Raw genomic sequence first — 1,119,817 nt, forward strand, 5'->3', positions numbered from 1 at the left:
TTCGCAGGTGGACACAGAATTTAGATACACTTTCTCTTCAGTATGACCTCCGGTCCTGATGAATTTGCACCTCATTAATTTGGTTATAAACCTGTCGGACTGTCCTCCCTAAACCATAGGAATTAGCATATCTCATTGTTTTTAATATGTAGAGCAATTGAGTCAGTTACACATTCCACACCCCTTTCATATATTTGTAACCTTCCTTGGAAAAAAATGAACCACACCACAATCTGTGAGTGGTCGGGTATCCCACATATTCTCACATCAGACTTAGTTCTGGGTCAGATTCCTGCAGGTGCTCTTAACGTGAGGGCTCTATGGGTGTCAGTAAGTTGTGCTTTACTTCATAATTCTGTCCATCCTGCTAGTACCCAGGAGTTTGACACCAATGATGAGAAGCCCGAGACACTGTAGATCCAGTTGCTGTGTTCCTAGGCTACACCTCCAGAGATGTATCGCCTCTAAGTTTTGGGTAGTTCTCCTGCCTCTTCACTGGCTTTAAGGGTATTTTAGAATTGGAGCTGCAATCTACTAGTTCTATTTTTCACTCCTTCTTGTAGCAGACATACATACAGTCCTTTTTTGCTGCTACCTTATAGGTTTGCAGAAAAATTTATCTAGGTTTTGACAGGTCTCTATCTAGCTTGGTTTCACATTGCATCCAGAAGTCCGACTATAGTGAAATGCCCAGTGGGACCTGGGAAGCGCAGATCTAGTGTGTTTTCATAGAAGAGGAAATCGGGAAAGTCCTTAGCCCTCTGCTGGGAACCCCTGTTTTTTGCTGGATGCTGAATATCCTCTCAAATAAACCATGCTTAAAAACCCATCTTTTTCCTAGAACAGCATAATAAACGTGACTATGCAGGTGGTCAGTAGAGTCAAAGCGCCAGGATACCCTCTGGGTGACAGTTTCGCGCTATAAAAGTGCAGAATACATACATACATACATTCATAATGCAAACGTTCTCGATTTACTCTGCTTGTAGGAAAAATCAGCCCTCTTACACTTCTGGGTAATTTATGCGTCCCTCTTATGGGAGGCTGCACAGATTTCCCGAGAGGGTCAGTGGACACCACTACCAGGAGCACAAGTGAAAACAAATGCATGTACCTCTGCATATCAGTTGCTGCCACCACCTGTTAACCAAGACTTGGGGGGACAATAGACATGCTAAGCTATGTGTGGGTTAGACTTGCAGTGCATCCCCAGTCTAGGGAAGGCTAATCCTCTGCTAGGGATTAGGGAATGCAATAAAGTACACAACAGAGACCTTTGAGTATCAGTGAGCGACTTAGGTCTCTACCTTTACTTGAGCCATAGACCTAGTTGGACCAGGTCTCTTTGCCACAGACTCATCAGCACCTAGGGGGCAGCGAGGTAGCATATTTGTGGTAGAAAATAACAAAACAGCAATACGCCTGGGGAGATCTTCAAGCATGGGAAAACTCTCCTTTGATGCCCAAAGTACATTATTTTTTTGGGTAAAAATTGAAGATTCTGCTACTCACTAATGTTGAATGAGATTCAGGACACTGGTGAATCAACTGTGGGCCGCTAGAAAAGTACAAAAGCAGCTGGTAAAGGTAGTAGGCTAGGCCCTGCAAACTGGTGTGGTGATCTGCATTTTTTATTGCAAGCATATGTTACAAAATAAAGAGCAAAAAACTGTGCCTCCCTGATCATGGCTGACTATACTCACAATAAACAGTTTAAAAAAATAGCTATAACATAATTTTAATAGAACAATACAGTTTTAATGCAATGAAAATATACTTTTGGCTTTGAGTTACTATAATCTGAAGACACAGTTTAAACAAACTGATAATCCTAATAATTGGGTTGCTGAGTACTTTGCGGCGAAGATTGAAAAGATGTATTCCTCCTTCCCGGACTCTGCTCGTGGTAGCGGGGGATTGGAGGAGGAACCTGTGGATGCTCTAAGATTACAGTGTCTCCATGAATTTATTGTGCCCGCCCCGGACACTCTTAAACAGATAGCCACCAGTATTAAATCAGGCTCACCGAGGGATCCAGCTACCCCTAGGGTGCTTACAGGGAGCATGGACACACTAGAGCCTTTCATAAGATATCTCATAGAATGGAAGGAGGCAGTGGTTCTCCCTTTACAAAAGAAACCCCATATCAGTGCTGAGCAACTTGACAACTTGTGCCCCATCTCCCTGCTCCCTTACTTTGCTAAGGTAGCAGAGAAGATTGTGAATATACAGCTTCCAGCACATGTCTGCAAAAACAACCTTGTTCACCCCTCTCAGACTGGCTTTCGTGCCCTTCATTCCACCGAATCGGCTCTGCTGTTCTCCACTGAGACCATTTGGAAGTATGTGGACGAAGGGCAAACAGCAGCCTTAATTCTTTGAGACCTTAGTGCCACTTTCGACACTGTTGCCCATCATACCCTGTTGCAGGATCTAGAGAGAGGTGGTGTTCATCGACGGGGCCTTGAAGTGGATGGAATCTTTTCTGTCCAAGCGCAGTTATGCAGGGTACTCATTACTCCAGGAACATCAAGTTGACGCAGGGGGTGCCTCAGGGCTCTACCCTGAGCCCGACATTGTTCAATCTTTATGTCGCCCCACTGGCAAAAAATCTTGGATACATTTGGTATTAACGCCCTGTCCTATGCTGATGACAGCCAGCTGGTGGTCTCTTTGACTCAAGCTCGGGCTGACGCTGCCTCCAACTTCATGTCCTGCCTTCAAGAACTGGCTGGGTGGATGGCAAACAATTGCCTGAAGTTGAATGGTAGCAAGACTGAGGTGCTGGTGATAGGGAAGGCTCCGTCAGTATGGTCATCGGCACGGTGGCCCCAGAATTTGGGCTCTACCCCTACACCGTGCAAACAAGCGAAGAATCTTGGGGTATGGGTGGACAACAAGTTGTCTTTTGATTACCATACCAGGCGGGTGGCAGGCGCCTGTTTCGGTATCTTACGGGGTTTATGGAAAACCCTTGACACCCTTCCCATGGCATCTAGGAAGATAATGGTGCATGCCTTGGTGACTTCTCGCCTGGACTACGGCAATCTCCTGTATTTGGGTGCAACCGCCAAATGCATACGGAGATTGCAGTGTATCCAGAACGCAGCTGCAAGACTTGTTCTTATGCTACTGGAGAGAGCTTCAGCCAAGAGAACGCTGGCCTCCCTGCACTGGCTTTCCATTAAGGAGAGAGTGAAGTTTAAGGCCATGTGTGTGAGTCATCGGATTTTACAGAAGAAGGGGCCTTCGTATTTGCATAACCTTCTCACTCCCTATGTACCGACCAGACTGCTAAGATCTAGTGGGAAAGGAAAGGTGCACATCCCCAAAATCATGAGATCCTGGATGTGCGGCCTCTCTTTTCGGTATCTGGCGGCCCAGATGTGGAATACTCTTGCTCAGTCTCCGGCTGAAGTGTTCTGAATCCATCTTTCGGAAAGGTTTGAAGACCTATTTGTTTCCTGCGGTTTAATTTGTTCTGTTACCAGGTCCCTGTGGATGCTGCTCTCTTTTTTAGCCGTTACCTCAGCGCGGGGACACACTGGTTCAGTGTAACCAGGCGCTTTATAAATGCAACTATTATTTTTATTATTATTATTAAAAAACGAAAAAGAATGGAAAGATTAATGCATTGGCAAAGTAAAGTATTGGCCCACCAGCGCTGGCATAGAAGTGCGCTTCTTTTTAGGCAATGGTGTACGTGACAGGATAAAATGCCTATTATTCACAGTGTGAGAGCCAAAGACAGAAGTGAGCTGGCTCCCTGCTGTATGCTGTGGTGGTAGAAAATGTAAATTACAATTGAACAGACCAGTGGATGAAGAGGGCTGTCCCTTACCTAGTCTATGCATGCATAAATGTTTTTTTTGATTTATGAAGTTTTTGATTCAGTGAGGCTGGTGAGACCAAGAAGCAAATATGGTTGCCATTGGCATTGATGAGTTGTCACAACAGATTATGTTTCCCCATGGTTTATTCAGATGTCCATGTAATGATGATTATACTGTTTGGTTCACTTTTGTTTTAGGGTGCCTCACCCATTGGCTGCATTAACATAAATACAAGATGCAAAAACCACAACGGGCAAACTAGAAATCACAAAATCATCGACATATATTTTATTAATATAATAACGTTTAAAGATAAATGAGTGTTTGAGCAGCACAGGAAAAAGAAAAATATTCTTTTAACAAATATAAATAAGGCAGCACAATATTCAAAAAATACAATTTTACAAGACGTATTAATGAATACAAGGATTGCACAGTGATATTTTTCACATCATCTAGCACTTTATAGTACATTCTGTAAAAGGTAGTGCACAGGTGACGTGCGTCCCTTAATACGGGATTCCTTTTTAAAAGATTTCGTTTTTTGGTAGTTTTGAGCTTGGAGAGAGTGAAAAGTTTCATTCCATGAACATGAAAAACTCTAAATTGCAGAGCATAATTCCTTAAAAGTAATTAAAAAAACATGCATTCGCTCCAATACGCCCAGCACATTAAAACATTTTGTAACAGATTCAGACAGCCAGCATGCCAGAAATGCATCCTCAGAATAATGTATCAGACAATGCCATTGTTTCCACAATGTGGGAAAGTTCAGATTTTTTTTTTCATGATTTTGTGCTGGGTGTTTTGTGACAGTAAGATGGAATCATGCTCCGATCACATCAGTCGTGACAAAAACGCTGAGTTTATACACCTACAATAAAGCCAATGAAACTGGGCCTAAAGGCATTGCCCCTTCCCTCCTTGACAAACAGAATTCACTGGTATCAGCTGTACTGCTGAAAGATATGTGCCACTGGGGTTGGAGGCTGTTGCTTTCCATGCTAATAGTGTCTATCAACAAAGACTCTCTTGATCGGTCAGTGTCACTATCCTTCTAGCAGGATCTGGATTGATGGTGTTTTAGGTGCCTCACCATGCACTCTCCTGGTAGGACAGTTTCTCTGACATCTTCCTGCTGTTCGGGATCTCTGTTTCCAGACTGTTCTTTGCTGGTGATTGGCTGTACCAATGTCATAGGATCGTTGGAGGGTTGGGAGGTCTTGTGATATTACCAAATCTATGCAAGGGCAGTCCGTGATTTCACAATTTTTGTTACCATCTGGACCGGTGTTCTCTTCTCGGTTGTGTAATACTCAAGACTCTGATAATGATCTGCTGCCTTTATCACATACAGTGCAACATTTGCAAATAAATAAGAGATTTAGACAATAAAATTAAGGAATTTAATTCCCCCCATTTGCTCGCATTGAAGTGGAGTAATTATTAATCAGACACAAGACGTTCTATGGGATTTTTGGTTTATCCTAAATCGAGAGTCCCTCGCCTAAATTGAAGTGCTGGCATGTTTTACATGATTACAGCATAAGGTGAAATACACAGGTGGCTGGCATTGCCTGCCAAGCTTATAAAAATTAGCAGGCGCTCATTTTAGGGTGGTTCTACCTGCTTGATTATCAGCCATTAATACTTATGCAATTTTGCATTTTTATCCTGTAAGTGAGAAAGGCTTGTTCATGATACCTCAGTTGTACAAATTAAATGCAACAACTTATCATGTTTAGATTTATAATTAAATGCATGTCTATTTTCTACACCTCAAGGCTGCTTCTTTATACCTATAAGTGGTCCAAAGTTTTAGAGTTTCAACATGTACATTTGAGCTCCATACTATAGCACTGTTTTTAACGTGTTTAAATAGGGCTGGTTCTAGGACAAAGTAGACAAGGCAATGGCTGAAGCAGCACCCAGTGGCGGCAATCGGTGCATGTTTACTCCTCTATTTCTAGGTAGTGACCCTTTGATTGGGGGAGAGGAATTTAAATAATGGCCCTTCAGCAAGTAAAGGACAGATTAGAGGTAAAAACTGTATGTTGTGGCATCAATATTTCCCAAAAACATGGAACGAATAATTTCTACCACAGATTAACAAATGTAAAGCCCTCTCTGAATGAGTTTTCCAATTGAATTTCAAGATTGCTTGCTCCATGCAAGATTTACAAGCTATTCACCGATAATGTTGCTCATGTAGGTACATTATTGGTAAATTTATCGTATTTTGCTATCTTCAGACTGATGTGACTCCGATCTTTATGGATAAATGTTGGAGAGTGACCAAGTCTAGTTCATCACCAAGATCTGATGTATACCGTACCAATAAAAGATTAAGGGCCACATGTAGGTAGCCAAAAACCGGTCGGTAACGGCCGAAAATCGGTAAATTTGCCTTTACCGACTGGTATTTAGCTTTTTCCAATGTAGGTGGGTATAAATAGGGATGCGCTAATTTACCCGTTTGGTAATTTAAGGAATCGGTAAATTACCGAATCCTCAATGTAGGGAGCACTCAAGTGAGTGCATTTGTGATTTGAGGATTCGTTATTTACCACCAACTGCAAGTTGGTGGTAAATATCGAACCCATTCAAAAAGCAAATTTGTGCTTTTTGAAAAGTGATGTGGCACACATATATGCCCTTCGGGCATGTATGTGTGCCACATGTGCACACATGCACGATTCAGGGGTGCAACAGGGTGTCAATGTGACACCCTCCCACCCTTGAATATGGTCCCCCTATTACCGATTCGGTATTTACAAAATCGGTAATAGTGAATGGCTTCACATTCATTCCTATGGGCCTCCAGGCCCATAGGAATGAATGGGAATTACCGAATCGGTAATACCAAATTTTACTGATTCGGTAAAATTTACAGAATTTTTATCTACATACTATTTACCGATTCTGAAATACCAAATCGGTAAAATTCGGTATTTTAGAATAGGCAAATAGGGATTACCTACATATGGCCCTAAATAACCTACAACAATAGAGAAAGCTTTATGTTAGCCATTTCATGGATGTGTCTATTGTTTTTGAAGGTAGTTAATGTGAGATTTGAAAAATGTTACTGACCCTAAATCTGTCTGGGACAGATCTTCCAAAATGCACAGTAAGACAGCAATAGCTTATGAAATGGTTGAAAAAGATATCAGGAGGGATTTTTTCCGGGTTGCATTAAATCCTTGCTCCTTACCCAAATCTCTCAATCTGCTAACCAATACAATCAGAGTGATCTGTTTTAGGTGTTACAGGACAAAAGGTTGATGACAGAGAAATTGTCAGGGAATTTCTATGGCAATTAGATAGTCTTCTCATTTGTTACAGAAGTGAGTTTCCCATAAATAAGACACAATAACACTATACTGATTTGTAAAGTGTTTGCTATTAAAGTTTTTTGCCCTTTTATAGCACCGTAAATAACCATATGTTAAAGGGAAGTACTGGCCAACTTGTTTTTTGGGTACAGAGTGGCAAACAGTACAAAATCACAGAGTCAAGTAATTTAATTTTTTCTAATATAACAATGGTCAATTTTTTCTCACTTAAACAGATGACATTTTTCGTTTGGCAGACGCCATCTTTAGCGCTCCTTGTTATTCTCAGATGTCTTTCAGGTGGTAGAGAGGCACATATGTGCTACTTTATCTGGGTGCATTAGAATGAGTACTTCCCATAAAGTAACAAAGACACATTTACCTCTTTCCCACTTCAAATGTAACAGAGATGGAGAAAATCCTACAATGTGCGTAACACGAGTTTGGATGCATTAAAGAGTTAAATGCAGGTTGATATTGTTGTAGGAAAATATTGATATGAGGTTGAGATTTTACCAGTTTATATTTTGGAGTCTTATTTTTTCAAAATATGTGTTTGCAGCTTTTGATTTCATGTGGAATCATGACCTGTCATGCTGGATCCTCCTACAGTCCATTATTTCTAAGTGTGAGCACATACCAGAGGGTAGCACAGCCAGCTGGATTCTTAAGGACTCAAGTTGGGGGAAAAGGGAGCAGAGGAAGGGACTCAACAATATTTTCAAGGCTAAACACTGGCCATCAGTAAATTTATGAATACTGCTAGGGCTTTTCAGCTGGAAGTGTTACACTGCACTCTGTGCAAGTTGTAGACTTCATGGCTCTTTGCAGGCTAAAGTGCAACCAAAAAGAGCTTACCTGTAGCCCTGACTAATACAAGCTAACACAATTGTATTAAGGTGTTGACTTGTCCTTAAATGTACATGAGTGGCGTGTGTGGGCTGACACCTTTCACTGCGGCCCATAGTACTGTATAGATTAGGAAGCTATTCCCATCATATGAGACAACATGCTTAAAACCTGGCTAATGAGAAGAAATAAAGTATCAAGCACTTTCTCGCCCTAAAGTTAAGCGGCCATAATTATGTTTTTTCTTTTTTTAATCCCATGATACTCTGTTGCTGATTTGTCTCTCTGAAAAAGCATACTGGAGTATCTTTCAGCACAGACAGTGGAGTGTGGCACTCAGCAGTACCAGAAATGACTGCTGGAACTGAAGTACAATTGGTTCAATGAAAAATCTCTCAGCATTTGCCTTGACAAAATGAAGTTGACATCACAGACACTGCCATCATACATTTAGATAAGGAGGTAAGAGATGAAACTCTGCCATCTATGATGCGGAGGCTCAATGAAAACCAGGGTATGTATAAGCAGCAAAATGTATTTTAAAAAGGTTTTATATGAAAGCATTCGTTGACGGTAATTGTTACTGATATTTTTTTTAAACAAGGGTCATACTTCAGGGCACCACCAATCGCTTATCAACAGAGTTGTTGAATACTTATTTTGCCACTACTTTCTGTTTGATAGGATTCTTTTTGTTTTAATCATACTGGTGAATTCTGATGCCTGAAAGTGCCATTTAATCAACAGGAATTTTATATTGCTGCAGCCCTTTTTGTATCTAATTTTTGCTTTTGATTTGTGTTTGTTTCTTCATTGATATTTCAAATGTATATATTTGATTTTTCTGTTTCAGCATTTACTCTCATTCAAATAGTTTTTTGGTGCCATGGCAGTTGGATTAGGTGCATGCTACCTTGCTTTCTATGTCTCCTGTTCTCAGCGTCCTTGCAGCAGAAGGCTGCATTTGTACATGTATTCCCTTGTGTGTATCTCATATGCCGTCTTAGAAGGTCACATAAAGATGACTACTTTTCAGATGCTTTTTTGAGCTTGCAGCTTTTGCACCTCTTGTGGGCTTTGGTTATGATCACTCGACAGCTGCACATATCCCTCTATATCGTTAGGAGTTGTTGTGCAGCGCTCCTCCAGCCAGTAGGCGTCCACAGCTGCTTGTCTCTATTACAGATATTTAGCCAATTGTCTCCTTACATGATCCACTAACTCCTAGCCACATAATTTCTCAGTGTCGCTCTAAATTTAGCTTTAGGTTACCGCGAAGAAATTGACCACTATAGAGAAACATTTCTCTGCCTATTCTAAAATACCCAGGGGGCATATTATCAAGAAAGGCGATAAAATTATCGCCACTTTAGCGGCAGGAAACTGCAGCTAAAGCGGCGATAATGGCCTTGATAATATGCTCTTGTGAATTCCCATAGCAGCCCAGGTCAACACCAAAACCTCAAATGGCTACCTAGTGGCTGGCCTGGTATTTCGGTTTGGACAAAAAAGTATCTGCACCGGAAGAGCAATGTCAATAGCTATGAAATGTAGTCGAGGACAAGCGCTTGCATATCAAAGTCCGTTTGTCTCAGTGGGGCTATTCAACTTTCCCACTTTTTCCGCTTAAAACTGGATCTACAAGGTCAGGCCTGGCTTCCTGATTCTAGGATTATTCACACTTGAGTTTACACACTTCCCGCATTTGCTGTGATCCCTAGAGTAATCCTCCATTGTTTGGGGTCAGAATGCTTCTTTTGTGCCATTAAAGCCACACAAAACATTCCAGGCCTTGTTTGTAGCCATCTGGGATACTTTATTGACGTTATGGCAAGATCTGCAAGGCAATTTCCACACCCTCCTAAAAGAACACCTGGATCTGATAATAAGCATGCACTTGCTTCCTTGGAATTCGTACACCCATTAGCAGAATCCCTATTGAGCATTAGATGTTTAAGTCTGAACATTTGGAAACCGGGCAGTTTGAGTACCTTACTATATATGCACCACCATAGATTCCATTGCAGTATCTCTGAGGCTGTCAACGTATGAGTGAGTGTGCTCGAAGAAGGAACACGTAGACCTGACATGCATACAGCCAGTATTCAACCATATCTGTTTGTTAGTTTTTCTCTGCTGGGAAAATTCACATGTTCTGGTTAGAAAAATATTACAAATCATAAAAAAGTGTAATATGACCTTCTGTGCTAATTATAACTTATTTGGAATTATATACAACCATGTAGAGAGGGACCGGCAGTTTCTTTTCCTTCTGTTAATTTGGAGCACTACTGACTTATCCGTGAGGTAAACATTTGGAGTAAATCACTAGTAGGATTTATTTTTCTGTAAAACCGAAAAAGAATTCTTCTTGAATAAGTTTGATTAATTTGCTTTTCCTTTTTCTGTGATTAATTTTTTTGTAACTGTATTTTATGAACTTATGCAAACCTCTTTATTAATAATACTTCTACATATGAATTTGGTCATGAGAAATATGCCCTGCTACTAGAAAGTGATAAGCAATAGTGTTCTGTTAATTTCGTACTGTCCTTATACCTGACTAACCGACACCTTGCCTTTGTACCTGATTCACAAAGTGTTTTGTGAGTAATTTTTGTTTGTTCCTGACTTGCTATTCAGTTTTCAAGACTGAGCCACATATACACACAAAAATCTTTGTGAAACAGACCTTTAACTAAGAATTTCGGTATGTACAGCATTTTAGAAAATGCCTTTTTGTTTCTTTCGGACAAAAAAATTAAGTATAGAACAATGTTGTGTTTCTATTAAGAACTAAACCTTGTCTCACGTTACTGAGAAGAGTGTAGTGATCCAAACGGAAAGTGCAATGAGAAATTAAACCTAGGTTCGGGGGGAGATAATTAACTTTCCTGGCCTTCATCAGCCACCCTTCTTTAAGCCCAAGTAACCACACAGCTATCCACCCCCACTTTCCTCACTTACCTGTTTCCTAACATTCCCAGCCTTCAATTCAACTTTCCTCTAACTTTCTGAGTGTGCTGTTTATCTTTTAACCTCTAAGCCTTCGATTTGGAAATCTCCTAACCTCATTCTCCTATAAGGCTCTAGCCTTCTAGTCGCGTCAACTCTAAACTTCCTAACCTCTCTTGCAACTATTTCCGACATTCGAGCTGTCCATCCGTCTGTTTTGTAACCTTATCAACCTCCTTGTCCCCAAACCCCCTAGACACTTCTGCACCTATTTTCCAGCTTCCTAGCAACCCATCATTTAGCCTTCGAAGCCCTACATTCAGTTGCGTCATACCATTTGTTCAGCCTTTTGTGCCCTGTTCCGCTGCATGTTTGCACTTTGGAGGGGGTCTTAGGTGCCAGGCCTGCACATTTCACAGATTAGCACATTTGCACAATTATATAATACTTCTATTATACTGGCTCTGTGTAATCAAAATATGGTACTTTAAATAAATATAAACCTTTTCCTTCTCTCACACATGTAGGTACAGAGACATTTAACGTCTAGGGATATAAATAGTGGTCTTCTTTGATATGCAAAGAAAATGTAGCAAGTGGTCCCGAAATTGTAACCTCAGTTTCAGTTGAAAAATGTTTTTTTGTTTAAAAGTCCATTAGAAATCTATGGAAATTTTTCTACATCACATGGAAGATGTCTTCAAAGCATCCGTTCGAAGTTGCAGTGCAAAATAGGCGCAATTTCAGTGCCACGCAACAAAAATGCCCTTTTAAGAAAATGTCAGAATCTTCATTGGCCTACTCCGATCACTTGTTTTCTATAAGGGTCTGTACTTTGTAAACCAGGTCACGCGCTATCCTCAGGATTAGTTGGACATCATGATGTTCAGCCATTTCTACAACAAAGAGGAGAAGATATTATGAGACTATGACAACATGAACTGTTCTCACAACATATAGTCGCGTCTCATCAGATGTTCCTGTGATTCGACAGATACATTGATATCCACAGAACACTTCCAATTTGTGATGAGGACCCGCTGGTAGAGGAGCAGACATGTTTAGGCCGTTCACCTTACATTGATTATATATCTAGGCCAAACACATACCATAGAAGTAAATTGGAGAATTAATATAGCCTTATAGCACGCCGTAGAGGGCTATACCAGCTATTAAAGGCCCTCTCCAGTGTTGAAGGCCCGAGCCGAAGGCGAGGGCCTTTAACAAGGGAGAGGGACTTTAATAGCCGGTATAGCCCAGCTATGAAGGGCTATAAGGCTATTAGAACATTCTTTCACTTGAGGGCAGAATGTTCTAACAAAAAAAACAAAGCCTTATGGGAGCGTGAGGGGGTTGGAATCCCCTCAGGCTCTCTGAAGCCTTTGTTCACAGCCAGAGCTGAGAACAAAGAAACATTGGAATGTTGAAGCTCCGGGCTTATACCAGACATTATAAGGCCGGAGCACTCCATTGTTTTCAATGGAGCTCCCAACATTCCAATGTTCTAATATAGCTTTATAGCCCGCCGTAGCGGGATATACCGGCTATTAAAGGCCCGCTGAATTGTTAAAGGCCTGAGACAGCGGGACTTTAATAGCCGATTTAGCCCTGCTACGAAGGGCTATAAGGCTATTAGAACATTCTGCCACTAGACGGCAGAATATTCTAACAAATTAAACAAAGGGTTCTCGAAGCTCAAGGGGATATAAATCCCCTCGAGCTTCGAGAAGCCTTTGAAGAACATTAGAATGTTGCTCTGCGGGCCTTTACCGGCCCGTAGAAGCAGGGAGCGCTCCATTGTCTGCAATGGAGCTCCCAACATTCCAATGTTCTAATACTACATAGTAACTTCTTCAGGCATATCTAATTGTCCAATTTTCATAACTCACCAATGCCTACAACGTATGCTTTATGGAATGACTTCTTGTTATTGCACAGCTACATCCAGATACTTAACAGGTGGGTGAGTAGGCTTACATCAAATTCTAATATGGAGATTCAGGGTGAGCACTAGTAATAGAGTGGAAAGTGTGAACTTAAAGCACCAGAGGTTGAAGAGGGGTTATATGTCGGGCTTCTGCCTGTGATCATCCAGTTGACGACACAAAGGGTTGGGGAAACCAGGGGCACAAGCGTTCTGCAAGTTAAAGCACTTTAATGATGAACACGTGGGGCAACATGATACACCTTAAAGAACATTAATGAGGGATAACTGAGACAATATATTCTATCTCAAAGGTCTTTAAGGTATGCACAAGGCAACATGGGACTACATGATGCACTTCAAGGGACTTTAACAAGGTACGCCTGAGGCAACATGTTACCCCTCAAAGCACCTTAATTAGGGATGTATGGGACAACATGATATTTATTTATTTATTTATTTGTGCGTTTTTATATAGCGCGGACTTTACCCGAAGGTGTCAGAGCGCTTCACAATAGGAACAGAACTGATACATGAGAACATTACAAGTGAAAAAAATACAAAAGCGTTACATTAAATGAAGCAAAAATGACAACCAACCAAATACAAGAGGTAGCAAACGGTGCATTACAGGAGGAAAAAGTGACGTGTGCAGGTTACAAAAGCGTACAAAGTAAACAGAGGTATAATACTGCAATATATGGAGGGCCCTCAAGCACACGAACAAACGTTACGTAGGCCATGGTGGCACTTGTGCAGGTATCGAAAAAAAACAAATGTAAGAGGTAGGAAACAGTGTGTTACACGAGAAAGTGACGGGTGCATGTTACACATGAGTACCAATCACAGGAAGAAAGATAATACCGCAATAAATGGCAGACTCTCAAACCACAAGAACACACTGGGAAGACACTACCATAGTCATGTACAGTAGATTTTTCGATAATGGACGGGCTTCCTTCAGATAATAGAGAGGGCATGGATTACATTTGGAAGTGTCTTTGAAGGAGGAGAACTTTGAGGTTAGTTTTGAAAGCCTGGAAGGAGGTGGTGGTCCGGAGCTAAGGCGGAAGGGAGTTCCAGGTTCTCACCGCGCTGCCTGAAAAGGATTGTGCCATCGTTCTTTCCTTCTTGAAAGTGGGAGGTTCAAGCAGAAGATTTTCCGCATTACGTGATGGCCTAGAGCCTCCAGAGAGTTTCAGTTTATTCGCCAGGTAGCAAGGAGAGGAGGAGTGCAAGGTACACCTTGAAGAACATCAATGTGGGATAACTGAGGCAATATATTCCATCCCAAAGGACTTTAAGGTATGCACAAGGCAACATGGGACTACATGATGCACTTCAAGGGACCGTAACAAGGTACGACTGAGGCAACATATTACCCCTCAAAGCACCTTAATCAGGGATGCATGGGACAACATGATGCACCTCAAACACCATTAAGTGGGGATGCTTGAGACACTATTTTGTCTCAAAGGACCCTAAGGTATACATGACGGAACATATTCCACCTCAAAATGACCTTAATGAGGGATGCACAGGACAACATGCTGCTACTCTATCGACCTTAACACAATGTGTCTGATGCACCATATTCTATCTCAAAGGACCTCAATGAGGATCAACATATTGTACCTCAAAGGACCTTTATGAAGAATATGTGGAGCAACATGCTGCACCCGAGAGGAACTTCATGGGCAACATAATGCACCTCGCGTGACCTTAATGAGGGCTGTGTGGGGCAAAATGATACACCTGAATGTGAAACATGACACTCAGTAAAGGACTTTAACAAGGGAAGGGTGAGGCAACATATGCCACCTCTAAGGGCTTTAATGAGGGATACTTGGGACAACATGATGGACCTTGAAGGAACATTTTAGGCAACATAATGCACCTCAAAGGATATCCATGATGGATTAGTTAGGCATTATATTATACCACCAAGGGCCTGTATAGGAAACAAGATACAACTCAAAGGACCTTCAGCGCATGGTGCTCCTCAAAGTTTTAACAAGGAATGTATGAGGCACCTTATTTGTTACAAAAGCTTAAAAAACTAAAACTCCTGAAGACGGCAGGGCAATTAACTTTAAAATAGACACACCCCAACTGATCAGTTTGATTTTTTATGAAATTATTAGAGTAATGTGAGCCTTAGTGGCGGTATTAGCCAGCGGGATTAAAATTACCTTTGATTTAACTGTACCTCATGGATACTTTCATAAATCCTTGCCTTTTTTTTAATTGTGTTCACCCAGTGAGGAAAACAATAATATTTAATCAGGTAGCTTATGAGTACACCTTTTTGATTTGCTTCTTGTATATAATCGGTAGGAGGCTTTAAGCACAATTCACAAAACCTATTGCCAATGTAAGTGCCAAGTTGTGTGGCCATGTTGGGGTGGACCCCAACAATAAATCAAGCCTGGGTCTTACATATTGTTTAACCTGACCAAATCCGCCTGCTGGCAATGTCCTTTTGTGAGCCACAGCTGAAAAAGACACAGGGAAATAACTTCGGCCCAGACTGATTAACACTTTGCCCTGGGCTTGCATCACAAAAGTGACACAAACCCAATGCAAAGTGTTGTGGTGGCGTTTACTTTCCAATGCAAATCATGATGTGCTCCATCTGAAGAAGGCCGCTAGAAGACTTGACCAAAGAAGGTGCTGAAACCAAAAAAGATGGCCGCCACGGGTCTGTATAGTTAGTTATTGTGGATCTGTTGGGTGTGCTCAGTCAACCGTGACTTACTTGTGGTGAACTGAGGCAGAGTATCCCACCTACATTTTGGATTGGTCGTTTAAGGTCTTAAAAGAAGATGCTTACAGGAACCTAAATCCACAAGAACATATTCACCAAAGAAAACACAAAGAAAGCTAATATCAGCCTGGAATGTGCGACTTTCAATAAGATGGAAATGTTTCCTGAGGATTGTTCTTGGTATGTATTGAATGGGAACTCACTCTTCCTAATGTTTATGAATATCAATGTCTGCTTAGTTATAAGCCAATTAACTTCAGTATTAAGTGATCTTATGTCCTATACAAGCCTGTTACGCAAACAAAAAAATATCTTTTACCATTAAAAAATTTGATGATGTCAGTGAAGTCCATGTTGTTGTCACGTATAATTTCCCGGTACACCTCCACCAGCGCTAAGGCAATGAAAAGAACGAACTGTGCGGAGGAAATGTGCTTCGCTGCCCAGATGACCTCCCACATTGCAAACACATCTTCATATAGCAGCTCTAATCAGAAACAAACATCAAAAAATCATGGTTACTTTGACTAATTAACAGCATCCGTCATTTAGAAGATACAAAATATTCCATTGTTTAAAAAAAGTATTTAAATACCAACTTAAAAAAAAATAATTCTTTATTAATTTGCCAACAAGGAGCATAAAATGCAGTATACAGTGACTGATAGGTACATGAGTAACAGTGATGTACTGAACTGCATATTTATTTATCGAGATATTCGTAACAGTGCGCAATTTAGCTACAAAACAGGTGGAGGGAAGTAAAATGGATCAGTGAGAACAAAACAGTCACTCAACTGTGGTAGGAAACACCATTGGCAAGTAAGGTAGCTGGGCAGAGTGCCTATATAATGCAACAAAATACACAATACAGCTGTGATAAGCAGTTAAAGGAGTGTTACAATTACCCAGTATCCAATGTAGCAGCAGGTGCAGACTCCGCATCAACTTTCTAAGACTCCACCTCAGTAGCTCGGGCATATAGTAACCGTTCAAGGGAAAGCCAATAGCCTTAGGTTGGAAGTGTATGGGAATGAGTTCCCAGAAAGCAGGAAGTTGTTCTTGGCAATTTGTTGCATCTTTAAGCCAATCAGTCTCAAGCAGCAATGCATGGCGACCCCATCTCATCGCAATCGTGGGCTTGGCAAGCAAGAGGAGGATCGCTATTAACCTGCGCATCTCGTCTGGCACCTCCTTAACATAGCCCCCTAGCGCAACTCTAGGGGTGCACTCAGGTGGGTGCCCCATGATATCATCAATCATTATAAGTACTTCAACTCAGTATTTGTAGATTCCTGGGCAGTCCCATGCAAGGTGTCAAAATCCAGTTGTGGGGAAGGAGCAACGCTTGCACCTTGCGTGAGCTCCAAAACCCATCATGAACAGCTGCTCAGGAGTGTGGTAAAGTTGATGAATATATTTCAAATGAATAAGGTGAAGACAATAGTTGGGGGAGCATGCACGAGCCTGGGCGCAGCAGTATTGCCATTGCTCATCTGTGAGGAGAGATATGTCTATGTCCCATAAGCTCTTGATCGTCGGAGTGCATATGGCCGCCGAAGTCTGAATCCCTAGGTATAGTCATGTTGATGAGATTACAAGGAGCTGGGGTAGTCAAGGTGCCTCAAGCATGGGAAATATGAGTGGTGCATCTGAGAAAGTAACATGAATTACACTGGTTGCAGCACATGATTGGTAATATGTAAAGGTATTGAGCAGATTCATATCGTCACCTTGTAGGACCTGCTGCGGCGAAAGAAAGGTGCTCTCCGGGTAAATCACCCCCATACATGTAAGATGCAGATTATGCAGCCTACAGCATGTGCCAAGACGCGAGTGATGGAGTATGTCCAATAATCGCACTGAAGTAGCAAAGAGATGTTCGACGCGGCCCTACACCGAAGCTAGTTTCACGCTCTTAGTCAATACGTGCTCGCGGGCACTTGGGGGGTATAAACATTGCCATATGGAGAGGTCAGGATGATGCGTGATCAGATTCAGGTGCTGTATGGTCCAGGAACTGAGCAGGGAAGAGCCAATGATGAATGAACTGGGCCAGAGCCCTGAAATGATACAAGTGCATATCTGGAACACCCAACCTGCCCTGTTCAAAAGGAAGTGTCATGATTTCCCAAGCAATACGCGGCTGTCCACCTGCGTAGGACAGCGATACAAGACGCATTCTAAGCTGCCATCGAAATTGAAGTGGTAAAGGAAGCGGAAGATTAATGAAGAGATAAAGAAATTTAGGGAGGATTATCATTTTCCGCTTCCACTCCAGCACTCAACTCTCGCATCCAGCCACTCAATCATGCGTCCATAATTGTATTTCCAACAATTTCCAATCTTATTCTCACATGACTGCCCATTTCTGTCTGGCTCTTTAAAATGTACTTCCCAGCTGACACCAAATACTACACCTCTTGGTTTCACCCTTTACACCGACCTCTCCCTCAAGAAACACATCTTAAAGAACACTAAGACAGAACGGTACCAATTCCTCCATCTAAAGAAAGTGAAAACTTGCTTCCGGTAAACTACCTTCAGAAAAGCAGGTGCTGGTGGAAACCACTGCTGCTGCTTTTCTTACAGGGGGTCGATGTTGCAGCACTTCTGCAAAACCATCCCCCAGTAACAAAAACATCCCCCACCGCTCTACAACTGTCCCTCCCTTCCGGCCCACTGGGAAAATGTCCAGTGCCCACAGTGGCAAGTCCGGCCTTGTTTAGGAGAACATGCATTTCAATACCAGGGCGGCTCAAAATCCTACTGCAATTCTCAGAGACTAAAGTCCTACCTCTTTAGAGACTTCTCTATCTCCAAACGATAACATTCACCAGTTCGACCATCCTGCATAGTGTAACAGGTCACGTCAATGGTCATTAATGTGACTTATGTATCCTGATCTTGCAGAGGGCTCTGTTGCTCTCTAGGCGAGTTCCCTGTCCACAAATACCTGTGCAAACAGACTTATATATGATCAAAACAAAATATCGTGAGCCTGGGCCAGCTGTCTTACTCCACAAGAGACGTGTTTCCAAAGAACTTCTATAATGGTGAGAAATGGAAGCTAAAATATAGCAGTATAGAAACAAAAGTCATCTGACCCCCTCAAACACCTTATAAAGAACCTTCCCTCAAATGAAGACACAATATGTACTTTTCACCTACCCCCTCAGTTTACCTTGTGGGTTCCTACCCTTACGTCTGCTGTCTTCTAAGACTAACCCTCCAAAGCCTCAGTCAGGGTCATTTCAGCGTCTGGTATTGATAGCCACTCCACCCTCTCAGAGCATCATTACCACCACTCTACTCTTCTTGTGGCACTCCTTCGTCCACTACTTTAATCCGGCCTCCACACATGCTATAGCTGGATTCCCACCGATAACCTACATTTGGACACCACCATATCCATCTGCATGATTTTGACTGAATTCACACTCATCCCCTCCACCATCATCACACTCAACACATACTCATCTTCCTCAATGATGCCCCAGAACATGGCTTGGTTTGCAGCCAAGTGGTCAGGAACAACTGTAAGATAGCAAAAGGTAAAAGGTTGAGGTGAACACTTGCCTTATTCCGCCAAGAGAGGGTCTACGAGCATGTGGAAAATGTCAAGAATAAGATAAGCATAAAATATTGTCACTGCGTTACGGTGCAGATCCGATTGTGCAGGGTGGACAGGAGACTCTAGTGGGCAGGGGTTCAGAAAAACATCTGAAGAGTATTTTCTGAGTGCCAGATGATAGTCAGGACAGGGCACGTTTGTGATAAAATGTTGGTTTTCAAGTGGTGGGAATTTTGGCAGGACTGGTCAGCAAATGAACAGGGTGCCATGGTGACCCGGTCCAGGAATAGGAGAGTAACCATTAGGACAAATAGATTGGAATAGGACCACCTTGGAGGATTGCCCTAAATTCAACATTTGCACCTTGAGGGTTGGGATTAGCTCCTATACCACCACCTCATAATTAGAAGACGGTCATCAAGAACATGAATGTACCTTGTGATAAACTAAGTAACAGCTCTTCTCTTCTTATTCATTAAATTTTTTTCTTCTATGTTTTAAAGCACTGCTCTTCCTAAGGGCCTCAGCCACAGGCCCTAAATAGAAGCTGTCCACAAATGGTGAGAAACAAGTTTGTTACTGAGTGAGTGGGAATATATCGTACAGTGCACCATGTCACTATTACTAATGTATAGAGTGCCGGAGGACTGGCTGAGATCCACAGCTTATTGGATCAGGGCACTCTAAAGAACTCGCCGAATGTCACAAGTGAGAGTGGTGAAACTTGCGATGTGACCTAGGAGTTTATCGACTCACTCACCCTGTGTACTGTAGCACCCAAGACATGACTGCAGAGGAATAGCGTATCTGGGCGCATTATTGTATTAAGACATACTGGAAAATCCAATATTTGTGGAAAATCTAATATTTCAATAATGACAACATCATATAGTGCTTGTTTTATGTAATCGGAGGCTTCACTCAATCGGATGCTATTTAAGCTGGACTAAGACTGAGGGTGGGGAGAGAGAAAGAAAGAGAGAAAGAGAAAGAGAAAGAGAGAGCGAAAGAGAGAGAAATAGAGAAAGAGAGAAAGAGAGAGAGAATCAATACCCCAAACATAAATTATTTGCAAAGCAAACTGTTGTGACTTGATTGTGCCTCTCCTTTCTTTCACTTACATCTTCCCTACTGCTCAACCTGGATGAGCGTTGGAATGTGTGGTGATGTCACGGAGGGCATGGTTGCATGTGGAGTGACGGTTGGTGGATGCAGGCTGAGCAGCAGGGAGGCTGCTCCTGTTGGGGCTAACATTTACCATCCTACTTACCATCTCATCTTCCTGCTACTTACTTGGAACTAGATTAATAAACTAAATTATTGGAACCTACTACTTGGCTACATTTGGATCTCAAAGACACAAACTTATTCCTATTCCCCCCTTTTCTACTCAGAACAGACCCCCAGTCTCCACACTTCCCAGCAACATTCTTCTATGAGACCTGTCCAGGATGTGGGGAAGAAGCTGGACTCTGGGGTATTAGTTTTTGGGTAGGATCCAGGATTGGTTGAGACTGGGTAGGATATCCTCACTCAGAGTGGACTACCTAAAGCTTGAGATAAACCAGTGTATGGTTGTGTGAATTTAACATGCGTTTCCCACACAGTCGCAGTGACGGATTCATTTCACACACAAAGCTTGCGCTGATATAGTGGGTATTTGCTGAAGACAAGTCGGTAAAGTTCTGTTCCTCTATGCTGCTCTCTAGATGAATGCATGAGGAGACCTGCCCTCATCTTGGAAGGACATAAAGGTATTGTAGAGTTGTGTCTATGACAGCAAGGCTAGTAGAAAAAGCGGATTACACCATTGCAACACAAATTTGAAGCTTAGTTACAATGTGGTAGATAAACAGCAGGTTAAAGCAGCCTATATTGATGTTGTTGACCATACCCTTAGCCTGGATGGAACTAACTCTGTAACTAAGGACAGCCGTGCATTACAGACACAAGCTACTCCTGAGCCCCGGTATAAGAGCAGTATCAAAGTAGCGCACTGGAGGCACTAATGCTAATAGCATTTCTATGAAATAAGGAGTAGCTTGTTGAGAGCAGGTCAGGCACTATCGATTCAAGCTGGCTATACTCGCCAGGGTTATCAGTGGGTGAGTGGAACAGATCAGGAAGGACCAAAAGGTGGCCACTGTTGTAGTCTACAGTTGTAGTGAATACTGCGTCACATCCCTGATTTATATCAAGTAAACCAATGGTGTTCGTGCATGCAGGACACCGTTCGTCTAGCCTCATGCGATTACCTCTTTTGAAATCAAGCAGGAACCACCGGTAGCAGAAGTAGAAGTGAGTGTAGTCTCCATTCTGGTGCATCAGCTCAAACAGCTCAGAATCCAGAATCTATAAATGAAACAAATGTAGATACAGAGAATATTGAATGTATAGCCTGAAACCAGTCTAGCCAATGGACAACAGTCATTCATGGGATGTCAGAGGATAGATGTTCATAGACATAGATGAGGGAACGAAAGTGCGGTTTTTCAACTTTGAATAAACTTTTTCTGGCTCTTCCTAATATTTTTGGTTTAACCCCTTCCATGCTGAGGACGGCCCCCGGCCGTCATGGCACGCAGTGCTCGTGTGCTGATGACGGCTGGGGGCCGTCATGACCACGCCCGCGATCGGAATGTGCCGCACAGGAGCAGAATTCCGGCCGCGGGCAAGGGGTTAAGCATATATGGACCAGATCCAGATATGTCTTGCGTGGGAAAGGAGCTCAATAGGTCCAAGTGCAATGCTTTTGGTGGATTTCCCTTTCTTTTAGGATCTGGCTCCTACGGCAGAACAGCGGAGCTCAGTGAAACAAGGGTCTCAAATCTAACAGTCTACTGGGAATATCTAACTGACCCCTCTGCAGGGAAGACTGCACCAGTGCAAGTCTGTGGAACCTGATGTGCCACTGACAATGCTACACCCATACCAGCTTTGTAGTTCAAAAAGTGTTTCTAAAACCTACCGATTCTCTTACAAGTCATGCCACCCATGAACAATCCACATCCATGCACTGTGATATGGCCAAGTGTGGCTCAGGGGTTAGAGGCAGCAGACCCGGAATCTGAGATCGGTCCTGGACCAGGGTTCAATTCCCCGCCCCGGCGGGTCTTGGGCTAAAAATTCCACGGACTCGATAATTCTCACCCCGGTGCCTCCTCGACTCACGGGTTCACACTCTGCGACTCTGGGCAACAGCTTGCTTAATCTCCACAACGGCCCCTCGTGGCGGGATGCCTGACTTTCACCTTGTGGATACCCTGCTATCTCACAGGGGAATATCAGGAAGGGTTCCCTAAGCAAGCGCCGGGACACCTGCTTTGCGGGTAGCTGTGCGCTATATAAGCTCAACTACATATGGCCAATGCAAACGAACTTACCTGAATTAGAGATCGCATGTTGGCAAAATGGGTGTCCATGGCGCCCCCATTGGGAAAGTTCTGGCTCATTCGTTTCATCAGTTGGGAGAAGCAGCTGTAGGCCATTTGATCTGTGAATAAACGTGTGTTAGACAGTGGTCAGCGGTCTGGCATTCATAAAACATTTCCAGACTACACCTCCAAACTCAATGCTGTCTGAACTGGGGTGGCAGAGTGGGCTAAAGAACAGTGATGTATTAAACCCAGATCTGTTGACTGGGTGTGAGTGTTGATTGGTTCAGATGCTCCGTCCATCACCACCCCCTTTTGTACCGCTTTGTTCGCCATAAGTTGGCAGAGTATGCTCAGACGTGAGTCCCTTGCTCACTTTGCCACTGGATTCAAGCAAGCCGGGCTGAAGACGGCTGTAATGCCAAAAACCGGTCTTCGGAAGCTTGTTTCCGGTCCAGGGAAGGCATGGCTTGGCAGTTCGGGCTGGACTGTTCCCATGAGGCACAGGGTCAGACTGATTTGCATATAGCCATGTCTGAACTAGGGTGGCAGAGTGGGCTAAAGAACGGTGATGGATTAAACCCAGATCTTTGGACTGGGTGTGAGTGTTTGATTGGTTCAGATGCTCCGTCCATTACCACCCCCTTTTGTACCGCTTTTGGCCGCCATAAGTGTGGCAGGGTATGCTCAGACGTGAGTCCCTTGCTCACTTTGCCACTGGATTCAAGCAAGCCGGGCTGATGACGGCTGGAATGCCAGAAACCGGTCCTCGGAAGCTTGTTTTCGGTCCAGGGAAGACATGGATTGGCAGTTCGGGCTGGACTGTTACCATGAGGCACAGGGTCAGACTGATTTGCATATGGCCATGTCTGAACTGGGGTGGCAGAGTGGGCTAAAGAACGGTGATGGATTAAACCTAGATCTGTTGACTGGGTGTGAGTGTTTGATTGGTTCAGATGCTCCGTCCATCACCACCCCCTTTTGTATCACCCCGTTCCAGGCGTGATCACGAAAAACCTTTGTGAATTCATATTTTGTTACTGAAATGTTTAAAAAAAAAGAGCAGGCTCAAGCCTGACTGCTCCCCACACATTGATGTGAAATGATTACTGCACTCTAAGCACATTTGTGACTGTATAGAGGGTATTAAGGGCTTGATGAGAAGTTTGTAAGTACTTACTATCAAGTATGTGTATTGTTGTTGACAAACTCCAGGACATTCCTTATTTGAATATCCACTATCCACGTTTAGGAGCTATTTATTCACAGGGACACCTCGTGTGAGAAGAGCTGGTTAGGAGTACGGATTCTATGAATTAAAAATGTCATTTTGTACTTGTAAAACACGTCATTATCCGTGTAACTCAAACCTACAAGCACAAGTAGCTTTGCGATGAGCCATTAAAATAGGAAATAGTACCCATTAGAAAACAAAAGGAAATACGATATACATAATACAATGAGTTTAAAATTCTTAATTCTTTCCACCTACCGTTGTCCAGAACGACCATCAGAGGTGCAAGGAGGTCGCACATTCCTTGTACATAACCAACTTCTAAATGCTCCCAGACATAGCTGTAAAGAATTCAGAGAAAGACCAAGGACAGAAGAGGTCAATGGGTATAAATTAAGATTCAGGCTACTCCACCACTGATCAGTAAGGGACCCCTAACTAAAGTATTGCCTTCTGCTCTCAGAAGTGGTCGGTCTCTGTTACCGCTTACACTGCAAGTGTTTTAATTTATTTTGGGGAACACAAAAATCTGAAAGCTTTGTTACTAAAAGACGTATTGTACTCAGCTTCCTCCACCATTATAATACATTAACATTCTAAAGCTCTGTAGATCTTTAAATAGGAGAAACTGTGAAGTTCAAAATTAGCAGACGAGAGAAGTGTACTGTAGCCAACAGAGCGTTTTTGATTCTAATTTTAAATCTCTCTATGCTCATACTTTAAGATTCCCAACATTTTGAAGGAATTTCTAAGCAATTAAGTGTCCACTGAATTGTGTACTGGATGAATGAAGCCAGACAAAGTCTACAGCAGAGCACTGTAATCAGAGTTTCTGCACAAGCATATGGGCCAAATGTATCAACTATTCGCATAGCACTTGCACCACACTGGACGACACAGGGTGACGCAAAACTAGATTCAGATTTTCCAAGCAACGCAAGGCCACCCTGCCTGGTGTGATAAATGTGGTGTAACTCAAGGCAGCGCAAGACACTGCCTCGCATTACACTGCATGGGTGGGGTGTTACGTGGATGGAGTGTGTGTGTTCCCATGCATCCACCCATGTATTTTGATTCATTTCTAGATTCACCAACACTGGTAGACCTGGTAATGTGTCAGAATTGTACGCCTTCGAACCAGAGGTGCAACAAGGATAATTAGAACATTGGAATGTTGGGAGCTCCATTGCAGACAATGGAGTGCTCCTTGCTTCTATGGGTCGGTAAAGGCCCGCAGAGCAACATTCCAATGTTCTACAAAGGCTTCTCGAAGTTCGAGGGGATTTATATGCCCTCGAGCTTCGAGAACCCTTTGTTTAATTTGTTAGAACATTCTGCCCTCTAGTGGCAGAATGTTCTAATAGCCTTATAGCCCTTCATAGCAGGGCTATACGGCTATTAAAGTCCAGCTGTTTCGTTAAAGTCCCTCGCCTTCGGCTCGGGCCTTTAACGATTCAGCGGGCCTTTAATAGCCGGTATAGCCCGCTACGGCGAGCTATAAGGCTATAATATTTTTATTTCTCCTCGTTGTATCCTCTTTCTATGTGTGCTGCATTCTGTAGCACGCATTGAAAGAAAGAGGAAAATGCCTCAGAAGGTTGTTTTTAGGAAGGAAAGTGCCCCTTCCTGGACAAACACAATCCTGCCTACAACGCAGGCACCCTTGCACCACACTACTATTGCCATCATGTGGCTGGCCACGTAGCGGTTAGTCATTGAGGCCCAGACTTATCAATTTGTGTTGCTCTTGTGTCACACACGGTAATGCAAGTACAACTAAAAGGCTTCAGTAATATCTACAAAGCTACTCAAGGGGTGATTTACTCTGACTTGCGTGTCTTTGTAAAGAAATCTAATACAACAACGCAGCATGTGCTGCGTTACATTGCATTTCAACCAGGGAGGTGTACCATGGTGTACCATGGGCGGCATTCCCGTACATCCACACATACAGTTTGGCGCATTACCAGAATACCTAAATCTAGTACACATAGGAATGCATCACAATTCTATGCCTACCCAAGTGTGGCATAACAAGAAGACATATTTCTATTTCTCCTCCTTACTAAACTCTAAGGAGTGTTTTGGTGTAGGAAGGAGATTTTTTCTGCATAAAAAGCAATCCTGCCGATAATGCAGGCCCAAAGGGTGGCGCCGTTGGCGCTAGGAAACACACAGGGCGCCAGTGCAAGCAGAGATACAAATATGCTCCAGATCTTGTCAAATATGATTTTTTATTCCTAATTATAACTGGCGGGGTTGCTCATTCTGATTCAAAATGTCATACTGAGTAAGTAACTTACCCCTAGATGCATCAAACATCCAATTTGCGATTCCTTATTAGCGAAAAATAAGGATTCGCTAATAAGGAATAGCAAAATGCTATGCATGAAGAAGTCACTTAAAAAATAGCGATTTCTTAAAATTCCTTAATTGCGAGTCGTAAATTGCGAGTCGCAATTAAGGAATACCTCCCCATTCATTCCTATGGGCCTAGAGGCCTATCGGAATGAATGGGAAGACAATCTCAATTTGCGATTCTCAATTAGAGAATTGCAAATTGAGATTGCAATTTCAAGGGTGCCAGGGTGTCCAAAGGACACCCTGTTGCACCCCTGAAATCTGCATATGGGTACATCTTGCACACACACATGCCCTAAGGGCATGTTTGTGTGTAAAATGGAACTTTGAAAAGTGCACCTTAGTGCATTTTTCTAAGTTTTTGCAAATTACCATGAAGTTCAAATTCATGGTAATTTGCTCCCCCTATTAGCGAAATCACTAATTTTTCAACTTTAATGCATTGCATTTAAGGAATCTCAATTTGAGATTCCTTAAATGCAATAGCAATTTAAGTAATCGCATATTTGCGATTTCTTAAATTGCGATTTTTTGCATTTGGGATGATGCATCCCAAATGCAAAAATACCGGTCGCAAAGGGGCAGATTCTGAGAATTTGCCCCTTTGCGAGCGGATTTTAGCTTGATGCACCTGGGCCTACGTGCAGGGTCTCCTTTCCATAACCTAATACTTGACCCCTTCTCCCGTTACCACAAAACTCTTTCTACCTGTACACTTGTCAATTTTGTTTCCAAATTTTTTGATCTCTAAATTTAATTTCAGAGATATTTTTGTATCCACAGATAATCAGCTCGAAAAAATGTAACCTTTTGGAAACTGTTTCAAAAGATTACTTCTCACGGATTAGTTTATTGAATTGTATGTAAACGGTGTATTATAATAAACACTTTTAAAGAAAACCATTCTCAATTGGGCAAAAAGTCCAGGTCACATTTTGTCTATATCCATAGTTTGCTCACTGCTTTGAATGGAGAAATAGACTTGCAGGTACTCATTATTTAGAGTACCTACATGTTTACTCCCGAGAAGTGCCTGCACTCTCCCATTAAATGTATAGCAGGAATGCTGAAAAGTGCAAGTACTTTCCCTCAGACGTTCTAGTGTGGTTACTCAGTACCTGGCAATGCCTCCCATTCAAAACACATTACTGTAGTTTCAATTAAATTTACACTTAGACATAGATTAGTATCAGGTGATATGGAAGTTATTTAGAAAATCGCAGCAACACAAAATATGTCAAGGAAGTGAAGGAACAAGACTTTTTCAGTCTGGCCAGACAGACAGCTCTTTGCACTTGGGGCTTACGCTACGTTCGCACCTGCACATGATGTTTCGCAGTTTCTCCAGGTTGCTCGGCGTGAAATACCAGTAGTTACGATCACATCTCTGGACATCTTTATCGATCCGGTGTAAATTTAAGGCAACTGTGTCCAATAACTCGATCTGGAAGACAAAGCTTCAGTCAAGACGAGCTGAAAATTCAGTTTTAGTAAATTTAATAGACAAACGAAAGTAGCAAGGATTTTTGGGAACAAAGCACTAAAGTCTTGTAATAAAAACAGACAACCACTCTCTCTAAATTTCTTGGACCTCAAAAAGTGACAGTAGAATGCTTTCATAGGCTAAGATTATAAAACAAACCAAGAGATTGCAGGATCTACGCCCAAGTGATCATTTTAGTTGCCTTCCTGTAGAACGAAAAGTAGGTCTGGAGGAAATTTATTGCCCTGGCCTAATCTGGGAGGTGAAATTTCAAAAGTTATACCATGATGCCACATAATGTAATTTCTAGTATGTTCTAGTAAAAATCTTTTGTGGGGCCACCGGTACCACATAAATGATCAGAGCGCAAGGGGGTGTTGGTTGCGGCACTTTTACTTTATTTTTTATCACAAAATACATCTTAGCATCCTAACTGGATGTGATGATGCATTTACCGTAGTTTTGTGTACTTTTGAGTAATGTTTCTAAAATGTTGTGCAATTATGTGAAACAAAATGAAACTATGCAAATTTCACACACTCCTAAAGAGGTGTAAAATGATCTCATTACCATACAGTAATGCCAGGCTCCAAGATAGGGTGACCAACTGGCATGGGTGCAAATAGAGTACAGTGAGTGTAAAAATTCAGCAAAAAGGGTAAAAATTCAGGACAAAAATTCAGGACAGAAGGTCAGAATTCAGGGCAAAAATTCAGGACAAAAGGTAAGTTTTACAGACAAATCAGAGGAGGTCGCAGAATATTACATAAGTAAATATAGACAACCAACACAAGCACAAGTCAAAATAAGCTTATATATTAGGTTCAGACAACCTTGCACTGCATCTGTTGTGTGTGCGAGTAAAACCTGAACACCTGCGTTTGCATATTCAAAAACAAAATTTGACAAAGATCAAAGCTGAAGGCTTCCCAGATCTTACATGTCCCCTCTCCCCCCATTGAAAAAAATCTAATCAATCGTCCCATTGGGATGTGATATGTAAAAGCTAAGGGTGTCAGGGCTAGAGTAAACATGAAGATAATAGCACAAATGCAGAACCTTTCCACTACTGCCTTAGTGCAGTTGTATGATTCTTGAGGTCGCCTCATTCACTCTCACCCTGGCTAGTGGATTTGCATATAGGAGCCACACCCATGCACAGAAGCTGGGTCCAAACCCACATTTTCCCAGCACTGCTTGTAGGTATGGCCACTCTATATTGTCGAATGCCATGCATGCAACACCGGCACTTGTGATAGTCTGCCACAAGGCGGATATACCTACTTACTAGTTAACATGTATTACCGGGCACAGGAACGCACACGATAAAAACCCAATTCACAATGGTAAATCTACTCATGTAGACCTACACACACATACAAATCTACGTATGTATATTTACTACAGCTAAATGTACTCTTTGACTTCTAAGCATCTTTACTACGTTTGGCTATTCATAATTTCCGAGTGTAAGGTTATTCTAATGTGTAGACTTGTACCCACCATTTTAATAGTAGTGGGAGTCAGAAAAAATGTCAAATGAAACAGCAAAGTTACTACAATAATAACTTGATTACTGTATTTGACATTCCGCACCCTTGGTGGAGACCTGAGCAGCAGGTGTGGTAAAGTATGGGAAACAGTTTAAAATGTAAGTAAATTAGATAAATATGTTTAATTTAAATTATACAATATGTTACAGTATTACTAAATATATTTTAAATAAAATGTAATTAAGTATTATGATAAATATATTACATTAAAATAACATCGTTATTCTGAAGCTTAATTGAAAATAGTTCCACTTAACTTAAAAAATATATCTTTCTGTTTTATAAAATGATTAAAAGTGATAAACAGAATTAACAGTAATTTAATTATTTTTAATGAATATTAATGTTACATTAAGCTTTTTTACATTTAAAAAAGTTTGCTAAAGTATTTTACATTAAATCAAATGGATCTCCATTTTTAAGACGTTCAAATAATGTTTATTTATTTAATATTATTTCTTATGGCGTTATATGTTAAGCCCCTACCTCCATTATTTTCTATGGGAGGGTGTTGCAGTTCCAGTGTTTGGCCATGTGTGGTGCTCGCCTTACTTCAGCTCTGAGCTGGAGTACAGATAGGACTATTTTAGATCCTTTTTAGGTCGAAGCCTACCAGACGGCAGAGATGTCCGGTTGCAATAAGACTTCTTAGGGACAACCTGAAAACTTCCCTTGGAATGCATTCCGCCAAATGCTTACCTTTGGCTTTCTGGGTTGTCACTCATATTTGCTGACTTTCTATTTGCTGCTTTTATTTGTTTTATGGTGTCCAGCATGTCTTTGTCCTGCTTACCGTATCCTTCCATGAGTGCTCGCTTTCTGTATTCAGGCCTTTACATTTTGTTCTTATCTTGTAACATTTGCTGTGCTCAAAGACAAAGGTCAAATGTTAGGCTCTGTCTTTCATGGTAACTTGGGAGCATATTATCAAGGGCAGTATCGCTGCTTTAGCGTCACTTTTTGCCACTAAAGCAGCGATATTTTTATCGCCCTATTAACAAGGCGGCATTATTAGCGCATGTTAGCAGCCGTTCTCAAAACGATTCACCTCGCATCGCTAATGAGATGCAAAGTGGGCATTTCTTTTCTAAACAACACGGAAAATATCGCTAACTGCACCACTCTGTATCAACAAGCTGGCCCAGGACACCCATAGTGATATTAAAAGCCGCGCTAACCGCGGTTATCGCCGTAAGCTAACGTCTGCAAAATGTCATACTTAGCTATATTTATAAAGGAAGGTGGATTCTAAGGCTAAGTCCACAACTCCTTATTACCAAGGATGCCCTTATCGCTGTATTAGTATCACTGGATATCCAGCGATGTTCCCTCATTTAGCCGCCATCGCCGGATTTTTGATCGCCGTGTAGTTAAGCTTTGATAATAACGTGTTATCTCAGCGATGAAATCCAGCCATAGCCGGTGTTAAACAAATTCGCGCTAAGCACGCTCTGCGATATTTATCGCAGTTTGTTGATAATATGCCCCACAGTTTTTACCTTTCTTTCTCTTACTGCAAAGTGAGAAAGAAAAGGGTTATTACGAGCACACAATAAAATGTAAATATCTATAAATCAACTGCGCAAATGTTTCAGAATATACCAGAATTAGGAAAGTACAAATGAAGCACATTTCTTTGTAAGTCTGAAGTGTGGTGGAATTAAATATTTTAATGTATAGTTTGATCAGTAAAACTATATGTGCAAATATAATGGTCATTTTTATTGAAAATGTGTTGTCTATAATGGGAGTTCGCTAACACACCAAACTTACCCCACTCCTCGCCACTCCACTCCACCCTACGCCAAGCCGCTCTACTCTACTCTATGACACTCTACACCACTACACTCACAGCCATCCAGCTGTATGACTCTCCACTCTACAACACTAGTCCACTCTATGCCGCTCAACAACACTCTACTGGAACAGCATTGCTGACTAGGTGTGGTACACTGCTCTCAATACCCGCCAACCCAAACACAGCAACAGCCTTCCCTAAGCCATACAAAAGTTCAACAATTGGATCACCTACTGCACTGACTTACTGGCCCACCTGAAACACAACAATACCACAGATCTAGAACCCAGGCTAGTTGGAACATACAGGAACTCATACTGATGAAACGGCACACTCAAATCCATCCAGTGATGCTACCAGACCACCAAACGCACCACTGGTCAACTGCATTGATGCCAGTACCAGGAGGAGCAAAGAAACCTTCACCATCATGATGATTTCATCTCAACAGTGACCACCTCCAACTTAAGCACCTCATTGCAGGACCTCTGTAACAATCAGCTCTTCAGCAACAAAATCACCACCATTTACAGCAATTTCAACTGACAAATGGACCTGACAGTCGTGGCCAAAAGCCTGCTGATCTTATTCAAAGAATCACTGCTAACCATATGGCCCGCCATCACCCCAGAAGAAACAGCTGCAGATGTCCATTCACTCAGGAGCACATTCGGACTCCTGCCCCCCACCAAACCTACTCCTGATGACGGCAACCCATCAGTACCATGCTCACATCGATTTTGAATCGCTCCACCTCTTCCGTGAACTTCCCATATGCTTGGAAACATGCAATCTGTCTACCCATTGCTAAATCAACCCGCCGCGGACTATTCAACACTCGCCAACTACAGACTGATCTCCCAGTTCTCATTCCCGGCCCAGGTCTTTGAGAAAATCATAAAAAGATGCCACACCGAACACCTCAATGACCACCAACTTCTCAATACCACTGAGTTTCAGACCCAACCATGGCACAGAAACTGCCTTTATCGCCGTCAAGGGTGGCATCCACATGGCTCTGGATGGAGAAGACACAGTGGCCCTACTAGAACCCTCCACAGCATCTGACATGGTCTCCCACCCCATTCTCATTCAATGCCCACATGACATCGGAATCCAAAGACATGCACTACAACGCATCTGCTAATTTCTGACTGAAAGAACCCAGTCAGCCTATCACCGTACAACTCAAACTCCCAAGGTGTCATATGAGGAGTTCTGCAAGGATCCTGCCTGAGCCAGACACTCTACAATGCATACATGACCCCTCGAGCCAGCATTATCTGCTCTCACAACATCTACTTCTTCTCCTACGTCGACATGCAACTTATTCCCTCCCTCACAGACAAGACGCCCAGTACCTGGACCAAGTTTGATGCCTGGATAACTGGAATTGACCACTGGATGAAAAACAACTGTCTAAAGCTGAACCCCAACAAGACCAAAATCATGATCTGTAATTTTCTCTGTATGTGTCATATAGCCTGTCACTGCAGTTTTTTACTCAGCAATTCCAGTCTCAGTGATTAGCCTGAGGACGGACAACATATTTTTTCATTAAGGCAGGTTTGATTTGGCGAAATCAGAGCAGGGATTGAGGCATGAGTGGGCGAGGTCAGCCTTTTTATTCAGAGAGCGTATCATGGGGCTGCTCGTGGTGCGGACTCCTCCCAAGCTCCTTCTGTCCAAACTACTGTGCTACCTGTGCTCAGCCTGGGACAGTCTGTAAGATGTTGTGTTATGTTAAGGTAATTGTAGACCGCATGGCTGCACCAGCAACGGGAAGTCCCCGCGCTAAGATGAACACCAAGTGAGACGACAGAACAGAGGAGGGATTAACATTGGGTGAATAGCTCGATGGCTATTGTAACTGCTTATTGCTTTTGGGCAGCTTGATATGCAGTCTTGGCTTAAAGTGCACACAAGCCACTGGCAGTGCCAACTATTCGAGTGGGTCCACCTTGCCACTCCATCAACCCCAGATCTGGGTAGCACTTAGCCACAGTACTCAAGTGCTACCAACCACTTAGACATGCGGCATGGGAAGGGAGACTACCAGGACAGGCAGCACAATAATTTCCTTTTTACTTAACAGTACTGTCAGTGCTCATTCTGCAAGACACACACCCAACCCAAGCTCAGAAGCAGCCTAATGCACATTGGCACTTCAACACAGGCATTGCTGTCCTTGGCAAAAGGACATTCAGCCACTGGTCATTTCCACCTGGACTGGATTGGGAATGTTCCCCACAGCAAAAGCAAAACGAGTGCCAGTCCTAAAACATAAGTGCAGGTGGGGCTCTTGCCAGCAACCAATAGCATAAATTAAGCACTGGTGCCATTTTCATCAGGACAGGGGAAAACTGCGGAAATGTTACTCAGTTTATGTTTAAAAACTCTCACTTTTAATAACTACAGTTTACAAAATCTGATGTATTAAGGAGAAACACTTCCTTGTGTTAAAGTACAGATTTTTTAATTTTGGCGACATCTTTTCATATTCTAACCTGATATTTGTTGCATGCTACACCTAAAAAAACAGTTTATTAAACCAGTTACTGGGACCCCAGATGATCAGTAAATGCCAACATTTGTTACTGCCCACAGCTAGTTTCTTTCTTCTGTTGGGCCCTTGCTGCAATATACGAGATTAGGCATACTCTGAAGCAGTGGTGTAATGAAACTTGAGGGGGGGCCCTGTAAGGTACATCCTCCCCTGACTTTGTCAGGAGCTCTCAGGTCAGGAGCCCGACGCCCATGCTCAGTGCTGGAGGAGGCAACCTGGATCTCGGCCCGCCGCACCGCGGAGGCTACATCCCACCAGTGGCGGGCAGCCGCTGCCACCAAAAAAAGAGCGGCCCGGGGTGGGGGGTTTGGGGGGGGGGGTGGACACCTCCCCACAGCTACGCCACTGAGTCCAATGTTACGTCACTGCTGTGAAGCATCCAGCTAATCTGCTTTATAGCTTTTTTTAAAGTAAACAACGCAGTATTAAACATGTGTACTGCAAATTAATCAGAAGCGAGGCACCCCTCCTACATCCCACCGCCACTTCTGAGAGCAACACAATGCTGGCACCAACTAACCCATTGTGCCCTTCGGCCTGCCCGCTACCTGCCATTGAAGTGAATGGAGTTTTGTTACCTCATCCCAGGGCCTCTATACGTGCACCCCCAAATCAACCTTATCCATGGCACTGGAATTTTACACTCCCTCTAGTATGATGTCACTGCTGTAGCTTGTGCCTGTAAGTCGAACAATACTTTCGCCTTCTGGCACAAGCGCAGCTGGACATGTCCAAATCCAACTCCCTTCTTCCTAGTAAAAAGACATAGATTTGGCCCACTTTACTACCAACAAGTGATCATTTGTTTCTAGCTGCTCTGTGCTTTTTCTCCTCGTTTTGCCTCTCCCCTCAAAGAACTTAGGTGACACCCCCTACGCTTAAAAACACCAGCTGCTCTTGCACTGCACACGGTCAAAAGAAGCATAAAAACAATGAGTGATAGGAAAGGTAGCTCGTTCCTAAATGTGAGCAGTTTGCGGCACTATTGCTGGATACCGGGATTGTTGTTCGTGGCTGCATGGATGGAAACAGTCTTCTCCCTTGTTTTTTTTCTTTTTGTTGTTGTTAGTGTGCAGTCTGGTGGTATCCTAGCTGCAAGTGTGCTTAGAGCCACCAAAGATGGTGGTGAGCTTATCTGTAAGATAAGCTGGTGTACTAGTCATTAACCCCTTGGGTGCTCATGACGAGGTCAGCTCGTCATGACCGCACCCGTTCCGTGGAACACTCACGCGCTGGGCTGATTCCCCTGCTGTGCTGAGCTTTCCATGGAAACGGGTGTGGCCATGACGAGCTCAGCTCGTCATGAGCACCGGAGCGCCGTGGCTCATGGCGAGCTGACCTCGTCATGAGCACCGGGGCCCTGTACGCTCCCCTCGACCCCCAGCACAGCGGGGGAATGTGCCCCGCACGGAAGGGGTTAAGGCTTTGTAAACAATGCAGCTTGTTTCGAAGATGGTGTGTGCCGGACAGGGGAGCAAATGGAGTTCCATCAGGATGGTGTTGATGGGATAATATTTCTGGATGAGACATGCTACGGCATATGGGCTGCCCACAAGGGGTACAAATGTGGAGTCTGGCTTTACCACCATCTAGAAGAGAGAGTATGAGGGCTTGAACAGCAGCTCTGAAGTCACTTTATGGAATCGTTTCACTTTCTTTAGAAGAGTGAGCTGGAACCAAGCAGTCTCCCTGTTTTTTGACAATATGTTCCAAGAGGTTGAGGTTGGTGTCCAGGTGAATCCAAGTAACTTGGCATTCAGTGAAATTTGGGGCTTGAACCATCAAGGTTCTTGTCATTCATCCAGGTTTGTACCGGCTCTTGCTTCACGTACTTGGCAAAAAACAGGAATTCTGTTTTGGTTGGGTTGATCTTCAGGTAGATGCTGGGCATCCAGGTCTGGAGGAAGTGCAAGCATTGTTTGAGGCGCTGGATGTCTGAATCAGAGGAGACTTTAACCACTTCCGCGCTGATGACGGAACCGCTCCGTCATCAGCCGCGGTAGCGCTGTGCTGATGACGGAGCGGTTCCCTCATGGCCCGCTCGACGCGCCTGCGCGGCGCTGATTTCGCGCCTGTGCTGCGCGTTCCATTGAGCGGGCGGGGCCATGACGGACCCGCTCCGTCATGAGCACAGCTCAACCGAGGATGGTGACGGAGCGGTTCCGTCACCAGCATGGGTGTGCCGCGCGGTCCCCCCACCCCCTTAGCGCTGCAGCGGAATAGCCGCCGCAGCAAGGTGTTAAAGAACAGTGGTGTATGATCAGCATATTGGTGAATCTTAAGGCTGTTATCTGTGAGTAGAAAAAGAAAATATGAAGATGACAGGAGACTGTATGGAACCCTGGGAGATTCTGATAGTCTTTAGAATCTTTTGTGACATGGAGAGGCCCATCTCAACAAACTGGTGTTCGTTCGAAAGGTAGAAGGAGAACTAGTGAAGAACATTGCTGGTGAATCCCATTCGAGACCCCAGGTTGCTTATGAGGGAGGGATGATCGACTGTGTCGAAGGTCTGTGCGGAACTTCATTTTGGCTTATAGGTGAACTGCTGTGGCTTGGGAGGGGTTTCAAAGTATGGCAACACTCAAAGGGGCGAACTATAAAAGGCTGCACTCACAGGTTGAGAAATACTCCATCAGATCAATCAGCTGATTTGTGTGAGCATTCTGGGGCCTTAGGGTAATTGAAGGAATTTCCCAGAATGTGTTAGTCTAACTTGAAATGATTGACAGCTAGCAGAGTTGCTAAATTCGTTGCCAATGAGGCTGGGATTGAACTGCTCGGTTAAAGGCCTGTAAATATTGATTTTCTTGCAGCTCAAGGTGTGAATGAAATTGCTCTCATCAGTATACACGGAAAGCAATCAAAACGTGTTTGATTGATGAAACCTTTCTTGAATCAATGCTGCTTTATTTGCAGACTCATTTGAGAGGTATTTTGTTGTGGACACCTAGAGGCAATTTATTTTGTGTTATATGTCTAATAAAATACATAAAGAGGCACATAAACTCAAGCCTATTACAATATTCCCAAGAGGTAGAAAGGTTTACTGCGCAAGACTATTCGCAATGAGAATGTGTGATTTGAGAGGGCTTTACCTTTAAGATTCAAATTAAAACCCACAAGCAGATTAGACCCTGCTCAAGCATCAGAAAAGGTTCTGGGTTATTGAAAAATGAGGAATCACAGCTCTGCCTTATCACAAGACTGAAACAAGCATTTGCAATGCAATAGGTCTCGCATTTACACGAGTTTGAGCTATTGGCATTGTAAATGACAGTGCCTTTTATTTATCTTTTGGTTTTTAAAACATAACTAAAAGGCATTGTCATTTACAAAGCCAATAGCTTATACTCGCGTAAATGGAGACCTATTGAATTGCAAATGTTTTTTTTTCTTCTTCAGTGGAGGAGTAGAAATAGCAGTGCTGCTTGTTTGGCATGCACCCCATAGATAAATCACCTGCTTGGCTGCTGCCAAGCCAATGAGTGGGGGGGGGGGCATTCTCGTGCAGCCGAGGATCATTGTCTCTTACCCGCTCTCTCGCTACACCACGTTATTCCAGTAGATAGCAAAATCAGAAGCAGGAATGCCGTGGCGAGTTTATGGCATAATTATGCAAATCTCCAGGCAGGGCTTGCACTCATAGCTGCACCATTCTGATAGCACTGTAGGCAGTGGCGTAGGAAGTGGGGGTGGAGGGGGCGGACCACCTCAGGTGGCACGAATTGTAGGGGCGGTGGCCATGGGAATCGCCAGCACCCCCTCTTAGACACGCAGGGGCCTCCCCCGGCGGCCAAAGGCCTAGATACGCCACTGACTGTAAGGTGGCTGCCTTACCTTGAGTGCGCCCACAACTAGTTTAACGAGTTGCACCGCAGAAAGCAGTCTCTTTCTGTGCATCCATCCTTCCCACTCAAAAAAGGCTAAAAGTATTAAAATATATAACCAAGCTCATTAAGGGAAAAGGAGCCCCGGAAATTCGATCTCGCCAGTGCACGCGATGACTGCTCATAACAGCCCATCTCAGCTCGAGCGACACAGCTATGATGTTGTGTCCCCTCCCCATCCTTCCCCCCACCCTGGGATTATCGTTACTGATTGGGTGAAGATCCCCCCCAGCCATAAATGCACAAACACAGCATACTAGCTGTAAATGCGCAGCAGGAAGGCCAATTACCTCGCAATTAGATCCTTAGCGGCGTAAAGTTGACCTGCTTGGGCCTAACGAAATAGGCCTGCACTATTAATTAAATAAATGTATAAGCGCTATAGGTAAAGCGGACGCACTATAATTTAAATAAATACATTAGTAAAAACCAGAGGGAAGATCATTAAAGTAAATAGTGCTCACCGACTTATGAAGGAGTGTGATGTATTCCTATAGGTTCTGAACCGATCCCCCTATTCCTGACCCTATTCTGGTTAGCAAACTAACAAGTTAACTAGCAGTCAGCCCATGAGGCAGCAAACCCCCATAATGCAGATACCGTTATCTGACGAAGCCACACTACGGCACAGGAACGTGTTATCTGATTAGGTCATAACGCTTGCGATCTAATTAGACAAGCGATATTCCTCCAGCCCCTGATAAGGCATACGGAGTTCTCATAACAAATCAAACCTATGACAACCTGGGAAAAACCCTGCGGCCATTGTTTTGATTTCACCGAGAACTTCAGCAAAAGAATGTGCTAACGACCTAGTCGTATGACATCCTTATTGACGTATCTATGTCCATCCTTACGTCAATCTCGGCACCTTAAAGGTATAAATATTACCGATATTGCCCTATGCAAACACACGCGGTGGTGACGAGACGGAGCAGCCATACTTGCCGAAGCCCAGAGCAGAGCAGACCCCGCTGGCGCAGCCCCGCCTTCCTGACGCGCTGAGAACGAGACGCGCTGCTTTCTCCTGCCGAGAAATCCAGCACCGGCGCTTCCGGGTAGCCCTCGCAGGCAGCCTGGAATATCGAGACCAGAGACGAGAGATACCATCCCTCATTCATCCTTAATTCCAGGTACAGAACTGAATAACCCCTCGCAGAGAATTCTTTAGTCAGTCACTTGGCAAAAACAAACTTAACTTAAACTGTAACTTTCTATTCCCGCCCACGTATTAGGCTTAGGTCAGGTACACGGGGTAGGCGTATTTAGAAACACCAGTTGAGTACGTTTAGTCAAATGTATATGTGTATGTAATATATTTTATTCATTTTAAACCTTCATATGGCTTAGAAACCATATCAATGTTTTTACAGTATTATTTTATACTTCTGCTTTTAATGTATGCACTTTACTTAACTATAAGTATTGCAATAATATCGATCCATTTCTCTTGTACGAGAAAAGAGACTGATCAATAAATAACATCTTTTATTGAACACGCCTGTCTCTTCCTTTTCTCTACAATCTGATGAGACTAAGAACACACGTACTGACTGAGTAAAATAAATTGCCTTTTGTTCACACGACTCTCGAGATACACTCTTGATTAGGGGAGAGCAAAGTTGTCATGTTCTATGGTTGTCAGAAACTAAATCCCTTCTTGTCTAATCAGGGAAGTTAATTCCTTCCTGAACATTCGAGAAAGTTTCTAGTGAACTCTGAGCTAGCTGGCAAACCCAAAACTTTAAGTCTAATATCGACAGTAGTAGACCTAGTTAACGTCTGGTCTAGGCCTTTACTATTGAAGGTATTATTCCAATGCGCTGAGCCTATTGGGATAATAGGAACTACACTACATGGCGCCCAACGCGTTTGGAAAGGGCGATAAAACTAACGTAAGACATTTAGAGTAACTCAGTCGTGCTTTCTCACTCAGACCCCTTTTTCCCATAATACTCCAGTGGGTGAAAGGTAATACTCTGGAGTGGGTGAAAGGTAATATCCGGCAAACTTCGCGGGAGGAAACTCCTATGTATGGTTCTTGGTTTAGTCAACGTTGAAGGATAAACCGTTCCAATATATTGTGCATCTAATCTTTCGTTTCCATAAGAAACCTGATCTGCAAACAAACAAAATAACCATCCTGTCGGTAAAATGGTAGACAGTGATGAAGAAAGAGAGGCAGTTAGATTAGCAGCTGACATAGCAGCAGCTGATACTGCACTGCAAGACTCATCCCGGTCATCAAAAGGAAATCTATAACCTTAAAACTTATAGAAAATGGACTGACACCTAGAGGTGGCACAGTCATATTCGTAATTGAGGCACACAAATATCGGCAGACAGAGGCAGACAGAGGTATACTATTCATGGATACATTTTCCAGCAGCAAATGCTGTAACAAAGTACTTCCACTATTATAAAATAGAGGAACCTCCTGAAACGTACACTCCTTTCGAGGAGGTGGAAGTACCACTCAAATTTCAAGAGCACCTGCTCTTATTTGATGGCGCCCTAAAACATAATAATCACATCACCAGGCTCGGTCCTTTAGGTAGACCAGGAGCAACGTGGCCGGTCCTAGCCGGATACACACCACATCCAGACATCGATGGGATGTCTGCAGCAAACCTTTTAACACAGCTAAAACAACTAATAAAAATACACAGACAATTAATCCAGTATGTGATGCGGACTTCAACAATTCAACCAGCAATTAAAATTCCACAGCTGACCCCTCACCAGGGGAACACAAATAAAATTACACCACAGAACATACAATCCTGCCTAGGTAAAGTACCGGCTAAACGGGAACAAATACCATTCTGGTTGGCACAAAAAATCACCCAAATAGAGGCGGTGTTTCCTGACACCACCCCGTTAGAAAAACACAGGATTCTGACTATCTGTCTTCCAATGGGAATCGCACCACACATTGAGGACTGTGACACTTGGGGTACAGTCTTTGCTTCCATCTACACAAAAATGCACGGTGTTCCATCCATTTCGGTAATACCAGATGTGCTAAAACAAATTCAAGATGAATACGGTCCAGAACCCGCTTTAACTCTTGGTATGAAATTACTGAAAGACTTCAAGCAGGTCTCGGCTATATTATTAGCCAACATAAAAGGTGAAGCAGCAAACGTGGCGATCCGCCAGAGGTTAAAGGAGACAGATATAGCAGACCAACCAGCTGAAATTGCCAGAATCATAGAAAAATCCTATGAGGAACTAGGTAGAGATAGTTTAGGTGGAATACCAGTAAAACCACAACTGATTGAAAGTCCTGAAAAAATATTTTTTAATAATAATTCAACATCACAGAAAAAGAGCTGGGATGGAAACAAACAATCCAATCCTAAAGAAAAGAAATTCCAGTCCAGAGGAAGGTCTCCTAGGCGACGAGAAAAATCTCCGAACCAAAGACACAGGTCACCCCAGAGTGACCCCTCTGGGAAAAGATATAGCCTTAGAAATAGGGATAATATAAAAAAGCCTGATAGATATCAAGACATTGATACACGTCCCTCTCAATCTTTTCAGACTTCCTCGCAGAAATCGGAAAGAAGAGGACGATCAGAACAAAGAGAAGAGCACGCCAAGTCCAAAGACAAGGAACCTGCTCAGCTAAAAAAGAAATTACAATTTCCAAAAAAGAAGGTAGCCAGTATCAAGGTAGTTAACAATGCCGAGAATACTGAGGACACAACTGAAAAACGGAGAATGGGCTCAGACAATGCTAGACAGCGCAGCAGAAGTGAGCATAGCTCGCAAAGTCCTTATGAATCATCTGGAGACAGTGGACACGAATGAATATCTTCAAGTGGAAACTGCAGACACCAGAGTTAGCAAACCTCACAAAATATACGAAATAACATTACGTATAGAGGGGGATAAGACTAGAAAAATAAGGGGACTATTTTGGGATAATCTCTCCAAGGGCTATGACATCCTTCTAGCTGAAAAAGACTGACCACCAGAGTTTGTCAGGGACTGCCCTCATGGCGAAGAAATAATTATGCCTGCCTTCTCAAATCACATCCCAATTCATAAAAAATACACACTTGCTAGAAAGTGGGCAGTAGCTCTAGCTCCTGCTTTATATAAAAATCACGCAGGATGGGATGAGGACTCTCCTCCTCACAAAATCCAGTTAAAATCACAACCTACTGCACAAAGGCAGTACCCAATTAAGCAAGAAGCTAAAAAACAGGTAAAAGAAATTCTAGATCAGCTAGAATACCAGGGGGTGATTGAAACTTGCACCTCACAAATGAACAACCCTTTGTTTCCGGTCTCCAAACCAGACAATTCATACCGTCTAGTTTTGGATTACCGACACCTTAACTCATGTTGCAAAACTTTTGTAGTGCAAAATTCGCATAGTGCTGCACTAATGAATAAGATAGTGCGCAAAAAATACAAAACAACCTTAGACATCTCTAATGGATTCTTTTGTCAAAACATAGCACCAGAGAGCAGATATTTGTCTGCATTCTCAATAAATGGCACTCAAAAACAATTCTGTCGGTTAGCCCAGGGGTACAAGAACAGCCCGGGAGTATTCTCAGCGAGAGTAACAGAATTACTACAAATATATGACGACGAAGCATTATCGTATGTCGACGACATATACTTAACAGATGATGACTTGGAGACTCACTTGAAGAGAGTGAACACCATAATACTTGGGTTCGCAGCAGAGGGTTACAAATTCAACTTTAAAAAATCCAGAATTGCCCATCTGACAGTCCTGTTCTTAGGATATGAATTATCAAGTGAAGGCAAAAGCCTGGCTGACAATTTTCTAGAAAAATGTGCCGTACTCCAAGCACCTAGAACACTAAAAAACCTACAGTCAATTCTAGGCTTCCTAAATTTCGGAAGAACATACATTGCAAATTACGCAGAAAGGGTCAAACCCCTTTATGATCTAATAAAACCTGATTTTAAAAGAACCAATTGGACTCAAATACACACAGAAATTTTGAGATCCTTACAAACAGATATGCTAATTAAAACAAAATTAGAAACACGTGATAACACACGCAATCTTGTGATTCGAGTCATCCCAGGGAGATGCGGATTCACATACCTGACCTCTAATGAGGGAGAAAAGGTACCAATTGCATTCAAATCACACTTGTACACAGAAGCTGAACAGAAATTCAGCAACAAAGAAAAAATTTTCATGCAGTTCAAACCACAATAGCTAGAGAAAAAGATCAAGCTGACGGTAGACATATCACAGTCAGAACAGCAGAACCAGCCTTTGAGGCATTAACAACCCCATGTAATTTACCAACAACGACATTGAATCCGGAATGGATACAATGGGTGAATTCAATTACAACGGACAAAGTATACTATTACTTTGATCCAGAACTAGAAGAAATGGAAAATTTAGAATATGAAAGAACATTCCCTCTGCCAATCGACATTCTGCCTTTACGACATTACGCCTGTGTAATTTATACAGACGGACATGCTCAACCCCCCGTTTGGGGAGAACAGGCATACAACCCCACATGTGGGATTACAAAAGAAGTGGGGCGCGGAGGTAAACTAAAACCTCTATTAACAAAAACACACTCAGTAGAAACTAATTCGGAACAACAGACTGAAATATTAGCATTGAAAATGGCGCTAGATAATGCGGATCGCGAATTCCCGACACTTATAGTGTCAGATTCATATTACTGCGTCAAATCATATAACAAGGATTTGCAGACATGGATTCAAAACGGTTACAAAGATGACACAGATGCACCAATAAAGCAGAAACTGCTCTGGGAACAAATAGCTCTTTTACAAAAAGAACTACCAAAGACTCATGTGACACACTCACTGAGTCATCAACGTGATGGCGTTCACGTTGCAGGGAATTCATTGGCTGAAACAGCCACAGCGGCAGCCACTAAATCGGCTCCCGTAGTTCGAAAAAAGCGTACATTAAAATACATTGACGGTGAAACAGTGCTGGCGGTGAAAACGTCATCAAAAGGCGACTGCTCAGCGCTACCGATCAACTATCCACTCAATTATACATACATAATCGATGCAAACTCCGTCCCTTTTGCTCGAATCCCTGGAGTGGGGGATAGAGTGATTCCAAACATGGACAGGAGAAACTTGTTAATCGCAGACGCACATATGGGCGAGGGTCTCAGACACCTCAAACTAAAAGATTCTCTGGAAGAATTACAATCACGGTACTGGTGGCCAGGCATGAGCATGCGTCACACCATGTTTGTAAAAAACTGCCCAAACTGCAACAGAGATCGCAGTGGGGAGAGAAACAGTTTAATACCTCGTCGTTTTACTCCAGAAAAAATCAAGAGTAAAAAGCAAGGCTTGCGATTAACATATACAGGCTAGTTTCCACTTATAATGTAGATCACCAGCACTCGGCTGACGTCTGGACTGTTATACAAGATTTGCGAGTCTAAATGGCATATACGCTAAGAGCATGCTACGTTTGACCATTGTTTTCACTCTAGCCCTCCAGCCTGAGGGGAAACATGGCCAAATGAGCATAGCACAGCGGGAATCTTCTCACTTCCTTCCTGAGGGATACGGGATGGTGTAAAGAAAAAACCAAGGCATAAAGCAATCTATAACGGAAAGGATATTAGGTTCGGGAGCTGGGTGGGTCAAACATCTAATAAGTGTCCAACGTAGTCTAAATAACTTGCCAAGAAATTCTCTGAAGGGATTCAGTCCGTACGAATTATTATTTAGAACTAGGATGTTGATCTCTGACCTTGACAGTCAGACTTCAGTGGTGAAAGAAAAAAGCTTTGATATCAAAGACCGTTTGGCTATTTTGCAGGACTTAAACAAAACAAGAAAAGACCTGAGCAACATAAAGTTGAAACAACAGCCAACAACCACTGAAGAACCACCACCTGTCCCAGCAAGACCTGTCTGGATTCCAAAAGTCGGGGATCTAGTCAGAGAAAAGATCGCGGTAAAGAAGGAATTTGGGCCTTCTTACAGAAAAGCAGTTCCTGTCTTGTCTGTCAACGGGACAAGATCAGTTGTACTACCGCCACTTGCTGGTAAAAAGGAGAACCGAGTTGTATCCATCGACCTGGTAAAACCACAATCATGTGGCCGATAACAAATAGTAGGCCAAGTGGACTCCCAATAAGTAGCAGAACACCAAGGTTTGCTACCAGTACAGAGGTTCTAACAAAGAGGCTACTCACATTCGAAACGCCTACAGAAGAACAACAAGGACTATGCAACAATGCAATGGAACTTAGACATCTGAAAACCCAAATAAAAACATTTAGCCGAGACACACCAATCTATAATGAAGTACCAAGAAACAGTAATACAGAACCAATTGGAACAATTGACAGAACTGCATCCGGCTACTTCATAAACTTCGATGATTCCTCTGAAGGCTTCAGTGAATCAAAGACACAGCCATCATCAAAAACCTTTAAAGATAAAGCTAAAGAACTTTTGAAACAACTGAAAGAAAACTATCTGATTTCTCCATGGCTTGAATTTTGGGTGGGTTTTGGTGCATTTATCCTCATACTTTGGCTCATCATGGTACTAACTTTGGGACGCTTCATTGAGGGAAAATATGCTAAAATGGACACAGCAAGTCAGAAAATCAACTTGATCCTCCAACCACACACATCTTCACACGTCGAGAAAAGAGAACTTTCTTCAGCCAACTTCACAGCCAATCCTATACCGGGTGGGGTAGCATGGGATAACACTGACTATGAAATTTATGGTCCGGTCGAAATCCTGAAATATCCACACCAAATTAAGATCTCATTGAGTGACTTTGTAAAACCAAGCTCATTTGCTGATGATTGGGACTTCGAAAGCATTAATAATATGATGTCTGACTTAGTAATGTCTGCTAAATTTACCAAACATGATTATTTGCAGGGTTCTACAAATTATGATAGTATGTACTGTTATAACCACTATGGTAACCATTTTTTACATAGATCTGCACAACCTAGAAATGTTTTAAATTATAATCAATGGGAACATTGTGCAACACCTCCAAAAGGAAGCTCAAGAACCGTTTACGACAAATATTCATACTTTTCAGGTTTTAACATAAGTAATGCTGAAACATTTTATTTCAAATTGTCAAACAAGACAGGGACGAAGACCATGATAACAAACACAAAATTGATATATTCAGACTCATTCTTTGAACAAATGAATACTTTTGGTTTTGATTATTGGGACAAAAATGTTGAATTGAAAAGTGTTTGGGGCACAAAAGAATGGCAAGTACAGGGTATAGAATCTTTGTTTAGAGCCTGCATGATCCCAGAACAAATTATATTTTTAAATGACACTGTTCAACAAACCACCTGTCTTGGCCTAGCCAAAATCAAAGACTTAAATAAATCGTCTATTCCAAAACCAACAATGAACAGCAATAGCTCTACAGATGAAGAGATAGACGTCAATTATGTATTAAACCAAAACAGAACACATCCAGATTGGAAACAGTGGTTGATCTGGCCCACAGATACTAATAACTGTCAAGACAGATTCCTGAACAAAACACAGGGGTTCAAAATGACCAGGCCAGACCTTAGATATCCTCAAAGACATCACCCAGGGATAATAACCACCTACAGTGTGGGCAAATTATGCCTTCAATGGCTACAAACTTCCACACTGGCAGAAATTAAGCAACACCTAACTTTACTTACTGATGGTGCTGACTTGCGTGATTTCACTATGGGACCACGCAAACAGCGTCAAAAGCGTTTCATAGCAGCCTCTGTATATGCAGCATACAATGAGGCCTGGAAGGTTACTCAAATTGAAACAGCAGAGAGAATACGGGAAATTGACCGTATTAATTTGGAAAAATCACTTTCTGTAGTGGACAATGGGTTAATGACTCTGTCCTCCAGAATTTTTTCTTTGGACAGCATTGTGTCTTCAGCAATCGACATATTATCGCAAGACTTACTGTTATTACAACACGGTCAGTCCCAATTGCGTTCTATTGTACAGCTTGGCTGGACGTTACAAAATCTGCGTTCAGGCTATGTGCCTTGGCGTTTAATCAACACAACGTCGCTATTCTATATCTTTAACCTTACTGATAACAAATCAGTATGGCCCAAAAGGGAGCTGATTATACAATCCTGAGCATTGAGAAACTTGAGAGATTACCAGTGACAATGTCAGAACGACCTGTCAGTGAATGGATAATACATGGGATAATTAATATTCCAATATCAACCTTCAGGTTTCAATACTGCCAAAAATATATACAGGCTGGCATGTACGAAAAATTGGGAAAAGGGTACATTAAAACAACATGGAACTTGCCCTATTCACATGCATGTGTCAGTAATAAAGGACAGAAAGTGTTTCTTAGTGGCAATAATTGTGCGATGTCACTAAGCGGTACACTTCTGTGTAACGGAATTAGTTTGCATGGAGCCTGTGAAGGGAACTCAAATAACCTTTCATGTCACCAGCAAGGCGCACCTGCATCAGAGATTGAACCATTCTTTCAAAGACTCTATAATGGGAGTTACATTCTAATTGTAGATCGCAGATGTTGTAGTCTTATGCCCGGGACTCCTTATCTCGTAACTACGACTGCGAAGGTCAAGTGCTGTGGACACTCATTGTTCCCCAGCTCCTTTCCAGACAGGGAGGCAAGGGCATGGCCCAACTTGAAAATTACTTCTATTCGAATAGATACTTTAAGCAGAATGAAAACAGTGCTTCTTCAGACGCCGACCAGGCTCACGTCATCAAAAGAAACGTATGATCTACAAGTCGCAAGGACGACTGCAGAGATACATTCATTGTTATCAACTAATTCCCCCATACATTTCGCAGAAATCCTGAATGAAATCTTAAATATTTCTGATACCAGTGGGGTCTCACAAGTATTTAAGACAGTATTTTCGATGGCATTAACGCCATTCAAAGCCATACTGGGTATTTTTCCAGATTTCGTCCACTCGATTTTTGGCAGACTTCCCCTAATTTTAGGACTGATTGCAGGAATCCTATTCCTAGTCCTTATATTTCGTTATGGCAAACCAGGTCACAGACAAAACACCTGCGACAAGGGAAGAAACAATCCTAGCCATTGGATACCGGGACCGGATATCAAGAATCCTGGGACTATCCCGGCTTAGAGACCTGAACATGACTTGGTTTCTATCATTTCGACCTATGTGGCAACGATGTGTTTTACCTGTATTAAGGTGCCTGCTATGCGGAGAAGAATGCGTGTTAGACACCTGTCTGACGCTACAATCGGATGCGCCAATGGATGCAGAAACATTGTTGAGTCCGATCAAGGCTCATGCTTTGTGCTGCCCTCAAAGGCTACCAATCCTGATGACGGCATTCGTGGATGCTTCACCACTACGATTAAGGGGTAGTGAAGTACAAGATGAAAGCAGCATCGATCAGGTACGACCTTCTGTCAGCAATCCAAATCAGAATGTCAATGGAGACAATCATGCGCACGAATGCATGGTTACACCTATTTCCGAGTTAGTGGAACTCTCCCAGGAAGCTGTTGACAACTTTTTCGAAAGCCTAAATGATATGATGTTCTCACCAGAACAGAAATAGAGACTTTTGAACAAACTCGTACACGGCGTTCCCTGAATTTGGCCTTCAACTTTAATAATAAAGTCACATGAACAATTTTCCCTCCAGTTCACGGACAGCAATTTTTTCAGCAGCCCCAAAATATTTTTGCATATTTTTCGGGACACTATCTTCTGCTTAAAGTAAGAACTATTCTTAGAGAACTAAGATTTCTAAACTTAGATAGCTTATAGACTTATAGCTTATAGACTTTAGCTGCCCGCTGGAATGTTCATAAATATTTTATTCTGTGATGAAATGGTCTCGAACTTTTTTTTCTGTATTAAGAGCCATTTCATGTGTAAATTCTCATATACCGAATAGCAATAATGTATACAAATGCGTAATTACTTTAGCATTATTCTACAGCTTGAGTGCATACAATACATATGACTGCAATTTTTTTCCGTATATTTGTAAATTTCAAAATGCATTTATGTATTTTGGGGTGGTAAGGTATACACACTACTCTATAGTATGTTGTACTATGTTTTACTATGCATAGATTAGTAAATATGACCATAGTTAGCGTGGAGTGGGTGTGATGTATTCCTATAGGTTCTGAACCGATCCCCCTATTCCTGACCCTATTCTGGTTAGCAAACTAACAAGTTAACTAGCAGTCAGCCCATGAGGCAGCAAACCCCCATGATGCAGATACCGTTATCTGACGAAGCCACACTACGGCACAGGAACGTGTTATCTGATTAGGTCATAACGCTTGCGATCTAATTAGACAAGCGATATTCCTCCAGCCCCTGATAAGGCATACGGAGTTCTCATAACAAATCAAACCTATGACAACCTGGGAAAAACCCTGCGGCCATTGTTTTGATTTCACCGAGAACTTCAGCAAAAGAATGTGCTAACGACCTAGTCGTATGACATCCTTATTGACGTATCTATGTCCATCCTTACGTCAATCTCGGCACCTTAAAGGTATAAATATTACCGATATTGCCCTATGCAAACACACGCGGTGGTGACGAGACGGAGCAGCCATACTTGCCGAAGCCCAGAGCAGAGCAGACCCCGCTGGCGCAGCCCCGCCTTCCTGACGCGCTGAGAACGAGACGCGCTGCTTTCTCCTGCCGAGAAATCCAGCACCGGCGCTTCCGGGTAGCCCTCGCAGGCAGCCTGGAATATCGAGACCAGAGACGAGAGATACCATCCCTCATTCATCCTTAATTCCAGGTACAGAACTGAATAACCCCTCGCAGAGAATTCTTTAGTCAGTCACTTGGCAAAAACAAACTTAACTTAAACTGTAACTTTCTATTCCCGCCCACGTATTAGGCTTAGGTCAGGTACACGGGGTAGGCGTATTTAGAAACACCAGTTGAGTACGGTTAGTCAAATGTATATGTGTATGTAATATATTTTATTCATTTTAAACCTTCATATGGCTTAGAAACCATATCAATGTTTTTACAGTATTATTTTATACTTCTGCTTTTAATGTATGCACTTTACTTAACTATAAGTATTGCAATAATATCGATCCATTTCTCTTGTACGAGAAAAGAGACTGATCAATAAATAACATCTTTTATTGAACACGCCTGTCTCTTCCTTTTCTCTACAATCTGATGAGACTAAGAACGCACGTACTGACTGAGTAAAATAAATTGCCTTTTGTTCACACGACTCTCGAGATACACTCTTGATTAGGGGAGAGCAAAGTTGTCATGTTCTATGGTTGTCAGAAACTAAATCCCTTCTTGTCTAATCAGGGAAGTTAATTCCTTCCTGAACATTCGAGAAAGTTTCTAGTGAACTCTGAGCTAGCTGGCAAACCCAAAACTTTAAGTCTAATATCGACAGTAGTAGACCTAGTTAACGTCTGGTCTAGGCCTTTACTATTGAAGGTATTATTCCAATGCGCAGAGCCTATTGGGATAATAGGAACTACACTACAGGAGACTGTGTAATGCGGCAAGTAAAAGGTCCAGTCGTTATCGGAGGTAACAAATGCAGACAAGGTGGTACCAAGAAGGGACAAACAAGCCTATTTACGAATCAGAAGCCATCATTTCTGAAGGACAATGGCACAACCTACTGACAAATATGGGAGGAGAGTGGGCGGGCCTTCCAGTGGGGACCCTACTACACCATGCCTCGCAGAGCAAGGAGGGCATGCGCGCTGCCGCTAGGCTCGACCTAAAAAGGAAACAGGCACCGAGTGTGTATGACTGGTCTGAAAATCTTTGACGTATTTCACTAAAACGCTTAATAGATTTTAGGAGTATCCCTTTCAGCAGACAGTACGTGAATGTCAGTGACACTTACCACGTATTACTTAACATATTTTTTTGCTCTTATTAAATAATTGATATTATAAGTTTGCATGAGATAAGAAAGGCGGACAAGTCTAGCAAGCACAACATTCACACCCCATATTAGAATGAAACATCCTACTAGCGGGTGTATTTTTCCACACCCTTTAAAATTGCTGCTGACCTCTCTAGTGCTAAGGACGTGACCTCGATGTCCTGACAACGGAATTCTCCCATTTCTATTTCTATTTCTAGGTTTGGTGAAGCGCAGCAGCTACCCCAGCAATGGGGCGTCCCGGCGCTATGAGACAAGCACGCACCAGAAGACAGAAAAAGAAGGAGGGGAGGGGGGAGGGGGGCTTAAGGAGCAGGGAAGAGGTAGGTCTTGATAGCTTTGCGGAAGGCTGAGAGGCAGTCTAAGGAACGAATGCTGAGGGGGAGATCGTTCCATAGTTTGGGACCAAGGACGCTAAAGGAGCGGCCTCCAGTTCGGCAAAGTCTAAACCTGGGGACAGTCAGAAGGAGTTGATTGGAAGAACGGAGAGCACGACCAGGGACATACGGTCGGGCCAGATTCCGCAACAGAGGGGGATTTCCTTGTTTAACGATCTTAAAGATTGTGGTAAGAGCCTTAAATTTGACTCGGTGTTCCACGGGCAGCCAGTGGAGCTTACGGATGGTGGCTCTAGCAGAGCATCTACGTGGTAGGCCAACCAACGTTCTGGCCGCCGCATTCTGGATACGTTGGAACCTAGCTGTTTCCGCTTTGTTTGCTCCCAGAAGGAGGACGTTAGCGTAATCCAGGCGTGATAGGATGGTAGCCTGGATAATTAGCTGGCGAGCTTTAGAGTCGAAGAGCCCAAGTATAGGCCTGAGGTTCCTTAGGAGACCTATGCAGGTAGCTGCCACCTTTTTAGTGTGGGACTGGAAGCTGAGGTTGGCATCCATCCAGACTCCCAGATTTTTAACACAATTTTTAGGGAGTGGAGTGGCGCCCAGGGATGACGGCCACCAGTGCTCGTTCCATAGGCTGGTGTTTCGGCCAAGGAGGAGTACCTCGGTTTTCCCGGCATTAAGTTGGAGGTAGTTGTCCGTCATCCATTGTGCCACTGCTGCCATACCCTCTTTAAACTTGGATGCCGCGATGGACGGGCTTTCCGAGAGGGTGACAACCAGCTGGGTGTCATCGGCGTATGAGACCAGCGTGAGCCCCCACTCTTTTGCCACGTCAGTAAGTGGCTGAACGTAGAGATTAAAGAGGGATGGGCTCAACGCTGATCCCTGGGGGACACCTTGAGCTATGGGATGGGATTTGGAGAGAAATGGAGGGGCCGACACCTTGAAGGATCTATCCTTAAGAAAGGATTGAAACCATGCAAGGGCGAGGCCAGTCACACCGGCCATCTCCAGACGTTTCAGAAGGATGTCATGGGATACCGTGTCAAAGGCTGCGCTGAGATCTAGAAGAATCAGCGCAGCACTTTGACCGGAGTCTAAAATCGTCCGGAGATGTTCTGTGGTGGCCAGTAGGGCAGACTCAGTGCTATGGCCTGCGCGAAAGCCATTTTGGGAAGGGTCTAGAATTTCGTGATAATCCACATGTTTCGAGAGGATACCATTGACATGGGCCTCAGCTATCTTGGAAATCCAGGGGAGGAGGGATATTGGCCGGAAGTTTTCCGGTTTAGAAGAATCGAGGGTGGGTTTTTTAATTATCGGTGACACCCACGCTTGCTTCCAAGCTATGGGTACAGATCCAGAGGTAAAAGAAAGGTTAAGGATGTTCAGCATGGGGGATAGAAAAAAGTCAATCGAGTCCAGGAAATGAGAGGGGCTCATGGGGTCAGCTGGGGAGCCGGACTTCACTTTCTTACACAGGTTGGTCAGGTCAGCAGCAGTGATGGCAGGAATTTTGGAAAGTGGAGTGAGCTTAGAGGCTGGGGTCTTAGGTAATCCAGGGGGAGGAGGGATCTGTGGAAAGGTCGCGTAGATTTTTTGGACCTTTTCAACGAAATATGTTGCAAGCTGCTCACATTGTTCGTTGGAAGAAATTTTAGGTGGGGGCGCCCTAGGGTTTTGGAGTTCTTTAACTAATTTGAAGATGGTTTTAGTTGGATTCGGGTTGGAGCCAATTTTGTTGGCATAAAAAGAGGCACGGGAAGATCTAATGGCTTTGTGATAGGTTTTAAGCCTGGATAGATAGTTTGCCTTATCCTGGTTGTTATAGTTTTTTCTCCATTGGCGCTCGGCTCTTTTACACTCCTTACACATTGATTTAAGGGTATCGTCAAACCATGGATTGGGAGGTGTATTACGTCCTTTGGTCAGTTTAGCCGGAATAAGAGTGTCAAGGCCATTGCTGATCCATGTAGTGAACGAGGTGTAGATTGCGCCAATCTCCTGGTTAGCTTCGAATTGGAACTCTCCAAGGGTTTCATGAAGAGCAGGGGAGGAGAGTTTATGCCACGGTCTTTTTAAACGCTGGTTGGATTCAGTTTTATGCTGACGTTGAGGAGTCGGAACCATCAGTTTAATAAGGTGGTGGTCTGTCCATCCCATCGGAGTGGGGGTATCTGTAACTGCCTCCTGAATGTTAGTAAAAATTGGATCTAGGGTATGGCCTGCTATGTGGGTAGAAGCATGGACTAAAGAGTTAAGTTGTAATGCCGCGAGGTCTGCAAGAAGGTTGGTGATTGTATGGTCACCCGTCGCATCAAAGTGTAGGTTTAGATCACCTAAAATGGTGAAGTTAGCGTATTTGGTAGTAAGCGCTGTGGCCGTTTCGAGGAGGGCGTCAATAAACCTAGTGGCCTGGCCTGGTGGGCGATAGATGTATAGGCCGGATAGCGTAAATTGAGGGGTCACGCTGATTTTAAATTGGGCGCATTCGCAATCTAGGAGCGGTTCCTTGGTAAAAGAGCAGGTCAGGTGATTTTTATAGATAATTGCTATGCCACCACCACGAGAATCGCGGTTAATGGCGACCAGTTGGAACTCGTCTGGGAGCGTTAGGTTAGGGATGGTAGTTATGCCGTCTCGGAGCCATGTTTCACACAGAAACAGGACGTCGGGATTTTCCTCCTGAAGAAGCGAGTTCACCTCAAGGTGGTGTTTAGTGAGGGATCTACAGTTAAGTTGTAGTATCTTCAGCGGCGGGGTTGTTGTATTGAGACGGTCACCCCACACGCGGGTGGGCGTGTTGGTGGAGAAATGGCAGTGGTTGCAGTTGAGTTGCGTGAGACCTAAGATGCCAGTAGCATCAGAACATCTTTGGGTAGGGTTCAGGTGTAAGAGTTCCTTACCGTCATAGCGTATGAGTGGGTCTGGACTGGAAGGACCAGGGGGGCTGGCGAAAGGCGATGGTCTGGCGATGACGGGCGCAGACGGGCTTGCCTTAGGTGCGCCTTCGGCGCGCAAACGGCGCTCCCGCTGCGCTCGTCCGCTGCGCTTCCGGTGACAGCACATGATGTAGGCGGTAAAGGGGGCGTGGCCTGCGCGGTGGGCGTGGCCCAAGGAGTCGCCGCTTGGCGTCTGTCAGGTCGAGCGTTGCAGCCGGCGCTGAAGAGCGTCCCTCGGCTGTTTAGGTGAGCAAGTTACAAGGTTTACACAGAATAGAATACAAAAGATTTCAAAAGTTTTAAAAAAGGTGCTAAAACGCTCCCGGTGAGATTGCCTGCGGAGTGTAGTACAGGTCTGTGTGGCGCTTGTATTTTTGGCGCTTTTATGCGTTCACGAGTAAAGGGGGCGTGGCCTGCGCGGTGGGCGTGGCCCAAGGAGTCGCCGCTTGGCGTCTGTCAGGTCGAGCGTTGCAGCCGGCGCTGAAGAGCGTCCCTCGGCTGTTTAGGTGAGCAAGTTACAAGGTTTACACAGAATAGAATACAAAAGATTTCAAAAGTTTTAAAAAAGGTGCTAAAACGCTCCCGGCGAGATTGCCTGCGGAGTGTAGTACAGGTCTGTGTGGCGCTTGTATTTTTGGCGCTTTTATGCGTTCACGAGTAAAGGGGGCGTGGCCTGCGCGGTGGGCGTGGCCCAAGGAGTCGCCGCTTGGCGTCTGTCAGGTCGAGCGTTGCAGCCGGCGCTGAAGAGCGTCCCTCGGCTGTTTAGGTGAGCAAGTTACAAGGTTTACACAGAATAGAATACAAAAGATTTCAAAAGTTTTAAAAAAGGTGCTAAAACGCTCCCGGCGAGATTGCCTGCGGAGTGTAGTACAGGTCTGTGTGGCGCTTGAATTTTTGGCGCTTTTATGCGTTCACGAGTAAAGGGGGCGTGGCCTGCGCGGTGGGCGTGGCCCAAGGAGTCGCCGCTTGGCGTCTGTCAGGTCGAGCGTTGCAGCCGGCGCTGAAGAGCGTCCCTCGGCTGTTTAGGTGAGCAAGTTACAAGGTTTACACAGAATAGAATACAAAAGATTTCAAAAGTTTTAAAAAAGGTGCTAAAACGCTCCCGGCGAGATTGCCTGCGGAGTGTAGTACAGGTCTGTGTGGCGCTTGTATTTTTGGCGCTTTTATGCATTCACGAGTAAAGGGGGCGTGGCCTGCGCGGTGGGCGTGGCCCAAGGAGTCGCCGCTTGGCGTCTGTCAGGTCGAGCGTTGCAGCCGGCGCTGAAGAGCGTCCCTCGGCTGTTTAGGTGAGCAAGTTACAAGGTTTACACAGAATAGAATACAAAAGATTTCAAAAGTTTTAAAAAAGGTGCTAAAACGCTCCCGGCGAGATTGCCTGCGGAGTGTAGTACAGGTCTGTGTGGCGCTTGTATTTTTGGCGCTTTTATGCGTTCACGAGTAAAGGGGGCGTGGCCTGCGCGGTGGGCGTGGCCCAAGGAGTCGCCGCTTGGCGTCTGTCAGGTCGAGCGTTGCAGCCGGCGCTGAAGAGCGTCCCTCTGCTGTTTAGGTGAGCAAGTTACAAGGTTTACACTGAATAGAATACAAAAGATTTCAAAAGTTTTAAAAAAGGTGCTAAAACGCTCCCGGCGAGATTGCCTGCGGAGTGTAGTACAAGTCTGTGACTCAGTACTTGTGGCCCATGGAGAGCTGTTTGGGGTAATTGAGAGTTAGCTAAAAGGAATGACTTCACAAGTCAGTGGGGGTGGGGGTATATAATATATAACTATTTTCTGCTGTGTATATGTGACAGTACATCTCTAAGGCTATTTGCAAAACCTGAAGGCATAGGTGCTGGAAGTACGGTGCTGCAGCACCCCAAATTAACCATGCTGGAGTTCAGAAGGTGAATGAGCAATAAACAGGCCTTTGAATGTTAAAATGGAGACTGGTGTTTATTTTTTTTAACTGCAAAGCAAGATGATTTTGTAAAGTGAACTATGTGACAATCTTGCACGGGTTCAGTAGATGTCATTTTCTAACACGTAATAAAATGTAAATACCTGTAAATGAACTGTATATATGTTTCTGGCTACAAAAGCAGCACAGAAAGCACAAATTAAGCATAGAGATTGGTTAATTTACTAAAAAATATCTAGTAGGTCTTTATTTCTAGTCCCATGTTTATGGAACAGACCTTCCCAGGGACTCTACACTGAATTAACCCTTCCAGATGAGAAAAACCTTAAAGGCTTCACCTGCACTTAGTCAAGCCCACACGCCTCACAGTCTCTTCCCGCTTCCTTCATTTCTTCATTCAGGTGCCCTAAGTCTAAACTGCATTTGTATAGTGTTTGAAGCTCATTGTTTCAATATATTTCTGCGATTTCTCCTCTTTGGTAGGACATTGGTGAAGCTGTCTCACAGGCGTGGAGGCCAGCAAACCACACAGGAACCAAAGCAAATGCCGGACGCTAGACAACAAAAGATCAAACCATGTTCTGCTCGATAAGCACGCTTGCCAGTGGGCTGGGCACACTCATTCTGTGAATAGTCCCCCTTTCTCAAAGGGAGCATACCATCACAAAAAGATGTTTAGCGTCATAGGCACCATTGGAGCAGACAGAGGCGCAGGTGCCTGATGTCCGTGGAGCTACCTGATAGCTATAGAGGAGATGGGCTGTGGACATCCCCCTTGGCCGTCACCTACCCAGCTGGACTTTGGGCAGACTCTCCTTCGTCTCTCCATCCATCCTATCTCCATCCTTTCTCCCTCCTATACCTTTACCCCACCCCCTTATCCTTCTAAGCTCCATTTATTCCATCTTCCGACGCTCTTGAAAAGTTTTCTAGTAACTGATGTAAGTTGTAACTGATGTAATTTTGTGGATCCTTATGTAAAGCGCTCTGATACCTCCGGGTCTAGCAAGTGCTATATAAAACTCAAATAAAAAAAAAAAAAAAAAAAATAGAGTGGTTTGATTGGGTTCTGTGAATTTAAAGGTAGTGTTGGTACACCAAAACAGGCAACAATTCATACCTCAGAACACTGGATCCTGCTGTACAGTTTTAGACCTCATTTTACAAAATCCAGTGGCAAGGATTCATGCTCAGAATACTGAATCTTGGGCAAATATTCTGATCTCCCAAATCACAAGATCCTGAGAAAAGGATCTAAATCCTTAGACGAAAGAATGCCGTTAAGACACTAGACTATGACCAGAGCACTGTTATCAGACTGTCCTACTGTACATTCTGTGTTTATGTTACATGCTTGGCATTTGAGTGGAAAGCTTTAGTTAACTCTAACAAGCATTTTGTTGCTTGAAGTGTTGTAGATTCACATCCTGTGCAAGGTCTTGCCGTCTATAACAGGCAAATTTATTCAATGCTCATTTTCCCTGAGGAGGTTTCTTGGTGATTTTGAGATATAACTGATAACATCTTGCTACCCAAATCACTGATTCCATTTTATCAACGGATGAAAAGATCAGTGGACCCACTGGGATTGGTCCCCCACCTTTGAAAATATTTCTCCAAAACCACTGCACCAATTTCCCATTCACGAGTCTCTTGATAGATCTGCTTACGACATCTGCAAAACTGTTGCGCACCCCCTGCAGGTGCTCTGCCCGCAGACATATCTGACGATACTGGTGCAATGAAAATTTGATGCACCCACTTTGATAACTAAAGAGAGTGTGGCCAATTGTTACGAAATATAATTCATACTTGACCTGCATGTGTGTACCAACACCACTGTATTGTAAATAGCCTTCTAAAAGGCTTATGTAAGACTACACTGCTCATGCAGTGTAGTCACTGCAGCAAAATGATGTGCTGCCAGGCTTGTATTGTTGACCATACACCTACAATGGTCACTATATGGGACATCCGAGGTCATTGCAATTTTCGGCTGAGGGCCTGGAATTGATTTGCCCGGGAGTAAATATGTTTTGTTCCAAAACTGTATTTGTGTGGCACTCTGGGCCAGACACTAACTAATGTCACTCATGTGCTAAACTTCCCTGGAAAGTACATTTCTAAAGTACTCTCTGAACCAACTTAATGCATGATGCCATCATAAACTACAATTTCATCACCTTCCTCACAATGAGAGAATATGACATCTGCTAAAGACAGATCAGTGCTTCAATTGCTAACAATCTTTCTGATGTTGAATATGATTTTGCCACCACTGCAAAGAGACGGTGCCGCTGTACAGCATTCTGCATCTCACATGGTTGCAAACAAGATCTTTAGATATTGATTGAAAACCCCAGGTTGTGCAATAAATGAATGGTCTGGAAGTGTTAAATACAATAGTGTAAGGCTCCTGCTCTGACCGGGTCCCAATTGATAAATAAGAGCATGATCCTATTTCCTCTATTAACCATGACCATGGATGCTGCTTTTGAGACCAGGTTACCACACTTCTCATCACACTCTTTGATAGTCCCAGTTTTTAAAAAGGCTAGTAAAAGTTATCCCAGTTGTTATATACAATTTCTATAACCGATTCAGTTGTTAAGATAGCGTGTTGCATTCTTTTGGATAAACTTACTAGAATAACCCATGAATATTATATAATGTCTGACCTCCATTATATGATTAAGACTGGGATTGGGCACAAATGATCAGTGCCTGAATCTTATTATCCACAAATATACTCTAGCGAAACAGGGTTCAGTACACCTGGTTTTTAAGGACTTTAGTTCAGTTTTGACTGTGTTAATTGCAGCAAACTTTGGTCCATCATTCTTTCAGGTTAGATACTAACATTCTTAATTTTGTACGCGACTTCGACTCAAACATTACTGCTAAAGTCAGCTGTGGACCCTGGGGAGAATTTACTGATTCTTTAACCCTCAAAGTGGGTTAGATTCTGTCAAGGTAGTATATTTGCCCCTTTTCTTTTCACTTGACATAATAATCAAATCGAAGAATGTTTTGATCCCAGTTGGGTGTGCCAGCGTCTATTCTAGGATTATTATATACTTATCATGCTGTCCTATTCCAATGACTGGATATTGTCCTAAGCCACTACTTGATCACATTATGATAGTGGACCCCAAATTAACTAGGTCCAGAGTTTTTACAGTTAAAGATCAACTTAAGTGCAAGGTCCAAAGTTTTTCTTATCTGGGAGTGCTTTTTTACTTATCCAATACATGGTTTTATTTATAAAATAGCAAAAGAAAATTATTCTGCAGATTTATTGCAGTTGTGTTGAATTTCACTTCATGCTTGGGTAATAAATTCATGCAAGACCAGATTAATATTTATTAAGCTACATCTGCTGCTATTGCATAGCATGGCTCTAATATTTGGGGTTACATTAATGTCCTCTATCTGTACATTGACCAAAATAGGGTTTTCAGACATCTTTTATCATTTCTCCATAGTTGTTCATTGTACATTTTCCATGAAAAACTGGAGTAGGGATAACTTGCTGATCTTATTAAATTATGCTCTCCTTTAATTTGGCTTTCTGTTTGAGTTAATTCTGTTAGGCCCATAGTTTGGCACTTGGTCATCCAGACCTACGTTTAGGCCAGAATCAATAGGCAAAGCAGGTCCACAATGGACTAGAATCGTCTTTTAAGGGGGCTCAGAGAAGAGCCTGAGTAAATCTTCTGTTAAGATCTTATGGCCTTCTGAAAAATGGTACCTGCGTTAATACCTTATCTGATATTTCTGGCTAACAGCAGACCTTATTTTCTACTGACCCACTTTAGAATGAGTGCCTTAGCTCCTGAGTGTTCCCAACAAGTGGTTATGCTCACTCAGTTCTTGTGATTCAGTTTCTCTTTAAGACACCATGCACTTTATTATGTTTTGTGCTTTTTTCATAAACAACGACGTAAGCGTTATCTTATCCCGGTTTTTAAGAAATTCAATTTGGGACAAGTTAGACCTGCTCATATTTATTTGCAGATATTACAGGACCCCTACTGGTGTTGATGTTTGCAAGTCATTTAACAAGATTTGATCATGTGAGGTCCTTCTTAAGTTTTTTGTTTTTATACTGTTTTGATTTACTGTAATACTGTAAGTTATTATTGGTTTTGTCATTGTTCCATTTGTATTTTACATTGTGATGGATTGTATAATAACTATCAATGTTTACTAGCCTTATAGCCTTTAGCCAAGGGCTATATCGGTTGTTAAAGGCCCTGAACAGGAGTTAGAATCTGAGAAGCAGGATAGTGCATATAACGAAAAAAAGAGCACCATTGACAACTGGTATAACCTGAGTTAGGAGGGCTCTAAGGTTATTAGAAAATCCCACCCACTATGGGTAAAATTTTCTAAATTAAAACATGGGAATGTTGGAGCATAAGGCTTATACCAACCATTTTTAGCCTTGATCCACTCCATCATCTTCAATAGAGCTCTCAACATTCTAATGTTCTAATTTATATAATGAATGTGTTATTCTATCTTTAATGATTTTAAGAAACAAAAAAACAAAAACATATTTAATGAATGGTCTGTTAATTGTGAATGTGACTTTTCTGCTATGCTCTTGCCTTAAACAACCAATCAGATATGTAAGTGCACGTATCCTTTTGGAAAAACTAGAGACTTGGGCAGAAGAAAACGAGCTGCTCCCTTTCTATCAAACTTCTTCCGAGGCAGAGCTACTACAACTGACAACATAATTGCTCTATTGGCCCTTGGTCACCAAGCCACCCAGCCGGACCAACCTCCACTCTTTTGCTGCTTTGTTGACCTAACAGCAGTCTTTGACAAGGTCGACAGACATCTGCTGTGGAAGAAACTAGCACACTGGGGCATTACATCTCACTTCTAACAGCCATAATGTCCCTATATTTGGAAACCTGGGTACATTTGAAAGCAGGCCCCACATCTCTCTGCTAAAATCTGTATGACCGGAGGTCTGAAACAAGGTTGCGTGCTGGCTCCCCTCCTTTTCAACCTGTACACGGCAGACCTGGGAAAAGCTCTTGTCACCACCAGCCTGGCCCCCCCTCGACTAGGCAATCGATCCCTACACATTCTCCAGTACGCAGATGACATAGTCATCATGGATCACACCAAAGTGGCCCACCAACGAGCCCTGACAAGTTTACATCAATACAGCACATCGAATTACCTTACCATTAACTCAGAAAAGACCAGAATTATAATAATAGGCAGGCAAAAGCACAAAAAACATATTACATGTACCATAGGCCCCGGGACAATCAATCTGGTGCAGAAATACAAGTACTTGGGGGTCTGGTTTACAGAACCAGCAATACACTCTGCCCATTAAAAAGGAACTGACTAACAAATGTACTGCCATAACATATGGTCTGATAAAATTGAACAACAAGTAAAAAGTCCCTCAGCTGTGGGCATCAGAAAGGTCACTCAAGCTTCTCTTCTCCCAGCACTCTCGTATGGGCATCAAGCGTTTCCTGGAGCATGTTCGGAAATTCTAGAGCAGGCTCAATGTGTGGCTTACAAAAAAATCTTTCTACTTCCTAAACACCTCTTCAGGGCAAGACTTAGGCTGGAGCTTGGGCTGGTCAAACAATCATTAACCCTTGAGGCCGACTTTCTAAAACATTATATCTGAGTTTTAAAGTCTCCGAGCTGCCTCAGAGACACATTCGAAAAAACGGGCTCGCCATGGAATAAACAGCTCACGAGAGCCATGACCTCCCTTGAACTTAATAAACCTGCACTTGCTCTCCCCTGCATTTCATACGCCATCTGGAAATCGCATATTAATAAACAAATCCAGTTAGTCTAGTTCCAGCAAGACCAGGCCACATTAAAAACCTTATCCTTTGTGACCCCGCTGAATGATTCATACCTAGTAAATACACCTCTGCCCTACCTTAATGTCCCGCTGAACCCTAAGACCAGGAGAGAGATTATGTGCATGCGATTGATGGCTCTTTTAATTACGGAAGCATACCAAAACACGGAAGAAGCCTGCCAACTGTGATTACAAATGTGAATCATGGCTACACCTCCTATGCTGTTGCCCGACCTTAACTACAGAAAGGAGGATTCTTCTGAGAGAACTACGTCTGAGAGAAAATGTAACCACTTGCCATGAGGTCTCGGCAGTATGTTTTTCACAAAAAGAACCTCACATCCTGGCCCGCTGGGGAAGATTTGTACAACTGATCAGAGGTGCTATGTGCCCTGGAACTGCCCCCCATCTCAGCCCTTGTAAGGTCCAAACGCTGAAACTGGACTATTAAAAAAAACAACAAAAAAAAAACAGGACGGTGAAAGAACACTTCCCAACACAGTCGATAAGTATAACCACTCTATAAGAGGAAGAGTAACAGCGTGCGGAATGATAACAAAATAAGCCCTGCAGACGAGGAGCCAGATGGCTGCTACTTTCACAGGGGACCGGACAAAGTACACACATGTGAAGAAGCATAGAGTCAAATGCTAGGACTCAACTATTGCACCTTACCAGAGTTTTTAACTGCTGTGTATTGTTTCTTTTTACTTTTAATGGTTTTATTGTAATGCAATTGTAATTAACTTATGCAAATACATTCAATTAATTGTGAATGTGACTTTTCTGCACTGCTCTTACCTTAAACAACCAATCAGATATGTAAGAACAGACATAAATACTGAGGCAACATAAATGTGCTACCACCACTACCAGACATTTTGCAAATACACCTCCTGGCTGATTTTATGCAGAATAGTGGCCATTTGAATTGATGATGTTTACTACTTACAACAAACTTTAGGCATTTTCAATGTGCCAGATGTACAGGGATATGGAATGCATCGCACATCCCTCAAATCTAGTACAGATCGCAAAAGTGGGACAACTTTTTGGAGTGTCATTTTGAAACGCATTCTTTTGACATACTTGTTAAGTAAATATAAATCCAGGATTGGTGTTAATGAACGGTATACAACCTTTACAACGAAACTTTTACAACGAACTACCATTACAACGCAACTTTTACAACGCAAACTTTTACAACGCAAACTATTACAACGCATTGCTCTGGGGGGCGCTCTAGGATAGGGAATAGGTTAATTTACTATCCAATAACCTTCCCTACTATCCACGGGGACTGGAGTTGGAATAGTAAATTAAACTATTCACTATCCAGCGCCCAAAAGCATTATGCGTTGTAATGGTATGCGTTGTAAAACTTACGATGTAAAGGTAGACGTTGTAAAAGTATGCGTTGTAACGTCATACATCCTAATGAACAGTCGTTTGAGTACTGGGCTGCTTCGTTGATTACCCCAGATTCCAATTGGGCAGTGACCACTTCCACCCTCAATGGTTAGTTGATAGTTTTTGCTTGTTTTGTCCTAGTTTGATGGATAATGTAATGGTAGTTTAAGGAAAATTTCCTCTGCTGTGGATAGTACCCACCGATCAATAATTATTTTATCTCATTCAATAATAAAAGCAGATGTCACCGTGATGTGTGATTGAGGGGTAATGTGGACTGAGTCACTGTTTTATTGGCTCCTCTTTTTTGAGTTCAGGTTTATTTCGACACTCTTGGTTAATGTACATAATAAATCATATAAACCAAAGCAGTTTGATCAGTAAAACCAGACAGCAGTTCTCAAAACGAAAAATGTTACAGGGTGAAAACTAATATGGACCATGTTCCAGAACGGGGGAAGGAGAATCTTATCATGGATAATCATTGAGACTTGTGTTGCGAAAGTGATGCTGTTCCGTTACTTCAATTAGTGAGAACACATTGAACATTTACTTTTATTGTGGTCTTTTGGCAAACACAGATTATAGAAGCTGTAGTTTCTTCATCCATGTTTAATCATCCACAATTTTATTTAAGGAATCTTTTTATCAAATCAGGTGTGAAGACTTTAGATTAATTTTAGAAATAGGGGAATCATTAAAAACAAATAATAAACCAACACCCTGGCTGAAAGTTCCAGAAGAGCAGAGGATCTGGGATCTTCATACTTGGGGTGAGACTCAGTCCCTGCCCCTCACCCACTCACTTTAAAGGGTACTAAAGAGTGTAGGGAGAGTTCGAAAGGTCGTGCCCTAAGTCTAAACCCCACTTGTGAGAGGGAAGAGCACGTCTTGCCTCTTGTTGCCCTCACACACCCCAAAGGATGCCATGCTTCATCATCAGGCGTTTGCTCCTCGTCGGGCCTGTGCCGCAATGCCCTATGGGTCTCACTTTAAAGGGTACTAAAGAGTGTAGGGAGAGTTCGAAAGGCCGTGCCCTAAATCTAAACCTCACATGTGAGAGGGAAGAGCACGTCTTGCCTCTTGTTGCCCTCACACACCCCAAAGGATGCCATGCTTCATCATCAGGCGTTTGCTTCTCGTCGGGCCTGTGCCGCAATGCCCTATGGGTCCCCCGAAGGGTCGCTTTAGCGGAGATCTTTTGCAAATGTCACATGATGCGTGCGGGTGTGAGGGGTGAGTCCTATGTGAAGGGTGGGTCAGAGCGCGCAAGGTTAAAACTGGCTACGGGTACCAAAGTACTGTGTTTAATATGACGGTACCCTTGTCAGAATAAAAAAATGGCTCAATGTGCCTGGGTAACTAAAGGGTCGACATGTTTTGCCCTCATGCGGTCATGATGATCCGTGGCGCTTCATCAGGACCGGAAGATCGAATGTAAAATAAATAGTGCACGTAAATAATAGTTTGAAAGGGGTAAAGAACCCTCTATGAAATCAGGATGGGCCAAACCTGTGAACCCTATAGATTGGATGCAACTAAATAGTAGGAACGTTCCTGATGTGACCCAATTACAAAAATGAGAAGTGCTCCAAGGGCTAGTGGCGTCAGAAGCCCAGCACCTTACCGGGAAATCTGCTCGGGTGCGGCTCAAAAGCACCTACCCCGTCTGCGACATACAGACACTCCACAAAAACATGGACCACTGCCAGCTCACACAAATCAAATACTGGGAAACTCTTCAGGCTGCAAAACATTTTAGGGAATACATTAGCAAAATAAACAAGAGAACATCTACAGCAAAATCATGCTGCAGACACCCAGAGGGATTAACAAATATTTACTAAGTTGCTCTCCTCTGAACATTTCCTAATGATGAAGAATAAATGTTGCATAGGCAAGTGCCAGTGATATGACCATAATAAGTACAAATTGATCTTAGATTTAAATTGAAAATATTCCTCTTTGCATAATGCTACTATTCTCATTGGATCTGAGTTCAGTGAGGGGAGATTATTAAGGCTCAATATAGAACAAGTATTATTTGTTAGTAATGTTTTTACCGGTAATGGGTCAATGTATTTTGGATACAAATTAAGATTGCTATCACCGTGGTCCAACACAGTAAATGCAGACTTCTTTGGAACCAATTACATTATACATTTATCATGTTGTTTATGAACTGAGAGTTGTACACTTGGGTTCTCTTTTGGATTACAGGTCACAGGCTGAATGACCCTATGGCTGCCATTGTGTGCAAGGGTCTTTAAATGAATGTGTGTACTGTCAATGGGACAGATTTACTATTATTTCACATAGCGCACTGCAGCAGCAGTAATGCTGCGCAGCGCTACGTAAAAAGGAGAGAGGAGGAGAGTGTCCTATTTACTAAAATAAGGCACTCTTCTCCCCTCTCATTTGCGCCAGCACTGAAATCAGCTGCGGTGCGCCACAGAGACACCTTTGCGACATGGTACAAAGGTGTCTCTGTGACTCTAGCATAGGTTTTGTACTGCAAGGAACCCGTCCAGTACCAAATACTATGCACAGACTCACTTTAAGCATTTTCCTACTTTGTATGTGTGCTGTAAAGTGCAGCACACATGCAAAGTTGGAAAAGCAAGGAGTAATTAAAGCATTTCTCCCTCCTTGCACCTACTTGAAAAGGGCGCCGTTTTCTCACGCTAAACCCAATCTACATTATTTAGTAAATGGGGTTTAGCGGGGGAAACCTTGGGAGGTTTCATGGGAACACCCATGCACCACCCTTGGTATGCCCCGTTGGAGCAAAGTAATGCAAAGAAGTGCCATGCGCTGCTTCGCATTACTTTTTTATTTCCAGCGCAAAACAAGTTTAGCGCTGGAAAGTAAATTATGAAAAAAAGATTTTGCGCCGAATTACGTAACTTTTGTGATCAAACACGGCGCACATTCTTAGAAAATCTCCCACAACGAGTGCAATAATTCTATATTAGATTTTTGTTCATGTGCAAAACCACCACTGAAAAAAAGTTACCCGCCATGGTAAAGAGATGAAAATTCCAAAACAATAACAGCCTGATTCATCAAGCCAAATTGCGCTCGCAAAGGGCCAGAATCTGAAAATCTAGCCCTTTGCGAGCGCAATTTTTGCATTTGGGATTCATCATCCCAAATGCAAAAATCGGTAATTGCTAATTCGCTAAATTGCGAGGAATTACATTTAAGGAATCTCTATTTGAGATTCCTTAAATGCAATTCATCAACCATTTTTAAATTGCTAATTCGCAATTTCGGGCCGCTATTTACTGAGAGGTCAGACCACTCGGTAAATAGCAAAAACTTAGAAAAATGCTTTTAAAAGCCTTTTTGTAAGTTGCATGTTGCACACACACATGTCCTTTGGACATGTGTGTGCGCAACACCTGTTTCAATTTGCATTTAAGGGGTGCTACAGGGTGTCCTTTGGACACCCCTGGCACCCTTTAAATCGCTATCTTATTTGCGAGTAGCAAATTGCTAATCGCAAATAAGGAATACTCCCCATTCATTCCTATGGGCCTCCCCATTCATTCCTATGGGCCTTTTGGCCCATAGGAATGAATGGGGAGTTATTCCTTATTTGCGATTAGCAATTTGCTACTCGCAAATAAGGAATGTGTAGGAATCGCTATTTATTTAGCAATTCCTACATGAATACCGTTTTGCGAGTCCTTAATAGCGATTCGCTATGAATCGCTATTAGGGGCTCGCAAAACGGCCCGTTGAGGAATAAGGCTGTAAGAGTTTTGCCATGTTGCATGATGGAATTCCCAATATCAAAGTGACTGTTAAATTGCACCCTAAAAGTTGGAATATTTCCCTTGTGCCCAAATATGTTGCCTCTCGTACATGTCTGGTACCTTAAGAAAAGGTAACATCTTAAACCTATCCAATAACCCCTTTTAAAGGAAAAACTGTGTCTGAAATGAAGTGTAAATTTATGACATTGCATGAATTCATACAATCGTCAAAATAATTTCTTATAGTTGCAAAACATATTTTTTAGGATGCATACCAGACAAATATTATGACCTTTGATGGGAATTTGATACCCTACAGTCAAGTTATAATTAAAAATGCTCTTCTACAAGAGAATAACGTACTGTGTAAGATGTAGGACACATTGATGAGATGTCCTCCCCAGTTGCTAGATACTCTAACTGGGAGCACAGCTGGTCCTCCGTCAGTGAATCCTGAGGTTCTGCCCGGCGCAGAGGTTTGCGTGGATGGCCTGTTGACATCTCTGTCCGTTCAGACTCTGTGCTTGATTCTTCCTCTGCGCCATCTTCAAAGCAGATACTTTGCCCATCATCAATACTGGAAAGAATGCCTGAGGTCACAGAGTAGTTGCGAGAGGAAGGAAGACCAGAATCCGGTGAGTCAAATTCCACCGACTGTTGGTCAGCTCCTACTACGGCGACTGTTGCACCAGCGTTTCCTGTTGCTGATGGGTCATCGCGACCTTTTACATCCCTATCGGGTACATCCATTTCATCTGAAGACATAAACACCTAAAAAAAAAAAATTAAGATCTGTTAGTATATACTAGAATCACATTATCTGTAATTAAGTAATCACACTGCTACTTAAAGTTCTAGCAACAGTTCATTAAGAGAATCTGTATTACATGAGCGAATTAGCTATTAAGTACATAAATCTATTTCAAGATAACAAAATAAGATAATCATTATTGATGTTCAACCATGCTATTGTTCTTCAATCAAGAGGACCAGTTATGAGCATTTGCACATCTGGTTTGTTCTGGAAAACAGGCCTAATGAAAGTACTACACTCAATGCACACATTTTAGGGGCTGCATTGCATAATACCACGTAAAGAAGAGGTATATGTAAAGCACTCTTGCAAATTGTATTTCCTACAATATGGCATATGATTAGCTGTGGAAGCATTATACCTATAGCTAAAACTAATGTGTTACATTTTGCAGAAAACGAAACTTGTCACAGATTTTGAAATATCTAGTAGAAGCCAGATGACAGTAAGCACCACAATGAATAACCGTTGTTCTACCCGGCAATTTATTAAAATGTCAAGATGTTATTTTGTCTCTGATGGGCTACCCTCTGGATATGATGGTGATTTATGTGATTCAGATGTACAAAATACGGAAAATACAAGTCCAAAATCCAACCACACCCTCAATTGTGTAAATTTAGGATAAAAGTCTTCGAACAAATTCAAAACATTTGGGGTGGACTATTTAAGAAATTGGGTTATTAGTTGTGTAGGAAGGGATTCCTGAGCAAGTAATACATCTGCAATTGTCTGCATTACTGGGAAGCAAGTACCCATTGTAGCACTTGACTCTCTCCTGGTAGGGATTAAGAACAGTCCAAGGTCTATTTAGGGAGGTTTAATACCCAGCATTAAATTACAAATGTATATATCAAGTGAATGCAAATCCCTTTGCTGACAACCTCAAACCACATTTCATCTCCAATGGCTGCTGTACCCCATATTCACAATATCCCCTCCAATATTAGAAGTAACATCAAACTATACGGTGGTATCATTATTCATGAGGCTGGCCTCCTGTTAAAGCTACTGGGACACAAGAAGCTACAATTGGCCTTTTTCTGCAACTGCCCCAGATGACCAGTGACAACTCGGACCGGACTCTGCTGTCAGTTTTACCTTCCACCCTTTGATTCTCCAAATGCCTCTCCTGGGATCCAGTGGGGCTTTAGAAGTGTACTTTTGTGGTGGAATGTGACATAATGGACTAGTGTCAGAAGGTAAAATCTTTGACCAGGTTGAGCCTGGTTGGTGTATCCGGCCCGTGTTACGTCGCGGTCAGCATCAAATTGCACCTAGGTCCCGGTGCTGTTACTACTTAAAACTTAAAAACATTCTTATCCCTCATTTACCTTATTGCATTTTTGTCATATTGGTGTTATTTTGTTTATTGGATATTATGCTATATTTTAATTCGATTTTGTGATTTTTATTGTGTTGTATTTTGACTTTAATTACTATTTGGGTACTGCATACATACTTTACACATTGCCCTAAATTAAGCCTGTCTGTTCTATGCCATTGCTACAGCCGGGATGAGCAGGGTAATTTAGTGACTTTAAGGGTACACCCTGACAAAGGTTGTGATTATTCCTTGAGCTGAGTAGTCACCACCCCAAATAATAATCCAATTTCTTACCAAAATGAAGAACCAAATATAGCAAGTATATTTTTCAAATAATGTACGTTTGTCCTCTGGAAGTCAGTTTTATCTGTGTAGCTCCAGTGCTCAACTGATGTACAAACCTATTGCCATCTGGGAAAAATTGTTTCTTTTTATGTGGTCCCCCGCATTTTTTGCTGAATGAGTTGAAGACATTGTTAAGTTGCCTTGCCCTGCAACTGTGTCCATGTTACGGTATTTTCAAAGCATGGCTGGATATTACAGACAGTGGATACTGGGCTATGCCGAAATAATAAAGATTTTGCAGGATCATGTCTTAAAAGACGCCCAAGTGCCTTTGCAGTGGTCTTGTAAAGCTGAAAAAGTATTTGTGAAAATTAAGCAGGGCTAGCCAGTGCACCTGCATTAAGATTCCATTATACCAAAACTTTTACTTTGAGCATCATAGATGTGCACTTGTAGTGTTGGTACAGAGGATGTGGATCAAAAAAAAGCCCATCGCTTATTACTCTTTAACCCTATCCATGCTCATGACGAGCTGGGCTCGTCATAACGGCGCGGCACTCCCCCGCACGGGGAATTCCACGCCGGTGCGGGGGTTCTATTGCAGTGGGCAGAGTCAAGACGAGTCCAGCTCGTCATGAGCCCAGCTACACTGAGCAGCATGACGAGATGGACTCGTCATGGGCACCGATGCGCCGCGCACGGCCCATCTCTCCCCCCCGCACCGCGGGGGAATTAACCCCGCAGCGAAGGGGTTAATTGTTCAATCTCTGCTATGTTTTTGCCATGCTTTGGGTTTATCGATACGGGTGAAAATCTGAAATATGAGAACATTGTGCTAAGTTCTCCTTTAACTTTGCTGTTTAACATTCTGTGGTTGCACTTCTCCTTACTGCAAAAAGCAGCATATCTATACAGCTCGATTGTCCTGGTATGAAATTGTATTGTTGTCCACCTCCCCACATCCCCCTGACCAGGTTTCCAGCCATGAACCCTGCCTCTTTAACACCCACCAGAAAAGTTACCTGTACATGTAACCAAATGCAGTGTGGATTTAACTGAGTTAAATGCCTGTTCTTAACTAGGAGTTAACATACTTTGATTATGTCTCAGAAACAATGATGGTGTCATAGTTGCTGGCTATGCTGTATGTACTGTGTTATGAGATTTGGTAAATTTGTCATTTATTAAATGTGAGCTCTGTTCAGGTTGCAGAGCTTATAGCTTTCACAAAAGCATGCATTTTTGCCACCGAAGAGATTCAAAGTATGCATTTGGAGTGAAACACAATTTTTCTGAACTGCTTACTATTTTTACATTAAACTCATGGTAAACTGGAGGGCTTCCTGATGTGTTGTGTTTTATTTTTTAACACACTTTACATGTCTGAGACCCCAGTGGCTAAATAGCACTAGCCTACAGGCAGGTGCCCCTGCTAGTGTTTCCCCTTACTGAGGTGCAGAAACTGCTGCTCCCACAGTAGATGCAATGACTTATGTCAGTGGTTTTTAATCTGTTGTCTGGGGAACGCTGAGGGTTCGGGAAGTCTACTCAGGGAGTCCGTGACTGCTTAGAAAGTTAAATGATTTTGCAGATTACTAAAGTGTTTATAAATAAAGAAGTAAAATGTACAATTGAAAATGTTAAAATATTCTGTAAATGAAAAGAAATTTGAAAATGGAAGCTAGAAATTAAGGTAGTATCTTCAGATTGACTTATGGGAGAAGTGCAAGTGCATCAGAAATATAGATAATGAGTGGCCTCTATTGAATTTAGAAAAGCTTCAAACTTCCAATTAAAATGAAGATTTTTTTTATTTGCATGCAAATTAAATAAAATATTTCAACATTTGTATATTTGTTTGATGAATGCTTGTGCTAGACCTGGCACTCTCTACAGGGTCATGCCCATCTATTTTGCCTTTACCCTCTATTTTTTGCTGAATTCGTTTTTGTAGGCCTTAGGACTCCGTGCACTTTATCCATGCTAACCAGAGCTAAAGTGCTTGTGCTCTCTCCTTAAAAAATGGTGAAACTGGCTTACACCTAAATTGGCATATTTAACTCACCTAGTAAAATGGTATTACATGTACCCAGGGCCTGCAAATTAAATGCTACTAGTGGGCCTGCAGAAATGATTGTGCCACCCACTGCAGTAGGCCTTTAAACATGGCCATTTTAGCCTGTGTGTTCAGTTTTGAACTTCTATTTTAACCTGGTAAAATAAGATCACGTTGAAGTTACCTTTTTACATTTAATAAGCTGTAACTTCCAATTGGGGGGAGGTAGACAGATCAAGTTATGTGTCTAAAGAATTATAATTAAAAACCCTCTTTAATGGTAAAGTCAGATTATTAGTCAAAGTTCTGAAACTGCCACTTTGACATTTTCTTGTATCAACCATTTGGTGCCTGCAGTCTGATTCTGGGTCACATGACTGGGTCTAGCTGGAAGTTTGTCTTTGTGTATTACTCTCAGACAAAGAGACAAAGGGAAGTTAGGTGTTGGTAGGATGGGCTAGTCTGATTTGACAAGGGGGAGGAGCTGACACCGACCACACTTGCACATCACAAAGACTTAGCCTGAGCCCTTTCACAAAGGGTTTTACAAGCTGAGGCCAGGATAGGGAGGAAGAGGATGCCAGCCACCTCGGGAATGTGAAGGGGTGGAAACCTCTAGAAGCTTCTTCTCCTTCAAAGTGTGCACCTGCCATTACGATTGGACCCCTACACCAACAATTCAGTACACTTCTGGACGTGTAGACTCTGCTAGGATGAAGGAATGCTGTGCTGCTGAAAGGATTGTCACTCTGCTGGTTTGCTGCTGAAAAGGACTGCTGCCCGCCTGTGCTGCTATTTTTATACAATGGTTTTGGGATTTTTATTGTGTTGTGTTTTGACTATTTAACTATTTTGTTACTGCTAAGTACTTTACATATTTTCTAAAGTTACGCCTGTCTGTTCTCTACCACATCTACCAGGGTGTCATGCTCAGGTCTGAAATATCACATCTGTGCTTTATTCTGACATGTTTGTGGTTGTATTGCTTGCGATGGCACCACATCTACCCAATAATAACCCATTGTTCTACACTACAGACTAGTCTCTTTTAACAATTATTAAAATGTTGTAAGGTAACAGCTATCTGTACCCTGTAGGTAAAGGACACAAATTTGAAGGTATATTGGGTCATTTTCATGTCTTTATTAAAAAAGTATTTTTTTAATGAAAAGACAATGTGAAAAATAGAGGGATAGGTTTATATTTGGGAGGATGTGGCTGGTGTTCTGTTAAATTCTAGCAGTATACATCTTAGTTTGATTAAATAACATCCTCAAACTCCTCATCGTCACTCTCAAAGTCGCACAAGGCCTCAACTTTCTCCGTCTGAGGGTGTGTAGCTTCATGCATATGCCTTCCATGCCCTGGGCCAACCACCACTAGGAATTAAAAGGTAATACCTTTGATGGCCTTGCTGGGTGCTGGGACTTAGACCTGTGTGGAGCCACTGTCTCTGCCCAAGTACAAATAGAGCCTGATAACAAGTGGGGCGGCTTGGTAATCTGTGACGGGGAGGTGTTACCGCCGTCTGACTTTGAGTAGTACATTGTTCCTATACATGGGTCTTACGGTTGTGGGAACACTAAACCTGGGATCCAGGGATTAAACCCCATATTGACCTAATTAATGATTCCGGACCGCCCCCAAAGGAGTTTACTGCAAACCCATAAACAGACCCATAGTTCTTCTGAAAAATTGATAAAAGTAAGTTCTCATGAGCCATCTATATATTGGTAGCTGCAGGCTGCTATTTCAACCTCAAAGATGGCACACAAGACCCGGCTAGAAAAAAGCAGACATGCTAATTTAACATTACAAGATGACACCTACATATGCTCAGGAGAGAGCATTGGGGAAGAGAAACCGGTGCAACCACCAATATTAAAACCTGAATATAAGAATTGATGTATTAAAGTTCCCAATGATCACCAATTAGCCCTATAAATGCCATTACATTATATCATGTTACAATTAATACTATACGAAAGAAAGTGGAATATGCACTCTGTCTACTCATCTCCTAGTGCTATTTTGGACTATTATAGGAAGACCGTAAGGCTTATAAACTCTAGTAAATTTATAATTCAAGAGTTATTTTTTCAGTGCCTCGCCTTTTTAGATGTAGAAGTGTTACTTTCAATACATCCTTTGGGGAAAGGAATGAATGGATGGTATTTGTGTCAAGTTGCCAAGTAATTAGCTAGAATGAAGCAATGTCGAGGAGGCAACTCACACATTAGATGGTGTGAAAGGGAATGGGCATGTGGTCCAAGGGTGATCTGAAGGAAAGCGAAGCTGACTTAAGCAAGGTACACATGCCCTTCAGCTTTCATATGATGAGCCCCCACTTATGACCACCTTTGTTATGTGTCACTCTAACACAGTCCATCAACAGTTTCCAATAAAATAAAACCCATTTACTTTATAGTTTGCCAACTTTGTATATGTTAAGAAGACCATACGTCATTGCTGATGGTGGAGTCCCGGTGGATCAAGCGTTGAACGTGGCTGTCAATGCTGCTCCCAGATGAAAATTTGGCAAAAATAGCAGAATGGGACTCCTTCTCTCTTTGCTTTACAATCACCTCACATGCCTTCCACTCCGCCATGACCTTCTGATAGTGGTTAGCAATCAGTTCATCCACCTAAGAAGAAATAAAACTCGCAGTCAGTTCCTGCATTAATACAAATGTCGCAAGACCATCTCAGGGTCCATGTGTTCAGTCGGGCTAGCAATGGATTATGGCGGGTAGCAATTACTACAGCAGCTTGTTAATGGTATTTCCAGACATACATATCTGCTAATAGTGTCTCACAAAAAAGAAGTCGCCATTTGTTTAGGTTTCAAAACTGCTGCCTTGTATAAACAAGGCATAATTGGCAATGGCACCAGCAAGCCTTTGAAATCACATGTATCGCAATCAGGATTATTGGAAATGATCGACTGGCATTTACATCGATGGCATCATATAACTGATGTGATCCAATGAGGTCACTGTGGCCAGCCTCATCCTTACTAACGTTATTAAGTCTTGCCTAAACCGCGCTTGAGCTGTCTTTTCGAGAAATGCTGTATTCAGGATATGACCATCAGCTCTGCCCACCTTTTTAATTGGCTACTGTCATTGTCATTTGTAAATGGTAGCTTTTCATTGGTCAATAGGCTTAGTAGTCTCTCCTTAGCACTGCCTTTTATCTTCTTGTAAGCTCCCATGACGACATGCTCTGTTATATATATTGTTACTCTGTAGGTTTTAATTACAGCCTCTGAGCACTCTTTTGTTAAAGGGCTTTCTCCTGCCTGCCTATAGGCAGGACAACAGCAAGGTTTTTAAAAATGTATTTACCCAGTATGACACGCCTATTCTGGAATAATGGCGGCTGCACTTTTCTTTTGTTACTTTCGATACTTCAAAAGTAAAGAAATAGAAAAGAAATGTGATTTTTTTCCTATTTCTTTACTTTTAAGCAATTGCGGCACCCGCGCTTTAGCTCAAGAGTTGTAATGCTAAAGCGCGTGTGCCGCTATTGTAACAAATGTTTACTTATGGTACAAAGGCTGCACCCGCGCTTTAGCTTAAGATGTTTACAGCTGAAGCCCGAGTGGCTCAATTGCAATTAGAGAAATAAAATAACTTGAATCTTCTTTCAGTTGGCTGGCTTTTCCTGTCATCCCCCTAATCATCTACCACTAATGTTTGACTATCAGGCCTAAATTCTTCACATGGTTTGTCCCCTTGGTATTTTTATTCTGCTTCCCTTCATCCAGATGCCTGATTGGTTACCGATACCACTTCGGTTGTGGGCAATTCATTCTGTATACCCACTCCTTTCTCGCTCCTTCTCTCCTCCCATTGTCATTCTGTATGCCGGATGATTGTCACATAAAGAATGACAATGGGCCAGTCTAGGCTTTAAAGCATCTGGTGAGCCTCCTCCTGCCTTGGTCTAGTGCAGGGCATTCTGTTTTTACCATACATAAAGAAAAATGTTGCACCTCACCTGATGGAAGGAATGTAAAGAATCCAGTTCATGTAAAGAAGCCAGTGAAAGAAGTTAAAAAGAAGGGGGGTATTGTTCTTCCACAGTCCCATCCTTTTAGATCTGAAGCATTTTCAATATTATATACAAGGAAGCCATAGTTGCTGCTTTCCTGGCTTGTTGTATGTGTGCTGTATTATATATTTGGCTGCAATAACAGAAGTAGTAGGAATACCCATCGGGCAGCATACTATGCTAAGCACAGATTTGTAGCTACTGTGTTTTAAGCCACGCCCTTAATTACACTGGACATGCTCTTTGGAGAGACCCCCAAGTTTTTTCAACCCAGTTAAAGCCCTCTAAACAACACCATGTCAAAGTCACCCCAGGGCCGGCACTGGGCATCATGCATGTCTCATGACTTCCAAGTTTTCAGATTGCCTATGTGCAGGGGCATAGTGAACCTTCACCCACTCCTTGCTTTAGGAACTACAGCAAGGGTGAAGTTCCTGATGGGTCTCTTCTGTTTGCAACTCTGCAGGCAAAGGCTCAGCTCATAATTAATGTGAAAAGGTGGGTGAGTAAGTAAGTAAAGGAAGGGTAAGTGGCTGGATGGATTAGTTAAGGGATGAATGGATGAGTGAAAGGGTGAATGGATGGATAATGAGAGAAAGGATGGATGGATGAGTGAGTGGAAGGATGCATGAGAGAAAGGCTAATAGATGTATGGGTGGAATGGTGGATTAATGGGTAAAAGGGTGGATGGATGGGCAAAAGGGTGGATGGATGGGCAAAAGGGTTAATGGATGGGTAAAAGGGTGGATGGATGGGTAAAAGGGTGGATGGATGGGTAAAAGGGTGGATGGATGGGTTAAAGAATGGATAGATGAGTGAAAGGGTGGGTGATGGGAGAGTGAATGGGTTGATGAATGAGTGAAATGATGGAAGGATTAATGAATTGATAAGTGAAAGAGTGAATGGAGGAATGGATGAGTGAGAGGGTGGATGTAAGGATGGATGAGTGAGTCAAAGGGACGGTATATGGGCAAAAGGATGGATGGATGAGTGAAAGGGTGGATGGATGAGAGAAAGGATGGATGAGTGATATGGTCAATGGGTGGATTCATGAGTGATTGTTGGGTGGATGGATGGCTGAAAGGATGGCTAAGTGAAAGGGGGATGGATGGATGAGTGAAAGTATGGATGGATGATTAACAAGATGGATGGGCAAATGGGTGTATGGATGAGTGAAAAGATGGATGTAAGGATGGATGAGTGAAATAATGCATAGATGAGAGAAAGGGAGGGTGAAGAGCTGGAAGAAAGGATGGATGGATGAGTGAAATGGTGAATGAATGGACAAATGGACGGATGAGTGACTGGGTGAATGGTTGGATGGATGAGTAAGTGAAAGGATGGCTGGATGGGTGAGAGGGTAAATGGTTGGATGGATGAGTGAATGAATGGATGGGTAAAAGGATGGATGGATGAATGAGTGAAAGGGTGGATGGAGGGATGGATGAGTGAAATGATGGATGGAAGGATAGATGATGGATAGGTTTTGAAATGGTTAAATAGGTTTGGATATGGATGGGCACACAGATGTAAGGACAGAATGAATGACGAAAGACTGAATAATGGATGAAATAATTAATTGATGCCACACCCCGGGTGACTCAACCCATCATCCCAAACCGACACATGACGTACGGTGCCATGGTACTAAAAGAGATGTTACACTGGGTGTGCCACCGGGAAACAGCGCGAGCAGCTCCCACCTGCCCGAGGCCATGAGCATGCATGAGGTTACAGCTCTGTGCAACACTTTTGTGGGGGAAGGCCAACAAGACAACATAACCTGCACTTGCAAACAACAGCACCGACGTGACTTGAGTCCCTTCCACCACAAATGTTTTTTTTCTTTTAAAAATTTGCACCCCTAAGAATATTGCACCGGCCCCGGGGCAGCCACCCCTGTGGCCCTGCCCACGCTACGCCACTGCCTACCAGTATGGATGACATCTGATTCTTACACCTTGTAGTCCTCAATGTCTTAAGTAACATTTCCTATACATTGACTTTCACATTTATGAGTCATTGTCTCTATATAATATGTGTATGAAGTAACACACTCTGGCACCCTGCCGTACATACTTCGATTTAGATGCCACGCAAAGCCACCTTGCATGGCCTTATGTGGCCTCATAAATCATCACTAAGGCGATGCAGCACAAATCACTGCGTTGTCTTACTCTTTACCCCGGAGGCATTTTATGGGCGTTGCAGTAGGTTTTCCCGCACAACACCGATGGAATTTGAAGCTGCCCCAGATTTACAAAGTCATGTAAATATGGGAAAACGCCAAATCTGTTCACTTCACAAGATGAAATATGTTCATTTTTCCTCCTTGTTTCCTATTTCTATGTGTGGAAAACACCTATTAGCATTGTTTTTGTGCAGGAAGGTGCCACTTCACGCACAAAATAAATCCTGCATGCAACGGAGGCACCCTTGCACCAAGGCTGTAGAAACGGCACCAGTGCAGGGTGAGAGGACACAAATGCACCATATTGCAAATATATGATGCATTCCTACCCTTTCAATTTGGCATAGGGCAGCACTGCAAGGTATCTTGCTGCACTGCCCTATGCCAAAATCCCATAAATAAGCCACTAAGAGGCAAGATAGTTGTCATGTGCACTCTAAATGTGGCCTAGATTCCTATTATACATGTAGAAGTATTATAGACTATTAAATCATATGCAAGACATTTCTATACGGTGCTCATATATTTCAAGGTGCTGCCATGTGCAATAATAAAAGGAGGTAAGGTGAAATTAAATATTGGCTAGGATCACACCATTTAGTCAAGCATGGAAGCTGGGATTGAACTCAGTTTTCCGGGTTTCTCATTGTGAATTTCAGACGCTAGATGGCTATTACTTTCTCTTGTTTTACATCACAGTTCAATGCTTTCTTTTTTATTCTTGCTGGATGAGGTTAGAGTGTGAGTGGCAGTGAAAAGCCTCAACCTAGACCAATATTCCTGTTGCCCTTGCTTGGCAAAATGCTGGAAACAGTAATAAATAAACAACTTAGCCAGTATTTAGAATTCAACGACATTCTCGACCCTTCACAGTCGGGCTTTCGCCGGGGCTTCAGCACAGAAACGGCCATTTTGGCAATAACTGATTCACTGAGACTAACCCTTGATGCCGGAGGATCCATGATCTTAATCCTCTTAGATCTCTCCGCGGCATTAAATACTATTTCTCATTGACGGCTGGCGGAGAGATTGCTTAAGTGCGGCTTCGGGGGTGTGGCCCTGCAGTGGCTGAGGAACTTTTTAACCGATAGATGGCAAACCACTGTCCTGGGTCCGTTTGTATCTAAAACATAAATTCTGCTGGACAAGGGGGTGCCTCAGGCCCACCCTTTTCAATATGTATATGGCTCGCCTGGCTAAGATTGTTCAACCATTCGGCTGCGAGATAGTCTCGTACGCCGACGATACACAGCTGCTGTTTCCAATCGGTTCTAATTCCACTGATGAGAAACTACGTTTTTCGGGTGGAATGTGAGCAATCTCGGACTGGATGAGGGAGCATTGTCTCCAGCTCAATCTGGGTAAAACGGAGCTTATGCTCCTGCATAGAGCTGCTCACTCCTGGTCATCTGACTAGTGGCCCTCCCAGCTGGATGAAGCCCCCATTCCATCATCCTCAGTAAAGAGCTTGGGAATCCAACTGGATTATAGACTCACCATGAAAGATAGCGTCAAGAACATCTCCGGGCGTGCTACTATAGCCTGCGTCTACTACTCAGAATACTTCCCTATCTGCCACTAGAACACCGCAGAACAGTAGTCCAGGCAATGGTCGTGAGTCGGCTCGACTATGGGAATGCGTTGTTGGCTGAAGGAGGTGAGACAACATTAACTAAACTTCAGGTGATCCAAAATACTGCAGCAAGGATGGTTCTAAATCGCCCCCCAGGATCTCCATCTCTTCCCCTACTCAAAGAACTGCACTGGCTCCCAGTGAAAAAAGATCTTTTTCCAAGATCTGCTGTCTTTTCTTTAACGCACTCAAGGGGTGGGGGCCCCGCTATCTGCAAAACAATCTCTCCAAGCAGGTATCCGAATGCAATCTAAGATCTAACTCATTGGCCCTCTTGAAGGTCCCACGTATCCGGTTAAGTCGTACAGGTGGTAGAGCTTTTTCATACATTGCTCCCAAATACTGGAATTCGTTACCAGAGGCCTTGCGTAAATCTACATCCTACTTGGCTTTTAGAAAGCAATTAAAAACGTTCCTGTTTTAACCTGGTTTCTCCCGAGTAATTCATATTTCAACCTGATTTAAATCTACTCACTTACACTTTATCCCTGGCACCACCGCGCTGCAGAATCTAACGCTGCCGTGGGTCATTTGGCTGGGTTGTCGCCACCCTCGGCACGCTGAGGCCACGCCCACCAACACTTAGGCCACGCCCCTTTTACATCCGGGTATTTAGAGCGCGCTGACTCAGAAGCGGGACCCTAGAACTCCTTACCTCCTGAGGCGGAAGCCGGGAGATTGTTTTTTTGCTGCTAATCATTTTAAATTGTATTGTGTACTTGTGTTTTAAATCTACTCACTTGCACTTTATCCCTGGCACCACCGCGCTGCAGAATCTAACGCTGCCGTGGGTCATTTGGCTGGGTTGTCGCCACCCTCGGCACGCTGAGGCCACGCCCACCAACACTTAGGCCACGCCCCTTTTTACATCCGGGTATTTAGAGCGCGCTGACTCACAAGCGCGACCCTAGAACTCCTTACCTCCTGAGGCGTGTTAAAAGTTAGACTGAAAATGTCAACATTATCGGCACCATCTTGCTCTCCTTGGGCCCATTCGTGCGCGTAAGCGGCAGCCATTTTGTACACCATCGCCTCCCTGCCCCTCGCCGATAGCCAGCGTCTCTCTCTCTCCCGACCTCGCAGGCAACCCCCCGCGCGCTGACAACCCCCCCCCTACTCTCACATGTCTTGGGTCATAAACCCCTCTTCTGCGCGGCTCTGCCTCGGAACCCCATCCTGTTCCCAGCGCGACACTTCCCTTCATTCCTTTCATGGTCCCAGGCCTTTTTGATACAAATCCCCTTTTCCTGTGTGCCCGTTTGTCTTCCTCGTTCCCAGGCCGACACCTAGCTCTGCCGATACTGTTTATTGCCCCCCCCCGTACAGTAGGAAGCTTCCCTCATTGAAGGACCCTCGAGTTGATCAAAGCCCCCTCCCTATGAGATCCGATCAAACCCCCCACATTCCGTGAATCGTCGGAATGTCCCGCTGCGCGATAATCATCACCTGTTGTGACCGGGGTGGGGACTTCTACTGTATATGTGTGTGGGAACGGGCTTGGAGTGGGGATTCCGAGAATGTCCTTCCGTACATCAAAGCATTGCCAAGAATGTGTTGTATGTAATAAAGCAATAAAGCTGTGTATAAGAGGCCAGGCCTCAGAGATGCGGTTAGAGCACCTCGTGACGATACTTGCTGTCCGAACTGATGTGTTCTCCTCCGGAGAGAATAAAAACCCTTGTTTCCTGCCTTCCAGTCTCCAGCGCCTGCCTCTTCATTGATTAATATCTTGTGGGTTTAGGAGGAGACACCGCCGGGCAATACTTAAGGATCTTTTAATCTGGTTGGTAGCCTGACCTTTAACAATTGGCGTCCCAAACGTGGGGCCCATCAGTGACTCGTGGATCCAGTGGGAGAGGTCCTGACGACAGAGTGAACGACTGCAACGATCGGGAGCGCGCCTGTCCGATAGACCCTCGTCTGACAGCCGATCATCCGAACTTCACTGGTTCCGAACAGACCTCTCTCGAGTGATCTACGGTCCTGACTGGGAACCATCAGGAGTGCCGCGAGGAATACGAGGAAAAGAGGACGATCGGGCGCTGGATTCGGAAGACAAGAAACTGTCCATGCGGTCCGGGTAAGGTCGTGTAAACACGACGAATTACGAAATGGTCATTTGAATTGTCTAGAAAATACTAGTATTACTCTTTGTTAATTTATTTGGAGATCCTCTGTCTGCAAACGGAGAAACAACAGGCTCTCCCTTTGCAAACGGTGGAGGATAGGTAATGCAACTGTCGTGTCTATCTTTCTCCCCCACTGATTAATTACTTGAAACTGAACTATTGTTCACAGACTGTTTTTCTGGAGATTCTCTGTCTGCAAACAGGAAAGAGCCCCTCTCCCCACCCTTTTTACAGATAGTGAAAGGGTAGGTAATGCAGACCTTTTGCGAGCCTGCTTATTCTCCCCACTGAATTGTTTTTTTATTTTTATATTGGTTCATGAGGTATTCACTGCTTGCAAACAACGTAGAATAGAAATATTCTGTCTAGTCTTTGCACACAGTGATAAGATAGGCAGTGCTGACTTTTTGTCCCTCGTTGCGAGCCGTCATGTCTGTCTTCTCCCCACTGATCGGTAGCCTGTTTAGCCCGGACCGCTTATTAGAGATGAACCATCCGGCTCCACCGGAAGGCACCCCTAATAAGGACATGTTCATGAAGCATGGATTGATCGCTATAGCCTATAACAAACTGTGGCATAAATATACGACAAAGAATGGAGAAAGTCAGTGGCCACTGATAGGATCCTTCGATGATGACAAAATAAACGCGCTAGAAACAGCCCTAGGTAAAAATAAGACAATGCCCACTATGCTTAATAGTTTCGGCATGTGGCGCAAAGAAACTGAACAACATAAAAGGAAAATTGAGAGTAGGTTGGAAAAAGAGCTGCGAAAAGCAGCCCACCTAGCTGCTCAGAAGCTAGAAGGAGAGATAAAGGAAAGAGAGAAAGCCAAACAGAAACTAGAAATGGAAACATCAAGCCAGTGCCCAGTTAGAACGCCCTCCATGCTCTACCCTGATTTATCCTCGAGACAAAAACGAGCGAGCGATGATCTGCTGTTAGGCCCTCCGACCATCTACATGCCCCCTCCATATGCCCCTTCCCAACCCTTAGCACAACACCCACCACCCCCAGGTGCAAATGAGGGTAGTGCCACAGCTTCGGCCCCCATGGTCCCTGTGCCGGCCGAACCCCTTGTACCAAATACTCCGCAAACAACAACGTTAGGTGACCATGAGACCCGAGGGGCCGGTTCTGCAAGAACAAACAGACTAAGCAAAGATGAGCGAGCAGGGATCGACAAGATAGTAAGAACACTGGTAGAAAGGAAGGAAGGTGAAGAGTACATCACGGATATGTTTAAATCATATACAGGTAGTCACAGACGACACTTTACTGTACGACTGTGTTACCATGTCTTGAACGCATACGAGGACCGATATCGAGACAAAGGTCCCGAGAGCCTAACGACTCTGTACCGGAAGGTCGATATCGGGGATGAGGGCGAGTGTGATGTGACGGACCTCCTTACGCGTACGCTTGAGGTTTTCCGCCACCTCACTGAACGAGAATCGGGAACTAAACCCACGACATCCGTGGCGACCGAACCACAAACTGAGCAACCTAACGCCATGATGCCAATACGAGAGGCTGCCCCTTACTGGGTGCCTCCACGAGGTGCAGGGACTCACGATGATGCAAACCACCAAGATGCAAAAGGAAGAGTAGTGTACAACTGGGTCTACCAGCCATGGGACCGGCAAGAGATTCTGACATTCCGAAAATCTCTGCCAGACCTACGTAAAAACCCCACTGCCTTCTATACTGAATTGGGTACAGCCCTAGGTTCAACGATTATGACCCTGGCTGACATCGACTTGTTTTTCGGGTTATGTCTACCAGCTGATGTGTGGAAGCAAATCCGGAAAGTCGACCACCTTGAGCTGCTCGGACATACCTGGGTACAACTCGAGGAAATTGACAAACAACGAGGACCGGGACAAAAACCTTTGAAATCCATTTTAGACCTCCCAGATAAAATCGTACAGAAATTAAAAACCCTGATTCCGGAAAAGAAAGTGGACTGGTCGATAGTAACGGCCTGTCGCCAGAAACCCCAGGAGGATGTATCGGAATACTTCTCCCGGTTCGAAACGGTGTTCTCCGATTACAGCGGCCAGGACATGACCACCGCAACCGGACACCATCTGTTTGTCCAGAATTATGTTAAGGGTCTGTCATCCGAGGTCTCCCAGAAACTGCAGGCTAGCGAGAGTAGTTGGGCAGCCTCCAAACCTACGGCTATCCTCCAGATGGCTCAATATTATGAACATCAGAAAAATGAAAACGATAGGGCAACAGAGAGAAAGAAGAAGGACTTGAAAGAGAGGGTGATGATGGCCCACCTGCAAGGGGTGACTATAGGACGAGACCAATGCCGGGGAAACTATCAGACGAACGCCCCTAAGTCCCAGGACCGTACCTCGACTCCCCACAGTGGACGTACAGACATTAGAGAGGACCAGTGTGCTTTCTGTAAAGGAACTGGCCATTGGAAATCCCAGTGCCCAGTTCTTCTGGACATGATCAGAAACAAAGACCCCAAGGACATAGCAAATGGGCCGAGAAATAAGGGACCACAGCGAGGGCCCCCAAATGACACGACTAACGACAGATCAGGCAGACCAAATACATTTGATCGACCCAGACAGAACCAATACCAGCAATCTGACTATGATGACACCCACAACTTTGCATAGGACTGCCAAGGGCAAGGGAGGGATCCAGTCGAGCTCTATGTTGACCAGCAAGGCCCTTACGTCACTGCTAAGGTCCTGGGTACCAAGTCTCCATTTCTGGTAGACACTGGCACAACACGTAGTGTGTTATCTAAACGACTGATTCCGGGGGCACCCTTGTCTGGCTCACTTATAACATCGACAGGTTTCGATGGAACGCCCTCCACTAACCCTTTGTCCGCCCCGATCCTCTTTGACGTAGAAAACAACACCACTGACACCACGTTTTTGCTTTCCTCCAATAGCCCTGACGCCATTATGGGACTTGTCCTATTGAAACACTTCCGAGCGACGATCAGATGTTCTCAAGACGGAGTTCGAGTTTTCCTTTACGACAACCCTGTCCTACTTAGACATTGCCCTCCCCGACGCATGTTTTCCATCTCCGACGCTGACACATCCCTAATTAACACTCTGCCTCCGTATCTGTGGGCCAAGGCGGATTCGGACGTAGGGCGCATGCTGATTGACCCAGTGCACATTACTGTCCGACCAGACGCAACTCTCCCAAAACTTCCACAATATCGGATATCGCCCGAGGGCGAGAAGGCATTAGCTAAGATTATCCAGTCACTGCTAGACGCAGGAGTGGTAGAGGAAGTAGTTAGCAACGTTTGCAACAGCCCTATCTTGCCCATCATCAAGAAACAGGGAGAGGGAGATGAGAAAGCATACCGTTTTATCATTGACCTATGAGAGATCAACAAGGTAGTGGTACCCCAGTACCCTGTGGTCTCGGACATCACCACCATCCTGACTTTGATTCCTTCTACTGCCACCACCTTCACTCTCATTGACCTCAAAAACGCATTCTTTTCCATTCCCATCCACCCAGACAGCCGATACCTCTTCGGCTTCACCCTAAAAAAACGCTCATATAGGTTCTGCCGAGCACCCCAGGGCTACACAGAAAGCCCTAGCATCTACAGCCAGGCCCTCAAGAGACAACTGGATCAAGTCCAGTTACCTGACGGAGTGGTGTTAGTGCAATATGTCGATGACATCCTCTTAGCAGCCGACACCACTCCATTAGCAGTCACGGGCACCATTCAACTCCTGCACTTCCTTGCAGAAAACGGCCACAAGGTCTCCAAGAAGAAGTTGCAATTCTGCCAACCCCAGGTCACTTACCTAGGCCACCTTTTGTCCAAAGAAGGAAGAAAACTCACCCCTGATCGAATCCAAACCATTCTCGATACTCCTGTCCCTAAGACCCAGAAGCAGGTACGCTCCCTATTAGGCCTCACCTCCTTCTGCCGACAGTGGTTACCAAACTTTAGCCTCGTTGTGAAGCCACTGCTTTCTCGGCTAGGTAAAGACGTCCCTTTCCCACTCCCTTGGACCCCTGAGTGTCAAACCTCCTTCACGGAACTACGAGATGCCCTTTGTTCAGCCCCTGTCCTAGGTACCCCTGACTACAAAAAGCCCTTCTCCCTTTACACTCACGAAAGGGAGGGGTGCGCTTTATCTGTCCTGACCCAGGCCATTGGCCCAAAGCAACGACCGTGCGCTTACTTCTCTGCCACTCTTGACCCTGTAGCCAGAGCCTTGCCTGCCTGCCTTCGAGCTGTAGCTGCTGCTGCAATCTCTATCCGACAGAGTGAGGGGATCGTACTCTCGAATTCCCTCACGGTACTGGTACCCCATGCAGTCGACACCCTCCTGAACCAAACCAAGACGCAACATCTGACGAGTGCACGACTGACTGGATACGAACTGACTTTGCTTGCACCCCATATCGCCCTGAAAAGATGCACCACACTGAACCCGGCAACTCTGTTACCCTTGCCAGAAAACGATCCCAACGTGAACCCTGTACATGACTGCGTGACTCTTACGGACCAGCAGACTAGAAGTAGGGTTGACCTTAGAGACACGGCTTTCCCTGATCCTGACGGAGAGCTGTGGGTGGACGGTTCTTGCATCAAACTCCCCGATGGCACCACTTCCGCTGCCTATGCAGTCACCACGGCCCGAACTGTAGTTGAGACAGCCCGTATCACGCAACGATCTGCCCAGGCAGCGGAACTGATTGCCCTGACCCGAGCCTGCATCCTGAAAACAGGAACTACAGCGAACATTTACACCGACAGCCAGTATGCCTTTGGGGTGGTTCACCATTTTGGGCTCCTTTGGAGGGAAAGGGGATTCTTGACCTCACACGGCACCCCCATTTTGCATGGGGATCTAGTCTCCGCCTTGATCGAGGCCGTCCTTCTCCCCAACAAGCTTGCAGTCGTCAAATGCCAGGCACACAAAAAGGTGACAGACATAATTGGGCAGGGAAATGCGCTAGCCGACATCACTGCCCGAACGACAGCTGAAAATAGGACGACAACACATATGTACGTGACCAGGTCACAAGCAGAAAAATGGACTGACGCTAGAGACACTATTAGAGACATTCAAACGGCTAGCACACAACACGAGTTGACTGAATGGACACGGGTGGGATTAAAAGACGATGAAGGCTGCTGGCGGACAAGAGAAACAAACAAATGGTTGCTACCCGATTCATACCTGATTCCCATACTGGCTATGGCACACTCCCCTGCCCACATAGGATCAGCCCCCATGATTGAACTTGTCTCCAGAGTTTGGCACAATGATAAAATCACAGATTCCGCCAAACGTCTGGTCCAACAATGCTTGATATGCCTGCAACACAACCCCGGGAAAGGAACTGTAGTGCCCCGGGGAGGATTTGGGGTCCCAAACCACCCATTTGAGGTCCTGCAAATGGACTACATCCAGCTAGATAGGTGCCAAGGCCTGAAATATGTACTCGGCGTGGTGTGCGCCTTTAGCAAATGGGTGGAAGCATACCCAACCCGTGACAACACTGCTATGGCCACCGCGAAGGTACTGTTAAAGGAGTTTTTCCCTCGTTACGGCCTTTGTCGTATTTTATGGAGCGATAATGGCCCCCACTTCATAGCCGAAGTCATCCAGTTCATCTTAAAGGGGTTGGGCATCAAGCAAAAATTTCACGCAGTCTTTCACCCCCAGTCCGCTGGACTTGTTGAGCGACACAATGCCACACTAAAACTTAAACTGGCCAAGATAGTAGCTACCACGGGTCTGAAATGGCCAGACGCCCTCCCAATAGCATTGCTATCGATGCGTTCCACCCCCACCAGACATCACTTAACCCCTTATGAAGTTGTTTTCGGCCGACCCATGAGTATCTGGTCGCACCAAGGCCAACTTCCATTCATGACGTCCCGGACGTCCTAATGTCTGATTATCTGTATAAGTTGACTGAAACTCTGTCTGTCATTCATCAGCAGGTGCAGCAGGCCATCCCCGATGCTTCCAGGGGTCCGGGTCACGCCATCCAACCCGGGGATTTCGTGCTGATCCGAAACTTTCAGCGGGCGAAAAGTTTGGAACCCCGGTGGACGGGCCCCTGGCAAGTGCTAATCACCACCCGGACGGCTCTTCGTGTGGAGGGGAAAAGGCATTGGCTGCACGCGCACCACTGTAAGAAGGTCTCCCCGACCCTGGCCACGACAGAAAACATCGGCGACCAAGAAGAGCTCCTGAACAAGGACCGACCGTCACTAACCTGCTATCCTGATACCGAAGCACTTGAACTTTCTAAATTCCCTGATCCCACTGTGCCATCCAGAGAAGGGTATTTCCTGCGTCGAAAGGAGGGAGCTTCGGCTAAGTAGACCACAAACTAAGTTGAAACTCAACACGGTGACCCAAAGCGATCAAGGGTTGCCTGGAGAGAAGCTAAACTAAGTCTGTGGTTCTGCCCACTACTGAGCACCTTGAAAAGGAAGATGATGGAAGCGCCAGATAAGAAGATGATGGAAGCGCCAAATAAGAAGATGATGGAGACAACAGGAAATACCCACTACAGAAACCCAAGAACAGACAGACTCCACAGCTCAAAGACAATTGCACTCTTCATCGCAATCCTTTTTTGCTTTCTCCTCATGACCACACTCTGGATTGTGGAAGAAAATGCACCTGCTCACGAAACTTTCCTGACCACTGCTCAGCCTACCACCACGAAGGAACATTATCTGATTTCGCTCTCTTCCCAACTCAGAGAGAGGCGAAAGGAGTTTTGGAATAACTCTTTCGTACAGCTCCTTCACCAGCACAATCTTGCCACCAATGCCACCAACTGTTGGATCTGTGGGTTGCTACCCCACGCCACTGGACACTCGATACCATTCATCCCTTCACCCTTCTCAGTTCACGGCTCCTGCCTTGCTTGGCTGATCCTCCTACAAGAAAGCTATAAGGACAATGCCACCTCCAGCAAAACCGTAACGCATTTCTCCCACGGGGTCCGGCGAAACAAAACAAAGACACACTTCTGCCCGCAGACCTCCAACGACTCCATCCACATGGACATCCCTGCTAAAGAGCGAATTGAAATGCAGGTGTTCAACAATCCAACCAGATCCACCTTCTCCTACCTGCGGAAACGAACGGCTGCCACTCTGACTGTGGCCCTATCAGTCGTCAACGTCACAGGCCACATGTGCATAGAAGGACATGGGACACAGCTGGTGGGCCGCAGTGCTTGCCGGTTTACCAGAACTTTGGACACTACGGATCCACCTTCCTTTGTATCGTCCCCAAACATGTATTTCGTCTGCGGCACAAAGGCCTACACCTGGCTCCCCAAAGGCTGGGGGGGCACTTGTTTCATCTCCTTCGTCCTTCCTCCGACTTATGTGGCCCCAGCGAATCATCATAGGCAAAAACGAGCCAAGGACATTGAGCAAGCCGACTCAACAGGAGCACAGTTCCTCGATGCTATGAAGGGACTTGTTCCTCTTTGGGGCCCGATGGCAAACAGCCGGGCCATCCGACATTTGACTCAGGCAGTTGAAACAACAATGAACATCACAGCTGGTATCTTTGCCAACAACACCGCCGAACTCCAAGCGGTCCGCTTGGTGGCCCTACAGAACCGCCTTGTCCTAGATGTGGTTCTTGCGGACCCTGGTGGAGCATGCCGCATTATTGGGTCCAGCTGCTGTACATACATACCGGACAACTCGCCCTCAGTGTACAAAGCCATCGAACATCTTCACAGACTCTCTTCGGAAGTCCACCAGGAACAGGAAGAATGGTCGCTTGGTGGTTGGTTCTGGAACACCGTTAAGAACTGGGGCTGGAGACTGTTCACCATTATCCTAATTCCTGTAGTAGTAATATGTGGCCTATGCTTAGGAATTCAATGTCTGCCACCCCTGTGTTCATTATGTGCAAACTGTATTTGCCCTAAGGCCGTGGACTTTGGAAACGAACGCATGGGAGCATTATATGATGCCGAGGTTGGGAATTTGATGAAGATTGACATTGAGTAGGCAAGTTGGCTAGTTATGTTGAAAAGGGAGGACTGTTAAAAGTTAGACTGAAAATGTCAACATTATCGGCACCATCTTGCTCTCCTTGGGCCCATTCGTGCGCGTAAGCGGCAGCCATTTTGTACACCATCGCCTCCCTGCCCCTCGCCGATAGCCAGCGTCTCTCTCTCTCCCGACCTCGCAGGCAACCCCCCGCGCGCTGACAACCCCCCCCCTACTCTCACATGTCTTGGGTCATAAACCCCTCTTCTGCGCGGCTCTGCCTCGGAACCCCATCCTGTTCCCAGCGCGACACTTCCCTTCATTCCTTTCATGGTCCCAGGCCTTTTTGATACAAATCCCCTTTTCCTGTGTGCCCGTTTGTCTTCCTCGTTCCCAGGCCGACACCTAGCTCTGCCGATACTGTTTATTGCCCCCCCCCCCCCGTACAGTAGGAAGCTTCCCTCATTGAAGGACCCTCGAGTTGATCAAAGCCCCCTCCCTATGAGATCCGATCAAACCCCCCACATTCCGTGAATCGGCGGAATGTCCCGCTGCGCGATAATCATCACCTGTTGTGACCGGGGTGGGGATTTCTACTGTATATGTGTGTGGGAACGGGCTTGGAGTGGGGATTCCGAGAATGTCCTTCCGTACATCAAAGCATTGCCAAGAATGTGTTGTATGTAATAAAGCAATAAAGCTGTGTATAAGAGGCCAGGCCTCAGAGATGCGGTTAGAGCACCTCGTGACGATACTTGCTGTCCGAACTGATGTGTTCTCCTCCGGAGAGAATAAAAACCCTTGTTTCCTGCCTTCCAGTCTCCAGCGCCTGCCTCTTCATTGATTAATATCTTGTGGGTTTAGGAGGCGACACCGCCGGGCAATACTTAAGGATCTTTTAATCTGGTTGGTAGCCTGACCTTTAACAGGCGGAAGCCGGGAGATTGGTTTTTTGCTGCTAATCATTTTAAATTGTATTGTGTACTTGTGTTTTAAATCTACTCACTTGCACTTTATCCCTGGCACCACCGCGCTGCAGAATCTAACGCTGCCGTGGGTCATTTGGCTGGGTTGTCGCCACCCTCGGCACGCTGAGGCCACGCCCACCAACACTTAGGCCACGCCCCCTTTTTACCACTCTCACCCTACTTAACATGTGCCTTTTCCGGAAGCGCAGCGGACGAGCGCAGCGGGCGCGCCGTTTGCGCGCCGAAGGCACGCTTAAGGCAAGCTCGTCTGCGCTCGTCCGCGCCGAGGTAGCGCCATGGGCCACCCATGCTGCCGGACTTGACCCCACATTTCAGGAGCGTCTCCCACAGCCACCCACAAAGCTGCCCACCTATTGGATATGGTCTTTGCGGGACCAGATTTGGTGGTCATGGGAGACACCCTGCCAATGGACTGGACAGACCACTCCTTAGTTAAATTCTTCCTACATAAGAAACTGGATTCACATAATGTACCGGCCCCAACTAGAGAAATTAAATGCAGAGATTGGAAAGCGCTCTCACGATTACACTCTTCTGGCGAACTGTTCCATCGCTCGCTTTTTGATGTAAACAAGGGTGCGGAGGAAAACTATAACTCCTTTTACACCAGTATTTCATCGGTCGTTGACTCACGTGCTCCTCTAAAAAATCGCATCTTTAGAGGTAGAGACTCTGCTCCTTGGTTCAACGACGATCTCAAAACTGCAAAACGGGACTGTAAACAAGCAGAGAGGAAATGGAGATGCGATTACAATGAATCCTCTAAAGAAATATGGAAAACTAAGATTCTTGCCTATAAAAATCTCATTAAAAGATCGAAAGCTGACTACTACTCCTCTTTGATCTGTAATACCACCAATAACGCCAGGAGTATCTTTAACATCCTAAACAGCGTTACCAATCCGGACGCGTGCAAGAATGTGATTGTCCCGTCCCAAGATCTCTGTGACAATCTTGCCATATTCTTTAAAGAAAAAATCGATTTGATTTTTACAGATCTGGACATTCCCCTTAACAGTGACTCCCCCCCGGAATCTGGTCCTGTTCCACCGGTTAACCTGGTACCCAACTCGGCTCTGGCTCTGGAAAGATCTTTGCTCAGGTTCCTGCCGCTCACTTTTGAAAAATTTTCTAATATAGCGAGAGGGATTGTTTCCGGCTCTCCTTTGGACCCGCTCCCCCCTAAAATTTGGAAGGAATTTGCGGACGAGCTTTTTCCCTCACTCCATCTCATCTGCAATCAATCCCTGGTGACTGGCACTGTCCCTGCTCACTGGAAACGGGCGTTAGTCTCCCCCCTGCTAAAAAAACCCTCTTTGGATCCTGAGTGTTCAAAAAATTACCGTCCCATTTCACTGCTGCCTTTCCCCGCCAAGATAGTTGAGCGGGTGGTTAGCAACACTCTGTCCACCCACCTGGAACAACTTCTCCTACTTGACGAGGATCAATTCGGCTTTCGGCCGGCCCACGGGACCGAAACAGCCCTCATCACCGCCATGGATGAACTTCAGAGGCGTGCAGACAGAAATCAGGCATCTTTTTTGATCCTGCTTGATTTGTCTGCCGCCTTTGACACAGTTAACCATAAGATCTTGCTGAGGCGGCTGTCTGAGGCAGGGGTGAGAGACTCGGCATTGAGCTGGCTCCATTCTTTTCTGCAGGGCAGGCAGCAGGCGGTCTCAATGCCTCCTTTTCAATCATCCTTCTCCCCGGTTCTGCATGGTGTGCCTCAGGGCTCTTCCATCAGCCCTATTCTCTTTAATGTTTACCTTAGGCCACTAATCTCGCTTATTAAAGGTTTCGGCATTCGAATTATTAATTATGCCGATGACACGCAGATGATCCTCTCCTTGGAGGGAGAGGAGTCCATCTCTGTGGACGTCCTACATAACTGCCTAAGGAACACGGCAAGCTGGTTAAAGGCAAATTCGCTTCAGTTTAACGCCGGGAAAACTGAAGTGCTTTTCAGCGCTGGAACAAGGATCCCTCGACCGTTTCCCAACAATTTCTGGCCCCCGGAATCCGGCTCCACCGTACGGCCTGCGGACTCTGTCCACAACCTAGGAGTCATGCTGAACCATGGGCTCAGCATGGACACCCATGTACAGAAAACATCGGCCTGTTGTTTTGCCATCCTTCGCTCACTCAGGAAGGTTCTGCCCCTTTTACCCTCCCATGCTCGTGCCCATGTGGTCAGATGTACCATCCTGAGCAGGTTGGATTACTGTAACGCCCTCCTGCTCGGGTCCCCTGAGTATCTACTGGACAGACTTCAAAGGGTCCAATCTGCGGCGGCTAAATTGGCGCTGGGGCTGCCTAGGAGATCTCATGGACCTACTGCCTTGGCAAAACTTCATTGGCTTCCTCTTAGACAGAGGATCCAATTTAAAGCCCTCTGTATAGTGTTCAGGGCTCTTCACGGATGCCGTCCAGCTCCTCTAAAGTCCAAGTTTGTCTGGTACACTCCTTCCAGACACCTTCGCTCATCGGATGCTAAACTGGTAGTCATTCCCAGATTTAGGAAGGTCAGAGCTGGTGGTAGATCCTTTCAGGTGACTGCCGCCAGACTCTGGAACACTCTCCCCATCGAGATTAGGGCCACTAATGAACTTTTGCAGTTTAGCAAAAAGGTAAAAACCTGGCTTTTCCCTGGCTAGCTGCTCTCCCCTGGCTTACTCCGCTGCCTCTGTTTCTATCTGGGTTTGGACTCTATTAGCGCCAGGATGCCTGCAATGGTGACAGTCGCGCTTTACAAGTTCTTAAAATAAATAAATTCATGTTATCCCCTAGGTAAGCGCTGAGATGTCCCCGGGTGAGTCACACGCTATATAAGAGTCCATAACATAACACGCAAACATGGCTCTTTTTGGGTCTTAAGGGTCTAAGAGTACATCAAGGTGAGCCTGAGCAAGTCATCTGTTTCGAGCCTGGCTTGAACCTTCATTCACTCAACCAACTCTAGAGCCCACAGGACATGGATTTGAATGCTAACAAAGTCAACTTACCTATTCATCCTTCTGGGATTGATAAAATAGCTAACTCAATCCTACAGAACTATAAACTATCCTTTAGCCTGTGTAATGTAGAACACAAATGTATATATTTAACTAAAACAGTTTTCAAGCAGTGCTAAGTTTATAATGTGTTGTTTACTAGAACCCCTATAAATAAAATGTACAGAAGGGCATCAGTTTTGTTGCTTTTTTAAAATTACAGCACTTGCAGCTATCTTAATTATGTTGTGTGCTGTGGATTAATGGTTAATCATTCTGAATTAGGTACAGCTTTAAAAGCACCATCAATGATGCTTTTCGAAAACGTTTGAGATATATTTTTAAAGTGTTGTAGTTTGTAGTTTCCACCTTTATACCATGCTTAAAACTTTGTGTTATATGAACTTAAGTGGTAAAGCCATCGATTACGTTTGGCCTATTTAATTTCAAAATGTATGGTAGCTCCTGGTCCAGCACATATCCACATCGCAAGCTCCCAACCACAACATTTTTCCAAGGTACATTTCAACAGGTTTGCCTGACCATGTACCTGGGAAAAACTTTGCTGAGGGATAAGTGCCTTGTAAATAACAAAGCATGCAGGTTTTGGTGCAGAGAATACTAAAATATGTATCTTTCAGACAAAACTCAATTTGATGCTATTTATCACACCGGATACATTGAGATATCTAACTTAACACGTGCAAAAGATATCACACTTTCTTCCAAGGCATTTGTAATCAGGGCCTAGTAGTTCACAGTACAAAACGGTGCAGTCCTAATGAGCATCATTTTCAATGTGTTTTTGTGAAATATGCATGCAATATTGTTAGATAAACTTAAGCTTGGAATGGAGCGAAGAGGAGTGATAGATACAAATACCTACCACCAGTACATTGGTGACTGACTCAACTTTGTGGGGTTGTTAGGGTTTGGGATTGTTTTACAGTAGGGGTGTCACCTTTTACGGAATAGCCAGGTCTTTACTGCATCTCTGAATCCGAGGTGGTTTTGGATATTTCTTATCTTTGCAGGGAGTGAGTTTTAAAATGTTGCTTTGTGGACAGAGAAGGACGTTATATCAGTGTCTAGCTTCCTGAAGGAATTGAATGAGGGCTGGGATGCCAGTTTCGAGGCCAGAGTTCTAGTCTCTGTGTATCAGCTCTGTTTATATTCCCCTGTTGGTAATTAAAAGTGATTTAAAAGAGGATCGTCTGACTATTTGATAGCAGGAAATAGTAGGGCGGGCCAAGAAGAGCCCCTTGGAAGCAGGAGCTGCCCACCTTCTACAAAAGACCTCAAGGCAGACCTCTCATAATCCTCGCTATAATAGTCACATTTACCTGAGGAGACTCCAGGAGGGAATGTGGAAGGGAGAGATGACTACTCTGAGGACAGAGGCCAGCATGGTTGTCTTGTCTTCTGATATAGTTTATAGGGCAGAAGGCTATGTTAGCAGGAGGGGCAGTGCTTACAATTGATAATACTTCGTGAAGGTATTTTCTGTCTGTACAGTAATTCCTTCCTGCTCAGATGAGCCAATATGTTAACTCAAATGAGGTTGGGATTAAGTTTGCAGGGCCTAGCAATTGTGTCTAATTTCCTGCCTGCCACAACAAAGCAGAAACTAGTTTGTCTGCATTTCAGTCTTCTTCACACACTATGAATACTCCAAAATGTTATGCAATCGTTCTATTTTTAACCCCATCATTCTTATTAGGCGACTGAATTATGCATCCAAAGTTCGTTCTGGAATTACTGTCATACTGCTACTAAGCTTCCACCCCAAGAAGTCTTATTTCATACATAATTTGCTTCACACAAGAATTCAATAGAAATCTGCAAACATTGTTATCAGTAAATACATTCTCATTCTTCGAGTACTGTTGCAAATTATTTTCACAAATGTTTTTGCTATTTAATAATCTACTCCCATTTGTGTTCAGGGGTACGTTGCGGGTTTGTATTTCCTCCCTGAGCTGCCATGGTATTTGTTCACTAAAAAGGCAGCAATAGCTGTAGGGGCCTCAATCGTTGATCCCTTTACCCATGCTAAGCTCCACAACAGCTACTTATTTGCTGCCCAGTGGCTAGCTAGAGGGACTGGAAAGTAAAAAATACAAAAGCTCTGTTTATTTTCTGATCCTTTCGCTTAGACCAGGGGTACTGAGTGCAGTGAGATGAGTGCCAAATGGAAAACTTGGTCAGCATCTCTTACCCTTGATAATGCCAGATTGACATCCATCTGTGATGTGGGGGTATCATCTGTAATAAAGCCTGTGTGCTCAGTTTCTATTGTTAATGTATGCTATTAGAGCAAACCTTATCAAACATGGGTTGTGTTTCTTGCTAAATGTCTACCCAAGCATTGCAAATTCAACTATATTTGGTGGGAGTTGTCACAATGGACCAAATAATATATATTCAACGTTCTTTGTGCTATAGAGCTAGCATGTGTGGCAGCTTCCCCCAAACAGCTACAAAGCTGTTTACACTACTAACATCATATTTAGAAATAACTTAAAAGTACTGTGTACAGGTAAATGAAGCACAAACAGAGCAGTAACTAAATAAATGTGCTTAAACTGCATTATTTGCTTTCAATTTTCAAAGCCTTCCTTTGGTGGAAGGATGTTGAAATATCTTGTGAAAGATTTGTTTAAGACTAGTTAGGTTGACAAAATTGGCCCAGAGTGTTTGGAGTGTTTCGATGTGCCCGATATTGTGATGTAAAATAGAATCTGGTGTTTCACATTGCACCAGGTTTACTGGCCTAATGTATATTAAAATAGAACATTTGTCATGCACTGTGCTAAAACTCCTTGAGAGCCCCAAAATTATATTATGTTGAGAATAAAGCCCCCCACAATTAATTTTGATTCGGCTCTTATGATGTCTCTGTCTCCACTAATCCATGTGCAAACTCCCCCCCCCCCCGAAGTTTTAGTCTAGTTACGCCCCTGATGTATTATCTATGTTAGTGTATGTATGTCTCTGAAGTTGTGTCTGTGTACGTTTGCATGCACTCTTCTAAAGTAACACCTATTGATATCGTCAGTTATTATTTTATTTGGTCGGTTATTGATAATTTGTTGACTAGTCTCTGAAAGTTTCTAACTTCTTTGGCAAATATAGCAAAATGTTTGCATTCAGAAAATTCTCCGTTATTGTTGGATGTTTGCAATTTGTAAATCAAATTTAATGTGCAGGAACATTGTATCGTCTTTGACTGTGATTACACCGCCATCTGGTGGTTACATTTAACTTCACTGCTCTAGCTTCACGTTCAAAGCAATTCGATTTGCACAATTGGTTTAAAAATAAATGGAATTTAGCAATGAGGTGTTTAGATGTAGGTCTTTATTTAAAATACTTGTATCCGTTTAGACCTCTGCAATGCGACGTTTACAGATCAGAAAATAACAATATCAATTAACGCATTGTAATTTTGGCCATGCACAAATGATTTATCTCTGTTACGACGAGAACTTTTTAGGTCTGGCCTTGGGACAGCATTAACGACATGCGATCAAAAAATTAAGAAATGAAAATGTATTCACATTTAAATTTTTGGGTGTAATTGATATATTCATTACCAATTTCGTTTTGCTTCAGCCTCCCATATTATATAGAGTAAATAGGGGGCAACGGGAGAGCCCACTTTCGCTATTGGCTCTCTAGGACTTATTTTTCCCCACTCCTTTTCTCTTTCATTTTTCTTAGCCCGTCTTGAGTGCTTAAACTATACTTTCAGGGTTCAGCAATTCAAAGTCAATAGTACATTTCTTTGCAACATCAAGCATCATTTATTATAATGCGAATGCTGCATTCTGACTGCAGGAAAGAGTTGCACATTCTTCCGGAAGTAGTTGCCAGTGAAGAAGGTGCATCCCCTGTATCCGGCCCTTCACGCAAACTTGTTTAAAAAATACACACAAATTTAAGAGTTGAATTTTGAATGACCGCCCCCGGGATCGCTCATTTGTCCAACCCCACTCCGTGCCAAGATGCTCCTTGGAGTGATAGCTGCGCTATATAAGACCCCATTTACATCACATTACATTACTCCTGCAACAGCAGACATTCTGCCATACGGATGAATTGTCCCAAGTCATAAGTAAGATTTGCAACCACAAATGTCCACTGATTCAGTCTGTGGGATCATGGAATTTCTTTCTGCCTGCAGGTCCTTTTGAGCTTATGCGGCACCCACTTGTTGAGCTGGCTATCTCACCCCAGCCAGTCTTTGGCTTCAGAAATATGCTTTTCTTCAACCAGAACTTAAACTCTGATCTCTAACTTAGTCACTTGATGCAGCTTTTAAGAAACGGAATTGGATTGCACAGAGTTCCTCTTTCTGCTTCTATGTACAAATAATTCAATATCAGCCTCTTTCAGCTTATTATACGATGTCTTCAAAGCCGCACCCAATCACTAATTAATGTTAATTATCGATTCTATACAGGTTCAAGGAAAAATTTGCAGGAGACCGATTATTTTACAGAACCGACTCTAACTCTAAAATCCCAATTAACAATCAAAAATATGTTTGATCAATTTCATTAAAGTCACTGTATCTTTATCCTTGAAGTCATACATATAAAATAATTTAAACAAGCATTTGCAGTGCAATAGGTCTCGCATTAGTTAAATGCATAACTATTGACTTTGCAAATGTAAAAGTAATACGGCGGGCAAACAACTTTTTTCTCCTATGAATTCACTTTTGTAACAAGGGTGGCATGCCATGCGGCGTGCCGCCATTACTACATAAGTTAATAAATCAAAAAATAAATAATGTTTGAAAAAAAAGTTTTTGACCGCGGTATTACTTTTCCCCCCTGTCTTCCCAATCAGGCTGGTCACCACTCTGCGGAGGCAGGTTGCTAAGGCTTTGTAGAGTATTTTGAGGTCTATGTTGATCACAGCGGGTGGACGATAGGCTGGGCATTGGGATCACAATCATGTTAGCTTCTCTCATGGATGTTCGGAGCTCTCCCCGCTGTTTGGCCTCACGGAGGGTGTCTAGCAACTTCTGAATTAGCTAGATGCGGTTTGTTTGATAAAACTCCACCGGAAGCCTATCGGGACCCATCTATGTACATCTAGCCAGCTTGCTGACTGTCTCAGGCAGTTCATCATATCCTAGGTCTCCCTCTAGACTCTTCTATTGCTCGTTAATCTGGGTAGTGTCACCAAGTCCAGGAGGGTGGAGTAGGCGCTCTCTCTGTATTATTCTTGTATGTGTCCAATCAGCACTTTGTTGATCCTTGCCTGCATAGTTACAGTCTTGACATTAGTTCTGGTCAAGGCCAAAATCTTAGGCATTGGCCATTCCCATCTCAGAAGCCAGGCCAACCAGCAGCATGTTTTATGCCTCTTGGCATGGAGCTTTTGACTGTACTCATGCAGTGTGAACAGATCTAGAACAGCGCTGAGTCTACTCTGGGTAGACATCTGTCATCCGCTGTCTGCAGCCAGTTTCCCAGTCTGCAATGCAGTCAACCGCAAATTACAGTCTACCAACTCTCACTCCAGCTGCTGGTGTTCTCCACTTGTTTGAAATAGGTACCAACCAACGCACCCCACTGCCACCCTCCGCACCTGGACCGCAGTGACCACCGAAGACACAGCCCGCACGATGAACACCATCCACTCCGGATCTCTGACTGACCCCTGCCCCCACCACATCTTCAACAAGGCCGACTCCACCATCGCACCCCAACTCCGAGACGTCATCAACACCTCCTTCGACACCGCCACCTTCCCGGAGAGCTGGAAGCATGCCGAGCTCCGCGCCCTACTGAAGAAACCAACAGCGGACCCCACCGACCTCAAGAACTTCCGCCCCATCTCGCTCCTCCCTTTTCCTGCCAAAGTCATTGAGAAGATCGCCAACAGACAGCTGGCCGCCTTCCTCGAGACAAATGATTCCCTCGACCCCTCGCAGTCCGGTTTCAGAGCCAATCACAGCACCGAGACCGCCCTCATCGCAGCCACCGACGACATCCAAGCCCTTCTCGACAACGGGGAAACAGCGGCACTCATCCTCCTGGACCTCTCCGCCGCGTTCGACACTGTCTGCCACCGTACCCTAGTACAGCGCCTCAGCAACACCGGCATCCAAGAGAAGGCACTGAAGTGGATCATCTCGTTCCTAGCTGGAAGAACACAGAGAGTCCGCCTCCCCCCGTTTCGTTCCGAGGCCACCAAAGTCATCTGCGTCATCCCGCAAGGATCATCACTCAGCCCCACCCTCTTCAACGTCTACATGAGACCCCTCGCAGCCATCGCACGTCGACACAACCTCAACATCATCTCCTATGCCGACGACACCCAGCTGATCCTCTCCCTTACCAGAGACCCCGACACCGCCAGAACCAGCCTCCACGAAGGGATGAAAGACGTCGCCGAGTGGATGAAGAACAGCCGCCTGAAACTGAACTCAGACAAGACAGAAGTCCTCATCCTTGGACCATCACCCTCCGCCTGGGACGACTCCTGGTGGCCCCCTGCCCTGGGCACCGCCCCCAAGCCGACAGACCACGCACGCAACCTGGGCTTCATCCTGGACTCCTCCCTCTCCATGACCAGACAAGTCAACGCCGTCTCCTCTTCATGCTTTCACACCCTCCGCATGCTCCGCAAGATCTTCCGATGGATCCCGATCGAAACCAGGAAGACGGTCACCCAGGCCCTCGTCACCAGCCGGCTGGACTACGGAAACACCCTCTACGCCGGAACCACAGCCAAGCTACAGAAAAGACTACAACGCATCCAGAACGCCTCTGCCCGACTCATCCTAGACATCCCTCGACACAGCCACATCTCCGGCCACCTGAGGAACCTGCACTGGCTTCCCGTCAACAAGAGGATCACGTTCAGGCTCCTCACCCACGCACACAAGTCTCTCCACGACCTGGGCCCCAAGTACCTCAACGACCGCCTGACCTTCCACACGCCCACCCGCCAGCTATGATCCGCTAGCCTCGCCCTCGCCGCCGTACCACGCATCCGAAGAGCCACCGCCGGAGGCAGATCCTTCTCCTACCTGGCGGCCAAGACATGGAACTCCCTCCCCATCCACCTCGCCTTCAGGAGACAACTCAAGACCTGGCTGTTCGAGCAGTAGCGGCCCCCTTCCCCCATGCGCCTTGAGACCCTTCCGGGTGAGTAGCGCGCTATACAAGTGAGATGATTGATTGATTGATTGATTTCCTTCTGTGTAACCACTTTAAGGGCCTAGTGGCTGCAGTCATCCAGATAGTCTCAAAATAGCCTGTCAGTACTTCTTCAAGCTCAGCTCAAAAGGCCTTTCTGGCTCTATATTCCGGTGTTGGCGCAAGCATGTGACCTCATACGCCAAACTCCATTAGATGTGGGGAGTGGTCAGAAAGGAACATCATCGGGTGTTGTAGCCCTTCAGCCTTTAGTGCTATTGTCTAAGTAATTAAAAATCTGTCCAGTCTGCTGTATGCCCCGGGGGAAAGCATTAGAACACCCTACTATCAGGGTGGGCTGCTCTCCGGACATCTATAACATGATGATTCGTCATAATTTACTGGAGTTTAGCTGTCAATCTGGGCTTTTTTACCTGTTTGGGCAATCTACAACACAGTTAAAATGTCCCACCCACATGAGTTTGGCTCCTGCATATGGGATAATCTCTTTCTCTACTGCACTTCTCTACTGTGTTGGGGGCATATATGTTGAGAAGGTATAGGTCACTCCCATCTAGGATGCCACAGAGTAGGACATAGCGCCCTAAATATCTGCATTTGGAACATAACCCCGGGGGAAAACCAGATCAAGATCCCCGCCTGCATAGCTGGAGTCGGATGAGGGATATAATTGTCCCCTACACTTTTTCCCAACTAAAGTTTCTCCCAGTCCCACAGGTGAGTCTCCTGGAGGACGGCTATACGTATACCTCACCTCCTCAAGAATGGTTGAACCCCATGCCTTTTCACAGATGTGTTTAGGCTATGAACATTTCAAGCGATTATGTTAATTGTGTCTGTCATTCTGCGCCGACAAGTATTGCCAATGTGTCCTAACACCCCCATCCCCAAAGGGGCCTACACTCACTGTCTATTTGAGTCCCTATATCACGCTCTCCCATGTTCAATCAGGCTTTCATTAAGCGCAACTACTCACCCGTAAGGATCTCAAGGCGCTCTGGGGGGGAGGGGGGAGGGGGTAGCAGGCTTCAGTGCATCAAGGGGGGGTCTGTCGAAGAGGTTTCTTGCGGACGGGGAGCGATGTCGTCTGTCTGAGGTGGAGCGGCAGGGCGTTCCAGTCTCGGGCCGCGAGGAAGGAGAAGGAGCGGCCTCCTGATCTGGTCCTTCTGGTGCGGGGGACAACAGCGTAGGAGAGCTGGACAGATTGTTGGGTCCTCTGGGCCATGTGGAATTTGAGTCTGCTGTTCAGCTATGCTGGTCCGGTGTCATGGAGGGCCTTGTGGGCGTGGGCGAGCATCTTGAAGGCCACTCTAGCTTCGATGGGGAGCCAGTGGAGTGTGTGAAGGTGCTGGGAGATGTGGCAGTGTCTTGGCAGGTCGAGGACCAGTTTTGCGGCGGCGTTCTGGATGTTCTGTATCGTGCGGCGAGGTTTTTATTTATTCCAGCGTAGAGTGCGTTGCTGTTGTCGAGTCTGCTGGTGACCAGGGCGTGAGTGACGGTCTTTCTGTGTTCAAGGGGGATCCATTTGAAGGTCTTACATAGGAGGCGGAGGGTGTGGAAGCATGAGGACGAAACAGAGTTGATCTGGCGGACCATTTTGAGCTCAGAGTCCAGGATGATTCCCAGGTTGCGTGCATGGTCCATGGGGTGGGCGGGATTCCGAGGGTGGGGGCCACCAGGTGTCATTCCATGCGTCAGGGTTTGGGCCCATGATGAGTACTTCTGTTTTTTTGGTGTTTAGTTGTAGGTAGCAGTTTTTTCATCGATTTGGCGACGGCTTCCATGCCTTCTCGAAAATTGTGTCTGGCGGTATTGGGTTCGTTGGATAGGGAGAGGATGAGTTGGATGTCGTCTGCGTATGACACAATGTTGAGCCCGTTGGTTCTGCCGACGGGGGAGAGCAGAGCCATGTAGACGTTGAAGAGTGTAGGGTTGAGGGAGGACTACTGGGGGACTCCGCAGGTGGTAGGTGTAGGGTCAGAGAGGAAAGGGGGGAGTCTGAGGACAGATGGGACAGAGCCTTGTTCAAAGCTCTGTCCCATGTGCACGACTGTATAGTTGTTGAGCTGTTGAAACTTTTCCCATTCCGCTTCCCTCCCCCGAGTAAACACTTCTTTATGCCAACTTTGTCTCCACACCCATTATAACTGCATGCACTAACAGCCACCTCCCACCTCCATTATATGGAGTACCTCAGCGTGTCACACTCTAAACTATTCAGGTCTACAATACAGGGGTTGCAACCACCACCCCAGCTCTGGTGGGCAGGAAGCTCCCCTCTCGGGCCAGAGTGGAGCCACTCTAGAGTATGGTGTACCCCCAAATTTGAAAAGCAAAGAAAATCAAGAATTGGAGAAACTCTGTAATAGCGCAAAACTCAGGTTCGTTTGTAGATACTGCTAATTTGGGTGATCCACTGACTCCTATGGTAGCCCCAATATCTTCAGATTTTGAGGGCTGTTTTCCTTTCTGTGGCTCCGACCAAGGAGTGTTTCTCCCCCAACAAGTGTGCAGATCAGTTTACTATAGCATTCTGTTGCTGTGCTAGGCTCATGGCCAGGGTTGCTCAGTCTTCCAGGTCTCTGCTGGGCCGTTCACCACAATGTCACTGTTGCCGCACCACTTACACCTGCATGTGTGTCACCGGTCGCATGTGTCAGAACACGCTTGCATAGCAGTGCTTTTCCCTCCCACTCCTGGCTGCCATCATTGTGGTTGACATGATTGCCTCTACTAGGGCTTTGGCTTCCTCTACTTCGGTCAGCTGTTCGATGCCCAGTGTTCCGGCATGCCGGACCGCCACCCGGGGTTCTGATTGGCTCCCCTATGTGCGTCTGCTAGCCGTGTGGGTCCTGCCTCTCCTCTGGGTCATGTGAGAATTTCTCTATCTGCTGAGATGGGCGAGAGGGCGGCCTCCACCTTGTGTTTCCACCAGGACTCAGGCTTCTTCAAGTCTCTCACAAAAAGGTACACTGTGTCCCCTTGGAGCGCTTAAGGTCTTGTGGGGAAACGGAGCGTGTATCACAGCTCCATTGCTTACACTGAGTATATATTCCACATTTGTAGAGCACAAACTTATCGCTCCAGAGGGTATCCAGACGCTGTAAGGCAAAGGTGCCTACAAGGCGTCGGATTCAAATATCATTCATACTGGTAGGGATTTTGTAAGAGTGCTTGATCTGGAGAAGCACAAACTCAGGATTCAAACCATAATACAGTGGTTAAAGTTGGCTTTACTAATAATAATTTATTTCTACCTAAACAAACTATTTTTCGAAACATTCGGATAATGAAAGACTGGGAAAAAGCATAATTTTCTAAACTGTTTCCTGCAATCTGCATGCAGCTCTTTGATGGCATTTCTTTGCTCACTGCGCTATATTAGAATTGTAACTTATGAATAAAAGGATCTCTACGACAAAAGCAGTAGCCCAATAAGCTAGCCACATAACCTGTGATGTGCATGGTACACATTGTTTGCAGCAGGCATGTTAGCCCTCCACCCTACTTTGGATGAGTCAAAACTCCCACTAGACAAAACACTGTTCATTCTCTAGCAGAAAGAGTAAGCACCAGTGTTATCTTGACATTTTTGATGTTGCCTGAAACGTTCTTGATATAAACGGAACTCTGCAGCATTGCTTTTGAACCCGTAACATTTTACAAAACATCTTAGCAAAGCTGGCCCCCAGTAACAAAACCAGCCCCCAGGAACAAACCTGGCCCACACCCTTCCCGCCTCCCGGGGAAGTGCCCGACCCCCGGTACGTCAGTCTGGTGTTGGCAAGGCGAGCTGTAAGCAGAAAGAGCATGAGGAGTTTGTCTGTGCGGTGGTCAATGGATATTTAGGATCAGTGGTACTCAACCTTTTGACTTCTAATTTTAACTATAACATCAATATAACCTGCATTTCTAAAATGTTTCCCCATCTGTGTTTTCAGCCTATATGAAAATGTATGCATGTTTGATGATTATGACTGCATATTTTCTCAACAAGTTTTGTTTTGTTATATTTTTGTTTAGTAACATTTTAATCATTCTTAAATGAGGGTCACGGGTTTCTCAACTGGTGCTATCCCCTGGAAGTCTTCCCCTACACGTTACACATGGCGGTCTCTAACAGATTCCACCCAAGCACCATCTCTGTGCTTGTTCAATGGGCTCTTGGTTCTGGCTGGTTGGGTGGGACGCTCAAAGTGACATCTCCTGCTCACTCTTGAAGGAAAACTGTATCTCAGATGCTTGACAGACAATGAAAGGGCTATTCGCAAAGGTAACTTACACTTGTGAGTAAATTTACATCTGTCATATACTCTTACACTTTTGAATATTTTTACTACTTTCGGTTAGTCACAAAATCTGAGCATAAAGTTCCCAAATAGTGTAACTTACAATTATCCACCCCCTGAAAAATGGGGTGGAACCTAAGTTACAAGTTGAAAACTCCCTAAGGTAAAGTATAGGAAAGTTTAAAAATGTTTATTAAACTCGAAAAAAAGATTACAAATATTTTTATGGTAAATAATAATACAAATTAAATTTTACATATGCATTATAAATATAGAACGAAATAAAAAAATACTACAGTACTATATTCGTAATGTTCAATTAAATATTTCATTATTGTAAATATAAATTAAATGTAAATTAGTTTTATGAATTTTACGTGAAAATATAAATAACACCCTCAAGTAAAAAAATATTATGCATCAATAATTAGTGAGTGTTGCAACAGAAGTGGTGGGCCGTGTGTGGTACTGGCCTTAGTACAGCTCTGAACTGGACTACTCTACTACCGTTTTGGTTCCCTCTTTGGCTGTAGTATTAGAGAAGAGTAAATTGTGAATAGCTAAGGGATTATTCTTTTGTGGGTGGGTTGATGCTTCTCCTTAAACTCCTCCCTGCCCCTCTCTAACCCCCCTAAACCCCTCTCTACTCCTCCCTTAACCAATATTAATTAGTCGCATATTCCAACCACGTTCAGTAATAAAACATATATCTGTATGTGCGAAGACTTCGCAGTCGGGCATAGATCTCCGCACATATAGGTATAAGAGATGCAGAGAAGTGTGGCTCAATGGTTAGAGCGGCAGACCCTGATGCAGAAGTCTGGCCCGGGACCAGGGTTCAATTCCCGCCTCGGCGAGTCTTAGGCTCAATTTCCTCGGACATGATAATTCTCGCCTCGGTGCCTATTCTAATCATGGGTCCCACTCTGCAACTCTGGGCAATAGCTTGCTTAATCTCCACAACGGCCCCAACAACGCTAGGATGCCTGGCTTCACCTTGGGGGTGCCCAGGAGTGGACACCTCTTAGGGAAAGCCAGGGTGGGTTCCTCAGCGGTATTCGTACAAGCGCCGAGATGCCTCCGGATAGTCGTGCGCTATACAAGTACGTAATTATCTTATCTTATCTATATTAGAGGCTCTCTGCACCTACAATTGTGGATGGAATTTTGTAGTTCACTTTGTAGTACTACAAAATGCAGTTTGTGACTAGGCCCCAGTGTGTGTGGTGGCAGGGCATAAATGTTGGTGAACAAATGTTTGTTCACATATATGTGCCCTCCCCTTCATGCCTAGAGCCTAGAAGTCAATTGAGAGGAGCTGTGTCTCTGAGTAGAAGGGAAGCTTTTCTGGGCACTGTTATAGAGATCATGCCTTACAGTGATGAGGCCCCTTTTCATTTCAGTGTGAAAACTGTTCTGTAAATTTGTCATGAAGTTATGATAAGCAAGACCATGAAAACATACATTCAGTGATAGATTAGTGATTGTTTAGTTTAGAAGTTATTCCAGGGATGCCATAAATATTATGAGGGTTTCACTTCATAATTCAATTATTTATTTTTTGTAATCCCTTGCTTTTAGGTTTCTTTATTTTAGTAGCGGGTCCCTAAACGCATACGGGACAACAGCATGTGCTATCTGTTTGAAATTGCTTGCCAGCTATTTCGAGCACAAGGCCAAAGCCAAGAAGATTTGTCGGCGACAGTACACAATTCTGGCACTAGTCCGTGAAGGCAAAATGCTTTGCGGAGCCTCAGAGAGTCTTGCTGAAGGCTTCTTCAGATAAGCGGTACAAAAGGGGGTGGTGATGGACGGAGCATCTGAATCAATCAAACACTCACACCCAGTCAAAAGATCTGGGTTTAATCCATCACCGTTCTTTAGCCCACTCTGCCACCCCAGTTCTGACATGACTATATGGAAATCAGTCTGACACTGTGCCTCATGGGAACAGTCCAGCCCGAACTGCCAAGCCATGTCTTCCCTGGAACGGAAACAAGCTTCCGAGGACCGGTTTCTGGCATTCCAGCCGTCTTCAGCCCGGCTTGCTTGAATCCAGTGGCAAAGTGAGCAAGGGACTCACGTCTGAGCATACCCTGCCACACTTATGGCGGCCAAAAGCGGTAAAAAAGGGGGTGGTGATGGACAGAGCATCTGAATCAATCAAACACTCACACCCAGTCAAAAGATCTCCGTCCATCACCACCCCCTTTTGTACCTCTTCGGGGGGGGGGGGGGTTCTCTCTCACTCAATGGCCACTTTAAGAAGCTTTTATAGTATCAGCTTCTGATCTTACCTTACATGAGGAGTTTCTGACATAATATATATACATCAGTAAGTTAGACCTAAGATTCATAGCATAAACTAATAGGGTAAAAATACACCAATTCAGACTAAATTGTTCATGTTATTATTGTTATCTGACCTTGAAATATAGATAACAAGGCACTTGTCTCAGGCTGATCAACTCACATCTTGTGTTTCCTTGTTTTAAAAAACTTAAAGAAAATCGTCCCCTTCCTACCTTTTGACTTGCTGATAAACTGTGGTTACCTCTCTTGCAATAACAAAGCTGGACTATTGTAATGCTTTTTATCCAGCAGGGTCTCCCAAATAATCTCCAGAGACGGCAAAATGCTGCAGTCCGACTCCTCAAAAATATCAGAAAATTTGAGCCAGTCTCTAAGGCCATGGAAGAACCACATTGGATTACTATTAAAGGGAGAGTAGCTTTTAAACGCTCTGCATAGCTCACAAATCGCGAAATCACTCTGGCCCTGCTTTTCTTAAGAACAAAATGGCTTGGTACACCCCTTATAAAAAACTTCGATCAGCCACAGCCAGAAAAGGGTCTGTTCTGTTAATTCCTAAAGCCTCCTAGGGGAGATTGAAGCTTTTCATAAGCCACGTCCAGTCTCTGGGAGAAATCAGCCCAATTTCCTTACTTTCTAAAACTTCCTAAAAACGTGTCTGTTTACTTTTACCTTGTATTTTTTGTTTACATTTGTTTATTGTTTTTTTTTGCATTCATTATGACAGTTATAGTTCAGTACATTAGTGCGATGCTGTGAAGACTCAATAACCATAAAATCCAGGTATACATTCTGCTTACTTTTCTCTTGTAGTGCGGACTCTAGGCAGTTTTCATCCTTTCAGGCAGATGGCATCGCAAAATTTGCGATTCCTTATTTTACGAATGCATTTAAGGAATCCCAAATTGCGATTCCTTAAATGCAATGTAGGTAGCACCCAAGTTGTGCGAATTTATGCTTAAGGAATCGCAAATTAACACCAACTTCAGGTTGGTGGTAATTTGCAATTTCTGTGAAAAATGCACTTTTTTGCATTTTTCAAAGTGTCATGTGGCACACATACATGCCCTTAGCGCCACATGTGCACACATGTTAATTTCAGGGGTGCAAAAGGGTGTCCTATTGACACCCTTGCAAACTTGAAATTGCATTCTCAATTTGCTATTCTCTAATTGAGAATCGCAAATTGAGAATGTCTTCCCATTCATTCCTATGGGACTTCTAGCCCATAGGGATGAATGGGAAGGTATTCCTTATTTGCGAATCTCAATTTGTGATTTGCAAATAAGGAATAGGTGGAATTCGCAAAATATTTTGCTAATCCTACCTACATTGCGTTTTTCGATTCTCTAATTGCGATTCCCTAAAAATCGCAATTTGAGAATCGCAAAACATGTATTACCTACATATGGCCCTATGTGTTTTATCAATGTCATTGTCTGGATGAGTTAACTCCTTCACATGTTACTAGAAAGAAAACATGTGGTATCTCGATCCGAGACAGACATGTCAATGATCAAGCTGTCAAAAATACTAACATTCTGTAAGAAGCTCCACATTATTTGCGTCATCTTTAGCTCATGCTTACTTTAAGCGGTCACTGTATGATCTTGAAACAGAGATAATAGGAACTTGCATCAGCCGTATATCACCGTAGCTGTTTGCAAAGTCATTCTTTAGCTTAATTGACATTCTCACAAATTCTGTGATAGAGAATGGCATTGATTATCTGGGAAACAAGCTAGTCACACTAACTAAAATGGAAACTGCAGCTAAAATTAAACTTCTCCAGTACGCAGTGCTTAATTTGAGCCAGTGGTTTCCAGTGGGGGCCACTGGAACTTATTTTTGGGAACCAGCCCTTTTTTTCTGCATCGTATATTTACCATTTGCAAGAGGGAGAAAGCAAACTGATTGGAAAGACTTAGGAAGAAAAAGATGGTAAAACCATCACAAAAGGAGAAATCGAGGACCTGCAAGAGCAAGAAAAAAAGGGGACGGGAGTGTCTGGTAGGGGAATAAAGACAACCTGCCTTGATATTCGGCGCGCTGATGTGTATTTGCACCGGCAAACCACTTCTAGGCAGGGGTCCGGCAGCGGCACTCTCTTTCACAAATTAAGCACTGGTCCCAGGTATTCACACCACCTCTGAAACTAGGGCGTTCCGAGGGTGTCCCTTCCCAATAGCGAGCCTGAGCCCTATATAAGAATGTTTTGCAACCGCAATTGTGGTCCCAAAACACTCGCAATTTACCACCCTCTTGAAGAGGGTGGTAAACCATTCACAAACGGGAAGGGGTCCCAATGGACTCGCAATTTGCGAGTCGCAATTGCCAATGGTTGTACATCTGGCCCTAAGTGTGCACTAAATCATGGGGTATAGCAATACCCAATTATAAATAAATATGTCAAAATAGCTGGCAAGCAATTTCAAACAGATAGTAAATACTGTTGTCGCAGGTATTCACACCACCTCTGAAACTAGGGCGTTCCGAGGGAGTCCCTTCCCAATAGCGAGTCTGAGCCCTATATAAGAATGTTTTGCAACCGCTATTGCAAAACATTCGCAGTTTACCACCCAGTTTAAGAGGGTGGTAAACTATTCACAAACGGGAAGGGGTCCCAATGGATTCGCAATTTGCGAGTCGCAATTGCCAATTGTTGTACATCTGCCCTAAGTATGCACTAAATCATGGAGTACAGCAATACCTAATTTAAAATAAATATGTCAAAATGTATATTTTGTTTCATTAATAAACGTTCATTTGGATTACCACTGCTCCCTGTTAGTAACCCGGAAACAAGCACCTGTCTAGGCCGATATGCTCAGTGGGTTGCATCGGGCAGCAATAACCTGTACGTCCACATTCACTTTGATGCACTGAACTACATTTTGAAGAAATAGATCCTGAACAGCAATCAGCATTGGCACGTTTTTTAATTGTATTCTGAACTACGTTCAGGCATCGATGGGTGGGAAAGCAAACCTTGTAGAGCTAGGCCACAGACCTAGTTTACGCAACAGCACTACTACTTGGCGCTAGGCGAGCAGTACTCCCGCCACTGGGGGACGTTTGTTGAATTACAGACATGCACAGACATGACTGCAATGAAGAAATCCAGCACAATGATGTAATGTTTCATGAGTTGCATCAAAAGGACCTGGACCAAAGCTCACAGTGAGTGCACTTACACTCTGTATATATGCTCACTTTTTATTACCACTGTGTCACCTGCTCTAATTCACCCTGTACACCTCACTTGGATCAGATGAATGACTAAATCTGAAACAAAGAGAAAAGTAGCTTTGGTTGACTCTTTCTTTCTAATTAATTATTATATGGTACTGGTTAGAAATGGGAAACACATACATCTGGTTACATCTGAACCACAAAGGAGATACTTGCTAAATGAGTCCCACTGGACAGCTGTTTTGTTATATATATTTACTGTGGTCCCCGGTGGGCATATAGGGTTGTCTATGTTTCACTTACACAGAGCTTGGGAAGAAAGCAGCGCCATGTGCCCTCTTCCTCTTACACAACAGAGGGGGGCAACTTTAATTGCTGTGCTGCAGTGCATCAAACATATATATATATATATACATCTGGCTCAGAATTCTAAGATCTTAGCTTATGAGGCAGAAGAAAGATCAAAATTTAACAGGGAATAACGGCCCTGTAATTAGTGGAGCATTAATGTTTTGAAAAGTTCAGCACCAAAAACAGCAATTTCCGAGAAACCTATAATAAATGCTATTTATCACACAGACCCTGCGGTGGTGGCTATCATTGGATGCAATACATATTGCAGTATTCTCCAGACCACTTATAATGAAGGCCTTATTGGTAAATTAAATATTTAAAGCATATTGTGCCAGGAACATTGGTCAAAACTCTGAAGAGGTGGCGGGTTCTCAGCAAGGACCGTCTAATAAATCTTGATGAAAACAGTTTATTAACATCGATCAAAATAAGGTAGGATAAAAATACCACTATCTGAGGGATGCAGGAGAGAACTGTGTTCTATTCAAGGATGCTTTGGAAGGTGCCATGATATATTATACCACAATACTCCGCTAACTTGTGAAAAATTGATAGGATGGAAGATCAATTTATACTGGGATCTTAGCACACTTTGCAGTTTTCCATAATGCCCCAGAGCAAGTGTGCATGAAGTATTATTTAACACACATTCAACAGGTTTGGCAATCCAAGCTTTAACAGGGTATGCAACGTTTATAACACCCAATTATTACTGGTGTCAGTACTTTCATATAACTTGTAAAGCTGATCTCTACACAAACAGAGGTTTGCATATGGTTCAGCATTATCCAGCTCACTCATGCTTAAGGCCATAAAGGTTTGTTGTGGCACAGTCCCCTAAATATCCTTTTAAACTGTATTTAAATGCCTTTTTTTTGTTTTAAATTTAAAGTACCAATGTTACTGTACTAAGGAACAGACAAATGTCCCATTTGTCACTGACATGCCATGAACATGTAAGGGAGAGCAGCCTGCTACTTTGCAGAGTGGTTGTTAAATCATGTCATCATTGACCATGTGTTCTGGCAAAATGTTCTTTACAATTTGACATTCATGTTCAACTATTTCTTCAGAAGAACCCATGTCTATAGAAAATGTTCTTTAAATGCAATGTGATTGTGGAAAATGTCCCCCTCCCCAAAAAATTCAGTTGATTGCTTCCAATCCTTTTATAGCACAGCATAGCATTTATGCTCTGTTTTGGTTCTGATTTTGCTCACCATTTGGGCCAAATCATAAATGTTACCTAGTTCTCACAAAAGACTGAGGATGTCTGTTTTGGAGACTTGTATGGCCGATAGCAAGACGCAGCAGGGGCCGTATTGTGAATAGGGTGCACTTATCCAAAACAGGGAAAGTGAGCCCAAAAACATTGTGTGTGCTGCCCCCAGGCCAGTCGCAAACTCACGCTGCCCTGGGGGCAGCACATTCAAGTGAAAAAAAGAGCAGCTTTTAAAGCAGCCGCTAAGTGTTCCACTGTGCAGATGGCACCTGCCTACACTTTTAAGAGGGAATTACAGATCCCCTTGCAGGCGGGTGCAGTGAGTGACTGCACCCGCCTGCAAAGGGATGTCTGGGTAGTCCATAGGACCCCCCTATGACCTCTTCAGAGGGATGCCATCAGAGAGTGCACCAGCAGTGCACTTCCTGACAGCTTCTTTGCCTCTGCACGTGCATCTATAATCCATCGCGGGTGCAAAGGTAAAAAGATTCCCTGATTTGCATGGGGCCATGCCCCCATGCAAATGAGGGGATGCCCTCGGGTGATAGCATTGGTGCTATATATGCGCCAGCGCTATCAGTATTACAGTAGGGCAGCACACACGTCTGTGGCTCTCTATAATACCAAAGTGCCAAAGCGGGCGCACATCTCCGTTGTGCCCTTGGAGCACTTCTGTAATACGGCCCCCAATAAGTGACCCTAATCTGACAATTACTATTTTTCAAGAGACCTATTGGATTGATATCTTGCAAAGACACACACTGGAATTTATAATGATGTAGTTCACTAGCAGTGTTTATGTATTTATGTGTTTATAAAGCAGTCTACATGAGAGGTTTGAGGCATCGGACTGGGGCATGTTGGAGTTTTGTTGTATTTTTGCACTGATGATTTCCTCCTACCTATTGAATGTACCTCTGTTCCAACTAGAAATGTTACCCAAATCCAACAGTTTTATGTAAAGGGAATGTATCTTTTGCATTCAAATTTGAAATTGAAAGAAAAATAGTATTGGCGAAACTCCCGGACAATACCCAATATGTTCATCTGAAGCAGTGATACTCAAAATACGGCCCGAGGGCCGCATGCGGCCCTCCTGATCTTTACATGCCCCCTGGTTGAACAGCAGCACTAGGCTGATGTTTACTTTACAAAGCACTAATGCTTATAAAGATATTAAATAAATGGGAAGCATTTAGCTACAATCGAACTGAAGTAAAAAACAAAGAAGCATTGACATTGTAGTGATCACTTGTCTTTAAAAATTAAAGTGTTCTTAAAGTAAATTTGCAACAAATGTGTAAAAATATAATAAAGGCCCTTCAAAATTAACAGCAAAATATAAAAGTGCATTGCAAATTTTCTTTTTATGTGTAAATATGTATGCACCAGCCTCCCCATCCCACCGCCTCCATTCCCCCGGACAATAATGCCAATACACAAAGTAAAATAAAACAATTGCCCAGGGTCATACAGTGTGGTCAAGTGCAGAAGCTGGGATTGCTTCCAAGTGCAATTCTACCATTAAATTTACATGTCGCGCCCCTACACCCACCTCATAACTCCCAAACCCCCGACTGCCACCATGCTGGCATCAGTGCAGCCCACGGTCACACAACATATTAACTTTTTGGCCCCTGGGAAAATGTTTGTGAGTACGTATGATCTAAAGGGAATCTTTCGATCATGTAGCAAATGAGATTGATAGCTTGATGGTTTCCACAAGACATGAAGGCAATCTCATTCCCGGATTAGCATTCCTGTCTTGTCACAACTCAAATAGCTTCTGGTGGAATCAGCAGCACTGGTGTCTGGAATAGTATGCTATAGATCAGTGTTTCCCAAACTATGGGTTGTGAGCCAATGGTAGGTCACAAGACCATTTTTCAAATGTCAGGTTATGTCTTCTGACAAACTGCTGCTTATTTTTTAACATGGGAATAGGTGTTTTAAACTCCTCTTACTTTGCAGTCAGAAAAAGAAAAGTAGAGTAAATTATGTGACAATCTTGCCGGGGTACCGAGAGTGTATAAGAAAGGCTGTGAGATGCCATTTTTCGTAACAAAAAAAAATTAAATATCTTTAATTGAACTGTACATATTCAGCAGTTAGGAAAGCAAAAATGAAGCACTTTTTCTGTAATTCTGAAGTGCCAAGGAAACAAAGATTTTAATAAGGCCAAAACCAATCAAGACACTACTTGGTGAGGCACAAATGATATATATTCGCTGAAACCCGATTTCCACACAACATTATTTGTGTGCAATATAGTTTTACCAGTAAAACTGTATGTCTGTGCAGATTTAGTGGCTATTTCAATGGGAAATGTGCTGTCTGTGAATGAAAGGGGACTATCACACAATGCTTTATTTATATTTAAAAAAATCGTCTACCTAATGTCCCTTAAAGCTAGATGGGTTGAAAAGTTGTTCTAAAAATTGGAACGCGATTGTAAAAGATTCGTGAAGCACTGCTATAGATAGTCAACGATATATTGCCCTAAGTTTAGTAATTCCTTGCCTGTCAGTTAAATTGGCCTATGTGTGCTTCACCAACCTACCTACAATCAAGACTATTGCATCATTCTTCTGTAAAAGATCCAAAAAATCAGGATGGCCCACTTTTCTCTTACTTGCAGAGTAGACTTAAATCTTACACAGTCCAATGCCATGAGGACCTGAACATTTACTTGACATTCTAAAAAAAAGTTGTTAGTTGAGTCAAGTCTTCTAATTATCACATTGACTCCCTAGTGGAAGGAATTCATTTCAAGGTAGGATGCAAGAAATGTTAACGCATATTTGTGAAGGCTACTTACAACATTTGAGAGAACATAATATCATATCATGTAACTTATGTGAGCTTTGACATCAGCAAGCCAACTTCTTCTCATGAGTTCCAAGATGAAATTTCAAACAAAAAAGAAGGCAGATTGTTTACTTGTAAACCTGCTCATCATTCTGACTCAAACAAAAAATTGGCAGAACTAAGTGAATTAGCAGCAGATGTTGTATGGATTCTGCTGCAGCATCTAACAAGGCACGCTTCCTCCTATGCCAACCTATGAATCAGTTGAAATAGGAGAAAGCAAAAATGGAGTCATGGTGGTACCTTGACATTGTTGATCAACAGAATCACTAACCAAATATAAAAATACATTGTTGTTCAAAAAGAACTCGGTCATATAAATCACCACAGATTCAGAGAGCAGTGTTGAGCTGTGTTAACCCCTTCGATGCTGATGACGGCCCCCAGCCGTCATGCATCACGGGGCTCGTGTGCTGATGACGGCTGGGGGCCGTCATAAACCCGCCCACTCGCGATTCTGACACACAGGCGCAGAATCGCGGCCGCGCCCAAGGGGTTAAAATACAAAAGTTGGCATGAATCAGACCATAAGAAGATATATCCACCAAAGTCAATCTCCCGCTTCCGGCAAGCTAAGGCAGCTACAGTTTGTATCTAAAAGATACTGAGGTGGAAATTTCATGTGAAACACTATTACTATACTACACATTGCCTATCTATGTTCATTAAAGTCTGCTACGACCTACTGACCACATACCTCCCTTCCTTACAAAATGAAAAAGAAAACATGAATCTAAAATGCAAAAAAGTGTAGACAGGCAATGACACTAAAAGAAATGGACATGCTAACACAACACTTAGGAAATTAGAGAGGTAAAACTACAGTAAATGTAAATACAGTATTCTATATAATCCTTGAGATATATTGGTTGGTTTCATTGTGTCTTCTACTTTTGTTCTACTCGCTTCAAGTCATCTTTCTTCAAACCCACTTGACGAGTGACTTCCTCCTAATATTCCAACACCATCTCTGTTCTCAAGCTCCGACTGATGCACTTTTACCTCTCTATTTGAATTCCATATTTGAGTGTACTTAGTATTGACTGCATTGTTTAACAATTTTACAACTGTTATTGAATTTGTATAGTTTGATCAAGATATTGCGAACCTTTATCTAAATACCCTTCGCTGCTTTCATTTTATTATATACTATATCACTTTCCTTCTCTCCTTTTCTCTACATCCCATTTAGGTGAAATAGTTTGCATTGATGATTGAATAGGTATTATTTATTTATTTACTTATTATACCTACGCTTCCCAGCCGAGTGGTCGCTCCCTTTGGCTCCGGTATCGTTTCTGAACGCTTTGTGCTGCTAACTGTGCTGATTGAATTGCCTGCTGTGCACTTTGTATGCCGCTTTGCATATTTAGTAATTTTACATTGCCAGCGCGACTTTGCTGATCTTTTTGCATATTCCCCCAAGCGCCCTCCATTTTGTTGTTGTTGTCCTGATACCTAGCCCGCCCCGCCTCCCAGCTGAGACGCCCTCGCCCCTCCCCCTCCACTATCCATATATGACAGTTGTTCCCGCGCGCAGCGTTCACGCGCAGCGACCGCGCCCAATCCGCGCCGAAGGTGCGCCAAAGGTAAGCCCGTCTACGCCCGTCCGCGCCTGGCCCGCGCCCAGCGCCAGACCCCCTGCCCCTCGCGCTACCCAGCCCTCCCGCATTACCTACGATGCCACCACCCTCCTAGCCCTTAACCCCGGTCGCGCCCCCAACTGCGTCCAAGCCGCTCCTGGACACACCCATGGACCTTTCTCCTGCTACTCCTGCAAAGTCAGCGGAACCATCAACATCTCCGCTACGACCACACCACGGACTCCCGACCCCAACCACCTACAATGCATCCTTCTCAACACCCGATCAGTCCACAGGCACGCCATTGACCTATGGAATCTACTAGACACCATTTCTCCTGACATCGCCTTCCTAACAGAAACATGGATGAATGCTTCCTCCGCACCAGACATCACCATTGCCATCCCAGAAGACTATAAGATCACTCGCAAAGACCGCACCAGCCACACAGGAGGAGGCATCGCTATCGTCCATAAGAAATCAATCCGCATCTCAACCAGCTCTGACGCCAAGCTCGCTAACTCCGAACACCTTCACTTCCAGATCCACATCGACCCCAAAACAACACTCAGAGGCACCCTCCTCTACAGACCACCAGGACCCCGCGCAAAATTCAGTGAAGACATCACGGACTTCATCACCCCACACGCGCTCCCCTCCAAAGACTACATCCTTCTGGGAGACCTCAACTTTCACCTTGAAAAGATCAACGACCGCAACACCGCCACCCTCTTGGACAACCTCGCCAACCTCGGACTTAAACAACTAGTCACTTCCCCCACCCACATCGCAGGCCACACGCTCGACCCCATCTTCACATCCAGCAATAATGTCTCCTTCAGCCACACTACGGATCTCCTCTGGAATGACCACAGCTGCGTTCACTTCACCTACAACAAACCAAAACCCACCATCCACCTCCATCCTACCCTGCAAAGAAACTGGAACAAAATCACCACGGACCAGATCTCCGCATCTCTCCTTCGAAATACCACAGCCCTCTCTTCTAACGCTAACGAAGCCGCCGCCAACCTCACCCTATGGTTATCCAACACCGCCGACACCTTAGCACCACTGAAAAAACGTCAAAGCAAACCTGGCAGCAATAAGGCCTCATGGTTCAACGATGATCTTAAGAAATCCAAGAAACTCTGCCGCTCCCTTGAAAAGGCCTGGAAAAAAGACCCAACCACTAGCACCAAGGACGCCTTCAAAAACGCCACCCGCACACACCACCAACTGATCCGAAAAGCCAAGAAAACAGCATTCAAGGATCGACTCGACAACAACGCCCACAACAGCAAAGAACTTTTCAACATCGTCAAGGAATTTTCCAATCCCTCGGCCAACTCCAACGACATCACCCCCTCTCAAGCCCTCTGCGACTCCCTAGCCTCATTTTTCCATAACAAGATTGCAGACATCCACAACAGCTTTGACAACCAACCCGGAAACCAACACACCCTACCATTTGCTGGACATTCTCCCCCCGTGAACACCCTTAACGACTGGAACCCAATCTCCACTGAGGACACCATCCGCCTGATGAACTCCATCCACTCAGGATCCCCCACAGACCCGTGTCCTCACCACATCTTCAACAAAGCAGACTCCGTCATAGCACCGCACCTCCGAGACGTCATCAACTGCTCCTTCAACTCCGCCACCTTCCCGGAAAGCTGGAAACACGCTGAACTCACCGCCCTTCTGAAAAAACCCACAGCGGACCCCACCGAACTCAAAAATTACCGCCCCATCTCGCTTCTTCCATTCCCGGCCAAAGTCATCGAGAAAGCTGTCAACAACCAGCTCGCCGCCTTCCTCGAAGCCAACAAATCCCTCGACCCCTCACAATCTGGCTTCCGAGCAAAACACAGCACTGAGACCGCCCTCATCGCAGCAACAGACGACATTCGAACTCTACTGGACAATGGAGACACAGTCGCCCTCATCCTCCTTGACCTCTCTGCAGCATTCGACACAGTCTGCCACAGCACCCTTTTACAACGCCTCAATAACATCGGAATCCAAGGAAAAGCACTTGATTGGATCACCTCGTTCCTCACCGGAAGAACCCAGAGAGTCCGCCTCCCACCATTCAAGTCCGATGCCACCAAAGTCATCTGTGGCGTACCACAAGGTTCCTCACTCAGCCCCACCCTCTTCAACGTATACATGAGCCCCCTCGCAGCCATCGCCCGCCAACACAACCTCAACATCATCTCCTACGCGGATGACACTCAACTAATCCTTTCTCTCACCAATGACCCCAGCACCGCCAAAACTAACCTACACGAAGGAATGAAAGAAGTTGCCGAATGGATGAAACAAAGCCGTCTGAAACGGAACTCAGACAAAACAGAAGTCCTCATCTTAGGTACATCCCCCTCCGCATGGGACGACTCCTGGTGGCCGGAAGCCCTCGGAAAAGCACCCATCCCGACAGACCACGCACGGAACTTAGGCGTCATCCTGGATTCCTCACTCTCAATGAACAGACAAGTCAGCGCCGTATCCTCTTCCTGCTTCAACATTCTTCGCATGCTCAGAAAAACATTTCGCTGGATCCCCTCCGAAACAAGGAAAACAGTCACCCACGCTCTGATCACAAGCCGACTGGACTACGGAAACACCCTCTACGCAGGCACTACCGCTAAACTCCAGAAGAAACTCCAACGAATCCAAAACGCCTCAGCCAGGATCACATTAGACATCCCACGCAACGAACACATCTCTGGTCACCTTAAAGACCTCCACTGGCTACCCGTCAATAAGAGGATCACTTTCCGACTGCTTACCCACGCTCACAAATCACTCTACGACATCGGACCAGAATGCCTCAACTCACGACTGTCCTTCTACACCCCCTCCCGCCAACTACGCTCTTCCAACCAAGCCCTCGCCATTGTACCTCGCATCAACAAGACCACCATGGGTGGCAGATCCTTCTCATACCTGGCTGCTAAAACATGGAACTCACTCCCCGCTTACCTTCGCCTTACCCAGAACCACCTTGCATTCAGAAAGCAACTTAAAACGTGGATATTTGACAAGTAATCCTCCTCCCCTTCCTAAGCGCCTTGAAACCCTCTGGGTATGTAGTGCGCTATATAAATTCTTTGACTTGACTTGACTTGACCTAGTCCATTGTCTGTTGACTTCTCCCCTCTCCCACCCCCCCCCCCACTTCCCGACTGCGCTTACCTGTGCTGGCCGCCGCTGACCAACAAATCACCTTTGGGCGGCACTGGGTCGGCGGGTGAAGAGGGGGTTTTCAGCATTGGGTGCCCAATGTTATCCTATGGGGAAAAACATGTACTGCATTCGGGCCCTTCATTGCAACTTACAGGACCAATCTCCTGGACTTCAGGTGAGTATGTGGCAAGGTCCAGGGCCACATCAACAGGTCACCTCCTCCGGATTCAGAGGTGTGTTAGGGTATCGAGTGTCCAATTCACTTTAAAGGGGAACGGTCTGGTTGCAAAGAGGCTGCATGCTTGGTGTGTAAGATCAGTCAGGAAGTCACCGGAGAAACCCACGGTAGAAGGGGGCTGCACAAAAAGGCTTCAGGCATTGTCGGTAAGTCCACTGTGGGCCAATCCAAGGTGGGTTTTGTCTCTGGAGGGTCGGGGGCCACGATGGCACTGTTGGGCCACTTCAATTCGGTCTTGGGTCACAGGTGCAGTGGTGCTTTCCGATGTCGGGTTTGCGGCAATCCGGAGTCCTCACAGTTCTTTTTGGAGTGCCTGGATGCAGGGGAGAAGCTCCGCTGCTCCACAGAAGTTTCTGGGTCTTTGGTGAAGGCAGTAAGACCTCTCAGGCTTTCGGAGGCACAGCAGCTGCATGACAAGAGGACTTTGGCACAAGTTTGTCAGGAACGGCAGATAGGTCGGCAGGGTTAGCGCCAAGTCAGTTGCTTCTCCACAGTCCTTGTTTCTCGTGGCTGTTCTGTGTCCTTCTTCTTAGGTCAGCAGGAATCTGATTTCCTGGTGCCAGGGGCTACCCGATTTAGGGGTGCTAGGGTAGTAGCCAAGGGGGTACTTACCCCTGGCGTCACTATACCCCCATAAAATCAGGGGGGGAAATGAACCACTTGTCCTGTATTTCCAGGGTCTATGATAACGTGGAAGGAACCACTTTTGTAAAATATACCCCCTACCCCCTACATGCCCACTTCCTACAGGAAGTGGGCATAACCCTGTCACAGAGTTCCTAATTCTGCCATCACCAAGATGGCAGACTCTTACATTTCGTATCCACATCAGGTAGCCCACCATAGCCCAGGTAAGGGGGTTCACATCCAGAAGCCAGATTTGCACACCAAAGGCGATGGGCTCTTTGACTCCCTGCCTTGGAATGCTAAATTAGACGTCATCCTGTTGGAAGGAGGTGTAAACACCTCTGGCCAGAGCCGGCTTTGTTCCTCCTGGGAGCATAGGCTTTCACCCCTGGCAGCCAGAAACTTGTCTGTTGTGCAGGCCTGTCAAAACCAGTCAGCCAGAACACTAGTAGTTGGTACATTTTCAGGGGGCACCTCTTAGGTGCCCTCTGGGTTCATGTATTAATAAATCCATCACTGGAATGATTGTGGGTTTAATAATACAAGATGTCTGATGCCAAATATATTTGATTTCAGCAAAGCCATCTTGTAGCTGGGGTACTCATTTTTGTCCAGTGTTCAGCACGTCCTTAAAATGGCTTCCCTGGTCACTTGTACTGGCATATCTGCTCATGCAGTTATGCCCACACATGTAGTATAGTGCACCCTGCCTTGGGTCTGTAAGGCACTTCATGCAGTGTCTGCAGGCATGGTACAAAGAGAAGTGTGCCATGTCGTGTTTTGACTTTGTCTGTAACAAGACACACAGCCTTCAATGGCAGTCTGTATGGGTTTGGTGAGGCTCTCCTATGGTCGCACAATTCATGCTGCAGCCCTTAGGGACCTTCAATAGTACCACATGCCCTAGGTACCAATAATTCCCTTTACCAGGAACTTACAGAGGGTGCTAAAGGTATTGCCAATTGAGGAACAACTGTACAGTTTACGCAAAGAGATCTGGAACTGGGGACTTGTTTAGCAGGACCCCAGTGCAGTATTTGTCAAAATTGCATCGAATACCAGGCAAGAAATGGTGGTGATCATGGCAAAAAGAGGCACTTTCCTACACTCCCATTGTACCGGACATTCTGGATTGCCTACAAGATTACCTTATTCAGTTTCTCACTCCTCCTATTAGTTTCAGGATGATAGAAGGCACAATGTTAGGCCTGTTGATTCTCTCATTCAGGAATTTCGATATTTCTTTTGATATTTACTGTACTCGATTGTTTATCAAAGTTACACATGGGATTCCCTCAATATCAAAACATTTGTTTAAACAGACATTTCTCACCGTCTCAATATTATTGACCATCTTCAATTCTGGCTTTCTGGAATACATGGCAATCAATATTACAAAATACTCCTCTTCTTTTATTCCATAAATGGGTCCTACTATGTCAAGTGCAATTTCTTCTCAGGGGTTTCCTAACAACACACTCTACTCTATGGATTGTACACACTTTTTGTGCCCCTTATCACTGGTCTTCCAACTTATATATCCAGGCCAGAGCACCAGTAATCTTGCCTTAATCTTTTCCCTTGTTAAGCTGATACCCTATGTCCCTCATGGGGCAATCTCTCACATAAACTTGTGGAAGGAACGAATCTCCTACCAATGATAATTTCTCCTCCATCAACCAATCCATAATTCGTCCCTAACCTACCAATTTTTCCCGCACACTTCACTACAATTTTTATGCCTCTTGGAAAACCTTGACCTCTTTTATGTTGCCTACAACTTTCTCCATTGCTCAATGAAATCCTGAGGCTGCAGATATAGGACCAAAAGTCATCAGTAGGAATCTATACACACCATTTGGAGTGAGAAACGGCATAGGTTCCTTTGAGTCCCAGATTTTAAATACAGGGTGGGGAAAATTCTAGTTTTCCCCAACAAAGTCATAATTTTTATTATCTTTGTCATCAGCGTTAAAAAGTAAATGAGGTCGGCAACGTTGAAACACAAGATTTGTCCTACAAAGCGCCTTACCTATGTCCAGCCATCTCCAACGATGACAATCCGTCTCTGAAAGATGGCTGGCTGGAAAAAGTTCCATGACACACTATCCTTCTAGATTACACATTCCCATTATACATTCTAATAAACCCTGATAGGACCTAATTTCCACAAGATTTAATAGTTTTCTCTGACCATTCTAGGCATACAGGCCCGACGTCTGAGGCTACTGAATATCATTCATTTGATAATGGAACGCAAATGTTTGTTCACAAGTTTTTTTGGTAACCAAAACAGTTCAGTATAGATTTCACATATTGATGAATGGTAGGGTGGAAAATATGCTCTATTGGTAATCATGTTCGTCACACCTAAACATTTGCTCGGTTAAGTCTTGATTTTCCTTTATAATCGCGTAAATATTCAGATCTTTGTCCAAGTTATCAAATGAAGTAAAAATTATTATCTTACATTTTCTCGGTGTTACTTCAATTCGAGATGTTATTTAACTGCAGTAACTCCTCCCATTTTGAAGGCTCTTCTGTAATACATTATAAATACACGTATTTCTGTTTAAGACCTTGATTGGGAGCAGTACCTTCAAAAGACTATGGGCCATAGGTATCATTCCAATTTGCAATCGCAAACGCCGAAATTCGCAGAATTTAGGCATTTGCGATTGCATTTGGGCTCAGTGGTATGTATGAAAGGAAAACTGCCTGGCAAAATAAGGAATCGCAAAATTTGTGATTCCCTATTTTACGACCACATTTAAGGAATCGCAAATTGCGATTCCTTAAATGCAATTTAAGAAGCACAGAAAAAGTGCAATTTGGCCTTAAGGAATTGCAAATTACCACCAAATTCAAGTTGGTGGTAATTTGCGATTTCTCTGAAAAATGCTCTTTTTTGCATTTTTCAAAGACACACATACATGCCCTTAGGGCATGTATGTGTGCCACATGTGCACACATGCACATTTCAGGAGTGCAAAAGGGTGTCCCTTTGACACCTGGCACCCTTGAAATTGCATTCTCAATTTGCGATTCTCTAATTGAGAATCACAAATTGAGAATGTCTTCCCATTTATTCCTATGGGCCTACGGGCCTTTAGGCCCATAGGAATGAGTGGGGAGGTATTCCTTAATTGCGAATCACAATTTGCATTAAGCAATTAAGGAATATGTAGGCTTCGCAAAATTATTTGCAAATCCTACATACATAGCTTCTGCGATTCTCAAATAGATATTCTCAAAAAATCGCAATTTGAGAATCGCAAAATCAGAGTTTGATACATATGGCCTTGTGTCCCTTCCAAATACTGAAGTGGCCATTTAATGTATATTGTTTAGAAACTAGATATAATTTACTGCACATTTTGGGACCTACTGTACCTTCATAGAGTCAGAACAAGAATTGCAGTAATCAAGGTACAGACAACATTTTTGATGATGTGTCACAGATTGCAAAAGCGGTGTCACGAGCCGGTGTGTAATGTAGTTTCCTATTCCTTGGAAAGCCACAGGCACAGCTTGTGATGTAAATTTAAAGGAGAGTTCTAGCCGTTGATAGTATCCAAAATGATATACATTTTACAAGTAAATTATTCTTATAGACTGATGGTGATGTCTACGGTCCACAATTGTACTGTTCTTGCTCCATTAAGAATAGAATCACGGGGAAGCAATGGGAGAGGAGAGGGGGGGCACTGGACACATGAGTGCCTGTGCAAGAACTGACAGGCAAGCCAGCTGACTGATACAGCATAAGCATACTTAAAAAATCAAGACAGACACTGATTTCATTTTATCTAACAAAAAACAGAACCGTACAAAAACAAACATTAACCATGTACAGCACAGTTTCCATGGCAGCTGTGTACAAGTACGTATTAACCCTCCCTCCCTAACCACTAAGATGGTAACATTGAATCTTGGTGGATTGTGTTTCAATGTTAGATTCAAAGTTGTGAAAACAATTGGTCCAAGTGTGATATTTTAAAAAGAGGACTGCATATTATTTTTTCTTTTAGAAGTCTTTTTTATGTTGGCAACAGTAACATTTTGAAATTGCCATGCATCAGAATAAAAAGCTTATTTGACTGTACAAAATCACAGCGAGATAAATATAATTGCGGTTGTGCAGAAACAAAACATTGTAGGTAATACCTGTTATGTTAGGGGGATGAGTTGAGAAATGACGGTATGCCTAGTGCTAAGAAACTCTTTGCATTACTTACCTTCACTGGTCCGGTCTGGGTATGTCCCAAGCCAAACATATGGGAGCGTGAATTTACATTTCAGCTGTCAATGTGTTTTGCCAAATAGGCAAGCGCGGCTCCACCGCAATGGCGGAAGAGCGACGCCCCACTGCTTCTACCCAGCAAAAGAAATAACATGATAATAAAATAATTTTATTATCATTTTCTTTTTCCCTGTTGCCTCTGCTGGGTAGCCGCGTCACAGGGCGGGGCAGGGGCCACCTCTGCAAATAGGCCATGTTTGACAAAAGCACTAGTCCGGGCATTGACTTTGTGAAACATCAACATGCTGCCACAGGTGACACCCTGTGTAAATCAGAGGCAGAAGGTAGGTTGATGCACCCTCAAGACCATGAGAACAAAACATTGAACGCAAATATGTCTAAAACAAACCATAGGATTTGGCGTGTAGGACTGTGGCTGGAGCAAGGATGTAAATGTAAATGTAAATGTGGGTGTAATTGTAAAGCGCACTGCGACTCCATGGAGTATCCTGGCGCTGAAGACTGCTGGGGAACCCGTCCTGGTTTTCCCTGTGAGATGGTCCCTTTTTCTGGGTATCTCCAAGGTGAAACCAGGCATCCCCGACGTCTGTGGGGGCCGTTGTAGAGATGAGGCAAGCTTAATGCCCAGAGTTGCCGAGTGTGTTCCCTGGTTAGAGTAGGCAACGAGGCGAGAATTATCGAGTCCGTTTCGACCCTGCCGCGTCGGGAATTGAACCCTGGTCCCGGGCCGTTCTCTGATTACGGGTCTGCCGCCTCTAACCAGTGAGCCACACCAATCCACGATGTGGGACTGGCCCGGCATTGAATGTCACAGACAGTGGTTTAGGACTAGGAAATACCAACTGCCTAGAAACAGGTTTTAGTATCAGTCCCTCTCAGGTGAGGTTAGGAGAAGCTTCCCCACTAGGCACAGTTTTCAAAATGTTCATACTTTTCCAGGTAGTGCTGTAGATAACCCTGTAGACAATTTCAATATTTCAGGGCTGGACACACTACCTAGGTAAATAAACATAACCCCTGAACAGTAGAAAATCACATATGTGCCTATGCGCGCACTGCCACCTGCCATTGATTCATTTGGGGCTGGATGAACTAAGGATCCCTCAACTCAATATTCATTGGAAGAAACCCATTGCCCATCAGCCTTTGAGGGTTCTCCCAGTATCACTTAGAACAAACACGACAGTGAAAGGGATTGGGGCTCAGTCATAGGGGCAGTGAGTGGGATAAAGAAGAGAATGATGTTTGGGGGTTCGTGGAATGGAGTGGTGTCAGGCAACGGGTCAGCGGGGTGGTGAACAGGGTGAGGAAGAGGATAATTGAAAAGGTCAGGGCCCAAAACCAGAAGAACCATAAGAGGTAAAATGATTAAACATACTCAGATCATATGGCATAATAAATCAACATAATGATGGGGAAGAGGTGTGGCGCCGCGGCAAGGGCGACTGACTCCGGAATCTGGGGATCACGGTTCGATCCCCGGCACCGGCGGCAGATTAGCCCAGCACCATGTGACTCTGGGCAATAGCTTGCTTAATCTTCCTGACGGCCCCCAGCGCCTAGAGACCCTTACGGGTGATTGTGCGCTTTACAAATGTGGAATATTATTATTATTATTCCAAAGACTTACCCGGTCCATCTCCTTTTTGGTTGAGCCGAATTTGTAATGACCGAGTAGAAATGGCCACACCTCTTTCCGGATGTCATTCTGCACACCACCATAGTACACAAGCCTTAATAATTCAAGCTCTTTATAATTCTGAAACAAGACAAAACAGAAGAGGGTTCATAACATTGTACTCATTACTAGCATAGTACCAGTGCAGTAAATATTACCAACATGTTATAGACAAGGTACAGACCAAGTGAAGAATCCATGGTGGCACTATTTTAGGGTAATGCCAATTGGCTTGTTCTCTCTTGGGTAATGCATACCCCACCTTAAGGTTAGGTTATCAGGTCTCGTTATTGCTAGAATGGCTGAAGCCCTGCTCAGGCCTGAAGTTCGGTTCTTACCCGCCAGACATTTGTTGAAAAGGCTCATGGCGGATTCACTTTGCGTCTCACACTTTTGGCCCATATTTAGGAATGGGACAGCTGCATCTTCCCTATGCTTTAGGTGATGACTTGGTCCAAAGCCCATTTGTAAATGCACTGAGAATTTCATGCCATACAGCCAGTCTGGATAAATGACTTTCAAAAGGTCGCGACCTATAAAGCTACCTACAATAGACTACAAGAGAACTGAGACTCACCAGAATATTCCTGGGAAGAGCAGACAACCCCAGATGACGTTAAATTAGGCAGGAAGGCTTGATTAACTGAACGATTACACAAGATAAGGCAGTCCCAACCAAGAAAATGTCTTTGATTTATGAAGGATTTTATTCTGGCACAGGACAATCTTAAAACTGTCTTTCTTAAGGCTGATTTTCAACAGGAATAAACTACAGTAAATCAGATCAATACTTCATGGCTTAAAACAGTCTTAAAACTGATTTAAGAAATGTATAATCCTGAGTAAATCCGATTCCATTTGTGTGGCTGTGGAAAATAAATTGTAAACTAAAGGCAAAAGAAAGTTTGAGCATTATCACCTAATTTTTAGGTCTAGCCTGGGCAGTGCTTGCGCTGTCTCTGCGAGACTTGCTGTATTCAGGATATGAGCTTTAAAAGCTCCACCCATTTTCAAGGACTGCCCCTGTTACATGTATTGTTACTCAGAGCTTGTGAGTGATATTTCTTTCTTTAAGCTGGATCACTGGAGACCAGTGCTCGTGTTTTACAGAGCTCTGTTGTAAACAGGGCTGCAAATCTTGCTCTTATTTTCCCAAATTTGCGTTGCATTCAAAGACTGGGGTCTTTTTTGGCAGCAGCTGCCTCCTGCTCCCTCCTGCTTTTGAAACACATGGCCAGGAGTCACGGTCTCTGCCTTCCTATGGCTGTTGCCGCCTCTGTCTCAGAGCTCAACAAGCATTTGCAATGCAATAGGTCTTGCATTCGTGAGAATTTGAGCTGGTGCATTGTAAATGTATTTATGTGTTTTGAAATCCTGCAAGCTGTGCGTAAACACACACTTTGTGCTTATAGTTGTTGCTTATGAGAAGCAAGGCTGGAGGTATCGGTGCCTCTTTTACTGATTTTTTCATGATGTAGGCTTTCAGAGGCGGTTGAAGTGAGGAAGGGCACCCATATGAGCATGCAAGTCACAAATGTAAATCCTGAACATAAGCATATTGTTGACCATGCGTTTTAAATAAGGGGAGATAGGAGGCAGCTACAACAGGTCTCGCATTACAATGCCAATAGCTTACATTTTGAGAAATGTGAGACCCTTTGTATTTCAAATGTTTTGTAGGTGTAACTGCTTCCCTGCCTGGAAACGCCGGTGGCTATTTAAATTCAGAGTCTGGGGTGGGAAGTGTTTTATGCAGCGGGGAAGTCCCCAGGAGTGGATGGAGGAAGTCAGACACATCAGAGAATGCTAAGGGAGGGAGGTGCAGCGAGGGTTGAAGACAAAGACATGTTGCCCCCTCATTAAGGGAAAAGCAGCACCCATTGAGATAATGCATGCGTGGCATCAGTCACATGATGTTTTTGTTGCAGGGGAAGGTTGAAGCGAGGAGAGGCATCCATACGAGCATGCAAGCCACAAATGCAAATCCTCAACATCAGCATATTGCTGGTCCTGCGTTTCAAAAAGCAGGAGGGAGGAGGCAGTTGCAGAGGAAGAGAGGGAGCGAACGGGGAGAAGGAGGAGTTTACTACAGCTATGGGAGAGGGATTAAGCTTGGCTATGTGAAGTTCCTGAGATTGGAGAAGCAAAAAAATGAGGACAGAGTGCACCGAAACTAGTAAATAACACAGTGAGTGAGTGGGTGTCCTCATGGGAGGTAACAATAAGAGAAAAGGTGGTACTAAGGAGGGACTTCTAAACCTATTGACCAATGTAAAGCCACTATTTACAAAGGACAGGAAGAGGAGCCAATTGTAAAGATGGGTGGAACATGTGGTGATCTTAATGTCCTTCTCCTGAAAGCTGCATGCCTCGAAGAGACAGTGCCAGCGCTGCCTCGGCGAGACCTACAAAAAATTGTAAGGGGAAGCAGAGAGAGGGCATAAAGACACATTCAGGGCGGTGGTCCCATGTAATACAAAAACAAAACTTACATGGACGCACAGAGGGCCACTCAGACATTTCCTCACACATTACAAAACCCCCCAAAAAACAAAATGAAGAGGTGGAGGTTTGCCATCTAAGCTGAACGCAGCTTTACTTCCGGGTCAAGGCCCACCCCTATTCGAACCAACGTTTTCCGGTAAGCCGAAAAGAGCTTGAGGGAAATGTGGCCCAAACAATGTACCTGGATCAGGAAAGAGGGATGGACAACAAGGTCTTGATTCCAGAGCCAAGGGAAAGAGGTTGAGGGGCCAAAAGTAAAAATTCTAGATATGCAAAAAAAATGGGGAAAATCGGTTTGGAAAAAGTTTCGAAAGCATCTCCAGCGGTAAAGATAGTGAGAGGTGTGGGCCAGAGTATGCAAGAGTGTGGACTCTTACGAGAACACCCAAGTTAAAATAAATAAATACAAATCTAATCTAGAAGTTCTGAACTGCTGACCTAGAATTATGGAAATTCAAACAAAGCAATTGAAAATTAAAAGAAAGAATATTTGTTGTACCTTCATGTCTTTTTGATATTTGCTCCAGACCTCTTTCGTCAGGCCTCCTGATGCGTCAGTCGGTTTGTCCGGCGGAACAATGGAGTGGTTCACGAGGGCCGAGAGGTGTGTCCGCACTGTAGAGAGGTGGCGGCAGTAGGCGAGCCCTGGAGACCCAAACAAGAGGAGACAGACCACCTACATCAGAGCTGGCAGCAAGATCACACAATGAAGCAGTAAGTAGCTGTGCTTTGAGTCTGAACATCCTATACATTCTAATGTCTTTCTCATTGAACCTATGGATGCGCGAGCACATTGGTGTGCTGTAACAACTCAGTTAGTAAAGACCTCTGAAGTCCTGTTCCTTATGAAGTAAGACTGTATCACAAAGTGGTAACAGCAATAACAATACATTTTGATTCGTTTAGTGCTTCTACCAGACCTTTTGTCATTTGTATGCATTGTAAGCAAATGTTACTTAATTGATCATCCTCGGATGGATTAAAGGCTGAGTTGGCTCCACCAGGATTCAAACTGGTGACCAGCAGCTCATGCCAGATGCCAGCAGAGAGGGTTAAGTTGCTGAGACACTGGTATAAACGAGCATCAAGAGCCGAAAAGGAAGACCAGGAAGATGTTGCATTTAAAAACAAGCATTGGCAAAGCCAATAGAGCTCACTATTTTTTGAAGAAGGTATTTGCATGTCCTTGAAGAGCTTCAATCTGAAGTGTCCAGATGAAGGCTGCACTGTTGTAGGAAGTTACTAAAAGATCCCTGAGTCAGACAGAAGTCTTTGATGCAGCTGCACCATGAGCCACTGATAGCAGTCCCTTCAGTCAGACACAAATGCTTTCTGCACCAGACTGCAGTACCTTAAGCAATTACTTGGGTCGCTTTGGGCAGACACAAACACTTGCTAAAACAGGCTGCAGTACATTAAACCAGTGTGACCCTCTGCACTTTTTGAGTGGATCTGGATGTGCTGATGTAGACCTGCTCTTCTTTAGTGATTTTTATTATACACATAGGAAGGCTTTGCACTTTTGGTTTAATTTCTGTAATACATTTTATAAATTTTTGCAACAGAGACCAGCAAGATTATTTCAGTGGGTTCCTGGTCTCGTGGGCCGATCAATAGCAATCCCAAGGAGGGGCCTATGAAATCAGCCCCGCCATGGGAACGTCAAAATCAGTACCTGTACGGCATGGACTGCTGCAATCCATGGGGGGCATACACACAGGGGGGTGCAATAGGTGCCCGCCTGCTTGCATCCCCAGGCCCAGAGGCAACAGGGGGCCCTGTAGGCCGCCCCCTCTGTTTCTTTCCCGCCACGTTTTTCAAGCAGGTGGAACTGCCATGAAAACAGTGACAAAGTGGAAACTCGTAATGTACTTGGCGGTACCGCAGGGTTCCTGCAAAGCATATTGCAGCCTCAAGACAACTGCGCCTCCCTGGCTGTTGCAGGGTCCCAGGGCAGCCCGACCGCCCTAGATGTATAGGGCAGTCAGATGACTGCCGCTCCCGCACCCCGTGAGTCTGGTGGTCTATGTACCAGCAGACTTGTAATTAGCCCCTAAGGGAGGTATGCTTTGGAAGGAATGATGAGGTCTAGATACAATATAGCAATAGAAACGGGACTAGTAATGTTGCAAATGTTCTGATGCCCGCTAAATGCCTGAATGTTAGGAAATACATTCAGCCCTGTGTTAAGAGTGGGTTTTGAAGACAAAGTGGTGGTTCCACTGCTTTCTGATTAGCACAAGAGACTTTCAATGTTATGCTGATGTCAAACAAATGTTTTTTTTTTCTCAGAGGGAAAAAAACTAAACACTTAGGGGCCATATGTAGGTGATCTACATTTACCGGTTCTAAAATACAGAATTTTACCGATTCGGTATTTCAGAATCGGTAAATGGTATGTAGGAAACAATTCGGTAAATATTACTGAATCGGTACGATTCGGTATTTAAGAATCGGTATTTACCGATTCGTAATTCCCATTCATTCCTATGGGCCTAGTGGCCCATAGGAATGAATGGGAAGCCATTCACTATTACCGATTAGGTAAATACCTAATCGGTAATAGGGGGCCCATATTCAAGGGTGGCAGGGTGTCACATTGACACCCTGTTGCACCCCTGAATCGTTCGTGTGTGCACATGTGGCACACATACATGCCCTAAGGGCATGTATGTCTGCCACATGGCACTTTTAAAAAAGCACAAAATTGCTTTTTTAAAGGTTTTCGATATTTACCACCAACTTGTAGTTGGTGGTAAATAACGAATCCTGAATGCAAGAAGGCACTCACTTGAGTGTCTCCTACGTAGCATTTTGGATTCGGTAATTACCGATTCCTTAAAATAAGGAATCAGTATTTTACTGATTCCTTAAGGAATCGGTAATTACCGAATCCTTAAACCTGCCTCCTACATCTCAAACCCTAAATACCGGTCGGTAACGGCCGAAATTCGGTAATTTCGGTCGTTACCGACCGGTATTGGGCTACCTACATATGGCCCTTAATATTACTCTGATAAACAAAAAAGCATTTTATTATTTATTCTGAGTAGGTCAAGAGAAGCATGTGTCTAGTTTGGGTTGTGTATAAAGTAATGGCTTCCGAGGGTAAGCAAGGTCAATGTGAGGGCAGTAACTGCTCTTTATGTTGTGCAATATAATGTCACTAAGTGGTTCAATTTTTATGTGAAAAGTTGTTTATTAGGTGTGTCACGTTTCATAACGTATAAGAATACTTTGAAGTGATTATGTAATTTGTTTGCAGATGAGAATTGCCAAGAAGTCCCCTTGCATGTTTTCCTCGCATATTATTGTGCAGAACGTTTTGTGCGGGTTTTATACTGGTATACTTGCTTGTATGTATGTGATACTAGTTTAGTATGAACCTATTCAAAAGGCGGAAGACGACTGTTTAGAATTAAAGGGAGGAATATTGTCTAAGAGTGATTGGAGATGTAGCTGAGTTCTGGGTGCAGAAGTGTCTTGTTAGTGCTTTGTAACGTTGGCTTCTTTACAGAGGTTCATCTTCAACTCTTCCCTAAATTGGAGCAGGGTTGTGGCACACCCTTGTGAAAATGGGTGTGTTGTTCCAGATTGCAAGTGAATACATGGGAAAGGCCTGCTGCCCTGTTTTTCTTTCGTTTTTACACCTATTTCTCCAATCTGATGATCTACTGGGAGTGCATAGAGCCACCAGACATAGTGAACTTGTCAGCCATACAGCCAGGAGTGCTGGACGGCATGGCTTTGTAAATGATGCAGCTGGTTTTGAAGATGTTGCAGGATGGCAAAGGGAGACAGTGAAATTCCAACAGGATAGGGATGTGGTGACCATATTTTATGAGGCACTGGAAGAGATGTACTGGGGCATGTATCAGAATAACTTACTTCAGCTGCAACATGGATCCATAAAAGTGTATGGATATGCATCCATAAAAGATAAAAACATGGAGTATGTAAAATATCCATTTAAGTGCAATATATACCAGCATAGAGGGAAAAATTCCATACAAAGACACAGTGCAGTGAGACCAGTACATATAGAATAACATCAGGATGAAGAGTTAATACATTTACTCAAAGTGCATTGTGCTTCGCGACTGCACAGCGGCTCTTAAAAAAGAACTTACATAAAAGCAAGACTCATCATCTGTCAGTTGTTGTAAAAAATAAAAGGAAGGGAGACACTGCTTTAAATTCCGAGACCTCACAAAAGGGATACAAAATGGTTTGGTATAAGTTTTTTAAATAAAATTTACAGAAGAAGATTAAATGTAACATTGCATGGCCAGATCTATCATCACAAGGACATAGGCAGGTTCCAAGGATCTTTTGGTAGCTCAGTGGGGAACTAAGTGATTACATGTATCCGCCCCATAGCGAAAGAATAAACGTAGTTCCCAGAGCCCACGTGCACTAAACAAATATTTGGCTGATGGTCTATCAAGGATCAGGCGCAAGTAAGCTTCGACAGTGGGTTTTAGCAATTCCACATTTGATTGTGTAGGATGACCATAAGGGTGTCAGTGTGGAGTCTAGATGTCCACAGGGCAGGGTATTTTCTCCTCCAGTTGCAAGATTATGGAGGTTTTGACAGAAAATTCTGAAGTCACTTTCTGGGACAAATTATTTTACTTTCATTAGAAGAGATGACTTATTGTAGGTCGTCTATGTTTTTGGTGATGTGTTCCTTCATGGTGCAGGTGAGGTTGTTGTCAATGGGGGAATCCAGGTCACTTGGCATTGGATAATAGTTGGGGCTCGAAACTGTCAATGTTCATGTCATTGAGCCAGGTGTGTGTTATTTCTTGCTTGTTGTTATTGGAATTCTGTCTTGGTGAGGTTGTGCTTCAGATAAATGATGAACATCCAGGTCTGAATGATGTGAAAGCGGTTTTTGATGAGTTCAATGTATGGAGTGGAGAAGATTTTCATGTAGCAATGTGTGTTGTCGGCATTTTTTATTGTGGTATCTCTAATGTGAGCTCCTGGGACCCCATTAAGCGGACGGATATGACTAGGACACTGTTGGACCCTGGACCAATCACCAGGCGAAAGAGATGCTACCACTTCCATTATCAATGTATTGTTCGGTTGGAAAGCACACTTTCATTGTAGTATGGGTTTTGCATTGTTTCCGGTTCCTTTATGTTCTGATTTCTGACAATGATGGTTGATGTCTGCTATATGTGTCTTTGAAGCCTGGCTGAAGACGGCTGAAATGCCAGAAACCGGTCCTAGGAAGCTTGTTTCCGGTCCAGGGAAGGCATGGCTTGGCAGTTCGGGCTGGACTGTTCCCATGAGGCACAAGGTCAGACTGATTTGCATATGGCCATGTCTGAACTGGGGTGGCAGAGTGGGCTAAAGAACGGTGATGGATTAAACCCAGATCTTTTGACTGGGGTGAGTGTTTGATTGGTTCAGATGCTCCGTCCCTCACCACCCCCTTTTGTACCGATATGTGTCTTTATGGCATATTGTAAATTGGGAATATATGCTGCAGGTAAACACATATTTGTGTGTGTGCACATGTTTCGAGAACACAAAAGGAAGGTGTGTGTATAACCTTATGGTGCATATTTACAAGGGCACATCGCTACAGAAACGTCACTTTTTGTGACGTTCCAGGGCCAACAAACCCTTTATCTTATCTATAAGGGGGCGTTAAGCCACTTCATGTGGCTTAACGCCGCTCTGTAAATAAGGCCCCCTTTTATGCAACACTTAGCCTAAAAGGGGCGGGCGATGGGTGTTTTGGTGGGCGTTCCGCCGCAATACCCATTGATTTTGATGCTGCTCCCTGTTTACAAGGGGCTTATATCAGAAATAACAAGGGCCACCCTACTCACACTGAGACAGGTTATACGATATAGCAAAAAACAACGGTTCTTGTGGACATTGTATGGATAATCAATAAAGGGGTATAATAGCATTCACGTACTGGAAAAAATGTCAAAGGGAGACCTCTATATTATTTGTCACAGAGGACCGGTCAATGTTCATTTCAACATAAGGCAATAACATTTCAACCCCAAAATTACAAATAAAACGTCTCATCAGGACCTAAAGATATGGGACTCCTGAAATGGGAAGAATAATAAATTAAAGATGTCAGCAGAGAAAAGAAGAAAACCGAGTAGGCTCAAAAGAAAGTACATCATAAAAGTGAAATTAAATGGGGATGTGGTACTCACATGGGCCCAGCTGGGCACTTGCATTATAGAGAAAAAGGAGAAAAATAAACTATTAGTGGTATGTTGAAAAGGGGTGTATTCTAAAGGGTATATGCAATATAAATCAGTGGGGTTATTTACCCTATGTGCAGTTAGGTGGCACTAGGTTAAAAAAGGTAGCAGTCACTTAGTATGGCCACCGGATAAGAAAGACGAACGATCTGTGTCAGGATGCAATGACACTGCTAAAAATATAAATTGGGGAAAAAAACAAGTTGCTGTAGTGTTTCTAACCCTCAAAGACAAAAGTGTGCAGTGTGTAACAATTGGCACTTACCCCGATTAATATCGGGAAAAATCCAGTGTTCCTGGAAGTTTACGGAATCAGCCTCTCATAAAGAATCAACAGCCGTGTGACTCAGCTCATCAAATTGTGTACGGGCACGGTAAGAGCCCTGAGTTAAACAAGCATTTACAATGCAACAGGTCTTGCATTTACGAGACTTTGATCTATTGGCGTTGTAAATGACAATAGCTTAAATTCTCGCAAATGCGAGACCTATTGCATCCCAAATATTTTTTGTTGCTTACAAGCCCCCCAAGCCGTGCGTTCACGTTAATAGAGGCCACACCCCCTTCTTTTGACGAGCCGCGTCTAAAGAAATGGGCCATGGCCGCCATTAAAGTGAAAGCACGGAATAGAGCAATTTTACAAAAAAAACATTTTCTTTGTCAAGTTGACAAAAGCCTACTGAGTAACAACACACGTAAGAGGGCGAGTCCTTATGGGAGGTTACAAGATGAGACATGGCGGTACTAAGGAGGGACTACGAAGCCTATTGACCAATGAGAAGCTACAGTTTACAGAGGACAATGACACAAGCCAATGAAAAATATGGGCAGAGCTTCAAGTCCCTACCTGAATACAGCATGCCTTACAGAGCAGCGCATGCGCTGCCCTGCCTCGACCTAAAAAGACGCGTTGCAGAGTGCACGATAGCATCAGCGTGTAAAGGCAATGCTGATGGAGAGATGAACACACATGGACGTGCGTCTCTGGGAACGGTGTGATGTCACTGCATCCTAGAGTCAATAAAGTTTGTTGAAACACCGGTAGGTGTTTGCAGTGGGGAATAAAAGCAAAGAAATGTTGATAAAGGTGAACAGAGTAATGAATCCAATATTTGTAAATATTTAGGATCTGCAACACTGTAAAATGCAAATGAGGATAACCCATAGGTGCAGAGAGGGATGTGCATGTTGTTGTAGACAACAGGTATGTCACAGCAAGGTATGACTCTGCTGTTTTAATTTCCACTGTTTCAAGTATTTGAACTAGATCATAGCCAATTGACGTGCAGCAGGGCGAAATGCCTGCTGCGTGTGTTTACACCCTTTTTCTTCCTTGTGGTTCTCTGTGTTTCTTCTTTGGGCGCAACTTTTTCCAAAGTGCATTGGAGGAGACTGAGTAAGACCTGAAACATACAGGTGATATCTTTTTATCATTATTGCAGTAGCTATTACATCATGGTCCTGAAGAAAGCAGTGGCGCACTTCTAGCCACATTTGCTGAAGCATGTCGACCCAACCTGCACACAGATATTTTGTTAAATCTGTGTTCATTATATTGTTTTTAATGTTGGGAGAACTGAGAGAAACTATTAAAATTGTCTACTTCTACTCAATTCTATCCAATTTTGTAACATTTCACAATTTTTCACTATACACTTATGCACTGCAATTCAGTTACCCCGGTGTACGGATTTTTTTCGGCACCACCCACTGGAAATACAATTTTTCATTTTCATCTTGAGTTGAATGTCCATCACAATAACATCTAGTGACGGACTGCACTCTCTCCTGGGTTACGGAGAGCCCAAATGATGACCAGGGCAGTACCGAGTGGGAACTGATGGGTACTTTTTTCTAACTCAAGGAATTTAGTGCTTTTTGTTGCACATTTGCACCAGTAGTTTTTCTTGGTTTTCTCAAGTTGTGCCACACATAAGTATACACAGTTGAACCCCTATTTTTGACCCACAGACATTTCTTTGTTGTTAATACGTAAAATATAGGGTAGCACCAAATTGAAGACCAAAAATCACCTGATCTTAACATGACAAAACGAGGAGAAATTATACATTTCTCATCGTTTTTGCTGTTTATATGTGTGCTGCATAGGCTGTACTCATCATCATTAAAACTCAATCCCTTCGATGACATTCCTGCATTGAAGGAAAGATTCCCTCAGTGGCTTTGAAGTTATCCAGGATGGAGCCAATCAGGAAAGAGCTGTGAGATGGACAGTCAGCACCTTGCCAGTGAAACAGTGTTTTATCAGTAACAAGAGCACCAGACAGCTCAGAAAAAGCCACTTGAGACAACATGGAAGTAAAGGTAAGCCCTGTAACCATACTAGTGCTCGAGCCAACCTGACAGCTTCTTATAGCCCGCCGGCCCTCCTCCATGAGAAGTACACATGTTTCGGAATTTGCTCTACGCTGTCGTCCTTCGACCATTAGAAAAAGTTTTCATCAGTGTCCACTTGCCAGTGAGAGAAAGAGTGGCTCCCACGTCATAAGGGGCTAAAGGTCATCTCTTAGGGATCTTTTTTCATGTTGTTTCAGTTGCAGGTTGCTAGGCCAGCCCTAGGTTTCTCCTGCCTTGAGACATATCCTTCCCACCATGTATGTGGAACTTCCTTTCATTCCACTTACCCTACCTCATAACCTCAGAGGTGGACTTTGAAGGTCAGAAGAGCCCTGGAGATGACCTGTTTGTCAATGGCTATGTTATGAGTCTTATAAGGAGTGAAGCTCACAGGTATCTTGGTGCTGATGGAGGAGGCATCGACCTAGGAAAGTTACACATTTATCAGCAATGCCTTTAATTAACTGAAGATGATTGAATGCACAATGCACAGTAGGTGGCAAGGCGCTCTACGAGTTGGTGGCTGAAGTGCTGGAGGCCATGATGTCATATCTCTGAGTGGTCTATGTGTAGGACAGTGACAGCACGGGGTCTGGCAGACAGGCCCGCGTGTTGATCCAACTTTTTGAAAGTTGGGTGGGGTCCATGAGATGATGGCCAAATATGCTGAAAGGATATACCTGACATACCCAAATATTCTCTGTTTTGGATGGATTCAACTTGAGGAAGTTGTATCACATATATGTGTTGAGAGCTCAGAGGCCACTGAACTCTTTTGGCCAGCCTGTCTTTGTGCCCCACAGGGTACATGCTCTTTAACACTCAAAGCTTCTCAAGCCCCAAATGGTGCTGTGAGAATACAAATAAAATGAACCAAAAAGACAAATGAAATGAACTAAAGATGTCCTAATGCTGAAGAATCAGGAGCACCAATGGGACAGAATCAAACAATACTTACTGGGTGTTCATCATATGAAAGTCGAGCTCTAAAGTCAGGATTTCAGGGCACTTGCCAACTATAATGTGCATTGAGAACTTACCGAAAAATTCAAAGAAATCAGAGGCCAAGCATTACAGGTAACAAAGGAACCCATTGTGCTTTAGTAAACATTTCCACCACAGCTACTGGCTCTTTGGACTTCCCGTACCTCTTAAACCAACCAGTCGTCGGTATTTAGTTATAATGTCTTGTCTACCGGCTCATCACTAGTAAAATCAAACTCAAGGCCATCAATGAAATATGAGATACTCTTATATATCACACTATCTTTAAGTCTCTGTTATAGGTTACCTTACAAACGCTAATAGAAGAAGGCAGATACCGAAGGGTGTCCCCCTTTGTGCAGCTACACACCCGCACACAGCATGGGTGTCAATGGCCATGGACGTGACGATTGTGCAAGCACAGAATCAGATATCAGGATGAAATTGTAATAAATTCTCAGTGCTATGGAATGAATCCTCTTTGGACACCATCTTCCATCCACCCACAAACACACACCACACTACTTACAGCCGTAGAAGGCGCGGGACACAATCTGCTTCTTCATACTTTCGCACAACATCTTCAGCGGGGTTCTGTAAATTGAAAGAGACAGGGAAAGATAACAATGTGAGTGCGTTGTTCCTTTGTGACAAAAATATCTATTCACACTATATGAAAGCATCAGAGCAAAACACACTAATTAGCAGGTAAATGACAGAATATGAACACTTGAGCAGCAAAACAATTATTAAGAGGTTTCTGTATGCAGCACCAAGAGGGTGTCACATTGACAGAATTAATTGCATGAAAAGGCGAAGTATCTGCCAATAAGCAGCCGCTAGTGCCTGGCGCTTTCATGCAAGGGGCTGTGAAGCAACTTAACCATACAATGAGCCAGGATAGCTTGGGCGCTCACCAGGGAGCATGCTTCATTCCTGCTCCAAAGGAAGGAAGTGACCCAAGACTTGTCTGCAGCAGAACACTGATGGAGGGGTGTCTAGGATGCGGGGAGGAGGGAATACTGTCTCATGCCTACTGGCCTATTACCTTGGGACTAGGTGGACTGGACAAAAACCATTCCAAAGATTCAGTTTAGAGGGGCAGAAAGTGTGGGGAAAAGAGGCAAGAAGGTTCTTGGATCATAGTTACAATCACTTTTATAACACAATTTGTATTTTTGTGTCTTTTTGAACAACATCTTCATGTTATGGTTTTTAGTTTCTGCTTGATAAGAATGATTTTGAGAACTCGCGACACCATTTTAAGCAAGGCCCTTGATCGAAGCCTCACTCTTACCACTAGCCAGACTCAACACCACAGGAACTAACTTTAAACAGAGCACCAGCGGAACCACTGTGTGCACCGCAGGGTTACTATACCATACTATAACTGCTTTTTTGAGGACACTTTAGGTTGCAAGTAAATCAAGAGTCTTTCCAAAGTGCCACCAAGCTCTGGGGCTCTGGCTTGGTTCAAAGATACTTTAACATTCAGGAGCAAACCCACTAGGAAGCACTTCTAAAGAGAATTGAAGTACAACAAAAGTTGGGTTTAAGTACAAGATTGTTAATATCTAGAGACTTTTAATGAGACAAGACAACCTTGATGTCTGCACAGGACTAAAAACAAGCATTGGTGTAGATGTGCTCTCCAGTGATCTTTAGTTTCTCAAATCTGCCTGCTTTGCCCACTTGATCATCATATTGTGTTGAAAAACTCTTTATTAGTAGAAAGAATGGAGCCTATTCACAAAGTTAAATTTGCATGTGTCAATTTACACCTAGGTGTAGACGTACATGTCTCCACACCTTCAAATCAGGGGGTGGAGCCTCCTACAAAAGTAAAGTTACTACTAGTAAATATAAATTACCATTAATGTATGTATATGTATATGTGTATGTGTATGTATATAATGTAATAATTATGTGTGTATAATTACCATATTAGATGTTAACATTAAAATATAAATATATAAATTAAATGTTAAATATTGATATAATATAATTCATTTAATATTAGTTCCTATGGATGTTATATTTTTTCCCTGCCTCCATTTTCTCTGTGAGACTGTTGCAGTACCGGTGAGTGGACATTTATGGTGCTGGGCTTACTCCAAGGCTGGGCTGAGGATATTTATACCTGTTTTGACACCTCTAAGGCTGTAGTAACATTAGAAGGGTAATCTGTGATTTTCAATAGTCTTACTCATTTGTTGGTGTGTGTATTAGCATGTGCTCAGCATAACCTCTTTCTTAAATTTCTCTAAACCCCTCCCATTCAGATGTATATCCCATTTCAGCCATTTCTCCCTGTCCCTCCCACATTTACTACAAAAACATACACTTATGAGGGCAGTGGTCTGCACCACCTTGACAGAGATCTCCACATAGAAAGGATAAGGAATGCAGAGGAGGAAGTCTCCGCCCATAGGTTTGTGAACAGCATTTTGTAGTACATAAGTAGTACTACTGCATTACTAGTTTTCCTATTTCAAAATGTAATTTGTTAATAGTTCCCAATTATTTTGGGGTGTGCTTGAACTCCATCTAGAAATATTTTCTTCCTTAGTAGGATTATATCTTGGGCCTTAGAAGGGCGACCAAACTGAGTACTGCTGCAACAGATTGTCACTACCTAACCCAACATCATCGAAGGGATTATCTGGAATCCGTATTGCTTGACATGCACGTTTGTTAAAGAAATCTTTCAGGGAAGGATTTCACAATACTTCTAAAAACATCACTCATTGTCAAACAAACACCAATTTTGTGTATTAAAGGCACTGTGGGATTGCAACATAATAGTTTGTGAATACCTCAAACATTTACAAATTATTATACAAATGTAATTATAAAAAAATGACTTAGGTAAACCACATCATATAGTTTACTGCTTTCTTCAATGGAATGATGGATATCCTAGTCAAAGTGCAGAAAAACATCCCTTTTACTAGGACTGACTATACAGTACAGTCTGAGCCCAGAACTGCCATACCATCTGAAGGCACTTGGAACCCTCTGGCTCAGTAGTTATCCAGACAATGAGCTCAAGAGTACATCTACCACCTATTTTAGCGAAAAGATTCAAGCAAAATATAGTAACCCAAGGAGCTTGGTAATTGGGACAGGAACCCTGTAGAGAACTCCCTCTTCTCATCTTACCTTATTAAATCACCAGCATTAGGTGAGAATTGAAGTTTTTTCAATGTTGGCCTAAAGATATGTGTGTCACCAAGCACTAAACAGTCAGCACAAATCTAAGGATTCTTTGAAGGGTGCCCTGAAGCTGCCATGAAGGAAAATGTAACCATAGTGTAAGGCTAGAGAGAGGAACTGACTGGGTTAAATCTATTTTCATCTTTATCTACTTAATGTACTTGCAAAATCAGAACCATGTTCTTACAACCAAGACACTCAAAGATACCTTCTAAAACATCTAAACATCCTTTTTGGCACTCCATGGTCACATGGCGTCTTGGTCATGAATCAAACATCTGTCCTAGACCCTCTTGCCCACCAAGAGTTGAGAATGGGATGAATAGTACATATGTGTGTCTGCATGCGCTTGTGTGCGAACAATCAGGCATGTCTCTGGATGCCGCGGTATGGCTTAAACGGAATAGAAAAGACATCCAACAGTATCCAGAAAAGGAAATTCTGATGTATGCTTCTGTTCGATTCATGGGAGAGAGCGACAGAGCTGTAATGTTCTCTCCCTGCACTGAAATCCATTACTGCCATTCATGGTATGTAGGGAGTAATCAACTCATAGCTTTGTGATGTGTGTATTCTTTGAAGGATGTGCCACATAAACAAGGCTGGAGATCTTTAATGGCTGACCAGAAATATACAGGCAAGGAGGCATGATACTCTCAGACTATGATGTGGTAGAAAATGACTAACCCCCAGATTCATCATTGTCCTGTTTTGCGAGTCCTTAATAGCGATTTTTAAGGAATTGCTATTCAAGACTCGCAAAACGGGATTCATGTAGAAATCGCAATATAATTTGCGATTTCTACAGCTTCCTTATTTGCGATTTGCAAATTGCTAATCGCAAATAAGGAATGACTCCCCATTCATTCCTATGGGCCGGCCTAAAGGCCCATAGGAATGAATGGGGAGTCTTTCCTTATTTGCGATTAGCAATTTGCTAATCACAAATAAGGATGCGATTTCAAGGGTGCCAGGGGTGTCCAAAGGACACCCTGTAGCACCCCCGAAATCAAAATGTAGACTGATGTTGCGCACACACATGTCCAAAGGACTTGTGTGTGTGTAACATACAACTTAGAAAAATGCACTAAAGTGCATTTTTCTAAGTTTTCGCTATTTACCACGAAGTCAGACTTCGCGGTAAATAGCGGCCAAAAATTGCGAATTCGCAATTCCAAAATGGTTCATGAATTGCATTTAAGGAATCTGAAATAGAGATTCCTTAAATGCAATTCCTCGCAATTTGCGATTTTTGCATTTGGGATGATGAATCCCAAATGCAAAAATTGCGCTCGCAAAGGGTCAGATTCTCAGAATCTGGCCCTTTGCGAGCCGATTCTCCGTTGATGAATCTGGCTGTAAATCCAGTCCAGGGCCTTACCACGTATTCCTGTCTCTTCCATCCTCGACACCAGGTTGTCATGACACACTTTGTACAAGGCTGCAGTGAGGTCAAAAAGGACCAGCGTGGTGGCATCGCCTGGAGCCAAAAGCATACCTAATTTATTTTGGACCACTATTAAGGCAACATCCAGGTTAGTGAGTTGCTCTATAAATGCTCGGAGATTACAGTATTGATTCTTTTTCTGCAAGCGCAGCACAGAACGGCAGAAAATATATTGTTTTATAATTGCTTAATACTGCGTTGTCCAGTGAAGGCTTCTTCCAATTAACCTGTCGCAGCCCTTCTTCAGAGGCGGAATTGGCCAACTTTCAGAGAATACGAGCCATTGTGTTTGCTACTGAATGAAAAATACAGGATGGAGAGGAGTCAGATTCAATAGTGTTCGTAGTTTTGGATGTCACACCTGAGTTAGCGGTCTAAAATGAGACCAAATGCAAGTGGTGTACATTTATTCTGGTGTAGTGGATAGATGTGGAGAGGTGTGGTGCAGCGGCCAGGGCAGCTGACTTCGGAGCACAGGGTTCACGGCTTGATCCCCGGCACTGGTGGCAGCTCAGCTCAGCAACATGTGACTCTGAGCAATAGCTCACTTAGTTTCCACGACGGCCCCCAGCGCCTTGAGACCCGTAACGGTGAGTAGTTTGCGCTTTACAAATACGGATTTACATTTTAGTGATAATATGGGAATTAGACAGTCAGGCCATTTAAATTCCTGACTGCAGTCCCGCCCGTGCTCAGTCAATCACCAAAATATATAACACCAAACAAAAAAAACAAGAAAAGATGGTTGTCACCGCTAGGGTAAGCTACAGAATAATAGAAGTCCATGCAGTAACACACAATGCAAATCCCCACAGGTCCCAACAACATAATCAGTTGAAGGAATGAGGATAGCAACATCTTGTAAAATTGGAGCGAGAGGAACAATGACTAGCTAAGTGCATTTGAGAGGAAAACACAAAGCTATACAACAATAACAAAATCAATACAGTCTCAAAAAACAAGTTATTTGGGTAACACGCTTGTGGACTCTTTATCTAACTAAAGATACTTCACCTTTGGAATATTCCTCAGGAGCCAGACTGGATCCAAAAGCTTTTCTTAGCAATACTCCTGTGCACCACTAGGTGGCACAGTGCGGCTCTACGCTGGCTCTGTATTGCCCTGGAAGTAAATGTAAATGTAAATGTAGTATACTTGTAAAGCGCACAGCTGCCCCAGCAACGGGGCGTCCCGGCGCTGTATAACTCTGGGGAACCCGTCCTGGCTTTCCCTGTGGGATGGTCCCTTGCTGGGAGTCCCCAAGGTGGAGCCAGGCATCCCCGGAATTGGTGGGGCCATTGTGGAGATTAGGCAAGCTAATGCCCAGAGTTGCCGAGTGGAACCCCTGATTAGAGTAAGCACCGAAGCGAGAATTATCGAGTCCGCTGACCAAGGTCCACGACCCTGCCGCGTCGGGAATTGAACCCTGGTCCCAGGCTGACTTCTGCTCTCAGGCCTGCCGCCTCTAACCAGTGAGCCACACTACTCCACAAGTGGAGCAGCGTATCAGAGCCATCCCGGTGTGCCGACATCAGTTTCTTGCTTGACTCTCTCCGCACCCTAAAATGCTTACCATAAAACAGTTGTTGGTGCGAATGCACAGATCTTTACCTTGGGACCTCTTTAGATGGTAAAAAGAAGAGGCCGCTCCACAGAATGGGAGGCATGAGGGCAGTGAGGAATCGACGATTAAACAGAATATCCAGCAGAAAGAGCGTTAACAAAGGTAATTAACTTCCTCTTCTGATGGATAATTCTAACTACTGATGCCTCACTGACCTCCCTCCTCCCCATTCTGTTGAGTGGTCTTGTACGGGTCCGTGACGGACATCTGTTTCCTGCCGCTGTGGCATGGTTTGAAACATGTAGTTTTAGGAGGGAATTTGTTTTTATTTTTATATAGCGCGAACTTGACCCAAATCGGGTATCAGAGCGCTTTACATAGCACCAGTTGCATTACATGAGAACACATTCATTTTTTGTTAAGACGCAGTTGAGTTTAAGGGTCTTAATTCCCATGCGTTCTTCCGCAAAGCTCTTAAGACCTGGCTCTTCTCAGAAGCCTATTTGTAGCCGCCCTGCTTTCCCCCCGCTCAAACAGTTGCACCATCTATTGCGCCTTGATGCCTTTGGGTTTAGTTGCGTTTTACAAATCCTTTTTCATTCATTCAAGCACAGGGAGATTAAGTGATTTTCCCAGAATCACAGGATGTTCAGCGTCATTGCCGAGACTCAAACCTAGTTCCCCAGATTCGAGGTTGACCACCCTAGCCGTTAGGCCAACTTCTCACTCCAATGTTTCCATTGGGAAACATTGTTTCCTTACACATTGGATTTCATTTTAGGAGGTGGCGGAAGGGTGAGGTAAGTGGGAGTGGAGCCTCAGATTCGGGTTTAAAGGCATGGAAAGAAAGGAACTGACGTCAGCACTCAGGGGTGAAGCTAATATGTAGCTCGCCTCTGTCACTTCCGGGCAGTTCAGAGCTTGTGCAGAGCTGCACAGTGCCATCTAGCAGCACAGAAGAGTATTGCTAAGTTCCTGGTGTTTATTGTAAGGTGAGGAATTTGCATTTAGAAGTATCCAACCATCAGAAACAGGTAATTAATCTGGTAAAGAAAAGCCCAGCTATAGCTTTACATGTCGAATATTGATCCCAAATATTTTTCTGCATTTAGTTTCCTTCGGTTTCTACCCGTCTTATCCTGGTGGATACCCATTCACGGAATTCCTATGATATGATTGTGAAATGCTGCATCACTGATGCACAAATGGGGAAAAGCATGTTGTAATCCGGTAAGTAGCAATCTCTGTGTCAGTCTAAATGAGCCCCATATTACCTTGAGGAAGCATTTTTATTTACAAGTGGCTCTTTATTGATGTTTTAGGCAGACAAAGAGCAGATGAGAAAGGTATATAAAACATAGATTCGAAGTTACTCAGGAGTCATAGGACACAGACTGTGATATCCACAATGGGCTGAACATTGGTACAAAAGTCTATTGGATGAACAGCAGGTACAGTCAGGCACCATGCTGAGCTTACTGGATCCTCAATGAGGGACTAAAGTTCATATGTGTCCATTGCAAGAACCGCTTGCTGTTAGAGTCTGAAAAGTGCCCAATGGGTGCACAAACTATTAAACTTTGTTTCCTTGGATAGCCAGACATTGTCTGCAATGCGGCTGCACTGCTCCACTGTCAAAAAGTGGGCGTGGCTTAGGGCTGGAGATGATAGGATAAGACATTGGAGCCTTAGGCCTGTGTCTGGGGGAGTGAACTGGCTGGGGGAGGGGTGGCAGGGAAAGTCAAGGATCATGAACAAGGAGGAGTGCACCCTGTGTATGTCTGGTGCAGGAGGGGTAATAGTCTGCGGGATGAAGGCCTTAGAGGATAAAAAGAACATAGGATCCTTTATGGGGGCTTGTGGTCTGTCTTAGCTTCTAGCTGTTCCAAATATATGTCCCAAGCGTTGCGTTGTGGTGGGTCCCTCTGTTTTGAGGGTCAGGTCGTCACTTCTGCCTTGATCCAGCCATCTTAAGGGTTTAATATCATGAGGTGTGCAGTACAAAAACTACAATTAAAACAACAAATGTGATGTGTGGAGTGCTTGCAATTCTTAAGGTCTGCTAATCGCTTGGGGGTACATCACAGTAAATCATTTTGCCCATTGCATGACTCGTGCAGCCAGAAACCTGGAGAAATAATGCTAATAAAAGGATTTTATTACCATTTTATTTTTCTAGCTTTCTGCAGAATGGAGAGAGCAGAGTAGGGATGGGCGGACAACTACGTTCCGCCCTTGGAATGTGCGGATATTTGCCCCTTCTGCCTTCCGCGATGTAGGCAGAGAAACAAGGCAAGTCTCCGCACACTCGGGCGGAACGGAGTTGGCCTCCTGCCCGCCTCACCCCCGCAGTATTAAAACTTTACAAAACATTATAATAACAATTTAAATCACCTTTCTTATCGGCAGTGTCCTAGGGCTTCCCTCCGTCTCCATCGCGTCTTCTTCTGGAAAACTGAACATGCGCGGGCGCCCATGCATTAGCAGTTTCCCAGAAGAAGATACAATGTAGACGGAGGGAAGCCCGGGGCCGCCGCCAATAAGGTTAGGTGATTTAAATTGTTATTTAAAATGTTTTGTAACGTTTTATTATTGCGGGTGGGAGGCGTGCGGGAGGCAGGCGGCGCGTAGCGGAGCTATGCGGAGATTGGTTCAATCTCCGTGCCTCTCCGCGTAGACCCCCAATGCGACTTACGCCCACCCTTAGGGCAGAGCAGGAAGGGCCAGTGCGTCATTACGTCATTGCTGTTGATTGGCAGCAATGACAAGTGACTCCATCAGAATTCATTGCACATGTCGGTTTGCCCGGCTACCTTGCTATGGCCAAACCGACATGCACAATTCAAACTCCAACCCAGCTGTCTTAGACAACTAGATTGGATAGCAGGCACAAGCCTCAGTGCCTTTCAGAGAACTGAGGCAGCCTGCTCCAGCCAATCCAGACACTTCACTCATGCTGCTTAACAGCATGAGAGCACCGTCTGGATTGGATAAGGATCTGTGGGAGCTGTGGAACCTTGCATTCAAAGGAGTCTGGAGCCAAGGACTAGACGTGATGCAGGCTAAGGTAAGTTTATTTTCTTTTTTAATTTTTAAAAGTTTATTTGTATGTATTTTTGTATTCTGTTTATGACTTTGTATGAATGATTGTATGCCTGAATTTATGAATGTAAAGTGGTGATTAACGTCATGTGTGAGAAACATTCAACAGTCGGTGCACCATTTTTGCTGGTCACCAACCGCCACTGGAACAGTCCAGCCCGGACAGGCCAAGCCACATCTGTAATGGTGCACCTTTACTACCTTATCTCGGTGAGCACTGAACCCACGACTGGGCATGCCCGTCGCACTTAGGGCATCACATTAACAACTAGAAAGAGAAGAAATTCGGCCCAAGTAATGACTTATGGCTGAGATTAACTCAAGCATTCCACCCATAACGTGTTGGTTTTTCTATGATAGATGCACCAGGTGCGATGGGTTTTGCAGAAGTGGGTCCCATATACTCGCTGTGCCATAGGGTTCAGTCTCCATTTCACTGATGAGGTTCGACAAGTCTGAAACTGGTTTGGGATTGCTTCTGTGTTTCCGTTCAGAGGGAAACTGGTCGGACATTCAGCTTCAAGAAACCCACCACGCACCACCACCCGCAATGGATCCCCTTCCGCAGTTGAAACAAGGTCACGGAAGACCAGCTCGTCACCGCCCTTGCCCGAGACCCACCGACAGACTCTACTGATACCGACACAGCCGCCAGCAACCTCAGGCAATGGAACGATGACTGCGCCAACACTCTCGCCCGATCAAAAAACCCTCAAACAGACGCACCGACAGAAAGGCCAACTGGTTAAACACCGACCTCAGGGAATCCAAACGGGCTTGTCGAAGACTCGAGAAAAAGTGACGCCACGAAAAGACACAAGACAACCACGCAGCCCTAAAGAACGCCAGCCGCAAGCAACACCAACTCATCCGTGCCACCAAAAGGACCTCCTTCAAGGAACGCATCGACAACAACGCACACAACAGCAAAGAGCTCTTCAACATTGTGAAGGAGCTCTCCAACCCCAGCTCCAGTTTCAGTGACATTCCACCGTCGCAAGACCTATGTGACTCTCTAGCCACCTTCTTTCACAGCAAGATCGCAGGCATCCACGACACCTTCAACACCCAGACCCTCCCTACACCGACACTGTAGACTCACCGCCCCCCAGCCTCAGCAAACACCTGCTCTCCTGGACCCACATCAACAACGACAACACCATCAAGACCATGAACACCATTCACTCCAGCTTGCCATCCAACCCCTGCCCTCACCACATCTTCAACAAAGCAAACCGCATCATCGCACCCCAACTCCGGAAGATCGTAAACAGCTCCTTCGAAACAGCCACCTTCCCGGATAGCTGGAAGCACACTGAGATCAACGCCCTACTCAAGAAAGCCACAGCAGACTCAAAGGACCTCAAGAATTTCCGACCCATCTCCCTTTTTCCCTTCTCAACGAAAGTCATCGAAAAGATCGTCAACAGGCAACTTACCCACTTCCTCGAGGAGAATAACATCCTGGACCAGTGCCTATCCGGATTCCGCAGCAATCACAGTACCGAAACCGCACTCATCGCCGCCACAGACGACATAAGGATCCGACTGGACAGCAGCGAAACCGTTGCCCTCATCCTCCCGGATCTCTCAGCCGCCTTCGACACCGCCTGCCACCACATCCTACGCACACGCCTACACGACGCAAGAATATGCAACAAAGCCCTGGACTGGACCACCTCCTTCCTCACCGACAGAACCTAGAGGGTCCTCCTCCCCCCTTCCGCTCCGAAGCCACCAAGATCATCTGCGGCGTGCCCTAAGGATCATCCCCAAGCCCTAGACTCTTCAACGTCTACATGGCACTGCTCACGAACATCGTCTGCTCACACAACCTCAACATCGTCTCCTACGCCGACGACACTCAACTGATCCTCTCACTCTCCAAAAACCCCGCCACCGCAAAAACCAACATCCATGAAGGAATGAAGGCCCTTGCCAGCTGGATGCAGACCAGCCGCCTGAAACTTAACTCGGACAAGACAGAGGTCCTCATCCTCTGATCCACTACCTCCGCCTGGGACGACTCTTGGTGGCCAGCCACCCTGGGAGCCACACCCACACCCACCGACCACGCACGCAACCTGGGGTTCATCCTGGACTCATCGCTCTCTATGACCAAGCAAGTCAATGCAGTCTCCTCCTCCTGATTCAACACCCTTTGAATACTCCGCAAGATCTACAGACGGATCCCCACCGGAACTAGAAGGACGGTCACACAGGCCCTCGTCAGCAGCAGACTGAACTACGTCAACGCCCTCTACACAGGGACCACGGTCAAACTCCAGAAGAGATTCCAATGCATACAGAAGGCCTCAGCATGCCTCATCTTCGACATATCCCACCACACCCACATCACTGCCCACCTGAAAGACCTGCACTGGCTCCCAGTCAACAAGAGGATCACCTTCAAGCTCCTCACCCACGCCCACAAACCACTGCTCAACGTCGGACCAGCATACCCCAACAAGCTTCTCACCTTCTACACCCCGAACCACCAGCTTCGCTCCGCTGACCTCGCCACCATCCCACGCATCCACAGGACCTCCACCAGTGGCAGATCCTTCTCCTACCTCGCCGCCAAGACATGAAACACCCTCTCCACACATCTGCGACAGACCCAGGACCTGCTGATCTTCAGGAGACTCTTCAAGACCTGGCTGTTCGAGCAGTAGCTGCACCCCAACCCCGCTCAGTGCCTTGAGACCCTCACAGGTGATTAGTACGCTATACAAATGAATGACTGATTGATTGATTGACAGTTCATGCTGCACTGTTCCTATCAGAGCAGAACCAGGTATGGTTTGCACTTTGCCTGTCTATGTCTCAAGCTTCATAGCGTGCAAGAAAATGATGGTGCGCATTATTACAAGCGGCTCAGATACTTGGAAAGAATATATTTTTGTTAATAACTACCATCTTATTCTTTTCCTTGTATCTTAGTCTGTAAATTATCTCATGGAAGGTACGTTCTCTAAGCTCTACAAGGAATGTGGTTTCATTCTCCTTATTATATTCTGTTACATTTGCTAGCTCCAGAACATTGCATTATGAAGAACTGTGTTAAAAAGCTGCTTTCTCACTTTCCAGGCTAATGCTAGATGAAATTGGATCATGGTGCACAAGGACTGTCTCCATTCATATTCTGTAATATTCACAGACATCCCCAGGTGTGGCTCACCTGTCGTATATACAGCTGCAGCAGCTGGAGGGTCATAGGGGGAGCCGAGGTGTGGCTTACCTGTCGTGTATACAGCTGCAGCAGCTGGGAGGGTCATAGGGGGAGCTTCCGGTCGAGCAGGACAGGCAGGAGGATCCTTGGCTACAGTATTCCGCGAGCTGCCATGACAGCACGCTGGCCCCAAACCCTTGCATTTCAATCATGTCATTGGTGTCTGGAAAGGAAAGAAAGCATTAGTCAGAAAACAAGACACATGCAGTGATGCTATCAGCTTCCCACCGCAAATCAACACGGGGGCAATAGAGTTTTTCCATTTGGTTCTGCTTTGTAGTCTTCTCAACAATAAAGGGTAGCACTGAAGGAGTTGAAGAATCCCCAGGGTGGTCGTATGAATGGGAAAAACCTGTGAGAATCCTTATGAACCAAGGAGACCGCAGTCTGATGCTTTACATACACCGTAGTGGTAATGTTCTTGATCTAGCTTCAGATAGGATTAAAGTTATGATGTATTTTAGTAGCTGAACTGCAGATAATGGAGTAGGGGAAATACACACAATTTTTGTACCCCTTCGAATCTTATGACCTCATAACTTTAATAATATTAACTGTGTGAAGCATGTAAACTAATTAGTAAGTGCACCTTTTACTTAGACACTACACGCGGGAACCTAACTGCTATTTGCACAATTCTAATTTATTGATAAAATGTGAATTAAATTAACATAGGCTTGTGATTGCATAGTAAAGAAGAGTAAATTGCATGTATTTTTGTCTGTATTAGATTTATTTCGTGGCATAGAATGCAGATGGTAAGTAAAATGGCTTTGAATGTCGCTTTGCTAGATAATACTTAACACAGGCCATTAGAATGGTGGGCGGTAAACAGAAGGGCTTAATTTCTATTTCTAATTCCTGTTATGTTTGCTTTCATATTAGGTCCGATTCGGGTCTGCTAGGCTTTGTCTGAAAAATGGCTGCTGTGAAGTGTGACGGCGCAAAAGAAAATTAAGATGGCCCCCGCGCATGTGCAGAATGAAAGTCCAGAATGAAAGTCCAGTCACAAGTGTATGGCCTACGCCCGGAGTGAGAAATGTAATGGCCAGCCTGACCTGGAACAGGAGTTGTGCCAAAGAGACTATTCCAAAAGCCTGGGAACGGATGGGAGGACTGAGCTCCAGGGGATGTGCAAATTCATGACTGTGGAAGATTGTTGCAAATAATTTAATAAAGTATAAATGAAAATATTTTATGAAGTCATGTGAACCCGGAATGAATCAGGACTTTTGCGAACTAGTTTGAGCTAGGAGGACAATGAGGTGATCTTCACCTGCCCTCCAATAGAACAATCAGAAGTGGATATAGCCCCTAAAAGTTTCAATTTGGGGTATAGAAAGTTAGTAAAAGGGTATAAAAAGAGCCTGTGCTTATGATGAGGTGTGGCTTATTTTCTCGCACCTTTGCTCAGCATGACATGCTGTCAGTTGAGACGATTTTCTTCTTTATGGTGCAAAGACTTTGAAAATTTGGGCTTTGAACTCTGATGGGGAAAAGGAACGAGACAGTCGTGGGAATTCTATCTCGGGAGGAATACGTCCGAGGAGGTTAGAGGGACAGACAGTCAGCTTGGGAACCTATCCTGTGATCTGCGGTTCATTTTCCGGTGAACTATTCTCATCATCGCCCTATAGCCAAGAGGTAATGGGTATTTTCCGTTCTCTATTTTCTTTGCTTAAATGTATTGAAATAATGTTTAAATGTATTTTTCCTAATAAAATGTACTCAATTACATTTCTAGTTAAAATCGTATGACATATAAACTTGAGTCTGTGGTTATTAGAATAAAAGTCATAACAAATAAATGCTGAAGCTTTTAAATTGCGATTGAGCTGGACTCAATCGCCATCAACTGATTCCTACTAGTTGGTCCATCTACCAAACAGCGGAGTAACTTGATGCTTTAGAACTGATAGCTATTAAATTTAAATGTTTATAATGTATATGGTTATTTCATAGGTTAATAAGGTACCCCGCATGTCTTGCAACTCGTCTACTTGTCACTGATCCAGAGAAAATTGAGTGAATGAGTGTTTTCGGTGTTATGGGCCCCACGATGAGTAAATGATAAGAGTAGTTCCTGGGTTAGTAACAAAAGGAAAGGGTTTTATGTTAGACCCTCTGCATCACTGACCTAGAACCTTGACACCTCAGGCATGACTTCACACGAGGGTTTTGTACTTGCAGAGCCCACCCTGTGTAATATTGCAGGCTTTGCGAATGCAAATCTTTCAGTCAGAATACTAGAGGTGCACTGTGAGTTTCCAATAGATTACTGATTTGTAAGGCCTATATTGCGACTCCTTGTGATTCGCGAAGAAATGGGGCATTAAAGGGGTGCCCTCTTGTATTATCAAATCGCAAGGTAATTGAAAATCATTAATTGCCTACCAAAAGAGGGAGTAATCCATTCTTAGAGTGGAAGCTATCTGTGAGGTACAGCTTCCATTTGGTGAATGTGGGCTTTGGGGGAAGCACCCACCAGTCTATATGACCCCTCTCATGTGCCCCTTTGTATCATGCCATTTTTTTGGGATTAAAGCACCTGTCCCTTCAAGGGTTGGGAGGGCTGAAAATGCCAATGCAGTGATGCTGGTCTGCCGTCCTTCGCAGGCCTCTATCATGCGATACACAGCCATTTAGGAATATTTGCAGATGGAATCCTACCTCATTACTAAGCATAAAGAAGAATTTTTGCTAACCCTAACATGGAGAAATGTGCATTGCAACAGATTAGTTTATTTATCGCAGTATAAAAGCATCCTTCGGTTGAAGCGCAGATTATTGCATCTCAGATGTGACCTAAAGATTGTACATCATATATTCTAATCCCAACTTCCTCACTTCACCCACAAATCATGAGATCCTGGGTAAATGTGTAAATAGCTTTATTGCACTGTGAGCTGTCCCTTTACCGCAGCTCCAACAGCATGTCGTTTCTAGCTTTTTACTTATACCTTTTCTGCAGCTTCATCCAGCTCAGTGCATAATTACATTTGACTTGAGCTAGAAGAGGAAGTGTACAACTGTCTCCAATATAATGGAACCATGTGCCTCTAATTGAAGAAATAGTTATCTAAATAGGAGGTGCTAGCTCTTTCTTCTAAAATGATACTGAAGAAGGAATTAAATAGGATGTTTAAAAAACACAATTTTGCAATTGATAGTCAACATTGTAGCAACATTTCCAGACTCTGCTTTTCTAGCAGAAGATGCAGAGATAGGATGTATTCAAGAACGGACATTTGAATTGGGATTTGAGTGTGTGAATTATAGATAGAAGCAAACCTAAAAAACAATAAAGTGATGACTAAAGCAAATTAATATGTGATATATGCAGTAATGGTAGCCAGAAGGTATCTCATGTTTTATTTCTATGTGAACCATCAGAATTGTTGCACTGCAATCGTTTAAGAACAATTCCTTTTACGAAATAAAATACAACCCCTCCTACCTCAGCTTCAAAAAAGACCTCAAGCTGCACCTTCTCAACAAATACTGGGGTCCTTAATCATTGCCACCTAATCACCGTTTCACAGCCCGCCCCCTATGGTACTAGGTTCCTGCTACATTATACTTGACTCACTCCCCCCCTTCCCATTCCTGCATATACTTCTACCCTCCCCCTCTAGTTCTCTTGTAATTACCGCCTACTCCCGCATGCTATCACCCTTCCCATTTCCCTCCTCAGTTCCTAGGGTCTAATGGTATCCCTTATTTATAGTCCCATGTTATTGCCGTACTGTGTAGATTGCTCTAATTGTCTTGCTTTTTACCTTGTTGTACAAATGTTATATTGCAAAAAAAATTTCAGCACCTAACCATTATAAAGCGCTTTGATACACTTAGGTCTAGCCAGCGCTATATAAAACCTTTTAAATAAAATAAAATAAATACATAAATAAAATATCTGCAAACAATGCTTTACGTTTTTACTGACTCTCAATTCTGTAAATAGTTTTTAGCTTCTGATTACCTACTTTAATCATTTTTAGAAGCACAATATATGATAAATTATGTGTTTGTAATCCATAAATGTTTTTCGTAGCTCTAAACAAATGACAGAAAAGCGACTTCAAAATCAACACATATATTACCTAGTTACACAATTTGATGCTTTTTAAATAATACGCCCCTTTAGAAGAAACAGCTGTGTTCTCTTATAAGTCAAGTTTAATTTTCATTAAAGGAAATCAACCACAAACTTGTGTAATATTGTTTCACCAACAACCATGTAAGCCACATCAATTGGAATAGAAACGCCTGTCTTCTTGAATTCATTCTCTTCCAGCTTCATGGTCACGTGAAGAGATAAGATCCTTTTTTTGCATTTTAAATAAAAATTCACATCTTTGTTTTATTTCTAAGGTATACATTCTAATATATAAAAGTTACAACAAAAATGATGTGTTTCTGGGTGTGGACATTAACTTATTTTAAAAAGATTTAAGAGAGTTGTTGTGTGGCATAAAACAGAAAACATCAGTGTAGAAAGCTAACCAGTTAATTAGAAGATAGTATAACATGCCTAAAAATTGACAATTGTACAGATTTGATTATAGTGATACTGTAGTTATGGTTAGGTGAGTATCCATTGAATTTTTATTTTTTTTGGTTTGCTAATAACTTTGAACTCTGTTAATAATTCTCCAAGAAAGGGTACCTTCAAAAGGAACTTCAGCTCTCCACTGAATAAAAAAAAATCACTGAATGGAATTTTGTCCTTTTGTTAAGGATCCAGCTTAGAAATCACAGGCCTCATTTATGAAAAGTGACGCATTGCTGCGAGAAAACAGAGACGTGTCACTTTTCATTGTGCCCTCCCTGCGACACCAATGATGCAGCATGTTAACAGTATGACGCATCATGTCGCAAGGAGTTACAGATACGTCAGTATTTCTGACGTATCTGAAGGCGCAAAAATGATGCATTGCTGGAGTGTGTCACAAAAGTGACGCAACTCTGGCAATGGGTCATTACACATGGGCAAGCCCCATGTTAAATGTTCCTGCGTCAGTCTTACGCCTGCCATGAGGCAGGCGTAAGATATTGATGCATTTGTGTCCTAGAAGTAGCGCAGTGAAATCTTTGAGATTTCACTGCGCCACTTCTGCGACCCTTTCGTGCGTCGTAACCCCCCTGCATACATTATACCTGGTGCAGGTATAATGTGGCGCAGGGATTTACAAACTGACGCCTCTACCTAGAGGCGTCACTTTGTAAATATGGCGCAACATGGCGCATTTTGTACGCTGTTGGTGTGTCACAAAAAGTGACGCCCCAGCGGACCAAAGGGGACGCAAGGTCCCATAAATAAGTGCCACAAATCTGCTGTGGTCTTGTTTTCAGGTCGCCACAGAAAAAATACTGTTGCATAGCAATTATCCAACGCAGTGCACCGAGCAAGGCACTGGAAAAAAAAGAAAATTAGTGCATAAGGTGCAGGGTGAGCAGACCCAGAGCTCTTCTTGCATTAAAAACACTTCAGCAAGTGTTTTTTCTGATTTTGTGCCCAAACCGCCATGGCCATGCATGGAGGATTGGGCACAAGGGCCTTGGGCTGTGTGAATTGTATGTTAACCCTATGAATGACACAACTGTGAAAAAAGTATTATTCATTGGTTGTGATGATGTATTGTCATTTAACGACGTTGTACGTTTAGGTGTTGTTACTTATTGCTCCTAAATTTCGGAGGTCATGAGCAATACCTTTGGTGTGTGAGTTATGTTTTGCATGACTGTTCTTCATGTTATGGTTAGCGATTCTACAAAAAGAATGTCCTTAGATTGTAAAATGACTGCTAAGGATGGTGTATGTGCTATAATTGTTGTTGAGTGTTGTGTTAACATGCAGATGTCTTGTTAGGTACTCACTAACACAGACTGAACCAAATGTGAAAGTGTCAAAGACTTAAACACTATTGATAGCTTTGATTTGGCACCTCTGTTCATGGTTGAAAAGCACTTCTGGAGGATAGGGTATGAAAAAACTTAAAGTAGTTTTGATAATTAGTGTTGTCCTTCTTTTGCTCTATATTATGGGTACTCGCAAACATTTTCCAAGGAGCCAAAAAGTTTGGTCCGTGCAGGGCTGCATTGATGGCAGCGGAGTGGTGGTAGGGCGAGGGGGCTTCGAGGCGGATTGGCGGTAATGAAGTGTAGGGTAAACGAAGCATATACATCAAGTGAATGTACTGAACAACATGAAACCAGAAAACAGAACATTAACCCCGGCTTCCCCACTTTACCAAATCGTGTGATCCTAGGCAATCGTTTTATTGCATTTTCTCTCCTTTTTCTTCATTATTACATATCTTATGAATCTTGAAATACATGACTTCAGTATGTTGGCTGTACAAAACCTTCTCCTGTGTTTGATTTAATGAACTATAATGTTGTTCATGTATAATAGGAACCCAGGCCACCTAAAGATTGCACATAACAACTGACGTGTCTCTTTAGTTCCCCATTGGAATTGTTGTCAGGGTGGGCGGGAAGAATTAATGTTTCAAAATTAATGTTTGAAAACTATCACTTTAAAATGAATACTTCTCAATGTGCTGATATAATCTGATATAGTTAGGTAAAGAGGTGGTTCTGCATGTTAATTAAATACATTTTTAAATTATGAAGAGACTTTGTCATATTTGTAAACATTTGCTGCAAGAGGTCTTTAAAAATGATGGTGTTCCAAAAGTCAAGTGGCACAGAAAACCTTAGTTACTTCCTCTCTTTGATTTCAATTAAACTGTAAATAAAGGCTTGCCTCTTTATTGAACATCTTTTTGATGTTAGTGCTGAGTTGAGTAAACAGCAGCCCAGTTCTGCTGGAGCCCAGGGGGCTGCATGCAAAGGTCAGGAGGGCGTTACTTACTTTAAGGGAGTGGTAACTGTCACTTTGAGGGTTTGAGATGGTCTTAACCTACTCAGTAGCAGTAGTACACTTATGATAAGCTCATCGACCGAGTGCTTTGCCACAACCACTGGGTGGCAAAGAGGAAGTGAGACTGACCCTCACAATCAAGTCACAAAAGTAGTCTAGTGCCTCTACTCTGCAAATGCCTGGCAGTCCATGCAGCAGCGCACAAACAGTGGCGGGAAACAAGCAAGCTCAACATTACAAATGGTCACTCACCCAAGGTTCCCTTCAATGGTAGCTAATACTTGGTTAAAGCATGCCCATGTCAGACCCCACAGTTAGAGAGTACACGCAGTTTTATGCATCAGTTTTGTGGAAGTTAGACTCCAAAGGCTATTTTTGCGACCTCAAATATTTAAAGAGCTACGGATTACCTTTATTTTATTTTGCTCATTCTTTTTATAATTTTCAATCAGGAGGCGAAGGTGCAGTTGACGGTACTAATTTCATCTCAGGGCCCCCTTTGAACATAAACTTCTCCGTAGAAGTGGTACTTAAAGCCATTCATTCTAGCCTTTCCATGAAGGCCAACCCGGGCAAGATGGAATTCCCATGGATGTTTTTACCCCAGATTCCGGTCCCCCCTCCTCAAGGATGTTATCAACTCTGCTTGTATGGTGGGGTCCCTCCATCTTCTTGTAAGTCTATTGTGGTATCTATTTTTAAGAAGGGCGATGCTCAGGATCCAAGGTGCTTTCAACCGATATCGCTTCTTGACTCCGCCACTAAAATAATCGTGAAAGTCATCTTGGATCGTCTCCTCCTCTGGTTAAATGAGAAGAAAATTCCTCCCCCAGTACCGTATGGGTTCAGATAGGGTCTTGGAAACACAGAACAGTGTCTTAATTTGCATCTTTTTGTAGTTAAATATTGATTTGTAAAGGGCGTCTCGATTCAGTTGGCATTTATGGACCTCTCAAGTGCCTTTGACACTGTTAATGGATCTAAATTATGGGACATCTCAGTGTCCTTGGACTTCGAGGTTGATGTGGTCTATTTTCTAACGCATCTGCACAAGGATCTCTCGGCTTCTGTTAGATATGGGGAGAATAGCGGGTGCACTCCTCCATTTAAAGTCAGTCGTTGAGTGCGTCAAGGTTGCGTCCTTGCCCCATTACTCTTTCTCGTGTATAATAACAAACTCAAAAGGACCATACATCGGGGTAGATGTGCTGTGGGTTGTTCATAAACCCGGACTCGCCTTACTCTATGCAGATGTTGCGTTGCTTTTTGCCAGGACGGCAAATAGACTTAAGAAGCTGATTACCAGGCATTTATTAATGGGCTTAACTTAGAAACTATTTTTTCAAAGACCTTTATTATGGTATGTGGCTCAAAGACCAACACCTGTACATTACACATGGAGGAAAGAATAACAGAAAGGGTGAGGTGGTTCCCGTGTCTTAGGCCAGGTGTTTGGCAACACTTGCTCCTGGTTCCCTTGCATCAAGAATAAGTTGAATCACTCCCTGTGAACAATCAGAGCACCTTTTGAATTTGCAGTTTCTATAGGAAAAAATAACTGCACCAATTTTAGAAATATACAAGAAAACATGCCTCCCACTCTCACTTACGGTCGGGGGCTTGGGCTGCAGAGATGTTAGTGCCAATCAGATGGAAGAAAATAGGTTTTATAGGCTCTTGTTTGGGGGTGCCTCCATCGACCCCACAGTTTCCTACACACATGGAACTAGGCTTAGATCATGTATCAGATCTTACTGACCCAGCCCCATTGGCACTATGGTACTCTATATGGTTGAATAAGGAGGCTGAACTAAATGAGGCAATTAAACGCGATTGCCTCTTCTGCACCACTGGGCTGAAAATCCTTTGGTTACAATGCATAAGAGATACAACTCTTGCCCTGGGCTGTCAGTATATATTTGAAAAACCTGAGACCATCATGAAAAAGGGCAGTGGTTGGGCCAGGGAGTGTTTCCTTAAGTATAAACTGGCCCAAGGGAAGGTTTAGAAGCAGTGAAATCAGCTGTAAGAGAATACTGTATGATTCAGACCCCTGCTGGGGTTGCTCCTTATCTGCTCTTGGTCCAGCATGCCTGTGAACTAATGTTATTGACCCGGTTTAGAGTGTATCAGGTGGTTGTTATGTTTTCCACTAGGGCAATTTGCAACAGCAGACATTTGTATTTGTCCTTTTGATGAGTGCTCCCCCAGACTCTGCTAAAGTTTGGGCTACATGTATCAAGCTATTTTGCATTCGCAAATAGGCCGATTCTCAGAACCGTCCCGTTTGCGAATGCAAAAAAGGCTTTTTACATGTATCAAAACCCATTTAGTGATTTAGTAAGCTGTTACTGAATCGCAAAATGGGTTTGCGATTGGCTATTAGGAAGGGGTGTGTTTAGGGCGACTGAATTGCATGTATGTAGGAATGTTTTGACCGAAATGGGGTCGGAAAACATTTGCATTTTACCACATACTTCAAGTAGGTGGTAACCCATTCCCCAAAGGACCACTTCCCCTTTGTGATTGTTTGTTACAGCATTTTTTAAGTGCAGGTAGTGGTCCCATGGACCACTGCCTACTCTTAAAAAATGAAAAGAAAACTTTCCTTTCTGTTTTTAAAACGCATCCTGCTTTCCTTTAAGGAAAACAGTCTGCATTAAAAAAAATAAAAAAAAGATTGCTTGGTCAGCAGATTGGATGCTGACCCTTACGAAGAGACATTTACTGCCCCTCCTAAGGAGATATAAGTTCAGCAAATGGAGAGTGGCTCTCGTTTTTTTGCAGCAGCTAGATGATTATGATGTATGTTATGCAGTTGTCGGCTTTTTGAAAAGCATACTGTGCTGGAGAAACTCTTTGCTATTTTAGGGAGGATAAATGTGATAAGACCTGCAACTCACTCATGACTCCAAGATCTATCCCCTTATCACTGTTTATGCATTTTACTACATCTTATTTCTATATTCTGGTTATTTAATTTTCTTTTTTAATCGAGGTAATTGTCTTCATGGACTTGAGATCTTACTCTTTTATTCATCGCTGCCTATGTATTTTATGATATTTAATGCCTGAATTCCTCTACCTAAAACTGTTTTTAATCAAGGAAAATGTCTTCTATTGAACCAAGGTTTCTCTATTTTATTGATAAAGATTTTTCCATATTATGACACTGGAAGCAGCTCTTATATATAGTGTATAAGACCTGCGGAGGAACTTATCCTTGGAAAAAAAATGTGTTAAGTACTCAACAGTTCCCTTCATGCAACTTTTCTTTTAACCCCTTCGGGGCTGATGACGAGCTCAGCTTGTCATGAGCGTAACCTGCCGTGCGCTGATGACGAGCTGAGCTCGTCATGTAACGTGGCTAAACGCAGCGCGCAGCGGGAAAACCGCTAGCGCGCATGCGGTTAATGTTGTTTTATGTATCTTTTATGATCTACTACTGCGTGATCGAATAAAGACGATTTGAGTTTGAATTTGGAATTAAAATTGTTTTGATAATTAGTGGTGACCTTCTGTTGCTCTATATACATTTTAACCAAACAAATTCTTCAAGGAGGCTCGCCCGAACCGGGCGTCCGCTTGGGTATCAGTACCGAGGCAGTAATGGCAAGCAAAGGTGTGAACTGAGCGCCATGTTGCCGCTTTACATATCTCTTGAATGGGTACATTCCTGAGAAGGGCAGTGGTGGCGGCTTTACCTCTCGTGGAATGAGCCTTCGGCCTGCTAGGGAGCTGTTTGTTAGCTATCTGATAAGATAATGTGATACAAGATACTATCCATCTAGCAATGGATTGTTTAGAAGTGTGAGAACCAGTGTTCATTGGACCTTAGTTCACAAAAAGACGGTTGACTTTCTTATGTCCTTTGTTCTATCAAGGTAACATTTTAGAACCCTTTTTAGATCAAGTGAATGTAACGCCCCCTCAGGGGGAGTGTTAGGGTTCGGAAAGAATGTAAGTAGAGTGATTGACAGGTTGATATGAAAATACGAGAAGGAAACTCGGGTGTGTTCTCATAACCACTCTAGTAGCATGGAAAACGAGATAAGGCTCTGTGGAACATAGGGCCTGAATCTTGCTCACACTGCGAGCAGAAGTAATTGCCACCAGGAAGGCGTTCTTCTAAGATAGGTGCTGCAGAGAGGCTTTGTGAATGGGTTCAAAGGGGGGACCCATTAAATTAGAGAGGACTATATTAAGTTCCCAGGGAGGGGAAGGTGATCGACTTGGTGGGTGGACCTTTCTTAGCCCTTCCAGGAAGTCTGTAACAACTGGCATTTGAAAGAAAGAAACATGAGTGGATTACTTTTTATAAGCTGTAATTGCCGCCTTATGTACTTTAATAGAGGAAAACTGTAAACCTGATTTAGCCAAGTACACAAGCTTTGAGAGAATAACCTGTTCCTGGCTAAGAATGTGATTATGTCCTTTGGCTGTACACCACAGATAGAAATGCTTCCATTTGAAAGCATATGCTTATCTCGCAGAAGGTCTTCTCCCTTTCCTTCAAAATCTGCATACAGTCATGCAAGAAGCATATATGACCATATTGGAGGAACTCAGAAGCCATGTTGTCAATCCCAGTGATGGAAGATTGGGATGAAAAACCTTCCCTCTGAACTTGGTTAACAGATCTGTATGGCATGGTAATCTCCTGTGTGGCATCTTGGAAAGATGAAGAAGGTCCTGGTACCACCACTGGTGAGGCCACTCTGGCCCAATCAGGATCATCTCTGTCCTGGATCAAGAGATCATTGATCACTCGTGGCATGAAAGCGACTGGTGGAAAAGCGTAGAGTAATTTCTCTGACCAATCGATCAAAAGTGCATTCCCTCTGGAGCCTGGTTGAGGGTACCTGGATGCGAAGATGTGGCATTTTGCATTTTCCGCATCTGCAAATAGATTGATGTCCGGGTAACCCCATCTCTGAAAAATGTCTTGTGTTACCACGTCTTTTAGCATGCAGTTGTGCGCTTCGACGAAGTTGCGGCTTAGGTCGTCCGCGAGCACATTGCGGGTAACTGGGAGGTGAATTGCTGATATGGACATGTTTCTTTCCAGAGCCACTACCAAATTTTTTGAGCCTCCAGAGACAGGGGTCTGGATCTGGCCCCTCCCTGTTTGTTCAGTTAGTACATTGTTGTGGTATTGTCCATCTGACCCAACAGGGAGCGTGTCTTTATGGCGGGATAGAACACTTTGAGAGCCAGATGTGCCGCTCTTAGTTCCAACATGTTGATGTGGTAGGTTTGTTCCTTTTCCGACAACATCCCCATAATCTGTAGAGGTCCCATGTGAGCTCCCCAACCTTGGAGGGATGCATCTGTAACAAGTGTTTGTTTGGGGACTTCCTGGTGGAAAGGAACTCCTTTCAGCAAATGGGAACGCTGCATCCACCATCTTATTGAGACTTGGAATGCATGAGGAAGGGTTATGGTATCCTCCCAGTGGTTGGAGACTTGAGATCACTGATCCTTTAGCGATTGTTGTAACGGTCTCATCTGTAGTTTGGCATTCAGGACAATGAAAATGCAAGATGCATCGAGCCCATCAGAGAGGATACCGGTCTGTCTATGGGATGAGGTGTGCAAAGGAAAGTACAGCATTTTCAGAGTATTGATGATAGTCTCTCCTCCAAAGGATACGCTCTTTTGTTTTCAGCGCCTAGGGTCACGCCCAAGTAGTGTTATTTGAGTTGGATTGAGAATAGATTTCTTGAAGTTTACGCACAGAACCATCTGATTTAAGAGTTGAATGCAGTACTGTAGATGTTCCTGCAGGAGACTGGGAGAGGCACTCTTGAGCAGCCAGTCGTCTAGATAAGGTAGACAAAGAGGAGCTGATTTGAGTCTGAAAGGAAGGACTTTGGACTGGAAGTTCAAAGACTGACTCTACCTTGAATCGTAAAAACTTCCGGTGCTTTCAAGAAATTGGGATGTGAAAATAAGCATCCTGCAGGTCTATGGAGCACATCCAGCCTCCCTGATGAATTTGTGGAACAATTTGGTGTAATGCCAACATCCTGAATCTATTTCTGAGAACAAACTTGCTTAAGAGTCTGAAATCGAGTAATCCTTGTTTGGTCCTTTATTTGGAACCAAGAAGTAACCGGAATAAATCTCCTGCCGATGTTGTAGCCAGGGAACCTTTTCAATGGCGTGTTTTGTAACAAGATGGACACCTCCTCTCGAAGTAGCTTTAGCTGATGTACTGCTGATCTCCGAGGGGGCATAGCTGGTGGTAGGGATTTGAATCTGATTGAGTGCCCATTCCACACAATATTGAGTACCCAATTGTTCTGAGTTATTTTGTGCCACTCGTCCCAGTGAAGAATTATACTTCCCCCCACCGGAGGGGGTAACGGAGCTGGGGGAAGCAAGAACTCACTGCTTGTGCTGTCGTTTTTCCGAAGGAGTTACTTGTCTAGAGGACCCTCATCCTCACCCAGGTTGCTGCTGGTGATAGTGCGATCTCGCACAATGTTGTTGTGATGACCAAGGAGGGGTTTGAATCCTTTGCTGGTATTGACGGAGGTCATAAGGATGATAACGACATCTGCAGTCCTTCAGATCAACCGCCTTCAAGGCGTCCAGTTCCGACTTCATTCTCGACATCTCATCATCTGCATGCGAGCCAAAAAGAGAGGTACCATTGAAGGGAAGGTTAAGAATTCTGTGTTGGGACTCAGGTTTTAAGCCTGTGAGTCTCGGCCAGGAGGATCGCCTAGCGCAGATGCCATACAAATAGCCATGAGCTGTGAGGTCTAATGCATCAGCTGTTGCGTTTATGACCTGGTTCGCTACCAGCCTTCTTCGTGCAGTATCTCTTGAAAATCCTTTCGATCCTCTTTATGTAGTTTTTCAGTAAACTTCGAAAGTGAGTCTCATAATGAACGGTCATATCGATCCAACAATGCGGCAGGAGTGTTCCAGAGGGTGATTCATTCTGATCGCTTAAGGCAAAAATGTGGTCTCTTTTTTAATAATAACTATGATAGGCTACTAAACTGAGAGGGCTAAGCCTTTTCTGGTGTATGCTACCATACTACTATGTTAAAGGTAACGGGCCGCCCATCATGACGACGGGGAAGGATTTAAGCATGTGAATCTATGAAAGTTACAATACTGGGGTAATTGGAAGAATGTGTGTATGAAAGAGACGTGTGTTTGTAACAGAAGTGAGAAGTGTATTTTTTCAAAAAATTTGCAAACGTGTTTAATGATTTAAAGTGAGTGTGGCCTGTGCCAGCATGTGCTTTCCGGGGTAGGAGGCATAGGTGAGTGTGAGCATTGGTGGGAGTTGGTGTACGGGAAGGTGACTGTATATGTGTGCTCATGAGTGTGAGTGATATCTGTTTTATTTTACTAAATAGTGTGAATAATTGGAAAGAGCTCGGGTGTGTTGATTTTTTCACAGAGCGCATGTGTCGGTAAGAGTGGTGGATGAAGGTGTATTTATTGGTGTAAGAATGAAGGTATGCCATAGAAAGTGTGTGTATATGTATGTGTGTGAGACACGCATAGGTGTGATGTGAGTGTGAAATATGTGTATTGTCTTGATGTGTGTGTGTAATGTATAGTGTGTGTGTGTGTGTGTGTGTGTGCGAGATAGTATTGCAGCAAATATCACAGTACAGAGCATATGTTCAAACAGTTATTTATTCCGGACCCACAGCTGCAAGTGGGCCCACGCCGCAACCAGCACTTTGGTACACACTACACTAGACTCACTCACATACATATAATCAAGTGGGACTGGTGGTGCTTGACTTCACTGCCTCTTTTAATATTGTAGAAGATGCTATTGTAATCAGGCAGACTGAGGGGTTGGGAATCAACGTTTAGGCACCAAATGGTTTAAAGACTTCATGGAAAATAGGGTGTTCATGGTGAAATCATCCTTGGCTGGTTCCACGGTACATGAGATAGGATGCGGCGTCCCACAAGGATCGACTCTCTTATCCACCATGTTCAATATATACATGGAACCCCTGGCATACATCATTTGGGTTTAAAATGATCTCATATGCAGCTGTTAAAAAAATAAAGTCTCTGAAGAGATCAGCATAGTGATGACCTAAATGCACAACTCAACAATTGCCTATGGTGGTAAACCATTGGATGACAATTGCCTTAGACTTAATCCACTAAAAACATTGCCTTTGGTAAAGACAACCTATAATCTGACTTGTTGTGGCCAGCTAGGTTGTACAGGTCTCCTGTGGTATTCGACAAAGGAAAAAGCACCATATAACTTTCATCATGCACAACCACTTTACCTCCAGGGCATATGCTATTTCCGTGCAATGGAGCCACACATGTACACTCATTACCTCCATGCTGTATATGACTCTTCCAGTAAAGAATTGGCTTGGTAGTTTGGTCTGCCCTGTTCCCATGATGCACTGGGCCAGGGCCAGACTAACTTGCATGTAGCCAGGTTCTGAACTGGGATGGTGCAGTGAGCTAAAAAACGGTGATGGATCAAGCCCTGATCTTTTGACTGGGTAGGAGTGTTCTGCTTAATTCAGATACTCTGTCCATCACCACCCCCATTTTGAGTCGTATATGACTGTTGGCCTTTTAAAATGATGCAAGGGCTGTCATTTGAGACGTCATCAGTGATGTCATGGATTATGTCATGTGAGATGAGTGATGCAATATGTGAGGTCATGAGCAGTGATTGGCGGAGATGCAAGTTATAGTTAGCTTAGTAAACCATAACTGGTGAATGGTCTCTACCTCTCACTCCGCCCCCGTGCAGGTGATTTGTGGACATTTCACTGTGGGGCAAACACACTCTCCGCCTGTGTTTGCCCTGCGGTGATGGCCATTTTTTCAGATTTTTACAGGGATGCCCCCAACCCCCGCTGCCCTCCACACTGTGCCCACCGGCATTTCTCCACCTACAACTGTACCGCTCTTTTATTAGGTGCTGTAGTACACAAGGTGAAATGTCCGCCAGCATAATTAACATGGGCCAAAGTCTGCATACCCATGCAAGCCTCACCTCCAAAGGTTGCACAAGCTTCCTTGGTTAAGTTAACATGGTACTGCAGTACCCGGGGATGACAATTGAGTGGCGGCTCCCACAGAAGTACTGCGGTATTTCACGGGAGGGCCATACTGGTTTCCACAGGCTACAGCAGTACCTGCAGCACAAAAATAAATTCAGTTTGGTCCCTGGGATAGTCCCTCTGGTGCCCCCCTCCCCCCCCCTCTACAAGTGCTAGGGGCTCAAGGTGTCTCTACTCTGCCCCTTTATACACCATTTCTAAAATTGTTTCAGGATATTGGTTACCAAGTCCCCTCTGTCCTGTAATGGATGCCACACAGTTTTCTTCATACCCAAATGTTCAACAGGAGAAAAAGCTCTTTCGGCCAATCAGACGGCCCTATTTATTTTTTCCACCCACTGCTGCAGGACTCCTGTGGGACCTACATTCAGATGTACCTATCTTTTTAATGCCATTTCCCTGAGCACATCATTAAACACACATTTCCACAGAAATTATGCTTTCTGAATGTAGTTGTAAATTTCTGCCAAATTTGAAGTAATTCTGTTCTGTTTTTTATGTATCAGAGATCAAAGTTACCTTTAGGAATTTACATGGGAAATCCATGTTTTAGGACCACCTTTTTCTTTGCCTCCACTTCATGGATCGGTGCCAAACTATAAACTATAAATAAATGAGCTGAGATTGAGAAAACCTTGTTTAGATTTGTCAAAAGGTGCCAGTTATTAGCAAAACAAAAAGTGCTCCTCCTTAACATACTTTTGCACAATCACAATTGGATCACCTGGCCATTGCTCTCTGCGATCTGCAGCGAGGTTAAGGACTGGGTGAGCATGTATTCCCAGACCCTTTATGCCCCATTGAAAGACATTGTAAGACATTTGCACTACATTCAGCCAGAACTCAACAGCTCTCAATCGTGGTCCACCCACAACCTGAACTCACACAGCTACATAGGACTGACTCTTTTCAGACTACGCACTACACACAAGTAATATGTTGCATGAAAAAACTATCAAAACATCCCATTTTGGAAAAGGCAAATACTCTTAGGGAATGCAAGAGTAAGTTAAAAGTAAATCAAGAAATATAAGCATGAACAAAATCATTGTTCCCATGGTGAGAGGGCAGTGTCTGTTTTTGCTAGGTGCAGCTATTGCACGTGGTAGGGCACGAGGGAGAAGGGGGCAGGACATTTCCAAATGGGGCTCTGGCTCCACCGGGCCTCACAGCCCCCCCCCCCCCCCCAGAGACGCAACTACATTGCTCCCTTCTATTTATGTACCCTTCTCTAACTAAATTTAATCAAACCCAATTTAACTGACCCTACAAAAAACACTCTTCAACGAAAATGCCAATTCCTTACCCCTAATAACAGAGACTGCAAATAGAGGCTTTCTCTGCCAGCGTCTTGCTGAAAAGAGAGCCCCAGGCAGTGAACCAGAAACCCAGCGCTCTCTGAGATGGGTTTCCGGTTCACTGCCTGCAAAGATCTGCAACTCTATGATGAAGGAGTGTGAATGTCGCGCGCCTTGCCTGGCCTGTCTCCAATACTTTCTGTGATCAGGTTCCACTTCACTGGCTCCCATCAGTCTCAGGCGCACCCTGTACCCAGCAGATACGTGCCTGCCAAGGGGGAGTGCACATGTCTGCGCCAGGCCTGCAGAATCCCTCCAGGTAAGTATGGCGTATGTATGTCATAAGTGCATCTTGTGGACACCCTTTCATGATGTGTATATCTGTCAGAAGGGAAGCCAAAGGGTTATAGAAGAGCTCTTTCTAGTCCATTTACAGGGCTGAAGTTGAACAAGGAGCCTCAAAGGAGAAAACAACCCATTCTGATTCTTTATTCACTCCCTGCCCAGCTGAGCATTGTGCTCGGAGACCGTCAGCCGCGGCCACTATTGTTTTAATGCGGGATAAAGGTAGCGAAATCAGCTACCCCCAATGCGGCTGTGGCATGTCGCAGGGGGTAACGGCGTCAACTGGAAGCTAGGTGTCGCCTCGCTCTCAGCACCCTACTGAATCAGCCACTGGGCCTCTACATAGCGAGGAGCAAGAATGGAGGCTGAAGTCAGCCAACACTAAGAATGAGCCCAGCGGCCCTGCAGTAGTGTCCCTGCTAGGTCTGGGTGTGGCTTGCAGGACAGTCCGTGTGCTCCGGCTTGGCTCATTTAATCACCCCCTGGAGTTTTAGGTCGAGCTCAGCATTGCAGCTCATACGCTGCTCGCTTTGCGAGGGATGCAGTATACAGTATAGTGTGGAAGCTTTGTGGAAGCTCCGCCCAGTCTCCACCCATCTTTTTCATTGGCTTAGGTCCTAAATGCTGCCTTCCGCCCCACCAATCCCCCCACTCAAGTTCGTGCCTTCTTGCCCGCCCGCTCTCCCGTTTCCAATGCAATAGGTCTCGCGTAAATGCGAGTCCTATTGCATTGCAAATGCTTGTTTCAGAAACCTCTCTTCCGACGCTTGCTGGTTGCTGAGGAATCTACAGCACATCAGGCACCATGGCACCAAAGGCACTCTGAGGAGCAGAATAGCTGTGAAGCAGCAAGTTCAGACAACTAGCACGGTGGGCAGGTGGGACCCCCCAAAATATAACAAAAAAGGGGAACTAGTTATTCAAGGGCCAAACAAAACTAACCGCTGTAACTCCACACTTCTGCTAAACTACATCCGTAAAGGATCCACCACTGCTGGGGTGCAGCCACAAGCCCTAAGTCTCTGCACAGACCCCCTAATAACCGCAAAAGCGCACACATAAAACTTCATGGCACAGCCTCATACTCAAAGCCTTAGAACATCAAAAGCATGTCAAAAGTACGACAAAATCAAAAACGTTTAGCTTCTCTCATTTTCCTCCGGAGCCTCCATGAGCAAATACCTTAGCTCGTTCAAAATGATAACTCAGCTCTATTTTGCCAATGGCTCACGACAGAGCGCAAAACATGTCAAGAAAAATAAACTTACACACAAAGGACCTACTACCCTCAACATGAGGAAACAGAGGAACAGAAACCCATCACCAACCTCACCCATAAAGTAATCCGAGAGAGAGAATGACTGAATCAATCCAAAGAAAAAGCAGCATCTGAAATGACCAAACAAAGTCCAACCAACACAGAAAAAACAATACGGGAATACTTTTGCCCTGAGAGAACTCAGTAGGCTCACCAAAGGCCACAGTGAAGCACCCCTTGGACTCATGCAGACCGCCGAGCCATAAGATCTCTAAATGACAGCACAATAAAGCAGAACCTGGATATTTAAAGTAATAATCTGGTGCCTTGGGTACAAGGATCTCTGCCTGATGCAGAGGCTGCTAATGTCTTTCATGGCCTGGAGCCCTCTTTTACCACACAGCCAGTGGAGGTCGTGCAGGTGTGCCCTTATGCTGGATCTCTTAGAGATGTTGAATAAGAGTCTGGCTACCTGCTATCTTCAGAAATAAAGCTAATAAAGCCTCCTGCATCAGTTCACCTCTGCAAGGTAGAACGACGGCATGAATTGGCCTCTCAGTTAAATCATACAAACAGGTTTCGAACCTGACACACTTCCTAGTTGTCCTTTGCACTCTAATATCGAAACACACAGAAAACAAGCATTTGCAATGCAATAGGTCTCGCATTATGAAAGTTTGAGCTATTGGTCTTGTAAATGACAATTTTTTTATTTATGTGTTGATTTTGAAAATAGCTAAATTAATAGCTTTGTCATTTTCAATGCCAATAGTTATAACTTTCGCACATGTGACGACTATAGCATTTGTAATGCAACATGTTTTGTATTTACGTGACTTAGATGTATTGATATTACAAATAGCAACGGCTTTTAATTTTTTTAAATAATTAATACTTAAATAAAAGTGATTGTAATTTATATTGGCAATAGCTTAAACTTTTGTAAATAACGTTTGTGAAGATTATGTTCAGTGTATTTTATTGTGATGAAAATCCAAGAACAGAAGTGAAATAACATCTTTTTGTGACATTTGTAATAAAGCTTGAAACATTGAGAGAACATAATTGAACCAGTTGTTGTTGAATGGTTGCACAGATTGATGCTGTGGTGGTGGTGCTGCTGAGTTTTCTCTGAATCTGCACCCTGAATCTGCACCCACAATCTGCACCCACAATCTGCACCCACAATCTGCACCCACAATCTGCACCCACAATCTGCACCCTGAATCTGCACCCACAATCTGCACCCACAATCTGCACCCACAATCTGCACTCTGAATCTGCACCCACAATCTGCACTCTGAATCTGCACCCACAATCTGCACCCACAATCTGCACCCACAATCTGCACCCACAATCTGCACTCTGAATCTGCACTCTGAATCTGCACTCTGAATCTGCACTCTGAATCTGCACTCTGAATCTGAACCCACAATCTGCACTCTGAATCTGCACTCTGAATCTGCACTCTGAATCTGCACTCTGAATCTGCACTCTGAATCTGAACCCACAATCTGCACTCTGAATCCGCACTCTGAATCCGCACTCTGAATCCGCACTCTGAATCCGCACTCTGAATCCGCACTCTGAATCCGCACTCTGAATCCGCACTCTGAATCCGCACTCTGAATCCGCACTCTGAATCCGCACTCTGAATCCGCACTCTGAATCCGCACCCACAATCTGCACCCACAATCTGCACCCACAATCTGCACCCACAATCTGCACCCACAATCTGCACCCTGAATCTGCACCCACAATCTGCACCCACAATCTGCACCCACAATCTGCACCCACAATCTGCACCCACAATCTGCACTCACAATCTGCACTCACAATCTGCACTCACAATCTGCACCCACAATCTGCACCCACAATCTGCACCCACAATCTGCACTCTGAATCTGCACTCTGAATCTGCACCCACAATCTGCACCCACAATCTGCACCCACAATCTGCACCCACAATCTGCACCCACAATCTGCACCCTGAATCTGCACCCTGAATCTGCACCCTGAATCTGCACCCTGAATCTGCACCCACAATCTGCACCCACAATCTGCACCCACAATCTGCACCCACAATCTGCACCCACAATCTGCACCCACAATCTGCACCCACAATCTGCACCCACAATCTGCACTCTGAATCTGCACTCTGAATCTGCACCCACAATCTGCACCCACAATCTGCACCCACAATCTGCACCCACAATCTGCACCCACAATCTGCACCAACAATCTGCACCAACAATCTGCACCAACAATCTGCACCAACAATCTGCACCCACAATCTGCACCCACAATCTGCACCCACAATCTGCACTCACAATCTGCACCCACAATCTGCACCCACAATCTACACCCACAATCTACACCCACAATCTGCACTCTGAATCTGCACTCTGAATCTGCACTCTGAATCTGCACCCTGAATCTGCACCCACAATCTGCACCCACAATCTGCACCCACAATCTGCACCCACAATCTGCACCCACAATCTGCACCCACAATCTGCACCCACAATCTGCACTCTGAATCTGCACCCTGAATCTGCACCCTGAATCTGCACCCACAATCTGCACCCACAATCTGCACCCACAATCTGCACCCACAATCTGCACCCACAATCTGCACCCACAATCTGCACCCACAATCTGCACCCACAATCTGCACTCTGAATCTGCACCCTGAATCTGCACCCACAATCTGCACCCACAATCTGCACCCACAATCTGCACCCACAATCTGCACTCTGAACCTGCACTCTGAATCTGCACCCTGCCTGGAACATCGCCCTCAGCGCTCACAACCCGCTTTTTAACCTTCAAAAATCCTCGGAACCGGACCCCGCACCCACAATCTGCACCCACAATCTGCACTCTGAATCTGCACCCACAATCTGCACCCACAATCTGCACCCACAATCTGCACCCACAATCTGCACTCTGAATCTGCACCCACAATCTGCACCCACAATCTGCACCCACAATCTGCACCCACAATCTGCACCCACAATCTGCACCCACAATCTGCACTCTGAATCTGCACTCTGAATCTGCACTCTGAATCTGCACTCTGAATCTGCACTCTGAATCTGCACCCTGAATCTGCACCCACAATCTGCACCCACAATCTGCACCCACAATCTGCACCCACAATCTGCACCCACAATCTGCACCCACAATCTGCACTCACAATCTGCACCCACAATCTGCACCCACAATCTGCACCCACAATCTGCACCCACAATCTGCACCCACAATCTGCACTCTGAATCTGCACTCTGAATCTGCACTCTGAATCTGCACTCTGAATCTGCACTCTGAATCTGCACCCACAATCTGCACCCACAATCTGCACCCACAATCTGCACCCACAATCTGCACCCTGAATCTGCACTCTGAATCTGCACTCTGAATCTGCACCCTGAATCTGCACCCACAATCTGCACCCACAATCTGTACTCTGAATCTGCACCCACAATCTGCACCCACAATCTGCACCCACAATCTGCACCCACAATCTGCACCCACAATCTGCACCCACAATCTGCACCCACAATCTGCACTCTGAATCTGCACCCACAATCTGCACCCACAATCTGCCCCCACAATCTGCACCCACAATCTGCACCCACAATCTGCACCCTGAATCTGCACCCTGAATCTGCACCCTGAATCTGCACCCACAATCTGCACCCACAATCTGCACCCACAATCTGCACCCACAATCTGCACCCACAATCTGCACCCACAATCTGCACTCTGAATCTGCACTCTGAATCTGCACTCTGAATCTGCACTCTGAATCTGCACTCTGAATCTGCACTCTGAATCTGCACCCACAATCTGCACTCTGAATCTGCACCCACAATCTGCACCCACAATCTGCACCCACAATCTGCACCCACAATCTGCACCCACAATCTGCACTCTGAATCTGCACTCTGAATCTGCACTCTGAATCTGCACTCTGAATCTGCACTCTGAATCTGCACCCACAATCTGCACCCACAATCTGCACCCACAATCTGCACCCACAATCTGCACCCACAATCTGCACCCACAATCTGCACCCACAATCTGCACCCACAATCTGCACCCACAATCTGCACCCACAATCTGCACCCACAATCTGCACTCACAATCTGCACTCACAATCTGCACTCACAATCTGCACCCACAATCTGCACCCACAATCTGCACTCTGAATCTGCACTCTGAATCTGCACTCTGAATCTGCACCCACAATCTGCACCCACAATCTGCACCCACAATCTGCACCCACAATCTGCACCCACAATCTGCACCCTGAATCTGCACCCACAATCTGCACCCTGAATCTGCACCCACAATCTGCACCCACAATCTGCACTCTGAATCTGCACCCACAATCTGCACCCACAATCTGCACCCACAATCTGCACCCACAATCTGCACCCACAATCTGCACTCTGAATCTGCACTCTGAATCTGCACTCTGAATCTGCACTCTGAATCTGCACTCTGAATCTGCACTCTGAATCTGCACCCTGCCTGGCACATCGCCCTCAGCGCTCACAACCCGCTTTTTAACCTTCAAAAATCCTCGGAACCGGACCCCGCACCCACAATCTGCACCCACAATCTGCACTCTGAATCTGCACCCACAATCTGCACCCACCCACAATCTGCACCCACAATCTGCACCCACAATCTGCACCCACAATCTGCACCCACAATCTGCACCCACAATCTGCACCCACAATCTGCACCCACAATCTGCACCCACAATCTGCACTCTGAATCTGCACTCTGAATCTGCACCCACCATCTGCACCCACCATCTGCACCCACCATCTGCACCCACCATCTGCACCCACCATCTGCACCCACAATCTGCACCCACAATCTGCACCCACAATCTGCACCCACAATCTGCACTCTGAATCTGCACTCTGAATCTGCACCCACAATCTGCACCCACAATCTGCACCCACAATCTGCACCCACAATCTGCACCCACAATCTTCACCCACAATCTGCACTCTGAATCTGCACTCTGAATCTGCACCCACAATCTGCACCCACAATCTGCACCCACAATCTGCACCCACAATCTGCACCCACAATCTGCACCCACAATCTGCACCCACAATCTGCACCCACAATCTGCACCCTGAATCTGCACCCACAATCTGCACCCACAATCTGCACCCTGAATCTGCACCCACAATCTGCACCCACAATCTGCACCCACAATCTGCACCCACAATCTGCACCCACAATCTGCACCCACAATCTGCACCCACAATCTGCACTCTGAATCTGCACTCTGAATCTGCACTCTGAATCTGCACCCACAATCTGCACCCACAATCTGCACCCACAATCTGCACCCACAATCTGCACCCACAATCTGCACCCACAATCTGCACCCACAATCTGCACCCACAATCTGCACTCTGAATCTGCACTCTGAATCTGCACCCACAATCTGCACCCACAATCTGCACCCACAATCTGCACCCACAATCTTCACCCACAATCTGCACTCTGAATCTGCACTCTGAATCTGCACCCACAATCTGCACCCACAATCTGCACCCACAATCTGCACCCACAATCTGCACCCACAATCTGCACCCACAATCTGCACCCACAATCTGCACCCACAATCTGCACCCACAATCTGCACCCACAATCTGCACCCTGAATCTGCACCCTGAATCTGCACCCACAATCTGCACCCACAATCTGCACCCTGAATCTGCACCCACAATCTGCACCCACAATCTGCACCCACAATCTGCACCCACAATCTGCACCCACAATCTGCACCCACAATCTGCACTCTGAATCTGCACTCTGAATCTGCACTCTGAATCTGCACCCACAATCTGCACCCACAATCTGCACCCACAATCTGCACCCACAATCTGCACCCACAATCTGCACTCACAATCTGCACTCACAATCTGCACTCACAATCTGCACCCACAATCTGCACCCACAATCTGCACTCTGAATCTGCACCCACAATCTGCACCCACAATCTGCACCCACAATCTGCACCCACAATCTGCACCCACAATCTGCACCCACAATCTGCACCCTGAATCTGCACCCTGAATCTGCACCCTGAATCTGCACCCTGAATCTGCACCCTGAATCTGCACCCACAATCTGCACCCACAATCTGCACCCTGAATCTGCACCCTGAATCTGCACCCACAATCTGCACCCACAATCTGCACCCACAATCTGCACCCACAATCTGCACCCACAATCTGCACCCTGAATCTGCACTCTGAATCTGCACTCTGAATCTGCACCCTGCCTGGCACATCGCCCTCAGCGCTCACAACCCGCTTTTTAACCTTCAAAAATCCTCGGAACCGGACCCCGCACCCACAATCTGCACCCACAATCTGCACCCTGAATCTGCACCCACAATCTGCACCCACAATCTGCACCCACAATCTGCACCCACAATCTGCACCCACAATCTGCACCCACAATCTGCACCCACAATCTGCACCCACAATTCCAGACAGGCCTCAGGGCAAGAAGGAAGGAGACATAAACGGCAGAAAAAAATCAGGTAAAAAGAGCATCACGTGCACTGACTTTTGGGGACACATTCACTCTTGATCTCTTGTAGAAGAAAGTTGTTCTGTGAGCGCTGGTAGATTTTACCAAATTAACTGGGCCCCTAAACATAATGGCCAGATATAACGACACCTTAAAGTGTTTATTTTATTTTATTAATAAGAGACCACTGTGACTATCGTAAGCTAACTACCCTGCACATGTCCTGTGATTGTTACTTTGATTGGCAGTTTCCTATTAGCTTTCATGACGAGGAAAAACATTACTGAATCTGGATTAACTCAGAGAAAGTGTTACAATTTTAAGAATTTTTAAGTTAAACTACATCTCTCTGGTATACACAGCGCCTATTTACCCAAAGTCACATGAAATACTCCAGTTTAAATCCTCTCCATGAATGAAACAGAAGTGCGCATTGAACACAAGATCCTACAGCGCCAGCTATATCAACAAGAAGACATATACCACTTTATTTCTTGGAGACTGCACCATGGCCGCCATTCTGCTGACAAGTGCTATTGTGGGGCCTTCAAGTGGCCCTACTGAGAGCAGCTGTGCGCGCTAATTTGTGGTTCACTGAGATGTCAATATAGTCTTCAAACGGGAAAACAACAGCTGCAGAACAATACCAGGCCCGGCTGCAAATATTCTGAAAGGCAACAATTTCGGCTTTTAACGCAAAAATGAAACTAAAACCCTAAGTGATGCTGCACTATGCCCCAAAATGATGTGCATTACGAACTTTGTGCACTTTCGCATTGCAGTGTATGCAGGTACCTTTCGTTTGTGAGTGAATCTGAAATATTTACCTCATCAAGGGACTTCTTTCACTCGATGAAGCACTCGCCTCCGAGCTGAGTTTCTTCTTACCCTTGTCCATGACATTAAGGGCGCCGGGATATAAATCTGTCATAAAACAAGCGGGAGGCGGCTCGGGCGCAGCACGTCTTCCGGAGACGTGCGCGTCCACAGAGCTGAGTCGGCTCGTGCACAGGCCAGTAGCGGCTCGTGCACAGCTCTAGACTCCCTTGGCATTGAACACGGCGACTATAGAACTCGCTGGCGGGAGCTCTTCGCGCTCCAACGCCAGGCGAGCCCTAAAAACAACTGCTCTACAAATGCTTTATCGACATTTCAAAAGCCTTCAACCACATTGTCAGGAATTTGTTGTGGCGTAAATTAGCATCGTGGAACAACCGAGCCAATCACCTACGAGCACTCCAGCTATTGTACTTGGACACTTGGGCAAAGAATAGCCTGGACACAAATAAGGACCTAACTACAACCATTCCAACAAAATTAGGCTTAAAACGAATCTGTATCCTTGCTCCAACGCTGTTCAATCTGTTCATCTTAGATCTCAGGACAGTATTGAATCTGTATCCTTGCTCCAACACTGTTCAATCTGTTCATCTTAGATCTCAGGACAGAATTGAATCTGTATCCACACTGTTCAATCTGTTCATCTTAGATCTCAGGACAGAATTGAATCTGTATCCTTGCTCCAACACTGTTCAATCTGTTCATCTTAGATCTCAGGACAGAATTGAATCTGTATCCTTGCTCCAACACTGTTCAATCTGTTCATCTTAGATCTCAGGACAGTATTGAATCTGTATCATTGCTCCAACACTGTTCAATCTGTTCTTCTTAGATCTCAGGACAGTATTGAATCTGTATCCTTGCTCCAACCCTGTTCAATCTGTTCTTCTTAGATCCCAGGACAGTATTGAATCTGTATCCTTGCTCCAACACTGTTCAATCTGTTCTTCTTGGATCTCAGGACAGTATTGAATCTGTATCCTTGCTCCAACACTGTTCAATCTGTTCTTCTTAGATCTCAGGACAGTATTGAATCTGTATCCTTGCTCCAACACTGTTCAATCTGTTCATCTTAGATCTCAGGACAGAATTGAATCTTTATCCTTGCTCCAACACTGTTCAATCTGTTCATCTTAGATCTCAGGACAGAATTGAATCTGTATCCTTGCTCCAACACTGTTCAATCTGTTCATCTTAGATCTCAGGACAGTATTGAATCTGTATCCTTGCTCCAACACTGTTCAATCTGTTCATCTTAGATCTGAGCACAGTATTGGATCAGGTGCACTCACCCCCCCCCCCCCCAAACTAGAGAAAACACCGGCTGACGTCACTTCAATATGCGGACAATATAGTTCTAATGAATTTAACTCCCATTGGTCTGCAAAACTTGCTTAATGCTCTGGCTCTTTACTGCACAACAAACCAGATGATTTTCAACTTAGACAAAATAGTCATCTTTGGGGACGGCCGCAAAAAGGAGGGCAAATTGTACCTGGGAAGCAGTAAGGTAGAAAGGTGTCCCAGCTGTAAATACCTTGGGGTTTGACTACATGAGTGCCCCTCACCCAGGCTCCATCTAAACTCTCCACGATTAAGTGCTAGCTCAGCAAAGTGCCCTTATCAAGTGCTTGTCATCCGTAAGAATGGGCCTCTCCGAATACTCTAAAACAATTAATCTGGACAGTGATTCAAACAAATTGCTGGCCCAAGACGAGAAGTGAGGCTTTAGAAGCACTGGCCTTGCAATATCTGTGGGAAGCGCACTTACCACATCAAACTTTCAAACTTACAGTGAGTAAACAAACAAGGCTCTTACCCTGGGCGCAAGATAAGGAACACAATCACAGACACTTGTGGCTATTCATCAATACATCGAAATTGCCAATGCAGCAGAGCAATCCGCTTTGAAACCATCATAGCAAACACAAGGTGATGGTGGACGGAGCGCTGAAAACTTTCTAGACACTCACCCCCAGTCATAGATCTGGGTTGAATCCATCAACGTTCTATAGCTCAATCCGCCACCCCAGTTCAGACACAGCTATATGCAAATCAGTCTTTACCTGGTGCCTCATGGGAACAGTCCAGCCCGAACTGCGAAGCCATGTCTTCCCTGGACTGGAAACAAGCATCCTGGGACCGGTTTTAGGGTCAAACCCCTCATCAGCCAAGCTAGCTTGAATCCAGTGGCAAAGTGTACAAGGGACCAGAGTCTGGGCATACCCTGCCAACTTATGGCGAACAAAGCAAACACAATGGATGATGGACAGAGCAGTGACACTTTTCAGACACTCACCCCCAGTCATATATCTGAGTTGAATCCATCATTGTTCTTTAGCTCAATTCGAAACCCCAGTTCAAACACAGCTATATGCAAATCAGTCTTGACCCTCTGCCTCATGGGAACAGTCCAGCCCGAACATGCCAAAGCCATGCCTTCCCGGACCGGAAACAAGCATCCTGGGACCGGTTTTGGGGTAAGACCCCTCATCAGCAGGCTAGCTTGAATCCAGTGGCAAAGTGAGCAAGGGACCAGCATCTGAGCATACCCTGCCAACTTAGGGCAAACAAAGCAAACACAAGGTGATGATGGACGGAACGCTGAAACTTATCAGACACTCACCCACAGTCATAGATCTGGGTTGAATCCATCAAAGTACTTTAGCTCACTTCACCATCCCAATTTAGACACAGCTCTATGCAAATCAGTCTCGACCCTGTGCCTCATGGGAGCAGTCCAGCCCAAACTGCTAAGCCATGACTTCCTCTGGAGCGAAAACAAGCATCCAGGGACTGGTTTCGGGGTAACACCCGTCATCAGCCAGGCTAGCTTGAATCCAGTGGCAAAGTGTGCAAGGGACCTACGTCTGGGCAATCCCTGCCAACTTAGGGCAAAGAAAGCAAACACAAGGAGATGATGGACGGAGCACTGAAACTTTTCAGACACTAATCCCCAGTCCTAGATCTGGGTTGAATCTAGGTATGATCTTGAGTGTTAAGACCCGACCTGTCACCAACAAAGGATGCAATGCTACCAGGGACCCCAGAACTGACTTCACCATCATGCAGGCTGTGCAGGGGTTGGACAAATCTGTCTTGCACATATTATGCATATGCCCCATCTTGAAACTAGTAGGCAGATAGCTTTTACGCAATCTCTTCAATGCTAATGGAGTAAGTACATGCCACCATGCCTTGCTGTTCTGCTTGCAAGGTCAGAGCCCCAAGTAGTAGCCTGCTTGGTAAAATGTATTACCATTGTGGAACAACAATTTAAAGTGGTCGCACAATCAAATGAAGGCACTATGTCCTAAAGGCTTTCCTCTTTCCATCTGCACTTTGTATGCACCGGTACTTTACACTGTGTTCGTCTGTCTCAACTAATGAGACTTATTGAAGAGTCCCTTAGTAATTAGCATGTAAATTGCACTTTCGACTGTTCTATTTTGATAAAATGCAACCCTCTCTTTAGTATTACTTGCTGTACCTTCTTTTTTTCAGGTAGTCTCAAGGTCAATTATCGGAGAGCGCATGCACTAGCACTTTACCTTGTGTTTACTTGAATTAATCAGGACATCTACTGAAGTGACCATGTTCAGGTAAAATGAGACCCTTCCTTCAGTTTTATCTGCTATTCATTAGCTTTTTATGTAGCATTAAGGTTAATTAGCGAAGAGCGCACGTACTAGCACTTTACCTTGTGTTTACTTGAATGATTTAGGACATCTACTGTAGTGACCCTAAGCTTTAGCAAGTGCTTATGAAGGACATTTTCTGAAGTGACCTTATTCTGGGGAAATGCAATCCTCTCCTTAGTTTTATTTGCTGTGAATTCGATTGTAATACTTTATTCGATGGAAATACATCATAAAAGTACAAACATACAAACATATAAAAGACAGATAATCCATAGTACTACAATTACATCTCATAAAATCAAGTAAGAACAATATTTAAAAGAATATCTTCCCCTTTCCCAATATTTACACATTGTCTAGCAATCTGGAGCGTAATAACCAAGCGCCCCCAAGTATTTGGCCACCCCGCAAACAATGTACATAGAGACCGTATTCGTTGTAATAATACGTAGGGCTGACATGATCTTTTACACCCAACTCCCTACATACAGGTTTCAGCCATTTAGCTCTAACAGATTTATATGTTGGACAGGCAAATAAAAAGTGGGGAATGGTTTCCTCAGGGCAATGACAACCTGGACATTTTAATTCAATTCCCCCCTTGGATTTCCATCTTCTCAAAAAACCATTAAGAGGCAGGGTGCCATACCTTAGTTTCAGGAATAGAGTTCTGTGACTGGCTACTTGGATAAAGTCCAAGAACGGTTCCAACTTCATAGATGGTGTATGAGCAAGGAAGTTCTTTGTTAAGGTACCCACGTTTGAGCTGTTATTGATCTTGGCCTCAACCCAGTCCCAATATAATTTCTTTACAATTTCTTTTGGGGGAGGATCTTGTGACACCCAAAACTCCCCGAGACCTAATGACAATACTAGTTTCTTAAGGTTGTTAAGCCATTTTATTTGATTAGAAACATTGAGAGTTATTAGCTCATCCAGCATACGAGCATACCCTATTAGTTCCTCGGTTCTTCTAAGGCGCACCCAAAATAACAGTGGCCTTAGCCGAACTTTATCCGCGATTGGTTTTTTACCCATATCAAAAAATAGGGGTAACAAGGGGGAAGAAGTCGGAAGTGAGACTAAGTCTCTGATAAACTTGTTTTCAGCAGTTACCAGTGGCCTAGTATTTTCTGCCCCCCATAATTCGGCGCCATAAACTGCCGAGGATAAAGCCTTCCCCTCATAAACTATTAAAGCTGGAGCCACCGGTCTACTTATGGAAAGTCGCTGGTTCTTTATTATTGCACCGGACACCCTTTTTAAGTTTAATACCATCTTAGAAATATGGGAATCCCAGGTCATACGGTTGGACAGTCTCACCCCGAGGTAGTCAAATTCATTCACAACCTCTAGGGGGGATCCACGCAAGGTAACATGAACCTTCCTAATCTTTCTGTTGGGGGTTAGGACCATTAATATTGTCTTCAGGGTGTTGACAGTTAATCCTCGGTCATCACAAAATAGGGAAAAACGGTCAAGCAACGTTTGAAGGCCCTTAGGGGTTTTAGACATCAAGAGGGTGTCGTCGGCAAAGAGGAGTGTCGGTGTTTTCTCCCCGGCAAGGACGGGGGCATCTGCCGGAACCTCCCTCAATTGGTCCACCACCCCATTTATGAAGAGGGAGAATAGTGTTGGCGCCATCACACATCCCTGCAGTACCCCCCTGCTGACTGGTACCCTCTCTGTCAGTTGACCCTGTCTGCCCCAACGTATTCTTGCATAGGTATTCTCGTGCATTTTAATGACGAGTTGGAGTAATAAGGATGGAAACCCCATAGCTAGCAGAATCTCCCATAGCTTGGCACGAGGGATGACATCGAATGCCGTTTTCAGATCTATGAAAGCTAGATACAGGCAGCCCTTAATAATCGATACTGACTTCCAGTAGACGGCACAAAACCGGAAGACTTGGTCCATAGCACCAACATTCCGCCTAAAACCAGCCTGAAAATGCGTAAGAATATCATTATCCATTAACCAGGTCTCCACTCTATTTCTAATGACCCTGCCAACTACCTTTTGAATGGTGTCAATCAGACTGATTGGTCTGTAGTTGGCAGGGTCCTCTCTAGCTCCTTTTTTGAAGATTGTAATCACCTCTGCCCCTTTCCATGATTCCGGGACAGGGTGGCCCAGCTGGATAAGAGCCATTAAAGTAGCTATATACTTTGCCCAGATTAAGGGATTGTGTAATAAGAGATCTCCAGGCAGGCCATCCGGACCGGCCGCTTTGCCTGGCAGTATCTTTAAGATCGCAGCCTTAACTTCTAGCTCGGAGAATATTATTCCATTAGCCATCGTTTCCGGGCCAGAGACAGTTTTGCTGATCTCTATCGGAGGAGGGATGGGGGTTTGATCAGTAACATTACAATAAAGTTTTAAAAAATGGGCATGCCATTGTTGGTCGGTAATATGGTTTAAAATAGGGTCAACACCCCTCCGGTCTAGCTTGTTAATCAGTTTCCAAAATATAATGGAATTTTTGCCGCTAGCGGCGGTTTTGAGCTGCTGCCAGTGCTCTTCCTCCCAATTTTTTTTCGCCAAAGCAATGGAGCCACGATACTCTTTCCTTGCTAATTTTACTGCCAGTGGATCCTTTAATTTTATTGCTAGGCCAATGGCTTTTCTCTTGGCTCTACACTCAGCAGTAAACCATGGATTCTCTTTAGACAGTCCATTTGCCACCGCGGTGTTCCTTTGGGGGGTTTTAAGGAAGTTTACTCCTATTTTATCAGTGAAGGTTTTATATTGTCCAAGTAGTTTTTGGCCCATAAGGGGAACCTCTCCTCTTACCACCCCAGCAAGGCTGGAAATTTCTGTTTTGACTAGTTCCCTAATATTATCAATTTTCCCCTCTTCAAATTTTACCACATCCCACCTCAGTTTCCGATTACAATTAGATGGGAGGACATCCATTGTAACCATCTCAGGGCCCCCTTTGTTGGTAAGCCCGTGACCCCAGCTGATTTCCATGCAGAGTGGGTTATGGTCACTGTCGAAGGACTGTTTAACTTCCATGTCCTTTAGACTTGCCCAAGAGTGTACATCTAGAAAGATATAATCAATACGTGATGGGCAACTTATCCTATTATAGGTCATTGCTCCTTCACGGTCAGAGATAGTCCGACCGTTTAATGCCCGTAAATTGTGGTCCAGGGCTAATGCATTCAACTGGATTGCTCTTGCAGTCCACTTTTTAATAGGCGCCAACGTTAAAAGTGGAATGGCCTGTCTCCAGTCTTCAGAGTTTAAACCCAAAACATCCTCAGTATCTAAAGGTTCAAATGTACAATTAAAATCACCCCCCAGCAGAATTTTGGACCTAGGTGGAAGCTCAGTCAATTTAACATCTAAAAGCTCAATCGTTGGCGTGATTGAACCACCCGGGGTCCCTCTTGCATATACACAAAACAAATGAACAGAACTCCCATTAGGGCTTTTCAGGGAGATGTGCAGGATATCACTTGACGGTATGTTATGTATTGTAACAGAATAATTCAAGTTCACCTTTACCCAAATAAGCAGGCCACCAGAGGGGCGCCCTTTTCCTATAGAAACTGCTGGGACAAAGTAAGAGGAGTACCCATTTTTATATTGAGGGGTCATGCACCATGTTTCCTGAAACATACAAATATGGAAATTATCGACAAAATCATTCCATTCAGGAATTTCAAGGTTTTTCCTTAGTCCCGCTATATTCCAAGAAATAATATTGATGGAAGAAGAGTTGGTGGCTGTTACAGGAGTTGAGGACGAGGGGGTGCAGGCTAGTTCTATCATTCTAGTAGGCATGTTGTCCACAAACTCCTCTATGTTTTCTCCACCTATAGGGATTAGCTGTAATAACCCAACATTCTCTGTAGGAACCTTATAACCAGAACTGTGGGTTAGAAGTCAATCAACTGCCTCTAGACTGCTGAAGCGATTGAAACAAGGTAGAGGGGGGGGGGGGTAATGTTGATGACCAATCCAATCTCCCTGAAACTGGGTAACCCCCTGTGGGTATCTGCCTGCTCTCCTACGCACTGTACTCCACCCTCTATCTTCCCCCCATCCCAGTAGTTAGATTTATGATCATGAAAAGACTCTTCTCTCAACCCCCTTCTTGAGTTGTTTGGAGCTTTTAACCAACTCCATCTATTACTGCAATGATCTAAAAGCATATAAAAATAGGAGAGTGGTTTGACTTGAATAGGGGAACTGTTATCACATGGGGATCCGGCACAGATAAACTCCACTGTGCACGGGTCCTCAAATGTCACAACAATACAATCACCCTGAATGTTTTTGGGCTTCTCACCCACCCAAGGTGCTCTCTCCAACATAAGCATGTTACTGCGAGTATTTGGCGGTAATGGATAGTTTCTATCAAGCCAGTAACATACTTTATTTTTAAGAGCCCAAAATGGTTCTGATGAAGAAGGGAGGAGCTCTGGAACTCCTGTTAATACAATTACATAAGGGTGAGCATCAGGAGGCAGATTAATATTCCGGCGTGGTTTATTACTTGCTGGAGGGGCTGGAGGTGGTTTAAGATTATTTGTGTTGAGAGGTTTAGGGGCAACAGTGATGGGACAGTTCACTTTTGGGAGTAAACTGTTCGTCGTAGAGGACAGTTTATTACAACTTTTTTTGGTAGCCTCAGTAGGAGGGTTTTTAGCAGAGCGCACATTTGGGGCAGGGGTATTCCCTTCAACTTGTGAGTTAGACACAGATGGTGTATCACCAGCCGAAGCTTGCCCTCCATTGGTATTTTTAGCGATGGATTTTGGTATAGCTTTTAATTCTAGATTTAAGGCTTTCAGGTTATCTTCAATGCCTTTTAGTCTAGTTTCCAAAGGGGACAGGAGGGATGTAATCAGTTCAGCTATAGAGCTCATAAAAATACCTTTCCTGTCTTCCTCCCCAACAGAGTGTTCAACCTGGTTACAGTCCTCAAGAAAGTTTTCCAGACTTTGGGTTGAGGCTGTATCATCGGGGATGCCCAGGGGTAGGGGGTGAGAAACACGACGCTCCTCAGCTTTGTCTTCACTGATTACTAAAGTGACCTTCTCCACCTCTAACCCACGGGACAAACCACCTGGATCTCTAAGAGTTCCCCCCTCATCGTTGTGAGCATTAAGACAGTATTATCCTGATTGGAAGTATGGGTGGATTTGGGAATAGCACCCTCCCTCAGGCCTCTAAGTGCTATTAGTCCATCATGTTCATTTGGGATGTTTGGAAGTACTACTGGGGAAGTCAAAGGGGCTACTTGAGGGGACAACAAAGGGGTAAGATCCTCAAGTGCAGTTTGGCTGGTAGGCACGAGTGGGTTTACAGAGATGGATTGGGAAGGGTCTAAGAGCCGTGTACATTGGGAACTGTTTGGTGAGAGTACATGGGCTAAAGGGCCTAAAGATGATCTCCTAGCGGCTTCGAGATCCCTTGACACTCTTCTTTCCATGAGGGCAATTCCCTCATCGATTAAAGTGTTAGTGCGCACAATGAAATTATCCAGTGTGCCCGTCAGTTTAGAGGCTCTAGCCGCGGCCTTGCTTCGAGTTTCCCGGGTGCACATCCCTGTGGCCATTGGTCAGCAATAATCAAAAATAGAAATAGACACACTTACTAGACCCAAAGTTACAAAAATAATAATCAGTGAACAAACCAGGAGCTGTAGCCCAGACCAGACTCTACAGGCCTCGGAGGGCCACAGAGGGCCCGCCCTTTGCCCGGGCTTAGCCCCTGGCGCTCCCGCGCGCTCCCGCGCAGCGTAGGACTCTACTACTTATAGCCTAAGGACGTAAGAACGTTAGAGTGGAGGTGGGGCGGGGCGGTCAGGGAGAGCGGGGCCAGGTGACTCGCCCTGTTGAACACCGGGACTCCTGGGAAAGCGAGTCCCGGTTTCACGCTCGCAGCCCTGCAGCCAAGAACACTCCCTACAGGACCAACTGCAGCCAAAGGGTTAATGAAGCAAAACGAAGTGGGACCCGTGAAGCGGGTACCGCGAGGCGTAGGTCCGAAGTCCTGGGTCCTTGTAAATGTCAGCAACAGCAGGTAGGTGAAAACGAAGGGCGTCCCACGCAGCAACAAAGTCCTGGACCTTATGAATGAGAGGAGGTGGGGCGGGGCGGTCAGGGAGAGCGGGGCCAGGTGACTCGGCCAGTTGAACACCGGGACTGCTGGGAAAGCGAGTCCCGGTTTCACGCTTGCAGCCCTGCAGCCAAGAACACTCCCCACAGGACCAACTGCAGCCAAAGGGTTAATGAAGCAAAACGAAGCGGGTACCGCGAGGAGTAGGTCCGAAGTCCTGGGTTCTTGTAAATGTCAGCAACAGCAGGTAGGTGAAAACGAAGGGCGTCCCACGCAGCAACAAAGTCCTGGACCTTATGAATGAGAGGAGGTGGGGCGGGGCGGTCAGGGAGAGCGGGGCCAGGTGACTCGGCCAGTTGAACACCGGGACTCCTGGGAAAGCGAGTCCCGGTTTCACGCTCGCAGCCCTGCAGCCAAGAACACTCCCCACAGGACCAACTGCAGCCAAAGGGTTAATGAAGCAAAACGAAGCGGGACCCGCGAAGCGGGTACCGCAAGGCGTAGGTCCGAAGTCCTGGGTCCTTGTAAATGTGAGCAACAGCAGGTAGGTGAAAACGAAGGGCGTCCCCTGCTGTGAATTAGCTTTTTAAGTAGCATTAAGGTTAATTGTCGTAGAGCGCACGCACTAGCACTTTACTTTGTGTATATTTATTTATTTATTTTTTATTTATTCAATTTATATAGCGCGTTATCACCAATAGGTCTCTAAGCGCTTGTACTGGGAAGACCGAACATTACAGAAACAGGCAACCAGATTATATCACGCCCCATGCATCTCGAAAGAGCACCGTTTTTAACATCCGCCTAAACGGCAGTATATTGGACTCCTTCCGAAGGCAGAGTGGCAGTTTGTTCCAGACTGCCGGAAGAGTGGTTGAAAAAGCACGGCCGCCAAGGGTGGACAGGCGATAGCGAGGGCTAACCAAAAGAGTATCCTCGGACGAGCGCAAAATCCTCCTAGGGGTGTACTGTAACAATCTGGCTTTGATGTAGCTAGGCGCATTGCCATAAACTGCCTTGTGCGCAATGCATAGGCCTTTGAATATTATCCTCTGCCTAATGGGGAGCCAATGTAGTTGACATAGGAGAGGAGAGGCATGCGTACTCCTGGGTTTTTTAAAAATCAATCTAGCGGCATCATTCATGACTATTTGCAGTCTTGAGAGTTGTTGCTGGGGAAGCCCAACATAGAGGGCATTCCTATAATCCAAACGACCTAGGATCATTGCAGACACCACACTCCTTAAGGTAGAAAAGGACAGCAGTTGGGAAATTTTTCGCAGTTGCCTAAGGAGGCCGACGCGTGTGCCCACCACAGAAGACACTTGCTTCTTCATAGACAGATTACCATCAATGCGGATGCCCAGGCTTTTCACCACGCCTGCTGGTACTGGAGTCGTGCCCAACTCCTTGGGCCAGAAGCGATCGTTCCACGGGTTGCCCAAGATGGTGATAGGCAACACTTCGGTTTTTTCTGGATTAATCTTCAAGGAGTTGGTGGACATCCAGTTACTTGAATTAATTATGATATTTACTAAGTGACCCTATCTTGGCAAAATGCGACCCTTTCTTCAGTTGTATCTGCTGTGAATTAGCGTTTAAGCAGCATTATGGTTAACTATCGAAGAGCGCACGCACTAGCACTTTACCTTGTGTATACTTGAATTAATCAGGGCATTTACTGAAGTGACCTTAATTTTAGCATGAACTTATTCTTTTTACCGATTGTGTACTGGACAATACTGTGTTCTTATAGCATGTAATGGTATTAATTAACTAAATCATGATTAATAAACATATCCCTGCCCATTAGTCTCCCATACAGCATTTTATGTCAAATAAAACCATCATCCATGTATTACCTGACATCAGACAAGACAGGATGCATGACTGTCTTTGTTGGACACGTAAGCACCACAGCACCAACACATACCTAAGATTGCTGCCATGATGACAGAGAAAGAGAAGGTTGGAAAAGCAAAGAAAAAGGGAAACATTTATGATACTATGCTAGGATGTATTGTGTGGCTCTTTATGTCTGCTCACCTAGGTGCCTCCCTATTTGATAACCCATTACTTGAACTGGGATGTCACCTGTAAGCCCCAATGATGGAGTGGGAAGGTGGGGTGTGGTGCCTCAGGATATGTAGTGACAGTTGTACCCACACAGGACAGGGAGAGGCAGAAAATATCTGCAAACTGGGCTATCTCCAGTATTTAACTCCATCCTCTTTAGAATGGAGAATGTGCTTGTATTGCAGCTGAGACTGGCTCTTGTGGATAGTTGAGATCTGTGTATGATGCAAAATCAAAGGGGATGAACATTGCAAGCACTCACCTTCAGTCAACTGTTCTGGGTTTAATCCATCATCATTCTTTAGCTCACTCCGCTACCCCAGTTCAGACATGGCTATATGCAGATCAGTCTAACCCTGTGCCTCATGGAAACAGTCCAGCCCGAACTGCCAAGCCATGTCTTCCCTGGACCGGAAACAAGCATCCTGGGACCGGTTTCTGGCTAATCAGTCGCCATCAGCCAGGCTAGCTTGAATCCAGTGGCAAAGTGAGCAAGGGACCCACGTCTGGGCATACCTTGCCAACTTAGGATGAACAAAGAAAAACCAAAGGGGATGATGGACAGAGTGTTGAACAAAGGAAGCACTCACCCCAGTCAACTAATCTGGGTTTAATCTATCATCATTCTTTAGCTCACTCCGCCACCCCAGTTCAGACATGGCCATATGCAAATCAGTCTGACCTTGTGCTTCATGGGAACAGTCCAGACCGAACTGCCAAGCCATGTCTTCCCTGGACTGGAAGCAAGCCTCCTGGGACCGGTTTCTGGCTAATCAGCCGTCATCAGCCAGGCTAGCTTGAATCCAGTGGCAAAGTGAGCAAGAGACCGACAACTGGGCATACCCTGCCAACTTAGGGCGAACAAAGCAAAACCAAAGGGGATGATGGATGGAGTGTTGAAAGTGCAAGGACTCACCCCAGTCAACTGATCTGGGTTTAATCCATCATCATTCTTTAGCTCACTCCGCCACCCCAGTTCAGACATGGCCATATGCAAATCGGTCTGACCCTGTGCCTCATGGGAACTATCCAGCCCGAACTGCCAGCCAAAAAAGCTACCTTTTTAAGACCACTGCCAGCTCTTAAAAAATATTGGCAGCCACATTCACAAAGGGGAAGGGGTCACTTGGGGACCCATTCCCATTTGCAAATGGGTTAACACCAACTTGAAGCTGGGAGTAACTGCAAATGCTTTGCGACCGCATTTCGTGTTGCAAACAATTTCCTACATATCATTGCGACTCGGTATTAGGAAGGGACACCTTTAACACGTCCCTTCCCTATTTTGCAAGTCAGTAAAAGGTTATTGGCTTGCAAAATAGGGTTGGAACATGCTAAAAAGCATTTAACAGTCACAAACGGCCCATCTGGTCCTAAATCTGCCTCCCAAGCATTTCGGGGCCTGAACTTGTCCGACTTGTCAAACTTGTAGGAGTGTGATGGTTAGTACTTGTGCTGGTTCTGTCATTTGAGGTGCTGGCAGGGACAATGTGTGGGGCAAACTGCAGTGGCCTCCTGACAAGGGCCCGGCACTTATTTTTTTCACAAATTATGCACTGGGAGAGAGCCCACATGCTGAAAGTCAAAAACAGAAGGCAAGTGAGGAACCAGGGGTGCGATGTCAGATGAGGCACCAGTCTCCAGGCTGGCGCCGAGTACAATAAGGAGCATATTTACAATATTTTGGTGAAGGGCAGCTCCACAAGCCTTCTAGCTGCGCTAGCCAACATCAAAAGAAAAGGGAAGGATACAGCAAATACCTGTCCTTTCTGCCAGTGGCGGTGCACAAACTGCCGCTGAGCTCCAGTGCAGGCACCCTTGCACCATGGTGCAAGAGTGTTTGTGTTGTTGGCATGATTATTTTGTGCAGGAAGGTACAACCTCCTGCCCGAAAAACAAATAAAGGGGACGTTTTCCTTGTTCTATGTGTGCTACAAAATGCAGCACATGTGATAAAAGGAAAAAACAAGGAGAAATGTAAAAGATTCTCCACGTTACGCCTGCTTTGGGAAGGCATTAGTTTTAGCACTGCCCCAGATGTACACTATGTTGTAAATCTGGGGCAGTGTCGACAGCCATGGGTGTTGTGTGGGAAACCCACAGCAACACCCATGGAATGCAAATTCCACAAAGAGTAAGACATTGCCTTAACCCATATTTACAAGGCCATGAAAAGCCACACAGGTAGGCTTGCTTTGCCTTGTAAATAAGGGCCGGCACAGTCCGCCTCCAGAGCGTCACAAAAGTGACGCTCCAGCAGTGGAAAAGTGCCACAGAGGCACTGTAAGTATACCCCTATTTCTGCATGCAGTTTTATCAGAAATTGTTTTGGCTCATGGTTTTAATGCACAACTAAGAGACTGAAGAGTAAAGTTGCATCCACTAGGGATCATTCTCTCCTTGATGGAGTTTCAATTGACACATCAAGGACACTGGAGGCCTCGTTTTTTACATTTTTTATTTTCTTAATTTTTTTATTGAAAACAGTGATTGGATGTACAAAATCAGATTGAAAGTCTGCTGACGTATATAAAGCTCCAACATTTTACAGCATTTAATTTTGGAAGCAGTGGTAAGTAAAAGTATTTCCGACAAGCAGATCAACCCTAGAATTCAGAGTGGTCTCAACCTGCAGGATAGAGTCATCAACTTCAAGCAAGATAAATCCAACTGTGATCCAACTGGGGTCTTCAGATATTGTCGCTTTCAGATTATGTCTTCCTGAATCGACTTCCAGAGCTACTCCACAATTATTCTGGTAAAGCATTTACCTAGATGCTGAAGATAAATCCAATGACTGTGGTGATCAAATACCGTCACTCTCCAATGAGGTTGTCTTCAGATGTCACTCTTGAAGTTACTCACATTAAGTTGGTAAACAATTTAACCTAAATGCTAAACTTAAATTGAATTGTGACCAGTAACTATGGTCATCAAATATAGTCCCTGTCAGATAATGTTACGTTCGTGAAATCACACATGAAGCTACTTCAGAAATAATCTAGTAAATAAATGTAACCTTGATGCTGAAAACAAATCCAATGGTAACCAAAAATGGTGGTCATCCAATATTGTCCATCTCAGATGATATTGTCTTCCAGAACTCAGTTCCAGAACTATTCCAGTATTAATCTGGTAAAAATGTAACCTACATGCCGAAGATATATCCAACTGTGACTAATATCTGTGGTTATCAGATGATGTTGTCTTCCTAAATTCATTCCCTCAACTACTCTAGAATTAATTTAGGTAACAATTTACCACAGATACTGAAGAGGCTAAATGGGCAATATGACATTGGATCTATTTACTTCCCCCTATGGGGGTGTTTTAAGGCACTAGAACTGACAAACACATGAGCTGATTGGATCATCTGAGAAGGGGAGTAAATAGGAATCATAGGCAGGAGAAGAAAAGCAATGGAGGAGTGTTTTTAAAGCAAGCTGCATTTTGTGCTGAACTCTAAGCTGATAAAACAATATTCAGTTTTTGTCCTTTTTAAGGCACAGAATAAAAGAGAAGACATTGTTATATTTCCTGGAGATGAAGTGTTTGCGGATCTGAATGCATTGGAAAAGACAAATCATTAATCATCAGCCTTGAGAGGAAAGGCAAAGAAAAACAAAGTGAAGGATTGATCAAAAAAGAGATGTTAATAATCGAGAATGGTGAATGGACTGTGAAAGAATAAACAAAAATGTGCATTGGACAGTGGACTTCAAGCACGTTTCAGAATGTGTGTATGGATGATTTTGGAAGTTGTTGTTCTCCACACCAGACGTGTGTTCAGCCCTAAACTGAGAAACATCCATTTGTCAGTCATGACACAGACATAAATGGTGTAGGGTGGCCGGCCCAGTTTGGAACAGCACTGCCATTGTTATTTCTGCCAGAATCCTTTCTGTGTAAGACCACATGTAAAACCCTGCAAATGCCCCTTCAGTGCCTGGAGAAAAATCAAGTGTGTCAAGTACATTTCTAAGTGCAAATTCCCCAGACCCACATTTGATCTGCCAGTCTGAAAGTATCCTTCGGCAGCGAGGGAGGAGTGGGGGTTGAGGGCATAATCTGAAGTAGTAGAAGCAGGTCATAAGGGGCAGGAAATGAATTGGGTCCCACCAGACACCACATTCATTTTTCACCACTGCGTCTCCAACAATGGAAGTGAGAACCATCACTGTTATGTTTCATACAGGTGCCTGATATAGACCCAGGTAGCAACCAGACCTTTCACCTACATTCCCCCTGACATTACACTGCATAACGGCTCTTAGTACTGACATTTTACCTAGTCACGGTAATGCCTAAAGGACATGAGTTTCTCCGAAAAACTAGCCTCATTTATTATGCATGAGGATTCTTGGAATAATAACTATGTATAAGGCTCTTTCCTTCCGTCATCATCGTCCGACATGAACCAGCAAGGTATATCCCCTGAGGGTACCTCTTTGGTCTTTGGGTATATGAACACCATATCTTTGCTGAGACAGGCAGAGGAGAAAAAGGTCTTCCATTCTGACACACAGATGCAAGGCGCTGAGATTCCTGCACGCAGACACTCCAGCAAGCAGTGGTACGACATCCCTCACGGGGTGTCCATCTCTAGACCAAGACGGGGTCCCACAGTCTCTCACTTCAGGTAATAGGGTTGACTTTATCCTAGAGGTATTCTTGGCTCTATACCTACATACATGCTAGGTACACTTAGATACATCAAGTTAGGATCGCTTAGTAGGAGTACGTATAATTACTGTGATGTATTTTTATACATGCCCGTATTAATTGTTTTAGCACTATGGTAGGAAACTACCAACCTTTTACTCTATTAGTGCTTACAATCATCTATATCTGTTTCTATCTTATAGTTGTTTCAGCACAACTATTTTACATTACAATAACGCTAGTTCAATAAATACTTATTGAAAAACGTCCCCACCGTTTGTTCTGTGTATTCCTCTGAGACAAAGTAAGCACGAGTGACTTAGCGAAAAAGTACTGTTTCCATAATCCCTGACAGGATGGAGTTGTCATGTTCGATAGTTCCTAAGAACTATTCTTTACAGTGGCACTGTGAGCTAGCTGATATACAGGCTAACATACTCGGTGGGGGTGTCGACAAACAGTCTGGCCACCGATCCTGCAGTGTATGTTGTCTAAACATGCAGATCCTATATAGGTTTATAGGAACTACACAAAATTGTGTAGCCAACGTTGGGTTGGTATTTATTTAATAGTCAAATCTGAGTAGTTCAGTCGTACTGTTCTCAGAGACGCCTACTCACTTTTTTCAGAGATGTCTGTAGTGGGAAGGGAACATACCGCCACAGCTGAGTAGGCTTGTCCTATGTATTGGCTGTAGGTTTATCAAGCTTGAAGGACAAATAGGTCCGGTCGTGCATAAATCCGTATCTCAGTTTTCCTGAAACTCCTTCTTCTCCATTTATGGCTGATGAAGACACTGCTGCGCCCGCACAACGTGCAGCCGCTGCTATGCAGGAAGAGCAGGAAGAAGAAATAAACATTTCAGAAAATGCCAGAACTGCCCCTACTTTAAAACTAGCCGAATATGGAGTCACAGCTAGGGTGGGACTGTAACGTCTGTGATTTAGGCACACGAATCATACAGAACAGACGTGTTCTATTCATGGGTTAAATTCCACCAGTAGATGCACGCACAAATATATTTCATTCTTACAGTAGCAAAGTTACGTCCACTGCATAAAGAAATAATAAAACTTTATAGAAACCTGACATCATTTGTGATGAGAACACTCACACTTCAGCCAGCATGGGCTACACAGGCAGGACCAATACAAGGACCTGCATCTGAAATTACTCCACAAACTCTACATGCAGTTATGGGTAAATTCCCACTAGACGTGAGCAAAGGCCATCCTGGATAGCTCAAAAAATAACACAGTTAGAGACAGTGTTTCCACACACAAGCCCTCAGGAAAAACACAGAATGGTAACAATCTACTTGCCTCTGGGGATAGCTCTCCAGATAAAGGATTGCACCTGTTAGCGCACAGTCTTCAATGCCATATGTACCAGAACTTATGGTATCCCTCCAATAGCAGTAATACCAGATGTATTAAGACAAATACAGAATGAGCATGGAGTATGCTCTGAACTTAGGGATGAAATTGTTAGGAAACTTTGCCCAGGTATCAACTACTTTATTAGGAAACCTAAACGTGGAGGCAGCTACAGTAGTAATACGCCAACGCCTGAGAGATTTCACTCCTTTACAACAGGAACATGAATTACCCAAACTTATCGAAGATACCTATGCCGAATTAGGTATAGATATAGTTGGAGAGCCAAAGCAAAAAACCTCAACTCATGAGTGGTCCTGAAAAAGATAACACCTTGCAAGCACCTGATTCTTCCAAGAATAAATGGGATAATAACAATAAAAACAATAGAATTGACAGAATAGATCTCAATCCAGGAGTGGGTCCCCTCAACAAGAGCCCTCAGAAAGAAGATACAACCTTAGGAATAGAGATAACATTAAAAAAACCTGACTTGTATCAGAAAACTGATACACGTTCCTCTCGTTCCTTTCAGGGTTCACCAAGAAACTCCGAGAGGGAAGGACGGTCAGAAAACAGCAAAGAAGAGCGTACAAAGTCCAGAGACACGCAACACGCTTCAGACTATACTTCCAAAAAAGAAGATAAAACCAAAATCAAAACCTCAATTTGAAAAGAACAAAGTAGCAGGTATTAAAGTTAGGCATGCTCAGAATTCTGAGGACTTAACTTCTGAACGGAAAATGGACTCTGCCGTTGCTAGACAGTGCAGCAGAAGTAACAATAGCTCTCCAGAACCTGATGGAATTTCTGGTGACATCGGAGTTGAATTGACATATCACGGTGAAGACACCTGATACGAGGGTAAGTGCTCCACATAAGTTACATGCAATAACACTCCAAATGGAGGGGGACAAACCCAGAAAAACTAAAAGTCTCTTTTGGGAGAACCTGACTATTGTATATGACATACTTTTGGCTGAAAAAGATTGGCCGCCTCAAATTGTTATGTATTGCCCAAAGGGAGAAATCGTCTTTTTACTGGCTTTCTCTGACCTCGTTCCAATATACTCAAATCATACATATGCACAGGAAAGGGCAGTAGCACTCGCCCCGGCACTATACCACAACATGTTGGGTGGGATGCAGAGTCACCTCACAATGTAATCCAAGTAGAAACTACTCCAACTCCACATAGACAGTACCCAATAAAACAAGATGCGAAAACACAGGGCAGGGAGAACTTAGATCAACTTGAATACCAGGGTGTAATTGAAATGTGCACCTCTTCAATGAATAATCCTTTGTTTCCTGTAATGAAACCCGGTAATTCATATCATCTAGTTCTAGACTATAGACATCTGAACACATGCACTAAAACATATACAGTGCAGAATGCACACAGTGCTGCATTAATGAATAACATTGTGCGGAGAAAATACAAAACAACACTGGATATCTCAAATGGATTTTTCTGCCATGATATAGCGCCTGAAAGCAGATATTTGACAGCATTCACAGCGTTAGGCTCTCAGCAACAAATTTTGAGACTGCCAAGGTTATAAGTATAGCCTGGGGAAGCATTTTCCCATGTAGATGATATTTATCTGACGGATGATGATTTAAAGGATTACTTGACCAGGGGGAGCAACATAATTTTGGGGTCTGCCTCTGAGGGCTACAAATTGAAATCAAAAATAGCCCACCTCAACATCCTATTTTTGGGATATGAGCTTTCAAGTAAAGGTAAAAGCCTGGCAACTAACTTTTTAGAAAAGTGTGGCCTGCTCCAATCTCCTAAATCTTTGAAAAATGTAAAATACCTATTGGGATTCCTAAATCTTAGCAGAACACACAATTTGGATTATGCAGAAAAGATAAAACCTTTTTCGTACCTAATAAGACCTGATTTTTCAGCTAGGCATTGGACACAGGAACACACAGATATCCTTCATTCCTTACAAGCTGACATGATAGCTTCCAAACACCTACAGGCACGTTCAAACCCTACAAATTTGGTGATTCGTGTTATAGCGGGTCAATCTGGGTACACTTACCTACCCTTAAATGAAGGTGAAAGTGTACTAATAGCATATAAATCACACTTGTACACAAACTCAGAAATGTGTTTTGCTTCTATAGAAAAAAAATCTTTGAGCAGTACAGACTGCTGTAATGAGAGAAAGAGCACTGGCTCCGGGGAAACAAATAATTGGCGTAACTCCGGTACCGGCCTTACAGGCTGTAACAAAGGCAAGCGTTCCAAATGCTAAAGCTTTACATCCACGATGGATACAATAGCTAATTCTCTCACTGCAACAGATGTAGAATACAAATTTGACTCTACACTTAAAACGCAAGCATTTCTTTAATACGAACAGGAATATCCTCTCCCAAATGAAATAATGCCTCTAGATCAGTATGAATATATTATTTACACTGACGGATCTGCTCAGCCGTCTATAGGAAGTAAACAACAATACAGTCCTGCATGTGCGATTGTGAAGGGTCGTAGCCAGGAAGGCAAGTTCCATTCTGGCAGTATGAGGACTCAGTCTCTAAGATACTGCACGGCACAGCTGGCCCAATTAAAAGCCCTGTTACAGGGACTAATAAATATGGATCGAGAATTCCCCACACTGATAGTGTGTGATTAATTTTACTGTGTCCATTCCTACAATGAATATCTTCACTACTGGGCTCAGAATGGGTTTAAAGACTCAAAAGGTTGCACAAGCAAGCATAAAATGCGATGGGAACAGATATCTGAGTTTGAAAACGAACTACCAAGAGCTCACGTGATACACACGCTGAGTCATCAATGTGATGGCGTTCACGTTGAAAGGAATTCATTGGCAGATGAAGCTGCAAAATGGGCTGTACGAACTGCTGCCGTAGCTGCAATCACTCATTGCAAAACTAGACTAGACAAATAGACAAACAATGGTAGCTGTCATTGATCACGCAAAATTAGCACAGCTTACCGAAATGGTTTCCACTCAAGTACTCCTACAAGTAAGATACCAAAAATATTCCATATGCTGAAATTCCAGGAGTGGGGGATAGAGTAATACCACACATGGATTGCAGATAAGGTTTAATTCTAGCTGCACACGATGGGCTAGGTTCGACACACGCAGGAGTTACAGTGACAGTATTTTTATTGAAACAATGCTATTGGTGGCTAGGACTAACTAAAAAGACAAAGAAAATTGGCCTAAATTGTGACATCTGCCAGCAGATGAAGGGATCCACCGTAGCACATCCAGCGCAGACACCATTCGCTAGTGTCTATTTGGATCACTGCGGCCCCCTACAAATATACAGGGCTTACAAGTATATCTTGGTGGCAGTGGATTCATGCTCTTGATTCCTATGGGTATGGCCACAGCGGTCAGCTGATGCGCAAACGGTTATAAAAGATTTGCAAGTATTTATAGGGACATATGCAGATGGCACATTATATTCTGACCGTGGCCCCGTGTTTAGCTCTATGGCTTACAAGGAAGCCATGAGAAGTTTGGGTGTTGCAATGCAGTACTCCTCCCTGTACCATCCTGAGGGAAATGTGATTGTGGAGAGGAAAAACTGAGACTTAAGGCAACCATTAACAGTTAGAGTATCCAGTTCGGGTGGTAGTTAGGTCAATTACTTATAAGGTGTCCAGAGGGCTCTTAACAATATGCCAAAAAGTTCCCTTAGGAGGTGTCACTCCTTCCGAAGTCTTATTTGGGACGAGTAAAGGGTGCCTGATCTCGATTATGAAAACACAGAGGCGGATGAAAAACCATTTGACATCAATAAATGTTTGCCTGTTTTACAGGATGTTAATGAATTCTGGGCAGTACAAAGCAATGTGCAATTAAACACACCGCCACTGGGAAATAAAATCTGTCACAGCAAGACCTGCCTCGCTACCATACAGGAAGTTCAGATAGAGAGAATCATAACAGTCACCAATACAAAGTAATGGACTTTCCAACAATGAAATGGAACTCGTTCCTGTTGAAATAGAACATCAAAACACAAATGAAAGACGAATATCAATTTGGCCTGCAACCGCTATCTACATCAATATGCCTCTACAAGAGATGTCTGCCAGTTCAACAAAGACGGCTGAGCTACCAAAGATAGATCGAACTGCATCTGGCTATTTCTTCAACTTTGATAACCTCTCTCTTGATCCCAGTGAACCTGAATCAAAGCCAGATCCAGTTTCCCGTAAAAGACAACGTCATGATTTCTATGTTTTTCTGAAAAAGACTTACCTAGTTTCACCATGGCTACAGCTCTGGATAATGACTAGAATACTGTTTTTTCTACTCTGGATTGGCCCAGTGACTGTCTTTTGCTTGATCATGAATGGAAACTATCTCCCAGAATGCTCTGCAGTATCAAATGTGAACTTGTTCCTGAAACCTCATACGTCATCTTATCGTGAACAAAGAGACTTGTCGTTCGTGAACATTACTGCGGTTCTAATTCCTGATGGTACAGTCTGGGACAGGGTTGATTATGAGGTATTTGGTCCCACAGAACTTTTGAAAATACCTCATGTATTTAAAATTTCTTTAACCACTTGGATGCTAAGGTGTTTTATGGCTCCGCATGCACTTTCCATTGAAATCAATGGAAACTCCATGACGAGTTACCCTTGTCATTAGCACTGAAGGGGTTAAATGATATCATTACCTCCAGTCCATTTTCTGATGATTGAGATTTTGAAACTATAAATAAAATGTTGTCTGGTTTAGGACAATCTGCTGCATTTTCAAGCATTGAAATGTTAGAGGACACAACTGATTTAGACAGTATGTACTGTTACCAATATTATGGTCATCACTTTTTACATAAATCCAGTGTGCCACACAATGTTTTTACAACCCACCAATGGGAACATTTCCCAACACATCCAAAAGGTAGTTCACGAAATCTGCGCAGAAGTTTTCCTATTTTTCAGGGTTTAACACATCAGAACGACTTCATATTACTATAAGGTTGCACCAACAAATGCACAGAAAAATATGTTAACTAATACCAAACAGATTTACTCTGCATCCTTTATTTCCCAACTGTCTGAACAGGGTTTTGACTTATGGAAGGACACTATAGACATAAAATCGGTCGGGGTTCAAAGGAATGGCAAGTTCAAGGAAAGGAGGCACTATTTAGAGCATACCTCATCTTTCTGAATGACACTGTGCAACAGACTTCTTGTCTTGGACTAGCCAAGAACCAAGACTTGTACACACCTCAGATTCCCTCACCTACACTTGAGGGGTAGCAAAACGATACTATACATGGTGGGGATATAGTAGATGACATTATACATGCAGTTTCATACAATTCAACAGACCCCAAATGGAAGGGAAGGTTAGTTTGGCCTACAGACACAAATCGATATTAGTCAAGATTCAAGGGTACCAGAGAAGGGTTTAGTATCCATAGGCCTGACCAACGCTATGTACAAAGAGAACACCCAGGGGTGGTGACATCATACAGTGTTGTGAAGTTATGCTTCGATTGGCTAAAAACCTCAACACTTTCCCAGGTGAAATAGCACTTATCTTTACTGTCAGAAGACATGGATCTAAGGGATTTTTAACTAGGTCCTGGAAAGCCACGTCCGAAACGTTTCTTATACACTGTTTATAATGAAATTTAGAAAATCTCAAAACAGGAAGCTGCGGAGAGACTTCGTGAAATTGAAAGAATTAACTTAGAAAAGGCTTTGGCTGTGGTTGATAATGGTGTGACCACATTAACATCCAGGATTTATTGACTGGACAACATTGTATCTTCTGCTATAGATATACTAGAACAAGATTTGTCCATATTACAGCACGAACAATCCCAGTTGCGTTCTATTATATTGTTAAGCTGAACTCTACAATCGATGCGTTCTGGTTATGTGCCTTGGCGATTTATCAACAGTACATCCCCGTTCTCTGCATACAATGTAACTAAAAAGCAGATAACAATGGCACAAAGAGGAGCAAAATATACAATGCTGCAAACTGAAAAACTTGACAAAGGACCTTTCACTGTGGCAGAGTCACCATCCACAGAATGGTTCATTTGTGGCCATATAACGTTACAGTCACAACTTTCCAGTTTCAGTATTGCCTACAACAACAGGCAGGCAGATGTGAAGAAATGGGCAAGGAATTCATCAAGAAATCTTGGAATTTGCCTTATAGATTTCAAGGCAGGAGTGGGGACATGGAAGTGTTTTTAAGCGGTACAGACTGCGAAAACTCCTTAAGTGGATCTCTCATCTGCCAGGTTATCATGCTTCACGAGGCCTGTAACCGTTAAGTTGCAAACTTATCCTGTCATTTGAAAGGTTATCCAGCTGACGTGATTAATCTGGTATTCAGGTTGCTCTCGAATGGGAGTTACTTGATGCTGTATGATCAAGGTTGTTGTGGAATGCATATCTTGTCACTGTAAGCTCCAGGGTTACTTGTTGTATGCAAATATTATTTTGACTGACCCACACAAATATTTTCTTTATACAGGTTGATACGGGTTGATACTCTGAGCCAAATGAAAGCCATGCTTCTACACAAAACCGTGCCCTTAACCTCTGCCCGAGAGACTTTAGATCTCCAGGTTGCAAGGTCCTCTGCTGAGATACAGGCACTTGTACGAACAAACTGCCCTTTCCATTTCACAGAAATGGTACAATATGATACAAAGGGTATAGTACACTTACTTAAGACCATAGTTTCTGGACTGTTAAGCACATTTCAGACAGTATTCGGTGTGATTCCAGCATTTATACACTCCATATTCGGAAGCATTTTTAGAGGACATCCGCTGATCCTGTTTCTAAATGCAGGATACCCGATTGTAATTTTTCTGATATCTATCTGCTATGCAATGGATGTCCCAGTCACCAAGGAGATGGAAAAAACGTCTTGGAGCGCCAATACCGTGATTGCTTGGTACTCCATCTGGGCACACCTCGACTTCGGGAACTGAGCGAGTCTTGGCTCTATAATTTCGACCAGTCTGGATTGACTGTGTTCTGCCTGTCCTCCCATGCCTAATCTGCGGCCAAGAATACGTATTGGTTCTCTGTCTAACATTTCCATCGGTTGCGCCACCAGACGTGGATGCATTACTGAACCCGTTAAAGGCCCATGTACTGCTGTGTCCTCAGCATATTCCTATGTTGATGTTGGCATTCTTAGAGCCACCACGGGATGCTGAAACGGAGACCAGCTCATCCACAGGCACACAAGTAATGGATACCATACACAGCAGAAGATCATCTGTGCTCAATTGACCTAATCTGTGAGGTGTTGCAGAGATTGTCATCTGTGATGGCAAGCAGCAGTGATGTTATGTCTCCCACACAGGATACATAAACATTTTTCTCATGGTGTGCTGGGAAAAATTTGGCCTTTTTCAAAACAGCCAAACTTGGAATTTTCAAACAAAAACACTTGTTATCTTTTCTTGCTGAATAGCATGGCTTTCAGGCACTCATAGTTGTTCGGACCATATATACGAACATATTTTAATGGACTTCTACAGCTTATACTAGAATTTTAGCATTTTTAGCCTATTTCTTTTAATGGACTAGTTATTTGTCTGTGTAGTTTTTAAAAATACATTTATAGACCTTTTTGGTATGTCGTCCAGTTGGATGAGAAGTGGGTGTCATGTTTCTTATAGATGCATGATATAGGCTCAGGTAGCAGCCAAACCTTTCACCTATATTTCCCCTGACATTATATTGCATAACGGTCCTTAGTACTGACCTTTAACTTAGTTACGGTAATGTCTAAATGACATGTGGTTGTCTCCAAAAAACTAGCCTCATTCATTGTGCACGAGGATTCTTAGAAACCCAGCAGGACTACCATTTCCTGCATAATACCTATGTATAAGGGTCATTCTTTCCGTCGTCCTTGTCTGACATGATACAGCAAGGAATATCCCCTGAGGGTACTGCTTTGGGTATATAAACACCGTATCTTTGCTGAGACATTGGAAACGTGCGTTAGTTTCTCCTTTGTTAAAGGAGCCCTCCTTAGACCTTGACTGTTCTAAGAACTATCGGCCCATCTCCCTGTTGCCTTTCCCCGCCAAGATAGTTGAGCGTTTGGTCAGCAACACTCTTTCCAACCATCTCGAACGCCATCTATTATTAGATGGGGAACAATTCGGTTTTCGGCCTGCCCATAGGACCGAAACAGCTCTCATCACCGCTATGGACGAGCTTCAAAGGCGTGCAGACAGAAGACAGGCAGCGTTCCTGATCTTGCTCGATATGTCTGCCGCCTTTGACACGGTGAACCATAAGATTCTAATGCGGCGGCTGTGGGAGGCAGGAGTGAGAGATACCGCGCTGCTTTGGTTCCACTCTTTTTTGCAGGATAGGCAGCAAGCAGTTTCCATGACACCTTTCCAGTCAGCCTTTTCCCTGGTAACACATGGAGTCCCTCAGGGCTCTGCAATCAGCCCAATTCTTTTTAATATTTACCTTTGACCTCTGATCTCTCTCATCAAAAGCTTCGGCATCAGGATTGTGAACTATGCCGACGACACGCAGATGATCCTCTCCCTGGAAGGCGAGGACTCAACTTCCGTGGAGGTTCTACACAATTGTCTGCGTGAAACGTCTAGGTGGCTGAAGGATAACTCCCTTCAGTTTAACGCAGGAAAGACGGAGGTGCTTTTCAGTGCAGGTACTAGGATTCCCCAACCATTCCCAATTAATTTTTGGCCCCCGGAAACTAGGGCTAATGTACGGCCGGTGGAATCTGTTCGCATCCTTGGGGTCATGTTGGATTAGAGGCTCAGCATGGAGACGCATGTTCAAAAAACGTCTGCCTGTTGCTTTGCCATCCTTCGCTCCCTAAGGAAAGTCCTGCCCCTCTTACCTACTTATGCCCGCGCTCAAGTGGTCAGATGTACCATCCTTAGCAGTTTAGACTATTGTACTGCCCTCCTGCTCGAGTCCCCTGAGTTCCTGCTGGACAGGCTCCAGAGGGTCCAATCAGCTGCTTCTAAATTGGCTCTGGGGTTGCCGAGAAGTTTTCATGGAGCGTCCGCATTGGCAAAACTGCATTGGCTTCCCATAAGGCAGAGAATTCATTTCAAGGCCCTCTGTATAGTTTTTAGGGCTCTCCATGGAGCTGGCCCAGCCCCCCTGCAATCTAAAATTTGCCTGGTATACTCCAACCAGACAGCTTCGATCCTCTGACGCTAAACTGGTAGTTGTTCCTAGATTCAGGAAGGTCAGAGCCGGTGGCAGATCCTTCGAAGTGACTGCCGCCAGACTATGGAACACTCTCCCTATCGAGATTAGGCACATCAGTGAACTCCTCCCGTTCAGAAGGAGGATTAAAACATGGCTATTCCCTTGCTAGCCCGCTCTCATTCCGGTCTCTTTTATCTCTCAGCGCCAGGATGCCTGCAATGGTGATAGTCGCGCTTTACAAATGTCTAAAAAAAAAAAAAAGACAGACAGATGAGAAAAAGGACTTCCATGCTGGAAAAGGGGGGTGGTGATGGACAGAGTTTCTGAATGATGCAGAATACTCTTACCAAGTCAAGAGATCATGGTTTTAATCCATCAACGTTTTTTAGCTCAATGCACCACCCCAGCTCAGAACCTGGCTATATGCAAATTAGTCTGTTCCTGTCCCAGGGCATGATGGGAACAGGGCAAACCAAACTACCAAGCCAATTCTTATACTGGGAAGGAAACAAGCTTCCGGGGACCGGTTTCTGGCATCACAGCCTTCTTCGGCCCGGCTTGATTGAAGCCTGATGGTGCATTGAGCAAGGGACTCACGTCTGAGCATACCCTCCCACACATAGTGTGGATAAAACCGATTTTGGAAAAGGGAGGTGGTGATGGACAGAGTTTCTGAATGATGCAGAATACTATTACCAAGTCAAGAGATCATGGTTTTAATCCATCAACGCAGACACTCCAGCAAGTAGTGGTCCGACATCCCTCGCAGGGTGTCCATCTCGAGACCAAAACAGGGTCCCACAGTCTCTCACTTCAGGTAATGAGGTTCACTTTATCCTAGAAAGATTCTTGGCTCTACACCTACATACATGCTAGGTACACTTAGGTACATCTAGTTAGGGTTGCATAGGAGGAGTACGGATTATTACTGTCATGTATTTTTTATACTTGCCTGTAGTCATTGCTTTAGCACTATGATAGGAATGTACCACCCTTTTACTCGGTGCTTACAATCATCTATATCTGTGTCTGTCTTATGGTTGTTTCAGCACACCTATTATACAGTAGAATGACGCTGGTTCAATAAATACTTATTGAAAAATTTCCCTACCATTTGATTTGTGTATTTCTCTGAGACAAAGTGAACAAAAGTGACTGAGCAAAAAGTACTGTACTGTTTCCACGATTCCTTACGGGACAGAGTTGTCATGTTGGATAGTTGCCAAGAACTCTTCTCTCCTTGGTAAGAGACGTTTACAGGAGCACTGCGAGCTGGCTGGTATACAGGCTAAGATACTCGGTAGGGGTGTTGGCAATCAGTCGGGACACCAATCCAGCAGTGTATGTTGTCTAAACGCGCAGATTCTATATAGGTTTATAGGAACTACGCAACATCACAGCTGAAAAAACACAACACAATATAGCAGGAAACTCCAAAAGCAGCACATCACACCTGTGCAGTGGCCAAGGTGCTTGTACACTACAGCAGTATTCTTGCAGCACAGCCACAAATCTTTAATCAAGCCCATCAAGGGTGAAACTGCAATGGCCCTCCCTCCATGGTTATCCATGGCTGACTGCCAGTAACCATTGAGAACTATTAACGGTCAAGAATGCTTATCAACCCAACATCTGCAAAACTTTCTAAAAACATATTCTGTAGAGGCATTTATCTCTACTACAATATATTTATTTCATATGTTGAGAAACAAAACAAAACATCTGGCATCAAGTGTACATCTACGATGTTTGATGTTTATTGAGAAACTATGAGCATCACAACAACCGAAACAAGCTCATAACACCATGGAATCACACTTGATTTTCAGCTCACCCCATGAGATTAATTAAGGTCAATGATTCTTATTGTATGAAATGTTGTGGGATTCATAAGAAACCATCCATGCTTATTAGTGAAAACACATGTTCAAAGTAGATTCCTCGCTCATTAGTAATCACACAAGTTAAAACAATGACCTGCTTATAAGTAAGGACATGTTGGTGGAAACTTGTAGGTTCCGCAGTGAACTTGCATAGTTAATGGTAAAATCTGTACACAGGACTGGACTACTCTAGAAGTTGTGTGCACCCACAAGATGTGCATATGGTAATAGACTTAACCTTATAGGTAAATAATTTGGAACATCACACTAAACTGATGCAGGGAAAAAAAAAGGATGCTACACAACTCAGCAAATTTGTTATATTGGATAATGCTAGATAGTATTTACTTTTTTTAAGTGTCTTTTGGAGTGGTAAGCTAGAATTCCTTTGATTCTCCTATAATAGTTCACTATTGTGTACAGATTTACACCATTCTGATGCAGACATGCGTATTAGTAAAGATCCACACTAACGGCTACGAATAAAGTAACACAAAAAATATATAATTGTTTGGGAGACAAGGGAAAATATGGACCAGTAACAATTTGAAGCAATACATGAACAATGTCAGGTAGAAGCAACATAAAAAAAGCAAATCCTGACTTTAGGAGGGCCTTCAGCCAATCAATAAGACAGCGCAGTATAAAACGTGGGTGTGCCAAACATTAGTAAAGAAAAGTTATTAGAAACAAAAACAGGCACAGGCACAGGAGCATGCAAAGCAAACATGCCAAGAAAATGAAAGGAGAATGAAAAAATGCTTTTCACCTTAATTCTTCAGGGAGGGAGCTGAAGGAGCGAGGGTTTAACGCGACTTCTCATTGGATCAAATAAAAGGAGAAGGAATACCCAAGCAAGCGGCAATTTTGTGTCACTTTAGATTGCATTTTTTCGAAGATCAAAAGAAAATGTTTAAGAAACAAACAAAAAATAAATGGATGAATGTAGCTAGCAGAACCCCACAGGACCTAGGCGTTGAGATGAAAGGTACGGAATCATTGAAGAATTATAAGTGAACAGCATCTTCATTTTAATAGTCAATTTATTTGATGTTTTGGTCATTACACATCTGCACCTGTGGCCACATGCACAAGTCAAGCATGTTGCAAAAACGTAAAAGCAATGGCAAGCAAACCAGAAAACAGCAGTGCTGACATTATGTGCAAAGAAAGTGTTGTTTTAAACTTGGCTATAAACTCTTAAGCGCTAGTCTAAATGAGGCTGTGATAGAACTGCACTATCCTTTTAACAAAGTATCTTCTTAAAAAGTTTATCCCAGGGAATTTAGATTTGGAAATCTTGGTTCTTTGTCTTTGCTGTGTATTAATAATTTATTATATATGTTTAAAAGATACAATGAGTTGTAAATTAAAAGGGATATTGATGATTCAACTTTGGGGAAATCTGCATTTATAATTCGATTGTCAAGACCGATTAAAGTCAACTCTGTCTTTACTCATTTATCTATTTTCTATAGTACAATGGTTCTGGTCCCCCCTTTCATTATCTTTGTTTCATCACAACTTCTGTACATGCTCACTATAATTTTTGTATTTTAAACTATTGAAATCCACTTGCTTTACCCTCTCCCGTCCCATCTTCCCTCTATCCCATGTTGCCATTTTTGCTGAACCCGTTTTACATTTTTTTTGTTTGAATGGGATTATTTTAATTTCTCGTCCTCCTACCATAACTATCCGACTACTTCTTCCCATCACCAGCGTTTTATTTTCCTCTTTACTAGTTTCTTGGGCTCTTTTTTGCTTGACATCCATGTTTCTCCGGTATAGTTTGATCACAATAGAAATAGAAGAGAAAATGTTTTAGCCCAACATCTTCAATTTACCATTTTATTTTCTTCTCCTCTCATTACTTCCTTTTTTGTTGTGAATTTCAATGCCTCCTTTGTTAGCATTTTTAGGAGTTTGGAATTTTTAATTTGCTTTACTTTTCCTAATCTTGAAACAGGATTTTAGACGGAGTCGTTTTTTTTCTTTCAACACAACGAGCACTGGTCAATTAAGAATTTCATCAAGTTGGAGATTCATCTGTCTGGGTTCAGCAGTGTAAGTTTCTCTAACTTAGAAATTTGTCCAGCTGTAATACATCCATATTCAACACATCTAACTGGCAGTCCATAAACAAATTATACTTTCTGTGGCCGGTGAGGCTACAACGACAACATGCTGTGCTAAGGGAGATATAACAATTTCTTAAATTCGAAAAGATACCTTTTTAGTGAAAAAATTGCTAAAATATTCCACTAGGTGTTGTAACTCACTAAATACCGGCCTGATGCTAATTTAATTACTTTTACGCCTTGGCATGCTGGGCACCTCCTTCAAAGAACTCAACTCTCTTAAAAGGCTAAATCAGGCTGTTCTGATGATAAAGAAACAACAACCAACTAAACAATGTTCGAAAGGCTATATATCTGTTTTATTCTCCATGGAAGAGTAGAACACTCTTTTGCAGCTAGCACAAACAAGGTGCAATCTCCAGTGTAGGCTTTATTAACTTGCGCACCAACAGGAGCCTATGGTCTGCCCACCTCAACAGTCTTTTCAGATAGTATAGGTGAAATCTCCATTGAATTCAGTCTGAGCTAGGGAGTGGGCGTGTGTACCATGCAATGTTTTAAAGCAGATCCTTTCTCGTAGCAACACCCAATGCAAGAAGTGTTAGCTGGGGCAATGTGTGCCAGCATTTAAGATGAAGCAATGATCTGACTGTCTCCTTTTCGAGCCACTGGAGTCCTAGCTGGTGCCTTGGAAGGCCGAGATAGAGGCTATAGGAAACATTCTACCTGTAATGGTTCAATCTACTTCAAGATTCTTGGATGGGAAAATCATGAGGTTCAGGAAGTTTTGAAGGCCTGGATTTTTAAGCAAGGGTTTGATTACCTAAGCTCTCTTTCTCGCTCTCGCTCTCTCTCCTGTCCCTCCTGGCAGTCACAGTGCCAATAAATCGGGCGCTTTAGAGGTTTTCCTAACATAACATAGCAAATTCTCCCCTGGAGAGTGAAAGAAATGCTTGATGAATGGAGAGTTGTGCCTATGGCATCCAATGAGTTGTTGAGCGTCTTGTGTACTCCCCACAAGGCAAAACAGCGACTTTATGTGCTGGGCAACAAACTGTTCAGCTATAAAACTGTATCTATCTTGGAGGTTTATTACAATTAGCTTAGCAGCACCAGTGTTGTGAATATCACTGAATATGTGTCAGAATACTTTTTTGTGAGTCAAGAGATGTCAATTCCTTCTTTGAAATAAAAAAGCTTTGCAGGTCTAATCAGCTTGAGGTGCCTATGGAGTTGTTGCCAAGATAACTTTACTTACATATATTAATTGTCAAAATAATTTACCTGTGAGTGCAGGTTCGGGTCTAATCAATTTGAGGTATTATTCACAAACATTATTGTCTAACATATAATGCCTTACTCAAATAGTTTTTTCACGATTTTGTGGCTCAGCCCAATCACTAGTTCAGAGAATAAAGATATCAGATAGAGGTCATGTTTTAAATAAGTAGCATCTATCGAACAGACTGCAGTTCTTCTTACTGAACATTTTTGGGATAATGATGATCTGAAAAAAGAGCATAATGTCTATGGAAAGACAGTCATGCTGCATTCCGTTTAGAACACTGCCAGTGGGGCTGATCAATTGATTGGCAGTGGGGCTGATTAATTGATAACGTTTTCGCTGTTTGTTCACACAGACTAAGAGTATGAAATGCCGCTAATTGCTTCAAAGTCAGAGATTGCAGCCTACTGACAGAGATTTCTTTTCGTTGAAGGTAACATGGCAGTATCAGCCCAGATGTTGAAAATCTCCTGAATTGGTTATATTTGGATGTTCCAAAAAGACGCTAGTTGTTGTATCAGACATCAGTACTATGAACGAGGCCAAGAGAAAGTGCTCCATCTTTAGGGTTGAGATAAAACATTCTATTATCATCAATTCTGCCTTCACAGATGACCTTTACACACTACACAAATTGTGTCATGCGTTTAGTGTTGACGGATGCATTAATATACCGACAGGACTCCTACATAAGTTGACGTTACAAGATGTGTAATACTGCTAATCAGAAATTCTTTTCATGGGACATAGTGCCAAGCATGTGAGACCCGGGCACCCCTTCTGTAGGAATGCAGAATGCTGCCACCAGGACTTCCTGTCGTGATATAGCGACCCACCCATGAGTCTCCGTCTGTGGGTGGACGTACAGGGATACAAGAAGTACTGCGGCACTCAAGGAATGTGGAATGTTGCCACTCAGTACTTCCTGTCATGTGATAGTGCTCTTCCTGTCACATGATATCATTCTTCTGCTGGGGCAGACACAGAGTGTACGGTTTGGGAGGACTTCTTCACTGCATGTGCTACTTTGCTTTGATGACTTCCTGTTATTGCATCCTAGCACCCTTCCTGTAAGGTCCATTGTTATGTTTCCATCAGATGGTCTGAAGCAGCCCATGCTCATTCCAGCTAAATGTAAGACTTAAAAGTGGGTGGTGGCTGTTAGCTGTCTCATGTAGTCTGTCTTCACTTATGGGTGTTATGCTTACTCCAGAAGCTGATTTAAATCAGGAGAACCCAAGATACACTATAGACTGCTGTTTTCACATAAGACAACTTTGCAATATATAAATAGGCTTGTCAAATAAATGTTCCACTGCATGGGGCATCTCACATGCCCTGTCTGGAAGTCGACTTTAATTTCTTCATTCGGCTTTCAATGTTACTCTACTCCATTGGGTAAAGATGCTCAAAACAATCAATATAGGTTTTGGTTGTACATAAGAGTTGTGTTTACTTAAAAGATATCTGACATTTGCATTTGAAAGGGAGCCAGGGCTATTCTCCCTACTACCTAAAAGGAGGCTATATTTACCACTTAACAGGCAAAGAAAAAAAAAACAGGGCTGCACAGTGTTAAATGAACTGGAACTTCTACTTTGTGGGTGACTTCCTATGATGATGCAATAGCTGTGCAGTTTTGCGCACATTTCTTCTACCTCTACATTGTACTTTATCGGCATGCATCGCGCTACACAACTCTGATCAGATAATCTCATTGCTGGAAGTCCTGCTTTCCAAACCGGAAATGTAGGCTTCATAAACTTGCCTATTGGTGGAAGGTAGCTTGCCATGGATAAAATTACAAGAAATCTGGTAGCAAGGCTACATATGATTTATACTTGCTTACAAATGCAATACGGCATTTGCTTCAGAGCGAACAACAAACCTTTTATAGGGATAGTCTGATACACCAAGATTGCCCTTTAAAGTTGAGGTTTGCTTTACATACTGTTTCCTTCACACAACACTCATTTTATCATATACTTGTTGTTTCACTCTGAATTCTATATTTTTTATTCCTGCAGTAGTTCTTAGCCTGCAAGCGGTATTTTTAATCTGATAAACGAGACTTTCAAGAATTGTATGACCTCGTAATAAAGTACTATTAGAAAAATCAGCAGAACATTTTGGAATTAGAGGAGGTCTCCGTTAGGCAAGCCAAGTTTTATATTTTAGTTACCATCTAGTATGCATTTTACGGCTGAGGGGGCCAGACAGAAACTTTGCAAATATGGCAATTTTGTTTTTGAGCAACTAGCCAAATTTCTAAATGATGCCATTCACACTTTAAGCTTAGTTTACTTTCACCCGTTGAATAAATGCGATGAGCAAAACTAGCACCAAAACATAAAATGGGTGCTGGATGATGAGCCGAGCAACCAATGAAAACATATGGTGCAAAATTACAAAAAGTCAACAATTGGTACTGAATTTTCATTCAGATATTTCCTTAAAGCCAAGCGACTTAGCGGTTTTATGTATCCAATTTGTTGATCGGTAGTAAAATTTGTCTAGTTAAAAAAAGATAGGTCTGAGGATAATTGCGTTCTTCAATCTTTTTAAAATGTCAAATTTTACTGTAAATGTACACTGAACTGAACTTCGGCTGATTCCTAAAGATGGAGGTCCCTGTATGCAATTCCAGGCTTCTACATGCTATGTTAGATGCATACTCTGCTTGCTCAGCGGAGTCATAAGTATGAGAAGCTTAGTCCATGAGAGACCCAACTGCGAGCACTTGCAGTGAACATGTAATGAATGCTTTGCAAAGTCAAAGCAACAACGCAGGGGGTGACACCCACATCTCATGCTCAGGTCACACCACAGGTTGATTTACCAAAAATATGACTAGTTTTCTTATTTTTTTCCCCCGTTTAAAGCATGGTCTAATCTAGCATGTGTGATATGATCCAAAGTATCTTTCCGAATGGCCTTATTATGGGTAGTCACTGGCATACACCATCATCTTCCTCTTAGCACAGATTTGATGAAGATGATCCAGGGCCAAATTGTATGCATTTGCTCGGCTTCAGTGCGATAGGTTTGCAGTAAATTCTACACTGACCGACCAGTGCAAAACCGGTGTTTACACTGATAACCAGATGGTGTTGAGGAATACCCAACCTCTTATCTTAATCTTCAAGACTGCTTCAAAAGTTTTCCATCGTTTTGTGTTTTGAATGCTTGACCTGACTGCCATAACTTACAGTTTGCACATTATTACCAAAGTACCCATCCTCAGCCTAATATTAAGTTTTCGTCTAAGTGCACAGGCGACAGTTAACTGATTCTGTCCTCCAAAAAGTGAGAAGAAAGATGTTAATAGTTTTATTTAAGTATAAAAGTAGAACACTGATTATCGCATTAAAAAAACACTGTCCAAATATTAAAAACACAAAATAAATGTAACTATAGTTTTAAATAAAATTGTAAAAACCTCCCCTAACAGTTTCGTTCATTAACAGAAAACATTATGCACACAATAACTTTGCAAGAGTTAGGGGGCGCCATATTTAGACTGACTATAAAATGTAAATTTTCAATTTTCTTATAAGTTAAGCAGACGAATTTCAGGTTTCTCAGTAAAACCTTGCCAGGCCTTTGGAGAGTTCCAAAAAAGTCCTTTAGGGAGTCTGAGTATGATCAATCCATTAAATTCTATACTTTGATGCTTTTTGATTGCCCAGGAGCTTTGTAACAATTGTAACATTCCCAAGCTGTTTAATCCCCCTGCTGGAAGCTGAACTGTGGAACTTGCGGGTTTAACTGATTTCCAGGAAGCTAATAATGCCAGCACTGATGCCGTGATCACTATGGTGCGCTGCCAGAGCATTGCAAAATTTGGGATCAGGGAAGGAGAGGGTAGGGGAGGGGTAACAACCTTTCATCGGATTAGGTGCTGTGAGGTTCCGAGAGCAGATCATGGACAGCATGGCGTGTAGCCTATCCTCTTCTTCCTCGTCATCGTCAACAGAGGCGGAGCGACTGGCACTTAAGTGGTGGTAGTTAATTGTGACTTCTCGAAGAAAATAAGTAAAAGGAGCATGAGAAAAATAAAAGATGTGGGTTGCTAACGTTGTTGCGACAGCAAAGGCGAATACAACACAAGTAATTTTCACAATTTTGAAGCAAGTTTTTCAGTAATTCAGAGACGTTTGTCTTGCTTCCCATCCACCAATCAACAATAATATAAATAAAAAGCTCAAATTCCCAAGATGTCAAGACCTTGCTGAAAGATTTAGTATCTGAAAACCTTTGTACAAGGAATTCAGAACACTAAATGTTATGTTAAGAAATACATGCGTACTTTACTCTCTAAGTCTGCATATATTTTCTATTTGGACAGGCTCAAGGTGTCAAGACTAAAACATATAGACACACAACGGACTACTTTATTTGATTTATAGTTTATCAACATCACCACTAACTGGAGCTGCCATGTAAACTGACCCTCAGCTCAAAATAGGAGAGAATTTGCTAAAAGAAGAAAAAGAGCCATCCTGCTACCACCTCTAGGAAATAACGGTGCAGGCTACCGTAAACATTTCTGCAAAGTAGAAAATCAAATTATGATTTACAATCCATAGTAATAATCACTATAGCACTTAAAGACACTGAACATACAACACAAACTGATTTGCTGCATCCCACTAAGTTTAGAATTAAATTTGACTCCAAAGCAGTTTACAGTGGAAAGAAAAACGCCATTGTCCTGGCAACAAGGGGGCGTCTATCCGTAAGAACGTAGGGCCTCATTTAGAGTTTGCCAGACAGGATTCTCCACTACTAGTGTGGCAGAGTACCTTGTCCGCCAAATTCACCGTCAACTTGCTTTATCTTGAGTCAGGCAGACGATCAGGTTTCCGCCGGCGGTCACCCCGCTGGCTCGGCTATCTTACACTCTACACCCATGGCCCGAACAAGTAGCAGCCCTAGGTGTGGGGGCATTAGACGTTTTTCAGTTTGGGACTGACAGGGAAATCCTGGCTGTCCTGAAATGGTTTATATATTTTTTAAAATAATCCTCACGTGTTGGACATCCCAGGGTGTCAGGGTCATTAGTTTTTGTTTGTTTTTCAAAAACAAATTCCTGCTTTGGAAGTTTGTTTTTGGAAAATAAAAAATGTTTGTGAGAGACCACCTGAAACATGGCAGGTGCTCAGAAACATTTCAGTGCCTTTAATGCCGTGATGGGTGAACCCCTGAAGGTACAGAGATCCCAGCAGTGGCAACCAAGATCTGTAAATATGGGAGGCACTAGACCGACGGGGTGGTAAAGGTAATTACATCGACCACCCGATGGGTGTCAGATATCCTGCTAGAGTCTAAATCAGACTCTTATAGTCTGATTTACTACATGGAGGACAGGGTACTCTGCAACAAATGTCGGACAGTCATGTTTCTGACATGAAGTCTCCTTCTTTGAAGGATATTACCTTCCGAGGAGTCTCAGTAGCGGCCGCTTCTCTCTTGGCACACAAATCTCTGAAGAACCTTAGCTTTGGTGCACCTGTGCTCCAGCCATCCTTTGATCCTTCAGTGATGAATCCTTACCAAATATGGAATTGTTCTGAGGTGCAATTGATATAAGATTACGTGTCATATCCATAGTCATGATAGCTAAAACACTTCATTGATCAGGAAACAGGACACATTTTGAATGAGATGAATACATTGAATAAGGGGCCATCTGATCAATTAGTTATTGAGGAATGGAATAAAATCTTAGAGCGCACCATCAAAATGAGTACAAATTTGCCAGTAACTTACATAATACAGCATTTCAACAAAAACAGTGATGGACTCACCACTCTCTTTACGTTAGGTCTGTTTAAAACTGAGAAGTTCTGGAAATGTAGCACTAATTTATTCAACTACAGACATATTTTTAAACAATGCAGTACAGTTTGGTAGGATGGCAATGAGCAGACTTGTGCATTGTTTATTAAAGAAGGTAGTGTTATATCACACTGCTAGAGTCGCCTTTTGGTCTTTTCAGAACGCTTGATGGAAGCATTTGCGTAGATGGTGGAAGGTAATTAAACCTGTCCATAGTCGTTCCTCTGGTGAGAGCGTCATTTCTCCGCCAAATAAGTGAATTCATGTATTGAATGATATGTATTGTGCAAATGATTCATCCTACTTCACAGAACCTCACTACTTAATTTGTATAGTAGCACATCTCACTTGGATTTTATATCCTTGCCTTGTTTTGTTGTGCCAGTGGATTCACTTTGTTGAATTGCACCATAACTTCGATTGTTTGCAAACCAATATAGCGTGTTATTAATATGAAGTGTATTATGCTGTCACAAGCTTTTGATAATATCCTACCATGTAGTTTTACACTGATGACATTTATGCTATACTCTTTTATGTATGGCTACAAATTCACATATACTCTGGTATTTGTCAACAGAATAAATAACTTATATTATTGAAATGTGATTCTTTTCCATCTAAGCTATCGAAAAGTCCCAATAAAAAGCCACATTCAGACCTTTTACATTTCAACGCTGTGATATTGAATAAGACTTTTTCAGTTTTTAATGAAATTTGTCTGAAAAAATGCAGGATCAACAATCTTTGCAACGGTTCGGAGTTAAAAGATCAATTTTAGAAAACCAATCCTCCAAAAGTAGGCTCGGCAGGACAAATTCTCAGTAAAATCCCAATTTTATTACGTGATTTGCTTCACAAAAAGTTGCTTTGCAGGAATGTGCTAGATAGTCTTTCAATGTTTCATGGTTATCAGGTATTACAGTAGTTATTACAGTAGTTATGTAGGATAAAGAAAATTAAATAGTTCCTTTTGAGATTTGCAATTTCTTGACATCAGAGTGTTGGTAGCGGGAGGGGAAGCCTGGTGAAGCTCAGAGTAGGTGGACATTTTAAAATAGAAATAAATTAAGTTTGCTTTTACTATTTTAATTTTCATTAAAACTATAAAGTTTAAATTGTTATGTTATGTTTAACTCTAATAATTTAATAACATAACTTTACAGTTTCAATTTATTTCAACAAACACGCTACTCATATCTTGTTTTGGCCTGCATTCCATTCCAAGATATATTTGACACATTATTTTTGCCTTTGACACTCTATTTTTGTAATTCCTATTATAAGTATAAAAGACAATATTTATGTAAGCAACACTTTGACACTATGTTTATGTGCCTTGATATTTTTCAATACGATATTTTGTCATGCAACCGTCACAGAGGATCCATAGGCCGGGGCCACGGAGTCAACCGTGCCCTAGACTGATTTAAGATCTGCTGAGACGCATTCTGGACATTCCTAAAAACCTCTGCAGTCTTCCTTCAGGTTGTCAGGGAAACCTGGTACCACCATGCTGGCCAGGTCCCACAACACATGTATATATATCTGGTAGATCTCAGGGCCAGACTCGCAGCCAAAAACGGCTTTTTAAATTTCCTGTCGGGAGGTGCTACTGGAAAAATCCCAGGATTTTCCTAAATGTATGACGATTACTCCAGAGAGGGATGCTGCTTTTATGTGCTCCATGTGAACATCATTGAAAGGAAGGACTGGATATTCAATAGCAATGAAGTACTTCAGCCACTTTCTTAATAGTGCATTAAATGAGTTCACTTCTGGGCTGCTGGCCCCGAAAGGCACTCATTGTCAACATCTGGAGGAGTGTCTATCACTGGCGTTCCAAAGGACCAGGCAGACAGCAGTATCTGAATCAGCAGGAGGGGGCAACTTGACTGCTTCACTGACTGTCATCATCATGAATGATTATTTGTGGTATTTAGATTGGGTCTGAATCTGAAAATTACCCGACTAGGTCCACCATGGTTTGCCAGTACTCGTAAAGAGACATGAGAATGCAGGATAGTCTCTGTGTACTTGACCTCTTCCACAAGGCACTGACCCTCCTTCCTGAACCATGTAAAAATAGTTTTATTAAACTGTGGGGAAGGACCCAGAGGAGGGTCTGGCACTGGAGACATCTGCACTACACAGACTTTTTTGTGGAACTTTTGCAGAAGACAGAGTGCAGCTTGTGATCCAGGTCAAAGATTGAATAAAAAAGGAACTGACATAAGGGCATTGGGGTGGTGCTTTATGGCTCCAGTGAAGTCACACAAGTGCTGTTTTCAGCACCAAGATAGAGTCAGTGCTACTTAGGAGTGAGTGACCGCTATTGCAAAGATCCTGATCCTGTGTGGAGTCATCAAAAGTGAGGAATCTACAGGTAGAAGTATGCATCGGAACTCCAACTCTAAGCGTTCTCAGATTTATACGCCTGCTTGGCAGCAGCCGAAGCTCTTGTATACCATGGAGTGAGAGAGTCTGGAGTGAGGAGTGGATAACACTTTAAGGGGAGATATTTCATTTAGATCTGAAACATTCCAGGAGTTAAAAAGGTCATTGTTCACTTTAAAGAGTAAAGATCTTTTAGGAGGACACAGAGAGATTAGTCATATCAATTTTGGGAAGATTCTGCTTGGCCAAAGATGTAGATGACAGTTGGTGTTTAGCGGCAACAGTGGCCCTCTGTATATGAATAGGTACTTCCACCAGTTCAGCAATTCTAGAGCTGCACATGACTCAATTAAATTACTGAGGGTGAGGTGGATAATACTCCTGAAATAACCTAATGCCAAACACTTAGAAACTTGAAGTGCCAATGGAGCAATGCAGTTAGAGCATTTAATTCCATTCCATTCCATTCCATTCCTTTCTTTTCCAAATTCAGCTATTGTACCAGGCGGTTGATATGCTAGGATGAGGTGATACACTATAGCCATATATTCGGGGTATATATGGCCTGTTGTCACCTTAGCAGAAAATGTTAATCCTTCCCGATATATACTTGTCACAGCTCCCTCACACCATTCCTAAATATCAAAATGACAGATTTTGTGAATAGGAGTAACCAGTAAATAAGTATTCGGTAATTATGTCTGCTTTAACCAGGTTTTAGTTAAATAAAGTAAATCTAAGATCTGACTAATGATAGGTTTAGAGATATCATTCCAAAGATCTCACACTGGGCAAGGCCATGCATTAACTAAGATTAGGTTTTACGGGATCGCGGCGTTTGGCTCGAGATATTAAAGTATGGCGCTTATCTAAGAAGACAGTCTCTGGAGGATCTAGAGCCTACTACAGCTCACAGAGTAAGATCTTGTGCATCAGGGGATCAAATCAGGCTGTCTGTCCACGGTTGGGTTGTTAACAGTGCATATGGGCTGTCGCTCCTGCTGTGTGTGCCCGCTCAACGGCCACGCTAATGCCTGGTTTAAACATGCTCAGTGCAGAGCAATAGACTAGACTAGTTTGTAATAAGGGCAATCACAAATCCAATTTGTTGTCACTGAAATGGGGTTGGCTGGTGTGTGAAGGTAGGCAGACAGAAGAAACACACAAACAAACAGCAACTCGGATCAATAGTTACACACACATTAAAACAGCTAAATAAATTGCTGGCAAAAGAGTCCACCTAACAAATGAAAAATGTAAAAGATAATCTCACAATAACCAAAAGAAAGGGAATCCCTACTGTTAACAGAGTAAATTGAGGCACAGCCATACAGCAGGGACCAGAACGACCGTGCTCATGCACTGTTTAAATATTCCCTAGTTCCTCTGCTCATGCTAATCTTGAAATCTTTCCAACATAATTTCTTGAGGATCAAATCTATGCAGGAAAGTTAGGCATGAGATGGTCACCAGCGTGATTTTTTCAGAGGTAATCAAGGCTTTTCCACTCCAACTTTTAGGCTCAAAGAGTTCTCATTAGTTGGGAGTGTCAAAAACATGGACAGTAGGGTAGTGAACTCAATGTATAGGTGCATCTATGCTCACGGTTAGTTAAATATCTAATTTCATTGTCAGCAATTATGCCATCACCAATTACTAATCATTCACTCACCCTACAAATAATGGATATCCCCTCTATTAGAATGGCAATTAACTTCCATGGTTTATCAATAGTGATAGCCATTGGCTTCCACCTCTAGAATTAATTTGATCTAAAATAAATATATGGTTATTGCCTGAACATCAGGTCAATTAGGCTGGTTATTTGTTTACTCTTGACCTAAGGACTCAAGCTGCAAGGAAGGGCACAAAAGTTGGAAAAAGTCTAAATTGCTAAAATGAATTGAACAAAAGCAAAAACATTTACAGAGAATGAGTCCCATTTTTATTTATTGAGAATTAGCTGAGCTTTAATCCAATGACAATAAGTATTTACCACGTGTTATAGAGTCTGGCTTCCTGGAACACACTGACCTTTGTGATTTTTTGAATCTCAATGAAAATGCTCCAAAAATGAGGCCTTGATAGTGAGTTGGTCGTTATTTTCCAAACCCTGCGTAAACATCCGTTTGCACAATGGGGTGAAGATTCCGTGTCCGGTTGTATTTACCACATCCGAGATATCACTCTTCATTAAATTTCAGCAGGTCAAACCTGTTGGATTTTAATAGGGGAAACCTCTATGGTATTTACAGTACCATGCAGAGTTTGGTGCTGTAACCACCAAAATCTGCATGTTATTCTCCAGAAACTCATAATAAGTCCTATTTATTCCACATGATTAATAACTTGCCCTAGGGTATTATTCGGGAGTGATAAAAAATGTCTGGATTCCGACAAACTCGAAATCAGGGGCAAAAATGTCAGCTCAGAACATGAAGGTATTTTTCTATAGTTTTGAGGTATTTGTTGGGAAAGTGGGCCACTCAGTAGTGTTGCCTCCATCAGGTGCAGTATCTGAAACATTCTGTGTGCTGGAATACAAAATATTATTTTAAAGTGCTTTGCCAGGACACATGAGGAACCATGTGCCACAAAACACATGACCATCAGATTTGCTATCAACATATGCCAGGATGCTGCAGTCATAAACATAGCCACCATCTTTGAAAATTCTGAAACTCTAACTGTAGATCATTCTTACAGCACCATAAGAGATACACAGGTGCAATCAACTCGTCCACACAGGCTTCATCCCACCATGGACTAAAACTATCAGCAGCCGCTTCACAGGCATCAGGCATCAGACTTCTACCAGGCCGGGCATTGGTCACAGTAGAAAACCTCACTCACAAAGGAGATGACACAAACAGCCTACATGAAGCCAACATGTTCTTGATGCAAGTCTGCAACAAACACTTGGCAACTTGTACCATGTCCATACGTGAAAGCTCAGAAGAGGTGTCTACTGAACCCGCCATCCATATCTGCCCAAGAAGCAGGAATTCCAAAGCAACCAGGTTCAAACTCTCGTCGTAGACGACATACTGAAGGGGGATAGCCGCATCGTAGGATCCAGAGTCCTTCTTCCTAACACTGTCATCTTAAATGAGCTCCTGCCACCACATTAGTAGTCATCTACAGAATAAGAAATGCTCACAGTGTATGTGATCCATTTGGAAACCCTACCCTACACTAAGATAACCAGCTTGAGTTTTATCTTCTACGATCCTTTTCTTTTTTCTTATAACCGTTTTATTAAACCAGCTCATTAGATATTACACGGCTGAATATCTATACACATATTTACAACCAGGTTGAATTGATAACAAAGATACTTCTTGGAGGGGTTATATAATCACAGTCATCTTAAAGCAATCATAATATCAAATTTTCAATTCTACCCTAAGCGCGGAGTGGATTATAACAGGCTTACTGTCTTTCGTTGCGGGATAAGTGTGTCAGTGTGTCAGACTGTCATGGGCATTAGGCCTCTCTATGCACCTCTGTAGCTTCACCAGGGGGACCATATTTCGTTTTCCATTTCTTTAGTCATTCCCTACTTTTATACACTACTTTCTCCGCTTATTGGCACCAGTCTAGGTCAAGCTCCCATTCCGCCATAGCAATATTTCATTTTGCGACTCCATATGCAAGTGCCAGCCAAAGTTTATTGTGTCTGGGCCAGTCTTCCTCCCCTTATCCATCAAGGTTCTTCGAATACTTGACCACATGCTAATCTCCATAGGCTTGCTTCAATACTAATCAAGTCTGCGTGTTTTAGAGTTGTGCCAAGTGTAGACTTTGCCTACGTACCACGCGGCGAGAAGATCACACTTTTTTCAAGGTATTACTTATACCACAGAGATTGGATGTAGAATATGGCACAACTCTAAAACACGCAGACTTGATAAAGAGCATAAGTACAGAGACGTAGGATTGGCCAGCACAATAACAACAAGGTGGCAATCCCCTTTTATTCTGGAACTCTAGATAAGAAATATTTCAAGAAAAGACGTATTCTTTGTAGGATTTATTATTGACCTAATCAAATCACTTTCTTGCCCTGAAGAAGTCCTGTTAGAACGAAACGCGTTGGCTACGTTTTGTATGGAGCAAAAGAATAAAAAGAAATTTTAAGCCCGACTGAATGGATTTCTTGAACATTTTTTACTTGAAGAGTACTGTTTTGATTTGGGGAGTGCTGAACCAGTGTGCTTTATCGCAAATCAAATTGGATCATATTTGAAAAAAGGTAGGACACCAGACAATGACAATTGTCAAGGAACAGGCATGCAAACAGAAAGGACTTCTTGCCCGACACAAACAGCAATAATGTTGGAAGAAACTTGGTCTGAAGTGCAAGGGTGTGCCGCAGCCTAGACCGTGAACAGAGAATCTGCTGGCCCATCCCTTGGGTTTCAATTGGTGGATGATCCCTTGTCACCTGAACAAATCAAAAAGTTCTTGAGCTATCTTACCAGTTAAGGCCACCTGAAAAGTATTACACAAATGACACCTTCGGTGTCTGCCACAGATCCACAATTATCAAGGAATGTAAGTCTGGTGAACTGAGCGTCTGAATTATCCTCCTCTGAAACCACAAGGCTTAAAAACCTCTAAAAGGACTTACTGTTTTCATGCTTGTGACCAGCATAAATGATCCTGAAGACGTAATCTGTGGCAATCCCTTCATCGAACATTTCCTCGATATCCAACGATTTGTTGGTGCTGTTCCTTTTGCGAAGCTTTGGGAAGACCTTGCCCTAAAACAATGGACAGTATGAGATTTAGAATTCAGAACCCACAATTCAGAAGCTTGCTCAGGGTGTCATGAGTAGAGGGAAAAATATCTTCCATTAAATGACTTCACACCAAAGTGACAACTAGTGACAAGTCACTGCTGTGGGATGTCCTGTCCCTTTCAGCAGATGCCCCATTTTACAAGGTCCATGCCCTCCCATCCCGTGCGAAGGCGCTCATTTTTGGGAGTCCACAACCGGCTATTAAAAAACAGTTGTCACCCCATCACATCTAAATCATTTTATGTATACCGTATTTTCGGGCGTATAAGACCACCCGGTGTATAAGACGACCCCCTACTTTTCTTGATACAATGTAGGTTTCGTGCTGTACTCGCCGTATAAGACTACCCCCACTTCCAGCGCAGTCCAACGCAGTCCTGCATAGCCCTTTTGAGAATTTATTTTGGGCTTATTAGTGATTCTAGTCCTCCTCCGTGTGGGTGAGCAGTAAGGCTTTATCAGAGGACAGTGTTAAACGTTTATTGTACACACTCAAAGACTGAACTCAAACAAATTGGTTGTATAAACAATATTGCTTTAGTCACAATATTTTTATTTAGAACCATATGAAAAACTGTCACTTGTAAACATAAGGCTGTTTGTCATCAAACATGTACGGTAAACATAAAACAGTGCAAGTGGATTAAACTTTTCATAACTCCAAGCGATTTTTACAGGATTTGCCGACGTTCCCTTTAAAAGCCTTCAAAATCCTCCTCTTCGTCATATCGATATCGATATCATAAGTAAATCAATGAGATCTTGTGGTACATCTGTAAAGCAGTCATCGTATGGATCTGGTAATTCCGTATCAGATGGTCTGGTCTCGGCTTCGGCTTCCTCTTCATCTTGTCACAAGTAGTCGTCCTCCATGCCATCTAATGAATTTGATATGCCACACTTCTTGAAAGACTTTATGACTGTTTCTGCATCGATTTCATTCTTGGCTTTTATGAAAAACTTGCACAAAACATCCAACTGTGGAGCACGCATGTTTCCTCCATTTGTGAATGTTTTTTCACCGCTAACCATCCACTCATTCCACTGTTCTCGAATGCGATCTTTAAATGGCTTGTTTAGGCACACATCCAATGGCTGTACCAACGATGTCAATCCTCCAGGAATAACTACAGCATCTGTTTTTATTCTTGCCAGCCTTTGCTTGGTGCTGGGAGTTAAATGAGCCCTGAACATATCCCACACCAGTAGACTAAGTTTTTTAAGAAGTCCACCTGGTCGCCTGCTCCATACATTATCAAGCCATAGCTTTACCCCTTCTTCATCCATCCAGCCTTTTTCATTCACATGTACAAAACAACCAACAGGAAACTTGAGTTTCGGCATTGCTTTTCTTTTAAAAATAACCTTTGGTCTCAGTTTGGCGCCATCAGCTGGGCATGCTAGTACCACTGTAAAACTGGACTTCTCATGTCCTGTTGTTTTTATTAAAATTGTTTTTTCACCTTTTGGATGGACAGTTTTGTTTGCAACCATATCAAAATTCATTGGAGTTTCATCCATATTTCCGATACTACTTAGCGCATAGCCATGTTCATTGCGCAGCTTAATAACGTAGCGATGGAAACTATGTATTTTGGCATCAAGATCTGCAGGTAATTTTTGTGCAATTTTCGTCTTTTGCCTCAATACCAGATTATGCCTTCCCAAGAATCTAGTACACCAGGATACAGTGGCCTTAAATCTGTTGCTGAGATCTGGGTTAGATTTGGCCCACTGAAGTGCAAACAAACATATTTTATTTCGTGTCACTACATAACCGCTTTGGCGATGCTCATTCACCATGTCTGCTACATGTTTATCGAGTTCTGGCCAATGTGCGGTGCCTCTTCTTAATGCACACTTACCCCTTGGCATGCTCCTTAATGCTTTTTCCTTCGCTTTCCGGGCCCGAACCATCTTTTCTGTTACTCCATATTGTCTTGCAGCAGCACAGTTATTATGTTCCATGGCAACATTTACAACTTTAAGTTTGTAACTGGCTTCATATTTCTTTCTTCTTGCTGCTGCTGGAGCCATGATGGGTTCTTGACTGTCAGCCATTAGCATACTGTACTGTATGTACTGGTGCTGTACTGTATGAACAGGTACAGAGACTGATGCTGTACTGTCTTCACCACCACATGTAAATATATGCTCACCAGACTGCCTTTCCTGTTGGGAACAACCAGCCAATCACGGCAAGCGCTCTACTGGTACTGGTACCGGTACTTCCTGTGCACACTGCATACAAACTCTGTGCTCACACTACAGGCCCTCTCCAAGCATCTCCTTTCTTTATTAAACTGTATTGTGTATCAAAAGAAGGTTCCTACCTTGTGTAAGAATTCAACATAATAATGAAGGTTGTATAGCTCAGTCAGTCATATAAAAACCTTAAAAAGAAATGTAGTAATGTGTTTTGTAATTCATTAGGAATGTACCATGCTAAAAGAACAGCTGCAAAACTGCCATTTGGGAACATTCTACAGTCCCCTTTCTATGTCCATTGACTGAGGAGATCATGTGGTACTGACGCTCCTCTCCTTCCGATGAGCGTGAGATTTATGGAAGGAGAGAGAGATCAGCACACGTGGAGGAGCGCAACACAGTGGGGGCCGCCATCTTAGGTGCTTCAGCGCTGCCCGTTATATTTTCGGACGTCCTGCTGCCTCGTCTGCCTGGGGATGTGCAAGCGGTTGGAGGCGCGTGTGCAGCTGCAGTCTAGGTAGGACTCATGGCGCCATTTGTTAGCTTTCGATACTTGCAGTGTTTGAGTGCCCTGTCTTTAGAGCAATCGTGCAGTATTGGCTGCACTGTTGCCTCTGGCTGGCGAGGGGCTGATATTGTGTTGTTCTGTTTCGATACTTGCACAGTGCCACCATCGCCTATGTAACGTTCGATCTTGTGTTTGAGCTCCCTAAGCTGTTCTGGGTTGGCTACCGTAGTTGACTGCCATCAGTTCTGGTCAAATTACCTTACTTCTGTTCATTAGCATAGCCTGTGGTGGAGCCAGATGATTTCCCCTGTGTCTCGAGAACAATAAATAGGGTGGATATGCTGCTGGATGCATTGAGGAAAATTCGATGTTTTTGGCAGATTACCGGTACCGTAACTGTCATTTATTTCCCTCTTTCAAGACAGCTTTCAGTGGGTTTGCTTTTGATACTTCCACAGTACCTGGCGAGGGGCTGATATTGTGTTGTTCTGTTTCGATACTTCCACAGTGCCACCATCGCCTACGTAACGTTTGTTCTTGTGTTTGAGTTCCCTAAGCTGCACCATTTCCTATTGAGAAGCGGTCTGACACCTTCAGGTGAAGTCCGCGGGTTCATTCTTGTGTTTGAGTTCCCTAAGCTGCACCATTTTCTATTGAGAAGTGGTCTGACACCTTCGGGTGAAGTCTGCGCTATGTAAAAACGCATGAAAACATACCGTCAAATTTGGCACCCGGCGTATAAGACGACCCCGACTTTCCAGAACATTTTAAGGGGTTAAAAAGTTGTCTTATACGCCGGAAAATACAGTAAGTAATTTTCTCTTCCACCAAACCCATATTGGAGAGTCTGTACTTTGGACACAATGCATTTTGTAGTGACGTTCACAACCTACCCTTCTTAAGTCCACCATAGTTTTTATGTGCTGTGTAGGGATGACCAAAATAGAGACAGAGAAGAATCTCTGCCTCTTAGTATAAGTGCAGACTGGTTTACATTTGAGATAACAACAAAATCTGCTCTGGAGGACTAAAAATGAAGGACGGACTCTTGGTCCGATCAAAGCAAGCTGCCCATGTACAGACTACGGATGTATGTCACAATATTGAGTGAAAAAATATCATCCTCCCAGAACATTAAGTCCAGAATATCAAATTCCACAATGCCATCAATGTAATTTTATATAGGTAAGTGTAGCTTTACTGTTCTTAAATCTATTTCTACCTTGAAGATATGCGTATGGCCAAGTTACGATGATGTTAAGAATAGCAAAGCTGTATTTACCTACAAAGGTACTTGGACAATATAGTTGTAGTCTGTATTATACACTCAATAGTCCTGCAGGACAATATTAAAAAATAGACGTAGGGTACCAAGCAGCCAATCAGAATGGTTGAAGGACAGTTAGTCAGAAACTTTGAAAAATATATCTGTGTCAGCACTTCTGATTGGGTGCTTTTCAAAGAATCAGAGAGGGTCCCTGAGTTTAGACTAGTTTGAATAGTCAATCAGAATGTCGACGACTCATGAACCATGTGTCGTGATGACAGCATAGTGGAGCTAACAATTTTGTAGGGGTCCATGTGTCGCTGCTTGTTACTGCCATTAACTACTCAGTTAACTTGACTTATAAGTAAGTTTGCTGTGTTTCCGTAAGCACTAACTTTTAGCCAAAAACCACTGCCTTCATACAGACTAAATCCTTCGCACTACGTCTTCATTCCAGTTATCATTAGACAACCCTTAACTTTTAGTCTGCCATGATGGTGACCTACATAGTTAACCCTTCAGGGGCGAAACATTCACACTTTAACAAGTGGATCTTTGTCCCTTAAGAACCATTAAATGGTATACCCTACGAGTCAATTATTTAATTATTTGTACATATTGTTCACTTGCGCATATTCTTACGTGCCTCACCATTCTGCCACTTTTCTGTAGAAGTACTTCACATATTAAATTATTTTGAATTTCATAAGATGTATTTGCTAATTAACATATTGTATTATCTTGGACTTCCATTAGCAAGAACTAAGTTTGATATTACCAAACTGATATCGAACTCTGCGCCCCTCTAAGCAACTCCCTCATTGCCAATCCATGCCACTTTATCCATTCTACTCTATGACACATAACCCCACTTGATGCCACTCCACTCTACAATACTCTACTCCATCCTATGGTAGTCCACTCCACGGCACTCCCTCCACCCAGTGGCTCTCCACTCAACGACCTTCCACTCTATAACACTGTACTCCTCTCTTTGCCACCCTACTCTACGACATTGTAGTCCGCTTCATGCCACTCTACTCCTCAACACTCTAATCCACTCTATGCAACTCCCTCTACACCAGTCCACATCACTTTACTCTACTCTACGCCACAACACTCTACTTTATGGCACTCTACTCTACGACACTCCATTCTATGACAGTCTATGCCACTCCACCACACTCTATTCCACACTAGCCCCTCCACTCGATTCACCTCAACTCTACTACTTTCTACGACACTCGACTCCCTCCACGACACTCTGTGCCACTCCATTCTACGATGACACTCTTTGCCACTCTATTCTATGACACTCTACCCCACTCTATGCCACTACACTCTACAACAGTCTAGTCCATTCTATGCCACAACACTCTGCTCGATTGCACACAACTCTCTCCATGCCTATCCACGCCACTTTACTCCACTCTACGCTACTCAACTCTATGCCACTTCACTATAAGCACACTCTATCCCACTCCACTCTACGACACTTTACACCACTCCATTTTATGCCACTGTACTTTAAGGCACTCTATGCCACTCTCCTCCAGGAAAATCTACTCCACTCTACACACTTCCACTCTATGCCTTTCCACTCCACTCCCTCCATGCCACTCTACAGCACTCCGCTCAATGCCACTCTCCACTACTCCACTCTACCCACTCTAAGCCAATCAACGACACTATACCACTCTACTCTACTCCATTGCAGTCTTTGCCACTCCATGACAGTCCACAACACTCCACTCAACGCAACTCCCCTCTTCAACACTCACACTCCATGCAACATCACTCTCCCACACCACTAAATGTTAGTAATGCTGAACAGTAGCAATGCTGATATACAACATGGCTAAAACACATTGGCAAAGCCAACAGCTCTTGCACATGTGAGACCTAGTGGCTTTGCCAATACATGTTATTTCATGTAAAATACAGATTGCAACAGTCACTCAGGACCCTAGCCTCCTATACTTTTCAAGGGTCTTGTCTGATTTTACTTCACCCTCTTAAGAAGAAAGAAAATCTATTGTCGGGATGAATTACAACTTGATTCTTAGTTAGACCGCGGCCTACAGGTGATTATTAACTACCCCTGTTATCTTATTGGTGCCAAGAACAGGAACATGTAGAATAAAGTTAAATAAACAATGTGGAGAATAACGAAATTTTGCAAAACAGTATGTGTCACTGTTGCTTTTAGATAGATCTGTAAAGGGCTTCCCTTGCATGGTATGCAAGCACTTCCCTTTGAAACATAGCAGATTATTAGATCCAGTCAGAATCCTCGTTGAAAACAAACCCCTGTATAAATCATGGAGCTTGACTGTCAATGATTCTTACAGGTAAACAGTCTTAGACATCAAAACACTCCCCTGTATATATCTAGGTTCTTGTGTGCACATGTTCATACTTAACCCTGGAGATCTGTAATGGGCTTCCCTTTGAAACTGTCCAGTAAACAACATAGTCACCCAAAATACATACCAACCAGAAAAGGGTGTTAGTGGGCATGTCATGGACTCCTCACAAAGTGTAACGTTTTCGCAGGAAGTGGACTCCTGGAGTATGGTCAACCTGTGAAAGGTATGTGGCCATTACAATATTACCATCTGAGGATAGGATAGTTTGACCATAGAAAGCAGCAGCAATAGGATGAGACATGGACAGAGCCAATGGGCATTAACTGGATTGGGCATCAACCAGACTCTTTTGCTCTGGCATAATGTAATAGAAACTGTGTGATGCCCCTGGTTCCACATTTTCAAGAAAATGTGGTACAGAAAAAAAATTGCTGACTTAAAGAATTGAGATAATGAATATGTTACTTTAGTACCCTGTGCCTCATTTTGTAATATATAGTAAGTTGGTAAACTAAGAAAACGGTATAATGTGCAGTATGGCAGTACTTCAATTACCCATAGTCATTACACCTAGTTTTCCGTAGTCGCGTCTCAGCTGGACCCAAAACACCGTAGTGATTTAGGTTAAGCACCTTTGCGTTCAGCATGCTCTTGAAAGAATTGCAATAGAAATTAGTTCGCAGAAAGCTGCTATCACTACCTTGTAGGGCAAAGAACATGTGCGACGTTCTCCCTTGGTAATTGACTCCATGACATGACTCTTTGACAGGTGAGCTGGCAGAATAAGTTTATTCCATAAATAAAAGACTTCATCCAACCACCTCCAACTTTCCCAACATGAATCTCCACCCCCCACCCCCAGCCTACCTGACCCAGCACTCATAATTAACAGAGCTCCTGTTACTTAGCAAGCAACTTTGTTCCGTTACTTGGGCATCTGGATTTATCATACTGATTGGGGTTTGCTTGACCGCAACTTTACAAGGGCGCTCACTTCCTTAACGTCGCAGATGTCTTTTGGGAACACACTTGTTCTCTTGACTGCTGGGAGAGTCACTCTTACAACAACGGTGGTGCTCCACGTCTCCTTTATTATTTCACTAATCTGCTGCTGTATCTCCTTCCACCCTACTTCCGCTCCCTTGAACGCATGCTTCGTAATCCTATAAGGAACAGAACTCACTGTAGGGTGGCGCTTTCGAAACTATATTTAGAGTCGACCCAAGGAGGATTAGCTGTTCCTAACTTGGAGAATTACTACTTTGCATCCCAGATGCAGTTGGTGGCTCTCTGGATGGTAGGGCTATACCTCCCGGACACTGCGGCGGATGGTCACCCTTATTGATTGGACGCTCTTCTTTATTGGTTTAATCCCTGTTCCAAGACGTCGCGGCCTTGCCCTCTACTGATACGGCCGACAATCGTTGCTTCTGTCGCTGCTAATTCCACACAAACATATTACACCCTACGCCCAACAACTCCATTATTAGGTATGCCCAGGGGTAACAGGAAGACACTACTGGCTGAGCTCCAGGCATGGTATGCAGAGGGCTTACATACACTGGGGGACCTGTATCATGACGGTACACTCATGACATACGAAGCACTAACACAGGAGGTAGGGTTGTCCCCGGGACACTACATTAGTCACGCCTCTTGGATTTGCACATTACAGAAACATTGGGGGGACATTACGCAAGAACCACAACCTCATCTCACACTCTAATATCTACGTCATGGGAGAAGGGCGTCATCTCACCCGGTGGTTTGCGGATGCACTTCTATTGTAGACTGCCACAGTATTGACCTCACAGTGACACCACTGGGAGACAGATCTAGCTCGACCATGCACCTCTAAGGAAAGGAACATGATGCTGGCAGGCCCTACACACATCCCTCGCAATGCCAAGCTCCTGTTAATACAATTCTACATTATACATAGGTCGTATCTTACCCCTGAGAAGATCACTCGTTATTATCATAGACATGACGTGGTTTGAACCCACTGTAGCCGTCCTGATGCTGATATTTTACATATGCTATGGTTTTGTCCCACGTTATGGTAACAATTGGTAAAACATCTGTCTGCCTGCACCCAACAGCATCTTATGTGCACCTGGGAGTAATAGATAGGAAACACAGGGCCACAACACTCTTTCTGGACCTCAGCTTCATAGTAGCCAAGCGCCTCATGACAAAAGCACTTGATATACAGTGAACCATTATCTCTAATGGCCTGGTCACATTCCATCCTCAACTGGGCCAGAGCAGAAAGGGTCTCTCTCTGTAGGGAAGACACTCTAGGTCGACACAAATACCCCATTTCATCCAACTTGGACAGGATTTTGATTGCCCTTCCAAGGTGCATTATGTCCCGCAGGGGAAATCAGTGATGCCTCTGACCCATAGATTGTACCGGATCATGAATATTTATGCAGGCCATGATAACAATGTCTGAACAATTCGATCATGTATATATTGAGATATGTGCTAAGTGATGCCAACCATTCACTGTGACAATGGTAATTTGCACAGGGTGAATTGAATTGCATTAAGTGACAGCGAACCATCCTTGTTTTCCCCTTGTCCTCTTTACCCTAACCCTCCTCATATTGTTTACCTCTGTTTCCTCTGAGCTAACTGCTTGCTCACAGTTATATAGTTTATGTATGTTTAGTGTCATTACACACAGACTGTTCACCTAGGGAGGCATCTCTCGCTCCTGTTACGTGCCGCACAGGCCAGTAATTTCTTGATCTAAGGGGTTGTGTACCCTAGACCAACTGTAATGTGCTCATCCACATGTCTCATTTTTGTCACCCAGTCAATTATTAACACCCTTGTACTTTTATTGTGCCTGATGTTAAACTGTAACTGTATTATGGAAAATTCTTAATAAACAGATCAAATAAAAAAATTAACTAAGTCTCCCCCCCTCCTCCTGCTCCCCCACCCTTTGTCGACAAACATTCCAAGTCAGTCAGTGGTATCTTAGATCAGGGTTCCAAGGATGTAAGCTAGACTATTGCGGTAAGATACCACAACATGCTATATTTAGAACCTGAAAACTAGCTATTGATAAAGCCCATGTTTTGAGTTATTACAGATGAAAGCTGAGAGAGCTAAGCAGAGGGGAGAGAGGGCAAGACCTCTGACCTCCCGGTCTGAGTCACTGCTATTTCCCTGCGGAGCTCCACCTTTAAGGCAGTGCTGTTAGCGCCTTCTTAAGCTTTAGGTAAGTGTCCGAGGCCCTGCTCCACCCCCAGGCTCCTGCCTGCGCCTCATCCCTAGTGGTCTAGTGGAAGAGCCTGCTCTTCTGCTAGTCCGTTCTGTGGGTGTTATCCTTTTCTGTTTTGCCTTTTCTCTTTTGCCTTTCTCTTCTGCCTTTTCCCATGTGCCTTTCTCTTTTGCCTCTTTTTGTGTTTTTCTTTTTAGCCTTCCTTGTTCCCTTTCCCCGCCGCTACTGTCCGTACAGCCCCTCGCCCCCCAGCATGTTCCCGCTCCCGCCTCCCAGCTGTGCCCCCTCCCCTGCCCCCTACTTACTGGCATCCACGCCACTGGCGCACCTAAGGCAAGCCCGTCTGCGCTGCGGCCAGGGACCCTGGCCCCCAACCCCCACTACGATCCCAGCACTCTCCACGCACTCATAGCTGGACGCAACAACAACTGCCAGCTCTCAACACCGAGCAACACCCATGACCAAATCTCCTGCCAACAATGCTGCTGCACCTTCACCCACCTCTGGACTCAGGCAGCCACCCCAACCCGCCGGACGCCACTAGACACAAGATCCTGAGTTGCATCCTCCTCAATGTATGCTCCCTGCACAGACACGCAACAGAAATCTGGGACCTCCTCAACACTCACTCGCCCGACATCGCCTTCCTCACAGAGACCTGGACCAAAGCCAGCTCCACGCCAGACATTGCAACCGGCATCCCAGACTTACACAAGATCCTGCGGAACATTCACCCAAGCGCCCAGTAAGAGGTCTCACCATCGTCCACAAAAGCTCCCTCCGACTAACAACCACCGACTCAGACGACGCCTCATCCCTCATGGAACACATCCACTTCCAGATCCAGCCCAACCCTAGAACGACACTCTGCGGAACTCTCGCCTACAGACCTCCCGGACCCCACACCCCTTTCACCAACGTCATCGCAGACTACATCGCTCCACACGCCCTCTCCTCTATGGACAACATACTGCTCAGAGACCTGAATTTCCACCTAGACATCCTCAGCGATCCCAACACCACCACCCTCCTGGGGAACCTCAGCAACATAGGACTGAAGCAACTTGTCTCCACCCCCACACACACGGCAGGACACACATTCGACCCCATCTTCACCAGAGGACAACGTTCGCTTCAGCCACACCATGGAAACGCTCCAGACAGTCCACCAATGCATCCATTTCTCCTTCCTCGAAACCCACCACACACAAGCACACGCCCTGCCTCCCACGCAGAAACTGGACCAAAGTCTCAGAAGAACTCCTCACTTCCGCCCTCAGCTGCACTCCTCCCTCGACTACAACAGACACCAACACAGCAGCAAGCAACCTCCACCACTGGATTGCCAACTGCGCCAACACTCTTGCCCCCCCCCCCGAATGGCACCAGACGACACATCATGAAAGCCACCTGGTTCGCCAGGGACCTCCGATAATCCAAGCTCTCTTGCCTGCGACTGGAGAAAACGTGAAGAAACAGAAAAACCCGCAAGCACCCTCCGTCTACAAGGCCGCCACCACGTCACACCACCAACTCATCAAATCGACAAAGAGAAACTTTACTGGACCTGCCTGAGGGGGAATTAGTAATTGGAGAAGACTTAAACATGACAATATGTGACCAATTAGATAGATTCATGCCTAGGAACACCTCACAAGCCAAAAACATTATGGCAGATTTCCTGGGATCCCTGGGCCTGGTGGACTTGTGACGCAAGGCACACCCACAAACATGACAGTATAAATTCTGCTCGGGGGCACACAACTGCAGGTCCTAATTATAACATGTCTTAACACTGGCAGACAAAAATCACTATTTCACTGAGATTAGACATTTGGCAAGGGGTATCTCGGATCATGCCCCCCCTATGGGCTAGGTATGCAGTCGGTACCACCCCCACCCGCAGAACAATCCATCAGAGGCACCCTCATCTACAGACCCCCGGGACCACGCACACAATTCAGCGAAGACATCGCCGACTTCATCAGCCCACATGCCCTCCCCTCCGCTGACTACACCCTCCTCGGGGACCTCAACTTCCACCTGGAGAACAGCAACGACCGCAACACCGCCACCCTGCTGGACAACCTCGCAAACCTCGGACTCAAGCAGCTGGTGACCACCCCCACCCACTACGCCGGACACACACTCGACCCCGTCTTCTCATCCAGCAAGGACATCACCTTCAGCCACGCCACCGGACTCCACTGGACGGACCACAGCTGCGTCCACTTCAGCTTCAGAAGGACCACGATCCACTACCACCAGCAACAGGGTGCACGCAGAAGCTGGAACAAGATCACAGCCGACCAGCTCGCGACTTCCCTGAGCAAGAACCCACCCACCAGCGCAACGAACCCCAACCAAGCGGCCACCAACCTCACGAAGTGGATCAGCGACTGCGCAGACGACCTCGCCCCCCTGAGGACCCCGCCTAGCAGACCCGGCAGCAAGAAAGCCCCATGGTTCACCGACGAACTCAAGAGCTCCAAGAAGATCTGCAGAGCCCTCGAGAGAACCTGGCGCAGAGACCCTACACCGGACAACATGACTGCCCTCAAGCTCGCCACCCGAAAACACCACCAACTTATCCATGCCACCAAGAAAACTGCATTCAAGGAACGACTGGACAACAACGCACACAACAGCAAGGAACTCTTCAACATCGTTAAAGAGCTCTCCAACCCCAACGCCGGAAACAACGACATCACCCCTTCGCAAGACCTCTGCAACTCCCTCGCCTCCTACTTCCACAACAAGATCGCGGACATACACAACAGCTTCAGCATGCAACCGACGCACGCCACGACCGAACCACCGCCCCCCAACACCACCCTCTGCGCCTGGACCCCGATCAGCACCGAAGACACCGTCCGCACGATGAACTCCATCCACTCCGGATCTCCGACCAACCCTTGCCCTCACCACGTCTTCAACAAGGCCGACGACGTCATCGCACCCCACCTGCGGGACATCATCAACACCTCCTTCGACACCGCTACCTTCCCGGAAAGCTGGAAGCACGCCGAACTCAGCGCTCTACTAAAGAAGCCATCAGCCGACCCCACCGACCTCAAGAACTACCGCCCCATCTCGCTGCTCCCGTTCCCTGCAAAAGTCATCGAGAAGACCGTCAACAAGCAGCTGGCCACCTTCCTCGAGACGAACGGATCCCTCGACCTCTCGCAGTCTGGCTTCCGGGCCAACCACAGCACCGAGACCGCCCTGATCGCAGCCACCGATGACATCCGAGCCCTGCTTGACAACGGAGAAACAGCAGCCCTCATCCTCCTAGACCTCTCCGCGGCCTTGGACACGGTCTGCCACCGTACACTAGGACAGCGACTCAGCAACGTCGGAATCCAGGAGAAGGCTCTGGAGTGGATCATCTCCTTCCTCGCCGGAAGGACACAGAGAGTCCGCCTCCCACCGTTCAGATCTGAAGCCACCGAAGTCATCTGCGGCGTTCCTCTGCCACCGCACCCCAATAACCCGCCTCTACAGCACTGGGATCCAAGGAAAGGCCCTAGACTGGATCACATTGTTCCTCTCTGACAGAACCCAGAGAGGCCGCCTCCCTCCCTTCCGCTCCGAAGCCACCAAGATCATCTGCGGCGTACCCCAGGGCTCCTCACTCAGTCCAAACCTCTTCAACATCTACATGAGCCCCCTCGCAGACATCGCACGACAGCACAACCTCAACATCATCTCCTACGCCGACGACACCCAGCTGATCCTCTCCCTCACCAACGACCCCGCCACCGCAAGAGCCAACCTTCACGAAGGGATGAAAGAGGTAGCTGAATGGATGAAGAACAGCCGCCTGAAACTGAACTCGGACAAAACAGATGTCCTCATCCTGGGATCCTCACCCTCCGCCTGGGACGACTCCTGGTGGCCCCCCGCCCTAGGCAACGCACCCAAACCAACAGACCACGCACGCAACCTAGACTTCATCCTGGACTCCTCCCTCTCCATGACCAGACAAGTCAACGCCGTCTCCTCGTCGTGCTTCAACATCCTGCGCATGCTACGTAAGATCTTCCGGTGGATCCCCACCGAGACCCAGGAAGACGGTCACCCAGGCCCTCGTCACCAGCCGTCTGGACTACGGCAACTCCCTCTACGCCGGAACCACCGCCAAACTCCAGAAGAGACTCCAGCGGATCCAGAACGCCTCAGCACGACTCATCCTGGACATCCCCCGTCGCAGCCACATCTCCGGACACCTGAGAGACCTGCACTGGCTCCCGGTCAACAAGAGAATCACCTTCCGTCTCCTCACCCACGCACACAAAGCCCTACACAACGAAGGCCCAGGACACCTCAACAGCCGCCTCAACTTCTACGCCCCCAAACGCCAGCTTCGATCGACCGGCCACGCCCTCGCCGCCGTCCCCCGCATCCGAAGAGCCACCACAGGGGACGGTCCTTCTCCTACCTCGCCGCCAAAACATGGAACTCCCTCCCGACCCACCTCCGCCTGACCCAGGACCACCTCGCCTTCAGGAAGCAACTCAAGACCTGGCTGTTCGAGCAGTAGCAGACCCCCCTCCCCTAGCGCCTTGAGACCCTCTGGGTGAGTAATGCGCTATATAAATGCCTTGATTGATTGATTGATTGAATCTCAAGCAACCCTTGGTACCTCAAAGTCCGGCACATTAAAACTAATCTCATGAAAGCCACAGATAACTATTTTACCGAAAATGCAGGGTCCGTCCAATCCTCTCTAGTTATCTGGGAGGCCTACAAGACGGTACTGAAGGGACAGGCCCGCTCTCCCTTTTTGTGGGATATAAGAAAGAGAAGTGCAAAAAAGTTGAAGAATTGGAGCACAACATACTAACCAGGGAACAAGCAGCCATACACACACAAGACGATACAGCCAACCACATATTAGAGCTTAGGCGTCAGGAATATCGAGATTTGGCAACTGAAGCAGCCAGGGAGAAACACCAGCAAATCAACACAGAATATATGAACTAGGAGACCGTGCAGGCAAACTGCTGGCCTGGCTGGACAGGCGAGAAAGCGCAGATAGCTGGATAATGGCGATACGTGGAAAGGATAGGATATTGAGGAGGGATCCGCAAGGCATAGCAGAGGTCTTTACAGAATACTTTAAGCAACTATACACCCCTGTGGCCTTGGCCACAATAGAGGAGTCAAGGGAATTATTAGCTGACTTACCAGTCCCGACATCAACGTAGGAGGACCAATAGTCACTCGAGGCCGAACTCACGACTGAGTAAATAACGGCGGCCATACACAACATACAAGCTGGAAAAGCTGTGGGATCGAATGGCCTCCCAATGGAACTCCTCATAATGAATGCCACAAAAGTGCCACCCCACCTGCTCAATATGTGTCTTGAAAGCAAAGGCATGGGGGCATTGCCCAGAGACCAACATATGGCCTCTATAGTAGTGATCCATAAGAAAGGGAAACTGGCAGAGGACCTTGCCTCAAATTGCCCCATATCTTTGCTTAATGTTGAGGTCAAAATTCTGGCAAAAATATTAGCGATGCAGCTACTACCATTAGTGACCAAACTTGTACACCCGGACCAGTCCAGATGCATGCCGGGCCGCAATACAGCTCTTAACCTGTGGCAATTGAATGGGGTGCTCGCTAAGAAAGATAAAACTCAAGAATGTGCTGCTATACTGTCCTTAGACGCTTGTATGGCCTTTGACATGGTCGAATGGCCCTACGTCTGCTGTCTTGGAGCATATGGGTCTGGGGAAAAACTATATCGAGTGGATCCAACTGCATATGCAGAACCATTCGCACAAGTAGTGGTGAATGGAAATACATCAAAGACATTTGCCCTAAACTGAGCCCCTTGCGAGCTGGATACGAGGGTATCCTTTAATTCGAGGGTTAAGGTGGACAGATGGGTGGAAAGATAGAATTTCTCTCTAAGCAGATGACATCTTGCTGTATGTGGCGTCCCCTCCACCCTCCATTAACAGGGTCCTCCAGGTCTGTTCTAACTTTGGAAGGTACTCAGGTTATACTCTAAACTGGTCCAACTCTGTAATATACCTTCTAGACGGTCCCGCCCCAATCTAGCCAGCTGAAAGCAAAGCAAATATAGTGACTGATAGATTCCGGTATTTGGGAATATTCGTTAATGCTAATCCGGTACTTTTTTATGAACAGAATCTCCAGGGCCCACTAACGCGGCTGCAAGGCGATGTCCAACACTGGCCATCGTTACCGTTGTCCCTACTGAGGCGAGACACATTATTCAAAATTATGACACTACCCCGTTTCTTGTACGCCCTACAAAACACACCACATAGTGTCCCTGAAATATACTACAAATCGATAGATAGATAGAACTCTACTCAGGGATGGGAAACTGCCCTGTATTGCAGACCATAAGCTGGTCCCGGAGTAGTACGATGGGGGGGATAGCCCTACCAAATATTCAAGTGTATTACTGGGCAGCACAATTGTCGATCATAAATAAATGGATATATGGCACACAGGAGGAGCTGGCCCGCTGAATCGATAAGTGGTTAATGGGGGATTCAGAGAGGCCCTATATACGAAGTTGAGTAGGTAACAGCTCACTTGCTCAACGGCCCTAACAGCTGTCCTATGGCACAGTACCACGAGAAAATAATGCTGGAATAATAAAGTGACGCTGAATACGCCCTTGTGGCATGCAGAGATATTGGGCAAGCTAAGCAGATTCTACATATGGGATATCATTTCCTTATCAAAAGTGGGGGACCTTGTTAAAAAAGGGAAAATTATCTAATTTGCCAACCTACAACAAGAATACGAGTTGTCCGGGGAGAAATGTTTAGATACTTGCAAATACAGCACGCTCTTACAGCAGTGCTCTGGGTGAATGGTGAAATACTGGTTGCTTCACCACTCAAAGATAGACTGCTGACCGAGTACATAGACCATAGGACAATTGCCCTTACCTATCAGAAGATAATCAACAACTCTTCTGACCCACGACAGCGCCTCCATGAGCGGTGGCAGGCAGATTTGGGGAATCTAGAGAAGGAGGACTGGCGCGGGAGGTTGCCATATCATGGTTGAGGCTAATCCAACTAAAGATATTCCACAGAACATATATCTCATGCACTTCTCTAGTTAAGATGGGAAGGAGTGTTGATGCAGAGTGTAGAAGGATGAGTGGGGAGGTGGGTACCATTTATCACACACTCTGTGACTGCCCGGCTATTCGGGTGTACTGGAATACCGTAATGGCAAGTGTGAAAGAGGAGAGTGGCGGATCCCTACCGCTGTCACTCAAACTAAATGGGAGGCCACTGACATGACCCATACGGATCAACTCTGGAGCACCCTGGGTTTTATAATTGCTAAACAAAACATTGGTCAGAGGTGGGGTAGGTTGAAGTCGCCAACCCTGGAAGAGTGGGAACGAGACATGGACTGGTGCCTGGTAGCATAAAAGGCAAGGAGTGCCCTCAGAAGTGGAACCAGGTATGGGGAAAATGGTACGAAGATAGGGGTAGTATTTGTGTTTTCTCCTCCATCCCGGGGAGAGGCTCATCATGGTCAAGACACTTCACAGATATAATCGATGACGAACAGTGAGGATTCGGGGGGGATCTGAATATGACGTACTGGGAAGTGAGATGCACAGTTGATTTATCTGATTTGAGCTGTAGTGTTTTTTGATGATCGATGTAACATTGTAAATTTAATAAAATTTAGTTTAAAAAACAAAGAGAAACTTCATACAAGACAAAATCATCCCCAACTCCCATAACTCCAAGGAACTCTGCCATCATACAAGAATTTGCAAGACCCAACAGCAAAACAACTGACGTCCCTCACTCCCAAGACCTCTAAAACAAACTCGGTTCCTTCTACCACTGCAAGATCAAGATGATCTACGACAGCTTCGATGACCAAGACCAAGGCACTGCCCCACCGCCACCCTACCCCCCCAGCGACGCCATCCAACAGACCCTCCTCACCTGGACCCCTCTCACCCCTGCCCACCGCATCCACAGGGCCATCACCACCATCACACCTGAACTACACCGAATTATCAACTGCTCCCTCGAGACTGCCAAATTCACCGATGACAGGAAATGCGCCGAATGCAGGGCCCTCAGCAAGAAGCCCTCCGCAGACCCGACAGCTCTCAAGAACTTCAGGTCCATCTCACTACTCCCTTTCACCACCAAAGTCATCGGGAAATCCTCCAACAACCAGCTAGCACACTTCATAGAAACTAACAACATCTTAGACACCTCCCAATCCAGATTTTGCAGCAACCACAGCACTGAGACCGCCCTCATAGTGGCCTCCGATGACATCCATGCCCTCCTCGACCAAGGCCACACAGCAACCCTCATCCTTCTGGACCTTTCAGCAGCCTTCAACACCATCTCCCACTGCACACTAGCTGCCAGACTCCACGACGCGGGCATCCAGGGACCAGCCTTAGACTGAATTTGATCTTTCTTCTCAGGCAGAACACAAAGAATAGGACTACTGCCCTTCCTCTCCGAACCAACAGAGATCAGATGCACAGTACCCCAAGGATCCTCCCTCAGCCCCATGCTCTTCAACATCTACATGGCCCCCCTCGCAACCTTCGTCAGAAAACACGGACTCAACATAGCCTCATACGCGATGACACCCAGCTCATTCTCTCTCTCACCAAGAAACCCAACATCACCAGGCGCAGTTTCCAAGAAGGGATGAAAGACGTTGCAACCTGGATGAGCATCAGCTGCCTGAAGCTCAACTCGGAGAAAACAGAAGACCTTATCCTTGGCTTCACCCCCTCAGCATGGGACAGCAGCTGGTGGCCCCTGCCATAGGAACCCCACCCACCCCAACAGACCACACCCGCAACCTCAGCATTATACTCAACTCTAAATTCACCATGAACCGCCATATCAACGCCATGTCCTCCACGTGCTGCAACACCCTCTGCATACTTTGCAAGACCTTCAAATGGATCCCCCCCAATGCCAAGAAGACCGTCACCCACGCACTCATCACCAGTAGACTGGACTACGGAAATGCCCTGTATGCCGGAATCAACAAAAAACTCCCTGGCACACTCCAGACCATCCAGAATGCCGCAGCCTCAACATCCCACAGCATACCCACATCACCCAACACCTCTGCGACCTCCACTGGCTCTCTGTCGAAAGAAGAATAACCTTCAAACTGCTCACACATGCCTACAAAGCCCTCTATAACACCGGACCCCAATACCGAATCTCATTCCTCGCCCAAAGAGAAACCTCCACTCTGCCGACCTCGCCCTAGACACGGTCAACTGCATCCCCGCATCCACAGGGCCAGAGCAGGTGGTAGATCCTTCTCCTACCTTCCTGCCAAGACCTAGAACGATCTCCCCTACCGCATCCGACGAAGCCGACACTGCACCAATTCAGAAAGGACCTCAAAACCTGACTCTTTGAATGACCTACAGAGCTGCATGTCCCCCCCCACCCCCCCACTCGCCAGCACCTTGAGACCCTCATGGGTGAGTAACGTGCTTTAAAACCCCTGATTGATTGAGAGCAGTAGGAATGGGATCATGGTACTGCAGTACAGGGCAGACTGGGGAGGCTAGGCCTGGGCTGAACTGCTTTGACTAGACCAGTGAGACCCCTCAAATTTTCTGAGAGGATTCAATAGGATTTGTGGGTCCATTGAACCTTCTAGAAGATTGACCCTTCTACAGTCTGTTTTCTGTGTTCAACAGAGTACACGGTAGAGTGAGTATAAAGGACGTAGGTAAATTCCCTGCAACTGTATCTAAATAGAAATTTCTTGATTTTTTAAAATATGTTTAATTAAATCGTACATGCCTTTCATAGGGTTGTCCTTCCTGTACGGCTGGAGGGGAGTAACATACCATTATTTTGCGTACATGACATTTCAGGCTTACTTTATCAACTTCAATTTGTCACTGTATTTTACTTAAAAAACTTTAACTTGTTATTACCATGACCTCAATTGAAAGAAATTTCGATAAGTAAAGGTAAGGGATAGGTTCAGGGTTAGCGCTGGGAAAAAAGAAGGCTAAGGGATAGATTAAGGGAATATAGTAAATAGGTAGAACCAAATAAGGTAAAGATGATAATGAGATAATTCAATTTTTGATGTAGTGCCCATTCGGAAAAAATGTATTGCCAAACAAAACAAAGAGAGTTAGTGTTCAACGAGGCAGAATCTGTTCTACAAATGGGGGTGGGGGTGAGGAGTGGGTAAAAAATAAAAACAGTCGTGCAGAGAAGTGGTCTACCCGGAAAGCTGGTGCCTCCGACACTTAGGTTTTGAAAAAGTCTGAGTGTCCCTTGAAGCTCAATTCTCAAAGCAACCATTAATTCTGGTTATTTAGGCTTGTATAGTTGTGTAGGTTCAATTGAAACAGGAGTGTGCACAAAAGAAGTGGGTGGTGAGTGGAGGAAAAAATGGAAGTGCAGCTTTGGTTAGAAATGTGCAAGTAGGTGCAAAATGAGAGTAGGAAGCAGATGTAGGAGGACAAAGGCATTGTTATGCGGTGTCGCATTTAGGCTCAAGTATGATATTATGTAGTTTTACCTTTCCTCGTTGTGTCCACAAAGGCGGCTCCAGTTGCCCTCGTGGTAACAGTCCATTTTCCAGGCAGGAGAGAAAGGCAAGAAGGTGTCCCCCTGGGGGAAAATGCAGGGGCGGCCTCTGGATCCCATCCTGGCTCACCAATACCAACATCCCGCCATGCTCTGCTGTAGGGGGTAAAAAAGATGTGTTCTTTTAACATTCTGAATAGGATCTCATACAACCAATCAAGTCTTCAATGTTAGAGTCGAGTGTAATCCAGCATGTAATACCTTCCAAACACACTTCAGATTCTCTCTCTGTTGGTACAAAGATGAAATCTTGGCATTTGTCAGGAGTATCTACATTATACATGTATACAAGGGCTCATGGAGATGGTCTACACGCAGGTGTCCACCCAGTAAGATCCACTTGTAGATTTAATTGGCATACACTTTTCTGTTGGGATTATAAAAGAAACATTTTGATATTTTCATAACAACATTTCCAACATCACTTCCTAGTTTAGAGGGGTAGGAGGCTGTGAGCCCTTAAATCTTGTCTACGCCATTGCCCACATCTTTGCGATGACCTAGGCTAGCCTTATTGTGACTTTTCCAGTAAAATCCCAGATAGAACTCCATCTGCCTTTGAGGTGCATTCTCCCCTTTGTAGTATGAGTGTGGTCTTCTCCCCATTTTGTCTCCATCCGAGATTTCCATTTTCAGCTCAGATGGAAGCACTTGGGAAATGCAGATCAAGTAGAATCTTTCTAGTATTAAAGGTCAATTTTATTTCAGAATTTTAAATCCCTCAAAACAGACCATAATTCACAAACAGTAAAGAGATCATTAGAGTAAGTAAAAAACAAACAACTACACAAAAAGAAAAAGGCAACAGTCAAGTCACACATTATAGATCCTCTGGCAGAGCTTTGGAGATGACAGCTGTACCTTGCATTAAGAGAAAGGGGCAGGATGCCCTGATGTTGTTACTTACCCCGGAAGGCAGGTCACAAATGCTACGCAAACCAGCTCAGTGCCAGATAAACAACAGATACACGCCAGGTGCCTGTTCCTAGTAAACAGGCAGCCAGAGAGCGCATGATTAATTCCTCCTGCTGTTTTTTCAGCAAAGTGCAGGTTTTCGGTAATATGGCCCCTTGAGGCAAGCTAAAAACTGCTGTTTCCAATTTATTCTGTACTGTGTCAAATGAGGGTTAAAAAAAGTCCCCAAACATCACTATCATGTAACATGAAAGAGATTAACTGTTCTTTCGAATCTGTAATCATGTCTGACTATATCTGTGGAGAAGTCTGACTAAGAGACTTAATGTATTTAAAATGTGCAAACTATTTCTGAAGCACTGAAAACAATCTCCGGATAAATATACTTTTATAGCACACATCTGTAGATTTGGCAATATTCAAACTTAACAATTTTCAGCAATATAATATAATTTGCTGGAACCTCTTCTGTACATGCATGGTCTTCAAGAACTTAAAAAATGAATACGCAGCTGTTATCAAAACATTGAATGGGAGGTTTGATCCTGTCAGAATGTTAGTTGGGAAAGGCACACATTTTTGCAAAATGCCCAACAATCTATCTAGCCATCGCTGTGTTCAGGAGCATAGTAGCAACTTGCAATTACCAAGGCTTGAGACAAATTTGTAAGAGGTCGCTTAACAGAAAAGACAAGTATTGATAAGGTTCAAGAGTACTTTCTATCTACAGAAGACCTTTGAGATGTGTGTGTAAGATGCACATGAGCAATAGTAAAACGTGTCCTGCGTGGTTACAAGTTTGCCTTAAGTTCAATAAGTGGGGACATTTGGCAAGGCGATGTAGGTCGACACAAAGTCACAAGAAGTGGTGTGAGTCAATGTATATTTTTAAGCATCAGTATTCAGACAAATCAAAAGGTGAAGATAATGTGTTGTTGCTAGAAGGTGCGAAGCAACAGCAGATGGCCGATAATATAAGAAGAATGCATAGGTGCAATGGAGGGTACGACTAGGAGGATGTCCTATTGTCGCGTCGAGATAAATGAACAAGAGGTGACGATCATGGTGGGTTCAGGTTCTCCCTATACCTTGTTAGGAGAGAAGCTCTGTAACTTGATAGAAAAGGAGTAGTTGAAAAGAAAATCAGCCAGTTGATTTGAAAGAACCACGCATTTGAATATTTTCCTATGGGAGCAAAAGTGTAGAGATGTTTGGAGAATTTGAAGCAGAATTGGTATTTGATGACAGTGGAGCAAAAGGGACAGTATGTAATGCACGATGGAGGCCTGGAGAGTTGGGAAGAACAAGGAGAACTGAACATGTTGTTGGACCCCAATCAACCTGACAATGTACAATCTAGACCACAGGTGCTAGTAGTCAACCAGGTTGGAGAGATGGGGGAAACAAAGAGGTAAAGTAGATACAGAATTACCCAAAAGGATTCAGTGCTAATCAAGGGAAGTTGGATCAGTTCAGTCATATAATAATAACCTTGACGGAGAGCACAATACCAGTGAAAAGAAAGTTTGGAAAGTGCCCTTGGAATGGAGGAAAAACTTATAAGCTAAACTGGAAATGTTAAGAAAACTAGACATGATAAAAGAAAAAGACATTTCAGTAGCTTATCCTCATTGCTAATCTCAACATCTCATCCCGTTTGTCACCAGTGAGGGTGCCTCTCAATATAAGCATGTAGTGTTTGGTATGGGCATACACAGTGTTGCATAGAATTATGGGTATTCTTTTTAAGCGCGTGGCCAGAGTGGCATTCATCAGGATGCAAATATGGAGCAATATGATGAATGACTAAAAGTTGTATTAGAGTTTGCCAAAAATGGTGTTGATTGCCTGTGACATCATGCATCACAAAAGGGGGTAGAACCCAAAATAAGTTTTTTTTAGGACTGATCAAAAACCCACATGTCCTACCAATAAGGACCAATTAAGGTTGTTCCTGGGGTTAGTGGGAATATTCTGCCAAATTTTCTCCTCACTTCGTGAGTAAATCATCAGCCTTCGAAGAACTTATGAAAAAGAATGTGAAATACAAGTGGAGGGGGGAATGTGAGGATGTATTTAAAGAGCAAAAGAAAGGATCAGTTAAAGCTCAGGTCTTAAAGCCTTTCACTGCGGCGGCTATTCCGCCGCAGTGCTAAGGGGCGGGAGGGGCTTCGTGGCGCTCCTGCGCTGGTGACGGAACCGCTCCGAAACGCCCCTCGGGTGAGCTGTGCTTGTGACGGAACGGCCCCGCCCACTCAATAGAACGCTCAGCGCAGGCGTGGAATTCGAGCCACGCAGGCGCGGCAAGCGGGCCATGATGGAACCGTTCCGTCACCAGCACAGCCCACCCGAGGGGCGTGACGGAACGGTTCCACCACAAGCATGGGAGGGGTTAAATTCTATGATCTGAGCATCATTATTGCAGATGAGAGTTGTTTGCGCTAGGAGAAGTTTTAATATAGAAAAGGAATAACATGTGCCAAGAAACAGTGGCGGTTGCATCTAGAGCTCTAAGAGAGAAGCACTTGCAATGCAGTGTGGAGTGCAATATTCTACAACATATATATGGGATACAGAATTCAAATTAGGGATGGACCAGAAACCTCTCGAGGATTTATTCAGTACAAAAAGCGCGAGTGGCTTCACTCATACCAAATGGCAGTACGGTATTGCCTGGAATATGTTCCAGGAGCAAATTATTTTGCTGCAGATTTTTGTCACGGTTGCCAATGTGTGGCCGCGAATGCGTAAGCGGCAGAGAAAAGGGAAAGGAAGAGATGCTATGTGGAGTGAATGAAAACAATGTGGCGATAGAAGGACCCCTTCCGGAGGAAGAATAGAGGAAAAGTATGGGTAAAGATGAAATATCTTGTCATTTCATGGATTACATTGTAAATGGGTGGCATGTGGCCATGTTTTGGCACGGGGGAGAACTGAAAGCATAAGGCTAAGTGGCCAATGCATTGGTGTGTATGGGATCTAGGACTACACACAGCCCCAAAAGGCCTACAGCCTGATTCATCAAGCTAAATTGCACTTGCAAAGGGCAAGATTCTCAGAATCTTGCCTTTTGCGAGTGCAAATTTTGCATTTGGGATTCATCATCCCAAATGCAAAATTCGCTATTAAAGAATTCGCACATTTGCGAAGAATTGCATTTAAGGAATCTCTATTTGAGATTCCTTAAATGCAATTCATGAATCATTTTAAAATTGCGAAATTGCAATTTTGGGCCGCTATTTACCGAGAGGTCAGACCTCGTGGTAAATAGCAAAAACTTAGAAAAATGCATTTAAATGCATTTTTCTAAGTTGCATGTTACACACACACATGTCCTTTGGACATGTGTGCGCGCAACACCAATGTAGATTACATTTCAGGGGTGCTACAGGGTGTCCTTTGGACACCCCTGCACCCTTGAAATCGCATCCTTATTTGCGATTAGCAAATTGCTAATCGCAAATAAGGAATGCATTCCTATGGGCCTGTAGGCCCATAGGAATGCATGGGGAGTTATTCCTTATTTGCGATTAGCAATTTGCTAATCGCAAATAAGGAACATGTAGGAATCGCAATATTTTTTGCAATTCCTACATGAATCCCGTTTTGCAAGTCCTTAATAGCGATTCCTTATGAATCGCTATTTAAGACTCGCAAAATGGGTCGTTGATGAATCAGGCTGTTAGTGAATAAAGTGTTTGCATTAGAATATTGAGCTCCTACAGGAATCTGTGCCAGAAAGATGATTTTGAGTAGCCTGGCCTAGGCAAAGTGATGGAGCTATGAGAGGGATGATTATAACATCTTCATTCAAAGTGACAAGTCCCAGTGCAGACTTCCGTGACCAGTGGTACCTATGTTACCTTAGTGTAAGCTGGCATTACATATCAGCTGGATATTTGGGGTGCTGAAAGAATCTCTGAAATAGTAGTACGGTATACTTGATGATTGATAAAACATAGGGATAGATGAGTAGGAAGTGGTACCCAGGACCACTGCCTACTCTTAACAACCTTTCTGAAACATTCTTAGAGGGGAATGCTTACCATCAATTTTGAAATGGTGGTAAATACTAATGTGGTAAAGTACTAATGCTTTGGTATCAGACTTCAGGTGCAAAAATGAAAACATACATAGCTAAAGGAATCGGTATTTGAAAGGAAAGCCCTTAACATGACCCCACTATGTTTATTCAACCCATTTAACAATGCGGAAAACCTTTTCCGAATTGTTATTTAGGATTAATACATTACAAAGTGTTTTAGAGGTCACAAACCCTCACATTTACCAAATATGAGGGTTTTGTTAAAACCATTTGAACATCAAGGCCAAAGTGTAAACACTACTCATTAATTGTCCAAGTTAGTGCATGCGCAGGAGAAAGCAAGGCATGAACGTCATTTGAAAGTCGCCAAGGTCGCAGCTGTGACCTCTGTCTTGCCCCTTGTGACTCTTGGCACTGTCTTTGCAACCCTTGACCTCAGAGGTGGCAATATCAGTGGCTAGAAACACATGGCTGGTTCCACATTCCTTACTTTCTGCCTGTTTCTCATTACACTAATAGTGAATAATGGTCCATAATTCATATTGTGAAATAGAGCACACTTAGCTGGAATGGGTCCTTTGGAGGCACTTGTAAGTAAGAGTGTGCTTATGTGTGAGAGAGAGAGTGAGTGTGTGTGTGTGTGTGTGTGTGTGTGTGTGCGCGCGCATGAGTGCATATATGCGTGTGTGTGTGTGTAAGAGTCAGTGACGGGTGGCCCAGATTTACTATTCTTTCACAGAAGGCAACGCTGTACCGAACTTGCTGCACAGCTGTGCGTCAGAAGGAGAGAGAAAAAATGTGTCATATCTCCTAAGATATGGTGCATTTTTACTCCCCCCTTGCCCTGCAGCATTTTGACAGTAATGAGCCATTGGACACAGCCTTGCCTCATAGTGCAAGGATATGAACATTCTCTGAAATATAGGTTTTGTACTGGAAGGAGTCCCTTACACTGCAATAACATTTCTCCTTGTTACACCTGACTTGAGGAGGCGTAGGAAATTGTAGCTAATTCCTGCCTACAAATGTTGGGATTGCATTGGTGGTTGCAGGAGAACACCTATACACCACGTCATCTATGGTATGTGGACAGCATACATTGCAGAATTCTGGTACTTTGGAAGTACTCATTTGACATGTGTCTACCCACACTTCATTTAGACAAAAGTAGACTCTTGTGGAACGACAGAATTCATTGGCTTAGCACACCATTAATGAGTGCCCTTTCAGCTCCAATTACAAGGTAGCAAATGTAATTGAAACTGTTATTCAAAATACACCATCTCACCCCATTCTTTTCAATTTTTTATCCGGCGGAGAAACTTCCGAGGAGCGTTCTGGCTTACACGTTTGGCTCACCCACTACAATTCATGGCAAGCAATTCCCCCCTGGATTCTCAAAGATCAAGTCAGCACCATATTGTCACTGTAATCTAAAATGGACATTTGTTCTGCTGATCGAGCAGTTGTTACAGAACCTCAGCAATATCAATTTTTGTGATGTTACTGTCATGTGACATGACTTCTTGGAAAAAATCAGGATCAAGGGTCATTAGCTGTCGCCTCCTGTGATGCCACTAAAGTCAAAGGGTATGTGATGTCACATCCACTACTCCCGGCATTTTGGTGAATCAATACTCCTTAATCTAGGCTCAGTACTAGGAACAGGCAACCACTTCTCATTCTTTCCAAGCTATACTGTCTGCAGCTGATTAAGTAGAAGAAATTCTGTCAAGTTGAAGGCTTACGACAGTGCAATTGCACACAAATAGGTGCACGGTTGTCCCCTGCGTGAGTGCGTATGTTCTTGATAAGGTCCCATATTTCTGCCATCATGAGCATTTGAAACAATCACGATTATTTTTTAACTGGCAACTTATTTTATTATTTATATGATATAGTGTTTATGCACCAGGATAAAAACACCCACCGGTCAATAGATCTCTTAATGAAATACACGTTGGCAATGCACCCCTCCCTATTCTACATACCTAGTAACTGGAATAACAAACTATTGGTAAAGAATTTCAGAAAAACAAAAGGGCCTGGTGGAGATGCACCAGAGGCATCTGCAACAGGCCTCTGTCTAGTCCACTATACAGTTTAAGTTTATTTGCATAGTTAATTAAAACCATTGCTTACAGTAAAACCAAATCAAATACACAAGATAAAAAGGATATGAAAGGTAAAATTATGAGCATCTCAGACCGGCTCTAAAACCATTAGCATTTTTAACATTTGGCGGAGCGTTTCTAGATTTGTGCAAAAGATCCTGCGATTAAAAGTCTTATACAAAAAAAGGTTCTGTGCAGTCGGTCTTAAAGTTATATAGGGCCTTATGTATCAAAGGGTCTTTCCTGTTCTCTTTCAACAGGGACATGCATAGTCCCTGATACCTACTGACAAAGGCTGCTTCCATGTTTGATATTATGTTAAAAGCCTCCCTGGTGGACGTTTCCAGCTGGGAGCTGCCCCCGCGCTCTCCTATGGAGTGTGGCTGTCACCTGAGTTAGTGAGAGAGTTGGGGTGCTGAAGTGCTTGACCCAAGAGCCACAGAAGTATCAGGGTGCCCTGATCTCGCCCCTCTGAATGCCTCAGGTGCATGCACTGGGTTTGAAAAAGAAATGGAGGAATACTCACGCTTCTGGTGACAGTGAATGCAGACGATCTGACTGATAGGCACGACCAAGGCATAGTCCCAGAAGACACTGAAATGAAGAGAGACAAGCAGTGAGTGTCTGGAGGCACAGCGCACTGAGTGAACACACCTCTCCTCTGGGCACCAGCTGGGCGTAGGAAACACAAGGGAGAGGTCTCACTGCTAAGCTGTTCAGAATGTAAGGCTTTAGGACAAGAGGTTTCAGAGAAGGGGAAGGGGGAAGGGGGAAGGGGAGAGAGGGAAGGATGGCGGAAAGGGGCATGATAAGGCTAGGACCCCAATTCTGCTCCAGAGTCTCCAGAGATATGGATACCGTGTCAAAGGAGCAGATCCCCTGCAAGTCTTGCTTGCGACACAGGACAGAGCACATGTGCCCCCCTGGGGTATTGGGCAGGACGCTCTCTTTCGCAGGAAATACTTTCAACGGGTCTCTGTTGGGGTCGGGGGGTACTATGAAGGCAAAAAGCAGCCCTCCATCTCAGAAAATAGAGTTGATCTCAACTGCATTTCAGTTTCACACCATTGCATAGTCTGACCACTGCATCACCTGACCCCAACATTGCCTCCACAAACTAACCACTACATCACCCCCACGCCCCTGACTCCTACCTTACCTTAACTGCCAACAACCCTACCGTATCTACAACTAACTACATCACCTCCACTACTAACCAGTATTTCACATCTACTTCTGATCACCTCTACTACTAACCACCACTTCTAATCACCACATCACCTACATCTCTAACCGATACATCACCTCAACTGCTGACCACCACATCACCTCTACTACTGCTACATCGCCTTCACTGCTGACCTTTCCATCACCTCTACTACTGACCACATCAGCACCACTTCTAGCCTCTATATCGCCTCCACTACATCGCCTGCCATTAAATGGTCAAAGGTAAGGTTTATAAAATAGGTTTGACGCAATGGCCATTGAATTAGAAATAAGACAAGACTAACTTAACTTAAAAGGGGGATCTGGGAAACCTTCGCCTTGATACGGAGTAGGGGCAGGCAATTAAGTGGAGAGGAGATAGTGGCAAGCGATGTGGTGGCAAGGATCTAGTGATACAGGGCTACCTTCCGTACTATTTCACCATTGGTCGCACACGCACATGTATCATTTCACTGCTACATTAATCCTTTGGCCGTACTACCATAAATTATGATTTTTACAAGCAATGGTAATGCCAATAGGTCTGGCATTGGCTGCCAGCCTTTTACATTTGGCAAATTTTTTTGTAATGCGTTTTGCAAAACTTTAATGATGGGGAAGCTGCTGGGCTAAAAGTGTTTTAAAAGCAAAACATAATTTTTGGCGCCAGAAATTACTCATTGCCACAGTAGTCCCTGCACTAAAGAGATCCATTGTGTGAATGTGGATGTCCTCTTGAGAAAGGGCAGAATGTTGTGGCTCACATAGGGACTCCATGCTGGTAAATCTGGATGACAGGTTGTTGCGTTCAGGACCCTCTACATAGCCCTCTTTAATGCATGGCTCCTGCATGCTTTATCTCCACTTGTCTCTTGGCCTCCGGTCAGAACGCCTCGCCGGCAGTGGTGTTGGGATCAGCGTACTCGCTAGATCACGTATCATACTTGGCCTATCATCTTCAAAGGATAGCATACTCGCTTAAGATTAGGAAGCTACACATCGTTTTTATCCACTGTGACACATACACCGCTACAAATTTGATAGCCAAACAAGCAAACTTTGAAGATTCGCGAACCTTACTCCTTGGACACACAATTCTTTTCGGAAAGACCTAGCCGGGTCGGAGGTATAACCGTGCACTAGGCATAGAACTGGCTTTTGGATAGCCTTACAGCCCTGAAGAAGTCGAGGGATATTGTCCCAAATGACGAAACACGTGTTGGCTGGGCCCTGTGGTGTTCTTTGAAATAAAGAGTATGAATTCTTGCAAAAAGACTATACTGGCTTTGATTCCAAACTTTGGATTGAACTTTCAAACTAGATGAACACGTGTGCACAAGATCGGACTGCATTCATTTAGGACCTATTGGTCCCATTTTGAGGGTTTTAGGGGTTTCCCCTCACCTGTTGCACCGTCTGAATTATATGTTTTATTACACATTACGATATACTGCAGGTGCCATACTTTTCTGTGTGAATTAACATCCCCCTTCTGGTCAATAAGACTTCTTTCTTAGTCTGGAGACTGCAGCCGTCCTATTTACAAGTATTTCAAAGATGACACCTCTTCTCTATTTTGTATTTTTCATTGGTTCTTTCTATTAGCGTTTCTCTTTTCTAGCTACAAGAGCCCACCCATGGAAATTCATTTTCCTCCACCACAGATATTCTGGAATTCCTATCTGAACACTTTACTGCCTCTCTAACTCAGAGTTTGTAAGGCTGCTATGAATGCATTACCTCTTCTCTAGTTCAGAGTCTCCTAGAGTCCCGTTCATGAGCTGGTTTGGCGTCCACTTTAGCGTCAGATGTTCCGCAGACTGATGCAGGGAGAGGTATCCGGGAAGGGCTTCCATATCTTCTTTCTATGGTGTAAGGAACAAAGAATTATACAAATTGCTTTAAAAGTTATTCAGCATATCACAATGCATTATTTGTAATCAGACAAGAAATGCGGACTTGAAACAGCAGAAGGACAGCATTTCAGAGCTTTGTTAGAATTAGATTAAGCGCACATCTACTTTTGTAATATCCAAAACAATAATTTGGGGCTATTTCTTCCTTTGACGAAAGATTAAACAATATATAACAATTGCAGCCTAATCCAGTGTGTGCTTCACAAAGTGCTGAAGATATCTGCAATAACTCATTCTTAATTATTTGCACGCATGAGCTATTTATGACCAAGGGATCAAAGAGGCATTGTCTGTCTGATGATCAGTGCAACGAGATTATCGATAAAAAGAAGAACAAAGTACTTATTTGTTAGAAGAGACATTCATTGGGACTTAGGCACTGATTTATATCATGCAGGCATAGATATTCCATCATAATGGCAATGGGATATCTTTACCTTCAAGAATGTGGTCCACCTGCTAAATTTATATGTTGGCGGACCTTAGGTTTAATTACTGGTGAGACTACTCCGTCTTCATCGTGATTAAACCTCGATAGGCAGACCTATCATTCCACCTGATTTAGATGGGTGGAATTAGAGGTCAGTTTTCTCTGCTCGTCACCACCAGTAAAAACCCTAGCAGTAAGGGGCAGTGAAAACTGTTAAATGCTCCCAAATAGAGTAATCTCATGGTGAGGATAGCATTCTCTTTTTTATTTTCAAAAAGAAAATTCTGCTTCTAGACTTTCTTTTTGAAAATAAAACAGTTTGTTGCATGACGCCGTCATGTTGAGGGAGTTATGACGGTTCCTGCCAATGTTTTAAGAAATGACCACCTGCTTGGCGGTTATTTCTTAGTTTGGTGGGTTGCACCTCGGTCAGGGCGATGGATTAATTTACGCTGTCTCCGTGATGGAGAAACAGGCCTCCTGCCACAAGATAAAAGGATAAAAGAGGAATCAGAGATGTACATGTTTAAAGTTGAAAGTAAAAATAGAGGCAAAGAACTCTAAGTGCCAATGATAGTCTATGGAAACAAATGGTAGACCAGGACCTAGTTAGTCACTTTGGGAAAAAGGCATCTTGCAGCTCGTTCTACCTCTGTAGCTTCCCAGGAGGCAAACCAACTGACCCTTGGAGTCCAGTTCTTTGTCATGGGTACAAGAGGGAGGAAGTTGAGTCCTTTGGGCTCCTCGAAGGTTAGAGCAAGTAGAGTCCAGTCCTCTTCTGATCTTCTACAGGTCCAGTAAGCGCTCTGCGGAGGGCTCCCTATGATGCCACATTTATGGCCTGCACTAGCCAGTGAGTTTGGGTTACTCCTGGCCCCTCCCTAACCAGTGCAGTAAAAGTTCCCAGCGGTAATCCTGTCCACTTTTTCAGCAGTTTCCGTTTACACGACTGCAAACCATCCTACAGGATGCCTTACTCCTAAGTTCCAAAATGAGAGCACCCCTCCTCTCCTGTGCAAAACCATTGTGTCCACCTTGAGGTATGGTCAGGGAAAGAAGCAGTCCCCTTGTCTGTGTCCACCCCAAACTGATTCTCGCAGTAGCTTCCCTCTAATTGGGTTTGGAGCCAGCCTGTCGGGGGCCTGCAGAACAAAGGCTTTCCCCCTCCCAGGTCTATCCTACATAAACCTATAAATGGGCAGGCTTTACCTCTGTCCCTTCAAGGTAATGAAGTTCTTGGAACCTCCCCAGCTATGCTTCCTGAGCTGTTAGGGATCACATGCCCCACACCCATCCATTCTGACACCATGCCTAAGTCATTGTCCTGCTCAGGGACCTCATTGACTTAGAGACAGCAACTGGCTGCACAGCTGCTGTCAGGCTAATGCAAATTAGCCTCCTGGAGCTTCTAGAAGTTACTTTTCCTAATTTTGTACTAAAAATCTAACCTCACCAATAAACTGAATTTTAATAAATATGAGAAATATAATTTGAATTAATGTTCTAGTTGTTTCCTGTCAAAACGTACAGATTACATTTTATCATCTGCAGTTTAAAATTTTCTTGGATTCTGCTATAGCTTTGCAGGTGAAAATACCTTTTAGGGGTTTTCACTGGAGGAACATGCCAAATTTATATTCGCACATTTCACATATATCAGGAACCCTACCTGGTGGGCAAAAAGGTGTACTACGGCATGGCATATTAACGTCTTATAGGAGGGTTTACAACCTGTCAGAAAGAGTTCTTTTCACAGGTTTGACATTAGATTTTTAGGCTGCCACAGTCAGGATACATATAGTAGACCTGAAGCTGTGTTTTACAGGCCCACTCTCTGGAAGACACTATAGGTGTTGTAGCCCATAGGTGGCATTTAACATCCTGGTCATGGGTGTGTTTTCTATACTATATACTAGGGATTTATTAGCAAGTTAAACATGTTGATCAGGGATACGCTAATTTAACTGTGATTAAAGGGGAGCACAGGTACTTTATTCTTGTTTAGTGGGATCAATTGCACAGAGTTCTAAATTTGGGAAAAATAGCTTGTAGAAAAATCTGGGGTGACCATGCAGAAAAGACTGATTTGATACACTTGACTAATGGAGTCACACTATCACACCAAACAGGTTACATTGGGTCCTTCTAAGTTCATGTGCTTTCATGATGAGTTCTGGCTTTCTGATAAATGCATTGTATTTAATCTACTGCAGAAGGGGTTTTCCACAGGGAAAAAATGTTTCTCTACGGAGAACCAAACAAAACAATGAACAATTGCAAATTCCCCTTTGCCTTGTATTTTCACATTTCAAAATGTCCACATACATTTTTCAATGTACCTAAAGGCTATGCATGTGAACATTCATAGAAACCTGTGAGCACAACAGATTCACATGGCTATCAGTGAATTTCTTTCCAAATGTTAAGATAAGTAAGAGTTATAAGCTAATCATATCTACATGTTTACCTAGGCATGCAAATTGGTGACTTTGGATTTATCAAGCTTCGGTTATGTGGCCTTCCTCCTGCAAGAATCACGGGAGCAACATTTTAATGGTATTTATATGCTCCTCCATTTTAGTGTCCTAACTAAGACCACAAGTGGTACAACACTACTCCACGCTCCAAGTTGTGTGCCTTTCATACACTGGTAATACAGCACTCCTCCACGTTTTCAGTTAACAATTCTATTGGTGCCTCTATAATCACACTGGAAAAATGATTTCATAAGTCATTGGACAATCTGACCAAATTAAATCGGACTAGTCCTCTTAGAATTTATTTAAGTGAGAGATTGGTAAAATAAGGAGTTGGTGTCCCTAGGACATATATTTATTTTTCTGTTAAACTCTTGATCAAAACATAAGATTCTGTTTACAAATCAAAATGATTGGATCCATGCAAAGCTCAATTTATTTAAACCCTAATTTCTCATAGTCATATTTAATAATCCCAGTTGTCAGTGATGGTGATGTCACTCAAGATATCATGCTACACACTGGTATCTCTGTTGCAAAGCTAATTTGACTGTGAGAAACCCAGATGTGAAGGAATGGGACATTACTAGACAGTACACTGAATGTTCTGAGTGACTAACCTGGAACTTGAGGCACAACGAAAAGAATAATTTATTCAGAATTTAACGATTTTAGGAAAATGCCCAGCGTCATTTTGAACACAGATCTACAGGGCGCAAGCTCCAAAGCCACTGTGCCTATTCCGCTATGCATCTAAACAGCATATTAAAAGGCAATATCTCTCGAAGGCTTCTATCTTTGTTCATTTAAGGTTGTTTAGTAGAAGTAAGTACATGCTTTCTTGCTATTAGGCCAGTATTTAAAAATCAAAGGGTAAGCTGGCTCCAATCCAGTGTGAGATGTTAGATCCCCATGGTTGCTCTGAGGAGCAGCTGACACTTTCATCTATCAATTAGCAATTGTATAAAGCAGCACAGTGTGTTCGAGAGAGGAGGAGCACAGGTGTCTTGCGGGTAGGTGGAATTTGAGTCGATGGTTGATGTAGGACAGTCCTTGATCGTGTAGAGCTCTGTAGGCGTGCGTGAGGACACTGTAACCAGCTCCACGGGTTCAGTTTTAACAGATCTAGCAATCAAGAACAGCTCTACCGTATTGTACATCAATATAACAGGGGAAACCCAATGAACCATGTGGCATCTGGGTATAAATATTAAATAATGAAAAATGATGCCTATCGTGTAGTTATCAGTAATTATTGTAGGACAGATACTATGAATTATCTTTCCTTGATGAAATTAATCTAAAAGGAATTAAATCAATCTTTAGTTATATTTTACACTCATTTATCTAAGTGCAATCCAACAAATTCAATAAATCAAGAAAAAACAAGAAAAAACAATCAAAGGTTGGTTTGCATATTTAGTTTAGTAAACCATATCTTTTTCAAAGAAATTTAATTCTCTTTTCTTTTTCTCCTTTTTAACATATATATATATACACACATTCAATATATATATATCTACACCTATCTATAATATACATACAATTTCATAAGGTGTATACGAATGAAAATAGTGAAACAAAATAATCAAAAAAAACTATTGAACCTTTTAAATAGATCTTTAGCCCATAATCATTTAAAAAAAAGGATGTTTGGCAAATAATTACAAAACCACATTCCTTATAACCAGGTCACCAAAAATACAATGGAGCTTCCGAAGGTATAATCCTTTACCCTTCCTTTATATCTAGCTCCTTTTTTGTCAGTTTCATATATTCAACATCAATTCTTGTATGTTGGTGCCTTTGAAAAACAGCGACTGTTTTTCAAGGCACCAACATACATAATTTTTTGAGAGGGTTACTAACAAGAATATGTTGATTTATTAAGTTAGTTACTCTGGACACGGTTCTGACCTTCATAATATTTACCTCAAATAAGGGCCTTCCCTAGAAAGAAGTTCACTGCTTTACGCGTACAATAATACGTATAATGCTAGTCTCATCAGAGTCATTATTGCTTTTGCACCAAAAAGCAAGGCAGTGTGCTGGCAAGGACAATTAATAAGGATCTTGAGCATTGCATTCTGGGACTGTTGTGACACCATAGCTGGGAGGATGAGAGTTGCAGGTGATGAAACTTACATTGTAGCAGGGGTCACAAATGACAATCATTGAGTTGAAGTACATGCATTCGGAGAAAAAGGTTGAACCTGCAGACCCAAAAGATCAGAGTACCTTGGTAGAGCATTAGATCATGAGTACTATAGCAATGTTTCCTACAGCAGAACACAGGGTTGACTCAATTATCCCTGGAGCCCTTTCCAATTGTGGTCGAGGAGTGAAGAACACATGTTTCTTCTTACAGATTTGATCATTTCATAGACTCAAACATTGCATGGGATTTATTAGTTTGCATGCGGCGCACGTTTTCACTTTTAGTCTTATCCTAGAGTCTGTGTTGAATGCGCCTTTAGAAGCTGGAGATTTACAAAGTGATTCCATAGAGACCATCTGGTTATCAATACTGCTACCACGGCTTCCTGTTAGAAAAGACTGGGAGTCAGGTTGACCCAAAGAGGCCATGCAGTCATGGTGCACAAGGACTATGTAGACCATACGGCCATGATCCACAGGTACTATGTAGACCATACAGCCATGATCCACAGGGACTACGAAGACCATACGGCCATGATCCACAGGGACTATGTAGACCATACGGCCATGATCCACAGGGACTATGTAGACCATACGGCCATGATCCACAGGGACTACGTAGACCATACGGCCATGATCCACAGGGACTACGTAGACCATACGGCCATGATCCACAGGGACTACGTTGACCATACGGCCATGATCCACAGGGACTACGTAGACCATACGGCCATGATCCACAGGGACTACGTAGACCATACGGCCATGATCCACAGGGACTACGTAGACCATACGGCCTTGATCCACAGGGACTACGTAGACCATACGGCCATGATCCACAGGGACTACGTTGACCATACGGCCATGATCCACAGGGACTACGTAGACCATACGGCCATGATCCACAGGGACTACGTAGACCATACGGCCATGATCCACAGGGACTACGTAGACCATACAGCCATGATCCACAGGGACTACATAGACCATACGGCCATGATCAACAGGGACTATATGGGCCATGCAGGTTTATGTAGACTGTGCAGTTATGTTCCAAAGGATTATATAAACCATAAAGTCATGAACCAGAGGGACTATATAGACCATGTGGTCAGGATCCACAAGGACAATGTAGACCAGGTGCTCCTAATCCAAAGGGAATGCGTAGACCTTGCGTCAGGTTCCACATGACTGTGTAGATCATGCGATCATAAGTCACAGGGACTATGTAGACCATCTTGTCAAAATACATTAAAACTTTGCAGCCCATGCAGTCACAGTGGCCATATAGGTCGTATAGATCATGTCACAATGATCCCCAAGAACTATGTAGACCCTGGAGTCATGGTCCACAGGGACTATGTACATCATGATGCAATCATGATCCACAGAAACTAATTTCGACCATAAAACCTAAATTAGGGGCCATGCAGTCATGATTGTCAGGGGAAATGTAGTTAAACTCCACTGTAGCCTTACAGGTCAGATAGGTCAAGTGTCCAAGATCTACAGGAATAATGCAGACCAAGTGGTCATGACCCCTCAAGGTCAGGTGGTACATGTGCCCACGAGCCACAGGAGACATGTGGGATATGCGTTCAACATCCATAAGGGGGTTGTAAGGAATGATGTCACCATCCACAGGTGCAAACAAGGCTTGAGCCACAGAAGCCATACATTCTTAAGGCCAGGACTCATGTAGAACCTGTTTTTTTTCTGGAAAACTTACTGGTTGCACAAGCACATTATTTTTGCCATAAAGCAGGTGAGTCCTTGAGTTCTGGTGCAAAGACTCCACATACTCCCTCGCTGAGGCTGCAAATTTGTCATCTGACGAGCTGCCGCTTGACTGTCGTTTCTTGATCTGCAAGATACAATGATAAAAGAAAGACAGCAGTTACTACAAAGCACATTTTTTTGGAATGATAAAGAATTTTGTGGTCAAATGATACATGTGTTTTTGCTACTGAGGCAATGATAGGAACAGACACTACACGGTGGTAACAAATTAAAATATGTCGGCATCATGCCACTTTGTGTCTGTTGGCTCCTATTCCATCCTCATCAGGGCTCGAAAAATCCAAACAATGGTACTAGTCCTGCAGGACTAGTACCTTAAAAAATGTCCTCGACCTAACTGCAACCTACTTGACCTCCGTCTCTGGAAACGGAGCATATGTGGCAAGATAACAAGATTTAAAGGCATCTTTATTGCTCATTAAATTTGTGAGCAATAAAAATGGCTTTAAATCTTGTTATCTCGTCACATTTGTTCCGTTTTCACAGACAGAGGACAAAAGTTGGTTTGTTTTCCTACTCGCCAGAAAGGGCGAGTAGGACCTAAAAACAGCTCGACCTTGTAGGAACTAAAAACAGTTTGACCTTGTTAAATTTAGCTCGAGCGGTCGAGTGGAATTTTCGAGCCCTGCTCATCTTTTCAGGTATGTTGATTTTCTTGCATCACTAACAATCAAGAATGTCTGTTTGTTTGATGATGTCAGATGTGGTTTTGAGATGTATTTTGACATCATCGACTTGATAGTCCATTTGAGTGTGATCAAGGCACGGATATAACTGGACTTGCTGCAAATCGGCAAAATACTCAATTGAAGGAGAAAAACAAGACAACAAGGCTACAAGTCATCAGCAGAACACAGCAAACAGTAAAATCAAAATAACGGAGATTTGGAAATGAATGCCAGGATAGGATGGCAGGATGCATACTCAGTGCATAAGGTGAGTACAGTTCTGCAGACAAAAGTGCCCAGTATTTTATTTGTTGTGTTCATGGACTTCATCTGGGGGTAGGGAGGGATAGCACCTGCTACCACAGGCTGGAGCCTGGCATGGTCCCTACTGAGCACCAACAGGAAGTAAATAGAGCTCTCTGAGCCCTTATTATTTACTGGTTGAAATTGTAGTATACAAAGAAGTGATGGATGGAATGCTTGAATTAATCTCAGCTACTGGTGATTGCTCGGGCCGCATTCCAGCCCATTTTCTTTTTGCTCACCATGCCACCTAAGTTTGGACAAAGCCATGTGCAAATCAGTCTTGACCCTGCTCCAATAGGAACAGTCCAACTTGAACTACCAGGCCAAGTATTCCATGAAGCGGAACCGGTAATAATGCGCTTCTTTTCCAGTTTTCGTAGATCTGTTTCCATGACTTTCCCTCCGGTGTGTTCAGATCCACACATGCTGTTCTACTGTACCTTGTTTTTTTGTGATGCATGCTTTTGTACTGTGTGTTGTGTTTATAGATGCAATCCATAACAAAGCAATGGTGTCTCTAGAAGTGAATTCTGGAAGGGCACATATTGGGCAACAGACAAAACTGGTGGGGCCACCTACAAAGTTTTCAGAGATATGTATTTGAATAACCCTATATATTTAATTTGGCAGAAAATGTGAAATCTGACTTTGCATGTACTTGTATATATCTGTAGAAAGTCAGATTTAAAGATTTTAAGCAACCAACACTGCTTTGCAATGAAAGGTGTGTGGACAAATTAGTGTGTGAGGCATGGTGCTGTGTCTTTGTTTTTTCCTATGTCACCTCCTGGCTGGCACATTAGGAGGCTTTGATCATGGAGAACAGGGGGTGCCATGACAAATAAAGCCCCCCTCTGGAGACGCCACTGCTGGAGCAGCTTCAGCTCTTGTGATTGGCTTGCCAGCTCATTAATATTCAGTTCTGGGTCTTTGAAGTTCAGAGTAGCGGCAGACTCAATGCTCGTTGGCAACTTGCGCTGCCTTGCGTTCGAGACTTACCAAACGACACAGCCATGCAGGATGGTTTCGTGTGGCTTGTTAAATCTGACTTAACAATTGTGTGGCGCAAAGGCAATGCAATCCTTTAATGCACCCGGGCTATACTGTTGACTGCACTGTAGAACAGCAGGCATGCAGCAGAGCACTAGGACAGCGTAAAGTATCACAAACGTCTGGTGCCTCTGAGAGACTGGCACCATCAAACACATTCCTAGTGTAGCTGGTTGTCGGAGCCTTAACCCCTTGCACGCTCGTGACGGAACCATTCCGTCACGAGCCGCGGTGGCGCTGTGCTGGTGACGGAATGGTTCCGGCACGGCCCGGCCTCCGCGCCTGCACGGCGCTGATTTCGCGCCTGCGCAGCGCGTTCTATTGAGCGGGCGGGGCCGTTACGGAACCATTCAGTCACAAGCACAGCGCCACCGCGGCTCGTGATGGAGTGGTTCCGTCACGAGCATGGCAGTGCCGCGCGGCCCCCACCTCCCCCTAACGCCGCAGCGGAATTACCACCGCGGTCAAGGGTTTAATGACGTTTCCTAGTTCTGTACAAAGATGGCACCTATGCAAGGCAGGAGCAGCAGGGGCGCACCCAGTCACATCTTATCCACAGATCAACTTGCGACAGAAATCATCCAATTCCTGCCTAAGAAACTGTTGCTGCCCCAGACGCAGGACAGTGTGCCCCAATGCACCAAATGAGCTGTCTACAGTGTAGGTGCACACTCATGCCTGCGCTGTGTACAATGCATTAGTGGAAGATGGAGAGGCTTTTTGAATTCGCAGTTCCGCCTTTGACTGCAGGCCGTGACCGACCTCACTTTTAGACAGACGCAATAAGTGACTGCACCCACCTGCATGGGGCTGCCTGGGTGGCTCCCAGGCAGCCCCATGCTCTTTTGACAAGTGGGGCCCAAGATGGTGCTTCGTCAGTTCATCTGAGGTCAGGGTCTTCGCCTCTGCACCCAGATCTGTAATATGGCACAGGCATAAAGGCAAATAATGTTCTCATTTGCATTGGGCCACGCCCCCATACAAATGACAGAACACCCCCATTAAGATCACACAGGTACACAGTCAGTTTTGGCATGATTCATATTACAGGAGAGGCATCTTCTGTAGTACCAAAGTGCCCAAGGGCTGCAAAAAGCACACCTTTGTTGTGCTCACCGTGCACTACGCATAATACGGCTGCTGCTATCTATGCAACGCTGGCAGAGCTTGGGCTGTCTAGCATGGAGTGGACTCAGCACCAGCCATACAAGCTCCTCTGGGACAAGGTGCAGCAGGGGTGTGGCAGATCTCCCAATGGGTCAGTTTGCCTATCCACTAGTTGACGAGTGTGTTGCTCCAGGGTGGGCACTGTGTTGGCAATTCGTAGACAGATTTTAACATGATGAACATAAAAGGAAACTGTCCTCAATCCTTTTAGCTAAAGGGAATGACTATCTGATCCAGCCTCGAAGAGTGACAGAAGGAAGAATGATAAATCTTTGATACTCATCGATTTAAGAGATGTGTCTTTGTCTAGGGTCACAATCTTCTAATGTCAGTAATAAGGTGAAAACGTCAAGACCTTTTGATTTTACTACAATTACATATATGATATACTTGGTTATGGGGGCTTTCACTAGTCCTCTTCATTCATTTGTTTCTGGTTGTGTCATTCATATTTTTCTTGCCATTTCTTGCAAATGGGGCAGTGGGTCAGCCCACGTCCCCCACTGACTAACTTCACTGTGAGTGACTGCATTCTACCCTTTCACAAGTGCCAACATCCACACACAAAGTAGTTCCCTTCATAGTCAGAGACCACTATGGCAATGAGTGTGTTTTGAAACCAAAAATACTTTTGGTTTTAGCCAATTGTTTTAAAGATTTGTGAGGACCCAGCAGCTTCCCTAACAAAGTTGTTTATAATCCACGCGAAAAGACAGTGTGCACTGGTAAAGCTAAAAGTGGGACATTACCATACCTATTGGCTTTGCCAATGCTTGTTCTAAATTGCAGTTTATATCAGACATGTGGTTAATTAGCATTGTAGTATATAAACATGGTCAGGGCCTGGAATGTAGCTGGCTAGCAGCCAGCATAGATATGATCCACTGAGCATAGACATGATGCACTGGAGGCCAGAGGAGTTGTTTGAAATAGCTGCTGTATCTTTCACTACAGGTGGCGGACCAGCCGGATTCGTAAAGAGTGGGAGGGACACCAAATCATGCTAATCTGCATGTCCTATTGAAGATTCTTGGTACACTAATGGTCTCCCGTAAATATTACACCATACTGTCCCCATGTCTGAAACGCTCAGAATTACATGTATTCCACGTTCTGCTTTGTTCCATTACAAGATATTGGGGCTTATTTACAACGCCCATGCACCACTTTTGAGTCATTTTTAACATGGGAAAAGTGATGGAAAAGTGGCGCAAGGGGCTTTTAAATCTGCCCCATTGTTCTTCCCTCAAAGCTAGGTGAAGCACGGTGCACCCACTGAAAGACCCTTACTCTGTTCAAGGGAGAAGGCCTGAGACGGGTGAGAGAAGGCCTGTGAAGCTTTTGCAAATACCCACAAACATACAGGTCTATTAGTGTTCACCAAAACTCTGCTAGGCAGTAGCCCATCACACTCTTTTCACTGCCCATGATTGGAGATATACTCCAATGTTTAATATCCAGCAGACAAAACACTAACCTGGCATACTGCCACACAGAGTTAATTCAGTCTGCAGGGAGAAATGTCACCAAACCTGACTCTGTCAATTGGCTCATTCATCGCACAACGATTCAAATCTTGAACATGTTGGTCCCGCTTACGCGGGCATGTATTATAGAAGAGGGATAATGGCAAATCCACCCAAAAATGGTGGATTTTTGATATGTGCATACAACAGCATTAGCACTTGATTACAAATTCTGAAGGAATCCTCGTTGCTGTCACAGGATCCATCAACGTTCCGAGGAGGTCTCTCGCCCAGACATGGTGGGGGATCAATCGTCGTACGGCTGAGCGACCACTCAAGGGCTCTGAGAAATACAACAACCGAAAGTGCAGCGGACTATCAGGTGAAAGTCCTTATGGTACCCCCGACATGCTGGAAAGTACTCTCCACCATGTTAGGGAGACTAGATATGTGGGACCTGACATTGTACCCTCATTTTAACAACATCTGTGCACAAACTTCCACTATTTGACAAAAGAATTGTCTTTTTTCTGCCAGATGTTAATGCCAGATGTGGCTCCGCTGTTGACCATTATAACCACCCTGTTAGAAATTCCTCCACAGCCTTGGTGTCGTACTGTTAACATGGAAGAACCTGCTAGCTGTTGTCTGATATTTTGTAACGTGTCGTAGAAGCCTATGTATCTCAGTGTGACCTCTGGTCGTCTAGTCGTGCCTTAATGAGTCTGCCAATGTGCATATGGGCTGTTTTGATGCCGTGAGGGGAAGTTGTTGTTTGTTTCTTCTGTGAAATGACAAAAATAAAGTTAAAAAAAAAAAATATGGAAGATCCTCATCCCAGGCAGAGGACCGATGTTCTCCCCGCTGCTTGGCAGGTTTGAGTATGGGGCATCGGTCAGTGACACAAACACTAAATTCCCTGACCTTGGCCACCAGTCACTCGCCTGGAGTATTTCTCCGACTTCCTATCGAGAGGACGGAAAGCCCTCACCCACCCTGAAGGGGGCATGCTTCATCATCGGGCCCCTCCGGACACCATTCTAGGGGCAGGTTTGGAGCCTGGTGCAAGCTACTACCTATAATGGGGGGAAAATAAAAAAGTTGGGTGCCCTATGTGATGTGAAGAGCCAATGGTGGTGTGTGACTCTTGGGAAGGAGGGAAAAGAAATGCTTTAAAAATTACCTTATTGGTGGAGATGGGAAAACTTTCTTCTGATCTCAGATAGGCAGGATTAAAACCATGTGTGGGGCTTAATTCGACCCCTTTCAATAGAAACTGTTAATAGGAAGTACACTAAATACTCCGAACAGTGGAATCATCAGGTGAAAATTGGTGAATTGTGGCCCAGGTCAAGAAGTTTATGTGTTTGTGTGTTATAAGATAGGGGGTATTTCTTTGCACCTTGACCTTTTAACCCCACCCCTCTTATGCTAAGGATAACAGGTTCATCGGTCCCATCCCTGCATTTCTCTTCTCGAGGGCCTTCACTCAGACCTCCAGGGCCTCCTCCATATATACACAAGCTTTATTGCTTTCTGAGGACAAGGTTTGCCTTTGGATATTGTGTTCCTGCAGGACTCTGTGCTAACCTTTTGGAAGGATACTCTGGCGGTGTGTGGTGAGATGGTTTTAATACAGGGCGTTAAGTCCACAGCACACACAGAGTGAGTCACTCACCCTGGTCTGGCTGTTTCCAGCCTTCCCTCTCTCCACGCTTCTCTCTGAAGACAGGTGTGTGTCTCAGACAAGCCCTGGGAGCTGCTCACTTCGTAACTTCAGTTCTTTCAGATGTTTTATTTGCAGGAGATATTAAAGGGCACACATGGCCTGTCAGAAAAGCATGTTTTTCTCATATATGGTACTAGTATTGGTATGTTTTGTAATATTGTGAAAATATCGTCTGCTAACAAACAAAGGCCGTTCTTCTTCAAAGTACCTACTAATCCATGTGGGGAGCTACAGATACTGGTCCGAAATGTATGCTACTGACCAGCTCACCCTTGAGCTAATGGGGATGGCAAGCTTTTTCCCTGCAATGAGCAATAACATGGTATTACCAGGTCAAATTCATCATGTTTTTCCTCCTCCGAGGGATGCAACATGCCCAGATCTGCACACAGATGGGAGTGAGGGGTATGGAGGTTGGAGGAGAGGAGGGGATCGCGGGAGGGCATACTTTCTTTATATTAACAGAGAGGAACTGTTTTTGCTCCCCCTATGCTGAAGTAGGAGTGTGTGGGATGGGAGCAGAGGCTCTAAGTAGCTTCAGCATCCTCGCCGAAGGCTCTCGGTTCGGTGTTGCCAGCCCAGAAAAAACAGAAGTCCTCATCTTCGGCTCCACCCACTCTGCATGGGACAACACCTCGTGGCCCCACGCCTTTGGAAACCCACCCACACCAACAGATCTCGTACGCAACCTCTGTATCATACTCGACTCTTCACTCACCATGAATCACCAGATCAACGCCATATTCTATGCATGCTTCATCACCCTCCGTATAATTTGCAAGACATTGAAGTGGCTCCTCCCCCACGACTCCAGAAAAACTGTTATCCACGCATTCCTCACCAGCGGACTGGACTACAGAAACGCTCTCTACGCCAGAGTCAATAAAAAACTCTTTAGCAAACTCCGGACCTTTCAGAATGCCGCAGCCAGGCTTATCTTCGACATCCCACGACATGACCACATCACCCGACACCTCCGTGACCTCCACTGGCTCCCCGTCCAACGAAGAATAACCTTTAAACTGCTCGCACACACCTACAAAGCCCTCCACAACACCAGACCCCAATACCACAATGCCAGAATCTCCTTCCACGTCCCCAAGAGAAATCTCCGCTCAGCTGACCGCGCCTTAGACACTGTCCCTCGTTTCTAAAGGACCAGAGCAGGTGGAAGATCCTTCTCCTACCTCGCAGCCAAGGGTGAGTAGTGCACTCTACAAAACCCTGATTGATTGATTGGTCAAAGTACGCCCCGGGGGACGCATGAGGACCTCCTGACCTTTACCTGTGGCCACCTGGTCAACAGCAGCACTGGCAGCTGTTTATTCAACTCAGCACTAACATTAAAATATGTTATATAAACGAGGAAGCATTTATGTGAATGTTAATTACAGTTAAAGAAAGGAAGTAACTGGGATGTTGTGCAATGCTTAACTTTCAGAACACAATGATTTATAAAGGCATCTTAGCAAACGTGCAAAAATATTATAAAGTCTGTTCAAAATTCAAAAAGTGTATTTTATTAACATACAGAACCGTTTCTTCTTAGTAAATCAGATTATATCAGTGCATTGAACAGTATGTTTAAAAGGGATATTTTCCACACGTGAATTTAGAAACATTCATGCTTCTCTCCTCACCCTAACAACAATGCCAATAGTGAACTAAGAGGCAAGTCAGTTTATATGTGCACCCTTAGGGTGGCCGGGTTTGCTATTATACTCGAACAACATTATAGTTTATTAAAATCAAACACTGGAGAAGTTTTTGTAGAGCGCACATCATGAAGTTATGTATTTCGAGGTCCTTTTATTTGTGGTGATAAAAAAAAGGAAGGGAAAGTGAAATAAAACAATTGCCTAGGATCACACAAATTGATCAACTGGGGAAGCCAGGATTGATCCCAGGTTTTTCTGATTCTGTATTGTGCAATTCAATTCAGACACTAGATGTACATGCTTTGATTCCCCTACACCCATCTCAACAACCTCCTACCAATCCCCTGACCACCACCCTACCGGCATCAGTGAGGTCCTTGGTCCCAGCAATGACCAAACATTTTGGACTTCTGGGAAAATATTTGCGAGTACCCATGACCTAAGAGGACAATTCTGGTCATGCACTAGTAGTGTACACTCATGTTATGCTGTAAATACGCTTTAATTAACTGCAATTTAGAGTTTGAGTAGCGAGGTAGCAGAGTACATACATGGGTACGGGAACTTCAGACCCACCCCAAACATGTTTTTACACAATATCCTTTAGATTACAATGCTGTCTGGTCCAGGTTTGGAACGAAGACTCAGAGTTAGACAGACCAAGAGATTTCATGATTTGGTGTTTATTCGTGAAGTGGGTCAAAGGTTATTGGTAGATAAGATACTTTGTTGGGACGAAAGTCCTCTGCACGGCCCTGCGCTGGGGCATTTGTATGAGAAACACTGCGCTTTACCCTTAGTGAGCTCAACAGTTGTGCACACTCACAAGGAGTTAGATCGTGCACACTCACCGGAGGTTAAATGGTGCACACTCACTGGGGGTTAAATCACGCACACTCACAGGAGGTTATATCGTGCACACTCACACAAGGTTAAACCGTGCACACTCACTGGGGGTTAAATCATGCACACTCACTGGGGGTCAAATCGTGCACACTCATAGGGGGGTTAAATCGTGCACACTCACAGGGGGTTAAATTGTGCACACTCACAGGGGGGTTAAATCGTGCAGACTCACAGGAGGTTAAATCATGCACACTCTCTGGAGGTTAAATCGTGCACACTCAGTGGGGGTTAAATCGTGCACACTCACAGGGGGGTTAAATCGTGCAGACTCACAGGGGGGTTAAATCGTGCAGACTCACAGGAGGTTAAATCGTGCACACTCTCTGGAGGTTAAATCGTGCACATTCACAGGGGGTTAAATCGTGCACATTCACTGGCGCTTAAATTGCACACATTCACTGGGGGTTAAATTGTGCAAGAGACTGGATTGACTAAATCGCACAAACTCACTGGGCTTTCTCTTGCCTGAACTTACATCAGACCTGGGAGCTGTAATCTGAGGCTGATGTGGGTCAACGCTGCATTGTATGTGTACACTGTCTTTTCCTCTTCCTCTATATCAGCTGTCGCTGTGTGTGGGTGGGGTGGAAGCTCACCAGCACCTTTAGGATAGCCACAGACCCTCTGTTATAGCACTACTATCGGTCCCCTTCTTCTGTCCAGGGATCTGCTTACCTTGTGGACCGGGCCTGCTGTGATAGGCTGATACACATTCTCGATGAACCATCTCAGAAGATGCTACAGGAGGCTTAGTCTTTGCATGAACTGATCACGCAGTAGTCATGGACCATCTCAGAAGATGCTACAGGGAGGCTTGGCCTTTGCAGGAACTGATCACGCAGTAGTCATGGACCATCTCAGAAGATGCTACAGGGAGGCTTGGCCTTTGCAGGAACTGATCACGCAGTAGTCACGGACCATCTCAGAAGATGCTACAGGGAGGCTTGGCCTTTGCATGAACTGATCACGCAGTAGTCACGGACCATCTCAGAAGATGCTACAGGGAGGCTTGGCCTTTGCATGAACTGATCACGCAGTGGCCATGGACCATCTCAGAAGATGCTACAGGGAGGCTTGGCCTTTGCAGGAACTGATCACGCAGTGGCCATGGACCATCTCAGAAGATGCTACAGGGAGGCTTGGTCTTTGCACGAACTGATCACGCAGTAGTCATGGACCATCTCAGAAGATGCTACAGGGAGGCTTGGCCTTTGCAGGAACTGATCACGCAGTAGTCATGGACCATCTCAGAAGATGCTACAGGGAGGCTTGGCCTTTGCAGGAACTGATCACGCAGTGGCCATGGACCATCTCAGAAGATGCTACAGGGAGGCTTGGCCTTTGCATGAACTGATCACGCAGTGGTCATGGACCATCTCAGAAGATGCTTCAGGGAGGTTTGGCCTTTGCATGAACTGATCACGCAGTAGTCATGGACCATCTCAGAAGATGCTACAGGGAGGCTTGGCCTTTGCATGAACTGATCAAGGAGTGGCCATGGACCATCTCAGAAGATGCTACAGGGAGGCTTGGCCTTTGCATGAACTGATCACGCAGTGGCCATGGACCATCTTAGAAGATGCTACAGGGAGGCTTGGCCTTTGCATGAACTGATCATGCAGTAGTCATGGACCATCTCAGAAGATGCTTCAGAGAGGCTTGGCCTTTGCATGAACTGATCATGCAGTAGTCATGGACCATCTCAGAAGATGCTTCAGAGAGGCTTGGCCTTTGCATGAACTGATCATGCAGTAGTCATGGACCATCTCAGAAGATGCTTCAGAGAGGCTTGGCCTTTGCAGGAACTGATCACGCAGTAGTCACGGACCATCTCAGAAGATGCTTCAGAGAGGCTTAGCCTTTGCAGGAACTGATCACGCAGTAGTCACGGACCATCTCAGAAGATGCTTCAGAGAGGCTTGGCCTTTGCATGAACTGATCACGCAGTAGTCACGGACCATCTCAGAAGATGCTACAGGGAGGCTTGGCCTTTGCATGAACTGATCACGCAGTAGTCATGGACCATCTCAGAAGATGCTACAGGGAGGCTTTGTCTTTGCATGAACTGATCACGCAGTAGTAATGGACCATCTCAGAAGATGCTTCAGAGAGGCTTGGCCTTTGCAGGAACTGATCACGCAGTGGTCATGGACCATCTCAGAAGATGCTTCAGAGAGGCTTGGCCTTTGCAGGAACTGATCACGCAGTGGTCATGGACCATCTCAGAAGATGCTACAGGGAGGCTTGGCCTTTGCACGAACTGATCACGCAGTGGTCATGGACCATCTCAGAAGATGCTACAGGGAGGCTTGGCCGTTGCATGAACTGATCACGCGGTGGTCATGGACCATCTCAGAAGATCTACAGGGAGGCTTGGCCTTTGCATGAACTGATCACGCAGTAGTCATGGACCATCTCAGTAGATGCTACGGGAGGCTTGGCCTTTGCAGGAACTGATCACGCAGTAGTCATGGACCATCTCAGAAGATGCTACAGGGAGGCTTGGTCTTTGCAGGAACTGATCACGCAGTAGTCATGGACCATCTCAGAAGATGCTACAGGGAGGCTTGGCCTTTGCATGAACTGATCACGCAGTAGTCATGGACCATCTCAGAAGATCTACAGGGAGGCTTGGCCTTTGCATGAACTGATCACGCAGTGGCCATGGACCATCTTAGAAGATGCTACAGGGAGGCTTGGCCTTTGCATGAACTGATCAAGGAGTGGCCATGGACCATCTTAGAAGATGCTACAGGGAGGCTTGGCCTTTGCATGAACTGATCACGCAGTGGCCATGGACCATCTTAGAAGATGCTACAGGGAGGCTTGGCCTTTGCATGAACTGATCAAGGAGTGGCCATGGACCATCTCAGAAGATGCTACAGGGAGGCTTGGCCTTTGCATGAACTGATCACGCAGTGGCCATGGACCATCTTAAAAGATGCTACAGGGAGGCTTGGCCTTTGCATGAACTGATCACGCAGTGGCCATGGACCATCTTAGAAGATGCTACAGGGAGGCTTGGCCTTTGCATGAACTGATCATGCAGTAGTCATGGACCATCTCAGAAGATGCTACAGGGAGGCTTGGCCTTTGCATGAACTGATCACGCAGTAGTCATGGACCATCTCAGAAGATGCTTCAGAGAGGCTTGGCCTTTGCATGAACTGATCATACAGTAGTCATGGACCATCTCAGAAGATGCTTCAGAGAGGCTTGGCCTTTGCATGAACTGTCATGCAGTAGTCATGGACCATCTCAGAAGATGCTTCAGAGAGGCTTGGCCTTTGCATGAACTGATCACGCAGTAGTCATGGACCATCTCAGAAGATGCTACAGGAGGCTTTGTCTTTGCATGAACTGATCACGCAGTAGTCACGGACCATCTCAGAAGATGCTACGGGGAGGCTTGGTCTTTGCATGAACTGATCAGGCAGTAGTCACGGACCATCTCAGAAGATGCTTCAGAGAGGCTTGGCCTTTGCATGAACTGATCACGCAGTGGCCATGGACCATCTCAGAAGATGCTACAGGGAGGCTTGGCCTTTGCACGAACTGATCACGCAGTGGTCATGGACCATCTTAGAAGATGCTACAGGGAGGCTTGGCCTTTGCATGAACTGATCATGCAGTTGTCATGGACCATCTCAGAAGATGCTACAGGGAGGCTTGGCCTTTGCATGAACTGATCACGCAGTGGTCATGGACCACCTTGGACTAGAGTGACTCCTCCAAAACTCAAAATGTGCAAGAGATAGGCTTTAATTTCCAGGCCTTAAGTACTGAGGTTCTATACCAGTACAATCTTTCTCTACATCTAAGAAGGATCTGTATATAAGTGTCGGTGTTTAATGCCATGATCATTGGTCCACACTTACCTCTGTGCATTGGTTCTGAGGAATACACAGTACTACGAACATCCTGAAGATACGCGCTTTCAGATGCAGAAGAGTCTGGCAGTGTGCACAGAGTGTTGGTGCTACCTGGAAAGAGGCTTTATTTTTCCAATGGACACGCTATGCCAGGCTTATGAGTAAAGTCAAAAAAGATTTCATGTCCAATGAAGCCAGAGGACTCTTATGGAATCTGTAATGTGGCTGAAATGTTGAACTCCGATAAGTTCCTTGTGGTCCAGAGCATCTTTACGAGGCATTCGAGATACAGAGTTGGTGTAGCCAGGACCTTGTTGTTTGAGGTTTGGAAACTTTGCAGACTGTCATTATCTTGAGAAGTTTATGAAAGATAACTTCATATAGAGAAGTATACTGGAACCACACTCGTCTTTAATCATTTGAACACTATTTCCCGGAGTCACCAGTTGAGGATTATGAACTTTGATAACATTTCCTAAAGAGACACATATGGTGTTATAGTATCTACTTCAGTGGAGAAGTGATTGCTTGTCGAACTCTGTAATTATCATGTGGATTTCTTATGCTTCAGATTATGAACCTGCCACATTAAAAGTAATGCAAATCTCAGTACATAATAACATAATACTATAATTCGGAAGGTAGTTGTCTAAAGTCAGAAACAATAATAACACAGAATACAGCTGACATTTGGTGCACATTTACATTGTTTTTCATCTCAAGGAAGACAAATTATTTTCCCTGGATCACAGAGAGTTAGAAAATACAGAGATTGTCAAAGATCAAAAAAAGTCAAACCAATACTACTACTAAAGGCTACCTCTTATCTTTAAATATTAACATCCCTGCAGTGCAACTCGAGCCCAGATGCCTGTGAGGCACATTGATGAAATACATTGACTATTTCTTTTTCTCTTTTCATCCCTTCCCCCCATGATGCCTAAATAGATCACAAGCTTCACTTATGTTTTAGCTTTTTTAGAGGTAAAGTCAAAATGTATTCTACTTTATCCAGGTCTTTGAATCTGGACTCTATTGATGGATTGTCAGTCAATAGCCCTGTCATAGACAGTGTGTATTGAGCAAAGAGAGGACTGGGCTGTTCCTGGGGTACAGGTATAGGTCAAAGAAAGTGGATATTTACGGGTGGTTAAATGGTAACCATCCAGTGGGTATCCATTTTGTTGGATATAGTGGCCTCACACACCCTTGCAGGTGTCATGCTTCATCATGGGCAATGCTCCTCGTTGGGTGGGCGGTGCAATACCCAACAGGCAACACCTCAAAGAGGGGCTCTTTGGCGGAGATCTTTTTCCAACTGCCCGTGGGTGAAGTGTGGGTGAGGGGCCAGGGTAATAGTAGACGGGAAGTGAATGTAAAATAACGCAGGGGTGCCAGAAGGAACTTTATTCTGATGGTCCCATGCGTTAATTAAAAACAATAGTTAGTCTAGGAGGCGAAGGGTAGGCGTTCCAGCCCAGACACGGGAGCTAGAACCTTAGCTACAGAGGCTTGACTCATCGATGTCCATCCCGCCAGGCACTGCTGGTACAATTAAATATTGACCCTTAGGCATGGAACAATGTATAAGCAGGTACTTTCCATACTGTTAAAGTGAACACTGATACTTAGGTAGATCAGAAACACTGTGGACAGCGAATTTATAGGTCCTGATGAATCACGGGTGACCTTACCCAATGCGAGAAACATGTCGACCATTACCTCCACCCTGTAGTATAGTCTTGAGTAGGGAATACATTGCTTTCCATAACTCCTAGACTAACTATTGTTTTTAATTAACGCATCGGACCATCAGAATAAAGTTCCTTCTGGCACCCCTGCGTTATTTTACATTCACTTCCCGTCTACTATTACCCTGGCCCCTCACCCACACTTCACCCACGGGCAGTTGGAAAAAGATCTCCGCCAAAGAGCCCCTCTTTGAGGTGTTGCCCGTTGGGTATTGCACCGCCCACCCAACGAGGAGCATTGCCCATGATGAAGCATGACACCTGCAAGGGTGTGTGAGGCCACTATATCCAACAAAATGGATACCCACTGGATGGTTACCATTTAACCACCTGTAAATATCCACTTTCTTTGACCTATACCTGTACCCCAGGAACAGCCCAGTCCTCTCTTTGCTCAACACATTACCAAGGGCATACACTGCGGTTTGGACCTTCCACGTTTCCTAAGTGGTAATTCTGCCCTCTTGATCCATCTAGATCTCCTCTCCCTCCTTTTTGAAAAAAATAGACAGTGTGTAAACAGAGGATACCTACCCCCAGGGCGGGTCGCTTGCATGGCGACGAGTCCTGCCGGCTGTGCGCGCCGTGGATCCGGTGCCGCTGCACCAGCTCGTCAGCAGAAGGATCGGTCCAGAAGTGATCTGCCGTCTTCAGCTTGGTATATTCAAATGTGCAAGGTCCCACTGGAAACAGAAAAGAGTCACCTGGTTATCCCACACTGGATGAGGATTTGAATGAAAAAACAAACCACTTTTTACCAGCTGGTCAAGTGAGATGCCTAAAACCAGCCATTGCCTCACTGCTCCAGACCTCGACAGACATTAATGAATGATCTGAGGGTTTGATGACCCCTGTCGATGAGGGCCCATACTGGCAGACACTTTCCTTCCACTGGTTTGGCTGTTTAGCTCTTACCTTAACACTTGAACCTTGTGCTCCATGTACCCATATCCAAAGTGCTCCAGGACTACCTCATGGTGGAATACATGGTGGGATTACAGAAACACCAAATAAAATAAAATGAACATTCTTGTATGCACAATATATTTGGAATTAATCCTATGAAGTTACCTGCAGGTAACAGTAAATTTCCAAATTTCATTGGGTTGCAGAGTGATATGTTTGTGTAGTTTGCAAAGGTTAAGGTAAGAACATTCAAGTTCATCTTCCCTCTATTTGCGGTCTAGATTGGAGTAAGACAGGATATACTTTATGTTCCCATAACTGTTATTGCTCCAAAGGAGCCTTTGCGCCTAGTTGTAGGAAAATCTTCACGCGTCCAGTCACCAACAGAGGTTACGGGAACAGCTAAGCTCCAGTCACTTATCATGGCTCCAATCGTTGGCTCACATTAGGCAAACCTGTATTGAATTCTGTCTTAACTCAGTGTGTGCAGGCACGAGTAGTATACAAAAATATACAGTGGCTGATTAAAGTCAGGTGCTGACAAAAAATAAAGTCTGAGGACTGTATGAGAATAACTTATCATAGTCAAGTCTTGATGATATAAGGGCTTGCACAACAGTTTTGCATGCAGAGAGAATTGACAAGTGCAAAACAGGTGCCTGCCACTTTGTTGATATGGTTTGCAAAGACAGAGTGTCATGAAATATCACTTCTAGGGTACGAGCTGCCTGAGTGGGAGGGGGAGGATCTTTCAATCCTTCAGGCCACCAGTCTAGAGACTAAGGGCCTGATAAGGATGACGGTGGGATCGCCACCGACAGTGCGTAGGTGGCGGTCCTGATGCCATCGTAACCATGTTTACCGACCGCCATATTACAATGGTGGTCGGAAAGCGCGACCGCCACACATCCAACAGGCTCCTTAAGCCTACTGGTGCGTCGAAGGGAGGCACAATCCCTACAATGGTGGTGGGCCTTCCATTCACCGCCGGAGGGATTAACGTGTCCCTCCCCGCCGGCTGTTTCATGGCGGTTTACCCGCCATTAAAAGGCTGGCGGAAAGGGACACTGAGGGCCTGTTGCCGGCCCCTCTTCCCTCCTGGCCCTCAGTTTTATGTTTTGCCTGCCACGTAGTGCAGGTATATGTAGGATGTCCATGTTTTGTATTGCGATGTATTGCGATGTGTGCTGCAGACCGCAGCACCCGCCACAATACATAAGATATACATTGCGACCGCCATGGTGGCGGTCGCATTCTGATTGGGCTGGCGGGACCGCCCACTTGTAGTCGGGTGGGCCCATTTCTGAATAGATGGCGGTCGGATATAAGTCTGACCGCCATCCTAATGAGGCCCTATCTTAAGGAAAGCTTGCTGAAGGTCAGGACCTCTGCCTTGTTTCGAGTCAGCTTCGAAGGTGTTTCGAGTCAGCTTCGAAGGTTTTTCTCCATTCAATAAATGACGGCTGTCTGGGTATTTCGAAAATTCACCTTGGTATCTTATGCCTTTTATAATTAGGGGTCCCGGTGTTATGGTATTTTTTTTTTACATTTCCATCTGTATTTATCCAGATTTATTTTTTGCTAATTTGATCTGTTTTTATCCATATTTATTTTGGATTTTGTGAAAAAATGAAGCTGGATTAAGTATGTTTCTACATTTATTTTACCAAAAAATGTGCACTTATCGCTGACAGGTTTCAGACTCAGATGATAAAATATGCACTTATAAGAAAATATTTGAACTTTTGTATCAAGGTTGTGCATATCTACTGCTGTTCAAGGGTATTTACTAAAATGATGTATTCATTTAACCCTCTTACCTGTCAATCCACACAGCTATTGGCCTGGCGGTCATGTTTTACGGCATTTAGAATCATTTAAAAAACAACCCAATTTCCGTTTTTATCCACATTTAAAAATAAATATCATCACAAAAATAAATGGTTTTCTGTCAGTATTTATCTGTAAAAATCTGTAATAACTGAAAACAGGGAGCCTTATTTATAGTATTAATACCACTAATTGCCTAAAATATCAGATTAAACCCAAAGATCATACTACTGTGGCAAATGGGGATACATAGATGCAGAAAGCGTGGGGCTGAGGCATAAACCCTGTGGTACCTCACAACTTAAAGAAAAGTGTTGAGATTCAAAGAGTGGTGGAGCAACAGTTTGTTCTTTGTCGGATAAGAATGATTCAATTAATTTCGAGGCATTGACATTGTTGCCAATGTAAAAGTCTGGAAGGTAGGTGTAAGAAACAATCCAAAATAAGGTTTTCTTGTAGTTTATTGAAGGTACAGCACAGCAAAGTTCCTGTCACAGATGAAGCAGGATACAACTGCCTTCCAAGTACAGAATGCTACATTAGCACAGTTCTGTTAAGAATAAAGAACCAATACAGAAACATAACATGTCGCATGCCTTAAAGGCATACATCTATATTTACAAATGGTGTATTAAAATGAATAGGAAATATAGAATGTAACACATCTCCCTTTTTAAAACAAAAACAAAGTAGAAATTACACAGAAAGAATGTTACACATAATCTTGTAAAGAACCAGGTCTATTTCTGATTCGTACAACATTTTTAACTCTAGAAGCCACAGAATCATGTTTAGACTCTCGCATTGGTTTGTCATCACACATTGAATTTTCTTGATATAATTTGGTGCTTTGTTTGGGACACTTAGCTACTCTCCTTGAATTCCAAACCTTACCATCTTGTGTAACAACAGTATTTTTGAACACTCTTTTAATTTGAATGGGTCTACCATATTTACTCATGCCCTTACCAACAAAACCAGGTTTAAGAATCCTGACCCAATCACCAACTTCTAAGTCATGTTCTCTAGTGTTCCACTTGCTGTTGTACCATAACATGGCTTTGTCCTGCTTCTCACTTACTCTATTGGCAATTTCCTGAATATCAATTTTTTCCTTCACAACATTCTTACACTGGGCAAATATCTGAAACTGGGTCTCTTCCTTTAAACAGTTTAAAAGGACTGACTTCCATTGTGGCTTGTGGGGTAATTCTATAAGCCCATAACTTTTCTCTAATCACATTCAACCAATCCCCTTTGCTTTTGACAGCATCAGACACAAAACCTTTCAACACTCGGTTAAAACGCTCAACCTGTCCATTTTCATGAGGTTCATAAAGTGACGTGCAAATATGTTTAATCTGACAACTCTTCAAGAAATGCTCCATCTCATCAGACACTAATTGTACCCCATTGTCAGAAATTAACGTAGCAGGACATCCCTCTCGGGCAAAAACTTCTCTGAAGAAATTAATGACTGCGTTTGTAGTAGCCTTAGCCACAAACTTAACTTCTGGCCACTTTGAATGATAGTCGATGATGACCAGAGCAAAACGTGCGGTTTCAGGTAAAATAGCAAAAGGACCAGAGATATCAAAAGCAATTTTCTTTCACGGGAGCTGGGGCCACGTGAAAGTTTTAAGTGGTGGAACATGAACCTTTAGCATTTTATCACTTTCACAACAAATATCACACTCCCTGACAGTTCGATCAATGAATCTGTCCATCCCTGGCCACCAAAAATACACTCGAATCAAACGTTTCATTGATGAGATACCAGGATGCGTCTTGTGTGCCAATTTCAAAATTAACTCTCGCACGCCATACGGTGAATACACTTCCCTGACTTGAACAGAAAATCTCCTTCACACACTAATTCATCAGCCACATTGAAAAACGGTAATAATTCTGATCTAATACTGCTTTTGCTAGGCCAGCCTTCCAGCACATACTTCTTTAAACAAAGAAACACATCATCTGCCTCCTGAGACTCTTTCCACTTTAATTCCGTGATATCTTGGTATTGTACTGGCAGCACATCAGTAATTTCCAACACAAAATCAACTTCCTTTACAACATTGACCTCTTTCTTACTATCTTTACATGGAAGTCGTGACAAGAAATCTGTAGTTACATTCTTTTTCCCAGGGATAAACTCAACCGAAAAATTGTACTCCTGCAATTTGGATGCAAGCCGTGCAATCCTCGCTGTGGAATTCCAACCACCACCAACAGATAATATGTGTATTAGAGGTTTATGGTCTGTCCTAAGAATAAAACTACTTCCCCACACATAAATCTTAAAGTGTTCCACAGCCCACACACACGCAAGCAACTCCCTTTCAATAACCGCATACCTGCGTTCAGTCTCATTGAGAGTCCTAGATGAAAAAGACACATTCCACTCAACATTTCCATCTTTTTGGGAAAGGACAGCACCAAGACCATATAAACTGGCATCAGTTGTGATAATACATTTATAACCCATTCTGAATGGCTTCAAGGTAGGAGCATTTACAATATCACTTTTAATGTCCCTGAAAGCATTGTCTTGTTCACATTTCCAATCAAAATTCGCATTGTGCCTCAACAGTTTCCTTGAAGGTTCCATTTTTGTTGCAAAATTTTCTACAACTATACTGTAGTATTCGCACATTCCTGAAAAGGACAACAGCTGTTCTTTATTGACTGGAGCTGGGGCCTTAAGAATGGCATCTACATTGGATTTTTTCGGAATTAAACCCTCACCTGATAACGTGTGCCCCAAGTACTCTACCGACTTACGAAACAGATTGCATTTATGTGCCTTTAAAGTAAGACCACTAATTTCCAATCTTTTGCATACCTGATCTAAATGTGATATATGTTCATGTTCATTCTTCGAAAAAACTAAAATATCATCTTGGAAACATTTGACAAAGGAATCCAGATCCCTGAAAATATGAAACATCACCCTCTGAAAAACAGAGGCAGCTGATGCTAATCCAAAAGGCATTCTTTTATATTGGAAAAGACCCATGGGTGTGATGAAGGCAGTATACTTTTTAGATTCTTCAGTTAGTTCGATTTGATGATACGCTGATCTCAGGTCCAGGGTGGAAAAAATCTGCGCTCCATCAAAAAGGGAAACCAGCTCATTAATGTTCGGAAGTGGGTGACAATCAATTATGATATTGGCATTCAAGGCCCTCAAATCAATGCATACGCGTAACTTTTGATCTGGTTTTCGCACCAGAACAATAGGGGACACCCATTCTGAAGATTCGATAGGTTCAATAATGTTCTCTTTAAGAAGATTGTTCAACATCTCTTTCAATTCATCTCTCACATTGAGAGGTACACCTCTCAACTTTTGTTTGACAGGTAACGCACCATTTTTCAAAACAATTTTATGTGTAAAAATGTTTAACTTTCCTAGGGCTTCAGAAAACACCTTGTTATATTTCTGACTCCAAAACTCTGTGTTACTCTTCCTATTTTCCTCAACTATAGTATTTACCATGTCGACATCACTACATAATGAGACTGGGTCCTTGGAACGTGGATTTAGAACTATTCCCAATTCAAATTGATCTCTCCAACCTAAAACATTGACGCCTTTAATAGCAATATACAATTTAATCATGGCTTGCCTTGTTCTAAAAGTCAAAGGCACATTTAGAAACCCTTCCACATCAATGGTGGAACCATTAAAACTTTCAGCCATTATATCTGAAGGACACATTTTAGTAATATCACATGTTTCTATTAATCTCTCATTAAAGTCAAAGTGAGAAACTTAGGTGTCACCTTTGACAACCAGCTCAATTTTATGGCCCATGCAAATAAAGTGGCTGCTAATGCTCACTTCAAGTTACGTATTGTCAGGAAAATCATACCATACTTACCTGAATCAGCAGCAAAAACACTCGTTTTTTCGCTAGTGCTGTCTTCATTAGACTATTGTAACGGTCTGTTGCTTAACGCCCAGAACAGAGTCATCAAAAAATTACAGACCGTTCAAAATGCTGCTGCCCGTGTACTCGCAAAAAAACCCAGATTTGCCCCCATTTCGGACACGCTTAAAAAATACCACTGGCTGTCCATTCACAATAGGGTCAAATTCAAATCTTTGTGCACGGTTTTTAAATCACTTCAGGATTTAGGACCTCGATTCTTTAAAAAGCAACTGACTCCGTACAATCCTGTGAGAAAGCTTCGATCCACATCTGCCAACCAGCTAGTGGTCCAACGTAGTCGCACAGTTTCCTGGGGTGATCGCCGTTTTTTAATCTCGGCCCCCAGACTCTGGAATACCCTACCCATTGATATTAGGACCAGCTCCACTCTTCTTCAGTTTAGAAAAAAACTGAAGACATGGCTTTTTAATCAATAAATCACTGCCTGTTGTTTTCTGTCGAGGGTGAGACTTTAATGCAATTTCAGCGCCGAGACGCCTAAGGGTAATTGCACGCGCTTTATAAATGGCATTAAATAAATAAATAAATAAATAAATAAAGTATTCTCTAGTGATAATAGTCCATGGTGAGCCTGAATCCACCATGAGCTCAATTTCTTTGCTATACACGTAAAATAAACATTTTGGAGAGAATAAACTTCCTATGAAACCTTTTTGAATAATGGATACAACCAAACCTTTACTGGATTCTAAAATTTGACCATCCTCAACGCCCTCATTGATAGTTGACACCTTAATGGAATCTGAAATATTGGAAGAAGGACGTGTTGGAAAGTTACGTCTATCCCTACACACATTGCTAAAATGTCCCATTCTCCCACAAATTTTGCATTCCCTGTTAATAGCAGGGCAACCCTGAAATGATGCAATATGTGATCTACTACCACATCTAAACCAAGAAAATACTTTGTTGAAATTCTCTTGTCTTTTGGAAGAAGTATTTGTGAAATTCCCTTTGTTTTTCCCTTGAGTAAAGCTTGAACCTTTGTAGTCCAGTTTAGGTTTTAAAACACAAACTTCTTCCTCAGGTGTAGACTTATTAGTATTTGAACTTTTCTCTACCACATTCATCCATTTTTCTGACATTTCTGTAGATTTCGCTACTGCAATAGTTTCCTCCAGATTAGGATCTCCCATGCACCATAGTTTCTCTTGGATTTTTTTATTTTTGACATGGACGATAATCTGGTCTCTAATTGTAATTTTGGCATGATGTGTGACGAAATGTCACACATCATGCCAAAATTACAATGTAGACTTAAAGATCTTAACCCAGTGAGAAAGTCATCAAATGATTCATCATTTTTTTGTGCTCTGGTGTAAAACTTAAAACGGTTTAAAGCGATGTTGGCTGTAGGCTTAAAACGTTTTTCCAGTCTGGATAATGCTTCAATATACACATTTAAGGCATCACCTTCACCAGGTCGTGCAATGCTTTGTGGTAAAGTTCTAAAAATGTCCTGTCCTTCTGAACCAAGGCAATGAAGCAATATGCTTTTCTTTCTCTCAGCCCCCATTCTCTCACCATCAATGGCCTTCATGTAATTAAAGTACTCTTCTTTCCATCTAGACCATGGCATTGGAGGGTCACCTTTGTTTTGCAAAAACTTAGCTGGAGGATCAAACTGCATTTTTTTTTTATATGAGATAACAATTCCTAAAATGTGTGGTAGATTACTACATACAATAATAATTACCAGCAATAAAACTGAACAATTCAAATGTAATATGAACAGTAAATGGGGAAGAGGTGTAATTTAAAAGGACGCTTGCACCAAAATGATGTAGTGTTGAAAATACCAATGTTAAAAAAATAAGTGATGAATAAAAGTAAGCATTAATCACGTTTAAAACATGAAGAAACACCTGCACTTAACTAATGTAATGTTAGAATTGCCAATGTTTGTTTTAAGACAGCGTTCAGTTCCTTTGATGTAATTAAAGTTGAGCTTCGTTGAAACGATCGTGTTTGTGAAGAGTTTTCCAAGGTTGCTGGGAAACGCACCCAGAATGCACAGCGCTACCCAGAGTGCACAGCGCTACCCAGAATTCAATGCTCGAAGAAATCTAGCGCATCGGGGAAGAAGAATCGGTGAATGGAACACCCTCGAGCGCTCGGGAACATCAGGATTGAAAGATGCAGGTAGGCTTGAACGGATGACTGTGACCGTTGCTTAAACTTTGGCGCTGATTTAGGAAACTGTAAAATTGATTGTGCTGATGGCCGCAATCCTTGTCAGTTTCACGAAGTCGCCGTGAACAGCTGCGAAGTAACGGTACTGCAGGGTGATTAAACTTGTACCAGGTAGACAGACGCTGCATAAAACTTCACTGCTAGTCACTCCATTGAAATTAAGAAGCAAATAGTAACGCTGGGCATACTTCAAACGCTCTGCCGGTGCGCAGGAAAGTAAACTTGACACACGGAGAGTCTGAACAGCATTGAATTGTGCCACACTCTGTGCACCAAACACGATCAAAACGATCAGTACTAAAAAACTTCCCAAAAATGCGCCAATCATCCAAAATATAAAACGAATAATTAATACAATCGGTATAATAGTACAGTACCTTGAGAAGTGAAAGTTTCACATAGAAACCGAATAAAAATTTTGAAGAAGTAGAAAATAGTAGATACATTTGATGGGTTCACTGGGTACTCCGCTCCTGTGCTGAAAGTTGGCAGGAGTAAATGGTCCTCGTCGCCATATTTTGTAAGAAACAATCCAAAATAAGGTTTTCTTGTAGTTTATTGAAGGTACAGCCCAGCAAAGTTCCTGTCACAGATGAAGCAGGATACAACTGCCTTCCAAGTACAGAATGCTATATTAGCACAGTTCTGTTTGGAATAAAGAACCAATACAGAAACATAACATGTCGCATGCCTTAAAGGCATACATTTATATTTACAAATGGTGTATTAAAATGAATAGGAAATATAGAATGTAACAGTAGGATCTCATGTAGGCATACATCTATATTTACAAATGGTGTATTAAAATGAATAGGAAATATAGAATGTAACAGTAGGGTCTCATGTGAGACGGTGTCAAACTCTACCAAGAAGTCCAAAGGGCACAAGGCAGCAGAGTCTCCTTGGTCTAGGATCATCTGTAAGTCATCTGACACCCCCAAGCGCTGTGTTTAGGTCTGAAGCAGGACAAGGATGTCTCCTGTACAGAATGGTATTTCAACATCTGGAGAAAGATATAGGTTAATAGGAAGTAAGGGAATGGGTATGAAATTAGACAGAAGTGTTTTTAAGGTTCACTGATAGAATATCGACCCCCAAAATATTGCAATACAAAAGTATCTCGACCAAAATATCGATCACAAAAATATCGTCATCTTATCTTTATATTGGTAAGTACAAAAATATTGACAACAAATATTGATGTAATTAATATCGTTGCACCAAATATCATTTTTTTATTGTATATAAAATAAATTAATAACCATTAAATAAATTAAATAACATTAATTTAAACAATAAAATGTTTAATATATATTTGAACAAATATAACAAATTAACTCAATTTAAAAATAGTTAAACACACATATACGTAATATATATATTTACGTATATCTACTTAAAAACTATTTTTAAACTAATCATTTTATTTTTTTATAATTTCTAAATATTAATATATATATATATATATATATATATATAAATATACATATAGTAATAAAATATACAAAAATAAAAACAAAAATTCTAATTGAATTAAAAACTAAACAATATAAAAATTCTTAAAAGGTAGTAAAAAAATTCACATATGAAAAAATGAATGATTAAATAAATAATAATTTTAAATAAACAAAAAGACAATACTAAAAATAATAATGATATCAAATAAAAATTAACATATAAAATTTGATACATATACTATTACCACTACAAATGATTTAAAACTATCTAGAGTATTATAATAAATATATAAAAAAAACTTACAATTCCTACTCCACACAACACAAAAATAAAAAAACGTGGTCAAATTAACAAATCACCCTCCAATAAATACAATAGTAGTAAAAATATTATGGGCCTCTTTACAATGTCGTTCAGTAGGCTTCCAAATGATCGTCGGAGGCTTACCAATTGACTTGGTAGTTTTACATTCCAACCACTGAATTACAAAGTAGGCGGTCGGAGTGTAAATCAGCCGGTCAATCCGTCTCGGTTCCGACGGGCTCATGGATCCCATCGGCCAGTCAGAAACTGATTATAATTACTCAAGTACGGCGTTTCTGCTGTCGTAATTTTATGATGTAGGTTTCCGACAGCCTTTCCATGTCGGCCTCTCTGACATGGAAAGGCTGTCGGAAAGCAACTTTGGGGGCCCCTACCAGGGACCCCATCCCTCCGTGCCCAACGGTTGTGGGTTTGGGGTGCACCTATGGTGCCCCCTAAAAATCTCTGCACCACATGGAAGGCACCATGAGGTGCCTGCCACGCGGTGCAGGGATTTCCACAAACTCCCATTACACAATGGGAGCGTGTGCTGCGTGTGGTTTCCGCCCGCCACACATGCTTCCATTGAGAAATGGGAGTTGGCAACCGCACCATGTGCAGTTGCATCCTATTTCAGTGGTCGAAACAGTTGACTTAAGGTCGGGCGGTTCATACACCGAGACAGTGTTGGTCAGAAGCAACTCCGACCGACATCGTAATGAGGCCCTTAATCACAGATAGGTTTTATTTACTATAACCATTTGGGCCAAAACAACTGTACCCAAGGGTAAAATTCACTACTCTCACTCCAATCAAAACTACAGTAGGGAAAGTGTTGGATTGCAGAACAGTAAAGTTTACTATGAAATGAAATGAAAAATTATATTTATATAGCGCCATTGACCCGGAGGCCTCGCAGCGCTTGTATTGATAGCTAGGCGGGCCAGCAGGAAAGTTAACAGATTTTAGTGTATAAGTGTGTTTTCAGCGCTTTCCTGAAGGCCATCCTGTTTGGGTCCTCTCTCAGGGCTATTCCCATTCCACTAAGCACGACAGTAGGGAAAGTGTTGGATAGTGGACGGGGACATTTTACTATTCCCACTACAACCACTACAACAGTTGGGAAAGCTTTGGATTACAGACGGATTAAATTTACAATTCCCACCCCTGCCGGTACAACAGTAGGGAAAATGTTGGGTTGTGGAGGGGTTACATTTACTATTCCCACTCCAATTAGTGCAACTGTAGCGAAAGTGTTGGATTGTGGAGGGGATAAATTTACTATTCCCACACGAAATTAGTGCAACAGTAGGGAAAGTATTGGATAGCGGAGCGGCAAAAGTTACTATTCCCCTCCAATAAATACAACAGTAGGGAAAGTGTTGGATAGCGGAGAAGTAAAATGTACTATTCCCACTCCAAGTATTGGATAGCAGAGGGGTCAAATTTACTATTGCCAATTTCGTAAGTACAACAATAGGGAAAGTGTTGGATTGTGGAGGGGTAACATGTACTATTCTCACTCCAATAACTACAACAGTAAGGAAAGTGTTGGATAGCGGAGGGGTAAAATTTACTATTCCCACTCCAATTAGTACAACAACAAAAAGCAGCTATGGGGCTCATTACGATGTTGGGCGGACGCTGTTGCGGATTGGAACTGACCGACCATAGGTTGGAGGTTGCGACCACACAATTTGAATGTGATCACCCTATGGGTGGTCAGAAACATCCATTTTTTAATGGCAGCTTGTGCGGCGGGCAGAAAAGCCCCTCAGTACATGCTGCCATTGAAAATGTACGTTTTTAAACATACCTGCACTGTGTGACAGGCACCATGCAGTGCCTGCCACATGGTGCAGGGATGTCTAGGGGGCACCATTGGTGCCCCCCAGGCTCAATAGCGGGGGGCTGGGGGTAGGAAGTCCTGTTAGGGACCTCCAACGCCACTTTCCAACAGCTTTTCTATGTCAGAAAGGCTGACAAGTAAAGGCTATCGGAAAATTACGCCATAATCCCGACGGCGAAGCCGAGGCTGGCTCTGCTCTTATTATGTGATTTTGTATGATACCGATGATCCCATGGGCTCCTTCCGCCCTCCGCTCAATGCCTCACCCACAGTATCGTAATGCTTTGGGCGGCCCGCAGTGGCAGATGTTGGGCCCCAAGATATCTTAAAGAAAATTAAATGACTTTAAATACATATTACAATCCTAAATACCTACACATATTATTATAAAGAAAATTCAAAACTAATAAACTTTTTTATTTAAAAGTTATATTTGATCAAAAAAATTATTACATAACTGTAATTTACTTACTTTCCACCGTATAACCTCACAAAACTGTCAGCCTGCACCAAAAAATTTACTTTGAAAAAATATATATATTTACACTATTAATACAAATATGTTACAACAAACCAATTATCAATAATTAAATATTAAAAAATAAAGCTGAATATAATTTCAATAAAATTAAATAATTTCCCATTCTTTACCCCTATTAACCCCATACCTCACACCTAAAATCAAACTAAAAAACATGAATTACATAATTAAAACAATGAACTGTCTATTAAATGATTTATAGTACTGAGCAACTAATTATTAATTATTTCAAATTAATTCATGCCCCACCCTTTACCCATATAAACCCTACAACCCACACCAACTCAGTCATTGGACCGACCGACACCCATTCGGCGGTCCCGACTGCCTCATTAGGATAGGACCGAGCACTGTTCATTCACATTCCTATATTTCACTATGAGAGCATGCATTATAGCCATAAACCATCCGTAATGCATGCTCTCATAGTGAAATGGGAGTTGCGGTTTATCCCTGCAACCCGTGGGCGGCACCTCCAGGTGCCTGCTACAAGGTGTAGGGGGGCACCATAGGTGCACCCTCGGCCTCCAACCAGAGGCTGTGCACCAAATCCACAACCCTGCTGTGGGCCCCCAAACACGCTTTCCAACATGGTGTCCATGTCGGACAGACCAGCATGGAAACCATGTTGGAAACCATGATCGTAATCTCAAGAGCGGAGAGATCCTTTTCAGATTGGTTATATGTGACCTTTACATGGTGTCAGTCTGCCTCTGCGTGACATTTTACAGCCAAATGTGTGACATTTTCTGTGACACTTTCTCACAAGTAAAATCAAACAATCGAGTCCATGTAGAAACGTAAGTAACAAATTACTATTCTGAGCAATGACAAGCTCGAAAATGGCCTTGACGCTGCTGTAAAAACCCAGCAAAATGGACGGTCACTAACGTCATTGGTGATTAATATACCTGCAGGAGAAATCTGAGTGCAGTCCGGTTGCAGGTTTGACTCATCATTGAATAGCACAGATGTGTATTGTGCCTATTGCAAAACACATTAGTTCTCAGATACGCATTTTATGCAGACAGCTCAGTGGGTTACTGCTTTTGCTGCAGAGATCCTTGTGTTACCTTTAGGTCATAAATAATAATCTTTGACTTATAGCTCACTGAGTTATGAACTGGCATCAAAGCGCTGCACACAGACTGAAAGCCATAGGCTTAGTAGGTCCGTGTGGGGGAGCACCTGTCTCCTTATTTTGGAATTTGGGGGCAGGAGGTGGTACCAAACTCCATTGTATGACTCAGGTGGGGGAAAATAGTTCAATGCAGACTAACAAGATGTTACAAGCCATGCACGCTCTGCAGCACTAGTAGTTATGCAGCCATCACTGGAGTCCATGATGAGCCCAGAGTGGCGCGGCACCACCCATCTGGACAGGGCAGCAGAGACAAATCATCACCAAGACTCCGGATAACACCTTGATCTAGTCTTCTGAACTGGAATGTAGTTTCCATGAGTGGATACAGCTGCAGAGTTCTTGATTTGCTCTCAGTGACCAGCCAAGTTTTAAATCATCTGCCCAGTGACTTATAGCAAGTGTCCTTTTTAGACTGACCATGTGCAGTGAGGCCTGGCCTTCCACATTGACCAGCTTCTTTTGTTTCATTGTGCCTTCTCTTCTGCCCTCTACTTCTGTTTCCTCTCTCCAAGTGTCTATGTTCCGCTTCGCACTTCTCTTTGATTTTCCCTTACTTTGCGTTGCTAGATGTCTAAGTCACTTCGAAATGAGGTGCCACAAGATATGTTGCCTCACTTTTAGCTGCTGGTTGTACACTCACAGGAAGCAAGCCTGTAATGCAGCATTCCACAGACCACTCAGTGCAGTCCACAGATAACTCTACAATGTATTTGTGTTTCTAAGATATGTTGACGTGAGAATGTATAAGCAGGTCTTTGGTCTGGCTCAGGATGCCTCATGGAGAGAGGGTTAAAGGCCTCCCCTCGACTATGTTACTGTGCATAACTGTGCACCAGACATGGTCAACAAGTTAGGCCCAGGCTGGGATGTGGTATCCATAGCAACCACGCACTGCTCCTCAACATGGGCCCAGATCAAACTCTGATAACTCTGCCCGGGGCGGGCACGCGAGCTGACGGCTCTGACAGCGGTGCTATCTCGTGACCTTTAAACGGATTCTATTATATTTTTTAAAGCGAGGCCAGGGTGTCACAGGGCCTTTGCGAGGGGCGAGCATCCAGGTTAGCGTCTTTAGGGTTTCTCAGTAGCTTCACTATGGAAAACAGCTCACCCCCTGGATTGTTGAGGTTCTGATGCAGGAGGGGCGTACCCCCGCGCCAGCCTCCTTTATCCGAATGGGTATCTCGATAGCTGCTGTCCATATGGTTCTGTCATATCAGAAGTATCATTTTCCCTACATTTTCTCTCTAGCTGTTTGCGATTTTTTCTCTCTGAGTGAAGTTGCTCAGTAAATCAAGGGGGCTGAGAGTTTATTTCAGACCGTTTTCTTCTTGCTAATAGGGGTGATTAAATTAAGCGGAAGCTGGCCACAAATTATATATATAATTATGAGGGGAAAGTCTTTGACTGGCAACGTACCCTGCTCACCTGTAGGACGCACACGTAGGCACGTTACGTAGGACGCTCTATCGCGCTGCCCCCTGCTCTGACGCCGCTCGGCAATTCAGCGGCCATCGCTCTGACGTCGCTCGGCTATTTAGCTACCACCGACATCGCCACATAGCCGCCAACGCCACAACGAAGTAACCCCTACTTTATCGAGAGGCCGGGAAGCCCGGAATCCGTACTCCGTTTCCCTATAGGAAGGGAAGGGACGGAATGGAGGAAGTAGACGGCCAGACGAACGGCGCGGGACTATTAGACCGCAACTGACGATTGCCGAAGCCAGCCGGGTCGTGCGAGAAGTCTCCCCTGAAGAGTTCCCCCCGACCCCCGAGGTTGTGTGGGGAGCCGTGGCTGTAGAGATTACCTGTGTACCAGCCGCGGTCGGTAGCGGAGTACCTGCCGGGCGGTGACGTGGGGAGAGAGATAGTAATCTATGGATAATGGAGGTTTACAGGTAAGTAAACATATATAAACATATAAATAAATCAAACAAATTTTGTTGCGTGCACTGCAGCCCCAAATGCAATGCAGTGCGCGCAACGAAATTAGTTTGATTTATTTATATGATTACTTACCTGTAAACCTCCATAATCCATGGATTACTACCCCCCACCCACGTCAACGCCTGGCAGGTACTCCCCTACCCAGCGTGGGATTGGTAACGCGGGCATTCGGGCAATGCCCGAGGGGGCGGTGTCCGAGTTCTGCTGTGGGCTGCTTTTTTGAGCAGTCTGAGGGGCCATTTTGGCTCTGTCTCTGTTCTTCTGATACAGTGAGCTGCCCAGTGGGTGAGTGGCCTTTCTAGAGGCAGATGGGCGCTCATTACCTCCGTTTTGCAACAGCATTTGTCTCGCTGGCCGGCCCATGTGCACATACGGAGCGGGGGGAGTAGAAGTGGCCTCACTTGATTCACCATTGTAAACTAACGAGTGCATTAAAAAAACAAAATCATCCTAAAGTTTTTTTTATAAGATTAGACGAAAGCAGTGATTTGATTAAGCAAATGTGGGCCGATTTTTTTTTTATGCGTGTCCGGGCTGATTTTCAATCCCAATCCAACCCTGGCCTGCCCCTACCGACCGCGGCTGCTGTGTACCCCTGTCGCCCAGGTGGTGGGGAAGAATTGACCCTGGGGGATTGGTAGGCACGCAGGCAGCACAGGGTCGGGCCCGGACCCCATCCCATGTAGGGCATTGTGGGGACTGGATACCCACCAACATACGGAGAAGTTTTGTGCTGGGGAGAGCTGGGAAGTGTGGTGTCCTGCAACTTTGGGTTGCCTCAGGCCTATAGAGGCTCACCGAGTTGCGCAGGGGCAGATCGCGCGGCAGCAACAGTACTCAGGCAGACACCAGTTCCTATGTCGGAAGTGACGTGCCCGAGCGCCCGTCCTCCATTTATTAACCCCGCAGGCCACGCCTGGCCTGCGGATGTGTGAATGCGTGCTGTGCGTACGGCAACTAGACCGTTGCCGATATTACATCCCTATCCAACTATATAAACTTTTTGCAACAAATGAAACTCAGTCCTTTCCTGAAAACAGTTCGCATATCAATGCCCAAGTACTTGCGTGTCCCTTGATGGTGGCTTCAGGGTTTCAGCGAACAGGCATAGTCTCTCAACTTCTGACTTGGTGGAGGGTTGGGCCGCAAGTTGTATCTCTGGGCCTTGGCCCTGCCACCGTCGGCACTTTGATGCGCGTCTCTGATGGAGGTCAGTGGTGTTTGAGACCCCGACGCGGATTCAGATTCCTCCGCCTGGCTCCCTGGGGGTATGTGATCGCCTTCCCTGGGAGTCGCCGGCACAGGTGGCTCAGTGTTCATTTCCCCGGCCTCCACGCGCTGTCTAGGTTCTGGTGGTAAGGCCTTGAACCACGAGGTGTTTCGTGACACTTCCTCTTCCCCCTTTTGAGCAGTGACCATGGTGCCCTTTGTAGATGTTACTGTCCAGGTACCCGGCTCATATCGAGTCTGGAATTTTCCCCCCGGGCGCCTGTTCCGTATGATTACTCGGGTCCCTTGGCTCAGGTTTCTTGGAGCTGCTCTTCTGCATCGGCTGGCTCTCTGATTTCCCTGCCGTCTCCGTTCCTGTGCCTCTTCAGCGTCCACTGGGGACGATGTCCAGCCCGAGGCAGTAGGGAGGAGATCCCTCCGTGGTCCTTGGAACATGAGGGTCCATGGGCTTCTTTGCGTAGTGCAGTGGGGAGTGCCCCGATACTCCCGTAGGAATTCATGCAGTCGTTGTTCGGGGTCAGCCTGTTCTACCATTGCTATCCGGAATACCTTGTTGAGAGTCCGCATGAATCTCTCGACGTCCCCATTTGCCTGGGGCCACTGAGGGGTGATGCGACGGTGGTGAACCCCCCTTGCCCTGAGGAAGGTGGCGAATTCAGTCCCTTGGAAGGGTGGTCTATTGTCACTCCGTATTTCAGATGGGTATCCGAACATGGAAAATATTTTTTCCAGCGCCGGTCCTACGTGGGAGAATGCCGTGGAAGTAATCTTCTCCACTAGTGGGTACTTAGAGTAGGAGTCGATGGCCACTAACGTGTGCAAGAGGAGTGCAGATCAGCAGCACGTCGGAAGACGGAGCAGGGAGCTGTTAAAGCTGACTCTTGGCAATAAGTGTATCAAAAGGACTGACAAGAAAGGAAAATATGGCGCTCGGGAAATCTAAAGTGCGCAAGAGACAAATTAGCCGTGGAAAGACAAATAGTCCCACAGAGAAGGAAAAGGATGGGAAAGAACTACGGAGTGTGAGGAAAGGAAGATACAAAAGTGCCATGGAAGAAACATCGCCAGGCTCTAGTGGTAAAACCCAGGAAACTCTGCCCGAATTAAAACATTACGACGTATATTAGTAGGGGATCAAAGAGGAGGACAGGGAGGTGGAACCTCAGTCACCAAATCAATAAACACTTTTGTGGACAAACACTTTAATAAGAACCTATCATTGGAGATAAATACAAGTGAGGCAAAACAAGCGGTGTTTAACAATTCCGCACTACAGAACCAAGAGATGCTAGAACTAAGACAGTATATTTCGAATATAAGTGACCTGACTTTGGAACCAAGACTATCGTAATCTCCTCGACTATTCTCGGCACTCAAAAGGCAACACATAGAGGAAAGGGAGGTGGAGAGGAGAAGTATAGATACGGAACAGGATAACATCGGAATTGAGGAACAGGAAGAAGAGGGTCAGAGACCGTGCCCACTTCCAGCAAAGGCAAACAACCCCATGGAAGGGTCCATATCTAACCTTGAAATTACAGCCACATCAAGGGCCTCGATGATAGAAGTAATGCTGATCCTTCAAAGGACTGTGCAAGGCCTGCTGGAAGTCTCTGTAATGAACAATGAAATCTTGAAAGGGCAAAAAGAACAATTACAAATAATTGGGTTGTATGATCTTACAACGAACTCCGTTGTAACGCATGCCTTTACCACGCATGCGTTACAACGGAATACTATTTTCACGCTTTTCCTTCTCCACGTTTTTTCCGTGGTGACGTCATAAGTAGAAAAAAAAACGGCCGTTTCCTTCCCCTGCGCCGCCGATTTCCTGCACATCTCCTCTAAAGGTTAGTGGTTTATTTTTGGGGGGGCAAGCCCCCCCAAACCCCCTTTTTTATTTTTACCCTTTACCACACATGCCTTTACTACGTACATCGTAGTAAAAGTATGCGTGGTAAAAGCTGTCGTTGTAACCACGCATGCGTTGTAATGCATGCGTGGTTATGGTTTTCGTTGAAACGGCCTCGTTGTAGTGGCCGTTTCCCAAATAATTGTGGGGGAGTTAAGCAGTCAACAGCAAGAAAGTCCCTATATTCTATAAAAAAAAAGGGGCCAAAAAGCCTACCCCTGGACCAAGTGTCAGTGTTACTGTGAGGATACTGGAATGGCAGTAGTTCTGTGGTGGCTACCAAATGCAATTTACACAACTTTGGCACTCAGATTTTCAAAAAACGAAGGCTTTTCCACACAGGATATGGATAAGATTCAACGCTTGTATAAGAAAATTTAAAAGCATTTCATTTGATCCATGGATTGACCAATACACATTAAAATCAATTTGTTCGGACAACTGCCTAATAATACCTCCCCAAGTGGGTTACAATCTATTACATACACATAAAAACACTATTTTTAAAATATCCTGTGTGGAAAATCTTTTGTTTTTTTTCAAATCTGAGTGCCAAAGTTGTGTAAATTGCATTTGGTAGCCACCACAGAACTACTGCCATTCCAGTATCATTACTGTAGCACAGACACTTGGTCCAGGGGTAGGTTTTTTGGCCCCTTTTTTTATAGAATATAGGGACTTTTTTGCTGTTGTCTGTTTTGTACCCCGTCCCTTTGTCTTGACATTGGGATAACTCCCTTTTGTTTGAATAGGAGTTAAGGCAATTAAAGGATCATATGCCCTCTATTGTGAGACCAGTTACAGGTGACGAAATAGGGTTACGGAGAGAAGAGGGGGAGGAGGAAAAGGTTCAGGCAGATAAGGTCAAACAGAGTGTTTATATATCACAATAGCCGATGCTCATAAAAAACGGAGAATCAACAAGATACAAACAATATATTCCTAGAACAAGGACACAAGTGAGAAGGGGTAAGAGGGGACTGTTCCTAAAACAAAAGGAAAAGGATGAGGGTACTACAGTAGTAGGATATAAGGGCCCACTGAAAGATGCAAAGAAAGATCATGACCAGAGATTGGTGATTAATGATGCAAAACAGATGAATATCAAGTGTAGAATAAAAGACGGTAACCCAAAGAGAAAGTTAATAAGCCCCATAACACAACCTATGATCAACAATGAACCGGTGGGGAGGTCTGGGGACAACAGAAAAATTGAAGAACAAATGAGGGAAGGGAAAAGGTTAGAGAAGAGAAGGAATGAGAAGGTCAGTAGAACTTGGCGTTTTTAACATCAAATCTTGGAAATCTAACCAACAATTCTCGTATATAGATATACTACCTAACCATTATCTGAGGAGGGTAGTTTTAAGATTACGAATAGGAATTAAACCTTGTTAAATGAATAACGGGATAAAAGAGGCTATGATGAATCCTGAAGGAAATTGCACTTGCAGTTTAGGGACTAGATGCGATATTTTACACTTACTTTTAGATTGTCTTAAGGTCCTCGATACACTGAAATTGTTTTTACGGCCAGTGTTTATATAATATGGTATAAAGAACTGTACACAGGCAGCAGAATTGTTAATGGAAATTATCTCTTTAGTTATTGCAAGTGCACTGGGGAGATTTATGTTGGAGGTTAAAAAGTGTTTTTAATGTATATAAAATTGGGATTTTATTAAATTCATTTTAGGATAATAGGATAGATTTGGAAAGGAAATATTTAATTAATATGATATTGTATTCTTTTTATTATGTATAAATGATTATAATATTGTGCTATGGAAAGAAGGAAATGTTTCCTTTATTTTTATGTTTAAGGACCAACGGTCTAAATAAAACTTTAGTTGTTTTTGCTTCATGTATCTATGTGGCTGTATTGAGTTGCCAGTGTTCAAGGACCTTACTAAGGAATTGAGTAGTAATCTTATGGTAAAATCAGGTCTCTACTACCGTATTTCGAGTGGGTAAAGATTTAAAATGCTCTTAATAGACATGCTGATAGGTGCGGCAGCAGGGTCCTGCCTCATTTATGGGGGAGACAGGGGGTAGCTTTATAGTTATTATTGGTAAACACTGGTCTGGCGTATGGACCCCTGGTCTAGAAAAGGATGCCCGGCGACCTGTGAGAGTCCTAACATGGACTTAGCTTCCACAAGCTTAATGGTGCAGGATCGAAAGAGAGGGGACACTAGGACTTGGGCATGAGATGACCAGTAGCCAGATGTCAATGTGAGAGATTTATAAAGCGCAATGTTACCGTTCAGTGTCCTGGCGCAAGCTTAACTGATCGGTGCAGGAGGCAGATATCTCAAAAGAGATCAGAGTTGCTGAAAAGCCATGTTTTCAACAAACCTCTGAATTTAAGCAGGGAAGTAGCTGATCGGATTGATAATGGAAGCTTATACCAAATGGCTGCGGTTCCTAGATAAAAACTTCTATCGCCCCAGTTCGTTCTCTTGAATTCTGGTACCTCCATGGTACTGGAGTTGGAGGATCTAAGTGGTCCGTTAGGCGAGTACCATCTCAATTTCTGGCCAAGATATTGTGGTCTTTGATTGTGCAAGGCTCTATAAGCAGAGCACAGCGCCTTAAATTGAATCCTTTCCTTTACTGGCAGCCAGTGCAGCTGCTTCATGATTTTTTTACACTGAGACATGTTTGGAGGAGCAAAGGAGAACTCTTGCTGCTGTGTTTTATAGCACCTGCAGTTTTTTTTAGGTGTTGTGTCCGAATATTCAAGTATAAACCATTACACTAGTCTAACCTAGCCAGCACCAAGGCCAATAGAACCAACTTTGGGGAATTTACTGGGATGAATGCTGAGATCTTTTGGATTTTCTTAAAATGAAAAATGTAGAGGATGTCAAGGCATTAATCTGATTGGCTAAGGAGAGCTTACTATCTAGAACAATCCCAAGGTGTTTTGCTTTTTCAACCGGCATTGGCAAATCACCTAATTTCGCCTCGCACCAACTCGGGGACCACAATGAAAGATCGTTACCAAAACACACCACCTCTGACTTATTCGAGTTCAACTTTAAGCAGTTACGGCTCATTCATGAGCTTACTGCTGTCATACAATCTTTAAGTTGCTTACTGATGGAACGAGGTTGTTTTGTGACTGCCATGACGTTAAGGCAAAGCCAAAGGGTTTTACAGCTGGGGCCAGGGCAGCAATGTAAATATTAAAAAGAGTGGGGCTAATAGAAGAGCCATGTGGCACTCCACATGGGAGATGTCAAGGATCAGACTTGAACGGATACAAGGCAACAAATTGCGTCCTATCTTCCAAAAAAGATTTAGGCAGATGGAGTGCGATTCCCTGCACTCCAATTGCTGCTAGCCTTTCCACCAAGATGGTATGGTGGACAGTATCAAAGGCCGCCAACAGGTCTTAGAAGTTGAGGATGGCCCTCCCACCATTGTCCAGTGCTACCCTGATTTTTTCCACCAATTTAATCAGGGCCGACTCAGTGCTATGGTCAGATCTAAAGCCATATTGTGTCTTGTCTAGTCAACTGTGTTCGTTAACATATTCCAAGAGTTGTTTATTCATTGCCCTTTCTAGGAGTTTAGCGGGGAAAGGAAGTTGCAATATAGAACTATAATTATTAGCCTCCTCTGGGTCTAAGTTAGATTTCTTTAAGATAGGCACAATTGATGCAGTTTTACACATCTTACGAAAACATCCTGTCTTAAAGGTTATATTAAAAATTATTGACAGATTGTCTACTAGAATCTCTTGCGCCAGTTTTACCACAGCCACTAGGCAAGGGTCCGTCGGTGAACCAGATTTGGTCTTGGCAATAAGATCATCAACTCGCGCCTTGTCCAGGTCAGTAAACTTATCAAAGCTCGGCTCGCCTAAAGGCCTTCATACTGCAAGCACGATGTCATAAGTGATCTCTTCATCCTTGGTTCTGGGTCTGCCTCATTCGTTAAATATACTTTCCACTTTATGCACAAAGTGCAAAGCAATCTTGTCACACAGAGTTTGAGTTGGCACAATCTTGGGATGGTCATCACTTTGAGGCGGGGCTAGGGGAGGAAGAGGAGGACTCGAGGGGACAAAGGGGTAAGTAAGAACGGGACACGGAGACGTGCAACATGAATAAAGAATTTACCTCATATCATTTGTGTGCTACGTCCTCTGTCCAGAGATCCCAAAAATAGTGTCCTTGTCAGTGACATTTTAAAAATGAAACTTAAAGTTCCTGAAGAGGAGGAATTAGAAGGTAGCATAACATGGGACGCAACGATTTCTGCAATCGTGCAGCGAAAACCTGTTCTAGGGCCTGGCAGTGACAGTGATGGTGGCAGTCTTATTAATAGTGGAGTGCTTTTAATTCTTTCGCAGTATATCGAATTCTATTCAAGGACCAGGGTTGGTGGAGACTGGCTCGGTCTGCGCGAGGACGGGTACGGACTTGTTTTCGGTGTGCCTACTCCTTGACCACTGTGCGCTTACACCGTGCAGATGCGCAGAACTGTGACTTCAAGAGCCAACCCAAGACATGGGTGTGGTTAGAGTAATGACATAATAAGGTCTTAGCCAATAAGAGAGTGGGGTGTGGAGAAGGGGTAAGAAGATTGTAAACTGGAGTCCTGCTGCTCCTGTCCATTCTGGAAGCTCCCCTTCAGAAATGGCCAACTGGAAACAGATGGAAAGTGAAAAAAATTGTGTAAACACGTAAAATCATAAAAGAAATAAAAGACCCACATGCTGGTCAAGATGGCGCTCAGCGCTGATGATAGGAGCTAGGCACCTCCCAAAATAAATGCAGATAAGCCTGTCTGCTACAAGGAAAGTAAAGCGTCAGCAGAGATGAAGTTAGAACAGGGGTACTGCCTAGAAACCTCCAGAACCAGTCCTGGGCTTTCATTTAGCCGTTACAGTTGAGGCCTTTCTAGGAGGTCCCCGAATTGCTGTCGATTGTAGACCTGAATATGGGGTGTCACCGCAGTGCTGCTAATTTTGTGGTCCTCGATCCGATGACTCCCCTGTCAACAGAAACACCATGTTAAGTTCTGGGTTTTCATTTGGTAGTCAATTGCATTTTAGGAGCCAAGGAGGAAATGAGGAGAGATACATGTATTGGAGGCGCATCCCCAGGCTTACGTGGTTTTGTAAATCTGAGGAAGCTTAAGAATTTATGGGTGCTGCATAGGAACGCCCATGGACCGCCTCCCTAGCGTAGAGTAAGGTAAAGCAGTGAGTTGTGCTGCCTGGTCTTACTCCATATCTATGAAGTAATTCAAAGCCTCGCAAAGTGGGTTTGAGGGCGTCATAAATATGATTTTGTGGTTTGCCCCCGCTGAAGTGTCACAAAAAGTGACGCTACGGCGGGAAAAGCGGATCATAAATGTTCCCCATAGTGTGTAATTAAATATCCAGAGGATTAGTGAATGAGGGCAAAAACATAATTCTTCACCTGGATTTCCTCAGGTGCCTTAGAAGTCTCTTCTTGGTTGTATATTCATGAAAATGCATTTGGGTGAGATAGCGCTGCATCTAATATGCTTGCAGATGTACTACTTGTGTTACAGTTAATTCTAGGAGTGCAAACGTAGTCAAGCTTAAGTGAGAAGCCTTAAGAGACACCTTCCTGCACAAAAACAATCACAAGAGGTGTTTTCCTCATTCTGCAGCACGCATAGAAAGAGGAACAAAAGAGGAGAAATATGGATATTTCTCCTCGTTGCGCCTCTCTAACGCCTCTCCAGGGGTGGCTTTAGCATCTGACGTATTCCCAGGTGTACAATTCCATGTAAATCTGAGAAAGTTTCAGATTCTATGGGTGTTGCAAGGGAGCACTCACAACAACACGCATGGAATGTCCCATTTCACACAGTGCTCTGCATGAAAGGGTCACATATTTACAAGGCCATGAAAAAACACGCAAAAGTGGCTTTGCGTCGCCTTGTAAATATGTTGCGCCACTCCAATATGGTGACGCTCCAGCGGCCTAATAGTGCTGGTATGGGCCTCCTAAATGAGGCCCGAGAGTACTCTGTGAGTAAGAACGTTTCTAGTTGCCAATTACAATTTTATGGGTGTCAGAAGGACCAAGTACTGTTTTCTGAGCCACTTGGGAGTTGCTACCCAGCATGTTGCAGAGCAGTTTAAAAGGCAATTTTCTGCTGTGAAGTGAGCTTAGCGGAGAATTGAAAATTCAGGTTTACATGGTCTGACTTCTCTGACAACTATTTTTAGACTTTTTTTTTTTGTTTAAGAAATTTTTATTAAAGTTTACAAGAAATAGTACAATGGAATACAGGTACTAATTTGAGAATTAAAAAAAACAAAATACAGAATATATCTAATAATAAAAATTAGTACAGAAAGAGAATTAAATGCATACTAAAACACTGGAGTGAGAAAGGAAGGAAATAAATGGAAGGGAGAGACATGAAGAAAGGGGAAGAGGAAGGAAGAAAGAGAAGATAGAGAGAAGGGAGAAAGGAAAAGGGGAGGAGAAAAAGAAAAGAGAGGAGGGGAAGAAAAGAGAGGAGGGGATCTTTTTAGACTTTTTAAATATGTTTTTGTGAGACCTCTGTTACTGGCATCACAAACGTCTAGATTACTGAGATCAGGCTTGCTAATTATATTTTCTTTACGATAGGGGAGACAAGTGGGAGTGATTTACGACTTTATGACTCTGTGACTGGATGGATAGGGCTCAATTCTACATCACTCTGAAGCTACAGACCAATACTCACTCCATTGGTTCTTTGTTTAGAAGGGTTACAGGAGGAAAGAGTACAGGAAAGGGGTTATGAAGAGCAGGTAAATCTCTGCAAGCTAATATGGCTTCCACACTTTGCATTTATTCCCATTCGTTGAATACCAATGGCTGAGTCACTGGATTAAATTATTCAAATTGTCATGAGTCATAGATGAAGTGTCCCACTTGACATGCCTATTGTGCACAAGCTGTCAGAGGAACAAGTAGGCTTTTTGGAGCACAGAGGCTCAGTGTGATACTTGCAAGTAACTCATTTTAAGGTATCTTTTGCTGCCTTTGGCACACTGGGAAGATTTATTACATTTCAAGCATTTACATACATAGTACTGTATGTCTGCATCCTTAACCAATGATTCCCATTTTAGGGCTATCACAAGGTATTTGTATATTCTTGACATTATATAAATATTTTTCATTGCATGAAGCGCAACAAAAGAAAATATAAAGTGAATTACAGGCAGGGATCTTGAAGGCCCCTACACCCCAGAGACACAGGTTTATACATTAGCCTGCTACTTTATGGAAATAAGGCTCACTTGTTGGAGGTTTGAAGCAGTGAGTCACTGTTTTTTGAATAATTGAAGCCTACGAAAATGTCCTTAGGAACTGAACGCATATCTAGAAATCATAAGGAGTATGGAAAGTGCAGCATCTTGTGTGAACATTAAATTACGAGAAGTGTCACAGAAATGAATGTTTACGTTCTGCATACTTATGAGAGAAAATATGAAGTATTGCCTGATGAAGAATGCACGAAATTTCAAATGGATGAAACATGTTGACTTTCGATTTATCAAAGTTCGTGCTAACCGATTAAAATACTGTATGTGTGCAAATGTGTGCTTGTAAGAAATGGGGTTACCCAAATCTCCAAGGGGGTAGCATGGAACCAAGCGGGCAGGCCAAACTTCGAGGACATGTGAAGCACTCACGCAGTACCCACAGACGACACACCAGGCACACCACAAAAGAGGCAGGACACCAGTTTGAGTTGGAAAATTAAGAAGTTTAGTATCTCCAACCTGCAAAGCAAAAATGCATAACAGTGGTATCATCACACGGCGCCAACTGGCACCAGAGCCAAGTGTATCAAGGGGGGATTATTTACATGGGAAGTAGGGGCTGAGTCTGTAAGTCCATCTGAAATATAAAAATGTGACTCAATTAACATTGAACCTGGGGCCAATATGGCGGGGCCAACTCAGGCTCTCATCCTTAGTGAAAGGCTGTAATTGCAAAATACCATCAGCATGAGTACACACCGTGCACTATAACTCCAGCCCGACCCCTGTAAAGGAAACTTCAGGGCATCACAGTAAATCCCAACATACAGGAACACCTGCAATAAATCAGCATAGGGATATCAAATATCAGGCGGGAAGCATTAATATGCATTGGCATCAGTAACATCAACAACAGGGGGTACCCTTAAACATTTCCTTCCCGTAATAACTGGGGGACCTCAGGGCAACCCATTCAGCAGGGATCTATATCTTCAAAGGGGGGGGGAATGATACTCTCCACCCCAATAGTATTCAATGAGGGCAATCCCGAGTTTATCTGGTGGGGCAGTTAAGCGCAGGAAAGTCAGGACAGTTCAATCCTTCTGGAGCCCAAGTTGTAGGTGCCCTCTGCCAGACGGGGCACCTGATAAGGCAAAACAGTCCCCGGGGGCGGGCACCGGCAATGTACCCCGTTGCCCCCCCTCCACCAACTTAAGACAGGCCCCACTCACCGGCTGCACTTGGTTCTCCCTGTGGGGCTCAGCTCCTCAATCCTGCGTAGGCCACTCGGGGCCCGCAAGGCCTCACTCAGGCCTCTGCTGCACAACCGGGGCTCCCTCTCCACTATGGGGGGGCCCCGCGAAACGCCTCCAGCTGGCTTCGGCCCTACGCCGGGCTCCTCTCCGTTCTCGGGGACCCGGGGCTCTCCACAACAGGACGCAGGGCTCCTTTCCAGGGGAGGGGGCAGGCACCGGCAATGTGCCTCGAGGCCCCCCCTTCTCTTGGCGTCACCCGGCTTCTCCTCCTCACGGGGGCCCGGGGGGGGGTTCAATGCGGCCTCCGGGTGGCACAATCTGGGCTCCCTCATCCTCACGGGAGCCCCGCAGGCACTCTGCTCCTCCGGCCGGCTTCGTCACCGGAGGCGGGGCTGGCACCGACAGTGTACCCCGGCCCCGCCCATCTTATCGGCCCCTCACTCAGGGGCACAGACCGGCGGGGATGGCCTCCCGCTCCGGTCGCTGGCAATCGGGGCTCCCCCTCAGTCACCGTCCCTTCACCCGGGTCCCCCTCCTACCTCACGGGGACCCGGGGCTTCCACTCGGCTTCTCCCGGCCTTCTCGGCCGACAGCCAATCCCTGCGCGGCCTTCAAGGGGCACGGCCGCGCAGGCCAATCCGGGCGCGGCGTTGGCGGGGGTGGGCCAATGACGCGGCCCGGCCCCCGTCACGTGATGGGGGATCTGACGGCCTCAGGGCCTAGCGCGGCCCTCCCTTCACTTCGGCGACCCTCTCCTCACACCGGGGGCTGCCGCAACAGTATCCACGACGGTGGGGGTCCCTTCAAGGTGGCGCCGGGCCGCGGCGGTGATTTTCGCCAATTTCCACCCGGTGCAAGGTGCGCCAACACTCCTCGGGCTGCGGCCGTGATATCGGCGGCAATAAGGGGTAGGCTCCATTCTATTTAATTATTTATATGGCGCTATTCACAGCGCACCGCTCCTCCCTCGGGCCACACAGCAGGGGGCAGGAAATTATCTCTTCTCCAGCGCTTCGCAATTATAGCGCTTCCAAATTATAGCGCTTCTTCCAAATTACAGCGCTTGACAGGCAGGCTTTACAGCACTAGGGGGCCACAACAGTCCCAGGGCCCAGCGCTTCCAAAGGGCCTCACAGCACCTCAGCTAGCAACAGTTCTCTTGGGGGCACAATCTTCCCCATGCGATGCTTCAAAGGGACCACAGCTTCCCAAGGGGGGTAGACAGTCCCACTCCTCACCTCCTGGGAGCTTCTTCCTCGCAGCGCTGGCGTAATTCCTGGTCCCCACAGTGTCAGGGACCTGGGTAGGGGCCCTCCTTTGTCAGGGGCCCAGGGGACAGCAGAGGGGGGGGGGTTTAGGGGTGCAGGGCCCAGCTCACAGGCCCATGTGGCGGTAGCACCTCGCAGCGGGTCCCCTCTCTTCCTTGTCCCAGCGCTGACTGACTCTCTGGTGGCACATCCCCCTTACTTATACCCTCCTCCCAGGCAGTGCCAGAACCTTCTAGAATGTTGGCAAAGCTGGCCTAAACTGGCTCATGGGGAGGGGTTGAGCACCCTGGGTGCCAGGCTTTCCCTCCAAAAGCTAGGGGTAGCTGGGTAATAATAACTAGACCGCTGACCTATGGCAGTCCAATGGCAAAACCCATGGCCATGGCATCCATTTTAAACATAGGACATTCCAGTCAGGTGCATTTTACAATGGGGGGAATTTACAAGTGCTCACACCATTAAATAGCATTACAATTTAACAAGGTGTCTCACACCACTCATGGCCTATACAGGTTTAATCCCATGGGGGAGACATTCCAAATTAGAGGGGCAAAAGCGAAAAAGTTTGGGGGAAAAGGGCCAAGTCCAACAGTGCTAAACAGAAAAAAATCAGTTCTCTGAGTTATTCACTCTTATTATACTCAAGTCTGTTAATCATAGTAGCGTGTGACGTCCGCAAGCCTTTCTCTGGAAAATATATGTGATTTGCACATCATTTCACATATTAGAATGATACATATACCTTGCAAAATAAAGTTACACAAGATAATGGAAGGAGTCTGTTTTATCAAAACAATATCTTGGTTGAGGAGAAAATGTTTCTACTTGAACTAGTCTCTCGAGGGGAAAAAAACAAGGCAAGTTTAATTTTAATGTGAAATCGTGAACATTTTGCATATTTCACAAAATTTGAGATAATTCAAGATTACTCTGGTAATGGTGGTGTGTATACACTGTAAGATGGAGTAGTGTGCAAGTCCCCAGAAGTAATCAGGGCAAAGGAACCGTGTGAATTGTGGTGAGCCTAGTGTCCATGAGGCTCAGCTCCAACTCACCATTTCACGATAAGGTTATTTTCTCAAATGTGGTGACATGTGGTGGGCCCCTGAGCTGGGTGTAACTCCTATTCCAGTCTCAGAGGTCAAAAACTTGGGGTTCTGGTTAGATCCTGCCCTCAGTTTGTGCGGCCACACAAAAAAAATAGCGGCCACCTGTTTTGGCATCCTACGAGGGCTGAGACCTATCCTGAGGTTCTTTGATGCTTCAACTAGGCAGTTGATTATACAAGCATCCATTCTATCTAGGCTTGATTATGCCAGTTCATTACTGCTGGGGGCCAACCAGGCTGAAATCGCCCGGATGCAGCGTATCCAGAATGCTGCAGCTAGAGCCCTGGTGGGGCTACCGCGGTTCTGCTCTGCTGAGAGTACCATCCGCTCTCTACACTGGCTGCCTATGGCACAAAGGATCTATTTTAAGACCCTGTGCCTTTCTTTCAAGATCCTCAAGCTGGCCTCTCCCCAGATTCTTGATAATCTTCTGAGGCCTTATGTGCCCGCGCGTCCCCTGAGATCTTTGGGCCAAAACCTGGTCGTGGTTCCACGGTTTAGTTTATGTAGAGCGGGAGGTCGCTCCTTCCGGGTCCTGGCTGCAAAACTGTGGAACTCTCTTCCGTCTTTCATTCGTGAAATTGATGATTTGTTGAAATTCAGGAGGGCTATCAAAACGTATTTGTTCCCTCATAGTCCTTAGGTTCCAGATCTGTGCGTCTTTGCTCTTGTACGGCTGTGTTGTGTTTGGGTACCCTTTCAGAAGCGCCGGGACGCCCCTTGGCTGGGGCAGCTGTGCGCTATAAAAGTGTTATTAACATAACATAACATAACATAACAAATGTATTTTACAATGGCTAACCTTGGTTGCCATCTTGCTTCATGATATGTGAGCTTTTATTTCTGGGCAAGCTGAATTCCAAATGCTGTAGAACACTGTGTTCTGTTTTATACTTTCTCGTGAGAAGAAATGTTTTCTTTTTGTGGTATTCATTGTGGAAGGCCGTAATTGGGTCTGAATCCGAGAGGCACCTGCAGAGGACAGGCTGGTCCATGTATCTCATTTTGTTGCAGATAATGGAAGTTTGAAGGCCGCAGAGAGAAGATGCATTGTGGAGGATCCTGAGAAACTAATGAACCTATGATTATATCATTACGTTTTAGCCTGATTGGTTCTTTTAATGAGAACTGTGTGTAGGTGTATCAAATGTTCGAATTGTGTGATTGCAGCTGGTGCAGAGCAGACCACAGTTCAGAATGTGGAGCGGAATGCTTTGTCCGCTTCTAAACTAGGATATTTGGAATACCCTCTTGATGGGAGAACTGACTTTACTAAACTTTTCTTTGAGGCAACTCAATCCTAGTTCATCCTCTTTCTTTATGGCTTTGATTTGATTCGAACTTCATATTTATGGATGCATTCAGATATTGATTATTGGTTGACACTAACTTGATGATTTTTCCGTATGTAAATGTTTACCCTTTAATAAACCTTTATGGTTTGAAACTTTAACTACCATCTGTCCTATTTGTGGAGCGTAGTGTGCTTCACATTATTTAATTGTATTGATTTGGTGAAAAGCTTTGAATTGCAAATAATCAGATAGCGCTTTATGGGCGCAGATATTTGCACAATTAAAGGGCTATCATACCCATTGGTTAAAAAGTGTCACATGTCGATTTATCACTCATACAAAGGTGTCCTTCATTTTGCTGCATGGTCTACGTCATACAATACACATCAGTGGTGACGAGGGGTGTTGAACCCCCACCAGCTCCCAGCATTTTGGTATCTTACACTTCGCTGTGTCGCTGCCAGCAGGTGAATGTGCCAATAGCTTGCATCGCTATATAATTCACGCCCCTCCCCAAAATCATAAAATGCCCTCGGCCAAACCAGTTCCAGCCCGACACTGACACTGCTGAGTCGTCCCATGTAACTGAGGGTGGCTGTGTCTTTGACCGTACTGCGATGTCCTTATCTCACCATCTAGAGCAGTCATACTCAAAATAGGCCGGTGGGCCGCATGCGGCCCTCCTGACCTTTACATGCGCCCCCTCAGCAGCAGTCGCACTGGGCTGCTGTTTACTCGACTCAGTACTAACGTTAAAAAAAAAAATATATATATATATATACAGCAAGCACTTATTTAAAGGTTAATTGCAGTTAAACAAAAGGAAGTAACTAGGCCCTTAACTTTAGGAACATCTTCATTTTTAAAGACAGCAAACATGTAAAAATACGATAGTCTTTTCAAAATTCAAAAAGTATATTTCATTGACCTGTAAAACCATTTCACCTTAGTAAATCGAAATATAGTATTGCATTCAACAGTATTTTGTGATGGTTTTCAAACATGAATTTAGAAACGTTTAAGGTGGTGTTGCACAGCACGCATCCTGAAGTCATGTATTTCTAGGTCCTTTTATATGTGATAATGAAGAAAAAGGAGGGAAATTGAAATAAAACAATTGCCTAGGGTCACACAATTTGGTCAAGTGGAGAAGCTGGGATTCACCGCAGGTTTTCTGGTTTCACACTGCACAATTGATTTGATCCAGTAGATATAAATGCTTCCATTTCCCTACACCCACATTACAACCCCCTCCCTATTGGCATCAGTGTGGCCCTTGGTATCACCAAAGACCAAACTTTGTGGGCCCCAGAAAAATGTTTGTGAGTACCCATGATCTAGACAGACCCAGATATTGATCCTCCTGCAAAAGTGTGATGCTCTGCCTTCCTCTTTACCAACAGAGGACTGGGTAATCCAGAAGAAGGAAAAGGTGAGACACCCGCCAACGGGGGACTCAAGTCACCATCTGCCCTGCTGCACTGCTGCGGAAACAAAAGTAGGACTGGATGCTGCCTGCAGGCCCACACAAACAGAGTCTCCTTCACACACAACAGAGGCGAATGTCTGTCCCAACACTGTCCCGCCTCGGTGATCCTTACGCTGTTACTGGTGTGACATTGTTGTGGCCCGACTGTGGAATAAATGAGGCTCACTGCTGATGATGCAGCCTGGCCTCACATGCTGGCTGCGGGGTAAGAGATTGATGGCCCTGAAGAGGAGAAGGCGCTGGAAGCGCTAGCCAGAACCAGCGAGACAAGGATGACAGTAGAGGATCACCCAAGGTGGAGAAGAAAGCTGCCTAGTCCAGCCACCACACAAGCACCGTAACTCCTTTCCCACTTGTACTCCGGCTGCAGTGACCAACAGGCACCCTTCCTGCACTGCCAGTTCTCCCAATGGCCATGGGCCGCATCACAACCTCCAGGGCTCTGAAATTACCTCATTAAAATGCAACTGAACCTACTGTGCCCTACACCAGTACAACTGCTGCTTCCAGGCCCACCAGCATAGCAAGTCCTTGTGCCAGCTCCACCTGAAGGAATTCTCCTGCTCAGCTTGGCCTCGGTTAGCGGACCGTCAACCTGCTGCCCTCTGTGTGTGCCTCCTCTATTCATTTCTTACTCTGTTTTGCCAGTTACTGCTCGTTTTTGTGCCCTCTGTTTTGCCATCTAGTGTTCTGTTTTGCCTTTTCTGTTTGTTTTCTGCCCTCTGTTTTGCCTTTTCTGCTCATTTTCTGCCCTCTGTTTTGCCATGCCGGCTCGGTTTTTCTGCCCTGTTGTGTCTTTTCTGCAATTTTTCTGTCCTTTCTTTTGTCCTCTTCTGCTCTGTTTTGCCTTTTCTGCTCGTTTTCTGTCTTCTCTTTTCCCTTTCTGCTTCTTTTTCTGCCCTCTTTTTCCCTCTTCTGCTCCGTTTTGCCTTTCCTGCTCGTTTTTCTGCCCTCAGCTATGCCTTTTCTGCTTTTTTTCTGCCCTCTGTTTTGCCTTTTCTGCTTGTTTTCTGCCTCTGTTTGTGCATCCCCTGCTCATTTCTTGCTCTGTTTAGTCTTTCTGCTAATTTTTCTGCCCTCTGTTTTGTCTTTCTCTGCTTGTTTTCTGTCCTTTGTTTTGCCTTTCCTGCTCTTGTAACTGTCCTCTTTTTGCATTTTCCGCTTGCTTGTTTTTCTGCCCTCTGTTCTGCCTTTCGTAGCTCGCTTCTTCCCTCTTCCTGCTGTCTCCTCAAGACTTTTCACATGGGGAGCTGGCACGACGGAGACCTCACACCCCAGCACCCAGATACCCCAAGGGATGACAGTACCATGCTCTACAAATGCTGATTGATTGACAGCCGGTGCACACTGACGGTGCCTAACTGCCAACAGAGGAAGCCGGAAGACACTGGTTTCCCACTGTGTGGCATAGCTGTAAGGCACTCGAAGATCCGCTGAAGCCCTCCTTACACTGCAGCGAGGATGGCTGGCATGAAATCTCCTGAGCGCGGTGAATAAGTCACTCAACCAGGTTGAGAGGGAGAGAGGCACCCCTCAACTGAGGCGCCACACCCTCTGCTGTGGGTATGGAGCCCCACACCTCAGGTTACTGGCACAGCATCCTGCACAAGCGGTGGTCAGAACAGACCACATCATGGTACCAAGTGGGCCCCACCTCATCAAGCATTGGATATCTGGCCCACAACCCCACCCAGCTTGTAGTGTAGTTCCTATTATCCCAATAGGCTCTGCGCATTGGAATAATACCTTCAATAGTATAGGCCTAGACCAGACGTTAACTAGGTCTTCTTTTGTCGATATTAGACTTAAAGTTTTGGGTTTGCCAGCTAGCTCAGAGTTCACTAGAAACTTTCTCGAATAGGCAAGGAGGAGTTGAACCTCCCTGGATAGACAAGAAGGGATTTAGTTTCTGACAACCATAGAACATGACAACTTTGCTCTCCCCTAATCAAGAGTGTATCTCTAGAGTCGTGTGAAAACAAAAGACAACCTATTTTACTCAGTCAGTACGTGCATTCTTAGTCTCACCAGATTGTAGAGAAAAGGAAGAGACGGGCGTGTTCAATAAAAGATGTTATTTATTGATCAGTCTCTTTTCTCGTACAAGAGAAATGAATCGATATTATCGCAATACTTATGGTTAAGTAAAGTGCATACAATAAAAGCAGAATTATGAAATAATACTGTAAAAACATTTATATGGTTTCTAAGCCATATGGTGGTTTAAAATGGATAAAATAGATACATACATATATACATTTGACTAATCGTACTCAACTGGTGCTTCTAACTACGCCTACCCCAGTGTACCGGACCTAAGCCTAATACGTGGGCGGGAATAGAAAGTAGCAGTTTAAGTTAAGTTTGTTTTGCCAAGTGACTGACTCAAGAATTCTCTGCAAGGGGTTATTCAGTTCTGTACCTGAAATCTAGGATGGTTGAGGGATGGTATCTCTCGTCTTTGGTCTCGATAATCCAGGCTGCCTGCAAGGGCTGCTTGGAAGCGCCGGAGCTGGATTTCTCGGCAGGAGAAAGGCAGCGTGTGCTTCTCAGCGCGTCAGGAAGGCGGGGCTGCGCCAGCGGGGTCTGCTCTGCGCTGGGCTTCGGCAAGTCTGGCTGCTCCGATCTCGTCACCACCGGGTGTGTTTGCTTAATGCAATATCGGTAATATTTATACCTGTAAGGTGCCGAGATTGACGTAAGGATGGACATAGATACGTCAATAAGGATGTCATACAAACTAGTCGTTAGCACATTCTTTTACTGAAGTTCTCGGTGAAATCAAAACAATGGCCGCAGGGTTTTTCCCAGGTTGTCATAGGTTTTATTTGTTTTGAGAACTCCGTATGCCCTATCAGGGGCTGGAGGAATATTGCTTATCTAATTAGATGGCAAGCGTTATGACCTAATCAGATAACACGTTCCTGTGCCGTGGTGTGGCTTAATCAGATAACGGTTTCTGCATCATGGGATGGCTGCTAGTTAATTTGTTAACCAGAACAGGGTCAGGAATAGGGGGATCGATACAGAACCTATAGGAATACATCACACCCACTCCACGCTAACTATGGCCATATTTACGAATCTAGGCATAGTAAAACATACTTTAGAGTATCGTGTATACCTTACCACCCCAAAATACATAAAATGCATTTCGAATTATGTAATATACGGGAAAAAAAATAGTCATATGTACTATATGCACTCAAGCTGTAGAATAATGCTAAATTAATCACGCATATGTATACATTATTATTAATCGAATATGAGAATTACACATGAAAATGGCTCTTAATACAGAAGAAAAGTTCGAGACCATTTCATCACAGAATAAAAATAATTATGAACATACTAGCGGGCAGCTAATGTCTATAAAGTTTCTAAAAATAGAAATTTAGTTCTCTAAGAATAGTTCTTACTTTAAGCAGAAGATAAGTGTCCCGAAAAATCGTAAAAATATTTTGGGGCCGCTGAAAAAAATTGCTGTCCGTGAACTGGAGGGAAAATTGTTCATGCTACTTTATTATTAAAGTTGAAGGCCAAATTCAGGGTGTTGGGAACGTCGTGTGCTAGCTTGCTCAAAAGTCGTTATTTCTGCTCTGGTGAGAACATCATATCATTGAGACTGTTGAAAAAGCTGTCAACAGCTTCCTGTGAAAGTTCCACTAACTCGGAAAAAGATGTAACCATGCAATCATGTGCATGATTGTCTCCATTGACGTTTTGATTGGTATTGCTGACAGAAGGTCGTACCTGATCGATGCTGCTTTCATCTTGAACTTCACTACCCCTCAATCGTAGTGGTGAAGTTTCCACGAATGCCGTCATCAGGATTGGCAGCCGTTGAGGGCAGCACAATGCATGAGCCGTTACCGGACCCAACAAAGTTTCTGCATCCATTGGCGCATCCGATTGTAGCGTCAGACAGGTGTCCAACACGCATTCTGCTCCGCACAGCATGCACCTTAATACAGGTAAAACACATCTTTGCCACATTGGTCGAAATGAAAGAAACCAAGTCATGTTTAGGTCTCTAAGCCGGGATAGTCCCAGGATTTTTGATATCCGGTCCCGGTATCCAATGGCTCGGATTGTTTCTTCCCTTGTCGCAGGTGTTTTGTCTGTGACATGGTTTGCCATAACGAAATATAAGGACCAAGAATAGGATTCCTGCAATTAGTCCCAAAATGAGGGGAAGTCCGCCAAAAATCGAATGGACGAAGTCTGGAAAAATACCCAGTATGGCTTTGAATGGTGTTAATGCCATCGAAAATACTGTCTTAAATACATTTGAGACTCCACTGGTATCAGAAATATTTAAGATTTCATTCAGGATTTCTGCGAAATGTATGGGGGAATTAGTTGATAACAATGAGTGAATCTCTGCAGTCGTCCTTGCGACTAGGAGATCATATGTTTCTTTTGATGACGTGAGCCTGGTCGGCGTCTGAAGAAGCACTGTTTTCATTCTGCTTAAAGTATCAATTCGAATAGAAGTAATTTTCAAGTTAGGCCATGCCCTTGCCTCCCTGTCTGGAAAGGAGCTGGGGAACAATAAGCGTCCACAGCACATGACCTTCGCAGTCGTAGTTATGAGATAAGGAATCCCGGGCAGAAGACTACAACATCTGCGATCCACAATTAGAACGTAACTCCCGTTATAGAGTCTTTTAAAGAATGGTTCTATCTCTGTTGCAGGTGTGCCTAGCTGGTGACATGAAAGGTTATTTGAGTTCCCTTCACAGGCTCCATGCAAACTAATTCCATTACACAGAAGTGTACCGCTTAGTGACATTGCACAATTATTGCCACTAAGAAACACTTTCTGTCCTTTATTACTGACACATGCATGTGAATAGGGCAAGTTCCAAGTTGACTTAATGTACCCTTTTCCCAATTTTTCGTACATGCCAGCCTGTATATATTTTTGGCAGTATTGAAACCTGAAAGTAGATATTGGAATATTAATTATCCCATGTATTATCCATTCACTGACAGGTCGTTCTGACATTGTCACTGGTAATCTCTCGAGTTTCTCAATGCTCAGGATTGTATAATCAGCACCCTTCTGTGCCATACTGATTTGTTTATCAGTAAGGTTAAAGATATTGAATAGTGACGTTGTGTTGATTAAACGCCAAGGCACATAGCCTGAACGCAGATTTTGTAACGTCCAGCCAAGCTGTATAATAGAACGCAATTGCGACTGACCGTGTTGTAATAACAGTAAGTCTTGCGATATTATGTCGATTGCTGAAGACACAATGCTGTCCAATGAAAAAATTCTGGAGGACAGAGTCATTAACCCATTGTCCACTACAGAAAGTGATTTTTCCAAATTGATACGGTCAATTTCCCGTATACTTTCTGCTGTCTCAATTTGAGTTATCTTCCAGGCCTCGTTGTAAGCTGCATATATAGAGGCTGCTATGAAGCATTTTTGACGCTGTTTGCGCGGTCCCATAATGAAATCACGCAAGTCAGTACCATCAGTAAGTAAAGTTAGGTGTTGCTTAATTTCTGCCAGTGTGAAAGTTTGTAGCCATTGAAGGCAGAGTTTACCCACGCTGTAGGTGGTGATTATCCCTGGGTGTTGTCTTTGGGAATATCTAGGGTCTGGCCTGGTCAATGTGAACCCCTGTGTTTTGTTCAGGAATCTGTCTTGACAGTTATTAGTATCTGTGAGCCAGATTAACCATTGTTTCCAATCAGGATGTGTTCTGTTTTGGTTTAATACATAGTTTACGTCTATCTCTTCATCTGTAGAGCTATTGCTGTTCATTGTTGGCCTTGGAATAGACGGTTTGTTTAAGTCTTTGATTTTGGCTAGGCCAAGACAGGTAGTTTGTTGAACAGTGTCATTCAAAAATATAATTTGTTCTGGGATCATGCAGGCTCTAAACAATGATTCTATACCTTGTACTTGCCATTCTTTTGTACCCCAAACACTTTTTACTTCAACATTTTTGTCCCAATAATCAAAACCAAATGTATTCATTTGTTCAAAAAACGAGTCCGAATATATCAATTTCGTGTTTGTAAGCATGGTTTTTGTTCCTGTCTTATTTGACAATTTGAAATAAAATGTTTCAGCATTACTTGTGTTGAACCCTGAAAAATATGAATATTTGTCATAAAACGTTCTTGAGCTTCCTTTTGGAGGGGTTGCACAATGTTCCCATTGATTATAATTTAAAACATTTCTAGGTTGTGCCGATTTATGTAAAAAATGGTTACCATAGTGGTTGTAACAGTACATACTATCATAATTAGACGAACCCTGCAAATAATCATGTTTGGTAAATTTAGCAGACATCACTAGGTCAGACATCATATCAGTAATACTTTCAAAGTCCCAATCATCAGCAAATGAGCTTGGTTTTACAAAGTCACTCAACGAGATCTTGATTTGGTGTGGATATTTCAGGATTTCAATCGGACCAAAAATGTCATAGTCAGTGTTGTCCCATGCTACCCCACCCGGTATTGGATTGGCTGTAAAGTTGACTGAAGAAAGTTCTCTTTTCTCGACGTGTGAAGACGTGTGTGGCTTGAGGATCAAGTTGATTTTCTGGCTTGCTGTGTCCATTTTAGCATATTTTCCCTCAATGAAGCGTCCCAAGCATAGTACCATGATGAGCCAAAGTATGAGGATAAATGCACCAAAGGCCACCCAAAATTCAATCCATGGAGAAATTAGATATGTTTCTTTCAGTTGTTTCAAAAGTTCCTTAGCTTTATCTTTAAAGGTTTTTGTTGATGGCTGTGTCTTTAATTCACTGAGGTCTTCAGAGGAATCATTGAAGTTTATGAAGTAGCCGGATGCCGTTCTGTCAATTGTTCCAATTGCTTCAGGATTAATGTTTCTTGCAGCTTCAGCATATTCATTTGTTACTTCATTGTAGGTTGGTGTGTCTCTACTAAATGTTTTTATTTGGGTTTTTAGAGGTGTGAGTTCCAATGCATTGTTGCATAGTCCTTGTTGTTCTGTAGGCGTTTCAAATGTGATTAGCCTCTTAGTTAGGACCTCTGTATTTGTAGCAAACCTTGGTGTTCTACTACTTATCGGGAGTCCACTTGGCCTACTGTTTGTTATCGGCCACATGATTGTGGTTTTACCAGGTCGATGGATACAACTCGGTTCTCCTTTTTACCAGCAAGCGGCAGTAGTACAACTGATCTTGTCCCGTTGATGGACAAGACAGGAACTGCTTTTCTGTAAGAAGGCCCAAATTCCTTCTTCACCGCGATCTTTTCTCTGACTAGATCCCCGACTTTTGGAATCCAGACAGGTCTTGCTGGGACAGGTGGTGTTTCTTCAGTGGTTGTTGGCTGTTGTTTTAACTTTATGTTGCTCAGGTCTTTTCTTGTTTCGTTTAAGTCCTGCAAAATAGCCAAACGATCTTTGATATCAAAGCTTTTTTCTTTCACCACTGAAGTCTGACTGTCAAGATCTAAGACCATCATCCTAGTCCCAAACAATAATTCGTATGGACTGAATCCCCTCAGAGAATTTCTTGGCAGGTTGTTTAGACTACGTTGGACACTTATTAGATGTTTGACCCACCCAGCTCCTGAACCTAATATCCTTCCTGTTACAGATTGCTTTATGCCTTGGTTTTTTCTTTACACCATCCCGTATCCCTCAGGAAGGAAGTGAGAAGAATCCCGCTTCGCTATGCTCATTTGGCCATGCTTCCCCACAGGCTTGAGGGCTAAAGTGAAAGCATTGTTCAAACGTAGCATGCTCCTAGCGTATATGCCATTTAGACTCGCAAATCTTTTTATAACAGTCCCGACGTCAGCCGAGTGCTGGGGTCTACATTATAAGTGGAAACTTTATTTGTTAACTGGACGCATTATTTACACTGGTTCTATTGATTCTTGTTTAGTCCTTCTCGAGTGAAATGCCATGGTATTACACCGTTTCTCTCGCCGCTGCGATCTCTGTTGCAGTCCGGGCATTTTTTTACAAAAATGTGATGCTGCAGGCTCATGCCTGGCCACCAGTACACTGATTGTAGTTCTTCCAGAGAATCTTTTAGTTTGAGATGACTAAGACCCTCACCTATATGTGCGTCTACAATTAACAAAGTTCTCCTGTCCATGTTTGGAATTACTCTATCCCCCACTCCAGGGATTCGAGCAAAAGGGACGGAGTTTGCATCGATTGTGTATGTATAATTGAGTGGATAGTTGATCGGTAGCGCTGAGCAGTCGCCTTTTGATGACGTTTTCACCACCAGCACTGTTTCACCGTCAATGTATCTCGCTGTACGCTTTTTTCTAGCTACGGAAGCCGATTTAGTTGCTACCGCTGTGGCTGTCTCAGCCAATGAATTCCCTACAACGTGAACGCCATCACGTTGATGACTCAGTGTATGTATCACGTGAGTCTTTGGTAGTTCTTTCTGTAACAGAACTATTTGTTCCCAAAGCAGTTTTTGCTTTATTGTTGCACCTGTGTCATCTTTGTAACCGTTTTGAATCCATTTCTGCAAATCGTTGTTATATGATTTGACGCAGTAATATGAATCGGACACTATAAGTGTCGGGAATTTGCGATCTGCATTATCTAGTGCCATTTTCAATGCTATTATTTCAGTCTGTTGTTCTGAATTAGTTTCTACTGAGTGTCTTTTTGTTAATAGAGGTCTTAGTTTACCTCCGCGCCACACTTCTTTTGTAATCTGACATGTGGGGTTGTATGCTTGTTCTCCCCAAACGGAGGGTTGAGCATGTCCGTCTGTATAGATTACACAAGAGTACTGTCGTAATGGCAGAATGTCGATTGGCAGAGGGAATGTTCTTTCATATTCTAGATTTTTTAATTCTTTTAATTCTGGATCAAAGTAGTATTTTACTCTGTCCGTTGTAATTGAATTCACCCATTGTATCCATTCAGCATTCAATGCTGTTGTTGGTAAATTACACGGTGTTGTTAATGCCTCAAAGGCTGATTCTGCTGTTCTGACTGTGATACGTCTACCGTCAGCTTTATCTTTTTCTCCAGCTATTGCCGTTTGAACTGCATTAACAATGTTTTCTTTAATGCTGAACTTCTTTTCAGCTTCTGTGTACAAGTGTGTTTTGAATGCAATCGGTACCTTTTCTCCCTCATTAGAGGTCAGGTATGTGAATCCGCATCTTCCTGGGATGACTCGAATCACAAGATTGCGTGTGTTATCACGTGTTTCTAATTTTGTTTTAATTAACATGTCTGTTTGTAAGGATCTCAGAATTTCTGTGTGTATTTGAGTCCAATTGGTTCTTTTAAAATCTGGTTTTATTAGATCATAAAGGGGTTTGACCCTTTCTGCGTAATTTGCAATGTATGTTCTTCCGAAATTTAGGAAGCCTAGAATCGACTGTAGGTTTTTTAGTGTTCTAGGTGCTTGGAGTACGGCACATTTCTCTAGGAAATTGTCAGCCAGGCTTTTGCCTTCACTTGATAATTCATATCCTAAGAACATGACTGTTAGATGGGCAATTCTAGATTTTTTAAAGTTGAATTTGTAACCCTCTGCTGCGAACCCAAGTATTATGGTGTTCACTCTCTTCAAGTGAGTATCCAAGTCATCATCTGTTAGGTATATGTCGTCGACATAAGATAATGCTTCGTCATCATAGGTTTGTAGTAACTCTGTTACTCTCGCTGAGAATAATCCTGGGCTGTTCTTGTACCCCTGGGGTAGCCGACAGAATTGTTTTTGAGCGCCATTTATTGAGAACGCGGACAAGTATCTGCTCTCTGGTGCTATATTTTGACAAAAGAATCCATTAGAGATGTCTAATGTTGTTTTATATTTTCTGCGCACTATGTTATTCATTAGTGCAGCACTATGCGAGTTTTGCACTGCAAAAGTTTTGCAACATGAGTTAAGGTGTCTGTAATCCAAAAGTAGACGATATGAATTGTCTGGTTTGGAGACAGGAAACAAAGGGTTGTTCATTTGTGAGGTGCAAGTTTCAATCACCCCCTGGTATTCTAGTTGATCTAGGATTTCTTTTACCTGTTTTTTAGCTTCTTGCTTGATTGGATACTGTCTCTGTGCAGTAGGTTGTGATTTTAACTGGATTTTGTGAGGAGGAGAGTCCTCATCCCATCCTACATGATTTTTATATAAAGCAGGAGCTTGAGCTACTGCCCACTTTCTAGCAAGTGTGTATTTTTTATGAATTGGAATATTATTTGAGAAGGCAGGCATAATTATTTCTTCGCCATGTGGGCACTCCCTGACAAACTCTGGTGGCCAGTCTTTTTCAGCTAGAAGGATGTCATAGCCCTTGGAGAGATTATCCCAAAATAGGCCCCTTATTTTTCTAGTTTTATCCCCTTCTATACGTAAAGTTATTTCATATATTTTGTGAGGTTTGCTAACTCTGGTGTCTGCAGTTTCCACTTGAAGGTATTCATTCGTGTCCACTGTCTCCAGATGATTCATAAGGACTTTGCGAGCTATGCTCACTTCTGCTGCGCTGTCTAGCATTGTCTGAGCCCATTCTCCGTTTTTCAGTTGTGTCCTCAGTATTCTCGGCATTGTTGATTACTTTAATACTGGCTACCTTCTTTTTTGGAAATTGTAATTTCTTATTTAGATGAGCAGGTTCCTTGTCTTTGGACTTGACGAGCTCTTCCCTGTGTTCTGATCGTCCTCTTCTTTCCGATTTCTGCGAGGAAGTCTGAAAAGATTGAGAGGGACGTGTATCAATTTCTTGATATCTATCAGGCTTCTTTATATTATCCCTATTTCTAAGGTTGTATTTTTTCCCAGAGGGCTCACTTTGGGGAGACCTGCGTCCTTGGTTCGGAGATCTTTCTCTCCGCCGAGGAGACCTTCCTCTGGACTGGAATTTCTTTTCTTTAGGATTGGATTGTTTGTTTCCATCCCAGCTCTTCTTTTGTGTTGTTAAATTATTTTAAAAAAATACTTTTTCAGGACTTTCAATCAGTTGGGGTTTTACTGGTATTCCACCTAAACTATCTCTACCTAGTTCCTCATAGGATTTTTCTATAATTCTGGCAATTTCAGCTGGTTGGTCTGCTATATCTGTCTCTTTTAACCTCTGGCGGATCGCCACATTTGCTGCTTCTCCCTTTATGTTGGCTAGTAGTATTGCCGAGACCTGCTTGAAGTCTTTTAGTAATTTCATACCAAGAGTTAAAGCGGGTTCTGGACCGTATTCATCTTGAATTTGTTTTAGCACATCTGGTATTACTGAGATGGATGGAACACCATGCGTTTTTGTGTAAATGGAAGCAAAGACTGTACCCCAAGTGTCACAGTCCTCCACGTGTGGTGCGATTCCCATTGGAAGACAGATAGTCAGAATCCTGTGTTTTTCTAACGGGGTGGTGTCTGGAAACACCGCCTCTATTTGGGTGATTTTTTGTGCTAACCAGAATGGTATTTGTTCCCGTTTAGCTGGTACTTTACCTAGGCAGGACTGTATGTTCTGTGGTGTAATTTTATTTGTGTTCCCCTGATGAGGGGTCAGCTGTGGAATTTTAATTGCTGGTTGGATTGTTGAAGTCCGCATTACATATTGGACTAATTGTCTATGTACTTTTATTAATTGTTTTAGTTGTATTAAAAGATCTGCTGCAGACATTCTTTCGATATCTGGATGTGGTGTGTATCCAGCTAGGACCGGCCACGTTACTCCTGGTCTACCTAATGGACCGAGCCTGGTGATGTGATTATTATGTTTTAGGGCGCCATTAAACAAGAGCAGGTGCTCTTGAAATTTAAGTGGTACTTCCACCTCCTCGAAAGGAGTGTACTCATTAGGAGGTTCCTCTGTTTTGTAATAGTGGAAGTGCTTTGTTACAGCGTTTGCTGCTGGAAAGTGTATCCATGAATAGAATACCTCTGTATACCGATATTCGTGTGCCTCTATTACGAATATGACTGTGCCACCTCTAGGTGTCAGTCCATTTTCTATAAGTTTTAAAGTTACAGATTTTCTTATGTTGACCGGGATGAGTATTATATCCAGGTCTGCTTCTTGCATAGTATTATCAGCTGCTACGAGTTCAGCTGCTATTCTAGCTGCCTCTCTTTCTCCTTCACTGTCTGACATTGTACTGTCCAGAAGGTTATTCCGTTTGTTTGCAGATCAGGTTTCTTATGGAAACAAAGATTAGATGCACAATATTTTGGAACAGTGTATCCTTCAACGTTGATTGAACCAAGAACCATACATAGGAGTTTCCTCCTGCGAGGTTTGGCGGATATGACCTTTCACCCACTCCAGACGTCTTTGGAGTATTATGGGAAAAAAGGGGTCTGAGTGAAAAAGCACGACTGAGTTACTCTAATGTCTTGCGTTAGTTTTATCGCCTTTCCAAACGTTTGGGCGCCATGTAGTGTAGTTCCTATTATCCCAATAGGCTCTGCGCATTGGAATAATACCTTCAATAGTATAGGCCTAGACCAGACGTTAACTAGGTCTTCTATTGTCGATATTAGACTTAAAGTTTTGGGTTTGCCAGCTAGCTCAGAGTTCACTAGAAACTTTCTCGAATAGGCAAGGAGGAGTTGAACCTCCCTGGATAGACAAGAAGGGATTTAGTTTCTGACAACCATAGAACATGACAACTTTGCTCTCCCCTAATCAAGAGTGTATCTCTAGAGTCGTGTGAAAACAAAAGACAACTTATTTTACTCAGTCAGTACGTGCATTCTTAGTTTCACCAGATTGTAGAGAAAAGGAAGAGACGGGCGTGTTCAATAAAAGATGTTATTTATTGATCAGTCTCTTTTCTCGTACAAGAGAAATGAATCGATATTATCGCAATACTTATGGTTAAGTAAAGTGCATACAATAAAAGCAGAATTATGAAATACTACTGTAAAAACATTTATATGGTTTCTAAGCCATATGGTGGTTTAAAATGGATAAAATAGATACATACATATATACATTTGACTAATCGTACTCAACTGGTGCTTCTAACTACGCCTACCCCAGTGTACCTGACCTAAGCCTAATACGTGGGCGGGAATAGAAAGTAGCAGTTTAAGTTAAGTTTGTTTTGCCAAGTGACTGACTCAAGAATTCTCTGCAAGGGGTTATTCAGTTCTGTACCTGAAATCTAGGATGGTTGAGGGATGGTATCTCTCGTCTTTGGTCTCGATATTCCAGGCTGCCTGCAAGGGCTGCTTGGAAGCGCCGGAGCTGGATTTCTCGGCAGGAGAAAGGCAGCGTGTGCTTCTCAGCGCGTCAGGAAGGCGGGGCTGCGCCAGCGGGGTCTGCTCTGCGCTGGGCTTCGGCAAGTCTGGCTGCTCCGATCTCGTCACCACCGCGTGTGTTTGCTTAATGCAATATCGGTAATATTTATACCTGTAAGGTGCCGAGATTGACGTAAGGATGGACATAGATACGTCAATAAGGATGTCATACGAACTAGTCGTTAGCACATTCTTTTACTGAAGTTCTCGGTGAAATCAAAACAATGGCCGCAGGGTTTTTCCCAGGTTGTCATAGGTTTGATTTGTTTTGAGAACTCCGTATGACTTATCAGGGGCTGGAGAATTATTGCTTACCAAGCAACAAGAAAAGAGAGAAGTCTGAACTGGTCAAGCCCACGGCTACCAGAAACGTGGAGCAAAAAGATAAGCGAAATATTATTGATCACAGTCACTCTAGTTGAGGTGGATCACAGTCACTCTATTTGAGTAGGAAAGCCCTCACACACCGACCTAGTCAGTGTCATGCTTCATCATCGGGCCCCACCGAAGAGACCGAGTGTCTCTTCGGTGTGCTGCGACGCCAGAAAGACTGCGGAGCTGGTTGTGTGGGGAGGGTGTGTTGTGAAGATTCTCAAATTAAAAAGTGACTAACAGGGTATCAAAAAAGTTTTAATAAGTGATCCCTAAGACACGTGTAAGTGGTATATGTGTCTGAATTTAATAGCCAAGGTTATTAGGATCTAGTTTAAATTCAGCTAAATACCACAAATTTATTAAAATCAGTCAACATGTTTCTGCCTTCAATGTGGTATGTATTCACCATGGCATTCTTCAGGACTATAACCCCGGCGGTATGGACACTCTAATAGTCCACCCTGACCTGGGGGCGTGAAAGTGAAAAGGAAAGGTGAAAAAAGTGCTTAAAATGGGAGAGCAATTTGCTCAATCCAAAAAACCCCAAAATTAGGGGTGTATCAGCACCTGTAGGAAAAGATATACAGACAAACATATAAAGACATACGTACAATTAGTATATGCCAGCGTAGACTTATCGTAGTGCTCCTAAGATGGTGGCAAACCTTTGTGTGCACACAATAATAGATAGCTTAAGCACCATCCAAGTAGCCCTTTGGGAATAATCGTATTTACTAGGAGGTGAGGTGCTAGAGGTGGTTTAAAAACTACTATAGTAGTGAGGGAGATAAAAACGCGATGTGAATTCTCCATGAGAAGGGATCAATTTGACCAAATGGTCAGTGACCCCCACAAGGTGGTGTAATATGGAGAACATCTCACTTCAAAAATGGGCGCTACTGGCACCATGGGTCTCGGGAGGGGGGTTGGAGCGCGATTGGCACATCCTAAGAAAAAGTACAGAGTCGAAATGTCAGCATAACCCATACAACACACAGGCACTTAGCTTTGTTAGTCGTAGTGATCGTTCCGCTGTGGATGTAGACTCACGCCCTCAGCGCTCACAGCCCGCTATTAAACCTGTTGCGACCCTCTAGAGCGGACCCCGACGATGGGAAGCGGGGCCGGTGAATGCGTATAAGAGCGCTTTGTTTACGCGCTCAATTCCGGGTTTGGGCGTGCCTCGCTGTTCACCGCGATGGGCGTGTCTCAGTGGAAGCGAGGCTTGGGGCGCACACGCCCACTAAGGCGGATGTGCGTTACTGATCAGACCGAGGCTTGCATTTAGGAGCCTATCCCTACGCTAAGCCTCAGGGAGGCGTGTACACGCTGATAGTTGTTGTGACAACCAAGGGAACACATTGTCTCTCGGAAAAGAGCGAGGGATTGGCTATTTCGGTCGGCAGGATTTATTTTGCAATCAGGAACTTTGGGACTGCTATAAACCAGTGGGTTCATACATAGGGAAGGACAGTGTGAAAGAGCACATAAAGGATTGTGATTTTGTAAACATAGATTGGACTATGGGCTGGGATATTAACGTGCCCAGAGTTTTTTTTTAAAAAATCAATCGAATATTGCATGTTTTTAAACAGATCCGTGCTGTGTAGTATTTGACAGCCAGCTGGAGTTAAAGAGTTCATGTTAGGACTGTGTTCCAGGGGATATCGTCGTTGAGCCCATTGACATTTGTCCCCAGACGGTATACCCAACGCTGTTCCTTTTCGAACAGTCTATTTTGTATATTCCTTACACCATCAATTGCTTCAATGACAGTCCACGTCATGTCATTAGTGGTATGGTTCTTTTCTAGGAAATGGCGGCTCAGTTTAGTGGTTACTTTCTTGCACCTTATGTTACTCCGGTGTTCGCAGATTCTTTGTTTCACTTTTCTAGTGGTCATGCCAACGTACCGGAGGTTACAGGAACAAGTGATCAGATAGACCACATTGCATGAGTTGCAATTGGTATGAACACGTTGCGTCCACACTTTCCCTTCTTCCAATGTCAATGTTTTTGTAGGGTGTGTTAAATGGCAAACGCTACAATCCGAGCAGGGATAATGCCCAGTGATTTTAGGGAGTCCCCACGATGTTGTTACTGATGGTGTGATATTCGGTGGATTCTCTTTTGGGCGTGTGTGGACTAGCGTATCTTTTAGACTGCGTCCCTTTTTAAAGGAAAAAAGGGGTTTTTCCCAATCCTTTTTCAAGGTTCTTACAATACTCCAGTGTTTATTTATACTTTTTTTCATGGTGTTGGAGAGGCTGCTGTATGTCGTGACACAAGTGAGTGGAATCTGATCTGAATTATTAGTTCTTTCTTCAAGGAGAGCTTCCCTTGGCTGATTTTTAGCTCTTTTGAATCCCTTGCTTAGTGTGGAGTTTGGATAGCCTCTATTTCTCAATTTTTCGGTCAGATCAGCTGATTGACTTTTGAAGTCTGTGGTTGTGCTGCAATTCCTCCGCAGCCTGAGAAATTGCCCGTAAGGTAGATTTTCTTTTAACGGGCGCGGGTGAAAGCTGTTAAATTGCAGCAGATTGTTTTTTGCAGTAGGTTTATTGTAGGTTTTTGTAGCCAGTGTCGTTCCGCTGATTGAAATAACCACATCTAAGAATACGATTTCTTTTCTGTTTGTGGTGTTGGTAAATCTTAGGTTAGGGTCCAAGGTGTTAATCCATGAGAGAAAATCTTTCAAGTCATTATCACTACCATTCCAAATGAGTAGGATGTCGTCAATGTAGCGTTTCCACAGAAGCATTGACGAAGAAAAGTTAGCAGTTGATGGTAGGATATGTTTAGCCTCAAAATCTGCCACATACAGCCCCGCCACGCTCGGCGCGAAGGTGCTGCCCATGGATGTCCCAGAGCATTGTAGGTACAGTTTGTTTTTAAATGAGAAAAAGTTTTCTTTTAGTGCTATAGTGGCACAATCGATGATGAATTTTTTTGGGGTCTGGAATTCCCAGTTGGTTGAATCTAGGGCCTTTTTAAGGACCTCGATTGTGTCATCCTGCGGAATGCTAGTATAAAGGCTTTCCACGTCTAGTGTTACAAGGGTAATAGAGTTTTCAGGAAAGTTTATTTCTGTCAGAAGTCGTAACAGGCTCTTGGTGTCCTTCAGGTAGGTCGGTGTAGACTGGACTAATGGTTTCAGAAAATAATCACAAAATTGTGAAAGCGGTTCCAGAAGTGACCCTATGCCGGAGACGATTGGGCGTCCAGGAGGGGGGAGTTTGTTTTTATGCATTTTCGGCAGAGTGTAGAAGTAGGGTATTATACTACTTGTATTATTCAAAAATGCAGCCTCATTCTTAGAAATCTGGTTTTGGTCCTCTGCTTGTTTTACCATAGAGCTAATTCTTTTAGCAAGATCTGGGGTTGGGTCCAATGCTAGTGGCGTGTAATTTCTAACGTCACTGAGTAGATTTTTGCAGGTGGTCTCATACGCAGTTGTGTCTTGGATGACAATCCCTCCGCCCTTGTCCGCGGGTTTTATGGTTATGGAGGTGTCGTTTTTTAATTGTTGCAATGCCTCAAATTCAGCAGTATTGAAATTCCCGAATGTTTTCGGGTTCTGGCAATGTTCTAAATCCTTAAATACCGCTTGCTCAAAAGCAGTTATGGCTGCCGGTATCGTGTGTGAGGGTGGGATAAAGGTGGAGTTAGGTCTTAGACCTGTGTCACCTTTCCTGATTGATTCTAGGGGGTCTATTTTACCATCAAAAAAAGCTTTCAGTTTCAATTTGCGAAAGAACCCCGCTAATTCGCAGTGCATTTTAAATTTATCGGGTTTGGCTGTGGGGACAAAACCCAGCCCCTTCTCCAAAACTTTCATCTCCACAGGAGTAAGTACTCTAGTGGATAGGTTTGTCACTAGACTTAGACTCCGCTCGGGCCTGGCTGCTGGTTGCTCCGGGTGTGGTTCGCTACTGAGTCTTCTTCCTGCCAGGTTACTCTGGTGTTCCCTCTCCTCTTCCCTCGGCCCCTCCGGCCGCTCTCTAAAAAAGGCTGTCTATACTGTTGTTGGTAGTTGGCCGGAGGCATGAAGCCTGGGTTCCAACCCATGAATGGAAAGGGTGGCTGTTGGAAAGCATATGGGTGGGCACCCATCCCCATTTGTGGGGGGTACCACTGTTGGTGATTGCCTTGATTTCCATGTCCACTTCTGTTCGTTCTATTACCACGATTGCCCCTTCTTTTAGTTTGTTTGAAGGAGTTGTTACTAGAACCGCTGCTATTCGATGAGTCCTCATCTGAATAGTCTGGGGTGTTGGCATTACGTGCTGGTGGAGTGAATGAGGCCGCAGAGTAGGGATATACTTTCTCAAACTCAAATTTCTTTTGGTCTTTCTGAAGTTTTGTCACCTTTGATTGCATTAGATTGTCTCTGTATTCACTCATCTCCTTGTTAAGTTCGTCTAGTCGTTTTTTATAGCCGGTGATAGTGGCTTTGAAGTGAGTCTCGGTTTCCCTGATTTCTATCATGATGGATTCCGAGAGTCTTAAGGCTGTTTTGATTATCAGGACCATCCAATCGCGTGTGCAGTGCCATGCGATTGCGGCCCAGTCCTTCCTGAAGGCAGCATCATTCAGGAAGATGCGTGGGGCATTAGTCACCAAAAGTCCTTTCGGTGCTGTGTTGGTTGTTAGATAGCCCTTCATGATTGTACCATGGAGGACGGTACGAATGTGCTCTTTCTTTTTTTCGGACAGGCTGTCCCATTCAGCAGAGTTGGCTATCGCCTGTGATATGTGGGGGTCTGCAAAGACTGCAGCATCTGACATCAACTCCTCGATTTCTGCCTCAGAGTATGTCAGACCCAGGTTCGCCATAGTGAGATGTAGGTTAAAAGAACAAGCAACAGAGGAGGCTCTTGTTGTCTTGCACACAGTAAAAGAAAGCTCTCACAGCTGTGCGCTGCTATAATATGTATCAACAAAGAGAGAGGTAGGGAGATTTCAAAGACACTCTCTTAGTCCCCGGTTAAATGTCAAGCAACAAGAAAAGAGAGAAGTCTGAACTGGTCAAGCCCACGGCTACCAGAAACGTGGAGCAAAAAGATAAGCGAAATATTATTGATCACAGTCACTCTAGTTGAGGTGGATCACAGTCACTCTATTTGAGTAGGAAAGCCCTCACACACCGACCTAGTCAGTGTCATGCTTCATCATCGGGCCCCACCGAAGAGACCGAGTGTCTCTTCGGTGTGCTGCGACGCCAGAAAGACTGCGGAGCTGGTTGTGTGGGGAGGGTGTGTTGTGAAGATTCTCAAATTAAAAAGTGACTAACAGGGTATCAAAAAAGTTTTAATAAGTGATCCCTAAGACACGTGTAAGTGGTATATGTGTCTGAATTTAATAGCCAAGGTTATTAGGATCTAGTTTAAATTCAGCTAAATACCACAAATTTATTAAAATCAGTCAACATGTTTCTGCCTTCAATGTGGTATGTATTCACCATGGCATTCTTCAGGACTATAACCCCGGCGGTATGGACACTCTAATAGTCCACCCTGACCTGGGGGCGTGAAAGTGAAAAGGAAAGGTGAAAAAAGTGCTTAAAATGGGAGAGCAATTTGCTCAATCCAAAAAACCCCAAAATTAGGGGTGTATCAGCACCTGTAGGAAAAGATATACAGACAAACATATAAAGACATACGTACAATTAGTATATGCCAGCGTAGACTTATCGTAGTGCTCCTAAGATGGTGGCAAACCTTTGTGTGCACACAATAATAGATAGCTTAAGCACCATCCAAGTAGCCCTTTGGGAATAATCGTATTTACTAGGAGGTGAGGTGCTAGAGGTGGTTTAAAAACTACTATAGTAGTGAGGGAGATAAAAACGCGATGTGAATTCTCCATGAGAAGGGATCAATTTGACCAAATGGTCAGTGACCCCCACAAGGTGGTGTAATATGGAGAACATCTCACTTCAAAAATGGGCGCTACTGGCACCATGGGTCTCGGGAGGGGGGTTGGAGCGCGATTGGCACATCCTAAGAAAAAGTACAGAGTCGAAATGTCAGCATAACCCATACAACACACTGGCACTTAGCTTTGTTAGTCGTAGTGATCGTTCCGCTGTGGATGTAGACTCACGCCCTCAGCGCTCACAGCCCGCTATTAAACCTGTTGCGACCCTCTAGACCGGACCCCGACGATGGGAAGCGGGGCCGGTGAATGCGTATAAGAGCGCTTTGTTTACGCGCTCAATTCCGGGTTTGGGCGTGCCTCGCTGTTCACCGCGATGGGCGTGTCTCAGTGGAAGCGAGGCTTGGGGCGCACACGCCCACTAAGGCGGATGTGCGTTACTGATCAGACCGAGGCTTGCATTTAGGAGCCTATCCCTACGCTAAGCCTCAGGGAGGCGTGTACACGCTGATAGTTGTTGTGACAACCAAGGGAACACATTGTCTCTCGGAAAAGAGCGAGGGATTGGCTATTTCGGTCGGCAGGATTTATTTTGCAATCAGGAACTTTGGGACTGCTATAAACCAGTGGGTTCATACATAGGGAAGGACAGTGTGAAAGAGCACATAAAGGATTGTGATTTTGTAAACATAGATTGGACTATGGGCTGGGATATTAACGTGCCCAGAGTTTTTTTTAAAAAAATCAATCGAATATTGCATGTTTTTAAACAGATCCGTGCTGTGTAGTATTTGACAGCCAGCTGGAGTTAAAGAGTTCATGTTAGGACTGTGTTCCAGGGGATATCGTCGTTGAGCCCATTGACATTTGTCCCCAGACGGTATACCCAACGCTGTTCCTTTTCGAACAGTCTATTTTGTATATTCCTTACACCATCAATTGCTTCAATGACAGTCCACGTCATGTCATTAGTGGTATGGTTCTTTTCTAGGAAATGGCGGCTCAGTTTAGTGGTTACTTTCTTGCACCTTATGTTACTCCGGTGTTCGCAGATTCTTTGTTTCACTTTTCTAGTGGTCATGCCAACGTACCGGAGGTTACAGGAACAAGTGATCAGATAGACCACATTGCATGAGTTGCAATTGGTATGAACACGTTGCGTCCACACTTTCCCTTCTTCCAATGTCAATGTTTTTGTAGGTTGTGTTAAATGGCAAACGCTACAATCCGAGCAGGGATAATGCCCAGTGATTTTAGGGAGTCCCCACGATGTTGTTACTGATGGTGTGATATTCGGTGGATTCTCTTTTGGGCGTGTGTGGACTAGCGTATCTTTTAGACTGCGTCCCTTTTTAAAGGAAAAAAGGGGTTTTTCCCAATCCTTTTTCAAGGTTCTTACAATACTCCAGTGTTTATTTATACTTTTTTTCATGGTGTTGGAGAGGCTGCTGTATGTCGTGACACAAGTGAGTGGAATCTGATCTGAATTATTAGTTCTTTCTTCAAGGAGAGCTTCCCTTGGCTGATTTTTAGCTCTTTTGAATCCCTTGCTTAGTGTGGAGTTTGGATAGCCTCTATTTCTCAATTTTTCGGTCAGATCAGCTGATTGACTTTTGAAGTCTGTGGTTGTGCTGCAATTCCTCCGCAGCCTGAGAAATTGCCCGTAAGGTAGATTTTCTTTTAACGGGCGCGGGTGAAAGCTGTTAAATTGCAGCAGATTGTTTTTTGCAGTAGGTTTATTGTAGGTTTTTGTAGCCAGTGTCGTTCCGCTGATTGAAATAACCACATCTAAGAATACGATTTCTTTTCTGTTTGTGGTGTTGGTAAATCTTAGGTTAGGGTCCAAGGTGTTAATCCATGAGAGAAAATCTTTCAAGTCATTATCACTACCATTCCAAATGAGTAGGATGTCGTCAATGTAGCGTTTCCACAGAAGCATTGACGAAGAAAAGTTAGCAGTTGATGGTAGGATATGTTTAGCCTCAAAATCTGCCACATACAGCCCCGCCACGCTCGGCGCGAAGGTGCTGCCCATGGATGTCCCAGAGCATTGTAGGTACAGTTTGTTTTTAAATGAGAAAAAGTTTTCTTTTAGTGCTATAGTGGCACAATCGATGATGAATTTTTTTGGGGTCTGGAATTCCCAGTTGGTTGAATCTAGGGCCTTTTTAAGGACCTCGATTGTGTCATCCTGCGGAATGCTAGTATAAAGGCTTTCCACGTCTAGTGTTACAAGGGTAATAGAGTTTTCAGGAAAGTTTATTTCTGTCAGAAGTCGTAACAGGCTCTTGGTGTCCTTCAGGTAGGTCGGTGTAGACTGGACTAATGGTTTCAGAAAATAATCACAAAATTGTGAAAGCGGTTCCAGAAGTGACCCTATGCCGGAGACGATTGGGCGTCCAGGAGGGGGGAGTTTGTTTTTATGCATTTTCGGCAGAGTGTAGAAGTAGGGTATTATACTACTTGTATTATTCAAAAATGCAGCCTCATTCTTAGAAATCTGGTTTTGGTCCTCTGCTTGTTTTACCATAGAGCTAATTCTTTTAGCAAGATCTGGGGTTGGGTCCAATGCTAGTGGCGTGTAATTTCTAACGTCACTGAGTAGATTTTTGCAGGTGGTCTCATACGCAGTTGTGTCTTGGATGACAATCCCTCCGCCCTTGTCCGCGGGTTTTATGGTTATGGAGGTGTCGTTTTTTAATTGTTGCAATGCCTCAAATTCAGCAGTATTGAAATTCCCGAATGTTTTCGGGTTCTGGCAATGTTCTAAATCCTTAAATACCGCTTGCTCAAAAGCAGTTATGGCTGCCGGTATCGTGTGTGAGGGTGGGATAAAGGTGGAGTTAGGTCTTAGACCTGTGTCACCTTTCCTGATTGATTCTAGGGGGTCTATTTTACCATCAAAAAAAGCTTTCAGTTTCAATTTGCGAAAGAACCCCGCTAATTCGCAGTGCATTTTAAATTTATCGGGTTTGGCTGTGGGGACAAAACCCAGCCCCTTCTCCAAAACTTTCATCTCCACAGGAGTAAGTACTCTAGTGGATAGGTTTGTCACTAGACTTAGACTCCGCTCGGGCCTGGCTGCTGGTTGCTCCGGGTGTGGTTCGCTACTGAGTCTTCTTCCTGCCAGGTTACTCTGGTGTTCCCTCTCCTCTTCCCTCGGCCCCTCCGGCCGCTCTCTAAAAAAGGCTGTCTATACTGTTGTTGGTAGTTGGCCGGAGGCATGAAGCCTGGGTTCCAACCCATGAATGGAAAGGGTGGCTGTTGGAAAGCATATGGGTGGGCACCCATCCCCATTTGTGGGGGGTACCACTGTTGGTGATTGCCTTGATTTCCATGTCCACTTCTGTTCGTTCTATTACCACGATTGCCCCTTCTTTTAGTTTGTTTGAAGGAGTTGTTACTAGAACCGCTGCTATTCGATGAGTCCTCATCTGAATAGTCTGGGGTGTTGGCATTACGTGCTGGTGGAGTGAAAGAGCACATTCGTACCGTCCTCCATGGTACAATCATGAAGGGCTATCTAACAACCAACACAGCACCGAAAGGACTTTTGGTGACTAATGCCCCACGCATCTTCCTGAATGATGCTGCCTTCAGGAAGGACTGGGCCGCAATCGCATGGCACTGCACACGCGATTGGATGGTCCTGATAATCAAAACAGCCTTAAGACTCTCGGAATCCATCATGATAGAAATCAGGGAAACCGAGACTCACTTCAAAGCCACTATCACCGGCTATAAAAAACGACTAGACGAACTTAACAAGGAGATGAGTGAATACAGAGACAATCTAATGCAATCAAAGGTGACAAAACTTCAGAAAGACCAAAAGAAATTTGAGTTTGAGAAAGTATATCCCTACTCTGCGGCCTCATTCACTCCACCAGCACGTAATGCCAACACCCCAGACTATTCAGATGAGGACTCATCGAATAGCAGCGGTTCTAGTAACAACTCCTTCAAACAAACTAAAAGAAGGGGCAATCGTGGTAATAGAACGAACAGAAGTGGACATGGAAATCAAGGCAATCACCAACAGTGGTACCCCCCACAAATGGGGATGGGTGCCCACCCATATGCTTTCCAACAGCCACCCTTTCCATTCATGGGTTGGAACCCAGGCTTCATGCCTCCGGCCAACTACCAACAACAGTATAGACAGCCTTTTTTAGAGAGCGGCCGGAGGGGCCGAGGGAAGAGGAGAGGGAACACCAGAGTAACCTGGCAGGAAGAAGACTCAGTAGCGAACCACACCCGGAGCAACCAGCAGCCAGGCCCGAGCGGAGTCTAAGTCTAGTGACAAACCTATCCACTAGAGTACTTACTCCTGTGGAGATGAAAGTTTTGGAGAAGGGGCTGGGTTTTGTCCCCACAGCCAAACCCGATAAATTTAAAATGCACTGCGAATTAGCGGGGTTCTTTCGCAAATTGAAACTGAAAGCTTTTTTTGATGGTAAAATAGACCCCCTAGAATCAATCAGGAAAGGTGACACAGGTCTAAGACCTAACTCCACCTTTATCCCACCCTCACACACGATACCGGCAGCCATAACTGCTTTTGAGCAAGCGGTATTTAAGGATTTAGAACATTGCCAGAACCCGAAAACATTCGGGAATTTCAATACTGCTGAATTTGAGGCATTGCAACAATTAAAAAACGACACCTCCATAACCATAAAACCCGCGGACAAGGGCGGAGGGATTGTCATCCAAGACACAACTGCGTATGAGACCACCTGCAAAAATCTACTCAGTGACGTTAGAAATTACACGCCACTAGCATTGGACCCAACCCCAGATCTTGCTAAAAGAATTAGCTCTATGGTAAAACAAGCAGAGGACCAAAACCAGATTTCTAAGAATGAGGCTGCATTTTTGAATAATACAAGTAGTATAATACCCTACTTCTACACTCTGCCGAAAATGCATAAAAACAAACTCCCCCCTCCTGGACGCCCAATCGTCTCCGGCATAGGGTCACTTCTGGAACCGCTTTCACAATTTTGTGATTATTTTCTGAAACCATTAGTCCAGTCTACACCGACCTACCTGAAGGACACCAAGAGCCTGTTACGACTTCTGACAGAAATAAACTTTCCTGAAAACTCTATTACCCTTGTAACACTAGACGTGGAAAGCCTTTATACTAGCATTCCGCAGGATGACACAATCGAGGTCCTTAAAAAGGCCCTAGATTCAACCAACTGGGAATTCCAGACCCCAAAAAAATTCATCATCGATTGTGCCACTATAGCACTAAAAGAAAACTTTTTCTCATTTAAAAACAAACTGTACCTACAATGCTCTGGGACATCCATGGGCAGCACCTTCGCGCCGAGCGTGGCGGGGCTGTATGTGGCAGATTTTGAGGCTAAACATATCCTACCATCAACTGCTAACTTTTCTTCGTCAATGCTTCTGTGGAAACGCTACATTGACGACATCCTACTCATTTGGAATGGTAGTGATAATGACTTGAAAGATTTTCTCTCATGGATTAACACCTTGGACCCTAACCTAAGATTTACCAACACCACAAACAGAAAAGAAATCGTATTCTTAGATGTGGTTATTTCAATCAGCGGAACGACACTGGCTACAAAAACCTACAATAAACCTACTGCAAAAAACAATCTGCTGCAATTTAACAGCTTTCACCCGCGCCCGTTAAAAGAAAATCTACCTTACGGGCAATTTCTCAGGCTGCGGAGGAATTGCAGCACAACCACAGACTTCAAAAGTCAATCAGCTGATCTGACCGAAAAATTGAGAAATAGAGGCTATCCAAACTCCACACTAAGCAAGGGATTCAAAAGAGCTAAAAATCAGCCAAGGGAAGCTCTCCTTGAAGAAAGAACTAATAATTCAGATCAGATTCCACTCACTTGTGTCACGACATACAGCAGCCTCTCCAACACCATGAAAAAAAGTATAAATAAACACTGGAGTATTGTAAGAACCTTGAAAAAGGATTGGGAAAAACCCCTTTTTTCCTTTAAAAAGGGACGCAGTCTAAAAGATACGCTAGTCCACACACGCCCAAAAGAGAATCCACCGAATATCACACCATCAGTAACAACATCGTGGGGACTCCCTAAAATCACTGGGCATTATCCCTGCTCGGATTGTAGCGTTTGCCATTTAACACAACCTACAAAAACATTGACATTGGAAGAAGGGAAAGTGTGGACGCAACGTGTTCATACCAATTGCAACTCATGCAATGTGGTCTATCTGATCACTTGTTCCTGTAACCTCCGGTACGTTGGCATGACCACTAGAAAAGTGAAACAAAGAATCTGCGAACACCGGAGTAACATAAGGTGCAAGAAAGTAACCACTAAACTGAGCCGCCATTTCCTAGAAAAGAACCATACCACTAATGACATGACGTGGACTGTCATTGAAGCAATTGATGGTGTAAGGAATATACAAAATAGACTGTTCGAAAAGGAACAGCGTTGGGTATACCGTCTGGGGACAAATGTCAATGGGCTCAACGACGATATCCCCTGGAACACAGTCCTAACATGAACTCTTTAACTCCAGCTGGCTGTCAAATACTACACAGCACGGATCTGTTTAAAAACATGCAATATTCGATTGATTTTTTTAAAAAAAACTCTGGGCACGTTAATATCCCAGCCCATAGTCCAATCTATGTTTACAAAATCACAATCCTTTATGTGCTCTTTCACACTGTCCTTCCCTATGTATGAACCCACTGGTTTATAGCAGTCCCAAAGTTCCTGATTGCAAAATAAATCCTGCCGACCGAAATAGCCAATCCCTCGCTCTTTTCCGAGAGACAATGTGTTCCCTTGGTTGTCACAACAACTATCAGCGTGTACACGCCTCCCTGAGGCTTAGCGTAGGGATAGGCTCCTAAATGCAAGCCTCGGTCTGATCAGTAACGCACATCCGCCTTAGTGGGCGTGTGCGCCCCAAGCCTCGCTTCCACTGAGACACGCCCATCGCGGTGAACAGCGAGGCACGCCCAAACCCGGAATTGAGCGCGTAAACAAAGCGCTCTTATACGCATTCACCGGCCCCGCTTCCCATCGTCGGGGTCCGGTCTAGAGGGTCGCAACAGGTTTAATAGCGGGCTGTGAGCGCTGAGGGCGTGAGTCTACATCCACAGCGGAACGATCACTACGACTAACAAAGCTAAGTGCCTGTGTGTTGTATGGGTTATGCTGACATTTCGACTCTGTACTTTTTCTTAGGATGTGCCAATCGCGCTCCAACCCCCCTCCCGAGACCCATGGTGCCAGTAGCGCCCATTTTTGAAGTGAGATGTTCTCCATATTACACCACCTTGTGGGGGTCACTGACCATTTGGTCAAATTGATCCCTTCTCATGGAGAATTCACATCGCGTTTTTATCTCCCTCACTACTATAGTAGTTTTTAAACCACCTCTAGCACCTCACCTCCTAGTAAATACGATTATTCCCAAAGGGCTACTTGGATGGTGCTTAAGCTATCTATTATTGTGTGCACACAAAGGTTTGCCACCATCTTAGGAGCACTACGATAAGTCTACGCTGGCATATACTAATTGTACGTATGTCTTTATATGTTTGTCTGTATATCTTTTCCTACAGGTGCTGATACACCCCTAATTTTGGGGTTTTTTGGATTGAGCAAATTGCTCTCCCATTTTAAGCACTTTTTTCACCTTTCCTTTTCACTTTCACGCCCCCAGGTCAGGGTGGACTATTAGAGTGTCCATACCGCCGGGGTTATAGTCCTGAAGAATGCCATGGTGAATACATACCACATTGAAGGCAGAAACATGTTGACTGATTTTAATAAATTTGTGGTATTTAGCTGAATTTAAACTAGATCCTAATAACCTTGGCTATTAAATTCAGACACATATACCACTTACACGTGTCTTAGGGATCACTTATTAAAACTTTTTTGATACCCTGTTAGTCACTTTTTAATTTGAGAATCTTCACAACACACCCTCCCCACACAACCAGCTCCGCAGTCTTTCTGGCGTCGCAGCACACCGAAGAGACACTCGGTCTCTTCGGTGGGGCCCGATGATGAAGCATGACACTGACTAGGTCGGTGTGTGAGGGCTTTCCTACTCAAATAGAGTGACTGTGATCCACCTCAACTAGAGTGACTGTGATCAATAATATTTCGCTTATCTTTTTGCTCCACGTTTCTGGTAGCCGTGGGCTTGACCAGTTCAGACTTCTCTCTTTTCTTGTTGCTTGACATTTAACCGGGGACTAAGAGAGTGTCTTTGAAATCTCCCTACCTCTCTCTTTGTTGATACGAATTATTGCTTACCTAATTAGATGGCAAGCGTTATGACCTAATCAGATAACACGTTCCTGTGCCGTGGTGTGGCTTAATCAGATAACGGTTTCTGCATCATGGGATGGCTGCTAGTTAATTTGTTAACCAGAACAGGGTCAGGAATAGGGGGATCGATACAGAACCTATAGGAATACATCACAAGCTGCCTTTCCTTCCCACACCCGATGAACACAGACAGGCCATAGAGGGGACAACCACCTGACTGAAAAATAAATATAAATGTAACAAATGTAAATTGATACTTGTATAGCGCACTACTCACCCGCAAGGGTCTCAAGGCGCTTGTACGAATACCGCTGTGGAACCCATCCTGGCTTTCCCTGTGAGGTGTCCACTCCTGGGCACCCCCAAGGTGGAGGCCAGGCATCCTTAGCGTTGTGGGGGCCGTTGTGGAGATTAAGCAAGCTAGTGCCCAGAGTTGCAGAGTGGGACTCCATGATTGGAGTAGGCACCGAGGCGAGAATGATCAGGTCCGTGGAATTTTGAGCCCAAGACCCGCCGAGGCGGGAATTGTACCCTGGTCCCGGGCTAGACCTCTGCATCAGGGTCTGCCGCTCTAACCATTGAGCCACACTTCTCCATAAAGAGAAGAAGAGGGAGGCTAGCTGTTGAAAACAGTTCTAAGCACATTTAAATCTACTCCTCCTTGTGCACACACCACAAATGAGTTCCTGCTCCAGCCACAGGGACCTTCACAATCCTAAAGTCAATTAATGAAGCCTGGTCAATCTAACAAATTAGGAGAGCTGAAAGTGGCATCACCTGAACAGAAGAATCCTGTGATGGCCTCTGATCAGGCTTGTTTATTTATAGACTTCAACAACCTACTTGTACTGTTGGCTGTTAATGCATCCATAGGCCCACAGCCAGGCAGGCCGCCACCGGAAGAAACAGGTACTTGATTAAGGCCAAGTGAGAGAATGAAGAGTAAGTTGCTTACACTTGCTATGGAGTTTTTACGGCTGGCTTCCCTTAGCATCTGTCCAGACTCCACATCTGACTGCCTGAACCACCAATGCACTGAGCAGGCTGAAGATATTGCTCCATCACAGACCCACCATGATTAGTAGGAGTTCCTGCTACTATCAAGAAACCACCAGCATGCCTGAAGACATCTAACAGTGGCAGCTTAGTTTTAAGGCGTAAAACAGACAAGACCAACGGAAAGAACTACATCACTCCATGCGTACCTACGCCCATGCACATGATACCCAACCCACGTATAAGGGCAGCATTTGTCACACCACCCAAAGATGGTTTACTATGTGACACTTTCTCACGTTACACCTTTGCACTGACCTGTTCCACCTTGAAGCTAGATTCATACATCATCAGACACCAAGACATCACCAAATTTCAGAAGAATGACCATCATATAATATGAGTACACCCTAATCATTGGCACACCATTTGGTTCAAGATATTTTAGGCATGCTGGCATTCTAATGATATAGCAAAGCATATACACCCTAGCTCTTTTGAATGCTAATAATTGAGGTTCAGTTATACACTGGCAAACGTTGCCATGTCTTTGGATTGCTTGGTTGTTCACCTTTCAACAATAAACAACCGTTTGCAGAAAATTTTGGACATGATTATGAGGAGACACCTGACAGTTGCTTAGTCCTGCGTTATAGACACTAACCATGACAATGGTACTCCCTCCTAATGAGTGAGCATCAAGGAAGAGAAGCCAGGACACAGCATCCGCCTCTCTCTGTTTTCCATCGGGCACTTCAGTTAGGAGTCTCCTTAGACTCAAGGCAGCCGTACATAGGGGCTCTGGTGTCTAACATTTGCAGCTATCGCTGTTCAGTGTAGATGTCTGGCGTACAGCTAAACTTCCATTAACAGCAATCCAGAGGACTAGCACTTACTTATTTTGTAATGTTATTACAGTGGAAGGTGTCCTAGCCTTCATCCCTCTCTACTCCATTGGGTAACTGGATGGTGGCATTTCAAAGCAACTGGTGACTTATCAACACTCAATAAATGGCAATCTGTGAAGTCTACAAGCGTACAACCACCAGAGGTGACCCATAAGGGGTTCAGCAGCTGTTCACTCACAGTTCCACTTTAATCCCCACAGCAGCCCACAAGCACTCCCACGGCAGTACTACAGTCACTAAATCCCACTCACAGTTCCTTTGATGTTCCTGAATGAAAGGAGCACTGGGGACAAACACAATAACATAGTTCCTGCATCAAAAAGACACTATACATCCCATCTTTATATGATGACCCTAGTTAAATAATAACATTTGACTACCTGTACTTAGGGTTGACTGCGCTGTCACTAAAAAATACTCCATTCAAGACACAAAGCGATAAAGCTGTAAACGTGAGACAAGAAAACGAAACACAGTTTGTCCTACCCAATGAAATATTTAAGTCAGACAAAACAGGAAGTTGCAGGGTGGAGGACAGGAAATGGGGGTCTGCGTGCGAACGTGGATTCATCCTCAGTGAGGAAGGACTTTGAGGATGAGGAGAGGACACAGTGTGTTTTGTGCTTGTAGGCGGAACCAAACACTGTCATGTTTCTGCTTCTTGAAAACACTTCACACTTTGTGTGTTTCTGGTGATAGAAGCACCAATTTCAATTATATGAAGAGCCTTGCCATCAAAGCAATCCAACAGGAGAAGTCAACAAACCTAGGATACAGAACTCCAAATATACAAAACCCTTAGATCTCATGACAAGGAGAAAGGTTTAAGGGCCACTGGATTAGACACAGAGACTCTCTGCAAATGTCCTGCAGCCCACAACAAAGCACAGCTTGTGCATGCACATAATTCACAAAGGAGAAATATTTTTTTTACCTTCGGTCGGAGCCTTTAGGGCCGCATCGTAATGGGGCGGTCGGTTTCCTTTCCGACCGCCTCATTATGATGGAGGCGATTGGAAAGGAAACCAGCCGGTCATTCGGGCTGGCTTCCGATGGGCTCAGAGAGCCCATCCACCGATTACGGTTTCCGACATGGTTTCCATGCCAGTCTGTTCAACATGGAAACCATGTTGCAAAGTGTGTTTGGGGGCCCCAAGCAGGCTCCCCTTTGGTTCACAGCCTTCGGTTGGAGGCCGAGGCCCCGTTGATACCTGCACCTCATGGCAGGCACCTTGAGTTTCGCAGGGATGAACCGCACCTCCCATTTCACTATGGGAGCATGCATTATGGCCAGTTTACAGCCGTATTGCATGCTCCCACAGTGAAATATAGGAATGCCACCGAACACTGTTCGGTCGCATCCTAATGGGGAGGTCGGGACTGCCGACTGGGTGTCGGTCGGTCCCATGACCAAGTCGGTGTCGGGCGGAAGTGATTTTGCCCGACAACGTAATGACCCACTGAGTGCAACAGCCCCTTTGACCAGTAGTGCTGCTCTAGAGAATACATGCAAATTAGAATAGGCAGCCATAAGGTCCTGTGACTCTGAGCAGAACACAGAAGCGGCTCGTGCCGGTAAGAGCGGTATGGGGTGGGGAGGGAGTCGACAGATGAGGACGAGTGAAAATTACATTTAAAAAAAAAAGAAAAACATTTACTTTGTGCACGCCATATCGCGAGTTTCTTTTTTCCTATTTAATTTTAACTTGTCGTCTGTTGACTCCCTGCCCCTAATTGTTCCACCCACTTCCCATCCGTTCTTACCTGCACGGGCCGCTTCTGGCAGGACTATATTACAACAACAAAACAACGGTCCCCTCGGGGGAAGTGTAGGCCTCTACTTTCTTGGCAACTTTAAAAAGGCCATCAACTGATTACGTGTTATAAGAAGGTTAATTCAGTTTATTATGGACAATAATGAGATTATTCTCAGAAAATATAAAAAAATTATATACACATATTCAATCCGAATCTGCTCCAAGAAACCATGCAGTGACTGTGAATAAGTCAATTAATGTGCGCAAATGCTATATACAATGCATATATACGAAGCGAGTGGATGACATGTATGTTAAATTCAATGACATAACTCAGAATATAGTGTGAAAGATACTGATTAAAGGGGATTCTGCAAGGAGCAAGTAAAATTAGGCAAAAAAAGCTTTGCTTCTGAAGTACACATCGTCCAGCTACTCAATATTTTAAGCCAACTACGACCGACCTGTAGATGGTGGTTGAGCAAAGTCTTTTTGCCTACTTGCTCCATGCAGAATTCCCTTATAAGTGAAACAAGGTGGGGTATGCAAACAATGCCAGGAGGTGGAGTAATTTATACTCCTGGATGTTTCACTCAAAGATTTCTGCTAGCTTGTTTTTGGTCCTGATGATGACTTTGTTTCAAAATAATTTTTTATCGGGGTCGAAACATTAACAAATATGCTAGCGGACTAACTTTAATCAGGATCTTTCACATTATATTCTGATGCTGAGCTGTGTCATTGAATTTTACATTCATGTCAGCTACTAGCTTTGTATATATGCATTGTATGCAGCACTTGGACCCTTTTAGTTAGTCACCATCACAGTTTTCATTGTATTATGCTCTATAGAATACATGCACACTAATTATCCTCATTATTCAATAGCCGCATTTCTCTATCCAGGACAACAAAGTGTCCTGAGAGTTCACAAATACAATAAGTCCTCCCCCTGGCTTGAAATAGTACACAGAAGCTTGCCTTACCCAGAAGAGAAGCCAGGATGGAGCCGCAGACTGGATCAGCCATCAACGATTCCTTCTCATAATATTTGCTAAAAAGAAAAAAGAAACACACATTTAGAAAATGTAGACTTTCCATGAATAAGCAATGTGTATGGCAGGAAGCGACATGCCTGGCCTATTAAACTCATGCCTTGCTTGAGACTGTCATTAGAATCATATTTGGAGCATCGATTAAACACAGGAATGAGTACCATCATGAGGCATGTTTTATCGCCTGGTCCACTTATCTTGACCCTATTGAGCATTTCTACATGGATAGATATGTCAGTTGGGACTGGATTAAGCTAGAACCATTGGCACATCATGCAGCGGCTGCAAATGTGAGCAGCAGCCCGGGGACATTGAACAGTCAAGGTATGTTGAACAGCCCTCTCCACAGGCTACCCATTGATCAGTACAGTAGCCTATCTAAGCATCCTCTTGGCATGTTAGAACCGCATCACAGGCAGGGCGGTGCATGGAATCATGTTCTGGGAAACAGGTTGAAATCTCTGAACAGAGTGTTACAACAGCACCCTGCCAGAGGATGGCAGCACCCTGCCTTATTCTAGCAACAGGACTGATGGTTTATCATTTTGCATCACTCAATTCTGGCTGGCTATAAGTTGGCACAGGTATATGGATGGGTATTCTATGTCTTGGTGTAATATTTAAAGCTGATAATAGTCTTTGTGTTGGATGGACACTGCCTCCCCTTCTGCACCAATGATTGCTGGCCTATTGCATACAGTATTTGTACCTGGCACCATTTTCGGATGAGCACATGATTTACTGCAGATGATGAATAATGCTCATGGGTAATGCAACAGAACAGTGTGTCATTGCAGAACTGCCTGCATAACTTGCAACCTACATAAAAGTCTGTGACCTTGGGTATCCAATGCCCAATGGGAGTGGTAGGTCCAGCAGAATTCAATATTTGGACCCATAAGTTGTCAAAATTCTCACATAGGAAATCTTTCACAACAGCCACTTGGATGAATTTAGAGAGTGTGGAAAGAAAAATGCATCTTCATGAAACAAAACTTTTCAGTACATTTGCTGGTGTGTTGTACACATTGCACAAGTACTCACACTGAGGGGCCACAACACGGTTGGGCATGGAGCTTTTATTATTCATCATCATGACATAGTATGTCAGTCTACAACTAGCAATTCATAAGATCAATGAACTCTTCTAGTGGAAGACGTGTATATGTGTGTATGTATACAGATTTATATACTGCAATTCCAGTTATTAAAGGAACAGAGCACTCTCGAAAGATGGGCTTAAGAAGGGCGCGCAATGGATGAAGATCAGAGGTTCTAAAGGTATACAGACAGGATCTGGTGGATTACCATCAAGTGCCATCATCTGAAATGTTACACATGGGTGACGAATGCACAAACACATGTAATGATGCAAGGAGGTATATGGTGAGCTCCTATGAGAGGTTTAGGTTCCTAACCCTTTGTGGTTTCCCTTGGAAGCTACTGGTGCCATAAGTTGTTCTAGGTGGGCCTTTTACCATGGATGGTAATGGAAAATTCTTCAATTATGATGTAGGTGCTGCAAATTAAAAATCATTGGATGGATATAGTTTTGTAGTAGGATCTTCGAAATTGATCCCATTTCAAATCATTGAGCCAGAGATGCCTCTACGTTCATCTGGGACAGTCTTCTTTTCTTATAGATTGAGATTATGACCTCCAGCTAAGTTTCTATTCCAAACATATTCAGCAATACAGACCTCCATGGACATTGGGGGCAGACAGGACTGCCAGACATATCCAGAGAGTCCATGCAGTGCCACCTCAGCATGTATTTGTAGGGGTTGTGAGTAGCCTGGTAACATTTCATCAATGCCAAAACCAATATTTCAACTAAGGAGTCATTCCATAGTGGCGCGTACCTGTTGTTTTCCACAATGTACTGCACGATCTTGTCCAGCACCTTCTCGATCAGGGCGGTCCGCACCCATATGTGCTTGAGAGCCTGTGGGGTCAGCGTTGGGGCCTTGCTTGCCGTGGACCCCTGCCGTTTCAAGGATTCCTGCCCGTTGGAGAGAGGCTTCCTGAAAAAGAAGAAAATAAGTTCAGCATTTCCATGGAAGCCGGTATTGTGGGTCACCAGTTGCTGGCTAGATAAAGCTTACATAAGACTCTACATGTTGGACAAGTGGACACACTGGATGAGACATAATACACATCCTCAGGGCCTGACCCTTTGCAATGATCTGTTGGTTTACAGTCTGGAAGAAGATGAAAAAAGCAGATAGAGAGTAAAGCTCCACTTGATACAAAAACTGCATGACTACATGGTACCTCAGATATCCCCAACATATCACGTCACACCGGTAGAAGGCCTTCCATGTCAATGGAGGTGGCTAACATTGGTATTCTGGGACATTGGTAGTTAGAGGTGGTGGTGGACGAATTAACCTGGCAGAAAAACTTGATGAACATGGTGTTTAATGAGAGACTCATTTCTCGCCTGATTGATTGTGTGCATTTGTATGAAGATATGAATTGACATTCCGCGTCCTCTGCTCTTTCCTACCTCACGTGGATTGACTCGGATAATGACCTACTGAGGATAGACGTGCAGAGGTTTGCAAGTGTTCTAGATTACACTTAACAGGGGCGGTACAACCATGCTGACCCTCTAGATTTGTTCATGGTTGGATGTTAGTTCTGAGCGACCAGAAGACTGTTAGGAGTTGGAATCGATTAGGTCTGGCCTGAGATACCTCCTGGCACACTTTATGTGTCTTGCTTCTTCTGTTGTCTCTGTTATCTCATACAGTGGGGAGTTTCACGTTTAAGGTTAGAACATCATCCACCAGGCATAGGAATGTATCTCTTACAATGACTGCTCGTAAACTCCTGTAAAGTGGTAAAGTTGAACTAATCCTTTATACTTCTTATATGAGTAAAGAATGATTTTAAAAATATTGACTCAGGTGGCAGACTGTATAGGCATTGTGTTGATAAAGTGCAGTTTGCACTAGTATTTGCACCAGACAGTGCAAACGTTAGGGGCCTAATTTACTAGATTTTGGCATAGGGCTGCCCCGCAAGCCATCCTGCTGTGCTGTCCTAAGAAATACAAAAAGGGCAGAAATGAGCAGTATCTATGCGATATGGCGCATTCCTGTACTCTTCCCAGTGCTGGCACTCTAATGGCTGCCTTAAGCCAATGCAGCTGTCCGCATTGCACAAAAATAATCCTACACAAAAATAATCAATAGAGGCTGAATGCAGCAAACATGGAAAGAGGGAAAAACAAGGAGAAATAAAGATATTTCTCCTCATTGTGTCTCACCTACGCCAGAGGCGTAGGCTTTTGACATTCCCAGGTTTACGGCATGTTGTAAATCTGGGACTGTGTCAAATGCCACGGGTGTTACGTGGGAACACCCCCCGTAATGCCCATGGCACGCCTCCTCATTGCAGTGTGAGGCAATGCAGAGACTTGTGAGCTCCCTAGACCCTTGGGGATTGTTAAGGGGAAGGAGACCTCAATGTGGTGCTTGATCCATTTGCAGACAGATCGAGTCAATCTCGACTGCCTCACCAGCGCAGCAGGTCTTCTGACCTCCATTATGGAGAATAAATATGTCACTGACCTGTAGATGGCTTGCCATGGCGACAGTAACAAAGGCACATGTATCACCCATGCCCGCCTTGCGTGATCGCGTATTGACCAGGATATTGACAAGTGGATCAGGGAGGTCCTTCATCTACCACGCACCTTGTCGGATCATGCCCCAGTTTTGCTCTCCTTGACTACTTGCCTCGTGCTATCACAGGGCACTTTCCGTTACGTGGTCTGCGAGATCAGGTGTTTTGAGAGGAGGTGTGAGCGGCAATCATGGAATACTTTGAACACAATTCAGGCACAGTGGATACGCAATCCATGCTATGGGAGGCTTTCAGAACTTTAATGCATGGGGTATATCGGGCCAAGCAGGTTGGAGTGCTGTACACATTGAGTGCCGATTTGCCGTGGCTTGAAACCGAGATCAGGTTATTAGAGCTCCAGTTCTAAATGACAACAGTGCATCCACGCTGGCTAGTACCCATAGTAATTTAAATTAGTTCTGTGAGGCTGGGAAATGAGAAGCTCTTTTTTTTTTAACAGGGAGGCCCGCGTTTGGTTCTATGGTGAGGGCGATAGAGTAGGTTTTGCGAATATGCTGCGTACACCCTGGGCTAACGACTACATCGCAGAGTTGCGAACTGACTCCAATGAGGTGATAACAGGGATGGGGCGGTGCAAAGCAAAATGGTTAATTTGTATTCCTCACTGTACCTAACGACTCAGCCGGCCACACCTCTGGATCTCAACTCCTTCTTTGACTCACTGCAGCTCCTCTTGATGGAAGATGGACACCGAAAATTCTTCAACGAGCCGTTACAGTGGAAGAAATTACAACCGATCAGAGCCTTCCCTGGTGACAAGACCGTAAGCTTAGGTGGCCTTTTATAAAGAATATGCACCTGTCCTTGATCCGCTTCTCTTAGACATGTATGAGGAGTCCATGACGCGAGGCATGCTCTGGCAATCCCTTTGGGAGGCACTGATTATCCATTTTCCTGCCTAACAAAGATACTCAGCTATGTGAATTATATAGACCGTTATCCATGATCAACACGGATAATAAAATCCTCGCCAGGCGGATTGCTTCCAGCCTACTCCCACTACTTCCACTCATTGCTAAGCTGGACCGGTCCGGATTCGTCCCTAGGTGCTCTAAATCCCATAACCTTTGGACCTTCTTTGCTATATTACACACCATTGAGCCCAGCCTTAGAGCTGCTGCGATTTTCCTCAATATCACCAAGGTTTTTGATTCACTGGAGTGGCATTACCTCTTCGCGTTGTATTGTATTGTATGCAATATTTGTAGAGCGCAGCTATCACCCAACGGGTATCTTGGCGCTATAATACATGAATCCTCATCAAGCAGTGGGGAAAAAACAGTGTGGATTAAAATGGCAGTTCCAGCCTGCCAGGCTCAGGAAACAGCCATGTATGATCTAGAGCTAACATGGCAGTTCCAGCCTATCAGGCTCTGGGAAACAGCCATGTTTTGATCTTCTTCCTAAACTGTAGAAGATCCTGTAGCTGTCTAAGTTCTAAAGGAAGGTTGTTCCAGAGCTTGGCAGCGGCCGAGCTGAATGCCCTGCCTCCTGACCTGGCTTTTTCGAATTTTGAGAACTTTCACCAAACAGGCGGTGGCAGAGCGAAGGCACCGAATTGGAGTGTACCATGCAAAGGTCTCTCGAAGAGGTGTAGGTCCAAGGCCATGAAGGGCTTTAAAGAGCAGACACAGAGACTTAAATTGAACTCTCTGCATTATAGGCAGCCAGTGAAGCTCTGCAAGAGCCAGTGAACCTGACGAACATCGTGGTTTCATCAGTGCCAGTCTGGCCAACACATTTTGGACTCTTTGGAGGCACTCAATCAAAAATGTGGGCGTCTCTAGCAGTAGAGCATTAGAGTAATCAAGCCTACTGAGGATGATGCTACCAACAATCAGTGCTCTTGCCGTCTGTGCAGCAGTGGAAGAATCTTCCTTAATGCTCTGATCAAAGAAAAGCAATTCCCCACCACCTTGTTTACATGCATTTCCATGGTTAAATTCATGTCAAACATCACTCCCAGGGTCCGTACTGCTTTGCCGGAACCAAAGTGGACGTGTTAGAGGAGTGCCAAAAATTTTCAGGAAAAGGGGGAGGAATCCTCCCCACAGTGCAGTATAAGATTTCACTCTTATCTGAATTAATTTGAAGTGAGTTAGTTCTTAACCAATGGGCAGTGTCCTGCATACAATCGTGAAAAATTGCCAGAGAAATCAACTGATTACCCTCTAGAGAAAAGAGAAGTTGGGTGTCGTCAGCATAGTTCAACACTCTCACACCATGCGCCTTTATGATTCCAATCGTTAGTATCCCGGCTTGATATTAGCACTATGGCCCAGATGTAGGTAAATCTGATTTACCGACTCTAGAATACCGAATTTTACCGATTCGGTATTCTAGATTCGGTAAATCAGATGTAGGTAAAAGTTCGGTAATTTTTACCGAATCTGTATGATTCGGTAATTACCGAATCGGAATTTACCGATTCGGTAATTGCCATTTGATTCCTATGGGCCTAGAGGCCCATAGGAATCAATGTCAATTACCGAATCGGTAAATACCGATTCTGTAAAATTACCGATTTTGCAAGGGTGACAGGGTGTCATTTTGACACCCTGTTGCACCCCTGATTTTGGCTTGTGTGCCATGTGGCACACATACATGCCCCACAGATGTGCATGTACACAGGTATTCGTTATTTACCATGCAATAGAATTACATGGTAAATAACGAATCGGTAATGGCTGTGGCACTGTTTGAAGTGCCACCTACATCTGGATTTACCGATTTGGTATATTTACCGATTCAGTAAATTTACCGAATCGGTAAATTTACAGATTCTGTATATTTGAAGGCCCCTACATCTCCATTTGCAAATACCGGTCGGTAACGGCCGAAATCGGCTGTTACCGACCGGTATTTCCTGACCTACATCTGGCCCCAAATTCCTTAAACTCATCCGGCTCTTATATGCAGGCCCTGTGGCTCGCCTTCATAATAATGGGCAGATCACCCCCCTTATTGGCTACCTGTGGTATGCGTCGGGGATGTCCCTGATTCCTCATCCTTTTTGCCATTTAAATGGAGCCGCTCGCGGCCAGACTCCGGCAACACCATTACCATCGTGGCCTGGCCTTCTTGCCCTAGGTTGCTTTGGTCTCCTTGTACGCAGATGACGTCACCCTGTATGTCAAATGACCTCAAGAAAATTTAGATCCCCTAGTCAGGGAATTCACTAGATTTTGGGCCTATCTTAAATTTCCATAAATTGGGCGAAATCAGTGGGACCGATTCACAGAGCTAATCTTAGACAAAATCCTAAACTTACTACTTTTCATATCCACAGAAGGCATTTAGTAGTAGTAAAGTTAGGATTTAGTCTAAAATTAGGATTTTGTCTTAAGTTAGGATTTTGGCTTAAATTAGGATTTTGTCTCAAGTTAGGATTTTGTCTTAAGTTAAATTTAAGTTAAACTTAAGTTTGTCTTAAATTTTGGTTTAGAGACATGACATGAGTCCCATACTCTCCACACCACTGGAGTCAAGCTACCCTGGCTGATGACGGCTGATAGCCAGAAACTGGTCCTGGGATGCTTGATTCCGGTCTAGGAAAGACATGGCTTGGCGGTTCGTGCTGGACTGTTCCCATGAGGCACAAGGTCAGACTGATTTGCATATGGCCATGTCTGAACTGGGGTGGCAGAGTGGGCTAAAGAACGGTGATGGATAAAACCCAGATCTTTTGACTGGGTGTGAGTGTTTGATTGATTCAGATGCTCCGTCCATCACCACCCCCTTTTGTACCGCTTTTGGCCGCCATAAGTGTGGCAGGGTATGCTCAGACGTGAGTCCCTTGCTCACTTTGCCACTGGATTCAAGCAAGCCGGGCTGAAGACGGCTGTTACAAAATCAGAAAATCCTAGTGTAAAGAAAAATTGTGTTGACTAAAACAAGTAACCTAAACGATTTTCTTGTGTTTGTGTATAATTTTGTTGATATAATGTTTTCGGATAGCGAGGAGATGAACAAACAAATATTAGATTTGTTTCTATGTGTAAATTAATATTCCTGGACAGACAATTTACAGTATCTGTCCTCCAACTAGAAGGTTCTTTAAAAGAAATACCAAAGGCATCATTATACTCATTTTGTTGGACTGTTCCCATGAGGCACAGGGTCAAGGCTAATTTGCATATGGCCATGTCTGAACTGGGGTGGTGTGGAGTGCAAAACAATGGATTTAGGCCCAGATCTCTGTACTCAGGTGAATGTATGACATTGTTATGCATTCTGTCCATCAACTGTTGTTTTTGCATTTGTCACCCCGAGTGGGATGGGTATGCTCAGACGTGAGTCCCATGCTCTCCACACCACTGGAGTCAAGCTATCCAGGCTGATGACGGCTGATAGCCAGAAACCGGCCCTGGATGCTTGATTCCTGTCCAGGAAAGACATGGCTTGGCGGTTCGGGCTGGACTGTTCCCATGAGGCACAGGGTCAAGGCTGATTTGCAAATAGCCATGTCTGAACTGGGGTGGTGTGGAGTGCAAAAGAACGATGGATTTAAGCCCAGATCTCAGTGCTGTAGTGAATGTCTGACATTGTTCTGCATTCTGTCCATCAACTGTTGTTTTTGCAGAATTGCATACCCCATCAGAAAAATTTGAAGTGTTTGCCAACCCTGCAACATGCTACGGCTTTCCTTTCAACTACTGAGTAGTTCACTTCAGACTTTGTAAGGGGAGGTGAGGCAAAGGCCACAATTGTTTCTTTTCCATTAATTATTTGGGAAAGGATGGCTACTAAACCCTAGTTACTGGCATCAGTTGTTTGTATGCTTTTGTGCTTATGTTCAAAGTTGCATAGGTAGGGAGCTGAAATAATGGCATCTTTTATTTTCACAAATGACGCATGATGTTCATCTAACCACTGATAGTGTGTGTTGTTCTTTATCAGTTCTCTGAGGTGGAAAGTTTAAACGTCAACATTTTTCACATACTTTGCCATATATTCTGCCAGACCTAGGAAGGTTTTGAGCTCCTCTTTGTTTTCTGGAGCAGGGGCATCTCTAATAGAGTTCCAGTAAGCAGATTTTGGGTTTTAAAACATCTTTGGAAATAGTATGCCCCAGATATTCTACTGCACCTACACCTAATTGACATTTATCTTTCTTCAAAGTTCATCCCGCATTCTTGAATTTAGAAAATACTTCCCTCAATGTCTTGTCATGTTCCGCAGTAGTAGCTCCATAAATCAAGACATCATCTTGAAAGCAAAAGGTTTTGGGTTTCTTTGGAAATTTGCTGCATATCTTTTTGAAAGACAGCCTCCGCTGATGCAAGACCAAAAGGTATACCGGGGAACACAAAAGTGCCCATTGGTGTGGTAAAGGCCGTTAGCCATCTGGAGTCTGGGTGCAGTTCAACCTGGTGATAAACCATGGAGAGGTCTAAAATACTAAAACATGTGGCTTCACCCATCGTTCTTACCATTTCATGGATACGAGGTAAGGGATGTCTCTCCACCCAGATGTTAGTATTGAGATCCCGCAGGTCAACACACGACATTATATCCCCACATGTTTTTTTTAGCAATTACAATGGGTTCTACCCAATCAGAGCAGTCTCTTATTTGATTTTGAGGGTTTTATATAGCACGAACAAGACCCTTGCGAGTATCAGAGTGCTTTACAAGTCAAATGTAGAAAACAAGAAGTAGCAAACAAAGATATAGGTGAAACAGCTATACATAGCTTATACATGTACACATCCGCTATCGTGAAAGCCAAATGACAGCTATTGAGCACAAAGATATATATAGTTATAATATACAGCAAAGCTAGCGAAAGGCCAGAGTTCACGTGAATTTAGCCATGAGGATCCCTTTCACTTCTATTGAAAAATCTTGGCAAATCGTTGTGGTTTTAGAAAAGTCTTGGCACTCCTGGAGGCTCTGCTGCCCACAGAGAGCGCCAGTTTCTGAGCTAGGTAGTGCGGGGAATTGTGGTGTAGGGCCTTGTGCGTCATACAAGCGATTTTAAGATAAATTCTAGCTTCAAATGGTAGCCAGTTGAGGGCTCCCAGGTCAGGGGATATGTGAGAGTTTCTCTGTGAACCTGTGATGAGTCTTGCAGCTGAGTTGATAGTGGCTCTTAGTGGGGCTGTCGATGACCTTGGGAGGCCGCATAAGGTTACCGTCCCATATTCCACTCTAGGTATTACTAGGGCTTGAACTGCTTGTTTGAAATCAAAGGCTGGCAGAAAGGGTTTCAGTTTTCTGAGTGTCTTCAGGTGGAAGTTAGCTCCTTTTCTGAAAGCGCTGATGTGCTTCTGCATCTTTAAGTTGCTGTCTAGCGTTATCCCTAGCGATTTCGCTGAGTCAACGATAAAAGGTTGTCCTTTGAGAGCTTTTAAGTGCATCAGCCAATCCAGGATAGTGGGAGTTTTGTTAGGGGGAGCGATTAAGAGGAATTCCGTTTTGAGGGAGTTTAGTTTCAAATGCTTTTCGGCCAGCCATGTTTGGGTTTTTTGTAGAGTGGAGTTGAGTGATTTGATGTCATCAAGTGAGTGGATCTTGATGTAGATTTGGGAGTCGTCTGCATACATATGGAAGTGATTCGTGGCGAGGCTGAGAAGATCGTTAAGAGGTTCCATAAAAAGGTTGAAAAGGGTCGATGAGAGGGAGGAGCCTTGTGGAAATCCTAATGTGACTGGCGTGGGGTTGGACAGGGATTGGTTGACCTTGAATCTTTGTGATCTGTTTTGAAGGAAGGAGGCGAACCAGTTAAATACAGTACCAGACATTCCCATTCTGTGTTTCAGGAGTTCAAGCAGGTTGTCATGTTTGACGGTGTCAAATGCGGACGATAGGTCGAGTAGGATAAGTAAGCAAGCTTCGTTTTGGCCCAGGATTTTTAGAGCGTCGTCAATTACATGTGTCATGGCTGATTCAGTACTGTGACCTGCACGGAAGCCTGATTGAAATTGGTTAAGCAGGTTGAATTGATCAATGTGACTGTTCAGCTGCATGTTAACAAATTTTTCCAGGAGTTTCGGCTGGCATAGGTATGTTAGAAATCGGACAATAGTTATTTAGGTCCGAGGGGTCAGCTGTTGTTTTCTTAAGGACAGGAGACACCTGACCTGTTTTCAGGATGTCTGGAATGAATCCTTGAAGGAGGGTCGCATTTATGATATTAGTCCAGAGAGGTAATAACAGGGGAATGAAGTCTTTTAAGTAATTAGCCGGGAGCGGGTCTGTGAAATGATTGGAGGGTTTCAGAGAGGTTAGCGTCTTTAATATGGAGTCTTCACTGTAAGTGTTAAAGTGGGACCAAGTTGCGTTGTTTATGAGTTCGAATTTTGGGAGGATATTAGTTTGTGCACCAGTCAGGGGCACAGATGAGTTCTTATCCATGTCTGAGATGGATATTAGGTCCTTGAGTAGATCTGATTTTATGGATACTGTTTTAGAAGCGAAGAAGGAGGCAAATTCTTCACAAATGGGTAGATTAAGAGGGATGGCGTTTGGGAGACTAGATATGCTCTTGGTTTGGGTTTTGATAAGATCGAATAACTTTTTGGGGCGGTTCTTGGCTTGGTATAGCTGAGTCCTGAAGAAGCTGGTTTTAGATTTTCAGATTTTTCTAAAATAGGAGTTTCTGGAGAGTCTTAGAAGCTTGAGGTGGTCAGCTGAGGGTGCGGCTCTTCAACGCTGTTTAATTAATTTGAGAGAGCGCCTGTCTTCATTTAGCCTCCAATCATTCCAAGGTTTTGAGTCTTTTGTGGAAGCTCTTTTCAGTTGAAGTGGGGCTATGTTATCAAGAAGGTTGTTCATGGAGTGAAAGTAGTGATTGGTCAGCCCCTGGACATCGTTTAGACCTTCCGGGGGACGTAGGGGGTTTGAGTTAGTTGATGCTATAGGGTTAGAGCCGACGTTTTTCAGGTTTCTCTTCCAGATCTTAGTTCTCAGGGGTTGTGTTGGGAGACGTTTAACCTCTTCCAAGACTTGGAAAGTAATAATGTGATGGTCACAGCAGTCGCATGGGAGGATCGAGTCGAGCTGTGTGGAGTCCACATTAGAGATTACTAGGTTGAGAATTGCACCTTTGTCGTGTGTAGGGCTTGTACATATTTGTTTGAGATTAAGGTCGGCGAGGAAGGCTTTGAGGCTGTTTACCCCAGGTTCATTCTGGTCATCCCAGTGGAGGTTGCTTATTTGCTTATTTTGATGACTGTTATTTAACGCTAGAATATCCATGAATTGTTCTGTTAATGTGAGGTTATCTCCAGGAGGGTGGCAGAAAGTGTGAAAATAACAGATTTGTTTGTTATTACTGCTGATGTTTAAGTAGAGGTATTTACAGGAAGAGAAAGTGGGGGCATTTTAGTTGGACACTGTTAGGCTGCTCTGATGTATGCAGGCTATCCCACCTCCTGGTCTGTCTGTTCTGTCGAGTCTGGTGATGTCAGAGTTGGGGGGTAGCAAGATGCCCATGATGGGTGTAGATGTATCATTTAACCAAGTTTCTGTCAGGATCAGAATGTCAGTTTCGTTAGTGAGTAGCAGGTCAGCTATCTCAGCTGCATGTCTGGATGTAGATCTGCAGTTTAGGAGAATACAATTTAGCCGCGTCTTGATGGATACTGTGGTGGGTTTGATTATGAGGGGGATTCTAGTGAGGTTATTCTCAACTATGCCTCTGGAGTTATGTCTGGTGGCTCTGTGAGTGTTGATAGGGATTGATTGAATTTGGGATTTTGAATGTAAGATAACTGAAAGCCCAATGTTCAGGGGAGGGGGAGGAAGCTTGTATGAGCGAAGGAGGGCCCCTACTTCTATAGTAGATAGAGGGTTTATCGTCCCGCTGGGTCGAGATAAGGCATTAGGGTGCGGCACTGTACTGCAAAGTGGAGACCACTGAGCCTGGGAGCTTGCAGATAGATGTTGGGTGTGACTAGAGTTGTTGGAGCGAGGGAAAGATCTGTATTCCTGTTTACTGTGAGTGAACTTGGGTTGTTGTATGATCAGATCGTGTAGGGTTGTATTATACCTAAATCTTTTAGTCTTGCGAGTTCTGTTTTTTAAAGGCTCACACAAAAGATGAGGTATTGGTCTGGCCTTGTGTACAACCAGTTTGGCTTTGGATTTCAATTGTATTTTGTGTTGAAAATCTTTTCACATGCCCAATTCTTGAGAGAAACCTTCAGGAAATTCACAAACTAAGTGATTGACTCCCCCTAAAATGGGCAAATGAGCCCGTAAAATATCTGGGCATATGACTTGGCAGAAATCTGCACATCTATGGAACATGAACTATGGCCGTGTTATAGCCTGGCTAATGGAGAAGGTCACAGCGTGGGCAAAGCTCACGCTTTCTTTAGCTGGGAGAATTGCACTAACTAAAATGGTAGTACTGCAGAAATTTCTCTATTTATTTGTAAATATCCCGATCCCCCTGATGAATGCCTTCTCCAAGTCCCCCGGGTCCCTGTTAGTTTTGTTGGTGTGGGCAGGCGGGCAAGTTCGGGTGTCCTGGGATTTGCTGACGCTCCCACTTTGTCTGGCGGTTTGGGGGCCCCAGACAGGCCACTGTATGCCTGGTGTGCTCAGGCTCAGTTTCTCCACCATTGGGTCCACCTGACCCCCTTCCAACCCCAGGTAGCAGTGGAGACAGATGGACGGCCCTAGTCCCCCTCCGGGTGGCTCTTTATCAGCCCTACTGTCGTCCCACAGATGGCATCGATACGGTGGAGACACTGAGGTGGGCGTGGAACAAACTGCGGAAGAGATTCGGTGCTCCTGTACTGTATGCCCCTTCCATACCGTGACAAAAGGGGGTGATGATGGACGGAGCATCTGAATCAATCAAATACTCACACCCAGTCAAAAGATCTGGGCTTAATCCATCACCGTTCTTTAGCCCACTCTGCCACCCCAGTTCAGACATGGCTATATGCAAATCAGTCTGACCCTGTGCCTCATGGGAACAGTCCAGCCCGAACTGCCAAGCCATGTCTTCCCTGGACCGGAAACAAGCTTCCGAGGACCGGTTTCTGCCATTCCAGCCGTCTTCAGCCCGGCTTGCTTGAATCCAGTTGCAAAGTGAGCAAGGGACTCACGTCTGAGCATACCCTGCCACACTTATGGCGGCCAAAAGCGGTACAAAAGGGGGTGGTGATGGACGGAGCATCTGAATCAATCAAACACTCACACCCAGTCAAAAGATCTGGGTTTAATCCATCACCGTTCTTTAGCCCACTCTGCCACCCCAGTTCAGACATGGCTATATGCAAATCAGTCTAACCCTGTGCCTCATGGGAACAGTCCAGCCCGAACTGCCAAGCCATGTCTTCCCTGGACTGGAAACAAGCTTTCGAGGACCGGTTTCTGGCATTCCAGCCGTCTTCATCCCGGCTTGCTTGAATCCAGTGGCAAAGTGAGCAAGGGACTCACGTCTGAGCATACCCTGCCACACTTATGGCAGCCAAAAGCGGTACAAAAGGGGGTGGTGATGGACGGAGCATCTGAATCAATCAATCAAACACTCACACCCAGTCAAAAGATCTGGGTTTAATCCATCACCGTTCTTTAGCCCACTCTGCCACCCCAGTTCAGACATGGCTATATGCAAATCAGTCTGACCCTGTGCCTCATGGGAACAGTCCTGCCCGAACTGCCAAGCCAGTGCTCACTTTGCCACTGGATTCAAGCAAGCCGGGCTGAAGAAGGCTGGAATCCCAGAAACCGGTCCTCGGTAGCTTGTTTCCGGTCCAGGGAAGGCATGGCTTGGCAGAGTGGGCTAAAGAACGGTGATGGATTAAACCCAGATCAGTTGACTGGGGGTGAGTGCTTGTATTGTCAACACTCCGTCCATCATTTCCTTTGGTTTATCCTTCCATACCTTTGGCGCACAACCCAATGCTTTCCATCATAGGTGAAGGAATAAGTAAGTCTGCGGCAAAAAAGATGAATCTGAGTACCTTTGCAGACCTATACCCCGGGGACACATTATGACCACCTTCGGTTGCAGAAGAGGGTGACACAGTACCTTTGGCTGACCTATTCCTCTATTACAAGTTGAGAGCCACCTGCCGTTCTTTACATTAGACTTTCCCGAATCCCTTGCCCACCATGCCTGAATTGGAGAACTTGTTAAAGGTGCCATGCCTTGTAGACTTATTACACAGCTTTATACACACATGCAAACCTCAGCTCCCTTGACACAGCCGCGGGCATTCCAAGGGTGGAATAACGAACTCCCCATTAAGTTGATGAAGGACCAGTGGCTGTACTGCTGTCGCCAACTCACTGATTTATACCCCAACTATAAACTTCAACTAATACATTTCAAGTTCCTTGACCATTTTTACAGGACACCCGTTAGTTTATATCGTATGGGACTGCGTGACGACGACGGCTGTTGGAGGTGCAGTTTCACCACAGCAACGTTTTTATACTTTGGTGTAAAGGCGGCATCAGCTTGGAACTCCCTCCCGGTGGAATTGCGCCTGTTAGAGGATCTCATGGCTTTTAGGAAAGCCTTGAAAACATTCTTGTTTTAGTCTTTTTCTCTAGTCTGTGCTATGCACCTAGAGTGGTCCTCCCTGCTTCCCTTTTAGTTGTGTTATGTTTTTTAGGCACTCTCTTGTCAATGCGCCAGGACGCTCCTTAGCTGGAGTAGCTGTGCGCATAATAAAAACCTATAACAAAACATAACATAACATGGCATGTAACTGCCCACGGCTAATGTCATTTTGGTCTACAATCTTTATAATAATTCACCAGATAATCAACACACCTGTTGATCACTCCTCTACTGGGCCTGTTGAGCTATGTAAAAGACACACCAGTTAAGGTCCATAAACTGCACCCACTGCTTTTTCCTTTTTGCCAAACGCCAAATTGCAGTACACTGGGGAGGAAGAGGGTGTATTCAATTAAGGAATGGATCAGGGACGTCACGTATGGGCATTCCCAATTGTCCACTTTCTGGGAGTTACCTCTAGACCCAGGGACATCTGGGAACACTTATCACGTGGGCCTGGGAAAGACAAGGGGCAGACGAGAATACGCCATCAGATGTGGGGGCTACGGGATAAGGGGGAGGGATAGAGCTGCTATGCTTAAAACAGCACGATTGATCAATTATGCACTACACAGGGGGGGCTGGCCTGGATACTGGCCCTTGCCGTCATTGGTTCTCTCAGGATAGGATTTTCTGTGTGGTGAACATTACTCATCTGCTGTGGCTATAGGTGAGACGGGTACGCATGTAATACCAACTGCAATATATATGTGGGGCAGTATTGCTTATGATTACGCAACGATTGTCTACTGGCAAGTAGTTTTGTTATGGTTTTTTTTTAAATGCAAATAAAAAGAATTAAAAAAAAAATGATGTGCTTGACTGATTCACCGCTAAGACTTGTTCAGGATTGTTGGGGTCAAGCTTGATACCCAATTCCCTTTCATGTTGCCAGCCAAGTAGATTCGACTCTTCTTCTCCTATGTAAACATGGCCCACTGTTGAATGATCTTTGAAAGATATAAGGAGTTTAATCATACCTTTCAAAGTAATGGCGATTTTAATGTACCCACTAGGTGAAATATCAGCTGAAATCAAATTACCCTTGTTGCCACCTACAGTAAATGTATAATCTGGGTAGTGAATTAAGGTAAATGGTGAACCAAATTACCTTTCAAGTAAACATCACAAACAGGATATTTTTGTTGATTGTCTGAACAATCGTCAGTCCTCAATGGATTTAGCTGTTTCAATGGCTTCTTGCAGATTGTGTTTTATTATTATTAGTGCATCACACTAGTTGATCACTTACAAGAGATTTGTTTAAATCACGAAATTCACACAACCTGCTTTAACCTCTGAGCACTACCACATAGGTGGATACACATTTTTTTTGCTTTTGAGATCTGCGAAGAACTTGTGCAACTCAAGTACAATGTTAATCTTATCACTAAAATGATTCTGTAGCTTTATTAGGGTAGTCTTGTAAGCACCCTCCTCATCCTCATCAGTGTCACTTACGTTGGACACATTCTCTGGTTCAGGTAAAGACTCAAAGATTTTCCTACCATGAGGATCCATACTTGGAGTATTATGCGTTGTTTTCTTGTTGAGCTGAATTTCTTGCCTCCAATCGCTATTAAGATTAAAAAAAGTTTCCCCATTCTTTCCATAAATGTTAGGTTCATCGAATTCATTCAAGAAAGGTGCAGGTTGAGACATACTAGCTGCTGCCATCATAGTACTATATGGTAAAAGATTACCAGAAAATTGTGTGTGATAGAACTCTCAAACAAATAAGACCTACTACGAATACACGATAAAGGTCCAAAGCAAAATAAACATAGGCAGTGAGGATTAAGTAAGTTAGTCAATGTTATCGTGGAAGTTAGAGCAATGGCAAAGAGTGAAGTCGGAATTGACACTGCCCCACAAACAGAACTGACAAACCTAGGTGTGCGTGCCACCATGTACAACCGGTTCAGAAAAGGGGGTGGTGATGAACAGAGTGTCTGAATTAAGCAGACCACTCTTACCCAGTCCAAAGATCAGGGCTTGATCCATCACCGTTATTTAGCTCACTGCCCCATCCCAGCTCAGAACCTGGTTATATGCAAAATAGTCTGTCCCTGGCCCAGTGCATCATCGGAACAGGGCAGACCAAACTACCAAGCCAATTCTTCACCAGAAAGGAGACAAGCTTCCGGGGACCGGTTTCTGGCATTTCAGCCGTCGTCGGCTCGGCTTGCTTGAATCCTGATGGAGCAGTGAGCAAGGGGCTCATGTCTGAGTATACCCTGCCACACCTATAGTGGCCAAAAACGATTCAGAAAAGGGGGTGGTGATGAACAGAGTGTCTGAATTAAGCAGACCACTCTTACCCAGTCCAAAGATCAGTGCTTGATCCATCACCGTTATTTAGCTCACTGCCCCATCCCAGCTCAGAACCTGGCTATATGCAAAATAGTCTGTCCCTGGCCCAGTGCATCATGGGAACAGGGCAGACCAAACTACCAAGCCAATTCTTCACCAGAAAGGAGACAAGCTTCCGGGGACCGGTTTCTGGCATTTCAACCGTCGTCGGCCCGGCTTGCTTGAATCCTGATGGAGCAGTGAGCAAGGGACTTGTGTCTGAGTATACCCTGCCACACCTATAGTGGCAGGGTATGCTCATTGCACCATCAGGATTCAAGCCGGGCCGACGACGGCTGAAATGCCAGAAACCGGTCCCCGGAAGCTTGTTTCCTTCCCAGTATAAGAATTGGCTTGGTAGTTTGGTTTGCCCTGTTCCCATCATGCACTGGGACAGGAACAGACTAATTTGCATGAAGCCAGGTTCTGAGCTGGGATGGTGCAGTGAGCTAAAAAACGGTGATGGATTAAGCCCTGATCTTTGGACTGGGTAAGAGTGGTCTGCTTAATTCAGACACTCTGTTCATCACCACCCCCTTTTCTGAATCATTTTGTCCACCATAAGCGTGGAAGGGTATACTCAGATGTGAGTCCCTTGCTCATTGCACCATCAGGATTCAAGCAAGCCGGGCCGACGACGGCTGAAATGCCAGAAACCGGTCCCCGGAAGCTTGTTTCCTTCCCAGTATAAGAATTGGCTTGGTAGTTTGGTTTGCCCTGTTCCCATCATGCACTGGGACAGGAACAGACTAATTTGCATGAAGCCAGGTTCTGAGCTGGGATGGTGCAGTGAGCTAAAAAACGGTGATGGATTAAGCCCTGATCTTTGGACTGGGTAAGAGTGGTCTGCTTAATTCAGACACTCTGTTCATCACCACCCCCTTTTCTGAATCATTTTGTCGACCATAAGCGTGGAAGGGTATACTCAGATGTGAGTCCCTTGCTCATTGCACCATCAGGATTCAAGCAAGCCGGGCCGACGACGGCTGAAATGCCAGAAACCGGTCCCCGGAAGCTTGTTTCCTTCCCAGTATAAGAATTGGCTTGGTAGTTTGGTTTGCCCTGTTCCCATCATGCACTGGGACAGGAACAGACTAATTTGCATGTTGCCAGGTTCTGAGCTGGGATGGTGCAGTGAGCTAAACAACGGTGATGGATTAAGCCCTGATCTTTGGACTGGGTAAGAGTGGTCTGCTTAATTCAGACACTCTGTTCATCACCACCCCCTTTTCTGAATCATTTTGTCCACCATAAGCGTGGAAGGGTATACTCAGATGTGAGTCCCTTGCTCATTGCACCATCAGGATTCAAGCAAGCCGGGCCGACGACGGCTGAAATGCCAGAAACCGGTCCCCGGAAGCTTGTTTCCTTCCCAGTATAAGAATTGGCTTGGTAGTTCGGTTTGCCCTGTTCCCATCATGCACTGGGACAGGAACAGACTAATTTGCATGTAGCCAGGTTCTGAGCTGGGATGGTGCAGTGAGCTAAAAAAAGGTGATGGATTAAGCCCTGATCCTTGGACTGGGTAAGAGCGGTCTGCTTAATTCAGACACTCTGTTCATCACCACCCCCTTTTCTGAATCATTTTGTCCACCATAAGCGTGGAAGGGTATACTCAGATGTGAGTCCCTTGCTCATTGCACCATCAGGATTCAAGCAAGCCGGGCCGACGACGGCTGAAATGCCAGAAACCGGTCCCCGGAAGCTTGTTTCCTTCCCAGTATAAGAATTGGCTTGGTAGTTTGGTTTGCCCTGTTCCCATCATGCACTGGGACAGGAACAGACTAATTTGCATGTAGCCAGGTTCTGAGCTGGGATGGTGCAGTGAGCTAAAAAACGGTGATGGATTAAGCACTGATCTTTGGACTGGGTAAGAGTGGTCTGCTTAATTCAGACACTCTGTTCATCACCACCCCCTTTTCTGAACCATGTACAACCGGAGCAAACTGACTAACTAGATCTGTTGGTGTGCATGTCACCGTGAGAAATAATGCATATGAAAGATGACAATGTGGTGTGTGTCACCGTGAAATGGCATGCCTGATGGCAAGTGAAGCACGCTCGAAATGAACAGCAGGAAGGTGTGTGTGTCTCCATGAAGGAAAGATACACCTTGCAAATTTTGTAAGTGCACGTTGGAAAATATGAAAAACTGGTGTGCGTGTCACCGGGAAGGAATAAGGCACGTGACAGATGAGGAAGTGGTGTGCGTGTCACTGTGAAATTACACGTCTGATACTGATGGCAAGTGGAGCACATTCCATCCAAATGGACAGCAGGAAATGTGTGTGTCACCGTGAACGGAAGAAGCAAATTGAAAATTAGAAGAATATGGAAAAAGAACTGGTGTGTGTGTGTCACCGCAGAACGACACGCAGAATAACCTGTATATCTCAGCAGGGAAGAGGTTTAATACAGCGTGAAACCCGCCTATTAAAAAGTCACCTCCTCAGAGGAAATGCATATGTTGAGTACCACAAGTAGAAATACCCCCAGAGGAGGTCCCTCGGATGAAATCCGGCAAATTGGCAAATGGGGAAAGTCTAGCGTTCGAAAACCCCACCCAGAGGAGGACTTTGCAGCGATTCCTGTAAGATCCAGGGTAGGTGCTCCGCAAGATAGCCACGCCCCAGGTGTGGTATCCTGGTTTGGATGACATGTGCCTTTCTCACTAACCTGTCTTGCTGCCCAGCCTAAGTGGATGGAATGGTGGAATGTTGAAGTGTGTGAGGTAATATAGAATGTGTGGGATGCCTAGTGGATGGATGACAGTTGGAAGAGAGGGCTGAGCAGCAAGAGAGCTGCTCCTGGTGGGGCTTAAATGATTATATGATTTAACCTGATAATTCTTCAATAAACCATCTTTAATCAGCACAACACACACCCCAGGGACGCTCCTTTGTAAAAACGACCTTCCGGAGCAGATGGAAAACGCTGCAGGCGGTGTGGAGAAGAGCTCTGAGAAGCTCCCGAGAAGCTGGATCCACTGGGTGGAATGCGAGACTATCAGGCCGAGGGTCAGTCGGAGGAATCCCAGGTAAGCATAAAGTAAAGGATACCTCAAATTGGAGTCCGAGGTAGTAGTCGAATAGTAGGTGGAGTAGTGTGCAAAAGGGGAGGAGACAAGGTCTTCTGTCCCCTTACACAGATCATCGCCAGTGATAAAAAATTATAATACACAATCGTACTCAGGAAAACGACTTTATTCTTTTGTCTCCTCTCTCCATCATAGGAACTCATCATTCAGATAAATGCTTGTTCATCAACATTCTAAAGCAGAACAATAGGGAAATACCAACTAGCGAGCAAGGGAAGGGGAGGGGAGGGTGAACGGAACGGAAGGGAAATGCAAGCCTGCACAACCGAACAGGGTAACATCTATAAGATCTAAAGAATGAAAGAAATACACAAATATATACCAAAAAGATCTTAATAAATGAAGAATTATAACACCTACCTAAGGCTGAACCCAGCCAAGAACAAAATCCTGTTATTTATCGAGAAGAGCAAACAAAAATCAGAACAAACCATGCTCACTGACATGAACCATGACCACTTCAAACCCCAACTTTGAACGAATGACCAGTCACTTGGATTCATCCCGGATACCAACATCTCCTTCAAGAAACACATTGACAAAAAACCAAAGCCTGGTACCAGCTCTCTCTTCTTCCAAAAAGCGAATTCAGAACTGCTGTTCAGGCTTTTGCACTCTGGATGGTGGTAATGTCATGCTCCATGGCCTCCCAGACTCCACACTGACAACCCTGAAATCCATCATACATGTCTCAACATGTCTCAACAAGGGCAAGAAGAAATATGATCACATCAACCCCAACCTAGTGGAACTCCATGGGCTCCCCTGGCCTGCCCACACCATCTTTAAAACCAGTGGCATCATTTACAAAGCCATCACATCTAGCACCCCTGCTTTGCATGCAGAGAAGCTCACCATCTCTGGTGGTTCTCGGCCTACCAGTAGTTAGAAAACCATCCGACTACAGACTAAGAAGTGTTAAAAAAAAAACCAAGAACAAAGTAGTATGGCTTTTCCATCTATGCACATAGGATCTGGAACATCATCTCCCTGTCCATCAGGACCACCCCATCACAGCTTCAGTTTAGGAAATAGATGAAGACAGGGCTCTTAAAAGAACACAACATCACAATGCATTGGCAGTCCACAAACCAGATACCTCTCCTATTGCTCCTTCATATTTGTCTTTGACCCGGCACAGCGCTGCACTGCCTTTTTAGCTGGGTTTGCACTATAGAAGACCATACATACATACATGTAAGTTGAACAGCTTTGAGAATCACGTCCATGGAGTTCTTAGAAATAGAGTGGTATGCAGCGCTCAAAGGATAACTGAACATTTACATCATAGCATTATCATAAGGACCAGGCATATATGATTATGGCACCACCCTTCCCACCTACCCACACTTTAGGCTTCTGAATATGGTAAGACCACATTCAAGGCCAGGGAGAAGGCAGGGGCACTTCTCACCTAGGCTGCTACTAAGTTTCAGGGGAAAATTACTGGTACCTCCAAGCTGGTCTGGTATACTTTAAGGTGCATTACAGCTACCGTTTGAATAGTTGATGGAGAAGAGGTCTAGAAAGAGGATAAAAAAAATACTGAGAAGTACAGAGAAGATAGATAGAAGAGGTGTTAGAAAAAGAGAGGAGAGGGAGAAAAAGAAAAAGAAAGGGGATAAATAGTAAAAGCAAGATAGAGAGAGAAGGAGGAGTGAAGACAGGAAGGGGAAGGTAGACATATGCAGTGGCAAATAGAAAGGGGAACTGGGGGAAGGGGTGAGAGAGGCTGTGGGGACAGAGTAGGAGTTGAGGATAGTAGAGGGTCTAATGAAGCAAAATGAAAGCTAGATACATGCGGAGAAAATGTGGATTTAAGTGGAATTTATAGCGCATCATGTTTTTTTATCAATATACCTGTCCCAAAGTGGTTTTAATGCACATTTCTGCACTTATAATCTAGAAAGGAACTTAGGATAAGATCCAAAAGTCACCTTAAACGGTGATCTTTAAAGTCCAATTAAGGTCTAACCATTGTTACTTGATTCACATTGCTGTTTACACAACACTTAACAATGGCACTCCCTTGTTATTTACACCTGTTAAGAAGGATAAGAAGTGCTGATGTCTTCCCTTTTAGTGCTTATCAGCCATGTCTAGTTTTGCTGGTGCAGTTGCTGGAAAGTACAACATACTTGCTGAGAGGCCCAAGTTCTATTATGGAGGTTATTTGGCTTTCTAGTGTACATTTAAATATTGCAGTCTGTTAGATTCATAGCATGAAGCCTGAATTATATCTGCACCTGTAGTAATACCTAACAATCCCTCTGCAAGAGTCTACTGCAAGTGAAAGAGAGGGGAATGCTCATAATTCCAGAAGTGGAGAACTTTGCAACATTCAAATGGGAGGTACCCTGCAAGCAACATCAACTAGAGAGGGTATCACAGAGCTGGATCCTAGATGCAAAATGTTAAACCCACACTCCCAGCCCTGGTGGCTTTGCTGTAGCCCTCCCATCTACAGCTTCATTAACTGCAGATGGTCTTAAAGTCCTCTGACAGGCCACAGGACGTCAAATAGACCCATCACAGTTTCACACAATCACTCATCCCTTACTATACTTACCTGTCTTGCTGGTGGGTGCCTGAGGAAGGTCTTCTTTTGAAAAAGAACATTTAGCAGAACCTGCCCTGTAACTATGAGAGGTGTATGAAAATGTTAGATCCTGCTTCTAGGCCATGCAGTTTTGACTGGTGCTTTTGTTCCGTGTCATTGAACTATCCACCTTTTGTCACAACTTTATAGTGAATTTTATTGTGAGAAATTCCCCTGTAAAATTACATTTAAATTATATGTTTTTTATTTAGTTTTCATCATTGTTGCAACCTTAAAATGAGGTTGAGTAGAATTAGGAAGCCTTGATGAAGCAGATCAAGTTTAGGAACTTTACTTGAAGCATGGTTTATTCCTTTAGGCTTTCCGGGAGTCATGACTTCCTGATTCAGAATGTCCCATGTAGGACACACTCCAACAAAACAATTTGAGAGTGCAGGCTGGACAACCACCACCTCAGGTAAAAGGTTTTGCGATGAGGTCAGCTAACTTTTTAAATAGGAGGTTCACAAGGTTTGAATTTCACAAAGCATGAACTACTTAGAAAATACACAGAGTTGTGAGGCATCCGACTAGGCAATTCTCCATCTTCATACCCCCTACTTTAAATCCCATCCAATTGAGAGTGAAAATGACAAATATGATGGTGCAAGGCATGTGTGAGAGAAGGGGGTGTCCTAAATGCACGCGTAGCCTTACCTGCCCTCCACCTGCTGCTGCAGCTCTTGGACCTTCTTGCAAATGTCGCTCGCCGTTGCACAAGTCTTGCCCACCTTCGTGAAGAGAGCCGCGATCTTGTCGCTCCGCAGGAAGCCGGCGGTCCTCCGTTTCAGCATGTGAAGCAGGCATGCCTCCACCACTCCTGGAAAACAAAAAAAGGGACAATGAGTTACAATCATCTATCAGCCATGAAACAGCCCACAGCAAGGGGATGAACCATATCTTGACAGTGGCACCGGATCCTGGTTACCGCACAGGTCAACTGGCCCCTGTTTGATAGCCAACAGTGCAAAGGATGCTGGGACTTGCAGACCAATGCTTGTCACAGGGAAGGTGAAACTGCAAATCCCAGCAGGACATACCTGGCTGATGCAAGATCATTTTCACAGCCTTGGCCAGGAGACGTCAATGGTGTCTCACTCATCTCATATTATAGACCTCTAAAATATGAAGCGCTGAGTCACCCGCAAAGGAGTTTCAGCTTGGGACTTTCAGATTAAACATAAATCATTGCAACAGAGACATTAAACCATTGAGTAATCTTGAAAGATAAAGGCATGCATGGGATAACTGCGGTCAGGGATGCTTTTAGCACTGGTGGCGCCTGGTGGGACAATCTTTGTTGGTGCCCCCAATGGACCCCGTATTCATGGATTTCTTCACTACCACCCTCAAACCGTGCCCCTCATCTCTCCACAGCCGCTCTCTCATAAGTATTTCATTTGTTTGATATAGTTTCTCAGATCAGTGCAAGGTGTAAGGGTACACACACAGTATACAGAGACAATAAATCATACCTGCATAAATCAATGTACAGGAAATGTTACGTAAGAGAAAGAGGACGCCAAGGTGTAGGAGTCACGTGTTATGCATACTGGTAGGCAGTATATTTTAAGAGTGCTTGGTCGATAGTAAAGGGACAAACTAAGGATTTAAAACATAACACAGTGGTTAGGGTTGGTGTTACTAATACAGATTTATTTCTACAAATGAACCCTTTTAAGAAACATTATGGAAATGAAAGATTGGAGAAAAAACATAATGTTCTAACCTATACCTTGCAGTTTGCATACAGCTCTTTGATGACAGTTCTTAGCTCACTGTGCTATATTAGGATTGTTACATATATGCAGGTAACAAAAGGATCACTCTGACAAAAGCAGTATCTCGCTGAGCTATCTACATAAAATACAACTCTATGATCTGCATGGTACACCTGCTTTGCAGCAGGCATATTAGCTCTCTGCATTACATTATGATGAGTTAAAACTGCGACTAGACATAACACCATCTTTCTCCAGCAGGTATATTACATTATCAATGTTATCTTGATGTTTTTATAGTTGCCTGAAAATTCCTGGACACACAATGAACTCTTCAGCTGGTACTTTTAAACCTGTAAGATATTTCAAAACACAGTGCTCCCTCCGACCTCAGCCCCGGTGCAGCGGCACCCGATGTGGAGTCACTAAGGTTCCACCACATCCCGGCAGGTCCCAACTCCATCGCCGACAACAATCCTTCCGGATTTTGTCAACTCATTGTTGCATCTGTTATAACCAATGCTAACATAAATGTCGTCTGCCCTTATCATTCATAGAACTGAGAGAGTGTCAAGGTATTCTGATGGTGATTCAAATATAACACCTGATCTGGAACAAGTATTCCTTTATGAACATGTCATGGCCAGTTTGCCTTTCACATGCAATGCTTCCTCCACAGCTCTTCCGACAATGACCGCCTGAGCTGTCAACAAAGTATGCAGTGTACCGCTTCTCCCTGAGAAACACTAGCCTGCAAGTTACTCTACCACATGCCCTCCTAAGGTAGCGCATAGAAGTAGGTTATATGGTGTTAGGCTTTTAGATGACATTTTAACCATGTTAGGAATAGTCATTTTATTCTCTGTGTTTTCAATGTGCCTGCTTACTGTTTTTACATTATCTTTTGTAATTATTTGTATATGCGCTAAGAAACAGGACCGTCCTGCTGTAATAAATACTTTTAGTTTAAAAGTGTCTGTTTTTCTTAACACTGTGTCTGCGATGCTGTGAAGAGTGAAACAGGTTTCTGTTACCACGATGCTCCCGAACCCTTTTCAGGGATTGTTACTGATCGAAAAGCATAGACTTCACTTCAACTATGTATTGAGTGGGGTTCTGTGGACTACAATAACCTGTTTTTGTCAATCATTGCTGGGATATTGAACTTAGTTCAATAGGATCTCCCGTGGGTGGGATAGCAAACCTTGTAGAACTACGCCTGAGTCACAGTTTACACAACACGCCGATAGCACCACCCTAAAGCTGGCCCTGACTGTAGTCCCTAAGGTGTATGCTAAGGAACTCTTGTGCCGCTCAAGAAATATGGCATGTCCCTTCACGCAACAATAGAAGAACAGTGTGCCATAGAATATGTGCCTTATTTCAAGTTTGGAAGGTGTGATACTATGTGCCTTATTTCAAGTTTGGCAGGTGTGATACTCCTAGTGGAGGAGTGTGGCTCAATGGTTAGAGCGGCAGACCCTGATGCAGAGGTCCGGCCCGGGACCAGGGTTCAATTCCCGCCTCGGCGGGTCTTGGGCTCAATTTCCTCGGAATGACAATTCTCGCCTCGGTGCCTATTCTAATCACGGGCCCCATGCTGCAACTCTGGGCAATAGCTTGCTTAACCTCCACACCGGCCCCAACAGCGCTAGGATGCCTGGCCTCACCCTGGGGGTGCCCAGGAGTGGACACCTCACAGGGAAAGCCAGGAAGGGTTCCACAGCGGTATGAGTAATAGCACCAGGAAACCGCTTGGTGGCAGTGCGCTCTACAAATACCTTGACATTTACTCCATCACAAATGTGACATCTACATCATCTGAAGCATTACAAGTGTCAAGCGTGCAGGAAACATCGGCTACATTTGTGACAGAGTATCCTGTCCTCCCAACTCTAAATAAATCCCTGAATTATGTAGTACTTCATCTACACTACTGAGAGAGTGCAATAAGGCCTAGATTTATTATAATGTCCTCCACTGAGCGCAGTGTGATGATTTGCAGCAGTGCATTGCACAAACGGGAAAGAAATGTGCAGTGCCATATTAAAATACGCTGCGCGCCAATGATAGCATCTACCATGCATGTGCTACAAATAAAATGTTCCTGTGATGCTAAACATGATTTAGTGTTGCCCTCTTTGCATCGTTAGTTCATATGGCTCTGCGTTGAATCCGAATGGTTTTGGCGCAGGCCGCACCCCAACAAACCTACCTTGCATCGACTAATGGGGTTTTGCATTCAGCAATGAAGGGTGATTTAACGTTGCCCAACTTTTGGCATAAAAAATGCCTTGACGTGCATTGCCGTTCGCTCTGCTTTGTGGGGCGGGAGCACCAGTGCTAAACATGAGTAAATCTGGGTCTAAATGTCACAGGAGGGATGCATTATAGTGGCCTTTTTCTTGCCAAGCATCTGAGGACACATGATGGTCTCTACACTGTGAAATGTCATTTATCAAATTTACCCTGGCCCTAATTCACTCACTACTGCTATTTTTGAATCCTACATCCCCATATAAGAACAAGATATATATATCTCTATTCAGTGCAGCACCGTTGAAGTAAATAATAAGGTCAAAATTATAGGTTTTTAGAAATTTGAAACCTGTTTAAAAAAAAGGTGTCAAAGTTAGAATTGCTGGTGGTGGCATGAGGAACCTGGTGCTTAAGCCCGACTTAGACCTCCTTCACTAGTCTGGAATACATACTGTTCCTTTAAGATTATTCCACATAATGATCTTATTTTACATTTGGCTTCACTCATCTACTTTTTCAGAGATTTTCTTCGTATACAAGTGAGGTTTTGGTGGGGGGCGGGGGGGTCAATCGGTGGTGGCTGGTGACCATTAAAGGTTGTGGGGCATAATACTTGGCTCGAGTAGCCTGACTTCTACTCTGAGTGTTCCGGGGTTCACTCACACTCACTTGTACTCAGCCTTACTCTCTCACTCATTCTCACTCTGTCTCATTCACTTACTCCCATTCACACTTGCACTCACTTTTACTTACTTTGACTCACTCAGTCTCACTGACTCACACATACCCTTTCTGTGTCACGTACTCTCACTCAGTCCCACTCACTCACACTCATTCTGATTCACTCAATGCCACTCATTCTTACTCGTTCTGATTCACACATTGTCACTGACTCGATAAGTCTAACTCATTCTGACTCACTCAATCTCAATGTGACTCACTCATTCTCACTCAGTTCCACCTAGCCTCACTGTGACTCACTCATTCTCAATGTGACTCACTCATTCTCACTCAGTTCCACTCAGTCTCACTGTAACTCACTCAAACTCACTCAGTCTCATTGATTCTGACTCACTCAATCTCACTCTGACTCATTCACAGTCAGGATCTGCCATTCTCACTCTAGTTTAATTAATTCTCACTAACTCAGTCAGTCTCACTGATTGTAACTCTTTCAGTATCACTCTGACTCATCATATTCACTCACTCTAACTCATTCACACTTTTTTCATACTCAATCTCACTATAACTCACTCAGCCTTCTCCACTTCTGGCTCTCTGTGGCTTATTGTTGAGCACCATCTTTCCCCTTAGAGCCCTGCTTTTATCAATCCCTCTACCTGGCAGGGACAAAAAGGGGCTCGATTTGAATAAACCTATGGGTTAACGATGCACGCAAACACTCCAAGCAGAGACCCCCCAACATTCTCAGGACGAGGTGTGAATAGTACACACAGTTCTGGTAAATTCTAGATCTTTTAGTCTGGGTTTTACTCAGACAATTACTTATAGAAGAGAGAGATCAGCAGCACTGCTCTGCATGTACCCACAAGAGGACTGGTGGATCCCATGGAAATATCAGCTGTTCTCAAAGCTGTGAGATAGTTTCCTGTATCTCAGGTACTTTGAAGATAGTCTTCTGTTTTAGTTTGATTGGGTTTCCTAAGATTCGTGCTTACCAGTTTTCAGTGCCTGGCCAGCTTTGGTATGTTGTATAGTGCTTTGGTGTATGAAGTCCTATTGAAGATGTCTCAGAGGTAATTAGGTCTCTACAGAAAATATTTATCTAGCAGGAGGTTCTAAAGCAGGGAGGCTCACAGGCAGCATCCTTCCCAGACATTCAGGATCTACACATGTGATAAGTTTACTTACAGTGCTCTAAATGGAACAAGTTGTTAATGTTCGTGGTCATTCTGAATAGATGGCAAGGATCCAGCCCTCTGCGTTATCATAAAGTTCTGGCAAGAATACATCCTTAAACATAAAAGGGAAACCCCTGCTCTAAAGGGAAAAGGGATCCCTGGATTGACCTCTCATGCATGTACTAACCTTAATCCAGAGATGTTTACCTGTATACAACTAGGATGTCTAGTAGATATATACACCGCTCATGTCAGAATGTTACATCTCTGACTTGGAGATTAACAAGATATAGCCAGGACTGCTGGCAATGTTTAATTCAGATATCTTATGTTTATTCTCTTGTCATGTGAAACAGAGATATAAATTGTATAGACTGGCTGGTATAGATTTAAAAAAAACTAAAATATGGGTCATTCCGAGACTGAACAAGATGGCTCTTGTGAAACAGTAAAAACCCACATACATATAGAAACAGTGCTTGAAACTATAGTAGGCCCAGACATCATTTGCCCTGTCTAGAAGTTCTGATTCTAGTAATATAAACTGCAAAAGAACTGGTTGAACTTTTTTTTACATTTTGTTTGGGTTCAAACTATGTACCTTTTGCCTAGTATGTTAACCACACATATTCATAAAAAGGTTCATATTGTTCAGTCTTTTTCCATTATGGACACCATGCATTTTATGTTCTTCTGTAAATATTTTAACTTAATAAGAAAAAAGTTCATTCGACCCCTAATTAAAGATAAAGGGTTCAGACAAGCTAAACCGGCCCTTATGTACCTTCAGCTCCTGTCTAATACATGGGAAATTTTTAATGTAGTGAATTTTGTGACAGTAGCCATGAGATTAAGGTAAAAAATTAAGTAGACTAGCTGTAATTAGAGGATTTTAGAAATAATTCTGGAATGACGCTAGATGATGATTTTTAACGTGTTATTGTATTGCACATTTTGTTGTTTTTAGATGATGATTTTTAACATGTCGGTGTATTGCACATTTTGTTGCTTTTAATGTTGCATTTTATTCATGGCCTGATTCTTGATGTTTGTATACTTTTATTGTTTTTGCTATGAACCGAATAAAGTATTTTGACTGACAGTCTTCAATCATTTTTAAAAAGGCAGACATCTTTAAAAATCACCAGGACAAATACATTTTGCAAGAAATTTGTAATAGATAGTTTGTACCCTGATCTCCCCAACAAGCATGAGTCAAGTAGTAGGATGAAGGCTAGGGTGAGACTAAATATCCTTAAACCCAGTACCTCTGGGTAACTGCGGGGTCCAGGTTCATATACATGAACGAATTTTGCCTCACAACTGTATGAATACTTTCTTTTTTTTAAATTAAGTCAGGTGACAGGCTGTACCTTTAAACATTCATTTAAACAATCCCGCTGAAATCACCCCATATCTTGGGTAATATAGGGAGTTTGTGCATCAGGGGCAATGAAAAAAATTGTACTTTAGGAAGAACTTCCTCCATTATGCCTATTTTGATATCAGCCTCATTAAATGAAGTCTCTACAGAATGTTGACTGGACCACAGTGTGGCCAGCCCAACAGTAACAGTTAATTAAGAGATGGACTCAGTTAGAAAAAGCTTCATGCGATCTAATACTGAAATGAAAACACAGCAAGCCTCATATACAGGTCAAGAATAAAACCCTCCATCCAAGCAAAAGAATGCCAAAGGTACTGACACCATTGAATATGCAACAAGAAATGAGATTATAGCAGGGTGAACTAGACTGTAAAAAAATTGTGCTAGACTCTAATAATTGTCATAAGCAAAACAAATTTAATGAATGGCTGTAGCCTTTTAAAACCTGATGTCAAAGGAAGACATTGAAATGAGCAAACACACGTTAGTGTAATAACTCTAATGAGCTGCAATGCCAAACAAAAAAACTAGAAAACTGACTAAGTCACAACAACTTTCATATATAGGGTTTAATAAAAGGAGTGGAGCCAGACAATGACATAAAACAATTTACACAGAATCTCTTAGTCAAAGCCTCCCTATTGTCAGGCAGTTAATAGGATCTCAAAAGGATGGTGCAAAGTGCACCCAGACGGTACACCTTCAAGTTATAATGGGCCCTCCCATGCTTTTTGATACAATGCAATTTTTGTACCGCAGATAACCAACCAAGAAATTCTTTGCACCTAATAAATGTTACTGCAAACTGTTCAAGTACATGTAGAAAAACATGTCTGTTGAATATTTCAGAATAAGTGGTGATTTTGAATATTTTTATAGATTCTCTGGCAAGGTGCGGCAAAAGACCTGTCTCCCGTCCAAGAACATCAGAGGCGTGGGATGTTCCGTTTGTTGGCAGACTGTGGGAGCAAGGAGAAACATACTGCCGAAGCCTGGCTGCCAGAAAAGATGGAGCAGTTTCATAACCATCTCTGAGGACATGAGATTCTTCCTGCAATAGCTGTTAAATTGACAGACTTCAAAATTGGTTTGGCATTGGATTTTCTCTTTAAAATGTCCTGTAAAATGTCAGTAAAGTTTTCCTGGGAATTTTTTTTTAAATGCTACTGGTGACAAGCGAGACCACGTCATAGTGCTTTTTTGTCTGGCAGGCGGGGCAGGACAAGAAACACAAAAAGGAGGCTAAGAGACAGCACATGTGTAGCCAATACCTAAAATGAATGCATCCCTGTGTAATTAAACTATTGCTCATGTAAAGGACTCCAATACCTTTGGGTTGAGTTCACATTATAGAAAACTGCAACAACAATAAATGCTATGCTACTGAGTTGCTGTAAAGGTACATAAGGACTGACACTGAATCTGCTTGTGCTCTGGCACCGGTTTGGTTGTGCCAGCATGATGTGTGTGAGTGTATGCTTACGTGTGTGTGCGTGTGTGTGTGTGTGAGGGCATGTCTAACCCATGCTGTGGGGAGCTTGATAACCACCGGAGGACCAGATCATCAGGAGGACCGGTCCCCGTAGTGTGTTTAGGGACTTTAGAGCGAGTGGATCAAAAAACTAAAAGCATAGTTGGATTTGCCTGAGTCCGCCTTATAACCTTCCCTACTATCAAAGCATGTGTGGAGTTAGAATGGTAATTATACACTTCATTACGGTCAATGGCCTGACCTCATAATAATAGGTATGTTATGTGTTATTGGTGTGTGTGCGCACTACAGTGTGTGCATTTGCACAATACTTATGTTTGTGCAGAAATACCGGTAAATGGGTATTTGGGATGTAGGGGCATCATTTTACAGAATCGGTAAATTTACCGAATCGGTAAATTTACCGAATCGGTAAAATACGGAATCGGTATTTTTACCGATTCGGTAACGGCCAGATGTAGGTGGGCCTCTTCAGAGTCCCTAAAGCCTTACAGATTCGGTATTTTACCACCCAATCCAATTGGGTGGTAAAATACCGAATCCAGGTGTGCATGCACATGTGTGCATGCACACCTAGCCATGTGACAGACAGACATGCCCTTAGGGCATGTCTGTGTGCCACATGGCACACATGCCCGTCTTTGGGGTGCTAGAGGGTGTCAAAGTGACACCCCCTGCACCCTTGCTGAAATCGGTATTTACCGAATCGGTAAATACCGATTCGGTATTGCCCATTGATTCCTATGGGCTTCAAGGCAACCTACATCCCCCCCCCCTCTATTTTATCACTTCTTACATACCGAATCGGTAAAATTCGGTATTTAAGAAGTGGTAAAATAGAATTACCTACATCTGGCCCCTAATCCCTTAATTGCCTAATCTGTAGGTTAACAAAAAAACATTTCTAATTCAAATGGATCTAAGTTGCTAAAAATACTGCTGCACGTGTTGCCGCACAGTTGAAGGCCCTTTGCAAAGGCTGACTGGTCACCTTTCAGTTGCTTATTGCTATACTTGGATTGAACACTTGTACTACTGAGGTGCAACTTACGCCCAGATAGTATGCCACATAATTTGGTTCCCCCTGCCACATAATTTCAGTGGTCCTGTTTAGAGTGCTCTTAGTCTTCACATGTACTAGCAATGTACATGAAACTCAGTTCAATGAAGAGCTACTGAGCTATGCACTGTGGCATGATATACACATGTTATGTTATGTTATCAATTGCTTATAAAGCGCACTATCACCAGAGGTTTCATGGCGCTAATCATGCTTCACAAGTGTGACATCAGACCCACTAGTAGGCCAGCTCAAATAGCCAGGTTTTAAGTGATTTCCTGAAACATTAGTTACTGGGAGGGAGTTCCAAAAGATAGGTGCCAAGTGGCAAAATCTGCGACCTCCGACACGTTTGAGTTTTATAGTCGGAACAGATAAGAGATGAAGATGAGAACACATGGTGGTATTAAGGCTAATTATCCAACCCTACCTCAGAACTCAATAATTCTTTCCACAGGTATGCTTTAACATTGAAATCACTATACTTTTGCCAAAAACAAAGAACGATTTTATAATAAATGGTCTCTGTGTACAACTTTATATAGCTAAGTTAAAACCAAATATGTAAAATGTTTAAGAAAAAAATCCATCTGTTCTATTTGGTCATATTTCCTGAATTGTGTTTGGTTTCTTTTGTACAGTTCACTGCATAACACTAGGCTTGATAAGGTTTGCTGTTACAGTGAGGGTCGCACAGCTGAGGATTCATGCACAGAGGCTGCATAATGTGTGATCCTTCAACCTTCAGGACCCAAAGCTGCATCACATATACATTCAGAAAATACATGCTGTCTGCTTGCCTCAAATAAGTAATTGTGTCATATTATCAATATCATTTTGCATATCTATCCAGTGTTTAATGAACCCAAAAAAACACCATATACACAATCACCACAAGCCTAAACACCATGTTTATACCCATGCACACCACACATCAGCACACTCACACCAAGCTCAAATGAACACTGCACACAGAAACACCTACACTGGAATGGCCATGCCACACACATGTGCAAAAACACTGCAGGCACACACACACATACAATACTCACTCAAACTGAACATGTACATATGTAGATCCCATATACTAGAAATACTCAAGTACAAACTTTCACTTTTCACAAACAGGGCCTCAAAAACTGCAAGCCGCAAAAGTTCTAAGTGCTTCTCTCCCCTTAGCTGAATCTGCCTAGAATATATATATCACAATGACCAATGAATGAAGGCCTACTGCCTGAAATTAAAACACTGAGAAAACTCAAGTTGTGATCTACGGGGAGATGTCTTCCCCATGTACAACACTTGTGCCAAGGGAGCACGGACCTACTCCCACCCCCATCACCCATCACCCATGCCAAGAAACTCAGGATCATCACCAACTGGAAACTCAACTTGATAGCCCAAGTCAGTGCTGTTACCACCTACAAAAGGGCCTATAGTACGGATAGGTAGCACAGTCCTGGTTTGCGTCACTGTGCACCTTTAAACAGGTGCGCTGGGGGCAAACAAGGACTGTGCATCCTGCTACAACTAATGCACTGCCCTCCGGATATGTGAAGACTTCGCCTGCCCAGCTGTTTATAAGTATAGAAATCGTTTTTCACAATGCAGGCGACATTCTGCCTGCAATTTAAAGAGGAGAGAGAGATTTTGTTGCAGGCAGGTGCAGTTTGTGACTGCACCTGCCTGCAGGGTGATGCCTGGGGGGGTTCATGGTAGCCTCTTGGCACCCTCCAGAAGGACAGCTTGTAAATGTAAATGTAAATGTGTTTGTATTTATATAGCGCACTTCTACCCAGAGGTCTCGTAGCGCTGTATTCATACCGCTGTGGAACCCATCCTGGCTTTCCTGTGAAGTGCCCACTCCTGGGCACCCCCAAGGTGAAGCCAGGCTTCCAAGCGCTCACGGGGCTGTTGTGGAGATTAAGCAAGCTATTGCCCAGAGTCACAGAGTCACAGAGTGGGACCCATGACTGGACTAGGCACCGAGGCGAGAATTATCAGGTCCGGGGAAATTGAGTCCAAGAGCCGCCGAGGCGGGAATTGAACCCTGGTCCCGGGCCAGACCTCTGCATCAGGGTCTGCCGCACTAACCATTGAGCCATGCTTAAGGAGGCACACAGACTGTGCACCACCTTTGTGGCATATTGTCAGTGTGCATCCTTAGGGTCTTTTTGCCCCTACTCACAGATCATCCATGATATGGGGGGCTTACAGAGGCAAAGTCATTCCCTCATTTGCAAGGAGCTCTACAGGTGAACCAGCACTATCAGTCTTTCAGCAGGGGCTGCACAAGCTGCCTTCTTCTGTAGTACCACAGGGCCCGGGGTGCACAAAGTGGACCATTATGCCCCTTGGTCTGTCTGTTTGATATGCCCCAGAAGTTTACCTCTTTGATTGCAATTACCAGTTTTACAATTGCCAGACAGGAAAACTGCTCTCAAGCATCAAGAATACTGCTTTCTTTTTTTCCAAATGTGTTGCAGTTTTTAAACTTGTTTTAACAAATGAAAGCACAAGAATGACATGAAAATAAACAATTACAAAGATCACAGTTTGCAAAGAAATAGGTGTTGAGCAACTGCAAGGAGTAAATAGCTGGTCTTCCAAGTGCAAAGATGCAAAGGATTGGGTGTGGTTACAGGGACCACCTTACACTTGAACTGCTATTACAATCTGCTTGGCATCCAGGTGCTTTTATTGAAGCCTGGCCTGCTGGAAATTATAAGAATTAGGGCTGACAAGCAACTCCCACATGCTCTGTATGAATGCTTTGAAAAAAATATAATGTAAATCTAACACTTGCAGGCTCCCTCCAGAATTCTGAAAAATTGGGCCCACATTGGCCCACCCGAACACACTGTTACCAATCCAGATATAAAGTCCTGGAACCAGGCCTGCTCCCACAAGACCCAACTAACCCCTCAGCACTAACCTCCCTGATTACATTTACTATCTGGTTAAAGGAGGTGGTAAGTATGAGAGTTAATGCCTATGGAACAAGAATTCTCATTCTATTAATGCCCTGTTCTACTTCTTATTCACCATTCTGTAGGGGTTTACTTACATGTCACTGGTCTACTTACATGACACCCTTGTTTACAGATGCACCGTTACCACCCCACCAGTATCATGCAACCCCTAATCCGGGCCTGTAACCAATAGTGACATCAGTGTATATTATGGCTTTTTCTTACCTTATAAATGCACGCCAAATGACAAGTCTGTCCTTAACTTGCTAAGTGTTGTAATCCACACAGCACGGTCTGATGTTTCGGAAAATGGAGCTAGTTTCAATCACACAGACAGACGTATCAAATGCTAAACATTACCTCCATACACTGTTTATTTACCTGTCCAACTTGAAAAATGACTATCCTTTCATGCCAACAGTGCCTTGTAAGCTGCAGTACTCCTTTTCACAGCTATAATTTTGTAGATGATAGATATCGAAAAGCAATTTTAAGACACCGAAACATTGAATCTCCCATCTCCTTGCGTTGCAGCCAGGTCATAAGTGGACAGTGACCCCAGGAGATAAGGCTCTACCGACGAGTTTGTTTTCAGTGCCAGAAATTTACGGACGCTGGGTTTTCGCCCTTCCAACTCATCTCTTTCTAGCTTCCTTATACAGGTAAAGGCTTTCTTTACAAACTCCACATCCTTTTTTTACAATAGTGTCAGGCTTTAAAAAAAGTTCAGGACGCCCCAACTCTACAAAACAACCTCTAATATATTTCAGCCATGGAATACGGGACATGTGGTCAAGGCTAATACAATCGGTTCTAATCTGCTGACTGAGAGCTAAATCCTTATTCAGCCAGCACTTAAGTCAGAACACTAAGCGGCGCATGGCCAGGGTGTCACATAAAAAATTTACCCCGAGTTCCTCGTGGACTACCAGGTTTGATGTACCACTTGGCACCCCCAGCAGGCGCTTTAGGAAGTTATTCTCAACCACCTGCAATACATCTGTGGTGGTATGTCCCCAGATTTCACTGCCATAGCCGGCGGTTGCTACGCCTTTAGCCTGGTAGATTTTCAACATAGCTGCATTTGGGCGCTTACCCATCTTTGCAGCAAAGTTAAAAATAGCAGCGATTACCCTTGTAAACTCCCCCTTTTTCTTCTGGATAAGGGGCCCCCACTTCAGACGGTCATCCAGTAAAACCCCCAAGTATGAAAAAGCAGTTGTCCGGGGAACCTTCTCGGGACCTACACTAAAGAGATATTTTTTTCTTGGGCCGCGTCCCTACCTGCAGAATGTAGGATTTGGCGTTATTACTAGCCAAATCTCGGGACTATAAATGCATGAGCAAAATGGCAGTGTATTGTTGACATAGAATTGCCGAAATGTGTCTGTGAGATATTGTGCTGTTGCTGCAAATGAAATAAATTCGTCCGCTTTCAGAGTGCCGAACTTCCTTGAAGCACAACTATAGGAGTAGTGTAAATATTATTGGCGCCCAGCGGTGTGAGCGCCCAACACTGCCTACAGTAAGGTGCTGACCAGCAGAGCTGCACATATATATGTACGTATGTCTACCAATGAGCAGAATTTCAACCCCATCTCCTTTCAAAATCATTGCCTTACCCTGGAAAGATTCAATGTCTAGGCTCTAACATCCCCTGGAGAAGTGTGGCTCAATGGTTAGAGCGGCAGACCCTGATGCAGAGGTCTAGCCCGGGACCAGGGTTCAATTCCCGCCTCGGCGGGTCTTGGGCTCAAAAATTCCACGGACTTGATAATTCTCGCCTCGGTGCCTAATCCAATCATGGGTCCCACTCTGCAACTCTGGGCAGTAGCTTGCTTAATCTCCACAACGGCCCCCACAACGCTAAGGATGCCTGGCCTCCACCTTGGGGGTGCCCAGGAGTGGACACCTCACAGGGAAAGCCAGGATGGGTTCCACAGCGGTATTCGTACAAGCGCCTTGAGACCCTTGCGGGTGAGTAGTGCGCTATACAAGTATCAATTTTTTATTTTACCTACCTGAAAACTTGCCCACATGGGAATTAAGGTAGTGAGTGAAAGTGAGGTACTATTTGTCCTTTCCTTGTTACAGCACCTTCTCTCTTTTCTCCTTTCTCTATCTTTCATCCAAACTCCTTTCCTCCTCTCTCCATCCTTCACTTTGCCATTCACCACTGCTCTCTCTCTACATTTGTTTTGATTATCCTCTCCACTTTTGCTTCCCTCCTTCCTCTTTTTACTCTCTACCCACATCTTGCTACCTTCACTCTTTCTGTCACCTGCGCTTGTTCTCCTCCTCCCCACTTAATTTTCTTCCTCTCTTCCGTCATCTACCTCTTGCCTCTTCCCTCTCTCCCAACGTTATCTTCATCTTTCCCTTCTTCTCTGTCTCTTTCCATCCTTCTTTTCCATTTTATGTTGCTTTCTCTTTGTGACCCTCCACGCTCTCATCCTTCCTACATCTTTTTGGTTCCTTTTCACACTATGTCCTTTCTCCTGTTACTCTCCCTACTTCAGTGAACTTCCTTGCCTTCTTTTTTCTTCTCTCGTTCTCACACTGACCTCTCCCTCTGCTCTTTCCTTTCATCTCTCCTTCAGTCCCATCTCTGTGCTTGTGGTCTCTCAGTGCTTCCTACATTTGCCCTCTTCTCATCTTTGAATGGATTTTGCCTGACAGAAACCCCACTCCAAGTTTGTTGCCTATGTGTGTGCGTGCATCCTGATGCCTGCACACGCATGCAACAGGAAATCAGGAAACAAGCATTGGCTAAGCCAATAGCTGAGGCTTTTAGGTGTAACCTGTTGCCTTTGCCAGTGCTTGTTTATGTCGGACTTGACAGCATAGAGATCTGCAAGATGTATTGTTACCAACGCTTTAAATATATATAGAGTGGGTTTTAGTGCCGTCCAGAGGAATATTACCCTCTCACCTCAGAGGTTGGCTGTTTGGTGTATTATTCCTCCTCTAACGGGGTGCGAGCATTGTACAACATGAAGGATTATTTTACAACTAAAAATACCCTCAAATACCCTCAAATAGCGCATATTTAAAAATTGTATCATACATGCATTATGTAAACGAACCCATTTTGTATCTTTTTTCATTGCAGTAGGCTTTTTTTCACTGGAGAACGAACAACTACCACAACATTTTTCCAAACTTCTATTTTCTTATTTTCCACGTGAAAGTCAGTCTTATTGCCTTTGCCAATGCCTGTCCTCAGTATGCCAACGCCTGTTAACTTTATTTTTACTTACTAAGTTAGGGTTTTAGGAGAATGCCCCACCCAGAGTGTTCCCCTTGTTTGTACCTCTTACAGTAGACCTCCATGTTTGTAAAGGCTGTTCTCATAATCTATGCATATGTGTATGTCTGTCCACTTACAAAGCTCATTCCTAGAGATAAAGCAACTGAGAGCTGTACAAGAAAGTGGAGAGCAGAACAGATGTAAATGGAAAGGATACTGAAAACCTAACACTGTTGTTTTATGTGTTCTGATTATGCCATGTCCCTAGGTTTGAACACCCAATTTTGAAATTGCCACCACTCGGTAAGTGCCTATGTTCAAAGAAGCTTTCAAGAAGCCCGACACTGATTAGGGCACTAATGTGATTTACGTGAAACCAAACGTAAATTAGAGTGTGTGAGCACAAATATAATGCATAAGAGCACTCCTACAACAACCGTGCATTATTATATGCCACAATCAGCTGTCCACTAAGACTCGTGAGTCGTGTATGTTGCACTGTGCACCAATTTGTCAGCTGGCCACTGTAGGCTGACTATGTAAGGCATGTATCACGGAGTATATATATAGAAAACAACCGGGGTACACGGAATGTAAAATCATGAAATGTCTGAATTTAAACAATGCCATCCCCTCCCGGTTTTTCTTTTTCAGAAGCTTCCAACCTTACACAGAATGCTGTAAGAGTGCCTATTCGTGAGTATATGATTAGGCAATCTAGCGAATCAGGGAAGGGTACGCCTTAGCGTGCGTAGACCTCCTGTTTCGCATACTTGGTCCTGAAGAATACCTTGCGACAAGCTACTAAGGTTGAAACATGTTGACCAGATTCCTATTTTAATATTGATAATCTTTGGTCAATCTAACCATACAGTTAGTATCACACTTGTTTTTAACATATCTTGTGGATCCAGAATAAAAAAAATAGGGAATACCACAAAGATAATTTTAAAATCACTCATCTCACATAAACAAAAACAACCAGCTCCGCTGCAGTTGCAGGCGTTGAAGCACACCCGAGTGGCACTCGGCCGCTTGGGTGGGCCCCGATGATGAAGCATGTCACCACTAGGTGGTGAGTGAGGGGTTTCTAAAAGAAAGAAAAACTTCTTTTCTGAAAAGAAAGACAAATACATTTTGTCTGAACTACATACTACTCCGTACAAACTCACTAGGATTTCTATCCTGGGGGGACTCCTTTTGTTTTTTCAAGATTTACATTTAGGGGACTGGGAGTGTCCCTCTCCCTTCTATTCCCTTACTCTCCCTTTGTTTGTTCTGCTCTATGTTCAAAGATGGCCATGGTTCAAGAATTTGTAGACCCCCAAGTACAGTACATTTTTTTTATCTGGCACTCTCATACAGTTGAGTGCCTTAGATCTTCTTTCTGGCATCCCCAGTGACCTGAAGGTTACAAGTTCAAATATGGGTCAGGCAGACTCTGCGCTCCATACTTCTGAGGTTGGCAAATGAGTCCCACCAAGGGTCTTATCACAATGTCGGGTGGAAGGTCATCCGCCAGTTCGGTGGCAGCGGTCTGTTCGACATCTGCGGCATCAGTCCAACTGCTGTATTATGCTGCAGGCGGTTTGACCGTGGGTGGGAGGGAAATCTGCTCCAACTCAAAAGGCTCAAGGAGGCTGTCAGGGTAGAGGGCGGATCATAAGCCCAAAAATGGAGGCGGTGCCTTTTCAGACAACACCGTTGGGATTACGATGCACCTTTCTGATAGCATTTTCATGTTGGTTCTTCGGCCATGAAAAGGCTGACAGAAAGGGTCTTTTGGGGCCCCTAGCAGGCCCTGGGGACCTAAACATCTATTTTATCATGTGGCAGGCACCACATGGTGCCTGCCACACAGTGCATGGATGTTTAAAAAGTGTATTTTTCCTATTGCAGCTTGTGCTGAGGCCCACAGCTCAAGCCGCAATAGGACAAAAACACGTTCCGACTGCCGTGAAGACAGTCACAACGTAATTTGGGAAGTGTGACCGCTGACTCCTTGTCAGGCGGTCCCGTTTCCGATACGATGCCGGGTGGATGCTCATTCCGACCATAATCATAATGAAGCCTTAAATTTGGAAATAGTAACATTTGTCATTTAAGTGTGGTATGAGGCTTTACATAAAAACACAATATTATTATTATGGTTGAAAGCTACCTACAGCTTCTTTAATGTAGCCCTGGCTCAGAGCTCCAATTGGTTAAGAAGTCCCTACCTGGGAGAGCTATATTGAAAGGCAATGCACACAAAACAGGCGCATAATTATCATTAGTGCATTAAGTGCTGTGGCGCCAAGGCCTAGTGGTGTAAGGGGCTCATTGCTAATTATGGCTACATTTCATGCTCAGCCGGAGGCAAGAGAGAACATTTTCCTTGCTTGCATCAGGGCCCATGACATCCTTCTCTCTCTCTCTCTCTATATATATATATATATACATACACACATAGAGCAAGTTAATGAGGTGTGTGTTCATAATAATATTTTCTTGCTGTAGAACCACCTAATATTGCTCCCCATCAGTGACCCAGAATTCATGAAAAGGACACCCTACAAACACTGTCAGAGTGTTTACTGGTATAACCCCAGACTGTGAATCAGGGCCGGGGATTTCCCGCCCCCTCATAGTTTCGACCTTTAAGCACCAGATGTTGCAGATTCATTCTCATTGTTGTAGGTTATCATGTCAGGGGTTTGTCAGCTTCCCATAAAATCACCTCCAAGCTGTGTCATAAATTCCTTTTCATTGCTGCGCCTTGTTCCCTCGGATGAAAATGTCAGAGCAAATCCCTTGCATTCAGGGAGTCTTCATCAGGCCATTAAATGGCAGATTAGCCTTTACGCTGCTCTGCTCCCGGTATTAATATTTAAAGCGCCGTCTGCTGCGCTCCTCTCCCTTCTCCCGCCTTCATTAATGTTGCATTTGACTTATGAAAATGTTCCCTGGCAGCTCTAGATGTATTGCGCCTGTGATATTATTTCTAAAACCCAGTTATCTGTGGATCACAGCTCATTATTTCGGTGCATACAAGAGTCAGCCATTGACTGCCTGAGGTATAAACAGGAACAAGAAAAGGGAAGAATGGGGAACCCTGACCTTTGACCTATGTCTCAAAGGCACCACAGGGATGCCATGGGCACGTGTGTGTGTGTGTGTGTGTATATATATATATATATATATATATATATATATATATATATATATATATATATTCACTGAAAAAACCATAGGTTTCACACCAGTTATAGTTAACTGGAAATTTTACTCGCATAAAACCATTGAAATTCCCACGTTATAGTTAATTGGACTCACTATAACTTGCGCGTGCAATGCACTGCTGATGACGTCACATATTACATCACTCATGACATGGTCAGTGACATCACTCATGACATCACTGGTGACACCATCCAGTGAATGTGTGTCTTTTTAAAAAATAAATATGTGTTATATATGTATATGTAAAAGTTGATGGAAGAATAAATGTTTAAATAAGTGTTTACATGGATGTTTTAAAAAAAATTTGATTGGTTAACTGGTTTATTAAGTGTATCTTAGTGAATACATATATTAGACAGTAATGTTTAAATATTTAAATATATGTATTAGTGTTTCACTTTGTGTATAATTGGCTGCATGGGTTGGTGAGTAGCTACATGTGTATGTATATGGGTTATTAGATGTTTTTCTTAGTATCAGTATGAGTGTTTGTATGGTTTGGTGGGGGTATTACCAGCACATAGATGCATGAATGACTGACTCTCTCTTTGTATGTGTTTTGAAGACAGCATATGTTTGCAGGACTGTATGGGTGGATGAGTGTGTATATGTGTGTGTTAGTGAGTGAATGACTGTCTCACTAGTGTCTTTATCAGTAACTACATATGTTTTAATCTAGTATATGTGAATATTGATGTATATAAGTGAGTATATGTGAGAGTGAGGTATTGTAAGAGTTCCTGTTTAAATCAGTATGTGTTTCTATAAGTGATTGTTTAAGAGAGTAATTATGTGTAAGCTTCCTTAGAAGTAAAGTGGTAGTGTGTGTATAGCTGTATATGCAAATAAATGGATGTTCAATAGTTTATTTGCATGTGTGAGTATGTGTGAGAGTATCTTTTGGAGGACTGTCGGTGTGTAAGAGGATGTATAGGTGTATCACTACATATGATGAGTGAGTATATGTATGAGTGACTATATAGAACTGTTGGTGAATGAGTGGATGTGTATATAGATGGTGGAATTATTGAATTGGTTGTTGAAACTGGTATGGGTATCTCCATTTTTTTGAGAATTTTAGTTTCTATTTTTGAATATGTGTTTCAAGGGTTACATTACAGTGAAAGGAGGTCTGTCACTCTGTCACAAGGATGGTGTCATCAGTGATGTCATGAGTGATGTCACTAACCATGTCATGAGTGATGTAATATGTAACGTCATCAGCAGTGCATTGCACGCGCAAGTTATAGTGAGTCCAATTAACTATAACGTGGGAATTTCAATGGCTTTATGCGAGTAAAATTTCCAGCTAACTATAACTCGGAGAAACCTCGCGGAACCCGCTGCGCGGGTCCCGCATCGCCCGCCTGACAGGGCGCTTCGTTTGTGTTGGGGCTTGAACTGTGGACCAAAGACCAGGGCTCCGTGAAGACTACCAGGGCGGCGAGCGCCAGGTGAGGGACAGGGACTCCATTGCCCAGGAGCCCCTGCGCTGTCATCACCTGCACCTGGACGCTCTCCCTGTCTGCCACGCCCCCCAAGCACCGAGTGAAAGGTGCCTGCCTTCCCCTGTAATCGTTGGAGACGCCTCACCATTAGACAGAAGGAGAGCCGGTTGTTTGCTGCTTTTGCCTCTGTTCCTGCTTTCCCTCAACTCGGAGAAACCTCGCGGAATCCGCTGCGCGGGTCCCGCATCGCCCGCCTGACAGGGCGCTTCGTTTGTGTTGGGGCTTGAACTGTGGACCAAAGACCAGGGCTCCATGAAGACTACCAGGGCTGCGAGCGTCAGGTGAGGGACAGGGACTCCATTGCCCAGGAGCCCCTGCAGTCAACACCTGCACCTGGACGCTCTCCCTGTCTGCCATGCCCCCCGAGCACCGAGTGAAAGGTGCCTGCCTTCCCCTGTAATAGTTGGAGACGCCTCACCGTTAGACAGAAGGAGAGCCGGTTGTTTGCTGCTTTTGCCTCTGTTCCTGTTTTCCCTCAACTCGGAGAAACCTTGCGGAACCCGCTGCGCGGGTCCCGCATCGCCCGCCTGACAGGGCGCTTCGTTTGTGTTGGGGCTTGAACTGTGGACCAAAGACCAGGGCTCCGTGAAGACTACCAGGGCTGCGAGCGCCAGGTGAGGGACAGGGACTCCATTGCCCAGGAGCCCCTGCGCTGTCATCACCTGCACCTGGACGCTCTCCCTGTCTGCCACGCCCCCCGAACACCTCCCTCCCATAATTGGAGCAGCTTTCCCCGCTGCGCGGGAGCGTCCCGGGAGAAGCCCGGGACAAGGGCGGGACAGTGTGCGACAGTCCGCGACTGGCAGTGATTGGACTGGGCCAGGAATACTGCCCTTTCATCCTCGTGAGTGATGATAACTTTCCGTGATAACTTTGAAGTACTATAGCTCCTATTAATGATTATAAGGAGAGGTCTAAAAGTACTCGCTAGTAGTGACTCCTGGTAAACAGGCTTGACATTATTTTGGGTCACTGTGATTGTGGAGCTTTCTTCTTTTTAATTATGTCTAAACAAAAACAATGTACTGCCCCATCAAACACTATGGACAACTATTTAGTCCAAGTGGTCGCTAAGATAAACAATGATAGACGGTCTTCCCTGGGTCTGAGTCTAACACCCAATATGATTTCAACTGATTCCCCCCAAGTTAATTCACAGGATTTAGTCAACTCCAGTGAACTAGGGGTGTTCACCCAGATTAGTACTGATAGCCCCGCTCTTAACACATCGTTGCCTCCCATACTGAGTAACTCCCAAGTTAACTTACAGGAAGCAGAAGATGCCAGTGAGGTAGGGGTGCTTTCCCAGATTAGTACTGATAGCCCCGTGTATAATGTATTGTCACCGGCTATATTGAGCAAAATAATCGAGGCTGATCATGATGACTCAGATTTAGACTTAGAAATCGTGGTGGATAGCTCCCCCAAACCTGTACCTGTTCCTGCACCTAGGGTGACTAGAGGGGCCACAAAGGGACAACCTAGACGTACTGGACTACGTTCTAGTAGAAAAAGACCAGCAACCCCACCTAGGAAAAATAACACAGAGATTGCAGGAGCTGAGGACGAGGGCAGTATGATGTGGGATGAAGCCAACATCAAGAAACTTATGGGAATGTTTGACCAAAAAATGAGGGGTATAATTAAGCCATTGCTATCTAAGATTGACCAACTAACTGATAAAGTGCACAAACTTGAGGGTCTCCTGTTGAACACAAATGAAAATATGGGAGAAATACCTAACCAGGTGATGGACAAATTTGAGCAAATTAAACTCAGGGAAGGTGGAATTGGAGAAGGTGGGGAGTCGGTGGTTCCGACTCATCCACCTATCCCCATACCATGCTTAACAGTAAACGCCCATTGCGCATCAGATCCGCTAGCAACTAACGGGTCTGGGGAAGATTCTTTTCCGGAACCAGGTCCAGTGGAGTTAATCGTAGAAGCATCCCCGCTGATCCTAGTTCTTGCAAATGTACCAATCCTGAAACCTGGCCAGATAGAGTCTTCCCAATCACTTCTAAGTAAAGCTTTATACTGGCTAACAAATAATATGCACATCACCCATTGGGGCAAACACAAACTGTCAGAGGAATTACTAACTGCCAGAAGAGTGAAATGGATAGGCAGTAGCCCTAAAAGATTTGAAGGTGACTGCGTGGTACTTAATTTCAAGGGGCCAGAAGTATTGCCTGATATCCTACCTAATCTCCTGCCCCCTCAACGTAGAACAGCACAAATTATTCCTCTCACACTTGACTTCTTCTATAGCAGAACAGGCTTTATTGCTAAACCAAGTGTTTTGAGAACTAAATGGACTACAGTGGTAAACAGAAGGGGTGGGGGTGTCCAAAGAGGCGACTGGGGTGTTAACTTAGAAAACAGATTTGCAGCACTATCTAATATAAATTATTGCGATTGACTCGTATATCAAGCCCCGACTCAGATAGCCAACCGCAAGGAAGCTCCCAATAGCAAAAACAGGGAGGGAGGGCCCGATACCTTGGAGTGGTACAGCTGCTTAGGCCGGTGTAATGGCAGTGAGCCAGTACAGGAGACTTGCCTACTTGATCCCATTGGCATTTCTTCGGAATTTTTAGCAGTAGAAACAACACAGCGGAATATAAATAAAAGTAGCCTTCCAAGATTAGGCCAGACAGGGCTTGCCACATCTAACCCATCATTGTCCTTCATTTCTTGGAACCTTGCTGGTATAACGAATAAAGTAACATCCCCTGAATGGTGTGCTTTTATCGACCTTCACGACATTCTATTATTCCAAGAAACATGGTCGCAAAGCCCTGTACATCGAGTGGGGTACCTAATTTTTTTTATTTCTGCAGTGGCAAATGGTAAAGGCCGCCCATCCGGAGGTTTGCTAATTTGGGTTCGCCAGTCGCTGAAGTGTACAATCCAGCAAAGATCGCTCCCAACTGGGGATATACTATCAGTTAATATTAGATGGGACAATGGTGAAGAGTTAGCCCTCTTTAACATATATGCTAGGGGAGTTAGAGGGGGGAAACCTCAAATGTAATAACGGTCCTCGAGCAAGAGCTAGAATCATTGCCCCTAGAACAATTTATTATTGTCGGGGGGGATATAAACACTACTTTTGAACCTTTGGGTCAAGAGGATAAATTCTTAGCCAAGGAAGAGGACATTAAATGGGGAATCCCCGAGCTTGAGATAGCTGCAGTTAAAAGATGGAGTACGGTGGCTATCCAAGTGAAGAGCCTTTGCTTAGCCAGAGGCCTTAGAGCCGCGAATGGTCGCACATTATCAGACCGTGATGGGAACTGCACATTTGATAACGGACGGGCATCTAGTAGAATTGACTATTTTCTGGTAGATACCAGGGTCTGGAATAAATTGATTGATATGACCGTAGTAAAAAGAATGGAAAGCGATCATAATCCATTGTGTATGGCCTTCAAGTCCTATTTAGAGGAAAGGGTGATAAGCTTAGAGGAAGAGAGGGTGACCTTGGATCTAGTATGTACAAACAATCAGCGGCAACTAAAATTGGGAAAGCTAGTAGAGGACGAGGGGAAGCTAGATGAACTTAAGAGAGTAGTAGGACAGGAAGTAAATAACATAAAACTACTCACAAGCAACTCTAACTTCAGAGACATTTTAATGGAGGCTCATGAAAAACTTTTCTGTAGACTGCAAACATTATTCCTAAAACCAGCAGGCCATAACAAAGGAAAAAAACACCAAAGTAAACAGGGATGGTATGGAAAAAGTTGTAGACTGGCACGCCAGAATCTTAGTAGAGAACTTCAACTAGGAAACGCCAACACAGTTAGGAAAGCAAGGGACATATACAGACGCACACAAAAACAGGCTAAGAGGTTATGGGATGAGGAACTATGGAGTGAGCTTAAAACTGCATGTGCAGCCAAAGATTCGAAGTTATTCTGGTCCATAGTGAAGTGGGATCGGGGAGGGTTGCCCGCACCCCCTCAAAATAATGTTGCCATTAATAACTGGATAGAATTCTTCAAACCCCAATATGCTCGAAATCAGTCGCAAGTCCGCGTTACTCTGCCGCCGGCTGTTTTCTACAAACATGAGGTGTTTAATGAAAATGATGTAAACGCAGCCCTTGACTGCGTAACGAGGGGAAGAGCGGCAGGTATGGACGGAATACCAGCAGACGTCTATCTAAGTGATCGGAATATATGGTGTACATATTTTGCTTGGCTTGCAAATGCAGTGGCGATGGGTGGTGAAGTACCTTTGTCCTGGAAAGGGGCGGAAATTATCCCAGTTTTTAAAAAAGGTGACAAATCCCTCCCTAGTAATTACAGACCCATCAGTCTCATTGATTCAGCCCAGAAACTGATGGGACGAATGGTGCAAAATAAGCTCCAAGCATCGATAGAGGAAAATAATATTTTGTCACCATATCAAGCGGGGTTCCGTCCCCTGACAAGTTCCATTGACCAGGTTTTCTACTTCATTGCCCTGTACTGGAGAAACGTCATTTTAAATAACGGCCCTCTATATGCTGTCTTTGTGGACCTAAAGTCAGCTTTTGACTTGGTTCCCAGGGACAAGCTCTGGAGGGTCCTAGCTGACGCAGGGATAAGCCAAGAACTTCTCACGCTCCTGATGCAACTGCATGAAAATAATTACGCCAAAATTAGATGGGGCTCACAGGGAGAAGTAACTGAGCCTTTCCCAGTAGAGCATGGGGTGAGGCAAGGTTGCGTTCTAGCACCTACATTGTTCTCGATATACATAAATGGTATTGTAGAATTTCTGAAAAAGTCCCCTTCTGATGCCCCCAAAATAGCTGGATCTCATGTTCCCGTACTAATGTTTGCGGACGATACGCTTATACTATCGCGTACACCTAGTGGTCTCCAAAAGGCGGTGAACGCATTTGGTGAGTTCTGTGATTCTCGAGGTCTAGAACTGAATACTAGCAAGACAAAGTTTATGTGTATGAACCATCATTTATTGTTTAAAGGTGTTATCACTTTCAAAGGTATCCCCCTTGAGCAGGTAGATGCTTTCACCTACCTTGGAATAACAATACAGGGGAACCTGAAATGGAAGACACACATAGATACTGCTGTATTGAAGTTCAGACAATTAGCAGGAGCATTATCATTAAAACATAGAGCTTCTCTGACCAAGCCAGTAAACTGTGTTCTTGAAATCTACCAGATGAAAGTTATAAGTGCTAGCTTATATGGCTCAGAGCTATGGGGCCTTAGTGATTTAACAAACCTGACTACTGCAGAAAATAAGTTCCTTCGTGGGCTGGCAGGGGTACCACAAAGTACGCCAACCATCCCTCTAAAACTAGACCTTGGCAGGAAAAGCATTGCAGATTTAGCGAGGTTGCGTCCACTGCTATATTGAAGACGCTTAATGGTGACCCCAGAGTTAGCACATTACGCTTTAGCATTGACTGATATTGTTCTACTAGACCGCTTCCATAAAATTGCCTGAAAGACCTACGGGGGGTATTGCAACAACTAAAATTAGATCACTTATGGTGTAATACTGATGTGTCCTGTTTCCCTTCAAAGATCAGGCTGAAACAAATGTACTGGGAGATGGTGAATCTTAGAACTTTCTCTAATGGGACTAACACCTCGCTGACGAGGCGCTTCCTGGACTTAAAAATGGCTCCCTCGTATGAAGCGTACTGGGACTTGATTGAGAAGCCGTACGACAGGAAGCTGTATTTTCAATTCAGAGTTGGATCACTCCCAGTAAATGTGTTTAAAAAGAAATGGTCTATATCTTGGGACGAGCATTGTTATCACTGTAAGGACAAAGTTGAGCATGTCTCCCATGTATTGTTTTGCTGCCCTTTATATGCCAACCCGCGTCACAAATGGATAAGACCTGTCTGTCTTAACCTGGGGACGCGTAGCCAAGCTGTTGACTTAGAATTCTGGAAACTGACTGTTCTCCACAGTTCGCAATTGCTGTTGCAAAGTTTTTAGCCTGGGCCTGGGTGATTCGCACACGCACCCTATTAGGAAAAATGTTGTGAGGTATCTCGTCTACTATGTTTTTAATGCCTTGTCTTGTGAGTACGAGCCAGGGTGGTTCTTAAAAATGCTATAAATAGCTAATGTATTCGACGGATTTCTTGTTTAATACTTATTTTATTTTCTGTGTATTAGATTTAGTATTTATTGTATAGAGTTAGGTGGAAATGCTTTTATGACTGAAGTCGAATAAAGCTTTGAAAATTGAATTGACTACAACTACCTGAGGTACATCTTTAAAGGATTTTCTCATTTATCTTCATCACCTTTCTGTAAGGTAAGTTGTTAATTTGTAAGGGGCACTTTAAGTTAATTTGTAAAAACGTTTTCTGATAGTTATTTACTTTCCCTCTGTTATAGTTATAGATTGAGATAGGCTTCTCTGTTATAGTTATAGATTGAGTTAGGCTTCTCTGGTATAATTATGAATTTACTTAGGCTTCTTCACATGCACTTTTTTATATTTCTACTTCCTGCCTGATACCATACACTGCCCAAAGATAACTTCACTGTTAAAAACTCACAAGTACCTGTCTGAACTTAAACCCAACAGTGCCCTATCTCTACTGATATATTTTTTTAATGCAATTTACAGCAAGAAAATGGAAGGAGAACAAAACAAAATTAATATTTCTTTCGAAATTGTTATGGAGAACAATCCTGAGGAAAATATTGCTGAGAAAAATATTGATGACTTTGACTTTATGGATGAGTCTCTAGACCATGAATTACTTGATTGTGTTGAAGCAATATGAGGACATTCCAGATGATGTAATGTTGGAAGTTCTTTTAAATTTTGAAAAATCACAACAATAAATTAATATTTAATAATTAAAAATTGTTCGAGACATTATTCATTTTTATATGTAATTCATGAAATAGTACCAAAATGATTATAATATAAACTGAGACTTATAGTATACTGTGCAACTTTTTTGTATTACATAGTAATTTTGCTCATAGTTACTTCCTTTCTCCCACTATATTATCTCCAATGTGTATTTGACATCTCTTTTTCATCTCCTGCCTCCATGTTGTTTCTGCTTTCCTGACAGACTATGGTATAGATTCCATATACCACAATAACTTCTGTAACAACATGCAAATTATCTACAGAGGAGACGGTCTACTACATTGAATTTAAGACTCTGCATTGGTACCTACATGTTGGTACTTAAATCACCCACACACCACAACAACTCTATTCAGAGCTACCCTACCTCTAAGCACTTTAAATTATTATTTTACTGTTTCAATGGGTTTTCCCCATGGTACGCTCCCCGGTAAGCTCCCCGGTGCGCGTACCGGGCGCTCCCCCCGCGAAAATCGAAAAAAATATTTTTTTTTATTTTGCCCCGCGAAGCATTTTTATGGCCCCCACATCAAACCTATGGGGTAGAGGGGGGTCTACCCTGCCCCCTTTTAGTCATTTCCCCCTTTGTTTTTGCCACCTCTTGTGTCTCGATCCTACCGAGACACAAGATGGCGGCCGCTCCGAACTGTTTGGAATGTTGACAGACACCCGAGAGCTTTCCGCTCGCGTACTCGTGTATATATATATATATATATATATATATATATATATATATATACACCAAAGCCGTGCTTCTACACAGCGTACCTCAGCACGGCAATGACGGACACCAAACGTTTTTAAAGTGCAGCAGTCGTGGATTTATTCTTCAGTAGATGGTCAGTTAAGATGAGGGCATCCTTGGTTCATTGTTTATGAATTTATTTTTGCCCATTCGGGCAGGAAAGGGTTGATTCCATTTTATTTTGGTCTTTGTATAGAGCATTTAATTGCCCACTTGGGCATGAGATAATTATTTTGCATGCACAAAAGCAAATATCGAAGTGGCAGAGTACTTCTTTCCTTCACTCCTTTTGAACCAAGATGAGGGATCCAGTATGATATAGAATCTGTTAATGCCAACAGAGAAGCGCACTTGCGCATTTATTTTCATTTCCCAAATGACATGCAAGCATCTGCTTTATTTTACTTTATTGTTTTGCCTGATATTTTTGTAGACTCACTTCATTTAACGTTCTGTTTTGTTTAAATACGACAGTTTGTTTCTGGAGTCTGTTTTCACTCACATTATGTCACATGTTTATATTAACCAATGAACCATATGGTCAAACACTCGTGACCAAGGGAGAAAATCCCGAAACGCGTCGAGTGTTTCTTTTGCCATTTTGACCATCTACTGAAGAATAAATCCACGACTGCTGCACTTTAAAAACGTTTGGTGTCCGTCATTGCCGTGCTGAGGTACGCTGTGTAGAAGCACGGCTTTGGTGTATTTTTGTTGAGGCTGCCTGCCTCATGACGGACCGCCTGGGAGAGGCGCTGCAAACAGTTTGTTTGTGATTGGGATATATATATATATATATATATATATATATATATATATATATTCTTGCTACTCAATCCAATCATTGGCAATTGACGAAGGCTCATCGCCGAAACGCGTCTTGTCTGTGCTGGTAGCCAAATAAAGAATGGTTGGCTTTATACCCCCCTGCGAGTGCCGTGTCTAATTTCACAGTATTGTGATTGGATTGAGTAGCAAGAATCTATTGGATGGGTACACCCCCACCTGGAAGAGCACCCGCTCGCGAGTGCAGCAGGCTGGTGTATTCCTGGGAGCAACTATATATATATATATATATATATATATATATATATATATATATATATATATATATATATATATATATATATATATAGTTTATATATATATTATTTATTTATATATATAAATATATATATATAATCCTCTCGCTATATATCTATAAATAATCCTGTCCCTCCTCACCACCTCCCTCCTCTGTTTATCCTTTTATTCTCCTTCACACCAGTTTCCGCCTTCTTTCTCTATTGCCATCCTCCACTCTCCCTACTCCTTGTGAATGATATTAGTGCGAGTTAAAACACCATGCTTAGCACGCAGTGCTTAATTTGAACCGGTAGTTTCCGGTGCTTGGCACCGGCACTTAATTGCCAGCACCAGCATTTAATCACCGAAACCTGCGCTGTTTGTGTACTTTAAAGATGAGCAGAAAAACCGTTGTTTGGTAATTCAATATACATTTAATACCTGCCACCCGAGCCATTCTTAAAGCTCTGGCGGCCTCGAACAGTCTGAATTGTCACACTTGTAGCAGTTTGATGGTTAGTAGTTGTGTAAGTACATTAGCAATGTGTGGTGCAAACTGCGGTGGCCTCTTGACGAAGGGCCCAGAACCTTTTTTTTTTTTTTTTTACAAATTAAGCCCTTTAAAAAGCACACAAGAGCAATTTGGCACTATGACAACCAACCAAGCTCACGTGGTATTGTGAGAGTGAACAGCTGAGCATCTTACTTACCCTAAGATGGAGTCATAGTGAATCTGCAGCCACCCACGGTCTCCTTCTGAAATGCTGACAGTGACTGATTAGCTTTGATGATGCACTACTGCTCGTTTGGAGTTGATCATGGGGCCATGGGATGAGTGGCCTTTGGGCTACCTCTTGCCATTGATTTGATTCCTTTTTTTTGACTCAGTTGACTGCTTTTGACTCAATTGCTCTATATATATATATATATACATATATATATATATATATATAAAATGCCGACCAACGGTAGTTGGAAGCATCACTTGGTGTTCCGTGGGCCCCTTCACGGCATGGGTCCCTGCGGCGAACTACGATGTCAAGCATGCAGTGGAGGAGCAGGCACAGCACAAGGAGCTCCCCTCTTTAATGTTAGTTGTAGCCCCCGGGGAGGTGGTGATGTCTGGGGTTTGAGGGGTCCGCATGGCTCTCCCTATTTATTTTATTCAAAGCCCCAGTGAGATGATGGTTCCGGGGGCCTTGGGGGGGGGGTTCTACATGGCCTGCCCACATTAAATTCAACGAAAGCCTCAGGTAGGGGGAGCTCTTTGAGGCTTGGGGGGTCCGTGTGGTCCCCACTCCCTGGACTGATTTAGGCCCCGGGGGCCCCATCTCATATGTCTCTGAATGCCTTACTCACAGCCAGGCTACCCAGTGTGCAATGGGAGCTGGAGGGTGAGCTTCAAGGGCACCGCGGTCCAAGCAAGCTCCTCGCCTTCTCTGGGAGCCGGCATTGCTGCTGCAACGAGGGAGCTGCTGGAAAGGCAGCTCCGTTCATGCAGCAGCAATCATGTAATTTCTTTGCTTACCTGCATGTCTGTGGATAGGTAAAAAGATGAAACATGCACTTCCTGTGGGAAGAAACACTTTGATGGCTCCCACCTGCTGGACCCAGAGTGTTTGCTTTTACTTGGTGGGAGCAGTCCACTCCCATTAAGCAAAAGCCCCCCGGGACATAGAAGAAGTTGGCCCTGGGGGGTGGCAGTCCGCAGGGCCATGTATGGCTCCAGCAGGGGGGCATGTGGCCCTCCTCCTTTCATGTTCTCTCCATGGGGCTCGGGCATCCGCACAGCCTCCCTATTCATTTTATTCAAAGCTCTGGGGAGATGGTGGTCCCCAGGGGCTTGTGGGTCCACATGGCCACCCTGCATTAAATTTAACTAAAGCCCCAGGGAGGTGGTGGTCTCTGGAGTTCTGGGGATCCACGTGGCCTCCCCTATTCAGTGTATTTCTTTTCCTGGGTTGGTGGTGATCCCAGGAGTTCGAGGGGATCCACGCGGCCACTCCTATTCATTTTATTTGTAGCCCCGGGGAGGTGTTGGTCCCCAGGGCCCGGGGGGGTGGTAAGCATGGCCCCATCTTTGACATTAACATAAACCCCAGGCATAAAAATGTCCATGGAGGGGGGCCACGTGCACCTGCCTCCTACAATTTATGAAAGAGGCATGCCCCCAGGACCTGGCCCATGCGGTGGCTTAATGAAAGAGAAGCGCGGGAGCCCACACTTGTTTTTTTTTTCTTTTGCGTTTCCCTTTTTTCTTCTTTTTCATGTTTTTCTTTGGGAGTCGGCTAAAGACCAGACCCAAGATGGCCGCCAACACTTTCTGGTTGAACTAATGGTAGCCAATCAGAGCTCTGCAGATCTCAGATAAGCAGGGGGCGTAAGTTATAGTTAGCGCAGCTAACAATAACTGATGAATTTCTCTGGTTTTGTACACGTCAAATGTCAACCTAACTATAACATCCTGTAACCTTTGTTTTTTGAGTGAATTTGCAATGTTTTTTATATTCTATTTCATTACTTAAACATCCCTGAAATCTTTGTTTTTTTCTGAGAATTTCTATGGTTTAACTAGTAGGCGTGTTTGCAGAGTGGTGGAGAAAGGGGGCGTGGCATCCAACATCCTCTCAGAAATCTCGTTAATTTAGGACTTAATGGAGGTACCAGGAGGCCCTCAAGGACCCTCTGTAGCCATGGGAATGTTACCCCCCAACAAGCAGTGTTCCAGGAGGCGAGTTGGAAGAGTGCTGGAGAAATGGAGCATGGCCTACGAAGTTGTCTCAGTAGTACCTCTATTTAGGACTTGCTGAAGGTAACAGGAGGGCTTGTTGACCCCCAAGTTGTGCACTAAAAGAGACATTTGCAGAGTAGTGGTGAAGGGGGAGGGGACTCCGGCGACTTGCTAGAGGCTTTTTTTCTATTGTTTTTTATTTTTATGGAGAGGGGCCTGCGTGGCCCCCCGCCCCTGTGTGGTTTTTGCCCCGGGCCCCCATCCCCCATGGCCAGACCTTTTTCAATGGGGGCCACTCCCTCCCTGGCTGATTTCAGCCCTGAGGACTTCATCCACCAGGCCCGCCTCTAATGTGAGGCCTGGTCCAAACTCAGGGCACCCACTCACCTTAGACGGGGACCACGGTGGGCCTGAATGCCCTTGTGGTCTCTGCCAGCTCCCCGCCTCCTGCTGGAGCTCTGCTTTGAGCAAGCAAAAGGAAACTACCCTAGTTTTTTTTAAGTAAATTAATTATTTTTGTGAGTGTATGTATGGTAGAATGACTTTATAATATATGTTGTGTACAGACATTATTTCAGTAAAAGAATGTTTCATTTTTATTGTAACGAAACAGGATATGGTTAACAGTTTGCAAAATCTTTGTAAAATGTGTGCGAGTATTAAACAGAAAAATATTAATTAGAAATTGATTATGTGCTTAGTTATTATAATTCTGATATCACGATATGTCACCAACAATCTTTGCCGAGGGACAACTCCCACAACCTTGAAAAGAAGCGGTTGTGAGCCCTATACGGAAAAATACCACCCTTCCTTGGTCAGAGCTCTCCAACCTTCGCCCTATTTCCCTCCTCCCTTTTATCAGCAAGCTAGCGGAGAAACACGCTAATACCATCCTTTCTAACTTTATCGAGGCGACAGGGGGCCTGGACCAATCACAATCTGGGTTCAGGCCCAACCACAGCACTGAATCGGCCCTCCTATCTGTGACTGATAAGATCAAAATGTCACAGGATAGAGGAGGGTCCATGATACTAGTGCTGTTGGACCTGTCTGTGGCCTTTGATACCGTGTCTCACAACATCCTTCTCAGCCGCTTGCAGGGAGTGGGGATTGCAGGACCAGCACTATCTTGGTTGGAGAGTTTCCTTTCCGGGAGATCGCAATCTGTCAGCCTGGGCCCCTATCGTTCCATCTCGAGGGCGCTCACAAAGGGGGTGCCACAAGGCTCATGTCTCAGCCCTACATTGTTCAATGTATATGTGGCCCCCCTTGCTGAGATTGTGCGGAAGTATGGGTTCATACCAGTCTCCTACGCTGATGACACCCAGCTCCTCTACCCTTTCAGCTCCCTTGACTCTACTGTCAAGGAAAATTTTGCTGAGGGTATGAGGGCAGTGTCGCATTGGATGGCCACCAACTGCCTCCAATGCAACGTTGCAAAAACTGAGGTTATGCTCTTCGGCAGGGCGAGCCTTCTGTGGTCTCCTGAATGGTGGCCGCTGGACTTGGGCCCAGCTCCTACATCAAAGCCCCATGTAAAAAATTTAGGGGTCAAGATTGATCAAAAATTGACCCTCAAGGAGCATGTGAATCATACTGCAGGACTATGCTTTCACACCATTGGTCTTTTGAGACGAGTGTTTCCTTATATTCCTGAAACTTATAGGAAGACACTCGTGCAGACTCTGGTTACCAGCCGCCTAGACTACTGCAACGGCCTGCTGACGCTAGCAAATGCTGATGCAGTAGGTCGTTTGCAGGTAGTCCAGAATACGGCGGCTAGGCTGGTCATGGGCGTGCCGGCTAGGACCCCTTCTAAACCTTTGTTGCTGGAGCTACACTGGCTCCCTATACGGCAGCGCATTAGCTTCAAAATATGCTGCACGGTCCACAAATGCTTATATGGGAATAGCCCCAAATACCTCTCCCAATCTGTTGAACTCTACCAACCCAACCGGTCACTTCGCTCAAGCCACCAAGCCCTTCTGAAACCCCCTGCTACTAAAAGAGCTAGGCAGGGAGACCGAGCATTTTCATCAGTTGGTCCTGCCCTATGGAATAAACTTCCTACAGAAATGAGGATGAACACCAACCATTTGGCCTTCAGAAAGGCGTTGAAAACACTCCTCTTCCAGGAAGCATTCCAGTCCCCCTAATACTCCTGAAGATTACGACATCTTTCTTGCTGGCAAAAGCGCGGAGATACCCTTATGGGATTGATTCCAGCGCGATATAAGAAATTAAAATAAATAAATAAATAAAATAAATCTTTTTTTGAGGTGTCATTACTCTTGCGAGACAGTAGCGGGACACTAGCGAGATGGTAAAGTTGTACATTTTATTGTGATCTATTTTATGTGGTTCTTTATCATGTTTTCAGTTATTATTTAATGCTAGTCTATAACAGAGTAGTGAATAAAATATAGTTGGATATTTATTTATTTTTGAAGTGAAGGCTCTTGTGAGATGCTTGCCGGAGCTGAATACACAATCGACTGCTTGGACTCCAAGGGAGCTGTGCTTCCTGTTCAGCTCTCGTAAAAACTCGCGAGATCGTACATTTAGAACAATGTTAATTACAGTGTTTTACAGTAATTTTGAACAAAATAGAACATTGTACAAATTAAAAATGTCATATTGAGGATAATGTTATAAGCAATGACTTTGGTGAGCTAGTTATGGTATGCATGGCTCTAGTGCAAATAATGGTTTGCGGAGTTAACTATAACCTAAACAGTTCAGTGGTTTTCCCTTTTTCCTACACCAATTTCAGAATGTTTCCACTTTGTTACGACCTGGGTAGGGATTTACTCCTGTCCTCGACAGGAGTGCATCTGGGATGTATGTCGTTACTACGCATGCTTTTACAACGCATGCCTTTAACACGCAACTTTTACAACAACGACTTGCGTTGTGGGGCGCTGTATAGTGAATAGTTTAATTTACTATTCCAACTCCGGTCCCCGTGGATAATAGGGAAGGTGTTGGATAGTAAATTAAACTATTCCCTATCCTACAGCGCCCCCCAGCGCAAGTCGTTGTAACGACTTGCGTTGTAAAAGTTGCGTGGTAAAGGTAGTGCGTGGTAAAATTTGCGTTGTAAACGCTGTTTCCCGTGCATCTGTGACCATATCTAGGGTGTGAATGTGCTTGGCATGGTTTTGCTGATAAGCCGTCTTGCGGGGGTCTGCGTTACACCTCTGGTTTACACACAGGGACTTTTTTTTATAACAGCCCTGTGTCACTTCTGCACAACATAAAGTGGTGCATGCGTGACACAGGGCTCTCATTTCGATTTATGAACCACGCAAAGCCACCCTGATTCTGACTAGTCTCATAAATCATGGGTAATGCAACACAGCTCAAATCGATGTGTCGCCTTACTCTGCGCCCGGGAGGGATCCCATGGGCGTTGGGGTGGGTTTTCCCATGCAACACCCATGGAATTTGTTGCTGCCCCAGATTGACAACGTGATGTGAACCCTGGGAAGCGCCATATCCGTACCCCTCCCGAGGTGAGGCGTAACAAGGAGAACTATGTTTATTATTCCTTGTTTTTTCCTCTTTCCATGTGTGCTGCAGAAGTAGAAAGAGGAAAATGCCTTTTCGGATTGTTTTTGAGCTGGAAGATTCTCCTTCCCGAACAAAAACAACACTTTCTGCAACGGAGGCACCCTTGCACCATTATGCAAGGGTGCCGACGATGGTGCTAGGCTGCCGAAACGGCACCAGCGCATGGAGAAAGGACAGGAATGCACCTTATTGCTTAAATACGGTTCATTCCTGCCCTTTGACTTTGGCATAGAGCAGCACAGCAGGGTAGTGCTGCACTGCCCTATGCCAAAATGCCATAACTGAGGCCCAGAGTGAATATCTCCGTGGACCGTGCTCTGTGGGAGAGAGCGCGGCAAGAATCGATCCATGGGATCAAGGCGTCTGAGCCCGCAGCCGTACAGCTAATAATAAATGTTTTAAATAACAAGAGTCAATAGCCAATCAAAAGCCAGTAACGGAAAGCCGCCGCAGTGCTAGGCTACTGCTCAGCGGAAGATGATATATGTCATGTGTAGTCTAATAAACACTGCTGCGGGAGACGTGAACCGCTCAGGAAGGGGCCGTCAAAGCAAGAGATGTCTCTCAGGTCGCGACGCAGATAGCGACACAGCGCCAGGCGCCAACCAATTAAAAAGCGAGGCCGATTACACCATCACTCATGCTGTCACAATATACTGTCAATGCTAAACTCTCCCAATGAGGGTGGGGGAGCGGGTGGGATGCGGAGAGGGCTGCCCAGCCACTGGGTGGGAACAAACCTAGGCCCTTATCTACCTTGAGCCACAGGTAGGTCACTTTTCCCCAGGGCACAAGTCCTAAAAGAAGAAGTGGGGGGTGCTGACTTCACGACAGGAAGTGACGTCATGAAAGGGGGCTTGCACTCAGTTGCAGTTTATAGTTATCGAACTCCCGGTAAAATAAGTGGGGGGACGCTGTCCCACAGTGTGGTACCCCGACTCGAGACATGCTTTTCACAATATTACAGTGACGCACCAGCGGCGCAAGAGGCTTGTAAATAAGCCGTTAGGGCTCTCCTTGGGGAGGGAAGGCGTGTTGAAGGCCTGTGGCCGCGCAGAGTCTGCGCCATACCGCACCACCCCTCAGAATCTGAGCCCTCAAAGCTAGCGCTAATGAAGAGCTCTCCGGGGTGGGGTGGAAGGGGAGGGGCGAGGGGGTGTCCAATTAAAGCCAATTCCCTTCCAGTCATTAGCAGGCAGCGGCCGCCCCCTCGGAGGGCTCCTCTTTGCAATGGATTGCTGCGCCTGCAGCGCGCGCCTTTGATGCGTGCAGCCCTTACAGGCGCGCGCCGGATGATGGACGGGTTCATTAATTTCTGATCTAAGGACTCTCAGCGACGCTCCTGCGCGGTACTCCACTGCAGAGGCTCTTCGACCGAAGCCTCGGGAGTGCTAAGTGCTGTTATCGGAAGTGTAGCACTTCTGCACCCTGCTCGGGCGCCATGGCTCTGGTGAGCCGAAAGCCCGATGTGTTATTAACAGTATCTATACTTTTATTTTTATTTTCTTTAATTTGTTATTAACAGCATCTATACTTTTATTTTTATTTTATTTTTATACATTTTTCTGTAGGTTTCCCATAATCGGGGAGCGCAGTATGGAAGTTGGCACCGTCTTTCCTTGGGGGGGATTATATAAGTGTAGGTCGCTATAGGGGACAGGCAGTAAAACGGAGCAGGCGAGTGTGAGAGTGATGCAGCAAAGTGCACATCGCCTAAGCTGCTTGTGTCTGTGAGAAAATACATCTGTGCGTCTGCCAGGCCTGGCAGCGCTCACTGTAACATTCCGCTGGTGGGAGGACTCCCTGGAGCACTCGCCGAAACCTCCGCTCGATCCGCCATCTGTCAAGCAATGAGGCGCCAATCCTGCGTTTCTTCTCCTGCTGCCAATTCGCCCCCGCCCCCTATCCCCCAAATAGTGACACTGAAGACATCTCCCAATAGTGCATCACCATAAGGAGCCACCAGATGGCTCCAGATTTCAACAAATGTCTTCAGAAAGTTTAGTTCCAGTGTAGAGGGAGTGCCTGTACGGCAAAATGTCATTGACTCAGGTTTCGAAAATCCCTGCCCAGGAACTGGCTAATGCGGCTGCGGAAGGTTGAGCCTGGGTCAGCTTGCCCAGTTGAATTTTAGGTGCGTGAATGGAGCCTGAATGAGGACTCCTGGGTGAACAACCATTTCTTGCCCAACATGCTGGAGTTTAGAGTCAGGCGGGGTTAGATGAGGAATCACATACTACACTGCCCTTGTAACTCCCAGAGATTTGTTCCAATTTAAACACATGCCATTTGGGCTTGCGAGCGGTGCATCAGTGGATAAAGTAGAAGTTCTCTGACAATGAGCCTGGTAAAACAAGGGGGAGGGAGCACCCTGCCTGGCATAGCAACACACAATTCGCCCAGCTGCATTGTGGTCAATGTAGTGCAGAGAAAATGACTCTTTAGCCTGATAGAGACCCGTTTCGAGACCCCCTTTAAAAAAACTGCCAGTGCTGAGACCCAGTGAGACCCGGCCCACTTAAAGCCCTGGTTTTCACCATTGGTGGTGTAGCCAGTGCCCTGTATAGCTAGACACATGCTTCAGGATTGGTTGTGTGCTGGTATGCCAGGCAGTGAGTTCCCTCCCCTTTGTTTTGATTGGCTCCTTGCTGTGTTATTGAGCTGAGCAGCTCATTGGGATGCACCTGTGCTCTGGGATGGGAACAGAAACTCAGAAAAGATGGTGAGCAGCACTGCCAGCACCCCCCACATTTAAAGTGTTACGCTCTACTGAAGAAGGACAAACATCCTGAAACACGTCTAGAGATACACAGCTCTTGCTGCACCTACAATGGTGAGAACTAAAGTCTTTCAAGTGAAGTGAAAGTTATCAAGCACTGCAATTACCACAATGCATTTGTGTAAAGTGCATGCTGGTATGCCACACACTTTCTCTCCTGCCACTGTAACGAAACGGGTACTTTAATTTTCAAAGACAATATATTAGTATTTCATGACAAGCAGAATTTGGAAGCTGTCTTGAAAATGCTTGAGGAAAGGTGATGAAACCTTAAATTGAGCCAATGGCAAATTTAGTTAAAGATCTTTGCAGTTTTTGAGCCACATGATTTTGTGTAAGAAGGCAGAGCCCAAAAATAATTTGACAACATCATTAAAGCCTTGAAAACAAGGAGAGGGGCTCAAACAGTCCAAAGACAAGCAAATAAAAAGATTCCCATTGGACTCACCAGTTTCAATTTACTCCATTCACTCACAATGCTGTCACTCAGATATATTTTATGCTTGGAACACCTCCATAAGTAATACAGAGAAACAATAATTACAAAATATACATTTAATGAAACATCGAGGTAAAAAAAATCACAAAATCAATTCATTAAATAAAATACATCATAAAAACATTTCACTAATTTCCCTCTAGTTCTGATAGGCAAACAGATACTTCAATACATATATCCTACATGGAACAATACATGAATAAAACGAGACTTAAATATTGCATGGAAGGATCATAGAGAAGGCAAATCAACTGTGTCTTTACAAGGTGAATTCGAAACAGCTGTAAACAAGGCACAGGGCAGTAGAATCTGGCCTCCGTGTTTCATGTCCCAATTCGATTTTAACAAGGGTATTAAGCGTTGACGCGTTTCGGTGGGACCAAGTTGATAATGCCACCTTCTTCAGGACTTGAATAAATACTGTTCCTTCCTTAAGTTCAATACGTATATCTTGGTTTGAATCCTTTAGTATATTAAAATCATGAAGATCTGATACTTCAAAGCCAACTGTACGTTAAAAAGCGCACATACCTCGACATTAGTGCATAAAGGAATTCAATTGACTTCGTGTTAAATAACACCTCTGGTCTCCGGATAAATAGAGAGACTTTCTTATTCTGTCATCCTTGGTGATTACTCAATAATCTTGTATCTGTGGCGCTTTTAGACTTGTCAGCCACGTATAGATCATTCAAATATTGGCTCGTAAAAGCTCCCGCCGCACTATAATAGACCTTCGCACACCGCGTATCTTCGCCGGTGTTAAAAGGTGGCATTATCAAGTTGGTCCCACCGAAACGCGTTGACGCTTAATATCCTTGTTAAATTCGAATTGGGACATGAAACACAGAGGCCAGATTTTACTGCCCCGTGCCTTGTTTTCCCATGGAAGTTGATGCTGCTCCAGATTGACAACGTGATATGAACCCTGGAAGGCGCCAAACCCGTACCCCTCCCGAGGTGAGACGTAACGAGGAGAACTATGTTTATTATTCCTTGTTTTTTCCTCTTTCCATGTGTGCAGCACACGTAGATAGAGGAAAATGCCTTTTCGGATTGTTTCGGGCTGGTAGGTGCTCCTTCCCGAACAAAAACAATCCTGTCTGTAACGGAGGCACCCTTGCTCCATTATGCAAGGGTGCCTACGATGGTGCTAGGCTGCCGAAACGGCGCCAGTGCAGGGAGAAAGGACAGGAATGCACCGTATTGCTTAAATACGGTGCATTCCTGCCCTTTGACTTTGGTATAGGGCAGCTGGGCAGTGCTGAGCTGCCCTACGCCAAAATGCCATAACTGAGGCCCAGAATGAATATCTCCGTGGACCGTGCTCTGTGGGAGAGAGCGCGGCAAGAATCGATCCACCGGATCAAGGCGTCTGAGCCCGCAGCAGTACAGCTAATAATAAATGTTTTAAATAACAAGAGTTGATAGCCAATCAAAAGCCAGTAACGGAAAGCCACCGCAAGGTGGCATTATCAAGTTGGTCCCACCGAAACGCGTTGACGCTTAATATCCTTGTTAAATTCGAATTGGGACATGAAACACAGAGGCCAGATTTTACTGCCCCGTGCCTTGTTTACAACTATTTCGAATTAACCTTGCAAACGCACAGTTGATTTGCCCTCTCTATGATCCTACCATGCAATATTTAAGTCTCGTTTTATTCATGTACCGTTCCATGTAGGATAAATGTATTGTAGTATCTGTTTGCCTTTCACAACTAGAGGGAAATTAGTGAAATGTTTTTATGATGTATTTTATTTAATGATTTGATATTGTGATTTTTTTACCTCGATGTTTCATTAAATGTATATTTTTTAATTATTGTTTCTGTGTATTACTTATGGAGGTGTTCCAAGCATAAAATATATCTGAGTGACAGCAGTGTGAGTGAATGGAGTAAATTGAAACTGATGAGTCCAAAGGGACTCTTTTTATTTGCTTAACATCATTAAAGCGCCAGAACTGGTATTCAATTAATTGGGTAAACATCCTTTACAACTAAACATTTTCCACCCAGTACCTTTACAATGCAGGAATTACAACGCAAGTTGTTACAACGACTTGCGCTGGAGGGCGCTGTAGGATAGGGAATAGTTTAATTTACTATCCAAAACCTTCCCTACTATCCACGGGGACTGGAGTTGGAATAGTAAATTAAACTATTCACTATCCAGCGCCCCCCAACGCAAGTCGTTGTAACGACTTGCGTTGTAAAACCTGCGTTGTAAAGGCATGCGTGGAAAAAGCATGCGTTGTAACAACATACATCCATTAATTGTGCTCCCTGGGTTGACAAGAGTTGTGTGTTAACTATTTAAAGGACTTCACAAGCAAGACTAAGCCAATCAGATCATCTGCAAAAGTATGAATAATCTGTGTGAAGACAAGAACAAAAAATAGCCTTCCAATTGATCTCAAATTATATTGTCTCTGATCCACGATGAAAATGTTTAATTTGTGAGTGAGATAGATATTTTATTTAATGATATGTGTAATTACAGTTTGGGAGTTAAGTTATTTCAGAAACAGGTAGACAAAGAGTTGGCTGTGGATAATGGCTCTAGAACTTTGACAGGTAGTTAAAGAAAATATTAATTTATTGAGAGAGCTGCTGGTAAGCCGTGTGCTGCTCAGCATTCACATATTTCTGCAGGGTACTAAGTTCATCAATCGTGTTAAACTTGCACCCATTTTGGTTTCACATTGATAAAATTTTGAGAAAAAGCAGTGCTCAAGCAGATTGTATGTCCTGCTTTCCCATTGTTATTAGGGCTGTGTTCCTTTCTTCAAAGCGCTTAGAGACCAGTGGTGATTTGCGCTATACAAAAATAAAGTAACATAACATAACATAACAAAGCTGAGATGGGTTGGGAGTGGGTGGATCCACTAGCAGGGAATGGGCAGTGAATCCGCTTTTCTGGGAAGTAATGTTGAACACCCACAAGAAAAGTGTACAGGGGTAACGGAGAAAGACCAATGCTTCAGGCTGATTAAAGAACAAAATTGGGAGGGATGATCCAAGGAGAAGATATTGAAGAGCAGAGCACAGCCGCTTCACAAGGTTTGGCAGAACTTACCCTTGAGGGTGACGTATTAGTGCAAGGTGACAGAGTCACCGCGCCCTGGGTCTGCAGAAGGGTTTCGCTGTTATGGGTCATGAGAGTCATTTGGGGGTGTAAGGCATCAAACTGAGAGTGGGAACATTTTGGAGGCCAGGTATGGATCACACCGTGGACATAATAGTAAGAGATGGCGGAGTATATAGTATTAGCGATAAACTGTCTCGGCTATGGGTCACCCCTGCTCGTTCAGTTGGATTCCTATAGCCACCGTGAACAGCCCCATGGTACAGCGGGTTTCTTTGCTATTGTGCTGATTATCACTCTAAGTGGCCTGAAGTTAAGATGGTGCTGCACCAGATGGGGTCATTGGTTTTTTTGAAGGATGTTTTGTTGGGAAGGCATTCCCCAGGCAGCATTTGAGTCACCGTGTAGAAAATGCTGACTTTTGTTTTTTAAAGAAGCATGTGAGGGGAGAGGATATAGCCTAACAGCTAGAGCGGTCGACCTTGAAGCTGGGGAACCCGGTACGAGTCTCATCGACGACGCTCAACATCCTGTGATCCTGGGCAAATCACTTAATCTCCCTATGCCTAATAAAAATTAATGTGTCCTCTTGTAATGCAACTGGTGCTATGTAAAGCGCTCTGATACCCGATGTTTCAGGTCTAGTTTGCGCTATATAAAACTCTAAAAAAAAAATGGGAGGTGCATTTAAGAAGGAAAGTGTATGTTGGTTGTGTGTGGGATGTGTGTATGTGCTGCCTAATAGCTCTTGTTGTTTACCATTAATATCTAATGACCCAATCCTGGGTAAATTATTTGAATAATAGTTATTACTCAACTTTCCAAGTTTATGGAGGAAAATTACAATGTGAGACTAACAACTTGGATTCAGACCACGGATAGGCACCGTGTCAGCCATCGTTTGCTTTTGCATTGAGTTAAAACTCACAGTAGACAAATCCAGTATTTGTAAAGCGCACAATTACCCAAGGGTGTCAAGGCACTGGGGGCCGTCGGGAAGATTAGGCGAACTATTGGCCAGAGTCAGATGGTGCTGGGCTGACCTGCCGCTGGCGCCGTGGATCGAACCGTGAAACCTGTGGTCCGGAGTCAGGCACCCTAGCTGCTGGGCCACTCCTCTCACACCAAAGACAAGGATGGAGTGACTGCTCGAATGCTTCTAGACACCACCACATGTTACATTACAGACTCTGAAAAGGGGGGTGGTGATGAACAGAGTGCCTGAATTAAGCAGACCACTCTTACCCAGTCCAAAGATCAGGGCTTGATCCATCACCGTTTTTTAGCTCACTGCACCATCCCAGCTCAGAACTTGGCTATATGCAAATTAGTCTGTTCCTGTCCCAGTGCATGATGGGAACAGGGCAAACCAAACTACCAAGCCAATTCTTGTACTGGGAAGGAAACAAGCTTCCGGGGACCGGTTTCTGCCATTGTCCCTCACCACCCCTTGTTGTAAATATTTTTGTCCACCCTAAGCGTGGAAGGGTATACTCAGACATGAGTCCCTTGCTCATTGCACCATCAGGATTCAAGCAAGCCGGGCCGAAATGCCAGAAACCGGTCCCCGGAAGCTTGTTTCCTTCCCAGTGTAAGAATTGGCTTTTGTAGTCTGGTCTGCCCTGTTCCCATGATGCACTGGGCCAGGGACAGACTAATTTGCATACAGCCAGGTTCTGAAACTGGGATGGTGCAATGAGCTAAAAAACGGTGTTGGATCTAGCTCTGATCTCTTGACTGGGTGAGAGTATTCTGCTTAATTCAGAGACTCTGTCCCTCACCACCCCTTGTTGTAAATATTTTTGTCCACCCTAAGCGTGGAAGGGTATACTCAGACATGAGTCCCTTGCTCATTGCACCATCAGGATTCAAGCAAGCCGGGCCGAAGACGGCTGTAATGCCAGAAACCGGTCCCCGGAAGCTTGTTTCCTTCCCAGTGTAAGCATTGGCTTTTGTAGTCTGGTCTGCCCTGTTCCCATGATGCACTGGGCCAGGGACAGACTAATTTGCATACAGCCAGGTTCTGAAACTGGGATGGTGCAATGAGCTAAAAAACGGTGTTGGATCTAGCCCTGATCTCTTGACTGGGTGAGAGTATTCTGCTTAATTCAGAGACTCTGTCCCTCACCACCCCTTGTTGTAAACATTATAGACTCTGTCATATTGAAATATGTGAAAATACTCTAAAACAGATTGCCTCATTCGTCAAAGACAAAGCTTGCTATACATGCCACCTTCCTCATAACTTCATAAGCCCCTCATACTCAACCGAGTGACAACTTTCAGGGATCTATCGTAGTTCCACTGTTATTCAACATCTACCCAACCCCTATCGGGCCTGATTAGATCATTCAACCTCACCTGTTACATCTATGCCGGTGACACGCAAATCTGTCTAAAATTGAAGGCCCAGAAAACCTCTACAATTAGGAACTTGATAACTGTCTTCAGGCATTAAATGCAAGAATGATGATAACCACATAAATCTCAATACGGAAAAGATAGAAATCATGAGCTATGGACCATGGCATAAACACCAGCCTACTGCCACATGGCCCAAGGAACTCACGGCTCCTCCAACATCAATCTAAGTCAGAAACCTCGGAGTAACCATGGATTCAGAACTACACTTGATACCACGTCAAGGCGGAAACAAAGAGCAGCTATCACACAAAGATAGCTCTGTGATGCATCTTGCCATATCCTGGATACCAACAAAGATATAAGCTATCCTCACACTTGCCATCTCCAAGCTGGACAACACCAACAGCCTATACTTTGGTGTCCCCATTTTCATCAAACACAGAATACGACTAGTCGATAACGCTTTGGCTGCTCCACCTCCAGCCAATAGAATGCATGACTCTAGTCCTGCAATGACTTTACTTGTTATCTGTCGCTAGAAAAGCAATGTTCAAGGCACTCTTCAACCACAGTGCCTGCAGAGAAAAAGAACCACTAAAACTGTGAGCTAAATTAAAGCAATACGAACAAAACAGGATACTGTGCTTCGGCCTTGTATCACGGATCATCATACCGCCTTACTATAGGAAACCCAAAGGAGGTACCGCTTTCTCAGCGCAGGCCACCAAGATCTAGCTCTGGGACTCACTGCCACTAAGATTTGACTCACTGAGAAGCATTTAGATTTCAAAAGAGAGGTGAAAGCTTGGCTGTTTCCAAGATAAACACATCCTCTCATACCCTGGTATAGAACCTAGAATAAAGTCTTCAGTCCACAGACATGGGACAGTCGGACCAGCACACAACATTCTATGTTCTAATAAGTTATAAAGGACTGGCCTATATCCAGCTGTTCCATAGTAATGCCAATTCATATATTACCCTCCCGGCTCTCACTGATAATACTGCAACACCCAGGGGTTGTGGAGATGATTGCAGCTCAAACAGGCTACATAACAATTCCTCCTACACTCACAGAAGACAGAATTACTACAGGTTCATCTGTCATCCAGCACTGTATCAGTCCATAGCTATAAACCACCCACCACAACTGAGCAGGAATGGAAGAGCTATGCCACGGTGGCCAACAGTGGACTCTAATGAAGTCCACCACAGCAGGCCCCCAGCTAGCTACATATGATGACCGCTTCTAGAAATCTCAGCAAGATAACCGGATCTGGTATGATAGAAACAAAGTCCATCCCAGCAGCTCTCCCCACCACCTCTCTCTGCAACTTACGTCTTCTGAGGAACATAAAGTTTAAAGAAAATATCTCAGAACGGACAACAGCTAATTGGACGATGATCATAAGAAATACCATAAAGGAATCGGCAGAGCTGTTCAAAGATTCCACCTTACTGAAAAACATAAAGTGTGCACTCACAGTCTATTTGCTCACAATTCATCTATCACATTTCTTTGCGCTGCGTCCCATAGCATGACAACGACCCCTCAGCAGTGAAACACCACATGGAAACACTTCCCACCTAGGATCAAAACAAATATAACTCCCTTCCAAGTATATACCCTGTACGCTGAGGCACATTACCCATTCAGTCAAGCGCTTCAGCACCCTACATAAGGGGTAGTAAGCGCTATATAAATGTTACAATACGGCTGTGTTCTGCAGGTGGCCATCAGCAGTGGTGTGCCCTGTGCGCACTGGGGCTTGGCATACCACTCAAAACGAATACTCTGGATTATTCATTCAATAATGGCACCTTGTAGAGCATGTACCTAAGAATACCAAACACTGATTTCGTTGCGCGCTGCACCGCCAAATGCGATGGAGCGCGCGCAACAAAATTCGTTTTATTCATTTATATGTTTACTTACCTCTAATCGGCCGTAATTCGTAGTTTACTACCCCCCACCCTGCCCCTCCCCTGCTCCACGTCAGCGCCCAGCAGCACTCCCACCATGGGCGGCTACTGTGAATATGGAGGGGCTGGTCACATGCCCCTCTGTGTACCCACGGCGCACCCATAGAGGTCACCATGTTAATCTTGTGGGGGTCCTTGATGTGGGTCTTCAGGTCCCACTCCGAGGCAGCGGTGAAGCATCTCTCACGCATAAACAGAGAGTGTGGTACCAATCCCATTGCCAGTGTCTGGGTGGGGCTTGCTCTGCCCTCTGGTAGAGGGGGTCAGGGAACTCCTCTTGTGGTGGGAACCCAACCCACAGGTCTCTCCGTGGCACCCCTCAGGGGAGCCCTGTGGCTGGCCTTGTTCAAGGGATTTGCCTTGCGCCTGTTTAATCTATCTAAACAAAAGACAGGGGAATACAACGCTATAGAAGAATAAATAACAAACCATAACATAAGATAACAGAGATAATATAACCAGTTGGCACATTTCATGTGAACCTTCGAGCTGGTGCACTAAGCACATCCCTTCAATAATAGGGAGCAGACACAGGGGCAGAGAGATTACCCCCCACCAACCCTCCATGCAAATGAGATGACGCTCTCTTGAAGTTGCGTTGAGCTAACTTTGCATCCATGCAACTGCTCTTGCAAAACAGCCAGCAAAGAGCTGAGCCATTTCTATATTCCCACCGTGTCCTGACAGCGCCCAGAGGGGTCCACTTGGCACTTTTTGTAAAGCGGCCCCTGAGTGTTGCGGCTACATGTAGACGCCGCCCCTGACACACTGTGCCCAGCCCCTGAAGCAATGTTCTCTGTATCACTGCCCTGTTTGGGCGCCTCTATCTTGTCTGTGGTCAGAAACCTCCTCTGCTGTCCTACTAGGGGCAGGCCAAGGACGGTGAGGAGAGAGCCTGCCTAAAGATAGCGCCAAGAAGAGATCCCAGTTCCACCGTGGGCTCAATCGCCGGCCACAACCTAACACAGAGCTTTGAAAGAGACACGAGGAGCCTGAAATAGATCCACACAGAGGGGAATATATTGGCAATACGTTCAAAGAGTAATGCAGCGCCACAGTAGAATATAGGAACTTCCTAGATTGTTATAAATGTCTATACGAGTGATTTAGTGATCACTGTAGTGATTCATATCGGGTGACTTTAGATATGGAATAAAAACACTACTGGAGGAGCACTACAGATAAAAGGTGCGCTCCAGGGACAGGGGTGTTTTATAGACACTGTTGGATGCTCAGCCACTTACACCAGAGAAGATGTACTTTCTATAGGGTCACTAAAAGTGTGTGGAAGGGGTGGACTTAATTATGCGGCAAGAAAATGCCAATTATGCAGTGTAATGCTGCAGTTTTTGAGGCAGTATTATTTCATTATATTGTCATTTAACACTATCGGGATAAAAGTGTAATCTCAAAAGTACTCGTTTAATACCTAAACACAGCAGTCAGCTACTGAAAGGTGATCAGTTAACCTGCAGAGGGCCTGCTACTGCACAGCGGCATGTGGGTCAGGGGTTTTCGTCGTTTTTGATATATTTAATTTAGAAACAATTTTTTGTTAAAATCTGCAAGTTATGCGGAAGAGAATGGATTATGTGGAAAGTGTGGCAAATCCCTCATTATGCAGAAAACTCCGCTTCACTAACGTGACACAATTCCGGCGGACATGACTGACCACAAACGTCTCTGAACCACAAAGGATAGGAAGGTTTGGTGACTGGTCACACTAAAGCCCGAGACTGGGGACCTGATCCACAAAGGTAAACTTACACCGTTGTGTAAGTTTACGATTTTTTGCAATTGACTAAGGAATTTCAAGAGAAGATTCTTTATGACTGCGGAGTCTCCGCACTCGTGGTGGAGATTCCACACATAAAAAGATAGGCAGTATTACAGATATTATTCGTAAAATTGCTTTGTGAATTAAAAAAAACGTAAACTTACACAAACGTGTAAGTTTAACTTGTGACTCAAGCCTTAACTGCGTCAACGAAACTCATGCCCAAATGCTAACAAGCATTTACAATGCAACGGTTTCGCCTTTGGAGAAGTTAGAGCTATTGGCATTGTAAATGACAAAATTCGTATTTATGTGTTGGTTTTGAAAACACATAAATAAATGGCATTGTCATTTACATTGCCAATAGCTTAATCTCTCGCAAAGATTAGGTGTTCATCCAATCCTTGGCCTCTCTGCAAAGGCACTGAGCAAAGGTCACGTATACCGGCTGCAGTTGTTTAATGCAAACGCGTGGTTAGGGTGGCTATCTACGCAAACGTTAGTGTGCATGTTTAAGTCATATCCTTAATTAAATAGGCCTCGTTCCTTTCATGCTTCTCACTTTTTCCATCCCACTTAAAGCCCTGCGCACCGTAATGAATGACCGAGATGAACTACAGCAAAGGTCCTAGACAGCAGCCTGCTCTCCTGCGGAGAATGTCGTGCGAGGCGAACACTCGTCTGTAGAGAGATGCTGCCACCAGGTAAAGACCCCTTCCCACTCATTATGGTCAAAACCCACCCAACGGTGCGCAACGGCACATAAACTGATAGTTTATGAGCAAATCGATAGTAATCGTTGTGTTAATCGACAAATTTGGCAAAAACCACTTAGGTGCCTAAGTTGGAAGAGGCAGTCAAGTGATTAGCTCCGTATTTCAATAAGCATAGGAGCCGCGCTGGGAGGTGAGAATGCCTAACCAATGCAGAGCTGTGATCCAAAATGGTTTCAGTGCGAGTGCACACTTAGCAACTAATGTTAATTTTGAAGCCAAAGGGTTTGTCTTCGCATACAAGGACACTGGCCTGTGTTGCCTACTGTGTCGCACCACAATCCAGGGTTAATGGAAGCCCACAGAATTATGTTAATCAACTGCTACTGCAACCACTGGACAACTCCGATTTACAGGATAACCACTGAGAATGTAGATAATTCATGCAAATGTCTAAAATCCGGATACCCTGAAAAGCAGCCATGACTTCAGCCTTCCTGGACCAATGCTGGACACCAATTACTTTGCCAAGATCATCTTTCCATAACTCAAATAGCTGCCCCCCTGTAATCCTAAAGCTGTAATAGACTCCACCCTAGCCCTATCACCTTGAGTATTATTCAAAATAGCCCTAAAGCATCAGCTCCGTCAACCTAAAGAATGTACCTTACCTAGTATCATCTTCACAACCCACTGAAAGCAACCACACACATCCTGTAACGAAATGTAAAGTTACAATGTTACCACCATAATAGCGACAGATAGCAGCATGCACCACCATCACTGCCAAATAACTCTCTCTTAATGCCCATCCGTGAATTGAAACCTACCAATGTAAACTCCAAAGCATTTCAGCGTATTATACACAGGCACACAATTGTGTTAAATAATAAAATTAATGTGTAGTTATATAGTGCTCCCTACTGCACTTATGCAGCTCACTGCTGTAAATAACATAGATAAACATTACCAGACTCAATGGTAATCAGTTCGAAAGGATGGAAAGCAGAACCAGTTTATCTGATTCAAACACAAAACCTGCTGATCACCACATATCTTAGTGGTGAGTATTTAACTCACTGAGCCATATGAATGCCTTTAATAAATACCTAGACAGTTCCCTTAACATGGGTATTTCTCATCAAACGTACTGAACACAATGTCATGATTTGGTACTGACCTGTGATATGTGGTGCGTGTGAGTACGTGTGAACAAGGATATGAAGGCGTATATGTGTGTTTGTGTACACATGTGGTGGAATCTGAAAGATCCGTTCGTAGAGTGAGCTGAGGATGGCGGGAGGACACTAAAACCTGCTTCTAATTACTTCCCTGCAGTGTTCGTAGGTGATGAGGACACCGCAGGTCAGGAACAACGCATTAGGCCAGGCGCCCTTCCCATGAGAAAGGAATCTGGCAAAAGTCCATTGAAGCAAAAATGCAGCGTAGTACTGGAGCTCAGACAGGTGTGATAGCTCAGTGAGTCAAGTAGATTAGAATCCTGGGCGGGCCTTTCTGCCTTTCTTCCTTCGGAAGTCATTTAAAAGAGGACCATTGAAGGGGGCATTGTACGGGTTGTTTTACAGTGCTATGAATGGTCAGAGGTGCGACAGCAAGCACTAGAATAAAATCAGAGCGTTAAGAGCAGTCTGTAGATTCATTGTCACGACAGACCAGCCTGGCACAGCAGGCGCTCTGGTGGTATGCATGGTCCGGGCAGTATGATCCAGTCCTTAGCAGATCTCTAGGGAAGGCGGGGGAAAATGGCAGTGCGGGGCTCGGGCCATTTACTGTGCTCACAATAATCATTAAATGTATTCATTCCCATAGTTTATCTTGACCGCAATTGCCATTAAATATTCAATATTTGTGAGACTAGTTGTTCAACTGAAGCCATTGAAAACTACAACTCCCAGAAAACACTGGATAACGTGTTGAACGAACTACACATCACGAGCTTTAACAAAATTATTTCAGCCGGCATTTGATATAATATTGAGGTTAGGATTGGGTCTACTAGAACACAAGAAAATCATATAAAAGGCAGTCTCCACCCAAATGTTCAGCCATAAAAGCCCGCTCGATGACCCTGTGTGTTCCGTCCATTAAATCATGTGTTGCTGCCTCTGGGGAACACCGCCCTGCTCTCCGAGGCTCCATCTCCCACTTTGGCATCAGCACACAGCACTAGGGAAAGCCAAGGAAAATGGAAGTGCACGGCTCAGGCTGAGAACAAAGACAAGGCTTCCGGGTTTATCTTGTCAAAGGCGTTGCTGGAGTTATAGCCGCATAAGTGCGTGGCTAATATGTCCCCACCCCCAGGGGGCATCGCGGGCCGCTCAGCAGCTCCATGACCCCGCGCTCACTGAGGGAATGGGAGAAAGCGCCACCCAACCCCCACCTCACATACGGATCACAGGGGGAGGCAGACCGTGCAGCCAAACCGCTAAGGCGGCTTTTACATGTTGTGTCTGGGGACTGCACAGACGCGTGGGAGGAGAGACGGCCGGGGAGAGAAACAAGCTCCCTCACAAAGTCCACCAACCGCTCCTAGGGTCAGACTCCTGCCAGAGTCCCGTTAAGTGGAATAATCTGACAAGGACGGTGTTGCATCACAAGCGAACGGAGGCAAACGCCCAATGAGAAAGTCACTCCAGTAAGAGGTAAATGTGCACCCTGGGGTAGCCTAAGCGCGTCACGGGCTCAGTGGGGAACCAGCCCCCGCCCCACTCACTCTCAGCTGCCCGGCCCAATGGGCAGAGGGTCCAAGTGATAAGGAAAGGTTACCTGTGTCAGAGAGCGAAATTTGCATCCGCACTGTCTCGCGTCCCATGAAGCCCATCATGTACTGTAAAGGAGGAGGGCGAGCCGCGGAGTAACAAAGGTTCAACAACTTCTCCTCCATAGGAGGCGATGATAAATCTGTGAGCGACTTCGTGCACAAGCCATAAAGTCATGGAGCGCAAGTGCGTTCCAAAACAAGATAAAGAGAAGATGCACTAACCAGCTCTGAAGCTCAGTCATTAGCTGTAAATGAGTGGCGCGAAAGGAAACCAAATTTCCATGTTTTCACTGCGCACCTAATTGGCATGGAAGCGTTCCTTTTGTGTTGCATCTCAAGGCCATGACAGTTATTTTAGTATATGCAGCTTATCTGTGTGAAAAGCGGCCAAAGCTGGATTGCTTTGTTCTCCGGTCACTTATAGCTATGTTCACTGCGAAGCATAAATTGTTAGCAGTATAGTAAACAAGTCAGGTCCCGGGCCGGCCAGCCAATCACAGCGCGGCCCGGGGAATGACGTCACGGGGGTGTCCCGGGCCGGCAGCCAATCACAGCGCGGCCCAGGACAAAGGGGCGGGACTTAAAAAAAGACCGAGAAACGCCCCCCGCGTTTTCACGGGAAAGCGTGATTGACAGCCAATCTCTTCCAATGGCTAGCCTCCATTTATGGAGCTAGCCAATGGAAGACAGAGGCGGAACCAAAGCCCATATGTAGGATCATGAGATTTCGCCCTGGGCGGAGCAACTGCTACGCAGTTGCAACGCCAGGGCGAAACCTAAAAAGGGGCATTGCAAACCATGGCAACATCGGTAACACATGAAAAACAGGCACAGGTACTATTTGCAAGCAAAGGTCCCCACTGTATAGCCCTAAACTGTAAATTGGGTGCAAATTCAGAGAGCAGATGGGCAAAATGCACTTTGCGTCGGGGTACTTTTGCTGCCCATACTAACGGTGGGTGTGCATGCTTGCTGGTGAGAGCGTGATCGCGTGAGAGCAACAGGGTGCATATTTTTTGAGTGTATCTGTGTGTATGTGTGTGTGTGTGTGAGTAATATTGAGTGAGAGTCAGTGACAGACAGTGAGTGAGAATGAGTGAGATTGAGTGTCATTAAGTGAGTATGAATGAGAGTGGCAGTCAGTAAGAGTGACTGACAGGGAATAATAATGGGTGAGTGAGAATGAATAGGAATGAGCGTGAGCAGTGCTTAATTTGTAAACATATAAGTGCCACGGCCCAAGGTATCGCTTAGACCACTGCAGTTTGTGCAACAAGCTGCTCCAGTCAGTGCTGCCAAATTTCAGTATGTATTCTCCGGAGGTGCTACAGTGATAACTTTTTAGTGTATATTACATTGATAAACTAATTTGTTAGCTGAAAATAGGCAGATAGCGCCACCATGTTGTGGAATATCTTAAAACTGTTTTGGTGTTAAGAACTAAATACCCGTGCTGCACACCGGTAAACACTGAGTGTGAGGGAGTATTAGAGAGTGTGATTGAGAATGAGTGAAAGTGAGTTATTGTAATGGTGTTTTAGAATGTGAGTCAAAGTGATTGAGAGTAAGAAAGTTAGAAAAAGTGAGTGTGAGTGAGAGTAAGAGTAAATGTGAGTGAGCCACAGTGAATGAGAATGAGTGAGAATGAGGGAGTGAGAGTAAGAGTGAGTGCAAGTGGTTGAGTGAGGATATATCAGTGAATTAGAGTACGAATGAGTGAGTATGAATGAACAAGGATCAGTGAGTACAAGTGAGTGCAAAACAATGAGTGAATGAGTGACAGCGCATGTGAGTGTGAGTGTGTGAATGTAAATGTGAGTGAGCAAGAGTGAGGTATTATGCTTGCAAGTCTGCTGTTGGCCTTGCATCCTGAAGCTAATTCTTGGTTTATAGATGCACCACTGGGAAGATATTAGTGTTTCATACTGGAGGCAAGTTGTAGCCTAACAAAAACTTGTGACAAAATAATGGCACTAGCACACAAGACGTAGTTCTTAGCAAATGGGGCACCCATGGAAAATGTTGATGATGGCATACTTGAGGCAACTCTTGGCATAAAGGGTACCCTTGGCAAATGTTTGTAGCACATTGGAGGCAATTTATGTTATAACGGAAAATAACTGTGGTATTTGCAAGGGGGCAACCGCAACAAAAGGCTGGCCTTGACTTACTAGAGGACATTTTTGACGTAAGGGTCTCACATGATATAGGGATGGTATTAATGGCAAAATTCTTGCACTGGCATATGGCATATAATATTCGTCTAAAGGGGCACCCATGGCACACTCCAGTTTACAATATGCAGCATGTATGGATCGAACAGGGATGAACCAGAGATGTTTAATTTATTAAATCTGGAACTTCACAGTGACACCCTGCACTAGTAGTAGGTGGAGATTTCACTTGCAGTATTGAGAACACAAATACCTCATCAAAGTATACCGGTAGTAAGCCCAATGTTAAGAATGCTATTATGGACTCAATACGCACCCATGGTATAAGGGATGCTTGGTCTAATCTGCACCGACAGATCCTGGCTACACTTTTCATTTGTTTACTCCTAAAAATATACAAGAATAGACTATTTTCTTACATCTTCAAATATGTGTAAATATTAAAATCACCTAAAACCAACTCTGAGCACAACTCATTAATTCTGGAAATTAAAGGATAGCCAGATGCATAAGCCTATTAGGAGGTGTACATTTGATAGAAACATATATTATATTCACTATGTTAAACAATGGATTGACAAGTATTTCGAAATAAATACTGGATCTGCAGACTGGAGTATTATCTGGGATACATTTAAAGCTACAGTGAGGGGAAGGAACCTGAGATATATTATCAGATAGCAGGCAGAATTCAAGACCATACCAAATGATAGGCCTTAAACATACTCATACTTTAATAAATAATGATGAATGTAAGAAGTGAATACAGACTGAAGTTTTCATCAAAAAGAAAGAATTTTTGGGTCATTATAGTAGTAGACAAGAAAAGAGATCTGTGGTCAATATGAATCAACATTATAGATGTAATGATTCAGTCTGACCAATATTACTCCTACAACATACTAGGAAATGAACAAAAAATATATTAGAAGCATTGAACAATAAAGAAAGGGTCTGGCTTGAACCGTGGTGATATAATCATGATTCTGCCAGGAGCCTTTATAGTGCAGACATACAACCTAATGAGGCTAGGATTAACAAATATCTAAAGGGACTAGAGATGCTGGGAATCACAAACAAAGATCAAATAAAGCTCTTGGCAGATATAATCCCAGACGAGCTCAAACGAGCAATCTGTGGTCTACTACCCAGAAAAACTGTCAGCCCAGATGGCATCTCCTTTGAGATTTATTTGATTTTTTTTACCAAAATAGGGAAACCCATGCTTCTCTTAATGAGAAATGTCCAGAAAGGAAATTGTTCCTGTCTTCATGTAGTGAAACCAACACTGTTGTGTTTGTGAAAAAATAGATAAAGACTTGACAAGACCAGAGTCATATAGGACTAATCTCCTTTATTAACAGCAACTCCAAAGTTTACTCCAAAATAATGGCCTTACGCTTTCTCAGGTTCATTGTCAAGGTAGTTAAGCCCTGGCAGTATGGCTGTATCCCAAGGACGAATACAACTGAACATATCAACAGAACAACAGCATTGCAAGAAATAGTGGAACAGCAGAAACTACCCACAGCATTACAAGAAATAGTGGAACAGCAGAAACTACCCACAGCATTACAAGAAATAGTGGAACAGCAGAAACTACCCTTGGCAATAATTTTTCTAGATGCCAAGAAGGCATTTTATCGAGTTACCAGGGCATACCTTTAGGAGATAATGGATGCTACAGGATTTGGTCAATCTTTGGTGGATCAATTAAGGTTTGTACAAAGACCCAAATGCCAAACTACAAATTATGGGAGAATCAACAGATCCTAAAAAAAGTAATGCAAGGGACATGACAGAGTTGTCCATCCTTTCTACTACTATTTGCTTAATATCTGTACCAATTTTTAAGGAGACTAGTATCAAACCCGGGTAGGTCTCAGTTTTCTGTCAATGGCTAATCAAATAAAATTTTAGCTTATGCTGTTGGCATAGACATTTTGACTACTGAGCCCTGTAGATCAATAGATATTTTTGAAGGAGATGCACACTGCTTTGAAATGATATCAGGATATCTAATGAGTGAAAACAAAACTCAGATTATGGTCAATACATATATCAACAGGAATGTAAAGGCCAGATAATCAAGTAAGAACCTGATCAAGGAATTCAATTAAGTACGGAAACTGTAAATATTATGACCACCACTTACAAACCACTCTTACAGAATGTCATAAATTAGGTATAAAAGTGACATAATCTCCAGTTTAGAATTGTGGGTAGATGCAAAATCATAAAAATTATAATAGTTTTCAAAATATTGTATTTCTTCAGAGCAATATGACTAGGTCTTCATGCTCAATGGTTAAAATATTTGAATTTGTATGTTCTAGCTATATTTCGGAATATAGAATACCTCAAACAGCTCTAAAATATCTTATACTCCCCCTTATTGGGTGGAGATTATCATTTTCTGATTTCTGATTATATTGTTTCACAACAATGTTATCTCATATTAAGTCTTTGATAAATTAGGAAGTCCAGGGTGTCACGGAGGATGACAAATTGCACACTATTTATCAATTACTCTTTTATCGAACTGTTACATCAAGAAAGAGCAACTTAAGATGGTTAAAAATGTTGTTAAGCTGGGTAAAATGTTTTAAAATCACACCTCCACATTTTTATACCTCATCGTGGGATTCATTAGAGTTTGTCCTGATCTTCCAGGGTGGCCATACTAGTGTCTGGTGTAATGCCAGTATCAGATGCCTCTGCGAGGTAAAGATCATACACCCTTTCTCCCTTTTATAAAGCAAATATAGATTACCCAAACTATTTTAAAATTTCTTCAATTTAAACACTATTTACAAAGTATTGGTGACTGCTGAATTGACTTACTCCCCTTGTCCTCTAACTTCAAATTTGGCAAGCCCGGGTAATATTAAACTTAAGAATTGCTATAAAATACTAATGGATCATGAAGTGGGTGATCTTGAAGACAGTGGCACTAAATTATTTCACCATGAAAGGACTTAAATAATACTTTTATTGAGTTGATGGAAGAGTTAAAGTATGGAAATGTATTGTTATTATCTACCAAGCTCAAGGTTCTACATTTTAAGACTATCTTTGATTTATGTTGTACATCGGATAAACTATATAAGTGGGCACATCAACACTATCCTAAATGCCCACAATGTTCAAGTGTTGGTGTTGATGCTATGCTTATGTTAGTTAGTTCTCCCAGACTGAAATGTTATTGGTGTTAAATTTTTGGCATTCTTGAGAACCTTCAGGAAGATACATGTAGTCAGCTCGCTGACACTTATAATGCCAGGCAAGGACAACGGCACTGATGCTTTGACTACTCATGATGAGATGGTTTTTGTGGTGATCATAATTGTCCATATTTGTTTTGCAACGAGATAGTAAGATTGAGATCCGCCCACGTATAATCAATGGAGCTCACGATACCTGGATGCTTAACATATAGAAGAATCACTATGCCAATTTAAGGGAAAGTGTGCACTCCAGAGGCATGAAATGATCTGTGTACCCCTTGCACATTGGATGCAATATATATATATATATAAACTGATTTAATGCAGTTACTATGATATTTATAACATATGTATTCATACAATGGTCTGTAACTTTTATGTACCTGCTAGAGATGTCTAATATTCAATAAAAAAGGAGGGCACACATGGTATATGAGGGGCACCCATGACAAATCCTGGCACAATGTAGGTATGATGGCTGCACCCACAGCACCGTTTGAAAAAATGGAGTCAGCTTGTGGAGAGCGTCAGGTTTCATTGGCTTGGCACACCATGAAAGTACTTGAATGTGCCCTTTTGGAACCTATGCGGTTTAGCAAATATATGTGATAAAATGTGATTTAAAATGCACTATGATCCCATTTTTCAAAATGCACTAAGAGGGAGAAGCCCTCCACAAAACCCACTACATGAGGTCTGTCCCCTTTGCTATGCTTATTCGCTACCATTTGTTGGTATACATTGAAAACAAACAACTAATGACAAAGCTATACCGTAAACCCACTGCAGGGAATTCTGTATTGCATGCTACCAGTCAACATCCTCGCAGTTTAGTTAAGAGTATCCCATACGGAGAGTTACTCCATCTGAAAACTGTACTGCACTACGCCTGAAAGTTATGAACAGGCAGAAAAGGAGACAGTTCAAAGATGTGAAAGAAGAGGGTACTCGGAAAAAAAAGAAATCTTGAAGGAAGCTTCTGTGAAAGTGCGTAAGCAGGACAGATAGAAGTTATTGGCGTAACAAACTAGTAGACAAAATGATGACCCAGTAACCAGATTGATTTTAAATTTCTCGGCAGACTCGGGAGATATTGGAAGTGTAATCCAAAGACACAAGGTATTCTTCGATCAGATGCAATCATCGGCCCCACAATCCCCTCAGAACCCAGTGTGACCTATAGAAAGAGTACATCTTTGAAGGACATTTTGGTCCATAGTCTAGGTAAAACAATAGAGAGACCAAAAGTGACTGGCTGTTTCCCATGCACGAGATGTAAAGGATGTAGGAAAAGCATCAAAGTCAAGACTATCCAGTACAAGAAAGTAAAGGAAGTAAAGCCAGGAAACTCATACGTAGTTGATCAATTGCAATACTACTTTTGTAGTTTATCGCCTGGTATGTCCTTGTAACTTGCTATACGTAAGTAGCACGAAACAACAGGCAAAAAAAAAAGAGTCCTTAACCCCTTGGGTGCGGCCGTGATTCTGCGCCTGTGCAGCCGTTTTTAAGAGTGGGCGGGATCATGATGGCCCCCAGCCGTCATCAGCACACGCCCACCGTGATGCATGACGGCCGGGGCCGTCCTCAGCATGGAAGGGGTTAAACATGCCTGGGCTATAACCAATGAAGATAGCAATCTCTTGAGTTTCTACTGTATAGATCATGTACCTAAAGTTGGGAGAGGTGAGGATAGAGTGAGAGCCTTAAAAAAACTGGAATTAAAGTACATCATCATGATGAGGACCCAAACACCTTACGGCCTCAATAGTGAAGAAGAGTTGTGGATGCATGTAGGTTAAATATTGGAAGAATGCCAGCTGAGTAGTGCAGGGAGCAGATACCTCCTATTCCTTGGAAGAGCAGAAGAAACTAAATATGTCCCACTCTCTCATCCCCCTTTTCTCGTTTTCTTTTCCTCCATCCTTTCTTCTCTTTCCCTCTTCCCATAATGTGACTATGTTGGATGGCTTTATATCCAATGTAACCATACGGAGCCCATACAGGGCGCATTTATGGTGGCTGGAAGCCAGAGAACAACTAGTTTTGTAAGTGACTGTAGAGATCAACAAAAGTAAGGTGATATTATCAAATAGATAATGGAAAAATTACCTACCTGAGTGGGAAGATATAGATTTGAGAAATGATAAGGGAAGTGATCTCTGCTAAATGCCCATGCCGGGTGCAATTCTGAATACTATAACAATCTGTGCAGGCAAATTGTGGTTCATGCAAATAAAAATAATGAGAATTATCATCACGCACAACACTGTAAAAAATTATTATTTGAAGACTTTTAAGACAATCTGTAAACAATAGAACTGATATGCAGCACACATCTCAGCCATGGCAATAATTACAAATTTGAAATTTTCCTTGCAAACCATGCTGCCTGGACATTCTCCTCACATTGTTTTACTTATTTTTTCCCAATCTAGTAGGTGCAGGTGTGAAAGTGCTAAAAGAAGCATCAGCAACTTGTGGCATTCACATATTGCCATTCTAAGTGCCCCACGTGACTTTTCCACTGCTCACTCTTAACATGGCATTGATTCTCATCATAAAATAACGGTCATATTAGACATCGAAAAGGACATCAGAGGACATCTCAACTCAGGGATTTCTAGGTCTGACATGGACAAACATAAAAGTCAAGAAGAGAAGTGCAGAGAGCAGGGTGTACACCACATTCCTCTGAATGAATCAAAAACAGAATTTTATCAGCTGGACATCTTTGAAGTTCTAAATTTACCTCCTGCTATTGAGCTACAGGGATGAAAGGAGATGCTAACAGACTTCCTTATGCTGCTTGATCACACGGGGACATGCTTTCAACTTCTGAGCTCTTCCAGGCTCGTTAGCGAGCAATCATTAAAGCCTGCTAGTGGGTGGGAGGCAATAGCACAGAATGAATGGAACGGTCTTCCCCTTAACTTGCACTGTGCCAGTCTAAATCAAGGAACGCCCGAGGCTCTATGTGCACGGTCGTTGTCTACGTTTCTCCAAGGGGATCTTGCTCCCTTGCCCAAGCTTCAATAAAACAACTTTGGGCGGCCGGTCATTCTAAGTTTTGATATCCCAGATCTGGAATGGGCGGCCGGAAAGTTTGAGGGAAAACTACGCGCTCTTTCATTTCGGAAGAGCCTGAAAACTTTTATATTTAAACAAGCATGACAGTAACATGTTATTATAACCCTCAGGAAAGGGCCAGGAGACCAGTGGTATTTGCACGCTTGATAAGTGTTATTACCATAACATAACCACTAGTTGACACCCACTGACAGTGTGTGCAAGGCCCAGGATAATCAATGCTTTGATTAGCATATTTAAAGGATTCATGTCTTAATTGGATCACTTCCTCTCACAAACTCATTGAAAGTGATGGAGTTAAATGAACAGTGGGCCTTATTATCTCCTCGGCTACCTGAGTTTTGGGATGTAGAGTTGAGACACTCAATATCCCCTGAAGTTCCCCTGTATGGGTATTATAATTAATAATATTCATAGGCTTCCTAAAGATGCCATGAGTTACAACGGGCTCTTAGGTATCTGCACATCTTCAAAAAGCATAATTTTTCGTTTGTGGTAAATTTGAGCTAGGTTATCATAAATTGTCTTGTTCTCGTTCAATTGGCATAGAAGTGTTTGTAAATATGTTTAGTATTTAAACAATTGTTGATTCTTTACTTTAATTGGCTTGCCTTTCCTCACTATTTTCAAGGAAGCCAAGTATTCCAATATTTTTCTACCTCCTGTAATCCTCCAGTGTAGCCCATCCTTTTTTTAATGAATCACATTTTCAGCACCATGCCTCTGGAACTTGGTATCCTTGGTACTTTGTTTATGGACTATGGGCTTAATGAAGATGCTACCTTTTGGGTAGGTTTGTGCTATAGAAATGCCATATACACACACACCCACCCACACACACACACACACACACATGCATACATGAGCTGTTGGTGCCTTATATAGCAGATGCTTTGTTGTCCTATTCTCCCAAATTTTCCCAATGAACATGGCGAAATTGTTTTGCCAGTACTCCCTCCCCTCCACATCATGCCTATATTTTAATTACTGATGTAGTTGAACAGCTATAACCAAGGGGCAAACGCCAAAGAAGGTAAATGGATTGGAAATGCAAGGAATGTGGATGAATTAAAGTTACACTCACAAGTAGTAATCCTTATTTGGTTGTTTAAACAACCACATATGTGTGCATCAATCAAGTTATTTACTTTAGGTTATAAATAGATGATAAATAAATAAAATATTGTACATAGCCATACCATATTATCAACACGAAAGGTTTAAAACACCCTTTGCGCTGTGACGACCATAGGAAAATCCACGGTAACACATAATTAAAGTGCTATATGCTGTTTCGCCATTCCAGTCAATATAGTATAATGGGGTTACCCAATTACGTGCAGAACCTCGGTATATATACTTTAAGGGAAGAGTGGTTCTGCCACTTAATAGCTTCAAAGGAGCATCTAGCTTATATTCAATTAGTGTCCCTCTCTTTTAGTAGGGCTAACATTTAATGAAAATACATAATATCAGTTAACTTTATCCAAACCAAAAGTAAAAATTGAAGAGAAAACCTGTGGTTATTAGAGATTTCTAGAAAATGTATGTAAATCATGTAGTCAAAAAATTAACAAATATATACACACAGACACAGATTAACACTGTACAATTACATCAAAATGACGAGAAGTGAACACAAACAATTATATATACATCACAACACAATACAAAAATACCACATAATTATAAATCCAAACAATACATTTAGACAAAATGTGAAGTGTTTTTGAATATGCATCGTTCCAGTCTCTGGATTAATCTAAATTTTCATTTAGTCTGGGTGATCATTTGCACTTATTATTAAGCGTCGACGTTTCGACCCCTGGAAATATAGCGAAAGTGTTTTCGTTTGAGGGGGGGTCTTCTTCAGGACTAGAAAAGAATCTGTGTGTGGCCTTTACAAAATTCCACCTTGGTTGCTATGACAGCACGGCAGCTTGTTCATAACAGATGACCTGTATGCGACGTTACGCTTCTTTATCTTGGGTAAAATGAGTCCAAGGCACATGCACTTCGTGCCTATGTATCTGCGGCGTCTGGCGCTCGGGATTACAAATAGGAGTATCTCCTTGTGTCCAAACTAAGTTTTCAGGGGCCTTCCACCTCCAAAGAAAACGCCTCAAGGCTAAATAATTGCCTTTGAAAGCTTCAGCATGTCAATTTGCCTTCTGAGAACAGGGATTCCTCTGGAGGTGGAAGGCCCTTGAAAACTTAGTTTGGACACAACGAGATACTCATATTTGGAACCCAGAGCGCTAGACGCTCTGGCTCCAGACTATCCAAACTAGAGGTCTGGAGGTCAAAACAGGGGGAATATTTGGTACATCAGCCTTCTAATGAGCAAAGAATGAGCTGGTAAAGCCACTGTTAGTTACAGCAAAGATGCTGCACTTCCATGCCACAATACCAGGCCCCAGATCAAGTTACCTTTGCAGTTGTAGCAATCAACTACTTCCAGCTTGTGAACTCCCTGGGAGTATGAATTTGGTCGTCTTCATTCGTCTTTAAATAATTCAATCACCTCTGAGCCCAGCTGTGGTGACAAACACTGGCACAACATCAGCAGACGCAAATATCTGTATAATTCAAGTCTCCAACACCAACACCATAATTGATATGCTGATGTCGTAGCGATACAACACTGGTGTTTTCACAACGGAGCAAGAATATACAACTTGTACTCAACGATTTTATGTTGTACCTGTTCTGTCTGTTCTCAATTGTGCAGGTCACTATTGAGTGTACTGTTTTATTATGTTTTAGACTAGGGATCTAGATTAGTCAGCCCTATTATTGTGTCTTTTTACTTATTCAAAATAAATGAATTTTTAACTTTCAATTTGCTTTTGTTGTATGTACGTGTGACATTGTAAGGTTTGGTATTCCAAACCTATGCTTAGTTTTGCCTCAAGGGAACTTTCTCATTTAGGTACAACATCAGCAGAAACTGGGCTGCCTCTCCTCCCCTCTTTCTCAAGTCACTAATATAGATGTTAGAAAGGAGAAAGCTTGAATGAGCTTTGCTACTTCCCAACAACGGGGATATGTAATATGTGCCCATGTTTCACAGTAATGCGTGCTTAGAATAGGCACAAGCCATGGCGGTGCACCACACCGGAGCATCATACATCATAGATGTGCTAGTCTACCTCTGCACAAGGCAGCATAAAACCCCCTCCCTACAGTTTATATCTCACTGATCTAGTACCAGTGGCAACTCGCACAGGACACGCTGTGGGTCGGTGGGACGGGGCAGGGCTGCGTGGAGGGGTAGTGGAGTGTGACATACAACGGGAAAGTCTAGAGTAAGTTATTAAATAAATAAAAGCACTTTGCGCTCGCAGCATCACTGAGTCGGCGAGGTTGCGAGCGCAAAGTAAGTGCTTTTATTTATTTAATAACTTACTCTCAACTCTCTCCCGTCGTATATCGCACTCCACTACCCCCAATCAACACCGACCCGCCCCACAGCGTTACCTGTGCAAGCCGCTACTGTCTAGTACTAGATCATGGTCGATAGTTATTCACTCTGCTTGTCTTAGGATTGCTGTCTACTCTATAGAGGTCATATCTCACTAATCGAGTACCAGGTCATGGTAGATATTTATTCAGCCCTCGTTTCCGAGGATTACCACCTCCTTCTGTTGTTTATAGCTCACTGGTCTAGTATCAAATTATTGATTCAGGCATCATTTCTGAGGATCAACTTGGGTTTTAAATAATAAAGGGACCCTTATTGTGAATATAAGCAAATACGTCTGATGCTCCACACAAAGTGCTATTTTGGTTGCTCAAGTAGGTGGAGGTCACCTTCCAGAAGTACTACATTCCTAGTATAAGACACCTCAGGCCTTCCAGAGGTTCAGTGGTCGAGGGTTAGTGCAATGAAGGAGAAGCTTCCTAGGTCCATTCCACACTGAACAGGTTGTACTACTGAATATCGATCTATAAGAATATCATCGACAGAATATTGAAAGGTCACTGCACATAGGGAAGTATAGATTTACTATTCCTAACTCCACGTCTACATACCTTGATGAGATACATCAGTAAGGCACATATATGTGGGATGAAGTATAACAAATCTATACTGACTTACTTGTTGACATCTCAGTTTCAATATTGTATCCTCTGTATTCTGTGCCATTGATATTCTGGTTTCGATATTAAGGGCGCGCACTTATGAAGCAGATGTAATTACAGATTGAATATATCATCGTGAAATCGATAACAAGACCATGTTTTTACCAATTGTCTTCAATTTTATTTTTATATTTAAGTTTTCATCGAATATCTCGTGAAGACGATAAACATCAGTTCAAATTTATCTTGATTACCATAAAAATGTTCCTCGCCACGTGCTACCAGTGTAATTTGCAGCAAGCCCCTCCTTCCTTTGCACCTTGGCATACTATCTGGCATTATTTATCGATAATTCTCCATCTTACATCCTTCTTTACTTTCTTTTAATACTGTCTTGGATTATCTTGGAAACATCGAGTACATATTAATTATGAGACCATTCTTAGATTTCAAGGACAATAACATTGAAAAGAGATTCCAGTCTGATATCGCATAATGTATCAAATTGATAGTAGTCTATTGCAATACAGTGTTACTGTATGCAGGACTGTGCCTGTCTCTATCCTGAACAATTCTTTTCGGTTTCCTACAATTTAATATAATTCCAGTATAATTTGTAAATTACCTTTCCTCATGCACATTTTACATGATTTATTTATATATTCAATTCCGCAGAGTATGATAAATCATTATGTTCAGCAGAGTAGTCTCTCTAATTAAATACAATATTTCCAATATATTGAAATATTTTCGATGTAGTACACAATGTTTTGTTTAATGAAGCTCCTGACACGTGCTTCGCACTTCTCACTGCTCTTCAGAGTAATTAAACATTTGTTTTTAATGCCAGAGCATACACAGTTATGTTCAAGGGCTTAGTGTTTTAGGTATTTGTAGATTTAACAAGCCATTGTGCTAGGAAATTGCTCCCTGGTGTGTTTCCATCTAGACTCTAGGAGTCCTCATTAAAAGCATCATTGCCTGTACAAATTAGAAGAATACCCAGTGAAGATATCCTTTAGCCAAAGGTGTAGGACTATGAAAGCATCAATTCTTCTTATGTCATGATCCTGCGGCTAATTAACTGGATATTGGGAATAAACTGTGTTGCGGCTGTGTAAAGCAATGCCATTGCCTTTAAAATATACACCTAAACAATATATACTAAGCATAATTCCCACGCCAGAAAAACAATCAATCATGAATTTGAAAAGTTGGGGCTGGTGTTGGAAAAACAGAGTATTGCTGTACACTGGCTGCAGAGCCTTGGGCACTTTTGGAGACAGTATGGGATAAAGACATGATGGTGTGGGCTACCACAGAGGAAATATACCAGAAAATGGTCATAGGACTCCCAAAAGCAGTAGAGAACATACTAAGGGGTCGATTATGATGGCAGTGAATAAGCATCCTCCGGCCGGTGGAAGCCACCGCCGGCCCGGAGGATGCAGATTCACCGCCGCGGTCCTTGAAAACACCACCCGCCACATTACGATGGCGGTGGGATCAGCAGCGGACGGCAAGTCCGTCTGCCGCTGATCCGCGGTGGTTGTAGGCAGATATGGTGGCGGTGTTTGCAAGACACCTCCAGCCATATCACGTTGCAGGCGGAAACATGCTTTTCCACGGCGGCTTTTCTGCCGTGGAAAAGCATGTGGTCTTTTGGTTTTGGGGGCCAGTTGCGAGCCCCCAGGGTGTTGGGGGGTACCTATGGTACCCCCCTGCATGTGTATGCACAAAGCGGCAGGCACCGCGCGGTGCCTGCCGCTTTGTGCATGCACATGCGAAGCATGCATTTTTTACTTTGCGGCGGGTTCTGCTTTAAGCAGCAACCGCCGCAATGTTAAATATACAGGATGTGAACGCCAGGGTGGCGGTCACATCCTAATTCCTATGGAGGGAACGCCGCTGCCCATGCAGACGGTCCCTCCACCTCGGGGTGGCAGACGGACGCAGGTCCATCCGCCATCCTAATCGACACCTTAGTTAGGGGGTATATGATTCATAACTTGGGAACAACAGTTAACAGGATGAACCAGGGAGTAGCAGCTTGGATTTACCTAATTACAAATAAAGAATACACTGGGCTTCATGAGAGCCCTCTGACACCACAAGATGTTTCTAAAAGGTGACTGTCATCTCTTCTACTTTCTAGTAGCACCTCCCATCTGTTGCCATTGGAATTGCATTGTGCTGCAAACATTGATGCTTTGTGTGCTGTACCTATGATATATTCTGACAGTGAACTGTTTGTTGGCGTGTTTATCTATTTCAATCCAGTTAAGGATGGCATAAAACTAAAAAATAAAGAATTAAACTGTCAATCACAGTGGCTTGAAGACTTGGCCCATTGTGCATACATACATTATGATCTAATAAGAATGCATGTTAACCAGTGTATGATCAACCTAATTTCTTTCGGGTCAGAAAGGCTCAGATCCTTCCTGACGCGACTCAAAGTATTTCTGGCAATCTGTATTCGGTTTCTAAAGCACTGCGTTACTGACTCAATTAATGCAAGCTGGAGCCCATCTCGCGGGTATTAAACACAGGATGGCTGCCAGTTTTGGTCTCAATATTGTGCAGAGAATTGGCAGCCCTATTGTGGGCAGTCCTGGCAATGGGTATATGGTACGAAACGGACTCATCTGAAGATCGCTGCAAACAGGGTCAGACATTACTCGAGAACTGCTTTCAGTGTTAATGTTGTTGCATACTGACACCTGGATGCAAGTGCAAACAGCGGGGGGCAGTGCACTAGACATTGAGCAATCACCAGTGGGCGTGTTAGCCTCCTTTTTATGTAAGGTTCCCATACTCTACATCAAAAGTGATTTGGAAGCCCAGAAAAGAGTTTCCCATATGGGTGAACCTCCAGGACAACTTAACCCAATGCAAAGCAATAATCCATTGACCCAACAGCAGGACTCAGCATGTTCTACTTCGAAGGAAAAAAATAATGTTCAACTATACACTATTTCAACCAAGGACAAACTTGGACACAACTGTGTATTACTATAAAAGGAGAAATACGTTTATATTCAACTAGATTGATTGCATTCTGTGTGTATGTAAATAGGCACCAGGGACTAAATCGCTGAATGTCTGTGGCAAATTCTGCTCTGCAACAATGGTGTCAATAGGGCTACAAGTGTGGCTTTTGCATAAAGATAATACAGAGACCTTGGCCTTCAATTCTTAAAATTTTTTGAAGCAACAAAATGTAAGTTCGACATTGAAAGACAATTGTGCGAATAATGGAAGAATTCGACCCACCCTAATATGATTAGGTACAGATCATAGACCACTATAAATTTTGGGGACATTAAAAAAAAGTTTAATATTTTTACCAAATGGTGCAGCAACCATGCAGGAGCAAATCTCAATTTTTGGAAGAATCAGGCCAATCAAAAAGAGTGTGTGGACTGGTCTCCAATCCTGACATCATCTCAACTCTAAGTAAACCACATATCCACTGGCTTTTAATTGCAGCATTTTCTCCCAGTACCATTCCACAATCGACCTTGGTGGTACTGTCACCATTTGGATTGCATAAGCCTTCCTCTCTCAAGGAAAACCTAAACACTAGGGGGTCTATTAGGATGGCGGGTGGATCGCCACCGCCCGTCTTGCGGTGGCAATCCGCCCCCCATTTCCCACCGCCTGCTTACCAATTCCCAAAAAATTATGATGGCGGTGGGGACCCCGGCAGACGGAAAGACCGTCTGCCGGTTTTCCGCCGGTCAGACAAGCGACCAGGCGGAAAAGGGCTTAAATACGGTGGCGGCATCTGAAAGACACCGCCATCCATATTCTGATGGGCGGCTGTGCAGGGCTTTCCATGGCGGAGACCCTGCCATGGAAAGGCAGGTGGAGTTTACTTTCGGGGGCCTGTTGCGGGCCCTCAAAGGTTGGCGGGGTGGGGGGTGCACTTGGGGGGTACCCATGGTACCCCCCATTTGCATTCACAATGTGGCAGGCACCGTGCAGTGCCTGCTACGTTGTACATGCAAATGCACGACATGCATATATTGCATTGTGGCGGGTGCTGCTTACAGCACCGCCCACCACAATGCAATATAGGCAGGATGCCACCGAAACCGTGGCATCCTAATTTCCAAGGCGGGGCTGCCGCACCTATGGAGGTTGGTCCAGTTTCCCGGTACGGTGGCGGGCAGACAAAGTCCGCCCGCCATTGTCATAGTAGACCTAGGGAGGTCTTCCTGCATTTCCCATAGCTATACTCAAAGGACCTGATTCACAAAGGGCTCTGCACTTGTGGTGGAAGCCCCTCAGTCGTGGGGGAGTCTCCTCTCTCGGGTGGAATCTCCACAATGATAATTCTCATTATGGAGATTCCACCCGAATGCGGAGCCGCGCCCACAACTGCCAGTCTTCAACCACAACCACAAGTGCAGAGCCCTTTGTGAATCAGGCCTCAAGAGTCCACCAATATCATCTGCCTGTTTGCACTGATTTCTTTACGCACGTTTCCAAAAACAAGTCAGTTCCTATGATGTGCAAATTTATTTTATTTGAGAGGGCTGCATTACATACAAATGGTATGTAAATATAAAGTCTCATGTTTTTGCACTCTATGATGCAGTCTGGGCCTCCATGGCAGCCGTTGCCCTAATGTCATGCAAAGTTTACAATTGTCTAAAAATTTCAAATGGACTCCTGCATTCAAAGCCATACACCTTTTTTTTTTTTGTTTGCTTGCACCGCTTTGTTTCCTAAACACTGACTGCTACCCTACCTTACCATAACAATGATTTGTGTTACATATAATTTCATTACTTTTAACTGATTATATACCATCACTTGAAATATTTATTATTAAAAAATACAAATCATTTTTTTAACTTCAGATTGTTCCTCAAGGTAACATTAAAAAATAAATCGCAATCATTTTAATGTAATTTAATATCTTCAATAATTTAATTTTTAATTAAAAATGTAGTTAAAAGTAGTGTTACATTTTCATTGTATCTGTAATTCCACATTGAAAATAAATATGTACAACTGATTTACATTAATATTTAATCTACAAATACTTTATTTAACTTTTTCCAATTTAAATAAACTTTTTTACTTTTCCCTATAATTTACTATGCGGAGAGTGCCACCTCGACTGCGGAGATCTCCCTATGGTAAAGTATACATAATGTTTCCCTATACTTTGCTCTATGGAGATCTTTACCACAACTGTGTAGTCTCCCTACAATAAAGTATAGGGAAAACTAAAAAAAATGTTTATTCAACTTGGAAAATGTTTCTTAAAATACTAATGTAAATTCATTTTCTATATTTATTTTCAATATAGAACTAAAGACAAAAATGCTTCAGCATTATTAGCAACATTTTGAATTAAAACGTATTTTTCTAAATATATTAAATTGCATTACATTTACTTTTCAAGGTTAAATTGCAACCTAAAACAAAAATATTACATTATTTTTTTATGTAAGAAACTATGTTATAAATTATACTTTGTAATTAAATTAAAATATGTAATATTTTCTTTATTTTCTACCCTTAAATTATATTTATTTATATTTTAAACTATTTAATTTAATATTATTTCCTATGGGGTTTCATTTTAAGTCCCTAACTCCACTGTTTTATATGGAAGGGTGTTGTAGTACCAGTAATTGCCATCGGTAGTGTTGGACTTGCTGCAGCTCTGAGCTGGAGTCATTTACTACCATTTTGGTTTCCTTTTTGACTGTAGTAACTTTAGAAGTTCAGTTTGCTATTCGGAATGGGCGTTCTCTTTGTGGATTGCTAGATGTCCGTTCCTAAACACTCTTCCTGCCCCTTTCGTAACCCATTCTAATTCCTCTTCATTCTCCTCCCCATTAGGAGTAAGCATGCCCCACTTTCTAACAACGCCTCCTGTGTGTTCCTGACACATTTACTAACAAGCATTGGCATTGCCAATAGGTCTCGCTTGTGGGACCTTAGAAGTATTTAGTTTTGCAGCACAATATCCGATTATGCAACAAGGATATTGTGCTGCAAAACTAAATACTTCTAAGGTCCCACAAGCGAGACCTATTGGCAATGCCAATGCTTGTTGGACCTTATAATTATTTAGTTATGCAGCATTTAAATGTCCATCGTCTTTGTTTCTGACCGCCCAGGGGGAAAGCAGAGGCATTCGACCTCAGTAGTCAGACACAATGCCAATCTTGTTAAGAGCTCACGCAGCCCGTGAAAAGCGATCGCCTAAACGAAAATAAATTCAGTGTCAACAATTTGAACCGCAAGTGTGCATGCATTTGGAATTTGGATCATTCTAGAGTGATCAACATGCAAAAATACTCATTGACTTCCGTGATGAGTGGGAACTGGTCCGTTTGGGTCACATCATTGAGCTTCACGGGGGAAGGGTCTGTGTACTTTACTGTATCTACAAACAACTTGGATGTTGGGACACAAACCTGCTAGGGAGACACCCCCAGACCCCGAAATAATGGTAAAATAACCCAGAGGGATCCAGTGCTAAAATATTGCTGGATTCACAAAGATGTTGGCACTTCAAAGGTCGTCTTCAAGGCGCAGCACCCGCTGCTGACATCTGATGTGACCTGCAGGCCAGCGTGGCTCCCCCAGAGATGCATGAATGTAAGCTGCTGGACTGAGTAAAAATAACCAATTGTTTACAGTGCTTAGAAGACGGCTGTATTAAGCGCTATGCAAAGAGCAAACACGCTCATTCCACGTGGCATACACTACAGGCGCTAGACTGTTGGGAGTTGCCGTTAGGCTGCTGGGGCTACTGTAGAGCTGTGGACGGCTGTGGAGATGGCTCCTGGGCAGCAAAGCGAGCGTCGCTCCGTGATTGTTGGACTCTGGTGCATCCAGCATTTGGGCCATTGTCGGGGCCAGAGTGTGCAGGCTGGCATTGTAAAAAGCCTTGCGGCTTGTCCGTTCCCCTGGGAGACGACTTGGAGGCAGGCTTTTTTTGCTGAGAACAGAGGGAGGGGAAGGGGTCTTGAGTCCCTGCATCAGGGTTTCCATGTCTTGCGGAAGGATGTCCAGCTTGTTTAAGATCGGAGAACACAGATAGGCGCTCCACTGACTTGTTGGAGGGACAGCCAGTTCAGCCGCTGATTGTGTCTGTATGATTGCTGTAGTTGTCGTAAAAGCTAGAGCTGGATGGAGTCCCTCCTGTCGAGGTGCTGAGATTGGAGGCTCTGACTGCTCTAAACTGCGATCACGTGCCATGAGGTGGAAATGTACGGCGCTAGGTCGGCTCGAGGTTCTGTTTGCTGTGCAGTCTGGAGTTGGTGCCATAGGGGTGTTCCCTATGCTATGCCAACATTGGAAGCATTTTTGAAAGCATACATTGTGAGAAACGGAATCAACGTCAGGAAAGGGGAAAGAAGAAGCGAAAAGATGCGTGCAAAATAAATACTGGGACGCGGAACTATGAATACACCTTAGTCATCAAAGAAAGAAAACTCACGGACAAAGAAAGTATGGAAAACAGGTCAAGAAACAAGCAAGGGGACACAGATTGAGAACAGGATCAAGTTAAGAAATGTATATACTATTGCCAAGAAGCAGTTCTGGAATGTTATTACAGGGATTAACGGCCCCGGGACAGTGGCAGCTGCTGAATTTTACAAGTGGTGAGGCGGTAATCTTTGAAACGAGTGTAATTTGTGAGCATGCCCGAAATAAATAGGAATATACTGAGAAATGTCTGAGCCTCTAGTTTCCTTACTCTTGGACGTTGTTTGAACAAGCTGAAGGAGGAGGGGGTGCGAGGGATGAGGGAACACGGCCTGGGGGAAGCTGGCTGGGGAGGGGGAGGAGAAATGCAAGGAAGGCTGTGTGCGGCGTAATTAGGGGAGGAGAAGCCGAGAAGCCGCAGAGCGCACGCTGGGCGAAGCCCTTTGATGTGCTGTGCGGCAAATGGAGGGAGGCTGATGCGCGTTCATGTTTGAACACGTGGTTCACATGAACTGCATGAAAACGCCAGCAAAAAGCTGGTGGTTTCACGAGAATTTTCGCCACTTGAATTCTCGCTCCGCTCGATGCGCATGCGTGCATCGATAGGTCGCGAGACCTAATAACATGTATACTTATGTGTTTGGAGACTGCATTGGGGGTGGAGATCTCTGCACAGAAATAGATTGCCGAGACGAAGGTATAAACTCTGAATGTAGGTTTGCGAATAACATTTTTTAGTATGTAATGTGGTGTGCTGAAATAACTATGAAGATGCATGTTCCAATTTAAGAAAAACTGCAAGATAAATAAAGCAAATTAAGCCCAAAATCAACAAAATTTATTTATTTATTTATTTTGAAGCTTGTAGAGCGCACAGCTACCTCCGGCGGAGGTGTCCCGGCGCTAGATTACATAATTATCCCCTTAAAGAAAAAACCAGACACATATCCCACAGAGGGACTAGGAGAGTACCAACGTCTGATAATACCAAGCCCTAACCCTTAGTGAACAACCAGGTCTTGAGATTGCGACGAAAGGCAGGCTCAGATTCGCAAAACCTGAGGTCAAGTGGGAGGCTGTTCCAGAGCTTGGCGGCAGTAACGGTGAAAGATCTGCCGCCACTCCGAGAAAGCCTAAATCTGGGTACCATCAGTAAACGAAGGCTGTTAGATCTTAGATGCCTGACTGAAGCAGAGATTTTGAGACGTTTTCTCAGATAGGACGGGCCAATTCCATGAATAGCACGAAATGCCAGGGTCAGAATTTTAAAATCGATGCGTCGTGAAATAGGGAGCCAGTGAAGCTCTTCTCGATAGGCTCTGACTGAAGCACGGGCGGGGATATTACCAATGAGCCGGGCTGCCGCGTTTTGAACTATTTGCAGACGGTCGATCAGGTAAAGGGGGGCACCTGCATATAGACTATTAGCATAGTCTAGGTGGGTGGTAATGAGTGCCTGGACCACAGTTTTGCGTGAAGATTGGGGGAGGAAGGGGAAGATTTTCCTGATCATACGTAATTTGGAGAAACAGGCCCCTACCACTTTATTGACTTGGGCACTTCCAGACAGAGAATTGTCAAAAGTGAAGCCAAGATTACGAGCTGCTTGAACAGGAGTGGGAGGGGGATTCAAGATGGTAGGCCACCAAAGGTTTGCAGGGGGGGGGGATTTTTTGCTGAAAAAAAGGACCTCCGTTTTATCGGTGTTGAGGGCAAGATGATTGGCTGACATCCATGTGCAGATGTTGCCAAGGCAGTTTCTAAAGTTGGAAAAGAGGGAGTCAGAGTGGTCTCGAAAGGAAAAGATAAGCTGAGTATCATCAGCATAGGAGACCACCCTGACACCCCAGGACTCAACTACCTTGGCCAGAGGAGCCACATAGGCATTAAATAATAGAGGGCTTAAAGCAGAGCCCTGGGGCACTCCGCACAGTAGGGGTTTGTGAGAAGTTGGCCTGATGTGCAGTGCTCACTATTCTAGTGATCACTATATATCAGTCCAAACAACCCTTATTGATGATTGGTTGTAAGTCAACCTTATAGACCAGCTATCCTAGTAGCATGGATACGAGCAGTCTAAGGCTAAGACTCTAGAGGGCGTGTTAAGCCAGCTGTTTTACCATCACATTACCCCTTGAACACCCAGTGAAAGGACACCACACAAGTTGTTATGAAAATAAACAGTGTATTTATTTATAACAAGACTACCCTGGCTCTTTATGAGACAGGGAGCTAAGCACACAACAAAACTCTTACGAAAATACTTTTAAGTTAGCACGTTACACAAATGCCCGAGGGGCACGAAAAACCATATACGCTAAAAGTGGAATGCGAATTACTAGCAGGTAAGTAACAGTTCTAATAGGCTTTGGAATCGCTAGGACTGGACTAGGGAATCGTTAGATTACTACTAGGAGGCCTAGGGGACTCGGGTGCAGAGTGTGCACTCTCACGCGGGATGCGGGACAAAGTCTATGGAAGCTAGAATTCACAAAGTTAGTGTTCACGGGCGAACCCGACCTGGTAGGGAGAAAACGACAGTGGATCCTGACCCTTGGATAGTGAGGCTATGCTGGGACACCGGAGTGCCGAAGTTACCTAGCCCAGGGGCTGCAGCTGCATAGGTCTGAAAAGACGTCGGGGATCTCGTTGCCGGACCAGGAGCCTGGAAGGAAGAAGTTGCTGGCAGGCGACCAGTGAAGGAAAGTTCGATGGATCCAAGCCTGGATCAAGGAAGAAGAAAACCTGAAAGCAGAGGGGACCAAGTTCTTGAATCACTAGCCAGTGATTAAGTGGGCACCAGGATGGCACCGGGCGAAGTCACCGCAGTCAGGTGAGTGGGCACTGCTGGGCTCTGCAGTCTCTCGGACCAGGAGGCGTTGTCGGCGACCAGGATGGAGGTGCGAGCTGTCCCACGACGGATGAAGTTGTCGGCGTCGAAGTTACCCAGGATTGGGCAACAAGCCTTGGCTAATTCAAGCCCACGCGGTGGACTCAAAATGGCGTCTTGAGTGGACCAGGAGGGTCCGGGGTGCTCCTCTTCTGGAAGGGGGCAAGGGCCAGTCTGGAGCAACCAGACCAGCAGCAGAAATGTCGTCGGGCGTCGTCAGGAAGGCCACAAGCCAACGGGCTAGTAGCCAAACAACGCGGTGAGCAGCGGAAAGCAGAAGGGCCCCACGCAGATCGTGGAGATGCTGGGGGGCTGCACTTCGGAGCTGGAGCTGCTCAGAGTCGGGGCTTCTCGGACCCCAAAGCACTCACCAGTAGATTACTCGGCGGGCTTGCTGGAAAGAAGTCGTGCAGTCTTGAAGATGGCCGGTCCCTTGAGGTCTCGTCGCACCCACGGTTCTCAGCTTGGCTGTAGAGGCGGGTAGAGGTCAGAGGTGCCAGGGAAGCCGGTTCTCGTCGAGCTGGGCAGTCGGATTCCGGAGGAAGGACTTGCAGCAGACCGCAGTGTTCTTAGATGGTGCCTGCGGATGCAGGGTGACTACTCCTTAGTCACAAGGGAGAATCTTGAAGAAGGAAATCTTGAAGTCCTTTCGCAGAAAGTCGTGTCTTGATTCCAAAGATGATCTGATTTGGAAGGGGGCCAGTCTCTACCTTTATCCTGTAAAAAGGGGCTGGCACGCGACTAAGTCCTGCCCTATGGGTGGGACTAGGAGGGGGGTGGTTACACCCACTTCCTTGGCGGGCTTTTCCCCAGCACAGGGTCTGGAGTGACCCTGGAACTGGTTCAAGCCGGCCTATGCACAGTGAGCACCGGGGTGCCACTTGCAGTCACCTTCCTCTAAAGCCCTGCCTACCTACAATACACAAAACCCTGTCTGGGACGGTGCTGGCACCGCCCCTGGCAGGAAACCCTTTGTCCTTATCTCCTGCTCTGGGAGGACTCCCAGCAGCAGGAGGGCAGACTTGTGTCTCGGTGGCAGCATCCATTTTGTGGATGCTAAGGCTCTGTCTGACTTTTAACCGGGTTATAGGTTACAGGCATGTCGTGTCCCTCTAGAAGGGTGGAATGCTAACCCCGTCGCCAGAATTGGCGAGGGGTTAGTATTCCAATTCGTATGACACCTTACTCGACATGTTTTGATAAAGCGATACCAGAGTTGGCACATAACCGCGAGGATTATAATGCACTTAAGAGTATATGGTATGCGATATCATGGAAACGGCTAAGGGATGGATCCCGAAAGCCGCAGACAGGCTCAGCTCATGCTAGAGCACCATCTCACACGATTCCAAGCACTCTGCCTTCAGGATTGTTAAGGCCTGCTATAGGAGTGACTGATAGGAGATCTGTGTGTCCATTTTTAGGGTTAGATATAGGTATACTATATCTAAAGCAAAGGGTGAGTACACCACCTTGCCCCAGCTGTCGTGCAGCCAGTTGTGTCAGTTTTAGTTAGTCAATCCAGGGGTGGCATAATACATGCTTCAGCCCCTGGGAGACTTCTGGGTGCACCTCAGCCCTGGGTACAGGGACTTGGAGAGGGCCCAGTGCCAATTCAGTACCTGAGTACAATTTGGATAGAGAGAACAGCTAGGCTGTGGGTCTGATTAGCAGGCCCACAGCCAGGGAAAGTCGTAAACCAGTGCAGCAAAAAGCAAAAATCTGGGTGATCATAGGATTGCAGACCCTACTCTCCTACATGACCCCCCCCCAAACTTTGGGACAATAAACTAACCTTGACCAGGTGAGTCTTCTTGCTCTAAGTGGAAATACCTGGAGAGCCCATGAGCATTGCTGTGATCAGTCCCAGGTCTATGCTCCACTGTAAAATCCATCCCCTGTAGGGAAATGGACCACCTAAGCAGTTTGGGGTTTTCACCCTTCATCTGATTTAGCCACAAGAGGGGCTTATGGTCTGTCTGAATGGTGAAGTGAGTGCCAAACAAGTAGGCCCTCAGCTTCTTCAGGGCCCAGACCACAGCAAAGGCCTCCCTCTCAATAGCTGACCAATTTTTCTCTCTGGGTGTCAACCTTCTACTAATGAAAGCAATAGGCTGATCATTACCATCAAAATTCAGTTGAGACAGAACAGCTCCCACACCCAACTCAGAAGCATCTGTTTGGACAATGAATGGCTTGGAGTAATCTGGACTCTTGAGGATAGGTGCTGTGCACATGGCCTGCTTTAGGTCATTGAATGCTTTCTGACAGCTTGCTGTCCACTGAACTTTCTTTGGCATCTTCTTGCTTGTCAGGTCATTAAGGGGGGTCACTATGGACCCATAATTTCTGACAAACTTCCTATAGTACCCAGTCAGGCCCAAGAAAGCTCGAACCTGAGTCTGGGTGATTGGAGGAGTCCAGTCCTTGATGGCCTGTATCTTACTCTCCAGTGGCTGAACCTGGCCTCCACCTACAAGGTGGCCCAGGTATACAACCTGTGACTGCCCTATCTGGCACTTTGTGGCCTTGATAGTGAGGCCTGCCTTTTGCAGGGCCTCCAACACTTTCCTCAGGTGGACCAGGTGATCCTCCCAGGTGGAGCTAAAGACAGCAATATCGTCCAGATATGCTGCACAGAAGTCATCCAGCCCAGTGAGGACTTGATTCACCAACCTTTGGAAGGTGGCAGGTGCATTTTTCAGTCCAAAGGGCATTACCACAAATTGATAATGCCCTCCAGGGGTAGAAAATGCTGTCTTGGGTTTGGCTTCCTCAGCTAACCTGATTTGCCAATACCCAGCTGTCAAATCAAATGTGCTTAAGAAGTTGGCAGAAGCCAATCTATCTATAAGATCATCTGCTCTTGGTATTGGGTGGGCATCAGTCTTAGTGACTGCATTGAGGCCTCTGTAGTCTACGCAAAACCTCATCTCTCTCTTACCACCCTGGGTGTGAGGCTTTGGCACTAGAACTACTGGGCTAGCCCAAGGGCTATCTGAGGGCTCAATGACTCCCAGTTCCAACATTTTCTGCACTTCAGTTTTGATGCAGTCTCTAACATGATCAGGCTGTCTGTAGATTTTACTCTTGACAGGCAGACTGTCTCCAGTGTCAACATCATGGGTACACCAATCAGTTTGGCTGGGTGTCAGAGAGAACATATGTCGAAAGGATTGCAGAACTTGCCTGCAATCCTGTTGCTGATGTTCAGTGAGGCTGCCACAAAAGACAACACCATCAACTGACCCATCATCAGGATTCTGAGTGAGCAGGTCTGGGAGAGGGTCACTCTCTTCCTCCTGTCCCTCATCTGTGGCCATGAGCAAGCTCATGTCCTTCCTGTCAACATATGCCTTGAGCCTGTTAACATGGAGCACTCTGAGAGGGCTCCTGGGAGTTCCAAGGTCCACCAAGTAGGTAACCTCTCCCTTTTGCTCAATGATGGTGTGGGGCCCAGACCATTTGTCTTTCAGAGCTGCTGGGGCCACTGGCTCCAGCACCCACACCTTCTGTCCTGGCTGGTACACAGTCAGTACAGCCTTTTGGTCATGCCAAGCTTTTTGAAGTTCCTGGCTGGCCTCAAGGTTTTTAGATGCCTTTTCCATATACTCAGCCATCCTGGAGCGGAGACCAAGTACATAGTCCACTATGTTGGTTGCAGGCTTTTTGAGAGGTCTCTCCCATCCTTCCTTCACCAAACACAGGGGTCCCCTTACAGGATGCCCATACAGAAGCTCAAAAGGGCTGTAGCCAACCCCCTTCTGTGGGACCTCTCTGTAAGCAAACAAGAGGCAGGGGATCAGGACATCCCATCTTCTCCTAAGAGGTTCAGGTAGTCCATGAATCATCCCTTTCAGGGTCCTGTTGAATCTCTCAACAAGCCCATTGCATTGTGGATGATAGGGTGTGGTGAACTTGTAGTTCACACCACACTCTTTCCACATGGCAGTCAGATATCCTGACATGAAGTTTGTACCTCTGTCAGAAACGACCTCCTTAGGGAAACCCACTCTGGAGAACACTCCAACTAGGGCTCTTGCCACTACAGGGGCTGCAGTGGTCCTAAGGGGAATAGCCTCAGGATACCTGGTGGCATGGTCCACCACCACCAGTATAAACTTGTGTCCTGATGCTGTCTGGGGTTCCATTGGACCAACAATGTCAATCCCCACTCTTTCAAAGGGAACCCCCACCACAGGTAGTGGTATGAGGGGGGCCTTTGTTGTGCCACCTGACTTACCACTGGCTTGGCAAGTGACACATGAGCGACAAAACTCCTTGGTATTCTCATTCATATGGGGCCAGTGAAAGTGTGAGACAAGCCTGTCCCAAGTCTTTGTCTGACCTAAATGACCTGCAAGGGGAATCTCGTGGGCCAAGGTGAGAAGGAAACCTCTCAGAGACAAGGGGATGACCAGCCTCCTGGTTGCACCAGGCTTGGGGTCTCTTGACTCAGAGTACAGGAGTCCATCTTCCCAGTATACCCTGTGGGCACCTGTGGCATTCCCTGCAGCCTCAGCAGCAGCCTGCTGTCTGAGGGGTTCAAGGGAAGGGCAGCTCAACTGTTCCTTCCCCAGGTCTGCTCTGGAGGGTCCCCCTGAGCCCAGAAACTCAACTTGATCAAGTTCAAGCTCTTTAGGCTCAGTTTCCCTCAGCTCTTCTAGATCAGCCTCCTCAGAGACTTGATCCTCAACCTGGGGCAAGGGGGAAGGCAAAGCCTTACCCTTACTGCTCTTCTTCTTGGAAGGTGTCTGGTCCATAATTTCAGGATCCAGCACCTGTTCAGTGGGGCATCTTCTGGCCTGTGACCTAGTCACAGCAAGCACATGTGCTGGCAAGCCTAACATCTCCATGTGAGTCCTCTGCTCCACTTCTGACCATTGTGATGACTCCAAATCATTGCCCAACAAACAATCAACTGGGAGGTCTGAACTGACTACAACTTTCTTTTGTCCCTTCACTCCACCCCAGGAGAAAGCCACAATTGCCACACTATGACTAGTAGTGACATTGCTGGCATTGGTCACCAGGAAATCAGTACCTGGCATGATCTGTCCAGGGTCCACAAAGTTAGGTGTCACCATGGTGACACTGGCACAAGTGTCCCTATAGGCCTGAGCCATTTTGCCATTAATCAAAGGTGTCTGCCTGTATTTGCCCAAAGTATTGGGACTTATTTCAGGGGACATATCCATATCCCCTGTACAGACAAGGACAGCCTGAGTGAGTGTGCCAACTAAGTTGTCAGACCCCTCAGTACCCAAGGTTAACCCAACTAATGCCTTGGGAGTGACACTACCACTACTGACTGTACTAGGGGGTGCAGTTGCTTTAGGAGCTGTAGTGGCAGGAGTTTGTCCTCCTCTTTTGGTGCACTCACTAAACCAGTGAGATTTACTTTTGCAGTACTGGCACCACCTTTTTGACTGGCCTTCTTGAGTCTTCTTCTTCTGGGAAGCCTGACCCCCACCCTCTTTGGTTTGTTGGGGACCTGGTGAAGACTTCTGGTCATTTTGCTCATTCTTAACATTACCCTTCTGGTCTGCTTTCTTCTGACCACCCTGGTTCTGGTTCTGGTTCTGCTTGATCCTTGTCCTGACCCATTTGTCTGCCTTCTTTCCCAATTCTTGGGGAGAGGTCAGATCTGAATCAACAAGGTGCTGGTGCAGCAACTGGTTCTGACAATTGTTCAAAATTTGTTCTCTCATCATTAGATTATACAATCCTGTGTAATCTGTAACCTTGCTACCCAGCAACCAGCCCTCCAAAGCCTTAGTGGCACAATCCACAAAATCAGACCAGTCCTGAGACTGAGTTTTCTGGGTGTCTCTGAACAGCAACCTGTACTGCTCAGTGGTTAAACCAAACCCATCAACCAGTGTATTCTTCAGGACCTGGTAATTGTTAGCATCCTCCACTCTTGTAGTGAGGAGCTTATCTCTACCTTTACCATCAAAGGAGAGCCACAGTATAGCTGCCCACTGACTCTGGGGAATGTTCTGCACAGTGCAGGCCCTCTCCAGAGCAGCCATCCATTTCTGGATGTCATCCCCTTGCTTAAAGGGGGGCACTATTTTAGTCAGGTGTTTAGTATCTAAACCCTTCTCTCTATCTCTTGGGAGATTGCTGCCACCAGTGGGAGCTAGCCCACTCATCTGCTGCTCTCTTGCCAGGGCAAGCTTCTCTTTGGCCAGGGCAATTTCTTCCCTTTCAATCCTCAGTTCAGCTTGTCTCATCCTAGCCTCATGCTCCTTTCTCTGAGGGGAAGTAAATCTCCTCTGTGGAGGATTCCTTCTCCCCTGAGAAGAGGCATTAGAGTGCAGAGATCTATTGGAGTCCCTAGAAAGAGATCTATCTCTCCTAACTCCAAGGTTAGGCCCACTTCGGGTTAGTACTGGGGGGCCCCCAGATCCTAGCCCAAGTAAGTCTAAGTTGGTCCTAGTTAGCCTTCTGACTACCTCAAGACCCTTGTCTACCTCATCCCCAGAGAGTACCTCCTGATCCTCCTCCTCAACTGCTGAATCAGTGTTGGGGAGGTCTGGATCCCCAGAGGTTCCCTCTAAGGCTGGCATGCTCTCATGTAACTGAGAGAGCTTTCTGGCATCATATGTCTCTAAGAGACCTATCAGAAAGGGAATGGTGGGGTTAGACCCCTGCTTCAGTTTCCTGGAGACACAGATTTGTCTCATCTCCTGAAAACTGAGAGCTGCATATCTTGAAGTGACCTGTGGAGGGTCAACACTGACCAGGGGAGTCTCAGTAGAGTCCCCCTGAGTCGACATGCTTTTCTAGTGAGGTGTAAGTGGTGCACTTACCTACACTATATGTTTGCCTACTGATCCCTTGCTAGAGTTGTAGTTTAGGGTGTGCTAGGCCCTAGGAGCTACAACAGCTGGTTCAGTAGAACTCAGAGTATTCTAAGCTAAGTTATATGTACCTTTAGTACTTATGTGATCTTTCACAAGATATTCTTAGGGCATGTGTGGTAAAACAACAGCAAGCTCAAATCCCAACCGCTGCTCACCAATGTGAGAAGTTGGCCTGATGTGCAGTGCTCACTATTCTAGTGATCACTATATATCAGTCCAAACAACCCTTATTGATGATTGGTTGTAAGTCAACCTTATAGACCAGCTATCCTAGTAGCATGGATACGAGCAGTCTAAGGCTAAGACTCTAGAGGGCGTGTTAAGCCAGCTGTTTTACCATCACATTACCCCTTGAACACCCAGTGAAAGGACACCACACAAGTTGTTATGAAAATAAACAGTGTATTTATTTATAACAAGACTACCCTGGCTCTTTATGAGACAGGGAGCTAAGCACACAACAAAACTCTTACGAAAATACTTTTAAGTTAGCACGTTACACAAATGCCCGAGGGGCACGAAAAACCATATACGCTAAAAGTGGAATGCGAATTACTAGCAGGTAAGTAACAGTTCTAATAGGCTTTGGAATCGCTAGGACTGGACTAGGGAATCGTTAGATTACTACTAGGAGGCCTAGGGGACTCGGGTGCAGAGTGTGCACTCTCACGCGGGATGCGGGACAAAGTCTATGGAAGCTAGAATTCACAAAGTTAGTGTTCACGGGCGAACCCGACCTGGTAGGGAGAAAACGACAGTGGATCCTGACCCTTGGATAGTGAGGCTATGCTGGGACACCGGAGTGCCGAAGTTACCTAGCCCAGGGGCTGCAGCTGCATAGGTCTGAAAAGACGTCGGGGATCTCGTTGCCGGACCAGGAGCCTGGAAGGAAGAAGTTGCTGGCAGGCGACCAGTGAAGGAAAGTTCGATGGATCCAAGCCTGGATCAAGGAAGAAGAAAACCTGAAAGCAGAGGGGACCAAGTTCTTGAATCACTAGCCAGTGATTAAGTGGGCACCAGGATGGCACCGGGCGAAGTCACCGCAGTCAGGTGAGTGGGCACTGCTGGGCTCTGCAGTCTCTCGGACCAGGAGGCGTTGTCGGCGACCAGGATGGAGGTGCGAGCTGTCCCACGACGGATGAAGTTGTCGGCGTCGAAGTTACCCAGGATTGGGCAACAAGCCTTGGCTAATTCAAGCCCACGCGGTGGACTCAAAATGGCGTCTTGAGTGGACCAGGAGGGTCCGGGGTGCTCCTCTTCTGGAAGGGGGCAAGGGCCAGTCTGGAGCAACCAGACCAGCAGCAGAAATGTCGTCGGGCGTCGTCAGGAAGGCCACAAGCCAACGGGCTAGTAGCCAAACAACGCGGTGAGCAGCGGAAAGCAGAAGGGCCCCACGCAGATCGTGGAGATGCTGGGGGGCTGCACTTCGGAGCTGGAGCTGCTCAGAGTCGGGGCTTCTCGGACCCCAAAGCACTCACCAGTAGATTACTCGGCGGGCTTGCTGGAAAGAAGTCGTGCAGTCTTGAAGATGGCCGGTCCCTTGAGGTCTCGTCGCACCCACGGTTCTCAGCTTGGCTGTAGAGGCGGGTAGAGGTCAGAGGTGCCAGGGAAGCCGGTTCTCGTCGAGCTGGGCAGTCGGATTCCGGAGGAAGGACTTGCAGCAGACCGCAGTGTTCTTAGATGGTGCCTGCGGATGCAGGGTGACTACTCCTTAGTCACAAGGGAGAATCTTGAAGAAGGAAATCTTGAAGTCCTTTCGCAGAAAGTCGTGTCTTGATTCCAAAGATGATCTGATTTGGAAGGGGGCCAGTCTCTACCTTTATCCTGTAAAAAGGGGCTGGCACGCGACTAAGTCCTGCCCTATGGGTGGGACTAGGAGGGGGGTGGTTACACCCACTTCCTTGGCGGGCTTTTCCCCAGCACAGGGTCTGGAGTGACCCTGGAACTGGTTCAAGCCGGCCTATGCACAGTGAGCACCGGGGTGCCACTTGCAGTCACCTTCCTCTAAAGCCCTGCCTACCTACAATACACAAAACCCTGTCTGGGACGGTGCTGGCACCGCCCCTGGCAGGAAACCCTTTGTCCTTATCTCCTGCTCTGGGAGGACTCCCAGCAGCAGGAGGGCAGACTTGTGTCTCGGTGGCAGCATCCATTTTGTGGATGCTAAGGCTCTGTCTGACTTTTAACCGGGTTATAGGTTACAGGCATGTCGTGTCCCTCTAGAAGGGTGGAATGCTAACCCCGTCGCCAGAATTGGCGAGGGGTTAGTATTCCAATTCGTATGACACCTTACTCGACATGTTTTGATAAAGCGATACCAGAGTTGGCACATAACCGCGAGGATTATAATGCACTTAAGAGTATATGGTATGCGATATCATGGAAACGGCTAAGGGATGGATCCCGAAAGCCGCAGACAGGCTCAGCTCATGCTAGAGCACCATCTCACACGATTCCAAGCACTCTGCCTTCAGGATTGTTAAGGCCTGCTATAGGAGTGACTGATAGGAGATCTGTGTGTCCATTTTTAGGGTTAGATATAGGTATACTATATCTAAAGCAAAGGGTGAGTACACCACCTTGCCCCAGCTGTCGTGCAGCCAGTTGTGTCAGTTTTAGTTAGTCAATCCAGGGGTGGCATAATACATGCTTCAGCCCCTGGGAGACTTCTGGGTGCACCTCAGCCCTGGGTACAGGGACTTGGAGAGGGCCCAGTGCCAATTCAGTACCTGAGTACAATTTGGATAGAGAGAACAGCTAGGCTGTGGGTCTGATTAGCAGGCCCACAGCCAGGGAAAGTCGTAAACCAGTGCAGCAAAAAGCAAAAATCTGGGTGATCATAGGATTGCAGACCCTACTCTCCTACAGGGTTTGTCCTCGGATTCAAAAGGGTGCAACGTAACCCTTTGAGAACGGCTAGACAGAAAAGAAGTGATCCAGGCCAGCACTGTCCCACCGACCCCAAGCTGTTGTAGACGGATGGTAAGTTTTTTATGGGAAACAGTGTCGAAAGCAGCGGATAGGTCGAGGAGGACCAACATGGCCTCCTCGCCCCTATCCACTGACTCCCTGATGATATCTGAGACTTCAAGCAGCGCTGTCTCAGTACTGTAGCCGGTTCTAAAGCCGGACTGTGAGTCATGCAACAGCTGGTTTGACTCAAGGTACAGTGCCAACTGTTTCTGTACCACCTTCCCCAGAATCTTGGCAGGTTTGGGCAAGAGTGAAATAGGTCGATAGTTGCTAAATAATAAAGGGTCGGTACCGGCTTTTTTCAATATGGGGACAAGCCTAGCCCAAAATAGCTGAGGATGCTGCACTTGTGACAGCCTGAGAATTATTCATGGACAGAGAGAATATGCACTTGTTATATTTGTGGTTAGCTTAAACACAAGACAGACGTTATCCCTAATCACTGTTTTTCATATATTTTCCATAGGAGATTAAAGAACTGTACAGAGCTCTCCAGAGGATGAGGATGAATACACCCACCTGACCATGAGGGGGACAGACCACGCTGCTTCTTATCTGTGGGGGGAGCACTGACCTTGGATAGGGAAGCCCCGCTGCTGCCGCATCTAACCCTCGCCGCCACCGCACTTAGGACCTGTGCGAGAGGGGGCTGGAACTACAAATCCCAGCATTCCCGGCCAGAGGAGTGCAGCGGGACCACGCCCACAACCGCGCCTGGACGCGCTAAAAGCGCGAGACTCTTCCGGTGGAGCGGGGGACAGACCACGCTGCTTCTTATCTGTGGGGGGAGCACTGACCTTGGGTAGGGAAGCCCCGCTGCTGCCGCATCGAACCCTCGCCGCCACCGCACTTAGGACCTGTGCGAGAGGGGGCTGGAACTACAAATGCCAGCATTCCCGGCCAGAGGAGTGCAGCGGGACCACGCCCACAACCGCGCCTGGACGCGCTAAAAGCGCGAGACTCTTCCGGTGGAGCGGGGGACAGACCACGCTGCTTCTTATCTGTGGGGGGAGCACTGACCTTGGGTAGGGAAGCCCCGCTGCTGCCGCATCGAACCCTCGCCGCCACCGCACTTAGGACCTGTGCAAGAGGGGGCTGGAACTACAAATCCCAGCATTCCCGGCCAGAGGAGTGCAGCGGGACCACGCCCACAACCGCGCCTGGACGCGCTAAAAGCGCGAGACTCTTCCGGTGGAGCGGGGGACAGACCACGCTGCTTCTTATCTGTGGGGGGAGCACTGACCTTGGGTAGGGAAGCCCCGCTGCTGCCGCATCGAACCCTCGCCGCCACCGCACTTAGGACCTGTGCGAGAGGGGGCTGGAACTACAAATCCCAGCCTTCCCGGCCAGAGGAGTGCAGCGGGACCACGCCCACAACCGCGCCTGGACGCGCTAAAAGCGCGAGACTCTTCCCGCGTCGCGGGAGCGCGCAGGAGCGCCGGGCTAAGCCCGGGCAAAGGGCGGGCCCTCTACGGCCCTCATCGGACTGAGGAGGACGGGGACGGGCCACCCCCTTTGTCAGTTTAGAGGTAATTTTCCAACTTGTACTTTCTTCAACTATGCTTAAGCCCAAAACAGGGGATATGTCCGATAAAATCCCGTATGACATATTTGCACATTCTCCTTCCAGTTTGTCATGGCTGGAGGACTTAAATAGCCTGTGTAAGGTTAAGTACGTTCCAGCAGTACTTTCCCCCACGTTAAAATGCCGCAGCTTATCACCACGTCTAAGGGAGCTGGAATCCTTTCCTGATACTCAACAAATACCTCCCAGGGCTACACCTGCCAAAAGGAAGTTCGTTGGAGACAAAGTCAATGGGAGTCTCCCTAAAACACCCAAACTTGACAAACCTTCTTCAAGTCCTATACCATCTTTAATTACTTCATCCTTTATTTTGCCACCTGTTGCTAACCTGGACGACTCACCACCATCCTCCCATCAGGCTTTTCTGACTATGATCGAGCACCTGATCACATCTTTAATACACCCCTTGATGGACAAAATCACTACGTTGGGGGAGAAGCTGACGGGGTTGGAAAACTCTGTTGAATGTCTCCTGAAACACTCAACCCATGTTGCAACAACCCAATACCCGCCGACAACTGCTCCTTCAAACCCATCTAATTTGATCACACCGTATGAAGCGGTGCCTATTCAATTGCCAACTCCAACCTCCTTGTTGCCTATTACTCCTAAAGCCCCACCGAAATTGTCAACAGCACGTCAGATTCCATTTCAACATGTGCGTACCACCCATATTCATCTACCTCCAGAAGCTGCCCCTTTTGTAATTGTTCTCTCGGGAGTTCCTGAACTAGCGAAAGGTAAAGCTGAGAGACAACATGAACTTATGAACAAGGTCAAGTTCTGGCTGTCCAAAAACAGACCCCTGCCCTACCATCTTGATGGCCGAATAATAAGTGTCCGGAGGGTGGACTGGCTTGGACCCCTTAAAAAAGACATCTTGGGCGATTTGATCTTGATACGATTTAGGAGCAGACACATTGTGCCATACATGCAGACATGGCTATCTCAAAATGGGGATGGACTTATTTCTACTTGGAATCTATATGATTTTTATCCTAAGACGTTCTACATGCTTTCCCCTAGGCCCCGGGGCATTGACAACAATCCAGTGGGCAAAGGACCCCATTTAAGTAATGGCAGTAGTTTTTCAGTGGCTTTTAATTGTCCCAAACCGTCGTATAACAGTTTTATGCATTGTAAATACTAGATCTTTCAGAACACTGTTACCTACAACGTTGCCTAAAGGTTTGTGTAAAGCATGCTTAATCTTTTTAACTGTGCAATTTAAAGCCATATTCCGCACAAGCACTTTCCTAGAAGTTTTTTTTTTTTTTAATGTTCATAGAAGTATGGGATGCCCTTGATTTATTTGTACTCCTTATGATTATTGATCTCCCTTGCATTTTAGATAATGGAAATATGTGACTTTGTAATTGTATTAATATGCACTTTATACACATATATTGCATCTAGTGTACCTGCAATTTTAAATATGTTGAATTATATTTTAAAAACTGTGCTTTTATGGATTTTTTTGAAATCCGAATAAAGATTTTGACTTGACTTGACTTGACTTGACTTGACCATGAGGAAGAAGATATTCTTCAGAGGATGATGATGGAGGCACTCCACAGAGTTGGTACTCTGAAAAGGCTGAGGATGAAGCAACTCACCAGGCAGCGAGTATAAAGGCTCACTATAGGGGATGAGAAAGAAGGCACGCTACACAGATGAGGAAGTATGTGCTCTGAAGAGGATGATGATGGAGGCACTCTACAGAGTCCGTAATCTGAAAAGGATGAAGGCAGTCTATAGAGGATGGGATGAATGCACCTTGTGAGGACAAGGCTGAAGACACTCTATAGGGCATGAGGAAGAAGGCATGTTCTAGAGGATGTGGAAGAAGCTACAGTGAAGAGGAAGATGAGCTAGTCACTACATAGAAGAGGATGAATGCATCCTAGTGATGATGATGTTTAACTTACGAGTATGTGCGTAATACACAACTGACCAAAGAGGGTATCCTGGTGCTGAATGATGAACGGTAAAGATGAAAGCACTGTGAAGAGGATGAGGAAGCGGGCATGTCACAGACGATGAGGAAGAAGGTACTGTGCAGAGGAAGAGGAGCTAGGCACTACATAGAATATGAGGATGAATAGGCCCTAGTGATGATGTTCTGTTATTGTTGCAGAGTCATTATGTGTGCCCTGTGCACCTCACTTTTTTGCTGACTGGTACTGGTGGTAACAGACTGTTCCTGGGCTCAGGGCCAATACTATGCTGAAAACACAGTGACAACACACACATACATTAGGGTATACTATGTGTTAGGGTAAACCTATGATTGGCATGACCTACCCTATAGGTCCCCAGTACATAATAGGGCAAGGGGATTAAAACTACCAATACGTCTATGTATATAATGGGGCATGGCAGTTTAAAGGCCAGCAGCCCTTTCTGCACTTGCAGGTGTGCACTGCTAAGGCCTGAGGTCAGATTAAAAGCAGCTCTTGTTGCAGCACTGCTTTTAACTCTAAATATTGCCCAAACTCCATTTTGGTGGTAGGGGCACTTAAAAAGTGATAATTTACAATAATGTGGCATATTAGGTACCCTAAGGGTCTACACTAGGTTTCCTCTGGGTCGGGAGTCATGTAATAATAAGGAGGGTCCTTATCATATATATTTTATACTCCCTGAAGCTAGAGAAATTGCATATTTCACTTTCCCAATTGTTGTAAAGTGCCTTCTGCATTATCTGGGATTACAGCCTTTTCGATGTACTTTAGTTCAAGAGGAATAAAGAGTGGACTCCCTGCAAGCTACAGGGTAACATAGCTCACCTGAACCATCACCACCAAGAATCCCCTGCCTGGATCGCGTCCAGTGGATTTGTAAGGTTTTCTCCAGGTGTATTATGGGAATTGTGGTCCCAACCTTACAAGGACCATCATGGAGATTCCAGACCCTTCAAAAGGGAGTTGGCCTGGCCTGCTGGTTCGCCCTGCTGAAAACCTCCAGAGGTTCAACTTCAGAGTTTAACCGATAGTTCCCTGGAAAGCTATCTGATGAACCCTCACTAAACCTGTACTGGTGAAGAGCTTCGAGGGACCCCGGGGGTATCCAAACAGGGCTCCATCTCGGTCGGCCTGAAACTTTGACTTTGTCCCGGTCAAGTGCCACCAGATGTCCCAGAGTGGCGCAATAGGTTTCTAAGTGCTGTATAGTGCTAAATGTTTCAAAATTCAGATATCCGGATCCCTAGATTGGATTTATGTTGTTTTTGTGTCATTTTAAAGATAAATATATTTCCTATTTTTATAAATTGGTGTGGGATTTTTATTTTGTATTGTGTCTTAAATATTTACTGAATTGGTGTTTTTAAATGCTTTACATACCTGTCTCCTAAGTTAAGGCTGTTGGCTCTCATCCAATCTACCAAGGGTTGAGCGTGGGAATAATTCATTGAGACCTGTACTGAGCCCTAGACTGTGTAAATGGCCTTATCGACAATGGTAGATGCATGTTTAGCACTACTATTAACCCATTTTATAACATTTATATTTTGTGTATTGGCGAAGCACACAACTCTCCCAGGAGCGTATCCTGGTGCTGTATGATGAACGGTAAAGATAAAAGCACTGTGTAGAGGATGAGGTAGCAGACATATTACAGACGATGAGGAAGAAGGTACTGGGAAAAGGAAGAGGATGAGGACTAAGGGCTCCACAGAAGGTGCTGAAGTGTGGCCCTCGGTGATATGCAGTAAATCTCTCTAAGTTCCCCGCTGCAGCAGGCCAGCACCGGTGATGTCGGCTCTAGCACAGATTACTAGCAACGCCTCCCTGCTGCTGTAATAAAGGTTAAGAATAATGTCACCTGCCTCAGAGAAGGAAGTAACTTTGCTTTTTATTGCGCTCCCGGCTCCGCTGATATTTTAAACCTGGTGGCAGATTCACTCGGCTCAGCATGCAACAAATCTGATTTTGTGACCCACAGACAATCACTTGCAGCCTTGATTTACATTCTTGTCTTTGTTCTGGAAGTAGCACCACGTCTGCAGGGATGTATAAGAGGAGTTTAATAGTTAGAAAAGTGTAATTATAAGAGGCCGCTGCTGAGAGCCCTCTGGAGCAGTGCTTAATTTGAGATGGTGGTTTCCAGTGCTCGGCATTAATTGTCAACACTGGCGCTTGTGGCAGTCTGCCACAAGGTGGCGCTGTCTGGCCAATTTGGAGATGACCACAACAACAGGTAATTATTAATTTAACAAAAATTAAAAATGGCTCTTATCTGCAAACCAAGTCCTTCTTTGGGTGCCTGGCATAATCTAAATTGACACACCTGTGTGTGATGGTTAGTACATGTGTTTGTGCTGTTATTGGCAGCGCTGGCAGGAGCAACGTGTGGTGCAAGTTCCAGTGGCTCCTGACAAGTTAAGCACTGCTCAGGAGTAGTGAAACTTGGCTAGAGCCCTTGAGTGCTTCAGGTCGTCCATGGTACGAGGGCTTTAAAAATTAATGACTCCCTCCTGAGACGCAACGTCCCACCCATACCAGAGTGAGGGAAAAGTGCTGCCTCTCAGCTTTTTGGGATAATGCACCTGGTACGTTGGCTGTCATTATAGTTTAAATCTATACCCAAAATATAAAACTTTTGGCTTGATTCTTGTTTTTGCTATCATTTCAGCCTTAAAGTAACTTCGAACTTGATGGAGTGTGCAAGATCTGTGCTCTCATAGGCCATTTTAATGTGCCCCTGCCTCAAGCCCTAAGCCTTCTTCAATGGCTCCTGCATGATCAAACCCTCCTTATAATCCTGACGTCGCATGTAATGGATGGCAAAAGAAGCGTCAGCGGTTCAGAATGAAGCTTCGTAATCAGTGCAAAGGTGGAGTACTTTCTGAAAAATTACATTCCATACAAAATACACAACAAAAAGATTTTTCTGAAAAATGGCCCTGCAAAACCGCACATTTAGTGGAGAATTCGCCATCAAAAATAATTTGGGAAGGAAATTCTTCTGCGTAAACGTATTCTGAAAAGTTAACAAAACATTTCTACCTTTGAGAAGTGCTCATTTTTACATTTCACAAAAGGTTGGACCTGTGTTATTGTCTTGGAGTATGACCAAATAAATTTACGGATAGTATGAGAACCTGCAGTGCTAGTAGAGTAGGGCCGCCACCAGGCCCACCTGATCCTGGCGTTCAAATCGGATGGTAACCAGGTGGGCTGGAGCGCTTGTTGCTGCAGTCTGATGATAGGAGGAACATGGACCTTGCAGGGGAAAAGATTGTATATGAATTACTTATACGCTTTAAAACTGTAGCACAGACCTTCAGGAGATGCAGCCTCATCTGGAGTATTAAGTCTGCTTCTGGAGACAATATTTGGAGTAATTTGTCCAGTTTTGAAGGCCTCGTCGAGGGTACTGTGTCTGCTCTACAGGCTGTGTCCCTAATTTTTGTGTCTAGGTTTGGGGCCAACATCCAAAGTATTGCATCCTGTTTTGGGGCCTCATCTAGAGAATGGTGTTTGCTTCTGAAGGGGATATCTGGAGTGTCAATTTAGCAGAGAAGAAACAATGGGAGTATGGTGTTGAGGTTTTACACCTAATCGGGGGTATTGAGCCCTTTTTAGAGGGCCAGTTCAGAAGTATTGCTTCTAGTTCTGGACACCACATCTAGAGTATCGTGTCCAGTGACAGAGACGTCATCGTTAATGCAGTGTCCAGTAATTGTGGAGGGATCACATGGAGTATTGCCTGCTTGGAGGGATCACCTGAGGAATTATATCTGCTTGGAGTGATCACCTGGGGTATCATGTCTGCTTGAAGTGATCACCTGGAGTGTTATGTCTGCTTGGAGTGATTGCCTGGGGTATTATGTCTGCTTGGAGGGATCACCTGGGGTATTATGTCTGCTTGGAGTGATCACCTGGGGTATTACGTCTTCTTGGAGGCTTGGAGTGATCGCCTGGGGTATTATGTCTGCTTGGATGGATCACCTGGGGTATTGTCTGCTTGAAGGGATCACCAGGGGCATTATGTCTGCTTGGAGGGATCACCTGGGGTATTATCTCAGCTTGGAGTGATCACCTGGGCTATTATGTCTGCTTGGAGTGATCGCCTGGGGTATTATGTCTGCTTGGAGGCTTGGAGTGATCACATGGGGTATTATATCAGCTTGGAGTGATCACATGGGATATTATGTCTGTTTGGAGTGATCACATGGGGTATTATGTCTGCTTGGAGGCTTGGAGTGATCACATGGGGTATTATAGCAGCTTAGAGTGATCACATGGGGTATTATGTCTGCTTGGAGGCTTGGAGTGATCACATGGGGTATTATATCAGCTTGGAGGGATCACATGGGGTATTATGTCAGTTTGGAGTGATCACATGGGATATTATGTCCGCTAGGAGGGATCACCAGGGGCATTATGTCTGCTTGGAGGGATCACCAGGGGTATTATGTCTGATTGGAGGCTTGGAGGGATCACCTGGGGTATTATATCTGCTTGGAGTGATTGCCTGGGGTAATATGTCTGCTTGGATGGATCACCTGGGGTGGTATGTCTGCTTGGAGTGATCACCTGGAGTATTATGTCTGCTTGGAGTGATCACCTGGAGTATTATGTCTGCTTGGATTGATCACATGGGGTATTATATCAGCTTGGAAAGATCACATGGGGTATTATGTCTGCTTGGAGGGATCACCCGGGGCATTATGTCTGCTTGGATGGATCACCTGGGGTATTGTCTGCTTGAAGGGATCACCTGGGGTATCATGTCTGCTTGGAGGGATCACCTGGGGTATTATGTCTGCTTGGAGTGATCGCCTGGGGTATTATGTCTGCTTGGAGGCTTGGAGTGATCACATGGGATATTATGTCAGCTTGGAGTGATCACATGGGGTATTTTATCTGCTTGGAGTGATCACCTGAGGTATTATGTGAGCTTGGAGGGATCACATGGGGTATTTTATCTGCTTGGAGGGATCACCTGGGGTATTATGTCAGCTCGGAGTGATCACCTGGGCTATTATGTCTGCTTGGAGTGATCGCCTGGGGTATTATGTCAGCTCGGAGTGATCACCTGGGCTATTATGTCTGCTTGGAGTGATCACCTGGGCTATTATGTCTGCTTGGAGTGATCGCCTGGGGTATTATGTCTGCTTGGAGGCTTGGAGTGATCACATGGGGTATTATATCAGCTTGGAGTGATCACATGGGATATTATGTCTGTTTGGAGGGATCACCTGGGGTATTATATCAGCTTGGAGGGATCACATGGGGTATTTAATCTGATTGGAGTGATCACCTGGGGTATTATGAGGGATCACCTGAGGTATTATGTGAGCTTGGAGTGATCACCTGAGGTATTATGTGAGCTTGGAGTGATCACATGGGGTATTATGTCAGCTTGGAGCGATCACATGGGGTATTATGTCAGCTTGGAGCGATCACATGGGGTATTATACTTGTCAGGAGGGATCACCCGGGGTATTACGTCAGCTTGGAGTGATTAGCTGGGGCATTATGTCTGCTTGGAGGGTTCAACTGGCATATTATATCTGCTCGGATGGATCCCCTGGGATGTTATATCTGCTTGGAGGGATCACCTGGGATATTATATCTGCTCGGATGGATCCCCTGGGATGTTATATCTGCTCGGATGGATCCCCTGGGATATTATATCTGCTCGGAGGGATCCCCTGGGATATTATATCTGCTTGGAGGGATCACCTGGATCCTTTGGAGGGATCCCCTGGGATGTTATATCTGCTTGGAGGAATCACCTGGGATATTATATCTGCTTGGATGGATCACCTGGGGTGTTATGTCAGCTTGGAGCGATCACATGGGGTATTATACTTGTCAGGAGGGATCACCCGGGGTATTACGTCAGCTTGGAGTGATTAGCTGGGGCATTATGTCTGCTTGGAGGGTTCAACTGGCATATTATATCTGCTCGGATGGATCCCCTGGGATGTTATATCTGCTTGGAGGGATCACCTGGGATATTATATCTGCTCGGATGGATCCCCTGGGATGTTATATCTGCTCGGATGGATCCCCTGGGATATTATATCTGCTCGGAGGGATCCCCTGGGATATTATATCTGCTTGGAGGGATCACCTGGATCCTTTGGAGGGATCCCCTGGGATGTTATATCTGCTTGGAGGAATCACCTGGGATATTATATCTGCTTGGATGGATCACCTGGGGTGTTATGTCTGCTTGGATAATAATAATAATCCACATTTATAAAGCGCACAATCACCCGTAAGGGTCTCTAGGCTAAGGGTCTCTAGGCGCTGGGGGCCATCAGGAAGATTAAGTAAGCTATTGCCCAGAGTCACATGGTGCTGGACTAATCTGCCGCCGGTGCCAGGGATCGAACCGTGATCCCCAGATTCCGGAGTCCGTCGCCCTAGACGCTGCGCCACACCTCTTCCTCTGGGGTGGATGGATCACCTTGGGAGTTATGTCTGCTGGAGGCTTGTGTCCAGTTCTGAAGGCCTCATCTAGAGTATCGTAGCTTCATCTAGAGGCTATGTACAGGTTTTGTGTCCAGTATTTGAGGCACATATACCCAGCCGTGCATCTACTTTTGGAGGTCTCATCTGGAAAACCGCGTCCACTTCTTGAGGCCACATGTGGAGAATATTTCACCGAGTGCGTGGCGTTCAGTCCTCCTCCTAGTTTTCGTGCACAGGTTTGGATGCATGATCGGAAAAAAAAGCAATAAAAAAATGGTGCAAGATGTGAACCAGGTATCCCAAGAGAAGAGAACAAGTAATTGAAACTTGTGAACACTCTAGGAAGGGAGGAAAAGAGAACGAAATAGACTTTAAGAGTACAACAATGGGTAAACACAGAATAAAACACAATAATTCTCTAGTTAAAAAATACTCTTAGTGGAGGTCGCGAGACGAGATGGAGGAAGGCTGGGGAGTTTTGCACTGGAGGGAACTGCAGCATTTGTTTAGCACTTCATACTCTTGACAGGGCTGCAAAGCGCTCACATGTGCATGGGGTTCCTTAAATGAAGAATGCCTTTATCACGGAGAGGTGAGTAAATGGGCGGAGCGGGGCCAATGACATGTGGAGCCAGCCCAGTCAATGTAAGGAGAGACAGACCACGCAGTAAAAGTACTAGCAAAGGGAGAGTAGAACCGGAGAACATTCAGGGCCTTTGTCTCAAGGATGGTGGTGAACAAGGCATCTGGGTGGGGCTGGGGCAGCTCAGCTGGTACTGACTTCTATGCACCTGCATCCCGAACAAACGCCCAACCTCATTGGCCTCTTGTGTCCTGCCGCAGACCTCTTTCTGCTCAGGCATGCTCCTCAAACAGGGGCAGCTGATGCCGCCTCTGGCTGGACATTTGGGGCCCTCGCTATGGTATGTTATATTATGCAGACCCCCAGGGTATAGCGGCTTTTGTAAAAATGCTGCGATTTCTACAAAAGTGCCGATTTCGCGGGCACTTTAATAAAAATCGCGGCATTTTTACATAGGTGCCGATTTTGCGGCAAATCGCGAAATCGCGATATCCTGGAGGGTCTGATTATGTTATGTTATGTTGATTTGTATAGCGCATTTATCATACAAGAGGGTATGCAGGCGCTTAAAGCGATACAAAAGGGGATGATGGACGGAGCGTTTGAACAAATCAAACACTCACCCCCAGTCAACTGATCTGGGTTTAATCCATCACCATTCTTTAGCTCACTCAGCCACCCCAGTTCAGACATGGCTATATGCAAATCAGTCTGACCCAGTGCCTCCTGGGAACAGTCCAGCCCGAACTGCCAAGCCATGTCTTCCCTGGACCGGAAACAAGCATCATGAGACCGGTTTCAAATGTATGCAGGCGCTTGGCATCACCCTTGCTCTCAGGGTCGTGAGGGAAGCCAGGAACAAAAAAATAGGACTTCCATAGACCTACCTACTTCCTGTAGTTCCACTCCTTGCCTTTTATCTGCTCTACAGCAGCAAAAGAAGTCTGTGGAGGAACTATCGGGCACATGCATCATTGTTAATTGCATTCGCAAACGGTGCGAATCGCAATTTTCGGCCGTTTGCGAATGCAATTGACAAAATTGGGATGCATCATGTTTTTCGCAATTTTAGGAATCACAATCATGTTGCGATTTCTATAATTGCGATTGCATTTAAGAAATCGCAATTTCAGATTTCTTAAATGCAATACATGAACGTTTTTAATTTGCGAATTCGCAAATAGGGAGAGGTAAATTACCATGAAGTTGACCTTCATGGTAATTTGCGAAAACTTTCAAAAATGCACAAAAGTGCATTTTTTCGAAAGTTTCATTTTACACACACACATGCCCTTAAGGCATGTGTGTGTGAAAAATGCACTTAAAGTTATATTTCAGGGGTGCATGGGGGGTCCTTTGGACCCCCCTGCACCCTTGAAATAGCATTCTCAATTTGCGATTCGCAAAATACTAATCGCAAATTGAGAATGACTTCCCATTCATTCCTATGGGCCTCTAGGCCCATAGGAATCAATGGGAAGGGATTCCTTAATTGCGATTCGCAAATTGTGAATCGCAATTAGGAAAACTTAAGGAATCGCAAAAAAAATTGCGATTTCTTGATGAATAGCCGTTTGCGATTTCTTAATTGCGATTCCTTAATTTTCGCAATTAAGAAATCACAAACGGCAACGATGATGCATGTGGCCGTAAGTGCAGAGCCAGGGGTCAACCTTGTGATGTCATTTTAAAAAAAGGGCAAGCTTACGATGTTATTTGAAGAGGTAAAAGGGTATTGTCAGCTAACCCTGGCATTTTGGAGAATTAATGTCCCTGGTGTATAAAATCAACGTGAAGCGCAATTCGTTTGTGAATTTGGCCCTTCTGCCTGTCGCAGCCACAAAACTGGTAATTTACTATCGAAGTGACATGTGCTGTTTATTCGCAGCCATTAATTCTTGCCTCCAAACGCCCAATTTATCAGGAAACATTTGTAATAAAATATTACCTGGTGAGGACAGCCTCAGGAAGATCAGGAGGCAATAAATAAACACTGTTGACACAGCGCTTTCATCGCTTCTGAGTACTTGGGGGCAATGTAATAAAATACAGCGCCTCTTCTGCAAACACAGCACTGCCCAGGGCAGAGCAGCCTGTCTAATTACACAGAGTGATTACAGAGCCAAACTCCACTGGCCACGCGCGTCTCGTGCGTCGTGAACTTGGTTTCAAAATGGCCGCCGAGCCCGGCTCGCCCTGTTAAATGAGGAGTTTGGACGAAACGTAAAGTTTCTGTTGTCAGAAGAGAACTTCATAGTGTTCACAGCGAGTCTCAAAGTTCTGATAGTACAGCCTAGGGTCGGACTTGCCTTCATGCTGGGACTTCAACAACAGGGACACTGTAGCATTACTGCCAACTTAAAGAACGATATCACCCCCTGTGAGGAGGGGGCGGGGGCTTGAAGGGGGCGCAGCCAGCCTCGGATTAGTAACGCGGGCACTCGGGCAATGCCCGAGGGGCCGGTGTCCGAGTTCATGCTGTGGGCTGCTTTTTTGAGCAGCCTGGGGCCGATTTGGGTGCTGTCTCTATTTTTGGAAAACAGCCAGCGGACCAGTGGGTGGCTGAGTGGCCTTTCTGAAGGCAGATAGGCGCTCATTTACCCCCCCCAACCCCCAGTTTAGCAACAGGCAGAGGTATCACTCCCTCTGTCTCGCTGGGCGGCCCATTAATGTATGCACATACTGAGTGGGGCAGGGGGCCTCAGTAGAAGTGGCCTCACTTGTTTTCAAGTGTGTTTCACTAGTGTAAACTAATGCATGCATTTTTTCAAGCCCCCCTTCTTCTTTTTAACGCAATTACGCTGAAGCAGTGATTTGAGGAAAGGCATTATGCAAATGGGGGCCGATTTTTTTTTTGTGTGCCCGGGCCGATTTTCAATCCCAATCCGACCCTGGGCGCAGCCTTGTGCCCAGAAGTACTTACAGGAACTCTTGAACCCACCCTCAAGCCCACTACTTCCAGGTGTCCTTGTAACAAACCATTCAATACCCCCAGGTTACCGCCGCCCATAAAAACAAGCATTGGCAAAGCCAATAGGTTTCGCCTTTGGGACCTTATAAGTGTTTAGCCATGCCACAGTTGATGTTGTTACACCAAGGATATTGTGCTGGATAACTAAACACTTATAAGGTCCCAAAGGCGCTATCTATTGGCTATGCCAATGCTTGTTTTTATGGGCGGCAGTAACCTGGGGGTATTGAATGGTTTGTTACAAGGGCACCTGGTAACGGAATTGTTTGTTGTGGGGTACCAAAATACAAGTGGGTTATATGTGCGTGGGCGAGGGATACACAGCAATGTAGGTATGCTTTATGGGGCACGGCGATGGAAGTATGTTGTATGGTTGCCACAATGAAAGCAATGAAACAATGAAAGCGCTATCGGGCACTCAGAGACGGAAGTGTGTTATGGGTGGCACATTATGGGGCACTGACTTATGGGAGTGCATTTATTATGGGCCATTACGTTATGGATACGCAACAAAGTGGGTATGTTTTATGGAGCAGCGTTGATGAAAGAGTGTGTTCTGATGGACATTCCGCCTTTGAATAGTATGCCAACGCTACACTCAACAGAACAAGTTGGTATTAAGGTACTTAAAGCCGGTATGAATGATGGGGTTTTGAGTAAAGGAAGAGTTTTATGGGTGTAACTTTGGACCTCTTATGTTATGAGACACTCCGTTATGGAAGAGTGGCTGGTGCAGACAGTGACTGAAGTATGGATGTGAGAGCACGCTAGAGGCACAATTGTGTAGACATCACAGATGGAAGCGTGGATTGAGTTCACTCTGATAAAATTGTGAATTGAGCAAACCTCGTAGATGGAGATGTTGACTGTGATAGAAAAGTGCAGATGTAAAACAATTTGGGTTCTGTCCCTCAATGGAGCATCAGTCCCGGGTCCATCCTCAGCTATAAAGTGCTCATTCAGTGGAGAAGTGTGGCTCAATGGTTAGAGCGGCACACCCTGAGGCTGAGGTCTGGCCCGGGACCAGGGTTCAATTCCGCGCCTCGGCGGGTCTTGGGCTCAATGTCCACGGACCTGATAATTCTCGCATCGGTGCCTATTCCAATCATGGAGTCCCACTCTGCAACTCTGGGCAATAGCTTGCTTAATCTCCACAACGGCCCCCACAACGCTAAGGATGCCTGGCCTCCACCTTGGGGGTGCCCAGGTGTGGACACCTCACAGGGAAAGCCAGGATGGGTTCCACAGCGGTATTCGTACAAGCGCCTTGAGACCCTTGCAGGTGAGTAGTGCGCTATACAAATATCAATTTACATTTTACATTTATTCATAGTGACCAGTGTTTCGGAAAGTGCGTGAGACATTCCAAGACAGTGGTGTGGTGCTCTGGCCTCCTGCCCAGGTAAAGAAGTCGAATGTTTACATCTGAACCAGGAGGTGGTGTTGCATGGAACATGTATGTTGGCAGGATAACTTAGCTCCTTAGCTTTTCGTATGGCGGAGTGGTGCAAAGGTGCCGGCCAATGAGGTGGGAGAAACGGTAACACGATAGAACCCAGTGGAAGGTAGAGCTGGGAAATAGTCAATGCCTGCAGGGGTACTCAGCGTGAACACAAACAGCCGATGTGCATTATAAACGCACCATAGGAAACGCGGCCTCGGTTACAAACACCTCATCTGACTGCCTACAAATAGCCTAAGGCGAGGTGGGGGGGTGTCTGTGGTGAAACTAAGCTAAGTCCACCCTGGAGCTATCCCACAACCTTATCTGTTGTCTGTTGTTATAACAAGTCTGAAGTCTGCAGACTAGGTACATGTGTTTACCAGTAAAAAGGAGGAGGGCGGTAAACAAGCAACGAAAGCTGACCAGTATCCTGTTACTAATGACTTCACAGCTCTCTTTGCTTGTTTTCCACCCTCCTCCTTTGGGATGTCTCTACAGCCACATTTTTGCTGGAGATAAGGTTCCAGGAAGTAATGCCGATGTGGAGCCAGACGGATGAAGAGACGTGCCGGAGCAGTTTTTGTTACTTTATATCGCAATGAAACTGCAGCCTGCTTCCCGTAACACGTATAATTAGTAAAGTTTTCTTAAACCGACTTGTTGCTACATTTGTAAAGTTATCGAATGCGCTAAATACCTTCAAACATGTAGGCATGAGTCAGAATACATTGACAAAATTGTACTCAGGCCCTCAGACTATAAGATGACTGTATACAAAGGTCTCCAAATGTACTATATTCCATATATAAGTAAGATGGCTCATTGAATTAAATCATCGCTGCTGACATCTGCCCTAAGTTGCATGGCTAGCCACCCCTGCTGTGCGAGCACCCATCCCGGATGGCCTGCAGCGAGACATCCCCGCTGTGCGAGCACCCACCCGGGATAGGCAGCAGCGAGACAACCCCGCTGCGCGTGCACCCACCCCGATAGCCTGCAGTGAGAAACCCCCGCTGCCTGTGCACCCCTCCTCGCCCCCAGATGGCCTGCAGTGAGACACTCCCGCTGCGCAAGCTCCCACTTCGGATGGCCTGCAGTGCGACAACCCTATGGTGCGACTGCCCACCCTGGATGGCCTGCAGCGAGACACCCCCAGGAGAGGGGAGGGGAGGAGAGGAAAAGAGAGGACAGAAGAGGAGAGGAGAGGGTAAGGGCCATGTGGAGAGCACAGGGAGACAGGAGGGAAGGGAGACAGGAAGGAAAAGAGGCAGGGTTGGGAGATGGAAAGGGTGGATAAAGATCACAGGAGAGGAGGAGAGGGAGAGTAGCACAGAGAGGTAGTGGATGGGGAGTAAATACATTATGACAGGAATAGAAATAGGCACCTGGAAAAGGGGTATGAGAGAGATGCTGGGGAGGGGGAGAGGAGACATAGGAAGCAGGAGAGAGGCTGAGGCTGTGGTGATACAGTGAGGATGGTAGCTCACAATCTAAGCGCAGCATGACTATACTCCCTCCATCAGTGGGTAAAGACATCCGAAATAACACCTTGAAGCCTACCCAGGCTTCCATCCGCAGTGCCGGGGCACATGGCATGCGGGGCCTCAGCCGTTGCATCATAGCAGAGGGGACACAGGGCTCCGGCAGTGGCATCCTAGCAGAGGGCCCAGGCACATGGGAAAGGCATCCTAGCAGAGGGCCCAGGCACATGGCAAAGGCATCCTAGCAGAGGGCCCCGGGCACGTGGCAGTGGCATCCTAGCAGAGGGCACCGGGCTCCAAACAAGGGACATCGAGGGTGAAAGATGCAGGTTGTCATTCTAATGAGCAGAGTGACAACAACAGAGACGGCGGCCGTTACTGTAAACAAACAGCTAAATTTAAAAAAATGCAGACATCATTTTTATTTCCTACACTTATAAATAGTAGCAGAAAAAAAGACAATGTATTTTTTCCCTAGGAAAACATTTAGGTTAGGGAGGAGACGGAGAGAAGAAGAGAGGAAGTGGTACAGAGAGGCTGCAGGTGGTCGATATGAGCATAAGTTAATTGAAACACTCTCTATTTGAATTAACTAAAAGTGGCAAAATGCTGTATGAAATAAAAATGATGTTAGAGCTACCATGGCAGAAGGGAATATTTCAAAAGAGGCATGTTTCATGAAAATGCACATGCAATACCATCCTGTTTCCTAGTGTCTCTGGCAAGGGCTGCATAGTGATGTAAATCGTGCTTTTTGGAAACATCTATCTTCTAAATAACAAGGGTAAACTCCTTTGCCTCAGTGTGTTATGCCATGACTCACAGAGCCGGTCAGAGAAAGTGACCCGGTGAGCGGACAGAGCTGGGGGCTGAAGAGACACAGGGAGGTCCATGAACAGCGATTATCTTGTGGGAGCGAGCAGCGCCAGGCACGATAATTTCAAACAGATGGCGCAGCTGCTCGCTCCCGCATGGTAAACGCTATACATGCACGCGTACTGATTGGAAACAGTGCAGTACATGCACGAGTTTCTTAAAAAGTACGGAGCGATTACAAGAGGTCCCACCAATGCAACGCTTGAGCGCTGTGTAGGCGAGACCTAAAAAAGCTTGTTGAGGCTGGTGCTGATGTCCTGGGGTGTTTTTACACCCCTTAATGGACGTTGGCATCAAAGCTTTGGAAAACGAGCTAAAAAACACTATTTACGGAGGTTTTCAGTTCGTTTTCCCTGACACCCTGTGATATTGGCTCCTCACCGGGAAACCATGTGATGGGAGCCAATATCGTGTGTCACACAGTGGCACTGTGTGAGTTGTTAGGTTTACTGTAGGTGTGGTGTCCATTTTGGGTGTGGATTAGTGCCCTCCCTTGTTTGCAATGTCAATTTATGCCTTCTGTTGTGTTTTGTGTATACTTTGTTCTGACTAAAAGCTTTTGTGATCTGCCTGTGTCTGTTCCCCATGTTTGTATTGGTAATCGGTTTAGCGGGTGTTGATGTTTGGGCACAGGAATCAGTAAAGTGTGTTTTTCTTGCAGTGTTTGTTTCTAAGTGTCCATATGCAAACTTGCTTTTGCTTTGTTTTTTTGGCTATATTTTGGTTACTTGATCTCAGGGTTTGTTTTCCTGGTGGGTGTACTTGTGCAAATATGTTTATCATTGGAAGACTTAGTGGCTCATTGTGTGCAGGTCAACCAACTGCAAGTATGTTGGAAGCTCTTAGAGACCATGGAGGTGCCACTATTTGTCGTGATTAGATTACACACAACTGACACAGACCTCATGGTGACATGTGAGGTGCATTCCTTTCCTTTTGTGTCCTTTGCAGTTACGAGATTGTAAAAACATGACCTAAGGATTACGGAGACCTGAAAGTACCATCGTGTCAAGAAGGGGGGACGTGCGCAGATGAGGAGGGGCCACCTTCAGGTTACCCCACTATACAAAGATGCTTTGGAACTCATGGAGACCGCAAGGGTTCACCATTTCCTGTGGGGTCCTGTGTTGCTACCAGATTGCACAAACATCTCAAAAAGCTCATGGTGATGCCAACGCGCCATCTCCCGAGGGATGGGGAACCCTTCTCTCTCACATTACAGAAACGCACCATGAAGGTCATGGAGACCTTGGCGTCCCTCCATTTCTTAAGTGATACGGAGAATCCTTGCACCCACATTACACAAGGACACTCTAAAGGCCATGGGCACCTTGAAATGGCTCCATCTCCTGGGTGATATGGGGGACCCTTGCTCCCACACTACACAAGTGTGCCCGCAGGCTCAGGGAAACCAGGAGGGAGTTCCATTAGATCCCTGAGTGATATGGGGGAGCACTGCACCCCATTACATACACACACAAACACACACTCTATGAAGGTCATAGAGACCTAGAATGGCTCCATTTCCTGGGTGTTATGGGGGACCCTTGCTCCCACACTACACAAGTGTGCCCGCAGGCTCAGGGAAACCAGGAGGGGGTCCATTCTCTTCACGATGGGGGGGGTCTTGCCCCCAAATTACGCAAGCATGGCATAAGGTTGGTAGAGAAGGGTGGGAGGGGTCAATCCCTTAGTGTTGTGGGGCCCTGCATCCACATTACGCAGACACGCCTTGGATCTCCGGGTGAAGCAGTGTGGCCCGTCGGGGGCCTGGCACCCCATCACGCAGACACGCTTTGAAGCTCGGGCCCGGGAGAGGCCACCTCGCTCCGGGGGACACAGCAGGGCCCGTCGGGGGCCTGGCACCCACAATGCACAGACAAACCTTGAAGCTCGGGCCCCAGGAGAGGCCACCTCGCTCCGGGGACAGAGCGGGCGTCTCTGTCCAGATGTCCGCCTCCAAAGGTCAGGATGCTGCGCTGCGCCTCCCGGCGGAGCCCTCCACATCCCGGTTCCCCCAGTAACCGCCTCCCTCGGCAACAGAAGCATGAAATGGAAAGCCGATTAGAGCCGCGCAGCGGAACAGCTAATTGACGGATAATTCACTTTGAACTCACTGATGGCCCTAATGTCTTCTCCGCGTCTAACGCGTTGCGCTGCGGGCCCGACTGCGCGAGCACGGAGGGGCTGGGGCGGACTGCGCTCTCACCACAGAGGCGGCCCCTCATTTGAATGTATTCGATTCGCGTCACACCTTTACGGGCGGCTCGTGCTGGCTTTCATTTTGTAATCCCGGTTCCTGCAGAGATCTTTCGTACCCAGGGGGCAGATTTACAAGCTTCTTGCGCCACTTTTGCGTCACTTTTACATGAACATGAGAAAAGCGGCGCAAGGGAGTTGTAAATCTGCCCCCAAGTGCTTTACAGATAGGTTGGCGGTTCGACAAGGGCTGCAATTCGCTTGCAAATGTCAAGGTGGGGTCCGCTGGTTCTGGGCTCGGTGAGATGCAAGGACCCGTTTGTATGCCGCAAATGACCTCCCAAAACGGACCACATTACAACAGGGTCCGTCAGATGCTATTAAAGCGCAAGTGCTAAGGATGCGAAACAGCTGGAAACAGCTGGAGATCTGAATTCAAATCCCGGCTCCTGCACTCGACTAAAAAGCATCTGTGACGCTGGACAAGCCATTTCAACTCCGTGTCTGAAACAGTAACTCTATGCCTAAAGTAAATATCCCAATGTGCTGTGTGGCACCGGCGCAAGCTTCTGCGCGTGCACTGAACAGGGAGGTACAAGAGAGACACCTATGCACGCTTCGAGCACGCGGCAGTTATGTTATAGTCAGCAGCAATGCGTCATTGCGACATATGCAACAACGCCATAGCACGTGCGAACAGTTCACCCTGTCCTGTTGATCTTGTCTTGTGCTTCCTGCTACAGTTGAGCCTTTTAATGGCAGAGCACTGGTTGACAACGTCGCAGCTGTGCTAGAAATGTCTGAAATTGAAGAATGAAGCGCTATACAGAAACAAGTGATTGGAAAGTGACAATTTGACCTGTATATAAATAATCTAAACTAGTTTGAAAAGCGGATGCATATAAATCACATATTTCAGAGAACACATACACGTACTGGACTCTGGATTAGACATACTTGATTAAACACCAACAGAACGCTTCACAACAAAGTGACTCCTTGCAGAAAGAAGAGAAGAGGGGCCCACGTGACTCTTTTGGCTGTTATCCATAATATTTCTAATCATCACTAACTTTGGAAACCAATTGAGGATTATATAGCATCTTATTACTAAATAATTGTTATTGTTATGTACTATAGTTCTCTAATATATAACATTTTTGCAGTCGAGATAAGTAGCTCGTTTATGATAGCCAAGTAATGAAATTGTTATTTCTATATGTCCCCCCTTTATTTGTTTCCTTTGTTAAAGTATGCATTTTGTAATCATATTGGTACATTTATTCTATGACTATTACTCTATAACCTTGCCCGTACCACTTTCAATGCTCTTTATTCTATAGTCTATTATTTCACTATGAATTTCTTTAAAAAAAAAATATTTTTATTATTCATCATCAGAAAAAACAAAGTATAAACAATTAATTACTTTGACATATATATCCAATACAACAGAAATCATTCAATTAAAGCTTAGTCACTTAAAGTAACAACCAAGATGCAAAACATAATTTGAGTACAATTTCCAAGAAAGAAGAGTTAAAAAATCTGAGCAATTTTAACACCGCCAAAACATAATCCTATCAAAATGAGCGTGAGTCTATCCCCTTTTAATACCCGTCTAATTTAAGTTTCCATTTTTCAACCGGGGCCCATTTCACTATGAATTTCAATAACATATTTTAAACACCATAAAAACGGATGAGGAAGAAGTTGCACAAACTATTAAAATAACCTAATGAAGTGCCTCAACTAAAGGCCACAGCTGCCTTCCTGTGGCCTTTGAGAGAGAGAGAGAGAGACCAGCGGGGGTTATAAAGAAAGGGATGCTCCCCGCCCATAGCAATGGCCCCTGCCCCAGGGAGGGACAAAAGCCCTTTTCCCTGCAGTCAACCGTCCATCCTCCGCACAGTGTACCCTGACCCAGGCAGTGGCGGCTTAAGAAAGTGTTCCAACTCACACGAGCCCCAAGAAAGGAAGAACATGCGACTCAGAATAAAAAGGTAAAAAAGACAGACAGGGCTAACCTTGCTGCAAGGTTTTAGGACAGTGCTAAGCAGAATCATGGCATCGGCATCGCCAAGCGTGCTAACTCCTCGGTTCTCTCTACAGCACCCGTACCCTTAACTTGCGCCGGTCCTAATTTTCACGGCTTGCTTGGTTAGCGTATTGTTGTCGTACCTTGCAGCGTTCACTACAAATACGTCTTGGGTGGCAGCCAGGGTTGGATTGGTAAGGCGGGCACTCAGGCAATAGCCGAGCGGCCGGTATCGAAGTTCCAGCTGTGGGCTGCTTTTTTGGCAGCCTGGGAGGCCGATTTGAGCTGTGTTTGGTGAGTCCAGATGTCGCCAGCAACCCAGTGGGTGCCTGAGTGGCCTTTCTGGAGGCAGATGTGCATCCATTACCTCCCTTTTATCAACGGGCAGAGGTGTCACTCCCTTTCTCTCGCTGGGCCGGCCAATTAATGTGTGCACACTGAGCGGGGGCAGGGGGCCTGAGCAGAAGTGGCTTCACTTGTTTTCAGGTGTTTATAAAACTTCGCTGAAGCAGTGTTTTGAGGAAAGGCAATATGCAAATGTCGGCCATTTTTTTAGTGTGCCCGGTCCGATTTATAATCCCAATCAGGGGCGGCCTTAGGCATGTGCAAGCTGTGCACCTGCACGGGGCCACCAAACCCCAGGGGCCACCACGCCAATATATATCCTTAATATAATAATCCTCTGAGGATGGATACATATTTGCGTGGCGGCCCCTGGCAGGGATTTGGTGGCCTCCGGCTCTGTTCCACTTCCAAAACACCCCCCCTCTTCACTGGCTTCCGCGCTCCGCCCCGTCCAGACCCCCTCTTCTGGGGCCCCCTACCTACGCTCTCTGCCCAGGGCCACCATGAGCCTAGAGCCGCCCCTCTCCCAATCCAACTCTGGAGGCAGCCCAGACCGCCCATTGCAAGGGCCCGCCCTGCCGCCACTCCCCATCACATTCTGCTTTCCATAATCGGACCCCCCAGATGCCAGGCATCACAGTGCTCTCTGTCTTGTGATTTATATTCAAAATGAGCGGCAATTAAAATGAGCTCTTTAAATCGGCCAACTGTTCCTTGGCCCTAGGGCAGGGGTATGTGTAATTAGGGTGACCCGATTTTGATACCGAAAAACCAGGACATTTTGGAAAACTAGAATGAAGGACTATAATTTTACAACAACCGAAGGGCAAAATGACAGCGCTCAACAACATAGAAACAGTCAATTAGGAAATAACTAGTTCTACCTTAGAAAATATACAAACCAGTGGCAGCGGGCATAATTTGCGGATGGCTGGAGTCACATGGGGGAGGGGAGGTTGCGTGGTGGGGGGTCAAGATGGTGAGAATATAAAAAAAACTGTAAAAAATAAATAAACTTACCTTGCTGCTGAATCCCACGTCTCTGCTGCTGCTCTCCTCGTGGCACTCGAGGAACAGGCAGCAGACCCCACTGACCAATCACGACGCTGCAATGCAGCAGTGTGATTGGTAAGCACCCAGGCTCCCTGACCAATCACAATGCTGCACTGCACAGCAAGACCTCAGTTCTGGACCTGTGTCCCTTAGTCTACCAACCCATCTGCCTCTTCTTGGGGTCAGAGTCTTTCTGGGGCTCAGGATTGGGGCACGGCGCCTGGCCTATGGGCTCTAGATCTGGGAGATATGGGGTGAGGGGGGCTACACATATTCTTAGACAGGGGCACCTGCTCGCTTTAGGATGCCTCTTTGAGCCCTTTTTGAAGACCACATTAGGACAAAGATGAATAAAGGGGTCTGAGCTCTATAGAAGATACTGATGCCCTCACTACGAGCAGCCCGAAAAATGGTGATACGTGGGGTAACTGCTGATACTCCGTATATCGCAGTTATGAGTTTTGTGCTAAATATCGACATATCAACCCTGCCAATATTTTTTTGCCAGGTATTAACTAGAACATGAGGATTTTGATGCACAAAGCACCACAATTCGTCTGTTATTCCCCCAAAATAATAACAGGGTGGTATTTATTGTGTCTCATGAATTCTGACTCGGTGGAGAGGGATTTTATCAGGTGTGTTAAGTATCACACCATAACAGGGCCAGACGCAATGAGGGCCTTATTTCGAGTTGGGCGGATGCCACACTTGTCCAAAGAGTGTGGAACACCCCATCTGATGTATTATGAGTGCATCAATGTCAAAGGCGCTCTAATAAGACGGATGGGACATCTGGTGCTTTTTCTCTGGTTCCCCGCTCCATCAAACTCTAATAAGACCCTTAGGGATGGATGGAGTGATGGAGGGTGGTAATGGAGGGTCCACCAAACAGTGGTTGATTCTCAAGCTATACCACCAGAGGTGTAATTTTTTTTAATTTTTATAAATCTTTTTGATTGACTGCACAAATGTCATGGTCCAGCATTTATAAATGCGACTCGCATCTCTTGAATGTGTGAACATGTAACACGGTTACAGGATAAGGATTGGGCGTGCAGGTTACTTACGGCGATGAGCAACTTCTGGTGAGAATGTCTATAGTTACTGCACAATTGTTAAGACATGACAAAACAAAAGACTATTATAAATAAAAAAAGAAAGATAACAGTAAACAAATCAACAATTCAAGGGCTCTGAGGTCCATTGTAAGCATGTAAGAGTCTATGTGGCCACATCAAGTACACGCTCAAGCCGTAGGGGGGTGGCAATTCACCATGTATGTGTGCATTGATATGGAAACCAGGAGCTGGTTGTCTTGTGGGGTTGGTTCTCACTGCCCCTGCCACTGGAGGGGTGGTAAGCGGGGAGATAGGGCTGTCTGAATTGACCCAGAGGGCATCACACAGATGAGTAGTGGCTTGGTATTGCCACAGTAGGTATGTTGGGAGCCTAGTGTGGAATCAGTACTTCTCCGGGGACAGTTTGTGGCAGTAAGGCTCAGTGAAGCCGCCGACTCGCCACTTGGTGGTGTGCAATAATCTCGCGGAGAAGCTATGGAATTCATGGAGGTCGTTCTTCAGATTTAGCTTCCACTTCGACAAGGACAGCCTCCCAGGATTCACCTCACGTGCGAGTGTCACCCACATACTAAGCAACCTAAGGATGTGAACTTCTGCTAGGGTCCACGTAAGACTCTGGTCCAGCTTTGGAGGTCTGGGGACTGGGGGATGTCTAGGCTATAGCTATGTTGCGTTTAAACAGGACAAAGGATAAATCTATGATGCAATGCAAGCGTTTGTCCCCCGTCACCCGAGGGTGTAGTCCCAGCAAACAAGATGCGGGAGTGAGGGTGATGGTATGTGCCATCATTTCAGCCACCATCGCCGTGACCTTCTGCCATGTTGGTTGTAGTGATACACATACCATATGAAAGAAAACCGCATTCTGAAAGTGACATCGGGGGCATACCGGGTAGAGTGTTGGGAACATACGCTGGATGCATCTCATAGACAGGTAAATGTGGTGTATATAATTGAACTGTGGGAAGCGGAGCCTGGGGTTACGTGATACAACCTTCACCAGCTAGAGAGGGGGGCCCTGGCCGCGTTGGAGAGCGGTTGCTGTAGCACCCCATTCTATCTGGTGCACAATTTTGTTGCGTAATCGGAGAGTGGCGTATTGAGTGTGTTGTGCAGTATTATAATGGCATGTTGAGTGCCTGTGGCAGTCAGTATTGTGTTCAGTCTCTGTGAGTTGGGTGGTTCGATGTCGCGTGGAGCACATGTTGTAGAGCATGTTATGTTGAAAATTGACCGGCGTTCAGCCCGTAGGTCTCCACCAGTTCCTGGTACGACATGAGCATTCCATCATTGTAGAGGTCGGCCACGCATGAGATCTCCATGTAGTCCAATCATTCAATTTTGAGTCACTTTGATGGCAGATGTCCTGCTGGGGAAGACCTACTATCCCTGCCATAGGGTGTACCATGGGGCCCTGGTGCAGTATTAAATATGTCAAACAGGGTGGGAGTGCCGCCATATTTGACAAAGACAACTCAGTGAGAAACTCTTACACAAATTGTGCTGACCATCACAGCAAGGTAACTATTGTATTCCTAATCAGGAGCAGCCCGTGCAGGTAAGAGCGGTGGGGACGGCAGGGGGGGATTTCGAGAGACGAGGACAAATTACTTATTTAATTTCCCCTCGTAGTCATCTGTCAAATCCCCCCAACCCGGCCCCACCGCTCTAACCTGCACGTGCTGCTTCTGTTCCTAATAATCTTGGGAAACAGGATCTGTGGGCACTGACTATGCCCGTGATGGAGCAAGGATTCAAGAAACCAAAACGTACTCGGAGCAATCCTTCATTAACTTTAACTAACCACTAAAACTGTAGAAAAGACAAGACTAATACACACCAGACACCGACACATGGGAGAAAAGCTTTCAGCATGCTTAATTAATGTGAAATAAAATACAACACGAATAAAACCCGCTCTAAATCCGAAAAGCGCTTTTCGCATGTGCAAGCAAGAATTACGTAGAGATAATCCGCTTTGAGAGGGAAAAACTCTCACGCATGCACAAGAAGGACTAACATGTGGTCGTGAGGTACCACATACCTGGCATATGCTTGCTTGAACTTAAAAGAAAGCTGCAGTTGTTAATGCCTTTGCTTAGAGAAATAATACTAAAATGGGATGGAGTAGAAGTGGGTGGTGAACAGTGAAAATTATATGTTTGAGAAAATAACATCTATTTATGATTCTTTTATTAATAGTGTACATTTGGTCCTGCAGTGTCACTCTTGGAGGGAGGAAAACGGCGCTGGATGAAAAGGAGCTGTGCATGCTCAGTGGATTCGCAATGTAACCTAATGACCGCTAAGCTGAATAGCTGCCAAAGAGCAAGGACAGAAGACATGAGGAAAGAGGAGATGTGTATCCCTCGTCCATGGAGCCTGTATTGAATGTTATTAAATATTGCAACAATACATGTATGAGAATTAAAGTTGTGAATGAGCTAAAGGGGAGAGGTTTGCAAGACAATAAGAACTTTAATAAAAAAGAATATGTCAGCATGGTATGAAGAAAACTGCCCTGGCCCCGTCCAATCATATCCTGTTTTTTATCAATATTTACAACTTTTGAGGGTGGGACATGTAGAAATAAAGACTATAACTAGAGTAACTCAAGTTAATTAGACATCACATCGATGCTGAGAGAGAAAGAGAGGTGAGAGCGGCTAGAAGAAAAGAAGAGAGAGCAGACTGGGAAGGTTCAGATCCTAATGACAGCCTGATTAGCTTCGAAGTTTGCAGAAGAATATTGAGGAGGGAGAGAGTGTAAGAGAGGGAGGTACCCTGATGAGTCGGGTTTGTAGAGAAGACTAGTAAGTATTTGCCCTGTCCTGATCCTGTCCTATAGTCTTTATCTCCTGATTCTACCTCAAGGGACCCCCAACAGTCCTTTGGCCAGAGTGTTGTTTTTCGTTATTACTGATAGGTAAATAGTATTCTATTTCTCAAAGTTTGCATATTCTTTGCAAATGTATTTTGATTTGTATCTTTTGTTTCTTCATCTATCCACTCTCATGCATTGATTTGTTAAATTCATTTGTGTCAATTAATGTACTTTCTAAATGAATTAATTCCCTCCCATATGAAGAATGATGGAGTTTTCACTGAGAAACTGTATTAATGAGCGTTCAATTAATGACTGAAATCTTAGATAAAACGTATGAATCTTACCCAGAGACTCTGGTTATTTCACTGAGATCTACAAAATTACTTGGATAGCATGTTAATATCGCCATCAACTCCATCAACTAACTTAACTAATGGTCCATCAACCAAAGGAAAGAGTGTTGATTTGTGAAAGATAAGTTAAGCATTGAATTCAAAATTGTTTGTGGTTACAGGGAATTATTTAATTAGAACTTAAGTGAATTACAAAAATTGCCCCCCCAGCGGATTTGTCCAGGGAGTGTGTACGAACATTTGGGTAAATGTGTATGGGCCCTATTGAGATATCTGTTTTGTGAATTGTTCATCCCTGGGGCTTTCCGCTGGATCACCCCCACCTCCCCACTTTCATGGAGACTCTTTAGCACCCATATTGGTAGTGGAAATGTCTTTATCAAATACTGACATTGATGCCACAGAAGAGAACTCAAAATGTGTTAGGATGTTTATATTCCACCCACCAGCGTGGCTGTGGATATACATCCACCACACTAGCGAACTCAAATTCTACCAGTAAAAGTCAATTTTTCTATTTAAATTCACATTTAGTAAGACAATTAAGTCTCTATAAACTAAAACTAATAGTATTGGGCAGGAGAAAGTCTAACACTTTTTTACACTAGCGGTAGCAAGTTTAAACCTATATCCAAATTTACGCCCCAAATACATAATGAGGCTATTGAGATTTTCAAGAAAGGTGGTAAAATTGAATTCAGGAAATTGGAAAGGTTGGCCAATCACAAACATAGTAATCTCACTCTTAAACAGCAAAAAGCAGTTAAAGAACTGCAAGAAAATAAACATATTATTAATAAAAAATCTGATACAGGTGGAAACGTTGTGGTTTGGCCTAAACAGTTGTACCATGATGAGGGCAAAAGGCAATTGAATGATATACAGAGTTATACTATGACCAACAGAAAATGCTATGAGAGAAGCAACGATCTGTACAGAGGTCAGGTAACAACGTGGAGAAATGTTAAAATGATTTAGTGATGTCATCAGTGATGTCACTGACCATGTCATGAATGATGTAATATGTGACATCATCAGCAGTGGATTGCGGGCGCGCGAGTTATAGTGAGTCCAACTAACTATAACGTGGGAACTTCAATGGTTTTGTATGAGTAAAATGTTCAGCTAACTATAACTGGTTTGAAACCTATGGTTTTTTCAGTGAATTTCAAAGGTTTTTTAAATGCTAATTCCTAACTATAACGAGTGTGAAACCTATGGTTTTTTCAGTGAATATATATATATATATATATGTATATATATATATGCTGAAACTCCGCATTGCCACCTCCAATCCCCCAGGACCGGCGAAGCAGGAGACAGACCACAAACTTTGCAGGTAACTGATTTTAATTGCAGGTCTTAGTGGTACAACCAACCATGATGTGTTTCGGGCTATGCAGCCCTTGTTCACATGCAAGGAGTAGCTGGATTCAGTGATTTTTGAAGTGCATTATGCCCCACCTGCTGCCCGCCTCCTAGAAAGGTCATGTTACCTACAAACACAAACAACAGCCTGGATTTGCCCGAGTCCAATGTCAGAAAGCCTAGTTGTTTTCATATATACATATTGCACGAAATTACAGCAATTGTGGATAAAACAACAGTTTGAAATTATTACAGAACAAGTACTATGCATAAATGCATTTATGATCTGTAAACACCATTTTGTTATTTTTTACTCACTTGGTCAAAAGAGCTCATGAATAAGCTTGGCAAGATAACTGGAAAAATATATATATATATTATTTCTTTTCGGTAGCATGTGACTGCTAAGGGAATAAATGCATAATCAATTTAAAAAAGAAATTGAAAACTATGTTTTCCAGATAAAAGCACCCCATCACTAGGATGAGCGGCAGGTGAACTCTTCTGCATCAATAAAAGTAGGGCAAAGCAAAAGCAGGACTCTCCCAAGGGCAGGGGGAAAGTCAGGCCATTATGCTCCAGACCTGGGCCCCGTTCTCCTTCAACAACATTTATTTATCGATTTCTAATTTAAAGCAAGCCTGCTGTCGTCATTAATGATGAGACAACTTCACTATGGCCAGGCCATAGACAGCGGTGCATATTTTTATACTGATAAACAGGTGCTGCTCATCACATCGGGAGAAAATGAAAGAAGCCTTCAGAGGTCCTCACATTAGGTTTTGGTCTCAGCCTCACTTGCGATTTGGTAATAGGTTACCGAATCACAAAATAGGATTTGGCACATGAGAATGTGCTATTTTCTGGTTGGGAAAGGCCCGAGTCTGCAAATCGGGCCATTTGCAACATGAACATTAGAATTACTACATACATCTGGCTCTCTATGCCTGTACCCTCAGCTGAATCCAAAAGATTCAGAAAAATAGTTTATCAGATGTGATTAGTTAATGTAGGGCGTTGTGATGCATTATACCTAGCTCTTTTTAGTTTTTGGCAAAAGCCAGATTTACCTATCTGGTACACCTCTGGCACACTTCATGTTATCACAACATATAACACAGAACATACAGGCCTTGGGCCAGCCTTCTCCAGCCAGTTGCTTGTTTGATTGCCCTAATTCTATTTATGGAGTTGATTGTATCTGTCAAATGCCTCAGAGTGAGTTTAATATAGCCTTAAAGCCTGCGGCAGTGGGCTATACAGCCATTAAAGGCCCGAGCCGAAGGCGAGTCTATAAGGCTGTTAGTAAATTCCTCTTGCCCCTTGAGGGTAGAATGTCCTAATTATAAAAACAAAGGCCTCTTTGAGTTCGAGGGGGTTGAAATCCCTGTGTGTTTGAAGCCTCTCATTCACAGCTGTTGCTGTGATTGTTCAGCAGCTAATAGCCACACACAGGGCCTCAGCTGTTCATTGTTGAACATTCACCGGAATAGATGTGAAAGGGGGCTGAAGTCAGCCCCTGGTTCTCCCTGGGCTTCGCTAAACTGCTTTTTCTCATTCAGTCGGGCCAGGGAGACCCAGGAGATGAGCAGCATTCCCGCCTCCCTCCTTCCAAGGCTCAAGTGATTCTGTGAGCTGGGAGAGGAGGAAGGGAGAAGGCTCCAGTGTGCCACGCAGCACAGCCTCCGCCTTTCGCTATTCTCTGCCCACTCCATATATTTTGAAGAAGTAGGCGAAAGAGAAAGGCAAAGGCTGTGTATTAGAACACTGAAATGTTGAGAGCAGAGTGCCTATACCAATTTAAATAGGCCGCTGCTTCTCCGTTGTCGTCAATGGAGCTCTCAACATTCCAGTGGTTTAATATGGCCTTAGGCCCGCTCCAGCATTAAAGGCCCAAGCCAAAGGTGAGGGCCTTTAACAAGGGAGCAGGCCTTTAATGGCCGGTAGAGCCTGCTATGGAGGACTGTAAGGCTATTAGAATATATTTAGAGGGCAGAATGTTCTCATTTGTAAAACAAAGGCCTCATGGAGCCCGAGGGAGTTAAAATCCCATTGGGCTCCTTGAGGCCTTTGTTAAACATTGGAATGTTGATGCTCTGGGCATCTACTGGCCATTAAAAGCCCAGAGTACTCCATTTTTTTTAATAGAGCTCATAACATTCCAATGTTCTAATAGTAAGTATTTTACCCAGTATGTAAGCTGCTACATTGTAAACAAAGTGGCATACAGTGTATTCAGTTGGACTCTTCATGACATATAAAGGTTATTCTGACAGCTCTGCCTTTGTGGCCAAAGACCCAACATGAATTGTTGCTTCCATTTGAGACCAATCACAAGTTTTAGCAAGTTTTTTTGAGTCTTAGTATAGCTTTATTTTTTGCGGGTTCTTTTTAATAGTCTAGCAAGTTGGTATCTTTAGTCTTAGACAAATAGCCTCAGAGAAACTTTCAGAGCAAGGCTCAGAGCGCCATACACTCTGAGTCACAAAACCGTTCAACGGCCTGTGGCTTTAAGGGCACCACACTGGTCAGGGACATCTCCTGCTTACGGTAACCCTGGTCCACTTATGACCAGTCTTGACACTTAGGGGTCCATTAGGATGTAGGGCGGATCGCCACCGCCCGCATGGTGGTGGTGATCCACCCTACATCCTTCCCGGCCAGCCACCCATTTCCCCCGGCCATATTAGTATGGTGGGGTACCGCAGCGGATGGGAAGACCGTCGACAAGTTGACCGGGCGGAAAAGGGTTTACTATGGTGGCGGTGTCTGGCAGACACCGCCATCCATATCAGGATGCAGGCGAGAGGCAGCCTTTCCGTGGCGGCGTTGCATGCACGTAAAGGCATGCGGAGTTTGAAGTTGGGGATCTGTTGCAGGCCCCCAGCCCGAGACGTTGGGGGGTTGCGGGGGTACCCCGCTGCATGTGCATGCACAACATGGCAGGCACCATGCATGCTTATGCACAACATGCATTTTTGGCATTGCGGCGGGTGATGCTGAAAGCACCGCCCACTTTTGGCGGGCAGTCCCTTTTTACGTCAGGACGCCCACCATCCTAATGATGCCCTTAGTCCTGATCGTCTGGTAAGACCCGTAAGAAATATAGACTACAACAATTTCCTCGCTGGTTCCTGGTCATATAACAACTGGTGTGGGTGCCATGGTCTCATCCACAGTCAGATGTATGCCAAGGCTCTGTACCGCGAAGATTAAGTACTGCTTTGTGAAGCAAAATCAACCAGGCACAAATGAATGCACTGACAGAGAGTTGTCATGGAAAGCCTGGCCCTTTTAATATAAAACTGGTGCGCTTCTGAAACAAGAAGCGAAAAACAATTTCCTGTAACAACATAAGCTCCTCACCAGCTGCGCGCCCATCTGCAGGATCTCAGCAAAGCTTCAAGGCAGAGTAAATACACAGGTAAACACAGGCATGCAGCAGAGAGATCCCCCGCCACATTGTCACCTGGTGGCAGGCCAAAAACTAAGCAAACAATCCTGAAATAGATTTTTAAAATCTGATGTCGTCTCAAAGCCATCTCATGCATTTAATCTGCTGTTATTTTTGGTTCACTGCGCAAAAGCCATTTATTTTACAGGTGAATATACAGTCCATGGTTAAAAATATTGTTAAGGGAACCAGGTTGTAGCCAATGCTGGCAGGATCTGAAGAGTTCAGGAAACGTTGGCATCTGCACCAAGGGGGTTCACCAGAAGACCAGTAGGGCCAGATTCAAGCAGGATTTTCAGGATAAACATTAAGAGGTTGATTTAGAGTTTGTCGGACTTGTTACTCCGTCATAAACGCGATGGATATTCCATCCGCCATATTACAAGTGCCATAGGATATAATGGACTTGTAATTTGTTGGGCGGGATATCGTCATGTTTGTTTATGAATAACACAGTCCACTAAACTCTAAATCAGGTGCTAAGTAAATGAATTTAATTTAGTGTATGCACATTTGTCTTCTGTAGTTATCTAAAAATATGGCATGAATCTAGTTCCCCTGCATCCACCTTCTAATCTACAATTCTCCAACCAAGATGGACTATAGCGACTGCGGTGCCAGCCTGTGCTTCTATGAAACTATCCTTGGAAGTGGTCTTTGCAGGAGAAAGAGTGGGGGATTAGACTCATCCATAGATCACTGCCCGTTAGCCTGTGTAATTGTTCCCTATAAACCGGCTTCCCACCCCCAGGCCAAATCCTTTACCCGGATGTCCACCCATCTAACGGAAACGTCAATGGCCGGAAGGTATTACTGATCTAACTGGATACCAGTGGATACTGGAAGAACCCTCAACTACAAGGAGAGGTTAAGGCCAGGCATTTATTTACTCAATGTGCTTTCACATTGCGTCCTGTACTTTCCAACGCCCCTTGGTGCAGGTACTCTCCTAACCAGGTAAACAGAACAGATAATGTTAAGGACAGCAGGGGAGTGGAAGTTAAGATGCAAGCGAAGAGAATGACCATGACACTTATAGTAGTAAAGAACCAGAGCCGGATTGGCCATAGCGGGCACCAGGCTTACCGGTGGGCCAGAAGGGTGGGGGCCATTTTTGGACCAGTGGGGGGAAGTTTTTTTTACAGTGGGGCAGTTTTGCAGTGGTGCCGTAATATCGCCCCCCCCGTACCAAAAGCAGGAGCAGCAGTGTTACAGTGTTTCCTGCCAGCAACCCCCCACCCCAGTCCCCCACCTCCAGTCCGACTTAATTGACAGGGATGGTTTGTGTTCCCAAACCGGCCCTGTAAAGAACACAAATAGATTGCCTGAGAACCTTAAATCTTAGCGGAGGAAGTGCTTTTTTTTGTCCTCTTATAGCAATAATTTGGAGTTGCAGGTGTCGGGAGCCAGTTTCTCTTTCTATTCCGACCTTCCGGGGTTTCTCCTGTGTGAGCGCAACGTGTGCGTGGAGAATATCTTCTTCCCCTTTTGTACTTGAGCCCCTTTTTGTCCGCTTCCACGGAGGAAGTGCTTTCACTTTAAATAGAAAAGAAGATGGCCGCCCATCTCTAATGGAGTATAGATGCGCGCTAATGATAATACGCGGGAAGGAAGACACGTCAGAGTTCTGGAGCGGGAGTAGAACCAATAAAGTATACACTTTAATAACGAATCGAGCACTAAATGGCATTATGAACCTTTTTTAAAAAGTGACCTGAAAACCATTTAATATTTTTCTCAGCAAACTTGGGTATCATTTTTTTGTAAATGTTATTTATCAAGCTCATGGACCGTGTTGAAAGGGTGAAATGGAGCATGGTATTGAAACATACATCTTAATGATAGATACACTAATGTGGCTTCATAACATTTTCAAGAGAGAACTAATGTATTACCTAGCATTTAGAAAAAACAAACATATTGAGAAATGTTTCACAACTAATGAGTAATGAGAGACTATATGGCACTAAACAAGGAAGCGTCTTGATTTATGAAGGGCTGTTTGGGAAGCAACTTTACGAACACTTACTAGAGGGGTTTGGTTATTGTCTTAAGTTGCATACTTTGAAACAAGCATGGTGGGTTGTATGATGTGATTATTGATTGTTGGGTTGTGTGATGTGATTTATGATTGATTGTTAGGTTGTATGAGGTGATTAATGATTGTTGGGTTGTATGATTGTGAATAATGATTGATTGTTAGGTTGTATGAGGTGATTAATGATTGTTGGGATGTATGATTGTGAATAATGATTGATTGTTAGGTTGTATGATGTGATTAATGATTTTTAGGTTGTATGATGTGATTAATGATTGTTGGGTTGTATGATGTGATTAATGATTGTTGGTTTGTATGATTGTGAATAATGATTGATTGTTGGGTTGTATGATGTGATTATTGATTGTTGGGTTGTAGGATATGATTAATGATTGTTGGGTTGTATGATTGTGAACAATAATTGATTGTTGGGTTGTATGATGTGATTAATGATTGTTGGGTTGTATGATTGTGAATAATGATTGATTGTTGGGTTGTATGAGGTGATTAATGATTGTTGGGTTGTGTGATTGTGAATAATGATTGATTGTTAGGTTGTAATAATAATAATAATAATAATCCACATTATTAAAGCGCACAATCACCCGGTAGGGTCTCTAGGCGCTGGGGGCCGTCGGGAAGATTAAGCAAGCTATTGCCCAGAGTCACATGGTGCTGGGCTAATCTGCCGCCGGTGCCAGGGATCGAACCGTGATCCCCAGATTCCGGAGTCAGTCGCCCTAGCCACGGCGCCACACCTCTTCATTGTATGAGGTGATTAATGATTGTTGGGATGTATGATTGTGAATAATGATTGATTGTTAGGTTGTATGATGTGATTATTGATTTTTAGGTTGTATGATGTGATTAATGATTATTGGGTTGTATGATGTGATTAATGATTGTTGAGTTGTATGATTGTGAATAATGATTGTTAGGTCGTAGGAGGTGATTAATGATTGTTGGGATGTATGATTGTGAATAATGATTGATTGTTGGGTTGTATGATGTGATTGTTGGGTTGTATGATTGTGAATAATGATTGATTGTTGGGTTGTATGATGTGATTATTGATTGTTGGGTTGTAGGATATGATTAATGATTGTTGGGATGTATGATTGTGAATAATAATTGATTGTTGGGTTGTATGAGGTGATTAATGATTGTTGGGTTGTATGATTGTGAATAATGATTGATTGTTGGGTTGTATGAGGTGATTAATGATTGTTGGGTTGTATAATTGTGAATAATGATTGATTGTTAGGTTGTATGAGATGATTAATGATTGTTGGGATGTATGATTGTGAATAATGATTGATTGTTAGGTTGTATGATGTGATTAATGATTTTTAGGTTGTATGATGTGATTAATGATTGTTGGGTTGTATGATGTGATTAATGATTGTTGAGTTGTATGATTGTGAATAATGATGGTTGTGAATAATGATTGTTAGGTCGTAGGAGGTGATTAATGATTGTTGGGATGTATGATTGTGATTGTGAAGAATGATTGATTGTTAGGTTGTATGATGTGATTAATGATTGTTGGGTTGTATGATGTAATTAACGATTGTTGGGTTGTATGATTGTGAATAATGATTGATTGTTGGGTTGTATGATGTGAATAATGATTGTTGGGTTGTATGATTGTGAATAATGATTGATTGTTAGGTTGTATGATGTGATTAATGATTGTTGGGTTGTATGATTGTGAATAATGATTGATTGTTGGGTTGTATGATGTGATTAATGATTGTTGGGTTGTATGATTGTGAATAATGATTGATTGTTAGGTTGTATGATGTAAATATTGATTGTTGGGTTTTATGATGTGATTAATGATTGTTGGGTTGTATGATTGTGAATAATGATTGATTGTTGGGTTGTATGATGTGATTAATAATTGTTGGGTTGCCCGATGTGAATAATGATCCCTAGTTACGTTTTTTGAATTGGGGTAATAAGTGAAGTAGAAGAGCATTAATCTCAGAACGCGTAAAGAGATCATAAACCGACACTAAAAAAGTTGAATAAAAATAAATGCTCAAAAAATAGAGTTCTCGCCTCCCTTTTTGAATGAGTGAAAAAGAAATAACCCCTTGGATGGTCAGTAGACAAAAAAAAACATAACATAGTGGACAACTAGTCATAGCACAAGACGAATGTTGAAAGTTTAGGGAGCGGATCGCGTATATTTAATGCAATCCGAGGGTCTGAGAGAGCTTTGGCCGGCTTCAGTTTGTGTATGAGGTAACTGAGATGATGGTTTTAATTGTGTACTCTTTTGTTTGGTGCTAATAGGAGGGGAGTAAAACCCACATTTATAGCTTCTGTGATCTGTATACCGTCCATTGTTACCGGTAGGAGCAAGAACAAACATGCAGACCTTGGCAGACAGTTATGGCATGCACCTTGGTATCTAACACCCCTTTTGCCTGCCAGTTCTATCAAAGTCATGAAGCCTGTTGATGTGCGTTGTTGGCATGTAGTATGCCTCCGACTGTTTTCCACTTGGCTGCTGCCCCACCTTCAAGGACTCCTTCCTATGCTGTCATTAATTAGCTAGTATCCTGTAGACTACTGACTAAGTGAGTGAATATGTTTGTTGTTTTGTTGCTTAGAACAAAAACATTTCCAGAAAACAGAAAAGATTCTGCAAAGTAGCAACAGTTGATAACAAAACTCGTTACTGACCGTTTAAAATACAAAGCTCTTCGAGGCCAGGCTGACAGGGCTCTATGAAAGCCTGTTAGTACAGTGCTGCTTGCCTGTTTTGACTGAAAGCAGAAAGCACAGCTGTAGGAGTGAGAAGGAAGGCAAGGAGGTGGTGGGGGTTGGCCAGGGATGGCTTTTAAGGTATTCATTTTCACATTTGGGTCAGGACGGAGAGTCTGTGTTATGTATAGTTTCCCCATCACTCCTCTGCCCCTGTAAAGCAGTTGAACGCAGGGGCAGATTAGTTTGGCAGCCATACATAACATAAAATTATAGATGGGTAAATAAAGTGAATAATAGGGATGATTTTCGCCTCCGGGTTCTGAGTGACATCATAGACACCTCGAGCTTTGCTCAAGTTGTCTATTTGATGTCAGTCAGAACCCTATGTGACAAACATCCCTGTAACTCACTGTTACCCATCTATAAGTCTATAGGTCTATATGTAAACATTTCACCCATTTTCCAAGTACTTTAAAGTTATCGTATTAGAGAATACTTCTCTTTTTCGAGGCCATTTCAGAAAGTTACTAATTGAAACTTGGCAGAGAGGATTAACTACTTTGTTAGTTGGGAAATAAATATCAGTTCAAATAAGTCAGATCAAACCAATTTGACTGATTTGATTTGAAGTAGTTATAATAACAATATCGATGGGTGTGTCAGAAGAACTGGTTTGTGAGTCGACAGATTTTGGCTTACCTTGCTCATTGCGATGTGCTGCTCTTCTGCATTTTCCTTCTTTTTTCCATGAGTTGTATTTTTTCATTGAGGCTATTTTGTACATATTTATTTGGTGTTGCATTGGTTTAGGTTGCCTGATGTGATCCTGTAGCCATATGTCAAGTTGCTTCCTTCTGGTTGCTCTAGTTATGGTGGCTTTTATATTTGGTGTGGAGTGCAAAAAAACGATGGATTTAGGCCCAGGTCTCTGTACTGGGGTGAATGTATGACATTGTTCTGCATCAATTGTTGTTTTTGCTTTTATATTTGTGTCAGTTATTCTTTAGGGTTATGGGTTCTGTATTAGGCTGGTAGAAGGAACATATTTCCCTAGTTTGTTGTCATTAGTGTTGCTTTTGGGGAAGAGCCAGGTTTTGAACTTCTTCCTGAAGGTGGAATGGGCATGAATATATTAGATGTGCCTTGGCAGTGAGATCCGTAATCTCTTAGCTTTTTTTCAAGAGGATCCTTTCTCCGACTCTGGCTCTGTTGGAGTGGGGGATGGTAAGCTTCAATTCTGAAGTGGATCTTAACTTCTGGGTAGGGTGGTTTCTCTTCAGTTCTATTTGTAGAAACTTTGCTGGTCTCTTGTATATTGCATTGCAGTTAGATCTGAGTATCATTCTTTGGTTGAGTGGTTGCCAGACTAAGACATAAAGTGCTAAAGATATTTGTAGTTTCTGGCAAACAATCGGGCAGCCACATTCTGCACACTTTGGAGCCTTTTGGTTAGATAGATGTGAAAGCCTAGGCATGGGCTGTTAGTGTAATCTAGGGGCCTGATTTAGATATTGGCACTCTGATACTCTGTTACAATGGTGACAGATATCCTGTCCGCCGAATTATAAATCCCATAAGATACAATAGGATTTATATTTCGATGGATATCCTGGCGGATATCCATCCACCGGTATCTAAATCAGACCCTATGTCTGGAAGTCCTCAGGTTATTTGGCAATGAGGGGAACTGGAAAATCATTTTTATAATTCTCATGCAGTGGAATCATTTTTTTGATTCTTTTGCTTATCTGTGGTAATAAGGAGGGATTGGTGTCCAAATATCCCCACGTTTTCTACTGTTTGAGCTGGGAAAGGATTGACTCCCAGGCGGGATGGGCAAATGAGGGGAGACGGAAGCAGAGTACCTTTCCAATTAACATTGTTCAGGTTTAATCAGGTGGTTAGTTGTATTTCATTAGCGGAGTTGTATCACAAGTGATTGAACGAGTGAGCGAGCGTAGCTTGCAGGCTCAGATAAGTGCTGAATGAGTGTGATAGGGTATATCCTTGCGTTATGCCTTGAGAGAGGGATTAGGAGTAGAAGAGTCTTGATCTAGGATGATGAACTGTTTTCTATTTAAAAGGAAGGACTAAAACCGTTTTAGAGTTTTTTAATCCTGAGTTGTTGAGTCTTTTGGCTAGAAGGTTGTTGTATTAAACCATAGAAAGGTCTCTATGAAGATGACAGTATCTCTTTCCCTGCTTGCATAGTCAAGGCATCCCAAACTGGATCTAGGGCTGATTAAGCGCTTCGATAGGGTCTGAACCCCGATAGAGCATCATCTGGTCACTGCTGGGAATGCTATGTGTGATATCACTCTGTAGTTGTTTCAGTAAAAAGGATATGAGGAGCTGTTTTGAGTAGCAGCTCAAAGAGCACAACTTTAGATTCTGGGGGCACCACCCTATGTTGTAGTGAGGTATCAAAGATATCTCAATCAATCCTGGATTTGTAAAGCCGGCAAATCACCCGTGAGGGTCTAACGGGCACTAAATGGTAGGCACAGGGAGATTACGTGATTTGCCCAGAATCACAGGATGTTGATGCCGACATCAAGATCCGAACCTGGTTCCCACTGGCTCCGAAGTCTGCAGCTCATGCCATTATGCCACATCCTCTCCTCCATGTCTAGATTAGCCGTGGAGAATCTGGGGACAGTTCTGATTTCTGGGGGGCTTGAGTCGGTTGTAGCTCCTGAGCTCCTATTTCGGTGTTTATTAGTGGCTGCATTCGTCAGGGTATGATTGGCAGCAATATCCCTAAAGCCTGTACAGTTGTGTTTGGAGGGAGATCAGGGGAGACTCATGAGAGGAGTTTGGCGGTAGGTATTGAGTTTTTTTTTTATTCAACATATTTTAGATTTTAGAGAGGGTTGCTCGATTGTTGCAAAGGTCTTGAGCAGGGACCGAAAGATTTTCTTAGGAGTTCACCATCAGTGCTGCCAAATGCCAGGTCTGGGAAAACCAAGCCGGTCTGCACTTGTTTATATCTCATGCCTCTTTTGTTCAAACCTACACTTCCTGTCTCATGATTTCACTCTTGTAGATTCTTTTAAAACCCTGCTTGGTTAGTTATCACTGTTTAACTAACTTTATCTTCCTCCTTTTTATCTCTCTTCTGCCTTTCTATCTCTTACTCTGGGCCAAAATCTGACAACGAAACATAAGTCCCAGTGCTGTCCAAAAACATGAGTGCCCACCACCGGCAACTACTGGCATAAATTAAGCACTGATTAGAAGTACAATATTGACTATTACTGCCCCACTTCATCTTCACCAAAGGACTCGACCCTATCTGCAAGGCCCTCACTCCAATCATCAATGACTCTCCCACTTCAGCCACTTTCCCAGATGCCTGGAATTACACCACCATCCTAGCACTCCTGAAAAAACCTGTCAGCGGACCCCAAGACTTTGACAAACTACAGAACAATCTCCCCCCTCCCCTACCCAGCAAGATTTCTGAAAGTCATGTCAACAGGGGACTGGCTGACCACCGCAACACAAACCACCTCCTGGACCCCTCCCAGTCAGATTTCAGACCTGACCACAGAACCGACACTTCCCTCATCAACACCACCGGTGACATCCATCTAAACATGGACAAGGGGGACACAGCAGCAACTCATCCTACTCAACTTCTCCACCACATTCTATGCCGTCTCTCACTGTATCCATATCCAATGTTTCCACAAGGCTGGAATCCATGGACCCACACTCTGTTGGATGAGTTCTTCCTCACAAGACACATCAAATCAGTTAACCTCACTGTGTACTCTTCCTTTGACACTAAGCTGATCTGAGGCATCCCCCAGGGCTCCTCACTCAGCCCCACCCTCTTCAATGTTTGCATGGTCCCACTCACCAATATCATCAGATCCCACAGACTCAGCATCATCTCTTATACAGACACCCAACTCATTCTCTCCATATCTGAAAACACCTCCAACATGCACACATATGTCATGAACTGCATGTCTGAAGTCACAAAATGAATGAGGACAAACTGCTTGAAGCTTAAAAGCTTAATTCCAACAAAAAAGAAGTGGTACTCTTGGAAAAGACACCGCTCTGGTTCTTGCCCTGGTGGCCTCAGAACAAGAAATCAAGTCCAGTCCATCAAACTCAGCCAGGTACATAGGGATTGTGATTGGCAAGCTAATTTCGATGTCCAACCAAGTCAACGCTGTCTCCTCATCCTGCTTCCACACCCTCAAACTACTCAGAAAAATATTCTGATGTCTCAGCTCAACATCCGAGAAAATTAATCTCAAAGCCCTGATCACTGAAAACCTGGACTACTGAAAACCCCGCCATGTTGGCATCATCTCACAACTCACCAGAGACTCCAGATCATTCAAAATGCAGCAACCAGACTCACGCTCAACCTTCCACTCCACACTCACTTATCTGAACTCCTCAGTGATCTCTGCTGGCTTCACATACACAAATGTGCCCTCTTCAAACTCCTCACACAGACCTATTAAGCACTGTACAAACAAGGCCCTGCATACCTGAACAACTGCTTCAGCTTCCACACACGTACCAGACACCTCTGTTCAGCCCACCGCCCTCCACCAACCCACTACCCCGTCCTCTGCCAGCCGCCACTGTGATAAACGCACCTTTACAAAACCAGCAACAGAGCCATCTGGAGAGCCAGGTACTGGAATACAATATTCACTTGATCAGGGATCCCAGTACAGTCAGCCCTAGACTGGATTTCACCTGACTAACCCTGAATTGGAGCACCAGTTGCCTCCTTGTGAATCCTAGGAGATTCTCTCACCATTTACATTTCTCTTGTTAGTGTCTGACAAGCAACTAAATGAGGCAAGTGCATTATGATGTGTTCTTAAGCATCTGGTGGATGCCTGACCTACGGCAGAGTCCCTTTCATCAATACAGCAGAGTCCAATTCAGTCACTGCATCCTTTTCCCGCCGTCTCGGGTTGGTCGCCCTACGATGGCGACCTGCTTTGAGTTGTCCATTTATGGTCACATCAGGAGTCCAAAGAGTTTGGGTGTATTCAACTCAGCACTTGGCCCAGCTGGACTGGCAAGCTGCGAAGACAAGTGGGAGACCAGAAGTACTCCTGGGAATCTGTCTGCTAGTTGGCTTACGTCATCCTTATGCTGCTACATCAGTCCTCTGGTCCTAAGGACCCTGCCCTGCCGCCGAGACTTCCTGATTCATCTGAAAGGAGGACCACATTCCCAGGCGCCTATTAATTGGAGATGCAGGACCAGAAGTGCAGCCTCATTGGAGATTACCAATGGGTGTCCCCACACCACACAGGACAGTCTTGTCTCAATCACACAGTAACACCCCAGTAGGTCTCAACCAATCAGCATTTAGTGCACGCCATTAGTTAACCCAGGCTCAGCCTCTACTTTACTCACACCAATACTCAGAACGTGTATTGAAATTGGCTTGCATTGCGGCAACGTAAACAACTGTGATTGCGTGGTAGAAAAACAAACTGAGTAACTTGGGAATCCACTTGATGAAACGGACTGTGCTTGTCCCGATGGACTCCGCAAGTCACTTGTATGTTGGTCCCAATGCACCTTCTACAGAGGGTCTACAACTAAGGGAAAAAAGGTGTGCAATATTTCCCAAATATCCTCTTACAACTAGATATAGAGACTCAAGGGATGAATTTTGAGAACACATGAGAGTAGATTTATGTGGAATTTGTATTGCAACTGTAAAATATGCAGATTTCAGATTGTGTCTAGGAGTGGCTGTAACTCGTGTAATTCTGTGTGCTGTAATCATGCGGAATTACCTAACAATACTGAGAGATTACACAAAATTACGCGATAAGAGTTATTTCACAGTGCAAATATGCCTCCTTGTGTCCAAATTGGATGCACGGATGCATTCTGCCCAAGAAAATAGCACTAAATGCAACAGAACACGGAGAGTGAATATGAGCAGATGCGTGTTCTTGTTAAATGTGCTCTTGGAGTAGGATCTTAACCCAACATACTCCCATCATTTTGCCCTATTTTCGTAGTGCACAATGCACCCACGCATCCAAAATGGACGTGCGGACGAATTTTTCGCTAAGAAATAGCACTAAATGGAGCAGAACATGAATAGCGACAATGAGCTACTAAATTTGCTTTTGCAGTAGGATTTTTTCCCATAAATTACATGAGCAGGAGATATCACCTAATTATTGATAATTCCACGTCAAAGAGTAACTTAGAATGACAGAAATTACTCTGATTACTCTAACGTATTTGAAAATTGGCCCAAGCCTAGTTATGTCAATAGCTCAAAAAACCGCATTTTTCAGCTTTAAAATGTTGCGCACTTTTCCTCCTGCAGTAGATTGGTTTGAGCAAAAAATGTCTGGCAGGAGAAATTTTCTCCTTGGACCAGCCTACTTACCATTAAATCATGTCACATTTGAATGTAAGGTATCACTTTGCCTTCAGTCAGATATTGCAACATGAATTTCATAAAGTTTCATGGAACAGAATTTTACGATAAAACACACACCACTAACGCGATCTTTTCATACTGGGAAAGAAAGAAATAGCTGATCTCCTATTAGGATCTCGCTCCCTGATCAAAAAATCTGCCAGACGGTCCTTTATTGACCTCAAACCTTGTTCTGGTTCTAGGATTCGAACACTCGGTCACAAAGTCACAGTGCCTGTATTTTTTTTTAATGTATTTTTATTGGTATTTTTCACATTTACAAAATATGACATTTAACATGTAACCTTTGTCGCGTTTGCTCATGCAAAGATCCCAGCCTATGTGGTTTAGCTGCTAGTTTTTATAGTTCTTTCAAAGGGCACATATGCCTGAGCGTCCCCGCCTCTCTGACGTGCAGCACTTAACACAAAACATATAGGTATTAGCGCTTGTTCTAGGGGTGACCGTGAGCCTGGTAGGAGTGATGTCTATCCAGCCCCCCTATCTAGTCAACTACTCCGACGTGAAAGTGTATAGATGGGAGCATGAAGGATTAAGAGGTGGATGGGGGGTGTCAACTGATGGACAACCCTTCTGCGGGTACTTCTTACTTTGGGTGCAGGTCTGCCTTCTAATTCCAGCTAGAACCTTCTTCAGCACCGAGGGTCATATTTATGTATGTTTTGCATCATCCTTGGGCCACGCAAGAGGGCACACAGGCTACACAAAACCAAAGTCAGATTTATGAGGCCTGCAAATCCACCTGGTGGCTTGATAAATCCAAAGCAGCGCAAATCACTGTGTTTCGTTACTCTGTCCCAGAGTGGACCGTGAGTGTTCCCACTCTTCTACCCATGGACGGATGTTGGCGCATTCCCATATTGACCATTACTGGTAGGCCTGAGAATACGTCAAAAGGCTACTCCTCCACAGATGAGATATAGGTAAATCAGTTTTACCGATTCATAAATACCTAATTTTACCGATTCGGTATTCATGAATCGGTAAATCTGATGTAGGTAATTATTCGGTAACAAATACTAAATCGGTAGGATTCGGTATTTAACGATTCGGTAATTACTGAATCGGTATTTGCCATTGATTCCTATGGGCCTTGAAGCCCATAGGAATCAATGGCAAATACCGATTCGGTAATTACCGAATCGGTAAAAATACCGAAGTGCCAAGAGGGACAGGGTGTCACTTTGACACCCTGTTGCACCCCTGTTTCTGGCTTGTGTGCCATGTGGCACACATACATGCCCTGTATGTGTGCCACATGGTACAGGTGTACATGCACAGATGTGCATGTACACAGGAATTCGTTATTTACGATGCAATAGTATTACATGGTAAATAACGAATTCTTAGGGGCCTGTGGCACTGTTTACTGTGGGACCTACATATTGATTTACAGAATCGGTAAATTTACCGATTCTGTAAATCAAAGGCCCCCTACATTACAAAACCCAAATACCGGTCGGTAACGGCCGAAATCGGCCCTTACCGACCGGTATTTGGTCTCCTACACCTCGCCCAATATCTGTATTTCTCCTGGTTACTTCCTCTATCTATGTGTGCTGCAGTCTGAATAGAGCAAGGATGCCTGCGCTGGCGCTAGGCAACACACTGTGCGCCAGCGCTGGGAAAAGACCGGAATGTGCCGTGCGTTGTTAAGTACAGTGCATTCCAGCCCTTTCCCTATCACGCAGCGAGGTGACTTGTTGAGCTGCGCTGTGTGATATCCTAAATAATCCCTTGTTCAGGTCAGTGGGTTCCAGGCCAGGCAGCTGCTGCCTGCCAGGGTTGTCTGTAGACCTTTTGCTTTCACTCCACAATAAATACCCTCTGTTTGCAGGATATCAGCAGATGGGGGTTCACTTATTTTCACATACCAGTTCAGTGATCATTTGAACCCCAATATATGCAATATTAGCTGCTCAGACACAAAAGGGAATCTATTGGTTCCAAAACCCAAGGGCCAGGTGTTGCTCGAGTAACTTACAGATGTTCAGGGACTCCAGGCATTGCCTATGGACAGGGCTTTGAGTGGGAGGGGGGTCTCTCAAAGGGGGAGAGGCCGATGTAATTAAGGGGTGACTTAAAAACACAAGCTACAAATCTGTGCTTAGCATAGTGTGAAGCCCGACTTGTATTTTGTTGCTTCTGGCTGCATCCAGATATATAATAGAACAAGTAACATTCCGCCTACAACAAGCTAGGACTATTGGCTTTATCAATGGATGTTAGTTGCATAAGATAAGTACAAAAAATAATGTTGAAAATCCTTCAATTCTGAAATGATGAGACTGAAAGAACTATTAGTCTCTTTGTAGTTACATCACAGGCAGTGAAGGGTGGCACTGCTGCAGAGTTAAGATTTTTCACCACCCTGAGGGTGATGGCAGAAATGGAGAGCCCGATAGGGACCCGCCTCGGCAGCTGCTTTTTAAAACTGCCGGTGCCGAGCACCTGCAGGACCCGGCCCACTTAAAGCCCTGCCTATGGAACACAACATGAGTTTTGAAGTGTAGTCATTGTCTCTCCTCAGCAGCGTATTGTTTCGAGTGTACCCCGAAATCCGAGGCGGTGACTGCTCAGTCAATAAATACTGATGCTACAATGGGTGTGGGACTCCGTGTCAGACTTCGGAATGAGGAATAACATGATAAGCAGAGGGCGAGCCAACTCGGAATGTGACCCGTTTGGCAGCGCGGTTTGCACCTGTGCAGGTACGCCCCAGGTGACGTGGAATTACTACCCCCACCTGGAATGGGGGTAGCGCTTCGAAGGGAGCCTGCGTCCTGAGGCTGTGAGTGTTTTTATACTGAACGGATTTACGCCTGTTTCTATCATGCGCTGCGTTAGTGCACCATCACGTAACACATAATACACTTGAGGCTTCTACACCATGTAGCCATTACCACCCTGAACCCACATTAAGACGCAGCCACATGTAAAGCTAATCCCGGGGTTCTGTCAAACATAAACACGCTGTACAAACAGGCCGAACAGATTAGCATCCTCCGGGGTGTGTTGTCATGGACACGGGCCCTGGGATGCGGCGATGCTGCTGCAGACGACGCCGCCGCCCCTTTATATAGCCGGCCTCCAGTCCCTCTCTGTAAGGCTGCTGGAGCAAGAAACAGGTCCGGACCCCCCAGAAAATAACAATTTATGACTCATCGCGTGGCTAGTGTCAGCAGGGTAAGTTTGAGGCCAGTAACAGTGACCCCATGACCCGCTGCAGCTCGCCTGCTCGTGCCCCGAGCTCATCTTCAGGTCTAGAGATGCCCTTCTCGTCCACAGGTGCCTGAACCCGCTGCTCGCCCTTGGGTTCCTATGCCCGTGAAGGCTCTCAGATCCCCGCATGCCCCGCGCGCGCCTTAGGGACAGAGTGTCAGGCATGAGTGACCCACGTGACCCACTGATGCACGCCCTGCCGCCTGGAGACCTCTCGTCACCTCCAGCGACCCCTGGGATGACGTCACTCTGAGGCCCCCTGGGCCTTCTGCCCTGTCCAGCTCCCACAGCGTCCCACTCACTTCCAGGTTCCCAGCAAAGGCCTTGTTCATATATATAGCCCCATTAGCGCGAGTCACCCTCAGAACTTCACCCCCAGCTCTTGTCAGAGGTTCACACCCTCCCTTGTGTTACAATGATGACGTCACTCACAATAAGTTTATGTTAACTGTTTCTCTGCAATTATACCGTCTCATACTATAATGTCACAAAAAACCTCAATAGTAAGAAAACAGGCACCCTCTCACACATGTAAAACTACCAAGAGCCCACTTCACATGTGTGACACTTTCATGCAGGCCAGACTGTTCGGCCAAACACGCTTTGGGATAATGTGGCTAGCGCCTCGAGGTGCGGATTCTGGAGCAGGGTGAACCGGCTTCGAATCCCTGCCTCGTCTCGCGGTTGGGTCTGTTGCAAAGCTCTGTAACTACCACGAGCCATGTTTTTTGTTATATAAAAAACAAGTATATGATTAAGTCTCAGCATGGAAAATCCTGCTCACTAAAAAAGGCTTGACTGGCTGGAAATATTTCGGAGGAGCGGCGACCACTGGATAGCTATACCCGGGGTTATCTCGGGGAGCTGCCTTATCAAAGTACCTGAAACAGAGAAACAGCTGTCAGGCAAGTTTTTTCCTGTTTGAAAAAACCCCAACTCTTGTGTCTAAAATGGAGACATTGAATGGCCTATGTGGGCCATCATGGCGGCCGCTCAGGGTCATAAACAACTGGATTATGATCAATATTCTCTGCAACTGCCCGCCGCCAGCTCCTTTCTGCCAAAATTCTGTTGTTTGAAGGCCAGAGGGACCATTTGCCTTTACATGTGCTGCCTGTGTCGTGATGGAGCTCATTCCAAAACCATGGCTAGCTATCTGGCCTTTCTACCTAGCCTCCATCTACTGTCATCACCAAATCCTCCTGATCTTGTGATCTCTGGGACTATCTGCTCTGCACTCCCTCTCTATCCCTAAATATCCCCTTTGCCTGCAGCAACTAGAGCAATGTTGGAATTTGAAGCAGCTGGACCATGGGGTACCCTGCCCTTTCCTCCCACTCTCCCCCATTTTTACAAAAAGTGACGGCTAATATATTCTATATGAATAGCTGGACTCATTCCGACACCGGAGCCCAGCAGGACAGAGCCTTCTGGGAGTGTGAATAAGCTCTCAGAATACCTGGAGGTTCCTATTTCTGTCCACAAACGATGTGACCTCTAGGGGCGCTTCTTAAGTGTGATTGTTAATACGTTTGAGATACCAAGAAAGTACTTTATGAAAAACTAGGAGCATAGATGTATTTCTGAAAAAAACAAGAGAAAGCAAAGCAAGTTGCATTATTTTTAACATGATTTAATTTAACTCCATTCTTTATCAGGATAATCGGCCTCAGAGGTCTCTCAGTCTCTTTTCTTGTTCTCTCCCCCCTCTCTTTCTCTCTCTCTCTCCCTCTCTTCCTCTCTGTCCCATATAATGAATTAAACCCGTCGTCTTTCATCCAAGTCTGATTATTCCACTCAATGATTCCGGCAGGTGAAACCAGCTGGGGGATTAAAGTCCAGTAGATCAGGTATTTGACAGCCCAGAACCATCAGGCATGCAAAGGAGAAAGGAATCCACTGAGGGTAGTTAATCACACCCGGAAGTAAATCAGAGGTCGAGTTTCCTTCTGACAAATAAAACTATTAGGCAGAAAAGACAGCACAGTGCAGCTTCTAATGACAAATGTTCCATCACGGTGGAACCATGGAAGGCGAGGAGAGATGACGACCAGGGCCAGACTGGCCGTAGCGGCACAGGGCATTTCCCCAGTGGGCCGGTTTTATTTTTTATATTTTTTATTTAATGCGATTTTATATAGCGCGAACATTACCCAAAGGTGTCAGAGCACTTTACAAAAGAACCAGTTGCATTACATAAGGACTTTGGATTACAGGAGTTACATAAGAGATACAAACAGAAACATTTTTGCAAATGTACAAGGTGTAAAGTCACTCAAGGAAGAGATATAAACCGGCCCCTGGTGGACCGTTTTTGTTACAGAGTGCCGGCAATATCGGCCCCCTGTAACAAAATCGGCCGAAACTGGCCCCCACCCTAGCGGCCCACCGGGGAAACGCCCTAAACCCGCTACGCCAGCTCGGCCACCCCCCCTCTGAGGGCTGGACGATCAATTTGCCAGGGCCGGTTTCGGTTCCCAGTCCGGCCCTGATGACCAGCACTGGGTTCAGTAATGGATCCCCGTAGGAGAAAGTGATAGATGGAGAATAGAGGTCTGTGCCCCACTCGTTGCTGCTCAGTAAGTGAGTAGTTCTGTGAGGATGTCTGTACAAGTGAAGATTGACGTTTTCGTAGGTGCTGCCGACAGACCGGACCGAACGCCCACAGGATTTTAACCCGCAACACTAGAGATTGATTTAAAGTATGGATCTATCAGGACACCCTACAACCCTATCTCATTATCTAAATACATTGCATTTGTGTTTCATACATGTATATTATTTACGTACAGCCCCGAAGAAGCCTCAGGCCTGATGGGCATGTATAGGGGGCGAAACACGTGTTGGCTGTCTCTCTTGAACTGACTTGACAAATCCAACAAGTCAGATTATATCAAATTCACCTAGTGAAAATCGTCTACTGGAATTTTTTCCTACGAAAATGTCAATCTTTACTTGTCCTGACCTCCTCGCAGAAGTCTCTTGTTTCCAGGGGGATAGGGGGTTCCCCCTTGTCTAGGACAAGTACGCTCACTACATTCTGCTCAATAAAAAACGGCTAGTAAGGGATTGGCACCATTCACCCATACACCTATTGATCAGTTGTTGAGTAGGTAGGGAGCAGCGCCAAGTGGTTGAATCATGACCCTCTGATCCTAAAGGGCATCTCATTACATTACATGGTAAGATGGCTGACAGTTTTAGCGCAGAGCTCAGATGCAGAATAGGAGATTGTGTAGAAGCCCGTGTTGCTCCGCTGGAGATGGGTTGAGAGCAGCGGTCTGGTGCTTGAGCATGAAAGATGTCAGCCAATCAGTAATGTCCACCTGATACTGAAAGTCTGTCTGAGATGACGTTCTCAGGTCAAGATGGCCACCTGTTTACAGCAGAGCTCAGTTAGGACACCTAGAGATGGGTAGAAACTGGGGGACGCAAATGCACACTAGTAAATATGGTCAATCCTCTAGATTCAGCGCGGAAAAGGATTCCTCCAGGTGATATGGAGCAGTGATAGGTAGATCAAAGTGAGGCTGCAACCTTATCACGTCATCTGGTTGAGCAGCCATTTATAAATCACTGCTGGTGTCTTATAATGATCAATCCTTTATGCTTCTCGTCTGTCTTTATTTTGAAGACAGTTCTCACTCACGTCCTGAGCAAACCTGGTGAGGACTGTTCCATCCTTAATACACTACTGATATAGGTAGCAAGGACTCCTGGCTCATGCAGGAGCTGGCCACAGCACACAGGCCACAGCACACTAGTCATGTTACTTATGGCTGGTGTCACGTCACTCATATTATTAATGGCTGGTGTCACGTCACTCATATTATTAATGGCTGGTGTCACGTCACTCGTATTACTAATGGCTGGGAGACAGTAAAAAACGCCGCCACCGCCGAGAGTCACTTACCTGCAGTGAAGGCTTCCGCCGCATCAGCCGCCACCGCCAAGAGTCAGGAAGGCATTCGACTCCGTGCCGCCGCTCCGGGGGACTACAGTACCCGGCAGGCCACGCGGCGGCGCGTCCAGGGTGACGCACACGCGCCAGAGAGCGCCAACGGGGGAATAAAGGTCGGAGAAGCCCGGCAGAGCGGGGGAGACAGTAAAAAACGCCACCACCGCCGAGAGTCACTTACCTGCAGTGAAGGCTTCCGCCGCATCAGCCGCCACCGCCAAGAGTCAGGAAGGCATTCGACTCCGCGCCGCTGCTCCGGGGGACTACAGTACCCGGCAGGCCACGCAGCGGCGCGTCCAGGGTGACGCACACGCGCCAGAGAGCGCCAACGGGGGAATAAAGGTCGGAGAAGCCCCGCGTCGCGGGACGCCCGGGGTGAAGCCCGGGCAAAGGGCGGGCCCTCTACGGCCCTCATCGGCACGAGGAGGCAGGGACAGGGCCAGAAACTCTGCTGGACTTACATGCAAGTAAGCTATACTGTCGTAAATATTCCTAATATTAAGCATTTTATTTTGAAAAGCTAGGCTGCGAGTATATTGAAAATTATGCCTGCGAAATTGAAGGAAGCCCCACAGAATACCCTTGACAATTATCTTGTCCAGACAGTTAGGAAAATAAATACGCAAAGGAGAGACTCTCTTGGGTTAAGTCAATCCCCAGACCTTCATTGTTTGTCCCCGACCGCATCTATCATGATTGATGACACTATCCTGCAGGAAATCAACCAGGAGAATGTAACTGGCGTCCCCATTCTCCTAGATTTAAGTAGTGCACCTGATAATGCTGTCCCGGCCACAGAGACTTCCAACATACAGGCCGAGGGTGATACTGACAACGACTCTGATCAAGAGAGACATGTACGAGTTGTACCTGATGAGATGACACCGAAAGGGCGTGCAACAAGGCCGAGACGCTTATGCACCAAGAACCCTCCTAAGTTGAGTGGCCCACGCATAGGGGCAAGAAGGAAAAGGGTTACTACCCCAAAGATAAAGCAAGTAAACGCTTTGGAGGTTAATCAGAATCACACCTCCGAGGATGCCTTCTTTGAAAGGATTGCTGACTTTCTTGAACTAAAAATTAATGCCGTTGTTAAACCCTTAATATCTAAATTAGACAAATTGAATGCAGAGATTAAGAGGTTGGGCGGTCTAAACACCTTGGTTGTGGATGGGGTAGAAAACATCACTAAGATAGTCACAAATTTGCCTAATAATATTGGGGGAGATGTGATCAGCGAAGTCTTTTGTGATAATGAAGGGATTCAATTGCCTGTTGAAAATTTATTGCCCCAACCATTAATACCATTGACTACCAGTACTGAGGGCTCTCTTTTAGTTAACATCCCAACAGATGATATCCCTTCTGCTAGACTACCCCCAGCAACTACCCACACTACGGACCCCCTACAATTTCTAGTAGAGGCCACCCCAGTGGTCCTGGTGCTAGCAAATGTACCTCCTTTGGAAGGGGGAACAGTGGAAAGCCCTACCTCCCTTACAAGTAAGGCTCTGCATTGGCTAACCAGTAACATGCGGTTAGCCCCAGGGGGGAAACATCAACTGGCAAATGCTATTAAGTCCGCAACCAGGGTCCCTTGGCTGGGAAACCGGCCGAAAAAGTTTAAAGGGGACTGCGTCGCAGTGAGCCTCTCGAATCAAGATGTTCTTCCTAACATATTGGCTAATTTATTCCCTCCCCAACGCAGACAAGGCACTGTTGTTCCACTAACCCTGAAGTTTTTTTATGGGGAGCAACAAAATGTCACTTATCCAAGGACTCCTGCGACATGGTGGGATAGATTTTGGGATTCTAACCCTAGACGGGGGCAGGATATAAGGCATAATTCAGTGGCCCATTATCCCCTTCTACCACAGCAAAACCCTTTTGTTGAACCTCTCCAGTTATTCAATCGCTACGCCCCATTGTCTTTCATGGATCAGAACGATTGACTCTCTTCTATAGAAGGCACCAACAATGAGGGTCCCTTACCTGTCCCTGCACTTTTAGACCCAAAAATCACAGGTAACAGGGTTTGCAGAATATTGAGCTGGAATGTCGCTGGTATCAGATCTAAACTCAGCAATAAGAACTGGTTGGAGATGGTCAGATCAAACAACATTCTTGTATTTCAGGAGACTTGGGAGACGTCTGACAGATTTGTTCTAGACGGCTTCTCCCATTTCTCTGTACCTGCTGTACCTAGCACATCCGGAAGGGCAAAGGGAGGCTTGGCTATATATATCTCTTTAGATGTCCAAGGAAAGCCAAGACAGATCAAAACTAACTCGACAAATATATTAGCGGTTGAATTAACAACACATAACTCACAGCCTACCTTATTAGTTAATTTTTATAATTCCCCTGTCAGTCAAATACTGACCGAGCATTTGGTAACTCTAGAGGATTTCTTGTCTACCCACAGCGAGAATAGTGCCCACGGCTTTGACGTGATTCTCATGGGAGATTATAATATTCACCCATGTAACATGGATTGCCGTGAGGAATATGAGGATTTTCCCCCCTACCTCTCTATTCCGCACTTTGAACATTCACCGCGTGGAGAGGCTTTGGAATCACTCTTAGCAACTTTTAATCTCTACGAATTTTCTAGTAGCAATACATGCTTGAGGTTACCAACATACGTGGGTAACAACTCTGGCACAATCGTAGACTACATTTTATTGTCGTCTAGCATTTTGTCTGAAGTTTCAACCTATAAGGTGGAAACTTCAGTCTTCAGTGATCATAACCCAGTAATTTTAGAGATTTTATCTCAGGGAGTTTTGGGAAAGAGAGAGACTGGAGTGTTATGTGCGACTAACCTAGTCCTGGGAGATCAGAATCGCAGGCTGAAGTGGGACCAAGTCACCCCAATCACTTTTATACAGGACACCTTGTCCAAAGTTGAGGGTGAGGTTGCAATCTGCTTGGACAATAATAACCCGGTTATTACCCTGATAGAAGCATTTAACGCCATCTGCAGCCAGGTTAACCTAGACCTGACTGTAAGGAAAAAACCCCAGATATTCAGGGGCCAAAAATGGTTTGATTCAGATTGTTCCAAGGCTCATTCAATCCTTTTGAAGGCTTTAAAAAATAAGCCAAGAGATAAAGCACAGATAGCGTCGCTAAGGAAAAATTATAATGACGCTATCAGGAAGAGAAAATTAGAGATTAAAAAGGAGGCCTGGAACGACTTGTTGTCGCCCGACATACAGAGAGATAGTTCAAAATTTTGGGCGATAATAAACCTTTTTTTGCGGGTCTAGACAAGCAGAGAGCAGATTGCATTATACCTGATGAACAGTGGGTCACACACTTCAGTAATATTTATAGCTGTCCTGAAAATATCCCAGGCTGCGGAACATAATCCACACAAGCAACAGCTCCAATTTCCCTCTTTAGCATAGAAGAGGTAACAAAAGCGATCAGCGACACACACCCCAAAAAGGCTCCGGGCCCCGATGGGGTTCCCGCAGACTTTTTTAAGAGTGCACCTGAATTAAGCGCCAAAATCCTAACTAACATCTTTAATGCCACAAGAGATTTTGTTTTTCCTATTAGCTGGTCAAAGTCCACTATTATACCGATCTTTAAAAAGGGCCAAAGAACAGACCCGGCCTGTTATAGGCCAATTTCCCTAATTGATTCTAGTATTAAGATCTTGGGAAGAGTCCTTTTAGGAAGACTGACCCAGCTTCTAGAAGGGAAGGGTATTTTATCGAATGCACAATATGGCTTTAGAGCCAAAAGAGGAACTTTAGATCAGTGTTTAAATTTAGAACTGATCATAAGCAAATATGTAACTGCCAAGGGGGGCTCTCTGTACATGGCCTTTATGGACCTCTCCTCAGCTTTTGACTTGGTCAACAGGGCTAAGCTGTGGGGGGTCCTATTGGCCATGGGCATTGATGCCCCCCTGGTAGGGTACCTGGCAGAGCTACATAGAGACCTCAAGACGTCGGTCAGAGTGACTAGGGAAGGAAGATGCACCTGCCACTTTGAATCAGGGAGAGGGGTCAGGCAAGGATGCATCCTTGCACCCCTTCTCTTTACACTTTATATAAACGACCTTGAGGCAGCTCTGGCAGTGTCCCACACTGACATCCCGCGTGCAGGAGAGATAAAGATACCTGTCCTCCTGTACGCGGATGATGCTGTCCTCTTAGCACGCTCTGGAGTGGCACTGAATAAACTCCTCTTATCATTTGGGGATTTCATGTCCTCGCTGGACATGAAAACTAATGTAGAAAAATCCCACGTAATGATAGCAGGAGCCGCAGGCAGGAAAAGAAAGACCAAAACTTTCTTTTGTGCTGGGAAAGAGGTAAGGAGAGTTCCATCTTTCCCTTACTTAGGCGTGATCTTTGATGAAAAAGGCAAGTGGGGCCCCCAGCTTTTGGCTAAAAGCAACGCTGTAGCAAGAGCGGCTGCTGGGTTGCTTGGTTTTGCTAAGAAACCCGGAGCTCGCCCCATGGAAAGCATTATTAAGGTCTATAAATCCAAATGTCTGTCGGTTGCTCAATACGGCTCTGTTATTTGGGGGCATACTAATCATGAATATGACAATATTCAGAAAGTAGAAAATAAATTCTTGAGAACTCTGCTTTCTGTCCCCCAGTCGACCTCTACATATATAACACATACAGAGCTTGGTTTGGGCTACATTACCGACATTTTGAAGGCAGCCCCAGTTATTGGTTGGTTGAAAGTGTGGCTCAACCAGGAGCTTACTCTAAACCATCACATTCTTAAAGATTGCTTAGCCCTGGATAAAGCATATAACATTCCATGGTTAAAATATGTTAAGACGCAGTTAACTCTTGTCGGCCGATCTGAACTTTTTTCCTCCCCACATTTGATAAACTTGGAAGACATAAAGATAGTCAAAAATCTTTTGACTGAATGTTATGTCTCGGAGAGGGAAGCCACAGCGTTAAATAAATCTACGGTTAGGAAACATTGCATGTTAACATCTGTCTTAGGTATGGAACCGTATCTCTTCCTGGTACATAAACCATACCACCGTTTCCTTCTAACAAGATTTCGTCTTGACTTAATTCCCTTTATCCTGGGCAATTTTAAAAAGTGGACTAGACCTGAAAATGCTGATCCATGTGACTGCGATCATTTTTCTATTCAAGACACGACCCATTTTATCCTGTTCTGCGGTCATTATAAAGAGAGTAGAAAAAAATATTTGTTGCCTATACTGTGCAATATGGGTTTTACACAGGTAAAACCAGCTATGCTGTTCCTACAACTCTTATCGAATTTAAAAGTGGCATTTCATGTTGCTAGCTTTCTGGTTGCCGCTGTACGTATAAAAAAGCATTGTTTTAGTATTAGGCACTTTGTCCCTGATTAATGTGTACCCTCTATATTTTATTGATTTTATTCTTTTTAAATATTATTGTATATTTTATCTTGTATAACGTGTTTTTAGGGTTTTTTAAACAAAATTTTGATCTATATTATTATGTGTCATGATGAAATATTCCCGTGCATTGCTCGCTCTTTTATGATTTTAAATAATCGAATAAAGATATTTGACTGACTGACTGGCTGGTGTCACGTCACTCACATTATTAATGGCTGGTGTTACATCACTCATATTATTAATGGCTGGTGTCACGTCACTCGTATTACTAATGGCTGGTGCCACGTCACTCACATTATTAATGGCTGGTGTCACGTCACTCATATTACTATTGGCTGGTGTCACGTCACTCACATTATTAATGGCTGGTGTCATGTCACTCATATCACTATTGGCTGGTGTCACGTCATTCACATTAATAATGGCTGGTGTCACATCACTCATTATTAATGGCTGGTGTCACGTCACTCGTATTACTAATGGCTGGTGCCACGTCACTCACATTATTAATGGCTGGTGTCACGTCACTCGTATTACTATTGGCTGGTGTCACGTCATTCACATTATTAATGGCTGGTGTCACGTCACTGATATTACTAATGGCTGGTGTCACGTCACACATTATTAATGGCTGGTGTCACTTCACTCGTATTACTAATGGCTGGTGTCACTTCACTCGTATTATTAATGGCTGGTGTCACGTCACTCGTATTACTATTGGCTGGTGTCACGTCATTCACATTATTAATGGCTGGTGTCACGTCACTGATATTACTAATGGCTGGTGTCACGTCACACATTATTAATGGCTGGTGTCACTTCACTCGTATTACTAATGGCTGGTGTCACTTCACTCGTATTACTAATGGCTGGTGTCACTTCACTCGTATTACTAATGGCTGGTGTCACGTCACTCATATTACTAATGGCTGGTGTCACGTCACTTATATCAATGGCTGGTGTCACGTCACTTATATCAATGGCTGGTGTCACGTCACTCGATGGCTGGTGTCACGCCACTCGATGGCTGGTGTCACGTCTCTCGAGTTGTTGGCACCGGCAATCATTACTACATTGGACTTAGTGGAAAACAAAGGAATATATCAATTTGCGCTCAGCTCCTTCAAGGCGCTGGTTAAAAAGGCACTTAAACACATAGAATAAAACAGGCATGTGCCCAAAATGCTAAATCTGTTTGGAAGGTTCCACCATCACCCAACTCCGGAAAACAAGGCTAGAATGCCACCTAGGGCCGCTATTGATGTGATATTGTAACTGCATTACGCCCTTACAAAAAGTCTCAAAAATGGTGGTGTTGAAATTGCATTTGCAGAGAATATTGGCAATAATCCAGTTGTTCATTACTCTGAGCGGCCGCCATGATGGCCCAAATAGGCCATTCAATTTCCCCATTTTGGAGACAAGAGTTGGTGTTTTTTCAAAGAGGAAAAAAACTTGCCTGACAGCTCTTTCTCTGTTTCAGGTACTTTGATAAAGCAAACCAACAGATAGAAAGTACACATCGATCAAAACCCCCAGGACCAAACTGCAGGGGAGAACAAGCCTCACGGTCACCAGCATCTTTGTAGGACCACTCCGATCCCAATAAAATGAATACATCAAGTGAGCAATCAAATTCCTCCTGATCCCAGGACCACACATAGCTGCAATCTAAATGCATAAAAATGCAGGCGTTACACACCCAGCCCCCAAAAAACATACCCGGACTGGCCATAGCGGGCACAGGGCGTTTCCCCGGTGGGCCGTTCCTGCCATTAGACACATCACCATCAGCTTGCAAAGCATCGCAGGGTCGTGTGCAGATGTTACAACTGCTAAAGCACAGCTGAGCCCATCGACCCTTCCAATGGAAGCTTGACGCTGGAGCCAGACTCCGCGGATGCCGAAAGTCGCTTGAAGAGCTCAGCCTCATGGAAATTACAAGCTTTTCCAAAGTAATTCTCAGGAGGAGGAGAAGCAATACCAAAACGCAGGCAAACAACTATACTCCTGGACCACCGGAACTGGGAAAGTGTTCCAGAAATTTCGATACACCCCACCGCAAAGAAAAACACACCTAACAATATGGTGGCGAGCACACTACTTATTATCTCAACACGACCACTGGGTCTCTTTGAACAATTACCGGAGGTTGTTTGGCAAGTTACTGTTGCATCTGGTATGCTCTTACCTGTCCACACACATTTATTTATTTTATTTTATTTTATTTGAGGTTTTTGTATAAGGCGCGAACATGACCCGTTAGGGTATCAGAGCGCTTTACAGAGATAAAAACGTTACATACAGTATAGGCAAAATAGGATGGGGTTAGGGAATTGACTACAGTAGGATAAAAGCCAGAGCTATATACAATAAACGGTACAGTACCAAAATCAGCAAGGGACATGTCAGCAATAAAACAAAAGGAACAATTGATACATGGAGAGGGCCACGTAATACATGAGATTATGCACAGAAACATGGGCCGTGAAAAGGCGAAATGAGCAATAAAGGAGAGTTATTGGAGGAATTTGCTCATTAGGAAGGTTTTCGCTTCCTTTTTGTAGCGCGACAAAGTAGGAATTCTTCTGATGGAGGGAGGTAGCCAGTTCCAGATTCTTGGTGTGGGACCAGGGAACGCTTGGTTACATGTTTTTACATTGCGGAAGCAGGGTGGCTGGAGCACACGGTCTCTAGTGGACCGGGAGTTTCTGGTAACAGACCTTTACAGCATTCGTGCTTCCCCGTTCACCATATGACCCATCAATGCCACCAAGAAGCTCCAATATGTCCCTTTTTCTTCTTCGACCACAATGAATGTGATACCGAACTACACTCACTGCAAAGTTTAAAAGCATCACAGGTTCCTGGCATGCTGCAGCCACTGCGTCCACAGGTGGAGCCTCTGAAAGACTGCAAAGACACGGATACCACAATTGTGTTCTCATTGGTGAACCGACCACGTCTACATGGTACTGTAACCAATCAAGGTTCCCTTTATTCATCTGATAATGAAACCATATTAGAACCTGGAGAACAGAACACCTCTACATAGTACTGTAACCAGTCAAGGTTCCCTTCAAGCCCCCTGATGAGGACACCATACAAGAGCTTGGGGAACAGATCAACCCTACATAGTACTTTAGCCCCTTCGCCATGGGGCTAATTCCCCCGCGGTGCGGGGGGTAGGAGGGCCGCACGCAGCACCGCGGTGCTCGTGACGAGCTCGGCTCATCACGCAGCACGGTGGCGCTGTGTTTATGACGAGACCACGCCCGTTTGTATAGAACACTCAGCACAGCAGGGGAATTATCCCCACGTGGGAGCGCCGCGGCGGTCATGAGGAGCTCAGCTCGTCATGAGCACAGCGCCACTGTGCCTCATGACGAGCTCAGCTGAAGGTGTTAACTAATCAAGGTTCCCTTCTAGCCCCCGGTGATGGCACCAAACCAGAGCTTGGTGAACAGACTGCATCTACATAGTACTGCAACCAATCAAGGTTCCCTTCTAGCCCCTGATGATGACACCATAACAGAGCATGGTGAGCAGACCTCCTCTACATATTACTGCAACCAATCAATGTTCTCTTCTAGCCCCTAATGATGGCACTGTGCCAGAGCTGGGTGAATAGACCACCTCTACATAGTACTGCAACCAATCAAGGGTCCCTTCTAGCCCCCCGATGAGGACTTCAACCTGGTGATATCAAGGACTCATATGCTCTGAGGGCTACCTGAGACCTTGTTTCTTTCTACCCGCTAAGGTGGCATACTGTATAGGACCGCCTTGAAAATAATGCAACAAACCACCCAGGGGCACCATTGCTTTTGATGTTCTGACCAATGGTATTTCGGAAACAGGGAGACTATTTGCAAATGATTTTGAGTCAAAAGGTATTCCTGCAAAGACAGCTTCCCCTGGAGTATCACACCAGCCATCTGCCCCCGTTGTTTGGGAGAGCTGTCCCTATATGAAAACAGATAAATGAGCATTACATTTCCACGAGTGCCCGTCTGTCCACACTGTTCATCGGTGAGGCTGGTACATCTTTTATTACAAACAGCATAGCTTTCTGGGACCTCCCTTGAGTTGTGGCCGTTCCCATTCAGATTGCAAGATTTCCTTAAATTTGTTTGCCATGTTGCTCAGTAGTAGTGGAAGTGGTGTGGCGCAGCGGCCAGGGTGCCTGACTCCGGACCATGGGGTTCACGGTTCGATCGCCAGCGGCAGGTCAGCCCAGCACCATGTGACTCTGAGCAATAGCTTTCTTAATCTTCCCGAGGGCCCCCAGTGCTGGGAAACCACTTCGGAGGTAGCTGTGCGCTTTACAAATTCAAGATTAATATTATTATTTATTAGGCACCATGTTGTTTCAACCATATCCTGAGTCAATTTCCTCAAGGTCAACCAGTCCCACAATTTCTTGTACCAATTAACTTGAGAAAGGTGTTGGGAAGTACGTCATATTCATGTGGCTGCCGGCAGCGTGCAATTCACAATCTAGCCCTTGGGAGGGGAAGTGTGTAAATAGCTGTACAAGGACCCCAAAGGATATTGTACCATAGGAATCTGGGTCATTTGCCTCCAAAGACGGTGTGTATTGAATGGGCACTTACTGGTGGGGTGCAGAAGAGCCCTAGGACAGGGCTGGTGCTATGCATGCGCACTGTGGGCTGCTGCCCAGGGCCCCATACTCAGTCCACCAACATGGGGCCTGTACCAGTGGCAACAGCTAGGCCATGCCCGTCGGTCCTCCTCTGCCCCACCTCATCTAAATGAGAGCAAGGTGTCTCGTTGCAATAGTGCCCACAGGAGGGGGTCCTCATTGCTATAGTGAAGCGATGCTTGGCCTAGGAGAGGGTGGTCCCTGTTGCAAGGAGGCACATTATGCAGGTTGGTCCTGCAATCAGACCTCCCGCCCCGCTTCCCATACAAAGGCACCTCAGGATATCCATTGTCCGGCAGTGTGGTGTCCCAGCAGTTTTCACCATCTCAGCCTACAAGCAAAACTTCACACCTTCAGCCCTTTATTAGCTGTAACAGAGGTCCCTGTAAGTGTCTAAGTGGTAAGGACTGCAGCCAGTGCTTTAACTGGGCCGGTACTCACCGGTACTGAGTACCGGCACTTCTAAATTTTCGGCGCTTAAGTACCGGAACTTCTCTTTAGCCAAAGAGAGTACCGGTACTCATGGGGATGTGAGCCAAGTTCAGTGAAATTGGCATTTTCAAAAAGAAGAGCAACACACACAGCTGACACGAGTGGATCCGTTTACGTGAAACACTGTGATCGAGTGCTAATCTCGCCTTTCAATATGCTAATTGAGATGCCTTCAGAAGGCATTCATGCAGAGCTGGCAGGAAGTTTGGATGGGGGCCGACTCACACTTTGATTTGCCACCCCCTGTGAATCCTCGTTCTGCCACCTCACAGGTTAGCACATTAATTGCCTGCAAAATGCAGCCTCGGTCGCAAATCGTTTGAAGTGCAGTTTGCATACGCTACTTTTTACCATGGTGTCTGGATATTGGGCCCTTCATTTCTGCAAACACCATCAAAGAAGAAAGCAGATATAGAGTCTATTGGCAGGTAGTACTGACGAGAAAGTACAAGTGTGATCGGAGGCTGCACTGTTTATAGAAATCCGAGGAAAGTGAATATCCTCCTTAGGAGACTCGGGAGGTGGAAGTAGAACTAAAATACTGATGCCCTCATTAGAAGTGGGCCCTTAACCACATCGCTGCGGCGGTTATTCCGCCGCAGCGCTAAGGGGGCGGGGGGGGTCGCGCGGCGGGCCCATGCTGGTGACGGAACCGCTCCGTCACTAGCCGCGGTTGAGCTGTGCTCATGACGGAGCGGTTCCGTCAAGGCCCCACCCGCTCAATGGAACGCCCAGCGCAGGCGCGGAATCCACGCCGCCTAGGCGCGGCGAGCGGGCCATGACAGAACCGCTCCGTCATCAGCACAGCGCCACCGCGGCTGATGACGGAGCGGTTCCGTCATCAGCATGGAACGAGTTAACTCCAGTGGCCCCTGTTATGACCAAGGCGCGCAATTGACCTCCACCTTCTTTATCAAAGTCAGTGATAAATACATGCAACTTAGCTCACCAACCTATTCTTGACACCGCAGGCCGACTCAAGACCGTTACCAGTTCAACATTAGCCAAGTGCTGCATTACAGGATGTCAGTCTTTTTATTGGTTGATTTCAGGTGTTTCTGGTCCTTCAGTCTCAACTGCACAATGACGTGGGCCTATTGTGCAAATGCCCACGTTGGGTTATTGTTCAAATTTCTAGATGATTTTAGTGTCATATGCATAGTTGAACTAATAAGCCCTTAGGGCAAAATAAATCTGGCATGAGAGTCAATAGCAGACCCTTGAAGGACAGAGTAGGGCCCTGGTAGGAGGGGTAAAGGGAAAGAGGTGATTTGGGCAAGCTCTGAAATGAGTGTAGTAATGAGCAAGAGGAATGCTTAAATGGGTGCCCCCAGCCGGATCCCATTGCAATGCCCATAACTCCGCCCCCTAGCCCCACCCAAAGCCCCGCCCCCTAGTCCACATCTCAATTAGGCGAGTACCTGCACTTATTTTGTTCCATTTAAAGCACTGGCTGCAGCCCAGAAAGGGTCTGCATGAAGAAGCTACTGGGGCAGAGTCGTCTATAGAGATGCACATAGCCCCGAATGTCTCAATTTATATGCAAATTAGAGGGCCCTCGTACATTCCCTTTCTGCTCTGGCCCCAAAAATCTGAGAACCGTCCCTGACCTGGGATTCCAGTGCTCTGGTCCAGGGCTCATTGTTTTCAGATGTATTATTTGTAATGGTCCAACTGAACTAAACCAAAACTACAACTCCCAGAATTCATTGGATTGGTATCCAGGAGAGGAGCAATGCTCCTTGTTGACATGCAGTCATTGGAGTAGGTAGAGGGCTCATTGCCACAGCTATTGTTCTGGCAGCCACAAAGGATTGAGGCAGCTGTGACCTGTCTCTCACTGCCCACACAGAGGCTGGGTACATGTCTAGCCCATTGTCAGACCTCCCCACTCACACAGTGCCACTGTGTGTCCCACAATGTCGACTCCCTTCACACGGTCGCCCACAGAGGAGCCGATATCACACGGTGGCAGGAAAAACGAGCTGGAAACCACCTCATAGAGTGGATTTCCACCTCGTCTTTCAATGTTTTGTACAGCGATGTTCATTAAGGGGTGTGAAACCACCCCAGGACATCAACACCAGCAAGCTTTGTTTCTTGAGGAGGGTGATTGGTGTATTTAGCAAAAGTGCACCTTTGGTACTTCTCTGCACGCGGTCCCGCCCGCCCCAGAGCCCCACCCTCTCCTCACATGGTGACATATTTTATTTAGTGGCATGGTGAGCAAAAGAATGATGGATTCATCCCAGATCTCTTGACTGGGGGAGAATGTTTTGATGTGTTCTGCATTCCGTCCATCAATTGTGTCTTTTGCATATTTTATTCAGTTGGCAAGTGAGCATCGTTCATAAGATGGTACATTTTTCCCAGGAGGGAGATTCCATTCTGTGTAACGACCGCGGGGGTGTGCTGTGCGGATCCAAGCATCGTGACTGAGCTGATCGCCAGCAGACACCTATCATGGCAGGGAGGGAGCCCTCCACCAGGCAGCCCCTGTCTCCCTGGATGTGAGTGCCGCACGACGCCATCACCCCGGGCACCTGAGCTCAAGGAACACGCCTGAAAACAGAGCTGAGCGTACTGGTGGCGGCTGCGTGTGGGAGGCGGGGTGGGCACGCAGGCGCGAGCGTGCTCCCCGGCAGCGAGCGAGCAGAGAGCACCCCAGCTGGGATGGAATCCCCCCAGCTCCTTGAGCAGCAAGGTGGAAAACACAGGGATGAAAGATGATAAACATTAAAGACTTCCTGGTTGCCATGGAAACCGAGATGAGGCAATCAAACAGAAGGACCACAGTCTCACTTTGGGGCACAACCTCATAAACAGGATATGCCTGATCAATGCGCTCATCTGTAGCGGGTGCACCCTGGCACTGACCGGGCAGTGTGCCCTATTGACACACATGTGCTGCCCTTAATGCAGATGCAAACCCGCATCTTCAGTGCCAACAAAGCATCAGTGAAAGGCGGAGCGGCTGCTTCAAAACGCAGGTGATTATTTTTGTAAACATCTCCAGGACAAGATGTCTCTGTGAGATTATATTTTTATTACGTTATTCTGCTATCATATCTGATCTTTATTCTCACATATTCATCTATTTGTTTTTATTGGTGATTTATTATGCACCACGAACCCCTCGAAGGCCACTTCAGGGTGCATCTGCAAGAAAGGTAGATATAGAAAGAAGTAAAACAAGCATTTGCAATGCAATAAGTCTCGCAGCATTCAAGTTTGAGTTATTGGCATTGTATATGACAATGTGTTGCATGAATTTTTTTGCAAACTCTGTATTGGCTAGTGGTGTTTGTGCCCGGTGAAAGCGTGCACTGACGGATGGTGGTGTTTGTGCCCAGTGAAAGCGTGCACTAACAACTTATGGTGTCTGTGCCTGGTGAAAGTGTGCACTGACGGCTGGTGGTGTGTGCCTGGTGAAAGGGTGCACTGACGGCTGGTGGTGTTTGTGCCCGGTGAAAGCTTGCAATGATGACTTATGGTGTTTGTGCCTGTTGAAAGTGTGCACTGACGGAAGGTGGTGTGTATGCCTGATGAAAGCGTGTACTGATGGCTAGTGGTGTGTGTGTGCCTGTTGAAAGTGTGCACTGATGGCTGGTGGTGTGTGTGCATGGTGGAAAAGCGTGCACTGACATGTTTAAAAGTAAAGTGCGCCATACTGCGATTGGTACAATAGTTAATTGTGGATGTGTTAACAATTGATGCGCGCACTGATGGCTGGTGGTGTGTGTGCCTGTAGAAAATGTGCACTGATGGCTGGTGGTGTGTGTGCCAGGGGGAAGTGTGCACTGCCAGCTGGTGGCGTGTGTGCCTGGCGGAAGCATGTACTGACGACTGGTGGTGTGTGTGCCTGGTGAAAGCGTGCACTGACGGCTGATGGGGTGTGCCTGGTGAAAGTGTGCACTGACGGTTGGTGGTGTGTGTGTGTGTGTGCCTGGTGAAAGCGTGCACTGACGTCTGGTGCTGTGTGTGTGTGTGTGGTGGAAGCGTGCATTGATCGCTGGTGGTGTTTGTGCCCCGCGAAAGTGTGCACTGAAGGCTGATGGTGTGTGTGTCTGGAAGCGTGCACTGAAGGCTGTTGGTGTGTTTGCCTGGTGGAAAAGTGTGCACTGACATTTGTTGGTAGGCAGATATGTAGACACAAACGATAGCCAATTGAGTCTCGAGGTAGCAGGGATAGTAGGGACCCTCCCTGTCGCCTGTACTTGCTAAAGAAGAGGTGGAGCGCAGTCCATCGCGTAAGAAGGATCAAGTGCTCAATTAGCCCCTACAGCATTGCTCGTCGAGACCTAAAAAACAACCACTTTCAAAGTACATCTCAGTACAGTGCTATAAAGTGCCCTATTAACAGCAAAACTTCCAAGAGTTAAAGAAATACACTTTTTGAACTCTGAAAAAAGTTTGTCATATGTTAAGTAAGCTGTAAACGCCATGAGACCTAAAAATGGGAGGACAGCACATCCAGAGTAAAAAAACACAGGAGGTTCCTGAACCTTGCCCAATCAAGTCTCCTGACGTTGTTGTGGAAAGAACATGTAAGTTTGCCTCTTACATGTTCAGGTGATGAGAGGACACAGAATGGACGACATGCTGTGCAGAAACATTAAATTAGTGTTTATGTTTTGAAAAACAGCCGCTAACCAGAGTAGATTTTATAAAGCGTTTCCACGGTTTCTGTTAATTCGTGGGCTGGCGATTCCGACATTACATGTGCAACAATGTCACGAATATTCTGCAAATATATATTCCACGTGAAATATGCATATCCTATAAGGTACTAGCCCTGCACAAGGATTCCTAGGGGCGAGTAGAAATTGAATTCTAAATTTAAGTAAAGCTAGAGCAATTTATTTTTGATTAAACATAGGTATGCTTGTCCACGAGCATTTCAGGTTAGCCAGGATCACTTTGCATGCTGGGCCTTGTAGTTTCTATTTACACAGAGTAACCAGGAACTGTAGGCGAGAGTGCTTGCTGTGCACAACAGGTGTCTTGAAACGCCTGGCTAGATACAATATAACACGCCGGGAAAGAAGAGATGCAGTGGTGGTTTTCTGGTGTTACTACATCAAAAACACATGACTCATGATTTCATTATCTTACTGGACCATGAAAACACCTGTTGAATAGGCGTACAGTGATCATATGTAGTCTGCGGAGCATACTTAAGCAGGAGCAGGTTATGTTACTCTTGTGATTAAAAGTCTCTTAATCTATGCAGGACTGGCTTTCTTTTGTTTTTAGACAGTCGGCTGACAATAGTGAAATATTTACTAAGATGTATCGAAAAACAAGCATCTTTGGGACATTTCCCACGGTAAAGTGCCTGTGCACAGAAACGCGCCTGTGTCTTTAACCCTTTGGTCTCAGGCACCTCAGAAGCAGTCGGCTTACAACAAAAACACACTTGTCATTTTTGGGCGGGCTGATTTCTCACCTTATCCTTGGTTTTCAGGTACCTCTGGGCAGCCTGCTGCGTGAAGTCCCCCACCGTGAGCTGGCCATCCTTGCAGGGCACCACGATCAGCGTCCTCCTGAAGGCGACTGTCACCTTCATGGCTCCGTCAGGAGGAGAGGAGCCCAGGATCATTAGGGAGGTCTCGGAGGGACTCTAGAGGGGGCTGGAGGTGACAGTGGAGGGAAAGTACACCGGGATGAAGAGGCTGAGTACCGTGCAGGGGAGGGGTGGACGCTACAGGTGAGAATGAGCTGGGGCATACAGTGCTCAGTTTCCTGAGTAGTGCAGTGTGCAGCGGCTCAGTGCAGTGAAAGTGCAGCCAGGGGCAAAGGGCTATGTAAATGTGTAAATGTAAATGTACAGGAATTTATATAGCGCAAATCACCATGCGGTTTCTAAGCGCTTGCTTAGGGAACCCGTCCTGGTATTCCCCTGTGAGATAACCCCAGCAGGGTATCCGCAAGGTGAAATCCAGGCATCCCGCCGCGAGGGGCCGTTGTGGAGATTAAGCAAGCTATTGCCCAGAGTCGCAGAGTGTGAACCCGTGAATCGAGTAGGCACCGGAGCGAGAATTGTCGAGTCCATGGACATTTTAGGACTCAAGACCCCGCCGAGCCGTGAATTGAACCCTAGTCCCGGGCTGACCTCTGCTTCCAGGTCTGCCTCCTCTAACCAGTGAGCCACACTTCTCCACATGTGATAGGGAAGGCACACACAGGACAGCTTCCTCTGAAGTGTATGGGGCACTGGACAAGGAGGGAGGGGCTGAGTGCTGTGGGAGGCACGCACAGCACAGCTTCCTGTAAAGTGAATGAGACACTGCTCAGAAAGGGCGGAGCTATGTGGCTTGCATTGAGGGGAGCAGTCCTGACCCGTGAGAACTAACCTGGTGCTTGAGGGATGGGGCACTGTGGGGGTTGGGAGCCTTGTTCCCCTGCCAATTATTTTAATGAGCCCTTCATTGTCTCTGATTTCAGTTTCTACTTCTCTTATAGTAGTATCCCGATGTGTCCAGGCTGACCAATCAGATCGCTTGTTGTTGCCTGGTCACTCTTTCTGCTGAATCTGCTGAGGTCGGGAATGTGAATGAGAGAAGGGGGAGAAGCTGCTCGAGATTAGGAAGAATATGAAGCAAAGCGTTTTCAGAAGGAACAAGGGTTTCAGAGTGTGCTTACTGTGGTGAAGTCAATTCGAGGGAAGGAGTGAATACGAAGACAGGAAAGCCGCTAGGGTCAGCGCCGGGCCACCACATTCGTGTCTGGTGCAAACCGATGTCTCAGGAGGAGTCTGAACTTCAGCATCAGAGAAAACGAAACCTATCGTGGGGCGGGACTTCCCTCTTGTGAAGGCCGCGCCCACGGAGTTACTGGAGGAGCAGTGGTGACGCGGGGCTCCCATGCCCGAGGGAGAGCCCCGCGGAGGCTGCAAAAGTCCTGAGTGGCGGTAAGTGGGCCTTACTTGTAGGGGGAGTGGCGGGGGTCTCGGTGCGCTCGTGTGTGTGTGCGCGTGTGTGTGTGTGTGTGTGTGCGACGGCGAGGGGGGTCTCGGTGCGCTCATGTGTGTGTGCGTGCGTGTGTGTATGCGTGCGACGGGGGAATGTGTCTGTATGTATGTGTGCGTGCGTGCATGGGCGCTCGTGTGTGTGTCTTTGTGCGTGCGCATGCATGTGTGTTGGAGCTTCCCAGGAGACAGGAGATGGCCACAGCGTGCGCATTCGCGCGCGCGTGGCCCTCTCCAACCGTCATGCGCGTGACCAGGTCCTGTCTCCTGGAAAGCTGAGTCAGTGATAATAGGTCTATGGCGAGACCGCGCTTTAGCGCGGTTAACGCCACAAGACCTAAAAAAGGACGAAGGTGTAAGATACTCAGCTATCATGTAATATATGGAAAATTCATAGTGTTTCATCCCAGCTCCTGTTATCGAGAAGAAGAGTGTGGATTCATCAAAGCAGTCCAGAAAAAAGAGGCAAACTTAATTACCCTGATGCTGTAATCAGATGTTATTGCAGCCAGTTTAGCAGTCTGGTGTGTCGCACAGGGATCATGTTTGCATCCATAATGGGATAACAAGTTGATCCGGGATAAACTGAGGGAAGATCTGCGCTCTTAACTCGCTCACTCATCCAGGACCAAGGCCCTATATTCTTTATTTTGCTTGACGTAGGATTAACATACCAGTACACTCCGAAGGGACCGTCTAGGGGCTGTGATACACATATGATGTGATAACCTGAGCTGGAGTAAAGATCCATTCAGGGGAAATTAATTTAAACCAAGATAACAGAGGGTTAATGTGCCTGCTGCAAAACACAGTGTGTAACATGTAGATAATTGGTTTCTATTTTATGTAGATAGCTCAGTGGGTTACTGCTTTTGTCACAGGGATCTGTTTGTTCTTTGCATTTCATAACTTACAAGCCTCCTAATATAACACAGTGAGCTATGAACGCACATCAAGGCAAGGCATACGTTGAGAACTGTATTGTTTTTATTTCTCAATATTTTGTTATTCAAAGGTTTCTAAAAATGTTTCCTTTGGGTATTAATACATTATTATTAGTATAGACAACCACAGCCAATGTGTTGTGCTTTAAATCCTGGGTTTATGTTTCTTCAGATTAAGGACTCTTATCATATAATGCCTACCAGTATGGCGGACATGCGACTCTCACATCGTGTCGTCCTCATTGTCTTACGTAACTATTCCCATACATTGATTTGCACACTTGTATGATTCACTGTCCCTGTATAATGTGAGTGTGATGTAAAGCGCTGACAGCTTACGTTGGGATGAGCAGCGCTATAAAAGACAAGGAAGAGACTATGGAGAGATGAAGGGTACAGGTAAAGAGTGATAGTGAGGGAATCCATGGAGAAGGTGGTCACTGGGGGTGCGAACAAAGATTGTCGCACTGGGCACTACCAACGCCAACCCTCATCACAAGTCTATCAAACAGCAGGTCCCACCATTGGTGCCTGTCTGGGAGACTTGGAGTCTTGTAACCTGGCTGTATATTGGGTTTGTGGCTGGGCCTGACCCTGGACATGAAGCTAGGAAACCACTAATGCCCTTTCCCACCCACTGGGTTGTCAGCCTTACAGTGGTGAGCGACATACGCACCCTTCATGGACGGGTACTACGGAATGGTTCATTATCCAATTGTATCCGAGAATCTGTCCAACAGGAGTTAAGGCCAGCCTTCTAATCCCTGTGATTGGCTGAGACAATCTCAGCTTACCAAGCAGAGCGCCTATAGAATACATCAAACAGCTTTCTGTCCTTGTTTACGTTAATCCGCTGCAGCTCCGCCATGTTTCTGTGACTACCCTTAAAGATAAGTTCCCCATTGTCTTTCTGTCCCCAGACTGCAGTCGGCCATTGATAGCCCACTAGAGGAGGCACGTGAAACCCAATTAAAGCTTAAATTAAACTGAATGAATGTTACCATTATGGGGTCCTTCACAGCAGGAAATGCGTGAGCAGCAGGGTTCCACACAGTGGGGTTACCGTGGAAACACCTTCTGCTCTCCTGTTGACTGGGCCAAGCTGGCCATCTGTGAGCATGTGCTGTTAAAGGCCTACTGCCCTGCACACACACCACTGAATAAAGCACATTGTACAGCAGACTGGTGGACCGCTCTGCTCACCACTCAACCTCTGTGCTGTAGAAATGAAGTCAGGTGTTGATAATGACAAATGTCCATGCATTGAAAACATCATCTAAAAACCTAGGCCCTCTTTTATGGGATTTTGGCATAGGGCAGCACAGCAAACGCCTAAGTGTAAGGGCTGGAATGCACTGTATTTATTCAACACAAAACACAATGCTTTCCTGTCCTTTCTTCTTGCTCTGGCGCTGTTTTGGCAACCTTGGGCCAACAAAGACACCCTTGCGCCATGGTTCAAGGGTGCCTCCGTTGTTAGCAGGATTGTTTTTGTGCAGAAACGGACACCTTCCTGCACACAAACTATCCTAAGAGGTATTTTCCTCTTTCCATGTGTGCTGCACAGAGCAGCACACATAGAAAGAGGAAAGAACAAGGAGAAATAAGCACATTCCTCCTCGTTACGCCGCACCTCAGGTGGCATACAAATTTGGTGCTTTTCCAGAGTTACATAATTTTGTGAAACTGGGGCAGCGTCAAAATCCATCCAACACCCCTGGAACGCCCCCTGAGTGCAGAGTAAGGCAACGCAGTGATTGCTTTGCGTGGCTTCCAAAATCAAATTGAGAGCATGTACTACTTTATGTGGTGCAAAAGTGACAGAGGGCTCTCATAAACACCCTAATGTGCAGGGGTTCCTCCTACATGTAGATATCAGCATGTAGCATGAACTCCTGTCAGGGATTCCATCCAGTTCTGTGTTGAGCCCAGTTGTTGTCTTTCCTTTCACAAATCATTGGTATCGCAGTGTTCATCCAGTGAATTAGATTGGACTAGGACTACATCTCCCACAATGCACTAATCTACTGAGGGAAGGCCCAAGACTGGAAACACTGGTGGTTTTGCCAATAGGGAGCGTCCTGTCAACAGTATCTTCAAGCTGTCCTCCTATACCAGATTTCTGCGCTTAAGGGCTGTGCTTATCACTGGAACAAAGCCAACATACAAGTTGTATGAGTAGCTTCCTGGGCCTACACAAACCATACCAGCTTTAAATAAGGTCTGACATCCGGCCTCTTACCCTCTCACCAGTGTAGGGGCAGCCACTACCTGATTATCACACACATAATCTTTCCCATGATGAATGAATGAATTTATTTGCGTGGTTACTCAAAACCATTACAATAGTAAAAAAAAGAACACTACATTAAAAGATAAACAGTAGAATTAAAATCTAGATGTCTAAAATTCAAAGTCTATACTGAAAAGATGAATCTATGTACACAGCAATTACTATAAATTTTAAAGGCTTCATTTAAACCAGTCAGGTAATAAAAGGTAATAGGTAGCCTCCACACGAGTTTCACATGATCTCACTGGTCTTTATTCTTGGTATCTCCTTCCTAGAAACTCTAGTCTTCTGGGTCAGTGCACTTTCCCTCTCCTCATCTGGCTTCCACCTGCTGCTATATCCCTCTCCAAAACCAGTGTGCCCAGTCCACCTCTCTGTTGCAACAACAAAACCCCACCACCCCGACTCAGCAGCCTGACTATGAGTGCCATGTTTGGCAATTGGCTAACAGCCAATCTATTTCTCTATGCCTACGGAATGCTGAATCAGTCTGCAACTAAACATACTTGATCAGTGACTATTTCAGCTACCGCACAGTCACACTTAATTTAACCCCTTCGACGCTCATGACGAGCTCAGCTCGTCATGAGGTACACCTCTCGTACGCTCATGACGAGCAGAGCTCGTCATGAACCGCGAGTTTTTGAAATTTTCAGCGCACCGCGGAAATCTGCACCGCGTTGATGCGGTTAACTGCTGTTACAGAGAACTTAACAGGTTCCAAGGACTCAGCAAACACATGGGCTGAATTATAGAAAGGGCACTAGGGGCGCAAGATGCATGTAAGCAAGCTGTTTGCACCGCAGGGTAAGTTAGTATTACAGAAATGGCCGCAGACACTTGCGCAGTCCCTTCTCCAATACATATCGTACCAGTCCTAAATGTGTGCATGCATGATCTCAAGGGGACATCCCCTCTTTAGCATGGAGCTATGGTCCCACGAAAATGAGAACATTCTTTGCCCCCACACTATATTACAGACATGGGTGCACAGGCAAAGAGGCTATAAGGAGATATAATTAGGCTTAACAGTCAGTGGACATTTGTCGGTGCTGCTTGAAAGAGGGAAAGGTGCTTTCAGGGAGTTTCCAGGCAGGCCCCTATTGACAGGTGCAGTCACTCACTGTAGAAACCCGAAGGGGAATCTTGGCTGTGAAAGAGGCCGGGATACTGCTGCACTGCACTGCCCGGCAGCTTCATACAGCCGATTCGCCTTTCACTAATGCTCTGTCTACATAGCAGGCATTGTAGTGTAGTTCCTATAGAACCCCTGCAGGACCTGCCCTTTTGGATAACATACACTATGGGGTTCCTGGTGGCAGACTGATTCTTAGCACTCCCTCCGCGTATGTTAGCCTTTTTTGCGTTAGCCCCCTCACAGTGCCACTAGAATCTCCTTTTTATCAGAGAGATTCATTTTTAGCAACCTCAGAACACAACAAGCCTGATTCCTCAGACTAGTGGAAACAATGTACTACTTTTCGCCCAGTCACTCGTGCTTGCTCATTTGGTCTCAGATAGTTACACAGAAGAAAGAGTCGAGCATGTTTACAATAAGAATTTATTGTACAGATGTTCTTCTAGTGTAAAAGATATGTGCTGCGACAACTGTTAAACAGTAGCAGAGATATATGATCAGCAGTACAGTGAATACAAAGGAACAGTACAGTTCTACCATTTTGCAATAGTAATGAACATATACATGAATATAAAATGCATTTATAAAATAAAGCGCATTCCCCTACAATGCCTGCCTAGATGTACCTAAGTGTACCTAGGATGTGAGTAGGTGTGAAAGAAGCCAAGAATCCCGCTAGGATTTAGTCAAACCCCATTACCTGAACAATGAGAGTGTGGGACCTTGTCCTGGTCTCGAGTTCGACACCCCAGAAGGGATGGTTAGACCACTGTCAGCTGGAGCGACTGCATGCAGGAGCCTCAGCGTTTCTGGTCAGTGTGTCGGCCTGGAAGTCTCGGTTCCCTCTAACCACTGATAGCAAGAGGTGCTGTATTTATACAGAAGAGTATAGAGTCCCTTTGTCCCTTGTGTCTTGTGTTAGCCCTTGTTGGGTATGAATATGACGTATGGGATGAATCGTTTACGTAGATGTTTATACAGGTGGATTCTAGCCCCTGCCTGGTTTCCTAGAACTCTTATGAATATTTAATCATGCTGGATGAGCACATCGGAGATGGTTTAGGAGGCCATTGTTCGGGAAAAACCCTCCTTCTGTACCCAAACCACTGTCTAGATAAGGTTCAGCCCTCAGCGCCCGTTATTGTGGAGAATAGGGAACTGATGTAGGTGAAAGATTATGCATATATTAGGGCATCTCAAACCATGCCTATATTAGGGCATCTATATGAAACATAACAGCATGTGTTACACTTGCATAGGGGACAGCGCATTTACTGTGATACAGCACTCTGTCCTGGTGTGCCACGGGCGCACTCACTTATGGGTACGGTGCGGGGCATAATAGGACAGTGTGCTATATCTATAATGTGGCCTTCGCAGCACTACATAATTGCCATGACACCTTCTTGTGAAAGTTGTGCTAGCCTCGAAGGCATGAGGAGTCGGTCTCCTACTTGAGCAAGTCTCTACTAACCACCCTCACAATGTGTCCCCTACACAAAGCGCCATGAATCTTTGGAGGACCTCAACTGCAGAATGTGAACTGATATTCATGCGGGCTCTCCTTTTACACGTTTACTCCATCAACACCCTACTTTGAGCCGTGGGCGGATGTCTGCCCATTATACCAGGATGTGCTTGTCACTGTGCAGATGAAGGAAGACCTTTAGGTCTCAAAGGTGACTCTTCTGCAGGAAGGCAATCACTATGCATGCAGTGAAAGAGGTGCTAGTTTCAGGTGTACTGACAGAATTAAGATGGAAGCCCTGAGCTCAAATGTCTGTATTCAAATGAAGCCTTCATACTTATCCAACTCAGATGGCACCATGGCCCACTAGAGAGGGGCCCCCTTTAGAATGACAGTGGCCACATCAAGTCTCCATAGGCCTTATTAAAGGTGCTAGAGTTAAGCCACCATAATAATTGGGGAATTTGAGCAGTCCTTCCTGCATGTTCTTAATGGTGGCTCTCCTGGAAATGCGGTACAATTTCCAGCTCAAATAATTGTCAATGAAATGACCCACCACCACCCGCAACAGGTTCCTCGCAGGAGCTGGAGCAAGATCACCGCCGACCAGCTCACCACCTCCCTCAGCCTGAACCCTCCCGCCAGCGCAACAGACCCCAACGAAGCAGCCCGCACCTTCACACAGTGGCACACCAACTACGCCGACGACCTCGCACCACTGAAGAACCCTCCCAGCAGACCCGGCAGCAAGAAAGCCTCGTGGTTCACCGACGAACTCAAAACATCCAAGAAAAACTGCCGCACCCTTGACAAAGCCTGGCGCCACGACCAGACCACAGAAAACATGACTGCCCTCAAGAACGCCACCCGCAAACACCACCAGCTGATCCACACCACCAAAAGGACAACATTCAAAGAACGACTGGACAACAACCCCCACAACAGCAAGGAACTCTTCAGCATCGTCAAAGAGCTCTCCAACCCCAACACCGGAAACATCGACATCACACCCTCGCAAGACCTCTGCGACTCACTCGCCACCTTCTTCCACCCCAAGATCGCCGACATACACAACAGCTTCGGTGCACAGACCACGCACCCAACCACCGAACCAACGTCCCTCACCACCACCCTCTGCACCTGGACCCCGGTCAGCACCGAAGACACCACCCGCACGATGAACACCATCCACTTCGGATCACCAACCGACCCCTGCCCCACCACGTCTTCAACAAGGCTGACTCCATCATCGCACCCCAACTCCGGGACATCATCAACATCTCCTTCAACACCTCCACCTTCCCGGAGAGCTGGAAGCACGCCGAGCTCAGCGCCCTCCTGAAGAAACCAACAGCGGACCCCACCGACCTCAAGAACTTCTGCCCCATCTCGCTCCTCCCTTTTCCTGCCAAAGTCATCGAGAAGACCATCAACAGACAGCTCGCCGCCTTCCTCGAGATAAACGGATCCCTCGACCCTTTGCAGTCCAGCTACCGAGCCAACCACAGCACCGAGACCGCCCTCATAGCAGCCACCAACGACATCAGATCCCTGCTCGACAATGGGGAAACAGCGGCCCTCATCCTCCTGGACCTATCTGCGGCGTTCGACACTGTCTGCCACCGCACCCTAGTACAGCGCCTCAACAACATCGGAATCCAAGGGAAGGCTCTGGAGTGGATCATCTCGTTCCTCGCCGGAAGAACCCAGAGAGTCCGCCTCCCCCCGTTCAGATCCGAGGCCACCGAAGTCATCTACGGCGTACCACAAGGATCCTCACTCAGCCCCACCCTCTTCAACGTCTACATGAGCCCCCTCGCAGCCATCGCACGCCAACACAACCTCAACATCATCTCCTACGCCGACGACACCCAGCTGATCCTCTCCCTCATCAACGACCCCGCCAGAGCCAGCCTACACGAAGGGATGAAAGACGTCGCCGAGTGGATGAAGAACAGCCGCCTGAAACTTAACTCAGACAAGATGGAAGTCCTCATCCTGGGATCATCGCCCTCCGCCTGGGACGACTCCTGGTGGCCCCCTGCCCTGGGCACCACCCCCAAGCAAACGGACCACGCACGAAACCTGGGCTTCATCCTGGACTCCTCCCTCTCGATGACCAGACAAGTCAACGCCGTATCGTCATCGTGCTTCAACACCCTGCGCATGCTCCGTAAGATCTTCCGATGGATCCCCACCGAAACCAGGCAGACAGTCACCCAGGCACTCGTCACCAGCCGACTGGACTACGGGAACACCCTCTACACGGGAACCACTGCCAAACTACAAAAAAGACTCCAGCGCATACAGAACGCCTCCGCACGACTCATCCTGGACATCCCTCGCCACAGCCACATCTCGACCCACCTGAGAGACCTGCACTGGCTCCCCGTCAACAAGAGGATCACGTTCAGACTCCTCACCCACGCACACAAGGCTCTCCACGACATGGGCCCGAAGTACCTCAACAGCCGCCTCACTTTCTACACACCCACCCGCCAGCTACGATCGGCCAGCCTCGCCCTCACCGCCGTACCACGCATCCGCAGAGCCACCGCTGGAGGAAGATCCTTCTCCTACCTGGCGGCCAAGACATGGAACTCCCTCCCCATCCACCTACGGCTGACCCAGGACCACCTCTCCTTCAGGAAACAACTCAAGACCTGGCTTTTCGAGCAGTAACGGACCCCTCCCCCCAGCGCCTTGAGACCCTACTGGGTGAGTAGCGCGCTATACAAAAATTATTGATTGATTGATTGATTGAATAAAAACACTCCAATATTAGTATTTTTTTTTTATTACAATGTCCAGGCTAGTGCCACCAACCAACCATGCTATTTCATTTCTAGAGCTAAAGAAATTATGATTTGAGTAATGCAACTGTGAAAGGAGTAGCACCCCAATAAGAGAAGTTAGTTTATGGTTCCCCCCTGCAGTATTGCTCAGTCGAACCAGGCTATCTGCATAAGATAAAAACAGTACATGTTTTTTCTGAGCTTATAAATGCAGAACAACCCCATTTCAAATACAGCAGGTCCATTCCTCCAAGCAGGTCCTTGGGAAATGTGTTCCCTAATATCTCACGATTTACATGGTCGAATATGGATTGTGAATCAATTAAGCTACATTATAATATGGGGGCCGGTTATCAACAGTTAATTTACTTTATTCAACATAATCTGCCATTTCGACATGGTGCTCTAACCCCACAAAAATGTTGTTTGAGTGATGGAAGGAGGCGATTTGTTTCAGCTCAGCATTGAAAAGCCGCCATCAATGCTTTCCTCATCACCTGGCACTGTGTGCTTACCATTGATAAGATCTCATAGTACCTGGGATCTGTTCTCAGGCCTTTTTGTGAATTGTATTTGTCCTGAACTATTGATTTATTTGCAGAGTTTTATATAGAGCTGGCTAAACCGGGAGGTATCATAGCGCTTTACATGAGGATCAGAGAGTTACAACTTACAAAATTACATCAGTTGCAGGAGCAAGTATAACATAGGAGAAAAACTGTAATATGAGTTAGTTAGCGCATATCATAGCCAAGACACACGTCCAATGGGGCAAGGAAGGGGGAGGCGGAAAGGTTAAAAGGAGACCTAATGGGGGGGGTCGACTAGGGGAGAAGGTCAGTAAGGAGAACAACGGAGTAGTCCAGCAGCAATGAGGATCGGAAGAGAACCGCAAAGGTGGAGGGCCCAGGACACGGGAATCAATCGCATTATCCCTAAATGGCGGGATATACCAAAATCAATACAAAAAGCAAAAGGTAACTGATTATATGGATCCACGCAGGGCTGGAAGAGGGAGGACTATACCATGATTTAGGAAAAGTCCCTGCCAAGTACTACGCCCGAATGGCAGGAGATGACATTGATATACGTCTTCTGGCAAATTGTCCAACGGCGGCAGCAGGCCATCCCTCTGGCCAGTCACACATATGGTCCCCTCTCTCTTGCAGAACTATCCACTTTCAACCACCAAATGTGAGCTGGACAGACCACAGAACTGAACACAATCCTTCTTGTCTGAAAACCACAGCACCACACTAGACTAATACTAGGCACGTTGGTGTAACTGTCAGGAAATCACTTTGTGATCCTGATAGGATGGGCAACTTCCGCCCCATCTCCCTTCTACCCTACCTAAGCAAGGTACTCGAGACGTACGTAACTAGTATCCTCAGTTCTTTTATTGAGGACTCCAACTTCTTGGACCCCCAGCAGGCCGGGTTCAGACCCGCCCATTCGACAGAGGCGGTCATTCTCTCTGTAATGGAGGAACTCCGCAGAGGCGCTGACTCTAACACCCACCAAGCCCTGATTCTTCTGGACCTGTCGGCGGCCTTTGACACGGTCGACCACACCATCTTGGTCGACCGTGTCAAAGAGGCTGGTATCGGAGGGACGGCCCTTGACTGGGTCCGCTCATTCCTGACGAACCGCCACCAATCTGTCCGACTCTCCCATTTTTCGGCTGACAGGATGAAACTCACCTGCGGTGTGCCACAGGGTTCGTCTCTGTCCCCACTTCTTTTTAATTTGTACCTTACCCCCCTGATCCGCTCCCTCCGGGGAAGGAATGTCACTGCATTTAACTATGCAGATGACATTCAGCTCATCTTCAATCTTGACTCCTCGCAAGATGCGGCTCAGGACTTCCAGTCTACCCTCTGTCATATCAGCAATTGGATGGGCACTCACCATCTCAAACTTAATCCCGACAAGACGGAGCTTGTTCTTGTCGGAGGCCCATCCAACCCCTGGAACTCCACTTTCTGGCCCCCTGCCCTTGGCCCCTCCCCCCGCCCTGCTGACAAGGTCAAAAGCTTGGGGGTCTACATTTCTCATGATCTCTCCATGCAACATCAGGTCAGTGCTACAGTGTCTTCCTGCTTCCACCAGCTCAGAAAAATTCGCAAAATTGCCCATTTTCTGACCACCGAAGCCCTTACCCTGACGTTGCTGGCATTAGTCATCTCTCGGGTTGACTATGCCAATGCCTTGTACGCAGGTATCCCGCAATACCAAATCAAAAGACTTCAGATGATACAGAATCAGGCAGCACGCCTCATCTACCACCAACCCAAACATCACCACGTCCGTCCTTTACTTAGTGCCCTGCACTGGCTTCCTGTATCAGAGCGTTGTCAATTCAAACTAGGCTGCTTGACTCACAAATCCCTGGCCGGCATCGGCCCCTCTTTCATCTCGTCGCTTCTGCACCCGTACGTCCCTTCCAGACTCCTTCGATCCTCCCACCATGCTCTCCTTCAGACGCCCAGGTTCAGACGCAAAAAGCACGGAGGCCTCAGATTTTCTTTTCTGGCCCCCTCATTCTGGAACTCTCTCCCCCTGGAACTTAGACTTTCCCCCTCTTACCCTCACTTCAGGTCTCTCCTAAAGACTCACCTCTTCCGCGGTGCTTACACATAAGCTCCCTTGCTCCCTTGCCCTTCTTTCTATGTCTCCTTCTGATTTAATGAACAGCGCCAAGAAACCGACCGGTGTATGTTGCGCTTTATAAATTGTTTTTACATTACATTACATTACATTACATAGCATCGCGACTGCGAGAGACGTCTCATCGTGTCCTTTAATTCTGGTTCCATCCACTTCACGCGCTGATAAAAACATAATGCACAGAAGCCTATTACAATCTTACCCGCAAAGTAAGTGCTTCAGCTTATCACTGGTTTCCACAAAGTATGACACTTGTGTTGGAGCCCAGAATCCTCTTAAATATGCTATCTTTCACTAAAGGGTAAAAACTGTCTGCAAGGGGATCTCTGCCCCCATCTTTGATAGGAAGACAGGTTGCTGCCTGCACAGTAAAACACAGATCAGCAGCTTCAAAGAATGGCTAAAGCACTGTGCCCTGTTCGGAAAACTTCCAGAACAACGAGGCCAGAGCCACGTGTTTCGGAAGCCCGCAAGCGTGAGGAAAATTGAATTTTGCCCTGTTAGGTGTCCCTACGTGTTCCCCATCATATGTTATATGTGCATGATTAAGATGCATATTTACCCCCTTGACCGAATAAAGACGCATTTATAGTTGTGTCCAACGTTAGTATGTTAGTTATCCAGTCCCTCCTGAAAGCAACGAGTATTAGGCCTATGTTGCCAACGTCTTTACATTGTGCACGTTAAATCATCGAGATGCACCCGTTTCTAGGCCTCACAGGGCCCGGACACCAGATTCAAGCCTCAAGTCTCCTGAACCACTCCGAGGAGCGATACAGCCCCGCCCGCATCCCTGACCCTTCACTTACTTCCTGCCAAGCAGCGCGGTGCCCGGCTTGGCCTGGCCTGCCTGCCAAGAATATGTTATGCCTACAGTTATCAGTTCAGCTCCCCGGCTTCACATTCCTAGCTAACGAACCTCATAAACATATCCATCTACAGTCTAGTCTTCCTGTCTCCATGCAAGCGAATTACTGAATTAGTACCCATAGAAGATTCATAGCACACGCAATTCATAAAGGAATATATGCATGCACTAGCTTTAGTGACAAGTAGCCTTTGCCCTGATGACTTTTAGATTCAAGCAACATGTACTCCAAACACCAGATATCAGATATGCTATAGGTACAGGTCGTTCTGACATCCCAGACTTTAGTCTCCTCTTCTAGTGCTAGAAGTCAGAGCCCCCAGCTCTCCCCAGTTACACGTCATGACTCGTTTGCGCACACCAGTAGGTTAAAGGTTCCAGCTGCCCATGTAGCCCCCTCCATGTATCCACCCACTTATGACACTTCTGTGACGTCTACATCACACACCTCCGTGCACGCCCTGTGCACGCCTTCTTTTCACGCCCATATGTTCTTATCTTTCGTTTGTCACTAGTTACGCCTACTGTATTCAATGCAATTATACTGTTTTACTATATATACTGTATGATGTTAATGAGATGCGTAGCTGTCCCTCTTTGTCCTGTGTCGGTCCCTTCCTGAACCTTTGCAGGTGATGGAACCCGATGGTCCATTGGCTCGAGCCATCTGATTAAAGCCCATATGACTCAGATACCACGGATTTTGCCTCTTATTTATTGAGCTATCCTTTTTAGTTAATGCATAGAAAAATAGTACCGGTAATTATTTATTTATTTACCACATAATGGCGCCCGAATAGGGACGAGCCCCTTCCCCGCGCGCCGGCGATGTAACGCAGGCCCCCTGACCCTTCTACAGCCGTGACGGACCCCTACTGTGCACGTGCAGATATTTCTGCTTCAAGTCTCCCTCAGGCCCACGGAGGAGACGGAGACTGCGGTCCGGCATCCAGACGAGGCGGTGAGGAAGGCGGATCGTCCCGACCAGAGCCCAAGCCGAGAGAGCAAGGTCCGAGGTATCCGGAGGCCCACCTGCTTCCGAAGCCCGAGGCGCATGCGTAGTGTGTAGCAGTAACCAGACGTCGTAGCAGTCCAGTCCAGTCCGAGGCCTTCAGTTCTGCTTCCCGGTGAGTACCGTTGCTGGGGAAGTATCTAGACGGGTTAATTAATTTGTGCCCGGTCCGACGGGTTTGGGTACACAGATCCGGTCCGACGTGTTCACTTAGGTGGATACGGTATGACGTGTCTCTCTATGAGACCGGTATGTTCTGTACTGTTTTAGCAGTGCATCCAGTAATTCTAGTAAGTCTGTTCTCGAGAAATTCAAGTATTATGTTTTCAATGTACTAGGTAGTATCTGTTCGAACTGTTATTAATGTTTTTGATATCGTGGTATGAATGATTTGTTTTGCTAGTCATTACTGTGTTCATTGTGTATTGTGTTCAAGTTCAAGTACGGTTCAAATATGCCGCTGTTTTCTAAGTTACGTCAGATAAAAACCAGAAAAGGGTTACTCGAAGAATCAGTTCCTGTCCCTCCTAGGGACAGTCCTGGACACTTCATGTATCATAAGCATGGCTTAGATGCCATACTGTATCTAGATTTATGGGTGGACTACACCAAAGATCTCGAAGAGAAATATAGATGGCCTGTTTCAGGAACATGGGATGCAGAGTGCATCATGAGAGTAGAGGAAGCATTATGGAAAAAGAAAGCCAGACAATCCCAGAAAGATGCCATGGAACTGTGGCGTAAAGAATCGCATAAAAGAACAGAAAAAGAATTCAGAAAAGCAGAACTAAGTAGGGAATCATCAGAAAAAGCCCAAGAAAGGGAATTACTAGAAGAAGGTGAACGAGTTAGAGCAGAACAGTCAGACAGACAAAGAAATGCCCTTATTAAAGGTATGTATCCCCTTCTCGCCGAGGGTTTGCCTAAGGCGACCCCGGAAGCATCCTGTAAGTTACCGCCACCATTGGTCCCGACTAAGCTACGTCATAAACCGACCGCAGCTGAAATTTTCCTTTCTTCCTATTTAGACGACACTGTCCCAGAATATGCAAATCCGAATCCTACTCCGCCTGTTCAACCCCATCACCCTGTTAATAACGCAATTACTGTTCCTCCAGCCATGGGTCCCGGGAATCCTGTCCATGTGCCAGTACCCCAGGACCAAACCACATTACGTACACCTACTTTACCAGTCACGTTACCAGCAACTGCACATTCAGTATTAATTGACGATTCTAGTTCAGGAGGAGCAGGGGGAGGTATTCCTGTCACCCCGCCTCAAACAAAGCGCCTGACACTAAGAGAAGCAGCATTACAGCGTACGCCAAAAGTGGCCACGTACGAAGCCCTCAAGAAGTACCTTACTGATTGTAGATATGATCCAGTGCCAGGCGAAGATCACATGATATTATATTCCGTACGTTTACGACGAGTAGCAAACTTTTTAGCTACCATGCCCGATATGAAGGAACATTTAGATCGAATATATCATTTCATCCGAACAGGGGAGAAACCAGAAAGTATTCACGAAGCTATGGCACACAGGAAAGTGGAGATTCAAAGTGTGATTTTACAATTTTTGATAAATTGTTTAATAAGAGAACAAGATCATCCTGATAAAAACAAAGACGAGATGAAGGTCCTGACAAGGTGGAGTGACAATATAGCAGACGGAAAACACAAGACACAGAATAGCATAGAAACGATGTACAGAAAGATTCGTAAAGAAATTCTAGACATACACGAGAGGGAGAAAGCAAGAATAATAGCCGAGAAAGAGAATGACTCTTCAGACGAAGATGTAGACAACGAGAATCCAAGCAGAATAGCGTATGTAGGTAAGACGAGACCTTTTGATAGACACACACGCCTAGACTACAAGAAAGCTTTTCTTCCTCCCGTACCAGAACAGTGTTCTCTTGAACAATTATTCCAGGCTACAGATAAAGTTCTGAAACTACGAATAGGTTATAGTGAGCTTGGTACCATGCATGAACAAGAACTAGCCCGATCAGCAGTTCGATGGACTAATGATTCTAGCACATTCACAGACGAAGTAGTGGCCCATACGTTTCTGAATCTTTCACCAGACCAACAGCGATTGGTGGGTATGTACATGATCCAGCACCTCATTACATTGTACGAAAGTCAGCATTCTGATCCAGGTCCCTTATATAATGTACTGAACGAGTTGCTCCTAAACCGATGGAAAGGCCTAGGTACCGATTTGATTAATGTCATTTTAGAGCAACGCCACAAATACCGAGCATTCCTGACTCCACACTTTGTTCCTGTCCCACCCCCAGTAATAAAGACATTTTACATAGACAGACAGAATCCTTTGCGAGAAGTGCATCCTGTTAAGGGAACGGGGGGTGAGCTCGAACGAGTATTTGTTTACACCCCTTTAACGAAAATAGAACTACTAGAAATGAAAAAGTTAGTGCCCTGTCACGATAAAGATCCAACAGGGTTCCACCGTGAATTAAAAGACATGCTCCGCATGGGAGAGTACACGTATCCCGATATCATTAAAATGTTAAAGGTCCTGTTGCCTGCGGGCATATATGAAAAACTTAAAGAAAAAGAATGGGAGGTGGGAGAGAAAAAGATTGACTGGACCGCATTAGAGAACGAAGATAAAATGCGAATTCCAGGTACTGGTCTTGGGGATAAAGCCAAAGAATTGCCCGAGTTGTTAATACAAGTCTTGCCAAGATTACTAGCCACGAAAAAGGAAGACTGGGATGCCATCTCAGCCTGTAAACAGAAACAAGACGAAGACACTAGTGATTTTTATTCCAGATTTGAGAAATGTTTCATTATTAATAGCGGTTTGAAAACAAGTAGTGAGTCGTATCCACATCTTTTTGTTACTAAACTAGTTGAGAATTCTTTACCACAAGTTAAAAATCGAGTACTGAAAGTCGAGAGTACCTGGCAAGCTAATACCCCGTCCCAAATGCTACAGATGTTACAGTATCACCAGAACCGAATCAGGGAACAGCAAGAACACGAAAGGAGACGTATGAAAGACACGAAAATGAAAGTACTAGTTGCACAGTCTGTTCCAGCAGATGGTCAGAAGAGGGGTACGAATCAAACTAGTCATCCTGCAGCTCCCGTTAAAGGGACATGCAATTACTGTAAACAGCCAGGTCATTATATAAACGAATGTGCAGTTCTGAAACACAACATAGCTACTGGTAAGACGAAAGAGAGACCGCGTCCTCCTAGACAGGAACATGTTCCGCAAAATTCGCAACCACCGCAGAACGCGCAACAGACAGTTACAGTACCGCAGCCTATCGCTGCCACACAACACGTTACACAGCAAATGTACCAGTACGCACAGTCAGATTATCCAGACTATCAGCAGTATTCATGTAATAGCTTAGAGAGGGAGGTTGGCTTGCCTCTCATCGAGGTTCCTGTAGATCAGAGGTCCTCAATCTGTGGGGCGCGACCCACAGGGGGGGCGTGGAGTCCTTGAAAGGGGGTCGCAGATTCTGTTAGAGCATGCAGTTCCTGGCGTCGAGGGTGCTCACGGCGGAGGCCTAATTCACACCGAGGTGTGAAAAACATCAAAGCCTCATTAACAAGTAAACGGTCTTTTAAAGATCTGTCAAGTACTCACTCGGGTGTGGCCGTGTGTGTGTCCCTGAAGCTGTTTCAGCCGGGCTCACATACACGAGCTGGGCAGGAGAAGGGGGGGTGGAGGGGTGGGGGATGGGGGAGCAGGCTGTAGTGTGCAGCATGCAAAGCATTATCCTGATATTAAAGGTAAGCTTTAACAGTTTGGGATAATCTTTATTCTTCTGTGCTGAATTACTGAATTGTTCAATTAGTCACCCTTCCTCCATATAACCAGGGTTGGTGCCTCAATATAGCGGGGCAGCAGACTACAGGCGCTATCTAGTGGTGGTGCCAAATAACAGCAAAAGTCCCCAAAAAATACAAACACATTTTCTGTGTATTAAAAGGTTTTCAGTGGCAAAACAGAATTTTTCCTCGATTGCTGAAAATTCTTGTATTGTAGCATATTTAAAGTTATAGTAATGTCGAAGGGTAACTAAAGAAAATCAATGAATGTTGGATCTGAAAAGGAGCACGGATATTCTAAATAAGTCTATTTTGCAGCACGTCTGGTAGATAATAACAATAGTACGTAATTTCATAGAAAAAATGAATGGACTACAAATTGAGAGGGGGGGGGGGGGCCTGGGGGAGCAGGCTGTAGTGTAGCCCTTTGAGTTCAATGGATGTTGCGCGCCTGGAGCTGTGGGTCCCGTGACACATGACACCCGCCCAGCAGGGAGGAACAGAGATGCCCTCCCATGAGCGGGAAAGAAGGAAGAAGACGCAGAGAGATACTGACCCTCCCCCCGCCCCCCATGAGAGAGGCACAGAAAAGGTGGGTGGATGAATGATGGGTGGATGGATGGATGTAAGAATGAAGGATGGATGGATGTGTGAAAAGGTGGGTGAATGAAAGGGTGGATGGATGGATGAAAGGGTGGATGGATGGATGAAAGGGTGGATGGATGAAAGGGTGGATGGATGGATGAAAGAGTGGATGGATGGATGAAAGAGTGGATGGATGGATGAAAGGGTGGATGGATGGAAGGATGAAGGGTAGATGGATGAAGGATGTATGGATGGATAAAAGGTTGCATGGATGAATGATGGGTGGATGGATGTGTAAAAAGATGGGTGGACGAATGATGGGTGAATGGATGGATGAAAGGGTGAATGGATGAATGATGGATGTATGGATGGAAGGATGAAAGGGTGGATGGATGAAGGATAGATGGATGAAGGATAGATGTATGGATGGAAGGATGAAAGGGTGGACGGATGAAGGATGGATGGGTGGATGGATGAAAGGGTGGATGGATGTATGGATGGATGTATGGATGGATAAAAGGTTGCATGGATGAATGATGCATGGATGGATGTGTGAAAAGGTGGGGGGATGAATGATGGGTGGATGGATGGATGAAAGGGTGGGTGGATGGATGGATGGATGAAGGATGTATGGATGGGAGGATGAAAGGGTGGATAGATGTATGGATGGATAAAAGGTTGCATGGATGAATGATGGATGGATGTGTGAAAAGGTGGCTGGATGAATGATGGGTGGATGGATGGAAGGGTGGATGGGTAAAGGATGGATGTATGGATGGAAGGATGAAAGGGTGGATGGATGAAGGATGGATGTATGGTTGGAAAGATGAAAGGGTGGATGGATGGATGTGTGAAAGTGTGGGTGGATGAATGATGGACGGATGTGATGAGGTCTAGCAGGCCCATTTATGGTTGTCAAAAGTTGTTGATGAGGAGTACCAGTTTCTAGAAACTTTTGTTGGAAGGGGGTCCTTACGCCTAAAAAGGTTTTACAAGGGGGTCTCGGCTTCACAAAGTTTGAAGACCTCTGCTGTAGATCAAGAGGGTCCCTATGTACACAGTCAAGTATTAGGGAAAGACAGAAAATTTCTGATTGATACAGGGGCAAGTAGGACTACCATCAGTCATGACGAGGTTCCAGGGGCTCCACTCTCAGGCTCAAGAAATGTTTCCCTGGGATTTTCAGGAAAGCCTATTGTTAACGAAATATCGGACCCAGTTTCTCTAGAAGTTGGTCCATTGTCCCGAACTACAGACTTGTTACTTACGAAATCATGTCCTGAAAATTTACTTGGTATTAAAACATTGAAAGAATTAGGAGCTGTAATTTGCTGTTCTCCGGAAGGAGTGAGATTGTTTTTACGTGATTTTAAAGGACATTATGTGTTAAGAGATTTTGATCCAAGATTACTGAATGTACCACAGCATTTATGGGTGCAAGGTCCAACTGATGTAGGTTGTATGCACATTACACCATATCGTGTCACCCTGAAACAAGGTGTTGTATTACCCCGAATCCGACAATACAAGTTACCACCTGAGGCTGTAGCAGCCTTATCGAAAATCATTGACGAGCTCATTGCTCAAGGAGTGGTTGTAGAAACTGACTCCAATGTATGTAATTCCCCGATCATCCCGATTCTTAAACGTACTGACCCAAATGCACCTCCAGTTTATCGACTAGTAATTGACCTCCGAGAACTTAATAAATGTATCATACCCCAGTACCCAGTTGTTCCAGATATCTCTTCCCTATTGACTGCCATTGATTCTGAAGCTACGTTCTTTACTGTTATTGATCTCAAGAACGCTTTCTTTAGTGTCCCCATTCATCCAGATAGCCAGTTCCTTTTCGGATTCTGTTTAAATGGAAGAAGCTATAAATTCACACGTGCACCTCAAGGGTTCACAGAAAGTCCCAGTATTTACAGTCAAGCACTGAAACGACAACTAGACAGTATTCACATGCCAACTGACACTGCCCTGATCCAGTATGTTGATGATTTATTGATCACAGCCCGTACAGAACGTGACTGCGAACGTGCGTCACTGACAGTTTTGTATTTCCTGGCAGACCTGGGGCACAAGGTGTCCCCTTCCAAACTGCAATTCTGTGTCCAGCAAGTGGTATACCTTGGACACTTACTGTCCAAGAGGGGTAGACAGTTGACACCTGACCGTATCCAGTTAATAGCACATCTTCCACAGCCCAAGACACAGAAGGAGGTACGAGCTTTTATCGGCCTCACTTCTTACTGCAGACAATGGATCCCTCAGTACGCATATCTAGCCAAGCCACTGATACAGTTGACAACACAGGAGGCAGCGTCATCGACTGTCCTCCCTTGGACCCAGGAACATACACTTGTTTTCAACGAATTAAAGAAAGCTTTATGTCAAGCTCCTGTGCTAGCGACACCGAACTATAGTAAACCTTTTACGCTTTTTGTCACTGAACGTGATGGTACAGCATTATCTGTTCTCACACAAGATCAAGCAGGACAACACAAGCCTTGTGCTTATTTTTCTAGCACATTAGATCCAGTAGCCCAGGCTTTGCCTGCGTGCCTCAAATCAGTTGCAGCCACAGCTCTAGCTATCAGACAAAGTGATTCCATAGTGTTAGGACACTCCCTCACAGTTCAAGTTCCACACTCTGTGGAAGTTCTTTTAAACCGAACACAGACTCAGCACTTGACAATTGCACGATTAACAGGATATGAACTGACACTGTTTCAGCCACACATAGAGATCAGACGCTGCAACATTGTAAATCCTGCTACACTGTTACCCTCGACTGTTCCAGATCCTGTAACACACGACTGTGTGGAAGTTATCAACATCATGACAAAGCCAAGACAAGACTTGACGGACATTGCGTTACCTGACCCAGACCTGACACTTTACGTGGATGGTTCATGTATGAGAACAAGTACAGGAGAGTTAGTAGCCGCATATGCAGTGACTACTGAAACTAAAGTTATAGAAACACATCGTATTGACACCTTGTCTGCTCAAGCAGCCGAGCTCATCGCTCTGACCCAAGCCTGTATACGAGCCAAGAACCTGAAAGTAAACATATATACAGATTCACGTTATGCATTCGGAGTCGTACACGACTTTGGAGTCCTCTGGCAGGAAAGAGGTTTCATGACCTCTCATGGAACCAAGATTCAGCATGGCCCCCTCATTCAAGCTCTGTTAGAAGCAATACATTTTCCGACAGCCATCGCCATTATGAAGTGCAAGGCACATACGAAAGTCACTGACACCATTTCCCAGGGTAACGACCTGGCAGATCGAACAGCCAAGCTTACTGCTCAGACTCCAGACACTCCAGTTAACACGACAAAGACAGGCGTTCCAGACCCGACGACTTGTATGACAGTTAAAGACCCTACACAAGATGTACTAGACATACAGACACATGCTACCCCAGACGAAATCAAGAAATGGTCTGAACAAGGAGGGGTCCAGACAGATCAAGGATGGTTGACGAAGGGAAAAGCCACATGGTTTCTCCCCGACTCTATGGTTCAAGTCATTATTAATACAGCACATAGTCCAGCACATTTAGGAGAAAAAGCCATGTTAGACAGCATCCAGAACCTCTGGTTTAACAAGCATTTACGAGCAGCAGCAAAGCAGAAAGTGCGTACCTGCATGATCTGTTGTCAGTTCAATCCAGGTAAAGGTGTTCCGGTGGAACAAGGTGGATTCCATCCTCCTGACCATCCTTTTGAAGTCCTCCAGATGGATTATATTCAGATGGATCGATGCCGAGGTTTCAAGTATGTCCTTGTAGTTGTATGCGCTTTGTCCAGATGGACAGAAGCATATCCAGTCCCAGATTATACTGCCGCGACCACTGCCAAGCAGTTGGTTCGTGAGTTCTTCCCTCGCTATGGTTTGCCCAGGGTCGTGTATTCAGATAACGGGCAGCCATTCTCATCCGAACTCATGAAGCAAGTATCACTTCTGTTAGGGTACCAGTGGAAATTCCATTGTGTACGACACCCCGAGGCAGCTGGCCTCGTCGAGAGACATAATCAAACTCTGAAAATACGTATTGCGAAGGTCTGTGCCGAGAAAGGCGTAGATTGGATGATAGCCCTGCCGGTTGCCCTTTTTTATATGAGAATGGTCGCTCACTCCCGATCAGGTTTGTCACCTTATGAAGTTATTTTTGGTCGTCCCCCAAACATGTGGGGTACACCTATGCCTCGTAAAATCACCGATGTTGACAGTAACATGCTGACAGATTACCTAGCTTCCTTGATGTCTGCACTACTCTCTTGTCGTTCACAGGTCGCGGCTGCTTTTCCAGACAACACCCAGGTGAAACCGCACGAGGTCGTTCCAGGCGATCTTGTTTTGATCCGCAACTTCGATCGTTCAAGCCCCCTGGAGCCCCGCTGGAAGGAGCCAAAACTTGTTCTGATGACCACAAGGACCGCTGTAAAGCTGGAAGGACGAAAAGGCTGGCTACACTCCAGCCACATCAAGCGTTTCCATGGACTCCGTCCAAAGACTTTTTTCAAGGACTGCCCCGATACTGACTCTAAACTTCCCCTGTTAGAGAAAACTCCGCAGCAGGAGTATAAACTCAAATTAAGGTCTAATAAGTCAGACAGCGTTTAATTGTTTAAGTCCCTCTCGGGTGAAGCGGTTAGACAGGTTCCTGACATGTATGAGATAGACCCACATAGTGAGAGAGATAGACGAAACTTCAAGAAAATACGTTACTGTAAGAATCTGCTCAGCAGATGCATTGTTACGTTATTGTTTATGTTATTTCTGAGTCTTACGATCACAAGTATAAGTTATGTTTTACATGTATTTTTTCCTCCTCTTGATTCACATGTACATCTTTCCTCTAATGATACAGTAGAGCACACCTTTAGTGAACTACCCCCTCACGAGTTATCCTATCGACTTGCAATGCGCAACAATACTTTTATCCGTATGTTACACTATTCGCATCAGACCAGTAATGCCACTAATTGCTGGGTATGTGGTCGACTCCCCCCTTTCCAGACAGTGAAGGGAGTTCTGCCACTCTTTCCCTATCCGTTTTCACATAATGGTTCGTGTGGAGCATGGTTTACGTTGACATCATCCTTAGACGATAAGTCCCTTTTGAATAGAACATGTTTCCCAGACAAGGAAGGTCTTTCCCATAGGACAGGGTTAGATCTAGAAAATGAAGTATATGATCTAGGTAATTTTTCCTCTAACCTCATGGTTTTGAATGTTCAGTCCGAGACCACTCCAGACTTGCCTTCTATAACAGTTCTACCAGTAAAAGGCGAATTATGTGTTAGAAAGAATGGTTCAGTACACCTAGGACACAGTGATTGTACTACTGTGGTCGAGTATAGTGACAGTGGGAAATCTACTTTCAAAGCTTCACGTCATTCATATTTTGTATGTGGTCAGACCGCATATGTACGTTTGCCCCTAGATTGGGATGGAACATGTTACATTGCCTTCCTACTGCCACCTGTTTTTCTAGCTCTGTCCGATTATCACAGAAATACACATCTAGTACATGTCAGACATAGAAGGGAGATCGAGTCCCCAATTGTCGATCAGACTGAAACTGCATTAGAACAGTATACGGATTTCAACAAAGGTTTCTTTCTCTTCATAGGTCCTGTCCAGAATAGTAAATTAATACGCAGTTTAACCAGAACCCTTGAAGCAGTAGTGAATGAGACTACTTCCGCCCTAGGTAACTTAACAGAAGAGCAATCTGCTATGAGATTTGTTGTTCTTCAGAACCGCCTTGTTCTTGACGTCATCCTGGCCGATAGGGGCGGAGCTTGTAGAGTCATCGGATCTAGTTGTTGCGTTTTCATTCCTAATAACGCACCGTCTGTGTATTCAGCAATAACTAGACTTCATAAAATAGCTCATCAGCTACACCAGAATCCAGGCACCTGGACTTGGTCCGGCTGGCTCTGGAGTATAATATCTGCCTGGGGATGGAAAGTACTGTCATTCCTAGGAATAGTAGTAATGATCATTTTCAGTTGTTGTCTCTGTTTACAATGTGGCCCTGCGATTTGCGGCTTGTGCGCTACCTCTTGTATTTCAAGTCCAAAGTCCCATTCCCAAAAGATAAGAGACGAGCAAATGATGCTGTATGAACAGATAGATGGTATTATGAATATTGATGTTTCCTGAAGGAAACGTAGGGAACAAGGAGGGAATGAGGAAAATTGAATTTTGCCCTGTTATGTGTCCCTACGTGTTCCCCATCATATGTTATATGTGCATGATTAAGATGCATATTTACCCCCTTGACCGAATAAAGACGCATTTATAGTTGTGTCCAACGTTAGTATGTTAGTTATCCAGTCCCTCCTGAAAGCAACGAGTATTAGGCCTATGTTGCAAACGTCTTTACATTGTGCACGTTAAATCATCGAGATGCACCCATTTCTTGGCCTCACAGGGCCCGGACACCAGATTCAAGCCTCAAGTCTCCTGAACCACTCCGAGGAGCGATGCAGCCCCGCCCGCATCCCTGACCCTTCACTTACTTCCTGCCAAGCAGCGCGGTGCCCGGCTCGGCCTGGCCTGCCTGCCAAGAATATGTTATGCCTACAGTTATCAGTTCAGCTCCCCGGCTTCACATTCCTAGCTAACGAACCTCATAAACATATCCATCTACAGTCTAGTCTTCCTGTCTCCATGCAAGCGAATTACTGAATTAGTACCCATAGAAGATTCATAGCACACGCAATACATAAAGGAATATATGCATGCACTAGCTTTAGTGACAAGTAGCCTTTGCCCTGATGGCTTTTAGATTCAAGCAGCATGTACTCCAAACACCAGATATCAGATATGCTATAGGTACAGGTCGTTCTGACATCCCAGACTTTAGTCTCCTCTTCTAGTGCTAGAAGTCAGAGCCCCAAGCTCTCCCCAGTTACACGATACAGAAAAGGGGGTGGTGATGAACAGAGTGTCTGAATTAAGCAGACCACTCTTACCCAGTCCAAAGATCAGGGCTTGATCCATCACCGTTATTTATCTCACTGCCCCATCCCAGCTCAGAACCTGGCTATATGCAAATTAGTCTGTCCCTGGCCCAGTGCATCATGGGAACAGGGCAGACCAAACTACCAAGCCAATTCTTCACCAGAAAGGAGACAAGCTACCGGGGACCGGTTTCTGGCATTTCAGCCTCTTCGGCCCGGCTTGCTTGAATCCTGATGGAGCAGTGAGAAAGGGACTCATGTCTGAGTATACCCTGCCACACCTATAGTGGCCAAAAACGATACAGAAAAGGGGGTGGTGATGAACAGAGTGTCTGAATTAAGCAGACCACTCTTACCCAGTCCAAAGATCAGGGCTTGATCCATCACCGTTATTTATCTCACTGCCCCATCCCAGCTCAGAACCTGGCTATATGCAAATTAGTCTGTCCCTGGCCCAGTGCATCATGGGAACAGGGCAGACCAAACTACCAAGCCAATTCTTCACCAGAAAGGAGACAAGCTACCGGGGACCGGTTTCTGGCATTTCAGCCTCTTCGGCCCGGCTTGCTTGAATCCTGATGGAGCAGTGAGAAAGGGACTCATGTCTGAGTATACCCTGCCACACCTATAGTGGCCAAAAACGATACAGAAAAGGGGGTGGTGATGAACAGTGTCTGAATTAAGCAGACCACTCTTACCCAGTCCAAAGATCAGGGCTTGATCCATCACCGTTATTTATCTCACTGCCCCATCCCAGCTCAGAACCTGGCTATATGCAAATTAGTCTGTCCCTGGCCCAGTGCATCATGGGAACAGGGCAGACCAAACTACCAAGCCAATTCTTCACCAGAAAGGAGACAAGCTACCGGGGACCGGTTTCTGGCATTTCAGCCTCTTCGGCCCGGCTTGCTTGAATCCTGATGGAGCAGTGAGAAAGGGACTCATGTCTGAGTATACCCTGCCACACCTATAGTGGCCAAAAACGATACAGAAAAGGGGGTGGTGATGAACAGAGTGTCTGAATTAAGCAGACCACTCTTACCCAGTCCAAAGATCAGGGCTTGATCCATCACCGTTATTTATCTCACTGCCCCATCCCAGCTCAGAACCTGGCTATATGCAAATTAGTCTGTCCCTGGCCCAGTGCATCATGGGAACAGGGCAGACCAAACTACCAAGCCAATTCTTCACCAGAAAGGAGACAAGCTACCGGGGACCGGTTTCTGGCATTTCAGCCTCTTCGGCCCGGCTTGCTTGAATCCTGATGGAGCAGTGAGAAAGGGACTCATGTCTGAGTATACCCTGCCACACCTATAGTGGCCAAAAACGATACAGAAAAGGGGGTGGTGATGAACAGAGTGTCTGAATTAAGCAGACCACTCTTACCCAGTCCAAAGATCAGGGCTTGATCCATCACCGTTATTTATCTCACTGCCCCATCCCAGCTCAGAACCTGGCTATATGCAAATTAGTCTGTCCCTGGCCCAGTGCATCATGGGAACAGGGCAGACCAAACTACCAAGCCAATTCTTCACCAGAAAGGAGACAAGCTACCGGGGACCGGTTTCTGGCATTTCAGCCTCTTCGGCCCGGCTTGCTTGAATCCTGATGGAGCAGTGAGAAAGGGACTCATGTCTGAGTATACCCTGCCACACCTATAGTGGCCAAAAACGATACAGAAAAGGGGGTGGTGATGAACAGAGTGTCTGAATTAAGCAGACCACTCTTACCCAGTCCAAAGATCAGGGCTTGATCCATCACCGTTATTTATCTCACTGCCCCATCCCAGCTCAGAACCTGGCTATATGCAAATTAGTCTGTCCCTGGCCCAGTGCATCATGGGAACAGGGCAGACCAAACTACCAAGCCAATTCTTCACCAGAAAGGAGACAAGCTACCGGGGACCGGTTTCTGGCATTTCAGCCTCTTCGGCCCGGCTTGCTTGAATCCTGATGGAGCAGTGAGAAAGGGACTCATGTCTGAGTATACCCTGCCACACCTATAGTGGCCAAAAACGATACAGAAAAGGGGGTGGTGATGAACAGAGTGTCTGAATTAAGCAGACCACTCTTACCCAGTCCAAAGATCAGGGCTTGATCCATCACCGTTATTTATCTCACTGCCCCATCCCAGCTCAGAACCTGGCTATATGCAAATTAGTCTGTCCCTGGCCCAGTGCATCATGGGAACAGGGCAGACCAAACTACCAAGCCAATTCTTCACCAGAAAGGAGACAAGCTACCGGGGACCGGTTTCTGGCATTTCAGCCTCTTCGGCCCGGCTTGCTTGAATCCTGATGGAGCAGTGAGAAAGGGACTCATGTCTGAGTATACCCTGCCACACCTATAGTGGCCAAAAACGATACAGAAAAGGGGGTGGTGATGAACAGAGTGTCTGAATTAAGCAGACCACTCTTACCCAGTCCAAAGATCAGGGCTTGATCCATCACCGTTATTTATCTCACTGCCCCATCCCAGCTCAGAACCTGGCTATATGCAAATTAGTCTGTCCCTGGCCCAGTGCATCATGGGAACAGGGCAGACCAAACTACCAAGCCAATTCTTCACCAGAAAGGAGACAAGCTACCGGGGACCGGTTTCTGGCATTTCAGCCTCTTCGGCCCGGCTTGCTTGAATCCTGATGGAGCAGTGAGAAAGGGACTCATGTCTGAGTATACCCTGCCACACCTATAGTGGCCAAAAACGATACAGAAAAGGGGGTGGTGATGAACAGAGTGTCTGAATTAAGCAGACCACTCTTACCCAGTCCAAAGATCAGGGCTTGATCCATCACCGTTATTTATCTCACTGCCCCATCCCAGCTCAGAACCTGGCTATATGCAAATTAGTCTGTCCCTGGCCCAGTGCATCATGGGAACAGGGCAGACCAAACTACCAAGCCAATTCTTCACCAGAAAGGAGACAAGCTACCGGATTCAAGCAAGCCGGGCCGAAGACGCCTGAAATGGCAGAAACCGGTCCCCGGAAGCTTGTTTCCTTCCCAGTACAAGAATTGGCTTGGTAGTTTGGTTTGCCCTGTTCCCATCATGCACTGGGACAGGAACAGACTAATTTGCATATAGCCAAGTTCTGAGCTGGGATGGTGCAGTGAGCTAAAAAACGGTGATGGATCAAGCCCTGATCTTTGGACTGGGTAAGAGTGGTCTGCTTAATTCAGGCACTCTGTTCATCACCACCCCCTTTTCTGAATCATTTTGTCCACCATAAGCGTGGAAGGGTATACTCAGATGTGAGTCCCTTGCTCATTGCACCATCAGGATTCAAGCAAGCCGGGCCGAAGACGCCTGAAATGGCAGAAACCGGTCCCCGGAAGCTTGTTTCCTTCCCAGTACAAGAATTGGCTTGGTAGTTTGGTTTGCCCTGTTCCCATCATGCACTGGGACAGGAACAGACTAATTTGCATATAGCCAAGTTCTGAGCTGGGATGGTGCAGTGAGCTAAAAAACGGTGATGGATCAAGCCCTGATCTTTGGACTGGGTAAGAGTGGTCTGCTTAATTCAGGCACTCTGTTCATCACCACCCCCTTTTCTGAATCATTTTGTCCACCATAAGCGTGGAAGGGTATACTCAGATGTGAGTCCCTTGCTCATTGCACCATCAGGATTCAAGCAAGCCGGGCCGAAGACGCCTGAAATGGCAGAAACCGGTCCCCGGAAGCTTGTTTCCTTCCCAGTACAAGAATTGGCTTGGTAGTTTGGTTTGCCCTGTTCCCATCATGCACTGGGACAGGAACAGACTAATTTGCATATAGCCAAGTTCTGAGCTGGGATGGTGCAGTGAGCTAAAAAACGGTGATGGATCAAGCCCTGATCTTTGGACTGGGTAAGAGTGGTCTGCTTAATTCAGGCACTCTGTTCATCACCACCCCCTTTTCTGAATCATTTTGTCCACCATAAGCGTGGAAGGGTATACTCAGATGTGAGTCCCTTGCTCATTGCACCATCAGGATTCAAGCAAGCCGGGCCGAAGACGCCTGAAATGGCAGAAACCGGTCCCCGGAAGCTTGTTTCCTTCCCAGTACAAGAATTGGCTTGGTAGTTTGGTTTGCCCTGTTCCCATCATGCACTGGGACAGGAACAGACTAATTTGCATATAGCCAAGTTCTGAGCTGGGATGGTGCAGTGAGCTAAAAAACGGTGATGGATCAAGCCCTGATCTTTGGACTGGGTAAGAGTGGTCTGCTTAATTCAGGCACTCTGTTCATCACCACCCCCTTTTCTGAATCATTTTGTCCACCATAAGCGTGGAAGGGTATACTCAGATGTGAGTCCCTTGCTCATTGCACCATCAGGATTCAAGCAAGCCGGGCCGAAGACGCCTGAAATGGCAGAAACCGGTCCCCGGAAGCTTGTTTCCTTCCCAGTACAAGAATTGGCTTGGTAGTTTGGTTTGCCCTGTTCCCATCATGCACTGGGACAGGAACAGACTAATTTGCATATAGCCAAGTTCTGAGCTGGGATGGTGCAGTGAGCTAAAAAACGGTGATGGATCAAGCCCTGATCTTTGGACTGGGTAAGAGTGGTCTGCTTAATTCAGGCACTCTGTTCATCACCACCCCCTTTTCTGAATCATTTTGTCCACCATAAGCGTGGAAGGGTATACTCAGATGTGAGTCCCTTGCTCATTGCACCATCAGGATTCAAGCAAGCCGGGCCGAAGACGCCTGAAATGGCAGAAACCGGTCCCCGGAAGCTTGTTTCCTTCCCAGTACAAGAATTGGCTTGGTAGTTTGGTTTGCCCTGTTCCCATCATGCACTGGGACAGGAACAGACTAATTTGCATATAGCCAAGTTCTGAGCTGGGATGGTGCAGTGAGCTAAAAAACGGTGATGGATCAAGCCCTGATCTTTGGACTGGGTAAGAGTGGTCTGCTTAATTCAGGCACTCTGTTCATCACCACCCCCTTTTCTGAATCATTTTGTCCACCATAAGCGTGGAAGGGTATACTCAGATGTGAGTCCCTTGCTCATTGCACCATCAGGATTCAAGCAAGCCGGGCCGAAGACGCCTGAAATGGCAGAAACCGGTCCCCGGAAGCTTGTTTCCTTCCCAGTACAAGAATTGGCTTGGTAGTTTGGTTTGCCCTGTTCCCATCATGCACTGGGACAGGAACAGACTAATTTGCATATAGCCAAGTTCTGAGCTGGGATGGTGCAGTGAGCTAAAAAACGGTGATGGATCAAGCCCTGATCTTTGGACTGGGTAAGAGTGGTCTGCTTAATTCAGGCACTCTGTTCATCACCACCCCCTTTTCTGAATCTCCCCAGTTACACGTCATGACTCGTTTGCGCGCACCAGTAGGTTAAAGGTTCCAGCTGCCCATGTAGCCCCCTCCATGTATCCACCCACTTATGACACTTCTGTGACGTCTACATCACACACCTCCGTGCACGCCCTGTGCACGCCTTCCTTTCACGCCCATATGTTCTTATCTTTCGTTTGTCACTAGTTACGCCTACTGTATTCAATGCAATTATACTGTTTTACTATATATACTGTATGATGTTAATGAGATGCGTAGCTGTCCCTCTTTGTCCTGTGTCTGTCCCTTCCTGAACCTTTGCAGGTGATGGAACCCGATGGTCCATTGGCTCGAGCCATCTGATTAAAGCCCATATGACTCAGATACCACGGATTTTGCCTCTTATTTATTGAGCTATCCTTTTTAGTTAATGCATAGAAAAATAGTACCGGTAATTATTTATTTATTTACCACAAGCGGAAGCACACTTGGCCGAACACGACTTTGCCTTAACCACAAGGCAAAGGAACTCTAGTGCTCTGAATGGGCGGGGAAAGAGGAGCGTCCGGAAGCGGACACGGTCAGGTAAGTGGGGTTGGTCTGTGGGGGTTTAGAGATAGTTTTATGAGTTGGTGGGGGTTCGGGGTAGTTTTAAGGGATGGTTGTGGTTCGGGGTAGTTTTCAGGGGTGGATGGGGGTTCGGGTACATTTTAGGAGTGGGGGTTTGATGTAATTTTTAGGGAGGGGTGGGAGGTTAGAGGTATTTTTTAGGGGTGGAGGGGGACTTGGGGTAGTTTTTAGTGGTAGAGGAGGGTTTGGGGTAGTTTTTAGGGGTGGGGGTTTGGGGTAGTTTTTAGGGGTGGAGTGGGGACGGGGAGGGTTAGGGTATTTTTTGGAGAATATTTTTTAGGGCTCAGGGAGGGGGATGGGAGTAGCTTTTAGCAATTAGGGGAGAGTTGGGTTGTTTATAGGGCTATGAGGGAGCTGGGTGAAAACTTTAGCCACACATACCCCTATAGCATTCATGCCTTTACCACGAAAATTTGTGGTAAATGCATACGTGATAAAGCAATGCGTGGTTAAGGTGCAGTCGTTATACAGAACACTATGTTTAGGTATGCGGGGTAGAGGAACTCGTTGTTCCGACATACAACCCCCAGTTCACAAGTGGGTTTGTTCCTGCTCCGTGGGCACCACGTTTGCTGTGTGGGACACAGTGTGCATGTGGAGCACAGAGGAACAATGCAGCGCATCCATTATGCAGCTCCTGGATGTCTGGATAGACTTCCTGTGTCACACATCTCCATGTATTATTTAGTTCCCTGTTGGTGTTAGTTGCCACACCCTTTCCCTTTCATGTGTTTTCTTTGTAATTTGTGGTGGGTTCAATTTTTATTCTGTGTTACATTCAGTTTAGCTCTTTGTCTCTGAGTTATCTCACCAGTAACTGACTAGTGCCCTGTGCTCACGGCCAGCTAATCCTAATTGCCCTGGTTTGTGATGGGACCATTGTATGCTGGTCCCATATTAAATATATCAGAAGAGAGGTGTCCGTTTACCAAAGTTCAGCTATCAAGATGGGTCAATTGGCCCTAACCCTTTTTGCAAACTGGCTTGTGTCGACTGTGCACAAGTCCATTTAAAGTTGTCATTACTATGGGCTGTGCAAAGTCTAAGTTGTGTTACCTATGCATTACTCACTAAAAGTGAGGTTCTGCTGAGATTTTGTTTTGCAAAATCTACCATTTAGATTTTTTTCCCTCACAAATCCACCTGAAGAACTTACACTGTTTAAAATGCATTTCCGAGTTTGAGAGAAGCCACTTTGAAAAGCTCTTCTCTTGCTTCCTTTGCACAGAGTGGATGAGTGTAAGAACTTCCCTATTAGCTAATCGTTTCCCTTCCTTCACATATGAGCATCAGTTGTCTCCACCCTGTTGATTGGTAAGTCCCACCAAGAAATGTCTGCCCAGATCCTCTTTCTACACACACTCACTGATGGATCAGAGACGTGTGCAGAGTCATTCTTGGCACCGGTCAGCTTTAACACTAGGGAGATTTCCAATATTTGGTTCTCCCAGTTACACTGATCTATGTGATATTGCTGAATATTTGTGCCCCAAATTTTTCTCTAATGAATGCTGCTCGCTGGTGGTCTTTTGGAGAGGCGGCAGTCTTGCAGCAGTTTTTATTTTCACTTCACTCCTCTTGTGCTCTGCCAGAGCACGGGTCCCTCTCTTCCTACCTGCTGACACCTTTCCATTTACTTCTTCCCCGCTCTGTTGAGAGGGGTGGTGCTTCCCTTGCACGCTGCCATATACACTTGGGGGCACCCCCAGAGCTATGCAAACCTTATGCTGCCCAGTCTACATTGGTAAATCACTTCATTTTTCAGTAATTTCTTCACCATTCTTGTGCACCTTTCACTGCATTCAATGTGGTTCCAACACAGACCTTATTTATATTCGTTCAGCCATAAACATGGAGCAGAGACAAGGTTACGGGGACACAAGAACAGAGCAGGAAGCTTAAGCAATGGCACTTAATACAACTTCAGGCTTATCTTACTACACAGTAAACTATTTTGACCCTGCAATACTAACCTTACACTCTCCTGAGCAAAAAAGTTTTTTTTTGTGATCATTCATACCATATTTTTCCAATATTGGTCTTAAATAAGTACATACTGTCACGTCGAATTTGGTATCATTGGCCTTTGTAAAATGTTGTCTTTCTTGATCTTCACTCTGTTAGTTCTTTTATGATACACACAATGCACGTTCATATCAAAGCAGCCATTTGATTGGATTAGAGATTATTTTGAAGCTAGAAAGCCTGAGTGTTACTTGTGGGACTGTGCATGTCTAAGGGGGAATCAACCTTTACTACGCGGTCAAAACAGTGCAGTGCCATCACAACGCAGATTTTACTACGCAAGTCGTTACCACGACTTGCACTGGAGGGCGCTCTAGACTAAGGAATAGTGTGATTTACTATTCCAACACCTTCCCTACTGTACGTAGGCTGGAGTTGGAATAGTAAATCATGCTATTCCTAAATCCAACACCCTACAGCGCAAGTCGTGGTAACGACTTGCGTTGTAAAAGCTAAGTTGTGATGTACTGCGTTGTGATGTACCACGTGGTAACGTCATACATCCGTCTAAGGTGTGTGGTTAACATAAATCGGTTACTATCAAGACTGATACTCCTATGTTGTGCTCACACGAAAACCCTGCCACAGCGGCTCCCCTGTCAGACGCAAAACACACACACAGCCTCAGTGGATAGGCAGATCTGAGAAACACAGAATAATGAACAGATTTCATAAAAATTTGCAATAGTGGAATTTATCCCTTTTACAGTGCTTGGAAAGCACAACATGTCCCAAAGGAGAGGGGAATAAAAACTCCAGAAAGTTTCAGTCAAAGGGCATGATGTGTCAACATCTTTGATTTCAACAATGGATGCCCAATGTTGGTGTGTGAAGACCAGATCCATGCCAGAGTTTCAGGAAAGCCACGTGCGATAATTCTGCACACAATGAATCTATACTGGAATCATTCACAAAGCGGTGAGTGTGAAAACCTGGTGAGGCTCCGGTTCTCCTGGCACAATGTAAAATCTGACTACTGTTAGAGGAGTTTAGCGACAAGACGCAGACCGCCACAGCCGCGCCGAACACTAAATTCATGGACACAGCGGTGATTTTTTTCACGTCGCGGTTGGAGGTTTGACAACTTACAATCAATAATCTGGCCCCTCAGCTAGGCGCTCATGCGAACTTTGATTCACACGCGGTACTAGATTGTCCACTGTGTCTACCCCCATTCATCATTACCAAGGGAGTTTGACCCACAATTAGAAGTGTTGGTCCTGAAGAGAACCCCGCAATTGGGGGTTCGAAACGCGTCGACCAGTTTGTTGACCAGTCTGTTGATACCTTTTGTCAATTGGAGTTAAGACAAAGAAATCAGTGTACTGAAGAACTGGGCTTCATTCCTTTAATGACTTGCCCAACTAAATAATACTGTTTTTCACTAAATCACAAACAGGACATCATTAATAGAGACGTGTAACCTATTTTCTTTGACATTAGGTCCAAAAATAAGGTTGTGTGTGTGTGTATGTAATGATATTAGAGGTATGAATGTTAGATCAGTATGGATGTAGGATGTGTTGTAAATATGTAAATGTATTGTATATTTAGTGCATGTAATTTTGCAAGTGTATCTTTGTTGTAATTGTTCGTTCATGCAAAACAAAAAAAGTGAAGTCTCTATAAAGTAATACGGTTTCACCACGAAAAAATCATTCAATAAAAATTCAGTGACGTAAATTCAAAAGTCGTACCGATATGTTTAATTCATAAAGGTTGCTGGAAATATTGTTTAATATAATCCAGTACTGGCATTTGTGTTGTTCTTTTGCTATTGCAGTTTTAGCCTTACTGGGTATGAGCCACGACCCTGTGCTGTTTTTTCGACAATGTAAAATGGATCACCTCCACAGCAAGATGTCCATTACAATGAGGATGTCTTTGCGGCCCAACTGTGTATCAAATACATTCTGACCACAAATCAATAGACTGCGCTCTGTTGATCTCAAGATCGGTTTGCGCTCTATAATTACCATATATAGTAATATCAAACGCAAGGAAGGGTCTGTTTATAAATCTTTAAAGGTGCTCTACTGAGGGAATCCTAGGAATACAGAATGATACAGGCTTTTGTTGAATATTCACTCAGTTATAATAATGAACAAGAATTCTGCAGCAAACTTGTGAAATAAGGTCAAAATTACTGCGGCACGCGTGTGTGGTGGTGGGATCTGATTTGGTTTCTGGAAGCCCAGCTTGAAATCCAAGGCTGCTCCTAATGACAGGTCAGTGGCAGGAGGGACAGGATCACAGGAGCATCCCCAATTTACAGGAGCTTCGGCCGTTCTCCACGTCCTATAAATGCATGAAGCCCCATGCCACGCCAGTGGACTGGCTGCTAATTTATAATCCGGTGAGATGACCCCTTTCTGTAATACACCGACATCTCCCTCCCAGATCAGCATCAAAGGGTCTGTCTTCTTTCCAACATCTCATCACGACAGATGAATAACTTCTGAAAGGAGTCCCAGGCTTTTGACGGATGCGGAAGGAGGCGTTAACGCCAAGTCGACAGTGAAGCTAATGGAACATGAAGAGGAAGAGGGCTCCTGGCCAGACTCACTCCTCTTCATTGCTGGTGTCCTTATGGAACACAGTCAGGCGGAGGGGTGGGGTAAACATCACCCCCCCTTTCTGCAGATGCAATTAATGGCCCAATAGACCTCACAGTTTCCAGTGGTACCCTGGCCACTTCTGTGATGCTGGAGCTCCCGCCTCCTCCCAGCATCACAAACAAGGGGTCAGTGAGTGACAGCCATGGAAAACAAACAACAAAAACAAACTCTGTGGGCAGAGAATACAGGGAAAATGCAGATTTTGTTCTTGTCATCTTCAGCAAGTCCGACAGCGCAAACATGAAAACATGGTTGTTGTTGTACAGAGGTATTGTACAAGGGTCTGCAGGAAATGAGCACGTGCTGCTATTTAACTGTTTACAAGCAAAGGTGCATTGATGCTGTTAATATGTATGGTGGGTCTGAGTGGGCCAGCGTCAAATTTAATTAAATCTAGCTGACTATGCTGTGCAAAACACGAGTTATTGTGTGTACCTGTAATTGTGCTCTTACACATACTGTGCTTGGACATAAAGGTTTGTGGGCCAGATGTACGACCAATTTTAGTGACCGCAAATCGAACATCAAGACGTTTGTGAGCCCTAAAAAGTGTTATAGTATGTACAAACCCTATTTGGGGAGTCGCTATTCTGAAGGTTTGTGCCAAAGGCGTCCCTTTCTAATAGGGAGTCTCAGGGGGATATTCGATTGTTTTGCGACCGCATCAATCGCAGTTTACCACCTACTACAAATGGGTGGTAGGCCAGTCACAAACAGGAATGGGCCCCTAGTGGACCCCTTCCCCTTTGTGAATGTATGCAAAAATATGTTTGAAGAGCAGGCAATTGTCCCAAGCACCACTACCTGCCCTTAAAAAATGTAAAGAAAACTTTTTTTTTTTTTTTAAATGCATACCATTTTTATTTAAGGAAAATGGACTGCATTTGAATAAAAAAGTTGCTTTATTCAAAAAGCAACACAGACATAGTGGTCTGTTGTCCCCAGCAGGCCATCATCCCTGTGATTGGAGCTCTTTCTCAATGGGTCGCAAATTGCAACCTGCCTCATGAATACAGATTAGGCAGGTCATTTGAGACCCCATTGGGGATCGCTAAATGTGTCTGAGACACATTTATACATTCTGTTTTGCGGGTCGCAAAAATTCACAAATTGCGACCCACGAAACGTAATGGTCATGCATCTGGTCCCGTATGTATGTATGGTTTGTTGTTGTGGCAGTATTTAATGTGCTTAACGAAATCTCATTAAATCCATTTAATTCAATGGGTAAAGAAATACCTTGCTCCTCTACTCTCCCACTATTAATTAGAGATCGTGACAATTTATGGGCTTTGGACCAAAGCCAGTGCTTAATTTGTAAAAAGCTTAAGTACCAAGGTATTACTGACCGGTCCACTGCAGCTGACGCTGCCCATGTCACTTTAATCTTCAGGTTTAAGTTAAGGTTTTAACTTTTTTTTTAAATATGTTAAATTGTTTAATGCTCCTGTAATGAACTTAGCTTAAAAATACACTCACAGTGCCACCATGTGGTGGTTTCCCATAAATATGTGCCAGGGTTTACAAATAAGTGTTGGTACTGAGCACCGGAAAACACCAGCACAAATTAAGCACTGAACTAAGCACTGAATTGGCCAAGCGGAAAGAATTTGCTAATTCAATCAGTTGGCTGCAGGCAGTTGCTCTCTGTTCCTCACGCCTTAAAGTCATTTTTAAATCTTACTTCCTGAACTGAAGCACCTAAAAGGGCTCCATTTTCTATAAATTTCCAAACCCATTCCATGGAAGAGAACTTCCAACTCCTCTTCAAATGACCTTGTAACTCCAGCCAATCATTGGGTAATGATTCAGGATTAATCTACTACAAATGCAGAATGCGCCCCTATATTTTCCGGCTCCTCATTTATAAAATAAATAAATGCAGGGAGCCAAAGTGTTTCTTAGGTGCCTGTCAAATGCCCGTAGTGTCAAATACTAAGGTTGTCTGATTTATATTCCACTTCATGTCTCTTTCTTACTCCACCCTACACCCCCTGTCTCTCTCATGAATACCATGGCTGTCTAGTCTTGAGTCCACCATGTGTCTCTTTCTTACCCCTCCGTACATCCCCTGTCTCTCTCATGAATACCAAGGCCGTCTAATCTTGATTCCACTTCGTGTCTCTTTCTTACTCCACCCTACATCCCCTATCTCTTCATCTCATACCAAGGCCGTCTAATCCTGATTCCACTTCATGTCTCTTTCTTACTGCACCCTACACCCCCTGTCTCTTTATCTCATGAATACCAAGGCCGTCTAGTCTTGATTTCACCTCGTGTCTTTTTCTTCTCCCACCATATGACCCCTCTCTCTCCATCTCATGAATACCAAGTCTGTCTAGCCGTGATTCAAACTTTTGTCTCTTTCTTCCCCCACCCTAAGCTCCCTGTTGCTTTATCTCATGAATCCCAAGGCTGTCTAGTCTTGATTCCACCACGTGTCTCTTTCTTACTCCACCCTTCTCTCCCTCTCTCTGTATCTCATGAATAACAAGTCTGTCTAGTCGTGATTCAAACTTGTGTCTCTTTCTTCACCCACCCTAAGCTCCCTGTTGCTTCATCTCATGAATCCCGAGGCTGTCCAGTCTTGATTTCAGCTCATGCCTCTTCCCTCTACCGCCTTGCACTGCTTGTCTCTTTATCTAATGAATTCCAAGGCTTCCAGATCTTGATTGCACCTCATCCCACACCCTATAGTTTCTGACTAATTATCTCACTATGGTATTATAGTTTTGATCGCTGTTTTCTCCCTTTGCCATAGTTTTCCTACCTTTCTCTTTCCCATTCTTTTTCCCTTTATGTCAAATTCCAATGATGAAAATACGTCCTGGGGACCAAAAAAGAATCCACTGCTCACCACCTACCACCCTCGCCACTTAATAAGAACCATTCCTGCCTACACATGACCCGGCTCACCCCTGCTTTGAAGAACACTAGGTCATCTTGCACAGTTTGCGCCTTTAGTCCTGCTTTGTTTGCACGTTATATAATCCATAATAAATAATCCAGGATTAAGGCGAAATGATGCTTTAGTGGCAAGGATCCTCCAGGCAGAACACAAAGGCGAAAACATGAAAGAAATAGGCTCAATTCATCTTAAAACACAGTAAGATACTGAGACATAAAATAGTAAGAGAGAAGTGATCAGGAGCACACAGCAGCATCACTAAACCACCTACATAAAAAATGGCTTCTCAAAGATGAAGGCCGCTACCCTAGTGTGATTGGAAGAGAGCTTTGATGGGTCTAGATCAATTAATTATAAGTCATAACAAAGCAAGGCAAGTTCACTGATAAGGTCATAAACTTGCTTACAACATGGTGAAAAGGCAGGCTTTCAATCTGAATCTCAGATAAGGCAAAGGCCAAAATTGAACTCTTTTGCATCCAATGAACTTGTGGCTTCTAAATTGGAGGACTCATCTCCTATTGGCTAGCTCATCTGCATCTAATGAACTTCGGTCTTCTTAATCTTTACCTACCCTTTTGGCTAATGAGTTTCATGACTCTATACTGATTTTCTGTAACAATTCATTAACAATTCATGTCAGTTCATTCCCAGAAAACCACAAAGATCCCACCATCTTTAAAAAAACCTCCTTCCATCCCGCAGACATCTATAATGCAAAGATGTCCAACGAAGATCTCCTGCCTTTGGCTCGTAGTGTCATCAGTCTCAAAATAACTCAATTTTCTCTGTAATTGTCCACCCGCCCACAATCTGTAAAAATGATAATTTGGTAATCATCCAACAATCCGCATGCAGCAAAACCAGTGACCTGTTAATCACCTCTCAGTCTGTTTTCTGACAGTGAGGCAAGACAGAAACTGTGGGGCCGATTCACAGAACTAACTTAAGACAAAATCCTAAACTTACTACTTTTGGTATTCACAGAAGTTAGGATTATGTCTTAAGTGTGTCTTAAGACAGATTTAGGACAGACTTAAGACAGACTTAAGACAAACCAAAGACAGACTTAAGACAGACTTAAGACAAACCAAAGACAGACTTAAGACAGACTTAAGACAGACTTAAGACAGACTTAAGACAAACCAAAGACAAACCAAAGACAAACCAAAGACAGACTTAAGACAGACTTAAGACAGACTTAAGACAGACTTAAGACAGACTTAAGACAGACTTAAGACAGACTTAAGACAGACTTAAGACAGACTTAAGACAGACTTAAGACAGACTTAAGACAAAATCTTAACTTAAGTTTGTCTTAAGTCTGTCTTAAGTATGTCTTAAGTCTGTCTTAAGTCTGTCTTAAGTCTGTCTTAAGCTTGTCTTAAGACAAACTGAAGACAAAATCCTAACTTCTGTGAATACCAAAAGTAGTAAGTTTAGGATTTTGTCTTAAGTTAGTTCTGTAAATCGGGCCCTGCATCATTAAATAACAAAAAAATATATACTTTCTGCACATGATAATTTCTATGTCTGTACAATGCAACTTGGGAACAGTAGTCAAAAGCAAGGACTACAGCGTGCTGCTTGGACGCTGCCGATGGTTGGTGTAGTAGTTGAGACTGTCCTAACTAGGATCAGTTCCAAATTGAAGGGCTTATTTACAAGCCCGTTGTACAACAGGTACGTCACTTTTTCCCATAATAAAAGTGATGCACCGGCGCACCAAAGAGCTTGTAAATAAACCCATGGATAATTAGGCTCAGAGGTCATACTTCTAACCTTCTTCTTCGATGGTATCATTGTCAGTCGCTGAGCCCTCAAGCGTCAGCCCCCTCATATAAGGTCTTCCGTATAAGCACGGCTGCAAAGGTGGACAATTTGGAAGACCCCAATAGCAGCTGTACACCCCTTTCCCAGATGAATGTATGACATTACAACGCATACATTTACAACGCATGCACTTACAACGCAGTTTTTACATCACAACATCCACTACAACGCATCCCATTACATCGCATGACACAACGCATATTAAAAAACTACCTTTACAACGCTTTCCATTACATTGCATACTACCTTTACAACGCATACCATTACAATGCCTACCATTACATTGCCATTTAAGGTAAGTATTGGATAGTATAGGGGTAAAAATTACTATTCTAACTCCAGGGGGTGCAACAGTAGGGTAAGTGTTGGATAGTGTAGGGGTACTATGCGTTGTAATGGTATGCGTTGTAATGCCTGCGTAGTAGTGACATGCGATGTAGTGCCATGAGTTGTAATGATATGCGTTGTAATGATATGCGTTGTAATGCCTGCGTTGTAGTGACATGCATTGTAAAGGATGTTGCGATGTAATGACTGCATTGTAAGTGTAGTGCGATGTAATGACTGTGTCGTAAAGGTTGTTTCCCTACCCAGATAGCTTACATTGCACCACCTATAGGTGGACCCTAACCACACGGCTCTCTCACCCAGAAGAACAACCCAAGTTCTTGCTTCCGATTGGAACTGGTCAGCCTTAGAAGTAAGGGCCAGGTTTAGATCTTGGCAGACAGATTACTTTGTCACAATGGTGACAGATACCCATGGGACTTATATTTCGGTATGTGGGATATAGGTCACCATTGTGACAAAGTAACCCGTCTGCCAAGATCTAAACTTGGTCTCCAGGTATGTGCCAAGGAGGTCTCTTCGATCCAGTGGGACCGGGCTGCTGGTAATTCCAACGGTAAAGAAGGCCAGGATGGGGGGGCGTTCTTTTAGGTTCCGGGCTGCTCAGAACTGGAATAAGCTCCCTCCAAAACTCAGGTTGGAAAGCTCTGAAGTTAAATTTAGAAAGATGCTTAAAACATATCTGTTCTCCGGTTAGCACGAAGTGGTCCTCAGTCGCGGTGAACTGCTACCTCCCAATCACTCAGCGCGGGGACATGCCGAGATGGAGTAACCATACGCTTTACAAATTTCTTTATTATTATTATAAATCAGGCCTGAAGTATTGTCACTAGTGTTAAGCAGTGCGTGTAAACGATGAACAAGAATTCTGATTCACAAGCGAGGTAATCTGATCCTTTGTTTAATTTCATGTTCATGTTCCTACAAACTGTATAGCTGGAAAAAAAAACAAAAGAGACAAATCACAGAGTGTTCTGCGCCTAATACTTTGTGGCTTATCATTAACATAATGACAGCTTTAACTATAAAGTCCATTATCTCAGACTCAAAGTGACACATCTTTCCTTGGAATAAGGGTTTAATTGGATCTACCGGCTACTGAAAAGACTGCATTAATGTGGTTTGAGCCGAATGTATTTGGCTTTGATGTAAAACAGGCCGTTGAAGCATCGGTCCTTCAGCCAGAGTGGCTTTCATCAAAGCTGCAAGAGAAAGTCTTCTGGCCACGGTGTTGTTCAGACACCACAGGGACCCTGAGTGACTCTGGGCACATTTAGACGATTACGCGCCTTTTGTTAAAGACCAGCAGTAGCATCCCTAATCCCGTTTGGTTTACAGCCAGAAGAAAGAACCATTGATACATTCTTGTCATCAAAGATGGCTGAACTGACATCCAAATTGTGAGCATGTCCTGGGTATGACACTGCAAGAGAGTCAATTTCACCTGAGCAGCAGAATTAGTCTGAAGCCTCTTGTACCGATTGAGCACAAACACCTTAGACTGAATGATGTGAACCTTTAATAATCATAATCCACATTTGTAAAGTGCGAACAATCACCTGTAAGGGTCTCCAGGCGCCGGGGGCCGTCGGGAAGATTAAGCCAGCTATTGCCCAGAGTCACATGGTGCTGGGCTAATCTGCCGCCGGAGATCGAACCGTGATCCCCAGATTCCAGCGTCAGTCGCCCTGGCCGTGGCGCCACATCTCTCCCTTGGGACCTGGGCAGGGACTCAGAGGCCCTTTGGGTACACAGACACCTCACACACCACTCAAGCACTCAGAGTGCCACCTGTCAACAGGTAAATGACATCAGTGCTACAGGAATCTGGCAGAGCATCAGTGGTTCTAAAATCACACAGTCAGACCTCTCATCCAATCCTTCTGATGAAGATTGGATGCCTAGTCTACTCTGGGCCATGAAGATGGAGAGCTGGAGCCCTTCTCATCAGCACCATGAAGAAAACCCTCAAGAAAGATTAAGGAAGGACTGTCCTGACACTTTTTCAAGTCCTCAAAAGAATGTCTATTTCAACACATGGAGATACATTAACACAGTTCCCACTCTCAATTATTTATAGCCGGGATCACTGGTCAGGACACTAACTAATACAGTCTTCGGTGAGCAGTGAAGGGGATATTACACACTTAAACAAGCATTTGCAAGGCAATAGGTCTTGCATAAATGAGATTTTGAGCTATTGGCTTTGTAGGATATCTCAAAAGGAGAGCGCCCTGTTCATTGGTGGACTCCCCTCCATCATACATTCCAACAAGTTGCCTTGTTTTGCTCTGCACAGGTCGCTTCTCTTCTCTCTCATCCAGGTAGCCAAGTTCATAAGACTAGTTTCAACTCCTGCTCTTCATCGGGCGCCGTAAGATCCTAAGCGAACTGTTCGACTAATGAGACTCCACTGTCATCTGTGGGTGCCAAAGGTGTTAGTACTGAAGGGGGTGAAGGCAGCAATAAATGTGAATGTACATGTATTTATATAGCGCAAATCACCGACACGGTATCTAAGCGCTTGCTTAGGGAACCCATCCTGGTATTCCCCTGTGAGATACCCCGGCAGAGTATCCACAAGGTGAAAGCCAGGCATCCCGCCGTGAGAGGCCGTAGTGGAGATTAAGCAAGCTATTGCCCAGAGTCACAGAGTGTGACCCCGTGAGTCGAGTAGGCACCGGAGCAAGAATTGTCGAGTCCGTGGAATTTTTGAGCCCGAGACCCGCCGAGGCGGGGAATCGAACCCTGGTCCACGGCCGATCTCAGCTTCCGGGTCTGCCGCCTCTAACCACTGAGCCACGCTTCTCCACTGAAAAGTCATAATCACCTACATAATACAGAAGTTCAATAAAATTATAGCCCATCGAAAATATTAAAAATCGAAGTATCAAACTTACAGGAGTTTGTAACTTGGAATAGTAAAGAGAAAATAAGGGAAGTCACTGAAAAGGATGAAACACACTTCATAACATAACATAAGTATATGTAAAGCGCACGTTCACCCGTAGGTATCTTGGCGCTTAATAACAGATGTTTATTGTTACCAACTCAATGGTACTCATTTTATCGACCTCAGATCGATGAAAGGCTGAGTGGACCCGCCCGGATTTTAACCTGTGATCATGAGGTCGAGCACAGGCCCCTGCAATGAACGCATTAGTCCACTGAGCCACTAGACAATACGTGACAACCCTGGACGTATGCAGTGATGCCCTTCGAGGAGACACCCAGTGGCATATGAAGGGGGGTGCAGTGGGTGCGGGCCACCCAGGTGTCATCACTGAGGGGGGTGACAAAATGGCAAAAATATGTATTTTAAATACATATTTATGCCATTTTGTCAAGCCAGGGTTACAAGAAATGTTCCGCACCGGGTACCACCTGACCTTGCTACGCTGCTGGAGGCACTTTCTGTCACACTAGTTAACTCTGAACTGTGGTGCAAAAAAACACATACAACGTGATCCAGTAAATACCACCTGAAGATTCCTCTTCAGGTCTTCAGCAGACTGAATTTAAGAAACAAGTGACGACCTCTGTTTAGGCCAACCAACTACACTTGCACTGCCACATATTGTTTTACTTCTTGCTGAGCAGAAACTGCCAAGAAACATTACAACTCAGCTCCAACTCAATAATAAAGTGCGATGAAAATATTTCCATTTATGAATATGAACCATAAGAGACAAATTTCATTATTGTATCTTTCTGTCAATGCTGCCAAAATTCTAATAAAAAAGAAGCAGAAAATATTGCTGCCAATATTTATCAGCGGCATTCAACACCGAGAGTGCTAAAATTGACAAGGAATTAAAAATTGTTAGATGAGATGGCAGCAGCAGAAGACACATAGCTGTGACATAACTAGTCTAGAAACCAAGAAACGCCAGCAAGAAAAGAGCAGAAGAGAAGCCTTCTGCTACTAGACACCGAGGGCGCGATTCACGAAGGTACTTATGTGTAGTAAAGTTACGAGTGTGGAGTCGCTGCACTTGTGGTGGAATCTCCACATGGCGTACTGCAGATAGTGCGCAGTGCAGAGTTTTCACATGAGTGTTGAGATTCTGCAAATGGAACCTCCACACAGCACACTGCAGAGAGTGCGCGGTGCGGAGATTCTCCACCATGTCTGGAGATTCTGCACATGGAATCTCCACACATCGCAGTACGGAGAGTTTGCAGTGCGGAGATTCCGCACTGTGTGCGGAGATTCTACACATGGAATCTCCACACATCGCAGTATGAAGAGTGCGCAGTGCAGAGATTCCGCACCCTGTGCAGAGATTCTACACATGGACTCTCCACACAGTCCACTGCGGAGAGTGCGCAGTGCGTAAATTCTGCCGTGTGTGGAGATTCTGCATATGGAATCTCCACACATCACAGTACGGAGAGTGCACAGTGCAGAGAATCCACACCATGTGCGGAGATTCTGCACATGGAATCTCCACACATCGCAGTACGGAGAGTGGACAGTGCAGAGATTCTGCACCCTCTGCGGATATTCTGCACATGGAATCTCCACACATCGCAGTATGAAGAGTGCGCCGCAGTGTAGAGATTCCCCACCCTGTGCAAAGATTCTGCACATGGACTCTCCACACAGTGCACTGCGGAGAGTGCGCAGTGCGGAAATTCTGCAGTGTGTGTGGAGATTCTGCATATGGAATCATCCACACCTCACAGTACGGAGAGTGCGCAGTGCGGAGATTCCACACCGTGTGCAGAGATTCTGCACATGGACTCTCCACACAGTGCACTGCGGAGAGTGTGCAGTGCGGAGATTCCACACCAAATGTGGAGATTACGCCATGAGTGCGGACACTCTGCACTCTTAACTTTACTACACGTAAGTACATTTGTGAATCAGGCCCCAAAGATTTGGAAGCACTCCTGACTGAGATCCGATAAGTACCATCTCTCCTCCACTTCCGAGGTGAACTATGGGAGTTATTTAGAGTTTGGTGAAATGGTACATCTGCCAAAAAGCAACAGAGTCACACTTTGGAGAACCTACACCCCATTTAGAGCAGGGGAACAGCCTGCTCAGCTGGATCTGCTATCAAAAACCTTTGACCTGATGGCCCATCCACGAGAGGGTCATGAGGTCACAGTCGTCCTGCCTATTTACGATGAGTGACCATCACTAGATTTCTGTATCAGCGGCATGGCTGCTCCGCGTAGAGGTTAGGCGAATCAGCCAATGAATCCCAACCCACAGGGAAGAAACTCTATAAGGCCATTGTTATTTTTTTCTGTAAGAACACACTCTAACTTTGAGAGTTCTTGCAGAGAGTGTTCATCAAACATGGCGCCCGCTTATCAAAGTACCAGTGCCTTTAATGCATCCACTGCAGCAGCCGCTCCGCTGAAGGTCCTGAGAGCCGCAACCACCACACAGGCTGGGATCTCCAAATCTAGCGGGCTACCTGACAGACTTTAAATGAGGCCCTAAATTGTCCTCCTCTTCAATGAGCATCTCATCCACAAGTGTTAACTCCTATCCTAAGTTCCCAGTATGGGGCGCCACTTGAAGACGCCCCTCTATCTGTCCGCACATGATGAACTGTGATGTTGGTCGCTTCATAGCTGTATAGCTGGTTGGTTTTTTGGTACCCAGGCTACATACAGGTTGCAAATGAATGCTTAGAAACCAGGTGTGCTTCACATTTTTTAGGCCGCCAATTGTCCAAATCTTAGATCCCAAGATGATATTCACTTGAACAGAAGACAATAACTTTTTGAAGACAAGCTTTGTGCATGTTGGGACAATTATGATGAACAGATTTGTTTGCTTTGCAATACTGTTTCACCCTCATTACTGAGCCGAAAATGATTTTCTAAGGAGAGGATCTTCTCTGGTAATCTGTTCCAGATTTCCCTGAATACAATAGGATCATAATTTTTCCCTTTTTCATGATAATCACCACAGTATGATTACACGGTCTGATAGGTCTATGGGAATGTAGAAATCAAATACAGCTCTTTGTTCTCACACTCCCTTCTCCTCGATAAGGGCTGAGCACCCTTTAAAGAACCTTAAACTCCATTGGTCCACTCAATGGAGTCTGTCCAGGGTGGAAGAGGTTGGCCTTTGCCATCACATCCTGAGGATGGCCCGACTGGTCCCTCTACACTTCTGTAGTGTGCGCATTCTAGTTTATGCACGTCACGCAGACGTGACGTGCGGCGGCCATGTTGGCGCGCTGCGCGCGCATTCCCCATTGCGCGCCGAGGAACCACAACGATTGGCAGCGCCGGCCGGCGCTCCTCATTAAGCTTGTCAGATAATTAATAAATACATACATAGAACCTTACCCAGCAGTCTGCTCGTTATTTCCATCACCTACTTTACAGTGGCGACGAGGTCGGGAGGCTCCAGTCGGCAAATCCGAAGAGAAAAAACTGACCCCCCCCACGTGGGCAGCAGCAGGGTAGGCAACCCTCCAACCACCTAAGTACAACGCAGAGCTGCTCCACACAGCCCATACAGCAGAGGGCATAAGGGGGCACGGCTGAGCCACTAGGCACAACAAGTAGAGGAGCGTGGCAGAGCCACAGCCACCCGAGAGGCGGCGAAGGGGCCGGAGAGGCGGCAGCACGCCCCACAGTAGATAAGCCCACTGCGCAACCCTTCCCACGACACCGCGCCAGGGAGGAACAGCGCTGGCTACCAAAGAGGAGGAGGCGGGGACTAGCACTAAGAGTCCCCAGGAAGACACCAACACAGAGGTAAAGGACAGCACCCCAGGGAGTCCCACCAGCAAGGACGTCAAAGCGACAGCGATCAGGGAGGTGAGAATGAGCACGCCAGCAGGCTATGCGATTGCACCAGTGCAATTTCTACCGAAACCTGGGGACCCCCTGATGAAGTGGGAGGATTGGAAAGAATATATTGACAATTTCATAGGGGTCCTGGAGGACGAAAATGAAGAGTCATTCACCCCCCAAAGAAAGAAACGGATCCTGTTACTGAACCTGGGACCGGAGGGTCTCAGGATTTACAAGAGTCTGGTGCCCAAAAAGAGGGAAGACGCTGATAAGGATGTATATGCCCATGCATTGGAAGACTTGGACGAACGTTATCGCCCCACTATCTGCGTATCAGTGGACAGGTTTAACTTCCAGCAGAGAATACAACGGGCTGGAGAAACCATAGAAGAATATGTAGCGGCCTTGAGGAAGCTAGCTGCCCCGTGTAAATACGCACTGTGGGAAGACGAATTCATAAAGGATCAGATCGTGATGCATACTACGAGCACAAATGTCCAAGACAAGTTATGGGCAAGCGGCGACACCACACTCAAAGATGTAATGGTCATCGTAAAAAGGGCGGAACTCACAAGGAGGTGCGCTGATGCGACCAAGAAAGACGTAGCCCCCCCAATGATGGTGAACAGGATACAAGAGGGAGACCACCGCAAAGACCAGAGAGGCAAAGACCCAGCGGCCAAAGGAACAAACAGATGGCAAGGAAAGCAAACAGGCAATGATGGCAAGAAATCATGCTACAGATGCGGCAGTTGGTCCCACGACGCACGCGATAGAAGATGTCCTGCGTTCCGAGCCAAGTGCCTACACTGTGGCATCTTAGGCCACTATGAGAAGGTGTGTAGGAAGAAACATCCCAAGGAAATGGTGAAATGCATCGATCAAGGCAAAGAAGATCTGGAGGAGGTCGCAGAGGAAGAGGTGGTCACCGTCTTATGCATATACGACCAGGTACTGAGCGTAGAAGGGAAGAAATCCACAAAACCCCTCCTGGACATGTCTATGGGTGGGATCACCATCACTGTGGTGGCAGACACCGGATCCCCATTCACCATTGTCCAACGGGCAGTGTGGGAAGAAATGTTCAGACCCAAGTTGGGCCCGGAGTTGGAGAAACTAGACATTCGGCCGGTCACCTACAATGGCGACCGCATTCCAATGGTGGGGTTCCGACGCCTGTTGTTCGAATTTAGGGGCCGATCAGCATGGTGCAAGCTGTACATTGCAGAGAAAGGACCCTCCGTCCTAGGATGGCTAGACCAGGGCGACCTAGGAATAAAGCTGGATCCAGGAGGAAAGGAGCAAATATTACTCACAGAGCAAGAGGAATGGCCAGACCTGAACAAATGGAAGGAGAACTACCCAAAGGTGTTTGGAGGCACGGTGGGACGGATGGAAAAATTCCAACACAAGATCGTGCTCAAGGAAGGGGCCATCCCGGTAGCTCACACAGTGAGGAACGTACCGATTGCGGTAAGAGAGGCAGTCCAGAAAGAACTCCAGGAGTTGGAAAAGAAGGGAATAATAGAACCGATAACCTGTGCAGAATGGTTGGCGCCCTTAGTGGTCGTGATGAAGCCCAATGGGAAGGTCCGGCTCTGTGTGGACCTGAGAGAACTGAATAAAAATATCGTGGTGGAGAAATTTCCCCTCCCCAGAATTGAAGAAATGTTGGCCAAGACCAGAGGAGTGAGGTGGTACTCCACTATCGACTTGACATCGGCCTACCACCAAATAGCACTTCACCCGGACAGCAAAAGTCTTACATCCTTCATCACTCCGTTTGGTTGTTACCAGTTCTGTCGTATGCCGTTTGGGCTGGCCTCGGCGGCTGCAGTCTTCCAGAAAATGATGCACCAACTATTCAGAGACTGCAAGGACGTCCAGTATTTCCAGGACGACATCCTGGTGATGGGGCGAGACAGGCAGGATCACGATCAGAAGCTGGGAAACGTGTTACAAACGCTAGAGAACAAAGGCCTTACTGCAGAGTGGACGAAGTGCCGGTTGGGCCTACAATCGGTAACGTACCTAGGACACGAGATCGGACAACAGGGCGTTACACCCAAGTCGGAAAACGTAAAAGCCATCGCTGAAGCACCGCCACCCAGGAACAAGGAAGAGGTCAGGTCGTTCTTGGGGATGGCGGAGTACTACAGCAAGTTTGTGGTACACTTCGCCTCAAAGACCCACAACATGAGGCTGCTGACCAGGGAAAGCACTGTGTTCCAGTGGACACCGGAAGCCCAAGCAGAGTTCGAAACTATCAAAAAGGATGTCACAGGAGCTGTTCCTCTCAAAGGTTACGACCCACAAGGCACCACCGTACTGACGACTGATGCTAGCGACAAGGGCCTGGGCGCTGTACTCATGCAAGACAGAGGAAGAGGGGAAATGGAGACAATCAGTTTTGCATCCCGAGCATTGACGGATACAGAGAGCAAATACAGCGTGATTGAGAAGGAGATGCTGGCAGTCGTATGGGCCATGGCGAGATTCCGGCAATTTCTGTGGGGAACACGTTTTCTACTCAAAACAGATCACAAGCCATTGGTGAAGGTGCTGACATCGAGCGGACACGCCAGTGCCACTCCCAGAATATCCAAAATGTCCCTAAAGTTGCTCGAGTTCAGGTATGACGTGGAGTACATTCCTGGGAACCGGAACCGAGTGGCGGATTACCTGAGTAGGGCAGCCGCCATGGAGCCTGGAGAGGAAGACCCTGCAGGCAGTGGGGAGTTGGTAGCTCTCATAGAAGACCAAGAGAAATTAATTAGCCAACAAGAATGGACAGAGTCATATGAGGAGGACACCGACATGAAGGAAGTAAAGGTGCACATCGTACAAGGATGGCCAGATAAAAGAAATGTGAGGGCGAGCCTCAGGCCGTACTATGAAGTGCGGGAAGAACTGTCGGTAGGAGACAAGGGGGTATTCATTTACAGGGGAGATAAGGTGATCCCCCCAAGGAACCTCACCTCAAAACTGTTGGACCTACTACATGAGGGACACCTGGGCATAGGGAAACTCAAGGCAAGAGCAAAACAAAACTACTGGTGGCCAGGCATGGACATAAGGGCGGAAAGGCATGTCAGGGAATGTCCACAATGTCAACGGGCAGACAAGACCTTAAAACCTTTGAGGCCAGCGATAGGGAAGTTTGACCTTCCTTCAAATCCGTGGGAAGAACTATCTGTAGACATTTTGGGACCTGTCCTAGATGACCAAGGCACACAGAAATATGTGTGTGTACTCATGGATCGATATTCAAAGTGGCCGGAGTTGAGAGTAGACGAGTCTATGGACACAGAGAACATCATAGAGTTTCTGTCAGAGACCTTCACTAGGGAAGGAATACCCAAATCGATCTTGAGTGACAATGGGCCCCAGTTCACGTCGGAAAGGTGGAACAAGTTCATGCAAAGAAATGGCATCACTGTCAAACACACTGCAATCTACCATCCGGCCGGTAACGGCCTAGTGGAGAGATTTAACAGGGTAGTGATGGGAGCCATACAAGCCGCCATATCAAGTGCACAGAACTGGGAGAAGGCGCTAGAGAACATGGTGTGGGCCTACAGAATAACCCCCACTGGTACGGGGTACAGCCCATTCCAAATATTGAGGGGACGTGAACCGTTCACGCATGACAACAGGATTTGGAAGGAAAAGGTCGTCACCAGCGAATGGTCCCCTGCAGTGGTGCGGGCCAACCTGGAAAGAGCACAGACAATTTACAGCAATCACTACAACAAACGAAGGAATGTTAAAGGTACAGGCCTGGAGAAAGGAGAGTGGGTGAGAGTAAAGTTGGCCATTCTACAGAAGAAAGGAGACAGCAAGTATAGCAAGCCGATGCAAGTCGTGGAAGTGTATGATCGAGCTGCCTTGCTGAGTGATGGGAACGTGTGGTCCCAGGACCGCATGGCCAGGTGCAACAAGGTTTTGGGCTGGGAGCAACATGGAACTGAATGGGAAGACACGGAAGGTTCGAACGTGGAGAGGAGACAAGATGCCAGTGAGCAGCAAGGCGGAGTGAGAGCCGGGACGGAGAGTGAAGAGGAAGAAGAGAACGGAAGTCAAGGAACAGAAATGGACAGGTTGGAGAGAAGCATGAATGAAGATGGAGCTGTGAGTGAAGGAGCAGAAGGCCATGAGATGCAGAGCCAAGAGACTATGGAGAACCCTGTCAGGGTCACAAGGAGTGGAAGGCAGGTGGTAAGGCCCTCCAGATATCGAGATTTCGAATTGGACACTGAACTGTAAGTGACTCAGCAAAGTTTGGTAAAAAGGGGAGATATGTAGTGTGCGCATTCTAGTTTATGCAAGTCACGCAGACGTGACGTGCGGCGGCCATGTCGGTGCGCTGCGCGCGCATTCCCCATTGCGCGCCGAGGAACCACAACGATCGGCAGCGCCGGCCGGCGCTCCTCATTAAGCTTGTCAGATAATTAATAAATACATACATAGAACCTTACCCAGCAGTCTGCACGTTATTTCCATCACCTACTTTACAACTTCCTAGAACATTTTGATTAAACTGGGTTGCAGTCCCATGCTGGTGGTGTGTGTGCAATCCAATAGTTTAGGGTCCAATGCATGGGGAAAAAAAATACTCCAAATGTAACCGCCATTAAATTGATAAAACACTGTATGAGGGGTGGGTGATTGTGTCATGAAAACAGGTGTGAGCTCTGTCCCAGCGCTAGCTCCATCTATGCTGCTGGACTGGCATTAAAAGCATTACCTGGGCCACAACTGTGCCATTTGTAAGCCTTTTGTCACTTTAATCAGCTACAGAGGCCCCGGACCCCTGACTTTGTGCCATCACTATCTGGGCCTCTGGACTCAATGTGATGGTGATAAGCCCCTAACTACTGTGCTAAGACTCTTAACCCGGCCGATATGGGAATACAGCTCCCACTGGAAGAATATTTCCACTGGTCACGGGCAATGCAGGTTGTGTCAATATCATTGTGTAGTAAATGTAATTGTCTGATTAATACAAATCATTAAAAAGTAACATTTAACTGTACACACTAGAGGACAAATTGTAAGCCCATATACATTAAAAAAATCAAAGTTAAACATAGGAATTCTTTTATTCTGACTCTGAAAGAACTATGCAGATTCCATAAAAGTGGCAAGTGCTTGTAGCGAAGAACATACTGCTTTCAATAAAACTATCTGTGCACAGGTGGACAGTAAATGTCCTCAGCCCACCGCTGGAACGCGCCGGTAGCCTGTTGCGGCACGGGGAATGTGCTCCGACAGGGCAGGGTGCACCTTATTGCTGTGCGCGACCACGAAGCGCGTGACCACCTGGCCTCAGCGCGCGGAAGGACATCCCCACCAGGGCACCGCGCCCCGATCACGAGGCGTGCTGACGCACTCGTTGTCACGTGGCGCTCGAGCCAACAGCTCATGCAACCAAGCAGGTGCACGATTCACATAGGCTGCACAACCTTTAGGACGCGGAAGAGCACCTACGTAAAGGCACAACGCACTTTATTGTATTTACATCAGCACGCAGCACTTTACCGAATAGTTTGTTTGCACTTGAGTATGTTAGCGTACCGATCATAGCTCCCGGCTGTCTTCACCCAGTGTATGTATGGTCATCCTCAAATCACCCTGGTTGGGCAATTGGCATGCACAAAAAGGGGGGCCGGCACTTTAAGTGGCACTTTAAACGTCCGTTTTATACTTTGCTTTTAATCTCCCTGTGATGTCCAGTTTTAATACTGCATTGCAGGCATTGTTTTGAGCCCCTAAACTGTTAGTCTGCCCCAGTATTACATGGGGAGTTTTTTTTATTCCCAATAGCTTCCGCCTGGTTTTAGTGCGTTTTCCCCCAAATGTGTTTGTAACGATTTTAAGTAACCATACAATAAAGATGATGATGATACTGTGGTAATGAATGCAGTTACTCTTCGAAGATATTTCAGCCAGGGTGCCTCTTGAAGTGCACTCTTTAAAGGGAAGTTTTCATTTTAAATCATCTGCATAACAATTCAGCCTTCTTTAATCCAATGGGCACACTGTTGGCACGTAGCAGCAGCACGACCTTAGCTTTGGGAAGCAGCTCTTTAACAATCATCATTTATTCATTCGTTCATGCATAGTGTTTGTGAGTTTGTTTACACGGTTCTACAGCTGGAAAGAAAAGTACCTTTCAGCTGCTGCACACAGCATGTTAACAATGCAGTGTGGTGTATTGTTTTGTGTGGCAGGCTTTATAATGTACAGCCAACTCTACAATCTTGCGCTGCTTCTGGAGGCTCCAAAAACACTGCTTGGGAAGTTGCAGCGGGTGCAGAACTTGGCCGCCAAGCTGGCTCTTTCCCGCACCACTCACAGCTCTTCAACAGCAGCCCTACGAGACCTACACTGGCTGCCGGTGCACCTACGTGTTTGTTACAAAGCTGCATGCTTAGTGTTCAGGGCGGTGCATGGACAAGGCCCGGTTCCGTTGCAGAACATGTTTGTTTGGTACTCCCCTGCGCGGTCCTTACGCTCTTCTTCGGATCACCTGCTCGTGGTACCGAGATTCCAGAGAGTGAGGATGGGGGGCCGCTCGTTTAGTGTCGCAGCGGCCAAGCTCTGGAACTCGCTACCACTGCCCCTAAGAAGCCAAAGGGACCTCCTCCCGTTTAGAAAAGCCTTGAAAACCCATCTTTTCCCCAGGGTTGCCTGAGCAGCGTGTGTGGTGTGAACGTTGATTCAAGCGCCAGGATGCCCTTGGGGTGACAGGACCGCGCTATATAAGTATACATACAATACAATACAATACACTGCCGCTTGGGTGGCTGTTGTCTGCTAAGGTAGGTTGAGCCACCTCTGTGTCAGCCACTGCTCCCAGCTTCTTCCAAGTGTTTTCCAAGGTGTGGCTGGAAGCCATTGCAGTCATCCAACTCACGAGATCGTGTAAATTATTGGCTTGGTATAAAGACTCGTGAGGCTTTATCGTTGCTTCCGTAGTCGCTGTGTCGCTTGTACTCACTCGTCTGGTACGCTTGTTAGGCCAATGGCTGCCTCTACTGCGCATGCGCGGGCAGCACATGCTTGTGCACTGCAGGTCCACAGCTGCACACACCACCTCATGAGCCAACCTTACTAGCCCAAAGAGCGTGGACAGACTATTGCACCCTCTACCGGTCTCCCCTCCCTAGAGTCCCAAGGACGCTGCCCACTCCTCCCAACCCTCCCACCCCTGCATAGGTCCCGGCTGCCGTCAGCACATGATGTGTTTTGGCATTGTAGTCAGGGCTTTAAGTGGGCTCTCCATTTATGCCCTCACCCTCAGGTTGAGAGAAAAAATCTTAATTCTGCAGCTCTGCCACCCTTCACTTCCTTTGATGTAACTTCAAAGAGACTCGTTATAGTACTTTCAGTCTCATCATCTCAGAACTGAAGCCTTTTCAATATTTATATAATGAATCTATAGTTGCCGCTAATCTATTTTATGTAACTAACAATCATTGGCAAAGCCAATAGCCCAGGCTTATTGTAGGTGTAATGTTACTTGTTGTATTATATATCTAGATGCAATGACAGAAGCAGCAAAATACCAGTTGGGCGCAACACTATGCTAAGCACAGATTTTCAGCGTACCTTTTTTAAAGCCATGCCCTGAATTACATCGGCCGTGCCCCTTTGAGAGACCCCCAGTTTTTTCATCCCACTTAAAGCCCTGGTGCAGTGCACCCTGGGTGATGCATACTGGCCTCCCCCCTCAAACTAAGTCCAGAGGCTTGGGGTGGATGGAGCCCCCTAGTGTTCACTTGTTTGATGAATGGAAATGTTTGTGAACATTGGGCCTGATTCTGATGCGGTTAGTAAATCTTCTCGATCGAATCGGTTTGTAAATGGTTTACAACCAACTCGGATCGGGAGAGTCCAACTGACTGAGTATGATGCATCCAGATACTTCCAGATACAATTTGGTTGGACTCATATTGACTTCTATGGGAGTCTATGTTCCGAACCGCATCGTAATCTGGCCCTCGGTCGGGAAGACAGGTTCCTGATCTGATTTGGAAAGAGCAAATGCCATTAGGTGGCCTTCCTAACCGCATCGTAATCGGGCCCTAGGTGGGAAATGTTTTCCCAATCGCATCGGAATCGGGCCCATAGTGTGTACTTATAATGACAGCCAACATCAGTGCGGTTTAAAAGATAGTTTTACAACCATTGCTGTGCCCCTGTTTTTAGGGAACTCCTGCTAACTCATAGAGAACAACTTTACATTTGTGAGAGTGGTGGGTGCAGGATGGATGCTGCCACAGAGACCAGCTACAGTCCGCCTTCTTCACGTCTTCATATGCCACCACCCTTGTCGGACCTGGACACAGAAGGCTTTCTGCTGCAGCAGGCTCATGGAAGTTGTACACAACTAGCTACACATGATTCTCCTCTGAGGAGGTACACACTGCCACAACCTGGGTACCAAGATGGGTCAGCTTTAAAAGTTGCATTAACTTTGACTGGAAGAAGGCTGGCAACCATCTGGCAGGACTTGTAATTGTAAGTCGAGCCCCTCTCTGAGCTAGACATGCGTGAACCCTGGTGCTGCTGAAGATGGGGCTAAATACTGCCTGCTCGCGCGTGGCTGGGAGTGGGAGTGGGCCTGAAAGTGCTGCTGGGGTGCTACTGACCTGCTCCGCTGCAACTGCTGCTGACTAGAGCAGTGCTTAACTTGTAAAAAGCTAAGTGCCAGGACTCTAGGTATTCCTCATGCTGCAACTGCAGTTGATGCAACCCACATGCCACCTTAACCTTCAGGTTGTAGTCTGAGTTTTATAATAAGATACATTTAACAATGTAAAGCTCCATTAATGAACTTTGTTTATAAATTACACACAGCACCACCTTCTGGTGAATTCTCATTAGTAGGTGCTCGGAATTACAAATAAGTGTGATGCCCAGCACCAGAAAACAACAACACAAATTAAGCCCTTGGTGGCATATTTACAAGACCCCATTGCCACACGAACGTCACTTTTTGCGATGTTCCTATGGCGATAATGCAGGGGTGTGCCACATTCTTGTGAATCCCTTCATTTTCAAAATCACGAAGCTTGGAGTTAGCAACTTTTGCTTAAAGCCACGCTTCGCCATTCTGATACAGCATCTAGAAGCCCTCATCAACCCTCAGCGATTGAAGGAGGATTGCCTCAACAACCAAATGGTGCAATTGTGGCTGAGCTGTTTGGGACTCTGCCTTTCAGAGACTGCGAACACCAGGATTTCAAAAAGTAATGTGACAATGTTCGAAACCATTCTGTGCATTCGTGTTGCTTTTTTGATTCGTTCTATACAGTGCTTATATCCAGTGGCCTTGGTTTTATAATTTTATTGGGTTCTGGTTTTTTTTAATGTTCTCATTTATGTGTGATTTATTTTTACTAAACATATAATTATTTGTTGATATATTATTAAAGTGCTGTTTCCTTACAATACCTCAAAACTGAGACTGAACATCCACAAGGACACAGTTTACAGTCCCGGACGTTTGTGTGACAGCCCAGTGGATTACGGATCGTGTCTTGTTTTCATTGAACAGATTAGACAAACAAACCCTGTTTTGCAGTGTAAAAGTTCAGGACTGCAGACAGTGTCTGTAATGACCTGGAGTGAGGTAGTCACCCACCTCACAGCTGTGGGAGATGCCCTGCTCACTCACCTACCACACAACCACTCTCATAGCTGGTTACAGACCAAGTCGTATTGTTGCGATACGGCAGGGCAATATTCAGAACTTCTACACACCCTATGGAGCTAGACCCTCCCTAAGCCCGTTACCTCTCCCGGATGACAATCTTCCAACGCTTGACTTGCATGTGGCAGTTTTCTAGATCACTGATTATGTCCCACCTGCTGAACCTACATGGATGCTACAGAACACTGTGGTGTAAACTGACATGCTGTCCCTTTAACTGTAGTGTGTCATCAGGTAGAATCTAGGGTAACCTAGACTATTGGAGGGCAGCTGGGGAAGGGGGTTTCATCTGTGAGCTGTGAAATAAGGGTGGCCGGAGGTGGATGCAATAAAGGACGTAAATCTACAATTGCTGGAGTATTTCATAACAAGTGGCGACGAGGATGGGATATTAAAGAAGAGCTGAGTACAGTGGGAGGTGAGCTTTACGAGAGCGTGTTAAGAAATACTGTTTGCTCATGGTACCTATAATAGTGTGATGCTGTGTTGTTGTGCTCTTTTCTTTACCTGTACTGTTTCATTTTGGAAAACCTAATTAAAAAATCCTGTTTTACACCCTGCAGTAATATTAATTTTCATATTAAGTTCTCCGATCATAAGCAGTGACTATAGCTGGCTTTCTATAATAGTGCAATATCTTACTATAATCAACCGGTACTCATCTTTCTTTGCTGTTCTCTCCAAACAACTCATATTTAATTTGCATATAGTTGCATTAATTACAAGGCCATTTCACAATAACAGCTGTTGTTCTAGAACGATATCTGCAAGCAGCTAGACTTTATTTTAGTTAAAAAGGCTAACACTTGTAATGATCTATTATCACCTAGTCCATGTACATCATCCCAACCCTTACTCTATGAGATGGAATCGTCCTTGGGGGCAGGCACACTTCGCCTGGCATTTTGCTAAGTACCACTACAGGCTGTTTTTGCCTCTAAAAATATCCAGCACCACTGTGCACCAAGGTACACATACTGGTGACCACCAGACAAAACTTCTGTTGTGGTCTCGTCTGTCCCTCATGGAGGCACGAAGAAGCTCCTTTCCAGCTCCAACAGGTAAGAGACCGTACATTTACAAGGACTTAGGCTCATCTCGCTGCGTCAAAGAACATAAAGGGTTCTCCGGCCTGTGCTGTGGCTGACTATGACAAGGGTAGCACTGGTGAACTTCACCCAAATCCAGACCCAGCCTCATCCTTCCGTGTCACACACGTGACTTTGGCGATCTGCAGTCATCTTTTTTGTCTTCAACTAGGCACCACCCATGGAGAATGAAGGCTGATGTAGTATGGAACAGGCATAGTGGGTAACCATCCAGCCTGCCAGTGATGCAAATAAGTTACTGCAATTGGCAGCTGCCCGGGGCAGAAACTCAAGGTGGTTTCTTAGGGTAAGCAGACAATCAACTCCTGGCCAACCACTTGGAGCAGTGCATTGATGTCTGTTAGGATACCATCCAACAGTTCCAGGTTTTCCACTCACAAATTTTAGTACCAGAAAATTAGGGTCTAGATGCACTTTCATTCTGAAAGGCTGCAGGGTAACTCTACGCCTTCCCTCCGATTACTTTGGACCCAATGGTACTGAACAGGGCCAGTTATGGGTGCTTCAGTTGCTGCTCTTTGCCCTTTGCTGGCCTGTCATCTTGGTTCCCACTGCAAGAGCTTCATAGGTTGACCTAGTGGACAAATCACATGAAAACAAGGTTGATTGCAATGAACACGAGTAACTAATGGATGTTTTCCAGGTTTTCTTGTCTTCTCTTTGCCCTTTCCTCATAGGCGGGGCAGCTGTTCCAGCTGTGGTCTGCATCTTAAGAGGAGGCAGGTGCAGAATGTAGCCTTGAAGTATTGTCCTTGCCAGCAGGCTCAGAGAGAGCTCTCGCTTCTCAATGGCCCAGCTCCTGCTGCATAAAGTGAAGCAGTCAGTCTCTTTGATTAGCCTGAGTATGAAGTGGTAAGCCTCCATTTTGTCAACAGGGTTCCCAGCCCTCAAGAAGAGCCAGCTGAGACCAAAACGCGCACACGCCCTTGGTGAACTCCATACAGCCAGTCGTTTAGCGTACTCTGATATTATTGAGGTACCACCCCCTTCTCAGGGCCTTATGCCTTCCACTGTTTGCACAACCAAGAGTCAAGGCGAGCAAAATTGGATTTGCATTAATAAAATACAAATCCTTATACACAGAATGAGCGTTTGCGTATGTCCATCCTCCTCTCGCTCACATGGAAACGTACAACTGTCCGGTGGACTCTTCTATGGAAGGACCACCTCCCTCTGCCATAGTGACCGACCCATGGCTGGATTCTCGCATTTGGGGATTGTGAGTGTCCGGAACCTGGGTCTTGATTCCTCTTCAAGTGATGTGCATGGCAGAGCTTTTTCAGTAATACATACATGTTACATACAAACCTGGCCTAACTCCATGAGAAAAAATGAGACACAGCTACTCTTTAGAGTATGTATGTGCCAGGGCTTAGGGCACAGAGAACTAATATTGAATGCGAATGATAATTAACAGAGAGTGTGAGATCACCATATTATTTTAGCAAATGGGTTGGCATTAGTTGTGCTAACAAAAATAACAGAAAGGCAGCAGAGAGGATCTTCCATTCTGCTGTCGAACACAACAGGTGTATTTGTAAAGTGCACGATTACCCGAAGGTGTTCTGGCGCTGAATACCAGATGTTTATTGTTACCCAACGGTACTCATTTTATCGACCTCAAATGGATGAAAGGCTGAGTGGACCCGCCAGGATTTGAACCTGTGACAATGAGGTCGAACACAGGCCCCTGCAGTGGCTGCTTTAGTCCACCGAGCCACCAGACACGACAAGCTATGTATGTGTAAGTGATTGACACTGCAAGGCCATCCTGCCATGTATGGAATACATTTGCCTTACAGTGCGCATACAAAGGGCTACACAACAACACCCCCACCCTTCTCCATAGAGAATCTTTAACCCCTTTAGTGCTGCTGTCGGCCGTTGGACGTTGCGAGCACTACCTCCGTAGTGCTGCGCACGTCCAACGGCTAACGCGGCCCCACCCGTTTCTTAGAACATTCAGTACTGGCGCTGAACGTTCGACGCAAGAAACGGGTTAAGGAGAAAGATAGTAGGAGCCATAGGGCGGTGGGCTGGTGAGACACGGATATTATTTGAGAGAAGATGCCGCAGCGCCATTATCTGGCTGCAAGCCCGACAGCTTTCTGAGCTATGCGGGGATGAGTAACTGATGATTTTACCATAATAATTAGCATTATTCTAATGCAGTTTCATGTACTGATTGTACATAATAAATAACCGTTTGCTATAAAATACCAGCAGCTGTATGTGTCTACTATTTCAGGGGTCTGAGGCAATTGTTTACGCATCCACAAATAAACCCTGTGCAAAAGAGTTTCTCTGGCAGGGTTGTCTGACTCGCAACACTCTGAATCTGGATGAATCGAACTCACCATAGAGAAAAGTGATGGACACCGGTCTGTTCTCATTTACTCAGAAGAGGGTGTGACATGCTTTATGCCTTAAGGGTAAGGAAATCTACCAGGGTATGCCCCTCCCAACCTCCTAAAAGGTAGATTCACAACTCTCGGTTGACCCTCCAGAATCTGGGATGTGATTAGACTTCGGCACAAAATTCCGTTCTGCTCCCGGAAGTTGCAAAGTTTGGGCATTTCCGCATTCCGCGGAGAAAACAGAGATGTCAAAACTTCCGTGTTTTTTCTTGTTCGCGCTTTAAAATTTTATTCTCAGGTGCGCTGTAGCAACTTACCGGATCTCTGCGTTCGCCGGCGAGTTTTCCTATCCGTTCGCGTGCGCCATGAGATGTTGGATTGTTGGTAGCCGGTTGCGCTATCCCGCCAGAGTTTACGATCGTGAACACGTCGGTCGAACGGCAACAGGAAATCAGCATCGCGAGCAAGATGGCCGCGTCCATTAGTGACGGCATGGGCAAGTTATATATTTCCCCGCGAGCACGCAAAAACACATCGCGAACGTTCGAAAAAAGCAATCTCTGTGTCTTTGCGAAAGTTCCACATGCTCGCGGAGATTTAGAGCAATTTCGCAATAATTTACGTAGGGCAACTCCGCAAATTCCGCCCACCCCCAGTTGTGATGTCTCCTTTAGGGTTGGTCTCAAAAGTCTGAAATTGTGACCCCTCTTCTAGAGCCACTCTCTGGATTATGTTACTGTCACCCCTCTTCTAGGGTGGCTCTCCAAAGTCTGGCACTTTAATCCAGAGGTTCTTGATTGTGTAGGAGGCTAATATATTTTATATGCTGGCCATCCAGAACCATGGTTTATGATCCCTTTTCAGAACTCTGATTTAGTGGTTTTCCAGCTCATTTTCTGAGGCTTTGAACTGTGGACGTCCATTAACCCCTTCCATGCGGCCACGATTCTGCGCCTGTGCGGCAAAATCGCAAGTGGGCGGGTTCATGACGGCCCCCAGCCGCCATCAGCACATGAGTGCCGTAGTGCATGATGGCTGGGGGCCGTCATCAGCATGCAAGGGGTTAAGGGGTGTGAAAACAACATGGGACTTCAGCACCAGCCTCAGCAAGCTTTTATTTGGGGGTGGAGGGGGCGGAGGGAGGGAATCAGGGGTGGGGTCCAGAAGTGCCTCGTAGGTACTTCTTGGCACGAGACCCCAACCCCTCCTCACACGGTGAGATTGTTCTTCAAGTTGGCAGGTATGATATTGTGGGGCCATTAGGAGTTTGCAACATTCAATTGGTTTGCCGACATGGCTATAGCATTGGTTGGGTACGTGCGCTATGTTGACAGCAACTGACAGCATGAGTCTATGTTTCCTCATACCTACTCAAACTGCAGCTGTCCACATACTGCACCCAGTATCAAAGAGATTCAGAAATGTATTAAAGAAATAACAGATTTTCACATTTCTGTGATTTTCAGCCTAATCCTGGAAAGCTGTGGCAGTCACGGCTTGACAGAAGAATTCCTTGAAAACACTTGTAAAATTTGATTTCCATGTTTTCATACAAACACATTTCAGAATGTGTAATTGCACATGACGTACAACTGTGCATGCAAAATCGTCTCTGCACTAGCACAATTGCACTAAATATTTTCTGGGAAAATCGTGTTGGAAAAACCTCATCCTAACAAGCATGGGGCTGTTCCATGCTCGTTCTTACTTTGGAAAGTGATATGCAGTCGAAAGTGTCTTATGTGCTTAAGTTTCTTGTGGTCGCAGAGCCTGTGACAATTTCTCAAAGAACAACATTCCTTGTATGAATTCAGAAAGTCTTTAGGACCCAGAAATAGGGTTGTGGTACCCTTTTTAGGTCGAGCTGATGTGGCATTCATGCGAAGCATGAATGCATCAGCTCGACAACTTATGCTGCCCATATTTAGGAGAGTGGACAGCAATCAGACGCACGCTTTCACTCTGTCAGATTTCACCTCGGGAGCGAGCGTCTAAGCTGCGCTTGCGCAGACTAACTCGCTTCCCTAACTCGCTTCCCTCGCACGCATTAACGGCACAGATACAGCCATCCCCCACCCCTCTGCACGCACGCGCACACATACACACGCTGCCGCCCCCTCACCCCACCCACACACATACACGCAGACAGGCACAACACACGCAGGCACATACAAGCGCGCGCACCCCCCTCCCCCGTCTTACAAACCCGCACACACACACTTCCAACCCCGCTCACCGGGCACAAGCAGGGCTTCCATCACGGGGGGGGGCTGGCACCGTCAAAGTGCCCCGACGCCCCCCCCCCGGCTCCTCTCGTCCTGTCCCTCCGTGTCAGACCAGACTCCGCAGCCCGCTCCGTTGTTTCTCCGCCCCTTCAGTGCGTGTCACGCCTCTCCTTTCTCCCGGCCGGAAATCCCTTTTGCGTGTCAGGCCTCGTTTTCGGAACTGAACTGCAATGCCGAGAGCTTGTTACTTTCATGACTTTTCTTTTACTAATTGCTGCGCGTCTTCCGTTTCCACCGAGAACACGCCAATGGTACCAACAAAGAGCTGGTCACAACTTCGTACTTCTGTACACTTTAACAACTGTACTTTGAGGTAAGCGCCGATAGCATGATTCAACTCCTGGTGTTTCTCACTCTGTGGGTCCAGTACTGCCTTCATACATCTTCGATATATTACCTGAATCGGTACTAAGTCACTCTTGGCACCTCGCACTGTGGAACATTGCTCAGACTCGCATGTGCCACGTTTGCGATCATATATTGAGCAAAAACACGTTTTAGATGTTTATTTTCATTCACTACCTCATTGTTTCCTTTAGGACGAACCTGGCATGTTTGCACATTGTATTTTTTTTTGTGCTTTTTACCCAGCATTGGTCCAGCGTCTTCTCCATGTGAGACCGCGTCCGGCTGCCCCGCTCACATGATCCTCTCACCTGCTTAGTCACGCCCTTAGTCATCACCTACATCAATTCTCACTCCCCCGTGTGTCATACACATTTGTCTTTAATTCTACAAAGATGGACGCTAAAGCACAGACTTTTTACATCCCCCTTTGCAGATATCTGTCTTCACCATTGATTACCGTTTAACACTTGTGCATCCTCCGACTTATGCCCAGTCGGTGGGTAGATGTACGATTGTCCCTTTTATTTTGGCTCCACATATCTTAAAAGCAGCTATGGTTACACCATTGTATTTCGGCTAGGTATCCCCTAGGGCACGTGTCCCTGCTCATTTGCGTTCCTATTTCTACATACATTCATGGCTTGGTTGGTTGTTTTTCTGACGTTTTGTCTTATCCATCCTTGGACACACATCCATCTAGCCATCTTGTAACTGCGGGTCGGGCCCACAGAGGTAATACCTAGCCTACTTGTTATTTTATTGGTATCCCACCCAGAGGCAGGATCCCGTCGGGAAGCGTGCCGGCCATCTGCCGCCATCCGCCCTCATCTGCTCGCTGCAATTACAAGCAACAGTGAGGAGACAGCGGGGCGTGTCCCGAACAGACGAGCAAATAACTGCTTGCTCCTTAGGGCACACGTGCCCATTTATGACTTGATGGTAAATAAAATGTTGAGTTTTAATTGTCTCTTCCACCGGATGTGGCCCAGCGGCCAGAGCTGCTGACTTTGGAGCTGCGAAATAGGTTTGTGTCCCTGATTCTGGGCAAATCACTTAATCTCTCTCTGCCTACCAAAAAATGAATGTCTCCTTGCATAATGTAAGTGGTGCTCATTTAAAGTGCTCCAATACCTTTGGGTCGAATTCGCGCTGTAAAAAAATGTAAACAATTTGTTTTTGATCACAGAATTGCCGTAAGTATCCGTTACCTCATGCGCCCTACCTAGCGCTCCGATTTATAGTTGATTCCAAGTACATAGGTTATATCTTTTTACAGTCCTAGGCTTTCATTGCACTAATTACTCCTTTCTGTGAGTTTCACTCCTGCTTCACTTAAACTGAACCAATCGGACAAATGTGTCGAATTATAATAATAGCTTCTTAAAGGAAAGGCCATGACTGAAAACATGGTGTCTTGGTCTAACAACCATACCTCTCTATCCACCATGGCCCTTTCATTCAATATGCAACCATATAAAAGGTCAAATGTCCTCTACCCCCTTTACAGCACCTATCGCAATTATGTGTTTTGTGACAAGCGATATTAGTCGGAGAAAAACATATCCCAGCATTGAAAAGCCTGTGCCTTTATAGTTGTCAATTGAGAACAGGCGGGTAAGATGCAAATTACTGGTAGAATCCATCAAGGGTGCACTCAATGCAACATACACTTCAAATACCACTCAGTGCCACATAATTACACGCCACATAATTACACTGCACTCAATGCAACATACACTCCAAAGCCCACTCAGTGCCACATAATTACACGCCACATAATTACACAGCACTCAATGCAACATACACTCCAAATAACACTCAGTGCCACATAATTACACTCCCCATAATTACACAGCACTCAATGCAACATACACTCCAAATACCACTCAGTGCCACATAATTACACGTCACATAATTACACTGCACTCAATGCAACATACATTCCAAATACCACTCAGTGCCACATAATTACACGCCACATAATTACACTGCACTCAATGCAACATACACTCCAAATAACACTCAGTGCGACATAATTACATGCCACATAATTACACTGCATTCAATGCAACATACACTCCTCATAATACCACTCAGTGCCACATAATTACACGCCACATAATTACACTGCACTCAATACAACATACACTCAAAATACCACTCAGTGCCACATAATTACACGCCACATAATTACACTGCACTCAGTGCAACATACACTCCAAACAATACCACTCAGTGCCACATAAATACACGCCACACAATTACACTCTACTGAATACAACATACACTCCTCATAATACCACTCAGAGCCACATAAATACACGCAACATAATTACACTTTACTCAATGCAACATAAATACACTCCACATAATACCACACAGTGCCACATAATTATATGCTACATAATTACATGGCACTCAATGCAACATACACTCCAAATAATACCACTCAGAGCCTCATAATTACACGCAACATAATTACACTCTACTCAATGCAACATAAATACACTCCACATAATACCACACAGTACCACATAATTATATGCTACATAATTACACGGCACTCAATGCAACATACACTCCAAATAATACCACTCAGTGACACATAATTACACGCCACACAATTACACTCTACTGAATACAACATAACCTCCCCATACCACTCAGTGCCACATAATTATATGCAAAAATAACATAATAAAATAACATAATAACATAATTACACTGCACTCAATGCAACATACACTCCAAATACCACTCAGTGCCAGATAATTACACACCACATAATTACACTCTGCTGAATGCAACACACTCCGCACAATACCACTCAGTGCCACATAATTATATGCTACATAAATAAAATGCACTCAATGCAACATACACCCCAAACAATACCACTCCGTGCATTATAATTATATGCTACATAATTACACTGCACTCAATGCAACATACACTCCAAATACCACTCAGTGCAACATAATTACACGCACAAAATTACACTCTACTGAATACAACATACACTCTCCATATTACAACTCAGTGCCACATAATTACACGTCACATAATTACACTCTTCTCAATGCAACGTAAATACACTCCACATAATACCACTCAGTGCCTTATTATTACACACCTCATACTTACACTCTACTCAATGCAACATAAATACACTTTATCTATCTGTCTATCTATCGCCCTCACTCTATCTATCGCCATCACTCTATCTATCTTTTGATCGCCCTCACTCTATCTATCAGTCTATCTATTGCCCTCACTCTATCTATCTATTGATCGCCCTCACTCTATCTATCAGTGTATCTATTGCCCTCCCTCTATCTATCTATCGCCTTCCCTCTATCTATCTATCGCACTCACTCTATCTATCGCATCACCACAGCATCACTCAGCACCACCACAGCATCACTCAGGGGCACCACAACATCACTATGCGCTAGCACAGCATCACGGAACGCCACAGCATCACTCGTCGCCACTACAACATCACTCAGCGCCACCACAGCATCAATCTGTGCAACCATTCAACAACAACTGGTTCAAATATGTTCTCTCAATGTTTCAAGCTTTATTGAAAATGTCACCAAAAGATGTTAATATTTCACTTCTGTTCTTGGATTTTCGTCACAATAAAATAAAATGAACATAATCTTCACAAAAGTTATTTACAAAAGCTATTGCCATTATAAATTACAATAACTTTTATTTCAGTATTCATTATTACAAAAATTAAAAGCCATTTTTATTTGTAATATCAATACATCTAAGTCACGTAAATACAACACATATTGCATTACCAATGCTATAGGTGTCACTTTAGCGAAAGTTAAAACTATTGGCATTGTAAATGACAAAGCTATTAATTTCGCAATTTTCAAAACCAACACATAAATAAAAAATGTGTCATTTACAATACCAATAGCTCAAACTTTCCTAATGCGAGACCTATTGCATTGCAAATGCTTGTTTTAATTGCAAACAAGATGGTTATCATGAACCAGGCACACCACACAGTTGTTTGTGATCTGGAATGTAGTTGCAAAACATTGAAAAGTTACTGCACCTCAAAAGCGGTGGTGACTGATATGAAGAGGTTTCCGCTCAGATCATCGTGTCAGACAGTGGCAGCCGGCACAGGTAAGCAGTGGCGGCTGGTCCATAGGGGCAACGGGGCAACGCCCTACAAAAGAAACGGCTCACTGCAGTTTGGGCAACAGGAATGTAAGCAGACGAATTTGTCTGTTTACATTTCCGACCGGCCTGTGAGTCACGGGTGAAATTGCGCATGTGTCAAGGCACAGCACACGCAGGCGAGGTGTCCAGAAGATGGTCCGTCTGCGCATGTGAGTGAGGAGCGTCGCCCCTCACTCACATTCACAAACCATTAGGCATGCTTCGCATGCCTAATGTGGTGCAAGCGTCTGGAGATAGGATCCTGCTCGGGCGGTGACGCGTTTTTTGCAAAGTCGCCCCGTGTCCTATCAAGTGGCAGGATACAGAGTAAGTAAACAAGGGTTAGCCGACACCCTGCGCATCCAGTCTCCTGATTTGGCAATTAGCATTGCAAAAGAAAAGAGCGGGCAGAAGTTAGTGCGACGCGGGACTGGAGGAGAACGGAGATGCCTGGTAAGTTTATTTTTTTGTTGTATTCATTAAATTAATTCCCACACCGCCTCCCCCCCCCCAATCCCCCCCGAACCCAGTATCCACGAGTCATGCAGGCCGCGAGGAGAGGCATCTTTCGCCAGACGATTCCACACTGAACAAGATCGTACATCTGAGTGAGGGGTAAGCAGGTAGGGCGACAAAGCAAGCTCGAGGCCAAGGTGGTTGAATGGGCTAATGCTGCACCACGCAGAGCAGAGGTGCAGGTGCATACTAAAAGTCGTAAACAAGATCTTGCAGATATCAGAGCGCTTTACATTCAATCAAGATGGGTATACAAACTAATTTTTAAAAAACACGGATCAACAATTATATTTTGTGTCTGGTTCACTATCATTGGCTCTGGCTCAGCACGCAGAAAAATCTACACGGTATGAGTGTTCCAATGATGGATGCAGGATGGATGGGTGGATGCATGAATGAATGATAGATGCAGGATGGATGGATGGGTGAATGGATGAATGGATGCAGGATGGATGGTGGATGGGTGGATGAATGAATGATGGATGCAGGATGGATGGATGGGTGAATGGATGAATGGATGCAGGAATGGATGCAGGATGGAGGATGGATGGGTGGATGAATGAATGATGGATGCAGGATGGATGGGTGGATGGATGGGTGGATGCATGAATGAATGATGTATGGATGCAGGATGGGTGGGTGGATGGATGCATGAATGAATGATGGATGCAGGATGGATGGATGGGTGAATGGATGAATGGATGCAGGAATGGATGCAGGATGGATGATGGATGGATGGATGGATGGATGGGTGGATGAATGAATGATGGATGCAGGATGGATGGATGAATGGATGGATGGGTGGGTGAATGGATGAATGGATGCAGGAACGGATGCAGGATGGATGATGGATGGGTGGATGGATGGGTGGATGAATGAATGATGGATGCAGGATAGATGGGTGGATGGATGGGTGAATGGATGAATGGATGCAGGAATGGATGCAGGATGGATGATGGATGGGTGGGTGGATGGATGGATGGGTGGATGAATGGATGCAGGATGGATGGGTGGATGGATGGGTGGATGCATGAATGAATGATGTATGGATGCAAGATGGGTGGGTGGGTGGATGGATGGGTGGGTGCATGAATGAATGATGGATGCAGGATGGATGGATGAATGGATGGGTGAATAGATGAATGGATGCAGGAATGGATGCAGGATGGATGGGTGGATGGATGGATGGATGGGTGGATGAATGAATGATGGATGCAGGATGGATGGGTGGGTGGATGCATGAATGATGGATGCAGTATGGATGGGTGGATGGATGGATGGGTGGATGCATGAATGAATGATGTATGGTTGCAGGATGGGTGGGTGGGTGGATGGATGGATGGGTGGATGCATGAATGAATAATGTATGGATGCAGGATGGGTGGGTGGGTGGGTGGATGGATGGATGGGTGGATGCATGAATGATGTATGGATGGATGCAAGGTGGTTCGGGCTCGCTCGCTCGCTGCGCTCGCTGCGGTGCAATATGCAAATTAGTTTACGCCGCACCACTTTCAAATGTGGCTCACTGGTTAGAGGAGGCAGACCCGGACGCTGAGATCAGACCCGGGACCAGGGTTCAATTCCCGACGCGGCAGGGTCTTGAGCCCAAAATGTCCACGGACTCGGTAATTCTCGCTTTGGTGCCAACTCGAATCACAGGTTCACACTCTGCAACTCTGGGCAATAGCTTGCTTAATCTCCACTACGGCCCCCTGCGGCAGGATGCCTGGCTTTCACCTTGGGGGTACCCAGTAGGGGCTATCTCACAGGGAAAAACCAGGACGGGTTCCCAATGCAAAGCGCTTTGAGACCTGGCGGTGATATTGCGCTATATAAAAACCTATCCATCCATCCATCCAAATGTCACCAGCCGCCCCTGCAGGTAAGTGCGGTAGGGTGGGGCAGGGTGCGACGGAGGGGTGTAGAGTTGACAGGCGACGAATAGTCATTATTTATTTAATTAATTATACCTGTTCCATCGACTGTTGAATTCCCCCCTCCCACCCTGCCCTGCCGCCCTTCCCACACTGCCCCGCCCCACTGCATATACCTGTGTCGGCCACCGCTGGTTTTAGATAGCATAAAGGTGGGCAGGCAGTGGCCCAGGTGACTTCTGTATGCTCCCTTCACTGTGTTCACAAACGAGAAACATTTTTATTTAAAGCAGAAGCTGCCCCTTTAAAAGTCATGGGTGGCTTATGAAAAACATTCCCAAATACAGTGATGTTAGTAATGGTTGGTTCAGGATCGCCATCCCTGCAGTCTTTTACAAGGGGTTGCAAAATGTGACCAGTCTAATTAATATTTATTAGGTAGGTCATTTTACAACGCGTTGTGAATGGACAGTGTATGATGTGGCCTAACGGCCCATAGGATGCATTGCAAATTACGTCTTCAGTTGCAAACCAGGAGGTGCGCCATTTGCGCAGACCTGATTTGTGAATGGAACTAGTACATCAGGCCCGACATCTCCAACCCTTGACAGAGAGGGAATCGGGGAAGCAAGAGTTTGCGAATACTCACAAACCCATGAGCTGGTCACGTGTCTAAACTTTTAAGAGCATCGCTGCCCCACGAAAGTATTTTTAAAAAAATCAATCTTTAACTCCTTCGGTGCTCATGACGGCTCCCGGCCGTCATGAGTCACGGTAAGCGTGTGCTCATGACGGCCGGGAGCCGTCAGAATGTTGCCACTCCGCCCACGTGGTGTTAATTCCCCACTTGTTCGGGAGAATTAATCAGTGGGCCGATTTATGACGGCCGGGAGCCGTCATGAGTACGGCAGCGCCACGCCCAACCCTGCCCCCCCTCGCACCGTGGCGGAATTCGAGCTGCGGCAAAGGGGTTTTAACTTATACAAAACATCATATCACATTGGTCAAAACGTACATCGCCATCACTCATCCTCTTGCGGCAGGAGAGGAGTAACCCATGTTCACCCATTGCAGGTACGGTGCAGAGGGTCCACTGGGACGGAGGGCTAGAATGACCTCAACAACTTAAGACCACTGCTTGTGGACTTGACAAAGAATGAATAAAGTGTGGCTAACTGGGTGGTGGTAAGGGTGGGTAACTATGGAAGGGAGGAAATTATACCCTGGCATGTGGTGCCAGAGAACCGACAGTGTAGGACACAAGGGGGAAAGCTGGCCCATGTCTTCTCGATTCTGCGAAGCGGCCTTTACAACGCAGGCTGAGCCAGACGTGCCGTTTCCCCACGAGTGGAACAACGCTTGCCTGAACCACGCATATGCGTGGTTTGAGGCAGATAGCGGTCTAGCTGTCTGGATAGGTGGGAAGAGGAACATGAAGTGCTGGGATAGGAAACTCCGCATGCAGACAGGTAAGTGGGGCTGGGGCAGGTTTGGGGGGATCATTTTTTGGGGTGGGGTCAGTTTTAGGGCCCAGGGTCGGGGTTTGGGTCGTTGATTTGGAAGGGGTCACGGTTTTAGGGCTCAGGGTGTGGGGGTTCAGTGTAGTTTTAAAGGCTGGAGCCGGGTATTAGGGCTCAGGGTGGGGGTAGAAGGGGCAGTTTTCAGAGGAGGGATCAGTTTTTGGAGTCAGGGCAGGGTGGCTGGGGACAGTATAGTTTTTGGCAGAATGCCTCAGGGCAGGGAGAGGGGATGGCGTAGTTGTAAGGGCAGGGTGGGGACCAGTTTTAGGGCTCAGGGTGGGTGGGATGGGGTCTAGGTAGTTTTTTGTAGGGGGCAGGATTTTAGGCCTCAGGGCAGGGGGAGGGGTGGTTTTAAGGGCAGGGCGGGGTCCATTTTAGGGCTCAGGGTGGGGGGGCTGGGGTTGGAGTAGTTTTTGGTAAGGGCAGGGTTTTAGGCCTCAGGGCGGGGGAGGGCTATGGGTAGTTTTAATGGCAGGGCATTTTATGGGCAGGGCGGGTCATTTTTAAGGCTCTGAGCGAGGGGGCCGTGGTAGGGGGCAGGATTTAAGGGCTTTGGGCGGGGAGGTGGAGGTTACCATGCATATCCCTTTAGCAATCATGCCTTTACAACGAATTTCTTTGTAAAGGCGTGCTTAATAAAGGAATATATGGTTAAGATGCATTCGTTGCTGCGACTGCGTTGTTGAGGCATGCGTGGTCTAGTCATGCGTGCTTCTGTCACAGAACCCGTGATTGCGGGTAGGGGATGGTATGAAGAACGGGCGTGGCAATAAATGGATTCCAGCGACAGTACTTGTGAAGTACACGGTGCTACCAAGACTAACCTTGGTCTTTATATTATTCACTTGGCCAGCATTGGAACGACGTCACTTCCTGTGCCGGGATCAACTTAGAGGCGTGGGTGAAATGTTTCCTTTGTCGTGATGCGAGCTATGACACAGTAAAGTACGAAAGGGTAGAGAGCGGTGCAAGATCCACCCAACCGTCCAAGAATGAAGACGGATGACTCATCGGTGGCCTTTGTCAGAAAACATTAGTTGCCCATTTCCAGATGAAAGCCATCTCGAAGAGCGCGGTAATCTCATTGTGGTCATTATATGCCAAGAAACCCCCGGGGTGCTGTACTCTGAAGCTGTAGCATCCATGATGAATTGGGCAGACATTGCAACCAAGCACAGACAGGCCACCCCACCGGAGGAAGCCTCGAAGATATTCATTATTTCTTTGCATCCGACAAATTTCTGGAGCGCGGCTCAGGCCAGAGGCATTGCAGCACTCTACAGCTTTGACAAGAATATAATAAACTGTGTAATATAAAAAAAATCAGATTATCTTCCTATCAAAACAGATCACCTTCCAGGTTCTGACTATTACAGAATGCACCAAAGGTAGACAGCATACTTTTTACAAGCATTATTGCAAGATAAAATATACTGGAGTCATACTGGACTTTAGATGTTGGGTACGTTTATGCAAAAGGAGGTCGCATCTTGACTTATAAAATAAAAGCAGCTCTTCTCAACATTTTGACTTCTATGAACACCAGTGAAATACTCCTGAAAAAGGGGGACTCTGGGCTAAGCCATCTCTAAAATATGAATCTTAAAACAAGCCCCGAAAATCAGACACAAGTATATATCAACCAAATACACATATTATTTTATTTCATTCTCAAACATAAAACAACAAATAAAGAAAATCGAAATTTTAACTTTAATGGGCAGGCCTTTTCAAAATCTGTTTTTATTTCGAAAGACAAAGAGATATGCTGCACTCTAGCCTACCACGGTCTTTTTTCCTCCTAATGATTGATTTCTTTTTGTCGACGCATGCTGGTGCTTCAATTAAGGCCACTAATCATCTACACAAGTTTCTACTGTTAGTACTTATGCTGCTTCCACAATTCAAGCAAAATGTATCAACTTAATTTTAAGCCCACAATTTCAAATTCGTTCACGTTCGTAGAGTTTAACAAATTTAATTTTCAATTTTGCATTTTTATGTACATATATTTTATTATTCTGCTACTATTATTTCATTTTCTAAAAAGTCGCAAGGATCCTGAATAGGCGTCGCTGACCCCATGGGCCCACAGACCCTGCTGCTCTCATTTCTGAATGTTTTCTTTCCCACACATTCAAACCGATGCAAAAATCCGGCGGCCATTTTGTTTTCTCTGACATCGCCCCCTCATTGCTCTGATGTCACAGAGTGTACCTGCGTGTATTATGTTCTTAAACTAATGATGTGCTTGTCAGAGTAACCACACTTATTCATGTGCAAGAAAATTGTTCAATTAGCAGAAACCACATACCGTCTGCACAGGCGCTCGCCCTGCTGAATTAATTGAATTGACTGCCGCAGCTTACACCGGAATTAAAAAGCAGCTCAGCCCATTCATTGAGTCACAGTTAATGGAAGCAAATCACTGTAATTCAGGTGGAGATTTGCAGGTGCCTAGGAAGACTTAGTCACCCTCGGTGGTGAGGGATTCTGAAGACGCGACACGTGATGGCCACTCTACGCCATCCTGCGTTGCATCTATCTGTGCTCTCCGCTGCTCTGCTCAAGCGTCAGGTGTGCGCTGCCGTGCTGGGTCCCAACACGGCTCCCTTCCAGCTACATGCACCCTCCAATCAATCAATCAATCTCTTTATTCGGATTCCAGAGGAATATCATAAAAGTACAGAATAAAACCAAAACAGTGCATACATAAATAAGAGATTAAAAATCAATAAGTGCAATGAACATGCACCCTCCATGTTGAGGTGAGAGAGTTCTGAGTTTCATTGTACGACACAAATGCGTAGTATTTGCGTAAATTATCATGGTTTACGTAAAGGATCGCTAGGGTTCCTCCTAATGCAACACAATTATAAAGACAATCAAACATATGTCTGCCATTGGACATTCAAACATATTTGTTGAAATTGATTAATTATCCGTACAATCTTGTGTATACGTGCAGTTGTCATGAATCAGTGTAATAATGACTTCATATATTCCTCACTCGGTGGTTTAACCCGTTGGCTGCTTCCGCTTTTTTGCGGCAGTGTGGCCGTTTAAAAAAACGGGCGCGGTCGCGTCGGCCATTGGCCGACGGCAGCACCAGCGAGGTAGTGTTGCCGTCGGCCAATGGCCGACGGCAGCAGCCAACGGGTTAATAGAGTCAGCAATGGGTGGATACCTCTTCTGCTCCTGGGGGAATCCACATAAATATCTCCTGGTGGTTTCACTGCACCTCCAGGGGGTGGGAGCCCACCTCGCTCCCTCCTGGGAGACTCCATAGAACACCTTCTATGTGGTTTAGCAAAATGTCCTCCTTCACTCCTAGGTGGACTCCATAAATGCTCCCCAGATGGTTTACCAATGTGTCCAGTGAGTGAATACCTCTGCCACTCCTGGGGGGACTCCATATAATGCTCCATAAAGCACCAGGATAGAAGCAGAATGGTAAAGAGGATAATCAGTCCAGTGCACTTCCTCCCTTACTATCTACAACTTGGGTACTCATGGAGACAGAACCTTAATGTGAGAAGTCTGCGTGAGAACAGGAGAGCACTTCCTTTGAAAATTAAACAGAGGGTTGATGTGACCCCAAAAATAAATTCTGAGAGTGCCAATGACATATTTCTCGGATTGACCCTGCCTCTTGGGTACTCGTCGCCATGCTTGCGTACCCGTCTCCATGCTTGCGTACCCGTCTCCATGCTTGCGTACCCGTCGCCATGGTCCCGGATAGGGAGTATCCAGGTAGATATTGTGTTTTTTTTTAAGATGTACTTCCCTCTGGGGCTGTAACCGGACATACGATGCGGACCACCAAACTAAGGGGCTATTATGATTGCGAAATTTCCGCATCCTCCGGGCCGGCGGAAGCCACCGCCGGCCCAGAGGATGCGGAAAAACCGCAGCGGACCCACCAAAGACCCACCGCCACATTAGGATGGCTGGTGGGTCCTGGTTTCCGTCCGCCACTCAGACACCGTCCACCATATTAGGATTGCTGCCAAGATATGCTTTTCCGCGGCGGGTTTACCGCCGTTGAAAAGCATATGGATCTTCACTGCAGGGGCCCATTGCGGGCCCCCTAGGTGAAGGGGGGGTGGGGGGTGCACATGGGGGGTACCTGTGGTACCCCCCTGCATTTGTATGCAGAAAGCGGCAGGCACCGCGCGGTGCCTGCCACTTTCTACATACAAATGCAATGCGTGTATTTTTAACATTGCTGCGGGTGCAGCTTGAAGCTGCACCCGCCGCAATGTTAAAAATAGAGGATGTGACCGCCAGGGTGGCGGTCACATCCTAATAGCACAGGAGGGAACGCCGCAGCCCATGCGGACGTACCCTCATCCTCGGTGATCGCGGACGGACTCAAGTCCGTCCGCGATCATAATCGGCCCCTAAGACCCTCCTGCCTGCAATCCTCTATGGACAAGATAACCTCAGCCCTGCCCTTATCAGCTGGTTCAATAGTGATCGGCTTGTCTTCTGATAGGGAATGGATGGCTTCCCTCTCTACCTTTTGTGGTGATCCCGAAGGGCTTTTTTGAATCCAGCTTATGTATGTCACTGAGAACAGCTTTTTCAAAAGCCAGCACTTCAATGGATATTATTTAGGTAGGTGGATTGAATGTAGAACGGTTACCTATGACTGTAAAATAGCTGCTACCATGTCATCACCAAATCCTTGCAATTCTGCCATTATCAAGTTAGAAATCTAGAAACAATCTTTTATCGCCCGACAGTTTTTATTTATGGACTACAAGAATGAATATTAATTAGACAAATTGTTATTTCCGACCAGCAGACAACTAGACTAGTGTTTTCATTCCACAACAGGAACATTCTATTTGTTAAGCAGCCAGTGTTCCATAAAGGAACTGTTGCTGCTTCAAAAAAAGAATTCCTGTCAGGGATCAGTTCGAGGAGAGTAGGCAATATTCTCTAGATCACTGCCTGCTTTCCCTGAGGTCGTCCCACATGATTCACAAAAAGGAAGCTGCTCAAAGGGAAAAGCATCCCTCTGTGCATCTGCTCCCACCTCCTTTGAGGAGCCGGTAACTTTTCAATACTTGGGGCTAGATGTAGGTAATAGTAATTACCGAATGGTAAATACCGAATTTTACCGATTCGGTATTTACTAATCGGTAATTGCTATGTAGGAAAAAAAATCGGTAAAAATACTGAATCGGTAAAATTCGGTAATTACCGATTCGGTAATTAGCGAATCAGTTTTTGCCATTGATTCCTATGGGCCTTGAAGCCCATAGGAATCAATAGCAAATACAGATTCGGTAATTACCGAATCGGTAAAAATACCGAAATTCCAAGGAAGACAGGGTGTCACTTTGACACCCTGTTGCACCCCTGTTTCTGGCTTGTGTGCCATGTGGCACACATACATGCCCTTAGGGCACAGGTGTACATGCACAGATGTGCATGTACACAGAAATTCGTAATTTACCACCCAATAGTTTTGGGTGGTAAATAACAAATTTCTAAGGGCCTGTGGCACTGTAAACTGTGCCACCTACATATTGAATTACAGAATCAGTAAATTTACTGATTCGGTATTTTACCGAATCAGTAAATTATACGATTCGGTAAATATACCGATTCTGTAATTTTCTAGCTCCCTACATTACAAAACCCAAATACCGGTCGGTAACGGCCGATCTGGCCCTTTGTGTTCGCTAATGCAGTTGCAAAGCATTAATATGTAACATTCAGAATCGCAGTAAAGAATGGACGTCACTTTCAGGCCCCTACCTCATTGTGATTCTGACTTGTGAGAAATGTTTGTGCCTCTTCCACCTGTGACTTATTTACCCATAAATGGACCACGTGCTTTACCCAAGGCAAATGGCAGTGGGACACATTTAGCCAACCCTCCATCTCCTAATTGCTTCTGTAGGGTGGGATGTGATGAGGCAGGTTAGTGTAGTTGTATTGGGGTTGAGTGGGTCATGGTGAGGTATGAAAGAGTCATAGTGGCAACAGGTACATCGACTGACATCTAGAAAAGGATTACTCCAGAAGAGATAGTCAAGGTGATCAATAACAGTCAATTTAACCCCTTCCGTGCTTATGATGAGCTGAGCTCGTCATAACGGCTGCGGACGGCCCATGCGGGGCCAATTCCCCGCCTGTGCGGGCGTTCTACAGGAGTGGGTGGAGTTGGGACGAGCTCAGCTCGTCTTGAGCACAGCTCCACTGTGCAGCATGATGAGCTGGGCTCGTCACGAGCACCGCGGCGCCGCGCGCGCGCGCCCCACGCACCGCGGGGAAATCGCCCTGCGTGGAAGGGGTTCACAGCCAAAACAAGGCCCAGCTGAATCCAAAACATCTCCTCGTCACATACGTGCTCAAAACATCACTCTAGTAGCTTGTGGCTTGTGCTTTTTTAGCCACCGCTTGTCCCAATACTTTCTTAGTGCTCCATATCAGAATTTAGATCCTCCCAAGATGACATCATACTGTCATTTGGGATGCTGCATTTAGAGCCCCTGGATTCAGTCAGCACCTTGGTCAGTAGAGTATGGCCCTGGTGGGCTGTGAGCTCTGCATGGAGCATCCCTGAAGTACCTCTATCCGGAAGAGTGGTCACCTGACCCGCCAGCGGGCAGGCCTGGGGAGTATTTACCACAAGATGGTCTTATCAAATGAGCATGTATGTGAACTTATAGAGCGTAAACTGAGCTACAAAGGTATGTAAAGGAGTACACCAAAACATGCACTTATGCACTCAAGGGGGCATGCGGCCACAGGGAGGAATACTCTGGAAGGGAAACTACATGTGTATTCAATCACTTCCCGCACAACAATTTTGGCAGTGCTTTGAATAATTTATTGGCCAAATATGACCTGGAACTTCTTGAATGTAACATGAATGCAAACAATGCCAGATGTCCAACATTCCATGGAAGGAATAGTCAATCTTTTATTGATCATATCATCGTATCCTGTTCTGTAACCTATATTAATGTCTGGGTAATTGAACAAACGGTCAGTGACCACAATAGTGTATCTGTCGAACTACTGGGCTGGGGGTCAAAAAGGAACTCCTATGGACAATCCATTCAGGATATCTCCGTAGGAAGGCCAAACGGGACAAGGGTGAAATGGACAAAAGCCAACCCTGCTAAAATTGTCACTAATGTAATCACAAACTGCTATGGAGAGGTGGAGTACTGTCTATCCCCAACACCATGTCCAGAAATCTTGCTGTCTAAATTCTTAATTATTACGCAAGCCATTGAGAAATCATTGACACGCAAAACACGGGAGCCAAGAAAAGTTAAGACAGCGTGGTTTGATGACAATTGTGCCCAGTCATTAAAAAGGTTAAAAATTTCGCTTGATGCCAAACCGAGAGACCCTTGTAAGATCAGGGAAGAGCGTTATAATTACAAAATCGTATTAGCCACTCGGAAGAGAGAACTTCAGGACGAGGCATGGGCTAAATTAGATCAGGCTGCAGAAACAAAAGATCATAAACTTTTCTGGGACACTGTAAACAGCCCGTTTTTAAAAAACGACAACATTCCCGAACTAACCTCGCATGTCAGTTGTCAAGCCTGGATTATACACTTCACTGGGATTTTTAACTCTGATTTTACTTTTGATTCTATTCCGGCCCCAGACTCTAATGTTTTAACTGTAATGCCAACCAGTTTTAATTGGGAGAAATTATCGTTTTTGGTATCTTTAAATGAGGTGCGGGATGCAATTGAGAAAAGCAAGGGGGGGAAAGCCCCGGGCCCAGATGGGGTCCCTGTGGACTTTTTTAAATCTATGATTGATTTATGGGCCCCCATTTTAACACGCTACTTTAATGCTGCTATTGAGGACGAGCTACCTACCTCATGGGGTCAATCTATTTTGGTGCCACTTTTTAAAAAAGGTTCAAGGGCTGAAGCACGAAATTATCGCCCAGTTTCGCTCTTGGACTCGTCACTAAAAATATTGAGTCGCGTGCTTCTGGGAAGATTAGAGTCCTGGGTCGAGGACAAAAATGTCCTGTCACCAATCCAGTACGGGTTCCGCAGGGGCATAGGAACCATGGAGCAGTGTGTGAACCTTGAGCTTATTATCGGCAAGTACACAAAAGCCAAGGAAGGGAATTTGTTCATGTGCTTTGCCGATCTAAGCTCAGCGTTCGATCTAGTGGAACACACACTTCTCTGGCCAACATTACTTGCTATGGGCGCACCCCCTGAAATTATTCATTTGCTGGCCAGAATGTACAGCAGCTTATCAAGTAAAGTCAGATTTGGACCGAATGGAGAATGCACCCCCTTTTTTAAAATTGGCAGAGGGATTAGGCAAGGGTGTGTTCTCGCCCCCTTGTTGTTCTCCCTTTTTATAAACCAGGTTGACCAGTCCCTACAAGAATCTTTTGCTGACGCCCCTATGATAAATGGTAAACAAATACCCGTCCTCTTATATGCGGACGACGCGGTCCTGATTTCCAGGACCGCGAATGGGCTCCAAAAGCTAATTGACAAATTTAATATTTTTATTAAGGGCAGAAAGCTTAAAATTAACAAGGGCAAGACTATGACCATGACCTGTGGAAAGAAATTAAAGAAAAGTAAGTCATTCTTCCTTGATGGGGATAAACTTGAATCTGTGCAACACTTCTGTTATTTAGGCATTACTTTCTCAGGGGATGGGAGATGGGTAAACGAGCAATCCTGTGTAGGCATGAAGATGACTAGAAATACAAACTGTATCTTCAGATTCGCTTCAAAACTGGGTGGGCATAGAATAAGAGAGATGATCTCTATCTATAATGCCAGGTGTATGTCCTCTGCTCTATATGGAGCAGGGATATGGGGACACAACTCGCAGATTGCCCTATCCATTCAGCAGGAAGAAAATAAGTACCTTAAACGCTTATTATGTCTTCCTGCTTCAGCATCAAATGAAATTATCCATAGGGAGCTGGGCATACATCATGCCACAGATTTGATTGCACTACGCCCCCTTTCCCTCTGGCGATCCATTTGGGCTAAAGATGAAACCCAGTTTACTCAGGAAGTAATTTTAGATTGTGAAAGGGCGAGATTTTGATCGATACCTTATATCTATTGATCCAAACCTCGATCTGGTCGACTGAACCTTTGTTGCCTGTCTGTGAGGAAAGAAAGTGCACCTATTTCCAAGTTAGTCTACCCAATAAAGGACTCTGCTCCCAAAGATCACAGACAACTTCTAGCTTTCAAAAGTTTATTGTAAAGATATGATAAGCTGCAAATACAAGCATCTCAGAATGAGATTAACGAGATACACAGGTCCAATTACATACATGTGCTCTCGGAAAGCCCTCAGACGAGCAACAGAAATCACTAACACAAGTTCTAAGAATAATAAAGCTATCAGCATAGACGCATATCTCTCCTTCATTTAGGTTGGAGGAAAACGCACAGGTTAGGCTGTCCCTACCCTGCTCTAGATGGTATCCCTACTTAACCAAATCCCAACCTAACAAAGGTGTCAGCAGTGAATGACCCCCAAGGGAAGTCACCCACTCTAAGTCTCTTGATGAAAACCTATAGTTCTCCAGTCATGACCCCTCTCTGCCTACCCATCCGCTCTCTAAAGGGTCCTCAGGTATCTGCTCTAACTCCACCCAGGGGTGCTGTCCCTAATACAAAACAGTCAACAACATTTGAGACGCCCCTTGCGAGACGCCTCTCACGTGGTGTAGCTTCTGGCTTTTTCCATGATGCTTTGTATTGGGCCTCCTACGTTATAGTTGACCTTGCTTCTCAGACTCTTCTCCGGCCCGCTGATACCCCTCAAACATTCCAGAACCCTCCTCCATGTCTGGGCCGTCTACTGAACAGGCCTCTATTCATTCATTTATAATTGGATCCCCCCTTTTCCGTTGCAGACAGATATCTGTAGCCAAGAACCCAACTCTCATAGACTTCTAAAAAGAAAAAACTTGCAACATTTCTCAGCCCAGACATGTACGTGTAAATCAATGCTAAAACATTTCAGGCCTACAATATTTCTCATTATGACTATAGCATTCAACTTCTTTATTAATTAAAGCATGTTAATACTCTTATTCTATTATTTAGTAAACATCTCTATATATCATGGCCTATTTAATGCAATGACCAAAACATTAATACAATCTGTGTCGTGAAAAGAAACATCTTCCCTTTAGCTCTGGCCCTGAGGCCTACCACATTCTGCGTTTAACCGCATACCATCTTATGTTTTAACAGCTACACGACATGGATTCAGAAATAATCACATCTACTAAAATCATATAATGTCACACATTTCTGTATTAGTTCCACTTCTACTTAAATCTCTACATTAGCTATACATTCAGAATATAATTGCAGATACTATTAGCACTCATGGCATTTCTCCTCATGATTTGTGCTTACTACAGATAAGTGTGATGTACTCATACATTTAAGTCAGTTTGCGCTCTCTCAGTTCCCCCCTTTGATGACCTCTCGGGGTCATCACTAACATTTAAACTGCAGTTATTGCTGGCATTCTCTGCGCTTCCAGAGCCCTCAGGCTCCTGTACTGATTATCTTGTATGGCAGCCAATCTCTGCAGCTGTTCTCTTTGGGCCCTTTCTGACCTTCTTGCTCTGTACCATTTGAATACTCTCACCAATCCCCACAATATTATCCCACAGATCAATATTATGATGATAGGTTTTAGAATGTACCAAACAAAGCTTTTGCCTAAGGTGGAAAACCACCCTCCAACTGTACTCATTCCGTGGCCCACCTTTTCCCAGACATTTTCTCTACTCAAGTCTTCGATCTCCTTGTGAATATTAGTTATGTTCTTAATAACTTTCTCAAGGGGCTTCGAATTGTCTGGAATGTAAGTGCAGCATTCCTGGACCTTCAAAGCCTTACAGACTCCGCCCTCTTTTGCTAATAGGACATCTAATGCAAGACGGTTCTGAAGAACCATAGCCCTTATCGATTGCATCTCTCCTTCTACCAGCATTAAGGACTGAGCAGTGCTGGCAGACAACCTGTCGACAACTGTTGCCAGTCGTCTAATTTTAACATCATTAAGGATTACTCCCAAAAGAGGGAACATAGCTCCAAAGACATCTCCAACCATTTCTGCATCGCCTACATCTCTCCTTCCCCTCGAAGATGCCTTGCCCTCAATGATCACTAAGTCTTGTGCATGATATATTTTGGGGAAGACAATTGCCAAGTAACATGATCCATACCAGTTGTCAGGTAGTCTCACGTAAGCATTTCTTCCACATACAAAATACACATTTGGAATCACTTGCATTCCCTTCAGGAAATCCTTAGTGTAGTACTCTAAATTAAAAGCATGCTCACAGTCAACTTCACCCACGTATACATTTTCATAATACGTTTTGGCTCGGTGAAGACATAGCTTTCCTCTCTGCGTTTTATCTAAAGCTATTGGACCACTACTACCCTTTCTCTTGTGTGCCTTCTCTTCCTCGGTCCAATCTGTTTTCCATTGTCCTGATTTTTTCAAAATCTTTTGTCTCCTATAACGATCATCCACCTGCCCTATGAACTTCTTCTCGACTTCTGACACCTTGCATGTCAGGTTATTTCTACGGGCATGTGAAGTATCTAAGGTAATCCAAGGAATGAAGAACTTGGCCAATCTGTCTTCACTCTTCCAGTAGTCCCATTTGTTCATCTGCTTATAATTTGGGACTTCTGGCAACACTGAATCATAATTGGAGAAATAGTATTCAAAACTATCTCTCTCATAAAATATACTAAGCAATAAGCTACATGTAATGCCATATGTCAGAGGGAGGTGATGGTATCTAATACCCTCATCTACAGATGCCGGCAATTGCATGCAGACATAACAATCCTTAACCTCCATGGCATCCACGTATTCATATAAAAGTTTAGCATAAGCATTTGACCTAAAGTCTCCTTGGGACTCGTCTACGTGTAACCTGCGGGCTTCTGCAGCCAATAACGCTTTCTCTTGAGTGTTTTCCCTTTTCTCACCAGCAACAGTAGGTGTAAGCGTCACTACAGAATTCACATCAGTTACCTTTACCTCTTCTTCATGTCCCTTTACATAAGAAATTGTTACCACTAAAGCTATTAATATTATCACTCCTACTATTAGTGTACCTATTATACATTTAGCTCTTCGGTTCTGGGTGCCGGCCTCCATTTCGTCAGACAATATGGCTCTCTCTTATCTTAGAAAAAAGTTCTTTTCCTCTCGTTCCTTTACAGTCTCTTTTAATCCTTTTGTCTTTAGAATCCACACAACTGGAGGCTGACAACCTTCTTCGCAAAAGTCCTTTAACAGTTCAATAAAGACAACCCTAGCCCTTCTCCATCAACTCAAGGGAAGTTCCCTATTATTCTCTGCTTCCTGGGCGCTAGGTAATCTTCTTTTTCTGCTTGCTTTATTTACAAAGTTCTTTAACAGTCTACTATCAGGTTTGTGGTTGCAGCTTCAATAGCATAGTTCAGTATTTCCAAACGAAGATTGTGCTCTTCATGTGCTGTTATCGTTGTACCAAAGTCGGGGAATTGTAATTCTGAAAGGAACATGTGTTTTAACTTGCTGAGGCGGGGAGGTCTGGGGAGCATGAATGTTAGTGACCCTTCTTGTTCGACACCGGGTACCAACAGTCTTATTTCCACGGTGATAATGGGCTCAGAACTGGACACCACCACCGCTCGGATCCTCCCTGTCTCCGGTTTCACAGACATTTGTCGCCAGATATGTCCACTCAGGTGTGGAGTATCTTCTGTTAGGCACACGCACTCTTCTTGACCTTCTTCGGTCCGGTGCTTCAGCGCCCTGAGCACCTTCTTCCGGGTCTGAGTCTTCTGATATCGGAGGAAGGGTTAACTCTGGAGTTGACCTCAGGCTAGAGCTCCTTCTTTGCGGCCAATTAGCTTCTCCACGTGCCCTTCTACTCCTTCTCCTTCTTGTCTGTTCTCGCTCTCTTTCAGACCTGTCAGGGTCTGACTCGTACTCCCAGCTGCTTTCTCCTTCTGTAGCGTCTTCTGTTTCGCTGTTGTACTGACCGTCCTCAGCTTGGTCAGACTCGTTCCCTGCTTCCGCTGGCACCTCTACAGCTTGGCTAGCCCCCTCTATGGCTTCTCGGTCCTCTGCTGGACGTCTATCCGAGAGAGGAGCTGTTTCTTCCAGAGGTGCTGGAACCCTTCGCGTATGTGACGCGTGGATCCAATTGGGCAGGCCTCCCACCTTCACAGCTGTGTTCGTGATCAGGATGATCTGGAAGGGCCCACGCCAACGAATATCCAAGCAGCTTCTTCTCACATGTTTTTTCACCAGGACCCAGTCCCCAGGATACAGGTCATGGCAAGGGCCCTGGCACGCTGGAACCTCGGCAGCCTGCACCTGAAGGGACACAGAACGAATGGCGTCAGACAGCCCCTTACAATAGTCCAGGATCATATCATCTGTGATATTTAACAGTGCAGTAGCTGGGACAGATGGCAGCCTCATTGCTCTCCCCATTAACACCTCATGTGGTGATAACCCCGTTCTTCTGTCTGGGGTACTACGAAGGCTCATGAGAACCAATGGCAGGGCATCAGGCCAACTCAGGGTCGTTGAGGAACAAACTTTTGCTATTCTGGCCTTGATAGTGCCATTGATCTGCTCCACAATTCCTGAGGCTTCTGGTCGGTAACTGCAATGCAACTTTTGGTCGATATTTAACGCTACACAGACCATCTTCACAAGCTCGCTGTTAAAATGTGTTCCCCTATCTGATTCCAAAAAGGCCGGCACCCCGAAGCGAGGAATGATTTCCCTGAGCAGTAACTTGGCCACTGTGAGGGTGTCGCACCTACGTGTAGGGTATGCCTCAACCCATCTGGAGAACACACAAACAATCACCAGGACATAGCGGAGGCGGTTGCACCTTGGCATTTCAATGAAATCTATCTGCATTCGATTGAATGGACCTCCAGACCTTCCTATGTGACTTAGTGCAACTGGTGTTCTTTTCCCTACGTTCAGCTGCTGGCAGGTCACACAACGCTGGCACACTGCTTCTGCTGCTATTCTAAACTTAGGATTGTACCAAGTTTGTCTAAACACTCTCAGCATAGCATCTCTCCCTAAGTGTACGGGACCATGTATGAGTCTAGCCATTGGACTCACCATCTCATTGGGCAACACTGCTCTGCCGTCTGCTGAGACCCAAAAATGGGTCTCACCCATTACACATCCTGCCTTCTCCCATGTTTCTTTTTCAGAATCAGGAGCATTTTCTTGCATGGTTGACAGTTCATCCCAAGTATCAACAGTTTCCAGTATCATGGCTAATTCAGTTCTTACATTTATTCCACCCACTTCCACCTCTGTGAAAGAGTAACCTTGTTCCGCGCAATACCGTGCAACTTCATCAGCATATCTATTGCCTTTCGAAACAAAGTCCTCATTTCTGGTATGTGCGGTGCACTTTACAACTGCGATACTTGCTGGGCATTGCAACGCCTCTAACAACAAGCGCACAAACTCTCCATTGCGAATGGGAGAGCCTGAAGAGGTCATGAAACCTCTTTGAGACCATAACTGCCCGTAATCATGAACTACCCCATACCCATACTGGCTGTCGGTGTATATGGTGACTCGAATTTGATTGCTTGCTAAGCAAGCACGTGTCAGGGCAATAATCTCGGCTACCTGAGCGGAGTGTACTCCTTCCAGGCACCCAGCTTCCACAACTCCAGTAATTGTACAAACAGCATAAGCTGCTCTCAACTGCCCAACCTCGTCTCTTACACATGAGCCATCGACAAAGAAAATTTCATCTGGGTCAGTCAGTGGCTCATCTACGATGTCGGGTCTGGGTTTGGTGCATAGTTCAGTCACATCAAGACAGTCATGGTCTGTATATTCATCATCATCCTCGATATCATTAGGAAGTGGCATCAAGGTAGCAGGGTTCAAAACAGAGCATCTCTTGAGGGTCACATTCTCTGCAGCAAGAATAACTTGCTCATAGCGCGTGAGCCTGCTGTTGGTCAGATGCTGTGTTTTGGTCCTGGTCATCAACAGTTCAACAGAATGTGGCACGCACACCTCTAACGGGTGCCCCATGACGATATTTTCACATCTCTCAATGCTGACACCCGTTGCAGCAACGGATTTGAGACATCCGGGCAACGCTGCGGCTACTGGGTCTAAAGTAGCCGAGAAATAAGCAACTGGTCTACGGGCATTCCCATGGATTTGGACCAACACAGACAACGCGCAACCTTCTCTCTCACAACAGTAAAGAAAAAATTGTTTATTGTAATCAGGCATTCCCAATGCCGGAGCACGACACAGGTCCTCTCGCAGCTGTAGGAACGCCATCAAACAGTCTTTGTCCCATGGTACCGGATCACTCACCTCTTTGTGCGTCAGTTTTTGCAAGGGCTTTGCTTTCAGTGAAAAGTTCACGATCCACTGTCGGCAATAACCCACCATCCCTAGGAACATCCTGACCTCTCTCTGTGTCTTAGGCGCATTCATTTTCATGATCGCCTCTATCCTGTCTGGTGACACTTTTCGTTTGCCTTTCTCTATTCTGTGTCCCAAATACTGCACTTCTGTCAGGCAGTACTGCAATTTTCCCGGGGACACCTTGTGCCCATTGGCAGCTAGGTGATTTAACAAAGCAATGGAGTCTTCCCTGCAAGCTTCTTCTGTTTCTGACGCCACAAGGAGGTCGTCTATGTACTGGACCAGAACTGACTTCTGGGGCAGCACTAGACTTTCAAGATTTTTCTTTAAAAGCTGGTTAAAGATCGATGGGCTCTCTGTATACCCCTGAGGGATACGACACCATGTTAGGACGCGATTTTCCAGCTTAAATGCGAAAAGAAAATGGCTTTCTTCGTCCAAAGGGATCGAAAAGAAGGCCTGACAAAGATCGATCACAGTGAACCACTCAGCTTGGAATGGAATCTGAAACAGTATCACGGATGGATTCGGTACCACTGGACAACACGAAACGACTATGTTATTAATCTTTCGAAGGTCCTGCACTATCCGAAATTTCCCATTTGGTTTCTGCAGACCCATAATCGGGGAGTTGCATGGACTACCCACGATTTCTTTCAGTATTCCCTGTTTAATCATGGACTCGATCACAGGTTTTATGCCTGCAATCGTTTCTGGAGTCAATTTATATTGGGGTGTTCTTGGGAACTCAGCATGCGGTTTCACTACAATTTTCACTGGGTCCACCCCTTTGACCAATCCAATCTCTTCCCCAGTGAAATCCCATACTTCTGGTGCCACTGTCCCTCTCAAGTCCCAGGGGAGCTCATCTACTGTCAAAGTAGGGTACAGTTCCACGCATATTCTTGAGTTTGCAACTTTGAAATCTGCATCATCATCATTGGTCAACACCTCCACTCCCTGAGGTGTACAGTATATAGTACAATTCAATTTACATAACAGGTCTCTCCCTAGCAGACACACAGGACTTGAATCGCAAACTACAAACTGGTGCTCATCGCTGTACTTCCCTATTTTCACCTGTACCGGTTCTGTCAATTGGCTGGTTATTCTCCTGTTTGCGACCCCTACCACCTGTATGGTCTCTCCAGACATGGGCAGGTCTGGAACTGCAGCTGATCTGATCGTGGATCTAGTGGCTCCTGTGTCCACCAGAAATGTCGTAGGGCACCCTGCTACTTCTGCTTCCACATAGGGTCCCCTTTGGTCTACCTCCAAGGCTGCCCCGAGGGTGCAGTCTTCTCTTTCCACTCTCTGTCCGGTTAATGGGTCCACATAATAGCACTCTTCCCCTTCCACAAACAGGGGCATTTGTCTATAGGTCTTACCCATACTCCCTACTCGAGGAGGTTGCGGGAACTGGGCTCGGGGAGGAGCCCCCCCCCCTTTGAGCACCTTTCCTTGGTATGGCGTTACCCCTCTTGTAGGCGCGCTCTGGACCTCTTCCTCCTCCATCTCTTGTTCTCCTATCTCTACATTGTAGGGGCACTCGCGTTTCCAATGCCCCACCTCGTTACACTGGTGGCACCTTGTCGTTTTCTTCAAGGCAGCTATATCTATTCTGGGTCTAAAGGTGGAACTCTCCTCATTGCCCTTGTTCTGGCTGTACTGCTTCTTTCCTCCTGTACCTGTCCCTTGCTGCTGTTGCTGTTGTCCCCCCTTTCCTGCTGCCTGCATCTGTACCACCATCAACTTTTCTTTTAGTTTCTTAGCCTTAGAGTCTATCTCATCACAGCAGTACCTAGCATATCTCAGTATTTCGTCTAGGGGTTTAGTTTGCCAACAAATCGAGTGTTGCTGAATCATTAAACTAATATCCGGTCTCAGTCCCAGGACGAACTTGGACACAAATTGCCCTATGTCTTTTGGATCCATTACATCCAAGCCGCTATACTGTTTAAACGCCTTCAGCAATCTCTCGTAATACTCGTGGACTGTCTCTTTGGGTTCCTGTCTTGTTCGGTCTATTCTGACCCAATCTATGTCTTGCATTGGCACTTTCTCTTTCAGCCAATTCATCACTCTCTCGAATTTTTCCATCACAATCTCGGACGGCCCATTAGTCTTGGCATCTCTCTCTGGCTCCGTTGTGGGCCACTCAGCGCTAACCTTGCATGCTGTCCACAGATCGCCTGGTACTACAATGTCAAACAGCGTGTTCAGATCTATCCAAAGGACCTTTGAAATCTTTACAAATCTCTCCACTTGCTTGTACCACTCCACTGGGTTTTCACGTAATTTGGGGAAAGAGGTGGTAAAAGCAGCTAAATCTCCCCTACTCCAAGGGACATGTACATAGTTCCCATTTGCCACTTCCCGCAAAGGGTAAGCTTCTATTCCCTGCTGTCCTGGTGTCATACCAATCATGCTTCTCCTGCCGGTCCCTTTCTTGGACCACCTCTCTTCCCACTTATCCAGTGCCCTCCATGTCCTTATTCCAGCAATCAGTTCCCTTATGTGCGTTTTCAGCCCAATCGTTCTCCTCTCATCTAGGTCTCGATCTGAGTAATGTAGCCTGTGGTTACCCTGTAATGCTTTGGTTCTTGACAAGTCCACCATATATTTGCCTGCTAGTTCGACTAACTTCTCATGGACTGCTCTCGCTTTTCGAGTAATGTCTTTTGCCATATACAGTATTTCATCCTGTTCATACATTTCCATTCTTTCTAAAGGCAGGGTACCATCTACCATGTCATCCAGGTCTGACCTTAAACTGGAGACATCGAGTCTCTTGGCTTTTATCTCAGCTCGCAATATGTCTTTCGAAGGGGGCTCACTGGTCTCCCTACCATCCCAACTTCGAGCTCTACGTTTGGGCTCGGGAGAGTTAATGGGTGGTCTCCCTCGCTCCCATCTCTCCAGGTCCCATGCTCGGCCATCCGATCTAGGAAGATGATGGAACACGGGCCTGTTACCCCCACTCTTGCTCTGCCCACTCTCTTCTTCTTCTCTCCTCTCACCGCACACCTCTCTGTTATTTTCCCTCTGCTCTCTACTCTCCCTTTGCCTAGTATCGCTTAGTATCCGATACGATCCTTCCTGGTTCCCCATATTCCCTGGGCTGCGCTCATTTCCGTCATCACAGGGACTATGGTGTGACCTCTCACAACTCCCATTCAGTTCTCTGGTGCCAGGTACACAGTGTGGACACTTAAAGCTGTTCCTGTACTCTTGCGCTCTCCTCTCCCCTTCACTGAGTATTGGGCACGCCACCCCTCCACTCCCGGGGCCCCCGTTTTCCAGGTCTGTTCTACCTCCACTCCGGGCCCAATGGGTGACTCCCCTACTCCCTCTACAGTCCCACTCCGGGCTACTCTCCCCAGCCCCGCAGTGAGTCCGTGCTCTGCTGTCCTGACTTTCTCTTTCAGCTTCCGCAGCATTGATGCTCTTTTGAGCCTTCACTGCCTCATCCCACTGCTTCATGTACTCATTTAGCTCTTGAAAGGATTTTCGTCCAGATCCCCTCAGATCCATTGGCCATCTAGGGCCCCCAGGATCTCCTCCTGGGTCCCCTGCTGTGTGCATCGGGGTGCTCCACTCTCTCGGTATCGGCATCTGACTTGGGGAATTAATCGTATCGTTCCTTCTTGCCTTCTCTGCTCTTTCTCTGTCCTTCCGTACCCGTTCTTCCCCTCTTGCTCTCTCTTGGTCATATATCGATATTATAGGACCTATGGTAACAGGTACCTGTAGTGCATCTGGCAATGGGTAGGATGTGGCGCTTTCCGTTTCCGGCGCTCTTTGTACCACAAACCTCCCGACTACCTGTTGCACCTGACTAGGCTGGGACAGCTCTTTCTTTGGCTCAGGATCCCACTCTGAACTGGGAAGCGGTCTGTGCTCTCCTGTATTGCCCCCCTTTTCTCCTTCATTATTCTCGACCTCCCCCCCTGCTCTATTATACGGGGGTGGCCTGTCTGTCAATAATCTGTTTATCAGGCTATCCTCTGTTTCGCTCTCCTCATCTTCTTCTAGGGGGCTTTTATTTACTGGCGCCTCTAACACTGGGTACAGTTTATTTACTTCCATGTTATGCACTCTCCATCTTTTAGCATCCGCATCCCACCTGGCATCCTGTACTGCCCTTACCGATCGTTTCACCCTTTCCTGTCGTCTGTTCATATTCTTTTCATGCGCTGCCCTAATCCATGCATCAAGAGCTTCAAACTGGGTTGGTCTAGGCAAGGGTCTCATTGAGGTCATGACTGATTTTAATCGATGTAACACCTCTAATCTGAACGTCCCGTACTTCGGGAACGTCAGTTCCTCATTTCCTTCAGTAATCTTACTCCACTCTGAAATCCAAAGGATCGTATGCAGCCCAACATTCACTGCCATATAACGAGCTGGCGTACCCTCCGGCGGGGCTTCTTCCCCTTCATACGATCCCCGCTTCTCTTTTTTAAACACTGCTTTCAGCCATTTAAAACACTTCATAATTATGCGCACAAAATCCAGCCTCGCTATTCTGTTTACTTCCTGATGACAATCCACCAATCCTGTCGCGGCTTTGCTAGCTTGGCCTATCGCAGCGCGGTCTTTCTCCGGTCGGCCAATCACGTCGCGACCCTGTCTGACGTCTTCGCTAGCTGGCCTATCACAGCGCGGTCTTTCTCCGGTCGGCCAATCACTGCGCGACACCACCTGACGTCACCTTTCTCCGCTTCGCAGCAGCACCCCTCCTTTCTCAACTCGTCTCCCGGTTATGCATGCGTCCCATTCATACACCGAAAAATGACTACTTCCGACCAAGCGGTCACTTCTCTCGACTGTACGTCCACAGTCTATCTGTAATTGTCAACACAACTGACGAGATGTCTATCGTCTCTCTGATAGGTTGCTTACACACACAGTAACTTCCGACCAGCGTCCGTTACTCACGCACTCACTCTTACGTTCCCCCTATCTCGGTCTCTCGGGTGATCAATGGTACCTCATGACCCCCTTCACACTAGTTGACAATTACTCTGGGTGTCCGATACACCCGAACCACTTAAGCTCTCCTTGAACTTAAGATTTCCACCGGTTGCGCGCGCTCACAACCTGTTCCACAGTCACTCTACAGACATTCAACTCCGCCAGACATTACAACATAGATACAATACAAAACACCGCAATCTAACACGCATAACCCTTTATACTCACTCTCGACCGATACTGCTGCTTTTTCTGTCTCACGTCATCCGGATCTTCTCCAGCGGCCTGTTCTTCCGATCATCGATCTCTAGGGGCCTTGGGGTAAGCTAACCTGGCCTAGGTCACCGTCCTCAAGAAGGCAACCATCCTCTGCTACCAACTGAAAGGGCGAGATTTTGATCGATACCTTATATCTATTGATCCAAACCTCGATCTGGTCGACTGAACCTTTGTTGCCTGTCTGTGAGGAAAGAAAGTGCACCTATTTCCAAGTTAGTCTACCCAATAAAGGACTCTGCTCCCAAAGATCACAGACAACTTCTAGCTTTCAAAAGTTTATTGTAAAGATATGATAAGCTGCAAATACAAGCATCTCAGAATGAGATTAACGAGATACACAGGTCCAATTACATACATGTGCTCTCGGAAAGCCCTCAGACGAGCAACAGAAATCACTAACACAAGTTCTAAGAATAATAAAGCTATCAGCATAGACGCATATCTCTCCTTCATTTAGGTTGGAGGAAAACGCACAGGTTAGGCTGTCCCTACCCTGCTCTAGATGGTATCCCTACTTAACCAAATCCCAACCTAACAAAGGTGTCAGCAGTGAATGACCCCCAAGGGAAGTCACCCACTCTAAGTCTCTTGATGAAAACCTATAGTTCTCCAGTCATGACCCCTCTCTGCCTACCCATCCGCTCTCTAAAGGGTCCTCAGGTATCTGCTCTAACTCCACCCAGGGGTGCTGTCCCTAATACAAAACAGTCAACAACATTTGAGACGCCCCTTGCGAGACGCCTCTCACGTGGTGTAGCTTCTGGCTTTTTCCATGATGCTTTGTATTGGGCCTCCTACGTTATAGTTGACCTTGCTTCTCAGACTCTTCTCCGGCCCGCTGATACCCCTCAAACATTCCAGAACCCTCCTCCATGTCTGGGCCGTCTACTGAACAGGCCTCTATTCATTCATTTATAATTGGATCCCCCCTTTTCCGTTGCAGACAGATATCTGTAGCCAAGAACCCAACTCTCATAGACTTCTAAAAAGAAAAAACTTGCAACATTTCTCAGCCCAGACATGTACGTGTAAATCAATGCTAAAACATTTCAGGCCTACAATATTTCTCATTATGACTATAGCATTCAACTTCTTTATTAATTAAAGCATGTTAATACTCTTATTCTATTATTTAGTAAACATCTCTATATATCATGGCCTATTTAATGCAATGACCAAAACATTAATACAATCTGTGTCGTGAAAAGAAACATCTTCCCTTTAGCTCTGGCCCTGAGGCCTACCACATTCTGCGTTTAACCGCATACCATCTTATGTTTTAACAGCTACACGACATGGATTCAGAAATAATCACATCTACTAAAATCATATAATGTCACACATTTCTGTATTAGTTCCACTTCTACTTAAATCTCTACATTAGCTATACATTCAGAATATAATTGCAGATACTATTAGCACTCATGGCATTTCTCCTCATGATTTGTGCTTACTACAGATAAGTGTGATGTACTCATACATTTAAGTCAGTTTGCGCTCTCTCAGTTGCATTAAATTGGATCAGCACTCCAAAATCCCTTGGCTAAAACACATTTTCCATTGGTACAATGCCCTTTTTGGTCAGGATATTTTTAAAGATATCCCAACAGAATTAGTTTTAACAAAGCGTGACCTTAAAACCACCTATATGGATCATGCAAAAGGGATTAGAATGAAGGGGTATGTTACACAAAGTACATTTAAATTGTACCTGGAATATAATCTAAGTACAGGATTTCCATCTTATCTTATATTTGTCAATATTAACTCCCATCGCTTCGTTCTGGCACGCCTGAGGCTGGGCATAGTTCACCATTTGGTGGCTTTCCCTACTGTAAAAAAGCCCGGGTCTTGCCCGTGCCCATGCGATGGGAAATCTAAACAGAGTATCTGCCACTTTTTATTATTCTGTAATTTTTATACTGGTTTTAGAAAGTTTTATTTAAAGCAATTATTTTTAGAATACAGTATGCGTGATATAAGAGCTGCAATGCAATTGTTGTTTGACCTGTCGTCCCCCAATGTGTGTTACCGTGTAGCCACCTATGTTCTTAAATGCATCGGGCACAGGAAATCAATCATTATATGATCCTCGTTGGTAAAGACACTTACTGATCAACTGTGAACCACTGTTAAACCACATGCATTTCTCTTATACATGAACTTTGGTTATTATGTATTTTATACTTTGTATCCGGGTAATGATTGTTGCCCGGCTCTGTACCCTTCTGGACTAATGTCTTTTTAATTTTCTGCATATAAATTGCTGCTAACATATGTAAGAGATTATTACGTAAGAGATTATATAGACATTGCACTTTAGTTATATCCTTGCATATTTTGCATATACTATTGCACTTTATGCCCAGCGCAGGCTTTTCTCTGACTTGTGTTACCTCACTTGGCATGTTTTGCACTAAATTTCTAAATTGCTGCTAAATACAACGTTCAATTTTTGCATATTTTACACACACTATTGCACTTTATGCCCAGCATAGGCCTCTTGTTTAGTACCATCCCACTTGGCATGCTTTTAAATTGCTGTTATATATAGTGATTATTTTCTACCGTATTACAAATGTGATATATTGCAGGTTTTAACTTGATTGGCTTGGATCAAAGTAATTGTTTTAGAAAGTTTCATTATTCTTTCTTCTTTATAAATGTGACCTCAATTGCATTTATGAATGTTGCTATATGGTTGTACTTGTACAAACCGAATAAAGCATTTTGAAACGAAACGAGTAGGCGATATACAAAAGAGAATGGGGAAACCTCAAGGAGGGCAAAGATTAAATGGCCAGGGGGACAAAGTCTGGGGGAACATGGTTCACATTGGCACTATTATGTCTAATAATAAGAAAGATGTTTATGTCAATACATTAAGGCCCGAAAAAAACCTCAGGGTCCGACCTGCTGAGGGACTATCTATTAAAAGCTCAACCTCTACTAAAGTGCTTGACATGGTTTTGAGATGTCTCCGATTTAGGGTCAAACATCAGTAGTGAGAAACATGGCGATCTTTGCTGATTTCTGTGTACTTTCATGGCTAAGTATTAAAATAAATTGAAAATACCTCATCTCTGGCCCCTCTGCACCCCTGTCTTCAGTACTTTGCCCAGGGTGGAAGGTACTAATCACACAATTAGCAAAGAGAGGTGCGCAGTGACGTGCACACGTTCTGCCCATGAATATTTATGGTGCAGGTTTTGTTGTTGTGCTGGCTTGCATCCAGCTGCAGAATTAGCAGTTTAGGCAGCAGTCACAGGTGGCCACTCTCTGCTTCCTTGATTCTGACTTCTGCACTATAAAGAGTAGAAGCTGTATGCTATTTTCCATGGGTACCATCTGCCTTGAGACTGGAGACATGTACATTATATGTTTTCTAGATTTTCCTAGAAACACAGAGTTTTCTAGAGCCCCTGGTACTAAGGACTTCGTCAATGAGCCAACCTGATTCAGAAAACCAGTTGCACTGCAACCATTACACAACCCACTGAGAAATATCTGACACAGATGTGTTCTAGGTAACAATTAATCACACTATATATATATATCACAATAAACATATTAAGAGGCAATCAGTGGAACAAAAAATAGTCAACTGGAAAACACATGCCCTCTCACGGAGTGCTGAATTAAAAAAACAAAGTTCCTCAAAAGTGAGTAGTGGAAGGATACAAGTAAAGAGTTTATGCTTCAAGGGAAGGAAAAATACACATGATGGACCAGGCAGGCCATCCAATAAGAAGCAAACAAATGAGAGTGACAATAAAGCCAACCAATGGTAAGTGTGGGTGGCATTTACGCTCAACTAACGCTCTAGGTAAGCTGACAATAGGTCTTTTACAACTGACCTAAACAGCACTCCTGTACCCCTGTAGTGAGATGTAAGGCGATTGCAATATCCAACCTTCACCTTGCGAGGGGAGACACCTTGTGCAGTGCAGATAGGGCACAGGATTTACTATTATATTAATTTGTTTTGTAAATGTAGGTGTCATCTCAGCCATGTTAACCCAGCAAGAACCTTTCCAAATTTGGAGTTATGTACTAGTGGGTAAAAACGCTCATGATACAAAATGGAAAAAGTGAATTAATGGCCACTAAGCAGCTGCAAAAGAGCGTCGCTAAAAAGGGTTAATGTTCCAGCCTCTGTGAAAGGGTTTAATGTTTAAGCCTCTGAATGCCTGCCTTACTCCGCCTGATGTGTGTGTTAAGAAACGATTGAGTCTAAACAGCAGTTTAAGTGCCAATATATCAGCCCACTAGCGAGGAACTGCGCAGCACAACCAGCCAAGGTAAGCCCCCACCACTCCTCACTGTACATTCCATATGACGCAACATATGACAGCCCCCATTCCATAATATGACATGCCATATGGCATAGCCCCATTCCATAAAATGACATGCCATATGGCATAGCCCTCGTTCCATAATATGACATGCCATATGGCATAGCTCTCATTCCATAATATGACATGCCATATGGCATAGCCCCCATTCCATAATATGACATGCCATGTGGCATAGCCCCCATTCCATAATATGACATTCCATGTGGCATAGCCCCCATTCCATAATATGACATGCCATGTGGCATAGCCCCCATTCCATAATATGACATTCCATGTGGCATAGCCCCCATTCCATAATATGACATGCCATATGGCATAGCCCCCATTCCATATTATGACATAGCACCCATACCATATTATGACATGCCATATGACATAGCCCCCATTGCATAAACTAAAAAGCGTCCTTAATGTCCCACACGACAGTATGATAGCGGGTGTTGGGGGAAGACGCGCCTAGTATGGGGTAGCTTGGGGTTTCGCAGAGGGCAGGTTAGGGTGCACAGAGATCCAGGCCATATCTATTACCCTCATTGTTCTCTTTAGAAATGTCATGCTGTTTCCCATAATGCACCAGGCCTACACTCACACCACAGGCATCACCAGCTTGGAGTTGGAAACATTGACTGCTAAAAGAGAGGTACTGTGGAGGCAGCAGGCCTGTAAACAGGACGGTGGATGAATGTATGTATAATAACACCTATAAAGCGCTCGCCACTTCCCGAGTGCTCTCAGGAGATACCCCTCCAACAGGCAGGGGCACTAGGGCACATGGACGGTGGGAGATTTTCAGTCTGCTGCTACAATGTGAGCCAGGGCTTTGGCTGAAGAGTTCTTTCTGTTTTAATTTTTGGGATTTATATCATGCAAACCATGTACCAAATTGCAACCAACAAGGAGCGAAGGGCAGTGGCGGCTGGTGATCTTTGGAAATGGAGGGTTATACATAGGGCTCCGGTTTTATGGTATTTAGTTTTTTTTACATTTCCTTCTGTATTTATCCATATTTATTTTTTGGACATCTCATTAGTATTTATCCATATTTGTTTTGTGCATTGCGACTGGATGGAGTAAATAGTCTTACAGTTCCACATTTATTTAACTGATAAACATACACATATACTTTGATGCCTGTCGCTTTTTAGCAAATTCAGCATCCAAATATAGTGAAACACTAAAACTACAGGTAAATATTAGCAATTTACTGCATATATATTTAAACATATGCCTGTATTTAAACATATCTTAACTTGTTTTTTAACTCCCCCAGCCGTCGATCTGCTCATCTGTTGCCTTGGTTTTCACAGCATACAGCATGGAAAGTCACTCATTGGAAGCACCATTTTCAGTATTTTTCTGTTTTAAAAATAAATACAGACAGGAAACATATTGTTTACTGTGTTAATTAATCTGTAAAAATCTGTAAAAACAGAAAACTGGGACCCTTAGATAAATACCTGCCTTACATTTGATCAAACGAGTGAAACAAGCTAATCTGGCTTCCCTTAGGTGGGTTTGGATTGGGGATTTCCACCCTAGGAGATTACTTTGAAGACTACATGGCCCTGGGGTGCTGCATTTTGGTGCTCAATTTCAATCAACCTACCTAAAAATTAAGAGGTTCTCTTCTGAATGGCACAAATTAAATATTTCAATACTTTTGCGGTATGCGAGGTAATCATTATCCCACCCAAGGAAGTCTACCTTCCCTAACCTGTGAGAAAATAGTGGAAAAGCTGGATATACAAACATCATTTTCCAAATGATTTACTAAATGACTGCGTATATTACAGGCAGTTAAAAAAAACAACAACAAAAAAACACTGGTGACGCAGCATCACAATATATTTCCCTTCTTTTTGCTATGCTGCCTTGTGCCTTTTCCAAGTAGATTCTAGATACCTGGCCAATAACTGGAGCCGTTCGACTGTCTCAGAAAATAGGACAACAGCCCTAGAAAATGTCCTGATTTTTCAGGAGAGCGCTTCACTTGGCAATCAGATGTTTGCAGGATGAGGACCTGTAGTCATCATCGTTAGGCCAGGAGCATTATCACTCTTCTGCCGACCAGTCTTAGTGCATCAGTAGACTCAGCCTCAAATCATTCCAAATAAGCTTTAGAAAGATGATCTATATGTGGAGACAACTCATTGGGCCTCATTACTAGCAGGGCTGGACTGGGAACCACAACTGGCCCTGGCAAAGTGTTCGGCCAGCCCCCCTCTTTGCCGGGGCTCTTTGCCGGGGCCGGTTTTCGGCCGATTTTGGTACAAGGCCGATTGCCCGGTGCCCGCTATGGCCAGTTTGGCCCTGATTATTAGTGGGTCAGTTAATTCCGACCCGTACATAAACTCCTGTTTACGCATGGGTCGGAATTACAAGTTTATTTTATTTAACGCAACTGATAGTTATCAGATGTGGGCTCCTTACATTTCGGCAGATCAAGCCTGCCAACATTTAACAAGGGAAAAGCATAAAGTATTTACAGTATTCTGCGGATTTTGGTGCGTTTAAATTCCAAAATATGCATGTTATTGCCAGTTGTGGCCGGCATTAATCGTGGGTGGGTGGGCGGGGGGGTCGCAAGGGGAGGTTTGCGCTGGGAGTGGGGGTAAATGTAATGTTTAAAAAGAAAAACTTGCCTGTCTGCCGGCCGGGTCCCAGGTTTTCTCAGCTCTGGCTCCTGCTCAGGAACAGGAAGTAGGCAGCCTCCCTCCCCTCCCTTGAGCCAATCACAACACTGCAATGGCATCGTTGTGATTAGTGGGGACGCCGCCCAGCCAGGGCCTTACGGGGAGGCCATTTTCTCCATGCAGCCTAAATGGAAAAAGGGCAGAGTGCACATGACTGGTTTGGCCGGCCAAACAGTAATTGCACTCTCAGGAGTGGGCACACCACTCCTCCCCTGCTCACAGAGCAGCACCACCCACCCACCCGCAACCAAACCCTTCTGCTTTCTTGCAGTACGAGAAGCAGAAACATAAAATGGTAGTAATTACCATTTTATGTTTCTGCTTCTCACACTGCGAGAAAGCAGTGGGTCGACGCTCCTCGGCCCTAGTGGAGGAGCCACCCCGGGTTATTGCCCATTAGCTCGTAATGGGTGCTATTTATCATTCCTGTTAAATAACGTACTCCATGGTATTGTTATTTATCAGGTGCGCTAAATAGCGCCTACACTCGTACTCAGGGCCATAATGTTCAAGAAAAATCATACTGTAACTATTAGCCACATTAGGGCCACCCAGGACCGCATTTGTCATATCTGAAGATCTCGAACACAAATTGGGAATCTCTAAAAACTGAAACCACATATTTTGTCAAACTGTGGAAAGTTTGCTTTTTAAATGTCCCTTTTAATAGAGACACTTCTAGGGCAGCGTTCATCCCCTTTTCTTACTAACTCAGCCACAACAAAATTGCTCATCAACCTGTGGCCTGAGATGCCTTTCTTATAATGCACATGAACATTTGAGGCATGCATGCACAGCCCTGCTTAAAGAGCCCTTAGATAATATGGCCATACATACAACATGGACATGAAGGGGACATTTTTGTCAAAATTAATTAAACTATAGAGTGGAGTGAAAGCACTTCAAGGAAAATCCGTGTGGTTTCTGACTTGTACAGCTGCTCCCAGTTTGTGCTGAAAGCACGGGCCATGCTCCTCGCCGGCCACCATACAAAGCTCAGGGGGCATGCATTAATAGGAAAAAAAACATTCGACCCCCCAAACACTAGCAGCAGAAACTGACTAGCGTCAGGCGGCCCGGGCCTGCACGTGCACACGCGCGTCTTCCCACAGTCCCAAGAGGGCGTCAGGCAGGACATATGACGCTATGGTGGGGATGTGCGGGGCGAAGCGCCCTGGGATCCTGCAATAAATCAGACCTGCACCCCAGCCCCGCCCTCCTGCAAAGCATTTACAGCACCTTATGCAGAGATCCAGCGCCCATCACATGCGCAGAAAACCGATAAGTGGTAATTACATGACACCAAAGGCCGCGAGGTTAGGGTCTGTGAACCATTTGAGAAAGTGCACGTGCAGCACTCTGAGGAACACACGAGCAGCCAGGAATGAGGATGACTCATCGAAAGCATATTGTGTGATTACTTAAAATCATTACAACATTTGTGCAAATATAAAATACCGTACTTTAAAGGGCATAGTTGCTTAAATCATTATAAATTATATATTTCATATAACACATTTATGATGAAGTGGGGCAACCAGGGCTTTAAGTGGGCCGGGTCTCACCGGTGCTGAGCACCGGCAGTTTTTTAAAGGGGGCCTGGAAACGGGACTCTCTCGTGCTCTGTTTTGTGCCCTGGCACAGGCGGTCAGTTTTTTTCCGGACTCCAGTGACAGCAGGGACATTGATGTGCGCTGCTCACACTACTCACTTCTCACTAGTGGAGAAGAGACGGCATGACGTCATGCCAGGTGAGTGTTATTGTTATAGGGGAAGAGAAATCCTTTGAAGAGTCATTTTCTGTCTGGATTTCCCTTCTCTTTTTGAAACTCAGGAGAAGCAACATTGTCGTGCTGTCAACAGGGCTTTCAGTGGAAGCTTTTTCAATAATATATACAAGCCATAGTTGCTGCCTATTTATGTAATGCAACTTACAACCATTGACAAGTCAATAGTCCTGACTTATTGTAGGTGTGATGTTACGTGTTGTATCATATATCCCGATGCAATGACAGAAACAGCAAAATACAAGTCGGGCGGCACACTATGCTAAGCACAGATTTTTAGCTTACTGCTTTTAAGCCACGCGCTTGATTACAGTGGCCACGCCCCTTTATGAGACCCCCTTGTTTTTTCATACCACTTAAAGCCCTGGGTGACACTGTTAAAACCAATGATAACTGTGTCTATAAAAATGCGCCACAGGGAAATGCCGAGCTAGTGAGGTCCAGGATACAACAGGAGAGTGAGTCCAGAGTTATGTTCACCCAAGTGCAGAGTACAAATACCAGAGAAACATGTCAGGAAAAGTGCTAACACCTATTAAAGTCTTTAGTGCAAAAGCTATAGTTCACTAGTTTGTGTGAGGTGCTTGGTGATGGGCTGCTAGAGTTGGTAGCCGTTCTTACCCTTTAACAGATAGCAAGCCTGAGATATGGATTTACCGAACTTGGCCATAGCAGTCACTGATTCCAAAGTGTGTAAGAGAGAGACAGCCTCTTTGGCCGAGCTGGTCACCTGTTTGTAGGAAGGTCAGCCTTAGTAAGTTTGGGCGAGCAGGTAGCAACGCGGACAGCAAAGTAGTGTGTATGGCAGGGATTATCTTCTGTAATTGCACAGTCAGCAGTGAGTGATGGTTTTTGAGGGATCTCCGGGTTGGATTCAAATCTCTGGTTGGAAGCAGTACTAGTCTTGCTGATAGAATTTGGTATGGATCAGTTTCCCACTGCCTGATGGGGATGGGGTTTAGCTGATCTGTGCAGTTGGGGGCCATCAGGGAGTCATGTAGGAGCTTGGCCAGGAGGGCTTCCAAGTCCAGTGCCCGTGAGCAGTGGTACCGTTGTTTTTCTATAACAGATTTAATGCTTGCGTAGTTGATCAGGCTTATATCCCAGTTCTCCACGGCAAGTTGCAGGTGTTCTGTAAGATTTGTGGGCCCGAGGTTGGTGACATTTGTGAAGATAGTTTTTATTTGGGCCATCATGGTGTTATCTGAATAAAGTATTTTGCTAAAGACGGCTATGTTTTTAAGTTTTTGCTGAACAAGCCTGAATTTCAGCCTGATCAGTGTGTACCTTGTGTGAAAGCGAAGGTGAAACAACTTCTTATAGGCTGTGCATTTGATCTTTTCTAGTACTGTCACTAGCATCTTTATTTGGAATATCAACCAAAGATTACTATTTTTGTATTGCTCACATTAGCTACAAGTTCAATCCTAAAATTGTGCATATTCAGAGCGTTGAAGGTCTTTGTAGACCGACTTTCACGTGGTCTAGCAGCACTAGGTAATCTGCATATTTACAAGTTGGATTGATTCTCCTATCACCGATTCTTGGAGTGAGTAAGGTCGCACTGGATATGGTCAGTCCCAAGTCAGCTGTGTAGAGGTTGAATAAAAGAGGAGCCAGCACACAGCCCTGCTTTAATCCTCAGTCTGTATCGATGTTGTCAGTGTCTTTCGCCCCCGTATATTTCACTCTTACCCAGGTCCTGATGTAAAGGGACCGGTTGGCTCTCAGTAGTTAAGGGCACATGCTTCACCTCTCTAACTTCTGCCAAAGGATGTTCTGGATAACTCAGTCGAAGGCAGCAGAGTAGTTAATGAAACAGCCAAACTTGGGGGGGGATGCATGAGTTACCGCTTGATGGGCGAGGTATGGAAGGGGGGCAACATTGTCCACGGTTGACCCTCCTGCACAAAACCCTGTTAAGTAGAAGGGTAGTAGGCCCTCCGCGCAGGCCCATTGTGCTAGCTCCTGTAATAATATACTGGAGTAGGCTTTACCCTCAGTGTCCAACAGTGCTATTAGCCGATAATTCCTTGGGTCGCTGTTGAGGCCCTTCTTGAAGATAGGCTGAAGGGAAATTGATCCACTTCATGACTCCGGGACATCTTCAAGGTTCCTGCATTTGGCGTCCAATGGAACCAATACCGAGGCCCGCAACTGCGTATCTACTCTAAATAGTGACCTAAGAGGGCCATTGGGGCTCAGGGCGATGTCGTTTCTGATCTTCTTTAGGGCACTGTGGATCGCTGATTCGCTCGATGCTATGTGTGCCATTGGTGGCAGATTAATCTTTACGTCGGTTACTTCTACTACCCTCTTGAGAACGGATTTATTTTGGGAGGGTTTGTCCTGGCACTTGGAGTAAAGGGTTTTAAGATGCGTGATCCATTCCTCTTCTTGGACAGAGTTCCCTCTGCTGCGGTCCCCATAGCATAAGCTGGTGAGATATTGCCAGAATTGCTGATGTACATTTGTGGCGATCACGACTCAGTGAGGGGCTGTTCATATCATGTAATGAACGAGCTGCCACTGGCTGGGAGAGCTGCCAATTAGGTTAAACATAATTTGCAAAATAACTACATTTCGCTACTATTTTGAAGAATGTAATGAAAGTAACAAACAAAAGTTAACCAGAAGTGGTTCAATGCAATTTGAGTCTTCTGCCCAATGTGTGTTTACTCTTCATCCAAGGTCCTGTACCAGACCTGACTTAAGGCCTGATTTACAGGATATCCCCGTCCGCTGAAATATAAATCCCATAGGATATTATGGGATTTTATTTCAGCGTCTGCCGAAATCTAAATCAGGCCATAAAACATGCAACTTCAAGGTCTGTTTTAAAGTCTGTTTCAGGAAGCAGCCTGATCCCCTGGACCTCCTGCAAAGGCTCACGGTCACTCAAAGTACTTGTTTGGTGCAACATGGGACGGGGATTACAACATTCCCCAAGACAGGTTTGGATTCCCAGTCCACCCCTCCTACATTGTCCTTTTATCTCCTCATTAAAGTGCCTCCAGGAACGCCCCCTAACCTCTTCAATGTGCCTTTTCATTGGGGACCAGGCTACCTGGTCCTATTGGGCCTTTGATTGACTCTACCCTCCATCCGCGCCTCTTTCAATAATTGCCAGAGACCTTGGGTGGAGGGAAAGGGTGCAGTTTATTTACATTAAGTCGTGGTTATAAATCATCATGACAGTAATTAATCATTGATATATGCCACATATCCTAAAAGAACATCATAAATCAATCATACGTCATGAATAATTGACCGCCAACCTGCATCCAATTTGGCGCTACAGTAAATCATCTTTGACAGCACCGTTCGACACAGGTACCTGTCCATGCGCTGGGTGTGAAGGCCCCTCGGGTTGTGCACAGCAGCCCTGAGGCGTCCCTTGTTACTGATGTGTGACATCCAAAGCCCTTTCCAGCCATGCTTGGGCTGCAAGTGCCATGTCTGCTTTGCGACTATTCCCCCTTGCTCTCTTTGTTGCCCCAGTGTCTCAGCAATCAGGCATCCGAAGGGCCACTGTTATGGCAACTCTTTCGTTTCCGCAGGCCTACCAGTCACCCTTATGTGTTATTGACGCAGGTCAACAGTGCTGTCTCCTCCCCCGGTGCCCCAGCCATCAAGCATCCCAATGACCACTGCTGTGCCAACTCTCCTTTCACTGACCTACCGGCCGCCCTTATACATTGCTGTTTCCTCATGCTAGTAGTTGCAGATCTCTTCACCCATTGTGAGCAGCGGCTGCGATGCCCATTGTCCTGGTAGGTGTGGGTGGTTGGGACAAAATTTTGCGGTCGACAACTTACCCATGACCCCAGTCTCAACCTTTAGGCTTCAGGAGTGGGTCATGCCCACCTCCTGGCACTGGAAGCCTTTAAAAGGGACCTTGGCCAATCTTGAGTTCCTGTTTTCCTGTGTCAAGAGGAGAGGAGTTGGCCTAACGGCTAGGGCGGTCGACCTCGAATCTTGGGAACTAGGTTTGAGTCTCGGCAACGACGCTGAACATCCTGTGATTCTAGGCAAATCACTCGTGCCTAACAAAAATGAATGTGTCCTCATGTAATGCAACTGGTGCTATGTAAAGAGCTCTGATACCCAATTCGGGTCAAGTTTGCACTATATAAAACTCTGACAAAAAAAGAGATAAGGCTACCTGTGGAAGTCAAGGGGAGCAGGTGGCTGCTAATGCTCTCTGCTTCCACACCCCACGCTCCCCTTACTCCTCCTCCTCAATAATCATATGTCCTGAAGCCCTCAGGGCGTGTTAGCCACGGGCCCTCATGGTCTGGCTTTGCCTCCCCGGCACAGGGATAAAGTGAAGTCTTGTACACAGATTATGTCCATTTTGGTGCATCTGCTCCTCTTACTTGAAGGACACCTCACTTGGGATGGGGCCTCGTCCTCTTCTTCTTCCCGGCCCTGGCTCCACAGACCCCATACAGACCATATTTATAGATATGTTTGTGCAGTAGGATCTCAAAGCACAGGTTTAACCCTTTCTACTCATGTTCTACCAATAAATGACTGATCACCTGAGCATAGTTGCCATCAACATACTATGACAATTCTATATCTAGATCGAGAGTGCCAATGGATGAATTCAAATGAAGACCTTCTGTGCTCCGGACCGGAATATAGATGGTACCCACACATGATACAGACCCACAATCACAGGATGTATTCATCGCCTGATGTACCGCTCCTGCGAAACACGTGTCAGCAGTCTTGCATGAATAAAAGCTTAAAGAACACTCTTACAAAATTAACTCCATATACTTGTGCTCTTAGATCCCTTCCCTGCTTCCCCACCTCCACCTCTCCATGGCCTCACTCTGTGGCACCTCTAAATACATGAACCCCCTCCCTATTGACAGAACTAGCCTGCCAACGTTGAGCCCTCCTCTCAAAGATGAATCAGGCTATTCCTTAAATCCAAGCTACCAGAGCCTCAGAATCATGTCTTCCCCCTCCCCACTACTCCTTGACTGCATTATGTGATGACAGTGCTCAGCTGCACTGAATCCTGAGCTAGCAGCTCTGCTGTGGATGTGACCTGTCTCTGCTGTGGCTGTGACCTGTCTCTGCTGTGGCTGTGACCTGTCTCTGCTGTGGCTGTGACCTGCCTCTGCTGTGGCTGTGACCTGTCTCTGCTGTGGCTGTGACCTGTCTCTGCTGTGGCCGTGACCTGCCTCTGCTGTGGCCGTGACCTGTCTCTGCGGTGGCCGTGACCTGTGTCTGCTGTGGCCGTGACCTGTGTCTGCTGTGGATGTGACCTGTCTCTGCTGTGGATGTGACCTGTCTCTGCTGTGGCTGTGACCTGTCTCTGCTGTGGCTGTGACCTGTCTCTGCTGTGGCTGTGACCTGTCTCTGCTGTGGCTGTGACCTGTCTCTGCTGTGGCTGTGACCTGTGTCTGCTGTGGCTGTGACCTGTCTCTGCTGTGGCTGTGACCTGTCTCTGCTGTGGATGTGACCTGTCTCTGCTGTGGATGTGACCTGTCTCTGCTGTGGCTGTGACCTGTCTCTGCTGTGGCTGTGACCTGTCTCTGCTGTGGATGTGACCTGTCTCTGCTGTGGATGTGACCTGTCTCTGCTGTGGATGTGACCTGTCTCTGCTGTGGATGTGACCTGTCTCTGCTGTGGATGTGACCTGTCTCTGCTGTGGATGTGACCTGTCTCTGCTGTGGCTGTGACCTGTCTCTGCTGTGGCTGTGACCTGTCTCTGCTGTGGCTGTGACCTGTCTCTGCTGTGGCTGTGACCTGTCTCTGCTGTGGCTGTGACCTGTCTCTGCTGTGGCTGTGACCTGTCTCTGCTGTGGCTGTGACCTGCCTCTGCTGTGGCTGTGACCTGCCTCTGCTGTGGCTGTGACCTGCCTCTGCTGTGGCTGTGACCTGCCTCTGCTGTGGCTGTGACCTGTCTCTGCTGTGGCTGTGACCTGTCTCTGCGGTGGCTGTGACCTGTGTCTGCTGTGGCTGTGACCTGTCTCTGCTGTGGCTGTGACCTGTCTCTGCGGTGGCTGTGACCTGTCTCTGCTGTGGATGTGACCTGTCTCTGCTGTGGATGTGACCTGTCTCTGCTGTGGTTGTGACCTGTCTCTGCTGTGGATGTGACCTGCCTCTGCTGTGGCTGTGACCTGTCTCTGCTGTGGCTGTGACCTGTCTCTGCTGTGGATGTGACCTGTCTCTGCTGTGGCTGTGACCTGCCTCTGCTGTGGCTGTGACCTGTCGCTGCTGTGACATGTCTCTGCTGTGGCTGTGACCTGTCTCTGCTGTGGCTGTGACCTGTCTCTGCTGTGGGTGTGACCTGTCTCTGCTGTGGTTGTGACCTGTCTCTGCTGTGACCTGCCTCTGCTGTGACTGTGACCTGTCTCTGCTGTGGCTGTGACCTGTCTCTGCTGTGACCTGCCTCTGCTGTGACTGTGACCTGCCTCTGCTGTGACTGTGACCTGTCTCTGCTGTGGCTGTGACCTGTCTCTGCTGTGGCTGTGACCTGTCTCTGCTGTGGGTGTGACCTGTCTCTGCTGTGGGTGTGACCTGTCTCTGCTGTGTCTGTGACCTGTCTCTGCTGTGGCTGTGACCTGTCTCTGCTGTGGCCGTGACCTGCCTCTGCTGTGGCCGTGACCTGTCTCTGCGGTGGCCGTGACCTGTGTCTGCTGTGGCCGTGACCTGTGTCTGCTGTGGATGTGACCTGTCTCTGCTGTGGATGTGACCTGTCTCTGCTGTGGCTGTGACCTGTCTCTGCTGTGGCTGTGACCTGTCTCTGCTGTGGCTGTGACCTGTCTCTGCTGTGGCTGTGACCTGTGTCTGCTGTGGCTGTGACCTGTCTCTGCTGTGGCTGTGACCTGTCTCTGCTGTGGATGTGACCTGTCTCTGCTGTGGATGTGACCTGTCTCTGCTGTGGCTGTGACCTGTCTCTGCTGTGGCTGTGACCTGTCTCTGCTGTGGATGTGACCTGTCTCTGCTGTGGATGTGACCTGTCTCTGCTGTGGATGTGACCTGTCTCTGCTGTGGATGTGACCTGTCTCTGCTGTGGATGTGACCTGTCTCTGCTGTGGATGTGACCTGTCTCTGCTGTGGCTGTGACCTGTCTCTGCTGTGGCTGTGACCTGTCTCTGCTGTGGCTGTGACCTGTCTCTGCTGTGGCTGTGACCTGTCTCTGCTGTGGCTGTGACCTGTCTCTGCTGTGGCTGTGACCTGTCTCTGCTGTGGCTGTGACCTGCCTCTGCTGTGGCTGTGACCTGCCTCTGCTGTGGCTGTGACCTGCCTCTGCTGTGGCTGTGACCTGCCTCTGCTGTGGCTGTGACCTGTCTCTGCTGTGGCTGTGACCTGTCTCTGCGGTGGCTGTGACCTGTGTCTGCTGTGGCTGTGACCTGTCTCTGCTGTGGCTGTGACCTGTCTCTGCGGTGGCTGTGACCTGTCTCTGCTGTGGATGTGACCTGTCTCTGCTGTGGATGTGACCTGTCTCTGCTGTGGTTGTGACCTGTCTCTGCTGTGGATGTGACCTGCCTCTGCTGTGGCTGTGACCTGTCTCTGCTGTGGCTGTGACCTGTCTCTGCTGTGGATGTGACCTGTCTCTGCTGTGGCTGTGACCTGCCTCTGCTGTGGCTGTGACCTGTCGCTGCTGTGACATGTCTCTGCTGTGGCTGTGACCTGTCTCTGCTGTGGCTGTGACCTGTCTCTGCTGTGGGTGTGACCTGTCTCTGCTGTGGGTGTGACCTGTCTCTGCTGTGGTTGTGACCTGTCTCTGCTGTGACTGTGACCTGTCTCTGCTGTGGCTGTGACCTGTCTCTGCTGTGACCTGCCTCTGCTGTGACTGTGACCTGCCTCTGCTGTGACTGTGACCTGTCTCTGCTGTGGCTGTGACCTGTCTCTGCTGTGGCTGTGACCTGTCTCTGCTGTGGCTGTGACCTGTCTCTGCTGTGGGTGTGACCTGTCTCTGCTGTGGGTGTGACCTGTCTCTGCTGTGTCTGTGACCTGTCTCTGCTGTGGCTGTGACCTGTCTCTGCTGTGGCTGTGACCTGTGTCTGCGGTGGCTGTGACCGGTCTCTGCGGTGGCTGTGACCTGTCTCTGCTGTGGCTGTGACCTGTCTCTGCTGTGGCTGTGACCTGTCTCTGCTGTGGTTGTGACCTGTCTCTGCTGTGGCTGTGACCTGTGTCTGCTGTGGCTGTGACCTGTGTCTGCTGTGGCTGTGACCTGTGTCTGCTGTGGCTGTGACCTGTGTCTGCTGTGGCTGTGACCTGTCTCTGCTGTGGCTGTGACCTGTCTCTGCGGTGGCTGTGACCTGTCTCTGCGGTGGCTGTGACCTGTCTCTGCTGTGGCTGTGACCTGTGTCTGCTGTGTCTGTGACCTGTCTCTACTGTGGATGTGACCTGTCTCTGCGGTGGCTGTGACCTGTCTCTGCTGTGGCTGTGACCTGTGTCTGCTGTGGCTGTGACCTGTCTCTGCTGTGGCTGTGACCTGTCTCTGCTGTGGCTGTGACCTGTCTCTGCTGTGACCTGTCTCTGCTGTGGCTGTGACCTGTCTCTGCTGTGGCTGTGACCTGTCTCTGCTGTGGGTGGGTGTGACCTGTCTCTGCTGTGGGTGTGACCTGTCTCTGCTGTGGCTGTGACCTGTCTCTGCTGTGACCTGTCTCTGCTGTGGCTGTGACCTGCCTCTGCTGTGGCTGTGACCTGTGTCTGCTGTGGTTGTGACCTGTCTCTGCTGTGGCTGTGACCTGTCTCTGCTGTGGGTGTGACCTGTCTCTGCTGTGGTTGTGACCTGTCTCTGCTGTGGGTGGGTGTGACCTGTCTCTGCTGTGGGTGGGTGTGACCTGTCTCTGCTGTGGGTGGGTGTGACCTGTCTCTGCTGTGGGTGGGTGTGACCTGTCTCTGCTGTGGCTGTGACCTGTCTCTGCTGTGGCTGTGACCTGTCTCTGCTGTGGCTGTGACCTGTCTCTGCTGTGGCTGTGACCTGTCTCTGCTGTGGGTGGGTGTGACCTGTCTCTGCTGTGGCTGTGACCTGTCTCTGCTGTGAGTGGGTGTGACCTGTCTCTGCTGTGGGTGTGATCTATCTCTGCTGTGGGTGTGACCTGTCTCTGCTGTGGCTGTGACCTGTCTCTGCTGTGGATGTGACCTGTCTCTGCTGTGGTTGTGACCTGTCTCTGCTGTGGATGTGACCTGCCTCTGCTGTGTCTGTGACCTGTCTCTGCTGTGGTTGTGACCTGCCTCTGCTGTGGATGTGACCTGCCTCTGCTGTGGCTGTGACCTGTCTCTGCTGTGTCTGTGACCTGTCTCTGCTGTGGCTGTGACCTGTCTCTGCTGTGGGTGTGACCTGTCTCTGCTGTGGTTGTGACCTGTCTCTGCTGTGGTTGTGACCTGTCTCTGCTGTGGGTGTGACCTGTCTCTGCTGTGGGTGTGACCTGTCTCTGCTGTGGGTGTGACCTGTCTCTGCTGTGGCTGTGACCTGTCTCTGCTGTGTCTGTGACCTGTCTCTGCTGTGACCTGTCTCTGCTGTGTCTGTGACCTGTCTCTGCTGTGTCTGTGACCTGTCTCTGCTGTGGCTGTGACCTGTCTCTGCTGTGGCTGTGACCTGTCTCTGCTGTGGCTGTGACCTGTCTCTGCTGTGGCTGTGACCTGTCTCTGCTGTGGGTGGGTGTGACCTGTCTCTGCTGTGGGTGTGACCTGTCTCTGCTGTGGCTGTGACCTGTCTCTGCTGTGTCTGTGACCTGTCTCTGCTGTGTCTGTGACCTGTCTCTGCTGTGACCTGTCTCTGCTGTGTCTGTGACCTGTCTCTGCTGTGGCTGTGACCTGTCTCTGCTGTGTCTGTGACCTGTCTCTGCTGTGGCTGTGACCTGTCTCTGCTGTGGCTGTGACCTGTCTCTGCTGTGACTGTGACCTGTCTCTGCTGTGACTGTGACCTGTCTCTGCTGTGGCTGTGACCTGTCTCTGCTGTGGCTTTGACCTGTCTCTGCTGTGACTGTGACCTGTCTCTGCTGTGGCCTGTCTCTGCTGTGGCTGTGGCCTGTCTCTGCTGTGGGTGTGACCTGTCTCTGCTGTGGCTGTGACCTGTCTCTGCTGTGGCTGTGACCTGTCTCTGCTGTGGCTGTGACCTGTCTCTGCTGTGGGTGTGACCTGTCTCTGCTGTGGGTGTGACCTGTCTCTGCTGTGGGTGTGACCTGTCTCTGCTGTGGGTGTGACCTGTGTCTGCTGTGGCTGTGACCTGTCTCTGCTGTGACCTGCCTCTGCTGTGGCTGTGACCTGTCTCTGCTGTGGCTGTGACCTGTCTCTGCTGTGGGTGGGTGTGACCTGTCTCTGCGGTGGCTGTGACCTGTCTCTGCTGTGGCTGTGACCTGTCTCTGCTGTGTCTGTGACCTGTCTCTGCTGTGTCTGTGACCTGTCTCTGCTGTGTCTGTGACCTGTCTCTGCTGTGGCTGTGACCTGTCTCTGCTGTGTCTGTGACCTGTCTCTGCTGTGGGTGGGTGTGACCTGTCTCTGCTGTGGCTGTGACCTGTCTCTGCTGTGGCTTTGACCTGTCTCTGCTGTGACTGTGACCTGTCTCTGCTGTGGCCTGTCTCTGCTGTGGCTGTGGCCTGTCTCTGCTGTGGGTGTGACCTGTCTCTGCTGTGGTTGTGACCTGTCTCTGCTGTGGCTGTGACCTGTCTCTGCTGTGGCTGTGACCTGTCTCTGCTGTGGGTGGGTGTGACCTGTCTCTGCTGTGGGTGTGACCTGTCTCTGCTGTGGCTGTGACCTGTGTCTGCTGTGGCTGTGACCTGTGTCTGCTGTGGCTGTGACCTGCCTCTGCTGTGGCTGTGACCTGTCTCTGCTGTGGCTGTGACCTGTCTCTGCTGTGGCTGTGACCTGTCTCTGCTGTGGGTGGGTGTGACCTGTCTCTGCGGTGGCTGTGACCTGTCTCTGCTGTGGCTGTGACCTGTCTCTGCTGTGTCTGTGACCTGTCTCTGCTGTGTCTGTGACCTGTCTCTGCTGTGTCTGTGACCTGTCTCTGCTGTGGCTGTGACCTGTCTCTGCTGTGTCTGTGACCTGTCTCTGCTGTGGGTGGGTGTGACCTGTCTCTGCTGTGGGTGTGACCTGTCTCTGCTGTGGCTGTGACCTGTGTCTGCTGTGGCTGTGACCTGTCTCTGCTGTGACCTGCCTCTGCTGTGGCTGTGACCTGTCTCTGCTGTGGCTGTGACCTGTCTCTGCTGTGGCTGTGACCTGTGTCTGCTGTGGGTGGGTGTGACCTGTCTCTGCTGTGGGTGTGACCTGTCTCTGCTGTGGCTGTGACCTGTGTCTGCTGTGGCTGTGACCTGTGTCTGCTGTGGGTGGGTGTGACCTGTCTCTGCGATGGCTGTGACCTGTCTCTGCTGTGGCTGTGACCTGTCTCTGCTGTGGGTGGGTGTGACCTGTCTCTGCTGTGGGTGTGACCTGTCTCTGCTGTGGGTGGGTGTGACCTGTCTCTGCTGTGGGTGTGACCTGTCTGCTGTGGCTGTGACCTGTCTCTGCTGTGGCTGTGACCTGTCTCTGCTGTGGGTGGGTGTGACCTGTCTCTGCGGTGGCTGTGACCTGTCTCTGCTGTGGCTGTGACCTGTCTCTGCTGTGGGTGGGTGTGACCTGTCTCTGCTGTGGGTGGGTGTGACCTGTCTCTGCTGTGGGTGTGACCTGTCTCTGCTGTGGCTGTGACCTGTGTCTGCTGTGGCTGTGACCTGTCTCTGCTGTGACCTGCCTCTGCTGTGGCTGTGACCAGTCTCTGCTGTGGCTGTGACCTGTCTCTGCTGTGGCTGTGACCTGTCTCTGCTGTGGGTGGGTGTGACCTGTCTCTGCGGTGGCTGTGACCTGTCTCTGCTGTGGCTGTGACCTGTCTCTGCTGTGTCTGTGACCTGTCTCTGCTGTGTCTGTGACCTGTCTCTGCTGTGTCTGTGACCTGTCTCTGCTGTGGCTGTGACCTGTCTCTGCTGTGACCTGTCTCTGCTGTGTCTGTGACCTGTCTCTGCTGTGGCTGTGACCTGTCCCTGCTGTGGGTGTGACCGGTCTCTGCTGTGGCTGTGACCTGCCTCTGCTGTGGCTGTGACCTGTCTCTACTGTGGCTGTGACCTGTCTCTGCTGTGGCTGTGACCTGTCTCTGCGGTGGCTGTGACCTGTCTCTGCGGTGGCTGTGACCTGTCTCTGCTGTGACCTGTCTCTGTTGTGGGTGTGACCTGTCTCTGCTGTGGCTGTGACCTGTCTCTGCTGTGACCTGTCTCTGCTGTGGCTGTGACCTGCCTCTGCTGTGGCTGTGACCTGTCTCTGCTGTGTCTGTGACCTGTCTCTGCTGTGTCTGTGACCTGTCTCTGCTGTGTCTGTGACCTGTCTCTGCTGTGGCTGTGACCTGTCTCTGCTGTGGCTGTGACCTGTCTCTGCTGTGGCTCTGACCTGTCTCTGCTGTGGCTGTGACCTGTCTCTGCTGTGGCTGTGACCTGTCTCTGCTGTGCCTGTGACCTGTCTCTGCTGTGGTTGTGACCTGTCTCTGCTGTGGCTGTGACCTGTCTCTGCTGTGGCTGTGACCTGTCTCTGCTGTGGCTTTGACCCGTCTCTGCTGTGGCTGTGACCCGCCTGTGCTGTGGCTATGACCTGTCTCTGCTGTGGCTGTGACCTGTCTCTGCTGTGGCCGTGACCTGCCTCTGCTGTTGCCGTGACCTGTCTCTGCGGTGGCCGTGACCTGTCTCTGCTGTGGCCGTGACCTGTGTCTGCTGTGGATGTGACCTGTGTCTGCTGTGGATGTGACCTGTCTCTGCTGTGGATGTGACCTGTCTCTGCTGTGGATGTGACCTGTCTCTGCTGTGGCTGTGACCTGTGTCTGCTGTGGCTGTGACCTGTCTCTGCTGTGGCTGTGACCTGTCTCTGCTGTGACCTGTGTCTGCTGTGGCTGTGACCTGTCTCTGCTGTGGCTGTGACCTGTCTCTGCTGTGGCTGTGACCTGTCTCTGCTGTGGCTGTGACCTGTCTCTGCTGTGGCTGTGACCTGTCTCTGCTGTGGATGTGACCTGTCTCTGCTGTGGATGTGACCTGTCTCTGCTGTGGATGTGACCTGTCTCTGCTGTGGATGTGACCTGTCTCTGCTGTGGATGTGACCTGTCTCTGCTGTGGCTGTGACGTGTCTCTGCTGTGGGTGTGACCTGTCCCTGCTGTGGGTGTGACCTGTCCCTGCTGTGGGTGTGACCTGTCCCTGCTGTGGGTGTGACCTGTCTCTGCTGTGGCTGTGACCTGTCTCTGCTGTGGCTGTGACCTGCCTCTGCTGTGGATGTGACCTGTCCCTGCTGTGGGTGTGACCTGTCTCTGCTGTGGCTGTGACCTGTGTCTTCTGTGGGTGTGACCTGCCTCTGCTGTGGGTGCGACCTGTCTGCTGTGGATGTGACCTGTCTCTGCTGTGGCTGTGACCTGTCTCTGCTGTGGCTGTGACCTGTCTCTGCTGTGGCTGTGACCTGTCTCTGCTGTGGCTGTGACCTGTCTCTGCTGTGGCTGTGACCTGTCTCTGCTGTGGCTGTGAACTGTCTCTGCTGTGGCTGTGACCTGTCTCTGCTGTGGCTGTGACCTGTCTCTGCGGTGGCTGTGACCTGTCTCTGCTGTGACCTGTCTCTGTTGTGGGTGTGACCTGTCTCTGCTGTGGCTGTGACCTGTCTCTGCTGTGGCTGTGACCTGTCTCTGCTGTGACCTGTCTCTGTTGTGGGTGTGACCTGTCTCTGCTGTGGCTGTGACCTGTCTCTGCTGTGGCTGTGACCTGTCTCTGCGGTGGCTGTGACCTGTCTCTGCGGTGGCTGTGACCTGTCTCTGTTGTGGGTGTGACCTGTCTCTGTTGTGGGTGTGACCTGTCTCTGCTGTGGCTGTGACCTGTCTCTGCTGTGGCTGTGACCTGTCTCTGCTGTGACCTGTCTCTGCTGTGGCTGTGACCTGCCTCTGCTGTGGCTGTGACCTGTCTCTGCTGTGTCTGTGACCTGTCTCTGCTGTGTCTGTGACCTGTCTCTGCTGTGTCTGTGACCTGTCTCTGCTGTGGCTGTGACCTGTCTCTGCTGTGGCTGTGACCCGTCTCTGCTGTGGCTGTGACCTGTCTCTGCTGTGGCTGTGACCTGTCTCTGCTTTGCCTGTGACCTGTCTCTGCTGTGGTTGTGACCTGTCTCTGCTGTGGCTGTGACCTGTCTCTGCTGTGGCTGTGACCTGTCTCTGCTGTGGCTTTGACCCGTCTCTGCTGTGGGTGTGACCTGTCTCTGCTGTGGCTGTGACCTGCCTCTGCTGTGGCTGTGACCTGTCTCTGCTGTGACCTGTGTCTGCTGTGGCTGTGACCTGTCTCTGCTGTGGCTGTGACCTGTCTCTGCTGTGGCTGTGACCTGTCTCTGCTGTGGCTGTGACCTGTCTCTGCTGTGGCTGTGACCTGTCTCTGCTGTGGATGTGACCTGTCTCTGCTGTGGCTGTGACCTGCCTCTGCTGTGGCTGTGACCTGTCTCTACTGTGGATGTGACCTGTCTCTGCTGTGGCTGTGACCTGTCTCTGCTGTGGGTGGGTGTGACCTGTCTCTGCGGTGGCTGTGACCTGCCTCTGCTGTGGCTGTGACCTGTCTCTACTGTGGATGTGACCTGTCTCTGCTGTGGCTGTGACCTGTCTCTGCTGTGGCTGTGACCTGTCTCTGCTGTGGCCGTGACCTGCCTCTGCTGTGGCTGTGACCTGTGTCTGCTGTGGGTGGGTGTGACCTGTCTCTGCGGTGGCTGTGACCTGTCTCTGCTGTGGCTGTGACCTGTCTCTGCTGTGGGTGGGTGTGACCTGTCTCTGCTGTGGGTGTGACCTGTCTCTGCTGTGGGTGGGTGTGACCTGTCTCTGCTGTGGGTGTGACCTGTCTCTGCTGTGGCTGTGACCTGTCTCTGCTGTGGGTGTGACCCGTCTCTGCTGTGACCTGCCTCTGCTGTGGCTGTGACCTGTCTCTGCTGTGGCTGTGACCTGTCTCTGCTGTGGCTGTGACCTGTCTCTGCTGTGGGTGGGTGTGACCTGTCTCTGCGGTGGCTGTGACCTGTCTCTGCTGTGGCTGTGACCTGTCTCTGCTGTGGCTGTGACCTGTCTCTGCTGTGTCTGTGACCTGTCTCTGCTGTGTCTGTGACCTGTCTCTGCTGTGGCTGTGACCTGTCTCTGCTGTGACCTGTCTCTGCTGTGTCTGTGACCTGTCTCTGCTGTGGCTGTGACCTGTCCCTGCTGTGGGTGTGACCGGTCTCTGCTGTGGCTGTGACCTGTCCCTGCTGTGGGTGTGACCTGTGTCTTCTGTGGCTGTGACCTGTGTCTTCTGTGGCTGTGACCTGTCTCTGCTGTGGGTGGGTGTGACCTGTCTCTGCGGTGGCTGTGACCTGTCTCTGCTGTGACCTGTCTCTGCTGTGGCTGTGACCTGCCTCTGCTGTGGCTGTGACCTGTCTCTACTGTGGCTGTGACCTGTCTCTGCTGTGGCTGTGACCTGTCTCTGCGGTGGCTGTGACCTGTCTCTGCGGTGGCTGTGACCTGTCTCTGCTGTGACCTGTCTCTGTTGTGGGTGTGACCTGTCTCTGCTGTGGCTGTGACCTGTCTCTGCTGTGGCTGTGACCTGTCTCTGCTGTGACCTGTCTCTGCTGTGGCTGTGACCTGCCTCTGCTGTGGCTGTGACCTGTCTCTGCTGTGTCTGTGACCTGTCTCTGCTGTGTCTGTGACCTGTCTCTGCTGTGGCTGTGACCTGTCTCTGCTGTGGCTGTGACCTGTCTCTGCTGTGGCTGTGACCTGTCTCTGCTGTGGCTGTGACCTGTCTCTGCTGTGGCTGTGACCTGTCTCTGCTGTGTCTGTGACCTGCCTCTGCTGTGTCTGTGACCTGCCTCTGCTGTGGCTGTGACCTGTCTCTGCTGTGGCCGTGACCTGCCTCTGCTGTGGCTGTGACCTGTGTCTGCTGTGGGTGGGTGTGACCTGTCTCTGCGGTGGCTGTGACCTGTCTCTGCTGTGGCTCTGACCTGTCTCTGCTGTGGGTGGGTGTGACCTGTCTCTGCTGTGGGTGTGACCTGTCTCTGCTGTGGCTGTGACCTGTCTCTGCTGTGGGTGTGACCTGTCTCTGCTGTGACCTGCCTCTGCTGTGGCTGTGACCTGTCTCTGCTGTGGCTGTGACCTGTCTCTGCTGTGGCTGTGACCTGTCTCTGCTGTGGCTGTGACCTGTCTCTGCTGTGGGTGGGTGTGACCTGTCTCTGCGGTGGCTGTGACCTGTCTCTGCTGTGGCTGTGACCTGTCTCTGCTGTGTCTGTGACCTGTCTCTGCTGTGTCTGTGACCTGTCTCTGCTGTGGCTGTGACCTGTCTCTGCTGTGACCCGTCTCTGCTGTGGCTGTGACCTGTCTCTGCTGTGACCTGTCTCTGCTGTGGCTGTGACCTGCCTCTGCTGTGGCTGTGACCTGTCTCTACTGTGGCTGTGACCTGTCTCTGCTGTGGCTGTGACCTGTCTCTGCGGTGGCTGTGACCTGTCTCTGCGGTGGCTGTGACCTGTCTCTGCTGTGACCTGTCTCTGTTGTGGGTGTGACCTGTCTCTGCTGTGGCTGTGACCTGTCTCTGCTGTGACCTGTCTCTGCTGTGGCTGTGACCTGCCTCTGCTGTGGCTGTGACCTGCCTCTGCTGTGGCTGTGACCTGTCTCTGCTGTGTCTGTGACCTGTCTCTGCTGTGTCTGTGACCTGTCTCTGCTGTGTCTGTGACCTGTCTCTGCTGTGGCTGTGACCTGTTCTGCTGTGGCTGTGACCTGTCTCTGCTGTGGCTGTGACCTGTCTCTGCTGTGGCTGTGACCTGTCTCTGCTGTGGCTGTGACCTGTCTCTGCTGTGGCTGTGACCTGTCTCTGCTGTGCCTGTGACCTGTCTCTGCTGTGCCTGTGACCTGTCTCTGCTGTGCCTGTGACCTGTCTCTGCTGTGGTTGTGACCTGTCTCTGCTGTGGCTGTGACCTGTCTCTGCTGTGGCTGTGACCTGTCTCTGCTGTGGCTTTGACCCGTCTCTGCTGTGGGTGTGACCTGTCTCTGCTGTGGCTGTGACCTGTCTCTGCTGTGGCTGTGACCTGTCTCTGCTGTGGCCGTGACCTGTCTCTGCTGTGGCCGTGACCTGCCTCTGCTGTTGCCGTGACCTGCCTCTGCTGTTGCCGTGACCTGTCTCTGCGGTGGCCGTGACCTGTCTCTGCTGTGGCCGTGACCTGTGTCTGCTGTGGATGTGACCTGTCTCTGCTGTGGATGTGACCTGTCTCTGCTGTGGCTGTGACCTGTCTCTGCTGTGGCTGTGACCTGTCTCTGCTGTGGCTGTGACCTGTCTCTGCTGTGGCTGTGACCTGTGTCTGCTGTGGCTGTGACCTGTCTCTGCTGTGGCTGTGACCTGTCTCTGCTGTGGCTGTGACCTGTCTCTGCTGTGGCTGTGACCTGTCTCTGCTGTGGCTGTGACCTGTCTCTGCTGTGGATGTGACCTGTCTCTGCTGTGGATGTGACCTGTCTCTGCTGTGGATGTGACCTGTCTCTGCTGTGGATGTGACCTGTCTCTGCTGTGGATGTGACCTGTCTCTGCTGTGGATGTGACCTGTCCCTGCTGTGGGTGTGACCTGTCCCTGCTGTGGGTGTGACCTGTCCCTGCTGTGGGTGTGACCTGTCCCTGCTGTGGGTGTGACCTGTCTCTGCTGTGGCTGTGACCTGTCTCTGCTGTGGCTGTGACCTGCCTCTGCTGTGGCTGTGACCTGCCTCTGCTGTGGATGTGACCTGTCTCTGCTGTGGGTGTGACCTGTCTCTGCTGTGGCTGTGACCTGTGTCTTCTGTGGGTGTGACCTGCCTCTGCTGTGGGTGCGACCTGTCTGCTGTGGATGTGACCTGTCTCTGCTGTGGCTGTGACCTGTCTCTGCTGTGGCTGTGACCTGTCTCTGCTGTGGCTGTGACCTGTCTCTGCTGTGGCTGTGACCTGTCTCTGCTGTGGCTGTGACCTGTCTCTGCTGTGGCTGTGAACTGTCTCTGCTGTGGCTGTGACCTGTCTCTGCGGTGGCTGTGACCTGTCTCTGCGGTGGCTGTGACCTGTCTCTGCGGTGGCTGTGACCTGTCTCTGCTGTGACCTGTCTCTGTTGTGGGTGTGACCTGTCTCTGCTGTGGCTGTGACCTGTCTCTGCTGTGGCTGTGACCTGTCTCTGCTGTGACCTGTCTCTGTTGTGGGTGTGACCTGTCTCTGCTGTGGCTGTGACCTGTCTCTGCTGTGGCTGTGACCTGTCTCTGCGGTGGCTGTGACCTGTCTCTGCGGTGGCTGTGAACTGTCTCTGCGGTGGCTGTGACCTGTCTCTGCTGTGACCTGTCTCTGTTGTGGGTGTGACCTGTCTCTGCTGTGGCTGTGACCTGTCTCTGCTGTGGCTGTGACCTGTCTCTGCTGTGGCTGTGACCTGTCTCTGCTGTGACCTGTCTCTGCTGTGGCTGTGACCTGCCTCTGCTGTGGCTGTGACCTGTCTCTGCTGTGTCTGTGACCTGTCTCTGCTGTGTCTGTGACCTGTCTCTGCTGTGTCTGTGACCTGTCTCTGCTGTGGCTGTGACCTGCCTCTGCTGTGGCTGTGACCTGCCTCTGCTGTGGCTGTGACCTGCCTCTGCTGTGGCTGTGACCTGTCTCTGCTGTGGCCGTGACCTGTCTCTGCTGTGGCCGTGACCTGTCTCTGCTGTGGCCGTGACCTGTCTCTGCGGTGGCCGTGACCTGTCTCTGCGGTGGCCGTGACCTGTCTCTGCTGTGGCCGTGACCTGTGTCTGCTGTGGCCGTGACCTGTGTCTGCTGTGGATGTGACCTGTCTCTGCTGTGGCTGTGACCTGTGTCTGCTGTGGCTGTGACCTGTCTCTGCTGTGGCTGTGACCTGTCTCTGCTGTGGCTGTGACCTGTCTCTGCTGTGGCTGTGACCTGTCTCTGCTGTGGCTGTGACCTGTGTCTGCTGTGGCTGTGACCTGTGTCTGCTGTGGCTGTGACCTGTCTCTGCTGTGGCTGTGACCTGTCTCTGCTGTGGCTGTGACCTGTCTCTGCTGTGGCTGTGACCTGTCTCTGCTGTGGCTGTGACCTGTCTCTGCTGTGGCTGTGACCTGTCTCTGCGGTGGCTGTGACCTGTGTCTGCTGTGGCTGTGACCTGTGTCTGCTGTGGGTGTGACCTGCCTCTGCTGTGGGTGTGACCTGTCTCTGCTGTGCCTGTGACCTGTGTCTGCTGTGGCTGTGACCTGTCTCTGCTGTGGGTGTGACCTGTCTCTGCTGTGGGTGTGACCTGTCTCTGCTGTGCCTGTGACCTGTCTCTGCTGTGGCTGTGACCTGTCTCTGCTGTGGCTGTGACCTGTCTCTGCTGTGGCTGTGACCTGTCTCTGCTGTGGCTGTGACCTGTCTCTGCGGTGGCTGTGACCTGTCTCTGCGGTGGCTGTGACCTGTCTCTGCGGTGGCTGTGACCTGTCTCTGCTGTGGCTGTGACCTGTCTCTGCTGTGGATGTGACCTGTCTCTGCTGTGGATGTGACCTGCCTCTGCTGTGGCTGTGACCTGTCTCTGCTGTGGCTGTGACCTGTCTCTGCTGTGGCTGTGACCTGTCTCTGCTGTGGCTGTGACCTGCCTCTGCTGTGGCTTTGACCTGTCTCTGCTGTGGCTTTGACCCGTCTCTGATGTGGCTGTGACCCGCCTCTGCTGTGGCTGTGACCTGTCTCTGCTGTGTCTGTGACCTGTCTCTGCTGTGGCTGTGACCTGTCTCTGCGGTGGCTGTGACCTGTCTCTGCTGTGGGTGTGACCTGTCTCTGCTGTGGCTGTGACCTGTCTCTGCTGTGGCTGTGACCTGTCTCTGCTGTGACCTGCCTCTGCTGTGGCTGTGACCTATCTCTGCTGTGGCTGTGACCTGTCTCTGCTGTGGCTGTGACCTGTCTCTGCTGTGGCTGTGACCTGTCTCTGCTGTGGCTGTGACCTGTCTCTGCTGTGGCTGTGACCTGTCTCTGCTGTGGCTGTGACCTGTCTCTGCTGTGGCTGTGACCTGTCTCTGCTGTGGCTGTGACCTGTCTCTGCTGTGGATGTGACCTGTCTCTGCTGTGGATGTGACCTGTCTCTGCTGTGGATGTGACCTGTCTCTGCTGTGGGTGTGACCTGTCTCTGCTGTGGGTGTGACCTGTCTCTGCTGTGGGTGTGACCTGTCTCTGCTGTGGCTGTGACCTGTCTCTGCTGTGGCTGTGACCTGTCTCTGCTGTGGCTGTGACCTGTCTCTACTGTGGATGTGACCTGTCTCTGCGGTGGCTGTGACCTGCCTCTGCTGTGGCTGTGACCTGTCTCTGCTGTGACCTGCCTCTGCTGTGGCTGTGACCTGTCTCTGCTGTGGCTGTGACCTGTCTCTGCTGTGGCTGTGACCTGTCTCTGCTGTGGCTGTGACCTGTCTCTGCTGTGGCTGTGACCTGTCTCTGCTGTGGCTGTGACCTGTCTCTGCTGTGGCTGTGACCTGTCTCTGCTGTGGATGTGACCTGTCTCTGCGGTGGCTGTGACCTGCCTCTGCTGTGGCTGTGACCTGTCTCTGCTGTGACCTTCCTCTGCTGTGGCTGTGACCTGTCTCTGCTGTGGCTGTGACCTGTCTCTGCTGTGGCTGTGACCTGTCTCTGCTGTGGCTGTGACCTGTCTCTGCTGTGGCTGTGACCTGTCTCTGCTGTGCCTGTGACCTGTCTCTGCTGTGCCTGTGACCTGTCTCTGCTGTGCCTGTGACCTGTCTCTGCTGTGCCTGTGACCTGTCTCTGCTGTGCCTGTGACCTGTCTCTGCTGTGCCTGTGACCTGTCTCTGCTGTGGTTGTGACCTGTCTCTGCTGTGGCTGTGACCTGTCTCTGCTGTGGCTGTGACCTGTCTCTGCTGTGGCTGTGACCTGTCTCTGCTGTGGCTTTGACCCGTCTCTGCTGTGGGTGTGACCTGTCTCTGCTGTGGCTGTGACCTGTCTCTGCTGTGGCTGTGACCTGTCTCTGCTGTGGCTGTGACCTGCCTCTGCTGTGGCTGTGACCTGTCTCTGCTGTGGCTTTGACCCGTCTCTGATGTGGCTGTGACCTGCCTCTGCTGTGGCTGTGACCTGTCTCTGCTGTGTCTGTGACCTGTCTCTGCTGTGGCTGTGACCTGTCTCTGCTGTGGCTGTGACCTGCCTCTGCTGTGAGTGGGTGTGACCTGTCTCTGCTGTGGCTGTGACCTGTGTCTGCTGTGGGTTTGACCTGTCTCGGCTGTGGCTCTGGCATGGTTCTACTGTGGCCACTGACTCACATGACTCACAGCCGGCTCATAAGGAGCCCATATCCCCTGACTCTTCACTAACAAGTGCCAGACGCTAAGACAGGAATATGCCTTTTACCATTCTCCAAATTATATACATTAAAATGTAGTTTAAAAAGGGCCTCAATTGGATAATTGACCGTTTTAGTCATTGCTGAATCACAGGCACAAACTTGAGCAATTACGACCCTATTAAGCCCTAAAGAGCAGGCACAGCGGGTCCTTACCTTCTTGTGGCAGGTGTAGGCTGTACTTACCACAGGGCTCTTTGTGTGAGTGTAAGCTGCAGTTTACCTCGCGCTGTGAGGCTGCACCTCGCACTCCCGCGCAGAGCACAGGTCTGACTGCAAGAAAGCTAACGCATCGCCCACGATTCTTACTAAAACGCCCCTCAATAAGAGTGACAGCTTAAATATTTAAAATTACAATTCATCTATTTGTATCGCTTACTATAGCATAATCCGAACAGACGGAAGGCCTTCAATATAAATCAATCAATCAGGGGTTTGTGATGCGCATGTGCAGGGTCTCAAGGCGCTATGGGGGAGGAGGAGAGCGGCTCCGTTGGGTGCTGGGGTCATCTGAAGAGGCATGTCTTGAGGTCCTTCCTGAACTGGTGCAGTGTAGGGCTTTGCCGGAGTTGGAGCGGGAGGTTGTTCCAGGTCTTGGCTACGAGGTAGGAGAAGGACTTTCCTCCCGTTCTGGCCTTGTAGATGTGTGGCATGGTGGCCAGAGAGAGGTCGGCTGATTGGAGGTTTCTCTTGGAGGTGTAGAAGGAGAGGCGGTTGTTTAGATATGCCGGTACGGTGTTGATACACAATAATATTGCCTAAAATGAAGGATAGGAAACATGACACTTATCTACCCATGACTTGGGTGGGCACCGTCTTGCTGAGAGTTAGCTGTCCATTCAGCGTGTTTATTTGTAATAATCAAGGTGTGACGGATGTAATAATCAAGGTGTGACAGATGTTTCAATTAGAGCAAAAGGCTCTGGAGAGATCGTAAATAAATAGCCTTTAAGAGGAGGAACGAAGATCGACACTGTAATGCAAGTATCTTGAAACACACTTGCAAACTTTAAAAAAAAAATACAAAACAAAGGCCTTACACTGATCCTTGAGCGAATTGAAAAACGTGTAAATAGCATTAACATGGACCTCGGTGGTTGCCAGATATACAATTTTCATATAATTTTCAGTAACAAACCTCAGAATGAGAACAAGTGTTTTCCCTGCTCGCGGTGCCCGCATGACGTGTGCCTGGTGAGAGGTGGAAACAGGTCTTTGCCTTGGAACGTTCATGTCGCGTTCACGTTACGTTTATGTTATGTTCACGTTGCGTTGATGTTACGTTCACGTTGCGTTGATGTTACGTTCACTTTGCGTTGATGTTACGTTCATGCTTAGCCTCATTACGAGAAGCAGAGGAGCTCGAAGAATGACAGGAGCCTTTTTGTGTTTACAGAATGTCTAATTGAGCGCTCTTTACACATGAGATACACCTGCTGTCCCGCAGCACGGAGCATGGATGCCAAGGGCCAGTGAGTGGGAGTCTGAATAGCCAGAGCCATCATTCATGTGTCACACTCTGCCTTACGCACACAGCTGGCCTCAGGGGCGGCTCTAGGCTCATGGTGGCCCTGGGCAGGGAGCGTAGGTAGGGGGTTCCCCGGAAGAGGGGGTCCAGGCGGGGCGGAGCGTGGAGGCTAGTAAAGAGGGGGGGTCAGGGTGTTTAGAAGTGGAACAGAGCTGGAGGCCGCCAAATCCCTGCCAAGGGCCGCCACGCAAATATGTATCCATTCTCAGATGAATATTATATTAAGGGTATATATTGGCATGGTGGCCCCTGAGGTTTGGTTGCCCTGCACAGCTTGCACATGCCTAAGGCCACCCCTGCTGGCCTGCACATTTCAAAAGTCCTTCCAGGGGGGCCAGTTCACCCCACACGCTTGAGCATCCGTCATCGTCTCACGCACAGCAGAACGGCGAGGAGAGGGCCATTTCCCCACAACATGTAGGTGGGTTTCCTTCATACCTGAAAAGTCAGATTCACCCCTACATTGTGCAGTCATCTTAATGCTTGCTTTCCTTCAAATCCAGCGTGACTCCAAGTGCCGGTGTGAGTTTCACCTCACACACTGTATTTGCTTTCCACATCCGTTGAGCTTGTCTCATCTCACACAACACAAAGGTTTACCTCCTGCAGCTGTGGCTACAGGTTCACCTCTCACACCCGCATCATTAGCTCAACGACACGCGTTAGTACACAGCTTCACTTCACACATCTGTATAGACAACCTCATCTCATGCACTCTGAAGCCAGCTTCACTTTCCACACCTGTGGAGCCTGTTACATCTCACCTTAAAAACAAGAAAGGTTTACCTCCTGCAGCTGTGGCTACAGTTTCTTCTCTCACACGCCCTGTGCTTTAAGTGGGATGAAAAAAGTGTGGGTCTCTCATACAGGCGTTGCCGCTGTAATTAAGGGCGTGGCTTAAAAAAACACTTACAAATCTGTGCTAAAAATAGTGTGCTGCCCCACTGGTATTTTGCTGCGTCTATCCTTTCATCCAGATATATAACACAACAAGTAACATTACACCTACAACAAGCCAGGACCATTGGCTTTGTCAATGGTTTGTAAAATTTAACAAATAAATAAATGATGAAGGGTCCTTGCATTGCTTTATCCAGATTTATTCTTAGTAATCAGGAATTGATGTACAGGATATAAGCAAGAATATTATTCAGTAAATTCTAAGATGAATCCCCACCGGGAGCAACAGACATCTGCTCAGCCTCAGATGTAATCAACTGTCATTTCAAACATACACACCCAGCACTCTATGTGACATCATAGATCTATGCTGAGGTAATTATAATCAACACTAAAGAAGGACAGAAAGAAAGGAAAAGTAGAATGCAACATGGTTGTTACTTGCATAAGATAAATAAGCAACAACTATCACTTTGTTGTATATAATATTGATAATGCTTTCGTTCTTGTGGTCGAGGTTGTGACGTAAGGCTAGAGCAGCTGAACTTCGACGTGAGAAAACAGGTTCAAACCGGACTCCTGTGATTCAAAAAATGAATATGCCCTTGTGTAATGTAACTGATGCTCATGTAAAGTGCTCGAAGTGTGCGCCACATAAAAACTGAAAAACGAGTCTCTTTGAAGTTACATCAAAGGCCGTGAGGTGTTGTACTATTGCAGAATTAAGGTGTTTTTTTCACCCTGAGTGTAAAAATGGAGAGTTCGATAGTCTTGGCACTTCGTTTTAAAAACTCCAGCAGGACCCAGCCCACTTAAAACCCTGCACACATGCATCATTAGGTCCACCTCACGCATTAGTAGACAGATTCACTTCACACATCTGCATAGACAACCTCATCTTATGCACTCTGAAGCCAGCATCACTTCCCACACCTGTGGAGCCTGCTTCATCTCACACACCACTAAGATTGCCTCCCACATCTGTGGCAATAGGTTGCCCTCATACACCTGTGCTACTAGCCCCACCTCACACATTGCTACACAGCGGCATCTCACACATCTATCTGGTGGCCTCATCCCATGCACCGTGGAGCCTGTTTCATCTCACACACCACAAAGGTTTCCCTCCCACATCTGTGGCAACAGGTTCACCTCCTACACCTGCCTCACAGCCACCCTACACACATTGGCACCCAGCTTCGCCTCACTCACTTTCATCATAGCTGACTTTGCCTTACATTTCTGTACAGTGAGATACACCAGCCACAGGTCCACCTAGCTTTATTCCGACACACACATTTAGCTCCCAATCTGCGCAGCAAGTAAGATCCAGAATCCATCATAGTCCAAGAGAAATGTGCTGCAGAGGATTGCCTTCAGTAGGGCCATTTTGCACTTTGGTAGGCACAGTCCTTGCATTTTTCATTTTATTTTCAGTTTTAAAGAGTTCATCTCAAGAGGCTCCACTGTCCTTACAGTTCTCCAGAGGAGCTTCACCTTGTCAGGTGTGCACCATTGTGGCAGATGGATTCCTTCTTTTTTATCATTTCAGTTGGCAGCCTCCTATCCGTCCACAGCCAGGACCACCTTCCACAGTGGCGCATCCCCTTCCACATCCACACCTGTGCACCCTGGCTCACCTGCCTCATTCTGCACACATACCTCTGAAGCACATCTTTACCTCTCACACCCACCTTGCCTGGATCATCCCCCACATACCTCATACCTCTCAATCCCCACATTTGATTTCGCCTCGCGCAGGTGTTTTCACCTCCCACATCAGCATGGCCTGCTTCGCTTTCATACATACACCCAGAGGTGGGCGGGTCACTGAGAGGCTCGAGCAGGAGGCCTGGCTCCAGCTCAGCTCGAGGTCTTATGGGAACCTCGAGCCCACAGTGGGATGTATGTCATCATAACGCATGCTTTTACTACGCATGCCTTTACAACGCAGGTTTTACAACGCAAGTCATTACAACGACTTGCGTTGGGGGGGGCGCTGGATAGTGGAATATTTTAATTTACTATTCCAACTCCAGTCCCCGTGGATAGTAGGGAAGGTTTTGGATAGTAAATTAAACTATTCCCTATCCTGCAGCGCCCCCCAGCGCAATTTGTTGTAATGACTTTCGTTGTAAAACCTGCGTTGTAAAGGTACTGCGTAGTGAAAGTTGCATCGTAAAGGATGTTTCCCCCACAGTGAGCCGAGCTTTCACTGGAGACCTAGTGGCTACATCTGCAATCCATGTATCATCAGGCACCAGGTTCGAATCACAGCATATCTCTCTGTGCAGAAAAATACCTGTAACGTAGAATGTGTCTCATGTAAAGCACTGTTATATCCCTTGGCAAAAACTGTCCAAAATAAAATGTGTATTCTGCCTGACACCCACACTATAAATCATCAACATCATCATTAAACTTTATTCAGCTATAAAGCCATAAAAGTACGTGGTATCCATCAGAATAAAATTACATAAAATCAAAAAAATACAAATGCAAAAATAGAGTAAAAGATATTAAATACAAAAACAATAGTACAGTGCACAAGATTCAGATGATTGACCTACACAAAACTAGAAATGTACATAATCCTTGCAAGATACAAAAGGTGACCCTCTGCACTACAAGTTGCTTTTGTCTATGCCTCTACGTATGCAGCAAACATCATGAGACTGCAAACACAAATGGTTGTCTTACATCACTTCTCAGGATCCTATTGGCTACTCTGTAGTCCTGTATGCCAAGATTACGACAGAGCGGGAGGATCCATATCCTACTGAACCCCATATATAACGGACAAAAGTACAACATGTTCAATAAATCCAGTAGGCTTGGGACAGAGGCCATCGGACGCCCTGGGAGCACGCGGCAACTTAACACTAAAGGAGCAGAGAGGCGGGATCCATAGTCAACATTTTAAAAGCAGTGTCTTACTTGAGAGGACTCGATCTCATCTAAGAAGGTTTCCATAAAGGATTAATCTTTAAACTCAAGGAATTAAACTGTAAGGGAGCCTACCCTAGCTTGCCCTAGGGAGAAACTGCCAATATGGCCCCTTTAGCAGAGCCTTGGGGACCTCGGTAAATTCTGAGGGGGTGGACCACAGGCGCTAACACCATGGTAGGAGAGTGTTTTATAAACCTAACCTAAGGAACCTTTAGTGTTCCAGGTTCCTGCAGGACATCATCCAAACCCTGCCGGTAAGGAAGCAAATTAAGGTTCGCCCAAAGTTTGAGCTAATACAAGATGGGTATCAGGCCAGTTTTATTGTCAATCGGTCTGACACCCATATCTAGGCAAAGAGGAGTTAGTGGGGTGCTAACAGGAAGATTAGCGGACGATCAGATAAACCAATTATCTTTCCTCTTACAGCTAACATCTTTGTGTTGAGAAGTGTGGCTCAGTGGTTAGAGCGGCAGACCCTGATGCAGAGGTCTGGCCTGGGACCAGGGTTCAATTCCCGCCTCGGCGGGTCTTGGGCTCAATTTCCCCGGACCTGATAATTCTCGCCTCGGTGCCTATTCTAATCATGGGTCCCACTCTGCAACTCTGGGCAATAGCTTGCTTGATCTCCACAACGGCCCCAACAGCGCTGGGATGCCTGGCTTCACCTTGGGGGTGCCCAGGAGTGGACATTTCACAGGGAAAAGCCAGGAAGGGTTCCACAGCGGTATGCGTTACAGCGCCAGGACACCCCAGTTGGGGTATTAGTGCGCTTTACAAGTACAAATTACATTACATAACACAACGCTGCCCCAGGGCTTGCAAATCATACATTTAGAGGGCTGGGGAAATGCGGCAAAATATGGAACCCCTCGGAGACCATCATAATTCCGCCAGAAGACTGTTCAATCTTTAACCACTGCTTCAGGATATGGGGAGTCCAATCAAAATGCTCAATAAGTGTGACGCCTAAATAATCAAATACATGAACTCTCTCTAATGGGGCTCCATTGAGTGTTGGGTTACATCTGGTCGACGCACAGGGATTATAAATCTCATCTTCTGCGAACTAAGGACAAAGCTTTAACCTTTCATGTCAGGAAGAGATACCAATCTTGTGGCTGAATTGCACAGTGTGCAACTGGAAAATCTGGGATCAATCCCGGCTTCTCCACTTGACCAAATTATGTGATCTTTGACAAATGTTTAATTTCACCGAGCCTCCTTTTTGTTCGCTAGCAATATGACAGCACCTTCAACTATGCGAGTTTAGGATGTGCACTGTAGAGAAAAACAGCTCATGACTTTTGTTTGATGTAATATCCTCTAATATTGCTCCATCTATAATAAATATCTAAGTAATATTTAAAGGTATACACGAGAACTGACTTGCCTCTTAACTAATAGCATTGTCGTCAGGGTGGGACAGGCATGTTTTTCAGTTCATGTTTAAAAACTCTCAGTTTTAATAAATACTTTTCAAATAATCTGACATACTAAGGTGAAACACTTACATCTATTAAATAAATGCACTTATACACCAAAAAGATCAGCACTCACGATCTATTATTTTTCTTTTAGAATAATATCTATTTTAGTCAAAGCAAAAATAATCAGTTACAATACTGGATTTGAGAATTATTTAGTTGAGGTAATTTTACACCCACAAGTTTATTCAAATTCGTTCAGTCTTGTCGTATGTTTAAAATTCTTTATTGACAATGTACAAAATATTCACACCAGCATAGCCAACACGTTTCGTCCCTTTCTCTGGACACATTGCCTCTGATTTGACCAGAGGGCTGAGCACAGATTAATTTAGGGTTGACTTGTGCCTTACCCTGAGAAGGATTGTAGTGGCTGCTTGACCAGGGCTCACATCCCAGTAAACCAACAACCCAATTTCTCACAGTTTCATGCAGTGATCTCTGTTGAACAGTGTTGTAGTTAGTGGCTGATGTGTGATTATTAATGTTTCAATGGCTCTCAGGATGTATTGTGGTTACTGACAGGGTTTAGTGCTGTCGGAGAACATCCCTTTGTCATCCACAGAGCAGGTTTGCTGTGTTCATTGCTTATTTATGTTCCATTTGTTAGAAGTGTCACAATTAGCTTGTGTCCTGGTGATATGAATCATTAAAAATCTGCACACTGTTGCCTCAATTGCCCTTTCATAAGTGGAAGTGATGGCTGTTACAACTTGTGAGCAGGCAGTACTTTCACATCAGGGGCTCATTTTTTAAGCTAACAGCTTTCCTTGTGCTGTCCCGCTTTGAGCGCTACATAGAGCCTAGTGTTAGTGAACTGTATAAAAACCTGCACTTCACTAGAGTCAGGCGCGTGCAAGGCTCTTGTCGACGACTGTGGCGATGACGTGGGTCGTAGATATGGACGAAGACTACCAAGCTATTTCAGTCTGAAACTCCAAGCCCACCACTAATTAGTATTTTTTACTAATTGGGCATTTTAAGTATGCCCATTAATCATGGGCAGACTAATAACTCTACCCAAAATGAGTTCCTCTTGAGGAGCTCTCCGAGGTCCTGAAAGGCTTCTTCTGTAGTAGCTCTTTGTGTTTCTACGTAGGAGCTCTCCATGGTTCTAAATAATTTATTACAAGTGGTTCTCCTCAGGGGCTACCAATGGTTCGGACTAGTTTTCGATATTACAATTTCTTTGTGGCTCCTAAGTGTTCCTGTTCCGGAGCTAACCGTGGTTCTGAACTAAGTCTATTAACAAAACTTTTTATGTGAGGCGGTATACATAGCTCCGAAATAATTCTGTTTTAAGGGGTTCTTGGTTCTTAAACTATTTCTAAGGCATACGTGGTTAAGACCTTTCAAAAGCTATCCAAGGTTCTGAAGTCTTTGCATTTAGGTTATATTCATATTATGGTACTGTATCTCCCTAGCTTTAAACTGTCTCTATTTTAGGAACTCTCTATGGTTGTGTACTATCTCCATTTTAGGAGCTCTCTATTGCTGTGATCTGTCTCCATTTTACGGGTGCTACATTGTTCTGAACTGTCTCTCTTTTGAGAGCGCTCTATGATTCTGAACTTTCTCCATTTTAGTAGCTCTCTATGGTTCTGAACTGTCTCCATTTTAGGAGCTCTCTATGGTTCTGAACAGTCTCCATTTTAGGAGTTCTCCATGGTTCGGAACATACTCATTGTTGGAAGCTCTCTATGATTCAGAATTGTCTTAATTTTAGGAGTTTCTGTGGTTCTGAACACTCTCCATTCCAAGAGCTCTCTATGGTTCTGAACATACTCCATTTTAGTAGCTCTCTATGGTTCAGAACTGTCTCCATTTTAGTAGCTCTCTATGGCTCTGAACTGACTCTATTTTAGTGGCTGTCTGTGGTTCTAAACATACTCCGTTTCAGTAGCTCTCTGTGGCTCAGAACAGTATCCATTTTAGGAGTTTCTATGGTTTGATCAGTCTCCATTTTAGGAGCTCACTACGGTTCTGAACATACTTAATTTTAGTAGCTCTTTATGGTCCTAAACTGTCTCCATTTTAGTAGCTCTCTATGGTTCTGAACTGTCTCCATTTTAGGAGCTCTCTATGGTTCTGAACTGTCTCCATTTTAGGAGCTCTCTATGGTTCTGAACAGTCTCAATTTTAGGAGTTCTCCATGGTTCTGAACACACTCCCCTTTAGTAGCTCTCCATGGTCCCGGATTGTCTCCATTTTAGGAGTTTCTATGGTTCTGAACACTCTCCATTTCAAGAGCTCTCTATGGGTCTAAACATACTCCATTTTAGTAGCTCTCCATGGTTCTGAACTGTCTCCATTTTAGTAGCTCTCTATGGCTCTGAACTGAATCTAATTTAGTGGCTCTCTGTGGTTCTATGATAATAAACAACAGAAGAGTGAAAAACATGTATAGCACCTCAAACAAAAGCTCCTATGAGGGAAAACGTGGAACCTGATGAAAAAAACACAAAAGTTAATTGTAAAAAGAACACTCACTCACCAACCTGGTGGTGACATGCTTCATCATTGGGTTCCCACTGGAAGGACCTAGTGTCCTTCCAGTGTGCTTCAATGCCTGTTTACAGCGGAGCTGGTTCTTTTGTGTGTTGATATGGTGAGAAAACCCAATTGTGCTAAGTGAGTGCGAAAAAATTAAAAAATGCGTAGTTGTGACTGTCAACTACTTTATTAATAGTCCAACCTGCATTAGTTAAAAACAGGTGATAATTGGACTCAAAAAATGGTTTCTTTATTTGGAAACCCTTAGTCCTAAATAGATTTGGTCAACATGTTTCAGCTATCAGAGCCAAAATCGCTCAGCATTCGTCAGGACCATCAGTGTGATCCTCCGGCGGTGTGCACGCACTAAGGCGCTCTCTGTGGTTCTAAACATACTCCGGTTCAGTAGCTCTCTGTGGCTCAGAACAGTATCCATTTTAGGAGTTTCTATGGTTATGATTAGTCTCCATTTTAGGAGCTCACTACGGTTCTGAACATACTCAATTTTAGTAGCTCTTTATGGTCCTAAACTGTCTCCATTTTAGTAGCCCTCTATGGGTTTGAACTGTCTCTATTTTAGGAGCTGTGTCTGGTTTGCAACTGTGTTTATGGCAGGTGATGCCATTGGTTTTGAGCAGTATGTATGTTGTGCTCCTAAACTCTTTTCATTTATGCCGTCTGCATATTTCTATACTGTTTATCTCTGGCTCTGAACTGTTTTCTTTTTAGAAGCTCTCTTTGTTTCTGAAATGCTTCCATTTTACTTTGAACGGTGTTCAGTTTTGCTACCCTACACGGTTCTCACCCCTCTATAACGTAGGAGCGCTTCATGGCACTGAACTGTTTTTATTTTGGAACTTCTCTGTGGTTCGAAAGAAATGGTATATTAGGAGCTTCCTGCGGTTATGCGTTGTTTCTATGTAGGAGCTCTTCTTAGTTGGGAACTTTTCCTCTGCTTTCGACCTATTAGTGGCTCTGAAACATATCTGTATCAGTTATTGAGGTTCTAACCCTACCTTCTTTTTAAGATGTCATTGGAGAAAGTGTTTTTTAAGACATTACCGAACGGTTTCTATATCAGGTGCTATCCAATTTCTGTTTTACGGATCCATGTTTAACTATTGCCAATTTTGGAGTTCTCCATAGTTGTGTTCAGGTGAAAGTAGCTATGTTTCTGAACTGTTTCTTCTTTGGGTGCCCTCTCTCATTCTGACCTGTTTCTATTTCAGGAGCCCTCCATGGTAATGAACTCTTTATTTATTAGGAGCTCTCCGCGGGACAGACCCGTCTCTATGTTACAAGCTCTCTGTGGTACTGAACTATTTGTATTATAGTAGCTCTCTGTGATAATGAAGTGTCTTTATGTTGGGAGCTCTTTGTAGACTGTTTCTATGTTAGTAGCTGTCCATGGTACTGAACTGTTTCTATGTTAGGAGCTCTCCATTGTACTGAACTGTTTCTATGTTAGGAGCTCTTCTCGGTACTGAAGTGTTTCTATGTTAGGAGCTCTCCTCTGTACTGAAGTGTTTCTATGTTAGTGGCTGTCCATGGCACTGAACTGTTTCTATGTTAGTGGCTGTCCATGGTACTGAACTGTTTCTATGTTAGAAACACTTCAGTACCGAGGAGAGCTCCTAACATAGAAACACTTCAGTGCCGAGGAGAGCTCCTATGTTAGGAGCTCTCCTCGGTACTGAAGTGTTTCTATCTTAATAGCTGTCCATGGTACTGAAGTTTTTCTATGTTAGGAGCTCTCCATTTTACTGAACTGTTTCTATGTTAGGAGCTCTCCATTGTACTGTTTCTAAGTTAGGAGCTCTCCTCGGTACTGAAGTGTTTCTATGTTAGTAGCTGTCCATGGTACTGAAGTGTTTCTACATGGGAGCTCTCCATTGTACGGAACTGTTTCTATGTTAGGAGCTCTCCATTGTACTGAACTGTTTCTATGTTAGGAGCTCTCCTCTGTACTGAAGTGTTTCTATGTTAGGAGCTCTCCTCGGTACTGAAGTGTTTCTATGTTAGTAGCTGTCCATGGTACTGAAGTGTTTCTATGTTAGTAGCTGTCCATGGTACTGAAGTGATTCTATGTTAGTAGCTGTCCATTGTACTGAACTGTTTCTATGTTAGGAGCTCTCCTCGGTACTAAAGTGTTTCTATGTTAGGAGCTCTCCTCGGTACTGAAGTGTTTCTACGTTAATAGCTGTCCATGGTACTAAAGTGTTTCTATGTTAGGAGCTCTCCTCGGTACTGAAGTGTTTCTATGTTGGTAGCTCTCCATGGTACTGAAGTGTTTCTATGTTAGAAGCTCTCTTTGATTCTAAAATGCTTCCATTTATTTCGAAAGGTGTTCAGTTTTGCTACCCTACACGGTTCTTACCCATCTGTAACGTAGGAGCTCTTCATGTCACTGAACTCTTTTTATTTTGGAACCTCTCTATGGTTCGGAAGAGTTGGTATATTAGTAGCTCCCTGCGGTTATGTATTGTTTCTATGCAGGAGCTCTCCTTAGTAGGAAAATGTCTCTCCCTTCGAGCGATCAGTGTTTCTGAAACATTTCTATATCAGTTATCTAGGTTCCATACCTCCTTCTATTTTAGATGTTATTGGCGAAATCTGTTTGTTTTAGGAGATCACCGAACGGTTTCTATATCAGGAGTTATCCAATTTCTGTTTTATGGATCCGTGTTTGTTAACTATTTCTAATTTGGGAGTTCTGTATAGTTCCGTACCTGTGAAGCTATGTTTCTTAACTATTTCTTCTTTGGGGGGCCCTCTCTCATTCTAAACTGTCTCTATGTTAGGAGCTCTCTGTAGTACTGAATTGTTTCTATTTTAGGAGCCCTCCGTGGTCATGACTCTCTGTACATTAGGACACATTTCTATGTTACATGCTCTCTGTGGTACTGAACCGTTTGTATGTTAGGAGTTATCTATGTTAGGCGCTCTCCATAACAATGCACTGCTTCTATATTAAGTCCTCTATGATACTAAACTGTTTCTTTATTAGGAGCTCTCCGTGGTACTGAACTGTTTCTGTATTAGAGCTTTCCATTATTAAGGACTGTTTCTATGTTAGGAGCTCTCCATGGTAATACACTTTTTCTAAAGGCGTTGCTGTCCGCGGTACTGAACTGTTACTATGTTAGAAGGTGTCTGTGGTGATGAACTCTTTCTATATTAGGATCTCTCTGTGGTAGAGCTCTCCATAGCACTGAACTATTTCTTTGTTAGGACCTCTCCATGGCACTGAACTGTTTCTCTGTTAGGAGCTTTCCATGGTACTGAACTGTTTCTTTATTAGGAGCTCTCCATGAAACTGAACTGTTTCTTTATTAGGAGCTCTCCATGAAACTGAACTGTTTCTTTATTAGGAGCTTTCCATGGTACTGAACTGTTTCTTTATTAGGAGCTCTCCATGGGACTGAACTGTTTCTTTATTAGGAGCTTTCCATGGTACTGAACTGTTTCTTTATTAGGAGCTCTCCATGAAACTGAACTGTTTCTTTATTAGGAGCTTTCCATGGTACTGAACTGTTTCTTTATTAGGAGCTCTCCATGGGACTGAACTGTTTCTCTGTTAGGAGCTCTCCATGGCACTGAACTGTTTCTCTGTTAGGAGCTCTCCATGGCACTGAACTGTATCTTAGTTAGGAGCCCTCCATGGTACTGAACAATTTCTTTATTAGGAGCTCTCCATTGTACTGAACTATTTGTTTGTTAGGAGCACTCCTTGGTAATGAACTGTTTCTATGTTAGGAGCTATCTGTATTATTGAACTGTTTCTGTATTAGAGCTCTCTATTGGAATGAACTGTTTTTATGTTATGAGCTTTCTGTGGTTATGCACTGATTCTATGTTATGAGCTCTCTGCAGTAGATATCTTCGAAGTACTGAGATGTTTGTATGATTGGAGGTCTCTGTGGTAATAAACTGCTTCAGCATCTCACCTTGGTACTCAGCTGTTGCTTGTTTTAGTACACATCTAGGCCGGGGTCAGTCAATACTTTCAAACATGGGTGAGCATTGAAAAGGAGGGGCTGCATACTCCTGTTTAATTGATTCAATGATACCTCTGTCTCAACTTCCACATAGGAAATTTCACTTAACTTGTCTATATTACTATTTGTTTAAATATATATTTTCAAAAACAAAGATTTATTTGGATCTTTTCCAGTGTAGAGGTGCAGGAAGAAAAACCTGGCCCAACAAACTAACACTTCTCCCCCTATATTCAGAGCTGGGGGTGGTGCTCTGTTTCTAGTGGTGCAGAGTTAGCTGGTGCCACCATCAGAAACCTCTGGCCTGGCGGTCCGTCTGCAAAAGGGCTGCCATGTCACCCGACGCTGTATTTAGGGTTGGGGGCGTGATTCATTTTCACTGCCTGTGCCTGCTATGCAGTGCATCGCACTCAAATGTAGAATGTCCCGAATTCAAAAGGAGAAAACTGCCTGCGAATAGTGGGCTTCATGTATTTTGGGGATTTTATCTGCTGAGGTAGAACGTAAAACATGCCGCTCACTCAGCAAACGTGCGGTGCTGTGGAGGCAGCCGTCACAGGGTCATTTACCTTCACAACTCACATATATTTACAGGGGCGGTGGGATTCTCTCAACAGGGCAGGCGGTAATCCACCAGGATCCCACAGGCAATGGGCTCCGCCACACTGGCAGCCGTGGGGGTTTCTGCTCAAACTTAAAAGACCCCAATTGTTTTGAAGAGAGCTACGCAGAAACATGGTTTATTTAACTAAATGTAAATCAGTTGCTTATACCAGCACTCAGGAGGTCCCTATGAACTTTGAGTATCTGCTTGCTCATTTCCCTGCGCTGCGCGCACTGCATCGCATTTGGTGATACAGTGCAAGCTACGAAATTTGTTTTATTTATTTTTATTTTTACTTACCTGTTAAACTCCGTAATCCATACATTACTACCATCCACCCAGCCCCTCACCATCCCACGTCACCGCCTGGCCGGTACTCTCACTACCGGCCGCGGCTGCCCTGCACATCGGGGTGTGCCCCGCCACGTCAGAGAAACCAGTGGGTACCCCTGAGTCTCAGGGAGCAGGTCCAATCTCTGGGACTGAAGGCAGAGGTACTTTTCTCAGGGCTTCTTATATTTGCTCTCTATACTCCACCAACTATAGAATTTCTGTAGGTTCATCTGTTAAGCCTGTAAAAAGGCAAAAATTTTCTACTTTTACATCAAACTATTTTGTCGAGGAACTTTAGCAGACCGAGTCCACATTCACTGTGATATGGCCAGCACACGATAATTAGTTTCAACAAAGTAGATGTGGCCGTACCACACATGGTCCCATTATAGCGGAAACTCCAACAGACTTGCGGACATCATCATTAGGCCTGGGTGGTAAATTTCGTTCCGCTCACGGAATTTGAGTAATTTTGTGTTCTGCGGAGAACGCAAAATTGCCCAAAATTCTGCGGTCCGCGACTTCGCTAAATTTTTTGCTTGTTCGCGTTCTCAAAATGCATGTTCGCAAGATATTTCCCCCAAGCATGCAAACAGCAATTGCGAACAGGAAAAAAGCATCGCAAACAAGCAATTCCGCGTGTTCGCGGAATTTCTGCGTGTACGAGGGGGATTTTTTTACCGTTTTGCGGAGATTTGCGTAACGCTGTTCCACAAATTCTGCCCACCCCTAATCATCATATCATATCATATCTCCACAACATAGTAAGACCTATGGTTTCACTTCAGTATCCTGACAGCCGACTATCCCTGTGTGAATTGATTTTACTACAGTTGATTGCACTCTCTAATCTATCTAACTCATTCCATGAGGTCTGCCTGGTTATTATGGGATGGTTTTTAACCATGTATCTTACCTTTTCCCCTCAGTCACAATCTTACATCAGTGTCGTGTTTCTTAAATAATTAAAATTTTCCTAACATCAGTCCATGTTAAAGTATGCACTGAAAACCTTGGCATCAGCTGTTGGCATGTTGAACAAGGTTTGTAGAGCGCTCTACCTCCCTAACACTCGACAGACAGCAGGACAAGCTGAAGTTATGTGGGATTTAAAAAAGCTAAGTTAAGCTTGTCTGACTGCGCAGTTAGGCCTCTTGGCTTATGCAGTATTTATATTTTTCCTCATCTCCTTGGTACTTTCCCTATATGCTTTTTCATCAATGAGAAAATGAATTAGTAATGAGTTATTGTCTACATTTAGTTAACTGATAAATGTACACTCATGCTTCCGTTTTATAGGATTGTGGAAAAGTAAATTTTGCCATGTTCTGTGTCCCTACGTGTTCCCCGTCTTATGTTATGTGTGCATGATTAATATGCATATGTATTCCCATGATCGATTAAAGACGCAATTACAGTTGTGTCCATCTCTAGTATGCCAGTTTCCAGTCCTCGTGAAAGCTACGAGTATTAGGCCTATGTAAAGCTACGTTGCCACGTTTCTCAGTGTGCACGTTATTTCATCGAAAAGTCCCTGTTTCTAGGCCTCAAAAGGGCCCGGACACCAGATTCAGCTCCTGTCTCCTGAGCCCTCGCTGAGGAGCGATACAGCCCCCACCTGTATCCCTGACCCTTCACTTACTTCCTGCCTCACAGTGCCCGGCTCGGCCTGGCTCTGCCTCTCAGTCTGCCAAAAGTATGTTATGATTCTAGTTATCAGTCCAGCCCTCTTTCTCTGCATTCCTTAGCTACTGAATCGCATCAATAGTTTCAGTCATCGTCTAGCCTTTACGTCTCCATGTAAGAGAAATACTGTATTAATGGTCATTTAATATTCTTCAACACACACTACATGTAGAATAATGCATGCACCAGTCTTAGAATCTGTTAGCCTTTACCCCGATAACTTCTGGATTCTATCAACATGTTCTCTAAACATCAGATACTAGATAGTGTTTAGGTACATGTCGCCCTGACTCTCCAGACTTCAGTCTCTGCTCCTAGCGCAGAAGTCATAGCCCCCAGCTTCTACTAGTAACACGTCATTGTCAGTTTGCGCGCACCACTAGGTTAGAGGTCCCGGCTCCTTAGGTAGCCCCCTCCATGTTACCGCCCCATTTATGACATATTCTGTTACGTTTACATCACATGTCTATGAATACGCCTCCTGTTACACCTACTTTCACCCTTATCTTTCGCGACTGCTATTGACCACACCCACTGCTCCGCCTATTGTATGTATTGTAATGCAATTGTTTTAGTATATATACTTGTGCACTGTTATTAAATGTTACGCATATACGCCAACACCGATCCTGCCCCCGGCAGCGCTGCCATCCTATTCCTGTGCAGGCTGTCCTGTTCCTGTCCTTATGCTGTATTAAACCTGCAAACTCCTACTACCTCGAATCTTGACTCTTATTTATTGAGCTATCTGTTATTACTATGTCCAGTCAAAAATAGATCCGGTATTATTTATTTATATACCACATAATGGCGCCCGAATAGGGACTTGCCCTTTCCCCACGCGCCGGTGAAGCCACGTATGCCCCCTGACCCTCTGCAGCCGTGACGGAACCATCCTGCGCACCGGCAGATATTTCTGCTTTAAGTATCCCTCAGGTCCACGGAGGAGACGGAGGTTGCGGTCCAGCATCCAGACGAGGCGGTGGAGGAACGCGGCGAGTCCCGACCAGAGCCCAAGCCGAGAGTCCAAGGTCCGAGGTATCCGGAGGCCCACCTGTAACTGAAGTCCGAAGTTCGTCCGTCCGTCGTCGTAGCAGTCCAGTCCAGTCCGAGGCCTTCCGTTCTTGCTGCCCGGTGAGTACCGTTGCTGGGGTAGTATCTAGACAGGGTCAATCTAATTGACTCTGGTCCGTGGGTTTGGTGGTACACAGACCCAACACGAAGTGTCCACTTAGGTGGATGCGGGTCCTGACGTGTCTCTTTATGAGACCGGTAAGTTTCGTACTGTTTTTAGCAGTGCATCTAGTTTCTGTTCTAGTCCGTTCTGTTCTCGAGAAAATTCATGTATTCTGTTTTCAGTATTCCAGGTAGTATTTTGTCAAGACTGTTATTTTAAAATGTCATTCATGTATTTTAATGTCGTGGTATGAAAGTGGTGTAATTATCGTGTTCATTGTGTATTGTATTGTGTCTAGATTACAGTTCAGTCATGCCGTTGTTTTCCAAACTACGTCAGTTAAGAACTAGAAAAGGTCTGTTAGAAGAAGCAGTTCCTGTCCCGCCTAGGGACAGTCCAGGTCATTTTATTTATCAAAAGCATGGCATAAGTGCCATATTGTATCTAGATTTATGGGTGGAGTACACCAAGGAATTAGAAGAAAAGTATAGATGGCCTGTATCAGGCACATGGGATGCCGAGTGCATCATGCGAGTAGAAGAAGCATTATGGAAAAAGAAAGCCAGACAGTCACAGAAAGATGCCATCGAGTTATGGCGCAAAGAATCTCATAAAAGAACCGAAAAAGAAATCAGAAAGTCAGAATTAAGTAGAGAATCCTTAGAAAGAGCGCAAGAAAAGGAACTAATCGAAATAGGTGAACGAGTTAAAACCGAACAGTCAGACAGACAGAGGAATGCCCTCATTAAGGGTATGTATCCTCTTCTTGCCGAGGGCTTGCCAAAAGCAACCCCGGAGGCATCCAGTAATTTTCCGCCACCATTAGTTCCGACCAAGCTACGTCACAAACCGACCGCAGCTGATATTTTTATCTCGTCCTATTTGGACGACACAGTCCCAGAATATGCAAATCCTGTTCCGCCAGTTCCTGTAAATCATGTAATTCCTGCTCCTCCAGACACCGGGGCACCTTTTGCAGTACCTGCTACGGTACCCCCGGTCCAGCCCATAGTACAACTTCCCGCCACATCAGCCACTCTGCCAGCACGAAGAGTATCAGTCGACGATTCTAGTTTAGGGGCCGCAGGAGGAGGTCCTCCTGGTACCCCGCCACCACACCAACGTGTAACGTTAGTCGAGTTACATGAACGTGCGTTACAGCGTACGCCCAAATATAAGTCCGTTGCAGACATCCGACGAGCTCTTACTGAATGCCGCTATGATCCAGTCACAGGCGATGATAGTACGGTTATATATTCCATACGTGTAAGACGGGTGACCGGGTATTTGGACACCCTACCGGATATGAAAGAGGATCTAGACAGAATATATCGTTTCATCCGTACAGGGGATGATCCAGAAAGTATTGGCGAAGCCATGTCTCAAAGGAAAGCTGAGATCCAGCTCATGATATTAAAGTTTCTGATTAATTGTTTAATAAGGGAACAAGATTCCCCGACTAAAGATCCGACCGAAATGAGAACCCTGACAAGGTGGAGTGATAATATAGCCGAGGGTAAGCACAGAACCATCAGTAGTATAGAGAGTATGTACAAGAAAATTCGTAAGGAAATAATAAGGTTACACGAGCAACGTAAAACAGCACAAGTAAGCGAGAAAGAGAATGACTCTCCTACGGAAGAGGTAGAGGACGAGAATCCCGCCAGAATAGCGTATGTAGGTAAATCTAGATTTCTAGACCGCCATTTACGCCTAGAACACAAGAAAGTCTTTCATCATCCAGCACCAGAACAAGGTTCTCTAGAACAAGTATTTCAAGCTACCGATCACATTTTGAAATCACGAATCGGTTATAGTGAGTTAAGTACTATGCATGAACAAGAACTAGTCCGATCAGCAGTCCGATGGATTACTGATTCTACCACTTTTCCAGACGAAATAGTGGCACAAATGTTTCTGAAATTGCCCCCAGCCGAGCAACGACTGGTGGGTATGTATATGATCCAACACCTCATTACGCTGTATGAGGGTCAACATTCTGATCCAGGTCCGTTACATGATGTCCTGAACGAGTTACTCCAGTATAGATGGAAAGGTTTAGGTACCGATTTAATTAGTGTCATTCTAGAACAGCGCCACAAATATAGTATGTTTTTGAACCCGCATTTTGTTCATGTCTCACCTCCAGAAAGTAAACCGTTTTACATAGATAGACAGAATCCGTTACGAGAAGTACACCCAGTCAGGACAGCAGATGGTGAAATGCAACGAGTATTTGTTTACACCCCAGTTACCAAGATGGAACTCTTAGAGATGAAGAAATTAATTCCTTGTCATGACAAAGATCCAGCAGGGTTCCACCGAGAATTAAAGGACATGCTCCGTATGGGAGAATATACGTATCCAGATATTATTAAAATGTTAAAAGTCCTGTTGCCCGCGGGCATATATGAGAAACTCAAGGAAAAAGAATGGGAGGTGGGAGAGAAAAAGATCGATTGGGCAGTTCTAGAAGCTGAAGATAAGATACGTGTACCAGGTACCGGCCTTGGAGATAAATGTAAAGAATTACCAGAATTATTAATACAAGTTTTGCCAAGATTACTAGCCACTAAAAAGGAAGACTGGGATGCAATCTCAGCCTGTAAACAGAAACAAGATGAAGACACTAGTGATTTTTATTCTAGATTTGAAAAATGTTTTATTATAAACAGTGGATTGAAGACGAGTAGCGAGTCATACCCTCATCTTTTTGTTACTAAATTAGTCGAGAATTCAAGTCCACAAGTTAAGAATCGAGTTTTGAAAGTCGAAAGTACATGGCAAGCTAGTACCCCGTCCCAGATGTTACAGATGCTCCAGTATCATCAGAATAGAATCAGAGAAGAGCAAGAACACGAGAGAAAGCGTATGAAAGACACGAAAATGAAAGTACTAGTTGCACAATCTATTCCACAAGACAGTCAGAAGAGGGGTCCGAATCAAGTCAGTCATCCTGCAGCTCCCGTTAAAGGGACCTGCAATTATTGTAAACAGCCAGGTCATTTCATAAACGAGTGTGCAGTTCTGAAACATAATATAGCCACTGGTAAGACTAAAGAAAGACCACGTCCGCCTAGACAAGAACAAGTTTCACAGACTTCTCAGCCACAGAATGCACAACAGACAGTTCCAGCACCGCAGCCTATCGCTGCAACTCAGCATGTTACACAGCAGATGTATCAGTATGCACAGTCCGAGTATCCAGAGTACCAACAGTACTCATGAAACAGCCTAGAGAGGGAGGTAGGCTTGCCTCTCATCGAGATTCCTGTAGATCAAGAAGGTCCCTATGTTCATAGTCAAGTACTAGGGAAAGACAGAAAGTTTCTGATTGATACAGGGGTAAGTAGGACCACTATAAGTCACGCCGAAGTTCCAGGGGCTCCGCTCTCAGGCTCTAGAAATGTTTCCCTTGGATTTTCAGGAAAGCCAATTGTTAACGAGATTTCCAAACCAGTTACTCTAGAAGTAGGTCCATTGTCCCGTACTACTGATCTATTGCTTACGAAATCATGTCCAGAAAATCTGTTAGGCATTAAGACACTGAAAGAATTAGGTGCAGTTATTTGCTGCTCCCCAGAGGGAATACGTTTGTTTTTACGTGACTTCAAGGGTCACTATGTTTTACGAGATTTTGATCCAAGATTGTCTAATGTCCCGCAGCATCTATGGGCGCAAGGTCCAACTGATGTTGGCTTCATGCAAATCACACCCCATCGTGTGACTCTCAAGCAAGGTATAGTCCTGCCACGAATCAGACAGTACAGATTGCCACCTGAGGCTGTAGCAGCCTTATCCAAAATTATTGACGAGCTCATTGCTCAAGGAGTGGTTGTAGAAACTGACTCCAATGTATGTAATTCTCCGATCATTCCAGTCATGAAACGTACTGATCCAAATGCACCCCCAGTATATCGATTAGTGATTGACCTTCGAGAACTCAATAAATGTATTATTCCCCAGTATCCAGTTGTTCCAGATATTTCTTCCCTATTGACAGCCATTGATTCCGAAGCCTCATTTTTTACAGTCATAGACCTCAAGAACGCGTTTTTCAGTGTCCCCATTCATCCAGACAGCCAGTACCTTTTCGGTTTTTGTTTAAATGGAAGGAGCTATAAATTCACATGAGCTCCTCAAGGTTTCACAGAAAGTCCTAGTATTTACAGTCAAGCACTTAAGAGACAACTAGACAACATTCACATGCCACTGACACTGCTCTGCTCCAGTATGTAGATGATCTACTGATCACAGCCCGTTCTGAACGTGCTTGCGAGCAAGCGTCACTTACAGTTCTGTATTTCCTTGCCGAGATGGGGCACAAGGTGTCCCCTTCAAAGCTTCAATTCTGTGTCCAGCAAGTGATCTACTTAGGCCACTTGCTGTCCAAGTGGGGTAGGCAGTTAACACCTGATCGCATCCAGTTAATAGCGAGTCTTCCTCAGCCCAAGACCCAGAAGGAGGTACGTGCTTTTATCGGCCTTACTTCTTATTGCAGACAATGGATTCCTCAGTATGCATTTCTAGCCAAACCACTGATACAGTTAACGACACAGGAGGCAGCCGTATCGACTGTCCTCCCTTGGACATCTGAACATACACTTAGTTTCAATGAGTTAAAGAAAGCCTTATGCCAAGCTCCTGTTCTAGCTACACCGAACTACAGCAAGCCTTTTACACTTTGTCACAGAACGTGAAGGTACAGCATTATCTGTTCTCACACAAGATCAAGCAGGACAATACAAGCCCTGTGCTTATTTTTCGAGCACATTAGATCCAGTAGCCCAGGCTCTGCCTGCGTGCCTCAAGTCAGTTGCAGCCACAGCACTAGCTATCAGACAAAGTGATTCCATAGTATTAGGACATTCCTTGACAGTACAAGTTCCACACTCCGTGGAAGTTCTTTTAAACCGAACACAGACTCAGCACTTGACAATTGCACGTTTAACAGGTTATGAACTGACACTGTTCCAGCCACACATAGAAATCAGACGCTGCAACGTTCTAAATCCTGCTACACTGTTACCGTCAGCTAATTCGAATCCTGCCACACACGACTGTGTGGAAGCAGTTAACACTATGACTAAGCCAAGACAAGATCTGACAGATATTCCATTACCAGATCCTGACCTGACACTTTATGTGGATGGTTCATGTATGAGAACAAGTACAGGAGAACTAGTAGCCGCGTATGCAGTGACTACTGACACTGAAGTTATAGAAACACACCGTATTGACACCCTGTCTGCTCAAGCAGCAGAGCTAGTTGCTCTGACACAAGCCTGCATACACGCCCAGAACCTGAAAGTTAATGTTTACACAGATTCACGCTACGCATTTGGAGTCGTACACGACTTCGGAGTGCTCTGGCAGGAGAGAGGTTTCATGACTTCTCATGGAACCAAGATTCAGCATGGTCTCCTTATCCAAGCTCTGTTAGATGCCATACATTTACCGACATCTATTGCTATCATGAAATGCAAAGAACATACGAAAGTTACTGACATTATTTCTCAAGGTAATGATCTAGCAGATCGCACAGCCAAGCTTACAGCACAGACTCCAGACATGTCAGTTAATCCGACACAGACACATACTCCAGATCCGACTACTTGTATGACAGTTAAGGACCCTACTCAAGATGTCATAGATATCCAGTCACATGCTACTCCCGATGAAATCAAGAAATGGTCTGAACAAGGAGGGGTCCAGACAGATCAGGGATGGGTGACGAAGGGAAGAGCCACATGGTTCCTCCCCGACTCTATGGTTCAAGTCATTATCAATACCGCACATAGTCCAGCACATTTAGGAGAAAAAGCTATGTTAGACAGTATCCAGAACATTTGGTTCAACAAGCACTTACGAGCTGCAGCCAAGCAGAAAGTCCGTACCTGTATGATATGTTGCCAGTTCAATCCAGGTAAAAGTGTCCCGGTGGAACAAGGTGGATTCCAGCCCCCTGACCACCCTTTTGAAGTCCTCCAGATGGATTATATTCAGATGGAGCGATGTCGAGGTTTCAAGTATGTCCTTGTAGTTGTATGCGCTTTGTCTAGATGGACGGAAGCATATCCAGTCCCAGATTACACAGCCGCGACCACTGCCAAGCAGTTGGTTCGTGAGTTCTTCCCCCGTTATGGACTCCCTAGGGTCGTATATTCTGATAACGGCCAGCCATTCTCATCTGAACTGATGAAGCACGTTTCCCTGTTGTTAGGGTACCAGTGGAAGTTCCATTGTGTACGCCATCCTGAAGCAGCCGGTCTAGTAGAGAGACATAACCAGACCCTGAAAATACGCATTGCTAAAATCTGTCAAGAGAAAGGTGTGGACTGGCTAGTAGCTCTGCCAGTCGCTCTGTTTTATATGCGCATGGTCGCACATTCCAGATCAGGTCTGTCCCCGTACGAGGTCGTATTCGGCCGCCCCCCTAACATGTGGGGTACACCTAGACCTCGAAGTATTACAGATGTTTCCAGTAATATGTTGACAGATTACCTAGCTTCCTTGATGTCTGCCCTACACTCTTGTCGTTCACAGGTTGCCGCCGCATTTCCAGACAATACCGAGGTGGCACCGCATGAAATCGTTCCCGGAAGTCTGGTTCTCGTAAGGAACTTTGATCGTTCAAGTCCGCTGGAGCCCCGCTGGAAGGAGCCCAAGCAAGTTCTCCTGGCCACCCGTACTGCCGTCAAGCTGGAAGGCAGGAAGGGCTGGGTACATTTGTCGCATGTAAAGAAGTTTTATGGACTAAAGACTGTTTCCAAGAACATTTCCGAGGATTTTAAAGACTGCCAAAGTACTATTCTCAAGGACTGTCCCGCAAATGACATTGATACGAAACCCTCCCTGTTAGAGAAAACTCCGCAGCAGGAGTATAAGTTAAAATTAAGGTCTAGTAAAATAAGTCAGCCAGTTTGATTGTCTAAGTCCTCCCCTAGGTGAAACGGTTAGACCGGTTTCTGACATGTATAAAATAGACCCCCATAGAGAGAGAGTTAGTGAGAACTCTAAAAGTTGCATTATTATTTTATGTTTTCTGCTATATCTCAGCCTTATGATTACCTGCACGAGTTATGCATTTTATTTATGTTTTCCAGTTACTCATGTAAATAAGTCTTCTAATACTACAGTAGAGCATACGTTTAGTGATCTGCCTCCTCATGAACTATCTTATCGTCTTGCTATGCGAAATAATTCCTTTATCCGCATGTTACATTATTCACACCAGACCAGCAATGCCACTAATTGTTGGGTGTGTGGTCGACTTCCCCCTTTCCAGACACCGAAGGGAGTTCTGCCACTGTTTCCTTATCCATTTTCACATAACGGTTCATGTGGAGCATGGTCCACGTTAACGTCATCCTTAACAGATATGTCTTTTCTTAACAGTACATGTTTTCCAGACAAGCAAGGTCTTCCCCACAGAACAGGGTTAGATCTAGAAAATGAAGTTTATAATTTAGGTAATTATTCTTCGAATTTTATGGTCCTGAATGTTCAGTCTGATACTACTCCAGACTTACCTGCTATGTCAGTACTACCAGTCAAAGGTGAATTATGTGTCAGAAATAATGGTTCCGTACATGTAGGACATAGTGATTGTACTACTATTGTCAAGTATAGTGACAGTGGGAAATCTATTTTCAAAGCTTCACGTCATTCTTATTTTGTTTGTGGTCAGACCGCATATGTTCGTCTGCCCCTCGATTGGGAGGGAACCTGTTACATTGCCTTCCTACTGCCACCAGTTTTTCTAGCCCCACCTGACTATCATAGGAACTCCCACCTAGTACATACTAGACACAAGAGAGACCTCCCGATTGTTGATTATACTGAAACTGCTCTAGAACAATACATAGATATCAATAAAGGTGTCTTTCCCTACTTAGGTACTGTCGTGAATAGTAAACTGATACGTAGATTAACCAGAACCCTTGAAGCAGTAGTGGTTGAGACTACCTCCGCTCTAGGTAACTTAACCGAAGAGCAATCTTTTATGAGAATTGTCGTGCTCCAGAATCGTCTCGTCCTTGACGTCATACTGGCCGATAGAGGCGGGGCATGTAGAGTCATCGGATCTAGTTGCTGCATTTTCATTCCTAATAACGCGCCGTCTGTTTATTCAGCTATAACCAGACTCCATAAAATTGCCCATCTGTTACACCAAAATCCAGGCACCTGGACATGGTCCGGTTGGTTCTGGAATATAATTTCCGCCTGGGGATGGAAAGTGTTGTCCTTTCTAGGTATTGCAGTAGCGATCATATTCAGTTGCTGCCTCTGTATACAATGTGGCCCTGCGATTTGCGGCATTTGTGCTACCTCTTGTATTCCTAGTCCCAAGTCTCGTTCTAAATCCCGTTCCAAGAAAGTTCGAGACGAGCAAATGATACTGTATGAAATAATAGATGGTATCATGAATATTGATGTTTCCTGATGGAAACGTAGTGACAAGGAGGGAATGTGGAAAAGTAAATTTTGCCATGTTCTGTGTCCCTACGTGTTCCCCGTCTTATGTTATGTGTGCATGATTAATATGCATATGTATTCCCATGATCGATTAAAGACGCAATTACAGTTGTGTCCATCTCTAGTATGCCAGTTTCCAGTCCTCGTGAAAGCTACGAGTATTAGGCCTATGTAAAGCTACGTTGCCACGTTTCTCAGTGTGCACGTTATTTCATCGAAAAGTCCCCGTTTCTAGGCCTCAAAAGGGCCCGGACACCAGATTCAGCTCCTGTCTCCTGAGCCCTCGCTGAGGAGCGATACAGCCCCCACCTGTATCCCTGACCCTTCACTTACTTCCTGCCTCACAGTGCCCGGCTCGGCCTGGCTCTGCCTCTCAGTCTGCCAAAAGTATGTTATGATTCTAGTTATCAGTCCAGCCCTCTTTCTCTGCATTCCTTAGCTACTGAATCGCATCAATAGTTTCAGTCATCGTCTAGCCTTTACGTCTCCATGTAAGAGAAATACTGTATTAATGGTCATTTAATATTCTTCAACACACACTACATGTAGAATAATGCATGCACCAGTCTTAGAATCTGTTAGCCTTTACCCCGATAACTTCTGGATTCTATCAACATGTTCTCTAAACATCAGATACTAGATAGTGTTTAGGTACATGTCGCCCTGACTCTCCAGACTTCAGTCTCTGCTCCTAGCGCAGAAGTCATAGCCCCCAGCTTCTACTAGTAACACGTCATTGTCAGTTTGCGCGCACCACTAGGTTAGAGGTCCCGGCTCCTTAGGTAGCCCCCTCCATGTTTCCGCCCCATTTATGACATATTCTGTTACGTTTACATCACATGTCTATGAATACGCCTCCTGTTACACCTACTTTCACCCTTATCTTTCGCGACTGCTATTGACCACACCCACTGCTCCGCCTATTGTATGTATTGTAATGCAATTGTTTTAGTATATATACTTGTGCACTGTTATTAAATGTTACGCATATACGCCAACACCGATCCTGCCCCCGGCAGCGCTGCCATCCTATTCCTGTGCAGGTTGTCCTGTTCCTGTCCTTATGCTGTATTAAACCTGCAAACTCCTACTACCTCGAATCTTGACTCTTATTTATTGAGCTATCTGTTATTACTATGTCCAGTCAAAAATAGATCCGGTATTATTTATTTATATACCACAGGATACTCAGGAAAACGGGCATTCTTTATTTAGGTGTAAAAATCAGTACAAACAGAAAATCCGGAGGGGGCGGAGCATGCCTCAGAGTGAGTGGCGTGTGTACCTGTGTTGCTCTGCTCAGGCCCCTAGAATCACAGAAACACTTTTATTGTTATAGGGTATGGTTGCTTAGTGCTGAGAATGAGACCTAACCACCGTTGGGGGCAGTGGCGTGTCCCCCATTAAGGCAGAGGAGCGCTGCTCCACTGCTCTCTGAACAGTGCAAAAAGGCAAAAAAAACGATAATAAAATGTATCATTTCATTTTCCAGTGCTGAGCCAGGGTCGGGCGGGGCTGTGCTATCCTGATGGACATTAGAGAGGTGTGGTGCAGCGGCCAGGGCAGCTGACTTCGTAGCACAGGTCTCACGGTTCGATCCCCGGCTCCAGCGGCAGCTCACCTCAGCCTCAGCACTGTGTGACTCTGGGCAATAGCTCACTTAATTTCCACAACGGCCTTGAGACCCGTATGGGTGAGTAGTTCGCACATTACAAATACGGATTTATTATTATTAGCAGCCAGCAGAGAGGAGGAGTGGTGGGCACCATAAGTGCACATGACGGTTTGGCCGGCCAACTTAGGACAGCCAAACAATCATGCTCACTTAGCATCTCTCCATCTGACTGTGTTGCACAGCCAGGTGGAGGACAGTCCCAGGCTCTCAGGCACTCGCTAAGCAGCAAAATACCCTGACCAATCACAACGCTGCTGTAATTCTGGTGATATTACACACGTATGTGATATTTTATTTTTTTATTTTTACTTTTCAACCCCCCACACCTCAATGCTCCCCCACCTCCCACACTCCCCCTGCCTCACCACTTCTGTTCGCAGCAGTCCCCACTGGTTGGGGGATGCATTCCTAAGCCTGGTGGGGCTGACAGCGTGGCACAGATCAAGGGGAGTACGCCAAGAGGCGTGGTGAGTCTGTGACCCCCCTCTGTCAACTGACCAGATCCAAGATGGCACCCAACATTACAGCAAGCTAATTTAGCCCCCAACAGGTGTGCTTAAGAAAGTGCTCTATGTGACAAAAATCCGAACACAGATTCAGAGAATTGGAATCTGTCCAGCTCCCCCTGTTCAAAACCCCGCAGTCTGAACATGATCTAGGCCCCGGCGCAGGCTGTTATCAAGCAGTGCAGCAGCATGGTGAACATCAACAAAAGGCCCTACGGGAGACCATACATGAGCTCTTTCAAGTGAACAATGTGAGCCGCGGGCAGACTGCGGCTGCCACGAAGGTGCTGAACAAGGCAGCCCAGGCAACCTGCCTGATCTTTGGACACGAGTCAAAGCAACACAGACAAGGAAGAAATGGGCGATATATAAGAAATGTACTCAAACCACATTCTTTAGACAACTAGAAGTCGGCCATTTAACAATAAGCAGTTGTATCCAGAATTAATGAATAGACCATCTTACCCTTAGGTCTACATTGGCAACACCAGGGACCTTGGTACGACTGCACCATGGGGTTGTAAGAAGGGCTGTAACAGTGAACCGTTTCGTTAAGTTCTCACAAAAAATACCCCAAAAGATCTGTTGTTTTTTTATTAATGTTGGCCACCTTATGAACGTTTGCTATTCCTTAGCCCTAAATGGACCCTGCAAAAGCTGCAACATAGGTTGAGCTTCAAAAGTCAAACATGGAGCTGATGAAATCCGAGCTAAGATAGGTTGCCCAGATTCAAAAGAAAAAATTGGGAAAATCTCAAAGAGGATCTAGCAAGTGACCTCAAAAGCTAAGAGATGGCTTGGCTCCTGAGCAGGACTATTTAAGAAATTATGTGGACACTCTAGGCAAAAGAGTAATAGAGATGGGAACAAAAGTTGCTCAAAATAACATGCAAAAATCTTCTATTATGAAAGAGTTATTGACACTAAAGACATATGACAGAGATGTGAAGAATGTGAAAACTGCTTCAAGCAGGAAAACATCAGAATTCATGGCCTGTCAGATTGAGCCGAAGGACCAGACCTGCCGGCCTTTATTTTAGGGGCCCTGTATTCGAGGTTAAAATCACACTGAGATCAAACTCAATAGAGTCCACAGAGTAAGAACGATGAGAGCAGTTCACGAACGGAGAATTCCTGGCTAAATTCCACTATTCGACTTAGAAGTAGGACGTTCTCAGGATGGCACAACTTAAGGAAAAATCTCTTTCTAGAATCATTCTTTCCAGCTCTTTCAAGATATCTCAACAGCACCCATCAGAAAAGAAATGGACTTAAGCCATTAACAGACAAGCGTCCTCAGCACAACATCCACTAGAAATGGACTTTACCCTTCGGAATCATGTTTGAAATGGACAAAAAGGTGTTGCACATCAACAACAAATATATTGCTGAAGGTTTTTAAAACACTGAAGTCATGGATGAGACCCCAACTGAGATGAACACCTTCAATGAGAGGCCAGGGCTCAAACCTGGGGCTCAAAGGAGATGAGAGGCAAGAAGAAAGCCTGATAGATTAATGGTAAAGGGATAAATAGTCCTCTTTGAACTTATTAAGAACAAGTTTACTGTGGTATTAAAAATTGTAACAGCTAACATAAAAATGTGTCTTTGTTATGAGTTAGAATTTTTGCCATGTTAGTGCTTTCTATCTGGGAATGCACCTAGAGGATCTTAGGCTTTCATGGCTCGACTTGGGTAGTTATACTTCCTGTTATGCTGACTGGCATATAGAGCAGCAACAAAGGATCTCTACATCTGTCTGTATTGGACACGTTTCTGTAAGATTCCCCGTCTGTGGTTCAGGGTCTTCCTACTGGTTTCCACACTTTGCCTCCAGGTGTTCTTTGGCCTGCCTCTGCTCTGTTTGCCTTCTGGGGTCCAGTGGAAAGCTCTTCTCGTGATGGAGTCTTGTTCTTTTCTGATGGTGTGGTCTATCCATCTCGATTCTTTTCTCATAATGATGGTGTTCATGCTCTATGGTTTGCCTCTGGTGAGCTGGTTTGTGGCTAGAAAATGTGCGAGATTCATCCCAGGTTACTGGTGTGGAAAGCAGAAGGATTGGTGATGTCACTTTTTTCATCACCAGCATTCTGATCTTTACACGAGTGTGGAAGTTACGCAGCTCTAGTAAAGTCTCAGCTTGGTGTTGGTGCACACAATGTTCAGCATGTTGAAGGCATTCCTGGCCTTGTTCAGTCTGCCCTTGATGACACTGCCTGCCCTCAATCATATCTGAGAGGACTGTCTATGTAGGTGACCTCTTCAGTCATGGCTAGGTCATCTACACCAACCTCAATGGTTGAAATGCTGAGTAGCATGACTTCTGATTTGTGCATGTTGCTTTTCAGGCTGACTTGTTTTGCATAGATGTTGAGGTGAGTTGCCTTTTCCTGCATATGCAAGTGTGAGAGAGTAAGGCTAGGTCATCCTTACAGTCAAGATCCTCCAGTGTAGATCAGATTTGGTATCAGATAATACCCTTATTAAGGTCGAAAAGGACTTGGGATGAAATGTGAACAGACGGACAAAATAGTGTTGTCATGCAGATTTACTTTAATTTTGTGGCAGGGTTGCACAATTTTTGTGGTGTAACCCCAACACAAAATAATTTTTAGTATTTACGAAACCATGCAAACCTACATTGTGTGGCTTTGTGTGGTGTAGTAAATACAGGGTAACTGCGCTGTTTCGTGTTACCCTGCTCTGGGAAGGCGTTCCATGGTTGGAGCATGGGCGTTCCATGCATCCACCCATGGATCTTGGTACAGTGCCATATTTTCCATAGCTAGTAGACCTGGGAAGGCATCAACATGCTACGCCTTCCCCTGTGACACGTAATGAGGAGATGTATCTTATATTTCTCCTTGTTACTTCCTCTTTAGGAGTGTGCTGCATCAGGGAAAGAAAAATATGCCTCTAAGGATTGTTTTTGTGAAGCAAAGTATCCCTTCCTGTCTAAAAACAACCCTGCCCGTAAAGCAGGCACCCTCGCACCATGGTGCAAAGGTGGCATCACTGGCGCTAGGCAGTCTCAAGTGCACCAGGTGCAGGGAGAAAGCTGAATAGAGCCATATCTTATTAGATATAAAGCTATGGCACTCTTCAGCTCTCTCCCATTCACGGACTGTAGCACGGCAACTTGTCTCGCTGCACTGCGTTGCATGAATTCGAAGCAAATCTGCCTCTTAATCCGTAAACATGAATCTAAGAGTATTCTAAGTGAATCTGGCTCCTGATCCGCAATTATGAAATACTATCTCACATTAAGAATATTTTTAAATGAACGGGGGAGGAGACTTTTCGACCCCAGAGGTTTGGAATGCATTTAAGGCAGCATTTAAGGCACGGTTCAATTCAATTATGGTAATTTTTTTACAAAATGTGCTCTCTGGAAACGCAGAGATTCGAGTCAGAACTCAGGAGCTTTGAACAAAAATACAGACTCTGAGCGTCCATCTTTTGAGGGAAATAAGATCCAGAAGAGAATTATGGTTAAATATCACAACCTCACACCCAGGATAAAAATAAATGTTCATACGTTCAGAATAATAACTCTGACGAGGGAGACCAGAAAGAGGGGACGTTTATAACACTCTTGGTTGCTCTGATCACTAAGCCATTAGCATGCCACACATTTCACATTCAGGACAATGCGGTCTTATCTTTAGTCCTGACACCCCTAAATTCTTCATATTTGCAGATGATGCTCCCCTGACTAAGGTGGATCCGGTCAGTCCACCTCCTATCTGGATTGACCAATTATACACCTGCAGAATCTTGCTGGGTGTAAAATAAATACAGGGAAACCCAAAACACAAAATCTTACAGTTCCTGAAGTGATTGTGGATAGCTTGAACGAGTAATAGCAGTTTCAATGGGCATCCAATTATGTTACACGGTCTACGATTTAAGACCCATTTAATAGAAGACCTATGCGGAACCAATTATTCGGCCTTCTTGCAGACATCCGGAAGGTCCTGAAGAGTTGGTCTTCACTTTATGTTACTAAGGATTTCATTTTTTTCCAGGCCTTTCATGTGAGAATGCAGCTATCTGTCCTTCAGTTTCTGCAGCAATTTGTATCCCATTTTATATGAAGAGGAACCCACCCAAGATTTCAAAAGAAAGTGCTCCTGTACCCACCTTATTTTCTATAATCATGTGGCCGAATGGTTCAATACTGGTCTGAACTGAGGTGGTGAAGTGAGCTAAAGAACGATGATGGATTCCACCCAGATCTGTGACGGGGGGGGGGCGAGTGTCTGAAAAGTTTCAGCGCTCCATCCATCATCTCCTTGTGTTTGGACTGTTCCCATGAGGCGCAGGGTGAAGTTGCATATGGTTGGGTCTGAACTGGGGTGGTGAAGGGAGCTACAGAAGGATGATGGATTCAACCCAGATCTGTGACTGGGGGCGAGTGTCTGAAAAGTTTCAGCGCTCCGCCCATCATCTCTGTGTGTTTGCAATACTGAAACCGATCAACTCTGGCTGTGTACAGAAAAGGCAAAAATGAGAAGGGTTGAGAAAGGCTTTTAAAACTCCTAATCCAATCTCAACACACCTGTTTACATACATAGATTATTATTCAAACTATAGGGATTGTGGACACCTGCCGAGCTACGTCACTATTTTTCATCTCCGATTGCCACGACCTGGGACACTCTGAGAAGCCATTTATTCATCTACTTCAGAAAGCTTTCCCTGATCTGGCGGACTGGGACTGGGACTCACAAATCCAGAGAGCGCACCGTATTCCTATAATACAGAGAAACAGAGGGGGCCTGTTCCCCCGTCCCTTCTTGGCTTATTTTGGCAACTTCCTACTCCGCCAAGCAATCTGGCAGAGAGCTCGTCCTAACACCCCGGTAACTATTGGTGCAATCTCGATTTTTGTCCGCTCTGATCTTAGCAAGGAAACCATGGATAGGCGATGGTCGCTACGCAAGCTGATAGATCCCATTAAGGCAAGCGGTGCCCAAGTATTTCTTCAGGAACCAGCACGTCTAAAGGTAACAAAAGGGGGCTGCACCCACTTTTTCACGGACAGAAAAGAAGCAGAAGCATATCTAGCTGACACTGATGCTGGCTCAAGCAAGACTAACTCCAATACGAAGAACTAAGTACAACAGCAGAGACACCGCTCGAGAACTTCTTCTCTCTATTTGCTAGAAGCTCCCTTTTTTCTTTCTTTTTTTTCTTTTTTTTTTTTTTTTGGTATTTCTTTCTCTCTAGTGTTTATGTCTATAAATTTGCTATAAATTTGCTTAGTTAGTGTGTTTACACCACTCAAGATTAATACGAGTTTACTTCTTTCTTTTTTCTTTTTGGTGGACATATAGATTCTGGATTGTCTAAGCGCAGAGAGGGGGAGGGCTTAGGTGCAGAGCTGCCAACCAGCTGCCCATTCAGCGGCAGCAGATGCTGAGGGCTGGCTCTACCCCGGCCGGGGTAAGAGCTAGGGGGGTGGGGGGTTGTGGGGGGGTGTTCTCCGCACTCTGGGGGGTTGTGGGTGGGGAGGTAAAATAAAAGAAAAAAAAAGTTTGCAGGCTGAGGGGGTGGAACTAAACAATGATATTGGAACCTTTTTTAAAGAAATTATTGGTACACAATGCAGGAGACTAAGTCAATGGTTTGATAAGTAGAAGATAAACCTCGATAGTAAAGCTTTACTTCCTTTTCTTTTTTATTGTTTTCTCTTTTGGGTTAAGTCAACATATAGATGTATGAAATAAAATGCCTAGCCTGGAACGTTGCTGGGCTAAATAGCAAGAATAAACGAATGCTGATAAAAGAAGAATTAAAATTACATAACTCACATGTAGCTCTTCTGTCCGAGACACATATTACAGGAAAGGATAGAAAACTACTTAACCATTTAGGATACGAAGTTATCATCAGTTCTTCATATTGCCAACCTATTAGGGACTCAAAGATAAACGATTTAAGGCTGAGACAATACAAACCTCTTGCGACAAAAACGGCAGATGGGCAATTGCTCAGATACGGCTGGAGAATGCTTACTATGTTTTGTGTGTGGTTTATGGAAGTAATGTAGATGAACCTACTTTCTTTGACGAACTAAACATTAAACTCTTAGACTGGGAGGGAGAACTTATTGTTATGGGAGACTTTAACTGTATCATGGATTATAGAATAGACACTACTAGATCTGGGGGACAACAAAGAATGCACAAAACAAGGGCTTCTATACTGGATATGTGCTATATACATAACTTAAAAGATGCATGGAGATACTTATATGTCAGCAAGCCAGGATATACATATTACTCGGCACCCCATAAATTATGCTCAAGGATTGATATGGCATTTATAAGTGATAACTTATTGAACACAAGCTCTATGATCTTATGCCCACGCATCTCCTCCGACCACAACGCTATAATTTTATCATTTAAAACAACAGAGCACAGAGCCACTTCTAGGCCATTTTCCTTTCCAAGACACCTAATATCAGACACAGAATACATAACACAGCTAAAACTACACCTTACAGAATTTATAAATATAAACTCAAATACAGCATCACCGGCAATAATTTGGGATGCTTGTAAAGCCAGCATTAGAGGCTATACTCAAACTTATGTGATTAGACAGAATATAGAAATAAAAAAAAAGAATGAGACTTTGACGTCAAAGATAATTGCCCAAGAAGAACTTTTGTCATCATCCCTTCAGGCCAATTCGACATCAAGCACAGAAATAGGGCTTAAACTTACGACACTGAAGAATGAAGCAAAATCTAAATTTATTAAAAAGAGCGTCAACAGCCTACATAAATTTAAAATAAATGAATATGAAGGCGGGGACAAAATTGGGAAAATTCTAGCGTACAAAACAGCGGAAGACAGAGCAGGTGCTACAATCACTAGTATTCGGGGGAGAGGGAACAAAATATACAACAAACCCCAAGACATACTAGAACAATTCGCTGACTACTATAAGAATCTATATACTCCAGAAATAACCCCCAGCTTAGACGACATACAAAAATATACTGAAAAATATATCATAGACACTCAAAATATCACTGAAATAGACTCATTGTCTGATGAGATAACTATGTTAGAACTTCATCAAGCCATCGCCCTACTACCCTCAGGAAAAGCAGCAGGGGAAGACACCATACCCTTAGAAATATATAAAATATGCTTAAAAGAGCTTGAACAACCCTTGCTGAAAGTAATTCAATATGTAGGCCTAGAAGGGAAAACACCACAATCCTGGAATAGGGCTAAAATAATATTTTTTCTGAAGAAGGACAAACCAAAAGAGGAGAGAGGGTCTTATCGCCCAATTTCGCTGATAAACACAGACGCAAAAATCTTTGCCAAAATTTTAGCTCTAAGACTGGCCCCCATCATGCCCATGATTATCCATCCACAGCAACATGGCTTCATTATTGGGAGAGACACTACCATACACGTAAACACGGCCATAACAGCATTTGACGCCGCAGGGACCAACTCCACCCCACTCGGTATGATTTTGCTAGATGCTGAGAAAGCTTTCGACCGAGTGGGATGGGATTTTCTCTGGTGCGTACTATCTAAATTAAGGTTTGGCGGGGAATTTTTGAAATGTATCAAAGCACTATATGATAAACCAACTGCATTTACTAGCTATGGGGGGTTGGTATCTTCAGACTTCAGGATTTTAAGAGGAACTAGACAAGGCTGCCCTCTCTCACCTCTTTTATTTGCACTCTCTTTAGAACCTTTTCTGTTGGCTCTTCAATCCCAAACTCAGATTATACCGTTTAAATCAGGACACCAAGAATTAAAAATAACAGCATATGCTGACGACATAGCGGTTTACACGGAAGATGTAGTAGAGGCTCAAAAAGGAATAATTTTAGAAGCTGAGGAATATGGCAAAGTGGCGGGTTATAAATTAAACTTACAAAAAACACAAATAATAGTTAACTATGCCCCTCCTGTGGCGATGCCTGAGATATGCAAAATAGCCACTTATTTGGGAATAAAAATAACAGCTAATATACAAGACATTAATAAAATAAATTACGATGAATTAATCAAAACTACTATACTACAGCTAAAGAAATGGCACAGGCTACCCCTCAATATAATTGGCAGAATAAATCTGATTAAAATGAAGGTATTACCTAAGTTTATATACTTATTTCGATCTATACCATTAGCACTAAATAATCAATTCTTTAAGAAGTTGGATGGAATATTTAGCAGCTTTATATGGGGTTATAAAAAGGCGAGAAGATCAATGAACTTTATAAAAAAAGACACATCTGATGGTGGGCTCAATTTTCCCGACTTTAAATTATATTTCTGGTCCGCCTTTACTAATCGGCTACGCTCATTACTCAATGAAGGAAGGGCTTTATTTTTTCATTCTTTTATGTTAAAATCTGATTCAAATCTATTCCTATTTAGAACGAACGATCCCAACTACTACAAAAGAGTCAAATTTAAGACAGCTAGAGATATAACAAAGATATGGGGCAATATCCTATCCTTCTGTGACACTAATTTTTTCCATTCGAACTTACCACTATGGGGAAACCCAGGCCTACCAAATATCTTTAATGATAACACCGGCCACCGATGGTCTAGACTAGGTATTAAAACCTTAGGGGACCTATATAATGCACAGGGTTTTATGGAATTCGACACTCTTAAACAATTATACAACTTATCTGAAAACATGAGATACAAATTCCTACAGATACACGATTTCCTGATCAATAAAAATCAAATCTTTGAAGTCCCAGAATCTCCAGAATTTGATATCTGGACTTGCTTATACTCATCAAAAAACAAATCTGTTATAAGCGAGACATACAGCACTCTCATCGCTATTAAACCTAACGATTGCAGCATACTGGCTGATAAATGGAGCAGAACACTGGGATTAAATATAACCTCCACACAGATAACAAACTCTTTAATGAACATTAACAAACGAGCAAGATCATCCAGTTTAAGACTTCAACAATTTAAAACAACATGCATGTTATATTATACTCCCGAAAAAATCTCTAAATGGTCTCATAACAACATTTATAGTGATCGCACGAAGTGCCCTAAATGTTCTATGGAGGCGGCAGACCTGACACATATGCTGTTCTCATGCCCAAATCTGAAATCTTTTTGGTGCGAAGTGGAAATTTTTTTGCATATGAAGCAGATACAGATACCAGCTCTAACAGCAGCATCAGTTCTATTAGATATATATATTGATCCACTTCCACATGCCGCTTTGATTACAATACTAATGTCCTGTGCTAAACTAACGGTGGCAAGAGCTTGGATCAGTCCAGAAACACCAAAAATTTGGGACTGGTGGACACTGGTAACCGAAATACACTCAATGGAGTTTGCTTTAGCAAATATTAGGGGTACAAAAGCAATGAAAAATTATGAAAAAAACTGGGGTACTTTTATAGAACGCTGATGTTATATCTCTGAAAAAACTGTATTATTTGACAGCTGTTATTATATTCTGGAGACTGTTAACATGAAACTGTTATATCTGCTATGTATGATGGCCATTATATATATGTATTGTGTTTTATGTATTGCTATTACTCTTCTTTTTGTATTTTTTTGTTCTCCTCTTCAGCCTGCTAACAATAAAAATCTGTTAAAAAAAAAAAGAAGCCATTTATTCATAACCACTAAAAATTTAATCTCATATGTACATCAATACATTCCAACCTAGATTTCTCTCCCGCCTCAGTCTCTGGCCTCTTTGGAAATTGACTAAAATGATTCATCATGGATGTGTTTGATAAGACGAATATTGAATCCTTCGCTCAATCTAAGGAGGGGTATTGATTAGACAAAACTGAGCGCCATCACTACATCCACTGAGTCATTGAAACAGAGAAGCAGCAAGGAAAGATAGAACTCATTCTGAAAAACTCTTCCCCACACCAGGTGGCTATTTCTAAACATCTCAGGATCCTATTAGAGTCTAATCCCATCTCTCATGATCTTATGGGTCACAAGTTTGACTGCGGGAAGCTTCACTAAGGAGTTGGAAATGCTCTTGTATGTATGACATTTATAAAAGCATGATGTGAGTGAGTAACAGAGAGGCACGCTACAAAATAACGTATAGCCAATATTACAGCCATGACACAGCCCATCACATATTTCTTGGACTTGTCCTAATTGCTGGAGGGGCTTTCGTCAAACAGGCGACGCAAAGCATATATGGTAGAACTAACTATCCTGTACCTGAGCCCTTCTTGAAGGATGTCCCTAAAAGAATCAAAGAAGTGGTGGGCGACCCAATAAAAGCAAATCGACTGGGTTTGAAGGTAGCTAGAAGTACTTACTGTTGATTGTTTATCAAAACTCACTATTGCATCATGTTGGAAACTGGAAAACGCTGCACCTCTCTCACAGCGGCATACACAACTATTGAACATATTGGAAATGGAAAGAGTTTTTGTTAATTTGACAAGAGAACTCATGAAATTTGACACCAGGTGGCAACCACTATTGGATTTCTTTATATTGGCCATCGAGCCCTAGTCTTGATGCCGCGCTTCAGAGCTTTGGACCTTTTTCCATGGCTCCTGGTTGATCATTTGGCCAAGTAGCAGCAATAAGGGCTGTAACTGGAACAGGAGCTTAGATTCACTCTAAAAGCTTGGTTGATTGATGGCTATACGATTAGAGCAATTTATTGACCAGGCGCTGCACGAAGAGAGGGAGCTTACAGGGGAGGAAAGGAAAAGTAAGTCAGTCGATATCTTTCTCCTATATTCCTTGAAGGGATATCCTGGTGAAATGCTGCATCGTTTACAGGCAATTTGTATTGATGATTATTCCGCTGGACAAGTAACAAACTGTAATAAAAAAATATTGCAGAAATAAAGAAGAACATCAAGAGTCTTTTCTTATAATTGCTTCTGCTTCTGTCTAACACTTTTCACATCAATAAACACAATGACATCCATGTAGTTGCGTTTAGGCTAAGGAGCTGATTTCAATGTCGGGCGGAATAGCTTTCGCCTGACACCGACTTGGTCCTGGGACCAACAGACCTCTGGTCGGCAGTCCCGACCACTTCATCAGGATGCAAACGAACACTGTACGGTCGCATTTCTCCATTGCCCTATGGGAGCATGCATTAGGGCCGTAAACCAACCATAATACATGCTCCCATAGGGAAATGGGAGGTGCAGGTCATCCCTGCGCACAATGGCAGGCTCCTCAAGATGTCTGCCATGAGGTTCAGAGATCAACAGGGGGTCACCATAGGTGCCCCCTAGGCCCCCTAATTGGAGGCCACAAACCCAAGGGTGCCCTGCTGGGGCCCCCAAACATGCTTTCCGACATGGTTTCCATGTCAGACAGGCCAGCATGGTAACCATGCTGGAAACCGTACATCGTAATCTCAAGGACGGAAAGGCACTATCTTGAGATTATTGGCCGGCTTCCGACAGGCTCCTGGAGCCCAGCGGAAGCCAACAGGAATGACCGGCCGGTTTACTTTCTGACCGCCTAGATCATAACGAGGTGGTCGGAAAGTAAACCGAGCAGCCCATTACGATGCAGCCTGTAGAAGGCTGCATCATAATCAGCCCCTAATTGTCACATGCTGTGCCAGGAAACAAAAAGTTGAAAAAATAATAGTACATTATTTCAAAATCTACAGTGGAAAAATGCAGTGTATTTGCCTCTTTCCTGACACATGCCACCTTAAATGATTGCTCAGTTATCAACAATAACAATGTTCCTTCCTTCTTAGATCAAACTGAAGCCATCTCCCGCAAACCTTCAAGGTAGAACTCCCAATACGTGGCATCCGTGGGCTTTGAATGGCATTAAAAGTTGGAGCAGAAGCTAACATCTTGTTCAGAAACTCGAACAGCATATAGCAAGGCTGCTGAAGCTAAAATTACTTGTTACAAGTCTGGAAGCCAACCAGTACAACATGTGTTCCAGACCACAAAGCAATGTGACAGCCCTGAGAAATGTACACCTTTTCAGCAAAATTCAAGCTGAGACAACCCCACTGCCAAGTTCATTTGTTTCACCAATGTATTGATTCCACTTTCTTATAGGTTCCCTTGGGTGACTTTCTAATACTAGTAGCTAAAGTAAGACCAATACCTTCGTCTGATTGTTATGTTACAGAGATTTGTAATGTATGGGGAGCAAATAAACAATAGATTTAGGCCTAGATCTCTGTCCTGGAGTGCATGTTTGACATTGTGCAACATTCTGACCATCAAGTGTTCTTTGTACAGTGATTTCTAGAGCACAGTATCACAGTTTCTGTTCAATTGTGGTCAGCAACAGCGCTGTGCATTTTATATACTATCTGGTTGTAAGCAGGATGTGGTAGTGTTTCTTGGTAAACATAACTAGAGACCTTTACCAATTCAGGTATGATGAGCCATTTGGAGAATTGATGTGGACATTGGCATCAACATATGAGGTCATGAGGAGTATGGTGTTTTATTAATTCCACAATATTCCTTTAAATTGGGTTAGCTATGTGGCGTTCGGTGGGTGTTTGGCTGCAAGACCTATTAACTCACTAGTGTAGAGTTCATGTACTGGTACCAGGAGGCAGGAAAACCCTTGGGCCCAATTCACAGAACTAACTTAAGACAAAATCCTACACTTACTACCATTTTGGTATTCACAGAAGGCACTTCTTACTCATTTTGGTATTCACAGAAGGCACTTACTTATTTCGATATTCACAGAAGATAGGAGTCCCAACTTTAGGACTCCTAAATGTCTTCTGTGAATACCGAAAGTCTTAAAGTTAGGATTTTTCTCAGTTTAGGAGTCCTTAAGTTAGGAGTCCTAACTTTACTAAATTATACGTCAGGTTGACAAAATCATGCAGCAAGAAAAGGTTAATTATGCAGCATAATGCGGCACATTTTTTGATGGTATTGCTTCATTATTTTGTCATTTGTACACACAGTAATACTGTCTGGGCAAAGATTTTACTTCATTAGTACCAGTTTAGCAACAAAATACAGAAATAAGGGCCATATGTATCATCAAACTATTTTGCATTTCCTAAATAGCGAATTTTAAGGAATCGCTATTTAGCAAATGCAAAACGGTATGTATGTACAAAATCGCTTTTCAATAGCGATTCCTTAGCATTCCTAATTTGCGATTAGCAAATTGCTAATCGCAAATTACCCATTCATTTCCATGGGCCAGGAGGCCCATAGGAATGAAAGTGCAGTTTGCGATTAGCAATTTGCTAATCGCAAATTAGGAATTTTTCCAAGGGTGCAGGGGTGTCTCAAGAACACCCTGCTGCACCCCTGAAAAAGACATTTGGGGGCATATGGCGCACATACATGCCCTAAGGGCATGTATGGGCGTCATATGGCACCTTTTGTTTTTTGGAAAAAAGCTTTTTGAAAAGAATTCGCAAATTACCACCAACTAGAAGTTGGTGGTAATTTGCTAATCCTTAATGGCATTTTTTGCATATTTTTTGTTTGATACATTGCATTTAAGGAATCGCAAAATTTGCGATTCCTTAAGTGCAATCGCAAAATAAGGAATAGCAAATTTTGCTATTCCTTATTTTGCATCAATCATGTTTGATACATACCATTTGTCTAATTAGCATTCGCAAAGGCCGAAATTCGCAGAATTTCGGCCTTTGCGAATGCTAATTAGCTTGATACATATGGCCCTAAGCAACTGAAAGATGACCAGTTAACCTTGGCGAAGGACCTTTCACTGCATGCAAAAATATGTCGCCACATTTTAGTAACCTTGGATCTGTTTGAGCTAGAAGCAAACATTTTTTTGTTAAATTCTGTAGATTGTACATCAGATGATGGATTATGTGGCAAATGCAGCAAATGTTAAATATGCGGAAAGAAGCCGCAGCAGCAGAGTCGCATACTTCCAGCGGCCCTGCTTATAAACAATGTTGTTAGTCGGCAACAGCAGAGCTAACACACGGGGCACCAAAGTGAACGAAGAGGAGCTTGAATATGCTTCAGGGAGCTGTGCCAGAGTCCAGATGGGGAGGTGTTAACCATGTGTGTGTGTGTGTGTGTGTGTGTGTATGTGTGTTGTTTTCCACCAGCTGCCAGCACAGTCCAAGCTTTGGCTCAGAGGCCCCGAGAGGACAGAATTCATTTCAGAGCAGCCTGTCCGAGGTGCGGGAGACTAGATGAACACACTCCAGTGAACCCTGTCCATCGGATTCTGCAGCTCGCAGACTCTGCCAGGCTGGTCAGTCAGGAGCACAACAACTTAGAGCATAATGCTTCTGAAGTATGCATTGACCTGCCACACCATTGCCTCAAAGCTCTGAGAGGTCACAGGGGCATGGTTTAGTCACATTACGTATGAAGTTCAACCTGGAACTTTCCCTTTGCTCAGCCTTGAAGAACAGAGAGCAGCTCTGCCTTTGAGCTGTATGACCAATTCATTGTTTTGTGCAGAAGTAAAATGACAGTTCCCCCTTTACAATAAACTGAACGTAATCTCTGGATTTATTTTACAAAACAATATTTACCTCTGTATTTGTAAATGTGATTGGTGGATATAAAGTATGACTCCAGCCACAGCATCGCTGCAGGAATTTCAAATGGACCCAACAGATGACCAAAGTTGAGAGCACATCTGTGTGCCAGGAGACCTCAGAACTATGAATATTTTCCTTATAATATTTTCAGGATTTGACAGAGATTTCTCCAGAGGCAGTTGCCTAACCGACATCAACAGCACCAATGCGTTGAAACATTTCTTATACATTGGATAGATCACCCCCCACTCACCCGGTGAGTACAGCTGCCCCTCTGTATCCCTGACTTTGCCCCAGTGCCATACAGAGACGTTCAAGGATGGTCGTCTCAGTGGTCACCTTTATTCAACATGTAGATGTACCCACTGGCTGCCATTTCCTGAAGTTCAGTGTAGGTTTTAGGAAAACTTGGGGATATCTGGACTTTGACCTTTGCCCCTCAAATAAGGGCATCTGTCCTGTGCCACTGGAGCAAGTGATAGCTAAGAGTTTATTTTTTTATTTTATTTTATTTAGAGAGTTTTATATAGCGCGAACGTGACCCTTGGGTATCAGAGCGCTTCACAGATACATATACATGGTATTGGGGTATACTTCGCATAAACATTGCCATACATGGAGTGAGGTAGGTAAGTATAAGCTATATAGTAACATTTCCCTTGATAAGAGATAGGTAGGTACAATCTAAGGTATAGAGCTATATAGAACACAAATACATATACATATAGTTCGTACATCATTACCATATAGTGCGAGAGTTAGGTAAGTACAGAGATATGTAGTGAGCATTTCCCTTGATAAGAGGTAGGTTAGCTTTAAGTCTAAAGTATAAAGTTATATAGTAAACATTTACCGCTGCTAAGAGGTAGGTTAAGTATAAGTATATAGGGAACCTATCCTAGCATATGTACAATGGATTTGTAAGAATAGAAAAGTGATTGACATCGGTGTTACATCTTTCTCTATATTTTCAGACTGCGTCAACCCGGTTATTCTACTAATCTATTATTTCTGTATGTTGAACTACTGTTCAAATGATCTGCATTATCTTTTATCTGTGTATTCTTCAATCCGTTTCTGGGTAAATAAAGTACCTCCAGCTTGTCCTGTCTAGTAGAAACTTTCTCTTTCTTCCATTCAATGTTCAGATTTGACACATTTACGTGGTGGCGGAGTGGTCCTTTCTTGGCTATGTAAGGAACTTACTCATTAGGAAGATCTTTGTTTCCCTTTTGAATGTTGTTGTGTTTGTAATTTTTCTGATATTTGGAGGGAGTGAGTTCCAAATTCTGGGGGCTGCCCCTGAGAAAGCTCTATCGTATGTTTTCTTTTTCCGGAAAATGGGTGGTTTCAGCATCAGCAGATTGGCGCTCCTTACTGGTCTGCTTCCTCCAGACAGCTCAATCTTCTAGGCCAGGTATCTTGGTGTTCTGTAGTGTACAGCTTTGTGGGTAACACATGCCATTTTGAATTGGATTCTGGAGTTGAGTTGTCTACTCAGATTAAATCTACACCCGGGCCTATTTGAAAACAATGACAGACACATGTGTGCACTGCAGTTTCATGTCATTGCACAGGGATTTCCATTTAATGACCATGCAGCAACACGGATTATAGCCTCAGTGTGCACTGAGATTCTTTTCGTGCATAGAGGGCATGCTCCATCTTTTTAAAATCTCAGACATTTGACTCCTCCACTTCTTAGAGGGCTTTTGTTACTGCAACCAACACGACATTTGGGTATCTTTAGGGTAACGGTGTGTAAATGGTGTACAACAACTGCCTGAACAGATGCTTCCAGGATGCTCAGAGTGGTGCAACTTGCCCTGTAGTGTAAGCCAAAAAAAGGGGGCACGATTCTACCTCAAGTATCAATACCAGCTAATGTAGATGTGGCGCAGGGGCTTGTGTAGCCTACACTCCACTTTCCTGGATTACCCAATCCTTCCTTTCAGTAAGTGATGACATATAATGACAAGAAGTCTAATGATGGTTTCCCCCCAACAATTTACTCTTAGAAGGACATGGGACTCTCATGCATGCAGCGTGCAATGCTTCATCACTTAGCACTTAGCACATTTTGAGTTTCGATTTCTTGTTTTTGATGCATGCATAACTGTTATTTTATGGGAAAGTAAGATGCAAGTCTCTGTAAGGGGTCGTGTTGTTATTAACATTGCATCGTGTTAGCTAAACATGTTGGTGTTTAGTCATATCTCCCTAACACAAATCTAAAAAAGGAATAAAGTGCCGCTATCAGGACACTGCCTACGCATCTACTCGTCAACACGTTTCTGTCGTTACAAAAAGGTAATTCTGGTCTCGGGCATTCATCAGGAGTTATGGACCACTACACATCAAGACTTGGTTGGCCCACTATCAGTCAATGTGTATTAAACAGAAGATAAACTGCAAGCTGGAACAGTACTAAGACTGTAGCTGCAATGAGGAAATTGATACACAAATCACATTTTTTCCTCATGACCTCTTGCTTCCTAAGGACTTGTATTGATGGACATTGGGAGTACAGAGAAGTATTATGTTGTTGATGAAACATGTGCTTTGTATTATTTCTTTAATAATTATCCAAGCTCTTCTAATACTTTTGGTTGCTACAGTGTGCTAAGAGCTATCTTGTACCATAACAGGAAGCATTCCTAGACTAGGCTATGTTGCTCATATCTATATAAATGCCATACACAAGGTATCAGAGTTCTAGTATGTACATAAGGATTGCTAAGGAAAAGGAACAGAATAACATTAATGTTATAGAAAATATACATTGTCTTCTGAAAGAGAATGCACAGTGACGACCTTTGAGGCAGTTATTCAAAATATAGGAAGGACTGCTAGTATGTATATATTTGAGGTATATATTCATTGAGTGTTTTGTTTTCAAGAATTACCAGTTTCACGTCAAAGTCCAGAGAGATGGTCACATCGAGGTATTGTTAAGGTATATCCATTCACTATTACAGTTAAGTCTTGAAGCACCCTGCGACGCCCTTAATCAACGGAAGTGACACGTCAGAGGTGTGGAGTCGAGTGTCTCTGTGATCTCTCTTATCTCATTCCACTTTCTCAGGTTCGACCACTGACTCTCACATTGCTCTCTCGGTGGTCATTGGTGGAGATAGAGAGAGGCGGGGAAATGAACTGCTCCCATTGGATTCCAGCATAAAGGTTGATGCATCCTGACAACAAAACGGGAAGGTGATACACTCAAAGGGGAGGGCCCTTTCCCAAACAAAAAGGGAGATGGTCCTGTAATAGATGTAAAGGGGAGGGGCTCCAGGGAAGGGCTCCAATTAAAAGAACAAAGGGGAGGGGCCAGATGATGTCAGAAACATTCACAAGGGCTTTGTATGATAGTAACAAAGGGGAGAGGATCCTGTCATGTAACCAAAAGGGAAGATCTGATGATGTGCACAGAGGGGAGGGGCTTCAATGACAGACACAAGCGTGAGAGTCCGATGATAGATACAAATGGGAGGGGTCCGATGATAGATACAAAGGGGAGGAGTCGATGATAGACACAAGTGGGAGGGGTGCGATGATAGATACAAAGGGGAGGAGTTGATGATAGATACAAAGAGGAGGTGTCCGATAATAGACACAAATGTGAGGGGTCCGATGATAGATACAAAGGGGAGGGGTCCAATGATAGATACAAAGGGGAGGTGTCCGATGATAGACACAAAGGGGAGGGGTCTGATAATAGATACAAAGGGGAGGGGTCCGATAATAGATACAAAGGGGAGGAGTTGATGATAGATACAAAGAGGAGGTGTCCGATAATAGACACAAATGCGAGGAGTCTGATGATAGATACAAATGGGAGGTGTCTGATGATAGACAAAATGGGAGGGGTCCGATGATAGACACAAATGGGAGGTGTCCGATGATAGACACAAATGGGAAGCGTCCGATGATAAACACAAATGGGAAGTGTCCGATGATAGATACAAAGGGTAGGGGTCTGATGATAGACACAAATGAGAGGTGTCCGATGATAGACACAAATGGGAGGTGTCCGATGATAGATACAAAGTGTAGGGGTCCGATGATAGACACAAATGGGAGGTGTCCGATGATAGACACAAATGGGTGGTGTCCGATGATAGACACAAATGGGAGGTGTCTGATGATGGACACAAATGGGAAGTGTCAGATGATAGATACAAAGGGTAGGGGTCCGATGATAGACACAAATGGGAGGTGTCTGATGATGGACACAAATGGGAAGTGTCAGATGATAGATACAAAGGGTAGGGGTCTGATGATAGACACAAATGGGAGGTGTCCGATGATAGACACAAATGGGAGGTGTCCGATGATAGACACAAATGGGAAGTGTCCGATGATAGACACAAATGGGAGGGGTCCGATGATAGATACAAAGGGGAGGAGTCGATGATAGACACAAGTGGGAGGGGTGCGATGATAGATACAAAGGGGAGGAGTTGATGATAGACACAAATGTGAGGGGTCCGATGATAGATACAAAGGGGAGGGGTCCAATGATAGATACAAAGGGGAGGTGTCCGATGATAGACACAAAGGGGAGGGGTCCAATAATAGATACAAAGGGGAGGGGTCCGATAATAGATACAAAGGGGAGGAGTTGATGATAGATACAAAGAGGAGGTGTCCGATAATAGACACAAATGCGAGGAGTCTGATGATAGATACAAAGGGTAGGGGTCTGATGATAAATACAAATCGGAGGTGTCCGATGATAGACAAAATGGGAGGTGTCTGATGATAGACAAAATGGGAGGTGTCCGATGATAGACACAAATGGGAGGTGTCCGATGATAGACACAAATGGGAAGTGTCCGATGATAGATACAAAGGGTAGGGGTCTGATGATAGACACAAATGAGAGGTGTCCGATGATAGACACAAATGGGAGGTGTCCGATGATAGACACAAATGGGAAGCGTCCGATGATAGATACAAAGGGTAGGGGTCTGATGATAGACACAAATGAGAGGTGTCCGATGATAGACACAAATGGGAGGTGTCCGATGATAGATACAAAGTGTAGGGGTCCGATGATAGACACAAATGGGAGGTGTCCGATGATAGACACAAATGGGAGGTGTCCGATGATAGACACAAATGGGAAGTGTCCGATGATAGATACAAAGGGTAGGGGTCTGATGATAGACACAAATGAGAGGTGTCCGATGATAGACACAAATGGGAGGTGTCCGATGATAGACACAAATGGGAAGTGTCCGATGATAGACACAAAGGGGAGGAGTTGATGATAGACACATAGGGGAGGGGTCCGATGATAGATACAAATGGGAGGTGTTCGATGATAGACACAAATGGGAGGTGTCCGATGATAGACACAAATGGGAAGTGTCCGATGATAGATACAAAGGGTAGGGGTCCGATGATAGACACAAATGGGAGGAGTTGATGATAGACACAAAGGGTAGAGATTCCTGTGAATGACACAAAGGGAAGCAGCTTTGTGTAAGGGCAAGAAAGATGGGGAACCACCCTCCTGTGATGGCCACAAATGGGAAGGGCCCCCACACCGGATCCTGTGACATAATTTTGGGCGGCGGTGAAATCACTATGAGCACGCAGGGGACTCTAAGAATTACAGATACTAAGCAGTGGCAGCCCCTGGAACCATGCTGAGAGAATCAATAGTCAATTATGTCCCAGCAATGAATTACCAGGTATTACGGTCAAAATCAATTACCATCAAAATGACTTTAACCTCATTTTGCTGCCAATATTTTAATTCTTTTCTGTTGTTTTACTCGAGGGCTGCAGTCTTGGTAGGGTGCAATTAAAGTGGAATCAAGATGAATCGCTCCAGCCTGACACACCACATTTATATCAGGGAAAGCCGGAGAATTTTCAGATTTATAAAAAGGACTGCGATCACGAGCTGTTTTTTTTGGCAATAACAGAGCAGGGGAGCTAGCTCAGAGGGTTAATGCATCCACTCCAAAATCCATGGGTATCCCCCTACAGAGTGAGTGAATAGTGGAAAACAGTCAGTAGCCCACTGAGATGTATGTTATTGAAGTGAGACTAAATGTGAGCTGGGTGCACCCTCCTATTGATACCCATAAGAAGTAGCGCTGAACATGGCCTGGTGGGGTGGGATAACTAATAGGCGTCTCCTAGCAAAATCACAGTGATCTGGCGGTCTTCACACTTTGTGTGAGAGTAAACGGCTCGGTGGGTGATCGAATGGGTTCTGGAGGGAAACAACCTTTACAACGCAACTTTTACAACACACTACCATTACAACAAAACTTTTACAACGCAACATCTATTACATCGCATGCCATTACAACACAACCATTACAACGCATGACACTACAACGCATACCACTACAACGCATGTCATTACAACGCATACCATTACAACGCATACCATTACAACGCATAGTACCCTTACACTATCCAACACTTACCCTACTGTTGCACCCACTGGAGTTAGAATAGTAATTTTTACCCCTACACTATCCAACACTTACCCTACTGTTGCACCCCCTGGAGTTAGAATAGTAATTTTTACCCCTACACTATCCAACACTTACCCTACTGTTGCACCCCCTGGAGTTAGAATAGTAATTTTACCCCTACACTATCCAATACTTACCATACATGCAATTTAATGTTATGCGTTGTAATGGTATGCGTTGTAAAGGTAGTATGCGTTGTAATGGAATGCGTTGTAAAGGTAGTTTTTAAAAATTCGTTGTAATGGCATGTGTTGTAATGGAATGCGTTGTAATGGATGTTGCGTTGTAAAAAATGCATTGTAAAGGTATGCGTTGTAAAAGTATGCGTAGGTTCTGGATGATGGATGCTACTTCAAATCTTCCTGGATCAGAGCCTTCTTGAAGGCGATGGAAGTGAGGAAGACACCAATGGTGAGGCCGGTGTTCTGCATGGTTTTTACAGAACTCGCTTCTCTTCATGGGGCTGTGATTACATTCAGAGGTTAATGATGCTCCATGGCCAACAGCTTTGGAAGGAGCACGTGCCGTGGAGGTAGACTAAGCTGAGCTCTTCTTCAGACTAGAACTAGTAGACAGTTTTGTCCAGGCTGGTGCAGCAGGGTTAGAATTCCACACAGGGGTTTGCTATATTGGTAATCACCCAAATCCCCTTTAACAGGGCAAGGAGGTGGCCACAGTTTAAGGAACCATCAGACTTCCACCTTATAAGAGTGCACAGTGCAACACTTTCGCCAATGTCAGCATGGACGTCCCGGAGAGGAGCCGGCTTGGCAGATCAGGCTGGATTGTTCCTATTGGAGAAGGACCACGACTGGTTTGCTTGTGGCTGGGACTAATCTGAGGTGGCACTGTGGGCAAAAAAATGATGGACTGATATGCATCCAGAGGCATGACCAGTGGCTGAGATTAATTCAAGTATCTCACCCATCACTTTTTTGTTTCCGTCAGCAAGTACGTACCAGCCCGCTCATTCCTCTTTTGCCACCTACGAATCCGACCTGAAGAAGCCGCCTCTGCAGACCTTCCGACTTCTCCATCCTTTTAAACTCAGCAGCTGCCAGCACTTGTACAACTTGGCAACGTGGATTCATCCATTGGGCAGGCAAATGGCTTTAGTGGTATGTGGTCTGCCCAACTGCACCTGGGGGTATATTCAGGAGAGGCCCTCCCAGCTCACCTACCTGGCCTGCAGACCTAGATGATACTGGTGCAGGTGAGAACTCCTCTTCTGCACCTTGTTCTGGGTACCAGAAGTTAGATCTTTCCTAATACTGCTACCAGATTGATGGGTGCGTTTTCAGGGGCAAGGGGTGCCACTGAGCAGACTCTCAGCTACATTTTCATCAGGGTGACACTCCCGAAGGTCTTTGTTCACCTGCTCTGCTAGGGCAAAGCGTGCTCATCTGCTAGCCAGACGAAGGGCATCTCCACCTGGCTGGTCAAAGGGCTGCTGCAGGGTCCCAAGATGACACAAGGCTCTCGCATCCTGAGATGTTTGAACCCAACAGGTTCTTCCTGGTGGCCTGCACACCACAGAATGTAAATGTAATGTAAATGTGTTGGACATGTAAAGCGCACAGCTGCCCGTGAGCGTCCCGGCGCTGAAGACCGCTGGGGAACCCGTCCTGGCTTTCCCTGTGGGATGGTCCCTTCTGGGTATCTCCAAGGTGAAACCAGGCATCCCTGGCATCTGTGGGGGGCCGTTGTAGAGATGAGGCAAGCTTAATGCCCAGAGTTGCCGAGTGTGATCCCTGGTTAGAGTAGGCACCGAGGCGAGAATTGTCGAGTCCGCTGACCCGGGTCCACGACCCTGCCGGGAATTGAACCCTGGTCCCGCGCCGTTCTCTGCTTCCGGGTCTGCCGCCTCTAACCAGTGAGCCACACCTCTCCACTGCATTCGTCAAGGCAAAGTGTATTTTGAATGGGTGTAGAAACATAACATTTCATTTCTTATTAAAAACTTAATTTTAAAAATAATCCAAAAATTCTAATTTTGATGCAGGTAGTCTATGAAAGTGTCTTTTCAACGTCCACAAATGGGATGAATTGGAGTTACTACCAAAGTGATAATTAAGGAACAGGTATACAAACATTCTGGGTGTGCAATTTGCAATGCAGCGTATGAACTAATAAATCACATGCCAAGCTGTCTATTTGTAGGGCCTCGTAAACACACCTGCCTAATGAATATGAATAAGGAAGGCTGCAGATTCCAACCCTCCGTGATTAACTGAAAGCAAGGACGGAGGCCTGCAAGGCACAGCAGACCTTCGTCCGTACGTTTGCATTCCCAAATGGAAAACGTTTTGTAAAGCAGCCAGTGAGGACTTCTCTGGGCTTGGTCCTTACATCGTAACACGGTATGAAGTGGCAGCTCACGCCCTTTTCTTTATCCGTTGGAGAGCTTTCTGGACTCACCGGCTCCAAAAGCCACAGGGGGTTCGTGCCGGGTACATGTTGGTAAAGTATGAACGTTTCTGAACAGCAGGAGGTGGGGATACTTGCAAAGGGGATTTCTTATTTGCAGGATTCACATCCGCCATCTTGGTTTGGGCACAATAGAGCTGCTGAGACTTAATGGACATGAAACCAGGCCTCACAGTCTTTTGATTATCTCACCAGCGACGGCTCCTCCATTAAGGTGGGGTAATGTAGCCCCTCCTGCTGTGAGCACAGCAGGTACACACAGAATAATAAAATGGTCATTACCTTAGCATTTTATTCTTCTGTGGGCTGCCAGCTGCACTAGCACAAGTGTGATGGTGGGGGCAGACAGACAGACTCCTGCGTATCACAGGATGACTGCTGCAAGTGTGCATGACAGTTTGGCCGGATGTTTACAACATGCCAATCTGTCATGCACACTTCAGAGCCGGCAAACCCAGTGCTGTAAAACAGAAGAAGGATTGAAAGCACAGGTGCCCAGCCTCAAAATGAGTACTGGGTTAGCCTGCTCCAACCAATCAATAGGCCGAGAATTGGCTCGATTTGGAAGCAGGAAGTAAACTACCTTTCTTTCCTGCTCGTCGTCGCCAGGGAGGGCAACAGGCAACATATCGGTGAGTTTTATGGAGCTTAGAGCTGAAAGGAAGCATGGGCACATTAAGGACAGATAGGGATTGGTGACAGGGACCGGGGTACCAACCAATGGCCCTGGTGCATGGGGAGTCAAAGGCCACCAAAGTCGACCTCTTTGCAAAATTGTTTCGCAGGTTTTCTTTCCTCCTTCCCAGTTGTTGACCCAGTTTTATGTCAGATTAGCAAGCACAAAAATTGAGCCACAAAAGAATCGTGGCCAGAACATTGACCTCCAAATATCATCACGTTACGAATATATAGGTAATTATGGATTGACCAGTCTTTTTTTTTTTTAACAAACTTTCTTGAGTTTTACTTGAGGTTGCAGGCATAACTAGTGCAACATAATTCCCATTAATCAGGATTTTTAGCTGACAAGCTCACCAATACATTTAATTCGGCTCGACATCTATGTAGATAATGCTATATAGAACGTCAAGGTACATATATGGGAGTCAAGAACAGTAAATCAATATGTACCCATGTACACTTAGCTTCACAATACTTTGGTAGTCGATATTCTGGGTACAATATCTTTGTAACACGATAGTTAGAACTTGATGTTCTGGTTTTACGCCTGTTGAGTCATGTCTATATGCTATAGAATTCGTCATGTACATTTTATTCAGTAGTAGAAACATAACCAGGCGCGCAACACCCATTGGGCTCACCGGGCTCCAGCACCCCCTCCCCCGTCGTGTGTGTCAGCCCAGGGTGAGACAGCTTCGCGGGCTGGCGACCCTCTAATTGCAGCTGCACCCGAGGACTTCACAGGGCTTCAAAAGACCATTTACTTGTTTAACCCCTCCCCTGCTGGTGACGGAACCACTCCGTCATCAGCTGCGGTCGCGGTGTGCTGATGACGGAGCGGTTCTGTCACGGCCCGCTCGGCACGCCTGCGCGGATTCCGCGCCTGCGCTGAGCGTTCCATTCAGCGGGCGGGGCCGTGACGGAACCGCTCCGTCATGAGCACAGCGCAACCGCGGCTGGTGACGAAGCGGTTCCATCACCAGCATGAGCCCGCCGCGCTGCCGCCCCGCCCCCTTAGCACTGCGGCGGAATAGCCGCCGCAGTGAAGGGGTTAATAAGGCTTTTGTTGTGTTTTCACCCCTTCTTGGAGCCACTCTGCCCAGGGCCGGCTCTAGGCTCACGGAGGCCCTGAGCAGGGAGTGTAGGTAGGGGGCCCGAGGCCGCCAAATCCCTGCCAGGGGCCGCCACGAAAATATGTATCTAAGGATATATATTGGCGTGGCGGCCCCTGGGGTTTGGCGGCCCTGTGCAGGTGCACAGCTTGTACATGCCTTAGGCCGGCCCTGCTCTGCCTATGGCTATGGCTGGAAGAATCAGCCCCCCTCCCCCCGAAATTTGTCTCTAGTTGCCCGCCTAAACATAACCATGGCCGGCAGGCTGCACAGGAAATGACGTGCACTTGTTGGAAAGGACCCGCCCTCTCCAGGCCCGGCATCTTTAATCGAACGCCTGCCTAATTGGCTACCTCGAACATCTCTGCCACAAATCAGCTGGAGACCACAGCGAAGCCCTGTCATACCGAGACCTGTTTGTATGCAGCCCGCATTCCTCTCTGCTGCTTCTAATGCATGAATCAAAGGATACTGATTTTCCCTGTCAAAATCAAAAACAGCCTCTCAGGGGCAAATCTATATTCAGACGAGTGTATGGGCCTAAAGGGCCGCTCGGAGAGCTTCTAATGGCTTAATCTTAGGTTCAAAAGTTCTCAGTCACACGGTAAATCATTCAAATCTCAGAGGAGGAAAAAAATAAAATATGCAACTAAGATTTAACAAAGAGGGGTGACGCATTCAGACGAACACACTGAAAGAAAGCAGCAGCCAACCAAACACAAACATTCACACATTCAAAGAAGCAAAGAGCCAGATACACACGCTTGAAGAGAGGCTGATACCTAAAACACACACACACGTGTGCAGGTAGACAGCAAATCACAAACACAAGCAACAGCTTAAACACACCCACACCCAACCACACACACACAGACATACACGGCAACACCCCGCACCCAGGGTGCTTCTACCCATTAAACAGAAGGAGAAATATAGCCAAAACAAAGCGGTTGCTACAAAATGAAAACAATAAATACAATATGCAAATAAGATTTAACAAAGAGGGGTGACGCATTCAGACACATACATTGAAAGAAAGCAGCAGCCAACGCAACACATTCACACATTCAAAGAAGCAAAGAGCCAGATACACACGCTTAAAGAGAGGGTGATACCTCACACACACGCACGCACACACACGCGCGCACGCACGCAGGAAATCTCACCTGGTGACGGAGTGAGGCATGAGGTGCAATAGACAAGAGGTAGCCTTGCTAGTCAGTAACATATTATAAATACAAACCTAAAGTCACACACAGTTTTGTGCCTAGCTGCACAATAACCAGACACAGCGAAGCCCATCGTCCATAGCTCCCCATACATCTTCAATAAGTTGTTGCCAACAAATAGCATAATATGTGCAAACCACAAGCAGCTATTGAAGAACTGTATAAGTCACAATACAAAAAAAGGCTGTAGCATGCTGTTAGTGCCAGTGGGCTGTGCAATAACAAAATCGCAAAGTGTGCTACATCAATACAATCAATACATAAAACTAAAGATGCAGGTTGCCTGCGGAGAGCCCTGGCCCTAAAAGCCGACATCACACATAAACTCTTCGCCTGCCATCATACTGCATTTTACTTTCAGGCACCTTCAAACTATTGCATCATTTTCAGCGGTGAGTAATTTAATAGAAAGATTGGATGATGACTAACGTTGTGCGCAAGTCTCACTTACCGCACAAGGCGATGATGTGACTGCTGTCTTCATGAACAAACTTCCTAGTGACGGCTTCCTCCATTATCTGTTTGACCTAAAAAAAAAGACAGGCAGGTTATCTATTTTTAAATAATAAACATTGTCAGCCTGATGTGGGCTGCAGAGAGATGGATGTCAGATAAGGATGCTGGACTTCCTGTCTCTGCCTGCTGTACCATTACTTAGTATTCAGCTTTGCTTTTGCCTCTCTTCCCCCACCTCCTTCACAGCTGCATATTAGTTCCACAGACTTCCCAACCACTGTACAAACAATTTAATTATATTAAATTAACCTTGAAGATCCCAAGCCTTTTGATATCTTCCTTGATCTAGAACCACATCTTCACTCTAAGATAACAAATTCATTGACTTAATTTAAGCCGAGGGGTATTTTGGTGTCTCTGTTACAGATCCCTTTTTCCTCCACTACGATATTTATATATCTAAATAATTAAATGGTCTTTATCATATCTTCCCATTGCTTAATCTCTAACAACCTAAACATATTTAAAACTCTCACCACTAGGTAACTACTGAGGTTCTTGCACCACTGTGATAAATGTCTCTGATCTGTTTTTATATTTCTTGAAAAGTGGACACAAGAATTGTAAAGGTGCGGTATTGCAAACCATTAAGAGAATATTAGGATTTCTTCCTTTGCTGTGTTAGCTCTATCTCCCTTATTCTGAAAACCATCATTTTTCCAGACTCCCTCCATTTCTGGATCCCTTCTCACTCTCTAGGGCAAAAAAAACAACTCCTATGTCAAATCCCATAAACCATATGCCCATTCTTCTGCACCTTTAGTTTAAAAAAAAGTGTTTACTTTGTTGGAAATGGTGCCTGAAGGCAAATATTTTACCTTAAGGTTTAGGATTAATGTATGTCTAATTTCAAATGAGTTCAATTATTAATAATACTGTCACTAATAATAGGGTCTTCTTTGTTCTTCTTTATTTATTTCTAGAGCACACAGTAACCAAGCAGTATGCCCATGGTGAGCAGCAAACAGTAATAAAAGAACAGGAATAGACACATGAGACATACATTAACAGGGCAGAGAGTCTTTATCACTTTTCTGCAGATGCTGTGATTAGTCATGAGTCAAGGAGAGCCTTTGCCAGTTCCGGAGTCGGAGCTCCACTTTTCAGGAATCTCTGTCCCCGCAACGTGAGCACTTAAATAGCTTATTTGGACCGGAGCCAATCCTGACCGAAGCACAGGCAGCAAGAATATCTAAAAGAAAGACTGTCCACTCTTTTAGTAGATCTGATGGATTATGCAGAGCACCTTAAAATAGATCAAATACACAAAAGGTGATGGGAGGAATGCTTGCAAATAGTCTACGTACCAGCAGTCGCTTGGGGTAGCATGCCAACCCATTGTTCTTTTGCCATAATTTCACCTCAGATTAGATTTAGCCATAATCAAATCAGCTATAGTCCTGCTCCATGGGAGCTGCTCAACCTGAACTGCCAAGCCAAGTTGTCTCTGTAGTGCAACACAAGTAACCCATGGCCGGTGAGCACAGAACTCACGTCTGGGCATACCCTTGAGCACTTAACACATTGTATCAAACACACCTTAAACTAGAACCTGTAACTGGAATTGTACCATCTTTGAAATATGGGTGATTGTTCATAGGCAACATGCCAGACTGAGGCCCCTGGATTCCACCCCTTGACACGCCAATATTAATGCATATCTATACTCCATAAAAGAAAACATTAAAGTTCCAATCATGGTAGTGTTGATATAGGGGTGGGGGTAGGTCCATCTGTCATAGTCCTGCCCCCACCATTGTCTTGAACCCCACCACCAGGAGACAGCCAGATCTGTAAACAGACACTGCCCTTCCAGCATGAGAGCAGCTTGCATTCCATAGGACTATTAGCTGTTTCCAGAATGTAGTGTTTGTATAGTTTGCTATGCAACACATTTCTGATTTATAGTACATACTGCAAAAAGTTTTACCTCTATGTATCTATGGGAGTTCAGGTTGTGGGCGGGTGTTTATAACAAGCCATGAGTCAGAGCTGTGAAGTTCAGACTGAAGCTTCTCACAGTGCACGTCAGTGGGCCATGAAGGGGTTCAGAATACATGCTCACCCAATACTTCACTTCTCTGGAGAGTGCACAGAGCAATGGTAAGGTGTGCCATTTGTAATTGGGATTCTATGCTAAGGTGTGTGAAGGAGGTACACCGCTGTGAAATATCACAGGGCAAAAGGTATAGAAAATGCTATGCTTAAAGGGGAGAGGGTGTGGCATGTTCAGGAAGTGAGGAAAAGGAAATGTAAGGAAGAACGTGCAGGAGGGGAGTGGGGGAAAGAGGTAGCTGACGAGGAAAGAGATGAGGTGTGAGATATGCAGATGTGGGTTTAAGAAAGATATAAGGAGATTTTAAAAGTGTAACTAAAAGACTGAATAAGAAAATGGTGTGAAAAGTACAAAAGAAGCGATTGAGACACTTCAAACACCACTAGTCCTTCTACAGACCTAAGTAATGTTTAATTCACAGCCATGTAAATGTTTTGAACAAAAAAACAAAGAAATTCATCAGATATAGTTAGCAAAGCTAACTATAACTTGCACCCCCACCATGCACTGCTTATGACCTTACATATTACATCACTCATTACATGTCCTATGACATCATTTATCTGACTAATGACATCTCAAATGACATCACTGATGACATCATCCAATGAGTGTGTTAATTTCTTGCATAGTTTACATAGTGGTGGGTAAGTACCATATTATTTCTCTACCTAATTTTGTACAGTCTGTGGACAGCTGATGGGTGTAAGTGTTTACAAACCGCATGTGCTCCTAATGCATCATAGGTGTGTAGAGGTATTGAACATGGTATAAATCTTTGTATTGAAGAGTAACTCTGTGTGCACGCGATGGTTGACAAATTGCATTTAATATGTTCCGCACAAGTATTTTGGCCCTGCAGAAAAGGTTTCCAAAAGGGCAAATATTCTATGTACTACATACTAAGTATTGTAAGCACCCTTGAGTTATTTACAGACTCATCTCAGCATGGTAATTTCCATATAACACAGTAGTCTGTGTACACCAAAGGTACTAACCTATGTGCATGTGCTTTTTTTGCTACAGAAAATGGGCAATCAGTAAAGTTTTTACCACAGACGAAGGATGCAGGTAGTGTGATCTTTAGCACTTTCAGATCTTAAATAGTTTAGGTGAATAGCCTCTCTTTGCAATTATTTTTGCATAGAGTGCAGACTGTTCTCAGTAGATACTTGTTGATACTCAATGGTGTGTTTCTCATGAGAGTTTCACAGTCTGCAAACAATGTGGTACAGAGTAAACTTTCTTCATAGCATAAACACTGTTTACAGTACCAACTTTTCTACTCATATCACCTTCATTTTTCAATGTACGTTCAGTGATTGTGAGGTGGTTTGATACAGATAAATGCTGTCCTTAGTAGGGCATTAGTTTTGAAGCAGATATTGAGTATCTGGAGGAGCAATGGGCCAGATATATGACCCTATATTGCATGTGCAAACCGGTTTGCAACCCGTTTGCCTATGCAAAATACAAAAGGACCATGTACTAAACCTATTTAGCGAGTCACAATTTATTTGCGACTCGCTAAATAGGATTAGCGACTCACTATTTGGAAGGGGTGTTCCAAGGGCTTCCCTTCCTAATAGCGAGGCTTAGCCCTATGTATGACTCTTTTGCGACCGCAATTGCGGTTGCAAAACAGTAAACTGCTTTATTTAAAAGCAGTCCCAGACATGGAGGTCTACTGAGCCCCGCAGGCCACCATATCTGGGAGGTCCAGCCATTCCCAATGGGGTCGTAAATTGCGAGTGCCTCATTAATAATAATATTTATGAGGCATGCAATTTGCGACCCCACCGGGACTCGCAGTGTCTCAGACACTGTTGTACAGAGCATTTTGCAACTCACAAATTGCGACTTGCAAATGAGCGCAATTTGCGTGTCGCAAAACGCTATGGTCGAACATCTGACCCTTGGTTTTCTCTGAACAGTTGTATTCAGATCAAACACCACATGCAGTAGGGGTTACACTTCTCTTTGTGGTTGAAATTCAATATGTACTAGGCTACCCATGAAGTGCATGGTTAAGGGCCAATGTTGCACATAACAAAAGTTTGTATACATGATGACATTAATAATGCTTCATATTATCATGATCTATTTTGAACTTACTTTCAGACCTCTAATGGCGTACTAATTTATAGAGAAATCTGCGTAAAAGAAGCTTGGATGATATCATCAGTGATGTCATCAATGATGTAATTTAAGATATCATTAGTGGTGTCATAAATGATGTCATAGAACATGCCACGAGTGATGTAATCTGTGAGGTTATAAGCAGTGCATTGCAGGGGCGAAAATTATAGTTAGAAGATGAATTTCTGTGACCTTTTGAGTTCAAAATGTTAATGTTGTCACTGACATATTCACCTACCTATAATGTTACTTTAACCTTTGTTTTTTTCAGTAAATTCCTAAGAGTTTTCTTACACAAAAACAATCTTTCTTATCACACCTAACTATGTTACTTTAAGCTTTATTTTTTCCGTGAAGTTCTATTTTTTTATACATTGAGTAATATTTTATTTCCAATATACATATGGTAGGATGAATAAAGGATGTATCTTGTCTGCACACATCACTTCCAAGGGGAAGGTGTATGTGAACAGAGTGCACTGTTTGCTGACATCTCTGTATTGACTGATGTCTGAGTGTAATAGGGTGTGATAAGAGAATATTGAAGTTGCGGTTGTCCATGTTCTCTCTGTTCATCACTCTCACATGCAGACATCTCACCAAGTTTAATAATATTTTAACAATAGATCCTCCAAGGGCTGTGTAGATATTTTGCCATCAGAGAGCTAATTATAAATGAGAAAAGGAGGGCTATTACTTCTTTCAATAATTTATGCCTTAGTTATAACAAAACAAATCTCTTTTCATGGGTGTGTCTCTATTCTCGTGAATGGCTGATGAGCTGCTTATAAGACGTTTGCGAGATCGTAGAGTCATAAATTTCATTCTAGACTGTATACACTTGTCATTCTTGTGTGTCCACTGAGACATTTCCCCAAGGTCAGGTGATGGGTGTGAATAGTATGTCTTTGTAAACAAATACCATCTCTAGCAAGACTGCTTTCTACAGTTAGAGGTGTGCATACTAGAGTTTATTCAGAGATCACCTACTCCTTTCTGCTTTTTCACGATCACACTAGATCCCGCGAGATCTGAACATAAAAAAAAACAATTTATATTTTTTCATCACAGTAGTTATGCCTCACAGATGCCCCCTCAATACCTAATTGGATAACATGCCATTCTCCTAGTAGAGTGCATTAAGAAGTGACCTACTTTTTACTTTTCATGAGCCCGTGAGAGTCCAGCGAGATCACAAATGTTTGTTTAAAATAAATTTTACATCTTTTCCTTAACAGTACTAAACCTTACAGACCTCCTCTCAATAACTAGGGAGACAGCATGCCTTTCTCCTGCCCCCTGATATAGTTTTCAACTTCACTCCACCACAACTCCAGCAATTTTTCACAGTAAACAGTAATGACGGACATTTCATTTCTAATCCAGCCAACCAATCAGAGTGCTAGCTCCCGCAGTACTCGCAGGAGTCTCTGGCTCTTGCAGGAGTGAGAAGGCTCGCGACAAAAAGGGGCCTCTAGACCAATCACAAAGCTCCATTTTTGAATTTGCACTCTCGCTAGACTCTCGTGAGATACTCGCAGACCTAACAGTCAAGATAAACAAATACTTTTTAACCTTAATTTCTCAAAACCAACGGACCAGATTTACACCAAATCACAAAAAGCAATCTGCGAACCAATATCTAGCTTCCTGCCAAATTTGGAGTAATGCGGTTCAGAAATTCCGTGTAGCTCTGCCTACAGTAGTCATTGGTAAATGCATGAGGAAATTTTGTTTGGGTGCCTTTTTTCTGAGCCCAACCGAGACAAATCACCCCTAAACTTTCCACGAAGCTTTAGAGAATTAGCTTTTTGTAGAAAGTTTCGTGAAGATTCATCAAACTACACCATAGTTGTAAGCAAACAAAAAAACACATTTCCTATGGAAAATCCGAACTATACCTACCAAATGGCTACGGCCACTGTGTTATATACACATAATGACTCTTCGCCCATAGTTATCCTGTTTCCTGCGAGGGTGGAGTGCCTGTACTGGAGGAGTGCCCAGTGTATAGTTCACCAAAAGCCAAATGTAAAAGGAAATACACTCACTTAGAGTGGCTGTAGTCTTGCTTAATCCATTTATTTCCATACATCCACATGGAGAAGATGTATTTCGGCCACACAGCCTTGATCACAAGACAAGCAGCAAAACAAACTATATATCCGGCTTTGTCCTAACTCGCCACAGGCTAGCATTTGTTCCCATTGACGTCTGCACTCAGGGTCACATCAAAACAGAAGAAGGGTACAGTGGGCTTGTGGAGAAATGTGGTGCCTGTTCCACTGGCCAGATCTAGAAGCCTTCATCTGCAGAAGGGATTGCTTATCAACAGGAGATGGAGAATCAGATGATTTCAGGGGAAGGGACAGGAACTTGGACACCTTGCTTTCTGAGGGATCTAGATGTGTGGAAACAGAACCAGTCGTGCCCACCATGGACTGTTGTGAGGAATGTCTAAATGCAATGCATCTTCATAATAGACTAATGTGTGGAGGGCTCATTGCATTTTATCACCCAGTCATGGACTGATGTGATGTACACCATTTATCCCACCATCACTTAGGGGCACATTATAATGGCGGACGGACCTGAGTCCGTCCGCCACCATAGAGTAGGAGGGAACCTCCGCATGGCCTGCGGAGGTCCCTCCAGTGCAATTAGGATGTGACTGCCACCCTGGCGGTCACATCCTCTATTTTTAACATTGCGGCGGGTGCGGCTTCAAGCTGCACCCGCAGCAATGTTAAAAATGCACGCATTGCATTTGTATGTAGAAAGTGGCAGGCACCGCGTGGTGCCTGCCGCTTTCTGCATACAAATGCAGGGGGGTACCATAGGTGCACCCCCCACCCCCCTTTCACCTAGGGGGCCCGCAACCGGCCCCGCAGTGAAGTTACACATGCTTTTCGACGGCAGAAAAGCCGCCGTGGAAAAGCATGTTTCAGAGCCCATCCTAATCTGGCTGACGGTGTCTGAGAGACACCGTCACCATATTAGTGCTTTTCCGCCGCGGTTGGCTCACAAAAAAAAAAGCTGCGGACGGAAACCGGGACCCACCAGCCATCCTAATGTGGCGGTGGGTCTTTGTTGGGTCCGCAGAGGATTTTCCGCATCCTCCGGGCCAGCGGTGGCTTCCGCCGGCCCGGAGGATGCAGAAAATCCTCCATCCTAATGAGGCCCTAAATGTGGTCTTACCAAGGGCTGATGTGATGAATGCCTCACCGCCATTCATCCCCAGCACCTAATGCCGACTTACTATGGGCAGCAATCGCAGTCAATTAAAAAAAGTATAGGAACTGTGATCCTAAGTCCAATTGGGCGGGGTCAGTCAGTGTGCGGGTGGGGTCAAAGGCTTTGCTAAAAAGAAGAAAATATTCTGTGACTATTTTTTGGTCTTTGACCTTCAAGTAACTGCATATGAAATAAAACTTCTTAAATGAAAAATAAATTCAAGCTAAGCTAATCAGTGAGAGATGTACTATTTTACTGAGTGAAAACATTACTGGTTAATGCCAACACTGCAGATATCTTTGTGTGTTAACCAGAGAGCCACATAAAAGAATTCTGGTTGGTGCCTTGAGGAATAGTGGCTTGTGAGATTTTAGTGTTATGAGGTCCCAACCTGTGACAGAAAGCACTATAAATATGTACGGCATTACACGCAGTATAAGATAGGCTGCCACAATTTGAACAAAAATATTTAGATTGATATGTAGACTGTACCTAGTGCAATATTTCTTCTAACTGTCCCTTAAAAGCACACACTCCACAGGTCATCAATTCACCTTAAAATACCTCTCAGAATGAATAATCTTAAAACAGCTACATCATTTAAAGCTAATACCAGCTCCCAGGCACCCTTTGCATTTGCAAATTAACCAAATGTGCATATTTACATTTCTTTCAGGCAGCAGACACCTTCGAAGAAGGCTCGTTTCTTGTTTAGCTGCCTGCCCCTCCGTCGGCTTCACAGCACACGAGACTCTCGACCATTCTATCTCAGCTGCCAAATATCAGAATGACCTGTCCTGGAATGGTAGCCTTTTAACATAAAGTAGGGGAACCGTCTTTGTCAAGTGAATAAAGTATGGGCACATCGTGCCCCTCAGATCCTGCCCACTTCGACCTATGCCCATGGGCTGATGTGATGAGTGCCTCACCGCCATTCATCTCCGACACTGCCTACGGTAATGTTACCGAGGGCCACTGTGTGTAGGGCCTCAACAAGATTGATTGATCCCCACCATCCCCTGCTGTGGTCTTGCCATTGGCTGATGTTTGGAATGCCACACCATCATCCATACTGCCTACCACATAATCTGTGCTTAATTTGAGCCAGTGGTTTCTGGTGCTCAGCACCAGCACTTAATTGTCAACTCCGGCACTTATGACAACCTGCCACATGGTGGTGCTGTTTGAAGTTCACAACAACAGTACTTTATTAAATCAATACACATTAAAAATGACTGATACCTGCAGTCCAAGTCAATATTATAGCTTTTAGGACCTGAAATTGTCTGTATTGTCACACCTAAAGGTATGTGAAGCCTGGTAGTTGTATTAGTACTGTCACGGGCAGGCCTGGCAGGGGCACTTGGTGGTCCAAGCATCCTTGGCCCGACGAGGGCCCTGGCACTTTTCTTTTTTACAAATTAAGCACTGCATGTAATGTGATCCTACTAAGGGCTGGTGTGTTGAGTGCCCTCTGCCACAGCACCATGGCCTCGCCAGCACCTCCCTCTGCTCCATGGTCATCGCCTCTCCCTCTTCTTCTCCATCAGCACTGTGTTCCTCACCTCTCTCTCTCCATCAACACAGTGGACCTCACCTACTCTTCTGTTTCAGCTCCATGGCTTCACCTCTCCATCCACATTATCTTCCTGACCTTCCCTTCTCCATGTTCACCAGCACTGTGGTCGTCATGGCCATCATCTTTCCATCTCTATCAGCACCTTGGCCGTCACCTCTCCCTCGCTGTCAGATCTTTAGCTGCGCACTGCTGTTCCCTCAGGTCCATGTCTCCTCTTACACCCTCCTCTTACCACCAGCACCAGGATCCTTTCCCTTCACTCCCCTTGGGCTCAGTGGCCAGATTTTCTTCAGCAATTTGTCTCGTCCCTTCTTATCTTCCTCTCACAATCAGCACCAGGGCATCTCCCATCTCTCTTCTCTGGAACTTCTTCATCCTCTACAGTATACTTCCTGCTTTTCTCTCATCCTCAGCAGTATGACACTCTCTTTCCCTCTTCCTCAGCAGTATGGTCGACTCTTCCCTCACTTCCTCAGCAGTATGGCTCTCTCTTTACCCTCGTCCACGGCAGTATGGCCCTCTTTTCCCCAGTATGGCCCTCTTTTCCCCTCTTTCTTAGCAGTATGGCCCTCTATTCCTCAGAAATGTGGCCCTCTCTTTCCCTTCTTCCTCGGCAGTATGGCCATCTCTTCCCCTCTTTCTCAGCAGTATGGCCCTCTCTTCCCCTCTTTCTCAGCAGTATGGCCCTCTCTTCCCCTCTTTCTTAGCAGTATGGCCCTCTCTTCCCCTCTTTCTTAGCAGTATGGCCCTCGCTTCCCCTCTTTCTCAGCAGTATGGCCCTCTCTTCCCCTCTTTCTCAGCAGTATGGCCCTCTCTTCCCCTCTTTCTCAGCAGTATGGCCCTCTCTTCCCCTCTTTCTCAGCAGTATGGCCCTCTCTTCCCCTCTTTCTCAGCAGTATGGCCCTCTCTTCCCCTCTTTCTCAGCAGTATAGCCCTTTCTTTCCCCTCATTCTCAGCAGTATGGCCCTCTCTTCCCCTCTTTCTCAGCAGTATGGCCCTCTCTTCCCCTCTTTCTCAGCAGTATGGCCCGCTCTTCCCCTCCTTCTTAGCAGTATGGCCCTCTCTTCCCCTCTTTCTCAGCAGTATGGCCCTCTCTTCCCCTCTTTCTCAGCAGTATGGCCCTCTCTTCCCCTCTTTCTCAGCAGTATAGCCCTTTCTTTCCCCTCATTCTCAGCAGTATGGCCCTCTCTTCCCCTCTTTCTCAGCAGTATGGCCCTCTCTTCCCCTCTTTCTCAGCAGTATGGCCCTCTGTTCCCCTCTTTCTCAGCAGTATGGCCCTCTCTTCCCCTCTTTCTCAGCAGTATGGCCCTCTCTTCCCCTCTTTCTCAGCAGTATGGCCCTCTCTTCCCCTCTTTCTCAGCAGTATGGCCCGCTCTTCCCCTCTTTCTCAGCAGTATGGCCTTCTCTTTCCCCTCTTTCTCATCAGTATGGCCCTCTCTTTTTCCACTTCCTCGGCAGTACAGCCCTTTCTTTCCCTCTTTCTCAGCAGTAAGACCATCTCTTCCCCTCTTTCTCAGCAGTATGGCCCTCTCTTCCCCTCTTCCTCAGCAGTATGGCCCTTTCTTTCCCCTCTTCCTCAGCAGTATGACCATCTCTTCCCCCTCTTCCTCAGCAGTATAGCCCTCCTTCCCCTCTTCTTCAGGACTATGGCCCTCTCTTTCCCCTCACCCCCTGATATGTGAGCAAAGGTGTGCTGATTGCAGAGTCCCTGTTGTTTATCACCAGTCATGCAGGGTGTCAGCATGTCATGACAGATATGATCACCCCGGCTGATTAATTCAGATACACATAAAAGCCAGACACCTGCTAAGGGAATATAATGCAGCCAGGCTGTCATCTGCTGCTGCTTGCTTTCATAAAAATATATGAGCATGCTGTAAAAATGCTTGCAATGGCTCCTGCCAGGCGCACTCATGGAAGAGAGATGGATGCCAGCCTCTACACGGTCACCAGGGAGAGGGCAAGGCAAGCGCTGTAGGGCGTGGGTAGTGATAACGCGGGATGTTTGAAACTACCACCCACTGTTGAGGCTTGCCAACTACACTACTGCTCTCCCAAAAACGATGTAAACGTAGTTCCAGGTAGATATATTCATACATACATGTAGTAGCCCCTTCTAGTGATAACGCTCCAAACACGCGAGGAGCTTGCATTAGTATCCCTTTATTCGAACCCCAGAAGAGCAGGTCTAGCATCTACACCCCAGCCAGCAAAGAATACCCACAACATCATCAGCACCACAATACGTAAACAGAATACAGAACATGGAAAGACTCTGGAGAACATAGGGAGCATGTGTTGCAAATAAAGGTGGCCTTTGGTGGGCAGGCCACGTAGGTTGTATGACGTAGTGTTATTGATGAAGATAAGTCTTAGTTCCAGGTTACAAGTGATATATCAATGCCCCCCAGGAGCAGCATCCTACTGCTCCGCCCACTCATACCAACTGACCAATCACAGGCATTTCATGACCTCACACACACAGAGACACACAGACACCCACTGGCTAAGCAGCAGGGAACAAGAAAACTAGGGAGAGAATGCATTACACCTAAATCAGGATACAACACATTCTCCCCCCCCCCCCAGAGAAAATACTTACCTTAAGTACCTTACTGCACAATATGTTACAGGTGTTGGTAGCTATTCTATAGCTATGTTTACGTTATCTGCAACATATAGCTGTAGCCATTAATAAAATATTTGGCCCATAGCAAAATCTAATTTTGTTTTGCTAATAACCTTAGCGCAGTTGTATGAATCTACACCACATTTTTGGGTGTGCTTTTCCAAATTAGATGTAAGTACATTTTTGAGAAATGAAAACTGTATCAAGTAGGATTGAAAGTGTTCATTTAATGTGTACCTGACCCTTAGGTTTGTGAACTGTGGAAGGTTGGAAACCATGGCATATAATTGGCTGTCCACAACAGAACATTATGCTCTACCTGCTACTTAGTTCTGTCCCACAATAAAATATAGAAAATATTGTCCTGGGGTAATGTAGGTGCATGGCAGAAAACTGCATGCCTGAAAGACAACTGGTGTAATCCTCATAAATTAAACCAGAAAAGGGCTGTATTTAGCTGAGGAGTTAGTGTGGAGTCCACATATAATATAAAATAATATTCCATCAAAGCAAACTTAGGGTGAGATGGCATTAGTACTTACTATCCTATGATCCGAACGTAACTCTTACCAGAGGCTAATCACTGACCAGGACCCTACACTGCAACTAGCATGTACTGGGCATTGGTCATGCTCTGTCCACAGTACCATTTGGTACATGTGTGTAGAAAAATATTTGTTGAATGATAAATAAAACAACATTTTCAAAAAACATGAAATATCTAGATTTGAATTTGGAAACTTGTATGCAGATTCGGTCTACAGTGAGGTAAATGAAGTTACATGAGTGTCAAAAGAGTTGTTGAAATATTGGTGTCGGGTGTGGCTGAAGTCTGTTTCCTGTACTCAACCATGTTTGTGACGGGAGACTGCTTGCAGAGTATGGTCGTAGGCCATGCCATGTAGGCCTTGATTAGGCGTAGTGGTAATTACCGCATGCTGGGGTAAATAACACATTCCTTTAACAAATCGGCTGATCTGGAGTTAAAAAAATGCATGTGGTATTTAGCTCACGTGCTAAATACAGCATGTCTGTAGTCCCCCAGGGGCCAAAATATGAGTGGGTCGTTACATTCGGTCCCGTGCAGAAATCCCGGTTTACGCATGGGACAGAATTACGAGTTTGTTTTATTTAATGCATCCAATAATTATCGGATGCGTTAAACAACCCAACATTGGTTCAATTTCAGCAGGTCAAACCTGCCAAAATTTAACAAAGAAAAACATATGGTAACTACCATATCACACAGATTTTGGTGCGTTAAACACAAAAATCCACGTTATTCCCGATAAACTCATAATTGGTGTTATTTATTCTACCAGATAAATAATGTTCTCCTTGGTTTCGTAATTTATCAGGGGTGATATCAAACACCTCAATTTGTAATCAGGCCCTTGGGCTATTTAACGCATATGATAGTTAATGAATGCGTTATTTACCAGATGAGAAAAATATCACATGTGGTAAGTAACACGCAATAACAAGTATGAGAGGTCACTAAAACTGCCAGTGGAAAACGCTCCCAGTCAAAAGCAGGTGGTAAACATTCATGAAAGTGTAAAGAATGAAAGAAAATCTGTAAAACAATAGAGAATTCAAAGACAAACACAATGATGCAAAAAAACAAAGTATGTGCACTGTTTGAGCTGAAAATAAGAACATATCAAACACTCCTGCACACAGGGCCACACCTACATTACCAGCCAGGGATAGTTGAAGCTATCACAAGTTAATTGCAGCAACCCACACTTCCATTCTACAGTCTACCTAAATGGATGCAGCAATGTTAGGCCACTCTATCATGCTATGCTAAGTGTAGTTTTAAAATTCTCAACAATCTTAAAAGCAGAAAAGATTCCACTGCCTCTGCTATTACATCTGAGCAACAGTGTGAGGACCTGGTTGCTTTTTTTGTGAATAAGGTGGAAGTGATTTGCAAGTCCTTTCCTGGGGCCATCATAGGTATTCCAGGTGCACATGACTCCCCCTACGCAAAATCTGGCAGCCATTCCCTCTGTTTTACAGGATGAGTTTCTCCGGTTAAGAAAGAAAGTTAAATCGGGCTCGCCTACGGATCCTATGAAACCTGCTCAGTTTAGGGACTCCCTACCAGTGCTTCTCGCACCACTGTGTTGAATGATTAACACCTCACTTACCACAGCAGTTGTTCCTAGGATGTGGAAGCAGGCTAGGGTAGTTCCTTTACCTAAGAAACCCTCGCTGGATCCAGCTAAACTGGGGAAATATCGTCCCATATCATTATTGCCATGGGTAGCTAAAATAGCCGAGGCACATGTGAATAACACTCTCACATGCTTTTTGAAGATCTGTCCCAGAATGGTTTCCGCCCTGGGCACAGCACGGAAACGGCTCTCCTAGCTGTGACTGAACATCTGCAGACCATTCTGGATGTAGGGCGCACCGCTGCGCTGATATTACTTGATCTTAGCGCCACGTTTGACACGGTCTCCCACCGGATCCTTCTAGCTCGTCTGGAAGAGGCCGGTGTTGTAGGTCCAGCCTTGGAATTGTTTAAATCATTTCTGTCAGACCGAACGTTCCAAGTATCTGCTCCCCCCTTTCTCTCCCGCACCCAGGCCATCAGGCAGGGCGTCCCTCAGCCCCATACTTTTCAATCTGTATGTTCAACCCCTGGCCACGGTGGCCAAGGATAACGGTCTTACCATGGTCAGGTATGCTGATGATACGCAGTTGGTGGTGGCCCTCTCCAACAACCCGATGCTGGGCACTACCACATTCCGAAATGGCCTAGCAGCAGTCGCGGAGTGGATGACCACCAACTGCCTTCAGCTCAACGCCAACAAATCCGAGGTGTTGTTGGTGGGGAGAGATCATGGACTATGGGGTGAGCATTGGTGGCCTAAGACTCTGAGCTGTGCTCCTAACCCTAAACTGGCAGCAAAAAATCTTGGGGTCTGGCTAGATGCCACTCTCAGCTATCAGGAGCATAGCAAGAAATTAGCGGGAACCTGCTTTGGCCTACTTCGAGGGTTGAGACCCTTGTTGGAGTTTTTGATCCTTCTACCCCCCCAGACGATGGTACAGGCAGCCATCCTGTCCAGATTGAACTACGCCAATTCGCTCCTGTTAGGGGCTAATACGGCAGAATTTACTCGTCTGGAGCCTGTGCAGAATGCAGCAGCTCGTGTACTGCTGAGGCTTCCTAGAACTTGTTCTGCAACGGGGGCGATTCACCGTCTTCATTGGTTGCCTTTGACTAAAAGGATTGGATTTAAAACTCTGTGCCTGACTTTTAAAATCTTAAAATTCTCCTCTCCTGAGATTCTGTCTGAATTACTGGTACCCTACGTACCTATGCGCCAACTACGATCAGCTGGGCAACATCTAGCTATGGTTCCCAGAGTGAAGCGTCTTCGAGCGAGTGGACAATCCTTTAGCTGTCTGGCAGCTAGATTGTGGATTCCCTGCCTATGCCGATTCGCTATCTGGACAGCTTGATGTCTTTCCGTAAGGCTGTTAAGACCTTTCTCTTTTCCGTGGCCTAATCCCGTATCCCTTCTTTGACACTGCTACTAGCGCCAGGAGGGCTCTTCGCTGCGGCAGCTGTGCACTATATAAAACCATTTAACATAACATAACATGCCAGATCCGTGTTCTGCTACAACAAACCATGCAGCATGAGGATGGAAACCAGGCCACCAATTAATGACCTCAATTGGCGCAGCAATGCAGGACATGAGCCGGGATTGACAAAGTAAGGCTGAAACCCATAAACATGCGTCAGCTTGAAATCCAGAGGATACACATGCTCGATATGGGCACCATACAAAAGATATTTTACGGATATGCTGGAGCCTAACAGAGATTCACTGCCACTGAAAAATTGGTGTAGGGTGTGGCTGACATCTGTTTCTCATTCTGAAAATACAAGAAGCACTAGAATTCTTTGCAAAAGGCACCACACAGCAGACAGTAGGATTGGTGTGGGGCATTTCTCAGTCAACCTTTAGCAAAATATGCTGCTAATTGATGGATGCTTTGCAGAGAGTTAGTTAGCAGCATGTAGTGTCCCTTGGGCACACACACAGCTAATGCCGGCAAAGCAAACATCTGTGGTACGGCAGGACTTCCTGATATCCTAGGGTCAATTGACTGCACTCGTAAACATGGTGACCTCAGGTAGACAGGAACAAGTGTGCTTAGACCGTATAATGATGGTGATGGATTAAACCCAGATCAGTTGACTGGGGGTGAGTGTTTGATTTGTTCAAACGCTCCGTCCATCATCCCCTTTTGTATCGCTTTGTTCGCCCTAAGTGTGGCAGGGTACACTCAGATGTGAGTCCCTTGTTCACTTGGCCACTGGATTCAAGATAGCCTGGCTGATGAGGATTATGAATCCGAAACCGGTCCCAGGATGCTTGTTTCCGGTCCAGGGAAGACATGGCTTGGCAGTTCGGGCTGGACTGTTCCCATAAGGCACAGGGTCAGACTGATTTGCATATAGCCATGTCTAAACTGGGGTGGCTGAGTGAACTAAAGAATGGTGATGGATTAAACCCAGATCAGTTGACTATGGGTGAGTGTTTGATTTGTTCAAACGCTCCGTCCATCATCCCCTTTTGTATTGCTTTGTTCGCCCTAAATGAGACCGTATAATGAAACACACTATTTATGTGCAAATGCTGTGTGATGTGGATCTCTGTATACTGAATTGGGGTGTAAGGTGCTCTGTACGAAACCTCATTCTTATGATGCTAACGAGTAGCAGCATTAGCCACACTGTGGTAACACATCAGCCATAAGGTACTGGGCAGACAAATCAACCATTCACTATCAAGATGACAGTGCATTATGATTGTTGTAGCCTAATATCTATACATGTCTGCAGTGCCATTAGAGATTTGTTAGCCCCTATGACATATACATGGATCAATGTGAATATGTGTAACAAATTACAGTGGCACTCTTCACAACAAGGATGACTCTCAGCCACGTCAACTTTTTAACAGCCACATGTTGTTACTCCCATGACTGTTAACTAGAAATCCGCCAACCTCGAGACCTTATTTCATGTCTTTCACTCCAGACATGGTGAGAATGGTAATATTTGGCTGGTCCCTCAGCTTGAGGTAAAGCCATAGAGGAAGGAGTTGTTGGTGTGCTTAATGTTCTCTAGGGGTTCATTTCTGCCTGAAAATTAACAATTCCTGATGTATTATGTTTGTGCTATGCATTGGGGAGGCATTTAGCATGTCCAGTAAATAACACATTCAGTATGTATCCCGTGCACTAATTAGCACACATTCGGTATTCAGCACACGCACTAAATAGCGATTTTGGGGTCCATGGTAAAAACTCGTAATTAGTGTTATTTAATACATGTGCTAATCGCTGAACCTCATGCCATCGGTATTTAATGTATGTGCAAGTTAGATGGTATTTAACAACAAATTCATAATCAAGGTCATAGTGGGCCAGTTCCTCTTCTCAGTATTTCCTGGGTACTCCTAGATGCCATGCCCAGAGTGTGCTGGGGTGGAGAGATGACAGGCATGGAGTGGCCAATGGCTGAAATCCCTGCTCTGTATCTAGCAGTTCATTTACATGGGGGTTTCTAGGTCCCAGGAGTTCAATTTCACCTGCAGAATCCCCGGGAGTTGTAACTTGTCTCTTATCATCTTCACCCTCTTACTCACAGCTAACAGCTTCAAAATGCACTAATATGCTGATGACTCACATCTCTACTTGAAAGTATTTTCCAGACAAGCAGTGCCTCAAGCACTGCCTGACCTTATCCAGACCTGGATGTCCAGCACCTACCTAAAGCCCACATTCTACAGGAATTCCTGCTATTTTCAAAAACAACAAACACCTAGTAGTCCAAAACTGGTTCAATAAATAGATTCAAACTTCAACTTTCACTCAAAACCAAATCCCTTATTCTCATCCTGACCACTGACCTCAAGGAACATGTTGCCAAAAAAAAAATAAGGCCTGACATGGTCTGCCACCTGCTTTCCTTCCCATTCCTAGTAAACAAATAAGTGAAGTTGTTCCTCCTAGAAAGCAATGTTAGAAATGGATGGCAATACTCTGGTTCACGGTCTCCCATAATCCCCACTGGCCCTCTGAAGGACATCCTACATGCTATAATATGCCTCTTCAATAACCTGAAGAAATATGACCCCATCACCTACCCTGATGAAAATCTAATGTCTCATCTTACTGGCCTACACAATCTTCAAAAACAGCTGCATCATCGACAAACTATAACAACCAGCAAACTTGCCTATCTGACTGTCAATACCACCATCTTCAGTGGCTTTTGGCATACTTGGAGTTAGGATGCCACCAGACTGGAGACAAAAACAAGGCAACAGGCCTTTTCTATTTATGGATCCAGGATCTGGAACAACATCTTGATCATAAGGATCACCCTAAACCAGCTTGAATTTAGAAAAGACTGAAGACAACGTTGTGCCTCTTTAAAAAACACAACATAACACTGCAGTAACCGTCCACTCCCCATCTGAGAATGCAGGTTATTTTCCATTCACTCTTTAAATGTCCATTTACATTTGGCCTTCAGTTTAGTTTGCACTGAATGAATACCATATTCGCACAAGAAAGTATGCAGGCCACGCCCAAACGCCATGTTCTAGGATCAGTGGGCCCTTAGGGTAGGATACTTCATGCAGTGCATGGAAAAAGGTCAAACCATGTACATTAAACATGCTGGACAAACCTAAATACAATTAAAAGGGCCTTTATGGAGATGGGGTGATATAGGAGGCTTAACCAGATATGTAGTTTTGCAAAGGCATACCTAAAGGGAATGGAAATCCACCTTTCAACCTTACCTGGAATGGTGTACAGGAAGTTATGATAGGTTTATTCTCACAAGACTCAGATTTGATAGTTTTCATCGACTAGTCAGCTTCCCTACACAAAATGACTGGACTAGTGAACTTTGTAGGTGCCCATGTGTTGAAATGTCCCTTCAGACGACAATTCACGTGATTTTATTTTGCAAATTTTATAGAGAAGAAAGATTAAGATGGATTTTGCCAATGCTGAAGGGCGGGGGCTGGAAGTAATGCCGCCCTGTCTACCTTTATCTACAGAAATTGGACAATGTTTACTGTGTGGGAGCTATGACTGGACTTGTGAAGTACATATTGAAAAAAAGAAAAAGTATATTATGGGAAACCCAAAATGAGGATGACTAATGTATAGAATACCGGTCATGATAATTAACTGCAGATATGATTTTAAGATTCTAGTGATGAATAAAATAGACTGTACATTTTATAATGTGTGACTTTTATCATTTTTAATCCAAAAATCGAATAAAGTTTATTTGATTTGATTTGAATTGAAAACTCCCTGAATACAAACAAGAACAATTTCTATTATTTTTAAGTGTCCAGAAATGGACAGTTACATATTGGTTTCATCTGGGTAAAGATGATACAGTCCAGCTCATAGCCTTACATCTATAAACCACACAAATAGACTAGTGCACTGCTTAATAATGCCGCTATGGTATTTCAGAGTCACCAGCAAGGCTCTTGACATAATTCAGGTAACAGATCACTACAGCGACCAGACCATTACCTCAACCATGACTGGCTATTTATTTGGCGCCAGCGCTAAATTAAAAGAAGTGCCAGGGCTCTCGTTAGGAGGCCTCCGCAGCTTACACCCCCCCATTACCACTGCAGGCGTTCCCTAAGGCAGTACCTGCAAAACTACTAACCAGCACTACTACAAGTGTGACAATTCACACTATTCCAGGCCCCCAAATTTATAAAAATAGCTTGAGCAGCAGGTATTAGTTGTTTTTAATATATACTGAATTAATAAACAATTGCTCTTCTGCTCATCTTTAAATTAGACAAACAGCGCCAGCATGTGGCAACTATAATTAGTGCCGGTGTTGACAATTAAGTGCTGGTGCAGAGCACAGGAAACCACCGTCTCAAATTAAGCTCTGTTTGCCATTACTTCAGAAGTAATCTTCAGGTGAAGGCAATTAAAAATCAAGGTGACGCTCATGGTTAACGGTATCGCGAAAAGCCCTGCAGGAATTCCATCCAGAGACCACATGCAATAGTCATGTTTAAGAATGCTAGTAGGCTATAAGAACACCACCAGCAAAGACCCTGGCCAATTACAGTGACTGAACACAACACTGACCTTATCTGGACTTGCCCTTGCATTGACTATTAATCTTACCCCAGCACTGGAGATGTGTTTGTGCTAGTGCTGAAGCCAGGTCATAGTAAGCTAAGGTAATGGTCATGGCTGATGTGCCCCATGAAACCCTGTGTGCATTTCAGCACTTAAAATTAACCAGTTCAACTAATGTCATTTAATAATAAGGAAATAAACTTTCAAAACATAAAAATAAGAAGTCAAGCTCTCCCCATACCACAACCACTCAAAACATTTACAGCGAATTGTAAGTCTCTGTCCTGTCTGGAAAAGGACGTGTGTACAGAGATTTTCACTTCTATTTTTATATGGCCTAGTAGGTCCCAGCATGGTTTCAAGACTCTCCCTTCCAAAAGGGAGATGGAATGTTCCAGGTCAAGCACTCTAAGTGATGTTTAACAATGCAACCAAGAAAGAAACAAAGGGAGTTCCCATCCACAGAAGCCCCGCCCGCAGGAAGGACTTAAAAAATGCAATCCTAAGTTAGCACCACTCACTAGAAACGGACACCACATACGGAAAAGCCTATAAAGAGCAAACACATCCAGAACCACTCACCAGAAGCAGACATCAAAGAACCATCAAGAATTCCAGCATACGGAAAGAATCACTGCTTAGAAGCAATTATTATTCTATTGCTCTTTACCTAGCATGCAGTTACCTGCAAAAGGAAGCCTCATTCGCAGAAGGTCCAACCCATCGAAAGAAAGGCCCACGGAAGGACAATGAAGGGTCAATCAAACCATCTAGAAGCAACCAACCTGGAAGCGACAGGAAGTTCCAATCACAGAAAGATCCTCACACAGGAAGAAATGTAAATAACCATCCCTAAACAGCACCACTAACAATAAGCATCCATCAAGGCGAATAGGACAAGTTACAATGCAAACATTTACAACTCCTTTACAACGAGGTTTTTACATCGCAACATCCATTACAACGCATGATTTTACAACGCATGCTATCAGAGCGCATTTTTAGAAACAACATTTACAACGCATTCCATTGCAATACATACCATTACAATGCATAATACTTTTAGGGAAACAGTAGTGTAAGTGTTGGATAGTGAATGTGTAAAATGCACTATTCCTACTCCAGCGAGTGCAACAGTAGGGTAAGTGTTGGATAGTGTAGGGATAAAAATTACTATTCCCCATTACTTACCTTATAATGCGTTGTACTGGCATGCGTTGTAGTGGCATGCGTTGTAATGGCTGCATTGTAATGGCATGCGATGTAAAGGCAGTTGCATTGTAATGTCTGCGTTGTAAATGTAGTGTGTTGTAATGACTGCATTGTAATGGTTGTTTCCAATCCAGGCAACAACAGCAAGTCCTGAGCCACCCCTACTTTAGAAATACCTTAGGTGGTCCACAACTTAGGGCAGGTTAGGACAAAGGGGACACCTGTTTGGGTGTGTTATGGCTTGGACAGTTGCAAAGGCCATGGCACCTGCATCACATGCCACATCTGAACTTACTCACACTCTAGCAACCTGTGCCTGATGCACACACTCCTACTCCTCATCTACACCATCTTATACAATCACCCAACACCCGCATTTACAAAACCCAATCAACGCTCCCAACGCCCCTCCCACCACAACACAAAATGAACACACATTACACATCATGTTGATCAACTCACACTCTACAATCCTGCAAGCATATCTCACATAATCTCTACTTATTGCCTTGTCACATCCTCATAATTAAAACTTGGCTATCCCCACCTCCACACATCCTCTGTGTCCTGGTTCCACCTAGGTGCAGCATTCAGCACACCAAAAAAGGTGCAGGTAAGACTTTGCATCCACAGATCGACCATGCAGACTCCGGCAACATGTATCCAACAGTTCCTTCATGCATCTCTACTGCTGATTTGCGCAGCCCCGATTGACACGTCAAATTTCTCTACTGCTCTACCAAATAGGCCATCACCCCCAGATTTCCAAGCTCATCACAGCTGCTTGAACAAACTACTTTGACAACAGTTTCCTCCACAACCTTAATGTTCTATGTGCCACAGCAACCGAGACCACAAAGGAAGCAATCCTTCACCCTACTAGCAATTGCCATGACCAAACAGCTTATCACGCTACTGATGTAGCGCAAAATCCATTTTTCATCATAATTATGCATAGTCTGCAGCCAGATATATTCCTTCATTGTATAACATTAGAATGTGAATTGTAATATTGTGAATCGTTATGTATTTACAACACTGCAATGTAAAGTGGAGAAAGTAGTTCAGCAAATAAACGCACCTAGCTAGAACATGAAGGAAGACGCTTGTACCATGCAAATGACACTCATGTTATCCTTGAGATATGCTTATTAGTCATGTCATTTTATAGGCAAAAGAGAATATTAACTGTATTTGGCTCAATTTCTACCTAATTTCATAAAAACCCATGTTTCATCTTTCCTATGTTAGTTGAATTTTGCAGGCCTGAAATGCATTTTCCCTGGAAGTTCTCACATTTGAATTAATACTTGAGTTCCGGTGCATGTTAGATTTTCCTCTTTCTCACACTTGTGTTGCAGGTGGAAGAAGCTTTCTTGTTAGTTAGAATAATGTCTTTGTTTTGGGAGACAGGCAAGGAGAGAAGTAGATACATTTCATGCTGATACTGATAAGAAGAATTGTTGTACTTTCTCACCGGAGAGAGCGTGGGAATGAAGGTCATCTCGCCACCGCTCCGGAGCATCGCTGTCCAGTGGAAAACTACCTATGAGGAAGCCACCTGTAATATTGGTGAATGGTAATTAGGGAAAGGGCTCCACTTCTTCTCTGCTTTTGGAGAGAGACCATCTTAGAACTAACTTTGTCTCAGTAGCTTCAAGCTGCTTGTCCCGACTGATGTGGAGGGACTTCTAAGGAAGACTCCACACTCTGATACCTTAACTGATCCTGCCTCGTGGTTTGCTTGATTAGGAATGTCACATTAGTGTTAGTGTAGGGACAGATTAATGCTTTATTTCTATGAAATCATCAATGCAGGGAAATCTAGATTCGTGTGCTCTGCTCTTTTGTATCCCGAATCTTGAATCAATCATCTTGTGCATGTTGCACCACCTTCATTTCGTTCGTGGGTTTGGCTTTGCATTAGCCCCAATGGATTTCTACACCCGCATCTTGAGGTGTCTGTATGTTCAGTTATTTTTGGCTATGTAATAAATCAACTAATCCCAATTAGTGGCCTGTGGTTCTTAATGATTCTAGTGGACTGCAACTGAACTGATCGACCTGCTAACAATTTTGCTCTCATGCTGAGAAAAAGTACCATTAACTCAGGGTTCTAGAGCAGATCTAGAACATGAGATCCAGCTCCTCCACTACCAACTAACATGAAAACATCCTATGCACAGCCATTGCCAACTTTAACGGCCACACACCAAAACTCACAGTAAAGCCCTTCAATCTTCTCAACGCTAGACTTGATCAGCAAACAAAAAAACATGGGGCAGCCAATAGCTCCAAATACTCCTGAAATGTGCCCTCAATTCAACACATCTAAGCCTGGTGCCCACCTCAACAGTATCCTGCGGTCCATGCCTGACACATGCCCTAGACACGACCAGCTCATTTAAAGCCAATGCCATCTGCACCATATTAGACAGAACAAATCACAGATAATAAACATGCCATCAAAACACCATGGAATTATTGGTTTTGATAGCAGCTGTGGAAAGACACCAAATAAATCAGCCACATTAGACCACATCCATGTAGTGGAGAATGGGATATACATCTTTACAACGCTAACCAGCAATACAGTAAATTGTGTGGTGTTTATCACTTCCACATGACACCACAAGAGTTCTGTGCAAAGTGTGATGTTTCTCACTTCCTCATTGCACAACGCCAGTGGTGTACAACGTGTAATGCTTCTCACTTACACACTGTACTACACCAGAGGTGTAAAGAGTGGGATGTTTCTCATTTCTACACTACACCGCATCAGTTGTTGAAATAGTGTTTTTCTTCACTTCCTCGGCATCAGTAGGAACAGAGTGTTTGTCACTTCCACACTACACCATGTCAGTGCTGTACTGAGTGTATTGTTTCCCACTTCTGCACTATATAGCATTGGTGATTTACAGAGTGCATTGTTTCTCACTTCTACATTACATAGTTTCAATGGTGTAAAGCGTGTTAGGTTGCTCACTTTCTTCTGTATACTGCATCAGTGGGATATAGAGTCAATGATTTTCACTTCCTCACTACAACATGGCTGTGGGTTACACTTACAGAATGTAATGGTTCCCACTTCCTCATTACAGTACATCACTGGGAGATAGAGTGGGAATGTGCAGTGGTTTGTCTGTTACTTCTACACTACACCACATCAGTGAGATACAGAGTGCAATGTTTCTCATTTTAACACTACACTGTGTCAGTGGGATACAGCGTGTGAGGTTTCTCGCTTCCCTCAATAGACTGCATCAGTGGGATACTGAGTGCAATGTTTCTTATTTTCACACTACACAGTGTTAGTGGTGTACTGAATGTGAGGATTCTCACTTCTACACTACACCGCGTCAGTGATGTACAGATTGCAATGTTTCTCACTTCTACACTACACCGTGTCAGTGATGTACAGTGTGAGATATTTATCACTTCTACACCACACCGCACCAGTAATGTACAGAGTGTGATGTTTGGCACTTCTACACTACACAGTGTTAGTGATGTACAGAGTATAATGTTCTCACTTCAACCTTACATCGCGTCAGTGCTGTTCAGAGTGTAATGTTTTTCACTTCTACACTACACCGCATCAGTGCTGTACAGAGTGTAATGTTTCTCACTTCTACACTACACCATGTCAGTACTGTACAGAATGTAATGTACATCACTGACGCGGGGTAGTGTAGAAGTCAGAAACATTGCACTCTGTACATCACTGATCCGGTGTAGTGTAGAAGTGGGAAACCTCACACTCAGTACACCACTAACACAGTGTAGTGTAAAAATAAAAAACATTGCACTCAGTGTCCCATAGATACAGTTTATTGAAGGAAGCGAGCAACCTCACACTTTGTACTCCACTGAGACGGTGAAGTGCAAAAATTTGGAACATTGCACTCTGTATACCACTAATGCGGTGTAGTGTAGAAGTGACAAACAAACCACTCTGTACATTCCCACTCTATATCCCAGTGATGTACTGTAATAAGGAAGTGGGAACCATTACACTTCCTTTCAGACGGACCCCTGGGAGCCAGAACAGGACGGACTTGAGGAAAAGGAACACTGCGCCTTTAATTGGGCGTTCACTGAGGAGGAGAACCCTCCTTCCGTACACGTCAGCAAAGCCGGATTGGATAAACCCCAGGAAGTGTTGTTGGTGGCGTGTGACATCACTCCGGTGGAGAAGGCGAGGAGCGGAGTTGGAGAGCGAGTTGAAGATTGCAGCGAAGGAATACGGAGATTGCCCGAAGAACATCCAGGAGGAAGCGGAGAAGAGTCCCACGAAGAGCCAGGAGGCCAACGACCCCGTGAGCCTCCGTGCCACGCTCCCAGGGGAGGAGTGTGGCTTTCCCAGGTACGGCAGCGTATGGCGGCTTGGGTGGGAAGCAAGCGTGTGTAAAAAGTGTACATAGCCCCATTATCGTTCTCCCTTGTCTTTCCCTTCCTCTCGTTCCCTTACCCCGCATTTATTCCCTCACTGTCTGTAACCACGACTCACCACACCGCTAGATGCACGTTGTCACCAGTGATCCCCAGTCTCACTACACCCGGCCCCGAGGTGCACACCCCCAGACGACAATAGAACTAACGGCCCCCTCTCTGTTGGTCTTCTTTTACATGGGAAACCGGAGCCTAGGACGTCGACGTACAGACCAGACCTCGCAGAGCAGAACCGCACACCGAAAACCAAACAGGAAACCAACAGAACGCCAAAACGGATCTGAGTCAGTTTGCCAGGGAAAGACTGACATTCAGAACCAGGAGGACTTTAATGTTGAACACAAAACGTGTAATCCCAATAAAACCAGCATTACCTCAACAACCTAGCGTTTCTCTCATCCCTGACCCACCAGCCAGGTCTACAGTGGTGTCAGAAGTGGGATTTACTCCCTCAGAACAAGACCCGGCAATGGAACAGGTCATCCAAACATTAATCGAAGGGCAACAGAAGCTAGAATGGGCCATCAGCCAACAAATCAGCACGGCAGATGCTGATCGAGCCCTTTTCCACTCCACAATGACGCAACAAATGGACAATCTGCATAAAGTAGTACAAACCCCGGGGACCGCGGTTGCACTGGATAGAAGACCTTCCGGCCCACATCCAGCAGGAGTTGCCTTACAGAAGTATGTCATAGGAGAAGACCCGGATGCCTTCCTGGTCAATTTCGAAAGAGCGGCCCGGGCTTCTGGGTGGCCGGAAGAGAAGTGGCCCTTCTTTCTCGCACCCTTGCTATCAGGTGAAGCCCAGACTGCGTACCAAGTCGCAAACCAAGCGGGTACCGCCACATACACGGAGATCAAGGGGGTGATATTAGATCACCTCGGAATGGATGCCGAAGCTTATAGGCTCAGGTTTCGGAAGGAAAAAGGGGTAACCGGGGAAAACCCGAAGACATTGTATTTACGTCTTAAGATGGCAGCGGAAAAATGGCTAAGACCTGAAACCAGGAGCAAAGAAGACGTAATGACAAGTATAATACTGGAGCAGTTCATGGAGGCATTACCGTATGGTACTCAAAGATGGTTGAGGCAACATCCTGGACTGACCGCAGCTCAGGCCGTTGAGATGGCGGCCAACTATACAAGGGCAGCGCCTCGGTCTTTTCCGTGGGAGTCGGACAAAACCCCAAAGACACCAGCGCCTTCCACTAAAATGGAGAGAAAAAAAAGGCCGTCTTCGAACCCCTGAAAACACGGCCCTTCCGACCGGACATAACACCGATGAAAGGGCCCCAGTGCTTTGAATGCGGGGAGTGGGGCCATATAGCACGGTTGTGCCCCCGGAAAAGACCTATTGAGGAACCCATGGAAGTCGGATATATTCCCAAAACCGTGCTGTACACCACAGAAATGGGGCCTTCCTTTTACGTAAGGGTTCGGGTGAACAACTCCCCTGTTAAAGCTCTATTAGATTCGGGGTGCAGACAATCCGTTATAAGAGAAAAACTACTGTATCCCTCCCAGATAGGACAGGAAGGCGTAGTGCACATCAGATGTGTTCATGGGGACATCAAGACTTATCCCATCGCACGCATCACTATACACCCAATAGGAAGGGAACCTTGCTCAGTGAGAGTAGGGGTGGTGGGGTCTCTGCCTGAAGAACTGATTCTAGGGGTAGACAATCCACATTTCCTGTCCTTATTTAAACGGGAGTTAGACAATTGCCCTGCTAAGGCTTACTTGACCGCTGAACCATGGGTCATAGACAGGGGGTTCAAATTTGCACAGTCTAACGACCCTTCGATTTTGAATGCTTGGGAGGCCGCCCATATTGCACAAACTACCGCCTCATCCCAAAAATACCCCCGCTTTAGTATCGACAATGATCTACTCTATCGGGAAGGAAAGGAGGGAGACCATAGACAACTGGTAGTTCCAAAAGAATTCCGGGAACAGATCATGTTCTACGCTCACACTCACTTAACCGCAGGACATAGTGGGGCAGAAAAGACCACTCAAAACATACTGCGTCTGTTTTATTGGCCCGGTATATATAAAGAGACAGAGGCATATTGCCATCAATGTGAAGTGTGTCAGAGGAAAAATCTCACCAGACCTCCGTCGGTGCCTTTGCAACCTTTGCCCGTCATTGGCAATCCGTGGGAACGCGTGGGGATGGATCTCATAGGGCCTCTACCTCGCACCTCCAGGGGTCACACTTATGCCTTAGTGGTGGTGGACTATTCAACCAGGTTCCCCGAGGCCTTTCCTCTGAGCGCCCCAACCTCCAAGAATGTAGCTGAAAAGTTAGTGGAGTTATTCTCAAGAGTGGGGTTTCCCCGCGAAATCCTAACTGATCAAGGGACACCCTTCGTTTCACGAATGATGACGGAGGTCTGCAAAACTCTGGACCTCCAACACATACGCACTTCTGCTTACCACCCTCAAACGGATGGTTTAGTGGAAAGATACAACAGGACATTAAAAACTACCCTTAAAAAACTGTTGAGTTCAGAAAACAAGGACTGGGACAAAATGCTCCCCTTAGCTCTGTATGTGGTAAGAGCACAGGTCCAGAGTAGCCTCGGATATTCCCCCTTTGAGCTTTTGTATGGCCGCCAACCAAGGTCTCTACTCGAAATAACCAGAGAGGCATGGGAAAAAGAAGAGGCAAACGAACAACGCTCCCTACTAGAATATACCCAGCAGTTAAGGTCCAGATTGGGTAAGCTGAGAGATTTAGCCTATTTGAACATGAAGTCGGCCCAAATCCACCAAAAACGATACTACGATAAGGGTAAACGATGGAGAACCCTGGAAAAAGGAGACTGGGCCCTAGTGTTGCTCCCTTCCTCTACTCAAAAGTTTAGGAGTGAATGGAAGGGACCTTACCAAGTACTAGAGAGATACGGCAATACCACCTATAGGTTACAAATGTCGCCTAATCGTAAACAAACCTTCCACATAAACCTTCTAAAGAAGTGGATAGGCACAGTCCCACGAACTTCTAACCTGGTCCTACCGGAAAACTGTCCCACTTCAACCTTAGAACACCTACCAGTCAATCCAGAGCTAACTGCTTCGCAGAAACAGGAATTACATAAGGTTCTAGGCCCTTTTTCTCCCCTGTTCTCAGACCTGCCTGGATGCACCCACTTGGCAGAACATGAGATTCACACAGCCAAAGGGAGTATATTGAAACAAAGAGCATATCGAATCCCAGCCGCAAAAAGGGCTGACGTAAGAAAGGAAGTTGCTAGCATGCTAGAACTTGGTGTGATCAGACCATCAAAAAGCAACTGGTCATCCCCCATAGTCATGGTTCCCAAGCCTGATGGGTCGACCCGTTTTTGTATGAACTTTAGGGCGTTAAACGCTGTTTCCACTTTTGATGCATTCCCAATACCCAGAGTAGATGAGCTGATCGAACGAATAGGGGAAGCCAAATACATAACGACTTTGGATTTAACAAAGGGGTATTGGCAGGTACCCCTAAGGGAGGAGGACCGCCACAAAACAGCTTTTGCCACCGAGGAAGGACTATATGAATTCAATGTCCTTCCCTTCGGACTCCATGGGGCGCCTGCCACCTTCCAGAGACTTATGAATAAGGTATTGGCTCCCCACACCAGTTACAGTTCTGTTTATCTTGATGACATCGTCATTTTCAGTCACACATGGGAAGACCATCTAGAACACATAACAAAAGTAATGACCTCTTTGAGGGATGCCCGACTTCATGTAAACGCCAAGAAATCTCGAGCAGCATTCCCGAAGGTGAAATATCTCGGGTTCATGCTAGGAGACGGTGTCATTGCTCCACAAGAGGAGAAAATAAAAGCTATCACGGAAACGCCATTTCCCTCTACAAAAAGGGAGTTACGGGCATTTTTAGGTCTTATGGGCTACTATCGGCATTTTATAAAAAACTTCGCCGACCTAGCCACACCACTAACGAACCTATTGCAGAAGAACGTCAAAAACACCCTACCTCAACCCCCCTCCCAAGAAGCCAGAAAAGCTTTCCTCCTACTGAAGGAAGCAATTACCACCAGCCCGGTGCTTATACCTCCTGATTTCGAAAGACCATTTACCCTAGCTATAGATGCATCAGATACAGGAATAGGGGCAGTTCTTTCACAAATAGGGGAGGATACAGCAGAACATCCAATACTATACATAAGCTGTAAGCTCCATCCCCGTGAACAGAAATACCCCACCGTAGAGAAAGAGTGCCTGGCCATTCGTTGGGCTGTTGACAAATTGCGGTATTACCTGGAGGGGAGGGCATTCATCCTGTACTCTGATCATGCCCCTTTACAGTGGATGCAAAAGAACAGGACACAGAACGCCAGAATACTACGGTGGTTCCTGTTTCTTCAGCCCTTTGCCTTCACTGTAGTACACAGGAAAGGGAGAGAAAACGGGAATGCGGATTTCCTCTCCCGTATGCCAGTTCTCCCAGATCGGGAGAATCCAGGGGGGGTGGAGTGTAACGAGGAGTGGTGGACACCCGGAACTGACCCCGTGATGCCTCCTTCCTTTCAGACGGACCCCTGGGAGCCAGAACAGGACGAACGTGAGGAAAAGGAACACTGCGCCTTTAATTGGGCGTTCACTGAGGAGGAGAACCCTCCTTCCGTACACGTCAGCAAAGCCGGATTGGATAAACCCCAGGAAGTGTTGTTGGTGGCGTGTGACATCACTCCGGTGGAGAAGGCGAGGAGCGGAGTTGGAGAGCGAGTTGAAGATTGCAGCAAAGGAATACGGAGATTGCCCGAAGAACATCCAGGAGGAAGCGGAGAAGAGTCCCACGAAGAGCCAGGAGGCCAACGACCCCGTGAGCCGCCGTGCCACGCTCCCAGGGGAGGGGAGTGGCTTTCCCAGGTACGGCAGCGTATGGCGGCTTGGGTGGGAAGCAAGCGTGTGTAAAAAGTGTACATAGCCCCATTATCGTTCTCCCTCGTCTTTCCCTTCCTCTCGTTCCCTTACCCCGCGTTTATTCCCTCACTGTCTGTAACCACGACTCACCACACCGCTAGATGCACGTTGTCACCGGTGATCCCCAGTCTCACTACACCCGGCCCCGAGGTGCACACCCCCAGACGACAATAGAACTAACGGCCCCCTCTCTGTTGGTCTTCTTTTACATGGGAAACCGGAGCCTGGGACGTCGACGTACAGACCAGACCTCGCAGAGCAGAACCGCACACCGAAAACCAAACAGGAAACCAACAGAACGCCAAAACGGATCCGAGTCAGTTTGCCAGGGAAAGACTGACATTCAGAACCAGGAGGACTTTAATGTTAAACACAAAACGTGTAATCCCAATAAAACCAGCATTACCTCAACAACCTAGCGTTTCTCTCATCCCTGACCCACCAGCCAGGTCTACACGTAGGCAGTGATGCACATTGTGCAATGTTTCTCATTTCTACACTATGCCACGTCAGTGATGTACAGGTTAATGTTTCTCACTACTATGCTACGCCACGTAATTTTTGTACAGAGTGTAATTTTTCTCACTTCTACACTACACCGTGTCAGTGCTGTACAGAGTGTAATGTTTCTCACTTCTATACTACACTGCATCAGTGCTGTACAGAGTGTAATGTTTCTCATTTCTACACTATACCGCTTCAGTGCTGTACAGAGTGTAATGTTTCTCACTTCTATACTGCACCACAACAGTGCTGTACAAAGTTCAATATTTCTCACTTCTACACTAAATCACGTCAGTGATGTACGGAGTGTAATTGTTCTCACTTCAACACTACACTGTGTCAGTGCTGTAGAGTATAATGTTTCTCACTTCTACACTATACTGCGGCAGTGCTGTACAGAGTGTAACGTTTCTCACTTCTATACTACAATGCAACAGGGCTGTACAGAGTGTAATGTTTCTCATTGCTACACTATACCACATCAGTGCTGTACAGAGTGTAATGTTTCTCACTTCTATACTACACCATGTCAGTGCTGTACAGGGTTCAATGTTTCTCACTTCTACACTACACCGTGTCAGTGATGTACAGCGTGAGATATTGCATGAGTGCAATGTTTCTTATTTTCACACTACACAGTGTTAGTGGTGTACTGAGTGTGAGGATTCTCACTTCTACCCTACACCGCGTCAGTGATGTACAGATTGCAATGTTTCTCACTTCTACACTACACCGTGTCAGTGATGTACAGTGTGAGATATTTATCACTTCTACACCACACCGCACCAGTAATGTACAGAGTGTGATGTTTGGCACTTCTACACTACACCGTGTTAGTGATGTACAGAGTATAATGTTTTCACTTCTACCTTACATCGCGTCAGTGCTGTTCACAGTGTAATGTTTTTCAATTCTACACTACACTGCATCAGTGCTGTACAGAGTGTAATATTTCTCACTTCTATACAACACCACATGAGTGATGTACAGAAGCAATGTTTCTCACTTCTACGCAATACTGCGTCAGTAGGATACAGACTGTAATGTTTCCCCCTTCCTCATTACAGTACATCACTGGGATATAGAGTGGGAATGTACAGAGTGGTTTGTTTGTCACTTCTACACTACACCGCATCAGTGGGATACAGAGTGCAATGTTTCTCATTTTTACACTACACCGTGTCAATGGGGTACAGTGTGAGGTTTCTTGCTTCCTTCAATAGACCGCATTAGTGGGATACTGAGTGCAACGTGTTAGTAGTGTACTGAGTGTGAGGTTTCTCACTTCTACACTACACCGAATATGTGACGTTACAACGCGATCAAAATGATGTACGTTACATGGCAGTTTTTACAATGCAAGTCGTTACAACAACTTATGCTGGAGGGCGCTGGACTTAGGAATAGTAGGATTTACTATTTCAACACCAGTCTATGTACAGTAGGGAAGGTGTTGGAATAGTAAATCATACTATTCCTCTGCGTCAGTGATGTACAGAGTGTAATGTTTCTCACTTCTACACTACACCATGTCAGTACTGTACAGAGTGTAATGTACATCACTGACGCGGGGTAGTGTAGTAGTGAGAAACATTGCACTCTGTACATCACTGACACGGGGGTAGTGTAGAAGTCAGAAACATTGCACTCTGTACATCACTGATCCTGTGTAGTGTAGAAGTGGGAAACCTCACACTCAGTACACCACTAACACAGTGTAGTGTAAAAATAAGAAACATTGCACTCAGTATCCCATAGATACAGTTTATTGAAGGAAGCGAGCAACCTCACACTTTGTACCCCACTGAGGCGGTGAAGTGCAAATATTTGGAACATTGCACTCTGTATCCCACTGATGCGGTGTAGTGTAGAAGTGACAAACAAACCACTCTGTACATTCCCACTCTATATCCCAGTGATGTACTGTAATAAGGAAGTGGGAACCATTACACTCTGTAAGTGTAACTCACAGACATGGTGCAGTGAGGAAGTGAAAATCCTTGACTCTATATCCCACTGATGCAGTATACAGAAGGAAATGAGCAACCTAACACTCTTTACACCATTGAAACGGTGTAGTGTAGAAGTGAGAAACATTGCACTCTGTACAGCACTGATGCGAAATAGTGTAGCAGTGAGAAATAGTATTCTCTATACAGCACTGATGCAGTGTAGTGTAGAAGTGAGAAACATTACACTCTGTACATCACCGACGTGGTGTAGTGTAGAAGTGAGAAACATTGCTCCTGTATATCACTGATGCGGAGTAGTGTAGAAATGAGAAACATTCCTTTTGTACATCACTGACGCAGTGTAGTGTAGAAGTGAGAAACATTACACTCTACAGCACTGATACGGTGTAGTGTAGAAGTGAGAATAATTACACCCTGTATATCACTGACGTGGTGTAACGTACTGTCAGTGATGCACGTTGTGCAATGTTTCTCATTTCTACACTATGCCACGTCAGTGATGTACAGATTAATGTTTCTCACTACTATGCTACGCCACGTCATTTTTGTACAGAGTGTAATTTTTCTCACTTCTACACTATACCGCTTCAGTGCTGTACAGAGTGTAATGTTTCTCACTTCTATACTGCACCACAACAGTGCTGTACAAAGTTCAATATTTGTCACTTCTACACTAAATCACGTCAGTGATGTACGGAGTGTAATTGTTCTCACTTCAACACTACACCGTGTCAGTGCTGTAGAGTATAATGTTTCTCACTTCTACACTATACCACATCAGTGCTGTACAGAGTGTAATGTTTCTCACTTCTATACTACACCATGTCAGTGCTGTACAGAGTTCAATGTTTCTCACTTCTACACTACACTGTGTCAGTGATGTACAGCGTGAGATATTTGTCACTTGTACACCACACCACAGCAGTGATGCACTACACCGTGTCAGTGATGTACAGCGTGAGATATTTGTCACTTGTACACCACACCGCAGCAGTGATGTACAGATTGCAATGTTTCTCACTTCTACACTACACCGCGTCAGTGGTGTACAGTGTGAGATATTTGTCACTTCTACACCACACCGCAGCAGTGATGTACAGTGGGTGATGTTTCTCACTTCTACACTACATTGCGAAAGTGCTGTACAGAGTGTAATGTTTCTCACTTCTACCTTAAATCGCATCAGTGATGTACTGTATGTAATTTTTCTCACTTCTACACTACGACACATCAGTGATGTACAGTGTAATGTGTCTCACTTCTATGCTACACCACATCAGTGATGTACAGAGTGTAATGTTTCTCCCTTCTACACTACACCGCGTCAATGCTGTAGAGTGTAATGTTTCTCCCTTCTACACTACACCGCGTCAATGCTGTAGAGTGTAATGTTTCTCACTTCTACACTACACTGTGTCAGAAATGTACAGAGGCAATATTTTTCACTTCTACGCTATATGGCGTCAGTGGGATACAAAGTGTAATGTTTCTCATTTCTACACTAATCAGGGATGTACAGAATGTAATGCTTCTCACTTCTACACTACACCACATCAGTGCTGTACAGAGTGTAATGTTTGTCACTACTACACCGCGTCAGTGATGTACAGATTGTAATGTTCCTCACTTCTACACTACACCATCTAAGAGATGTACTGTGTTATGTTTCTCCCTACCATGCGACCCCACAGCAGAGTTTGCAACACATTTAAGAAATGAGATTCATCAACTAATTGCGCTTAATAATTGTTCTCTGCGTCCAGTGTATCCATTTATTGTGATGCATATATTTTTCATTACTAATTACATTAACTGTAACTTTAACAGCTATTCTTCTTCAACTAATTAGAGCAATTGGCAGTTTCAGCTGCCTCAGTAATGTGTTGACACCACCAAATGCCCAATTACTAATTCGAAGTAACAACTCTTCAATTATCCACACAAACAGCCACCCCTGCCTACAAAGTAGAGTGGCTAGAACTGTGAGCGCGGATGGAGGGGGAGGGACGAAAATATGTCAGACAAATAGAGATTACTCAAAAACAACATAAGCAACAATTTGAAAAGTTACACTCTCACATAAATATTGCCAGGCATATTCCACAGCACGTAAATTGTTGATATTTTTTATTTCAATTGACCATCCTCATTCATTCAGTGGCTCAGGGGAGCACAAGAAACACTCCTTTGTAAGTTGTAAAAGGTGCATTTATTGGAAGCAGCAAGTATAGCTCACATTTCTGATATGCATCCTTTCCTTTGGCTTTAGACACATAATGTAAATGTCCCTTCAAACACCCTAACACCAACAACTAACTCTCCCCATATGCATTCCCACATCTAAATGGTCTCATCTTCCTCTCCTTACATCACCTTCAGTGAACTCAAAAATCTTCTATTTTTATTTTATCAGTTCCTAATGCGAACTCATTCATTTCCAAACCCTAATAACGTCATCATGCAAGCCAACTCTCTAAATAGCGGGCTATCACAAGTCGCATGACCCCAATTATTTCACAGGAAGTGACCATGCATTACATTTGACATGAATGACATCACAGGAAGTGACATCATCCAACCTAAAAAGTTGGGGACATTACAAAGAATGATGCCATAGCTTGTTTGTCACTGCAGTTGACTCTTTATTGTGCAGTGATCAGCACCATTAAAGGGGGATTCCAGTGAATGGGATCACAACAGATCTCAAAACCTAGCTGATGTCATCAAACAAAGCAACATTCTAGAATACTTACAGTTGATTAATGTTAGTGATAGTGGGCCGGGTATGAGAAGGATGGTGCACAGGGTCGCGAAGGAGAAGCCAGGGTTCACAGCTGCGACCCCTGGCGACTGCTAAATGACGTCCATGGGCATTGAAGTCCAACGTGCCCAAACCCGTGCCCCTCCTTGCTTTATTTGAAACATGTGGTGCCTGTACAGTACTCCTGTTCCTACATTCTTCCCTGCTACGCCTTTAACTAATTGGTACTCTCCCTGCTTCCTCCAGCAGCTCTAAACAATACAGATATTAATTATCAACCTTCTCCCCCCAGCCTGCTTTGAACAGTCTGTACAAGGGTGGGTAATTGGCCTTCAATGCACAGGGAAAATTGATTCTCCCGTAGAAATGTGCACAAGTCATGCCCCAGCACAGCCGCTATACGTCATTTCATGCTGCGCGCCAATATATTTGTCGCCCTGCACTCCCATAGGTACCTTGGGTGAAGAGGATGGGTCCCGCGGTCCCTCAGCCCAGGTCACGCAATTTGGTAGCTGTTTTGGCTAAAAGTCCATAGATATAGTTGCTTTGTCGCTTGCATTTTTAAGAGTTGTCATTAACCCCATGGGTGCGGCCGCGATTCTGCGCCTGTGCGGCCGTTTTTAAGAGTGGGCGGGATCATGACGACCCCCAGTCGTCATCAGCACACGCCCACCATGATGCATGAAGGCCAGGGGCTGTCATCAGCATGGAAGGGGTTAATGTGCAGGAGGCTGTAATGAATAAACATCTATCATTTCAGTGCCAAGAGGCCAAAGGGTAAACGTGCGCTATACAAATACACTTCTTACATGGAGAACTCCCCCGCTTCAAGGAACTAGCCCCAGCAATTATTTAAACCTCCCAGAGCTACTGATTCATTTCTTCACCAGAACATTTATCATCTCCATGAGAACACCTCCCAAACCACCCACCAGCTCTAAGGGCCTGTCACTCACATCTGAAGGATTGATGTACAGAGATGTATTCTCTCTACTGCAGTCAAATTAAGAAAGTGTCAGCTCTTTAAAATGAATCCTTCTTACCCCGGCCTGCCTAAATACCTCAAAGGTGTAGCTTACATATCTCCACCTTATTGAAGGGCCTAGAAGTCCTTGTCAAACTGCAGGGTCTATTCACAAAGATAACTTACATTTTTCAGTAATTTACAAGTGTAATTTACTCTTACACTTTTGAGTAACTTAACACTCGGATTTTGAAAATAGTCAAAAGTATTACATGTCATGCGTTTCCTCTTCCCTTGTCATACTCTGAAGTGGTCTAGGTAATGTGTAGCTCTATACAAGAAAACCACAAAATAAACACATTTCTTCAGGCATATAAGGGCTGCACACAAATCACAGGTGACTAATCATGTTAAAGTTATGCCAAAACAAATCACCAGAGTGACAGTGGTGGCAGAGTAAAGTGGTACAGAACAAGCAGCCAAATGTTAAAGTGTCAAGAAATATAACTAGACTCCCACACATTATTAAAGCAAGCAGCTTCATCCGTAAAACGCACCTGTCACTTCAGAAACCCCACACAAATACCACAGAGAGCCAACAAATGTGCACTCTCATCTTGCCTCAGAGCGAACAAACTATTAACAATGTCCACAAGAACCACTGAGAAATATCAGAGTGACTCAGTCAAGGACCAAACCCCAAGTCACTTCTTTGTCAGAGAAAACATAAACTAATAATAAATCAAACTAAGTGCCTTTCATCAATACTACAAGGCTTCCTTCTCCCTTCTTGGAAACAGTCACTTAGTGAAGACATTCTTCACAGGACACCGAAATCTATATGGAAAGAGGTTTGTTATCACCCACTGCACTCATGATCCAGTCAATTCAATTCAATAAGCTTTATTCCGTTGTAATAAAAACGACCATAAAAGCACATATTAAAACATGATTAAACCTATACAATTCATTATATCAATGGAGTACATTCTTGACTGTTAGTGCACTTTTAACCCCTTCGAGGCGGATGACGAGCTCAGCTCGTCATGAGTTACACCTCTCGTACCCTCATGACGGGCTGAGCTCGTCATGAACCGCGGGTTTTTTAAAAACCCAGCGCACAGCGGGAAAACAGATAGCGTGCATGCGGTTAAAACATCATACTTTTCCCTAAATTAATTGATCTTAAAATATAAGTTGCAATATAAAAACAAATATCAGGCTCTTGCATGGTAAACAGCAGACTCATAGCAGCATTCGTAGTTAAAGTGCGGTATTTTTTAAACAAAGCTTCAAGGAAAGCAATACGGAGGTTCAAATACAAGTCACATATAAGGAGAAAGTGCAAAGTGCCCTGTTTAGTATGTCCGTCACATGGGCACAGGTAAGCGGGATACTTTTTAACACAAGGAAATGCTACCAAATGGTGGACAGGCGTAATCTCATTCTTGTAAGAACGAATCGATGTGATGACCTGGTTACCTGGCACAAATAAGCCTGGAACCCCTCAGTTTTTAAATGAGAGTAATAGAACTGCCAAGTTGTCAAAAGCCCACTCCTTTTTTTACGGTCACATTTTTTCTCCCGCAAAAACGTATTTTTCAATTCAATCTTGGGAATTTCTATTACTCTATTGGGGTTTTCCAAGATATTTATATTAAATAGGTCTTTGAAGGTTTGTACTATATAGTTGAGCCAAGGAATCTTCAAACAATTATCTAATTGGAGACAATCTTTAATAATGTTTCTGTTAAAGGTAGTCTCTTCTTTCAACCATACAGATCGCCATAACAATAATGGTCTTAACCCAATTAGATCTGTCAGGTAATTTATCCCCACTTTGCTATGTATTAAATCAGAAGATACAGAAGTGGGCAAACAGAGCAACTTTTTAAGAAACTTATTTTCCTCTGTTTGCAAATCATCATGATGGTAATGGCCCCATACCCCCCCACCGTAAAGTGCAATAGAAGGTGCATCAAGACTGATAAATATGCACCATTTCTTTAATTCTACTGTCCCCAATTTTGGCAGCAAACCTAAAAATCACGTGCACACTTTTTACCAATTTGGACCCAACATTCATCATTTCCTGCAACCATTTACCGTTACCGGAAACAATTATCCCAAAGTAACAGAACTTATCTACTGTTTGTATTTTCTGTCCTTCTTGGATTTCGAGCCACAAATCATAGAATAAGTTTTGGTCTTATTGATCTGCAATTTTCGACCCTTACTAAACTTATCTATTAACCTCTGTAATCCTATAGGAGTTCTTGATAAAAGTACAGCATCATCTGCATAAAGCAGAACCGGCACGTCTTGACCCTCCACCTGAGGTGCATCCGAATTTACAAGTTTAAGTGCTGCGTCCACTGCGTTAATTAAAAGTGTAAAAAGCAATAGACAAGGACGCAGCCTTGCCGATGCCTAGTTTAACTTCAAATTTGGGGGTACACTCACCCCTTTGGCCATATCGCACAGATGTCAATAGTTTTTCATAAAGCCTAGCAAAAAAAAAGATAATAGACTCTGGGGCACCAAGACATAGTAAGATCGGCCATAACAGGGCAGGATCCACTAAATCAAATGCGCTGCCTAGATCAGCGAAGCCTAGGAAAAGGGACCCTTGCTTTGCACATGTATATTTTCCTATTATTAAATCCAAATTAATGCACTGTTCATGGGTTCCTTGCCCTTTCCTAAAACCGTATTGGGACTGTGTTAAGATCCCATCTTCGATATGAGTTCAAGTTCTTCGATGCACTTGTGTTTTTCAATTTATATGTGATTTTTTCTCAGTTTCTAGGTGTGCTACTTCATCCACGCACTTTGCCTGGAAGCGCTAATAGAAATATGAACCAGTTGGGGCAGACAATTCTGTCACATAGGATGTGTGCACTGTTTTCCAGAACTATAAAGTTTAATTCTTTCTTATGTCTATGTAATCATTCCTTGAGACATTTCTTCATGTTTCAAAATTAACTCATTCCTTGAGACATTTCTTCATGTTTCAAAATTAAAGATTTAGTCATATTTCATATTCAATTGTAATCATATTCCAGAATTTCATCATTATATAATATTTTCTCAATTGTCTTTCATTCTACCAAATGCATTTTCGGTCTAAATGCTGACCCTTCATCAGCGGTCTGTAAGGAAAGAAACGGAAACTTAATATTCCAGCCCCTATTAATATTATCTTTAAGCAACTTTTCTAAATTGTTAAATATCCCGTAAAGTCTAACAACCTCGCCGTTAAGTTTATTTATTCTATCTTCCAGTGGTTCAAGATATTTTTCTAATGTAAGGGTTAAGGCTGTTATGATCTTATTAACCTGCGCATCACACATAATCCCCATGTTAGATGGATCTTCCGCTATTGGATTAGGAGATAGAACCTTAGTGCCTTTATTGGCTGTCCCCTGTTTTTGCTGGGTTTTCCTACAGCTCCTTTTCTTTTTAGGGGTAGGTGATTCTTTACATTCCTGTAAACTGTGTACTTCTCTGGATTCAGAAGAATCTGGGGCAGGATCTAGGCACATAACATTCAAATGGGGGGTAATGTGTAGTTCTTTACTTATATTAGGCTCAATATTAGACTCCAATGGTGAGCCAATCGCTTTTGCGGGAACGGGTACATTTCCTGGTCCTGCCGAGAGACGCCGCTCAGCCTTATCTATCTCAGCGCTAATGGCGCTAACCGCCTTCACGAGATAGCATTCAATAGTGGAGCCTGGGGTCTCAATAACATTGTTATTTCCTTTTTGTGTTTTACGTTTTGACATGTTGTTAATGGCGTGTTAAGTAAAAACCAGAAATTACAGGGAGTAAAGAACCCCCGCTAATAAGATTTTTTACTTAATAATAGCAGGAACACAAGTACCCCTATACACTAGATGCTATAAGTGTAACACTTATTCCAAAAGCCAGAACCAAGTACTCTGATATAACCAACACTTGTGGGAGATAGTACAGAATGAACATGAGTCAAATCGGATATCCTAATTACATAAACACCCTTAAAATTATAAAAATAAAAAACTTATCATGATCCAGTCATTTCAACTCCTGCAAGTAACCAGTCTGTAAAAACCTTCCTGTAATCTACAACAATCGCAGATGGTTTGTGACTAAGGGTCTGATGATTGCAAGATCTGGTGGGAAAGTAGCCACTGTTTTCACATTGCTGAGCTGTAAATTGACCGCGAGACAGATTGGTACAAGTGGAAAACAGCCAATTTGTAGAATTCACAAACAGTCTGCTTTATGTATATTAATGAGAAGGATTGCCACTCCAGCTGCTACAGAAGGGCTGCACGACCAGCAATGAAGCCTTGAGGACAACAGCTGACCTCCATCTCTGCATTTGCAAAATACTGTGATCGCTTCCCCTGGCCATTAAAAGGACACGGGCTGGGATAGAACTTGACATGATGCAAATTGATTTCTATGGAACAAACGGAGGTGTCAGTGATCAGTGAGTGTTCCCCTCTCCCCTACTCCAATGTCCACAGCTCACAGTCGCAAAATAGCTTTCACTTTGTGAATGGCTATCACCTTCTTCAAGGTTTCGGTATACCATCAATGGTTTGCGACAGCAAGAGTGGGCAAACCTATCCTGTTTTAGGGTTGAATTTATAGTAACTGATTAAAAAAACAAAAACAAAAGGTAAACTGCCCTTATCTTTGTAAACATATCTAAACTGATAATCACCTGCACCACCACAAACTAAAATGCCATCCAAAGTAAGGAAAGTGAGAGAGCAAGAGTATTTTTTTTTCTATCTGATGAGGATAACACAATATAACGTTGTTATACAAGGTAGCGGCAAGACTGGTACAATACTATTCTGCATATATTTAGTTGTTTAGGGATGTCACTAAAATATTGTTTCTTCTTCTTGTTACCTTTCTGTGTGCTTGGATTAATGGTGTGGGGTTTAAAGCCACTTTTAAGACAGATCTAATTATTGTATACACTATAAAAAATCTGGAAATATTAAAATCATATTTGATTGTTGACAGAGTTTAATTATTTCACTGTTTGGTGAAATGGCTGCATTTGCCCAATATGAAATATCACATTTAGCCACAGAATGGGCAAACCCTTTGATACATCAGGCCCCTTTTCTAACAACTCAGTATTGATAGTAGGATACGTGCCAAACACCCAAGGCTTTACACATTCAATGCACAGTATAGTGACAGGTATCTGTTGAAAGAGTGCTGTCACCATGCACTGAAAACATGACAAAAACTTTACGCATGCCAACAAGATTTATAGCTGCAAAGCGTCCCATTGTTATGTGTGACACAATCAGCTACCTCAGCTTTTTATCCAACTGCATTTCACTACTGTGGTTTTAGGTGCCTTAGAAAGCATAGCTACAAATTACAAGGTACTATGCTGGTGGCAGGGTTGACTACCACTACAATATCTTAATATTCAGTAAAGAGTAGGTGAATGAACCCCAATTTTCCCCAGGAACGTATTAAAACATTTGAACATAGCACTCTTAATACTTTTATCCATTAATAATAGTCCTTTAAACCAGACAGAGTCGTGACAGAATGAGTGTGATGGTAATGAGATGTAAAAGAGGGTTAGAAGGTATAAGTGAGAGTGCAAAACACCGATTTTCTATGCTTAAATAGTCTAATATAGGTCTATTGAGAAGACACTATGGGCCATATGTAGGTGGGGTAATACCGGTCGGTAACGGTGAAAATCGGTAAATTTCACCATTAGCGACCGGTATTTAGGAATTTGAGAAGCAGGAGGCTGCAAATAAGGAATCTGTAAATTACTGATTCGTTATTTTAAGGAATCGGTAAAATACCGATTACTTATTTTGAGGAATCTGTAAATTACCAATTCCTAAAGCCTATGTAGGTAGCACTCAAGTGAGTGCATATTAGCCTTAAGGATTCGTTATTTACCACCAACTATAAGTTGGTGGTAAATACCGAATACCTTTGAAAAAGCAGTTTTTTTTCTTTTTTCTCAGTGCCATGTGGCACACATACATGCCCTTAGGGCATGTATGTGCGTCACATAAGCACGCATGCACGATTCAGGGGTGCAACATGGTGTCAATGTGACACCCTGCCACCCTTGAATATGTTCCCCCTATTACCGATTCGGTATTTACCGAATCGGTAATAGCGAATGGCTTCCCATTCATTCCTATGGGCTTCTAGGCCAATAGGAATGGAATGAATGGGAATTACCGAATCGGTAAATACCGATTCAGTAATACTGAATATTACCGAATCGGTAAAATTTACTGAATTATTACCCACATACTATTTACCGATTCTGAAATATTGAATTGGTAAAATTCGGTATTTAAGAATCGGAAAATAGAGATTACCTACATATGGAGCTATATGCCCACTATTACTTCTTCTTTAAATTAAATATGCACTTTATAACAAACACAGCTTAAACCATCTTTTATAAACGCTAGAAAACACAGTTTACTTCCATTTTGGAAAAGTAGGCAGCTGCATAAACACTGATTTCAAAAGGTTGGAAAACACTGAGAAAACACCACTGAACACCACAAAAAATAAACACTGAAAAAAACGAACAATTCAGTTATGATTTTCAAAGAGTTGCAACGTGGTAATTGTAAGTTGCAAATCCATTTGCAACACACAATGTACATTTAGTGAATTGCTTCTGTGTTTTTCTACTACTTTGCACACAGCAGGCTCTTCAACTGTAAAACCCTTTAGTATAGTAGGTCCAAAATTAATAGTGCCACAAAAAAACACTGTGGTCAAATGGCAAAAATAGACTTTGAACTTTGTAGCACACACAGTACCGACAGACACCATACTGAGCAGTGCCCATAACACTTGCTGAACCATTGCACACTGAATAATACTTATATCTCTGGGAGTACCCTAGCACATTAAGCAGCACTCAGTGATGGCACCTATCTGGAATAATTAGCAGCATTACTGAATATTTAAGCAACAATAGCATTTTGTTGACACCATATGGAAAAGCACACCTGGTACTCACAGTACTAAGACATATTGAGCAACATGCAGTACTTGCAACACCTTGGTATTTTGTGCAGCACTTCCAGCTCCCACAGCACACTGACATACTGAGCTGCACACAACACTTGAAGATCTTTAGCATATTGATTGGCACCCAGTACTGGGAGCAGCATGGCTTATTCAGCAGCACAGTGGTATTGTTGGCAGAACTCCATAATATTTAAGCAGCTTCCATAAACACATGGCAGTTCTCTGGCATATGATGCTAGCAGTTCTGGTTGTTTTTTTATACCTTGACATAACTTCACTTGCATCGATATATGTAGTATTTGTATTGCGACAACGTAGCAGAAAGGTGGCACAGCACTTTCGTGGTTAGGGCAATGCGAGTGATTTGAGGAATACCTGAGTTATGAGAGTGGAAGGAGACTATAGCTGAGTTAATGATGTATTGCTCTTTAAAGAGATGCATCTTCAATTCTTTAATAAGCTGGAGCAGGTTTGGAGTGGTCATGATGCATATGGTGATGTTTGCTGTGGACCCTGGATGCATAGCTGTGGATGGCCTGTTGTATTTTGTTTTATATTTTGCATTTTGTAGTTGCCAGTCTGATGGTGTCCTTGCTGCAGGTGTGCTGAGAGCCACCAGAGATCTTGAGCCTGTCAGCCAGATAGGCGGGGTTTAGGGAAGAGGGTCATGCCAGCTTTATAGAAGATGGTTATGAAGATGCTGTGGGCCGGAAAGGGCAGCCAGTGGACTACCATCAATGTGGGGATGATGTGATCATAAGTATTCAGACCCTCGAAGAGGTGTGATGTGCCCTTCAGATGGGCCAGTGTGGCTTCTGGTTTGATGTGTATCAGAGTATGGCCACCATCACAGAGGAAAGGCACCAGGGTTTGAATGGGAGTCCTGTAGTCGTTTACTGGAAGGCACGGTTAATTTTTTTAATGCAGATAGAGCTGGTAGCAGGCCCTATTGATTTTCGTGGTCATGTGTTTCTGGAAAGGGCGGCCAGTGCCCCGGGGGCAATCTGAGGTGCTTATTTATGAGCCTTTGTGTCACTTTTGCGCCACCGGTGCGTCACTTTTTGTGACGCACCAGAAGAGTAAAAAAGGTGCCATGTTGCGTCATATTTACAAAGTGACGCTAAATTCCCCTTAGACTTCCCTTTACAATGGTGTGATAGTGACCTGCGGTATTTAGGAATACAGGTGTCCAGAGATCGAGAGGAGATGCTGCGTTTGAATTATGGAACGGCAATTACGAAATTGGAGGCTAGAGCCACCCGATGCATATCATTACCAATATCACTGGATGGCTCTTGTGAAAATGGTGGTACTACCCCAATTTGTATATTTGTTCCTCAATATCCCTTATTACCCTGGCACCTTTTTTTTTTAAGACACTACGTTCTGCGCTGCTCTGGCTGGTGTGGGGTGGCAGACAACCCCGCCTTCGGTGGGCAATTATCACACAACCGTATAATAAAGGCGGATTTGATATTCCTGACTTTGAGACTAATTACTTGAGTGCACAAGCGCACTACGCATATCACTGAATGGCGCCTACGCCGTTCATGCCCCAACTGGCTGTTGAGGATTGGGTGGCCCACCCGCTCCCCCTTGGCGTAGCGATCCACGGTCCACTGGGTGCTGTGGAGACTCCCTTCACAACGGTCACCTGTACAGTGAACGCTTGGAGGCGTATAGCGCGCATCCTGGGAGTGCAATTATTGTACTCGCCACGCTTGCCCCTCGCATATCACCCTAGCATGATCATACTGCAGGAGGTGGGATTTCGGGCCCTGTGTAAAAAATTACGGATTACTACGTGGGGCGACCTCTTTGCTGGCGGTCAGTTCCGGACGCGGAGCATTTATTTCATGATATTAACCCTACACCCCTGGAGATTTTCTTATACGTCCGTCTCCAACAGGGGATGCGGATGTTACTTCCAGAGTTCCCTTCGGAACCGGAGACATTTGCGCCATTACACCTTCTCCTAAGCTCCCCTGACGGGAAACACTTAGTGTCGAAATTGTACAACATAATCAGGGAGTGCAGTACAGGCATCGTACCCAGTGGTCGGTAGACCTAGGTCAGGAGATAACAGATGAACAATGGAGATATTGCTGCAGCATCACGGAAAATATAACAGCTAGCTGCAGATTCAAAGTCATACACTATAAGTTCCTGCAACGTATATATTATACTCCCGCCAAGAAATACCGGTTTCACTTATCAGATAATGACAGGTGTGCAAGGTGCCAGAGGCCTGGGGCGGGATTCATGCATCTGGCGTGGGAATGTCCAGCGGTGAACGAGTATTGGTCACAAGTTCATAAGGCACTTGAGCGCATGATGGGCACTAATCTTGAAATGGACCCTTTAATGAAGCTGCTGGGATACACTATGCATATTCCAAAAAAGGCAAGGACATTTTTCGATATTGCTCTTTTGATGGCAAAGCGTAGAATTGCGTGTCGGTGGGGGAGAGGAAGGGCTCCAAAATTCAAGGATTGGCTGCATGATCTTACATACTGCCAGGAGCAATCTGCTGTCTATGCGGAACTGTCACCAATGTCCTCTAGGCCGAGGGATGTGTGGGGCCCTTTGCAGACGTATTTGCTGAGTGATGAGGAGAGAACGGTTGTGGAGGTCGCGGAGCGTGATGCCCCAGTGTCGGATGACCTCCCCATGTAAAGCGCTAACAGGGATAGGAGGGATGCCTACTTAGATGTTGCCGCTATTGCAGAATTCTGCGACCGGGAACTTGGTGCTGACCCTGGTGTATTGTTGACTAATTATATACTGCTGTTGAGAACGATGATATTACACGTTCTTGTTCTGTTCTGTTCTGATAGATGATGATTAATTGATGTTACTGACGCTGGAAAATTGTGACCCTCCCTTACAGGATGGACTGCCTTTTTACAAAAACTGCTAAATGGATGGACTTGTTCTCGCCCCACTGCCTTATTATTACATGTATTGTGCCTTGCTTTATGATGCTTAATAACTATGTGCACGACGCAATGTTATGGATGAATCTGATATACTGATGGTGTGTGTTTAACAGCATAAAATTTCAAAAATAAAGTTTTAAAAAAATATATATATATTTACAAAGTGACGCATCTAGGTAGATGCGTCACTTTGTAAACCCCTGCGCCACATTATACCTGCACCAGGTATAATGTATGCACGGTGGACGTTCTGATGTAAGCAGGGCCGGACTGGGAACCAAAACCAGCCCTGGCAAAGTGCTCGGCCGGCCCCCCCTCGGGGGGCCGAGCGCTTTGCCAGGGCCGCTTTTCGCCCGATTTTGTTACAGGGCCGATTTTGCAGCTATGCTGCAAAAACGGCTTTGTAACAAAAACGCCCCCCAGGGCCCAAAACCGGCCCCCACCCTTGCGGCCGACCGGGGGATTGCCCGGTGCCCGCAACGGCCAGTCCGGGCCTGGACGCAAGTAGGCCTCGTAAAAGTGATGGAAGGGCGAGATTTTGATCGATACCTTATCACTATTGATCCAAACCTCGATCTGGTCGACTGAACCTTTATTGCCTGTCTTTGAGGAAGAAAGTGCACCTCTCTGCAAGTTAGTTCACCCAATAAAGGACTCTGCTCCCAAAGATCACAAACAACTTCTAGCTTTCAAAAGTTTATTGTAAAGATATGATAAGCTGCAAATACAGGCATCTCAGAATGAGATTCACGAGATACACAGGTCCAACTACATACATGTGCTCTCTGAAAGCCCTCAGACGAGCAACGGAAATCACTAACACAAGTTCTAAGAATAATAAAGCTATCAGCATTGACGCATATCTCTCCTTCATTTAAGTTGGAGGAAAACGCACAGGTTAGGCTGTCCCTACCCTGCTCTAGATGGTATCCCTACTTAACCAAATCCCAACCTAACGAAGGTGTCAGCAGTGAATGACCCCCAAGGGAAGTCACTCACTCTAAGTCTCTTGGTGAAAACCTATAGTTCTCCAGTCATGACCCCTCTCTGCCTACCCATCCGCTCTCTAAAGGGTCCTCAGGTATCTGCTCTAACTCCACCCAGGGGTGCTGTCCCTAATACAAAACAGTCAACAACATTTGAGACGCCCCTCGTGAGACGCCTCTCACGTGGTGTAGCTTCTGGCTTTTTCCATGCTGCTTTGTATTGGGCCTCGTACGTTGGAGTTGACCTTGCTTCTCAGACTCTTCTCCGGCCCGCTGATACCCCTTAAACATTCCAGAACCCTCCTCCATGTCTGGGCCGTCTACCGAACAGACCTCTATTCATTCATTTATAATTGGATTCCCCCTTTTCTCTTGCAGACAGACATCTGCAGCCAAGAACCCAACTCTCATAGACTTTCAAAAAGGTTTGCAACATTTCTCAGCCCAGACATGTACGTGTAAATCAATGTTAAAACATTTCAGGCCTACAGCATTTCTCATAATGATTATAGCATTCAACTTCTTCATTAATTAAAGCATGTTAATACTCTTATTCTATTATTCAGTAAACACATCTATAAATCATGGCCCATTAATGCAATGGCCAAAACATTATTTCAATCTATGTCGTGAAAAGAAACACTTTCTAGCTTTGGCCCTGAGGCCTACCACATTCTGCGTTTTACCACATGCCATCTTACATTTTAGCAGCTACACGACATGAATTCAGGAATAATCACATCTAATAAAATCATATAGTGTCACACATTTCTGTATTAGTTCCACTTCTACTTAAATCTCTACATTAGCTATACATTCAGAATATAATTTCAGATACTATTAGCACTCATGGCATTTCTCCTCATGATTTATGCTTACTACAAGTAAGTGTGATGCACTCATACATTTAGGTCAGTTTGCGCTCTCTCAGTTCCCCCCTTTGATGACCTCTCGGGGTCATCACTAACATTTAAACTGCAGTTATTGCTGGCATAATTTGTCTCTGCGCTTCCAGAGCCCTCAGACTCCTGTACTGATTATCTTGTATGGCAGCCAATCTCTGCAGCTGTTCTCTTTGGGCCCTTTCTGACCTTCTTGCTCTGTACCATTTGAATACCCTCACCAATCCCCACAATATAATCCCACAGATCAATATTATGATGATAGGTTTTAGTATATACCACACAAAGCTTTTGCCTATGGTGGAAATCCACCCTCCAACTTCACTCATTCCGTGGCCCACCTTTTCCCAGACATTTTCTCTACTCAAGTCTTCGATCTCCTTGTGAATATTAGTTATGTTCCTAATAACTTTCTCAAGGGGCTTTGAATTGTCTGGAATGTAAGTACAACATTCCTGGACCTTCAAAGCCTTACAGACTCCGCCCTCTTTTGCTAGTAGGACATCTAACGCAAGACGGTTCTGAAGAACCATAGCCCTTATCGATTGCATCTCTCCTTCTACCAGCATTAAGGACTGAGCAGTGCTGGCAGACAACCTGTCGACAACTGTTGCCAGTCGTCTAATTTTAACATCATTAAGGATTACTCCCAAAAGAGGGAACATAGCTCCAAAGACATCTCCAACCATTTCTGCATCTCCTACATCTCTCTTTCCCCTTGATGATGTCTTGCCCTCGATGATCACTAAGTCTTGTGCATGATATATTTTGGGGAAGACAATTGCTAGGTAACATGATCCATACCAGTTGTCAGGTAGTCGCACGTAAGCATTTCTTCCACATACAAAATACACATTTGGAATCACTTGCATTCCCTTCAGGAAATCCTTAGTATAGTACTCTATATTGAAAGCATGTTCACAGTCGACTTCTCCCACGTATACATTTTCATAATACGTTTTGGCTCGGTGAAGACATAGCTTTCCTCTCTGCGTCTTATCTAAAGCTATTGGACCACTACTACCCTTTCTCTTGTGTGCCTTCTCTTCCTCGGTCCAATCTGTTTTCCATTGTCCTGATTTTTTCAAAATCTTTTGTCTCCTGTAACGATCATCCACCTGCCCTATGAACTTCTTCTCGACTTCTGACACCTTGCATGTCAGGTGTTTTCTACGGGCATGTGAAGTATCTAAGGTAATCCAAGGAATGAAGAATTTGGCCAATCTGTCTTCACTCTTCCAGTAGTCCCATTTGTTCATCTGCTTATAATTTGGGACTTCTGGCAACACTGAATCATAGTTGGAGAAATAGTATTCAAAACTATCTCTCTCATAAAATATACTAAGCAATAAGCTACATGTAATGCCATATGTCAGCGGGAGGTGATGGTATCTAATGCCTTCATCTACAGACGCCGGCAACTGCATGCAGACGTAACAGTCCTTAACCTCCATGGCATCCACGTATTCATATAAGAGTTTAGCATAAGCATTTGACCTAAAGTCTCCTTGGGACTCATCTACGTGTAACCTGCGGGCTTCTGCAGCTAATAACGCTTTCTCTTGAATGTTTTCCCTTTTTCACCTGCAACAGTGGGTGTAAGCGTTTCTACAGATTTCACATCAGTTACCTTCGCCTCTTCCTCATGTCCCTTTACATAAGAAATTGTTACCACTAAAGCTATTAATATTATCACTCCTACTATTAGTGTACCTATTATACATTTAGCTCTGCGGTTCTGGGTGCCGGCCTCCATTTCGTCAGACAATATGGCTCTCTCTTATCTTAGCAAAAAGTTCTTTTCCTCTCGTTCCTTTACAGTCTCTTTTTTTCCTTTTTGTCTTTAGAATCCACACAACTGGAAGCTGACAACCTTTTTCGCAAAAGTCCTTTAACAGTTCAATAAAGACAACCCTAGCCCTTCTCCATCAACTCAAGGGAAGTTCCCTAAAATTCTCTGCTTCCTGGGCGCTAGGTAATCTTCTTTTTTTTTTTTTTTTGTTCACTTTATTTACAAAGTCCTTTAACAGTCTACTATCAAGCCTGTACCTGCAGCTTCGATAGCAAAGTTCAGTATTTCCAAACGAAGATTGTGCTCTTCATGTGCTGTTATCGTTGTACCAAAGTCGGGGAATTGCAATTCTGAAAGAAACATGTGTTTTAACTTGCTGAGGCGGGGAGGTCTGGGAAGCATGAATGTCAGTGACCCTTCTTGTTCGACTCCGGGTACCAACAGTCGTATTTCCACGGTGACGATGGGCTCAGAACTGGACACCACCACCGCTCGAATCCTCCCTGTCTCCTGTTTCACAGACATTTGTCGCCAGATATGTCCACTCAGGAGTGGAGTATCTTCTGTTAGGCACACGCACTCTTCTTGACCTTCTTCGGTCCGGTGCTTCAGCGCCCTGAGCACCTTCTTCCGGGTCTGAGTCTTCTGATATCGGAGGAAGGGTTACCTCTGGAGTTGACCTCAGGCTAGAACTCCTTCTTTGCGGCCAATTAGCTTCTCCACGTGCCCTTCTACTCCTTCTCCTTCTTGTCTGTTCTCGCTCTCTGTCAGACTTGTCAGTGTCTGACTCGTACTCCCAGCTACTTTCTCCTTCTGTAGCGTCGTCTGTTTCGCTGTTGTACTGACCGTCCTCAGCTTGGTCAGACTCGTTCCCTGCTTCCGCTGGCACCTCTTCAGCTTGGCTAGCCCCCTCTATGGCTTCTCGGTCCTCTGCTGGACGTCTATCCGAGAGAGGAGCTGTTTCTTCCCGAGGTGCTGGAACCCTTCGCGTATGTGACGCGTGGATCCAATTGGGCAGGCCTCCCACCTTCACAGCCGTATTCGCAATCAAGATGATCTGGAAGGGCCCACGCCAACGAACATCCAAGCAGCTTCTTCTCACATGTTTTTTCACCAGGACCCAGTCCCCAGGATACAGGTCATGGCACGGGCCCTGGCACGATGGAACCTCGGCAGCCTGCACCTGAAGGGACACAGAACGAATGGCGTCAGACAGCCCCTTACAATAGTCCAGGATCATATCATCTGTGATATTTAACAGTGCAGTAGTTGGGACAGATGGCAGCCTCATTGCTCTCCCCATTAACACCTCATGTGGTGACAACCCCGTTCTTCTGTCTGGGGTACTACGAAGGCTCATGAGGACCAATGGCAGGGCGTCAGGCCAACTCAGGGTCGTTGAGGAGCACACTTTGGCAATTCGGGCTTTGATCGTGCCATTGATCTGCTCCACAATTCCTGAGGCTTCTGGTCGGTAACTACAATGCAACTTTTGATCGATATTCAGAGCTGCACAAATCATCTTCACAAGCTCGCTGTTGAAATGCGTTCCCCTATCTGATTCCAAAGAGGCCGGCACCCCGAAGCGCGGAATGAGTTCCCTAAGCAGTAACTTAGCCACTGTGAGGGTGTCGCACCTACGTGTAGGGTATGCCTCAACCCATCTGGAGAACACACAAACAACCACCAGGACATAGCGGAGGCGGTTGCATCTCGGCATTTCAATGAAATCTATCTGCATTCGATTGAATGGACCTCCAGACCTTCCTATGTGACTCAGTGCAACTGGTGTTCTTTTCCCTACGTTCAGCTGCTGACAGGTCACACAACGCTGGCATACTGCTTCTGCTGCTATTCTAAACTTAGGATTGTACCAAGTCTGTCTAAACACTCTCAGCATAGCGTCTCTCCCTAGGTGTACGGGACCATGTATGAGTCTGGCCATTGGACTCACCATCTCATTGGGCAACACTGCTCTGCCGTCTGCTGAGACCCAAAAATGGGACTCACCCATTACACATCCTGCCTTTTCCCATATTTCTTTTTCAAAATCAGGAGCATTTTCTTGCATGTTTGACAGTTCATCCCAAGTATCAACAGTTTCCAATATCATGGCTAATTCAGTTCTTACATTTATTCCACCCACTTCCGCCTCTGTGAAAGAGTACCCTTGTTCTGCGCAATACCGCGCAACTTCATCAGCATATCTATTGCCTTTCGAAACGAAGTCCTCATTTCTGGTATGTGCGGTGCACTTTACAACTGCGATACCTGCTGGGCATTGCAACGCCTCTAACAACAGGCGCACAAACTCTCCATTGCGAATGGGAGAGCCTGAAGAGGTCATGAACCCTCTTTGAGACCATAACTGCCCGTAATCATGAACCACCCCATAACCATATTGGCTGTCGGTGTATATGGTGACTCGAATTTGATTGCTTGCCAAGCAAGCACGTGTCAAGGCAATAATCTCGGCTACCTGAGCGGAGTGTACTCCTTCCAGGCACCCAGCTTCCACAACTCCAGTAATTGTACAAACAGCATAAGCTGCTCTCAACTGCCCAACTTCGTCTCTTACACATGAGCCATCGACAAAGAAAATTTCATCTGGGTCAGTCAGTGGCTCATCTACGATGTCGGGTCTGGGTTTGGTGCATAGTTCAGTCACATCGAGGCAGTCATGGTCTGTACATTCATCATCATCCTCGATATCATTTGGGAGTGGCATCAAGGTGGCAGGGTTCAAAACAGAGCATCTCTTGAGGGTCACATTCTCTGCAGCAAGAATAACTTGCTCATAGCGCGTGAGCCTGCTGTTGGTCAGATGCTGTGTTTTGGTCCTGGTCATCAACAGTTCAACAGAATGGGGCACGCACACCTCTAACGGGTGCCCCATGACGATATTTTCACATCTCTCAATGCTGACACCCGTTGCAGCAACGGATTTGAGACATCCGGGCAACGCTGCGGCTACTGGGTCTAAAGTAGCCGAGAAATAAGCAACTGGTCTACGGGCATTCCCATGGATTTGGACTAACACAGACAACGCGCAACCTTCTCTCTCACAACAGTAAAGAAAAAATGGTTTATTGTAATCAGGCATTCCCAGTGCCGGAGCACGACACAGGTCCTCTCGCAGCTGTAGGAATGCCATCAAACAGTCTTTGTCCCATGGTACCGGATCGCTCACCTCCTTGTGCGTCAGTTTTTGCAAGGGCTTTGCTTTCAGTGAAAAGTTCGCGATCCACTGTCGGCAATAACCCACCATCCCTAGGAACATCCTGACCTCTCTCTGTGTCTTGGGCGCATTCATTTTCATGATCGCCTCTATCCTGTCTGGTGACACCTTTCGTTTGCCTTTCTCTATTCGGTGTCCTAAGTACTGCACTTCTGTCAGGCAGTACTGCAACTTTCCCGGGGACACCTTGTGCCCATTGGCAGCTAGGTGATTTAACAAAGCAATGGAGTCCTCCCTGCAAGCTTCTTCTGTTTCTGACGCCACAAGGAGGTCGTCTATGTACTGGACCAGAACTGACTTCTGGGGCAGCACTAGACTTTCAAGATTTTTCTTCAAAAGCTGGTTAAAGATCGATGGGCTCTCTGTATACCCCTGAGGGATACGACACCATGTTAGGACGCGATTTTCCAGCTTAAATGCGAAAAGAAAATGGCTTTCTTCGTCCAGAGGGATCGAAAAGAAAGCCTGACAAAGATCAATCACAGTGAACCACTCAGCTTGGAATGGAATCTGAAACAGTATCACTGATGGATTCGGTACCACTGGACAACATGAAACGACTATGTTATTAATCTTTCGAAGGTCCTGTACTATCCGAAATTTCCCATTTGGTTTCTGCAGACCCATAATCGGGGAGTTGCATGGACTACCCACGATTTCTTTCAGTATTCCCTGTTTAATCATGGACTCGATCACGGGCTTTATGCCTGCAATCGTTTCTGGAGTCAATTTATATTGGGGTGTTCTTGGGAACTCAGCGTGCGGTTTCACTACAATTTTCACTGGGTCCACCCCTTTGACCAATCCTATCTCTTCCCCAGTGAAATCCCATACTTCTGGTGCCACTGTCTCTCTCAAGTCCCAGGGGAGCTCATCTACTGTTAAAGTAGGGTACAGCTCCACGCATATTCTTGAGTTTGCAACTTTGAAGTCTGCATCATCATCATTGGTCAATACCTCCACTCCCTGAGGTGTACAGTATATAGTACAATTCAATTTACACAACAGGTCTCTTCCTAGCAGACACACAGGACTTGAATCGCAAACCACAAACTGGTGCTCATCGCTGTACTTCCCTATTTTCACCTGTACCGGTTCTGTCAATTGGCTGGTTATTCTCCTGTTTGCGACCCCTACCACTTGTACGGTCTCTCCAGACATGGGCAGGTCTGGAACTGCAGCTGATCTGATCGTGGACCTAGTGGCTCCTGTGTCCACCAGAAATGTCGTGGGGCACCCTGCTACTTCTGCTTCAACATAGGGTCCCCTCTGATCCACTTCCAAGGCTGCCCCGAGGGTGCAGTCTTCTCTTTCCACTCTCTGTCCGGTTAATGGGTCCACATAATAGCACTCTTCTCCTTCTACAAACAGGGGCATCTGTCTATAGGTCTTACCCATGGTCCCTACTCGAGGAGGTTGCGGGAACTGGGCTCGGGGAGGAGCCCCCCCCCCTTTGAGCACCTTTCCTTGGTATGGCGTCACCCCTTTCGTAGGCGCTCTCTGGACCTCTTCCTCCTCTTCCTCTTGTTCTCCTATCTCTACATTGTAGGGACACTCGCGTTTCCAATGCCCCACCTCGTTACACTGGTGGCACCTTGTCGTTTTCTTCAAGGCAGCTATGTCTAATCTGGGTCTAAAGGTGGAACTCTCCTCATTGCCCTTGTTCTGACTGTACTGCTTCTTTCCTCCTGTACCTGTTCCTTGCTGCTGTTGCTGCTGTCCCCCCTTTCCTGCTGCCTGCATCTGTACCACCATCAACTTTTCTTTTAGTTTCTTAGCCTTGGAGTCTATCTCATCACAGCAGTACCTGGCATACCTCAGTATTTCGTCTAGGGGTTTACTTTGCCAACAAATCGAGTGTTGCTGAATCATTAAACTAATATCCGGTCTCAGTCCCAGGACGAACTTGGACACGAATTGCCCTATGTCTTTTGGATCCATTACATCCAGGCCGCTATACTGTTTAAACGCCTTCAGTAATCTCTCGTAATATTCGTGGACGGTCTCTTTGGGTTCCTGTCTAGTTCGGTCTATTCTGACCCAATCTATGTCTTGCATTGGCACTTTCTCTTTCAGCCAATTCATCACTCTCTCGAATTTTGCCATCACAATCTCGGACGGCCCATTAGTCTTAGCATCTCTCTCTGGCTCCGTTGTGGGCCACTCAGCGCTAACCTTGCATGCTGTCCACAGATCTCCTGGTACTACAATGTCGAACAACGTGTTCAGATCTATCCATAGGACCTTTGAGATTTTTACAAATCTCTCAACTTGCTTGTACCACTCCACTGGGTTTTCCCGCAATTTGGGGAAGGAGGTGGTAAAAGCAGCTAAATCTCCCCTACTCCAAGGGACGTGCACATAGTTCCCATTGGCGACTTCACGCAAAGGGTATGCTTCTATTCCCTGCAGCCTTCCTGGTGTCGTCCCAAGCGTGCTTCTCCTACCGGTCCCTTTCTTGGACCACCTTTCTTCCCACTTATCTAGTGCCCTCCATGTCCTTATTCCAGTGATCAGTTCCCTTATATGCGTTTTCAGCCCAATCGTTCTCCTCTCATCTAGGTCTCGATCTGTGTAATGTAGCCTGTGGTTACCCTGTAATGCTTTGGTTCTTGACAGATCCACCATATATTTGCCTGCTAGTTCGACTAACTTCTCATGGATTGCTCTCGCCTTTCGAGTGATATCCTTTGCCATATACAGTATTTCATCCTGCTCATACATTTCCATTCTTTCTAAAGGCAGGGTACCATCTATCATGTCATCCAGGTCTGACCTTAAGCTGGCGACATCGAGTCTCTTAGCTTTTATCTCAGCTCGCAATATGTCTTTCGAAGGGGGCTCACTGGTCTCCCTACCATCCCAACTTCGAGCTCTACGTTTGGGCTCGGGAGAGTTAATGAGTACTCTCCCTTGCTCCCATCTCTCCAGGTCCCATGCTCGGCCATCCGATCTTGGAAGGTGATGGAACACGGGCCTGTTACCCCCACTCTTACTCTGCCCACTCTCTTCTGCTTCTCTCCTTTCACCGTACGCCTCTCTGTTATTTTCCCTCTGGTCGCTACTCTCCCTTTGCCTAGTATCGCTCAGTATCCGATACGATCCTTCCTGGTTCCCCATATTCCCTGGGCTGCGCTCATTTCCGTCATCACAGGGACTATGGTGCGACCTCTCACAACTCCCATTCTGTTCTCTATTGCCGGGCACACAGTGTGGACACTTAAAGCTGTTTCTGTACTCTTGCGCTCTCCTCTCCCCTTCACTGAGTATTGGGCACGCCACCCCTCCACTCCCGGGGCCCCCGTTTTCCAGATCTGTTCTATTCCCACTCCGGGCCCAATGGGTGACTCCCCTACTATCCCTCTCTCTACAGTCCCACTCCGGGCTGCTCTCCCCAGCCCCGCAGTGAGTCCGAGCTCTGCTGTCCTGTCTTTCCCTTTCAGCTTCTGCAGCTATGATGCTCTTGTGAGCCTCCACTGCCTCATCCCACTTCTTCATGTACTCGTTTAGCTCTTGAAAGGATTTTCGTCCAGATCCCCTCAGATCCACTGGCCATCTAGGGCCCCCAGGATCCCCTCCTGGGTCCCCTGCTGTGTGCATCGGGGTGCTCCACTCTCTCGGTATCGGCATCTGACTTGGGGAATTGATCGTATCGTTCCTCCTTGCCTTCTCTGCTCTTTCTCTGTCCTTCCGTACCCGTTCTTCCCCTCTTGCTCTTTCTTGGTCATATATCGATATTATAGGACCTATGGTAACAGGTACCTGTAGTGCATCTGGTAATCTGTAGGATGTGGCGCACTCCGTTTCCGGCGCTCTTTGTACCACCAACCTCCCGACTACCTGTTGCACCTGACTAGGCTGGGACAGCTCTTTCTTTGCCTCAGGATCCCACTCTGAACTGGGAAGCGGTCTATGCTCTCCTGCATTGCCCCCCTTTTCTCCTTCAGTATGCTCGACCTCTCCCCCTGCTCTATTATACGGGGGTGGCCTGTCTGTCAATAATCTGTTTATCAGGCTGTCCTCTGTTTCGCTCTCATCATCTTCTTCTAAGGGGCTTTTATTACCGGGCACCTCTAACACTGGGTACAATTTATTTACTTCCATGTTATGCACTCTCCATCTTTTAGCATCCGCATCCCACCTGGCATCCTGCACTGCCCTTACCGATCGTTTCACCCTTTCTTGTCGTCTGTTCATATTCTTTTCATGCGCTGCCCTAATCCATGCATCAAGGGCTTCAAACTGGGTCGGTCTAGGCAAGGGTCTCATTGAGGTCATGACTGATTTTAATCGATGTAACACCTCTAATCTGAACGTCCCGTACTTCGGGAACGTCAGTTCCTCATTTCCTTCAGTAATCTTACTCCACTCTGATATCCAAAGGATCGTATGCAGCCCAACATTCACTGCCATGTAACGAGCTGGCGTACCCTCCGGCGGGGCTTCTTCCCCCTCATACGATCCCCGCTTCTCTTTTTTAAACACCGCTCTCAGCCATTTAAAACACTTCATAATTATGCGCACAATATCCAGCCTCGCTACTCTGTTTACTTCCTGATGACAATCCACCAATCCTGTCGCGGCTTTGCTAGCTTGGCCTATCGCAGCGCGGTCTTTCTCCGGTCGGCCAATCACGTCGCGACACTTTCTGACGTCTTTTCTAGCTGGCCTATCACGGCGCGGTCTTTCTCCTGTCGGCCAATCACGTCGCGACTCTTTCTGACGTCACTTTTCTCCGCTTCGCAGCAGCACCCCTCCTTTCTCAACTCGTCTCCCGGTCATGCATGCGTCCCATTCATACACCGAAAAATGACTACTTCCGACCAAGCGGTCACTTCCCTCGACTGTACGTCCACAGTCTATATGTAATTGTCAACACAACTGACGAAATGTCTATCGTCTCTCTGATAGGTTGCTTACACACACAGTAACCTCCGACCAGCGTCCGTTACTCACGCACTCACTCTTACGTTCCCCCTATCTCGGTCTTTCGGGTGATCAATGGTACCTCATGACCCCCTTCACACTATTTGACAATTACTCTGGGTGTCCGATACACCCGAACCACTTAAGCTCTCCTTGAACTTAAGATTTCCACCGGTTGCGCGCGCTCACAACCTGTTCCACAGTCACTCTACAGACATTCAACTCCGCCAGACATTACAACATAGATACAATACAAAAACACCGCAATCTAACACGCATGACCCTTTATACTCACTCTCGACCGATACTGCTGCTTTTTCTGTCTCACGTCATCCGGATCTTCTTCGGCGGGCGGTTCTTCCGATCATCGATTTCTAGGGGCCTTGGGGTAAGCTAACCTGGCCTAGGTCACCGTCCTCAAGAAGGCAACCATCCTCTATAGCTACCAACTGGAAGGGCGAGATTTTGATCGATACCTTATCACTATTGATCCAAACCTCGATCTGGTCGACTGAACCTTTATTGCCTGTCTTTGAGGAAGAAAGTGCACCTCTCTGCAAGTTAGTTCACCCAATAAAGGACTCTGCTCCCAAAGATCACAAACAACTTCTAGCTTTCAAAAGTTTATTGTAAAGATATGATAAGCTGCAAATACAGGCATCTCAGAATGAGATTCACGAGATACACAGGTCCAACTACATACATGTGCTCTCTGAAAGCCCTCAGACGAGCAACGGAAATCACTAACACAAGTTCTAAGAATAATAAAGCTATCAGCATTGACGCATATCTCTCCTTCATTTAAGTTGGAGGAAAACGCACAGGTTAGGCTGTCCCTACCCTGCTCTAGATGGTATCCCTACTTAACCAAATCCCAACCTAACGAAGGTGTCAGCAGTGAATGACCCCCAAGGGAAGTCACTCACTCTAAGTCTCTTGGTGAAAACCTATAGTTCTCCAGTCATGACCCCTCTCTGCCTACCCATCCGCTCTCTAAAGGGTCCTCAGGTATCTGCTCTAACTCCACCCAGGGGTGCTGTCCCTAATACAAAACAGTCAACAACATTTGAGACGCCCCTCGTGAGACGCCTCTCACGTGGTGTAGCTTCTGGCTTTTTCCATGCTGCTTTGTATTGGGCCTCGTACGTTGGAGTTGACCTTGCTTCTCAGACTCTTCTCCGGCCCGCTGATACCCCTTAAACATTCCAGAACCCTCCTCCATGTCTGGGCCGTCTACCGAACAGACCTCTATTCATTCATTTATAATTGGATTCCCCCTTTTCTCTTGCAGACAGACATCTGCAGCCAAGAACCCAACTCTCATAGACTTTCAAAAAGGTTTGCAACATTTCTCAGCCCAGACATGTACGTGTAAATCAATGTTAAAACATTTCAGGCCTACAGCATTTCTCATAATGATTATAGCATTCAACTTCTTCATTAATTAAAGCATGTTAATACTCTTATTCTATTATTCAGTAAACACATCTATAAATCATGGCCCATTAATGCAATGGCCAAAACATTATTTCAATCTATGTCGTGAAAAGAAACACTTTCTAGCTTTGGCCCTGAGGCCTACCACATTCTGCGTTTTACCACATGCCATCTTACATTTTAGCAGCTACACGACATGAATTCAGGAATAATCACATCTAATAAAATCATATAGTGTCACACATTTCTGTATTAGTTCCACTTCTACTTAAATCTCTACATTAGCTATACATTCAGAATATAATTTCAGATACTATTAGCACTCATGGCATTTCTCCTCATGATTTATGCTTACTACAAGTAAGTGTGATGCACTCATACATTTAGGTCAGTTTGCGCTCTCTCAGTGACGCAGTGAAATCTATGAGATTTCACTGTGTCACTTCTAGGATGCAAATGTGTCAATATCTTCAGCCTGCATCCCAGCAGGCATAAGACTGAAGCAGGCACATTTGAAATGGGACTTGCCCATGTATAATGACCCATTGCTGAAGTTACATCACTTTTGTGACACACCCCAGCAATGAGTCATTTTTGCGCCTAGAGTGACGTCAGAAATACTGACATATCTGTTACTCCTCGCGACATGATGCGTCATACTGTAAATATGACGCATCCAGCATGTCACAAGGGGGGGCGGATTGAAAAGTGGCGCATCGCTGTTTTCACGCAGTATGGCGTCACTTGTCATAAATGAGGCCCTGAGTGTCTTGGCATTGGTTGAAAGGGATTTTAAATCCATCCAGGTTTATTGAGCCAGGTTTGGACTTGTGTTTGCTTGCTGTTCGAACAGTAGGACTTTTGATTTGGTGAGCTCAGACTTCCGGGATGCTGCCCCGCAGAAAAACTAGGACTTCATTACAGCTTATAACGCTCTATCTTAAATGTATGTTCCATCTGCAGGGTCGTGATTTATGAAAGTAATTTTCTCTTCTGAGGCTCCATTTCTCTTGTGGTTCAAAAATGTATGGCCCGCGTATTAATGTTCCTATTGGACACACAATTTTCTGATGGGAAGCCACATTTATTTACCACTGAAGATGAATGACCGTACTGGATACTGCAGTATACATTGAAGCATCACATTATTTCATCAGCTTGCTGCTTTTGTATTTTGAAGCATGTATTAAACTGCACTTCTTGAGCTCAAAGACTCTCTTTAATGTGTGTGTGCTTGAAAAGCGAATCCCCTCTCTGTGTCTAGAAGATGAATCACACCCTATACATGAGGTGCAATTCCCCCAGTTAGCACCCAGCGTGAGCAATATTTAAATGGAGCGAACAGACCAAGTACTAAAGATCTCACCTCCAGCAGGCTGAAGAACAAGAACAGTAACACGAGGCGACTAGAGCTGGGTAGGAAGAACAGCACCATGGGACCAGCTTGCTTTAAATTCTAGAATTTAAATGATCTGACTCATTGGAATCCAGGTAACCCTGGCAACGCTAGCGACTAATAAAAGTGGATATCACAAGAAGTTCTAGTACGGGTCTCTTTAATTGGCCCTCAGGGTTTTCCTTACCCATAATCCACCAGGATAAACATTCTTCTTAGTTAAACTTTAGTGGTTGGCCAAAGATGGTCCTAGGTAGCCAGATACATGCCAGATAATCAGGGTTTCTGCACGATACACATTTATATTTGTCCCCTGGATACCCTCAGGCACCCTAGCGCCTGGATACCCTCACAGGTGACAAGTAGCGCTCTACAAATCTAATGATTGATTGATTGAGTGAATTTACAGTGAATCTCAATGGGAGTCATTTACATAGTCCGTGGATATCTTTAAAAAGTGCAACAGACGGGGGGCGTGGCTAGCAGCCGGAGATGGCGGCAGCTTAGAGGGCGAGCTCCGAGGTTGACGCGGCCCCTTCGTAAATCCGGCTACTGATCCGTTCATTACAAATACCCTGCGGGAAGGTACTGAAGCCCGGGACCGGGCGGCACACCCGGCAGCAACAGAAACGAAAATCCGTCGGAGGGGAGCGGAGTTGGCCGCGCTACTCGCTCAGGCCATGGAGGGGAACTGAAGCCGGGAGGCTGAGTGAATCCGGGACCTGACAGGAAGTGCAGCGGGCTGGGCGCCGCGGCACCGGAAGCACCCGCTGGTGGTGCGGCTCCAAGGACGAGAGGTGCAAACAGACCGTTGCGGACGTCGGAACCCGGATACCTGTGGCCCGGAGACCGTCTGTCGTCTGCGGAGACCAGATGTAAGCCGGGAAGCACCCCGGACCGCTACACAGAGACAAACGGACCAGCCGCGTCCGAGTACGGCTCCGCCATCTTGGGCCCGGACTCCCCGGCGGATAGAGGCAGAAGACGGCGAGTGAGCTGCCAACCTCAGCGAGGTGCCCTGTAGTAACGTGGGGGCCGATAAGGAGTCCTTGCCCGGACCCCGGGAAGCCTGGCGGGGGGATTCACCGAGGCGCCGCTCCGGCCCCTTCGCCGCTGCAGGTGAGAGGAGTCCCGGCGGGGGCCCAGTCATCCAAGGCCCCTCACCACTCGCCCTGCCTTGTATACTGCCGCGAAAGTGCGGTGCTCTCACCCCTTTGGCTCGCCCGACTAGGGAGTGGACTGAGTCGCTGGAGTGGCCACTACAGAGCGTGGCGGCGGAGGGACATTGGCAGCGGCGGACGGTGGGCGCACCCCTGCGGCAGCCAGAGTACTCCCGACTGGGGCCACATTGATAAACGGCGTGAAAGGGGCACGGTGAGGGCGACGTCTGTGGGCGAGTGTGACCCAGGCCGCCTGGCCGCGGACGACCTACACCGACTCGTTTCCCTGGCGAGCTACACGAAGTGCCGGCCTGGACCGTATGACCCACCAATAAAGTGGCCTGCAGGGAGGGGAGAGCGACGGTGACGACTGAGGGACCATCCATCGGCTAGACCCACACGCATCCATAACCCTTTGGAACACTGCGAGCCCTTACCGGGAATACCGACGATTGGCCTCGGTTCCCTACGCACACTGTTCCTAGCACCTGCTCCTCAGTGGTTTACCGCTGCGGCAACGGCCGGAATGGCGGGTAAGGGGACAAAGGGTGGTAACACGCAGTCAAGACTCGAGAAGTACGCATTTGAAAAAACGTTATCCTCCCGACAGACGCAAAACTACCGGCAAACAAGACGGCCGACACGGCGGGAGGGAAGAAGGCGACTTTGGAAGACGTGATGCGGGCTCTGACACAGGTCCAAGCGACAGTGGGGTCGATTTCAACTGAGATAACACTAATAAGAGCAGACTTCCACAAAATGTCGGACAAAGTGAAGTCGATGGAGGTGGTAACAAAGTCACTAGTGGAAGACGTCTCAGAACCGCAAATCAGTGTGGAGCGGATCTCGAAAGAAAATAGAGACCTGCGCACAACCTGGACGAGCAGGAAGGGCGCTCAAGACGGAACAACATCCGCATAATAGGGGTTCCAGAATCGGAAGACACTAGAGCTATGGACCTGTATGTGGAGAACTTGATCCAACAAGAACTTAAGCCCAAGGGCCTTTCCGCATTTTTTTCGGTGGAAAGAGCTCACCGAGTCCCTGGGGGTCGACCGAAGACAGGAGCTTCCCCAAGACCAATCATTGCCCGACTCTTCAATTTCAGAGACAGGGATGCGATCTTACAAGCGGTAAGAAACTCGCCCCCAATTAAAGTCCAAAACTCCACACTGGCGTTCTTTCCAGATTACACGGCTGAGGTTGCACGCAGGAGGAGGACATTCTTCGAAGTTAAAAAGGAACTGCGAGCGAGAGAAATCCCCTATGCAATGCTCTTCCCGGCCAAACTACGAATAGTGGCGGACAATAAAACTTGGTTCTTTGACACCCCGGAAGTGGCTCACGACTGGCTGGAGGGCTGGAGAACAACGGGCCTGCCTCGCCGCTCCAATCGACCGAACAGACACCGCAATCATGACGCACGGCCAAGCTCCCAGATGTCCGGTGAAGACGCGGGACGGCGTTCACACCTGAGCGAGGTTCAAGAACGTGAAGACAATGAGGAACAATGACTTCCCGTGATTACAATGCTAAACCAACTGTAATTCTGGCTGGGTGGGCCGCCAAGGACACTGGGCGGAGGTCCTCCGTGGACTGGATGAGGGGCCGCTGACTCCGGAGAGTCCTTCAACCCAGCGAACAAGTACTGTGTTTTGGTTAGGCACTCTGCTGAGTTGGGGGGGCGGGCAGTTCCAAGTCCGTTTAGCAGGGGGGCAGGGAGGGGGGGGAGTTGAGGGATGGGGGGTTACAGGTAGTTTAAGGGTTCATGTTCGGGACCAGTTGGTCCTCAAGGTTCAATGCTTGACTCACACTCACACTATGTACTACGGCACTATCAACACACAATGTCACAAGACTCACGTACAGGCACGCGAAAGTAGGCATGCTGACGCTCAGTCTGCTTTGCTCCTTCCCAGGCACACTGCCAAACGCAAGAAGCGCTGGGCAAACCCCCACATCAGTACCTCCCAAGGGATACGGAAGGGAATGAATCCAGAGACATTACTTGGGCCACATGACAAGCCACTGCCATGGCCAGGATAGATAGCCTCGCCCCGATAATCCCACTACATATCATGTCATGGAATGTAAGGGGACTGGGCGATAAGATCAAGAGAGGCCTGGTTATGCAAGGAATTAAGAGGTTGGGTCCTGCCCTGGTCCTGATACAGGAGACACACTTAGTGGGTACGGCCACACGGGCGATGGATAGACGGGGCTACCGCATGATTGCACACGCGGAATTCACCTCGGGATCCCGCGGTACTGGCATAATGCTACGAACATCCTCCCAATTCATTGTGAAGTCCACCACGACAGACGATCAGGGCCGCTTCGCGGCGGTTCATGGCCAGTGGGAAGGCAGGCCATTGAATGTGGTATCGGTCTACATCCCGCCGGCGCTGCACGCCGTAGTGCTGCCAGACCTCGGCAGGTTCCTCTTGAGTCTCCCTGACGGAGACTTAATCATTGGGGGAGACTTTAACACAATACTGCATAACACTCTTGACAGATTCCCAATCCGAACGCACACGGGAGGTCCCAGTAAGTTTCATAGTTTTCTGGAAGCACAAGGGTTGACGGATGTGTGGCGCCTGTTACATCCAGCACAACAGCAATACACCTATTACTCGGCCACACACAATAGCCTCTCACGGATAGATTACTTCCTCACTTTAGGGAGCGGTCTTCTTACCATAGACAAAGCGCAGATACAACCGAGGGGTATTTTGGACCATTCACCGATTACTTTGACTGTATCTAATTTATGGAAAACACGCAAGAGGGTCTATCCAATCTTTCCAGGGTATCTTAAGATTCCATCTATTCGTGCGGAATTAAAGAAAGCTACCCGATATTATTTTGAAGAAAATCGGTCTTCGGTACAATCGCCTTCAATACTATGGGAGGCTTATAAAACAGTATTCAGAGGGCAAGCCATTGCAGCAATCACGCACCATAGGAGAACGCAAGGAAGGGAAGCTTCAGAACTGGACCTAGATTTAGAAAGGGCCAACACTGCCCATATGGCAGATCCATCGGATGACACACTACACTCACTGCAATTGCATCAGCCTCGCCTCGACGACCACCTGAGGCGATTAACCTTGGCAGATATTGCAGCCACCAAACACAGGGTGTACGAAATTGGGGATAAAGCTAGCAGACTCTTGGCATGGCTCGATAGAAAACAGGGGGGTAACAGGAATATTTTGAAGATTACGGACTCACATGGGACAGTGCATACCAGGCCGGAAGACATTGTCAATGTATTGGCCGATTACTTTTCTGAGGTATATACCCCCACGGTACTTGTGACTGAGGACGAGGCTCGGGAGGCTCTGAATCATGTCTCCGTACCCACACTAACAGAGGAGGCGGCAAAAGACCTTGATGCCGCTCTGACAACTGATGAAATTCAGTTGGCTATAAATGCACTCCACTCGGGCAAGGCTCTAGGCCCAAATGGGATGCCCATTGAATGGTGTAAAACGATGTCGGAGTCCCTGAGTGCCCCCCTTCTTCAGATGTTTGAGGAGAGTAGAGGGGAGGGTACATTGCCCCCAGACCAGCGGATGGCGACCATAGTGGCCATTCCGAAACCTGGTAAACCACCTAACGAATTTACGTCATATAGGCCTATCTCACTCCTGAACCCTGAAGCGAAAATTCTAGCGAAATTGTTAGCAAACAGACTCATGCCGTGCTTAACCCAGCTGATCCACCCGGACCAATCTGGATTTATGCCACATAGAAGCACGGCATTGAATCTTCGTAGGGTGCAGGGAGTATTGGCCAGAACCCCACTGTTGAAGGAACCGGCTGCAATACTGTCCTTAGATGCCAAAATGGCGTTCGATATGGTGGAATGGAACTACCTATTCGCAGTACTCACCCGCATGGGATTTGGGCCCACCTTTATCGCATGGATCAAATTATTGTACAAAGACCCAGTGGCACGAGTAGTGGCTAATGGACACATATCGCGTGAGATCAGTTTGGCACGAGGGACGTAACAGGGTTGCCCGCTCTCACCCCTCCTTTTCGCGTTGGTCCTAGAACCGCTGGCAGTTACTATTCGAAAGACGCCACTATTGAAAGGGATTAAATGGGATGATAGTTGGGAAGACAGGGTGTCCTTATACGTGGACGACATGTTGATTTACCTCACAGACCTGGATAGTAGCCTTCCGAACCTCCTCACGTTGTGCAACTCACACGGGCGGCTGTCCGGTTACACTATCAATTGGTCGAAATCGACACTTTACGAGCTTAAGGGACCGATCCCAGCCCTCCCGGAGACTTGCCCCCTGGAAATGGCGGGCGCTTCCTTTAAATATCTAGGAATACATGTTACCCGAGAGGCCACAGACTTCATTACTCTTAATCTACAACCCCCTCTTGTACGGCTGCGCAATGACGTACAACACTGGAAGGAGCTACCATTGACATTGCTCGGCAGAGCAGCATTATTTAAAATGATGGGGCTGCCGCGTTTTTTATACATACTTGAAAATACTCCAATGCTCATACCCATCAGCTTCTTTCAGAAGGTGACGGCGCTGATGTCGACTCTGTTGTGGGGGAATCGCCCAGCGCGAATAGCTCACGTAAAGCTCAACAAGAGCTGGTTCGATGGAGGGATTGCACTGCCTAACGTGCAACTGTATTACTGGGCGGCCCAACTTAAGGTTATTAATCAGTGGATGCACGCCCCACAGAACGACCCGGCATTTCAGGCGGACAGAACACAATTAGGCACTCACACCCTACTGGCGCCCCTGTATCACAAGGGTGTTGCAACGAAATTGATAGGACCCACTAAGCATACCGTACAGCTATGGTACAAGGCGCACACAAAACTACGCTGGGAAGGGATCATTACGAAACTTACTCCACTGTGGGACTCCAAAGCACTGGGGCACTTGAAGCACACTAAGGGCTTTACCCAGTGGGACAACATCGGGATCTCAACAGTGGGAGACATGTGGTCCAGAGAGGGGGTGATTCCATTTATGTCCCTTCAGGACCAATACGAATTGGGGGACAATGAACTATTTCGTTACATTCAAATTAGGCATGCCCTCCAAGCAGTGATCCCTCAGAACACCACACCACCAGAGTCTTCACCGCTCGAAGACCGCCTGCTCACAGACTTTATGCAAGAGAAAGCAACATCATTAACTTACCGTAAGCTACTTAATAACATGTCTGACCCCTTGGAGAAACTAAAAGAGAAATGGATGGAGGATGTCGGCGATTTCGACGACTCTGAATGGAACGCTGCTATAGCCTCCCCACGTGAGGCTGGCATATCAGCTAGGTTCCGCCTGGTACAGTTAAAAATCCTACATAGGATATATTACACGAGAATCACTCTACATAAGTTAATGAGGGCAGATCACCCATATTGTTTAAGGGGATGCGGCGAGGAAGGTACTTTCATCCACACACTCTGGAGCTGCACCAGCATCGTGTGTTATTGGCAGCGGGTGCTCCGCACCATCGCACAAACACTTGACACCTCATTAACACTAGACCCACGGGTGTGCTTGCTCAATGTGTGGGGGCCTACTGATTTAACATTTTACGGGAGGTTGTGGGTCACTATAGGCCTCATGACAGCTAAACGGGATATCGCACAAAAATGGGGGACGGCTGAGCTCCCCACCCTGGCACAATGGAGTAGAAATATGGACATGCTCATGCTCACGGAGAGGGCGGTATACCAAACAAGAGCCAGTCCGCGTAAATGGAATGGTATTTGGCAATCCTGGAACACCTATAGAGGGGACATTTGTGACCCTTTGCCGGAGGATGATATTGATAGTTCAGAGGAGGAGGACGAAATTGAGTGACGGCCGTAGGTTGTAGCTGAGGGCATGCACAATGGGTACAGACCTTGTCCGATGCAATAAGAGCAGCCGGGGGGGCGGTTGGGAGGGGGATATAGCTTTTAATGACTTGTGGGAGTGACCTGCATCAGGGTAGCGTTGAGGGTGCACTGTAGGGTGTGAGTTCTGTGAGATACAACTGAGTCACGTTTTGAGTTGTTTATAGGTTGTACGTAAAATACAAAATGCAAGTTTTCATTACGCTCTTGTCTACTATATCCATAGGGATCCAACAACATACATGATCATTAATATACAGAATACCTGAGTGGGGCAGAATACATACTTGAAGATCATACATGTGAAACCTTTACTATGCCGGCCTCAGGGTTGTAGGCGAAAATGCAAACAGTTGGTGGTCTTGATAATATATGTTCTTGCGACAATAAAAGAATTTAAAAAAAAAAAAAAAAGGGCAACAGACTTGGCCCTTCTCGGCCAAAGATACACATCCCTGGCTAAAAAGATGCAGCTTTAATTTCATAAGTCCAATGGAATAACAGAAACATGTAACACCAGGCTGTACGTTCATACTCCTCAGAGTACCACAGGAGTATTTGCATATACCTCAATATTTCTGTCCAGTGTCCTGCTGTTCTACATCTGGGGATGCTATGTACCGATAGACCCCGAGCAACAAAATACATTTCCGAAAAGTCAACATCCTTAGACAAATAGTTGGTAACTCCTATATGTTCTACATGTTGTACCACCCCCACAGGAATAGATGCCACAGAATATTACATCAAAACATAATTTCCACCCATGGATATCTGAAAAATTAAAATACAACAAACAGGCCTCCACTGTTACCAACCCCTTCTGAATTCACATCCCCTTCTGCATCCTGACGGCAATAAAAATTTTATTGGATTAAACCGAAATTTATGGCAGTATCATTTTACTCCCTCCCACGAGAGATGAAAACCCACAATGCAACGGGAAAAGCAGCCACTCCCAATACGTTGTCGCCATGACAAAAGACTCCGCTAACACCCTCAAACCAAAGGCTAGCACAGAATATTGTATCATCCTTTGGTGACACTGGTGCAATGTGCCATTTCAATAAAGTTAACTACAGTTTGAATTATGTGAGAGACAATTTGTGTGTGGTAGACATGTGAAAATGATGGATAAGTGCGCACTGTGAGGGACAGAGGCATAGCTTCGGGACAGGGGGGTGTTTGGGGTGTTACACCCCCCCCCCCCCCCCCATAAATGTATTTTCTGTTAAATAGTTTGGTACAAGTGATTTTAGTTTGGTACGGTGAGGTGTCTGTCGAATTTCACCAGGAATTTATAAACACAGAGACTAAAAGCACACACTCTCCCCTCTCTCGGTTTTCAAAATCTTCAAAAATGCTGGTTATTTTACAAAATATTGTGTTTTCTCTCACCTAGTACTCCTACCAGTCCACATTCTGCTGCTCTCCTTTCCACTGCCTCTTAAGCCCCTTTCACATGCAGCCCGCTTGCCCAATAATGTATTTTAACATTATATGCCAGCCTGATTGTTGGGAAATCTGAACCATACGCCATTCAGATTTACTCCTATGATTTGAGTAGATTTTCTATGTTCTGGAGTTCTGCAAAGTTTCCAGGGAATGGACGTAGAAATCTACTCAAGGCATGGATGTTGATGCCCCCTTACTGAACAATGACTGCTGAAGTAGGTGTGACAAAACTTTTATTAGCACATGAAACTGTTTTCCTTGCTTGCTACACCAGGAAAAAATGTCCTGGTTGAGGTTGAGGAGGTGATTCTTTCAACACCAACTTTCTGCGGTGGTACGTTCGGCCAGATTTGTTCAAGTGTATCTAGTGGCCGTTCTTCAGCTAAGGGTAGGAGCGTAACCCCACTGCTCGCGGAGCGGTGTAAAATAAAAAGTAAAATGATAATAACGGAAGTTATCATTTTATTTGTAGTATCCGCCAAGTTCGGGCGGGACGGGGACGGGGTCAGGCTCCTGTGACGAGGGAGGAGGAGTGGTGGCTGCGCTCTAAAGTGCACATGATGGTTTAGCCAGCCTTCTTGGCCTGGCCAAACCGTCATGCGCACTTTGCATATTCTCCACTCAGGCTGCATTACAGCCTGTGTGGAGAACATGCCCAGGCTCCCATTCCACTACTGAGCACTGAACCGCGGCGCTCAGACCAATCACAATGCTGCATTGCAGTGTTGTGATTGGCTCACGGGAGTCTGGGTGCTTCCTTCTGAGTGGAGGGACGATGTGGGAGAGACAGTGGAGGGACGCAGCAATCAGGTAAGTTAATTGTTTTTTTTTAAAAACCTCTCATCCTCCCAGCCCCCCTCCCCTCCCCACCCCACCCCACCACCCCCATACCGTACTGGCTGCCACTGAGTGAATCCTTAATCTGTGAACCAGATTCTGCCATTGGTGACCCCATGTGATTTTCTGCTCATCTCGGTTGTCTTTTGGTGAGGTAAAAATACTTGTGAATTGTGGCCAGTGCTTTAGTGGTTTTCTTACATTTGCCACCCAGGCAACCAGAACTTAAACTCTTTCAATTGCTTGACTGCTTCTCCAGCAAACTAGAAATTAAAGAACCAAAGAGTCTTGTGTTTCTTGGTTGGTGGGTTCAATACCTGAATCCACAGGTAGTCGGTCAGTAGTGGGAACTTGAATATCGACACCACAATATAGTGGTTCAAGAATATCGAAGACAAAATATCGAGCAGTAAAATCTGAAAAGGTACCTGGATATAGGGAAGTATAGACCTACTATTCCAAACTCCTCATTTACTTAGCTGGAAAATATATGTACCACGTACGTACACATATGTGGGGTTCAGTATAGAAAATCTAGGCTGACTTACCTGTCGATATTTTATTTTCGATATTCTGTCCTTGATTCTGTATCTCATCAATATTGTTGTTTTGTCTTTCAGAGAGCACACCTGGCTACTTAAGAGCTAAAGGGAGCCTGTCTTGTTGCATCTGCACCATTGGTTTCATCCAACAATTTCCCAGTACATTGTAAAGCACTGCATCTGCCTGCTTGTACCCTTAGGCAGAGGCACCTAAATGGCAGCTTTATGTCTTCGCATTCGTGGGTTTAGCTTGTTTTCCATTTTTAAGAGATCCCTGGGGCCGAAAGTAACCATCTTCTGAAAGCACTAAGTTGGCACCTTGCCGCAGGTCCCGCACGCGGCTAAGTAACGAGTTAATGGAAAGAGCTCTCAGCTGCGGTTACCATGGCATTATGCAAATGTAAATTAGAGGACCAGAGTGCCTAGGAAATCAAATCAGTAGAAAGTAAAGGCAAAGGAGTTTCTCTTCATGGGTAAGGTAGTTAGAGAGGGTGCAAATTTATGAATAGCTGGTCTCCAATGTTCAGATTTCTACATGCTTAGAAGCTGACGTCATCACATCTAATATCCCTATCTGAGATACTGTGAATGGATGCCAATCAGTGAAGAGAGATGAGGGAAGTTCAAGATTCTTTGCACAGTTCTGTGGTTTAGGCCAACATATCCTGAGTAAAATTGAAGCCTGTAATTCCCCCAGCCCCAGGCGCGTTGTCACTTCCGGTGTAACACCGGTGTCACACCAGAGGATCTATCAATTGTCTCAGCACCACAATTGTGGAACTCTTTTACTCCACATTCACCACAATTGTGGAACTCTTTTACTCCACATTCTCTTCTATTTTGAGAAACTCACGACCTGGGTCTTTTTTCTCCAGCACTGTGTAACAACTTATAGACATTGTCAGAAGGTCCAAGAGTCTTATGGGTCATGGTGTAGTCTTCAAAAATACCCTGGAAGCAGAAAAAGTAATGTGGGGGGAATGATGGGGAGAGACTCTATCAGAAGTAGATAGGCACTATGGCCAAAGTGAGGATGTCTAGCACATGGACAGAGTAGGTGAAAGCCAAGTCAAGGAGCACTTGCTTCATTGGGTAGGAGGTAAACTCATGAAGACCCATCAGCACCTGGAGGTGTAGGGCATGACCAGCCCTTAATGGAGGGAGCCTTGGTGATTTTGACACAAGGTCCATTCGAATTGGACAGTAAGGGAAGGAGGCAGGCTGCAAAATGAGCTGAATAATATCAGGAGCCTCAGGGGGAGAGAAGGCAAAGGAAACAGGCCGCCCCCCACTCATATCATTATCTACAAATAGTGGCCTTCCCTTGTGTACTGTGGGGTTGGCAACCCCAAAAAGATTCTGATAATTATACTGTCAGGCAGAGGATGCTCACCAACCTTCTCTCTGCACGTGCTGGTCCTAGTCACCGTCTTTGCTACTGAACACTTAAAACCCTATATGTGTGTGTCAATGGCCCACAGCTGATCCTATCGCCTCACTACACCTTTCTACTATGAAAAAGGGGAAGGGAAGGTTGACAGAGCCTCACGGGAGCAACACCCAGGGGAGGATATGACAGGCTGGTACTCGCCTGAATCCCCACTTATCATCACCAGCTTCTGTCAACCATGATAGAAAAGGGGATAAACGATGTGCAATGAAACCAAAAAAACATTATGTGTTACACGTGTTAAATGGCCCTACGTGGTATGACAAATCTCTAACTATTCGAGTTCTGCAAAACCACTGTGTAAAAAGAGCTGAGCTAAACTGGCAACCACACCTTTATTCTGTGCTGTTTGCTCACTTCATTAAAAACAACAACCGACATGTTTCATCACCTACATATACTTTACCGGTGATTTCTTCAGGGTTTATTTAGGGTCAGCGTAAGTCTTGCTCCTCTATATTCTCCTTTTATTGTACCAGGTAGCCTCTTTATTTGAGCCTACCCGGCCCCCGTAGAAGAATCTGGGACTGTAGGACACCCCTACACCATTAGTGGGTCCCGTGTACCGCCTGTCGGTCGGTCTCGTTGCTGCGCAATAGTCTGGCTTCCGCTCACCCTGCGTCTACCCCCCAAAATGAGCTGGACAGAGAGAAAATTCAGGGGGAGGTGGAGACCAAAGAGGCGCACGAGATGTGCACCCCCAGTGCGGGTGAAAAACAAGCTTTACTGGACTCATGCCTTTCTTCTCTCACATCAAACAGAGGGGGCAGTAGGGATATTTAAACGGAGGCATGTCTCTGCAGTCACTCCATCCAGGGGTGCAGCTTGATCAGAAAGATTGGGGGCTGAGCCTAAGATTTCCCAACAATCACGCGGGCATATAATGTTGAAATACATTATGGGACACCAATGCATATGAGGGGCTTAAGGTGCTGTGGAAAGGAAGGGAAATGCAGACGGCTAGGGGTGCGAAGTGAAAGAAAGCACAATATTTTGTAAAATAACCAACAGTTTTGAAGACTTTGAAAACAGAGAGTGGGAGAGAGTGTGTGATCTGTACATCTGTGTGCATGTAAAAATTCCTGGTGAAATCCAACAGACAACTCACCATACCCAACTGAAAGCACCTGTATGCAACTAGTTAACAGAAAACACATTTATTAGGGGGGGTGGGGGTGTAACACCCCCTCCCACCCACCCCGCCCCCCGAAGCTATGCCCCTGACTCCATCGTGAAGTGGCCAAGTAGAGATTCTTTGGGAAACAGCTGGGAGGCAGTGACAGGGAAAAGGCCACCTACTCACTGTCTTAGTTGACTTAAAGCATATATGGCCCATACCTGACCTGGTGATAACTCATGTGAGTACCACAGATTTGGTCACAATAAATATCCATTATCCCTTGTGGAGAACCAGCTTGAAGGTAATACACTCAATACGTTTTATGGAAACTAGCACAATGCTGCCACGGGTGTGGTCTCGATGCACGGTTGTCTTGCCCTCAGAGGAATGTGGGTACAAGCACGTATGCAATGTTGCAAGGTGACTCAAAGTCATCAGGGACACCGTGTTCCAGCTCTGGGCTGCCATTAACAACCCATTGTTTCTGGGAGTTTGCGGCCTGTTTCAGTTCAGCTCAACCAATCTGACTAAAATTCAAGATGCCATGGGTGGTAGAGGGGAAGACTCAACTGGAACGAGGGGTCTCTGATGGCACGGTGCCACCTGGTTATGGTATGTATGGATTAGAAGAGGGCTGGATGGTCTGGTGAAGGGTGGACCATAGAGTAGTGTCTGCATTACCCCTGGATAGGTGCCCAGTCATGTGGAGGGGCAATGCAGCAGCTTGATGACAGCCATGTCTCTGTAGGAAGCAGTGTAGAGAAGGTGCTGGGAAGGAAGCTTCATCACAGTGAAAGAGAGGGTGGTGGCTGGTAGCAGTAGGGCCGGGAGTGCCTAAATAGGTTAAGTGTATGTGTAGGTAACCAAAAACCAAAGAGACTTATTTATTTATTTGAGTTTGTTAAGGGCACAATTACCATTGAGGGGTCTTGGTGCCAGATACGAGCATTGGAAGCGAGGGTCTGAAAACATAATTTGAAGATCCAAGTTTTTAGAAATGTTCTGAACAGTGCATGATGGTCAGTGGAACGAAGGGCTAGAACCTAGGCATGGGGTTCCAGGTTCCTGTGACCTGATGAGAGAAAGAAGATCCTTCTTGAAGACGAAGGCAGTGCGGAGCGAAGAACGCAAGAAGCAAAAAGCACAGAAGAGCTTCGACTGTGGGACAAAGAGCCCAAGAAGACCCACCTAAGAGAAGACAGAGCCCATTAGAGATGAGATGCATCTGTGGGTGACTATTTTGTTTTTAGATGGTCTGTATGCATCTTGACTATTATTGATGACTTTTCTACATTTGTATTTTATTCAGATTGTGTGTATCTTTTATGGTTTTTATTAACTGATTAAAGATTATTTTGATGATGAGTGACCATGCGTATGTGCTGATATTGTGGCCAAACATGAGTTCTGGTCATGGTGGCGAGAGCGAGGATCACAGCTACGAGCAGGGGACTCCATGCTCACATGTTGCTTAGCCTGTAATGTGCTGTGGACCCTCCACGTGCTTTCAATAGCACGAGAATTAAGTGTTGGAACAAGTGGGAGAAATTCCTAAAATAAGTAAAAGGATGTTGGGGAGAAGGCTTGACAGGGCACAGAAGCCCACCATTTCTGAAGAGGATTTTCTTTGCATGCTGTTAAATCAGTTTACCAGATGCCTCCAGGTCACTGGGACACCAGCCCTGGGCTTTGAATAAACAACCCACTGCATTCTAGGAGTTGAAGTCCGCTTTCACTTTAGTTGACCAATGGGACAAACAGCGTAAAGAATGACTGGTAAAAGGAAGGTACAGGTAAAGTTAGGCTGATGACATGACGGTATCAGCTGAGCCTCCTGGAAGATTGCTGGATAGGCTGGGGTTGTGGCCAATAGCTCATTTGGGAGGGGGGAGATTTCGATAATGTCTGCTCCCCCATAGGGTTTAGGGGTGGGCGTAACTGGCGTAATTCTCTCTAGCATAATTACTTGTAATTACTGGAAAATTTCTCATAAGTATGGGTAATTATGTGAGAAGTGTAATACAGCATTTAATGTTATTTTCTTTAGTGCTAAATGGACCCATGCGTATATAATGAGCCCTAGGGTGCACTAAATGTTACAGGACACGAACAGCATGCACCAGCAGCTGGTCACGCTCTCTTAGTACCTTGTTCCTGTGCAGATTTGGTAGGAATTTTGCACTAAGTTACTCTTATTTACTCAAGCTGGTGTAATCACATGATTTCAGTAATTTCACATCACAAGAGTAATGGGGATCTCAAAATAGTCTCAATGTAAGGAATGAAAATACCTTCTCACATACACAAAGTTTGCTAAATAAAATTACACATACGTAGGAGGAAAGCACGTCACGTAGATGTAAGTAGGAATTGAGTTCACTGCTGCATGTTTCCAGGAGTACTCTTTGAAAGGTTTGTAAATTCTTTATATTCTTAAATTTACTCAATGCAGGGTTGAGGTGGGCAAGCCACTTGGAGCTCGAGCCAGGCTCGAGCCAGATGCTGGGCTCTGGCTCAGCCCGAGGTCCTCTTGGAACCTCGAGCCCAAAACAAGCCAACTTTCATGTGGCCCCTGCCTGCCATATCCTGGACCCTCGTGCTCAAAGTTAAAACCAATGAAGTCACATTTGAGGTGACAACAGGAGAGATAAATAGATAACCATTTAGTGGCTGTTTTGTTAAAAAGTGTAACCAGAAAAACTGGGATTAATCACGGCTCCCCCGCTTAACCAAAATCTGTGATCTTAGGCAAATCTTTGGTTTTATCAGTCCCCTTTTTCCTTCATTGCATCAAAATGAACCTATAATATGGCTTATTAACGTCAAAGCAGCCGAATGTTAATTAAATGCGCTTATTTTTTATTTTATTTTGAAGGGACTTTATCCAATTTTACGTGATGTTTGTTGGATAATTTATATGGCAAACATTTCTGTTGTAAATAGAAGTCCATTGGGCCAGGTGTATAATCAGGTTACTTTTATTTAAGTTGAGTTGCAGGTCTAGTACTTAAGATGTTAATATGAAAACCCCACCAGGAGTGACCTCCCTGTTACTCAGCCTGCCTGGTACCAACTGCCAGTTGAGACACAGGCCAAGCCCTCAACATTCCACGATGTCACCAAGTATTCTAGCAGTGACCAGTGACATCATGTGAGCCACAGGGAAATCCCATCCAGAGAAAAGAGACATGGATTAAATATACCAATTTCCAGGGTCCAGCTTGTGAGAGGGCGGTTAGAGCCAAACCCCTTGCTCAGGCGTGGGTCTTCCTGTTTATTTGTTGGCTCGCCCACCTCTAATGCAGGCCAGTAAGCCTACGGGCCCCACAATGTGAGAGGTAATCAGGGCAAAAATTGTAAGGTTATATTTTGGGCCTCTCGCTGAGAAACAAAAACGTTAAACACCACCTAACCAATGGCTTCCCTTCATTGAGAGGCAGATATGTGGCACGTAATGTTAACACTGCCCTGCAAGGGTCAGTACTGCAGGGATCAGATGTAGAAAACTTCATTGAAAACATTTCTCTCTAATACAGGGCGAGGGACGGTGGCCGCATACTTCAAAATCATCTTAGACAGTGCTTCAATTTCTAATAATGAGCTTTAATGTGAGAAGCTAATGCATTCTGGGTGTTGTAGTCTTTATTTACCTCACTTGAGCTCATTAGACTAGCACTCCTTATAGCAAAGATTTGTGGGCTGCAGGCACTACACAGGAAATGTGTCTGTAATGACATGAAGTGAGGAGTCCACTTAAAGGAGATCACTAAACAACGACCTTGTGAAAATAACTAAAACATTATCCTGCTTTGCACAACGTGGCCAGACAAGGCACCAAAAATAGTGACTCACCTGGCATCCTCACTCTACACGCGATTACCCAGTGGTGACGCGCTGAGATACATCAATGGAAGGGTAGCGCGCTACGCTGTGTGGGGGTGGTTGGTTGGAAGAACCCTGACTTGCAGCATGAACAGTGTGGGAAGTGTTTTGATGTCACGCTGACTGGCCAGAGTGATGCTCTTCTGCTGTCCAAGGTCGCTGTGTCTTGGTGTGTAATAGCAGTACGAGGAGTGAGAGATAAAGTGCATGCACTTTACATTAAATGTATCATTATTCTGCCTGCTTTATTGGGTCTTTGGTAATCACTGCACTGGATACAGGCTGTCATCATAGGACCAGTGGCGGCCCCCCCATAAAGGCAGAGGAGTGTTGCCCCCTTGCTGCCAGTGCAACAAAAGAGAGAAATAAAATGGTAATAAAATGAAGTACAGTTTTATTTTTCACTGCTCTCAGCCCAAGCCGTGTTAGGGTGCGGGGCATTGCTGCGCAGTGGTGCTCACTCCATCAGTTCACACTGCGCAAGTCACTTTGGCGGGCCGTCTTGCGACTGTCAGCCTGACATGTGCGGTGTAAACCTCTCCACCCAGCTGCCTCAGACAGCTGGGGGGAGAGCAGGCACAAGCCTCTTGTACCTGCTGGAGCATTGAGGCATCCCGCTCCAGCCAATCCTGGCGCTGCTCTCATGCTGCTCATCTGCAGCACGAGAGCAGCATCATGATTTGCAGAAGGGGGTTGTCTGAGGCTTTGAAATGGTGGGGGTAGAACACACATGAAGCCCTACGTTTTCATGGTACTTGATTGAGCCCTGATCAGGGACAACCCTACCCCGCTATGATCTTAACCGTGTCCACAAACATTCAATGTTCCATTCTCCGTTTCCCTTCCAAGACCCCGGTTACAACAGCAACAACGAGTGTGCGATAGGCCAGGCGAAGCAGCAGGGAATGTGATCTACAACAAGCACAGGCTGCAGGCAGGTAGAGTTAATCCTGATTGATTATCACACAGGGAGCACAAAAGTGAGCTTGAAACCCTTACACAGACTTATTGGCAGATGATATGAGGGTCTGAATGGTTACAAGCCACTGCCGGTTCTACAACATTCTCAGGTCCTGGAAATTATCTCTGATGGTTATTTTGTGCTTTGAGGACGGTTGCTGTGGGCAGGGCTGCTCAATTAAACCCAGATCTGTGACTGGGGGTGAATGTTTTGCCATTGTGCAACATTCTGTCCATCATCTTGTGTGTTTTGCTGTTCACCCTATGTGGGAAGTGTATGCCCAGACGTGGGTCTCCTGCTCACTAAGCCACTGGAGTCAAGCTATCCTGGCTGAAGACGGCTGATAGCCAGAAACCGGTCCTAGGATTCTTGATTCCAGTCCAGGGAAGACATGGCTTGGCGGTTCGGGCTGGACTGTTCCCAAGAGGCACAGGGTCAAGACTGAATTGCATATGGCCATGCCTGACCTGGGGTGGCTTGGTGAGCAAAATAACGATGGATTAAACCCAGATCTGTGACTGGGGGTGAATGTTTTGCCATTGTCCAACATTCCGTCCATCATCTTGTTTGTTTTGCAGCTCCCCAGCAGGGCATGTTCTCCAAAGCTCCTCCTCCTCTACAGGGCCCTGCCCATACCAAGTCACCTCCATCCTGTACACCATAGAGTCACTTAGCAGAAATTATTCACAGCTTGACCTGTGATACCAAAGATTTCCACCTGACCAGTACTTTACCCGCCTGGACATTATTTTCATGTCAAGGCAGGTGAAAATCTCAGGAGAATGGTTAACAACAGGTATTTATCCATGCTGAAATATAACTTAGCTGCTTTGGAGTGGAGGACAGCTTGTGCCGCACCAGTCCTCGTGTGCTAAGTACAGCTCCAGGCCATCCTCGTACCTGAGGCAGGAAATCCCTCTGCGAGCAATCGAGGGATTTCCTTTTTCTATTTTCAGCCTCAGCTGCTGGGGAAGAGCTTCCCCAGTAACCCAGGCTGTTTTTTCTGTGAAATCAAACCAGTTTTAATGAGTCGCACCGTGAGACTCCAATAGACCTGGGTCTGATACCTGCCTGTCACGTGCATTAAGCACAGCCTCGCAAGTGAGGAAGCATTCATATCGGGACAAATGGGAGAACGCTGGATGGTTTGGGGGATTCCTGCTAATTCCATCAGCAAAATGCATGGAAAATGTGCAATTTTAGACAAAGTTTGAGGTTTGCATGGCATTGTGAGTAAGAAAACTTTGTGGGGTCCATGCAAGGCATACCACGTTGCTAGGTAACAGAACATAATGAAAGATGCAGACTTAAGTAAGGCTAGGTGACTAATAAATGCTATACATATAAAGAATATAACACCCTGCCCTCTCCTTGGTCTATAGTTTTCAGAAATGTCTGGGTTGGGCAGCTTTCCTAGGATGATCCCCAGCCAGAAAAAGTTGCTTCCCCTATTGCCAAATCAGATCATTTTTAGGTCTCGCCTGTCGATGCGCATGCGCATCGAGCAAGCGAGACTATAGGGGCTCATCCAGACTTTATCTAACTTTCAAGGAATCGTGGCGATTCCTTGCAGTGCCCGTGACTTTTAAGCTCAATGCGCATGTGCATTGAGCTTAAAAGCGCGTGCACAGCCGCCCGCATTCCTCCGACACCTTTGAAGTGAAACTTAGCTTCACTTCAAAGGCCCGGCTTGTTCACACCCACATGCCGCTCTGCCCCGCTCCGCCCCCTCCCCTGAGTCATCCTGCCTGCCCCTTCCCGCCGTGTCGCATTTCTCCTCCCCCCTCCCCTCTCCCCTCTCCCCTCTCTTCCCTCCGTCTTGTTTTCTTTGATGCTGGTATTGCTGGCAGCGGCATTGCGCTTGGAGGGACAGCAACAACATAAAACTGACCATGAAGTTAATCACAGGACCCTGCAGCCGAAGGCTTCGTGCACTGAGCCCTCCCGGCATACACATAATTTTATCGCTCTCTTTCTCTCGCGCTCTCCCTACATCTATAGCTCCCCCTCCCTCTCTCCTGTCTTCCTCTGTCTCACTCTAACTGTGTTCCTCCCTCTGTCTCACTCCCCCTCTCTTTTTCCTCCTCTCTCCCTCCCTCTCCGTCTCGCAGCTTAGATTCACGTTTCTGCCTGTTTCACTCTCTCTTCCAACTCTCACCCCCCTCTCCATTTACTTACACAAATCTCGCAGATACCCCAAGCAGCGGTGCACGCAGTACCAATCCTTCTGTTATGCCACATCTCGCAGCTTAGATTCTTTCGCTCTTTCTTTTAACTCTCCACGTTTCTGCCTGTTTCACTCTCTCTTTTAACTCTCACCCCCCTCTCCATTTACTTACACAAATCTCGCAGATACCCCAAGCAGCGGTGCACGCAGTACCAATCCTTCTGTTATGCCACATCTCGCAGCTTAGATTCATTCGCTCTTTCTTTTAACTCTCCACGTTTCTTCCTGTTTCACTCTCTCTTTTAACTCTCACCCCCCTCTCCATTTACTTACACATATCTCGCAGATACCCCAAGCAGCGGTGCACGCAGTACCAATCCTTCTGTTATGCCACATCTCGCAGCTTAGATTCATTCCCTCTTTCTTTTAACTCCCCACGTTTCTGCCTGTTTCACTCTCTCTTCCAACTCTCACCCCCCTCTCCATTTACTTACACAAATCTCGCAGATACCCCAAGCAGCGGTGCACGCAGTACCAATCCTTCTGTTATGCCACATCTCGCAGCTTAGATTCATTTGCTTTTTTTTTTAACTCTTCACGTTTCTGCCTGTTTCACTCTCTCTTTTAACTCTCACCCCCCTCTCCATTTACGTTTCTGCCTGTTTCACTCAGCCACGCAACGCCACTCAGGCACGCAACGCCACTCACGCACGCAACGCCACTCAGCCACGCAACGCCACTCAGCCACGCAACGCCACTCACCCACGCAACGCCACTCAGCCACGCAACGCCACTCACCCACGCAACGCCACTCACCCACGCAACGCCACTCATGCACGCCACTCACACACGCAACGCCACGCACACATGCAACGCCACTCACTGCCACTCTGCCACGCAACGCCACTCAGCCACGCAACGCCACTCAGCCACGCAACGCCACTCAGCCACGCAACGCCACTCAGCCACGCAACGCCACTCAGCCACGCAACGCCACTCACCCACGCAACGCCACTCAGCCACGCAACGCCACTCACCCACGCAACGCCACTCACCCACGCAACGCCACTCACCCACGCAATGCCACTCACCCACGCAACGCCACTCACCCACGCAACGCCACTCACCCACGCAACGCCACTCACCCACGCAACGCCACTCAGCCACGCAACGCCACTCAGCCACGCAACGCCACTCACCCATGCAACGCCACTCACCCACGCAACGCCACTCACCCACGCAACGCCACTCACCCACGCAACGCCACTCACCCACGCAACGCCACTCACCCACGCAACGCCACTCACCCACGCAACGCCACTCTGGCACGCAACGCCACTCTGGCACGCAACGCCACTCTGGCACGCAACGCCACTCTGGCACGCAACGCCACTCACCCACGCAACGCCACTCAGCCACGCAACGCCACTCAGCCACGCAACGCCACTCACCCACGCAACGCCACTCACACACGCAACGCCACTCACACACGCAACGCCACTCACACGCAACGCCACTCACCCACGCAACGCCACTCAGCCACGCAACGCCACTCAGCCACGCAACGCCACTCACCCACGCAACGCCACTCACCCACGCAACGCCACTCACCCACGCAACGCCACTCACCCACGCAACGCCACTCACCCACGCAACGCCACTCCCCCACGCAACGCCACTCCCCCACGCAACGCCACTCACCCACGCAACGCCACTCAGCCACGCAACGCCACTCAGCCACGCAACGCCACTCAGCCACGCAACGCCACTCAGCCACGCAACGCCACTCACCCACGCAACGCCACTCACCCACTCAACGCCACTCACCCACGCAACGCCACTCTGGCACGCAACGCCACTCTGGCACGCAACGCCACTCTGGCACGCAACGCCACTCACCCACGCAACGCCACTCACCCACGCAACGCCACTCACCCACGCAACGCCACTCACCCACGCAACGCCACTCAGCCACGCAACGCCACTCAGCCACGCAACGCCACTCACCCACGCAACGCCACTCACACACGCAACGCCACTCACACGCAACGCCACTCACCCACGCAACGCCACTCAGCCACGCAACGCCACTCAGCCACGCAACGCCACTCAGCCACGCAACGCCACTCACCCACGCAACGCCACTCACCCACGCAACGCCACTCACCCACGCAACGCCACTCACCCACGCAACGCCACTCACCCACGCAACGCCACTCACCCACGCAACGCCACTCAGCCACGCAACGCCACTCAGCCACGCAACGCCACTCAGCCACGCAACGCCACTCACCCACGCAACGCCACTCACCCACGCAACGCCACTCACTCACGCAACGCCACTCACCCACGCAACGCCACTCACCCACGCAACGCCACTCAGCCACGCAACGCCACTCACACACGCCACTCACACACGCAACGCCACGCACACATGCAACGCCACTCAGCCACGCACTGCCACTCTGCCACGCAACGCCACTCAGCCACGCAACGCCACTCAGCCACGCAACGCCACTCACACACGCAACGCCACTCACACGCAACGCCACTCACACACGCAACGCCACTCACCCACGCAACGCCACTCACCCACGCAACGCCACTCACCCACGCAATGCCACTCTGGCACGCAACGCCACTCTGGCACGCAACGCCACTCACCCACGCAACGCCACTCACCCACGCAACGCCACTCACCCACACAACGCCACTCACCCACGCAACGCCACTCACCCACGCAACGCCACTCAGCCACGCAACGCCACTCAGCCACGCAACGCCACTCAGCCACGCAACGCCACTCACCCACGCAACGCCACTCACACACGCAACGCCACTCACACGCAACGCCACTCACCCACGCAACGCCACTCAGCCACGCAACGCCACTCACCCACGCAACGCCACTCACCCACGCAACGCCACTCACCCACGCAACGCCACTCACCCACGCAACGCCACTCACCCACGCAACGCCACTCACCCACGCAACGCCACTCACCCACGCAACGCCACTCAGCCACGCAACGCCACTCAGCCACGCAACGCCACTCAGCCACGCAACGCCACTCACCCACGCAATGCCACTCACCCACGCAACGCCACTCACCCACGCAACGCCACTCACCCACGCAATGCCACTCACCCACGCAACGCCACTCAGCCACGCAACGCCACTCACACACGCCACTCACACACGCAACGACGCAGCAACAAACACGGAGGAATAACACACCTTTACCGCACGAACATTCACATCAATTTGGAAAAAGCCCCGTTGACGCATGTCAAATGCAACGCTACGTCACACAACGTAGAGCTGCGATTGGCTAAAAATTACGTAACGCTCATAATTACATCACCATCAATTAAAAAATAGAACGCTAACATCCCTTACGTAACAAACGTAAAGGGAATACATTGCGTAATACCCTTTACTAGAACAGAAAAAAAATAACTTTTAATTACATACACTAAATAATTTTAGAAACGTATACACAAGCCAAGTGCGACCAAAAAACACGTACGGCAAAACGGAACACAATCCATGGCAACAAATACACCGAAATAGCAGCCATTGATAAAATAAAAATCAAATGCAAGAAGCCAGGCAGAAAGTACATGCGAGCAGAGAGACCTAATAAAATAATTACATTAGCTTTACAATAAGCAAATCAATAAACAAAAGTATAAAAGTCACAAAGACACGCTTCAATATTATGCAAATTAATTTGTCATTACCTGTCCATCGTAGCAGCTCATTCCCTGAAATAAAGAAAATATAAAAAAGAAAACACACAAAGAGAACATACACAGTGCATACATAAAACTTTTCACTACAACAATAAACAAACAAAAAAAAAAACTGTGCACGCACTACCAATCCTTCCGTTATGCCAGATCTCACAATCTTCCATCACACACGGAGCTGCTCCAGCACAGGCAACGGCAATGCAAGCTTCACTCAAACACGGAGCAGGTACAGCACAGGCAACAGCATTCCCTTACACATGGAACAGGTACAGCACCGAGAGCTGCAGTGCAATCTTCCCTCACACATACATCAGGTACAGCACAGCCGGCAGCAGTGCAAGCTTCCCTCACACACAGAGCAGGTACAGCACAGGCAGCAGCAGTGCAAGCTTCCCTCACACATAGATCAGGTACAGCACAGGCGGCAGCAGTGCAAGCTTCTCTTACACATGCAACAGGTACAGCACCGACAGCAGCAGTGCAAGCTTCCATCACACACGGAGCAGGTATAGCACAGGCAACGGCAATGCAAGCTTCACTCAAACACGGAGCAGGTACAGCACAGCCAACAGCAGTGCAAGCTTCCCTTACACATGGAACAGGTACAGCACCGACAGCAGCAGTGCAAGCTTCCCTCACACATACATCAGGTACAGCACAGGCAGCTGCAGTGCAAGCTTCCATCACACACGGAGCAGGTACTGCACAGGCAACGGCAATGCAAGCTTCACTCAAACACGGAGCAGGTACAGCACAGCCAACAGCAGTGCAAGCTTCCCTTACACATGGAACAGGTACAGCACCGACAGCAGCAGTGCAAGCTTTCATCACACATACATCAGGTACAGCACAGGCGGCAACAGTGCAAGCTTCCCTCACACACGGAGCAGGTACAGCACAGCATACCCTCAGACCCTCACCCTCAACACCTCACCCTCACTAACTTCACCCTTATCACCTCACCCACAATTCCACACCCTCACTCACCCTCACCATCACTCACCCTCACTCACACTCAACACATCACCCTCATCTACACTCAACATCACCATCACTCACCCTCAACATCTCATCCTTAACACCTCACTCTTAACACCTCACTCACCCTCACTCATCCTCAACAAGTCACACTCACTCACCCTTAACACCTCACCCTCACCCTCAATACCATTCAACACCTCACCCTCACCTTCACTCAACATCACCCTCACTCACCCTCAACGACTCACCCTCAGTTACACACACTAACACTCAAAAACGCAACAGCACTCTGCCTCTCCATCATTCACACTCTATCCATCATTCACACACTATCCATCTTTCAGAAACTCTGCATCATTCACCCACTCACCATCATTCACCCAATCTCCATCATTCACCCAATCTCCATCATTCACCCAATCTCCATCATTCACCCAATCTACAGCATTCACCCAATAGACAGCATTCACCCAATAGACAGCATTCACCCAATCTGCAGCATTCACCCAATCTGCAGCATTCACCCAATCTGCAGCATTCACCCAATCTGCAGCATTCACCCAATCTGCAGCATTCACCCAATCTGCAGCATTCACCCACTCTGCAGCATTCACCCACTCTGCAGCATTCACCCACTCTGCAGCATTCACCCACTCTGCAGCATTCACCCACTCTGCAGCATTCACCCACTCTGCAGCATTCACCCACTCTGCAGCATTCACCCACTCTGCAGCATTCACCCACTCTGCAGCATTCACCCACTCTGCAGCATTCACCCACTCTGCAGCATACACCCACTCTGCAGCATTCACCCACTCTGCAGCATTCACCCACTCTGCAGCATTCACCCACTCTGCAGCATTCACCCACTCTGCAATTTGAGGAATGTTAGGCCATTTTCTTACACATAAAGAAATTTCAGGACGGAAAACAAGGGGGTCGACGGAGTATAGCATCAGATACGTTAGACACAAAAAAAACTTAACATCATTGACCTAAAAGGATGCAAGGATGTTAATCAGTCTTCGGGCCAAAAAGTAAATTTAATTCGTACGATATTACAACAATATTACACAAAGGAAACAAATACAAATATGTGGCAGGAAGCGAGGACGAGGAGATACAAAGACACAAGTGAAACAGGCAACTTTTTCGCCGGGCAATAAACAAGCACTATTCATCCGGAGAATGGGACGGTTTAAAGACAGTAGTCAACAGTTACACAAAAAACCGGACGCATACAACAATAGCACTTCTTCTCACGGAATTCCGTCTAATATAAAGCAAATATGACGAAATAAACAAAAATTCAGAAACAATCAAATTTTTCAGAGGGAAATAAACAAGAACGATTCATCCGGAAAATGGGACGCATTGAATACAATAGTCGAGATTTACACAAAAAAAGAAACGCTTAACACAATAGCATTTATCCAGACGGAATTAGTTCAAATACAATAAAACATATTACGAACATAGAAAGAGTCAGTCACAAAAATCTAACGAAAAATACATTAGTTCACTGTACATGTCGTTCATACATTGCTAAAAATACTACAGTCAGCAAAGACACAAAGTTTCATTTCATACTTCAAGTACGTCAATAACAAATTATCCGACTACTTCAGCATCACACAAAAAAATAATAAAAAAACAACTTACATCAATATATTACAACACATTTACCACTTCGAAATGAAACAAACCCCTTTTGTATGTCAAATTACCAAAAAAAGGACATTAATACATTACATTACAGTTTAACAAAACATATGCATTACACATCGGCAATAAAAAACACTACTTTATGTTACATTACAAACATTTACAAATATTACGAGTGAATTAAATAAATTTAGCAAGTATTTAAATTTTACATAGTATATATACTACATTACATTACATTAAAATAAACTTAGGAATACATTCTTACCTGTCAAACGACGCAGCAACACCACCGGGACAAGAACACGCCTTCCGCGCACCAACATTCTCGATCAATGGGGAATTCAACGGTTGACGTATGCAAATCGGAACGCTACGTCAAAAACGTCGCGCTCCGATTGGCTAGAAAAATACGTAAACAAAAAACACACACAACTCAAAAATAAACTAGACCGCTAAACATAGCAGACGTCGACGTGACGCTATACGTCGGCCATTTTAAAAAAAAAATAAAAACGAGACTACACAAACATGTTACAAAACATACACATAGTTAGTACAATACATACACATTTAAAATTACATACTAATATACACATAAGACTGAAGTAATACAAAGGGGACACCTTTAGTTACAAACAACACATTACTTAATTATTATTAACATATACACACACTCTTAACATCACCCTCACACAACAAAACTATCACACTCTTTCACACACGCTCAGTAACGCTAAAACAACCACGCAACCCCACTCAGGCACGCAACGCCACTCACGCACGCAACGCCACTCAGCCACGCAACGCCACTCAGCCACGCAACGCCACTCACCCACGCAACGCCACTCAGCCACGCAACGCCACTCACCCACGCAACGCCACTCACCCACGCAACGCCACTCATGCACGCCACTCACACACGCAACGCCACGCACACATGCAACGCCACTCAGCCACTCACTGCCACTCTGCCACGCAACGCCACTCAGCCACGCAACGCCACTCAGCCACGCAACGCCACTCAGCCATGCAACGCCACTCACCCACGCAACGCCACTCAGCCACGCAACGCCACTCACCCACGCAACGCCACTCACCCACGCAATGCCACTCACCCACGCAACGCCACTCACCCACGCAACGCCACTCACCCACGCAACGCCACTCAGCCACGCAACGCCACTCAGCCACGCAACGCCACTCAGCCACGCAACGCCACTCACCCATGCAACGCCACTCACCCACCCTCAACCCCTCATCCTAACTCGCAATAACCCTCCCTCACCCTCACCCTCACTCACTCTCACTCTCACTCACCCTCAACACCTCACTCACCCTCAACACCTCACTCACACTCAACTCCTCACTCATCCCCACCCTCACTCACCCTCAACACCTCACCCTCACACAGTGCAATAGGTCTCGTAGGATTTTTAGTTACAGCTTTTACAATTGTTTATTGCTTTTTTGATTTGTAATTCTTTAGCATTGGCAAAAAAAATAAAAATGCAAAAGATTTACAACAAAAAACCCATAAACAATTCTAAATGCACTAACTCTAATGCTGCGAGACCTATTGCATTTCCAATGCTTGTTGTGACAGGAAATATTGATGCATCCACATTGTATTTTGAGGCCTTTCCTGTTGCGGTCACTATGCCTACCCACACAAGTGTGTTATCATTTTTTCGGAAGGTTTGGAGAATGGTGGGTGGAAGGAACTTAGTGGCTCCCTCCAGATTCCAGAACTTTCCATCACAGAAATGTGAGGAAAATGTGTTTTTTAGTCAAACTTTGAGGTTTGCAAGGGATTCTGGATAAAACAACCCGGTGAGAGCCAATCAAGTCAACTATCCTGGATTCCCCTATGTATCTAGTTTTAAAAAATGTATAGGTTTGCTAGGTTTCTCAAGGTGCCGGTTGAGCTGGGGCCCAAAGTCCACAGCTCCCCACTTTGCAACAAACAGGTCCGTTTTGAGTGGAAAAATGTGATGTATCCAAATTGCGTTTGGAGCCATTTTCTGTTGCAGGCATTAACCTACCTGCACAAGTGAGGTACTATTTTTATCAGAAGACACGTGAGAGTATAGAATAGTAGAATATGTATTATCACCAATTGAATTCTGCTGCATTTGGGCCTCCCAAATATAAGTCAGTGTGCAAGAAAAACATATTGAAAAATACCCTCTAAATCATATGCTTGTACAGGCACCCATAAATTTAGAGATGTACAAATAAATACTGCTCCTAAACTCCACATTTTGTGCCCATTTTAGAAATACATAGGTTATCCTAATATCTATTTTTCACTCTATTTTTTTCACCATATGTATTTGTCTATACTCAATGAAAAACCACTATATTATGAAGCTCAGTTGTTGGCTTTGGGTACCTCAGGTTCTTGGGGAACCTACAAACCCTATACATCCCCACAAACAAAAGGGTCTATTGAATGTAATGGTACACTGATTTTGTAAATCGGCCATTGTGACAAAAGGTTACAGATGAAATTGTCACAAATGGCTGTTTTTTCCTACTTGTTTTCAATATTTTTATATTTCAACAGTTCGCTACTTTGGGAAAACCTTGAGGGATATACACATATGCCGCCCCCTTGCTAAATTTGGAATAGAGTCTACTTTTCAGAAATATATATCTTTCCTGGATCATCCATGGGTTTCACACTGGTTTGCACCACCAATTGGAGGTAGGTTGAAAGCACAAAAATAGGAAAAATGGGCTACCTCTTTGAAAATGCCACAACTGTGGTAACTAAATTAGGTTTTTTGATACTAGTGCTTTTTCCTGAAAACTGGGAAGATGGTGACTTTAATACATCACACCATTTGTTGATGACATTTTTCTCAAAAACAGGCACTTTTATACAATACACCTTTTTCCTATTATTCACAAAAAACTCAAAACTCAGCTATATTTTGGCTATTTCCTCAGTTATCTCCAAGAGAATCCACAAACTCTGGGTATATTTAGGATCCCCAGGATGTTGGAAAAAAGGATGCAAATTTGGTGTGGATAGCTTAAGTGGACAAAACGTTATGGAGGCTTCTGCACGAAAAACCCCAAATAGCCAAAAAAGACTTAGCTCTGGTGGGGGAAAGCACCTAGCAGCGAATGGGATAAAGTTATCAATATAAAACAAAAATATGTCAAAAGAATTGTAATGTCTTGGCTATTCCTAAAAATGACTGTGTTAAAAAACCGTGCAGAGCATGTGGCACAAGCTATTCATACAGTAGATACTGTAGATACTGGGAGAAGGTCCGAGGTCGAGTGCCCTAGCCGTTAGGCCAACTCCTCTCCCCAGTATCTACAGTATCTACTGTATGAATAGCTTGTGATTCACATGCTTAAATCCTTCCCCGTCGTCATGATGGGAGGCCCGTTACCTTTAACATGGTCGTGCCATGATAGGCATACACTAGAAAAAGCTTAGCCCTCTCAGTTTAGTAGCCTATCATAGTTATTATTAAAAAAGAGACCACATTTTTGCCTTAAGCAAACAGAATGAATCACCCTCTGGAACTCTCCTTCCGCATTGTTGGGTCGATATGACCATTCATTATGGGACTCACTTTCAAGGTTTACTGAAAAACGACCTAAAGAGGATTGACCGGATTTTCAAGAGATCCTACACGAAGAAGAGGAGGAGGAGTTGGCCTAGCGGCTAAGGCGGTCGACCTCGGACCTGGGGATCTGGGTTCGAGTCTCGGTAACGACGCCAAAACCTCCTGTGATTCTGGGCAAATCACTTAATCTCCCCGTGCCTAAAATGAATGTGTGTCAGTCCATATGTAACGTAACTGGTCTGGTGCTATGTAAAGCGCTCTGATACCGGATTTGGTTCGGGTCTAGTTCGCGCTATATAAAACTCTGCAAAAAAAAAAAATACTGGCCCTTTAATAACCGCAAAACATTCACAAATGGCTGAAACAGTTTAGCTGAGAAAGGCGGCAACTTTAAATACACCACAAATTGCGCCACTCTGTTAGTAGCATAGAAAGGGTACCCGGGGCCCTTGTACAAGCAAGGAAAATGGCCCCTTTACCAGCGGATGGGATCGTAAACATAATGTCAACATTTTAAAACTGGAAAGTGGGAGACTGGAAAAACCAGGAGAATTGCTTTTTTTCAAGCTGAGGCAGTATTAGGCGGTGGACAACTGAAATAAAGCCGTTTTGGCTTAAAAAATTGGGAGAATTGCCTCTGAATCAGGTCTTTTGGTATGTATGGTAGTAAAATGAGGTAACCATTGGGGTTAATTAAGGATCCCGGTGCCACTGCACCTGGAGCAGAAATGGAAGAAATGCACCTGAGCGCGGTTACTACCACCACAATTCATTATGGAGAGTTGTGTCTCAAATCACGACTTGTGAACATGGTAGGGTGACCAGGAGTCCCGGATTTGCCAGGACGGGCCCCGTTTTTCACCAGCTGTCCAGGCAGATTTCGAGAAATTTTGCTCATGCCCTGGTTTTTGGAGAGGGTTGACTAAAAACGGGGGGAGGAGTCTTTTTTTAATGTTTTACAAAGAGGGGATAGTTAGCAGTTGTTCCACCAAAGCAATTTAATTCACAGGCAAGTTTAAAAAGTGCATCTTATGTATGTTCTTACTGCCTGTTTTGTAATTCTCTGCTGATGAGCGCTGTCATTCGGTGCACTCGCTTGACGTAAAATGATAGTCCTTTTCTATTTTTGTGAAATCGCCCTGTAATTTGCTTTAAAATTCTGGTCACCCTAGAACATGGGCCTCCTTTAATTCGGAGCTGGGCCTCACATGAGCCCTATGGGCTCTGACCGTGCATAGAGAGAGGGCAGGGTCTGACAGAGAAGAGACAAGCGGTCTGGGTAAGCCCTCGTGCCAACAGGTGTAAATAATACAGCACAACTACCGTCCAAGGGAGTAGGGAAGCACCTACTTTATCAGCTCCAGTAGGGGTGCCACTGGAGAAAAATACATTGTTTTATGGCCCTTCCTAACTTTGATCTGTGGCTTGCAGTGTGGTAAGAATAATTACCATGACAACGCTGTGGGATTCGGGCCAATGGCTGCCAAAGAAGCCAAAAAGTGACAGACAGAAAGAGAAATTATTTCAACAGTAAAGACAAAGGTGGGAGATAAATGGAGTGCGTGAGCGTGAAAAGGCAGGAGAATAGAATGCACATGAGGATAGAAAATTGAAAAGCAAAAAGGAAGCGGGATGGAAAATGGCACAAAAGAAAAATGGAAAGAAGGAAAGAAATAAAAAGAAGCATGGAGGAACGACAGCAAGAAGAAAAGATGCAAGGAACACATAACTAAAATGGAAACTAGAATGGGGAAAGAACTATGGAGAGCAGGAAAATAGACTGGAATAATGGAAAGAAGGAAAGGGAGATGAGGAAGGGAAGGGTGATGGAAGGAAAAAAGAGAAACAACAAATGGAAGAAATATGAAAAGAAAAAGGATGGATTGAAGGGCAGAAGGAAGGACAGGGGGAACATGGGGAAGAATAAAGAAAAGGAACAAGAAAAGAATTAAAGAATTGAAGGAAGAAGGATGGAAAGAAAATTAAATAGGAATATAAAAAAGGACAGAAAGGTAGAAAGAATGACCGATGGGATGAAAGAAGGATGGACAGACGGAAAGAAAGATGGAAAGAGGAATGAAAGGAGAATGGAATGAAGAAAAGAAAAGACAATAGCAAACAGGAGAGAAAGGTAACTAGAAAGAAGGTTACAATTAAACAAGACTAAAACGAAATAAAAGATAGAAAGAGAAAAAGAATGAAAGAAAGAAGTCAATACAGGTAAATTCCGTTTTTTGACCAAATTCCTTAAAATGCATGCTATAAAATGAAGTATATGAAGGATTCTTTGCCTTGGGTAAACAATTCTCACTGTCATTCATAGGAAAATGTGGGATCGCTCAGGCCTCTCTTTTATTTAATGTCATAGGGCTGAAAGTGGAGGGTGTTTTATTTTCCTAGCTACTCCCTTGCTTCCACCAACTGTAAGTGCACTACAGGAATAAGTGATGGCCACCCTCTCGCCCCTGACGCCGCTGGCAGTCCGCCATCCTGCCTGGAGGCGGCCCCGTTGACTCATCAGACACGTCCAGGCATTCTCGGGATAAACGTGACAGGCTTGAAAAGCGCCATGACGTCATCAGTCGTGACGAGAGACCTGACGTTCCCTGCCTGCCTTGTAGCTGCACAGAGAGAGCAGAGGTAGAGCAGCCCAGAGCTACGGGGGACAGTGCAGAACTGACACGTGGGGGCCCTACGTCACGTTTCACACCTTACACTTACCTGTCCTCAGTGCTAGAGTTCGAAAACATGTATTCCGGGAACCCATAAACCGAAGATGTGTGGCGGAGGAAAGAGGGTAGAGTCACAAGAAACAAAGTCATGAAAAACAGAGTCTGACAGTCAACTTTTATTTGCTTATGTTTGTTTAATCTAACACTAAGAAACTGGCCCCTTGGACAAATGTGACAGAAATCTTTTCTACAAAGAGGCTGCATTTTAAAATATTTTGGGCTAAGACACCTGCTGCATAGGTCTGTGTGTGCCCAGCAAGTTTTAGGGGTTTCTAATAGCGGTACAATAACTCTGGTGATTAATGCAGTCCCAAGAGGGTTCAGTGTTTTGTCCAGCCACAGTTTTGACTAATAGAGGATTAATTTGCCTGCTTCTAAGCACATCGTGTAATTAACAGATCACAGATATGTATTTAATCTATACAGATAAATGGCTTACTGCTTTAGACACATAGCTTCCAGCTCATAAACTGCAACCTTTTTAATTTAGCACAATGAGCCATGACCAGGCATCAGGGAGCTACATACACAATGCAAGTCATGGGTTTAGGCCTGTATTGTTTTTTCTCCATCTGTTGTTGTTTTAGGTTGGAAAAGAAGGGATCCTTTGGGTAGTAATAAAGTCGTATTAGTACAGACAACCTAATTACTTTGTTGCATTTTAAATCAAAACTCTGTTTCTCCCGACCATGCATTTATAACATATAATGCCTACAAGTATGTGACTACTACACCTTATAGCCAACATTCTCTTATCTAATATTTCCTGTCCATTGATTTACATGGTGTATTGTCTCTCTGTGTGTGCTGTAAAGCGCTCTGACACCCTACACTGGGATGAGTAATGGTATAAAAGAATTTAAAATAAATGAGGAAGTGCCCTTTAAACCCTAGTTGTGTATTTACTCCTACGCACAGGTAGATCTGGCATTTTTAGAGTGCATGTACATCTCTTACATAGGGGGTTGGATGAAAAAAACTGCCTCCAAATCATAGTTTCTCTAAAGTCCTTGTGATGTGATAAGTTGTGTCCCTTTGTTTCTTTCCAGTGCATGGTATCTAGGTGTTTGGCTCCAGATGTCTCCCAGCCTGAAAGGTACTTGAACAAAAGAAGGGCTGATGTCTCTTTAAATTAGACCTTTCATTTAGGACCATCTGCACGTGAAAATAAGAAAGCCCCCTCATCACCTGCAGGTTTCTTCTCAGATCAGAAGGCACACAATCTGCTGGTGCTGAAAAAATCTGCATATTTTACTGGGTTGGCCAGATCCCTCTCAGAAAGAGCTGCAGGAACTTGGGTCCTGGGGGATCCTGCCTGTCTTCTTTGTTTGCATTCTGGGACTTGAAGTTTTTATTCCACTTTAGTTATGGATGTAAAAATCCAATAATAAAAAAGCACTTTGGCTGGAAAGCCAGAATTGCTGGGAGGGCTTAAGCAGAACATTGGGTCACTTCACAAGTACCTAGAGGTTAGATATTATTTCACAAATACACTGTCCTTAGTATTGAATAAGCTACTGAAGTTCAGGACCAGATCACATTCACTAAGTAAGTTTGCTGAAATCTGAGAACTTTCCATACGGGTATGAAGACAAGCAGAGCACAAACACGCGTGAGCTTGGTGTGGATTTTGTTTGAGGAGTCTCTTAACCCATCAATTCACTTTATTGCTCGGTACCCCCAAACAAAGGCATAGTAATGAGATGGGGACATCAGTTGTCCCATAGCACCAGTCAAAATGAGGAGGTTAGTGTTGGGGATGGCACCTCCCTTAGTGCGGACAGCAGGGATGAGTTTAGGGCTGGGGTTCTTCACATTTTGACATGTGTGGCCCTCCATTGGTTCACTGCTGGATCCTCCTAGAGACCCCCACTGAATCATTACTGACATCCAGGGATCCCCATGGAGTCCTTAATGGAATCAGGGCACTCCGGTCTGAGCAATTTCTATGATTTGAACCTCAATACCATGTCAAATATACACAAAGAAGTGCACATTAAACAATTACACAAATGGAGAAATATTTTATTTTATTCACAAATACAGATAGAAAAATCAAAATTGTAATTATAATGAAAAGGTAACTAGAGTCAAGCATGTCACTTAGGGCCTGATTACAATGTTGTGCGGACGCTGTAGCGGATTGGGACTACCTAACCATAGGCAAATGCACAATTTGGATTTGACTGCCCTATGGGTGATCAGCAAGATCCATTTTTCAATGGCAGCATGTGCAGCGGGCGTAAAAGGCCCGCAACACAAGCTGCCATTGAAAAATGGATGTTAGGTGCTCCCCAAGCGCAATAGCGGAGGGACAGGGGGAAAGGGGCCCTGCTAGGGGCCCCCAATGTCACTTTAAAAACAGAATTTTCATGTCGGAAAGGCCAACATGGAAAGGATTTGGGAAAGTGCCATCCTAATCCCAACGTCTGAACCCAGGCTGGCTCTGCTGTCATTATGGGATTATGATGGCTTCCGACAGGCTCCTTAAGCCCAATGGGAGCGCAGCAGATGGTCCCTCCACCGATGCCTAAGCCCACTGCATCGTAATGCAGCGGGTTGGCCTCAGGGGCATATGTCGGGTGGACCTCAACCGATGGACGATTGGTTGTGGTCTGCCCGACATTGTATTCGGGTTATTCGTTTTTATTGCCCCAATGCATGCTCTCTTTATGGTCTGTACTTCAATTGAGGCCACCCATTGTCAATATTATGTTCTGTGTGCTGCTCCCACAAATCAGGACACCAACTTAATTTTCAACCTCCAATTTCAAATTCCTTAATATTTACAGATTGTTTTCACATTTAAAATTTTAGAATTTGCTTCTTTATTTTTATCTAAATGATTAATCTACAAATATTATTTAAAAAAATGTAATATTCCAAATCTCAGAACTGTGCTCCCATCCTCCTGTCCAACACACCCACCCTCCCCCAACAATGAGCCTTGAAGAGCATGGGATGAAAGCTGACAGACGATTCACATTGCAGTGACTGAGAGATGCGACTTAAGAGCATTTTTAGGTTATAGCCTCCCATACAGCGCAGCTGTCTGGTTGCGAAAGACTTCTTTGGGCCATTCTGAAAGCTTCTGAACAATCCATTCTGCCAATTTGCTCGCCTTTTATTTGCTGGCTTCATTTGTCCAGCACGACTTTGTCCCTTCTGTGGAGTAATGCCTGTTTACCACCTCTCTGACTGGTTTCTTGTATTCTCCCGCGAATGCTCACTTTCTGGGAACTCTTTTTTTCTTTTTGCCTTTCTTAAGGTACTCCACAAGAGTTGTTTTCAGTTATCTCCTTTGTATGCTAGTTCAAGAAGTAGTAAAGTGCGGCATTTCCTTGGAAAGGTTTCCTGCCTCCTATTTTTCTGCTTGACTGGTTCTGCTTATCTCTGCCACACCCGTTAATCAATCTTCCATTCCAGTGAGGAACAGTGTTCTGTCCATGAGCTTCTTTATTTTGGTCGGTGCGGTTTACTAATAGCGTAACTTAAACAATCCTATTCCTGAATTTCACGCCCATGCCATAGGCAGTGGCTGTAGGTGAGTGGGTGCGGGGGGTGCTGAAACATCCCCAGAATCAATATGCTGGAGTTCAGAAGTGAATGAGCAATACAAAGGCCTTTATATGTAGTGGTTTCCTTGTCTTATTTGCTGTGTATTCAAAGACAGAGATCAAATATCAGGCTCTGTCTTGCACGGAGCGTGGTTAGAAATGCTGTAGGGTGTTGTTTTTTTTGTTGTAGCACACAACAAAATGTAAAAGCCTGTAAATGAGCTGCACAATTATTTCATTGTATGCCCAATTTACTCCACTCTACGACACTCTATTCTACTCAAATCCACTCTGATACCCCAGGACGCTCCGCTCTTCTCCACTCTACTCTGTACCACTCTGCACCACTCAACTCTATGCCACTTTATTCCACTCAATGGCACCCAACTCTACAACACTCTACTTGGTGCCACTTTACGACAGGTTACTCAACTCTACTACACTCCACGACACTCCACTCTATGCCACTTCACTCTATGCCACTCCACTCAATGTCACTCTATACCACTCTAAACCCCTAAACTCTACAACAGTCTACTCCACTCTATGCCATTCTGCACCACTTTACTATATGCCATTCTATTCCACTCTACACCACTCCATCTTATGCTACTCTACTCCGTGACACTCTACTCTACTCAATGCCAGTCTATGACCCTCTACTCCACTGTATGCCACTCCACTCAAATACACTCTACTCTACCCTACTCTCTGCCACTCTACACTTTATGACACTCTACTGCATTCCACTGTACAACACTCCACTCTATGATACTCCCTGCCACTCGACGCTATTCCACTCTAAGCCACTTCATATCACTTTACTCCACTCTACGCCCACCACTCCATGCCACTCTATGACACTTTATTCCACCCTACCCACTCTATGGCACCAGACTCCACTCTATGACACTCTACTCTACAACAACACTCCATGACACTCTGCTCCACTTTACACTGCTCCACTCTACGCCGCTGCACACCATTTGACTTAACTGTACACCACTCAACTGTATGACAGTTTACTCCAAACTCCGCTTTACAACACTGCACACCACTTGACTTTACTGTACACCACTCCACTGTATGACTGTTAACTCCAAACTCCGCTATACGACACTGCACTCTAATCCATGAAACTCAACACTTTACGACATACACTTAACGCTGCTCCATTCCACTCTATGCTACTCTGCAACACTCTATGCCATTCTATGACACTCTACAACACTCCATTCTATGACGCACTACTCCACTTTACGGCACTCCACTCTGCGCTACTCCTCTCTACTGCACTGCTCTCTACTCCAATGCACTCTGCTGTCCACCACTCCACTCTACAGCACTCTATTCCAATCCACTCCACTCTGCGACACTCAACTCTACGACACTCTACAACACACCACTCCACATCACTCTACACCACTCCACGCCACTCCACGCCACTCTATGACACTCTATGACACTCTGCGCCACTGCACTCTACAACACTCCACGTTACTCTCCTCTACACCACTAACATTTAGCCATAGTGAACAGCAGCCACACTGGTGTACAATATGGTGAAAAACACAGAGGTAAAGCCAATAGCTCTTGCGTATGCTAGTTATTGGCTTAGCAAATGCTTGTTTGCGTTGGGAATATTCCTATAAGGTTTGTGTTTTTCACTCCTGTACCCCTCAGCATTGATGAGCAGCAAGGTGTTAAACATTTCCTATTCAAAAAAATTAAATTTGAGATAGTATATAAAACATTTAACATGTTAAAAACATGTCAATTCATCAGCTATATATGAGGATAACATTAGACAACACAACTTCCAACACAATTTAACATCAAGACAACCAATATATCCATCACAACTACTAAAAATATTTATTTAACATGTTTCTAAAACATAAATAAATAAAATCAGAAACATTGAGGGACGGGTATTTAAATTGCATTTATATAGAGTTTACTACCCCTGAGGAGACGTGAGAGAAAGACGAAGCCCTGGTAGAAATAAACAGTTATATGTAACATGCAATAATATATACTTTTAAAGCTCTGTTTTTCTGAACAATTTTGACTTCGCATTTATATGTATTTTTTTTGTTTGTTTTCTTGCACATATCCTAAGGCCTCGGGGGCCCTGCAAGCACTTAATTCGGTAATCGCTATTCTGTTTTTTAAAGTACATTTTTTCTCTTTTGCGTTCACTTTACTCCCAGTCACACTGCCTTAAAAGTCCCATTACAGTGCTTGGGGCTCTGATAGCTGATCAATTATTTACCGAAAAGGCTTTTTCTCGCCGCGCGTTGTGAGCACGCCGTGTTTTTTGCTGTCGGGGTTAGTAATATAATACGGTGCTGCTTTTTGTGCTTCCGGTGGCAGCTGTACCAGTCGTTGTGATTTATCTGTAGCACATTCAACTTCTTGTCACACAAAAGCAAACACTTCAAAGTTCATGGACGTCAATCAGAGGCAGCATTGACCACCCATTGGTTACGCTTTGGTACGACACTACTGCCGGGTCGCAGGGGTCATGAAGGCAGCAGCAGGAAGAGAAAGGGAACAGGGCTCTAAGGGGCCGATTACGATGGCGGGAATTCCGCCACCGCTGGGCCAGCGGTGAGGACCGCCTGCCCGGCGGTGGCGGAATTCCCACCATCACCCTTAGAATTCCCACCGCCAAATTAGGATGGGTGTGGGAAGGGGAAAGGTACCTCGGCGGACGGAAAGACCGTGCGCCGTGGTCCCACAAGGCGGACCTTTTGCGCCCGCCTTGCCGAACCAGGTACAAGGGGTCTATGCAGGCGGTGCCGTGCAGGCACCGCCGTGGGCATTATGATGCCTGTCTTTTGCGGAGGAGTTCCTGCCGCAAAAAGACAGGCGGAAATTGCCTTTGTGGGTCCGTTGTGGGCCCGCAGGGGTGCTGTATGGGGGAGTACCTATGGTACCTCCCTACATTTGCATGTACTAGGTGGCAGGCACCGCACGGTGCCTGCCACATTGTACATACAAATGTAAGACGTATTTTTACATTGTGGCGGGTGCTGCCACCCACCACAATGTAAACATACAGGATGTGCCCGCCAGTGTGGGGGGCGCATACAAATTCGTTTTGCGGGACCGCCGCACCTAAGGCGGGCGGTCCCTTTTCCCGCCATCGTAATCGGCCCTTAAGAACCGTATTTACGTCTGTAGTTTGTCCTCTTTGCCCTCGGCCTAGCTCCTCAGCAGCAAGAAGTCAGTTGAGTGTGGAAAAGGGATCAGCCATGTGATGCCATCAAGGCCAGAAGTAGGTGATGTCACCTTCACATCTGCTCCTGGTTTGCTGATTTACCCTTCATGGGGCTCCAGAGATTGACCTGTGTCCCCCTCTCACCTCCAATCTGTTTCCTTTGCTCAGGTTTTCGAGAATACCCAACTCTAAATCCAGTTTTGCACCCACCAATCCGGTCTCCTGGTTGCTGCCCTGTCCAGCTGTGGAGCCCTGATTAGTAAACAAGGGATCCTACTTGGAGTCGGTGGTGCCCTTGTTTGGTCCCTATGCTGCGAAAGGTCACTCTTAGTACTACTAGCTGTATCGTGGTCCTTCAACACTGACCCCCCCTCAAACATCACGTCATGGCCGATTAGGTCACTGCGCATATTAACTTTTAAAATGTTATTCCCTCTCCTAAGGCCTCATCCATCTATCAGATCACATCGAGAATCCAGGCAAAAATTGACTAATAGCTCAGGCTCTTTTCCCTTTCTGCAATAATTCAAGAAGTACCTAAGCAATACCATTTCAAGTGTCCGTTCCATCGATGGACTGACTATACCCTAGCCTAGACCGGACAAACCCACTCGTTGATTCTCGCATCGGCCTTCAAAAACTGGATGCAGTTGAACGTCAGTAAACCAGAGGTGAACCCCTTTGGTTTCAAGAAGGCCCTAAAAGCTCCAGCTATATTCTCACTCTTGACTGTCCTCTGGTTAGTTTCTTACCAGTTGATAAGATTCTCAGTTTAGGAATTATATGTGATTTCACTCTTGTCCCCCAAATTAGTGATGTAGGCAGTTCATTCCCTTACCTGTCCAGAACCGGTGGACCATGGGTAATATTCAGTTTGACCCCAACTTTTTCCCAAATCTACACACCTGTGTCGCAATTTGATTTAAATTCAAAATCTCTTTATTGGTGGTTTTCATGATCACATTTTATTAATGGTAAAAAGAACTTTCATCTTCATGTGTAGACAAACTGAGAAGCTCTGGATCAAAGATTGAGGGACAATGCCTGGTTCATGGAGGGAATAGCCAGGTAAGTGTTGATGGCTTTCATTGCTACGCCAGGGTTAGCGTCCTCGACTGTGGGAATAAGCTGAAGATGAAAACCTGAAAGAATGGGTTGGTGAATGTTGCACGGATGGCTCTGGTCTTCTGAAAGCGGGGTCTGACCATGGACATCGATTCATCGAAGTGAGAAGTCACATCTCGCGCTCTTTGACCCCGTGACGACATCCTAGGTTTGAGCCCATGTACCACCCATCGCTTCTCAATAGCCTCTTACTAGCTGCTGAGAAGATAATGATGGGGCACTTGGGGAAGTGTAGGTGGAAACCACTATTTGCTTTCTGCTCCTACATTCATGACCCCTGAGATCAGTGGCTGCAGGGTCAGCGGGAGGCATTGAAGGGGGCGGCATACTAATGCCTTGCAGAAGAGTGCAGAGCGCAGCAGCATTAGTAGCAGGTACAGTAGTCATTGTGGACAGAGTTACTGAAAGGCAATGCATACATAGCAGGGGATTGGTGTTTCACATGCTTTAACAGGTATACAACTGTTACCACGCATTTTTTACAACGCAATACCATAACCACGCATCTTTTACAACGCAAGTACTTTTACCACGAATACCTTTACAACGCATTACACTACAACGCATATACTATTACAACGCATACCGTTACAACGTAAGTATAGGTAAGTTTATCTTTTTTTTTAAAAACATTTATTAGGGGTATTGGGTTTGGGTTTTGGGGTACAGGGGTATTTTTAGGTTTCAGGGATGGATTTGGGTTTTGGGGTACAGGGGTATTTTTAGGTTTCAGGGATGGGTTTGGGTTTTGGGGTACAGGGGTATTTTTAGGTTTCAGGGTTGGTTTTGGGTTTTGGGGTACAGGGGTATTTTTAGGTTTCAGGGATGGGTTTGGGTTACAGGGGTATTTTTAGGTTTCAGGGTTGGGTTTGGGTTTTGGGGTACAGGGATATTTTTAGGTTTCAGGGCTGGGTTTGGGTTTTGGGGTACAGGGGTATTTTAAGGTTTTAGGGCTGGGTTTGGGTTTTGGGGTACAGGGGTATTTTTAGGTTTCAGGGTTGGTTTTGGGTTTTGGGGTACAGGGGTATTTTTAGGTTTCAGGGTTGGGTTTGGGGTACAGGGGTATTTTTAACATATATATTTACAAATTAATAAATAAAAATTAATATAATTAATTACAATATTTAATATTAAAATAATAAATTAATAATTTAAAAAAATATTAATAATAATTACATTATTTTAACATTATATACTTACCTATACTTACGTTGTAATGGTATGCGTTGTAATAGTACCTGCGTTGTAGTGTATTGCGTTGTAAAGGTATTCGTGGTAAAGGGTCCTGCGTTGTAAAAATTGCGTGGTAATTGTCTGCGTGCTAAAAGTATGCGTGGTATCATCATTTATCCGCTTTAACATATGTATTTGCAGGGGGCCCTGGCACTAGTGGCACTAGTGAGTACCTTGGTGCTGAGTAATAGATGTTTATTCTTACCTAACTCAATTGTACTCCTTTTATTGGTGTAAGAGGATGTAAGGCTGGGTGGACCTGCTGGGATACGAATGGGTGTCAAACATTGCAATGGGCATATGAAGTCCACTGAGTCACCAGATCCGGCTTTAGTAGTTACAAGCTGGTGAGAAGAGTTCAGAGCCACAACGATGTGATCAGAGCATGTCAATTTCAGCAGTCATGCAATTTAATAATTTGGATTCTAACGAGGCGGGAAAGAAGCTTGTTTGGGAGGCTCAGATAAACAGTTTTCATAGTGGTGTCCAGAATAGGTCCTGAAGGGCTGGGTCCACGCTATAATTTCAGCACAAACAATGATTATGTAAGCATGTGCTACATAGATATTATGAGGTCAACTAAACAAAGGCAAATTTGGTTATAAAATACGTTTATGGGCGATTTACCTTCTTATGGATGGCAAGACCTCACAAAGGGATTCCTGACAGTGGTGATGGAGCGAGGACTCGTAGAAAAGAGACTTGCTCAGACGCAATCCTTTCACGTAACTTTTAACCCCGTATTAACCTTCTATTGTGTAAATTAATATGCACAACAGACTACACTATAGAAGAAGCTTGCCTATGTGTTTTACTAACGAGTAACTCGAGTGAGATTCTAAAATGGCCGCTAACTGAAAATCATTAGTACGCATACGTCTACTGCATGTACGAAAGTATGACGTACTTTTACTTGGAGGGAATTTCTTGCGCTTCCGCAGTTGACAATAATATGGCTTTGTTGAAACTCATCTGCTTTGCGGAAAATTAAAACGAGTTATTATTCTAATGCTAACGCGGGGAAGGTATTAAATAAGTAAATGGGGTTAGAATAGAGATAGGTGGTATACAGTGAAACCATGTATTCTTGAAAATAACATCTGTATTTCTGACTTCAATACTAGTGCGTTTTTGGGCCCCTCGAGTTCGGCAGAATTAAGCCGAGTCATGTGACTGAAATGTTCACCCGCGCATACCCATTGAGAGTGAATCCGGAACGATGACTACAAACTTGAATACAAGCCAAGGCCACTGAGTGTCCTGGCCCAGGAACCAAGTTGTGAAGAGTTCACCAGCATGGCAGAATCTGTGGAAGCTATTATAAAATGTTGCAAAATAATGTGAATGCGGGTGGGAAATAAAGTTTGAATAAAGAATTAAGAGGATGGGTTCATTAACAAAGGGCTAACAGAAAAGAGTGATATGTAAGCATGGTGTGATGATCACCTCCCCTCGCCTGTCCAATCAGAGTTAGGACTTTCATGATATTGAAACAATTTTGGGAGGTACACGAATATTGTAGGGTATAATTGAGGTAGTTCTTAGTTAGCTAGCATGAGACCGGAATGCTGCCCGAGAGAGACGTTGTGGATGCTGAATGCTGCAGAGGTCGGGATGCTGTCGGAGTGACGAGAAAAGCTGAAGAGGAATTGAATTTAGAGCCACTTTTAGAAGAAGATCGCTTAAGAATCTCGAGGAGGAAGAGAGTGTCAGAGAGGGGTGCTACGCAAGCGTCGGTAGTAGCGAGGTCATCTATCCTGTCCTGATTCCTGTACTGAAGCCTTTGTCGCCTGATCTTTCCCGGGGGACCTTCCTAGTTCCTTGGCCAGGGGGTTGTTTTTCACACCATACCCGGTAAATATAAACATATGTCTATTTAGGTGCCTATGTCCTTTTCTCTCTATCCTTTCCTTTCCATGCATAGTCATTGTGTTGTATAACTGAATGCATTTGATAATTGATTTATTGAATCTTCCTTCCTATGAGGAGACGGAGTCTGATCTGTACTTGTAAGTGGTACACATGAAATTATTTCTTAGATAAAGTTTTCAAACACTTCCCGAATCTGTGATCATTTAATATTTGCAAGTAAAGTTGATTTATGTCATTTCAACATCAACTAGTTCATCGACAAGAGGAAATAACGTTTTGATAAGTGAAAGATTAGTTCAGAACCAGAGGTAACTAATCTTGATATTGGTAAAAAAAATCATAAAAACATGACCCCAGCGGTTTTAGCTAGGTTGTTGTGAAATGTGTGTATGGGCTCAGGTGAGTATATGGTGTTGGATTACCTGTTGCTGATAAGCCGCTGGATCAGTGTTAAAACCATTTATGGGGGCACCACTCTCTGGCATGAGTCTGGTGGTGTCTGCACTCATAAATGTGGAATACCTCAAATAGTTTCAGCATTTGCAAACTTCTCTCCCACCCCGGCACCTCCCCTGCTTCCCCCTCCCCACACCCCCGCCACCATAGAAAGAATCACACATTTACTCCTGCCAAAGGGCGAGTAACTACCTTATCAGGGTGGGAGGGGACAGGATTGCCCCCAGATTTGCTGCAGGTGTAGCAATAAAATATTTTCTTGTTGGTTAAAAAAAGTGCTTTTGCACGAGGAATCTCAAACCTATTATATACAATAGGCAGTCCTACAGCAGGGCTAGGTGCCAGCATGGAATATTTCCCCTGGCGCAGATGTCAAGGTGTACTCCTAGTAATGTTTGTTACTAGAAAAAAGTAAGGAAAGTAAGTTTAGGAGGAGATCTTGATCCGTGTATTACTGTTTTCTCGTGAATCTGGTCCATTTTATTGAATGTAAATATATCTTTACAGATGGCCCTCCTGGACCACCATTGGACATCACTGGATCGCTGATAGTGACACAGTGAGCGATAACAAGCAGTTAAAGAAGGAAAAGAAAGTGTGAAAGTATTTGTAAGTCATTTGGCATCGCCTGGGCGGATCCCATTGCCAGCTACTTACTAAGTAAATAAGTTAACTTCACCTGTCATGGGGGGCCCTTCTTCTTGCTATCTCTTTCATATCACCACCGCCTCCCAACCTGCCTTCCCTTTTCGCTATCTAAGCCTATTCAGGCCAGCTTCCGGTGCAGATATACATGGCAACTCAGAATCTTATAACCATGTATTTTGAATAATGTAACCCTGGCAATCAGTAATCTTTATATCACTAGTAAAAAAATTAAATCAAGTTTATGATGCAACGACCCCCACCCCCCTTCACAATGTCTAGCACTCCACTGCTCTTCTGGGATGTATTAACTTGTTAACAAGCATAGGCAAACCTAGTAAGCCTGTGCTTTGCAAGCTGGTGAAACGGTTATATATCTTACTGCAATATTAGGTCATAAATATAAAAGAAAATCAATTAAAACATGCTGTATATATATAAAAATGTAACCATTACATACTTTAATATAACATACAGGTGCTTCCTAGCAGACAGGAGTACTTGGAAAAATTTAAATATTTTTTAATTTTATGGCACATCACAGCAAAATAGTATCCTTACTGGCGCAGAGGAAAGGCACTATTGGTTTTGAACTTCTGGAATCTGAAGACCTAGTTGAAACACACAAGGACGACTAGAATTTTTTTAAGAATTGAAAAAAAGAATTGTCAAAGTAGACAGTATCGGTCACCAGCCCTGGCACTAAGGTGCTCTGCTTTTTAGGCAGATGTGCACAGGTGATCAGGCAAACTGTCACAAACTCACAGTGTAAGACAATGGCTGAAGAGGGCTACCCCATTGTCTTAGTGGATAAAGAGGAATTATACAAAGCCAGTATATGTATGTTTTCTTATTTAAGAAACTTGAGTTATGACATGAGTTTACTAAAAACTTAAGCTATTTCTAAGCCAGACAGGAACCAGATTCCTAAGGAGACAATGGCAGCTGTATTTTAGCCACAGCCAAGAACGGTGTGCTGGGTTTCAAACAAGGATGTGCCCATTTCCACAATTATCACTAAGGCCTTTGAAGTCAACTCTGAGCAGAGGGTCTTGCTCTGGGAACTGTATACCCCTCCATACAGAAATGTGTAGGAAACTATACTAGGTCAAATGGAGACTTGTGACCAGTGGCAGGCCCTTTGCACTGGGAACACGGCCAATATGATACCCCCTTGCAATACTAAAACCCCCAATTAGCCAAAGGCAGGCTTATAGCCTACATTCTATACAACAGACTCATTCAAATGTTTTCTTCAGTGGCCAGTGTTAAGTTCAACTGTATGTTGTTTTTTTCTGCATGCTATGTTTTATGTTGTGAGTTATGGTATTGTATTTATTCTGACTTTTATCATTTTTTGTTCTTATGTGTTATGTTATGTGTTATGATTTTTACATTTAATATTGGCAGAACCTCGTTCAGAGGGTGTAGGAGCAAGTTGGAGCAAGCAGGCAGGCTCTGGTGTTCCAGGCTCCATTGGCAGGTGGTCTTGGATTCCCTGGGTACTGTCCCATCACCCAGCTCGGAGACTGGGAGGGCCGGCCCCAGTTCTGGTCATAGTCAGAAGTCTTGCAGAGCTTCTTCTCCTTGCTCAGCCCAACTGGCTGCTTAATAGTTAACAATTTTGGGGACTCAAGATTCCTTTTTATAGCCCATTTCATTGTCTTTTGGGTTCATGTTGCGGGTCTGATTCTTTTTGAAGTGCCCTCTCCTCTCCTCTGCTCTGCCCTCTCTCCAGAAAGCAGCCTCTCACAGCAGGAGTGACTCCAAATATGACAGCCCCACAACACAGGCAACCGTAGGCACTAGAGGTTCACACCTGGATGTCATTCACCATGATATGTTTCTCAAAAGGTTACCCCAGGGCCTCAGCCCTACTCTTTATGATTCTCTTATCTCACCATCCTGAGATGTGCCCAGGCCCCTTCGCAATGGCCTATCACTGAGTCCAGTCTCCAGTGTGTCCCACCCAGCTTACAGGAATGCAGCAACACACAAATCTGTCTGGGGAGATTCCCCTTCCTCCTCTCCTCATGTTCCTTCAGTCAGTCCTGGTCTTCCAAAATGGAGTCCAATCTTTCATGTATTGTACCATTCACAAGCAAACATACCCCCAGCACATGCATACAGCATACATGCACTGCACAGAACTACATCCTTCATGTAGTATACCATTCAGGGTCACATAGACCCATGCTTATAATATGCACGCACTGCACAGCAGGGCATTATCCCTGTACTGGACCATTCACAGGCACACATAAGCCCAGCACATGTATACCACACACACGCTGTGCAACACTCCACCACAGACCTGATGAAGGCCAAAGGTGAGTGTAGAACACTGCAGCAGGACTTTAAAGGTGTGAAACTATAGGTCTCATTCCAGTGACACAGGTAAAAAAGACCTGTTCACTCCTAATGATCACTACACGTTGTGCTGTCACTGCATGCTCGTGCTACTTAACTCCTGGTCAATGCAGTAGCCTTTCACCACTTTGAGAGAAGTGCTCTGGGCACCCCCCTTGGTCCAAAACTCCGTAATCAGTGAGACAGGCACATGTCATGGCACGCACACATGATCTGCGTTTGCCCATAACAACAAAAATCAGCACCAGGAACCCAGACATGAATACAGTTAGGGAACTCAGAGCAGGGGTGTATGTCCATCAGCAGGCGAGGGTCTTTTCCATCCCAACATATGTGTTGTGTTATTTTACATCATGGATGTCTCATCAAGATGTTACGAAGATTTGTCCGTGTTATGTTGTGTGGTGTTATTTTATTCGTATTGGCACACATTCTACCTTTACTGTGAGTTTGCAACAACGTCGGCGTTTGAATATCTTCATGTCATGGTATTTACAGGTTCTGTCACAGAAAGTCTAATTTTGAGTGGTTGAGTTCATTGTATATATGCTGTAATGCAAAGATCTGTTTGGAATATTTGCGAGATCAGACGTATGGAGTTTTGTTAAGGGTAGTGGTATGTCTTTGAGACATCATATAATGTCTGTTTGTGGAGTGTTTATTCTTGGAATCTCATGGGCTGCTCCTTGGAGGACAGGAAGCAACACAGAGGTCCTGTTGGCATTAAACTTTTTTTTTTTATATATATTTTTATTGCAGCATCAATATGTGTACAATCAATTCGCCGAACAGGCCCGCATCTTGAAGTCACGTAATACAGGCTCCTAATAAAATAAGTTTTACACGGCCATTTAGCTCACACCTGGGAGGTCGAGCGGCAACATACAGGAGAGCATTAGTCGCTGGCGAATACATTAAGTTTCGTATATAGCTGTTTCTCAGGCAGTATACAGGGCTGCATTTCGTTCTACCGGGTGTCCCTGCACCCGGCCGATGGAGCCCCTAACAATATCAAACAACCCCCCCCTTCACCTCCCACCCCAAGCTCCTCCATCCCTTTCCCCTCTACCCCGCTATCCCCCCTTCGCCTCCCTCCCGCTTCCTCCCCCACACCCCCCAGGCATGTCAGAGTTCCACAAGAGCAAGCTAGGGTCCCTCGCGGGCAGTGCAGGTCCGAGACCGACAATCAGGTTGGCATTAAACTTTATAACAAGCCTGGTGGATACTGTGATTAATGGTCACGACAGGTGGTCCCGCACCTGTTTCAATCAAGTCATAATCTCACTTGCATAGATCTCCATTATAATTTATTATGATTTTACAATCATTACAAGAATTCATACCCGCTGTTACAGATGGGTATTTCATTAAGCATTATAACTCCAATCCCAGGGTTTTAAGGGAAGTACTTCATGGTGAGATGGGGCCTTGTGGCAAGAGCCACCGAACTTGGAAAATGGGGAACCAAGCTCAGATCGCAGACATGGCTCAACATTGTGGGCCATCTTTATAGCAAATGACGCAGCATTGCTGCCCAGCTCATCAGGAAAAGAGCAGGAATACGTTGTATTTAAAAGAATATGGCATATTCCTGTGCTGGTGCTGCTTTCGCTGCATAGTGCCAACGCAGGCACCCTTGCACCACCTGTGTTGTAAAGGGCATTGTTTCGAGGCAGGAAGGGGCACCTTTCTGCAGGAAAAACAATCCCCTGAGGCATATTCCTCTTTCTATGTGTGCTGCAGAATACACATAGAAAGAGGACGTAACAGGGACAAATAAAGATATTTCTCCTCATTACGTCTCATCTGGGAAGGCGTATTATTTTGACGCATTCCCAGGTCTACCACTTTTGGTAAATCTGGGACTGCGTCAAAATCCATGAATGTTGCGTGGGAATAACCACACAACACCCATGGAACGCCTCCCTGGCGCAAAGTAATGCAGTGCATTATTCTGGATTTATGAAGCAAGTCAGAGCCACGCAATGTGGACTTGCGTGACTTCATAAATCACATTTTTGACTTGCATCATGCATGCACCATGTTGCGTTGTGTAGGCTCGACGCAACACCAATTAATAAATATGCCCCTGTCTGTTTTCAGGCAAATAACTTTATCTCTGTGCGCCAAAAACTTTTTTTTAAAATGCGTAATATAGGCTGGTTCTGTTGTAAGGGGGACTAATGCCCCTAGGTTTGCTATATACACAATGGTGACATGATTGATATTCTACTGTTGAGATGTATGTGGTGAACGTACATCGGCGTGACGCATGTCACTGCTTTGTCGCATTTCTATCAACCACCTAATTTCTGTGGGAAGCTACCTTAATTGACACCAGGCGCGCAACACCCATTGGGCTCACGGGGCTCCAGCCCCCCGCCCCCCGTCGTGTCCATCAGCCCAGGCGGGGACAGCTTCACGGCCTGGTGACCATCCAATTGCAGCCGCACCCGAGTACTTAACAGGTATTTAAAAGACCATTTACTTTTAAATGAGGCTTTTGTTATATTTTCACCCCTTCTTGGAAGAATTAGCCCCTCCCCCCCCCGAAATATTTTTCAGCCCCCACCGAAATTTGGCTCTAGTTGCTCCCCTGATTGGCACAAAAAGAGAAACTAGGCGCTCTCGCCCAAAATTGCTGAATGGCCCCCCGCAAGAGGGCCTGCGCTTCTCTGCAGAGCAGCAGGCACACAACCCAGCAGGAATCCCCTTCAAGAAACATATCCGAGCCGGAGCGATGCGGCAGAGTACACGGCGTGCAGCCACTAATGGAACCGCTGCCAGCGCATCCGAAAGCCAGCCCAGGTCCCCGGCGCGCCTTTCTTCTGACATAAAAAGAATCATGTGTAATTTTCTTTCACGCCATCCTCAGCTGCACATTGCACATAATACACCGGATTTCTATATTTACAAAAATAGGTAGTGAGCGGGAAATGTAATGTTCTGAGTTTCTAAACGCTATTCTTAGCTCGTAATTATGTCGACATTGAAGCCGGTTTGAACACAGCGGGCGCTGCTGACGTCAATGACCGACACCGTGCGGGCTGTCGGCGCCATGACGTCATTAGAATAACTCTGGTGCGTCAGAGGACCAGAGAAGAACAGGGTCTGGGCAAAATGGCCGATAGCGCAAGGCTTCCGATTTTTTAAGGCAAAAATGGCTTTATAAAGCTCAATCTGGAGTGCGTTTTCCTGATTTCAAACAATATCACCGTGCTTTTTCCATGAAGCAATCGACTCGCTGGTTTTCATCTACTTTGCCTCATTATCCCCCTGTCTGGCTAAGCATGGAATCCTCTTTCATCTCTCCTTTTACCTTCCGTGAATTTTTGTCCTTTACGTCTTCTTTAACTCGTCTTCGCTTGCCTATTCTTTCACATTCTCGAAATCTTCTTTCTCCTTTCTTAACTTCATCTTATCCATCCCTCCTCTCCACTCACGAACAACCAATTTGGAATAACTCATCTTAAAATTCGTAATCGTACTATTTATTGGAAAACTTGGCACTCTCGAGGAATATGTTGGATTTCTCAATTACTCTCTCAAGATACGCCTCTCTCCTTCCAGGATCTTCAATCTATTTTCTCTTTGCCTGCTTCTGCCCGATTGCAATATAATTCCCTTTTCCCTGTCTTGCTCTCCTATCTCTAATCTCTTTCATCTTCCAACGATATTCCTTTAGATCGCAGACCTACTTCCCTTTTACTGGAGGCTTCTCCTTCTGCATCTGCTCTATATAACTCTTTCCGTTCTATTACTGATAGGTTAAAATCTCGCATTGAACTTGCATGGGAGCTGGATCTTTCTCAGAATTGGCCTGTACTTTTTGGGGATAAAATTTGGACTAAACTTCATAAGACCTCTAGAGCTGCTAACATTACCCAAACTTTATTTTTCATTTATCATAGAATTGTATTTTCTCCACTTGCTTTATCCCATTTTTCACCAGGCACTCCTTCTACCTGTTGGTCTTGTCCCTGCCCCTCTGCTGACCTTAAACATATGTTGTTTGAATGCCCGCCTACTTCCCAGTTCTGGCAGTCGGTTTGGCGGCAAATTCAAAAGATTTTCCATTTTGAGGTCCCCCTTTCAGCCTCACTAGTTTTTCTTGGCTCCCTCTCTTCAGACCTCCCTCATTCTCCCACTCACTACCCTTTACTCGACCTTTTCATTGCTGTCGCCTTTCATATTGTTACCTCTAACTGGAAACTGGCCGCAAATATTTCTTATCAGTCCTGGTGGAATGCAGTCTGTTTCAATCATCGTTTAGACACCAATTATGTATCCCTCATTTCCCTAGCTATAAAACGTGATCTGATTTGGCTTCCTTTGGTAACATACCTCTCTTCATCTACCCCTGCTCATCCTTCTCCTGCACCCGAAACAGTCGAAGTTCGCAAACCCCTGTGAGTTGCTCATTACTTGTTTTATCTTTTTACTTGATTACCTATAATTATTAAGTCTTAATGTACTATGTTTTACTTATGGTATTGCACTCTTAAGATGTGTTCATAACTTTTCATGCTTGTAATGCTTACTTTTTATGAAATTATTATTATTATTACATTGTTTATTTCTTTGATCCGCCTATTGTAACTTTTCTCCCCTTCCCCCTTCCCTCCTTCCCTTCTTTTCTTCTCCTCAATAAATCAAACTTAAAAAAAAAATGGCTTTATTTGTCGCCCGCCTGAAATTGTCTCTGCTCAGGACGCCAACATTGGCCTTGTAGATTAGCCCTAAATACCTAGTGGGCAAGGTACCTTAGCTACTTATTAAGCTAACAAAATCATAGTTCTTATCCAGCAATTTAGAGTAGTTGTTTACCACTATTTTATGCTGAACTAAAGCAGACAAACAAACTGATAGATTGTCTAAAAGGAGTCACCCTTTCCAAATAAATTATCACAGTTATTGCCAGAGCCCAACAGCAGGAATCAGACTGTTGCTGGCAGCGTCCAACAGTAGGTATCAGCCTGTTATGAGCAGGGTCCAACAGCAGGAATCAGCCTATTCGTGGCAGAGCCCAATAGCAGGAATCAGCCTATTAGTGGCAGAGCCAAACAGCAAGAATCAGCCTGTTAGCAGCAGAGTCCAACAGCAGGAGTCAGCCTATTCGTGGCAGAGCCCAATAGCAGGAATCAACCTGTAACTCACAGGGTCCAACAGCAGGTATCAGCCTGTTAGTGGCAGCGTCCAACCGCAGTAAGGAGCCTGTTAGTACCAGAGTCAAACAGCAGGTATCAGCCTGTTGCTGCCAGGGTCCAACAGCAGGTATCAGCCTGTTAGTGGCAGCGTCCAACTGCAGGAATGAGCCTGTTAGTGCCAGAGTCAAACAGGAGGAATCAGCCTGTTGCTGCCAGCGTCCAACAGCAAGAATCAGCCTGTCAGTGGCAGCATCCAACAGCAGGAATTAGCCTGTCAGTGGCAGCATCCAACAGCAGGAATTAGCCTGTTAGTGGCAGCTTCCAACAGCAGGAATGAGCCTGTTAGTGCCATAGTCAAACAGGAGGAATCAGCCTATTAGTGGCAGAGCCAAACAGCAAGAATCAGCCTGTTACTGCCAGGGTCCAACAGCAGGAATCAGCCTGTTACTGGCAGGGTCCAACAGCAGGAAGAAGCCTGTTAGTGGCAGCGTCCAAACAGGAATCAGCCTGTTTGTGGAAGAGACCAACAGCAGGAATGAACCTCTTGGTGTTAGAATCCAGCAGTGGGACAAGCCTATTAGCAGTAGAGTCCAACAGCAGGAATCAGTCAAATAGCTAAATAATTCAAGAGCAGGAATCAGCCTGTAAGCAGCAGAGTCCAGCAACTGGAATACACGTGTAAGTGACATTGTTTAACAGCCAGAATCAGCCTCTAAGGGACATTGTTTAACATCTGGAATCAGCCTGTGTGCGACATTGTGTAACAGGCGGAATCAGCCTATTAGTGACATTGTTTAACAGCCAGAATCAGCCTCTAAGGGACATTGTTTAACATCTGGAATCAGCCTGTGTGTGACATTGTTTAACAGCCGGAATCAGCCTATTAGTGACATTGTTTAACAGCCAGAATCAGCCTCTAAGGGACATTGTTTAACAGCCAGAATCAGCCTGCGTGTGACATTGTTTAACAGCCGGAATCAGTCTATTAGTGACATTGTTTAACAGCTGGAAAACAGCCTGTAAGTGGCATTGTTAGAGAGCTGGGATCATTCTGTTATTGATAGAGAACAGCATCAAACACCAAACTTAGCGTCCTCTTAAGGATTCTGGCGACCTTGGGCAAGGCATACTACAGGGGCCCTTGTCTAGAACAGCTTTGCATTTTGTTACCTATTTTCTGCTAAGTGAAGCCCCACAATGCCAAACGGTATTTAATAATACCTTAAATGTTGAGATGGGGAACTAGGCAGATGTGAAATAGAGAGAAGTTCACTTTCCCAGGGGACCCCTTGGAAGGTGAGGGCCCTGGGCACTTGCCCACTTTGCCCATGCCTTAAATGCCCTCTGATCAGACTGCTACATGCATAGCCCATGTGTGAAATCCAACGAAAGGAGGTAGACTGAGAAGTAGTTTTATCTTGATGATAGTTTTATTCCAAAGTTCAGTCAGGACATGAACACATGTGGAATTAAGTGAATCAGGTGAATCAGCCCCACCAGGAGCAACATCCCTGCTGCCCGGCCTACATACATCAACTGACAATTACACTCAAAGATACACAAAGAGAACATTCCAGGACATCACTGAGACTGTCTGAGGAGCAGAGTACCCAACACAGAAAAGGGACTAGACAGAGAGAAGAGGAAGATACCACACACCTCCCTCCCTAACGGAAAGAACAACAAATAAAAAGGCAGGAGGAAAGAAAGTGAGAAACAAATACATGAAGAGTAAAGAAACAAGTCAAAAAACATAAAACACACACACACACCTCCCTTTCAACAGAAGAGAAATGTGTGAAGAAAAGAAAGTAAGAGGGTTTGAGCCATAAGTAACATCCCAACACCCTTAACAATAAAATACATAGCGTAAGTAATGTGCTAGCGGGGATGCGCACCACCACACATGATAGCACATAAATATTCAAAAAGAACGTAGTTTGGGTAACAATATCAGAAGTACCCTTCACCCACAGAAGAAGTTTAAAAACCGCGAATGTCCACAGAAAACGCATGAAAGAGGAGCGAAAGTGCCCCGTAAAAGTGATTTGGGAATCCATAAACAGAAAAAAAAAACACCACACAGTAAAGAATCGTACATTAACTAACAAAATAGGGAACATAATGTGTCCCTTAATAAACAGTCTGAGCATAGAAAATTATGAGAAGAGGAAGATACCACACCATGACTAGAATGTTGGCTGTGCAGTTACATCTCACAGACACCAGCTATGCCAGAGTGCCACACAATAGTCACAAAAATGGAAAAAATAAAAAAAAACAATTTTTCACAAAGTCAGAAGATTTTTAGTCCCCCCCCCCCCCAGACCTGTTTACACTAAAGCCCTTGTTTACAAGTTGCTACTGATCACAGTGGTAGCGCCAACCAGCCGTAATACTGCTCAACATGTTTAGGAGCTAGACTTAAAATGCGAGAATTAACTTGTGATTTGTTAAACTCCAGCACATCATACTTGTTCCACTAGGGTTTAGCTATTGGTGGTTTTACTGTTAGTTACATGGTATGGGAACCACATTACTTCTTTAGCATGCTGGAGTGTTGTACATTTCTGGTAATCCAATTACCCAACATTTTTCCCCCTTCTCTTCATTCCTACCAACATCTAAAGCAGGGCTGGAGAGAAGAACAGCAGAGTTCAGAGTTTATCCTCTGCTTGCAGGACAAAAGCATTGGTTGCTGCAGGAAGGAGAGGTCACAGGTGCCCTTTTCATCACTATGTCTTCTTCCAAAGTGACGGAAGATGGTGAGTCACTGGTCCTCGTCTGAAGGACATCTGGAGATATTAAAGGTATGAGTCAATCCGCTCTCTCGCAAGAAAGCCTTGCAGTGCAGAGGCGAACACACACTTTTCCATCATCTGCTTGTGTGGGGGGGGGACAATCAGAAGATGTGGCGCCATTGCTGCAAGTTGTCAGGTGAAGACACAAAAGTCTACCATGCACAGAACTGTGAGGACATTCTATTATCGCTTTTTGTTGGCGCGATTTAAGGCGCTTTGATGCCTGATGGGTGACTTTTAGCCTCATGTTCTCAAATGTTTTCAGGTCGCCAGATGAGTCATTGGTAATTCACAGCTAGAGTTGGAGTTCTGTGGTATTAGAACATTGGAATGTTGGGAGCTCCATTGCAGACAATGGAGTGCTCCCTGCTACTACGGGCCAGTAAAGGCCCGCAGAGCAACATTCCAATGTTCTACAGAGGCTTCTCGAAGCTCGAGGGGATTTATATCCCCTCGAGCTTCGAGAACCCTTTGTTTTTATTTGTTAGAACATTCTGCCCTCTAGTGGCAGAATGTTCTAATAGCCTTATAGCCCTTCGTAGCAGGGCTATACTGGCTATTAAAGTCCCTCTGTTTCGTTAAAGTCCCTCGCCTTCGGCTCGGGCCTTTAACGATTCAGCGGGACTTTAATAGCCGGTATAGCCCGCTACGGCGGGCTATAAGGCTATATTAGAACATTGGAATGTTGGGAGCTCCATTGAAAACAATGGAGTGCTCTGGGCTTATAATGGATGGTATAAGCCTGGAGCTCCATCATTCCAATGTTTCTTTGTTCACAGCTCTGGCTGTGAACAAAGGCTTCAGGGAACCTGAGGGGATTCCAATCCCCTCACTCTCCCAAAAGGCTTTGTTTTTTTTGTTAGAATATTCTGTCCTCTAGTGACAGAATGTTCTAATAGCCTTATAGCCCTTCGTAGATGGGCTATACCGCTATTAAAGTCCCTCTCCCTTGTTAAAGGCCCTCGCCTTCGGCTCGGGGCCTTTAACGCTGGAGAGGGCCTTTAATAGCCGGTATAGCCCTCTACGGCGGGCTATAAGGCTATAATAGAACATCTTCAAAATTCTAGTGAGATTGCTTAAGCCAGGGAAGAATCCAACAATGGAATTACCTGCCCCAAACAGTAGTATGCTAAAGAGCTTCCACAAGCTAAGGTTCCTCTGAATTTAACACTTAATCAACATAGTCTTTGTGGGTGAGTCTTTGCACTCATGGCGGAGGCCCAGCAGTTGTGGGGGAGTCTTTGCACTCATGGCGGAGGCCCCGCAGTCATGTGGGAGTCTATGCACTCATGGCGGAGGCCCTGCAGTCATGTGGGAGTCTTTGCACTCATGGGGGAGGCCCCACAGTCATGTGGGAGTCTATGCACTCATGCCGGAGGCCCCACAGTCATGTGGGAGTCTATGCACTCATGGCAGAGGCCTCGCAGTCATGTGGGAGTCTATGCACTCATTGCAGAGGCCCAGCAGTCATGTGGGAGTCTATGCACTCATGGGGGAGGCCCCACAGTCATGTGGGAGTCTATGCACTCATGCCGGAGGCCCCACAGTCATGTGGGAGTCTATGCACTCATGGCAGAGGCCTCGCAGTCATGTGGGAGTCTATGCACTCATTGCAGAGGCCCAGCAGTCATGTGGGAGTCTATGCACTCGAGGCAGAGGCCCAGCAGTCATGTGGGAGTCTATGCACTCGAGGCAGAGGCCCAGCAGTCATGTGGGAGTCTATGCACTCGAGGCAGAGGCCCAGCAGTTGTGGGGGAGTCTATGTACTCGTGGAGGAGGCCCCACAGTCATGTGGGGGAGTCTTTGCACTCATGGCGCAGGCCCAACAGTTGTGGGGGAGTCTTTGCACTCATGGCGCAGGCCCAGCAGTTGTGGGGAGTCTTTGCATTCATTGCGGAGGACCCACAGTCATGTGGGAGTCTATGCACTCATGGCGGAGGACCCACAGTCATGTGGTGGCGTTTTTGCACTCATGGCGGAGGCCCCGCAGTCATTGGGGAGTCTATGCACTCATGGCGGAGGCCCCGCAGTCATGAGGGAGTCTATGCACTCATGGCGGAGGCCCAGCAGTCATGTGGGAGTCTATGCACTCATGGCGGAGGCCCCACAGTCATGTGGGAGTCTATGCACTCATGGCGGAGGCCCCACAGTCATGTGGGAGTCTATGCACTCATGGCAGAGGCCCCACAGTAATGTGGGAGTCTATGTACTCGAGGCAGAGGCCCAGCAGGCGTGGGGGAGTCTTTGCACTCATGGCAGAGGCCCCACAGTCATGTGGGAGTCTATGCACTCATGGCGGAGGCCCCGCAGTCATGTGGGAGTCTATGCACTCATGGGGGAGGCCCCGCAGTCATGTGGGAGTCTATGCACTCATGGCAGATGCACAGCAGTCATATGGGAGTCTATGCACTCATGGCAGAGGCCCCGCAGTCATGTGGGAGTCTATGCACTCATGGCAGAGGCCCCACAGTCATGTGGGAGTCTATGCACTCATGGCAGAGGCCCCACAGTCATGTGGGAGTCTATGCACTCATGGCGGAGGCCCCGCAGTCATGTGGGAGTCTATGCACTCATGGGGGAGGCCCCGCAGTCATGTGGGAGTCTATGCACGCATGGCAGATGCCCAGCAGTCATATGGGAGTCTATGCACTCATGGCGGAGGCCCCGCAGTCATGTGGGAGTCTATGCACTCATGGCGGAGGCCCTGCAGTCATGTCGGAGTCTATGCACTCATGGGGGAGGCCCCGTAGTCATGTGGGAGTCTATGCACTCATGGCAGATGCCCAGCAGTCATATGGGCGTCTATGCACTCATGGCGGAGGCCCTGCAGTCATGTCGGAGTCTATGCACTCATGGGGGAGGCCCCGCAGTCATGTGGGAGTCTATGCACTCATGGCAGATGCCCAGCAGTCATATGGGAGTCTATGCACTCATGGCGGAGGACCCACAGTCATGTGGGAGTCTATGTACTCGAGGCAGAGGCCCAGCAGGCGTGGGGGAGTCTTTGCACTCATGGCGGAGGCCCCGCAGTCATGTGGGAGTCTATGCACTCATGGCGGAGGCCCTGCAGTCATGAGGGAGTCTATGCACTCATGGCGGAGGCCCCGCAGTCATGGGGGAGTCTATGCATTCATGGCAGATGCCCAGCAGTCATATGGGAGTCTATGCACTCATGGCGGAGGACCCACAGTCATGTGGGAGTCTATGTACTCATGGGGGAGGCCCCGCAGTCATGTGGGAGTCTATGCACTCATGGCAGATGCCCAGCAGTCATATGGGAGTCTATGCACTCATGGCGGAGGTCCCGCAGTCATGTGGGAGTCTATGCACTCATGGCGGAGGCCCTGCAGTCATGTCGGAGTCTATGCACTCATGGCGGAGGCCCTGCAGTCATGAGGGAGTCTATGCATTCATGGCAGATGCCCAGCAGTCATATGGGAGTCAATGCACTCGTGGCGGAGGACCCACAGTCATGTGGGAGTCTATGTACTCGAGGCAGAGGCCCAGCAGGCGTGGGGGAGTCTATGCACTCATGGCGGAGGCCCTGCAGTCATGAGGGAGTCTATGCACTCATGGCGGAGGACCCACAGTCATGTGGGAGTCTATGTACTCGAGGCAGAGGCCCAGCAGGCGTGGGGGAGTCTTTGCACTCATGGCGGAGGCCCTGCAGTCATGTGGGAGTCTATGCACTCATGGCGGAGGCCCTGCAGTCATGAGGGAGTCTATGCACTCATGGCGGAGGCCCCGCAGTCATGGGGGAGTCTATGCATTCATGGCAGATGCCCAGCAGTCATATGGGAGTCTATGCATTCATGGCGGAGGACCCACAGTCATGTGGGAGTCTATGTACTCGAGGCAGAGGCCCAGCAGGCGTGGGGGAGTCTATGCACTCATGGCGGAGGCCCTGAAGTCATGAGGGAGTCTATGCACTCATGGCGGAGGCCCAGCAGTCATATGGGAGTCTATGCACTCATGGCGGAGGACCCACAGTCATGTGGGAGTCTATGTACTCGAGGCAGAAGCCCAGCAGGCGTGGGGGAGTCTATGCACTCATGGCAGATGCCCAGCAGTCATATGGGAGTCTATGCACTCATGGCGCAGGCCCCGCAGTCATGTGGGAGTCTATGTACTCGAGGCAGAGGCCCCACAGTCATGTGGGAGTCTATGCACTCATGGCGGAGGCCCTGCAGTCATGAGGGAGTCTATGTACTCGAGGCAGAGGCCCCTCAGTCATGTGGGAGTCTATGCACTCATGGCGGAGGCCCCGCAGTCATGTGGGAGTCTATGCACTCATGGCGGAGGCCCTGCAGTCATGAGGGAGTCTATGCACTCATGGCGGAGGCCCCGCAGTCATGGGGGAGTCTATGCATTCATGGCAGATGCCCAGCAGTCATATGGGAGTCTATGCACTCATGGCGGAGGACCCACAGTCATGTGGGAGTCTATGCACTCATGGCGGAGGCCCCGCAGTCATTTAAAAAAAACATTTTTTTTATTGTTTTAAACACAAACAGACATGCTCGTTAATGAGGGAATTAGGTAAGCTTTCTGGAGATGAGAAGCAATGCATTAATGTTGCTCATATAAAAAGTAGCTCAGCAAGCAGCAGGCCTCTTCTGATTTTGTAGTAGCTATCAACAATTATTGTTGCTGAGCAGTAGTGGAGAAAATGCTTTTTAAATGTCTTTGTTATTTGTTTGTGGTGACAGCAGAGCAATCAAATTCAATTCCCATTAGACCAGCTGGTGGAGAGCTATTTCCTATGGCGGAGTACATGGAAGCAATCAGTGCCACTGTAGACCAAGAGTGCCACTGAACGACAGTGGTGCCCCAGGGGACGACTCTAAACGGGCTTCCTCTCAAGATGGCTGCCTCCAGTACTCAGGCCTGGACGTACGCTGTAGCCATTTGACGATACAACATGTCTGGATCAAATGAAAATAACGTTATGCCTCTGACCACTGTCTGCTCAGGACAGCAGATACACACATTGAAGTTTGAGCGACAGCAAACCTAAGACAGGGTCAGTCTTAACACTCTCTGAGCACTCCACCTCAACGCCATAGTTACATTCTATTTGGATTGTGTTCAATGCACATTTTTACATGCAGAAATCAGGCGTAGCAATGGCAGAGCCAAGTATTCTGTGAATGGCTTATGCATAACATGATGGAAAGGCTCAAGAATTGCTGCTGCTTCACATTCGTTCGAGTGTGAAAATAGACAGAAGCTTCAAGTAGCCGCGAAATGGAGAAACCTTGCCCTGCAACAGTCAGTAAAGCCAATCCACTTTAATAAGGTGACCAAAGTTCCCTTTAGCTGTTTGTCCCTTCTCTTTGCCAGTTCCCCTAGCGTTAGCCCCAATGCACAACCAAACAAGCATTTGCAATGCAATAGGCCTCGCATTTGTCAGAGTTAGAGCTATTGGCTCCGTAAATGACAATGTCTTTTATCTATGTATTTTGGTTTGAAATGTAGTGCATGTATGAAGAGAGACACAAACAAGTGCAGTACTGCCTAGAGGACTTAGAATTTGGAATTAATAATGAGACCAGAGAAGCAGATCGCAGCACTGTCTAGAGGACTTAGAATGCGCAATTACCGATGGGACCAGAGAAACAGCTAGCAGCACTTTCTGCAGGACTTAGAATGAGGAATTACCAATTTGACCAGAGACACAGCAGCAGCACTGCCTAGAGGATTTGGAATGGGAGAGTTACTGACAGGACCAGAGAAGTCATTGGGTGTTGCAGGATCTAATCATCTAGTAGCTTCGGTGACTGCTATGGACAACAAACAAATGATTGCTCTGCTAGTTCTCAAACTTGGGCCCCCAGAGTAGTCTGTTCAGTAAAAATACATATGCGCACGCACTCAGGGAAGTTGTGCTAGTCAAGCCTGTGCAGACAGAGAACAGAGAGAAAAGACCTTCGTACCTTCAGCAACAGTAGACTGATAATGTACTTGTCCTCAGCCCACTCCAGCCATCATGTTAAGAGAAGGCCAAGCTCACTAAAGCAGAAGGGGCAATCCTTCACCCAAGCTAGTGGTGGTACCCATTCCTGTGGTCTCTGATAATGATGTTAAAGGCCTGGTGTCCCCTATCACAAAAGCAGAAATTCATGAAGTCATTAAGTAACTAGCTCGCAACACAGTACCGGGCATAGATGGGCTTCCCGTAGAATTTTACTCTACGTTTGCGTCACAACTGGTACCAAAGCTGTTACAACGATATGTATGTCCCTAGCAGAGAGAGCCTTACATCCCACGGTCAGGGAAGCAATAGTGACCTTGGTATTAAAACCAGATAAACCGCCCATTGAACTCTCCTATAGGCCTTTATCAATCCTCAATAAGCAGTACAAGATTGTTAGTAAAATACTGGCCTCCCGTCTTCTTCCCTTGCTCCATGAGCTGATACATACAGACCAAAGTGGCTTTATACCACGTCGAAACACTTCTTTAAATATACGCTGCCTCTTCAGCTTAATTGACTCAACCCAAGACCAATTCCCATGCACCGCCTGTCTGTCATTAGATATTCAAGAAGCTTTTTACACCCTGGACTGGGACTAAATGCTCGCAACATTGACACAGTACGGGATCCCTCCTGAATATTGCTGCTGGGTAGAGTTGTTCTACACAATGCCCACAGCCAGAGCAAAAACTGGTCAAAACATTTCCCCATCATACCAGATATTTAGAGGGACGTGCCAAGGCTATCCCCTATTGCCACTTTTGTTTGTACTGGCAATACAGCCCTTTGTCCAACATCTCCACCAAGTAAATGTAAATGTGTTGTATTTGTAAAGCGCACGGCTGCCCATGCGGCGGGGTGTCCCAGCGCTGCACTCATACCGCTGTGGAACCCTTCCTGGCTTTTCCATGTGAAATGTCCACTCCTGGGCACCCCCAAGGTGAAGCCAGGCATCCAAGCGCTGCTGGGGCCGTTGTGGAGATTAAGCAAGCTATTGCCCAGAGTCACAGAGTGGGACCCATGATTAGACTAGGCACCGAGGCGAGAATTATCAGGTCCGGGGAGATTGAGTCCAAGAGCCGCCGAGGTGGGAATTGAACCCTGGTCCCGGGCCAGACTTCTGCATCAGGTTCTGCCGCTCTAACCATTGAGCCACGCTTCTCCACCGTGATGCACCAAGTGATGAGAACATTTGTAATACCGGTGGGCCTGGTTACTCACTCAGTGTCCCTGTATGCTGATGATATGTTATTGTATTGCAGAGATCTACGTCAGGACTTACATACATTGGCCACACTGCTTACCCGATTTGGTCCATCTCAGGACTACTGTTAAATGCCTCCAAATTGTTATTGTTATATGCATTTGTACCGTGCTCGGCTATTCCAAAGAGTGTCCTGGCGCGAGATCATGTGCATACTCCTTCTACAATTCATACAATTTGACTGCTTTAAAATTTGTCACAATGCAACTTAGGGTACAGCTGGTCACTTTTAGATACTTAGGCATCCAGGTGTAAAGAGACACACAGGATGCACTAGAAGGAAACATAGTTTGCACGATTAACTCCTGAAAATCACAAATGGACTTCTAGGATGAATTCCCATTATTCAGGGCGGGGCGACTGGCAGTGGCCAAGATGGTAATATTGCAGAGACTATTATTAGGCCTGGGCGGTAAATTCTATCCCGCTCGTGGAATTTTGGGTAACTTTGGTTCCGCTGAGAGCACAGAATTGCCAAAAAGTCTGCGATCCGCGACTAAACGGAATTTTGTGCTTGTTCGAGCTATCAAAATGCGTGTTCGCAAGATATTTCTCCCCGAGCATGCAAACAGCATTCGCAAACAGGAAAAAAGCATTGCGAACTGGCGGAACAAGCATTTCCGCGTGTTTGTGGAACTTTTGCGTGCTCGCGGAGATTTTTTACTGCTTCGCGGAGCTTTGCGGAGCGCACTATGCAAATTCCACCCACCCATAATTATTATACCAATGGTGGTCCTTGCCAGGGTATTTAAACTCTTAGACTCCTTATTCATAGACATGATTTGGGAAAAGGATCGCAGTCAGATTAGCCTCTCTAAACTACAATTACCAGTGACCAAGGGTGGTATGGGGGTCAGGACTTTAAAGCGTAATGTATAGTTGGGAAGCTTCAGTGGTTGGCATACTGGCTAGCGTGTCACAATTTGTTCAACATCAGATACACACCCACAAATCTGCGTCTAAGAACACTTCAAGCTCTACTCTGCCCAGATTCAGCGAAATTACGAGCAATCCTCTTGCTGCTCCAGACTGCTATACACTACTGGAAGACGGCCCTTAAGTACACTAACACGCCAACCTCATACACCCAGAACATTCCGCTTTGTGGACTACCAACACTGCAGGGGATTTTATTAGCCCACAGACAGGCCTGTCTGTGGGCCAATAATATCCCCTGCAGTGTTGGTAGTCTACAAAGTGGGGTCACGACAGTAGGATCCCTGTTTGCAGACGGAACCTTATGCTACACAGGGAGTTCATGCATACCTGTGAACACCCAGTACATTGTTTTAGTCGATGCTAGTATACTACACTTTCTCCCACAACACTGGGTAGTGGGAACCGAGAGCCCCCTACATTTGAACTACTTCATGCACTTCACACAATGGGACACGGGAGCCATATAGTAAGATGGCTGTATAGAGGCTTGAGGGAAAATCTCTCAATCCCACTGCAAAGGGGTTTAAATACATGTTATGTGCTATTGGCAACTGAAAACCAATAAAGTACATGTTTAAAAAAAATCCTTCACCCAAGCTCAAAACAAACAAACTTAGTAATAAAGCCAATGCATATTTCTTCCTCCAGATTCAGCTCCTTCCCCGCAAAAGTCATGAGGTCACACCAGAAACATAGACTGATGAAGGAGTCAGCAATAAAATAGCTATGCAAAATCTGCGTTATTTGCAGGGAAAAAATAAATATTGTATATGTGTGAAATAAAATAAGCTAGCTGAAATATCGAATAGAAAATGCTTAGGTAGTGGTGCAGTCTGACAAATAAAAAATATTAGAAGAGAGCAACAGAACTGGTAGCACTTGTTGATTACCACATTGAGATAATGTGGAATAAAGCACATACATAACGCACGTCAAGAAAGTGACTGAATATGATGCACAAACAGAGCACACCGAGATAGTGGCTGATGAGATTAGGGACAGCTCGTTCACATAGTGGCTGAACAGAGAGCACGCTGAGATAGAGGATGAACCAACAACGGACGCGCATGAAGGTGGTTGCATTCTACATAGGTACTGCCCGCGCTAGCTGCGGATGCTATGACCTGAATATGTGAAAATGTTTTAAGTGGGAACTTCCGGGTGGCGGTTGGCGGTCTAGCTCTCAGACCGGGCCCCACTAGAAAAGGGGCACGCAGAACGTAGGGCGCAGCGGACGCGCGTGAAGGTGGTTGTATTCTACATAGGTACTGCCCGCGCCAGCTGCGAATACTACGACCTGAATCTGTGAAAAAATTTTAACTGCATTTTTAAAAACCTGATTATTAAATATTGCTTGTGCATATTACCGGACTCTTGCTCATATTGACCTGTGCTCCGTGCCGGTCTCCCTTCCCCGGTCCACCGCGGGTCTTAATCCCGTTTGTGTGGAGGGAAGTGGGAACTTCCGGGCGGTAGTTGGCGGTCTAGCTCTCAGACCGGGCCCTACTAGAAAAGGGGCATGCAGAACATAGCACGCAGCGGATGCGCGCAGCGGACGCACCAACGGCGCTCCAAAGGCAAGCCCGTCTGCGCCAGAACGCTGCCAGGAGCCAGGGACCCTGGTCATTCTCCTACAGAACACAGCCATTCTACACAATTATCATATGCCAGACAAGAGCTGGTGAATCTACACACCAAACTACCTCATAATTGTAAGATAGAGTCCTGGCCATGCCCTGAAGGACCTTTCTCTTGTCGAGGCTGTCATTGTCAAACAACTTTTGACCGAGCTAGCTGCTCAAGTGATCTCCACCCAAAGACCTCTTATAAAGTGTGGAAAAATATGCTGTGCAACATTAGATCCCTGCCAAAACATTCGATTGAAGTTTGGGATCTAGTGTCCTCCGTCCAACCTGTGATTGGCTTTTTCACTGAAACCTGGATGAAACCTCACTCGGTCCCTGCCATAACTCTAGGCATACTAGAGGGATATAAAATTATCAGATTAGATAGGCCTATAAAAATGGGGGGGGGCTTAGCTATTGCACACAAAGCAGGCATAAACATCTCTGTTGTAGATCAACGCAGCGACGCGCCCATAGAGCTGCTGATTTTTAGTATCGATCAGCCCCAGCAGGATAGCTGGAAAGGGGCGCTAGTCTATCGTCCCCCGAGGCCTCTATTAGATTTCTTCTTACAACTAGTGGAATGTCCTATTATTAGGAGATTTCAATGTACATAGCAAATGCCACTCTAACCCTGACATCCAGACTTTTCTGGCGGACCTATCCTTCCTAGGTTTGTGTCAGCTTAATGAGGGGCCAACTCATATAGCGGGCCACACTTTGGATATTCTTTTCTCTAATTCTTCTAAGATCAAGTGCAAACCTCCTCAACAGCTCACCTGGTCAGATCACTCAGTTATCGAATTCGACATCCAGTACCTTAATAAGCTTAAAACTCCCAATCAAACTGTACCGTATCTGCGGAGACGGGTGGCAGAAGGTGTCAGCAGAAAACTTTCAAAGTAGATTCACGAAGCCACGCTTTTTGTATCAGACCATACTGAGGAAGCACTGTCATAATTTCATTCAGCGGTTATTACAGTCATAGACCACCTTGCACCGCTTAAACCCTTTCTGAGCCGCCCGAATCGTCCGCAAGCTGCTTGGTTTACACCCCTTTTGTGTAGTCGGAAGCAACTATGTAGGAAATTGGAAAGAGCATGGCGTTCATCACATAATGAGGCAGATAGGGAAAAATATTGTGCTTCCCTGATCAGCTACCATAAAAACATAAAGGCAGTGCGTAAAATGCACCTTTTGTCTCAGCTGACTCAGGCAGGCAACTCCTCAAAAACATTGTACCAAATTCTCCATTCTTTCACTAATCCAAAAGCATGTGAAAGCTTGGAGATTCCCTCCCAGAAATTGTGCAATAACATTGCCGCACACTTTGCCCAGAAGATTGAACACATATACGTGGAAATAACAGCAGCTGATAAACTATCCCAGATTCCTATGACCTTGGACCATTTGGAAGTGATAAATCAGCATAATTTAGAGTGCTTTCCTTCTATCACCTTTGCAGAGGTTAAAACCTTGATCCATAGAATAAAATCTGGATCTCCTATGGATCACATTCCAGCTAAATTTATTCCATCTTTGGAGAATCAGCTGTCCCCCGTGGTGCAGTCTATTAGAAATCTCTCTCCACAGGAATGGAAGGTTGCCCAGGTCAGACCCATCCGCAAGAAATCTAATATTCCATGGACAGATCTCCCTAATCTTCGTCCCATCTCTCTTCTTCCATTCTGGAGCAAGATAATGGAGAAACATGTGAATATTCACCTGTCCAACTATGTCGAACTGTCTGGATGTTTAGATCATTCCCAGTCCGGTTTTAGGGCCAAATACAGCACAGAATCTGCGTTACTTGCAGTAACGGATATCATCAGAATGACCCTAGATAAGGGCCATTCAACGATTCTGGTGCTGTTAGACCTATCCGCGGCGTTCAACACAATTTCCCATAGTGTCTTGCTCAGAAGATTGGAGGAAATTGGGTTAGGAGGTTCAGCTCTGTCATGGATGAATAGTTTCTTGTCGGACCGTTTCCAGACTCTTAACCTGGGCCCTTATCAGTCGGCGCCGGTGGGTATGACCAAGGGAGTACTTCACGGCTCATGTTTGAGCCCTACTCTTTTTAACACATATGTTTCTCCCTTGGCCAACTTTATGAGGACGTATGGGTGCATTCCCATATCATACGCCGATGACACCCAGCTTCTTTTTCCATTCAATACATTTTCTCCCTCGGTACAACTAGCATTTTCAAACGGGATGAGGGCCATATCGCACTGGATGCAGAGCAACTTCCTCCAGTGCAATGTAGGAAAAACTGAGATCATGCTTATGGGAGAAGCCCCCCTCCTATGGACACCGGATTGGTGGCCAACGGATCTGGGCCCTCTCCCCTCCCTTAAACTCACTGTTAAAAATGTAGGGATCCGCCTTGATCGTGATCTCAATCTGAAAGAACATGTCATTCAAACTGCAGGTTCCTGCTACCATGTTATTGGCATGCTGCGCCGAGTCTTCCCCCTCCTCCCTGACTCTGCTCGGAAAACCATAGTCCAGTCGATGGTCCTGAGTCGCCTGGACTATTGTAACGGCCTGCTGATCTCAGCAAATGATGCCTTGCTCAGCAGACTGCAGGTGGTGCAGAACACGGTGGCTCGGCTGGTTCTCAATGCTCCACCTCGGACCCCTTCACTGCCTCTTCTTACGGAATTGCATTGGCTCCCTATCTGTCAACATATTCAGTTTAAAACTTGTTGTATTTTTCACAAAGCGCTGGCCAACTTGGGTCCCTCCTATCTAGCTGAAAAATGTTTGCCTTACATTCCCCCTAGATCCCTACGTTCAGGTGCTAAACACCTTTTAGTGGTACCACGGATAAGAAGGGCTAGACGAGGTGGGAAAGCTCTCTCCTATTGTGGCCCACTATCATGGAATGAACTCCTGCTCCACCTAAGACAATGCTCCGGACACTTACAGTTCAGGAAAATGCTTAAGACTTTTCTTTTCTGCCGGTGCTGATTTTCTTCAACTATTTTGCTATCCTCTCACAGTCCTGCTAAAGCGCAGAGATACCTTGATTCTAGTGCTATATAAACAAATACAAAAAAAAAAAAGATGACGCTGGGCTACTCCTCGGTGTACCTTAACCTATACAGCACCAGAAAAGGCTGTTGCCAACAACAGAATGACATCTATACAGGTTGTTCGCAGTAGCGGCTCCTGGAGGGAGTGCTGCCAGGCGGTGACGCAGGGCGGAGGAGGGGCAGGGTAGGGGGTAGTAAAGTCCGGATTATGGTCTAATGAAGGTAAGTATACAAATAAATGAAAATGAATTTCGTTGTGTCCGCTGCATCGCCAAAGGCGATGCAGCACGTGCAATGAAATTTGTTTTATTTATTTATTTGTATACTTACCGCCATTAAGCCATAATCCGGACTTTACTACCCCATCCGTACCCCTCCCCCGCCCTGCGTCACCCTCCAGCAGCACTCCCTCCAGGAGCCGCTACTGGTTCTTCATCTACTGACCGTCGCAATATCTAGGTTTACCGGCAGCCTAGAGAGTTCATGACCCAGATACGGATACAACACTGGATTTTAACTGCAGACATTACTTCTGCTATTCTTATTGAATAGCTACCGGAAAGGAAGGAACGTAAGATGCAGGGGCCTAGGGCATGTATCTGAACCGGAAGTACTATTACCAACAGTTGAAATCGATGAAGGACAGGCTTATATGAGTGTCACTATATAGACTTAAAGCATCAAAATAATTAGCACCTATCTCGGAGGATATTATTGTACTACTTCAAAATATATTTTATTTGCTTTATTGTTTTGAAGTCAGAGCTATTACATTTTTTTTAATTTTTAATTAGCATTTTTCTGGGTTTTATAGTATTTTGGACACACCACGCTAAACTTCATATGTTTAAAGCTAAAGAGCGCCGTGCCGCACAAGCTACAAAAGTAAACAAACGCTCGCGGGCAGGTGGAAAAACCTTTGAGGTCTGCACCTCTCAGCGCTGGAACAAGCTCCCTCTAGCCTTACGTACCTGCCAGTCAGAATCTGCTTTCCGTAAATCCTTGAAAACACTTCTCTTTTCCTCTTAAATCTGGATTTCGAACCCCGTGGCCTCCACCTTTCAGAGTTCTCAGCGCCGGGACGCCCCGTTGGGGCTGTGCGCGCTTTATAAAATTCTCAAATAAATAATAAATAAAAGAAAGGCAGGCGTCCGCCATGTTTAAAGGTAAAGCGGACGTAAAAGCTGCACAGCCTGCAGCAATGTAAAGGCGGCCGTATGTCTTTTTTTTATATTTATTTACTTTTGTGGCATTCTCGGCTCGTCGTGCTTTAGCTTTGAACATGTGAAGCTAAAGCGTGGTGTGCCGTGAATGCAACAAGAGTAAATAAACAGAGGAGAAAGGCAGAGACTGCCCACATTTTTGATCTATTTATTTACTTTTGTAGCATTCGCAGCACACTTCAGCTTTAAACGTGTGAAGCTGAAGGGTGGCATGCCAAAAATGCTATAAAAAAAAGCAAATAAATAGAAAAGAAAGACGGAAGAAGGAAATACAAAATAAATAATAACAAGCAGGAGGGAGGAGGAGTAGGCAGCTGGAACAGAGGGCTGTTGTGGATGTGTGTAGCTGTTGTGACTGCAACTCCAGCTATGATGAAAAAGTAAGTAAGAAAAGAGTGCTCAGAAACTGAAAATAAAAAGTACTGCTTAAAGTCACATGAAACAGGGGTAGTCCTCATGGGAGGTTACAACAGTAGAAAAGGAGGGACTAAGGAGGAACTACTAAAGACATTAACCAAAGAAAAAAAAGCATTTTCAAAAGACAGTCATAGGTGCCAATTAAAAACATGTGGCAATTCTTCAATAAAAACGATTTAATACTAAAACATGGGCGGAACTTAAACCCCATATTCAGAATACAACATGTCTCAAAGACACAGCACAAGCGCTGCCCAGGTGAGACCTAAAAATGAACCACCACAGCAGTATGGCTAACCAAGTGCCCCACTAAATCCTTCCTCGCTGCTACAAATGCTCACGTTGGAGTGTCCAAAACCTCCATGTGGTGCTGCTGTCCATAATGGCACCTGCTGCTGCCTTCTCCCTCAGGCTCCAAAACAAACACAAAAGCAATCAACATACAGGCACAAGTGAGCTGGACAACATTTCTGGCTCCCATCACCATGCACCAGCTACCACCTTCAGTCTAGATTCCAGCGGTTATAAAAAACCCACAGAAAACCAGATGAGATAGGAAAGATCTCTAAAAAGAAGAGTTTTCGTCCACGTTTAAAATTTTAAATGAGTCTCAGTTTTTAGAATCTGATGGACTGGTGACTGGGGAGAGGAGTTGGCCTAACAGCTAGAGCGGTCAACCTCGAATCTGGGGAACTGGGTTAGAGTCTCGGCAATGACGCTGAACATCCTGTGGTTCTGGGAAAATCACTTCATCTCCCCATGCCTAACAAAAATTAATGTGTTCTCATGTAATGCAACTGGTGCTATGTAAAGCGCCCTGCTACCCGATTCGGATCAAGTGTGCGCTGTATAAAACTCTGTAAAAATAAAAAATAAAAATAGGTGCATCAAATATACTGCTGTGGTGATGAAAAGAGGCACTATGCATGAAAGTGACCCGAGTGAAGCCTTCTTCAGCCCTCACCTCATTTCCAACTTTGAAACCTTTCCTCCCTTTGTACAGCAGCCCTGGCATTGCCACGCATTATCAGGCATCATGGCATAGCGATCTGCTTTAAGCAGATGCTCCCTGGAATAGGGTGGGCAGCTTTTAGTGCTGTGCACTGGCTGTCTACTAGGTGGCTGCCTCAGCAGCATGTCCCACTGGGCTACTGTCAAGCCTGAGGCATCCTACAGCCCCTGGTGATACATGGGATTGGTGCTGAGGCTGAGGCATCCTACAGCCCCTGGTGACACATGGGATTGGTGCTGAGGCTGAGGCATCCTACAGCCCCTGGTGACACATGGGATTGGTGCTGAGGCTGAGGCATCCTACAGCCCCTGGTGATACATGGGATTGGTGCTGAGGCTGAGGCATCCTACAGCCCCTGGTGACACATGGGATTGGTGCTGAGGCTGAGGCATCCTACAGCCCCTGGTGATACATGGGATTGGTGCTGAGGCTGAGGCATCCTACAGCCCCTGGTGACACATGGGATTGGTGCTGAGGCTGAGGCATCCTACAGTCCCTGGTGACACATGGGATTGGTGCTGAGGCTGAGGCATCCTAGAGCTCCTGGTGATACATGGGATTGGTGCTGAGGCTGAGGCATCCTAGAGCCCCTGGTGATACATGGGATTGGTGCTGAGGCTGAGGCATCCTACAGACCCTGGTGACACATGGGATTGGTGCTGAGGCTGAGGCATCCTACAGCCCCTGGTGATACATGGGATTGGTGCTGAGGCATCCTACAGCCCCTGGTGATACATGGGATTGGTGCTGAGGCTGAGGCATCCTACAGACCCTGGTGACACATGGGATTGGTGCTGAGGCTGAGGCATCCTACAGCCCCTGGTGATACATGGGATTGGTGCTGAGGCTGAGGCATCCTACAGCCCCTGGTGATACATGGGATTGGTGCTGAGGCTGAGGCATCCTACAGCCCCTGGTGACACATGGGATTGGTGCTGAGGCATCCTACAGACCCTGATGACACATGGGATTGGTGCTGAGGCCTGAGGCATCCTACAGCCCCTGGTGACACATGGGATCAGTGCTGGTGAGCACTTTCTTCTTAGGGGGGCACCACCTATCTGGACTCTAACTTCAAAATCTTCTATGGTACAATCACCACTAAAGACATGTGGCCTGTGAGGGATTTTCAGTTGTGCCACCTCCTGCCGGTCCTCCATCGCCCATGGCTCTGCTTTGAGTTCTTACAACTGGGGCTCCCTGCCCGAGTGCAGCTCCTTCCCTGTGTCGCCAATGAGGTGGCCGTTGTGCTAATGGCTGATACTCCAGCATCAATGCTCCCTTCCCTGTTCTTGCACCCCGCCCAGATGCCTGTGCCACCACCAGACACGCAAAGCCCATAGAGCTAAAAGTACTTCAGGTCCCCCCTCCCATGTGGTGTGTCTCAGCCTGGGTTGCTGCAGCTCAAACTGCTGTGAGCTCGGCTGGGCAGTGTCTGGAGTCTTATCTCTGGCGCAGCACACTCAAGTTTTTCACAGGTCTTTAAAGACCATTTGCATATTTAAATTCCTTCGTTAACTGGTTGCCGAGACATACTTTTTTTCTGGTTCCAGTACCCCCTGGGCACCCACTCTGCCTATTCTTTACATTAGTATTTTACATTTACTGCCGTGGTGTGAGAATGCATTTCATGAAAAGAAATATAAAGTGGTGTTGTCGAAAGAAAAATGAGCAAGCAAAAGAGGGGTTGCTGAACTGTTCCTATGGAGAGATAGGGAAGTTTTTATCTGGCGTGACCAAAGGCGTTCGTGTGACACCCCAGGGCATCCATTATGTTGGATGTATTTGCCTCACACACCCAGAAGGGTGTCATGCTTCATCATCGGCGTTTGCTCCTCGTCGGGGAGGCGGTGCAACCCCCGACGGGCTCACCTCAAAGAGGGGCTCTTTGGCGGAGATCTTTTTATCCAACAGCCTTATGATGAGGTGGGGGTGTGTGGGCAGGATGGTGTGTTATTGTGATTGGGAGATTTAAAATGTAGCAAGGGGTACCGGAATTCGCTTTATTCTGGGGGTCCCCTGGCTGCAACTAAAATGTGGGGCTAGCTCGCTAGGTGTCAGCAGGTTAACTCAAGTGATCCTAGAGGAGACTAGAAGTGAAGGTGGTCGACATGTTTCTCGCAAAGGGTCAAATCACCCGCGATTCATCAGGACCTTTACCAAAGTGAGGAGTAGGAAAGAACAACAACAACATGCTAGTGTCATGTATGTGGTGTTTGTTACCTCTGTGGATTCTCCTATGCCTATACATAGAAAAAAGGTAAGGAAACAATGGTTAAAACGTAATTACATTGAACCAAAACAAGTCACGTTATTGCCAGGGCATGGAAAGGTAGTGGCATGCTGGCGGTGTTGTGAACTATTGTGCACAACCACTGCATGCCTAGGAAAGTGGAGTGTGCAGCGTGCATAGTTTGGTGCACACATAACCACTGTATAAGTGAGCAGGACTGTGGTGTGAAGGAGTGAAGTTAAAAAACAAGGGTTTTAAAAAAACAGCATACTAAGAGCGATGCGTTGCCCATCCATTAACATTTTCAATGAGCAGTTCTTGTAGGAAGGGCACCAATTAAAACATACTGTGGCTAAGCACCAAACAGACAAACAAACACCCAACTCACTCACACTGTGACCTGAAATGCGCTGAGATGGTGCAGCACACGTTCCCTTCTTACCTATTGGTCAAGGACTACTTGCCACATGAGGGATCGGCGGGGCAGAACATCAGGGATGAGCCCATGAATTGTCGCTGGGGGGAAGCACATAAGTCGCGCCTATCGGTTACTGATACAAACACGGGAGTGTTCGTTGGTCAAGGCTATACCTATCCTGCTCCCGCTTGGAGCGATGTCACTCACCTCAAATCACCAGTGTCCGCGTGGGGAGACCTACCCATCACCGCCGAGCTCGAGTAGATAAGTGAGCTCGGCGGGCGGTGTATTTTAACCTGGCAATCGACCTGGCGTGTATGGACGTGACACCGCCCACCCCACAAAGTCATGTGATTTTAGCCGGTATTGTGGCGGCCATCTTATAATGGTGAATGGGCGCTGAAGCGCTAGTGTCTTGGGTTAGTAATCACCAATAGTTTGTAACACAGGGTCTAGATGTGGGAGACCTTTGGGAGAAAGCAGAAGGAGAAGGACCCCGTGTGAATCAAAAGGTGTATCATACGAGTTTCTATATGGAAATCAGAATTTCCAACCAACCCGGTGTCCGTCCAAAGTGTGGCGGCCATGATGTAGTGGGCATTTGGCTCGTGTTCGATAGACATTGACAGGAGTATGTCGTATCATAGCCACTTGTTGGTCTTACAGTTGGGTGGGCCCCGGTGTAATGGTAGAGGGGAACAAACGTCAAAGTGTGAGTAAATCCCAGAGAGGGGGGGTGTGTGATGGCAACAAGGTAGAGTAAGATAAAGTGTCATTTTTGCACTCGTTGTATGCCCTTGTCGGATGTAAGGGCACAAGCAAAAGCAAGGGACGATGAGCTAAATCCACTAATTACAGCTGGATGGTTTAGAGTGAGTGCCAGGGTATGTCTTTGTTGAGGCCCTGTTTATCTGAGGACAGTCGGTGTACCCATCTCTGTTCTTTCTGGAAGAGGGCATTTTTTGGGCAGTGTGGGCTAGATTCTAACACTACCCACTTCATAGAGTCTTCATTGTGGTTGGAATCAACATAGTGTTTACACATCTTTGTGTGGGTCTTCTTGCAGCGGAAGTTACTGCAATGTTCGATGATCCGGGTTTTGACTGGGCGGGTTGTCATCCCGATATATTGCAAGCCACACGGGCACGTGAGCATGTAAATACAGTGTGATGTGTTGCAATTGGTGTGGTGTCTGAGCTCCCATTTGAATGTCTCTGAAAGTTGTATGGTCTTCAGTGTCATGGTGTATTTGCATACCCCACACATCCCGCACGGGTAGTGGCCCGTTACGGGGGGTAGATGCCACAAGGTTTGTTGAGTTTCTTTCCTGACATTCTTGGGCCTGGTGCTAATTAGGATATCCTTCAGGTTTTGTGATCTCTTGAAGGCGAACCTTGGTTCATCCAGGACCATGTCTCCTGTGTTGAGAATTCCCCAGTGGTGTTTGATCGTATTCCTGATTTTGTTGGATAGTGGGGTAAAGGTGGTCACACAGGTAATTGGTTCATTCTCAACCGGGACTCTTTCCTGACGATCAAGAAGTGCTTCTCGGTTGTTGTTCCTGGCCCATTTTCTAGCTTTTAGAACATCGCTTTTAGGGTATCCCCTATCAAGTAGGTTCCTCGAGAGGACTGAGGACTCCTTCTTGTAATCTGATACAGCACTACAGTTGCGCCTTATCCGCAGAAATTGGCCAAAGGGCAAGTTGGTGCGTAAGGCCTTGGGATGGTGGCTCTTGTAGTGTAGGAGGCTGTTACGGTCTGTGGGTTTTCTGTACATCCTAGTGCTTACAGCCCCTTCTTCCAGTTTTATTGTTAAATCAAGGAAGGCGATCTCATTAGGTGAGGAGGCCATGGTGAAATTTAAATGAGGGTTCAGTGTGTTGATCCATTCAAGAAAAGCTTCATGAGAGGTAGAAGGGCCCTTCCACAGGATTAGAATGTCGTCTATAAAACGTCGCCACATTTTGATGTTGTCCCGGAAAGGATTGGACTCATGGTGTATATGTAGTCCCTCAAATTTAGCCATATACAAACAGGCCACCGAAGGGGCAAAAGTACTGCCCAAAGATGTACCTTGGGTCTGGTGGTAGTACTTGCCACTGTACTCGAAGTAATTTTCGGTGAGAGCTAGGGTGGCGCATTCCATAACAAAAGTCTGTGGGGTGTTGGAGTTCCAAGTTTCTAGGCCCAGTTTTTCCTCAATTACCTCTAGAGTGGCCCTCTGGGGGATGTTAGTGTAGAGGGCTTCCACATCTAGGGTAATCAAGAAATCAATCTCTCCTACGTCCTGTATGGTATCCAGGATACGTAGTACATCCGTAGTGTCTTGGATGTATGAGGGAATGCTTTTCACAAGGGGTTGTAGAAAATGGTCACAGAATTGGGAGAGTGGCTCCAAAACGGAGTCTATCCCTGAGACAATCGGTCTCCCTGGTACTGGTCTGGTCATTTTATGGATCTTGGGCAGTATATAAAAGTATGGTACCCGTGGGTCCTTCTTTATCAGAAAATCTGCCTCCTTTCTGGTGATCCATTGTTCACACTCAGCGCTTGTGACCAAGCTTGTGATCGCGGTCTGTAAGCGCATAGTTGGATCAGTAGGGATGGGTGTATAGTATCTGTGGTCGCTGAGTTGTCTGATACATTCTAACTCATAATCCACAGTATTCATTAAAACTGTGGCTCCCCCTTTGTCCGCCTGTTTAATAGTAATCAAAGGGTCATCGGCCAGTGATTTCAATACAGCCATCTCGTTCTTTGAGATGTTGGAGTGTGATGTTTGCCGGTCTAGTTTATTGACGTCTTTGAGAACAGCTTGTTCGAATGTCAAGACTTCGTTTGGGACCATTCCGTTATGGGGTGTGAAGGTTGAAGGATTGCGTAGTCCTGAGTCTTCATTAGTTTCGCAGGGCTTGCCTTCAAAAAAAGTTTTCAACCTTATTTTCCTGAAAAACGATTTGAGTTCCCTGGTTTGCTGGAATGAATCTATTTTAGGGGTGGGTACAAAGCCCAAGCCTTTCTGAAGCACTTCTTCCTCTCTCTCTGTGAGGGGACGGTCAGATAAATTTACCACCAGGCTTATTTTGGTCCTGATCGGGTCGTAGTCCTCGTGTCCATCCCTTGGGGGCGTGTGTCTTCCCACTGAACTTTCTTTTCTGGTAAGTTCCCTCTTTTTCGCCCTCGCCCTCTGCCCCAACCTCTGCCTAAAAAAGGAGGGTGTGTAGGGTTTTGGGGGGGATAGAACGGAGGATATTGTGGTGCAAACGGGGGTTGAAAGTGGGGGAATTGTGGGTATTGCCAAACAGGGGGACCTGCTGGTTGTCCTTGGTTTGGGTAATTGGAGTAGTTATGTTGTCCACGTCCCCTTCCCCTTTTAGCCCTGGGAGGCATCTGTGCAGGATTATTTTCCCCGCTACTATCAGAACCACTATTGGAACCCCTTCTCGAGGAATTCGCGCTCGAGTCTGAATTGTAGCTTGTGCCTGGGGGGACATAGTCGTCTCTAAGATAAGGATAGACTTTTTCCTTTGAAAATTTCTTTATGTCCTTTTGTAGTTTAGCTACCTTCTGGTTCATGAGGTATTCTTTATGTTCCGCAATTTCCTTATTGAGCTCAGACAATTTTGTTTTGAAGCCCGGGTTTTGTACCGTATTCTTCAAGGCGGCCTCTGCTGCTTGGATCTTGACTAGAAGCGCATCCGCTAATCGTTTGGCTGTATTTACGATGAGGATGAGCAGGTCGTGGGTGCATTTCCATGATACCTGTGACCATTCAACTTTAAATATTCCGTCCTCCCAGAAAATTCTGGGGAAGTTTTTGACAATCAAGCCATTAGGTGCAATTTTGGCTTTAAAGTATTCAGCCATCATTGTCCCGTGGATTGTGACCCTTATCCATTCTCGTTTGAGATCGGACAGGGATTGCCACTCAGTTGTATTACTCCCTGTTGCCTGTTCGATGTCGATGCCAAACAGAGAAGGTGTCCTCATAATTGCTGCTGCATCCTCCTCACCAAAACTCAGTCCTTGACCCTCCATGATGGTGAGATCAAGGGTGTCTGGTCTCGGTGGGGTGGAGTCCTTCACAGAAGGAAGGGAAGGGTGGGGGAAGAGGTTCAAGAATAAAATAAGAAAAGGTTCCAATGCCGTAATAGGCTATGGACCGAGTAGGGCCCAACCCAATGGTGTGGGCTCAATTGGAAGGGGGATTTGAACAATCTAACCCGCCAGGAGGGAACTCCCACGGTTGGCACCGTGCAAAAGTTTTTATCAAGAGGGGGGAGATAAGGCAAATGATCAATCGATCAACGGGCACTGTTTACCACTCAGGAGGGTGGAAGGTCCAGTAACAGCTTGTGTCCGTATCTAGTACTGAGCAAGCAAAAGAGGGGTTGCTGAACTGTTCCTATGGAGAGATAGGGAAGTTTTTATCTGGCGTGACCAAAGGCGTTCGTGTGACACCCCAGGGCATCCATTATGTTGGATGTATTTGCCTCACACACCCAAAAAAGTCAAAAGAAAAATGCCACTAAATAGGGTTATAAATAAAAAAATATATGTATACTCTTGTAATGTGACTTTTCTCTCTTTGTTCTCTTTAATCATCAGTAATGGATCATTCAGGCAGCTCTAGAACACAATTAAAAATCCTTTCTAGTTACATTTGCTGTTTGAAGTATACACAGATAAGTGCTGAAAATACGGCTTTAGGTGACTGCTTATTTTGTACCTTCTAAGACATCAAAATAATGAGCTGGCAACCCTAATCATAAGTCTGGAAGTTTGTTGCAGGATCAGCACATTTTTTATTTCCTCCACCCTCGATCCCTGATTAATGCAATATTAGCAATAGTATAACTTATATCTGAAAGCCTACGCCACCGTAATATAACATGCTGATTAACTTCAAGTGTCTGGGAATGCACCCTGCATTCAGACAACTCACTCCTCATTCTCGTCCTTCACTTTCTCGCTCACCCTGCACTCACAGCAATCATAATGCATTCACACTGATCACAATGCACACACACCATTCACCCGCTCACCCTGCACTCACAGTGATCACTGCACTCACAGTGCACTTGCGCCTGGACCGCGCCCAGCGCCAGACCCCCTGGCCCTCGCAAAACCCACTACACCCGCATTAAGTATGACGCCGCCACCCTCCTAGCCCTTAACTCCGGACGCACACCACAATGCTACGAAGCTTCCCCAGGTCGTACCCACGGTCCCTTCGCCTGCCACTCCTGCAAGTTTGCCTGCATCAAGACCCACACCAAATCCACGACCTCCAAACACAGCTCCGACTCTAACCACCTAAAATGCATCCTGCTAAACACCCGCTCGATCCACAAACACGCCACAGAACTCTGGGACCTACTCGACACTACCTCACCGGATGTCGCCTTTCTTACAGAAACCTGGATGAACGCATCATCAGCACCCGACATCGCCATAGCCATCCCGGACACGTACAAGATCATCCGAAAAGACCGCACCAACCAAACAGGAGGCGGCATCGCCATCGTTCATAAGAACACCATCAGAATCACGACCAGCTTCGACGATAACCTTACACCTGCCGAACACCTCCACTTACAGATCCACACCGACCCCAGGACTACACTTAGAGGCACCCTCATCTACACCACCAGGAACCCGTAAACAATTCTGCGAAGACATCACTGACTTCATCAGCCCACATGCCCTCCCCTCCGAGAACTACATTCTACTGGGAGACTTCAACTGCCACCTGGAAAAGAAAAACGACTGCAACACCACGACCCTTCTGGACAACCTGGCCAATCTCGGACTCGAACAACTTGTTGACACCCCCACCCACTTAGCCGGACACACGCTTGACCCTATCTTCACCTCCAGCAAACACATCTCCTTCAATCATACCACAGCTCTCCATTGGACGGACCACAGCTGTGTTCACTTCAGCTACAAAAATACCACAACTCACAACCCCCCACAACCTATTCCTCGAAGAAACTGGAACAAAATCACCACCGACCAACTCCTCACATCGCTCAACCAAAACACTCCCGCCCTCTCATCAGACCCAAACGAAGCTGCCACCAAACTCAAACAATGGATCACTCACAGCGCTGACGAACTAGCACCTCTGAAAAACCACCAGATCAAACAAGGTAGCAAAAAGGCCCCCTGGTTCAACGATGACCTTAAGAATTCCAAGAAACTATGCCGTACTCCCGAAAAAACATGGAGAAAAAACCCAACCACTGACAACCTGACAACCGTCAAGGTAGCCACCCGCAAACACCACCAATTGATCCGCGCCACCAAGAAATCAGCATTCAAGGATCGACTAAACAACAACGCCCATAACAGCAAGGAACTATTCAACATCGTCAAAGAATTTACCAACCCCACAGCAGCCTCAAACGACATCACTCCCTCCCAAGACCTCTGCGAATCATTATCCTCTTTCTTCTACAACAAAATCGCCGACATACACAACAGCTTTAAGAACATTTCGAAAGAACAGCCCACCCCACCCACTTCCAAAACCAAACCGCTCTCTAACAACCTTAACGCCTGGAACCCAATCACCACTGAAGACACCATCCGCCTTATGAACTCCATCCATTCAGGTTCGCCAACAGACCCCTGTCCCCACCACATCTTCAACAAAGCAGACTCCATCATCGCACCCCATCTCCGTGATGTCATCAACTGCTCCTTCAACTCCGCTACCTTCCCAGAAAGCTGGAAACACGCCAAACTCACTGCCCTCCTGAAGAAGCCCACAGCTGACCCCTCTGAACTTAAGAACTACCGCCCCATTTCCCTCCTCCCTTTCCCGGCCAAAGTCATTGAGAAAGCCGTCAATAGCCAGCTCGCCGCCTTCCTTGAATCCAACAACTCCCTCGACCCCTCACAGTCGGCTTTCGAGCCAAACATAGCACCGAAACCGCCCTCATTGCAGCGACAGATGACATCCGAATTTTACTGGACAACAGAGAAACAGCTGCCCTCCTCCTACTCGACCTCTCCGCCGCCTTCGACACAGTCTGTCATAGCACCCTCATACAACGCCTCAGCAACATCGGAATACAAGGAAAAGCATTAGATTGGATCATCTCGTTCCTCGCCGGGAGAACCCAGAGAGTCCGACTCCCCCCTTTCAAATCAGAGGCCACCGAAGTCATCTGCGGAGTCCCACAAGGATCATCACTCAGTCCCACCCTCTTCAACGTGTACATGAGCCCCCTAGCATCCATCGCGCGACAACACAACCTCAACATCATCTCCTACGCTGACGACACCCAGCTGATCCTCTCCCTCACTAAAGACCCTAACACCGCCAAAACCAATCTTCATGAAGGCATGAAGGAAGTAGCCGAATGGATGAAAAACAGCCGCCTAAAACTCAACTCAGACAAAACGGAAGTCCTCATCTTAGGATCATCCCCCTCTGCCTGGGACGACTCTTGGTGGCCATCGGCCCTGGGCACAGCACCTACACCCACAGACCACGCACGCAACCTGGGCTTCATCCTAGACTCCTCCCTCTCGATGACCAGACAAGTTAACGCCGTCTCATCCTCTTGCTTCAACGTACTCCGTATGCTCAAAAAAATCTTCCGTTGGATCCCCACCGAAACAAGAAAGACGGTCACCCACGCTCTGGTCACTAGCCGACTGGACTATGGAAACACCCTTTACGCCGGAACCACAGCCAAACTACAGAAAAAACTCCAACGCATCCAAAATGCATCGGCCAGACTCATATTGGACATCCCTCGCCAAGCTCACATTACCGGCCACCTAAAAGACCTCCACTGGCTTCCCGTCAACAAGAGAATAACATTCCGTCTCCTCACCCACGCTCACAAGGCCCTCTACAAACTAGGACCCGAATGCCTCAACATACGACTGTCCTTCTACACACCCACCCGCCAACTAAGATCCTCCAACCAAGCGCTTGCCGCAGTTCCGCGCATCCACAGATCCACCATGGGAGGAAGATCCTTCTCCTACTTGGCGGCCAAGACCTGGAACTCTCTCCCCACTCAACTCCGCCTCACACAGAAACACATTTCATTCAGAAAGGAACTTAATACCTGGCTTTTCGATAAATAATGCTCCCCCTCCCACAAGCGCCTTGAGACCCTATGGGTGAGTAGTGCGCTATACAAATTTCTGAACTTGAACTTGAACTTGAACTTGCGGACTTCACCCTGAACCTCATCCTGCAGTCACACGAGCACACTACTCACCCTGCACTCATGTGACACTTCACTCACCTGTCCCCTCACTGCTCAATCTGCAATCTCACTCAAATAAGCCCATCACTAACCTTGCATTCATTCGTCCCACTCTGCACTTACATCCTCTCCCACATTTATATGATCACCTCACTCACCCTGCACTCACACTATCTCATCGCTCACTGTGCACTCATATGGGCACTCCTGCCACCCACACGGTGCAGGGGGTTAGTGGCCCTGCTACACAGAACGTGTACCATGCAGATCACAGAGCTGAGGGGGTCATTAGGATGGCGGCATCCTACCGTGAAATGGGACCGTCCGCCATAAAGGCGTGGGTCCCGTGGGGGCCATTAGGATGCGCCCGCCACAGTGACGTGCTCATCCTGCATTCCTGTCATGGTGGCGGGCGGTGCACTCAGCACCGCCTGCCACAATGCTAGGAAGGCATATTGTGCACTTCCATGCACAACATGGCAGGCACCGCGCGGTACCTGCCATGTTGTGCATGGAACTGCAGGAGGATACCATAGGTACCCCCCATGTGCACCCCCACCCCCCAGAGTCCTGGGGGGGGCCCGCAATGGGCCCCCGCAAGCAATTCCATTGCCGCCACGGAGAGGCATGTTTCCGCCCCCCATGGTAATATGGCTGGCGGTGTCTAACAGACACCGCCGCCATATTAAACTCTTTGGACGGTCTTTCCATCTGCCGCAGTCCCCCCGCCATAGTAATATGGCGGGCGGAAATGGGTGGCGGGCTGGGACGGATCTCGGGCGGATTGCCACCGCCATGCGGGCAGTGGCGATCTGCCCGAGATCCTAATGGGCCCCTGAGTGTGAGTAAACTATGAGTAGCATCATAAAAAAATGAATTGTTTGTCTGAAAGGTGCTATAGAGAGTAGAGGTGCATTGTAGGTGAGTGGTAGTGAGGGAATTCATGGAGAAGGCGGAAACAGGGGTGCCAAAAAGGACTGTTGCACCGTGTGCGACCAGTGCTAGGGCCAGCTAGGACCTCCCCCCTTGAAGTTCGGGTCTAGTTGCGCCCCTGGCCACTACAGGTGTGGTTAGTGCAACTCTGCAGCCAGGGTCGGGCTGGGAACCAGGATTAAGAGAGAGAGAAATTATGAAAGAGAGCCCTCGACCTTCAGAAGCAGTTCCCTATGGCACCAGCCCCCAAGGTGCAGTGCCCTGTTGAATACGTGGCTCGTTTGTCCGTGCCCTGCCACTGCACTACAGTACTGGTGCTCTCTACTTCACCCCCACTGCTCAGTGTGTTTGGGGTGGGAGGTTCTTATGTCGTGTTTTACAGGTCTGTGTGAACGAGGGAAAGTGGCTGATTTCACCACCTGTTCACTTAGCAACTGATGCTTGCATGGCTGACTTCCAGTGCTTGTTTTGTGTGAGCGAGGTGTGCAACGGGAGACAGCACTGCTGGCGCGTAGACTGCAGCTGTACTGAGCGAGGGAAACCTTGCATGGCTGCTGCTTGCACTATACAGGTTCCAGATGTGCGGGAGAAGCTTGCACAGCTGGTGCGGTGCGTGCCAGATATATCTGCAAGGGAAGCTTGCACTGCGGTGTTGGTGTGGGGAGGCTTGCATTGCTGATTTTTTTTGTTGTGTGAGATTACAAAGTCCTGCTGCTGGTGCTGTGCCTTTTTTGTGGGTGTGTGCAAGCGAAATATGTAGTAAAACAGCGGTGCAAGAAGACGTGTGTGCAGGATACAAGCATCCACTTCTGCTGGCTAGGGGCTACGTCGTCTGTGCGCTACTCAGGTGGCGTAGATTTTTTAATACATTCATCTAAACTCGGTTTACTGCCTGACAGGGAAAACAATCCATTCGCATCTCCCCAGCCAAAGAACACGACCTGTGAGGAAAACATGGCACACATTTCAAGTTTTCCTCTGACTGTGGCTGCCAGCCTCGGCCCGGGGCTCAGCTTGGCCCTGTGAAGAAGGGATGGCCCTGAGGTAAGAGGATCCCCCCGCCCCCCCCTCCCGCGCGTCTCACCTCCCGTGCGTGCGTCAGAGAGCACGTGCCTAGACAGGGGGCGCCATCATCATTAGGACGGGTTATCCCTCTCATGGGCCCCGGCCATGGGCAGCTTTTAGCCAATAAACGCGACTTCCGCGGCTGATCAGAACAGTTAGCGCATCCCTGGGAGCCGGTTGTCATGGAGACTGGATGAAGGAGGGTGGGGGGAGAGGAGGCAGAAGGAAGCTGTTCCCTCGCACCGCTCACTGCCAGGAAGCCCCGAGATAAAGCCGCAGGAGCCCTGTCGGGTACAAGGGGTTGGTCTGCAGGCCTTGACCCTCATGGCAGAGGTGTTTGACCAGGACAAGAAGCATCCTTCACAAGAATCTAATGCTTTGCCCCTAAGCGCCCCTCGAGGGAGCTGATCCCGAAAACACGATGCAGGCAGAGGTTACTGGCATAGGATAGAAGAAAACACCGTTTCCTGGCTTCAATGAATGAAAGAACAAGCTTAGAATTACACCATCATTTCAAGTTCATTGCACCTGGAAGGAATTCATTCCCTGAGTTGACAGCCCACTGTGACCTGGGAGCCTGGTGATTCTGTTAAATCAATTTTATTAACACACCAAATAATCATGTTTTGTAACAGAACAGTCCAGGTCTGGAACCAGGATGTCCAGGTGGTAAAGAGCGCGGAAACAGCTGCATAACCTGTGCCTACCATATACTGGAAGGCAACCAGTCATTCTCTTTGTGCCAAAACCAAGTAACATTTTACCACATGACACTGCCCAGATTCCAGAACAAATAAATGCAAATAAATGAATAAATGCAGAGGCCACAAGCTTTCCTTAGGAGCCAGCCACCAGTAATGCCGAATGCCTGGGCTGCTGAAAACCAATGTGCCTAGTATTGGGCCCACCTCACGCCTCTATTTCCATCACTTCCTATTTCTGTATCTATTTCTTGTGGGTTCTTTTTCATCCGTGCCTTCTTCTTTAGATTCTCTTGCCTAGATTTCTTTTCCTCCTTACTTGCCCATTTTCTGCCTTTCTCTTTCTTGTTCCGGGTCACAGTCTGCGGGCATACATGCCAATGTTTAGAAACTGGAAAGTGAGAAATTTTGGATTAAAAAAAAAAAACAACTTTCATTTATATTGAAGGAGAGGCAATTTTAGGTGGGAGACAGATGAAATAAAGCCATTTTGGCTTAAAAAAACGTAGAATCTCCTGCTGAGTAGGGTCTGTTGGCTTGTTTGTGATGATGAAACATGAGTCCAGGTCAACAAAAATGAGTGCCGATGCCTACCAGCTGCAACCAGTGGCACAAGTGAAGCACTGGTCACCCTTCTCTAAAGAGTGCAAGCACCCACCATATATTATTTTATGTAAGAGGCTTAAAGTGCGCCATTTATGAAGTAAAGCATCTGAGCACTTTTCCACATAAATTCTCAGACGATACAGCGAGATTAATTGAGGCTAGTATCCCTCAGAGTTGCTGGCGTAAGAGGGTCTATCGGCAGGGGAACGGGGCAGAAGTCCTTCACTGGTTTCTGGGAGGAGATGGGGCTGGGGAGGGATCTTAAGATGAAGCCCCTCCCACATACCTCTGAATTTGGCACCTGTGTGTGTCAGGTTTCCCAGAGATCCCTTCTCTCCCGTGGTCTTTCACTGTCTCTATTGATTCTTGAACTTAGTCCCAGCTAATATTATACATTCGATTAGCTTCCACAAGGAAGTACACTCCTGTAGTTATGCGCTAATCTCTAATTGTTCCCCGTACTGTATTCACATAATCCACTGTATTTATATGTATATGTATGTATAGGTCATTACCTATATTTGATCTGTAAAGCAGTCAGATACCCGCAACGGTTTTGTTTGCGCTATACAAAACCGCCAAAATAAAATACAAAATAAATAAAAATAAGGAGCCTCTGGAGGTGTCATTTTGAAGTCTGTGTTGCTGATGGTACTTGGCATAGGTGTAATCCACTATGGCCTTGATGAAAGCTGAAAGCACCATCTACAAGCAAGTGAAACTCCTGGTGGGTGGAGAGCATGTTTCTTTTATTTTGGAGCTCTCAGTTATCATTTAGTTAACATAAACAACTGTTTAAAAAGACGAACTTTAAAATTGGGGATATCATACTCTGAAACTCTGTAAAATATGCTTTATGCCACCTCCCACCCATTTTTACTACTCTTAACGGATGAACTTCTCCAGTGCCCTCCTCTTCACCATGTTGCCCTCTGCAAACTTTAAGTAGCACCTAAGCCTGTGTTTTACTCCTGTCCTGCCCACCCCATCTCTCTCCGCCCTTATTAAAAAAACAATGGGCCCTGAAAGAGGGGGAGGGTAGACCAGGTATTGGACCAGGAGGCAGAAGTGGGATACTGCATACTGTCCTGGCCCCTTAGGTCTAGTCTACTAGTATGCACACATGTCACCTCAGGCTTCCACTCAATTAGCAGTCAGGTGAAGTATGGCTAGAGCGGGGCAAGAAACATCAGTCGATTGACTGTCCTGCCCTTGTCTCGTGAGCATGACTGGCCAAGAGGAAGACAGCTGGAGTGTGCGGCCGACTACTCATCCTCTCCTCCATCTCACAGCGGTGGCCCGGCCCGCTCCCATTTCGATGCAGTGGAAGGCAGGTCAAGAGAGGACTCATGGGGCAATACTGTCAATGGTCTGGGACGGGGGCAGTAGTAATCCATTACCCTCACCCTCCCACCATGGAGAGTCCTACCCTTCACTCTTAACCTAGTTGACTCTGAGCCACCTGGGGAGCAGGCATGTAAGTTATGTTAAAATGTTATGCTAAATATTTGTTTATATAGCGCAGTGTAGTTGGCGCTGAGCCAGAGAAGGGGTTGATGTTGTTTGCCGCGTCCTCCTTGCACAAATCACAGATCTTCTCTGCCAGCCTGATTGACGGGGGGGCTACAGGGGGTGGCAGGGCTGAAGTGGCATTAGGCTGGTAGCTAAGCTTAAGCGCCACAATTCGGAGACCACTATGCTGGCGAAAGTAGCCAGTCCAGCAAAGTTCATGTTGTGACTAAAGTTTCATGGGTGGTAGTTTGATGTTGAGATTTATGTGATGCACTATCATTTCTTAGGAAGTATGGTTCATAATCAATTTCAGTGGAAACCCTCAGGTCACTGTCCAGCTGAACCACCAGGATCTACAGATGAGGTGGAGGAGATAGCATGGTTGAACAGAGTTTGTGGGAAGGAGGGGGAGGACAGCAAGTTGAGGAAGTACCCATAAACCAGTATAATAACCCCAATTTAGGGTTTGAGCCAAGCCCAGCCTGCCTATTCCTTGATGGTGGTTGGGCTTTGCGGCCTCATCGTGGCGCGGCAGAGGTTTAGGTAGGTCAGAATATCATCAAGATAGGAATGGGCCTCTGCAGTGCATTAGGTGGGACACATTAGCTCTGCTGTTGTATTCATTATTAATTAATATGGAATGCGCCTTGCATGCGTTATGGATAATTTTTGTGATTTTGAGTCCACTTCGAGTGTCCCTAACAATATCAACATTGAACCAAAACCGGTTCCAGTTGTGGAGCAAAGTGTGGTTTCTTTAGAATGTACTCAAGTTATTGACAAACAAGTAATTGAACCAAGAAGAAGTTGTCGCATCAGAAATGTTCCTGTTAGAATGAAAGATTTTGTTAGATTTTAATTGTTATTACTGTATATGTTTTGCAATGTTATGTATATAGTTTTTTGTTGTTGTTTTTTTTTCAAAAGGGGGAAGGTGTGTTGTATTCATTAATAATTAATATGGAATGCGCCTTGCATGCTCCTTGCATTTTTTGGAGAGGGTTCGGAGAAGGCCAGTTGGGTGATCACTGTAAGCCAGGACCCGATGCAGAGTGCTTGTTAAGCTGTTACCTGTTTAACGAATAAATCTATTTCATAACCCACATCATTGTAATGTGATACTTACATCATCTGCCTCTCACTCCAAGGACTGGTCCAGTGAAGTAAGAGTCAAGCGGGTTGATGGCAAGGTACGAGGACCTGCGGCCACCTATCGTCCCTTGAGGAGGGTAATGCGGGTGTCTGTGTTTTAGGCGTTGAACACAGTTGTAAAGTCCAGAAGGACGAGCAGGTAGAGGACCACTTCATCTAGTATGTTGCCTCAGACTGCATTCATAGTACAAACTTATCTCTGCCATTCGCTAAGAACCAATACATTCAGTCTATATAAGACAGCCCCATCAGCCTCTTGCCTCTGGAAAGATGCCCTTAGGCTCACAATGGGACTCTACAACTCCAGAGGTGAGCCATGTTTCTTTTTCCAAACTCTCGCCTTTCTGCCCAGACAGTGCAGGTTCTGGACGAGCCTCGGTGGTATGCCAGCATTAATACTTCCTTATCATGCCTTGGTTGATCATGAAAAAGAAGCCCTTACTGTTAAGGTGCACTTTGTAACCCTTGTAATATGACTCAGACAGAGTCGGTGTATCTAGGAGATTGTTTGGCATAAGAGGTACAGCTGGGTTGCCTGGGACTGACCATCGAGACAGCTTCACTGTTTATTGGCTTGTGTTTTTTATAATATGAAGCAACATTTCATCTGGAAGCATTTGCTTCTCACTGTAGGTGTGTGCAGTGAAGTTCATAACATCAGATGCTGGGCTGAGACCTGTGATGTCATAATTAGAATGTCGTCAGCCGAGCAGGCAAGTGGTAGCTGAAGTTTGATGACGAATATAGTAGGCGTGTCAGGAAGGCTGGCTGTATCATGGATGCCAGGCTCTATCCAGTATCTTGTTGAGGACCTCCGACCTACAAAGTCCCAGGGTAGTACCTGTTTAAAGTATGATAATGATACTCCATAGGCTACTCATGTTGAAGGCCCAGGCTTCAAGATTAAAGGAGCCGAAACATTTTTGTGAGTGAAATACATGGTTGAATGACAAAATTGGAAGTAAAGATTACCAATGAGCTTTCAGGATCATTTTGGGTATCACTTATAGAGAGGTGTTATCTTGAAGACGGAAGAGGTGCTTGGTGGAGGGAAACACAGAGTACATGAGATATCTGAATATGCCCACATGGTTAGGGAGTTCTTCTAACAGACGGTTTGGGATGTCCTATAGACTCTTGGGTATCCAAAACGTCTTCAGGCCAGTCTCTTCAGTACATGAGGCCTGTACACTTTTGAGTTAACGGCACGTTGCAGGGGTGCCGGGTAGCTGGCACGTTGCAGGGGTGCTGGGTAGCCTGCACATTGTAGGGGTGCCAGATGGCTGGCATGTTGCCGGGGGTGCTGGGGAGCATACTGTTTGGATTTAGTTTCTTTAGTCAGTTCACCACAGGAACCGTGGTTTGGGAGGCTAGTTGACCTCACACAACCCTTTCAGCACCAACTTTACTCCTGAAGACAGCCAGATTCTTCTGGGTGCTCAACACACCAGGAACACAACTGAGATTCTACTATTTGACAGTATCTCATCCTACTCTCCCCCTCTCTGAGGAGGCAGGTAGGCATCTAGGTACTAAGCCAGCTCAGAGCTTCTTCAACAAATTGTGCAGACTTCAGGTGATGTTCCGTCACCCCGGGGAGTCAAGTTTTCATGCAGACATCATGCCTTGGTCCCAATGTATCTCTATGGAGCACTCCCTTCCTTGGTCAAGAAACTAACAATTTAGGGTGGTTCGGGTCTCACTTTTATATTCATTTTTCTGACAGAGAATGTGGTTCTGAAACTGGTTTAGCGGAGTTCCCTTTTAAATGTTATTTCCTGGCTGTAATGCAGACACAGCCTCAGAGCAAGGTGATGACTCTCAGAGACGGCCGTGATGATGCTGGCTTGAGGCGGAGAAGGCATAACACGAGAATGACATGGGAAGTCTCTGCACCAGACGGTCATCAACCTTTCTGAAGTTGTAATATGGGAAAGATCAGAGCGCAGGGCATGCCCTTGTCCACCTGGACGACGCAGCCCCGCCCACCCATTAGAACGCTCGCAGCGGTTAAGGCGTTAACAACAGAATCCCTTGACTCTCACCCTCTTCCCTACCATCCACCAAATGACATTGGTCAGTAAAACTAATAAGCAACCACTTGCTCGCTAAAAGGTCCTTATAGATTTTCTAAGGGTAGCCATGTCTTCATCTTCCCTCACTTTATTTTCTGGGACTCCACCCTCCAGGCACATAAATGCAGAAAGTACACTTCTGCTTCCCGGGAAAGTTGTATCCCTACTTCATCGTGTGCCACATTAAACCAGGGGCCATCCAAAATGTATCTCACTAGTTCCAGCAACCACACTCGCATCTCACAAACAATCTGGCTACCTTATGTGTGAAACACATCCATCATGCAAACACTCATATGACACACACATCTAGTATGTCAGCACAAGGGTCTGGGTGTTACATGGAAGAGGAACTTTAGATGAGTGGGACCGGTGGCCCACAGTACTCCTTGACACAGATAAAAGGTCTGTTCCTTTCTGTTAACTCACACAAATCGATATGTTACCACCCCCGCTTCATGTCAACAATCCCGAACATGGATAGTCGTCCCATGTAGACAAAGGAGGGCGCGCCTGGTGCACGTCTCCAGGTCACAGAACAGGTCCTAGATCTTGGCATGCCACGGGCAGGCCCAGGCCTTTATGCACATGCTACAGTAGCATGCTAAATAGGGCAACAAGCAGTCAGGATACAAGTTTCACATGCAGCCGAGTTACTCAGGGCAGGGGACATTCCTGTCCCACCACAGTGGCAATACGGTGTGAAAGCGTACAGGTTTTCGCCTGTTTCTAACTAGAGGCTCAACCATGGACCCATAAAATATATCTTGTACTGATTACAATTGCATGTTTGCCCTTTTACCCATGACCGGTAGCTTTAGTACAGGCAACATTAAGACCAAGAAAAAAAGGTTTAACAAATGAACTACGGACCATGAAATGTTTGTGAAAAGTAAATCGCGTCAAATTTAAGGAGTTGACAGTGGCAACGTGACAAATGCATACATTGTTTGTCCATCGCCAAGAAAGCATATGGTGTTATTTTGCACATCTGGAAAAGACAGGCTATAAATTCTAGTCCCACATCTGCTCATTGTAACACACTAACACCTAAAGCCCCTCACCATCACCTTCCCCATAACCCAGTCCTTTCTCCCACACACACAGAGGAGCTTTTCCAAGACATAACACCTGCTAACAGCCGGGTACTGGAAACAACCGTACTCTGATTTCTTTCTTACAAAAATAAACAAGTATGATAATTTAATCAGTCATTTATCTTTTTTAAAGAAGTCTTTTTTAGTATCCTGTCATTTTGCGATTTTAACATTTTGTCAGCCTCTCTGTACAACATATTATGGTTTTTATTAACTGAAGTAAACTTAATTTGACTAAGTAATTTATGTTTCATTTCGGATATGAAATCCTTAAAAGGAAAACACATAAACCAGTACAGCATCAAGATTAACCTTAAAACACGTGTATTCGGAATGCTGCGTTGTTACGATACACAAGTTGTGTATCGTAACAAAGCAGCGACAAGGCACAAGTTTGGAACATGTGCCAGTGAACCAATATCCAACAGTCATTGGTTAATAATCTCCGACATATATTTGACATGGCATTTTGCTGGCTTTATAATCCGTCTTCGCTTACCAGAAGCTTCTCCCCATAGCACCGTAGGTAGGTCTTTGATTTGAAAAGTCTTGTTACATAACCAATCCTTTTATTCCAAACATGATATCATGCATGGTACATTCCAAGTCCCAAAAGACAAAATCATCTGGGGTTCTTAACGCCCACGACACTGTAGGCAATATTTCGATGTCAGTCGGAAAGCCTTTGACAAAGACATCAGTGGTTTGAACTCCGACCCAGCCGCGGCCCGTGGAGGGAGTTACGGTGGGGCGGGTAGGGGGAGGGGCAGGTTGGAGGGTGCTAAAAACTGGCATATGGATAATTGCAGGTAACTACACAATTTATTAATTAAATTGTGTACTTACCTGCAATTATCCATATGCCTGTTTTTCCACCCTGCCCCGCCTCCCTGCCCCACCGTAACTCCCTCCACGGGCCGCGGCTGCTCCGACTGCAGTATTTCAATGAAGACGGTCGGACTCTGAACCAACCGGGGAAATCCGACTCGGTTCCGACGGGCTCAAGGAGCCTGTCAGCCAGTCGGATACCGCTTATAATCCCTTAAGGACGGCGTTTCCGCTGTCAGGATTATGATGTCGGTTCCCGACAGCTTTCCATGTTGACCTTCCTGACCAAAAAAGGCAGTCGCACAATGACTTTGGGGGCCCCTAGCAGGGCCTCCATCCCTTCATGGCCTACGGTTGTGACCTGGGGGCACGCCTGAAAATCTCTGCACATGGTGCCTGCCACACAGTGCAGGGATTTACACAAACTCCCATTTCTCAATGGGAGCTTGTGCAGTGGGCGATTAAAAAAATTAATTAATTATTTGATAACTAAAATATAGATATTTCCCCTGAGGATATAGATATTTCCTGATAGTCGTGGGAATAGAGTATTCAACACATTTATAATGGAGGTCATGGTTCAAAAGTTGGAAAGGCAGTTAACACTACAGAAAAGTGATACGCGAAAGCCCATCTGGCATAAATGCAATGACTTTAGACTCCTATGAAAACCTAAACTAAATTCTGTATTTTAGTAACTCAGAGTTTCCAGGAGTAATAGTGAAGAGGCAAACTCGGCACGAATAGCCAATCGAATCTAGTAACAAAAAAAGCAATGTCAGAGATAGGTTGTATAAGCAAAGTCATAGTGACAGTGACACAGAAATATTAATCCCACTGGATTAAGAAAAGGTGTGTTCAATTTTAGTAGCGCGTTATGCTCACGGCTGGACTAGTTTTACTGGGAACATGCAAACTCACCCACGCTGCTATGCAACATGGCTAAAAAAACATTGACAAACCCAGTAGATCTTACATAGTAAAGACCTATTGGCTATGCCAGAGCTTGTTTTTTTTTTGTGGCGTGGCAGGACGGAAAGGCAAGGAACGTAGAACAGGGCAGGATGGAGGCAGCAAAATAAACAACAGTGGGAGGAGGTTCGAAGGGGTAAGCAACATGAGAGGCAAGGGCCTAGCAAGACCATGGATGGTGGAAGGAGAGCGGGAGGGAGCAAGCAACACCACAGAGAGCAGGAGGGTGTGGGAGAGGGACAAGGCAAGCACCGACGAGGGGTGGGGCAGGGAAAGCAACACAAAGAGGGAAGGTGCAAGCAACATCGCGGACAGTGTAGGATGGGAGGGGGATGGACTGCGAACGGGCTCAGTTTGATGGAGTACAACAAATAAAAAAATTGAAAAGTATCTGCCGTAGCGTGTACTTGGTCCATGCTCCACATAACAGATGGACACACTAAGAGAAAGTGAAACTGGTTGGCACGGACCAATGAGAAACAAAAAAGTGAGAGTGACTCTTGTTTGCAGTAAACCAATGGTCAGTAATGTTTGGTCTCAAAGTCCTTTTTTTTTTAAAGTTAAAAGTTAATAGACTCACGATTGACAATGCATGCACCGTCTCAAGCGACACCTAAAAATCAAAGATACTTGGAAATCCCCCACATTGATTTCACCAACCCACCAACCCTCCTCCCCCACCACGGAAACCACTAAAAGAAACTAACTCAGTGAGATAAATTCCTAATGAACAAAGGATGCCTTTCCTTCATTAAAATAAGAGATGAATGTTTTTCTATTCTGGATCGCGTGATATAAATATGTCAAAGGTCTGTAGGGCCCTTAACATAGGAATATATAGGGTCCAATTCACAAAGATTGGTGTATGAGTTGGTGTGACTTATTCTTGAGGGACTTAACTTTCAGGAGGACACCGGGCTTACTTCTGGAGTTTGGGAGTTCTACACGTGTTCTCCACAGAAGATTCTTTGTGAATTCAGCCCAAAGTCTACCATGTTTAGTTTCCAAAGCAAGAGTCAGCTCAAACATCTAGCACAGCTAACAATTGTTCCCAGTTCCATATGTGAATATTTAGGCCAGTCCCCATTTTTTCCTTAGAATGTTGGTACATGTAGTCGTATTTTATCCAATAGCCAACCATTGACTACAAGCCTCAGAATTCTAAGAAAAAAATGAGAGAGGACTAATTAGTCACATATAGATCTGGGAAACTTGAAAGATACGTGCAACAGATAATATTGGAAAGCAATGAGTGTGCTCTCATTTTAGCCAAGCTACGGCTTCCTGGTGGTTTCACCACATGTGTAATTGCTCATAAATGAAGAATGTTGTCTTCCACGTGTCAGATCAATAGCAGCGAGCCAGGTCGTCTACTCACACGCTTCCTGTTAATGCCTTGTTAATCAGCAGAGCGGATAGAATTGATTAAACATCAGCTGACACTGCAAATTGCCCCTACACCCTTGGCTTCCTACCAGTCATTACAAAATGAGGCAATGTCACCTACTGACAGGAACAAAGACAGGAAGATCCTGCATGCTAGCCCCACCCACCAAGCCGCGAGAGTGGATACAGGAGGTCATTTCTGGGCTTGGGCCCTATTGAGGCGTCGCTTACCTCCCTTTAGAGCGGGCGGTGCAAGTCTCCTCTTTGGGAGCGGCTATCCCGAGAGAAGATTGGAGTAGCTTCCATCTCTCTTGGGGTGGGCTCCTGGAGTGCCTCCTACTGTGTGGTGCAGGGGACACTGCCATACCACACACGTGGGAGGCTTGTCTACTGGGCCTCTATAAGCGGACAAAGCAGACGAAGGTCCCGGACAGATTTTGGGACCTTGGTTTAATAACAGCGAAAAGACTAATTACTAAGCGCTGGAAGAACGGCGAGCCTCCCCAGGCAATACACTGGCGCAACTCCTTTGATAATTGGGCGAGAGCGGAGAGTGTAGCTTTGCAAAGGGAAGAAACAGCGGGGCTCTGCATGTATCCCATAGCCCAGGCCTGGGATGACACTTTGGCTGCTTTCCACCAGGCGTGTCTGCAGGGAGGTATTACTTAGTCACACTCCCCTTTGATCACTGCCCCGGCAGTAACGCTGGAGCCGGAGGCTGCCCAGCGCGGCAAACCTGCGCTTATACCTCCATGGGAGGGTAGACTTTGTTGGTACACACCCAATGGGCACTCCTGCTGAGTCCCAAGGGATGCGACCTCTGCGGCACTGGACAGGAAGCTATGACTGCCCCCTTTAGCTCCCCCTCCTCTTACATAATGCACCTTCGAAACCGGGATGGCACCTATTAGCCGGAATGTACCTGATCTAGTTTGCTGGAAGTAATCCTGATTGTTTTCAAGTGGTCCCAATTATTCCTGAACTGTTTGTTTAATGACAAAGGTGCCCTAGCCCGGATGTTTTATTTGCAGGACGCATGTGGCAAAAATTGTTATCTTAGCGAACTGTTGTTGTTTATGTATATCCTTGCACAGCTGTGTTTGACATTCGTGCCATATTCTTTCCTTTTATTGTGTATAAGGGACGGATACAGAAAACAAGTTTATCCTGAAACAACCGCTGTTTTTATTTGTCATGTAATCTCATATAAGATATGCAATTAAATATATATATATATATATATATATATATATATATATATATCCATATATCCAACACAGCATTCCCCGATTCTGGAGCCCCCAACCCTTCAGGGCGGCCTCTGGACAATGGGCTCAGAGCAGCCCATCAACACACCTCCAAGTGTAAAACAAAGACAGAGGCCCAATACTGGAGATGAGGTATTTAATCAGGCCACCCAGCAGCAGAGCATAATTTTCCGTTTCCATTTCCCAACGTTTCGGCATTTCCTTAGCCTTGATCACGGGTGGAAGCAAAGATACTGAATTTGCATAATGCGCTCGTACGTGCTTTTTAAATTGTAAGTCACATGACTGGTTTTGTAAAAAATACAAGTCCCACAGTGCATTGCATCATTATTGAAATTGTACGATCTGGAAGTCCATATTTACAACACCATCGTGGAAAGTTCTTACTTTGGCAATATCACTGTTGTTTGTGTGGGTCCTTCAAATGAACACAGTCAGGTGAAAAGGTAGTTTTTTGAATCATATTTTCTATTTTTCTAATGGTTCTGAGCAAAGCCTCTTTCTCCAGCAAGATCTATATATATTCAAACAAACAGGGGACACTGCCATCATCACTTTCCTTCTGCATTGTGGCGCAGGAGGTCCAGATCATTCCGGGCATGAGCTTTGATTCCTTGCGTTTTGCCTGGGTGGTGACCAGTGAATGCATATCCTTTCATTCGGGACACCGGGCCTTATTTCTTTCTATTTAAGGAAGCGCAGGTAGGCGTTAAACTTTATACAAAGTGTGCGGAACGGTTCGGCAGTATTTTGGGACAACGTTGGTTGATTTGGTGTGTTCTCATTATGGATAAGCATACAGCAAAAAGAAGGCATACTTCACCTTTGCCTTCTTCATCTTCTCATTTTTCCGGCATTGCCTTTCTCCCAAACGCAAACGACATGGGAAGGAGGAGAGGATGCAAAGGATTGTTCTCCAGACTTCAGCTGCTTTTAAAGAGGATTCGCTGGTTTCCTCCCTGAAGTTAGAGGCTATCCATGATTCGGGAGACTCAATTGATGATGCTCCTGATCCCACAGACTTATACAGCAAGTAAATGGCTAAAGATATGATGGTGGATTTATTCGCCCATATTAGGGAAAATTTGAACTTTTCTCCTGTTTCTTTCTTGAGGCAATGCAAAAAGTCTGCTAAGGTGTAATTGCCAATTCATCAATTTGTTATGGAGGTTGTGAGACAAGAATGGAGAGATCCTGGAGGGATAACTTTGCCGCGGTTCATGATGAAGGTTTATCCCTTGGAAAATATGGACGCTATGTTGCCAGATACTGTCTACGTGGATTCTGAAGTGGCAAGTCTGGTAGGCTGCTTGTCCATGGCAGAGGAAAATATTCTGAAGGACCCATCAGATACAAAATGTTGCTTCTGCTCATAAGAAGGTGTTTTCAGGAACCTGTGTAGCCATGGTGGCTGGCGTTTGTGGGGCATATACAGCCCAATCTCTGATGACCGATTTCAGGAATCAATTTTCTGTTCTTCAGAATGAATCAGTTTGTCTTCTGTTGTTGCAGGATATGGAGGGTCAGATAGAATTTCTTTATGATATTTTATTTGATATCCGTAGGTCAGCGGCTCTCGCAGTGGGAGCTTCCATAGCAGCAAGGAGGAATCTATACCTTTAGGACTGGAGCACTGACACTTGTCAGAGAGACACTTAAAATGCCCTTTGAATGTTCCAGGTTATTTGGTGTCAAGTAAGAGGACACGCTCCATCAAATTTTCTAGGAACAAAACATTCTTATAACTTCAAATGTCATTATTCAAAAAGTTCCAATTTTAAAGGTCTATAAGTACTCCACCCTACTGAGATCCAGTCAAGAGGAAGGCATTGTTGGACGGAGTATTAGCTCTCCAGAAAATGGAGGAGGAAGTGGGACAGTGTGTACTCAATTGTTATGGTAAATATCGAGTTGTGAATGTCAGTTAACAGACTTTTTAAAATTGTTATATATTTTTTTAAATATTGTTTTAGTTTTAAGTGACTTAATTATTTTGTTGTTAATAGTCATTTATAATGTTGCAGTGGGTTGTTGGGTTTGTGGGGGGATATGGTGAGAAGTTAATTAAGTCATAATTAATTATTCATTGAAAACTAATTTTTAAACAAGTATGTGATTCATTCTGTATATTATGTAGTTTTTATTTATTAGACTTATATTTTAGGTGCTGGTTGCTACATTTGTAAGGGTATAGGGTGGGAGGTAATAATTAATAAACAATTTATAATTTGTCCTTAATTATTTAATTGATTCTCATTTGATTCTTATTTAAACTGTGTAATAATTATATTTGTTGTTATATTCTAGGTGCACCTGCAGGGCTAGTAGGGGTATAGGTTGGGAAGTTAGTAATAATCAAATTAACAATTACATATGGGAGGAGGAGCTTCGCGCGCACCCAAGATGGTCGCGTGAGCACAGGGCTCCCGGACCCTCGCCACCTCCATCGACTATCCTGTACTTTATCCTGGTTCTGACGACGGGTGTTTATTGGCGTAGTTCTACTGATCATTTATCTGTTCCCAAAAACTTTTTTGGACTTCGGGGTCCAGAGCTACAGATCGCCGCAGTTTTCTGGCCTGCTCCTAGGTGACGCCCCGAGCTATCTTGTCTGGCCTGCCGTCCAGTAAGTGAACAACAACGGATTGCCGGACTTGCATGGGCTGGCGACCGCTTTTGGTTTCGATTCCTGTCCGGAGATCAACCTGACTTTGTTGGCTACGTAGACGGCCGGACGTGCCTATATTTTTGGTCTATCCGTTTCTGATGCCGATCTGTCGTGGCTTTCAGTTCTGAGACTGGCACCGCCTTCGCCCTTTTGGTCCTGCATTTGCCACCGCAGTCATCATTTTCACCCGACAACAGGCGACCCGTACGGGTCCAGGATCTAAGATGGCCACCAAGCCAGAGAGTGAGAGGCGCAAGACTAAACCGGGCGTTCGAGGGAGTGCTTTGCAAACGAACATTATGGACCGGTACACCCTTACTAAAGGATCGCCGGGCGCAGCATCTAAACCCTCGACGACAATGCCGGAGGACTCATCGATTGAGGAAGAGCCCTCGTTGCGGGATCTCATGGGCGCCATTACCGGTATGAAGGCTTCATTGGGGCAACAATATGAGGCCTTGACTCTCTCAAACTGGATACTGTGCCGATTGATGTCAATTTGATCAGGGCGGATTTGGCGAAGACAAACGAAAAGGTCAAATCCCTGGATCTCAAGACCACTAGCCTGGTCACTGACGTCTCTGACTTACAGGCCGAAGTCGGGAATCTGTGGAAAGCTAATGACTATTTCTCTGGGCGCCTAGAGGACTATGAAAGCCGTGCCAGGCGCAATAACATCCGCCTGATTGGGGTCCCGGAATCATCGACTGCTGCCTCGACGGACTTATTGGTGGAAGACCTGGTGCTGAATCACTTGGCGCCCAAGGGTCTCAGCAAGTTTTTCGCTGTCGAGCGTGCACATAGGATCCCCGGCGGCACGCCTAAATCGGGTGCTAACCCACGACCCATCATTGCGAGGATCTTTCATTTCCGGGACAGAGACGCTATCCTGCAGGCTTCGAGGCAGTCTGGTCCCATTGCCTTTGAGAACTCTACTGTCAGCTTCTATCCGGACTTTACACAACAGGTCCAGAAACAGAGGCTGGGGTTTCAAGGGGTCAAGAAGAGACTCCGGGAAAGGTCTATGAAGTATGCCATGCTCTTCCCAGCCCGTTTGCGGGTGGTTCATAGGGATCGTACTTTTTTCTTCGACCATCCTGGGGTCGTGAGTGACTGGCTTGACTCGCTGCCTGCGGATCAAGAACCTTTTGAGGACTCTGGCAGATCGGATCGGGCGGACGGTGGCCCGACGGAGCAGGAATAGATGTCGACTTTGACCCCGTACACTTCACGTTGGCTTTGAACTGTGCTATGCTGTGTCATTAATGTTTGCAAGTAATAGTCCTTTTGGGGGTGGGTGGGGGGTGAGCGGGTCCTTTCTCCTCCTGGGTTTTCTTTTCGTAGATTAGTTGGGCGGTTGGGCGACAGGCACACTGCAAGTTTATGGGGCTTTTTGGTCTTCAGCAGGGGTGCGGGGTGGGGGGATAGTTGTTTTGGCATTGTTGGGGGGACTGGGTTGTTTGTTTGAATTTTATTGTTATTTGTAAGGTGAAGGAAAGGCAAACTCCTGTTTTTTGCAGTTGCTCTGGGTGTGGGGCGGGGGAGGGGCTGAATTCTGGGATGGGGGTAGGGGACTTCAGATATTGTGTTGGAACGTGAACGGGTTGGGGGATGGGATCAAGAGGAGGGTGGTGCTGCAATTGCTGAAACGTTTGTCTCCTGATGTCTTACTGCAGGAGACTCATTTGCTCGGCAACAAGTGCTACGCTCTGAATAGGCGTGGTTATCGCCTCGTGGCGCACTCGGGTTTCACTTCGGGCTCCAGAGGGGCGGGCATTCTGGTTCGGACCTCCCTCCCCTTGGCCATTGATGATGTCATACTGGATGATAAGGGACGATACGCCGCCATTGTGGGGCGCTGGGAAGGGAAGGTTCTTATTCTGATTTCCGTGTACGTGCCCCCGGGCCTCCAAGCCACCACATTCGCTGATCTGAGTGGACTTATCCTGGGTCTCCCCGAGGGTCTGCTTTTGGTTGGGGGTGATTTTAATGCGGTGGTCTCCGGGATGTTTGACCGTCACCCTCCCAGGGAACTGCCGAAGGCCCAGACTTGGTTGAGTGACTTCCTAGAGACGCTGGGGCTCACTGATTGCTGGCGCTTGCTTCACCCGGAGCAGTTGCAATATACCTATCATTCTGGTGCTCATGGTAGTCTCTCGAGGTTAGATCATATATTATTGCCCTCGGCTCATGCATCCCTCATACGGAAAGTTAAACATCTGGCAAGGGGTATCTCGGACCATTCTCCGCTTTGGCTGGTGGTTGATGCACGGCGGGGTTCGGCGGGCCGAGTGGCTCCGATTAACCCCTGGTATTTGAAGGACCCCAGGGTCAGGGCTGAGCTGGTTAAAACACACGATTGTTATTTTGCGGAAAATGTGGGCTCTGTTTCCTCCCCAAGTTTAATTTGGGAAGCTTACAAGACTGTCATTCGTGGCCAGGCCCTCTCGTTGATTGGTAGTGTGAAGTTGGCCCAACCGTGCTGAGATGGTTCGCCTGGAGGGGGAGGTCACGGCCCTGGAGGGGTGCTTGGAATCTGGGGTCACCGCTGAGGGGTTACATCTATTGGAGTTGAAACAACATGAATACAGGGCTCTGGTCACGGAAGCTGCTAAGGAAATGGGAAGGGAACAGCAGGGCCGCCTGTATGATGTGGGTGATAAGGCTGGGAAATTACTTGCTTGGCTGGATAAGAGGGAGAATGCAAGTCGTGTCGTCCCTGTGATTGTTGCGGAGAATGGAGAGTGTTGTACTGACCCTGCTGATATTGTTACATGTTTTGCCGATTACTTACGCGAGGTGTATTCCCAGGTGTCTGATCGATCTGAGCAGGACTCCCACCTGCTATTGCGGGATATTGCACTTCCAAGATTGCCTGACATTGATAGGGATGCTCTGGATGCGCCGCCTACTGTGGACGAGATTGCCGCTGCTGTCCGTTCGGTCCGATCCAGCAAGGCTTCGGGCCCTAATGGGCTCCCCATTGAGCTATATAAACTACGCCCGGACACACTAGCTCCGCATCTGCGCTCTATGCTTCTCGAGTCTTTGGAGGTGGGCTCTCTCCCACCAGACCAGAGACTGGCCACTATAGTCGTCATCCACAAAGATGGTAAACCTCGGGATCGCTGTGCCTCTTTTAGACCCATTTTGTTGATTAATGCGGAGCCTAAAATCTTGGCCAGGCTGCTGGCGACACGTTTGGCGACTGTCATTGAGGACCTGGTTCACCCTGATCAATCCGGCTTTATACCGCATCGCAACACGGCGCTTAACCTCCGACGGTTGCATGGCGTCTTGGCACGAGCCGAGACGCTGCGTGAGCCTGCCATCTTGGCGTCCTTGGACGCTACGATGGCGTTTGATACAATAGAATGGCCGTATTTGTGGGCGGTTCTTGCCAGGTTTGGTTTCGGTCCGGAGTTCGTTCGGTGGGTCAAATTGCTTTACGCCGGTCCCATGGCTCAGGTGGTGGTCAATGGTCGGGTCTCTGCACCCTTTGCACTGGGCAGGGGCACGCGACAGGGCTGTCCCCTGTCCCCCTTGTTGTTTGCTCTCGCCTTGGAACCGCTGGCGGCCTGGTTGAGGTGGGAGCCGTCCCTGAGGGGCATTAGATGGAATTCGGAGTTTGAGGACCGTGTATCTCTCTATGCTGATGATATTCTGCTGTATCTCACATCTCCCCGTAAATCCCTCATTGTATTGTTCGATGTCTTAACGTCCTTTCGCAAAAACTCGGGTCTTGTCATCAATTGGTCGAAGTCCTGTGTATACGTCCTGTCGGGAGACGCCCCTCTTCTGCCAAGTGGTTGTCCTATCGCGATTGTGAGAGATGGATTTAAATACCTAGGCATTTTTATCACTCTGAAACCTGAACTGCGATTTGACCGGAACTTGCTGCCCCCTCTTCAGCGCCTTCGGGCAGATGTTGTTGCTTGGGGGAAACTCCTTCTCTCTCCCCTGGGTAGAGCTGCATTGTTTAAGATGATGTCACTGCCCCGCTTCCTCTACGCATTGCAAAACGCACTTGACGTTGTCCCGGCTAAATATTTCCGTGAGGTTGAGAGTTTACAGAGACAACTGGTGTGGGGGGGTAGGCCCCGGATCGCCATCGCTAAACTGTGGCTCCCGTGGTACGACGGTGGAATTGCTTTGCCTGATATCCGTCGCTATTATTGGGCGTCTCAATTGGGGGCAATAAATCATTGCATGTATGGCCCTTGGCCGAATCCGGCCTTCGAGATGGACAAATGGTTGTTGCCGGGGGGTGACTATAATAGAGCCCTCTACTCGAGACTCATCCCTCGAAACGTAATGGGCCCCACTAGGACGGCTGTCCAGGTGTGGAGACACGCTTCCATGGCGCTTGGGTGGACTGATAAATTAACTCGTGCCACCCCACTGTATGCATCCGATAGACTTGGCTCTCTCTGGCAGTCGAAGGGGTTTGATAGGTGGGACTTGATAGGTATCAGCAGGATTGATGATGTTTGGACTAAGGGGAGAATGAAGACATTTGAGGAATTGAAAACTGAGTACGCTCTGAGCGATCGCGAATTTTTTCGCTATGCGCAGGTCCGCCACGCGGTGCTCTCGGTCTTCCCTTCGGGTGTGGAGATTCCGGAGTCGTCCCCGCTTGAGGACAGGGTACTGGACGGACATGTTCCTGATAGTACGATTTCGCTTATTTATAAAAAGTTGATCAACTCCAGGTCCGATCTCCTGCTTCGCCTTAGAGAGGTCTGGATTGGTGATGGGCTGGAGCTGGACGATGAGGACTGGCAGGCGGCGATCTCCTCCCCTAAAGAGGTGGCCATCCAGGCGCGCCTCAGATTTGTGCAACTTAAAATCCTGCATAGAGTGTATGTGACTGGTCCCCGTTTGGTGCACATGGGCGTTTCTGTGGATGGTTTGTGTCGGCGTGGATGCGGTCTCCTGGGCACCTTTTTCCATATCATTTGGGAGTGCCCTGAAGTAGTGCGATTCTGGACCCGTGTGCACGAGGTGATGAGTGAGGTTACGGGGGTGCGATCGATGCCGGAGGCTAGGAGATGCTTGCTGAATGTATGGGAACCGAACGACTACTCCGTTTCGCTGCTTCGATGGGTGACCTTGGGCAATATGATCGCCAAAAGAGATATTGCGCAACTCTGGGGCGCTCAGGGACCACCCGGGATTCGGAAATGGAAACAAAACATGGACTGGTGCATGTTCAGGGAAAAAACTGTATATATTTCTCGGGGTACCCCCCGAAAATGGGGGAAGATATGGACTCAGTGGAACACTTACCGTGGCGATATATGTTCCCCCCCTCTCCCTGACCCAGATGTTGCACCTACGTCCCCGTAACCCGAGGGTTCCTCCACTTACTACTGTGTATTGGATACATTTTGTTCCTTTTGCCCCCCCCCCATGCGAGACTCTTTCTTGATAGAACATACGCTCATTGGTTGACCTTCCCGCTCCCACACCATGTAATGCAACGTTGTTTATATTGCTGTCTTCTCTTTCTCTTTATTCCTTGCAAATTGTTTGTGTTTGTATTTATAAAATTAATAAAAAGTTTCAACAAAAAAACAATTACATATGAATGCATTAATAATAATGTAATTGATTTTTTTATTAAGTATAATATTTGACAATTATTTATTAATGTATTGCTAATTAATTATTAATTACTTAAATTGTACAATAGCTTTATATTTTAGGTGTGGCTGTTGTAGGCAATAGGGTGGAAAGTTAATTAAGTAATAATTCATTAACAAATATGTATTTATTATTATTTAATTGATAATTAATGATGTACATTATATAATACTGATTTATTTTAGTTATATTTTAGTTGCGGGTTTCTAAGTTTGTTGGGTATGTTGTTAAGTCATAATAAATGAACAACTGATTAAGTATGTAAATTGGGCTATATTTATTTATTTTAAATACATTTATATAAGTAAAAGCACATAATATTTTAGGGAAAAATATTTTTGACATAATATTTTTGCTTCGCTATATTGTTGTTTTTGATATTGTCAGTGATTCATCGTTTTTCTTGTTCCATAGGCATCAGGGGACTAATGATTGTTCGTCAGCTTATAGAACCGCAATAATTTCATGCAGAGCATCAGGCTTAAAATGGAAACCCTGCAGAGAACTATTCATCTGATACCAGTTCCCTCAGGGTGGTCTTCCCCCAAACATTTGGCTTTACTCCACCATATTTTTCTGATTTGGTCTTTATTGGCATAAGGACTCTGTGCACTTTACTGTTGCAACCAGTGCTGAAAAGTGCATGTGATCACTCCTTAAGAGATGGTTTCTCCGCATTTGCTGTATTTAATTTTCTTGTAAATCTCTAGTAAAGTTGTACTATATGTATCCAGAGCCTGTAAATGAAATGCTACTATCGTGCCTGGGGACTCGATTATGCCACACACTTTAGTAGGCCTTTAAATATGGCTCAGGCCTGCCATTACATCCTGTTTTGAACTGCCATTCTGACCTGGCAAAATAGACCTTCTGTGTAACAAGGGGGACCCGGAAGACCCTAGATACCCCAACGGTCCAAGCTTATCACTCTCACCTCTTTCCGAACAGCACTCGGAAAATTGGAAGACTACCGAGGACATTCCAAGCAGACCCGAGCCGGACACACAAGGTGAACACTGCTTCTTTAATTGGGCGGAGCTTGAGGCGGAACTGGAGCCGGAAAACGCCCACAGCCCCAAGGTAAAACCCAGCCCCGAAAACACACAGGTGTGTTATTCACCTGGAGGTAGTGGAGTTGGTTGGAGAGGCGAAGTGAGCGACGGAGCAGAGTGGAGATTCGGAGGAGGAAACTGGAGAGCGGAGGAGGCGAGCAAAGGAGATTGGAGGACGGAGGCGAACAGAGAAGATCAGATGACGGAGGAGGCGAGTGGAGAAGATCGGAGGACGGAGGAGGAGGGAGGAGATGTCAGAGGAGCCCAGAACATCGGGGACGAGGCGAGGAGAGGAGGAGAGCAGGGAGCGAGAGGGGACGACTGCGACAAGCCAGCAGGCCAACCTAGAGGTGCTTCGCCCAGCCACACTTCAAGGGAAGTGTGGCTCACACAGGTACGGTCACGCCTTGCGGGCTGGGCGGGTCGTAAGTGGTCTAAACCTCCCTGAGACCTACACACGGAGATCCAGTGCACTACCCCACCCCACCCCTTCACCAAACCGGCACTATTTCATTAAGGAGTTACTGTTCACGTGTGGTCCTCACTCCCTACCCTTTGTACCCACAAGTACTCCAGGACTAATACTTGCATATCTCTTTCCTTCCATGGAGTATTAGGCGTGACGACATCACGGCGGAATACCAGACCACCAGTCCCAGAAGCCACTGGGAAGCAAGGCGGTCTGGAACGGAGAGACTCAAGGACAGACTATACGAAGCCGACTCTGACATCCCCCTTCCCTACTACAGGAAGGTGATACAGCGCAGGCGTATCCTCAAAACGATAAAACCTGCATTACCTCTAGCACCAGTCTCCGTGAGTCTGTTCCCATCCCCACATTCTGCCAGGCCTAAACCTTCCTTTTTAATACATGTAAGTCACCCCTAGAGTAGGCCAACAACCACGCACAGGGCAGTGTGCAATGTGTTTAAAAAGTAGAACATATACTTTTAAGATTTACATTCCTGGTGGTAAAAAACTCTTACATTATTTTTTCACTAATGCAGGCCTACATCTCCCATGGGATATTATTGAATTTACATTATTTCATTTTATTAAGAATATCTTCCAAATGGGAACAGGTAAACAGTTCTTGTTTGGTGTCTTTGCGATTGTAACGAAAAATTCTATCTTATGGTGAAGACAGATTTTTAATTACACTTTTGAAAATGTCACTTTAAGATTGTTGGCATTTTCCCTGCCTTAACCATTTAGTGTCTGCAGCCTGTCTCTAGGTCACATTACCACGTATAGATGGCAGTTGCTCTTTGTGTATTCCTTCTGGACAGTTACACACAATAGAGAACTTAGGTGTGCCTGGATGAGCCATCATTGGCAGGATGGGAGGGCAGAGTTGGGCACGGCCCCTTTTACACATGAATAGGGTGTATCCTAATGTAACACAAAGGATTACATATCCCTTGTAGTTAGTTAGTCTTAAGCCAGGGCAGGGGAAGCAGAAAACCTGTGCACTTCAAAGGGAAAGCTCTACAAGTTTCTCCATCTTCAAAGGAGGCAACAAGTATAAGTTTTGAACCTCAGACACCAACTCTTCAGTACACTTCTGGACCTGTGGAAGAATCTGTCCAGAATAAGGACTGCTGTGCTGCTGAAAGTGCTGCCATTCTGCTGGACAACTGACCTGAAGAACTGCTTCCCTGCTGTGCTGACATGATGCCCTGCTGCCCACTTGCCTGGGTGAGAAGGACTGAACATGTAACTTGTACCTAGGACCACTAAACTGACTCCAAGGGCTATTTCCTTGTAACTAGCACCTGTGCTCTACAACCGTAAGTCCTACCCTGCCAAGTATTTCCAGACTAGCACTGGACACTTGGAAGTGGGCCTGAAGCTGATCTGCCAGCCCATCTGGGGACCCAGCAGAACTGACCCATCTCCTCTGCTAAACAATACTTTAGCAGACCCGACACATTGATTCTTCTACGTAGACTTTCCTGTCGTAAGGTCTTCGCATCACCGCCACATCGTAACCGGCGTCGTGTAACACATCCTCAATGCAGCCCCTAGCATTGCAAATTCCTCATCAAGGGCATCCTCAATGACCCAGGACCTCCCATCACAGCCTCACTGCTCCCTGGAACCAACGCTGAACCACACATCTCAAACCCGGACCTCACGTCGCCTCTGTTGCACAACGAATCCTTGGCTCAGGACCTCGCAACGCTCCGCAACCAGGATTTAAGGTACTCCTGTACAGCGGAACTAACTGGGTCCCTGTAGACAGCCCGCGCTCCATCACAGTCAGGTTTAATTTGTGCTGGTCTGGCATGACTAGATAGCCACAGTTGGCGCTTTGTGATTTTTGGCACTATTTTCACAGAAAAATTTAAACTTGCATATCTCGGGTCTACTAACTGGATTTTTGTTGTTTTGGTCTTGTTTTATTTATGAAAATCTTCTATATTTCTCTAGGTTGGTGTGAGATTTTTCTTGTGCTGTGTTTTCACATTATTACTGTTTGTAGAGTTGTACAAATACTTACACATTTCCTCTGAGATAAGCCTGACTGCTCTGTGCCAAGATACCGGAGGGTTGATCACAGGTTAATTCAAAGTTTGCTTGTGACTTCCTCGTGACAAACATTGTGGATGCTTCTTGAGTATGGTTTCACCCTGTTAACCAGTAACCCAATTTCTTACACTGGTCAATCATTTACTGATATCCCTGGACTTCATGGATGCTTACCTCCTGCATATTCCGATTGTGAAACTTAATCACAAGTATTTCAAATTTTCAGTAAAGTATCACCATTGACAATTCAAGGTTCTCCACTTTGGCCTAAATCAGCCCCAAAGGAATTCACGAAAATGATGGCACATGTGGTGGTACACCTGTATCTTCTAGAGAGTCCTATCTTCCCCTTCCTGGATGACTGGTTATTGAATGCGGCCAACCTGGACGAACTCCGTCAGTTTGGAGGTTAAAAAGTCCAATCTCCTAGCAAAGGATCTATCTTCAGACCAAGAGCCTATGTTGTAACCAAATTTAAAGGCTCCACCACAGGAGCACAAAGACCCACTCTACTTCAGAAGCACAACCGCCTGCTCCACCTCAGGAGCACAAAGACCCACACTACTTCAGAAGCACAACCGCCTGCTCCACCTCAGGAGCACAACTGCATACTCCACCTCAGGAGCACAAAGACCCATTGTACTTCACTAGCGCAACCACATACTCACCTCGGGAGCACTAAAACCCACTCTACTTCAGTAGCACAACCGCCTGCTCCACCTCAGGAGCTCAAAGACCCACACTACTTCAGAAGCCCAACCGCATGCTCCACCTCAGGAGCACAAATACCCACACTACACCAGAAGCACAACCACCTGCTCCACCTCAGGAGCACAAATGCATACTCCGCCTCAGGAGCACAAAGACCCACTCTACTTCACTAGCACAACCGCATACTCCACCTCAGGAGCACAAAGACCCACTCTACTTCAGAACCACAACCGCCTGCTGCACCTCAGGAGCACGAAGACCCACCCTACTTCAGAACCACAACCACCTGCTCCACCTCAGGAGCACAAATGCATACTCCGCCTCAGGAGCACAAAGACCCACTCTACTTCACTAGCACAACCGCATACTCCACCTCAGGAGCACAAAGACCCACTCTAATTCAGTAGCACAACCGCCTGCTCCACCTCAGGAGCAGAAAGACTCACTCTACTTCAGAACCACAACCGCCTGCTGCACCTCAGGAGCACGAAGACCCACCCTACTTCAGAACCACAACCGCCTGCTCCACCTCAGGAGCACAAAGACCCACACTACTTCAGAACCACAACCGCCTGCTCCACCTCAGGAGCACAAAGACCCACACTACTTCAGAGCCACAACCGCCTGCTCCACCTCAGGAGCACAAAGACCCACACTACTTCAGAACCACAACCGCCTGCTCCACCGCAGGAGCACAAATACCCACTTTACTTCAGAAGCACAACCGCCTGCTCCACCTCAGGAGCACAACTGCATACTCCACCTCAGGAGAACAAAGACCCACTGTACTTCACTAGCACAACCGCATACTCACCTCGGGAGCACAAAAACCCACTCTACTTCAGTAGCACAACCGCCTGCTCCACATCAAGAGCACAAAGACCCACAATACTTCAGAAGCACAACCGCCTGCTCCCCCTCAGAGAGCACAAAGACCCACACTACTTCAGAACCACAACCGCCTGCTCCACCTCAGGAGCACAAATACCCACTTTACTTCAGAAGCACAACCGCCTGCTCCACCTCGGGAGCACAACTGCATACTCCACCTCAGGAGAACAAAGATCCACTGTACTTCACTAGCACAACCGCATACTCACCTCGGGAGCACAAAAACCCACTCTACTTCAGTAGCACAACCGCCTGCTCCACATCAGGAGCACAAAGACCCACACTACTTCAGAAGCACAACCGCCTGCTCCACCTCAGGAGTACAACTGCATACTCCACCTCAGGAGCACAAAGACCCATTGTACTTCACTAGCACAACCACATACTCACCTCGGGAGCACTAAAACCCACTCTACTTCAGTAGCACAACAGCGTGCTCCACCTCAGGAGCACAAAGACCTACTCTACTTCAGAACCACAACCGCCTGCTCCACCTCAGGAGCACAAAGACCCACACTACTTCAGATGCACAACCACCTGCTCCACCTCAGGAGCACAAAGACCCACACTACTTCAGATGCACAACCACCTGCTCCACCTCAGGAGCACAAAGACCCACTCTACTTCAGAACCACAACCGCCTGCTCCACTTCAGGAGCACAAAGACCCAGTCTACTTCAGATGCACAACAACCTGCTCCACCTCAGCAGCACAAAGACCCACTCTACTTCAGAACCACAACCGCCTGCTCCACCTCAGGAGCACAAGGACCCACTCTACTTCAGAAGCACAGCCGCCTGCTCCACCTTTGGAGCACAAAGACCCACACTACTTCAGAACCCCAACCGCCTGCTCCACCTCAGGAGCACAAAGACCCACTCTACTGCAGAGCCACAACCGACTGCTCCACCTCAGGAGCACAACTGCATACTTCAGCTGAGGAGCACAAAGGCCCACCCTACTTTGCTAGCACAACCGCATAATCCACCTCAGGAGCACAAAAACCCACTCTACTTCAGTAGCACAACCAGCTGCTCCACCTCAGGAGCACAAAGACCCACTCTACTTCAGAAGCACAACCGCCTGCTCCACCTCAGGAGCACAAAGATCTGCTCTAGTTTAAAAGCTTAAGCGCCTGTTCATACCACAGTATTGTTGAAGCTGGGGGAGGGGGGTATGTCTCTATACTTTAGCTGCATCTACTGGGAGAATTTCCCCAGTCACAGTTGAACTAATCCGCTAAATATGGGGGTAGCCACTCTCAAGGTGGGGAGCAAGAAAAAAGTAGAGTAAGAAAGGGCTGAACCTTTGGGCCTGAAGATCGTTTCAAAGGCTAAGGTAGCCAACTTCTTGGAGACCCAGAAGGCAAAGACATCCAGCTTTGACTCTGCAGAGTCTGGCCGCTGCTTGGAACTTCTTACCTAACCTGGGAGAGCGTGGAAGATCCTGAGAACATAAGGCGCCGAGGCTGGTCTAATGGAGAGAACCTGCAAACAAGCGGTAAATAAACACGCCTTGAGGCGGTGCATAAAAAACATCTCGCATGTGTCTGGTGAGTGGGTAACCACTTGCATATAAAGGGGGTTGGCATTGCTGTTGAGAAAACCCGGGGACGGGTTACAACTAGGCATTCTGCTGGGGACTTAAACTTCTGGGGAGCCCCTGCAACTTAAAGCTGGGGTCTGGTGTCTGAAAACCAGGCCCTGAAGATCTGGACATTTGTTGTCATCAGCTATTTGTTGACTGCTTTTGAAGGATGCAATAACTTCAAAAAATATTTTCACTGTGCCTTAAAAGTAATGCACTGCTGCTCCTCAAGTGATCATTTTTAGAATCCCATCCAGAGCATTGTACTATTTAACTATACTAGCAAAGAGTGCCTTTTTTTAACAGAAGTATCCCAATTAGGTTTTAAATACCTTCTGATCCCTGCATCAGATTTACTTCAGCTGTGTGCTCTTAATCATTAAATTATGTTCTTAACTAAACTGATTTGAGTAAATTCAAACTCCAACATTGTATTGTTGTTTCTGAAACACATGCACTGTTGTACGCGGAGCACCTTCCTGCTTGTACTAACCTAGCAAGGTCACACAGGATTCTTCACAGAAGTCAGATTTTTTATTAGGAACTGGACTGTTTGGCTTTGTAGGAGCTCAGCCAGAGCTCACATCGAAAGTCCGGCCACTCTCGCCCATAGTTTTGCCCTATGGTGTCCTTCGATTATACATCCTAAACTACTCTTACTAAGCGTAAGGGCAGTCATTGGCTGTTACTCTTTATAGAGCCCTGAGCAGACACTGTGAATTTCTCAATCATAGTTTTAAAATCTGGTCCCCTTCAAGAAGATATTCTGAACTACTCTTGCTCCAGACATAGATAGCCATCTACAATCTTTCTAGAGCTTAGGATCATCACTTGACCTACTCTTACTTTGGCTAAGTATAGGAAAGTGTCTTATTTTATTTAGAGGTAAAATTGCTCATGGACTATAACCCTTCTCAAAATCATACTTTTTCTGCACAACCAATAGCAAAACACTGGCAAGTCATCACTTCAGCATACCAATTTACCATGGGGCTGGTGAGATCTATCAGGCGTTCATCGTTCCCTTCTGTACATTAGCATCACTATTTCATACGTGAACAACGATATCAAAGATTACAACCTCATGCTCAAACATTCAACTCGTCCAACTACACCACCTCGTGAGACCATGAAAAACACATCTATAAATTGTGATAGTCAGTGACCTAGAACCAGAAAGAGATGATTGAGCCATCAACCGAAAAGAAAATGTCAGATGCTGGACCAACAAGAGTGTATTCAATGAACACCAAATGTTGGCAACATTTCATGCAGTAAGAAATGTGTTTAACTGCTACAGTTTCAATGAAAGAAAAAATGATTGTAGATTAACAGCCTGATTTAGATCTTGGCGGACGGGTTACTCCAGCACAACCGTGGCCGATACCAATATATAAATCCTATTATATCCAATGGGATTTATATTTTGGCGGACGGGATATCAGTCACCGTAGTGACATAGTAACCTATGCGCCAAAATCTAAATCAGGGCCCAAGTATCTTCTATAAGAGTATTTTTTAGAGAAACCGTAGTGTGGATTTAAATGGCTGCACCAGTATATTAGTTACCACGAGTGTTTAAATCGTAATGCTCCACTTTTCGAAACCCCACTGCTATAGAAGTCACGCTATAGGAGAACAAAACTTTTCTTAAAATAAAGAACTAATACAAATGAGCATATAATCAAATATAGTGCATTTGTAGATTATAAACTATATCAAATTCATGCTATTTGAAACAAAATTAAAGTGCCGGGGAGTCTTGAAATTTCTATTCTTCATATCTTTATTTTCATTTCCAATCAGAAGCATAAATACCAGTCAACACATTTCATCCAATAGATGGACTTCATCAGGGATGTCAATCAGATCATGAAGATCAGCAAATCAATCTACGAATGTGAAATCTTGAAAGCCAAGAATCTCGTGACGTGATTGGAAATGAAAATAAAGATTATATGAAGAAAAGAAATTTCAAGACTCCTTGCACTTTAATTTTGTTTCAAACCACATGAATTTGATATTGTTTATAATCTATAAATGTACTATATTTGATTATATGCTCCTTTTCATTATTTCTTTTTTCTATCTTCTATAAGAGGGTCACAACCATCTTCACCAAGTTATGATTGAGTGAATATTTCTCAAGCACTGCTAACTATCAATAACTAATTAATAAAAACTCTTCCTCTATCAATTTGAGAGAGAAAAATTACTCAAGAGGCAACGGAAGAGGTTCTGTGGGGCAGGGCCCGGGAGATGTCACCATATCTAAATATGGCAGATAAGAGGCAGCGAGCAAGCCCCCGTGTCTCGAAAAGCCAGAGGTTGCAGTGCAACGTCAAAATATTTTGGAGAACAAATAGACTTAATTTGAAAAACAGAAAATCAAGTTTCTGTCAATGCCATTCCATGCTGGCAACCTTCCCAGACCAAGAGAACCAGGGTAAGTGACTGACTGACACCTCTGCTTGTCCACAGCAATACAGTTTATGTTCTTTCATTAAAAGAGCGTTCTGTGCCAAAACTGAATGTCAAGTCTACACCGGGGGAAGTGATTTTCATTGATTAGCCTGGGGAGAGTACAAAGAGTCCTTATAGGTCATGCTACCGGAATGTTGATTGCTAAATAACGTGCTATAAAATATTTTAACCAGAATATTGAATGCAAAGCTTTGTGAAGGCAAGTATATGGAGCTAACTGTGAATTTACTACAGTTAACTCCTTATCTGTGTTCCTTGGCAATACATATATATTTTCAAGATATGTAGATGTGGAATTAAGAATAGTAAATCGATGAGGGGCGAGCTTGGAACTGAGGCCAAGATGGCCGCTTGATTGTGGCGCTACAATCAATCCCCATTAGGCCATTAAGAAGAATCCTACCTGTTTAAAGACCCTCAGCCTGGCAGATTGACTTACATAATGTAATGCTCTATGTGATTGGCTGTGCCGGTGAGCCAGCCTGGATCATTATTGGTAGCGTGGGATCAGTGGGGCACACGTAGCGCGCTGCCTCAGAACCCCAGCCACAACAGAATCTGCTGGTAACCCTGGGGATGTGCCTACGCCATGGCCGCCATGTTTGACTCCCTGGGGCAGGAGTTCATGTATTAACTCACTGGCAGGATGGGTCTCACCAACTTTTTTTTAGACTGATTAAACTGAGATATACAGATCCAACTTCCAACATCAGGATAAAGGTCTACCCCTTCCGCTTCTGTAACATTCGGCGCAGTGCTCAGCAGAGATGCTCACTATCATCCCTGATTTGTGCACTTGGAACCTCTGGCTTGCACGATAAAGGAACATCATTGGCAGCGATGGTTGATTCGCACAAAAGGGCGATAGACACTATCACCACATGCAGATAATATCCTACTTTTTATTAAACGCCCACATCCAAACTATTGCCAGGGATCCGTAAATAGCATATTTTAGCCCAATGTCTGGGATCAATATTAACTGGAGTAAATCCGAAAGGTTTCCCTTAACACTAACTATGGTACTGGTTAACTTAGACTAGCTCCTTCCGTGGTGTAATATGCAGTCAGATATCTGGGAGCTACAGTGCACAGATCTAAAGAGGTTACTTTGCATGATAATGATGGACCAGTAATTGACAGACTGAGTATGTAGGTCAAAAAGTGGATTAAATGCAATGTCAATGGCTGAACGAATATAAATTATAAAACTGACAGCGCGCTGGTCCATGCTCTGTCTTCCCATGAAACGGGCTGGGTTTCTGTTGCCCAACTTCGAGTTGTGCCATCTGGTCACTCAGCCCATTATGCATTATATATATCGTGACAGAGACTGAGTCGATAATGACTGGTACACTTGCCCTATCTGTATCAACATGTTGCATGCCCCAGAAATTGAACTTGCAAGTGGAGAGAACAAATCCATGGCTTACACTCACCCAAAAGCCCACTAGGAATAACCCTGCAACAAACACCCTTCCCTGAAGAGCCCAGGACCCTGGATCCACCCACCAGAGTGATGGAGGGCACGAAGCGATGGGTCACCAGATTATAAGGGTCGGACTGGCCTATAGGACAATCAGGAAGTGCCCAACGTGCTGGTCCAACAGATCAGGGCCAGATTGTTGGCTTCCTGTAGGCCTGTTTTTATGACATTCTGGGACGGTTTTTGCTGTTCAGTTCCCTGTTATTAAAACAAATACTGCATGCAGCACGCTCAAATCCATGCAGCCTTCCTGCCTTGCAAAACACTTATACAGTGTGTCTTTACAAGATTCAAACTGCCCGAATTTGCAAACATATGGAACTTTTTTTAGCTATCTAATGCACTACTGGAGTCACTTTTATTTTGGTGCCCAGGCCTATTTTCTGGCTCTGTCTGGCCCTGCAGGCTATTTATAGTATAAGTGGTTTGCTGGAAATAGAACAGATGTTACATAACTAGCAATATAGAAATGGGATGCTGAAATAGGTAAAGAACAGTCAGGTAATAAATGGTCATATTGCTGTGTGCAAACTGCGCACATATCAGCTAACAATAGAACAGACTGATACATTTTAGGTTACCCCATAGGATATGTATGACTCCCACGCGGTTGCATAAAATAGACTGCAGTAAAGACCATGCAGGTAATAGTTATTGGGTGCCTTATGCTGGTTTTATGCACTCCGGGGTGGAAGAGAGGCGTAGGTCGCAGCTTTCCTTGCTTGCTGGACGCCTTTCACTCTAAAGTTACCGTGGTCTCTGCCATCACCTAAGGGGCCATTTACCTACTCAGATTGGGTTGGATCACCCTACACTTTGAGGGTGACTTTTGAGGTTGGGTATTGTTGCTAAGTACCACTACTATAACAATGATGAAGCATGACACCCATCTGGGTGTGTGAGTCTCTTTCTTCTGATCAATGAGATCCCCCTAGCCTGCTTGCTCAGATCCCTCCTGACCTCCTGCCTTTTCTGTTTCCTTTTCTGATTCTTGTAGCACTGCATACTCCACTTAGATACATGGTTTTATGCATTTGCAATGACTATGTCCAGGAATTCTAGGTTTCTGGCATGCCGTCGGGGTAGAACTTAAGCCCATGATGGCCAGGTTACGTAGGTATGAGGATGATGTCCCCAAATCAGTGAGAGGCTTACCGCCCTGTTCCTCCTGTTGGCAAGAAGACTGGTAGCTATAAGCAGATGATAGGCCTCCACCAAAAGTTGTGGGACAACCTGTTCCGCCAACCCAATGCTGAGACTTATGCTGAGCTGCTTACAGAAAAAACGCGAGCCGAAGACATCTTGGCTATCTCAGTGCACATCTGCAAGACTCCACAGAGACTGAACGAGCAGAATTTGCCATATGCGTTGGATTAGCTTTACTTGAACAGATTGTCAGAGCCGCTTGAGGCTGCTCTGCCTTCTATGTATCTATTGTACCGATAATTGATGTATTATCTCCTCTGCTGTCAAGCTATAATACAAATACGTGATAGGTTGCTTTACAATCTGTTATGAGAGTGTATGTCTATATGATGTACAGCGATCACGGTTTTGTTACTGTGAGTTTGGGTTTGAAAGAAAATACAATAAAAAAAAACATCTAGTAAATTTAACATAAAAGTATTTTTACTATTTTTATCGAGTTTTCCCCCCTATACTTTACAGTAGGGAGACTCTACAGTCAAGGTGACGAGCACCGCAAGGTAAAATATATAGAAAAATGTAAATGTTTCTTAAATTTTATAATAAATTAATATAACTATCTTTAAGCTAAATATTAATGTAAAATAATTTTACATATTTATTTTTCATGTAGAATAAAATTAAAAATGTTACAATATTATTCCCTTAATTTTGAATTCGGTCTTTAATATATATATATATATATGGGAGGAGCAGGTCCTCATGGTGGATTTTGCAGCCACTATGAACCTCAAGGTCAAAGGTTGGTGGAGGTACATTGATGACCTTTTTATGATCTGGGATGGATCTGAGGCGGACGCCGTGACATTTATTGATCTGTTGAATGTTAACAACTTGAACTTGCATTTTACCAGTACTATAAGTTCAACATTGATTGTGTTCCTTGATGTGGAGGTTTATGTAGATCAGGGCAAGCTGCATACTAGACTACACAGAAAACCGACAGCAGGCAACACAATATTACATGCTCACAGTCACCATCCTCTCCATCTGATAAAGAGCATCCCCTATGGGGAGATGCTCCGCATCAGACGGATCTGTAGTAATGATCCCGACTGCCTCAATGCACAAGAAGAATGCAGATCTAGATTTCTGGCTAGAGGTTATGATCTGCATACCATTGATTCTGCGCAAAAGAGGGCCAACTCTTTTGAGAGACAGCATCTTTTGCTTCCCACTGAGGCTAAGGGTAAGATGAGTCGCACTGAGGCCAAAAACGAAACAAGACTAATAATGACTTTCAGTAACCAACATAAAACCATTCATAACATAGTGAAGAACAATTGGTTCCTCATTAGAAGTGACCCGGTCATTGGCAATTTGGTAACAGTTAGGCCCAATATCACCCACAGAAAAGCGAGGTCCATGGAGACGAGTTTGGTCTCCAGCAGCCCCGAGGTAGCCACAGGCACGTGGCTTGCAGGGAGCAGAGGGTTTTTAAAATGCGCAACCTGCAAGGCTTGCAAAAATGGTAGCAGCAGATCTGAATACACAATACCCTTCTCTCCAGTTCCAATTAAAATTGGAGAGAAACTTAACTGCAAAACAGAATTTGCTGTCTACGTTTTGCAATGCCCATGCGGGCTTAGATATGTGGGTAGCACTAGGCCCCAGGTTCACAAAAGAATTTTGCAACACCTCAGGGCCATTACCAACGCAGACCCCACATATCCCGTGGCCAGGCACTTTGAAACGGTCCACGACAAGAACCCACAAGGCCTTACCTACTTTGTTATAGATTGGGTCCCACCCCAACGCAGGGGAGGTGACAGGGAAGGTCTTCTCCGCAAACTTGAGACCCGCTACATCATCCTGCTGGATAGCAAGATGCCAAACGGGCTTAACAAGAGTGAAGATTGCCATACTTATCTTTAACTGTGTCATAATATGGGGTTCTATTACCTAAGACCTTTACCGAATCAATACAATAACATCGTATCTAGCAACCATTTGGTTAATCCAATTCCCGTACCCTCCACACTTACCATCAAGTAGATCATTATGATATTTTATCACTTTTTATCTTTGTGCACTATCTCTTTCTTATTCACACTGTTAGCACTTTATTGCGTGTAGATGTATATTGAACCAACTTGCACTGAACCATTAACAATTTTGCACAAGTGATTGCATTGCCCACATGGGTATTATCAACTATATGTTTATATCTGTTTTAATTATTATTAACTCATTTTATAAAGTATATTTAACATATATATATATATTTATACATGTCTTAAAATTGGTTTTATCGTTGTTTTATTCAAACACACGGTTGACAATTCTAATATGTGCTCATAGTTGGCAAATGTTATATTCATAGTTGCAAAGTGAGTCAAACATGTTCAATGAACATATGTATGAAAGATGTTAATTGGGGTATTCTTATGTCCTTCTATCTGGTGACCCCCTTCATGCAGACCAGTCATTTTGCTTTTATCTTGTGCATAATGGTTTTTGATATCGGGAACAGTGTTTGACATTATGTATTTATACAGTTATTGTGAATGTCATTGCAATTGGGTATCTAACTTTGATATTCCTTATGTTGGTTCCAAACGCTCAACTTGGGTCGGAACTACAAATGCATTTAGGCACAGAGTATGTCTTTTATGTCTATCACGCACTCGTGCACTTTAAAAATGGTGACCTGGCCTTTTGACTGCGTCATGTGATCAAGGCTCTGCGAGAGCCGAAACGTGTCGTGGCAAACTGGTGTTGGGCATAATAAATCTTTAGAAACACCACGAATTGGGTCTCGTCTCGTCCTTGTTAGAAGTTGGCTGTTGGCGCTACGTACCGCATATATATATATATATATATATATATATATATATATATAATAAATAAAAATCTTTTTCTGAAGTTTATATTAAAAACTATAATGCATTTACAAATAATAAAAAGTTATGTATAGAATTAATTAAAAGCAGTGTAACTACATTTTAATAAAAAAATAATTTTACATTCATTTATAAATTCAAAATAGGTTGTTAAAATACTTTATAGTTAGATAATAAATATGTTTTATTTTTAGATTTGGTTAACATTAAAATATATTTATTTATATTTTTAACTATTTTAAATAACTTTATTCAATTGAACATTATATCTGATGGGATTTTATTTCAAGTCCCTGCTGTCATCATTTTCTATGGGAGGGTTTTGTAGTATGTGTGATGCTGGACTTATTACTGTTTCTTTTTGACAGTAGTAACTTAGGGCCTCATTACGAGTTTCATGGTTCGGGAGAGGGACCACCGCGCTCCTGGACCGCCAAACCCATGTACAAACTGTCCGCCAGATCAGGAGTTTTCTTCTGTCTGGCGGGTGGTTCTTTGGAATTCCCAGGGTGGTACCTATGAAATAGGCACAGCAATGTGAACGTCAAAGTCAGTATCTGCGTGGCATGGACCGCTGCAGTTCTTTCCATGCCGGTACTGGTGTGCATACACACTGGGGGTACCATTTGTGCCCCCTTGTGTCAATACACATGGCAGGAGGCACAAGGGAGTCCTGTAGGGCCCCATTTGTTTCCTCACTGCCACACTTTTCATGGCTGTCGCACCGTCATGAAAAGTGTGGCAGTGAGGAAACTCGTAATGTGCTTGGCGTGGCCGCAGCGACCCTGCCCAGCATATTGCAGCATCAATACCTCTGCATCACCACCAGGGATCTCTTATCCCTGGCGGTTTCAGTGGTCGGCAGATGGCCTGAGCGCCTTGGTCATAAGAAGCAGTCAGAAGACCGCCACCACTGCGACCTCACGAGTCTGGTGGTCGGTTGACCATCATACTCGTAATAAAGCCCTTACACTTGAAAATTTGGCTCCACCCCTTGTTTTAGGGGGTGGCGACATATAGGTAAATATTTTTGAGTAACTTTAATCTGATTTTGTGAATAGCCAAAAGTAGTAAAGTTAATCAAAAGTGTAAAAGTAAATTACACAAAAGAGCATGTTTCCTTTGTCAATAGACCTATCTGAATTTCAGAGAATACAATGCACAGACCTGATTTACCGCCACCCGGCCCACCACATGCAAAGTTCCAATTCCAATGCCAGTTCTGCACAGGAATCGCTCCTGTTTTAAGCAGGAATTTAGGAGTTGGCACCGGGTTCCCGTGGGACAATACAGCATCCTCTTGCGGGTAATAGTTCTCCCAACTTTGAACCAGCCCCTTACTAGAGGCAAGTACAGATATGATCCATTTCTCTTTCCAGATCCTAGAACATTCATCAGCCATTGATCATATGTAATGTTTTCTTTTACTTAATTGCAAGACTGTGCATCAATTATTTTTCTAATTAGAGTTGTAAAGATGTCAGAGACAGGTGTGGGTATTAATTTTACTTCAGCCAATCATAGATATCAGTCCCATTTTCTCTTGGAAACATGTTCACTGCCTGCAGTGGGTGAACCAGACGGTTACATCTGGTTGGAAGTTTCACCTAAGTAATTTGAGTCAATTATAAATATGTTTTTACAATGTATTTATTTACTAGCTATTGCTTGGTCACAACTTGTAGCAGATAGTTTCATGGCATCAAGAGGGGAATGAAGGATACAAATGATTAAAAGGTGGGCCCTACAAAATTAAGACGAAAATCCTGACAAGACGAGGAAGCATACTGGTTAGACCCATCGTGAGGAGAAAGGTAAACAATTGACGAATCGAAAAGGTCACGCCTATGCGAGAGCTATTGGCTTTGGCAATGTGTTTCATCCATGTTGTACACAGTGGCGTAAAACAGGCCCCGCACCCCCCGCAGTGCGGGGGGCCCTAAGCTCCAAGGGGCCCCCTCAGCACAGCACTCTGGCCAGAGAGCTCCTGATTAAGTCTGAAGGAGGTCCTCCACGAGCCTTACAGGGGGTCCCCTCAAGTTTTGTTACGCTAGTGGTGGTACACCAGTGTGGCTGTTGTTCATAATGGCATGGGGTGGGGTAGATTTGGGTGAAGTAAATTAGGGTAGAGTAGAGTGGTGTGGAAAGGGGTAGATTGCAGTGGGGTAGAGTGGGGTAGACTGGAGTTTGGTAGATTGGGTAGATTTTATTAGAGTACAACAGGTAGATTGGAGTGGGTTAGTTTGGAGTGGCGTAGAGTGGGGTAGGTTAGAGTGGTGTGGGATGGGGTGGAGTAAGGTAGATTGGAGTGGAGTAGATTTCATGGTAGATTGGTGTGGGGTAAATTGACTTGGGATGTATTGGGTAGACTGGAGCGGAGTGGGGTGTAGTGGAGTGGTGTAGATTATAGCGGGGTAGATTGGAGTGGAATGGAGGGGAGTTGGGTAGATTGGATGGTAGTGGAGTGGATTGGGGCAGATTGGATTAGGCTAGATTGGAGTTCGAGTGGAGTGGAGTGAGGTAGATTGGGGTAGGATAGATTGGAGTAGGGTAGATTGGAGTGGGCTAGATTTACGTTAGAGAGGAGAGGAGTGGGGTAGAATGGAGTGGAGTAGATTTAAGTGGAGTGGAGTGGAATGGAATGAAGTGAAGTGGATTGGAGTTGAGTGGGGTAGATTGTCTTAGACTGGAGTGGAGTGGGGTAGACTAGAGAGGAGTGGGTTAGAAATGTCATCAACTAGTGTGCCATGTATTTCAATCATATTTAAATATTTGGTTCCACCACACTTCAGAATTGCAAAACAAGTATGCTTCATTTGTACTTTTGTAATTCTGATATATTCTGAACTATCAGCATAGTTCATTTTTGTTGTGTGCTAGTACAACATCCTACACCCTTTCCTCTCACATGGCTACTCAGCAGGATTGTCACATAAATTCCCTCACTTTGAAGTCAGAGAAACAAAAGTGAACAGCAAGCTCCCTCAGAAGACAGAGTCTGACATTTAACCTCTGTGTTAAAATGTGCAGCAAATATGACAAGATAAGAACAAGATATGAAAGGCCTGTTTACAGAAAGTGAGTACTTGGAAGCATACAGTAAACAAATGATGCTTTTGGGAGGGACGAACTCACAATGGACAGCCTAATGCAACAAAAGTCAGCAAATAGAAAGTAAGCAACTGTGAGTTACAAACCACAAAGCCAATAGTAAGCAAAGGGTGAAAGGCATTCCCATGGAAGCTTTCTGAATGCCTTCAAAATGTTGTAAGCAAACTAGACAGCTCTGCAGTCTGTCTGACTTCGACCTAACTAGGCAGCTAAACAGACAGAGCCAGAAATGACAGCAAGTGAAATGAAGGACGGTCTACCATGAAGTTAGTTTACATTGAAATATGCCGTCTTCTTTTCATGATATAAAAAAAACATTGGCAGTAAATCAGAATAATATTGAGCACTTCTGGTGTGGATTGACATTATAAAAGAAAGCTGTTGGCATAAAACCTATGAGAGTAAGGAGGAGGCGCGGAGACCAGCAAAACCTGAGATGGAGGAAGAGGAGGAAACAAATAGTACCTCAATCATGTCAGGACCAGCGGATGGATTCTGATTAAGCTGAATCAATCTATGCTTGGACCGTGCTCCACGTAAGTGATGTTTGGCCTGAGCTGGCCAAATAAGGAGGCTGCAAAGATGAATGTCAATGCAGCCAACAAATGGTAAGCAATAGGTGGGCTCCAAGTCCATTTTTAGGTCGAGCCTAGGCAGCACACACTTGACAGGCAAGCTGAGCCGGGAGCCAACAAGTCAAGCGGCCAACAAACAGCAATGACCGCTGCTTTTTTGTTTGCGACTGGCTGCAAGCTTAAGATTCCAATCTTGAATTCATGTCAGCAGATAACTTTTTACTCATTTTTTCCTGCACATTTAATTTGTTGCAGTTTTAGATTGCGTGACCTCAACCCAAATGTATTGGAGCGCTTTACATGAGCACCAGTTACATTACACAAGAAGGGATTAATTGTCACAAGTTTTGTCGACATGGTTCTGTGTAGCCTATTCCATGTCTGAGATTGATACACTATCGCCTCATGCCATTTTAGTACTTCGTTCATGTCTTTCGGGGTCACGTTCCTCGGGGAGTCTGTCACGCAATTAAAGCCTTAAAGACTGAGGGCCATATTATCAAGAAAGGGCAATACATTATTGCCGCTTTTATCGGCAGGAAACTGCCGCTAAAGCGGCGATAATGGGCTTGATAATATGCCCTTGTGAATTCCCATAGAAGGCCAGGTTAACACCAGTCCCCCAACCACTCCCGCCTGTTGCCTAGTATTTATATGTTTGCTATGGTTTAGGATGCTTTTTATTCACTTTAACTGTTTTATATGCTTCTGACAACCCCTGCTCTTGTCTTGTGTTTTTTTAAGCATGCTGGTTCAAGGAGAAGTGCAATGGGTTTGTTCTTTCCCTTTCACAGGGCTGCTCAATTTTTTAAGAGTGGACTAATTAAAAAAAAAATGGGATGCCTTGCATACATATTTTGTCTCTCTCATATTCACTTCAGATCTTCTAGCACAGTTTCTTTCCTAAGCCTTTTCAAGATTTCGGTCCCTCAAACCCACACTCCTTCTCTGCTTGGGGTGTCTTCTGTGTACACAGGCGCACCCTCTTTATACGTCTGTGGCCTGCCCTCCCCTTCTTTCTTTCTTTCTCCCACACTCTTTCTGCAACTGTCTGGAGTTCACTCACCACTTTGTACGCAAACTACCTATCCCTCTCTTTCTTCTTTTCTATCTATTCTGTGCAGCTGTCACCCCTAGCTATTCACCATGCCACATAATTCCACTACACAAATACACGACACACCACATAATTTCACAACAATTCCAATTCAACACACATAATTCCACCCCAAACCACATACATCCACTCCACTCCAAACCAAAACACGTGGGTAAACGACATTGTCATTTACAGCGCCAACAGCTCTAACTCTCACAAATACGAGACCGATTGCATTGCAAGTGCTTGTTTAAACAATAATGTCTCACAAACGAGCGCATGCACTATAAATAAGTGCCACTGACAAGATAGCTGTGAAAGTGTTTTTGTAGGCAGAGTCGATTTTTAGGACACATGAAACAGCAGCTACACCCAGACCTGAAAGGTAATTTAAATGAGTGTTCTCTTTAATGGAGAAAGTAAGGAGATATATTAGGATAATGAACGTGTGCTTCATTTAACAGTCCTATCTGATTCAGCATCCCATGCTCCATGGGAAGCTTTGAAGACAGAGGCCTTAGGTACCCATCGATACCCTGCTGAATGGTTTTGAGTGGCTGGATACATAGGTATTGTATATCATATACTTGGGCGCTATGGAGAGATGTACCTTTCTGCCATGCTATCCTTTACTATTTAAAACCCAGAGAACGCAAATTTCGGACCCTTTATGCACATGGTTGGGAAGGTAAACTTCAGGCAAGTCAGTGTCCAGACAGAGACAGGCGGAAATGCACTCCCCTGGGCGTATGCCTGTATTTGGGGTAAAAGTGGGACTCTTTGGAGTTCAGAAAAAACTCAGGAATACCTCTGCCTCTTCAGGCGCGTCATAGGTGTCCACTTGTACTCAAATTAGGAAGCATGTATGCATGCACTGATTTAACAGGTAATGCAGCTGACTGGGCCAGCACCAGTGTTCTGATGTCCTTATCAGAAATGCTGAGGTACGTCCCTTCACACACACGCACACACACGCACACCCATACACACACATTCACATGCACACATGCAGTGCACACACACACACACACACACACACACACACATCCAGTACCAACTCACACATAAAAGAAGAACAGAGCTAAGAGCTCACTCACAGTGAAAACATTCTAAAAAACAAACTGCAAATTACCTTGGGTACCACATTAAAAGCATGAACTGATGACTGTCACTGAGTAAATAAAATTCACTCCTTCTATTTCTTTTTAAAGGTTATTGTTTGATGTGTTCCCTGTAAGGCATACCACACAAATCATTAACTTGTTTAAACAAAATAGAAGCAGCATATTTTATTCTCTCGGTGAAAGCATGAAGGTCTCTATGGGCACAGCACAAATTTGTCTCAATAGCAGAGGTTGCATATTCATTTAGAACAAACACTCTAATCCAGCTGGGAGAAAATCATTTCCTAACATCAAAAAGTTACCTTTATCTCCTACCACCATAAGCAAAGTTCTGGGTGTGCCACGCTATGGGGATGGCGTTGGTGCATTTGCACTTACAAATATATTTTGTTCTTTTCTCTACAAAGCCAAAATATTTTTCCGCCAGGGAGAAGCTCCTTCCCCCTCACCTTGGTAAATTCTGGGATGTTCACTCACAATAAATAGGCTCGGGCGAATTTTAATTACACTGGCGTAATCTGAGTAATTTCGGTAAATCTGCATTACTCTTTGACACAGAATTACCAATGATAATGCAATTACACCTGCTCACGTTGTTATGAATCATTGGGGGGAAACAATCCTACCGCAAGAGCACTTTCAGTGACTGTGAGAGGTCACTCATACTTGCTATTTGTGTTCTGCTGCATTTAGCGCTATTTCTTAACGCAAAATGCATCCTCATGTCCATTTTGGACGCAAGGGTCTATTTTGCGCTGAGAAAATAGTGTTCGACGCCGGGAGTAAGTTGGGGGAAAATTCCACATCAACAGCACATTTAGCTCTATTTCTTTGCACAAAATGCCTTCTCGCCTCCATTTTGGATGCCAGGGGACATTTTGCAATACGAAAATAGCCATACATGCTGGGGGTAAGTTGGATGAAAATCCTACCTCTAGAGTACATTAGCGAGTGCAAATAGCTGGTCAGACTTTCTATTTGTGTTTGGTTGTATTTAGCACTATCTCTTTGACTAAAATCCATTCTCGCGCCCATTTTAAATGGAAGGGGGCTTTTTTGAGTTAAGAAATAGCGTTAAACACAGAATTTCTTTTCTTGTGTAATTATGCAAAATCTTGCAATATTTTAAGGTAATTCTGCATGATTATGCTGCACTAACTTACACGAGTTACGCCCACCTCTACTCATTACTATGAAAATGCATTTACTACTGCCTTAATAGTACTAAAAGTATGACCATTTTGGGTCAGAGAAACTACCTGCAAAGTTTGGTGAACACCCTGAAGAATACTATGCTATTTAACATCAGAAGACTGCTTGTCCAATTTATTGGACCATCAGGATGTAAAACTTTTACTTATGTGGCTGGCACCCAATCAATTAATCACATTGCCCATTAGAATCTGCCTCTAGCCTTGCCCGTTGGGCACGTTGACTATGCAAGATTGTACGGTCCCCTAGTATCTGGCACTGAACCCCAGTAAAACTGAATTGATACAGGTTGATGTCCATAAACGTAGAGGCAATAACTTATTCTCTCCATAGGCCTGGGGTTGATGCTCCTGGTATCTTCTACCACCACCTGCTTTGGCTCACTTGACACCCTTGGGAAAGTCCTCCATTTTGTTTCTCAGAGGCTTCCTACCCAACTGATTCCATTCTTACCCAACTGATTTCACGTGCGTACTCTTGCAACCAGACTACTGTAAGACCTTGTACCAATGGCTTCCAAATTACGCTCAGAAGAATTTATAGAGCTTCAAGATCATGCAGCCCTGAAGATGTATCACCTAAAAAAAGCGAAGTTCCATTGCCCCGCAGATAGCAACATTTGTTGCCCAGGACCAGAGAGGTACGTTCGAAGCACACCGCGTTATGTGGAGAGTTTGTACGGCACAGATCATTCCTGCCTTTGTGATCCTTCTTACGTCCATCAATTCAAGCTCATTGGTCCAACTCCCATCTCCTAGTAGACATTCTGCGTGTCCAACAGGCACAGAGTCGAGGTAGGGCTTTATTCCTGCTTGGCTCTCAACATTGGAATGGCCTTCCCCTGCCTTCAAGAGCCACCAACAACTCTTTACAGTTCAAATTATGCCTTAAAACTTTTATCTTCAAGTGATCTCTTCTGCATGTAGTTTTCTCCATTTTCTAAACTACCCATTAGCACCAAGATGCCTTCAGGAGATTGTTGTGCCGTAAATAAATAAATATCATTTGGAAATACATTGCTTACACAAAAACACTCCACCATAATAGTAACATTTCTAAGTGAGCAAATCCCCACTTCTCGTGGCAAAAGCTCACCATTGCTGGAATTTCTTGCTCATAGTTATTTGTATATTTTTTCTTTGGGTGGGCGTTGCTATGGGTGATGTTGTATTATAAATGGGTATGTGTGAGGTGTGGCTCTCGTTATATTTTAGATTTAAATTGTTTTAAGAAAAGGAAAACAAGTTCGGTGATGTAGTGTTTGGAGTGTTGAAATGTCACGGAATGTAGGTTTAATGCTGTTTTACAAAAAAGGGGAGAAATTAGGTGATGTAGTGTTTGGAGTGGTGCTAGGTCATGAAATGCGGCGATGTCATATGGCGCTGCATTCGTGTGTGTCAGTCATCCCAAGTGCCCCTACTGTTAGAACGTACTTATCGACTGGTAGTAAACATACTTTTCTACCACCACACGTGTGAAGAAGATTACTACCCCTGTCTAGAGTAAGTCACACATAAGCTTGGAGTAACACAGTTACTGACACAAAATCCTTTGTGAATGAAGACTGGCTATTCAGACGCAATTCACATCTAAGACAGAAGTAAGACACAACCTCTCAAGGGGGTCTTTGTGACTCAGGTCCACAACACCTAAAGGATGGATACAACTGGGGCTAGGAAGAGCTTCTCTTTCCATCCTCACACCTCGGTTACATGTCGTTCCCACGGCTACAGCTCTCTGGCACGCCCTTTAGGAATCATTTACTACATGACGTTTTCTTGGTGGTGGAATTTTATTTTATTGCTCTGTAAACATGTTATGAACACTGGGCCCTCCCTGGGGTGTGCTGTGAGAGGTAAATTCCAACTTTGGATTTTCTGCGTCACAGAGCCACCATGTCACCTTCAAGAAATTGCCACCATAAGCCATTCTGCTTTCTGTTTTCGCCCGTTTTACAGATGGTGCGAACTGAAAGGTAGGTGTCAATGTTGAGAGACTGAAGCTTCTGTGTAGGGTGAGGCAGGTAGTATGGGGGAATTATTGGGGCATCACGTTTTATGTCCCACCAACTCACTGAGGCCTCAATGAGCCTATTCGTAGGGGTGGGTGAAGTTTCAAAGCTCATACATGCACTTGATTCAACTTCCTGCTGTGGTGTGAGGGAATTGTTTTTCACATAAAGTTGTTGCAGCGTTTTTTTAATCACAAACTTACTTTCAGTTGGCGCTTGTTTTCTCCCACTAAAGTTTGCAAAAAACATTTACAAAGTTGCAGAGAAACAAACCTTTCTAACTTCTTGCAGTCCTACTAGTTATTCAGAAATATACCGGTTGGTATAGCAAGGATCAATAGACCATGCAAATGCTTGAAAAATGGCATTCAAAGGGTTTTATAAAGGCCTACTCTTGAAATGACGATGAAGCCATGGGTTTAGTTAAGTGATCTTTCATCAAAATAACGGGAATGGCCCCTGGTCAGCAACTTCTTCCAACAGTCACTACCGCTCCCAGCTTCCAGAAAACCACACACGTTCTGGAAGTGGAAGCAACCAGCGCGTCCGAAGCACTACAGGAACAAAACAAGTAAGGATTGTAAACATAACATAACACATCTCCCCTACTACATAGGAAAACGTACTGCCTTTACCCTAATAAAATAAAACATTGGTACACGACACAGACTACAAATACAAAAAAGTTAAAGCTATTGGCATTGGTCATGACATTATTTTTATTTATGTTTTTGTTTTTAAAACATAAATAAATGGCATTGTCATTTACAAATGCGAGACCTATTGCATTTGCACCCACACAGAGCCACACACACAAAGCCACCCACACACACATACAGAGCCACCCACACAGTCACACACAGAGCCACCCACACACACACACACGGAGCCACCCACACAGAGCCACCCACACACACACAGAGCCACACACACACAGAGCCACCCACACAGAGCCACCTACACACACACAGAGCCACCCACACATAGAGCCACCTACCAAAAAAGCTACCCACACAGAGCCACACACAGACAGAGCCACACACACACAGACAGACAGAGCCACACACACACAGACAGAGACACACACACACACACACACAGACAGAGCCACACACACAGACAGACAGAGCCCAACACACAGAGCCCAACACACACACAGAGCCCAATACACACACACACACACAGACACACACACACACACACAGCCACACACACACACACACACACAGAGCCACACACAGAAAAACATAGGCCAGAAAAAACACTCACATCGAGAGAACAGGGGGCAGGAGAGCAAGCACAACGAGGGGGCAGGAGAGCCAGCACAACCAGGGGGCAGGAGAGCCAGCAAAACGAGGGGGCAGGAGAGCCAGCACAACGAGTGTGGGTGATGGGTTGAATTCACATTTTATCTTTGGCACTTTCACATTCGAACCTGGTTCAACATGTATGGGCGCAGTTGTAGCCACTTGAAAACATCCCTTCCTGGCAGATAGGTTTGTTTAAGCTCGAGGTTCCAAGAGGACCTCAAACAAAGCCAGGCTTCTAGCTCGAGCTTACATGGCTCACCAGCCTTAACTCAAAAGTAAATAATATGGGCTCCTACATCGTTCCAAAGTGAATCGCGCCCCACCGAGTAATGAAGGTTTGCACTGAGGTATTGATTCCCTTTGAATGATCTGCTTTTTGACTCCAGCATTGTGACTCTGTATAACGTGCACCCAGGTAAACAGATTACTGCCCTATTGGTACAACGCCAGATTGTGTTATCCATCTCAAAACATAGCGGATTTTCTTTTACAAAATGAAAATTCACGTAATCTTCCCAAAATCGACAATGCTGTACCTATGGATCGTAAAAGGGTAACCAAAAACATACAGAAATGGTGACGCGTAACAAAAATATTTAAATATATTGTATGGCGTAAATACAGGTCAAATGCAAGGTCTGTGTTGATCGTGCGGCCCTGGATGATAATGTGTAAATCCCCTCTATATTAACAGTGGAAGGAATGTCAACAAAAGCATGCCCTCGTGTTCGATTTCTCAGCATACCTCATGCGGTGCAAACATATCCAAAATAGGCTTTGCACAACAAGTCATTAGCATGATCTCCGTAAGCAAGGAATTCGTATTGATCTGTGAATATCTGTTTACTGAAGTGAAACACGTAGGAAAAGAAGGCTTTTGGGTGCGATTCGCTTGTTTGTGGGGTGTTATATTAGTGTAGCATAATTGGAAGGGAATTGCTCCTTCAAATTCGCACTCACAAAGTGAACTTGCTTCGCTTGGCTTGCCTACCCGCTTCGGGCCCCTTAGTGAACTGAAAGTTACATTGCACCATAGCTTTCACATGCAAATATTGTTTTGTGTATCCACCGACTGTTAGTTTGGAGTTACCCGTCTTTTGCCCCCTCACTCCTTTCAAGTAACACCTTTGCCTGTCCCTTTTTACAATGCGAACTTTAATCGCAGGGGTATATAATTTTGGAAACATATCAAAGGTGGTTATTTGTACAGCTGATACAAGCACATGATGCAAGACGGAGTTCATTTGCCGGGCTGGCAAGACGGCCGCAGGCGCGGGGAGGGAGAGCCGCAGAGGTGCTGTGCATGGGGGGCAGACACTCCAAAAGGCCCCGGATCAAAGAGGTAATCGCAGGGGTATATAATTTTGGAAACATATCAAAGGTGGTTATTTGTACAGCCGATACAAGCACATGATGCAAGACGGAGTTCATTTGCCGGGCTGGCAAGACGGCCGCAGGCGCGGGGAGGGAGAGCCGCGGGGGTGCTGCGCATGGGGGGCGGACGCTCCAAAAGGCCCCGGGTCGAAGAGGTCGGCTCACCCGAAGACTCTGGGCCCTAGCTGCCACGAACACGGGAGGGGGTTGCAGAGAAAACGTGCGCTCGCCATTAGAGGAGCGCTCCACACCACCACGTTTCTCCGAGGCAAAGCAGAAATGCCTCGGAGAAACACACCGTCATTTTTAGATTCGGGAGCGTTTTCCTTCTCTCCTCTTCCCATTGGCTGGAATGAAAAATTCCACCCAATGGGAAGAGGAGAGAAAGAAAAGAGAAAGAACCTAAAAAACACCCCCCGAATCCGGGCTTGAACGGAGTGACATCCCTCTCCTCCAATGGCTGGCCTCCGTTTAGGAAGCCAGCCAATGGAGAAGAGGGGCGGGTTCAAGCCCCCATTTTAAAAAACAAAATTTCTCGCCAGCGAGACTGCGCAAGCGCAGCCTACGCAAGCCGAGACCTAAAAAGACACTGCGGTGCCAGGCAAAAGGTTACATTGTAGCGTATAGAATATTGCAAAAGGAAACTAAAAAAACTCAATTACAAACATATGACTCCAGAAATCTGGCTATGGATTTGCATCACATGCTAGGTTCCCTTGAATTTCCCATCACCCTTCCGTTTTCACTACCACTTCTTCTAACCCACTCCCTACCTTCCATTTCATTGCATATGGCCACTTTCCTGGTGTTCCACCATTTTCCAGCGTCCAACTTGACAACATTCCCCCTTTCTTCAACACTCACGTTGGGTGTTGATAGCTTGGAACACCCTTCCTTCCTTGAAAATCGTATTTTTTAAATAGGATGTCGTTGTTGTATTTTTAAATACAAATTGCTGATTTGATTGCATTTTGGAAATCGTATTTTAAACTGTACTTGCTGGGTTATGCTGCGATTATTGCAAGCGCATTCTTACCTGTACCATAGTCGCTCGTGGCCCCGTTCCGCCCCGGCTTGTGCCGTTTGTGCGGAGGGCCAGAACGAGGAGCGTCACTTCCTGGTGGCGACAACACTTCTGCCCTGCACCTACTCATTGCAGGTGAGCGGTCTAGTGCTCCCTCACCACCAGTATATAATGGCGGAAGCGCAGCGGACGAGCGCAGCGGGAGCGCCGACTTCGCGCCAAAGTCGCGCACAAGTCAAGCCCGTCTGCGCCCGTCCGCGGCCGACCAGGCCCAGGGCCCAGTCGTAATGCCCTTTCCATGTTTTATTCTTCCGCTGACCTTAAGCGATTGAACTCCCCAGGGCCTATTCCCGCCCGCACTGCGAGGGCAGCTCACGAGTGTGGCATTTTGATTCCTCCTGTTACTCATGTTTTAGATACCCTTCCCCCTTACGACCCTTTCCCAGGCCCTTCCCCTTCTCATAAACCTTCTTCACTACTAGTGCACTACTTAAATACTCGCTCTTTAGTACGCCATCAGCTAGAGATTTTCCAACTTTTACACCAGAGCGCCATTGATATCCTTCTCCTCACGGAAACGTGGATTACTGAGGACTCTACTCCCGATATCCTCGCAGCTATTCCTGATGGATTTTACATCATGCAGGCTAACCGTCCTGCCGGGAAGACCGGCGGCGGTGTGGCGGCTATTATCCGCTCTGAACTTAACTTCACAGAGCTGTCTGCGACTCTCATCCCCAAAACATACTGCCTTTCTATCAAACTCTCCTCAGTCAAAACTGCTTTTGTGTGCGTTCTCGTTTACAGGCCTCCTGAACACATGCCTCTTTTTCCTAAACTATTCGGTGATTTTATCTCACAACTCGCGATTAATCATGCTCACATCATGATCATCGGCGATTTTAATTACTGGCCATCTGATGCCCGCGAAAGTCTGTCCTCTATGGAGTTTTCTGAGCTTCTAACCAGTATGAACTTCTCTCAGCACGTTCATACCCCCACTCATCATAAGGGTCACATATTAGATCAAATTTGGACGTCTAACCTTGACCTTTCCCCTCCCTCTGTCCTTCCCTGTTCTTGGTCCGATCATTGCTTTATTTCTTTTCATCTCTATTCTCATATTGCTTGCCTTCCCCCTCCCCTGTCAAGAATTTCGCTGCTCGCAACTGGAAAAAAGCAAATCTGGCTGACTTTCACGCTGCACTGGCCTCTTCTCCACCTACTTCCTCGACCTTGATAGCCGATCAGGCGGCTCATCTCGAAGAATGGCTACTTCGTGCATGTGATAAAGTTGCCCCTTTTAAAACAATTAAAACTAAGCGCCCTCACGACTCCCAGCGATGGTTTTCAGACCAACCTAAAGCGGATAAACTTGCTCTCCGCCAAGCTGAGCGCCGATGGAGACGTAACTACGATCCCCAGCTCAGAGGCATTTTTGTAGATTCTCTTAAATCTTACAAAAATTCGATTCTGGAAGCAAAAACGGCCTATTTTTCTCACAAGATAATGGCCTCCAGGAATAAAACTAAAGACATCTTTGCCATCGTCAATGAGCTCTCCCTTCCTGACAGGGTCACACCCCAACCCCACCCAACCCAATCCTTATGCGACTCCCTTAATGCTTATTTTTCTGAAAAAATTACTGTCATCAAAAAGAATATTCCCACTCCCTCATCTCCTCTACCCCTTCCTCTTCCCCCTATGAATACTAGCCGGCTGACAGAGTTCCCACCAATCTCACTACAAGAATTTTCTTCTTTACTCCACAAAGTCACTTCAGGCTCACCCAATGATGTATGTCCCCCTCAGATTCTGAGAGAGGCCTTTTTGGCCTGCCCTGGCCCCCCACTAGCCCTGCTCAATCACTCCTTAGCCACTGGAGAAGTCCCCTGTTCCTTTAAACAGGCAGCGGTTCTACCGATCTTGAAAAAGACTAATGCAGACCCCACCGTTTTAAGTAATTATAGACCAATTTCCCTTCTCCCTTATCTGGGAAAGATCCTGGAGACGTATGTCATCCGCTGCCTCAGTACATTCATCGAGAGCTCTTCCTTCCTGGATGCCCAACAAGCTGGTTTCAGACCCCTCCACTCCACCGAGGCGGTCATAGTAGCCGTCATGGATTCCCTCAGGAAGGGTGCCGACAGAAACATCTCCCAGGCCCTAGTCCTATTGGATCTGTCGGCAGCATTTGACACGGTCGACCATATGATTCTGGTCGACCGTGTCAATAATGCTGGCATCCAGGGGGTAGCCCTCGATTGGCTCAGATCTTTTCTGGACAACCGCTCCCAGGCAGTTCATTTATCCACTTTTGCTGCACCCCTTTTATCTCTAACCTGCGGGGTCCCTCAGGGCTCTGCGCTGTCACCTTTGTTATTTAATTTGTACCTGCAACCCCTCTTAGCTTCCCTTCGAAATACCCCGGTCACAATTTTTAATTATGCAGATGATCTTCAGTTAATTTTTCCCATTGACTCCCTTCCCTCCTCTTGTCTCAATTTTCAGTCCACTATGATGGCCATTGCAGAATGGATGTATCATAGTCAACTGAAATTGAACCCTACAAAAACGGAGTTAGTACTGGTGGGTGGCTCCACTAATCCGTGGAACGCCGCCTTTTGGCCTCCATCTCTGGGGACGGCACCCACTCCTGTGAGCTCAGCAAAGAGTCTGGGGGTGATTATTTCTGAAGATCTGTCCATGAGACCGCAAATCAACTCTGTCACCTCATCCTGTTTTTTTCATCTTAGGCGGATTCGCAAGATTAGTAGGTTTCTCTCTAGAGAGGCCCTCATTCTTGTCGTTATTGCACTTATCACCTCCAGACTCGATTATGCTAACATTCTGTATGCTGGGATTCCGGCCTACCACCTCCACCGGTTGCAACTGGTGCAGAATCAGGCTGCTCGCCTGATTTTTCGCCAGCCTAAACACCAGCACGTCACTCCCCTTCTCCGTAACCTCCACTGGCTCCCCGTTTCCAGACGCTGTAGTTTTAAGCTTGGATGTACTGTCTTCAAGGCCCTCTCTGACTCAACCCCTGCTTTCATTTCTTCCTGCCTGACACGTTACATTCCCCATAGAGCTCTCCGCTCTACCTCTCTCAATTACCTTGAGGTACCTAGATATAGACGGAAAAAGCATGGAGGACTTAGTTTTTCTCATCTGGCATCCTCCACTTGGAATACCCTCCCTACGGCCCTCCGTCTCTGCTCCAACTATGCCCGTTTTCGAACACAGCTAAAAACCCTGCTATTTCAGTCAGCATTTGAGTAACACTTCCTCCCTGGTAACCGTTTTTGTCAAAGAGCGCCAAGAAACCGTTGGTGAATGTGCGCGGTATAAGTATTTTTAACGTAACGTAACGTAACGTAACGTTCCTTATAGAGGTGATCAGTATACACTCTGTTCATCATGCCTTTGTCAAATACCTTCCTTTCTTTCCTCAATATATCATTGTGACATTGTCTGTATGTTGTTTGATAGTTGTCCACTTTCTCACGCAATGCTTTAGAAAATTTCCTTAATTGTACCAGCTCTAGCCATCCATGCTGGTACTGCTACCGTACATAGCACCCTTCCCTTTAGCAGACTAAATAGTTTAACACCCATTGCCGAATGAGGTGTGACACGATACTTCCATAACATCTCTTCCATTTGACCCTTCCAACACAGATTGCTATGCCTTGCAACTGAATGCTCTCTCCCAAAACACGGTTGAACCGTTCGATCATACCATTCCCCCTGGGATTATAAACAGAGGTTTTGCAATGTTTAATACCTCATTTGTTGAGAAAACTGCTGAATTCTTCTGACACAAATTGTGGGCCATTGTCCATCAACACTTCCGCCGGACACCCCTCACGCCGAAACATGTTCTCACAAAATGCAATCACATTTTTTTCTTCACTTCCTTCACAAATCTTACTAACGGTCATTTTGAGAAAGAAATCTTCATTACAATGGCATATTTTTCATTAGCACCTGTCATGCCTGCCTATGTTCCGCCCTCACCGCCGTTCCGATATGCAGCACACAGCCATCACCGATCCGAAGTACGGGGTTGGCAATGGTTGGCAAAACTTAACCTGTTATCCTTGAGCACATGAGCAAATGAGCAAATGTTGTACATGCGCAGTAGGTCTCACCAGGACTTTTAGGCCCGCCTTAGGATACCGAAAACGCTTCGCAATTAGCTAGCGTTCTGACTTTTGTTCCGGGTCACGGTGGGGATCGTCCGAGGAGCTAGTGGTGAGAGCCCGTGTTTTTGGCGTCTTCTGCGTTTTTAGGCAGCCGTCGCCTGAGTACTTGAAGCTGTTTGCTTCTTGAGTGTTATCTTATTTTGTTCCTTTCATTTATTGGTTGTTAAGCAAGCGAGAATTCATTTGCCTGCTTCGTGTGCACACCACGTTATCCCTGATTGATTTGTGGAGGTTCCACTTAGTTGTCATTGCTCATTTACGCGTGTCCAACCCTGTGATTGAAACAAGGTATGGCCACGGTTGTGGCAAGGTGCTTGGTATTTATGTAGGTCTACATGCCAGATAATCATAGGTGAGCTCTTATATAAACCCTCATTAGTTTGGATTCATTGCAGTAGCATTATTGCTTACGGTCTCTTCTGGATTACTGGAATAAGAGATTGCGATTTATTCCGTACGCCAGCACCTAGTTCCCCTATCCCAGATATCTGCACATCTCCTACAATCTGAAGGTATACAATACACAGATAAGTCTATTAGAGGAAAGACGGGGGAGGGTTTGGTTTTTTTACTACATCTCTGTTTTGTTTTCATGCAGTACCAGACTTAGATAAGACAATTGACCTGAGTCTCTTTCTGGAGAAGATTGTGGAGCACAGTGTCTTACCCCTCTATCCTTGTTTTGTTCCCCTGTTTTCCCCCTGGTCACCTCTTGGGTATTGGCGTTATAACCTAACATCCGGAGGTGATAGGGGTGAAGAAGGGTATTTAGCAGCGGGATTCCACGACACTCCTGAGACCACAAGGTGCGTGCATGTCAGCACCTAATCATTCAAATGGGCCACAAATGTCTATGGCTAACCTTTTCCATGGCTGTCTGAGTAACGATATTAGACATATCAATGTCTCTTGAACCTTGTGAGACTATCGCTGCAAGCATAGAGAATGCAATCACGCACACATCTTTCTACATGCTTATCCATTCCCGGCCACCAAAAATCCATTCAAGCTCTTTTCTTCATGGCTGTCATGCCTTCATGCCCCTCATGAAGCAAACTCACAACTCTCTCCCTCAAACCCTTTGGCACCACCAAACTCTCATTCCTTCCGACAATAATACCCTTCACGGATAACTCCTCCCAAACAAACGTAAATGGTAACAATTCCTCTTGTTTGTTCCACCCATTGCATCTGGGAAGGGCATCTATGAGTTTCATCAAACTTGGATCCTCCAAAACTGCCTCCTTCCACTCATCTTATCCAAAGGCACAACCCAGATCCTCTATTTCAGCCACCATCTTTTCCCCATCACCTTCTTCCTCATTGTGCACCAACGTTAATCTAGATAGGAAATCTACATTGATTTTTTTCCATCCTGGTACATACTTTATTTCAAAATCATATTCTTGAAGACGATATACCCATTTTGCAATGCGAGGTTTGGCTTTACCAGCCCCTGATGTGGTAAATAGATCCACTAGAGATGTGTGATCAGTTCGTAACTCAAATTCTAATCCCCACACAAAAATTTGGAAATATTGTACCTCCCACCAACAGGCAAGGGCTTTATTCTCAATGGTCGTGTATGTGCTTTCCGCCCCTTTTAGGATGCGTGAAGCAAACGCAACAACCCTTTTTTTGCCCTCATGTATTTGCATAAGTACTGCCCGAAGACCAAAATTGCTGGCAGCGGTCACTAGTATGGTTTTATCCTCTAGGTTAAAAGGTTTGAGGGTGATAGCATTCACAAAGGACGTTTTCACAACATCAAATGCGTGTTGACAATCATCAGACTAGCTAACTTAGGATTTTTTTTCATGATCTCTCTTAAAGGATTTACATTGTCAGTAAAATGGTGTACGAATTTGGCATAATATTCTGCCATACCTAGGAAAGACCTTAACTGGTCCATGTCCTGGGGCGCAGGAGCCTTTTCAATGGCATCAACTAATTTAAGTTTTAGTTTCACTCATTCAAATTTCAGTGTGTTTCCCAAGTTCTCTACCTCCTCTGTACAAAATTTGTATTTGTCCAACCCAATTGTTAGTCCTGCCTTCTCCAGTCTCTGTAGCACCTCCTTCAGTACATTGTCGTGTTGGTTCACTTTTTTCCCCCAAATCAACACATTGTCTTGAAACACCAAGACATTCAACATGTCCTTCAGTATTCCCTGCATGACTCTTTGGAAAACTGTGGATGCAGATTCCAGGCCGAAGGGCATGCAAATGAATCGTAAGTTCCCTCTGTTGTTATAAATGAAGTTAAATGCCTCAAACCCTTCTCTAGAAAAATCTGGTGGTATGCATTGGATAAATCCAATGTGTTGAAGTACCTTCCTCCCTTCACACTGGCTAGCATTTTGTTAATTCTGGGTAAGGGATAACGATCAATCCAGATGCAACTATTTAAAGCCCTGAGGTTCACACACATCCAAGTGTTGCCATTCGGCTTCCTTGCATTAACAATTAGACTTAACCATTCGAAGCTCCAATCGGTTCAATTAATTTTTCGTTTCATAGCCTCTGTAATTTGTCCTTCAACTAACCCTCTTAATGAAAGTGGAATGTTCCTAACCTTATCTACTTTAGGCAAAACCCCTTGTTTCAACACTATGCAGTGTTCAAATTTAGTGAGGCATCCCAACTCCTTCCTGAATAACCTGGGAAGCATGTTAACCCACCTGTTTTCAAACCGAGATGAAGTTAACAAAACCTGTTTGGGATGATTGGGGTCGAGTATCATACCTAATGCCTTTTGCTCCCGCCAACCTAACAAAGACCTTCCTTTTTCAAATACGTACACCTTGCTTACAGCCTTCCTATCAAGATACTCTAATTTTGTTTCAAAGTAAGCTAAAATAGGTAGTTTCTCATCACTATACCCCTCAGGTTCAACATCAGTGCTACATAACTTCCCTGATTCCACTTTCTCCCATGTTTTCTCATTGATTAATGTAAATGGGGAATGTGCTATTCAGAGTCTATATTGTTCTGTGTAACGGGTGCTTCCACCGCTGAAACACATTCTGGTTTTGGAATTTGCTAAGTGTTTGGTTCTCACACAATTTTCTACATTTTGATTTATGTAGGAATATAGCACACACATTGCATGACTTCCCCTTTGATGGTATCACCACTTAATTCCTTAACGTATAACGATGTATTTTCAAAACGTTTGACTAATTCTAATATTTTTTCAAGAGTGGGATCCTTGAGACCAAATAATTTTCTCCCGTATTCTAGTATTTCATGTTCTATTGATCATCTGATCCTGTATGATCTCATCTCTGAGCTCACCAAATCTGCAAGAGACAACTAATCTCCTTAATACAGCCACAAAATGATCAATCGACTGAGCCCTGGAAAAGAATTTGTGGAGCTCTACTATAATGCTTATCTTTTTCCCATAATTTTCTTCTCTTACTTCAAAGCATTATCAAACACATCTTCTTCATCATCAGATTCAGCATTGTCATTTTTACCTTCAACAGGAAGTGTTTTCAGAACTTTTATACCTTCTACCCCCAAGCTATGTTTCAAAATTGCTCATTTCCTTTTGGATAAATAGTCATCACGACCAATAGCCTCCAAATACGTAGTGAACACTTCTTTCCAGTCTTTCCATCCCATGCAAGGCTGACCTGGGTGTTCCAAAAATGCAGGAGTAGCAGAAAGGTAGTGAGTAGCCATGATGTGATACAGGCAGACAGGCAGATGTGTTGATCAGGTGTGCCTGTCACTGAAGAGCAAACAGGAAATACTGAGGGAAAAGGTGTGCCTATCACGGGTTCCTAGTGATGGCTTAGCATAAGCACTTGTTGCTGCAGTGCCTCATAACAAAACAGCTGCCTTAATGAATCATTAGCTCATACGCGTTGTCACTTAATACGCGTTGAAACTGCTGAATGACAACACTTCTTGGATCGTTCTCGAGGTTGCTAGGCAGCATGCACGCCCAAGCAAATTCCTTTTTGTCAATTACTTTCACTGGCTTATGCTGTGCGGTTGCTTGGCAACACGCTGCGTTCTTCCGTGCTTCAGGCACGAAGTACGTCACAATTCCTGAAACCTCCTGGTGACGCGCGACGTCCTCTCGTGTTGCAATGATCCTTACGGCAGCGTCGTCCACACTAGACATCTCTTCGTGCCGGCAACTCCACGGCACAGCAGCAGTCACAGCAGTCACCCAGGTAACAGCAAGTTCGGACCTTCGTTCTTGCCTGCACTCGAGCCACTTGCACAGAATACAGATCGCGCGCCACCTACCTCCAATACGCCGTTGTAAATGGCCGACCACACAATTTTGCACAATTGTACCCTCAGCTGCTTACCACATACAAATTTGCCTGTAAAGAATCCTTGACTGTTAGGCTGGAAAGTAACCTCCTTTTGAAATTCATTTCTTGATTCGGAGGCTGCAGCTCTTCAAGCATATATTGAACATTGGGTGTTGTTCAGCTTCACGGCTTGTAAATTCGCACCCCGCTTCCAAATTCCATCCTCGTCGCCAGTCTTGAAATGACGATGAAGTCGCGAGTTTAGTTAAGTGATCTTTATTCAAGATAACGGGAATGAAGTTAGAAGTTAAAAATACTTAATAGAGCGCACTGTGACCAAGCGGCTTCCTGGCGCTAGAGTTATAACTAAGGAGCACAGAAATCTACCGAGATGGAATTCAGCAGGAGTACGCTTGGGAGAACAGGAAAGTCTTAAGGGCCTTGCGGAATTGAAAATAAACTGGAGTAGATTTAATGGACTGCGGAAGGCTGTTCCAGAAGCGTGGAGCTAGTACAGAAAATCTAGTACCTCCAGTTTTAGACCTGCGGAAGCGAGGAACATTGAGAAGAGCTTGATTGGAGGAGCGGAGGGCACGACTAGGGGTATAGGGACTGATGAGGGAATTAATGAAAGCCGGGGCAGTGCGGGCACGGGCCATGAAGGCCAGACATCCCATCTTGAAAAGGGATCTCTGGCAGATGGGGAGCCAGTGAAGGGATTTCAAAACAGGAGTGATGTGGTGGAACTTGGGAAGGTGGAGGATAAGACGGGCGGCCTGCTTCTGAATAGCCTGAAGACGGCGTAGTTCGTAGGCCGGGATGCCCACTTAGAGGCTATTCCCGTAATCAAGACGGGAGAGAATCATTGCCAAAATAATAAGTTTAAGAGCATCAGGAGAAAAAAAACGGGATACTTTCTGAATAATCCGGAGGGAAAGGAAACAAGAGGAGACAACTGAACTAATTTGGGCATGCACGGAGAGTCCCGACTGACTTTAATACCTAAGGTCCTTGCTGAGGCCCCCGGAACTGGAGAGGGGCCGAAGATGGAGGGCCAAAAGGTGGCGGACCAAGGTGAGGTGGTAGGGCCAGTCAGGACCAGCGCCGTCTTGTCCAGATTAAGTTTAAGTTGATTGTGGTTCATCCACTCAGAAATGAAAACTAGGGTAGAGTGGAATTTAGGCAAGGAGTCGAGGGGAGAGGAGAGATCAAATACTAACTGGAGGTCATCCGCATAATTGTACAAGGAGACCCCCATGTCAAGAAGAGAAAGAATAAGGGGGTGAATGTAAAGATTAAAAAGAAGGGGGGACAGGGAGGAACCTTAGGGGACCCCGCAAGGAACCAGGCGGGTGGAGGCAGAAAAGCCCAAGAGATGGATCGCCTGAGTCCGTTCCTTAAAAAACGAGGCGAGCCAGGAGAGGGCAGTGCCCCGAACGCCCGCTGCGCTGACACGGCCAGAAGGATGGAGTGGTCGACCGTGTCAAACGCAGCGGACAAATCAAGGAGCACCAAGGTTGGAATCAGCCTTGCTCTTTAGCTCGTCTAGAATGGACAGGACCACTGACTCAGTAGAGTGGGCCAGGCGGAATCCCGCTTGGTGGGAGGCCAAAAGATGGTTGTCCTCAATGAAAGTAGAAAGACAAGTTGTGATGTAGCTCTCCAAGATCTTCCCTAGGTATGGAAGAAGGGAAATAGGTTTAAATTAGATGGAAGAGAGGGGTCTAAACCAGGCTTTTTTAAAATAGGGAAAACTATGGCCGATTTGAAGAATTTCGGGACTAGACCAGAAGAAATAGAGGCATTAAGGAGGGAGAGAGGGGGGTCATGGCAGTAGCTAAAGAGCTCTCTCAGGATGCGAGCCGGAGCACAGTCAGCCGGGGAGCCTGACTTCACTTTCTGGAGTAAAGCAAGAAAGGAGTCCATAGGGATCGGGGGAAACTGGTCGAGAAAAGAAGAGGGCAGAGGAAAAACAGGGGAAGGAGGTGGCGAAGATACTGAGGGGATGTTAGATTTAATCTTCGCAATCTTCTCTATGAAGAAGTCATTAAGGGACGAACAGAGAGCTTGAGAAGGGATAAGATTAGGGTTGGCCCTATCAGAAGCAACTAAGTTGCGAACTATGGAGAAAATCTCTTTAGGCTTATTGGCTGATGATGTGATTTTCTCCGAAAAGTATAGGGTTTTAGCTGAGAGGATAGCCCTCTTATAGTTAGTTAGGAGAGGCTTGTATTTGGCCGCAAGAGAGGACAATAATTACGCCTCCAATGGCGTTCAGAACGCCTGAGGTCCAATTTGAGAGTTTTCAACTCGTCCGTAAACCACTTATGGGCATCATGAGGGCGGCAGGCCTTGACTTTCCTGAACGGGGCAACCAGGTCACAAGAGGAAGACAACCAATAATTCACGGCGTCTTCTTGAGAGTCAAGGGGGAGGTTAAAAAGATCAGGGGGAGAGGAAGTAAGGGAAGCACAGAGAGAATTAAGATCGACCCGATTCCAATTTCGAGCAGAAAGATTCTTGGGTAGGAGAAGTTTCTCTGGTACACCAAGCTCGATGGAAAATGAGATCAAAGAATGATCGGACCAGGTGCACGGGAGAATGGTAGGGGAGAGGATAGTGCGACTGGCTGACCATATTTGATCTAAAATATGGCCATGAACATAGGTAGGGGAATGAACGTGGGGGAGAAAGTTGAGGCATTGGAGAGTGGCTGAAAAGTCCTTAGAAAACTGGTCTTCCCTGGGGTCGCCCGGCCAATAATTAAAGTCTCCCAAAAGGAGCACAGACGAATTATTGACCACGAGCGTAGCCAGGAGTTCCTGCACAGTAGACACAAAGGAAGGCATGTTCTGAGCAGGACGGTACATAAGGACTATTGTAAGGGGGGCCAAAAGATTAACTGAGCGGGCGACTAAAAAATCAACACCAGGTATGGGAGGATGGGGAAGAAGCTGAAACTGAAAGTTGGAACGAGTGATCATCACCACACCCCCACCGGCTTTACCGTCAGGGCGGTCCGCCCGAAGGGCGTAGTAAGAGTCAGGGAGGGTGGACAGCAGATCAGGCAGGGAATCGGCCGAGAACCAAGTCTCAGTAAGAAACAGGAAATCAGGGGCTTCAGTGTCCAGTAAATTAAAGAGCTCCAGCTGGTGCCTGCCTGCCGATCGAGTGTTTAAAAGGCAGGCAATGATGGGTGGAGAGGGGGGAGAAGGGGCAGGAGGGGGGAAGGAACATATAGCAGGGGAGTGAGCAGAGTAGGTTTCAATTGGCATTAATACCTGACTTGCTATATAGTCTGAGGTTTTAATTGCCATTCATCCCAGACCTGATATGTGCTGTGAGGTTTTGATTGGGATTCATTCCGGACTTGCTATATGCTCCAAGGTTTCAATTGTCGTTCATCCCTGATTTGCTTTCTTTATAGTTTTTATTAAGCCTGGGTGGAATTTGCGGAGTTCCGATGCGCAGAATTCCGCAGAGTGACAAAAAAACTCAGCCAAGATATGCAGAGTTCCACAAGCGGCATGGGTTACCTTGTGCCGTTCGTGCTGGTTTTTAGTGCTGGGTGCTTGTCCTGTGCAGTAAAATCAGCACGATCAGCATCTCTCACAGTGCAAGAGGATGCTGCCTCTTTCTACTACTCAAGTGGAAGTTCTACTCGAGCGGCAACTTTCCCAACGCGAATGGAAGGTTTCTCAACGCAAGAGGTAGTGACCATCCATGACCGCCCGCGTTGAGAAATCGGGCAGGTAAGTGGTCTAGCGTTGGATTTTATTCGCTCTCGCTTGTCAACTTACCGCAAAGCTGAGCAGAGTGCGAAAAACTCCACAAAGTCCACAAATCGAGTGGAGTTCACCCCCCAGGCTTCGTTTTGATTGGCATTTATCTCTGACTTGCTATATGCTGTGAGATTTTGATTAGTGGCGTTCATCCCAGACTTGCTATATGCTCTGAGGTTTCGATTAGCTTCATCCCTGAAGTGCTATATGCACTGAGGTCATCGATTGGCGTTCTTCCCTTACTTGCTATATGCTCTAAGGTTTTGATTGGCGTTCATCCCTGACTTCCTATATGCTGTGAGGTTTTAATTGGCGTTCATCCCTGACCTGCTATATGCTCTGAGGTTTTGATTGGCGTTTATCCCTTACTTTCTATATGCTCTGAGACTTTGATTGACGTTCATCCTTGACTTGCTACATGCTCTGAGGTTTTGATTGGCGTTTATCCCTTACTTTCTATATGCTCTGAGACTTTGATTGGCGTTCATCCTTGACTTGCTATATGCACTGAGGTTAGCGCCATGAAACCGCTGGGTAAAAGTGCGCTGTATAAATGCTTTTAAATTCAAATTCAAATTCAATCGATTGTCGTTCTTCCCTTACTTGCTATATGCTCTGAGGTTTTGATTGGCGTTTATCCCTTACTTTCTATATGCTTTGAGACTTTGATTGGCGTTCATCCCTGACTTGCTATATGCTCTGAGGTTTCGATTGGCGTTTATCCCTTACTTTCTATATGCTTTGAGACTTTGATTGGCGTTCATCCCTGACTTGCTATGTGCTCTGAGGTTTCGATTGGCGTTCATCCCTGACTTGCTTACTTTATGGCTGATATCATTGGAGCAGGGCACAATGTTAGATCATGCTGCACCACATTTCATGGAGCTACAGTAATTGTCTTCAGTTTTGTGAAAAGATTCTTTAGTTTTGTGAAAAGATCCACAGATGCAGTACTACTGCTTTATACTGACTGGTAGTGGTCACCTGGCTTTTTGTGATGGTGTTTTGTGGGGGCCTCTGGTATTCGCCTCTTGCAACCTTTCACCTCACCTTTTATAAAGATATTTGACACAGAGCTGTTGTTGGGTGCAGCTTTGTCCCTCTGCAAAATATGGAGTCCATTTAGAAAGAGGACATATATCAGTTTGTGTATTTAAATATCAATATCATCATATATCAGTTTGTATATATCCCTTAGAGTGCTACAGTACACCCTGGCCCTCCTTTATGGGATTTTGGCTTAGGGCAGCGCAGCAAGTCAGCTTGCTGTTCTGCCCTATGCCAAAGTGAAAGGGCAATAATTCACCATATTTATGCAATACTGTGCATCCCTGTCCTTTCTCCCTGTGCTAAGGCCATTTTGGCAGCCTAGCGCCAACGTAGGCACGCTTGCACCATGGTGCAAGGGTGCCTCCATTGCCGACAGTATTATTTTTGTGCAGAAAGGCATTCCTTCCTGCACACAAAAACTCCTAAAAAGTGTTTTCCTCTTTCTATGTGTGCTACAGAATACAGCACACAGAAAAAGACTGCAGCACACATAAAAAGGGGAAAAAACGAGGAGAAATAAACATATTTCTCCTCGTTACTCCTCACCTCGGAAGGCGTACAGATTTAGTGCTTCGCCTGGTTTAAAGGAATTTGTAAATCTGGGTCAGGGTCCAAATCCATGGGTGTTGCGCGGGAAAACCCAGTGGAACGCCCATGGAATACCTTCAGGGCACAGAGTAAGGCGACTCCGCGATTTAAGCTGCGTTGCCTAACTCAAGATTTGAGAGGCCACTCAAAGCCATGAAGGGTGGCTTTGAATAGCTTCATAAATCGGATTCAGAGCCCTGCATCATGTTTGTACCACTTTATATGGTGCAGAAGTGGTGTACGGCACTCACTGATTAGCCCCACTGTGCTTCTCCCCTCAGACCATGTAAGTGAAAGCTACACATCCGTTACTTGTTTCCGTTACTTGTTCCAGAGCTGTTGTTGGTGTATATGGCCTTATGCGCTGTGTGACGTTCTGTACTTGTCTATGGTTTTGATGTTACTGTACTTGTTTTGTTGGTGTCTCCCCCTTAATCATTGTAAAAATATAACAGGATTGCCTTTGAAGGAAACAGCATCAAAAGACCTCATGAACTATTTTTGTAATGTTGCTGTGTTTGGGTTTTATTTTTTATATGTATTGGTTGTCACTAAATGGTAAACCTACGGTCAATGGGAATAAACATATATTAGAACATTGGAATGTTGGCAGCTCCATTGAAGACCATGAAGCGGCTCGGGTTAATAATGACTGGCATCAAACCTCTGCATTCTAATGTTTGTCGTTCTATTTCCCCCTTTTTAGTTTACAACATTCTACCCTCAGTGGGCAGAATGTTCAAAAAGCCTTATATCCCTTGGGCCATGGGCTATGTATACCATTTGTTAAAGGCCTTCTTCCTTGTCATAGGCCCTCACCTGTGGCTCAGGACTATAGCTTTGGTTCAGGGCCTTTAACAACTATTATAGCCCTCAAGAGCCCGGCTAAAAGGCGATAGTAGAAGTAGATCAACTGGGGCTTAACACGACCTTCCAAAATGAATTTTGGGCAGATAGTATTCACTGTACACGGTACGGATCTAGATTCTATCAACCAGGAGTGGGTTCCACCTTTGTCCATCTATGCAATGCCTTCATGGTTACCCTCAGAGGGCGCCACAGGTAAATGGCCATTCTGCTTTTCTCCAATATCCAATCGCCCTCCTAAACGCACAGGTTCCCAGATCTTCTAGTGTGTGCAGGGCATCCCAGCTCTGATACACAGGTCCATGCTCCTGGCCTCCTCCTCTTTCATTGCTGTGTATAGAGGTTTGGTGTCTCCCCCTGAAGCCATAAACAAAGAAAACATGCAGCTTAGGCCACTTTTCCTATGCATGGCCCAGTTACTGGCCACAGGTCAGAAATGTGCAGGTGCTGCAGGGAGAGGGAGAGTATTCCTTTCAGAACTGACAGGTGGGACTGCAGACATTGTGCATCTTCTGGCCTGTCTTGTTAAAGGCAGAACATGGCATCCATCACTTGTGCCCCGCACAGGATGGTGCTTACAGGCTCAAGAAAGTGCACTATTAATTTCTGGTGGTGCAGGCTTCAGGGCCTCCAAGCCCCGCCTTCCAAAAAGTGCATTGGGCTTTGCCTGTGTTGTTTGTGGCACTGTGTGACGCTCTCTGTGTCTCACCCTAACGCACTGTGGAAAGTGTCTCTGAGCTGTAGCTTGTGGATGTTGTGTACACTGGGCGTCTTTGTCTAAACATGCAGAGTGTGGGCCATCCGTGTATTCTCTCTTTGCCTCTTTTTGTATTTCAGAGGTGCTGTTTGTGGTGTTCAGTCTTCACACAAACAAATCCTGCAGCCAGAGGCTATGGCAGGGCTGCTGTGTGTTGTTTGGCAGACGTCGCACACTGTTCTTTTGAATGCTTCTGCATTGTGCGCTCTCCCACCCCCTGCAGCCTAGTTCAGGCGAGCCTGCACTCCACGCATATCTAGCAGCTGCTGTTGATTTTTGTGGGGCTCTGATGTCTCCTTGCAGAAAGGAAGCCTGCAGGACACACAGCTCTGTGAAGACAACAGTGATGCAGAAGAGCCTGCTACGGTCTGCCTTCTGGGACACTCTCTGTGCACTGCCCTCCTTTCTGAAGGTGCCAGGAGTCTGCATCAAAAGCCCTTGGTTCTACCAGTGATCCCCCAGCCTTTCACAGAAGTGCACTGTCTACTGCATGCTGTACCTCTGCCTCCACACCGTGGGACCCCCGCCGTGTTCTTTGCAGCTTCCTATACTTTGTCTCCTTCCTTAAATAGATTTATGCATGCACTTTTACCATAGTCTTTCTTCTTTTAATGTTTTCTTGAAACTTTACATATACTTATTTGTATTTATTTTCTAGAAAGCACTACCTCATAGTGCGTATCCATGTCTATTCCCCATACCTCTGACCTGCAGTGTGATATTTTTGCTCTGAGAACCTCCATATTTTCTGGTGTTAGGTTGACGGTATTGTTGGAGCGCCCCATTAAAAAAAATATCTGCATTAATTCTGACCTTTTTGTGCTGACTGGGCACACCTTGCACCTGAGAGCCCATTAACAAGCACCACGTGTGTGAGGGCAAACAACTCGACAAAATAAAGGTTTCAACTCAAAATACTTCTCATTGGCGCAGGTCACAATATTGCTAAGACTGTATCCCCTCGGGTTTATCTACAAAAGACAAACTATCGAGCTGAACGCCCCTGATCACAGACCCTGAGAGCTGGCAAGTGTCACAGTGTTGGACATGTTTGTATCAAAACTGACCTCCTCTGTTTTACTTCTGACACACAAACATGGCCCGCTACATTGTTTGCAAATATTTAACAAAGTTTCTCTCATACAGAAGTTAGGAGCTACAGCCTTTGGTAACTTGGTAACTTGTGAACTTCGCATCTTTGTGAGATTGGCAAGATTATTCGCCAGGCTCTAGTCTTTCAGGCATGAATCGCAAGATTTGCAGCACCTCCTTCAACCTTTTGAAAGGCTGTAAATCAAACACAACCAAGTCTCACATCTAACCTCCTCCAAGATCTAACTGGAACATCACACCTACACCTTTCTAGTGAGCAGTGCCAGCCATGATGATAAACAGCCTCAGACCTCTACAAATCCAGCCACAACTCAATTTACATCTTAGACACTCACAGATGTACATCAAAGGTACAACTCTCCTAGTGTCCTCCCTCCTGAGCCTGAGCTTCTCGCGGGTGCCCGTGGAACCACTCCAGCAAAACCCAACTCAGACCCTCTCATTGATGTGCCAGTCATGCCCTCTCCACATAGTTCACCATGGCTCCCTTGTCCTGTCATTTTCTCACTTTGTCATTAGTGCCAAGACTCTCTCCACCTTATCATACACATGAACAGGTCTAAATATGAGTTTGCTGTGGTGCACCAAAGCTCAAGTCAATCAGTGATGCTACATCTAATTTTCAGAACACAGTCTCTGGCATGTCTTTCCCTACTCCAACCTCATGCTCAAGCGCTGGTCATCCTCCACGGATACCTCATGCTCTGATCAGCTCCCCCGTAAAATGAATAAAGGATCTCACACACACGGTCACCGCAACACCTCTCCCTGCCTCACCAAAGGCATTGAATCACTAACTAAATACACACCCATGGAACTTCCACTTGTAAACACATCAGAAATGCTGGCATCAACTCTCTGTCCATTTCATCCGGTGCCAGAAATAGACTGAATCACAGACCAGCATGCACTGGTACCTTGGTCAGCATCCTCGCCCCAAAATCTAGCACAATAACACAACACACTCCCTACGCAGGGTGCCACCATGAACTGTAGGTCTGCAGGATCCAACTTGGCAGTCCTGTCCCCTTGATTTTGGACAGCAATCTTGAATTACGTCACTCACATAAACATGGGTCACACTGCGTTCCCCGCCTCTCCTTGTCCTGGTACTGCCATCCTTGTACAGTATAACCCACCTGGACAGATGTGACATGCCGGTGGACACCATCTCACTCAAGACCTTCCAGTCTCTTAATGTTGACCTTGGTCACCCACACCCTCTACTGCTAGAATGCACACCATATTTCACCCCTAGCAAGAACAAGGTGTTTCTAGAAGACTTTATGGAGCTCATGATAAGCCAGCTGCCACTACAGTTATTGTACTAGTGATAGTTATACCCCTAGGAGACCTGGCAGACCTGAGCCTCCTGAGTGACACTTAGTTGTGCTCCAGTGATCCTTTTTGCAGTAAAGAGGGCGGCAACACATACCGGATGACAGACCAGGCAGACGCTGATTCGCCAATCTCTCGTCACTGAGTACCAGGGGTGCAGCCATCATTACTGCCCCAGGTGCAGCGGCACATGGTTCTGAGGTTGAAGGAGCCCAATGCACCCCAGTTATCACCGTCTTTTACTATCTGACCGTGAAACTGCAGAGCATTTTGCTCACTCGAATTACGCTTGCCACACCACTGATGCGTTGGTGTGACTTACTCCTGGAAACGCAGGAGTAAGTCACACATGCTTACTAAAACAACCTTTCAATGCAGGCCAACCAGTGTTCGCATTCCAGCGCCTTCCTGAAGCACTAAAGCAACACCCCGAAGCTGTATCAGCTTAGAACATGCGCTATATAGGAGTCTGACTGGCTGGCTGACTCACTCACTCACTCACTCACTCACTCATGGACATTCATGTAGCTAGATTCTTCTTCCAGCCCTGGACAGGAAGGGATGCTGGGCTGACTAGGAACGCGCTTAGCCTCCCTCTGACACCAGCTGGTTATAAACTCTAGCCAGCCACTCACAGACGGCAGGAGGGATCTCGGAAGCCGTCATTGGCTGTGGATCAATACACGGCCTGCTATTGAAACCGTTCCAGCTGCTGCAGCTAATGTCTCCAAAGTGACATCTGAAAATATATAAACACGACAGTCACCCGCAGGCCCCTGGGGAGAGACTCAGGCCCGGATTGATCAAAATATGATGCAACGCAGCACAGCACGACACTTTGCTGCGCTGCGTGAAAGGGAGAGGGCAGGAATGCACTATATTTAACATTATTTAACACAGGCACCCTGCTTCATGGTGCAAGGGTGCCTGCAACACAGGCAGGATTGTTTTCGTGCAAAAACAGACACCTTCCTGCACAAAAACAATCCTCTGAGGCTTTTTCCTCTTTCTATGTGTGCTGCAGAATGAAATATTTCTCCTTGTTGCCTCCCCTGGGAAGGCACAGCGTTTCGACACATTCCCAGGTCTGCCCCTCATGGTAAATTAGGGAATGCGCCATAATCCATGAGTGGATGCGTGGGAACACCCATGCACCCTCCCTCCCCCATCATGGGATGCCTCCCTGGGGCAGAGTAACGCAAGGCAGCGTCTTCCGCTGCTTCCATAACTCCAGATTCACCAAGCACAAAAGAGCCATGCAGGGTGGCCTTGCGTGGCTTGGGAAATCTCACCCTTGGTTGTGCATAACCCTGCGCCCTCCTTGCGTGGCATAAGGGTGACACAAAACTTTGATAAACCTGACCGTCGGAGACCTCACTGATCAGACAGCTGGACAGAGAGCACTCACAGGATCCAAGTATACAGAGAACGCTCACCAAATACAAGTATACAGAGAGCGCTCACAGGATCCGAGTATACAGAGAGCGCTCAAAGGACCCAAGTATACAGAGAGCATTCACAGGATCCAAGTATACTAAGAACGCTCACAGGATCCAAGTATACTAAGAACGCTCACAGGATCCAAGTATACAGAGAGCGCTCACAGGATCCAAGTTTACAGAGAGCGCTCACAGAATCCAAGAATACAGAGAGCGCTCAAAGGACCCAAGTATACAGAGAGCGCTCACAGGATCCAAGTATACAGAGAGCGCTCACAGGACCAAGTATACAGAGAGCGCTCACAGGATCCAAGTATACAGAGAGCGCTCACAGGATCCAAGTATAGAGAGATCGCTCACAAGATCCAAGTATACAGGAAGCAGATCACGTATATTGCACCAGTTCCAGGCAGTGATAAACTGGTGCTAGTCAGTTTGCACAGGCTTGACCCAGGAGTTGCACCAATCAACTCTAACAAAATGGTTTTTTTTGCACTGGCATCTTATTTCTAGCGCCATTTGTAAACTGCTCGCCAGCACACATCTAGAAAGTATGCAGTGAGTACATGTGCACCCTGTGCATTTATAGAGAGAAAGAAGAGCTACGCTTTTCCCTCCGTACAGTGAACAGTGATATACATTGCCATCCATACTATGAGCAAGGATATATTATACCATCCATACGATGAATAGAGTTACACTACGCTCCAATAAACAGGATTTTTGACTGAACCTCAGTGCCCCCCTCCTCAGTGCCTTGAGACCCTAAGGGGCGAGTAGTCGCGCTATATAGAAGTGGAGAAGTGGAGAAGTGTGGCTCAGGGGTTAGAGGCAGCAGACCCGGAAGCTGAGATCGGTCCTGGACCAGGGTTCAATTCCCCGCCTCGGCGGGTCTTGGGCTAAAAATTCCACGGACTCGATAATTCTCGCCCCGGTGCCTCCTCGACTCACGGGTTCACACTCTGCGACTCTGGGCAATAGCTTGCCTAATCTCCACAACGGCCCCTCGCGGCGGGATGCCTGACTTTCACCTTGTGGATACCGATACCCTGCTATCTCACAGGAGAATACCAGGAAGGGTTCCCTAAGCAAGCGCCGGGAAACCCACTGCGGGTAGCTGTGCGCTATATAAGCTCAACTACATTTACATATAAACCTTGATGGATTGATTGAGTAGAGATACACTATGACATCCATACTATGAGCAAAGATACTCTATACCATGGTATTTAGACAAAATATTACAAATGTAATATTGACCTACAGAAATATTGAGTTGGAAATATCGCCATACAGAAATATCATCAGCAAGAATATCATTGACAAGAATATTTATTTTAAGGTAAGTAATATTGATGTTAAAAATATAGAAAGCGTTAATATCGATTACATAAATATCTATGTTGTTGATATCGATGTCAAAAATATTGTTGATAATAGTATCGATTATTAATTTTTTTAAATGTGTTTTATTATATATTTTAACCCTTTGAATAAGGGCAAAATTCCCCCGCGATGCAGCAAATCTAATGCATGCGCAGATCGGACGGCTCCTGGCCGTCCGACGCATATGCCCACCGTGACTTCCCGTCCGATGCATCCAAAGAGTTAATTGTAGCTGTTATTAATTGTTTGTATAAATATTTGTTTTTTTTTTAATAGTTTGTAATTTGTTAATTGTTTTTAAATTTAATTTAATAGTTTTTTTCATTTTTAGTACTGAAGCAGGTTGTTGGGTTTATAGGGTTACAGGGTGGCATGTATATTAATTAATCATGCGAACAGTCACCACTAAACCAGCATATACCAGGATGCCTCCACCAACTATGCTCCCTATAATCACAAAAATCTGCATAGCCCACCATTCGGCCATCCTCAAAACAGATCTCTCTTGTCACATGGGGTATCACTCTCACCTCTATGTCTCAGGAAAGGTGGCATCATTGGGCCAATCCCAGAGCGCCAGGGAATCAGCTGCTGCATATAAATGTACTCATCCCCTTCTCTTTTAGTTGGTCATCCCCAGATATGTGTAACGGTATAGCTGTCCTTTTCTTGTAAGGTTCTAAGTCAATGACAGTTGTGTCCGAGGTCGTACCAAACCTGCCATTATCCCTGCCACTGGATCAGTAACCCCCCTTCTGAAACCACAGCTCTGTATGCTGAATATGAGCTGCCCAATAATAGGCTTTGAAATTTAGTGCCTGTAATCCTATACTATCCCCAGTAGATTCAGTACCTCCAAAAGTACCTATGCCCTTCCTGTTCCCCCAGTAGGGTAATCAGAGCAATTCATCCAGTTTGCAGAAGCAAGATTTTGTAATGCTCATCGCATGTGTTGCAATACATATAATACTCAAGTTAGCATGATCATTCTGCTAATTACGATACACCCCATTAAGAACATTGGGAACCTCAGCCACTTCTGTACGCTTCACTTAAGGGATGTCAGTAAATTGCCCACTCTAGAGTCATATGCTTCAGTGCAATCTGAGCTCAAATACACTCCTAGGTACTTCACTGGGTTTGTCTGGAACTTAATGTTTTGTACGCGTGCCTCCAGTGCTACAGACGACTGTATAGGATACAACACCTATTGGTCGGCATTTAGCCAGTACCCTGAGTGCGCTACCACCCACGTTAATGTACGGTGTTCAGCCGGCCAGGTGGTCATCGGATTTCTCAGTGATAACAGTATATCATCAGAATATAATGAGATGATTTCTCGCTAACAGTCCACCATTACATCATCAATTATGGGTTAGATTTGTATACTTTGTGCCAGTGGCTCTATAACTAGTACAAGTATCAGTGGTGAGAGAGGACACCCCTGCCGACTCCCTCTCAACTGTCCGACACGCTATTACCTACTTTCGCTCTTGCCTTGCTCGCAGCTTTACCCATCGCATCTGTGCCCAAGGCGTAGCATTGTAATGTGCGGTCCATAAATACCCAATTAACTATATCAAAGCCTTGTGGGCATCTAGAATAGCAATTCCACTTGGTCCCCCTCTTTGCCCGGCTTGTTCCTGAATTAAGAATGCTTTTCAGGTGCTGGTTGTGTAGGTGCGACATCCCACAAATCCCACGTGATCAGAGTGTATTATCCCTTCTGCTGTCTTTGCTAGGCATTGTGCATCCACATTTATCATTGACAATGGGCGATATGATTCACAATCAGTGGGGTCCCTCGCAGGTATGGGCAAGACTACCATATTTGCCTCTCTTAATGGGGCTTGTAATACTCTGGTCTTCAACGCATTCATATACATAGCTAGCAATGGTGTCCACACAAATCCACAAATGTCTGATAGAATTCACCTGACAGCCCATCATTACCTGTTGCTTTCTCTGTATTCATTTGCTTAATAGCCCACCTGATATCCGTTTCCTCTATTGGAGTATTTAGAAGAGCCCTAGCATCCTCCTCTACTAAAGGTAAATGCACTTCATCCAATATGGCATCTATGCCTGCCTCATCACTGTCGTTGCACTATGTGTATAGCGTCTTTTAAAATTCGGCTGATCAATCTACTATATCAGTTTGAGCCATCAGCACCTCCCCTGTGGCGGCCTTAAGAGACACCCTAGCACTCTTACCTCCTCTATTGATTAGCCATGCTAGCTTGTGTCCCGATGTATCCCCTTGCTCGTGTTAGGTTTCAATACACATTCTGTAGCCATGATTCCCCAGTGTTTCCCAGACCTCATCTAGGTCAGCCACCAGTTTGTGTCTAGCCTCCCAGGTCCCCTCATCATGCGGCCTGCTCATCTACATCCCCTATCTGCTGTTTCAATTTCTTAACCATGCATCCCAGTGATCTATGTGACCCATATGATGTGGTCATACATTTCCCTCGTATGGTCACTTTAAAGGCTTCTCATACTACCCCGGCGGAGGACAAAGTTCCTTCATTCACAGCAAAGAATTCCCTTACTGTTGATTTCCTCTCGGAACACGTGAATGAATGAAAGGAATCTTTTATCGCACAACTTAGCCCAAGGGCATCAAGGCGCCAAAGCAGGTCATCCAACACATAATCCACCAGCGTCGGCTTTACTGGTACGCTTCGGAAAAGAGCCCAGTTTTTAGGGCCTTGCGGAACAGAGAAAGCGAGGGTTTCCCTAAGAGTTCAGGAGGGAGAGAGTTCCATAATCTGGGTACAACAGAGGAAAACGCTCTGCCTCCCGATTTCGCTCTTACAAACCTGGGGACCTCAAGAAGATTTTTGTTGGAGGAACGAAGGGATCGACTAGGGGAGTAGGGATGAACGAGTGACCTAATCCCCTCTGGGCCAGTACCATAAAGAGCTCCATGGCTGTTCCCTTAACTCTCCCTCTGCTTCTGGTTCTCTGTCACCAGCGCTGGGACGCTTACGGGCAGCCATGCGCTCTACAAATCTGTAAAATAAATAAATAAATAATGAGATAGACAAAGAATTTTAAAAGAGATCCTAGAATGTATAGGGAGCCAATGTAGGTTTTTACGGGCTGCCGAGGCCGTGGTAATATAAGGCACGGGGCTGGTGCTGCCATTGTGGTATCGGCGCCACATACGCCTGACCTTGTAGCTCTATTACAAGTGGGGCATGGTCCGAAAAAGTCTGGTCTTAATAACGAGTGATCCCAAAGTACACAGCCTGTCATGGGTAAATGAACAAATAATCTACTCTGAGGTGGGGAGAAGAAAGAATAGACCCTCGATTTTTACTTGAAGAAACATCTAGCAGGTATATTAAATCTAGAATGGACATAAATGTGAGCCACTGGAAGATGGAAGTAGCTTTATTCAAGTACCACAGGATACTTGCATTGCAAGTGCTTCAGGGGAGCTCAAAGTAGAACGCCCTGGTACCAACATTCCAATTGCATCACCAGACGCCCAGACAATGGGGGCTCTGGCAAAACGATTAAGGCCAAAGGACAGGGGATGGGAAAAGTGAATGAAATGGTAAAGCACTATTCAGGAATGTACCACACATCCCCCTCCTTTATAACTTTAGACTTCCCTCCTAAAGGAAATTAAGAAAAGGAGAACATTTACGGGGGAAACTAATGACATTATTTACCCATACACATCCTCAAAAAGGAAAACAAGAATTGGATGTTTCAAGTGGTATTGGCCACAAACTATTAAAGAAAATGTGGATGGCACGTTTTCCTCCTACATGACCTAATCTGAATTCCAGCCCTCTTTCTGTCAGTTGTGTCTGGTTTACTGACTCTCTCGCCGCACCATTTTTGTCACATTTCTTTGTGGTTACCCTTTTATCAGGAATGCTGCATCTCGCAACCCTTCCCAAGTTCCAAATTCTCCCCTATCTGGTTTTTACCGCATGTTTGAAGAGCTTCACAGTTTTCCTTGGGTCTGTGATCTCCTACCATCTTGCCGTCATAGTGGGAGCTTTGATCATGACTAGATCACCTATTTTGAAATTCATCTCTTCAGCTTCATATATTCTGTCATATATGGTTTTCCTTTAAATTGTATCTTAAGCTCCCTTTCTGTCTGTTTTGTGTTCATAGTGAATTCTGACCACCCTTTATGCCATTTCATCCGTGCTGGTACCAACCGAGAATTGAGTTTCCTCGCTTTCATCAACTCAAAAAGTGTTTTGCTGGTTGTTTAGGGTTGTGCTAAACGGTCCGGTTCTAAACTATTCATAACCTTTTCTCTTCAATCAAGCCCACTGACCTTGGCTAGCTGGATACCCTCCTTGATGGTCCTATTGTATCTTTCTGCCATCCCGTTGGCTTCTGGGTGATAGAGTGCACTCAACTTGTGACATTTTCAGTTACAATGCAAGAACTCTTTCATTTTCTGAGAACCAAATTGAACCCCATTGTCTGTTTCTATGGAGCTGGGCAAACCCTCTCTCAGGAATACTTCTGCAAGACAACCTGTCATTGTCATGGTGTTGATCTCTGAAACAAACTTCAGCTCAGGCCAACAGGAGAAAAGGACTACTAACAAGATTCCCTCTAATATTTTTTCCTGTGTGCAGCAAAAAATGGTCTCTGTGCACTGCATTCAAGACCATGTGCGTCAAAGACATGTGACCACTCACTAACCATGCGAGTGCACAACCAGAGTTAGTGATATTTGCCAGAGGTGAGATCACTCACCCTTTAACCCTGCATAACTTTTCCTGGCCTTGTAAATAAGGCCCCCTTTCACGCATTACTCTTCACGAAAGGGGTGTTCCATGGGTGTTGCTGTGGGTGTTCCCAACCAACATCCATGGAACCTGGCACATTCCAAGATTTACAAGGTTTCTTAAACCTGGGAATGCTTCAGATTCCTACGCGTAAGGGCGGCGCAACTAGGAGAAATACCTTTATTTCTCCTCATTTTTCCTTTTTCTAAGTATGCTGCATTCTGCAGCACATAGAAAGAGGAAAACTCCTGTTGTGATTGCTTGTGTGGAAGAAGGTGTTCCTTCTTGCACAAAAACAAGCACCCCTATAATGCAGACACCCTCGCATGGTAGCCCATTGTGCGCCAGCACAGGGGAAAAGGACAGGAATGCGCGTGTCTTGTAGATACGGCACATTCCTGCCCTTTTCTTTTGAAGCATGGCAGTGTATCAGGAAGGCTTGCTGCGCTGCCGTTCATCAAAATATTGTAAATGAGGCCAATCGTTATTAAACACAACCCACTTGTGATCTAATAGGCAAGACAGTTCTGATGTAAACCCTGTAGGTGGCCCGGATTGTTAAAGAGCTACATTATCGTCTATTAAATCACACACAATGGTTTTTTTTGAACAACTGGTGTTCGGAACTCATATTTGAAAGGGATTTCATATGCAACAATGAACAAAAAGGAGTTTTGGTCAAATGAAATATTTGTCTAAGATTGCACAAGTTAAGCAGGGAAGCTATGATTTTAGCAGGTTTAACTTTGTACGAATCAGCCACCAAAAATGCATCCATTTGTCTTTACTCTTTTATGCCAATGCTTTTATTTTAATGCAATGTGCATTTTTATGCTGTTTTCATTTAGGGCAAGGCATTGGAACATTTATCATGAGCATCAGTTGCATAGTTTTTTTAACCTTGGAAGATTAAGTGATCTGCCCAGAATCACAGGATGTTGAGCGCTGCCGAGATTCAAACTTGCTTCATCAGCTCTAAAGTTAGCAGCATCTCTGGCCATAGGGCCGCAGAAGCCACATGTAAGCTTATTAAAAAGGAATCCGGTTTGAAAGGTCTAAGTGCATCCACGTATGCATGCACTTCACACCAGCAGGACAGCAGACGGCATTGGTAACAGCCCTCTGCCCATTAAGTCAAACTTTCTCTTTCTAGAGGCCCTCCATCAGAAAAGCTATGAAAGAGCAGGTGTTTTGCTCCTATGACAGCCCGCACCGAAAGAAAGCTTCCTTCAACGTTCATGATTTAAAAAGCTTGGTAAGTCTTTCTCTTGCGCGCTCCAGCAGAGGCCCTGCGCGCCTGCAAACAGTAGGGTGCGCGTCCGTGCAGGTGCGCACCTTACAGGGAACATAGTCTACTAGTACTAGGATGTACAGATTATGGTTCTCCCCAGACAATAGACGTATTATGTCCAATGCTTTATCTATCCAGGAGCCCTCCGGTGGTGATCTGCATTGCATGGGTCGCGTGTGAAGCTGGAGTGCTTTGTCACTGGAGGTGCACGGTAAACACTCCTGTATCTTCCGTTCAATATCTAAATCCATGTTAGGCCACCAAAAGTCTAAGCATAGTCTCTGCTTTGTCATACTAATCCCAAAATGTCCTTCATTGGCCAGATCAACAAGTTTGTTTTTTAAGGATTTTTGAGTAATTAAATTTGGGCCCCTAAAGAGACACCCATCTATCATGGACACTTCCTCTCTTACCATCCAAATGGTTTGAGCTGTTCAACATGCTTCCTGGCTGCCCACCCTTTTTGTGTGCTCTCACAAACCCTCTGTAACACGATGTTTAACTTTAATTCTGCCTTCCACTGTGTCTCTTCTACTGTCCACTTAGTGACAACACACACCCCTTCCCTTGGGGAGTCAAAATCTTCTTTCTCCTGTTATGTTATGTTAATAACACTTCTATAGTGCACAGCTGCCCCAGCCAAGGGGTCCCGGCGCTTCAGGAAGAGTACCCAGACACAACACAGCAGTACAGGACAGAAGCACATAGAGCAGAAACCTAAAAACTATGAGGGAACAGATGCGTTTTAATAGCCCTCCTAAATTTCAGCAGCTCATCAATTTCACGAATGTGAGGTGGAAGAGAGTTCCACAGTTTTGCAGCCAATACCCTAAAGAGCGACCTCCCGCTCTACATAGTCTAAACCGCGGGACTATGACCAGGTTTTGGCCCAGAGATCTCAACGGACGCGAGGGCACATAAGGTCTCACCAGATGGTCAAGGATCTGGGGAGAGGCCATCCTGAGGATCTTGAAAGAGAGGCACAAGGTCTTAAAGTGAATCCTCTGTGCCATAGGGAGCCAATGTAAGGAACGGATGGTACTCTCAGCAGAACAGAACCTAGGTATTCCCACCAAGTCTCTGGCAGCAGCGTTCTGGACACGTTGCATCCGGGCGATTTCAGCCAGGTTGGTCCCCAATAATAGTGAGCTGGCGTAATCGAGCCGGGATAGTATGGATGCTTGTATGATCAGCTGCCTAGTCGAGGCATCAAAGAACCTCAAAATAGGTCTCAACCCTCTTAGGATGCCAAAACAGGTGGCCGCTACTTTCTTTGTATGGCCACAGAAACTGAGGGCTGGATCTAAACAAACCCCCAGGTTTTTGACCTCGGAGACTGGAGTAGGGGTAGTACCTAGCTCAGGGGGCCACCACATATCACCCCAAAGATCCGTTCGCTTGCCCACTATCATGACCTCCATTTTTTTAGCGTTAAGCTGGAGACAGTTAGATTCATCCAGCTAGCTACTGCCAAGAGTCCATCCCGAAATCTGGGGGCATCAAGGTCGGAGTCCCCACTTAAGGCGACCGCCAGCTGCGTGTCGTCAGCATAGGAGACTATAGTCATACCCCATTGCTTGACGACAGCAGCCAGCGGCCTCACAAATAGATTAAATAATGTGGGGCTCAAAGACGAACCCTGGGGCACACCCAGTTCCAGGGGATATAAATTGGAAGCAAACGGCAGCGTAGCAACCTTGAAGGTCCTATCTGCAAGAAAGGAACGGAACCAGTCAAGGGCAGTGCCCTCAACCCCATCTTCACGAAGACGTTGGAGTAAAATTCTGTGCGAAACCGTGTCAAACGCGGCACTAAGGTCGAGTAGTACTAGTGCCGCCGTCTGACCGGAATCGAGCACAGAGCGAAGATGTTCCATCATTGAGAGCAGGGCAGTTTCCGTACTGTGACCAGCCCGGAACCCGTTCTGAGAGGGGTCAAGAATGCAGGCCCTCGCAAGATGTTCGGACAGCACCCCATTCACATGGGCCTCCACAATTTTGGCAGCCCAGGGAAGGAGAGAAATCAGACGATAACTTTCAAGTTTAGAGGGGTCCAGAGTCGCCTTTTTAAGAATAGGTGTTACAACCGCCTGTTTCCACTTAGTAGGAACAACACCGGAGGCGAGAGAAAGATTGATAAGATGGCACACTGAAGGGAGGCAAACAGCAGCGGATTCCCTAAACTGAGTAGGCCTGAGGGGATCATCCGGCGAGCCCGATTTAATTTTAGAAGCCAACTTATAGAATGACTCCAAAGGCAGACTAGGCAGAGAGTCTAAAAGTACATCCGAGACTAGGGTAGGACTGGAGAACTCAGCAACCTGCTCAACGTTGGGAAAGGCACGGTAAATCGTTAGAACTTTATCAATGAAAAAAGCAGCCAACTTTTCACAGTGCTCAGCAGAGCAGATTTCTGCCGCAGTAGCTTTTTTCGCCGTTAGGTCCTTGAGGACTTTAAAGATAAGCTTGGACGGATTATAACTATTTCTAAATTCCTGGGTGTAGTGGGCTGCCCGAGCTCTACATACCGCTCTGTGAGGTCACACTTACTTGCTCCTCCTTTGAGTTCTCAGCAAGACTAGAGAGGCAATTTGCTGCATATTTTCTCACTCCCGGGACATATTCTACCCAAATGTATGTTCATGAAGACCAACTACCCACCTCTTGATCTACTTGAGATGGAATCTAACCCTTTTTTAGTGAACACTTCCATGAGGGGCTTGTGGTCCGTCCTAACAGAGAATCTGGTCCCCAAATGAAATTTATGAACTTATTGATTGCCCAGTTTACAGCCAGTGCCTCCTTCTCTATCACTGAATAATTGCTTTGAGCTTGCTTCAATGATCAAGCAGCAAAGGTGATAGTCTTGTCACCCTTCTGTCCTATTTGTAGCACAACTGCACCAAGACGTTTTGAACTGGCATAAGAAATTACAGTTTGTCCGCTTTATAGGAAAACCTTCAAATTGGGAGCTGTAGCTAATGCAGTCTTGGTGTCCTCAAATTCTGCTTGATAATGTTCACTCAAATCAACTTGCGCCCCTTTTTTTAGTAAGGCTCGAATGTGATGCGTCCGTTAAGCAAAATTATGGGCAAACTTGCTGTAAAATTCTAACATCGCTAGAAAAAACTTAACCTCTTCTTTAGTTCTGGGGGTAGTCAGATTCATGATGATGTCTTTAAGTTCAGCCTCGGGTAGAAGCCTACTGCTGTAATCTTGTGTCCCAAGTAATCTATTGCCTGGCAGCAAATTTTGCACTTCTCCAGGTTGTTCCTTGTATTCCCCAAATAATTAATATGTCTTCTTGGTAGCAGAACACTCCTGTGATCCCTTTGAGCATACTGCTCATTATTCTTTGGAACACAGGGACGGCTAACACAAGCCCAAACAGTGTGTGAGTAATAAATGCTGTTCGATTTTGGGACTCTGGGTGTTGGCTAATCTGGTAGTGTGCAGATGTGAGGTACAGTGTGGAAAAAAACGTATCCTTTGCTACCTTGGTCATCTCTGTGAGATTGGGTAGTGGATATTTATCCACCACCACCTCTTTGTTCAGTGCTCTTAGGTCCATACAAAGGCAAACTGCCCCATCACTTTTCTTGGCTACCATGACTGGGGTTGACCACTCCATGGCTTCTAAGGGTTCTATTACTCCTAGGCTGCATAGTCTCTCGAATTCTTCCCTAACTGCCTCATGCCTGGACAAAGATAAGCTCCTTATTCTGGCTGATACAGGTGGAGAGTTTTCCCTGTGCTTTATCTTGTGTGCATAGTTTTTCAAGCACCGTAGTTGCTCCGTAAATACCTCAGGGAATTCCTTTTCTACGCTCAATGATATTTGGTCTATACTCTGTACTACTAGTTGAGGATCCTTGGAGTCCTCTTTCTTCATTCGCACCTAGATCAGGTAAGTGCTCCGATATCTCTTGCCCCTCTGCTCCTAGATAATGCTGTAGTAAGGCTACCTTCCTCTCCAACCTTAAATTGGGACCACACACTACAGCATTCGTTTTGGATGACCTTCTTCCATTTGTTCCATTTTAAAGGTGGTTCACCGGCTGTTATCTAAAAAATGGCGGGGGTGTTACATTCTGCATGGTGGCTATATTTCCACTTATTCTCTCAAAGAATTGTTTTCTCTGTGTTCCTACCCCTCAAGAATTAGTAGCATAAACATGAACTGAAAATATTAATATCCTGTTCACAACCTGTAAGGAAAAAAATTAGGTGAGTGTATAAAGTGCAGTTATTTGTCCTGGCAGCCTTGTCTGCTTAACGTATGTGTGGAAGAAAATCCTGACCAGAGTAAATTCCACTGGATTGCACTGTTCTTCAGGGAGCTGCTACAAAGGCTGCAGGAACCTTTTCCTGTAGAATTTTTCTACACACAACCTCTTTATTTTCTCACTAGGAAGTCTTTATGAGGGAAGTGGGCGGAGCAAGGTACCTAATGGCTGGAGCTAAAGGATTCTCCAGATGGTGCTCCACTCAGCATACACTGAAATCTTGAAATCCTCGCACAGTTCCCCACTCGGTATTCTGTGCAGCCGCCCAATCATGCACAGGTAGGAAATAGTGATCCTCAATACTTTTACTCTATATGATAATTCTTTCAAATGCTGTGACGCACAGGGAGTGTCTTCCCTTTTAGTGAGCCCGCACTGTCCTGGATTTAGTTTCCTCACACACCGAAAACAGACCCGGTAGGATCACTTCGAAACCTGAGTGATTCCACAGCTCAGCGCTACATAGGAAACACAACAAATATACTTTTTACTCTTTTCCCCATAAAATAATGGTGAGATTAGATGATTTTTTTTTATCTTCTGCTTTTTTGCTGGGGGCAGATATATCCTAGAAGTTAGTCAGACCACGCACCTATCTCATTAGTAATGACGGGCTGAAGAGAAGCTTTGAGACCAAAGAAATTCGCTTTTGATCGGAAATTATGCCTCAATGACCATTTTAGAGAGCATATTTCCAGGTGGCTGATGGAATTCTTTGAGAACAATAGCTATTAGGCACGAATAGACATTGTATGGAATATGTTTAATGCCTGTTTTAGGGGTGAAGTAATGAGTTTGGAGATGCAGGATTTATACTCAGCTCTGAAAAGGGCAGAGGAGAAATTGACCGAAGGCATAGCATACCGGGGTAATATTCAGGATCTAGAGGAGGAAGTGGCTAGGAAACGGGCTAAAATCAGGGGAGTTTGGGACAAGGAGAATGCAAGAAAATTCCTGATCTATCGAAAGCAATGTCACGAGTACGGGGAAGCAGTTGGGAGATGTCTCGCCCTTAAATTACGCATGAATGAAGCTACCCTGCGCATTTCAGCTTTAAAAGATAGTGCAGGGACATTAAGATCTGCTCCACAGGGCATCTTAGCTATTTTTCACCAATACGCCACAGAGAGGGGGGGTAGAAGGAGTAAACTTTTTGCAGACTGGAGCTCTTCCTGAATTGGATCCAGAGCTAGTAGCCCAACTTGACATCCCAATCACTATGGAAGAGCTTGAACATGCAGTTAAGTCTTTAGCAATAGGGAAAGCTGCAGGCCCTGATAGTATTCCGGGAGAGATATCCAAGCTCTTTTTTGATCAACTGAAAGAAACGATGTTGGTAACGTTTAGAGCGGCTCAAATGGGGCTGGCTCATAAATCTTGGGATGAAGCAACAATAGCTGTTTTTAGTAAGAAAGGTAAAGATCCAGAGATACCCAGCTCATTTCGCCCTATCTCGCTACTGAATTGTGATGGAAAAATGTATTCCAAGATATTGGCTAATCGTTTATCTAAGGTTATAACTTATAGCTTCATTAGTATCATATAACCAGCATGGATTCATCCCCGGCAGGGGAACAGTGTCACCTATCAACAAAGTGATCACCTTGTTTGATATTGCTCAAGCCGAGAAGTAACAACTAGGGTTAATTTTATTAGACGCCAAAAAAGAGTTTGATCGGGTGGAGTGGGGCTATCTATGGAGATTAATGGAAAGCGTGGGATTTCAGAAAGGTTTTATGAATGCTTTGCAGGTCTTGTATGCATCCCCAGTTGCGAGAATAGCGGTAATGGGAATGACCTCAGAGGTGGTAAAAATCACTAGAGGGACGAGGCAGGGATGCCCCTGCTCCCCTTTACTTTTTGTCTTATATGTTAATCCTTTTGTTGATATGCTTTCTAAGAGTCAGTTGATATGGCCGTTTTTGTACATGATGTCCCCCACTCAGTATTTGCATATGCAGATGATATAGCGGTGACTTCCGAGGACCCGGCTACAGCACTTTTAGAGATTGAACGGCTAGCATTTGAATTTGGGCAGGTGTCAAGCTATAAATTGAATGTTACTAAAACGCAAATGGTGTGCACAGACAACATCGCATTACAAGATCCTAGAGTAGTCGTTGAAGCCACATATTTGGGCATTAAAATCAGAACTTCAATGACAGAATTAGTTGATGTTAATTGGGTGGCACTACTTGGTAATATTAGAAACTCCTTGGAGAGGTGGGGACGGCTACATTTTACCCTAATAGGCAGAGGGAACATTTTAAAGATGAATATTCTTCCGAGGGTACTTTATTTGTTTAGATCTATTCCACTTGAAATAACGCAGTCTCTTTGCTCTAAATTTCTCTGGGCCCCCGGGAAACCTCGTCGAGCCATCAAATGTATGACTCTTCCAATTGTAAGGGGGGCTTAGCGATACCCAATTTTGTTTTATACTACTATGTTTGTTTTCTGCAAAAAATGTCTGTATTATTGACTGGAGATGATGTCGGTAGCATAGCAGATGCCCCATCAATTTTTCAGTTAATTTTAAGGCCGGAAGCAAAATGCTGTCTATTTAAAGAAATTGATGGGAGCTATTACAAAAGAACTAGGTTCAAGGTCTTGGAAGCGGCCTTTAAAGTCTGGAAGAAAATACGTAAATTATCTGCCTTAGAAGGCTTAACATATTATACACCAATGAATGCGGTAAAGCTACTCCCAATAATATTTCGAGATAAGGTAGCTACCGGTTGGACAGGCAAGGGTATTTGCTAGATAGGACACTTATATGTAAATGGGGGACTTATTGCTCAGTATGAAGACCTGTCAAGACAATATAACCTGCCTCATACACAATTTTTTTAATTCCTCCAAATGCGGGACTTTTAGTTCTAGAAATCTGAAAGTAAGTCCAAACCCACTTACTGAGGCTGTTAGATCTCAAGGGAAGATAGGGTTGTTGTATAAAATATTATCTTCACTCACAATGGATGACTTGGGGAAACACAATGCACAATGGGTGGTAATATTGGGGGAAACTGATATATCAATAGAAGAAGCAATAGTCAGGTCTAATAAAGTCTTTTTGTCTGCAAATTTAAAAGTTACATTTTTTAAAACAGTATTTAATTTATACTACACTCCTGCACGTATGCATAATTGGGGAGATCGCTAAAATGGCAAATCTTACCGCTGTGGGAGAGATATCGCAGACAGTCTCCATATATTTTTTAGCTGTATTAAACTAAACAATTTTTTGCAGGGTATTGAAAAGTTTCTATCCAACATGTTTGGGTTATCACTTAACATTACACCAGCCTTAATGCTTTTAGGGATTGGGCAGGTGGTTAACAAAGGGAGTTCTGTTTATAAGCATCGCTATTTTCTTTTTTTGGCAATGACTACGGCTCGATTAAGTATAGCTTCTGACTGGCTCCGTCCTGATCCCCCTATGTTTGAGACCTGGCGGGCCAAAATGTATAATTTAGAATGAAGTTTGTATTCTATAAAGGGGGCAAGGAAACGTAAATTAGGATTGTATATATGGGAGGTATTTTTGGCTCATATGAATGCATGATGCAAGGATGTTTTCGTTACTTTGTTACTTTGATATTATGTTTGCATTATTTATGTGACTATAAGGCTTGCTTTTGTTGTATAATTCCTGTTGCTGAGCTGTGGGGGAAAAAAGGAAACACAACAAAGCAGTCCTTGGAAACAAAGCGCAAGGCACAGAAAAAAGGATATTAAACACCCTCAGAGTGGGAGCGGTGAAGCGTGTCTGCCCCATTGCTCTCTAGACACTCACGAGCCAAGAGGCGCTCAGAGGGGTATGTTATTTACCCACAAATGTGGGGAAAATAACACAATAGACTTTCACGCCTAGATCGATCTTTCACACAGTGATAGAAGCTGAAGATGTATCTTTCCCCTCCCTGGGTTTCACTACTTTTCCAAAGTTGGTACTCTTCACAGCAGCTTTGTAATAGAAGGCAGGAGCAAGCTGAGTAAGCACTATGACTACTTCTAGTTGCGTCGCTAGCTTTAGAAGAGCAATACAATGAAAAAGAGAGAGAGGCACTTTCTTTAAATCGGTGTACTCACAACCAGTTCAAAAGAGTGGAAGTCCCTTTATTCCATATGTATTTTGAGGAGCTCCTCTTTGGCTAGATCTCTTGTTGAATGCTCTGCATCCCATCCTCTGTTGCCAGAATTAAATCCAGATTTGAAGTATACGTGAGCCACTGGAAAATGGAAGTAGCTTTATTCAAGTACCACAGGATACACCTCAGCCATAGCTCAGTTCATCAACTATCGCATAGCAAGTGGCTCAGGGGAGCTCAAGGGAACACCCTGGCAGCAAAATTCCAATTGTAACACCAGACTCCACAGACCACTGTTTAGGAAGATACCACAAGGCGACAAACATTCAGCAGCATCAAGCTTTTTTTCTCATTGGAATGTTGTAAGTTCCATTCAAGACAATGGAGTGTTCCAGGCTTCTAATGTCTGGTAAAAGCCCGGAGCTCCAACATTCCAATGTTGTCCTCAACAGCTGTTGCTGTGAACATAGGCCTCACAGAGTCTGAGGGGATTTCCCCTCCGGCTCCGTGATGCGTCTGTTTTATTTGTTAGAACTTTTCACCACTAGAGAGCTGAATATTCTAACAGCCTTATAGCCCTCCGTAGCTGGGCTATACCAGCCAGTAATGGCCCGCTCCCTTGTTAAAGCCCTCCCCTTCGGCTCAGGCTTTTAATGCTGGAGGGGGCCTCTAGTGGACATTATAGCCCGCTATGGCGGGCTATAAGGCTATATTAGAACGTTAGGCTATTGTGAGCTCCACTAACGAAAGTGAAGTGGATCAGGGCTAATATTGGCTGGTGAAAACCCAGAGCTCCAACATTCCAATGCTAGTCTTTCTCAGTGGGTGGAATGTTCTAATAGTCTTATAGACCTTATACATCAGGCTATGCATGTTGTTAAAGGCCCTCTCACTTGTTATAGCCCCTTGTCTACAGATCAGGCCTATAACTTGGTTCAGGGCATTTAACAACCGGTAAAGCCCTGGGCTGCAGGTTATAAATCTATACTATAATCACTGGAATGCTCTTTCACAAGCATGGCTTAGACTTGTCAGAATTATTCTATAACTCTTGTGGGCACCATTGTTAAAGAAGGTTCTACCCTTCCCCAAAGCTAAATTTGTTGTTAGCGGTGAGCGCGCACATCAACAAAGGCAGTGCCAAGAGCCTTCTTTCAGGCTTGTTGCAGCAGATTACCGGAGCAGCTATGTTTCATGCAGTTACAGGACAGCAGTGAATAATTAACGAAAAAGCAATAAAGATGTTTTACTGAGGCAATTGTGAGTATTTTGTGCGTGGTGGAAAACACCCACAGTGAATCTCAGAGGGTCAATTTGGAATCCACTCCTGTTTTCAAGTTGGCACTCGAGAGTTCGAGAAATTTCCAGTCTGTGGTTCTCACCGAGAGGGAGAGTTATAGTTTTGCATTGCAGGCAGTGCCATAAAACTAGGGCTGTCCTGAGGGAGGTTTCTGGGAAGTGTTCTGTGCAGAATTGACTCTGTGTAAATGTGGTTCCCCGTGACACTTGCTGCAGATGTGCACCATCGATGTCACAGATGTCATGGAAAAAATAAAATATTGTCCTATAGAATCAGCCACTCCTCCATTTTACACAGCAGCTCAGACATGTGATGTGTCTGCAGTGGTCAGACCACAACACCCCTGCCCTGGTCTGCTGGCGTTGACCCTCTATCAAGGAACATTCTCAATTCATAACTCTGAACTACTAGGGCGAGCTCCAAGACAAGGCACCAAGATGGTTTGTTTCTACCAGTAACAAGATGGAGCAGTGACCAAGATGGTTTGCTTCTACCAGTGACAAATTGGGCCAGTCGCCAAAATAGTTTACTTCTACCAGTGACAGTCACCAAGATGGTTTGCTTCTACCAGCAGTGACAAGATGACAAGATGGACCAGTCACCAAGATAGTTTGCTTCTACCAGTGACATGAAGCTTAAGGCCGGTCTCCCTAAAGTGTTTTAGCACCTACAATTGGTTAAGCAATACATCACTTGGGTCTCAAGGCTCTGATGTCTGAAAGACAACATCCTGAAACTCAGCAGTGGCTGGAAAACTTGCCTGATTCTGGTGGCTAATGATGCGCTTGCTCTCCAATGCCCATGGACTATCTCCGTATCATCTGGAAGATCACCTAGATCCACTCGAAGCAATCGCAAAGTGAGGCAGATGCCACAGAGGATCCATAAATAAATGCTTGCGTTTTTTTTTGGTTTTTTTTAAGTTTGATTTTATTGAAGATAAAAGAAATGGGGGGGAAAGGGGGAGAGAGGAAGAAACAGGAAGAAGGATATGACAATGATTTACAAGTCAGGGGAAAAAGTCATATTAGCGATTACAATAAAATCAGATAAAAGGCAGGTAAATGAGCATAAAAATTACATGAGCAAAAACATAGAAGCAAAGCAAATGCATTGTGAGGTAATAATGGGAATAAAAAGTGGAAAGCAAAAGGTGAAGGAAATTCATGGTGGTTTGTGGACTTCAACAGCATCAGGAACTAGGGAGGAGTTCACAGGAGCAGCAGAGGAGAGATAAGTTACCAAAGGGAGCCAAATAAGATCACGTTTAATTGCCAGGGAGACGGGAGATACAAAATTGGTGTCTAGTCAGTGATGAAAACAGACCGCATTCCACCAAGAGCGATAGGACACGTTCGAGGCTTGCGTTTTTAACATCAGTAAAAAACACTACAGACACTTTGTTGCCACTGTCTAAGAACCCAATATTTAGGGGCAGATTTGTGAATTTGTGCTGCAATGCAGCGCAGTCACCAAAGTCGCTGCACTGCCGTGCATCAATGGGAAGAATGTAAAACAGCACCATATCTAAATATGTGGCTGTTTTTCTCTCCCCCAGGCATGGCTCATTTTTGGATTCCATGCCCCATACACACCTTTGCATCGTGGTGCAAACATGTTTGCGTTCTGTCACACATAGGTTTTGTGCTATAACCTGACTCGTTTAGTACAAAATCTATGCTTTAACACGTTTCTCACGTTGTCAGTACAGTGCAGCACACATGCAAAGTTTGAAATGTTTTGGGATAAAATACTCTACTCAAACCTGCCTCGAAGAAACCTAAGTTATTGGCACAAATCCCTGTCTACCAATGTTAGTTGATATGTGTTTGTGCCAAAACTCATGGGTTGTTGCAAGGGAACGGCCTTGTACCACGAATGGACTGACCCCCTTGACGAAAAGTATCGCATAACGTTACTTTGCAATAAGCAACTCTTCAATGCAAATCAGGATTTGCGTTGAAAAGTACATCCCAATACAACATTTTGTGCTAATTTGCGTCCTCTTTATGATGCAAACCTGGCACAAAATGTTGATACATTTGCCCCTTAGATCTGCCTAACAGAAAAGCCTGATTTATGCAAAAACAACAGTTGATGGACAGAATGCTGAACAGTGTCATACATTCACCCCAGTACAGAGATCTCGGCCTAAATCCATCGCTTTGTGGATTTATGGCACCATAGTCGACAACTCAAAGATTGCTGCTTACACTAGTCTTGTATCATAGAAGCATCCAGAGTCCAGCTGCGTCCACCCCTCACATGCAGTAATCCTGGAAAGCCAAGTTACAGGTTTCCTCAAAAACCCTAAACATAACAGCGCCTGCTGTATCAAGGTGCATTACAGAGCTTGAATCCTCCCACAGCGAATTGTCGTAAATTAGCTTTCTGCTTATAAAAGGACTACTAAGGCTGAGAGTCTAGTGGGAGTCCATTTGTTTACAGAGGCAAGGTGTGGGAGTTTCACAGAAGGAATGCCTCGTGAGTTTGGGTACTCCTACAAACTTTTATGTTTGTTGATATTCACAAACTGGTCTCTGACACCTCTGTGCCTTGGAGATTGTCACTAACTTACTGCTGGCAAGAACAGGAGTAAATCCTTTTTCAGTGCATGAAGTGTAATGTGAGAGCTGTTTTTCCTTAAATGCATAAACTAGATCCGAAGAGTAACTGACAAAACCACTTGGCCATAGAACTGTACGTTGTCAGTACAGTGCTTTATGGTCGAGACGGTTTCCCCCTGAGATTTAAATTGACCCATTCCCAACCCGATCCTGGTTCTGGAGACAAGGTAGCTGAAGAAGGAAGACGTATCATTAGGGATTTCCACACATGCAAAGAATTAATTAATTGTGAAGTAGTGTGTGGGAGTTGTAGTGGGCACATTGTGGCAGGATGTAATGGCATGGCACAGCAAGGCTGAAAAATCTTGCTTTTAGCTTTGGTGGTCACCATTTTTGGTTTTTATATTTGGATGGTTGTTAGATGTCTAGCTACCGGGAGGTGATATCCCTCATATTCCAATGGACAATACAACTAAACTTGTTTCAGTCAACCAGTATGTGAAAATAAAGTTTCACACGTTCCACAGCATGAGAGTGTTTACAGTTATAGCGTCGATTTTTAAATGTTAGAGATGTCAACTGGTAAGTGAAAGGTATGCATGTAGCGAATTGTTACGTATGTTCCTACCTTCCAGCCTTTTCAGCTGAAGGGGCAGCATATTTTCATGTCTTACTAATTCTCGTTAAATTTTTCTAAATCTCTTCCACCAGCTAAACTCTAGTATGCCATTTTATTCCGATTACGATAATCTGTTAGGAGATGTGCCAATCGTGAATATGTACTTGTGAGCTACTGAACATGTTATTCGTCCCTACAAGACCTATAAGTCAAGGGATCAGCACGAGTCTACGATTAAATTCTTAACTCCTGTAACTAATAGGATCTCAACAAACCAAAGCACATACAATGTAACCTGTAGACTTGGTAGAGATGGAAGGGTATTTGTAGATGAACTAAATGACAGGATAAGAATAGATGAAGAGAAAGGTGAAAAGAATACAGGTGCAGATCACATCAATGGAAAGGGTAAAGAGACTTTGATGGAAACCCCGAAACTGAGCATTGAGATTGCTAAGGGGCATATTACGAGTCTGGCAGCCCACGAACGGCCAGACTTGTGGGGGCTGGGCGATGACGGTCTTACAACCACCCTATTAGGGCCAGGGTGGTTGGGCTGCCCTGAGACCACCGCAACGGCAGTGACGCAGCAGTCTTGAGGCTGCAATATACTTGGCAGGGCCCCTGCAGCCCCGCCCACCATATTATGAGTTTCCTCATTGCCAAACTTTTCATGGCGGTATGACCACCATAAAAAGTGTGGTGGTGAGAAAACAAAGAAGGGCCTACAGGGCCCTCTGGTGCCTTATGCCATGTTGATGCCCTACAGGGCCCCCTGGTGCCTCATGCCATGCACATGTCCCCCCCTGTGTACATGCACACCAGTAGCTGCATTGCATTGACTGCAGCCGTCCATTCTGTGACGGTACGTCCTTTGATGTGCCCATTATGGTGCCCTTTTTATAGGGACCACCCTGGGACTATGACACTTTACCCCGCACACATTCACAATGCATGCCATTACCCTGCATTTTTTACTCCACAAAATCTTTTACAACGCAGGGCTTTACAACGCAATCCATTACAAAGCATTGTCCATTACAACGCAATTTACTATTCTAACTCCACCGGGGCGTTGTAATGTGGAATGCGTTGTAAAAGATTTTGCAGAGTAAACAATGCGGGGTAATGACATGCGTTGTAACGCAGTCATTGTAAAGGATGTTTACCCCACTCTGGGAATGGCAAAGACCCGCCTGCCTGGCGGTGCGGCACGTTTACTCCAAATCTTTTTTTCCGCGGACTTTCAGTCCGCATACCATTACTCCGCGAGGTCTTTGACCTCGCATACCATCACTCCGCATTTTTTCACAACGCGTGTGCATTTACCACGTATGCCTTTACAACGAATTACGTTGTAAAGGCATGTATGGTAAATGCACATGCATTGTGAAAAAAAAATAGACTTCAAGAAGATGCAACCAGGAGGAGGGTGGAACCACGACGACAAGAGAGGTAAGGGGGTTTGGGTTAATTTTTTAGGGGTGGGGGGTCATGCGGGGGTAATGATTGTGTAGTGTAGTGTAATGTTTGTGTAGTGTAGTGTAGTGTTGTGGTGGTTGTGTAGTGTAGGGTCGTGCTGGGGGTAATGTTATAGGGTTTAGGGTAGTGTTGTAGTGTTTGTGTAGTGTAGGGTCATGCAGTGGTAGTGTTTTAGGGTTTAGGGTAGTGGTGTAGTGTTTGTGTAGTGTAGGGTCATGCAGGGTGTAGTGTTTTAGGGTAGTGTTGTAGTGTTTGTGTATTGTAGGGTCATGCGGGGGTAGTGTTTTAGGGTTTACGGTAGTGTTGTAGTGTTTGTGTAGTGTAGGGTCATGCTGGGGGTAGTGTTTTTGGGTTTAGGGTAGTGGTGTCGTGTTTGTGTAGTGTAGGGTCATGCTAGGGGTAGTGTTTTAGGGTTTTGGGTAGTGTTGTAGTGTTTGTGTAGTGTAGGGTTATGCTGGGGGTAGTGTTTTAGGGTTTAAGGTAGTGGTGTAGTGTTTGTGTAGTGTAGGGGCATGCAAGGGGTAGTGTTTTAGGGTTTAGTGTAGTGTTGTAGTGTTTGTGTAGTGTAGGGTCATGCTGGGGGTAGTGTTTTAGGGTAGTGTTGTAGTGTTTGTGTAGTGTAGGGTAGTGTTTTAGGGTTTAGGGTAGTGTTTGTATAGTGTAGGGTAGTGATGTGGTGTTTGTGTAGTGTGGGGTCGTGCAGGGGTAGTGTATTAAGGTAGTGTTGTAGTGTTTGTGTAGGGAAGAAAAGTGGTATGTGGTAGTGTTGGGGGGTCGTGCTGGGTAGTGTATATGTACGAAAAAGGTCTGTGTGTCGAGGGTGGGTTGTGCAGGGGTACTAAATTAGCGTGTAGGGTAGGGTAGGTTAGGGTACTCATACTTACCTTTAAAACTTTTACAATGAGTATACCTTTAACATGTATGCCGTTGCATTGTAATGGCATGTGTGGCAAAGGCATATTCGTTGTAAAAGTTTGCGTTGTGTTTTTTTGCGGGGTGTTTGTCTTTGCGGAATAAACATTGCGGAGTGATGGTATGCGGAGTAATTGTTGGCGGAAAAACGTCTCATATTCCTGCCGGACAGGGGAAAACTCCTGATCTGGCGGGCAGTACCTACATGGTTTTGGCGATGCGGGAGCGGGGTGGTCTCAATCAGGCACCGCCAAACTCATAAGGCCCTAAGAAGGAATCCCTAATTATAGTGAGCAAGCAAGAGGGAAATGCAGTTGTTGAGAAATTGGGATGAAGTGAATGTGAGCATTAATTATTTAGTTATGGGCAAAACCTTTTCCGAATTAGAGGTAAGTATTAAAGGCATCTATTATGTATGTGGAAATCGGCTTATTTCCAGTTACCATGTAACTGGGTAGGTAGTTGCCATGCAGCCGTAGACTTCACTAGGATTTTTAATACTAATGAATTAGATTTGCCTCTTGACCGCTATATAAGGTGAAATAAGCGTAGGTTTAAGCAAATCCTTTGTGACATTTTTTGAGCACTTATATCTCCTATAAGGATTGCATTAAATGATGTTAAGATTAGAAGGCTATCAACCTTAGTAGACCAGCTTGCTACTAACAGAGCAGGCGATTTAAGTGAAATAAATAAAGAATTGCTTGCTATGAGAGCTAGGATTATGCAAAATCGCCTTGAGGTTGATTTTCTCCTTGCAAACGAGGGCGGTGTTTGCAAGGTCATTCATGCTCAGGAATGCTGCATGTAGGTACCACGCATAGGTAAGCAGCTTTGCGGCTACATCACGAATATTACAAACACGATGCATGAACTGACTGAGTTGATAGAGTCAGGTGCATGGGAAGGAATAGGTTCTATATGTGGATCCAATGGAAGAGGGTTTGCTAAGACAGGGGAGTTGCTTGGTAGTCCAGGTGGAGGAATTCTAAAATTGATTCTAACTCCTCTTTTGATTCTACTAATTGGCGTTGCAACTGATCTGATCTCCCTAAAACTTTGCAAAAGCATTTCATCAAGCAGTAAAATGGACGGTATAGTTAATGAGCTCTCACCAACAAGAGATAGAAAAAGAAAGAGACTTGAGGTAACGGTCGCAGAGATGCATAGTGACCTCGATGACACTCTGAAGGATCTGGAAGAATCTAAGAAGAAGAACGTAAAGTTGATTAATTATGTACTCTAATATGCGATGAGGTGATGATTCAGAAATAATGGGGGGAAGGGTGTTGAGAGCTGTTTTTCCTTAAATGCATTAACGCACCAGCTTACTCTAACATAAAACTGTGTTGAAACTGTCTTCCACTTTGAGCCACTGTCGCAATACACCACATGACGACTACAACTGTTATTTTGCTGTTCTATATAAAGGAGTGTGAGTTTCACACTGATAAAGAGTGTTTCCAGATAATTCACCCACGCTGATGCCAATCAAGGACATCACAACTGTCCCAGATGAATTGCGTACAATGTACCCATTTGCATGCTGGAATAAACTGCGAGTACGACTAAACGCAATATAACACTACTAAGAGGGATTCCTCAATGTATTCTGTAGTAAAATGTTTCCCCTGGCTTGTTCCTCATTGGTGCAAATTCTGGGAATCATGCAGTTCTGTAGAACTGTATGAAATCTGTTGTCTAAAGTCCTATAAAAGAACATGCTTTTCACTGTTCCCCGGAACCCCCACCTTCCCACCTTTAGAAGGCGAATCTATGCCAGATTTCATATAGATCTTCACCAAGTTATTTGTATGGATAATGTGTATGTCTTGCTACTAAACTTACTGATGGCATACCTCCTGTTTTTTGCCTATTGTATCTCATACAAACTTACTAAATTTTACCTTGTGTCTGGCATTCTTGCTGAGAATGTTATAGTCCTTATAATTGAATCGGCGTTAAATGTATTAGAGGTGGATCCAATCGGAAAGCACCAAAGTCCGTATTAGAACTACACCGCTCCTAGCCGCTGGTGCGCCAATTTACATGATCATTCCAAACAGGTTTGCACGCTGACAGTAGTGTTAACACTACGAAAACTATCAAGGCTTTCAGGGAAGTTGTTTCTCCACTGAGAAACATATTTTCTGCATGGAGAAAGAAAAAATGTTTCGCGGTGAGCATATTTGCTAATGCGCATATTGGCTCATGCGAAAATTGAATTAACAAACATTTTCCATATGCCTAGAAAACTGAGACCATGGCATCCACAGAATAGCATTAGACAAAAATATTATATTCTAAATATTCTTTAGAAAACTATTACCCCATTGGAGGTAATGATAGAAAATATACATCTAATGAGACCATATTTTTGATAATCAGAATTAGGACACAATATGTATGTCCAGCGATATTTCTGATGATTATGGTCTGACATAGTGTTGGCAGTCACAGATTTCCAGGTGTAGGTCAGGAATCCTTAGTACATTTACAACTTTCTTTCAGAATTGGCCCAGAATTCACAAACAAACAATTACAAAAGGGACCCAACTAAAAGGTTTTATAGCACAACCAAGAATCCAAACCAGATCGGATGTGATGACTCCAAGAAGGTTCATCTCTCCAGCGCGCACTAAAACCCTTGAATCTGATTTTCCAAGATGTAGCAGGGCCCAAGGAAGCACAGAGACTTGAGGAGGTTGCCCTTCCCCCGACGGGGGGGCTTCCAGGTCAGAATCAAGAGGCATTGTTCACCGTCTTGCCATCAAGATAGACTCTTGGGAACCACTCTAACCCCTAACAAGGGACATAGATGGGCTCTTCTGGCAGGCTGCATGGCTTACCGGTCAGTGCCCGGTGCTGCAGGGGTCTAGTACTTTAAACCTGCTTACGCTGAGATTATCCAAAGGAAGGAAAGGGCAGTGTGGTCGATGAATGTTGATGAAGCTTGGTAACTGGCTTTGCACTCTACACAGCAGCACTTGACAAGAACATTATAATACCTAAGAGTCCTTGAACTTTCGCATTGATTGGAGATGGCAGGAGCCATCTTTGATCATTGGGTATGACTTCTCTCCTGTTCCACAGCTTCCCTGCTAGACAATTGTGCTTTAATGTAATTGCACCAGGACCTTGATAACAGATTCGGGATCGTATGCTGAAGAGACTGCTAGGGGACAGCTAGTATCCTGGGAAGTATTGTTGGGAGAAAAAATAACTTTTAACTGGTTTACTTTGAACATGTGATTATTGGTATGAGCTTTTGAGAGAATGTTTCACATTAACTCAGAGGTTCTTTCCGTCAAGATATCAAAAGTATAACCGATGTTTAACAAAGTGTGTGTATATGTGTGTGCAGTGGCGTAGTGTTGGCGGGGCTTCAGGGGCGGTTGCACCGGGCTCAAACTTCTAAGAGGTACAACATTTTAATAGGGGAGCAATTTTTTTAAAAAAAATAGGGATTCTGCCCTTGCTGAAGGCGGGGGGGGGGGGGGGAGTGTGTGTGTTGTGTTGTTGTTTTTTTTGTTAAAGGAAGCATGGAGAGTCAGTTACCGTTGCCTTACACCTGTACACAGACCAGTCAGGCATGGCTCCATCGCCTTCAGGGAGTGCACATTCTTGAAGCAAAAGATTGCCACCTTATCAATAGAGAGGGAGAGTAATGTAACATTTAAGTTGCATTGATTATAGTTATGCTTCAGTTTCAGAATTGAACCAATGCAGAGCAACCTCTAGATAGGGGTTGTCCCTCTGTGCACAGCTGGATGAAAACAAAATGTTTGTAATCCGATATACTTATCAATCAAAAGTTCAACCAAAATTATTGAATAAAGTTACTTATTGATCATTATCCTCATGATCAGATTCTTTCTTCACTATGAAGATCCAAAGTGTATTGTTGAATCCATTATTCACCACAACGTACCACGATCATCTGGCCCACCTGTCTGGGGGAACCCCCTTCTCCTAAAAAGGAGATCAAAAGTCTAGGGATCTGGATGGAAAATGACCTATCCTTCAAGACGCAAGCTAAAAAAACTGCGGGAACCTGCTTCGGCCTCCTCAGATCGGCCAGGAAAATTCTGCCCCTCCTCCCCCAGTCCTCCCGCAAGTTGCTCATCCAAGCACTGATCCTGTCTAGGCTGGATCATAGCAACGCCATCTTCCTTGGAGCACCGGAATCAACCCTCAATAAGCTACAACAAATTCAGAACGCCGCAGCTCGGCTCCTCACCGACACCCCGGCCAGATCATCAGCCAAACCTGCGCTGAAACTGTTGCACTGGCTCCCAGTACGAGAAAGAATAAAGTTTAAATCCCTTTGTCTGGCACACAAACTACTTCATGACAAGGGTCCCTCCATTCTCAAAAACCTTGTTGTGCCCTACAAAGCTAATAGGCCACTCCGCTCAGATCATGAACGTCTAATCACTGTGCCTAGAGTGAAAAAGGCTCGCACTGGAGGACGGCGATTCTCAGTCAACACAGCCAAACTGTGGAACGCCCTTCCCCTCAAACTCAGGAGCGAATCCTGTCATCTTCGATTCTGGAAACTCCTGAAAACCCACCTCTTCCCCTAAACCCCCCCGTCTTCCCTGTTCACTACCTCTGACTCTGCTGTCTTGGTTTTAGCGCTGGGATGCTTCCGGGTTACTACGCGCTCTATAAACCCACATTCATTCATGCATTCATTCATTTTCCCAATGCATTTCGGGCATTGACTATGCCCTTCGTCAGGGGATAATTTTGCTCGCAGAATTACCCCTGACGAAGGGCATAGTCAGTGCCCGAAATGCATTGGGAAAATAAGTTGTGGTGAATAATGGATTCAACAATACACTTTGGATCTTCATAGTGAAGAAAGAATTGTACAAATTTGATCATGAGGATAATGAGAAATAAATAACTTTATTATATTATATTAAAACAATAACAGATCAAATAAAATAATGTATTTTTGAATACATTTCTGTCTCTGGTCACATATTGTCGCTAGCATAGATCCACATTTTTTTGTTTCCTACATGCTTATTTTCAAATAATGTTGTTACCCTGATGTACCCCCTTTTTCCACACACAGATCCACCCTCACCCCATGGAATTGTTTGGCATTCTGTAGAAAGTAGTGAATTTACTCAAGTTTCTTGGACAAGCACCAATAGCCAGACCATGAGGGAATTTCAAAAGAACTCTTCTGAAGGCGGAAGGTTGTAGTCGGTATAGAGTCTTGGAATGCTGTGGACATTTTTTAGAATATGATGCATGGTGGTTCTAGGAATTAGAAGGACCAAATGAGATGCTTCATCGCATGCCACAGGTTGGATGATATATATAATTTTATGGATACAATTGGAACAGATAAAGAGTGTGGAATATGGGGGCAATAACAAATGTAGGAGTGAGCGCCTTTTGACATGATCAGTGGCATGCATGTTCCTTTCAGTGCTCAGGGAGTACACCAATGCCCTACTCTGAATTCACAGGTGCTACACTGGTTTCTGGGAAGAGAGGGCTGGTGGTGCACCCGAAGCACCAGCACCGCTTGGCAAAAGACTTCTACGCATAAGCCCTTTAACGCAGTTCAGGAAACTACATTTCCCATGAAGCCACAGAACTCTCCTGATCCTTGGAAATAGCAGCAGCTATCTGGAAGGTATCAAGCATAAGTCTCCTCGTGGTCCAGAGCATCCTTGGTGGACCAATGAGATACCTTCTTGAAGCAAAAGCTAAATACAGAGAAGAGGTCAAAGGAATTCAGTAGTATATTGGATATGACCTTTCAGTACTTAGACCAATGTTTGAGAGGTATTCATGAAGGAGTAGTAACATATTCCATGGATGCTAAGCTACCTGAGGAATGGGAAGCATTCTCATCTCCTTAAACACAGTTGATATTTTTCATTATGCAGATATTGTATTTAAGGTAATGATATGTACCGAAGGAAAGTGATTTTTTGGGGTCATATATATTGCTGCTCAGTTATATTTCAGTTTAAGAAACTTCAATGAATGCATATCAAAACCAGAGTGGATACTCACAAAAACAGAGACAGAAAAAAAAGTTAAATTATACAAAAACTACAACAAGATAAATTGATTAGATATTATTTGTATTTCAGTAACAAAAAATGTCAGTGTTTTGTCAATGTTTCAGAGAGTGTGGAGCAGAGATATGTTCTGGAGGTGCATCAATTGTTACAGCAAACGTTAGCTGACTTTACAGAGATAAGATAGTAATGGTGTCTCCTCTAGTACCCGGCAACAGTAAGCACCAGCAAAACAACCATCAGAGGGGCGATACCCAGTGTCTCTGCTTCTCTCTCTCTCTCATCACATTCCTTTTCAAATGGGTCTACTGCTAACCAACACACTCCTGGATGGAGGAGTGCAGAAACATACATCGCGCCCATTGCATCCGGGATTCAGGTTCATGCTTTCTGAGAGACTCCTAAACAAAGTGTGTAGCTGTTCAGGTATCCAAAACCCACCCGAAGTGCTGCTGGCCTGTGGTGACCCTTTCAGCTTGCACATGAACTGTCCCTTCTGGAAGCCACCTGTATCGAGTCGGAGTGGAAGGCCTCTTCACGAGAACTCCTTCCATTGGCTCAGGATGCCCACCTCCTGGATGCCAGCCACGTCTGGAGGACCCAGCACAGGTGAGGGTCCCAGGGATGAGAACCTCTGATGGTGCTGCAAAATCGACATCCTCACAAGAGACCCTGCAAGTTCAACTCTGAAGATCTAATGCACTTATCAAACAAGCTCTAGCAATTCCCTTCTTCCAACTAGACAATGTACATTCACTTCCTCCATACAGACAAGTAGGCTCGTGGCGGCCATTTTGTAAGGACACCCACCAGTTGCTAAGGGATGCTAACTTTTTCCCATACCATTTCTGGGATGTGTATAAAGACTACCACCTAGTGGGTCCAATAGGAGCCTGCACATAGTAATGATAGAGGCCTGAACCCCACTTACAGCATGCACTCAGCCGATCACTCTGAAAGGCGAGACCCTTAAACCTATACAGGGCAACATTTGTAATGGGTGAATAGACACTTACTTGCAATCCCAGAGTGATTGACCACAGCTGATTCCCCACCCGGCCTGAAGCATATCCTGCTTCAGCCCCTCACATCACTCCCCTCGACCCCACTCTGTACAGCGCTCATTGGCTCCCAAGCTAAGTGTATGCTTTAAAACCCCCTTGCAAGCATACATATATGTCTTCTGAGGCAGATTGGGACAGTTGACATGCTCGCGAGTTTGGCCCAGGCTGCAGACACTGACAGTTTACATCATGTCCAATGGAACTCACATGAGCATTTCCACTTATATCAGTAGGTAAATGATATTATTTTACACAATGCACCTCAGTACGAATTATGCCATTTCATAACGCCTCAGTATACAGACATTTGCAGTTTTTATAAAGACCCCATATGCACCTTTTCCATAATACCCTAGTATGCACACATTGTCAGGTTTCCTAACACCCCTCAGCACATAATACCATTTTTACACTGCACCAATACACACTAATTGTAAGTTTTCAAAATGCACCAACTGGTGTACCTTGTCAGTTAGCATAATAACACATTCAGTTTTCATAGCGCCAATCTGTTGAAACTGCCATTTTAGATGCTTCTTGTTTTCCTGATGACTGTCTGCATCCATAACACGGTTCCATAATTCTGTGGCATAAACACACGTCCTCGGTTCTAATGAGGTTCCTCGTGCACCATGCCCTTTGCATTTCCTTCAAGGCATTGTACAACACTGGCCCCGAACATATATATTTTTTATTTTCTTGGTCCATCCCTAATGGATGTATGACATTACAACGCATGCTTTTACATCGCATGCCTTTACAACGCGGTTTATACAACGCATAGCGCTTTGGGGTGCTGGATAGTGAATAGTTTAATTTACTATTCCAACTCCAGTCCCCGTGGATAGTAGGGAAGGTGTTGGACAGTAAATTAAACCTATTCCCTATCCTAGAGCGCCCCCCAGCGCAATGCGTTGTAATGGTTTGCGTTGTAAAAGTTGCGTCGTAAAGGATGTTCCCCATCCTGGATAGATCACTGAGCTCCTCAGCAAAAAAGCGCAATTGTCCCAAAGTTTTTTAAAAACTCTCTGGGCAGGAACAGGCGTTGTGGTCGGAACAGCTAAATTGCGGAACGCTCTTCCACATGATTTGAAAAATGATAATCTCCATTTCAGAAATGCCTTTAAAACATGGCTTTTTATTGAAAACAACTAATCTCCTTTTGCCTCTTTATTTCATGCCTCGTGGTTGCTTTCTGCCAGGGTAGCTCCATGACACGTTAGGGTATTCGAGCGCTCTATGCAATTACATAGCATTACAAATGTAATGAAATTAAAAATTAAATAACATTAACATATTGCCCTTCGTCACACATATACAGCCCACGAGTAAAGATATTACCCATGTCCTCCAGATGTCTGCATGCAATCCCTTTAAATCATGGCCCATAACACACACTCACAGTTCCTATAATGTCTCAGGGTGTGCCCAACACCGATTGCATAATGCCAGGGTAGGCACAGGCTACTTATTTAAATTACACAGCTCTGCAAACCTAATACTTATCGGCACTCACTGCCCATTTCCATAATGTCTCATACAACACTTTGGCAGTTTCCATAATACCAGAGTGTGTGCACACTGCAGTTTTACATAACAAGCCATAATACACACATTAACAATTTCCATAATGGATTTTAGGGCACATTACCTAAGTTAATGGCCCTCCGCACACAGTATCCGTTTCCATGATGCCCCATACAAGAAAGATAGGCCTGGGGTTTAAGGATGGACCTGGAGTTTAGGTATAGACCTGGAGTTTAAAGATAGACTTGGGGTTTAAAGATAGCCCTACAGTTTAAAGATTACCTGGAGTTTAAGGATAGCCCTAGGGTTTAAGGATAGACCTGGAGTTTAAAAATAGACTTGGAGTTTAAAGATTTGACTGGAGTTTAAAGATAGACTTGGGATTTAAAGATAGACGTGGACTTTAAAGATAGACCTGGAGTTTAAGGGTAGCCCTGGTGTTTAAAGATAGACATGGAGATTAACGATAGACGTGGAGTTTAAAGATAGACCTGGAGTTGAAGGATAGCCATGGGGTTTAAAGATAGACCCGGAGTTTAAGGAAAGACCTGGTGTTTAAGGATAGTCATGGAGTTTAAGGATAAACCTGGAGTTTAAGAATAGGCCAGGAGTTTAAAGATGGACGTGGAGTTGAACGATAGACCGGAGTTTTGGAATAATCCTGGAGTTTTAGGATAGATCTGGAGTTTAAAGATAGACTTGGGGCTTAAGGAAAGACCTACAGTTTAAGGATAGACCTGGAGTTTAAAGATAGACCTGGAGTTTAAGGATAAGCCTGGAATTTAAAGATAGACTTGGAGTGTAAAGATAACCCTGGAGATCAAAGATAACCCTGGAGTTTAATAATAGCCCTGGTGTTTAAAGATAGACCTGGAGCTTAAAGATAGACCTGGAATTTAAGGATAGTCCTGGAGTTTCAGGTTAGGCCTTTACTCTAAAGATAGGCCTGGAGTTTAAGGATAGCCCTGGGGTTTAAAGAGAGACCTGGAGCTTAAAGGTAGACCTGGAATTTAAGGATAGACATGGAGTTTAAGGATAGACCTGGAGTTTAAGGATAGTCCTGGGGTTTAAGGATAGACCTGGGGTGTAAGGATATATCTGGAGTGTAAAGATAGACCTGGCATTTAAAGATAGGCCTGGAGTTTCAGGTTAGGCCTTTACTCTAAAGATAGGCCTGGAGTTTAAGGATAGCCCTGGGGTTTAAGGATAGACCTGAAGTTTAAGGATAGACCTCGACTTTAAAGATAGACTCGGAGTTTAAAGATTGGCCTGGATTTTAAAGATAGATGTGGAGTTTAAATAGACCTGTATTTTAAGGATAGCCCTGGAGTTTAAAGATAGACCTAGAGTTTAAGAATTGACCTGGAGATACCTGGAGTTTAAAGATAGACCTGGGGTTTAAGAATTGACCTGGAGATACCTGGAGTTTAAAGATAGACCTGGGGTTTAAAGATAGACCTGGAGTTTAAGGATAGACATGGAGTTTAAGGATAGACCTGGAGTTTAAGGATAGACCTGGAGTTTAAGGATAGACCTGGAGTTTAAAGATTGATCTGGAGTTTAAGGATAGACCTGGAGTTTAAGGATAGACCTGGAGTTTCAGGTTAGGCCTTTACTCTAAAGATAGGCCTGGGTTTAAGGATAGACCTGGAGTTTATGGATAGACCTGGAGTTTAAAGATAGCCCTGCAGTTTAAAGATTACCTGGAGTTTAAGGATAGCCCTGGGGTTTAAGGATAGACCTGGAGTTTAAGGATAGACCTCAACTTTAAAGATAGACTTGGATTTTAAAGATTGGCCTGGATTTTAAAGATAGACTTGGAGTGTAAAGATAACCCTGGAGATCAAAGATAACCCTGGAGTTTAATGATAGCCCTGGTGTTTAAAGATAGACCTGGAGCTTAAAGATAGACCTGGGATTTAAGGATAGACATGGAGTTTAAGGACTTTAAGGATAGACATGGAGTTTGAGGATAGTCCTGGGGTTTAAAGATAGACCTGGTGTTTGAAGACATACCTGGAATTTAAAGACAGATCTGGCGTTTAAAGATAGACCTGGCGTTTAAAGATAGACCTGGCGTTTAAAGATAGACCTGGAGTTTCAGGTTAGGCCTTGAATTTAAAGATAGGCCTGGGGTTTAAGGCTAGACCTGGAATTTATGGATAGACCTGGAGTTTAAAGATAGACCTGGGGTTTAAAGATAGCCCGTCAGTTTAAAGATTACCTGAAGTTTTAGGGAATGGCCCTGGAGTTTAAGGATAGCCCTGGAGTTTATAGATAGGCCTGGGGTTTAAAGATAGGCCTGGGGTTTAAAGATAGGCCTGGGGTTTAAAGATAGGCCTGGGGTTTAAAGATAGGCCTGGGGTTTAAAGATAGGCCTGGGGTTTAAAGATAGGCCTGGGGTTTAAAGATAGGCCTGGGGTTTAAAGATAGGCCTGGGGTTTAAAGATAGGCCTGGGGTTTAAAAATAGGCCTGGGGTTTAAAGATAGGCCTGGGGTTTAAAGATAGGCCTGGGGTTTAAAGATAGGCCTGGGGTTTAATGATAGCCCTGGGGTTTAAAGATAGCCCTGGGGTTTAAAGATAGACCTAGAGTTTAAAGTTAGATGTGGAGTTTAAAGAAAGACGTGGAGTTTAAATAGACCTGGAGTTTAAGGATAGCCCTGGAATTTAAAGATAGACCTGTAGTTTAATGATAGCCCTGGGGTTTAAGGATAGCCCTGGGGTTTAAGGATAGCCCTGGGGTTTAAGGATAGCCCTGGGGTTTAAGGATAGCCGTGGAGTTTGACGATAGACGTGGAGTTTGACGATAGACGTGGAGTTTGACGATAGACGTGGAGTTTGACGATAGACGTGGAGTTTGACGATAGACGTGGAGTTTGACGATAGACGTGGAGTTTGACGATAGACGTGGAGTTTGACGATAGACGTGGAGTTTGACGATAGACGTGGAGTTTGACGATAGACGTGGAGTTTGACGATAGACGTGGAGTTTAACGATAGACGTGGAGTTTAACGATAGACTTGGAGTTTAAAGATAGACCTGGAGTTTAAAGATAGACCTGGAGTTGAAGGATAGCCATGGGGTTTAAAGATAGACCTAGAGTTTAAGGATAGACCTGGTGTTTAATGATAGATATGAAGTTTAAGGATAAACCGAGAGTTTAAGGATAGGCCGGGAGTTTAAATATAGACGTGGAGTTTAAGGATAGACCTGGAGTTTTGGAATAACCCTGGAGTTTAAGGATAGATCTGGAGTTTAAAGATAGACTTGGGGTTTAAAGATAACCCTGGAATTTAAAGATAACTCTGGACTTTAATAATAGCCCTGGTGTTTAAAGATAGACCTGGAGCTTAAAGATAGACCTGGAATTTAAGGATAGTCCTGGAGTTTCAGGTTAGGCCTTTACTCTAAAGATAGGCCTGGAGTTTAAGGATAGCCCTGGTGTTTAAAGATAGACCTGGAGCTTAAAGGTAGACCTGGAATTTAAGGATAGACATGGAGTTTAAGGATAGACCTGGGGTTTAAAGATAGACCTGGGGTGTAAGGATATATCTGGAGTGTAAAGATAGACCTGGCATTTAAAGATAGGCCTGGAGTTTCAGGTTAGGCCTTTACTCTAAAGATAGGCCTGGAGTTTAAGGATAGCCCTGGGGTTTAAGGATAGACCTGAAGTTTAAGGATATACCTCGACTTTAAAGATAGACTTGGAGTTTAAAGATTGGCCTGGATTTTAAAGATAGATGTGGAGTTTAAATAGACCTGTATTTTAAGGATAGCCCTGGAGTTTAAAGATAGACCTAGAGTTTAAGAATTGACCTGGAGATACCTGGAGTTTAAAGATAGACCTGGGGTTTAAAGATAGACCTGGAGTTTAAGGATAGACATGGAGTTTAAAGATAGACCTGGGGTTTAAGAATTGACCTGGAGATACCTGGAGTTTAAAGATAGACCTGGGGTTTAAAGATAGACCTGGAGTTTAAGGATAGACATGGAGTTTAAAGATAGACCTGGAGTTTAAGGATAGACATGGAATTTAAGGATAGACCTGGAGTTTAAGGATAGACATGGAGTTTAAGGATAGCCCTGGAGTTTAAAGATTGATCTGGAGTTTAAAGATAGACCTGGAGTTTAAAGATAGACCTGGAGTTTAAAGATAGACCTGGAGTTTAAAGATAGACCTGGAGTTTAAAGATAGACCTGGAGTTTAAAGATAGACCTGGAGTTTAAGGATAGACCTGGAGTTTAAAGATTGATCTGGAGTTTAAGAATAGATCTGGATTTTAAGGATAGACTTGGAGTTTAAAGATTGATCTGGAGTTTAAGGATATCCCTGGAGTTTAAAGATTGATCTGGAGTTTAAGGATATCCCTGGAGTTTAAAGATAGACCTGGAGTTTAACGATAGCTCTATACAGTGGTTTGCAGAGGTGTATCATGGTCCCCTCTGGTACATGGTTGTGTGCAGCAGTATACAGTGTCCCACAGTGTTATACCTCGGTGTGCAGAGGTGTAGCACAGTGAACACTGATACATGGTTGTGTGCAGCAGTATACAGTGTCGTGTGCAGTAGTGTAGACTGGTACATGGTCTACTACGGAGAACACTGTTACATGGTGGCGTGCAGTATTGTATAGTGTTTAATGTGATTGCATTTCTATAGTGCTTACACTGCTATGCAGAGGTGCACAGTGGTGTCCCGCGGAGAACACTGCTAAATGTTGGTGTGCAGTAGTGTGTAGTGTCACACAGTGCTATACACAGGTGTGCAGTGTTGTTCAATGGTGAACGCAGGTACAGTGTCATGCACCAGACCAGGGCACAGTGTCACTCACACACAGTGCTTTGCAGATGCCTTACGGACTGCACGTGTGCATGGTGGTGTGCATCAGTGTACTGTGTCACACAATGCTATACGGATGTGTGAAGTGGTGTACAACAGACAACACCGGTGCATGGTGGTGTGCAGATAGTGTACAGTGACACATAGCTCTATACAGATGTGTGCAGCGGTGTACCACAGAGTACATGGTGGTGTGCAGCAGTGTACAGTGTCACGCAGCGCTATACAGATCTGTGCACATGGTGGTGTGCACCAGTGCACAGTGTCACACAGTGCTAGATAGATGTGTGCACATGGTAGTGTGCAGCAGTGCACAGTGTCACACAGCGCTACACAGATGTGTGCACATGGTGGTGTGCAGCAATGCACAGTGTCACGCAGCGCTACACAGATGTGTGCACATGGTGGTGTGCACCAGTGCACAGTGTCACACAGTGCTAGACAGATGTGTGCACATGGTAGTGTGCAGCAGTGCACAATGTCACACAGCGCTACACAGATGTGTGCACATGGTGGTGTGCCGCAGTGCACAGGGTCAGACAGCGGTAGACAGGTGTGTGCACATGGTAGTGTGCAGCAATGCAGAGGGTCACACAGCGCTATACAGATGTGTACACATGCTGGTGTGCATCAATCCACAGTGTCACACAGCGCTATACAGATGTGTGCACATGCTAGTGTGCATCAGTGCACAGGGTCGCACAGCGCTATACAGATGTGTGCACGTGGTGGTGTGCAGCAGTGCACAGGGTCACACAGCTCTATACAGATGTGTGCATCAGTGCACAGGGTCACACAGCGCTATACAGATGTGTGCACATGGTGGTGTGCAGCAGTGCACAGGGTCACACAGCTCTATAGAGATGTGTGCAACCGGCATAGGGTCACACAGCGCTATACAGATGCGTGCACATGCTGGTGTGCATCAGTGCTCAGGGTCACACAGCGCTATACAGATGCGTGCACATGCTGGTGTGCATCAGTGAACAGGGTCACACGGTGCTCTTACAGGAGTGCGCCGCGCTCACCTCTCTCTTCACGCTCCACAGCAGTCTCTCCTTGGTCGAGTCATCCGAGCAGCTCATGGTGGCGGGTCCCGGGCCGACCGCCGGGGCTCTGCCGGCGCCGCTGCTGCTTCACAGGAGTTCGGCCCGAGGCGCCCCCGGGCGTACAGCTCCACACAGCTCGGATGCGCCTCTACAATCCAAGGTGAGATGCAGCTCCTCAGCACAGCTCTCTCTGACTCGGGGTTGAGGTGGAGCTCCTCAGCACTGTGCTTTTTGCCTCTTGGGTGAAGAGTAGAGCCTCGACACAGCTCCCGCTGCCTCCCGGGGAAGACACATCACCTCAGTCCAGCTTTTTCTGCCTTTCATCTGAGGAACAGCTCCTTCGCACAGGTGCAGCTCCTCAGCACGGTTCGTTCTGCCTTCCAGGTAAGGTGCAGCTTTTCAGCATAGCTCCCTCTACCTTCTGAGTTAGCACAGTTCCTCCACACAGCTCCCTCTGACTCGTGTGTGGGGTGCAGCTCCCCGCATAGCTCCTTCTGCCTTCCGGGTAAGGTGCGGCTCCTCAGCAGCGTCCCCTCTACCTCGTATAGCACAGCTCCTTCTGTCTCCGGGGTGAGGTGCAGCTCCTCGGCACAGCTCCTACTGTCTCTCGAGTGAGGTATAGCTCCTCAGCACATGTCTTTCTGCCTTCCAGGTGTAGTACAGCCTCTCAGCACAGCTCCCTCTGCCTCCCGAGAGAGGTGCAGCTCCCCAGCACAGCTCCTTCTGTCTCCCGGGTGTAGTGCAGCTTCTCCTGGGTGAGCTTCAGCTCCCCAGCACAGCTCCTACGGTCTCCCGGGTGTGGTGCAGCTCCTCAGCACAGCTCCTTCTGTCTCCCTGGTGTGGTGCAGCTCCTCAGCACAGCTCCTTCTGTCTCCCGAATGTGGTGCAGCCTCTCCCGGGTGTGGTGCAGCTTCTCCTGGGTGTGGTGCAGCCTCTCCCGGGTGTGGTGCAGCTTCTCCTGGGTGTGCTTCAGCTCCCCAGCACAGCTCCTACGGTCTCCCGGGTGTGGTGCAGCTCCTCAGCACAGCTCCTTCTGTCTCCCGAATGTGGTGCAGCTTCTCCTGGGTGTGCTTCAGCTCCTCAGCACAGCTCCCGGGTGTGGTGCACCTTCTCCCGGGTGCGGTGCAGCCCCTCAGCACAGCTCCCACTGCCCCCCCCGAGAGCGGTGCAGCTCCTCGGGTGCAGGCGGTCCTCCTCATGGGCGAGGTGCAGCTCCGTGCAGCTCCCTCCCGGCGATGAGCTGCTCCCTGTGCCCCTCTTCCCGCTGCAGCCCCTCGGTGAGGTGCAGCCATGGAGCGCGGGGAGCACCTCTGACAGCAGCGGCCCCTCCGTCACCGCTGATGAATGGAAGCTCACGGCCGCCCCCGCACCGCCGGAGGCCCCGCCCACCCCAGTGACAGAGGCCCCGCCCACCCCAGTGACAGCGGCCCCGCCCACCCCCAGTGACAGAGGCCTCTCCCCCTCGCTGCCAGGAGCGCTCGTGCCCCCGCATGCACCCCGACAGGAGGCCCCCACCCCACGGACAGAAGCCCCTCTTCCATCAATGGCAGAGCCCCGCCCCTTTATCAGGACCCCCGCCCTGGCGCCTCCTCCCAACAAGTGCCAGGTGCCCCCCTCCACCCTCTCCCACTGGCAGGAGCCCCTCCCGGCACCTCAGGGATAGAAGCCCCCTCACAGGCCCCGTTGACAGCCGAGCCATGTGGCATAACGGTCAGAGCTGCCGGTTTTGGAGCTGGGGAACATGGTTTGAATCTCGACTTAGGCTCAACATCCTGTGATTCAGGGCAAACCCCTTACTCTCCCCGAGCCTACCAACAATGAGAGTATCCGTGTGTGATGTAAACTGGTGCTCGTGTAAAGCGCCCCCCCCCATATAAAACTGTAAGAGCTGAAAATCCCTCAGTGACAATAGCGCCCCCCACACACGCACACACATTGCCAGAAGCACGGCCACAATAGCTGCCTCAGGAACCCCCCCCCCCCCCTCCCACACACACACACTGCCATGGGGTCCGACCCCTTCCTCATCTCGACCAAGCCAGGTTGAAAGGGGCCCCTCTACCTACAATGGCACAACTCACAGTGACACAAGACCCTTTTCTATTAACAAGACCCCCCCCCCCCCCTTCCCTAATAGTCAGGGCCCTTACACTGACTGTTAGGCCCCTGCATCACACGCCCCCCCCATGGCCGACAGATATACGATAAAACATTCACGGATGGTCTTTATGGTGTTACTTTGACTTGTTTTTGTTTTGGGCCTTCACACGAATTCAAAGTTTTGGGCATTTTTTTTTACACATTAAAGTTGCAGTAATTTTACTCTGCTCAGTTATCAAATGTTTTTGTTAGCTTTCATTTATTTAAATGTGACAGCAAACAAAAAGGCACGCTCAATAACGCGAGGATGATTTAAATACACAGAAAACAAAAGGTCACGTGCAATCGCACGAGGTGTTGTTCAAACCCAACAGCAAACAAAAGGTCACAGAAGCAATAGCACGGGAAGCTGTTTAAATACACAGCAAACAAAAGGACGCATGCAGTATAGTACGAGGGGGGTTGTTATGGCCAGGTGCTGTAGTGCATAAAAGCAAAATATGTGCACAAGCTGGTGTAGCAAAGCTCTGTGTCATACGCTTTTTGTAAAACGGGATTTCTTTCTCATCAACGCCACCCATGACAACACCGGATGCGGTATCATCACGGTGAAGGGCCGAACTCTATCCATGAAGTATGACGATTGCAAGATGCCTGCGCCCAACCAATCACGAAGCAGCCCGTTCCACCTGCTGCTCAGGGCCCCTCATGGGTCTGGTAATTAGAAAACCCTGAACAGGAGTGGGGTAAAGAAGGCCTTGGGGTTCCCCAGTGTCTGCGACCCGTGATGTGATTGACACTTGCTTCATCCTACCCCTGACTGACGACATGAAAGATTTCATAGAAACTAGGTAACAGTACTTCCGCCCCGCCCACCGGTGGACTGTACCAGGTGTTAAAGCGCCCCCTATCTTGGGCTGAAGTACAACAGGTGCAGCAAACTGGGCGCTGCAAGGTCACTTCTAGTAGTTAGCCTGCACACCGTGGTAAATTCTGACGTTACCGGCAGGGCAATAACTAACCTTTACATACACACATTCACAATTTTAAAATTATTTTATTTAAACCTTTGGTAAGGCCATAATGACTCAATAGGAACATCTGAGCAGTGCAATGCACGCAATGTCCAACGCTGGACGGTAACATGGTTTCTGCCGTCTCAATAGAGCTCATTAGTACAGCGAGGCCTTTAGTCTGTTCCTGCTGCGGTACAAACACCAGTGTCTACTGACGCGGCCTGGCCCTTCTCGCCCAATTGGGTGGCTGCGGTATCCAGTGCTTAATTTGTAACAAAAGAAGTGCAGGTGCTGAAAATGTTGCCAAGGAGGCCACCGCTCACGTCTTCCTCCGGTGAGCCCCACTTTCAACACTCTCACTGCCTCAGTCTCTATCTTCTAACCTTGATCTGTTGTCTGTCCCCTAAGTCTTTGCTCTAAGAGTCTCTCCTCTCACCTCTCGAATTGTTCTCTATCACCTTTGTCACACCCTGTATTTCTGATTTGCCCTCTATTCATTTTAGCCCTGCCACTTTTTTCTCTTCACTTTTATCCGTGCTCTGCTCTCTCTCTCCCCTCGATCTTGGCTCTCTACTATCACTCTCTAGCAGTGATTAGCTGTGTCTCCATTTTATCATTTGTCGGCTTTTTTTCCTCTGTCCTCCACATCCTTTCGTTCTATCTTCTCTCTTCTTAATGCTCTCTTCTTCACATCATGGCTTCTTTCTCTTGATATATGATTTGCTCTTCTCCTTTTCTTCTACTTTACTCCGTTATATCTCTCTCCTCTCTTGTTGTTTCTTCTCCTCTTTACTCTCGCTGTCTCTCATCTCTAACACTGCTGCTGCCTGTGACCCCTGTCGTCAGCCTGTACATGTCCCTGCTATTTTGAACTGTGCGTTTTCCTGTTGTCATTCCTAAAGAAGCAGAAGATGACATGTTTTACTTTCTTACCTACACTGAGTGCAAAAACAAAATGTACACCAAATGAAAATGCTTTTTTGCATATATTAATCAGTGCGGTTTGACTGGGTTTATTGCGGAACAGGCGGCTGCTTGAGCACAGCAGGTCATGTCACTGCTAGTTCTGCCAGCAATTAGGTCCAGGGATGGCAACGGCATCGGCATCCACTGCTCAGCTTGCTGTGATCCTGCCTGCTACAGCACAGGCATTGTCCCCAGCAGTAATGCTGCCAATGCCGGTAAGTATGGCTGTGGTGCCTACTGGACTCACGCATGCTCAGCAATTACCATGCTGGGGTGCAGCGCACAGATTCTACTGGTGACGCCATGGTGCACAAAAGTTGTGTTGGGCCACAGCCGCATCGATCACATTGACAATAGCAGCAATGCAGGGCTGTCGGATATGCTACTCTGGCTACGCAACAAGTGGAAAGTCCACACTTACTTTCATTTATTCTTTCTCAAGAGCCCTCACTCCCGAGTTCCAAATGCGCTCTTGCAGCTTCCTTGCCTCAACTCCGTCATGAGCCAGCCCCCAGCTACAATTATCCAATGGGAAGTTTAGGCTTAGGCAGTGGCAGGGTGCAGCAGACTAGGGGAAAATAATGCAAGCCATACTTTCTCGATGACTTCTTGGATTTGTGTTCAGTGTGGTGACATCATCACTAACGTGGTGATACACAATCATGCCTGTCTGGACAGGCGTATGCCAGCCTGCCTATGAACATTTACCAGCCAGTCACCATGCAATGTATGTTATTCTTTTTATTTTGAATTGCACAATTAATATTGAGACCACCACCTGCAGGTTTAGAAATTGTAGCCCCGGCCCTGTGATAGAAGTGCAGGTGCTGAGCACCTGAAAGCGCCTGCTCAAATTAAGCACTGGCGGTATCCCTTGTCCCTTTTACAGTAAGTGTGAAATGGGGCGGATATTTTAACAGATTGGCCTGTGTGCCCTGAGGGCGGCTGTGAGCCGCTCCAGTGCGTGAGGAGTCCAGACCATGGCTTCATACACTACGGACGGATCGTTGGTGGGGAGGTGTCCCTCCGCCGCAGGGCTAGGGCAAGGCGCTGCGAGCAGGAATGAGGGTGTCAGTGACCCGTCGGCTCGAGAGGGACTGGAAATCATCAACTTCCATTCGGGTCCAAGAGAGTTATGTGTGGTAGTTGGGGAAGGACTGTTTTTGAAAGCTTTAACGAGGCCAAGACTTGGTCCTAAAATGGCCGCATGTAAGGGCAGTCCCATGATCCAATCACATGTGGTTGTAGGTCCCCAGCTAGCCACAACCGCTCAAGCAAGTGTGGGTGTCTCTATTCACCCGTCTCCAGGGGCTGGGGTCATGGGCCCTTGCAAAATCAGGGGCCTATACACCATTGGGTCGTGCAGCGCAGCAGGTCCCCTTGCTGTGCTGGGGGACTGTGAAAGGGTAGGCATGCACCGTATTTAACACGAACCAAGGACCACTGTCTTGTGTATGTCCACTCTGTTACTTTTGATGGCCCTGTCAAGGACATAGGACAGTCAGGAATGCAGCTTGTCTTCCACTCGTGTTGTCTCCCACGAGTCCAGACCCCGTATCCCAGGCCGTCTAGCCCAGTACAGGAGCCGGGTGACACGGTGAAAATCCTTGTGTCTCAGTTGAAAGTTTTTGGTGCATTGGCATGTCTTAGGTATGCCGTTAGAGCGGTGCGGGCGGCCATATTTATGAGCACCTTGGACTACCAGAGTGTCACCTTTTGTGAGGCCCTGGTGGCGCAATCTACAAAGTCATATTTATAAACTTACGCAAAGCTGCTTTTAGCGTGGCTTTGAATAGCCTCTTAGTTATGGAGTGAGGGAAGGCAGCACAAGTCGCCTTGCACGCCGGTGACACCTAGACCTCCGGTCCAGGAAAGCCCTCTCCCCAGCAGCTCCGCTCACAGCGCTCCCTGCCTCCGCGCCAGTAGCCCTTCCGCCTCCAGGTTTGCACCGGCTGTGCGCCGCCGCCGCAACGCGGTCCGCGCCTCCTGGTCTGCTCCTCTGCTAAAAGACTCGCCTCCTGTTATTTTTATATTTATTCTGGGCACAGGTCAGTAATCTTTTACCGGTCCTGACCCTGTTACCCAGGCAGCCTTTTCCTGCCGCTACAGCCCTGCGCCCCCTCTCACCATCACAGCCCTGCTCCCACCACCCCACCTCCAGTCCCGCCCCCTCCCCTACTTATGGCGGCTGCTCGCAGCGGGCGCGCCTAAGGCAAGCCTATCTGTACCTGTCCGCACCTGGACCGCGCCCAGCGCCAGACCTCCTGACCCCTGCGAGAGCCACGACACCCGACAACGCTTCCTTCCTCCACGGACGCAACACCGGCCGATCATCAAACTGCATCCAGGCCACCCCAAAATTCACCCACGGACCCTTCACCTGCCGATGCTGCAGTTCCACAAGCCGCCGTACACCTGCATGCCCTACCACACCCGTCAGGGCAGGACGCCACCACCTCAGATGCATATTGCTCAACATCCGCTCTGTCCACAAGCACGCCATCGAACTCTGGGACCTACTCGACTCAGCCTCCCCGGACGTCGTCTTCCTAACAGAGACCTGGATGAACTCCTCCTTGGCACCCGACATTGCCATAGCCATCCCAGATGGCTACAAGATCACCAGAAGAGACCGCACCAACAGACCAGGAGGAGGAGTCACAATCGTCTACAGGAATACCCTCAGAATCTCGACCAGCCTAGTAGACACCTCCAGCACCGCCAAACATCTGCTCTCCCAGATCCACATCAACCCCAACACCACCCTCAGAGGTACACTCGTTTACAGACCTCCGGGGCCCCGGCCACAGTTCATCAATGCCATCTCTGACATCGTCAGCACGCACGCCCTTGCATCTACAGACTACATCCTCCTCGGAGACCTGAATTTCCACCACGAGATAGCATACGACAGCAACTCCATCACTCTGCTCGATAACCTCACCAACCTCAGACTCAAACAGCTCATCACGGCCCCCACCCGCTCTGCCGGACACACGCTCGACCCCATCCTTTCCGCCAGCAACCACGTCACCTTCAGCCACACTGGACTGACCACCACTGCGTCCACTTCACCTTCGAGAAACCCACCACGCACCACCACCCGCAATGGATCCCCCACCGCAGCTGGAATAAGATCACCAAAGACCAGCTCATCACCACCCTCACCCGAAACCCACCAACCGACATCACCGACACCAACACAGCCACCTGCAATCTGAGGCAATGGATCGATGACTGCGCCAACACTCTCGCCCGATCAAAAAATCCTCAAACAAACGCACAAACAGAAAGGCCAGCTGGTTCACCACCGACCTCCAGGAGTCCAAGTGGACCTGCTGAAGACTCAAAAAATGCGGCGCCTCGAACAGACACAGGACAACCATGCAGCCCTCAAGCCAGCCGCAAACACCACCAACTCATTTGAGCCACCAAAAGGACCTCCTTCAAGGAACGCCTGGACAACAATGCACACAATAGCAAAGAGCTCTTCAACATCGTGAAGGTCTCCAACCCCAGCTCCAACGACATGCCAACGTCGCAAGACCTATGTGACTCCCTAGCCACCTTCTTTCACAGCAAGAACGCGGACATCCTCAACAGCTTCAACACCCAGACCCTTCTGACAGCCGCCAACACTGAAGACTCACCAACCCCCAACATCACCAACCTCCTGGTCTCCTGGACCCACGTCAACTACGACAACACCATCAAAACCATGAACACCATCTACTCAGTCTCACCATCCGACCTCTACCCTCACCACATCTTCAACAAAGCAAACCGCATCATCTCACCCCAAATCCGGAAGATCATCAACAACTCCTTCGAGACCACCACCTTCTCGGAAAACTGGAAGAAGGCCGAGATGAACGCACTACTCAAGAAACCCACAGTGGACCCAAAGGACCTCAAGAACTTCAGGCCCATCTCCCTGCTCCCGTTCCCGTTGAAAAGATCGTCAACAGGGAACTGACCCAATCAGGATTACGCAGCAATCATAGCACCGAAAATGCCCTCATCGCTGCCACGGATGACATCAGGACCCTGTTGGACAACGGCAAAACTGCGGCCCTCATCCTCCTGGACCTCTCGGCCGCCTTTAACACCGTCTGCCACCACACCCTATGCACACGCCTCTGCGATGTAGGAGTCAGCGACAAAGCCCTGGACTGGATTACCTCCTACCTCACCGACAGAACCCAGAGGGTCCGCCTCCCCCATTCCATTCTGAAGCCACCAAGATCATCTGCGGCGTGCCCCAAGTATCATCCCTCAGCCCTACCCTTTTCAACATCTACGTGGCTCCCCTCGCCAACATCGTCTGCTCACACAACCTCAACATCGTCTCCTACGCCGACAATACCCAACTGATCCTCTCACTCACCAAGGACCCTGCCACCGCCAAAACCAACCTCCACAAAGGATCAAAGGCCGTCGCTGTGTGGCGGAAAAACAGTCGCCTTTAACTTAACTCAGACAAGACAGAGGTCCTCATTCTTGGCTCTACCCCCTCCGCCTGGGACGACTCTAGGTGGCCAGCCACTCTGGGAGCCACACCAACACCCACCGACCACGCACGCAACCGGGGGTTCATCCTGGACTCATCGCTTTCAATGACCCAGCAAGTCAACGCCGTCTCCTCCTCCTACTTCAACACCCACAGCATGCTTTGCAAGATCTACAGATGGATCCCCACCGAAACCAGAAGGACGGTCACCCAAGCCCTCGTCAGCAGCAGAATGGACTACGGCAATGCTTTATACGCAGAAACCACGGCCAAACTCCAGATAAGACTTCAACGCATACAGAACGCCTCCGCACGCCTCATCCTCAACATCCCCCGCCTCAGCCACATCACAGCCCACCTGAGAGACCTGCACTTTCTCCCCGTCAACAAGACAAGAGGATCACCTTCAAGCTCTTCATCAATGCTTACAAAGCACGCCCCAATGCCAGACTAATATACCTCAGCAAACGTCTCACCTTCTACACCTCAAAACGCCAGCTTCGCTCCGCCGACCTTGCCCTCGCCACCGTCCCACACATACACAGAACCACCACCGGCGACAGATCCTTTCCCACCTCGCCGCCAAGACATGGAAAACCTTCCCCACCCATCTGTGACAGACCCAGGACCTGCTGACCTTCAGAAGACGTCTCAAGACCTGGCTGTTCGAGCAGTAGCTGCCCACGCCCCCACCCTTGACACTTTGAGACCTCCACGGGTGATTAGTGCGCTATACAAATGATTGACTGATTGATTGATTGCGTTGTCTTACTCTGCGCTTGAGAGGCGTTCCATGGGCTGAGCGGTGGGTGTTCCTACACAACACCCATGGATTTTGATGCTTCCCCACATTTACAAGACCATGTAAACCTGGGGATGCATCAAAACCTTACACCTCCCCAGGGGAGGCTCAATGAGAAAAAAGAACTTAATGTCTCCTCATTTTTTAGGTCTCGGCTAGCCGCGCGGAAGCGCGTCTCCGCCGAGAACCTATTGCTGCCGTGTCTGCTTCCCAGGAGACAATCCTGGCCACGCGCATGGCGATTTGAAACTGCCACGTGCACGCGAACGCGCGCTGTGGCCAGGCGCTGTCTCCTGGGAAGCTCGAAACACCACACACCCATGCGCATACACACAGACACACACACAAGCGCCCATGCACGCACACACATACATACAGAGACACACCCCCCCACATACACACACACACACACAAGTGCACCAAGGCCTCCCCTCCCCTCCCCCCTCTCCGCCGCCGTCACCATCGCACACATACATACACACACAAGCATACACACACACACACACACGAGTGCACCAAGCCCCCCCAGCCCTTTTGAACTTACCTGGCCAATCTCGGGGGACTCTCAGCACGCGGCCCGCAACCTCCTGGTAGCGCGGCCCCTGGGCTCTCCACCGCTCACAGGAGCCCCGGAGCGCGAGACGCATTGACTCCGCCCCGCCCCCATCACAGGCGACCTTGCCTGACTTCCGGTGCGGCCACGGCGGAATTCCGGGGGCAGTAAGAGTTATTTGTTTTTCAATGCTGTTTTATTTCCGTCGCACGTATTTATATATTTATTAACATGCCGGTTCTTAGTAAAGTACATGTCAAAGGCTAAGAAAAGTAGGTTATTGCAGTGAACTATATTAATAATGGCAAACCCTTGTTTTTCAATGCTGCTGTGAGTGTGCAGTGAGTGCAAAGTAGTATGTGCAGAGTAGTGAGTGCAGAGTGAGTGTGCAGAGTAGTGAGTGCAGAGTAGTGAGTAGTGAGTGCAGAGTAGTGAGTGCAGAGTAGTGAGTAGTGAGTGCAGAGTAGTGAGTGCAAAGTAGTGAGTGCAGAGTAGTGAGTAGTGAGTGCAGAGTAGTGAGTGCAGAGTAGTGAGTAGTGAGTGCAGAGTAGTGAGTAGTGAGTGCAGAGTAGTAAGTGCAGAGTGAGTGTGCAGAGTAGTGAGTAGTGAGTGCAGAGTAGTGAGTAGTGAGTGCAGAGTAGTGAGTAGTGAGTGCAGAATAGTGAGTGCATAGTAGTGAGTGCAGAGTGAGTGTGCAGAGTAGTGAGTAGTGAGTGCAGAGTAGTGAGTGCAGAGTAGTGAGTGCAGAGTAGTGAGTGCAGAGTAGTGAGTAGTGAGTGCAGAGTAGTGAGTGCAGAGTGCAGAGTAGTGAGTGCAGAGTGCAGAGTAGTGAGTGCAGAGTGAGTGTGCAGAGTAGTGAGTAGTGAGTGCAGAGTGAGTGCCGAGTAGTGAGTGCAGAGTAGTGAGTAGTGAGTGCAGAATAGTGAGTGCAGAGTGGTGAGTGCAGAGCAGTGAGTGCAAAGTAGTGAGTGCAGAGTAGTGAGTGCAGAGTAGTGAGTGCAAAGTAGTGAGTGCAGAGTAGTGAGTGCAGAGTAGTGAGTAGAGTAGTGAGTAGAGTAGTGAGTAGTGAGTAGAGTAGTGAGTAGAGTAGTGAGTAGTGAGTGCAGAGTAGTGAGTAGTGAGTGCAGAGTAGTGAGTAGAGTAGTGAGTAGTGAGTGCAGAGTAGTGAGTAGTGAGTAGTGAGTGCAGAGTAGTGAGTAGTGAGTAGTGAGTAGTGAGTAGAGAGTAGTGAGTAGAGAACAGTGAGTATAGTAGTGAGTAGAGTAGTGAGTAGTGAGTAGTGAGTAGAGTAGTGAGTAGTGAGTAGGGTAGTGAGTAGGGTAGTGAGTAGAGTAGTGAGTAGTGAGTGCAGAGTAGTGAGTAGTGAATAGAGTAGTGAGTAGTGAGTAGAGTAGTGAGTAGAGTAGTGAGTAGAGTAGTGAGTAGTGAGTAGTGAGTAGAGTAGTGAGTAGTGAGTAGTGAGTAGTGAGTGCAGAGTAGTGAGTGCAGAGTAGTGAGTAGAGTAGTGAGTAGTGAGTAGTGAGTAGAGTAGTGAGTAGTGAGTAGAGTAGTGAGTAGAGCAATGAGTAGTGAGTAGAGTAGTGAGTAGTGAGTGCAGAGTAGTGAGTAGAGTAGTGAGTAGTGAGTAGAGTAGTGAGTAGTGAGTGCAGAGTAGTGAGTAGTGAGTAGAGTAGTGAGTAGTGAGTAGAGTAGTGAGTAGTGAGTAGTGAGTAGAGTAGTGAGTAGAGTAGTGAGTAGTGAGTGCAGAGTAGTGAGTAGTGAGTGCAGAGTAGTGAGTAGAGAGTAGTGAGTATAGTAGTGAGTAGAGTAGTGAGTAGTGAGTAGTGAGTAGAGTAGTGAGTAGTGAGTAGGGTAGTGAGTAGAGTAGTGAGTAGTGAGTGCAGAGTAGTGAGTAGTGAATAGAGTAGTGAGTAGAGTAGTGAGTAGAGTAGTGAGTAGAGTAGTGAGTAGTGAGTAGAGTAGTGAGTAGTGAGTAGTGAGTAGAGTAGTGAGTAGTGAGTAGTGAGTGCAGAGTAGTGAGTAGAGTAGTGAGTAGTGAGTAGTGAGTAGAGTAGTGAGTAGTGAGTAGAGTAGTGAGTAGAGCAGTGAGTAGTGAGTAGAGTAGTGAGTAGTGAGTGCAGAGTAGTGAGTAGAGTAGTGAGTAGTGAGTAGAGTAGTGAGTAGTGAGTGCAGAGTAGTGAGTAGTGAGTAGAGTAGTGAGTAGTGAGTAGAGAGTAGTGAGTAGAGAGTAGTGAGTATAGTAGTGAGTAGAGTAGTGAGTAGTGAGTAGTGAGTAGAGTAGTGAGTAGTGAGTAGGGTAGTGAGTAGGGTAGTGAGTAGAGTAGTGAGTAGTGAGTGCAGAGTAGTGAGTAGTGAATAGAGTAGTGAGTAGTGAGTAGAGTAGTGAGTAGAGTAGTGAGTAGAGTAGTGAGTAGAGTAGTGAGTAGTGAGTAGTGAGTAGAGTAGTGAGTAGTGAGTAGTGAGTGCAGAGTAGTGAGTAGAGTAGTGAGTAGTGAGTAGTGAGTAGAGTAGTGAGTAGTGAGTAGAGTAGTGAGTAGAGCAATGAGTAGTGAGTAGAGTAGTGAGTAGTGAGTGCAGAGTAGTGAGTAGAGTAGTGAGTAGTGAGTAGAGTAGTGAGTAGTGAGTGCAGAGTAGTGAGTAGTGAGTAGAGTAGTGAGTAGTGAGTAGAGTAGTGAGTAGTGAGTAGTGAGTAGAGTAGTGAGTAGAGTAGTGAGTAGTGAGTGCAGAGTAGTGAGTAGTGAGTGCAGAGTAGTGAGTAGAGAGTAGTGAGTATAGTAGTGAGTAGAGTAGTGAGTAGTGAGTAGGGTAGTGAGTAGAGTAGTGAGTAGTGAGTGCAGAGTAGTGAGTAGTGAATAGAGTAGTGAGTAGTGAGTAGAGTAGTGAGTAGAGTAGTGAGTAGTGAGTAGAGTAGTGAGTAGTGAGTAGAGTAGTGAGTAGAGTAGTGAGTAGTGAGTGCAGAGTAGTGAGTAGTGAGTGCAGAGTAGTGAGTAGAGAGTAGTGAGTATAGTAGTGAGTAGAGTAGTGAGTAGTGAGTAGTGAGTAGAGTAGTGAGTAGTGAGTAGGGTAGTGAGTAGAGTAGTGAGTAGTGAGTAGTGAGTAGTGAATAGAGTAGTGAGTAGTGTAGTGAGTAGAGTAGTGAGTAGAGTAGTGAGTAGAGTAGTGAGTAGTGAGTAGAGTAGTGAGTAGTGAGTAGTGAGTAGAGTAGTGAGTAGTGAGTGCAGAGTAGTGAGTAGAGTAGTGAGTAGTGAGTAGTGAGTAGAGTAGTGAGTAGTGAGTAGAGTAGTGAGTAGAGCAGTGAGTAGTGAGTAGAGTAGTGAGTAGTGAGTGCAGAGTAGTGAGTAGAGTAGTGAGTAGTGAGTAGAGTAGTGAGTAGTGAGTGCAGAGTAGTGAGTAGTGAGTAGAGTAGTGAGTAGAGAGTAGTGAGTAGAGAGTAGTGAGTATAGTAGTGAGTAGAGTAGTGAGTAGTGAGTAGGGTAGTGAGTAGAGTAGTGAGTAGTGAGTGCAGAGTAGTGAGTAGAGTAGTGAGTAGTGAGTAGAGTAGTGAGTAGAGTAGTGAGTAGTGAGTAGAGTAGTGAGTAGTGAGTAGAGTAGTGAGTAGTGAGTAGTGAGTGCAGAGTAGTGAGTAGAGTAGTGAGTAGTGAGTAGTGAGTAGTGAGTAGAGTAGTGAGTAGTGAGTAGAGTAGTGAGTAGAGTAGTGAGTAGTGAGTAGAGCAGTGAGTAGTGAGTAGAGTAGTGAGTAGTGAGTGCAGAGTAGTGAGTAGAGTAGTGAGTAGTGAGTAGAGTAGTGAGTAGAGTAGTGAGTAGTGAGTAGAGTAGTGAGTAGAGTAGTGAGTAGTGAGTGCAGAGTAGTGAGTAGTGAGTAGAGTAGTGAGTAGTGAGTAGAGTAGTGAGTAGTGAGTAGTGAGTAGAGTAGTGAGTAGAGTAGTGAGTAGTGAGTGCAGAGTAGTGAGTAGTGAGTAGAGTAGTGAGTAGTGAGTAGAGTAGTGAGTAGTGAGTGCAGCGTGGTGAGTAGTGAGTAGAGTAGTGAGTAGTGAGTGCAGAGTAGTGAGTAGAGTAGTGAGTAGTGAGTAGAGTAGTGAGTAGTGAGTGCAGAGTAGTGAGTAGTGAGTAGAGTAGTGAGTAGTGAGTAGAGTAGTATGTAGAGTAGTGAGTATAGTAGTGAGTAGTGAGTAGAGTAGTGAGTAGAGTAGTGAGTAGTGAGTGCAGAGTAGTGAGTAGTGAGTAGAGTAGTGAGTAGTGAGTAGTGAGTAGAGTAGTGAGTAGTGAGTAGAATAGTGAGTAGTGAGTGCAGAGTAGTGAGTAGTGGGTGCAGAGTAGTGAGTGCAGAGTAGTGAGTAGTGAGTGCAGAGTAGTGAGTAGTGAGTGCAGAGTGCAGAGTAGTGAAAGCAGAGTAGTGGGTGCAGAGTAGTGAGTGCAGAGTAGTGAGTAGAGTAGTGAGTAGAGTAGTGAGTAGTGAGTAGAGTAGTGAGTAGTGAGCAGTGAGTAGAGTAGTGAGTAGTGAGTGCAGAGTAGTGAGTAGTGAGTAGTGAGTAGAGTAGTGAGTAGTGAGTAGTGAGTAGTGAGTAGAGAGTAGTGAGTAGAGAGTAGTGAGTAGAGTAGTGAGTAGAGTAGTGATTAGTGAGTAGAGTAGTGAGTAGTGAGTAGTGAGTAGAGTAGTGAGTAGAGTAGTGAGTAGTGAGTGCAGAGTAGTGAGTAGAGTAGTGAGTAGTGAGTAGAGTAGTGAGTAGAGTAGTTAGTAGAGTAGCGAGTAGTGAGTAGAGTAGTGAGTAGTGAGTAGTGAGTAGAGTAGTGATAAGTGAGTAGTGAGTAGTGAGTGCAGAATAGTGAGTAGAGTAGTGAGTAGTGAGTAGTTAGTAGAGTAGTGAGTAGTGAGTAGAGTAGTGAGTAGTGAGTAGTGAGTAGTGAGTAGAGTAGTGAGTAGTGAGTGCAGAGTAGTGAGTAAAGTAGTGAGTAGTGAGTAGAGTAGTGAGTAGTGAGTAGAGTAGTGAGTAGTGAGTAGAGTAGTGAGTAGTGAGTGCAGAGTAGTGAGTAGTGAGTAGAGTAGTGAGTAGTGAGTAGAGTATTGAGTAGAGTAGTGAGTAGTGAGTAGTGAGTAGAGTAGTGAGTAGAGTAGTGAGTACAGAGTAGTGAGTAGTGAGTAGAGTAGTGAGTAGTGAGTAGAGTAGTGAGTAGTGAGTAGAGTAGTGAGTATTGAGTAGTGAGTAGAGTAGTGAGTAGTGAGTGCAGCATGGTGAGTAGTGAGTAGAGTAGTGAGTAGTGTGTAGAGTAGTGAGTAGTGAGTAGAGTAGTGAGTCGGGAGTGCAGAGTAGTGAGTAGTGAGTAGAGTAGTGAGTAGTGAGTAGAGTAGTGAGTAGTGAGTAGAGTAGTGAGTAGAGTAGTGAGTAGAGTAGTGAGTAGTGAGTGCAGAGTAGTGAGTAGTGAGTAGAGTAGTGAGTAGTGAGTAGAGTAGTGAGTAGAGTAGTGAGTGGTGAGTAGAGTAGTGAGTGCAGAGTAGTGAATAGTGAGTAGAGTAGTGAGTAGTGAGTAGTGAGTGCAGAGTAGTGAGTAGTGAGTAGAGTAGTGAGTAGAGTAGTGAGTAGTGAGTAGAGTAGTGAGTAGTGAGTAGAGTAGTGAGTAGAGTAGTGAGTAGGGAGTAGTGAGTAATGAGTAGAGTAGTGAGTAGTGAGTATAGTAGTGAGTAGTGAGTAGAGTAGTGAGTAGAGTAGTGAGTAGTGTATAGAGTAGTGAGTAGAGTAGTGAGTAGAGTAGTGAGTAGTGAGTGCAGAGTAGTGAGTAGAGTAGTGAGTAGTGAGTAGAGTAGTGAGTAGAGTAGTGAGTAGTGAGTGCAGAGTAGTGAGTAGTGAGTAGAGTAGTGAGTAGTGAGTAGAGTAGTGAGTAGTGAGTACAGTAGTGAGTAGTGAGTTGAGTAGTGAGTAGAGTAGTGAGTAGTGAGTAGGGTAGTGAGTAGAGTAGTGAGTAGTGAGTAGAGTAGTGAGTAGTGAGTAGTGAGTAGAGTAGTGGGTAGTGAGTGCAGAGTAGTGAGTAGTGAGTAGAGTAGTGAGTAGTGAGTAGAGTAGTGAGTAGAGTAGTGAGTGCAGAGTAGTGAGTAGTGAGTAGAGTAGTGAGTAGTGAGTGCAGAGTAGTGAGCAGAGTAGTGAGTAGAGTAGTGAGTAGTGAGTGCAGAGTAGTGAGTAGAGTAGTGAGTAGAGTAGTGAGTAGAGTAGTGAGTAGTGAGTGCAGAGTAGTGAGTAGAGTAGTGAGTAGAGTATTGAGTAGAGTAGTGAGTAGGGAGTGCAGAGTAGTGAGTAGTGAGTAGTGAGTAGAGTAGTGAGTAGAGTAGTGAGTAGAGTAGTGAGTAGGGAGTGCAGAGTAGTGAGTAGAGTAGTGAGTAGTGAGTGCCGAGTAGTGAGTAGAGTAGTGAGTAGTGAGTGCAGAGTAGTGAGTAGAGTAGTGAGTAGTGAGTGCAGAGTAGTGAGTGCAGAGTAGTGAGTGCAGAGTAGTGAGTAGAGTAGTGAGTAGTGAGTAGAGTAGTGAGGTGAGTAGTGAGTAGAGTAGTGAGTAGTGAGTGCAGAGTAGTGAGTAGAGTAGTGAGTAGTGAGTAGAGTAGTGAGTAGTAAGTAGTGAGTAGAGTAGTGAGTAGTGAGTAGAGTAGTGAGTGCAGAGTAGTGAGTAGTGAGTAGAGTAGTGAGTAGTGAGTAGTGAGTAGAGTAGTGAGTGCAGAGTAGTGAGTAGTGAGTAGAGTAGTGAGTAGAGTAGTGAGTAGTGTGTGCAGCGTAGTGAGTAGTGAGTAGAGTAGTGAGTAGTGAGTGCAGCGTAGTGAGTAAGGAGTGCAGAGTAGTGAGTAGAGTAGTGAGTAGAGTAGTGAGTAGTGAGTGCAGCGTAGTGAGTAGTGAGTAGAGTAGTGAGTAGAGTAGTGAGTAGTGTGTAGAGTAGTGAGTAGTGAGTAGAGTAGTGAGTAGTGAGTGCAGAGTAGTGAGTAGTGAGTAGAGTAGTGAGTAGTGAGTAGAGTAGTGAGTAGTGAGTGCAGAGTAGTGAGTAGTGAGTAGAGTAGTGAGTGCAGAGTAGTGAGTAGTGAGTGCAGAGTAGTGAGTAGTGAGTAGAGTAGTGAGTAGTGAGTGCAGAGTAATGAGTAGTGAGTGCAGAGTAGTGAGTAGAGTTGTGAGTAGAGTAGTGAGTAGTGAGTAGAGTAGTGAGTAGTGAGTAGAGTAGTGAGTAGTGAATACAGAGTAGTGAGTAGTGAGTAGAGTAGCGAGTAGAGTAGTGAGTAGTGAGTGCTGAGTAGTGAGTAGTGAGTAGAGTAGTGAGTGCAGAGTAGTGAGTAGTGAGTGCAGAGTAGTAAGTAGTGAGGGCAGAGTAGTGAGTAGTGAGTGCAGAGTAGTGAGTGGCTGCCCTGTTTCTAGCTCAAGCGGCACCGGCACCTGTAGTCTAAAGATAATACCTCTGCCTCAAGTGAAGTACTCTGGTACCCAAGGATGACTAGCAAACAATATTATTCACAACGTTGCTTACTATTCAGCAACATTTGACAGTTTGCAAATCATCTTTATAAAACAATTCAGAGTTTGATAACAAATTAATGCAACACATTGTAATTTACAGTGCCAATAGCTCAAACTTTAATGCTGCGAGACCTATTGCATTGTAAATGCTTGTTCCTCTTTCCATGTGTGCCTGTACAAAAACAATCCTGACAGCAGCACAGGCACCCTTGCACCAAGGTGCAAGGGTGCCTGCATTGACGCCAGGCTGCAGAAACTGCACCAGCACAGGGGGAAAGGACAGAAATGCACTCTATTGGGTAAATACAGGTCATTCCTGCCCTTTCACTTTGAAATAGGGCAGTGCGGCAAGGTGCTTTGCTGTGCTGCCCTACGCCAAAACCCAATCAATGAGGCCTGAGGTATCCAAGGCAGAGAGCATCACTCCGCTCCTATCTGTGGCATCCCCTGTCGGTCCTACCCCGTGGGAAGTCAGGGTTACTGAGGAGTGGTGTGAGCGAGGAGGGGTAAGTGGTGACTTATCTGGTCTGGACTGCTTTATTCTAACACTGCAGCGCCACCTCTGTTGCCCAGGCCAGGGGTCCTAGGGAGTGACGCGGTTTCGGGGACATCCACAGAAGGTAGTGCAATGGGAGCCAGGACAGTCCTGCTCTAGGAGACACCAGGACTGATCGGCATCTGGGGAGCATCCTACAAGGGCAAGTGTGAGCTGTGCCACTGGGATATACTGTTCCAAATCAGAGGCTTCCATTACCCCTTCCACTGGGGACCTGATCATAAGGGCTCTAACTATATGGTGGTGGTGGGGGGGGGGGGTGCGGGGGTTATTCCAAAAGAAAATCCCCCAGTGTGGTCTTTATAGTTTTTAAAACATTTGGGGGGATCTTAACTGGGAGGCATTGAAATAGGTAGAGAAATCTCGGGAGGAAGTTTATTTTAATGCAGTTGACCCTGCCCAGGCATGAAATTTCAAGCCTGCCCCAATGGTGCAAGTCCTTAAACAAGGTCTCAAGTAAAGGTGGTACATTACTGTGGCATGTGTTACTAGGGTGAGGCGGGATGGTGACCACTAAGTAGTCTATGCCCGTCCATACAACTTGTTGCCACAACCGACCTGTTCGCTCTCGGGGGGCGTGGCCGAGAGCTGTCTATGGCGGACGTGTAGCTGAGGAGCTCCGTCCTGAGCCCTGAATACACGCGGATTATCCTGTCATCCTGCACTTTTACCTCCCCCCATCTGCACTCCCGAAGTTCAGGGAGTGAGCGGCGTACCTTCGGAGCATTCCACCCCTCTTGGACGCCGCTGAGGCACTGCGGACCTGCGGAGATCCTTGAGGCCTGAACCCTCGTGGCAAGCCGCGGACTAGATTGGTCTGGGGGCGGGGCTGCTGTGCTGCATTGGCTGACTGCTGGCGTGCTCCGGAGGGGAGCGAGACTGCGGAGCCCGGAGGCGCTGGCCGGGTCGGCGCCGGATGCGGTCCCCTCTGCCGCCGCACTATCTCCCTTCAATCTACGAGCCCGGGGGCCCGCTCCAGCCGACCTGCCCGGATCGCGGCTCCGCCGCCGCAGCCGCCCCGGCTCCTGCCCGGACAGCGAGGGGACTCCGCGCCTGATTGGCACCGGTAAGGAGCTGGGACCTGGGATAGACGCACTGCAGGCACTACCGCCCAACTCCTTGTTCCTGTGGTGGACGCGGGGATCACCCGCTCCGGTCTCCCGCAACCGCTGGGTCCGGCCGCCATCTTGCTTTCACCCAGCACCCCGGGCCCTTCCAACGCCCAGCGCGGAGCGCTGCATTGCACCGGGCGCACTGCGGCTGTGGGTCTGTCACAGCCCTGACACATTGCGCGGCCCCCCCCCCCCCCCTGCACAGTGAAGAGGGGGTGCCTGAACGTTCCTGCGGGGCCCGGCCACCTGAAACGCCCGTGGAGGTTCCCGGGCTACATAACTCCTCCGGCTCGGCTGTGGTGACGCGACCTCCTTCTTGCTGTCTTCCACCGGACCCCCCGTTGATGGCCTATTGCCCCTGCACACCACCCTAGGTGGCCGGAACCACGACTGGGTGGAAGACCACCCACTGAGCACCACTGCACTGACGAGGATCCTGCGCTGTGGGCCTGGCGTGGCTCGAGGGTGAGACTCTTTATTCTTTTCTCCGTGGTACCTCTGGTGACTGCACGGACACCTACATACATTGCCCTGAGTGTCATTGCCCTGAGTGATATCAGGCGGCGCGAACCGTGCGCGTGAAGTACGTCTGCTGCCCCGCCACCCTGCACACCAGGTCAATGGGGAAGCCCCGAGGCAGGACCCAGGGACTTAACGCACCGGCGGACATGCAGTCCACCGGCTCGGAGGACCCCCTAACCTCATCCACTGCGGACATTATCCCCCCGACTGGGAAAGGCTCGCAGGACGCCAAGCTGGACCTCATACTTAATGAAATACGGGCCACGCGGGAAGCTCTGGAGTCACGCATTGACAACATGGCGACGGGCCTCTCCCTCCTCTGAGCCGACCATAACAAACTTGCAGAAAGGGTGTCGGAGCAGAAACTTGCGCTGAATGACCTCATTCCCCAGCAGACGGAGCACTCGGCGAAGCTGGAAGGCATGGAGAAACAACTCAGGCAACTGTGGGACAAGGTGGATGATGCGGAAGGGAGGGCCCGCCGCAACAACGTCCGCATCCTAGGCATTCCGGAGCGCAGCGAGGGGAGGAATCCCACCCAATTCGTGGAGGACTGGATCAGAAAGTTGGCGGGCCCGGAAGAACTCACGTCGCTGTACAGTGTAGAGCGGGCACATAGAATGCCGTCGAGACCCCCGCGACCAGGGGCACCCCCACGCCCCTTGATCGCCCGACTCCTTCACTACAAGGACCGCGATACTGTGCTAAGGCTGGCCCGGGAGAAGGCACCAATTCGCTACGAAGACAAGAACATCTCCATATACCCTGACTTCACGCCTACGGTACAGAGAGCTAGGTCCACCTTCCTGGGGGTGAAGCGCAGACTGAGGGAAAGAGACTTGAAATATGCCCTCCTGTTCCCCGCTCGCCTCAAGATTCTTTATGAGAACAAATCCCACTTCTTCGACTCACCTGAGGAAGCAGCGGAGTGGATGGAGGTTACGCTGACGCCGCCGACCTCACAAGACCCTCTTTCGGCATCTGGGAGTGCGAAACACAGGAATCCATCAGACCGGAGTCACCAGGCTTCTAATAGAGGGCGAGCCCCTTCACAAAAATCTCCCTCACGGGAACGGCCCGCTGGGAACCGCTTGACCGGCGGATCGTCGGTGGTACACCTCACTGAGGAAGCCCTCGCTGCTCATGATGCGGTCACTGAAGGGGATCAGACCGGTGTCTCCGGCACACACACTGAGGTGTCGGGGTCGGCGGACAGCCTACAATTGTTCCCCAAGATCACGGCGCAGACGGCGGAAGACTACTAACACTGGCAGCTTGCACCCTGAACGAGTTCCGGGTGGTAATGTATGATCTACGCATTTCCTCACATGCTGGGAGGTAACTAGCAGGTTTGGTTTCACGGAGGGCTGCCGCACCACCGCAGGCCAGTACAAGTTAGACGCGAGAGGCCCACTCTCCCCCTCCGTATGCACTTGGAACTGTTTACTTTCTGCCCATGTTGGGCACCCTGGTTTGGATTGCGGGCCCGTTGGCCCGAGGACCTTAATGTTGAGGGGTTAGCTGTTTGCACGACACTCTTATCATATGGCATGCTGCGCTTGGCATGGTCGCCCACGGTCCCACCATGGTTACATTGCAGGTTTAGTCATGGGACCGCTTAACGTTTATGACATGTGCACCTGGAATGTGCGGGGCATGGGCTCGGTTCACAAGAGACACAGGATACTGGCCCAACTAAATCGCAGAGGCGCCATGATAGCCTGTCTGCAAGAGACACACCTGAACTGCGCTGAAGGCTTGAAACTCAGGAAGAAGTGGAGGGGTCAACTTTTTGCCACGTCCTACTCGGCGTTCTCCAGGGGGGCGGCAATTTGGTTCCGCAATTCTGTTCCTTTTAAGCCGATTGAACAGCGAATTGATAATGAGGGCAGATACGTGTTTGTGAAGGGCCTGTTGGATGGGGAAACGATTGTGATGGGCTGTGTATACTCGCCAAATTCTGGCCAATCTGATTTTCTGGTGCATGTCAATAGGGTCCTTGCGGATTGGGTGGATCATCAATGGGTGATTGGAGGAGATTTTAATGCTGTCTTGGATGTTACTCTAGATAGGTCTCACCCCCCCCTACATGCCACGGAAAGCAGGAGACAGGCGGATTCGCTGGCGCAGTGGGCGGAGGGTTGGGACCTGGCAGATGTATGGCGCAGCACACACCCACTGGAAAGAGAATACACCTTTTTCTCCCCCCCGCACCAGCTACACACTAGGATAGACCACGTATTCTGTTCCAGCTCCCTACTGGGATCGATCGTCCAAGCCCAACACATGGGGAAGACCCTCTCGGATCATAGCTCAGTGGAGCTCTCCTTGCAATGGGGCCGGATGCAGGCCCCTGTCCCGACCTGGAGGTTACCCATAGAACTGCTTGAAGACTCTGTCTTCCGGTCATCCATGGCGGACGCTATTGAGACCTACTTTACTTCCAACGCAAACACTGCCAGCTCCAGACAGGTAGAGTGGGACGCTTTCAAGGTCTACATTAGGGGGGAGGCGCTGGCCTCCCGAGTGGGCAGGAGGAGGGTGGTAATAGATGACCTAAAGGAGGTGGAGGGTACACTGGCAATGCTGGAATGCGAAGCTGCGGGCGCAGGCACACACTTCACTCCATTACAAGAGGCGCATATTAAGCACGCAGAATTGCTGGAAGACTTAAGGCTCCTAGATTACAGAGCATACACGGTCAGACAACACACGCAGGCGGATAGATCGGGCCCTCTACTGGCCCGCATTATAAGGGACTCTCCGGTAGACCATCCGATCTTGGAAATATCGGACCAGGACGGATTGCTTGTCTCGTCCCAGGTGGGCATTAACGCCGCATTCCGGGACTATTATGCCACACTTTATGGTCCACACCAGTGCCTATCCGAGACCGCGCTGGAGGACTTTGTAAGGGACCTTGAATTACCCCAACTCACAGACGGGCAAGCAGCAGACCTGAAGCGTGACGTTACTATTGCGGAAATTAGGCAGGCAATACGTGCTCTCCCGAAGAGCAAGACCCCCGGAATGGATGGACTACCGGCTGAGTTCTACGCTGCGTACGTGGACCTGCTGGCTCCGCGCCTCCACACTGTTTACCTGGAAGCGTTGCGCACTACCTCGCTGCCCCAGTCCTCCCTCCAAGCCCTAATAACCTCCCTTTTAAAGCCAGGTAAAGATGGCATGCACATGGCTAATTACAGGCCATTATCTCTCCTCAACACCGACTGCAAGATTTTGAGCAAGATACTAGCGATGCGTTTGGCGCAATACATCCCGCACCTGATACACCCCGACCAATGCGGGTTTGTGCCGGGGAGGAGCACGGCCATGAACCTTAGGCGGCTTGCTCAGTTGATGCTCCGGGACCCGGCGGTACTGGGTTCGGAAGGTTGCATCTCGTTGGACCTGAAACAGGCCTTCGATTCCCTCAGATGGGATTTCATGTTCATTGCGCTTGCAAGGTTCGGGATCCCGTCCGAGTATATTGCATGGGTCAAACTGCTCTATACTCGTCCCACGGCCCGAGTGCGCACATCCAGACACATCTCTAGTCCAGTGGATATAGCAAGGGGCACCAGACAGGGCTGTCCGCTCTCCCCACTCCTGTTTATTCTGGCCCTCGAACCTCTGCTCTGTAAGCTCAGGGCGGTGGCTCCCCATTATGGGATTCGGAGGGGCACGACCACCCATGTGGTCTCCGCATACGCGGATGATATTATCCTGTACTTTCGTGATTTGAGGGGGGACCTTGCTTCTGTGTCTAAAATATTCGAGGACTTTAGGCTTTTATCTGGCCTCACCATCAGCGAGTCCAAGTCCTACGGGTTCATGTTTGCAGCACCTGACCAACCCACACCATTACCCTTCGCACCACACACGTTTCAAATGGCGGACTCCACCTTCCGCTATCTCGGGATACAAATCTACAGAGATGCAGATCTGATGATCGATGGCAACCTCGGCCGGGCTATGAGAGCGCTCAAATCCCAAATACAATTTTGGTTGTCCTTGCCCTTGTCGGTGGCTGGAAGGGTTGCCATCTCTAAGATGGTGATGCTCCCCCGCCTCCTTTACTATTTTACCAACTTGCCTTTTCTGATTCCCGCCTCGACGTTTAAGTCACTGGATACTCTCCTCACGGAACTCATATGGGGCCCAGGGCGGAGACGCATAGGCCTTGCCAAACTACAGCTCCCCGCCGGTGCAGGGGGCATGGGAGTACCTGACTTTCGGGCCTACAACTTTGCATGCCAGCTGCAATGGCTGGCCTACTGGCTAGCGGGTCGGAACCTGCACGAGGTCGACATTACAGAGGCAGACCACTCTAAAGGGAAGATACATGCCCTGCTGTTACCCCGCTCAGCCTTGCCAGGCGATACCCCGCCGCTGCTCCGGCTTGCCATCCAATACTGGCGGAAGGCCCTGAGATATACCACCCCGGCGACGTCCTATGCCCCCACGATCCCACTTCTGGGTGTCCCACTAGAGGCGGGCCCACTTACTACTCACATACTCACGCCTTGGCATGACACTGGCGTGACAACCGTAGGGGACCTTTTTGCCGAGGGGCGGCTACTGTCCTTCGAAGACTTTAGGACTACGCATGGTGTCCCCGGGGGATCGTTCCTCATGCATGCCGGCCTTCGCCATTACGTGGCTACTAGATGGGCACCTGGAGGACTGGAACCTCCCACTAATCCCTTGCCAACGATGCTATATCTTATGGGGACGGGGAGCCATCTCACTAAATGGTTAGCTGCTAGTATTAAATCGGGGAGGACACTCCCGCTATCGCTTCTCAGGGCTAAATGGGAGGGTGATATGGGTAGACCTCTACGGGACAAGGAATGGGAGCGCATCCTCCAGTTCCCCAAAAAAGTGGCCAGAAATCCCAAATTCAAGTTCATTCAGCTCATGCTTCTCCATAGGGCTTACTTGACACCTCGCCGCATACACGCCATGTTCCCTACTGCTGTAGACACATGCCCCCGATGCTTTGCGGATGACGCATCATTGCTACACATGCTGTGGGACTGCCCCAAGCTGGGCTACTACTAGTCCGTGGTCGCCGGATCACTCGCCAGTGCAGGCGCCTTAACACGCACTCCCACACTGGAATACGCACTACTGGGGTTGGGACCCGCGGCGCGCGCTAGAAGTGTAGCAACACGCTTTGCTGACCTGGCCATGCTCTTGGCGAAGCGGGCAATAACGATGAGGTGGAAGTCACCTAAACCACCTGACCCCGAGCTATGGAGGGCGGAAGTGGCGAGGTGGAGCAAAGCGGAAGGTGAGGCGCTGCAGCGCGAAGAACGCAGAGGTCTTAGGAAAACGCCGATCTCCTTGGATTGGTTTGCCATATTGGGGATGTTCGAAGCAGAGGGGGATGGGGACTCTGCTGATTCGATGCCTTAGCACTGCACTGTGTCCTACGAATTCTGAATTTCATGTGCCGCGTCTATCTATGGTGCACTAGCTAATGGCGCGGGATACCCCGTGCTGCTCATGATGTTGCTCATGACTATCTGTATCTGTATTAATCAATACTACTGAGTGGAATAGACTCATGGGTGCCACCAGGCATGACCTAGCCTACACATACATGTATTACGAGTGTCGAAGGGGGGGAGGTTCCTGAGGGTGGAGGGGGGGGGTTTTGTTCCGGTTAGTTCGGGGAGCTGTTACATTATTAAGTATACCACAAACTACAAAATGTACGATGTACTTGCTGATATTCTGTTCACGAGAGCATGCCACCTTCTCATGCTGATCCTAACTGTTGCCTCTGTATTGCTGCTCGTGTTACTATGCTAATAAACAGATTTTCAAAAAAAAAAACGACCTGTTCGCTCTCTGCACAGTTCTTTGCGACACCCATTGCCTGGGATTTTTTAGGGTGATCCTAAACTGGCCACATGTTGGAAGTGATCTTGTTCCTCCAGTAGTGGCGGTAGGGAGGCGGTGGGGTTTACCAAAAAGCATAAAATATCGTTAGCAAAAAGTGCCATTTTTATCTGCCCATTTTTAGTTTCCAGGCCGATGATCTTCGGCTTAGGTTGAAAATGTTGGCATAAGGACTCCAATGTGAGGGTTTAAATTTGTAGGTGAAAGTGGGCAGCCCTGTTGCGTCCCCTGGGTCAGCCCATAGTGTGGGAGAGGTGTGAGTGGATGCAGATTCTAGTAGACAAAATCACATCATTTACTGCTATAAAAACCTTTTTCTGGGCCCCCCTCGCGGTATTGTACACGGTCTTGCCCAGGAAGGTCCAGTCTACTGAGTCAAAGACCTTCTCAGCGTCAAGCAAGAGCAGGAGGACCGCTGTGTTCATGGCCGTGGTTCCATCTATTATACTGACCGCCAGTCTGGTAACATCTCCAATCTGGCAATGTCTGATGAACCTCGATTAATATGGGTGGTTCAGTTTGGTTTCCTCCTTCAATTTGCCTGTCAGTATTTTTCATGTAGATCTTTACATCACTATTAAGAAGAGCTATTGGACGGTAGGATGAACACCTCTTCAAGGGGTAGATGTATCAAGGTTTTTTTTTGTCGCAAACGCTGCAATTCGCAAAATAACAGCGTTTGCGACAAAAAAAACAGGATTTGGAATGTATCATGCAAAAAGCCTCGCAATATTAAGGAATCGCAAATTTCGCGTTTCTTAATATTGCGTAAGAATTTAAGAAATCGCAAATTGCGATTTCTTAAATGAAATGTATTAAGCATTTCAGGTTTGCGATTTTTGACTAAGAAATCCAAATTACCACCAACTTGTAGTTGGTGGTAATTTGCGAATTCTTTTACAAATGCACTTTTTGCATTTTGTAGAGGTGCCATGTGACGCTCATACATGCCCTTAGGACATGTATGTGCGCCATATGCGCACACATGTCGATTTCAAGGGTGCAGCAGGGTGTCCTCGAGACACCCCTGCACCCTTGAAATTATTCTCAATTTGCGATTAGCAAATTGCGATTCGCAAATTGAGAATAATTTCACATTCATTCCTATGGGCCTCCTGGCCCATAGAAATTAATGGGAAATTATTCCTTAATTGCGATTAGCAATTTGCTAATCGCAATTAAGGAATTTTAAGAAATCTCTCAAAAATAGCGAATTTCTACATACATACCATTTTGCAATTCTCAAATAGCCATTCCTTAAAAATCGCTATTTGAGAATCGCAAAAGGGTATCTTGATATATCTACCCCATAGTCTTTTCTTGGCTTTGCTATAAGCGTCAACAGGGATTCCATCCAAGCAGGGACCTCGTTCCTGTCTGAGAAAAAGTTAATGGTCTTGGTCAGGTACGGCGTCAACAGTCTGGAGAAAGCCTTATAAAATGAATTAGGGAAGCCGTCAGGTCCTGGTGCCTTGTTATTGGATAGCTCTTTTATAGCCTGCAGGACCACCTCCTCCGAAATAGGCTTGACCAACTCCTCATGGACCGAGTCATCAATGTCCGAGAACTGGACTCGGGCGGGGTATTGGTCCTGCAGGGGCTCGTCACGAGCCCCGTGCACAGGGAGGTATAGGAATCGGCAAAGGCTTCTAATAGCTCCAGGTCAGTGGTATGAGGTTGCCCCTTACTGTTCCTAATAGTAGAAATGTTATGTTATGTTATGTTATGTTAGTTGGCTCTTCTATAGCGCAACGGCTACTCACAATGGAGTGTCCCGGCGCTTTGGCGAAGAGGACCTTTAATGGAAAGGAAACATAACTGAAAATAAAAGACAACACGATTCCTAAATAAAAAGCCATGTTTTTAATGCCTTTCTAAAAGACAACAGACTAGGGGCCTGTCTAAGAGCAATTGGAAGTTCATTCCAAGCACGTGGGGCCAGGTAATGAAATGAACGCCCCCCTTGTCTGGCTCGTTTGATGGATGGAACGCGCATTGTAGACAAGGAGGCGGAGCGAAGAGCTCTGCTCGGTTGGTACAAAGCAAGGCGCTTTCTAATATACCTAGGGCCCAAATCATGGAGGGCCTTATAGGTAAGCGTCAGGCTTTTAAACAGCACCCTTTTGGCTATAGGAAGCCAATGCAATTCCTTCAGCAGATTGGAAGCACTAGCTCGTCTAGGTAGACCATAAATGGCCCGAGCAGCTGAGTTTTGCACGACCTGAAGTCTTCTTACAAGATACTTAGGAAGACCTAAATAAAGGACATTAACATAGTCCAGGCGCGACCCTACCAATGCCTGGACAATAACCCTTCGATGATTCACAGAAACCAAAGGGAGGAATTTCCTAAGCATCCGTAGGATACCAAAGCACTTCCCTGCAAGACAGGCTATTTGAGGTCCAAAAGTCAACTCGTTGTCAACAATAATACCAAGGTTTTTAGCCTTGGTACTGGCATTGGCAGGGGGAAAAAGATCCTGAGGCCACCAGTTCTTCCAGTTTGGTTCGGAGACACACCCGAAAAAGAGCAGCTCCGATTTATCGGAGTTGCATTTCAGGCCATGCCTCCTGAACCAATCAAAGACTGCCTCTAAGCAGCCTCTGATGCGGGTCCCATCAAACACCTCGTTCTTATTCTGAGTGAACAAGAGCTGGGTGTCATCAGCATAAGACACGATCTGGGCGCCAAACAACTCCGCAATCTCTGCAAGGGGGGCCATAAAGATGTTAAAAAGCAGGGGGCTAAGAATAGACCCCTGAGGGACCCCCACTTCCAGGGCTGACATAGCTGCGGAGTGAGGTGGCGCCCAGATCGTTTGTCGACGGTTGGCTAGAAATGATTTAAGCCATTTCCACACCGTCCCCCTTAGACCACAATCCCAGAGTCGAATTAGGAGAGTGTCATGGGGAACGGTGTCGAACGCCGCCGACAAGTCTAACATAACCAACATGGCCTTTCCTCCTGAGTCTAAAACCTCCCTAATGGCAGTGGTGACTTCCAGTAATGTGGTCTCGGTGCTATAATTCGCACGAAACCCAGATTGAGTACTGTGCAATAAGTTGTTAATCTCGATAAAATCGGAGATGGATCGATGCACATGTCTTTCCGCCACCTTTGCCAAAGCAGGGAGTAGGGAAATAGGCCTATAGTTGGCATGTATGATGGGATCCAAAGTTGGTTTTTTTATTAAAGGAATAATACAGGCGCTCTTCCAGGCCTGTGGCACAATGCCGGCGGACAATGAGGAATTTAGAATGGAATTAATGGGACTATTTAGCACAGAGGCTATTTTGTTAAGACACGAGACCGGGCAAGGATCAAGGGGAGAGCCCGATTTCAAGCTTGTCAAATGATCCAGTGAAGCAGTAAGGCTTAGCTGCGGAAATTCCCAAAGAGTGGGAATAGCAAAAGAGATAGCATCAGGATCCACAGCCCGAGGCTGAATGGAATGAGTGGCAAGGTCGGCTTGAATAGTGGTTATTTTCTCAACAAAATAACGTGCAAGTTCATTCAGCCAAGATTCTGAATGACACTGCACATACGTGGCTAAGGATGGGGAAGTGAAGTCTCTAACAATTTTAAAAATTTCCTTACAGGAATTATCCGATTCATCTATCCGCCGTTCAAGAAAGGATTTTTTTTCACTCCAGATCATCCTATGATAGGATTTGGTCAGATCTTTAAATTTTTCTCTCTCACGAGGGTTATAGTCTTTCCTCCAAGTTCTTTCGGCTCTCTTGCAATTTTGACGTAATTCTCTAAGCTTAGATGAGAACCAAGGAGCAGAAGAACGTTTCATTCCAGGTTTGACAACTTTCTCAGGCACGAGATCCGCCAGTATGGCCGTGAGCCACTCCGTATAACGGGGTAGGTCAACTTCCACCTCACCGGACAAAGTGCAGGGTGAACGAGCCAAGACCTGGAGTAACGTGTCACTAGATAGCAGATGAAAAGGCTTAAACAAACGTTTGGCAGAACTAACGGGGTTCAATCTGGCAGAAGAGACACTTGAAAGACTAAAAGTGATTAAGGAATGGTCTGACCATAATACGGGTTGGGGGGCGAGTACATTAATCGAGACAGTGGAAAATACTTGGTCCAAAGTATGACCCTTATTGTGAGTAGGATCATGAATGAAAGGAGTAAGTCCTAATGTAGCCGTAACCTCCAGAAGTTTCATCGTGTCGGGGTTTACAGCCTCATCCATATGTATATTCAAATCACCCAAAAATAAACAATGTTTAGATTTGAGACATGGGACTGAAAGAGCAACCTGTAGCTCGTCCAGAAAAGAACCTAATGGACCAGGGGCACGATATACCAAAATGCCAGTACAAGCATAATGAGGAGACAAATGGAGAGTGAAACCCAGCGCCTCGGTGTTCTGGATGTTATCTACCGTATGTGGTTCCGGTTCCTCTGAATGTGAAGTTTTTGGGCCAAAAATCTACCAGCTTTATCTCCCTTCTCATAAGTATTAATAAAGCACACGTTCACCCAGAAGGGTATTGTGGCGCTGAATAACAGATGTTCACTGTTACCAAACTCAAAATGACTTATTGTATTGACCTCAGAAGGATGAAAGGCTGAGTAGAATCAGTGGGATTTGAACCTATGACCATGAGATCAAACACAGGGCCCTACAGTAAGAGCATTAGTCCACTGAGCCATCAGACCCAGCTAACATATTTGTTCTGTTTCCAAGAGTTGATAGGCAGCATCCCCAGTCAAGACAGACTCCACCTCTCCTCGAGCCCTGTGCAAGGCACTGTGCGTCTTTCTAGTGCCAGTACCTGTTAACTCCTCTTCGAGGTATTTTATTTCAGACTCCAGCTGGAGTCTTCTCGGGCGAACTTACAGATTGAATTTTATTGAAGTACTTCCAGGACAACTGCCTTTGATGCAGAATTTCAAACAATGAGCCATAAAAAGATGTGAAATAAGTGTGCAGTTCATGGGAAGGAAAAAGAAGAGAGGTAAATAAACCAAGGAGATGAGGAAAATCATCCCAGGGTTTCTGCTGAGTCATGCATGTCCAGTTTGCACTGATTTGGCTGTGTCATCAGTACTTGTACTTGAACTTCAGCTCCCTTTTAGGTTGTTGGTTGTGGTCAGTCCTAGGTACGATAAGGCGCTACTTCTACAAGTCAGTGACGAATGATGTCTTCAGTCTTTGATTTTTCGTAAAGACCATTGTCTTTGTGTTTTTGTTTGTTTATCTCGAGTCCCTTTTACATGTTTTATTTTTCCACTGCTGAAAGTTAGGCCTGGTGAACTTTGAGGGGCCTCATTGAAGAGGTTTTGCCGTAAGGCAGCACCACAGGCCTTCCTGCTGCGCTACCCTACGCAAAAGAAAAGGGCAGTAAGGCGCCATATTTATCAGATACAGCGCATTCCTGTCCTTTTTCCCTGCGCTGGTGCACAATGGGCTGCAGTGCACCAACGCAGGCACCTTTGCACCATGGTGCAAGGGTGTCTGTGTTGTGGGGATGATTGTTTTTGTGCAGGAAGGGAAAACGGCCTGCACAAAAACAATCACTAGAGGCTTTTTTTGACTTTCTATGTGTACTGCAGCTGCACACACAGAAAAAGGTAAAACAAGGACAAATGAAGATATTTCTTCTTGTTATGCCTCCCTTACGCTCCCCCTGGGGAGGTGTACGTTTTTGGGCTGCATTAGATTGAATATTTCTCTTAAATCTGGGTCAGTGTCAAAAACTCATCGATGTTGCTGGGAACGCCACCAGCAACACCCATTGCACGCACTTTTAATGCCAAAAACTGCGTTAAAGGGAACAATATCTACGAGGTAGTATTAAACCAAAAAAAGTGGCTTAATGCTGCCTTGTAAATATGGAGCTGACTCCTGTGCCATGGAACGTCCCAAAAAGGGACGTTCTGGTGGCGCAAGGGGCCTCATAAATGAGACCTTGGTTGTGCAGCAGATCAGGATGCGGGTGTCTGCATACAACAATGCAGGTATCTTGAAGCTCTCTACCGAGGGTTTCAAGTTACCATCATATAGGTCATATAGGATTATATAGGACATTGGTGCAAAGAGATAGCAGTACAGAGGCGAGGAGGCAGCCCAGTTTAACCCCACATACAATGGTAAATTTCTTCTGAGAAGCCATTTTTATCGGTGATATCATGGCTGGGCCAAGGCCTAGCAGCGCAAACATCATCAATAATCTTTATATTGGAAATAAATCAAAGGCTTTAGTACAGACCAGAAATGCAATGCAGGTAAGCATTTGGATGTGCTGTATTTACGGATGATATGCAGGAATTCAAAGACCTGGCCGGCTTTTGAGAGACCTTCTCCAAAGTCCCATTGAATCAGATGTAATATGCTTCATGTTGCAGTCCAGTCTACTATGGCCTTCAGCAGTACTTTTGTACATATGTTGTAGCAGATGTCACTAAGTCTCATCGGTCTGCATGACTTTGAGTCATTTATTGCTCCTTTTTTGAAAAGGGGGGAATGATACCAGTCAGCCAGGGTATGGGGCAGGATCTTGTGTGTGAAACATATTGTAAATTAATTGTGGTTAGAATTTTTTTTTACCATACTTCTGGAAAGACTTTAAATACTTCAGGGGGGTCAGAATAGGGTCCTGAGCTTTTCCCTTTTGGAGCTCTTCAATGTCTTCCTATATTTTCTCCTCCATGAAGATTGCTTCATAGACAGCCTGATTGGTGCTTTGAACGTCACAGGTTGGTTCATTTTTTCTTGACTGAAGTTGGTTTTGAAATAGCTTATCCAAATAGCTTCAAAGATGTTAACCTCCATCGGATTCCTTTTGGCACTAACCCTCTTCCCAACTTTTTTCCAGAAGTTTCTGGAGCTGTTTTTACTGCTGCTTGTTCCAGGACACTCCAGGTGTCTTGAATTGCCTCCTCTTTATTTCCTTTTTATTAGATTAAAATTGTGTTGGTCTTGTCTGACCATTTCAATTTCCTCCACTGGGTCTTTAGTGTGGATTAGAGTTTTTAGTTCCTTCTTAGTCTGTCTAGGGATAGTGCAAAACCATGGCTTGTTTATTTATTTATTGGTTTTTTCCCGAATGTGGACATTGTTTCTCCATGGGTGTCTGGATACCAATAGTAACATTGTGTCCGAGAGACCTTGAAGTCGCCAGCCATTTTTGCGGGTAGATGAGTACATCTTCCAGTGTCATAAATGTCTTTAAAACACCTGGATCATTCCTTTATCTTAGTTTCTAGAGTCTGGTTCCATTTCACTTTCACTTTAGTACTGAAGTCCCGTGAACTGTTTAATTCATGAAACCGAAGATGTTATTTTGCATGCCGATCATGCTTTTGTATAAAACGGCCTATTGACAACTCTGGAGATGTCCCTGGTGTTATTCCTCCCAATGCCAGGAAGTGTCAGCAGGAGCCGGCAGCACCAGCAGTTATGCTGGTTGCCTCCTTCTTTCTATTGTCTAGGGAACAAGTGATTTTCTGGGATGGATATCAGTCAGAGGAGTTTATACTCCCTGGTGGAGTCCCTCAGGGCTCGGCCCTATCCCATATACTTTTTAATATTTACGTAGCCACCCTGGCTAGACTAATAAAAAGCTACGGCTTTAGACTGGTGTCATATGCTGATAACACTCAGCTTATAGTGTCTGTAACTCAGTCAGTTGATGCCATGGACGTTGAATTCTGTAAGTGCACCTCTGCCTTGATGACCAGGATAAATTCTAACTTTTTAAAGTTGAACACTGACAAAACTGTGGTCCTAGAGTTTGGTCAGAAAGTTTCGATCTGGAATCATCTTTGGTGGCCAACTACAGCCGGTACCTGTCCCGTGCCGGTTAACACAGCCAGGAACCTCGGATTCATGTTCGCAAAGATCTCACCTAGGCCTCTCATATTAATCAAGGAATATACTCCCTTTCATCCCCTTTTCTTTGAGGAAAACAGTGGTAGGTGCCACGATTCTCTCCATTATTGATTATGGTAATGCTCTTTATCTGGGAGCTAGTGTCGCCCAATTAGCTAAACTTCCATCAATTCAGAATGTGGCAGTTAGAGTTTTGCTCAAGTTACCTAAACATCACCCCACATCGAATACTATAAAACAACTTCACTGGCTCCCAGTCCGATGACGTGTCGACTTTAAGACACTTTGCTTGGTGCACAAAGCCTTGTTTGGTGGTGGGGCTGAGGATGTGCAATCCTTGTTTTCCCGTTACCTGCCATCACATTCCTTAAGGTCAGCCACCCTTGGTCTGGTACAACTCCCTAAGATAAAAAGAGTAAGGTGTGGAGGAAAACACTTTTCTTTCCTGGCATCCAAACTTTAGAATTCACTGCCCACACACTTGAGAAGGTTACCAAATAGACCGGTCTTCAGGAAGGAAATTTAAACAGGGCTCTTTTCCCAACCCTAAACATGCCAGCTGTTATGTTTAGCCACTTTACTCAGCGCCAAGACGCCTCAGCAGTAGTGCGCCCGATAAATACCCTCAGTCAGTCAGTCAGTCCACCTGTGCAAGGCACACCCGTAGGTCACACACCTGTGGGCATATTATTGAGCCCCTTGCGCCACCGGAGCATCACTTTTTGTGACGCTCCAGCAGTGCAAACTACAAACTCATATTTATGAGGTCACGCAAAGTCACTTTGCGTGCCTTTGAAATGGCCTCATAGATATGGAGTAAGGCAAGGCATCTCAAATCATTGCGTTGCTTTACTCTGTGCTAGGGAGAAGTTCCATGTGCGTTGGACCATGGACACATGGGGATGCACCAAAATCTTACGCCTCCCCAACGGAGGAGCAACGAGGAGAAATAATTGTATTTCTCATTGTTTTTCCTCTTTCCATGTGATGCATTCTGCAGCACAAAAAGCCTCCCAGGATTGTTTTTGTGCAGGAAGGTGCCCCTTGCCACAGGAAAACAATCCTGCTGACAACACAAGCACCATTGCACCAAGATGCAAGGGTTCCTATGTTGGAGCTAGGCTGCTGAATCGGCACCAGCACAGGGGGAAACAACAGGAATGCACTCTATTGGATACATACAGTGCATTTCTTCCCTTTCACTTTGATGTAGGGCAGTACAGCAAGCTGCCTTGCTATACTGTCCTACACGAAAATGCCATAAATGAGGCCCTGGTGGACTGACGTGTCCATAATGGATCATACACAGAGTTCTTGCTACACTCAGACAGGGACACAGCAAAGGGACCTGTGTCATATGGGCCGCCCAACCCTGCAGGGGGACCCCAACCCTTAGGCCAATGATTATCTGTGAGATATGGGAGACTGGGGGCCCGTCATCACATTCTGCGGGGGCGATATCATTTTGCGTTACGCCACCGCACTCAGACACATCAGCATGTAGCATTTTGCAGATCTGTGCCTTCAGTGGCACAGAGCACCAGCGTGCCTCCTTTAAATAATCCCTCTCATTGCTAGAAGGATAATCTTCTGATGCAATTTCCAACTCACTGTCATTTCACAATACAATCTTCATTGGAGGAATCGCCTCAGAGTGCTTCGCTTACCTTTAAGCTCATCAGAGGAGCAGAGCTTTAACAGCAAAGTCTGTGTGATCAGGGCCCATGTTGCTTTCTCAGCTCAGGGTCTTAGACTGCAGCTTAGAATTTAAGATTCCCTGGTCAAAGGATGTCTGATAATGTCAGCTGCTAATAGGGAGATCTCCCACGCTGGTTCAGCCTCAAATTCAGCCATATCTCAGAATGATGAGTTAGTTTCCCGCTGGCGTACATAACAATCAATTTAGGGCCATATTTATCATGCGATGGCGTTGCTTTTGTACCACGCAACGGGGTACATGTGCGATGCAACTACTAAATGTGATTTATCAAGCTACACAAAACCACTTTGCATAGCCCTAATTGGCTGGATGAATTTGGAGTAACACAACGCAGAGTAAATTGCTGTGTTGCATTACTCTACCCCAAGGAACCATTCCATGGGGCGTGCATGGGTGTTCCCATGCAAGACCCATGGGTTTTGGCACCTTCTCATATCTACCATTACTGGTAGACCTGGGAATGCACCAAATTGTTACCCCTTTGCAGGGGAGTAGTAACCAGGAGAGATATCTTCATTTCTCCTAATTTTTCCTCTTTTTTTTCCTTAGTTTTATATAGTGCGAACTTGACCCGAAGGTATCAGGTATCAGAGCGCTTTTCATGAGCACCAGTTGAGTTACACAAAGACACATTCGTCTTTTTTGGTTAGGCACGGGGAGATTAACTGATTTGCCCAGAAACACAGTATGTTGAGGGGCATTGCTGAGACTCGAACCCAGTTCCCCAGATTTGATATTGACCTCCCTAGCCGTTAGGCTACATCCTGCATTTTGCAGGACACATAGATAGAGGAAAATGCCTCAAGGGATTGTTTTTGTGCAGGAAGGTGTTACTTTCTGCACAAAAACAATACTGCTAACAACTCAGGCAGGCTTGCACCATGGTGCAACAGTGGATGCTTTGGCACTAGGCATCAAATTGTGCGCCAGCGTGGGAAAAGGTGGGCATGCAAGGTAATATGCCCCTTATTTTTTGTGATATACTGTCCAAGTTGCTGAAGTTCTCCGCCTTGTGGCCTTGCAGGTCATTAGGATGGGTTTGGGGATGCGGTCTCCTGCGCCTCACTCTCCTTCTCCACAAGGAAGATCCTATTGTCGTAAAAAGGAACCGCAAATTTTGGTTACAGTTTGTCTTGTCGGTCGCTTTAATTGGCTCCTTGATGTAATGTGCTTTATTAAGGAAGATTAGAGCCACCTTCACTGCATAGCTGGGTAGAAAGAGTTGATATGTAGCTCTTCAGAAAAAAACCAAATTATATTCCATTGGGAAAAGTTATTTCCCTATGTTTGTCTCGTTTATAATTTTGTTTTCAATACATCATTTGAGGAAGCAAATTGCCTTTTGGCTAAATGTTGATCTATGTCAGTGTTTTTATCTGTATTTTCTCCTAGCCTTGTAGTTCCCAATGGCCGCCATCTAACTTCCATTTTCTACAAACCAAATTAATTCTACGCTAAAAGCAGTGGCAGTTCCTCTTTATTTTTAAAGGGGGGAGTCTCTCAGCTATTTTCTTGACCTCAGCATTAATGAGGAGATTCACTTTTTCTTTCTAATTCTCCTGCAGTGTTCTCTTTGGATTTTGATGACACTCAGATTTCCTCCAGATGTGACCCCTGACTTGCAGGATATTAATCCACCTTAGTTTGAACAGATGAAGGAGCCTCCTTTTCAAACTAATTCAACGGCCAGGTAGTGATGTCCTGTTTTTAACCCACGACAATAAAACTATGTGGGGATGGATGTCTTTGCACTGCTAGAACTTTGTGCTGCCTGTTGGTTTTTGTTTTACTAGTCGCCTCTATCATTTTGACAACTGGTGTCCCCTATGAGTTGTGTTTGTGCTCCTCCTGCAGATCACCTGGTGGGCAATCAACTTGCGACACACGGATGAATAGCCAAAATATCGAAATTAAAATAACAATATACAATAATATCAATGTTTTAATTTCAATGGTACAAAATATCGATGTCAATAATTTCGATGGACAGACTACCGACCTTAAGGTAAGTAATATCGATGTTTTTAATATCGAAGTTAGTATAATCGATATCAAATATAACGATGTCACTAATATCGATATTTGTATTATTTTCATGTATTTTGTTAATAATTTTAAATGTATATTTTAATTTTGTGTTTTAGTACCGTAACGGGTTGTGGGTTTATAGGGGAATAGGGTGGGAAGTAAGTTAAATGTAATTAATTAATACTTTATTTTTATTAATTGGTATTGATAATTATATTATTGTTAATTAATTATTAATTGGAAATAATATTTTATTAATTGGTAATTATTTTGTCATAATTGGTAAGTAATTGTTAATAATTGGTAATTCATTTCTATTAATTGGTAATTCATTTGTAATAATTGGTAATTCATTGTAATTATTACTTTTCTGGGGTATACAACATTATTTAATTGTTAATATTTGTTAATTGGTAATTATTTTTTAAATTAATATGTTCTTTTTTATTATTTTTTTTAAAATAGATTGTTTAATTGTTAGTTAATATTAATTAATTTGTATTTATTGGTATTTATTATTAATTTATTGTTCATAATTATTCATTAGTAATTATGTTTTTTGTTATTTTTTGGTATTTTAAAATAGCTTATAGTTATTTAATAATTAATTCATTAATATTTGTTAATATTTTAATTCTTTTTAAGTATGTTGTTTTTAACTTCTACACTATCCAACACTTTCCCTACTGTTGCACACACTGGAGTTGGAATAGTAATTTTTACCCCTACGCTATCCAACACTTTCCCTCCTGTTGCACTCTAAGGAGTTGGAATAGTAATTTTTACCCCCGCGCTATCCACCACTTTCAGACTGTTGCACTCTCTGGAGTTGGAATAGTAATTTTTACCCCCACGCTATCCAACACTTTCCAGACTGTTGCACTCTCTGGAGTTGGAATAGTAATTTTTACCCCTACACTATTCAACACTTTCCCTACTGTTGCACTCTCTGGAGTTGGAATAGTAAATTTTACCCCTACACTATCCAACACTTTCCCTACTGTTGCACAAACTGGAGTTGGAATAGTAATTTGTACCCCAACGCTATCCAACATTCTCCTTATTTTTTTTAATTTGTTTTACATTTTTATTTATTTTGTATTTCTATTATTTTATGTGTATAGATGTATTTGTAGTTTATAATGTTTTTTATTATGTATGTTATTAAAATATTTATTAAAAGTTATTAATAAGTAAGTATATATATTATGTATTATATGTATATGTTTAATTAATTTTTTATTAAATTATGTATATTAATTATACATTTTAAATATTATGAAATCTTTTTAACTATGTTTATTACATTTATAAGTATTATTTAATTTATTTTACATTTTTTTTATTTAAAAAAACAATATTTTTTAATTACGATATTTTTGACATTCAATATTTTTTCCCCGATATTTTTGTACTTACCTTGTTGGAGATAGGATGTCGATATTGTTGACATCGATATTTTTGTTGCGATATTTTTGTATGTCGATATTTTTTGTATCGGCATTTTGTCAGACATTCAACACACCCTGGCTGATGGTGACTACAATACTCACACCCGGTTTTGGGAGATTGTGGGTTGCTGACTGGCTGAATCACTAGTGCAGGGGTCCAGACCTTCTGCCCTTGAAGAGGGGTTACCGATGACCACCCTCATGTAAAATCAGTCCCCAAACCTTTGTCCTTCACTTTCTGATGTGCGGATACATGGGATGTGATACATGGTATAATTTTGTGTTTGTTACATATTTGTGTGTTCATGTGCTGTGTGAAAGGCGTTCTCTGCAAAATAATATGCAAATTCCCCTTCAGGTTGCTTTTTTTTATGTAACAACCTTGAAGTAGTTTGTCTTGGAAGCCCACATGCTGTCTGGGAGGGCTCTCAACCTGCCAGGCCAGAGTTCTGCTCTAGAACAAAACCAGATTTGCCGCCTGACCAGCTTATCCCTAGATGTGCTGTGACCGCCTACCCCACCTCAGAATGTCTCTAGCGAATACATATCCCTTTTGCTATCTGTGGCAACCCCCCTCCCCCCCTCTGTGTTTTGCTGTAAAAAGTAAAGACGACACTCAAAATGCTTGCAACATGTCCCTCCCACGCAGTGGCTGCTGGCCCATCAATGGGTACTGAGTGAAGACTCGCCACTCTTGACTAACACAACTGTGGTTGTAACAAAGGTGCTGGTGGATGGCCTTTCCTCTTCCAGACCCAGTGAAGGTCCATGCTATGTGCCCAAACCCCACTCAGTGCCTTCCTCTTCTTAACAATCAATCAATCAATCAAAGCATTTATATAGCGCACTACTCACCCGGAGGGTCTCAAGGCGCTGGGGGGAGGGGGTCCGCTACTGCTCGAACAGCCAGGTCTTGAGCTGCTTCCTGAAGGCGAGGTGGTCTTGGGTCAGTCGGAGGTGGGTCGGGAGGGAGTTCCAAGTAACAGTAACAAGACTAAGTGCTGGAAAAGTTGTTGCAGCTGAAGACATGTTCCTTGTGAAGATAAAGGCAGATGTCAAAGTGAGTGTGCGAGGGCCTGTTGGACATATTTCAGGGTTGGCTGGTGGGGGGTGGGGTTGTCTCTGAGGTATGATATGACTGATGGTCCCTGAGGGATATCTCAGGGTGGCTGAGGGACATGAGAGGGATCCCTAAGGGTAGTCTGAGAGAGTCCAGAGGCCACTTTACACTATCTCAATGTGGACTGACGGCCTCTGTGAGCCATGTGGCCCATGTGAGAGCAAAGCAAACATTCTTGACCATGCAGAACGTGTATATTTTGTTGGGAACCTCTGAGTGTGAGAAAAGGGTATCCGGTGGTCAATTTGTACTTTCTGAGGTTAGACTGCTGGTCTCCGAAGAGCATCTGAGGGTGGGTTAATGGTATGTGAGGGTCATCTGGAAGCATGAGGACCGACCAATGGTTTCTAAGAGCAACTAGTGTGTCTGCTGCTAATGCCTGCTGATAGCATCTGAGGGACAGCTGTCGGGGCAAGAAGGTGGCTTGAGATTATCTGAGGACAAGAAGATGGTGTTTGAGGGCTCCCTGAGGTTGGTTTGGAGGTAACTCAGTGCCACCTGGGCGTTCATGCCAACTGATTGATTTATTGAACTGAGACGTGAAGGCCTGATTGCACCTGCAGTTCACCTGCTGGGGCTTAAGGTGGGTAGAAAGCTTCTGAGGGCCAGTTGATGGGGGGGCAGCTGATGGGCTCTGAGGGACAATGTTAGTTTCTGAAGGTCATTTGCGGCTGTCTGAATGCCAGAGGGAGGTGTGTGGGCATCAGCTAGGGGTTCTGAGAGCTGACTGGGTTGAGGGGGGTGTTTGAGGCCAAGAGAGGGTGTTTGAGTGCCAGCTGGTAATATCTGCTGGCAGACCATGTCAGAGGGCTAGCTGAAGGTCTCTGAAGCACTGCTAGATGTGTATGAGTGTCTGCTGAGGATATGTTGAGTAGAGTAGGTGAGTTAGTCAAAGCGCAGCGTGATAGTGCCTCAGAGACAACTGATGGACTCTGACGGTCAGCTGTGGGTCTTCGAGGAGCAGCTTGGGTTTCTCAACCCCTACTGATAGTCCTTGAAGGTTAAATGTTGCTTTCTTAGCACCAGCTAGGGGTATATCCAGAACCGTGAGAGGTCTTTAATGGGTAGTTAGAGTTAAATATTGGCTACTATTAGTCTCAGAGGTTTTTGAGGATCAAGGGTTGGCTAAAGTTGTCCGAGGATCAGCTGAAATGGCGTGTGGGCATCTGAAGTAATTTTTACCCCTACGCTATCCAACACTTTCCCTACTGTTGCACTCTTTGGAGTTGGAATAGTCATTTTTACCCCTACGCTATCCAACACTTTCCCTACTGTTGCACTCTCCGGAGTTGTTTTTACCCCTACGCTATCCAACATTCTCCTTACTTTTTTTTATTTGTTTTACATTTTTATTTATTTTTTATTTATATTATCCTTTTATGTGTATAGATGTATTTGTAGTTTATAATATTTTTAATTATTTATAAGTTATTACAATAATTATTAAAAGTTATTATTAAGTAAGTATATATATATTATGCATTATATGTATATGTTTAATTTATTTTTTATTAAATTATGTATATTGTGGGCTTGCTGATGGATTGTGAGGGCTGGCAATAAGAGTCCGAGGGCCTGCTGACGGTCTCTGGGAACCAGCTGTGGATCTTTGAGAGTGGTCGGGTCTGTCTCAGGCCCAGCAGATGGCATTTGAGGGCTGACTGAGGGCCTCTGATGGATGCAGCGGGTACCAAGGACCAGCGAAATGTATCAGAGAGAGATCCGTTGATCGCACACTGCCAGCTGATGATCTCAAAGGCCCAGATGGTTGTCTGGGCTGGTGAAGGATTTCTAATGCTTTCTGAGACCTTCTGGGAAACTGTTGAAGGTGAGGGAGGTGAGTGGAGGACCAGCTATTCATCTCCGGGGACAACCTAGGAATTTGCAAAGGTCAGCTGCTTTCTTCTCTGAGGGCTTTTTCAGGGTTTGTGAGGGTCACCTTACTGGTGAAAAGTGCTGGCCTTGACCAGCTGAGGGTGTCTAGAGGATAGTCAAGTGTTTGTGAGATAATACCAACGATATATTACAGGCACTAGATGGCACATGAGAGGTCGGACACAATCAGCATTGACTGGATTGTGGGTTGAGGCTTTCACACTGCATTCACCCACAGGCCATAGTGAGCCCTTCTCATTAGGACTTCTGCCCTCTTCATTCTCCCGACTCTGTGCCACTCTAAGTAGCGGGTGAGCCTTGGATGATTCTATCTGTGGGATGATCTTGCACAATCTGTCTGTGACATTCAATATGGACTCCCATTCCATTTGGTTCTCTCAGCTTGTTTATGGGGCACAGCTTTGGTATGCTTTACCTCTGTCTTTTTTGAAGCAGCGTTCCCAGGCTGTTCACCTTCCCCCTTTCCAATCTGAATGTCATTCTTTACCTTGAGGCTCTTCTTTGACTCTTGCTCTTTTTAATATCAGTATTATTCGTCTTCTCCATCTAACCCGCTTACTTGAGCTTGTCGCTCATGTCATAAGCAGATGGCACCCGGCTGGTGCTTAGACATGACATGAATGCAGCTGCTTCTCCACATCAAGTCTGCACTAGGCCTGGGCAAAGCACTACCCTACGCTCGCGTAGTTTGAGAAGTTTGTGCTACTTCGCACTACGCGAACTGCACATAGCACAGTGCAAACACGCGTAGCGTAGCGTAGTGCAGCGGTCATTTTTTTGCCTGCTCGCGGTCCTCAACGTCAAGTTGGCGACTGCGAGCAATCGAAATGATATCCCGGCGATACTTTTTCCTCGTTCGCGATCAGCAACATCAAGTTGCCGATCACGAGCGTGGAAAATAAACCTCCAGGTGAGATTCTCAACGCGGGGAGGTCAGGTTTCTCATTGCGAGTGGTCGTGTATGCTCGCGACTACCCGCGATGAGAAACTACCAGTCCGCGTTGAGAAAGCTGCCGCTCGAGTAAAAATCTACTCGAGCGGCAGAAAACTACAGCTCACACAAGAGGCCGTTTTCAATGATTGCACAGTGTCGGATGCTTGTCCGCACTGTGCAACCATTGAAAATGGCATCTTGCACAGTGTGAACAGGGTACTACGCAGTTCGCGTAGAGCTACGTGTAGCTCGCATAGTGCGAAGTGCACTTTGTGTAGCTACGCGTAGCGCTACTTCGCGAACTACGCCCAGGGTTAGTCTGCACTTGCTTACCTGACGTGGTGACCTGGATGAGCACCAACTGGCAGAAGCTCAGTACGGATGACACAGAAGTGCTGGTGCTGGGTGGCCCGTCTTCTGTGTGGTCCTCAGCTTGGCAGCATCCTGCTTTGGGTCCCACCCCTATCTCATGCAACTCGGTGAAGAATCTTGGTGTTTTCTTTGGCACTTCACTTTCCTTCTCTGTTCAAGTCCAAACAACATTGTCTAGCTGCTTTCTACATTCTTCTTTACAAAATACTACATTTGCACCCCATAATTGTCACAAAAGTGTAGTCCACGCCTTTATTCTCTCTCACCTCAACTACAGTAATTCCCTCTATTTGGGGCTCCTTCGTACCTGGTGAAGTAGCTACAGATTGTTAACAACACAGTAGCATGCCTTCCTTTTAGATGACCTCCTTGGGCTCCTGCCACGTCACTATATGTTCAACTACTCTGGCACCCAATTCGACATCACACCCTCTTAAAAGTGTTGTGTTTCTGCCATCCTGTCTCTTCTGGCTGCAGTCTGTCCTACATTAAATGCAAACTTAGACCTCAGGTTCATGCCCACTTGCTGGTGATTCATATCATCTGCTAGGCCAGAGATGGAGGACTTGCATTCTCCTTTTTGGACCCCAAGCTCTGAAATAAACTGCTTCCCAGCCGTAGAAAGGAAAGTAAATATCTGCAGTATAGAAAGAAATTAAAAACTCATCTCTTTTCAAAGGGAATTGATTTCTGATATGTGGTTGGTCCGCTTAGCTCCAGGTCAGCCGCTTGAGTAATCGTGAAATTCATGTCAGCCCCCCAATCAGTCAAGTATGGCCATTGACTGGCATGTGGGCGCCACCCGGGACCTATGCACAGGAGACCGAAGGGAAACACAGAAAAGACCCAAAATAGGATTTTTCCAGATGCACAGCAATAAAGAACATAGACAAATTCAAATTATTTCTTAATGTCACATGGGGGGAAGAACACCAAAAGCAAGACTTACCTGGCATTCTGATAAAATGTGTCCAATGGTTTTGTACTCAGAATAAAAAGGCTTTAATAAAAAGCCATATATAAACACTATCCAGAAGGGGGGGGGGACTAGGAGCTGGTTATGAAAGGAGAAGGTACCTTAATAAAAAGCCCACATGCTTTAAACACTATCAGGAAATTCCTACCACACTTCAAGCTAGCAGTAAGATAAATCCTAAAATAGATTCACTGACTCATGGCTCTAAACTTACTTTAGAAGAAAGAAGTATGAATCTAGAGAAGCAAAAGCGTTACAGTGTGGAACAAATCTCTTTTAGGAGTATTACACTACCATTACTGCAAACAGGATCTCTATGTGCACAGAAACTGGTCAGATCATGGGTGCTTAGCTGAAGAAATCGACCAGAGATTTGCTATAGTACCCTCTGACAAGGTCCTGGTTCGCTAGAATGTAGCAGCATCCTCGCGAACCATAGCATGGCAACCACATGAAGGAGGCGCGACTGTCTATTGGCTTTAGCACAAGAAGTATAAGATGATGAACTGAGAGAGGGACCTGGGTCATAGCAACAAGCTCGGAACGTATGTATCATTCAAAAGAAACTCTGCAGAGCACCTCAAAGTACCCAAAACACAGACAACCCCTCACCAAATACAGACTGGAAAGACTGGGCAACATAATCTGAACCACAAACGCAGGGAGGATATAATCAAATGCAATGGGGCATATTTACAGGGGAAGTGGCAGATTGAGACGTTAGTCTTCCTGGCTTAACGCGTCACTCCGCCACTTCAGAAACACTGGGCTGCAGAATATTTACAACAATATGGTGCAGCTCTGCGTTTCCCCCTGCGCTGGCACTATACTTAGCAGCCTAGCACCAACGCCGGCACCCTTGCACCATAATGCAAGGGTGTCTGAGTGCAGGGCTCTCCTGTCTTTTATGTGTGGAGATCTCCACCCGACTATATTTGAAACAATATTTTTTAAAAATAGTTCTGCCTTTAGTGGAGAGATAAAAATGAAACATGCAATGTATCTAGTCCCCAGGTGGGGCGGGTGCAATCTCTCTACATGCAAAATTCTCCGGATCCAGTCTAGTGCCTGTGAGAACATTCACAGCTCCCAGTCCAACCCTGTCAGTGCTCCCCCCCCTCTTGTGGGCTTCTTCGACCACCCAAGATGGAGGGACACATTGGTTTATCCTCATTGTTATTCCAGAGAATCCTTTGTTCTTTATCCCAACTCTATGGATGCATGGGCTCGGCTCTATCTGTGACCTTCCTAATACACAGAATACAGAAAGATGCGAAGTGTACAAGAGAAGTGTGTTATGTTGAAGAGGAGCTCCTGCTGCTGGGAGTCGGGGCGAGTCCACGGTGTGGTAAGGAAGGGAGGAGCATCCTCAGGATACAGCCAACGCGTTTGTTTTTTATTGACGCGTACTCAAAGAGGTTACTTTCTATATAAACAGTAAACTATACAAAAACATGTGACTGGAGTAGCAGGGGTCTGTTCCGCTCTTCTCCGGGGACGTAAGAACTGTTTCCAATGCTGCCGGCTCAAGCAAGATCTCTAATCGCCGGAAAACATCCTTTACAACGGAACCGTTACAACGCGGTACCGTTACAACGCAGGATTTACAAAAAAATTCGTTACAACGACTTTCGCTGGAGGGCGCTCTAGGATAGGGGATAGTTTAATTTACTATCCAACACCTTCCCTACTATCCACGGGGACTGGAGTTGGAATAGTAAATTAAACTATTCACTACCCAGCACCCCACAACGCAAGTCATTGTAACGACTTGCGTTGTTAAACCTGCGTCGTTAAGGTACGCGGTGTAACGGTACGCGTTGTACCGTCATACATCCCTAATTGCCAGGTGTGTAGTTCTCAGTAGGCTGGACTACTGCAAGGCCCTCCTTCTGGGAGCTCCCTATGACCTTATCAGGAAATTGGAACGGGTCCAGGTACTCACAGCCAAATTAACACTAAATAGACCCCGGAATTCTTCATCTTCCGGTGCTTTTAGATCTCCATTGGCTGCCTGTCGAGCAAAGGATTACTTTTAAATCCCTCTGCATTGCATTCAAAGCTTTCCATAACAAGGGCCTAAACTACTGCAGATTAGGCTGAGAAAATACCACCCAGGAAGACCGCTACACTCTGCTAAACCTAATCTCGTCCAAGAACAGAGATTTAGTAAAGTGAGTCAAGGAGGGCGTACCTTTACTGTTAACCACTTGGATGCTAAGGGGTGTGCTAGGAGGTCCATGTAGTTTCCATTGAAATCAATGGAAACTCCATGACGAGCTGAGCTCGTCATGAGCGTCGAAGGGGTTAAAGATGCACAGATGTGGAATAAGGACCATCTCAAGTAAGATCTCAGATGGACCTGCTCAAGTTCAGGGAAGCCCTCAAAACCTGGCTTTTCCCTAAATAACACTGAGAGGAATTTCAGGATTCCGTTACTATTTTCTCTTCCCTTCATTTTTCCCTTACTGATGAGTTTAGCAATACAAGCTCCAGGATGCCAGTCTGGTCACAGTGCGCTCTATAAATAACCTCATACAAATACATACATGCAAATTCAATTATTCATCATATACAGATAGGGAAATGGCATTGAATTAGAAAGTGTGCATAATTAATTGTTGTATCATGTTATTGAGATAGCTCAGATAACAGCACGACCTGCCTACAAATTAGAAGCAAGCATTGGCAAAGCTAATTGGTCTGACTTGCAGTATTTAAGGCCACATTTATTTTCTTTGCCAACGCATATTTGCTTTGCAAGCTAGCAAACTGTAAAAAGAACCAGTGTATAATGTCCCCCCGCCTCTCCCACCCCCACTCAGTGAGACAGTAGGCACATGCACACCGGGTGGCTAATCTGGAAAACTTTTACTTTTTGACTAAAAACATTCTAAGATGGCCGCCAGTGCGTCAGCACATATGTGCATGCCTGTGTTTGTTAAAATACTGGGCACAATGCTGTCTGCAATATATGACTAACGCTGTCTGGTAAAAGACTGCAAAAATAGAGCTGAGTGTTCCTCATCTCGGAATGCACAGTCCTTAAGTTAAAGCATTCTATTAATTGGTTCCACCTTTAGGAAACCTTTGGCGGAGACATAACAGTCCAAGTTTTTACTATTCAAATAAGCGCATTAGTGACAGTGACAGTACAACATTTACAGTACTGCTATTTGAATTTGAAGTTGAATTTGAATTTGTAAAGAGCATAAAATCAAAATGGCATCAAAGCACTGTCACGAACAAGAGCAAATGGGGGAAGCAATCAGAAGCATTAGTATTGCGGAAGTAGCCAAGTTTTTACATGCTTTGTAATCATGGAATAAGAACTGAGGCTCGTAATATGTTCAGGGATGGTGTTCCATAACCTGGCCACTGCCACTAAAAATGCACATTTCCTTCATCTAGCTTTCCGGTACCTGGGGACAATCACTTTCCTCTGACCAGCTGATCTTAACTGTCTATTTGGAAAGTACCAATTGAAGGCGGTTCTCAGATAGCTGGAGCCCAGCTGGTGAAGAGTCTTATAGACCAAACAAAGAAACAGATTATCAAGGGATTTATCTCCGCTTTTTTGGCTTTAAAATTATATCCCTATCAGCAACAGGGTGCTAACACGCAAATTCGCATGTTAGCAACCTTTTTCTCTACGCTTCCCCTCTAATGAGATGCAAAGGGGGCGTTCCAGAGAAAAATAATAGGAGAAATGTTGTTAAGCGACATTTCTCCTATTATCAAGGATTTCGCTAACCCTGTTAGTGATAATAAAAGCAGCGCTAACCGCGGTTAGCACTGCTTTTTTTACACCTGGTATTTTCCTGACTTAGCCATGATATCCTATGGAAGCTGGATATCATGGCTAAGTTTGTGAGCCCCTATCATCAAGCTAACGCCAAACTTTGAGAGATTATCGTTGGTTTTCCAGCGATAATCTCTCATTTGGCAGTTAGCACGAGGATTTTTATCACTTCTAAGATAAACCTTGCTAATAGCAAGTTATCTCTGCGATAATTTCCGGCGATGCTTAGCGTTGAAAAATGTGTTGCTAAGCCTCGTTAGCGATAAATATCGCTAATCGTTGGTAATATGCCCCAAAGTGCTTTAAAAATCACCCACTTCCTCACTGGTAGCCAATGGAGTGTCCGCAATCCCTCCGTCACCAAGAGATGTTTTGGAACGCCCAAGACCAACCGAGCAACCACAATTTAGATGACCTGGATTTTATTGAGACAGTACTGGTTGGCATTTAAATACAGAGCATTTCAGTAGTCGAGGCCAGGTGTAATAAGCACATTGACTCTCTTAATTTCCTGGGTAGAAAGGGAAAAATCTTTGTCAAGCTCTTGAAAATCTAGAAGCAGGAGCTCGCTGTTCTATTGCCCTGAGTGTCAAATGTGATAGAAGTATCAGCAGAGCTGTCTTAGGCTGCTGCCGGACAGCATTTTCTTTTTATACCAAGAATGAATAAAAGATTGGTATTCACTCTTGGCATAACAAGGCAGTGGGGTGTAGCCTTGGAGCACTAATGGGAAAACCGTCATGGCACAAACATAGAAGCACATGAGGAAGATAATTGGAAAACACATGCACTTTCATGGAGTGCTTAAGCAAAAAGTAAAAAGGTAGTTCTCTGAAAGTGAGCAGTGGAAAGACACATGTCAAGAGGCTATCTATGCTCCAGGGGCCGGGAAAGCACATGATGAATAAGGCAAGCTAACGAATAAGAAGCAAGCAAATGAGAGTGGCAATAAACCTAACAAATAATAAGCAAAGGATGAGCTTTAAGCCCACAATAAGTTCTTGGGAAGCTGACAATAAGCCTTTTTCAATTAGACAGCTGCACTGTTTGATAGGCTCTACCTAGAAAGTAGGGCTTGCTCTCTCCAAATAGCACAACACTGGGACTCTGGGAGAACATACCTTGGCGTTCTGTGAGGTACATGGAATGGTGATACAGGGCCACAGACCTATGGCTGGAAGATGGAATAGATCAGTTGTGGATTAACAACTGAAAAACATTGATTAGTTAATTGGATTCTAGTGGAAAAAAATGCTGCAACAAGGAGACACTCTACCTGTGAATGCCATAGGCCAAACACTCTAGCATCCTCGTGAGCTGAAACAGTAAGACTGTCCCGGAGGATAGACATTGATTCCCTTAACTGCAGGAGCCCCACGCTTATTAGTAACAATGAGAATCTCTTCCAGTGTTCTCTTACATATTAGAACATTGGAATGTTGGGAGCTCCATTGAAAACAATGGAGTTCCTCGGGCTTATAATGGCTGGTTTACGCCCGGAGCTCCAGCATTCCAATATTTCTTTGTTCACAGCTCTGGCTGTGAACTAAGGCTTCAGGGAGCCTGGGGGGATTCTAATCCCCTCACGCTTCCATAAGGCTTTGTTTTTTTGTTAGAACATTCTGCCCTCTAGTGGCAGAATGTTCTAATAGCCTTATAGCCCTTCGTACCTGGGCTATACCAGCTATTAAAGTCCCTCTCCCTTGTTAAAGGCCCTCGCCTTCGGCTCAGGCCTTTAACGCTGGAGAGGGCCTTTAATAGCCGGTATAGCCCTCTACGTCAGGCTATAAGGCTATAGTAAGGCATATCTCATGCACATATCTTTAACCCCTTCGGGGCTGATGACGAGCTGGGCTCGTCATGGCGTAGCCTCCTCGCACGCTCATGACGAGCCCAGCTCGTCATGAGCCCCACCCTCGGGGGAAGCGCCAGCGCTCCCCCCGAGTCAGCCCGATTTTTTTAGTTTCTGCGGGGATGGCAGGGGAAGACCTTCCCCTGCCTCCCCCCGCCCTCCCCGCCCGCGTCATCAATGACGTCAGCGCGCGAGGCGCGCTGACGTCACCGGAGGCTCCATTTGTTTACCGACGCGCAGGGAAGCCATTTGCTTCCTGCGCGTCGGATGGTAAACAGGTTAGTTTTGCGGCTGGGGCGGGGGAGATTTCAGTATTGGTTCTAAGGAGGGAAAGGAAAGGCTTTTCCTTTCCCTCGGTGGCATTTAGAGGTTTCCTGCTGCACGATCGTGCGATCGTGCAGCAGGAATGTTAGGGATTTTTTTTTTTTTTTCATGGATGATCAATTTCGTAGTTCGGGGAGCGGCCCCTTGGGGAAGGGTCGCTCCCCTTGTTGGGGGAACATTATCTATGAAGTCTTCTCTTTGCTGCAATGTTGTTGAAAGGCCGTTTTTTCTACAAAAATGCCGATGGGGGTCATTTATAAAGTAAAATAATAGTGCTCATTGTAATGAAGGATGCAAGTGCCTCTGTCCTTCATTACTTATACTGATGTGTGTTTCTGAAGTGGCTAAAAAACACACCTGTGCTGCCTAGGCAAAGCTCACTAGTGTTTTTGGCCTGATGAATGTTTTTTTTTTGTGTGCTGCTTTTCAAACACATGCTTTGTCTCCAGTGACCATGTGTGTGTTACTATGCCATGTGCGAAGGGGTCCCTTGAGTGAGCTGTCCATCATAGTGGGAAGCTCACAAATGTTTTTGGGCTGTTGATTGTTACCTGAATTTGTGCTGCAACTCTAGCGCCATCTTTGTCTCCATTGACCATGGGTGCGTTACTATGCAACTGCACAAATGTGCGCAGGGGTCCCTTGAGTGGGCTGTCCATCATAGTGGGAAGCTCACAAATTTTTTTGTGTTGATGATTGTTTTCCTGAGTTTGTGCCGCAACTCGAGCGCCATCTTTGTCTCCAGTGTCCATGTGTGCGTTACTATGCAATTGCACAGATGTGCGCAGGGGTCCCTTGTGTGAGCTGTCCATCATAGTGTTTGGGGTATGCACGAAACATGTCGACGATAGGAGTTGATAGGTACATCTGGACACATTACGTTTAGGGCAGCCTATCTTTCCACCCCGTTTATTACCACCTAGAGGCAAGAATAAAGTTTATTGTAAACCTACTGGGCAGGTATTTCACACATCACATAGTCCACTCCTCAAATACACATGCACCACACATAGTCTAATAAAGTGCTCCTACGTAACTTTCGCAAGTCGCAGCACGCCCCAGCCCGTAGAGGACTGGGATGGCCCCAATGATGAAGCATGTCACCGTGGGGCAACCCTGGTGAGTGAGGGGACACCTAAAAGAGGAGCATTTCTCCCCTTTTTTGTACACAATACCATATTTTCACAATCGACCCCAGTGTGTGTTGGTTGTTATCTGAATAAACTAGCAACGCTCTTAGGTATCTGGAAGCAGAGACCATTTGTTCATCATAGTGGGAAGTTCACAAATGTTTTTGGGCTGATGATTGCTTTCCTGAGTTTGTGCTGCAACTCGAGCCCCATCTTTGTCTCCAGTGTCCATGTGTGCGTTACTATGCAATTGCACAGATGTGCGCAGGGGTCCCTTGTGTGAGCTGTGAATCATAGTGGGAAGGTCACAAATGTTTTTGGGCTGATGAATGTTTTTCTGAATTTGTGCTGCAACTCGAGCGCTTGCTTTGTCTCCAGTGTCCGTGTGTGTTACTATGCCATCGCACCAATGTGTGCACAGGTCCCTTGAGTGAGCTGTCCATCATAGTGGGTAAATTTAGGAAAGATGGTGCACTCCGCTAGTTGGTGGGCGTTGCCAATAGGGGATCTTCTGTGTGAGTCACATGCCTCTTATGTGTATAAATGGTCAGAGACTGTTGAGAGCAGCAGATGGGGAGAAAGAAGCTCCTGGTCATAGGAACTGTTTTAGGATTGCGCTTGTGAAAATCAAGGATGCAAGTGCCTCTGTCCAGCATCGCAGTTAACCACAGTAATTCTGTTGTCCCCCTCCCCATGAGAATCCCTGATGATGTCAGCGCGCACAGCACGCGCCAACATCTTCAGGGATTCCCAGGCGGTCGGGAAGCCATTTGCTTCCTGCGCCTGGAGGTGTTAGGTTGGTTTTGAGATATTTGGGGGGGTTTGCAAAGAGGCTTCAGGGGAGAGGTAAGTGATTTTCCTCTCTTCTGATGTCTCTTTGCAGGGCATTTCTGGCTCACGGTCGCGCACAGCATTGCGATTGTGCGGTGGAAATGCCCTCACTAGCACCAGGGATTTTATTTTAGATTGTAGGAAGTGACCCATTGTGCAAGGGTCGCTTTCAGGTGGGTCGGATTTTAAATTTAGATGTTCTGGCCCCCCCCCCCCCGGTGGGCAAATCAACCCGTACTTTTGTCCGTTTTGCCCTTTTTGATGGCCCATCTGTGTGGATGTGATTTTGGGGGTACATTTGTGTATTGTTTATTCATTTGTTATGTTGTTTGTGAAATGTAGTATTAAATTATTTTTTTTCTTCTTTGTTTTTGATCCAGGCTTTTGCTGTTTGTATTGGTGTAGGTTGTGGTTCGGTTAATGCTGGTTTTGCAGCTTGTGTAGTTGCATGTGCTTGGTAAGTAAATGTTTTTTGTACTATTTTTCATAGATAAATGTGTTGTTATGAAAAGTGAAGTTATTGCTGTTTGTGTGGCTTTGTGTTTCTTGATTGTTAACTTTTTTTTTGTATTGCTGCTTGATGTGTACTTTGTCTAATCTATACTTGTTTTTTTTTCTTTCCAGTGGGATTTCCTTTCTTTTTGCTGTGTTTCAGCAGAGTAGGTGCTGGTGAGTCTTCTTATATTTGGTTAGATTTGAATTGTTTTTGAGTGTATTGATTTTTGTGTGAAGACTCTACCTTGTTTACTTCTTCCTTTGCACAGTGTAGGTTGTTGTTCACTTGTGTGTGTAGTCTTCTTGATTTGTAAGGATAATGGCTGCTCGCAGGATTACTGCTAAGCAGGTTGTTAGTTTGCTTTTTGAGTCTTCCTCTGACCATGGTCCAGACACTGACTCCGATTCGGAGCTTGAGTTAGGTGCAGAAGATTCAGGCAGTGAGTTTTCTCTTCGCATGGTATCATCGGATGATGATTCTTCTTCTAGTGCTGATGAAGTGCCTGTGGTAGAGAGGGACATTGATGTGCCGGTAGAGAGGGAAGAGCCATGTGAGCGGCAGCCTAGGTCCTCAAGGTTTCCCTTTTTTTCTCGTCAGGAACAGGCAAGTGTGGTAAAGGCTGCGCCCAAAAGGTTTCACATTGCTGTGGTGCGCCAAAGGTTATCTGGTGCTGCTAGTCTTCCTGTTGTTGAGCAGCATGAGGCATCTGGTGCTGCTAGTCTTTCTGTTGTTGTTGAGCAGCAAGTGGCATCTGGGGATGCGAGTTCTTCTGTTGATGTTGAGATGCAAGAGGCAGCTGGGGATGTGAGTTCGTCTGTTGGTGAAGAGATGCAAAATGTATCTGGGGATGCTAGTATTCCTGTTGGTGTAGTGAGGCAAGAGGCATCTGGGGATGCTAGTGTTCCCGTTGATGTAGTGCAGCAAGAGGCATCTGGCCTGCAGGCTAGGGTGGCTTCTTCTCCTCATGTTAGTGATGACGTCTGGGTTGCCCCTGGCATGGTGCAGCCGGAATTGCCAGACTTCACTGGTGTTCCAGGGTGTAGAGTGGATACTGACAATTTTTTGCCAATTCAATATTTTCAATTGTTTTTTGACGATGAGTTTTTGCAGGAGATTGTGGAGCAAACTAATTTGTATGCAGAGCAGTATTTGAGGGACCACAGTGCCAGCCTTAAGCCCCATTCCAGAGCTACCCATTGGTCTCCCACATATGTTGAAGAGATGAAGAAGTTTTTGGGATTAACTTTTTTGATGGGCTTGCTAAGGAAGCCATCAATGTCTTCTTATTGGTCCACTAGTCCCTTGATGGCAACATCTATATTTCCAGCACTTATGACTCGTGATCGATATATGCTTCTTCTTCGCATGATGCATTTTGTTGATAATGATTTAGCGTTGCCACGCGATCACCCTGATTGTGACCGTCTTTTTAAGATTCGGCCTGTCCTTGATCACTTTGTTGATCGTTTTCCTGAGATGTTTGCACCTGGAAGAGAAATAGCTGTGGACGAGTCTTTGGTGTTGTTCAAGGGCCGCTTGGTTTTTAGGCAATACATTCCTAGTAAGAGGGCACGCTATGGCATCAAACTGTATATGCTGTGTGACAGTGAGACTGGATATGTTTATAATTTCAGGGTGTACACCGGTAAGGATTCCAGCATTAACACTTCTGCTTGTCCGTCCACTTTTGGAGTGACTGAGAAAATTGTGTGGGAACTAGGTAGACGATTATTTAACAAAGGCCACCATTTATATGTAGATAACTTCTACACTAGTGTGCGTTTGTTCAAGGAGTTGGCCAAAGTGGGCACTGTTGCATGTGGCACGATGCGCAGTAACCGGAAAGGTTTTCCAATAGAACTTGTTTGCAAAAGGCTTGTGCGGGGACAGTCTACTGCATTGCGATGTGGGAAGCTTCTAGCTGTGAAGTTTTCAGACAGGAGAGATGTTTACATGCTGACTACTATCCATGACGAAAGCACTGAAGCTCTGCCAGTTCGGGGTGAGACTGCTGAAGTGCGTAAACCTGTGTGCATTTTAGACTATAATAGGCACATGGGTGGTGTTGACAGAGTAGATCAGAGGTTGGAACCTTATGCTGCTCTTCGAAAGGCTTACGTTTGGTACAAGAAGTTGGCTATCCATCTTTTCCACTTGGCATCCTTTAATGCTTTTGTTGTTTTCCAGAAATCTTGTCCTGAGTCAAAGATGCCTTTTGTTAAGTTTCAGGAGACTATAATAGGCAGCCTTGTACTAGTGGAACAGGCAAGTGTGCCAAGATTTGGAGTGGTGGAGGAAGTGGCTAGACTGAAAGATCGCCACTTTCCACAATACATTCCTCCCACAACTGCAAAAGACAAACCCACTAAAAGATGTAGAGTCTGTTGGCGAAGAGAAGTGCGGAGGGAGTCTCGTATGCACTGTCCTGACTGTCCTTCAAATCCTGGATTGTGTGTGCCAGCTTGTTTTAAATCGTACCACACACAAAAGAAGTTTTGGGAGTTTCATTGAGCTTGTAAGTGTACTGTCTGGTTTGTTTTCTGTAATATTTTTTTGTTTGCTTTTAGGTTTGCATTAGTGCAAAGCATTTAGGTTTTGAATTTGTGTTAGCAGATTTGTAGGTTTCTACATTTGATTTGTGGTATTTCTTTAAAAAATTCTAATTTTGATGGTGGTGTGTGCAGGATTGTGCTTGGATTGTTGGTGTGCGTGGACAGGCGCTTGGCTGGTGGTGTGCGTGGTCTGGTGCTTGGCTGGAATAGTGCATGGATTGGAGTTGTGCTGGGGGGGTTAGTGGATTTTTGCTTGGCTGGCGGAGTGTATGGTTAGGTGCTTGGCTGGCGGTGTGAGTGGAGTGGTGCTTGGCTGGCGGTGTGTGTGGAGTGGTGCTTGGCTGGCGGCGTGTGTGGAGTGGTGCTTGGATGGTGTTGTGTTTGTGGAGTGGCGCTTGGCTGGTGGTGTGCGTGGAGTGATGCTTGGCTGGTGGTGTGTGTGGAGTGGTAGTTGGCTGTCGGTGTGCGCTGAGTGGTGTTTGGCTGGCAGTGTGCATGGTCTGGTGCTTGGATGGTGGTGTGGGTGGACTGGCGCTCGGCAGGCGGTGTGTGAGTAGTTACTTTCTGTTGGTCACTACACACACTGCTAGTTGAGTGACACTCCACACAGTCCATCATTTTGTGTAGTTGCAGTGTCAGAAATGTGGGCGTGTGAAAGTGATGGGCCCTTGAATGGCGCTGTTTGCTGGTGTGAGTGTTGAAATGTGATGGGTCCGCGGCTGGCGGTGTGAATGTTTTGTATGTGTCACGCGTACGAAAGGTGTATGAATGGCCTGTAAAGAGGTTGGTGCCTTGACGTGGCTTTACAGCTCACGAGCTGCGAGTCAGTGGTTCAGTTTATCATACTTTCAATTATACGCAGTGTATTTCATTTTTGATGAAATTACTTGCGTATCCAATTGTATGTACTGAATCATCACTCACCCTCGTGCCAAATCCAACCAGTATGTGTGTGTGCTTGCGGATTAGATGGGTGTGCAGTAATAATTGTTTTTTTTCTAATTTCTGCAGTAGGGTGTACCTTGCCCCTTATTGTGATTGTTGTTATGTGTTGCTTTTCCATTCGGATGGTGTCAATGGTCTGGTTTGTATCAGGTATGAAAGGTGCGTGAATGGCCTGTAAAACGGTTGGTGCCTTGTCGTGGCTTTACAGCTCACGAGTTGCGAGTCACTGGTTCAGTTTTTATGCATTTATTTATTGACAGAGCATTTCATTTTTTTGAAATATCTTGTTAATAAAATTTTGTGTACTGAACCATCACTCGCCCTCGTGCCAAATCCAACCTGTATGTGTGTGTCTTTGAGGAATAGATAGCCGTGCTTGAATGTTTGACTTTTGAGTAACTCTGTTAAGGTGTGGTATCCTTTTACTTGGGAGAACAAGGGGAGCGCAGGGTGGTAGGACTTTTTTGCCGGCACGGCGATCCCACGCCAAAATGTTTGGAAAAGTGCTATTTTTACCTATTTTTAAGGTTTGCAAGGAGTTCTGGGTAGGAAAACATTGGTGGACCCACACATGCCATACCTCCCTGGACTCTCCCGGGTGTCTAGTTTTCAGAACTGTTTGGGTTTGCTACTTTCCAAAGAATACCACCCATCCCGGGCCAAAAACTCAGGTGCCTCCCCCCCAAAAAATCAAAGTTATATTGCTTCAGGGTATTTTATATTCACCACTGTTAGATTTGGACCTTTTCCTGTTGCAGCCACTATGGCTACCCACGCAAGTGAGGTACCGTTTTTATCGGGAGACCTGGGGGAATGCTGGGTGGGAGGTAATTTGTGTGAGCCCAGTGATGCCACGCTTTCCCAGACTACAACGTGTGAAAAAAATGATTTTTTTCTGCTAAAATTGAGGTTTGCAAGGGATTCTGGGTAAAGGAACGTTGGCGGATCCACGCAAGCCATACCTCCTTGGAAGCGCCCGGGTGTCTACTTTTCAGAAATGTGTGGGTTTCGTAGGTTTCCATAGATGGCTGTCTCGCACGGGGCCAGAAACCCAGGTAACCCCTAAGTCCACCAGCTTTTGCAAGAGGGGTTACCTGGGTTTTTGGCCCCGTGCGAGACAGCCATCTAGGGAAACCTACCAATCCCACACATTTCTGAAAAGTAGACAACCGGGGGCTTCCAAGGAGGTATGGCTTGCGTGGATCCTCCAACGTTCCTTTACCCAGAATCCCTTGCAAACCTCATTTTTTGCATGGTAAAAAATCAGTTTTTTCACACGTTTTAGTGTGGGAAAGCGTGGCATCACTGGGCACACACAAATTACCTCCCACCCAGCGTTCCCCAAGGTCTCCCGATAAAAATGGTACCTCACTTGCGTGGGTAGGCATAGCGGCTGCTTTAGGAAAAGGCCCAATTCATACTGTGGAGACAAAAACTTTACCTTTAGCCAAATAATCTTATTTTTTGAGGGGGTCACCTGAGCTTTTGGCCCGGGGCTTGGCAGGCATCTTTGGAAACTACCAAACCCAAACAGTTCTGAGAACTAGACACCCAGGGGAGTCCAGGGTGGTATGGCATGCGTGGGTCCCCCAATGTTTTCCTACCCAGAAACCCCTGCAAACCTGAAATTTTGGTCAAAAAACCCACTTTTCCATACTTTTTTGGGTGGGATCTCGCTGCCGGAACAAATGTCCTACCACCCAGTGTTTCCCTTGTTCTCCCGAGTAAAATGATACCTCACTTGTGTGGGTGGGCCAAAGGCATGTGACTTAGGCTGGGGTGCTTAATTTGTAAAACGTAAATATGAGTAAAAACTACTTTTTTCAAAATTCATTTTTGGCGTATTCTGCTTTGGGGCACCCACACAAGTGAGGTATCCTTTTACTCGGGAGAACAAGGGGAACGCAGGGTGGTATGACTTTTTTGCCGACCCGGCGATCCCACGCCAAAAAGTTTGGAAAAATGCAATTTTTACCTAATTTTAAGGTTTGCAGAGAGTTCTGGGTAGGAAAACATTGGGGGACCCATGCATGCCATACCTCCCTGGAGTCCCCCGGGTGTCTAGTTTTCAGAACTGTTTGGGTTTGCTACTTTGCAAAGAATACCACCGAGCCCCGGGCCACAAACTCAGATGCCCCCCCCCCAAAATCAAGGTAGTTTTGCAATAAGGTAATGTAAATTCACCACCGTACAATTTGAACCGTTTCCTGTTGCAGCCACTATGTTTACCCACGCAAGTGAGGTACCGTTTTTTTCGGGAGACCTGGGGGCACGCTGGGTGGGTGGAAATTTGTTGATCCACGCAGATTCCAGAACTTTCCACCACAGAAATGTGAGGAAAATGTGTTTTTTTGGTCAAATTTTTATGTTTGCAAGGGATTCTGGGTAACAAAACCTGGGGGTAGGCAGGCGAGTCACCCCATCCTGAATTCCCCTGGGTGTCTAGTTTTCAAAAATGTATAGGTTTGCTAGGTTTCCCTAGGTGCTGGCAGAGCTACGGCGCAAAAACAAAAGGTAGTCTTTTTGTCCGAATCGTGCTAAATTTCACTGGGAAATTGAGGTGCGACCATGCTGCGTTTTGCGCTGTTTCATGTCGCAGCCACTATGCCTACCCACGCAAGTGAGGTACCGTTTTTTTCGGGAGACCTGGGGGCACGCTGGGTGGGTGGAAATTTGTTGATCCACGCAGATTCCAGAACTTTCCACCACAGAAATGTGAGGAAAATGTGTTTTTTTGGTCAAATTTTTATGTTTGCAAGGGATTCTGGGTAACAAAACCTGGGGGTAGGCAGGCGAGTCACCCCATCCTGAATTCCCCTGGGTGTCTAGTTTTCAAAAATGTATAGGTTTGCTAGGTTTCCCTAGGTGCTGGCAGAGCTACGGCGCAAAAACAAAAGGTAGTCTTTTTGTCCGAATCGTGCTAAATTTCACTGGGAAATTGAGGTGCGACCATGCTGCGTTTTGCGCTGTTTCATGTCGCAGCCACTATGCCTACCCACGCAAGTGAGGTACCGTTTTTTTCGGGAGACCTGGGGGCACGCTGGGTGGGTGGAAATTTGTTGATCCACGCAGATTCCAGAACTTTCCACCACAGAAATGTGAGGAAAATGTGTTTTTTTGATAAAATTTTTATGTTTGCAAGGGATTCTGGGTAACAAAACCTGGGGGTAGGCAGGCGAGTCACCCCATCCTGAATTCCCCTGGGTGTCTAGTTTTCAAAAATGTATAGGTTTGCTAGGTTTCCCTAGGTGCTGGCAGAGCTACGGCGCAAAAACAAAAGGTAGTCTTTTTGTCCGAATCGTGCTAAATTTCACTGGGAAATTGAGGTGCGACCATGCTGCGTTTTGCGCTGTTTCATGTCGCAGCCACTATGCCTACCCACGCAAGTGAGGTACCGTTTTTTTCGGGAGACCTGGGGGCACGCTGGGTGGGTGGAAATTTGTTGATCCACGCAGATTCCAGAACTTTCCACCACAGAAATGTGAGGAAAATGTGTTTTTTTGGTCAAATTTTTATGTTTGCAAGGGATTCTGGGTAACAAAACCTGGGGGTAGGCAGGCGAGTCACCCCATCCTGAATTCCCCTGGGTGTCTAGTTTTCAAAAATGTATAGGTTTGCTAGGTTTCCCTAGGTGCTGGCAGAGCTACGGCGCAAAAACAAAAGGTAGTCTTTTTGTCCGAATCGTGCTAAATTTCACTGGGAAATTGAGGTGCGACTATGCTGCGTTTTGCGCTGTTTCATGTCGCAGCCACTATGCCTACCCACGCAAGTGAGGTACCGTTTTTTTCGGGAGACCTGGGGGCACGCTGGGTGGGTGGAAATTTGTTGATCCACGCAGATTCCAGAACTTTCCACCACAGAAATGTGAGGAAAATGTGTTTTTTTGGTCAAATTTTTATGTTTGCAAGGGATTCTGGGTAACAAAACCTGGGGGTAGGCAGGCGAGTCACCACATCCTGAATTCCCCTGGGTGTCTAGTTTTCAAAAATGTATAGGTTTGCTAGGTTTCCCTAGGTGCTGGCAGAGCTACGGCGCAAAAACAAAAGGTAGTCTTTTTGTCCGAATCGTGCTAAATTTCACTGGGAAATTGAGGTGCGACCATGCTGCGTTTTGCGCTGTTTCATGTCGCAGCCACTATGCCTACCCACGCAAGTGAGGTACCGTTTTTTTCGGGAGACCTGGGGGCACGCTGGGTGGGTGGAAATTTGTTGATCCACGCAGATTCCAGAACTTTCCACCACAGAAATGTGAGGAAAATGTGTTTTTTTGGTCAAATTTTTATGTTTGCAAGGGATTCTGGGTAACAAAACCTGGGGGTAGGCAGGCGAGTCACCCCATCCTGAATTCCCCTGGGTGTCTAGTTTTCAAAAATGTATAGGTTTGCTAGGTTTCCCTAGGTGCTGGCAGAGCTACGGCGCAAAAACAAAAGGTAGTCTTTTTGTCCGAATCGTGCTAAATTTCACTGGGAAATTGAGGTGCGACCATGCTGCGTTTTGCGCTGTTTCATGTCGCAGCCACTATGCCTACCCACGCAAGTGAGGTACCGTTTTTTTCGGGAGACCTGGGGGCACGCTGGGTGGGTGGAAATTTGTTGATCCACGCAGATTCCAGAACTTTCCACCACAGAAATGTGAGGAAAATGTGTTTTTTTGATAAAATTTTTATGTTTGCAAGGGATTCTGGGTAACAAAACCTGGGGGTAGGCAGGCGAGTCACCCCATCCTGAATTCCCCTGGGTGTCTAGTTTTCAAAAATGTATAGGTTTGCTAGGTTTCCCTAGGTGCTGGCAGAGCTACGGCGCAAAAACAAAAGGTAGTCTTTTTGTCCGAATCGTGCTAAATTTCACTGGGAAATTGAGGTGCGACCATGCTACGTTTTGCGCTGTTTCATGTCGCAGCCACTATGCCTACCCACGCAAGTGAGGTACCGTTTTTTTCGGGAGACCTGGGGGCACGCTGGGTGGGTGGAAATTTGTTGATCCACGCAGATTCCAGAACTTTCCACCACAGAAATGTGAGGAAAATGTGTTTTTTTGGTCAAATTTTTATGTTTGCAAGGGATTCTGGGTAACAAAACCTGGGGGTAGGCAGGCGAGTCACCCCATCCTGAATTTCCCTGGGTGTCTAGTTTTCAAAAATGTATAGGTTTGCTAGGTTTCCCTAGGTGCTGGCAGAGCTACGGCGCAAAAACAAAAGGTAGTCTTTTTGTCCGAATCGTGCTAAATTTCACTGGGAAATTGAGGTGCAACCATGCTGCGTTTTGCGCTGTTTCATGTCGCAGCCACTATGCCTACCCACGCAAGTGAGGTACCGTTTTTTTCGGGAGACCTGGGGGCACGCTGGGTGAGTGGAAATTTGTTGATCCATGCAGATTCCAGAACTTTCCACCACAGAAATGTGAGGAAAATGTGTTTTTTTGGTCAAATTTTTATGTTTGCAAGGGATTCTGGGTAACAAAACCTGGGGGTAGGCAGGCGAGTCACCCCATCCTGAATTCCCCTGGGTGTCTAGTTTTCAAAAATGTATAGGTTTGCTAGGTTTCCCTAGATGCTGGCAGAGCTACGGCGCAAAAACAAAAGGTAGTCTTTTTGTCCGAATCGTGCTAAATTTCACTGGGAAATTGAGGTGCGACCATGCTGCGTTTTGCGCTGTTTCATGTCGCAGCCACTATGCCTACCCACGCAAGTGAGGTACCGTTTTTTTCGGGAGACCTGGGGGCACGCTGGGTGGGTGGAAATTTGTTGATCCACGCAGATTCCAGAACTTTCCACCACAGAAATGTGAGGAAAATGTGTTTTTTTGGTCAAATTTGTATGTTTGCAAGGGATTCTGGGTAACAAACCTGGGGGTAGGCAGGCGAGTCACCCCATCCTGAATTCCCCTGGGTGTCTAGTTTTCAAAAATGTATAGGTTTGCTAGGTTTCCCTAGGTGCTGGCAGAGCTACGGCGCAAAAACAAAAGGTAGTCTTTTTGTCCGAATCGTGCTAAATTTCACTGGGAAATTGAGGTGCGACCATGCTGCGTTTTGCGCTGTTTCATGTCGCAGCCACTATGCCTACCCACGCAAGTGAGGTACCGTTTTTTTCGGGAGACCTGGGGGCACGCTGGGTGGGTGGAAATTTGTTGATCCACGCAGATTCCAGAACTTACCACCACAGAAATGTGAGGAAAATGTGTTTTTTTGGTCAAATTTTTATGTTTGCAAGGGATTCTGGGTAACAAAACCTGGGGATAGGCAGGCGAGTCACCCCATCCTGAATTTCCCTGGGTGTCTAGTTTTCAAAAATGTATAGGTTTGCTAGGTTTCCCTAGGTGCTGGCAGAGCTACGGCGCAAAAACAAAAGGTAGTCTTTTTGTCCGAATCGTGCTAAATTTCACTGGGAAATTGAGGTGCGACCATGCTGCGTTTTGCGCTGTTTAATGTCGCAGCCACTATGCCTACCCACGCAAGTGAGGTACCGTTTTTTTCGGGAGACCTGGGGGCACGCTGGGTGGGTGGAAATTTGTTGATCCACGCAGATTCCAGAACTTTCCACCACAGAAATGTGAGGAAAATGTGTTTATTTTGTGAAAAACTTAGCTTTGCAAGGGATTCTGGGTAACAAAACCTGGTGGTAGGCAGTCGAGTCACCCCATCCTGAATTCCCCTGGGTGTCCACTTTTCAAAAATGTATAGGTTTGCAAGGTTTCCCTAGGTGCCGGCAGAGCTAGGGTGCAAAAACTACAGGTAGGCACTTTGCCAAAAAAGGGTCAATTTGTAACTGCTAAATTTAGGTGTGACCACGTTGCATTTTCCGCCGTTTCCTGTCGCAGGCACAAGGCCGACCCACACAAGTGAGGTACCGTTTTTATCGGGACACTTGGGGTAATTCAGATTTGTAAATCAACTGTTATTACCAATTGAGCTTTCATGCATTTCTCCCTTTGAATGAAAGACATTGAGTAAAAAAAAAATCTTTATGAAAAATGACCAATAATTCTCATGCTAGTATGAGTATTCCCAACTTTGAAAATGTGCAATTATATACTGTTTCTGAAGTCTATAATTTGTACCCAATTCAGAAATACATAGGTGTCTTTCATACAGATTATTCCATGTATACATTTTCCAAGACAAAGTGCACTATACCCAGTAAATGAAAAAATACCATTGCAAGTTGCTGCTCAGTTTTTGGATCTGGGTTCGTCGGGTTCTTGGTGAAACTACAAGTCCTATATATCCCCACAACCAGGAAGGTCTAACGGATGTAACGGTATATTGCTATCCAAGAGCTGTCAAAATTAGAAAAAGTTATAGGTGAAAACGTTGAGACAAAAGGCTGTTTTTTTCAACAAAATTTCAAATATTCCAATATCTAACTGTTAGTTTCTATAACGAAACCTTCATGGATTTAGACAAATGACCCCTTTCTGAATTCAGAATTTTGTCTACTTTTCGAAAATGTAAAGCTTTCCAGGATCCATTATTGCTTTCAAACTCATTTCTACCATTAACTGGAAGGAGGTGGAAAGCTCTAAAAATAGCAAAAATAGGCTATGTCCCAGAAAAATGCCAAAACTGAGTGAAAAATTTCGGTTCTCTGACAAAAGTCTGTCATTCCCTGAAAGCTGAGAAAATGGAGATTTCAGCCCCACAAACCTTTTTGTGATACCATTTTCAGGGAAACACCCAGAGGCTTTCATTTGCAGCCCGTTTTTCCCATTTTTCTGAAAAAAACAAAAAAATCACTATATTTTGCTAAATTTCTGGGCCCCCTCCAAGGGAATCCACAAACCCAGGGCGCCTTTAGAATCCACATGATGTTGGAAGAAAAGGACGCAAATTTGGCGTGGATACCTTATGTGGTCAAAAAGTTACAAGGGCCTAAGCGCGCACTACTCCAAAACGCCAAAAAAAGCCTCAGCACAGGAGGGGAAAAGGCCTAGCAGCGAAGGGGTTAACAGTAGTATGTTTTCGTTCCTACGGGTGTGTAGTGTTCATCACATAATCCATGATCAGCAGGCACAGAAGTATAGCTTTACGCATGCAAACATTCACCTAGTACATCCGAGGTGTAATTGACATCACCACAAGGAAAAATGTTCATTCACCACAAGAGACGGCTCTGCACATATCGCATGCAACTCAACTATATCATGATGAAGCTGATGACAGGAATGGGTATTGGACCGATGGACTAAGGCGAAGGCAGCTGGAGTAGCCCTCATCTGTCCTTGCGTGCTAAAAGCACAAGTAAGGCAGACCCAGTTGGCTGGGGCTTTCAAGATAAGTAAAGATAGGCAGAGTTGTGGACCTAATGTTTTGAGAAACATATGTGATCCCCTCTCAACTGTTCCTGGCAACAAAATTTTTGGGGGGACTACAATAAGTAGATCCATTGTGGAGCTGCAGGTCCAATGTTAAGTATTAATTGAAATTTTCCAGCATTCGTGAACAATTTTCATTTCTATTAAGGGCATGAAGGTGAGGGCTATGCAGTCTCCGTCTTGCTTTAATTGGGTAGCAGCCACTTCGGAATGTTGTTGAGTTTGGTATCTTATCGAAGAGTCCCTGATGATATCGCCCTGGATCTTGCAGTTAGGTATTTTACTTCTAAAGAAGTCCCGTTATACTTTCCAAAAGAGCAAAACTGCTTGAAAACAGGATTACTAACCAGTCTTTTCCCACAGAATCCAAATTTTGTGTTTTTTTCCTGCCTACAGGCTTATGAAAATGAATTGAGAGACCTCAGAGATTCCCCATCTGGTCTACTGTTTATCTCTTTGTTACGTCCCCACAAATCCACTTTCTGTACCTACTTTAGCCAGAAGGTTACATTTGATTCTATCTCAAGCTGTTATTGATATATTGAAATTTTGTGCCCATTCAATGAGAGGGGCAAGGTTCTTCAAATCCTTTCAATTAGGCACACTCTTACATGATATTATGCACATGGCAGATTGGTCATTAGATTCCACATTCAAGCATTTCTATTAAAAATCAAATACGTAATCTTTTCTCGAATATTGTTGAACAGCCTTGAGGTTCCGCTTTGCAGAATGCGAAGCCTCTAGCCTTGACACAGAATCAAAACATTCTAGCTTTTGTGTACAAGAATTTTCAGTTCTATTATGGACACAGAGGTGATGATTATGCCATCCTGTCCTTGTTTATTCAAGGAATTGGCTCTAATGAACAATTTTTGTACTGAATTCATATTTTACCGTCTGTTGCTGTGAGGTAAGTTGGCATTTATGTCTGCTCTCTTCTGTCGCAGACCGAAAACAAGAATATAAGTGTATTCGTGGTTGTCAAGATTCACTCTCTGCAACAAACAGGAGGTGGTATGGTGGCTGTCATGGTTTATACCTATAGAGACATTATAAGTGATTGAGGGGGCTACCATCTTGGGAGTAGTAGTTTTTTCTCTGTGAACTATGGTTTATGTAGTTCATCGTATTTTTGTTTACTGTTATTGTTCCAATGTGGCTGCTATCCAAGGGAAACATCCTTTACGACGCAACTTTCACTACACAGTACCTTTACAACGCAGGTTTTACAACGAAAGTCATTACAACAAATTGCGCTGGGGGGCGCTGCAGGATAGGGAATAGTTTAATTTACTATCCAAAACCTTCCCTACTATCCATGGGGACTGGAGTTGGAATAGTAAATTAAACTATTCCACTATCCAGCGCCCCCCCCAACGCAAGTCGTTACAACGACTTGCGTTGTAAAACCTGCGTTGTAAAGGCATGTGTAGTAAAAGCATGCGTTATGATGACATACATCCCTATCCAGTTATAGCAAGGAGGGGATTGCTTTGTTGGAAACCTTGATCTATTCCTGGACACTGTGTCCTAGTATGGATTTAAATATTGCCTTTTACACCCACCGTCAAGACTCATACACTAGAATAAATTATTGCTTTTTACGACAACTATATTTTTTAGGGTCATAGCTAAGTTTGGCCCTATGGTCCTTTCATAGGCTGCTCCTGTAGGATTACATATCCCGGAAGGTGTACCCATTTCTCAAAATAAAGAGTCTAACATGGATTTTCAACTACAAGAGTGCCAGAGGTAACATAAGTGTGACTAAACACCCTATGATCCACAATTACATCAAAAGTTTGCCCCGTTGCCCCATGCATTCCCATCAGCGGCCTCTGTTTTTCTGCAGCGCGGTTAATGGAAGGGCAAGGAGGCGGGGGAAGTACAGAGAGGTGCTCTCAGAAAAAGTTTACTTTTTTTTCCATTTGCTGCCTTCATGAACCTTAATACCAGGGCTTACGGGGGGCAGAGATACCATGGGACAAGCCATGTGTAGCCGAATAGCAGCTGCTGTTTCCTTTTCCACCACCACTACAGCTTCTGCTATTTAGGGTCTGGTTTGGCATTTGTGCAGGATAGAGCCTGACACAGGCAGCTGTGAAAATAATGTTAATTATTTGATACCCTAAATGGCTCATTGCAATATTATCTAAGGTAATATTTGGGCCTGTTCATGAGTATCCCAGATCCATTGGGCCTTGTGGGGAATTGCACTGTTCTGATCATATTGGATCTGTAGGACCTGGGGTCACCAGATCCCCGGGGGTAGCCTGGCACGAGCAGGTAGGCACCCGAAAGCTTAGGTGTTAAGCGACTACACAGCACACGCATCCACTGAGACAACAAATGCACACAATGACAGAGACCACACCTGTAGGTTTGATTCAAATAAATACGTTTTATCTAAGATCAAGATCAGGGCAGTCAAAAATCACAGTAGTAAGAACTCATTACCTTTCCTTAAAACACATATCTTTCATTAGGTAGCCATAAATACATAGATAAATAAATATTAAATAGTAAATAACTGTAGACCTGGCTTCAGCCTTGCCCCTAGTTAGCACCTGCAAGGAATTCCTAATAGAGACATTCGAATAGCATTGCATTGCTTAGCAGTAGACATTCCTTCGCTGCCGGAATCAGCAAGTCATTAACTGGGGGTAAAACATTTCCTAACTGCAAAGATAAGCAGTTCAGCAGCAGAGGTAGCACATTTCACAAAGGCTGGAATACAGCAATTCATGAACTAGCAATAACCCTTTTAGTAGGTGAGGACCACCATTTCATCAGGAACTCATAACTATTTCATTAGGTAAAATAAATCAGTCCATTAGATAGGCATCAGGCATATAAAACATTTCCCTGTGGTCACTGTAACAATCTAAATCTCTCTCTTGACCTTCCTGATAAGATGGGGGTCTCTGTGACCGTTCAATAGGGCCTAATTCCTATTCTGGCCCAGTTCAGAGGAGTTTGTGACCACAATTGGGGCCAACGGGGCCCAATCCTAGTTCTCCCAGGGGAAGGGGCAATCTCGGGGCCTCCTTTTGTCTCCCAGGAGGCCCCGCATTCACTCCGGCTGCCGCCCTCCTCCCCCTCCCCCTGGGGTTACCTTTTGATCTTCGGCCCGCTCGGGGCCCTTGCGCAGGCTTTCAGCGAAGAGGAAGGCTCGTGCTCTTGTCCGAGCCCTCTGGTGCGGTGTTGGGCAAAAGTCCCGGGCCTCCAGATGCTTCCCAGGCTACGGGACCGCTGAGGCGAGGGGGAGCAAAGTGAACGCGCTGGCCGCAATCTGCAATGCGGCCGGCTAGAGAGGTGCGGCTTGGATGGCCAATCACAGGTAGCAAGGGCGGGAGCGCGGCCTGTGACGAGGCCGGGCGCCCCCATCATGTGATACGAGTGCGGGTGCCTCACTGGGCCTAGTGAGGCCTACTTCACGATGCGGCGGCCCTCTCCTGGCTCTGAGGGCCGCCGGGACAGTACCAGAAGCCGCAGCAGGATGAGGCGGCCGTAATCCTTTGGGGCCCACACAGCACAAGAGGAGCGGGGCCGCGGTGGTGAGTGCTCTCGCCGGATAGCGCTTCAGGCCTAGCGCACTATGGGGCCGGTCAGCGTTTGTAGCGCCTCAGGGAACGCAGCGCTCAGCAGACATCTGGCTCGACCACAATCTAACCTTCAACTATCAAGCCACCAAGCTTGCTGCCACCTGCTTCGGGCTGATGAAACTTCTCCGCAAAATACCCCCCCTCCTTCCGTTTCACTCAAGACGGATTATGGTTCAAGGCCTGATCCTCTCCCGTCTCGATTGTGGAAACGCCCTTTATCTGGGGGCCCCGCAATCTACCCTTAACAGACTCCAGGTCATTCAAAACTGTGCGGCAAGAATCCTCCTGGATATCCCCCGCCGAACCTCAGTCAGAGCCAGACTGAGGGATCTTCACTGGCTCCTGGTGAGATCCAGAATTGAATTTAAGAGCATGTGCATCGCACACCGATCCTACTGGGGTACAGGCCCCTCCATTAATTCCGCCCTGGTGAAAGCCTACCTACCTTCCCGTCCACTCAGATCGGCGACCTCCCACCTCGCCTCAGTACCACGCATTAGGAAGGCCAGGTGTGGAGGCCGCTCGCTTTCCTACAACCTGGCTAGGATCTGGAACTCCCTTCCCCTCCCTATCAGATCAGAACCTAACCTTCTCACCTTCCGTAAATTATTAAAAACTTGGCTCTTCAGTAAAATTCCAATCTAACTCTTCACTCAGCTTCTCACTCCAGCCTCTTCAGCCCAACTCACTCTTTCTTACAGCGCTGGGACGCCCCTGGGTAGCCAACGTGCTCTACAAATCACCAATACAATACAATACAATACACGGCACCGGGGCACAGTGCAGCACAGCGCCTGAGGGACAGTAGCGGTTCTAGGACACAGTGCGATGTCAGTCAGGGAGGCGCTCGACGTTGATGGTGCCTTGGGGGCAATTTGACAGTGCTGGGAGGCCTCGCAGTTCTGAGGTAGCGCTCAGAGGTACATAGCGCGATGTCAGTCAGATCACAGCGCTCTCAAGGGCACAGTAGGGGAGCGCTGGGTAGGCAGGCGATATAGCAGTCTCTACAGTAGCGCTTCGTGGGCATAGCGCTACGGGGCCATCAGGGAAGGGCAGGCAAAGCAGGTCAGCACCGGGGGACTCAGGTCGAGGCACGGGGCGCTGATATGTCAAGGCCCAATACCTGGTTGATCCCCAGGAGTCCTTGGGGGCACAGAAAGGGGGTCTTCTCGGCGCTTGTTGGTTCTTGCACCCTTCTGGAGCAGATTCTTGGTTTCCTGAGGAGGGGGGGGGGTTGAGTTGAAGGCTTTCCTCAGCAGGTCACTTCAGATGGTCCCTGGGTTCCCCTCCCGCCGGGCCAGATCAGTGGGCTAGTTCAGTGTTCCTCACACAGCTTGTTAGGCAGTGCCTAAACCCTGTCACCCCCAGTGGTATAGGTTCCTGACTAGGCCCTACCGCCTAAGTCTCCTGCGTCGGGTCCCCTAGGTCAGTGATGCCCCAACTGACTAGAAAGTTTCCCTCCCTTTTCTTTTATAGTGGCAGTTGGCAGTTGGCATGGGCAGTTGATGACCACTCCCCTATTCTGGAAGGTTCCAGGAGCTTCCTCACTCTAGCTTTGGGCAGGCAGGCAGGCTTGTATTACTACAATGTTTAGGGGTTCCAGACTGCTCCTGGCTACTAGAGTGCGCCTAACAAGACCACGCTGCGGTAGCAGGGGTCAGTGGCAGCCATGTTGGGGAAAGAAAGCACCTGCACCTTAGGATTGTTTAGCATTGGGAAGGTGCTTGGAGACGTAAGGCCAACAAAAGGAAGGTGGGAAAAATTAGGCGAGGGCGAAAAAATAGGGAAAGACCACCCTAGGGCTGACAGGTCTAACAGGATCTAATTACAAAAGCACACAAACTCATCATCTACATTGTGTCCCTTCAGACACTTGGTGGTTTCCAATTTTATCATATACCTGAACTCTGCGTTTCTTAATTTCTTAATTCAATCTCCCCCTATAAATGACAATTCAGTAGCAACACACTCCTTGTCTAGACTTGTTGTTTACAAATGTCTGATGTGCTGCATACACAGTGTAATATCTGATGGATACATACACAGTAAAACACCATTGGGGCTTGTGATGTCTTCCCAATTTCCCAATTTCAGGTGGTTTAAATACATATCATATGCACCTCTTGCAGAGACTAGCCTCTGACATCAGACACCTTGCGATAGGCTACATTGCTGGCTTCAGTATAAACTGTATTCATAAATACAATATCCTAAATGGTTACTTAGTCCTGTCTGAGAAACCTTGATAATATATATAAAATATGATTGTGAATGACAACATATACACAATAGGGACACATTATGGGTCTATGTAGATTAGAATTCCACTACACATAAGGTACGACTGATACTTGTTATTGATTCCATACCATAACAACTGTGTGCCACATAAATAATACATTATATATGTTTTTGGATCAGTCTGTATTTGTTTAGATATAATATCCATGCATTACACGCTGGGAGTTAGCAATATATAGCTGCATTTACAAAGCAAATTAGACATTGGAAGTATCTATGATTGGCAGTACATACAACTTATCTGATTTTGGGCGCTATTTTTAAAAAGTATTTATTCATTTTCTTTGAGCTGCACCTTATTCCACTCTTCCATTTGGTTAGGTAAATAAATAGGATAACTGTTTACTCAACACTATGAAACTACAGTGCAATCATTGTGTATATAGCTTTGGTGTAACTGTAATTATGGGTTTGACAATTATAGATGATAGAACTGAAAGTGGATTGCACCATTTACACCAAAATATATGGTGTTAGTTTGCCTTTGTGGATTAACTTTTACTGCAGCATAAACCTCTCTTTTTAATATGGTTTTAATTTGTGTAGTTGTATGTTATATTTTGATGACAGTCCTGAAGAAGTTCCCACTGAAGGGGATTGAAACATGTTGGCTGGAAAAATGTTTATTAATATGTGAAAATAAAGATCTGATGAACTGATTCAGTACAACAAGATATCCAGGAGATTTCTTTCAGTGAACTGTTCAAAATGTGACATTATGGTTTGTGATATTTGGTCTACACCAGCAAATTAACGTTTGACAAAAACATTGTCTCCTAAAGAATGTTTATAAAATATCACTCCATTCAAATAAATATTACAAAACCCACATCAAAACGGAGCAATATTTTTGTAAATGATATTTAAGCTACACAATCATATTGCTAATAATATTCTGACATACAACACTAAGCTCTTTTAAGACCTGAGCCCTGCTAATGATACCTGTATCCAGCTTCCCTCTCCCATTTATTTATTATTTCATGCTCTTTACTGATTTTCAAGCTTGCTGTTTTGCTTCTGCTCCCTATATTGCATAATATGTCCAGTTGGTTTTCACTATCTAAATTGTAATCTATGCCACAATGCGTTTGTGCCCAGAAGCAATTCATCTCTCCAGTTGCACAAGTAATATAAACAAAAACATTTTAAAGATAACTTGAGTCTCTGGTGCCACTCCTGAAACACTAACAAGTAGATACAATTTCTGCAACTAGTCTACAGGTCTGAAACCTACACAGATAGAGTACCAGCCAACAGATTGCAAAGTCAGCAGTATCACTTGGCGAAACTGCAACTGGTAACTAACTTGATTAAACTGTAATAGCCCTTGTGAATATGCCTGGGGTGGGTGAAGATTTTTTGAATGCTGCACCACTGTAGTTGGTGAAGATGTTTGGGATGCTGCACCTCTGTAGCTGATACAATATTCTACTTGATTTTTGCTTTTTGGAACAATGACCATTAACACCCCTCCTCTCATTCGTTCTTGTTGGAGCTGTTTGTTTTTGCCAACTTGTAAAAACCCCTATTGTTCTTCTCCGTTCTTGTTTTATTTTTCAGATTAAATTCTTCTTATTTTACTTAAACGAGATGTGGGCTTTTAAATTCTCTAATTATTTATCTGCATTGTTGAATGGTTGTTCTGTTATACACAACACCTTCAGGCACTCTGTTGAGAGGATAGCCTGTCCTCTAAGGCCATTCGACCAAAGGTAAGTCAAAGGTGCTCTCACTGAAACCTGCTTTCTATTGGTTTCAGCAGTGTGACAATTAAGTCACAGTTTACATCTATGCAGTGACCTACCTTCACCATAGACAGCAAGTCAAATTTCTACACTGGACTGGGATTGTGCATGGCAGTCCTCAGCATTAAATATAATAGAGTGGATTCATGAACTAAAAATGGCAAAACATCCTGGTTTTTGTTTTAGTCTACACAATCCTTTACTGTAAAAGACAAACATAACTTAAGGTCTCTCCCCTGAGGCGAAAAGCCGGGGGCTTTACGAGCATTTTTAAAAGTGTGCATTATTTTATGTTGTGCTTAATTTAAAACTTAGCTGTTGTTTTAATTGCGGAGCTTCATTGGCTAAAATCGCCCATTTGACACACTGTCTTCAGCGCAGCAGATTACGTGCTGACGCTTGGAGGACAGACAGAGCAGGCGCCATATTGGGGGTAGGAAGGGTGGCGTGCCAGTAGCTGGACGCCTCCCACTCTCCTCAGCACTGGATAAAAGGGGCTTACCATCTCGTCCGCGCAGCGGGCGGGCGCAGCGGGCGCGCCAAAGGCAAGCCCGTCTGCGCCCGTCCGCGCCGGACCCGCGCCCAGCGCCATACCCCCTGTCTCACTTGTCTCAGAAAGGATAACATATGCACCGACGGAGATGATGCAGTTGAGACCTGCGCGTAGAGAGCTATGCCCTCAGTACAATCCAGAAAATATCACAGAAAATACCACCATTTGCTGTGCAAACTGTAACTCAGTTATTTCAACGAGCAATGTTAAAGCCAACCGCTCAGACACGTGTATGATCGAACCAGAGGTAATTACAATATCACTTATTAATGCCCGCTCACTGGCTAGGCATAGGCAAGAGATAGCCGATCTAATTGTAGACAGAAATATAGATATCTTTTTTGTTACAGAGACATGGATGAACGAAGCATCTGACCCTGATCTACTGGTAGCTGTACCTGTAATATCTTACTTACTGTCCCTTTAACTTCTCAGAACCTCTTCCCACATTCTAAGTTCTGAGAATGATGTATTCACAATGTTCTGACTGTTGTCAGTTACTGATGGCTGTTACTGGGATGAGGAATTAATCATTTTATTGAGTAAATTCACAATATTGTTTATTATTTACAAAACATTCAGGTACACAATCCAATATAAAGATGCAAAATGTTACTCAACCTGCATTTTTTCTCGTTAGTCCTGGTGAACCTAATATAAAATGGAAAAAATGGAAGAAAATTTTTGCAAACTATGCGAGAGTTTGTGGAACCAATCTCAGTGCGGAAAGAAAACATTCACTTCTATTGCATTGTTTAGGAGGAGAGGGACAAGATGTTCTAGAACATTTACCTGACCTGTCGGCTGCAGAACAAAGGAATTTGAATGAATATGAAGTAGCTATTGTACAACTAGACAGACACTATTTACCCAGACTCAGCACGATTATGGAAAGGTATCATTTTGGTCTGAGGGAACAAAAAAAAGATGAATCCGTAGAAGACTATGTCTCTTCTTTGAGGAAACTTGCATCATCTTGCAATTTTGGCCAATCCCTTGATGAGAGGATTCGCGATCAGTTTGTTTTAAGGTGTGCCCATGATGATATAAGAAAGGAACTATGGTTGAAAGATGAACCACCTCTCGAAGAAGTACTGGAAATTGCCAAACAAGTGGAACACATGACGAAATGTGTCGGTGAACTTAAAAAAGAGAAAGATAAATCGGCTGTAGCTGATTCAAAAGAAGAGATAAAAGTGGATGAAACGATTTACCAGATTAAAAAAACTGAAGGAGCAAATTTTGAAGAGAAGACATTTGGGCAAATGAGTTCTTTCAACACTAGATTGTCTTGTTTTAGGTGTGGTCAAAGTAGCCATTTAGCTAATTCTCCCATGTGTCCTGCTTTAAAAACGACATGTAACTTATGTAACAAGAGAGGTCATTATGCTAGATTTTGCAGAACCAAACCACAAAACAGTAATAATCCTAGGAGGAGGTGGTCTCAAACTCAAGTAAGATCTATCTGCTTTGAAGTAAATGATGAGGAATCTGATCATCCTTCGTTTCTTGTCAAAGTAGGAAATAACATGATAAACCTAAAGTTTGATTCTTGCTCTAAGATAACAATTATAAATGAAGAAATGTTTAATGATTTATTTGCAAAAAATGTTAAATTGTATAAGTGTGATATTATTCCACTAGGTTACAGTGAAAAGCCAATCTCTATGTTGGGATATTTTTTAGCTGAAATTGAACTGGGCTCTCGTGTAATTGTAGGAAAAGTATATATTTCAAGAAAAGGAGATGCATTGTTAGGTTGGTTGCATCAGCGACAATTAGGAATCACCCTTGATCCAAATGCTATTCCTCAAGTTCGTATTCAAGAAATTTCTGATGCACTTAATACAGCGAGTGATGAAAATTTATCTCTTAAGTTAGCAAAAAAATTTCCTAATGTCTTTAGAGATGATCTGGGGTGTTTACGTGGATATAAACATCTAATCAGATTAAAGGACAATGCCTTTCCTGTTGTGGCCAAAGTTAGGAGAATTCCCCTTTCAGAACAGGCTAAAGTACAAGATGAGTTGGATAAGCTCATCAAGAATGGTATAATTGTCCCAGTTGAAGCTACAGAATGGCTTGCTCCTGTGGTTATAGCAAAGAAACCCTCAGGTGAGATTCGGCTATGCATTGATTTAAGGGCATTAAACAAAGAGGTGGTAGTTGACAGGTTTCCACTTCCTAATATAGATGAAATGATTGGTACTTTGGAAGGAGCAAGATACTTTACCACACTTGATCTTGCCTCTGCATACCACCAGGTGGAATTAGATGATTCATGTCAGGACTTAACTGCCTTCATTACACCTATGGGTACATTTAAATTCAAAAGAATGCCGTTTGGCTTAGTTTCAGCGGCATCTGTCTTTCAGAGGATTATGTCAAGAATCTTGAAAGACTTAACTGGTGTAAAGTGCTACCAAGATGATTTGCTAATTTATGGCAATACTGCTCAAGAACATGAGACTCGTGTTTCAATGGTGTTGAAACGATTAGAAAAAGCTGGCATGACTTTAAAAAGGACAAAGTGCAAGTTTGGTGTACAAGAAGTCAATTATCTAGGTCACTGTATCACGAGTAATGGGGTTTTTCCAAAGAAAGAATTAGTAGATACTATAGACAAAGTGAAAGAACCTTCTAGTAAAGATGAACTTCTCTCCTTTTTGGGGATGGTAGAATTTTACGGAAAATTTATTTTTAATTTTGCAGAGAAAACATACAATTTAAGAAAATTAACAGCAAAAAATTCAATTTTTGACTGGTCTTCTGATTGTGGATCTGAATTTATGAATTTAAAGAAAGAGTTGATTAAGGCACCTTCACTCCATGCCTTTGTCCCTGGTCTACCCACTATTTTATTTACTGACGCAAGTGATAAGGGACTTGGGGCAGTCTTGGTTCAAAAGAAAGATGGAAAAGACTCTTTGATATGTTGTGCCTCCCGTTGTCTAAGGGGGTCGGAGTTAAATTACTCAGTAATAGAGAAGGAGTCATTGGCGATTTATTGGGCATTGAGAAAGTTAAAAAATTTGATTTGGGGAACCAGAATCTGTGTCTTGTCTGACCATAAACCTTTAAAAGAGGTTTTTTCAAAAAAAGGGTTAGATGCAATCTCATCAAGGATAAGAAAGTGGATAGTTTCATTACAAGAATTTGAATTTGAAGTTGAATATATCCCTGGGATTGCCAATAAGTCAGCAGATTGTTTATCCAGATTGGTTGGTAATGGAAACTCTGAACATGATGAAGTGTGTGATTCTGAAGAGTTTGTAAATGTGTGTGAAATAACCGATGGTGCCATTGTTGAGTCTGAATGGAGAGCTGAATTGGAGAACGATGAAGACATTTCAAAGGTTATTCTTTCCTTGAAGAATAACTCTCGTTTGGACAAGCCTTGGTTACTAGTTGCTGATGAACTGTCAGTAAATGATGGTCTTTTAACCCGTGGAACTAAGCTAGTTCCTCCTTGCTCATTGAGGAACAAGTTGTTAGTCCTTGCTCATTCTGGTCATCTAGGCATAGTTAAGACTAAAGAGTTTCTTAGAATGCAGTTCTGGTGGCCTGGCATGGACTTAGAGATTGAGAGAATGGTTCGTGAATGTCCCGAATGTTGCTCTAGCGACAAAATCTTAAAGACAAGACAAATGCCAATGGTGAAGAGAGTACTACCTGCTCATCCATGGGATGAGGTTGCAATTGACATTCTTGGTCCTCTCTCTGGAGTTTCTGATACTCCATATCTTATTGTTCTAATAGATCTATACTCAAGATGGATTGAAGTTTCTGCAGTCAGGGAAATCACTTCTAGTTCTGTCATTAAATTTTTAGAACCTATATTTAATAAGGAAAGTTTTCCCAATAGTCTTTTATCAGACAATGGTCCCCAATTTTGTTCCTCTTTGTTTGCTGACTATCTGAGAAAGTGTGGCATAAATCATAAGAAATGTTCACTTTATCATCCTGAAACAAATGGTGCAGTGGAGAGAGTAAATAGGACTCTAAAAGAATCCATACAGCTTGCCCGGTCTTCTGCTTTAGATTGGAAGTCCACATTACAGGACAGGATTAATGTTTATCGTTTTGCCCCCCATTCTACTACGAGTAAGTCTCCATTTGAATTGTTTAAGGGGAGGGCTCCCAACACTTTGTTGTGTCCTGGGTGGATGTGTTTTAACAAGGGTCTTGTTGATAATGATATTGGTGAGTGGAGAACCAAGGAGATCCTAAAACAAGATGCTCAGAAGAAAAACTTTGATCTCAGGAAACGTGTGTTTCCAAGTGAGGTTAAGGTAGGTGATGCTGTAAGAATTAAAACACCTGTAGGATGTAAACCTTGGTCTAAGTACACTGATGTTAGAACTGTAGTCAAGATTTTTAAAAATGCTGTAAAAACTGATGATGGTAGAATCTGGAACAAGAGTCGAATTGTAGTTGTCAATTCTGATCTAAAATCTTCTGTTGATCTTGCTAATGATGACAATCGATATATTGGTACTCGTCTAGACTCTAATCCTTCCTCTTCTCACAGGTTCTCGGTTTCTTCCAGGAAAAGTCTGAGAGCACGAAAAGCTCCTGCTTATCTGAAGGACTATGTTTGAGTTTATAGTATATAGAGCCTTCACTGTATTTCACTTTTGATATTTATTGTTTATTGTATAAGAGGGAGATGTGTAATATCTTACTTACTGTCCCTTTAACTTCTCAGAACCTCTTCCCACATTCTAAGTTCTGAGAATGATGTATTCACAATGTTCTGACTGTTGTCAGTTACTGATGGCTGTTACTGGGATGAGGTTTAATAAACCCACCTTATCAACCTATACTGTGTTGTAATACTTTATCAATACCAATAACAAATTTCACAGTACCATCTGGCTTTACTGTACATCGGTCGGACAGACAGGGGAAAAAGGATGGGGGTCTAGCAATTATTTCTCGGAACACCCTTCTTGTAAGAACATTCCCCATAACATCATCAACATGTGAAGCTCTACATTTCTCCATCAAACTTACTCCTTCATATAATCTTAAAGGAGTACTCATTTATCGACCACCAGGCTCCCGATCCGAATTTTTGTCATCCTTTGTCTCATTGATGGAACCATTGGCCATTGACGATACATTTATTGCCTTGGGAGATGTCAACTTCCATCTAGATAAAAAGGAAGACGCTGAAACTGCATCCCTATTAGCCGATTGTGAAATGTTGGGATTAACACAATTTATAAAGGTACCTACACACGAGGCTGGACACACATTGGATGGCATTTTTTCCAATATCAATGAGCTAGTAATACGTGAGGTACTGCCACTTACCTGGTCAGACCACTATGCTATTCTGTGCCAAATTCCTATCCATCAGGCTCCGATTATTAAAAGACCCCTCCCAACTCACGAAATGTTTAGAGTATGGAAGGATATTGATTATGAGATCTTTAGAAAGTGGTTGATTAATTTCTGTCCCAAAACAACGGATGACCCTAATGTGGCGGTGGAACAGTATTTTACCTGGCTGGGTAATGCAGTGGAGGCACACGTGCCGCTCAAATCTATTTAAAAAAATCGGAAAGTTCCTTCGGCCCCATGGTTCACAGAAGCCCTCAGAAAGCAAAAACAGGTGTGTAGGAACCAAGAAAGAAATTGGCGCAGGACTTATGATAACAAAAATAAATCTATATATAAAGAAACACTAGCGGTCTATAAGAAAATGATTCAGGAGGCGAAAAAAAGGTATTTTGGAGAACAAATTGAAAATTCAAAAAACTCCAGTAGACAATTATATGAGGTAGTTAAATCACTGGCTGGGAAATCAGCAGACTTAGGTCCGCCCCTTTCGCAAGAATTTTGTGGCGCATTGGCAATTTTTTTCTATTCCAAAGTAAATGATATTTACTCTGATTTTTCAGTACCAAAAACCCCTATCATACCGAAACCCTTGTCTTCACCGAAACTCCTCGAATGTTCATTTGCTCAATTCAAAGACCTAACAGAGGAGCAAACAGCGGATATTATCAGGACCATAAAAACGGGCTCAGCCCTTGATCCCTGTCCTCCTAAAATTTTCTCCCCAATAACTGACCTCATTAGTAAAGTCATAACAGCTATCTGCAATGGGATGTTCATATCAGGGGTTTTTCCGGACAGGTTAAAGAATACTCTACTGAAACCTCTTCTTAAAAAACCTGGTCTGGAAAAATCCACGTTGAAAAATTATAGACCGATTGCTAGCTTACCATTTTTGGCCAAAGTAGCAGAGAAAGCTATGAATAAGCAACTGTCGGAATATATTGAGCAAAATATCTTGCTCGACGACTCCCAATTTGGGTTTATCAAAATGCATGGGACTGAGACAGCATTGATCAAGGCCGCCGATGACATTAGGATCATCAGGGACCAAGGAGGCACAGCGGTGTTGGTCCTTCTTGATTTGTCTGCGGCATTCGACACGGTCAATCATTCCATCCTGATTGACCGTGTCGGAGAACTGGGTATACACTCAATGGCCAGGGCCCTGCTGGCCTCTTTTTTGGTAGGCAGATCGCAGGCAGTAACACTAGGACCTTTTAAATCAGCTGATCTTGCCCTCCCATGTGGTGTTCCTCAAGGCTCATCCCTAAGTCCGACACTTTTCAATATCTATGTGTCGGACTTAGCCAGGGTTATTAAAAACTACCGGATGAGCCTTACCACATATGCGGACGATACCCAGTTGGTGCTCGCCATCAAGAACGATGGAGAAGAAGTGGCGGCCCGATTCCAGGAAGGAATGTTGGCAATTAAGGAGTGGATGGCCGAAAACTGTTTAAGACTCAACTCAGAGAAGACTGAGGTAATGATCTTTGGAAAGCTATCCCCATTGTGGTCTTCAGTCTGGTGGCCCCCTTCACTTGGATCATTGCCAACTCCTGTCCATAAGGTCAGGAATCTAGGAATAATTTTTGATGAAAAACTTAATTTTTCAACCCACGCTAACCAGATAGCATCGTCTGCTTTCCTTAAACTTAGACTCCTAAAAAAGATCCTGCCATTTCTCCCTGATAACGCGAAGAAAACGGTGGTGAGCTCCTTGGTGCTTTCATCTTTGGATTACTGCAATGGATTATTTGTGAATGCTCAATCTCGGGTGGTGGCCAAATTACAACTAATTCAAAACGCTGCGGCAAGGCTACTGTCTGGCACCCCCAAATATACATCCATCAAGCAAGTAATCAGGAGCTATCATTGGCTAACTGTAAGAAATCGGATCAGATTTAAAACCTTATGCCTGACTTTTAAGGCATTACATGGTCTTGGCCCGATGTTTCTTAAACAGAAACTTATCATATATCACCCTAACAGATCACTTAGATCGGAACATCTACACCAGCTGACAGTACCACGAACTAGGACTGTCTCTTGGGGTGATAGATGCTTCACAAACACCGCCGCCAGACTGTGGAATACTCTTCCGATGGCGATAAGATCTACCCCTTCACTGTTGCAGTTTAGAAAGCTGCTAAAAACATGGCTGTTTGACCAATGACCATCTTACTAACTGCACCACTTTGAACCTGATAATGCTCCTACTGGGACAATAAGTTGAGTTACAGCGCCAAGACACCCACGGGTATAAGCTGCGCTTTACAAATCGCAAAAATAAATAAAATAAATAAATATGTTGCTTCTTGAATCAAATCATTCTAGATTTCTTCCAGCTACATCAGACTGCCATGCAAGCCAAATGCAGAGTTGGTTGGGGACTTAACGATGGCATCTGGGAAAATCGGAAATTTGAAAATCACTCTGGTGACAGCTTTGCAATATACCTGCTCAGGAAAACAATTTTTATTTGTCTCACATTTTAAATGACATCACATCATGAATTGAGGGTGTTTTTTTAAAACAAATTTCAACATCCCCATATTTTTTGTAAGATTCTAATTTTCTCAACATTATTAGGTGTGCAAATTTGGCATTCAACATGTGATTATCTACACATCTTTTTGAACACTCTTACATAGCCCTTATATTCCTCAAGATATTTCTGAGGTGGGCGCTGGCAGACTAGCGCTCCAGGTATTTCTAGAGATGATTGTCTAATGATCAGTGGAAAAGTGAAATCCCTCTGAAAAGTTGCTGTGGAATTTGAAATAATTCTCTGAGGTTCTTCAGGGGTTTGGATTATCACAGACAAAGGAGATTTTTAAATTGCTTCATTAAGGAAATTAAATGATTTTTGGTGGAAAAGATAACAAAAGAATTTAATAGGTTTAAAGTTTTTTTTACTAATAGATAGAATGTATTTCCTTGAGTACTAGTTATTCACTACAACATGTTCTGCTGATTAACATAATTCTCTACTACAATGGAGTGTGAATGTCAATACAGAGATCTCTGATCCAGAATGGAAACATATTCTTGGTCTCTTGCATAGAATTCCTGATTGATCTAACTGCTGGAGGATGCAATATTGTCAGAGTGCATCTAGCCAATGCTCATTTGCATAGAATGTTCCTACAGGTAGACAGGGGAAGGGGAAAGCTCAGGTGTGGGGGAAAAAGTTGTTTGGGGAAAATGTTTTATTTCATTCAAGTTTCAGGTCTGGAGTGTTTGGGATGATCAACTTGAGGTTTCATATCACATCTTATCTGTCGAATTCTGACGTGAGAATGACCATATGGCCAGTTTGGAAAGATAATTGTTATTGGGGTGAAGAGATCAGGCATGTGGAAGTTCTAAGCACACTGATTGCAACAATTCTGATGGTGGCACCATGGGAAATGTATAGATTGCTAATGAGAGATGTTTTCGGATACAGTTTGTCCTAATACTCCTAAGTGACATGCACCTGCAACAGTTTCACTGATATATGTGTGAGAATATGAAGATTTATTAAAATATTTATTGAAGGAGTGTGATTCTTAGAGTGTGTTCACTATACAAACGTTCTTGTGCACAGATTAATATGTAGCTTCAGTAAAGTATTTGATTGCACAAGGTGTAATACTGAGCTTTTATCTTCTTAAACTGGCTTAATTAAAAACAGAGACAACAAGAAATGTGTTAATGTGATCAGCCAGGATGTTTCAAAGGCAGAAATGGGCTCAATGAGTAAAAGGATTTTGCGAGATTTACTAAGTGTCCCTGAAGAGGAGGAAAAAGAATGAATTTGGCTAGCTGTTAATCCATTGAATTCTTTGATTCAGGTAGAGTGCCCTTTTGTGGGAGTCGCTAGGACAACACAATTTTAATCATCAGCTCATACACTTGTGCCAGGTCTATATGACTACCACAAAGCCTGTACTTGTGCTCTCCATTTTTTTGATTTAAGGAATTGATCCAAGAAATGTCATCCATTTTCCACTGTATTGTTTGGGTTGGCACTGAAAGCTTTGCCTAAAACTTCTCTTTGTGTAATCCATTTTTTAGGGGGATTATGGTGGGTGTTGTTAAAGTTAATGTTACTGCCCAGACTGATAATACACTGATAGAAAGCCAGAGCATTTACCTTCTGCAGGGTAAGCTAGGGGAATCTCATGAACACCCCCTGATCCACTACCCTTTCTTCTAGATTGCTTGGTGACCGGGACATTGGAAACACTGTGGACACGGTGCAACTTTTGATTTCTGTTGCCCAGCAGCAGCATGCAGATTGCCTCCTTTTTCTCATGTCATGGTCTATTTCCATCCCTGTCCCTTTCTCTGCTTTTTGTGTGTGGTTACTCCACATGCTATTTTATGTCTATGGTGATGGACTTTTCCTTATCTTTGCACCATTTCCTACCTTTATTCATCTGTTCCACTTTCCCCCGCACCCGCCTCATGACACCTTCTGTTCCCCACCCTTTCCTTTTATTCCCTCCCATGTTCAAGCACTGTTTCTTTTCGTTCTTTCTCCTCTATTCTTTTGTAATTAGTATTCTTGCTTATGAAGCCCTACAACATTTTAGATTCAGAAAATTCCATTAAGAAGTATCTTTTGAAATGCACTCCTAAGCCTTTCCTCTGCCTGGCACACACTCCACACATAAACCATGACCACACATGCCTGTGCCAGCACCTATCAGAGGTCAAGATGCCATGAACCCACATAAGGGAGATTTGAAGGCTTTTGGCTCAAAATGCCTGGTGTACAGCTCTATTAAAGGCAATGAGACAACTGAGAATGGTCAGAACACAGACAGTGTTGCAAAAAGAATGACTGCACCCAATGAGTGACACTATACTCTATGGTGTGAGAGTCACACTAAATGAGTGAAACCGTGCAACCCTCTAGGACTCACATGAGTGTGACTACGGTGTGAGACTGTGCCGCAAATAGAAGTACGAATCACTGACATTGTGTTTCACAAAGTGAAGAGAGCACCCGGTGAACACAATTGTGCTTCAAGATATGAAACCTGTAACTGATATAGCACACTTTTTCTACATTGAGCATACTGCATCAACTTACCATTAGATGATCCTAACTACATCCTGAAAATGGTACATCAAAAGTCACCGCAGCATGGGGAATTACTTCCTTGGTCATTACACTGTCACGTCACGAGTGTGGGGAAGTGGCTAAGACTCACAAGAGGTGAAGCCTTGGGTTATAAAGTCTCTCCTCTTCGTCAGCCATGGTAAGAAATGACATATTATTCTCTGTGGATCTGCATACGTGGTTTATGCCATGCAGATAGGTCATGTGAAGGAGTTATATGCAAGACATTTACCAAGAGCCAGAATACAAATACAAGGGATTTAAGCTATACATTGAGAGAAAAGCACACTGAATATATGTCATACCTGTTTGCAGAGTTGGTTTCCCCCTCTTAAGGCATTACAAAATGTATTCTCTGTGATAATAAGGTGTGGTTTTTCATGTTAATTCTGCTATTCTGTAGGAAACCATAGAATATGATATTTGTCCTGTATGATAAATGTGTGAAAGTGCATGTATTAGTATATTTACTCTAAATACCATTTATTATTGAGACACATTTTTCACTGACATGACACATACATACACACCCACACACATTGAAAATGATCATAATATAATTTATCTGAAGGAAGTAAACATTTGACCCCTTAATAAGACTAATGAAGTAATTTTTTTTCAATATTCCTTCAAAGTACTAAATCACTTCTTCTGGCATTTCGCTCAAAATGAGGCTTTGAAACAAAAATGCACATCCTTTTGTTTACCTGGTCTACTGTTTGTTCGCCCCCAGGCCCATGAAATACATTGAGATATACCAGCCTGCTGAACTTGGTTTAATGTTACACTGTCTTGACAGAATTTCCCCTTTGAAACTCATGTCCCACACAAGCTAAAAGAGCGTAAGAATGCATCACCTGCATTTAAAAAAAGATAATCATCAATTATTGTAGCAATGTTTAAGTTCTTGCATGATAAACACAAACATACACCGTACCACTCTCTAAACATACACCGGACCACTCTCTAAACATACACCGTACCTATCTTTCACAATATCCTTATGTATAACATTCTCTGCTGCATGACAAAGGAAGGTGCTGTTCAGCCTCAGCTGTGTATTATGCTGCCCATTACGTTTGGCTCATTACAGGCATAGATGTTCAGGTTTGAAGTATAAAGGTAGCAATTTGACTTCCAAGAAGATGTACAGTGTTTGTGTGGAAGAGAGTTGCTTACCAATGTAAAAGAGCCTGCTATGAGAGACACGTATGAGATGCTCACAGAAGATAGGTATAGTGAGATATGCGGAATGTATGTGTGACAAAGCTTAGATAAGAGGTGTTAGTGATGAACACCAGAAACATAGTGTTTGTGTGTGGAGCTTACAAGTAAATGCAGTGGGTGGAAGGTCACAAATGAGTGGTGCGTGGGATGCACTAAAGCAGACAAACTTTGTTATATGGGAGGCTCACAAAAACTATAAAATGCTCAAAACTAGCAAATATGTCTTGTGCTAGGATTATTCGAGCCAAAATATTGAGCATTTAATTGAAACAATGATTGAAGGGATGGAGGCCTCGCTCAAAACTATGATGATCTATTCACTTGAGACATTTTGAGAGTTGCATATTAAAAGTGTAGTAATCTTTGAGGAATAATTACAGCTACCAAGAAAAAAGGTCAGATGGGCAGGATAACTTGGATGTGGGTGGTGATGCTCCAGAAGAGGAGTCAGGAGTGTCCAAAACTCATGTTTCTGCTTCCGAGCATGTCCAGGAGGAGTGTGAAGACCCTTTAATGGAGAACTCTAGTCCCCCAGGGTGTAGTTTTAGTGACACAGAGGGATGCCCTATAATTAAGACCCCCTGTATTCCTCCTGGGAGGGTACAAAGGGTTCAGGGGAGGTCCAGATCCTCCTCAGTTAATTCTACCTCCTCTGCCACTTCAATAGGGGGAACATCCTTTACGAAGCGGATGTTACCCCGCGCTACCATTACGACGCGTCTCTTACAACGCAAGTCGTAACCACGACTTGCGCTGGAGGGCGCTCAAGGACAAGGAATAGTTAATTTACTATTCCAACACCTTCCCTACTATCTACGGGGACTGGTGTTGGAATAGTAAATTAAACTATTCCTAAGTCCGCACCCTACAGCGCAAGTCGTGGTAACGACTTGCGTTGTAAAACATGCGTTGTAACGGTACGCGTGGTAATAGCCTGCGTCGTACCGTCATACATCCCTTCAATAGGGACCTCCATCTCTATCAAGAGGGGGATTCTTTAGAAAAGGAATACCACCTGCTCAAACATGAGAGAGCCAAGCACAGAATCAAGAAGGAACAGTTGGCCCTACATGAGAAATTCTAGAAGTCCAGACGACTAGGAAGAATTTGAGGCTCGAATCCCACGGTGTCAGCACTAGTAAACCTAGAGTTAGCGAACACTCCTTTGACACTGGGAACTTGAGCAGGATAGTCACTCCTGAGGGTGTTGACATCCGTAATTGGATTACTGCTTTAGAGAGGGCCTGTAAAGTTCAGAAGGTTCCTAAGGGGCAGCGTGCAGATATCATGTGGCTGTCCTTTGCTAACAAAGGTAGAGACAAACTCTTGACTGTAAAGGAAGAATATGGAGACAATTGCTCAGTCTTGAAGAGTGCCCTCATAGATTGGTGTAGGTTAACCACTGAGCAATACAGGATTACCTTTAGCGACACACAGAAGGCACACACTTAAGACTGGGTAGATGTTGTAGCTAGTGCTATTAAGGCTCTGGAAGGCTAGCTTCATAGATAAATGTGCATGATTATGAGGGACTGTACAATTTACTTGTGAGGGAGCACATCTTTAATAACTGTCATAATCAGCAACTGCACCAGAATTTGGAAAGAAGGCAGACAAGTGGGACTGTACCAGGGTGAAACAAAACTCTCACAGTAGTGGTGACCAGAAGAAGAAAGATTCTGCTAAGGCGCGGGAGAAGGGTGAGGAGAAATCTAAAGAAAATAAAGAGTCTTCTGAAGGTCCCCAAAAATATTTCGTTGGGGGTGGGTCCCAATCGTCTTCCACCTCTAACAAGAAACATGGATGCTATTTGTGTAAGAAAAAAGGTAATAGGGCAAGGCATGACAATTTCCCCAAGTATAGTACCAGTAGTACTACTATTCCTAAACCTCCTAGTGCCCCTAGCAATAACACTGGTAGTAGTAGTGCCCCCAAGAATTTAGCTGGGTTAACCTTGGGTACTGAAGAGGGTTCTGGCCTAGTCAGGGACCCACTCAGGCTGTTTTAGCTGGGATGGTGGCACTGAGCTTGCCACCCTTATTGTAAGTCCCGCTAACCTGGGCAAATACAGACAGCAGCCTCTCATCAATGGTCAGGAAGTTGGGTCTGTGTCACTATGATGACAGGGAAACTTGTGTCTCCAGAGCAGATTGTACTTGGTCAGATTTACCAAGTGTCCAATGCTAGCAATGTCAGGGCAGATCTTCTATGGCAGTTATCAATCTCAGCTAGGGAGGGATAAGTGGGGCCCAAAGAGAATTGTGGTATCCTCAGACATACCTGTGAACTGTCTACTGGGCAATGATTTGGAAACTTCATCCTGGTCTGAAATGGAGTTCAGGACTCATGCAGAAATGCTAGGAATTTCAGCCAGTGTCTTTGCTGTCATTATGGCTCAGGCTAAGAAGTTAGGCATGGAGGGATGACTGGATCCTGAAAAAATGAACCAGCAGGCACCCATGAGATGGAGCAGGAAGGGTAAAGATGTATCCTCCTCTCAGACTGCCAGTGAGAATCAGTCTCCTGAGGTAGAAGATCTCAGCAACTGGGTAGTACCTACCCCAGAGGAGCTTGGGCCTGACAAGGCAGAGCTGCTGGGAGCAGGGGGCATTCTAGGGAAGACTTGAGTCTGAAGCAGAAGGTCTGCCCCTCTTTATAACAACTTAGACATCAAGCTGCTGCTGAGGAAGCAGGGAATGTCAGTGGGTCCCACAGAACATATTAGGAAGATGGTCTCCTGTTTTCTGAAAGTAGAGACCCCAAGTCTGGTGCCACCAGGAGGCTGGTCATACCTCAGAAGTGCAGGGGTTTCCTAATGACCCTGGCACATGACATTCCCCTTGCAGGACATCTTGGGCAAAGCAAGACTTGGGACAGGCTGTCCCTCACTTTCGTTGGCCCCCCCATGTCTGTAGACATCAAGGAGTTGTGTCACTCCTGTGTCACCTGCCAAGCTAGTGGTTAGTCAGATGGCACTACAAAGGCACCCTTAATCCCACTACCAGTGATTGGGCTTCCCATTTGCGCGCGTAGGGATAGACATTGTAGGTCTCTTAAACCCTCCAACACAGCTTCCGGACATAGGTTTATCTTAGTGGTTGAGGACCATGCAGATGCTATTCCCCTTAGGACCTCTACAGCTGCTGTAGTGGCCAGGGCCCTCCTGGAAATCTTTTCCAGAGTTAGGTTCCCTAAGGTCTTGTCAGACAGAGGTACTAACTTCACGTCTACCTACATCACTGCTATGTGGTGTGGAATAAACTATAAGTTTACCGCACCCTATCATCCGCCGGGCAATGGGCTTGTTGAAATGTTCAACACGACCCTCAAAGGTATGATAATGGGACTCCGAGAAAAGCTGAGGCAAGAATGGGATGTCTTAGGGGGAGATTTACTAAGATGTTGTGCCATGTTTGTGTCACAAAAGTGACGCAAAATGGTGCAAAATCTTTTTCTCCTAATTAATCTTCCAGTGCTAAACATTTTTAGCGCTGGAAATAACGTAAAAATAACGCGAAGCAGCGCATAGCCCTGCTTCGCATTATTTTGCGCCATGGGGCGTACCATGGGTGGTGCATGGGCGTTCCCATGCAACCACCCAAGGTTTCTCATGCTAAACCCAATTTACTAAAAATAGTAGATTGGGTTTAGCATGAGAAAACTGCACTCTTTTCAACTAGGCACAAGAAGGGAGAAATGCTTTCATTTCTCCTTCCTTTTCCAACTGTGCATGCATGCTGCATTGTGCAGCATGCATGAAAGTTGGAAGAGCTTTGCATGGTGCCTAGCATACATAAAGGGTACCCTTCCTGTACAAAACCAAAGCTACACTCATGCCCACACCCTAGCGCTATGGCGCTAAAGTGTGTACATGGCGCATGGCAGCTGAAATCAGTGCAGGCGCAAGGGAAAGGGGAGGAGAGAACCATATCTCTGAAGATATGGCATTCTCCTGCTCCCTCCCTGTCACACAACGCAGCACAGACTCGCAGGGGACTGCGTTGCGTTGCGTGGGGATTTTGTAAATCTCACCCTTGGTATCTTGCCTTTTCTTTGCCGCAGAGAGATTCCTGCGAAAGGGGGTGGGCTATATCCCATTTTAACTTCTGTTTGGACATCCAGTAAGGGGCCCATTATGTCTAGTCAAAGAGGGATGGGAGCAACCTCTCAAGTCTCCTAAATAGGACATAGTAGACCATGTTCTGGGCCTGTGTTCTTGCATTGCTGAGCACATGAAGAAGGCCAGCAAAAACCTTGAGGCCAGGCTGGTGCTTCAGAGAGCTTGGCATGATGAAAAGGCTGTACAGACTGTTTACCAGCCAGGACAGAAAGTGTGGGTGTTGGAGCCTGTGGCCCCAGCAGCTCTCCAAAACAAGTGGAGTGCCCCCACACTACCCTTGAAATGAAAGGTGAAGTCACCTACTAAGTTGACCTAGGTACTCCAAGAAGTCCCCATAGGGGACTTCTTGTGAATTGCCTAAAACCGTTCGATGACAGTACTGACATGAAATTACTCACAGCCAGTGATGAAGGACCCTCTCCCTGATCTCCTCTCTCAGGACTCTGTTGATGGATCAGCTGGAGGACTAGTCTTGGCAGACCGCCTCACTGATCAACAACAAGCTGATGGCATACAGGTTCTCATTAGGTTTCCTGATCTCTTTCCTCTAACACCCAGTAAAACCACCTGGTGTACCCATGAAGTGGACATAGGTTACATACTGTCTGTGAAGAGCAAAATTTACAGACAGCCTGACCATGTCAGAGATTGCATAAGGACAGCGGTCCAAAAAGTGCTGGCGTTGGGGGTCATTGTGCCTTCAGATAGCCCTTGGGCTAGTCCTGTAGTTCTTGTACCAAAACCTCACACCCAGGATGGTAAGAGAGAGATTTGTGTTCAATGCAGTCACTAGGACTGATGCCCATCCAATTCCAAGAGCCAATGAACTGACTGATACTCTGGCCTCTGCCAGATATCACAGTACATTTGCCCGGACTGATGGTTATTGGCAAATCAGATTTTCTGAGGATCCTAAACAACAAAAAACACAATTTCTAGCCCCCAGTGGGCATTGTCAATTTATTGTGATGACTTTTGATTTCTAAAATGCCCCTGCCACATTTCAGGGACTGATGAATAAAGTCCTAACAGGTCTGGAAGCCTAGAGTGCAGCATATCTAGATGATAGAACTGTCTTTAGCTCCACCTGGGAGGATTAACTAGTCCACCTCAGAAATGTACTTGAGGCCCTGCAGAAGACATGCCTCGCTGTCAAGGCCATAAAGTGCCAAATGGGGCAGAGCAAGGTTGAGTACTTGGGCCACCTTGTTTGTGGAGGCCAAGTTCAACCATTGGAGAGAAAAATTCAGACCATCATGGACTGGATTGATCCCACTACCCAGTCTCAGGTCAGGCTTTCTTTAGCCTGACTGGGTACTACAGAAGATTTGTTAAGGGTTATGGATCCATAGTGACACCCCTTAATGATCTCACCTCCATAAGAATGCCTAAGAATGGTCAGTGGACATTGAGCTGTCAGGAGGCATTGTATGACCTGAAGCAAGCCATGTGATATGCTCCAATTCCGCAAAGTCCTGACTACTCCAAGCCATTCATTGTCCTGACCTGGATAGGTGCAGTATTGTCACAGCGTAATGCAGAGGGCCGGGATCAACCAGTAGCTTTTCTAAGCAGAAGGTTGAACCCCAGGGAGAAGTGTTGGTCAGCTCTTGAGAGGGAGGCCTTTGCTGTGGTCTGGACCTTGAAGAAGTTGAGGCCATACCTGTTTGGCACTAACTTCATTGTTTAGACAGATCATAAGCCCCTCTTATGGCTTAAACAGATGAAGGGTGAAAACCCCAAACTTTTGAGGTGGTCCATTTCCCTACAGGGGGTGGACTATTCAGTGAAACAGAGACCTGGGAGTAACCATGCAAATGAGCTTTCCAGATATTTCCACTTAGAAAAAAATGAAGACTGGACTGGGCAAGGTTAGTCTCATGGCTCTAAGTTTGAGGGGGGTTGTGTAGGAAAGTAGAATCTGCTGTCATGGTTATCCCCACTTTTTGCCTGGTTGTCAGTGTGTTTTGACTGTAGTCTGCTGGGATCCTGCTAATCAGGACCCTAGCAACTGTGATCTCTCCCCTAAATTGGCTCTGGTACGTACTTTGGTACATCCACATTTGTCTACAGGTGTACCCTTATAAGTCGCTAGTATATGGTACTAAGGCACCCAGGGCATGGGTACACCAGGGGTCTCCCATGTGCTGCAGCATGTATTGTGCCACCCATGGGAGTCCACTTAAACTCGTACTGCAGCCCTGTGTGAGATGGTGCTTGCACCTCTCACAACAGATATGCTTCCTTATATCTGAGGTCACTGCACTTAACACCTATATGTTTCCCCAGTGGTAGGCAGGGTGCTTGGTTACAAGTGTCAGGGTGCTCCTGCATGAGCATGACACCCCAACAAATCCCAGAGTCAAATCTCCAGGCTTTGTAGGTGCGGTCAGCCATTTTAAGGTATATAGTGGACATCATTCATTATGAGATGTCTAACTTTATAATAGCTGCACTGAACCTGGTTATGTTTCAGACTTGTTGGAATCATACCCCAACACTGATTCCAGTGGTGGAAGTATGATCCCATGTACTGGGGGGATCTATAGGGGCCCCCTGTACTCCCCGGTCTAATGCTAGTGCTGCTGCCGATCACAGACACCATTCTGCCCTCCTGCTGCTGAGCTGAGCTTGAGCAGGGGAAGGTAGAACAATAGGTTTCCTCTCACAGGGAGGTGTGACCACCTCCCAGATAGGATTTAGTTTATTGGGCTGGAGTGAGATGCTTTCCAGGACCACCAGACTGGTTTGAAGGGTACATTTGGTGCCCTCCTTGCATACTCCAGTTTGAACCAGTTTAGGAATCCTTGGTTCCCGCTCTGGGGTGAAACCTGAAAAAAGAAAGGGGAGTACCCTCCCCTTTGTGCAGCCCCTCCTCTGGGAGGGACCCCGAGTTATTCCAACCCTTTACCTAGGGCACTTAAGGGCTCCCCTGTGGGTGGTTCCTGAGATTCATCGTGGACTAAGACTCACCTCTGAATATCAAGACACTCTTAAACCGTCTGGACATTTGGACTTCGTTGGACTTCGACTGGAACCGAGAATGCATCAAGAAAGACTCCTGCTGCTCCTTGTCTCTCCGTTCTTCTAGTCTTTTGCGTGGTCTGTGTCTGTGCTTCATCCCGGTTCTCCGGAAGGCCACTCTGTTGCATCTGCAGGCACCTCAACAAAGCTGACCGGTCTGCTGCTCCTGTTGTCCTATGCACTTTCTGAGGCCCAGCAACACAGGTGGTCATTCTGCAGCTCCCTAGAGGCCAGACCTGTCTTCTCTGCAATTTTGAGGGCAGTATCGTTTGTCTAAACCACTGGGACCAAACACCTGTGCACTGCATCAACTTACCATTGCCAAGGCTTGTGGGCTCTGCACTCCAGAGATCTTTATGCTTCAAGAAGCTCCAGCCTCTAGTATCTCATCTTTCAAAGATCAGCATCCTAACAGCATCCTCTCCACTATGGGTCTCCATCTTTTGTGAGCTGCCTGAGGTCCTCTTGCAACTCCAGTGCCTTTGGCCTATGGGTCCCCTTGAGGGTCTGCCTTTTCTTCAGTGGGCTCCTCTGCTTGCTCGGGCCTGCTCTGACTCGCCTGCACTTGGTGAGTCTCTTGGACCTTGCTGGTCCCAATGTTTACATCTTTTCGCTTTTCATGTCAGTTGCAGCTACCAAGGATTGTTGATGCTCCCGCCGGACACTGACCACCTGAACACTGACACCCGATATGGAACAGCACGTGCACCGCTCTTGCTCTTCCTCAGCATTGCCTTGTCCTCACAGCTGCAGCTACATGATCACCGTCTTTACTCTTGAACCTCCCGACATTGGTGGGCATTGTGCGTCCGTGCCTCCTGGTCACTTCCGAGTGGCATAGACTCTATCTTCTCTGCTTGGTGGTTCTCTTCTTCAAGAATCCACTCTTGGATTCCACTGGACTCCTTCACAGGCTTCTCCATAGGCATCTTCTTCGAAGTCTTTCATTTTCGTCTACATCAGATTCTGACGGCCATTCACCCCTATGCACTCGGCTTCCCTGGTGCAGGTAAACTAGTTCCTGAGCAAAAACAAGAAAATGATGGATGGAGAGCTGAAACTTTTCAGACACTTACTCCCAGTCACAGATCTGGGTTTAATCCATCATCGTTCTTTAGCTCACTTCGCAACCCCAGTTCAGCCCCTGCCATATGCAAATCAGTCTTGAGGCTGTTCCTCATGGGAACAATCCAGCTTGAACTGCCAAACTATATCTTCCCTGGACTGGAAGCAAGCATCCTGGTTCCGGTTTTGGGGTAACACCCCTCATCATCCAGGCTAGCTTGAATCCAGTGGCAAAGTGAGCATGGGACCCACGTCTGGACATACCCTGCCAACTTAGGGTGACCAAAGCAAACTCAAGGAGATGAAAGACGGAGCACTGAAACTTTTCAGACACTCACCCCCAGTCACAGATCTGGGTTTAATCCATCATGCGTCTTTAGCTAACTTTGCCACCCCAGTTCAGACCCAGCCATTACTAACCTAGTTCCTGATACATCCATGGGTGGGGTGGCTCTCCAACCTCCCGTCTTCAAAAGGGTTTCTTCTGGGGCCTGTGGGAAGGGTCCTTCTTCTTTAAAACTGCATCTCAACTTCCCTGTTGACGTCCATTGGGCATGCAGCTGTGTTTCCACCATGCACACAGCCTTCATGGGGTTCCTGGTTACTTACCTTGGGTGGCTCCTTGTGTCCCCAGCTCCTCTGAGTCTTCTAGTGCAAGTCCTGTTCTCCTTTGCATTTCGCATTCCACTTTCTTTGTATATGGTTTGTCTCCCCCTGGAGACCGGTGTATATTTTTGCTACTTACCTGATTATTTTGGAGTATTCTTGTGTGTATTGTGAATAAATAGACTTCTTTTTATAAACACTGTATGATTCCTTTTCATCTAACCTACACTGTTGATTACAATTGGTAAAATTAGCTGCTTTACACTGCTTCAAGATAAGCCTGAAGGCTCCTCTACACAGCTACCACTTTGCAAGCTTTGTATGGTTATCAAAGAACACTAAAATAACGATAAGGTTGCCTGGATTAGCATAAGGGGCATCACTCCTGAGAGTGTGCATCATATACTTAGCCAGCCTCCTACAACCACCAACACCAGTTCTCCATTATATTTCTCCCACCAGGGCACAAGTCCTAAAAAAAGAAGTGGGGCACTAACCAAGTTAGGCAGTATGTAAGTGACATCAGATCGCGTGACATCGCACGTGACCTCACAGGAAGTGATATCACAAAAAATGACATCAGATTCTTAGCCCTCACATTTGTTAAACAGGTCTGTCATGAGTACATTTGACTGCATTACAATATTTAATAAATTAGATTTTGCGTCAGAGTTGTGCCAAAAAACTGATGCAGCCCCGGCACAAGATCTAGGTCTCCACTTATACATTTATTCATTAAAGCTCTGCTAGAAAAAAATTGGCAACAAGGAGAAACGTGGCAGTACATCTGTTCTGCTTGATTGGTTGCAAATGCTACAATTTAAAATAATATCTTATGGGGTTAAGGCACTTGCTGCATAGACCCAGTACCCAGTAGATCTCAGGAAATAATAATGGTAAGACAACTCTGGGGGTTAATGCACTTGCTGGAGAGACAGGTGTTTTGTCTAGTAACAGTTTTTAATCAAATTAGCATAGAGGGTTAATATGTCTCTTGCAGAGTACATCATGTGACACACAGATGACGGATTTTTATTTTATGTAGATGAGTAAGTGGGTTATTACTTTGAACACAGAGATCCTTTACTTGCTTGCAGTCATAAATTGTAGTCCTTCTAATATAACACAGTGAACTATAAAGGAAAGAACATGTAACTCCTACACCTTGTAACTCTCACTATCTTATGTAACAAATCCTGTAGATTGATGTACACACACATGTTTACTGTCAATGTATAATGTGTATGTGTGATGTAAACCGGTTCAACATGCTGGATTGGGTAGAGTAGCACAAAAAAAATGACATAATAGTGGTATTTAAATTGTTATTTGTGTATATATTGTGACAGACCAACACTTCTGGAGCACAACGTAACGCAAGATGTGTGCTGAGACTATGTCTGATACTAACTGTTCGTATGTTCTGGGACGAGATTCACCTGCTCAAAATAAACATTTTAACAAAACATTAGGCTTTGAGTGGTTGAATTGCCTAGTGTGAAACAATAAAATAAGGTAGGGTCGGGGCTGAGGAGGGGCAGGGTGCAGTCAGCAATCAACAAATTACCTCTCTTCCTTTGTCCTGGAAGTGCAGATTGCAGGCAGCCATGGGGGGAGTTTTGCAGCACAACAAAAGGGAAGGTCACAGGTCAAGTGTAGGGTCATAGGCACTGGGCACATGGTCTAGCGCCCTACACCCATCCCACCACAGTTATGCAGTGCCCACTGTGGACGCCCTTTGGTCATGAGCAGTGGGGTTTAGCGGCCCCTAACACGCCACAGGTGGCCATGCCTTGCAACACAATGGTTCAGCACACCATATACTGTACAATATTAACAATATTAATCAAATTAATGATGTCAGTAGGCCATAGAATTTTCTTTCTTGTTTTATTCCAAATCTTCACATACAAGTAGCCAACGCGTTTCGTCCGAAGGGACTTCTTCAGGGCGAAAATTGTCAGAATTGCGTCACGGATTACGCGTTCCAGGGCTTATCATTGGGACAGATCTTCGCAATATGTGATAGCAAAAGGGTCTCCTTATTTTAAGATAGACTAGTCAATTTTCTTCAAATGTTTGTGGAGTCGATGCGTGGTTGAAAAGATGCCTTTATTCACATCCTTTACCAGAGGTATCTGTATTCCCCTTGATGGTCGTTACATCTAGATTCTCCCCGGTCGCAGCTTCGAGTTGGAAGTTCATCATTAATTTGATTAATATTGCTAATATTGTACAGTATATGGTGTGCTGAACCATTGTGTTGCATTGCATATAGTGCCTTTGGCATTAGCTTTGGAAGCCTAGGGGTATGTGGCTTCAGGTTTCTGGCAGCCACAAACAAAACTAGACCAGAAGAAAGTGGTTGTAGTGCAGTCAATTCTCTTACCCTATACCCCTGTCCTAGTTGTTAGCAGGTGGCCATGCCTACCTGCGCAAAGCCTGTGCAATGAGAGTTGGCCACAGGGTGTGGCGAACGGCCAGGCTCTTCTTTTTTTTGCCTCTTAACCAGAGCCCCAACCCACACATTTACAAGATCAAAATACAATGACTAAATCTAACACAAATTCCTCTACCAAAAACAACAACTCCACGGAAAACTGCAGACCTCCCTTCCTTCGGCTGCTATTGGTGGAATTTGATGTTCGCTTTCCTAGAAGTTAAACCTGACTTGACAGTAATGAGCCTTGGCCCTCACTCTGCAGCCCTGATGGAATGCACTCTAGCCCTGACCGGAAAGGAAAGGCTTCTAGCCGCAGAGGCAGGGTCGGACTGGGAATCCAAAGCAGCCCTGGCACTTTTCTCGGACTAGCCCCTGGGGGGGGCATTGCCTGACCCCAGGTGGCTGGAAACTCTTGCTGCATTTGTTACTGGGGGGCCATTGCAGCACTGATGCAAATTCGGCCCCCAGTTACAAAAACGGCCCCCATTGCTGCAAAACCGGCCTGCCACCCAGTGACGTAGCTGAACCTACTACCACCCAGGGTGGACCCTAAGGTTACCGACCAGTGAAGGTTGGGGGGCAGCGGATGGATGACTTGTTCTCAGGGGCGGGGGTGGTGGTAGTCGAACGACACGACTTGCTCAACTTGGCCGCCCCTAAAAACAGGGCCGCCTGGGGCAGCCCCCCCCACACCCCCTCCATCCACCTAGCTACACCACTGCTCCCACCCTCCCAGCCTCCCGGGAAAACTCCCGTCGCCCGCTAGAGCCAGTCCGGCCTTGGGCAGAGACAAAGAGGAAGGAAGCGCCCCCCTCAGCTCTATGCAGTGAATCCTCCCCTGCCATTGACGAGACATCTTTATGACGTGTCTGCCTACCACTATCACTACTACCCCAAAGGGGTCCTGTAATGAAGTATAATAAAATATGGGCAATTGAGAGTATGTGTGGACTTGAGAAGTCTTAACAAGGTAATGTGGGTTGATTCTCACCCATTACCCAAGATCACCACAGGTCCTCAGTCAACTCGGCCATTTCCTACACTCCTTCCAATCCTCTCTCACCAATTCCTCAACCCTCACCCCTCTTCAGCCTCTCTTACTACAGCAAGGAATCATTACCTCCTCGTCCTGTCTTCCTCGCCACAGTAATTACCCATGAGCCTCCGGCTCCACACAGAACTCCAAGCATAAAAACAGCGCTCTAGTCTCCCTCTCCCTCCTCCAAGATGGCCCCCAGTGGCTCCAGCTAATCCCATAAAGGGACACATAACACACAGCACGACCTGTTCTTTTTTTCTGCACTTCTCCAAGTGCTGTGTTCCCTGCTGGTCAGGTGAGTGGGGCTGGGGTCCTGCTTGTGCAGCCCCTTATGTCCTTGGGTATCAAGTTGGGGGAAGTAGTTTTTAGTAGTGTTTGTGTTGTTACTTGAATTTTTCATTAGCGTCTTTCTTTATGTTTTAAATTGTTTTTCCCCCTTCTTCTGCCTACACGCCTCTTGTCCTGCTTTAGCGGACTTTCGTGGCGTCTATTTGCGGCTGGGGTCGTTTTTCGACTCGTTGTGCTGGGCGCATGGGATCCTGCTCTGCCGTTTGTGTGTGGAGCCGGCGGCTCTTTCTAGTCCGGCTGCGCGTCCTGCTGAGCGGACGTATCGCGGCCAGGTGCGCTTGATCCGGTGGCCGGAGGCTCCCAGTTGCGTTTCTTACCTACTGCCACGGACGGGTGCGCTTGATGTGGGGGCCAGAGGCTCCCGGTCGCATTGCTTGCATGCTGCCGATTCTCTGTGAGCTGCGGTGGGGACGCCTTAGGGTCTCCATTGTTCCTGCCACACGGGAAGTTCTGTGGCTGTCTTTGCGCGTGCGTCTTTCATATTGCATTTATGTGGTTTTGTGTCGGACGGGGTGTGGTTTGTAGGGTTTCCTAGCACCCTCAGGTCCTTTTTATGCCGGGCATGTTGTCCTGTTCATTGCCTGTGTTTTTCCACTCGTTCACTCGTGTGTGGCTGAGATGGAGCATGGTTCTTCGGAATTCCTGATCTTGGTTCCTTGGATGTGGCTTCTGATTCAGGGGTTACTATTCCTTCAATGGAATTGTTACAACAGATGTTTAGTTCTGCTGTGACTGCGGCTTTGCAGGGTCAGGTGCCTGTTCCTCATGTATAGAAGATAAAGATTGTTGGGGCTACTGTTAATGTGTCTGACAATGATGTGGACGTTAATGTCAGGGGTCGCTTTGTGCAAGGTACCGACCTGAAGGAGGTGATGGGTCACATTCGCGAACACTTGGTATTTCCTGCTTCTGTTGTGCCTCTGGAGGACGATCTGTTTTCGCAATGTCATCATCCTGAGCCTGATTCTTTGCCTCTCCATTCTTCTGTTTGGAGGTCTTGGAGAATGAATGATAAGCTATGGTCAAAAAGGTTCCTTTCCTCGTTTTTTTGAGTATGTGATACCCACTGCAGGATTTTGCTGTGAAATACCCTGCCTCTGTGAAGGTTGACTCCTTGTTGGCCAGCATGTCTTCGCATGGGACTGTTGTTTTGGAGGATTCTTCTCCTGCTGACCCTGTTGTCCGTAAAGTGGATGATGCGGTGAAGCGCACTTTTGAGGCTGTGAATTTTTCTATCAGGGCTGCGGCCTATTAGTCTTACTCTATTCGGTCCTTACTTGAGGATTTTTCAGTCTCTGTCAGAGTTGTTGGTTCAGGGGGAGGATGTTTCTTCTACCCTGGCGGTGATGGAGCAACAGGTTCGTCTGCCTTCGGATGTCCCCTTTGATTCATTGGGGGCGGCGGCTTCAGCGGCAGGGTCTTCTGTGGCCGAGAGACGCCAGTTATCGCTCCGTTCATGGAAGGCTAATGCTGCGCAGTATGGTCTCGTGGTGAAGTTTCCCCTTTTCTGGGGTTCAGCTTTTTGGTTCCCCTTTAGTTGGGATGGTGAAGGAGACGGCTGTGGACCGTGTACTCTTTGCTCCTGACCAGACTGGTCGCTTCCGTGCCTTGGGTTCTAAGGAGGCTTTTTGATCCTTCTAGGAGGTGTTGGGCTGGTCTGCCCTTTCGTGGTAGGGGGCGTGGCTGGGTTGCTCCTTCCTTTGGTGAATCCCGGTTCTCCGGTGCTTCTGCCTCCTCCTCTCCTGCTTCGTGGTTATGTCTGGTTCGCTCCTGGTGTGGGTCCAGTTGGGGGTCACCTTACTTGCTTCGTGGTATCTTGGCACGAGACTGTGTCAGGCCTGGGGGTGCTTCCGGTGGATTCGGAAGGTTTGCGTCTTGGGTTTGCCCGGACTCCCCCGGACTATTTCAGATCCGCTCCTTGTCCCAGTGTCCCTCTATGTCGGATGGCGCTTTTGGACTATACTTCCATTCCTCACCAGACGTTCGATATGGTTTCGCTACAGTTGTTCCTTCCTCTGGTGTCTCGGGGTGGTTTTCCTGGCCTCGCTTACCTTGAGGGATGCTTGTCTGCATGTGCCGGTTCGCCCCGGCTCTCCGAGGTTTCTCCGGTTCTGCATCCTGGGTCGTCACTACAGGTTCCTGGTTTTGCCTTTGGCCTCTGCTCTTCTCCCGAGGTTTTTACTGAAGTTCTGACTCCTCACATGGGGTGGGCGTTAGTGTTTTTTCTTGTCTGGACGATCTTTTGGTTTCTGCTTTTTCTCTTTCTGGGGCGGAGTTGCATGTCCAGGGAGTGTTCCTTGTACTGGAGCGTCACGGATTCCTAATGAATGTGCCAGTGTCCTCCCTGGTTCCTGCGCAGATGTTGGTTTTCGTCGTGGCTCTGTTCCGGACTCAGTTGGGGATGGTGTTCCTGCCCCCTGCTCGGTTTCTGTCGCTGATGTCGGCTATGCGGTCCCTGTTGTTGGGGCCTTCTCGTCCTGTGGCCCTGTGGTTGCGGGTTCGGAGGCTGATGTCTACGTCCTTGTTGACATTCCATGGGCTCGCCTTCACATGTTTCCCTTGGTGTCCCACGTTTTGTTGCTTGGGTCCCATGTTCCATGGTTCGGGGTGTTTTGGTCCCTGTGTCCCCGGCGGTTCGGGTGGTCCTGGAGTGGTGGTTGGGCGAGGGTCATCTGTCCGGGGGCCGCCTGTTTCTGATTGTTCCCTCCCGGGTTCTCACTGCCGGTGCCTGTCTACTGGGGTGAGGTGCTACTCTGGGGGATTCGGCGTCTCTGGGGATTTGGCCTCGGTCGGTGTTGTGTTCCACCTACAAGGAGCTGAAGGCCGTCCTGTTGGGTCTGTTGGAATTTTCGGTTCTTCTTCGGGGTCACCTTTTGCGGGTCCGGACGGACGCTCAGGTGGTGCTGAGTTTTGTGACCCATCATGGGGGGTGCAAGGTTCACTCCCTCAGTTGCCTCTGCCATCAGTTTTGTTGTTGGGCGGAGGTGAACCTGGAATCCCTGTCTGCCGTTTGCCTGCCTGGTGCGGTGGACACTGTGGCACTTTGTCTGAACCGGGTGTTTTCCGTCCATGGGGTCTTTGTCCCTCACGCGGTTGATGTTAGGGGGGCCTGCAGGAGTTGTTTGGCTGTCCGTTTGTGGACCCGGTTGCCTCCCGGTACATTACCAGGATCCGCTGCTTTTGCACGATTATGCCTTGCCGGGATGCCTGGAGGGTGTACGCCCTGTCGTTCCTTTGGCAGTGTGTCCTGTTGTATGCCTTTCCTCCTGTTCCCCTGATTCCGAAGGTCTTGCAGAAGATCAAGAGGGAGGGGTCGTTTGTCCTTCTGGTTGCTCTGGGGTGCCGTTGTCCTTGGTATCCCCTATTGCTGGAATTGGCTGTATCTCCGGGCTGGACGTTACCGTTCGTGCCTTATCCTCCGTTTGGTCCTCTTCTGCCTCTGCCTGTGTTCCGGTCCCTGGGTCTGCGAGCCTGGCTCTTGTGAAGGGGTCGCTGATGCGTGCAGGTTGTTCTTTTACGGTTGCTGGCGTCATTCAGCAGTCTCGGAGGCCTTCTACTCTTACATCCTACGCTGTGCATTGGGATAACTTTGCCTCTTGGTGTGTGTGTCACAGGCTGTCGTTGGATTCTTTGGACCCAGCTCCACTTCTAGATTTTTTGACTGATGGTTTCCTTTTGGGCTTGGCCATTTCCAATCTCGGGACTCAATGGGCCGCCATTTGGGCATTTCATGTCCTGCCTTTGGTTCAAATTTCTCATTTGGTGACTCGACTTTTTAAGTCGCTTTCTTTGCAACGTCCCCGTCCTATCTTATGCTCTCCTCCTTGGGACCTTCCTCTGGTGTTGCGTTCCTTGCAGTCGGCTCCTTTCGAGCCTTTGGAGTCGGTGGGCCTGCAGTTCTTGACACTCGTAGTGGTGTTTCTTGTGGCTATTGCCTCTGCCGGGCGTATTGATGAGCTGGGTGCCTTCCTGCGGTCTGCTCCATTTTGGTCTTTTTGTCTGATCGTGTGATATTGCACCCTCATCCTACGTTTCTTCCTGAGGTGGATTCTTATTTTCACTGTTCTGCTGTAGTGGTTCTCCGATTCTTTGTCCTATTCCTTCCTCGGCTGAGGATTGCCTTCTCCACCTATTGGATGTGTGTCGTGCGTTGTCAGTTTATTTCTCACGCACTTCTTCCTTTTGTACGGTTGACAATTTGTTTGTCAGTTTTGGTTTGTCTCGTCAGGGCCTGTGGCCCTCCCTGTCCACTGTCAGTCATTGGATTATGGTGGCCATACGGTTGGCTTTTGGTTCTGTTTCTGGACTTCCCCCTTTTCCTGTTCAGGGTCGGTCCACCGGATCTGTTTCTGTATCATGGGCCGCTTTTAGGGGTTTTCCTTGGAGGATGTTTGCCGGGCTGCCGTTTGGTCGTCCCCACATGCTTTCATGTCCCCTTATCGCCTTCTGATTGGGGGTGGGGGTTCTGTTTTCCTTTGCCTCTTCTATACTGTCGGCTGGGATTCCTTGAGGTGTATGTTTCTGTGGAATATTTGTACCTCGTGTGATTGCAACATGTTTCTCTGCATGTTTTCTGTGGAGTGTTTTCCTTGCATGAAGCTGTTTGCTTTGGTATCGGCTCATGGGTAATTACTGTGGCGAGGAAGACAGGACGAGGAGGTAATGCCCCAGTTACTTACCGGTAATCTTCATTGCTCCGAGTCCATGTCTTCCTCGCCACAGTATAGTTTCCCTTCCCTCCCGGCCCTGGTGGTGGCTTCATGTCTGCGGCTTGGTTTTTCAGGTGTTGCTGTGTGTTATGTGTCCCTTTATGGCATAGCTTTCCAAACTTTTCATGTTGGTGACACACGTTTTTGTGAAAAACATTTCAGGGACACGGTAAAGCGAGCGAGCGCAGCGAGCTAGCCCGAACCACCCACAACCCCACACACAACCCCACATACACAACCCCACACACACACACGCCCACCCACAGACACCCACACACACCCACACAACACCCACACAGCCCCACCCCCACACACACACAACCCCACAGCCCCACACACACACACACCAGAGCTGGAATTAAAACCAAAAGTTCCAGATCACCAGGTCACCAGTAGTTTCGCCCCTAGACTAAATCTCTGTGGTCTAGAATCCCAGAATGTTGCATGTTCTTGGAGGAATTCTGTCTCGTAAAACTCTGCTCTTCATGGCCACACTTTTGATCTAGTATCCTGGCTTCAGCTGGGTTTGCTTTTCCTCACAGTGGGCACTGCCCTCACTGCAGTGAGAGCCACCACTTCTCCCCATTCTTATGCTTTCTCTCGTGGTTTTCTCTGACTTTAATCACCCGGCTCTCTTCCTCTTGTATTTCTCCTCCTGTGTTTCACCCCCTCCCCTCTCCTATTACACCTCTGCCCCCAGAGCTCACCCTTCAGTGCAGGGCCACTTCCCGGAAGCTGCTCTTAGAATGTGTGCCTTTCCATTCCTGGTGCACTACAGCTCTCACTCAGGCGGACCTCTCTCCAGGGCCACCTCCTGTCTCTGCCGAAGGCTAGAGGGCACATGTCCTGCACCCCCTCCTTTCCCCCATGCCACATCTCTACTGCCCCCTGTACTCCCCTGCCCCGATCTCACCACTCTTCCTTTACCCATGATTCCCCTGTGCACATCTATAATGCTGCTCCCTTCTTTTCCACGCCCACCTCTTTCTAGCACGGGCTGTGCTGCCCACCTTTATTTATCATCAAGAAATGCTGAAAATCTACTGCTTGAACCTCCCACTTTCAAGTGTCATTGCTTGATTTTGCTCCTTGGAAAGTGTCACTCATGGTTGATAAAATGTCACTCATAATTACACTGACATTATAAAAATGTCACACATAGCGATCTGAAACCATGGCAGCTATGGTGAAGAGTCACTCCTCCCATACAGATAACTGCCGGCTTCCCTCTCATGACCCCTGCTGTGAACAGTCACTGCGTCCCTGCACACTTCTGCCTGCTTCTTACCCACGGCCCTGTGTAACTACTCCCTTCCTGTGGTTGTGGCCTTGTCACTGCCTATCCCATCTTTCTGAGGATGGTGAAAAATATGGTGAATTTCCATTCTATGCCTTTTAGAAATTACCAGTGATTGCTTCAATCTCAAACTGTAGGACAAGGTCGAAAACACAGACACAGCCTTATATAAAAATCATTTTATTTCAATAAGTTCGTTCACAACAGAAGCAATGTGGCCACTCATATTTGAAGCAGGTGTTGCTAATGGCTGCATATCAACAATACTTTGCCCGATATTTTTGTGCCTTCAGGCACTAGAACATTTAGCAAATGGAAATTGGTACATAAACGTGTGATTGCGCTTTCGCAGTCAGATTCTTTTATTACACGGGCAATAAATTGAAGAGGGCGACGGATGGTTCATTAAAAAAGTAAAGTAAAGTCCACATTTGTAAAGCGCACAATCACCCGTAAGGGTCTCTAGGCGCTGGGGGCCGTCGGGAAGATTAAGCGAGCTATTGCCCAGAGTCACATGGTGCTGGGCTGACCTGCCGCCGGAGCCGGGGATCGAACCGTGGTCCCCAGATTCCAGCGTCAGTCGCCCTGGCCGCGGCGCCACACCTCTTCCGTATTAAGGGCAGTCCAGCTCAACATGTTTGCGGCACTATTTATAAAGACCCTGCCAGGTGCTGTAAAACAATAATTTTCGGGTAGAAGTTGAAAGTAAATAAAATATCCTTTCGTTTTTTTGTGGCTGGCTGGCTGCAGGTAATGCCCGTATGAGAGAGAAGAGCATGCTATCCCGCTCTTGTACTGACGCCGACTTGAAAGCTGCATTTCTTATCATAAAGGAGCGCAGCTGGGGGCCGATTGTGGGCCATTGTGAAAATATTTGTTAATTGCAGCGCATGATGGTGCTGTAATTACCAAATATTTTCACAAAGGCTCACTAACAGCCTCTGGCTGCGCTTCATTAAGAAATAAATGCAGCACTTGCAGAAGAAGAAAGGAAATTAGCATTTTTCGCGACGCCACTTTTAAATGCGAGCGGCGGAATGCTCTCCTGGGATGTGCTGTGTGTGCGCGCTTCACACACAGCACTGCACGCTCCTGGGAACAGTGGTCATCACATCACATCCCGCCGCGACACACCTACGCATGGGGCGCGACACAGTAACGTGTCGCGCCACACAGTTTGGAAAGCTGTGCTTTACGGGATTGGCTGGAGCCACTGGGGGCCATCTTGGAGGAGGGAGAGGGAGACTAGAGCGCTGTTTTTATTTGTTTGGAGTTCTGTGTGGAGCCGGAGGCTCATGGGTAATTACTGTGGCGAGGAAGACATGGACTCGGAGTAATGAAGATTACCGGTAAGTAACCGGGGCAATCCCTGCTCCATCCTCACGCTTACTCCTACACTCCTGTTTCTGAGATCATTCCCTTGTGCTACAGATGTGCCAATAATACCCTACCCCTACTGTGATGTCTCTCTTCATATTGTTTTGCTGTTTTATTTTCTTGACAGTGTTTCTGTAAAAATCGTTTAAATGTATGGATCTCTGTCAGCAACAGTCAGAGAATGAAATGGGTTCATTTTCCAGGTGCCTTCAGCTGTTTACTGCTGCAAACACAGCGATGCTCGGGTCCTTGAGGGATTCAAGCTGCTTAACCAGTTACTGACTCTAAAATGTACTAGTTTCGAATGCATATCAAAGGATATTAGCTGACATGGAGCTGTGTCAGGGCAGGCCTTAGGTGTGGCAGAGTGTAGGGAGCTGCTGAAGAAATCACTTGTGTCACAATTCTATTATCATTAAAAAAAAGATGCTTGGGAGAATGGGGTTTTAATAAATAAAAAGACAGTTAGAATTGGTAACAATTCCATAATTGGATATTTACGGCCACCTGAATAATAACCGTAAATTGGAACAAGCATTGGCAAAGCCAATTTGCCTGTGTTGGCTGTCAGCCTTTTGGCTTTTTCAATGCCTGTCTTGTTTTGCCATTTTTTGTAAAAAAAAAATTGTTGATGGAACTGTTCGACCTTAGCCAATACAAATAAAAATATTGACTAAAGGCAAACATAATTTGTTGGACTCCACCCGCCGGTTTCCTCCAGTACTCGGCCCACACGTGTACTCATGCACTCCTTTATCTAAGAACATTCCTAGGTGGTATTATTGTATAGCCCCTAGTCCCTTACCAACACACACTTTGGCCTCATCATGACTGACCAACCACCTCAGCTCTATTAAGCCTCAATGATGAAAGTCAGGACAGAAGGGGGCATATATGTACGAGTTAACATCACTGGCGGTACGAAACGTGAGGGGGCCTCCCTGCAAGGCACGTGGCGCCCTCCGGGCTCAATCAGGAGCTCTGCAGCCAGAGTGCTGTACAGGGGGGTGCCTGGAGCTTGGGGGCCCCCTGCACCGCAGGGGACCCCCAAGCCCCTGTGTTACACCCCTGGTTAACATCACAAGAACGTCACTTTTTTCGACGTGCTGGTGGCGTTAACTACTTCGCCTTATTTACAAGGCACCATTAAGTCACTTAATGTGGCTTTGGACCACATTGTAAATATTCACTCAGCACTTACCGTGAAAGGAGTGTGAAATGGGTGTTGCAGTGGGGTGTTGCAGTGGGGTTTGCGCTGCAACACCCATTGATTATTGACCCTGTGCCATATTTACACGGTATGGGGCAGCGTCAGAAATAAGACCAGGAAATACCGTGTCTTAAACAAGCGATCCGAGGAGAAATGTTTTATTTCTCGGCATATTTTGCTTTTTCCATGTTTGTTGCATTCTGCGGCACACACACAAACATCAAATTTGCCTGTAAAGATTGTTTATGTGAAGGAAGGTGTCCCTCCCTGTACATAAACAATCGCCCCTGCAGCGCAAACGCCCTTGGAACATACAAGGGTGCCTACGCTGGTTCTAGGCAGCCTCTTTAGCACCAGCGCTAGGGGTAACACAGGGGTGCACCGTATTTCTGTAAATACGGCACATCCCTGCATTTTGAAATTGACGGAGCGCAGCATTACGAATTCTGGCGTAACACCGCGCTCTGTCAGTTTTTAGTACATGTGCCATAGGTCTCAAAAAACACACATTGTCACAGAAGTTCCGGGCACTGAAGGGAACTGAAGGGAACTGGCTTGTATGCAGACGTGCTCCTTGGGAAAGAGCTGAATGCATCACTCTCAGTGAAGTTAGCCAGTGGCTAAAGTGGGCTGATCCTTTGCCCCATCATGTAGGCTGTAGTGGGTGGATTTCAAATGTGAATGGCAAAATAACATTTCCAATGGATGAAGAGGTCTGGCAGAAAACCATCTAAAAGTATTTATATTATCTGGATGTATGAGATTACAACGCATGCTTTTACATCGCATGCCTTTACAACGCAGTTTTTACAACGCATGCCTTTACAACGCATAGTGCTTTGGGGCGCTGGATAGTGAATAGTTTAATTTACTATTCCAACTCCAGTCCCCGTGGATAGTAGGGAAGGTGTTGGATAGTAAATTAAACCTATTCCCTATCCTAGAGCGTCCCCAGCGCAATGCGTTGTAATGGTTTGCGTTGTAAAAGTTGCATCATAAAGGCACTGCGTGGTAAAAGTTGCGTTGTAAAGGATGTTTCCCATATTATCTATAGAATCTTAATAAAATCAAAATGTCTTTGCTAATGTTAGAATTAAATATGACCGGCAGATTAACTGTGCCAAGGGTGTTCAAAGTATATCGAGGCGGGCCAGACGGATGGCATTTTTTAGTATGGCCACAGACAATCAAAATGTGTTCAATTTAGAATTATTGTCTGTAAGTTCATCTCATGTTCATATCCCACTCCTAGAATACAATTGGACACCCTTGTCCTAAACCATATGGTAAATAGAGGGCCATACATCATTAGATTTTTGCTGAAATATAACCATACAAAAATATCACCTTCACTACATCGCCTACCACTACACCATCGAGGTAAAGATATACTTAATAATAATATTCGTGTATCCGCACCCACCTGCCAAGACTTAGTTTGCGACGGTGTGATAAATTTGACATAGTGGAAGTGAGATTTTGTAATTCAATATTTCGACAGCAACATAGTAGGGGCACACCAGAATCGACTTTGCTTCATGTATAGGGTTGAAAGAAAGAGAAGCAGACCAGAAAAAAAATGGGACCAGAACTAACTAAGAGAGTATCCAGGTGCTCAGGAAGTTCATAAGCGGATAATGCGTAATTTCAAAAATACACATTTCTGACATAGGGTAAGCAGTGCTTAATCTGGTAATTAATGGGTTCCCGTACCCATATCTGTGCTCAGAAGCCTATGGCAGGGCCGGACTGGCCATAGCGGGCACCGGGCAATTCCCCGGTGCGCCGCACGGGTGGGGGCTGGTTTTGGGGCCCTGGGGGCAGTTTTTAGGTCTCGTGACCTACAATGCGCGCAAGCGCATTGAGGGAGCGAGAATTCAAGTGCTCGAAATCCTCGTCAAACCAAGGGCTTCGTTCCTGCGGTTTTCTTGAAGTTCACGTGGCCACAGGCACGCGCTTTTGGGCCATAAACTCTGTTCCCCAGCTCCAGCACCTCCCCTCTCTCTCCCCGCAAACACAGCCTTACATTAATTTCTCCTCCCCCTCCCCAACCAGCTTCCCCCAGGCCGTAGCAGCACTCCTCCCACACCAGCACCTCCCCTCTCTCTCCCCGCAAACACAGCCTTTACTTTCATTTCTCCTCCCCCTCCCCAGCCAGCTTCCCCCAGGCCGTAGCAGCACTCCTCCCACACCTCCTCGCACGAGCCTTCTCTTCTCTCTGCTCTCCCCTCAGGCGCCGTGATATGATATGACATACTTCAAAGGCTTATCACTTCACACACCTTCAAACTGCTGCTTTCAAGCTTGTGAACAGAAGCTGCTCGGTTGCAAGGTAAATAATAATTCAACTCCCCACACACACCCCCCCACACACACAACCCCCGACAAACACAACCCCCCCACACACCCAACCCCCCCACACACGCAACCCCACACACACACAACACCACACACACGCAACACCACTCACCCACGCAACGCCACTCACCCAAGCAACACCACTCACTCACGCAAAGCCTCTCACATCCACGCAGTGCCACTTTGACCCACACAGCACCACTTTCAGACACGCAACGCCACTCACACCCACGCAAGCCCACTATCACCCACGCAACACCACACTCACCCACGCAACGCCACTCACCCAAGCAACACCACTCACACACGCAACGCAACTCACTCACGCAACACCACTCACACACGCAACGCCACTCATCCACGCAACACCACTCATCCACGCAACGCCACTCACACATGCAACGCCACTCACCCAAGCAACACCACTCACACAAGCAACGCCACTCACCCACGCAACGCCACTCACTCACTCACTCACGCAAAGCCACTCACACCCACGCAGTGCCACTTTCACCCACACAGCACCACTTTCAGACACGCATCGCCACTCACACCCACGCAAGCCCACTATCACCCACGCAATGCCACACTCACCCACGCAACGCCACTCACCCAAGCAACACCACTCACACACGCAACACAACTCACCCACGCAACCCCACTCACACACGCAATGCCACTCATCCACACAATGCCACTTATCCACGCAACACCACTCATCCACGCAACGCCACTCACACATGCAACGCTACTCACCCACGCAACACCACTCACACATGCAACGCCACTCACCCACGCAACGCCACTCACTCACGCAAATCCACTCACACCCACGCAGTGCCACTTTTACCCACACAGCACCACTTTCAGACACACAACGCCACTCACACCCACGCAAGCCCACTCTCACACACGCAACGCCACACTCACCCATGCAATGCCACTCACACACGCAACGCAACTCACACATGCAACGCCACTCACCCACGCAACACCACTCACCCACGCAACGCCACTCACCCACGCAACAACACTCACACATGCAACGCCACTCACCCATGCAACGCCACTCACTCAAAGCCACTCACACCCACGCAGTGCCACTTTCACCCACACATCACCACTTTCAAACACGCAACGCCACTCACACCCACGCAAGCCCACTATCACCCACGCAACGCCACACTCACCCACGCAATGCCACTCACACACGCAACGCAACTCACACACGCAACACCACTCACCCATGCAACGCCACTCACCCACGCAACACCACTCACCCACGCAACACCACTCACACATGCAACCCCACTCACCCACGCAACGCCACTCACTCACGCAAAACCACTCCCGTCCACGCAGTGCCACTTTCACCCACACAGCACCACTTTCAGACACGCAAGGCCACTCACCCACGCAACGCCACTCACCCACGCAACGCAACTCACCCACGCAACGCCACTCACACAAAACAAAATCAACTCACATACGCAAGGCCATTCACCCACGCAACACCACTCACCCACTCAACGCCACTCACCCGCGCACCGCCACTCACACAAAACAAAATAACTTTGACATTTTACATATCCAAAACTAAAACTTATCTATTGCGAGACCTATTGCATTTCCAATGCTTGTGTATGTTGTGGCAAGGTAGGGAGCAGAAAATCGAAGACACGTACTGGAGAAAATAGAGTATACTTTATGAAAAATTCAGGAATTAATGTAATGAGAAGATGCTTAATGAGGGTGATGTATTGTCGCTGGCGTTGGAAATGAGTCCAGTGTATTAATGGCCGTGTCTTTTTACATTTGCATTGTAAAGCAGCAGGGGATGTTCAGCCAGTGTGATCGCATGATTAGATGAATGCTTTCTCACACTTGTGTTAGCTGTGGCTCGGCTTATTCAGGGCAGCAGTAACTGCCTGTTTCACATTCCTCAGAAATGCAATTGGTTTGCATATATTTATGCTAACCTTCTAGACTTATTTCACACGTGGGCCTAAAATGTGCACATTTGTTAAAACACAGAGGAAGCGGTCTTGCTGTCATGTTCCGCGTTCCGCGTTGTTCACGGATCCCGGGTGGTAGCAGGGAGCACGAAAACTACAGTTCCCGGCATGCCGCGCGTAGGTCACGTAGGACGCCGAGTGCGCGCGCATGCCAGGAAATAAAGGAACGGAACCAACGGCTCTGAGACGCCGATAATTCCGTTGTTACAGGGACGTGAGTTTTGGAGCCCCGGAACTTTGGTAGGATCCGACTTGTTTCCCAAGTCCTTCTGAACAGTGAGTAAAGTGCTTTCTGGTGGCGGTGTGAGGCGTTGGTTCCATCGATCCCAACAGCACACCGGCCGGCTGACTCAGAAAGCGGGGAAGGCTCACTCGGCTGAGTGTATTACTGCTTCCCTTCTTTGTGCACTGGTTCAGATCCGTGTCTGGCATTTTCAGGGCAGTAGGAGCTACAGAGACCTTGCGCAGCTTCATTGCCAAACATTAGTGTATATATATGTTTGTAAATACTTCGTGCAAAACAAAAGCGAAGGGACTCAATTACACATAAACACTGAGCCTCGCTATTCATGTGCCCAGGAGGAGTAAAACCTTGATTCCTTTAACAAAGTAAGGCACAACCAAGCATTCTGCACAGCGGTGTGGAGTTAACACTGCAACCAGTTCTGAGGGAACCTTTCTCTTGGTGTTTTCAGGCGAGGTTCCGCTTGAAGCAGAATTTCTTATTCTCTTGTTTTCGTTTCTGCAGGAGACAGGAGGGGTCTTGAGAGAAGGGCTTATGGTGTACCCATACAAGTAGATATGAAGCAATATTCAGGGTATGTGTAGGGCACGTGCTGTTATGTATCAGTCATTCAGGATTCCCTACAACAGTATATGTTATACCGTATATGTTTTGTTTTGCAGCTGGGTACAAGTCCTCTTACCTCCTCCACATCCGTGTCTCCGCTAAAGATTAAAGCCTTGTGTATTTTCCTTTACAGGTATTACTCACACATAGTGGGAGGTACCTTGGGTAGTGAAGACCACTGTAGAATACCCTGTATAGAGTGAGGGAGATAGGGTGTGCTAATCTGTTGTTATTTGTCGTTACAGATCTCCCTCCCCGCTGTCCCCTTCCTTTCCCGCGCCCCATTGAATTATCTCATAGGTTCGTGTCAATGCATATCGAACTTTGAGGTGGTTTGGTAGGGCCAGGTATTGGACTCTCAACTCAGCCCCGAAGAAGCCTAAAGCCGAACCTGACAGAATTATCGGCCTAAGGATTTTACCTCTTCTTGGCTGTGCTGAGAGTCGCCATGACAACCTTGGAGGATGTCATGGCTGCTTTGGCCTTAGTGCAGGTAGAGCTGGCCGCGTCCAATAGAGAGGTAGCCGCCTCAAGAGCGGAGAACGCTCAATTGCGGGCCAGGGTGGATAGATTGCCACTAGCCTCCGCAAACACGGGAGCTACCGGTGGCTCTTCCCCTACCACTTCGGTGGTGGTAGAAATGCCAGCCCAAATACCCCTAGCTCCACCAGAACGATACCATGGGGACATAAAAAAGGTGCAGGTATTTATGACGCAGGTCCAAATGCACTTCATGTGCAAACCAAAAATGTTTTCCACACATCAGGCGAGGGTAGCTTTCCTAATATCATACTTAGGCGGGGAAGCTGCTCAGTGGGCGGTTCCGATAGTTAGAAGGGATGACCCCCTCCTATATCACTGGGATAATTTTAGGGAGGAATTCGAAAAGACGTTCGATAGGAGGGCTGAAACCTTCACGGCGGACAGAGAACTGTTAAAGCTAAAACAAGGAGAAGCCGATATTGTCACGTATCTCAACAACTTCAGACGACTCGTGGCCGAAACGGATTGGCCGGAAGCCAAGAGAACCGCTTTGTTCTATCAAGGCCTTAGCGAGGAAATGAAGGACGTATTGGCTCAGATCGATCCGCAACCCCGTACCTGCACTGCGTTGATAGAGCTCGCCTTACGCTTGGATCATCGTATGAAAGAAAGGGAGAACATAAGAAAAAGGACAAAACCGTGATGCCCTATGAACAAGCCAGTAGCGGTGAAAAACCGGCTACTCATTCCGAAGCAATGGATGTAGGGGCCGTGCGAGCCTCCTTAACAACCAGCGAGAGAGACCATAGGCGCAAACAAGGGTTATGTCTCTATTGCGGAAAGAAAGGCCACTTCCTGCGCGAATGCCCCGTGAAACCAAAAGGCAACAGATACAAGGGAGGACAAAGCCTCGCCGGAGTGGCAGACAAAGATTCGGGAAACTACACGGCTTGATGGCGGATGAAGGGAAGCCCTCAAGCACACATATCATCCCTTCGCTCTCCCCAAGAACAGAAGCAGAGAAGAATCATTTGTTTCTGCAAATGTCCATGATGATAGATGGCATCCAACAGGAGGTACATGTGATGGTCGACTCCGGTGCTACGGGTTGCTTTATGGATTACACTGAAGCACGGAGACTAGGTGTAACACTAGTACCCAAAAACACACCAGAAACGGTTTACGACGTAGACGGTAACGAATTACAAGCCGGACCCATACGATACCACACGAGGGAATATGAACTGGTGTATGGCAATCATCATCAGGAAACGCTGGCCTACAACATCATAGAAGCCCCACAGTATGGAATCATACTGGGTCTCCCCTGGTTACAGAAACATGACCCTGATATACGTTGGACCACTAAAACGATCCGGTTTCTTTCTCAGTACTGCAGGGACCACTGTATAAGGAAACCTAGGAACCCTGCTTCCGCTTTCGCTTCAAAGCATACGATAGCCACGGCAGCAGAAAAAGACGTAACCTTGCCTCCTTGTTATGCTGAATTTGGGGTGATCTTTAGTGATAAAGAGGCAGAAGAGCTCCCACCTCACAGAACCTATGATTGTCGCATAGACCTCCTACCAGGCTCTGAAATCCCCAACGGGAGAATCTACGCTTTGACATTGCCCGAAACTGAAACCCTGAGAGACTATCTTGATAAATATTTGGCTCTAGGATTCATAAGACCTTCCAGATCCCCTGCAGCGTCTCCCTTATTCTTCATACCAAAAGCAATCGGTGAAAAAAGGTTTTGCATCGACTACCGCGCACTAAACGCCATCACCGTAAAAAATCAATACCCCTTGCCCTTGATCCCAGTACTCCTGGAACAAGTCCGTGCAGCGCGTATCTACACCAAGTTGGACCTGCGTGGGGCATATCACCTTGTACGCATTAGGCAGGGTGATGAATGGAAGACGGCATTTAAGACGCGGCATGGACTCTACGAATATTTGGTGATGCCCTTTGGGCTTTGCAATGCCCCGGCCGCCTTTCAATTCTTTCTCAACGAAGTTCTTCGCGACTTTTTGGATCGTCACGTAGTCGTTTACATAGACGATATTTTGGTCTATTCGAATTCGACAGAGGAGCACATAACCCATGTCAAATCCGTATTACAGGCACTAAGGAAACACCATCTTTTCTGCAAGATCACCAAATGCGAATTCCACGTCACAACAGTGGAATTTCTGGGTGTGATGATGACGCCTTCGGGACAAGTGATGGCGGAAAGAAAAGTGCAAGCTATAGTGGAATGGCCCGTTCCCAAGAACGTCAAGGACATACAGAGCCTGTTGGGATTTGCTAACTTTTACAGGAGATTCATAGCAGGATTCTCCGGAATGGTGGCACCCCTCACGAAACTTACGAAAAAGAACAAGCAGTTCGTGTGGGATCAGGATGCCCAGCGGGCGTTCAATGCATTAAAGACTGCCTTCTCCTCAGCCCCGGTGTTGACACACGCCAATCCTGATATCCCGTTCATCGTCGAGGCGGATGCCTCTGAGATTGCTCTGGGGGCAGTATTGTCCCAAAAAGATAGCACCACAGGAGTCCTACATCCAATTGCCTACATGTCACGGAAACTCAGTCCTGCAGAAGTAAATTATACTATCGCGGAAAAAGAACTGCTCGCCATAAGAGACGCTTTCCTGACATGGCGTCACTGGCTGATGGGAGCCAAACACTTGATCACGGTATATACCGACCACCGCAATCTGCAGTTTTTAAGAGCAGCAAGACATCTGTCCCCCAGGCAGCTTCGATGGATGTTGTTCTTCGAGGAATTCCGCTTCATGGTTACGTTCAGGCCCGGTACTGATAACAGAAAAGCGGATGCGTTAACAAGAAGAGAAAATCACCTACTCCCTTTGGAGAAACCCATTCGATCGATTGTCGAGCCAGAACAGGTGATAGGAGCAACACACACCTTCGATTTCCTCTCGGGAGTACGGAGAGGAGCCCAAACCTGTGTGTGGCGCACATGGCTCCGTCATCACCCTGAGTGGAAGATGAAACAAGGCATCCCAATGAGAGGAACACAAGTCCTAGTACCCACGACTGCGTTGCGGAAGACCGTATTCTCCTGGTGCCACAATGTTCCGTGTGCAGGACATATGGGATTCATCAAAACGTTGGAGAAAACCCAAAGACAATGTTGGTGGCCTTCCATCAGACCAGATTTGAGCCAATGGGTGGCGGAGTGTGTCACCTGTAACCAGATGAAATCGAACCGACAACAACCACAGGGATTGCTACAACCGCTACAAACTCCTACCCTTCCGTGGGAAAGATTCTCAGTGGATTTCATAGTAGGACTCCCAAAGGACCAAGGCAAGACGGCTATTGTGGTTGTGGTGGACTTCCTAACAAAGATGGGCCACTTCATCGCATGTGCTCAGGTGCCCACTGCAGGCCAGTTAGCTCACCTTCTCTTGGTGAACGTAGTAAGACTACATGGCCTGCCCCGTGATATTGTTTCTGATCGCGGGGCACAGTTTACAGCCCGATTCTGGAAAACATGGTGCGCAGCCTTACGCATCTCCTCGTCAGTGTCCACGAGCTTCCATCCGCAAACGGATGGACAGACGGAGAGAGTAAATCAATCCTTGAAACAGTATCTCCGTTGTTATGTACAAGAAAGCAGCGATTCCTGGGTAACTTGGTTGTGGGTGGCGGAGGTGGCCTACAATAGCACCCAACACGCATCCACACTACATTCTCCTTTCTATTGTTCCTATGGGCATCACCCCCGGTTCACCCCCATGCTGTTACCTTCCGATAACGTTAAGACTGCCTTCTCCTCAGCCCCGGTGTTGACACACGCCAATCCTGATATCCCGTTCATCGTCGAGGCGGATGCCTCTGAGATTGCTCTGGGGGCAGTATTGTCCCAAAAAGATAGCACCACAGGAGTCCTACATCCAATTGCCTACATGTCACGGAAACTCAGTCCTGCAGAAGTAAATTATACTATCGCGGAAAAAGAACTGCTCGCCATAAGAGACGCTTTCCTGACATGGCGTCACTGGCTGATGGGAGCCAAACACTTGATCACGGTATATACCGACCACCGCAATCTGCAGTTTTTAAGAGCAGCAAGACATCTGTCCCCCAGGCAGCTTCGATGGATGTTGTTCTTCGAGGAATTCCGCTTCATGGTTACGTTCAGGCCCGGTACTGATAACAGAAAAGCGGATGCGTTAACAAGAAGAGAAAATCACCTACTCCCTTTGGAGAAACCCATTCGATCGATTGTCGAGCCAGAACAGGTGATAGGAGCAACACACACCTTCGATTTCCTCTCGGGAGTACGGAGAGGAGCCCAAACCTGTGTGTGGCGCACATGGCTCCGTCATCACCCTGAGTGGAAGATGAAACAAGGCATCCCAATGAGAGGAACACAAGTCCTAGTACCCACGACTGCGTTGCGGAAGACCGTATTCTCCTGGTGCCACAATGATACCTGAGGTGAAAGAAAGACTGCTGCGTGTGCGCCAAGTTCTTATGGATACACGCAGGAATCTTGCAAAGGCCAAAGCTCAATACAAGCAACAAGCCGACAAGCACAGGAGACCCAATCCGGTTTATCGGAAGGGGGATCTGGTGTGGTTGTCCACAAGAAACATCAAGTTTAAACGACACAGCGTGTTCAACCCCCGGTTCATCGGTCCCTACCGAGTGGTGGAACATGTCAACCCTGTGGCTGTGCGTCTGCGTCTACCGGCGCAGATGCGTATCCATCCGGTTTTTCATGTATCGCTCTTAAAACCCTCCAAGTGTCCTGTGCGTAGGGCCCCTCTGCCTGTCTGGGTGCAACAGGATAAGGAGTATGAGGTGCGGAAGGTCTTGGACTCTAGATGGGTGACAGGGCGCTTGCAATACCTGCTGTCATGGAAGGGGTTTGGGCCTGAGGAGGATTCCTGGGAACCGGCTAGGGCCGTTCGGGCTCCCCGGTTGGTGGCTCGTTTCCATCGTATGTATCCTGCGAAACCACGGGTGGGTCAGGCCCCTTTGTGAAGGGGGATGTACTGTCATGTTCCGCGTTCCGCGTTGTTCACGGATCCCGGGTGGTAGCAGGGAGCACGAAAACTACAGTTCCCGGCATGCCGCGCGTAGGTCACGTAGGACGCCGAGTGCGCGCGCATGCCAGGAAATAAAGGAAAGGAACGGAACCAACGGCTCTGAGACGCCGATAATTCCGTTGTTACAGGGACGTGAGTTTTGGAGCCCTGGAACTTTGGTAGGATCCGACTTGTTTCCCCAAGTCCTTCTGAACAGTGAGTAAAGTGCTTTCTGGTGGCGGTGTGAGGCGTTGGTTCCATCGATCCCAACAGCACACCGGCCGGCTGACTCAGAAAGCGGGGAAGGCTCACTCGGCTGAGTGTATTACTGCTTCCCTTCTTTGTGCACTGGTTCAGATCCGTGTCTGGCATTTTCAGGGCAGTAGGAGCTACAGAGACCTTGCGCAGCTTCATTGCCAAACATTAGTGTATATATATGTTTGTAAATACTTCGTGCAAAACAAAAGCGAAGGGACTCAATTACACATAAACACTGAGCCTCGCTATTCATGTGCCCAGGAGGAGTAAAACCTTGATTCCTTTAACAAAGTAAGGCACAACCAAGCATTCTGCACAGCGGTGTGGAGTTAACACTGCAACCAGTTCTGAGGGAACCTTTCTCTTGGTGTTTTCAGGCGAGGTTCCGCTTGAAGCAGAATTTCTTATTCTCTTGTTTTCGTTTCTGCAGGAGACAGGAGGGGTCTTGAGAGAAGGGCTTATGGTGTACCCATACAAGTAGATATGAAGCAATATTCAGGGTATGTGTAGGGTACGTGCTGTTATGTATCAGTCATTCAGGATTCCCTACAACAGTATATGTTATACCGTATATGTTTTGTTTTGCAGCTGGGTACAAGTCCTCTTACCTCCTCCACATCCGTGTCTCCGCTAAAGATTAAAGCCTTGTGTATTTTCCTTTACAGGTATTACTCACACATAGTGGGAGGTTCCTTGGGTAGTGAAGACCACTGTAGAATACCCTGTATAGAGTGAGGGAGATAGGGTGTGCTAATCTGTTGTTATTTGTCGTTACAGATCTCCCTCCCCGCTGTCCCCTTCCTTTCCCGCGCCCCATTGAATTATCTCATAGGTTCGTGTCAATGCATATCGAACTTTGAGGTGGTTTGGTAGGGCCAGGTATTGGACTCTCAACTCAGCCCCGAAGAAGCCTAAAGCCGAACCTGACAGAATTATCGGCCTAAGGATTTTACCTCTTCTTGGCTGTGCTGAGAGTCGCCATGACAACCTTGGAGGATGTCATGGCTGCTTTGGCCTTAGTGCAGGTAGAGCTGGCCGCGTCCAATAGAGAGGTAGCCGCCTCAAGAGCGGAGAACGCTCAATTGCGGGCCAGGGTGGATAGATTGCCACTAGCCTCCGCAAACACGGGAGCTACCGGTGGCTCTTCCCCTACCACTTCGGTGGTGGTAGAAATGCCAGCCCAAATACCCCTAGCTCCACCAGAACGATACCATGGGGACATAAAAAAGGTGCAGGTATTTATGACGCAGGTCCAAATGCACTTCATGTGCAAACCAAAAATGTTTTCCACACATCAGGCGAGGGTAGCTTTCCTAATATCATACTTAGGCGGGGAAGCTGCTCAGTGGGCGGTTCCGATAGTTAGAAGGGATGACCCCCTCCTATATCACTGGGATAATTTTAGGGAGGAATTCGAAAAGACGTTCGATAGGAGGGCTGAAACCTTCACGGCGGACAGAGAACTGTTAAAGCTAAAACAAGGAGAAGCCGATATTGTCACGTATCTCAACAACTTCAGACGACTCGTGGCCGAAACGGATTGGCCGGAAGCCAAGAGAACCGCTTTGTTCTATCAAGGCCTTAGCGAGGAAATGAAGGACGTATTGGCTCAGATCGATCCGCAACCCCGTACCTGCACTGCGTTGATAGAGCTCGCCTTACGCTTGGATCATCGTATGAAAGAAAGGGAGAACATAAGAAAAAGGACAAAACCGTGATGCCCTATGAACAAGCCAGTAGCGGTGAAAAACCGGCTACTCATTCCGAAGCAATGGATGTAGGGGCCGTGCGAGCCTCCTTAACAACCAGCGAGAGAGACCATAGGCGCAAACAAGGGTTATGTCTCTATTGCGGAAAGAAAGGCCACTTCCTGCGCGAATGCCCCGTGAAACCAAAAGGCAACAGATACAAGGGAGGACAAAGCCTCGCCGGAGTGGCAGACAAAGATTCGGGAAACTACACGGCTTGATGGCGGATGAAGGGAAGCCCTCAAGCACACATATCATCCCTTCGCTCTCCCCAAGAACAGAAGCAGAGAAGAATCATTTGTTTCTGCAAATGTCCATGATGATAGATGGCATCCAACAGGAGGTACATGTGATGGTCGACTCCGGTGCTACGGGTTGCTTTATGGATTACACTGAAGCACGGAGACTAGGTGTAACACTAGTACCCAAAAACACACCAGAAACGGTTTACGACGTAGACGGTAACGAATTACAAGCCGGACCCATACGATACCACACGAGGGAATATGAACTGGTGTATGGCAATCATCATCAGGAAACGCTGGCCTACAACATCATAGAAGCCCCACAGTATGGAATCATACTGGGTCTCCCCTGGTTACAGAAACATGACCCTGATATACGTTGGACCACTAAAACGATCCGGTTTCTTTCTCAGTACTGCAGGGACCACTGTATAAGGAAACCTAGGAACCCTGCTTCCGCTTTCGCTTCAAAGCATACGATAGCCACGGCAGCAGAAAAAGACGTAACCTTGCCTCCTTGTTATGCTGAATTTGGGGTGATCTTTAGTGATAAAGAGGCAGAAGAGCTCCCACCTCACAGAACCTATGATTGTCGCATAGACCTCCTACCAGGCTCTGAAATCCCCAACGGGAGAATCTACGCTTTGACATTGCCCGAAACTGAAACCCTGAGAGACTATCTTGATAAATATTTGGCTCTAGGATTCATAAGACCTTCCAGATCCCCTGCAGCGTCTCCCTTATTCTTCATACCAAAAGCAATCGGTGAAAAAAGGTTTTGCATCGACTACCGCGCACTAAACGCCATCACCGTAAAAAATCAATACCCCTTGCCCTTGATCCCAGTACTCCTGGAACAAGTCCGTGCAGCGCGTATCTACACCAAGTTGGACCTGCGTGGGGCATATCACCTTGTACGCATTAGGCAGGGTGATGAATGGAAGACGGCATTTAAGACGCGGTATGGACTCTACGAATATTTGGTGATGCCCTTTGGGCTTTGCAATGCCCCGGCCGCCTTTCAATTCTTTCTCAACGAAGTTCTTCGCGACTTTTTGGATCGTCACGTAGTCGTTTACATAGACGATATTTTGGTCTATTCGAATTCGACAGAGGAGCACATAACCCATGTCAAATCCGTATTACAGGCACTAAGGAAACACCATCTTTTCTGCAAGATCACCAAATGCGAATTCCACGTCACAACAGTGGAATTTCTGGGTGTGATGATGACGCCTTCGGGACAAGTGATGGCGGAAAGAAAAGTGCAAGCTATAGTGGAATGGCCCGTTCCCAAGAACGTCAAGGACATACAGAGCCTGTTGGGATTTGCTAACTTTTACAGGAGATTCATAGCAGGATTCTCCGGAATGGTGGCACCCCTCACGAAACTTACGAAAAAGAACAAGCAGTTCGTGTGGGATCAGGATGCCCAGCGGGCGTTCAATGCATTAAAGACTGCCTTCTCCTCAGCCCCGGTGTTGACACACGCCAATCCTGATATCCCGTTCATCGTCGAGGCGGATGCCTCTGAGATTGCTCTGGGGGCAGTATTGTCCCAAAAAGATAGCACCACAGGAGTCCTACATCCAATTGCCTACATGTCACGGAAACTCAGTCCTGCAGAAGTAAATTATACTATCGCGGAAAAAGAACTGCTCGCCATAAGAGACGCTTTCCTGACATGGCGTCACTGGCTGATGGGAGCCAAACACTTGATCACGGTATATACCGACCACCGCAATCTGCAGTTTTTAAGAGCAGCAAGACATCTGTCCCCCAGGCAGCTTCGATGGATGTTGTTCTTCGAGGAATTCCGCTTCATGGTTACGTTCAGGCCCGGTACTGATACAGAAAAGCGGATGCGTTAACAAGAAGAGAAAATCACCTACTCCCTTTGGAGAAACCCATTCGATCGATTGTCGAGCCAGAACAGGTGATAGGAGCAACACACACCTTCGATTTCCTCTCGGGAGTACGGAGAGGAGCCCAAACCTGTGTGTGGCGCACATGGCTCCGTCATCACCCTGAGTGGAAGATGAAACAAGGCATCCCAATGAGAGGAACACAAGTCCTAGTACCCACGACTGCGTTGCGGAAGACCGTATTCTCCTGGTGCCACAATGTTCCGTGTGCAGGACATATGGGATTCATCAAAACGTTGGAGAAAACCCAAAGACAATGTTGGTGGCCTTCCATCAGACCAGATTTGAGCCAATGGGTGGCGGAGTGTGTCACCTGTAACCAGATGAAATCGAACCGACAACAACCACAGGGATTGCTACAACCGCTACAAACTCCTACCCTTCCGTGGGAAAGATTCTCAGTGGATTTCATAGTAGGACTCCCAAAGGACCAAGGCAAGACGGCTATTGTGGTTGTGGTGGACTTCCTAACAAAGATGGGCCACTTCATCGCATGTGCTCAGGTGCCCACTGCAGGCCAGTTAGCTCACCTTCTCTTGGTGAACGTAGTAAGACTACATGGCCTGCCCCGTGATATTGTTTCTGATCGCGGGGCACAGTTTACAGCCCGATTCTGGAAAACATGGTGCGCAGCCTTACGCATCTCCTCGTCAGTGTCCACGAGCTTCCATCCGCAAACGGATGGACAGACGGAGAGAGTAAATCAATCCTTGAAACAGTATCTCCGTTGTTATGTACAAGAAAGCAGCGATTCCTGGGTAACTTGGTTGTGGGTGGCGGAGGTGGCCTACAATAGCACCCAACACGCATCCACACTACATTCTCCTTTCTATTGTTCCTATGGGCATCACCCCCGGTTCACCCCCATGCTGTTACCTTCCGATAACGTGAGGATACCTGAGGTGAAAGAAAGACTGCTGCGTGTGCGCCAAGTTCTTATGGATACACGCAGGAATCTTGCAAAGGCCAAAGCTCAATACAAGCAACAAGCCGACAAGCACAGGAGACCCAATCCGGTTTATCGGAAGGGGGATCTGGTGTGGTTGTCCACAAGAAACATCAAGTTTAAACGACACAGCGTGTTCAACCCCCGGTTCATCGGTCCCTACCGAGTGGTGGAACATGTCAACCCTGTGGCTGTGCGTCTGCGTCTACCGGCGCAGATGCGTATCCATCCGGTTTTTCATGTATCGCTCTTAAAACCCTCCAAGTGTCCTGTGCGTAGGGCCCCTCTGCCTGTCTGGGTGCAACAGGATAAGGAGTATGAGGTGCGGAAGGTCTTGGACTCTAGATGGGTGACAGGGCGCTTGCAATACCTGCTGTCATGGAAGGGGTTTGGGCCTGAGGAGGATTCCTGGGAACCGGCTAGGGCCGTTCGGGCTCCCCGGTTGGTGGCTCGTTTCCATCGTATGTATCCTGCGAAACCACGGGTGGGTCAGGCCCCTTTGTGAAGGGGGATGTACTGTCATGTTCCGCGTTCCGCGTTGTTCACGGATCCCGGGTGGTAGCAGGGAGCACGAAAACTACAGTTCCCGGCATGCCGCGCGTAGGTCACGTAGGACGCCGAGTGTGCGCGCATGCCAGGAAATAAAGGAAAGGAACGGAACCAACGGCTCTGAGACGCCGATAATTCCGTTGTTACAGGGACGTGAGTTTTGGAGCCCTGGAACTTTGGTAGGATCCGACTTGTTTCCCCAAGTCCTTCTGAACAGTGAGTAAAGTGCTTTCTGGTGGCGGTGTGAGGCGTTGGTTCCATCGATCCCAACAGCACACCGGCCGGCTGACTCAGAAAGCGGGGAAGGCTCACTCGGCTGAGTGTATTACTGCTTCCCTTCTTTGTGCACTGGTTCAGATCCGTGTCTGGCATTTTCAGGGCAGTAGGAGCTACAGAGACCTTGCGCAGCTTCATTGCCAAACATTAGTGTATATATATGTTTGTAAATACTTCGTGCAAAACAAAAGCGAAGGGACTCAATTACACATAAACACTGAGCCTCGCTATTCATGTGCCCAGGAGGAGTAAAACCTTGATTCCTTTAACAAAGTAAGGCACAACCAAGCATTCTGCACAGCGGTGTGGAGTTAACACTGCAACCAGTTCTGAGGGAACCTTTCTCTTGGTGTTTTCAGGCGAGGTTCCGCTTGAAGCAGAATTTCTTATTCTCTTGTTTTCGTTTCTGCAGGAGACAGGAGGGGTCTTGAGAGAAGGGCTTATGGTGTACCCATACAAGTAGATATGAAGCAATATTCAGGGTATGTGTAGGGTACGTGCTGTTATGTATCAGTCATTCAGGATTCCCTACAACAGTATATGTTATACCGTATATGTTTTGTTTTGCAGCTGGGTACAAGTCCTCTTACCTCCTCCACATCCGTGTCTCCGCTAAAGATTAAAGCCTTGTGTATTTTCCTTTACAGGTATTACTCACACATAGTGGGAGGTTCCTTGGGTAGTGAAGACCACTGTAGAATACCCTGTATAGAGTGAGGGAGATAGGGTGTGCTAATCTGTTGTTATTTGTCGTTACAGATCTCCCTCCCCGCTGTCCCCTTCCTTTCCCGCGCCCCATTGAATTATCTCATAGGTTCGTGTCAATGCATATCGAACTTTGAGGTGGTTTGGTAGGGCCAGGTATTGGACTCTCAACTCAGCCCCGAAGAAGCCTAAAGCCGAACCTGACAGAATTATCGGCCTAAGGATTTTACCTCTTCTTGGCTGTGCTGAGAGTCGCCATGACAACCTTGGAGGATGTCATGGCTGCTTTGGCCTTAGTGCAGGTAGAGCTGGCCGCGTCCAATAGAGAGGTAGCCGCCTCAAGAGCGGAGAACGCTCAATTGCGGGCCAGGGTGGATAGATTGCCACTAGCCTCCGCAAACACGGTAGCTACCGGTGGCTCTTCCCCTACCACTTCGGTGGTGGTAGAAATGCCAGCCCAAATACCCCTAGCTCCACCAGAACGATACCATGGGGACATAAAAAAGGTGCAGGTATTTATGACGCAGGTCCAAATGCACTTCATGTGCAAACCAAAAATGTTTTCCACACATCAGGCGAGGGTAGCTTTCCTAATATCATACTTAGGCGGGGAAGCTGCTCAGTGGGCGGTTCCGATAGTTAGAAGGGATGACCCCCTCCTATATCACTGGGATAATTTTAGGGAGGAATTCGAAAAGACGTTCGATAGGAGGGCTGAAACCTTCACGGCGGACAGAGAACTGTTAAAGCTAAAACAAGGAGAAGCCGATATTGTCACGTATCTCAACAACTTCAGACGACTCGTGGCCGAAACGGATTGGCCGGAAGCCAAGAGAACCGCTTTGTTCTATCAAGGCCTTAGCGAGGAAATGAAGGACGTATTGGCTCAGATCGATCCGCAACCCCGTACCTGCACTGCGTTGATAGAGCTCGCCTTACGCTTGGATCATCGTATGAAAGAAAGGGAGAACATAAGAAAAAGGACAAAACCGTGATGCCCTATGAACAAGCCAGTAGCGGTGAAAAACCGGCTACTCATTCCGAAGCAATGGATGTAGGGGCCGTGCGAGCCTCCTTAACAACCAGCGAGAGAGACCATAGGCGCAAACAAGGGTTATGTCTCTATTGCGGAAAGAAAGGCCACTTCCTGCGCGAATGCCCCGTGAAACCAAAAGGCAACAGATACAAGGGAGGACAAAGCCTCGCCGGAGTGGCAGACAAAGATTCGGGAAACTACACGGCTTGATGGCGGATGAAGGGAAGCCCTCAAGCACACATATCATCCCTTCGCTCTCCCCAAGAACAGAAGCAGAGAAGAATCATTTGTTTCTGCAAATGTCCATGATGATAGATGGCATCCAACAGGAGGTACATGTGATGGTCGACTCCGGTGCTACGGGTTGCTTTATGGATTACACTGAAGCACGGAGACTAGGTGTAACACTAGTACCCAAAAACACACCAGAAACGGTTTACGACGTAGACGGTAACGAATTACAAGCCGGACCCATACGATACCACACGAGGGAATATGAACTGGTGTATGGCAATCATCATCAGGAAACGCTGGCCTACAACATCATAGAAGCCCCACAGTATGGAATCATACTGGGTCTCCCCTGGTTACAGAAACATGACCCTGATATACGTTGGACCACTAAAACGATCCGGTTTCTTTCTCAGTACTGCAGGGACCACTGTATAAGGAAACCTAGGAACCCTGCTTCCGCTTTCGCTTCAAAGCATACGATAGCCACGGCAGCAGAAAAAGACGTAACCTTGCCTCCTTGTTATGCTGAATTTGGGGTGATCTTTAGTGATAAAGAGGCAGAAGAGCTCCCACCTCACAGAACCTATGATTGTCGCATAGACCTCCTACCAGGCTCTGAAATCCCCAACGGGAGAATCTACGCTTTGACATTGCCCGAAACTGAAACCCTGAGAGACTATCTTGATAAATATTTGGCTCTAGGATTCATAAGACCTTCCAGATCCCCTGCAGCGTCTCCCTTATTCTTCATACCAAAAGCAATCGGTGAAAAAAGGTTTTGCATCGACTACCGCGCACTAAACGCCATCACCGTAAAAAATCAATACCCCTTGCCCTTGATCCCAGTACTCCTGGAACAAGTCCGTGCAGCGCGTATCTACACCAAGTTGGACCTGCGTGGGGCATATCACCTTGTACGCATTAGGCAGGGTGATGAATGGAAGACGGCATTTAAGACGCGGTATGGACTCTACGAATATTTGGTGATGCCCTTTGGGCTTTGCAATGCCCCGGCCGCCTTTCAATTCTTTCTCAACGAAGTTCTTCGCGACTTTTTGGATCGTCACGTAGTCGTTTACATAGACGATATTTTGGTCTATTCGAATTCGACAGAGGAGCACATAACCCATGTCAAATCCGTATTACAGGCACTAAGGAAACACCATCTTTTCTGCAAGATCACCAAATGCGAATTCCACGTCACAACAGTGGAATTTCTGGGTGTGATGATGACGCCTTCGGGACAAGTGATGGCGGAAAGAAAAGTGCAAGCTATAGTGGAATGGCCCGTTCCCAAGAACGTCAAGGACATACAGAGCCTGTTGGGATTTGCTAACTTTTACAGGAGATTCATAGCAGGATTCTCCGGAATGGTGGCACCCCTCACGAAACTTACGAAAAAGAACAAGCAGTTCGTGTGGGATCAGGATGCCCAGCGGGCGTTCAATGCATTAAAGACTGCCTTCTCCTCAGCCCCGGTGTTGACACACGCCAATCCTGATATCCCGTTCATCGTCGAGGCGGATGCCTCTGAGATTGCTCTGGGGGCAGTATTGTCCCAAAAAGATAGCACCACAGGAGTCCTACATCCAATTGCCTACATGTCACGGAAACTCAGTCCTGCAGAAGTAAATTATACTATCGCGGAAAAAGAACTGCTCGCCATAAGAGACGCTTTCCTGACATGGCGTCACTGGCTGATGGGAGCCAAACACTTGATCACGGTATATACCGACCACCGCAATCTGCAGTTTTTAAGAGCAGCAAGACATCTGTCCCCCAGGCAGCTTCGATGGATGTTGTTCTTCGAGGAATTCCGCTTCATGGTTACGTTCAGGCCCGGTACTGATACAGAAAAGCGGATGCGTTAACAAGAAGAGAAAATCACCTACTCCCTTTGGAGAAACCCATTCGATCGATTGTCGAGCCAGAACAGGTGATAGGAGCAACACACACCTTCGATTTCCTCTCGGGAGTACGGAGAGGAGCCCAAACCTGTGTGTGGCGCACATGGCTCCGTCATCACCCTGAGTGGAAGATGAAACAAGGCATCCCAATGAGAGGAACACAAGTCCTAGTACCCACGACTGCGTTGCGGAAGACCGTATTCTCCTGGTGCCACAATGTTCCGTGTGCAGGACATATGGGATTCATCAAAACGTTGGAGAAAACCCAAAGACAATGTTGGTGGCCTTCCATCAGACCAGATTTGAGCCAATGGGTGGCGGAGTGTGTCACCTGTAACCAGATGAAATCGAACCGACAACAACCACAGGGATTGCTACAACCGCTACAAACTCCTACCCTTCCGTGGGAAAGATTCTCAGTGGATTTCATAGTAGGACTCCCAAAGGACCAAGGCAAGACGGCTATTGTGGTTGTGGTGGACTTCCTAACAAAGATGGGCCACTTCATCGCATGTGCTCAGGTGCCCACTGCAGGCCAGTTAGCTCACCTTCTCTTGGTGAACGTAGTAAGACTACATGGCCTGCCCCGTGATATTGTTTCTGATCGCGGGGCACAGTTTACAGCCCGATTCTGGAAAACATGGTGCGCAGCCTTACGCATCTCCTCGTCAGTGTCCACGAGCTTCCATCCGCAAACGGATGGACAGACGGAGAGAGTAAATCAATCCTTGAAACAGTATCTCCGTTGTTATGTACAAGAAAGCAGCGATTCCTGGGTAACTTGGTTGTGGGTGGCGGAGGTGGCCTACAATAGCACCCAACACGCATCCACACTACATTCTCCTTTCTATTGTTCCTATGGGCATCACCCCCGGTTCACCCCCATGCTGTTACCTTCCGATAACGTGAGGATACCTGAGGTGAAAGAAAGACTGCTGCGTGTGCGCCAAGTTCTTATGGATACACGCAGGAATCTTGCAAAGGCCAAAGCTCAATACAAGCAACAAGCCGACAAGCACAGGAGACCCAATCCGGTTTATCGGAAGGGGGATCTGGTGTGGTTGTCCACAAGAAACATCAAGTTTAAACGACACAGCGTGTTCAACCCCCGGTTCATCGGTCCCTACCGAGTGGTGGAACATGTCAACCCTGTGGCTGTGCGTCTGCGTCTACCGGCGCAGATGCGTATCCATCCGGTTTTTCATGTATCGCTCTTAAAACCCTCCAAGTGTCCTGTGCGTAGGGCCCCTCTGCCTGTCTGGGTGCAACAGGATAAGGAGTATGAGGTGCGGAAGGTCTTGGACTCTAGATGGGTGACAGGGCGCTTGCAATACCTGCTGTCATGGAAGGGGTTTGGGCCTGAGGAGGATTCCTGGGAACCGGCTAGGGCCGTTCGGGCTCCCCGGTTGGTGGCTCGTTTCCATCGTATGTATCCTGCGAAACCACGGGTGGGTCAGGCCCCTTTGTGAAGGGGGATGTACTGTCATGTTCCGCGTTCCGCGTTGTTCACGGATCCCGGGTGGTAGCAGGGAGCACGAAAACTACAGTTCCCGGCATGCCGCGCGTAGGTCACGTAGGACGCCGAGTGCGCGCGCATGCCAGGAAATAAAGGAAAGGAACGGAACCAACGGCTCTGAGACGCCGATAATTCCGTTGTTACAGGGACGTGAGTTTTGGAGCCCTGGAACTTTGGTAGGATCCGACTTGTTTCCCCAAGTCCTTCTGAACAGTGAGTAAAGTGCTTTCTGGTGGCGGTGTGAGGCGTTGGTTCCATCGATCCCAACAGCACACCGGCCGGCTGACTCAGAAAGCGGGGAAGGCTCACTCGGCTGAGTGTATTACTGCTTCCCTTCTTTGTGCACTGGTTCAGATCCGTGTCTGGCATTTTCAGGGCAGTAGGAGCTACAGAGACCTTGCGCAGCTTCATTGCCAAACATTAGTGTATATATATGTTTGTAAATACTTCGTGCAAAACAAAAGCGAAGGGACTCAATTACACATAAACACTGAGCCTCGCTATTCATGTGCCCAGGAGGAGTAAAACCTTGATTCCTTTAACAAAGTAAGGCACAACCAAGCATTCTGCACAGCGGTGTGGAGTTAACACTGCAACCAGTTCTGAGGGAACCTTTCTCTTGGTGTTTTCAGGCGAGGTTCCGCTTGAAGCAGAATTTCTTATTCTCTTGTTTTCGTTTCTGCAGGAGACAGGAGGGGTCTTGAGAGAAGGGCTTATGGTGTACCCATACAAGTAGATATGAAGCAATATTCAGGGTATGTGTAGGGTACGTGCTGTTATGTATCAGTCATTCAGGATTCCCTACAACAGTATATGTTATACCGTATATGTTTTGTTTTGCAGCTGGGTACAAGTCCTCTTACCTCCTCCACATCCGTGTCTCCGCTAAAGATTAAAGCCTTGTGTATTTTCCTTTACAGGTATTACTCACACATAGTGGGAGGTTCCTTGGGTAGTGAAGACCACTGTAGAATACCCTGTATAGAGTGAGGGAGATAGGGTGTGCTAATCTGTTGTTATTTGTCGTTACAGATCTCCCTCCCCGCTGTCCCCTTCCTTTCCCGCGCCCCATTGAATTATCTCATAGGTTCGTGTCAATGCATATCGAACTTTGAGGTGGTTTGGTAGGGCCAGGTATTGGACTCTCAACTCAGCCCCGAAGAAGCCTAAAGCCGAACCTGACACTTGCCCTGTGTAGGTTGCATCCTTGTACTATTTGAGTGACAAGTCCATACAAAGCTTCTTTTGCCATGCAGCATAATATAGGTTGGGTTTACACCACACAAGGTGTTCCCAAAATGCGTCTTATCCCCATATTGTTATCCATTTCTTAGCATGGCAAGCAGAGACTGCTCTGGGGCAAGGCAAGACCAGGTGTCTAGCATTGGTAGCATCAGCAGAGGGCGCTAGACTACCTGTACAAGCAGCAAATATTCAAATTTTAGGTCTCGCCTGGGCAGTGCATACGCTGCTCTGCGAATCCTCCTCTATTGGAGTATTTACTTAAAGCCCCGCCCACTGTTCGCCCCTATTTATAATGAACAAATAAATAAATAATAGGTAATTTGTAGAGCGCCTGGCTACTCCAAAAGGTGTGTCCCCGTGCTAGAAGCTCATCAGCAAGAGTAAAAGATAAACTGGACTAAAGTTTGTAAAGCCAGGTTTTGTCATTGGCTTGTGTAATTGTCCTTTGTAAATGCTGGCTTCTGATTCGTTATTAGGCTTGTTAATCCCTCCTAAGTACCGACTTGTCTTCATTTGTAACCTCCCATGAGGACTGGGCCTTTTACTTCGGTTGTTACCCTGTACGTCTTCTTTAGTCTGTAAGCACGAGCCGCTATATGTATCAACAAACCATTTTGCATTTCCTAAATAGCGAATTTTAAGGAATCGCTATTTAGGAAATGCAAAACGGTATGTATGTACAAAATCGCTTTCCAATAGCGATTCCTTAGCATTCCTAATTTGAGATTAGCAAATTGTCATTCGCAAATTACCCCTTCATTTCCATGGGCCAAGAGGCCCATAGGAATGAAAGTGCAATTTGCGATTAGCAATTTGCTGATCGCAAATTAGGGATTTTTCCAAGGGTGCAGGGGTGTCTCAAGAACACCCTGCTGCACCCCTGAAAAAGACATTTGGGGGCATATGGCGCACATACATGCCCTAAGGGCATGTATGGGCGTCATAGGGCACCTTTGGTTTTTTTCAAAAAAGCTTTTTGATAAGAATTCGCAAATTACCACCAACTAGAAGTTGGTGGTAATTTGCTAATCCTTAATGGCATTTTTTCCATAATATTTGTTTGATACATTGCATTTAAGGAATTGCAAAATTTGCAATTCCTTAAGTGCAATCGCAAAATAAGGATTAGCAAATTTTGCTAATCCTTATTTTGCATCAAACTTGTTTGATACATTCCATTTGTCTATTTAGCATTCGCAAAGGCCGAAATTCGCAGAATTTCGGCCTTTGCGAATGCTAAATAGCTTGATACGAGCCGCTATATGTATCAACAAACCATTTTGCATTTCCTAAATAGCGAATTTTAAGGAATCGCTATTTAGGAAATGCAAAACGGTATGTATGTACAAAATCGCTTTCCAATAGCGATTCCTTAGCATTCCTAATTTGAGATTAGCAAATTGTCATTCGCAAATTACCCCTTCATTTCCATGGGCCAAGAGGCCCATAGGAATGAAAGTGCAATTTGCGATTAGCAATTTGCTGATCGCAAATTAGGGATTTTTCCAAGGGTGCAGGGGTGTCTCAAGAACACCCTGCTGCACCCCTGAAAAAGACATTTGGGGGCATATGGCGCACATACATGCCCTAAGGGCATGTATGGGCGTCATAGGGCACCTTTGGTTTTTTTCAAAAAAGCTTTTTGATAAGAATTCGCAAATTACCACCAACTAGAAGTTGGTGGTAATTTGCTAATCCTTAATGGCATTTTTTCCATAATATTTGTTTGATACATTGCATTTAAGGAATTGCAAAATTTGCAATTCCTTAAGTGCAATCGCAAAATAAGGATTAGCAAATTTTGCTAATCCTTATTTTGCATCAAACTTGTTTGATACATTCCATTTGTCTATTTAGCATTCGCAAAGGCCGAAATTCGCAGAATTTCGGCCTTTGCGAATGCTAAATAGCTTGATACATATAGCGGATATAGCGGTATTTTCTTTAATGAGTTTCTCTTACTGCAGGAGGGTCTCATGCACAGTTGTGACAACGGGCTTGTTTAACTCGTAGCAAACGGGGCATGGGAGACGGAGGGGAAACTCAGCGATGCCTTTAGGGAGGTCAAAGGTGCATGATGTAAATTCCGCTAGAACTGGCGTGTTTATTATCTGAACGAACATCTATTTTAAACATTATTATGCTTTAGGTTTGCTTCTCTGCTCTCTTGATAAAAACTATGACTTCAACAAATGGCTCTTACCCTCTTTCCTCAATTTGTTTCTGTTTGAAATGGATCTAAAAAAGAAACTTAATCTTTGGCTGCAAATGTGTCTTTGAACACTCACTCCCGCAAGCGCAAACCTGACCGGAAGGTATTGGAGCGCTTTACTGACCTGTTCTCCAGTTCCAAAGTGGCAGCTCGCTGCTCTTTGATCTTCGGCTAGATTACTTGTAGAGGGTGTGCTTTCATCCCCCAACTTAACACCTTCTGTGCTGCATGAATTTTCACGCTGTGCGGGGGTTTTGATTGAGTGGGCGGGATTCGGACGGACTGCCGGGGGCCGTCCGATGCACACAAGGGGTTAATGTTGCTCTCGCTCATTTGCTTTTCTTTCCCTGCCCGCCACATTGCTCTGTCCATCGTTTGCTTCCCTATGCGCTCTGTGCCCCTTTATCCACCGTGCCAACTTTTTTCCTTCCCCACACCCTCCCTGTTTGTGTTCATTCTGTTTGCAACCCGCCCCCCCACACACACTTTTAGAAAAGCATTTGGAATGCAATAGATCTCCCATTTGCAAGAGTTTAAGCTATTGGCATTATAAATGACAATGCCTTATATATATGTTTTAAAAACCAAAACATAAATAAAAGGCATGGTCAGTGACAATGCCAATAGCTTAAACTCGCGTAAATGCGAGACCTTTTGCATTGCAGATGCTTGTATTACAGGGCCGTTTTTGCAGCAAAGCTGGAAAATCGGCCCTGTACCAAAATCGGCCGAAAACCGGCCCCGGCAAAGAGCTCGGCGGCACCCCCAACTCCCCCGTTGGGGGGGGGGAGGGGTCGAACACTTTGCCAGGGCCAGTTGTGGTTCCCAGCCCTGACATGCGTCCGGCGCTATTAAATGTCAGCGTGCTGAATACCAAGGCTGCAGTGTGTTGAGTCCACCTCAGGCCTGTTTAATCCATTACCGCTCACCCCCTTTCCCTTGTCTCACTCTTGCAGGTTCCTGCTTTCTCTCTTTGTCGTGGTTTTTCTGTCTTTCTCTTCCTCTCCTTCTCCCCCCTTTGTGTGTTTTTCCTCCTCACTCTCGCGAAACGTCTGATCAGGAAAAATAAGTCCCGGTCCCCGAAAAGAGTGCAGTGGTTCCACCGCCGAACACCGGCTCAAATTAAGCATTGAGGGTAAGTGCATATGTGAGATGTATAGTACTATTTGTGTAGGTTTTCAAATTAAGATTTTGAATTTGATTTAGTTCTTACCACGAAAGTTAAGATCCATTTTCATAACAATATTCACTTTAAAAACTTCTACCTATATATTCAGTTTTGTAACAGGGATAAGCATCTCTTTTTTCACGGCATTTACCAAATCAACAAACACTATGAAAAAAAATGTTTGTGCTTCTTTCGAACCTCGTCCACCAGGACAGGGCCTGACAACCGGGAAAGAAGTAAAACCCTTGGTAATTCCAGGCCCAGTAGGGGAGCTTCCGGTCTAAGGGACTGTGTATCCTTTTCTAACTGCACCCTGTGTCTTTTAGCCAATACATCTGGAACACTGCACTACAACATACACTGGCGGGGGTCCTTTTGAAAGAATAATATTGTAGGGCGCGACCCCCACCTTCTGCGCGCCACCCCAGCAGCTGTGCGTATGTAGCAGTCTGCCACTGAAACATTTTCCAGAGCAGCTTTTAAAGCTAAGCTCCTGACTGCCATGACAGTAATTAGGAAGCACTGTGTACACAGTTTAGCATTGATCACTACAGGGGAGGAAAAGCACTAGTGACATCTAGTGGCCAGAGGGCGAACTGATCAAGGTGGGGGACGTGAACATATATATACAAGGGCCAAGAGCAAGAGCGACAGGCTTGTTTTTTGCTGTTTTATATAGCGCGAACTCGACAAGCGCTATACATGAGCACCAGTTCCGTTACGGAATGACATATTTATTTTTGGGAGGCAGGGCAAATTAAGTGATTTGCCCAGAATCACAGGATGTTGAGCCGACACAGAGGCTCGAACCTGGTTCCCCAGCTCCAAAGTCAGGAGATCTGCCCGTTATGCCACATCTGCCTTCTGAGAGGGGTGCCCTGCAGTGTTTTTGGCCATTCCCATGAAGCGACAGCACTTTCTGAATGAGATACCAGAGGCAGTATGGAATAGATCATGAGATCGCTGCCTGCTACATCATCAGATGCCCACGCCTGCCATTCACAGAGAAGATGCAAAAAAGAACAGATGATGCACAGAATTCTGAAAAAGTCAAACATGCACCCCCAGTCACAGATCTGACTGAAATCCATCTTTTTTTGCTCACCATGTCATTCCACTTTAGTCCCAGCCATATGCAAATCAGTCTTGACCCTGCTCCTCATGGGAACAGTCCAGCCCGAACTGCCAGCCTAGGTCCTCCCTGGACCAGAAACAAGCATCCTGGGACATGTTTCGGAGGATCACTCCTCATCAGCCAGGGTAGCTTCATTCTGGTGGCACAGCGAGCACGGGACCCACGTCTGGGCAAACCCTTACCAATTAGGGCGATAAAGACAAAAAGAACAGAGGATGGACGGAATGCTGAACACATCAAACATTCACCCCACGTCACAGATCTGGGTTAAATTCATCGATTTTTTTGCTTGCCACACCATTCCAATTTAGATCCAGCCATATCAGTCTTGGCCCTGCTCCCAGTGGGAACAGTCTAGCCTCACTGCCAAGCTAAGAATGGATTTAACCCAGATATCTTGACTGGGGGTGAATGTCTGATTTGTTCCGCAACCCATCCATCATTTGTGTGCCTTTTGCATTCGCAGAGTAGCAGCCGTCCCTCGCAGGCTGGCATAGATGTTGTAAACCCTTCATACATTTCCGTACATATTTCAAAGGCGATAACACCCTCTCCCTACCTCCTCCTCCATGCCATTTACATGTAATCACAATGTTGACATTGTGGTTCAAAGTGACATGTGCAGCTATCAATGTCATGTTAACTCATTGGGGCTTCACACTTGCAACACCTGACGCTTTGGTAGACTTTACCGGGAGGGCATTTTTGGCCTTTAGGACTCTGCACAGTTTAACCACCACTAATAAGTGCTAAAGTGTTTGTGCTCTCTCCCTAAAACATGGTAACAATGGCTTACACTCATTTGGCATATTTAATTTACTTGCAAGACCCTAGTAAAGTGGTACTACAGATACCAAGGGCTGGCAAATTAAATTCTACTAGAAGGCCTGCAATACTGATTTTGCCACCAACATAAGCGGCCTTTTTAAACCTGTCCCCAGGCCTGCAATTGCAGCTTGTGTGTGCAGTTTCTAAACTGCCATTTTGATCAACAAAAGTAACCGTTTGCCAGACCCAAAACATCCTTTTTAGTACATATAAGTCACCCCTAAGGTAGACTCTACATAGCCCATGGGGCAGGGCGTATTTTATTTGAAAAGTTGGACATGTACTTTTAAGTTTTACATGTGTTGTTAGTGAAACACTCCTATATTTCGTTTTTAATATTGCAAAGCCTACCTCTCCCATAGGTTAACGTTGGTATACATTATTACATTTAATAAGTGATACAATTTGAATGGGAGCAGGTAGGAAAGTAATGTTTGGTGTTTGGGGAATTGTAATTTAAAATCTTTACTACTGAGAAAGTCAGATTTTAAGTCACAATTCTGAAAATGCCACTTTGGCATCCATACCTAGGAGTAGTTGGCATTTGTGTATTCCTCCCAGACAGTATCACAATAGATTCAGGGTGTTGGCAGGATAGGCCATCTCTGGCAGTATTGGGGGGATGAGCTGTCACCTTCCACACTTGCACTTCAAAAGCACTGGCTCAGCTCACCAACAAAGGACTTCACATTAGTCTATTGTGCCCCCAGACACACCGAGACCAGGGTAGGGAGATAGGAAATTCCACACACCTCTGTAGGGGGGAAACTCAAAAACCGTCTCCTACTTCAAAGTGGTTACCAGATATAAAAAGGGGATCTTCACACCCACTCTTCAGTACACTCCTGGACATGTGGATAAGACAGAAGAACACATAGCTGCCATGCTGCTTCAGGCCTGCCATGCTTGCTGAGAAGGAAGACTGGGCCTGCATCCTTCATCCCAAGATGAAGTGATTCCAAGGGTCAGCTGACAGACCTTCTGTTCTGAGTTACAAGGATATAACACGCTCCAGAGATAGCCCTGCATCGGCCCAGCTGACCTGCTGCCATGACCTGCAACTGCATGAACCCTGCTGGCGTCTGCTGGAGTGAGTTCCTGTTGAACCTAGTCCTCTCTGAAGGGTCACCCCCAAACATTTTGCTCTATTCCCTCCACTTTTTGCTGAATTCGTTTTTGTAGGCCTTAGAACACTGTGCACTTTACCACTGTTAACAGTACTAAAGGGCTTGTGCTCACTCCACTAAAACATAGTAAAATTGGTTTATACAAAATTGGCAAACTTAATGTACTTAAAAAATCCCTTGTAGAGTGGTATACCAGATAACTAGAGCCTGTAAATTAAATGCACCAGTAGCACCTTAAAACATGTCCCAAGCCAGCCACTTCAGCCTGAATGCAGTTTTAAACTGCCACGTCAACTTGGCAACAACACCCCCTTGTCAAGCCTTAAACTCTCCTTTTATTACATATAAGTCATCCAGAAGGTAGGCCATAGGTAGCACATAGTGCAGGGTGCCTTGAAATTGAAAAGCTGGTCATGTATGTTCTTAGTTTTACATGTCCTGGTAGTGTAACATTCCTAAATTCATTTTTCAATACTTAGAGGCTTACCCCTCCATTGGCTAACATTGGGAATTCCTTATTATATATAATAATAAGCAGTAATTTCCAATTGGGAGCAGGTAGTTCTATCATGTTTGGTGTCTTTGGAAATATAATGAAAAAACCCATTTAATGGTATATTTGTTTTTTTTTAATTACAATTTGGAAAATGCCAGTTAGAAAACTGGCATTATCCTGCTCTTAACAATTTTGTCCCTGCAGCCTGTCTTGGGTCACATGACTGGATATAACTGACAGACTCTGAGTTCCTCCCAAACAGCAGTTATACACTAGAGCAGAGGTCTTCAAACTTTTGTCAGCTGAGCCCCCCCATCTAAACCTTATTACATGTCGAGCCCCCCACCACCACCACCTTACAAAAAAGTTCTGGAAGCTGGTACTCTGCATCATTGATGACCATTCCCTCCTGCAGAGCCCAGGTGGTAAGGGCAAATAATATGAAATAAAGAGCTCCACTTCCAGTTTTGAGTAGTACCTGGAAACTGGAGGACTCACAATTTTGTAATCTATTTTTTGCAGGTTTATATAGTGCGAACATGACCCAAAGGTATTGGAGCGCTTTACAGGAGCATCATTCACATTACACAAGCACACATTCATTTTTTGTAAGCACAGGGCGATAAAGTGATATTCCCAGAATCACAGGATGTTGAGCAGACACCAGGAATTGAACCTCGTTCCCCAGCTCCACAGTCATCAGCTCTGGCTATTGCGCCACATCCTTGCCCTAGACAAGATATCAGACAAGCATTGGCAAAGCCAATAGGTCTCAGCAATCAGATAGCTACAGACGATGGCAATGTAAGTGCAATTGTGTTTGGCTCAGGGGCTGTTTTTATTGATATCCACAAATGTATTACCACTGATTGCTGAGACCTATTGGCTTTGCCAATGCTTGTTTTAGAGGCAGCAAACGTGTCTGGAGTTGTTCTCATTAAAGGCAGGTCCCTTTTGGAGGGGAAAGGAATTGCCTTTTCAGCACAGAGATGCGAGGGCTCAAAGACACATGTGTCTGTATCTTTGAGCCCTCACACATGCACATCTATGCATGTGTGTGAAGCCCACACATGCACAGATAGATTATCACAGTCCCTCAGCAGAGCAAAGCCCTCTTGCCTACACAGACAGATGTTCACAATCCCTCGGAGGAGCCAAGGCAAACTCCCACTCTGGCACAGAGTGTCAAGCTATGTTACAAATTGGTTGGGCAGGGGGTTATTGGCATATTAAGTTTTGTCACAAGAGGCAAATGGGAAGAGAGAGCCCAGACTGAGCGAGGGGGGAGTAGGTTAGAAACAGAAAATTGAAGGAGAGACCCTAACAAAAAGGAAGAGGATGCAGCGTTGGCCCAGCGTGGGCCTAGCGTGGGCTAGCTGGACAGGAATTTGGAAGAAATTCAAGACTGAGGAAATAAACAGCAGGCTAAACAGTAGACATATTTAGGTCTCGCCTATTTATCACTTAAGTGATAAATGGACGAGAGTATTGAGGGTCAAATAAGCTTTCAAACCAATAGCGGATTTGCCAAAGCGCATGTGCTCCGTGCGCGTTCACAAACCAGCTACGTCACAAACCACCATTTGTCTGTCAGTGCCTCACACACTTCAAAGGCTCCGCTCCCCGCCCCCCGCCTACACATCGCACTCTCCTAATTCCCCTCCCATCTCCTCTCTTCCCATTCACGTGCTCGCACATCAAAGGCTGCTCCCCCCCTGCACATCGCACTCTCCTACTTCCCTCCCACCTCCCACGGCCTCTCTTCCCATTCACGCGCTCGCACATCAAAGGCTAGCCTGTTTCTTGTTTCCCCTTCCTACGTGCCCGAACACCTTCAGCATCCTGCTGTGGTTAATTGGCATCCCACAGATGCAGCCTTCAAATATATTACAATCGGAGTCGCCCTTCTACGTAGCTTTTAATGAAGGTATCCTACTTTCCGTTGTGAAGTGCTGGATTTGTCACCGAAAAATCACACTACAGCAGACTTTCTTCCTGCATTTTGTTCATCAAAGCTAGCTGTATTTATTGCATTGTATTTACAGACTTACATGTGCATCGTGAAAGTAAAGTGTTAATAAAAGGGAAAAGACGTGATTTTAACTTTGTAGCTTTTCAGGGTTTGAAATTTTCTTTGATTTTTAGACAATTGCATATAGCACAAAGACAGTCTTAATGTATTGCGCCGTTGTACAGAGTCCATAGTTACATTCTGCAAAGGCAACTTTTATGTATTTTTTGTGAGCCTGCGCTATAACTCGACCCTACTAGGTTAACTACATACAAACAACGTTTATTTTGTTTTTGGTAGCCACAGTGATCTCAAGTATGTCCATAATTACAGAATTGTGAGCTAGGGCTCTGACTCGATTCTGCCCCCTGAAAGCCTCAAACATTTGTCTTATGCTACAAATTAGCACATACGAGCGGAAGCGTTTTTTTCTTTATACAGCAAAGCTTTATTTTTTTGGGTATTTCTTTAAGTAAGAAGAACTATTGACAAAGCCAATAGGCATGTCTGCTTTTCGGTGTATTTCTACTTGTGTTACATATATGCAAAAGTTGGCAGCAGTAGAACCATGCTAGTATTGCTGCACACTATGCCCCAGACCATATCTTTGTGAGCTGGCGCTACATTTTGAACCTGTTTCATGAAAACTCTAAAATCAGCACATTTTTACTTATGCTACAACGTTGCCCATAAAAAGTAAACTATGTTATTTACAAATACAATAGTTATAGCTGCTTGTAGGTGACATTGCACTTGTGTTACATAGGCAAGTTTGCTTGTATGTGTAATTTATTTTTTTCATTTGTTTACGTGCTGCAGAAGTATATAGAAGCACTTGGCTGCTGGCCCGGCAAGCAGCACCATTAGGATAAAAGGGCTTTACCCCCTCACCTCCTACCCGTTCTGTATAGTAGTTCCGGCTCCGGCAGCTTCTCAGGCACACATACAGCTGGCCTGAGTACTTTACCGGTGTTTACAAACACCTGCAACTTGCTAACAAGTGTTTGTTGTCTTTTTACATTTTTTACAGCCCCTGCATCTCCAAATGTATATTGTTGGGAGATATAAACCCCGTCCTCCCTACTCCATTTTTGTTTTACTTCCCCCCAAACTTAACAGAGGTTTAGTTGCGTCTCGGCACTTAATTAACGTGTTTTCCTCTGGGCAAGCATGCCTGTTTTTGCTGTTTAATGCGTAAGTGTAAAATGTGACAGTAATTTATCTTGTACATTTTTACGCATTTTGAGCACTACACTTTACGCTTTAAATGGGCCAGGTCCAAGCAAGTAGGCTAAAAGGAATCCAGACTCCTTCTATTCCTCACCCGTTCTGTATAGCAGTTCTGGCTCCGTCTGCTTCCCTGGCACACATAGGTGCTACGAGTACTTTAAAGGTGTTATTGGCATACTATGCTAAAATCTACATTCTAGTATTCTTGTGCTTTGGTATTGTTTTAATTAGTTCTTGCATTTGCGAGAGATTAAGCTATTGGCATTGTAAATGGCAATGCCATTTATTTATCTGTTTTCAAAACCAACACATCAATAAAACGTTTGTCATTTACAATGCAAACAGCTCTATCTTTTGCAAATGCGAGACCTGTTGCATTGCAAATGCTTGTTTTGAAGTTGATGTTCAGACGGATTTTAGAACCTCATGGGTGTGAGTGGCAGGCGCGCAACGCCCATTGGGCTCACCCCCCACCCCCCCGTCGTGTATGTCAGCCCTTCTAAGAGGCCCTGCATCTCCACTCTGCCTATTGGTGGAAGAATTAGCCTTCCACCCTCGCCACCCCCACCCCCCGCAAGTGAGTGGTGTATATCAGGGGTGAAGAGATGGGCTAGTTTGATCGTGTTAGGATGTAGTTATGTTACGTCAGTTTAGAATGTACGTCTAGTGAGTGGTGTATTAGGGGTGAAAAGATGGGCTAGTTTGGTCATGTTAGGATGTAGTTATGTTACGTCAGTTTAGAATGTACGTCTAAACCGAAGGATGTTGTGTTTGTGCACTCAACTTGCTTCTGAAACAAAGGATTTTTTCACAAACAGCATACATTTCTGTAGTCTTTCTCTACCAGTGGGAACTTACGAGTTAGAACCTAGGTCTGCATGAGAACATCATAAATATTCATTGTGGATATCCAGAAAACAGGTATGGATTCTACTGTTTGTTGGATTAGCAAGGTCAACCCTAAAGCAGAAGCTAGGAGTAAATAGAACCAAATGAAGTAACAAAGCACTTAGGGGCACATCTACTTTTTAGCAGTAGCAAATGGAGAACCTGGCCGTTTGCAACTGCTAAAACGGCTTCCAGCATGTACTAACCCTATTTTGTGAGTCAGTAAACTATTACTGACTAGCACAATCGGGTTTGTGAGTTGGTACGAGGAAGGGACGTGCCAAGGGCATCCCTTCCAAATATTGAGTCACAGGCATGTATGAATGTTCTGCGACCGGAATGCGGTCGCAAAACATATATATTTTACGGACTCCGTGAAAGAGGTGATAACCCATTTGCAAACAAGTGGTCCCCAAAGGACTCCTTCCCCTCTGTGAATGTGAGCACCAGCGTTTTTGAAGCGCAGTCAGTGGTCCCATGGACAACTGCCTACTCTTTAAAAATGAAAAAGTAGCTTTTCTTTTTTCTTTTTGAAATGCATCCCGTTTTCCTTTAAGAAAAACGAGCTGCATTTAAAATAAAATTGCTTTATTTAACAAGCATTGGCATAGCCAATAGGTCTCACCTTTGGGACTTTATAAGCGTTTAGCCAGAGCATGCCTTTTCCACGCAGATGCCTTTACCACACATGCAATGTCTTCAAGCTATGTTGTAGAGCAGTGTGGCTGCTGTGCATCATGTTGAAAAGTTATAATAAAATGATACTGTGTCCATTTCTCATGCCACACATTAAACGCCTCCGCCCCTGAATGCATTCCCGCATACTCCCCCTCTCTGCTGGTAATTGGTGCTCATGCAAAGCGCTCTGATGCCTTTGGGTCGAGTTTTTGCTGTATAAGACTGAAAAAAAACATGTTGTGTTGTCACAAGTGCATTACAAACCGCTAAAGATGATGATGACAAAATAATGACAATACTACTGCTATTGATGACAATAATGTGATAGTAATAATATTGCAGTTACTAACAATAATACAAATAAAACCGATGACAAACTGTTGCAGTGACAATCACCCCCACCCCCTCCCCCCACACACACACACACACACGTGATCGTGAAAGGTTTTCCCGGTAACATAAAAAAGACTTTTCTATTTTGGGGTTAACATCTCTTCCTCGCTCATAAATATTTGCATGAACAGCATCGCCGGCCGTGGCGCTTCCCATTTATCAGGGCACTGTGTTATTTCCCCAGCCACTTATTTAGTTCTGAATCTGCCATTATTTGCCTAAGCACAGTTTACTAAGCCCCCTTGAACTCCTGCAAGAGGGCAGCAAAGATTCGTTTGTCCTTCACAGTTGGCGACTCGTTGCACCAAGCGTTTTTTGACTGCTTAGAATTCTTTAAATTGTACTGTAATGTTGTAATTGCATTTATTTAGCGCTTACTACTGAGGCGTTGAAGAACTTGTCTTCACACCTTGAGTAGCCCATAAGGGGCTCCTGAAATATGCGCACAAACACACAGCAGCTGGAGCTGTAGCAGCAGCCCGGCTGAGACACGACAGCGGGGGGCTGCTGAAGCACTTTCAGCCTAATAGGCGTTATGCGCATGGAATCAACAATGAAAGGTGAAGTGTTAGGGTGGAGTGCTTGCCCCCCCCTGAGGGGATGCTGCGCCCCCCCCAGGGGGGCGCGCCCCACAGTTTGAAGACCGATGCACTAGAGGGATTGAGTGTGCTTCAATGGGCCAAATGATGGGAGTATGAAGCGGAGCACAACCTCACTAGCAACTGAATAGCGAGTGCTCTGCCTTCACACAAAGGACTTATCACCTCCACATTGTTACTGCAACCAGCTTGAAGCCATTGTAGGTGAGTCAAGAAATTCCATGCACTTCAAAGCCACTGTTTAGAAGCTTCTCACACTTTTCAGAAGAATGGCATCAGGGTATAAAGATACGACCTTAGCCCCCAGCTTTTCGGTTCGCTCCTCGACCTGCGGAAGGGCTCTCAGAGGTCTGCCTGCTCCTCTGCTGTGATGTGCGGGGCACTCTGCAAGACAGCTTTGCTGTAACTAGAAGGACTGCTTTGCTGCCTGGAGCCTGCCTTCAACCCTCAGAGGCCATCCCTGCTGTTGAGCCCTGCATCATCACCTGAACCCGGACTACCAGAGGGATTCCAAGGGCTTGTTTGCTGACCTCCTGTTCAGAGCCAGAGGGACACAAAATGCTCCCACCATCTTGAACCCGCACATCTTCTCGGTATCTCTCGCTACGTTCTTGTCTGCAGCAGTAAATCATGTTCAGCTGTCTTTCACCAAAGAGGTATCTGGCCTTGTGTAACAATCCTCGTGCAACAGTCCTCTTTCTCGTCCCACATGAGATTTTCAATTTTAAAAAAAGAGACTAAGTCAAAATTTAGAAATCTACACCATGGCTTCGACACAAAGCTCCCCGACGATGACACTCCCTCCTTGGACACAGCCTGCAGCCTTGCCCTGCTGAACTTTACCTTCTCAGAACATTTCACAAGTCCAAAGGTAAGTGCCGATTGGGCCCAATACACCTCTTATATCCGAATAGTGCTCCATTGCAGTAGGTCATATTTTTTGTTTTTACCCAGTCTCACGCTACTTGATGTCTGCAGTTGGCTAGTTTTTACTAAAGACTTTAAACATTCATACCTCCGGTACTACCGATTGGATTTTTATTGTTTTGGTGTCAAATAATTTATTAAAATGTACTCCTATTTTTCAAAATTCTGTGGGATTTTTCTTGTGTTGTGTTTTCCCTTTATTACTGTTTGTGTGCTGCACAAATACTTAACACATTACCTCCAAGTTATGCCTGACTTGTTTTTGTACCAACCTACCCAGGGTTAAGCACAAGCCAATTTAGTGACTTTTGTGGTTTACCCTAAAAGGGATTCTAGCTGTTCCTGGAACAAGTCACCCCAGTCAACCAACAACCCAATTTCTCAGTTTCTGTACCCCAAGAGGTGCCCCTCAGGTCCAGGACGCTTGATGAGGCATCACTTTAACTTGTCCATGAAGAAAGGAATACATTCTCAAGTCATCGCGAATGGGCTAATTTGCGCCAAGAACTTGCCGACCGCGAACTCGAAGCTTCGTTGAACTCAACTGTTCATGCTATGACATCCGCCAGTGATGACCGGCAACGCAAGAGCTGCAATTCACGCTACAGCATCGACAGCCCTTGGTGACCATCATAGCAAATCTCCAGCGACAGCAGTGTATGAGGCCCAGCCTACTTTTCCCATTACAGCGACTACCTCGCAACGCTCTCCCAGCTCTCCGGTGGCAAACTCCACTGCAAACTAGATTCTAAGTGCTAGACTTTAGAAGTTTACCCTTTCATGGACCTAACCTGGTAGCTGTATCCGGTCTATGCTCCATCGTTGTCAGTCAAACTTGACTTTCACCTGGTCTCAAGACCAGATACCCGCGAGTGGCGCTTTGTGCTTTTAGGGGCTCTTCTTACCTTAAAGCTCTGAAATCTTCAGTCCTACTAATTGGGTGCAAATATAGATGTAACAGTGAAATGAAACTGTACTTGTTTACCTTACGGGGGGCGTGGTTAAGGCGCCGATGTAGGTGGAAGTGGGACTCCGGAGCTCCTCCATGCCCGCCTCACACCACCACATATCCTGTGCCCCGGCTCGCACTCCGACCCCCCAAGGGTGCTCAAGAGGGCATCGGGGACAAGCAGGGAGACTCTGGAAGACTGGGGGCCCCTGTAACTGCCCCCGCCGTACTTTGAGCGGCGAGCGCGGCACCCGGGGAAGAGAGCGCCCAAAATGGCGGCCGCCGTCCTGCCCTGACACGCCTGGCGACGGAGCTCGGGAGGCGAAGAGGAGCCCCCTGACGCTGTGGTGACTGACCGCTTGCCGGCGGAGACCCCGGAGAACAGGCAGAGGTGAGGGGTACTGGCTGGCACCCTCGCAAACGGAGCTGAAGGACGGGAGACGGCCACCCTGCCTGACCTTAAAATGGCGCCGGCTGGGACACTGTGACCGCCTTGGCGACTGATTGCGGAGCCGCTGGGACCGCGTGGAGCTCTGAGTCTGCGCGGAGCACCTGACCCGCCTTCCTGGTGGTGGAACTGTCGGGGAGCCTGCGCCACAGGTGGGTGGGCGACGCACGAGCGAAGACAACGAGGAGAGCAGGGGAGGAGGGGCTGGCTGCCCGCCCCCACGAGGCACTGACTCTGCAGGCGGGAGGGAGCGCCTAACTGCCCGGAGACGCCCGAGACCAGCGTGCCGCATTGGGACTGGGGCTCATAGGCGCACACCCTGCCTGAGCCTCTGGACGCGGGAGCCTCGCCAGGTGCCCAGACCCGGGACTCTTGTGCCCCACGACCCTGGTGGAGCGAGCCCTGGCACTTGGACAACTTCACGGACTGGTCCCCACGAGGCGCGGGCCCAGAGATCGGAGTGGGCGACGGGCTTGAGGCGGACCAGGGGCAGAGAGCGGGAACATCGGCGTCCGCCGCAGGGGCACGCGACACTAGCTGCCCGCCAGAATGACACGTGGCAGCAGGAAGAAGGGCTTCGAGGCCCTGAGGCTGGATGACCCGGGGCACCATGTTGACGACGTCCCGCCGGGGGCGGGGGCCGGGAGTCCGTCCCACCCGCGGGACCCCTCCCTGGGGGACATAATGCAAGCGATTGTGGCGTCGCGGGAGGCTCTTGAGAAACGCATGGACACCATTGGGTCGGACCTGACCCTGCTGAAAGATGACCACAGGAAGCTGAAGGAGCGGGTGGCGACTTCCGAGGGTACCCTGAAAAGGTTACCAGGGGACGTGGCGGAGCTAAAGACATCGCTGGCGGAAATGGCGCAGAAGGTACGGGTGCTAGAGCTCCGAGCTGAGGACAGTGAAGGGCGCTCTCGGCGCAATAACCTCCGCCTCGTGGGGGTCCCCGAAAAAGCGGAGGGGCGGGACGCAGTCGCCTACCTGGAGGGCTGGCTGCGATCTGAGGTGGCCCCGGAGGGACTTTCGACGTTCTTTGCCATTGAACGTGCACACAGGGTCCCGGCGCGTCCCCCCAAACCGGGGGCGCCTCCGCGACCGATTGTACTGCGTCTCCTGCACTTCAGAGACAGAGACCATATCCTGCGGAGGGTGAGAGACATCCCGGACCTGAGAATCGACAACAGTAGGATCATGGTCTTTCCGGACTTCACCAGAGATGTGCAAAAGCAACGGGCCTCCTTCCTGGCGGTCAAGAGGAAACTGAGATCGTTACAACTGCCCTACGCTATGATGTTCCCGGCGCGGCTGCGGGTGGTCGCTGGAGAGCGCACCCACTTTTTCCTGACACCACAGGAGGCTTGGAGCTGGCTGGATGCAAGAGGGGAGTCGGGCACGGACCACGCGCCACAGACCCCTCCCAGGAGACACTCCACGGAGACGCCGCCGACGAGACGATCTGGCTCCCCATCGGGCTGGCAACAGGAACGAGCCAAGGCGGTGCAGGCAGTGGCGGCCATCAGCCAGGGAGACGCCAGCCCCTCCAGTAGCGCATCGGAGCAGTCGAAGGCCAGCGCTCCCAGCCCTGGCTCCAGCAGTGGGCACGAGTTATCAGAGACAGACCTGCCGGATGTGACTCCCCAGACTGCGGATGGTATCCTGGGCTGAGATGGTTCGTGGGACACTGATCACATAAGTAAGGTACTGGGATACGCGGCGGAGGTGGGCCGCTTCAGGACGCTATGCGGTGGAGTGCGGATGCCCCCCGGGACTTCTTACTGAGACCTTGGGGACGGGGAGAGTCGGGGGACCTCTCCTGTTTGTTGCTGGGGGAGGTGGGGCGGGGGCGGGGGGCTTCGGGCCTGTCTGGAGCCGGCATCGCTGCCACTCCAGCCCTATTTTGTAGCGATACGCTTTTTGATACTTGAGTTTGGATGGGGTTTCCATGTTGGTTGTCTGTCCGGGGGTGTGGGAGTTGGGGTAGGTTGATCATACAAGTTGGGGGGGGGGACGAGGGTGGGGCCTAGGCGTGCTGGAGGGGTTGCTGAGAGGGTGATTAGGGTATGGTGGACTCTACCATGGGATCCGACTTAGGCTACAATTGTCTCACATGGAACGTAAGGGGGATGCACTCGATGCATAGGCGTCATAAGATCCACTCCTATCTGGTCAGGCGGGGCATTCACATCGCCTTCCTTCAGGAAACGCATCTGCTGGATAAAGAGGGGAGGGCACTGCAGCGGCGCTGGAGGGGGCAGGTCTTTCACACTGGCTACTCTGCCTATGCTAGGGGGGTGGCCATCTGGGTACGGGCGGGGGTACCCTTCCAGTGTACACAACAGGTAATTGACCCAGAGGGGAGATTCATAATGGTGCGAGGCAAGCTGGACGGGAGGGACCTTAACCTGGGTTGCTTGTACGCTCCGAATGTGGACCAACCTGCTTTCCTCTCACTTCTGTCCAAAAAACTAGCCCAGTTCTTAGTGGAGGCCTTGCTCCTGGGCAGCGACTTTAACAGTGTGGCCGACGTTGCCCTGGACAGATCCCACCCCCCCCTACAGCATGCACCAGCTGGTAGACTTGCACTTGCGCGCTCCGCCTGGCAACGCCAGTGGGGACTGGTCGACTCCTGGAGGTCTAACGACCCATCGGACAGGGACTACTCATTCTTCTCCGCTCTCCACGAGTTACACGTCCGCATTGACGCCTTCCTGTGCTCACAGGACGTGCACGCGGAAGTGAGCCACAGTGAGTATCTCACACGCTCGATCTCTGACCACAATCCGCTTCTCGTGCGGCTGCGCTGGTCGCAAATCCACCCGAGGATTCCGGCTTGGAAACTACGCCCTGAGGCACTGGACGATCAGCTCTTCCGGACCACAATTGCATCGGGCATCGATGAGTATTTCCGGGTGAATGCGGGCACGGCGAGTTCGGCTGCGACGGAATGGGACGCATTCAAATCGGTGTTACGAGGCCAGTGCATTGCGACGTCATCGGGAGTGCGGAGAACGTTACTGGAAGAAATTGGGAAAGAGGACGAGACCCTGCGGAGACTGGAGAGGGCGAGGCCTGAGCGGCCGGACACTCACGAGGCCCTGCTGGGGGCGCGAGAGGCGGTGGCGGCATCGGTGGAGCGCCTCCGGTGCTTTGACTACAAAGCCTACCTCACACGAGCGCACTCGGAACGCGATAAATCGGGGGGCCTCCTGGCCTGGCTGGCCAACCCGGCCCGTCGGAGCTCGGTCATCCTTGAGCTCAGGGACCACGTGGGGGCGGCAAGATTCGATCAGCAGGGGATCAACGCGTTGTTCTACGACTACTACACGGAACTCTACCGCAGCAGGGTCCTCCCTTCGTTGGTGGAGTTCCAGACATTTATGGAGGATCTTGACCTGCCGGAACTGGGAGAGGAGGACGCGAAACGACTCGGGGACAAGATCGCGGAGAGAGAGGTGCGGGTCGCCATCAAGAGCATGGCAAGGAATAAGACGCCGGGCACTGACGGATTCCCTATGGAATTCTATCTCACCAGGTAGATCTCCTTGCGCCCCGGCTGACGTGGCTGTGCAACGAGTCGAAGCGATTGGGCTGTCTCCCCGAGACCACGAGGGAGGCGCTGATTGTCCCCCTACTGAAGCCGGGCAAGCAACCATGGGACAGATCGGCGTACCGCCCACTGTCCATGCTTAACCTGGACTACAAGATTCTGAGCAAGATCTTGGCGACGCGATTGCTCCCTCACATGCCCATGCTGGTACATGCGGACCAGTCGGGTTTCATCCCGGCCCGCAATACGGCGCTTAATGTGCGACGACTCTTGCATATTCTGGAGGCCGACACCTATGACGGTGACGAAGCGGTGGTGTTTGCTGTCGATATGGAGAAGGCATTTGACAGCCTGGAATGGCCTTATCTCTTCCATGTTTTACGAACGATGGGCCTTGGTGATGGCTTCGTAGACTGGACGAGGCTGCTCTACCAGAACGCGACGGCGAGAGTCAGGACAGGGAGGGTGATCTCTGAGATGTGCAGGGTGGGCAGGGGCACCCGTCAGGGATGCCCTCTTTCCCCCTTGCTGTTTGCCTTGGCTGTCGAACCCCTTGCAGCACGAGCCCGGATGGGCCGGGCGTATCAGGGACTGGACGTCTATGGCCAAGTACACCACATCGCATTATACGCGGATGATCTGCTGATGTTCCTGGCGGACTCGGCGGACTCCCTGCGTGGTGCTAAGACTCTCCTGCAAGCGCTGAGCAGTATCTCGGGCCTCCGTGTGAACTGGGCGAAGTCCCACCTATTCCCGGCCCGCCCGCGGAGAGCATGCCCGCAAGCTACGGAGGGCGTGACTTGGGAAGAGAGAAGCCTACGATACCTTGGCACCTCGATCTTCCATGACAGGGCCGATATCCTTGAGGGGAATATCGGGTCGGCGATCAGGCATACTAAAGGGAACTTCGACTTTTGGGGCACGCTCCAGTTATCACTTATGGGGAGGGTGGCGCTACTCAAGATGGTGACCCTACCGCGACTGCTTTACTTCTTCGGGACCCTCCCGATCTGGATCCCGGCGAGCTACTTTCGGCGGCTGCGATCGATGGTCATCGGCTTTCTGTGGGGGCGGGCAGGCGCAGAGTGGCCCATGCCACACTTCTCCGCCCTAGAGCGGGCGGCGGACTGGCAGTGCCGGACTACGAGCTCTACTACTTGGCGGCGCAGCTGCAGTGGCTGACGCAGTGGACAGCACGGGCCAGGAGAGGGGCGGACGGATCGGGAGAACCGGCGGGTCCGGTCCAGGTGTTGTCCCGGATCGTCCTGGGACTACCGATGGGGGATTCCCACCTCACTCAGGAGTTTGCGACGGCCCGAAAATGCTGGAACAGATATCGCTGGAGATGCGGTATTGCGATTCCGTACGCACCTGAGATCCCTCTTAGACTCTGCGCGGCACTTCCGAACGGGGGCTCGTGGCGCGGGCTGGACGGATGGGATCAGCAGGGGCTGTCATCCATGGGTGATCTGTACGAAAACGGGGCGATGTTGCCCTTCGATCTCCTCCAGGACCGCTTTGAGCTGGCGGGCGGGGACTTCCTCCTTCATGCGGCTCTAACGGCGGCGATCCGCAAACACTGGGGAACGGGCATGTCGGAGCCACCATTGTCCCTGGGCTGCCAGTACATCGTGATGATGACGGGGACGGTCAAGGCTGTCACGTGCCTGTCTCGTCGCATGGTCTCTGAATCCGTCGCTCCACTGATGGCCTTGAAGGCGAAATGGGAGGCTGATTTGGCGACTGAGATCCCTGAGGAGGCATGGAAGGGCATACTGGAGGGGACCCGGAATGGCACACGCAACGCGAGGTTCCAGCTGGTGCACTTTTATGTCCTGCATAGGGCCTACCTGACCCCTGACAAATTGCATAAGTACTTCCCGGCCCACCCGGCGTCCTGTCCGCGTTGCCCGGCAGATCCCGCCGACTTCCAACACATGTTCTGGTCCTGTCCTGAGCTGGGGCCCTTTTGGGAGGAAGTAGTGGAGGTTCTAAGGGAGGTGACGGAGTGTTAAAGATTAGACTGAAAATGTCAACGTTATCGGCACCATCTTGCTCTCCTTGGGCCCATTCGTGCGCGTAAGCGGCAGCCATTTTGTGCACCATGGCCTCCCTGCCCCTCGCCGATAGCCAGCGTCTCTCTCTCTCTCTCTCTCTCTCTCCCGACCTCGCTGACAACCCCCCCTGCCCTTCCGCTCTCACATGTCTTGGGTCACAAACCCCTCTTCAGCGCGGCTCTGCCTCGGAACCCCATCCTGTTCCCAGCGCGACACTTCCCTTCATTCCTTTCATGGTCACAGGCCCTTTGATGCAAACCCCCTTTTTTCCTGTGTGCCCGTTTGTCTTCCTCGTTCCCAGGCCGACACCTAGCTCTGCCGATACTGTTCCTTGCCCCTCCCCGTACAGTAGAAAGCTTCCCTCATCAAAGGACCCCCGAGTTGATCAAAGCCCTCACCCTATGAGATCCGACCAAACCCCCACATTCCATGAATCGGCGGAATGTCCAGCTGCGCGGTAGTCATCACCTGTTGTGACCGGGGTGAGGACTTCAACTGTAAATGTGTGTGGGAACGGGCCTGAAGGGGAGATTCGGAGGATATCCCTCCGTACATCAAAGCATTGCCAAGAATGTGTTGTATGTAATAAAGCAATAAACCTGTGTATAAGAGGCCAGGCCTCAGAGATGCGGTTAGAGCACCTCGTGACAATACTTGCTGTCCGAACTGATGTGTTCTCCTCCGGAGAGAATAAAAACCCTTGTTTCCTGCCTTCCAGTCTCCAGCGCCTGCCTCTTCATTGGTTAATAATTTGTGGGTTTAAGAGGCGACACCGCCGGGCAATACTTAAGGTTCTTTTAATTCGGTTGGTAGCCTGACCTTTAACAATTGGCGCCCAACGTGGGGCCCATCAGTGACTCGTGGATCCAGTGGGAGAGGTCCTGACGACAGAGTGAACGACTGCAACGATCGGGAGCGCGCCTGTCCGATAGACCCTCGTCTGACAGCCGATCATCCGAACTTCACTGGTTCCGAACAGACCTCTCTCGAGTGATCTACGGTCCTGACTGGGAACCATCAGGAGTGCCGCGAGGAATACGAGGAAAAGAGGACGATCGGGCGCTGGATTCGGAAGACGAGAAACTGTCCATGCGGTCCGGGTAAGGTCGTGTAAACACGACGAATTACGAAATGGTCATTTTGAATTGTCTAGAAAATACTAGTATTACTCTTTGTTAATTTATTTGGAGATCCTCTGTCTGCAAACGGAGAAACAACAGGCTCTCCCTTTGCAAACGGTGGAGGATAGGTAATACAACTGTCGTGTCTATCTTTCTCCCCCACTGATTAATTACTTGAAACTGAACTATTGTTCACAGACTGTTTTTCTGGAGATTCTCTGTCTGCAAACAGGAAAGAGCCCCTCTCCCCACCCTTTTTACAGATAGTGAAAGGGTAGGTAACGCAGACCTTTGCGAGCCTACTTATTCTCCCCACTGAATTGTTTTTTTATTTTTATATTGGTTCATGAGGTATTCACTGCTTGCAAACAACGTAGAATAGAAATATTCTGTCTAGTCTTTGCACACAGTGATAAGATAGGCAGTGCTGACTTTTTGTCCCTCGTTGCGAGCCGTCATGTCTGTCTTCTCCCCACTGATCGGTAGCCTGTTTAGCCCGGACCGCTTATTAGAGATGAACCATCCGGCTCCACCGGAAGGCACCCCTAATAAGGACATGTTCATGAAGCATGGATTGATCGCTATAGCCTATAACAAACTGTGGCATAAATATACGAAAAAGAATGGAGAAAGTCAGTGGCCACTGACAGGATCCTTCGATGATGACAAAATAAACGCGCTAGAAACAGCCTTAGGTAAAAATAAGACGACGCCCGCTATGCTTGATAGTTTCGGCATGTGGCGCAAAGAAACTGAACAACGTAAAAGGAAAATTGAGAGTAGGTTGGAAAAAGAGCTGCGAAAAGCAGCCCACCTAGCTGCTCAGAAACTAGAAGGAGAGATTAAGGAAAGAGAGAAAGCCAAACAGAAACTAGAAATGGAAACATCAAGCCAGTGCCCGGTTAGAACGCCCTCCATGCTCTACCCTGATTTATCCTCGAGACAAAAACGAGCGAGTGATGATCTGCTGTTAGGCCCTCCGACCATCTACATGCCCCCTCCATATGCCCCTTCCCAACCCTTAGCACAACACCCACCACCCCCAGGTGCAAATGAGGGTAGTGCCACAGCTTCGGCCCCCATGGTCTCTGTGTCGGCCGAACCTCTTGTACCAAATACTCCGCAAACGGCAACGTTGGGCGACCCTGAGACCCGAGGGACCGGTCCCGCAAGAATAAACAGACTAAGCAAAGATGAGCGAACAGGGATCGACAAGATAGTAAGAACCCTGGTAGAAAGGAAGGAAGGTGAAGAGTACATCACGGATATGTTTAAATCATATACAGGGAGTCACAGACGACACTTTACTGTACATCTGTGTTACCATGTCTTGAACGCATACGAGGACCGATATCGAGACCAAGGTCCCGAGAGCCTAGAGACTCTGTACCGGAAGGTCGATATCGGGGATGAGGGCGAGTGTGATGTGACGGACCTCCTTACGCGTACGCTTGAGGTTTTCCGCCACCTCACTGAACGTGAATCGGGAACTAAACCCACGACATCCGTGGCGACCGAACCACAAACTGAGCAACCTAGCGCCATGATGCCAATACGAGAGGCTGCCCCTTACTGGGTGCCTCCACGAGGTGCAGGGACTCACGATGATGCAAACCACCAAGATGCAAAAGGAAGAGTAGTGTACAACTGGGTCTACCAGCCATGGGACCGACAAGAGATTCTGACATTCCGGAAATCTCTACCCGACCTACGTAAAAACCCCACTGCCTTCTACACTGAATTGGGTACAGCCCTAGGTTCAACGATTATGACCCTGGCTGACATCGACTTGTTTTTCGGGTTATGTCTACCAGCTGATATGTGGAAGCAAATCCGGAAAGTCGACCACCATGAGCTGCTCGGACATACCTGGACACAATTCGAGGAAATTGATAAACAACGAGGATCGGGACAAAAGCCTTTGAAATCCATTTTAGACCTCCCAGATAAAATCGTACAGAAATTGAAAACCCTGATTCCAGAAAAGAAAGTGGACTGGTCGATAGTAACGGCCTGTCGCCAGAAACCCCAGGAGGATGTATCGGAATACTTCTCTCGGTTCGAAACGGTGTTCTCCGATTACAGCGGCCAGGACATGACCACTGCAACCGGACACCATCTGTTTGTCCAGAATTATGTTAAGGGTCTGTCATCCGAGGTCTCCCAGAAACTGCAGGCTAGCGAGAGTAGTTGGGCAGCCTCCAAACCTACGGCTATCCTCCAGATGGCCCAATATTATGAACATCAGAAAAATGAAAACGATAGGGCAACCGAGAGAAAGAAGAAGGATTTGAAAGAGAGGGTGATGATAGCCCAGCTGCAAGGGGGGACTATAGGACGAGACCAATACCGGGGAAACTATCAGACGAACGCCCCTAAGTCCCAAGACCGTACTTCGACTCCCCACAGTGGACGTACAGACATTAGAGAGGACCAGTGTGCTTTCTGTAAAGGGACTGGCCATTGGAAATCCCAGTGCCCAGTTCTTCTGGACATGGTCAGAAACAAAGACCCCAAGGACATAGCAAATGGGCCGAGAAATAAGGGACAACAGCGAGGGCCCCCAAATGACACGACTAACGACAGATCAGGTAGACCAAATACATTTGATCGACCCAGGCAGAACCAATACCAGCAATCTGACTATGATGACACCCACAACTTTGCATAGGACTGCCAAGGGCAAGGGAGGGATCCAGTCGAGCTCTATGTTGACCAGCAAGGCCCTTACGTCACTGCTAAGGTCCTGGGTACCAAGTCTCCATTTCTGGTAGACACTGGCGCAACACGTAGTGCGTTATCTAAACGACTGATTCCGGGGGCACCCTTGTCTGGCTCACTTATAACATCGACAGGTTTCGATGGAACGCCCTCCACTAACCCTTTGTCCGCCCCGATCCTCTTTGACGTAGAAAACAACACCACTGACACCACGTTTTTGCTTTCCTCCAATAGCCCTGACGCCATTATGGGACTTGACCTATTGAAACACTTCCGAGCGACGATTAGATGTTCTCAAGACGGAGTTCGAGTTTTTCTTTCCGACAACCCTGTCCTGCTTAGACATTGCCCTCCCCGACGCATGTTTTCCATCACCGACACTGACACATCCCTGCTTGACACTCTGCCTCCATATCTATGGGCCAAGACGGATTCGGACGTAGGGCGCATGTTGATCGACCCAGTGCACATTACTGTCCGACCAGACGCAACTCTCCCAAAACTTCCACAGTATCGGATATCGCCCGAGGGCGAGAAGGCATTGGTAAAAATTATTCAGTCGCTAGTCGACGCCGCAGTGGTGGAGGAAGTAGTTAGCAACGTTTGCAACAGCCCTATCTTGCCCATCATCAAGAAACAGGGAGAGGGAGATGAGAAAGCATACCGTTTTATCATTGACCTTCGAGAGATCAACAAAGTGGTGGTACCCCAGTACCCTGTGGTCTCGGACATCACCACCATCCTGACTTTGATTCCTTCTACTGCCACCACCTTCACTGTCATTGACCTCAAAAATGCATTCTTTTCCATCCCCATCCACCCAGACAGCCGATACCTCTTCGGCTTCACCCTAAAAAACCGCTCATATAGGTTCTGCCGAGCACCCCAGGGCTACACAGAAAGCCCTAGCATCTACAGCCAGGCCCTCAAGAGACAACTAGATCAAGTCCAGTTACCCGACGGAGTGGTGTTAGTGCAATATGTCGATGACATCCTCTTAGCAGCCGACACCACTCCATTAGCAGTCACAGCCACCATTCAACTCCTGCACTTCCTTGCGGAAAATGGCCACAAGGTCTCCAAGAAGAAATTGCAATTCTGCCAACCCCAGGTCACTTACCTAGGCCACCTTTTGTCCAAAGAAGGAAGAAAACTCACTCCTGATCGAATCCAAACCATTCTAGATACTCCTGTCCCTAAGACCCAGAAGCAGGTCCGCTCCCTATTAGGCCTCACCTCCTTCTGCCGACAGTGGTTACCAAACTTTAGCCTCGTTGTGAAACCGCTGCTTTCTCTGCTAGGTAAAGACGTCCCTTTCCCACTCCCTTGGACCCCTGAGTGTCAAACCTCCTTCACGGAACTACGAGATGCCCTCTGTTCAGCCCCCGTCCTAGGTACCCCTGATTACAAAAAGCCCTTCTCCCTTTACACTCACGAAAGGGAGGGGTGCGCTTTATCTGTCCTGACCCAGGCCATTGGCCCTAAGCAACGACCGTGCGCTTACTTCTCTGCCACTCTTGACCCTGTAGCCAGAGCCCTGCCTGCCTGCCTACGAGCTGTAGCTGCTGCTGCGATCTCTATCCGACAGAGTGAGGGGATCGTGCTTTCGAATTCCCTCACGGTACTGGTACCCCATGCGGTCGACACCCTCCTAAACCAAACCAAGACGCAACACCTGACGAGTGCACGACTGACTGGATACGAACTGACCTTGCTTGCACCCCACATCGCCCTGAAAAGATGCACCACACTGAACCCGGCAACTCTGTTACCCTTGCCAGAGAACGATCCCAACGTGCACCCTGTACATGACTGTGTGACTCTTACGGACGAACAGACTAGAAGTAGGGTTGACCTCAGAGACACGGCTTTCCCTGACCCTGACGGAGAGCTGTGGGTGGACGGTTCTTGTATCAAACTCCCCGATGGCACCACTTCCGCTGCCTATGCAGTCACCACGGCCCGAACTGTAGTTGAGACAGCCCGTATCACGCAACGATCTGCCCAGGCAGCGGAACTGATTGCCCTGACCCGAGCCTGCATCCTGGCAACGGGAACTACAGCGAACATTTACACCGACAGCCAGTATGCCTTTGGGGTGGTTCACCATTTTGGGCTCCTTTGGAGGGAAAGGGGATTCTTGACCTCACACGGCACCCCCATTTTGCACGGGGATCTAGTCTCCGCCTTGATCGAGGCCGTCCTTCTCCCCAACAAGCTTGCAGTCGTCAAGTGCCAGGCACACAAAAAGGTGACAGACATCATTGGGCAGGGAAATGCGCTAGCCGACGTCACTGCCCGAACGACAGCTGAAAATAGGACGACAACACATATGTACGTGACCAGGTCACAAGCAGAAAAATGGACTGACGCTAGAGACACTATTAAAGACATTCAAACGGCTAGCACACAACACGAGTTGACTGAATGGACACGGGTGGGATTAAAATACGATGAAGGCTGCTGGCGGACAAGAGACACAAACAAGTGGTTGCTACCTGATTCATACTTGATCCCCATACTGGCTATGGCTCACTCCCCTGCCCACATAGGATCAGCCCCCATGATTGAACTTGTCTCCAGGGTTTGGCACAATGATAAAATCACAGATTCCGCCAAACGTCTGGTCCAACAATGCTTGATATGCCTGCAACACAACCCCGGGAAAGGAACTGTAGTGCCCCGGGGAGGATTTGGGGTCCCAAACCACCCATTTGAGGTCCTGCAAATGGACTACATCCAGCTAGATAGGTGCCAAGGCCTGAAATATGTACTTGTCGTGGTGTGCGCCTTTAGCAAATGGGTGGAAGCATACCCAACCCGTGACAACACTGCTATGGCCACCGCAAAGGTACTGTTAAAGGAGTTTTTCCCCCGTTACGGCCTTTGTCGTATTTTATGGAGCGATAATGGCCCCCACTTCATAGCCGAAGTCATCCAGTTCCTCTTAAAGGGGTTGGGTATCAAGCAGAAATTTCACGCAGTCTTTCACCCCCAGTCCGCTGGACTTGTTGAGCGACACAATGCCACACTAAAACTTAAACTGGCCAAGATAGTAGCTACCACGGGTCTGAAATGGCCAGACGCCCTCCCACTAGCATTGCTATCGATGCGTTCCACCCCCACCAGACATCACTTAACCCCTTATGAAGTTGTTTTCGGCCGACCCATGAGTATCTGGTCTGCACCAAAGCCAACTTCCTTTCATGACGTCCCGGACGTCCTAATGTCTGATTATCTGTATAAATTGACTGAAACTCTGTCTGTCATTCATCAGCAGGTGCAGCAGGCCATCCCCGATGCTTCCAGGGGTCCGGGTCACGCCATCCAACCCGGGGATTTCGTGCTGATCCGAAACTTTCAGCGGACGAAAAGTTTGGAACCCCGGTGGACGGGCCCCTGGCAAGTGTTAATCACCACCCGGACGGCTCTTCGTGTGGAGGGGAAAAGGCATTGGCTGCACGCGCACCACTGTAAGAAGGTCTCCCCGACCCTGGCCACGACAGAAAACATCGGCGACCAAGAAGAGCTCCTGAACAAGGACCGACCGTCACTAACCTGCTATCCTGATACCGAAGCACTTGAACTTTCAAGATTCTCTGATCCCACTGTGCCATCCAGAGAAGGGTATTTCCTGCGTCGAAAGGAGGGAGCTTCGGCTAAGTAGACCACAAACTAAGTTGAATCTCAAAACGGTGACCCAAAGCAATCAAGGGCTGCCTGGAGAGAAGCTAAACTAAGTCTGTGGTTCTGCCCACTACCAAGCACCTTGAAGATGAAGATGATGGAAGCGCCAGATAAGAAGATGATGGAAGCGCCAAATAAGAAGATGATGGAGACAACAGGAAATACCCACTACAGAAACCCAAGAACAGACAGACTCCACAGCTCAAAGACAATTGCACTCTTCATCGCAATCCTTTTTTGCTTTCTCCTCATGACCACACTCTGGATTATGGAAGAAAAGGCACCTGCTCATGAAACATTCCTGACCACTGCTCAGCCTATCACCGCGAAGGAACATTATCTGATTTCGCTCTCTCCCCAACTCAGAGAGAGGCGAAAGGAGTTTTGGAATAACTCTTTCGTACAGCTCCTTCACCAGCACAATCTCGCCACCAATGCCACCAACTGTTGGATCTGTGGGTTGCTACCCCACGCCACTGGACACTCTATACCATTCATCCCTTCACCCTTCTCGGTTCATGGCTCCTGCCTTGCTTGGCTGATCCTCCTGCAAGAAAGCTATAAGGACAATGCCACCTCCAGCAAAACCGTAACGCCTTTCTCCCACGGGGTCCGGCGAAACAAAACAAAGACACACTTCTGCCCACAGACCTCCAACAACTCCATCCACATGGACATCCCTGCTAAAGAACGAATTGAAATGCAGGTGTTCAACAATCCAACCAGACCCACCATCTCCTACCTGCGAAAACGAACGGCTGCCACTCTGACTGTGGCCCTATCAGTCATCAACGTCACAGGCCACATGTGCATAGAAGGACATGGGACACAGCTGGTGGGCCGCAGCGCGTGCCGATTTACCCGAACTTTGGACACTACGGATCCACCTTCCTTTGTGTCGTCCCCAAACATGTATTTCGTCTGCGGCACAAAGGCCTACACCTGGCTCCCCAAAGGCTGGGGGGCACTTGTTTCATCTCCTTCGTCCTTCCTCCGACTTATGTGGCCCCAGCGAATCATCATAGGCAAAAACGAGCCAAGGACATTGAGCAAGCCGACTCAACAGGAGCGCAGTTCCTCGATGCTATGAAGGGACTTGTTCCTCTTTGGGGCCCGATGGCAAACAGCCGGGCCATCCGACATTTGACTCAGGCAGTTGAGACAACAATGAACATCACAGCTGGTATCTTTGCCAACAACACCGCCGAACTCCAAGCGGTCCGCTTGGTGGCCCTACAGAACCGCCTTGTCCTAGATGTGGTTCTTGCGGACCGTGGTGGAGCATGCCGCATTATTGGGTCCAGCTGCTGTACATACATACCGGACAACTCGCCCTCAGTGTACAAAGCCATCGAACATCTTCACAGACTCTCTTCAGAAGTCCACCAGGAACAGGAAGAATGGTCGCTTGGTGGTTGGTTCTGGAACACTGTTAAGAACTGGGGCTGGAGACTGTTCACCATTATCCTAATTCCGGTAGTAGTAATATGTGGCCTATGCTTAGGAATTCAATGTCTGCCACCCCTGTGTTCATTATGTGCAAACTGTATTTGCCCTAAGGCTGTGGACTTTGGAAATGAACGCATGGGAGCATTATATGATGCCGAGGTCGGGAATTTGATGAAGATTGACATTGAGTAGGCAAGTTGGCTAGATATGTTGAAAAGGGAGGACTGTTAAAGATTAGACTGAAAATGTCAACGTTATCGGCACCATCTTGCTCTCCTTGGGCCCATTCGTGCGCGTAAGCGGCAGCCATTTTGTGCACCATGGCCTCCCTGCCCCTCGCCGATAGCCAGTGTCTCTCTCTCTCTCTCTCTCTCCCGACCTCGCTGACAACCCCCCCCCCTTCCGCTCTCACATGTCTTGGGTCACAAACCCCTCTTCAGCGCGGCTCTGCCTCGGAACCCCATCCTGTTCCCAGCGCGACACTTCCCTTCATTCCTTTCATGGTCCCAGGCCCTTTGATGCAAACCCCCTTTTTTCCTGTGTGCCCGTTTGTCTTCCTCGTTCCCAGGCCGACACCTAGCTCTGCCGATACTGTTCCTTGCCCCTCCCCGTACAGTAGAAAGTTTCCCTCATCAAAGGACCCCTGAGTTGATCAAAGCCCTCACCCTATGAGATCCGACCAAACCCCCACATTCCATGAATCGGCGGAATGTCCAGCTGCGCGGTAGTCATCACCTGTTGTGACCGGGGTGAGGACTTCAACTGTAAATGTGTGTGGGAACGGGCCTGAAGGGGAGATTCGGAGGATATCCCTCCGTACATCAAAGCATTGCCAAGAATGTGTTGTATGTAATAAAGCAATAAACCTGTGTATAAGAGGCCAGGCCTCAGAGATGCGGTTAGAGCACCTCGTGACGATACTTGCTGTCCGAACTGATGTGTTCTCCTCCGGAGAGAATAAAAACCCTTGTTTCCTGCCTTCCAGTCTCCAGCGCCTGCCTCTTCATTGGTTAATAATTTGTGGGTTTAAGAGGCGACACCGCCGGGCAATACTTAAGGTTCTTTTAATTCGGTTGGTAGCCTGACCTTTAACAGGAGAGGGACCTGCAACTCACCATGGCGCATTGCATATTACACTGGTTCCCACACACATCAAAAAACAAAGTCACTAGCAAGTTTCTGGACTTGGGGCTCATCCTGGCGAAGCGGGCCATCACGTCCCAATGGAAGGCGTCCCGGGGCCCCGTGGTAGGGCGCTGGAGGGCTGAGCTGCATAAATGGGCTAGATGTGAGGGTGAGCTTCGCCTGCGGGCCGCGCTCAGGATAGGCAACGACACAGCACTGGAGAGAGCCGGGGTGTGGGAGGGGATGGTCCTAGGTCTCACGCTCCTGGACATGGAAGAGGAGGACTCCCCGGTACATAGTCCGGCGGAGCGCCCACCTGACGGGGGGACGGCTTAGACCCGATTTGCTGCTTCCCTACCTTTGCGTTCCAATGTGAGGACTTACGAATGGTCGCTGGTAAATCCTGTTGCTATGTTCCGGATCTGGTCTTGTTGGTGGGGTTGAGAATTTGATTAGGTGATACTCTGGCACGCCTGGGGGGGTGGGGGGCCTGGGCGGGGGCGGGAGGGCAGATAGGGGTGGTCCTGGACGAGGGTGGAGGGGTAGATGGGGATGAGGGTGTTGCGGGGGAGGGGGGGGGGGTTTGTTCAAGATGGGTGAAAAGTGACTCCTGGTTTACCTGGACTTGGGACAGGGAGAAGGGAATGTTAGGACCAAAAGCAGCCCGGCCATTCCTCACCCGATTGGTGGCTATGGACATATGCAGAATGCTCCAGCGCAATTTCTATTCCCACCGTGATATTGCCGCGCAACCTCGGGGGTGTGAGCTGAATGGCTGTGTGATACTGGGATGAGGGGGCGGCACATCAACTGAGAACCAAGGAGAGAGGTTTGAATATACTGTATGCTTCCCTGATTTTGCTGCAATAAAAAAATATTTGCAAAAAAAAAATCAATACGTCGCGTACCTTTGGAGTTCGCACCATCTATTAACCTGCTTTCTCATGAAATAAGTGATATTTGGCAGTTCTCGGACAAGCCAGGGCCTCCTGTTCCTAGCTTCTTACAAATGTGGAAATAATGTGTCCAAATCTGAGCAGCATCAGAGTGACAAGAAGATGTCCTGGGAAGATGGAGCATAGAAGGGATTGGAAATAGAAATGGGAGGAGTCCTGCCTTTATATAACATTACTTCTTTTTAAAAACAATCGGAGATAAAAGGTGAAACAGCAGCTGTGCGGACATGAATGGAAATGAAGTTCCTACTAGCAAAATGATGCAGGACAACTTGGCCAACGCTGACAATTTTCTGAGCCTAACTATAGAGCTGAACTTCATTTGGAATTGGGACTTTGGGCGACCAGAAAAGTAAACAACATAAAAAAAGGCTCACACAGTATGTACTAATGACGAAGACCAGTATTTTATATTGTTCATGAGAATTCATTTTTAAAAACGTATTGTGAGAAAGTGCCATCTTTCTTGCCTTGGTATGCCCCCACTTTTTTCTGAACTGCTGATGTACTTTGACTGAGTGTGCCCTAGGTCCCTGCCAATCAGGTACCCAGGGCCTGTGTTCCTTCCCTACAATTAAAGCTATGCTGAAACAAAATACCCAATTGACATCTCTGGCCCCTGTCAGCCCCTAGTAAATGGTACCCTAGGTACCCAGGGCATGGTGACCAGAGAAGACCCCTGAGGGCTGCAGCACTTATTGGGCCACCCTCAGGGGCCCTGTACCCTTGCTGCCACACACTGCCTTTGCAGGCTGAGTGCCTAGGTACAAAACTAAAGCAAGGGTCGACATGGCACACATCCCTGGGTGCCAGGGAGGAAGTGCGGGAGCTAAAGTCCCGGGTCCCCCCTGCACCCGGCGCCCTACAGCCTCCTGTGCCTCCCTTTGGGGTACCTACCTGAGCTCCAACATCCCAACTTACCTCTCGAATTGCTGGTCGCCCCTGGAGAGTCACCGTCCCAGAGCCTGCAGCCTTTGTTCCTTTTTCAAGATCCTCATTGGATAACATTGAGTGCCCGACGGCTCAAAAGCACCCTGCACCCAGCCGCCCGAGTGCCGCTGGCTGTGACCTCTTTGCCCTATCCTACTTCCCCCCCCCCCTTGCCCGGAGCAAGCGACCAGGGGCCCAGCTCCCAGAGCCACGTGGCCTGCTAGCCAGCAGCCACCAACCGAAGGCACCCTTCCCTCATTGGATAACATTGGGTCTACCTACCTCTGCACCCGACCGCCCCTGCGCCGCTGGGACTGAACTAACTGTACTCACCTGGCCCTGGGGGACCCCTGAGTCTATGCCCAGAACCCTGACTTCACCAACCAAGTACTCACCTGGAAACCAGTAATTCACTTACCTGCCACTGGATAACATTGACCCATTTTTGACTCGAAAATTTTCTAAGTCTGAAGTTTTGAAAATGGACAATATTCCTATAAAATCAGCCAAAGTCTGAATCCGAAAATACTCACTTGTGATCAGGAGAGAAGCCAGTACTGTACCTTTCAGCCCAGTACTGAACCACAAAAGTAATCCCTAGCGGGTTTACTAGTAACCTGAATTTTCTCTATAGGAACCCAGTGTCTGCTTTTCTATGAAATTTCTACTTTTAAAAATTCCAATATTCTTTAAAAATCGTACGAAGCATTGAAAAGCAATTACCTACCTGTTTTGAGTTAAGCCCCCAGTGCTGGCCCTAGGAGACTAGTGCTGGGTTACAAAAGTAACGCGATCGTATTTTACCTGTAACCTGAATTTCCTCCCATTGAATAACATTGTGAGAATCACCTCGAAAAATTTCCAAGTGTGCACTTTTAAAACCGCTTTATATTCAGGAAAAATCATCACTGTAACTAAAACGTTTTTGCTAACCTGGTTTCAGCTTAGACCCCAGGACTGAATCCAAGATCTAGTCCCGGGACTATCAAAGTAATCCATAAAGTAGTCAACTGTAATTTCATATGAAAACCCATTGAGCTCAATGCTGGAGTGTGTTTCAGAACAGGGTTGCTTATTAGCTAACCTGTGATTATTGTGCGTACAAACTTGTTGCTCATCTGCAACGTATTTACAGGAGAGTACTCGTAACGTGAAAAGTATATTTTTAGAACTGTTGGTTCTAAAAATAAAACAACCGTATCTTTGGATATACAAACAATTGGCCTGGAGTTCAGTCCTTGAATGTGTGAAACCTTTTGCTGACTGAGTGTGTACATCAAATGCTTTACACTGTCCTCTGGTACTGCCTTACTGCTCGACCAAGCTACCACTTTGGAGAGTAAGGTCAGTTCTGACTTTAACCTCTGCCATACCTCTGGGGCTGGTGGACTCTATACACACTGTACTTCCTTCTAGTCCAGTTTATATAGAGCCACTTTCTCACATTGGTGGATCGGGGTGGGATACAAGCTTGCATTTGTTGGACTACTTGGTTACCATCTGATCACACGACAGAACTCAAAATTACCTTAGAATTCTGAAATGGGTCTTTTCCAAAAATACTAAACCTCTGGTAGGGCCCTGCTTAAATCCCATTAGAAGTTCTGAAAAATAAAAGTCACTACAAGCTAGGGTAGAGGGTTAGAACTATCAGGTTATAATGACTCAAAGGGCCCCAGCTGTTAGTGCAGATAACACAGACCTGGTGGAGGAGCTCGACCTCACACCTTACTTGTACTTGGACTTCAAGGAATTGAGGGCCCTATACAGAGTTAAACAAATAACTGTAGCTCTGCATCCAACCAAACAAGGGCTCCAGGAGCTCCTGGCTGAGTATGCAAAAGACCACCCCTCTGAGCAGGGTGACACCCACACAGGAAGAAGTGAGGGAAGAGGGGGGGGGATAATGGCCCCCCCCTGCCATCCTTAGGGAAGGAGGGGTCTCTGCACCCTTGATTCCAATAGTCAACATTTGGGAGCCTAGGAACCACACAGGTGGACTGGGCCCCAGAGAACCTATAGGGGGAAACCCCAGTGCAGAGGACAACTTTCTAGCAAAGTTGGCCAAGAGATTAGCCCTAGAGACCAGGCTCCTGGCTCTAGAAAAAGAAAGAAAAGAGATGGGCCTAACCCCCATCTCTGGTGGCAGCAATACCAATAACAAGGACAGAGGGCAATCTTATGCTCCTAAAATCCCCAAAGGGATTGTCCCTAAATTTGAGGAAGGTGATGCCATCACCAAATGGTTCACAGCCTTTGAGAGGGCTTGTGATATCAGACAGCTAAAGAAACCTCTCTGGGGGGCACCCCTGTGGGACCTGTTCTCTGGTAACTGCAGAGACAGGCTTCTGACCCTCTCTGGGCCAGATGCAGGGTCCTGTGACCTCATGAAGAAGACTCTGAGGGATTTGGACTCACTACTGAGTAGTACAGAATTAGGTTCAGGGGGGGGCTCACAAAACCCAGACCCAATCCTGGATAGATTTTGTAGACTACTCAGTAAAGACACTGGATGGTTGGTTAACTGGACACAATGAGCATAACTTTACTGGATTGTATCATTTGTTTATGAAGGAACACATTTTGAGTAATTGCACAAATGAAAAGTTACATCAGCATTTGGTAGACCTAGGTCTAATTTCTCCCCAAGAATTGGGAAAGAAGGCACACCACTGGGCAAGACTAGGGTGACTAGGACAACCACTGGGGGTGAACAAAAGAAAGTGGTCACAAACCCCCCCCAGGGGAAAGGTGGTGAGAATCCCCCAGATAAAAAGTCTGAGTCTTCCAAAGGGCACCAAAAACCTGTTAAGGGGGGTGGGTCCCAATCTACTCCCTATGTGCCTCAGCCCTATAGGGGAAGAAACTTTGATCCTAACAAGGCCTATTGTAACAACTGTAAGAAGTTGGGACATTTAACTGTGGACAAGAACTGCCCCTACAACAAAGCCCCTAAGGCACCCATTCCAGCTACTCCAGGGACAGTAAATCTACAGATGGGTTCAGAGGAGTGCCCAGAGCAAATCTGGGAATACACTCAAGCTAGTCTAGTTTGCTTGGAAAATATAGAGGTTGCCAGTGTGGTTGGGTGGCCAACCAACTGTAACAAATATATGCAATACCCCTCCATCAATGGGACAAGAGTAGAAGCCCTGAGGGATACAGGTGCCAGCATCACTATGGTAAGGGAAAAGCTGGCTTCCCCAGAGCAATACCTGATTGGGAAAACTTACCCAGTCACCAATGCTGACAGCATTACCACCCAACGCCCCCTAGCTATGGTAATATTAAGATGGGGGGGGGGGTTACTGGCCTGAAGCTGGTAGTGGTCTCACCACAGTTGCCAGCTGATTGTCTGCTTGGAAATTATCTGGAAAGAAGGGTGAACAAGTGGGTTTGGAGCCTGAAAGTATGGCCCAACCAACCAAGAGAAAAAGCAAGGAGACTGGAGAACCAGCTTCTACACAGCCAGCTTCTCAGGACCCCTCTCCTCAGGGAGAGGACTTGGAAACCCTAGAGGGAACTGAGCCTATGGAGCTTGAGCCTTACCAGGCTGGCCTCCTGGGGCCAGGGGGACCCACTAGGGAAGAGCTGTGCCAGGGCCAGCGAGACTGCACCACTCTTGAAAGCCTGAGGCAGCAAGCAGCTGTAGAAGAAAAGGGAGATGTCAGTGGTACCCACAGAGCTTATTGGGAAGAGGGATTACTGTATGCTGAGGCAAGAAACCCCAATCCTGGAGCCACCAGGAGAGTGGTAGTGCCACAGAAGTACAGGGAGTTCCTCCTAACTTATGCTCATGCCATCCCCCTAGCTGGACACCTGGGGCAAACCAAAACTTGGGAAAGGTTGGTTAGCCACTTTACTGGCCCCAGATGAACCAAAAAGTGAAGGACATTGTGAGCTCCTGGGCTACCTGTCAGGCCAGTGGCAAGACAGGTGGCAAGCCAAAGTCCCCCTGATACCACGGCCAGTGGTGGGTGCCCTTTGAAAGGGTAGGTGTGGCCATTGAGGGGCCACTGGAACCTCCCACAGCCTCAGGGAACAAATTAATTCTAGTAGTAGTGGATCATGCTACTAGGTACCCTGAGGCAATTCCCCTTAGAGTGACTACAGCTCCTACAGTAGCCAAGGCCCTCCTAGGTGTCTTCACCAGAGTAGGGTGTCCTAAGGAGGTGGTTTCAGACAGAGGTACCAACTTCATGTCTGCTTACCTGAAACACATGTGGCAGGAGTGTGGGGTGCAGTACAAGTTCACTACCCCATTACCACCCACAAACCAATGGTCTTGTAGAAAGGTTCAACAAGACATTGAAAGGTATGATCATGGGGTTCCCTGAAAAACTCAAAAGGACATGGGATGTCCTGTTGCCATGCCTGCTTTTCGCTTATAGGGAAGTGCCACAGAAGGGAGTGGGGTTTTCACCCTTTGAACTTCTGTTTGGTCATCCTGTAAGGGGACCACTGTGTCTTGTGAAGGAGGGTTGAGAGAGGCCTCTCCAAGAACCCAAACAGGACATTGTGGACTATGTGCTTGGCCTTAGGTCCAGAATGGCTGAGTACATGGATAAGGCATCCAAAAATCTTGAGGCCAGCCAGGAGCTGCAGAAGCACTGGTATGACCAAAAAGCTGCCATGGTTGAATTTCAACCTGGGCAACAGGTGTGGGTGTTGGAGCTAGTGGCACTAAGGGCTCTCCAAGACAGACGGAGTGGCCCTTACCCTATCCTGGAGAAAAAGAGCGAGGTCACTTACTTAGTGGACCTGGGCACCAGCAGGACACCCAAAAGGGTTATCTATGTGAACCGCCTCAAGCTCTACCATGACAGGGCTGACCTCACCATGCTGATGGTGACTGATGAGGAACAGGAAGCAGAGCAGAGAGTGAACCTCTCCCTGATCTCCTCTCTACCAGCCCAAAAGACGGGTCAGTGGATGGAGTAGTCTTTTCAGACACCCTCACTCCACAACAGCAGGCTGACTGCAAGCAGGTCTTGCAGCAGTTTGCTAGCATCTTTTCCTTGACCCCTGGTCTGACCAGCTGGTGTACCCATGACGTGGACACTGGTGACAGTAACCCTGTCAAAAACAAAATCTATCGACAGTCAGACCAAGTCAAGGAAAGCATCAACGTTGAAGTCAGCAAGATGCTGGAGCTAAGGGTGATTGAACCCTCTGAGAGCCCCCCCTGGGCCAGTCCAGTGGTTCTAGTCCCCAAACCTCATCAACAGGGTGGAAAGAGAGAGATGAGGTTCTGTGTGGACTATAGAGGGCTCAACTCTGCCACCAAGACAGATGCTCACCCCATTCCAAGAGCAGATGAGTTGATAGGCAAACTAGGGGCAGCCACATTTCTAAGCACCTTTGACTTGATTGCAGGGGACTGGCAAATTGGCATGGCCCCAGGAGCCAAAGAGAAAACCGCATTCTCCACCCCTGATGGGCACTATCAGTTTACTGTGATGCCTTTTGGGTTAAAGAATGCCCCTGCCACCTTCCAGCGGTTGGTGAACCAAGTCCTGACTGGGCTGGAATCCTTCAGTGCAGCCTATCTTGATATTGCTGTCTTTAGCTCCACCTGGCAGGATCACCTTATCTACCTTGGGAAGGTTCTGCAAGCCCTGCAATCTGCAGGACTGACTATCAAGGCATCCAAATGCCAGATAGGGCAGGGCACTGTGGTGTACTTGGGCCTCCTTGTTGGTGGAGGCCAGGTCCAACCCTTACAGGCCAAGATCCAGCGCATCCTGGACTGGGCAGCTCCAACCACCCAGACTCAAGTCAGGGCATTCCTTGGCTTGACTGGGTACAACAGAAAGTTTGTGAAGGGCTATGGGTCCATTGTGACTCCCCTCACATAACTCACATCCAATAAAATGCCCAAGAAAGTGAACTGGACTGTTAGCTGTCAAAAGGCTTTTGACACCCTGAAAGAAGCAATGTGCTCAGCACCCATTCTAAAAGCACCAGACTACTCAAGCAGTTTATAGTGCAGACTGCTGCCTCAGAGCTGGGGATAGGAGCGGTCCTCTCCTAGGTCAATGAGGAAGGTCAAGACCAACCTGTTGCTTTTATAAGCAGGAGGCTACTCCCCAGAGAGCAGCGTTGGAGTGCCATTGAGAGGGAGGCCTTTGCTGTGGTTTGGTCCCTGAAGAAGTTGAGGCCCTACCTGTTTGGGACTCACTTCCTGGTTCAAACTGACCACATACCTCTCAGATGGCTAATGCAGATGAAAAGGGAAAATCCAAAACTACTGAGATGGTCCATCTCCCTACAGGGTATGGACTTTGAAGTGGAACACCGACCAGGGACTGCTCATGCCAATGCAGATGGACTTTCCAGGTTCTTCCACGTAGACAATGAAGACTCCCCAGGGCAAGGTTAGTCTCATCACCTTTCGTTTGGGGGGCGGGAGGGGGGGGGGGGGTTGTGTGAGAAAGTGCCATCTTTCTTGCCTTGGTATGCCCCCACTTTTTTTCTGAACTGCTGATGTACTTTGACCGACTGTGCCCTGGGTCCCTGCCAATCAGGTACCCAGGGCCTGTGTTCCTTCCCTACAAAAGAAAAGCTATGCTGAATCAAAATACCCAATTGACATCTCTGGCCCCCGTCAGCCCCTAGTAAATGGTACCCTAGGTACCCAGGGCATGGTGACCAGAGAAGACCCCTGAGGGCTGCAGCACTTATTGGGCCACCCTCAGGGGCCCTGTACCCTGGCTCCCACACACTGCCTTTGTAGGCTGAGTGCCTAGGTACAAAACTAAAGCAAGAGTTGACATGGCACACATCCCTGTGTACCATGCCCACAGAACCCACTGCCCTGGCATACTTCAGTCACCCCTCTAGCTGCGGGCCCTATGCCAGAGGCGAGGGCCCAGGTGCATGAGCCCTGTGTCCCTACAGTACCCAGGGCCATTCCTGGGCACTGTAAGTGCAGTGATGCCATTTAAGAGTATATGGTGCTGGAAGGTTATCATTACGAACTCCACAGTACCATAATAGCTGTACTGAAGACTGACAAGTTTGGTACCAAACTTCTCCGCACATTAAACCCGCACTGATGCCAGTGTGGGATTTAATGTAAAATGCACGAGAGGACATCTTAGAGATGCCCTCCAAAAACACGAACCTACAATCCACTTCTGGGCTGAGTGACTGCAGAGGCTGCCACCCAGCAGACACGTTGCTGGACCCCTGGGTGGAGAGCCCCCCCGCTCTCCAGGGCCTGCAACAAAGCACATCCTGGGCGAGGTGCTAGGTCTCCTCCCCCAGGATGGACAGGGGGAAGCTTCAAAGGCATACCGCCTCTGAGAGCTTCTCCAGACTATTTGCTGTACCCAGCAACCAGCGCCCCACCAGTCCTACCCCCACTCTGGCGGGAAGACTGGCAGGAAAAACTACGTCAGGAAGGGGGTGTGCCAACCTGTGCCAACTCCACCCCTCAGGTGGAGATCGCGAGGTGAAGTACGACCCCGGGCTCCGGCCATCTTGTAGATGGGGAGTCCTGCCCAATCCCAGCTAGGCTCCTGCCCCCCTCCCATAGGAGAGGAGCAGGCTAGGGGGTGTACTCACCCCAGGACAGGGACCCATTGGTCCCTGCCCTTGTCCTACCTGTAACACCCCTAAATTTAGTATTTAGAGGCTCCCTGAACCTTCCTTCCTCAGATCCCGATATCAAAAAGAAGAAAGAAGATCAAGAAGAAGAAGAAGACCACCCGCCGCGCAGCTGCTAACAGGACAACAACAACTGACTTGGCCCCAGCCCTACCGGCCTGTTGATCCTGGAACCTGCTCCTGCCTAAACCCGGCGACCTCCGCGGACAGCAACCTTGGGACACCCAGAGGACCTGCCTGCCTTGACCCTCTCGACGATTGGGACTCCCATCAGCAGAGGCTCTGCTGCAACACCCCACCTGGTGCCCACCAGGAAGCTCCGGACCAGCCCACTCTGCACCAGTCGAGCCCGGGCCGGGCAAACCCGAACCAAGACCACGAGGACGTCCCCCCGGCGACTGGGACCCGAAGTCCAGTGCCCAAAGACCCCCCTCGACGAACCAGCCGACGCCTGCAGACTCAGAATAAGGGGCCACCCCAACCGCGACCAGCCGAGGGTACGCTTTTCCGACACCCAAAGACACCCCTGAACCCGGCGCTCTACAGCCCCCTGTGCCTCCCTTTGGGGTACCTACCTGTGCTCCAACATCCCAACTTACCTCTCGAATTGCTGGTCGCCCCTGGAGAGTCACCGTCCCCGAGCCTGCAGCCTTTGTTCCTTTTCCAAGATCCTCATTGGATAACATTGAGTGCCCGACGGCTCAAAAGCACCCTGCACCCAGCCGCCCGAGTGCCGCTGGCTGTGACCTCATTGCCCTATCCTACTTTCCCCCCTTGCTCCCAGAGCCGCGTGGCCTGCTAGCCAGCAGCCACCAACCAAAGGCACCCTTCGCTCATTGGATAACATTGGGCCTACCTACCTCTGCACCCGGCCGCCCCTGCGCCGCTGGGACTGAACTAACTGTACTCACCTGGGGGACCCCTGAGTCTATGCCCAGAACCCTGACTTCACCAACCAAGTACTCACCTGGAAACCGGTAATTCACTTACCTGCCATTGGATAACATTGACCCATTTTTTACTTGAAAATTTTCTAAGTCTGAAGTTTTGAAAACTGAAAATATTCCTATAAAATCAGCCAAAGTCCGAATCCGAAAATACTCACCTGTGATCAGGAGAGAAGCCAGTACTGTACCTTTCAGCCCAGTACTGAACCACAAAAGTAATCCCTAGCGGGTTTACTAGTAACCTGTATTTTCTCCAGAGGAACCCAGTGTCGGCTGGTCTATGAAATTTCTTTTAAGTGGCTACTTTTGAAACTGCAAATATTCTTTAAAAATCGTATGAAACACTGAAACGCAATTACCTACCTGTTTTGAGTTAAGCCGCCAGTGCCGGCCCTAGAAGACTAGTGCTGGGTTACAAAAGTAACGCGATCGTATTTTACCTGTAAACTGAATTTCCTCCCATTGAATAACATTGTGAGAATCACCTCGAAAAGTTTCCAAGTGTGCACTTTTAAAACAGCTTTATATTCAGGAAAAATCATCACTGTAACTAAAACGTTTTTGCTAACCTGGTTTCAGCTTAGACCCCAGGACTGAATCCAAGATCTAGTCCTGGGACTATCAAAGTAATCCATAAAGTAGTCAACTGTAATTTCATATGAAAACCCATTGAGCTCAATGCTGGAGTGTGTTTCAGAACTGGGTTGCTTATTAGCTAACCTGTGATTATTGTGCGTACAAACTTGTTGCTCATCTGCAAAGTATTTGCAGGAGAGTACTCGTAACGTGAAAAGTATATTTTTGTAACTGTTGGTTCTAAAAATAAAACAACAATATCTTTGGATATACAAACAATTGGCCTTGAGTTCAGTCCTTGAATGTGTGAAACCTTTTGCTGCCTGAGTGTGTACATCAAATGCTTTACACTGTCCTCTGGTACTGCCTTACTGCTCGACCAAGCTACCACTTTGGAGAGTAAGGTCAGTTCTGACTTTAACCTCTGTCATACCTCTGGGGCTGGTGGACTCACACTGTACTTCCTTCTAGTACAGTATATAGAGCCACTTTCTCACACGTATTACAAAGCTATCTCAAACAGACAGTTACGACATTTCTTGGGAAATTCTACATTACACGTGTTTTTATTACTCCCCCAAAAAATGAGTCTTTTCTTCAATAATACGGCATAATCCGATGAAAAGTATTAAACGTAATTTTTATTTACAGACTCAAATGAACATGGAATGTGCCCAAACTCTTTGATGAGTTCTGAAGAACAGAATTAACAGAAAATCAAAAGGTGTCAAATCATAATTTAGCAACAGAACTAGATGGATTCAATTTACGCACGGGCAGCATGGAGTTTCTTTAAAAGTTAGACTTAAAATTGCATTTGATCTCAAGTTTGCCCCCCTCTTCAATGTATGTGATGGGTCCCTCTGACAGCACACCCTTAGGACTCTCCCAGCTTCAATGTGGAGTATATGGAGATCAGACCAAATGTGGGTCCTCAAAGCGCATTGCTCTATAGTTCTCAGTCGCTCTCATGTCCAGGGGTCTCCACAGAAAAATCACGACCACTCTTATTCTTTGGTTGCTCAAGCTAGAACATCTTCCAAAGGCAGTGGGATGAGTGATATGCGTAGCACACACGCGCATATTCATCCACTGTCAACCTTCCATGCGCACACACATGCACTGACACATACCAACCCGCTCACAAGCCCAGCACACACATGCAAATACACACATTCATATGTACACACACACCCACCTTCATTGGAGCCCTGACCTGGGGACCAGAGGGTGGTAGGCGAGAGAGAAGCACAGTGGCACGGGATGCAGCTGGAGGCTTTGGGTAGGCAACAGGAAGATCCTGCGGCCTCCTCTCACTGGGTATCCGTTAGTGTCACTCAAAGACTGGAGGATGATTTTTCCTAATATTTTACAGGGTGGGTGGGGTGGGATCAGTCAGACTTGCTCGTCCCACACCACCCTGTGACGAGTTGGAAAAAGTGTGGTGCGAGGCCTCGCTGATAGCCCTGGGCACTTCAGGGCAGGGACCTAAATCGCCCAGCGCTATCTGACGCGCCCATGTTCAACAGGGGGAGCACCCTTGCAGGACTTTCCTGGGCTGATGATGTCACTGCCCTCAGGGCGGTGAGATCTTCAGTCCAGCACACATTAGCTCACGCCACCAGGTACTGGTGTATTAGTGCACATGAAGCGCATGAGTGTTTCATCGACAGGATGAGTATCTGTCATGCTGACCAATTACCCGTGCACTGGAAAAGGGGGTCAGAGCACCGAACCCCGCACTGATGGCTTGCCCCTACCCAAAGGTAAAATCCTGCCAAACCACTTTTGTGGAAGCATGGTGGCATTTCGCAAGTCACAAAAAGCAAGCACAGTGTTGGATTCGTAAAACAACTGCAGTGATGATGGAAACGAGAAACACTTTTTGCTAAACAATAAATTAGTGTTTGGAATAAAAATATACTGGGAAGATTAACCATGTTCAAAGCTGGGATATTTGAACTGATGTGGACTGCGTAACTCTGAAGTGGGCAAGTCACTTCGCCCATTGAGCTGTGACTCCTTGGTAATCTCAGGTAGTTTTGAACTGCACAAGCTGCTTGATGGAACTGTGACATTACATGCACTGTGACAGATGGTAGATGCAGACAATGGACAGCGGCATTTCTTGGGAGAAGCTTACGTAGTGCGTGAAGCATGAAGCCATATAAGACTTGAACCTCGAAGGGGTTAAAACTTGCTTGAAACGGTTTCACCAACGATGAAGATGAGAAGGCATGATACCACAACCTACAAACTGCTGCTAAACAATGAACAGAGCAACCACAATCTCAAACACTTCCCTGGAACTTTGTGCTCCGAAATATCAGGAGAGGGCTTGTCTCTGGCAATAAATGCAGATTTAAGAGCTTGCAGTTCGTGCCTGTGGAATAGTTGAGATGCAGGAGGCTGCCCAGAGCATCTACCAAGACGACTTGAAGGCGAAGACTGAGAACACAGACAGATGTGAAATGTCCAGTATAGAATTAGAATGACCACTGCATCCATCAAGGAACTGCAGATGATAACTTTAGCAAATGAATAAATGGCAAAGGAATGAATGGCACTTACACAACTGGTAATCGCGTTAAGCAACTTGAAGATCAGAACTGAATAAAAATCAGGCCGAAATATGGCCCTGGTTAGAGTCTCTCTTGATCCTATGCTTTATTATGGCATCTGTTGCTTTATCCCTTGAATTTCTACATGTTCACTCCACCCAACTATAGATTCAGCATGAAGTTGGAAGTTGAAGTTGGAAAGGGTTTATATAGCGCTCTACTACCAAACGGTTTCTTGGCGCTGAAGACAGAAACTAAAAACTGAGGAAGAAGGGGAGTAGGAATTAAAGAGTATAAGCAGAGGAGAAGAGATGGGTTTTCAAAGCAGCCCGAAAATCCAGGTAAGAAGAAATAGATCCGAGTCTCTCATTACTGAAGCTTTCTCTCCGCATCACTTACACTGGGTGCATTGTTATATGAAATAGAATGTATGTCCCCAATTACTTAAATGTGGTATTCTATCCTTTGGAAATTCTCAGGTCGAATGTGGAGATGTAAAATAATGTACACTGTGTCTTCTGAAGGGGGTGATGGGTGGCATGAATAGTCTTCACGCTGTCAGGAAGCTGAGGTATTCCCCCAATAAAACCTACTTTGAAGTTTACACTTGTGCGAGTCACCTTCCTTCGTGGGATTTACACCTCCTAACACTGGTGACGAGCGTGGTTGAGACAAACTTGTTGGAGTCTTCAAGTGCTAGTATGCTTATAGCATCTCCTAACGGTGAACGCTGAAATCCAAGTGCCAACCCGTGCCCCTGCACTACCAGCTCTGGTGCCAGTGATCAGACTTGAGATGGTGAGGACTCAGCATGAGTGCCTACTGATGAATTTGAATTTGAATTTAAAGGAATGTATAGAGCGCACGTATACCCAGCGGTTTCATGGCGTTAAAAGATGCTTAGCCCAGAGGCTTGGAAAAGAAAATTACTGAGGTGGAAAGGCTTGTGAAAAAAGGACAGTCTTAAGGGCCCTACGGAATTCCAGGTAGGAAGGGACCGATCGAATGTGCAGGGGGAGAGAGTTCCAAAAGGTCGGGGCTAGAACAGCAAATTTCAGACCCCCTGATCTGCATTTCTTAAATCGGGGTACAGAAAGAAAGAACTTAGCAGAGGAGCGGAGTTCTCTGTTGGGACGGTAAACCTGGATTGCAGATGAGATGAACGCTGTGACTGATGCTAGTGAGGTTTCCAACCTAGGTTGAGCGTCATCCTGTAGCTGTGAAGATTCCGTTCTCGGGGGAGTATCCAAGCCACAGAGGAGTGACGCGGCAAGCGTGCTAGCATTACATGGTGCCTGCAGCATCAAATGCATGCAAAGGCATTAAATGGAGTGTCGTTACTTGACAACCTTTTACAAGAGACACTGAGGTGCCTCTGGCAATTCTACACTGGTTGTCTACAGAAACCGAACTGTGTAATTTACCATAATTTCATCTTGGACAGTAGATTCATTTCTCGCTGATGCTACTTGGATAAATGGTTACCAACAAATTCCCAATTATAGGTCAGAGGTAAAGGTAAACTGGGAAAATACTTTTTGGTTGTGACTCTTAACCTGTACTGAAAGACATAAGCATGACTTTAACGTTTGTTCATTACCCAATTGTGGCAGTACTCTTCATGGGAGTGTTTTTGTATTCCTTTCACAGATTACATTTGGGTATCAGCATGGTATCTCGGGTAGCTGGTCTGCTGCCGGTGGGGGTCACTCGAGTGCATGGTCTGGCACCAACAGAATTTCTGTACATATTATAAGTGCATATTTAGTTGAACATGCAATCTCTTTATTGTCTTTCACCAAGCTCAGTTGCAACTGTCTTGACTACTTTTTGCAAGACACTGACCCATGCAGAATTTAACAGCGTCTCCATTTTTCCTCACTGGACATAGTTGAAAAAGGTCTTTGGGCATTCTGCCAGAGTATGAGGACCTTGAGTGTGGAGAGGATGCATTTTCTTCTGCTTCACCGTCTGGGTTCTGAAGGTCAGGAGGTCTTTGACCATCTTTCTGAACTCAGCGGTGAGTAGGTGCAAGGTTTGAATGAGTATGAAGTCTACATGAGAAAGCTTCATCTGCACTACCTTCCAAAAGTGACCGCGGTCATGGAAAGATGTCACTCTGGGAAGAGGGTGACGAAGTGTTGAGAGACAGTTTTGTGACAGAGCTACAAAAATGAGCATCCTCCTGCAAGCTTGAGAAGACGCTAGAGGAGAGAAAAGCACCAATTTCTGTTAGGTGCAATATTGAAAATGTGAGAGATGACCTCTGGTACAAAGACAACCATAATTTGAATGTAGTTTTGGACGTTGCAAACAAAACTGAACACTTCATAACTTGTGTGAAGGAGATAAAGAAGGACAATGGTCAAACAGAGAAAGTACCAGTATCCAGCAGAAGGCACTCAAAAGGGGGTTTTCAAGGAAAGTACTACTGATGTGGCAACATTGATCATTTTTCTAACCGTGTATTTCCTGCTTGGAATGCAGTGTGCAAGGTGTATGGAAATAAAACACACTGGGAAAAATTGTAGGCCAAAAAAGTAACAAGGGAAATGTTAAGGAGGTCAGCAGAGATACAAACTCTTGGGGTGGTGAGCTGGATTGTAGAGAGACTATTTTGCAGGTGAAGTGTGTTGGCAAAATTTAGGACTTTGAAGTATGAAGTATGACGTATGTCCGAGAGCGCAAATTATACTAACCCTTCAGGAGTTTTTCACACAGAAAAAATGTAGAGTAAAATTGTTTAAATCCAACCGCAGACCTCAAGCTTACGTTAGACAGCTAATTAAGCTTGAGAGGTACTTCTAAAGGCGATTTAGAATAAAAAGGAAGACTCAAAGCTGGAAATATTTATGCATCAACAAATGGGGACAGCATCATTAGCTGGTTTCATCAGAAAGATGGGTCTGATGCTAGATCCAAATAGTGATACTCCCAAGAAGTTGAAAGAATCAGCTGGTATCAACAGTATATACTGTGACGATGGACATGAAGAGCAGTTGTATTTTGCGTTTCTGGAGGTTTTAGTGACCAACTAGGTTATTTAAAAGGCTACATGCACTAAAATAGGTTGCAAAGAGGTGCTCCTTTAAACGAAAAGGAGATTGTGTACTTAGGTCTAGGAGCATAAAATAAAAGGTGAAACTAGTCAAAAGCCTATTGGATCTACTAGTGCCAGACCAGGATGAATTGGTGAAGTTTGACCAATTCATGCACTTGCACCAGTTTGTGTCACAGTTTGCGAAACCAACGAATAGTATGAGATCATTACCCAAGCGGGGAGTAGAAAATGGTCTCTGGATTATGGCAGAGAGGTCATCAAGAACAATGCAGCATGAGCACCCAGTTTGCAAAGATTTAATCAGAGAGTCAAATCCACATTAATTACAGATGCCTGTGTAAAGGGATTGGGAGCTGTGCAGAGACAATGGGAATGTGAAGAAGAGAGGACTATATCCTGTTTATCTCTTTGAAAGGCCCAGAATTAAATTATTCCATTACTGAAAAAAAAAGCATTAAGCATCTTCTGGGCAGTGAGGAAGATGCAAACGCCGTTATGGGAGTAGCAGAGTGTGAATGACTGACCATAAGCCTCTGAGGGAAGTGTTCACTCAAAACGGCATTGACGCAGCATCGAACAGAATATGCACATGGGTGGTTTTGGCGCAGGCGTTTGATTTGATGTATATTTCCGGAGGAAGCAACTGGACAGCAGAGTGTCTCTCCAGATTAGTCAAAAAGATGGCTTAGAATTAGATGAGGATAATTAAGAGGAGATGGAATAATTTAGGGTGTGCTCAATCTTGGATGGTGCCATAAGAGAAAAAGAGTGGACAGAGTTGGTGGCTGTAGATTAGACATTGAAGGAAGTTCTAATCAGGTTGAGAGAAGACTGGGCTGGAAATCTAAAGCCAGTTGTGTTAAAGAGTGCAGGTAGTTTTGGGGCATCAGGAAACAGTTAGCTGAACATGATAGACTGGAAATTATGGGCACCAAATTAGTACTGGCTGAAACAGACAGGCAAACTTTGATAGAGTTGGTGCATCAAGGACTCTTACGGGTCTGCAAAACAAAAGAAAGGCCTGATTTTAAATGGTGCTGGATGTGCGGGTAAAGAGAACTGTTAGGAGCTGCATAGAGCATGTGTACAGTGACAAGATATGCAAGAGCAAGGTTCAGCCCAGGAGTGTGAGGAGGTTGCCTGAGAAGGTTGTCTGTCTGTTTGAATGCGTGACGGTTGTGGACAGTTACTATGGCGAGTTAGAAAGCGGCAACGAATGAGTAGGAAGAATTTGCTCGTATATAAGAAATTTGGTACCAAGGCATTTCAATCACCCACCAGTAGTAACCATCCTTGTGCTGGTCTGCTCAGCACAAGGAAGGATATAGCGAACCAAGCGTTGGTATCGCCTACCTTTTAATGACAAAAAACACTGGTTAAAACCAGTTTAAGAATTATCAGTAGAACTTTATAAACCCCTACCGTTGGGAAGGTTTTCCACACACCAGCCCTAACCTGCGAGCATGAAGACATGTTGATCTAACGATTCCCCATTATCCTCCGCTGTAAAAATATAGAAAAGAAGCGGTCCTGAAGAAGGTGGATCTAAGTAACCTTTATCCACTGAAACGTACGTCGGCCTAATGGACTTCTAGCTGGCAGCATCATTGTGGAAATTAATGAAGGGCTCTTCCCATGATTTCAATGTTGCATGCCAAACCAAGCTGGGAATGACAAGTATGCGATGTGTGTATGCGTGAATTGGGAACGATAGGTTGTGAGGTGAGGTGTGAAGTGAAGTGAGGTTGATTACTATATGGGGATAAGCAGAATTATGCTTTACTGTTTGTACACATGTTGAATTGCTTATAAATTGAATTGTGCATATGAGCACAAAAGCAATGTATTTTTTAAAAAAAAACTATTTCTAATTTTTTTTTTATTCTTTTCTAAATACAAGATAATAATAAACAAAGATGGAAATGAATGTAATTTTGTTGTATCCATAGATTCCCACAGCAAAGGGTAGCCCAGCGAGCTAATAATAGCCATTGATAAATACATGTATACTGTTGTTTTTTACCCCTTCTCCCAGACCTTATAATTACTTGTAGGGGGTATCTTTTGCCTCCTAATGAGGTTGCCTGAGAAGTATTGGAAGACATTGCCCCTCTCTGGACATGGTGGGGTCAACTGTAGGCAGTGAAGGATAACATGATTTCATTATGTTAATTGACATTTCCTCAAGGTGTCCAGAGATCTGCATCACAGGTGGCATCGAGATTCGCAATGTAATCAGGATCATCAGAGAGGTGTTCAGTAGAGAAGACCTGCCCAACACCATCTTGACAAACTATGCTGTCCAGTTAGTTTAGTCAGAGATGGAGGAGTTTTTAAAGGAATAGGGGTGATAGTGTGCACTTCTTTTTTCTTGCCTATCACCCTGAAGCAGATGGGATGGCAGGATATATGTCCACAATTATTTATTTATGTTTTTTTTAAGTCTTGGTCTAGGTTCTTTTTCCCATGGCTCCATATTTTAGTAGGTGCCAAGAAGCTGGGACGAAAAAGAAGCGACAACTACAGTGCCTTGAGGGAGAGACTATTGTAATTAAAAAACTAAACAATGGAGTATTGCACTGTGCTTTCAAAGACAGTAACATATTGCCAAAAGAACTGGCTGAAAGGAAAAAAACTAGGTAATGGAAGACAGTGACAGATGTGGTGTAAAGAATGGGCAGTAGAGATTGTGGTAGTTACGCTGGCAGACAGTGCATTGATAACAATGGAGAGGGGACGCGCCGGTAGTCACAACAATAGACATTGCTGTGTATAAAATGGGTACGACAAATTATGGTTGAGGCAACTCACTTCAATGTTAAAAATGGGCACTGAAAGATATGGTTGTAGAGATAGCAGGCACTGTAAGGTTAACACAGGAGTGGCAACATTATGAGAGAGGTGAAGCTTTGGTACATGGGAGAAAACCTCAGAGGCAAGGTGGGCTGATGCATTGGTAGACCGGCTTGAATAGAGCTGGATCTTTTTAACCTATTTCACAGATAGTAAAAGCAAACAGTTCAGGACGTGTTTCTCAAATGTTCAAACTACATGGGTAATGTACTGCTGCGGGGCGTCCAAAGAAACAAGGCTGAAAGACAGCACTGAAGTGAATCAGTCTTCCAACAGAAGAAGTCATATCAGCTGTGGGGGCGCATCCATTACTGTAATCAGATTTTAAGGAAATTCTAGTCCTA

General features: G+C 45.6%; 1 protein-coding gene across 1 annotated transcript; it reads right to left on the bottom strand.

Annotated features, from left to right (window-relative positions):
* Nucleotides 1-11,344: 11,344 nt before the first annotated feature.
* On the bottom strand, nucleotides 11,345-940,644 carry SGSM2 (small G protein signaling modulator 2). The gene is made up of 23 exons (XM_078683529.1): nucleotides 940,539-940,644; nucleotides 691,992-692,067; nucleotides 363,650-363,812; nucleotides 341,623-341,784; nucleotides 339,692-339,759; nucleotides 274,819-274,967; nucleotides 259,641-259,775; nucleotides 252,672-252,796; nucleotides 250,249-250,316; nucleotides 242,581-242,741; nucleotides 222,250-222,382; nucleotides 150,803-150,956; nucleotides 138,762-138,826; nucleotides 129,145-129,290; nucleotides 126,093-126,221; nucleotides 73,605-73,787; nucleotides 67,024-67,431; nucleotides 27,526-27,650; nucleotides 24,104-24,186; nucleotides 22,621-22,730; nucleotides 21,493-21,589; nucleotides 15,983-16,150; nucleotides 11,345-11,868 (listed from the first exon to the last, which is right to left on the bottom strand). The coding sequence occupies exons 1-23, from the start codon at nucleotides 940,593-940,595 to the stop codon at nucleotides 11,780-11,782; spliced, it is 3,054 nt and encodes a 1,017-aa protein (XP_078539655.1). The 5' UTR covers nucleotides 940,596-940,644; the 3' UTR covers nucleotides 11,345-11,779.
* Between the last annotated feature and the right edge of the window lie 179,173 nt (nucleotides 940,645-1,119,817).

The sequence above is a fragment of the Lissotriton helveticus genome, chromosome 3_1 (genome assembly GCF_964261635.1).
Source record: "Lissotriton helveticus chromosome 3_1, aLisHel1.1, whole genome shotgun sequence".
Lineage (NCBI taxonomy): Eukaryota > Metazoa > Chordata > Amphibia > Caudata > Salamandridae > Lissotriton > Lissotriton helveticus.

Coding starts and splice junctions, on each gene's coding strand:
- SGSM2 (XM_078683529.1), bottom strand. CDS start 940,595: ATGAGCTGCTCGGATGACTCGACCAAGGAGAGACTGCTGTGGAGCGTG. Junction 129,291..138,761: donor GTCCCGCGCCTTCTACGGCT/GTAAGTAGTGTG, acceptor TTGGGTCTCCAG/GGCTCGCCTACTGCCGCCAC. Junction 73,788..126,092: donor CCAAAAAGGAGATGGACCGG/GTAAGTCTTTGG, acceptor ATTTCTTCTTAG/GTGGATGAACTGATTGCTAA.